The 1,153,433-nt window shown below is 45.1% G+C and overlaps 1 protein-coding gene and 1 long non-coding RNA gene across 5 annotated transcripts; one reads left to right on the plus strand and one right to left on the minus strand.

The window, feature by feature from the left end:
• Window positions 1-44,624: 44,624 nt before the first annotated feature.
• SH3RF3 (SH3 domain containing ring finger 3) lies at window positions 44,625-913,530 on the plus strand. 4 transcript variants are annotated; one of them, XM_063953826.1, is made up of 10 exons: window positions 44,625-45,800; window positions 465,768-466,043; window positions 522,644-522,739; window positions 624,284-624,634; window positions 690,138-690,247; window positions 790,438-790,608; window positions 834,570-834,817; window positions 843,654-843,973; window positions 875,761-876,095; window positions 911,532-913,530. In XM_063953826.1, exons 1-10 carry the CDS (start codon window positions 45,219-45,221, stop codon window positions 911,698-911,700), a joined length of 2,658 nt encoding a protein of 885 aa, XP_063809896.1. In that variant the 5' UTR covers window positions 44,625-45,218; the 3' UTR covers window positions 911,701-913,530. The 4 variants fall into 4 exon arrangements, with proteins under 4 accessions (XP_063809896.1, XP_063809897.1, XP_063809898.1 ...); XM_063953827.1 differs by lacking the exon at window positions 790,438-790,608; XM_063953828.1 differs by lacking the exon at window positions 624,284-624,634.
• A 144,173-nt stretch (window positions 913,531-1,057,703) lies between these two features.
• On the minus strand, window positions 1,057,704-1,060,409 carry LOC135050887 (uncharacterized). Its single transcript, XR_010241901.1, has 3 exons — window positions 1,060,348-1,060,409; window positions 1,059,262-1,059,321; window positions 1,057,704-1,057,780 (listed from the first exon to the last, which is right to left on the minus strand). It is a non-coding gene; the product is annotated as an uncharacterized LOC135050887 (long non-coding RNA).
• Between the last annotated feature and the right edge of the window lie 93,024 nt (window positions 1,060,410-1,153,433).

A 1,153,433-nucleotide genomic window follows, 5' to 3' on the forward strand; every position in this document is an offset into this window, starting at 1 on the left:
TTGGGTTCAGGTCTGATTGCTTTAACTGTCACATTTAGTTTTATTTCAGCATGTTTACTGCTTATCCTCATTTGCTACATAGTATTGCTGCCTCTCCGTTCAATCCGTTTTGCATTTTCACTGCTAATGTTCCTTTCCAGCCCCCTTACACTTGTTCCCATGGTGATGGTACACATCCTTGTTCCACGCCCCCTGGAGACGCCGGGTCGCCGGCGCCGGCGCGCGCCTATGACGTCAGCGGGTCTCCCGGTGAGCGGCGGTCGTCTACACATGTGGTGCTTTTGGTAATGTATAAATTTATGTTCTTTTGTCTGTAAAGTTAGTCTTGATAAAAGGGCAATGCCCTGAAACGTTGACCTTTAACTACAGTATCTGTGTCATTTTTTTGCAAGTCTCTGAGAGTGCCAGCATTTTTTCCTGTATGTATACTTTGCAGTCGTGACTGTCGCAGGGCACCGGAGCAATCTGCATATGCTTACTGGGAGTGCCAAGCAATACTCTGTTATATTTCTCCTGCCGGTTCTTGCACCATTGGGAGTAGTTTGGGCACCCTGCATTTTTCACTTCAAGTCTGGACGATTTTTTTCTTTCCTATTTTTTTCTCACCATTTTTAACCTTTTGGGCGCTGGATAAGTTATGTCATCCACGGAAGCAGTACCTGGATATAGCAGCATTTCTTTACCAGTGGGTGAAGCACTCGTCCTTACTGATTCGGACGCAGAATCCATCCTATTTACGGATAAATTCCAAGACTCCTGTGGGAGTGAAACCACTGAACAAATATTCCTGACACTTAACAGACTCAAAAAACGGGAAATTGACTTCTATTATCACGGAGTGACACTCTCCGATTACTATCGGGATAAAAAAATCCCCCGTGGGTTCCGTATACGCAATACCCCCACCATCGGCCGACACAACCCAGATTTTTGCCGACGCTGGGCGGCCGTACTAAACAAGTGTTCGTACGATTTGATTCTCCTGGTGATAGAGGAATCTCGCAGAGAACTCAATCTTGCCAAAGAAAAAATTACCACATTTGAGGCATCTCACCAGGATATACTAAAATCTTCAACCGCACAGGATCTTGTTAATAAGCTGATGACGGACATTGATAAATACCGCACAGAACTAATCCAGTTCAAAAAATCCAAACGGGTTACAGTGGACAAAGACTATTCAGAACATAAGGTCTACGCGTGGGCCTACAACCGTAATCCCATTACTGACAGAAGACCAAGGTTTAGACGACACAAGAAGTTTAATTTGGACACCGATAATTCCAGTGCAAGATCTTCCAGCGATACGGAATGTGCAGAAGCAACTACTTCATCAAAAAACTCCAAAAGACCCCCATCGGGGGTCACCACCAGGGCAAAGCGAGCCCCCAAAAAAGGCGTTATACCCGTCGAGGTGGACAGTGGACGAGGATCTTCAAAAAAGACCGCCAACAAGAAGACATAGTCTTCAATTTGTCCACTCGTACCCTCACCCCAGAGGAAATAACAGTCCTCAACAAAGGACTGTCCTTCGTCCCGACACATAAATCCGACGCCTTTCAGAACAAAGTAGACCTATTTAAATTTGGCAGATGAGTACGCCTTAAAGAATTCTTCAGCGAGGAGATCACTCCCCCTGCACCTATGGCTCCAGTGTCCAAACCTTCTACCTTTGACCCTGTATCAAATAACCCGAATATCAAATGCTTTGTCAATCACATGAGCAACATGTATGATCACATTGACAAGCAACATGTCCCCGTTAAGGGTAATCTCAACAAGTCCGAGTACGAAGCTTTAAAAAATCTGGGTACTTATACTGACATAGTCATACGTCCCGCCGACAAAGGCGGCGGCGTGGTCATACAGGACCTCACGGCTTACAAAAGTGAAGTCTATTCTCAACTACAGGACGGTGCTACATATTCATTATTGTCGAATGATCCCACAACGACGTACAAAAGGGAGTTGGATGACATTCTCCAGCAAGCTAACATGGAGCACATTATTGATAACAAAGTGCTAGAGGCACTGAAACAGGATTGGCCTACTACTCCAGTACTATACACCATACCCAAGCTCCACAAGAATCCTGTTAGCCCCCCATGGCGTCCGATAATTGCTGCTCGTGATTCCCTGTACTACATGGTATCCAAATATTTGGATCACTTTCTCCAACCTGTAGTACAAAGTCAGATCACTTGCCTCAAGGACACCACAGCCTTTTTATCTAAATTGGCTACCCTCACTCCACTTCCTGAGCGACTACTGATGTGTACAGTTGATGTGGTCAGTCTTTATACCAACATCCCCCATCAACGCGGCCTTCAGGCCATCAGGAGGGCCATCTCTGGTAACATCAACTACACTGGCCCTGATGTCAACTTTTTCATCCAACTACTTGAACTGACCCTGACCCGTAACTATTTTATTTTTGATAATCGCATCTACCTACAAATGTCTGGATGCGCAATGGGGTCTTGTGTGGCTCCGAGCCTAGCCAATTTATTTATGTGCGAGGTCGAACAAGACTTGTTCCTGTCAAACCCCACAGTAGCGCATAAAATTAAGGCATATTTTCGCTACATTGATGACATCTTCTTATTATGGGATGGCTCGGAGGATAGCTTCATTAAGGCTATGCAAGATATCAACACTCTGGACTCATCTATCAAATTCACCTTTACCTCCAGCTTTGAGCAAATCCATTATCTGGATGTCACCATCAGTCAAGATGAGGCCCATAGACTCCACACATCTCTGTTTGTAAAACCAACAGATAGAAACACCTCCTTGCATGCAGTTAGCTATCACCCGCCAGCTTTAAAATGGGGCTTACCATATTCTCAATTTATCAGAATTTTACGCATCTGTAGTGACAGCCATGATGCCATTTTTCACATTGACCAGATGTCACGCAAATTCCTCAATAGAGGATACCAATGGCATCACCTGAAGAAAGCGAAGGAAAGAGCACTATTGCAGGACCGCACGACACTTTTACAGACCACTCCCAAGAGTCAGCCACAGAACAGAATTCCATGGCCTCAAGATTTCTCTGCCACTAGCAGCACAGCCATGAGAACGGCTAAACGTCTATGGCCCATCATTTCAGAAGATAAACAGCTTCCTAGATTGAGTAAATCTAGAATTTTACCCTCATTTCGCAGAGGTAGAAACATTAAGGACATAGTGGTCCACAACGACATCTCTAAGATGAAATCTTCTGTGCCCATGCATTTCCTTTCGCGCAAGGCAGGTAACTACAAGTGCTTAGGCTGCACTACGTGTAGCAGCCTAGAAACCGGCGATGCTTTTTTTCACCCCAGATCTGGCAAAAAATTTAATATTACTCAATCCTTCACCTGTTCCAGTCGTTACGTGATTTATTACATCAAATGCCCTTGTGGGCTGCTTTACATTGGCAAGACTATAAGACAATTTAAGGAGCGCATTGCGTTGCATCGCTCCAGTATACGGGCCGCCCTGGATGGACGTGGGTCAGACCAACCCGTTGCCCGTCACTTCAAAGAACTCCATCACACTCTTGCCTCTATTCGGTATAAAATAATCGACGGAATTCCAGATAATGCCAGAGGGGGTAATCGGGGTCGCCGCCTTCTACAGAGAGAAGCCCGCTGGATCCACACTCTTCAAACAGTTAAACCATTCGGCCTGAACGATATGCTGTCATATACCTGTTTTTTATGAATTGAGTAACTCTGTCTTATTACTTATATTGCATACTTTTGCATTAATTGCTATTACTTATTAGTATTAACCACCACAGCTACGTTCATTTTCATCATGCCGACTGTTTGGGTTCAGGTCTGATTGCTTTAACTGTCACATTTAGTTTTATTTCAGCATGTTTACTGCTTATCCTCATTTGCTACATAGTATTGCTGCCTCTCCGCTCAATCCGTTTTGCATTTTCACTGCTAATGTTCCTTTCCAGCCCCCTTACACTTGTTCCCATGGTGATGGTACACATCCTTGTTCCACGCCCCCTGGAGACGCCGGGTCGCCGGCGCCGGCGCGCGCCTATGACGTCAGCGGGTCTCCCGGTGAGCGGCGGTCGTCTACACATGTGGTGCTTTTGGTAATGTATAAATTTATGTTCTTTTGTCTGTAAAGTTAGTCTTGATAAAAGGGCAATGCCCTGAAACGTTGACCTTTAACTACAGTATCTGTGTCATTTTTTTGCAAGTCTCTGAGAGTGCCAGCATTTTTTCCTGTATGTATACTTTGCAGTCGTGACTGTCGCAGGGCACCGGAGCAATCTGCATATGCTTACTGGGAGTGCCAAGCAATACTCTGTTATATATATATATATATATATATATATTAAACTGGTGGTGATTGATTATTAAACTGGTGGTCAGGTCACTCACGTTGCAACTTGCAACTAGTACTCCGAGTCCTAAGCAGACAATCACAAAATATATTATTATACTGGTGGTCAGTGTGGTCACAACAATGGCAGTGTGGCACTGACTCTGGCAGCAAAAGTGTGCACTGTACGTTATATGTACTCCTGAGTCCTGCTCTCAGACTCTAACTGCTCCCCACTGTCAGTGTCTCCCCCACAAGTCAGATAATACAATACACTTACAGTCACACTATCTAATCTATATCACTTCAGCAAGTAGTATAGTAGTATAGTAGTACTCCTCCTAATAATGCTCCCCAAAATTACTACTACTGTGTCTCTCTCGTCTCTACTGTGTCTCTCTCTTCTCTAAACGGAGAGGACGCCAGCCACGTCCTCTCCCTATGACTCTCAATGCACGTGTGAAAATGGCGGCGACGCGCAGCTCCTTATATAGAATCCGAGTCTCGCGATAGAATCCGAGCCTCGCGAGAATCCGACAGCGGGATGATGACGTTCGGGCGCGCTCGGGTTAACCGAGCAAGGCGGGAAGATCCGAGTCGCTCGGACCCGTGAAAAAAAACATGAAGTTCGGGCGGGTTCGGATTCAGAGGAACCGAACCCGCTCATCTCTAAAATATATGCAGCAGAACCTCAGCAAGGGCTCTGAAAGTCCTCACCAGTCTCACGGTGCCTTTGAATGGAAGTGGTAGTCCTGTCCCGATGTGCAGTGCAACGTCCCATAAATAGAGGACACACCAACACGTTTCGCTGCTCCTAGGCAGCTTTTTCAAGGTGAAAAAGCTGCCCAGGAGCAGCGAAACCCGTTGGTTGACTTGCTGCTTCACTTGGATCACCACTTGGTTCACCTGTTTTGCCACTTCACCACCCTCTAAATTTGGACTGAGGAAACCTCAAGAACTGTTTATGGGACGTTGCACTGCACATCAGGACAGGACTACCACTTCCATTCAAAGGCACCGTGAGACTGGTGAGGACTTTCAGAACCCTTGCTTAGGTTCTGCTACATATCTTTGGAATATACCTCCAACGGTGAATGTGTGTATAAATTGTCCAGGCGAAATTGTGCCTAAAAGCCCCTGTATTGCTTGTTTCACCTTCCTCATCAAGGAGGGGAGCGTGCAGAATTTGGTGATCCTGGCAGCTTCTCATTTATGTTTCTTAACCACTATTAAATATTTTAAATAATTTTAACTGCTGTTCACTCATCCATCCATTTAGTTTCATTCAGCGCTGATATTTCTTTGTGTTTTTCCCACATCCACACATGCTTGCAGAAAAAGGAGAAAACGCCCTAGTTGAATATCCACCGCAGGAAACTTCTCGGATTCACACCAAGACACATTTTTTCCAAATATGATGGTAATGCTTAAACGTTACTCCCTTCCTAGCTTGGATCAGAGTAGGAATCACCCTGTTTGGAATCCCCTTCCAGGCTAAAATCTAATGCTCAACTTTCATGCCGTCAAACATAGCCGAGGTAAGTCTTAATAGTCGAACGGCCCCTGCTGTAGAAGGTCCTCGCGAAGAGTTAGAGGCCTCGGATCCTCTATTAGTAATTCCAGAAGATCCGCATACCAAGCCCTTCTTGGCCAGTCCGGAGCAATGAAGATCGCATGAACTCTCGATCTTTTGATTCTTTTGAGAATTCTTGGGATGAGTGGAAGTGGAGGAAACACATACACTGTCTGGAACACCCACGGAGTTACCAGCGCATCCACAGCCACTGCTTGTGGGTCTGGCAACATGGAAACCTGGAACAGTACCGCCGGAGCTTCTTGTTGAGACAAGAGGCCATCATGTCTATCTAAGGTATTCCTCACCGGCTCGTCACCTTTGCAAACACATCCAGGTGGAGGCCCCACTCCTCTGGATGGAGATCACGATCTGCTGAGGAAGTCTGCTTCCCAGTTGTCTACTCCCGGAGTGAAGATTGCCAACAGCGTCACAGCATGTCTCTCTGCGCAGAGAAGAATCCTTGTTACCTCTGACATTGCAGCTCTTCTCTTCGTTCCGCCCTGTCAGTTTATGTAGGACACCACCAGTGGCGTAACTACTGCCCCCGCAGTCCTCGCGGTGGCTTGGGGGTGAGGGGCTGCGGGGGCGCCACTGTCTTAGAACAGATTGACATGCGGACGAGCGTCCGCATGTCAATCTGCGGTCTCCTCTCCCTCCCTGCTGTGTTGGAGGGACACGGAGCGCACATCGCGCGTCTCTCCTGTGTCCCTCCCTGGCTCTCCCCCGGCCGGTCTAAGGAAGTGCCGTTCGTGAGCTCTGATTGGCTCACGAACCGGCACTTCCTTTATTAGACCAGCGGGGGAGAGCCAGGGAGGGACACAGGAGAGACGTGCGATGTGCGCTCCGTGTCCCTCCAACACATGGGATGGGGGGGGGGGAGCAGGCACTGGGGCATATACCTGGCACTGTGGGGGGAAGATCTGGCACTTGGGGCATATACCTGGCACTGTGGGGGGCAGATCTGGCACTGGAGGCATATACCTGGCACTGTGGGGGGAAGATCTGGCACTGGGGGCATATACCTGGCACTGTGGGGGGCAGATCTGGCACTGGAGGCATATACCTGGCACTGTGGGGGGCAGATCTGGCACTGGGGGCATATACCTGGCACTGGGGGCATATACCTGGCACTGTGGGGGGGCAGATCTGGCACTGGAGGCATATACCTGGCACTGTGGGGGGAAGATCTGGCACTGGGGGCATATACCTGGCACTGTGGGGGGCAGATATGGCACTGGAGGCATATACCTGGCACTGTGGGGGGGCAGATCTGGCACCTGGCACTGTGGGTGGCAGATCTGGCACTGGGGGCATATACCTGGCACTGTGGGGGGAAGATCTGGCACTGGGGGCATATACCTGGCACTGTGGGGGGAAGATCTGGCACTGGGGGCATATACCTGGCACTGTGGGGGAATATCTGGCACTGGGGGCATATACCTGGCACTGTGGGGGCAGATCTGGCACTGGGGGCATATACCTGGCACTGTGGGGGCAGATCTGGCACTGGGGGCATATACCTGGCACTGTGGGGGGCAGATCTGGCACTGGGGGCATATACCTGGCACTGTGGGGGGAAGATCTGGCACTGGGGGCATATACCTGGCACTGTGGGGGAAGATCTGGCACTGGGGGCATATACCTGGCACTGTGGGGGCAGATCTGGCACTGGGGGCATATACCTGGCACTGTGGGGGGGCAGATCTGGCACTGGGGGCATATACCTGGCACTGTGGGGGAAAGATCTGGCACTGGGGGCATATACCTGGCACTGTGGGGGAATATCTGGCACTGGGGGCATATACCTGGCACTGTGGGGGAATATTTGGCACTGGGGGGAGCAGGAACTGAGGGGGCATATGTGGCACTGTGGGGGAATATTTGGCACTGGGGGGAGCAGGCACTGAGGGGGCATATGTGGCACTGGGGGGGGTATATGTGGCACTGTGGGCATGTACCTGGCACTGTGGGGGAATATCTGGCACTAGGGGCATATACCTGGCACTGTGGAGGAATATCTGGCACTGGGTGCATATGTGGCACTGGGAGCATGGCCCTAGCAACAAGCACTACCCCCTAGCAACGAGCATGACACCCAGTGCATGAAACCCCTGGCAACGAGCATGATACCCTGAGCATGAAAACCCCTGGCACCATGCATGGAACCAAGAGCATGAAACCCCTGGCAACGAGCAGGTAATTTAAAAGTAATTAGAAGCCTTACTGTAGAACTTAATGTGTAATGGGCATTACGGTGTGTGGCATAATGTATCACGGACATTGGTGTGTGTGTCATAATATATCAGGCATTACGGTGTGTTGTATACTATATCACGGGCATTGTGGTATGTGGTATAATGTCTCAGGATCATTGTGATGTGTGTCATACTGTGTCACAGACATTGTATGTGCTATAATGTATCAGGGGCATTGCAGTGTGTAGCATAATGTATAACGGGCATTGCGATTCCTGTCATAATGTGTCACAGGCATTACGGTGTGTGGCATAATGTGTCTGGGGCATTACAGTGTGTGCATATTGTGTCATGTGCATTATTGTGTGTGGAATAATGTCTAAGGGCCATTGCAGTATGTGGAATAATGTATACTGGGCATTACTATAAGGAGGAAAAATGACAAATAATGTAAGGGGCATGAATCAGGATTATTTTCTCTGACGTCCTAGTGGATGCTGGGGACTCCGTAAGGACCATGGGGAATAGACGGGCTCGGCAGGAGACTGGGCACACTATAAGAATGATTTGGTACTACCTGGTGTGCACTGGCTCCTCCCTCTATGCCCCTCCTCCAGACCTCAGTTAGATTTCTGTGCCCGGCCGAGCTGGATGCACACTAAGGGCTCTCCTGAGCTCCTAGAAAGAAAGTATATATTAGGTTTTTTATTTTACAGTGAGACCTGCTGGCAACAGGCTCACTGCAACGAGGGACTAAGGGGAGAAGAAGCGAACCTACCTGCTTGCAGCTAGCTTGGGCTTCTTAGGCTACTGGACACCATTAGCTCCAGAGGGATCGACCGCAGGACCCGTCCTTGGTGTTCGTTCCCGGAGCCGCGCCGCCGTCCCCCTTACAGAGCCAGAAGCAAGAAGATGGTCCGGAAAATCGGCGGCAGAAGACTTCAGTCTTCACCAAGGTAGCGCACAGCACTGCAGCTGTGCGCCATTGCTCCTCATACACACTTCACACTCCGGTCACTGAGGGTGCAGGGCGCTGGGGGGGGGGGGGGGGGGCGCCCTGAGCAGCAATAAAATCACCTTGGCTGGCAAAATAACCACAATATATAGCCCCAGAGGCTATATATGTGGTAATTACCCCTGCCAGAATACAGAAAAAAGCGGGAGAAAAGTCAGCCGAAAAAGGGGCGGAGCCATCTCCCTCAGCACACTGGCGCCATTTCTCCCTCACAGTTCCGCTGGAAGGAAGCTCCCTGACTCTCCCCTGCAGTCTACACTACAGAAAAGGGTAAAAAAGAGAGGGGGGGCACAGATTGAGGCGCAGTAAATATTATAGCAGCTATAGGGGACATAATTCAGTTAGTCCCTGCATTATATAGCGCTCTGGTGTGTGCTGGCATACTCTCTCTCTGTCTCCCCAAAGGGCTTTTTGTGGGGTCCTGTCTCCTTTAAGAGCATTCTGTGTGTGTGTGTGTGTGTGTGTGTGTGTGTGTGTGTGTGTGTGTGTGTGTGTGTGTGTGTGTGTGTGTGCGGTGTGTCGGTACGGCTGTGTCGACATGTTTGATGAGGAGACTTATGTGGAGGCGGAGCAGATGCCTATAAATGTGATGTCACCCCCTGCGGGGCAGACACCTGAGTGGATGGACTTATGGAAGGAATTACGTGCAAGTGTCGACTCCTTACATAAAAAATTTGACGACATGCCAAATGCGGGACAGCCGGCTTCTCAGCTCGTGCCTGCCCAGGCAATTCAAAGGCCATCAGGGGCTCTAAAACGCCCACTGCCTCAGATGGCAGACACAGATGTCGACACGGATACTGATACCAGTGTCGACGACGATGAGTCAAATTTAATGTCCACTAGGGCCATTCGTTGCATGATTGAGGCAATGAAAGAGGTTTTACACATTTCTGATATAAACCCAGGTACCTCAAAAAAGGGTATTATGTTTGGGGAGAAAAAAACTACTACCAATAGTTTTTCCCCCATCGGAAGAATTAAATGAAGTGTGTGAAGAAGCGTGGGCTTTCCCTGATAAAAAATTGGTGATTTCAAAAAAATTACTAATGGCGTTCCCTTTCTCGCCAGAGGATAGGTCACGTTGGGAAACTCCCCCTAGGGTGGATAAAGCGCTCACACGTTTGTCTAAAAAGGTGGCACTACAGTCTCCGGATACGGCCGCCCTAAAGGAACCTGCTGATAGAAAGCAGGAGGCTATCCTAAAGTCTATATATACACACACTGGTGTTCTACTGAGACCAGCTATTGCTTCAGCGTGGATGTGCAGTGCTGCAGCTGCTTGGTCAGATTCCCTGTCGGAAAATATTGACACCCTGGACAGGGACACTATATTGCTAACCGTAGAGCATATAAAAGACTCAGTCTTGTACATGAGAGATGCACAGAGGGAGATCTGCCGGCTGGCATCTAGAATAAGTGCATTGTCCATTTCTGCTAGGAGAGGCTTATGGACTCGGCAGTGGACAGGGGATGCAGATTCTAAAAGGCACATGGAAGTTTTGCCTTATAAGGGTGAGGAGTTATTCGGGGATGGTCTCTCAGACCTTGTTTCCACAGCAACAGCTGGGAAGTCAGCATTTTTGCCCCATGTCCCCTCACAGCCTAAGAAAGCGCCGTATTATCAGGTACAGTCCTTTCGACCCCAGAAAAACAGGCGGGGAAAAGGCGGGTCCTTTCTTTCCAGAGGCAGAGGAAGGGGAAAAAAGCTGCACCACGCAGCAGGTTCCCAGGAACAAAAGTCCTCCCCCGCTTCTTCCAAATCCGCCGCATGACGGTGGGGCTCCACAGGCGGAGCCAGGTACGGTGGGGGGCCACCTCAAAAATTTCAGCGATCAGTGGCTTCGCTCACGGGTGGATCCCTGGATCCTTCAAGTAGTATCTCAGGGGTACAAGCTGGAATTCGAGGCACCTCCCCCCCGCCGTTTCCTCAAATCGGCCTTACCGACAACTCCCTCGGGCAGGGAGGCTGTACTAGAGGCAATTCACAAGCTGTATTCCCAGCAGGTGATAGTCAAAGTACCCCTACTTCAACAAGGACGGGGTTACTATTCCACACTGTTTGTGGTACCGAAACCGGACAGTTCGGTGAGACCCATTTTAAATTTGAAATCCTTGAACACATACATAAAAAGATTCAAGTTCAAGATGGAATCGCTCAGGGCGGTTATTGCAAGCCTGGACGAGGGGGATTACATGGTATCCCTGGACATCAAGGATGCTTACCTGCATGTCCCAATTTACCTTCCTCACCAGGAGTACCTCAGATTTGTGGTACAGGATTGCCATTACCAATTCCAGACACTACCGTTTGGACTGTCCACGGCACCGAGGGTGTTTACCAAGGTAATGGCAGAAATGATGATACTGTAAAGGGAGTTTTAATTATCCCGTACTTGGACGATCTCCTAATAAAGGCGAGGTCCAGGGAGCAGTTACTGGTCGGAGTAGCACTATCTCGGGAAGTGCTACAACAGCATGGCTGGATTCTAAACATTCCAAAGTCACAACTGGTTCCTTCCACACGCTTACTGTTCCTGGGGATGATTCTGGACACAGAACAGAAAAAAGTGTTTCTCCCGCAGGAGAAAGCCAAGGAGCTGTCATCTCTAGTCAGAGACCTCCTAAAACCAAAACGGGTATCGGTGCATCACTGCACACGAGTCCTGGGAAAAATGGTGGCTTCATACGAAGCAATTCCATTCGGCAGGTTCCATGCAAGGACCTTCCAGTGGGACCTCTTGGACAAGTGGTCAGGATCGCATCTTCAGATGCATCAACTGATAACCCTGTCTCCAAGGACCAGGGTGTCTCTACTGTGGTGGCTGCAGAGTGCTCATCTTCTAGAGGGCCGCAGATTCGGCATACAGGACTGGGTCCTGGTGACCACGGATGCCAGCCTTCGGGGCTGGGGCGCAGTCACACAGGGAAGAAATTTCCAGGGACTTTGGTCAAGTCAGGAGTCGTCCCTGCACATAAACATTCTGGAACTGAGGGCCATTTACAATGCCCTAAGTCAGGCAAGGCCCCTGCTTCAAAACCAGCCGGTTCTGATCCAATCAGACAACATCACGGCAGTCGCCCATGTAAACCGACAGGGCGGCACAAGAAGCAGGGTGGCGATGGCAGAAGCCACAAGGATTCTCCGATGGGCGGAAAATCACGTACTAGCACTGTCAGCAGTGTTCATTCCGGGAGTGGACAACTGGGAAGCAGACTTCCTCAGCAGACACGACCTACACCCGGGAGAGTGGGGACTTCATCCAGAAGTCTTCCTACTGTTGGTAAACCGTTGGGAAAGGCCACAGGTGGACATGATGGCGTCCCGCCTCAACAAAAAGCTAAAGAGATATTGTGCCAGGTCAAGGGACCCTCAGGCGATAGCTGTGGACGCTCTAGTGACACCGTGGGTGTACCAGTCGGTTTATGTGTTCCCTCCTCTGCCTCTCATACCAAAGGTACTGAGAATAATAAGAAGGCGAGGAGTAAGAATGATACTCGTGGTTCCGGATTGGCCAAGAAGAGCTTGGTGCCCGGAACTTCAAGAAATGTTATCAGAGGACCCATGGCCTCTACCGCTCAGACAGGATCTGCTACAGCAGGGGCCCTGTCTGTTCCAAGACTTACCGCGGCTGCGTTTGACGGCATGGCGGTTGAATTCCGGATCCTAAAGGAAAAGGGCATTCCGGAGGAAGTCATTCCTACGCTAATAAAAGCCAGGAAAGAAGTAACCGCAAACCATTATCACCGCATTTGGCGGAAATATGTTGCGTGGTGTGAGGCCAGGAAGGCCCCTACAGAGGAATTTCAGCTGGGTCGTTTTCTGCACTTCCTACAGTCAGGAGTGACTATGGGCCTAAAATTGGGTTCCATTAAGGTCCAGATTTCGGCTCTGTCAATTTTCTTCCAGAAAGAACTGGCTTCACTGCCTGAAGTTCAGACTTTTGTAAAGGGAGTGCTTCATATTCAGCCCCCTTTTGTGCCTCCTGTGGCACCTTGGGATCTTAATGTGGTGTTGAGTTTCCTAAAATCACATTGGTTTGAACCACTTAAAACCGTGGATCTGAAATATCTCACGTGGAAAGTGGTCATGTTATTGGCCTTGGCTTCGGCCAGGCGTGTGTCAGAATTGGCGGCTTTGTCATGTAAAAGCCCTTATCTGATTTTCCATATGGATAGGGCAGAATTGAGGACTCGTCCCCAGTTTCTCCCTAAGGTGGTATCAGCTTTTCACTTGAACCAACCTATTGTGGTGCCTGCGGCTACTAGGGACTTGGAGGATTCCAAGTTACTGGACGTAGTCAGGGCCTTGAAAATTTATGTTTCCAGGACGGCTGGAGTCAGGAAAACTGACTCGCTTTTTATCCTGTATGCACCTAACAAAATAGGTGCTCCTGCTTCTAAGCAGACTATTGCTCGCTGGATTTGTAGCACAATTCAGCTGGCGATTGCCGCATCCTAAATCAGTGAAAGCCCATTCCACGAGGAAGGTGGGCTCATCTTGGGCGGCTGCCCGAGTGGTCTCGGCTTTACAACTTTGCCGAGCTGCAACTTGGTCAGGGGCAAACACGTTTGCTAAATTCTACAAATTTGATACCCTGGCTGAGGAGGACCCTGAATTCTCTCATTCGGTGCTGCAGAGTCATCCGCACTCTCCCGCCCGTTTGGGAGCTTTGGTATAATCCCCATGGTCCTTACGGAGTCCCCAGCATCCACTAGGACGTCAGAGAAAATAAGAATTTACTCACCGGTAATTCTATTTCTCGTAGTCCGTAGTGGATGCTGGGCGCCCATCCCAAGTGCGGATTGTCTGCAATACTTGTATATAGTTATTGCCTAACTAAAGGGTTATTGTTGAGCCATCTGTTGAGAGGCTCAGTTATATTTCATACTGTTAACTGGGTTTAATATCACGAGTTATACGGTGTGATTGGTGTGGCTGGTATGAGTCTTACCCGGGATTCAAAATCCTTCCTTATTGTGTCAGCTCTTCTGGGCACAGTATCCTAACTGAGGTCTGGAGGAGGGGCATAGAGGGAGGAGCCAGTGCACACCAGGTAGTACCAAATCTTTCTTATAGTGTGCCCAGTCTCCTGCGGAGCCCGTCTATTCCCCATGGTCCTTACGGAGTCCCCAGCATCCACTACGGACTACGAGAAATAGAATTACCGGTGAGTAAATTCTTATTTTTCTTTCCTGTGGTGGCCAACGTCTGGGCGTGCAGGTTGCAAAACTGGGGTATAAGGTAGTCTTTTCCTGCAATGCCACGCCCTCCACGCAAAGCCACGCCCATTCCGACAAAGCCACACACCCTTTTTGCCGCCGCGCGCCTGCGGCGCGCGCATTTTTCTACCTTTGCTAGTGCCAATGGTATGGGGAGGGGGGGGGGCGCTGAAGGATTTTTTGGCTTGGGGGAGAAAAATTTCTAGTTACGCCACTGGACACCGCCGTTACATTGTCGGACAACCTGAATGGCTTGATCTTGAAGATGTGCCACTTGTAGAAGGGCATTGTATATGGCCCTTCGTTCTAGAATGTTTATTGGAAGGATGGCTTCATGACTTGACCATCTTCCCTGGAAGCTGTCCCCCAGAAGAATCCAATTTTGAATCCCAAACCTGCTGAGAAGTCTGCAGCCACCAGAGGAGCGAAATTCTGGCTTTCAGCGACAGGCATATCCGCTGGTGCATGTGAAGATGTAATCCTGACCACTTGTCCAGGAGATCCAGCTGGAAGAATCTTGCATGGAATCTTCCGTACTGCAGTGCCTCGTAGGTGGCTACCATCTTCCCCAGTAGGCGAATGCACTGATGAAGCGATGCACAGGCTGGCTTCAGGACATCCCGGACCATTGACTGGATCACTAAAAGCTTTTTCCAATGTAAGAAATACCCTCTGTACTTCAGTGTCGAGTATCATCCCCAAGTAGGGAAGTCTCCTTGTTGGTTCCATATGTGATTTTAGAAGGTCCAGAATCCATCCATAATCCTGGAGTAGTTGAGTTGAGAGAGCAATACTCTGCAACAACCTCTTCCTGGAAGATGCCTTTATCAGTAGATCGTCCAGGTAGGGAATAATGTTCACTCCCTGCTTGCGGAGGAGGAGCATCATCTCTGCCTTGGTGAACACCCTCGGTGCTGTGTAGAAGCCAAATGGAAGGGCCTGGAACTGGTAGTGACAGTCCTGTAGTGCAAACCTGAGATAGGCCTGGTGAGGCAGCCAGATCAGAATATGAAGGTATGCATCCTTGATTTCCAGGGATACCAAGAATTCCCCTTCCTCCAGACCTGAAATTACCGCTCTCAGAGACTCCATCCTGAATTTGAATACCCGCAAATAGGGGTTCAAGGATTTTAAGTTTAAGATCAACTTTACCGAACCATCCGGTTTCGGTACCACAAACAGGTTGGAATAATAACCTTTGTTCTGTAGGTGAGATGGAACTGGAACAATGACCTGTGTTTGTATCAATTTTTGAATTGCCTCTTGCAGGATTGTACTTCCTTCCAGAGAAGCTGGTAAGCCTGATTTGAATTATCTGTGAGGTGGGAGATCTTGAAACTCCAGTCTGTACCCCTGGGCAACAATCTCTTTGACCCAGGGATCTAGGCAAGATGTTGCCCAGATGTGACTGAAATCCTTTAACCGTGCTCCCACCTGCCTGTTCTTCAGGCAGTGTGGTTCACTGTCATGCCGAAGGCTTTGAGGAAGCAGAACCTGAGGTCTGCTCCTGAGAACCTGTCGCTGCAGGTTTTCTGGGTTTTCCTCGATCCCCTCGGAAGGCAGTGGAGGAACCCCTGGATTTGTTTTTAAATTTTGCTGTCCGAAAGGACTGCAGTGTAGGTACAGGATATGATTTCCTAGCCGGTGTAGCTGCAGAACGAAGATATGTCTACTTACCCGCAATTGCCTTGGATATCCACGTATCCAGTTCGTCACCGAACAGGGCCTCACCTGTGAAGGGAAGGCTCTCCACGCTTCTCCTGGAGTCTGCAGCCGAAGTCCATTGGCGTAGCCAGTCCCCGGCATGCCATAGCTGTAACACGTGCATTAAGCAGGCCAATTTCCTTCATGGCTTTCACCATGATGCTTGCAGAATCCTGAATGTGACATAATAGTAAGTCAATTTCACTCCTATTAATTGAATCTAAATCATCAATTAGGTTACCTGACCATTTTACAATGGCCATAGAGATCCATGCACAGACAGTAGTGGGTCTTTGAGCCATGCGTGCAGCTGTGTACAGTGATTTCAGTGTAGTCTCAATCTTGCGGTCCACCGTATCCTTTAAGGAGGCTGCGCCAGGGACAGGTAAAACAACCTTTTGTGATAATCTAGACACAGAGGCATCTACAATAGGTGGGTTTTCCCACTTTTTCCTATCCTCCTGAGGGAAAGGAAAGGAGATGAGTAATCTTTTAGGGATCTGAAACTTTTTCTCTGGGTTTACCCAAGTTCCTTCAAAGAGGGAGTTTAACTCCTTTGATGCAGGGAAAGTCACAGAGGATTTCTTTTTTACATTAAAATAAGACTCCTCATCTTCAACAGGTACCTTCTCTGAAATATGCAATACATCCCTAATAGCCTTAATCATAGCCTGCACCCCTTGGGTGAGAGCTGCATCACCCCCAGACCCCTCCCCCCCAGATCCACCTCACCATCCCCTGTATCTGAGGCATCGTCATCAGTGTCAGCCTGCAATATCTGGGCCAGTGTACGCTTTTGTGGATACGTGGGTGGAGTGATAGGCGCAGTTGTGAGGGCTGAGTCTTTATTCATCAGATCCTCCACAGATTTTCTCAAAAACTGGGTCTCCTTCTCAGTATGGGATAACTTTGTACAGCTATTGGAAATCATCCCCCTTATGGAGTCCATCCATGGGGGTTCGGACCCAGAAGCCTGAAAATGTGTACTGTTTTGAGTACATAGTATAGACTCTCCAGGAGCAGAGAAACACTCTGCTGTACAAGACACACAGTCTTTTGACATGGTAATGTGAGTTATATGCACACATACACACACACACACAGAAAAAACGTCAGACACCATTTCCCACAGAGTCCTTCAGAGAGCCACAGAGTATGAGGAAACCAGCCAAACAGCGCCCCTTCTTAGCTTATAATAAAACTAGAAAAGTGCAGACTAACTACTCTACTAACAAACTTGCTCCCCCTTCCCCCCGCTATAACCCTTTGGTACCGCAGAGGTAGTCTGGAGTTGATGTGGAGGGGCAGCGCTTCCCTGTCAGCGTCCTCTGTATAGATCTGCAGGGAGAAAATGGCGCTGGTGAGCTGCTGGGTCCGCTCATAGTGAAGCCCCGCCACCCACAATGGCGGTCGGCTGCCCGCATTTTCTTTTGCACTGGCCTGAGGTATTTTAATGTCTGACAGCCGGTTAGAACCCCTGTCAGACGATTAGCCAGTGTAGGGTGTCAGTGGTGCCTCAACGCCTCAGCAGTGTCTAACACACACACGTGATCTCTGAGCCTCCTGGAGCGCAGCCTGCACCCAGCGCTGCGCACCTACCCTTATGCCTCCATACCTTCCCGGCGACCCGCTACCCAGGACGCCGGCGCTGTACTCACCACTCTTCATTGCTTCTGGCTCTGTTAGGGGTGGGGGCGTGCTGTGGGAGGGTATGCTCGCCGTGGTGGGGCTTGTGAATGACTCCCTCAGGAGCTCAGTGTCCTGTCAGCAGAGTAACGGGACCATTAACTCTTTAGGAAGTTGGGACATTCTCCCCCCTAAGTCCCATGAAGCAGGCAGACTGGTGCCAACCAGCCTCCTGTAAAATAACAAACTCAAAATAATAAAACTAGAAAAACTCCTCAGGAACTCCCCTAGCTGTGACTGGCTCCTCCAGGCACATTTTCTAAACTGCGTCTGATAGGAGGGGCACAGAGGGAGGAGCCAGCCCACATTATTAAACTCTCAAAGTGCCCATGGTTCCAAGTGGACCCGTCTATACCCCATGGTACTAATGTTGACCCCAGTATCCTCTAGGATGTAAGAGAAATAGGGAGAAAACAGTAAGGAGGAGAGAGAGAGAGTAGGAGAAAGAATTGAGAGAATGAGAGCTGAAGCGTGAGAATGAAAGCCTGCCAGTACCGGGGACAACGCCTCCTCAACTTTTTATAAATTATTACACCTTGGAAAACAAGCATCACTGTCAATGCTAACCTGAAATTCTTGTTGGTGACCGGATATCTGTCAATAGCAAATGGCTTCACTGTCACCTGCTTGGCTGGAAATTCTCCATCTTTACCATTAGGTCTGTTTGTTCCCATGATGAACTTTCCCCCATCAAGTTGCACCATGACATCATTATGTTCATGTCCTGTGACAATTACATGACTATAGCTTAGATCCTTGCAGACAGATGCTTAGAACATTATATGATACACATTTAGTCTCATGCCATCCACAGCAATCACCTCGCAGACCAATCAGTGGACAGGGCCAAGCATGAGAGATGCAGAGGCTAACTAGCTAAGTTAGAATACAAAGCATGGCTCAACATCCTACATAATAAACGGCTAACGCTGCTCCTCACCTCTATGTGTTTTGTTCACTGGCGGCCACTAGATTGCCCCGATGAAGCAATTCAAGTGTTGCTCTGTTCAGCCGCGCACAGCCGCCGGCGCTGACATTACTGTTATGTTGTTTCATCAATTAGATGATTATATATGAACTAGTTACCAGTCCACCAATCAGTTAAAATCAAAGTACTAAAATTATTTTTAAAAATGATAAAGTTTAAATAATGTAGAAAGTGGACCCAAGTAAGATATTGTTGCTCCACTTAATGGTTGCAACCCCAGAACAAGTGCCATTTTAGCTCTGCCCAAAAAGAAGTCATCAGTCATTGGCCAGTATTTACAAAAAATCAGAGTTTGGCCGATTTGTGTTTTTTTTTCTAAGTCCCAATCCGGGAATTCACTAAGCACCAATCTCGGCAGTGTTTGGACTATTCGTAATGGTTTGAATGACAACGTTCCGAAATACGAATGAATAGACCATCGGTCAAACGCGGCTGTTATTTCATACAATACGGGAATTCACTATTCATTCGTATTTGGGTGTTAGTCTCTGAGTGCTCAAATGCGGTCTTATTTTTTTGCGTTTCATTAAAAAAAGCGGCGAAAAAATAGACCTGCTTTTTTCAGGCGTGTTTACATGTGTTGCAAATAAAAAATCTCTCACACCTGAATTAGGATGCCTATAAAAGGATGTTAGGCCCATTTCAATATACCTACACTCAGAAATGGCAGCAGGACTGTGGGCCAGTGATCTTTTGTGTGCTGTTGGATTCATCAGACTCAGACATCAGCCTGTAAGTACCCAGGGCCAAGAAATTGAACATGGTCAGCAGGTTGTACAGGTTCCGCGGAGACTGCGCAGGCCTCGTTTTTTTAGGGGGCGTTTAAACTTGAACGCATTGTCCGATGATAAGGTCATACAGATGTTCCGTCTAAATCGTAACAACATTTTCCGTCTGTATGACCTTGTCAAACTGGGCCTAGACCCTGAGACAGCACGCTCTCGCTCTGTCTCAGGCCTGCACAAACTCCTGGCTGTGTTGCACTTTCTGGCTACTGGCAGCTTTCAGGCTGTGTCTGGGGATGTCATAGGAATCTCACAGCCCTCATTTTCGAGAATCTTAACACAGGTGATGTATACCTAACTACCCACTCTGTTTTTGCTTGGTTTTAATTGCTCGGTGGCCAGTTCTGTGCTAAAATCTCATGTATAATTTTCTATCAAATATACACACAGGCGTTGGCTGTTTTGCAGCCCCACATCGATGCCTCAATCTGCTTCCCTACCCAGGAGTCTCAGTGGCATGCCGTCAGGGTAGATTTCTATGAGCTGGCTGGCATGCCCAATGTGCTTGGAGCCATAGATTGCACACACATTGAGCTGAGACCATCTATGGGCAGGCAGCACATATATACAAATAGACATCTAGAGCACTCCACAAATGTGCAGGTGGTTTGTGATGCAAATCTCAAAATAATGAGTGTTGTTGCTGGTTACCCTGGGGGCTGCCATGACTCCTTCATCCTCAGTCAGTCATCCCTCTTTGATAAGTTTGAGGACGGACAAATGCCAGATGGATGGCTGCTGGGTATGTAATTTGATATGTGTAGGCCTGTGTATAGTTTGTCCAAATACAGGGGCAGATGTATTGACCTGTAGAAGGCATAAGCAAGTGAGAAACCAGTGATATGTGCAAGGTGATAAAGGCACCAGCCAATCAGCTCCAATATGTAAATGATTATTTAGGTACATATTGTCCGCTGCCTTTATTACCTTGCACATATCACTGGCATATCACTTCCTTATGCCTTCTACAGGTTAATACATCTGCCCCACAGTGTGTTAATTATGTGTTGCTGCATCTTAACATGAATCACGTTACTATATCTGTCTTTTAGGTGATGGAGGATATGGCTGTTTCTCTTGGATTCTAACTCCATTGTCCCGACCTGATACCCCTGCTGAACACAATTACAATCATGCACATAAGTCCACGCAGAATGTGATAGAAAGATGTTTTGGTGTGCTGAAATCTAGGTTTCGGTGTCTGGATAAGTCTGGTGGCCTTTTGTTGTATAGTCCCTCAAAGGTGACTCAAATTGTGTTCTGCTGCTGCTTTCTTCATAACATGTGTTTGCAACAACATCTGCCATATGTTGAGGAGGAGGAGGATGAAGAAAGCAGCCAGCAAGCAGAGGAATTAGAGACATCTGGTGATACTTGGAGTACATATGTAGGGAGGCAGGTTAGGCAAGAGCTCATCACTAGCTATTTCTAAGGTAAGTTTGGTGTGCTTATTTCATTTGTTGTGTAATCATAAATAGATGTTTGGCCATTTTTATTGCCAAAACCATTACTCAGAATGTGTCTGTCTCCATGACACATACAAACATACCCTCGCTTTATGCAAAACAAATGTCGCATGTGTATTGTGTGTATTTTAAAACTCAAAACAACAGATTATGAGTGGCATGCATTAAGTCTGGATATTTGATTGTAAACTTGTAGTGCTAATTTATTACAAGCACACATAATCCATTTAGTATTTTACTTTATCATTGTGTGTAATGTCCTAATGCACAGGTTCACAAACTCGGCCCTCAGGACCCCACACAGTGCATGTTTTTCACGTAACCCAGTAGAAGCACAGGTGTATGAATTACTCACAGACATATGTTAAAAGGTTCACAGGTGGAGCTAATTATGTCACTTGTGATTCTGTGAGTAGACCTGCAAAACATGCACTGTGTGGGGTCCTGAGGGCCGAGTTTGAGAACCTGTGTTCCAAAAAAACACTCCTCAACATATAATATGTTAGCCTTGAGGAATACATGTGTCCCTATGTGTGATGCTCCATCATATTTAAGGGACACAAACTTACTGTCATTAAAAATAATTGTTTTCCTAATGTTTGCTGCAGTAAACTTGCTGATTTGTAAGTAAATACACAGTTTGCCACATATATACATTATTATACACATTCTTTGTTTTTTTGTTAAAAAGTTCTTATTTGTTGGTTTCTGCATCATGTGTAATAACATTCTTACTAATTTTTAACACACACAAACATGTCCCAACAATAATGACATTCATTTTGTCAATGTTTTTAAAAAAATTCTATGCCAACATATTGAAAGCTTTTTACGCAACTCAATTGTGTTATTCTTGTAATGTTGTATAGAGAAGAAAGGTAAAATAGTTAACAATAACATTGTAATTTGGATTGTCTGCAGGATATGAGAATGATTGGAATCTAGAAAGAGTAATGATTAGAAAAAAATCAAGTGGTCTGGTTACTTCCTGCTAACATGTATGTGGCTGCCTGGCAATGATTGTGTGTGCAGGAGAGGAGAATGATTGGAATCTAGAAAGAGTAATGATTAGAAAAAAATCAAGTGGTCTGGTTACTTCCTGCTAACATGTATGTGCGGCTCCATCAACATTTCCCTCCTCCAATACAAAAAAAAGATGGTAAAGAATAAATGTGCGTACAAATTTTATGTTGTTTGTACCACTTATAATTAATGATGTTGTATAAATTGTCAAGGAGCTAAGTGTTATATATATTTTGCCAAACATACACTTACTAACTATTTACAATTACTTATCAGAAATGTCTAATTTGTATTTTTTTCAAGTTTTTTTGGGTGGCTGCTTGTCCTGCCCTTTGCCTTTAGCACTGTCATGTTGTCGTGCTTAGGTGGAGCGTCTTGGTGGTGATGAGACTGGCGTGATATTTGGAGTAGTCGTACCAGAACTGCTGCTTGTTTGCTGTTGGTGCATGGATCTGAGTGTTTCATTCAGGTTAGTGAGGGTGGCATTGAGTTCACGTGTAGCAGCATTTTGATTGTCTACAATTCGGAATAAACTTTCATTAATCTTTTGATTGTTTTGAAAAATGTTCATATAACTTTGCTGTTGTCTGTGCTGTTCTTCCATTAGTCTGTGCTGTTCTTCCATTATGCGCTGTAAGTTGCCCATGACCTGTGTAATGTCTGTACGCATGAGTTCCATGGTATTGCCAATTCTGGTTGTTTGTTCATTTTGTCTACTTATATTTCTTGATATTCTTCTGAGGTGACATGGTAGGCTTGCAATCATTTGTGTCTGCCTACGCAGGCAATCTTCATTAGTGGCCTGCTGTCTAGCCCAAATGGTCCAAAACACCTGATCAGGCCCTTGTGTTACTGGTGTTGTTGGGCTGTGTTGTTGTTGTGGTGGTGTGCTTTGGTGTGGTGGTGTACTCACAGGTGCTGGGGGGCTCATTCCTTGGCTTAATGGCTGCATTTCTAAGATGATTGTCTCCTCCATGTCACTGTGTTGCTGTTGTTGCGGAGGGATGCTGTTACCAGGACTAGAAGTTGAAATGTTAAACAAATCTCCGTTAGCTATCCATATGTTTGAGAAATGTAAACAAATCAGTACACATGGAACACATGACATTCCCTGTTGCTTTCAAATATTCTGCCTAGCAACATCATCACTCATAACTTAAATACATACATATGCCTGTTTGTGGCAAATGTGTCTGGTTACTTAATTGTGAAAGCAAACACTTTAGTTTTATTGTAGCTCAGACATACTCCACCATAAAAACACATTGGAATCCATAATGTGTTACCTTATAGCTTTGATAAAACAAACATAGTAATGTTTTTATATGTATTTGGCAATGTTAGCTCAAACACACATGTGAAATTTGGAAAAACAACCTTACTTTTTTCTAAAAATAAACATGATTTTTTGTTGCAGCATCTTACACACAATGTGATACTGTATGGCTCAAGTGGACATACATATCTTTACTGGATGTGGACAAGGCCATTTTGCTTGGATTCCATTTCAGGTTTTACTTACTGCGGTAAGTATCTAAGTTTTTGATGTGTTTTGACTTAATGCATTTAAGAAAAAGTTTGATTACGTTCTGAAATTGTTTACATTTATTTCAGTTTGATACTCACAATCAAGATGAGGGGAGTGTGGATGACGTCTTGGAGGTGTGTCCAAAATTTGGAGTGGGGGACAGAACACTTCCTGTCAATCACACTACGATCACTTGAGCGAAGAAAAACGTTGCTCGAGCTTGTGCAAATCCCCAAAGTTTTATGTTAAATTACTAAACGCATGCGCGCTGCGTACCATGCGCATGCGCATTTTCCACCTAATCGCTCCGTTGCGAAAAACTCGGAATGACCACCAATGAAAGCCTGACTGAAGAGGGTCCAATAGGTTGTGTGATGAAGAAAGCCCGTACAGTGAGTGTAGTAGGCAAGTCTCTTTAGAAGCTTAGAGGGGCAGGGGAGCTGAAAGACAGAACAGTAATTTGACAAATTTGTTTTGTTTCAGAACAGGAGTAATAGTACAGTTTGTGTGTACACTTGCAAAACATTTCCATTTTAATTACAATCATGGAACTGTCTGTGTGGCATGCTTAAATCGGTAGTCTCTGATTTTCTCCCACAGTCCAAAAACATACTGGTCTGTGATTACGTGACAGACACTCTAAACTCCACTGGGCAAGGCACTAATGGAGGACACATAATGGGGGTAATTCCAAGTTGATCGCAGCAGGAATTTTGTTAGCAGTTGGGCAAAACCATGTGCACTGCAGGGGGTGCAGATATAACATGTGCAGAAAGAGTTAGATTTGGGTGGGTTATTTTGTTTCTGTGCAGGGTAAATACTGGCTGCTTTATTTTTACACTGCAATTTAGATTTCAGTTTGAACACACCCCACCCAAATCTAAAGGTGCATACATGCCCAGTGTGTATGTACAGCGGTGATCGCTGACATCGCTGGGCTGAAAAGCGCTCAGTACATACACACTGAGTGCTTTTCCCCCCTGCCCAGCGATGTCAGAGGGGGTGAGCGGCTTTCCATAGCAGGACGCTTTGGAAAGCCACTGTCAAAGTCAAAAAAATATTACATAAAGAGAACATACAAACCACACACATTTAAGTCGCTATACTTGCAAATATGCGCAGCGAGCACAGCAATATATGGTAACACACGCATTTACATGGACATGCCACAGAAATGGATTCAACACTTATTTCATACAGTACATAATTATAATAATATCAAGCGCCAGACATCATGGTGATTTAAAATCACCTAATGAATTAATGTCATGAATGTGTATTATTTGAATGGAACCAGATACACCTGTCATGTTTACTTTTAAAACAAGCAGATTGGTGTGTAGATTAATTTGATACTTGTTATTAAGTTGTAGGACAGTGCAGCGGATAATTATGATTGAATGTAAAAAAGCTAAAATCACTTTGTTAGAACAATGAATGATACAGTGGAATGAGAGAGAGACCCCTCCCCCAGGAACTAGTCACACAGGAAGGTAGTTCCTGTCTCTTGTGGGCTCAGACTAAAGCCCAGTACCCACGGGCCGATGCAGGAGAGATGTGTGCTGAGCGAACCGCACACATCTCTCCTGCCGCTCAGCACAGCGCGATCTGTGCTGAGCGTGCGGGGGGAGAAGGTGGGGCCGCTCATTTCACCCAGCGGGTGAAGTGAGCGACCCGCTAGATTGGCCTGCATGCAGGCCAATCTAGCAGCAGCAATAGCGATGTGCGGGGCCACGCATCGCTATCGCTGATGGGGATACACACGGAGCGATCATGCTGATATTCTAAGCAATCTAGTCAGATTGCTTAGAATATCGCTCCGTGAGTACCCCCCTTTACTTGCTTTTTGGACTCAGACAGAGATGGAGGTCTTGCATGATTTTACAGAGGAAAGAGAGGAAGAGAGAGTCATATGGAGGGACAAACTTATATGAGAAAGACCTGGTAATTGTATCACTGGCATTTAACTGTAACTATATGTAACTGTGTTTTAACTATGTTCTAACTGTTTACTGTGTGAGTTGTATTCATGAAACTATAGGTATACTGTACTTTGTAATATATATTGAATCCATATCCTTTTAACAACAAATATATACATCAATGAGCTTTGGAACTCAGATAATGTGTGAGTGTATTGTTTTCTCTTATGGGATACAGTGTTTTGCGATGTACAGCGCACTTTTATCGTATATGGTAGTAAGAGGTGCAGGCATTTACAATATATATTAGAGCGGGCATTTTAAATATTTGTGAGAAATCAATTTGGCATTCATAGATGGGGGCTCTCACGGGATATCACGTTATTAATGATGCACTGTACATTACAAACCCGACTGTGATCGACCGGCTAATGATGGACGCATCGCAAAATGCTGACGAATCACATCCACGTGTATTGTGTTGTGTTATTAGTAAGATGCTGATATGAAATTTAAGGGACAATGCGTTTCTCATAATATTTAAGATGCTAAAATGTATTTTTATTGTTGCAAAACAAGGTTCAAATAAGTCATATTGTGTTTGATTCAGATTGGATTGCTTATCTGTTAAGTAGGGTTAAAAGTACATTTAAAAGTTGCTGCAATAGCCTTGATATAATGGGGTGTTTTTTTAACTCAGGCCTAAAATAACTTCAGGTGCTTGCATGGTGTGTGATTTCTTTGTGACAAAGGAAACCAGAAGGTCTGTCCTCCATTTTGGACTAACCACATGGCCTGTCCACCATTTTGTGTAACCCTCATGGATGTGGAAGGGGGAGGAGCAGCGGCCATTTTGGGAAGGTCATTTTTCTAAATGGCTGATTTTCAGTCTGCTCAAGAATAATCAGCTTTCCTTTGTCACATGAAACACAATTTATGAGTTACCAATGCATTTATTTAACCCATGCCATAGTTTCAATGGGACTTAGTGAAAGTTAATAGTGAGATGAATACTTGATGTAAGAAGTACACACAGATAAAAAAAAACAAAGTTTTTTTTTGTTTTTTTCTTTTACCTCTAGGATTTAGGTAACTCTGCTTGCTATAAGATAGCAATTGAAATGTTAATTAACCTGTGTAACTGCTTTTTCTTAGCAGTGAACAACCTCTTGAACAGGCAGTCAAAAGCACACAGCTTTGATATGCAAATTAGAAGCACTAAATGGGTAAATGAGTTTCAGAGGAGACCAGTGAATGATACATATATACAATATTATTATAATTATGTGGGTGCTTATATCAATGTATTTTCTGCAAGATGGCTATCCAATCTGAATCATATAATTTAAATTATTGATTATTGCTAGAGTCATTATAGATCTGTGTGAAACCAGAGATATTTGTTGCTATATAGTTAAAATATAGAATAAATATTTAAGGAAGTAAACGTCAAACACAAACACAGTCTGGCCTAGTAAAAAGGTTTATAAAGAAAGAAACTGTGTTGTGTTAAGTGAGCGATTATAGGTAATATCGCTTACATTTATAGAAGTGTGGGATTTGTACTATTGTGGACGTACGGTTTTTGTACACGTGTCTCGGACAAAGTACGGGACTGCGTAGGCAACGTAAAGACATACGCACGGTCGCGTGTTTACGCAACGTGCGTAAGGGTACGACCACTAAGTACAAATTACACAATAGCATCGTTTAGTTTAGGGGCGGGACAGTAGTCACGCTACATTAGCACAAATTGCTCGGTTTCCAAGATTTAGTTTAACTAAAACCTTTTTTACTGTATTGACTCTGGGAGTAAAGCTGTTTATCTGAATGAAAGATAATTTTCTGTACAGAAAAAACCAAAGTGTATTTGAGTGAGCGAACGTGAGTGAGCAAACATAATAAAGGTTTAGTGGACCCAGGGAATTCGGAATCCCGTCGAGTGGTACATCAAGTGAGTGGAGACTTGGTGGCGTGAGGCAGCTGACTCATGTTAATATAGATTGAAGTACAAAGGAGCGAGGTTTAGAGTACCGCGGCCCAGGGGGTTAGCGAAGGTTTACCCATTTAGTTTTTTTTTATACGCTCCGACTGAGGTCTCGCACCCTGAAAATCGATTCCAGTGGTCGTACGGCGGATAAGTAACAAGTACCTATACGCTGTGCGATTGGACCGCACGTTCGTTGGTGCAATATTTAGCGCAACGTGATATCCTTTTTACGAGCTTTGAGTAAAATCGCGGTATCATTAGCGCTGTATATAGCATACGCAAGCGTGATTTGTGTATAATAAAGGTTTAGGGAGTTTTCGCTGGTCTCTCTCAGGAAGTCTCCAACAGCTTATATTTACTGGAAAGGGTAAGTTATTCCCAGAAACTTCCAGTAAATAGAGGTTACATAGGGCCCTAAGTTGGGTACATTGCCTTCGCTATCGACAGTGTATGGTAGTACTGGCCAACGTGGGCGGTGAGCGGGTGAAGAGCGCTTGGAGAACTTTCACCGTTGCCTTATATTGAGTATTTTGTTTTTTTGTGGGATTAGCCGAAAGGGCAATACCTGCAAAATATGGGGGCCAGTTGCTCAAGTAAGGGACGTTCAACCAGGGATCAGGTTGACATACGGTGGCCCAGGGGGTCAGCGAGGTTCATAATGTGTGAGAAGCATGGACCACACACAGAAGTTTTATGCAATGAATGGGAACGTATGACTGCGGGAGATAGGGAACCATTCCCTAAGGTAGGCAGTTTTGAACCAGAGGTATTGCAGAATTTAAGGATAAGAATATGTCTGATAAAATCCCGAAAACAAAGGGTCAGACATACAAATTGTTTAAACTTGTGACAGCAAGAGGGTTTGGTGAGTTTGATCCAAAGGTATTGCAGGTGGTATGTTTAACCAAAGTCATATAAGACAAGAATGGAAATATAAGAACTGTTTGAACTTGTAGCAACAATAAATAAGTAGGAAGAGGAAAAAAAGAGAATGCAAGTACACTGCCTTATGTAGATGTGGAAGCAGTTACGGCCAGCGTACAAACTATAGAAAATAATAAAAAAATATGAGAAATATGACTGTAACCTATATATATACTAATGAATGTTGAAGTTTTATTTAGGAGGAGAAGGTGACGTGATCGTTTTCAGCCATTTCTCATGCACCCAGAGGAGTATCCAACCGGTAAAAGAAGAGCAGTAGCCCGTGGGGGAAGTGGCTGAGACCAGTGGAACAGGTAAGTATGGTATCATTCGTGTACATATATAGTAAAATCCAAAAATTAAACAAAACAAAAAAATCAAGAAAGTAACGTCAGAAATGGAGAAAAACCTGTCCACACATTAGTATTTGCCAGCAGGAAAGCGGGCAGAGACAAGGTAACCCCAGGGTATTTCTTTCAGTTACCATATAAGAAGATTTCTTTCCTAGTAATACCCCTAGTAAAGATGAGGTCGGAAATGTTTGATGGACCATGTACAGACTCTTAATACGGGATGAGAAGGATTGAATGAATACTTCGCATGACCTAGAAGCTTGTTAAACTTTTTTTTGTTTTTGTCTCTTGCAGTAATAGAAAACTCTCCATCTGGATAAGACGACTGGTAAACACTAATTCGGCAAATGGGAGGTGGCTGTCTCTGTGCAAATGGACGGGCTCAATAAGGCATTGAGTGTCAGGGTGCAGACTTCTTTGCAAAATTGGAAAGGTCACAGTAGCTAATCTTAGATAGTGTGCTATTGAACATCACAAGAATAGTGTTAGGCGCAGAGAACAACAGGTGGAGAGGTTGAGGACGGTAAGTATACTGGCACATACAGGAAAGACCCATCAGTCCAAACCCCAGATCCCAAATAGTCAATATAGATCCCCTAGACAGAAAACACAAGCCACATTATTAAACACATAGACGGGACCAAGGCAGAGGCGGAACTACCGGCAGTGCTAGCAGTGCGTTGCACTGGGGCCCGCCTCTGTTCAGGGGCCCAAGCATGTAATGAGTCAAACTGACTCATTACATGCCGCTGTGCGCTGCGGGCAACCGCTGCCCGCAGCGCACAGCCGCCCGGAGAGAGAGGAGAGGAGCGGCGCGCACTGCAGCGGTACGGGGTAAGGTGGAGGACGGAGGTGAAGGAGGGAGCCGCAGCAGCGCTTTGTTACTGGTGGAGGCGCTGCTGCTGCTGCTCCTCTGCTTCACTATAGGCTGTCCCTGAGAACAGCCTATAGTGAAGCAGAGGGGCAGCAGCAGCAGCGCCTCCACCAATAACACAGCGCTGCTGCGGCTCCCTCCTCCACCTCCCTCCTCCTTCTTCTCTACTGCCCGGGAAGCTGCACAAGGAGCCTGAGCCAACAGAGAGGGTAAGTATAATTTTTCTTTCTTTCTTTCTTTCTTTCTTTCTTTCTTTCTTTCTTTCTTTCTTTCTTTCTTTCTTTCTTTCTTTCTTTCTTTCTCTTTCTTTTTTTATTTGTTGGGACTGCCTGCCGCAATGTGTAAAAAGGGGGAATCAGCCTGCCGCAATGTGTAAAAAGGGGGGACTGCCTGCCGCTATGTATAAAAATGGGGAATCTGCCTGCCGCTATGTATAAAAATGGGGAATCTGCCTGCCGCAATGTGTAAAAAGGGGGAATCTGCCTGCCGCAATGTAAAAATGGGGAATCTGCCTGCCGCAATGTGTAAAAAGGGGGAATCAGCCTGCCGCAATGTGTAAAAATGGGGAATCTGCCTGCCGCTATGTATAAAAATGGGGAATCTGCCTGCCGCTATGTGTAAAAAGGTAGAATCTGCCTGCCGTAATGTGTAAAAAGGGCACGCTGTCTGCCGTTATGTGTAAAAAGTGCACGCTGTCTGCCGCTATGTGTAACGAGGGCACGCTGTCTGCCATTATGTGTAAAAAGTGTATGCTGTCTGCCGTAATGTGTAAAAAGGGGATGCTGTCTGCCGCTATGTGTAACGAGGGCACGCTGTCTGCCATTATGTGTAAAAAGTGTATGCTGTCTGCCGTAATGTGTAAAATGGGGACGCTGTCTGCCGTAATGTGTAAAAAGTGCACGCTGTCTGCCGCTATGTGTAACGAGGGCACGCTGTCTGCCGTTATGTGTAAAAAGTGCACACTGTCTGCCGTTATGTGTAAAAAGGGGAATCTGTTCGCTGTAAGGTGTAAAAGGGTCTCTACCTGGTGTAGTGGTGCTACTGTGCGGCGTAATTTGAAGAATGGAGACTACTGTGCACCGTTTTATGAATTGGTATTATTTTGTAGACACACCCCGTCCCCACGAAGCCACGCCACTATGTATTTTTGCGCGCGCCTATGGCGCGCACTGCCCATGGGGTGGACTTGGATGGGATGGGGGGGGGCCCAAAGCATTTTGTCGCACCTGGGCCCACCGCTTGCTTGTTCCGCCACTGGACCAAGGGATATACAGTAAAGAATCACGAGCCATATAGAAAACACAGATTCGGTTAATGGGAAGAACAGAATAAATGCAACTTACTAATGTTACATTTCGCTGTTCTAGATGCATGTCCATCACAGGTAGAGGAAATTAACTCACAGATACCGGGTTCCCTATGAACTTAGGATGGTCAGGACACTGGATTGATGGCTGGGATAGTCCCAGTAGAGATAAGACACACAGAAATGTTTTTTTTAAGGGGAGTAGACCAAGTAGAGAATCACTTCCCCGTAGTGCCCAATCCAGTTGTCAAATTTTTATAAAATCTTCTTCACCTCTACAAAACTCATCTGTCACCAACCTCTATTCTGTTTCTCTACAGTTTCCTCTTCATCTTTTGCATTCACACAGGGTGGTACAATACATGGACCCAAGTACAGTTCAAACTCCACATGCCTAGGTCCTTCAGAGTTCAAACCCAGTATATCTCAACAGCACGATAACACCAGTATTACTGCAGTGTGCCTTGTCATGCACAAAGGGTAGAGAATGGGAATACTGGTGAAGGGAAATTTTGTATAGACACTGATATGCTTGTTGGTGAATGGCAAACCTGACATTTTCTGTTTCCATTTTCTTCTTCCTTCTCTCCTCTAGAGATGTTATTTTTTTCTTTTTTTTTCTTTTTGAGTTATGCTCATGGTACTCTACATTGCAAACACACGATAGTTAAATTAAGATACAAAAATTTGTGTTCCCTGCAGGAAGAGGCAGTCTGGAGGACAAAGGGGTATGGCCAGGAGTCCTCAGGACTGTGGGCAGGTGGACTCGGTACGCCAGTAGCCCTCAGAGCATACCTTCCAAGTCTAGCTGAGGTGGCACATGGTCTGACTCATCTAGGCAAAGAGGGTAGGTACAGGCTGATGAGAGCCTACTGGTGTGTGCCAGGATTCTATTCTCATGCAGGTAAGAGAGCAATGACCTGTCTTACTTGCTTGAGGAAGAATATTGGTAAAGCAATACCAACAGAGCCATCCCATATCCCTCCTGCAGACGGATCGTTTCAGGAAATACAAATCAACTTCGTACAGTTAACACCCTTTAGGAATTATTGTTATGTATTGGTGTGCACTGATGTTTTCTCAAACTGGGTAGAGGCATTTCCTGCCGCCACGGATGCTGCTGTGTTTACCGCAAAGAAAAATTGCGCAGAAATTTGTGTGTAGATAAGGATACCCCTGGAAGTAGGAGCAAAGCCTGAAATTGTACTATTGTTATAATAGATACTGCCACTAGTATTATGTAGCTTCTGAACCACTCCCAGATCTTCACTCAACGAATCACCCTCTTCGAAATTTGTTTTTGTTTTGGTATTTGTGTCTTTTTGGTTGTTTTTGGAAGACAACCTCATGTCATGATTGATCCGCACAATGATCAGAAATACACCAATGAGGTGACAGTACAGTACCTTTTTGAGATGAGCCAGCATTTGAGAACTTGACAAAAGAACTATAAAACTGTTGATTGCTGGTATGCCAAATACTAACTGTCTTGATTATGAACCAAGAGACTGTGTGATTGTCCTTACGCTCAGGTTGCCTTATAGATGGGTGGGAAGGACCATACAAGATTTGTTGACAGCACTAAAGGTCGCCGAAAGAGAGATTTGGGTCCACTCATCCCACTGCAAGAAGGTCGCTGACCCGGAGAGAACTCATGACAAAGTAGTTTATTGCTCACATTCATCGAGTTTGTGAACTGTGTGTTCGAAGTGAACTGTGTGTTCAAAGAGCAAGGTGGAGAGCAAAGTGAACTGTGTGTTCCAAGTGAACTGTGTATTCAAAGAGCAAGGCAAAGAGAACCTCGTATCACCAGAGATTCTGTTCCGTGAAGACTGAGAGACGGCACTGTTGGACACTACCTGAGCGTACTAAAGGACTGCAGAAAGACCAGTCATTGTAATTGATTTGTTATGAACAAGAGTTGTTTTGTTCTATTTCTCTTTTCTCTCTTTCCTGCTGACAAACATTTTCTTTCAGGATATTCTATTTTTGCGAGGTTTTTTTTCAAGTGTGAGACTGGAACTGGTTCTGTAGGAAGGAGTGATCTCCTTAAAGGATCTCAGGATTAGCCGATCAGTTTGTTAAAGTCAGAGAAAATCAAAGGCCTAGTAGTTATGGAGTTCAGAGGTAATCAGGAACAGTCAGACAATGGCTATTCAACAACTGCAGATAAAGAGCTCACTAACATATGTGGAAGAAAGGTTTATGAGTGGCTCTCCCCGAACTCTGAAGGTTTATGTTATTTAGGCAGGACACTACTGAACCCTTGTTCAATGATTAAACAGACCTAGCATACGTTCCAGAAATGGAAACAATGTTCAGAAAATGATAGGAATATGTAGATCACGAAAATTTTATATGTCACTGTCACGATTTGTTTGTGTCTTTTTCACCTACCCAGCAGAACCTCCATAGAATCCAAACATCAGTGTACAAAGACGTAGGTACATGTATGTGTGAAATGTTCGCCGCAAATCAGACATTATAGGCCAAAGCACTGTCCCAGCATACTCTATAGGTTGAATGTTGTCCCACACCCAACCAGTGGTCCCGTGACCGCCGAGTGCATATAGAGGATGTCTCGTCCTCCTCCCTGTCTTACCCAAATATAGTCAAGTGTCTGATTTGCGAAATGCATACATACTTGTGTCTAGGTCACCGATAATGGTATGAAATATTTATTTCTTATGTTAATAAATGATGGCAGTTATTGTTTACTCCCAAAGGGTGGACTGTCAAAGTAAAAAAAACATTACATAAAGAGAAGATACAAACCACACACATTTAAGTCGCTATACTTGCAAATATGCGCAGCGAGCACAGCAATATATGGTAACACATGCATTTACACGGACATGCCACAGAAATGGATTCGACACTTATTTCATACAGTACATAATTATAATAATATCAAGCGCCAGACATCATGGTGATTTAAAATCACCTAATGAATTAATGTCATGAATGTGTATTATTTGAACGGAACCAGATACACCTGTCATGTTTACTTTTAAAACAAGCAGATTGGTGTGTAGATTAATTTGATACTTGTTATTAAGTTGTAGGACAGTGCAGCGGATAATTATGATTGAATGTATAAAAGCTAAAATCACTTTGTTAGAACAATGAATGATACAGTGGAATGAGAGAGAGACCCCTCCCCCAGGAACTAGTCACACAGGAAGGTAGTTCCTGTCTCTTGTGGGCTCAGACTTACTTGCTTTTTGGACTCAGACAGAGATGGAGGTCTTGCATGATTTTACAGAGGAAAGAGAGGAAGAGAGAGTCATATGGAGGGACAAACTTATATGAGAAAGACCTGGTAATTGTATCGCTGGCATTTAACTGTAACTATATGTAACTGTGTTTTAACTATGTTCTAACTGTTTACTGTGTGAGTTGTATTCATGAAACTATAGGTACAGATGTGTTCACATACATCTTTGCTTTTTTACGAATTTGGCACAACATGCAAAACACGGCTAAGCTGTTTTTCACGAGTAGCGAGTGGATGAATTTTAAAATTTTTGTTTGCCATAATAGAATATATGTAAAGAAACATATTAAAGAAGCAAATTAAGAAAAATCACAAGGCATGGTTAAATCTCTGAGTCTACAGCATGCAAAACCATGGCATACATGGTGGGATATAGCAAAGATGTATGTCGACACATCTGTATACTGTACTTTGTAAGATATATTGAATCCATATCCTTTTAACAACAAATATATACATCAATGAGCTTTGGAACTCAGATAATGTGTGAGTGTATTGTTTTCTCTTATGGGATACAGTGTTTTGCGATGTACAGCGCACTTTTATCCTATATGGTAGTAAGAGGTGCAGGCATTTACAATATATATTAGAGCGGGCATTTTAAATATTTGTGAGAAATCAATTTGGCATTCATACCATTCACCCCGCCGTTCATCTACTAGTAATACCAATAGATGAACGGCGGCCGCTGGCGATAAAGCGGGAGCGTGCATCAGCGCTCATCGCTAGGGCATACACACTGAAAGTGAGCTGCTTTCAGCTCAAAATCGCCCAGTGTGTATGGGCCAGTGGCGTGCGGTGAGGTCAGTGGCTGGTGAGGCATAACCGCTACCAGCACTATAGCTGGTGCCAGAGCCCGCTACGGTACTGCCACCCACACCAGCTGCCAATGCCTGCTAAAGTCACCACCAGCTACGGCCCCCACCGCTAATTCCCAGTCCAGTGCTGCCGCCAATGCCCGCAAAGTCTGGGCAGCAGAGATGCCCGGGGTTAAGGACAGCAGCGGAGAGTCTGCCTGGAAGTATGGAAGCGGGATTACAGCTGCAGGCCCCTTATACCCTGGCACAGAGGCAGTAATCACCCCCTCCCCTTACACCCCGGCACACACGCAGTAATTACCCCCCCTCTCTTATACCCTGGCACACACACAGTATACACCTCCATCCCCTAATACCCTGACACACACACAGCATACACCCCCTCCCCTCATACCCTGGCACACACACAGTATACACCCCCCCTCCCCTTATACCCTGGCGCACACACAGTATACACCCCCCTCCCCTTATATCCTGGCACACACACAATATACACCCCCCTCCCCTCCCCTTATACCCTGGCACACACGTAGCAACTACCAACCACCCTTCCTCCCCTTATACCCCAGCACACAGCCACATATCAGGTAATCTCCCCCCGCCCAACCCCTTTTCCCACCTGGACATGGAGCAATCCCCCCTCCCCTCTTCACAGTGTGCACTTCTCCACTCTGAGCACTGTTGTGTACAGACCATGGGCTACCCGGAGCTCAGAAACACAGAGCGCAGGGCAGCCCATGGTCAATACACAGCAGCGTTCAGCATAGACACCGGGAGATGACATCGGCTGGCTCTTTGCCCACGCTGCTAGTACAGCGGCGGGGCGGAGCAGCCGATGGTAGTGGAGGCTTAAGCATACTGTATGTCTGGCTATGGCGCCCCTCCTAATTGTGATGCCTGCGCTTACCTGGAATTGCCAATCCTGGCGGCAGTGAGAGCGGTTCCCCCCCGGCTTCCAGCGGCAGTGAGAGGTGAGCAGGAACAGCAGGGGCCTCTCTCGGGGTGGACAATAAGGAGTTCAAGTGAAGTGGTGGGCTGGACCAGGGAGAGCTCTGAACCTGGTGCCCAATCATTTCTGCCTCAGTGACAGGGGCGGGCTTTCACATGGGCTGCAGGCACGCCCCTGTCACTGAGACACTCATTCTAGTACCGCTTAGAGCGCTTTTTTTAATGGGCTTTTTACTGCCCATTGTTTGGCCCCACTCCCGTTTCTTACACTTTATCATTGGCTTCGGGAGGCACCGCTCTTGGTGCCTCCGAAACTAATTTAAACCTGCTTTAGCACTGTAAAAATGATTACAGTAATATAAAGCATATACTTATGAAACTTTGGGTGGGATTCAATTCTTTTCACCCCTTTCTACACTTGTTCTGTTTCTGCCCTCAAGGACGTTGTATCATTATTTCAGCTCGCTACCCTCGGTGTAGCGAGGCACCCAACCCTTTACACAGCTAAACCTGATTACTATGGGCGCAATATGCACGATAACGGAGATCATTTTAGAAAGGAAATTGGGCGTGATATATCATTTAAATCTCACCCTTTGTGTCATAAGTATCTTCTTTGTATTATTGTAATCATCAATGACCTGCCTCCCCTGACTGCACATCCCTGGTATGGGCCTTTACTCTCTCTGCACGTTATATCTGCCCCCCTGCAGTGAACATGGTTTTGCCCAACTGCTAACAAATTTGCTGCTGCGATCAACTCTGAATTAGGCCCAATGGCCCTCATTCCGAGTTGATCGCTCGCAAGCTGCTTTTAGCAGCCGTGCAAACGCTAAGCCGCCGCCCTCTGGGAGTGTATCTTAGCTTAGCAGAAGGATTGCAGAACTGCTCCAAAATATTTTCGAGCAGTTTCTGAGTAGCTCCAGACCTACTCCTAGCTTGCGATCACTTTAGACTATTTAGTTCCTGTTTTGACGTCACAAACACGCCCTGCATTCGGCCAGCCACTCCCCCGTTTTCTCTGGCACGCCAGCGTTTGTATTTGACATGCCTGCGTGTTTCAGCACACTCCCTGAAAACGGTCAGTTATCTCCCAGAAATGCCCCATTCCTGTCAATCACTCAGCGGTCAGCAGTGCGACTGAAAAGCGTCGCTAGACCTTGTGTGAAACTGCATCGGCTTTTGTGAAAGTACTTCGCGCGTGCGCACTGCGCCCTATACGCATGCTCAGAAGTGCCGCTTTTTTACGTAATCGCTGCGCTGCGAACAACGGCAGCTAGTGATCAACTCGGAATGACCCCCAATATGTAGGAGCCATTGAATATAAATAAAGAGTAAAAGATATCCACTTTGTTGCATCATTGCACAAAGTTTTCCTATTTGAGTCTCTAGGGGGCAACCCAGTACAATAGACAGCACATCTCCTTTCACTAGGGGCCTGAAAACTTTTTGGTGGAAAAAGAAGCTAGCTGGCTACTCAAGGAATTTCATTTAAAACTCAACAATCCAGTCTTAGTTTAGCATGAAAGCTGGAACATTATAATGTTATATGTTTTATAGGACTCCTCGTAATTACAGCACTTTAATGCATCTACTGCACAGTGGCCCTGGACAGTTTATGCAATCCTTACTGCAGTTTCCCGAAGGTCTGAAACCAGTGGCGGAACTAGCGAGCGGTGGACCCAGGTGTGACAAAATGCTTTGCCCCCCCCCCCCCCCATCCCATCCAAGTCCACCCCCTCACCCCTGGAGAGGATCTGGTGAGGGGGACCTGCTCAGGGCCAGAGAAATGGACACCTAGTAACAGTGCCGTAACTAGACATTTTGGCACTGTGTGCAAGAAACGTCAACGGAGCCCCACCCCTGCATGCAAAACAGGCGCGCGCAAAAATACATAGTGACGTGGCTTCGTGGGGAAGGGGTGTGGCCACAAAATAATACCAATTCACAAAACGGTGCACAGTAGTCTCCATTATTCAAATTACGCTGCACAGTAGCACCACTACACCAGGTAGAGACCCTTTTACACCTTACGGCGGACAGATTCCTCTTTTTACACATTACAGCAGACAGCGTCCCCTTTTTACACATTACGGCAGACAGCGTCCCCCTTTTTACACATAACGGCAGACAACATCCCCTTTTTACACATAACGGCAGACAGCATCCCCCTTTTTACACATAACGGCAGACAGCATCCCCTTTTTACACATAGCGGCAGACAGCGTGCCCTTTTTACACATAGCGGCAGACAGCGTGCCCTTTTTACACATAACGGCAGACAGCGTCCCCTTTTTACACATAACGGCAGACAACATCCCCTTTTTATACATAACGGCAGACAGCGTGCCCTTGTTACACATAGCGTCAGACAGCGTACACTTTTTACACATAACGGCAGACAGCGTCCCCTTTTAACACATCACGGCAGACAGCGTGCCCTTGTTACACATAGCGGCAGACAGCATACACTTTTTACACATAACGGCAGACAGCGTCCCCTTTTTACACATCACGGCAGACAGCGTGCCCTTGTTACACATAGCGGCAGACAGCGTACACTTTTTACACATAACGGCAGACAGCATCCCCTTTTCACACATCACGGCAGACAGATTCCCCCTTTTTACACATTACGTCAGGCAGATTCCCCCTTTTTACACATTGCGGCAGATTCCCCCTTTTTACACATTACGGCAAAGATTCCCCCTTTTTACACATTACGGCAGACAGTCCCCCTTTTTACACATTGCGGCAAAGATTCCCCCTTTTTACACATTGCGGCAGGCAGATTCCTCCTTTTTACACATTGCGGCAGGCAGGTTCCCCCTTTTTACACATTGCGGCAGACAGTCCACCTTTTTGCAGAAAGAAAGAAAGAAAGAAAGAAAGAAAGAAAGAAAGAAAGAAAGAAAGAATGAATTATACTTACCCTCTCCGCTGGCTCAGGCTCCTCGGTGCAGCTTCTGATCACGATTCCCGGGCAGGAGAGAAGGAGGAGGAGGGAGGTGGGGGAAGGAGCCGCAGCAGCGCTGTGTTATTGGTGGAGGCGCTGCTGCTGCTGTCCCTCTGCTTCACTATAGGCTGTTCTCGGAAGACTGCCTATAGTGAAGCAGAGGGACAGCAGCAGCAGCGCCTCAACCAGTAACAAAGCGCTGCTGCGGCTCCCTCCTCCACCTCCCTCCTTCTCCTTACCCCCGTGCCCGTGACCGCTGCGCTCCTCTCCGACTTCTGTGTCCTGCGGGCGGCTGTGTGCTGCGGGCAGCGGTTGCACAAAGTTTTAGCCTTGTTTATGTTTTAATATTTTATATTCATGTAGTCATTTATATAAACTAGATATGATTTACATCTAAACCCAGTGTGGTTGTTTGATTTCTTTCATTGTAGATTTCAACAGGTTAATAGTCAGAGCACATCTATTGGGGCATATTTGTCACACAAAATTTGCTGAAAACCATAATTTTCTCGGGGGTGGGGCTTTATGGGGGAGCGACTATAAATATTAAGCATTACTCGATACGATAACTCATTTTTAATCGCAAAAGTATGTACCCATAAATTTCTGTGGGGACTAATAAAATGTTCAATTTACCAAGCTCTGGAATGCTTCTTATACAGTGCCTTGCTAAAGTATTCATACCCCTTGGCTTTTTATCTATTTTGTTACATTACAACCTGTAATTTAATTTTGTTTTTAATCTGAATTTTATGTGATGGATCTGCCCAAAATAGTCTAAGTTGGTGAAGTGAAATGAGAAAAATTTATATAAAAAATATTTTTTATAAATAAAAATGTAAAAATTTGCATGTGCATATGTATTCACCCCCTTTGCTATGAAGCCCCTCAAAAGTTCTGGTGCAACCAATTACCTTCAAAAGTCACATAATTAGTGAAATGAAGTCCACCTGTGTGCAATCTAAGTGTCACATGATCTGTCAGTATAAACACTCCTGTTCTGACAGGCCCCAGAGGCTGCAACACCACTAAGCAAGAGGCATCACACCATGAAGACCAAGGAGCTCTCCAAACAAGTCAGGGACAAAGTTGCTAAGAAGTACAAGTCAGGGTTGGGTTATAAAAAAATATCCAAATCTTTGATGATCCCCCGGAGCACCATCAAATCCATCATCTTCAAATGGAAAGAACATGGTACCACAACAAACTTGCCAAGAGAGGGCCAGCCACCAAAACTCACAGAACGGGCAAGGAGGGCATTAATCAGAAAGGCAGCACAGAGACCAAAGGTAACCCTGAAGGAGCTGCAGAGTTCCACAGCAGAGACTGGTGTATCTACACATGTGACCACAATAAGCCGTACACTCCACAGAGCTGGCTTTATGAAAGAGTGGCCAGAAAAAAGCCATTACTTAAGGTGTGTACACACGGTGAGATCCTTGCTATGTTCGATTTTTACTTGCGATTTCCCTTGAACTCCCTGGAGCCCAGATAGGACAGATTTTGACTAACTTTTCTTGAGATATGGACTATGTGTGCTTACGATTTTGGCTTATGTGAGATTTTGGCTTATTGACATGTGAGATGAACTAGATAGTACACCGATCTAGCAAGGATTGACTTGCCTGCACAGTCTATCTTTTCTTGCGATGCCGACCTGGCGGGGCCGCGCATCGGGATCGCAAGGTGACTTTCACCTTGCGATTTGCACTAACTTTTCTTGCGATTTTGACTATATAGTCAAAATCTCAAGAAAAAATCTCACCGTGTGTACACACCTTTAGTGTTAAAAATAAGAAGGCACGTTTTGAGTTTGCCAAAAGGCATGTGGATGACTCCCCAAATGTATGAAGGAAGGTGCTCTGGTCAGATGAAACTAAAATTTAACTTTTCGGCCACCAAGGAAAACGTTACTGTATGTCTGGTGCAAACCCAACACATCCCATCATCCCAAGAACACAATCCCCACAGCAGAGTCGGCCATAGGCATAGGCAAACTAGGCAATTGCCTAGGGCATTTGAAATGCCTAGAGGCATCAGCAGCTTCTGCTGATTACAAATATATGCGGCATGCCTATATTCTGTGTGTAGCATTTCATATGCAGATACAGCCACAGTCTCACACAGTATATAGGCAGGATGCATATCATTTTAATCAGCAAAAGCTGCTTGTGCACCCTAGCCACATAGCAATGCAAATAAGATGCATTTTCATAAAAAAAAGTGCCCGACATTAGCATTGAGGCAATATTTTTTGAGGACACATCTGTATCCAAGCAGAGGCAGAGGTCACAGTGTTAGTGGCAGTGTGAGTGCTGTGTGCATGTGAGTGGGTTGGTTGTGCAGTAGTGTTCAGAATATGTGTAAGGAGCATTATGTGTGTCATGTAAAAATGCATTAATAATGTGCAACATATGTGTAAAGGGGCAATATGTGTGTCATTATGTGTATAGGGGCACTAATTATGTGCAGCAAACGTGTAGGGGGCACTATTTGTGTCATTATGTGTAAGGGACATTATGAGTAAAACGGCATTAATAAAGGTTGTCATAATGTGTAAGGTGCATTATGTTTATAAGGACATTAATAATGGGGCATTACTGTGTGTAAGGGGCATTACTGTGTGGTATTATGTGTATAAAGGCATTACTAATGTGTGGCATTATGTGTATAAGGTGCTCTACTATGTGGCGTTGTGTAAAAAAAGGGCACTACTGTGTCATCTAGTGTGAATAAAGAGCAATAGGGTGTGGTGTAATGTGAATAACGAGCAATTCAGTGTGATGTAATGTCAATAAGGGGCTCTACTGTGAGGAGTAACGTTTATAAGTTAAAGTGATACTACTGTGGGATGTAATATGAATTATGGACACTATCGCATGATCAAATGTGAATAAAGTTGCAGTATTGTGTGGCGTAATTGGAATTGGGGTTACTATTGTGTGGTTATGCCCCTTGCCAGCAAAAACACACCCCTTTTTGGGCTGTGCACAAAATGTGCAAGCTGATCCTATTTAAAATATAGGGGGTACAAACACCAAAATAAGGACTGCTATGGGTGAGGGGTGATGGTGCTGGGAAAGAGGTGCAAGGTCAGAGGCGGAACCAGCGGTGGTGCTAGGGGGCACCAGCTAAAATCTTGCCTAGGGCATCATATTGTTTAGGGCCGGCTCTGCCCCACAGTGAACATGGTGGTGGCAGCATCATTCTGTGGGGATGTTTTTCCGCAGCAGGGACTGGGAAACTGTTTTGAGTCGAGGGAAAGATGGATGGTGCTAAATACAGGGATATTCTTGAGCAAAACCTGTTTCAGTCTGCCTGTGATTTGAGACTGGGACGGAGGTTCACCTTCCAGCAAGACAATGACCCGAAGCATACTGCTAAAGCAACACTCGAGTGGTTTAAGGGGAAACATTTAAATGTGTTGTAATGGATTAGTCAGAGCCCAGCTCTCAATCCAATTGAGAATCTGTGGTCGGACTTGAAGATTGCTGTTCACAAGCGGAAACCATCCAACATGAAGGAGCTGGAGCAGTTTTGCCTTGAGGAATGGGCAAAAATCACAGTGGCAAGCTCATAGAGAGTTATCCAAAGCGACTTGCAGCTGTAATTGCCGCAAAAGGTGGCTCTACAAAGTACTGACTTTAGGGGGGTGAATAGTTATGCATGCTGAAGTTTTCTGTTATTTTGTCCTATTTGTTGTTTGCGTCACAATAAAAAAAAAAAACATCTTCAAAGTTGTAGGCATGTTCTGTGAATGAAATGATGCAAACCTTCAAACAATCCATTTTAATTCCAGGTTGGGAGGCAACAAAACATGAAAAATGCAAAGGGGGGTGAATACTTTTGCAAGGCACTGTAGTTATTGCCTTCCATCAGCTATTGTAGCCTATGCTAGGGCGTAGCTACCATAGGTGCAGTGAGTGCAGCTGCTATGGGGCCCAGAGCTGAGAGGGGCCCACCTTCCCTGTGAAAGTTACATGTGTTACAGTATATACATTTTTCACCATTGGGTGGTACAAAGTGTTCTTAAAAACTTTTGCCTTGGGACCTATAATACATCTGGGCGCGTGTATTACGAGTTGCCAGCTGTTGGGATCCTGTCACCCAGCATACCGGCGCTGGGATCCTGACAGCCGGCAGCGGGGTGAGCGCAAAAGAGGCCCTTGTGGGCTCACTGCGCTTGCCACACTGCGGGTCAGTGGCGCGCGTTATTCTCCCTCCAGGGGTGTCGTGTACACCCCATAAGGGAGAATAATTGTATACCGGCGGTCGAGATCCCGGCGCCGGTTTTCTGAGCGCCGGGATCCCAACAGTCGGTATATCGAGTGCCACCCCATCTGGACCTGCTCATTATAATGTGGTATAAATGAACGCTGAGGAATGAGACAGCGCTGGACCTCGCCGAAGAGGTACATATTATTGAATACCAGCATAGGCGTGCACAGACACTGACAGGCGGGTACTGCTCCGGACTTCCCCCCCTCCACGGCATTATAGTGTTCTCTCACCTCCCCTGTCCTGGATATAGGGGGTAATTCCAAGTTGATCGCAGCAGGAAATTTTTTAGCAGTTGGGCAAAACCATGTGCACTACAGGAGAGGCAGATTTAACATGTGCAGAAAGAGTTAGATTTGGGTGGGTTATTTTACTTCTGTGCAGGGTAAATACTGGCTGCTTTATTTTTACACTGCAAATTAGATTGCATATTGAACACACCACACCCAATTCTAACTCTCTCTGCACATGTTAAATCTGCCTCCCTTGCAGTGCACATGGTTTTGCCCAACTCCCAAAAAAATTCCTGCTGCGATCAACTTGGAGTTACCCCCATAGACTACTCACCTGGGCAGGTCATAGACTGCTCACCTGGGCGGCCCAGGTAAGCAGTCTATATCCAGGACAGGGGAGGTGAGAGAACACTATAATGCCGTGGAGAGGGGGAAGTCCGGAGCGGCACGGTAGATGCTAGAATCAAGTGGGCTAAGGGACCTTTTCCGTCTGGGGGAGGAGTCACAACAAAAGGGGGAGGAGCTAGGCCAGCGTGATAGTTCCTCTACTATCCACGCCACCAACTATTACCTTTAGTAATCAGGTGGCGAGCGAAGCGAGCCACCGAGCCCGAAGCGTGGCGAGCGAAGCGAGCCCGCAAGGGTACTTTTCGGGTACCCTGCTCGCCCGTAGCTCCTCCCCCTGGTGACGTGTCTCCTCCCCTAGATACGTCAGAAGGTCCCTTCTCCCACTCCGAAATAGAATCAACCGGAGCGGCACCCGCCTGTCAGTGTCTACGCATGCCTGTGAATACCAGATGCATTTTCCTTTGAATCCCAGTGATATTAAACGAAATATGCCGCTGGTGTTACTCTTTGTTGATATATGGGGCCCTTAGTTTTATTTTAATAGTATAGTTTATGTAATGAACAAAGGATGCTCAATGACTGGGAATAAAGAGTTAAACAAAAAATTAAGCTATGTTTAACATTCTTTCCATGCTAAAAATCTCTTAACCTGTATATATTCTGCTAGTGTAAGCCTAGGCTAGTTCTTTCTGGTGTCCAGAAGAAAAACATCTGGCATCCTGGATTAATATTTCGCAATAGCTCTTCTTTTTGCCCAAGCTGCCAACCTGGCACACACACATACACACACACATACATACCCTCCCTCACTCACATTGGCAGCACTAGAGGAGTGAGCCGCGGCTCCTCCTTTCCTCAGAGGGAGGCTGGGGATGATCAGGTTACAGAGCTCACTATGGAGCAGCCAGGCAGCAAGCTGCAGACTGCAATAGCAGCAGAGGGGGTGAGGGATAGGTCACATGAAGAAAGCAACATACTGCTCCACTCCTTTCTTCTCCAGCACATGCGGCTGCCCTGCTGATCCCTGGCACCCCAGCACTGACACCCCACTCATCCCAGTGCGCAAGTGGCACTTCTAGGATTCTGAATTACCCCATAGTGTACTTGGCACCGTTATGACAGCTGTGTTTCTAGGAAGTCTGAGCTGAGGAGAGGTCTTCTGCTGCCCTGTTGGTGTGTGTGGTGGCATCTCTCATCGGTCTTTTAACCTACTCTTATCTTTCATGGAGTTATTGCTTGGCACGGATGACATGCTGTCTGAGGAGTGAGCAGAGAGGAGGGCACCTGAGATACAGATTGCTGTGTATGTGAAGGCAACTTCCCTGACCCATGTGAAGGATCCCTGCCCCGCTTGCCATTACAGCGCTACCACTGCCACTGTGTACCCGGCTGCCAGTGCTGGATGGGTCGCGGCCACTCTCCTGCTTAGCTTCCCTGCTTGGCGTGTGACAAACTCGGCTGGTCTAGATGCTCCTCGGGGCATCCTGGCTGTGCACCTCTAAGGGACCACAGAAACCATCTAAGGGGGAGGAGGAGGAGAGGAGACGGGAGAGGAGAGGAAGGAAGGAAGGGGGCAGCGGCGGCGGCGGAGGTGGCGGTGGAGGAGAGATGGACGAGTCCTCGCTGTTAGATTTGCTGGAGTGCTCCGTGTGCCTGGAGCGGCTGGACACCACTGCCCGGGTGCTCCCGTGCCAGCACACTTTCTGCCGCCGCTGCCTGCAGAGCATTGTCAGCTCCAGGAACGAGCTGCGCTGCCCGGAGTGCCGCATCCTGGTGGAGTGCGGGGTGGATGATTTACCAGCGAATATTCTCCTGGTCAGGCTGCTGGACGGCATCCGGCAGAGACCCAGGAGCAGCCCCAGTGGCAGTCCCACCGCCAGCGGGCATCACACTAGTAGTAACAACAGCAACAACCACAGCAGCAACTGTAACAGCCCGGGATGCTCTGCCACAGGGGGCACCTCTGCCAGGCACCCACACAGCGCCGCCTGTACACCGACTCTGAGGGACCTAGCTGCTGCCAGCCAAAATGCCATTTTGCTAGCCAAGGTATGTGCCATGGGGGTCACACTAACGCTGTGATTTATGGGTGCTACCTGTTCTACTGATGCCATACCAGTCAGCCGGTACCCTGTACTACAGTAGCTGTGTCTGTATAGTGGTGGGGGAGGGATACAGAGGTTCAGCTATTTATAAATGCTGCAATAGACAATAGACTACACGTGAGTAATGCTATGTACTGTCATCCATGCCAGGGGTATTGCACAACAGCACAGATCACCCTGCAGGGTCAGTTATCACCTGCATTACCCTTACCCCCTGCTAAATGCTGATATCATGCATGTGCAGAATATAATATAGTCTTATTAATCAGTTCCAATGTTAGCTAAGTAGTAAATACTAATGCAGAGTTAAGTCTTGAACTTGCACCACAAGATGGACCTACCATAGCTTAGTAATGACCCTCTGGAAGTATAGAGGTTACATTTTATTATACATATAGAACTCCATGGCAACTTAGATTATAGTAAATTGCATGCTGAAATGGGAGGTGACTGTTAAATCATACACTTGAATAAAAATATGCTGTAAAACATGATTTTGTGTTCTCTTAGATCTATGACTCACCAGCTTTTGTGGAACTACAAGCCCCACAATGCCCTTTCAGCGGGGCACACTGAGAAATGTAGTTCCACAGCAGCTGGAGAGCTCCAAGCTTGCATTAGAAAGGAACACCTCACTTTCACCAGTGATATGAGGCAAGCTACAGTAGCCTTCTATAGCTGCTTACAAACATACCTAACACATTCCACACATCACTGCATGGCACAAGTGTGTTTCTGAAAATACAGAAAATGCACGCCCTTCATCCTCAGAGAGTCATCCCTCATTAATATCTCTTTTATGATCTCCCAAAAACACATCTGTCATGTGAGGATTGCCTTACCTAATGATATATTTATCATGCTCGCATATGTCCTCCTGGAATCATTACAATATGTTTGTTTTACTAAGCCTGTCATTTTGAATCTGTGAATTATTTTGGGTAATGTTTGAGGCTCAGTGTAACCTATCTGTATTTGTTCAAAGTTTGTCAGAGCTGCTGAAAGAGAATGACCAAGTCCGAAAATGTTTTGATAAATTAATAATGGAAATGTATTTTGCTGCATAACCCCTATTAAATAATGTTGCAAAATAGGATCTTTGAAAGCAGTATTGAATTCATATATGGATTTTTATTGTGATGCATTTCATTTTATCTAGAACACTGTGACTAAAAATTGTTTAGTTATTTAGTAGATAAATAAATGTTCATGGGGGTATTTCTGAAAGCATGGCGAGAGATAAACCAATCAGCTTGTAAGGGCGGTACCCTATTAGAGGCGATCCGTTTTTTGTGATACCCTGATTTTTGACTGATGGCCATTATCGTGGTATGCAATTAGAGGCCATTTTGATTGGCCGAAAAACGGACCAGTTATCGTGCGATAACACATGGGATCCAGTATAAGCTCCCGATCTCGTGTTATCGCGGCTCCGACAGGCCACTTATCGCAGGTGGTGGTTTGGAGTGCCTGAGGCACCCGAAGCATAATCCCCAATAAGTGCCGGCATTGGGGCTAATATGATAGCATCCGGCCTCCGGTAACCCTATTAGCAGTGGTATAGTTTTATCTCTCTAGACTTTATCTCTCTCCATACTTTAATATATAACCCCCTAAGGCACATTTATTTGTCTATTAAATAGCTAAACATTTTTTAATATGTGATGATGCTTTCTGTGCTTGCTTATGATTATGCAGGTACTATATGGTGTTTTGAAATATTTATGTAATTCCTTTAGGTCTAGCCTATCTAGTCTGTTAGCATCCATTATCTCTGTTTGTTTAGTCACAAAGTATCTTACAGTATTTTATATTGATAGATAGATAGATAGATAGATAGATAGATAGATAGATAGATAGATAGATAGATAGATAGTAGATAAGTAGTTATAGTGTTACTGCATTGGTATCTATTCTTGAATAGCATATACTGTAGCTGACTAGTTGACTTTGTTTTCCATTGTCTTATTTAGCATGCTGCTAAAAATTTCCATTTACAATGTTAGTGGGTCTGAACTTGTTTTCAAGAAAACATATATATATTTGACTATATCATGGCAAATGTATGAACTACTGTGTCAGTTCTGCTGAGCCCAGTGCTGATGACATGCTAATCTCTGATATTATGCTGTTGTAACCTCCATGTTGATATTATGTTTGGAAACTAAAAAGCAAATACCAGGTCAGATAAATTGTGTGATATGTTTACTTTCTCAGTTCAGCCAAACTATGGATTCTCATTTTAGGAGAAAAGGTCTAGACATATTTTTCTCTTGTGTTCTAGCCAAGTGTATGAGCACATGAAAGCGTGTATGAGTGTAAAACATTCTGTTTGCATCATTCTGCTTGCACCTACACACGCCAGTACAACTGAGTACTACTTCCATGTGCATGTAGCCTCAAGCATTATTGTTTCCGGTTGTCAGCTGTGCTCGTGTTAGCAACATAGAAACAGAGAATTTGATGGCAGATAAGAACCACTTGGCCGATCTAGTCTGCACTAAACACATGCACACTGAAGCGTGTGGTTCAAGATGTTTGTTGGTAAAGTGTATCTGACTATGGATTGGTTACAGACTACAGTATATGTATTAAATATATCACTCTTGGATGCAGGCTTGGATTGGCTCACAGGGGTACAGGGGAAACCACCGGTGGGCCCCGCTGCCTGGGGCCCCACCTCCTGCTCTTAGGATCAGGTTCTAGACTATGCACTTGAATTATACATTATACATATGTTACCTTATACTGGACTGTGGTGTATTTTCTACAGTGCATTGCTGTTATTAATCTGGTACATTATCATGCATGCAGCAGCTGAATTTACTGTATATATTTATGAAGGGGCCCAGACATTGCACTCTCTAATGGTTAGTCAAACCAATGAGGAGAGGACTGGCTACACCCCTGACATGGGCCCCTACCACTGCATTCCCACGGTGGGCCCTACATGCCCCAGTCCAACACTGTTTGGATGTGCTGCCGCACTCTGATACATGCATGAGGCTGAAGGCCTAAGACTGGTATATCTGTCTTATAAAATGGCCCCTGTTGTGACAAAATAGTGTGAAACAGATAGAGAACAGAAGGAGACTAGAGATCAGAACAGGCTATTTAATTGTAATTATTTTAATTAATAAACATTTAACTGGATGTAAGTGAAACCAGGGATGTTTGCGTTAATTGAGAAATAATGCACGGTCCTGTGACATAATGGGCAAGATTCAAATGTATTTCTGATCGGCAGCCACGGAGCTATTCAAATGTAGCTCCGTTCGGGCACGATTGGCTACCGGCATCTACATTTCAGCACGCACCCGCCTATCATGCAGTGCCCAAGAGCCGCTGGCATAGGCAAGCCTAGGAAAAACAAAAAGAAAATGGTACACAGAGAAAAGACCAATCCTGTGCCCTCAGTAAATGATAAAAACTAAGAATAGAAAAATGGGTTAGCTTAATCTGGGCCCTCCAATATACACTAATCAGGAGTCTTAGTTGCTTATTGGGGGATCCACCTTTTTACGTGTACAAGGAAGACTCTGAAAATATTCCCTTTCCTCTATTTTATGCCACATAATACAATCACCTCACAGTTACAAATAAAATCTTTCATCTGCCTTTGAAACACCTGCTCTTCCCCAAATGAGATCATTGTACTCTGAAAACCTCCACGTGCTGGCAGAACCCTAGACTCACTTGTGCAAGCTGAGGGACACAGTGGGTCCACAGCTGTATTCAGGCTGTGGAGGGGTCATTTTCCGTATGACCTCTATTGATTTTCATAAACTTATCAAGGATGCATGTGACAATGATGTTGTATTGTATGCACGTGAGTGTGCAGTCATAGACAACGAATAATAACCAGGATCGATATCGCCCTAATGCCAATAATTGCTTTGCTCATCAAAAGTTATCTGTTGTCGATCTTGCTGACACTTGTTTTTTCTTTGTCAGTGTGAGAGCTTCCACGTCGAGATACCTATTTCTGTGTTTTTCAAGACAGCAATTTCTCTCCAATCACAGTCTGGTGCTCCAGCCAGTGAGCATCTTCTGAAGAATGTATAAACTAAAGGTCATGTTGAATTTTGTATAGGGACTTAGGGGGAGATTTATTTGAGCTTGGAGAGAGAGAAAGTGGAGAGAGATAAAGTACTAACCAATCCGTTTCTACTTATACAGTGATAGCACATTATGGTATAGATCAAACTATATTGTGTTACAGGTTGAGTATCCCTTATCCAAAATGCTTGGGACCAGAAATATTTTGGATAACGGATGTTTCCGTATTTTGGAATAATTGCATACCATAATGAGATATCATGGCGATGGGACCTAAGTCTAAGCACAGAATGCATTTATGTTTCATATACACCCAGGGCCGGCAACAGAAATTTTGGGGCCCGGTACACTGATATCTCTGCGGCCCCCCCTCCCCCTCAGTCCAAACCCCCTCTTGCCCCCTGACTCAAACACATCCCTCCCTGCATGTGCCAATAAATGTATTCATGAGTCTGATCTCATCTGACATGCACATGCATGCATGCAGATGCATCCATTTATACAGAATGCAGATGCATGCATGATGTGCATAATGTGCCTGCCTGCATCCCGCCCCAAACCAATCCTAAAGCCCTAAACCAAACCCAAATCCTATTCCCTATACATGTATTGTATGAACTGAGAAAAGTCTTACCAGCAGGCTGCCTGCAGCAGCAACAACACAGTCACACTCACAGCCGCCCGCCGGCGCCGCGGCGCTAATTGACCAGGCTCGCCTCGCTTCCCCAATTCCTATGGCACTCCCTGTCTGTCCCGGCCGTGCCGCTCCTGCTTTGCGCTCCGTCCAGCTCCTCACTCACACAGCAGTCAGGGAGGCCGCGTGCGGTGAGGACTCTGGAGGGGTGGTCCGGATGGCAGGATGACAGGTGACCTGGGAGCTGGGGGCACTGAGGGGTGAACACAGGACTCCGGAAGGAGGGGGGCGCGCACACTGGAAAAAAAAATCAACCACACAGCGGGCGGCTGCCGCGATGCCAGGAACAAATATATTATTGTTTACAGTTATGATGAAATGCAGCCGCCGCTGCCCGCACCTTGGGGCCCCTAACGACGACGGGGCCCGGGCCGAGTGTCCCCTTTGACCCCCCCTGTCGCCGGGCCTGTATACACCTTATACACACAGCATGGAAGTAATTCAATACATATTTGGAATAATTTTCTGTATTAAACAAAGTTTGTGCACATTGAGCCATCAGAAAACAAAGGTGTCACTATCTCACTCTCACTCAAAACATTCCGTATTTCGGAATATTCCGTATTTCGGAATATTTGGATATGGGATACTCAACCTGTATTACAATATAACACATCTATAATCAGCAAAGGTATCAGTACAATCTGTTAAAGTCTGAAAGCACGCCTGTTGTTGCTATGAGTGCTGCAAAGGTGGAGGCAGCACAAATGCTTGAAAATCTTATATTTTAAAGAGCCCCCTACAGTAACAAGATAGGACAGAGTTTCCGTTAGGTCGCTTATCTGTGTACGGCCAAATATGATGGGGCAGTACCCAGGAGACTTCTATTATGTGACATGGTACAACCCAAAATAGCAGTTATAACCAGATTCTGTAGTGTAGCTGCCTGAACCTAGTGGTATGAATTAGTATGCCTTGCTGTTCAATTTTGCTTATATGCTGCCTACACTGATCTTAGACTTTAGTTTTGAGCACCCTGCCTTGATCTCAGCCTGTATCCATTTTTAGTGTATCAGCAGCCACTATCAAGTGTTAGTTACTTGAGCCTGCATGATGTGTATGTGACATAGGATTGATAACATAAACGACCGCCTGGTCTATTCAAAAATCATTACACTTCTCAGGATCTCCTACACCTTCTGTTAATTCTTAAGATCTGCCACCAGTATGGTTTTTTCAGGAGCAACTCACTCCAAGGGATAAATGTAATTGGGTCCGAGGTGCTGGAGGTTTGGACTTCGGGCGAGAATGCCCGTATTTTTAAAGTGGCAATAGTTCCAAGGCATAACCACTGGATGCTTGGAGACAACGTCATCTCCAAGCTCTCCTGAGTTCGCCAGTCAGCTCCTTTCAGGAAAGACCTGGTTATGCCTTTCATACTGCAGTCTACCCTGGTTGTACCAAGAATAAACACTGGGCGCGACCCAGGTAGCGAACCAGGGATGCATGACCCAAGTCAACCTTTTCACATTGAGCCATGACCTGGGACACGTCGGCTTGCCCCAGCAATAACCTGGGTTCTCCACTTGGTGTGACATGGCTATCACAGACCAAGCTTATAAAATTGACTTTAATATGAGAAAATACAAATCTAAAAGATTATGCAAAAACAATGACAAAAGTATATAGGGCCTGATTGAGAGGTGGTGGCTCAGAATGTCTGTCTCAGCTAAGACACAAGGGCTAGTACAACTGCAAACAAATTCGCAGTCGCTGGCTGAGACACACCCAGAAAATGCTCACAACTTGCCTGCGTTTTTACAGCCATCCCCAGTACCTCCCTTTAAATTGTCACTACCTGTCACTCACTTTGCGAATAAAATCTTCACTGCGTCTAATCAATTGCGGCATGTGCGCAGTGTGACAAACAAAAAGTTCAACTGCCTAAACAACAGCACTGTGGCCACAACTGAATCAGGCACACATATATATTATTAGAGAAATAAGTTCTGATAAAACAAATTGAAGAATTAACAGAAATTTGCAGGGAGACTCTAGAAGTCCAGAGCAATTCCCAATGCCATTTTGGCTCCAAAAGAATTGAATACCTCTGTACATTTCTCATGCCAATTTATCCCTACCTTGGCTGTCAATTGAGCTCTTCTTTTGTTTTCAGTGTAGATGTAAATTAGCCAGGATTCTTCTTATACTACGTAAACACTGAAGCGATGGTCATTCGTTCTGACATCGGAACCAATGCCCTTGAGCCCAGATTCTGTGTACTGGAAGAAGTTTTATGAAGGACAGAACGATCATGTTCCCTCCTTCATAAGCATACACAAGGTCGCTAGGTTTGATGTGCAATACATCAAACCTAACATCTATCACTAGCGAGCACGGGATTGTGCAATCAGCTGTACACCCTGAGGGATGTAGGCGATTTGTCGTTATGAAACAGCAAATCGTCCGACATTGCTCCAGTATGTACTCAGCATTAGAAACAGCAAGGGTACCTGAGGTGGGGCTAAGCATGCTGTCATTGAGGGAAGGAAGCTGTGACAATCTCCAGACAAGCACCATAAAAGTTGGAACAGAGTCTCCTCTCCATGCTTAACCTGGAGAGAGCTGAAAAGTAAGTACAGTGGGTAAAATAAGTATTGAACACATCAACATTTTTCTCAGTAAATATATTTGTAATGAGGCTATTGTAATTAAATTTTCTCCAAATGTCAGCAACAACCCATGCAATCCACACATGCAAATAAATCTAACCATAGATGTCATAAATTATGTGTAATAATGTGAAATAACATGGGGAAAAAGTATTGAACACATGAAGAAAAGGAGGTGCAAAAAAGGCATGGATAGCCAAGACACCAGATGAAACCTGTCAGTAATTAGAAAGCAATCCTGCACTTTGTCAGTGCAAATTAATATAAGCTGCTTCAGTGCCAATTGATGCCCTATAAAAAGGTGTCTCATTACCAAGGTGTCACACAAGTAACATCTCATGTTGGGTAAAAGCAAAGAGCTCTCTGCGACCCTATTGTCTGCGACACATACTGATGGCATTGGTTACAGAAGGATTTCTAAACATCTGAATGTTCGAGTGAGCACCGTTGTGGCCATAATCCAGATGTGGAAAGACCATCATTTCACCATAAACCAACCACAACCAGGTGCTCCTCCCAAGATTTATGACAGATGAGTGAAAAGAATTATCAGAAGTGTTGTCCAAGAGCCAAGGACCACTTGTGGAGAGCTTCAGAAAGACCTGGAATTAGCAGGTACAATTGTTTCAAAGAAAATACTAAGTAATGCACTCAACCGCCATGGCCTGTATGTATGCTCACCACGCAAGACTCCATTGCTGAAGAAAATGCATGTTGATGCTTGTTTAAAGTTTGCTGCACAACATTTGGACAAGCCTGGGACATACTAGTAGAATATAGTCTGGTCAGATGAGACCAAAACTGAACTCTTTGGATCCCATAATACACACCATGTTTGGAGGAGAAATGGCACTGCAACTCACCCCCAAAACATTATACCAACAGTGAAGTTTGGAGGTGGGAACATCATGGTGTGCAGCTGTTGTTCAGCTTACGGTACTGGCATACTTCATATGATTGAAGGAAGGATGAATGGAAAAATGTACCAAGACATTCTTGATAAAAATCTGCTACCATCTACCAGGATGCTGAAGATGAAACGAGGGTGGACATTTCAGAAAGACAATGATCCCAGACACACAGCCAAGGACACTCTCAATTGGTTTCAGAGAAAGAAAATAGAGATGCTAGAATGGCAAATACAATCATCTGACTTGAATCCAATTGAAAATCTATGAAAAGAAATAAAGATCAGAGTTCATAGAAGAGGCCCACAGAACCTTCAAAATGTATTCGTGTGGAAGAATGGGCCCAAATCACACCTGAACAATGCATGCGAATATTTTCTCCATACAGGAGGCGTCTTGAAGCTGTCATTACCAACAAAGGCTTTTGTATGAAGTATTAAATACATTTCAGTAAACGTGTTCAATACTTTTTCCCTGTGTCATTTCACATTATTACACATAACTTAATTTATGGACATCTATGGTTTGATTTCTTTGCATGTGTGGATTGCATGGGTTGTTGCTGACATTTTGGAAAAAATGTCATTACAATATATGGCCCCATTACAAATATATTTACTGAGAAAAAATTTGATGTGTTCAACACTAATTTTACCCGCTGTATGTATGATGGAACGAATGAGCTTCACTTGAACAGGGTAGGCCCAGAATTTACAAGAAACCATAATTCTGCCACTATCTAGCTTTTCGATCAATGCTGCAGTTAGAGTGTACTATGCATAAATCTTCCAGCCTCCCTCTCACATGACATCTTCATAGACAAATAATTACCCCACCAGCTGGACATTGCACTGGATTCCCCCCACACGTTAATTTGCAGGTCACCATGGTAGGTTAATAAAAATCAATTTATCATACATTTAATAAATATTAGAGATGAGCAAGTTCAGTTCTCAGAAAACCGAACCCTACCGGACTTCACCACCCGAGTCAGGCTCGGGTTTTCCCGCCTGACTCAGAAACCAGAACGAGGCAAAACGTCATCATCCCGTTGTCGAATTCTGGCAGGGTTTGGATTCCATATAAGGAGCCACGTGTCACCCCCATTTTCACTCCGGCATTGGAGAGTATAGAGAGAGGACGTGTCTCCGTCTTCAGTGTCCTGCATCAGTTCAGTGGTAGTGTCTTGTGCTGCATCAGTCCAGTCACAGTGGTGGTGTCCTCTGCTGCCGTATCTCCATTGCTGCTGTATAAGTCCAGTCCAGTGGTGCTGTGTTGTGCTGCATCAGTCCAGTGGTGGTGTATTGTGCTGCATCAGTCCAGTAACAGTGGTTGTGTCCTCTGCTGCCATATATCCAGTGCTGCTGTATAAGTACAGTCCAGTGGTGCTGTGTTGTGCTGCATCAGTCCAGTGGTGGTGTCTTGTGCTGCATCAGTCCAGTCACAGTGGTTGTGTCCTCTGCTGCCATATGTCCAGTGCTGCTGTATAAGTCCAGTCCAGTGGTAGTGTGTTGTGCTGCATCAGTCCAGTGGTTGTGTGTTGTGCTGCATCAGTCCAGTGGTAGTGTGTTGTGCTGTATCAGTCCAGTGGTAGTGTGTTGTGCTGCATCAGTCCAGTGGTAGTGTGTTGTGCTGCATCAGTCCAGTGGTAGTGTGTTGTGCTGCATCAGTCCAGTCACAGTGGTGGTGTCCTCTGCTGCCATATGTCCAGTGCTGCTGTATAAGTCCAGCCCATTGCAGTGGTGCTGAATTGTTCTGCATCAGTCCAGTGGTGGTGTCCCTGTGCTGCCGTATATGTCCAGTGGTACTGCTGTATATGTCCAGTGATCCTGCCGTATAATTCCAGTGATATTGCTGTATAATTCCAGTGGGAATTGTTTGTGTCGCTTGGCTTAGTCATACAGCATCATTCCACCTCTTCTACGTCTTTGCATGAGTTGCTGTGTCCCTGTGCTGCCGTATATGTCCAGTGGTACTGCTGTATATGTCCAGTGATCCTGCCGTATATGTCCATTGATACTGCCGTATATGTCCAGCTGTACTGCCGTATAAATCCAGTGAACCTGCCGTATAATTCCAGTGATCCTGCCGTATAATTACAGTGATCCTGCAGTTTAATTCCAGTGATCCTGCCGTATAAGTCCAGTGATTCTGCCGTATATGTCCATTGATACTGCCGTATATGTCCAGCGGTACTGCCGTATAAATCCAGTGATCCTGCCGTATAATTCCAGTGATCCTGCCGTATAATTACAGTGGTACTGGCGTATAAGTCCAGTCCAGTGATACTGCCGTATATGTCCAGTGATACTGCCGTATATGTCCAGTGATACTGCTGTATATGTCCATTGATACTGCCATATGTGTCCAGCGGTACTGCCATATAAATCCAGTGATCCTGCCGTATAATTCCAGTGGTACTGGCGTATAAGTACAGTGATCCTGCTGTATAATTACAGTGGTACTGGTGTATAAGTCCAGTCCAGTGATACTGCTGTATATGTCCATTGATACTGCCGTATATGTCCATTGACACTACCGTATATGTCCAGCGGTACTGCCGTATGAATCTAGTGATCCTCCGTATAATTCCAGTGATCCTGCCGTATAATTCCAGTGATCCTGCCATATAAGTCCAGTGATCCTGCCGTATATGTCCATTGATACTGCCGTATACAGTATGTCCAGCGGTACTGCCGTATAAATCCAGTGATCCTGCCGTATAATCCATTGGTACTGGCATATAAATCCTGTCCAGTGATCCTGCCGTATATGTCCAGTGGCACTGCCATATAATTCCAGTGATACTGCCACATATATATATATATATATATATATATATATATATATACCCTGGTGCAAAGCGGATTACTGAGGCCATAATAACTATGCTGGTGTTAGACGTGCGTCCGGTATCCGCCATTAGTGCAGTGGGACTAGATGAGCCAGGTGTTTGTGCTGCACACGTGTGTCACTTAGCTTAGTCATACAGCTACCTCATTGCCCTCTTTTTCTTCTTGGCATGATGTGCTGTTTGGGTACTATTTTTTTCAAGTGCCACTCCTAGATGGGCCAGGTGTTTGTGCCGCACACTTGTGTCGTTTAGCTTAGTCATACAGCAACCTCGGTGCAACCTTTTGGCCTAAAAACAATATTGTGAGGTGTTTAGAATAGACTGGAAATGAGTGGAAATGAATGTTATTGAGGTTAATAATACCGTAGAATCAAAATTACCCCCAAATTCTGTGATTTTAGCCGTTTTTATGTTTTTTTAAAAAATCATCCAGATCCAAAACCAAAACACGAAAGGGTGATTTTGGCAAAACCAATCCAAAACCAAAACACGAGCGGGGAATTAGAACCAATACCAAAACACAAAACACGAAAAATGCCCGCCGAACATCTCTAAATAAACAAGGTTTTATGTTGCCCAATATCATAATCACAACACATAAGTACAAATATAGCAAATAAAAATAAACCTGATACATTGCAAATATAAATTAATAGCGATAAAGAACGGAACACTACATTGACAACCATTAACAGAGATAGTATACCACAAATAACACCATCAAGGGGAGAGGGAATGGGGAAAATTGAATTACTGAAAGAGAATAGAGCATACTTACCTACCCTCCCGCATTCAGCGGGAGGCTCCCGTTTTTTAACTGAGCCTCCCGCTGCCCCGCAAACCGTCCCTGTCCTCCCGGTTTTTCAATTTTTTTTTGTAAATATGGACTGCGCATGCGCCTGTCCCAAAGTGCCGGTGACGGAGGCGGAGCTCTGATTGGCAGGACCGTAGAGCAAGTACGGGTGCCCCTAGGGTCCGGCTCTGGTGGTGGTTTGTGGAGAGCTGCTGGCGGGTGGAAGGTGCAGTGCCGCTGGCGGGTGGAAGATGCAGTGCCACTGGCGAGTGGAAGGTGCAGAGCAGCTGGTGGGTGGTTTGTGGCAAAGCGGCTCTGCATTTGCGCTGTTACACGCCGCTGCCCGTCTATGCAGAGATCGGGCAGCAGCACGCAGGACAGCTCACACAGCTGAGCCTGCAGCGGGAGGAAGCGCCAGGAGCCGGCTAGCAATAATATAAACATGCCGCTCCGTTTGGGCGGCCGCTGGCAGAGCAGCTGAGTAAGCTGATTTGAGCCAGCAGCAGCAGGGAGCGACAGAACGGATGCGCGTCTGGCAATAGTAACCTGCCAGCGTGCAGAAGGGAGGAGGGGGGAGAAGGAGGAGAGAGGCTGCCTCTAACGCTAACTGGACCAGCTGCTGCCAGTAACAAATCTGGGCTCTGGTACTGGGTAAGGGCTACATGCCCAGATGCAGCAGTTCCTCCTCCCTTGGGCACTATGCTGCCACCCAGCCACCATGTCCCGCCTAGATCCTCCTGCCTATGATCTGGGTCCGCCGGCCTCCCTCAGTGACACCCTGCAGCTCACCTCGATGTTGATTGCACACAGTGTGGTGAGTAACCTGATAGCCCTGTATGTGACCCCCTACCTGTGTGTGTGACCCCCTGCACCCCCTACCTGTGTGTGAGCCCCTATACCCCATACATGTGTGTCTGAGCCCATGTACCCCCTACCTGTGTGTGTGTGTGTGTGTGTGTGTGTGTGTGTGTGTGTGTGACCCCATGTACCCCTACCTGTGTGTGTGTGTGTGTGACCCTTTGTACCCCTACCTGTGTGTGTGTGTGTGTGTGTGTGTGTGTGTGTGTGTGTGTGTGACCCCATGTACCCCCTACCTGTGTGGGTGTGTGTGTGACCCCATGTACCCCCTACCTGTGTGTGACCCCATGTACCCCCTACGTGTGTGTGTGTGTGTGTGTGTGTGTGTGTGTGTGTGTGTGTGTGTGTGACCCCATGTACTTCCTACCTGTGTGTGTGACCCCATGTACCCCCCTACCTGTGTGTGTGTGTGTGTGTGTGTGTGTGTGTGTGTGTGTGTGTGTGACCTCCTGTACTCCCCTACCCCTGTGTATGTCACCTTGTACCCCCCTAGTCCCCCCAGTGTTTGACACCCTGTATCCGCTACCTTTGTGTGTATGTCACCCTATACCCCCATCCCCCGTGTGTGATACATGGTGTGTGTGATACCCTATACTCCCTAACCCTCCCCCCGTGTGTGACACACTGTACACCCTCTACCTCTGTGTGTCACCCTGAACCCCCCAACCCATTCTCAGGGGTAATACGGGTGATTATATTTTTGATCTGTGAGCGTTGTTAAATTTGCTTTTTTTAGTGTAGTTTGTCCCCAACCTTCCTCTCCCTACTCATACCTTCTGTCCGTGGTTCCCAGTCAGCAACCCCCAACTCCTCTGTCCCCTGGTCACAGTACATCACTCCACACCCTTTGCCCCCCAATCAAAGTCCATCACCCCTAAATCTCTGCCTCACAGTCACAGCCCGGCACCCATAATCAAAAATATTATCACCTCTGTCTCCTGGTCACAGAAACCTCGGCCTCACAGGCACAGCCTGTCACCCCACACCCTCTACCCCTGATCACATGCTATCACCTCACAGAATTTGCCACCCGCTCACAGCCTGTCACCCCACACCCTCTACCCCTGCTCACATGCTATCACCGCACAGAATTTGCCACCCGCTCACAGCCTGTCACCCCACACCCTCTACCCCTGCTCACATGCTATCACCTCAAACAATTTGCCACCTGCCCACAGCCTGTCACCCCACACCCACTACCCCTGCTCACATGCTATCACCGCACAGAATTTGCCACTCGCTCACAGCCTGTCACCCCACACCCTCTACCCCTGCTCACATGCTATCACCTCAAACAATTTGCCACCTGCCCACAGCCTGTCACCCCACACCCACTACCCCTGCTCACATGCTATCACCTCACACAATTTGCCACCTGCCCACAGCCTGTCACCCCACACCCACTACCCCTGCTCACATGCTGTCACCTCACACAATCTGCCACCTGCCCACAGCCTGTCACCCCACACCCTCTACCCCTGCTCACATGCTGTCACCTCACACAATCTGCCACCCGCTCACAGTCTGTCACTCCACACATTTATCTACTTGACACAGTCCATCGCCCCACAACCTGTCCTCTTGTCACAGTCCGTCACCCCACAACCTCTGTCCCCCAGCCTGTTACCACATAACCGCTGATACTTTTAAATGTATTTTGTGTGAATCTGGCATTTTAGTGTAGTTTTATGTGGATTTGGCTTTTTTTTTTGGTGTTTTATGTTCATCTGGTATTTTCAGTGGATCTGGATGTTTTCAATGTATTATGTGGATATGGTATTTTTTCAATGTATTTTAATTTGGATGTATGTTTTTTTAATGTAGGCCAGAGTTTCACATACTCCGCCATCCAGTCCAGGTTTTAAGGATAGCCATGCTTGAGCACAGGTGACTTAGGGCCTAATTCAGACCTGATCACAAAAGCAAAATCTTTCTCTCTCTTATGGGCACAACCATGTGCACTGCAGGTGGGGCAAATGTAACATGTGCAGAGAGAGTTAGATTCGGGTGGGTTATAGTGTTTCCGTGCAGGGCAAATATACTGGCTGCTTTATTTATACACTACAATTTAGATTTCAGTTTGAACACACCCCACCCAAATCTAACTCTCTCTGCACATGTTACATCTGCCCCCCCCCCCCCCCCCCCCCCCCTGCACTGCACATGGTTTTGGCTGTTGCGATCAGGTCTGAATTAGGCCCTTAATTAGTAACTCAGTCAATTTGATTTAACTATCTGGACACAGGCATGGAAATACTGAAAACCTGGACTGTAATGTCAGAGTTTGGGAAACTCTGATGGGACCCATAGTAGCGGTGTCATCAGTTCAAATTAAAGGTGATGAGATCAATCATCACTCTTCAAATCGATGGCGTGCGACTGTGGCTACATCTCAAGCTATTTTCTGCTGGCTGTGCACAGCATGCTGGGAGGAGGGACGGCATTGTCTGCTAGGGGCACCAACAAAAATCTTGCCTAGGGCATCAAATTGTCTAGGGCCAGCTCTGCGAGTGGGGCTCTGATATATGAGTGACAGCGCTGCTGGGTACGTGAGGTTTTTTTTTAAAACTTGTTGTAGTTCTTCTTTGTGAAAGCCGGAGTGACAGAGAGAGGCGGGAGGAGAAGCAAGACAACCTCTGGGACTCAGGTGAGGGATCTATGAAGGGTGATATAATAGGTATATTATAGTGAGTAGGGTATGCAGGGTGATATAATAGGTATATAGTGAGTAGGGTACAGAGAGTATATACAATATATAGATATTATATCACCCTCTGTACCCTACTCACTATTTACATATTATATAACCCTCTGTATCCTACTCACTATATACATATTATATAACTCTTTGCAGTATGTTGCTCTTCGTACTGTAGTTTTCACCTGCCACTGCAGGACACAATCCTTAGTGGAAACAGACACGCCCATGGGTGGAGCTAGACACGCCCCTTTGGCTGGAACATGACACACCCTCTCAACGGCACTCCCTCAATCTCCCTGAAACTACTTTTCAAAAGTAGGCAAGTATGGAATAGAGAGAAATAGATGTTTATGATTCAGTGGGTTATTTATCATAGCATGGAGAGAGATAATGGAGAGAAATAAAGCACTAACCAATAATCTCCTGTCATTTTTCAAACACACCCTGCAAAATGGGAGTTAGAAGCTGATTGGTTAGTGTTTTATATCTCTTCACTTTACCTCTCCCCTGCGGTGAAGCAAGCCATCTGCTTTAAATAATGTAACATTTTTACAGCAAACTCTTGCCAGTATAGACAAATATATCCCACAGTGGTATTAACAAAGTTTATTCACTGTGGTATCACATGGGTCATACATTCATACATGATCTTTAACATATGAGTGTGGGGGGGGGGGGGGGGTACTAACCAATCAGCTCCTGTCATTTTTTTACACAGTCTGTAAAATATAAAGCAGAAGCTAATTGGCTGCTACTTTGTCACAAACAATTTTATCTCTCTCCGAGCTTTGATAAATACCCTCCTTAGTAACAGCAAACATATAGGAACTCGCACATTTATTACAGTACATCTAAGCAAACACAATGAAACATACAGGCTTTGCATTGTTTATTTACATGCGATCGTAAATAGGGATATCATATGTGTACAGTGTAATCCCCCAACATTTGAACAACACTTTTAGTTCTTTGGGTTACAGTGTCATACAGTATACGGTAATCATGCCTTTTCTTTGTTTATGAGCCAAATTATACTGTGTGTAAGCTGTGCCTCCACAGTACTTAAAAACACTTGATAGGTGACATCATGCACCCACAGTGGTGCAAGTAGAATTTTTTTTTAGTGGCACTGATAGTAAAAACGGGCGTGGTTACATGTCATGAGGGGGTGTGGTCAAATGAAACTAGGGGTGTGGCTACATGACAGTAGGAGCATGGCCACATTATGCCACAGACTGTAATGCCCCTTACACATAATGCCAAATACCGTAATGGCCATTGCGCATTATGCCAGACACTGTAACACCCATTACACATTATGCCACACACCGTAATGTCCATTACACATTATGTCACACACAGTAATGCCTTACATATTATACCACACACCGTAATACCTATTACATATTATGCCACACACAGTTATGCCACTAACACCATTTTATGTCCCACACACAAAAATGCCCCTTATAAATTATGCCCCAGCAGTGGTCTGGTGGTACTGAGTACCACCACCATATTTCTTAATGGTACTCCGTACCACCCCGTACTACCCTACTTTCAGCACTGTGCACCCATGATCTATTTGCGCCCAAGGAAACCACCAAGGTTTGTCTAATGGTAGCGCTGGTTTTAGCTGATTAACACAAAGTTTTAATAAAATATTTAAATCAAGCAGGAATGCCAGTGTAGTATACTTATCTTGTTTAGGAATAATGATGATAAATAAGATATTTGCAATGCATACAGCTACTATCTTATTAGGTTCCAGTTCTTTCTTAAGACAGGTGTCTTACTGCAAATGGAATTATTAAATGCAGGATGACATTGTTTCTATTGCATGAACTTATGTCTGGTCCACTCATCAATCATAATATACAGTTGCAAGAAAAAGTATGTGGACCCTTTGCAATTTCCTGGATTTGTGCATAAATTGGTCATACAATGTGTTCTGATCTTCTTCTAAGTCACAACAATAGACAAACACAGTCTGCTGAAACTAATACCACACAAGCAATTATATGTTCTCATGTTTTTATTGAACACACCATGTAAACAATTCACAGTGCAGGTTGGACAAAGTAGGTGAACCCTTGGATTTAATAACCAGTGGACCCTCCTTTGGCAGCAATAACCTCAACCAAACGTTTCCTATAGTTGCATATCAAACCTGCACAACGGTCAGGGGGAATTTTGGACCATTCCTCTTTACAAAACTGTTTCAGTTCAGCAATATTCTTGGGTTGTCTGGTATGAATCGCTCTCTTGAGGTCATGCCACAGTATCTCAATTGGGTTGAGGTCAGGACTCTGACTGGGCCACTCCAGAAGGCGTATTTTCTTCTGTTGAAGCCATTCTGTTGTTGATCTACTCTTGTGCTTTGGGTCATTGTCCTGTTGCATCATCCATCTTCTGTTGAGCTTCAATTAGTGGACAGATGACCTTAAGTTCTCCTGCAAAATGTCTTTATAAACTTGGGAATTCATTTTTCCATCGATGATAGCAATCTCTCCAGGCTCTGAGGCAGCAAAGCAGCCCCAAACCATGATGATCTCTCCACTATACTTCACAGTTGGGATGAGGTTTTGATGTTGGTGTGCTGTGCCTTTTTTCTCCACACATAGTGTTGTGTGTTCCTTCCAAACAACTCAACTTTGGTTTCATCTGTCCATAGAATATTTTGCCAGTAGTGCTGTGGAACATTCAGGTGCTTTTTTGCAAATTTCAAACGTGCAGCAATATTTTTTTTTGGACAGCAGTGGCTTCCTCCGTGGTATCCTCCCATGAACTCCATTCTTGTTCAGTGTTTTACGTATGGTAGATTCGTCAACAGAGATGTTAGCATGCGCCAGAGATTTCTGTAGGTCTTTAGCTGACACTCTAGGATTCTTCTTCACCTCATTTAGCATTCTGCGCTGTGCTCTTGCAGTCATCTTTACAGGATGCCCACTCTTAGGGAGAGTAGCAACAGTGCTGAACTTTCTCCATTTATAGACAATTTGTCTTACCATGGACTGATGAACATCAAGGCTTTTAGAGATACTTTTCAGCTTTATGCTTGTCAACAATTCTTAATCATAGGTCTTCTGAGAGCTCTTTTCTGCGAGGCATGGTTCACATCAGGCAATGCGTCTTTAGAATTGCAAACTCAAAACTGGTGTGTGTTTTTTATAGGGCAGGGCAGCTTTAATCAACACCTCCAATTTCGTCTCATTGATTGGACTTCAAGTTGGCTGACTCCTGACTCAAATTAGCTCTTGGAGAAGTCATTAGCCTAGGGGTTCACCTACTTTGTCCACACTGCACTGTGAATGTTTACATGGTGTGTTCAATAAAAACATGAGAACATATAATTGTTTGTGTGGTATTAGTTTCAGCAGACTGTGTTTGTCTATTGTTGTGACTTAGATGAAGATCAGAATACATTTTATGACCAATGTATGCACAAATCCAGGAAATTCCAAAGGGTTCACATATTTTTTCTTGTAACTGTATTTCTACAGTAGTGAGAAAATAAGGTACAAGCAAAGACTTTGAATTGAAATATTGTTTCTTCATATTTTAGCATTTGTTGTACTTGATGTGATGCTAATTAATTGCTTGGTTCAGAAAATTCCTAATGAGCTTTGAAACCTGTGTTGTCAAATAACCAAATGAACAACATCCAAAGTCAGACTACTGTAGTCAGAGTATGCAGATCTGAGCAGGCTGGAATCAAAAGATTGCAAACCCAGAGCTCTTGCTGAAAGGGCAGTGTGGATAATTCATCAAATATCTCTTCTTCTTCTTCTTCTTGTAGCCAGACTATGCAGACTCTCCAGGCTACCACAGCTGATTGCAGCTCAGCATTTTCCTAGGAGGAAATTGAGTTGAGTAGACAATCCCCTTTGGAAAATGTGTTTAAAGATCTAGGTCAGTTTGAAGCCCTTCATCGTTGGGCGTAAGGGTTAAAGCAAATCATTAGTCTTTCTGACAGATACAGATGCAGCAGATCAAATGTGATAAAAACAGCATATCCTGGTATATTGAATGTGTGGCACAACTTGCAAGTGTGTGAGACCCTATATGGTATTTTAGGACCTATTATTGTATTTCTCAAAAAGAAAGTTTTTCTATTGCCGTTTCTCATATTCTCATTTAACATTCCCAATCGATTTTTGGCCTGAATCTGCGAACTGTGAACCCCATACATTGCAGATTTATTTGCACAATCATCTGCAAAACGCCAAATTGCCCCGATTGATTGCTGATGTGTGTGTGGGGGGGGGGGGGGGGGGAGGGGGCCTTATTACCATCCTGAAACAGGTGCTTGATAAATAGGGAGAAGCTGGAATTAGGGCTCTTTCATGGGCCTAGATCTTATTAAGATGTTTCTTATGATGTGAAGACTAGTAATGCATGGCTGATCATACAGTACATTCACTTCTAGTAACGAAATGAATATGTCATGCTTACCGTAAGGTTACTTTGTCTTTGTTACCTTGCTTTACAGTATTGATTATTGTGGATAGTAAATTCTGAGAGCTTCAATGAAGTTATAGATTGACCCGAGTTCAAGATTATAACTTCTATTCAATGCAAGTTACTTTCGCAGAATACACACTGCCAAAGTAAATAGCATCTGGCGTTCAACGGGAAGTTTGTACAAGTCAGACATTAGCTGCATGCGTGCTATTCATCAGTATTAGTAATGTAAACCAGTGTCTTCCCCGTTTTTGCTGTATTTATTATATAAATAACCGGCTTCAAACAAATCCTATTTAATTGTGTTTAAGTAAATCGTAGAATATTTTCTGGATGTTTGGATAAATAAATAGAGGTTGTTGAGACGAGCTGATAAAACAATAACGGGATAATGTGAAAGAAGATATACTGGAGATGTGGAATTGTCTGATTTAAATTATTGCTGCTTTTTCTGCTTTAATTGATAGAACTCAGGAATCCTGATTTATGGGTAGTTTTCCATGGGTTTTGTATCTATCAGTGCCCACAAGTCTTTTTGCAGCGGATACAGTGTACACTTTTGTGTATATTCAGTTGCTTAAATCAGGCTGTTCCTCTGGAGGCCCATGAACTTTTGTAACAAAAAGATAAAAGAAATAACCTATATTATACATACTACCAGCTATATAGTAATAATGTCCAGTGGCACCGAGAGGGGAAGGGGGAAATGGGTACAATTTACCAGGGCCCATACCTCTACGCCTGCCCTGCCCGCATCCTAGCGGGAACACTACTATCAGAAACATACAGAATTACTCCAGATCATCAGTAGTAGAAGTGTCTCTTTTTATAGGAACCATACTGAACCATACTTTGTATGGTTTGCATTAGTTCCATGTGCAAAAATTGAGATTACGGTTTTAGATTTGGTGGCATGAAATAATGCAGTTTGATGTGCAGTTTTTGTAAATTGCACATAAAAATGCCAAAGAGCGTGCAGTTTGGTGAGCCGTATTTCGTTCTAATCCTCAGTAATAAGCTCACTCCTAGTGCATACAGGGAGAAATAATCATTGATATCATTGTAAGTTTGTGGAGAAAATTCTGTACCACTTAATCATATGAAATAAGTGGTGTGTGTTTCTTGTTTGTGACCTGTATGCACACATCACCAGACTGTAAGGTCTCACAAGCAGGGCACTCTCTACTTTCTGTCTAAATCTCCTTAGTAACCTCATATGTTCCATACTTGCCGATCTGTAAAATCTCTTCTCTGGGAGAGAGGAAACTCATCTTGCCACTGCTGGTCGTGAAGCGGGGCCGGGCTGCACATCAATAGTCCCTGGCCCTATAATGTCACAGTTAGGCTACATTACATGTATTTGTGTCATTTAGCCTCCATACAGCAATGCAATTCCCTGTATGATTTCATTCTGCCTGTCTCACTAGGAAGCAGGCGGGATGCGGGAGATATGGCCACACTTCCGAGGGGGCCAGGGGACTGCATGAAAAATCGTGAACCTCCCGCAACTTGCAGGAGAGTAGGCAATTATGACTGGTTCACTTCTTCAGTGACTCTCTGACACCAGACACCTTTGTGGCGCCTTACAAATAAACAGTTATGATGATTATTATCCATCAGAGTGTGTGTGCGTGTGCGTGTGTCCGTGTGTCATTTGGTTGTTCTTTATGCATATGAATTGATGAATGTGTATGAATACTTGAAAAAGTACCAAAAAGTTGTAAAATATTTAGCAGATTTTCTTCAGTTTCTTTTTGACATCTGTTTTCAATTAGTCATCTCGATGAATGGAGTGTTGGTTTTTCAAACCATTCCAAGTACTGACATCTTGGGATATTTTTAATATGTCTGGATTCTACTTTGGCAGAGTATCCAGAAGCATCACAGTGGAATGCATGAACAATTATTTATTGGAAAAGTATTGTTTAGTGCTTGTCTGTTTTTTAAGAGGTGACTCTTTGGAACTTGTCAGTTTATAACTTTATATACTGGATATCTAGATAAGTATATTCAGAATAGACTAATATATTGTAGATAATAATTTGCAAGGCACTGTTTTTTGGCAATTAATAAGCATATTCCCCTCCAGGTGATCCCAGAGTAGAGATCAAATGGGCAAATCCCCGGGCATTGCAGCCCATCCTTGCTGCAAAATACTGGATCCAGGAGATTGGTCAGTCTATATACAATAAAGAGATGGACACAGTGGTGCTGAGATGAGGGGGGGATGGGGAGTGGGTACTAATTACCAGTTGAGAGAGACAAAGGTCCCTCTGTGCAACTGCTGCAATCCCGCGTGTTTGTTTTTTTGAGAAGGCGTGGCCACACCATCGGATTTGGCCACAGCCTGCTTTAGTACCCGGCCTGTTCCCACTCTCGTCAGAAGTCCATGTGGCATTTAAAGATTATGGGGGGGTCATTCCGAGTTGATTGTAGCTGTGCTAAATTTAGCACAGCTACGATCATCTTACATGACATGCGGGGGGATGCCCAGCACAGGGCTAGTCCGCCCCGCATTTCAGTGCTGCTTCCCCCCGCACAAATAAAAAAGCACTGCACAGCGGCGATGCTTTTGTATTTCAGGAGTAAGTCCCGGCCAGCGCAGCTCCTGTGGCTGGCCGGGGGTTGTTCGTCGCTGCCACTGGCCGCAGCGGCTGTGTGAGACGTCACGCAGCTGCCGCGGCCTGTCCCCCCAATGGTCTGGCCACGCCTGCGTTGGCTGGACCGCACCTCCTAAACGGCGGTTTAACACCGCCGTCCTGCCCCTTCCCGCCCAGCCACACCTCTGTCTCAGAGGCGTTCGCTAGGCAACTACGACTGCCATGCGCCAGCGCACTGCGGCACCGGTGCATACGCAGTTCCTACCCGATCGCTGCACTGCGACAAACTGCAGCGAGCGATCGGGTCGGAATGACCCCCATGGATCAATAGATCTACAGTTAGAAGGTCTACAATCATTAGGTGAAAAGGTCGACATGGACAAAAGGTCGACATGGCCATTTGGTTGACCTATGAAAGGTCAACACATGAAAAGGTCAACATGGAAAATGGTCAAAACAGGAAAAGGTTGACACAACAGTTTTGCCTTTTTTTTTTTTTTTTTTTGGTGTCACTTTCGCTATCTGAGCACGTGGACCCTTAATTAGTGCACCAAGTCCCCTCGCATGACTTGCTTCGCTCGCCCTGATTTGAGCAAGGCTATTGGGGCAGATGTATTAACCTGGAGAAGGCATAAGGAAGTGATAAACCAGTGATATGTGCAAGGTGATAAAGGCACCAGCCAATCAGCTCCTAACTGTTTATTTACATATTGGAGAGAATTGGCTGATGTGTTTATCACCTTGCACATATCACTGGATTATCACTTCCTTCTGCCTTCTCCAGGTTAATACATCTGCCCCACTATTCCCAATCGTAGTCCGTGTGGATGGTAAAGTACGAAAAAGTTGAAAATAGGTGGAAAATTGTGGCGACTTATGTCTGTTGACCATCGGCACGCTGTCCATTGGAACCTGTCGACCATAAGCACTGTCAACATTTCATAGGTCGACCTAATGACCATATTGGCCTTTTGACCATGTAAATCTAATGCATGTCGACCATATGGTGTCGACCTAGTCTAACTAGACACTGTAGATCTATTGACCGCATACCCTTTTAAATAAGTTAACATATTCCAGTAGATTTGAATATATACACACATATATATATATATATATATATATATATATATATATATTTATTTATTTGGAAGGAATATATATAGTGATAGCATTTTGAGAACTGAATAGATCAGTAATAAAGTGGATGAGGTATGATGTGGCAATTTCTTCCAGCTTCATTGTCATTCATCAACTCGTGTGTAGGCTTTACTGTTTTCTATACTGTCCTTGAGCATAGACACTATGCATGAACTATTTTAACCTTAAAGTAACAGGTATTTTATCTCATACTCAGGTGAAACTGAGAAGTGTTTCATTAATACTTGGATACGTTTTAATTATTAATAAGGCGATAGTGCCTCCCGGCCCATGTAGACCAGTCCAGCCGCACATATTCATGTTGTACAAGCCTGATAATAACTCTGATTTTTTTTGTACCCCAAATGGAGGGAGAATTTTATCATGAAGGGCTATTAACAAAAAAAAAAAAAGTGTCATGGTTTGGATATATCAGGGGAAGGGTTTAATTTGTCCCAATTTTGCACCTTTCAATGTTGGGAGTTATGTAGACAGGGACTGGAGCCCCATTTAAATGTATGGAAAGGCAATTATGCTTTCTGCAGTCCTGCATGTTGCCAAAACTGTATTCATTTCTGATAACGTATAATTTACACAATCATGGATCATGGAGAGGGGACTAGGAGCTAGACACTATCACGGTGGACCTGTGTGCTTTAAATACTGTACTAGGGCCTCTTTTTAAGTCCCAGTCTGGCCTTGGTGGTTGGGTGGCCAATCCTGGGATCGGCGGGATCCCGGGATTTAGGCCAAAAATAGGCCGGGATTCAATCCGCGGGATTGGAAGCTCCAATCCTGGGGTTTGCAGGATCAGACGGCCCTTTAAAAACGGGCAACGTTGAGCATCCAGCGTGACCTCTGACTGTGAGGTCATGCTGCGCAGTCATCAGTCCGTCACCCACTGCTGAGGCCGCCGGTAAGGCGGGCATCACCCGCCGCCTCCTCCCGGCTCTCCCTGCAGTCACCACGGCTGAAGGAAGTTTTCCTCCCACCCATCCCAGCAGTTTGGTGAGTTGATTTATGTGCGGGGAAGGGGGGGGGGGGGGAGGAGGGGGGGGGGAAATAGGCATGACGAAACCCGGGATTAAAAAAATGGCCCAGGATTGGCCACCCTGTTTGGTGGTATGATTGCATAGACCAATACTGCCCCTTTCACACGGCACAAATAACCCGGTATTTTGCAGAGTCGATGTGCAGTGTGAAAGGGGTAAGTCCCAAATTCCCGGGTCAACTGACCCGGTATTTCATCCCGGGAATAAAGCAGGGTTATTCCCAGGTTATTACCGGTGCAGGTGCAGTGTGAATGGGTTGCTGAGTCGATGCAACCCGGGACACAGTATAGGCAGAGGCGGTGTTACAGGGACAGGAGGCGCTTGGAGATTATCTGATCTCCAGGCGCCGCCTCCGCAAACGTCACCGCTGACGTCACCAACCTGGCACTTTGCCGGGTTGGTGCAGTCAGTCTGAAAGGGCTCTCAACCGGGTCGCACCCAGGAAGGACCCGTGCACAGGTCCCAGGTGCGACCCGGTATAGCGATATGAAAACGGTATGAGAAACCTTATATGCTGAGTTTGCAGCTTCTTATTTGTATATCACACACACCCTCCTCCATCACTTAAATCTGAAGATCTAAAATGATTTGCAGGTGTAAATAGTGCCTGGAACAGAACAGCCATGGAAAACCTTTTTCAGCATATAGTTCCAGCATTAAGGGGAACCATTTGTTGAATAAAACTGCTTTAAGCATACCTAATCATCTAATAAAACACAAAGTAAGATCTTAAAATGTGTACAAAATAAAGAAATCACTATGCCTAACTATATTTGGAAGTGATTAACAAATACTCTATAAGTTTTATGTTAGTTAAAAGTACTTATTACTCCAACTACTGTACAAAAGTAACATTTTAGAAATCGCTACAAGCCTTGAGCTACTACCATTGGATCAGTTTATAGCAACCATGTGCAGCTAGGACAGTATGTTAAATTTGTCAGCGTGTCAGAGCACTGTATCAGCAGAGCAGTATAGCAGTATCTATCACCGCACGGTATAGCCTGGACACCGCACTGTATCAGCAAAGCAGTATAGCAGTGTCCATCATCGCACAGTATAGTCTGGACACCGCACTGTATCAGCAGAGCAGTATAGCAGTATCTCCACACGGTATAGTCTGGACACCGCACTGTATCAGCAGAGCAGTATAGCAGTATCCACCATCGCACGGTATAGTCTGGACACCGCACTGTATCAGCAGAGCAGTATAGCCGTATCTATCACCGCACGGTATAGTCTGGACACCGCACTGTATTAGCAGAGCATTATAGCAGTATCCATCATCGCACGGTATAGTCTGGAAACCGCACTGTATCAGCAGAGCATTATAGCAGTATCCATCATCGCACGGTCTAGTCTGGACACCGCACTGGATCAGGACAGCAGTATAGCAGTATCTATCACCGCACAGAATAGTCTGGACACCGCACTGTATCAGCAGAGCAGTATAGCAGTATCTGTTACCGCACGGTATAGTCTGGATACCGCACTGTGGCCCTCATTCCGAGTTGTTCGCTCGTTATTTTCCTTCGCATCGGTGCTATTTTCCGCTAACTGCGCATGCGCAATGTTCGCACTACGGCTGCGCCAAGTAAATTTGCTAAGAAGTTTGGTATTTTATTCACGGCATTACGAGGTTTTTTCTTCGTTCTGCTGATCGTAGTGTGATTGACAGGAAGTGGGTGTTTCTGGGCGGAAACTGGCCGTTTTATGGGAGTGTGTGAAAAAACGCTGCCATTTCTGGGAAAAACGCGGGAGTGGCTGGAGAAACCGGGGAGTGTCTGGGCGAACGCTGGGTGTGTTTGTGACGTCAAACCAGGAACGACAAGCACTGAACTGATCGCACTGGAAGAGTAAGTCTCGAGCTACTCAGAAACTGCAAAGAAAAATCTTTGCGCAATATTGCGAATACTTCGTTCGCAATTCTGCTAAGCTAAGATTCACTCCCAGGGGGCGGCGGCTTAGCGTGTGCACAGCTGCGAAAAGCGGCTAGCGAGCGAACAACTCGGAATGAGGGCCTGTATCAGCAGAGCAGTATAGCAGTATCTATCACCGCACGGTATAGTCTGGACACCGCACTGTATCAGCAGAGCAGTATAGCAGTATCTATCACCGCACGGTATAGTCTGGACACCGCACTGTATCAGCAGAGCAGTATAGCAGTATCTATCACCGCACGGTATAGCCTGGACACCGCACTGTATCAGCAAAGCAGTATAGCAGTATCCATCACTGCATGGTATAGTCTGGACACCACACTGTATCAGCAGAGCAGTATAGCAGTGTCCATCATCGCACAGTAAAGTCTGGACACCGCACTGTATCAGCAGAGCAGTATAGCAGTATCTATCATCGCACAGTATAGTCTGGACACCGCACTGTATCAGCAGAGCAGTATAGCAGTATCTCCACACGGTATAGTCTGGACACCGCACTGTATCAGCAGAGCAGTATAGCAGTATCCATCACCGCACAGTATAGTCTGGACACCGCACTGTATCAGCAGAGCAGTATAGCAGTATCCATCATCGCACGGTATAGTCTGGACACCACACTGTATCAGCAGAGCAGTATAGCAGTATCCATCACCGCACAGTATAGTCTGGACACCGCACTGTATCAGCAGAGCAGTATAGCAGCATCCATCATTGCACGGTATAGTCTGGACACCGCACTGTATCAGCAGAGCAGTATAGCAGTATCCATCACCGCACAGTATAGTCTGGACACCGCACTGTATCAGCAGAGCAGTATAGCAGTATCCATCATCGCACGGTATAGTCTGGACACCGCACTGTATCAGCAGAGCAGTATAGCAGTATCCATCATCGCACGGTATAGTCTGGACACCGCACTGTATCAGCAGAGCAGTATAGCAGTATCTATCACCGCACAGTTTAGTCTGGACACCGCACTGTATCAGCAGAGCAGTATAGCAGTATCTATCACCGCACGGTATAGTCTGGACACCGCACTGTATCAGCAGAGCAGTATAGCAGTATCTATCACCGCACGGTATAGCCTGGACACCGCACTGTATCAGCAAAGCAGTATAGCAGTATCCATCACCGCATGGTATAGTCTGGACAGCACACTGTATCAGCAGAGCAGTATAGCAGTATCTATCACCGCACAGTATAGTCTGGACACCGCACTGTATCAGCAGAGCAGTATAGCAGTATCCATCATCGCACGGTATAGTCTGGACACCGCACCGTATCAGCAGAGCAGTATAGCAGTATCTATCACCGCACGGTATAGTCTGGACACCGCACTGTATCAGCAGAGCAGTATAGCAGTATCCATCACCGCATGGTATAGGTTGTACACCACACTGTATCAGCAGAGCAGTATAGCAGTATCTATCATCGCACAGTATAGTCTGGACACCGCACTGTATCAGCAGAGCAGTATAGCAGTATCTCCACACGGTATAGTCTGGACACCGTACTGTATCAGCAGAACAGTATAGCAGTATCCATCACCGCACAGTATAGTCTGGAAACCGCACTGTATCAGCAGAGCAGTATAGCAGTATCCATCATCGCACGGTATAGTCTGGACACCACACTGTATCAGCAGAGCAGTATAGCAGTATCCATCACCGCACAGTATAGTCTGGACACCGCACTGTATCAGCAGAGCAGTATAGCAGTATCCATCATCGCACGGTATAGTCTGGACACCGCACTGTATCAGCAGAGCAGTATAGCAGTATCCATCACCGCACAGTATAGTCTGGACACCGCACTGTATCAGCAGAGCAGTATAGCAGTATCCATCATCGCACGGTATAGTCTGGACACCGCACTGGATCAGGAGAGCAGTATAGCAGTATCTATCACCGCACAGTTTAGTCTGGACACCACACTGTATCAGCAGAGCAGTATAGCAGTATCCATCATCGCACGGTATAGTCTGGATACCGCACTGTGGCCCTCATTCCGAGTTGTTCGCTCGTTATTTTCCTTTGCATCGGTGCGATTTTCCGCTAACTGCGCATGCGCAATGTTTGCACTACGGCTGCGCCAAGTAAATTTGCTAAGAAGTTTGGTATTTTATTCACGGCATTACGAGGTTTTTTCTTCGTTCTGCTGATCGTAGTGTGATTGACAGGAAGTGGGTGTTTCTGGGCGGAAACTGGCCGTTTTATGGGAGTGTGTGAAAAAACGCTGCCATTTCTGGGAAAAACGCGGGAGTGGCTGGAGAAACCGGGGAGTGTCTGGGCGAACGCTGGGTGTGTTTGTGACGTCAAACCAGGAACGACAAGCACTGAACTGATCGCACTGGAAGAGTAAGTCTCGAGCTACTCAGAAACTGCAAAGAAAAATCTTTGCGCAATATTGCGAATACTTCGTTCGCAATTCTGCTTAGCTAAGATTCACTCCCAGAGGGCAGCGGTTTAGCGTGTGCACAGCTGCGAAAAGCGGCTAGCGAGCGAACAACTCGGAATGAGGGCCTGTATCAGCAGAGCAGTATAGCAGTATCTATCACCGCACGGTATAGTCTGGACACTGCACTGTATCAGCAGAGCAGTATAGCAGTATCTATCACCGCACGGTATAGTCTGGACACCGCACTGTATCAGCAGAGCAGTATAGCAGTATCTATCACCGCACGGTAAAGCCTGGACACCGCACTGTATCAGCAAAGCAGTATAGCAGTATCCATCACCGCATGGTATAGTCTGGACACCACACTGTATCAGCAGAGCAGTATAGCAGTGTCCATCATCGCACAGTAAAGTCTGGACACCGCACTGTATCAACAGAGCAGTATAGCAGTATCTATCATCGCACAGTATAGTCTGGACACCGCACTGTATCAGGAGAGCAGTATAGCAGTATCTCCACACAGTATAGTCTGGACACCGCACTGTATCAGCAGAGCAGTATAGCAGTATCTATCACCGCACGGTATAGTCTGGACACCGCACTGTATCAGCAGAGCAGTATAGCAGTATCTATCACCGCACGGTATAGCCTGGACACCGCACTGTATCAGCAAAGCAGTATAGCAGTATCCATCACCGCATGGTATAGTCTGGACACCACACTGTATCAGCAGAGCAGTATAGCAGTGTCCATCATCGCACAGTAAAGTCTGGACACCGCACTGTATCAGCAGAGCAGTATAGCAGTATCTCCACACAGTATAGTCTGGACACCGCACTGTATCAGCAGAGCAGTATAGCAGTATCCATCACCGCACAGTATAGTCTGGACACCGCACTGCATCAGCAGAGCAGTATAGCAGTATCCATCATCGCACGGTATAGTCTGGACACCACACTGTATCAGCAGAGCAGTATAGCAGTATCCATCACCGCACGGTATAGTCTGGACACCGCACTGTATCAGCAGAGCAGTATAGCAGTATCCATCATCGCACGGTATAGTCTGGACACCGCACTGTATCAGCAGAGCAGTATAGCAGTATCCATCACCGCACAGTATAGTCTGGACACCGCACTGTATCAGCAGAGCAGTATAGCAGTATCCATCATCGCACGGTATAGTCTGGACACCGCACTGTATCAGCAGAGCAGTATAGCAGTATCCATCATCGCACGGTATAGTCTGGACACCGCACTGTATCAGCAGAGCAGTATAGCAGTATCCATCATCGCACGGTATAGTCTGGACACCTCACTGGATCAGGAGAGCAGTATAGCAGTATCTATCACCGCACGGTATAGCCTGGACACCGCACTGTATCAGCAGAGCAGTATAGCAGTATCCATCATAGCACGGTATAGCCTGGACACCGCACTGTATCAGCAGAGCAGTATAGCAGTATCCATCATCGCACGGTATAGCCTGGACACCGCACTGTATCAGCAAAGCAGTATAGCAGTGTCCATCATCGCACAGTATAGTCTGGACACCGCACTGTATCAGCAGAGCAGTATAGCAGTATCTCCACACGGTATAGTCTGGACACCGCACTGTATCAGCAGAGCAGTATAGCAGTATCCACCATCGCACGGTATAGTCTGGACACCGCACTGTATCAGCAGAGCAGTATAGCCGTATCTATCACCGCACGGTATAGTCTGGACACCGCACTGTATCAGCAGAGCATTATAGCAGTATCCATCATCGCACGGTATAGTCTGGAAACCGCACTGTATCAGCAGAGCATTATAGCAGTATCCATCATCGCACGGTCTAGTCTGGACACCGCACTGGATCAGGACAGCAGTATAGCAGTATCTATCACCGCACAGAATAGTCTGGACACCGCACTGTATCAGCAGAGCAGTATAGCAGTATCTGTCACCGCACGGTATAGTCTGGACACCGCACTGTGGCCCTCATTCCGAGTTGTTCGCTCGTTATTTTCCTTCGCATCGGTGCTATTTTCCGCTAACTGCGCATGCGCAATGTTCGCACTACGGCTGCGCCAAGTAAATTTGCTAAGAAGTTTGGTATTTTATTCACGGCATTACGAGGTTTTTTCTTCGTTCTGCTGATCGTAGTGTGATTGACAGGAAGTGGGTGTTTCTGGGCGGAAACTGGCCGTTTTATGGGAGTGTGTGAAAAAAACGCTGCCATTTCTGGGAAAAACGCGGGAGTGGCTGGAGAAACCGGGGAGTGTCTGGGCGAACGCTGGGTGTGTTTGTGACGTCAAACCAGGAACGACAAGCACTGAACTGATCGCACTGGAAGAGTAAGTCTCGAGCTACTCAGAAACTGCAAAGAAAAATCTTTGCGCAATATTGCGAATACTTCGTTCGCAATTCTGCTAAGCTAAGATTCACTCCCAGGGGGCGGCGGCTTAGCGTGTGCACAGCTGCGAAAAGCGGCTAGTGAGCGAACAACTCGGAATGAGGGCCTGTATCAGCAGAGCAGTATAGCAGTATCTATCACCGCACGGTATAGTCTGGACACCGCACTGTATCAGCAGAGCAGTATAGCAGTATCTATCACCGCACGGTATAGCCTGGACACCGCACTGTATCAGCAGAGCAGTATAGCAGTATCCATCATCGCACGGTATAGCCTGGACACCGCACTGTATCAGCAGAGCAGTATAGCAGTATCCATCATCGCACGGTATAGCCTGGACACCGCACTGTATCAGCAAAGCAGTATAGCAGTGTCCATCATCGCACAGTATAGTCTGGACACCGCACTGTATCAGCAGAGCAGTATAGCAGTATCTCCACACGGTATAGTCTGGACACCGCACTGTATCAGCAGAGCAGTATAGCAGTATCCACCATCGCACGGTATAGTCTGGACACCGCACTGTATCAGCAGAGCAGTATAGCCGTATCTATCACCGCACGGTATAGTCTGGACACCGCACTGTATCAGCAGAGCATTATAGCAGTATCCATCATCGCACGGTATAGTCTGGAAACCGCACTGTATCAGCAGAGCATTATAGCAGTATCCATCATCGCACGGTCTAGTCTGGACACCGCACTGGATCAGGACAGCAGTATAGCAGTATCTATCACCGCACAGAATAGTCTGGACACCGCACTGTATCAGCAGAGCAGTATAGCAGTATCTGTCACCGCACGGTATAGTCTGGATACCGCACTGTGGCCCTCATTCCGAGTTGTTCGCTCGTTATTTTCCTTCGCATCGGTGCTATTTTCCGCTAACTGCGCATGCGCAATGTTCGCACTACGGCTGCGCCAAGTAAATTTGCTAAGAAGTTTGGTATTTTATTCACGGCATTACGAGGTTTTTTCTTCGTTCTGCTGATCGTAGTGTGATTGACAGGAAGTGGGTGTTTCTGGGCGGAAACTGGCCGTTTTATGGGAGTGTGTGAAAAAAACGCTGCCATTTCTGGGAAAAACGCGGGAGTGGCTGGAGAAACCGGGGAGTGTCTGGGCGAACGCTGGGTGTGTTTGTGACGTCAAACCAGGAACGACAAGCACTGAACTGATCGCACTGGAAGAGTAAGTCTCGAGCTACTCAGAAACTGCAAAGAAAAATCTTTGCGCAATATTGCGAATACTTCGTTCGCAATTCTGCTAAGCTAAGATTCACTCCCAGGGGGCGGCGGCTTAGCGTGTGCACAGCTGCGAAAAGCGGCTAGCGAGCGAACAACTCGGAATGAGGGCCTGTATCAGCAGAGCAGTATAGCAGTATCTATCACCGCACGGTATAGTCTGGACACCGCACTGTATCAGCAGAGCAGTATAGCAGTATCTATCACCGCACGGTATAGTCTGGACACCGCACTGTATCAGCAGAGCAGTATAGCAGTATCTATCACCGCACGGTATAGCCTGGACACCGCACTGTATCAGCAAAGCAGTATAGCAGTATCCATCACCGCATGGTATAGTCTGGACACCACACTGTATCAGCAGAGCAGTATAGCAGTGTCCATCATCGCACAGTAAAGTCTGGACACCGCACTGTATCAGCAGAGCAGTATAGCAGTATCTATCATCGCACAGTATAGTCTGGACACCGCACTGTATCAGCAGAGCAGTATAGCAGTATCTCCACACGGTATAGTCTGGACACCGCACTGTATCAGCAGAGCAGTATAGCAGTATCCATCACCGCACAGTATAGTCTGGACACCGCACTGTATCAGCAGAGCAGTATAGCAGTATCCATCATCGCACGGTATAGTCTGGACACCACACTGTATCAGCAGAGCAGTATAGCAGTATCCATCACCGCACAGTATAGTCTGGACACCGCACTGTATCAGCAGAGCAGTATAGCAGCATCCATCATTGCACGGTATAGTCTGGACACCGCACTGTATCAGCAGAGCAGTATAGCAGTATCCATCACCGCACAGTATAGTCTGGACACCGCACTGTATCAGCAGAGCAGTATAGCAGTATCCATCATCGCACGGTATAGTCTGGACACCGCACTGTATCAGCAGAGCAGTATAGCAGTATCCATCATCGCACGGTATAGTCTGGACACCGCACTGGATCAGGAGAGCAGTATAGCAGTATCTATCACCGCACAGTTTAGTCTGGACACCGCACTGTATCAGCAGAGCAGTATAGCAGTATCTATCACCGCACGGTATAGTCTGGACACCGCACTGTATCAGCAGAGCAGTATAGCAGTATCTATCACCGCACGGTATAGCCTGGACACCGCACTGTATCAGCAAAGCAGTATAGCAGTATCCATCACCGCATGGTATAGTCTGGACAGCACACTGTATCAGCAGAGCAGTATAGCAGTATCTATCACCGCACAGTATAGTCTGGACACCGCACTGTATCAGCAGAGCAGTATAGCAGTATCCATCATCGCACGGTATAGTCTGGACACCGCACCGTATCAGCAGAGCAGTATAGCAGTATCTATCACCGCACGGTATAGTCTGGACACCGCACTGTATCAGCAGAGCAGTATAGCAGTATCCATCACCGCATGGTATAGGTTGTACACCACACTGTATCAGCAGAGCAGTATAGCAGTATCTATCATCGCACAGTATAGTCTGGACACCGCACTGTATCAGCAGAGCAGTATAGCAGTATCTCCACACGGTATAGTCTGGACACCGCACTGTATCAGCAGAACAGTATAGCAGTATCCATCACCGCACAGTATAGTCTGGAAACCGCACTGTATCAGCAGAGCAGTATAGCAGTATCCATCATCGCACGGTATAGTCTGGACACCACACTGTATCAGCAGAGCAGTATAGCAGTATCCATCACCGCACAGTATAGTCTGGACACCGCACTGTATCAGCAGAGCAGTATAGCAGTATCCATCATCGCACGGTATAGTCTGGACACCGCACTGTATCAGCAGAGCAGTATAGCAGTATCCATCACTGCACAGTATAGTCTGGACACCGCACTGTATCAGCAGAGCAGTATAGCAGTATCCATCATCGCACGGTATAGTCTGGACACCGCACTGGATCAGGAGAGCAGTATAGCAGTATCTATCACCGCACAGTTTAGTCTGGACACCGCACTGTATCAGCAGAGCAGTATAGCAGTATCCATCATCGCACGGTATAGTCTGGATACCGCACTGTGGCCCTCATTCCGAGTTGTTCGCTCGTTATTTTCCTTTGCATCGGTGCGATTTTCCGCTAACTGCGCATGCGCAATGTTTGCACTACGGCTGCGCCAAGTAAATTTGCTAAGAAGTTTGGTATTTTATTCACGGCATTACGAGGTTTTTTCTTCGTTCTGCTGATCGTAGTGTGATTGACAGGAAGTGGGTGTTTCTGGGCGGAAACTGGCCGTTTTATGGGAGTGTGTGAAAAAACGCTGCCATTTCTGGTAAAAACGCGGGAGTGGCTGGAGAAACCGGGGAGTGTCTGGGCGAACGCTGGGTGTGTTTGTGACGTCAAACCAGGAACGACAAGCACTGGACTGATCGCACTGGAAGAGTAAGTCTCGAGCTACTCAGAAACTGCAAAGAAAAATCTTTGCGCAATATTGCGAATACTTCGTTCGCAATTCTGCTTAGCTAAGATTCACTCCCAGAGGGCGGCGGCTTAGCGTGTGCACAGCTGCGAAAAGCGGCTAGCGAGCGAACAACTCGTAATGCGGGCCTGTATCAGCAGAGCAGTATAGCAGTATCTATCACCGCACGGTATAGTCTGGACACTGCACTGTATCAGCAGAGCAGTATAGCAGTATCTATCACCGCACGGTATAGTCTGGACACCGCACTGTATCAGCAGAGCAGTATAGCAGTATCTATCACCGCACGGTAAAGCCTGGACACCGCACTGTATCAGCAAAGCAGTATAGCAGTATCCATCACCGCATGGTATAGTCTGGACACCACACTGTATCAGCAGAGCAGTATAGCAGTGTCCATCATCGCACAGTAAAGTCTGGACACCGCACTGTATCAACAGAGCAGTATAGCAGTATCTATCATCGCACAGTATAGTCTGGACACCGCACTGTATCAGCAGAGCAGTATAGCAGTATCTCCACACAGTATAGTCTGGACACCGCACTGTATCAGCAGAGCAGTATAGCAGTATCTATCACCGCACGGTATAGTCTGGACACCGCACTGTATCAGCAGAGCAGTATAGCAGTATCTATCACCGCACGGTATAGCCTGGACACCGCACTGTATCAGCAAAGCAGTATAGCAGTATCCATCACCGCATGGTATAGTCTGGACACCACACTGTATCAGCAGAGCAGTATAGCAGTGTCCATCATCGCACAGTAAAGTCTGGACACCGCACTGTATCAGCAGAGCAGTATAGCAGTATCTATCATCGCACAGTATAGTCTGGACACCGCACTGTATCAGCAGAGCAGTATAGCAGTATCTCCACACAGTATAGTCTGGACACCGCACAGTATCAGCAGAGCAGTATAGCAGTATCCATCACCGCACAGTATAGTCTGGACACCGCACTGCATCAGCAGAGCAGTATAGCAGTATCCATCATCGCACGGTATAGTCTGGACACCACACTGTATCAGCAGAGCAGTATAGCAGTATCCATCACCGCACGGTATAGTCTGGACACCGCACTGTATCAGCAGAGCAGTATAGCAGTATCCATCATCGCACGGTATAGTCTGGACACCGCACTGTATCAGCAGAGCAGTATAGCAGTATCCATCACCGCACAGTATAGTCTGGACACCGCACTGTATCAGCAGAGCAGTATAGCAGTATCCATCATCGCACGGTATAGTCTGGACACCGCACTGTATCAGCAGAGCAGTATAGCAGTATCCATCATCGCACGGTATAGTCTGGACACCGCACTGTATCAGCAGAGCAGTATAGCAGTATCCATCATCGCACGGTATAGTCTGGACACCGCACTGGATCAGGAGAGCAGTATAGCAGTATCTATCACCGCACGGTATAGCCTGGACACCGCACTGTATCAGCAGAGCAGTATAGCAGTATCCATCATCGCACGGTATAGTCTGGACACCGCACTGTATCAGCATAGCAGTATAGCAGTATCCATCATCGCACGGTATAGTCTGGACACCGCACTGGATCAGGAGAGCAGTATAGCAGTATCTATCACCGCACAGTTTAGTCTGGACACCGCACTGTATCAGCAGAGCAGTATAGCAGTATCTATCACCGCACAGTATAGTCTGGACACCGCACTGTATCAGCAGAGCAGTATAGCAGTGTCTATCACCGCACGGTATAGTCTGGACACCGCACTGGATCAGGAGAGCAGTATAGCAGTATCTATCACTGCACAGAATAGTCTGGACACCGCACTGTATCAGCAGAGCATTATAGCAGTATCCATCATCGCACGGTATTATCTGGACACCGCACTGTATTAGCAGAGCAGTATAGCAGTATCTCCGCACAGTATAGCCTGGACACCGCACTGTATCAGCAGAGCAGTATAGCAGTATCTCCGCACAGTATAGTCTGGACTTCACACTGTATCAGCAGAGCAGTATAGCAGTATCCATCATCGCACAGTATAGTCTGGACACCGCACTGTATCAGCAGAGCAGTATAGCAGTATCTATCATCGCACAGTATAGTCTGGACACCGCACTGTATCAGCAGAGCAGGATAGCAGTATCTATCATCGCACAGTATAGTCTGGACACCGCACTGTATCAGCAGAGCAGTATAGCAGTATCTATCATCGCACAGTATAGTCTGGACACCGCACTGTGGCCCTCATACCGAGTTGTTCGCTCGCTAGCTGCTTTTAGCAGCATTGTACACGCTAAGCCGCCGCCCTCTGGGAGTGAATCTTAGCTTAGCAGAATTGTGAACGAAAGATTCGCAAAATTGCGAATAGAAATTTCTTAGCAGTTTCTGAGTAGCTCGAGACTTACTCTGCCACTGCGATCAGTTCAGTCAGTTTCGTTCCTGGTTTGACGACACAAACACACCCAGCGTTCGTCCAGGCACTCCCCCGTTTCTCCAGCCACTCCCGCGTTTTTCCCAGAAACTGCAGCGTTTTTTCACACACACCCTTAAAGCGTCCAGTTTCCGCCCAGAAACACCCACTTCCTGTCAATCACTCTCCGATCACCAGAACGAAGAAAAATCCTCGTAATGCCGTGAGTAAAATACCTAACTTTTGAGTAAAATAACTAAGCGAATGCGCTCTGCGAACATTGCGCATGCGCAGTAAGCGACTAATTGCAATATAGCGAAATTCGTCAACGAGCGAACAACTCGGAAAGAGGGCCTGTATCAGCAGAGCAGTATAGCAGTATCCATCACCGCACGGCATAGTCTGGACACCGCACTGTATCAGCAGAGCAGTATAGCAGTGTCTATCACCGCACAGTATAGTCTGGACACCGCACTGTATCAGCAGAGCAGTATAGCAGTATCCATCATCGCACGGTATAGTCTGGACACCACACTGTATCAGCAGAGCAGTATAGCAGTATCCATCACCGCACAGTATAGTCTGGACACCGCACTGTATCAGCAGAGCAGTATAGCGGTATCCATCACCGCACAGTATAGTCTGGACACCGCACTGTATCAGCAGAGCAGTATAGCAGTATCCATCATCGCACGGTATAGTCTGGACACCGCACTGTATCAGCAGAGCAGTATAGCAGTATCCATCATCGCACGGTATAGTCTGGACACCGCACTGTATCAGCAGAGCAGTATAGCAGTATCCATCATCGCACGGTATAGTCTGGACACCGCACTGGATCAGGAGAGCAGTATAGCAGTATCTATCACCGCACGGTATAGCCTGGACACCGCACTGTATCAGCAGAGCAGTATAGCAGTATCCATCATCGCACGGTATAGTCTGGACACCGCACTGTATCAGCATAGCAGTATAGCAGTATCCATCATCGCACGATATAGTCTGGACACCGCACTGGATCAGGAGAGCAGTATAGCAGTATCTATCACCGCACAGTTTAGTCTGGATACCGCACTGTATCAGCAGAGCAGTATAGCAGTATCTATCACCGCACAGTATAGTCTGGACACCGCACTGTATCAGCAGAGCAGTATAGCAGTGTCTATCACCGCATGGTATAGTCTGGACACCGCACTGGATCAGGAGAGCAGTATAGCAGTATCTATCACTGCACAGAATAGTCTGGACACCGCACTGTATCAGCAGAGCATTATAGCAGTATCCATCATCGCACGGTATTATCTGGACACCGCACTGTATTAGCAGAGCAGTATAGCAGTATCTCCGCACAGTATAGCCTGGACACCGCACTGTATCAGCAGAGCAGTATAGCAGTATCTCCGCACAGTATAGTCTGGACATCACACTGTATCAGCAGAGCAGTATAGCAGTATCCATCATCGCACAGTATAGTCTGGACACCGCACTGTATCAGCAGAGCAGTATAGCTGTATCTATCATCGCACAGTATAGTCTGGACACCGCACTGTATCAGCAGAGCAGGATAGCAGTATCTATCATCGCACAGTATAGTCTGGACACCGCACTGTATCAGCAGAGCAGTATAGCAGTATCTATCATCGCACAGTATAGTCTGGACACCGCACTGTGGCCCTCATACCGAGTTGTTCGCTCGCTAGCTGCTTTTAGCAGCATTGTACACGCTAAGCCGCCGCCCTCTGGGAGTGAATCTTAGCTTAGCAGAATTGTGAACGAAAGATTCGCAAAATTGCGAATAGAAATTTCTTAGCAGTTTCTGAGTAGCTCGAGACTTACTCTGCCACTGCGATCAGTTCAGTCAGTTTCGTTCCTGGTTTGACGACACAAACACACCCAGCGTTCGTCCAGGCACTCCCCCGTTTCTCCAGCCACTCCCGCGTTTTTCCCAGAAACGGCAGCGTTTTTTCACACACACCCATAAACTGTCCAGTTTCCGCCCAGAAACACCCACTTCCTGTCAATCACTCTCCGATCACCAGAACGAAGAAAAATCCTCGTAATGCCGTGAGTAAAATACCTAACTTTTGAGTAAAATAACTAAGCGAATGCGCTCTGCGAACATTGCGCATGCGCAGTAAGCGACTAATTGCAATATAGCGAAATTCGTCAACGAGCGAACAACTCGGAATGAGGGCCTGTATCAGCAGAGCAGTATAGCAGTATCCATCACCGCACGGCATAGTCTGGACACCGCACTGTATCAGCAGAGCAGTATAGCAGTGTCTATCACCGCACAGTATAGTCTGGACACCGCACTGTATCAGCAGAGCAGTCTAGCAGTATCCATCACCGCACGGTATAGTCTGGACACCGCACTGTATCAGCAGAGCAGTATAGCAGTGTCTATCACCGCACAGTATAGTCTGGACAACGCACTGTATCAGCAGAGCAGTATAGCAGTATCCATCATCGCACGGTATAGTCTGGACACCACACTGTATCAGCAGAGCAGTATAGCAGTATCTATCATCGCACAGTATAGTCTGGACACCGCACTGTATCAGCAGAGCAGTATAGCAGTATCTCCACACGGTATAGTCTGGACACCGCACTGTATCAGCAGAGCAGTATAGCAGTATCCATCACCGCACAGTATCGTCTGGACACCGCACTGTATCAGCAGAGCAGTATAGCAGTATCCATCATCGCACGGTATAGTCTGGACACCACACTGTATCAGCAGAGCAGTATAGCAGTATCCATCACCGCACAGTATAGTCTGGACACCGCACTGTATCAGCAGAGCAGTATAGCAGTATCCATCATCGCACGGTATAGTCTGGACACCGCACTGTATCAGCAGAGCAGTATAGCAGTATCCATCACCGCACAGTATAGTTTGGACACCGCACTGTATCAGCAGAGCAGTATAGCAGTATCCATCATCGCACAGTATAGTCTGGACACCGCACTGTATCAGCAGAGCAGTATAGCAGTATCCATCATCGCACAGTATAGTCTGGACACCGCACTGGATCAGGAGCGCAGTATAGCAGTATCTATCACCGCACAGTTTAGTCTGGACACCGCACTGTATCAGCAGAGCAGTATAGCAGTATCCATCATCGCACGGTATAGTCTGGACACCGCACTGGATCAGGAGAGCAGTATAGCAGTATCTATCACCGCACAGTTTAGTCTGGACACCGCACTGTATCAGCAGAGCAGTATAGCAGTATCCATCACCGCACAGTATAGTCTGGACACCGCACTGTATCAGCAGAGCAGTATAGCAGTATCCATCATCGCACAGTTTAGTCTGGACACCGCACTGTATCAGCAGAGCAGTATAGCAGTATCTATCACCGCACGGTATAGTCTGGACACCGCACTGTATCAGCAGAGCAGTATAGCAGTATCTATCACCGCACGGTATAGCCTGGACACCGCACTGTATCAGCAAAGCAGTATAGCAGTATCCATCACCGCATGGTATAGTCTGGACAGCACACTGTATCAGCAGAGCAGTATAGCAGTATCTATCACCGCACAGTATAGTCTGGACACCGCACTGTATCAGCAGAGCAGTATAGCAGTATCCATCATCGCACGGTATAGTCTGGACACCGCACCGTATCAGCAGAGCAGTATAGCAGTATCTATCACCGCACGGTATAGTCTGGACACCGCACTGTATCAGCAGAGCAGTATAGCAGTATCCATCACCGCATGGTATAGGTTGTACACCACACTGTATCAGCAGAGCAGTATAGCAGTATCTATCATCGCACAGTATAGTCTGGACACCGCACTGTATCAGCAGAGCAGTATAGCAGTATCTCCACACGGTATAGTCTGGACACCGCACTGTATCAGCAGAACAGTATAGCAGTATCCATCACCGCACAATATAGTCTGGAAACCGCACTGTATCAGCAGAGCAGTATAGCAGTATCCATCATCGCACGGTATAGTCTGGACACCACACTGTATCAGCAGAGCAGTATAGCAGTATCCATCACCGCACAGTATAGTCTGGACACCGCACTGTATCAGCAGAGCAGTATAGCAGTATCCATCATCGCACGGTATAGTCTGGACACCGCACTGTATCAGCAGAGCAGTATAGCAGTATCCATCACCGCACAGTATAGTCTGGACACCGCACTGTATCAGCAGAGCAGTATAGCAGTATCCATCATCGCACGGTATAGTCTGGACACCGCACTGGATCAGGAGAGCAGTATAGCAGTATCTATCACCGCACAGTTTAGTCTGGACACCGCACTGTATCAGCAGAGCAGTATAGCAGTATCCATCATCGCACGGTATAGTCTGGATACCGCACTGTGGCCCTCATTCCGAGTTGTTCGCTCGTTATTTTCCTTTGCATCGGTGCGATTTTCCGCTAACTGCGCATGCGCAATGTTTGCACTACGGCTGCGCCAAGTAAATTTGCTAAGAAGTTTGGTATTTTATTCACGGCATTACGAGGTTTTTTCTTCGTTCTGCTGATCGTAGTGTGATTGACAGGAAGTGGGTGTTTCTGGGCGGAAACTGGCCGTTTTATGGGAGTGTGTGAAAAAACGCTGCCATTTCTGGGAAAAACGCGGGAGTGGCTGGAGAAACCGGGGAGTGTCTGGGCGAACGCTGGGTGTGTTTGTGACGTCAAACCAGGAACGACAAGCACTGAACTGATCGCACTGGAAGAGTAAGTCTCAAGCTACTCAGAAACTGCAAAGAAAAATCTTTGCGCAATATTGCGAATACTTCGTTCGCAATTCTGCTTAGCTAAGATTCACTCCCAGAGGGCAGCGGCTTAGCGTGTGCACAGCTGCGAAAAGCGGCTAGCGAGCGAACAACTCGGAATGAGGGCCTGTATCAGCAGAGCAGTATAGCAGTATCTATCACCGCACGGTATAGTCTGGACACTGCACTGTATCAGCAGAGCAGTATAGCAGTATCTATCACCGCACGGTATAGTCTGGACACCGCACTGTATCAGCAGAGCAGTATAGCAGTATCTATCACCGCACGGTAAAGCCTGGACACCGCACTGTATCAGCAAAGCAGTATAGCAGTATCCATCACCGCATGGTATAGTCTGGACACCACACTGTATCAGCAGAGCAGTATAGCAGTGTCCATCATCGCACAGTAAAGTCTGGACACCGCACTGTATCAACAGAGCAGTATAGCAGTATCTATCATCGCACAGTATAGTCTGGACACCGCACTGTATCAGCAGAGCAGTATAGCAGTATCTCCACACAGTATAGTCTGGACACCGCACTGTATCAGCAGAGCAGTATAGCAGTATCTATCACCGCACGGTATAGTCTGGACACCGCACTGTATCAGCAGAGCAGTATAGCAGTATCTATCACCGCACGGTATAGCCTGGACACCGCACTGTATCAGCAAAGCAGTATAGCAGTATCCATCACCGCATGGTATAGTCTGGACACCACACTGTATCAGCAGAGCAGTATAGCAGTGTCCATCATCGCACAGTAAAGTCTGGACACCGCACTGTATCAGCAGAGCAGTATAGCAGTATCTATCATCGCACAGTATAGTCTGGACACCGCACTGTATCAGCAGAGCAGTATAGCAGTATCTCCACACAGTATAGTCTGGACACCGCACTGTATCAGCAGAGCAGTATAGCAGTATCCATCACCGCACAGTATAGTCTGGACACCGCACTGCATCAGCAGAGCAGTATAGCAGTATCCATCATCGCACGGTATAGTCTGGACACCACACTGTATCAGCAGAGCAGTATAGCAGTATCCATCACCGCACGGTATAGTCTGGACACCGCACTGTATCAGCAGAGCAGTATAGCAGTATCCATCATCGCACGGTATAGTCTGGACACCGCACTGTATCAGCAGAGCAGTATAGCAGTATCCATCACCGCACAGTATAGTCTGGACACCGCACTGTATCAGCAGAGCAGTATAGCAGTATCCATCATCGCACGGTATAGTCTGGACACCGCACTGTATCAGCAGAGCAGTATAGCAGTATCCATCATCGCACGGTATAGTCTGGACACCGCACTGTATCAGCAGAGCAGTATAGCAGTATCCATCATCGCACGGTATAGTCTGGACACCGCACTGGATCAGGAGAGCAGTATAGCAGTATCTATCACCGCACGGTATAGCCTGGACACCGCACTGTATCAGCAGAGCAGTATAGCAGTATCCATCATCGCACGGTATAGCCTGGACACCGCACTGTATCAGCAGAGCAGTATAGCAGTATCCATCATCGCACGGTATAGCCTGGACACCGCACTGTATCAGCAAAGCAGTATAGCAGTGTCCATCATCGCACAGTATAGTCTGGACACCGCACTGTATCAGCAGAGCAGTATAGCAGTATCTCCACACGGTATAGTCTGGACACCGCACTGTATCAGCAGAGCAGTATAGCAGTATCCACCATCGCACGGTATAGTCTGGACACCGCACTGTATCAGCAGAGCAGTATAGCCGTATCTATCACCGCACGGTATAGTCTGGACACCGCACTGTATCAGCAGAGCATTATAGCAGTATCCATCATCGCACGGTATAGTCTGGAAACCGCACTGTATCAGCAGAGCATTATAGCAGTATCCATCATCGCACGGTCTAGTCTGGACACCGCACTGGATCAGGACAGCAGTATAGCAGTATCTATCACCGCACAGAATAGTCTGGACACCGCACTGTATCAGCAGAGCAGTATAGCAGTATCTGTCACCGCACGGTATAGTCTGGATACCGCACTGTGGCCCTCATTCCGAGTTGTTCGCTCGTTATTTTCCTTCGCATCGGTGCTATTTTCCGCTAACTGCGCATGCGCAATGTTCGCACTACGGCTGCGCCAAGTAAATTTGCTAAGAAGTTTGGTATTTTATTCACGGCATTACGAGGTTTTTTCTTCGTTCTGCTGATCGTAGTGTGATTGACAGGAAGTGGGTGTTTCTGGGCGGAAACTGGCCGTTTTATGGGAGTGTGTGAAAAAACGCTGCCATTTCTGGGAAAAACGCGGGAGTGGCTGGAGAAACCGGGGAGTGTCTGGGCGAACGCTGGGTGTGTTTGTGACGTCAAACCAGGAACGACAAGCACTGAACTGATCGCACTGGAAGAGTAAGTCTCGAGCTACTCAGAAACTGCAAAGAAAAATCTTTGCGCAATATTGCGAATACTTCGTTCGCAATTCTGCTAAGCTAAGATTCACTCCCAGGGGGCGGCGGCTTAGCGTGTGCACAGCTGCGAAAAGCGGCTAGCGAGCGAACAACTCGGAATGAGGGCCTGTATCAGCAGAGCAGTATAGCAGTATCTATCACCGCACGGTATAGTCTGGACACCGCACTGTATCAGCAGAGCAGTATAGCAGTATCTATCACCGCACGGTATAGTCTGGACACCGCACTGTATCAGCAGAGCAGTATAGCAGTATCTATCACCGCACGGTATAGCCTGGACACCGCACTGTGTCAGCAAAGCAGTATAGCAGTATCCATCACCGCATGGTATAGTCTGGACACCACACTGTATCAGCAGAGCAGTATAGCAGTGTCCATCATCGCACAGTAAAGTCTGGACACCGCACTGTATCAGCAGAGCAGTATAGCAGTATCTATCATCGCACAGTATAGTCTGGACACCGCACTGTATCAGCAGAGCAGTATAGCAGTATCTCCACACGGTATAGTCTGGACACCGCACTGTATCAGCAGAGCAGTATAGCAGTATCCATCACCGCACAGTATAGTCTGGACACCGCACTGTATCAGCAGAGCAGTATAGCAGTATCCATCATCGCACGGTATAGTCTGGACACCACACTGTATCAGCAGAGCAGTATAGCAGTATCCATCACCGCACAGTATAGTCTGGACACCGCACTGTATCAGCAGAGCAGTATAGCAGCATCCATCATTGCACGGTATAGTCTGGACACCGCACTGTATCAGCAGAGCAGTATAGCAGTATCCATCACCGCACAGTATAGTCTGGACACCGCACTGTATCAGCAGAGCAGTATAGCAGTATCCATCATCGCACGGTATAGTCTGGACACCGCACTGTATCAGCAGAGCAGTATAGCAGTATCCATCATCGCACGGTATAGTCTGGACACCGCACTGGATCAGGAGAGCAGTATAGCAGTATCTATCACCGCACAGTTTAGTCTGGACACCGCACTGTATCAGCAGAGCAGTATAGCAGTATCTATCACCGCACGGTATAGTCTGGACACCGCACTGTATCAGCAGAGCAGTATAGCAGTATCTATCACCGCACGGTATAGCCTGGACACCGCACTGTATCAGCAAAGCAGTATAGCAGTATCCATCACCGCATGGTATAGTCTGGACAGCACACTGTATCAGCAGAGCAGTATAGCAGTATCTATCACCGCACAGTATAGTCTGGACACCGCACTGTATCAGCAGAGCAGTATAGCAGTATCCATCATCGCACGGTATAGTCTGGACACCGCACCGTATCAGCAGAGCAGTATAGCAGTATCTATCACCGCACGGTATAGTCTGGACACCGCACTGTATCAGCAGAGCAGTATAGCAGTATCCATCACCGCATGGTATAGGTTGTACACCACACTGTATCAGCAGAGCAGTATAGCAGTATCTATCATCGCACAGTATAGTCTGGACACCGCACTGTATCAGCAGAGCAGTATAGCAGTATCTCCACACGGTATAGTCTGGACACCGCACTGTATCAGCAGAACAGTATAGCAGTATCCATCACCGCACAGTATAGTCTGGAAACCGCACTGTATCAGCAGAGCAGTATAGCAGTATCCATCATCGCACGGTATAGTCTGGACACCACACTGTATCAGCAGAGCAGTATAGCAGTATCCATCACCGCACAGTATAGTCTGGACACCGCACTGTATCAGCAGAGCAGTATAGCAGTATCCATCATCGCACGGTATAGTCTGGACACCGCACTGTATCAGCAGAGCAGTATAGCAGTATCCATCACTGCACAGTATAGTCTGGACACCGCACTGTATCAGCAGAGCAGTATAGCAGTATCCATCATCGCACGGTATAGTCTGGACACCGCACTGGATCAGGAGAGCAGTATAGCAGTATCTATCACCGCACAGTTTAGTCTGGACACCGCACTGTATCAGCAGAGCAGTATAGCAGTATCCATCATCGCACGGTATAGTCTGGATACCGCACTGTGGCCCTCATTCCGAGTTGTTCGCTCGTTATTTTCCTTTGCATCGGTGCGATTTTCCGCTAACTGCGCATGCGCAATGTTTGCACTACGGCTGCGCCAAGTAAATTTGCTAAGAAGTTTGGTATTTTATTCACGGCATTACGAGGTTTTTTCTTCGTTCTGCTGATCGTAGTGTGATTGACAGGAAGTGGGTGTTTCTGGGCGGAAACTGGCCGTTTTATGGGAGTGTGTGAAAAAACGCTGCCATTTCTGGGAAAAACGCGGGAGTGGCTGGAGAAACCGGGGAGTGTCTGGGCGAACGCTGGGTGTGTTTGTGACGTCAAACCAGGAACGACAAGCACTGAACTGATCGCACTGGAAGAGTAAGTCTCGAGCTACTCAGAAACTGCAAAGAAAAATCTTTGCGCAATATTGCGAATACTTCGTTCGCAATTCTGCTTAGCTAAGATTCACTCCCAGAGGGCGGCGGCTTAGCGTGTGCACAGCTGCGAAAAGCGGCTAGCGAGCGAACAACTCGTAATGCGGGCCTGTATCAGCAGAGCAGTATAGCAGTATCTATCACCGCACGGTATAGTCTGGACACTGCACTGTATCAGCAGAGCAGTATAGCAGTATCTATCACCGCACGGTATAGTCTGGACACCGCACTGTATCAGCAGAGCAGTATAGCAGTATCTATCACCGCACGGTAAAGCCTGGACACCGCACTGTATCAGCAAAGCAGTATAGCAGTATCCATCACCGCATGGTATAGTCTGGACACCACACTGTATCAGCAGAGCAGTATAGCAGTGTCCATCATCGCACAGTAAAGTCTGGACACCGCACTGTATCAACAGAGCAGTATAGCAGTATCTATCATCGCACAGTATAGTCTGGACACCGCACTGTATCAGCAGAGCAGTATAGCAGTATCTCCACACAGTATAGTCTGGACACCGCACTGTATCAGCAGAGCAGTATAGCAGTATCTATCACCGCACGGTATAGTCTGGACACCGCACTGTATCAGCAGAGCAGTATAGCAGTATCTATCACCGCACGGTATAGCCTGGACACCGCACTGTATCAGCAAAGCAGTATAGCAGTATCCATCACCGCATGGTATAGTCTGGACACCACACTGTATCAGCAGAGCAGTATAGCAGTGTCCATCATCGCACAGTAAAGTCTGGACACCGCACTGTATCAGCAGAGCAGTATAGCAGTATCTATCATCGCACAGTATAGTCTGGACACCGCACTGTATCAGCAGAGCAGTATAGCAGTATCTCCACACAGTATAGTCTGGACACCGCACTGTATCAGCAGAGCAGTATAGCAGTATCCATCACCGCACAGTATAGTCTGGACACCGCACTGCATCAGCAGAGCAGTATAGCAGTATCCATCATCGCACGGTATAGTCTGGACACCACACTGTATCAGCAGAGCAGTATAGCAGTATCCATCACCGCACGGTATAGTCTGGACACCGCACTGTATCAGCAGAGCAGTATAGCAGTATCCATCATCGCACGGTATAGTCTGGACACCGCACTGTATCAGCAGAGCAGTATAGCAGTATCCATCACCGCACAGTATAGTCTGGACACCGCACTGTATCAGCAGAGCAGTATAGCAGTATCCATCATCGCACGGTATAGTCTGGACACCGCACTGTATCAGCAGAGCAGTATAGCAGTATCCATCATCGCACGGTATAGTCTGGACACCGCACTGTATCAGCAGAGCAGTATAGCAGTATCCATCATCGCACGGTATAGTCTGGACACCGCACTGGATCAGGAGAGCAGTATAGCAGTATCTATCACCGCACGGTATAGCCTGGACACCGCACTGTATCAGCAGAGCAGTATAGCAGTATCCATCATCGCACGGTATAGTCTGGACACCGCACTGTATCAGCATAGCAGTATAGCAGTATCCATCATCGCACGGTATAGTCTGGACACCGCACTGGATCAGGAGAGCAGTATAGCAGTATCTATCACCGCACAGTTTAGTCTGGACACCGCACTGTATCAGCAGAGCAGTATAGCAGTATCTATCACCGCACAGTATAGTCTGGACACCGCACTGTATCAGCAGAGCAGTATAGCAGTGTCTATCACCGCACGGTATAGTCTGGACACCGCACTGGATCAGGAGAGCAGTATAGCAGTATCTATCACTGCACAGAATAGTCTGGACACCGCACTGTATCAGCAGAGCATTATAGCAGTATCCATCATCGCACGGTATTATCTGGACACCGCACTGTATTAGCAGAGCAGTATAGCAGTATCTCCGCACAGTATAGCCTGGACACCGCACTGTATCAGCAGAGCAGTATAGCAGTATCTCCGCACAGTATAGTCTGGACATCACACTGTATCAGCAGAGCAGTATAGCAGTATCCATCATCGCACAGTATAGTCTGGACACCGCACTGTATCAGCAGAGCAGTATAGCAGTATCTATCATCGCACAGTATAGTCTGGACACCGCACTGTATCAGCAGAGCAGGATAGCAGTATCTATCATCGCACAGTATAGTCTGGACACCGCACTGTATCAGCAGAGCAGTATAGCAGTATCTATCATCGCACAGTATAGTCTGGACACCGCACTGTGGCCCTCATACCGAGTTGTTCGCTCGCTAGCTGCTTTTAGCAGCATTGTACACGCTAAGCCGCCGCCCTCTGGGAGTGAATCTTAGCTTAGCAGAATTGTGAACGAAAGATTCGCAAAATTGCGAATAGAAATTTCTTAGCAGTTTCTGAGTAGCTCGAGACTTACTCTGCCACTGCGATCAGTTCAGTCAGTTTCGTTCCTGGTTTGACGACACAAACACACCCAGCGTTCGTCCAGGCACTCCCCCGTTTCTCCAGCCACTCCCGCGTTTTTCCCAGAAACGGCAGCGTTTTTTCACACACACCCATAAAACGTCCAGTTTCCGCCCAGAAACACCCACTTCCTGTCAATCACTCTCCGATCACCAGAACGAAGAAAAATCCTCGTAATGCCGTGAGTAAAATACCTAACTTTTGAGTAAAATAACTAAGCGAATGCGCTCTGCGAACATTGCGCATGCGCAGTAAGCGACTAATTGCAATATAGCGAAATTCGTCAACGAGCGAACAACTCGGAATGAGGGCCTGTATCAGCAGAGCAGTATAGCAGTATCCATCACCGCACGGCATAGTCTGGACACCGCACTGTATCAGCAGAGCAGTATAGCAGTGTCTATCACCGCACAGTATAGTCTGGACACCGCACTGTATCAGCAGAGCAGTCTAGCAGTATCCATCACCGCACGGTATAGTCTGGACACCGCACTGTATCAGCAGAGCAGTATAGCAGTGTCTATCACCGCACAGTATAGTCTGGACAACGCACTGTATCAGCAGAGCAGTATAGCAGTATCCATCATCGCACGGTATAGTCTGGACACCACACTGTATCAGCAGAGCAGTATAGCAGTATCCATCACCGCACAGTATAGTCTGGACACCGCACTGTATCAGCAGAGCAGTATAGCGGTATCCATCACCGCACAGTATAGTCTGGACACCGCACTGTATCAGCAGAGCAGTATAGCAGTATCCATCATCGCACGGTATAGTCTGGACACCACACTGTATCAGCAGAGCAGTATAGCAGTATCCATCACCGCACAGTATAGTCTGGACACCGCACTGTATCAGCAGAGCAGTATAGCGGTATCCATCACCGCACAGTATAGTCTTGACACCGCACTGTATCAGCAGAGCAGTATAGCAGTATCTCCGCACAGTATAGTCTGGACACCGCACTGTATCAGCAGAGCAGTATAGCAGTATCCATCATCGCACGGTATAGTCTGGACACCGCACTGGATCAGGAGAGCAGTATAGCAGTATCTATCACCGCACAGTTTAGTCCGGACATCGCACTGTATCAGCAGAGCAGTATAGCAGTATCCATCATTGCATGGTATAGTCTGGATACCGCACTGTGGCCCTCATTCCGAGTTGTTCGCTCGTTATTTTCCTTTGCATCGGTGCGATTTTCTGCTAACTGCGCATGCGCAATGTTCGCACTACGGCTGCGCCGAGTAAATTTGCTAAGAAGTTTGGTATTTTATTCACGGCATTACGAGGTTTTTTCTTCGTTCTGCTGATCGTAGTGTGATTGACAGGAAGTGGGTGTTTCTGGGCGGAAACTGGCCGTTTTATGGGAGTGTGTGAAAAAATGCTGCCATTTCTGGGAAAAACGAGGGAGTGGCTGGAGAAACCGGGGAGTGTCTGGGCGAACGCTGGGTGTGTTTGTGACGTCAAACCAGGAACGACAAGCACTGAACTGATCGCACTGGAAGAGTAAGTCTCGAGCTACTCAGAAACTGCAAAGAAAAATCTTTGCGCAATATTGCGAATACTTCGTTCGCAATTCTGCTAAGCTAAGATTCACTCCCAGAGGGCGGCTGCTTAGCGTGTGCACAGCTGCGAAAAGCGGCTAGCGAGCGAACAACTCGGAATAAGGGCCTGTATCAGCAGAGCAGTATAGCAGTATCTATCACCGCACGGTATAGTCTGGACACCGCACTGTATCAGCAGAGCAGTATAGCAGTATCTATCACCGCACGGTATAGCCTGGACACCGCACTGTATCAGCAAAGCAGTATAGCAGTATCCATCACCGCATGGTATAGTCTGGACACCACACTGTATCAGCAGAGCAGTATAGCAGTGTCCATCATCACACAGTAAAGTCTGGACACCGCACTGTATCAGCAGAGCAGTATAGCAGTATCTATCATCGCACAGTATAGTCTGGACACCGCACTGTATCAGCAGAGCAGTATAGCAGTATCTCCACACGGTATAGTCTGGACACCGCACTGTATCAGCAGAGCAGTATAGCAGTATCCATCACCGCACAGTATCGTCTGGACACCGCACTGTATCAGCAGAGCAGTATAGCAGTATCCATCATCGCACGGTATAGTCTGGACACCACACTGTATCAGCAGAGCAGTATAGCAGTATCCATCACCGCACAGTATAGTCTGGACACCGCACTGTATCAGCAGAGCAGTATAGCAGTATCCATCATCGCACGGTATAGTCTGGACACCGCACTGTATCAGCAGAGCAGTATAGCAGTATCCATCACCGCACAGTATAGTTTGGACACCGCACTGTATCAGCAGAGCAGTATAGCAGTATCCATCATCGCACAGTATAGTCTGGACACCGCACTGTATCAGCAGAGCAGTATAGCAGTATCCATCATCGCACAGTATAGTCTGGACACCGCACTGGATCAGGAGCGCAGTATAGCAGTATCTATCACCGCACAGTTTAGTCTGGACACCGCACTGTATCAGCAGAGCAGTATAGCAGTATCTATCACCGCACAGTACAGTCTGGACACCGCACTGTATCAGCAGAGCAGTATAGCAGTATCTATCACCGCACGGTATAGCCTGGACACCGCACTGTATCAGCAAAGCAGTATAGCAGTATCCATCACCGCATGGTATAGTCTGGACACCACACTGTATCAGCAGAGCAGTATAGCAGTATCTATCATCGCACAGTATAGTCTGGACACCGCACTGTATCAGCAGAGCAGTATAGCAGTATCTCCACACGGTATAGTCTGGACACCGCACTGTATCAGCAGAGCAGTATAGCAGTATCCATCACCGCACAGTATAGTCTGGACACCGCACTGTATCAGCAGAGCAGTATCCATCATCGCACGGTATAGTCTGGACACCGCACTGTATCAGCAGAGCAGTATAGCAGTATCCATCACCGCACAGTATAGTCTGGACACCGCACTGTATCAGCAGAGCAGTATAGCAGTATCCATCATCGCACGGTATAGTCTGGACACCACACTGTATCAGCAGAGCAGTATAGCAGTATCCATCACCGCACAGTATAGTCTGGACACCGCACTGTATCAGCAGAGCAGTATCCATCATCGCACGGTATAGTCTGGACACCGCACTGTATCAGCAGAGCAGTATAGCAGTATCCATCACCGCACAGTATAGTCTGGACACCGCACTGTATCAGCAGAGCAGTATAGCAGTATCCATCATCGCACGGTATAGTCTGGACACCGCACTGGATCAGGAGAGCAGTATAGCAGTATCTATCACCGCACAGTTTAGTCTGGACACCGCACTGTATCAGCAGAGCAGTATAGCAGTATCCATCATCGCACGGTATAGTCTGGACACCGCACTGTGGCCCTCATTACGAGTTGTTCGCTCGTTATTTTCCTTCGCATCGGTGCGATTTTCCGCTAACTGCGCATGCGCAATGTTCGCACAACGGCTGCGCCAAGTAAATTTGCTAAGAAGTTTGGTATTTTATTCACGGCATTACAAGGTTTTTTCTTCATTCTGCTGATCGTAGTGTGATTGACAGGAAGTGGGTGTTTCTGGGCGGAAACTGGCCGTTTTATGGGAGTGTGTGAAAAAACGCTGCCATTTCTGGGAAAAACGCGGGAGTGGCTGGAGAAACCGGGGAGTGTCTGGGCGAACGCTGGGTGTGTTTGTGACGTTAAACCAGGAACGACAAGCACTGAACTGATCGCACTGGAAGAGTAAGTCTCGAGCTACTCAGAAACTGCAAAGAAAAATCTTTGCGCAATATTGCGAATACTTCGTTCGCAATTCTGCTAAGCTAAGATTCACTCCCAGAGGGCGGCGGCTTAGCGTGTGCACAGCTGCGAAAAGCGGCTAGCGAGCGAACAACTCGGAATGAGGGCCTGTATCAGCAGAGCAGTATAGCAGTATCTATCACCGCACGGTATAGTCTGGACACAGCACTGTATCAGCAGAGCAGTATAGCAGTATCTATCACCGCACGGTATAGTCTGGACACCGCACTGTATCAGCAGAGCAGTATAGCAGTATCTATCACCGCACGGTATAGCCTGGACACCGCACTGTATCAGCAAAGCAGTATAGCAGTATCCATCACCGCATGGTATAGTCTGGACACCACACTGTATCAGCAGAGCAGTATAGCAGTGTCCATCATCGCACAGTAAAGTCTGGACACCGCACTGTATCAGCAGAGCAGTATAGCAGTATCTATCACCGCACGGTATAGCCTGGACACCGCACTGTATCAGCAAAGCAGTATAGCAGTATCCATCACCGCATGGTATAGTCTGGACACCACACTGTATCAGCAGAGCAGTATAGCAGTATACATCACCGCACAGTATAGTCTGGACACCGCACTGTATCAGCAGAGCAGTATAGCAGTATCCATCATCGCACGGTATAGTCTGGACACCGCACTGTATCAGCAGAGCAGTATCCATCACCGCACAGTATAGTCTGGACACCGCACTGTATCAGCAGAGCAGTATAGCAGTATCCATCACCGCATGGTATAGTCTGGACACCACACTGTATCAGCAGAGCAGTATAGCAGTATCTATCATCGCACAGTATAGTCTGGACACCGCACTGTATCAGCAGAGCAGTATAGCAGTATCTCCACACGGTATAGTCTGGACACCGCACTGTATCAGCAGAGCAGTATAGCAGTATCCATCACCGCACAGTATAGTCTGGAAACCGCACTGTATCAGCAGAGCAGTATAGCAGTATCCATCATCGCACGGTATAGTCTGGACACCACACTGTATCAGCAGAGCAGTATAGCAGTATCCATCACCGCACAGTATAGTCTGGACACCGCACTGTATCAGCAGAGCAGTATAGCAGTATCCATCATCGCACGGTATAGTCTGGACACCGCACTGTATCAGCAGAGCAGTATAGCAGTATCCATCACCGCACGGTATAGTCTGGACACCGCACTGTATCAGCAGAGCAGTATAGCAGTATCCATCATCGCACGGTATAGTCTGGACACCGCACTGGATCAGGAGAGCAGTATAGCAGTATCCATCATCGCACGGTATAGTCTGGATACCGCACTGTGGCCCTCATTCCGAGTTGTTCGCTCGTTATTTTCCTTCGCAACGGTGCGATTTTCCGCTAACTGCGCATGCGCAATGTTCGCACTACGGCTGCGCCAAGTAAATTTGCTAAGAAGTTTGGTATTTTATTCACGGCATTACAAGGTTTTTTCTTCATTCTGCTGATCGTAGTGTGATTGACAGGAAGTGGGTGTTTCTGGGCGGAAACTGGCCGTTTTATGGGAGTGTGTGAAAAAACGCTGCCATTTCTGGGAAAAACGCAGGAGTGGCTGGAGAAACCGGGGAGTGTCTGGGCGAACGCTGGGTGTGTTTGTGACGTCAAACCAGGAACGACAAGCACTGAACTGATCGCACTGGAAGAGTAAGTCTCGAGCTACTCTGAAACTGCAAAGAAAAATCTTTGCGCAATATTGCGAATACTTCGTTCGCAATTCTGCTAAGCTAAGATTCACTCCCAGAGGGCGGCGGCTTAGCGTGTGCACAGCTGCGAAAAGCGGCTAGCGAGCGAACAACTCGGAATGAGGGCCTGTATCAGCAGAGCAGTATAGCAGTATCTATCACCGCACGGTATAGTCTGGACACCGCACTGTATCAGCAGAGCAGTATAGCAGTATCTATCACCGCACGGTATAGTCTGGACACCACACTGTATCAGCAGAGCAGTATAGCAGTATCTATCACCGCACGGTATAGCCTGGACACCGCTCTGTATCAGCAAAGCAGTATAGCAGTATCCATCATCGCATGGTATAGTCTGGACACCACACTGTATCAGCAGAGCAGTATAGCAGTGTCCATCATCGCACAGTAAAGTCTGGACACCGCACTGTATCAGCAGAGCAGTATAGCAGTATCTATCATCGCACAGTATAGTCTGGACACCGCACTGTATCAGCAGAGCAGTATAGCAGTATCTCCACACGGTATAGTCTGGACACCGCACTGTATCAGCAGAGCAGTATAGCAGTATCCATCACCGCACAGTATAGTCTGGACACCGCACTGTATCAGCAGAGCAGTATAGCAGTATCCATCATCGCACGGTATAGTCTGGACACCGCACTGTATCAGCAGAGCAGTATAGCAGTATCTATCATCGCACGGTATAGTCTGGACACCGCACTGTATCAGCAGAGCAGTATAGCAGTATCCATCACCGCACAGTATAGTCTGGACACCACACTGTATCAGCAGAGCAGTATAGCAGTATCCATCACCGCACAGTATAGTCTGGACACCGCACTGTATCAGCAGAGCAGTATAGCAGTATCCATCATCGCACGGTATAGTCTGGACACCGCACTGTATTAGCAGAGCAGTATAGCAGTATCCATCACCGCACAGTATAGTCTGGACACCGCACTGTATCAGCAGAGCAGTATAGCAGTATCCATCATCGCACGGTATAGTCTGGACACCGCACTGTATCAGCAGAGCAGTATAGCAGTATCCATCATCGCACGGTATAGTCTGGACACCGCACTGGATCAGGAGAGCAGTATAGCAGTATCTATCACCGCACGGTATAGCCTGGACACCGCACTGTATCAGCAGAGCAGTATAGCAGTATCCATCATCGCACGGTATAGTCTGGACACCGCACTGTATCAGCAGAGCAGTATAGCAGTATCCATCATCGCACGGTATAGTCTGGACACCGCACTGGATCAGGAGAGCAGTATAGCAGTATCTATCACCGCACAGTTTAGTCTGGACACCGCACTGTATCAGCAGAGCAGTATAGCAGTGTCTATCACCGCACAGTATAGTCTGGACACCGCACTGTATCAGCAGAGCAGTATAGCAGTATCTATCACCGCACAGTATAGTCTGGACACCGCACTGGATCAGCAGAGCAGTATAGCAGTATCTATCACCGCACGGTATAGTCTGGACACCGCACTGGATCAGGAGAGCAGTATAGCAGTATCTATCACCGCACAGAATAGTCTGGACACCGCACTGTATCAGCAGAGCATTATAGCAGTATCCATCATCGCACGGTATTATCTGGACACCGCACTGTATTAGCAGAGCAGTATAGCAGTATCTCCGCACAGTATAGCCTGGACACCGCACTGTATCAGCAGAGCAGTATAGCAGTATCTCCGCACAGTATAGTCTGGACATCACACTGTATCAGCAGAGCAGTATAGCAGTATCCATCATCGCACAGTATAGTCTGGACACCGCACTGTATCAGCAGAGCAGTATAGCAGTATCTATCATCGCACAGTATAGTCTGGACACCGCACTGTATCAGCAGAGCAGTATAGCAGTATCTATCATCGCACAGTATAGTCTGGACACCGCACTGTATCAGCAGAGCAGTATAGCAGTATCTATCATCGCACAGTATAGTCTGGACACCGCACTGTGGCCCTCATACCGAGTTGTTCGCTCGCTAGCTGCTTTTAGCAGCATTGCACACGCTAAGCCGCCGCCCTCTGGGAGTGAATCTTAGCTTAGCAGAATTGTGAACGAAAGATTCGCAAAATTGCGAATAGAAATTTCTTAGCAGTTTCTGAGTAGCTCGAGACTTACTCTGCCACTGCGATCAATTCAGTCAGTTTCGTTCCTGGTTTGACGACACAAACACACCCAGCGTTCGTCCAGGCACTCCCCCGTTTCTCCAGCCACTCCCGCGTTTTTCCCAGAAACGGCAGCGTTTTTTCACACACACCCATAAAACGGCCAGTTTCCGCCCAGAAACACCCACTTCCTGTCAATCACTCTCCGATCACCAGAACGAAGAAAAATCCTCGTAATGCCGTGAGTAAAATACCTAACTTTTGAGTAAAATAACTAAGCGCATGCGCTCTGCGAACATTGCGCATGCGCAGTAAGCGACTAATTGCAATATAGCGAAATTCGTCAATGAGCGAACAACTCGGAATGAGGGCCTGTATCAGCAGAGCAGTATAGCAGTATCCATCACCGCACGGCATAGTCTGGACACCGCACTGTATCAGCAGAGCAGTATAGCAGTGTCTATCACCGCACAGTATAGTCTGGACACCGCACTGTATCAGCAGAGCAGTATAGCAGTATCTATCACCGCACGGTATAGTCTGGACACCGCACTGTATCAGCAGAGCAGTATAGCAGTGTCTATCACCGCACAGTATAGTCTGGACACCGCACTGTATCAGCAGAGCAGTATTGCAGTGTCTATCACCGCACAGTATAGTCTGGACACCGCACTGTATCAGCAGAGCAGTATTGCAGTGTCTATCACCGCACAGTATAGTCTGGACACCGCACTGTATCAGCAGAGCAGTATAGCAGTATCCATCACCGCACGGTATAGTCTGGACACCGCACTGTATCAGCAGAGCAGTATAGCAGTGTCTATCACCGCACAGTATAGTCTGGACACCGCACTGGATCAGCAGAGCAGTATAGCAGTATCCATCACCGCACGGCATAGTCTGGACACCGCACTGTATCAGCAGAGCAGTATAGCAGTGTCTATCACCGCACAGTATAGTCTGGACACCGCACTGTATCAGCAGAGCAGTATAGCAGTATCTATCACCGCACGGTATAGTCTGGACACCGCACTGTATCAGCAGAGCAGTATAGCAGTGTCTATCACCGCACAGTATAGTCTGGACACCGCACTGTATCAGCAGAGCAGTATTGCAGTGTCTATCACCGCACAGTATAGTCTGGACACCGCACTGTATCAGCAGAGCAGTATTGCAGTGTCTATCACCGCACAGTATAGTCTGGACACCGCACTGTCTCAGCAGAGCAGTATAGCAGTATCCATCACCGCACGGTATAGTCTGGACACCGCACTGTATCAGCAGAGCAGTATAGCAGTGTCTATCACCGCACAGTATAGTCTGGACACCGCACTGTATCAGCAGAGCAGTATAGCAGTATCCATCACCGCACGGTATAGTCTGGACACCGCACTGTATCAGCAGAGCAGTATAGCAGTGTCTATCACCGCACAGTATAGTCTGGACACCGCACTGTATCAGCAGAGCAGTATAGCAGTATCCATCACCGCACGGTATAGTCTGGACACCGCACTGTATCAGCAGAGCAGTATAGCAGTGTCTATCACCGCACAGTATGGTCTGGACACCGCACTGTGGGCCTTATTTAGGTCATATCGCAAACACAATCTAGCAAATGTGATGCGACTGCAATTTCTGAGAGTAGTGGGTACACTCCTGCACGTGCACATGCAGTTAATGCTATTGGGTTGCATTAACTGCAAATGCCTCTGTCTGATAGACAGGCAGAGGAGTTCGTGGGCAGGTAGGGGGAAACATGGGGGTGTCGGTGGCATTTTTGTGGGGCTGCATGTTGTCACACACAGCCGCCCTGATCAAAATAATGGCGGCAGGACTCTAAGCTGCGCTGGCAGGAGGCTTCCCTCATTTCTGTGACCATACACTAATTGCGATGTGATTGGTGGGCGGCAGATAGCATTCTTGGTGACCTTGCCCTGCGATGGGCAGCCCCCAGCATACGAAAGAACGGATTGCAAATTCTGCTTTTTAGCAGTTTATAGCGGCTCGGATTACAAGGAATCAGAACCATTCATCTATAGATTGATACTACAGCCACAGAGTAGGGACCACATGTATTCTCTGTGAGGTAAATGTAGGTAAAACAGTAATGAGTATGAGAACCCAACATACAAAAGCTGCTTCTCTGTTATTTGCATTGTTTTTTCCTTTTTATAACTTGTAGTACTGCTTGAATATATATTTATCTTGAGTGAGTCTGCCACCTAATCTATCATTTGTGTGTCTGGATGTGTTTTTGATTGCGTATTCATCTGCAAGCGGTAGTCTGTCATAAGGCACTTACTGATACCGCAGCCCTTAGCAATTCACTTCTCACTAATTGTTACCGTTCATTAAACAAATACAAGGAAGTCTGGCTGATACACACTGCACTAAGGATCAGATCTGGGAGAGATTGTTGTTTATATACAGTATTTTTGTCCATAGTCAACGCTGATAGGATTAGTAACATATATTGAAACTACTGTTATGATAAATGCGCTGAAATATAGAGAAAATAGTGCAGACACAAGCAACTCATTAAATATTCAATTAACTATCTCTGGCTTCACTAGGCTAATTCCCAGTATAGAGCATTCATAATTAATCTGTTACTTTGTAAAGAGAACTGACCGCTTTTAGTCACGATTATGTGCTCGTTGTGCAGTCTTACAATGATACATTTCAGTAGCAACATTTTCCATCACACAAAACATGCGCTAGGTGTTTTGTAGTTGATAACTACTAACTGAAGACAATATACCTGAGAATACATATATTTGTAGTGCTAACAAAGCTGAAACGTGCAGTAACTCACAGCAACCTATCTGCTGTTTGTCCATTGTCTATTGTGCTTAATATCAGTGCGGGTTGACTGCTCATTGGAAGCTATCAGTTACTGCACATTTGTGAATTTGCAGTACTAAAAACAATGACCCTTATTAATTATTTACACAGTGGCAGCATTAAGCACTGTGATTTACGATTAAGAACAAATACAATAATGAAACTAAACTTGTTATTAACAAACAAACAAAGATAAGAACCTTACCACAAGTTTGCAGTCTATAGGAAAATACATTTTAGAAGCTTAAAACATGAGGTTAAATGTCACATATCAATGGGAAAAAAGTCCTTATTTGGGCTATATAATCCGCTCATACAGCAGTGTAAGGCTGGGTACACACTTGCCGATGTGCACCCGATATATCGTCCGAACCGGCGGATCGGACGATATATCGTATACATTGCCAAGTGTGTATACCATATATCGTTAACGATGCGTGCTCCCGTTGGTCATTAACAAGGTACAGTATCTTTTGTTTTCAACTTGAAATCGAAAAATATTGTACGAGACAGCATGCACCTGGATGTGGGTGCATGCTGTCACTGACGACACGCAAACAATATCGTTCAGTGTGTATGAACGATATTGTTTGCGGGGGATCTTGCACGATGTCACTGACATCGGCAAGTGTGTACCCAGCCTTAAATTGCGGATCAGTCGGTTGTTTATGTTTATAAAAAGTTTAAATAATGTTTTGCATTAACTGTATACAAGGATGGTCATTAGGTAAACTATTTTAGGGCAATTAAGAAGGCGGATTAGGAACTTCATAGGCTTCTATGAAGAGATGTGCTTTTAGGAAATGCTTTCAGTTTGGGAAAAGCCTTGCTGTGCCAGGAAGGGAATTCACAGAGGCCAAAAAAAGCCCAGTAAGCAGAAAATAATAAGGGGAGTATGAGAGGCACTGATCTTGTCTAACGGTCATATCATGAAGTAGTGACATAGCATCCAATGGCTATTTAGGGCTATATTTACAAAGCGACAGCTTACGGGTTTCAGGGGACAATTGAAGCCAGCACTAACACTTCACACCATTGTGCCGCTTTAAAGGACCATGCAGCCACCCCTGCCTACATGGTAGGACCATGTCTCTGCTGCTTTTTGATGATGTAGACACTTTTGTCTCTACACTTTACCGATGTTTTAATGTATGGAAAAACAGGTTTGGCATAACTGCAAGAGTATGTTCTTTTCCTCTAGTAACTTACATGGACTTTCTTTGTTTAAGCAAGTTAAGTTTTATTGCTTCCCAAAAGAGTACTACCTCCCAGTGTGGTCCTTGGAACACGACAAGTTGGGTACGCCTGGCTAACATGATGACCTCAAATCTCCTAATTAGTGATACTGTTAACATTATAATGCTGGTATTCGCTACAGTCTGTTCTAATATTCCCAACTTAATTTCCTGCTCTTATATGTGTACTAGCTGGAGTACCCGGCGTTGCCCATGATTTTAAGAATGTCTGTTTACAAAAATGAATTTCAATATTAAACACGCAGTATAAATAACATTGTACATAGCTGAATACCCGTGCTTCGCTACGGGATGAGGATGGTAAATTAGAATGATAGTTTGTTTATTTACGTTGGTTGGAGATCTAGTATATAGGCATATCTTGCTTCCCTGACACACTTTGTGTAGTGGCCGGACCCCTTTTTGGTCTCCCAAGGGACCCTGGTCTTCCCAAAATACAACTCTCAGTCTGTGGTTTCCTGCTGCCTCCATTCCACTCCTCACATCATGTCAGTGCCCCTGTAAAATTATTGATTTTTTTACAGTTTCTTATATAGCGCAGCACATTATGTATCTCCTGATATACTCTGTGCTGCTGGGGGGACAGTGCTACTTCCACTATATAACTCTCTGTGTGTGGGTTTGTGCTACCTGCATTCCCCTGCTCACTTCATGTCACTGGCCCTGTCACATGCAGCCCTGTCATCACTGACATATCATGCATGTCCTGATATAGTTTGTGCTGCTGGCCCACCCCTAGGGGTGCTAGTGGTGTGTTACCCCCACAGTGTTTGTTCCCAGAGTGTAAGTCATATGTGTAGCAAGGTTGGTGTAAATTGCTCCAGGCATTCCAGACTTATGCTGTCTGCTGAAAAACTCTGTGCTGCTGCCTCGCCCCTAGGGGTGCTAGGGGTGTCTTACCTCCACAGTGTTTGTTTCCAGCTTGTAAGTCTTATGTGTACCAAGTTTGTTGTAAATTGGTCCAGGCATTCGGGAGTTATGCTGTCTCCTGAAATACTCTGTGCTGCTGTCCCACGCCTAGTGGTGCTAGGGGTGTCTAACCCCCGCAGAGTTTGTTCCCAGATTGTAAGTAAGATGTGTACCAAGTTTGGTGTAAAGTGCTCCAGGCCTTCCACAGTTATGTTGTCTACTGACATACTCTGTGCTGCTGTCCCACCCCTAGGGGTGCTAGGGGTGTCTGACCCCCACAGTGTTTGTTCCCACAGTGAAAGTCATATGTGTACCAAGTTTGGTGTAAATAAACTGCTGCAGGCATTCCAGAGTTAGGGGTGCTAGGGGTGTCTTCCCCCCACAGTGTTTGTTTCCAGAGTGTAAGGCAGATGTGTACCAATTTTGGAGTACATGGGTCCAGCAATTCTGGAGTTATGCTGTCTCCTGATATACTCTGTGCTGCTGTCCCGCCTCCTAGGGGTGCTAGAGATTTCACATTTTTTTAGTTGCCTCTGGCATGTTTTAATACGCTCGTATACCAAATTTCACGATCTTCGCTTGTAAACTGTGGATTTGTATAGAAAGACAGACAGAAGGACAAATTTTCACTTTTATATAGTAGATTACTTTTGATTAGTAACAACAGGTGCAGTGACCTTAGGCAAGCACTCCTAAAAATAACAGTAGTGTTGGATACTTGTAGTGTTCTATTGTAGAATAGAAAGGAGGGCAAGTAGTCTGTATTCTCACACACAGGTAGGTTTCTGAGTGCCCAGAAACCTGATGGGACAAATTGTCTGTGTCTCAGTACAGTCCATGAATGTCGGTGGTTGGAGGGGTCGCTGCTGCACTTTAGGCTAATCAGCAAATTTTGCACCATTTTTATCAAAATTGTTGGAGAAATAGTCAAATTCTATATATTTAATTGCTACTGCTACTGCTGTATCAGGATAATGTTAGACACATAGGGGTGTATTCAATTGAAGTCGGAACTGCTGTTAAGTCGGAAAGATGGCAGTTTCCGACTTTTTTTGGTCGAATCAGGATTTCACCTAGTCAATTCCAACTTGTCGTAAAACACGTGGATCAGCAGATTAGTCGCGGATCCACCTTGTCGTAAAACACGTGGATCAGCAGATTAGTCGCGGATCCACGTGTTTTGTCGAATTAGCGGCCAATTCCGACAGTTTTTTGGCCCATTTTCAACAGTGCTGATCCGACTTTAAAAAAAGTCAGATTGACATTGTCAGAAACAGGCAAAATCTGTCATAATTGCCCGCTAATTGAATACTGCAGTCGAATCCTCTCCGTCAGAGAGGATCCAACATGCATTAAATTCACCCGATAATGATAATCACCAAGTGCCTTCTTCTTCATACATTTTGAAGAGTGCTCCTAGCCCATTAGAAGGAAATGGCTGGTTAGTGATGGGAAAGATAGAAATCATGTAACATGTAATTTAGTATTTTTACACCACAGAAAAAAAGCAATTCTCTAAGAAATGTTCCCCTTTGCAAACCACATATTTCATAGAAATTACATGCCAACCCCATTAAGAGGCTGATTCTAGCATGCTGCTGCTGCGACCACTTTAGCGTCTTTTGCTGCAGTCATGCCTGTGACTTTATGCTAATGCTGTTAAAAGACCTTCCCCTGAATGCGCAAGGGCTGTGATACCCACTTTGAGCGGCTGCAGTTGCAACCATCAGAAACACCATCGGAGCATGCACCTGCCACATGCAAGGAGCAGAAAACTCTGCCTCCAATGGATGCAAGTGAGCATCTGACTTCGCAGCCACTCCCTCTGCACTGCCATAAGATACTTATACAGCATATGTTTGTGCATCTATCACTGTCCATGTTGGCCCAAGTTACTGAATGTCTTTCTGACATTTCATCTTGCATTGATATTGCAATAGTGTCCTTACTAATCTTCCACAAAACAGACTCTCATCACTACAATCCCTTTTAAATATACCAGTAATGCCGCCCATATACCTAAAGATTTATTGTGAGATCTGCTGGTTGGAATTTAAAACCTGGTAATGGATGAGCACAAATGACAGGTGACCATTTGCTCCTAAATGCCGTAAAACTGACAAAAACGGTCGTTCAGACAAATTGGTTAAATCAAATGGATTTAACCAATTTGTCTGATTGACCATTTTTGTCTGTTTTCCAGAGATTGGGAGCAAATGGTCAATTGTCATTTGCTCCCATCCATTATAAGATTTTCATTCCAACCAGCCAGATCTGACAATAAGTCTGTAGGTGTATGGGCAGCTTAATAGACTGATGTTCCTTACAAAACGATCTGCTGCTCCGCTCTGTCAGTCCCTACTTTGGTTACACATAAGACTATTAACCAAACTACATCAGCGAACATCTCTTCACTTACCTCAAAATATCTCCTAGGTTGACCGAACCGCTCTGCACAAGATCTACATCTCTCTTCCTCAGTGTCGGACTGGAGTATGAAGAGCCCACTGGGGAAATGCAGTAGTAGGGGCCCATGTTTAGAGGTGTGGCCCGTCTCCAGAGGGGTTGTGGACAGCTACCACATTGGTTTGCCTAATCATTAGAGAGTGCATGGGCTGGGCCCCTTGATGAATACATAGTAACTACTGCTAGTGCACGCATGTACCAGATTAACAACAGCATTGCACTGTATAAAATACACTATAGTCCTGTGCAGTATAATGTAACATATATAGAATTCAAGTACATAGTTTGGAACCTGATCCCTAGAGGTGGAGGTGGACCCACCTGCAGTGAGGCCTACTGTGGGTTTCCCCTATGCCCTGTGTGCCAGTCCATCCCTACTCATCCACACTTATTACCTGGTCCAGTGGATGGTTACAGGACTTTTATTGGGCTGCACCCGCTCTGTGGAATGCCCTCTCATGCACAGTAAGCCTTTTCTCTAGTCTCTAAACGTTCAAGTGTTACCTGAAAACTCACCTCTTTATGTCTGCGTTATCAAATGTCAGAAACAACCATTCTACCCGATTACCTCCCCTCTATATAGTCTACACATAATATATTTTCTCATACACTCACACATTCCACTGACTCTAGGCCAACATTTCTGTGTGTCTGGATCATACAGCCCTCCAAGAACCTCTGTAGTCTGGCTGGACCGATGTGCAATACTGTATGTAGCACTTATCCTAATGTTTATTTCCCTTTAGAATGTAGGCTGCTCTGTTATTACCAGTGTTGTTTTATCTAGATTTTTATCTATTCACACAACATGACCTACTCTGTGACCACTTTTTTAGGGGTGGTCTTCAGGTTGCCGACTGTCGGAATTCCGACAGCCAGCATACCGACAGATTTTCTCCCTCGTGGGGGTCCACGACCCCCCTGGAGGAAGAATAATACTGTGCCAGCAGCGTGGCGAGCCTGAAAGGGGCTCATTTGTGCTCGCCACGCTGTCGGTATGCCGGCGGTTGGGCTCCCGGCGCCGGTATGCTTGTCGCTGGGAGCCCGGCCGCCGGCATACCATATTACAACCCTTTTTTAGGAACACCTTTCTAGTACCAGGAACTGTCTGATTTTTTTGTGGCTTGTATTAAAAAATGTGCTAGAAACATTCCTTAAAGATTCTGGTCATGTTGACAGGATAGCAGAATGCAGTAGCTGCAGATTTGTCGGTTGACAATGCTGAGAATCTTCCTTTCCATCACATACCAAAGGTTCTGTGTTGGAGATCTGGTAACTCCTGAGGCAATTGGAGCATTATGAATTCATGGTCTTGTTAGTGGAACCATCTTGAGATTACATTTCCTTTGTGGCATGGCATAATGGGGGTCATTCTGACCCGATCTCATGCTGCAGTTTATCGCAGCGGTGCGATCGGGTCAGAACTGCGCATGCGCCAGCGCCGATTGACAGGCAGAGGCGGGGGTGGGGGTGGAATGGCGGCGTTTGGCCATCGTTTCGTGGGTGCGGTCCGGCAAACGCAGGCGTGGACGGACCGAACGGGGGGCGGGCCGCAGCGGCTGCGTCACGTCACACTGCGGGCGGGGAGCGATGAGTAGCTCCCGGCCAGCACGCTAAAGCTGCGCTGGTCGGCAGCTACTCTTGAAGTGCAAAGGTATCGCCGCTGTGCGATGCCTTTGCACTTCTGTGGGGAGTTGGAGGCGGCACTGACATGCGGGGTGGAATAGCCCTGTGCTGGGCGTCCCCCTGCATGTCAGTGTGAATGAACGTAGCTGTGCTAAATTTAGCACAGCTACGATCATCTCAGAATGACCCCCATTATCCTGCTGGAGGTAGCCATTATCAAATAGGTATACTGTGGCCATAAAGGGATGCACATGGTCAGCAGTAATACTCAGGTAGGCTGTGACATTTAAACAGTGCCCAATTAATGCAAATAATGAGTGTCAATAATATATTTCCCACACCATTATATCACCACCAACGTAAACTGTTGACACAAGGCAGGATGGATCCATGAATTTATGTTTTTTACTACTAATTGTGACCCTACCATCTGCATGTCACAGCAGAAATGTATATTTATCAGACCAGGCAATACCTTTCCCATAGTTTAGCTGTGCAGTTTTGATGAGCCTGTGGTAACTGTAAGCTCAGTTTCCCTTTCTTAGCTGACTGGACTTGAGTCAGGGGGGGAGGGGGGGGGGGGGTTCTTTACCTGCTGTAGCCCTTCCACTTCAAGGTTCAATGTGCTGTTTATTAACTGATATGCTTTTACGTACCACTATTGTAATGCATGGTTAATTGACTTACTTTGCCTTTCTGTTAGCTTGGACCAGTCTTGCACAGAGCTGCCACCGACAGTATGTTTTTTGTTTTGCACATCATTCTATAAGCTCTAGAGACTGTTGTGTATGAAAATTTGGGAGGCTGGGAGGAAGGTAGAGAATGCTGCCTCAACGTTCTGATTGTGTGATTACCATCCACCCCTGCTTGAAGGCCCCTAGAATTGTGGGACCCTGGGCAGCTGCCCAGTGTGCCTATACATTAAGATGTGCCTGCTTCCTGCCCCTATTGCATGCATACTTGCATTAATTAATGCCGTATGCATGATTACATACACCTGGGACATCTCTTCCGATAAGAGTTGTACCTCGCAATGAGACGACTCACGAGTTTCTGATCTGGGATCCTGTTGTGCAAGCTGTTTGGGGGAAAACAGGGATCCCTCTCCAGGAACTCATTGCGGTAAGAAACCCATAGGGTTCTGTAGGCAACAACATCTATAGATGGCATTGCCTAACGGACACAAGCTCCAGAAAGTAAAAAGTAGAAACATAAATGTAGGCTGCTTGTAGCCAATAGACATAACAAGGTTTTATTACTAAGCGCATCTTAAGTTATACCTACTGTAATATAAAATACTTTACGGCATGTATAAAAAAAACTTTATATAAAAACCAGTGTTAAAAATTTTATTAAACAAGTTCTGTTTGAGAGGCAGGGTTGTCCTGTTCCACAAAATCTTAAATATAAATCATGAAAATTGTGCCAAAAAGTGAACGTCAACTTCTAGAGGTGATGTTTTCCAACTGAACTTAGAAATCCACCTTCTAGATCAGGCATGTCCAAACTGCGGCCCTCCAGCTGTTGAGAAACTACACATCCCAGCATGCCCTGACACAGCTTTAGCATTCTCTGACAGCAAAACTGTGTCAGGGCATGCTGGGATATGTAGTTTCTTAACAGCTGGAGGGCCGCAGTTTGGACATGCCTGTTCTAGATAAACAAATTATTCATTTAAAACAGGAGCCCAAATGAACAGCAGACTTGAACTGCTGTGGCTGCAAATACATTGTCTGGCTCATACTCTTATTCCATCAGCTCTGTTACTCAATCAAAGTCACACACTGCCTAAAATAGCAGTGTTAGCACCCTCTACTCTTTTACCACAGCTCAGTAGCTCTGAAGTTGAAATTAGAGATACTGTATGAAAGTGTATAGGGATGACACAGCATTCTGCATGGTGATACAGTCATTATTCTTCATATTGGGTAGAGGAATGGATACATTGTGTCTATAGTCACTATGTATGCAGTGACTATGTCAACACAATACTGGTGCCAATATACTGACATGGTTCTAATGCTACTGAAAGCATTTTATCGCTGCGGGCAATACAACTTTAAATATGCTGCTTCACCAACATGGTTAATATGCTTCAAGTAGCATTAGAACCACATCAGAATACTGGTGCCAATATTGTTGTGTCTACATAATCACTGTTGGCATGGTGACTGTCCAGATAATGATGGGGGGGAAGTTTGGTCAGGATGGAGCGATGTGGAAGTGGGTCGGTCGAGACAAGCAGCAGGGCCCAGAACACAGGAGAGGGGGGTGGTATTTGACAGAGTGAAGGGTGGTATGGGATAGTGCCAGGTGGGAATGGAAAAGACCTGGCATATGCCAGGTCTAATAATATAATTGTTTACCACAGATATAAAAACATATACCAATGTCATGAACGTCAGAAGCCTGGTATAGTAGGTGACTATGAGACCTCTTGCAAACTTGTGGAGATTTTACAAATGCTACAGCATCTGCACTGGTCAGCATCAATCCTCAATCCCCAGTGCTATGCGGTACCACTCATTGTGCCCCCATTTGATACAGTATTTCTGTATTAATGAACTAATGTTCCTTAACAGGGTTGTTGTTGGAACAACGCCCCTTGCTAGGAGGGTCCCTCCTTACTCTCAATTTGGTAGGAATTCATCTGTTAGGCTCTAACTGTTACCCTTTTCCCCACCCATGATTCCCACTGTCAATAAGCAGAGCTCTTGTGGAGTTTGGTAGTTTAAAGCTGCGGCACAGACAGGGTTTTAGCGATTGCATTGTCTTACTAAACAGATGATATGGCCAACCAACTCATGTGCCATATTGATCTTCTGGTGTGGACATGTGGGTGACGTTTCTTGTGGATGTTTCTATACTGCAGAATTGTATGGGTTTATGCACTATAATTCTGAAGGCTAGGTCAGGGTACACTAATACACTCCTGGGTGGCCAAGCCTGGACAGGGCTGGTACTGGGAGCGTTATTGTGCAGAGCAGTGTCACCTGTGTATGTGACTGGTACTGTACATCCAGTTTGTGCCAGCTTGTGATTACAAACTAGATTTAAAACTTGCAAATTTCAAATTCAGTCCTATTAAAAAAAAAAACACGTAGCATAATCTGGCTAACCTGTACATGATTGATTAAGATAACTAAAGCCAACTATCAAGAATTTTGGGTAACGTAACATAATACATCTGCAGCAATGAAGTCTCTTTGAAATGAACATGTAGAACGAACAACAAAGTTCCATTGAATGAGTTATTTATTGATGGAAATACGTGTCTGCATCAGTTTTCCAGGTTCAGTCTTCATGGTTGCTTCGTCTTTGACGCTTATGGAAACGTTAGGCTCCATGCTGACTCTATTGACAGCAGGAGAAAGAATTTTAAGTTTTAGTAAATAATGTCTCAGGAAATTAATTTAATGTTTTCAACTATGGAAATCATAAGATTATGCATGTAACATTAGAACAGGACACCCACGTTGTACGAGCCAGAGAGAGGGGGAAATCATCAAGTGTCCAAAACTAACACTGCCGTCTGCACTACACATGCTGCTCACTGAAACAGGCATCTGCCCTGTCTGGTCTCTTCAGTAGTAGGAATAATAACTGCAAACAAACATGATTTGCTCATTTACAGTGGTAAATGCGAATAAGGTACACTCAGAATGGTTTACATTTTATCAGTAAGTACTTTAAAACGGGCCAGAGAAAGCAAACAATGCAGAGTTTGTAAACATATTGCATAGGCAAACGCAGGGTGGGGGTGGGGGGGGGGGGGGGCTGGTTGCCTGGAAACTCCCCTCTCTAGTATATAATACAATTTTACTAGAGCTGTATGTTTTAAAGATCTCCTCAGTATTGCAAATGCAATAATTAGCACTACCGGTGGATCTTTTTAAATGTGTCTGCCAGTAAATAATACTCGTGTGTGCACCTACTAGGAGATCTGTAAAACATGCACTGTTGGGGGTGCTCTGCTATATACCATCTATAGGGTTCATTGTTAATACTGTATTGTGTACATATATGTCCGGGGCAGTTTCTAGGAGGTAAATTTACTAAGATGGGAGTTCTATTTAAGATGGGATGTTGCCCATAGCAACCAATCAGATTCCAGGTAGTATCTTCTATTAGATGCTAGATAAATGATAAGTAGAATCTGATTGGTTGCTGTGGGCAACATCCCATCTTAACTAGAACTCCCATCTTAGTAAATTTACCCCTAGATTCTTCTGTCGCTCCCACAGCCTTGCTCTGGATTGGTGCCCACATCTGATATAAAGCATTCAGCTCAGGCAGGATCTCCCTAATGCCACATCTAATAGCTTACTGTGATCGCTGGCCCACTTTGTATGATGCATGTTATAGCTGCTTCATGCTAATTATTCCCTCTTCGTGGACTGGCCACATGCTCTCTAGAATCAAGCAGTTGGAAACCCCTGTCTAGAAATCCTGCGTTTGCCATGTATTGTATATAACACACATAGTACTACGTCACCTAGCTAGTATCAATGATTACAGAAAACTAACAATAAAAATAATTATTTGACAAAAAACAACAACAACAGTCTGCTATAGTAGTCTGACCTAGGCAAGGAACAGATGGAAGCCAACAAGCATTGTAACCAGTTCAGAAGGGAGAGTGTTGTATGAAAGATGAATGGGGAATATCAGAAGAACAAGACAAAAATAAAAATTACATAACATAATTTAATTTATTACTTTGCTTCCCTGAAAAGGCAAAAACCACATTACCATCATAAAACCATTCTATTGTCTACATTTTGATGGTCTTTTTTTATATGATTCAAACAATAAAAATCATCCATGAGTCAGTGCTTGAAAAATGGGATAAGTTGGATCCTGCTGATGACTAAAATACTTATTTGAACATATTGCTAGAATTTATAAAGCGAAGACAGTATATATCAAAGTGATATTGTATGACTCATTAACAGAACAATTTATTACACAACCCATTCCATTTGTTAACAACTAACAGGTGCACTGTATAAAATCTGCCAAGATTTATTTTTTTCCCCTTGATTGGCTGAGGCTGCATATTGGATGTGTTGCGGCCTACTTTCTAAAATGAATTAAACAGCTGCACATAACACATGAAATTATTTTGGCATGACACATTCTTTTTCAGAGTTAGTGTAATCTTCACTGTATGCTTTCAGCTATTTCATCAGATTGCCAACATGGCGGTTTCGGACAATGTAAATATATAAAGTTGCATCTTTGTAAACTTGAGGACGTTGGGTGATTGTATGATATGTTTGGAATTAGAGAGTATTGACAGACAATAAATTCACTTGAATTTAACTCACTACTCCACAAACCTCCCATTGTACTTTACAATCATCCAATATTTGTTATAATGTTAAACTATATATTAGTTCAGGATAGCATAATATTTTTGAAGGCATATGTGTGTGTCGGTCATTTCACCAGACTGCATATTATAATTTCATATAAATTAATGACTCTGAATTGCCTATTTTAGCTATGCCCTCTACAATAATGGGATCGGTCTCTATGTCGACAGTAACTAGGTCGACCACTATTGGTCGGCAGTAATTAGGTCGACGGGCTCTTTAGGTCGACATGTTCTAGGTCGACAGGTCAAAATGTCGATGTGAGTTTTTCACAATTTTTTTTCTTTTTTTGACCTTTTTCATACTTAACAATCCACGCAGACTACGATTGAGAATAGCAACCTTGCCCGAAGGCTATGCGAGGGGACGTGGTGCACTAATTGGGGTTACCAGTCACTGTACGGAGAAAACAACACCAAAAAAACATAAAAAAACTAATTTTGCCCTGTCGACCTAGATCCTGTCGACCTAGAGACCCTGTCGGTCGACCTAGTTACTGTCGACCAATAGTGGTCGACCTAGGTACTGTCGACCTAGTTACTATCTACCTTCTATACCACACCCTACAAAAATGTAGCATTGTTTGTTATCCAAAACTTGCGTATATATAAGGGGGAATCCAATTACCCGTGGTCGATGACTGTGGATAATTGTATCGCCGGGGACTATCCTATAAGTCTTGATGTGGTGGGCTCCCCCCCATCCGATTCCCCAGGCACTTGAAGCATAATCCGCGATAAGCGGCTTTCAGAGCCGCAATAACACATGGGATTGGGGACTTATCCCCGATCCCTTGTGTTGGGGACTTATCCCCGATCCCACGATAAAAATGGACCCTAATTGGTTACTGAGGTCATTAATTACGATATCTGTCCATTTTCACCTGCCAAAGCGAATAGGATCTAATTGGATACCCCCCCATCGTCATTAAAAATTTAAAAAAAGTTGCGTACACACAGGTATCATTGCAACATATATATAGTAGCAAGCAATTTTGAGCGAATCATCCAGGTGAAGGGTGCAAGTCGGGCTGTCGTTGCTGGCATTTAAATGTTGCTACATTGGCAGCTCACCCCTTCGCTGGTAATTGAATTCTCCCCTTAGATTGCTTTGTTTTGATTTGGATTTTAGGCACCGGATCTCTTTCTTTTCATTGTTAAAATTAATGTCTAAAAATACAGAGAACTTGGCTCTGGTGTTAAGCTTTCAATAGAATCTTTGAACATCTTTATTTAATTTAGATATACTGTACATCAGACAGCACTTTGGCCTGTCTAATGTCCTTGTCATTATTTACAGCATCCTATTTCTATCTTCCCGCTTTTTATGACATAAATTTGCAGCCTCTGCCTGCTCCTGTCCTTGCCAGCACGTTCCTTCCATCAGTGTCTATGACATCACCCCTTCCTGGAGACAGTACACATGCATTTCACACAGCTCAATCCAAGCAGAAAGAACAAATGTTACCATAAAACGGAACAAATGAGCATGTGTGTTTTTGTAAGGTATTTTTAACCTGGTTAGGATGATGCACTACACCACCGACTAAAAGGGCTATTGGTTTTGTAACCTTTATTTCTCTAATGTCCTAGTGGATACTGGGGATCTGTACTTTAGTACCATGGGGTATAGACCGGGTACACTGGAGCCTGGCACTTTTAAAACCTTTAGTGTGTGTATGTGTGTGCTGGCTCCTCCCCTCTATGCCCCTCCTACCAGACAGAGTTTATAAAAATGTGCCCAAGGAGCCAGGTGCATTTCTCTGGAGCTCCAGAGAGTTACCTTTATTTTTTTATTTTAGCTATTTATTTTCAGGTAGTACTGGTTGGTAATCAGTCTACCTGCTTCATGGGACTTTGAGGGGGTCCGTAGCAACCTCCTGAGGGTTAATGGTTCATATTCCCAGCTGACAGGACACTGAGCTCCTGAGGTGCTGTTCACACATCGTTAGTGTGTGTGCCCACGCCAGAAGCTAGCCGCCACCCTCTAACAGAGGATCGATAGGTGCGGTGAGTGTTAACATCGGGGTTCCGGTTAGCGGGTCCCCGGTGCGGTTCTGGCGGCATGTCCCACAGCGGTCACGGGCCACTAGCCGTGGTGCCTGCCATGGACTACTCTGGCTCAGGGCTCATGCACCGCAGTGCTCACTGTCCATTAGGGCTTGGGGTGCTGGTGTATATATAGTAACATGGCCACTATAAAACCTAGGGGACCGCACGCCATTACAAGGGGCGGGCTTCCCGGAGAGCTGGACCAGAGACGGGAAGGCGCCATTTCCTGCTGCTGCGGATCATCAAGGCTGCATGCACGCTGCTCCTCCACGGACCCACGCTGTTACAGACGCTGTACTGGTACCAGGGGGTCATAGCAGGGCTGGAACACACCAGTGGTAGCGCCACTGCACTTCTATCAGGTTGTACACACAATTTCACACACTGTGCTGCTGTGTTCTATGTGCTGGTCTCCGCTCCTCAGTGTCACTCCAGGGGCTCCAGGGTCTGTGTGGAGGTGTTTTTCAGTGAGCTGCGCTGTATTACAGTTGTGTAAAGATGTTTGTTGTGCTCCAGTCTGATTCTGATTCTGATCAGCCTGATGTGGATGATGATAATATGGATGAGGACAGCTCTCTGTCCCCTGGGGTGGAGGCCCTCATTTTTGCTGTAAGAGAGGTTCTTCACATACCGGATCAGGAGGCAGAACCAGATGAAGAGTTGTACTTTAATGTTAGACCAAAGACCTCAGTCACTTTTCTTGTATCTAAAGAATTAAACTCCCTGGCCAGGGAGGCATGGTTAAACCCTGATAAGACATTTAAAATTCCTCAGAGGTTATTAGCTACCTTTCCCCTCCCAGTTGAGGACAGGAAAGTATGGGAAAACCCCCCGTCAGTCGATACGTTGGTGTCCAGACTGTCTAAAAAATTGGTTCTGGTGCCGGGGGCTATAGCCCTAAAAGAGCCAGCTGACCGTAAAATTGAGACCACTCTTAAGGCAATATATACGGCTGCAGGTGTAGCACAGCACCCCACAATAGTTTGTGGGTGGATTTCCAGGGCAGTAGTCACGTGGTCCGATAATATTATTAATGGATTAGACACTCTGCCCCAGGATGAGGTCATTACTCTGCTGCAGCACGTTCAGGATGCTGCAAATTTTATAAGTGAGGCTATTAAGGAATTGTGTAAGATAAATGTCCGTGCTACTGCTATGGCTGTTTCGGCACGCAGAGCTCTGTAGTTACGGCAATGGTCAGCGGACGCTGATTCCAAAAAGGGTGTAGAAATTCTTTCCTTTACAGGTGATGACTTGTTTGGGGACGAATTAAATAAATGGATCTCCCAGGCAATGGCGGGTAAGTCTACCTATCTGCCATCAGCTGCGCCACCTGCTAGACGTTCTTACACAGGATCCTCCTTGCAGTCCTTTCATGTGGCAAGGTTCAGAGGCAGGGACAGGGTAGTCTCCACCACTCTGAGAGGATCTCATGGTAAGTCCAAATGTGCAACTACTGCATCCCTGGACCAGACCACCGGATCCCCTACCGCTAAGCCTTCCGCGTGATGGTTGGCCCCAGCAGCAAGGCGACTTTCAGGTGGGTGCTCGCCTTCAACATGTGGGCGAAGTCCTGCCGGGATCCTTGGGTGAGGAACCTCATTTCCCAGGGATACCGGCTGGAATTTCAAGCACTTCCTCCTTACAGATTTTTCAAATCGGGCTTACCAGTTTTGCCCGCTGCAAAAGTTACCTTGCAAGAGGCTATTCAAAACTTTTGCGGACATGGGTGGTGGTTCCAGTACCTCTTCCGTTGCACAACAGGGGTTTTTACTCCAGACTTTTTATCGTTCCAAAACCAGACGGTTCGGTGCGACCCATCTTATACCTGAAGTCTCTAAACCCATATCTGCGGGTATTCAAATTCAAGATGGAATCTCTGCGCGCAGTGGTGTCCGGTCTGGAGGAGGGGGAATTCCTGGTATCTCTAGATGTCAAGGATGGTTACCCACACATTCCCATGTGACCCCCTCATCAGGCTTACCTCAGGTTCGCCATTCTGGACGGCCATTTCCAGTTTCAGGCCTTGCCCTTTGGACTGTACACAACTCCGAGGGTCTTCACCAAAGTCATGGCGGAGATGATGCTGCAACTGCGCATGATGGGAGTCAACATAGTCCCCTACTTGGACGATCTCCTGATAAAGGCTATGTCGAGGGAGCGTCTACTGCACAGCATCGATCTGACGACTCGCCTGCTTACGGATCATGGGTGGATCCTAAATTTTCAGAAATCTCACCTGGAACCGACCCAACGTCTTCAGTTCCTGGGAATGATACTGGATACAGTGTCTCAAAGGTGTTTCTTCTGATGGACAAGGCCTTGGCTATCCAGGCTATGGTCCGCTCGGTGCTCCATCCTCGCAAGGTAGCCATACATCTTTGCATATGCTTGCTGGGCAGGATGGTAGGTGCTTACGTGGCAATCCAATATGGCAGGTTTCATGCCTGGCCATTTCAGCTGGATCTGCTGGACAAATAGTCAGGGTCTCACCTTCACATGCATCAGGAAGTGACCTTATCTCCAAAAGCCCAGATTTCTCTATTTTGGGTGATTACAAGTTCCCCACCTGGTAGAAGGCAGGAATTTCAATATCCACTTGTGGATTCTAATGACAACGGATGCTAGCCTCCGGGGTTGGAGGACTGTGACCCAAGGGGACCAGTTCCAGGGGATATGGTCAAATCAGGAATCTCCTCTGCCAATAAACGTCCTGGAACTCGGGGCAATGTACAATGCTCTTCTGCAAGCTTCCCATCTCCTGAAGGATCAGGCGATGCAAGTTCAATCGGACAATACCACGGCGGTGGCGTACATAAACCGACAAGGGGGAACAAGAAGCAGAGCGGTGATGCGAGAAGTGTCAAAAATCCTCCTCTAGGCGGAGGCCAACTCAAGGGCCATCTCAGCCATATTCATTCCAGGAGTGGACAACTGGGAAGCAGACTTCCTCAGCAGACACGACCTCCATCCGGGGGAATGGGGCCTACATCCCCAGGTGTTTCAACAGTTAATTCACTGGTGCGGCTGTCCGCAGATAGATCTGATGGCTTCTCCTTTACAGGTGATGACTTGTTTGGGGACGAATTAAATAAATGGATCTCCCAGGCAATGGCGGGTAAGTCTACCTATCTGCCATCGGCTGCGCCACCTGCTAGACGTTCTTACACAGGATCCTCCTTGCAGTCCTTTCATGTGGCAAGGTTCAGAGGCAGGGACAGGGTAGTCTCCACCACTCTGAGAGGATCTCATGGTAAGTCCAAATGTGCAACTGCTGCATCCCTGGACCAGACCACCGGATCCCCTACCGCTAAGCCTTCCGCGTGATGGTTGGCCCCAGCAGCAAGGCGACTTTCAGGTGGGTGCTCGCCTTCAACATGTGGGCGAAGTCCTGCCGGGATCCTTGGGTGAGGGACCTCATTTCCCAGGGATACCGGCTGGCATTTCAAGCACTTCCTCCTTACAGATTTTTCAAATCGGGCTTACCAGTTTTGCCCGCTGCAAAAGTTACCTTGCAAGAGGCTATTCAAAAACTTTTGCGGACATGGGTGGTGGTTCCAGTACCTCTTCCGTTGCACAACAGGGGTTTTTACTCCAGACTTTTTATCGTTCCAAAACCAGACGGTTCGGTGCGACCCATCTTAAACCTGAAGTCTCTAAACCCATATCTGCGGGTTTTCAAATTCAAGATGGAATCTCTGCGCGCAGTGGTGTCCGGTCTGGAGGAGAGGGAATTCCTGGTATCTCTAGATGTCAAGGATGGTTACCCACACATTCCCATGTGACCCCCTCATCAGGCTTACCTCAGGTTCGCCATTCTGGACGGCCATTTCCAGTTTCAGGCCTTGCCCTTTGGACTGTACACAGCTCCGAGGGTCTTCACCAAAGTCATGGCGGAGATGATGCTGCAACTGCGCATGATGGGAGTCAACATAGTCCCCTACTTGGACGATCTCCTGATAAAGGCTATGTCGAGGGAGCGTCTACTGCACAGCATCAATCTGACGACTCGCCTGCTTACGGATCATGGGTGGATCCTAAATTTTCAGAAATCTCACCTGGAACCGACCCAACGTCTTCAGTTCCTGGGAATGATACTGGATACAGTGTCTCAAAGGTGTTTCTTCTGATGGACAAGGCCTTGGCTATCCAGGCTATGGTCCGCTCGGTGCTCCATCCCATACATCTTTGCATATGCTTGCTGGGCAGGATGGTAGGTGCTTACGTGGCAATCCAATATGGCAGGTTTCATGCCTGGCCATTTCAGCTGGATCTGCTGGACAAATAGTCAGGGTCTCACCTTCACATGCATCAGGAAGTGACCTTATCTCCAAAAGCCCAGATTTCTCTATTTTGGGTGATTACAAGTTCCCCACCTGGTAGAAGGCAGGAATTTCAATAACCACTTGTGGATTCTAATGACAACGGATGCTAGCCTCCGGGGTTGGAGGACTGTGACCCAAGGGGACCAGTTCCAGGGGATATGGTCAAATCAGGAATCTCCTCTGCCAATAAACGTCCTGGAACTCGGGGCAATGTACAATGCTCTTCTGCAAGCTTCCCATCTCCTGAAGGATCAGGCGATGCAAGTTCAATCGGACAATACCACGGCGGTGGCGTACATAAACCGACAAGGGGGAACAAGAAGCAGAGCGGTGATGCGAGAAGTGTCAAAAATCCTCCTCTAGGCGGAGGCCAACTCAAGGGCCATCTCAGCCATATTCATTCCAGGAGTGGACAACTGGGAAGCAGACTTCCTCAGCAGACACGACCTCCATCCGGGGGAATGGGGCCTACATCCCCAGGTGTTTCAACAGTTAATTCACTGGTGCGGCTGTCCGCAGATAGATCTGATGGCTTCTCGTCTCAACAAGAAGCTATGCCGTTACTGTTCCAGAATGAGGGATCTGCAGGCTGTAGCAGTGGACGCGCTGACGACACCATGGACATAACAGTTTGTGTACCTGTTCCCTCCTCTACCCCTAATCCCAAGGGTTCTAAAAAGACTAAGAAGGAAAAGTATTCAAGCAGTTCTAATTGCCCCGGATTAGCCTCTATGGGCCTCCTAACCATGGCTCTGGAGGATACCTGGCCTCTGCTTCTCCAAAAGGATCTTCAACAAGGTCCGTTCGTCTATCCAGACTTACAGCGGCTACGTTTGATGGCTTAGAAGTTGAGAGGGAGATTCTAGCAAGAAAATGTCTTCCCTCCTGGGTTATTTCCACCATGGTCCAGGCCAGCAAGATGGTTACGTCAAAACATTATCATCGTATCTGGAAAAAGTATGTTTCCTGGTGTGAAAGTAGAAAGGTTTCTCCCGTGGAATTTAGAATTGGTAGTTTTCTACTTTTCCTGCAAGCCGGAGTGGATATGGGCCTTTAGGCTCCATCAAAGTCCAGATTTCGGCGCTCTCTATTTTCTTCCAGAAACAACTTGCCATGTTTCCGGAAGTACAAACTTTCCTAAAAGGAGTTCTTCATATGCAACCACCCTTGGTACCTTCCACAGCTCCATGGAATCTCAATGTGGTTCTGTCCTTTCTTTAATCGGACTGGTTTGAACCCTTATATAGGGTGGAGTTAAAATTTCTCAACTGGAAGACAGTGATGTTATTAGCATTGGCGTCTGCCAGACGTGTCTCTGAATTGGGGGCCTTATCCTGTAAGAGCCCTTATTTGATTTTTCATGAAGACAGGGCGGAACTCAGGACCCGACCTCAGTTTTTGCCAAAAGTGGTTTCAGCTTTTCATGTGAATCAACCCATTGTGGTTCCGGTGTTGTTTGACGCTTTTACTGGGCCAAATCCTTGGATGTGGCGAGGGCTCTGAAGATTTATGCCAAGAGGACGGCTCGTCATCGGAAATCTGATTCACTGTTTGTCCTTTATGATGCTACCAAGATTGGTCGTCCGGCTTCTAAGCAATCAATTGCTCGTTGGCTCAGGTTGACCATTCAACAGGCCTATACTTCGGCGGCTCTGCCTTTTCCGATGTCTATTCAGGCCCACTCGACGAGGTCTGTGGGCTCTTCCTGGGCAGCTGCCCAGGGTGTCTCGGCCTTACAGTTGTGCGGAGCTGCTATTTGGTCTGGTTCGAACACTTTTGTTAAGTTCTGTCGGCTTGACACCTTGGCCAAGGATGACCTTCAATTTGGTCAGGCGGTTTTACAGGGGTCTCAGCACTCTCCCACCCGTTTGGGAGCTTGGGGACTTACCCATGGTACTAAAGTACAGATCCCCAGTATCCACTAGGACGTTAGAGAAAATAGGAATTTAATACCTACCGGTAATTCCTTTTCTCGTAGTCCGTAGTGGATACTGGGCGCCCGCCAAAGTGCTTCGATTCCTGCTTACCTGTGTAAGTGTTTAGTTGGCCCGCCATTGCATTCCCCTTCTGTTATTGGGATAGCTTTACTATCCTGGTTAGGTTGGTGTTGCTATCCTCTTTTCTGGTTAGCTCCCTCCTTTTTCGGTTGTGGTTGTGTGTTAGCTTAGTGCCTCACCGCTGTTGTACCTATTTTTGCTCTCGTGGTATGTCCGTCTCCTCGGACACAGTTTCCTAGACTGAGACTGGTAGGAGGGACATAGAGGGGAGGAGCCAGCACACACATGCACACACTAAAGGTTTTTAAAGTGCCAGGCTCCAGTGGATCCGATCTATACCCCATGGTACTAAAGTACAGATCCCCAGTATCCACTACGGACTACGAGAAATGGAATTACCGGTAGGTATTAAATTCCTATTTTCCATTTGTTGTTTTTATTCTTAAATCTTGACAGTTCAGATTATTTTTTAATACCCTCCATTTCCCTATTTATTATTTGTCTTTATTTCCTTTTTATTACCATTAGCATTATAACATTTTAGATCAGTTGAAATTGATAAGTTAATATAAATCACAAAAAGGGTAATTCTCTATCACAGCCCTGTAATAAATGAAGCAGCAAATGTTTAACCATTTCTATCAATTGGAAATAGGTGACTTTACCAGTTATATTTAAATCTCAGAAATTTTCACTTTAATTTCATTGGGGTATATTTACTAAGATTCTCATTTCTGCTGATTTCAGCCGAGATCAATCTCGGCTGACATCGGCAGTGTGAGAATGCAATTTTTTGAGAAAAAACACGGTAATTTACTAAACTACCGTGTTTTTTCAATTCAAATTCACCTATGTTGGTGTAATTCGTATTGCCAGCAGTGTTTTACGGGAGAGAATAGTAAAACACTGCTGGACCTAACACAGTGAAGCCCGGCCGGATCAGTGAGATCCGTGCAGGGCTTCATTGTGTACAGTATAGAAAGAGTTAAAAAAAATTGCATGGGGTCCCCCTCCTAAACATAACCAGCCCCGGGCTCTTTGAGCCGGTCCTGGTTGTTTAAATACCAGGGAAAAATTGCGTAGGATTCCCCATATTTAGACAACCAGCTTTGTGCTCTTGGACCGGTCCTCGTTCTAAAAATACGGGAGACAAAAGACGTAGAGGGCGCCCGTATTTTTAAAACCAGCATCGGGCTCCACTAGCCAGGGAGATGATGCCACAGCTGGGGGACACTTTTATATAGGTCCCTGCAGCCAAAGCATTACTCCTCCCAACTAGTCACCCCTGGCCGGGGTTCTCTGGGGAGTGGGTACCCCTTAAATCAAGGCGTCCCCCCTCCAGGCACCCAAGGGCCAGGCGTGAAGCCCGAGGCTGTCCCCCCATCCCTGGGCAGTGGATGGGGAGCTGATAGCCTTTAAAAGTGTGTACAAATAAAGAAAATGGTCCTTTGTTGTATAACTACAGGTCCCAGCAAGACTCCCCCGCCTGCTGGTACTTGGAGAACCACAAGTACCAGCATGCGGGGAAATAACGGGTCCGCTGGTACCTGTAGTTCCACAACAAAAGAAATACCCAAATAAAAACAAAGCACATACACTGTGAAAGTTTAGGTTTCATTTAACATACATGCACACTTACACACTGACACATACTTACCTAGTGTCCCATGGAGCCCTTCGGTCCCCTTTTCTAGTAGTATCCATTGGTGTACCTGTAAATAAAAACCCCAAATACTCACCTATTATCCAGTGAGGATCAGTCCTCTTCTTTCCAAGTAGGCATCCACAGGGTTAAAAAAAAAATGAAAACCCGGTCCACGTCACTAAAGGGGTTCCATGTTTATATATGGAACCGCTTTCCCACAAATGCCGGGACCCCTCATGACTCCTGTCACTAGAGGACCTGGCAGCCAGTCAGGGAGCGCCACGTCATAGCGCTCTCCTGATTGGCTGTGCGATCCTGGCCTGTCAATCAGGTGAACGCACTGGCTATAACGGAGGATCGCAGTCCTCCATTATAGTCAATGGTGGAAAATTGCGGTCTGCGGCTAACCGCGAGGCTAATTGAGGTCACTCTTGTGGGTGTGGGCGATCTAATCACGATGTGCTGAACGAGGGGGGGTGGGGGGGGGACATGGGAGGCTCTGGGTGAAATGAGTGACCTGCTAGATTGTGCCTGCATGCAGGCCAATCTAGCACTGGCGATAGCGACACGCGCGACTGCGCATCGCTGTCGCCGGCATCCCTACACATGGAGCAATGTTCTAAGCAATCTAGTCAGATTGCTAAATGAGCCGAACATTGCTCCGTGTGTATCCCCCTTTAGAATCTGACATATGGAAGCTATTCTGGAGCTTCAGGAGAACTCCAAATAGTTATTTTTTTATTATTAAACTGTAACAAAATGTTAACAAACTAAGTAATAACTTAATTAACTATATATTGACAGAATACGGAATAACCAAATCTCTATTAATGCAGGGAAATACACTTAATACTGTTGGGGTGCTCTGGGACACGAGAGAAAAATCATGGATCATTGATATCTTGCAGATTGTTTCCCCAAAGTTTGGAAAACTTTTTATCAATTTACATTTACTAGATTTGGTGATTAGATAATGTGTAATTCACTAAAAATAGCAATTTATATCACTAGTTCTTTAAACAATCTTTAGAAGATGATCCCTGTGTTATATCAGCTAGATTTGAGATGAAAGCTGTCCTTCTGCTCTAACAATATAACTTTAATTCACCCACTCTCTCATTGTTATACGTTCAGAATGTCGACACGATCTGAGTGACAACCTTCAACAAATCAATATTCACAGTGTCGACATGGCATAATGCCAACATTGTGAGTGCTACTTTTCTTGTGCGCATGCTTCGACATCCATTCGCACAGAGCTGCAGTTGCAGTTGTGATGCATGGAAGATGCGCGGTCTCAGAAATGTGTTGAAAATGTATTCTGCATTCCTTTGCAGTGACAGGGAGGTGGTTTTATGACCGTGTTATGCAGTGGCGTAAGTTCGTCACAGTCACCCGGCGGCAAGATAAATATTGGTGCCCCCTATTTCCTATATTAAGATAAATATATGTATGTATGTATGTGTGCGTGCGTGCGCGCGCGCGCGCGTGCGTGTGTGTGTGTGTGTGTGTGTGTGTGTGGAGTGTTCTGAAAAAAAATATATATACTGTATTTATACATTTAATTGTCTTTTATTTTAACTCACACATTTCTTAGCAGTCATACCCAGGATTAGAACCCATGACCTGTTACACTAATAGCAGACACTTTACTGATGGAGCTATTTGCTCCTGTAGAGGAAGCATGAGAATTCTAACTATATGAAGTTACGTGTAATTGTCAGAGAAGTAGCTTCATATAGTTAGAATTCTCATATTTCCTATACAGGAGCAAACAGCTTCATCAGTAAGGTGTCTGCTTCCAGTGTAATATGTCGTGGTTTCTAATCCTGGGTATGACACTTGTAAAATGTGTATATTCAGTATAATAAAGAGGGTGTGATTTGCAGGGTGCAGGGACCAGTGAGATAGTCGGCCACTGAAAAGACAGCGGCAGCTATCAACTAACTTAATTCAATGGTGTCACAAAATGGGAGTAGAGGTGCCCCCCTTCAGAGCAGGAGCCCGGCGGCAGATGACTCCGTTGCCTCACAGAGTTCTGCCTCTGGTGTTATGGGTAGCAGGCGTGTCACTGATAATGGTTGCATACAGGGATGCAGAATTGTTCACACAGGAGGAGATGCAGGTAATTTGCCGGCTGTGGGGATCCCAGCGGTCAGAATCCCAACAGCCGACAATACTGACAGCTGGAATCCCGACGCACAGGGTTATTCCCACTCACAAGGGGACTCTTTGTGCTCGCCCTGCTGCCAGCATACTGGCAGGCGGGATGCCGTTGTCGGTATACTGACAGCCAGCATCCCGGCCGCCGGTAAATCATACTGATCCCCATAGGAGGCCATATTCAGATGGATAATCTGCACCTGCTATAGAAGTGGTGTAAATTTCAGTGGTGCTACTGATGGTGCACTCCAAGCAGTATTTGAGGGTCTAAAGATGCTCAAAGTGGGCATCTTAATCCTTGCCCATGCAGGCGCACGGATGGAAGGGCTTGTAGCTGTATTTACATAAAGCATCAGACTCTGCAATTGTTTCTCTAATGCAAAAATAAAATAATTGCATATTTATCACATAATGTGCACATTTTATTCTATAAATACTAAAAGCTTGCAATTACAATATGTTTATAATTTTCTGATGAGATCTCCAAAAGACTATAATAAGAAAAGGAGGTATTAAACTTATACAAGTATCACTATGGGGGGAATTCAATTGGGCGCAGGGTTTTGCTAGATCTCGAGGGCTGTGTGCTGGGTGATGTAGTTCTCCCAGCCACTGTGTCCATGGGATGGAGGTTGATTTCTAAAGAAATTATCACGTCCCATTTTCAGTCCTGCAATTGGAAAATCCTGAGGATACAGCTACATAAATTTGGTAAAAGTATGCCAATTTTATAAAGTAATGGAATCACTCTGCTGTGGTAACAGAATCAGCGAGTGGGAAATGAGCATGGAAAACCGTTATATAAAGCTGAATCTTCAGGTACAGTAATATCTCAAAATCTGAATAAGAAAATATAACATTTTTACCTTTTTTACGGAATTAATTATACTGTTGTGTGTTTTAATTCAACATTATCATGGGAATGTATGGCTAATAATTTGCCTTGTTTCCGTTATATTAACCCTGATATTGAGATATTTTGTGATAATTTAATCAAACACATAATTTCATTGCTTAATATACAAATGACTAAAAGCCTGTCCGTAATATTGGCCCTCATTCCGAGTCGTTCGCTCGGTAATTTTCTTCGCATCGCAGTGAAATTCCGCTTAGTACGCATGCGCAATATTCGCACTGCGACTGCGCCAAGTAATTTTACAATGAAGATAGTATTTTTACTCACGGCTTTTTCTTCGCTCTGGCGAACGTAGTGTGATTGACAGGAAATGGGTGTTACTGGGCGGAAACACAGCGTTTTCGGGGCGTGTGGATAAAAACGCTACCGTTTCCGGAAAAAACGCAGGAGTGGCCGGAGAAACGGGGGAGTGTCTGGGCGAACGCTGGGTGTGTTTATGACGTCAAACCAGGAACGACAAGCACTGAACTGAACGCAGATGCCGAGTAAGTCTGAAGCTACTCTGAAACTGCTAAGTAGTTTGTAATCGCAATATTGCGAAAACATCGGTCGTAATTTTAAGAAGCTAAGATACACTCCCAGTAGGCGTAGGCTTAGCGTGAGCAACTCTGCTAAATTCGCCTTGCGAGCGATCAACTCGGAATGAGGGCCATTGTTTTCATACAGTGAACGTTGCACTTAAAAAGCCCTAATATGAAGTACTAGCTCACAAAATATATATATATATTTTCATCTATTAGCAAAATAGGGCAGTTCAGCTGATCAATTGTATCTTGTGACTGTGTTGTCTGTTATGTTTTGGGCTCTAAGAACCTTATTCAGAGATGAACGCAGATAGCTGCAAACACAGCCAGGTCTGCGTTCATCTCACATGCTGGGGGCCGCCCAGCATGTGTGAGGCTGCCTCCTGATGCGTCCGCAATTAGATTGCGGACGCATCAGAACTAAGGTTGACCCCTGGCTGCACTGTTAGGCGGTCTGCTGCCATTTTTTTTTCTGGAGTGGCTTTGTGTGACTTCACACAGCCACTCTGAAAACGGTCCCAGGCCTCCCTTGTTCGGAACGCCCGCAATGCCGCAATGATGCGTCCCCCTTCCACGGTCACCGATGTCAATCACACTGCAGCCGCATCCTTCCTGGATGCAGCCGCAATGTGTAAGATTGCGCACGCACACAGTGGCCAGTGCGCATGCGCAGTTCTCCTGGATGCGGTCGCTGCATGCGAACTCGTAGCTGCATCCAGGTTTGAATAACCACCTAAATCTATATTTTCATGGAATTCAAGTGGTTAAATTGCTTGTCTTAGTGTTTATAGAATTATTCACATCATGTAACAAAAGTAAAAAAAAAATCTGTGTTTACAGAGAAAATGGATACCATGTTTTATTTCATCCTTATTATAAGATGTTAGTTTATACCCATGTGCCAAAAGTAATTTTTAATGCTTTTTAACCCCACTGCTAAATGGTAAACTGCATCAGACATTTCTTTTGGCAGCTGGTACTTTGCCATCTATGCTTTTCTTTTTGATGGCATGGAATAGGATTACCATAGCAACAAATCAACAGTATGCAAAACACTTTTACATGCTTACTTGACATAACATAACCAGTAAATATTAACTTGATATTTATATTTATAACAATGCTTACAAAATACTGTAATCCATTGTTTAATTCATTGAACGTAAACAATCTAGAAATAAAACATTAAACACCAGGGGGTAAATTTACTAAGATGGGAGTTCTATTTAAGATGGGATGTTGCCCATAGCAACCAATCAGATTCCAGGTATTATCTTCTAGAAGGCACTAGATAAATGAGAAGTAGAATCTGATTGGTTGCTATGGGCAACATCCCATCTTAAATAGAACTCCCATCTTAGTAAATTTACCCCCCGGACGTAAGCTACTTTGCACATTTTCATGTCTGCTGCACACTTTCACATAATAGACCTAAAGTATACATGCCGTATATGCCCGCACAGAGCCACATTATAAATGGGGCGGATGGAGCTACAGCTCCAGGCCTCCACATAAAAATAGGCCCATCATCATGGCAGCATGATGATCACTAGCCACCATCTGGCCACATGGTCTGCCATAAATCATAACTATTAAGATTGTATTTCCAGTTCTCTCACAAATGATGCAATTTACATATTTAGGGAGACATTGGAGCTGATAGTGTAGGGGTGTACACGCACATATGGCTCTGGACACACACAGCACTGATCACAGCTCCCATTTCTCACAATAGGTCCTTGAATATTTTCAGCTCCAGGCCCATGTGGGCCTTAATCCGGCCCTGTACCCGCAAATTTTGGATGTATATTCTGATTACAAGGATGTTGGTTGATCGTAATTTCCATATTATTAGTTAGTTTTAGTTGTCGCTGTTGATGGTACATGGTAGATCTGAGTGGAATATCAAGAGCACATTGCTGTGTACTAAAATGTAAGGTTTGACTGAATGGGGTGTGCCTATTGCATGTACTGAGGGTAGAGTTGGTGACATAAATATTTTTAAATATGCAGTAGAGTATAGTACTAATGTAATGCTACATATACAGATGTGTTGACACACACCTATGCTTTTTGCTCCATATTGCACCAGATGCCTGGCACAACTTAGACACTAGGCACGGGTAGCGATTTCTGTGCGTAAGTACTTTTTCCCAAATTTTTCTTCATAATTCTTATCGTGCACTAAGTAATGCTAAACTAAGTACTGTACTTCAGCGGCAGAGCAAGGCCATCTGTCGTCCTGTTCCAGTTCAGTCCCCCAACCTGTCACTTTATAAGGGGTCAAAGCCGGTGGCAGGAGACAGTGGGCGTTGGCTGTGGGATGCTGGCAGCTGGGATCCCGGTGGTTAGCATACTGACGCCGGGATCCCGGCCTCCAGAATGCTGTCAGAGGGGCGAATGCAACAATGCCACTTGCGAGCTCACTGTGCTCGCCATGCTGTGGGCTCGGTGGCTTACTGCGCTTGCCACGGGTTCTATTCACACTCTACGAGTGGGAATAGCCCCTGTTAGCCAGCTTGTGGCATTGTCAGTGGTCGAGATTCCGGCGTCAGTATCCTGACCGCCGGGATCCTGGCTGCCGGCAATGTAACTACATCCCAACAGTGGAGAGCTTTGGGTGTCTCTGCACACTGCAGGGTGCTTAGCACTACTGGCCCCATGATACTGTTCCAGGCACCCTGCTTGACAGATGCAGAGCCATAGGGCAGTGATCGCACCGTCTCCAGGGTCATGGGTGACCGCACCACTCATTCTCCCCCTCTTACGGCCGTGCTGTACTTAAGATTCATACTTTGGTTTAAAGTAGCAGATTTGGTATAAAGTAGCAGATTAGACGCATATTTTAGGAAAGTTGCACTCATGCACTCCATTTGAGGACAGTTGTATGTGGACACATCTTTATCAAGTTCAATTAAGTCACGATTGTATCTACAGTATAATTAGGCTACGGCTGTTGCCAGCTGAATTTGGTGGTGACAGATTGCAGCGGAGCAGTGAAACATTGCAAAACAAAAATCTACTACTGTATGAATATAAAACGATGTTAAATCATGTATTATAAGCACTGCTAATGCCATTGTTATTTTATAATGAAAGCATGGGGAATGTGAAGATGTAAATAGTTTTCCTTTATGGTGACCATATACGCAGAAACAACTATTTGTCATATTAATTATGCAATGCGAATGCAAATTGTCTTTTTTTTCTTGGAATAGGAGAATGTTCAGGGAATAGAATTGTGCTGATTGCATTTGCTGTAGTCATTCACATTTTGCCTTGACAATTGTTAGTGACATCTTTTATTTGTTTGTTTCCTATGATAATCTTATTTGCAACTTTTTGTTAGAACAGTGAGATAGAAACATTACTCTCCTTATTGTACATATCTATTGCTCTCATTCACAAGGCTTACTGGACAGCCATTGTAAATCTCCTTGGCTCTTCATCAGTGCATTTAGATTAGGGGTGGGCAACATGCGGCCCGCGGGCCGGATGCGGCCCGCGAACCGATTCTGCCTGGCCCGCTGTCCCATACCACTGTGCAATGACAAGCGGCCCGGCTGAGCCGCTTGTCATTGCGCTACGAAGCTCCGAGATGCGGCGCCGCTGAGGAAATACCCGGTCTGCTGACCGGGATTTCCTCTGTGACATCAGGCGCTGGGCGGCATAGGGGGCGGAGCCACGGCAAGAGAGTGCAGAGGGCAGCGGGTAGCAGCAGCGGCTCTGCGCAGCGCAGCGGGCAGCGGATCTGGCAGAGAAGGCGGTGGATAATCTGGGCAGCAGATCTTCCACAGTGAAATAAAAACATCAAAGGTAAAGCTGCTATATGGGTCCGGGGGTGGGGGGGGGGGGGGGGTGGGGGGGGGGTGTGTGTGTTCAGGGAAAGGGGGGTAGAGAGACTGCTGTACAGGTTCAGGGGAGGGGGTGAAGGGGGGTAGTGACTGCTATATGGGTTCAGGGGTGGGGGAAGGGGGGTAGAGACTACTATATGGGTTTAAGGGAGAGGGGAGGTTTGAGACTGCTATGTGGGTTCAGGGAAGCGGGTGGGGGGAGCTAGTAACCAGCTGTGAATACGATTGATAATAGCATTACACAGGATGCTGTTTGTTTGTTTGTTTGTTTGTTTGTTTTCAGCAGTTTTTTATTTTTTTATTACTGGATGTGTTTTTTAAGCCCAGTACCCACGGGCCGATTTGGGAGAGATGTGTGCTGAGCGAACCGCTCAGCACACATCTCTCCTGCCGCTCAGCACAGCGCAATCTGTGCTGAGCGTGCGGGGGGAGACGGGGGGGGGGCGCTCACTTCACCCAGCGGGTGAAGTGAGCGACCCGCTAGATTGGCCTGCATGCAGGCCAATCTAGCAGCAGCGATAGCGATGTGCGGGGCCGCGCATCGCTATCGCTGAGGGGGCTACACACGGAGCGATCATGCCGATATTCTAAGCAATCTAGTCAGATTGCTTAGAATATCGCTCCGTGAGTACCCCCCTTTAGACATTTGTATTTTGCCTGTAAAAAACTACGTATGCGGTGTAATGTATATTGTGGTGTGTGTGTTTTTATAGATATATATATATATATATAATACTATGTTTTTATAGTTATATATATATATATATATATATATATATATATATATATAAAACTATGGGCCTAATTCAGACCTGATCGCTAGGGTGTGATTTTTGCACTGCTACGATCAGGTAGTCGCCGCCTACAGGGGGAGGGGGTAATCGCTGTGCAGGGGAGCGATCGCATGTGCAGGAGAGCTGCAGAAACAGAAGTTTGTGCAGTCTCTGCACAGCCCAGGACTTACTCTTCCAGTGCGATGATCGGGGCCGGAGCTGACGTCAGAAACCCTTCCTCCAAACGCCTGGTCCCTCCTGCATTTTTCCGTGCACTCCTCTAAACCGGTCAGTTGCCACCCACAAACGGCCTCTTCCTGTCAATCACCTTGCGATCACCTGTGCGATCGCTTTGTTCGCACCATCCCATCACTGCCTGACGCTCCCCAGCGCGGCGGACCGATGTGCCTGCGCACTGCAATGCATGCGCAGTTCAGACCCGATCACCCGCTGTGCGAAAATACACAGCAGCGACCGGGTCTGAATTGGGCCCTATAACGGGTCTTATTTTGCAGCAACTGCTGACTAAGGGGCTGATTCAGACCTGATCACTGTGCTGCAAATTTTGCTGTCCTGCGTTCGGGTAGTCGCCGCCCCCAGGAGGAGTGTAAATTCACCCGTGCAAGTGTACGATCGTATGTGTACGCAGAGCTGCAAAAATCTACTTTGTGCAGTCTCTGCGCAGCCCAGGACTTACTCCTACAAATATTTGTTATTCATATTAGTCCCCACCCTTGTGTGTGGCCCTCGAACATTCACTGGAAGTGTTAAGCGGCCCTCCAGCTGAAATAATTGCCCACCCCTGATTTAGATGGTCCGCCCAGAACACTCTAAGGTGTACACCTACCCTCCACTCTCAGGTGATGTTCCTGTTAACTTGAGGGGCTCCTAGGAAGTAGAGAAATCTCAAGAGACACTGGGCCAGAATCAGATGCGGTCGCAACTTCAATGCTGTCCCAACTGAGCCATTATCAGCAGACTGCACCAAGGTACCTTTGTGATGCCGCCCCCAGTGAGGAATCAGTCACAGAATGAGTGACAAGAAGAGGTAGTTGGGGGGATGTAACGGGTAGAGTCTACAAAATCGCAGGCGTGTAATGACCATTTTCTGAGCATGTCTCGTCGATCAACTGCGATCATGTATGCATAAAACATGTCACCAGTGTTGCAGCTCACATGGCTATTCTGTGCGGCCATGGGGGCACTCGGGGGGGTCCGTGTTCCTTGCATCTACGCGACGGTTGCAACAGAGTACGCAGTTAATGAAAATGTTGCGATGGCTTAGGTAGGCATCTCTGTTCACTTGTGGGCGGCTGCTACACTTGCGGTCCTCCTCGCAGTTCCGGCACTGAAAATGATCACTGATTCGTCGGCATTGCAGGGCCACTGTTGAATAAACGTAGACATGACAGTGCAGCTACCTCTGAGGGCTAAAGCTTTTATGTAATGCTGTAAACATAGCCTAGAATTACCTCATGCTTAATAAAACTCAGTTTTAGTAAACCTATCTGCTACGGGTTTCTTATATTATGTTGGCAGTCACCATGTCACATTCATAATGTTGACAATATGATGTCAACATGCCTCATGTTAACACTGATGAAATGTTGACATAGTGACAATGTTGACAATCAGTTTTAAACCTAACCCTAATGCTAACCCTAACATATGGCAACATATTCTCCATATTAACATTTTGCAGTCCACATGTTACATGCTGAAATATTAACCATGTCAACATCATAATATTCTTGTATTGTCTGTATGACTGATGGCATAGTGTATAGTGACTGCATACTGTCTGCTACACAGTTGGGTTTTTCACTGCACTTGGCTTTACAAGGCAAGATGGCCTATTTTCCAGAGGAATATTTTTTATTTGGACAATTAGGTCTACTCCTGAGTCTAAGCATTTGTATCATCAAACGTATATACTAATTTTGATATGCTCTAAATATTTTAAAATTAGATCGAATTATGGCAGCTTTTGACCCTGCATTTTACACCAATTCGGTGGTGGCACAATCCACGTTAATTGGATGTTGTTTCTTCAGTTAAGATACGCAGTCTAAAGGAAGCACAAGTTAGGTCTACAATCACGGGAGTAGCAATAGGGGTTCATAGGGTTCAAATTAGAGATGTACGTGAACCAGCTAAAATCATGTAATTGGGACCTGTTCTTGTTCCTATAGTATAACATCAATAATTTAAATGTAAAATACAAAATCCGTCACTATGGGAAGACCCAAAACCAGGACTTGATTCAACTCGGAATCCGAAGAGATCTGAACCGGAACTCAGTTTGACTTGGGTTCCTAAATATGGGTGGGTTCGGAAATTAAAAGAAAAAGGAACCGCGCATCTCTACATTAAATGTGAATGTTACAAATCTTGTTTGCTCTTTAATGATACAAACTCTAACCTACTACGTAACTGTTGAACTTTGTTAAACTTTGTCGCAGGCATTTGATGTGGAGTAAAGGAAACTTAAGGACATCTGGTATCGGTAGCTTGAAAGCATTTGTTTCTTTTATTTTTGCTACTATAACCACAAAAAAAACATCTCAAGAGCTTATAAAAGAGATGATGAAGAGGTTTATTTCAGCTGCTCCGCAAGTATTTGAAGTGCTGTGATTACTGCAGTGCATTACTCTGCTTCTGATAACCAAGGTTAGCTTGATTAAAATGTGAATTAAAATGCTGTTGCCAAAAAGTGAAGAAAAAAAGCCATAATCTGCTATATGCGTAATTCTTATTGAAATTTACATCTAAAAAGAGTAAAATTGGACTAAGGAATGCAAAGTACAACACATGTTTACCTACCAGTCATAAACTCACTTTATCGTAATCTGTTGTGGATAGAAGAGACATGATGGGGCAGATGTATTAAGCCTGAAGAAGTGATAAACCAGTGATAAGTGCAAGGTGATAATGCACCAGCCAATCAGCTCCAATATGTACATTGACAGATGGGAGCTGATTGGCTGGTGCGTTATCACCTTGCACTTATCACTGCTTTATAATTTCTCCATGCTTAACACATCTGGCCCATAGTTCTCAAACAGCCCATAGTAAATGGTGTATGTTGCAAACGCAAAAAAGGAAACAGAGACAGCTTTTGTAGGTTGAGCCAAAAAGGTTTGTAGCCAATAAATTTACTAGATCAGTTGGTTCCCAAGTTTCCCAACTCCAGTCCTCAATTACCACTATAGCATGTTTTATGGATTTATTTCATCATGTATAGGTGAGTTACTCTATTCTACCTGCTTACACAGACAGACATCCTCATAACATGACCTGAGGTTGAAAACCACAGCACTAGAAGGGGGCTTGTATTCTTTTGGATATCGGGTTAACACGGGCTGATCGACAACTTTCAGCCCGGGTGGTAACACAAGCAAGTGGCCCTGGCTTTCTATAAAAATTTAAAACTATGATAGAAAAATGGGCATCATTTGTGTATATAAGCTAGGTACACACTATACAATTATCTGACAGATAATCTGCCAGATCATTTGCCAGATCTAGCTGGTTGGAAAGAAACTTTGGTAATGGATGAGAGCAAATGGCAATCGACCATTTGCTCCCAAAAACTGTAAAATGGACAAAAACAGTCGTTCATCCAAGTTGGTTAAATTTGTGTTTAACCAGTTTGTATGAATGACAGGTTTTGTTAGTTTTCCAGTGTTTGGTAGTAAATGGTCGATTGTCATTTGCTCTCATCCATTACCAGATTTTCATTCCAACCAGCCAGATCTGGCAGATTATCTGACAGATAATTGTATAGTGTGTACCTAGTTTAAAAGTTCTAAATTAAACTCCTCCCCAACTAAAAGAAAATGTTATCTTACCTGACTTTTTCAAGTCCTCCTCTGTTTCAGTGCTGTAACTCGCAGCTCCTGCAGCCCTTCTGCAGTCCCTGCATTCTCACTCTAACCAGCCAGTACGGGTTGCCAAAGGCAGTCACAGGCAAACATTGCAACCTCTATCATGACGTCCGCAGTGTTGCTGGCAGCAAGTGGAGCAGGTTGGGGGAAAGGGTGCCCCTTCAGTACAGGAGGTGTATCAGGTCCCATGGGGACAACAAGGGTGAGTGGCAGTGGCGATGACCACCCTAGCAGGGCTGTCATCAGAAATTGTGGGGCCCAGTACAAGTGAAACAGAGAGGGCCCCTTTGCTTTTCCTTCCCTTCAACTCTACCCACACCAACAAAACTGCCCCCACAGATGCAGAGACATGGCATGCAGCCCTGGCACATGGAGCAAGCACATGCTTTGAAGATACTACCAAATAACAGATATGCCCCTCAGGTCTCCCCACATGATCCTCACACACATATAAAATAGAAAACAAATTGAAAAGTTACATATATACATATATAAATATATATAGACTGCTATTTTGTCTGGCTATTAATAGCATTACAGCTCACTCTGGTGCCATTGCTAGATAGGAACAGTGTACAGATGATGGACTACACTCAATGGTTGTAATAAATAATGAAATACGCTACAGCAGAAGTCTGATGCTGTCAGACTTCCGTAGTAGTGCTTTTCATTATTGATTACAACTTCTGAGTGGCGTCCATTGTCTTGCACACTATATACTGTATATATATATATATACATATACATACTGAATGTGTATGTATATATATATATATATATATATATATATATATATATACACACATGTATATATATGTACATATATATATATGTATATATATATATATATAAAAAAGAAATATATATATATCTATATAAACTGTATATATAAATGTATACACTGTGTGTATTAAGGATTAAAGCATTTAAACAAATACATTTCAGATTTTTCAGGGATTACAGTAGTACTGCCATGCCATAACACTTTTTAAATAGGCTTCATCATACAAAGGTAGCCTTAATGCTGGCAGGAGCTGCCATCAGTGATATCAGTGTTCTTGCAGGTGGTAAACCTTTAAAGAGAAGGGTATTGTGATTTCTTAAAGGAAAATAATGCTTACCTGTTATCTGTAGATTCAATTATGTAGCGTTGATCCCAATTGTGCCTCTGTTTATTCATATCACTTGTCACTTCTCATTAACAACTAACAGTTTTGGAGATGCAGGTGGGGGCAAAGGCACATATATGGAGGTAGAGTCCCATATGGGATGGAGGCAGATGCACATTTGGGGAAAGAGACGCACGTGCAGGAAGGAGTACAGAGGCACATATTTGGAAGAATAGGCACATGGGGGAGGGGAGGGTGACACAGATGGTTGAATGGGGAAGGTGGATGAAGGGGCAGAGGCACAGATGTGGAGAGGGCACTGACACAGTGCTATAAAGGGAATATAGGCACAATTGTAAATGGGAGGACGGAGGAGCATGGGCACACATGGCAAAGCCTGGGGCTAGTGTCAGATGTAAAGTTGAAAGGGTGTACACAAGGGGCATTTTTGAGTGACCCTATGCACCGCAGTACTGCTCCGTGTGGTGCACAGCCACAGTGCCTAGCTAATGTTAGTAGGTAGAAGGAGGAAATGAGAGAGAGAGGTGGGCATGGTGATGGTAATAGGGGTGGGTTCACCACCTGTGCTTGTGGACTTGGAAGGAAGCTTGCTCTGGAAGTAGTCTGTATAGGAAAGGGGGCCCAGGTTGCACATTTTACCTCATTCTGGCCCCTTAAAGTGCTGATGGGGTCAGCCACGCACTGGTTCTGATTCACGGAATCAGAACTAGCGCAGTAGGGGTCATCAGGTATCCGTTCAGATGGTCGACCATGTTATGGTCGACAGTCATTAGTTCGACCACTATTGGTCGACATTGACATGGTCGACACATGAAAATGGTCGACACATGAAAGGTCGACACATGAAAAGGTCGACATGAGTTTTTTTAACTTTTATTTCTTTTGGGGAACTTTTCCATACTTTACGATCCACGTGGACTACGATTGGAACGGTAATCTGTGCCGAGCGAAGCGAGCCATGCGAGGGGACGTGGTGCACTAATTGGGTTCCCCGTCACTTTCCGCAAAAAACGACTAAAAAAAAAAGTAAAAAAAGCATGTCGACCTTTTCATGTGTCGACCTTTCGTGTGTCGACCATTATCATGTGTCGACTATGTGTCCATGTCGACCATGTCAATGTCGACCAATAGTGGTCGACCTAATGACTGTTGACCATAACATGGTCGACCATTCATACCGGAACCGGGTCATCAGTGGTGCAGCACTGATGCCCCAGTCAGTTCATGCTGGTTGTCCCCCCCTGATGGGGACCCTGTGTCCTAGTCACATGTTTGGCAACCCGGGAGACATGCAGAGGATGCCCCCCCTTATGGCAGCCTGCCCAGCTCACCACTGGGTTCAGACTACATACAGGGTACCACTTTGTGAAGACCACAAATGTATTATATCAATGGTTCTTAGTTCCAGGCCTCAAGTACCACCAACAGGTTATATTTATAGATTGTAAGCTTGCGAGCAGGGCCTTCCCACCTCTGTCTGTCTGTTTTTACCCAGTTTTGTTCTATTACTGTTGTTCTAATTGTAAAGCGCAACGGAATATGCTGCGCTATATAAGAAACTGTTAATAAATAAATAAATAAATATTTTGTGGGGGGTTTCATTATGCACAGGTGAGTTATGGGCAGATGTACTAAGCCTAGGAGAGTGATAAAGTGAGAGAGATAAGTGCCAACCAATCCGCTCACGACTGTCATTTCCAGACACAGACTGCAATATGGCAGTTAGGAGCTGATTGGCTGGAACTTTATCTCTCTCACGTTATTATTCTCCAAGGCTTAGCAAATCTTCCCGTAATCAGAAATTATCCCACCTGTTTCCACAGACAGAAATCCTGAAAACATGACCTGTTTGTGATACTTGAGCCACTGCATTGTATCATATTAATGCTTACAGATGTATACTCATAAACTGTGTCTTCAGTCATGCCAAGCATCCCTCTTGGCACCAGGTCCAAGGCAACTCGAATGCGCCATGTCTTAGGCTCCAAATTAGCGTCTTATTCAAAACAACTGGAAGCACTATAAATACTCTGCTATATGGCAACAGGGATGAACTGGGGCTTTGAAGCAGCCCTGGCTTGTCAGGGTATGTGCACCTGTGGCACGCACATGCACCACAATCGTGGAGCGCACACAACAAGGGTGACATGGCCACGGCTCATGGGAATGTGCTATGAGTTAGGGGCGCCTGGCCTCACAGCACACCCCATCTATCTATGTGCCAGCCGGAGACAGGCGGGCATACAGAGAGCCGGAAGCCTGCGCTGTTTGGCTAGCCGGGCTCTCTGTGTTGCCGGACTGGCCCAACAGGCCATCACCCCTTCTGGCATTTGCCAGAAGTGCCAGATGACCAGTATGGCCCTGGATGGCACTGATCAATTTGATGTGCGACATTTGTACATCTGTGTGTGAATGAATTTGAATCTGTATGCAAAGTACTAAAATGCAGCAGCCGCAGCTTTTTTTTCTCATGCCAGGTCCTGTTGTGCTTCATCTGTGACTTTGTACGTGTTTATAACTGATTCATGTGCGGTTAAAGTGTCTGTAGTACACTGTGACTCTTTGATGTTTTACTGCGTCTGCAAATTGAATGAGATGTAAAATGTAAACAAGCAGACGCTATTCTACTCTACTCTGAGCGTCTCAGTTGCTTCAGGCATCTTGCGCCATATGGCCCATTGAGGCTAGGTGTATGAGGACACATGCACCTAGTGGGTTGGTATCTATAGACCGACACCCGTCATCCCGGTGGTCAGAATCCCGACCGCGGGATGCCGGGCACCGGAATGCTGGCAGCGTGGCAAGCGCAAAAGAGCCCCTTGCGGACTCACTGCATTCGCCACACTGCTGCAGGGGTGTCGTGAATACCCCAAGATTGAGAATAGTTGTCGGTATCCTGTCGGTCAGGATCCCAGCGCCGGTATGCTGAGCGGTGGGATCCTGACCACCAGGGCATTGAATGCATCCCATCTGTAGTTGTTAGGAGAAAATTCTATTCTAACAAGGTTCCACATAGTGTCTGTGCCTTCTATTACATAAGAGTTGATTCTTGGTGTAATTTGTATTAAATGTAATTTAAGCATGCCAAATGCAATGAGTGTTACTGCTAACAGGCCAATTATTTTTGAACACGGTATATAATTTACATCACAGTATTATAATGGAACTGATGTTGAGTTGCATGCAAGTATGTTTTCCAAAAAGATCTTAGGTGTTTTGGTACTATGTATGCTGTGTAGCTGAGCACACATATTTATGGGTGATTGAGAGCTTTACGCAACTTAGTCATATCTCCACTTATAGCTGTAGGGTAGTAACAGGCCACTCACATACCGTATAAGCAATGTTAAGCAGGGGCATTATAGCAGAGGAGAGGGCCCGTGTGCAGGCTCCATGTGGACCCCCTCCTCTCTGGAGCACTGTACACTCTGGCTTTGTGTCAGAGTCTGCTGCGTATGTGCAGGTCTCCGGGAACATGGCGCCCACACCTTGTTCCCAGGGACATCTCTATTACGCATGCACAAATCACCAGGAAAATGCTGAAAGTGTGCACTAATAATGATGATGACTATGAAATTAAGAATATACATGGGGCAGTTTGGCCACATAGATCCATAATTCTCTCCATATAGGTGAATAACCACATTTTTCTCAGCGCACTGAATTCAGGTGGTGTTACAACCAACTTGCATGATAATCTGAATAGGCCCCAAAATATACTCACTTTCATGAGAGTTCTAGTTTTGTTTGTAATAGTGTGATTCAGATTAAATAAAAAGCTTTGGAAAATATGCTGTATCTATTAGTTTCAGAATGTAATACATGTTTAATTTCTGTGATCAACCCTTGAAAAGATCTTGCACATAGTAAAGAGCCTGAAGAAAGGGATTTTACAAAAACGTTCAACAATAATGTCTATTTTAAAGTTAAACCAATGTAAAACATTTGTTTTTAATATCACAATCCTGAAATGTGCCCAGTAAAATTATGTATCAAGTGATATCCATGTCAGTAATCTTACACTTATGTTTTTCACATAGAATAAGAATTCAGCATATTTGCTGGGGAAATGTCAGCCAGTTTATTAACATACAATACTTTAACATACAATACTTTTGATGCATCACTTTCTAGGCAGCTAAATGCAGCGTTGCAGTAACACTCTTTCCGCAAAGTGTCGTTCAGTAGAGATAATAGCAGTGGAGACTGACATGCGTGTCTGCCATTACATGGACTGACACAATATTTATAAGGAAACTCTTAGAGATTAGGCACATGAATATGGCATTTGTTTGATTGGTAGGATCTTCTTGCATCTTCAGTACATTGCATTTGAGGAACTGCTTTATTATGTTGTCTATGCTGTTTTTGTATACCGTGGTGAGTAGATTAGGTAGTATGGAACGATTAGTATGATGGTCTACTTCATCTATGGTAAGTGGGTCCAAGTTGCTGTTGTCTGCTTTTAAAAGATGTGTTTTTCTACATACAGTTTTTGGAAGCACTTTGTGCTGTTGTGCTGTACTCTAGTGCTCTCTTAAATGTTAATGAGTTTAGCTGGCTATTTAGAACATTTTTCTGTTCCTGAATATGTGAAATATAAAAATGTTGTGAATCAAAAAAGTTGCATGCTTTGTTGTAAATAAAGCAGCAACACGCAAGCACACTTCAGCGCAAATATATACATGCAGCCTGTCAATCAAGCAGCTGATATTGGACACTGCGAATGTGATTGTAGGACTCGCTCTGCACATGTGCAGAACGGGTCCTGTGCATGCGCAGATTGCCCACCATTGGATCGGATTAGTATGTTTATGTGCTAATCTGAATCAGGCCTCATGTAAATAATTATCTAAAAATGTATAGCTGCTCTTTAAGTATTACTACTGTGTTTAAAAGCCCAATTTCCTAATCATTATGCCTATTATCCATTTGGATTTGATGGGATCCACACCTTTTCAGTACCAATCTATGGAACAGATTATGGGCAGTATCCTGTTAGTCGCTGTAATTTACTGTGGCTAATTACCTTCCCAATCCAATTAGCTCCGATGCTAGCACTTCTCAGGGATGGCAAAACCAAATCCAAAATAAGTAGGTTTTTTTCCACGGCCGCGGCCACAAAAACACATAGGTCCGTCACAGATCCTACTGTATGTTTTCGCACACAAAAAAACAAAACTTTTTCGGAGGGGAAAAACGAGAACTATTTGGATAGACTGAACAAAAAATTGGTGAAAAATGGGGAAAAATTGCAAAACATGTTTGCGGCTAAATGGATACTCCCCTAAAACTCTATTGACGAGCTAAGAATGGATTCTCCCTGTCCCATTTCTTTTTAGGTGCATCCTATAATCTGCTAAGTACGGTATGGACAGGGGTGCAGAGAGAGGGCAGGGCAGATACTGCCTTCAAGGGCCCTAGCTGGATGTAGGGGTCCGACTAGGGTGGAGTCAGTAGCACATCGGGTAGGGAAAGAGAGGAAACTGTTACTGCTCAGCGGGAGCAGTCTCTTTCTCCAGCCAGCATACACTGCTGTGTACTGGGGAAACTGAGGATTTATTAAAACTTTCCTCAATTGTGTAGGCTAATGTTCTGTAAGGCGTACCCCCACTCACGCTGGAATGAGGTGGGTTAATCTCATCAAGGTATCTTTTGTATTCTAATGTCAAAAAGATCTTGGATGGCGTACCCCAACTCACACGATAATGGGAATCTGGACTCCTATCAAGGTTTCTTTAAGGTGTCTTCTAACGATAATTTATGCAGGTGTGTCCTCCATATATGATGACATCATTTACATGCAGAAAATGACAAGAAAATATCCAATGTGTAGAAACTTCTATACCATACGTTACATATGAAATATGCAAATTTTAAGCTGTTGCTAGGATTTCGTATGTACCACCAATACGTGATTCCTTCACCAGATTGTCAATAAGGTAAGCGTACCCCTCACTCACACCGAGATTTGATGTATAACTCGTATAATGGTATCTTTGTAAAAAGAGTATATAACTCATAGGCGTACCCCAACTCACACGTAAAGAAGTGGATGTAATCCCATCAAGGTATCTTTATCTGGTCCTTATACTACAACCTCATTCACACTGAGATTTGATGTATGACCCATAAGAAGATATCTTTTTGTGTAGAAAGAAGGTATATATATCTCATTGGCGTACCCCAACTCACACGTAAAGAAGCAGACTGAATCCCATCAAAGGTATCTTTATCTGGTCCTTGTGTCAACACTTTATACAAGAAGATCCTCTGTATCAATCTTTAGGAATGTCTAACTCCAAAGCATAAATCCCAAAATGAGAAATTCAAAAGAGGAGAATCTCCATGTGACATATGAGTTCCAGAGACATCGGTGACAACAATGTTCCAAAGGATTTTATTGAAAAAACCATAAAATATATAAGAAATATCCTGTATCCAACAAAAATTGATATATGTAGCCTGTTCAATATCAAGTAATTACCTCCCAAAAAAAACATGGATACATGAATGGAAAGAAATTTTTTTTTTTTGAATAAAATGTATCCAATAAAGTCTGAAAAAAAGATCAATAAAAATACGTTCAATAAAAATTTCGGTTGAAAAAATGGCTACTCACACAGGGATCTGTCGACGCGTTTCGGTCTCCTGGACCTTTTTCAAGACATGACCTTCTGTGTGAGAAGCCAGCTATTTATGATGCCTGTAGCCAATTGTCTCCTAACCTGAAGTCAAACCCCCGGAAGTGACCTCATTACATGTAATTCACATTTTCATTAAAAATCACATTATTAATAAAGAAACAGGACAAATATGGTCCCTATTGTTTAACCAAAAGTGTGCCTTATTGTTATAAACATGTTGTTATAAAAGAGAGGATCTATCTTTCTTAATCTCCGACATTATGACACTCGGAATTATGGGAAATGTAGTTCCACATAAATGTCGTTTCCCCTTGTTTACTATACAGTCTCTTACTGAAATAGGATTTTCGCATATTGTAGTCCCCAAGTGATATGTATATGAGATGATCCTATTGTTAAAATATTTTCTCCGTTTTTAGAGAATACAAAATCCCGATATTCCGCCGCTGAGCATCCTGGGAAATGTAGTTAAACAAAATCGTTGGTTGCTGCGGCGTCATGACGCTGGAACCGGAAGTCGGACATCTGTTCTCTTCCCTTCCATGTATGACGGGAAATGTAGTTCTTTGTTTATCATTTGCGCATGCGTACTCGTCTCTCCTGGAAACACTGGACATCATATTCCTCCGTTCTCTTTAGCATTGAAGGATATGGTTTTTCTCTATCTCTGGGTTTTGCGCATGCGTCTTTGTGATTAATCTCCTTCATTGAAGTTGAACAGCATCTGAATCATGCACGGCCGCCTCCATCATCAGTAACTATCAGATGATGCTGGTATCTTTTAGCAATTCATGTGGCCGGTCACATTCCAATGAAGGAAGAAAGATAGACAGATGAATTATTACTGATGTACAACGAAAATACAAATAGATACCTCTTTAGTTTTGTACTTAGGGGAAAATGACAATTAATAAAAAATGACGTTTAATACTAATCTAAAATTTCATAGGGGAAAATAAAGATGTCATAAATAAGGTAAAAATGGACATGTATATAGCAGGGAAATTTTTACAGAAACCACTTCAATTCAAAATCTGAATTGAGACCATTGGGAATTAAAGTTTTGCATTGATAAATTAGTTTCATTTCTGCTTTTGCTAGTGCTGTGGATGAATCTCTGTTTCTCACATTAGGTTTAATCACTTTTAACCCATAGAAACCCGTTATTCCTGACGGGCAACAATTATGGTGTTCTTTGAAATGTGTAGATAAAGAGTGCGTTAATAACCCCTTTCGTATATTTCTCAAATGCTCACCTATACGGATCTTAAGGGAGCGTGATGTGCGGCCTATATAATAAAGGCCACAACTACAACCGATGGCATATATCACATTCTTTGTGTCGCATGTGACAAAATCCTTTATTTTAATGATATGGTTGTTAATGCATACCTCATTGATATATCGGAAGGCTCCCAATATTAAATCAGCGTTAGTAACTAGCTGTTTACCATCTTCCACTTTAAATTCAAATATAACATCAAAGGGGTTTTATAGATGCTTGAACTGCATGGGATGTAAAAACACTAAAGGAACAAACAAGATCAATGAGGTATGCATTAACAACCATATCATTAAAATAAAGGATTTTGTCACATGCGACACAAAGAATGTGATATATGCCATCGGTTGTAGTTGTGGCCTTTATTATATAGGCCGCACATCACGCTCCCTTAAGATCCGTATAGGTGAGCATTTGAGAAATATACGAAAGGGGTTATTAACGCACTCTTTATCTACACATTTCAAAGAACACCATAATTGTTGCCCGTCAGGAATAACGGGTTTCTATGGGTTAAAAGTGATTAAACCTAATGTGAGAAACAGAGATTCATCCACAGCACTAGCAAAAGCAGAAATGAAACTAATTTATCAATGCAAAACTTTAATTCCCAATGGTCTCAATTCAGATTTTGAATTGAAGTGGTTTCTGTAAAAATTTCCCTGCTATATACATGTCCATTTTTACCTTATTTATGACATCTTTATTTTCCCCTATGAAATTTTATATTAGTATTAAACGTCATTTTTTATTAATTGTCATTTTCCCCTAAGTACAAAACTAAAGAGGTATCTATTTGTATTTTCGTTGTACATCAGTAATAATTCATCTGTCTATCTTTCTTCCTTCATTGGAATGTGACCGGCCACATGAATTGCTAAAAGATACCAGCATCATCTGATAGTTACTGATGATGGAGGCGGCCGTGCATGATTCAGATGCTGTTCAACTTCAATGAAGGAGATTAATCACAAAGACGCATGCGCAAAACCCAGAGATAGAGAAAAACCATATCCTTCAATGCTAAAGAGAACGGAGGAATATGATGTCCAGTGTTTCCAGGAGAGACGAGTACGCATGCGCAAATGATAAACAAAGAACTACATTTCCCGTCATACATGGAAGGGAAGAGAACAGATGTCCGACTTCCGGTTCCAGCGTCATGACGCCGCAGCAACCAACGATTTTGTTTAACTACATTTCCCAGGATGCTCAGCGGCGGAATATCGGGATTTTGTATTCTCTAAAAACGGAGAAAATATTTTAACAATAGGATCATCTCATATACATATCACTTGGGGACTACAATATGCGAAAATCCTATTTCAGTAAGAGACTGTATAGTAAACAAGGGGAAACGACATTTATGTGGAACTACATTTCCCATAATTCCGAGTGTCATAATGTCGGAGATTAAGAAAGATAGATCCTCTCTTTTATAACAACATGTTTATAACAATAAGGCACACTTTTGGTTAAACAATAGGGACCATATTTGTCCTGTTTCTTTATTAATAATGTGATTTTTAATGAAAATGTGAATTACATGTAATGAGGTCACTTCCGGGGGTTTGACTTCAGGTTAGGAGACAATTGGCTACAGGCATCATAAATAGCTGGCTTCTCACACAGAAGGTCATGTCTTGAAAAAGGTCCAGGAGACCGAAACGCGTCGACAGATCCCTGTGTGAGTAGCCATTTTTTCAACCGAAATTTTTATTGAACGTATTTTTATTGATCTTTTTTTCAGACTTTATTGGATACATTTTATTCAAAAAAAAAATTTTTCTTTCCATTCATGTATCCATGTTTTTTTGGGGAGGTAATTACTTGATATTGAACAGGCTACATATATCAATTTTTGTTGGATACAGGATATTTCTTATATATTTTATGGTTTTTTCAATAAAATCCTTTGGAACATTGTTGTCACCGATGTCTCTGGAACTCATATGTCACATGGAGATTCTCCTCTTTTGAATTTCTCATTTTGGGATTTATGCTTTGGAGTTAGACATTCCTAAAGATTGATACAGAGGATCTTCTTGTATAAAGTGTTGACACAAGGACCAGATAAAGATACCTTTGATGGGATTCAGTCTGCTTCTTTACGTGTGAGTTGGGGTACGCCAATGAGATATATATACCTTCTTTCTACACAAAAAGATATCTTCTTATGGGTCATACATCAAATCTCAGTGTGAATGAGGTTGTAGTATAAGGACCAGATAAAGATACCTTGATGGGATTACATCCACTTCTTTACGTGTGAGTTGGGGTACGCCTATGAGTTATATACTCTTTTTACAAAGATACCATTATACGAGTTATACATCAAATCTCGGTGTGAGTGAGGGGTACGCTTACCTTATTGACAATCTGGTGAAGGAATCACGTATTGGTGGTACATACGAAATCCTAGCAACAGCTTAAAATTTGCATATTTCATATGTAACGTATGGTATAGAAGTTTCTACACATTGGATATTTTCTTGTCATTTTCTGCATGTAAATGATGTCATCATATATGGAGGACACACCTGCATAAATTATCGTTAGAAGACACCTTAAAGAAACCTTGATAGGAGTCCAGATTCCCATTATCGTGTGAGTTGGGGTACGCCATCCAAGATCTTTTTGACATTAGAATACAAAAGATACCTTGATGAGATTAACCCACCTCATTCCAGCGTGAGTGGGGGTACGCCTTACAGAACATTAGCCTACACAATTGAGGAAAGTTTTAATAAATCCTCAGTTTCCCCATGCGCCATAGGAAGCCTTTGACTCGATTTTTGTTTTCATATATGTATATTTTGTTGGATTAAGGGGTGTTATCCATTCTCGAGTCATAGGTTCCCACCTGGCTGCATTTTTCCCTTGCGCCAAATTGTGGAAACCACAGAAATCCCTTTTTTCTACTGCTGTGTACTGGGCTATGAATGTTCAAAGGGGGTGGTCCCCTCACAGAAGGGGGTACATGAAATAACTCACAGAAGGGTGGTACATCAAATAACTCACAGAAGGGTGGTACATCAAATAACTCACAGAAGGGGGGGGCACATGAAGTAATTCACAGAAGGGGGGTACATGAAATAACTCACAGAAGGGGGGCACATGAAATAACTCACAGAAGGGGGGTATATGAAATAACTCACAGAACCCCCCTCCCCCCCCCATCCCCCTCCCCGGCCCCCCGGTACATGAAATACCTCACAAAAGGGGTGGTACATGAACTAACTCACAGAAGGGGGGTACATGAAACAACTCACAGAAGGGGAGGGGCACATGAACTAATTCACAGAAGGGGGGTACATGAAATAACTCACAGGAGGGGGGGGCACAGGAACTAACTCACAGAAGGGGGGTACATGAAATAACTCACAGAAGGGGAGGGGCACATGAACTAACTCACAGAAGGGGGGCACATAAAATAACTCACAGAAGGGGGGCACATTAAATAACTCATAGGGGGGCACATGAAATAACTCACAGAATGGGTGGTACATGAAATAACTCACAGAAAGGGGTCCCTTGAAATAATTCACAGAAGGGGGCACATGAAATGTGGGTGGATGAAGAGCTCAATAACAAACATACGAGTGGGACTAATGTGTACACTAAAAAAATGGTATGTGGAGAAATAAAGAATGTTTAGTTACACAAGAGAGATAGAACATTTTAGAAGACACAAATGGGGGGTGGGCGGTAGGGGAGGAGAAGCATAAAAAAGGACTTACAGATGGGAATGTGAAGAATACATTATTTTAAAACATATAGATTGATAGGTGAGTTCTACACTTAATTAAAACTGAACAATTGTTAGTTTAGATAATTAGACCGCTGAGTTTTAGAAACTGTCTGGTGTGTACGGGGGTCCCCTATAATATGTAGAGTGCACTAAAGTAGTAAATATAGAAATAATCACCATCATGTGCTTTATCATTATACATATGTTATATTATACTGCATTACCAGGACTATGGTATGTTCACCAGGGCTGGCTCCAGGCACGTTCCTTAGGAGCGGCTGTACTGGGCGCTGACTCCTAAGGGTGGCCATTGGCCCGTGCTGCGCTCTCCTTCCCTCCAGCACACGCAGCAGCGGAACCTCGGCAGTTGGAGCACGGAGCAGCAGCAGAGGCCGGCAGCGGTGGTGAGCAGCACTACTGTGCCTCTGTGTATCTGGCACTGTGGGGGCATCTGTGTATCTGCCACTGTGGGGGCATATGTGTATCTGGCACTGTGGGTACATCTGTGTATCTGGCACTACTGGGGGCATATTATGTGTATCTGGCACTGTGGGGGCATATTATGTGTATATGGGGGCATATTATGTGTATCTGGCACTGTGGGGGAATATTATGTGTATCTGGCACTGCGCTCTCGTCCCCTCCCACACACACATCAGCAGCAGTGGAACCCCTGCAGTGGGAACACAGAGCAGCAGCAGCAGAGGCTGTGGTAAGCAGCACTACTGGGGAAATCTGTGTATCTGGCACTGCACTACTGGGGTCAAATATGTATCTGGCACTGCTGGGGGCATATGTGTATCTGGCACTGCACTGCTGGGGCATATGTGTATCTGGCAGTATTGGGGGCATATGTGTATCTGGCACTGCACTACTGGGGTCATTATATGAATCTGGCACTCTACTGGGGGCATTATGTGTACCTGGCACTATACTGGAACGTTATGTGTATCTGACACTATACTGGGGACATTATGTGTAAGGAACACTACTATGGGCGTTATGTGTAAGGCTGCTAATTGTGTGTGTAGAGGGGGTGTGAAAATATATATTTCTCTGACGTCCTAGTGGATGCTGGGACTCCGTAAGGACCATGGGGATATAGCGGCTCCGCAGGAGACAGGGCACAAAATAAAAGCTTAAGGATCAGGTGGTGTGCACTGGCTCCTCCCCCTATGACCCTCCTCCAAGCCTCAGTTAGATTTTTGTGCCCGGCCGAGAAGGGTGCAATCTAGGTGGCTCTCCTGAGCTGCTTAGAATAAAAGTTTAGTTAGGTTTTTTTATTTTCAGTGAGTCCTGCTGGCAACAGGCTCACTGCATCGTGGGACTAAGGGGAGAAGAAACGGACTCACCTGAGTGCAGAGTGGATCGGGTTTCTTAGGCTACTGGACACTAGCTCCAGAGGGACGATCACAGGTTCAGCCTGGATGGGTCACCGGAGCCGCGCCGCCGTCCCCCTTACAGAGCCAGAAGAGACGAAGAGGTCCGGTGAAATCGGCGGCAGAAGACATCCTGTCTTCAGACTAAGGTAGCGCACAGCACCGCAGCTGTGCGCCATTGCTCTCAGCACACTTCACACTCCGGTCACTGAGGGTGCAGGGCGCTGGGGGGGGAGCGCCCTGAGACGCAATATAACAGAATACCTTAGGTGGCAAAACAGAATACATCACATATAGCTCCTGGGCTATATGGATGTATTTTAATCCCCTGCCATTTTACACAAAAAAGCGGGAGATAAGGACGTCGTGAAGGGGCGGAGCCTATCTCCTCAGCACACAAGCGCCATTTTCCCTCACAGCTCCGCTGGAAGGACGGCTCCCTGACTCTCCCCTGCAGTCCTGCTTCAGAATCAGGGTAAAAAAGAGAAGGGGGGGCATTGTTGGCAGCAAATAACAATAATTAACAGCAGCTATAAGGGAATAACACTTATATAAGGTTATCCCTGTATATATATATATAGCGCTGGGTGTGTGCTGGCAGACTCTCCCTCTGTCTCTCCAAAGGGCTAAGTGGGGTCCTGTCCTCTATCAGAGCATTCCCGGTGTGTGTGTGCTGTGTGTCGGTACGCGTGTGTCGACATGTATGAGGAGGAAAATTATGTGGAGGCGGAGCAGTTGCCTGCGTTGGTGATGTCACCCCCTAGGGAGTCGACACCTGACTGGATGATTGTATTTAAACAATTAAGTGATAATGTCAGCAATTTGCAAAAAAACTGTTGACGACATGAGACAGCCGGCAAATCAGTTAGTGCCTGTCCAGGCGTCTCAGACACCGTCAGGGGCGCTAAAACGCCCGTTACCTCAGTGGGTCGACACAGACCCTGACACAGATACTGAGTCTAGTGTCGACGGTGACGAGACAAACGTAATGTCCAGTAGGGCCACACGTTACATGATCACGGCAATGAAAGAGGCATTGAACCTTTCTGACACTACAAGTACCACAAAGAAGGGTATTATGTGGGGTGAGAAAAAACTACCAATTTTTTTTCCTGAGTCAGAGGAAATAAATGAGGTGTGTGAAAAAGCGTGGGTTTCTCCCGATAAAAAACAGCTAATTTCTAAAAAATTATTAGCATTATATCCTTTCCCGCCAGAGGTTAGGGCGCGTTGGGAAACACCCCCTAGGGTAGATAAGGCGCTCACACGTTTATCTAAACAAGTAGCGTTACCGTCTCCTGATACGGCTACCCTCAAAGAACCAGCTGATAGAAGGCTGGAAAATATCTTAAAAAGTATATACACACATACTGGTGTTATACTGCGACCAGCAATCGCCTCAGCCTGGATGTGCAGTGCTGGAGTCGCATGGTCGGATTCCCTGACTGAGAATATTGATACCCTGGATAGGGACAATATTTTGTTAACTATAGAACATTTAAAGGATGCATTATTATATATGCGTGATGCACAGAGGGATATTTGCACCCTGGCATCAAGAGTAAGTGCTATGTCCATCTCTGCCAGAAGAGCGTTGTGGACGCGACAGTGGTCAGGGGATGCGGATTCCAAACGGCACATGGAAGTATTGCCGTATAAAGGGGAGGAGTTATTTGGGGCCGGTCTATCGGACCTGGTGGCCACGGCAACGGCTGGAAAATCCACCTTTTTACCCCAGGTCACTCCACATCAGCAGAAAAAGACACCGTCTTTTCAATCTCAGTCCTTTCGTTCCCATAAGTACAAGCGAGCAAAAGGCCACTCCTTTCTGCCCCGGGGCAGAGGAAGAGGAAAAAGACTGCACCATGCAGCCGCTTCCCAAGAGCAGAAGCCCTCCCCTGCTTCTGCCAAGTCTTCAGCATGACGCTGGGGCTTTACAAGCAGACTCAGATATGGTGGGGGCCCGTCTCAAAAATTTCAACGCGCAGTGGGCTCACTCGCAAGTGGATCCCTGGATTCTACAGGTAGTATCGCAGGGGTACAAACTGGAATTCGAGGCGTTTCCCCCTCATCGTTTCCTGAAGTCTGCTTTACCAAAGTCTCCCTCCGACAGGGAGGCAGTTCTTGAAGCCATTCACAAGCTGTATTCCCAGCAGGTGATAATCAAGGTACCCCTCCTGCAACAAGGAAAGGGGTATTATTCCACGCTGTTTGTGGTACCGAAGCCGGACGGCTCGGTGAGACCAATTTTAAATCTGAAATCCTTGAACACTTACATAAAAAGGTTCAAATTCAAGATGGAGTCACTCAGAGCAGTGATAGCGAACCTGGAAGAAGGGGACTATATGGTGTCTCTGGACATCAAAGATGCTTATCTCCACGTCCCGATATACCCTTCTCACCAAGGGTACCTCAGGTTTGTAGTACTAAACTGTCATTATCAGTTTCAGACGCTGCCGTTTGGATTGTCCACGGCACCTCGGGTCTTTACCAAGGTAATGGCCGAAATGATGATTCTTCTACGAAGAAAAGGCATTTCAATTATCCCTTACTTGGACGATCTCCTGATAAGGGCAAGATCCAGGGAACAGTTAGAAGTCGGAGTAGCACTATCTCAGGTAGTGTTACGTCAGCACGGGTGGATTCTAAATATTCCAAAATCGCAGCTGATTCCAACGACACGTCTACTGTTCCTAGGAATGATTCTGGACACAGTCCAGAAGAAGGTGTTTCTCCCGGAGGAGAAGGCCAGGGAGTTATCCGAGCTAGTCAGGAACCTCCTAAAACCAGGACAGGTCTCAGTGCATCAGTGCACGAGGGTCCTGGGGAAAATGGTGGCTTCTTACGAAGCGATTCCATTCGGAAGATTCCATGCAAGAACATTTCAGTGGGATCTACTGGACAAATGGTCCGGATCGCATCTGCAGATGCATCAGCGGATAACCCTGTCGCCAAGGACAAGGGTGTCTCTCCTGTGGTGGCTGCAGAGTGCTCATCTACTAGAGGGCCGCAGATTTGGCATTCAGGATTGGATCCTGGTAACCACGGATGCCAGCCTGAGAGGCTGGGGAGCAGTCACACAGGGAAGGAATTTCCAGGGCCTGTGGTCAAGCTTGGAAACGTCTCTTCATATAAACATTCTGGAACTAAGGGCCATTTACAATGCCCTAAGTCAAGCAAAACCTCTGCTTCAGGGTCAGGCGGTGTTGATCCAATCGGACAACATCACGTCAGTCGCCCACGTAAACAGACAGGGCGGCACGAGAAGCAGGAGGGCAATGGCAGAAGCTGCAAGGATTCCTCGCTGGGCGGAAAATCATGTGATAGCACTGTCAGCAGTATTCATTCCGGGAGTGGACAACTGGGAAGCAGACTTCCTCAGCAGACACGACCTTCACCCGGGAGAGTGGGGACTTCACCCAGAAGTCTTCCACCTGATTGTAAACCGTTGGGAAAAACCAAAGGTGGACATGATGGCGTCACGTCTAAACAAAAAACTGGACAGATATTGCGCCAGGTCAAGGGACCCTCAGGCAATAGCAGTGGACGCTCTGGTAACGCCGTGGGTGTACCAGTCAGTGTATGTGTTCCCTCCTCTGCCTCTCATACCAAAAGTACTGAGAATCATAAGAAGGAGAGGAGTAAGAACTATACTCGTGGTTCCGGATTGGCCAAGACGGACTTGGTACCCGGAACTTCAAGAGATGCTCACGGACGAACCGTGGCCTCTACCTCTAAGAAAGGACCTGCTACTGCAGGGGCCTTGTCTGTTCCAAGACTTACCGCGGCTGCGTTTGACGGCATGGCGGTTGAACGCCGGATCCTGAGGGAAAAAGGCATTCCAGAAGAAGTCATCCCTACTCTGGTCAAAGCCAGGAAGGACGTAACCGCAAAACATTATCACCGCATTTGGCGTAAATATGTTGCGTGGTGTGAGGCCAAGAAGGCCCCTACAGAGGAATTTCAACTGGGTCGTTTCCTTCATTTCCTGCAAACAGGACTGTCTATGGGCCTAAAATTAGGGTCCATTAAGGTTCAAATTTCGGCCCTGTCGATTTTCTTCCAGAAAGAACTGGCTTCAGTACCTGAAGTTCAGACATTTGTAAAAGGGGTGCTGCACATACAGCCTCCTTTTGTGCCTCCAGTGGCACCTTGGGATCTCAATGTGGTGTTGAGTTTTCTAAAGTCACATTGGTTTGAACCACTTTCCACTGTGGACTTAAAATATCTCACATGGAAGGTGTCGATGCTGTTAGCCTTGGCTTCAGCCAGGCGTGTGTCAGAATTGGCGGCTTTATCATATAAAAGCCCTTACTTGATATTTCATTCTGACAGGGCGGAATTGAGGACTCGTCCTCAATTTCTACCTAAGGTGGTTTCTGCATTTCACATGAACCAGCCTATTGTGGTACCTGCGGCTACCAGGGACTTAGAGGACTCTAAGTTGCTTGACGTTGTCAGGGCCTTGAAAATATATGTTTCCAGGACGGCTGGAGTCAGAAAATCTGACTCGCTGTTTATCCTGTATGCACCCAACAAGCTGGGTGCTCCTGCTTCTAAGCAGACGATTGCTCGTTGGATTTGTAGTACAATTCAGCTTGCACATTCTGTGGCAGGATTGCCACAGCCAAAATCAGTAAAAGCCCATTCCACAAGGAAGGTGGGCTCATCTTGGGCGGCTGCCCGAGGGGTCTCGGCTTTACAACTTTGCCGAGCAGCTACTTGGTCAGGGACAAACACGTTTGCTAAATTCTACAAATTTGATACCCTGGCTGAGGAGGACCTGGAGTTCTCTCATTCGGTGCTGCAGAGTCATCCGCACTCTCCCGCCCGTTTGGGAGCTTTGGTATAATCCCCATGGTCCTTACGGAGTCCCAGCATCCACTAGGACGTCAGAGAAAATAAGATTTTACTTACCGATAAATCTATTTCTCGTAGTCCGTAGTGGATGCTGGGCGCCCATCCCTAGTGCGGATTGTCTGCAATACTTGTATATAGTTATTGTTACAAAAATTCGGGTTATTATTGTTGTGAGCCATCTTTTCAGAGGCTCCTTTGCGTTTATCATACTGTTAACTGGGTTCAGATCACAAGTTGTACGGTGTGATTGGTATGGCTGGTATGAGTCTTACCCGGGATTCAATATCCTTCCTTATTATGTACGCTCGTCCGGGCACAGTATCCTAACTGAGGCTTGGAGGAGGGTCATAGGGGGAGGAGCCAGTGCACACCACCTGATCCTTAAGCTTTTATTTTGTGCCCTGTCTCCTGCGGAGCCGCTATATCCCCATGGTCCTTACGGAGTCCCAGCATCCACTACGGACTACGAGAAATAGATTTATCGGTAAGTAAAATCTTATTATTTATAGTTTGATACTATAAAGTTACAAGGCCACACCCACTTTCATAGGAGCGCGCGCGCCTTCGGGCTCAGGGTGCTAGTAGGCCTGCAGCCAGCCCTGATGTTCACTACAGTTTATAATCTGGTAGATTATACTGCATGAACTATCAGTTACTCTATACAGTATATATATTTATAAAGGGGCCCAGACCATGCACTGTAGTATACATGTCTGCTGGCTATGTCCTCTCTAATGGTTGGCCAAGACTCTGTGGTGGATGGTCACACCCCTTCTGTTGACTGGCCACACCCCTTAAGCATGAGTCCATGCCACTGCATTCTCCCGGTGGGCCCTTCATGCCCAAATCCGGCACTGTTTACAACCTAATAACATGCCGGTGGCAACAATAACACCTCACAGTAATGAATTAAGCAATGTTTTTTCAGAAAGTAGCCACACATTAACTGACTCTTCTAAAGTCCTTGGAGCAGAGGACGTAGTCTGTGATTTATTTTTCAGGCACAAGAAATAATGTAATAATACAGTGTTTGCCTAACTAGAAGTGAGAGGATTAAAGACAGCTCTGTAGATTTTCTGACTCTCCTTGGAGTTAGGAGCCTACCACGGACTGTATGAGCAGAGCATTGGCACCCAGAGGCCCATAACTGTTTGCAGCTGTGTTTATTTTCTTGGATTTTGACTCTTCTTGGCAGAAATCCATTGCTGAGAAATGAAATACTTAAAACAGCCGTTCATTTCCTATAGGCTTCTATACAGATTTTCATTCTATATTGTATAATATAGTGTACAGTAAAGTGAAAGCGAGTATTGTTTTATAATTCCAATAACTGTAAGTAATGCATTATGGGGGTCATTCCGAGTTGTTCGCTCGCAAGCGGATTTTAGCAGATTTTCTCATGCTAAGCCGCCGCCTACTGGGAGTGAATCTTAGCATCTTAAAATAGCGAACGATGTAATCGCAATATTGCGATTACACACCTCGTAGCAGTTTCTGAGTAGCTCCAGACTTACTCGGCATCTGCGATCAGTTCAGTGCTTGTCGTTCCTGGTTTGACGTCACAAACACACCCAGCGTTCGCCCAGACACTACCCCATTTCTCCAGCCACTCCCGCGTTTTTTCCGGAAACGGTAGCGTTTTTTCCCACACGCCCATAAAACGGCCTGTTTCCGCCCAGTAACACCCATTTCCTGTCAATCACATTACGATCGCCAGAACGATGAAAAAGCCGTGAGTAAAATTCCTAACTGCATAGCAAATTTACTTGTCGCAGTGCGGACATTGCGCATTAAGCGGAAAATCGCTGCGATGCGAAGATTTTTAACGAGCGAACAACTCGGAATGACCCCCTATATTATATATTTCTAAGTATCAATACATATTTTGTTACCATAAAATGAAATAATTAGTGTAAATAAAACTTTACACCAAATAAACTGGAATTGGAACAAAAATGTTCTTTGCATTGAAATAGTTTGATATCCAGTACTATTAAAAAAAGCATGTCAGTTCTGTTGTAGTGGAAGTGGGCTCAGTGTATCATAAATGTATGCCTGACATACAAATACTCCAACAAGTGATGTATGACATACAGTAAATGCTGTAATAGAATCTGGAGGTGGGGCCACACAAAAGCCATATAGTGGCTCACCCTGCCCACTCACAGCTGTACAATCCGACTGGAAGTGAGTTACTGACAGTTATGCTGACTGACTAGACAAAGTGCCTGACTCAGATTCCTAAATAATTTATGTCCATGTAGAAATAAATCACAAATGTAAATTTGAACACAGATTTGCTATATACTGTATACAAACATTTCCACCTTTTGTCCATATCTCCAAAGCCTTTGTTAGATTATCTAATTTTCAGAATAGACACAGCAGAATTTGACAAGCATGAAAATACTCACATGTTGCTAATCAAATTCTGTATTTACTGTAAATGCTTAAGAAGTGCTTTAAGAATGTGAGTAGACTGGGTGGGTGGCAAGTGGAGGAGACTCACTGTAAGGGGAGATTTACTAGCCTATGGTTAGGTAAAACCATAGATTTCCAGCGTTGTGATCTGCTGTTTTTAAGATAAGCCTTTTAAATAAAAGCCCAACCGCACATCAAAGCGCATGATTTTAAATCCCAAGGATTAAAAATGCTGTTTTTTTTATACATGAAAGTTATAGAATTGTCACAGTAAGCATTAAGGGGCATATCCAATTAGCCATACTCGGACCTATTCAATTATGTCCAGCAGCGCCTTACTTAGTAAGGATTTTTCCTGGCAGCCTCAGGAGCTGTGAGGAAAAACCCATGGTAAATGCACTCAATGGATTTTAATGTGCTTAGAAATCCATACCTTTCAGAACTTTGGGGGTAATTCTGAGTTGATCGCAGCAGGATTTTTGTTAGCAGTTGGCCAAACCATGGCCCTCATTCCGAGTTGATCGGTCGCAAGGCGAATTTAGCAGAGTTACACACGCTAAGCCGCCGCCTACTGGGAGTGAATCTTAGCTTCTTAAAATTGCGACCGATGTATTCGCAATATTGCGATTACTAACTACTTAGCAGTTTCAGAGTAGCTCCAGACTTACTCTGCCTGTGCGATCAGTTCAGTGCTTGTCGTTCCTGGTTGACGTCACAAACACACCCAGCGTTCGCCCAGGCACTCCCACCGTTTCCCCGGCCACTCCTGCGTTTTTTCCGGAAACGGTAGCGTTTTCAGCCACACGCCCCTGAAACGCCGTGTTTCCGCCCAGTAACACCCATTTCCTGTCAATCACATTACGATCGCCGGAGCGAAGAAAAAGCCGTGAGTAAAAATACTTTCATCATAGTAAAGTTACTTGGCGCAGTCGCAGTGCGAACATTGCGCATGCGTACTAAGCGGATTTTCACTGCGATGCGATGAAAAATACCGAGCGAACAACTCGGAATGAGGGCCCATGTGCACTGCAGGGGAGGCAGATATAACATGTGCAGAGAGAGTTAGATTTGGGTGTGGTGTGTTCAATCTGCAATCTAAATTGCAGTGTAAAATAAAGCAGCCAGTATTTACCCTGCACAGAAACAAAATAACCCACCCAAATCTAACTCTCTCTACACATGTTATATCTGCCCCCCCCCCCCCCCCCCCCCCCCCTGCAGTGCACATGGGGGTAATTTTAAGTTGATCGCAGCAGGAATTTAGTTAGCCATTGGGCAAAACCATGTGCACTGCAGGGGAGGCAGATATAACATGTGCAGAGAGAGTTAGATTTGGGTGTGGTGTGTCCAATCTGCAATCTAAATTGCAGTGTAAAATAAAGCAGCCAGTATTTACCCTGCACAGAAATAAAATAACCCACCCAAATCTAACTCTCTCTACACATGTTATATCTGCCCCCCCCCCCCCCCCCCCTGCAGTGCACATGGGGGTAATTTTAAGTTGATCGCAGCAGGAATTTAGTTAGCCATTGGGCAAAACCATGTGCACTGCAGGGGAGGCAGATATAACATGTGCAGAGAGAGTTAGATTTGGGTGTGGTGTGTTCAATCTGCAATCTAAATTGCAGTGTAAAATAAAGCAGCCAGTATTTACCCTGCACAGAAACAAAATAACCCACCCAAATCTAACTCTCTCTACACATGTTATATCTGCCCCCCCCCCCCCCCCCCTGCAGTGCACATGGGGGTAATTTTAAGTTGATCGCAGCAGGAATTTAGTTAGCCATTGGGCAAAACCATGTGCACTGCAGGGGAGGCAGATGTAATATGTGCAGAGAGAGTAAGATTTGGGTGGGTTATTTTGTTTCTGTGCAGGGTAAATACTGGCTGCTTTATTTTTACACTACAATTTAGATTGCAGATTGAACACACCCCACCCAAATCTAACTCTTTCTGCACATGTTATATCTGCCACACCTGCAGTGCACATGGTTTTGCCCAATTGCTAACTAAATTCCTGCTGCGATCTACTTGGAATTACCCCCATGGTTTTGCCCAACTGCTAACAAAAACCCTGCTGCGATCAACTCAGAATTACCCCCATTGTGCGTAATCTAGGCTTGGCTAACCATTGGAGAGTGCATGGTCTGGGCCCATTGACAAATATATAGTAAATACAGCTATTCTATGCATGATAATGTACCAGGTTAATAACAGCAATGCACTTTAGAAAGGGAATGCGGTCAAGATCCCGCCGGACGGAATCCCGGCGGTCGGAATACCAACACCAGAATCCCGACTGGCACAATCTCGACATATTCTCCCTCTGTGGGTGTCCATGACACCCATAGAGGGAGTACAAATTAGTCTGCGTTGCGCTCGCCCCCCTGTCCGGATTGTGCCGGTCGGGATTCCGTTGTCGGTATTCCGACCGCCGGGATCCCGTCTGGCGGGATTTCGTACTGATCCCGTAGAAAATACACCATAGTCCTGCGCAGTATAAAGTAACATATGTATAATTCAAGTGCACAGTCTGATCCTTAGAGGAGGAGGTGGGCCCCCAGTCAATTGGCCCACTGCGGTTTTCCCTGTGGGCCAGCCCAACCCTGCCCACCTCAGTATCAGGCATAATTTTGTCTAAAGAATTACTGCTGACACCAAAAGCAGCAGCTAATTCTAATGGGCCCTACACACTTAGTGATTACACTGAAAGATATGAACGATCTCGTTCATTAATGAGTGAGATATCGTTCATATCTTTCAGTGTGTATGCACCAACGATGAATGATGCGTGGCCCCGCACTTGTTCATTGTTGGTGCCGGCTCGTTTATACCTGCAGGCCAATATGGACAATCTCGTCCATATTAGCATGTATGGCTATGGGGTCGGGTGACGGGGAGAGTGAAGAAACTTCACTCCCCCCTGTCACCCCCCCCTTCCCCTCCCCCGCCACCAGGTCGTCCGTATCGGCCGTCGGGCACCCCGGCAGCCAATCGACCAGTGTGTAGGGCCCTTAAGGCACCTATGATCATTACTATTTGATAGCAAACCTCCATTATTAACCCACTTGCAAAGATAGTTTCCAGTTTACCCAAGATATACTATTTGTTTCTACTCTGCGTAAATGATCCACTGATTCACCTCTGGCATCCTGATATGAATTTGTGCCCCTGCGTAGCCACATATAGCTCACTCAATTATTCTATATCCCCTATCCCCTGACAATATTATAGAGTATATATATCATGGGAAACATTGATACACCGCCATATATTTACTGTACTATACCGAGAATTGTTCCATTGCTGTAGCTTAGATTTCCATCCCCCAGCACTGTGTGCTTTCACTGCACTAATGAGTTTATAATTTGAACATCTTATATGGCGAATATAATATATATGTTACCATTGGATAGAATAAGCATGATTCTATCTTTAGGGGTTACTTTGTTCATATCTCTGCTCTTGTTCGAGTGTCATGAAAATTCCCCTTACAGTGCAAGAAAATGTAAATATCTCTTTTTAATATAAGCAACTGCTGAATGCTTGAGATATCTGCCTTTCATTATTGCATGTCATAATGCAGAACATCTTACTCACATTATCCTATGAAAATGGATTTGCTCCATGTGAAACTGACATTACATACAGTTCTCCAGCAAGGATAGTAATTAGTATGGTTGTGATAGGCATCCAGCTAATTGCACAAGTGCCAGCCAGATTTCATAATTATGGAATTACAGTTATATGATGCTTACAGTAGTGTGCTTGGCATGGCTTGCACTGCTCCTTTTGCACATTCATTTATTGCTGTACAGCCCACTTTATAAATTGTGCTTTCATAATCATAGGAAGGAAACATATGTTTAGTTCACAAATACATCTAACCATAAGTAAGTGCATTTATCTATGTATGCATTTTATGTACACACATTATATATTATTTTTACTGAACTGTAGACAGATTACCATCTTCATGTTCAGCTTGGAATAAATACAGATGGGGTTGATGGGGCAGCAAGATCTGCAGGGATGAAAGTGGGGGACAGTGGGGCTGCTTATTTGCTCAGTCCCTGACCCCATAATACCTGATGGCAGCCCAGACCACCTTGGTGATTGTCATTTACTAGATACTTACTGTGACTGGGAGCCTTTGTTGGATAGCATCTGTAATAAGGTACAGGTATGAGAGTCACTGGATGGAGATCTCATACACAAACTAAATGACATAGTGGGACATGCACTAAGCAGTGTTAAAAGTGGAGAAGTTGCCCATGGCAACCAATCAGCTGGGCTGTATACTTTTATAGTATGCAAATTATAAATGTTACATCAATGTTGATTGGTTGCCATGGGCAACTTCTCCACTGGCTCACTTCTCCACTTTTATCACTGCTTAGTATATCTCCCCCATAAGGAGCCACTATCCATATTTTGTGTTCTATCCATGTGTAGTATTCATTGGTTCCTATGCAGATTGCATGAGTTGCCAGGCAGAGATCCCAGTCACAGTAGGTAATATTTGCAGGCCCAGCAGGGGGACTCTCATCAGTGTACTAGTAATGGATAAGGTGTGAGACTACATCATTCTTTCAATCCACAATTAGAAAAAAATGAGATCTAAATCTAACATATGTTTTTATAAAATGGTCACAAATATCATTCTCAAATATATAAGAAAAATAATATGGATAATTTTCCCTTTTTAAATTAAATTGACCGGCTATCATTCATGTGGGTAAAGACCAATAACCTCATTCAAATTGTAATTGGGATTGACTGAATCATAATGGGAGAGGAAAGCCATGTTATTTATTGTTCATTATCAGACCAACTGTCCTAATCAACTGAATTCATACGGCAATACCACCAAACACCTGCATCTGACAGTTACCAGAGAGCAGTAGCTTACATTCAGCAAACACAAAGCATTGTTTGCATGTTTTCTGGGGAAACTTATGCAATACATTCACGTAAGTTACACATGGTACCATACGTCCCACACATACAGTCCCGCTCTTCAGAAACTGCCCTGCCCGCGGGCCACAGTGACCCGCAGGTGGGTGGGGTGAGGGAGGGCGAGCAGGGAGAGCCTGTGAACATTTCTGCTCTGCAAATCAGCCGGTGATTACTGAATAGATGTTGTGCGCATGTGCACAGCATCTAACAGTGTGTGTGTGTATGTGTGTGTGTGTGGAGAGGGGGAGGGGGGGGGGGGTGAGCCAGAGGCTGCCCAGCTGCTTAGGGAGTGCTGGGTACGCCCCCAAAATGTCGATAATGGGGGTTGTGAAGCCAGGCCACACCCCTCCACACAAGGCCCCTCCCTTTTATCTGAGGCCCTACCCCTTTTCCTGGCTCCAGGTCCCACATCTGCAGCATCTAAAGTTGGGAGGTATATGGTACTGTATCTTAGAACCTTTGCATCATACAGTACCATATGTTTACTGAATTTATTATCAGTATAATTTTTGCATTTTAAATAATTCTATTTAATAAATGGTCATTTCTAAAGCCTAGAGAGACAGTGAGGATTGTATGAATTGCATCTATTGTGTAGAATAAGGTTAATGTTATACGGGTGGGTAGTACAGGATAATAAGCATCTTACCAGGGGCAGTCATTTCCAGGGGGATGTAGTTACGATACCGACGGTCAGCATACCAACGCTGGGATCCCAACCGCCAGAATACCGGCAGGGGTCCAAGGGCTATTCCCACTCGTGGGTGTCCACGACACCCATTTAGTGGGAATATAACCTGTGGCGAGTGTAGCAAGCCGCTGAGCCTGCAGCATGGTGAGCGAAGCGAGCCTGCAAGGGGCTTCGTTGCGCTCGCCCCCCTGCCGGCATTCAGGCGGCCTGCATCCCACCGTCGGTTATGCTGACCGCCGGGTTCCCGACCGCCGGTATCCCGTACCCAACGCATTTCCAGGAATACATCTCTAACACCTAGAGAAACTTGTCAGTATAGCATAGATAAACACAAATTATATGTTTGTCACAGTCAATGGTTATTTTATATATGGCAACATTGATGTTGCTATTTTATGCAGCGATCCATTGTATCTTCAACTAGTAGAAATTGACAGAAAGTGGAAGGGTTCTGTCACTGTGGAATATTTACCAGTGTGTTCGCAATTCCATTTGATTTTCTAAATACATTTTCTTCAGATGAATGTATTATTTGCTAGTTCCCACTTATAATATTGAACCCATTGCGGGCAGTGGACAGATATCTTACTAAACATATGCAGAAACATTCATGGAAAGTAAACTCCGTCTCTAAAGTGGATGATTAAGGGTCACATGGACCAGGGGCTTATATGGACCAGTGCTGTTCATATCTCAGCTGGCTCACTTCTCCACTCTTTTCACTGCTTCATGAATAGACCCCTTATTGTCTAATTCTGTGTTCTTGAGCAAACTGGAGGCATTTCACTCTATTTGCATCAGATAGCAGTGGTGTACAGACAGGCCTATTGCTTCCATAGCCTATACAATGTAATGTGTGGCGTATTGTTCATCGAGAGGCCACCTGAATTGGCCCCTGATTCAGATTATCTGTAATTTGATGAACTGTTGTCCATCTGTGGGACTGAACAAGTCTGCCCACTTTCTGTTTTGCTTGATCATCCTGTAGCCGTGTACAACCACAGGCCTTGCCTCAGACCCAGTTTGTTTGTCTGCTGGTTCACACTGTGTACGCCTAAAGAACCACCACCCTTGAACAATTCACCAGTGCAGACATTTTGCTAATGATTACACCGCTGCTGCAAGGACCAACAATCGTTCCACATGCAAAGGCCATCAGAACACGTAATTTACCCATTATCTTATGAGTGATACACTTCATTAGTCTCTGCATACCTTCACCCTTCCGTTGTTGTACAGATTCACACATCCCAGTCCCAGTCATGGCCTCTGTGCATAGAGTATGCATGTTCTCTCCATGTTTGCGATGGGCTTCTTCCAGGTACTGTGGTTTCCTCTCACACCACAAAAGCATGCTGATAGGTTAATTGCTGCTGATAGAAATATAAAAAATAACCAGAGTGTACATGTATGTCCATATGGCAGGGAATTTAGACTGTAAGCTCCCCAAGCGCAGAGACTGATGTGAATGACTACAATTTTCTCAGTAAATAACTGTTAATAAATATAGATGTACAATTGATTGCACACAGGGGGTCATTCCGAGTTGATCGCTCACTGCTGATTTTCGCAGTGCAGGGATCAGGTGAAAAAATGGCATTTATGCTCATGCGTATGGCCCGCAATGCGCATGCGCGATGTACGGGCACAAAGCTCTTTGTGGTTGTGCTCAGGTCCTAGCAGAGTTTTCCTTCGCACTGACGGCCGCAAGAAGATTGACAGGAAGGGGGCGTTTCTGGGTGTCAACTGACCGTTTTCAAGGAGGGTTTGCAAAATCGCAGGTGTGTCTGAAAAAACACAGGCGTGGCTGGGCGGGTGTATGACGTCAAATCCGGACACGAATAGGCTGAAGTGATCGCAAACGCTGAGTAAGTTCTGAGCTACTCTGAAACTGCACAAACTGTTTTTGTAGAGCTCGGCTGCACAAGCGTTCGCATTTCTGCTAAGCTAAAATACACTCCTCAGTGGGCGGCGGCACAGCGTTTGCACGGCTGCTAAAAACTGCTAGCGAGCGATCAACTCGGAATGACCCCCACAATTCTGTAAATTCAGTTCCTTGTTCCTTCTAGCACACATTAGATGAGAAATGTTTGTTCCTGTTGAGTATATCTCAGACATTGTGGTAAATTTGTTATTTCTTTTGATCTGTGAGAAATTTTCTTGTTTCCATGTTAAAAGAATCTGCAAATAAGAAAAACCTGCTGGAAATAAATAGATGTTTTGTTGGTTAGAAAACCCAATGATAAACCACCTAGTGGCTAAGCATCTCTATATGAACAAATAAGTACAGGTTGAGTATCCCTTATACAAAATGCTTGGGACGAGACGTATATTGGATATCGAATTTCTCCGTATTTTGGGATAATTGCATACCATAATGAGATTTCATGGTGATGGGACCAAAGTCTAAGCACAGAATGCATTTATGTTTCATATACACCTTATACACACAGCCTGAAGGTAATTATAGCCAATATTTTGAATAACTTTGTGCATTAAACAAAGTTTGTGTACATACATATAATTCATTTATGTTTCATATACACCTTATACACACAGCCTGAAGGTCATTTAATACAATATTTTTAATAACCTTGTGTATTAAAGTTTGTGTACATTGAGCCATCAGAAAACAAAGGTTTCACTATCTCAGTCCTACTCAAAAAAATCAGAATTTCTGAATATTTGGATATGGGTTACTCAACCTGTATAAATTACTGAGGAAGACTTTGGATTAAATGAATTTGCCTGCTTGTGTAATGACTTTCCCATTAAGAAATAAGCAGCAGGTTCAGTGGAACAGAGACATGTTGTGGATGCACTGCAGGCTTTTAAAACTACAGAATTAAATAGCAGGCTATGGTGACTTTCTCAGTTCCTAGAGATCCCACAGTTTGGTCTAGTGCAATTCATCCTCTCTTATGCAGCACATTCACTTATGCAGCTCTTCAGAACTGAACTCAGGTTACAATTGCTGCTATCAAAGGCAATTTACATTGTAAAATATTTCTAACCAGTGTTCATGTGCAGTGACCAGTGACCTCTCATTTGCTGACCTCTGGCTGCTTGTTACTGCTTATTTACTGCCGACATACTTCCTAAAGATAGGAACACCAGTGCTGTGAATTAGAATTTTGTCATTTGTGATTTTTTTCAACAGTATTTACTGATAAATACATACAAAATAGTATCGCTACTGTGAATAGATATCATCAATAAAGTGTAAATCTTCTGCTTCCATTTGCAAGGCAGGTCAAAGCCTCAACTGAATGGATTAGAATATGTATGAGCTATTTACATATGATTGAGTATATGTGAAAGGATTCCATCTGATTATGTTGTGATAATAGTATATATGAATGACAATAACCATAACTTAAACATTTGTATAAAACACAAGGGGCGGGATGTACTAAACGGAAAATGCAGTAAACCCCCCGTTTACTGCATTTTCCTAATGTACTAACACCCGGCAGGACAGCTCCGCAGAGGGGTTCGCCAGCTTTTGCTGGCGATACCCCATAGAAGCCTATGGGCTTCTCTCCGTGCGCTGTGTGAGGGATACGATCGGATCCCTCCCAGAATGCCCCGCGGCCGGCCCAGTCATTTTGCACATGCGCAGAATGACACAGGTGGCCGAAACATGGATGTCAAGGATATGTGTCAGCGTATATGCAGTATGCTACTGCAATTCAGTCATTGCGCTGTTGGGTGACAGGAGCAGCGTCGCTCCTTTGCAGCCACTTTATTTTTGGGATGCTCTTCTATTGATCATTGGATACATATTTGTTTAGCTCCTTGAGTTTGACTATTTTACGTTTGTTTTTCAAGCCCTGTTCTATGCATGACATGAAACATTCGTATATTTAGTATTCGTTTATAAATAGTTTAAACGGCACATTCAAAGCACCAAACTTAACGTCAGCCTTAATGTTCTATGTATACCTCACCATCACCCTCTGGGTTTTTCTTTATGACGTTTTTGCTCTAGACCAGTGATATAGTTCAGCTATAGCGGAACATTATGTAGTTAACTATGTGGTAGAGGTGGGGGGACTGTATTTTTCTTAAATATGAAAACAAGTTTGGATAATTGCAATGCATAACTTGCTGATTGCATACTGGATATATCTGTAAAAGTATTGCATCTTACTTATATTTAAGTCTGCTACGCCAAAGGCCAGCCTGTGGCAGACACATGTTCTGATGACAGGTGGGAAGGGGTTAATCAATAAATAATCTGCCATTATAGCAGCAAATCATTCTGCAGCAGCCTTCCGATAACCTTATTTATTATTTAAATATAGATGGAGCAGCCGAGCTTCTTTCACTTTGCCTACCAATTGTACCGTTTGCATATTTCCCTTTAACCACATTGCGCTGACCTTGATCTACAAAGGAGCATGTGGAGCAATTGAGCACAGACCCTACAGTTAGGAGGGCACTGATCTCAACACATGACTACAGCAACTTTCTCCATCTGTATTACACATTTATAAAAATACAAAATCATTTAGGCTGGGTAGTTCATTCTGTTTGGCTTGCTCTCAGTATATACAGCACATTAGTACCCACTGAGAGAGATAATTATGACAGCTGCTATAATATGGGCAACCCCATTAATATTTTCAGTCCTGCAAGCAATGCATAATTTTAAAATGATGTTACAAAGTAGTACCACTCCAGCAGCCCTTCCCCGCTGGTAGGAGGGCAGGCGTTTCAGCATCTATGTATGTTTACTCCGCATGTCGCAACCCTAAAATGACTTGATGCTGTACCTCATAATGAGCAAACTAATTTACAGCAATCATTGCACAATGTTACTTTGCTATAATACACAATACTGTAATGTGGATAACATTACAGTGAACTACTGTAGTGTACAGTGTGTGTGTGTGTGTGTGTGTGTGTGTGTGTGTGTGTGTGTGTATATGGGATATGGTCAAGATGCATCTGTCAGGGGGGTCAGGCACTCCCGGGTAGTAAAGGGGGGAGGTTATGGTTAGGCTGCTGGAACAGAGGGTTGGGGGGCTGGGAAGAGGGGGAAATAGCCTCTACTCACCCCTGTCGGGATTTTATTCATCGGATTCCTCGGTATTATGAACGTCAGGATAACATACTGATTCTGTTTAAATGATGAGATGATGTTACTGCTTGTTGTTGCTGAGTTCTTACTCTGGACAGATGTAGTCTCTTCTTCCATGCAGTCATTTTCAATGTATGCTGTACACTGGCAACGCTACAGATAGTATGCTTTTCTTTCATAAGTCTTTGTAAGATCTGGGTTCAGATTGTCTAGCCACAATTAAATGGAACCTGTTTGAGCTGCTTGAATTTTGAGGACCTGATCAAAGTTACAAACCCACTTCCACTCTTGTGCCCTATCTCTACCCTACCAAAATACTCTTATTCTCCTGTGACTAGGGAGGCCAATCCCGGGCCGTTTTTTCAATCCCGGGATTCGGGATTGAAAAACGATCAATCCCGGGATTCCCGGGATCCCGGGATTGCAGTAGGGATCAGTGAAGAAGGGTGTAGGGAGCAGCGCTGGAGGGTAGGTAGCGGTGCGGGAGGGTGTAGGTATCGGCGGGGAAGGGAGGGAGGGTGTAGGTAGCAGTGCAGGAGGGTGTAGGTAGCTGGGCGGGAGGGTGTAGGTAGCGGTGCGGAGGTTGTAAGTAGCTGGGCGGGAGGGTGTAGGTAGCTGGGCGGGAGGGTGTAGGTAGCTGGGCGGGAGGGTGTACAGTAGGTAGCGGGGAGGGTTGGTAGCGGCGTGGGAGGGAGGGTGGGTGTAAGTACCACTTACTATTAGGTGGGCGCCAGCCATGGACACACTGAACGCAGCGGCATTTCAAATGAAGCGCCGGCCGCCTGCCAACCAGAGCTGGCGGACCAGCAGCCAATCAGGGAAGCGGCCGCAGCAGTCGCTCCTGATTGGCTGCCGCGGCAGCTTCCCTGATTGGCTGCCAGTCCGCCAGCTCTGATTGGCTGGTGGCCGGCGCCACATTTGAAGTGCCGCCGCGTTCAGCGTTCGTCTATGGCTGCCGCCCGCCTAATTGTAAGTAGTATTACTTACACACGCTCCCTCCCGCACATGCGCAGTGTAACCCCGTGAATCCCGGGATTGGATGCTCCAATCCCGGGATTCAAATCCTGGCATTTTTGGGCCCAAATCCCGGGATCCCGCCGATCCCGATCCCGGGATTGGCCTCCCTACCTGTGACTGATAATAAAGAATTGAGATTCATTATCAACCAAATTATCGCTTCTCATTGATTTCACATTTTATGTTCTACCTGTAACAACACCTCTCTGTGACTATAAAAATTATTAGCACAACAGATCCTGTCACTAATTCACTTTAAAGAGACATTTATTTGCTGAGCTATTCCTGCAACACTACTTTAGAATCATTTTGAAGGATTTGTAAATACAACGTTTTTTTTTATTTGTTACAATGCCATTATCAGCAGGATTTATTGATTTATTGTACTGCATCATACAGTAAAAAGTATGTCTGCTGAATTGTACACATGCAAATGAGCTGAACTCACAAATCATGTATGTTAGTAAACTTTGAATATTCTATATCCAATAAAAGGTACTTTAAATATTTATTTATTTATTTATTTATTAACAGTTTCTTATATAGCACAGCAAATTCCGTTGCGCTTTACAACTGGACACAATTAGAAGACAAAACTGGGTAAAAAACAAACAGTCATAGAGGGAGGAGGACCCTGCTCGCAAGTTTACAATCTATGGGGAAATAGGCATGTGTACACAAGGATAGGTGCTATCTATTGCATAGCTGTCCACCAGATTGTAAAGATCACCAGTTGTCAGATTATACTCTTCCATTTCTCTCACAGCCCTGGCTGGAAACCAGGGATGAGTTTGGCAGAGAGGACCAGTCATATGCCACAATTAAGAGATTGTGGTGATTGGTTGACCCATTCTCATCTCACCCACCCACATGCATGCCACAATTTAAAGGTGGCATGGCATCCTTTATAGGTAGAAGGGCACTTTAGCAAATATGTTTTTTTTAGGTTGGAATGCAAGAGCTAGCTTATCCATAAGGCAACCAAGAATCCCACCTTTCCACTGAGGGGCCAAGAATAACTTAAATCCATATCTTGCTTAGGGCACACTGGGTCTTAATCATGCTCCGGGTAGCTTTAACCAAAGCAAGACAGAGACCCAGCCACACAGAGACCCAATGGTGTATCTGTATCTATAATTGGTGCAGTCTGTGTTGTGCATATGGGTAGAGGGGCCCTCACCGCACACCTTGCAGCTATTTATTCAATACTTACCTCTCGCCACCATGCCATTTTCACAGAGACCTGCACAATACCTAGTGCTCAGAGTCACTGTCACTGCCACCGCTGCTGCTTGCTAGAGAGGATGGGGCCCATAACGGAGACAGTTTATGGGACCCATAACGGAGACAGTTTATGGGGCCCCTCCTGTGTAAATACGCCCCTGCAGAGACCTGTATAGAATGTCTACCAGATAGCATTATGATTGCAATATTGTTTTCGTTAGCTTGATACTAAATTGTCATCACTTTCCTGGCAACTGAACTCTGAGGCAGTGGATCCTGACAGTGGGGAAATTGGCCCCTGATTCAGATTATCCATGGATGCCTGACGTACACATTCCTTCCACATGCAGTTGGCAATATAGCTCTTTTTTTCAAGGGTTTTTCCAAAATGGAATTGCACTTGGTATTGTGCACAGCTTCAGCAGTGTTTGGTTGGAGGAGTTCTGTTGCAGAAACTACAAATATCCGTCCAAATACTCCATCTAATCCTTGGACCTATTGCTTTACTCTTCTCCTCAGCACACATCTTTATTGTTTTTCAAGGCAGGAAGCAAAAGTCAGGAGACAGTTTGTGCTGACTGTGGCTTTGGGGTTAATGCACCATAAGCACACTTTATTGCTTTATAACAATCATTTCAGGCTATTAGACATTTATTATGACAGAACAAATACCGGTAGCTCTTATTAGACTCACTAGGTCATTAGCAATGTTGTTTGTGGTAAATATTGATAATCTGATGAATTTACTTAAGTTCCATTTTGGTAAAGTTATTTTACAAACCACATAATGAATTCTAGAGAGACTGCAAATCAGAGAAATGATGTTTGATGTTGGACTGCAAAACTCTGCCTCTTGGTGGTCATTCCGAGTTGTTCGCTCTGTAATTTTCTTCGCATCGCAGCGATTTTCCGCTAATTGCGCATGCGCAATGTTCGCACTGCGACTGCGCCAAGTAATTTTGCTATGAAGATTGGTATTTTAGTCACGGCATTATGAGGTTTTTTCTCCGTACTGGAGATCGGAGTGTGATTGACAGGAAGTTGGTGTTTCTGGGCGGAAACTGGCCGTTTTATGGGAGTGTGTGAAAAAACGCTACAGTTTCTGGGAAAAACGCGGGAGTGGCTGGAGAAACGGAGGAGTGTCTGGGCGAACGCTGGGTGTGTTTGTGACGTCAAACCAGGAACGACAAGCACTGAATTGATCGCACTGGAAGAGTAAGTCTCGAGCTACTCAGAAACTGCACAGAGAAGTCTTTTCGCAATATTGCGAATCTTTCGTTCGCAATTTTGATAAGCTAAGATTCACTCCCAGTAGGCGGCGGCTTAGCGTGTGCAATGCTGCTAAAAGCAGCTTGCGAGCGAACAACTCGGAATGAGGGCCATTGTTTCTCCTACTCTGAAGCATATAGGCCATAATAAAAGAATCCAGCATGTATTTACTATTTTCAGCATGCCACGTACGTAATGTTTTTTTATGGCCCACAGTGAGTGGGTATAAGGAGATTGTAGAAGCCCTTCCCTCACCATTGTGCTGCAGAAAGTGTGCATAACCAGAAATAGTTACTTTCAGGAGAAAGTAGAGGATGACCTCAGCAGCGCCAGTCAGCATGGTACTAAATCACCTTCCAGCTTGCTTCATTACTGGCTGGAATTTGATGGATTACAGGTTTTATCTCGAAGATCCTCTTGTGGGACATTTGATGACATTGATGAATGAGACTTGGAGATTTCAAAAAAGAACATATATAATTCTAAGCAAAATATATTATACTAAAAATTAGATTTGAAATAAGTCTGTGTATAGGTCTGTGTGGTTCACTGACTTGCATCATAAGTCTGTATTCCAGCTGTATTTTAAAGCAACCTTAACGATAGCTTATATTGTTTTGATACATGTTTTGCACATCTACTCTTAGTACTCCCACGATATGTAGGATCATTTTTATTTTATGAACTTGTACTACGTGTATATGCCATCTTGTTTCTAGCAATATACTTTTATGCTTAATGGTAATGAATGCTTGCCTACTTTTACCCACTGGACAATTCCAGATAGAAGGTAGAAGTGGACGGCTTAAAAAAATGACAGTGACCCAACCCCCATTACGTAATAATGCTGTTTGCAGCAGCAGAGTTTGGGGCTACCATGACACTATTCAACATTAATCAAGTTGTCAAGCTCCAGACAGAATACTCCCCTAGTGAGGAGGATTCTGGGAATCCCATCCACTGGTCCGGGAGCAGGGGACTTGACAACACCCCTTCCCCCCTCCCCATCCTCCATATATAATATTTCTTGCTTAGAATTTGGCCATCTGTAGTGAACAGTGCATATTATTCAAGTCCCTGCCTGTAAAAATGTAAAATGTAGGAGGGGTAAGATACATTAGGAGAGCTGCAATAATGGTCTTTGTGGTCCTTAGGGGAAACTGAGGAGGATGAGACTGAGCAGTAACAGTGGCAGGAGGATGGGGTGGGTAGGGTATTGGGCAGGAATAATGGACCTGGTCATGCCCCCTCCACCTAAGAAAACAGATTTTATACTCCCCCTGAAAGAGGTTCTGAGGGAATAGTCAGAACGATATGAGCTTTCTCTATGCTAAAAATACCAGTGCAAAGAGGTCAGTAAGGAAGCTAAGCCCCACTGTGGTGACAGGTCACAGTTCCTGGTGTTTACGGTTCAGTTCTTTCAGTCACAAGGTCCCAGATAGCAAGCTGCGGGCTCCTCACTTCTAAAGCTTCAGTAATGTATGTAATTTCCTTCATTGACAAAGCTTGACCTCCCTGCGCCAGACCTGTCCACTAAGCAAGGGCTGGCTGGTAAATTATAGCCTGGTGGGCACATGCGAGGAAGTGGCCCTGGCGCACAGCAAAGAAAGGATGGGTGTGACAAAAACCTGTGGGAGTGGTTTGTCTAAAGTGGGCTTGATTTAATGCTGATGTGCTTTGTCTCTCCCCGAGCCAGCTCCAGTAGGCATGCACGAGATCTCGCTACTATCGAGAGATCTCCTGTGCGCAGCCCGAAGCTGGGCAGCCACTACAGTGGCTGTCAATGGGGCAACAACACCTGCAGCTGTCGAAATAGATAGCTGCAAGTGTAAAAACAGTCAGTACCACTGACCGTTCATACATTGCCCTGCACATCGCTGATAATGTCATTTGCCACACACCACCAGAGTCATACATACATAGGGGAGAATCCGTATAGTGCACATAACGTGCACTGATACCACTTCTCCCCATAACAGAGGATCATACATCTGGGCATATGTCCCATAGCTATCCCTTCTCCACCCCCAATTATGTCAAATAATTGCCCTCCCCCATCCCACATTTCTAATTATACCCTGTAATTGCCTCTCTTCCTCCCTGAATTAAGTCAGATAATTTCCACCCAGGTTACACAATTATGTTTCATAACTGACCACACTCTCATCACAACCCCCACTAGATCCCCTCTTTGTATAAACTGTGCATTCAAAATCAGACCTCAGCTCTATAGGTGTGTCCATCTCCTCTTTCTCTATCATCCATAAGGGATACTGGGGACACTTAGTACGATGGGGTATAGGTCCAAAAGGAGCTGGTGCACTTTAAATTCTTCAAACAGGGTGTGCTGGCTCCTCCCCTCTATGCCCTCCCCCACAGCCCAGTTTAGAAAAATGTGCCCTCAGGAGAGGATGCACACTCTGGAGCTCCAGAGGATTTTATTCTTCAGTTCACCTGGAGGTGCTGATTTGGATTCCGCTGACAGGACAACGGTCCTGAGGGTCAGTTTACCACAGGCATTGCGCTCTCGCGCACACACCCCCAGCATTCCGCACACCCTAAGCACAAACCCTGAAGAACAGAGTGTGGTGAGTATTGCTGGGGGTCCCACTAACGGGGTCCCCCCCAGTTCTTCGTGCGGCACAGGGCGGGCATACGGACCCCCCCTGGGGTGATCCCATAGCCCCCCCGTGCAGACTGGCAGCAACAGTGTTATTAAGTGTTGGGAACTCTTTTCACAGTATAGGGAACATTGCCAGTATAAATAAGCATGTAGCTCCAGCGCATTACAGGGGGCAGAGCTACCTCAGAGCAGGACCAGAGGCTTCCTGGCGCCATTTCCTACACTCTCAGCACTGCAGCAGAACAGCTAGCTCCTCCAGAGGATACTCCACGGCCAGACACTGGTACAGGGGAGTAGTTAAGGGGGAGAGCCCGCTGTGAAGACCTTTTACTGGGCTCCTCACACATTATACAGCCATATATACCAGACTGGTGCTGGTCCCTCCTCTGTGTCTCTCCACACATACTGAGCTGGGCAGGCTTGCTTGTACGTGTGTGTGTGTGTGTGTGTGTGTGTGTGTGTTAATGTTCCCTGTCAGCATGGTGAAGTAAGCTGTGTGTAATGTCTGTCAGTCCAGGTTTTCTTCCTCCCATGCAGATTCTCTCATGTGTGAGCAATGCAGTCAACCTTCACATGATAGTGGGGCTTCTGGGGGTGATTTACAGGAACCAGCTTGGCTGAGTTCTATTAAAACTATGATGGCTGACATGTCCAATGAGTTAACTACTGCTAGACAGGAAAGGCAGTAGTTACAACACTCTATGTCTGCTCTGACTAAAGATAGTACAGAGGGCAGATGTGTAACTGCTCTATCACATCCATTACCAGGGCCATCTTTTTGTATGGGTTCAATGGGCTCTTGCCCAAGGGCCCCAGAAGTATAAGGGCCCTAGGCTGATAGCTGAGGGTCCCCTCTTTCCAGGGGTACCAGATATTTGAAAATCGGCCCTGGGGAACCGAAGATATCTGACTTGAAAGCAGTGGTCCCATGTTAATTGCTCTTCCCAGCCTGTTACTTGCTCTTCCCAGCCATATATCTTGGTTTCTGTCTGACTTAGAGTTTTCCTGAGGATATAATCCAAAAGCTGTGACTCTCCCCTTTTCGGTGGAGACTGGCAGCTTGTCTCAACTATGCCCAGAACCAGAGATATCAGCCTTCCAGCAGCTGGTCCCTGCTCCAGCTCCACACACCTAATATGCAGTTTTAGATTTTTGTTGGTAAATTGCTCTGGCTCCTAAACTCTGATCCCCAAGTCCCCAAATCCTCCTGAAAGGTGGGACTCTAGTTTTTTACCCCATTCATAGCTAAGAAATATATTTTCAGGAACTTGAGATATCTGCAGTCAAGCAAGCTGCCCTCCCACCGGAAAATTATAAATATTAAGCCCACTCCACTATCCACCCCTCCTCTATGTATTAAACACCCCCTACCACCCTGGAAGTTATGTACCATTGCTTCTTCATACAGCCCAATGCCCCCTTCTACAGTTTAGCCCCATCTGTGCAGTAAAGGAGTAATTATCAGAAATTACTGCTCCAGGTCCTACATTCTGAGTGGAAGATAGAACACCCCCTACCGCCCGCAGGACTTCAAAGCTGCCACTGATAGCACCCCCCACCCCTACCGCTGTAGGATGGGTAGGGGACCCAGTGCATTGCTTTGCCCAGGGGCCTACACTGCTGTTAAGACGGCCCTGTCCATTACCCCAAAAACGGGAGGTTACCTGATATCCTCTCGGAATCCGAGAAGGAGGTACCAGAAGTGGAAGAGTGGGAGGAGCTGGAATCTACCACTGAGGTGTATGATTCCTCTCCAGCGCAGGGTGTGGAGTCACTTATCCTTGCTATAAGGGATGTTTTGCATATTCCTGGGAATGAAGCGGATGTACAGCAATCCTTTTTCTCTGCACAGAAAAAAGTGCTGATCGCGTTTACTGATTCAAAGGAACTGGATGATCTTTTCAGGGAGTCATGGGCTACTCCTGACATGAAATTCCAGGTGACAAAGAAATTGGTTGCCGCTCTTCCTTTTGCTCATGAGGGGCGGAAGATCTGGAACACTCCCCCTGCTTTTGATGATTCGGTATCACACCTGTCAAAAAACACAGTGCTTTCTGTTCCAGGGGCTACTGCCTTAAATGAACCTGCGGACAGAAAAATAGAGACAACTTTGAAATCTATTTATGTTGCGGCTGGAGCCTCCCAAAGGCCTGTTATTGCAGGCTGTTGGGTGACTCACGCCATTCATACCTGGCTAAAATGGTGACGCTGATTCAGCATATTCAGGAATCTGCCCTTTTCCTCTGCGAAACAATAAAAGGCATTGGCATTTTAAATTCTCGTACTTCCACCATGGCAGTTTCTACACACAGGGCGTTGTGGCTGCGTCAGAGTCTGGCGGACGCAGAGTCAAAAAGGAGTGTGGAGGCCTTACCCTTCACAGGAGATTGGCTGTTAGGAGGTGAGTTAGACAGTTGGATTTCGAAGGCTACCACTGGAAAATCCACGTACCTTCCATCTGCAGCTCCACGGGCTAGATGCTCTTACACGGGACCTTCACTGCAGTCCTTTCGGATTGCAAGGTTTAAGGGAAGAGCCAGAGGTGCCTCAAATGCGGCAAGAGGCTCCAGAGGTAAGTCATGTAAGCCTGCCACCACAGGATCTCAGGACTAGGGCGTCAGCTCTGCCTCCTCAAAACCCTCAGCATGACGGCCTCATTTAGAGAAGCTCCTGCCAGGATGCATGGGTAAAAGACCTGATCTCCCAGGGTTACAAACAGGAGTTCAAAAGTTCTCCACCTCACAGGTTTTTCAAATCGGGCTTGCCGGCTTCAGAGGACATGCTACAGGAGGCCATTCAAAAGTTGGTTCAGACCCACGTCATTGTTCCAGTGCCACTTCAACAATGGGGCGAGAGATATTGCTCCAGCCTTTTTGTGCATACCAAAAACGGATGGTTCAGTGAGGCCCATTTTGAACCTTAAATCGTTAAACCCATATCTGCAGGTTTTCCGGTTTAAAATGGAGTCTCTGAGGGCAGTGATCTCAGGTCTGGAGAAAGGGAAGTTCTGTCTCTCGGGACATAAAGGACGCTTACCTCCATATTCCGATATGGCCGCCTCATCAAGCCTACATCAGGTTTGCTCTGCTGGATGAACACTACCAGTTCCAGGTGCTACCCTTCGGCCAATCCATGGCTCCAAGGGTCTTCAAAAAAGTGATGGCGGAAATGATGCTCCAACTCAGGATTCAGGGCGTGAACATTGTCCCCTACCTGGACGATCTGTTGATAAAAGCGAGATAAAACTAGATAGCATCTGCCGCATGACATCCCTGATGTCACGTCACGGTTGGATTCTAAACTTCCAAAAATCCCACCTCAAGCCGACCCAGTGTCTCCAGATCCTCAGGATGATCTTGGACACAGTGGCTTAGAAGGTCTTCCTTCCTACGGACAAGGCAAGTACGTTTCAGGAGTTAGCTCAACGGTTCTGCAGGCAAACTAGGTCTCGGTACATATTTGCACCCCCCTGTTGGGAAAGATGGTGGCCTCCTATGAGGCCATTCAATAGACAGATTCCATGCAAGGACTTTCCAACTGGATCTCCTGAAGAAATGGTCGGGTTCGCATCTGCAGATGCACCTGGTCATACGTCTCTCACCGCAAGCCAAGATTTCTCTCCTGTGGTGGTTGCAACCCTCCAACCTCCTGAAGGGTCGAGCTTCGGGATACAGGATTGGATTCTCTTGACCATGGATGTGAGTCCTTGAGGCTTGGGAGCTGTTACCCAAGGGGCACATTTTCAGGGCCGGTGGTCAAGCCATGAAGCCGTTCTTCCAATAAACATACTGAAACTTAGGGCGATATACAATGCTCTGCTGCAGGCAACTCCTCTGCTTCAAGGTCTGTGGCGTATGTCAATCAGCAGGGAGGGACAAAAAGCAGGGCCTGCATGCGGGAGGTATCCAAGATACTCATCTGGGTAGAAAGGAACGCAAGGGCAGTATCGGCCATATTCATTCCGGGAGTGGACAAACGGGAGGCGGACTTCCTAAGTCATCACGACCTACACCTAGGAGTGTTAGGACTCCATCCGCAGGTTTTTCGACAAATTACAGATTAGTGGGGCTGTCCGCCGATCGATCTGATGGCCTCTCGACTCAACAACAAGCTTCGGTGCTATTGTTCTAGGATGAGGGACCCCCTTGTGGCGGCAGTGGACATGCTGACAACGCCCTGGGTTTACCGACTGGTGTACCTGTTTCCTCCGATTCCGTTGCTCCCCAGGATTCTAAAAAGAATCAGAAGAGAGGGAGTTCAGCCAATTATCATTGCCCCCGATTGGTCTTGAAGAGTTTGGTACGCAAATCTTCTAGACATGGCAAAAAAAGAACCCTGGCCTCTACCACTGTGGGAGGATCTTCTTCAGCAAGGGCCGTTCATCTACCCGGACTTACGGTGGCTTCGTTTAACAGCATGGCGGTTGAGCGGAACCTTCTAGCTGAGAAGGGGATTCTGGGCAAAGTTATTACAACCGTGATTCAGGCTAGAAAAGCTGTCACGTCAAAACATTACCACCATATCAGGAAACGATACGTCTCCTGGTGTGAGAGACGAAAGTATCTGGCCGGAAATTTCAAATTGGGGCCCTTTTTTGCAGGCTGGTGTGGATATGAGCCTATGGTTGGTTTCCATAAAAGTTCAGATCTTGGCCTTGTCCATTTTCTTTCAGATAAAATTGCCTGCTTTGCCTGAAGTCCAGACGTACCTACAGGGTGTCCTTTGCCTCCAGCCTCCTTTTTTGCCGCCCACGGCACCTTGGGATTTGAAAGTGGTTTTGACCTTTCTGCAATCCTCTTGGTTTAAACCACTGATGTTGGTTGCGGACAAGTTCTTTACGTGGAAGACAGTTATGCTTTTGGCATTAGCTTCAGCTAGGCGCATTTCGGAACTTGGAGCTTTGTCCTGCAAGAGTCCCTACCTAGTCTTTCATGAGGACAGAGCGGTACTGATTTACAGTATAATAATAATATAATTTATGTTTGTACTAAATGTTTTTAATTATCTTCTGAATACCACATCAAGTCAAGAATACACTGAGCATAGCATCGAATGTAGGAATCATGTCTAATTTTACTTACTAAGGAGTATAATTGCTAACACAACATCCATGCTCATAACGATCTGTTCAGTAGTAGCTACAATAATGCTATTGCTTTATTATTCCAATGATGTCCCAGCGGAATGGATCCATTTGTGTCATCCTCCAAAGCCATTTCATATATTTTGAATTAGCCAATTATAGTAACTGCAACCAATGATCATGTGTAATATTGGCATACTGACTGCCCTAAAACATCCGTTTCATCCAATTCAAATATATACATCTGTCTGTTATAGCATTACAGACATTCTGCACTTTTGGGCAATAAACAACAAGTTCCCCTACACCCAAATTTGGGGCAGAATTAGCTATGCCCTCTTCAAAACTTACTTAATATGAGGGGCGAGATACACTAACAGGAGACTGTAAAGCTGAACTCGTTGGCCATAATGGAGCCCCAAGTATACCCCACCATGTATTCGCATTTCTTATCTGAGAGTGCAAAAAGGTCACAACCCCACAAGGTCATGGGAGGGCTCTCTCATCAAATGTGTGTATAAGGTCAATATTCATTTCCATTTGGAGGTTTGTGTTCATTGTGTTATTGACATGTGTTTCCATACTGATATCAAAACAGATAACTGCTATTATATACACTAATTATAATACCCATATGATTTTAATGTTATGTGTAAGGGGGGTCATTCCGAGTTGATCGCTCGTTTGCGATTTTCGCAACGGAGCAATTAAGGCAAAAATGCGCATGTGCATGGTACGCAGTGCGCATGCGCTAAGTATTTTAGCACAAAACTTAGTAGATTTACTCACGTCCGAGCAAAGAATTTTCATCGTTGAAGTGATCGGAGTGTGATTGATAGGAAGTGGGTGTTTTTAAGAGGAAACTGACCGTTTTCTGGGAGTGTGCGGAAAAACGCAGGCGTGCCAGCATAGAACGTGGGAGTGTCTGGAGAAACGAGGGAGTGGCTGGCCGAACGCAGGGCGTGTTTGTGACGTCAAACCAGGAATGAAACGGGCTGAGCTGATCGCAGTGTAGGAGTAAGTCTCGAGCTACTCAGAAACTGCTAAGAATTTTCTATTCGCAATTCTGCTACTCTTTCGTTCGCAATTCTGCTAAGCTAAGATACACTCCCAGAGGGCGGCGGCCTAGCGTGTGCAATGCTGTTAAAATCTGCTAGCGAGCGAACAACTCGGAATGACCCCCAAAATGCGTTAGTTGTATATGATATTATTAGCAAGGAGCTTTTTCTTTTATCTGGTTTCCAGACCTTTCTGGATCAATGGTTCATCTCTCACAATCACAAGTTAATAAATACATAATAATGAGAACAACAAAATCCACATTGAAATAGACGTTTTGTTAATATAAAATGTGGTAGATCTGTAACAATGGTGTATGGAAATAAAGATTTAAGTACAAAAAAATTGAAACATTTTAATGAACTACAGTATGTTCTCATACACTGTTGCTCAAGTCGTGGCAAATAGCCTCTCTCAGCTCACCAAGGTTTAGACCTGTTCGCTGTTGTGCGAATTTGCAACGTGGCTGACTATTGATCGACTGCGTATGCATACGGATCGTAGTGTGCATACGCGAGGCCAAACTGCCAAAATATCCAGCGTCTTTTTTAATCGATAGGAGTACGCAAGTTGATTGACAGAAAGCTGGCGTTTGGCGGTGGTAACTGGCTGCTTTCTGGGAGTGTCAGTAAAAACGCAGGCGTCCCCAAGCATTTTCAGGGAGGGTGTGTGACGTCAGCTCCGGCCCCGATCAGCCTGATTCTTTTGCACTGTAGGAGTAGGTCCTGGGCTGCGCACACACTGGAAAAATAATTCGATGGCGAGTGAGTTAAGAACGTACTTGCAGCTGAATAATTCAATGGCGAGTGAGTTGAGAACGTACTTGCAGCTGACTGGCGTTCGCAGATTTTTGCAAGGCGTACGCAGACTTTTACGGAACGGGTATTCAGTTTGTCTGGGTGGCGACTATCTGAAAACAAACCTCTGCAAATTTGCAGAGGAGCGATCACATCTGAATTAGTCCCTAAGTGTTACAATGTTATACGAATTTTATGCTGGAGTTACACAGATGACAGAGGCCAGGATGATGATTTAAAAATAAAACTGTACTGTGGCGGAGTTCCAAACGAAGCATACAGGATAACTGAAGCAAAAATGAAGGAACACACTAGCAGGTTCATTCACCTGGGCAAGGGTAACAGTCTCTGAAGCATAGTGGACATGAGGTGCAGGATTCTGGCTACAGCAAGGAATCAGGAACAGAACAAAGCATACAGAAACTCAAAACTGTGACATGCAAACTGGCTGAGTGACTGACTATAACTGGCCCAGAACCTCAGCGCTAAAACATATTTAAAGTCAGCAAAACCAATCACTGCAGCACACTAGGGCAGCGGTTTCTAACCTTTTTTCTCTCCCGTACCCCTTGAACAGGCTTTTCATTTATGAGTACCCCCTCGTCTCATAAATCCCCCCCACCCATCCATCCATACCAGAAAAGACGTTTATTCACATTACGCCACACAGTGTGGAAACTTATTCACATTATGCCACGCAGTACGGACGCTTATACACATTACCCCACACAGTAGTACCCCACACATTGTCAGATTAAATTTATGCCACACAGTAGTGCTCATTTATTTTATATTATAATATATACAGTATATGATGAAAGAATGAACAACAACTATTTATTTCACAGAGACAGCCACCACTCATATCTCCTCATAGCTGAGGCTGCTGCTTGATTTCAGATGTTAGCTGAAGCCATCTCACTCAGGGGCAGACGCATTAAGCCTGGAGAATGGATAAAGAAGTGATAAGTGGAAGGTGATAACGCACCAGCCAATCAGCTCCTAACTGTCATTTTTCAAATCCGTAATGATTGACTGGTGCATTATCACCTTCCACTTATCACTGCTTTAACACTTCTTTATCCCATCTCCAGGTTAATACATCTACCCCCTCAGGGGCAGATTTATTAAGCCTGGAGAAGTGATAAAGTGGAATGTGATAAAGCACCAGCCAGTCAGCGCCTAACTGTCATTTTTCAAACCCAGCCTGGAACTTGACAGTTAGGAGATGATTGGCTGGTGCTTTATCACCTTCCTTTTTATCACTTCACCAGGCTTAATAAATCTGCCCCACAGTCACTCACCAGCAGCCTCACCACCTGTCCTCTCAATGTGTGGTATAGTACATAGACCAGGCTTTTTCAACCAGTGTGCCGTGGCACACTAGTGTGCCGCGACCAGTTGCAAGGTGTGCCGCGGAGCCAGAGCAGCTTCCTGCACCTTCAGAGTGAACTTTTGGCCGGGCTCTTCTTAGAGGATCAGTCGTGCTCCGGCCGTGACGTATGCCTTGAAAACGGTGTGATATCATAGGTCACGGCCGCTGCGTCTCACCACCCAGCCAGCCCACCTACCTGCATACACATCTTCCAGTTCCCGCCTGCATACAAATCTTCCAGTTCCCGCCTGCATACACATCTTCCAGTTCCCGCCTGCATACACATCTTCCAGTTCCCGCCTGCATACACAGCTTTCCTTGCTGACCCACATCCACACCTACCCGACCACCGCTGCTCAGTATTTGCAGAACTCCACTATGAACAACCCCCGCCATTAAGGGACAGGGAGGAGGACAGCTGATAATATTTGTTATTTTATTTCTCCTGTGGGGAACAATAGGATTTCAATCGGATTTATGTGGGAAGAATAAGAATTTATGGATGTATTGGGGGAACAATGTGAATAATTCATGTGGGGAGCAATAGGATTTATGTGGGGAGAAATGTGATTGATTTATGTGTGGAGCAACATGATTTATGTGGGGAGCAAACAATGTGATTGTTTTTTCTGTGTAGGCCAATGTATGTGTGGATTTTTGTTTTACTGTGAGGGCCAATGTGTGTGTGTTTTTTTTCTGTGGGGAACTGATGGTGTGCCTTGCCAATTTTAAAATATTGTTCGGTGTGCCACGAGTAAAAAAAGGTTGAAAATCCCTGACATAGACAGTTAAAAGATAGACAGTCATTAGGTAGACACCATATGGTCGACAGTCAAAAGATAGACAGGGTCAAAAGTCAGACAGGGTCAAAAGTCAGACAGTCAAAAGTCAGACAGATAAAAGTCCGACAGGGTCATAAGTCAGACACACAAAAAAATATATTTTTTTGTGTGTTTTTAATCATTTTTAACCCAAATTTGGTGAAATTCATCCCCTTGCAGGCTCGCTACGCTCGGGGCTCGGTGTCTCGCTCCGCTCCGCTCTCCTCAACTTTACTAAAAGGTAGTAGTTTGTGACATGGATAGTAAATGAGGCAAAAGTTGTACAAAACACAGAAATTTATTTTTTTTGTGTCTGACTTATGACCCTGTCAGAATTTTGACTGTCTGACTTTTGACCCTGTCTGACTTTTGACCTTGTCGGACTTTTGACTTTTGACCCTGTCTGACTTTTGACTGTTGACCATATGGTGTCTACCTAATGAGTGTCTATCTCTTAACTGTCTATCTATAGACTGGAACCCTCCTCTCACTGCCGCTGACATGTGCAGAGCATTCAGTGTGTGGCAAGGGAGCATGGCTGATGAATTGGAGAGCAAAGCAGATTATGGGAGGAGAGAGGATGTACATAGACAGTGTGTGCACATTATGAGGGAGGGGATGGGAACGTGCGGCCAAAGTGCTTTGAGCCGCGAGTAGCGGTTGTGAGACTGCCTGTGCAGAGGTGGTCTTACCAGCATCAGGTATATTGTGGAGTGCGTCCCTTTACTTGGGTTGAGGCTCCTTGGGAGAGAGGAAAGGAGGAGCATGTGCAATACATGCCGTGTCCGGCCGGTGCCAACACCAGTGCTCACGCAGAGATGAGAGGAGCAGGGCAGTTAGAGGAGGGGAGGGGCTTCCTTCCTCTCCTCCGGCTGTGCCACTTCCTGCTCCTTCATCCGGCGGCAGCTGCGTCTCCCGGCATCCTCCTAGCACGGCAGAATCAAATTATGGGATCAGCCTGTTCCTAGCTGATTACACCAGCTGGGACTGCTCTCACGCAACAGCACCTCTGACCACCCAAAGGTACTGCAGGCCAAGATACAACAGCAGCACCCCTGGAAGCCCAGAGGTACTGCAGGTCAGAACATGACAGCAGCACCCCTGGCAGCGCGGAAGTATTGTAGGCCAGAACATGATAGCAGCACCCCTGGCAGCCCAGAGGTACTGCAGGCCAGAACATAACAGATGGCAGAGATGTAACACCAAGCCTCTTTCTCACTCAGTGGGGGCGATTCAATTGTTTCACCCCACGGCTGCCAATAGATGCTGCCGAACAGAGCAATTCAATTGTTGCTCCATTCGGACGCGAATAGCTGCGGTGGGGGGGAGGACACACATTTCAGCTCACAGCCTCCTGAGGTGCGAGCTGGAATGTGTAATAAATTGGCCCTTTGGGGGCACAAATGGAAGTTTGGGCTAATGAGCACACAGACATGGCACTTGAATTGTGCACTCACAAAACAATTAATTTCCCCCCAAAATGAGCGTTTTATTCACACAATTCAAACAACTGGAAGCGACAAAACTAGTTTGCTAGACTGCACTGACCAATTTGATGTGCGACAATTGTACATCTGTGTGTAAAAGAGACTGAATCTGTGGCCTTAATTCAGACCTGATCGCTGTTGTGCGAAATCGCACAGCGGCCTGTTATCAAATGACTGTGCATGCGTATGCACCACAATGCGCAGTTGCGCCGCCAAACAGTGACAGAATGGTGCAAAAATCTATATCACTAGGCGTATGCAAGGTGATTGAAAGGAAGTTTGTGGGTGGAAACTGGACGTTTTCTGGGAGTGTCAGGAAAAACGTAGACGTTCCCAAGTGTTTTCAGGGAGGGAGAGTGACGTCAGCTCCGGCCCCGATCAGCCTGTTTGGATCGCACTTTAGGAGTAAGTCCTGGGCTATGCACAGACTGTAAAAATCATTTGATAATAAGTGAGTTGCGAATGGATTTGCAGATGTCCGCTGTCTGGCAAAGTTTTTGCACGGCGCACACATGCATTCGCACTCTTGCACAGGTCAAGTTTTCACTCTCAATGGGTGGTGACTATCTGATCACAGAACTCTGCAAATTTGCAGAGGAGCGATCAGGCCTAAAGTAGGCCCTGTGTACGAAATGCTGCAAAGCAGCAGCTGTGGCATTTCCTCACACCAAGTGCTTCTTCTGTCACTTTGTACATGTGTAAAGCTAATTCCTGTGCATTTAGGGTCACATCCCAGTGTCTCTAGTACAGGGCCGGTTCTTGCCCTTGCGGCGCCCCGGGCAAAAGTTAGGGGCGTGGCTTAACATGGGGGCGTGGTCAGTCACGCCCCCCATTTGTAGCGCCGCTGAAAAAAAAAAGAAAAAAAAAAAGTATACTTACTGTACCCCGCTCCTGTTTCCAGACCCGCCGCTCTTCTCCTCGGATCTATGGGAGAGACGTCAGTCATGACGTCTCTCCCATAGCACAGCATAAGCGCTAGAGGTCAATTATGACCCCTAGCGTCTATGCCACAATGCTGTGCGGTGCGCGATGACGTCATCGCGCACCGCACACCAAAGGTCCTCTCCATGAAGGGAAACTAGACGCTTAGCGTCTGATTCCCTTCAGAGCGGGGGAGGACCAGCGCCACGAAGGGAAACCAGACGCATAGCGTCTGGTTCCCTTCTCACAGCGGGAGGGGGGGCACAGCGGGGGGACACTGCTGGGGCGCACACTGACAGTGGAGGATCTTGCCATGGTGCGGCGCCCTCCGGATGGCGCCGGCGCCCTCCGGAAGGCGGCGCCCCGGGCAAAAGTCCTGCTTGCCCGTGGCAAGATCCGCCACTGCTCTAGTACATATTGACTGGCATTTATCTTCGTCTGCAAAGTGAATAATATGCAAAATTTAAAGACAAAGATGCAGCGTTACACCTCTTTGTGTGATACTTGTCATCATCATCATAATCATCATCATCAGGGCACACTTGCATCAGCCTAGTTTTGGTGCAGATAATATACCTGAGAACAGGTGTATTTCTGTTTCTGTCTGCAGAGCTCACAGTTTCCTTGACATGCCCTTTCTGATCTCTGCCTACTGGAGAACGTCCAATAACAGACTAGTTACTGCTCTTCAGTCACCATAAGAGGAGTGACTGAAATGTGTAGGTATCTGCATCTCTAATGGTGCCCATACACTTATGAGATAATCGGTGCTATCCTTCGATTTTGACCGCATCTATGAGAGAAATCGAAGAATTGTATGCACATTTTAAGTACCTTGAGACGCGATGCGCGGTCACGCCGCTCGAGTGTCGCGTCTCATGATAGTATGTGCTGCACATAATATTTTTTGCATCGCATTGTGATTTGCGATGGGCACCCGCCGGGAGCGGCCAGAGGCCGCTCCCACTCTGCGGTGACGTGCCGATCATGTGATTACCATGCGATCTATCGCATGATCGCATGGTAATCACTTTGGCAGTTCAGGTGCGATTTCATCGCACCTGAACTGCCGGTGCGATGCCCCGCGATGTCGTCTCGCGGGGCATCGCACAAGTGTATGGGTACCATTAGTTCTGCAGCTTGTGGAGTACAACAACATCCAGGATATGCTCTGTAAATAGGCATACGCAAAACTCTGCTTCACCTCCATAGTCATTAACAAGACTGTTGATATTCTGACATGTGTGATCTCTTCATTTGTATCTCTTCCCTGCCAGCTCCCTAGGCCCATACATTACCTGATTTTTTTAAGTGGTGGATTTAAATCTAAGAAAAAATGTGATCACATCTAAAAATAAAGAGTACAGGGTGAAAAAGTTAACTTTACGGTGTCATTATTGGACACAGCATTGTACTGTACTGTTTTTATACTAATAATTATGACTGCATTATATAAGTGATCTAAAACACTACACGGGCTCTGTTTCCATCTCTTTTCTCCAGAGGACTAACATCTTGAATATTAACACTAGAGTGGAGAAGGAGTGAAGGATTCCTGGCTGGTCTGCCAATGCAGATCACATGGGAAGAGGCAAGGATTTAGTAAAAACTTCAGGCACGCAGATGAGTGGCCTGCTGTTCTCAGCAGGTGGACCTGCCTGACCTGCTGTGTGCAGCTGACACTGCCTGACCTTATGGGAAAAGAATTATTTCACTGCAACTGTTACTGCTTCTAATCCCTCCTTAACCCCTGCAGCCCACTCGGTCTCAGAGAGCAGCCCTAGGCTTCCAGCGCTGATGGTGGCTACTGCTGCTGCTGAATATGTGAGAATGTAGCAGCTAATTGTAAATGTGTATCCCCAGCTGGGATACCTTACCACCTCATCAATCCGCACTCTGCTTTCACAGAGATGTGGTGCATATCTCGCAGAGAATGTGAATACATGTCACATTCAGTTCAAAATCGGAATGTTGTTTTTCGAACTTCATTTTTCTTGAAATTTAGGAGAAAGAAACCTTCATATGTATGAGTGATATTGGAGCATTCCTAATGGAATTACAGTCCTTATTGAAGCATTATGTTCATATGGCTATTACATTAGCAGTCAGATGTAGTGTTGCTGTTACACACAAAACTATAGCTAAGAGTAAACTAAAGAACGGTAATAATATTGGGCCTAATTCAGACCTGATCGCAGCAGCAAATTTGTTAGCTAATGGCCAAAACCATGGCCCTCATTCCGAGTTGATCGGTCGCAAGGCGAATTTAGCAGAGTTACACACGCTAAGCCGCCGCCTACTGGGAGTGAATCTTAGCTTCTTAAAATTGCGACCGATGTATTCGCAATATTGCGATTACTAACTACTTAGCAGTTTCAGAGTAGCTCCAGACTTACTCTGCCTGTGCGATCATTTCAGTGCTTGTCGTTCCTGGTTGACGTCACAAACACACCCAGCGTTCGCCCAGGCACTCCCACCGTTTCCCCGGCCACTCCTGCGTTTTTTCCGGAAACGGTAGCGTTTTCAGCCACACGCCCCTGAAACGCCGTGTTTCCGCCCAGTAACACCCATTTCCTGTCAATCACATTACGATCGCCGGAGCGAAGAAAAAGCCGTGAGTAAAAATACTTTCTTCATAGTAAAGTTACTTGGCGCAGTCGCAGTGCGAACATTGCGCATGCGTACTAAGCGGATTTTCACTGCGATGCGATGAAAAATACCGAGCGAACAACTCGGAATGAGGGCCCATGTACACTGCAGGGGAGGCAGATATAACATTTGCAGAGAGAGCTAGATTTGGGTGGGTTATTTTGTTTCTGTGCAGGGTAAATACTGGCTGCTTTATTTTTACACTGCAGTTTAGATTTCAGTTTGAACACACCCCACGCAAATCTAACTCTCTGCACATGTTATATCTGCCCCTCCTGCAGTGCACATGGTTTTGCCCATTAGCCAACAAATTTGCTGCTGCGATCAGATCAGAATTAGGCTCCTCGTCATGGTATATTTAAAGCAGCATTACTATCTAAAGTGGTGAACATTTTTATGGTGCAGGGGGCATCACCATATTATGCCCCCTGCACCATATTACGCTACACACCGCAATGCCCATGATATTTTATGCCCTACAGTAAAGTTTCTAATTTCTTTGAAATTACCTGCTCGTTGCCACGGGTTTCATGCACTGGGTGCCATGCTCGTTGCCAGGGAATTCACGTGCTGGGTGTCATGCTCATTGCCAGGGGTTTCACGCGCTGGTTTGTCTTGCTCGTTGCCAGGGGTTTCATGCTCTGGTATCAGTGGCATAACTATAGAGGGTGCAGGGATTGAAACTGCTCTGGGGCCCGGCCATTTGGGGGGCCCGTCTGCCCAGCGTGCAATACCACTGCCCCATTTTGTTTTAATTTGATGTCATCATCTCGTGAGTCCGGAAGCAGCTCCACAGCGGCATGACTGATGGACCGTTCGGGGGTCTCCGGAGCAGTGCACTTAGCAGTCTTGTGACGGTGTCACCCCTCCTCCCTCCAAGTGGGAACTGCAGCGGAAGGCAGAATTCCCGGTTAGTAAGCCACACAGTCCGGGCATCCCCCTCCTACACCTCTGCAGCGCGTTTTTCTCCTTTTGGGGGAAGTGTGTGGGGGGTAAGCTTACATTGCTGCCTCTCTCTGTCCCTGCCTCCCCTCTCCTATCTATGTCCATGCTCTATATCTGCCGCTACTCTCCCTATCTCTGTCCCTACTGTCTCTATCCCTGCCGCCAGTCTCTCTCTGTCCCTGCCACCACTCTCTCTATGTATCTGCTGTCTCTCGGTCCCTGACGCCACTCTCCCTATCTATGTCCCTGTTGTCTCTCTCTATCCCCGCCGCCACTCTCCCTATGTATGTCCCTGCTGTCTTTCTCTGTCCCTTCTGTCACTCTCCCTATGTCCCTGCTATCTCTCTCTAGCTCTGCAGCCACTCTTTCTATCTCTGTCCCTGCTATCTCTCTCTGTCTCTGCCACCACTCCCCCTATCTATGTCCCTGCTGTCTCGATCTGTCCCTGCCGCCAATCTCTATGTCTCTGTTGTCTCTCCCTATCTCTGTCCCTACTGTCTCTGCCGCCACTCTCTCTATGTATGTCCTTGCTGTCTCTATCCCTGCTGCCACTCTTTCTATCTCTGGCCCTGCTGTCTCTCTCTCTCCTTGCCACCACTCTCTCTATGTATCTGCTGTCTCTCTCTATCCCTGCTGCCACTCCATATCTCTGTCCCTGCTGTCTCTCTCTGTCCCTACCGCCACTCTCTCTATGTATCTGCTGTCTCTCTGTCCCTGCCGCCGCTCTATGTATGTGCTGTCTCTCTCTGTCCCTGTCTCCATTCTCTCTATATCCATGCTGTCTCTCTCAATCCATGTGGCCACTCTCGTTATGTATATGCTGTCTCTCTCTCTGTTGCCACTCTCTCTCTGTGTATCTGCTGCCTCTCTGTCCCTGCCAGCACTCTCTCTCTATATCCCTGCTGTCACTCTCTCTGTCCCTGCTGCCACTATTTCTATCTCTGGCCCTGCTGTCTCTCTCTCTGTCCCTGCCACTACTCTCTCTATGTATCTGCTGTCTCTCTCTATCCCTGCTGCCACTCTCCATACCTCTGTCCCTACCGCCACTCTCTCTATGTATCTGCTGTCTCTCTGTCCCTGCCGCCGCTCTCTCTATGTATGTGCTGTCTCTCTCTGTCCCTGTCTCCATTCTCTATATCCATGCTGTCTCTCTCAGTCCATGTGGCCACTCTCGTTATGTATATAAGCTGTCTCTCTCTGTCCCTGCTGTCTCTCTCTGTCCCTGCCACCACTCTCTCTATGTATCTGCTGTTATCTCTCTCTGTTCCTGCTGCCCCTCTTTATATGTATCTGCTGTTGTCTCTCTCTCCTAGGTGCCAGTCTATCTATATCCTGTCTGTCTCTCTCTGTCCCTACCACCACTCTCTCTATCTATGTCCCTGCTGCCTCTCTGTCGCTATATCTCTGCTGCCACTCAATGGGTGGAATTCAAATGTTTGAAAAGTCAGTTGGGTGTCTGCTTTTTCCTGTCTATTAGATAGGAAAAAAAAGACACCCAGCTGACTTTTCAAACAATTGAATATCCCCCTATCTGTCTTTATGTCCCTGCTGCCACTCTGTGTCTGTGTGTTCCTGCTGTCTCTCTCTCTCTCTCTGTCTAACAACACTAAACACACCTCTTGTGCAACACTAGCCATATACCCCGATGGAGACCTGAGTTGGTGGGCCCCTTAAAATTTTTGCTAGAGGCCCCACAAAGTTCTAGTTAGGCCTTTGTCTGGGATCCATGCTCATTGCCAAGGGTAGTGATCATTGCCAAGGGTAATGCACGTTGCCAAGGGGCAGTGTATACACTGGCGGGCAACCGTGTCATTCTGTGAAACTCCGCCCCCCTTGAGCAGAGTACGAGGGAGGAGGGGGAGCAGAATGCAGCCACAAAGTGCCGTCTCGTCCGGCACTGCCTGGGACTCAGCACCAGGCTTCACTCTCCTTCTAAGCCTGTCCCCAGGCTCCCATTGGCTAATTTCACAGGAATCCGGGGGTGGCCTTAGAAGAAGAATGAAGCTAAATGCTGAGTCCCGGGTGCAGCGCCGGCTGTACTACACACAGCGCTGCTAATCCCTGGATAACCAGCCAGCACATATTACATACAGCATAACATGTATGTTTATATGTGCTTTTTCACACACACACCCTGTGTGGTCAGCGCAGCATAATTTTAATTATATATTAGATAAAAGATAACATATAAATTGCTCTTTGGTGGTTAAAGTTAAACAATAATTTGCATTCAAACACTACAACAGTGGCTAAAATTTATTTTTTTAGAAGTTCACTTCCACAGCTTAAATCTAATGGATTCATAAAATTCTTGTGATTTGCATAGCTCCATCAGCATGAAAGGTTATACTAGCTAATGCATAAGTAATAGTAGTCAGTAGGCAGCACAGTAAATCTGAATAGATTGGCAGCCTATGTGTATTTACACTGCACTGGCTAACATCCAATGTTCCTTTCCAGTTTAATATACTTTGATGGGGTTTTAACTGTATTTCTCAGATAAGATGAGACAAGGTGCTAGAGGAATTCAATAAATTGTTCTGCCAACAAATGGATTTATAAATATGTCAAATACACCACTTGCAAACAACACTGCAATTAAAGCAATTTTCTTTACTGTTTAATATAGGGTAATTCTAGTAATGAACCCTAAAGATACACTTTATTGTAACTTTAATGGCTCACTAGCAAGTGACAGCTCCCACACATTGATTATTGAGTTGCCTATTGCTCTGCTCACAGTTTTGTAAAATCAGAAGTAGAGGATTAACATTGCCCACACCTCCAATTTTCATATATTCTTTAAAAGGTTAAAAGCCCTAAGGCAGTGATTGCCAGTATCTAACGTAAATCAAGTGAGCACTACTGGTCTGATTAGAACATACATCGTAAATAAAATCATGTCATTCATTGACCATCACTAATTGTGACAAAATGTCTATACAGTATTCAGTAGCACCCAGAGGGGGACACACACACACCAACACACACTCTTTACCCGGGCCTGTTGGAGGGGCCCGGCGGGGTTGTTGGAGGGGCCCAGGACCTGCTACTAAGCCCCCTCTCTTTGGTGCAGAGGTGCTTTGTGTGCACAGGAGAGAGAGGACTGGCTGCTGCGGCAGCAGCCTCTCTCCCCAGCACACGCTCAGTTGCTGTGTGCTGCGCTGGGGAGAGAGGCAGAAGTCAGTCAGTCCTCTCTCCCCTAATAACCATCACACACATATATTGATATGCTGCTTGAAGATCTTGTTGGTAGTTGCCCATAAACGCCAAAGGATAAGACCTGTACCACTAACAAGTAGGTCTTCTTGCCTTGTGACAGCCGCCTTTCCCATAAAGCTGAATACGCTTACGGTACTCAGATGCCCTGCAGGCCATGGTACAGGCTCATCCTTGACGTTAAGAACAAATGAGTGGACAATAAGGATGAGATTAAGAAGAATGACAAAAGATACAAAACAAAATAAGATAAGATTACTTGGAGCAGACCTGTCACTACACGGCAATAATCCTCACAGAATGTTGACGGACGATATTCCCGATATAATGTGAATGGTGTGACTATGCCATGCAGGCTGCTAGCAGTTGAGGACAGACTAGGAGTGTAGGCTCACTGTAGATGAAATGATGGTAGAATGCAGCAACTGATGATGACAGGCCAGGTTTTCCAGAATAGCGTAGAAGATTCTGCTCTGACATGCAGAAAGCAGGCCAATTTGGACAGGATAGCAGATTAATGGGCTCATTTATCAATGAGTGATACATTTCACTGTGAGTGATAAATTGCACCAGCCAATCAGCTCCTAACTGCCATGTTACAGACTGTGTTTGAAAAATGACAGTTAGGAGCTGATTGGCTGCTGCAATTTATCAATCACAGTGAAATTTATTACTCATTGATAAATGAGCCTATAAAGTTGTGGAAATGGTTGATACAGAACTATATGTACACTGCTGGAAACAGGACAGGAGCGCAGAATATACTAGAGCTGGTTAACAGGAAGAACTCAGAGAGACTTAGCAGAGGGACAAGAGCTCCCAATGCTACTGAGAACTATAACCGGCGGGGTCTGGCAGGGCTGACTGGAATAAAAGAATAACAGGAGCCAATCAGAGAGCTACTAACCCAGCCCCCTACTAATGTCAAATTTCATGCAGCCGGTGCCCTGCACATCCGCCCGTCTACTCTCAGTGTGCGCCTGGCGTCCCCCGCTGCCATGTTATAACAGGGAGCCAGGCGGAAGCTCTCAGTCGCTCTGGTTGCACTTGGGGGAATGAGCCGGCATCTCGTAACATACATGCCTTTGATTAGCAGATAGCGCTTCCCGAAGTGGTTTGATCCTTCTAGAAAGTCGTTGTGTCCTGAGGTGGGGTAGGAGGTCAAGAGGTCTCCATCTCATCTGCTGCTCTGCTTAGCAAGGGCAGTGTATCTAAACAGCACAGAGAGGGACTGGGGGCATCTCAGAACCTTGGGAAGCACTGGGCATGCCTCCAGTGTGACTAAATATGGAGTATGAAGCACGGTCACGTTTGTGTTGTGAAGCCTTGCCCCATATTCAACGCACAGTGGGGGTCATTCAGATCTCATTGCTGCTATGCGTTTTTGCACAGCGGGCGATCAGATCCGAACTGCGCATGCATATGCACCGCACTGCGCGGCTGCAACGGGCATCGGCGCCCTGCGAAGGGATGGTGCGAAGGATCTATTCGACAGGCGTTTTCAAGGATATTGACAGGAGGAGGCCGTTTGTGGGTGGCAACTGACCGATTCAGGGAGTGTCCGGAAAAACGCAGGCGGGCTCAAGCATTTTCATGGAGGGTGTCTGACGTCAGCTTCGGTCCCGTACAGCCTGGTCTCATCGCACTGGAAGAGTAAGTCCTGGGCTGCGTAGAGACTGCACAAAATCAGTTTGTGCAGCTCTGGTACATATGCGATCGCACACTTGCACAGCGAAAAAACACTTCCCCTGTAGGCGGCGACTATCTGATCGCAGGACTGCAAAAATCACTGCCCAGCGATCAGATCTGAATGACCTCCAGTGTCCTTTTTCACACTTCCCGAGTGTTTTGAGGTATGGTGACAGGTCCCTTGTTATATGTACTGTATGGGACAGGAGAACCCTTTTACCTGTGGATTGTAACCAGGGCAGAAGGTGGCCATATTTTTCTGGACTGTTTCTCAGCTGTGGCTTTAGGAAAAGGAGAACCTAGCAACCTGTAGTCTGATAATAACTGTGCTATGGATGCTTTTCAGCCAGTGAGTTTTGGCCACCTACTGACAATCACTGACAGAGATGCATCTCTAAGGGGCCCTACACACTGGCCGACCCGCCGCCGAGCTGCCCGACGGCGGATACGGCTGACGAGCGACCCGGCGGCGGGGGGGCAGTGACGGGGGGAGTGAAGTTTCTTCACTCCCCCCGTCACGCGGATCCATAGAACTGCAGGCAAATATGGACGAGATCGTCCATATTGGCCTGCATGCACAGCCGACGGGGGACCAGCGATGAACGAGCGCGGGACAGCGCATCGTTCATCGCTGGAGCCTCCACACTAAAGGGGGGTACACACGGAGAGATCCGTGCTTAAAATCTAAGCAATCTTGCTAGATTGCTTAGATTTTAAGCACGGATCTGCCGTGTGTATGCCCCCCAGCGATAGCGATGCGCGGCCCCTCGCATCGCTATCGCCGGTGCTAGATTGAGCCTGCATGCAGGCTCAATCTAGCGGGTCGCTCACTTCACCGTTGTGTGAAGTGAGCGGCTCCCCGTCGGCTTTCCCCCTCGCTCAGCACATCGCGCTGTGCTGAGCGGGGAGAGAGATGTGTGCTGAGCGGTCTGTGTTAAGATCGCTCAGCACACATCTCTCCCGTGAGTACCCCCCTTTAAAGATATGAACGAGTTCTCGTTCATTTATGAATGAGATCGTTCACATCTTTCAAAAAATCGGCCAGTGTGTAGGGCCTATAATACGCTTATTCAGTTAGCAAACAGGCTGAGTTACAGTATAATGTGCTGGTGGGTGTTTTTAGTAGTCAAGAGAAGGCCATAAGAGGATACAGAGGGTCCCCACTAATTTAAGCTTAAAGTTTGAAGCTGATTAATGGGTTTTGTTTGACACTTGGCTAAAGCAGTAAAGAGATCTGCATAGCGTAATAACAATTTTATTATTATTATTATTATTATTTATTTTGGTTTTGAAGAAGAAGAATAGAAATAGAAAATTCAGTGCTGTCTTGGTCCAATGTGTTACCTCAGTCACTCTAGATTACTATAGGTTTATTTTATTTTATATTATATTTTGTTTGCATCCTTGGTGTTGCAGAACCTAATCTATATCTTAATAGATTTCTTACCAGTATCCTTAATAGTTAATTTATCACTATAATTTCCCATAAAAAAATTGAGTCTCAGTAAATTCAGAATATGGATACATGTCTCTCATTACTCTGCACATAAAAATACACTAAAGTGCTGCTTTGGCTGGAGAGTAATGCGTCTTCATGTATTGATTATGTCTCTTGTAACACTGAGGGATTCCATATTAGTTTGGCACTGCTAAATTTGTGTACAAAAAGCATCTGGTCCAAGGTTGTATAACATTAGGCATAGTAGGAGTGTGCAATCTCTTTACCCTAGCACTTATAGAGCCAGGTCTGCAGCACACATACTAAGACTGGGTACACACTTGCCGATGTGCACCCGATATATAGTCCAAACCGGCGGATAGGATGATATATCGTATACATCGGGAAGTGTGTTAACCCTATATCGTTAATGATACTGTATGTGCTCCCGCAGGTCGTTAACCAGGTGCAATATCTTTAGTTTTCAACTTGAAATCTAAAGATATTGTATATTTTCGGCATGCACCTGGATGTGGGTGCATGCTGTCACTGACGAGACGCAAATGATATCGTTCAGCAGCACTCACCAGTGAGGTGATATTATGTAAAGGCCACATGTCTGTAGAAATAGGGTGGTAGAACTACAGGATTGTTTTTTCAGAATATATCAGGAGTGTATCAGGCCAATTTGCCATTCTCGCTTTGCCTTGGTCAGAAGATCGGCAAAATTACAACTTGGGATTTTTAACATGCTGTGTTTTGCGAATCCCCTAACAAATAGCTGATCGGCATGAGGGTATTGTCCAGTAGATGTATGTTCTGCATAACTCTATGGGGGGAATTCAATTGATATCGCTGACCGATTTCCCGTATAAAGTGAAGGGAGATAGCAGGGGCAATATTCAATTGATGCTGTTTATCATGCCGATTGTGCCCATTAGTTATGGGTGTAGCCGGGTAAAGCAGCTAAACTCGTCTAAATTAATGGGTGCGATCGTGAAAAGTACCGTTTGAGCGCCCAAATGGGCCACTTTTCTCACATTTCAGCTCGTCCGCTCAGGGGGCTGTGAGCTGAAATGTGTCAGCTCAGTGTGACTGAACAGAGCAACAACTAGATGGAGCAACTCCTTGTTTCTATGATGGGACTATAAAGTAGGCATGCAAGGATCACAGTCTAGGAAAGTTCTATTATTTTCATTCTCATCCTTAGAAAATGTTTATCTCCACCCACAGCCCTCCTGTCACTCAGATAGGGGCGTGGTAATCCTCTGACCAGAAGGTTGGGGCTTATTGGAGGAGCTGGGTTGCTCTTCCTTCTGCTGGAGTATGTACAGGGAGGGGGAGGCAGAGGCCAGCACAGTTAGAAGCAGTCTAAAATAGTGCTATGTAAACTTCCTGCATAAAGAGAAAACTTCTAGGCAGCTATATTGTATTGGGAGTCAACAGCTGTCTGAAAACTAAACCAGATAAAACAAACTAGTGCACTGGTATTGTACTGTATAGCTACACCTCTGCCCCCACATTGTAGACACTGCCACTGAAGGTATACCCCCATGTACACTGACACTGTGCAGTCCCACCTGTTACCCGACTCTTTATACCACTGTGTATCCCCCCTCTGACCCCACCCGGTATACACTGGTGCTATGTAGCGCACTGACACTGTGCCCCCACCCTGTGCACACTGTTGGTATGCAGCCCACCTGTGTCCACTGACACCGTGCAGCACCACCTGAACATCATCAGTTACTTGATAGGTGCTATCGTTTTTGGGGGGGAAAAACAAGATTTGTGTACATACATTACCTCCATAAATTACACTGCTCAAAAAACCTAAAGGGAACACTTAAACAACACAATGTAACTCCAAGTCAATCACACTTCTGTGAAATCAAACTGTCCACTTAGGAAGCAACACTGATTGACAATCAATTTCACATGCTGTTGTGCAAATGGAATAGACAACAGGTGGAAATTATAGGCAATTAGCAAGACACCCCCAATAAAGGAGTTGTTCTGCAGGTGGTGACCACAGACCACTTCTCAGCTCCTATGCTTTCTGGCTGATGTTTTGGTCACTTTTGAAAGCTGGCGTTGCTTTCACTCTAGTGGTAGCATGAGACGGAGTCTACAACCCACACAAGTGGCTCAGGTAATGCAGCTCATCCAGGATGGCACATCAATGCGAGCTGTGGCAAGAAGGTTTGCTGTGTCTGTCAGCGTAGTGTCCAGAGCATGGAGGCGCTACCAGGAGACAGGCCAGTACATCAGGAGTCGTGGAGGAGGCCAACAACCCAGCAGCAGGACCGCTACCTCCGCCTTTGTGCAAGGAGGAACAGGAGGAGCACTGCCAGAGCCCTGCAAAATGACCTCCAGCAAGCCACAAAGGTGCATGTGTCTACTCAAACGATCAGACTCCATGAGGGTGGTATGAGGGCCCGACATCCAAAGTTGGGGGTTGTGCTTACAGCCCAACACCGTGCAGGACGTTTGGCATTTGCCAGAGAACACCAAGATCGGCAAATTCGCCACTGATGCCCTGTGCTCTTCACAGAGCACATGTGACAGACGTGACAGAGTCTGGAGACACCAAGGAGAACGTTCTGCTGCCTGCAACATCCTCCAGCATGACCGGTTTGGCAGTGGGTCAGTAATGGTGTGGGGTGGCATTTCTTTGGGGGCTGCACAGCCCTCCATGTGCTCGCCAGAGGTAGCCTGACTGCCATTAGGTACAGAGATGAGATCCTCAGACCCCTTGTAAGACCATATGCTGGTGCGGTTGGCCCTGGATTCCTCCTAATGCAAGACAATGCTAGACCTCATGTTCTGGAGTGTGTCAGCAGTTCCTGCAAGATGAAGGCATTGATGCTATGGACTGGCCCGCCCATTGCCCAGACCTGAATCCAATTGTACATCTCTGAACAACAATGACAACAATATATTATTTACCTTTTCAATCAGTCAAAACGAAATCAATTTCTTGGACCTTCAAATTTACATCAAAACTGGATCAGTTCACACTAGGACATATCACAAACCTACTGATACGCAGAACTACATAGCAATAAACAGTGAACATCATATCAATTGGTTGAAAGGGATCCCCAAGGGGCAGTTCATAAGAACAAGAAGAAACTGTAGTGAACTTCCCATGTGTGAATCCCAAATACAAAGTCTCAAAAAGTTGTTCTTGGAGAAGGGATATAAATCAGAAGATATCGAACAATCTGCACAACAAACGATGTCAATAGAAAGATCTACACTAATAGAGGACCAGATAAAGCCCCCGAATGCCCTCAAGGACACACAGCTGGCATTCTTTTCCAATTTTGATTCAGACCACAAACTATTCGAACAAGTCATAAAAAAACATTGGCACATATTGCAAGGTGACCCTATCCTGAAGAAAATCATCCCATCTACACCAAAATTTGTTTACCGCAAGGCTCCGAATTTAAGAAACCATTTGGTGAGAAGTGTGCTACCATTTAAAACATCAAATCCCATAAGAACATCTGGTTTCCACCGATGTGGGACATGTATTGGGTGTAGAAACATCAAATCTGAAAAATCCAAATTTACTGAAGTCAAAGTCAATGGCACCAAGATGAAAATTCGTGACTTCATTACCTGCAACACCACCAACGTAGTCTATATGATTACATGTAAATGTGGGAAAACATATGTCGGCAGGACGTCGAGATCATTAAAAACCAGAATAGGGGAACATTTGCGGAACATCAAAAAAGGTCTTACAACTCACCACTTGTTAGAACATTTTAGAATTGAACATCAATGTTCCATAAACTCCATTTCCAACTTTATAGGTCTGCGCCACATTAAAGCCATGTGGAAGAACCGCAATTTGGAGACAAATCTCGCGAAAGCCGAAATTAAAACCATATTTAATTTACAAACCCTCTTTCCCACTGGTCTAAACAGGGATTTTGAAATCAAATGGTTCCTCTAAAGATTAAAATTCCTTAATTCATTTTTAGCCCCCCTTTTGATAACTTTATTGTTTGCTCATTATCTCTATTTCTATCTTTTCTATGTACCGGTACTGAGGCCAATACCAAGATGAACATCTACAATAAGTTGTATTTGGAACTTTCAATTCAGCAACTTCTATGGACACACTAATAAAAAAAAAAAGTCATTTCCGGTTTCGGCGGACGCAAGATCACTTCCGGTCGGCGGGTGGAACGCACAGGAGTGTCACTTCCGGTTCCGGTAATCAGCGGACAGGAAGTGCTTTACAGGAGGCCATTTCACTAATTGCACACCTTATATAAAGACACTAAGTTAGCACTGGAGACATACTACCTTGAAAAAGGGACTTTGATGTCCCGAAACGCTTTGGTGTCTGCCTACCAGTGCTCTGGACTTCCAAGGACGTTTTTTGGACTCAGTTTATACCACAGGGAAAATCTCGCCTTCCGGAGCCTTATGCAGGGTATCTTTCCCGGGTATACCTTGCATATAACACCTGCGGCTCCGGCCACCAACTTGGTAGGATTCTCTGTGTTATCTACTTCCATTTTATATGTTTTGATTTTAAGTGTTTGTTTAAATTAAAACAGAGATTGTTTTTACATAACACTAGACACATGCCTTATTTTCTACCAATCATGGCTCAATCATAATGTTTTATGTGGGTGTTATCTGACAAGCGCCAATCAGGAGTAGTCCTCTTTCTGTATTGCACTGAATCCAATTGAGCACATCTGGGACATCATGTCTCGCTCCATCCACCAACGCCACGTTGCACCACAGACTGTCCAGGAGTTGGCGGATGCTTTAGTCCAGGTCTGGGAGGAGATCCCTCATGAGACCATCTGCCACCTCATCAGGAGCATGCCCAGGCGTTGTAGGGAGGTCATACAGGCACGTGGAGGCCACACACACTACTGAGCCTCATTGTGACTTGTTTTAAGGACATTACATCAAAGTTGGATCAGCCTGTAGTGTGTTTTTCCCACTTTAATTTTGAGTGTGACTCCAAATCCAGACCTCCATGGGTTAATAAATTTGATTTCCATTGATAATTTTTGTGTGATTTTGTTGTCAGCACATTCAACTATGTAAAGAACAAAGTATTTAATAAGAATATTTCATTCATTCAGATCTAGGATGTGTTATTTTAGTGTTCCCTTTATTTTTTTGAGCAATGTATTAACTGATGCTTATGCTGCGTACATGTAGTTGCTGAAATGAGTACAGTACTGCGTCATCTGTATACTCCTGGGACCGTGATGTTAATGGTATATTGTGGTTTATGAATTGCTTATTCACACGGCTCAGTGTTGTGAATGTGTTTTTATCTGCACCTTCTTACTTGTTTTCTGTCTTGATATATATTTTATGTAATTTTGACATTGAAGGAGGTGATGTGAAGTGGTTATTGTACAGTATATTGGACCTCATTCTGGTCCAGTTGATGTTGCCACTGGCAAGGAAGTCCAGGAATAGGGCGGTATCCGGACTCCAGGTCGACAGCACAAATGTCGACACACCTTAGGTCGACGCCAATTGGTCGACACACCTTATGACGACATGGACAAAATGTCGACATGGACAAAAGGTCGACAGGAACAAGGTCGACATGGAAAAAGGTCGACATGAGTTTTTCACGATTTTTGTCTTTTTTTGAACCTTTTCATACTTAACGATCCACGTGGACTACGATTGGAACGGTAAAGTGTGCCGAGCGAAGCGGTAGCGGAGCGAAGGCACCATGCCCGAAGCATGGCGAGCGAAGCGAGCCATGCGAGGGGACGCGGTGCACTAATTGGGGTTCCCGTCACTCTACGAAGAAAACGACACCAAAAAAACATAAAAAACTCATGTCGACCTTTTTCCATGTCGACCTTGTTCCTGTCGACCTTTTGTCCATGTCGACCTAAGGTGTGTCGACCAATTGGTGTCAACCTAAGGTGTGTCGACCTTTGTGCTGTCAACCCTCAGTCCCAGACCCGAATAGGGCATAGTGTCCTCCCCCCTCTGCGACTTGGTATCGCCAGCATCTTTATAGCCCCGGCTGGGTGGGCTGTCTTAACTCTCCACTGTGAGGGGGGAATTCCTAATATTCATCTCACCCCTTTTAACCCCTGTCCTTATGGTTCAGGAGATATTGTGATGAGTTGGTGGTATTTGCCTTTTATATATAAATATATAAATATATATATATATATATATATATATATATACAGTACATACTGTATATATATATATATATATATATATGTACTGGATATGTATATATATCCTTCAATCTACCCTACACATTATTTTTGCAGTACTTCACCAGGAGACACTTCAAGTACATATGAAACGTCAAGTAAATCCCTGGCTGCATCCGTCTTTATCATACAAAATTGTGAGCACGTTATTGTAGAGCTGCGGTTTCCTCCTCATAAAGCTTACTGACACAGGCTGAGACAGGCCTTCCTTATTGGCTGGGTGTTCTGGGACCATTGTCATACGCCTCACTAACCAGCATCTTCCACACCTTTATGTCTTCTATTCAGCAGTTTTGTGCTCCCGGATATTTCATAGCAGATACGTTACCAAAGTAACTTACTAGCTTGTACTTATTTTCATTGTATCTAAAGTAACTTTGGGGTATAACAAGTATATACTGAGTTGTGGTCTTTTCAAACCTAGCTAATAATACTGAACAAGAGCTTCATACAGTAAATAACGACATAGTATGGATTGTTAGTGCTTGATATTTTCAGCATTACAGGCATCCCCAGGTGTTCCCCTATCCCCTGTGCTGCTTCTCTCCTAAGCAGGTGGAAGGTAGTGGCAGTGAGGTGCATGGCATTTGGTTATGATATTATAGAGAAATAGAGGAGGAGCAGCAGCAGGCATCTTCACATGTACAAAGCTGTAAGCTGCATCTCCTGTAAGTCCGCAGCCGTGTGGTGGCAGTGTGGGGACATTAAAAGCAATGGATGAGTGGCATTATGTCTCGGATTCAGCATTTTAGGTGTCCCATAACCTTGAGCGCCAAGGCGACGGACAATTCATGCACAGAAACAATATAACCCACCCAAATCTAACTCTCTTTGCACATGTTATCCTTGTCCCCCCTGCAGTGCACATGGTTTTGCCCATTTGATAAAAAAAATTCTGCAGCGATCAGATCTGGATTAGCCCCTAAGGGGTCTATTCATGAAGCAGTGAAAAGTGTGGAGAAGTGAGCCAGTGGAGAAGCTGCTCATAGCAACCAATCAGCATTGAAGTAACATTTATAATTTGCATATCATACAATTGTACGGAGTAGCTGATTGGTTGCTATAGGCAACTTCTCCACAGGCTCACTACTCCAATATTTTCACTGCTTCATGAATAGACCCCTTATACCAGCAGATGAACGGCGGCCGTCAGCGATGTCGCGGGGCGCGCATCAGCGCTCATCGCCAGGGCCTACACACTGGGCAGTTTTGAGCTGAAAGCAGCTCAAAACACCAAAAGTGACCTGCTATCAGCTCAAAATCGCCCAGTGTGTATGGGCCTTAACACTATGATCCGCAGTAAGTGTGTATGAACAGTTACAATGCAGGACACAAATACTGCAGTAATACGTCTGTCCCAACAAACCCAGTCTCCATATATCTGTATTGCAGACTGCAAAATAAAGACCTTGAGGGACACATCTGGCTCATAGGCTGCATGTTGTGAACCACTAGCTTTGTGACACATGTACAGTATCTCAAGAGATTCTCATATCCATTGGATAGTTTCGTTTGTAAAATATGAAACAAAATAACATATGTGTTAGTAAAAAAAATACAAATAAAAACATCAGAAGAAATATTAAAACGTATTTAAATGATTATGGGTACTCTGAATACATGTGCATGGATTAGGGCATAGCTAGTAAAAATAAATACACTTTAATAGGTACTTAGTAATTATTTAACTTCAATTAAAAATAAAAAAAGAGAAATCTTGGGGTTCTTCTCTCATTGCTTCTAGTAACTTCCTCTCCAGTCCTTCATTAAAAAGAATCCAGAAGTCATTCAGTCCAAGAGCTGGTAGACAGTTATTTGCATCGTATGTAATGTGACATTGTAATTTTGAGATGCTTGAGCCATTTATCCAGAACTGTGTGCACCCTTTGCATCCGTCTTGGGGGAATTTTATGGTAAGAAGCCCAGAGGCTTGTAAAGGCAACACCTACTCTATGATACATAATACAGAAAAGAGTACTGCAGGGTACTTACTGTAGTTATCCCATGTGGGTGGCATGGGGTGCTATTAACCTGCTTACACTTACCTATGAACAGTCTTTATAACTGCCCTTTTGCATCCATCCTCTTTCTTGTTCTAGGAATAAACTATGTCATTAGATAATAAAATATTAACCCTTTGATCCAAGCCACTTTTTGCTAGCTTCTGTTTTTTATTATTTTGTGCGCTTGCCATTAATTTGAGCCATTTAAAACACAAAAGGGCCTATTTATCAAACCCATTTTTCATAAAATTGTGCAGAAACAATAGTTTCTACATAATTGTATGTTCTCCCGCTATGTACTAACAGCCTGATGCAGAAGATAGAAATTTCCCGCGAAAGACTAATTAGCGCCATAGACTGAAGTCCCCATTATTGTTAATGGAGACTATGGGCTGACCACTAAGTACCAAACTCCAAAAAGCAAAGGTCTTCAGAGTTTGGTCGCATAGGTTTACGTTTTCCTCAGATGCCGATGAAGGCAATCTCACACGCATTTTCCTGCTTGCTCCTGAATCTGACACTATGCGCATGCGCAGTTTCAGATCCCCTGGAGGAGTCTTTAATGTGAACGACTCATCCATTATAACAGGGATGTAACTCGCAGGTACATCGGGAATGCTAACTGCTGTCCCTGCAAGTTAACTTTAGTATGTAGTGTGGGATATTTTCATTCACAATGAAAATTTCCGTCACGATACTGACTGTTCATAATCGGGATCCACTCAAGATCCAGACAGTTGGGATCCTGGGTGTCAATGCTGGAATCTCAACACAGTAGAGAAAGCCGGCATCGGAATCCAAAATGAGATCACAATCCCGGCGCTGGCATACCGACACTCAGGATCCCGAATGTCACACTGCAGGGCCGCCGGAGAGGTAAGCTTTGGGGGAGGTTGGGGTAGCTAGGTTTGGGCTACGGAGGGAGGGTTAGGCTGAGGGGAGGGGGGGTTAGGTTTAGGCCCCCCGGGGAGGGTTAAAGTTAGGCTGCGGTGTGGGGAGGGTTAGGTTTAGCATGCGGGAAGGGAGGGTTAGGTTTTGCATGCGGACAGGGAGGGTTAGGTTTTGCATGCGGTAAGGGAGGGTTAGGAGGCCATTGGGTGAAGGTAAGTATACATACCTTCCCTCTGTCGGGATTCTCGCTGTCAGGATGCCGCGGTTGGTATTATGACTGCCAGCATCCCTACCGCCGGCATTGCGAACCCAACCCTTATGATCACTGCAGTACCGCGATTATAAATACATACACCCCCTAATACTGTATGCTAAGGGTACTTCAGACATACAGTACTTGGCTAATTTGTGTTTAGTGTAGACCTCTGTGGCTACAGGATTGATATAATTAGTACCTAATTGCACATTGCAGCCTACATACATGTGTAATATCTTTTTCCTTCCATCGTAAAAAAACAATGGTAGTCTTAGCAGTCTCTGTGACCAGGCAGAGGTCTGTTCACTTATTTTCAAAAAGGCTGTCTCAAAAATACTTTACTATGCAGAGAAGCCCAAATGGGGGAGAAAAAAAATGTACCTTCACTTGACATCTGCTACCCTGTATATATTAGACATCAGGGAAGCTTTTAAGTAAATATGGTTTTGTGCTTTCTGATTACTAAAACATGCAGAAGTGATTTACATTGCCTCTAGTGTATGTTTTGTCACTCTCACCTGAAAATGAGTGCTTGGTTACTATGGAAACAATGTGAAGACGTAATGCATACAAAGCACGGATCACATTCACTGTGCAGTCAAAGGCACACATACAAACATTGCCAATTGGTGCGCAGATCACAAGTCTCAGCCATTTCACGCCACACCAGAATAAGAATACTGAGCGGGATGTACTAAGTGGAAAATGCGGTAAACCCCCTGTTTACCGCATTTTCCTGATGTACTATCCCCCGGCCGCCAGGTCAGCGCCGTGGCGGGGTTCAAAGCTGGCGATAGTCCATAGAAGCCTATGGGCTTCTCTCCGCGGCGCTGTGTGAGGGATCCGATCGGATCCCTCCCAGCATGCCCTGCGGCCGCCCCCGTCACCCCGCGCATGCGCAGACTGACTTCTGGGGCCGAATCCCGGAAGTCAGGCTGCCGCTGTGCATCGCGGAGGGCAGCTCTTATCGGTAGAGCTGTCCTCCGCAATGCTGATCGCATATGTTAGTACATATGCGATCAGCATTGTGGCGCAGGGCGGCGATGTACATTAGTACATCCCGCCCACTGCATCTTTCCAGTTACAGAAACTATTCTATACATGCATTTAAGATGTTAGGAGTGAGATATCATACCAATTCCTTTTGAAGCAAACGGCGTGTGGGAGGATGACATGAGTCAAATTATAAGTGGAGAGGCTTACAGTACAATACAATTACATTTCAAATATGTTCAAGAGTCAGTTAAGTGGTTACGGCAGGAAGTCTTGTCTGAGACAAATATGCAGACTGAATGGATTATAAAAAGTGGTTGGTTTTTCTTTTCTTTTTATTTTTTTGGGGGGACTTACGCAGTGGCGTAAATTCGTCACAGTTGCCTGGAGGAAAAAAAAATATATACTGTATTTATACATTTAATTGTCTTTTATTTTAAATCAAACATTTCTTAGCAGTCATACCCAGGATTAGAACCCATGACCTGTTACACTAACAGCAGACACTTTACTGATGGAGTTATTTGCTACTGTAGAGGAAGCATGAGAATTCTAACTATATGAAGTTACGTGTAATTGTCAGAGAAGTATCTTCATATAGTTAGAATTCTCATATTTCCTATACAGGAGCAAACAGCTTCATCAGTAAGGTGTCTGCTTCCAGTGTAATAGGTTGTGGTTTCTAATCCTGGGTATGACACTTGTAAAATGTGTATATTCAGTATAATAAAGAGGGTGTGGTTTGCAGGGTGCAGGGACCAGTGAGGAAGTCGGCCACTGAAAAGACAGCGGCAGCTATCAATTAATTTAATTCAATGGTGTCACAGAATGGGAGGAGAGGTGCCCCCCTTCAGAGCAGGAGCCCGGCGGCAGATGACTCCGTTGCCTCCCAGAGTTCTGCCTCTGGACTTACGGCTATCCCACCACTTATGGAACTAGTAATGGCACTGTACTGCTGTCATGAAGACAGGAGTAGCATTCACTACTTGCATACATGATAGCAGTTATCTATCAACCACTGGACATTTAGTAGACAGACCCTCTTGTGTGTCATGGGTTTTCAGTTGTTGTTTTTTTTTTTGTCAAATTGAAATAACCTCTAAACTGAAGTTTCCAAATAAGTTTGATAAAAGTTACAATACTGTACATCTGTTCATTGCTTACCTGATATTCCACTAAAGCTATGGTAAATCGTAATGCATTACCTCCCACTCCGTTATAGACACGTGGGGCGGTATTCAATTCTTGTCACCCCCTTCCACACCCGTTCTGTTTCTGCTGATGGGCGTGGTATAATCATTTCAGCTTGCTACCCCCGGGGGGGTAGCGAGGGTGCCCAACCCATTCCGCAGCTAAACCTGATTACTATGGGTGCAATATGCGCGATAACGAGGATAACTTTAGAAAGGAGATTGGGCGTGATATATCATTTGAATACTGCCCGTGAAGTTTCTCCAATATCTTTAGGACTGTGTAATAATATGGGGCTAAAGCCTGTGAGAGGAAGGAAGTGCAGGATTACGTGCGAGTCTGGCCAGATTATTAAAGCGGCAATCATTTACATGGTTTAACCAGGTTGGTTTTGCTGTGTAAATTTTTTAAATCTGGCCAAACTTTCACCAAATCGGGCAATTTCCTTCTTCTCGCAGGCTATTACATTTAGCCCGCAACCTCGTACAGGAGAAAAAGTGGTAAAGGCAGTCATCTAAGCTGCTGTCATATCCCTGGCCCTTTTCCTGTCTATAAATAAAATGATTTATACAGTGCATGTCTGCACAGCAAAGGCCTGATACAGAGATGGACGGAAACAAGACGGTTCATTTTTATATACTCGCCAAGTTGTACGCATCTTATGATGAGCTCGCCCCCTATCCGCATGCTGGGTTTGCTACACTTGAGCATCATCAGTGCGCACTTGTAGCAGCCTATAATTAATTTGTGGAAAAGCTACATCTTAAAACAGACGTATTTCAGCTGCCACCCACCCCTGTGTAGTCCGCAGTTGCGTCAACGTGCCAATTACACCCAAGGTGCATATATTCAGAAGTTACTGGTAATGCAACAGAAATTTTGCATGACCCTCCTTATGTTTTGGAGCAAAAACATGCACGATAAGCACCACAAGCATACGCATACCTCCCAACTGTCCCGCTTTCAGCGGGACAGTCCCACTATTTGGACCCTGTCCCGCTGTCCCACCCGCGGGCAGCAGTGTCCCGCGGGTGGGGGGGCAGTTAGGGGAGGCTTTGATCACCCGCTGCTCTGCTCTGCAAAGCAGCCTGTGATCACTGAATACATGCTGTGCGCACGCGCACGGCATGTATTCAGAGCTAGGAGGGGAGCGGAGGCTGCCCAGCTGCTGGGAGAGCGTTGGGCACGCCCCCAAAATGAAAAAACCGGACCATTTGGCGAGGCCACGCCCACTCGAGTGTGGCCACGCCCATCCCTATCGAGGTCACGCCCCCCTTTCGGATCGACGCGCGGCTTCGCCGCACAAGAGTCCCGCTATCAACATCCTAAAAGTTGGGAGGTATGCGTACGTACATTCAACTCAACATTGGTCCCCAAGTCTGCAGAGCTACAAACGGTGGCTGTACCTTTCAATAACACCTGTTGCATCTCTATAGCAAGGCGGCAGTGGGACCTGTGTCGGCCCCGTCACCTAAACTTGTAATGTCATGATGTCACCAGTGGTACCGAGAGAGGGGGGGGGGAGGGTACAAAATACCTGGGCCCAGGTCTGCTGGAGAGGGGCCCAGTGGAGGCCCAGCCCCCCCCCCCCCCCCCTCCCCCCTCCTCTTACCTGGCAGCAGCAGCTCTTCTTCTCAGCCCAGCACATGCTGCTGTATGCTGGGCTGCAGTGTGGTTAGGGAAGTGCTTAAAATACCATTTTTTCTGTATTGTTTTCTAAGGGTGCATGGCCACGCCTCCTGTGATTAGGCCATTCCCCCTTAAAAGGACCTGGGCCCAGCCAGGCTCGCTACTGCTCTGGCTGGGAGGCATGCCACGTTCCTGTGAGTGGGTGCTTCTCATGCTAGACACGCCCCTAAAGAGGTGTGGCCATGCCCCAGCATGCTGTGGTCACACCCACTCCGGGGAGGGTGTGTGAGCCCAGTTAGTTGTTGTACCGGGGCCCAGGATTTCTCTTGGCAGCCCTGGATGTTACACCCAGGGGGTGGGACCGCCAGATCTGGGAAGTAGAGCACTGTCTGGATTGTCCTTCAGCTCTACAGACTGCAGGGTGTATACTTGGAGCATCACTTGGATGTTCTCGATTGCTCTGTAGTAGCAGCACTGGCTGCAGGGTACCGTTCCAAGTATATGGCAAGCCACAGTAAGGTGCTGTGGGGCAGCGGCACTGCGCCCTGTACAACAGCACCACTTGCACATCCCTAATTATGGCCTTGTCTGTTACTTTAGCATATAATGATGTATATAACTATATATGTTGTATATTCTTTAGAAAGCAAAAAATTGTCCTTCCACGATACTTTAAACAGACTTCTCATTGTCTTGAAGTTTACTTTTAATGTTTACTGCACCATGTAAGATATAAAATATGCATATATACTCCAGTTATCATACTTATTCTTTAATTTGCACCACTGGCATCCTGGATAGGAAGGAGTGCAATTATTGAGGTGGCCATCATCAAACACGTTATAACGCAGCAAACAGATGGTAGTGTCTAAATACCTTTCTGTCACGCGGCGAGCGCTTACCGCCGCGGGTCCCGGGATCCATCCTCTGCCGGCGCGGCTGTCTGCGGTGCTCTGTGGCCGCATGGGGACGCGGCAGGGTCGGCAGCGGGAGAGACGGCTTCCTGAGGCTGGAGGGATGACATAGTGGCCTGCAGCTTCCCGGTGTATCTGCAGTGCAGGGAGTGCCATGTTGGAGACCAAGGGCAGCACCAATGAGCGTGATGGGTGAGTCTCAGCCAATCCTGTTTCTCTGCTGCCTATAAATAAACTGGGATTATTGCATTCTGTGCCATTGCTTTGATGTGGTTACTCTGTACCTTAGCTCTGTGCTCCCGCAGATTGTTCTGTGCGTCTCTTGTTAATTGGTCCCGTCTTGCTCTCAGAGTTCTCAGCCGACACTCGCTGCACAACGCTCGCCAGCTCTCCAGTGCATGGTCACGGTCAACCGCTCTCCCACCGGTGCCTTCGGATTTTGCAGGATTCCCGTGGTGGTTCGCCAGCTTCAGCATGTGCTCTTCATTCACGTATTCGCATCATCCTGCAACCAGTCTTCACAGTTCTTCATTCACGTCTTCGCACCATCCAGAAACCAGTCTTCACAGTTCTTCATTCATGTCTTTGCAACATTCTGCAACCAGTCTTCACAGTTCTTAATTCACGTCTTCGCATCATCCAGCAACCAGTCTTCACAGTTCTTCATTCACATCTTCACATCATCCAGCAACCAGTCTTCACAGTTCTTCATTCACGTCTTTGCATCATCCTCCACAACCAGTCTTCGCAGTTCTTCATTCATATCTTTGCATCATCCTGCAACCAGTCTTCACAGTTCTTCATTCACGTCTTTGCATCATCCTCCACAACCAGTCTTCGCAGTTCTTCATTCATGTCTTTGCATCATCCTGCAACCAGTCTTCACAGTTCTTCATTCACGTCCTCACATCATCCTGCAACCAGTCTTCACAGTTCCACATTCACGGCTTCACATCATCCGGCAGTCTTCAAAGTTCTTCAGCCTTGCCTTCGCATCATTTAACAACTCAATTTCACAGTTCTTCAGTCACGTCTTTGTATCATCTAAAGCATATTCTTCACAGTTCTTCAGTCTCTGCCTCGTATCACTCAGTGGACATTCTTTACAGTTTTCTTTCATGTTATCATCCCATCCATCAACCTAATCATCGCAGTTCTTCTCACGCCCCTTCAACAAACCATCTCTCTCAGGAGGCATTCTCTTCTTTCTTCAGGAGTTCAGTGACTTCATTCTCTACAGTTTTCCAATCTAGAACTAATTAGTCTCAGTCTTCCTACAGTCACATCTGTTACCCTTAATAAATATATGAAAAGGAATTATCTTCGTCCTCCTTGTTTCCTGCACTCAGGGGCATCTGCTCCTTTGGTTTATCTGAGTCCAACGGATTCACAGAAACAGCCTGCCTTGACACTTTCATGGATAGGACCTTTCCAATAATACACTGGGTCAACATCACCATCTATTTGGAATAGCAACCTGTGGCAAGCGAAGCAAGACACTGGGCCCAAAGCGTGGCAAGCGAAGCAAGCCTGTGAGGGCACAATAGATGCCAACTAAAAGAAAATAACCTACAACAAACGTAGCTTCAAGGAACAATAAAAATGTTGTAAGGGCAAAAGATAACTTCCGCCCTCACGTGATGTCACATCCGGGTCCTGTCCACGAAGGGTAAATAGACAGAATTTTTCCCCTGATAAAAATATACAATTATTTAGAATAAATGTACAGACTTCCCAACTGTACAATTTTGGTGGGAGAGTCCTGATTACTGATTAGTTCACACTGGAGCTATGTCCCTGCTCACCATGGTAAGGGAGTTCCGTGGCATACTGCCTATTGTACATCAAAATGATCTAAGGGGGGAATTCAATTAGGCACGCTAAATTTTCATGGGGTATTTTTGCAATTTTTGCCCCGATGTTTATTATTGGGGAATTCAGTCAGACCCTGTTTTTGTTTTATGTTTTTTTTTGTGCAAAAACACACAGGATTTGGGATAAGATTCCGCATCCATGTGTTTTTGCGGTCACGGCCCGAAAAGGGGTGTTATCTGGGATTTTTTTTTTCCTGCCTCCAGGCAGATGAATAAAAATCCCTGATACTGCTGGCTATCGGGGCTAATTGAACAAGCCCCAGTGGATCAATTAGCAGCGATAATTTACCACAGCTAATTGAATTCCACCCTAACTATGCCAGTTTTGTAGATCATTGGGCTTGAGTTGGGAGTAATGCAAATAAGAGAAAATAAATGTGCACCTGGATAAACTAAGTTGCAATGCAACCTGGATAAACTAAGTTGCAATGCAAGGGGCGCACAGGGCAGTAGAGAGCCTGGCCGGCCACAGGTACTTTTCAGGGGGCGTGGTCTAACCACAGGAGGCGTGGTTATGCACCCTTACAAAAAAAATATATAGTAAAAAAGTACTTTAAGCACTTCCTGGCAACAGTGCAGTCCCCCACACAGCAGTGTATGCTGGGCTGATGAGAAGAGCTGCAGTTGCCATTGCCAGGTAAGAGGGAAGTGACGACTTGGGCTCTTACTGGGCGCTTCCATCAGGCCTAGGCCTGGGAAAATCGTACCTGCTTCCCCCCCCCCCCCCTCCTTGGCACCTCTTGGGGTGCAAATACATGTATTTATTTATTGCATGCAGGGTATATACTGACTGCTTTTGCATGTAGCCCACAAATATTGGACATCTTTATTTTTAAATTTAAGATTGGACACACCACTCTCGAATCAAAATCTCTTTGTACATTTTAAATCTACTCCACCTGTAGTACAACATAGTTTTGCCACGGTGCACAGTTACTTGCTCTTTTTTACTTTACTCCCACTCAGAATCAGACCCATTGTCTTTAATTACATTTCAATTGCTTAACTGTTTTGCTCTATCAATACCTATTAGTTTCCCAACTGACAATACTTGCAAACGTTTTTAGTTAGCACAAGTTAATTTATTGATGAATGTAAATCCCGCCAGTTGCTGTTAGTGTTCTGACAGACCACTAAGTGCAGCTTTTTTCAAACCATTGGAATACCCTTTCTAACAGTTTTCCAAGAGATACTTCTACACTAGAACTATTCCTTCAAAAACAGACTCAAGAATTACCTGTTCATCCAAGAATTTCACTAATGTCCTTTTAGTCCAAAAACAACAGATCCAAAATGCTAAATTCTCTTGTCTGCTAAGCGTATTCTGTATCTTGTGTCCTTAGATACAAATGCTTTCATTATTACAGTTACTTTATAACTTAAAAGCTCAACCACATCGTTTATGAACGGAACTCTATCCGAACTATTCAATTGTAGCTTAGTTTGGTGCGCAATTAGCTGTCAGCACTGGCGTGAGCGAAAAGTGACCAGATTGGGCGCCCAAATGGCACTCTTCGCATTGCATCCAGCACTTTTGTCAGGTATAGCCGCTTTCTGCAGCTAAACCTGACGAAAGTGCTGGACACAACGTGAATGCGGCTAAACCCGTGCTGTCTGGGTGCATTCAGTGCGCAAAAAAATAATAATATGAATTTCACAACCCCCTCCCCCCCCGATTTCCCATCTATACTTCATTTTCTGTATCTGTTATGCTCTCAGCAGCAAGTTTTGTATAAACAAATTCTTACCTGTTCCACGCTAAGTGAAATAGGAAAAACACTGCATAAACAAATATATAATATAAACTAAATAGTAATAGAGAATGCATGAATAGCAGACATAGGGGGTTATTCAATTAAGTGCAGTTTTTTCATCTGGTAGAAAAAACTGCACTAATTTGACACAGGGTATTCAATTGCGGCCATTTTCGCCCATTTTTTAATCCAATTTCACACATGCCATTTCACTTTTTTTTTTGTCGAATTAACATTAGTGAAAATTGTGCCCAAAACAGGCGAAAATGGCTGCAAATTCACAAAAACACATGTATCGGTGGCGAATTCACCGATACACATGGTTTTCGCCAGTTCCTGGATTTATCGACCAGTCAAAAAAATGGCACGGGTATTGAATAGCTCGAACTTCGACCTAAAAACCGACGAAAGTGCAGTTTTTTCGACTGGTTGAAGAAACGGCACTAATTGAATATCCCCCAAAGAGGGATACTTGTGAGGTATGTTAAAATTATAATTATATTATTTTACCAGATAAAGGCAAATGTTTAAATACCTGTTAATGTTTTATTTAAAGCTACACTGCCACCTACAATCTTTATTGATTTATTAACATGCCCCTACCTCTTGTTGGAGCTTTGCTGTCTGCTACATGCAGCAGTTAAGCTGGGAACATGCTAGATGATTGTGAACCAATAAAAATAAAGATTTCCTTTGAAATTTCCCCAGCTGCAGATTGAACGATAAAGTGAATACACACTGAACCATATAATGAACGTTATCGTTCAGTGAGGTCTCCCCTCATATCCCCGAACATGCAGTCATGAAAGATATAGCCTAAATTTGACTGCATGTTCAGTTGATGAAGATAGACGATAACGACCTGCGGGATCGCACATTTTTAATTGTATGTACACACTAGACAATATGCACGATAATATCGTTATCTTTATTGTGCATATTGTTCATCAAAATCGCCTAGTGTGTACACACCTTTAGTCTTGCAACTCTGAGGGTCGCATTCCACCCTACAATGGTGTAGTGGGAGTGTGAGCAGGAGTACCCAAATAGCCTTTATATGTATATATTTAACATAGCTAAACACATGACTGTACAAGGCATTACACTATTGTGTTAATTATATAGCTGAATCTTTTAGTGTCTAGAGGTGTCACACTGGGAGGTGGAAATAGGGTATCACTGCCAATAACCTCAGAGAAGAAATTCCATAACCTGCCGTGCAGAAAAGGTCAAATTCATTTTGGCAAACAGGAGTTAGGTTTAACCGTGCATTGCAGAACTCAGCTTCATTACTGGTAATTAATCCTCAAGGTTCTTGAATGTCAGTTCAGGGAGGCAATACCAAAATGCAGGTAGGCTATGAAAAGTAATTGGTATTTTTCTTTGCTGCCTGTGACCTAATTGAGAACCAATCCCACCTCATGTTTTCTCTAAAGCATTCATAGTTAAATAACAGCTAGCAATGTAAATGGTTGAGGCGTAAAATAAACGTTTTTTTACTCTGCAGAGTTCATTTTACATGTTCTTAAAAGACAATTGTAATTGTGGAAGAAATGTAATAAAACAGAATAATCTGCAAAATCCTATTGTAGTCTTTCTTTTGTCAGTGATTTTCAGAATGATAAATTGTAATCTGTTTTTGTAAGCCTGTCTGTTGTTACATGAGAAGTTCTTTAATCTTATGTTATAGGGAACAATAGATTTTCCAGGGAGTGGGGGTGATGTTTGATTGCTAAAAAGATTATCCCCTCTTGATTTAATGTACAGCTGAACTAATCTTGTTATTATGCCAGCCTGTAACAAAGGATATTATAAATGCCATGGAAGTGTATGCTATAAGAAACACAATTTCCTCTCAGCATCTTGTGAGTGATACAAGTGAATATTGTACATGATGAAAGTGATGTAGATGGTAATAAACACCGTAAAGATCAATGTTAAGTGGCACAGGCTTTTTGTGTGTCTGAGAGCAGGTATAGTGCCCTTTCTCTGTTAAACTCCTCAATATAGTTATCACAATCAGTGTGTGCTGTCATCCCCTCCATTGGTGTATTGATGCACACATCACATGACAATGTTCTTGCTGATACAATAAAATGTATTACATTTTACTAAACGTTACTTTCATACTTGGTCTTTGAAGTACATAAGAGGTACAATAGAATTTTTTTTTTAAATGCATACATTTGTTATTGTTATTTCAACTACTACTACTACTACTACTATCATTAATGTATAAAAAAAAATCATGTACCTTAATTTGGACTTACTGTAAAATGTAGTATGGGGTGGACATCATAGCTTGACCAACTCAGGTTGGTTACCTGTATTCTACCGTATTCAATATACTCACACACAAGGCCATTAACCAAACTACACCAACGTACATCACTTCGCTTATCTCAAAATATCTCCCAACCCGATCTCTTCGCTCTTCACAAGATCTGCGTCTCTCATCCACACTCATTACTCGCTCACACTCACGATTGCAGGACTTTCATTGGGCTGCACCAACTCTGTGGAATGCCCTACCACGCACAATAAGACTGTCCTCTAGTCTCCAAACCTTCAAATGCTAACTGTGCAATAGATAGCACCTATCCTTGTGTATCCATGCCTATTTCCCTATAGATTGTAAGCTTGCGAGCAGGGCCTTCCTACCTCTATGACTGGTTTTTATTACCCAGTTTTGTTATATCATTGTTTTGTTATATCATTATTTCCAATTGTAAAGCGCAACGGAATTTGCTGCGCTATATAAGAAACTGTTAATAAATAAATAAATTAATGCACCGTTTTCTCAAATGAATTGTATTCTCATTATCATCATGAAGTTCTCCCTTTCCTTTACTCACATCCAGTACCTTTTAAACACCCTTCCTCACCCTTGAAGGTACCAACACTCTTATCCAAACTACAATTATCAGTCACTTCAACTATTGTAACTTCCCCCTCACATCCTCCTCCCCCACCTATCCTTTACGTTCAACCTTACCCAATTTTCTCCTCTTTATCTCCCTCTCTTACTACACTTTTATACCCCTTTTCCACTAGCTCCTTAAAACACGGGTAAATGCACGGGGGCGCGCATTTACCCGTGTTTTTCCCTAGTGGAAACGGGTCCCCCGGCAAATTCCCAGATCAAGTGATCCGGGAATCCTACCCTGGTAGCTAGCCGGGTTGAACACGTGTTCAACCCGATTAGCTGTCTAGTGTGAACGGGAGCTGTGTCGAGGTGACACGGCTCCCGTTCACAGTGCATAGGGAGGGCGGCGCTGGGAGATTATGTGATCTCCCAGCGCCGCCCCTGCCGCATCACTAGCGCGTCACCAACCCGGCAATTGCCGGGTTGGTGAGCGCTGTCTGCAAGGTGCTGTAGCACGGGTCGTAGCCGTGTCAGGCGACACGGCTGCGACCCGTGCTACTCTAGTGGAAAAGGGGTATTACTCTCTGTGTCAATCCCTACGCTGGCTTCCTATTCCCTACAGAAACCAATGCAAACTCCTCAACTACAAAGCCCTTATCCTCTCCTCCTCCCTTACAGCTTCAACCTCATTTCCATCCATTTCCACCTCATATACCCTCTGCTGACTGGGGGGTAATTTAGCAAAGCTAGGAGAGAGATAAGTGGAGAGAGGTTAAGTACCAGCCAATCAGTTTATAACTATCATATTATGTTTGACAAATGACAGCTGATTGGTTTGTACTTTATCTTTCTACACTTTATCTCACTCCTAGGTTTTACATATCTGCCCTCTGATCTCTCTCCCACCTACAGGACCTCTGTGTTACTCCCCATCCCTGGAAATCACCCCATTGCCCTATCAGATTCTTTTCAGGCACCAGTGCTTCAAATTCTACCTAGAGATTCACCCTTTCATTGAAAGAAGCCAGTCCACCACCTAACCACTCATCCACTGCTCTGCCACCCTCTCCAACTTTCCCTGATTATGTCATGCACTTTTGTTCAACCCTCTACTTTAGACTGTAAGCTACTCTATTATAAGCAGGATCCTTCTTCCTCTTGTACTCCTGTATCCTTCATCCTTTCCTTCATGTTCCTTGCACTGTGCTTTTTTCTTCTTGTTTTGTTGCTGTTTATACATTGATCATGCTATGTATTGCTATTGTGCATCTGTTATGTCCTCTATATTTGATGTCAATAATGCTATCTGTACTACAGGGATCCGGTCAGGATCCCGTCAGTCGAAACACTGGCTGGGATCACAATCCCAGTATCGGAATCCTGACAGCCGTACGAGTGACTGCTGGGCCGCTGGAGAGGTAAGCCCAGGGATGGGGGGGGGGGGGGGGGATTTAGGTTTGTACTGAGGGGGGAGAGTTAGGGTTAGGCTGCAGGGAGGGGGGTTACATTTAGGCTGCGGGAAGGAAAGTTAAGTTTAGGCACCCCCGGAGAGGGTTAGGGTTATTCTGCAGGGGAGAGAGGGTTAGGTATAGGCTGCGGGAAGGGGGGGTTATGTTTAGTCACCACCAGGGAGGGTTAGGGTTAGGTTACTTGGGCTAGAGGGTTAGGTTTAGGCTGTGGGAAGGGAGGGTCCGGGGTGCATTGGGGAAAGGTAAGTATACTTACCTTGACCCAGTCGGGATTCTCACCATTGGGATGCTGCAGTCAGTATTCTGACCTCCGGCATCCCAACTACCGGCATATCGATCCCAACACATATACAAAGGTGCACTTGTTATGTCTATAACTTGTTTTGTGTAATGCTCTTTCTGTTATGTTATGTTACACTTCTTATACTACCACACTGTACAGCGCTGCAGAATGTGGTGGAACTCTATAAACTCATGATGACATTGTATACAGTAGTGTGGTCTTATTTCATCATATAACAAAGTTAAATCCAGTGCAGAATTGAATATTTTACTTGTCAGCACTGGATGGAAGTAAGGGCACATATTGATTTAACTGTAGTTCTCACTGACTTCCACTTCGCATTACGGGGGCAAGTCACAGTTGATTGCAGCAGCAAATTTGTTAGCAGTTGGGCAAAACCATGTGCACTGCAGATGGGGCAGATATAACGTGCAGATAGTTAGATTTGGGTGGGTTATTTTGTTTCTGTGCAGGGTAAATACTGGATGCTTTATTTTTACACTGCAATTTAGATTTCATTTTAAACACACCTCACCCAAATCTAACTCTCTCTGCACATGTTATATCTGCCCCACCTGCAGTGCACATGGTTTTGCCCAATTGTTAACAAATTTACTGCAGCGATCAACTCTGAATTAGGCCCTGTGTCCTCCCATCAATCACGTGGTCTGGATTCCCACGTGCCAAATATTTTTGGACTGTACTGCAGGCAGCCACACTATATATTCTTTAATGTCACATAATGGATTCCATGTAATTTGTTGCATCTTTTATTCCTTCATTAATTCCAGATTAGAAGAGCGCTTGCAAGATTAGTTTCTGTTATGTCAGCCACATTGGTCTCATCTAGGAAAAAATAAGACGTTAATTGAAATTCATCACTGCTGGGTTTCAGATTAATTAGCAGTTAAATATTCTTTAACTTATTAATGTAAATGAAATGACCAAAGCATTGGAAAACTGATGTCTGTTTTCCATGTGGTGAAGTAGCAATAAAGAATGTATGTAGATGTCAATAAATGGGAATTTAAAAATAAAAAATGATACAGTAGTTTCTGTTGCTCTTCATATCCGTACATTGACCAAGCCCCCTCCCTTCATCACATGCAGCCATGTCAACAATAACATCATCACATAAGTAGAGAGTTCAGCATATCCAGAGATATAGCAGGGCACTTCCACTCTCTGTGCTCCCCCAGGATGATCTCCGCACATGTGACCTTATGACATCATGAAAGAAAGGTGCCAGGTGCATCATTAGGACATACCAGGTGCCTCTCCAGGCAGTGAGCTACTTCTCCAGGCAGCAGGGTGGTTATCAAGGCTCCTCAGCAGCCAGGGCAACGACATTGCTGACCCGTCTGCCTTGCATCGTGGGTGGCAGCACTGATAACACACCCCTACTTACGGTCTTGAGCACACCCACCTATTGAAATAGTCAATAATCCTGTTAATATTATGGCATTTTGATTGGCTACAGCAGTCTTTCCAAAACTCAGTCCTCAGGGTATTCTATCACATACTCGACAGTCACTGGACTGTTCTGCTGTCTTGCCCATGAATTATAGTGTCCAACGGGGAGGAGCACTGTCATCGCTGCTCTATGCATAGCACTGCATTATTCACAGTGCAGGGGGAGAGTCTGGGGGCTGCTCAACATCACAGAGTGCTGGGTACGCCCCTCACAGTGATGTAAACAGGGATTTGCCACGAGGCTTCACTTCCTTCCCGGTGAGGCTCGGCGTCTCTTTCGGACAGGCGCGCCAAATTACCGTTTTCAGTTAACACAGTGTTAGGAGGTATGCTAACAGTCCAGGTTTTAATGATCTCCATGCTTGAGCATGGGTAGTTAAACCAGAGTAACTGAAGTACTAATTAAGTCACCTGTGCTCGAGTATGGCTACCCTTAAACATGGACTGCTAGGGGTATATTTACTCAGAATCAGCTTCATTGGGCAAGTGTACTCATGTACACTAGGAATTTTTTGTGGTACAATGCATTGCCAAGCAGCAACATGAAGGGGGAATACATAGCATAAGAAGGGGGAAAAACGTAGCATACATTACAAACATTACTTGTATGAGTTCATACTGCACATTGCAACTGTACGATAGACATATTATACATGTAAAACTAAAAACGAAGGCTGCTTGGTAGAGCAGCACCGAGGCAGCCATCTGCGGCGCCAACTTGAACTCAAACATGCATATAATACAGAAGATTTAAGTAATACATCAACAGATAAACCACACAGACATAAAAAAAAACCTTGAGCACACAGAAAGCATAATGCATGATTGATGTAGGAATTTTGGATAATAACCTCCAAGGGTTGTGTATTACACCCCCACAAGGTACCAGGTGCGGCAGCCATCTTGGGCGCACTGCGTAGGATTACCCAGGGTGGAATATTCCACCCCTAGAAGAGATAACACAAAATGGGGAGATTGCAGAGTCCTAAAGTTCAGAGTAGGGTTCCAACAAAACCATCAAGTCCATGTATTTTTCATCCCATCCACAAGCGCACCAGATAAGGCAGCCATGTTGGGCACACTACGAAGGTTACACTGTGGGAGATGAGCCATACATCCCCAAATGCATGTATGGAAAAACTGACACATGTGTAGTAGTATACTATACCCTGCATGGAAAGATCAAATAAAGCACACCCTGCCCATGGAGGAACCATCCAAGGCAGCCATGTGGGGCGCACTACGTAGGTTACTGCTGGCAGGGTGTGCAACCAATGGAGGTAAACATTACAGGAATAGCACACAGTGGGGTGGAAGTACGCTGTAAGAAGAAAGAGAAGAGAAAAACACATTTGCAGGAAAACTGTAATTACATTATTTTGCAAAAATTATAGATGTCCTGCTCTCAGGAGAGCAGTGCTGGTGGGTGTGAGAATGTGGGGAGCACACTAATGTCTAATGGAAATGACCAGCAAAGTCTAGTCCTGGTGTGCACGCCCCTCAGTTCCCTGCTCAGCTTGAGGGGTAGTCCCGGGGGCAGTCATGATGTTCTTGGACAGAGGAGTAGTAGACATGGTCCTGGTGTTCTCATGGCAGATGTGAGGTGAGGCCACATAATGGTCCTGAGTTGCAGTGTTTGGGGAACTAGTTTAATTAGAAATTCTAGCATAGTCCAAAGTCCAAATCCAGTTCAAACTTCATCCTTAAAAATACATCCTTAACAAATGCATACTTCACAAATGCAAGCAGGCCAAGTCCTGACTGCAGGCCTTGAGAATATTGCTCTTAAATTCTACACACTATGGGGGTCATTCTGACCGGATCGCTCGCTGCAGTTGTTTGCAGCGCAGCGATCGGATCAGAACTGCGCGTGTGCCGGCGCCGCAGTGCGCCGGCGCATGCCGGACGGCCGAAGGCTGTCGTTCTCTAGCGGTCTGACAGGCAGAGGCGGTCGCTGGGCAGGAGGGGGCGGTACAGTGGCGTTTGGTCGCCGTTTTGGGGGCGCAGTCCAGCCAACGCAGGCGGGGCCGGACCGTGCGGGGGGCAGGCCACAGCGGCCATGTGACATCACACGCAGCCGCTGCGACCAGGGGCAGCGATGAGCAACTCCCGTTCAGCCGCAGGAGCTGCGCTGGCCGGGAGTTACTTAACAAGTACAAAAGCATCGCCGCTGTGCATGCCACGGCTGTGATCTGGGGGGGAGGGGAGAGACACCGCTGCTGTGCATGGTGTGAGAGGGAATCAGGGAGGGGGAATCAGACAGCTGTGTTTGGATGATGTAAGAGGAGGGCAGGAGTTGCTCCTGCTTGCATGCCCTGGAGACTTGTGCAGAAGCAGGCTGGCTGCTGCTGACTGACTGCGATGGCAGTGGCTGCAGCGGTGCAGTCCCGTGTGCGTAAGGCAATCGCGGGGGGCGGGAGTGGAGGAGCAGCTGGCCAAGGGAGCCAGGAAGCGTTCCCTGAGCCCCCTTGAACTCCCGCGCCCGGGTCATGTGACCCCTTAGCCCCCCCCCCCCCCCCCCCAGTTACGGCCATGCTGTATGCATATTGGATGTGTGGCGTACATGGGCCCACATTGTGGGTGCAATATTCACGGAGACTTCTGTATGTGCAGTACAATGTTCATGAAGACTTGCACATGCGCAGCACAGTGCCATTGTCTACCAAGCAACTATGCCAGCAAGAGAGAGGGGGCGCACAGAGGCTGTGTATGGGCCTCCTCCACACTTAAGGTGTATATACTCAGAACATTTTTGTCTAACGATCAGGGTGTTTCCGGTCGATTGGACGACCAATCGTTTTGTGTGTGTGCACGATATCCCCTGGGGTCGTCTGTCACTTCCCCTGATCTAACTGCATGTTCAAAAGATCAGGGGAAGCGGCTGACGATCCCATACAGCGATATGCAGGGGAAGGGGGGACCGCATAGTGGGTTGTTGTGCAACAGATCGTTCTGTGTGTATGATCGCCCGATATATCAGCCCAAGGAGTGCGCGACGCATGGGTGGGTACACATTGTACGGTGTGCACGCACCTTTAAACTCACACATCAAATACGCCTTAGAATGGAACAGTCCTGTTAGTGCTGATAACCTTTCAGAAATTGCTTGGAAAAAAATTTCAATATTTTATAAAACTACGGTTACAGCTCCCATAGCCATGATGGCCCAGAATAGGATTGGGTACAGTACTTATTTTGAATAATAAATAAAATGAGGTCATTTAGTAATATAATGAAGCTTAAAGAATGTGAAGGAAAACATAAACAAACCTCCTTGAGATAAATAGCATCACTGTGTATTCTAAGCATGTCCTGATGAGGCTGTGAGAGATCACCTTGGCCTGCTATTACAACAAGTGACTTACAGAAAACTGCTATACAAAAATAAAAGGCGGTTTGCTAATTATGTTGGTTTACAGTCTGTCATTACAGGATTTAACCAGGCTGCCAGGGAGTTTGTTTTGGCAGTCTGGATATGAAGAAGCAATGTACATAATCCTAATGGCTGCATACAGTTAGCAGGCACTCAAACTATCTATAACTATAAAAGTCAACTTAGATAATACATTAATTAGCATATCTTGTAATATATGCTATATTCTTTGTTGTTACCTATTCTTTGTTGTTGCTGCTGAGTTGATCGCAGCAGCAACTTTCTTAGCAGTTGGGCAAAACCATGTGCACTGCAGGAGGGGCAGATATAACATGTGCAGAGAGAGTTAGATTTGGGTGGGGTGTATTCAAACTGAAATCTAAATTGCAGTGTAAAAATAAAGCAGCCAGTATTTACCCTGCACAGAAACAAAATAACCCACCCAAATCTAACTCTCTCTGCACGTGTTATATCTGCCTCCCCTGCAGTACACATGGTTTTGCCCAACTGCTAACAAACTTGCTGCTGCGATCAACTCAGAATTACCCCCTATGTCCAAAGTCCGGATTTGCAGGCAGGTCAAACAGCACACCACCCAGCTTTCCTTAATGGCGAAGGCATCCAGTAAATACAGTGCATGGCGTTCACACAACGTGTTTCGGGTAACTAAGTACCCTTTTTTAAAGTGTGTATCAAAAGCAGGGCAGTGATGTTTTATCTTTCAACTCAAAATAAATGCATTTAAAGCAGTGGTTTCCAAACTCAGGGGTCTATTTACTAAGCCTTGGATGGAGATAAACGCAACGGAGATAAAGTACCAGCCAATCCGTTCCTAACTTACATGTCACAGGCTGGGTTTGAAAAATGCCAATTAGGAGCTGGTTGGCTGGTAATTTATCTTCGTTGACTTTATCTCCACCCAAGGCTTAGACCCCTCGGTCATCACGACACCCTAAAAGTAATTCAATATATAGTGTAACAAATACTATATTATTTTCAGACTGAATACATGACTATTAAGGTCTGTACATAGGGGGTCATTCCGAGTTGATCGCTCGCTGCCGATTTTCGCATCGCAGCGATCAGGTGAAAAAAACGGCATTTATGCGCATGCGTATGCCCCGCAATGCGCACGCACGATGTACAGGTACAAAGCCCTTTGTGGTTGTGCTCAGCTTCTAGCGAAGTTTTTCTTCACACTGACGGCTGCAAGAAGATTGGCAGGAAGGGGGCGTTTCTGGGTGTCAACTGACCGTTTTCAGGGAGTATTTGCAAAAACGCAGGCATGTCTGGAAAAACGCAGGCGTGGCTGGGCGGGTGTATGACGTCAAATCCGGACACGAATAGACTGAAGTGATTGCAAGCGCTGAGTAGGTTCAGAGCTACTCTGAAACTGCACAAACTGTTTTTGTAGATCTCGGCTGCACATGCGTTCGCACTTCTGCTAAGCTAAAATACACTCCCCAGTGGGCGGCGGCTTAGCGTTTGCACGGCTGCTAAAACTAGCTAGCGAGTGATCAACTCGGAATGACCCCCATTAACCTTTGCTTCATGTTCTAAATGCACATGTCTATAATAGACAAAGGAATATACTGTATGCAGCTGCAGCATGAAACGTTGGCAGCTTGTTTCAGTCTTGGTGTGATTATAGAGATGGAAGGTGTATGATTCCCTGTCAGATTGCACTATGATTGCAGTCTGAGTGTAGAGACATGTAAACAACATGTCTGCGGGCACTATTTGTAGTGACACAGTTTCACAGCTATGTGGATCTGAGCTTAATTGCAGCAGCTGTGAAGGGGACACTCAAGCTGTTCCTGCACTGAGAGACAGAGCGTAGCATGTGCGTTTCTGTTATTTATATATTTATTTGGGTTAGTTCACTCCTTACAACTATAAAATACACTACACATACATTTCACATTTGCTGACTACACTGTAAGTGCGGAATGCAAAAATGAAAAATCAAAATAGCATAAGCTGTAATATTCATATTTTCATATGATGAGTGACAAAATCACCACTTACTTTCACATTATGTAAATAATAATAATAATAATAATAATAATAATAATAATAATAAAAAGCAAGCTGTGTATCTCTCTTCCCAACTGTAGGTAGTCTGTGCTGATTTCTACTATATATCCAGCTACACTACAAGGGCCTAAGTTGTATGCTATTGCACAGCGCAAGGAAGCGGCTGTGTCATACTTGCCTACCTGACCCTCTCCATGAGGGAGAAAATGCTCTGTTCTTGGACTTTCCTGGTAATGTATGATTGCCATCACCTGGGGTGAGCTAGTTAATTGATAAGAAAGGTGTTTCACCACAGGTGATGGCAATCATACATTACCAGGAAAGTCCAGGAACAGAGCATTTTCTCCCATCATGGAGAGGGTCAGGTAGGCAAGTATGGGCTGTGTAATACTGTACAGCTAATATGCAAATGCAGCAGGAGGAGTCTGGTGTAAATAGACGTCCCCAGCCTGCTTTTGTGATCCACTCAAGACACACCTTCAGAGCACTCTGCGTTACGATCGGTCATCTGAGTAACCTGAGTTTCCGTCTCAGGTCCGCAGCTGAGGTCAGTAAATTTGTGTCACTAGATGCAGACACTGGCCTTGGCACTCCCACAAAATACGGCACATTGCAGTAAGATGAGCATGGCTACATCTGTATGTTATATTTTTACTCTACTAATGAAAACACTTAAAATATGCATATAGAATCATGGGTGTAGTACGGCTGACCGACGGTCTCCTGACCAACGGTCAGCTTACCGACGCTGGGATTCCGGCAGCATACCGACGCCGGGATCCCGGCGGGGAGGGGCGAGTGCAGCAAGCCCCTTGCGGGCTCGGTGGCGACCTGCGGTCGCCACGGGTTCTATTCCCACTCTATGGGTGTCGTGGACACCCACGAGTGGAAATAGTCCCTGTTGGTCGGCATGCCGACCATCGGGACAGTGACACGTCGGGCTGGTGGAGGAGGTCATGTGACCTGTCGGTCAGCTGACCGGCGGTCACATGAATACCACCCTAGAATCATCTACATTGTATTTATCTGGTGTGACAATCTATAGGTGGGTAGACACTTAGCGATAAATTAAACGAAGTTGCTTATTTTGACCCTTCCTGAGCGATGTAGTGTGTATGCCGCCACCGACGAGCGATGCGCGGCCCACTCGTTAACGACCCTCGCTGTCGGCCGTGCATGCAGCTCAATTTAGACTGTCGTCCACAAACTGAATGCACGGCCCGGCCGCGGCGTGACGTCATTAAGTGATAGTGTTTGCATATCACGCAGTGTGTAAGCACTGCCGCCGACCGCCCCGGCAGGGAAAGGAACACACTAGGCGACGCCGCTCATAGATCCTAGTGTGTACCCACCTTAAGGCGGTGTAGATGAATCTGCTTTTCTTCTAATACTTGAAATAATAATACCACTACAGCAGATACTGGCTGGATTGTAACTTGTCACACAATATAATATTGATGATTTTGATACAGCGCATTAATATGTTATGTTATAGTTTATAAAGGCAGACCACATCACATGATTATGTTTTTATTTGTTACTAATTCCTTTATTCCATTTTGTTCATTTTTAAGAAACCTGGAAAAGGGGATGCAGTTAATTTGCCGGCTGTCAGGATCCCGTCAGTCAGGATACCAACCCCGGAATACTGACAGTCGACAATGCCGACATTCGGAATCCCAGTGCACAGGGGCTATTTCCACAAAACCCACAGAGTGGGAATAGATCCTGTGGTGAGCGCAGTGAACCCACAAGTTAACTCTTTGCACTCACCCTACTGCTGACATTCTGGCGGGCGGGATGCCACTGTTGGGATATTGACAGCCGGCATCCTGTCCGCCGGAAATACGTATTTATTCCTGGTAAAGGGAATGTTTTGTCTTTTACATTTTCTAATGTAATAATAATAATAATAATAATAATAGGTGCCGTCTGCTAAGGATGGGGCTATGTGATCTGCAGGAGGTAGGGCACTTCCTGCAGGTCACATGGCCATGCCCACAGCAGCCAACATCTATACGGAGAGACTTCTTTGTGAGTGCACACGACCCCAGCCACAAGTCCCATCTTCCCCACCGCCTTGTAGGTGCAGCAGCTGCTGAGGGGGACAAATGGCCCCCTGTGCGGCCACTGGTGGCCCCTGGTGGCCCCCTATGCAGTGTGTTGTGCCATTGTCTACAGCCCTGGTGGCAGGGAAGGACCTGTGAGGAGGCATTGGTAAGGGGAAAGGGTGCAGCCTAGGGGAGCAGAGACCACAATTCGGTCATGCTTTGGACATTGTTATTTGTGATTATATATATATATATATATATATATGAAAAAGCAGTAGAAAGGAAGGCGCACAAATAAGCAAAGTTTGAAATCTTTACTAATAAAAAGATGAAAGCTCACATACATCGAGGTAAGTGAATACCGGCTCCCTCCTCCAAAACCCCACAGGAAACGTTTCCGGATCGTGCCCAGCAGTGATTCAGACGGGGAACTTCAAATGGTTTGCATCCGGCTGTGCTTACATCCATGCACTCGGTCATAGAGCATGCGGACGCTCGTTCAGTACTTGGTGTAAATGTCCAGACCGGTTTCGTCATAATAGACTTCGTCAGGGGGCGTGTAGACGCCCCCTGACGAAGTCTATTACGACGAAACCGGTCTGGACATTTACACCAAGTACTGAACGAGCGGCCGCATGCTCTATGACCGAGTGCATGGATGTAAGCACAGCCGGATGCAAACCATTTGAAGTTCCCCGTCTGAATCACTGCTGGGCACGATCCGGAAACGTTTCCTGTGGGGTTTTGGAGGAGGGAGCCGGTATTCACTTACCTCGATGTATGTGAGCTTTTATCTTTTTATTAGTAAAGATTTCAAACTTTGCTTATTTGTGCGCCTTCCTTTCTTCTGCTTTTTCACATGTACTGAGCCGGTGGATCGGCTTTTCAGGAATTGGCAGCACGTACATCGATAAAAAGAAAAGAACTGATCATTTGAATTTGGACTGAGAGCAATATCCCATGCGCAGTTAACAACTGTGGTATATATATATATATATATATATATATATATATAGTGCTTTGAGCATTAAGTTCTCATTAAATTTGCACCATCAATGTCCCCCAATACTAGTGCCTGATGTAGTCACGTTTCTTGCGCAAGAATAATTTATGACCATAGTTGTACTTTATATTTTTACATTATTGTAGACATAGGGGTATATGCAATTCCGGGCGAATTGCGGCAATTTTTCGCCCGTTTTTAAATTCGACACAATTCGACCGTCGAATTCCGGCCGGCGGGTACCGGAATTCGACATATTCAATAAAAAACGGATTCGACAGTCCCGCTGTCGAAAAACGGACCAATTGACGGATTTTGAAACGACTTTTCAGATGGTACAAAAACGGTAAAAAACCCGGAAAAAAATGCGTGGGGTCCCCCCTCCTAAGCATAACCAGCCTCGGGCTCTTTGAGCCGGTCCTGGTTGCAAAAATACGGGGGGAAAAATGACAGGGGATCCCCCGTATTTTAACAGCACCGGGCTCTGCGCCTGGTCCTGGTTGTATGTGTCCTGGTTGTATGTGTCGGCATGTGTGAAATAAAGTTGTATTTTCACGGTGTGCGTGTCCTGTTTTTATTTGAGTATTTTTTTGCAGAAGAACTACAGGTACCAGCGGGTCCATTTCCCCCCCGCATGCTGGTACTTGTGGTTCTCCAAGTACCAGCTTGTGGAGGAGGCTTGCTGGGACTTGTAGTTCTTCTGCAAAAAAAAAATATTCTTTCATTTTCAACAAGGCTATCAGCCCCCCATCCGCAGCCCTTGGATGTGGGGGACAGCCTCGGGCTTCACCCCTGGCCCTTGGGTGGCTGGGGGGGACCCCTTGATTTAAGGGGTCCCCACTCCTCCAGGGTACCCCGGCCAGGGGTGAGTAGTTGGGTATTTAATGCCACGGCCGCAGGGAGCGGTATAAAAGTGTCCCCCGGCTGTGGCATTATCTGTCCAGCTAGTGGAGCCCGGTGCTGGTACAAAAAATACGGGGGACCCCTCCTCTTTTTGTCCCCCGTATTTTTTGCACCAGGACCAGGCGCAGAGCCCGGTGCTGGTTGTTAAAATACGGGGGATCCCCTGTCATTTCCCCCCCCCCGTATTTTTGCAACCAGGACCGGCTCAAAGAGCCTGAGGTTGGTTATGCTTAGGAGGGGGGACCCCACGCAATTTTTTTGGGGTTTTTTAACCCATTCCATAAAAATAAAAAAATAATATTTTAAAAAATATATAAATAATACTTGTGCCTCCTAAATAGACAAACCAAGTACCTAATCCATTCTAATATAAATAGATATGCTATTAGCAATAAAAAACACACAAAAAAACATGTTTTTAAAATTTTTTATTACATTCCGCCAGCAAAGTGAGGTGGATTGAAAATGACGAATTTACTGTCAAAAAGCACTGTTGTCGAATTTACATTTTTCAATTGAATATACTTTTGTCGAAAAGCCGCATTTGTACCGTAGCAGAAATGTCGAATTTGTCAAATGTCGAATTTCAAAAAGTTGAATTTGAAAAGTCCGTTTTTTTGACGAAAAGTACTGTATTGCATTGTCGAAATTTTTTTGGGGGCGAAAAAGTCCCGTTTTTCGACATTTTTTTCGGGAATTCGACCGCAATTGCATATACCCCGTAGGATGTAGTTTGCTTTTATCTTTATTAAGGCGCTTCTGTTTTTGGTCTGCCTAGCATCTGTATATATGCTGTGCAATTTCTTTCTGCTGTAAGGAATGTCACTGGTTGAGTTTTCTGTGCAATAGGAGCTGCACCTCTGGTAATTATAGTTCTGAAAGCTAAAATATACGTAACAGGAGACAACTCTTCCAAAGCGGGGGCCACTGGATAATAAATAGAATGTAGCTGTTGCTGTTTGTGTCTTTGAAGCTGGTGTTCAAAGAAGAAATTGCCAATCCCATGATGCTGCAAGTTTCTGATACACTGCCAATTAGTTATATTAGGGCAGTTATGGGTCTGGCATGCTTACTTCTAGATATCATATCTGAGGATGCATTAAATTAATGTTGTCAAATACTTATAAGCATCAGTTTACTCTGTTTACTCATATACATGTAATATAAACGTGTCAAATAAATATAACCGCAGAGGCTAGAGGAGCAAAAGTGAGCCTGTGGTCGGCTGACGTGAATGTAGAATTACATGTGCATGTCTGTGTGTTGGGATTTCGTCTGCTCCTTAGAAGTTATCCATGAATTCTTGTTAAATGGCTGACAACACTGCTGAGCTCTAGTTTTATTCCTTGAATACTTGAATGCTGTAGGCACAAAAATGTCAAGTTTCTGAAGCCACAATTGAGACTGCCTAGCATCTAGGGTCCTAGTTCACAACTGGCAACTGATGCATTTGGTTACCAGTTCATCAACTGTGTGCCTAGGCTTTGTGAATCTAATAAGTAAGTTCTGGTATTATCAAAGATATAATAATCCACTGTGTGTAAGTTATGATATGTTGACATTCATAATGTCAAAATGGTCATAATGTCGACATTGACCATATTGACATTCATCATGTAGACAATGATGTCATGTCTATATGATAGAATGTTGACACATCTGTTCCTGGTGTCCCAGCAATTACCTGGCCCAGACAGCAACAGCAGCTTCTTGGTCCCAGTGGTTATGTGACCATTGTCAGATTCCAGAGGCTTACCTTCGATGGCGGGGTCCGGGGCCTGCCCGTCCGATGGCTGGCAGTGCTGCGGCGGTAGATTTCTGCTGTGGTAGCGGCGTGGGCGCTGGTGACTGTGTCTGCAGTGTTGGGGGCCGCCATTTTGGAGACCAATTCTCGGTGAGCCAATGAAGTTTGGTTTTCTGTTCCTCTCAGCCAATTGCAGGCAGGTTCCTCTTTTAATAGGGGTCAGTTCAGCTGTGAACCTTGCCAGTGCTTCATGTTACTGCCTAAGTGCATGTGCTTCAGCTCTGAGCTCCCCAGAGCATTCTCCTGTGGTTATTATAGCGCTTCAGGGGATACTTAGCTCCACGGATCAGTCTCCTCTGTTGACTCCCACTGCACAGTCGCCGGTGGTCACTCCAGTCTTGCTGTCCGCAGCTTGCCACCTCCAAACAGTGACCTCGAGGGTACCCCAGGTTCTGTTCGTGCCTCTCAGCCATGTTTAACAAGCATTCATCATTCCAGTCCTCATTCTTCAGTGTTCTTCAGTCTTGTTGATTGAGCATCCATTATTCAAGTCTTCAGTGTTCTTCAGCCACGTCTAACAAGCATTAATTCCAGTCTTCATTCTTCAGAGTTCTTCAATCTCGTTTACTGAACATCCATTATTCAATTCTTCAAGTCCCCAGTATTCTTCAGCTATGTTTTACAAGCTTCCAAGTCTTCATTCTTCAGTGTTCTTCAGTAACGATAATTAAGCATTCATTCTTTGGCGTAAATTTACTAAGATGGGAGATCTATTTAAGATGGGATGTTGCACATAGCAACCAATCAGATTGTTATGAGCCACGACTGTGGCTCATTCCTGTTTTGCATTTTGGTTATGTATTTTATGTTATACTTCTGTTTCTGTTCCCCGTGGGTGTCATGGGGTGTTCGGAGCCCACCCTTAAGGAGAGGGTACTGTTATGAACCACAGGTAGTGGTTCATTCCTATTTTATGTTTATAGTTCTCCTGCAGGCCAGGATTTCCCTTTGCTCTGGTTTAGAAGATTCTTGTTTGCTGCCGGTGGTGAGTCTGTGTAATTGCAGCCTGTTTCCATGTGTTTGGCCTCACCTGTCTGCTAATTGCGTCTTGTCAGTTTGGAGTCGTGCAACAGGGCAGCTGCACGACATAATTAATTAGGGCTCTCTGTTATATTCTGGCTCAGTGCAATACACAGACGCCGGTGATAGTTCTTGAGTTCTGAGCTAGTTCCTGCCAGTTCCTGAGTGTCTGATCCAGTGTCTGATCCAGTGTCTGATCCTGTGTCCTGCCGTGAAGCGTTCCTGTCCAGAAGTCCTGTGGCTTTGTCTGTGCCTGGTCGAGTATCTGGCTTCTTGGTGTCCACCGGTCTGTCGTTTAGGATTCTGCCTGTCCTCCGGTTCTGAGAGCCTGTGTCGGCTACATTGGGGGTTCCTGTCCATTTGCCAGTATTTGTACAGGTTCCGTGAGTAGTGGCTTTGCCGCGTCCGTCGGCCTAGGCCGCTGTATTCCTTGGTTATATCTGTTACTGGTGTTTTGCAGAGGGTTCTGCATATGCTGTCACCGCCGGTACACAACAGTATAGTGTCGGCGTGTGGACAGCATTTCCTTTGTTGTTCTTTTCCTTTGGCGGCGTGCCGCACATGTATTTAGTTTTAGGGTTGTTAGTAGCCCCTAGCCTTCTGTTTGCTTTAGTTAGAGGTCCCCTTGTTATTATCCTGTCTCGGTTCACGCCTTGTCTCACTCTAAGACCTGGGGGCATCGGAGTTGGGCAGACCTAATCCGCCCTTCAAACACGGCTGCCGTGGGCCAAGAAACCATAGTCACTCAGGCGTGAACTGACCACACGGGTGAAACAATGGAGGTAGGCTGCTAGGGGCTATTTCCATACCACACCTTATTTCAGCGTCACGTTCTGGTGCTCTGGACTCACTACGCAACATCTCTCTTGTTCTGAGCACCAGGAACGTAACACAGATTCCAGTATTATCTTCTAGAAGGTGCTAGATAAAACCCCTTTCACACCGCACAAATATCCCGGTATCGGGGCGTGCGGTGTGAAAGGGCCATGGTCAAATTCCCGGGTCCCCTGACCCGGTAATTCAACATGGGAATAAAAAGCAGTGTTATTCCTGGGTTGAATACTGAGTCAGTGGCAGCGTGAATGGGCTCCCATATTGCTGGTCGGGAAGCCAGCTATTAGGGCCCAATGCCGGATCCCACCCGGGAAGGACCCGTTTTCAATTCCCGGGTGGAATCCGGCATTGGCGGTGTGAAAGGTGTATAAATGAGAAGTAGAATCTGATTGGTTGCTATGGGCATCATCCCATCTTAAATAGAACTCCCATCTTAGTAAATTTAGCCCTTTGAGTCTTCAATCTTCAATATCCTCTGTCCACGCTGTACAAGCATTCATTTTTTGTCTTCAAGTTCTACTCTTCAGGTGGCTCATCTTTCAACTCCGAAGTATATGAGAAACAACTACATTCGGCCTCCTCCTTTCCTTCTTTCTGTTGACCCCCACTTGTCAGAGCCCCATCCTCAGTCCGTTGTGACAACCATCAGTTCTGATGGAGTTAGAGGTCAGAATTTTACATATTGACATTCTTACAATGATGACATGGTACGTATTGACGTTTTAACAATGCCGGCATTATAACTGTCAACATTGTGGTATCAGTCGACATTATGAATGTCGACGTTGGTTTTGTCGACCTATTTACTGTATTGCTCATAACATTATGACATAGTCAGGGATCTGTCACCACACTGTTATAGCACTCAGTCTCCACATACCTGAATAAAAATAGAAAAAATCAATTTCAGCTGCTTCTTGTTTCTGAGTGTATCTCCACCACACTGCAATCGAAGCCTTTGTAGTATTGGAGGATATGAACAATAAGAGGCTATACTCATCAATGAAGAGCAATAAATGTAATGGTATTTGATGGAAAATAAATATAAGTTCATGGGCTGGAGAACAGGTAGCAATGATTTGACTATGCAGTACAGTTTTGGTAAAATGAGGTCAGAGTAGCTTTGCTTTGAATCTAATCACTAGTAATTGATTTGTTTTATTAACATGTTAAGGTTTGTTCTAAAGTCTTCCTATTTCTTACCATGTAAAAAAAATAAACAAAAGAGAGAGCGCTCATTGTGTAATAATGTTAATAATTACATTGATGAATAAATTACATATACGTTAAATCAGAATGATAGACTTTTCTGAATAACTGTCATCAAAGAAATTCTCAAGATGCAGGGCCGGACTGCCCATCTGGCACTTCTGGCAAATGCCAGATGTGCCAGTCCGGTCACAGAGAAACCGGGAAGGCCATCTGCAATGCAGCTGTCAGCTCTTTGTTTGTGCCCCCTGCCACCTGAAAGACATGTTATAGCAATAGAAACTCCTCAAGATAAAAGAATATATCAGGCTTATATGGTGAATGCACAGGTACTGTAGCTTCTCAGCATTGTAGATCCAGACTGAACACAAGCTACACACCATTTCCTTATCATATCCATCTTAACAACAAATTGGAGGAATACGAACAAGCAAAGGAGGCAACCCAGTGCGTTTCATTTAGCTTACTTCATCATCAGGGGTGATTTCTTATCATGTGTATAATTTTATTAAAATTATGCTTTTTTTTACTGAATTTGTGTTGCAGTAAATCAATCAATGGCAATTTTATTTCAACATTACATTTATTCACTACTGTATGAGAATTGTACCAATCTATTTTAACATGCTAAAAATCCTTTGCTTTAAAGTAAGTGTGTCATTTTGTGACAACAATTGTAATGATACATACTGTATATTTGTGGATATGAACTAGAGTTAACAATAACGACAAGTAAATGAGTACTAATTATACATTACACAAGCCATAGCACATAAGCTCTGTATAGTGTGCTTGATTGCAGCATTTGTTTTCACTTTTCAGCCTGTCTTTTTATACGTTTTAGTCATCCATAAAATTGTGTGGGTGGAACAAGCAGACAAATGATTGTTTCAGAACATACTTTAGTTTTGTTATTCAGATCTTACATTTTTCAGGTAAGATTATAATGGTTATGTAAGAACTTTCATTTGTCAAGTTTTAGCATTTACTTTTTTTCCAATTATGATTTACCAGTGTGTGAATAGGCAGGATAGATGCACATATTGTTACTAGCAAATAGGGGGAGAATTCTAGACAACAAAATACAATTTCACCTTTGAGGGTTTTTTTTATGCATAGAGACACAATGAGGTGGAGATTTTATATATTCTGTATACATTTCATCTTAAATCTTGAGCAGGTTAAAGTCATTTATGCTCACAACTTTTAACCAGGGGCATTTTAAAGCTCGTGGGGGCCCCAAAACAACTAACTTACAGGTGACCCCACCAATAAAATTGCCTCGGTTTTTAATCATGCTCACAACCGCTCTCTTGACCTGTCTTCAAGACTCCTCCAGCCTCCAGTAAGTGGCAGCGCCGTAATGCCCGCAAAATTGCTGGGAGCCAGTACTGGGAGCAGGTGGTGCTGGCAAATGGCGACTGGGGTAGGGAAATGGCAACTGGGGTAGGGTTGCTATATTGTCTTTTTAATCACAAATAGATATGCATTACACAGGTTCTATGGCTGGCTGACTTCAAGTCTTATTTCACCTTGTTTATGGGTGTGGTATAGAAGTTCTACAGTTATTAGATAGAGCGTCAATAGGTCTGATTGACAGTCAATGGTTGACAGGCATTAGGTCGACAAGGCTAAAAGGTCGACAGGTAAAAGGTAGACAGTACAAAAGGTCAACATGTACAAAATGTCAACAGGGTCAAAAGGTCAATATGGAAATGGTTGACACAAAAAAGGTTGACACAAATTATTATTTTATTGTGTAATTTTGTATGTTTCATCACCTATGGTGTCAACCTTTTGGCTGTCTATCAAGACAGTGTCCATTCATAGTCCAGATACTCTTGTTTATACAGCCAGAGAATCTGTGTACTTAATAGATGTCCTTAATTAAAGGTATACTATAGTAACCCTAGAATTCTTGCAATTCTTGTAGCCTTGTGGCGGCCCCTTGGTGTGGAGGCCACCTCTAATCCGGCACTTTTTTAAATTGCCTGGAAAACTACACCAATGAGCAATCCTTGTGCAAATATAATGTAACAGGCAAAAATGGATGCTGTTATATGATCACGATTAGCTTTCAATTTGCCTGCACGCATGTTTTATGTAAAGCATAACGTAACATTACATTTTATTAATTGTCAGACCCTTAAATACAAGGATAATAGTTTATCCCAATGTCCAATGTCTCTCTTGTTCCTATTTTCCAAACCACCACAAACAAAACTTCTTTGTGACTGCTTGAAAACATGAGTGTGCGGCGACGTATAACTTTTTGGGGCTCACACTGGCAAATGGAGGACCATATCCATGCTTATATGGATGAATGTTGAGAAGATAGGGGAGGATGGTAACCCAGTGCCGGATTAAGGGGTGGGGGGGGCAAAGGGGTAAGTAACCCGGGTCCCCCTGACTTCTGGGGCACCCCGGCCAGAGCTGCTGTTCAGCACCCAGGGATGATTCTGCCTGTCTCTAGGCTCCATGACCAGCAGCAGCGGCAGCTACTAGAACAGCTACTAGCGGCAGCGGAGCCTGGAGAGTTGAATTGTACTGGACACGTGCACCTGTGCCACAGACAGTCCTGTTAATGTTCTGCCCTCCGGCGGCGGCGTGGGTGACAACTGACAATAGTGGACACAACGGACGCTGCAGGTGATGGCGGCGCTGCGCAATTGACACTGGGGAACGAAACGGTTTGACATCTCGCTCCCCAAGAAGGAGAGCAAGGCTGCCGAAGCTGTCTGTCAATGCTGGGAGTGGGACACGCCATTCAGCAGAGTGCAGTAAGTTAATTCTGAAAATATATGGGGGGGAGAAAATTGTTAAAAAGATTTTATAAGGTGGGGGTGAGATAAGTTTATTAAATATACAAGGGGTTGTGGTGAGATGAGTCAGGAGTGAGCCCATTAAATATATTGTACAGTATAAGGGGTGGGGGTGTGACATTAAATAAATTATATAAGGGGGAAGTGATGAGTTACTGGGAGGGGGAAAGAGCCTATGTATAATATAAATATATATATATATATATATATATGCACAATATGGAAAGGAGCAGGGACATTAGAATATACGAATATACTGTGTGTGTGTGTGTGTGTGTGTGTGTGTGTGTGTGTGTGTGTGTGTGTGTGTGTGTGTATATATATATATATATATATATATATATATAAAATTATTACAGGTTGAGTATCCCATATCCAAATATTCCGAAATACGGAATATTCCGAAATACAGAATTTTTTGAGTGAGAGTGAGATAGTGAAACTTTTGTTTTCTGATGGCTCAGTGTGCACAAACTTTGTTTAATACACAAAGTTATTAAATATATTGTATTAAATGACCTTCAGGCTGTGTGTATAAGTTGTATATGAAACATAAATGAATTGTGCGAATATACACACACTTTGTTTAATGCACAAAGTTATTAAAAATATTGTATTAAATTACCTTCAGGCTGTGTGTATAAGGTTTATATGAAACATAAATGCATTCTGTGCTTAGACTTGGGTCCCATCACCATGATATCTCATTATGGGATGCAATTATTCCAAAATACGGAATAATCCGATATCCAAAATACTTCTGGTCCCAAGCATTTTGGATAAGGGATACTCAACCTGTATTATTATTAGTTCACATTTTACAGCCAGGGATGCGATGCTGACATGGGGGAGAGGGCCCCTCTGTCTTAAGTGCTCTGGGCCCCCTGGAGGCTTAATCCTGCCCTGTGGTACCCTGGAGAATGCTACTGTTCTGAGTTTCAAAGAAATACAATCAGAAGTCATTAATGCCTTATATAATTTTTGGTTTGTTTTTTAAACTAACAATTAAAGTAGTCAATAAAATCAGAAATGATGAAATGTGTATTTCCCTGGCCTCAAGTTCAATATAATGTCAATACCACAAGGCATATTCTCATGTGACCTCAAGTATAACACAATGGCATCACATGGTGAAACTGAAAGTGGGTACACACTTAGCGATATAGTGAACTATATTGCTCATTTTTCCCCCTCCTGTTTGATATAGTTTACTATATCGGCCAGTGTGTATGCCGCCACCGCCGATCGATGCGCAGCCCCAACGACCCACTGTCTCGGCCTTGCATGCAGTTCAATTTGGACTCATTGTCCAAAGCTGCATGCACCGGCCAGCCGTGGCATTATGTCACTGTGCGATATCATTAGTGATATTGTACAGTGATTATGCCCGTCGTCGGGTGACCCGGCACGGTAGGGGAAACACTAGGCGATGACGCTTGCCGAGCACGTCACCTAGTGTGTAGCCATTTTAAGAATAAGTTGATACCCACAGGTTTGTCTTTGGTCACAGCTCTCACTGCAGCAAAACTAGTTAATAAAAATAATTGCATCTGAATGCAACAACAAATTATTTTAAATATTTTAAATAGAATCAATTTTCCCACAGTTCTGAATTATCGGAAAACACATTTGTACAAATGTATCTTACTTTGCTCTTTGATGCTCCATCAAGTTTATTAGACCTAAATAATTAATCTACCTTGTTCAAATGGTTGTGCAATTTACCATAATCAGGAGAATATTAGACTGTCTCTGCCTTTTATCTTGTGTCAATAAACTTGAGTTGTAGTTCTCTGCTTTGAACTAACAGTTTACATACTTGCTAATTATTTTTTCATGGTGTCATAGTTAATTTACATAAATCTGAGATAGCAGCATGAAATGAGAATAAGTTAGTGTCTTGTGGTTCTACAAATGTTTTTGCCGGTAATCTACTGGGAAGAATGGTAGTGTTGACTTGTTATTCATCCTGGACACATACTGCCACCTGTAACACAGCAAGCCACCTAGTACTGCAGGGGGGCAGAATTGATTTTGTATTATTATTATTATTATTATTATTAGGTAACAATGAGATGGGTGCAGATGTGAAATAGAGGGCAGGGCTGTTACTGAGAGGTTATATTCTATTGTGTGTTAGGTACAGTTGATGACAAGTGTGTTTGAGCTTGGAACATCAAGGTATTTGTGAAAGACTATGTCGTGAAGTTGGTGGACAGGCTCCTGAAAATCAGGACATTTACTGAGAAAGTTTAAGCTATGGGAAAATTCTGATAAGGCATGGTAGGGGATTCCAGAGGTACGTAGTAGAAGTCTTGTAACTGGGAAGGATTGTGATATACTGTAGGAGAGGTATACTGTATGCCAGAAAAGATCAGAGAAAATGAAAAGTTAAATTTGACGAAATAGGATATCAGTTTGCAGCAGCCATGGGGTTTGCGTACATCTCTGAATTAGGCCCTATGTTTAATGTTGTACACTGATAACCAGGAAGACACCTATATGTTATGGGGCTAGCACACACTTATATAATGTCCATACCTTTGCCTAGTTACTGTTTTTGTTTACTAAAATAAGGTGAATGTTTCTCGGATATTTCCATGTGCTGCTTAAAAGCATGTTTTGTTTCTTAAAACCCTCTGTAACAATATTGCAGTAAACATAAGATGTTAAACGATCACATGCAGTGTTCTTTCAAAATCTGTTGGGGCTGCAGCACTATGTTATGTGCTTCTTTTATACCCCTTTCACACCGCCAATGCTGGATCCCACCGGGGAATTGGAAACGGGTCCTTCCCGGGTGGGATCCGGCATTGGCCGCTGCTGCAGGCTTCCCCGACCCGGCAATATGCCGGGCGGGTTGCCATAGCAGTGGTGGTGGGGGGGGGGGGGGGCGGAGGTGGAGGCGGCACTGGGAGACGAGGTAATCTCCGCGCCGCCTCTCCCTGCTGTAGTAAACGAGTCCCGGGATGCATCGACCCAGGAGCCCGTTTACGCAGCCACTGACCCGGTATTCAACCGGGTTATTTGTGCGATGTGAAAGTGGTATTAGCAATTACTGGCACAGTATTAGTACGTTTCGTACTCTATCTATCTATCTATCTATCTATCTATCTATCTATCTATCTATCTATCTATCTATCTCTGTCTGTCTTTGTATATGTATATTGATGTACAGAGTAATGGAGGTTGTAGAGAGCTCAGCATGGACAGTGTGGACAAAACAATGGCTAATTATATCTACTGTACACAGTGTGATGGGCTGATGGGAGGGTGACTATTTTAGGGCAGGGAATTGCACATGGCTCCCCCACCTCATACAACATGTATTTTGTTGTGTACATGTGCAATTTATTGGATTTCGCATGTCTCTAAAAATAAATCTCAGGCTGTCTCCAGAGAACTTTGCATTAGAATGCACATAAGGGAAAGTATATAATCAGATTATAGGGCTGCTTCTGAGTAGGATGCAGAGTGGCTGTTTCATATGATGCCGGGTAGCCAGATTTACTATCATAGGGCTAATGGGAGATTCCATGTGGCTACAATCAGGAATCCTCTGCACCTTCTGTATCTCTGCCTTCAGCCGTAATGGTCATCATTAGTATCTTCACCTGCACCAGCTACTGTAGATGCAAGAGATCTATCTGCAACAGACAAGGCCATAACTAGGGGTGTGCGAGAGGTGCCGCAGCACAGAGTGAGGGGCACCATGGGCAGGTGCGTGCCATCCCAAGGCCCTTGTTTCTAGCTTGCAGGGTGCCTGGAATGTAGCCCTTCAGCCAGGATCTATGCTGCAGCACAGGCTGGAGCGTCCTTTAGATGCTCCAGGCAAGCACTTACCAGTGTCAGTAGGGCGTTACGGGCAACAGTGCAGTCCTGCTACGGCACTAGCAATGGACATCCTTTCTCTGTACGTACACCTCAGAGTAGCACAGAACTCTAGCTACACACCCATCCCAGTCCCATGACACTTCCACAAGACCGAATGGTTCCATGCAATTACTGTGTCACTGCCCCGAAAACAGCGGTATGCATCATAGCTATAAACACGGCCTAAACTCTGAAAATGCTCTTATTTTATATACACCAAGCTCTGGAATGTATCGTATTGGACCCGGTAGACAATGCCATGTTAGTATTCTGACTGTCGGGATACTGATTGCTAAGATCCTGACTGCATCCCAGCAGTGAGTGTAGGTTGCTGAACCTTATTGTATTTGTATTTGGCTACAGCCCATGTCATTTGGCATAATATAAAAAAAAAAATAGCTAAGAATTGGCAAGACATTTTACAGTATTACTTCTCATGAAATGTTTAAACTGATTGAGGATGGGCATACCTAGTGAAACTTAATCCCACTTGTAAAGGGGTTGGGATTGATATGCTGCCGGTCGGGATGCTGGCAGTCAGAATACCGACGAGGCATCCCAATTTTGGCAATCCAAACAGGGGGAAGGTAAGTATACTTACCTTCCCCCAATGGCCCCCTAACCCTCTCTTACAGCAGTCTAAACTTAAATGGCTTTGCCCATTAGTGTGCTTTTTTTGGTTTGCTAACAAACCTGAATAACCCCCTGTGTCCAGGTCTGAATCAGGCCCAGAGACTTGTGTATCAATGCAAGGCTGATATTGTTAAATCACTACACGGAAATCCAATTTTCAATTCTAGCCTTGGAAAAACACATATAATGGTATATGTACTGACGCACATTGGGGGTCATTCCGAGTTGATCGCTCGCTGCCGATTTTCGCAGCGCAGCGATCTGGTTAAAAAAACGGCATTTATGTGCATGCGTATAGGTCGCAATGCACACGCGCGACGTACGGGTACAAAGCTCTTTGTGGTTGTGCTCAGGTTCTAGCGAAGTTTTCCTTCACACTGATGGCCGCAAGAAGATTGACAGGAAGGCGGCATTTCTGGGTGTCAACTGACCGTTTTCAGGGAATGTTTGCAAAAACGCAGGCGTGTCTGAAAAAAACGCAGGCGTGTCTGAAAAAACGCAGGCGTGGCTGGGCATTCGCTGGTCGGGTGTATGACGTCAAATCCGGACACGAATAGGCTGAAGTGATCGCAAGCGCTGAATAGGTTTAGAGCTACTCTGAAACTGCACAAACTGTTTTTGTATAGCTCAGCTGCACAGGCGTTCGCACTTCTGCTAAACTAAAATACACTCCCCATTGGGCGGCGGCATAGCGTTTGCACGGCTACTAAAACTAGCTAGCGAGCGATCAACTCGGAATGACCCCCATTATTCAGCCTAATCAGAAAAACATTTGCAGATGTTGTTTTATTATGACACAGCTACTTAAAATAATAGATGAGTTGTTGCATAGACAAATTCTTGGCACACTCATGCGTCAGTGATTTACAGTATTGTTGCTTATGATTGCATGATTACGCTTTCTAAATATGTCTGTAACAACTGTATGATGCTGAGAAATGAAGCTGTTAACTGGACACAACATTAATTTTTTTCTGGAAGCTGTATTCTTGAAATAGGAAAGTTGATATTGATAGACTGTTTACTGGCACATATCATTGCATGCATTATTAGTAAAGTGCCATTAATTCACGGAGACTTGTACAAAGAATAACATTCTGGCACGGTAGCAATATTACTGTATTTTGTCTTATAAATTTGTTGAACTTGCTGCACTTTATCTTATAGAAATATGGCTTCATGAAATAATCTGCTGGGAACAAACACGCTGCTTCTCAGTTCTCTGTACAGTGCAGCAATAAATAGCAACTTACTCACATGCTGTAGACCACTGTCTGGAAGAAAAACCGCAGTTATTTGAACACACAGCTTGCAAAAACATATGTAATTAGCATTGGTGATGATGATTACAGTAACATGCCTGACGAGCGCTGAGGGGAATTCTTCTTTCCCAGACCAACATGCAGCTTTCTGTTTTTCACAATGTCATGAGTACCAGTGGAGAAAACTAAAACTAAAGCAATTCTTTTCACAGTTTGAGATAAAAATATACTACCATCTCAGGATGGTTTTATTTGTACTTTCAATGTGATCCGGTATGCAAAGTCGTCTGCCAAGTATTGTGCGTATGCACACAAATATGCAGTACAAAGTAAGAGGAAAATAGATTGGAGGATTTCCATTATGAGATTCTAATGCTCCTTACCGCACATGTGCGTCCTTTCGGGCTGTGTGTGGCAGAATAGCTTACGTTAAAGAAGAATGGAGCAGATATATTAAGCCTGGAGAAGGGATAAAGAAGTGATAAGTGGAAGGTGATAACGCACCAGCCAGTCAGCTCCTGTCATTTTTCAAATCCATAATGATTGGCTGGTGTGTTACCACCTGCCACTTATCACCGCTTTATCACTTCTTTATCCCTGCTCCCCGTTAATACATCCCCGTTATACCCAGGCAGCAGACTTGGGAGACATAGGTGAGGATGCCGTTCTCAATAGATAGTGATACGGGAGGTTAGGGGGCCCTGGATGGGGGTAATATAATAAGTATGGATTTAGACATGCTGAGATCAGGAAATAGGTGATAGAAAAGCTGCTAAAGGAATTTGGAGGCAAAAGTAAGGAGAGAGATACAGTAAGTCAGTAGTTGGAGAGAGAAACTTGGTCAAGTGAGGTTTTTTTAAGGATGGGTGAGACTTAAGAATTCTTGAAGGGGCGTGGACTGTGCCAAATGAGAGGACAGGTACTGTATAAAAGGTGGGCGAGGAGGGAGCAGTCATCAAGAAAGCGGGAACGTAGCAGGCAAGACTCAACCTAGTTTTTTTAATAAGGCGTGCACTCACCAGGCTTGCAAGAAGTGTAAAGTTTATTTGTCACATGCCAACAGGATAATGGTGCATTGTCGATATTTCGGTCCCCTTAGGACCTTTGTCCAAGACCTTACACTTGTCAGTAAAGATGAACAAACTCCTCCTCTAGTAAGGGGAGCAACATGATAGCGGATTTTGGACAAGTTATGGGCCTAATTCAGACCTGATCGCAGCCGCAAAATTGTTCTCTAATTGGCAAAACCATGTGCACTGCAGATGGGGCAGATGTAACATGTGCAGAGAGAATTAGATTTGGGTGGGGTGTGTTCAAACTGAAGCCTACTTATAAGCAGAGGGTCCCTTCAGCCAATCAGGGAGCGCCATGTCGTGGCACTCTCCTGATTGGCTGTGCGCGTCTGAGCTCAGACGGCGCATAGCACTATGCCTCTCCATTATCTTCAATGTTGGGAACTTTGCGGTCAGTGGTGAGGTTACTCGCGGTTGACCGCAAAGTTCTCACCATTGAAGATAATGGAGCGGCATGTGCCGTCTGACAGTTCAGACGGGCAAAGCCAGTCAGGAGAGTGCCACGACGTGGCGCTCCCTGATTGGCTGAAGGGACCCTCTGTGACAGGAGTCACGGGGGTCTCGGCATTCGGGGAAAGGGGTACCATGTGTAAACATGGGAACCCCTTTCAGTGCATGGTCCGGGTAATGCGGTTTGTTTTTTTTCCAAGTACGTGGATTATAAAGAGAAGAGGACAGATGCTACACAGGATTTTTGTGAGTATAATTTTATTTTCAGGTACCCCATGGATTCTACATGGAGAAGTGGACAGAGTCGGCGTGTGAACATAGGTAAGTATGTGTGTGTCGGCGTGCATGTATGTAATAAAGTTTTACTTTCACGGTGTGCGTGTACTGTTTTTATTTGGGTATTTTTTTTGCAGTAGAACTACAGGTACCAGCGGGCCCGTTTCCCCCCGCATGCTGGTACTTGTGGTTCTCCAAGTACCAGCTTGCGGGGGGGGGTTTGCTGGGACTTGTAGTTCTGCTACAAAAACAATATTCTTTTATTTGACACAAGGCTATCAGCCCCCCATCCGCAGCCCTTGGATGGGGGGGACAGCCTCGGGCTTCACCCCTCGCCCTTGGGTGGCTGGAGGGGGGGACCCCTTGATGTAAGGGGTCCCCACTCCTCCAGGGTACCCTGGCCAGGGGTGACTAGTTAGTGATTTAATGCCAGGGCCGCAGGGACCGATATAAGAGTGTCCCCCGGCTGTGACATTATCTCTCTGACTAGTGGAGCCCGGTACTGGTGTTAAAAATACGGGGGACCCCTACGCTTTTTGTCCCCCGTATTTTTACAACCAGCACCAGGCTCTGCGTCCTGTCCTGGTGCAAAAAATCCCCTGTCAATTTTTTCCCCGTATTTTTACAACCAGGACCGACTCAAAGAGCCCGAGGCTGGTTATGCTTAGGATGGGGGACCCCACACATTTTTTTTCTTAATTTTTAACCCATTCCCACCCCTTCCCACTGAAAAACATGCTCTGATCTCTTCATATTATTTTAGTCAGTAAAAAAAACAATATATTCTTTTAAAAAATATATAAATAATACTTGTGGCTCCTAATAGACAAACCAAGTAGATAATCCCTTCTAATATAAATAGATATGCTATTAGCAACAAAAAAAAAACAAAAAAAAAACATGTTTTTTTATTAGATTCCGCCACCAAAATGAGGCGGACTGAAATTGACGAAATTACTGTCGAAAAGCACTGTTGTCGAATCGACATTCTTCAATTGAATATACTTTTGTCGAAAAGCCGCATTTTTACCATTGCAGACATGTCTAATTTGACAACTGTCGAATTTCAAAAAGTCGAATCTGAAAAGTCCGTTTTTTTGTCGAAAAGCATTGTCGAATTTTTTTTTTGTGTCGAAAATGTCCCGATTTTCGACATTTGCGGCAATTCGACCGCTATTGCATATACCCCTCTGTCAGTGGTTCTCAAATTTTTTTGAATCTTGGCGCCCTAGAATATCAGAATTTTCTTCACGGCACCCCTAGGCCAAAAGTTTCTTATTGAGAAATTTGGAAAGAAATACTGTATTAAGGGGGTCATTTCGAGTTGTTCGCTCGGTACATTTTTTCGCATCGCAGCGATTTTCCGCTTAGTGCGCATGCGCAATGTCCGCACTGCGACTGCGCCAAGTAAATTTGCTATGCAGTTATGAATTTTACTCACGTTTTTTTCTTCGTTCTGGTGATCGTAATGTGATTGACAGGAAGTGGGTGTTTCTGGGCGGAAACAGGCCGTTTTATGGGTGTGTGCGAAAAAACGCTACCGTTTCTGGGAAAAACGCGGGAGTGGCTGGAGAAACGGAGGAGTGTCTGGGCGAACGCTGGGTGTGTTTGTGACGTCAAACCAGGAACGACAAGCACTGAACTGATCGCAGATGCCGAGTAAGTCTGGAGCTACTCAGAAACTGCTAAGAGGTGTGTGGTCGCAATATTGAGAATCTTTCGTTTGCAATTTTAAGAAGCTAAGATTCACTCCCAGTAGGCGGCGGCTTAGCGTGTGTAAAGCTGCTAAAAGCAGCTTGCGAGCGAACAACTCGGAATGAGGGCCTAAATGAAGTAAATTGTGTTTATATGTCATCCTAAGGTTTGATTGTGTGGTGAGGAACAAGATTTGCTTCTGTTTGTTCACATATTTTATGTTTGACAGCCACCAGCACTGGTATTGCTTATGACATTGACTATAAATAATTTTAATTGGTCCTGTTCCACCAACCCAGGGCACCCCTGCAAGTGTCCCGAGGCACCCCCGGGTGCCATGGCACACAGTGCACTAAGGACCATATTTATTAATGGAAATTTGTGGGATATCACAAATGATGGATATTTTCGGGCAGGCGGGGTGTTACCTGCAAATGTAAAGATCTTGGGCGGGATGTACTACTGTACATCGCCGCCCTGCGCCACGATGCTGATCGCATATGTACTAACATATGCGATCAGCATTGCGGAGGACAGCTCTTCCGATAAGAGCTGTCCTCCGCGATGCGCAGCGGCAGCCTGACTTCCGGGATTCGGCCCCAGGAGTCAGTCTGCGCATGCGCGGGGTGACGGGGGCGGCCGCAGGGCATGCTGGGAGGGATCCGATCGGATCCCTCACACAGCGCCGCGGAAAGAAGCCCATAGGCTTCTATGGATTATTGCCAGCTAAAGCTGGCGTACCCCGCCGCGGCGCTGTCCTGCCGGCCGGGGGTTAGTACATCAGGAAAATGCGGTAAACAGGGAGTTTACCGCATTTTCCGCTTAGTACATCCCGCCCCTTGAATTTTCATTAGCTGCTCTTAGCCTATGTATGGGGTATTATAGCACAGATTTGGAGATGTTGGAGATGTGTGGCCATTTTCAGGAGTTGGTGGTTGCATGTAAGTCGCCCTCTCTAGCCGATGAAGCCCCGGTGTTCTATAGTATAGTTCTCTGGTGCTTATTTCAATACATAACAATTTAGATTCAAATCTTTCCACAGTCCTAACAATCCTCGCATTGCTCCATAATTGAATTATGATAGAAAACACACGATAACATGCTGCTGCATTTCTGTAATATTTATGTCTTTAATTTGAACAACACTATGTGTAATTCATTCTCTCAGGGAGACTGTTCTGTCTTATATACAGTTTTTCTGCTGATGTTTGCATCTATAGTTAATTAGATGCAGGTAATAGCCAACACATTCATCTCTATAAATGTAAATTGTTAGAGCAATAAGTTACTTAAGATGGTCAGCAGTACATGGGGTTAGTGGTGTGGAATGTTCAAACTTCAAAGTTAGTCTAAACTTTATTCATGAGTGCAATACAAATTCTCTTGCCACTGTGACACAGTAATGCTTCTGTAATACGTCATGCACTGCCTTTCACCTAATGTTGTGCTGAAAATGTGAACAATGTTTTGTGTTGGAAATCTGACATTGGGGGTAATTCCAAGTTGATCGCAGCAGGAATTTTTTTTAGCAGTTGGGCAAAACCATGTGCACTGCAGGGGAGGCAGATATAACATGTGCTGAAAGAGTTAGATTTGGGTGGGTTATTTTATTTCTGTGCAGGGTAAATACTGGCTGCTTTATTTTTACACTGCAAATTAGATTGCAGATTGAACACACCACACCCAAATCTAACTCTCTCTGCACATGTTATATCTGGGTGGTCTTCTGTATGCCGACTGACGGGATCCCGGCGCACAGTATACCGGCGCCGGGATCCCGACAGCCGGCATACCGATACTTATTCTCCCTCGTGGGGGTCCACGACCCCCCTGGAGGGAGAATAAAATAGTGTGGTGCGCGTAGCGCGCCACCGTGCCCATAGCGTGGCGAGCGCAGCGGGCCCGCAAGGGGCTCATTTGCGCTCGCCACACTGTCGGTAAGCCGGCGGTCGGGCTCCCGGCGCCGGTATGCTGGTCGCCGGGAGCCCGACCGCCGGCATATCGTAGTGAACCCGTTATATCTGCCTCCCCTGCAGTGCACATGGTTTTACCCAACTGCTAAAAAAATTCCTGCTGCGATCAACTTGGAATTACCCCCATTGCCCATAACACTGCATAGTTGTTGTATAGTAGTTTTACATTTTTTTTGTTGTATAGTAGATTTACATTTTTTATTTAGAAGTCAACTACATTGGGCTAAATGTAATAGCCTGCAAGAAGCAGGAAGTCTGAATGGATTTTTAAAGCGGCATGCATTTACATGGCTTATCCAGTTTATTATTGCCACTTTAACAAGCATGCCAGACTTGCACGAAATCCCTGACTTTCAGCTTCTCGTAAAGTATTATATTTAGCCCATTACATACCGAATTATGTAGTTAGTGCTGCCAGCCCGTATAAAGGGGGTAATTCAGACCTGATTACAGATGTGCTAAATGTAGCACATCTACGGTCAGTTTCTCTGACATGCGGGGGGACGGCCAGCACAGGACTAGTCAGGCCCTGCCCCCCCCCCCCCCCCCCCCCCCGATGTAGTCTGAAGTACCCCCAAAGTTCAAATAGAGGACAGAAAATGCAGTCTGTTGCATGCCCTCTCTAAAGTGTGCCAGCTATGTTCCTCAGTCACCAGTGAACAAGCAAATGACTGAAATATGCATACACTCCTTTATCGCACTTGCGTGTGCTTGATTCCAGAGTATGCACAATCGGAAAACACAAAAGAGGCAGTGTGGCGCTTCACGCCGCGTTGGCCCCCTCACTGTTTATTATACCCCGCAGAACTAACCTTTGTACAAGTGCCATTCAGTTCTCTAGATTATAATACCTTCCAGCAGTCCTCCTTTTTAAAGTACAGAATTGTGCCATTCCTAATGTGCATACACAACATGGGCATTCCTAATGTGCGTACACAACATGGGCTTGGTCTCTTCTGAAATGAAGGTAGTTTGCACTAGAGACTTCATTTGCGATAATCAGGTAGTGCAGTCACTGATAGTACTGCTGAGGATAATCAGGTAGTGCAGTCACTGACAGTACTGCTGAGGATAATCAGGTAGTGCAGTCACTGACAGTACTGCTGAGGATAATCAGGTAGTGCAGTCACTGACAGTACTGCTGAGGATAATCAGGTAGTGCAGTCACTGACAGTACTGCTGAGGATAATCAGGTAGTGCAGTCACTGACAGTACTGCTGAGGATAATCAGGTAGTGCAGTCACTGACAGTACTGCTGAGGATAATCAGGTAGTGCAGTCACTGACAGTACTGCTGAGGATAATCAGGTAGTGCAGTCACTGACAGCAGAGCCGGCCATAGGCATAGGCAAACTAGGCAATTGCCTAGGGCATTTGATATGCCTAGGGGCATCAGCAGCTTCTGCTGATTAAAATGATATGCAGCATGCCTATATTCTGTGTGTAGCATTTCATATGCAGATACAGCCACAGTCTCGCACAGTATATAGGCATGCTGCATATCATTTTAATCAGCAGAAGCTGCCTGTGCATCCTAGCCACATAGCAATGCATTCAAAAAAATGTGCCTGACGTTTGCATTGAGGCAAGATTTATGAGGACACATCTGTATCCAAGCAGAGGCAGAGGTCACAGTGTTAGTGGAAGTGTGAGTGCTGTGTGCATGTGAGTGGGTTGGTTGTGCAGTAGTGTGAGTAATATGTGTAAGGATCATTATGCGTGTTATGTAAAAATGCATTAATAATGTGCAACATATGTGTAAGGGGTATTATGTGTGTCGTTATGTGTATAAGGGCATTAATAATGTGCGGCATATGTGTAACAGGGTACTACTGTATGTGTCGTTATGTTTATAGGGGCACTAATAATGTGCAGCAAATGTGTAGGGGGCACTATGTGTATCATTATGTGTATAAGGGCATTAATAATGTGCGGCATATGTGTAAGGGGCATTATGTGTAAAAGGGCATTAATAAAGGTTGTCATAATGTGTAAGGCACATTATGTTTATAAGGACTTTAATAATGTGTCTCATATGTGTTAGGGGCATTACTGTGTGGCATTATGTGTTTAAGGTGCTCTACTATGTGGCGATGCGTATAGAAAGGGCACTACTGTGTCGTCTAATGTGAATAAAGAGCAATAGGGTGTGGTGTAATGTGAATAAGGAGCAATTCAGTGTGATGCAATGTGAATAAGGGGCTCTACTGTGAGGAGTAACGTTTATAAGGTAAAGTGATACTACTGTGGGATGTAATATGAATTATGGAAACTATCGCATGATCAAATGTGAATAAAGTGCAGTACTGTGTGGCGTAATTGGAATTGGGGTCACTATTGTGTGGCAATGCCCCTTGCCAGCAAAAACACACCCCTTTTTGGGCTGTGCGCCAAATGTGCGAACTGTTCCTATTTAAAATATAGGGGGTACAAACACCAAAATAAGGACTGCTATGGATGAGGGGTGATGGTGCTGGGAAAGAGGTGCAAGGTCAGAGGCGGAACCAGCGGTGGTGCTAGGGGGCACCAGACAAAATCTTGCCTAGGGCATCATATTGGTTGGGGCCGGCTCTGACTGACAGTACTGCTGAGGATAATCAGGTAGTGCAGTCACTGACAGTACTGCTGAGGATAATCAGGTAGTGCAGTCACTGATAGTACTGCTGAGGATAATCAGGTAGTGCAGTCACTGACAGTACTGCTGAGGATAATCAGGTAGTGCAGTCACTGATAGTACTGCTGAGGATAATCAGGTAGTGCAGTCACTGACAGTACTGCTGAGGATAATCAGGTAGTGCAGTCACTGACAGTACTGCTGAGGATAATCAGGTAGTGCAGTCACTGACAGTACTGCTGAGGATAATCAGGTAGTACAGTCACTGACAGTACTGCTGAGGATAATCAGGTAGTGCAGTCACTGACAGTACTGCTGAGGATAATCAGGTAGTGCAGTCACTGACAGTACTGCTGAGGATAATCAGGTAGTGCAGTCACTGACAGTACTGCTGAGGATAATCAGGTAGTACAGTCACTGACAGTACTGCTGAGGATAATCAGGTAGTGCAGTCACTGACAGTACTGCTGAGGATAATCAGGTAGTGCAGTCACTGACAGTACTGCTGAGGATAATCAGGTAGTGCAGTCACTGACAGTACTGCTGAGGATAATCAGGTAGTGCAGTCACTGAAAAAAATTAAACTTAAAAGTAATCCTCCCCTAGTTACTCAAGTGAGGAAACAACAAGAGTAAGAATAAAACCCCTTTTACACTCGCAGTGTTTGGTCACTCCGGTATATTTGCCGGGACACATTCCCGGGAATGACCCTTTCACATTAGTGGGCCAACCCGGCATATTGCCGGGTCAGTGACGTCACCGCTGATGCTACCGGAGGCGGTGCTTGGAGATAATCTTCTCCAAGCACCGCCTCCTCCTATGCAGAGAACGGGTGCCGGGTCGCCTTGACCCGGTATACCCGTTCACACTGCACAGCTTCCCGGGACGGTCCCTGTACCCTTTCACACTGAGCAAAATCCCGGGATGATGCGCGTTCACGTGCAATATCCCGGGATTTTTCTGCGAGTGTAAAAGGGGTATAACAAATCTCCAAGGGTTAGCATGCAATAAAACCCAGAGAGGAATGTGTGGGTCGGGGTGTGAGGTCTAGGTATGGGACCTCAGAGACATCACTGTACTGGGCCCCAAGATTTCTGTTGCTGACCCTGCCACTTCTCACCCACTTCAGTATCATTTTCCTGTGTTTCTGCAGCTCCAGCTCACCAGTCGCTCTCCAGCCAGCCTCCTTCTGTCTCACCAACCCCGCATTGTCTCTCTAGCATCCCCCTTCTGTCTCTCCAGCGAGCCCCCCCTTCTGTCTCTCCAGCGAGCCCCCCCCCTTCTGTCTCTCCAGCGAGCCCCCCCCTTCTGTCTCTCCAGCGAGCCCCCCCCCCTTCTGTCTCTCTAGTCAGCTCCCTTCTGTCTCTCTAGCCAGCCCCCCTTCTGTCTCTCTAGTCAGCTCCCTTCTGTCTCTCTAGCCAGCCCCCCTTCTGTCTTTCTAGTCAGCTCCCTTCTGTCTCTCTAGCAAGCCCCCCTTCTGTCTCTCTAGTCAGTTCCCTTCTGTCTCTCCGGCCAGCCTTTAGTCTCATCAGCTAGCACCCTTCTGTCTCTCTAGCCAGCCTCCCTTCTGTTTAGCCAGCCCCCTTCTGTCTCACCAGCCAGGCACCCTTCTATCACCCGCCATCTGTCTCTCCGGACCCCCTTTTATGTCAGCAGCCAGCACCCCTTCTGTCTCTTCAGGCACCCAGTGTCTCCCTAGCCAGCCCCCTGCAGCCCACAGACCTTCACCTTCTCCTTTGTCTTCTGGCTGCTCCTCTTCATGCTGGGGATGACTCCTCTGTCAGCGGTGCTCATGAAGTCATGATGTAACGCCTGTGCGTCTCATGTCATAATGTTACGCGGACCTGTCTCATTTGAAAAATATTTTTTTTATTGTACCAGGCAGCTGCCAGCAAGTGACAAATGGCTGCTCAGAAATTACAGATAGATCCATCTGTAACCGCTGCCTGCACTGCTGCAGACATCAGCAGGGCGCAGGCGGGCATTATAGAGGGATTCATCCGTGCCCGGAGAGCTGGCACCTGGAGGCCAATGCTTCCATTGCCTCTGGGAGTTCTGCCACTGATGGGATTTATTATCTGGGATGTTTGGGACTTGGGGTACTCCATATGTACATTTCAGTACCATGTTTACAATCTGCTAAATCACATCTAAACCAATATCGCTGTATGTCACCATACTGCTCCTGTCAATAACTGTATCATGAAACCCTGTGACCTTGTCAGTATGTGTGACAACATCACAGAATAGCAGCAATCATTTTTTTTTTTTTTTCCTAAGGTGCATTTGATTAGACTGAGTGAATTTCACTGGTTCAATAGCTGCAAGTATGTGTTACACATGCTAATTGTCCTGAATGCAAAACTGTGGTTCACAGTATCTGTTTCTGCTGTATTAGAGAGGATTATGTCATTCAATTGACACCTAATTGTGAATGTGTTTATTGCACATAAAATAAATGGTTTACATAAGTGTCTGCGACATGCCTGGTGTCAATAAGATGCATACACTAATACAGGTTGAGTGTCCCATATCGAAATATTCCGAAATACGGAAGTTTTTGAGTGAGAGTGAGATAGTGAAACCTTTGTTTTATGACAGCTCAATGTACACAAACTTTGTTTAATACACAAAGTTATTAAAAATATTGTATTAAATGACCTTCAGGCTGTGTGTATAAGGTTAATATGGAACATAAATGAATTGTGTGAATGTACACACACTTCGTTTACTGCACAAGGTTATTAAAAATATTGTATTAAATTACCTTCAGGCTGTGTGTATATGAAACATAAATGCATTCTGTGCTTAGACTTAGGTCCTATCGCCATGAATTATTCCAAAATACGGAAAAATCCGATATCCAAAATACTTCTGATCCCAAGCATTTTGTATAAGGGATACTCAACCTGTACTGCTAACAGGACATAGGGGGAGATGTCTCAAAGCTTGGTGAGAGATACATTTCCATTTTACAGGCTGTGGGGTGCATGTCCATGTACTCCACTTAAGGGGGGTACTCATGGAGCGATCGCTGCTTAATATCTAAGCAATCTGACTAGATTGCTTAGATTGTAAGCATGATCTCTCCGTGTGTACCCCCCACAGCGATATCGATGCGCAGCCCCGCACATCGCTATCGCTGGTGCTAGATTGGCCTGCATGCATGCTCAATCTAGCAGGTTGCTCATTTCACCCGCTGGTGAAATGAGCCCCCCGCCCCCCCGTCTCCCCCCGCACACTCGCACATCGCACACATTGCACTGTGCTGAGCGGGGGAATAGATGTGTGCTGAACGGTTCGCTCAGCACACATCTCTCCCCAAATCGGGCCGTGAATACGGCCCTTTACTGTGGAGATAAAGCCATTACTTCATTGCCTGCTATCATTGTGAAACAGGAAATGACTTGTTACTGAGAATAGCCATGTGGAGGAGAGGGAATGAAATGTCATCCCCTTGCCGGTGACTGCACAGACACATTGGGGGATATTCATTTGTTTGAAAAGTCAGTTGGGTGTCTGTGTTTTCCTATCTAATAGACAGGAAAAAAACAGACACCAAACCGACTTTTCAAACATTTGAATTTCCCCCATTGCGTCCTGACTGCACTGTGGACTATCACCTACTGTATATCCATACTTGCCTACTCTTGCGGAGCAGACAGGAGGCTTATGAAATTTGAGTGGTGCTCCCAGCTGCCCAGAAGAATGGGCAAGTCTCTTGGAGCCATCCAAACCCATTCGCAGCCACTCACTTAAGGAGTGAAAATGGGCGGTTCGGGCAGCAACGATGCAATTTGCACTGAAATACGTCATCACACTCACCGTGATGTCACAAGGAGGAGACAGCCAGGAAGCTAGCAAGTATGCCCATCTCCCGAGTCCCATACTGTGCTACTGCAGCAGAAATAATTTTTTTTAAACAAATTTTATTGACACCTGGCCAACGTGACAGAGGGGTAGATGTATTAAGCCTGGAGAAGTGATAAAGCGGTGATTAAGCAGTGATAAGTGCAAGGTGATAACACACCAGCCAATCAGCTCCTAACTGCATTATCACCTTGCACTTGTCACTGCTTTATCACTTCTCCAGGCTTAATACATCTGCCCCAGAGAGCTAAGTTCCTGCTTCTTTACTGAGGAGAGACAGATAAAGGCAGCTAGAGGGGACGAAGCCGGTGGTGGAGAAGACAGCTGATGGTATGTGACCACTCCCCTTAGTAACAACTAGGACAATTTAGTGCTGCCATAGGTGTGTATGGCAGCGCAATGTTGTAGCCTGCTGTTAACGCTAGAAGGCTGAAGGCAGAATGAAAACTTTAGTACATATCAAGAGGCAGTACAGTATGTACAGGGATTTTCTGTCTTTTGTTTTGCCTCCCCCCCCCCCCCCAATTTCCCCTTAGTACATGGCCCCCTGTGTTTCAAACATGACAGTAGCAGAGTGGTTGGTAGGCTACTGTATCTCTCTCCACTTTATCTCATCTCCCCCATAAAGTTCATATATCCAGCTGGTTCCTTTCTGGTTCCGGGAATGTTCAAGGTAATGGGGTTTTTTTTTTAATGGATGGGAGAGTCCATAATTGTATATGACATAAAATTAAATGAGTATTACAATGCTGATTAGTAGTGGATTGCAGTACAGTTAATGCCTGTTGTGCCTGAATTGAGCAATTTCTGTGTGATAATAGAAGTCAGAACCTGGAATTATTGCAGTAGATAAATGCGGCGTTCCATACTGGCTTTTTCTTTCCTTTTCTTTTTCACTCAATTCATGAAGTTCAAATTGCTTGCAAGGAAAGGGCACCCACCGTTGAGTAATGGGGAAAAGTTCTAGCAGTCATTTTGCTGTTAATAGAAGTTATCTCTATTCATAGTTCTGTATGCCACAATGAGTACAGCCTACAGGGTTTGTTCAGTCTGTTGCCAGTCTAGCACTGTACAAAATCAAAACTGAGCTTATTTCCATGGGAAACCTGTGCAGATCACAAAGATCCACTGTTTGATGTATAGATTCTTTGAAAACACTGATGAAAAGCAGAAAGAGATGAGCACATGCCTGCAATGGCAATCTTCTTTTCACAGTTATTATTGGAACTTCTCTCTTTATAGCATTTGATAGGCCCATTGCTTCCATGCACTCTTAAATCTTTCATTTATTTTACTAACTACTTAGCTTGTCTTAGAAAAAAAATAAAAAAAATAAAGTTAATTTCCTTTTAGAACTTGTAGATTAGTTTTCCTACTAACTTTCTTAAATGATCATCTTTGAATATATCTTTCTGGGACTTTTTATATGTTCCGAAAATAATTGCTATTACAGGGGGGTGTTGAGGCTGTTTCTTGAACACAGTGCTAAAATGTCTAGTTACAGCATTGCCCCTCAGTGTCCCTGCCTGCACCCTCCCCATAATTCCCTCTCGGTGTCCCTGCCCGCACCCTCCTCGTAATTCCTCCTCAGTGTCCCTTCCCGCACCCCTCCTGTAATTGCCCCTCAGTGTCCCTGACCTCAGTTTCCCTGTAGCCCCTCCCTCTCATTTTAATAATAATAATAATAATAATAATAATAATAATAATAATACTTTATTGTCATCAATAGTTCAAGAAAGAAGAACAATCAACGAAACTAAAAGCAAGCATATACAGAGACCGTAAGAACAGAACAAAAAGAGCACTCCTGAACCCAAGACATTCTCAAATTATCAATTTATCTCGGTTCTATCCGGTTTAACATATTTACTGCTGTTGGAAAAAAACTACCCCTTAACCGGTTGGTCCGACAGAGAATAGAACGATAACGCCTATTAGATGGCAACACAGAAAACATCCCCACATTAGGATGAGATAGATCTCCCAAAATACTTCTCACCTTAGTGAGGAGCCTTTTTCATATATATCCTGAATACAGGGCAAACTAACTCCAATAACTCTACTCGCAGTTTTAACCACTCTCTGAAGGGACTTACGTTCTACAGCAGTACAGTTACCAAACCATACCATAATCCCGTATGTAAGGACACTCTCTAAAATGGTTGAATAAAAATTTACTAAAATCTCCTTACGTATTCCCGCCATACGCATTTTCCTCAGTAAAAACAAGCGTTGTTGGGCTTTTTTAACAACAAATCGTGTATGGGTACCCCAGGACAGATCATTGGAGATGTTAATGCCCAGGAATTTAAAAGACTCAACTGTCTCCACTACCTGGTTATTTACAACTATAGGACAAAAGGGCTGCTTGTGTATTTTCCTAAAATCTACAATCATTTCTTTCGTCTTTTTAACGTTTAGGATTAAATTATTTGTTTGACTCCAAGCTTCTAACCTAGCGACCTCAGATCTATATTCTGACTCATCGTCCTTACTTATTAAACCTACAACTGCAATATCATCGGCAAATTTAATAATGTGAACTGACTCCGATTTAGAAAGGCAATCATAGGTAAACAGGGAGTACAACAGGGGACTCAGTACACAGCCCTGAGGCACCCCTGTACTAATTACAAGTTCGCTTGACAGAGAATTGTACAATCTAACAGATTGAGGCCTGTTAGTCAAGTAATCCAAGATCCATCTACATACAAAGTTATTCAAACCCAACTGAGATAATTTAGACACTAATGATGTTGGGATTACCGTATTAAATGCTGAACTGTAATCCACAAACAAAATTCTCGCAGAAGAACATGTGGATTCTAGATGGGTAGCCACACGATGAACCAAAGTGATAGCAGCGTCATCTTTCGACCTATTTGCTTTATATGCAAATTGAAAAGGATCCAGATTGGCTGGGATATTTTCCTTTATGTGTCCCATAACCAGTCTTTCAAAGGCCTTCATTATAAGAGATGTCAGAGCAATTGGTCGGTAATCGTTTGGCTCACTGGCCTTACCATTTTTGGGAACCGGGATAATAATAGATGACTTAAAACACTTAGGCACATGACAAGTGGCAAGGGAAAAGTTAAAAATCATAGTAAAAATCCCAGCCAACTGCTCAGCACATGTCTTAATAACATTTCCCGGAATCCCATCTGGGCCGGGGGCCTTACCTGATTTAGAACTGGCAAAGCACCGTCTAACAGACAATTCGTCCAGTACCAGGGGCTCCGCATTCTCCAGATTCCCATCCCAATCAACAGGGGAAACAGCCATGCTATCAAAACGAGAGTAAAATATGTTTAACGTCTTCCCTAGGGAACTATCAGCCTCTTTATGAGAGAGATTCTTATTAACTTTGTAGTCAGAGATGTCTTGAATACCTTTCCACAAGCTTTTTGCATCTTTGTCATTTTTAAACTTACTTTCAAGTTTAACAGAAAAGGCTCTTTTTGCCTCTATTATACCCTTTTTTAATTTTTGACAGGCAGCCCTAAAAACATTTTGGTCACCAGATCTAAATGCTTTGTCTCTCTCACTTAATAAGGTTCGAACCGTGCCATTTATCATTTGCAAAAGTTCGAACACACTTTTTAATTGTTACACTCTCTATGCAAGAGCACACATAACCAAGAACCATGGAGGTCAGGGAGTCCACATTCACATTATTGTCATCCCCCAATGATTCTTCAATGAACAACCCCCAGTCAGTAAATTCCAAAGCATCCTGAAGTTTCTGCATTGCATCCTCCGGCCAAACTGTAATATTAGTGCTGGTCGGCCTAAACCGTTGAACTACGGTTTTGTATGCTGGGACCAAAAATAGGGACATATGATCAGAATGACCAATATTGGGATATCTAAAAGTCGCATAAGCATCCTTGATATTACAATAGACATGGTCCAACACATTTCCCCCTCTGGTAGGGACTTTAACATACTGATAAAATTTTGGTAAAACTGCCTTCAATCTAGCCTGATTAAAATCCCCTGCAACTAAAAGAACCCCCTCAACATATTTAGATTCCAGTTTAACTATAGCAGCGTACAAGACATCTAATGCAGATTCTACGTGAGCAGAAGGAGGAATGTATACGGCCATTACCAACGTCACTGAAAATTCTCTTGGCAAATAGAAGGGTCGACACTTAACCACCATATATTCCACATTTACAGAACAAAAAGTCGCAACAAGACTAGCATCAGTGCACCAGTTATTATTTACATATACACATAGTCCACCACCTCGCATTTTCCCAGATTCCATGGTTCTGTCTGATCTAAATAATGACCTATCTGTAAGCTGAACTACAGAGTCCAGGATAGAGTCATTCAGCCATGTCTCTGTGAAAATCATGAGAGAGCAGGTCTTTAAAGGGGACTTATTTGCCAGTCTCACTTGGATCTCATCCAATTTGTTCGTAAGAGAGCTTACGTTTGCAATAAATAAACTGGGAAGCGCTGGTCTATGGGGGCACAGATAAAGTCTTACCCTAATACCTGCTCTTTTACCCCGCTTTTGCTTCCTCTCTCTCCGCGGTCTGCGTTTCCATCTGGGCTTGCATACTCTCCAGGGACAAGGCATCCTCCAATCATGAGCAGAATCTTGTTGCTCAGGCTGCTCAGGCTGACCAGATTCCAGGCTTCCTTGCCTCCTCTAGCCCCCAACAACCAAAGTCCTCCTGAGTCCACCGCAGGATCCCCCACAATTCTCCTGTCCATCCCTACCCAATCCCACCCTGCAGTGCCAGATTAAGGTCCTCATGGGCCTGGAGCTGACATTTCTGAAGGGCCTATTGTGTGTCACCGCAGGGTGTACGGCCAGCATGGTTGCAGTGTGGCTACCGATATGGGGGTGTGACCAGTGCTGTATATATATTTATATGTATGTGTGTTTAAAAAATAAAAATAAATTGTCACTTACAGTAAATGCACAATTATGTATCTCCAACATATCAATTATTGAAACAAAACATACACAGAAAAAATAAAATTAAAAAATTTCAATCAGATAAAACAAATGTGAAAATAGTCCCTTCTTTAAAAAGGCTGGCCGCCATACTCAATAGTCCAGGATCTAAATCTAGACAACAACAAAAGAGGACAATGTTTCAAATACTGCAGTATGTAACTGATAATGTGTGTAAATCCTTACATACTAGTCCTCTTTTATTATTTATATTTTATATATATATATATATATATATATATATATTATAGCTCCATAGTACAACAAAACAAAGAGCACACATTGGAGCTGAATCAGCAGTAGTTGCGGTTACGTCTTTTGGCGGTCACACATCTGCGGCTTTATGCAAATGTCGCTCCAAGCCCTTCCTGTGTGTACAAGTGTGCGTCCAGATGCAAGGACTGAGATCCAACTGTCACCATCTATATACACAGTCCTTACAGCCACCCTCAGTCACACCATGCCCTATGGCAGTCGCAGATTTCCCATCTAAGTATGGCCTCATGAGTGATGAAGCGTCTGTGTAGGAAAACACATTAGCAGCCTGCCACAACTCTTCTAGAACACGCCGATGAGACAGACCATTGTTGTGCACATTAATAGCCTTCTCCCAATCACTACCCAGGAATGCCCATCACTTTTCTAAGAACTCTCTGATACCATGTGTCACGATCCGGGTTACAGGACACCATTATTTACCTTTTAGGTGTCTCCTGAGGCTGGCTCAGCGTTCCAGGCCCGGGTCTCAATCATGTTGCTAAACATCCTTGCTTCATATCTCCTCTCTGCCAGTCCGCAGACGCTGTCACTTGGAACTCTTACAAGTGGGATGGCGTTTCTAGCCCATCGTGGCCTCCGCCGCCATTACTGCACTCTCAGCACTTGGATGGCTCTGCATAGCGTCTCCTGTCAGCCGCGGCCTCTGCCGCCATTGCTGCGCTCTCAGCGCTTGGATGGATCTGTGTGGTGTCCCCTGTCAGCTGCGGCCTTTGCTGCTATTATTACAGTTCAAAGCACTAACAGGTCTGTGCGGTGCCTCTCGCCCGCTGTGGCCTCTGCCGCCGGCTCTGTGGGTTTGCTGTGCAGCTTGGCGTCCACTGTCCCCTGCGGCCACCGCCGCCATTACTGCAAGATCTTCATATGGGATTACAAACCAGGTTTCCCTCCAAAGACCAGTATGGGCGCAGCCATGTTGGTTCTGATCACATGACGCTATTTCCTCCAATCTACAGCATCGCTGAGTTCTGCCTGATTGCTGATCCAATCCCTGCACTGCTGAGGGTATAAAAGGACTGATCCTGAATCAGGAAGTTGTCAGTGCTTTGGTTGTCATTACCAGTGTTTCCTGTCTCTGCTCTCTGTGATTACTGTGTTCCAGGTATTCCAGCTCCTGTGTCTTCAGTTCTTCAGAGACCCGCACCAATCACCACCTTGCGGTGCCTGCCTGACTCCATAGTATCCTCAGTGCCTTCTGCTATTGGCAGTGCTCTAAAACACCGGCTTCCAGCATTTGGCTCCCAGCGGTGTTCAGCTTCCTGATGTCATCGGTGCTCCGCCATCGGTTTCCCTAATATCTTCAGTGCTCAAGTCATCTGTTCTTCAAATTCATCGATCTCTAGCGTCACCAGTGTCATTCAACTCCTCTGCTAACACTGGTTCATTTGCACTCCATCCACAGAACTGTGTTCAATAAACAAACATTCATTTTATCCTTGTTGTCGTGGTCACACCTTCAGGCACTGATGGTACAAGTCATCTGTATGTCTAGTAGTCCTATTATACCGCCCAGATTTACATTTACACCAGCCCCTACAACTGAGGCTGTTTCAGGTCAACACCAGCCCTCAGTTGTGACACCATGCATCTCAACCACAACATCGCTTCTGTGCGTACACAGTGTAACACATGTGCTGTAGCAGTTTTTACTGATTTCCATTAGATGTAGGAGCAGGGGCAAACGCAGGATTTGTGAAGGGGGGTTTCCAACGGGGTGGGGCCAAGCATATGGGGGTGGAGACTGAGATATTATCCACTCTGCATCCTGCCGTGATGCCTCCCAACAGTAACGTAATATATAGTATATATGTACATATACATAAACACACACATATATTATATGTATATTTCTATACTGCATATTATCTGTGTATACAGTGTATATATATATATATATATATATATATATATATATTGGTGCATAAGTCTTCAGTCATTCCTATAGTATCTATAGCCAGTTAGGGTGACAGGGAGATAGAGGGTGACATGGTCAGGGTGACAGGGAGACAGAGGGTGACATTGTCAGGGTGACAGGGAATTAGAGGGTGTCATGGTCAGGGTGACATGGTCAGGGTGACAGAGTGATAGAGGGTGACATGGTCAGGGTGACAGGGAGATAGAAGGTGACATTGTCAGGGTTACATGGAGATAGTGGGTGAATGAGGTAGTGGGTGACAGGGTACAGCCAGCCTCCTCAACATCTCCCCCCACCGCAGTCAAAGGCTGCGTCCCAGCAGCACAGACAGCCGCCCTCGCCCCCACAAATCACAGGGGATGCCTCCAACGACACAAGTAGTATCCCCCCTCCTCTCCCCCCGCTGTCACAGAGGATGACCCTCAGCCTGCTCTCCCCCTTACCTCCCGTCACAGTGGACATCCCAGAGGCATAAGCAGCGTCCTCTCCTTCCCCCTCTCATCACAGGGGATGCCTCCAAGCGGCACAGGCACATTTAGCCTCCATCCCCTCCCCTTCCCCGCTCATCTCTCCGGGCACATCAGGTCCACCGTCCGCTGCCACCGCACATCGCGCGAGGAAAGTGTGCGTCACCAGGCCAGCGCCAACCCCGCTCTCATCAAAGCCCAATTTAAAGTGCCTTGGAGGAGCTGCGCGCTGATGGTGCAGCTCGCCCTAGCTATACGTAGATGCTGCCTGCTGCTAGCCCAGCTGTCTCGGACTCGGTGTATGTGAGGAGGCAGCTGCTCCTCCGTCTTCTCACAAAAATATATATAAAAAAATCGGAAAGCTGCAGTGATAGATCGCCGACAGGGTTTTTTTTAGGTACTCAGAAACCCCCCCTGCGTGCGCTAGTGAGGAGAGGGCACTGACCAGACTTTGGTGGTCATTCCGAGCTGTTCGCTCGCTAGCAGTTTTTAGCAGCCGTGCAAACGCTATGCAGAGCGGCTACAAAATAATTTTGTGCAGTTTCAGAGTAGCTTCAGACCTACTCAGCGCTTGCGACCACTTCAGACTATTCAGTTCCTGTTTTGACGTCACGAACACGCCCTGCTTTTGGCCAGCCACGCCTGAGTTTTTCCTGGCACGCCTGCGTTTTTTCCGAACACTCCCTGAAAACGGTCAGTTGACACCCAGAAACGCCCTCTTCCTGTCAATCACTCTGCGGCCTGCAGTGCGACTGAAAAGCTTCGCTAGACCTTGTGTGAATTTACATCGTTCGTTGTAATAGTACGATGCGCGTGCGCATTGCGCCGCATACGCAGAAGTGCCATTTTTTTGCCTGATCGCTGCGCTGCGACCGAAATCTGCTAGCGAACTACTCGGAATGACCCCCTTTATCAAATGTCAAACAATAATTGACCAAAATTCATGCCAAAAAGAGTTGATTCCTCATATCATTTGTAAATAGAGCAACATCACATAACCAGTACAGCAGATCATGCAGAGATTAGAGCACTGTCTCACGGTCATTCTGTTTATACCACCAGAACCATGTGCAAAAAGGTGCCAAACGGTATATGCCCTAACTTGGACCACATGGTCATGTAATCGGTCAGACGATCTGCCGGTAACCTCAGGGTACTTCACTGAATAACGTATCATGCGGGTATAAGGCTTCCTGCTTCACCTTTTTATCAAGGCGAAGTAGGAAGGTACACTGACAAGATATATTAACATCTTGTCTGCCAGAGCGGGGGAGTGAAAACCTCCTAGAGCACACAACACATCAGCTTACTGCTGATGCACTGTGTCTCTCCCCTGACCAGCTCCAGTGCGCATGCTCAAGATCTCGCCACCATAGCAAGATCTCCTGTACACAGCCTGGAGCCGGCAGTCGCCACAGCCAGGAGATATGGCAATGACACCTGCAGCTGTCAAAATTGATAGCTGCAAGTGTCGGAACGGTCAGTGCACTGCATATCGGCATTTTTAGATAGCAGGACGACTATACACAAGGGCACATACAGCACACACCGCCATTTAAATACATGGGGGGAAGTGGTATCAGTGAACATAACGTGCGCTGATACCACTTTCCCCCCATATCGCCACAATACATCTACCCCAACATGTGGGATGTGGGTCATGCAGGGGTTAATAATTGATGTTGGCTGGGTGAGCAGTCATTGTCTTCCCTCCTCATGTCTGTATCTCCCTCTCAACCCATGTCTATTTCTCTGCCAATGTCTGTCTCTCTGCCATGTCTGTGTCTCTCTCCGTATCTGTCTCTACCTCTCTCTCCTCCCGTGTCTGTCTCTTCATCTCTCCCTGTGTCTGTCTCTTCAACTCTCTCTCCTCGTGTCTATTTCTCTGCCCATCTCTCTCTCTCTCTCTCTCTCTCTCTCTCTCTCTCTCTCTGTGTCTGTCTCTCCTTCTGTGTGTAATATTATATATTTAAATAATAAAGGACGCATTTCTATTTTTATAAAACAAATCTGTAACCCCGTCCCCCAACCCACTAAAAATCTTGAGTGTACCCCTGAAACATATATTTCTATGCACACATATATAAATTGCAAATGCACACACATCTATATATTGTGTATCTATATATACAGTATGGGTTCACTACGATCTGCCGGCGGCCGGCCTCCCGGCGACCGGCATACCGGCGCCGGGAGGCCGGCCGCCGGCTTACCGACAGTGTGGCGAGCGCAAATGAGCCCCTTGCGGGCATTGTGGCGCGCTTTCTCCCTCCAGGGGGGTCGTGGACCCCCACGAGGGAGAATAAGTGTCGGTATGCCGGCTGTCGGGCTCCCGGCGCTGGTATGCTGGTCGCCGGGAGCCCGACCGCCGGCATACTGAAGACCACCCTACAGTATATATGTATATATATTATATGTATGTTACTACACACATATATAGATGTGTGTGTATATATATAAAATGTAGAACCCATACACCAAGGCCAATATCTCACTCAATTATACTTTTTCAATCAACAGCGCAGGACATCAGCCGGCAGGACTGATACCTCACCTCAGAAGGATCAGTCACCTTCGGAGGTCAGGCCGCCTTAACGGAGCTGCGTGCTCTGCTGTCACCGCACTGGTACTTCCTTCAGTGCTCGCCCGACTTGGTGGTGGCGGAGCAGCGCCTCTGTGATGTCACGGGTCCTGACATCACTGCATATGCGGCACAGAGGCACCAGGCAGAGTAAGCAGTTGCTGTATGCCGGCGGCAGTGATTGATCTGCTGATGCTGCGGGGGAGGGGGTAATGTTTGTGTGCATTGGGGGGGTAGCAAATGGGGAGGAGGGCCTCGGACGGCTTGTAGAAGGCTGCTGTAGCAGGAAAAAATGTTTTCCTGTCTGCAGAAGCACAGCAGATGCTTTGGGCCTATTTTGATGGGGGGGCTTGGAGCTGCAGCTCCATCCGCCCCATTGTTAATCCGGCCATGCCACCCTGTAATTCCCCCTTAGTGTCCCTGACCTCCGTCTTCCTGTGACACCCCGCTCAGTGTACCTGCCCACACCCTCCTGTAATTCCACCTCAGTATCCCTGCCTGTTCCCTCCCCGTAATTTCCCCTTTGTGTTCCTGCCTGCACACTCCCTGTAATTGCACCTCAGTGTCCATGACCTCAGCCTCCCTGTAAGCCCTCCACCTCATTGTCCCTACCCACACCATCCCTGTAATTCTCCCACAGTGTCCTTGACCTCAGCCTATCTGTAACTCCCCCCTCTGTGTCCCTGGGTGGGGGAGGTGGGGGGCGCCAGTTCCTTACTTTGCCAGGGGTGCTCAGACCCCTAGATACACCCCTGCCTACAGGTACAGTATATTGAATTTTTAACAAGTGTGCACTCGATACATCAGGTAATCCAGATGTTACCATTCATTATTCAGTTCATTCCTGTGTGCAAACTAGAAACAGTAACAGTAAAAACTAAATTTATGCATACAATTATCCAACTAACCTAATGAAGTGCTAATCAGACGGGGTAGTCACACTCAGAAGGCATACAGGCAGTTACAAATAACAGTGGTTGATTACTCTAGTTTCATGTGGACTGTTACTAAAAAAACATTTTTAAACTCATGAAATCAGGGTTTTTTTTATTGCTCACTGCTTCCTGTCCTGCTCCTCTGAATGTCTCTCCTTGGTTCCAAGGGGATACGGCCATTAGGTCGACCACACTTAGGTCAACAGTCATTAGGTCGACCACTATTGGTTGACATGCATTATGTCGACATGGTCACTATGTACTAGATCGACATGGAAAAAGGTCGACATGAGTTTTTCAAAAATTTTATAATTTTTTTAACTTTTTCATACTTTACGATCCACATGGACTACAATTGGGAATAGTAACCTGTGCTGAGCGCAGCGGTAGCAGAGCGAGGCACCTTGCCCGACGCGGTGCACTAATTGGGGTTCCCCATTACTTTACGAAGAAAACGACTCCAAAAAAGTAAAAAAAAACTCATGTAGACCTAGTACATGTCGACATCATGACCATGTCGACCTACTGACCTAATGCATGCCGACCAATAGTTGCCGACCTGATGACTGTCGACCTAAGTGTGGTCAAACTAATGTCCCATACCTGTTCCAAGTAACTTTACTAAATAAACTGAAGTGTTGATTGCAGTGTCTGCATTTCGTATGAAACATGAATAACTTCAGTTGTGTGCACCATGTGATTATGCCGTTGCTATGCCAGCATTTTCCCCATCTTGATTTATAGCAGCATTCAACTTCTGTCTGTGCTATGGCCGAACCTGAAGGGTTGTTTCTGGGTCCCCTCCATGCAGCATTGGTAATCTGTGAGTTTACTTGCCAGCCTGAACAAATGAACCAGCGCACATTGAAAATGAAGCCGATGACAAATAATTAAAACACATTATGTATTTTATATTTCATGCAATATATTGTAAGTTATATTGTAGGTCCATTTTAAATAGATTTATCATTTTTATTTATTTCTGTTTTCAATAAGATAACAATCCTACAGTATATACATGTTTATTCCATATTGTAAGTGAAATGTGTATTGTATAATAGTTGAGGCATAAGAAACATACACTTTCATATACTGTACAATATAATTCATGATTTCATTTAGAACAGATTTTACTGTTTGAGAACAAAGAAAAAATAAACTCTTTTGTGGGGGGCACATCTTTGAAGTTATATTAATAATATTCTAATATTTCTCTGACGTCCTAGTGGATGCTGGGGACTCCGTCAGGACCATGGGGATTAGCGGCTCCGCAGGAGACAGGGCACAAAAATAAAGCTTTAGGATCAGGTGGTGTGCACTGGCTCCTCCCCCCATGACCCTCCTCCAAGCCTCAGTTAGGTGTTTGTGCCCATCCGAGCAGGGTGCAATCTAGGTGGCTCTCCTAAAGAGCTGCTTAGAAAAAGTTTTTAGGTTTTTTATTTTACAGTGAGTCCTGCTGGCAACAGGCTCACTGCAACGAGGGACTTAGGGGAGAAGAAGTGAACTCACCTGCGTGCAGGATGGATTGGCTTCTTAGGCTACTGGACACCATTAGCTCCAGAGGGATCGAACACAGGCCCAGCCATGGAGTCCGGTCCCGGAGCCGCGCCGCCGACCCCCTTGCAGATGCCGAAAAGTGAAGAGGTCCAGAAACCGGCGGCAGAAGACTTTTCAGTCTTCATGAGGTAGCGCACAGCACTGCAGCTGTGCGCCATTGTTGTCACACACTTCACACCAACGGTCACGGAGGGTGCAGGGCGCTGCAGGGGGCGCCCTGGGCAGCAATGAGAATACCTTGTTCTGGCTAAAAAATACATCACATATAGCCCCTGGGGCTATATGGATGTATTTAACCCCTGCCAGGTCTCACAAACTCCGGAGAAGAGCCCGCCGAAATAGGGGGCGGGGCCTATCTCCTCAGCACACAGCGCCATTTTCCTGCTCAGCTCCGCTGCGAGGAAGGCTCCCAGGACTCTCCCCTGCACTGCACTACAGAAACAGGGTAAAACAGAGAGGGGGGGGCACTTTTTGGGCGTTTTTTGATATATATTAAGCTGCTATAAGGGAGACAACACTTCTATAGGGTTGTTCCTATATATTTATAGCGCTTGGGTGTGTGCTGGCAAACTTTCCCTCTGTCTCCCCAAAGGGCTAGTGGGGTCCTGTCTTCGATAAGAGCATTCCCTGTGTGTCTGCTGTGTGTCGGTACGTGTGTGTCGACATGTATGAGGACGATGTTGGTGTGGAGGCGGAGCAATTGCCGGTAATGGTGATGTCACCCCCTAGGGAGTCGACACCGGAATGGATGGCTTTGTTTATGGAATTACGTGATAATGTCAGCACATTACAAAAATCAGTTGACGACATGAGACGGCCGGCAAACCAGTTAGTACCTGTACAGGCGTCTCAGACACCGTCAGGGGCTGTAAAACGCCCTTTACCTCAGTCGGTCGACACAGACCCAGACACGGACACCGAATCTAGTGTCGACGGTGAAGAAACAAACGTATTTTCCAGTAGGGCCACACGTTATATGATCACGGCAATGAAGGAGGCTTTGCATATCTCTGATACTGCATGTACCACAAAAAGGGGTATTATGTGGGGTCTGAAAAAACTACCTGTAGTTTTTCCTGAATCAGACGAATTGAATGAAGTGTGTGATGAAGCGTGGGTTAACCCCGATAGAAAACTGCTAATTTCAAAGAAGTTATTGGCATTATATCCTTTCCCGCCAGAGGTTAGGGCGCGCTGGGAAACACCCCCTAGGGTGGATAAGGCACTCACACGCTTATCAAAACAAGTGGCGTTACCGTCTCCTGAAACGGCCGCCCTCAAGGATCCAGCGGATAGGAGGCTGGAAACTACCCTGAAAAGTATATACACTCATACTGGTGTTATACTGCGACCAGCCATCGCCTCTGCATGGATGTGCAGTGCTGGGGTGGTTTGGTCGGATTCCCTGACTGAAAATATTGATACCCTAGATAGGGACAGTATTTTATTGACTTTAGAGCAATTAAAGGATGCTTTTCTTTATATGCGAGATGCTCAGAGGGATATTTGCACTCTGGCATCGAGAGTAAGTGCGATGTCCATATCTGCCAGAAGAAGTTTATGGACGCGACAATGGTCAGGTGATGCGGATTCCAAACGGCATATGGAAGTATTGCCGTATAAGGGGGAGGAATTATTTGGGGTCGGTCTATCGGATTTGGTGGCCACGGCAACAGCCGGGAAATCCACCTTTTTACCTCAGGTCCCCTCCCAACAGAAAAAGACACCGTCTTTTCAGCCGCAGTCCTTTCGTTCCTATAGGAACAAGCGGGCGAAAGGACAGTCATATTTGCCCCGAGGCAAAGGAAAGGGTAAGAGAGTGCACCAAGCAGCTTCTTCCCAGGAGCAGAAGCCCCCCCCGGCTTCTGCAAAGCCCTCAGCATGACGTTGGGGCTTTACAAGCGGACTCAGGGGCGGTGGGGGGTCGACTCAAGAATTTCAGCGCACAGTGGGCTCACTCACAGGTGGACCCCTGGATCCTGCAGATAGTATCTCAGGGTTACAGGTTGGAATTCGAGAAGTCTCCCCCTCGCCGGTTCCTAAAGTCTGCTCTGCCAACGTCTCCCTCAGACTGGGCGACGGTATTGGAAGCCATTCACAAGCTGTATTCTCAGCAGGTGATAGTCAAGGTACCCCTCCTACAACAGGGAAAGGGGTATTATTCCACACTATTTGTGGTACCGAAGCCGGACGGCTCGGTAAGACCTATTCTAAATCTGAAATCTTTGAACCTGTACATACAAAAATTCAAGTTCAAGATGGAGTCACTCAGAGCAGTGATAGCGAATCTGGAAGAAGGGGACTTTATGGTGTCCCTGGACATCAAGGATGCTTACCTGCATGTCCCAATTTGCCCTTCACATCAAGGGTACCTCAGGTTCGTGGTGCAAAACTGTCATTATCAGTTTCAGACTCTGCCGTTTGGATGGTCCACGGCACCTCGGGTCTTTACCAAGGTAATGGCCGAAATGATGTTTCTTCTGCGAAGAAAAGGCGTATTAATTATCCCTTACTTGGACGATCTCCTGATAAGGGCAAGGTCCAGGGAACAGCTGGGGGACGTAGTAGCACTAACCCAAGTAGTGCTGCAACAGCACGGGTGGATTCTGAATTTTCCAAAATCTCAATTGACCCCGACGACACGTCTGCTGTTCCTGGGAATGATTCTGGACACGGTTCAGAAAAAGGTGTTTCTTCCGGAGGAGAAAGCCAGGGAGTTATCCGAACTTGTCAGGAACCTCCTAAAACCAGGGAAAGTGTCTGTGCATCAATGCACAAGAGTCCTGGGAAAGATGGTGGCTTCTTACGAAGCGATTCCATTCGGCAGATTCCACGCAAGAACTTTTCAGTGGGATCTGCTGGACAAATGGTCCGGATCGCATCTGCAGATGCATCAGCGGATAACCTTATCGCCACGGACAAGGGTGTCTCTTCTGTGGTGGTTGCAGAGTGCTCATCTGTTAGAGGGCCGCAGATTCGGCATACAGGACTGGGTCCTGGTGACCACGGATGCCAGTCTGAGAGGCTGGGGAGCGGTCACACAGGGAAGAAACTTCCAGGGAGTATGGTCAAGCCTGGAGATGTCTCTTCACATAAATATACTGGAGCTAAGAGCGATTTACAATGCTCTAAGCCTGGCAAAACCCCTGCTTCAGGGTCAGCCGGTGTTGATCCAGTCGGACAACATCACGGCAGTCGCCCACGTAAACAGACAGGGCGGCACAAGAAGCAGGAGAGCAATGGCAGAAGCTGCAAGGATTCTTCGCTGGGCGGAAGATCATGTGATAGCACTGTCAGCAGTGTTCATTCCGGGAGTGGACAACTGGGAAGCAGACTTCCTCAGCAGACACGATCTACACCCGGGAGAGTGGGGACTTCATCCAGAAGTTTTCCACATGATTGTGAACCGTTGGGAAAAACCAAAGGTGGACATGATGGCGTCTCGCCTCAACAAAAAACTGGACAGGTATTGCGCCAGGTCAAGAGACCCTCAGGCAATAGCTGTGGACGCTCTGGTAACACCGTGGGTGTTCCAGTCAGTGTATGTGTTTCCTCCTCTGCCTCTCATACCAAAAGTACTGAGAATTATACGGCAAAGGGGAGTAAGAACGATACTCGTGGCTCCGGATTGGCCAAGAAGAACTTGGTACCCGGAACTTCAGGAGATGCTCACGGAAGATCCGTGGCCTCTACCTCTAAGACGGGACCTGCTTCAGCAGGGACCGTGTCTATTCCAAGACTTACCGCGGCTGCGTTTGACGGCATGGCGGTTGAACGCCGAATTCTAAGGGAAAAAGGCATTCCGGAAGAGGTCATTCCTACACTGGTAAAAGCCAGGAAGGAGGTGACTGCACAACATTATCACCGCATTTGGAGAAAATATGTTGCGTGGTGTGAGGCCAGGAAGGCCCCCACGGAGGAATTTCAATTGGGTCGATTCCTACATTTCCTGCAAACAGGATTGTCTATGGGTCTCAAATTGGGGTCCATTAAGGTTCAAATTTCGGCCCTGTCGATTTTCTTCCAGAAAGAATTGGCTTCAGTTCCTGAAGTCCAGACTTTTGTTAAAGGAGTACTACATATACAGCCCCCGGTTGTGCCCCCAGTGGCTCCGTGGGACCTTAATGTAGTTTTGGATTTTCTCAAATCCCATTGGTTTGAGCCACTCAAATCGGTGGATTTGAAATATCTTACATGGAAAGTAACCATGCTACTGGCCCTGGCTTCAGCCAGGAGAGTGTCAGAATTGGCGGCTTTATCGTATAAAAGCCCATATCTGATTTTCCATTCGGACAGGGCAGAACTGCGGACGCGTCCTCATTTTCTGCCTAAGGTGGTGTCAGCGTTTCACCTGAACCAGCCTATTGTGGTGCCTGCGGCTACTAGCGATTTGGAGGATTCCAAGTTGCTGGACGTTGTCAGGGCATTGAAAATATATATTTCAAGGACGGCTGGGGTCAGAAAATCTGACTCGCTGTTTATACTGTATGCACCCAACAAGCTGGGTGCTCCTGCTTCTAAGCAGACGATTGCTCGTTGGATTTGTAGCACAATTCAACTTGCACATTCTGTGGCAGGCCTGCCACAGCCTAAATCTGTCAAGGCCCATTCCACAAGGATGGTGGGCTCATCCTGGGCGGCTGCCCGAGGGGTCTCGGCATTACAACTCTGCCGAGCAGCTACGTGGTCGGGGGAGAACACGTTTGTAAAATTCTACAAATTTGATACCCTGGCTAAAGAGGACCTGGAGTTCTCTCATTCGGTGCTGCAGAGTCATCCGCACTCTCCCGCCCGTTTGGGAGCTTTGGTATAATCCCCATGGTCCTTTCGGAGTCCCCAGCATCCACTAGGACGTCAGAGAAAATAAGATTTTACTTACCGATAAATCTATTTCTCGTAGTCCGTAGTGGATGCTGGGCGCCCATCCCAAGTGCGGATTGTCTGCAATACTTGTACATAGTTATTGTTACAAAAAAATCGGGTTGTTATTGTTGTGAGCCGTCTGTTCAGAGGCTCCTACGTTTGTCATACTGTTAACTGGGTTCAGATCACAAGTTGTACGGTGTGATTGGTGTGGCTGGTTTGAGTCTTACCCGGGATTCAAAATCCTTCCTTATTGTGTACGCTCGTCCGGGCACAGTATCCTAACTGAGGCTTGGAGGAGGGTCATGGGGGGAGGAGCCAGTGCACACCACCTGATCCTAAAGCTTTATTTCTCTATCGTCCTAAGTGGATGCTGGGGTTCCTGAAAGGACCATGGGGAATAGCGGCTCCGCAGGAGACAGGGCACAAAAAAGTAAAGCTTTACTAGGTCAGGTGGTGTGCACTGGCTCCTCCCCCCATGACCCTCCTCCAGACTCCAGTTAGATTTTGTGCCCGAACGAGAAGGGTGCAATCTAGGTGGCTCTCCTAAAGAGCTGCTTAGAGAAAGTTTAGTTTAGGTTTTTTTCTTTACAGTGAGTCCTGCTGGCAACAGGATCACTGCAACGTGGGACTTAGGGGGAAAGTAGTAAACTCACCTGCATGCAGAGTGGATTTGCTGCTTGGCTACTGGACACCATTAGCTCCAGAGGGATCGAACACAGGCCCAGCCGTGGAGTCCGGTCCCGGAGCCGCGCCGCCGACCCCCTTGCAGATGCTGAAGCGTGAAGAGGTCCGGAAACCGGCGGCTGAAGACTCCTCAGTCTTCATAAGGTAGCGCACAGCACTGCAGCTGTGCGCCATTTTCCTCTCAGCACACTTCACTGGGCAGTCACTGAGGGTGCAGAGCGCTGGGGGGGGGCGCTCTGAGAGGCAAATATAAACCTTATACAAGGCTAAAAATACCTCACATATAGCCCATAGGGGCTATATGGAGATATTTAACCCCTGCCTGACTGGAAAAATAGCGGGAGAAGAACCCGCCGAAAAAGGGGCGGGGCCTATCTCCTCAGCACACGGCGCCATTTTCTGTCACAGCTCCGCTGGTCAGAACGGCTCCCAGGTCTCTCCCCTGCACTGCACTACAGAAACAGGGTAAAACAGAGAGGGGGGGCACATTAATGGCTATATATATATATATTAAAGCAGCTATAAGGGAGCACTTAATATAAGGATATCCCTTGTATATATAGCGCTTTGTGGTGTGTGCTGGCAGACTCTCCCTCTGTCTCCCCAAAAGGGCTAGTGGGTCCTGTCTTCATTAGAGCATTCCCTGTGAGTTTGCGGTGTGTGTCGGTACGTGGTGTCGACATGTATGAGGACGATATTGGTGTGGAGGCGGAGCAATTGCCAAATATGCAGATGTCACCCCCCAGGGGGTCGACACCAGAATGGATGCCTTTATTTGTGGAATTACGTGATGGTTTATCTTCCCTTAAACAGTCAGTTGAGGACATGAGGCGGCCGGACAATCAATTAATGCCTGTCCAGGCGCCTCAAACACCGTCAGGGGCTGTAAAACGCCCTTTGCCTCAGTCGGTCGACACAGACCCAGACACGGGCACTGATTCCAGTGACGACGGTAGAAATTCAAACGTATTTTCCAGTAGGGCCACACGTTATATGATTTTGGCAATGAAGGAGACGTTACATTTAGCTGATACTACAGATACCGTAAAACAGGGTATTATGTATGGTGTGAAAAAACTACAAACAGTTTTTCCTGAATCAGAAGAATTAAATGACGTGTGTGATGAAGCGTGGGTTGCTCCTGATAAAAAGTTGATAATTTCAAAAAAGTTATTGGCATTATACCCTTTCCCGCCAGAGGTTAGGGCGCGCTGGGAAACACCCCCTAAGGTGGACAAGGCGCTCACACGCTTATCCAAACAAGTGGCGTTACCCTCTCCTGAGACGGCCGCACTTAAGGATCCATCAGATAGAAAGATGGAAGTTATTCAAAAGAATATATACACACATGCAGGTGTTATACTACGACCAGCTATAGCAACTGCCTGGATGTGCAGTGCTGGAGTAGTTTGGTCAGAATCCCTGATTGAAAATATTGATACCCTAGATAGGGACAATGTTTTACTGTCGTTAGAACAAATAAAGGATGCATTTATCTATATGCGTGATGCACAGAGGGATATTTGCACACTGGCATCTCGGGTGAGTGCTATGTCCATTTCAGCCAGAAGAGCCTTATGGACACGACAGTGGACAGGCGATGCGGATTCAAAACGTCACATGGAGGTTTTGCCGTATAAAGGGGAGGAGTTATTTGGAGTTGGTCTATCAGACTTGGTGGCCACGGCTACTGCCGGGAAATCCACTTTTTTACCTCAAGTCACTCCCCAACAGAGAAAGGCACCGACCTTTCAACCGCAGCCTTTTCGCTCCTACAAAAATAAGAGAGCAAAGGGCTTGTCGTACCTGCCACGAGGCAGAGGAAGAGGGAAGAGACACCAACAGGCAGCTCCTTCCCAGGAACAGAAGCCCTCCCCGGCTCCTGCAAAAACCTCAGCATGACGCTGGGGCCTCTCAAGCGGACTCGGGGACAGTGGGGGGCCGTCTCAAAAATTACAGCGCGCAGTGGGCTCACTCGCAGGTAGACCCCTGGATCCTGCAGATAATATCTCAGGGGTACAGGTTGGAATTAGAGACGGATCCTCCTCATCGTTTCCTGAAGTCTGCCTTACCAACCGTCTCTTCCGAAAGGGAGAGGGTGTTGGAAGCCATTCACAAGCTGTACGCTCAGCAGGTGATAGTCAAAGTACCCCTATTACAACAAGGAAAGGGGTATTATTCCACTCTATTTGTGGTACCGAAGCCGGATGGCTCGGTAAGGCCTATTCTAAATCTGAAGTCCTTGAACCTCTACATAAAAAATTTCAAGTTCAATATGGAGTCACTCAGAGCAGTGATAGCGAACCTGGAAGAAGGGGACTTTATGGTATCCTTGGACATCAAGGATGCGTATCTACACGTTCCGATTTACCCCGCACACCAGGGGTACCTCAGGTTCATTGTTCAAAACTGTCACTATCAGTTTCAGACGCTGCCGTTCGGATTGTCCACGGCGCCTCGGGTCTTTACCAAGGTAATGGCCGAGATGATGATTCTTCTTCGAAGAAAAGGCGTATTAGTTATCCCATACTTGGACGATCTCCTAATAAGGGCAAGGTCCAGAGAACAGCTGGAGACAGCTTTAGCACTATCTCAAGAGGTGCTAAGACAACACGGGTGGATTCTGAATATTCCAAAATCCCATTTAATCCCGACAACTCGTCTGCTGTTCCTAGGAATGATTCTGGACACGGTTCAGAAAAAGGTTTTCCTTCCAGAGGAAAAAGCCAAGGAGTTATCCGATCTGGTCAGGAACCTCCTAAAACCAGGAAAAGTGTCAGTACATCAATGCACAAGAGTCCTGGGAAAAATGGTGGCTTCTTACGAAGCAATTCCATTCGGCAGATTCCATGCAAGAATATTCCAAAGGGATCTGTTGGACAAATGGTCAGGGTCGCATCTGCAGATGCACCTGCGAATAACCCTGTCACCAAAGACAAGGGTGTCACTTCTGTGGTGGTTGCAGAAGGCTCACCTATTAGAAGGCCGCAGATTCGGCATTCAGGATTGGATCCTGGTGACCACGGACGCCAGCCTGAGAGGCTGGGGAGCAGTCACACAAGGAAGAAACTTCCAGGGAGTGTGGTCGAGCCTGGAAAAGTCTCTTCACATAAACATTCTGGAACTAAGAGCAATCTACAATGCTCTAAGCCAGGCGGAACTTCTCCTGCAAGGAAAGCCGGTGTTGATTCAGTCGGACAACATCACGGCGGTCGCCCATGTAAACAGGCAGGGCGGCACAAGAAGCAGGAGTGCAATGGCAGAAGCTGCCAAGATTCTTCGCTGGGCGGAGAATCACGTGATAGCACTGTCAGCAGTGTTCATCCCGGGCGTGGACAACTGGGAAGCAGACTTCCTCAGCAGACACGATCTTCATCCGGGAGAGTGGGGTCTACATCCAGAAGTCTTCAACATGTTAATAGACCGTTGGGAAAGACCAATTGTAGACATGATGGCGTCTCGCCTCAACAAGAAACTGGACAAATATTGCGCCAGGTCAAGAGATCCACAGGCAATAGCTGTGGACGCACTGGTAACTCCTTGGGTGTACCAGTCAGTGTATGTGTTTCCTCCTCTGCCGCTCATACCAAAGGTATTGAAGATCATACGGCAAAGAAGAGTAAGAACAATACTAGTGGTTCCGGATTGGCCGAGAAGGACTTGGTATCCGGAACTTCAAGAGATGCTCACGGACGAACCGTGGCCTCTACCTCTGAGAAGGGACCTGCTACAGCAGGGTCCCTGTCTTTTTCAAGACTTACCGCGGCTGCGTTTGACGGCATGGCGGTTGAACGCCAGATCCTAAAAGGGAAAGGCATTCCAGAAGAAGTCATTCCTACCTTGATTAAGGCACGGAAGGAAGTCACCGTGAAACATTATCACCGCATTTGGCGAAAATATGTAGCGTGGTGCGAGGATCGGAGGGTTCCGACGGAGGAATTCCAACTGGGTCGTTTCCTACATTTCCTGCAATCAGGATTATCTATGGGTCTCAAATTGGGATCCATTAAGGTTCAAATTTCGGCCCTGTCAATATTCTTCCAAAAAGAATTGGCCTCTGTCCCTGAGGTCCAGACTTTTGTCAAGGGAGTACTGCATATACAGCCTCCTGTGGTGCCTCCGGTGGCACCGTGGGATCTAAATGTAGTTTTAGATTTCCTCAAATCCCATTGGTTTGAACCATTGAAAAAGGTGGATTTGAAATATCTCACATTGAAAGTGACTATGTTACTAGCCCTGGCCTCTGCCAGGAGAGTATCTGAATTGGCGGCTTTATCTTATAAAAGTCCTTATCTAATCTTCCATTCGGATAGGGCAGAACTGCGGACTCGTCCGCATTTTCTCCCTAAAGTGGTATCAGCATTTCATCTGAACCAACCTATTGTGGTGCCTGCGGCCACTAGCGACTTGGAGGACTCCAAGTTGTTGGACGTTGTCAGAGCCTTAAAAAATATACATTGCAAGGACGGCTGGAGTCAGAAAATCTGACTCGCTGTTTATATTGTATGCACCCAACAAGTTGGGCGCACCTGCTTCTAAGCAGTCGATTGCTCGTTGGATTTGTAACACAATTCAACTTGCACATTCTGTGGCAGGCCTGCCACAGCCTAAAACTGTAAAAGCCCACTCCACAAGGAAGGTGGGCTCATCTTGGGCGGCTGCCCGAGGGGTCTCGGCATTACAACTCTGCCGAGCAGCTACGTGGTCGGGGGAGAACACGTTTGTAAAATTTTACAAATTTGATACCCTGGCAAAGGAGGACCTGGAGTTCTCTCATTCGGTGCTGCAGAGTCATCCGCACTCTCCCGCCCGTTTGGGAGCTTTGGTATAATCCCCATGGTCCTTTCAGGAACCCCAGCATCCACTTAGGACGATAGAGAAAATAAGAATTTACTTACCGATAATTCTATTTCTCGGAGTCCGTAGTGGATGCTGGGCGCCCATCCCAAGTGCGGATTATCTGCAATACTTGTACATAGTTATTGTTAACTAATTCGGGTTATTGTTAAGGAGCCATCTTTAAGAGGCCCTTTCTGTTGTCATACTGTTAACTGGGTTTAGATCACAAGTTGTACGGTGTGATTGGTGTGGCTGGTATGAGTCTTACCCGGGATTCAAAATGCCTCCCTTATTGTGTATGCTCGTCCGGGCACAGTACCTAACTGGAGTCTGGAGGAGGGTCATGGGGGGAGGAGCCAGTGCACACCACCTGACCTAGTAAAGCTTTACTTTTTTGTGCCCTGTCTCCTGCGGAGCCGCTATTCCCCATGGTCCTTTCAGGAACCCCAGCATCCACTACGGACTCCGAGAAATAGAATTATCGGTAAGTAAATTCTTATTTTTTGTGCCCTGTCTCCTGCGGAGCCGCTAATCCCCATGGTCCTGACGGAGTCCCCAGCATCCACTACGGACTACGAGAAATAGATTTATCGGTAAGTAAAATCTTATTTTTATTAATTTCAGTAAAATCACGTACAACATTAATTGATCTGTAATATCTCTTATTATGTAATTACTCAACCTGTTTTATAAACACTGAAGGTGATTACCAGAAGCTAAGAAAAAAACTTTTTTTTGAGCATGTATGTAAGATCAAACAGTGTATTTGAATAGTGATTCAAATGGTAATCACATACAACACCAAATACAAAACCTCGGTACTCAAGGCACACTAATGTCCTTATTTATCAATGAGTGATAAATTTCACTGTGAGTGATAAATTGCACCAGCCAACCAGCTCCTAACTGCTGTTTTTCACACACATCCTGTGACATGGAAGTTAGGAGCTAATTGGCTGGTGCAATTTATTACTCACAGTGAAATTATCACTCATTGATAAATAAGGGCATAACAGTCCAGGTTTTAGTGTTATCCATGATTGAGCACAGGTGACTTAATTAGTACCTAAGTAATTTTGATTTAACCATCTGTGCTGAAGCCTGGATATCAGTAAAACCTGCACTGTTAGTGTGCCTTGAGGGCCGAGGTTGGGAATGCCTGTCATAAGGGGTAAGTTTACTAAAATGGGATTTCTATTTAAGATGGGATGTTGCCCATGGCAACCAATTAGGGTCCAGGTATTATCTTCTAGAAGGTGCTAGACAAATGAGAAGTAGAATCTGATTGGTTGCTATGGGCAACATCTCTTCTTAAATAGAAATCCCATCTTAGTCAATTTACCCCTAAGAGCACAATGTTATATTGTAATATTGCAGTTGACCAGACCATAAAGTAATGTAGGAGGGTGTTGTATATTCTATCATTCAAAAGCATATAATTATGCCACCAATAGATCTGATAATCTTACTCTGGAAAGAATGAAGTCAGAAAAGAGACACCCATATGGGGTGGGCTGCTACTGTAATGCATCTGTCTCCAACAATTCAAATGCAGAATGAGCATACAGTAACTTTAAAGAAGTCCCCCCACAAAAGAGAGTTTCTTTTCTTCTTTTTGTTCTCAGTTAGTAACCAAACTCTAGGGGAGCTCTGCCAGAACTTATTACCACCCCTGTAACATCTATCTATCTATCTATCTATCTATCTATCTATCTATCTATCTATCTATCTATCTATCTATCTATCTATCTATCTATCTATCTATCTATCTATAAAATAGCGGTGTAGAAACCTAGCTATCAAAATATTATTTGAATACTTTCACATGTGCTTGTACAGGGAAGCTAAATCCCCATCCAGATTTTTCTGTTTCTCAAAATGAAGAAATGTTTGTTTAGGGATGGACTGTCAGTAAGAGAGAATCGATTTATCATGGGACGTACTGTGGTGCTATATGTTCTGTTTAGGCTATAACCAGTATTGTACTTGGACATGGTAGCTCCCTGGGCAGCAGTTCTCGCCCAAACACTTCAACAATTCCCCTGTTGCACTTCTTCCACCTTCTATTTACTTTATAGGGCCGATAATGAAGAGCTGGCCTGGAAGCTGCTTCATTGACCCGCTATAATTGCTACTATAGGCAACGGTAACTATTGTACTGCACTCAGAACTGCAGTGATTGCAGCTAGTTACTGTTAAAGTACAGTATGCCTGAATTTGTAAAAAAAAGCTCATCTTTGACAAATTGAAATCAGTTCTGCTGACAACCACCTGTTGCCCTGCATAGCCGATAAGAATAGTTTTTACCCCTAATAAAGTGGAGGGTTCATTACAGTATATGACGGGTCATCTATACCGGTGCGTGTACCTCCCCTATGATAATGATATCAATGTTTTTCGTTTTTAATTTGGACATATCAAATGTAATATGTTTAGAAATGTAACATGTGCCAAATGTTATTACAATTGCCATGATTCCGTCTTGAACTCTTGCATTGACACACTCGCTACAGTACCGCTTCTGGATTTGGTATGAGATATTGATGAATGGGATACTAGCAGTCATAATACCGACAGCGGCAGTCCGACAATCAAAATCCCGATAGCCCCCAGAAAGTACCCTAACCCTCCCCTGCCCTCTACACTAACCCTCCTTTGTGGGTGCCTAACCTTAACCCTCCCCAGTGGTGTCTAACCCTAACCTTCCCTTCCCTGCTGCCTAAACCTAACACTCCCCGCTTGGTGCCTAACCTCCCCTTCTATGTGCCTAACCCTATCCCCCCTCTCCGGTACCTAACCATCCCCTTCACCTTCCCGTCCCTGCACCCTAACCCATTCTCTAATGCCAAAACCTAACCTCCCACCCACCATGGCAGGATGCAAGCGTCCCGCTAACCAAACTTTTGGGATGCTAGGTTCTAGGCGTCGGTATTTTGATGCCGGGACCCCAAGTTCTGTCGGGATTGTGAGGCCAGCATTATTCAGCCGTTCGTTATTCTGGCGTTGGTATCTCGACTGCCGAGATCCTGTCCGGCGGAATTTTAACACGTCTTTGGATATTGGTTATTACCGTACATTATTAGACAGAGTATACATACTCATCCAACAATAATAGTAATCTGCTCTATGACATTTTTAAGAGCATCCTTTTAAATATTGGATGTTTATTATATGTATGTAATATAAGCTTAGAAGTGGTTTGAAAAAAATGTCTAATTATGGTTCAGAGAAATGGTAAAAACTACATAGAGCTGCCATTGTATATTTACTCAATCTGATTTTGCTTTGTGATCTACCAAAGTTGATTTATATCAAATCACCTATTTTTGAGTTACTGTATATATAAATATTGTGGTTTGCAACTCACTTAATATACTAAAGGCGTTCTTGGATATCGCTCTGTGCTGTCTCCTCTGAGCTGCAGCCTGGCCAGCCGAAGTGCGCTACTGCTCATGCGCGGCTTGTCAGTGCATCTTCCCGCTCTGTCTTCTAATGTAGAAGGACATGCCCCTGAGTGTCTCCTGCATGGAGACTATGTACATTACAAGAGAAACCCTATAGAGTTCCACTGTGTCACCACCACTAGCTATAGAATATGCTCTACTGCCACCTCTGTGTGTATACTGTATACAAGTGTGTGCTTCACTATACAGCACACCAGCTGCATTAACCCCACATGGCTGGACCTGTTGCAACTGTATTCCTTCCTGTATTGTGTACCTACTGCATTAACCCTATGGTAACCTGCATCGTCTGTTCTACCTGATCAATAAACCAATCCTTTTTAGGTGATTCATCATGTAGAATGAGCTCCATCACCCATCGATGCAACATAGATCAACTTCTAAAGGATCTGCCAATAAAAGGCAATCATATTGTAACTTTTCATCACATTTCTCACAACGACAGAAGTAATTGATAATCTATTGGGAAATGTACAGAAAGGGGAATCTAGTAAAAGGGTGATTAGCAAAAAGTACCATTTAACACTCCCAAACTAGATTGCTTATTTCAGGCCACTTGAGTTTACCTGAAAACAAATGAGAATGAGTAATGTTTCCAATTCAATGCAATGGACAGTGCACACCAGTGAGTGCAGTAAGTCTATAAAAATATACATTACTGATCGTAATGTCTAGAAAAATGCTCCTTAAACTATTACATTTGAAATAGATGTTTAATAGACTGAGGAATATGGAGAATTAGTTAATTACTTATTTATAGCAAGTTTGTCTTCACATCAAAATTGCTCAGTGATAAAGCTCCACCTATGAATTATGCTAGAAATGTATAGTTTTCAATGGAATGTACTCTTTGGCACTAATAAACAATTATTAATTAAATATTGTATCTATAATATGCAGTTCTGTTTTTTTTCAACCTTGTTGAAACAGGATGCGTTCATCATCCCAGCTGTCGGGATGCCGGCGGTCATGTACCTGACGCCGTAATCCTGGCACCACTCAGGAGACCGGTGCCGAATCACCGACAGCCGACATCCGGAAGCTGAGTATCGGAATTCAGGCTTAGGGTTAGTGCCCGGGGGGTTTAGGGTTAGGCAGTGGGGGCGGGGTTAGCCCTAGCCGCCACCACCCAAGGGTTAGGGTAGGGGACAGGGGTTGTGTCATTATTTCCAGTATTGGGATGCTGCGGTCAGTCATGTGTCCACTGGCAAATCCAAATCGTATGTGTTCCGTTGAAACAAGCATGAAGCCATTCATATTTGAATTTAATATTTATAGCCAAATATCCAAGTTAATCTTCCATGTGGTGTGTACAAGGTGCAGGTCAAGTGACCTACACATTTTGATCACTAGAAAAATTGACAACAGTCATTATATATATATATATATATATATATATATATATATGACTTGTCAATATTTCTATATTCAATATTTAAATATTGTTGTCAATATTTCAATATTTCGAATATTCCATAGCAAGCTTTCGGGCTTTAATGCCCTTTGTCAGGCAACATGTACATGTTTTATACATGTTGCCTGACGAAGGGCATTAAAGCCCGAAAGCTTGCAATGGAGCCTGTCTCTGTTGTTACATTTGAAAGTCAGACGAATGCCATTATCTGGAATGTGGTATTTATCTAATATGCTAGCTATTACTAAAGGAGGATGCTGGCCAACTATATATATTTCTATAAGAGCAGGGTAAAAAAAAAAGAGTAGTTTATTCTATAAATACCATCTCACAAAGTATAAAAAACACATTCCATACCAATGGAAGATGTTTGCTTGCTTTTCTAATTAATTACATTGTGCTACTTCTTAATTAATTTTACTGTAAACACTAATTTTATATTCCTTAATTAAAGAACTGATGTTGATGTTAATTACAAACATGTAATAAGTTTGTATACATGAGAAATCCTTTCTGTGAGGAGATAAAAAAAATTGCATTCTGTCACATACACACAGTAAAAACTCATACAGCACATAAATAAAAAAAGTGAAGCTTCTCATTTTTATGGAGCCACCACTCATGGACTTAAAGTAAACCAGATCTGTCAGCTTAAAGTGTGGATATATAAGCAGCCTGTGATCAGAATTACATAGCTGCCAAACCCAGATGTCATCTTGTGCACTCTAGTGTGCAGACATCACAGCTCCAGCCATGCCTTCACTGACTAGAGAGAGAGAGGACCTGTCACAGCGGGCAGAACAAGCACATGTCATGCACAGTCATAAATGTAGCAAATTCAATTCTTGGTGTCCACCTGTTCAAGTTCAACGTTTTTGCTAAGGTCAAGGGAAGTAAAAAATGAAATGTTAGGAGATTCTACAATAGGTGTCACACAGACCAGCATATTGGTCCGTACACACTAATGCTGGGTACACACCTACAAATATATCTGCAAATCAATTAATCTGCAGATATATTTAAAGCCAGATCGGGCAGTGTGCTGTGCATACACACTGCCCTATCTGACAGGGTCTGATGTCATGAACTGGGTGGGCGTTTACACACGCCCGCCCAGTTGAGCTGTCAGTCACCACCAGCTGCTGCAGCTTGTGTACGGGCCGTCGGCTGACCGTCCGTACACACACACCAACGTGCCAATATATCTAACGATATATTGGCCGTCGGCTGTGCTGCAGGGCCGACACGATTCACAGATATATAGCTCATACACACTGGCCGACGGACCCGCGATATTGCGGAATGCGCCAAGGATTTACCAGAGGGGGAAGCTGTGTATGATGGTCTGTGTACTGTGTATCATACATCTCCCAGTTAGTCCGCAGCTCCTGTAAACAGTCAGGAGCCACCCTGGGCTGCGTTCACAAACTTACTGGGTACTCTGGTGGAACGTCTTACGCCCCCTATGTGTCAGGTCTCTGGTTTTGTCTGTCCCCGGCGGGGGCGCTAGTGGGTCAGTGTTGGTGCGATGTACAAAGCGGGGAGGCAATATGAAAGTCCTGCACATAAGTGCTGATATTTATTAATGCAAAGCAGATGGTATAATACTGAGTACAATGGAAACCGGTAATGTGGAAAACTATGACAGGTAACTGAATCCAAACAACATAAAAGTCTCTTGCAGCAGAACGTAAAATAACTTGATAATGAATGCAGGTGAAATAACAGAACTCCAGTAGTATTTGGAAATACACAGTCTCTGAATAACATAGGGCAAACTGATAATGGTTAGGAAAGCAGAACTCAGGAATATATGAGTAACTCACAGTCTCTGTAAAGCACAAGTCCATATAGCCTCACTCAGGCTAAAGCAGGAGACAGTCTCTAAGCCAGTAGATGTTATACTGCTGAGTTGCACAGATGGTATGCTGACAATTAGTGCACAGGTAAGTAATGAGAAAGAACACCTGAGGAGAGTCTCTTACTGTTGATGGGTTTGAAGCTGGATGTAGCTGAAGTCCGGAGTAACAGAAGAGCTGTAGAAATGGAAACTGGAACAAATGAGGTAACCACAGGGGAACGCTGGAAACAGGAACGCAGGAACTGGGAGAACTAGACACAGGGTATGTGACTCGTTGTCCGAGGCGATGAGAGTGAGCCCCGGACAGGAATTTATACCCCTTGCTCTGCAGTGATTGGTCGCAGTGTTCTGGCTGGATACACAGGGATGGATTAGATGCCGGGATTAGCTGAGTGCAGGTGTCATAGCAGCATCCATACAGACCGGATGCCGGCACACAGCGGAACACAAACGCAGGCCCAGACTCAGGGGTACTCAGCGACACGGGAGATGACGCTCGCGGTCAGCGCATCCATGCAGCCGCGACTAGTGCCATGACCTCCGGAGGCCTGCACACCAGCGCGCTGGTAGGTGAGACGCAGCTGACCGCCGATTCCTGACACTATGGGACCACCTGTGCCATTACAGCCACAAATTGTTCCTACGGTTAATCCGCGTCGGGCGGAAAATTTGTCTAACCAGTTGCAGCAATTAAATAATTCCTTGGTCAGACAAAAATCTACTCCAGATCACTCTAGTGTCTCTGGGTCATCTAAGTGGGATGCTTCCTCCTCACAATCCACACATCTCTCAGATGTTTCATCTGAAGAGGAGGGGGAGCATACTGTCCTGTCAGACACTGAATCAGGTATTTCTGACGAGGATTCTCCATTACAAATTGATGTCCCTGCCCTTGTGTTTGTTATTAAGCAAATCCTACAAATCACTGATGATGAGGATTCCTCTACTGTGGCAAAGAAAACTGATATGTTTAAATGGCAGAAGGTGGTTAAAAATCTATTACCCCATTCTGACCATCTGGTGAACATCAGGCAGGAGCCCTGGTCTAATCCAGGGAAGAAATTCACTCTGCATAAACGGGCCTTGGCTCGCTATCCTTTCCCTGCAGAGTAATGTAACAAGTGGGAAAATTTACCGCCAGTGGATTCTCATGTCACCCTTCCTAGTGGTGTCATCCACTCTGCCTCTCACCACTGTCACTTTCCTGAAGGAACCAACAGAAAAGCGTGTGGAGGGATGCCTGAAGTCTACTTACTCACTTACAGGTGCTGTACATAGACCCACTATTGTGGCCTCTTGGGCTGCAAAAGAAATTGAAGCATGGTTTCAGGTGTTAGAGGAAGAGCTGCCCGAGGATATATCTGACAATGCCAGACAATACCTGACTCATATTACCACCGCCGCCAATTACATTCACGAGGCATCCTCTGAGGCGGGTGTGTTGGCAGCCAGGGCGTCGACTACGTCTGTCCTGGCTCACTGTATTCTGTGGTTGATGTCATGGAAGGTGGACCTAGACTCCAAAAAGACCTTGGAGGCACTCTTTTAAGAGGGACATTTTGTTTGGGGAAAACCTTAATAAAATTGTTTCTGAATTGGCGGCTGCTAAATACTAATCCTTCTGCACAGAAGGCAAAAGATACCACTTTTCGTTCCGTTCGTCCTCAAGGAAAAGCAAAAGGTCAGGCATACCCGAGACAATCTCGTACTCCCAAAACCACTAATCCCAAGGCAAAGCAGTCCTGGGCAGCCCGTCAGCCTGCTTCTAAACAAGACAAGCCTGCCGCATGACCGGGCGGGCCTCCCCCTGGGGGATCCCAGGGTGGAAGTTTGACTTCTGCAGTTCACCCAGGTCTTGGTTAATGACCACTTCAGACACATGGGTGCGGGAAGTTGTCTCTCACGGGTATGCAGTCTCCTTCAAGAGACGTCCCCCTTGCCAGTTTTGCACCACGGTTATTCCTTCGGATCGGTTAAAGGCGCAAGCTTTGCAAAAGGTTGTGAGTTCTCTGCTGAATACAGGAGTGATAGTGCCGGTTCCTCTGGCTCAGAGAGGCAGAGGTTACTACTCGGCCCTGTTTCTAGTTTCAAAACCCAATGGGTCTCTGGCCTATACTCAACCTCAAATCACTGAACAAGTTTGTGAGAGTGTCCAAGTTCCGTATTGAAACACTGCACTCAATTATACCGACTATGGAACACAGAGACTATATGGTATCCCTGGATATACAAGATGCGTACCTGCATACACCTATTGCCATGTCACATCAGCAGTATCTGCGGTATGCTATTGGCATCCTCCACTATCAGTTCCAGGCCATTTGGACTGGCTACAGCGCCTCGGATCTTCACCAAGGTCATGACCGTTATGACAGCTCATCTCCATCGCCAGGAAGTCAGGATCCTGCCCTATCTGGGCGACTTGCTGATTCTGGCAAACTCCCACGATGTCCTCCTCAGTCGCCCACGGGTGGCTCATCAATTGGAAGAAATCCTCGCTGGTCCCAGCTCAGAGCATGGTGCACCTTGGGGCACTCCTGGACACACACAGTCAACGACTGTTTCTGTCTCCAGAAAAAATCCTGAGACTTCAAGACAGGATAAGATGCTTCCTTTGTAGCCCCAGAGTGTCAATACACTCGGCGATGCAAGCACTTGGCCTGATGGTGTCAGCATTCGACATGGTAGAGTACTCTCTATTTCATTCTCACCCTCTGCAGAGGTTACTCTTTTCCAAGTGGGACGGCTTACCTCATCAGATCAGATCTCACATGATCACTTTGACTCCAGAGGTTCGTATGTCGCTGACCTGGTGGCTACAGGACCAGCAATTGAGCAAGGGCCGTCCCTTCTGGATCCCTGACTGGGTCCTGCTGAGGGGATGGGGTGTAGTGTTGGAGCAACACTCTTTTCAGGGTCGCTGGACCAAGGAGGAGTCACTCCTCCCAATAAACATTCTGGAGTTGCGGGTGGTGTAAAATGCATTGACTCTCGCCCTGCCTCTGGTACAGAACAGGTCGGTTCAAGTACGGTCAGACAGTGCCACTACAGTGGCACACATAAACCATCAAGGCAGCACCCGAAGCCGCATGGCTATGATGGAAGTGTCAAAAATCTTTCGTTGGGCGGAACGCCATCTGCCAGCAATATCGGCAGTGTTCATTCCGGGCATCCTAAACTGGGAAGCGGACACATGACGTGCACGCCGGAGAGTGGAGTCTTTATCCAGAAGTTATTCAACTCCTAGTGGACAAGTGGGGCTTACCAGACTTAGACCTGATCACGTCTCAACACAATCACAAGGTTTCAGTCTTCGGATCAAGGACCAGGGATCCTCAAGCAGCATTTGTGAAACCACTGGCAACTCCATGGAACTTTCGGCTGCCCTACATGTTCCCTCCAGTGTCACTCATGCCCAGGGTCCTGCGGAAGTTCAAACAAGAAGGAGTATTTCCACTTCTAGTCGCTCCAGCGTGGCCCAGACGGCATTGGTTCTCAGACCTGCAGGGTCTATCAACAGAGCTCCCTCTTCTAATTCCTCAGCACCCAGACCTCCTCATACAAGGCCCTTATCTTTATCCGGACCTGGCCAGGCTGGCTTGGATGGCGTGGCTCTTGAGGCATCACTCCTGAGAGCCAAAGGATTCTCTGAGGCAGTCATCCAAGCTATGTTAAAAGCCCGGATTTATTACAGGGTCTGGAATTCTTACTTCACCTGATGTGCTGATAAGAATTATGATGCATACAGATTCAGAACTACCAGAATTCTGGCTTTTCTGCAAAGAGGCCTGGACTTAGGCCTTCGTCTGGCCTCCCTCAAGGTTCACATATCTGACTTGTCGGTATGGTTTCAGAGAAAAATTGCATCTATACCTGACGATCACCATACTTTCACTCAGGGTGTCTTATGGATTCAGCCTCCCTATGTCCCTCCTGTGGCTCCATGGGATCTGTCTGTTGTCCTGAATGCCCTGCAAGAGTCACCATTTGAACCTCTTGAGACAGTGGACCTTAAATGGCTCACACCCAAGGTCTTGTTTTTTTTCTGGCTATTGCCTCTGCAAGATGGGTGTCGGACTTAGGCACATTGTCCTGTCGTCAACCCTTTCTAATATTTCATTGTGACCGGGCAGTTCTTAGAACTCGCTCAGGTTATTTACCTACGGTGGTGTCATCTTTTCACCTTAACCAAGAGATTGTGGTTCCGGCCTTTATCTCTTCTGATTTGACCTCCAAAGAGCGGTCTTTGGATGTGGTACGGGTTCTTCGTATATATGTGGATAGGACTGCCTCTATCAAGAGGTTAGATTCCCTTTTTGTTTTGCTTGGTTTTCACAAACACGGTTGGCCTGCGAATAAGCAAACCTTGGCCAGATGGATTAGAAAGATGATTGTATAAGCTTATGCGCAGGCTGGTCTCCCAGCTCCTGCTGTTATTAGTGCCCATTCTACTGGGTCTGTTGGACGGCCCGCTGTGGCGTATCCGCAGAACAATTGTGTAAGGCGGCTACGTGGTTCTCTGTGAACACGTTTATTAAGTTCTATGCCTTTGATTCTTCCGACTCCTTTGGATGACGGGTTCTCATACCTGCTAAGGCGCGTCCCCTCCCTTGAGGAAATGTTTTAGGACATCCCCGATATTTCCCTGTGGAAACCAATGTAACCTGCTGCAGAAAAGTAGAGTTGTGGTAGACTTACCATTGTTAACTCTCTTTCTGTGAGGTACATTGGGTTCCACAGGGCGCCCACCCTGACGCACCTAGCTTCTATGAGTTTGTATGGTATGGTATTGTATGGTATGCTGGTCCCTTCTCCTGTCATGAGAATGTGGTTCTATGTGGCTAACATCTACCTTCTTTCTTACCTGCTCCTGCATTGGACTGGTTAACGAAACTGAGCTCACAGTGCCTGGAGGTGAGGTGAGAAGGCCCCAATGCATCCTGGGACAGCCTAAAGCTTTAGCCTGTTGGTGCCTCTGGATCAAAATCCTCTCTACACCCCGATGTTTCCCTGTGGAACCCAATGTATCTCGCAGAAAGAGAGTTAACAATGGTAAGTCTACCATAACTCTCCTTTTTTAACGTCATTTTCCAACATGGAAATTTATATTTTCATGCAAATGTATTATGTTTCTCTTGCCAGGAGATGGTCTCCATTAATGACCTGCCTTGTGAAGAGCTAGAAGCAGTGTATAGTGTAATGCTATCACACTGCTTCCTGGTTCGGATCCTCAGAGCATACTGTGCATGTGCGGCCATTGGCCCTCTCCAGTAACATATGCAAAACAGTAGCACATAGGATAAGAAACAAAGATATATAAAAGAAGCGCTGTTTAACCTGATAAAAATAAAAAATCATTTAATTATTAGTTTAGTGTATATAACAGTTTGGACATGAAGGTGGCTGCTGAAGTGCAAAATATACAGCTGCTTGGGACTAAGTATGGCCTCTGGAATGCAATATGATGGCTGCTGGAACTATTTATTACCAGTTATTTATATAACGCACACATATTCCGCAGCACTTTACAAAGAATATTTGGCCATTCACATCAGTCCCTGCCCCAGTGGAGCTTACAATCTATATTCCCTATCACATGTACACACAGACACATTCACGCTAGGGTTCATTTTTGTTGGGAGCCAATTAACCTACCAGTATATTTTTGGTTTGCGGGAGGAAACCAGAGTACCTAGAGGATACCCGTGCAAGCACAGGGAGAATATACAAACTCCACACCGTTAGGATCGTGGTGGAAATCAAACCCATGACCTCAGTGCTGTGAGGCAGTAATGCTAACCATTACACCATCCATACTATGCCGTCTTTAAAAAAAATGCCCATGGGTATTTCAAACAGAGGTTTGGGGATGGACAAGACAGCGCATGCGCAGTTTAGTATTTGGGGGCACTTAGACCAATCAACAGCGCTGTAAGTACAGTCTCATGTAAGGACCATTCATTTTGTCTGAGGAAACAGCTAATGATGTTAGGCGAGGTGGAGAAACGTGTTACATATGGTTACAGGATGCGCTGTATGTCAAAGATTGCTAGGATTCACAGAGTTTAATCTACTACGGACTTTACCAATTATTAATTGGATTTTTATTCCTCCTTCAGAGCTGCACACTAGGGAGAACCAGCAGCAGGTGAGGGGATTGATTTAAATTCCGCCACTGTGGCGTTGGACTGGCATAGATAACATGAAGTGAATGTAAAAAAGCACATGCATGGCTATAGTGTCCTATTAATAATCTATTTTATATATAATAATCTATTGCTGTATTCACCAGTAAACAATCACTTACTAAAGTTTGGATTTCACTTGCACTGTGGTGCAAATTAACTGTTTACCAGATCTTGAATTACCATCTAACAACAGTTTACTAATAATTTACCCTTGGTCATTCAGGGATTACAGACATTTTGCATTATAAATGGACCTGATTAAAACTTTGATATGCTTTTGTAAATTAAGAGGCGTTTCTAGCACACTCAAAGAGTGTTCCAATATTCAAAATATTATAATTGCAAATTTTAAACACCCCTTTTTTCATCCATCATTGTATTGTATTCCTGAAATAATATAAAAAATAGGGAGTTTGTACAAAAAAAAGTATAGAATTTAAAATGAGGTTTCTCAATGTCATACTGTCCATATACTGTGAAATGTAACTTATTTATTTTATTCAACAGTGCAGCTACAATCACACATACTGTTTGTTGTCTGTATAATTGTGGAGTTTGCTATTGTCCTGTTCTAAATACTCACATACATTGGGTCAAGGGCCCTCATTCCGAGTTGTATGCTCGCTAGCTGCTTTTAGCAGCATTGCAAACGCTAGGCCGCCGCCCTCTGGGAGTGTATCTTAGCTTAGCAGAATAGCGAACGAAAGAGTAACAGAACTGCTACTAAATAATTCCTTGCAGTTTCTGAGTAGCTCCAGACCTACTCCTAGACTGCGATCACCTCAGTCCGTTTAGTTCCTGATTTGACGTCACAAACACGCCCTGTGTTCGACCAGCCACTCCCCCCGTTTCTCCAGCCACTCCTGCGTTTTTCCCGGACACGCCTGCGTTTTTTAGCACACTCCCGGAAAACGCTCAGTTACCTCCCAGAAACGCCCCTTTCCTGTCAATCACTCACCGATCAGCACTGCGACTGAAAAGCACCGCACGAACAACAGCAAATCTACTAAGTTTTGTGTTAAATAGCTTAGCGCATGCGCTCTGCGTACCATGCGCATGCGCAGTTAGCAACAAATCGCAGCATAGCGAAAATCGGCAACGAGCGAACAACTCGGAATGACCACCAATATTACAAATCCTGATGGGAGAATTCAAACATTATAAACAAATCATTTAACCTTCCCTAGCACTTTTTGCAACATCAGGAATTATGTTATTTACCCAATGTACATGAATGTTCAGTGTTACAAATTGTGTAGTTGTGACCTTATTCTTACTTTAAACATCAATAGAATCGGTAAACTTTTTCTATAGAATTTGTGACTAGCTTTTCATCATGGGTTGGGTTCAGGCGACCGGCGGTTGGGATCCCGGGTTTTAGATGGTCGACGGGGGGTGAGGGGGATGGGGGTGAGCACAACAAAGCCTCTTGCAGGCTCATGCTAGCCACACAGCGGGCTCGCTGCACTCGCCACAGGTTCTTTTCCCACTCTATGGATGTCGTGGGCACCCAGGAGTGGGAATAGTCGTTATTGCTCGGCATGCTGACTGGCAGGCTATTCATTGTTTGGGATAACGGCGTTGGTAATATGACCAGCGGTCTCCCGACCATCGGTAACATAACCGCATCCCCTATGTGATATGGCTATATCCATCACAGTTAATACCACTTTTACACCAAAAACATGTGACAATAGTGTCCAATCTGCCACTGGCAACCACATACTTAACGTGTGATATCATGTAGGATAAAGAGGGTAGTTTAGAAACTGGGCTACCTTTGAGGCTTATAACAGTTAACTCTCATGCATCCCAATTGTACACATAGGGGTCATTTGCTTATAGGTGTAAAGGTAAAGTAACCCATAGCAACTGCATGGTTTTATTCAGCTTAGTGCAAGATAAACAATGAAAACAAAAGCATCTTGATGCTTCGGCGTTTCAACATTGGTGGAAAATACAGCAACATTCAGAGTTTGGCGCTGCATTTTTAGATGATAAGATTTTTTAATATTCATTTTATATAACCTTAGAGAAAACTTTCTTACGAAAATGGTGTTTTCACTGAAATCATAGTATTCACAATGCCATTTTGCATAAAGATTGAATTCCTCTGTAGGCTATGCTAAGGTTCCCCAGAGACAGCAGGTAGAAGGCAATTATAGTAAGTTGTTGTATTTCTGTGTTGTGTATCAAACTGAACTGAATGCCTGAATTGCTTCTTTCACATTGATTTGCACCCGAGTTAGCAAGGATTTATCATAACGCAATGTAGCATATTAGAATGTCTTATGGGCCTGTGACTTCTTTGTTAATAATACATTTCTGTTATTTCTACATATTAAAGTTGCAAATGAAATTGAAATATGATAATATCAGCTGTCTCACCACAATGTAGTAATTTATTACCTGTCTTACACATTCTTGCTTTTTTGAAATAGAAAAAAATATGAATTAATTAGGATTTCAGACTTTGTGTAGCAATTTTCTTTTCCGTACGTCAGAAGACCTTTTAAAACATTCCTCCTGTGCAATTTAATAGCTCTGGTTTTATAGTATTATTTTTAGGTATATTTGAGTCATATACAGTACATAGATGTTTCTGGTATTCAGCACTGTTTAGCTTTCTTTTATGCACCAATTCAAGCAGGGCAACTATATAAGAAAAGCATAAGACGGAAATGTCCACAATTCCAGCAAGAGTGGTACCAACTCTCCAGAACATTAAACAGAAATAAAAAAAACCTACATACTGTATTAAGAATGCTATGTCATTTGCTGATTTCTTATTGAAAGCAAATAATTGTTGTATGTACCATTTAGTCAACAAATGGCATGACATAGCTGGTTCTAGCAAGTAGCACAATCCAGTATATGTTACATGGTATGCTAATTGCATCATTCATCTTTGTAAACTCTTAAGGGGTATATTCAATAGAAGTCGGATCCATTCCGACATTCATTTGTTGGAATGGATCCGACCTGGCCTATTCAATGGACATCTCAATTCGACTTTTACAAAAGTCGAATTGAGATGCGGGGGGGGGGGAGATGGGGAGAGACGCGCGGTGGGGGGGGGGGGAGAGCAGCGCTACAGCAGCAGCTATATAGCCATTGCTGTAGCGCTGCTCTCCCCCATCTGCCCGCGGCTCTCCCCGTCCCTCCTGTCTCAAAGCCCCCGCTCCGTCCCCCCTGTCACAGCCGCCGCTTCGTCCCCCCTGTCACAGCCGCCGCTCCGTCCCCCCTGTCACAGCCGCCGCCGCTCCCCGTCTCCCCCTCTCTCACAGCCGCCGCTCACGGCAGTGTCCACCCGGCTGCAGCAAGCGACGTCTCGCTTGCTGGAGCCGGGTGGACGCTGCTGTGAGTGGTGGTTGTCCTCCAGCGCTGCTCTCCCTATCTCCGGCGCTGCTGTCCCCATCTCCTTCGACTTTTTTTGAAGTCGAACTGAGATGGTCGAAAAGGGGGCCAAAACCTGTGTCGGTTTTGGCCCTGTTTTCGACACAAGCACGTGGATTGGCAGCTATTCCGCCGATCCACGTGCTTGTCGAATAGGACTGAATAGGTCGAATCACAATTCGACCTTAAAAAGTCGAAAACTGCCTTCTTTTCGACAGACGGCAGTTTTCGACACCAATTGAATATGCCCCTAAACAGTATTACTATGTATATGTTATCATATAAGGTTTTTCTGTAAATATGTTTATTATATTATCAACGATGTTTACTTTTAAGGTCCTAACAGCATTTTACTGTATAAAGGATAAAAGCTGGCCATACTCTACATGACTGTGCAGCTGGCCACCCAACAGGGAGGAGAGCAGGAGCAACTGCTCAATAATTGGAGCTCCGCCATACACTCAGGGGTGTATCTTCCTATTGGCCAGGATGGCACTTGCCAGGGGCGCCAGCCAAGAGGGGGGTGCCGCCCGGCAGTGCCACCCGTGCCAGGGGGTAGAATGACATAGTAGTTCTCACTGAGTACATCCCTTAGCAGTGCTCATCCACTGCCAGACTCTCAGAAGCGTATTGCACTCTGACACTCTCTGTGACTACAATCACCATGATGGTGAATATTGCCGGGGAGCGGGGCACTTCCATGGATGGGGAGGGGCGAGGCACCTCCTCTTCCTCATCCGCTCCCCTTCTCATTGGTCCCATGCGGTCTGTCACCAAACACCAGCCACTACAATCAGCACCGGTCAGCGGTGCTGCCTGAGCATACCTGTACATGGTCTATCCTGGCAGTCTGGATCACTGGTTACAAAGAGCTCTGTATGGAGAGTCATCTAGACCAGTGACTGCCTATCCAGCTGTGTTGAGACTACAAGTCCCAGCACACCTTGTCAATTGGATTTGCTGGGAGATGTAGTGCAATCACACCTAAAGAGGGGTTTTTAACTGTATGTATGTGTGCATATATCCCCTTGGTATCCCTGTCCACACCCTCCTTGTAATTCCCCCTTAGTGTCACTGCCCGCACCATCCCTGTAACTGCCCCCTCAGTAACCCTGCCCATACACTCCTGTAATTCCCTCTCAGTGTCTCTGGCCTCACCCTTCCCATAATTCCCGCTCAGTATCCCTGCCCGCACCCTCCCCGCAATTCCCTCTCAGTGTCCCTACCAGCACCCTAACCGTAATTCCCCCTCAGTGTCCCTGCCTGCATCCTCCCTGTAATTCTCCCTCAGTGTTACTGACCTCAGCTTCCCTGTGACTCACCCTCAGTGTCCCTGCCCGCAAACTCCTGTAATTCCCTCTCAGTGTCCCTTCCGGCACCTTTCCTGTACTTGCCCCTCAGTGTCCCTGACCTCAGCCTCCCTGTAGCCCCTCCCTCTCATTTTCTCTACCCAAACCCTCCCTGTAATTCCCCCTTAGTGTCCCTGACCTCCGTCTCCCTGTGACTCCCCACTCAGTGTCCCTGCCTGCCCACACCCTCCTGTAATTCCACCTCAGTGTCCCTGCCTGTACCCTCCCCATAATTACCCCTCAGTGTCCCTGCCCGCACACTCCTGTAATTCTCCCTCAGTGTCCCTGCCCACACCTTCCCTGTAATTGCCCCTCAGTGTCCCTGACCTCAGCCTCCCTGTAAGCCCTCTACCTCATTGTCCCTACCCACATCCTCCTTGTAATTCTCCCTCATTGGGAGTAATTCTGAGTTGATCGCAGCAGGAACTTTGTTAGCAGTTGGGCAAAACCATGTGCACTACAGGGGGGGCAGATATAACATATGCAGAGAGAGTTAGATTTGGGTGGTTTATTTTGTTTTTGTGCAGGGTAAATACTGGCTGCTTTATTTTTACACTGTAATTTAGATTGCAGATTGAACACACCACACCCAAATCTAACTCTCTCTGCACATGTTATATCTGCCCCCTCCTGCAGTGCACATGGTTTTGCCCAACTGCTAACAAAATTGCTGCTGCGATCAACTCAGAATTAGTCCCATTGTCCCTGACCTCAGCCTATCTGTAACTACCCCCTCTGTGTCCCTGGGTGGGGGAGGTGGGGGGCGCCAGTTCCTTACTTTGCCAGGGGCGCTCAGACCCATAGATACACCCCTGCATACACTACACAATGCATGAAGGTATTCTACATTTACAGCCTGAAGTTTAATGGACGAGGGTCAGATGGATCGGACAGCTTTGAAAACCAAACTGAACGATCCACATCATTTTCAGACTTTGAATGATCATCATCCAGTACCACACACTTACTTCTAATCGTTCAAACCAGTCGTTTGGTCGGCTTTTTGGCATTATTATGGTCCAGTGTATGGATATGTTTAAGGGTACGTCCAGTCAGGCAGTTTTCTTGTTGCATTCCAAATGTAAGAAAAGAAAAAAAACAAAAATGCAGTTGCACTTTCTAAGCGCTAAGAATACTGAAATAATTCTAATAAACTCTACAATTTAACAAGTAGTAAAATTGAGGTTCTTAGCACAGTTTTTGGCCAAAAATGCAGGCCCACCTATCACATCACGGTGACCTCATCAGGTTGATCCATAGCATTACCAATACGGACATACTATATACATTTATCCAGATCTTACTTATCATAGTGCCCATAGGCGGATCCAGGGGGGGGGCACTTGGGCCCGTGCCCCCCCCTGTCGTTTCTGACTTCTTTTTTTTTCAAAAGGAGAACAGCAGCAGCAGCAGCACTACTGCTATTTCCGTCAGTCAGATTTGATAAAAAAGCCGGCAGGCACTAGGACCCGCCGCTGCTCTAACAGCAAGTCCGTGTGGTAACCAATGGGGATGCTGGAGCTGCAGCTCCAGCCTCCCCCTGCTCACACTGCAACCTACCTCCCCCACTGCCAGCCGGCCAGAGTCCAGCCCAGACGCGGGGTTCAAATGCCAGTATTGAGTTAGACTGTTACTTATGACGGCGCAGAAGGCTTCATTAGCCCTCACTGCACCGCACAGTTTCCCAGCACTTCCTCCTCCACTTCCTTTACCACCATGCTAGGTGCAGTCACACTCAGCTCAGCTTTGAGAAGGCGGCCCGTGTGATTGTGACAGGGCTGTCCTGCAGATGTCTTATACTGCTTGTTGGAGATCCAGCTGGCTGCTTCTGCTAATCAAAGATGGGCAGTTCGTGTCCTGCAGTCTGAGTCTCACTGCAGTGCCCAAAACAAGGTATGCTGCACCTGCCACCACCAACTAAAAACTATAATAATTATATTGTGCTGGGGTGCCTTCCAGGCTCCCATAACTAATGGAACAGGTGACCAACATTACAAGGCCCAATCAGCCTTTTCATCAGGGTGAAACATTGGCAATAAACCAGGATGCGCTCCTACAGCCAATCATTACCTGATGGCGTATTCTGTGAGGCCACGCCCCCTGTGATACCACTCCTCTTATCTGGGAGCATGCGTGCCTTAGGTGCATGTAAGTATAACTATTACCGTTCCCCTATCATGGTGCCCCCCCTTTCATTTTCTTCTGGATCCGCCCCTGATAGTGCCCATTCTAATATGCAAGTACCCATACTATTAAATACACATAATAGCAGGTGGGTGGGTGGGTTGCTTGTTGATAGAAGAAGTTTCCACCTTCAAGTGTACATACATATACAATTACAGAGTAAAGGTGGTGGGCAGAGGCGTATTGGCTGTAGGGTTTACTGGGAAGATTCCCGGTGGGCCGACGCACCCGTGGGGCCTGTTTTGTTTGAGGACATGTGGAAAATTACTTTGCCACTTAGTATGCTCTGTCTGCCTGCTTGGCTGACATATAAGATTGAGTGAATAGTGATTGGGATACGGTTGGTGCAATAAGCAAGAAAATATATCTTTCTAAAGAATTATATAGTTTCCTAAATTCTGTAGGTGTATCATATAATGTGCTAATAATATTTAATTTTTCTTCTTTTTAACTTCCCCCTTGATGCTGGACATGACCACTATCTGGAAAGTCTTGGGGGGAGGGTGCTGCTGCCATGGCCCATGGCTAGACCTTACACCTCTGGTGCTGCCCATGTGGGGCCACTAGTACAAATTTTTCCAGGGCCGCTTTTTATTCCTAATCCGCCCCTGGTGGTGGGGGCTGGACTGCACACCCTATTTTTAAACATAAGAAATGGTACCTTGCTGAGACATTCCAAATGTGCAATTCAGTGGTGGATTTACCACTAGGCACGTGTCTAACGGTGCCACTTGTTAGGCGGCCTGACCCCTAAATCCACCCGTGGTGCAATTTCTCTGTCTGTAGAGCATATCTTGCAGGAATTCGTACTGCTCATGCTCCAAAAATGGGTGCACGGCAAGTATGTACAATGCAAAGTATTTTGTGTATCTCCCCTTCCAGAAATGTGGAACAAGGGTGAAACGGAGCAGTCTTACTTAAGCAAAGTTCATGAGTGAGATATTTAGATAAATGCATCCTTTGCTTACTTGTATGTAAGTGTATATACCCCTACAAGAAGGCATATATTTTGCCCCTAGTATAAGGCAGACAGAAGTTATCACCAATGATGGTGACTTGTAACAAGCCAGGCGCATATCCTATAGACAAAGAAAGAGAAAATATAATGCAGATGCACACTCTATAGTATCAAGCACTGCTAATTAAAATAATTATAATAAACTCTGCAATCTAGTGTAAAGCAAAACCAAGGTCTTGGCATACTTTTTGGGCAAAAAATATGCCAAGACCTTGATTTTGCTCCATGCTAGACTACAGAGTTTATTATAATTATGCTGATTAGCAGTGCTTGATACTATAGAGTGTGCATCACCATTATATTTTCTCTTTCTTTGTGGAACTACAAGGCTCAGCATGATAGCACCACTCATTATATATGTAATTAGGGTGTGCAGTCTAAGGTCCTCTTCCCCCATATACTGCATATTCAATACACGCATCTTGCAATAGGTACAGCTCTGCATATGGGCAAATATAGAATTCCGTACGCCTTTGTTTTGTTCAATACATGCTCAAGTTTGCATCAGATGATTTTCTGGATAAGCTTAAATAAAGTATCTGTCTAGCTGACAGTGTATTCAACATGGGACGCGAGAAGAACCTGGGGAATGTATTTTGTGCAGGAAGAAAACATGTTTAATATATCTTCATCATACTTTACTTTTAAGTTCTCCTTAAAATTTTGTTAATTGCTCAAACAACTATTATATTACTGAATGAATATCCTGTTTGTGAATATATAACTAACTTTACTTCCTGTTTTTCATGTGTAGTTAAATATTTTAGGGTTATTGCCTGAAATGTAAGGTTTCAGTCACTGATTATATACATCAGTTTTGGGGATGTGGTGTGATAAAGAAATTTTGGAATAAAGTTTTAGTGTTTCAGTTTATCTTTATTGCCCCTACCTTAACTCTTTGCTAATTTTACAGAATGGCTTACTGAAGGTTTGAGAAAAACTGTGATACCTGTACTGGTCAATATAGGAGCTATTGCCAAGAAAATTATTTTATCACATTGGATCGTTAGAACTTCTCCTACACTTTCGGAGCTTAAGACATTGCTTTTAAAAACCTTGTACATGGATAGACAAACAGTTCTACCTGACTTAGAAAAAGGAGCCAGTTCGTTTTATAAAAAATGAGGTCCATACATTGACACTCTAGATGATAATACCCAATCACGGATCTTTAAACTCTTCGATAAGACAAATTGGTGGGCATATCGTTATATCGATAAGGGATTCAATGCCTGATGTCCCCAGAATTTGAAAGAGTCTATACCTATATGTTATAATATTTCTATTCAATTTGGTATATTATACTTGGTTCGCCAAATGCTTTAGTACCCCGCAATCTTATGGTTTACTACCAAATCTATGGGAGCCGCTCTTTTAGGTATGTTGTTTTTACCTTAGCACCACTGGACCAGATGTATACTTTATATCCTGATCCTCCCTTCCCTTGTTTTCCTCTTCCCCCCTCTTTTTATGGTTTACCTTTGTAATTGTATTGTTATTACTTGTGTTGTTTCTATTATAAAATAACCAGAGCGACGTGAGACAATTGAAGATTTTTTAGACAATTTTAATATTGATGTATAAGGAATGTTATACAGTACGTGGAGATATGTTGGGATGATGTATGCCATGAAGCAGTCATTTACTGTTTGTTTCTTTCTTCATGTTCAAACTTCTTTTTCTTGCATATCGAATTGTCTTCACTATGTGACTTATGTGATAATTGTCTTGCTCTGTTTTCTCTCTGGCAAAACTCCAATAAATATATTTACACAAACAAATAAATAATATTTTAGGGTTTTACGTTATTTCAGTACTTTGGTCACTATAAACCTCAATTCTATACCTAATATGCAGCTCATCAACCCTCTTACTGTGTTGTAATGTCCTTTAGGATTAGGAAACCAAAGAGTACTAGTATGAGCTTCAGGTGGTCAGCCCAAAGGCATCATTGAAGAAGAGCGACAAAGGAAGATGAGACATGGCACATGTCAGTTTCTAAGCTCTGGATACCATTAGTAGCCGGGGAGTTTTAGTGAAATGAAGGGAGAGAGAGCTGAAGGTAATTTCATTCATTCATTCACTCACTCACTCACTCACTACCAGTTATTTATATAGCGCACACATATTCTGCAGCGCTGTACAGAGAATATTTGCCCATTCACATCAGTCCCTGCCCCAGTGGAGCTTACAATCTATAGTCCCTACCACATGTACACGCACACACATTCACACTAGGGTTAATTTTGTTGGGAGCCAATAAACCTACCAGTATATTTTTGGATTGTGAGAGGTAACCGGAGTACCCGGAGGAAACCTACGCAAGTACGGAGAGAATATACAAACTCTGCACAGTTAGGGCCATGGTGGGAATCGAGGCAATAATGCTAACCATTACACCGTCCGTATGAAATGTCTATGTAATCTGTCTCCTCCCTAGCATCTGCAAGTCGGCCTTCTGCCATGCAGGACTGGTTCTCTGCAAAGGAAACTAGTTAGTTAAAGGGTGCATTTCTGGAGAAAAGTTTTGACAATTAAGACCATTCCACAAGAAGTAAGCATGGCTTATATTATGGCAAGCCTACTTATAGAGGGCATATCTGGCCCAATACCTATCAATTAGGAGCAAAGGTGAAATTGCAGCAGAGATAGTATATAAAAGGTACACATCCATTTTAAGCTGTGATGTGTAGGTCCATCCAGGAACTGTTTTATGCTATAAACCATTACCACAATTTTATTTTATTTCCTTTTATCAGAAGCCATTTCACCCTGACAAAAGTTGGGAAGTGTGGGTGTCTCTTTGTTCATCTGTTACCAGAAACTGACAGCGGTGAGATTTCAGGAGACAAGTCATAGGAAATAACTCACTGATTGAAGCACTTGGTGCAAATATTTATGTGGTTCTTAAACCGCGATTCTCAGGGAAAGATGCCAAGAGAGGAAATGTTTTCATTGCATGACAATTAATCTTGTAGCAAATGTATTACATGCTGTTCTGCTCTCAGAAGAGCTCTGATGACATCATAAATAACTAGAATGTGTACATATGAAAACCTCCTTTTCTGTCAGAGCGTCTCAGACAACTGTTATTGCATTTACTCTATAGCAGTGAGGTCTCTGTAGCTTTGTTCTGCAGCTTTTGCTGCATTCATTTGTTTGAGTTACATACTACTCTCCTCTTTGTATATACTCGTCTTTATTACATAATGCGTTAAGCCATGCTCTAAGGGGCAGATATCAGGGTAATTTCCCATTCTGCCGATGCATAGGACAGGAGACTGGGGAAAGGCAAAATGATGGAAATTCTTGATCGGCGAATCAGGGATTTTTTTACATGCTTTTTTTTTTGCCAATTCCCCTATGTATTGCCAATCATCAGATCGTCAGAATGGATGTCTGGCCTGCATTAGTATAAGGTGTTTTCAGTTTTTACATTTGTTGTGTGTACTGACAAATATTTACCAACGTTTGCTAGAGCATTCTTGATTAGTTGTGTGATGTATGACCATGGGTGAGATGTATCAAAGCTTCTAACGAGTGGAGAAATGGACAAGTGGGGAGTTTCCCATAGCAATAGAATCATCTTCTACCTGTCATTTTATAAAATGTTCTACAGAAGTGCTTGGTAGAAGCTGACTGACTGATTGCTATAGGCAACTTTTCCACTTGTTCACGCTTTAGAAACTTTGATACAACTTCCTCATGTTCCCCAGGGCGCATTTGTCCTGACTCTCCAACCGTGTGCTGTAACAGTCATTCATGTTGGTCGGTTGCCATCTTCATACAAATACGCATGTGAGCACACATCTTATATAATAAGCCCAAATATATGTATATATACAGTATACTGTATAGATGAATTGATACAAAATGGTCATGCACAAAGCCTTTAAACTAAATAAATAAAATCCATTTCCAGTCCAATACGATGTCTGTGCAGCACCTTCCTTAGCCCCACGCTCAGACCAATTACATCCAGCATGTAAAGAGAACACATGGAGTACGCACAAAGTGAGCCTAAGATTAGAATAAAGTATTACTTGTTTCAATGCTCACATACAGTGGTAAAATGCAGCATCTAGCATATGAGTGATATTTACCAACATCTGCAAGAGCCTGAGCTGCATTTTACCAATGTATGTGAGCATTGATACAAGTAAAAATGTATTCTGATGTTACTCTTACACTCAATTACTGTATGCCGTCCATTTGTTCTCTCTCTCTCTCTCTCTCTCTCTCTCTATATATATATATATATATATAATATCTTGTGAAGATTTTACTAAAGGCCAGAATCAGAGTTATCTTTTCTGCTAATGTGAAAGTCATTTTAATTTCATTGTAATCTCCTACATTATTTGTCATCTTTAAAACAGTAATGTTTTGTCAGTAGTGTATGTAATGAAGAACACTGACCACCTCCCAGGTTTTCCTTTATTTCCATAAAAATATAAAAAAGAATAACATTTGGTTTAAAAAATATCACTGTTCATTATAGGTTCTTAAGCTGTAAAAAACATAAAGTGCTGAATCAACTAATAGTGTTCACTCTAGGCTGTTTTAGCAGGGCGCCGCACCCTGCCCTGCCCGTTTTTTAGCAGGCAAAACCCGCCCTGCCCCTTTTGCGGCGCCCTGCTAGAACAGCCGCCCGCTCCCTGCCCTCCCGGCGTGTATAGATGCCGTGCGCATGCGCGCGGCATCCATTCACGCATTGGGAGAGGGCTGGGGGAAGCCCAGCACCGACGGAGGTGCTGGGCACGCCCCCAACAGTGACGTCGCCGGCCACAGACGCTCTCTATAGTAGCGTCTGTGGGCCGCACCGCCCCCTAAAATGACGTTGGCGTGGCCACGCCCTCTAATTTGCGTGGCCATGCCCCCATTTCGAACGCGCGTGCGGCTTCGCCGCGCACGCGCACATGTGCCCCCAGAGTCCGGCGCCCTGCCCCTTTTCACTCCTAGAGTGAACACTAAACTAATGTTTTTCTCCGGACCCTCAGAGACATGACAGCCCAAGCTATCCAGTGACCCAGTAATAGAAGGGCAAGTGGGGATTTGCAGGTGTCTTAATAGTGAGTTTGCAGGTCTATGTAGCAAGTGGGGAATCCCAGTTCACAGGAGAGAAAATCTATAATCTCTTACTAATAAAGCAATGTTTACCTTAGCGACTTGTCTGTTTTTCTTACAACATTTCTTTTCACTGCACCTGTTATTAAATCACACTTACTACCACTCTAAGCTGCTCAGATTTAGTACCTTTCCTTAAAATAGTTTAACGGAGTGTTAGGATGAAAAAGATCACAGACGTACCATACTAATTTTATTTCACAGTAGGATCCCTTAGTCTAAGTGCAGTGTGAGAAGAGGACAGCGGAGACCGATAAACAGTAAAAAGGTTTATGGAGTGACTTTAATAGCATGCCAGCCTAGAGTAAAATTATATACAGATGTAGCCACATTCATCATGGCTACATCCGCGCCTAGCCGTGCCCCGGCGATTGCAGGACATGTTTGTGTCTATGATGCATGCGCGCTACATTCACATAAATGGGAGCGTCAGCGCCAGCAGTGCACGTTTGTGATGTAGCAGCGTGGCAACATCTGTAAGCTGTTTTGTTTAGTGCCAGTGAACTGAAGAACTCATTTCTAGAACCCAAAATGCATTGTATAATAATGTCAAACTAATATAATAGCATCAGTGTGGCTCATGCAGAGTGGCATGCAGGTCCCTTCGTGGAGGGATCATGCTTTTTTCTGTACTGCACATGTTCCAGACCTGAGCATACACAAGTGCAAAATGAATTCTTTTACAGCACGTCACACTGAAATGATAATCAATTTACTAGAATAATGTGTATAATTTCTTTGTTGTTTTTTGCTGGTGGTTTGGAGTGTGGTTCTGCTTTAATACTTTGCACGGTGTGTATTCCATTCATGAGTAAAAGTCAGTATATTGGTTTCAGACAAGGAATGCGGTTTGATATACAATTAGTACAGTTGTGTCACCCATCCTTTTTGCGCCATATGGAGTGAGACACATGGCACAACGTAGACACTCCACTGTGGGTAGCAATTTTTGGACCTCCGTTCCTATTTCTAAATGTCGCATCTGTGTTACTAAATTAATGGAGGTTCAAATCACATCACCACATGTTTGCATTTTGCTCCTAAATTGCTTACATTTAGTTTGTCTTTATTATCTTGATGTTCTTTTCCCACCAGCTATGTGCAGCTGCAATATAGAGAAAGACACAATTGTAGCGTTTCCTAAAGAGATTAGGAAAGTCAATTAATAAAGTAATGCACCACATTGCCTGCTTAGCTTGGTTGTTTCTTCGAATAGGAACCTTTGGTCCCTACTAGGAATGTATTCACAGTGCGCACAGCATTCATATAGATGTCTAGAAAGGACTATAAATACAAGCATGTACTTATCTCTTGAGACGTGTGCGCTATATAGACAACATTTCCTTATAGACTAGTGATCCATAGTCTCTACAGTGTTTAAGGATAAATAAATAATAAATGAGTAATTGGATTGATGAATGGTTAATGGTTAATTGAATATAAACCCTTAAATTCAGCAAATACTGGTGCGTATGTGATAAAATGATCAATGCATATAGATTTGAATGAGAAACGAATATAAAATAAAAATCAAATAAATGATGTATCAATTGGGTGCTTGGTGGTCCTATGTTTCAGATTGAAATGTATTGAAATCAATGATGATCATAAAAATCCACTTCTCCCAGAGGAAGGCCTTGGAAAGGCTGAAACGCGTTGGAGTAAAGACATACAGACTTTCAAGTTCTGCAGAACTACTTTTTATCACATACGCACCAGTATTTGCTGAATTTAAGGGTTTATATTCAATTAACCATTAACCATTCATCAATCCAATTACTCATTTATTATTTATTTATCCTTATCCATACTTGAAGAAATCAAGGGCTCATATCTTATCAACCAACTAATTGGATAAACAGACCAATCACCCGGATTGAGCGCAACACCATTCCCAATTAACCATATAGTCCCATCAGGTCAGTCACCTGAAGGTGTAGCAGCTCGTCCACACAAATAGATCCCAGTGCGCAGGTTATCACATTTCTACAGTGTTTAATGCTGGGTACTCACCTGAGCAGCTGACTGACTGTCCTGACGGATTTGGTAAGTAATACACACTTACAAATCAGCCGCCCAATATGTCTGGCTAGACATCACAGCTGGGTGGGCGTTTCAATTTGCCCACCCACTTGTGATGTCATTGTCGATGGTTCCTTCGGCCACATAACAGGTTGGTCAGCCAGTTGCCCATACACGCAACCCGATGTACCGATAAAACTGCATGATATACAGATGGTGTAATGGTTAGCATTACTGCCTCACAGCACTGAGGTCATGGGTTCAATTCCCACAATGGTCCTAACTGTGTAGAGTTTGTATGTTTTCCGGTGCTTGTGTGGGTTTTCTCCAGGTTCTTTGGTTTCCTCCCACAATCCAAATATATACCAGTAGGTAAATTGGCTCCTAACAAAATAAACCCTAGCATGAATGTGTGTGCGTGTACATGTGATAGGGAATATAGATTGTAAGCTTCACTGGGGCAGGGACTGATGTAAATGTCCAAATATTCTCTGTGAAGCGCTGCAGAATATGTGTGCGCTATATAAATAACTGGTAATAAATAAGTATCAGCATCAGCTGTGTAACAGGGCTGACCTGATATGTCTGTGAACAACGTCGTTCACAGAGGTATTGGCTGTACACACCCACTGATGCACTAGCGATATATCATTTGTTGGTTGTTACACCGATATATCACATATTGGGGGTCATTCCGAGTTGTTCGCTCGCAAGCTGCTTTGCACACGCTAAGCCGCCGCCTACTGGGAGTGAATCTTAGCATATCAAAATTGCGAACGAAAGATTAGCAGAATTGCGAATAGACACTTCTTAGCAGTTTCTGAGTAGCTCCAGACTTACTCGGCATCTGCGATCAGTTCAGTGCTTGTCGTTCCTGGTTTGACGTCACAAACACACCCAGCGTTCGCCCAGACACTCCTCCGTTTCTCCAGCCACTCCCGCGTTTTTCCCAGAAACGGTAGCGTTTTTTCACACACTCCCATAAAACGGCCTGTTTCCGCCCAGAAACACCCACTTCCTGTCAATCACACTCCGATCACCAGAACGAAGAAAAAACCTCGTAATGCCGTGAGTAAAATTCCTAACTGCATAGCAAATTTACTTGGCGCAGTCGCACTGCGGACATTGCGCATGCGCATTAGCGACTAATCGCTCCGTTGAGAGAAAAAAATACAGAGCGAACAACTCGGAATGACCCCCATTGTGTACACATCATAAGAATAGATCATGGGTACCAGTTCAGACATTGACATGAATTATCTGAAATATTTTAAAGTACGGTAAATATTTATTATGTATTCATTTTACTCTGTAATGTCAAATATTTTGTCACTGTATCTAGTTTATATTCTGTAGTAGGTTTTTTTCTGTAAATTCCAGCAATAATGTACATTCATCATGAACATATCAACATGTTAAAGCAATGGTCTGTAAAAATTAGTTATTAAATCTGCATTCGCGTGGTTCAATAAACTGTATTATTAAAAATATTTTAGGCAAGCGGCAACCACTGCTGCTGTAAGAGTGAATGATGACCGATAATAACACTAGTGCCTAGGGAGAGTGTGTACTTACTGTTCTAAGCTTTACCCATGAATATGAATATAAATTGAAATTGACATTGAATTGTGAGTTGCCTTTCTACACTGTGCCCAATTTCCTTACCTGCAGTGGATGCTAAAGCAAATTTAACATCAATCAGTATATTCTAATAAATGGGTTCATACCTGCTCATAAATTTGACTGTAAATTGAATTTGAAAGGCAAAAATAAAAGAAATGGAAATGTCCTGTACTATTAGCAATCTAACAACTCCTGATGTACCCTGTCATTTGTTGCACTGCTTTCCATATTTACAGTTGGAAATATACATGCCCATGAGCAGGTAACCTTTGGGGCACAATGTTGGACGGCAGGGTACCTCTTGCAGTTTGATTCATGCTGTATAGTACTTTACAGATGTAAGAGATGAACAGAGGACTGAAAGGCTGGTCCTTTTGGATGTAATAATGCCTGCCATAATATTAGCAGAAATTGGAAAGGTCATGATGTATTGGTTGATCGAAGCACCTTCTCTGCAAAACTGTGGGCACAAAATCTAGAAATGCCATCTGTTGTAATTGTATTGTGTCTGGTGGTATTTACAAGAACCCTTTTAAAGTAATAGGTAGTAATGGAAATTAAATGGAAATACAATGCCACATTCAATAGAGGAGATTTAGTTTTTATTTTAAGCATAAAAAGTTGTACTTAGACCACCATGTTTTGGTTTTGGTTCTAAACCATCGTCATGTTTTGGTATTAAGTAATGGCAAACAACCCTGAAGTGTTTTGGTTTTGGTTTATAGTTCTATATTTCTTCAAAAATGTAGAAAAACAGATAAAATTATGTAACTTGGATGCTAGTATGTAAAATTGCAACATTAACTACATTCCACACACTTTCCACTGGCACTTCTGTGTGAAATAGCTTTGTTCAGGAGTGTTCGGTTTTCTGCAAAACCGGACCGCTCATCTTGTAGATGCTCTATATGTTTCTCTAAATACAAGTTGAGTAACCCTTATCCAAAATGCTTGGGACCAGAGGTATTTTGGATATCAGATTTTTCCGTATTTTGGAATAATTGCATACCATAATGAGATATCATGGCGATGGCACCTAAGTCTAAGCATTGAATGCATTTATGTTTCATATACACCTTATACACACAGCCTGAAGTCTCACTCAAAAAATTCTGTATTTTGGAATATTCCGTATTTCGTAATATTTGGATATGGGATACTCAACCTGCATTGAAAATAAAACAAAATATTACTGAATTAACATAATTTCTATGGGCCTCTTTATTAATATGGCTGAAAGGAAGTTTTTCTCTCACTGCAAAAAAATAAATTCTGGCATATTTACAGCCCAGTAAGCAGAACTTATCACTTTATCAGCCATTCCAAGTTCCCTATATGCATACTTGCATAAACTGCAATGGAATATACATCTGCAAAGTTTGAAGAAACAAAATTGTTATTGATTGAGGAGGCTATCACTGGAGATGGGTAATACAAGCAATACCTGGCTACATACACTAGTGTCAGGCTCCCGGCTGCGACCCGTGCTACAAGTTGAAAAGGGGTATAAGAGTACTGCAATAGCTTGGTGTCAGTATATACTCTGGGCATGCTAGCAAGAGAGCGGGGACCCACACAGAGACTGTAAATGAGCCTCCTCCCTTCTTAAACTGCCCATGATAACAATGGACTATAGATATATCTTCATTTATTAACCTCTACCATTGTAACCTTGGAAAGAGCCTTTGAAACTGAAACAATGCTTTACATATCTTGAAAGGCATGATGATAGTGTGTTCTAAAGATTTCACTGCTTTCAACTATGCAGCAACTAATGAGTTTCTGGAGATGAGCTACATATCACCATATATAGATCATAGTTGCCGACTTTTGGGCTGCTCTCTCCGGGAGAGAGCAGCCAGTCGGCTCAGCAGGGGGGCGGGCACGCCGGGCAGTGAGCTGATGTGAGGAGGGGGCGGGCCGGAGGTGGCACGGGGGAGGGCTGGAGGCGGGCCAGAGGAGGGGAGGGGCGTGGCTGCTGGATCGCGTCATGCAAGCCACGCCCCCCACTGTGCAATGCCACAATTACCGGCATTATACAGTGGGGGGCGTGGCTTGCATGACGCGATTCAACAAGAATCGCGTCATCGCCTGCCTGGACTGCCCACTTCACTCGCTAAGTGGGCAGCCGGGCAGGGGGGGACCCCTGTAATCGGGAGACTTGCCTGCTCTTCCGGGGGGGCCGGGAGGGTCACCCGATTTTCGGGAGCCTCCCGGCCATTCCGGGAGGGTAGGCAAGTATGATATAGATTTATTTATTTTTTGTCATTTTAGAATTTATGTATAACTATCAGTCATAGCTGATTCTAAATAACTGTGGACTCACATCTCAGATCTCAGTTAGCAGGCAATCAGACACTTCACACCTCCTGCTAATTTGTGTTCCCCACCAAATGCTTGTTCCACATTACAGATTATATTGTGATCTGTTCTCTCTCTCTCTCTCTCTCTCTCTCTCTCTTCATGCACCCCTCATCATTTGCCTGTGTACATGTAGTCCGATGAGGATGAGACACAACAGTGAGGTATCTAAGGTATAAATGATGAAGATGCTGTAGCATATCTATCTATCTATCTATCTATCTATCTATCTATCTATCTATCTATCTATCTATCTATCTATCTATCTATCTATCTATCCACGCATGCACAAACACACACACACACACATGGAAGATTGCAGGCATTTAGAGCCTTATTCGGAGGTGTACAATAATGCATTTACAACTTGCGATCCTGTACGCGGCTACTATGTGAAAAATTTGCTAATGCTGCTTCCGCCTGGAAATGGATTGAGATGCTCACCAGCATGTACAAACTGCCAATAATCGCTCAACTGCAAAATCATCAGCACAGCATACAACTCTGAATCGGGCCTGTAGTCCAGATAAAGTAATTATCTTTAAATTACTTTTATTTTGTTATTTTTATCTGCAAAAGTATCCACTGTCTCTCCAGTTTGGCACCTTAGCTGGGACCCCCCTCCATCTCATAGTCAAATGCAGGGGCGTGTCCATTTGCGTGAAAACCGCCTTTCCCCAGCTCCTGGCCAGCGGCCACTACATGCAGTATAAAGGGCTAGACGGAGCCTCTGCAGAGAGAGAGAGAGAGAGAGAGAGAGAGAGAGAGAGAGAGATTCTAGTACTGTAAGTGGCTTACCAGGATCATTGGGCCTGCATGTCTGAAGTAATGTATTACATAAACTGCACTATTTTTGGGGTAGACTATAGCTTGTTACATGCTAATTATGTATCCCTCATGGGCTGGCCACAATTTCTCTAAAATGAAACATTTGGGAACCCCCCACCAGAAATTCTGCGTTGCCCCTGCATATGTTATACTGTATTCAGAGGCGTAACTTGGGTAGGGCGAGCAGGGCATGTGCCCTGGGCGCCGTGACGGGCACAGCTAAGGGGGGCGCCCGCTCCGGCGCCCAGGACATCGCTCCTGCCCACACACCCACAGCCGCCACCGCCTGACCGCCCGTAGCCATTGCCCGCAGCCGCTGTCACTGCCAGCGCACCTGTGCGCCGCCGAGCAAGTCCCGCTGTGGTGCTCAGCGGCGTTACTGCTGCTGCCGGGAGCGTGACCGCGATGCCAGCGTCACGCTCCCTTAACTTCCACCCGCCGCTGAGTGCTGAGGAGGGAAAAGGGGAATCCCTGCGTTTGAGGGGACGGGCCTGCTGTTGCCGGCGGCACCCACAGACGATGGCGGAGGAGAGGCCGCGGTCCGGGTCTGAGGAGTACAGCGATGAGGCGGAGGAGGCAGAAGACGCTGCAGAGGTCCCGGTGCGGCCGGTGATGGAGGCCCCTGGGGAGTCGGAGGAGGATGAAGGGGAAGAGGCCGAACTTCTGCCTGCCGCTGAGAGGGGAGGAGGGGGAGGGGGGAACACTAGGCAGTGACACACAAAAAGACTACCCCCCCTCTCCTATGCCTCTCTGTGTTTATAGTATTATAGTATACCCCTCCACCCCTATTCTATGCCTCTCTATGTTTATAGTATTATAGTATACTCCCCTACCCCTATTCTATGCCTCTCTTTGTTTATAGTATAGTATACCCCCCCCCCCCCTTTCCCCTATGCCTAAGAGAGGCATAGAATAGGGGTAGAGGGGTATACTATAATACTATAAACAAAGAGAGGCATAGAAAAGGGGGAGAGGGGGGGTTTACTATATACAAAGAGGCATAGAATAGGGGGGTATACTATACACGAAGAGAGGCATAGAATGGGGGAGGTACACAGAAAGAGGGACATAGAATGGGGGGGTATACACAGAGCAGAGGCAAGTCGCCCCCGCTACTATTGTTGTACTAAAACGCTGCATCTACTGTATTTATATCCGAGTGCTGCCACAATTGTGAGTGTGTGTGTGTGTATATATATATATATATATATATATACATACATATATATATTTATTTATTTTGTGTGTGTGTGTGTATATATATATATATATATATATATATATACATATAATGTGAATTTAGGCTCATTCAGTCTGCTTTAATGTGAATGTCGGGTCATCCTGTGTGCTATAATGTGAATTTCGGGTCATCCTGTGTGCTATAATGTGAATTTTGGGTCATCCTGTGTGCTTTAATGTGAATTTCGGCTCATCCTGTGTGCAATAATATGAATTTAGGCTCATCCTGTGTGCTATAATGTGAATTTCGGCTCATCCTGTGTGCTATAATGTGAATTTCAGCTCATTCAGTGTGCTAAAATGTGAATTTCGGGTCATCCTGTATGCTATAATGTGAATTTCGGGTCATCCTGTGTGCTATAATGTGAATTTCGGCTCATTCAGTGTGCTATAATGTGAATTTCGGCTCATCCTGTGTGCTATAATGTGAATTTCGGCTCATCCTGTGTGCTATAATGTGAATTTCGGCTCATTCAGTGTGCTGTAATGTGAATTTCGGGTCATCCTGTGTGCTATAATGTGAATTTTGGCTCATCCTGTGTGCTATAATGTGAATTCCGGCTCATACCATGTGCTAAAATGTGAAAGGTCTAGTATTAAATAGTATAAGAATAGTATAAGGTCTAGTACTAGTATAACCAGTACTAGATAGTATAAGGGGTCCTACTACACTGAAGGACACCCCCCCTTTTGAGTGGCCACGCCCCCTTTTCCGGAGCGCGCGCATAATTACACCCTTCACTTTTCCATACCCTCACTTCAAAACTTCCACTTCAACCACTACACCTACATCTATACATACACACCCAGACATCTTTATACACAGTGACACCTATTTGTGTAGGAGATGATGATGGTAAGGTGCATGTGGAATTATAAAGAATGTTCCCACTATGACATGAACACAGCTGGCGTGTCATGTTGGCACATCCTATTTTCAGTGTCCACGCCCCCTCATGACCATTTTTTTCAGAGTGCACCAGTGGCTTGTGGTCATACTTTCCTTTTGTTTTTTTGGGGTTTTTTTTTTTTGGGGGGGGGGGGGGGCGCCATTATTGATCTTGCCCTGGGCTCCAAAAACCCTAGTTACGCCTCTGACTGTATTGAACAAGTGGCTTTACTGTGTCTTCAGTTTGTATGCAACAGAGATTAATCTGAGAATCGTTTTCACAGGTATTAGCATTTTGTCAAATAAATGCACCATGCTTCTTATCTGTCTATTCTTATCATTCAGTGCACAAGATTAACCATAACTAAAAAGTCATAACTATACAGCTGAAATCGCTGAGTACTGTAGTTCTAATAAAATAACTACTCGGCGTGGTTGAGTATCCCATATCCAAATATTCCGAAATACAGAATATTCTGAAATACGGACTTTTTTGAGTGAGAGTGAGATAGTGAAACCTTTGTTTTTTGATGGCTCAATGTACACAAACTTTGTTTAATACACAAAGTTATTAATAATATTGTATTAAATGACCTTCAGGCTGTGTATAGAAGGTGTATATGAAACATAAATGAATTGTGTGAATGTACATACACTTTGTTTAATGCACAAAGTTATAACAAATATTGGCTAAAATGACCTTCAGGCTGTGTGTATAAAGTGTATATGTAACATAAATGCATTCTGTGCTTATATTTAGGTCCCATCACCATGATATCTCATTATGGTATGCAAATATTCCAAAATACGGAAAAATCCAATATCCAAAATACCTCTGGTCCCAAGCATTTTGGGATACTCAACCTGTAATAGCAATTAACCATAGCTTATGTTACTTTTGATTATGGTCTCCTCATAGTTATTTACTTTTATTTTTGTTTGTAATAGATTTTATTGATGTCATTTATAATAGATTTGTTTTAATGAGCAATACTTTATTCCTTTTGAAGAAAACAAGTGTCACTGATCAATGAGGATCAATAACACTTCTTTTCTTCATGCTTGAGTTAGTATACATTCCTTCCACATAGCGTGAAGCATACAGTAGATGCACTGACTACATCGTTTGGTGTTTCAGCACTGGAATGAGCACAGGCCCTCATTCCGAGTTGTTCGCTCGGTATTTTTCATCGCATCGCAGTGAAAATCCGCTTAGTACGCATGCGCAATGTTCGCACTGCGACTGCGCCAAGTAACTTTACTATGAAGAAAGTATTTTTACTCACGGCTTTTTCTTCGCTCCGGCGATCGTAATGTGATTGACAGGAAATGGGTGTTACTGGGCGGAAACACGGCGTTTCAGGGGCGTGTGGCTGAAAACGCTACCGTTTCCGGAAAAAACGCAGGAGTGGCCGGAGAAACGGTGGGAGTGCCTGGGCGAACGCTGGGTGTGTTTGTGACGTCAACCAGGAACGACAAGCACTGACCTGATCGCACAGGCAGAGTAAGTCTGGAGCTACTCTGAAACTGCTAAGTAGTTAGTAATCGCAATATTGCGAATACATCGGTCGCAATTTTAAGAAGCTAAGATTCACTCCCAGTAGGCGGCGGCTTAGCGTGTGTAACTCTGCTAAATTCGCCTTGCGACCGATCAACTCGGAATGAGGGCCACAGTCCTAGGACCAATGCTACAACTGAGTACAATTTACAGCTGACCTGATGCTTTAGCTGCAATTGGCAGGGTTACCCTTTTACAACGATATAATTATTGGTATAGTTGTACCCTATAGTAAAGCACAATTAAGCATTTGCTGTTATTTTCTAATCTCTACATTGTAGTTGTGATGTCAGTGGGAAATGAGTTGTCTCAAGGAGGGTTGTTTGGAAGAACTTCTTGGTGCCGTCTTGGTTCAGTTGCTGTACCCAGTGCATTTGATTGTCATTGTGTTTGCCATCTCTGTTCTTCCTTTAATGCTTCCACCTTAGTGGCAGATGCATACCATGGGGGACTGGTGTTCTGTTTCCAGTAGCAAGCATGATACTAAATAAAAACATTAGGCACACTCAGGCTACTCAGGGCTAGTGCATAACTACATCAGCAGCATAAAAGCAAAATCCATCTCTAATACTAGATTATGAAGGAAAGTTATGGTTGCTAATAGATTGTTATAAACTTCTGGGTCTCCAGCTTACACTGTTACCCCTCATTATAGCCATACCATACTGTACCTTACCAACAGTAGCTGTACAGAAATACCAGTCTCCAATGTCTGATTTATTATTGGCAGTTTGCAATAGCCACATCCTCTTTGCCCAGCAGATGCTGCATTTGTTATTCCTCAACATTTTGCTTCAAGTGTTCCCAATGCTTCTTATGCTGGGTACACACATATCTGGCATATCGTTCAGTGTGCATGCCCGATATGACGTCACTCGGACAGCCAGTTGGACGATAATGCTAGCGACATGGTGTATGCTAATGAAGGACAGAACAATGATCGTTCTGATGTATCACGCGGTACAGCGGTAACAATATGTCGGCCCGTTGGCTGCCATATCATCCCTGTACGCATTTTCTCAGTGTGTACCCAGCTTCAGATTGTAAGCTCAGTTGGGTGAGACCATCTTTACCTTCTTTTTCATGTCATTGTATGTTCTTTGGGGGGGAATTGACATGTTATCGCCCCTGATCTCCTGTCTAAATTAAAGAAAGATCATAAGGGGCGATATTCATTTGATGCCCCCTATCACACTGATCGCGCCCATTGGTGTCGGGTGTGGCTAAACCTGACTAAACTAATGGGTGCGATTGGGAAAAGTACAGTTTGGGCGCCCAAATGGATCACTTTTCACACATTTGACTTGGGGCTATATAGACCGACTGCTCTCATTCTAGTTTATGTCTGTTAGCCTCCCTATATTAACTAAGTCTTGACAGACAGGACATATTTCCCCCCAATACGTACAATTTAAAACTATGGTGGTAAATCCAATTAACTGTGAGGTTTGCTGTGCAGAGAAAAGCTTTGGGTTTCACACCTAGAGCTGTTCAATAAAACTGCCCTTTCCCCTTGTGTTAAACCCCGGGTTAATGCTCACTAATCCACTGATTGAGAGTAAAATATGGAATCAGTGGGTTTCCCCATGTGTTACACCCGAAAGGCTGCTTTTGATCATTGACTTTTAATCGCAGCTCCTGAAGCTGCAAGGAAAAGTCCACCACTGGGCGTTAACGGGTGGGGTAAACACCACTGATAGAATCGACTGCTGCGGATAATTAGAAGATAATTGTAATCCCCCAAAACAATGCTCCTACACCTAGAAATTTAAGGATGGTGATCTTTACTGAGCTGTGGAAAAGAGGTTAACTGTACATACAATCTTCAAGTCTAAATAGCAGGTTGTCAACTATATTGCCTATATTAAAGTGAGAGGACAATATACAGATGTGACCTCATAAATCTAGCCTCAATACGCCATGCGTGAGTGAGCCGCCAGGTCCCATGCAACTCTGCTAATGTCTAGCATCTTCTTTGCATCTTAGTTTATTAATTATTTATTTATTAACAGTTATTTATATAGCGCACACATATTACGCAGCGCTTTACAGAGAATATCTGTCTCTGTGCCAGTGGAGCTTACAGTCTATATTCCCTATCACATGCACACACATTCACGCTAGGGTTAATTTTTGTTGGGAAGCAATTAACCTACCAGTATATTTTTGGATTGTGGGAGTAAACCGGAGTACCCGGTGGAAACCCACGCAAGTACGGGGAGAATATACAAACTCCACACAGTGAGGGCCATGGTGGGAATCAAACCCATGACCTCAGTGCTGCGAGGCAGTAATGCTAACCATTACACCATCCTTACTGCCCAGTTGCAATGCCATGCAGCTAGGACGCACAAAGACACTGTGCTGATTAATTTGATATGTGACACTTGTATATTGTGTGTGGCTGAATCTTTAGACGGAGCAGAAGAGAACTTTTATTGGAAAAAAAGCTGCTGCTGCTACATTGTAGCACTTCGTATACAGATTCAGAGACTCAGTTGCACACAGACATATTGTGCAAGTATCATATATCAAATCAGTACAGTCTCCTGGTACATTGTGGTCTCATTGTATTGCAAATAAGATGGTGTAAGAAAGAGCCTTATGTTACCTGACATGCCAAGTGGGGCTGTTTTAGGCGTGACTACAGCAAAGATGTATGAGCACACCCATATCTATACTGAAGAAGTGAGTATTTACGGATTGTGAGGACTAAATAGCACACTGACCCGCTGTGCCAGTAACAATTACTGTATACCACAGTAAGAAGGAGGGAAGATTGATGCAGATGTTTATTACTCCTACAAAGGGGAGGTTTTCAGTGAGGAAATTCTGCACATCGCAGAGAGGGAGAGAGAGCACAATTTCCTAATTGACATATTTAGCAAGATAACTTATACAGTAACAGTTAGCCAAACACTCCTTGCAGGCAAGAGAGGATTTTAGATACTGGGGGAAATTTAGTAAATCTTGGAGAGCGATAAAGTACTAACCAATCAGCTTCTAACTGTAATTTTTCTAGCACAGCATGTAAAATGACAGTTAGGAGCTGAATGTTTTGTACTTCATCTCTCCAAATTTTATTTCTATCAAATATTTTATAAATCTCCCCCATTGTTTAATAGGATTTACCTTTTTTCTTTATAGAACCCAGATAACAATTTTCATATGAAATTCTAAAGGACAGTACTGACGGGAGAGATGTGTACTGAGCGACCTTAACACAGACTGCTCAGCACACATCTCTCCCCCCGCTCAGCACAGCGCAATGTGTGCTGAGCGAGGGGGACGGATGGACGGACAGGGTGCTCATGCTAATCTAGCACCGACGATAGCGACGTGCGGGGCCGCGCATCACTATCGATGAGGGGGGTACACGCGGAGAGATCAGTGCTTAACTTCTAAGCAATCTAGTCAGATTGCTTAGAATTTAAGCACTGATCTCTCAGTGTGTACCCCCCTTAAGTGTGCCATTATCAGCTGCACCAAAATGTGTCCTTTATGACTAGTCACTCATTAAAAAATGTTTGCATAAATGTCTACATGTTGGATAACCATATAGGGGAGCTTAATGATTTGATACAATTGGGATTGCATCTTTATAGAAAATTATATTGAGGTTGATTCTTTTACCATTTAATTGTATATTCTATACCTTTATAAACCTACACCTTTAGAGGTGAGTGAATGTGATGGCAGACTCTATCCTCTGTGGTTCTAATGCTGAGATGATTGTACAACAAATAATGCCTTTGGCGCAAAAGATATAAATAAATCTCAATTTTTATAGAAACATTTATGAAAACAGTAAATTAAATATAATGAGATCATCCAGTGAATAATAGCTGCAGAGTCTTAGAGACTAAATAAATCTCATAAAGATAAGAAAAAACAGGCGTACATTCAGCTCAGTAAAAAACCATGACAATGACCTGCATTTATAATTCACTATATGAATGTTAAAGATACAGATGTGTCCACATTTATCTTGACCTTTAATAGGATTAACTGAGACTGGCCAGTCGGATTTAATACCCTCCTTTAATGATTTAATCCCCTGCTGTATTGTTCTCTGTATTGTATTGCAGCTGAGAACAATAGATGAAGGGTTTATGCTAATAAGTAATGTTGTGACTAGGCACAGAAAACTAGTCAAGATAACGGTGGACCCATCTGTATCTCTCACATTGATTCTAGGAAAATATTTATTAAAAAAATACATATTATTGTACATATAATATGCACCAATAATATAATATTCAGTATCAAACTGTTCAAAGCATACAAAATACACACTAAAATAGGATTCTCCTTTAAACTTATGCTTACAAAGCAATAATCCACAGGTAGTCTGTAAAGCCTATTACATGCCAGTGTAGGAAAGAGAGGACCAGTGTAGCCAATGTATAAACAGGGGTTAAAGTGTGCTGGAACGGAGCGGAACTGAGCTGATGGTGATGGTGATGGTGCTAGTGTCACTGTCGAGCTGCAGCCGGCTCCCTCTCCTCAGGTCCTGGCGGCTCCATGGTCATCCTCTGCCTGTGGCCTGACACTTCTGGTGCTCTCACTGTGTCTGTTGGCCTTTGTCCTCATCCTCAGGTCATGGCGTCTCCTTTTCCAACAGGGCGTCATGCTGCCACCATCGCTGCAGTGAAGAGGAGCTGTGAAGAGGAGCAGGCACTGTGTATGCAGAAGACAAGTAGAAAGTGAAATGGGGCTTGAGGTACACAGGAAGATGAGCTTCTAGAGGGACATGAGGGGGGGGGAGTTTGCTGGTGGGACACAGATGCAGGGAGATGCTGAATGGACACAAGGATGGAGAGCTGCTGCAAGGACACGGGTGGTGAGCTACTGGAGGGGCGGAGGTGGAGATGAGCTCCTGGAGAGACACAGGTAGGAGGGTGAGCTTCTGAGGGGATGCAGGAGCAGATGGCTGCTGGAGGGACAAGGGGCATGGAGCTGCTGGAAGGACACGGGGAATGGAGCTGCTGGAGAGACATGGAGCAGTGAGCTACTGGAGGGACACAGAGACAGGTCACTGATGGAGGGACATGGGGCAGGATGATGTTGGAGGGACAAGGGTAGCTGGAAGGTTACAGGGACAGTGAGCTGCCAGAGTCATATAGCAGAGGCGAGCTGCTGGATGGACACAAGGGGGTGAGCTGTAGAAACACAGGAAAATGGTGCCTTAAGAGAGATGTTGGAGTGAAGATGCAGGGGGATGACGCTGGTGAAACATAGGAAGCTGGCTCAGTTGAGTTGACATTGGAGAGATGCAAGTGGGATGGCACTGGAGAGACATCAGGAGGATGACGTGGGAGAGACGCAGAGGGGTAATGACGAGGGCGAAACACAGGAAGATGGTGCAGGGGGATGCCATTGGAGAAACGCAGTGGGATGGCATTGGAGAGACACCAGGGAGACAGCATTGACATGTCGACCTAGAACATGTCGACCTAGAGACCCTTTCGACCTAGTTACTGTTGACCAATAGTGGTCGACCTGGACACTGTCAACCTAGTTACTGTCGACCTAGTGACCGGATACCATACAGTGGTGTGTGTGTTTGTGTGTGTGCCTATGTGCACACATGGTATTCATCACAGTCTTATTTAGGTTATACCTTGCTCTGGCAGTTACCTTATTTGTGTTTCCAATGTGTACAGTATTTCTGTACCAATATAAGTATACAGCCAGCATTTTAAAGAACAATTTTCAAGGGGCAAAATAATTTTTGGCTGCTCTGGGCTCCATCAATCCTAGCTGTGTCTCTGACCTCTCAGAGTAGGAGGGTGGGGGTGGGGTACTAGGTTCTGGAGAAACTTAGTTCCACCACCTCTCTAGGACCACTTTAAGCCCTGTATATAAAGCATCAGTTCAGTAAGCTCCAATGTGTGTCTTGATATAAAAATGTATCTTCATATTACATTGGGTGTATTGGCTTTTTCGCAGATTACGATAAATATGTTGGATATATTGAGCCCTTATGGTCTCCATGGGGGGAATTTAGTTGTTTGAAAAGTCGGTTGGGTGTCTGTTTTTTCCTGTCTATTAGATAGGAAAAAACAGACACCCAACTGACTTTTCAAACAATTGAATACCCCCCGATGAGTCCATCAAAAAAGATTTTGAGATTTTGAAGGTGTATGATATTGTGTGTTATGATATAAATGTATCTTTATATTAGATTGTACTTATTTTTCAGATTATAAGTAGTTTATTTAGTTCATTTGTTTTTATTACTATCTGTGTGCATGTTACATTAGGGTGAATGGTTCTAGCCCCATATCAGAAGTTAGTATTTATTATTATTAATATTTTAAAATTTTGTTAAGCAGAAAGTTCAGTGGTCTCTTGAACAATTATACTAAACACTCATACCATTTGATTATGACAATTAGAGAGATATTTTTAACATTCATAGTGAATTATTGTATATGTGTAGGTCATTGTCATTGTTTTTTAATGAGTTGAATGTACTGTGTGCCTGTTTGCAGGCCATATCTTAGTTCACATCTACACATATGACTCAAGAGTAGTTGGGGTTTAATGGCTTGTTCTCATGTAGGCAGCGAGGACAGGTTGATGTAGCTATTGGTCATCTGGAGAGAGCCTAAGTGTGTGTGTATATATATATATATATATATATATATATATATATAAAAAAATATATACAGTATATTTATTTTTGCAGCAAGTATAGAATGGTGTGCAAGTGGGTACACTAATGATGATGACTAGTACCAAAGCCAAGTGCATGAATAGGGGATTGGCACATCACCTGTAACTCTATATATGGTCACAGTTGTTCACATGTTATACACCCATTTTATTTTGTGCGAGAACACGTTCACCTTATTGGCACAAAACTCAGCATCAGATACTGGGGCAGATGTGTTAAGCCTGGAGAAGTGATAACGCAAAGATAAAGCAGTGATAAGTGCAAGGTGATAACGCACCAGCCAATCATCTCCTAACTGTCAATTTTTTAATTTGTAATGATTGGCTGGTGCGTTATCACCTTCCACTTATCACTGGTTTATCACTTCTTTATCCCTTCTCCAGGCTTAATACATCTGCCCTCCTATGTGTTATTACAACTTTTACTATTTACTATTACTCCTGGGCAGCTTTTAATTTGATAAATATCGTCTATGATATTTTAATATGGAAAATGGCATGTCAGTTTGCAGTATCATAATGTCCAGCATATCCAGAGATTCATATAACTTTGTTAGGCAGTGAATAATAAAGGTGAATCGGATGCCATGTATGATTGATTGCTCAGCAGCTGGTTTGGCATGTACACTCACACTAGCCGCTACCTTTCTCTAGTACCACATGCACTGCCTGTGAAATATCTACCTTACTTTTTTCCTGTGAAGTCTCCGTTATGTTTATTTTTCTAAGCCCCTTCATCCATCCCAAGTTTGAAAATCTATAACTGTAAGTATTCAGTGTACTTTTGTGTCAGTTCTAAAGCAAAATGGCCTCATCGTTTTTGAAAAACTACTCAGTATATAAACTTTCCTGACTGCTCTATTTGAAATACTTTGAGAACTAAATCTTCCCATATGTTATGGGATTAGAATCCAGAGAGCAGTCAAACCATATTTACATTAAAGGAAGAAGTATGAAGATGATAAATATCAGATTGCTTTTGTGTAGCTTATAGTGCATAGTTTCCAAATCTGTATACGGAAAAACTGATCTATTTTAAAGAAAAAGTAAATGAGACATTATGTTTGCTGAAAGATAGATTTTAACATTTGCAGATTGCTACATAAAGATTTATGTGCATGGCCAGAAAATGTCCTTTCTTTGTTTAAAGCTTTTTTTATTATTTATTTATTTATAAACATTTATTTATACCGCACCAATATATTACGCTGCGCTTTACAATTGGGATCAAAACATTACAAAGAACCAAAACTAACCAATAACAGGCCAGATAAAAGGGCTCTGATCACAAGTTTGTTGTCTATAGGTAAATATGGGATTTGATACGTTATATAAGCGCTACATATTGCACATTGGTCCAGTCAGATTGCAGAGGTTCTTGGTGTGCTATATGATCCTGTCACACAGCAATATTACTTTTCCAGAAATACTGTGAGAATCTCATACATTTGCTATAACATTGTGCTATCATCACATATTGACATAGGGCCTAATTCATACCTGATCGTAGCAGCAAATTTGTTAGCAGATGGGAAAAACCATGGGGATAATTCCAAGTTGATCGCAGCAGGAATTCTGTTAGCAGTTGGGCAAAACCATGTGCACTGCAGGGGAGGCAGATTTAACATGTGCAGAGAGAGTTAGATTTGGGTGTGGTGTGTTCAATCTGCAATCTAATTTTCAGTGTAAAAATAAAGCAGCCAGTATTTACCCTGCACAGAAATAAAATAACCCACCCAAATCTAACTCTCTCTGCAAATGTTATATCTGCCTCCCCTGCAGTGCACATGGTTTTGCCCAACTGCTAAAAAATTTCCTGCTGCGATCAACTTGGAATTACCCCCCATGTGCACTGCAGGTGTGGCAGATATAACATGTGCAGAGAGAGTTAGATTTGGGTGGGTTTATATTGTTTCTGTGCAGGGTAAATACTGGCTGCTTTATTTTTACACTGTAATTTAAATTTCAGTTTGAACATACCCCACCCAAATCTTACTCTCTCTGCACATGTTACATCTGTTCCACCTGCAGTGCACATGGTTTAGCCCATCTCCTAACAAAGTTGCTGCTACGATCAGGTCTGAATTAAGCCCATAGTCACATTATTATTAGGAATTTGTGCTATGAGGTATTCAGCTTTTCTTTGCTGTTTTGCCTTCACTGATGATATCTGTTATGGCCGATAGTGTGGGCTACACTCTGATTGATGACATTTAGCTTGTTTTGGTCTGTGCTTCCCTATTCCCTATACAAATGGCATGTGCAGTAGTCTATCATGAATAGATGTGCTCTTTAAAATACATGTTTAGATGTATAATGGAATTATCTTGGAAGCGTTTTATCTGGCTCCAAGCTCAGTGCCAGATTAAGGTCCTCATGGGCTTGGAGCTGAAGTCTATGATGGGCCTATTGTGTGTCGCCGCAGGGGGTGGGGCTACTGATATGGGGGTGTGACCAGTGCTGTGGGGTGTGGCTAGCACCATGAATTGCATAGCTACCCACCTACCTTCAACACCCTCAATCTCCCTCCCCTAGGCCTCACGGAGCATTCACACCACAAATGAGCCGTAAACAAAGAATGTGATTAGTACCCTGCTACCCTCTCTCCCCCTAAACTACTCACTCCCTGCTTCCCTCACTCTTAGGGTGTGCTTAACTCTGTATTACTAACTCTGTTCTTCAATTACTCAGCCCTGCACCTCTCCCTCTTTCCATGCCTTGCTCAACACAGTCCTCCTACTCCCTGCTACCCTCTCAGGGGCCTGCTGACACTGGCAGACTCCCATCCAGGGCCCTGCATCCTGAATACAGAGGTGGGCCGTGGGGCAGATGAGAGGGCAAGAGGCTGATGCTGCACTCTGCAGCTGGACAGATGGTGGCTGTCAGTCCTCCTGTGCCCTGATGTGTATTCTTCTGATCTCAAAAATAGAGCACCGTGGCTTTCCCTCAGTATATCAGACCCTGCCTGACAGCCCCAAGCCACACAGCAGGTTCCATAGAATCAAATATCCTGTGCAGTGAAGAAGATAAGAGGAGGGTTGGAGCCTGGAAAGCACACTCTTGTTGGTCTCCTCCACTTCCTCTGGAGGACGACTGATAGGACAGCGCTGCTGACTGTCCAGAATGCATCCTGAGGGACCCAATATTATTTTTTATTTTATATTTCAAATCCCATATCAAAGTGGCGGTACAGTTCTTTACACACACACACACACACACACACACACACACACACACACACACACACACACACACACACACCCCGCCCCATTTAAACACACGCAGTAGTCAAAGTGGAAATTTTGAAGTGAGGATATGTAAAAGTGAAGGCTGTAACTTTGTGCGCCGGGGTGAGGCCACTCAAAAGGGGGCGTGTCCTTAAGTGTAGTTTACCACACCATATACCCCTTATACACATTATGCACCACAATAGTAGGACCCCTTATACCATCTAGTACTGGTGCAACTTTCACATTAAGGTGACACAGTATGAGCCGAAATTCACATTATAGCACACAGTATGAGCTGAAATTCACATTATAGCACACAGTATGAGCTGAAATTCACATTATAGCACACGGTATGAGCCGAAATTCACATTATACCACATGGTATGAGCTGAAATTCACACTATACCACACAGTATGAGCCAAAATTCACATTATAGCACACAGTATGAGCCGAAATTCACATTATAGTGCACGGTATCAGCCGAAATTCACATTATACCACACGGTATGAGACGAAATTCACATTATATCACATGGTATGAGACGAAATTCACAATATACCACACGGTATGAGACGAAATTCACATTATATCACACAGTATGAGAGGAAATTCACATTATAGCACACGGTATGAGCCGAAATTCACATTATAGCACGTGGTATGAGCCGAAATTCACATTATAGGACACTGTATGAGCAGAAATTCACATTAAGCCACACAGTATAAGCCGAAATTCACACTGAATGAGACAAAATTCACATTATGCCACACAGTATGAGCCACAAGTCACATTATGCCACACAGTATGAGCCACAATTCACACTGAATAAGACAAAATTCACATTATGCCACACTGAATGAGACAAAATTCAGGTACAGGGAAAGTGACAGCAGGGACATAGAGACAGTGAAAGTGACAGCAGGGACAGGGAGAGTGACAGCAGGGACAGGGAGAGTGATATAGGGATATGGAAAGTGACAACAGGGACAGGGAGATTGACATAGGGACAGAGAAAGTGACAGCAGGGACATAAGGACAGGGAGAGTGGCAGCAGGGACAGGGAGAGTGACAGGAAAAGTTACAGCAGGGACATAGGGACAAGGAAAGTGACGACAGGGAGAGTGATAGCAGGGACAGAGAGCAAGGACATACAGTAGGGACTAGGGAGAGAAAAAGACAGCAGGGTAAGAGATTACCTAATGAGCAGCAGTGGTGCGGAGGAGGCTGTGGTCGACGGTGCAGAGGATGAGGAGGCTGTGGGTGGTGGAGGAGGCGGCTGTAGGTGTCTGTGGCGCGGAGGAAGCTGGGGGCATCTGCAGCGGTGTGGAGGAGACTGTGGTGAGCGGTGAGGTGGATGAGGAGGCCCTGGGCCGCGGTGGTGCAGAGAAGGCAGCTGTGGGCGTCTGCGGTGCAGAGGAGGCTGTGGTCGGCGGCCTTCAGTGCGGCTCCTAAGACTGCCACTATTTCTAATCTGCTGCGGACAGGCAGCCAATCAGGAGCGGCCGCTCCTCATTAGCTGCCGGTTCGAGAGCTCCAGTTGGCACGTGAATAGCGCCAAATTTGAAAAGATGCGGCAGGGGTCTTCACTGTCAGTGCTTGCAGTGCCAGTAAGCCATACCGGTGTATACCGGCCCACTTTGAGCACTGAACACACGTATAGAAATATAAACACCGCCACACTTTGACACACATATATATTCACACCGCCCCACTTTGACACGCACACATATATATACACCGCCACACTTCAATACACACATATATACACACATACACACATATATATATATATATATATATATACACACACACACACACATACACACATATATATATATATATATATATATATATAAGAATAGAAAAGAGATTATTGCGCCACTTGTGTACAACAACATCAATTTAAGAACCACAGGTATAAATGTATTCAAAATAAAAGACACTCCCTAAGGGCTAATACAGGGCGTCAGCTGTCCCCAAAAACAGGGATGGTGGTTCCCTGTAGCAAGAGATTAATAACACACAGGGGGGTGGGGGATATAGCGACCAATGGTGTCTCAGAGAAATTCAATAAAAATAAGTAGATCTAAAAATGTATATATATAATATGATAAAAAAATAATAATCAAAATGAGTAGATCTAATAAATTTATTAACACATTAAACAAAATAAAAAATGGATTAACAGCTAAGATAAAATTTGAGCAGCAAATCTCTTTAAAAAACGGGATAAAAACAGTGTACACAATACAATATAATACCAGTTAAAATATGTAAAAAGATTTTAGCTTAACTTGGTATGAGGTCACTGCCAGGTTGCCCAACGCGTTTCGTCATTCAGACTTCATCAAGTCTGAATGATGAAGTCAGAATGACGAAACGCGTTGGTAAACCTGGCAGTGACCTCATACCAAGTTAAGCTAAAATCTTTTTACATATTTTAACTGGTATTATATTGTATTGTGTATACTGTTTTTATCCCATTTTTTAAAGAGATTTGCTGCTCAAATTTTATCTTAGCTGTTAATCCATTTTTTATTTTGTTTAATGTGTTAATAAATTTATTAGATCTACTCATTTCGATTATTTTTTTTAATCATATTATATATATACATTTTTAGATCTACTTATTATTGAATTTCTCTAAGACACCATTGGTCGCTATATCCCCCACCCCCCTGTGTGTTATATATATATATATATATATATATATATATATATACACACACACACACATCTCTGCATATATATACCTGTACATGTATGTATAATATGCTTTGCACACTATAATACAGACACTATACATATATTTATATACATGTTTTGTTTATATAATTATAATTAATATTATATTTTGACTAGAATTTTTTTTATTTTATATATATATATATATATATATATATATAAAATATAAAAATATATACTGTAGCTTTATTAAACAGCTCCTCAACCTGTCCTCAGCATACTGTATCATATTATTAAGAGGCTAGAGCAGGAGCAGCAGACAGCAGCCCGGACAGCTCACCTCAGTCACTGCATTACAGAGGGTTATCAGACGCCGGGCCGCCTTCATGGAGCAGCAAACGTACATCACTGCTGTGCTGTGATATGGATGTGAAGTCTGTGGCTGTGCGCACACTGCACAGTAGTGGCGCGGCGGTACCTTTGTGATGTCACACGTGGCGCGAAGGAAGAAGCAGTCCCTGTCCGTATGCGGCACATGAAGGGCTAGGAAAGACTTTCACTGCAACGCTCCATGCAGGAGGGCGGCATTTGATCCACGGGCGCCGCAGCGATGGGGGAAGATGTTGATGCTGGAAGGGGGCGGGGCCTAGGACACTGCAGGCAGGCTGCAGTAGAAGGAAACATTTGTTTCCTATCTGCAGCAGCACGGAGCTCTGCAGATGCGGTGGGCCTATTTGGAGTGTGGGCCTGGAGCTGCAGCTCCATCAGCCCCATTGTTAATCTGGCCCTGTCCAAGCTCCCTTAGTAAGTGGTATACAACATCCTCAACTCTATGCTCTCCACCCTAAATCCTTGACCCATGCCAGTCTGGCTTTCAGTTTCTTCACTTCTCCAAAACTGCCCTCACCAAAGTCACTGATTACCTCCTGACAACGAAATCCTAAAGCCACTTTTCCATTGCTGAATTCTTCGTCAACACAACAGCATTCATTACAGTTTTCCACTTCATCGTCCTGCAAACTCTGCACTCCTTTGGGCTTTCATTTGGTTTACCTCCTATTTGACCAACCACTCCTTCTCAGTCGCTAAGATCATGAATTGTACATACTCAGAGATCCGTCTGATTTCAGACGGATTTCTTGCCCCACGTATAGGGTTGGTGCTAGTGAACGCTGATTACAGCTATTTAACCAAGCATGCAGAGAGGGGTGGTATGGTCGCATAGCCCATACGACTCAGCATGCAGGTGATTATCCTCATTTAGTGCCATGCATGCAATGTGAGTGTAACTCTAGTCAACTTGTGTGCAACTCTCCATCAACACCAATGTATGTAAGCGCAGTTGCTATCACGAATCGTACAGCATGAGTGGCACTGGTCTTTGTGGACTGTTCTGTTTAAACTTGGCTTCTAAGATCTATCATTATATTTGGTTACTCTCAAGATTTTAAATTTTTAGCTACATATCAGGACTTCAGGGCATATTGGCTAAATCCTGGGATCCCTCTGACCATTGGCAGTGACAGGAGAAATGGCTTTGGCACCAGTGCACTTAGTGCCTGAATTGTATACCTTTTTTCCATTTTCTAATGGCCTAACAAGCCATGGGGAATTAGTGATTCCTGTGCTGGAATCTTGAAGCCGCAAAATACTGATAGCATTACGCACTACTACTGCAGTCTTGTACAGTACCTGAGACTTCTGCTGACCAAAAAACTTTGACTCCATGTTTCTCTATGATGTGAGACTGCTAGTGTAATTTATACGGTTTTACATTTTTTTGCAGCTGTCTTTATAGCTTCCATATTGGGGTTTATATTAATAGACCAAAATAATATATCTGCTTAATTCAATTGAAAGGCTAAGCACATGTTTAACCTAATATTGATTCTTCTTAAAATAGTTATAGAAACCTTCCTACTGTATGCATCAGTATCAGGTTGTTTGGAAAGTTCCCAGCTCCATGTACAAGTACTTCCCACGTTCATCAGTATATCACATTCCTCTTCTTACTCTGGTTACCATGAGTTCACTGAAGGATTTTGTGATTGATCGAGATGCCTGTCTGTACATCATTGCTTGCGGCACTGAATAATAAATATAGTGCTGTACAGAGCTTGGTTCAGGATGCACTGATTGAATACACGTATTGTTTTTCTACCTCGTAGTAAAAATGAGTGATTGTCAAAGAGGCTGAAGAGTCTCTGCTAATTATTGCATTGATTTGAAGAGTTGCTGTGTAACTGGCGTTCTCCGATGTGACAGCTAGAATAATTAAGATGCTTCTTTGCATGAATGGAGAAACACATAATTGGCTATGAGGTCTCCTTGTCACTGGGGTTGGATTTCTGGTAAGACTGGTACCAGATAACTTTCACTACATGTTTTATTATAGTGTCTTTTTCCCCGAGAAGAATTAATGATAAGGGAATGACTAATCAATTTTATCTATTGTCTCGCAGGTCACCGCTGGTAGATCTGAAGTATGCATAAATCAATAGTACTGTGCACTCAATGATCTGATCCCTACACACTCAACGTCTTATTTATGAAAGTTCTATAACTACCAACTACTAATGTCTGGCATCTAGTTTTAGGTCCTAAGCCATGCAATGCTATTTTTTTGGTGGGGGTGGAGGTGGGGGGTGTTGATTTGCTACAAGACTTTTCCACGCACAAATTCTGTTCAGCTAGATAGGCGACAGACAACCATTGCACCTTCTTTCTGTTGTGCAGTTAAACCGCTTGCTGCCATTGGAATACATACATATTCCAGGCGGACGGGATGCCAGCTGTAAGCATCCCGACAGCAGCATCCCATCCCAGACATCAGAATGCCGTCAGCAGGGTGAGCGCAAAGAGTCCCCTTTTGGGCTTGCTGCGCTTGCCATGCTGCGGGCTCGGTGGCTCGCTGCGCTCACCGCAGGTGTTATTCCCATTCTATGGGTGTCATGAACACCCATGAGTGGGAATAGCCACTGTGCGCCAGGATTCCTGCTGTTGGCATTGGCGGCTATCGGGATTCCTGAAGTTGGCATCCTGACCGCCGGGATCCCGTCAGCCAGCAAATTAACGGCAGCCCATGCCATTTACAGACAGAGCATTCCGGGAAGTGTAGTTCCATATTACCAGTCATGCTACAGGTAGCTCTGATCTCTCTACTATATGTTAGATTCCTCAGTTTACAATTTCTGTTTTTAAAAAATAATTGGACTTTCCGTGGAAAAATGGGATGCAAGGGCTCTCTAATCATGAAGCTGTGAGTAGCATTCTTTGTGATGCTGATTGTTGTCCATTTTGCTAGACACCTTATTTAGGCCAATTTAGCATAGTAGCGTTCTGGTAAGACAGACTCCCGCTGCAGTACAAACGTTTAAGTATATTATCAGAAGTTTATATGCAGCACCACTGTTGAAATTAAAAGATAATATTTCAACATGTGGAATGCCTGAGACTAAGTTATGTAACTTTAAACAACGCTGTAACTTCATCAGGATCCTCTGGGAGATGAACTCCATAAACCAGCATGTCAGGTGTATTTCTACTGCAGAAACTGTGCTGTCTGCTGACAGCATCTGTTTGTATTCAGTCCCAGCACACTGTCCCATTGTGACCCTGGTCTGAGAGGAAAGGGCACCAGGTGTCTACAGTGTGAAGTGTTTTCTCTGACTGCAATAATAAAATGATGTCCGTGGGGGAGCAGTTGTATAAACTAGAAGGAACTGGAAGGAAGACAAATTGATGTCATGCAGTTCTAGTTCTCATTTTGGCTGAGGATAGAGTGTTTTATCGCTATTGGTAGATATAAGTTAGCTAAAGAGTTAAAAGTAGCAGATGGCAGGAAAGCTATGGAACAAATAACATGGCTGAAATGAATAAATTTGTTTTTTTGGAATCTTAATGCACGTATGAGAAAGGCAGATGCGAGCACTTGCGCTTGCAAAGAGTTGGAGATTATAGCTTGTCTCTGAGCCCGTACCTATGAATAAATTGACAAATATATTGTAGGCTTATCTGATCTGGTTGGCAAACCTTAATGGCATTCACAGTGATCTTGAGTTAGGCTGCAGGCTGTGCTTTGAATTGGTGTTAAATTGTATTGCAATAGCTGGCATTATAAAGCCTCAGTATGATTTTCCAAGCTGTCACGAGTGATGAAAATATATAATTCAAAAAGAAACAAATCACTGTTATTGTACTGTAATATAAAAGACATATATGAACTTTTACTCTGAGATACGGTAACAGATGGCAAAGTTATCCTTTGGCCAAGGAAAATAATAAATCCTATACCATTGTAACTGTATATTTGTATTGCGTAGGGGACATTCAGCTGTTGATTGTACTGAAACAATGCATATATTTCAGCATGCAGAGTGGATGTGTCTTATGGAAGTGAGGAAAATATAAAAGAATAAACTAAAAAGACTTCATATAATTTATTCTGTTTGAACATAGGCTTGAAAGTGTAAGCCAGGTTTTTGTATCATTGCTCAGAAGAATACATTTTTGTACATAAATTAAAAGTTGACTTAAAAAAACATCTTGAATAATATTGGCTATCTATCTATCTATCTATCTATCTATCTATCTATCTATCTATCTATCTATCTATCTATCTATCTATCTATCTATCTATCTATCCATCCTCTGCATTCCCCATCTATCTATCTATCTATCTATCTATCTATCTATCTATCTATCTATCTATCTATCTATCTATCTATCTAAAGCTGTCCATACACTAGGTCTATATCATATACGAATGCACGATATTGACGCACCGTTCCACCCATTGTATGCACATCGTGCATGTTTTAAGTGCGATTACGATACGATGCGCGGCCCCACGGGTCGTACGTCACATCAACTGATCATATGTGCTGCACATATGATCAGTCGAATCCGTCAGCGAGCAGTTGCAGAGGTGCGATAGATCGTACTGTGCAAAAGAGCTGGTAAAAGCTATATTTAGAAAACATAGAAAACATAAAGAAATAAAATTCAAACATAAGTGTTTGAATTTTATTTCTTTATGTTTTCTAAATATAGCTTTTACCAGCTCTTATAACAATTGTTTCTTAAACTATGCAATTAAACACTTGCTGTTCTAATCCTTATTGCACATTGTATATACTGTAGTTCCTTTGGTTATTGATGCATGGAGCTGAATTTGAGCAAAATGAAACCACAAGATTATTTGTGTGGGGCCTCTTTAAGCTTTTAGTGGTTTCCCTTTATATGTGAGTTGGTGATGGGGTTGTGGCCTGGCAACTCATCACAAGTTAACGTTTGAAGGAAACTTCATTGTCAAATAGAATTTGACCGAATTTTCAGGCAATTCGTGTTGCCATGTATTTTATTTCACTAGGTAAGTGAACGATGACCGATGGACGATATGAACGATATTCATCATACTAGCCACTCTGTAATGCCAGTCCATTATTTAAATTAGCCACCATTAGTGTCCTAGTCAATGCTAGCAATATTGTTCATTGTTCATATCGTTTGAAAAATCGTTCAGTGTCTATGCACAATATCTTTCATCAAGTATGCCTGGAAGCTCAAGGGACATAGTTCACCAATATCGTTCATCGCTCATATCGTTTAATGTGTATGGGCCTTAAGTGTTAATGTCAACTGTTTGTGCGTTTAATACACATTGGAATTGTTTACTTGATACAGTATACATTGTATGCATATACCTGTATTCATCAGAATTCTGTATAATAATGGTAAGAATAAATATATATATATATATATATATATATATATATATATATATATATCTTGTAGGCATTTTAGGTCTGATTCAGAACCACACAGAAATGTTGCAGCCATCATTTGCAACTCCAGGTGGTTGCATCCAAAGACACAGTGTCGTCACAGATCAGTCGGTTATCAGCCTTTTGTGTAACCCTGTGACTACTCAGAATATGCTGGAACTAAAACAACGGCGCCAGTGAAATTGCGAACAAGGACTTAGTCGCTGGCTCCGAATTACCTACACCACAGTAATTTCAGATCACGTTTTCCTAACCACCCCCAGTTACCACCCACAAATGATCCCTAACTGCCAGTCTGCTTTAAACCCTCTCTGCAAGTGACATGGCAGAGGTATTGGGACGCTGGCATCATGTGGCTCAGACACATGCGCAGTAATGAAAACATCGGCCAACTGTGTAACAATTTAAATATCTCTGAATAATAAAAGTGTGATAAAATGAATAAATGAGCCTTGCTTAGCTAGAGACTGGTTGGCAATGACTATCATTACATTAATTTAATACTAACGACAAAGCAAAATCATAGATGTGGCTAGGCTAAATAGTGGGTTTGGTATAATTGAAGGCGAGGATAATATTTTAATGAACATGCAGAAAATGTTTCTAATTTAAATATTATTAACTTTTAATTAGGAATTTTAAATATGCCTCTGTCAAACTTCCCAGCACATAGTATAAGAGGAATTTAAATACACTTTTGTCAGTGCACTCCAGGGCTGACAAAGTATAGGGGAAAAAAGGAACCAATTTTCAGTCTGATAAATGCACTGAATAAATCTTACTGATCAGGAGCTTTGTGTGGCAGGATGTATAGAAACAGTACAAAGCAGGGTACTGGATGTAGTAAAGTCATGTCTGTTAAATGTTAAACATAGGTAAAATAAAAAATAAAAATGATCTAGAGTAAATTGTTCAGGGGCTGTAACACATACAGATGCAGCCACTTTCATCGTGGCTACATCTCAGCACGATGCGCAACCGCGCGCACATCTGGGACATGCGCAATGGCGCGCACATCTGGCACATCACATGAATGGGAGTGGTTAAATACGCAGCTCGGCACAGCTAGGTGCTGGTGCGCCTAGCCGCGTCAAGAGGGCCTGTTTGCCCATATGTAGCTAGGAGGAGCATGGCTACATCTGTATTTATTAACATTTAAATCAATATCAAAAATTGTCTGTTAGTAAATGTGTGTTCCAACCTCTGAAACACAACATTGATTTTTATCGATTTACCTGTATATCATTCAAAAAACTACTAGTATCGACCTTTAGTAAATATACCCCTGAGGATCTACTGGAATGTATTGTGCAGAAAGGAAATCACAGGAACTAAGTTTATACACTCTCACCCCTGTAACATAAACTTATCTCCATACACAGTTTGGACTTACAGTACATAAATACAAACAGGTGCCTAAGTACTCACATTCACAATATTTATTATTTAGGATTTGATAATGAATGTGATGCAGCATGGTACACGAGAATGGAGTTTTGTCATACTATCCGGGGGGCAGTGGCACATCTAAAATAGGTGCAAGGTATGCGGTGCACACAGGCCTCTGGGTCCAGGGGGCTAAACACAGCACACCCTGTACCCATTTCTTAAATACTTTCCCCTCTGGAGTCCTGTCCTGCACAAGTCACCAGGAAAATAGCGTAGCAGACATTTTCTGGTGTTTTGTGCATGCGCAATAGAAAAATCACTCTGAAAATGGCCGCTACTTTATTTTCCAGGAGTCCTGCACAAGCGCACTAGTTTCTGGCACAGCGCTAGGGTCTCCTAATGACCTTAGTGCTCCAAAACTACTGAGCAACAGACTAAAGAGGGGGCCCACATGGAGACTGCACACGGGACGCCTCCTCTCCTAATATGCCCTTGCCTGGGAACGTGCCACATTAGAGACATGTCATGTCCCTTGTCATGTGACTGGTACGCTGCATGTGCTGAGCCACCCTCTGCCACATTTTTCTGCTGCACACTCCTGCCATTGGTATGTGCAGCATTTAGGGAGCATCACTCAGTGGTACATATGTCTCAATGGTTAACAAAAGTCCTGCTACTCAGGACAGAGGGACAATCCATTCAATTTGGGACAGCCCTGCCTAAAATCTGAACAGTTGAAAGGTACAGTATGTGAATATGTGTCAATATGAATTGTATATATTGTACTGTAGAACTTTAGTAATGTTGCTGATATCCCCCCTGAAAAATCTTGTTAGTGATGAGAAATTGGCTTTTGTGCTACAGTATAGAAGCTTATAACTTTTGGATGGTGGTGTCACAAACTGCTGTACTGCAGATAACACTTACTGGGTCTAATCAGAGGCAAGCTGCCTCTCTCTCTGGCAGGTACCAACGGACTGTGGCTCCCATCTTTCTGGTATGGGTGGAGTCAGTATCTCAAATGGCTTTGTGTTGTGTGTGCTGCCATCTTGGATTGAGCTTCAGCTACCTGCGGCCAATCAGTACTTTGGGGACTCTATTCATGTGACCAGGTCTGACCAATTCCAGGGACCATGAGATTTAAGTGGCCTATTCATACGTGGAAATCATTATCAGAATTTCTTCACTCCCTTGTGGAATGCAGATCCTTAGCTCATAGTCTCCAGTTCCATTAGTTCTCAGCTCAAGGTTTTTTTTTTTTTTTTTAAGGGAATCTTCTTGTATTCCTGCTAATGTCTGCAGTTCCTCCAGGTTCAGTGCCTCACACCTCACTTCTCCAACCCAAGTTTAGCATTGTCTGCAGTGCCTCCTGGTTCATACCTCACACTTCATAGCTTCTATCTGTGTCAGTTGTGTATCAAACTAGTGCATCACATTATATTGCTCCATTTAGCTTCGAAATTCATTCTTACCACCTCATCTCTCACTGGTCTCACCCTGGTCTAACTTGGAGGGTTGTGGCTTGTGGGCTCTCAGCAGGGAAGTCCATCCTGCCTTGCGGCAGTTCCTGGTAAAAAATGGGTAGTCTGTTAGACTCCGAGTCTCCAGGTTAGTACATATGCGATTAGCATCGCTGCGGTGGGCGGTGAAGGGCGGCGATGTATTTTAATACATCCCGCTCCTAGTCTCCAGGTTAGTACTGCCAAACCAGGTTAGATAAGCTCAGGATCCTCAAAAAGTGCTCTGTGCTACGACACACGGATCTTCCTGTGTTAATCATTACTTCTTACCAGACTGTGTATTATTTTTTATCCCATTTTGGACTTAGAAAGTGCAGACACCTGTGGTTGTAAAACCTTTGACCTTTTGTTGCCCTTCATCCATCTGTAGATCACATTGGACTGTGGTGAGAGCTGGTTCAGCAGCCTTTTATTTTCTAGATTCCTTCATACTACTTAGTGCTACTTGTATCTTAGGGGAAATTGAGGTTTATATCTGAATACTGTACTGTATGTGCAAGTCTGTCCGCTAATTGACTGAGCAATGGTTGCTCTTTCCCCCTTTCATTTATACACTTTACATGATACAAGCTACTGTACAATGGAAACTTGTTTCTCACACAGTCACATTTCGACTTGTATAATAAACCAGGATATTGGCTTGATAAGTAATAGGTTATGGATGATAATAAGGACTATTGCCTAAATTCGTAATGTGGTATTTGAATTAGTGATGAGCACCGGAAATTTTTCGGGTTTTGGATTTGGGTTCGGTTCCGCGGCCGTGTTTTGGGTTCGAACGCGTTTTGGCAAAACCTCACCGAATTTTTTTTGTTGGATTCGGGTGTGTTTTGGATTCGGGTGTTTTTTTCAAAAAACCCTAAAAAACAGCTTAAATCATAGAATTTGGGGGTCATTTTGATCCCAAAGTATTATTAACCTCAATAACCATAATTTCCACTCATTTTCAGTCTATTCTGAACACCTCACAATATTATTTTTAGTCCTAAAATTTGCACCGAGGTCGCTGGATGGCAAGCTAAGCGACCCAAGTGGCCGACACAAACACCTGGCCCATCTAGGAGTGGCACTGCAGTGTCACGCAGGATGGCCCTTCCAAAAAACACTCCCCAAACAGCACATGACGCAAAGAAAAAAAGAGGCGCAATGAGGTAGCTGTGTGAGTAAGCTAAGCGACCCTAGTGGCCGACACAAACACCTGGCCCATCTAGGAGTGGCACTGCAGTGTCACGCAGGATGGCCCTTCCAAAAAACACTCCGCAAACAGCACATGAAGCAAAGAAAAAAAGAGGCGCAATGAGGTAGCTGTGTGAGTAAGCTAAGCGACCCTAGTAGCCGACACAAACACCTGGCCCATCTAGGAGTGGCACTGCAGTGTCACGCAGGATGGCCCTTCCAAAAAACACTCCCCAAACAGCACATGACGCAAAGAAAAAAAGAGGCGCAATGAGGTAGCTGTGTGAGTAAGCTAAGCGACCCTAGTGGCCGACACAAACACCTGGCCCATCTAGGAGTGGCACTGCAGTGTCACGCAGGATGGCCCTTCCAAAAAACACTCCCCAAACAGCACATGACGCAAAGAAAAATGAAAGAAAAAAGAGGTGCAAGATGGAATTGTCCTTGGGCCCTCCCACCCACCCTTATGTTGTATAAACAGGACATGCACACTTTAACCAACCCATCATTTCAGTGACAGGGTCTGCCACACGACTGTGACTGAAATGACGGGTTGGTTTGGACCCCCACCAAAAAAGAAGCAATTAATCTCTCCTTGCACAAACTGGCTCTACAGAGGCAAGATGTCCACCTCATCATCATCCTCCGATATATCACCGTGTACATCCCCCTCCTCACAGATTATCAATTCGTCCCCACTGGAATCCACCATCTCAGCTCCCTGTGTACTTTGTGGAGGCAATTGCTGCTGGTCAATGTCTCCACGGAGGAATTGATTATAATTCATTTTAATGAACATCATCTTCTCCACATTTTCTGGATGTAACCTCGTACGCCGATTGCTGACAAGGTGAGCGGCGGCACTAAACACTCTTTCGGAGTACACACTTGTGGGAGGGCAACTTAGGTAGAATAAAGCCAGTTTGTGCAAGGGCCTCCAAATTGCCTCTTTTTCCTGCCAGTATAAGTACGGACTGTCTGACGTGCCTACTTGGATGCGGTCACTCATATAATCCTCCACCATTCTTTCAATGGGGAGAGAATCATATGCAGTGACAGTAGACGACATGTCCGTAATCGTTGTCAGGTCCTTCAGTCCGGACCAGATGTCAGCATCAGCAGTCGCTCCAGACTGCCCTGCATCACCGCCAGCGGGTGGGCTCGGAATTCTGAGCCTTTTCCTCGCACCCCCAGTTGCGGGAGAATGTGAAGGAGGAGATGTTGACAGGTCGCGTTCCGCTTGACTTGACAATTTTGTCACCAGCAGTTCTTTGAACCCCAGCAGACTTGTGTCTGCCGGAAAGAGAGATCCAAGGTAGGTTTTAAATCTAGGATCGAGCACGGTGACCAAAATGTAGTGCTCTGATTTCAACAGATTGACCACCCGTGAATCCTTGTTAAGCGAATTAAGGGCTCCATCCACAAGTCCCACATGCCTAGCGGAATCGCTCTGTGTTAGCTCCTCCTTCAATGTCTCCAGCTTCTTCTGCAAAAGCCTGATGAGGGGAATGACCTGACTCAGGCTGGCAGTGTCTGAACTGACTTCACGTGTGGCAAGTTCAAAAGGTTGCAGAACCTTGCACAACGTTGAAATCATTCTCCACTGCGCTTGAGACAGGTGCATTCCACCTCCTATATCGTGCTCAGTTGTATAGGCTTGAATGGCCTTTTGCTGCTCCTCCAACCTCTGAAGCATATAGAGGGTTGAATTCCACCTCGTTACCACTTCTTGCTTCAGATGATGGCAGGGCAGGTTCAGGCGTTTTTGGTGGTGCTCCAGTCTTCTGTACGTGGTGCCTGTACGCCGAAAGTGTCCCGCAATTCTTCTGGCCACCGACAGCATCTCTTGCACGCCCCTCTCGTTTTTTAAATAATTCTGCACCACCAAATTCAAGGTATGTGCAAAACATGGGACGTGCTGGAATTTGCCCAGATTTAATGCACACACAATATTGCTGGCGTTGTCCGATGCCACAAATCCACAGGAGAGTCCAATTGGGGTAAGCCATTCTGCGATGATCTTCCTCAGTTGCCGTAAGAGGTTTTTAGCTGTGTGCGTATTCTGGAAAGCGGTGATACAAAGCGTAGCCTGCCTAGGAAAGAGTTGGCGTTTGCGAGATGCTGCTACTGGTGCCGCCGCTGCTGTTCTTGCGGCGGGAGTCCATACATCTACCCAGTGGGCTGTCACAGTCATATAGTCCTGAGCCTGCCCTGCTCCACTTGTCCACATGTCCGTGGTTAAGTGGACATTGGGTACAACTGCATTTTTTAGGACACTGGTGAGTCTTTTTCTGAGGTCTGTGTACATTTTTGGTATCGCCTGCCTAGAGAAATGGAACCTAGATGGTATTTGGTACCGGGGACACAGTACCTCCAACAAGTCTCTAGTTGGCTCTGCAGTAATGATGGATACCGGAACCACGTTTCTCACCGCCCAGGATGCCAAGGCCTCAGTTATCCGCTTTGCAGCAGGATGACTGCTGTGATATTTCATCTTCCTCGCAAAGGACTGTTGGACAGTCAATTGCTTGGTGGAAGTAGTAAAAGTGGTCTTACGAGTACGACTTCCCCTCTGGGATGACCATCGACTCCCAGCAGCAACAACAGCAGCGCCAGCAGCAGTAGGCGTTACACGCAAGGATGCATCGGAGGAATCCCAGGCAGGAGAGGACTCGTCAGAACTGCCAGTGACATGGCCTGCAGGACTATTGGCATTCCTGGGGAAGGAGGAAATTGACACTGAGGGAGTTGGTGGGGTGGTTTGCGTGAGCTTGGTTACAAGAGGAAGGGATTTACTGGTCGGTGGACTGCTTCCGCTGTCGCCCAAAGTTTTTGAACTTGTCACTGACTTATGATGAATGCGCTGCAGGTGACGTATAAGGGAGGATGTTCCGAGGTGGTTAACGTCCTTACCCCTACTTATTACAGCTTGACAAAGGCAACACACGGCTTGACAAATGTTGTCCGCATTTCTGTTGAAATACTTCCACACCGAAGAGCTGATTTTTTTGGTATTTTCACCAGGCATGTCAATGGCCCTATTCCTCCCACGGACAACAGGTGTCTCCCCGGGTGCCTGACTTAAACAAACCACCTCACCATCAGAATCCTCCTGGTCAATTTCCTCCCCAGCGCCAGCAACACCCATATCCTCCTCATCCTGGTGTATTTCAACACTGACATCTTCAATCTGACTATCAGGAACTGGACTGCGGGTGCTCCTTCCAGCACTTGCAGGGGGCGTGCAAATGGTGGAAGGCGCATGCTCTTCACGTCCAGTGTTGGGAAGGTCAGGCATCGCAAACGACACAATTGGACTCTCCTTGTGGATTTGTGATTTCGAAGAACGCACAGTTCTTTGCTGTGCTTTTGCCAGCTTGAGTCTTTTCATTTTTCTAGCGAGAGGCTGAGTGCTTCCATCCTCATGTGAAGCTGAACCACTAGCCATGAACATAGGCCAGGGCCTCAGCCGTTCCTTGCCACTCCGTGTGGTAAATGGCATATTGGCAAGTTTACGCTTCTCCTCTGACAATTTTATTTTAGATTTTTGAGTCCTTTTTTTACTGATATTTGGTGTTTTGGATTTTACATGCTCTGTACTATGACATTGGGCATCGGCCTTGGCAGACGACGTTGCTGGCATTTCATCGTCTCGGCCATGACTAGTGGCAGCAGCTTCAGCACGAGGTGGAAGTCGATCTTGATCTTTCCCTATTTTTGGAACCTCAACATTTTTGTTCTCCATATTTTAATAGGCACAACTAAAAGGCACCTCAGGTAAACAATGGAAATGGATGGATACTAGTATACTTATGGATGGACGAGCGACTGCCGACACAGAGGTAGCTACAGCCGTGGACTACCGTACTGCGTCTGCTGCTAATATAGACTGGATGATAATGATATAAAAAATATATATATATCACTACTGCAGCCGGACAGGTATATATTATATAATGACAGACCTGCTGGACACTGTCAGCTCAGCACTGCAGACTCCTAAAGTAAGCTACTAGTATCAAGAAGATAGAAAAAAAAAAACACCACGGGTAGGTGGTATACAATTATGGATGGACGAGCGACTGCCGACACAGAGGTAGCTACAGCCGTGGACTACCGTACTGCGTCTGCTGCTACTATAGACTGGATGATAATGAGATATAAAATATATATCACTACTGCAGCCGGACAGGTATATATTATATAATGACGGACCTGCTGGACACTGTCAGCTCAGCACTGCAGACTCCTAAAGTAAGCTACTAGTATCAAGAAGATAGAAAAAAAAAAAACACCACGGGTAGGTGGTATACAATTATGGATGGACGAGCGACTGCCGACACAGAGGTAGCTACAGCCGTGGACTACCGTACTGCGTCTGCTGCTAATATAGACTGGATGATAATGATATAAAAAATATATATATATCACTACTGCAGCCGGACAGGTATATATTATATAATGACGGACCTGCTGGACACTGTCAGCTCAGCACTGCAGACTCCTAAAGTAAGCTACTAGTATCAAGAAGATAGAAAAAAAAAAACACCACGGGTAGGTGGTATACAATTATGGATGGACGAGCGACTGCCGACACAGAGGTAGCTACAGCCGTGGACTACCGTACTGCGTCTGCTGCTAATATAGACTGGATGATAATGAGATATAAAATATATATATATCACTACTGCAGCCGGACAGGTATATATTATATGATGACGGACCTGCTGGACACTGTCAGCTCAGCACTGCAGACTCCTAAAGTAAGCTACTAGTATCAAGAAGATAGAAAAAAAAAAAACACCACGGGTAGGTGGTATACAATTATGGATGGACGAGCGACTGCCAACACAGAGGTAGCTACAGCCGTGGACTACCGTACTGCGTCTGCTGCTAATATAGACTGGATGATAATGATATAAAAAATATATATATATCACTACTGCAGCCGGACAGGTATATATTATATAATGACGGACCTGCTGGACACTGTCAGCTCAGCACTGCAGATTCCTAAAGTAAGCTACTAGTATCAAGAAGATAGAAAGAAAAAAAAACACCACGGGTAGGTGGTATACAATTATGGATGGACGAGCGACTGCCGACACAGAGGTAGCTACAGCCGTGGACTACCGTACTGCGTCTGCTGCAGTGCTAATATAGACTGGATGATAATGATATAAAATATATATATATATCACTACTGCAGCCGGACAGGTATATATTATATAATGACGGACCTGCTGGACACTGTCAGCAGAATGCGTTTATAGAATAAAAACACCACACGACGAGTGTTTAACTTTTTCAGGCAGACAATCACAATATACTGGTGGTCAGTGGTCACTGGTCAGTCACACTGGCAGGTAGCTGTGTGAGTAAGCTAAGCGACCCTAGTAGCCGACACAAACACCTGGCCCATCTAGGAGTGGCACTGCAGTGTCACGCAGGATGGCCCTTCCAAAAAACACTCCCCAAACAGCACATGACGCAAAGAAAAAAAGAGGCGCAATGAGGTAGCTGTGTGAGTAAGCTAAGCGACCCTAGTGGCCGACACAAACACCTGGCCCATCTAGGAGTGGCACTGCAGTGTCACGCAGGATGGCCCTTCCAAAAAACACTCCCCAAACAGCACATGACGCAAAGAAAAATGAAAGAAAAAAGAGGTGCAAGATGGAATTGTCCTTGGGCCCTCCCACCCACCCTTATGTTGTATAAACAGGACATGCACACTTTAACCAACCCATCATTTCAGTGACAGGGTCTGCCACACGACTGTGACTGAAATGACGGGTTGGTTTGGACCCCCACCAAAAAAGAAGCAATTAATCTCTCCTTGCACAAACTGGCTCTACAGAGGCAAGATGTCCACCTCATCATCATCCTCCGATATATCACCGTGTACATCCCCCTCCTCACAGATTATCAATTCGTCCCCACTGGAATCCACCATCTCAGCTCCCTGTGTACTTTGTGGAGGCAATTGCTGCTGGTCAATGTCTCCACGGAGGAATTGATTATAATTCATTTTAATGAACATCATCTTCTCCACATTTTCTGGATGTAACCTCGTACGCCGATTGCTGACAAGGTGAGCGGCGGCACTAAACACTCTTTCGGAGTACACACTTGTGGGAGGGCAACTTAGGTAGAATAAAGCCAGTTTGTGCAAGGGCCTCCAAATTGCCTCTTTTTCCTGCCAGTATAAGTACGGACTGTCTGACGTGCCTACTTGGATGCGGTCACTCATATAATCCTCCACCATTCTTTCAATGGGGAGAGAATCATATGCAGTGACAGTAGACGACATGTCCGTAATCGTTGTCAGGTCCTTCAGTCCGGACCAGATGTCAGCATCAGCAGTCGCTCCAGACTGCCCTGCATCACCGCCAGCGGGTGGGCTCGGAATTCTGAGCCTTTTCCTCGCACCCCCAGTTGCGGGAGAATGTGAAGGAGGAGATGTTGACAGGTCGCGTTCCGCTTGACTTGACAATTTTGTCACCAGCAGTTCTTTGAACCCCAGCAGACTTGTGTCTGCCGGAAAGAGAGATCCAAGGTAGGTTTTAAATCTAGGATCGAGCACGGTGACCAAAATGTAGTGCTCTGATTTCAACAGATTGACCACCCGTGAATCCTTGTTAAGCGAATTAAGGGCTCCATCCACAAGTCCCACATGCCTAGCGGAATCGCTCTGTGTTAGCTCCTCCTTCAATGTCTCCAGCTTCTTCTGCAAAAGCCTGATGAGGGGAATGACCTGACTCAGGCTGGCAGTGTCTGAACTGACTTCACGTGTGGCAAGTTCAAAAGGTTGCAGAACCTTGCACAACGTTGAAATCATTCTCCACTGCGCTTGAGACAGGTGCATTCCACCTCCTATATCGTGCTCAGTTGTATAGGCTTGAATGGCCTTTTGCTGCTCCTCCAACCTCTGAAGCATATAGAGGGTTGAATTCCACCTCGTTACCACTTCTTGCTTCAGATGATGGCAGGGCAGGTTCAGGCGTTTTTGGTGGTGCTCCAGTCTTCTGTACGTGGTGCCTGTACGCCGAAAGTGTCCCGCAATTCTTCTGGCCACCGACAGCATCGCTTGCACGCCCCTCTCGTTTTTTAAATAATTCTGCACCACCAAATTCAAGGTATGTGCAAAACATGGGACGTGCTGGAATTTGCCCAGATTTAATGCACACACAATATTGCTGGCGTTGTCCGATGCCACAAATCCACAGGAGAGTCCAATTGGGGTAAGCCATTCTGCGATGATCTTCCTCAGTTGCCGTAAGAGGTTTTTAGCTGTGTGCGTATTCTGGAAAGCGGTGATACAAAGCGTAGCCTGCCTAGGAAAGAGTTGGCGTTTGCGAGATGCTGCTACTGGTGCCGCCGCTGCTGTTCTTGCGGCGGGAGTCGATACATCTACCCAGTGGGCTGTCACAGTCATATAGTCCTGAGCCTGCCCTGCTCCACTTGTCCACATGTCCGTGGTTAAGTGGACATTGGGTACAACTGCATTTTTTAGGACACTGGTGAGTCTTTTTCTGAGGTCTGTGTACATTTTTGGTATCGCCTGCCTAGAGAAATGGAACCTAGATGGTATTTGGTACCGGGGACACAGTACCTCCAACAAGTCTCTAGTTGGCTCTGCAGTAATGATGGATACCGGAACCACGTTTCTCACCGCCCAGGATGCCAAGGCCTCAGTTATCCGCTTTGCAGCAGGATGACTGCTGTGATATTTCATCTTCCTCGCAAAGGACTGTTGGACAGTCAATTGCTTGGTGGAAGTAGTAAAAGTGGTCTTACGAGTACGACTTCCCCTCTGGGATGACCATCGACTCCCAGCAGCAACAACAGCAGCGCCAGCAGCAGTAGGCGTTACACGCAAGGATGCATCGGAGGAATCCCAGGCAGGAGAGGACTCGTCAGAACTGCCAGTGACATGGCCTGCAGGACTATTGGCATTCCTGGGGAAGGAGGAAATTGACACTGAGGGAGTTGGTGGGGTGGTTTGCGTGAGCTTGGTTACAAGAGGAAGGGATTTACTGGTCGGTGGACTGCTTCCGCTGTCGCCCAAAGTTTTTGAACTTGTCACTGACTTATGATGAATGCGCTGCAGGTGACGTATAAGGGAGGATGTTCCGAGGTGGTTAACGTCCTTACCCCTACTTATTACAGCTTGACAAAGGCAACACACGGCTTGACAAATGTTGTCCGCATTTCTGTTGAAATACTTCCACACCGAAGAGCTGATTTTTTTGGTATTTTCACCAGGCATGTCAATGGCCCTATTCCTCCCACGGACAACAGGTGTCTCCCCGGGTGCCTGACTTAAACAAACCACCTCACCATCAGAATCCTCCTGGTCAATTTCCTCCCCAGTGCCAGCAACACCCATATCCTCCTCATCCTGGTGTATTTCAACACTGACATATTCAATCTGACTATCAGGAACTGGACTGCGGGTGCTCCTTCCAGCACTTGCAGGGGGCGTGCAAATGGTGGAAGGCGCATGCTCTTCACGTCCAGTGTTGGGAAGGTCAGGCATCGCAAACGACACAATTGGACTCTCCTTGTGGATTTGTGATTTCGAAGAACGCACAGTTCTTTGCTGTGCTTTTGCCAGCTTGAGTCTTTTCATTTTTCTAGCGAGAGGCTGAGTGCTTCCATCCTCATGTGAAGCTGAACCACTAGCCATGAACATAGGCCAGGGCCTCAGCCGTTCCTTGCCACTCCGTGTGGTAAATGGCATATTGGCAAGTTTACGCTTCTCCTCTGACAATTTTATTTTAGATTTTTGAGTCCTTTTTTTACTGATATTTGGTGTTTTGGATTTTACATGCTCTGTACTATGACATTGGGCATCGGCCTTGGCAGACGACGTTGCTGGCATTTCATCGTCTCGGCCATGACTAGTGGCAGCAGCTTCAGCACGAGGTGGAAGTCGATCTTGATCTTTCCCTATTTTTGGAACCTCAACATTTTTGTTCTCCATATTTTAATAGGCACAACTAAAAGGCACCTCAGGTAAACAATGGAGATGGATGGATACTAGTATACTTATGGATGGACGAGCGACTGCCGACACAGAGGTAGCTACAGCCGTGGACTACCGTACTGCGTCTGCTGCTAATATAGACTGGATGATAATGATATAAAAAATATATATATATCACTACTGCAGCCGGACAGGTATATATTATATAATGACAGACCTGCTGGACACTGTCAGCTCAGCACTGCAGACTCCTAAAGTAAGCTACTAGTATCAAGAAGATAGAAAAAAAAAAACACCACGGGTAGGTGGTATACAATTATGGATGGACGAGCGACTGCCGACACAGAGGTAGCTACAGCCGTGGACTACCGTACTGCATCTGCTGCTAATATAGACTGGATGATAATGAGATATAAAATATATATATATCACTACTGCAGCCGGACAGGTATATATTATATAATGACGGACCTGCTGGACACTGTCAGCTCAGCACTGCAGACTCCTAAAGTAAGCTACTAGTATCAAGAAGATAGAAAAAAAAAACACCACGGGTAGGTGGTATACAATTATGGATGGACGAGCGACTGCCGACACAGAGGTAGCTACAGCCGTGGACTACCGTACTGCGTCTGCTGCTAATATAGACTGGATGATAATGAGATATAAAATATATATATATCACTACTGCAGCCGGACAGGTATATATTATATGATGAGTTACAGTCATTCTCGTGCAGGCTTTTTAACTGTTGCAATTCAGTTTATTGATACAAAGAGACCACAATTAGGTCTATGTGGCAGCATTGAAGTTATATTGTTACGAATCATTTCAACAAAGTGACGTGTGCTTGAGCTTCTTTTTATTAATGGTTTTTACTGTATAGTATTGTATGTGTAAATAAATTTGTTTAAAATTTATCAGCAAGTTCCATATGTGTTATAATTTGATCTAAGCAGACACCTGTATATTTTTAAATTTTCAATTAATTATTATTAAGCATACATCAAGCGCAGCACTCCTGTGTATATAAGTTCAAAAGGTTGCAGAACCTTGCACAACGTTGAAATCATTCTCCACTGCGCTTGAGACAGGTGCATTCCACCTCCTATATCGTGCTCAGTTGTATAGGCTTGAATGGCCTTTTGCTGCTCCTCCAACCTCTGAAGCATATAGAGGGTTGAATTCCACCTCGTTACCACTTCTTGCTTCAGATGATGGCAGGGCAGGTTCAGGCGTTTTTGGTGGTGCTCCAGTCTTCTGTACGTGGTGCCTGTACGCCGAAAGTGTCCCGCAATTCTTCTGGCCACCGACAGCATCTCTTGCACGCCCCTCTCGTTTTTTAAATAATTCTGCACCACCAAATTCAAGGTATGTGCAAAACATGGGACGTGCTGGAATTTGCCCAGATTTAATGCACACACAATATTGCTGGCGTTGTCCGATGCCACAAATCCACAGGAGAGTCCAATTGGGGTAAGCCATTCTGCGATGATCTTCCTCAGTTGCCGTAAGAGGTTTTTAGCTGTGTGCGTATTCTGGAAAGCGGTGATACAAAGCGTAGCCTGCCTAGGAAAGAGTTGGCGTTTGCGAGATGCTGCTACTGGAGCCGCCGCTGCTGTTCTTGCGGCGGGAGTCCATACATCTACCCAGTGGGCTGTCACAGTCATATAGTCCTGAGCCTGCCCTGCTCCACTTGTCCACATGTCCGTGGTTAAGTGGACATTGGGTACAACTGCATTTTTTAGGACACTGGTGAGTCTTTTTCTGAGGTCTGTGTACATTTTTGGTATCGCCTGCCTAGAGAAATGGAACCTAGATGGTATTTGGTACCGGGGACACAGTACCTCCAACAAGTCTCTAGTTGGCTCTGCAGTAATGATGGATACCGGAACCACGTTTCTCACCGCCCAGGATGCCAAGGCCTCAGTTATCCGCGTTGCAGCAGGATGACTGCTGTGATATTTCATCTTCCTCGCAAAGGACTGTTGGACAGTCAATTGCTTGGTGGAAGTAGTAAAAGTGGTCTTACGAGTACGACTTCCCCTCTGGGATGACCATCGACTCCCAGCAGCAACAACAGCAGCGCCAGCAGCAGTAGGCGTTACACGCAAGGATGCATCGGAGGAATCCCAGGCAGGAGAGGACTCGTCAGAATTGCCAGTGACATGGCCTGCAGGACTATTGGCATTCCTGGGGAAGGAGGAAATTGACACTGAGGGAGTTGGTGGGGTGGTTTGCGTGAGCTTGGTTACAAGAGGAAGGGATTTACTGGTCAGTGGACTGCTTCCGCTGTCGCCCAAAGTTTTTGAACTTGTCACTGACTTATGATGAATGCGCTGCAGGTGACGTATAAGGGAGGATGTTCCGAGGTGGTTAACGTCCTTACCCCTACTTATTACAGCTTGACAAAGGCAACACACGGCTTGACAAATGTTGTCCGCATTTCTGTTGAAATACTTCCACACCGAAGAGCTGATTTTTTTGGTATTTTCACCAGGCATGTCAATGGCCCTATTCCTCCCACGGACAACAGGTGTCTCCCCGGGTGCCTGACTTAAACAAACCACCTCACCATCAGAATCCTCCTGGTCAATTTCCTCCCCAGCGCCAGCAACACCCATATCCTCCTCATCCTGGTGTACTTCAACACTGACATCTTCAATCTGACTATCAGGAACTGGACTGCGGGTGCTCCTTCCAGCACTTGCAGGGGGCGTGCAAATGGTGGAAGGCGCATGCTCTTCACGTCCAGTGTTGGGAAGGTCAGGCATCGCAAACGACACAATTGGACTCTCTTGGGGATTTGTGATTTCGAAGAACGCACAGTTCTTTGCTGTGCTTTTGCCAGCTTGAGTCTTTTCATTTTTCTAGCGAGAGGCTGAGTGCTTCCATCCTCATGTGAAGCTGAACCACTAGCCATGAACATAGGCCAGGGCCTCAGCCGTTCCTTGCCACTCCGTGTGGTAAATGGCATATTGGCAAGTTTACCTGACAATTTTATTTTAGATTTTTGAGTCCTTTTTTTACTGATATTTGGTGTTTTGGATTTTACATGCTCTGTACTATGACATTGGGCATCGGCCTTGGCAGACGACGTTGCTGGCATTTTATCGTCTCGGCCATGACTAGTGGCAGCAGCTTCAGCACGAGGTGGAAGTCGATCTTGATCTTTCCCTATTTTTGGAACCTCAACATTTTTGTTCTCCATATTTTAATAGGCACAACTAAAAGGCACCTCAGGTAAACAATGGAGATGGATGGATACTAGTATACTTATGGATGGACGAGCGACTGCCGACACAGAGGTAGCTACAGCCGTGGACTACCGTACTGCGTCTGCTGCTAATATAGACTGGATGATAATGATATAAAAAATATATATATATCACTACTGCAGCCGGACAGGTATATATTATATAATGACGGACCTGCTGGACACTGTCAGCTCAGCACTGCAGACTCCTAAAGTAAGCTACTAGTATCAAGAAGATAGAAAAAAAAAAAAAACACCACGGGTAGGTGGTATACAATTATGGATGGACGAGCGACTGCCGACACAGAGGTAGCTACAGCCGTGGACTACCGTACTGCGTCTGCTGCTAATATAGACTGGATGATAATGAGATATAAAATATATATATATCACTACTGCAGCCGGACAGGTATATATTATATAATGACGGACCTGCTGGACACTGTCAGCTCAGCACTGCAGACTCCTAAAGTAAGCTACTAGTATCAAGAAGATAGAGAAAAAAAAACCACCACGGGTAGGTGGTATACAATTATGGATGGACGAGCGACTGCCGACACAGAGGTAGCTACAGCCGTGGACTACCGTACTGCGTCTGCTGCTAATATAGACTGGATGATAATGATATAAAAAATATATATATATCACTACTGCAGCCGGACAGGTATATATTATATAATGACGGACCTGCTGGACACTGTCAGCTCAGCACTGCAGACTCCTAAAGTAAGCTACTAGTATCAAGAAGATAGAAAAAAAAAAAAAAACACCACGGGTAGGTGGTATACAATTATGGATGGACGAGCGACTGCCGACACAGAGGTAGCTACAGCCGTGGACTACCGTACTGCGTCTGCTGCTAATATAGACTGGATGATAATAAGATATAAAATATATATATATCACTATTGCAGCCGGACAGGTATATATTATATAATGACGGACCTGCTGGACACTGTCAGCTCAGCACTGCAGACTCCTAAAGTAAGCTACTAGTATCAAGAAGATAGAAAAAAAAAAAACACCACGGGTAGGTGGTATACAATTATGGATGGACGAGCGACTGCCGACACAGAGGTAGCTACAGCCGTGGACTACCGTACTGCGTCTGCTGCTAATATAGACTGGATGATAATGATATAAAAAATATATATATATCACTACTGCAGCCGGACAGGTATATATTATATAATGACGGACCTGCTGGACACTGTCAGCTCCGCACTGCAGACTCCTAAAGTAAGCTACTAGTATCAAGAAGATAGAAAGAAAAAAAACACCACGGGTAGGTGGTATACAATTATGGATGGACGAGCGACTGCCGACACAGAGGTAGCTACAGCCGTGGACTACCGTACTGCGGCTGCTGCAGTGCTAATATAGACTGGATGATAATGATATAAAAAATATATATATATCACTACTGCAGCCGGACAGGTATATATTATATAATGACGGACCTGCTGGACACTGTCAGCAGAATGCGTTTATAGAATAAAAACACTACACGACGAGTGTTTAACTTTTTCAGGCAGACAATCACAATATACTGGTGGTCAGTGGTCACTGGTCAGTCACACTGGCAGTGGCACTCTGGCAGCAAAAGTGTGCACTGTTAAAATATGTACTCCTGCTATAACTGCTCCCCAGTCTCCCCCACAATTAAGCTGTGTGAGCAGTGAGCACTCAGCACAGTCAGATATACAGTATTACATAGATGATGCAGCACACTGAGGCTGAGCACAGATATGGTATGTGACTGTGTCACACTGTGTATCGTTTTTTTTCAGGCAGAGAACGGATTAATTAAACTGGTGGTCACTGGTCACACTATCAGCAAGTAGTACTCCTAATATGCTCCCCAAAATTAGTAAATCAAGTGTCTCTACTACTCTCTAGTCTACTCTAAACGGAGAGGACGCCAGCCACGTCCTCTCCCTATCAATCTCAATGCACGTGTGAAAATGGCGGCGACGCGCGGCTCCTTATATAGAATCCGAGTCTCGCGATAGAATCCGAGCCTCGCGAGAATCCGACAGCGGGATGATGACGTTCTGGCGCGCTCGGGTTAACCAAGCAAGGCGGGAAGATCCGAGTCTGCCTCGGACCCGTGTAAAAAGCGTGAAGTTCGGGGGGGTTCGGTTTCCGAGAAACCGAACCCGCTCATCACTAGTAAAAACTAGATTGATAAATATGCCCGTAATAGTGAACCTTTCTTGCTGAGGGGCGTTTTGTCACCATGTACTTATCTACTGATGATTCTTGCATTAGTTATGTATTCATTATTGTCTATTGTTTATATTGTATGTGTTTTTATGAATTGTTGCATATACAGTATTAGATTCCCATAATATTTAGGTTGAATAATTGATTTAACATAAATTCAAGACTGTGTGTTTTTCTGATTAACATACTGTATACAAAGTATAGTTGCATTTATGATGTTTTCCATTATGAACCATTGCTGCCAATCCCAGTGATGGAGGGCATGTTGTGAAAATGAAAGTAAGAGAAACCAAGGGCAAAATGTAATAGCCCACGATTATCAGGAGCCAGTGCTACTGTGGTGAGTTAGTTATTATATTTAATGCAGCAATTAGTTTAACTGCGAAACAAACCTGGTTTTGCCTATATACTGATTGCCCATTTAAATTACTATGGGGTTAATCCAGACCTGATCGCAGCTGTGCGTTTTCGCACAGTGGGCAATCAGGTCTGTTCTGCGCATGCGTATGCACCGCAATGCGCTGGCGCTTCGGACGACTGCACTGGGCATCAGTGAATAGTGATGGGATGGTGCGCAAAAAACGATTGCGCGGGCGATCGCAAGGTGACTGACAGGAAGAGGCCATTTGTGGGTGGCAACTGACCATTTTAGAGGACTGTCCAGGAAAACGCAGGAGGGACCAGGCATTTGGAGGGAGGGTTTCTGATGTCAGCTCCTGCCCTTATCATCGCAGCGGCTAAGTAATAGGCCCTACACACTCGCCGACAATCCTCAAAGATATGAACGATCTCGTTCATTATTGAACGAGATAACGTTCATATCTTTCAGTGTGGAGTCACCAGCGATGAATGATGCGCGGCCCCGCGCTCGTTCATCGCGGGTGCCCCGTCGGCTGTGCATGCTGGCCAATATGGACGACCTCGTCCATATTTGCCTGCACTTGTATGGAGCCGGGTGATGGGGGAAGTGAAGAAACTTAACTCCCCCCGTCATTGCCCCCCGCCGCCGCCAGGTCGCCCGTCGGCCGTATCCGCCGTCGGGCAGCTCGGCGGCGGATCTTTATATGTGTTGGGCCCATAAGTCCTGGGCTGAGCAGAGACTGCACAAAGTCATGTTTGTGCATCTCTGCTACAAATGCGATTACTCACCTGCACACAGCAAATACCCTCCCCCTGTAGGCGCAGACTACCTGATCACAGGGATGCAAAAAACGCACCCTAACAGTCAGGTCTGAATTACCAGAATTCCACCAACTCACGCAAATCCCAGGCTATTACATTTGACCCCAAGGGGTATATTAAAACCGGCACCAATTGAATATGCCCCCAAGTCTTTTAGAGTAGCTCAAGTCGGAGAATCCTCCAGTCTGAATGCGATAATAGATTAATATTCTAGAAATGTGTCTAGTAGAAAATTGGCTCAAAATAAGATAAGAAATATGATTGTAGCAGAGAGCAAGAGGGATTTCCTTTGCTGGTATTAATCCTGATCATGCTAATGATAATATATGTGAGCTGTTATGAGGAATTGCTGATACAGTTTTATGTAGGAAATAATCCTCAGATCCCTCAATAAAGAAAGCACAATGGCTTTAAATACTTATTGACAGCAAAAAAAGAAACAGCGCTGAGTGGCTTCCTACTGATGTAAAGGAATTTGAGATCGTTCTCATGATGAGAATTAGAGAAACCAGGTATTGCATTTGAGATAATTTTAATGACTATTAAAGGAATCAGGATTAAATCATGGGATTTTCTGCAAAGAGAGGTTTGAGAATGCACATACTATATTTGCTGCGTTTCCTCACCTATAAAGCTTTTATTTATTTGGCTAGTGCATATGTTTTTTGTTTCATTTTGTTTACTAGTAATATGGACCACAACATATGCCAGGTCACCCTATTTATCTCTGCCGGTGGTGCTACATTGTGGAGACTAGGTCAAAACCTGAAATATTCAGTATTAAGGGCTTTCCATTTAATTATTAAAGAGTAAGAATGCCAAATTGCTTTCTCACAAATATTTAAAATGCCCGCTCTAATATATATTGCAGACGCCAGGCGCATCTTATTTCCATATACGATAAAAGTGCGCTGTACATCGCAAAACACTGTAACCCATAAGAGAAAACAATACACCCACACATTATCTGAGTTCCAAAGCTCATTGATGTATATATTTGTTATTAAAAAGGATATGGATTCAATATATATTACAAAGTACAGTATACCTATAGTTACATGGTTACACTCACACAGTAAGCAGTTAAAACATACAATTACATACAGTTACATGCCATTACATACAGTTTCAGTTACAGGCCAGCGATACAATTACTATTCCCTCAAATGCATCTTATGTCTCTCTCTCTCAGTAAATAAATACAGGAACTGAACTGGCAGCAAGTCCATCATCATCTGAGACCAAAAAGCCACTGAGTTCCTGTGTGATCAGCAATGTGTTATCTAGTTTGGGGGATGGGACTCTTTCTCATTCATGATGAGTCACTAGTTTCTTTGTATATGCTGAACAGGTTCAGCCTTGGGGACGTCCAAAGGGGCTGGTCTGAGCTCCTGTGCACTGTCCTAATAAGAGTGATTTTTAGCTTTCATACATGTAATCATAATTATCCGCTGCAATGTCCCACAACTTCACAACAAGCATCAAATGAATCTACATATCAATCTGGTTGCTTCAATAGTAAACATGACAGGTCTATCTGGTTTCGTTACACATACATGACACCACTCCATCATATACAATTCTAAATCATCATGATGTCTGGCGCTTGATATTATTATAATTATGTACTCTATGAAATAAGTGTCGAATCCATCTGTGTGGCATGTCCGTGTAAATGCGTGTGTTACCATATATTGATATGCTCACTGCGCGTATTTGCAAGTATAGCGACTTATATATGTGTAGTTTGTATGTTCTCTTTATGTAATATTTTTTTTACTTCGACAGTCCACCCTTTGGCAGTAAACAATATCTGCCATCAATTATTAACATAAGAAAAAAATATTTCATACCATAATCGGTGACCTAGACTCAAGTATGTATGCATTTCGCAAATCAGACACTTGACACTTGACTATATTTGGGAAAGACAGGGAGGAGGACGAGACATCCTCTATATGTACTCGGCGGTCACAGGACCACTGGTTGGGTGTGGGACAACATTCAACCTATAGAGTATGCTGGGACAGTGCTTTGGCCTATAATGTCTGATTTGCGACGAACATTTCACACATACATGTACCTACGTCTTTGTACACTGATGTTTGGATTCAATTGAGGTTCTGCTCGGTAGGTGAAGAAAACACAAACAAATCGTGACAGTGACATATAAAATTTTCATGATCTACATATTCCTATCATTTTCTGAAGATTGTTTCCATTTCTGGAACGTATGCTAGGTCTGTTTAATCATTGAACAAGGGGTATAAGTAATGTCCTTCCTAAATAACATAAACCTTCGGAGTTCGGGGAGAGCCACTCATAAACCTTTCTTCCACATATATTAATGAGCTCTTTATCTGCAATGTGTGAATAGCCATTGTCTGATTGTTCCTGATTACCTCTGAACTCCATAACTACTAGACCTTTGATTTTTCTCTGATTTTAACAAACTGATCGGCTAATCCTTGGATCCTATAAGGAAATCACTCCTTCCTAGAGAACCAGTTCCAGTCCCACACTCGACTCCTCATTAAAAAAACCTTGCAAAAATAGAATATCCTGAAAGAAAATGTTTGTCAGCGGGAAAGAGAGAAAAGAGAAATAGAACAAAACAACTCTTGTTCATAACAACTCAGTTACAATGACTAGTCTTTCTGCAATCCTTTAGTACGCTCAGGTAGTGTTCAACAGTGCCGCCTCTCAGTCTTCACGGAACAGAGTCTCTGGTGATACTTTTGCGATCTCTTTGCCTTGCTCTTTGAACACACAGTCCACTTGGGACACACAGTTCACTTTGCTCTCCACCTTGCTCTTTGAACACACAGTTCACTTCGAACACACATTTCGATGAATGTGAGCAATAAACTACTTTGTCACGAGTTCTCTCCGGGTCAGCGACCTTCTTGCAGTGGGACGAGTGGACCCATGTCTCTCTTTCGGCGACCTTTAGTGCTGTCAACAAATCTTGGTATGGTCCTTCCCACCTGTCTAATAGGCAACCTGAGCGTAAGAACAATCACACAGTCTCTTGGTTCACAATCAAGACAGTTAGCATTTGGCATACCAGCAATCAACAGTTTCGAGTTCTTTTGTCAAGTTCTCAAATGCTGGCTCATCTCAACAAGGTACTGTACTGTCACCTCATTGGTGTATTTCTGATCATTGTGCGGATCAATCATGACATGAGGTTGTCTTCCAAAAACAACCCAAAAAACCCCCACAAATACCAAAACCAAAACAACAACAAATTTCGAAGAGGGTGATTCGTTGAGTGAAGATCTGGGAGTGGTTCCGAAGCTACATAATACTAGTGGCGGTATCTATGATCACAATAGTACAATTTCAGGCTTTGCTCCTACTTCTAGGGGTACCATTATCTACACACAAATTTCTGCGCAATTTTTCTTTGCGGTAAACACAGCAGCATCCGTGGCGGCAGGAAATGCCTCTACCCAGTTTGAGAAAACATCAGTGCACACCAATACATAACAATAATTCCTAAAGGGTGTTAACTGTACGAAGTCGATTTGTATTTAATGAAAAGATCTGTCTGCAGGAGGGATATGGGATGGCTCTGTTGGTATTGCTTTACCAATATTCTTCCTCAATCAAGCAAGACAGGTCATTGCTCTCTTTACCTGCATGAGAATAGAATCCTGGCGCACACCAGTAGACTCTCATCAGCCTGCACCTACCCTCTTTGCCTAGATGAGTCAGACCGTGTGCCACCTCAGCTAGACTTGGAAGGTATGCTCTGGGGGCTACTGGCTTACCGTGTCCACCTGCCCACAGTCCTGAGGACTCCTGGCCATACCCCTTTGTCCTCCAGACTGCCTTTTCCTGTAAGGGAACAGAATTTTTTTGTATCTTAATTTAACTATCGTGTGTTTGCAGTGTAGAGTACCATGAGCATAACTCAAAAAGAAAAAAAAAGAAAAAAAATACATCCCTAGAGGAGAGAAGGAAGAAGAAAATGGAAACAGAAAATGTCAGGTTTGCCATTCACCAACAGGCATATCAGTGTCTATACAAAATTTCCCTTCACCAGTATTCCCATTCTCCACCCTTTGTGCATGACAAGGCACACTGCAGTAATACTGGTGTCATCGTGCTGTTGAGATATACTGGGTTTGGGCAGGACCTAGGCATGTGGAGTTTGAACTGTACTTGGGTCCATGTATTGTACCACCCTGTGTGAACGCAAAAGATGAAGAGTAAACTATAGAGAAACAGAATAGAGGTTGGTGACAGATTAGTTTGTAGAGGTGGAGGAGATTTTATAAAAATTTGACAACTGGATTGGGCACTATGGGGAAGTGATTCTCTACTTGGTCTATACCCCTAAAAAAAAATTCTGTGTGTCTTATCTCTACTGGGACTATCCCAGCCATCAATCCAGTGTCCTGTCCATCCTAAGTTCATAGGGAACCCGGTATCTGTGAGATAATTTCCTCTACCTGTGATGGACATACATCTAGAACAGTGAAATGTAACATTAGTAAGTTGCATTTATTCTGTTCTTCCCATTAACCGAATCTGTGTTTTCTATATGGCTTATGATTCCTTACTGTATGTCCCTTGGTCCCGTCTATGTGTTTAATAATGTGGCTTGTGTTTTCTGTCTAGGGGATCTATATTGACTAGGTGTCCTACTACTCCTACAATCTCTGGCAAAATGCCCTTCCTTCCTACAAGTGTAACATATTATTGACCATTAGGGATCTGGGGTTTGGACTTATGGGTCTTTCCTTTATGTGCCAGTATACTTACCATCCTCAACCTTTCCACCTGTTGTTCTCTGCGCCTAACACTATTCTTGTGATGTTCAATAGCACACTATCTAAGATTATCTACTGTGACCTTTCCAATTTTGCAAAGAAGTCTGCACCCTGACACTCAATGCCTTATTGAGCCCGTCCATTTGCACAGAGACAGCCACCTCCCATTTGCCGAATTAGTGTTTACCAGTGATCTTATCCAGATGGAGAGTTTTCTATTTCTGCAAGAGACAAAACCCCCCCAAAAAATTTAACAAGCTTCTAGGTCATGCAAAGTATTTCATTCAATCCTTCTCATCCCGTATTAAGGGTCTGTACGTGGTCCAACAAACATTTCCAAGCTCATCTTTACTAGGGGCATTACTAGGAATGAATACTTCTTATATGGTAACTGAAAGAAATACCCTGGGGTTACCTTGTCTCTGTCCGCTTTCCTACTGGCAAATACTAATGTGCGGACAGGTTTTTTCTCCATTTCTGACGTTACTTTCTTTATTTTTTGAAGTTTTATTTTTATTTTTTTACTATATATGTACATGAATGATACCATACTTACCTGTTCCACTGGTCTCAGCCACTTCCCCCACAGGCTACTGCTCTTCTTTTACCGGATGGATACTCCTCTGGGTGCATGAGAAATGGCTGAAAATGATCAGGTCACCTTCTCCTCCTAAATAAAACTTCAACATTCATTAGTACATATATAGGTTACAGTCATATTTTTCATATTTTTATTATTTTCTATCATTTGTATGCTGGCCGTAACTGCTTCCACATCTACATAAGGCGGTGTACTTGCATTCTCTTATTTTTTTTCTTCCTACTTATTTATTGTTGCTACAAGTTCAAACAGTTCTTATATTTCCATTCTTGTCTTATATGACTTTGGTTAGACATACCACCTGCAATACCTTAGGATCAAACTCACCAACCCCTCTTGCTGCCACAGGTTTAAACACTTTGTATGTCTGACCCTTTGTTTTCGGGATTTTATCAGACATATTCTTATCCTTAAGTTCTGCAATACCTCTGGTTCAAAGCTGCCCACCCTAGGGAATGGTACCCTATCTTTGTCAGTCATACGTACCCATTCAGACAAAAAGTCTTCCGTGTGTAATCCATATTTACCACACATAACAAACCTCGCTGACCCCTTGGGCCACTGCTCTTCAACCTGAACCCTAGCTACAAAACATCCACCGCTTGTGCAATTTGATCCCATCGCTGACTTTTTCCTTTTTACGCAATCCCCAATGCACAATACAAATAGACGGTGAAAGTTCTTAGAGCGCTTTCACCCACTCCTTCTACGCCGAGTGCCACGACTCACTCCAATAGTGACCACCGCGAACCCAGTGAGACCCCTATCTGGTTTCTATTCACTGGAAGTGTTTAGGAGTGACTTACCTATTCCAGTGAATATACACCGCTGGAGATTTTCCTGAGAGAGACCAGCGAAAACTCCCTATACACTTATACACAAATCACGCTTGCGTATGCTCTACACAGCACCACTGATACCGCAATCCTATGCAAAAGATCGTAAAAGGGGTATCAAGTTGCGCTGTATATATCGCACCCACAAATGCGCGGTCCAATTGCACAGCGTATAGGTACTTGTTACCTCTCTGCCGTACGACCACGGGTCGATGTTCAAACTGCGACCCTGAACCCGGAGCGTAATACAAAAACCTTTTTACTTCAATACTTCGCAATACTTATGCACTATCACGCTCCTTTGCAAATCACCTCACGATTTGCGTATTAAACCTTATACTAACATGAGTCAGCCACTTCACGCCACCAAGCTTCCTGTTACTTGATGTACCACACGTCGGGATCCAGATTTCCCGGGGTTCAAATATCCACTCACTCCTACGTTCGCTCACTCAAATACACTTTGTTTTTCTGTACAGAAAATTTGGATTAATTCAGGTTGGCAGCTTTACCCCAGAGGCAATTTAAAAAAATGTTTTTATACTAAAGATTTTTTTTATATTAATCTGCTTTAGAAACCGGGCAGTTTTGTGCTATTGTAGCGTGGCTACTGTCCCACCTTTAAACTAAACAAACTATTGTGTAGTTTTATTATGCGCACACAACCCTACGCAAGCTTGCGTAATTACGCAACCGTGCGTACCTCTATGCCACGTATGCGGCCTTGCGCCACGTGCACATTTTTGTACGCTGTCCTCGCGTTCCGTACCACGTGTACCAATGTGCGTACGCAATAAAACAACTCACACAACTTCGATAAATGTGAGCAATAAAAACTACTATTGCCCACTAAACACAACACACACTTGTTCCGTTTAACCCTATTACGACTGGGCCAGAACTGCATTTTGTGTCTTTATACTTACTTCTTTAAACATTTATTTTAGTTTTAACTATATAGCACCAAATATATATTTTCACACAGATCTATAATGACTGCAATAATCTATAATTTAAATGATATGATTCAGATTGGATAGCTATCTTGCAGAACATACACTAATATAAATATACACATAATTATAATAATGTTATATATATATATGTACCATTCACTGGTCTCCTATGAGACTCATTTACCCATTCAGTGCTTCTAATTTGCATATCAAAGCTATGTGCTTTTGCCTGCCTGTAAAAGTGGTTTTTCACTGCTAAGAAAAAGCAGTTACACAGGTTAATTAACATTTCAATAGCTATCCTATACTAGCAAGCAGATTTAACTAAATCCTGGAGGAAAAAAAAAACACTTTGTTTATATCTGTGTGTAATGCTTACATCAAGTATTCATCTATTAACTCTCACTAGGCCAAGCTGAAACTATTTGTAATTGACTATGGCATGGGTTAAATAAATGCATTGGTAACTCATAAATGGTGTTTGATGTGACCAAGGAAAGTTGATTATTCTGAGCAGTGAAAATCAGCCATTTAGAAAATGACCTTCCCAAAATGGCCTCTGCTCCTCCCCCTTCCACATCCATGAGGGTTACACAAAATGGTGGACAGGCCATGTGGTTAGTCCAAAATGGAGGACAGACCATGCGGCTTCCTTTGTCACAAAGAAATCACACATCATACAAGCACCAGAAATTATTTTAGGCATGAGTTAAAAAAAACTATATCAAGGCTATGCAGCAACTTTTAAATATACTTTTAAACCTACTTTAACAGATAAACAATCCAATCTGAATCAAACACAATATGACTTATTTGAACCTTGTTTTGCAACAATAAAAATAAATTTTAGCATCTTAAATATTATGAGAAACGCATTGTCCCTTGAAATTTCACATCATTGGCTTACTGATACCACAACAATACATTAACGTGGATGTTATTTTCATCAGCTTCGCAATGCGTCCATCGGAGCCGGTCAATTACAGCCGCGTTTGTAATGTACAGTGCATCATTAAGACCCTGATATCCCGTAAGAGCCCCCATCTAAGAATGCCAAATTGCTTTCTCACAAATATTTAAAATGCCCGCTCTAATATATATTGCAGACGCCAGGCGCATCTTATTACCATATACGATAAAAGTGCGCTGTATATCGCAAAACACCGTATCCCATAAGAGAAAACAATACACCCACACATTATCCAAGTCATATGCTGCTTGTCAGCCAGAGTTTGTATTCTTGCTGAGAAAGACCTGGTCCAAAATCTGGACTATGGAATGGTGATATGATGGGAATAGGGGTGGTAGCTAATTTATATAATTTTCGTTCAATCCCATATTGCTGTAACCATTGGATGTTCAGAGGACAATTTAATTGCAATGGTGATTTGGGAGCCAGATGAGGGAGGAGTGAGAGTCATCAGTTTGAGACTCTCATAGTTCATAGTAAGTAAACACTGAGTGAGCAGTGCAGCAACATAGTAATAATTAAAGTTGAAGATACAGTACCCAGAGAGTAATTGAGAATGCTAATGTAGAAAGGTTGATGGTATTGTTTGGTTGTGTATGACCATAGATATATATTTTTACATTTGTGCCATTTGAAAGAAAAGGGTTTTCCAAGGCAAATCATGTCAATCTGTAGCATAGAAGTCTAAGATCTTAAACCCAGAATGGTGACCATATTATGTGAGTCCTTTGAACAAAGTGAACAGTGATGACAGCAAAAATAGAGGCACGTTGTTTGTATACAGGGCAGTTTGCTTCCACTTTAATAACTGAAATGTTTTAGCTTTCCCGTAGTTTTATGGCTTTTGGCTCAATAATTAGGGAAAAGATTAAAGGTGAGAGGGGACATCCCTGTCTTGGACCATTGGTGATTGCTGAAGGGGTAACTCCGTTTAGGGAAAAAATAGTCGTTGGAGAGCAATAAAAAGCAGAGATCCTATCTAGAAATTCCAAGTTAAATAAACATACAGACCAAGATATGCAGTCAAGTGCCAATACCAATGAAGGGCATTTTTGTTTATGAATAGTAAGGATCAAGTCACAGGTGCACTTGGTATTATATGGAGTACAGTATGACACTCTTTGGTGAAATTGACTAAATCCGACTGGTTCAGGGAGAGGATCTTAAATTATTAGGTCAACATTTAGAAATTGTTAGGTCTATTGTGGAGTAGTTGCTGTTTCGAAGGAGGACAACTTTGTCAAAAACTCCACTGCAGGTTTCTCATCAATAGTCTCATCAATCTCATCAATAGTCACTCCTCAAAGAGTGGAGAGGGACATAGAAACTTCACTCCCCCTGTCACCTCCCCCCCGCCGCCGGGTCGCCCGTCTGCCGTATTGGCCGTCGGGCAGCTCGGTGGCAAGTCGCCGAATGTGTAAGGCCCATAAGTCGGATCTACATGTAGCTATTTTTCCTGGGGAAGTTCCAGTTCTGTAATACAGAGCTACCAAACCATTCCAGCTAACAACATCAAATGGCAGCGGCGAGTGTGTGTGTGTGTGAGTACAAATCACAAGCTGCTATCTCTTGAGCCTTGCGATTGGTCCTCCAATGTAGCAGCTGTATTACCCATCGAGCTTCACTCACCAACTTAGCACTTAATAGATATAGAAAATAAGAGCAAGATAAGGCCTAATTTATAAATAACTTACGAAGCAGTATGGATGTTTTCTAACTTATTAATTTATGAAAGTTATTTAAATTTGTATTCAGCAGTAGTATATTCAATCGGTATACTGCAGTGCATTTAGTTTTAGTATGAATGTCCCATCATACCCTGAAATGTTTTGAAAAACCATATGAAGACCTAGCCTCAATTAGCCATCATCTGCCCAAACCCTGTCCAATCCAGCCAAACTCCTTTTCAGTCAACTAAAGTGGACTGTATCAGGAAAATTAGAAGAGTTGGCAGCTATGCTTTATGACAAGCGATAGTATTTTGTAACAATAGTTTGACTTGTTTCTAGAGAGTATAAATTACCATATTGACCCAAATATTAAACAATTACTACAACTCTCACCAGCTGCACAGTGAACTAGGATACTATAGCCTTGCATTGTCTGTTTTGCTTAGGTAATCTGGAGTTATTGTTATATGCAGAATTTAGGCTGTTTAATTGTTAGATATTTGGGGAATTTGGGATGTCCTCCTCCCATATCACTATTGTTTGTTTTAGCTTTTATTGCCCACCAGTGGGTGTTGGGCAATGGGTGGGGTTTTAATCAGTGAACCTATACCTTACACATGTTAATGTTAGTTCATATTAGAGTATAGTTGGCTGATTAAGCCTGGCTGATTGATCCAGGGTGTAGGACTCTAAGGGAGTAGGCTCAAAGGGAGTAGATATATAATTTTAATATCAAAGCCTGGATTTAGCCTGGACTTAAACTGGAAGAAAAACTGAAAGAAAACTTCAAACAACAACATAGTAACATAGTAACATAGTATCTGAGGTTGAAAAAAGACAATTGTCCATCGAGTTCAACCTTTTTGTGGTCTCCTATGCATGATGATTTGACTAAAATTTCTGACTGATGCTGCTGTCAGCCGTTGCATTTTATCCCTATTTATAGTAACTATAATGCATGACTATGCACCATACCCCTGGATATCCTTATCCATTAGGAATTTATCTAACCCATTCTTAAAGGTGTTGACAGATTCCACCATTACAACTCCCTCGGGCAGGGAATTCCAAACACGTATTGTCCTTACCGTGAAAAAGCCTTTACGCCGTATTGTGCGGAATCTCCTCTCCTCTAACCTGGGCGAGTGTCCACGAGTCCTCTGTGTTGATCTAACCAAAAACAGGTCCCGCGCAAGCTCTGTGTATTGTCCCCTTATATATTTGTAGATGTTGATCATATCCCCTCTTAGTCTCCGCTTTTCCAATGTAAACATGCCTAGTCTTTCAAGCCTTTCCTTGTATTCCATCGTCTCCATGCCCTTAATTAGTTTGGTCGCCCTCCTCTGTACCTTTTCAAGCTCCAGGATATCCTTTTTGTAGTACGGTGCCCAGAATTGTACACAGTATTCAAGGTGTGGCCTCACTAGTGATTTATATAACAGGAGTATAATACTCTCGTCCCTAGCATCAATACCCCGTTTTATGCATGCTAATATCTTATTAGCCTTCTTTGCTGCAGTCCTACTTTGGGTACTACTGCTTAGCTTGCTAACTATGAGGACACCTAAGTCATTTTCCAGTACAGAATCCCCTAATTTTACCCCATTTAGTAGGTAGGTGTAATTTTTGTTCTTGTTACCACAGTGCATTACCTTACACTTGTCTGTGTTGAAGCGCATTCTCCATTTGGCTGCCCATGCTTCTAATTTAACTAAGTCGTTCTGAAGAGACTCGGCATCCTCCTCTGTATTTATAGCCTTACACAATTTGGTATCATCTGCAAAAATTGACACCATGCTCTCTAGACCTTCTGTTAGGTCGTTAATGAAAATATTGAACAATAGCGGTCCTAATACTGAGCCTTGCGGCACACCACTTAGCACTTCAGTCCAAGTTGAAAAAGATCCATTAACCACAACGCGCTGCTCCCTATTATCTAACCAGTTTTTGACCCAAGTGCATATTGTGCTTCCTAGCCCTGATTCTTGTAGCTTGTAGATAAGTCTCATGTGTGGTACAGTATCGAACGCTTTGGCAAAGTCTAAAAAGATTACATCCACGTCTTTACCCTGATCTAGGTTTGCGCTTACTGTTTCATAAAAGCCAAGTAAGTTGGTTTGACAGGATCTGTCCTTCATAAACCCATGTTGATTCCTTTTAATGACCTTATTGGTTTCAAGGAACTTCTGAATACTATCTCTTAGAATACCCTCCAATACTTTTCCCACTATAGATGTAAGACTAACTGTTCTATAATTACCTGGTTCAGCTTTACTTCCCTTTTTGAATATAGGCACTACTTCCGCTATACGCCAGTCTTTGGGAACCATACCTGATATAACTGAATCCTTAAAGATCAAAGATAGCGGTTTTGCCAGTTCAGAGTGAAGCTCCATTAGAACCCTTGGATGAATGCCATCGGGCCCTGATGAATTACTTCTCAATATCAACTGTATATGCAAATTTATCACCCTTCAACTTTCACTCTGTGAACACTATGCAAGCCATTTGCAGAAAGGAACATATGTAAGATCAAGTTTCCATCCATAATCAGGATCACAAAGATCTTCTTTGGGACAATTGTGAGTTCATCTTCTCATCTACAAACACTTAAAAAATCTAACAGAATTACCATTGCTTCTTAACCCTCTCACAATCCTTTCATTTCTTACAGTCCAAATACATTTCTGCACCCACTTTATCTACGCTTTTGACTCATTTCATACTAAATCTACACCCATTGAGCCTACACTGCTTTTCTCACCTGCATTTCTGCAATTCTTCTGCTCTGATTCCCTTACAGTCTCCTCTCCTACTTCCACTTTCCCTCAACCTATTTACCTACTTAACACTATGTCAAGGCTTTCTTATACTCCCCACATCACTCAGTGTCTACCTAATCATGTATCTTTATCCTTCCCCCTAGTCTCCCACACCTCCTCTGTCTCCCCTCCATCCCTCTGTTTCCTTCCCCCTCCTTTCCTGTTACCCCACTTTCATTCACCTCTGCCCCATGGTCCTGCTACCCCACAACTCAGCCCTGCTCCCTCTCTCCCTTCCCTGTCACCTCCCCACAACCCCATCCACATCACACTGAACCTCCCTCCCTGCCCACCTCCTGCAGTTTCCCCTCCTAGCTCAGGCACCCGTACCAACACTACTCTCTCATCATCCCTGCACTCAAAGTTAATCTCACCTCATCGCTACAGCAACCCTGATAATCTCATTCACATCTCTCCCACAAACTCATACCCCCTATCCTGTGCCCTCTGGAATGCCAGATCTGTTTGTAACAAACTGGTCCCCACTCATGACCTTTTCATTTCCAACTCCCTACACCTACTAGCCATTACTGAAACTTGGATTATGCCCTCTGACACTACTTCTCCTGCTGCTCTCTCTGCTGGGGGCCTCACATTCACCCCCCCCCCAACCTGGGGGTCGCCATGGGGGTGGTGTTGGGGTCCTTTTACCTTCTAGTTACTCCTAGCAACTCATACCACCAGAACAGGCAATCCCAACCACTGTCCTCAAGGCACACCAACAGTGCAGGTTTTAGTGATATCCAGGCTGCAGCACAGATGATTAAATCAAAATAACTGAGCTACTAATTAAGTCACCTGTGCTGAAGCCTGGATATCACTAAAACCTGCACTGTTAGTGTGTCTTGAGGACCGTGGTTGGGAATGCCTGCACTAGAACCATCCCTTACATTCTCTACATTTGAGGTCCATGCCATACGCCTCTTCCAACCAGTCCATCTTAGAGTTGCTATCATTTACCGCCCCCCTGGCACTGCTTTCAAATTCATCGACAACTTTGCTTCCTGGCTTCCTCACTTCCTCTCTTCTGACATTCCCTCCATTATCCTAGGCGATTTCAACATCCTTATTGACATCCCCACACAATCCCCTGCCTTTAAACTCCTTAACCTCACCTCTTCACTTGGTCTCTCAAAGTGGACCTCCTCACCCTCCCATGTGAATGGGAGCTCACTGGATCTGGTCTTCACTCACCGCTGTGATATTTCTGAATTTTCCAACTCCCCATTTTCCCTCTCTGACCACCACCTGCTCTCCTTTAACCTATCTCTCTCGATTTCCCCATCTCTACCTCCTAAGGCTACCATCACTAAGCGTAACATTGAAGCTATTGACACCACATTCCTTTCCTCCCTGTTTGACTCACTTCTCTCTCCTATTCTCTCTCTCTCATGCCTTGAACAAGCCACTTTCACGTACAATGCATCCATTACTTCTGCTCTTGACTCTGTTGCTCCACCAACCACTATTCACCCTCGCAAATTAACACCTCAACCCTGGCACACCAAATGCACCAGATATCTGCAAAAATGCTCACGTACTGCTGAGCGACACTGGAGGAAATCACGCTCTAAGACAGACTTCCTCCATTTCAAACTTATGCTCTCACCCTTCAGTGCTGCCCTTTCTCTTGCTAAACAGTCATACTTCAAGAACCTCATCTCCTCCCAGTCTTCCAACCCCCGGCGCCTCTTTGCCACTGTCAACTCACTCCTCTGCCCACCTCCACCTCGTCTCCCTTCCTCACTCTCTGCTCTTGACTTTGCCACTTACTTCACATCCAAAATTGACTCCATACATCAGGACATCACATCACACCAGACCATCAGTAACCAGCTTTCTCCCATCCCTTACCAACCCTCCCCATCCTTCGCATCTACTCTGACATCTTTCTCCCATGCATCTGGAGAGGAAGTCATGGCCCTCATTCGTTCCTGTCCCTGCACCACCTCCCACTTGACCCTATCCCCTCCCGCCTCCTCCGCTACCTCTCTCCTTCTGCTTGCTCCCATCTTTCCCACCTTCTCAATCTCTCCCTCTCATCATGTTAGGGTCTCCTGCCCTGTGCTGCCACGTCGTCATGGCAACCGGGAGACAAGTGCTAGTGGAGTAACCTGAGCGCAGCTGATACTCCGGTTCGGGTCTTTTGCTGTGCAGTGGTTATAGGCTCTGTGCACGGCAGGGGATCCGGTGCTGGTTTTTGTGCTCACAGTCTGTGAGGTCTGAGTGGGGCGTGGACAGCACCTGCTTTATAAGGCCTCTTTTCAGGGTAAGCAGATGCTGCTGAATCTTTGTTGGTTAGTCAGTTCATGAAAGTTAGCCAGTACTGTGTAGCTTTGTATTTGTTTGTTGCTTACTGCAAATAGGCCTGGGGATTTGGTATTACACTCTGCCAATCCAGACCTAGCAGTAAGACTGGAGTCAGTCGTTTAGCTTGCTGGGGTTCTGTTACTACTCTGTGAACTTAGCAAGTTTGCGGCTGTATTCTAAGACTTGCCTGTCTAATCCTGTCTCACTGTGCTAGGTGTCAGGGGTCAGTTTAGTGGCAGTAAGCTAAAACCTGTGCACTGCAAGTGAGAAATAGGATTGTGGAGACTCTCCTTGTGTCTATCATTCCATCTCTGACCAAGGAGTTTACTGCCACACCCGTTGGTAACCCTTTAGGGTTTTGCTGTTGCCCTTAGCAACAGCATTTCAGGTTCTCTACGTATTAAAACACAACATCTTGCTTTTTCCATCTGTGCAGTTCTAATACAAGGGAGATACCCAGTTCCTTAGCCTCTGGGCTTCTCTGTTCACTTTGTGTGTATTTTGTTACCCTATTACCTTCTGTGTACGTTATGTCATATTCCCCAGTTTGTCTGTGAGTCCATTTGTTTTGCATAACAGTTCAAACACCAGTACATTCCTGCAGACACTGGAGTGCATAACAGTTCTGACACCAGTACTTTCCTGCAGGCACTGATGTGCATAACATATTCAGCAGCCTAATACTCCTGTTGAAATTTTGTGGGAATATGGAGCATACCCCTCAAAATACGTTGCAACAGGTGGTCGATCAGGTGCAGGTCCTGACTCGACAATTTAATGATTTGTCCATTAAAATGCACACCTCCCAGGCTGCTGGCGGAGCTCCCGCAGCAGCAGCACCTGCAGGGGTTAAGGAGCCGAAAGTAAATCTCCCGGATCGTTTTTCTGGAGATCGCTCGCAGTTCTTTTGTTTCAAGGAGAGCTGCAAGCTATACTTCCGGCTTAGGCCTCAGTCTTCTGGGTCGGAGATTCAGCGGGTGGGCATAGTGATTTCCTTGCTACAAGGAGACCCACAGGTCTGGGCATATGGGTTGCAGCCTGACTGTCCGTCGCTTAAAAGTGTTGATGCTTTTTTTACGGCACTGGGCATGTTGTATGATGACCCTGACAAGACGGCCTCAGCCGAGGCTCAGATTTCGATCCTTAAGCAAGGGCGAAGGCCAGTTGAGGTTTACTGTACGGAGTTTCGGAGGTTGGCCCATGATACCCAGTGGAATGACCCAGCCCTGAGACACCAGTACCGAAGAGGTCTTTCTAACCAGATAAAGGACCAACTGGTACAATATCCCTTGCCTGATAGCTTGGATCAGCTCATGCAGTTATCCATCCGGGTGGATAGACGGCTGAGAGAGCGTAGGCTTGAAAGGGAGACTGAGATTTCCTTCCTTCCCAAGGGAACCTCAGACTCTGAGGAATTTTCTGAGGAGCCTATGCAGATTGGGGCTACCCGCCTCTCCTCGCGTGAGAAGACGCGGAGGAGACAGCAGGGGTTGTGTTTGTACTGTGGGAATAAAGGTCATGTGGTAGTATCATGCCCAGAAAAGCCGGAAAACTTCAGGGCCTGAGGGTGATGGGAAATATCCTGTCAGGCCAGAAGTCAGAATTTCCCAAGAAGACTTTTATCATTCCGGTGACCTTGAAGATCCTCGGTCAAACTGTCAAGACTGAGGCCTTTGTGGACAGTGGGGCCGACGGGGTTTTTATGGACCGCCAATTCGCCCTGAAACACTCTGTTCCCTTAGTACCCTTGGCATCGGAAATTGAGATTTGTGGGTTAAACGGGGAACCATTATCCCAAGGTAAAATTACCTCTTGCACTAGCCAGATTTCTTTGTTTATTGGAGCCACACACTCTGAAAAATTGTCCTTTTATGTGACTGTCTGTACTTTTGCCCCATTGGTGTTGGGGTTACCCTGGTTAAGGGCCCACAATCCTTAATTTGACTGGGTCTCTGGGGAGATTCTTAGTTGGGGTACTGATTGTTTCAGGAGTTGCTTGAGCCTTCCAGTCAGGCTCTCGCAGCTAAGTTTGCCAGGATTGCCAGGGTGTTATGCAGATTTTGCGGACGTGTTCTCCAAAAAAGTTGCAGAGGTACTACCTCCCCATCGCCCCTATGACTGTGCCATTGATTTGTTGCCAAATGCTAAGCTTCCCAAGAGCAGGTTGTACTCCCTGTCACGTCCTGAGACTCAGGCTATGGCAGAGTACATTCAGGAGAACTTGGCTAAGGGATTTATCAGACCTTCACAGTCTCCAGTTGGGTCGGGGTTCTTCTTCGTGGGTAAAAAGGACGGTTCGTTGCGACCCTGCATCGACTTCAGGGAATTGAACCGTATCACGATTAAAAACTCATACCCACTGCCTCTCATTTCGGTCTTGTTTGACCAGCTTCGTACTGCCACCATTTTTTCTAAGATTGACCTACGCGGTGCGTACAATCTAATCCGAATAAGAGAGGGGGATGAATGGAAGACTGCCTTTAATACCCACTCAGGGCATTATGAATATTTGGTGATGCCTTTTGGGCTCTGTAATGCCCGGCAGTCTTCCAGGATTTAATGAATGATGTGCTCAGGGAATATTTGGATAGATTCTTAGTTGTATACTTAGATGACATCCTAATCTTCTCCCATTCCCTGGAGGAACATCGGAAGCATGTACGCTTAGTCCTCCAGAAACTCCGAGACCACCGGCTTGGGGCAAAGCTGGAGAAGTGCGAATTTGAAGTTCAGCAAATCGCATTTCTAGGATATATTATCTCCCCAGAAGGTTTCCAAATGGAGGGTTCCAAGGTACAGGCAGTCCTGGATTGGGTGCAGCCCACTAGTTTGAAGGCGCTTCAGCGTTTCCTGGGCTTTGCAAATTTTTATAGACGATTTATCGCTGGATTTTCGTCTATAGTGGCGCCCTTGGTGGCACTCACTAAGAAAGGGGCGGATGTTGCTCACTGGTCTTGTGAGGCTAAAGCGGCTTTTGCCCGTCTCAAAAGGGCATTTGTTTCGGCCAAGGTGCTGCGACACCCAGATCCAGAGCGTCCTTTTGTGGTGGAGGTGGATGCCTCTGAGATGGGTATTGGGGCAGTGCTTTCTCAGATGGGAGTGTCTGATAATCGCCTTCATCCCTGTGCTTACTTTTCCCGTAAATTTTCGCCTGCCGAGATGAATTATGACGTGGGTAACCGGGAATTGTTGGCTATTAAGGATGCACTCGAGGAGTGGAGACACTGGCTTGAGGGGGCTAAGTTTGTGGTCTCAATTCTCACTGACCATAAGAATCTGGCATATTTAGAGTCAGCGAAGCGTCTCAATGCCAGGCAGGCACGATGGGCTTTGTTTTTTGCTCGCTTTAATTTTTTGATAACATATCGCCCTGGGTCAAAAAACATCAAGGCTGATGCGCTCTCGCGGAGTTTTGCTCCAATCCAGGAGACCACCGAGGAGCCGTTGCCCATTGTTTCCCCATCATGTATTAAAGTGGGCATTACCCAGGACCTCTTATCATTAGTCCTTAGAGCACAGGAGCAGGCTCCTCCAGACCTTCCGGTAGGTCTTTTGTTTGTGCCTCCTAGGTTAAGACAGCGAGTGTTCCTGGAATTCCATGCCAAGAAGTCGGCAGGTCACCCGGGTATTGCCAGAACTCGGGAGTTGCTATCTAGGGCGGTGTGGTGGCCCTCGGTGGCTAAGGATGTGGATCAGTGGGTTCGGGCATGTGACATCTGTGCCCGAAATAAGACTCCTAGAGGGGTTCCTGTTGGCCCATTACATCCACTCTCTATCCCATCTAAGCCATGGACCCACATTTCAATGGATTTTGTGGTGGACTTGCCCAAATCCTCGGGGATGACAGCCATCTGGGTTGTCGTTGACAGGTTTTCGAAGATGGCGCACTTCGTTCCACTGGTTGGGCTGCCATCAGCCAGACGCCTGTCTGAATTATTTATGCTGCATGTTGTGCGTCTCCACGGGTCGCCACTTGATGTGGTCTCTGACCGCGGATCCCAGTTTGTGGCCAAATTCTGAAGGGCATTTTGTTCCGATCTCCAGATTTCTGTCAGCTTGTCGTCAGGCTACCATCCGCAGTCTAATGGGCAGACTGAAAGGGTGAACCAGTCCTTGGAGCAGTTCCTCAGGTGTTATGTCTCCAAGTGTCAGACTGACTGGGTTGCTCATCTGTCCATGGCGGAGTTTGCCTATAACAACGCGGCTCACTCTGCTACAGGGATCTCTCCCTTCCTTTGTGTGTATGGGCATCATCCTAAGGCCAATTCTTTTGACCCCCTGGACTCCACGCCTGGTGGTTCCTCTGTGGTTTCGGTCCTTAGAGGTATTTGGCGGAAAGTGAAGAAAGCCCTTGTGTCTGTGTCATTAGTGACCAAAAGGGTTTTTGATAAGCGGAAAAGACCCTGCAGCTTCAAATTAGGAGACTTCGTCTGGTTGTCTACCAAGAATTTGAAGTTGAGACAGCCATCTCATAAGTTAGGGCCCCGGTTCATCGGCCCTTATAAGATCACCAGGGTTATCAATCCGGTGGCATTTCAGTTAGATCTGCCCCGTTCTTTGGGTATCAATAAAACATTTCATGGTTCCCTTTTAAAACGGGCGATTAGTAATCCTTCTTCCAGTGGAAGACCTTCCCCTCTTCTGATACGTGGCCAGAGGGAGTTTGTTGTTGAAAGGATTCTTGACTCCAAGGTGGTTCGGGGTCGGCTGTCATTTTTGGTGCACTGGAAGGGGTATGGCCCGGAGGAGCGGTCGTGGGTGCGCAGTTGTGATCTTCATGCCCCCAGACTGATACGCTCTTTCTTCTCGCAGTTCCCCGATAAACCCGGTGGTAGGGGTTCTTTGACCCCTCGTCAGAGGGGGGGTACTGTTAGGGTCTCCTGCCCTGTGCTGCCACGTCGTCATGGCAACCGGGAGACAAGTGCTAGTGGAGTAACCTGAGCGCAGCTGATACTCCGGTTCGGGTCTTTTGCTGTGCAGTGGTTATAGGCTCTGTGCACGGCAGGGGATCCGGTGCTGGTTTTTGTGCTCACAGTCTGTGAGGTCTGAGTGGGGCGTGGACAGCACCTGCTTTATAAGGCCTCTTTTCAGGGTAAGCAGATGCTGCTGAATCTTTGTTGGTTAGTCAGTTCATGAAAGTTAGCCAGTACTGTGTAGCTTTGTATTTGTTTGTTGCTTACTGCAAATAGGCCTGGGGATTTGGTATTACACTCTGCCAATCCAGACCTAGCAGTAAGACTGGAGTCAGTCGTTTAGCTTGCTGGGGTTCTGTTACTACTCTGTGAACTTAGCAAGTTTGCGGCTGTATTCTAAGACTTGCCTGTCTAATCCTGTCTCACTGTGCTAGGTGTCAGGGGTCAGTTTAGTGGCAGTAAGCTAAAACCTGTGCACTGCAAGTGAGAAATAGGATTGTGGAGACTCTCCTTGTGTCTATCATTCCATCTCTGACCAAGGAGTTTACTGCCACACCCGTTGGTAACCCTTTAGGGTTTTGCTGTTGCCCTTAGCAACAGCATTTCAGGTTCTCTACGTATTAAAACACAACATCTTGCTTTTTCCATCTGTGCAGTTCTAATACAAGGGAGATACCCAGTTCCTTAGCCTCTGGGCTTCTCTGTTCACTTTGTGTGTATTTTGTTACCCTATTACCTTCTGTGTACGTTATGTCATATTCCCCAGTTTGTCTGTGAGTCCATTTGTTTTGCATAACAGTTCAAACACCAGTACATTCCTGCAGACACTGGAGTGCATAACAGTTCTGACACCAGTACTTTCCTGCAGGCACTGGTGTGCATAACACATCAGTCACTGTCCCCTCTGCCTCCAAGCATGCACTCATCTCTCCTATTCTTAAAAAACCTACCCTTGATCCAAACACGCTCTCCAACTCCCGACCCATCTCTCTCCTCCCTTTTGCTTCCAAACTCCTTGAGCGTATTGTCTACAACTGCCTTACTTCCTTTCTTTCCTCACACTCACTGCTTGACCCATTCCAGTCTGGCTTCCATTCTCTCCATTCCACTGAAACTGCCCTTACAAAAGTATGCAATGACCTCCATGCTGCTAAATCTAAGGGACACTGCTCTCTACTTATTCTACTTGATCTCTCTGCTGCTTTTGACACTGTGGACCATCCTCTCCTACTGCAAATCCTTCACTCCATTGGTCTGCGTGACACTGCCCTCTCTTGCCTGTCTTCCTACCTTTCTGACCGTTCATTCTCTGTCTCCTCTCATGACTCCACCTCCCCCTCACTTCCACTAACTGTAGGGGTACCCCAAGGTTCTGTCCTTGGTCCTCTTCTCTTCTCTCTCTATACGTCCTCACTAGGTAATCTCTTTAGTTCTTTTGGTTTCCAATATCATCTGCTGATGACACCCAAATCTATCTTTCCTCTCCAGACCTCTCCCCTGCTCTCCTCACGCGTATCTCCAACTGTCTCTCTGCTACCTCTTCCTGGATGTTCCAGCGCTTTCTTAAACTTAACATGTCTAAGACCGAGCTGATCATCTTACCTCCCTCCCGCATAACCTCACCTCCTACAATCTCATTATCTATTGATGGCATTACTATCTCCTCTAGCCCCCAAGTGTGCTGTCTTGGAGTAATCCTTGACTCCTTCCTCTCCTTCAAACCACACATTCAGCACCTCTCACAAACCTGCCGTTTTCATCTAAAAAATATTTCCAGGATCAGACCCTTTCTGACCCAGGATGCTACTAAGACTCTTATCCACTCACTGGTCATCTCCAGACTGGACTACTGTAATCTCCTCCTGACTGGCATTCCTGACAAATACCTCTCTCCACTCCAATCTATCGTCAATGCTGCTGCCCGGCTTATCTTCCTCACCAAACGCACTATGTCCACCTCTCCTCTCTTACTAGACCTTCACTGGCTCCCCTTCCCTTTCAGAATCCATTTCAAGCTTCTCACACTCGCTTACAAAGCCCTCACCCACTCCTCTCCCATCTACATTTCTGACCTTATCTCCCTTTACACTCCCACCCGTCCTCTTCGCTCTGCTAATGCACGCCGACTCTCCTGCCTACGGATTACTTCCTCCCACTCCTACCTCCAAGATTTTTCACGTGTTGCACCACTTCTCTGGAATTCCCTACCTCTCCCCCTCAGACTCTCCACCTCTCTACAAAACTTCAAACGGGCTCTCAAGACCCACTTCTTCACCAAACCCAGCCAAATCTCATCCTAACCCTCTATTCCACGCTCTCTATGTACCCCATCTGTGTCACCCCTGTATGTCTACCCCTACCCTTTAGAATGTAAGCTCTCACGAGCAGGGCCCTCTTGCCTCATGTGCTTATCCTTTCTTACTTTAATAATCTTCAACTGCACCAAATCCAGCAGTCTTCTGCCACCTGATACTTATTCCAGTGTCATCTGCTGATGTAACTATGTTTATTTACCCTGTACTTGTCCTATACTGTCATCAACTGTAAGTTGCTGTTTTCCTATTTGATTATTTGTTTATGTACTCTGTAATTGGGAGCTGCGGAACCCTTGTGGCACCATATAAATAAAGGATAATAATAATAATAATAATTTTTCTTATAAAATCATGCTTTAAAATACAGCACTCTTATTATATGAACAGCAGTGCTTTTTGTTTTTTTACTTACAGTTTTGTAGCATTGTGTTTTGTCACTCATAATTTCTGGCTTATTCCCATTCTTCCAAATCATTATTTGGTGTGCAAACAGAATCTCGTCCTAGTTGCCGTCAAGACTTTTACCATTGATGTCAACACTTAGTAATCTCTATAAAGTGACTCATTATATGCCTTTCTCAGTTACTCTATGAAAAACTTATTGACAGTCAGGCCTGGGATTTGGAGCTGGAAGGTAGTTTTTGTAGGAATAATCACTAAGGGGTAACTATATTATAACGCCAATCCCTTCACCTCTACTGCAGTGGGAAGACCTGGCACCGTTAGGTATCACTACTGTTCCCGTTTACAGATGTTCCACTGCTAATCAGAGCATCTGCCTGTCACCGCAATGCTGAATTATGTATCATCGGTATGCAAAGTCAGGCAGGAGACGTCTTAAACAAAGTCTTGTTTAACCATATAATGCTAGCATTCACCTGGGTCATTGGGATGTGGATTTCACATGCCTCCTCTATTGGAATTACAGTGTTTCCTGTGAGATTGGGTAGATATTTTCTCTTGTTACACTTTAAAAATCATTGACTATTTAGTTTACTTCTACAACTCACAGTGTGGAGTGCCAGAATGATTTACACGAACCACATGCTCTTCTGAATTTATTTAGTAACAGTTTCTTATATAGTGCAGCATATTCCGTGGCGCTTTACAGTTAGAACAGCAGTAATAGAACAAAACTGGGTAAAAACAGACAGACATAAAGGTAGGAAGGCCCTGCTCGCAAGCTTACAATCTATAAGGAAATAGGCATTGATACACAAGGATAGATGCTACCTATTGCATAATGGTCCACCAGATTGGTAGGTTCTTAATGGGTTGTATGATATGATCACCCAGCAATGCTGGCCAAGGGTCAGGAGGGTGTGAGAGTAAAGAAAGACAAAATATGTGAGGACTATGTGTACTGTACAGAGAGGATATAATTAGATAGGGAAGCATTGAAGGTTATATGGGTGGGTTGTGGGTCTGGAACTTGATAGGCTAGTCTGAAGAAGTGAATTTTCAGAGAAGGTTCGGAGACTAGAGGTGAGTCTTATTGTGCGTGGGAGGACATTCCACAGAGTGGGTGAAGTCCGGGTAAAGTCCTGTAATTTTGAGTGTGAACAAGTAATACGTGTGGATGAGAGACGCAGATCTTGTGTAGAGTGGAGAGGACAGGTTGGTAGATATTTTGAGATGTACTGTTTGTTGGTGCGTTTGGTTAATATCCTTGTATGTAACTAAAAGTATTCTATATTTAACACGGTAGAATACCGGTAACCAATGGAGGGACTGACAGAGCAGATCTGCAGACGATGAATGTCTAGCAAGGAAGATTAGCCTCGCAGCTGCATTTAAAATGGATTGTAGTGGTGAGAGCCTATGTTTGGGAAGACCAATTATTACTATTATTATTATTATTATTATTACATTTTATTTATAAGGCGCCACAAGTGTTTTGCAGCGCTGTACAAAGGACAGTACAGGGAGACAAAACTTAGCATTACAGTCAATAAATAACAGAAATAGAGTACAGGTAACAAAGAGCACCACAATTCTCAAAACATAATACAGCTAAGATGTAAGTAGTGAGGGAGTGATTATCGTACTACAAGGGGCTGGTGGCCATAGATGGAGATGAGCATTTACCAGCAGGAGAAAAAGCGGGTAAAGATGGTCACTGAGTAGTGGAGAGCTGCAAGTGAAATGTGTCGAGAAGAGGGCTTAGATAACAAGAGGAAAAAAGGCCCTGCTCTGAAGAGCTAACAATCTAGTGGGAAGGGTCGACAGACAGATAACATGAGGTGCAACCAAGCGGGAGGTAGCCTGATGGCAGTATGTAAGCAAAGCTGAGATGTTCAAGGCATGAGGCAGAAGGATGGAGGAGCATCGGGAGGGTATGCTTTGATGACTAGGTGGGTTTTTAGTGCCCGGTTGAAGCTTTGCAAAGTTGGGGAGAGTTTAATGGAGCGGGGGAGTGCATTCCACTGAAGGGGTGCAGCACGAGCATAGTCTTGAAGTCGAGCATAGGAAGCAGTGAGTAGGTGGTGGAGAGGCAACGGTCATTGGTCGACCATAGGGGGCGGAAGGGAGTATGAAGGGAGAGGAGGTTGGAGATGTAGAGAGCAGTGGAATTAGAGATGGCCTTGTAAGTGAGGGTGAGGAGTTTGAAGAGGATTCTATAGGGGAATGGGAGCCAGTGTACAGTTTGTCGAAGGGATGTGGCAGATGTAGAGCGGCGGGAGAGGAAGATAAGCCTAGCTGCAGAGTTCAGGACAGATTGGAGGGGAGCAAGATGGAAGCAAGTGAAGCCAGTGAGGAGAACATTGCAGTAGTCGAGTCGTGAGATGACCAGTGAGTGGATGATAAGTTTAGTTGCACTCTAGGAAAGAAATGGCCTGATACGAGCAATGTTGCGTAGCTGGAACCGACAGGATTGTGCCAGAGCTTGGATGTAGGGTACAAAGGAGAGGGAGGAGTCAAGAGTGATGCCTAAACAGCGGAGTTGGGGAACGGGGGAGATGGTGGTATTGTCAACAGTGATACAGATATTGATAGGGGGAGTTGCTCTGGATGGGGGAAAGATGATGAGTTCAGATAATGAGAGCATGGATTAGAGTTTTTGCCCTGTCTTGTGTAAGATATGGTCATATTTTGGATATGTTTCTTAGATGTAACATGATTTTGAGACATATTGAATGTGGGGAACAAAGGACAGTTCAGAGTCAAGAGTTTTTTGTTTTCTGTCCATATCGCTTATACTTTACTCAGCATCATTTGAGAACTTGTTGTATATAGCTGGAGATCGTTATGTAAATATAAGGTATAAACTTACTAACATCTCAAGGCAAGAAAAATAAACAGACCGCATCACCCAAACTGACTAAACCCTGCTCTATATTATGTAGTCCCTGCCCAGTTCTGACTAAAGCTGGGTACACACTTGACGACGGGCAAACAATGCAATGTCGTCAATGATTTTCCTTGAACTCCCACGCAACAATATAGTGCATACCCACTGTACAATCTTGCTGACAACCGAATGATATATTGTGCATCTTAAGGTGGTTTAGTCCTTAATGATATTTCAGGCATATATGTAGGTAGTGCATACACACTGCTCAATGTGCTAAACACAGTTACCAACGTCCTCAGATTGAGCAACATGTAGGGCCGACCAAAAGACGCGGAGAACAACTCATGGGAGCACGCACACTACGATTAATCGCTGAATGACAAATTGTCTCAAATCACCTAGTGTGTACCCAGCTTAAGAAAAATCAGATCAGTCCCACAACATTCTGCACTGCTGACAGTTATGCTGTGACTGTAGCAAACAACACAATTGGTAAACAAATCTTACCGTTCCGTTTCTGAAACCATTCTCCTCTATCAGACATATGTCTGCATATACTGTTTTATCCTTGGTGCACTACATCCCCCACAATGATAAGTATTCTGAGGATTTAGGGGAATAGCTCATTGATTTCTAGTCCTTCATTAAGACCCCTTGGGCAGGGTGGTCTTCAGTATGCCAAATGACGGGATCCCGGCGCACAGTATACCGGCGCCGGGATCCCGACACCCGGCATACCGACAGCTATTCTCCCTCGTCGGGGTCCACGACCCCCCTGGAGGGAGAATACGCGCCACCGTGCCCGCAGCGTAGCGAGCGCAGCGAGCCCGCAAGGGGCTCCTTTGCGCTCGCCACACTGTCTGTATGCCGGCGGTCGGTCTCCCGGCGCCGGTATGCTGGTCGCCGGGAGCACGGCCGCCGGCATACCATACTACACCCCTTGGGCACGGTGTTCAATGATACAAAAAGCTCTGCACTCAAGAACTGTGTTGTTGAATCCACAGATTAAGTGCACTGATACCTGTGGTCTTAAAAAAAGCAATAAACAGCAGTGATTGTCCAGCTAAATCTTCAGTCTGATAAGTTACTTACTATTACTATAGTATACTTTGCACTGTTCGGTTTTGTTATTGTCAATGATCAGCGGGCTGTAATAGCATTCAGAGACAGACCATTAGATCATCAGCACAGTATTTATTGTGATACATGATGCTGAACTCTATAATGATGTCAAAACTTGTATAATGTACCAGGGGAAGCGGCTAAAATACCGCTAGTCGGGATCCTAGCAGTCACAATGCTGATGCCGGAATCCAGACAGCAATGAAGCGCCGGAATACCAGCGAGGTAGGTGATTCTCCCTCTATGGGTGTCCACAACAGACATAGAGGGAGAATCTTACCTTGTGCTCACCCCACTGCCGGCATACTGGTGGCCGGGATGCCGCCAGGGGCATAAATAGAGGCGGGAGCCCATATGCATGTGAGTTCTAGCGTACTCTGGTCTACTGCACATGCGCAGGTCTCCAGAAAATGTTTCTACTGTGCATGCACAAAATGCTGCTGCACTGTTTACCCAGTTATTTGTACATCACTGTCACTGCTGATGTGGGAATCTGGAGAGTTAAGTATTGAAGAAATAGGGTCTGGGTGTCTAGTGTGCGCCCCCTCCCCCCCTGGACCAGGCGGCCCATGTGCACTGCACATCCTGCACCCATTACAGATACATATTTGTAATGTACACATATTCACTATACCGGGGAATACCATCTGGGTAGCACTAGCAATGCACAGATATGGTAATGCAGCCGGAGGTGTCTGGTATAAGTAGACGCCTCCTACATGCATGTGTGATCTGGTGCTGCTTCTAAGGACACAACATCGGGCTAACTGCGACACCATCAGTATGGGGTCATGCAAGCCAGCCACAGCTCCTTCCAAGAGGCCAGGATATCTCGATCTTCTGACAGAGATCCTGGCCTCAACACTCCCCCAAAACGGAGGTGACATGCCTCCATTTTAGGAGACAGAGCCCATCGCTGCCCCCACCCTATGCCCACACAGCTTTAGACTGACAATCTCTTGACATATGCAGCTGTAGTACATCTGACAATGCTGGATCCGTGCTGCACATTTACAATACAACGGGATCTAAATTAGGTCCCCGGATGCATAAAGTAAATACAGCTAGGTATAAACTATGCAACAATCGACTGTTAAGTCCAATTATAGGACCAATTATTGTTTAACAACCTGGTGTACATTGGAAATCGGCTGTTATGAACATTGGGCCTAATTCAGATCTGATTGCTTCTGTGCGTTACTTTTCGCACAGTGGGCGCTCAGATCCGAAATGCGCATACCTAGGCACCGCAATGCGCATTGGATGGCTACAACAGGCATCGGCGGTCAGCTACAGGATCGTGTGAAGGATCTATTCGCACGGGCGTTTGCAAGGTGATTGACAGGAAGAGGCCGTTTGTGGGTGGCAACTGACCGTTTTCAGAGAGTGTCTAGCAAAACGCAGGTGTGTCCAAGCGTTTTCAGGGAGGTTGTCTGATGTCAGCTCCTGCCCCGATCAGCAGGATTCAATCGCACTGTAGGAGTAAGTCCTGGGCTGCGCAGAGACTGCACATACTAATTTTTGTGCAGCTCTGCTACACATAGGAACGTACACTTGCACACACTGGCGTTTCTATAATGGGTGCAGTGTGTGTGGTGCACACGGGCCCCTGAGTCCAGAGGGGGCCCCCACCACACACACTGCACCCATTTTCTGAATACTCACCCCTCTGGAGTCCCGAGGCGACGTCCACGGCGGTGTTAAAACTCCGTGATTTTCATGGAGTTCTGCGCATGCGCAGTAGAGCAATCTCAGGGAAAATGGCCGCCACGCCTGCGCAGTAGAGTCTGAGTGCTCTAGTACTCAGACTCTCAGCGCTGCCGTCAGAGAGGAGGGGGCACGAACGGAGGAGGCTGCACCTGGGCCTCCTCCTCTCTTAAAACGCCCCTGCCTGCACAGCGATTTTACCCTCCCCCTGTAGTCGGCCTCTATCTTATCGCAGGGCAGCAAAAAACGCAGCCCAACGATCAGATCTGAATTAGGCCCATTGTATGGAGGAAGGGGGCTGCCGCTGGCCTTGCTGCCTGGTCCAGAAGATGAGAGGAGACAGTCGCCGGCCAGGTCCCGCTCCTGCATAATGGAGCTGACAGGTGCTGGGACTGGCACATTGCTGCAGCTCATTGGTAAAATCCACTACCTGGTTTCAACTCTCATAAAATAGTGGTTTGTGTGTAAAAACGTTCAGGTGTGTACCAAACCTTTTGTCATGACTAAGAGTCATGTAAAAAGGAGACATTATCCAATTATATTTGCTTGTTTGATGCTATATAAGCCCATTATGCTATGAAAAGGAATGCCAATTCGTCATGAAATAAACCCTGTATAAACTGACTTTTGTGGACTAAGAAAGTAAACCGTTATTTCTTAAGGGTCATGAACATGGGGAAAACCATCCAGCCATAAGGTGGTTAAGGAAAGTAAGCACAGCCAGCTGTTATAGCATTGCTTAATTGCCACACCTGCTAAAAGTCCTTGGGCCATTGTGCTTCTGCTGGCAACATTAAGCAATATAGTGCCTCGTGCTTATTTTTTCATCTACGTTACTAGCGATGACATAGAGTGTGAAATAATTGGTTTACTTGAAACTGGTCTCTAGGGGCAGTCAAGTGCAATGCCTCATTACAGTAGCTCTGTCAGTATACAGAATACAGTAGTTGTGTTCAATGGTCCGTTTCTTGGATAGAAAACTAAAAACTTACATTTGTTGCAAAAAAAAATGACATGGATGTGCTTTAAGGTATAAAAGGTTAATATAATCCAAATGTGAATTTTGGAAGATGTGTAAAATTAAATAGTTGAAATGACAGTTTGTTTTGTTAGACAAATGTGTAATTTTGGTTATATGATTACATTGTTTGTATTGTCTTCTGGCCAATATGAATTTTAATAGAGTGTAACACATTCTTCTAGAAAGCATGTAGCCAGCGTCTGTGCCTCTAACAATAACACCTGCAGGCTATAATTGTCTTATACATTTGCTGATCATGTTTGAATGATCATCGTTATGGTCGTTGCCTTTGTTTAGTGGAAATAACCTTATAAAATATGTATTTTTACATTAATGATTAAGGTGGTTATTCAGGTTGCATCGCTAATTGATGCGACCGCAACAACCCCGGCGGCGCACGTGCAGTCAAAGCGATTATACTACAGACACCTCTGCTTTATTGACAGGCAGGGGTGTTGGTGGCATTTCTGCATGTCGGCGGTCATCGCAGCCCGGTTGCGCTGTTAGGAGGCATCCTGCAACCACGCTGTAAATGCGGTGCGACCACAATTGCAGCGTGATCTCAGTGGGTGGGCGATGGGGAGCATGCTGGGTGGCCTTGCCCTGCAATGGGCCGCCCCCAGCATGCGAAAAAAAGTATTGCAGATTCTGTTAAAAAAGCAGAATCTGCAATCCTTACTGAGTAGGGTCCTAAGACACCTTAAAGAGCAGTGAACACACTGCACATTGTGACGCTCATTTAGAGTTGCACAGTTGTAATAAAAAAATAGGTAACATGACATGCTGTTTACTCTGAGTATCTTATAAGTATGATCAAATTGACCAAATGTACCAATTAACTGCATTGCATTAATGTAGTTTATTGTTGTTAACCACAACTAACCAAAGAGAGCAACTTTTTCTTGTCTGGCCAATCAGAGTGAAGAGAAGAGCAAAGATACTCTGTATTGGTTTGAGACTGGCCTCCCAGCCTACCATTCTCATTGGGTTTTTTTATATTCCCATTGGAGTAAAGGCTTGGAGAATGATTACCATTGATTTAGGTGAATATAAAATTTACTGTATTTGTTCTTTACTTTCTTTTTTTTTTCTTTCTATGTACAGCCTTTTCTTGTATGGCACTATAAATCCATTCAATTTATTTATTTATTAAAAGCCTTATTTTTACACTGCAAAGGTCCTAGAATTATCAGCACATATGGCTATGCCCACGTTTTACTCCTACATGTTAATAACATACATAACATAATATACAATTCCCGCCTTCTCAGTTCTTCAACCGTAGATATTTTTACATCCATTAGGTCTATTTAGTCTTATTTAGGATAGGGGTAGGCATTAGGGTGGCCAATCCTGGGATAAGGATTGGCGGGACCCCGGGATTTAGGCCTAAAATTGTCCGGGATTGGAGTTTATAATCCTGGGGATTTTGGGATTAGAAAGCCACCTTGTGTTTTCAATGCTAGGCAGCGTTGAGCGTCCTCAGGAGGCTCAGTCACTGCCCAACTCCCTCCTCCCAGGTCCCCCTGCCCCTAGCTGTGCGCACTGTGCAGCGTGATGTGAAGTCAGAGGTCACGTTGCGCAGTCTGACACCAGCCGCCCGCGCTGCCTGGATCGCACTTCACCGCCCAGCGCTTGCAGCAAGTAAACCTGCCCGCCCTCCCAGAGGATGGTGTTTAGTTCTGTGAGCTGGGCGGTCCGGAAAGGGGGTGGGGGCAATGAAGATTTTAATTTTAAAATCTTCAACCCAATCCCGGGTATCCCGGGAATCCCGGGATTGATAATTTTTCAATCCTGATACCCGGGATTGAAAAAAAGGCCCGGAATTGGCCTCCCTAGTAGGCATGTCACTTAAGGTCACCTCTCCTTGTGACACACAACCTTCATTCTGTAGCCCACACAATCTGACAGTGGTGGCCATAGTACGTTTCAGGTGACAGTATACGCTTAGTTATTACAGTACTTGCATTTGTTTTAACAGCAAATATTGAAACAATTTTTACTTCTATTGGGCATCGTTTACCTTTAAAATCAATTCAGTACAAAAGATGGTGTATCCAAAATGAATGCTTTTTACCGGCGTCCTTGCCACAATATCAGCTTCTGAGAGCGATGCTTGTAAGTCTTCTAAAGGACACAATGTACTTTAAAACTTAAGATATTGCCAGGTAGAATAAATTACGATTTTCAGTGCTAGACATGACTTGATGAATGGTGCATTCTAGCAACCCCTGGCAGCAACAAGAGAAAAATTGTTACAACCAATGTGACCACACAGAGGGCATGTTCCTGCAGCTTTTGATTCATGACTAAAGGTCGTGTGACACCATTCATTACAGCAAAACTCTACCAGACTGAATGGGTATCAGGGGAAACCATGTTACACACTGCACCAAGTCTGCCAATACCTCTGTGAGCTAATACAATGCTGTACAAAAATAACTCATTTATCTACAGCCTTCATTGAACTACAATTCTTAGTATACAGCACCAAACATTATTTATTGCCTATTTTTACAAATGGGTTTCATTAAGGTCATGGCAATCGTCTCTACATGCTTCAATACAGGAATGTATCCAGTTTTGTGAGCAGAGATGAAACATTGTATAACCAATTTAGTGTTCACAGCGGCACAGAGCATTTCTGAAGATGAGTGTGCAAATTCTGTGAGGGTGTGACTTAATCTAATTGTGTCATTGAGGTCATGGCTGCATGTCATAGAAACAGTGTCATCATTTTAAGGTTGAGAATGATGGCAAGCAGCAGCCAACATATTGAGAATGTGTGCTTGTTCATAAATACCAGTGGTCTGATCAGTGTTTTAGTAATTAAAAAAATAAATAAATAATTGACATAGAGTATCCTAGATCTGCTTGTAATTATAGTACATCATCTGTACTAGCTCATACTAATGTACTGGGTCCATGCACTAGCCCATACTGCGTAATGCACTAGCCCAGTGGTTCCCAAACTTTTCTGAATCATGGCACCCTAGAATTTCAGATTTTTTTTTCATGGCGCCTCTTGGCCCAATGTTTCTTACTGAGAAATGTAGAAACAAATATTTAAGTAAACTGGGCTTATATGTCAACCTTAGGTTCAATTGTGTGGTGAGGGACAAGATTAGGTTCTGTTTTTCCACATATGTTATGATTGGCAGCCACCAGCACTGGTTTTGCCTATTACATTGACGATAAATCCTTTTAATTGGTCCTGGACCACCAACCCAGGGCAACCCTGTAAGTGTGCCACGGCACTAGCCCATACTAGGGCACTAAGAGTAAGAAAACCAGTGGATGATGGAACCATTTGTGATATTATTAGGCTGTACAAAACTGTTTGACTTTGGGCATGCACACTAATGGAGGCTAATGTGTCTTGTATGCCACGCTCAACTTGGTCTGTAGACAGGGTGGGACTGGCCCACAGGGGTACAGGGGAAAAACCCTTGGTGGGCCCCACTGCCTGAGGGCTCACCTCCTCCTCTAGGAATCAGGTTCCAGATTGTGCACTTGAATTATACATTATGCTTAAGTTACATTATACTGCACAGGACTATGATGTATTTTCTACAGTGCATTGTTGTTATTAATCTGGTACATTATCATGCATGCACTGGCAGTATTTGCTACAGTATATATATTTCTGGGTTGGGTTCGCGTGATGTCACAATACGTATGCCGGGATCCCGGCTTTTAAATGCCCTGTGGGGGAGGGGTGTGTGGTGAGCACAACGAAGACCTTTGCCGGCTCGGTGGTGACCTGCGCTCACCACAGGTCCTATTCCCACACTATGGGTGTCGTGGACACCCACCAAGTGGGAGTGGTCCCTGGGATTGTGAGGTTGCTGGGTCCCGGAATCGGTATTTGTGGCATCTCACTCACCAATGAGATGTAGCCAAGTATACTAATCCCATTGCATCTAATGGCAATTACACACATTAGTTTGAAAACATATATCTTAATGCTATTTAATATCGTAAAGGTACCAGATGTGCATTTATTACTTACCTAATCATAATGTCCCACCTGTCTCCAAAAAGATGCAAAAAATGACAGCAATTTATAAGGTCAGCTATATTTCTACCTTGCCATCTTAAATATACAGTAGGATGTATGAATAATAGCAAATATGTGCCAAAGAGCCGTATAGTTTTTTTTTCTTTTTCCTCCATATTTGCATCCTCTTTGCCAATTTGTGCGCCCATATGCCAAGGAGGAGTTGGGAAAGAATAAGCTGTTGCACAAATGATAATGTGTAATTCCAAATCCTTCATCACCTCAGAGGTGGCATAGGTCATCTAGGCTTTGTTTTTGAGCAGAGTTGAACAATATATACTAATTAAATATTATATAATGCTACTCTGCTTCAACTTAAACAAAAGGGTTCATTTTTGGTCAAAGAGATGGATATCCTAAGCAGAATGAAAGTGGCAGACGGTGTTGGCAGAGTGTACTGGGCTATCTGGTACAGTGACGTCAGTCCACACACTTAAAAACTTAAACAGTAACGCAGGTTTATTTAGTGAACACAGGTGACTCAGATGTAACACTGATAGCGGTAATCAGGAGCCCATATATCACACAGGGTAACAGCATTAGGTAGTGGTACTTATCAGGAGATGTCTGTGGTGGTAAAGCATGGAGGACTGCACAGCCATGCAGTCTGACTCCCACTGTAGAGAAGATGATGCATGCACTGGAACACTGTGAGTCTCTGTAGCTGAGATCTGCTCCCGGTCTCAGCTCTGCACACTTGTATACACAGGTCTCTCAGTCTCTCTGTGTGTCACACTCTCCTCAGTCTCTAAGATAGAGGAACAGGAACTACATCATATGACTCCGCCTCAGAGTGACTCTTGGCACTAGAGGTCTAACACTTGGAGATGCACCCATTGACTGATACACAGAAGGAGACAGGTACAGAGCGCACCATATCCCAACAGACAGAAGATACATTTTCTGACCAGTCATTAAATCTATTTCAATACAATCTGCTAATGTTCAGGAATTTTTGTTCCCTAATTAGGATTTAAAACTAAAGCCCAATTGATTTTAAAAGTGCAAGAAGCAGGAGCTAAATGGTACTGTACTCATTAACCACCACGTGTCAGCTCAAGTTTAAAGGCCAACAGTTCCCCATACTGTACATTACCTTTCGTAACAGGGTTAGTGGAACAGGTACCATCTCCTGGTGGCAGAACACAGCAGCCATGAGATCACACAAATCCAAGGTTTCTGGTGGAACTGGCCTCAACTAGTTTTATTAAGCAGCAAAACAAAACAAAATAAATACCTTGCCATGTGGCACTAAGCAAAACCCAAGTCATTCCTAACTCGCTACAAATACTATAAGTTTTACCAAGCATAGCTCATTTGTTTTAAGTAGTAGGTTTCTCTCACAGAGACTCTGCAGTCTAAATTATTCCCAGTCAGTGTGAGAAATCTAGTGATCAGGCTGACAACCTTATAAACACTCTCGTACAGCTGAATTTACTAATCTGCCTGTTGGAGGCCAACAAGCCCTAAGAGCGGGACTGAGCCTAATGGATGGAGCCAGGGCCGGACTGGCCATCTGGCACTTCTGGCAAATGCCAGAAGGGCCGATGGCCACGTGGGCCGGTCCAGCGGTCACTGAGACGCGCTGCCGCTCAGTCCGGCGGCAGCGCGTCTCAGCTGTCAGGATTGGAGAGCTGTGAGGGACGGGGGTGAGAGCGCCGGGCGCTCGCCAGCACGGCTGTGTCTGGCGCGGCGCGTATAGCGGACTTCAAAGCAGCCGCCGGTTCGTGAGCCAATCAGAGCTCGCGGACCGGCAGCCAATCAGAAGCCGCCGGTCCGCGAGCTCTGATTGGCTCACGAACCGGCGGCTGGTTTGAACGCTATACGCTGCCGCGCCAGACACAGCAGCCGCGCTGGCGGGCGCCCGGCACTCTCACCCCCGTCCCTCACAGCCCGGAGGAGGAGGAGCAGCAGCAGCAGCAGCGGTAAGCAGCTGCAGCACTGGCTGCTGTGGGGGCAATTGTATACCTGGCACTGTGGGGGAAATTGGCTGGCACTGTGGGGCATTTGTATACCTGGCACTGTGGGGGCAATTGTTTACCTGGCACTGTGGGGGCATCTGTATACATGGCACTGTGGGGGCATCTGTATACCTTGCACTGTGGGGGCATCTGTATACCTGGCACTGTGGGGGCATTTGTATACCTTGCACTGTGGGGGCATTTGTATACCTGGCACTGTTGGGGCAATTGGCTGGCACTGTGGGGCATTTGTATACCTGGCACTGTGGGGGCAATTGGCTGGCACTGTGGGGCATTTGTATACCTTGCACTGTGGGGGCAATTGTTTACCTGGCACTGTGGGGGCATCTGTACTCATGGCACTGTGGGGGCATCTGTATACCTTGCACTGTGGGGGCATCTGTATACCTGGCACTGTGGGGGCATTTGTATACCTGGCACTGTGGGGGCATTTGTGGATCTGGCACTGTGGGGGCATTTGTATACCTGGCACTGTGGGGGCATTTGTATACCTGGCACTGTGGGGGGCATTTGTGGATCTGGCACTGTGGGGGCATTTGTATACCTGGCACTGTGGGGGCAATTGTTTACCTGTCACTGTGGGGGCAATTGTTTACCTGGCACTGTGGGGGCATCTGTATACCTGGCACTGTGGGGGCATCTGTATACCTGGCACTGTGGGGGCATCTGTATACCTGGCACTGTGGGGGCATTTGTATACCTGGCATTGTGGGGGCATTTGTATACCTGGCACTGTGGGGGCATTTGTATACCTGGCACTGCACTATCGGGGGCATATAATGTAAATTTCGGCTCATACCGGGTGCTGTAATGTGAATTTTGGCTCATACTGTGTGGTATAATGTGAAAGGGGCAGCAGTACTAGATAGTATAAGGGGTCCTACTATTGTGGTGCATAATGCGTATAAGGGGTGTATGGTGTGGTAAACTACACTGAAGGCCACGCCCCCTTTGAGTGGCCACGCCCCCTCTTCCGCCTTCGGCGCGCGCTTAATTACAAACCTCACATTTCCATACCCCCACTTAAAAATTTCCACTTCAACCACTGGTTGTGTATATTTTAATAGAGAATGATGTACGCCTGTATGTTGTTAGAATATTAATTATATTTGTAAGAACATAGACTAATAAGTGGGAGGAGTCAGGAATAGTAAGGGGAGGAGTCACAGAGGTGGGCCTGTGTGCTTCAAAAATGCCAGGGCCTATTTTTAGTCCCAGTCCGGCCCTGGATGGAGCCCACACTACTTACTCACATCCATACCCCAGGACCCCTTAACCGGCTTTTACTGAAAGCCAAAAAACTCACACAAACTCAGCATCCTTGGGGTTTTAAAATACATAGGTTAGAAACCTTGGGCAAATATACCTGCCTTCCATCACTAGTGTTCTTGTCACACTTTTTTCTTGCTTGCCATTTTTCTTATTTTTATTTAACACTAAATGTGATTAGGAGGAAACTTTTTGCTTGAAACATTTGAAAGAAAAGTGAATAGGGAACTTACGTAAGATGCACTCTTTCTTCAAACCTTTCATATGCAGCTTCCCCGGTATTCGTTTTTCATTTTTATTACACAAACATGCAGAGATATATTAACAAAAAATATAAATATGTATTAGATCCTCAAAGCTCTTTTAAAGATTTAGGTCACTTTGTGTAAGGCACATTTAGATGTTTCCCAGAAGGACACAGTAAGTAAAATTCAAGGTCTTTTCATTATAACCTAAATTTCTTAAGAGATATTATGGTTTTTCCTTGGCATTTATGGATTATCTTGTTAAGAGATCATGTATTTATTAATAAACAGTGGCATAGTGGCTACCTGTACATGGGGTTCTTCCCACACTCAAAATATGCAAGTAAGTTAAATGGGGTTTGCAAAAAAAAAAAAAAAAAAAACACTGGAATTTAGATTGCAAGCTCCTGTGGGGCAGGGACTACTAGATGATTAAATATTCTCTGTACATTGCTGCGTAATATGATTATAAAACAATAATAAATACTGTAGTTGTAAGCATCAACATCAATGCTGTAATGCACTGGGTATATAGCATGCTTTGAACACTTGTAGAACTTCCTTGCAGGAGGTCCTGAAGAAAAGGTCCAAGAGGTGTGTGATTTAGTATATTTCAGCGCCATTTACTGCCCAGCAGCAGTTTCAGCCCTGTTCATACTGCTCCCTATCCCGCAGCAATGGGATGCACTAATATACACTCCAATGTCCTCTATATCTGAATGATATGATCCATACCCTCTACTCTGCATGCCAGTGATACATTCTGCCCATTGTATTCAGTCATATTTAACTTCTTTGCGCGTCCTCTGGATAGCGATGACCATGAGATTTCACCAACATCAATGGAAACTCCCACACATACGCATCGGTGGCCTCTGTTGACGGTTAAAATACTCACCATCGTCGTCAGACCATTGATGGTTGCTAACCAATGATGGTTGATGTGATGGCCATCCCTACCTCTGGCTACCTGACTGTGCAGGAAAATAGTTTTGTTCTGTGCGGACTTTATCAGAATGGTCTACTCTAGTCTTTTTTTTCTGTTCAGAATGTCTGATATCTATTTATTTTGTTTTTCCCCCTTTCCATTATCCCCATGTATGCAAAATGTTAGTGAGGGATGGTGATTGCATTGGTTTCTGGTGTGTGCAATTTCAGTCGGATTCCACCTTTTCAATAGAATCTGCTGACAGATAGAAGTATGAATCTGCTGTCGGACAAACCCGCTACTCACAGGCAGGGCTAATTAGTTATTCTATTGTGATGCCATTTTGGTGCAATTTTGAGTGATTTTATAGAATACAGTAAATACAGGATTTCTATTTGTGTCTATGTAAAGTATACAATGTTTGTTCCGATGATGTATTGCTGTTCCTGGATGTACTATATCTCTATGAGGCCAAACCCCCATGGAAAACTATATAACTCTGCACCAGAACTTGGCAAGCACTAACCCAGTAGCTTTCAACTCCAATCCTCAAGTACTCCAACAGTTCATGTTTTCACGATTTCTTTAATCATGCACAGTTGTGTTAATATTCTTTCCTTGCTTAGTAATTATCCCATCTGTTTCATAGACAGATCCTGAAAAAAATAATTTCTTGATATTTGACTCCTTGGTTCATCAAAGTGTACCGGCCTCTGCCACCTAATTGCATCTTATACTATTTATTTGTGTGCTTTTTAGCTACTGTATACACCTGTTCTGTGTTCCACATTCCTAGTACCAACAAATCTAGACTGTTCCTTGTTGTGTTAACCCTTCCCCTCTCCTTTCTTTTTACTCTCCCGTACCTCCCCTGACTAGACATCAGTGGAAAATACCTGAAAGAATATGTCATCCCAGATTGGATGTGAGTGTTCTTACCCATTAAATAGCAGCAAATTGCTTTATCTGTTTTACAGTATCTAGCACCCAAAACATCAGCATTCATATCTTAATGGACTGAAGAAAAATGGCGCTACTCAGCTGCAGACTTATGTCAAGAAAGTTCTTTGTGTGGCCTTAGCTACTGTCTGCTCTCTGTGCAGTGCTAAGCACATCAAGCATACAGTATTTGCTGTGCAGTGTGAGTATCATGGAAGTGTCTCCTGCCCCAGGCATAGCATGTTCTCTCACATTTTTAGCTGTCTCATAAACAAGGCTTCAGTTTGATTTAATGAACTTTTAACTGTGATATAAATACAGTATGACCATAGTGAAGGCAAATAATCACCATTTTGCCCTTCCCTGTCAGCAGGAAGTTGAGTTATTTGCAACTTATAACTTGCTGCTGAAAGAGTTTCACAGTGTGAATTAGCAGCTGGTTTAGGTTAGAACCTATGAATCCTCTGAATATAACCTCCTGTTTTCCATCTTACAAAGTGATGAGGCTGCGATCAATGTAATGCAGCTGCTCAGATTGAAACAAGGAACCTATTACTGGTTATTGATCCTCTTACAGCAGGAAGAAGGTGAACTCTTATGTCAAGTTGTCCTATTCTGTGGCTTACATGCCATTAAAGGCTTACAAATACAGCAGTGTCTACCACTTATGTGTTATAAATGCTATAGTTGGGAGTGCTGGTGACTGTGACCCATGGACTCCCAGCATCTCTCTCTCCCTCATTCTTTTTATTTTTCTGACAATTTTGGCCTGTATTAGGCAGTGGCGTAACTAGAAAATTTTCTCCCCCAAGCCAAAAAATTCTTCGGCGCCCCCCCCCCCCCCCCCCCCCATCCCCCATAATTGGCACTAGTTAAGGGAAAAACATGCGCGCACCTTCGGCGCGCGTGCCGCAAAAAGGGTGTGTGGCTTCGTTGAAATGGGCGTGGCTTCGCATAAAGGGGCGTGGCATTGCAGGAAAAGACTACCTTATACCGCAGTTTTGCAACCTGCACGCCCAGACATTAGCCACCACAGGAAAGAAAAATAATCCTGATTCATACCCCTTACATTATTTGTAATTTTTCCTCCTTATAGTAATGCCCAGTATACATTATGCCACATACTGCAATAGCTCTTAGACATTATGCCACACACAATAATGCACATGACACAATATACACACACCGTAATGCCCCCGACACATTATGCCACACAGCGTAATGCCTGTGACACATTATGACAGGAATCGCAATGCCCGTTATACATTATTCTACACACTGCAATGCCCCTGATACATTATAGCACATACCACAATGCCCGTGATATAGTATACAACACACCGTAATGCCTGACACATTATGACACACACCGCAATGTCCGTGATACATTATGCCACACACTGCAATGACCCTGAGACATTATACCACGTACCACAATGCCCGTGATATAGTATGCCACACACCGTAATGCCTGACACATTATGACACACACCGCAATGACCCTCAGACATTATACCACATACCACAATGCCTGTGATATAGTATACAACACACCGTAATGCCTGACACATTATGACACACACCGCAATGTCAGTGATACATTATGCCACACACTGCAATGACCCTGAGACATTATACCACATATCACAATGCCCGTGATATAGTATACCATACACCGTAATGCCTGTGACACATACCGCAATGCCCGTTGTACCCTATGCCACACACCGCAATGCCCGTTATACATTATGCCACACTGCAATGCTCCTGAGACATTATACCACATACCACAATGCCCATGATATAGTATGCCACACACCGTAATGCCTGTGACACATTATGACACACACCGCAATGTCTGTGATACATTATGCCACACACCGTAATGCCCATTACACATTAAGTCCTACAGTAAGGCTTCTAATTACAGGTTGAGTATCCCATATCCAAATATTCCGAAATACGGAATATTCCGAAATACGGACTTTTTTGAGTGAGAGTGAGATAGTGAAACCTTTGTTTTTTGATGGTTCAATGTACACAAACTTTGTTTAATACACAAAGTTATTAAAAATATTGTATTGAATGACCCTCAGGCTGTGTGTATAAGGTGTATATGAAACATAAATGAATTGTGTGAATGTACACACACTTTGTTTAATGCACAAAGTTATAAAAAATATTGGCTAAAATGATCTTCAGGCTGTGTGTATAAGGTGTATATGTAACATAAATGCATTCTGTGCTTATAGTTAGGTCCCATCACCATGATATCACATTATGTTATGCAATTATTCCAAAATACGGAAAAATCCCATATCCAAAATACCTCTGGTCCCAAGCATTTTGGATAAGGGAGACTCAACCTGTACTTTTAAATTACCTGCTCGTTGCCAGGGGTTTCATGCTCTTGGTTCCATGCACGGTGCCAGGGGTTTTCATGCTCAGGGTGTCATTCTCGTTGCCAGGGGTTTCATGCACTGGGTGTCATGCTCGTTGCTAGGGGGTAGTGCTTGTTGCTAGGGCTGTGCTCCCAGTGCCACATATGCCCCCAGTGCCAGGTACTCACATGCTCCCAGTGCTAAATATAGCCCCCTACATGTGCTAGGTACACATATACCCCCTCAGTGCCACATATGCCCCCAGTGCCAGATATTCCCCCACAGTGCCAGGTACTCACATGCCCCCAGTGCCAAATATAGCCACCCCCATGTGCCAGGTACACATATACCCCCCCAGTGCCACATATGCCCCCAGTGCCAGATATTCCCCCACAGTGCCAGGTACTCACATGCCCCCAGTGCCAAATATAGCCCCCCCCATGTGCCAGGTACACATATACCCCCCCAGTGCCACATATGTCCCCCTCCCCCTGTGCCGCATATGCTCCCCCAGTGTGCCCCCCGCGCTCCCCCGCTGTTTTGTGATGGAGGGACACAGAGGGCACAGCGCGCGCCTCTCCTGTGTCCCTCCTGGGTCTCCGGCGGGTCTGTTAAAGGAAGTGCCGGTTCGTGAGCCAATCAGAGCTCACGAACGACACTTCATTTATTAGACCCGCCGGAGACCCAGGAGGGACACAGGAGAGGCACGCGCTGTGCCCTCCGTGTCCCTCCTTACAGCAGCGGAGGGAAGGAGGGAGAGGAGACAGCAGATTGACATGCGGACGCTCGCCCGCATGTCAATCTGCGCTAAATCAGTGGCGGCGCCCCCGCAGCCCCTCGCCCCGAAGCCACCGCGAGGGCTGCGGGGGCAGTAGTCACTGGTATTAGGCCATGGGGATAAACACAGCTGTACATCGCCAGGCCCCACATCAAAATTGAAGTGAATGTTCTTGACCTCTTTTCTTCTATTTTGGACATGCACTAGGAACTCCTGTCAAAAACAGTGAGTTTAGGTAGTGGTGGAAACTCATAACTGTTGCGCCTCCAATAGTCATGCTGTCACAAAATGCTGTACTTCATGTAATAATTGTGCCTAGTATTTCCATGTGTGGTAGCTCTTTCCATGGCTTCAACGATCTTCATATTGATTCTGAGGTTTGACACCATTCCCTTCTGTTATGGGGTGGGCACATGGCACTTCTTTGACTTTATCGGCATGTGATCACTGCTGTCACTGGAGATGGGCTGTTCAAACCTGGCTTCCCTGTTTGAGCGCATCTATGTCCGCAGTTGGTTACCAGAGTATTGGGCTCACTACCTGTACCCAGCATACTTAGACTTTCAATCTGTTTGATCCTGTGTTTGACCTGGCTTGTTTGTGACTTCCCTTTGCATACTCCTGTTTTTGGCCATGTTTGTCACTACTCCTGCCTGACCTCTGTGTTTTATCTGAGACATTCCAGTGACCTGGCTTTGGGTCCATTCTTGATTTTCCTTGATTTAACCTCTGTGGCTTATATGAGACCTTATGTACAGTACTAGCTACCGTCTGATTGCAATAATACTAGCTGATAGCATGAAATCCATTAACACAGGAAGGTCCATGACACATAGCTACTGGCATAATTTTTTGTGCAGTGTGCTAACCTTAATACTTGGCAAATAACCTGGTTTTAATACCAGTGGTTTAGGGGGTCATTCCGAGTTGATCGCTAGCTGCCGTTGTTCGCTGCATAGCGATCAGTGAAAAAAATAGCTAATCTGCGCATGCGTATGCACCACAATGCGCACGTGTGTCGTACAGGTACGAAGTCCATTGTGTTTTTGCACTGGTTCTAGCGACGATTCCAATCGCACAGCCGAACGCAAGGAGATTGACAGAAAGAGGGCGTTCATGGGTGTCAACTGACCGATTTCTGGGAGTGTTTGGAAAAACGCAGGCATGGCCGGGTGTTTGCTGGGCGGGTATCTGACGTCATTACCGTGTTACTCGTCGCAGCAATCATCGCACAGGATAATTAACTACAGGGCTCGTCTTGTTTTGCACAAAATGCGTTTCCAGGCGCTCTGCTGCACAGGCGTTCGCACTCCTGCAAAGCGAAAATACACCCCTTCGTGGGCGGCGACTATGCATTTGCACGGCTGCTAAAAACTGCTAGCGAGCGATCAACTCGGAATGACCCCCTTAATACACACTTGCAATGTTATTCAAACTTGGGAACTTTGCAGAAGTGCTGAATTTTTCTAAAACATACCTGTTTCATTCACCTTAATTTATTTATAGTCTTAAAGTGTTAGTTGCATCATCTTGGGCCATATACAGTATTGATCAGTTTACTACAGTTTTATGTGTATATATAGTTACATGTGTGTATAACTCGTCAAACCACTTTCTAATAGTGTGATACATGATTTCAATTATGGCATATCATTATAAATATTGAGCTTTCCTACTGTCATTATCAAGACCAAGTACTTTTCTGTGCTTTTATTTTTAGTCCTTGTTTATTATTCCTTAAAATGTCAAATCCAAACTGTCCTTTTCAAGCATTAGATTGATGTATCAGATGCTAACATTATTCACTATTTATTCCTGCATCTATTCTATTCTGAGCACTCATCCAGCAATGATCCGAGTCATTAACATTTTGACATTTTTATTGTGTGGTTGATGGTGAGGAGTATTTCTTGGTAATTGTTTAATTTGTCACATTTAGTTTCCATGCATAAAAAGTTCTAAGCACAGTATGCTGAATGGGTAGAACATTTTAAACAGACACCATTTATTTTTAAGATTACAGTATAAAAGTAAATTGGGGAAGATTTAAATTCCATTTTATTACAAATAATGCTTTTGTTACAATGTGACCCCTGGGCCCCAGATGAGTATGGTAGACATTTATATGTAATGTCATTTTAAATTAACAATTGCTGGGCACTTACAAAAAAAATCTTCAAAGTAATATATAGTCAAGTGTAATTGGTTCATGAAAATATTTGGTGTTCCTCACACAAGGGGCATATGTAATAGGGTCAGAGTTTGCCAGAGGTGTGGGATGCCGGCCGATCTCAAAGTTTTTTTTAAAACAGCAATCATTTACAAGGCAAAATTATGCCTTGTAAATGATTGCTGCTTTAAGAAAACGTCCGACGGCATCCAGTACCTCTGGCAAACTCGGACCCTATTACAAATGCCCCCTGGAATATAATAATATGATCAGTTGATTCTCTGCTGATGGGAAGGTTTTGAGGCGCACACAAATGTGTCTGCGTCTTTTGTTACATCTACGCCTGCGTCTTATGTTAAGGCCATGGCCAGTTTAATTCATACTGAGATGCTCACTTGCAGCATCTTGCAGTGTTGCAGTTCAGTCCCTGGGGGTAATTGTGAGTTGATCGCAGCAGCAAGTTTGTTAGCAATTGGGCAAAACCATGGGGGTCATTCTGAGTTGTTCGCTCGTTGCCGATTTTCGCTATACAGCGATTAGTCGCTTACTGCGCATGCGCAAGGTTCGCAGAGCGCATGCGCTTAGTTATATTACACAAAAGTTAGGTATTTTACTCACTGCATAACGAAGTTTTTTCATCGTTCTGCTGATCGGTGAGTGATTGACAGGAAGTGGGTGTTTCTGGGCGGAAACTGACCGTTTTCTGGGAGTGTGCGGAAAAACGCAGGCGTTTCAGGGAAAAACGCGGGAGTGGCTGGAGAAACGGGGGAGGGTCTGGCCGAATGCTGAGTGTGTTTGTGACGTCAAACCAGGAACGAAACTGACTGAACTGATCGCAATGTAGGAGTAATTCTCGAGCTACTCAGAAACTGCTAAGAATTTTCTATTCGCAATTCTGCTAATCTTTCGTTCACAATTCTGCTATGCTAAGATACACTCCCAGAGGGCGGCGGCTTAGCGTGTGCAATGCTGCTAAAAGCAGCTAGCGAGCGAACAACTCGGAATGAGGGCCCATGTGCACTGCAGGGGGGCAAATATAAAATTTGCAGAGAGAGTTAGATTTGGGTGAGTTATTTTGTTTCTGTGCAGGGTAAATACTGGCTGCTTTATTTTTACACTGCAATTTAGATTTCAGTTTGAATACACCCCACCCAAATCTAACTCTCTCTGCACATGTTATATCTGCCCCTCCTGCAGTGCACATGGTTTTGCCCAACTGCTAAAAAATTTCCTGCTGTGATCAACTTGGAATTACCCCCCCTGTGCATTTTTAGAAGCACAATCAGTGCACCAGCGGATGCATAAAACTTCAGCCACCCCTTGGGCAGGTGTACTTCTCCATCTGACCATGGTCTCCTGTGCGAAGAACTGTGTATCTATGGGTGCAGCCCCTTACAGAGACACAACCACATCTATTTAAGCACCCCACTTTTACCTTCTAGGAACACCCACTGAATTCCAGAGACCGTGCATCCAATTCTGTTCTGCGTCTCTGATCGATAACAATCAGGCTGTGCGACTGAAACGCATGTGCCGATTTAAAACATCAGCCAGCGATGTGCGGCATTCACACTGCGTGTGACTCAGAATAATGCTCTTTGAGTCTGTATTTACAGGGATATTCCACCTTGGGATCACTTTAATATATTTACTGCACTGCAACTTGAATAAACAGATGGATTTTTCTTCTACAGTCTTATCCTGATATAGGCACATCTTTATATGAGTTGTTTGCTATGTTGCCCTGGAATACAACAAAAGCTGCTGTTGTTTGCACTTGTGCCCACTAATACATTTGTAGTAACATTAAATTGTCGTGTCATTTTGTTAATGTTCCACTGGCTGCACTTGCAGGAAATAAATTGCATTGTTTCAAGTGTTACAATGCATATTACAATTCTCTCCAATACATGTTTCCATACTCCAATAGAATTGTAATGAAGAAGTCAAATGAATGGCAACACCTGTGTTCTGAGCTTTATGAACCAAACTATTATTCTCAAATTGTGGCTTAAATGAATGGATGACAGCACCTGTGATCTGAGTAGAGGTGACTGCTGTCAATCACTAGCACAAAGTACATGTTGCTGAATAGCATCTAATGTTTAATAGAAAGTGGAAACATGAAACCAATCTGGGTTTGTTCCCTTACATACTGTATATGGTAGCTGGGAGACAGGGACATTAAACCATATCTATCACTGGCATATCTATAATGGGTGCACACAGCCCCTGAGTCCAGAGGGGGGCCCCCACCGCACACGCTGCACCCATTTATTTAATACTTACCCCTCCGGAGTCCTGCGCCGACGTCAGTAGCGCTGTGGAATCACCGTAAAAATGGCCACTGCACCATTTTCACTGTGATCTGCGCATGCGCAGTAGAGTCTGAGCCCTCTAGTGCTCAGTCTCTCCAGCCTCACCGGCAGAGAGGAGGAGGCCCGAATGTCGGAGGCAGCAAATGAGCCTCCTTCTCTCTTAAAGCGCCCCTGGTATCTATCATGCAGTTTTAAAAATTCAGTTACTAACTACTGTACCTCCATCTGTCCTGATTGGGACATTCACAATTCTAATGGACTGTCCCACCAATATTACAATTGTCCCAACTTTGGAAATGTTGGATGTTATGTCTTTCTGGCTGCTGTGCTTACAAATGCAGGGTTGTATTGGGGGCATGAAAAGTGGTCTAGAATGAACAGCACTTCAGAAGCACTAGTAACACAACGGTAGGCATAGCCGCACCCGATTTTCATGTTGCCAAGTCTCCCTGTTCACAGTGTAACATTTCAGATAAGTATAATGGGCCTAATTCAGACCTGATCGCTAGGGTGCGTTTTTTGCATCCCTGTAATCAGGTAGTCGCCGCCTACAGGGGGAGGGGAAAATTGCTGTGCAGGGGTGTGATCGCATGTGCAGGAGAGCTGCACAAACATGTGTTTGTGCAGTCTCTGCACAGACCAGGACTTACTCTTCCAGTGCGATGATCGGGGCCGGAGCTGACGTCAGAAACCCTCCCTTCAAACGCCTCGTTTCTCTGGACACTCCTTAAAAAAACGTCAGTTGCCACCCACAAATGTCCATTGAAAGGGTGGCATCTTATTGGTACATTTCTCTGCTATGGTAATTTTCCTGCAAAAGGCATATAACCATTGCTTCTGGACCATTCAATGGTATAGTTAAGCAATGTGCAGAAGACAAAGGTGGTTTGACCATGTGCACGGGAACACTGCCATTGAGTCAGTGTTTCACCGTGCACTGGGAGAACACACATCAGAAAGAAGCATGCAGTGGTGGCCGCCACTGCAGTCCTGGAATCGCATGTCAAAACCCCGCACTTCATCGAGTCGAAAACATTGTAGTTGCAAACCATTGGTTTATAAAGGCCGTCCTTACTCTCTCTGTCTCATGATTAATCATGGAAATTAATTATATACTGTTGGATATCTGTAATAGACAGCAAATATGCAAAATGTTTACTTATATTTTGGCTCTTCAGAGCTAACCTTCCTAGGATGTTTGGGTCTTTTTTGACCCATATCAAATTCCACCTTAGGTGTATGCTCCATTACAACACCCTAGGAACGTTAAGATGCAGTTATGTTTAGTTAAACTGAATGAAGATTTTGGATGTCATATCATATTAGATAATAAAAACTGTTACTTATCAAAACATGTAAAGGGCTGGGGAGACACTGGCAAGTATCAGAGCCAGATGTACACACGCGCACACACACACACACACACACACACACACACACACACACACACACACACACACACACACACACACACACACACTATACAAAGGTGCAAAAGTACTGTACATACTGTTGGAAATTTGGTGAGTATTGAAAACTCTGGAGTATACTGGAGTATGACAGGAGAAGCTCTTCCTGACTGCACATCTCTGCTGCAAGTAACTCTGGGTCTGATTCAGAGGTGAATGCAGTGCCGATGTTTACACAGTTGAGCATTTTTTCATACTGCGCATGCATTACAGACATACTACGCATGTGCAGTGATTGATTTATGGCGGTGGACGCAGTGAGAATTTATTCGCAAACTGAATGGCAGGTAATGAGCGTTGGTGGGAGGTAAAAGGGTGTGGCTTGTCAAATGCAGGCATTTTGTGACTGTTTCGGGGGCGTGTCTGAGATTACTTGCAGTGGACATTCTGAGCAAACATAGGATTGCTGAGAGGTCCAATGGAGCATCTTTGTATGCAAGCAGCAGACTAGTTAAGCCGCAGGTGGGTGTCTCTGTACAAATACTCGCAGCTGTGACATTAGTATATTTTCACAGATCTGCTGTGTACTGGATCACAGTAGCAACGTCATTTGGCATCTAACTCTGAATCACATCCGCTTTCTACTGAATAAGTTAAATCATTTAGTGTATTATTACATTTAGGGAATATTAATCCAAAATGTATCTGAGTCCCCCCCCAACCTGCAGCATGTAGCCAGTCTGCACATTAACTGGGATATGTTTTACTGCAGCTCTTCTCATAATACAGCTTCATCCTTCAAAACTGAAATTTATTTAATTTGTACTGTGAATCATCTTGCTCTGTCATAAATTGTGGATTACTCAGATAATTTGTATATCTCCATGAATAACTTTAAGACTAGCAACACTGAAATATGCCCCAGGCGTACCCCAGAGACACCAGCATTAGTCACACATTACATTCATTTCTTCTTACTGCTCAAAATCAGCAGCTTATTTGGATCAAACTAAATTTGAGATGGATGTTAATAGTGTGGATACTTATTGAATGTGCACAAAACCATGTTATCACAGTTAGAATTGAAGTAAAGGTTATTTATCAGTGCTTATTTTAGATCAAAGTATTAGAATATAATATACCTGTATACCATGGGGTGTGGTATGTTAGATAGACTAGACTTAGGTCGACAGAGATCGACATGGGTTCTACGTCGACAGGAACTCTAGGTCGACATGAAAAAAGGTCGACATGAGTTTAAAAAAAAATTGGTGTCATTTTCTTCGTAGAGTGACCGGGAACCCCAATTAGTGCACCGTGTCCCCTCGCATGGCTCGTTTCGCTTGCCATGCTTCGGGCAAGGTGCCTCGCTCTAGTACCGCTGCGCCCGGCACAGGTTACCATTCCCATCTGTAGTCCACGTGGATCGTAAAGTATGAAAAAATTAAGAAAAAATGTGAAAAACTCATGTCGACCTTTTATCATGTTGACCTAGAGTCCCTGTCGACCTAGAAACCATGTGGTCGACCTAGACATTGTCGACCTAAGTCTTGTCGACCTATAGACCGGATCCCATACCACTGCTCACTGCAGTAATCTGTAGAACAGGGATTCTAAGATTTGGTTTTATTATGTACCGCCATATGATGGTAATATTTGCTAATATTTGCATGTTACTGACTGATTGATGTTCTTTATATAGCTTATTTTATACCACTGATATAATGGAAACACTGGAAGTATTCCATGAACCTGTCATAAGTACCCTGTGGGGCACATGTACTATAGGGATGTGGTCAAAATCCCCGCAATCAGGATCTTGACAGGCAGAAAACAGACAGCGGGATCCTGTCTGACAGAATCCTGATAGAATGCCAGTGGGGTTAGTTTTAGGCACTAGGGGGAGAGTTAGGGTTAGGTTGCATGGGTGGGTTAGTTCGGGTTAGTCTGCAGGGGTGAAAGGGTGGTTAGGTTGCGAGAGGGGACCATTACAGTTAGACTGCAGGAGAAGGACATTAGGGTTAGGTTGCGAGAGGGAACTGTTAGAGTTAGAGATAGGGGTAGAATTAAAATGCTTACCGGGATGCATCAAGATTCTTTCCATCGGAATTCTTCTGTTGGTCTTCTATCGGGACCCCGACTGCCAGGATTTTGTACCCAGCTCATACCATATGTTGGGAAGCTTTGCTATAAAGAATTGTAGATGATGGTGGTCATTTACTGTGAGCATGCATAATTTAGTAAGCATATCTCAACATGGGTTTCTTGGTATTAGTGTACGCAAGTTACTTCACCCTCATTTCTTTATTTGAAAAGTGAGGTGAGTAGAAGTGTCTGAATATTCCATGTTTGGCATTTTATTTTTTTCCATAATACATTTTTATTGGTTTAAATAAAGACAAAGCATGGCATAGAGTCTACGGTCTAGAACAGGGGTGGGGAACCTCCGGCCCGTGGGCCGTATAAGGCCCGCGAAGCCGTTTGCTCCGGCCTACCCGCTTCTCCCAGTGAGACACGCCGCCGCTCAGTCCAGCGGCAGCGTGTCTCAGCTGTCAGTGTCAGGACAGGGAGGAGAGCGCGGCGGCGGCGTGTAGAACTTGAAACCAGCCGCCGGTTCGTGAGCCAATCAGTGCTCGCGGACCGGCAGCCAATCAGGAGCTGCGGCTGCCGGTCCGCGAGCTCTAATTGGCTCTCGAACCGGCGGCTGGTTTCAAGTCCTACATGCCGCCGCCCAACATAGCTGCGCTCTCCTCCGTGTCCCGCCCAAAGGAGCAGTAAGTAGCACAGAAGGGGGGGGGGGCACTGTGGGGGCATCTGTATACCTGGCACTGTGGGGGGCATTTGTATACCTGGCACTGTGGGGGGCATCTGTATACCTGGCACTGTGGGGGCATTTGTATACCTGGCACTGTGGAGGCATCTGTATACCTGGCACTGTGGGGGCATTTGTATACCTGGCACTGTGAGGGGCATTTGTATACCTGGCACTGTGGGGGGGCATCTGTATACCTGGCACTGTGGGGGCATCTGTATACCTGGCACTGTGGGGACATCTGTATACCTGGCACTGTGAGGGGCATTTGTACACCTGGCACTGTGAGGGGCATTTGTATTCTTGGCACTGTGGGGGCATTTGTATACCTGGCACTGTGAGGGGCATCTGTATACCTGGCACTGTGAGGGGCATCTGTATACCTGGCACTCAGAGCCGGCCCTAGCCAATTTGATGCCCTAGGCAAAATTTTGTCTGGTGCCCCCTAGCAGCGCCGCTAGTTCTGCATCTGACGCAGCAACACTGAGGCAGTGGGGCCCACCGGGGGGTTACCCTGTGGGCCTGTTCAACCCTGCATAATGGCACACAGTAATGCCCATAATACACATAATTCCACACAGTAATGCACCTTACACATATGCCCCACATTAGTAATACTTGTAGCTTTTTTGATAAAACTTACTTTTGCTTGCTGGCGTGCTTGCAGTCAGTGTGTGCGCCCATGCAGCTCCCAGGATCCGTGACTGCGTTTTGTGAGATAGGGAATGGCAGGATGGGTGGGTGGGTGCGTGTTTGCGCTCGCACCCATTAAAGGGGCACCCGTACAAGGGATGTGACCTCACAGGGTATACCATCCTGGCAGGGGAATTTTACGGCATGGACTGACTAGGAAATAAAGTGTGGGGAGAACACATGCCCATGTTATGTCCCTGCAGACACCTTGGGTTTGCACAGGGATAAGGGACACACACAGGATGGCAGGGTCCCCCTCCCCCATGTGCACAAACAGTATAGGTGATGTCAGATTAATGTGAAGCAATCTTCCAAATACACATGTGGTATCATAAGGAGCCATTTAGTAATAACCTTATATAGTCAGTGAAAATGTCACAGGTCTAGGAATTGCAGTTACTGGGCTTCTGCTGTCTGTCTGAGGTCTCACAAGTCAGGGGCATTCAAGCATGTCAGAGGGAGTTTAAAGAACTTTAAGGGAGAGTGTGCATTTTTATTTGACAAATGTAAACAGCAGTGTATACCAGTACTGATTGAATACATTTGGAAAGTAACAGTTAGTTTGCAGACTGTCCCTCCCAACATGAGATACTGCAGGGACATGCTTGGATGCCCCTAGACATGCTTGGATGCCCTAGGCAAATGCCTAGCCTGCCTATAGCTAAGGCCGGCTCTGCTGGCACTGTGGGGGCATCTGTATACCTTGCACTGTGGGGACATCTGTATACCTGGCACTGTGAGGGGCATTTGTACACCTGGCACTGTGAGGGGCATTTGTATACTTGGCACTGTGGGGGCATTTGTATACCTGGCACTGTGAGGGGCATATGTATACCTGGCACTGTGGGGGCAATTGTGGATCTGGCACAGCACTATTGGGGGCATATGTGTATCACGTCCCATTTTAACTGGCCACACCCATTTTTTTGGCGCGCGCGCCTCCGGCGCGCACACACAGTACCTCTGTGGGGCAGACCTGCTGGGGGGCAGGGTAATTTTTTAAGTTGAGAATTTTTGTATGGCCCCCGAAGGATTTTAGAATTATCCAAATGGCCCTCAGTAGAAAAAAGGTTCCCCACCCCTGGTCTAGAAAATACATAGGGGTATATTCAATTGAAGTCGGATCCACTCCGACATGCATTTGTCAGAATGGATTCGACAAGCCCTATTCAATGAACATCTCAATCCGATTTAAAAAAAAAGTCGAATTGAGGTGAGGGAGCAGAGAGGAGAGGGGGGAGACCAGCGAGGAGACGGGGGAGAGCCGCGGGGAGTCGGAGAGAGCAGCGCTACAGCAGCGTAGTAAGAGGATGTGGCACAGCCGCCAGACCTCACGGCAGCATCGACCTGGCTCCAGCAAGGGAGACCTCGCTTGCTGAAGCTGGGTGGATGCTGCCGTGAGCGGCAGCTGTGCCACACCCTCCTGCATATGCTGTGCTGTAGCCGCTTCTCTCCCCATCTCCCCGCAGGTCTCCCCCGTCTCCCCGCTGGTCTTCCCCCTCTCCTCTCTGCTCTCTCATCTCATGTAGCTGGTAGTTTCCCCGTGTTTAAGGCTCAACACCATATACTGACACCTCTCGATATGCCACCTCTGTGATGAGGAGAAGTCAGTCTAGAATGCAACAGTTTAGGGAAGTGGGGTGGGGAAAGCACTCCTCCAAGGCAAGAGGTCAACCAATGACATAGTTGCAGATATTTGTAAAAGTCTTGTGAAGGGGCATTAAATTGTATCTGTATTTGGGAATAGGAAGCTAAGGTTCTCTCAATAAAAACATTTTTGAGACTTGAAAGGCCCAACATAGTCCATGAGTTGAGCTTCAAGTCAGGAATGAGCCATGCAATAGTTAGAAAAGAAAGATCTGGAGCAGGTAGCACAATATCAGTGTCAATAAAAGCAATCCTTTGCCATACAGCAAGAGTGTTCCTAATCGCATCTCTCGGACCACACCACTTAGGCATAGCATGTTGTGGTAGCCATATTTGACCTGAGAGAACTAAAGGACTCACAAAGGAATGCTCAGTCAGCACCCAAGGTTTTGGTGATTGGCCCATGAACCAATCTCTTACTCAACTAATTATACAGGCTGAATGGTATCTGTCAATGTCAGGATAGGCCACACCACCCACTGTTTTTGGGAGGACAAGCGTTTGTCTCACTATCCGGGGCCTAGCTACTTTCCAAGTATATTGAGATAGAATCTTATTGAATTTATTGCTGAGAGACTTAGGAAAGGGTCTAGGTATCGCACAGAAGAGGTACATGAATTTAGGGAGCAGAATCATGTTTGGCATTTTAACATTTTACTTAAAGCACTTTTCTATGTGTGCACTGTTGTGTAAAATTGTGAAAAGAACAGAAACGGTAGTAAAGGTTCCTATTGCCTTCAAGCTTCAAATTGATTGTCAGTCACACAGTTTATATGTGAAACTTTGAGACTGTCATCTCCTTTTGTACCTGTGTATTGACAGCTGATTGCACTGATATTTAGTATGTTCAGTTGACTTATGTAAATGTGTTGTGCTGCTTCCATTGTACTTATATTATATTATATACACATAGGGGGATACCATATTGTCTTTGCACTTCTGCCCATAGGCGTTTCTATAATGGGTGCAATGTGTGCAGTGCACACGTACCCCTGGGTCCAGGGGAGCCCACACCTCACACACTGCACCCATTTTTTATTACTTACCTGTCCGGATCCCATGTCGGGCGTTACAGCCGCAGCAAAAAAAATCTTAGCCAAAATGGCAACTGCGCATATGCAATACTGAAATTAGTCTCAGACCTGTGAATGCGCAGGAGACTCTGACACCGTGCCATAGCCTACTGCACCGTAGGAATGGGCCCTCCCTGAGTCTGCACACCCTTCCTCCTCCCTGTTAAAACGCCCCTGTTTCTGCCTACTTTTGTAATCTATGTTATCATACATCGTTGCTGTTCACCCCTCCTTCAACAAGGCCGGGGTTACTATTCCAAAATGTTTGTGGTACCGAAACTAGACGGTTCGGTGAGACCCATTCTAAAATTGAAATCCTTGAACACTTATATACGAAGGTTCGAGTTCAAAATGGAATCGCTCAGGGCGATTATTGCAAGCCTGGAGAATTTCAGGGTATCACTGGACATCAAGGATGCTTACCTGCATGTCCCTATTTACCCTCCTCACCAGGAGTACCTCAAAATTGTGGTACAGGTTTGTCATTACCAATTCCAGACGTTGCCGTTGGTCTGTCCCCGGCACCGAGGGTATTTACCAAGGTAATGGCCGAAATAATTATCCCGTACTTGGACGATCTCCTTATAAAGGCGAGGTCCAGAGAGCAGTTGTTCGTCGGAGTAGCACTATCTCGGGAAGTGCTACAACAGCACGGCTGGATTCTGAATATTCCAAAGTCGCAGCTGGTTCCTACGACGCGTCTACTGTTCCTGGGTATGGTTCTGGACACAGAACAAGAAAAAAGGGTTTCTCCCGGAGGAGAAGTCCAAGGAGTTGTCGTCTCTAGACAGAGACCTCCTAATACAAATACAGGTGTCGGTGCATTGATGCACGCGAGCCCTGGGAAAGATGGTAGCTTCTTACGAAGAAATTCCATTCGGCAGATTCCATGCAAGGATCTTCCAGTGGGATCTGTTGGACAAGTGGTCCGGGTCGCATCTTCAGATGCATCGGCGGATAACCCTGTCTCCAAGGGCCAGGGTGTCGCTGTTGTGGTGACTACAGAGTGCTCATCTTCTAGAGGGACGCAGATTCGGCATACAGGACTGGGTCCTGGTGACCACGGATGCCAGCCTTCGAGGCTGAGGGGCAGTCACACAGGGAAGAAACTTCCAAGGACTATGGACGAGTCAGGAGACTTCCCTACACATAAATATTCTGGAACTAAGGGCCATTTACAATGCCCTAAGTCAGGCTAGACCCTGCTTCAACACCGGCCGGTGCTGATCCAGTCGGACAACATCACGGCGGTAGCTCATGTAAACCGACAGGGCGGCACAAGAAGCAGGATGGCGATGGCAGAAGCCACAAGGATTCTCCGATGGGCGGAAAATCATGCGTTAGCACTGTCAGCAGTGTTCATTCCCGGAGTGGACAACTGGGAAGCAGACTTTCTCAGCAGACACGACCTCCACCCGGGAGAGTGGGGACTTCATCCAGAAGTCTTCCAAATGATTGTACACCGTTGGGAAAGACCACAGGTGGACATGATGGCGTCCCGCCTCAACAAAAAGCTAAAAAGATATTGCGCCAGGTCAAGGGACCCTCAGGCGATAGCTGTGGACGCTCTGGTAACACTGTGGGTGTACCAGTCGGTGTATGTGTTCCCTTCTCTGCCTCTCATACCCAGGGTAATGAGAATAATAAGAAGGAGAGGAGTAAGAACTATACTCATTGTTCCGGATTGGCCAAGAAGAGCTTGGTACCCAGAACTCCAAGAAATGATCTCAGAGGACCCATGGCCTCTGCCGCTCAGACAGGACCTGCTGCAGCATGGGGCCTGTCTGTTCCAAGACGTACCGCGGCTGCGTTTGACGGCATGGCGGTTGAACGCCGGATCCTGAAGGAAAAGGGCATTCCGGAGGAAGATATCCCTACGCTAATTAAAGCTAGGAAAGAAGTGAGCGCAAACCATTATCACCGCATATGGCGGAAATATGTTGCGTGCTGTAAGGCCAGGAAGGCCCCAACGGAGGAATTTCAGCTAGGTCGATTTCTGCACTTCCTACAGTCAGGGGTGACTATGGGCCTAAAATTGTGTTCCATTAAGGTCCAGATTTCGGCTCTATCGATTTTCTTCCAAAATAGAACTGGCTTCACTGCCTGAAGTTCAGACTTTTGTTAAGGGAGTGCTGCATAGTCAGCCCCCGTTTGTGCCTCCAGTGGCACCGTGGGATCTCAACGTGGTGTTGGATTTCCTGAAGTCGCTTTGGGTTGAGCCACTTAAATCCGTGGAGCTAAAATACCTCACGTGGAAAGTGGTCATGCTGTTGGCCTTGGCGTCGGCCAGGCGTGTATCAGAATTGGCGGCTTTATCATGCAAAAGCCCTTATCTAATTTTTTTATATGGATAGGGCGGAATTGAGGACTCGTTCCCAATTCCTTCCTAAGGTGGTATCATGTGAACCAACCTATTGTGGTGCCTGCGGCTACTTGGGACTTGGAGGATTCCAAGTTACTGGACGTAGTCAGGGCCCTGAATAATATATGTTTCTAGGACGGCTGGAGTCAGGAAAACTGACTCGCTATTTATCCTATATGCACCCAACAAGCTGGGTGCTCCTGCTTCTAAGCAGACTATTGCTCGCTGGATCTGTAGCACGATTCAACTTGCACATTCTGCGGCTGGACTGCCGCACCCTAAATCTGTAAAAGCCCATTCCACGAGGAAAGGGGCTCTTCTTGGGCGGCTGCCCGAGGGGTCTCGGCTTTACAATTTTGCCGAGCTGTTACTTGGTCGGGTTTAAACACTTTTGCAAGAGTCTACAAGTTTGATACCCTGGCTGAGGAGGACCTAGAGTTTGCTCATTCGGTGCTGCAGAGTCATCCGCACTCTCCCGCCCGTTTGGGAGCTTTGGTATAATCCCCATGGTCCTTACGGAGTCCCAGCATCCACTTAGGACGTCAGAGAAAATAAGATTTTACTCACCGGTAAATCTATTTCTCGTAGTCCGTAGTGGATGCTGGGCGCCCATCCCAAGTGCGGATTGTCTGCAATACTTGTATATAGTTATTGCCTAACTAAAGGGTTATTGTTGAGCCATCTGTTGAGAGGCTCAGTTATATTTCATACTGTTAACTGGGTATAGTATCACGAGTTATACGGTGTGATTGGTGTGGCTGGTATGAGTCTTACCCGGGATTCAAAATCCTTCCTTATTGTGTCAGCTCTTCCGGGCAGAGTATCCTAACTGAGGTCTGGAGGAGGGTCATAGTGGGAGGAGCCAGTGCACACCAGGTAGTCCTAAAGCTTTCTTTAGTTGTGCCCAGTCTCCTGCGGAGCCGCTATTCCCCATGGTCCTTACGGAGTCCCAGCATCCACTACGGGCTACGAGAAATAGATTTACCGGTGAGTAAAATCTTATTTTTTATTACACTCAGGTGACTTTATATTGTAATCACTAACCTTTTCTAGACACCTTGGGATTGATGTATCAAGCAGTGAAAAGATTTGAGAATGGCAACCAATCAACTTTCTGGTAGCATTCATCAAATAAACTTTATAAAATGATAGGTAGAAGCTGATTGGTTACTTCTCATCTGGTCTATGGAGGTCATTCTGACCAGATTGCACGCTGCGCGTCTACGCAGCTGTGCGATTGGGTTGGAACTGTGCATGCGCTGCGGCAGCATTGCGCAGGCGCCTCGTTGCCTGGTGATGGCTGTCGCATCACCGTCACTTTTTGATGGCCATCTTGCGATGACATCCCTATTCCATTGCAGCTCTGCTAAACAGTAAAACAGCTGGGCCTTATTTGGAGGTAGACGCAGACATAACTTTGGGTGGGCCTTCTGTAGTGTAAATCTATGAGTATATGAATGTGTCCTATGTGTGTCTCTGCATATTGTGTCTCTTATGCTGTTTGTCACTATCTGGCTGTCTAGTTAGAGAAGACCGCCGAATTGTTTACTTCAAAAAGAAGTGTCATAAAAGAAAAAAGGGGTAAGAGTAATTTGCACAGTGGATAACAAACCGTGGGGATAGTGAAAAAAAATATCTACAGTAGGTTTGGCTGCCTCATAGTTGTTAAATATGCAGTACAGAATTCCATGTTTTTAAAAAGCTTTTGACAGATGACATATCTATCTTATCTGTCACACTGTGAAATAAAACCCTGCAGCTGGATTTGTGTTTCATTATTAATCAGCCTGAAACCGTGATATTGCACTATATTATGTAAGCATCCTTATGATTTTATAACCATCCTGTCAATTTCCTCCGTATTTTATCCCATGTACTCTGATCATTTTGTCACAGTTATTTTATATAACTACACAGTTGTTTTATTTCACTGTTAAGTAGTAGTACAGGTTAGGCAGAGTTATAAACGCATATGCATTGTGAATAATTCCATCCATTCATGTAGCAGAAAACATATGTCTTTTGTAAGTGTATTACTCATTGCAGATTGTATTCATTACTTTCTATAAATGCACCCACAAGACCTGTTTGTAGTATGTCTTTCTATAGGACTTATCTACAGGCCTCTATAGCAGAATATAATCTATAGAAGGAAGCCCTTACTATGACAAAACTGTGTCACTAATGTGTTTATTTGTCAATTTCTGATGTTAATGGAATGACGATGGCAGTATAAATATAGGTTGTTGCATCTGACAAGAGCAATGTGTGTAACTACATTAGGGTTACTCAGGTTTGTTAGCAAACCGAAAAAGCAAGCAACTGGGCAAAACCATGTGCACTGCAGGTGGGGCAGATGTAACATGTACAGAGAGATTTAGATTTGGGTGGGTTTCTGTGCATGGCAAATATAGGCTGCTTTATTTTTACACTGCAATTTAGATTTCAGTTTGAACACACCCCATCCAAATCTAACTCTCACTACACATGTTACATCTGCCCCACCTGCAGTGTACATGGTTTTTCCCAGTTGCTTACTTTTTTGGTTTGTTAACAAACCTGAATAAGACCCATTGTACACATATTTCCATTGTCTGCAAATAGCTTGATGTATGAAATCTGTTCTTTCCGTCTAAGAAACACAGAAAGTCTACCACAAGAAATATTGCCAGGGGCGATCGCTCTTCTGCACAAAGTGTTTTGGGATTACATAGAATATGGTATTAATGGTTCGGCTGCATACTGAAAGCTGCAGCTTCCACTGCACATTCATATTCAGAATATCATGTCTTTTTCAGGTCAGTAATACTATCTATCTATTTCCAGTAAGAAAAGTAAAGGGCAGACGTAAACCAATCATCATCACTAAAAAAGACTAGACCCCTTTCAGACAAGCAAAAATTTCCAGGGTCCTAAAGCAATATCCTGCGTCGAGTATTTCGGCATTTCATCCCATGTCATGATCTGGGTTGAAGCCAGTATTGACCCCGGATGCGTGCAGTGTGAACGGGTAAGCCGGGTCAAGGCGTTCCGGCACCCGTTCTCTGCAACGGAGGAGACGGCACTTGTAGATGATCATCTCCAAGTCTTGCCTACTATAGTGTCGGTAGTGACGTCACCAACCCAGCAATATACCGGGTCAGGCCGCAAGTCTAAAAGTGGTGTCAAGCTGGGTCGGACCCAAGAAGCACCCATGTACAAATTCCCCTGTGCGACCTGGCTTTGTATGTCTGAAAGGGGTATTAGAGAGCTGGATTTAAAAGGGCAATATTAATACATTCAAATTCAGGCTTGTTTTACGTGTATTACCGTTGTTCTTTTAAATCCCCCCTAAAAGCCACTGAGAGCTGTTGGCTTTAAAAAAACACATCTTTAGTATGTCTTTAGCTGTCAGACAATGCAAATATACAGTATTTGCCATGTAATTTATGTCTGTAGTTGTAAGGTGATGCAAATATCCTCTTATTTTGCACAGTTTTTCCCCTTCTCTTATTGTAAAGCTCCTATTGCAATATGTTTATGCTCCTATAAATAGGAAAAATATAGAGATATAATGTTGATGTCTTGCTTTGTGTGGTATTTATGTTCTGATGCTTTGTCAATCAGTTTTGACTATCACAAAGTGGTAGCTGTTTATTTTGGTTAAATTAAAATGAAATACAATCTAAATTATTTGTTGATTTCATGTAAATGAAACAGCTCAGTAATTAATAACCTTTAATACCTCCCTTCAACATGATATTTTGTATTTGTATAGTCTCCACATTGTAGTACACAGCAGCGTTTACAATACAATATTGTTACAGTGAAGAGTTTCCAGCTATAAATACAGTGAATTGTTTCAGCTGAGCTGCAGTAGAACGTGTTTGTTCTGGTAACTGAAAGGGTATGAGATGTGTTGAAGCCTTGTCATTAAATGGGGATAACTGGCATGGGAGGAAAAACAACATGGAGATTACCAGTAAGCAGCCATATGAGTCCTTATCTGCACAGGAAGCTTAGGTTACAGAGTGCAGTATGAGGACACAAATTCCCAGCATGAGCAAAGCCACAATATTATCTTGTTTATTAAAAAGATAATTATAAATAAAAGGAAAATAATGAATGCAATATATATCTGTCTCTACTTCCTTTCCCCTCTGAAGTATACAGGTTTATTATTGTCACATTTCTTTAATTCCTGAGAGATTATTTTTACATTTTTATGCAACATGCTATCAAGATTTGCACTGAGGTTTGTGGAATAGTAGAAGAAAATGAATTCAAGCTTTATTGAAGCAGGTTTTTCCCCATATGTTATTGCTATAATAATTTTTCCCTACAAAAGCAGAAACTTATATTTCAGCCTTACTGTATAATTTCTCATAATGGGGCCTATTTACAGCATTTCCCCTGAAAACACTCATTTTTGAGGGATAACTGCGAATATTAAGGATCCCCTGAATGTATAATGGAGTTGCCGCCACAGATATCTCCATATCTGCCTCGGTCCCACCATTTCCAATAGCAGCTGCACCCAAGGTTAGTTTCAATGGGGAATGCAAAGCTCTGGGGTTTAGCTGCTTATGTAACATGAACTCATGGGCTCCTGCATTTTATCTAATACATTTGTAAGTGAATGTAGCATTTCAGTGTAGTTCTGGAATAGAAACTACAATGAAAATTAATTATTTATCACATAGTGTAACACAGGTTATATTGCCGTTGTCACCAGCTACAGAAAACATTGAGTGTCATTTGCAAAGCTGATCACTGAAATTCTTTTTTTGAGGTAACAGCACAGCACATGCAAGCCATGCGCATTAATAAACGTTAAACCACAAAAGTAGAAATAAACCAGCGCTGGCTGTTTAAAAAGAAAATATCTGGAGCAGCTTGTCAATAAAAGAAAAGTACATTTATTAGGCACTAATATATATAGTAAAATACTATTAGATAAATAAAACCCACAAATTTATGTTAAAAAGCCACATATATCACTGTGCTGATTATAATTTCTCATTTCAATTCCACAAAACTGATTAGGACTTTCCCATATGGAGAATGGTAGTGTCACTGAATTAAGCAGCAATATTACCAGATGTCTTCATTATAGTCCTGTGATAATCGGTGATGAACTTGGTAACAGTAGGCCAATAGGAAGGTGCATTCCCCGTAAATATCAGCTGGGAGCAGATCCTTTAGTTGCTGAAGGGGTGATAAGGCCAATGGTGCTGCAGTGATAACTCCAAAGTAGAATGGATGTCCACATATCACCAGCAGAGGATTAAGAAGATGTCTGTTGCAGAGCACAGTGGTGTTTAAGCTCAGGAGCATATGTCTGGTGTCCACTTGGGATGTCTTATATGCCCTATTGAGTGGCTGAATTGGTCACACCTGTTTAAGTTCATCATGTAATTATACAAGCCGTCCATAAAAGTAAAATAAAATGTATATTAGAGAAATCCTACTGGGTCCCAAATCAATAATACAGGTTGAGTATCCCTTATCCAAAATGCTTGGGACCAGAGGTATTTTGGATATCGGATTTTTCCGTATTTTGGAATAATTGCATACCATAATGAGTTATCATGGTGATGGGACCTAAATCTAAGCACAGAATGCATTTATGTTTCATATACACCTTATACACACAGCCTAAAGGTCATTTTAGCCAATATTTTTAATAACTTTGTGCATTAAACAAAGTGTGTCTACATTCACACAATTCATTTATGTTTCATATACACCTTATACACACAGCCTGAAGGTCATTTAATACAATATTTTTAATAACTTTGTGTATTAAACAAAGTTTGTGTACATTGAGCCATCAAAAAACAAAGGTTTCACTATCTCACTCTCACTCAAAAAAGTTTGTATTTCGGAATATTTGGATATGGGATACTCAACCTGTAATATCATTGATTGTTAAAACAATAATAAACAATCACATAAATAACCACCACTGTGCTCTGCGACAGACATCTTCTTAATCCTCTGGTGATATGTGGACATCCATTCTACTTTGGAGTTATCACTGCAGCACCATTGGCCTTATCACCCCTTCAGCAACTAAAGGATCTGCTCCCAGCTGATAATTTACGGGGAATGCACCTTCCTATTGGCCTACTGTTACCAACTTCATCACCGATTATCACAGGACTATAATGAAGACATCTGGCAATATTGCGGCTTAATTCAGCTGACACTACCAATCTCCAGGGACGTGCGGTGAGCTAAATAGCTCAGAAGGCACTGGCTAGCACCAGAGCCAGATTTACACGCAATATATGAGCCAAGGCATACATCTGAGCAAAACTACGGCACAAACGTTAGTAGGACCGGAAAGGCTCTGCCTCACCTGCCTCACCTGCCTCACCCCACCGCACGTCACTGCCATTCTCTATACGGGAAAGTCCTAATCAGTTTTGTGGAATTTAAATGATAAATTATAATCAGCACAGTGATATGTGGCTTTTTAACATGAATTTGTGGTTTCTCGTTATCTAATAGTATTTTACTATATATATATATATATATATATATATATATATATATATATATATATATATATTTGTGTCTTTAAATGTACTTTTTTTATTAACTAGCCATTCCATATATTTTCCTTTAAACAGCCAGCGCTGGTATAGTTCTTCTTTTGTGGTTTACTGGCATAATAGAGGGGAGTTTGACCACCCCCACACCGGCTGCTGTTGACAGCTCACCTGAAACTTTTTTTCTAATTGCATTAATAAACAGTACTGCACATAGATTTTCACATAAAGATGGCAACCATTACAGAATGTGCGAGTTTGATGAATGGGCAATGGGGAAGGTGTACTCTGCAAGCATGAGCAAAGTGCAAGTTATGTGCTAGATCTGCAAAATAAGATTTGTCTTTATAGAACAAGATAAGAGCTGGAAGGAGAGAGTCTGATTATACATGAATGTGTGTCTGGCTTTGAGGGAACACGGTTTTACTGACCCACAAGTGGTGTGACCAATTTAAAATTCACAATTTCTTCATCATAATGAATCTTAAATAACTGTAAACAAAAATACACATCGTGCAATACTATGTATACACCTTAAGTGTGAAGAAATTTGTGATACAGGTACATTACTGTGTACTGAGACTTTGATCTACACGCAGTTCTTTTAATGTATTTTCACACGGAGTGGTTTCATATCACAGATGGATGGAATCAGTGGTTAAAGTGGGGCGGAACGGGGCGGAACTGCGTTCCGTCACCTCTAATTGCAGGCGGAACTAGTTCCGCCTCCGCCCGGCCACAGCATCAGGTCCCTGCTGCATTGCAAAGGTGGCAGCGGCCGCCAGGCCAATCCCGGCTCGCAGACCGGCTGCAGCACCAATCAAAAAAAGGGGCGGCTTTTTTAAAATCTAGCGTGAACCAATCACGGCTCGCGGACCGACAGCCAATGAGAAGCTGCCAAGTGGCAGCTTCTCATTAGCTGGCGGTCTGGGAGCAGTGAATGGTGCACAACTGGCGCCAGATTCAAAGTGCGGCCTCGCTTCTTTGCAATAGCAGCCGGTCCGTGAGCCAGGACTGTCTGGTGGCCACTGCTAGCTTTACACCGCAGCCGGGGACCTGATGCTCCAGCCCACAGCCACTGAAGCACACAGCCACACTGAGGAGAGTGCTGCTGGACTGAGGAGCAGCAATGACAGGGGCGAGGATTTGACGCCGGGCAGCTCATGGACCGTCAATGGAGAGACAGCGGCGGCATTTTTGTGGCGCCAGCTGCGAGCAAATTGCGGCTAGTGACCCAAAAGCCAGACGGCGGATTAACGCAGCAGCCTTCAGGTGTCCCGGCCTTCAGGTACCCCGCATCTTTGTCTGTTACCATGCGACAAGCACACAACCTCCATGCTACTGTCAATTTCCTACCCCTCATTCATGTCCCTTCATTTTGCCAATAGGTTGCCAAGTGACTCCGGGCTCTGTATGCCCGCAGCAATGACTAGAGCTCTGCTCGGCTGTTCATAGACACTGCACAGTCGTGTGGGATTGGGGCAGATATCTGTGTTATCTGGTGGGTGCAGGCTGACAGCGCATGGGTGGATGCTGCATTCAGTGGGGGCCTCTCACGGTCACCCTGCACGGCTGACTTTCACATTTCTCTTCTTGACAACCAAAGTCCGCTACAGTGACACTAGTGACTGTCTGTTTGGACACTTAGTTGTTTAAAACTCCCAAGGTGACTCCAGGAGGGGAGAAATCCTTTTCCACCTTCGGGAAAGAGATGGAGCTACAGGGTCTGGCAGAAGTGGGTAAAGGGTGCGGAGAAGGGAGAGAGCTGCTTGGCCTGCTCTCAAGCCTCCCTATCTGAGTAAGTACTTCAGTGGCATCAGAGAGAGCCAGCTGCCACCTCCCACCTCATTGCACCCAGGCCCATGGAAGCTGCAGTGTCCTAAAACATATAGGATATGCACTTATGCAAAATATATCTAATTATTAGACACATTATTGCTACACTTATCGCATGAGGCCCCTGTTTCTAAAAAGTGAAGGGAATGTTCTGTGTGGGGAGATACTTGCCAGCGGTTGTGTGTAAGTGGCTCTGATGTTGTGGGCATTGTGTGTGTAAAGGGCACTAGTATGTGGGACGGGCAATGTGAATAAAATTGTGCTACTGTGAGACATTATTTTGAATTGGGGTACTTTTGTGTGGTCACGCCCCTTCCTTGGGAGGCCACACCCCTTTCTGTGACGCGCGCGCCTTCGGCGCGCACTAAGCAGGAGGGGGTCATGGCGGAGGTGAGTTCCCCCACCTCTCCAGGACCACTTTAAGCCCTGGACGGAATGATCACTCTTTCTCTAGGTAAGGCATAATATTGCCACTCCGACCACCAGCATCAAAATATTCCACATGGGCATGAAAGAGAAGACATATTATCTAGCGCAGTGGTTCCTAAACTGTGTGGGGAGCCTCAGGACACTTGCAGGGGTGCGCTGGGTTGGTGGTCCAGGACCAATTCAAACTATTTATGATCAATGTAATAGGCAAAACCAGTGCTGGTGGCTGCCAGTCATAACATATGTGGACAAACAGAAGCAATTCCTGTCCCTTGCCACATAACTGATCCTAAGGATGACATATAAAATCAATTTACTTCATTTAATATTTATTATAAATCTCTCAATAAAAAACTTTTGGCCTAGGGGTGCCGTGAAAAAAATTCTGATACTCTAGGGTGCCATGATTCAAAAAAGTTTGGGAACCACTGATCTAGCGCAACACTGATTAAAAGCATTAATACTTGAATAAAAATAGTTGCACTTCTGAAACATAACATAAAAAGTGCATATCACAAACATCAAAAGCGTTCTAGGCTCTTATCAACGGGCTAAACGCATCCCCTAACAACAGTCCAATTAAACAGAACTTATCACACTACCACCTATTTAGTTTCAGATACCAAACTTTGGAATGGGGATGCTCACTGAAGAAAGATGTTCTCTGCTATGAGATCTATCAGTCATCTTCACCCCACACTACAGGAACACTTACTACTGTATTTTATCATTATTACTGTATTGGAGATTCTGTGAAGAGTCACTTTTCACTTTTGGAGCTGCAGTGTTCTAGGAGCTCAGTTACATTTTATTAATTGTTACACTTGACCAACAAGCGGGCTCAAAATATTTGCTGCTAGAAATGCCTAAATCTGTATTTTATTAATTGGAAATTGCATAATATAGAGTCTATTCTACAGAGACACGCACAACTACAGCAGCCCACTACGTAGAGTCTACAAATTCAGTGCATAAATAAATTAATATCTTATGTCACATTATTTACTACTCTAGCTCCAGTTGCTGTATGTACAGTATATCCACCACTGAACAACGGGAAAGTGAACCTAACATCTCACCCTAATAGCAATGTATGTTAGCTATGTAGAAATGATCAAGTGTCTTTCTTTACTTCTAATACACAGCAGCTTGTGAAATATATCTACAGCATTTGCCTAATTGAAATGGGTGACAATATAATAGATCGATGTCAGGAATACACTTGAGGTGAGGTCAGGATTTGTTAGACAGTGTTGTCTTTACAGCTTAATCATCTCTTATCAAAGGATGGCTCACAGAAAGTTCTACTGGCACTGGAGGAAGAGACAGAATAATAAGTTTGTGCCCAGAAGGAGGAGCTCCTGTCAGCACATTCAGGTTGTAAAGGGCCTCTTAATCTCTGCAGAGCGTGTGTGTGTCAGGCAATGGCAATTAATGAGCTGTCTCTCTTTGATAAACTGGGTAAGGTTACAGGATCCAGTTAATTTGAAGCTTGGTAGAAAACATTTTCAAGTGACACTGATTCTTTAAATCATTACTAATGTAATGCTTTAATTAGATTGCTTACTAACTAAACATTGCTCTGTATGTTTATATTACAGATGTAGTAATATACATAGATAATGAATTACAGTGAGGCTTAACAGTGCTGGTTGTCAGAATACAGTACTGTGACTACTATAATTATACAAAATTGTCCTGTAAATGTGATATTATTATTATTATTATTATTATTATTACTACTACTACTACTACTACTACTACAGTATTCTTCTTCTTATTCTTTTTCTTATTATTTTTATTGTTATTTCTTTACTACAACTAATTGGAATGTAGTCAAAAGGTCAACAATGACAACGTTGACATTCATGATGTAAACACAACAATATCGACAGTTACATTGTCAGGCAATATATCAACATTCTCAGAATGTTAACAGGTAAAATGTCGACATTAACAAAATGGTGACATCAGAGATAGGCTGCGGGGGGGGGGAGGGTTAGGCTGTATGTCGACATTTCATCACTAAATGATGAATGTTGACTTGGCCATGCCAACATTCTCATGTCGACATAATGAATGTTGACATTATGGGGGGAATTCAAATGTTTGAAAAGTCGGTTGTGTTCCTGTTTTTTCCTGTCTATTAGATAGGAAAAAACAGACACCCAGCTGACTTTTCAAACAATTGAATATCCCCCTATAACTGTTAACAAACCCCCACTAATTACGCAGCAGTTCACAGAGGATATTTGTCATTTACAGCAATCCCTGCACTATTAGAGCTTATAGTCTAAGGCAGTGTTTTTCAACCACTGTGCTGGGGCACTTAGTGTGCCCTGAGCAGTCTCCAGGTGTGCCGCCATAGAAGCACAGCCAGGCCCGTAAGTGTTTTGCCGCTACTGAGGCCCCGGAACAATCAATACTCTTGGGTTTAGTGGTTGCAGGGCCAGTTCTAATTTTGGGCCCGGGCAGTGTTGGGCTCTTCTGGCTTTCTCAGATGTGGCTCAGGCGTTACCCATGGAGAAGCTGCGACATGACATCCTAGGACATGCAACAACACCATGCATCACCATTATATTTGAATGTGCCTTGGCAATATTTAAATCTTGTTCAGTGTGACGCGAGTTGTAAAAGGTTGAAAATCTCTGGTCTAATTGGTCTATTTACTAAGTCTTGGAGAGAGATAAAGTGTATGGATATAAAACCAGCTCCTGTAATTTTTTAAACACAGTTCGTAACACTGTAGTTAGGAGCTGACTGGCTGGTACTTTATCTCCCTCCACTTTTTCCTCTCTTAAAGGTTTAGTAAATAGACCTCTAGATTCCCTACCACCCAAGAAGCAAACTCATCTATCAGTACATGTTTTTGGAATGTAGGAGGGACAAGTGAGGCCCTGTTCAGGAATCAAACTCTTGACCCTAGTGCTGTGATAATATAAACAAGAGTGCACTGTTATTATCTAAACTGTTTTACTGATTATTGTATATGACTGTCCGTAGGAATATTGTATCAGATCTGGACACTTCTCCTTTACAGCTATACCCTCCAGTAGTACCTTTTTCATGGTGCAATCTAGGGTTATAGTGACAAAGGTAGTGTAGCTTAGTGATTTCATTGCATGTTCCAGCAAATTAGAAGTGTGACAATGTGGTTTGGAAATCTGCGCTTCATTTTTCAAATCTGGAATGTTGGAGCTTATATACGGTATGTGTACGGCCTGACAAGAAAATGAATCACATGTGTTCCATTATAACTACACTAGTTAAAAGCCTGTCAAAATGAAGGACACAGTGACAGATTATAGTGGGGACAGTTGCTACTCACACAGGAGCTGCTGGGTTTCTGGAAATTCTGCTGCTGGGAGCTGGGGCTCTGTCATGCTGAGCGTGTGTGTGTGTGTGTGTGTGTGTGTGTGTGTGTGTGTGTGTGTGTGTGTGTGTGTGTAGGTTTAGCCTATTATATATAAAGATGCTGTACTGTATATCTGTGTGTAGGTTTAGCCTATTATATATAAAGATGCTGTACTGTATATCTGTGTGTGTGTGTGTGTGTGTGTGTGTGTGTGTGTGTGTGTGTGTGTGTGTAGGTTTAGCCTATTATATATAAAGATTGTGTACTGTATATCTGTGTGTGTGTGTGTGTGTGTGTGTGTGTGTGTGTGTGTGTGTAGGTTTAGCCTATTATATATAAAGATGCTGTACTGTATATCTGTGTGTGTGTGTGTGTGTGTGTGTGTGTGTGTGTGTGTGTGTGTGTGTGTGTGTGTGTAGATTTAGCCTATTATATATAAAGATGCTGTACTGTATATCTGTGTGTGTGTGTAGGTTTAGCCTATTATATATAAAGATGCTGTACTGTATATCTGTGTTGGACAGGCTATAATGATGCTGCACCGTGTACACCAGTACTGGCACGTGTAAGCTCACCAGTCACCACACAGCTCCTGTCCAGTCTGGGGGTAGAGGACACCAGTAGCAACAGCAACTGACTGGAGAAGTCTGGGCATGGCTTGTGTGGGGTGTCAGAGGGGCGAGCACAGGACTCTGCCCCTCTGCCTGTGGGCAGTATATTAAAACAGCTGAGCTAGTTATCTGCCTTCTCCTCTCCCGTATCATCTGCAGCCGCAGCATCCAACCCTCCTCCTCCCGGTCACTGCACTGCTCTCCCCACACAGGGTCTCATCCCTTCCTGCCAGACTGATTCACCAGCTCCCCTGCCGGTAAGTGGCCATACGTGTCCGCGGTGACTCCGCTGACGCTGCGGGACTGTCTGGTGGTTCGTGCATCCATTTCCTGGTTACTGCTGCTACTTGTTGCCGAGTACCAGGATGGCAAGTAACCTGGGGTTGCAGCATAGTTTATAGAGACGGGGGTGCAGAGTATGCAGTATATAACAGGAGCAGTATATAGAGGAGGGGGGTGCAGTGTACTGTACATAGGGTGTGTGTGTGTGTGTGTGTGTGTGTGTGTGTGTGTGTGTGTGTGTGTCACAAACGAAGCTGCATTGGCACCACAGAGGTAAGGAGCAACATTAACCTTTTATACATATAGATACTGTAGTTGCCTTACTCCCACTTATAGTTCTGGTCTGAGCTTGGCTTCCACTGTAATTTATAAGACACACTTTTCTTTGTTTCATAGCTTTGCTTGAATTTTTTTTTAACCTGTTTAATTGTGTAACATCTACTAATGTTATTGCACACTAGTACTACTGCAACTGGACCAACTGTATACAAAGGTTGATGTGCCAAGTAATAAAAAGAGTGGAGACGTGGACCAGTGGAGAAATTGCCCATAGCAACCAATCAGCTTTGAGGTAGCATTTATTAAGTACATTCCATAAAATGTTAAGTAGGAGCTTATTGGTTGCTATGGGCAGAGTGTCCACTCTTTACACTACTTCATACATCAATCCCACAGTTTCTAGATTGTAATCTTGCTAGCAGGGTCCTCTTATGTTTTTAACTCTGTTAATACCCAGTATTGTTTTATTGCTGTGTTCCCAAATAGAAAGTGTAATGGAATATGCTTGAACTATATAAATAAATATTAATAAATAAATAAATAACCTACTATCCTACAGATGAGCGTTACTCGGTGTAGGGACTCTCATAGATTAGTGTTCAGACTATGCAATTGGTGACAGAACCTTGACAGGATACATGTATTTTCAAATTTAACACCTGCATTTATTTACTTTAATTGTATAGCTGACGAGGGCTTGGAATTTACATATTTGTGCCCATTGGGCATTTGCATTATTTAATTGGTTCTAAAATGAAAGATTTTGTTTAAATATATTTATCAACACAATATATCCATGTTACAATTCTGACCATTACGATATTTAGTACTTTTTTCCTATATACTGTAAGTTTATTGTTGTTATCAGATGACAGTTGGTATAATTTTTTTCTTTAACATATCATATTTAAATCAGTAATGCCTACTGGATATTCTAAAAACATATACAGTACACGCCTTGAGAGTGTCATGCTTAATTGGTGTATAGGCTATTGTAAAGTATGTTGAACCACCATATGTCTATGGGGGTCATTCCGAGTTGTTCGCTCGCTAGCAGATTTTAGCAGCATTGCACACGCTAGGCCGCCGCCCTCTGGGAGTGTATCTAGCTTAGCAGAATAGCAAACAAAAGATTAGCAGAATTGCGAATAGAAAATTCTTAGCAGTTTCTGAGTAGCTCCAGACTTACTCACAGATTGCGATCAGTTCAGGCCGTTTCGTTCCTGGTTTGACGTCACAAACACGCCCTGCGTTCGGCCAGCCACTCTCCCCCGTTTCTCCAGACACTCCCGCGTTTTTTCCTGGCACGCCTGCGTCTTTCCGCACACTCCCAGAAAACGGTCAGTTTCCGCTCAGAAACACCCACTTCCTGTCAATCACACTCCGATCACTTCAACAATGGAAATTCTTCGTTCGGACGTGAGTAAATCTACTAAGTTTTGTGCTAAAATACTTACCGCATGTGCACTGCGTACGCATTTTTGCCTTAATCGCTCCGTTGCCAAAATCGGCAACGAGCTAACAACTCGGAATGACCCCCAATATGACATCTATCTGTAGATCTAAGACGACATAGAAACAAGTGGGTTAGCGGTTCATACACTACATCAAAAATGTTGTAAAAGTGGAGTTTGGCTGTGTCTTCTAAGTAGTTCACTTGCATTGTACAGTAAATTGTTTGCTGCATGTACAGTTCTTCTAGTGAAAATGATGTAGCTCTCCATGGTACTGAACTACTGAAACTTGGCTTTTTCTCCATTGTGAAATCACCATTGGAATAAACCTGTATTAAACACATATTTTGGTTAGCCCTAATGTGTTGTATCTTCATTACAGCTAGTGGTTCTTCTCTATGTAGCATATGCCTAACAACACTACATATCCAGAGATTGCCTTTTAGGATCCTATTTAAATTAAATACTACAGTATTTACAGAACAAAACTATCCGTAAAATATCCCATATTATCACAACAAACTTAGTACCTAATTGGGACCTGGTCGCTGCAGCGGCAGCGTATGCAGGCTGAAGGCCAGTGCAGTGTGCGCACATGCAGAAGCCACACTGTGCGTATGCACGCAGTGAGATGCGGTATCTCACTTGTGCGATTGCCTCTGCCTGATTGACAGGCTGAGGCGGCCGGGGAAGTGTTGTCAGCATTGGGTGGCATTGGGGGGAGTGCGGTCTGGACAATGGAGGTGTGTCCAGACCATTGTAGTCACATGCAGCCGCTACTGCCAAAAACATGTTGGGTAGCCATCTGCCTTTGCAGCTAGGCTGCATAGGCAGAGAGCTACTCGGCAGGTGCGAACGCGTCGCCCCCATGCGATCCTTTCACATTCATGTGGTGGTGGTGGTGGGGCAGTACCCGGCATGCAGGGCAGACATGCCCTGTTCTGGGCGTCCACATCCCATGTCAAAGATTTTGATCGTAGATGTGCAGTTTTTTCCCCGCACATTTACGGTCAGGTCTGAATTAGGCCCTTAGCTATAACTTTGCCAGATTCATTATTTTTTCCCCCTATATACAGTATTTACATGGCTATAAGTATGTGTGTCAGGATGGGTAGTGGTATTGGTACACTATCACAATTTACTTTTTTTCTATAGATTTCACATTCCATTGTTTATAATGAGGTGATTAACCACTCAACTGACAATTTCCCCCCCCACAAAAAAAAACACTCAGAAATAGTTTTTTTTTATTAATGCATTAGGTGAAGAACATGTATTTAATGTTATCCAAAATGATTTTAGTTAAAAAAAAATGTATTGTTTTTTTTGTTGATATTTGGGAAAAAAAACTTTTTTCCCCCTCAAACATCGCTGTCTGCAACCACTGGGGGGACGGATCCTGCCATGCTGACCGATCAGCAGTGATCGTCAGCACAGGAAACACTGGGGTAGGGTGCAGAAAGACAGTCTCTGAGAGCAGCAGCAGGGGGGAAGTTTCTATTCCCTGCAAACACTGTTTATCTGACTGGTTGCATCCTGTGCAGCCAAGTCAGATAAGGCACTCGCAGATGCTGTGATGCATTGAATTGCTAAGTATCACTTTTATGATGCTATTTATGCCATTGTTTGCACTATGCACTTTTGAAAAAATCATGTGGATTAAAATGGATTGAATTTTGCTACTATTTATGGTGTGCTGGTCTATGTGGACTTTCTGCATTACTCTGTATGAATACTATTACCGTGCACCCATCATTTTCAATTGTAAGTGTGTGCGACCCACTCTGCTTTGTATGTATATATATATATATATATATACATATACACACACACAACAAATATGCAATTGCGCTAGGGCAGATATGGAACAGCACCTCTAGATAAGTCTCCCATTAGGAGAAACTAATAAAACATATACAATACACTGATCTGAGGGTGCTAATGAAGTGTTCTAGATAATTATACCATCTCAATAGCAATTTAAAATATCACAAGAAATATTGTGAAACATAAAAGCAATGTAATGGATACAAATAGGGGTATATGCAATTGCGGGCGAATTGCGGCAATTTTTCGCCCGTTTTTTAATTCGACACAATTCGACCGTCAAATTCCGGCAGGTGGGTGCCGGAATTCGACATATTCAATAAAAAACGGATTCGACAGTCCCGCTGTCGAAAAACGGGCGATTTGACGGATTTTGATTTGATTTTTAAAAATGGTCAAAAAACGGTAAAAAACCCGAAAAAAAATTGCGTGGGGTCCCCCTCCTAAGCATAACCACCCTCGGGCTCTTTGAGCCGGTCCTGGTTGCCAAAATACGGGGGGAAAAATGACAGGGGATCCCCCGTATTTTAACAACCAGCACCGGGCTCTGCGCCTGGTCCTGGTGCAAAAAATACGGGGGACAAAAAGAGTAGGGGTCCCCCGTATTTTTTGTACCAGCACCCGGCTCCACTAGTTGGACAGATAATGCCACAGCCGGGGGTCACTTTTATACAGCGCCCTCCGGCTGTGGCATTAAATACCCAACTAGTCACCCCTGGCCGGGGTACCCTGGAGGAGTGGGGACCCCTTCAATCAAGGGGTCCCCCCCCAGCCACCCAAGGGCCAGGGGTGAAGCCCGAGGCTGTCCCCCCCATCCAAGGGCTGCGGATGGGGGGCTGATAGCCTTGTTGAAAATGTTAGAATATTGTTTTTTGCAGAAGAACTACAAGTCCCAGCAAGCCTCCCCCGCAAGCCGGTACTTGGAGAACCAAAAGTACCAGCATGCAGGGGGGAAACGGGCCCGCTGGTACCTGTAGTTCTACTGCAAAAAAAATACCCAAATAAAAACAGGACACAGACACCGTAAAAGTATAATTTTATTACATACATGCCGACACACATACTTACCTATGTTGACACGCCGACTCTGGCCTCGTCTCCAATGTCGACGTCCGGGGTACCTGAAAATAAAATTATACTCACCTGATCCAGTGTCCAGTTCTTTTATTATAATTCTTGTACTTGGCAAAACAAAAAAACGCATTTACCCGAACCAGACGGACTGAAAGGGGTCCCATGTTTAAACATGGGACCCCTTTCCCCGAATGCAGAGACCCCCAGTGACTCCTGTCACAGAAAGGTCCCTTCAGCCAATCAGGAAGCGCCACTTCGTGGCACTCTCCTGATTGGCTGTATGCGTGTCGGAGCTGTCAGACGCGCATCGCACAGCCCCCTCCATTAACTTCAATGGTGGGAACTTTGCGGTCAGCGGTGAGGTCACAGGAGTCACAGGGGGTCTCAGCATTCGGGGAAATTCGGGGTAACCCCACCGCTGACCACAAAGTTCCCACCATTGAAACTAATGGAGGTGCTGTGCGATGCGCTGTCTGCCAGCTCAGACGCGCATAGGGAACCAGGAGAGTGCCAGGACGTGGCGCTACCTGATTACCTGAAGGGACCCTCTGTGACAGGAGTCACAGGGGGTCTCAGCATTCGGGGAAAGGGGTCCCATGTGTAAACATGGGACCCCTTTCAGTCCGTGTGGAGCGGGTATGCGTTTTTTTGTTTTGCCAAGTACGTGGACTACAATCAAAGAACCGGACACTGGATCAGGTGAGTATATAATTTTATTTTCAGGTACCCCGGACGTCGACAGACGGAGACGTGGCCAGAGTCGGCGTGTCAACATAGGTACGTATGTATGTGTCGGCATGAATGTAATAAAGTTTTACTTACAAAATGTTTTTATTTGGGTATTTGGGTATTTTTTTTGCAGTAGAACTACAGGTACCAGCGGGCCCGTTTCCCCCCCGCATGCTGGTACTTGTGGTTCTCCAAGTACCAGCTTGCGGGGGAGGCTTGCTGGGACTTGTAGTTCGTCTGCAAAAAACAATATTCTTTCATTTTTACACAAGGCTATCAGCCCCCCATCCGCAGCCCTTGGATGGGGGGACAGCCTCGGGCTTCACCCCTGGCCCTTGGGTGGCTGGGGGGGGACCCCTTGATTGAAGGGGTCCCCACTCCTCCAGGGTACCCCGGCCAGGGGTGACTAGTTGGATATTTAATGCCACGGCCGCAGGGCGCTGTATAAAAGTGACCCCCGGCTGTGGCATTATCTGTCCAGCTAGTGGAACCCGGTGCTGGTACAAAAAATACGGGGGACCCCTACGCTTTTTGTCCCCCGTATTTTTTGCACCAGGACCAGGCGCAGAGCCCGGTGCTGGTTATTAAAATATGGGGGATTCCCCTGTCATTTTTCCCCCCGTATTTTGGCAACCAGGACCGGCTCAAAGAGCCCGAGGCTGGTTATGCTTAGGAGGGAGGACCCCACACATTTTTTTTTCTGAATTTTACCTCATTCCATTAAAAAAAATATATATATATATTTTAAAAAATATATAAATAATACTTGTGCCTCCTAACTAGACAAACCAAGTACCTAATCCCTTCTAATATAAATAGATATGCTATTACCAATAAAAAAAACACAAAAAAACATGTTTTTAAATGTTTTTATTAGATTCCGTCAGCAAAGTGTGGCGGATTGAAAATGACGAATTTACTGTCTAAAAGCACTGTTGTCGAATTTACAATCTTCAATTGAATATACTTTTGTCGAATTGCCGCATTTGTACCATTGCAGAAATGTCGAATTTGACAAATGTCGAATTTCAAAAAGTTGAATTTGTAAAGTCCGTTTTTTTTACGAAAAGTACTGAATTGCATTGTCAAATTTTTTTTTGGGGCGAAAATGTCCCGTTTTTCAACATTTTCGGGAATTCGACCGCAATTGCATATACACCTATGTCTAGAGAAAATAGAATAATGGAGGGCGCCAATAGTGCATTAAAAGATGACAATTTATTGACACATCATAAAACACAGGTCTAAAAATGTAAGCGTACCAAAGACTGCGTGGCTTATGAATGGACGCTGAACAAGGCAACATGCAGTGGTGAATCCATCTTGTATCTTTGATTTTAAAACGAATGTATCAGCGGTGATTATACCGCCATCTTTGGTACGCTTACATATTTAGACCTGTGTTTTATGATGTGTCAATAAATTGTCATCTTTTAATGCACTATTGGCGCCCCCCATTATTCTTTCTCTGACGTCCTAGTGGATGCTGGGGACTCCGTAAGGACCATGGGGAACAGACGGCTCCGCAGGAGACTGGGCACATCTAAGAAAGATTTAGGACTATCTGGTGTGCACTGGCTCCTCCCCCTATGACCCTCCTCCAAGCCTCAGTTAGATTTCTGTGCCCGGCTGAGCTGGATGCACACTAGGGGCTCTCCTGAGCTCCTAGAAGAAAGTATAGTTTAGGTTTTTTTTTTTTTCAGTGAGACCTGCTGGCAACAGGCTCACTGCAACGAGGGACTAAGGGGAGAAGAAGCGAACCTACCTAAGTGGTGGTAGCTTGGGCTTCTTAGGCTACTGGACACCATTAGCTCCAGAGGGATCGAACACAGGACCCGACCTCGTCGTCCGTTCCCGGAGCCGCGCCGCCGTCCCCCTTACAGAGCCAGAAACAAGAAGGTGGTCCGGAAAATCGGCGGCTGAAGACTTCTGTCTTCTCCAAGGTAGCGCACAGCACTGCAGCTGTGCGCCATTGCTCCTCATGCACACCACACACTGCGGTCACTGATGGGTGCAGGGCGCTGGGGGGGGGGCGCCCTGAGCAGCAATAATAACACCTTGGCTGGCAAAACTAACACCATATATAGCCCCAGAGGCTATATAGGTGTATATTAACCCCTGCCAGAAACGATAAAATAGCGGGAGAAAGCCTGCCGAAAAAGGGGCGGAACCAACTCCCTCAGCACACTGGCGCCATTATTCCCTCACAGCTTCGCTGGAAGGAAGCTCCCTGGCTCTCCCCTGCAGTCCTGCACTACAGAAAGGGTAAAAAAGAGTGGGGGGGCACAATTTAGGCGCAGTATATATATATATTATAGGCAGCTATAGGGGAAAACACTCTGTATAGTGATATCCCTGTGTTATATAGCGCCCTGGTGTGTGCTGGCATACTCTCCCTCTGTCTCCCCAAAGGGCTTTGTGGGGTCCTGTCCTCTGTAAGAGCATTCCCTGTGTGTCTGCTGTGTGTCGGTACTGCTGTGTCGACATGTATGAGGAGGATAATGATGTGGAGGCGGAGCAAATGCCTGTGAATGTGATGTCACCCCCTGCGGGGTCGACACCAGTGTGGATGGACTTATGGAAGGAATTACGTGACAGTGTCAGCTCCTTACATAAAAGGTTTGACGACATAGGACAGCCGGCTACTCAGCTTGTGCCTGTCCAAGCGTCTCAAATGTCATCAGGGGCTATAAAACGCCCGCTACCTCAGATGACAGATACAGATGTCGACACGGATACCGACTCCAGTGTCGACGATGATGAGACGAGTGTACCCTCCAATAGATCCACCCGTTATATGATTGAGGCTATGAAAAATGTTTTACACATTTCTGATGATACCCCAGGTACCACAAAAAGGGTATTATGTTTGGTGAGAAAAAACTACCAGTAGTTTTTCCTGCATCTGACGAATTAAATGAGGTGTGTGAGGAAGCGAGGACTTCCCCAGATAAGAAATTGATCATTTCTAAACGGTTAATGGCTGCGTACCCTTTCCCGCCAGAGGATAGGTCACGCTGGGAAACACCCCCTAGGGTAGATAAAGCATTGACACGCTTATCAAAGAAGGTGGCACTACCGTCTCCGGACACGGCCGCCCTAAAAGAACCTGCTGATAGAAAGCTGGAAAGTACCCTAAAAGCTATATACACACACACTGGCATTATATTGAGACCCGCTATTGCATCAGCTTGGATGTGCAGTGCTGCTGCTGCGTGGTCAGACTCCCTGTCGGAAAACATTGATACCATGAATAGGGACAATATTTTGCTAACGATTGACCATATAAAAGACGCGGTCTTATACATGCGTGATGCACAGAGGGATATTTGCCGGCTGGCATCAAAAATAAGCGCTATGTCCATTGCCGCCAGACGGGGGTTATGGACTAGGCAATGGTCAGGTGATGCCGACTCCAAGCGGCACATGGAAGTTTTACCCTATAAAGGGGTGGAACTTTTTGGGGAAGGTCTTTCAGACCTCGTTTCCACAGCTACTGCTGGGAAATCGACTTTTTTGCCACAGGCTACCCCACAGCAAAAGAAAGCACCGTATTATCAGGTACAGTCCTTTCGGCCCCAGAAAAATAAGCGGGCTAGAGGCTCATCCTTTCTGCCGAGGGGCAGAGGAAGGGGGAAAAAGCTGGAGCACACAGCTAGTTCCCAGGAGCAGAAGTCCTCCCCTGCGTCCGGTAAGTCCACAGCATGACGCTGGGGCTGCTCAGGCAGAATCGGGAACGGTGGGGGCACGTCTCAGGTTTTTCAGCGCACAGTGGGCTCTCTCACAAGTGGATCCCTGGGTCCTTCAAGTAGTATCTCAGGGGTACAGGCTGGATTTCGAGACGTCTCCCCCCCGCCGTTTCCTAAAATCTGCCTTGCCGGCAACTCCCTCTGCCAGGGAGGCAGTGTTGGTGGCTATTCAAAAACTGTATTCACAGAAAGTGATCGTCAAGGTACCCCTCCTTCAGCAAGGAAAGGGTTACTACTCCACAATGTTTGTGGTACCGAAACCGGACGGTTCGGTGAGACCCATCTTAAATTTAAAAACCTTGAACACTTATATCAAAAGGTTCAAGTTCAAGATGGAATCGCTCAGGGCGGTTATTGCGAGCCTGGAGGAGGGGGATTACATGGTATCCCTGGACATCAAGGATGCGTACCTGCATGTCCCCATTTACCCTCCGCACCAGGAGTACCTCAGATTTGTGGTACAGGACTGTCACTATCAGTTCCAGACGCTGCCGTTCGGGTTATCCACGGCACCGAGGGTCTTTACCAAGGTAATGGCCGAAATGATGATACTCCTTCGCAAGAAGGGAGTTTTAATTATCCCGTACTTGGACGATCTCCTGATAAAGGCGAGGTCCAAAGAACAGTTGATAGTGGGGGTGGCACTTTCTCAGGAAGTGCTACAACAGCACGGCTGGATTCTAAACATTCCAAAGTCACAGCTGGTCCCGACGACACGTCTTCTGTTCCTGGGAATGATTCTGGACACAGACCAGAAAAGAGTGTTTCTTCCACTGGAAAAAGCCGAGGAATTGTCATCTCTGGTCAGTGACATCCTAAAACCAGGAAAAGTGTCGGTACATCAATGCACACGAGTACTGGGAAAAATGGTAGCTTCGTACGAAGCAATTCCATTCGGAAGGTTCCACGCAAGGACGTTCCAGTGGGACCTGTTGGACAAATGGTCCGGGTCCCATCTCCAGATGCAACAGCGGATAACCCTATTGGCCAGAACCAGGGTGTCGCTGCTGTGGTGGCTGCAGAGGGCTCATCTACTAGAGGGCCGCAGATTCGGAATACAGGACTGGGTCCTGGTGACCACGGATGCCAGCCTTCGGGGCTGGGGGGCAGTCACAAAGGGAAGAAATTTCCAAGGACTGTGGTCAAATCAGGAGATTTCTCTTCACATAAATATCCTGGAGCTAAGGGCCATTTACAATGCCCTAAGCCAGGCAAGACCCCTGCTTCAAAACCAGCCGGTACTGATCCAGTAAGACAACATCACGGCGGTCGCCCATGTAAACAGACAGGGCGGCACGAGAAGCAGGATGGCGATGGCAGAAGCCACAAGGATTCTCAGATGGGCAGAGAATCATGTGTTAGCACTGACGGCAGTGTTCATTCCGGGAGTGGACAACTGGGAAGCAGACTTCCTCAGCAGGCACGACCTCCACCCGGGATAATGGGGACTTCATCCAGAAGTCTTCCAAATGCTGGTCAACCGGTGGGAAAAACCACAGGTAGACATGATGGTGTCCCGCCTCAACAAGAAGTTGAAAAGATATTGCGCCCGGTCAAGAGACCCTCAGGCGATAGCGGTGGACGCTCTAGTGACACCATGGGTGTACCAGTCGGTTTATGTGTTTCCTCCTCTACCTCTCATACCCAAGGTACTGAGAATAATAAGAAGGCGAGGAGTGAAAACCATACTCGTGGTTCCGGATTGGCCAAGAAGAGCTTGGTACCCGGAACTTCAAAAGATGCTTACAGAGGACCCTTGGCCTCTGCCGCTCAGACAAGACCTGCTGCAGCAGGGACCCTGTCTGTTCCAAGACTTACCGCGGCTGCGTTTGACGGCATGGCGGTTGAACACCGGATCCTGAAGGAAAAGGGTATTCCGGAGGAAGTCATCCCTACCCTGATCAAAGCCAGGAAGGATGTCACTGCAAGACATTATCACCGCATTTGGCGAAAATATGTTGCTTGGTGTGAGGCCATGAAGGCCCCGACGGAGGAATTTCAACTGGATCGATTCCTGCACTTCCTGCAAGCAGGGGTGACGTTGGGCCTCAAATTGGGGTCCATAAAGGTCCAGATTTCGGCTCTGTCGATTTTCTTCCAAAAAGAACTGGCTTCCCTACCCGAAGTTCAGACTTTTGTCAAAGGAGTACTGCATATTCAGCCTCCTTTTGTGCCCCCAGTGGCACCTTGGGATGTCAATGTGGTTTTGGCATTCCTGAAATCACATTGGTTCGAACCACTTAAGACTGTGGATTTAAAATATCTCACGTGGAATGTGGTCATGCTGTTGGCCTTGGCGTCGGCCAGGCGGGTTTCAGAATTGGCGGCTTTGTCTTGTAAAAGCCCTTATCTGATTTTCCATATGGATAGGGCAGAATTGAGGACTCGTCCTCAGTTTCTCCCAAAGGTGGTCTCAGCTTTTCACTTGAACCAACCTATTGTGGTGCCTGCGGCTACTAGGGACTTGGAGGATTCCAAGTTGCTGGATGTAGTCAGGGCCCTAAAAATTTATATTTCCAGGACGGCTGGAGTCAGAAAGACTGACTCGCTGTTTATCCTGTATGCACCGGCTAAGCTGGGTGCTCCTGCTTCTAAGCAGTCTATTGCGCGCAGGATTTGTAGCACTATTCAGCTGGCGCATTCTGCGGTAGGCTTACCGCAGCCTAAATCTGTAAAAGCCCATTCCACACGGAAGGTGGGCTCATCTTGGGCGGCTGCCCGAGGGGTCTCGGCTTTACAACTTTGCCGAGCAGCTACTTGGTCGGGGGCAAACACGTTTGCAAAATTCTACAAATTTGATACCCTGGCTGAGGAGGACCTGGAATTCTCTCATTCGGTGCTGCAGAGTCATCCGCACTCTCCCGCCCGTTTGGGAGCTTTGGTATAATCCCCATGGTCCTTACGGAGTCCCCAGCATCCACTAGGACGTCAGAGAAAATAAGAATTTACTCACCGGTAATTCTATTTCTCGTAGTCCGTAGTGGATGCTGGGCGCCCATCCCAAGTGCGGATTGTCTGCAATACCTGTACATAGTTATTGTTACAAAAATCGGGTTTTGTTGTGAGCCATCTCTTCAGAGGCTCCATTTGTTATCATACTGTTAACCGGGGTTCCTATCACGTGTTATATGGTGTGATTGGTGTGGCTGGTATGAGTCTTACCCGGGATTCAAAAATCCTTCCTTATTGTGTCAGCTCTTCCGGGCACAGTTCCTAACTGAGGCTTGGAGGAGGGTCATAGGGGGAGGAGCCAGTGCACACCAGATAGTCCTAAATCTTTCTTAGATGTGCCCAGTCTCCTGCGGAGCCGTCTGTTCCCCATGGTCCTTACGGAGTCCCCAGCATCCACTACGGACTACGAGAAATAGAATTACCGGTGAGTAAATTCTTATTATTTTCTCTAGACATATATATATATATATATACTGTATATGAGACTGTGCTGATAATGTTTATATATTGACACTTGTATATCTGTGTGTTACTGAGTCTCTGAATCTGCATACGAACTGCTATGATGCAGCGGCCATGGATTTTTTCCTTACCAACTTCTGGTTGGCTTCATATACAGACCGTGATATCCAAGTGTATATACTGACTCTGATATCCAAGTGTCACATATCACATTAATCAGCACAGTATCCTGGTGTGTCCTGGCTGTATCGCATTGCATCTAAGATGATGCATTTTCTGCAAAAAAAGAAGTCCAATGCTAGCAGAGTACACTCGCGACAGGCATCTCCAGCTTTATTGCGTATTGAGGCTAGATGTATGATGACACATCTGTATAAGGAAAGTGCTTAATGTGGGGATGCTGTGGTTTTTTTTTCTTTTTCGGCTAGGTAATGTGGTTTTTACTGTAACTTTTTTTTTTTTACTAATATTTATTAGCTGTCATAATAACAAAATACATTCCATGTAAACTGAAAAAAGTCATACAGTATTAACCATTACAGATGCACATATAAAAATAAGAGTTAAGTTAGACAAAGAGGTAAGATCAATTTAAAGAGAGAGTGTCTTTGATTCCAGTCAATACTGACAAAGTTCCTGTATAATTAGGGGTAAGGGTAGGGGTAAGGGAGGTGACCTGCAGACCACAAGAGAGGGGAAGGATAAATGTTTATGTATTTGCTAGCATAAGAGAGATGACTTGATCTCCCAATGCAATTATGCTGGTTATTTGACTGTTTAATCCCTGTCTTGTTGACATTTTTGTGGAGCCCAGGGGGAGAGCAAGCCAACTGATGGATCTTTTTATTAATACAGATGCGTCCTCACACTTTTGCTGTAGATGCACCAAATAGCTGCTCTTGATGCGCCAGGGTCCTCTAAACTTTATGTCACTATTAGTGAGTGCTGGCGAAGCACATGCAAATACATTATAGAGTACACACACAGACACACACACACACACACACACACACACACACACACACACACACACACACACACGTATGTGTGTGTATATATTTCAAGATAAAAGTTACTGCTAACATTCACAAGTAAAATGCCTTGATGGAATTTTAAAATGTTTGACATTTTGAATCTGATTCTGAGTTGCACACAATGCCGACATTCGTGCAAATGGTCTATGGTTTTCAACTGGTATGCATCTAAGTCACTAAGGGGTACATTTACTAAGCAGTGATAAGAGCGGAGAAGTGAGCCAGTTGAGAAGTTGCCCATGGCAACCAATCAGCACTGAAGTAACATCTATAATTTGCATACTATAAAATGATACAGAGCTGCTGATTGGCTGATGAGGAAATATCTCCACTAGCTCACTTCTCTGCTCTTATCACTGCTTAGTAAATGTACCCCTTAAAGTCCCATGGTGGGAGATGGCTATTCAGGCGCACACAGATGTACCGTCTTATGGGTATGGTATGGGATTTTTGTTGGCAAATTGCAAAACTGGTTGCGCACTTCAGACTCCTAATCGCTTACAGGGGGGGGGGGGGGCATATTCTGATAGAGACTATTCATCCAGTATGGGGTAGGTACAAGTTTCAATGGTGCGTTGTTTTTTTTTGGAAGCAAAAAACTGGGGCCTAATTGGATAGGAAGAAAGAAAAAGCAGCAATAATACAAAAAAGAAATCATGAAGACACCCTGTTTTTTGTACTCGAAAATGTTTTGTGACTAATTGGATACCCCCATAGGCTAACAATGCTCATCATTCAGAAATACTACAATACCATGCTTAAGGGGTGCTGCAGTATCAAAAGTATTAAGTTATGTATTAGGCCAGCGGTGTACTGATTTGCATTTTGCTTCTTCACTTAAAGCTAATGCTACCGCCACACGTCCTACCGTTCTCCCTATCTGTTCTTACCTACAGTATAAAGTGGTTCATAACCATTGATGTTTATTATATGATGGAGATGCCTTTGTGAGCCAATGCCATGGTTGTGATGGTTTCCCATAATGCATGCTTTTTTTTCTTCGATATCACCATCACATGCTTCTTTTCCACAGAGAGAAACATTGACCCACTGGCAGTGTTCTTCCTCATATGCGCAAACCATCTCAGCCTCCAGCACATGCGCACAGCTGAAGCATCAAATACAACGGTGGCATGCCATTGCAAGGGGTTGGGGTTGTGTTACCGGTGGTCGGGATCCCGGCGCTCAGCATTCTGACGCAGAATGGCGGTGAGGGTGGAGGGTCGAGTGTTACGAAGCCCCTTGCGGGCTCTTCTCACTCTATGGGTGTCGTGGACACCCATAAGTGGGATTAGTCCCTGCTATTCAGCATGCCGACTGTCGGGATTTCGTGCGGGCGGGATGTAGGGGTCGGTATTGTGAGCGGCGGTCTCCTAACCGACGGTCACATAACTGCAACCCATTGCAAGGCATATTTCAATGGTGGCAACACTGAAACATTGTAACAAGCTCTGACTACCGGCACTGTAGAACTTATGGCTTCCAGCTCACATCTTTCACCGCTAGCATTATGTCTAGATTAGGCTCTTTGCCTTAATATGATGCTATATATCATAGCATTATAAGAATTACTTGTTACTTCTTTGTTATTTCTCATACGTCCTAGAGCAGGGGTGGGCAATTATTTCAGCTGGGGGGCCGCTTAACACTTCCAGCGAATATTCGAGGGCCACACACAAAATACTCAAAAAGAGATCCCTTTTTACACATTACGGCAGACAGCGTGCCCTTTTTACACATTACGGCAGACAGCGTCCCCCTTTTTACACATTACGACAGACAGCGTCCCCTTTTTACAGATTACGACAGACAGCACCCCCATTTTTATAATTATGGCAGACAGCGCCCCCGTTTTTATACATTACGGCAGACAGCGCCCCCGTTTTTACACAATACGGCAGACAGCGCCCCCGTTTTTACACATTACGGCAGACAGCGCCCCCGTTTTTATAATTACGGCAGACAGCGCCCCCGTTTTTATACATTACGGCAGACAGCGCCCCCGTTTTTATAATTACGGCAGACAGCGCCCCCGTTTTTACACATTACGGCAGACAGGGCCCCCGTTTTTACACATTACGGCAGACAGTCCCTACCCCCCTTTCCCCACCCTCCCCTAAACCTATATAGCAGTCCTTACCCTCCCCCCCCTCTCCCTCCCCTAAACCCATATAACCGTTTTTAACTCCCCTCCCCTGAACTTATATGGCAGCTTTAGCTTTATCCAGGACAGGGGGTTTACCTATTTGTCAGTGGCAGACGATCCCCGCTGTCTGATGATCCGCACTGCTGCTGCCGCCGCCGCTTCTCCTCACTGGCCGCCGCTTCTTCTCCCCGCTGGCTGCCGTTTCTTCTCCCCACTGGCCTCCGCAGTGCTCCCCACTGGCCGCTTCTGCTCCGAGTCCCCACTGCAGTGCCCGCCCAGCGCCGCCCCCCGTGACGCCCAGCGCCGCCCAGCGCATGATAGAGGAAAACCCGGTCAGCTGACCCTGTGACGTGACCGGGATTTCCTCAGCTGCGCCGCGTCTGAGAGCAGTGCAATGACAAGCGGCCTGTCGGGCCTCTTGTCATTGCACTCTGGTGGGGCACAGCGGGCCAGGCAGGATCGGTCCGCGGGCCGCATCCGGCCCGTGGGCCGCCTGTTGCCCACCCCTATCCTAGAGGATGCTGGGGACACTTCAAGAACCATGGGGTTTAGACGGGATCCGCAGGAGACATGGGCACTTTAAGACTTTGAAGGGGTGTGAACTGGCTCCTCCCTCTATGCCCCTCCTCCAGACTCCAGTTTACAATCTGTGCCCAGGCAGACTGGATGCACAACTGAGGAGCTCTACTGAGTTTCTCGGAAAAGACTTTATGTTTGATTTTTTATTTTCAGGTAGGCTGCTGGCAACAGTCTCCCTGCATCGTGGGACTTAGGGGAGAGAAGTCAGACCTACTTCTAGGGAGTTTAAAGGCTCTGCTTCTTGGCTACAGGACACCATTAGCTCCTGAGGGTTTGGAACACTATGTACGCCTAGTGGTTCACTCCCAGAGCCCGCCGTCACCCCCCTTGCAGAGCCAGAAGTCAGAAGACAAGTGAGTAGAAGAAGAAAAAGAAGACTTCAGTGACGGCTTTCTGAGGTACCGCACAGCGATCGCGCTGCGCGCCATGCTCCCGTACACAGCGGCACTGCAGGGCGCGGGGGGTGGGGCGCCCTGGGCAGCATTAAAAACCTCTTGTTAGGCTGGCAGAAGGTAATTGAGGTGCCTGGGCACTAAATTCGGACCCCCGCCGGCATTTATTTATTTAAAAAAGAGCGGGCTGAAGCGCGCCATGTATGGGGCGGGGCTTAGCCCTCACAGCTCACATCAGCGCCATTTTCTCTCCAGTGCATGCAGAGACGCTGGTCCTTCCTCACCACTGCTGATAACAAGTAACAGGGTGAAAAACAGGGGGGGCACAGCAAATTTGGTGCATTATTAAGTAATATAAAGAGCTGCAGTGTCTGAGACATATTTATGGTGTTCAGAACCGGGACAGGCGCTGGGTTGTGAGCTGGCAAACTCCCTCTGTGTTTCTCTGACAGGCTTTACTGTGGGTCTGTCCCCCTTTTGGCCCAGTGTGTCTGTGGGTGTCGGTACAGGTGTGTCGGCATGTCTGAGGCAGAGTGCTCTTCTCAGGAGGAGACTTAGTTGGGGGCAGAAACGGCTGTGGGAGTGACCCTGTCGGCACAGCCCACTGCTGACTGGGTAAATGTGTTGAATGCTTTGAATGCTAATGTGGCTCTTATTAATAAGAGATTAGATAAATCTGAGTCTCAGAACCAGGTATGGAAAAAATCCGTGGAGGATGTGTTATCACAGGTACAGACCCCTTCGGGGTCACATAAACGTTCGTTTGCGCAGTTAGCAGACACGGATACCGACACGGACTCTGACTCCAGTGTCGACTATAGTGATACCAGATTAGACCCAAAATTGTCGAAGAGCATTCAGTACATGATTGTGGCAATAAAAGACGTCTTACACATCACTGAGGACCCTGCTGTTCCTGATACTAGGGTCTGTATGTTTTTTTTTTTTTTTTTATAAATCTGTTTATTTTGATTTTCATAGAGTATAAGGTCAAACAGGAACAAATCGGTAGCATTTGATGAAGTAAACAATTATATCATGTAGGTAGGAACATCAAACTGTATCGAAAAGAAAACATACAATCTTATCTGAGCATGGGAATAAAAGTAGTGAAAAAGGCATATGTTCCCGTGTTTCAGGTATGCACTATTTGTACCATAAAACCCTCAGGAAGATGTTCCTTAAAGCTAACCATTATAACATCATTCAAAAATCAATTTGTTTTCACATGAAGATGAGAAAAAAGTACAGAGAGAGAAGAAAGAAGATGGGGTAGGGAAATACATTAGGGTAAATGGGGAAGGAGGGAAAGATGCTCCTGACAATTGAATCGAGGAAAAATAGCAGTGAATATATCAATCTCCTGGCAGGGTCTGGAGGAGGTCAACCCTAGGACTGAGTAGCCTAAACGGCATGGATGGTTATGAGGTAGATTCTTCTAATAGTTTCCTATGGAAAAACCATTCAGTTTGTTCAAAGACTTTAAATATCTGGGCTTGTGTGGACTGATCTCGTGACTCTATATAAAGACCCCACTTTTTGTAAAAAGTTTTAACCCCCACCTCTATATTGGCTTGGACCGATTTCCTATCATAGTATAGTATCTGTAGAAGTTTACCATGAACTTCCCCGAGTGTAGGGGGAGAGGGTGACAACCAGTGTGATAAAATAATTTTCTTTGAGACTGTTACCAAAATTGTGAGAAATGGTATAGTTCGCCGTTTCTCAGGTCCTAAATGCCATTCGGAGAAATTTGCACACAAACAAGATAGGGGTGTTGCTGTTACATGTATATTCAAAAGCTTATTAATGTAAGCCAGAAGTTTGTTCCAGAAACGTTTAATCCGACCACATTCCCAGAACATATGATAGAAGGAAGCCGTACATATATGACATTTGGGACATTCCCCAGTTTCCGTGGGGTGAAACTTAGCATGTTGGCTCGGGGAAATATAGGCTCTCTGTAACGTACGGAGGTGGACCTCCTGTAAGTAAGGTGAGGCCAGGGCTTTCAAGCTAGAAACATAATGATCACTGAGTTGGCGATGGGCAGTCAGAGTAGGTATATCTTTACTCCATTGGTGAAGTAGTCTTTCCCATCTACAGTCTGTTGTGCTAGATGTCAGAATAGAGTATATTTGTCTAATGCGTGTCGGGCCTATTCTATGTGTTTTAAGCGAAAGCTGTAGTGGGTTAGTAGATAAGGGAGTTTCTTGTGAGGTAGTACTCCTGTGGGTAGCCAAGCCTAGATAGTGTAGTGTCTGTAGATACATGAAAAAATGAGAGTGGGGTAGGCTATATTTCTCTTGGAGCGATGTGAAGGAGTACATGGATCCTCCCGGGTCAAATACTTTGGAAGAGTTTGAGAGTCCTTTCTCTTTCCAGAGTCGGTAATTTGAGTTAAGGAGGGACGGGGGGAAAGCTGGATTACCCCATAGCGGGATGCATATAGATTCCTCAGGATTGCATTTAAATTTCTTGTGTAAAGCGCGCCAGTTATAATAGATATCCCTAAAAAGGGGGTTAGCAAGGATGTGGGTCGGGATCAGTGAGGGTTTAGATAGGAGTAATGCCCCCGGGGAGTAAGGAGTGAATAGTGCCTCATCTAGAGCGGAGTCTGTATAGAGTTCCCTGTCAAACAGCCAGTCAGCAGCACATCTAAATAGGGATGCCATTGAGTAGGATGCGTAATCTGGAACACCAAATCCGCCTGCGGACTTGGGTGCCATCAGTTTATCCAAAGCAATGAACGCCTTCTTGCCTTTCCATAAAAACCTTGACATAATTTTCTGTAGATATTGAATATCATGTTTAGTAAGGCGGACTGGGAGCATCTGCATGAGGTAAAATATCTTTGGGAAAACAATACTTTGTAACACAGCTATTCTCCCTATCAAGGATAGAGGTAACAATTTCCAACCATCCAGTAGTGCGGTAATACGTGCAAGAACAGGGGTAAAATTTTCTTCATAAAGCCTGGAGAGGTTTGCTGGGATTTGAATCCCTAGGTATGTGATCTTAGTGAGGGCTATTTTGAATGAGAGATCTGGGAGTAGTGTGGAAATAGTACGTGAGGAGGGACCTAATGGTAAAAGTTCTGATTTGGCCACATTGACCCTATACCCCGCCCTAACTCCGAATGCCTGTATCATTCCAAGGATCTCTGGGATGGAGGTCGATGGATCTGAAACAAATAGTAGCATATCATCGGCAAAGAGGGCAAGGCGAAGGTCAATATCTCCTATTTGAATTCCTTTAATTACACTCGATTGGCGTAGGGCAATCGCCAGGGGTTCCAATGCTACTGCAAACAGTAAGGGTGACAGTGGGCACCCCTGCCTGGTACCTCTCTGAATCTCAAAGGGAGAAGAGAGAACTCCATTGCAGGATATCTGTGTTTGTGGGGCCGTGTAGAGAAGTTTTAGAAGATTTACAAAATCTACTGGGAAGCCAAATTGTAGGAGTGTGGAAAAAAGATGATCCCAGTTCACCATATCAAACGCTTTTTCCGCGTCGAGTGATAGAATAACTGGAAGGGAGGAAGGGTTATTTGAAGAGTAGGAGGAGACATAAATGGCAGAAAGAACTCTCCTTACATTGATCTCCGAGTGCCCCAAATAAACCCAGTTTGATCTTTATGTATGATATGAGGGAGTAATAATTTAATCCGGTTAGCTAAGATTTTAGTAAGTAGTTTGTAATCAAGATTTAAGAGTGAAATTGGGCGATATGACCCTGGTTGGGATAAGTCTCTACCAGGTTTAGGGAGGACTTTGAGGATGGCAGTGTTAAAGTGTTTAGGAAGAGTATCAGAAGACAGAATCGCATTGAGGACGGACACCAGTGTGTCCCCTATTCGGGGTAAAAGAATTTTATAAAAGTCGGCACTAAAGCCATCAGGGCCCGGTGCCTTATCTCTGCCAAACTGTCCAATGACACTCCGGACTTCTTCCAATGAGATGGGCGCCAGCAATGGTGATGTCATGGAAGCCTGAAGCTGGGGAGCAGAAAGGTTATCCCAAAAGTTCTTGGGCCATGGTGACTGGGTGGGAGGAGTAGAAGGGGTGGAGTTTGAGGAAGAGGAATATAGATCCTCGTAAAATGTTTTCATAACATCAGAAATCTCCTGATTATTAGTAGTTAATGTGCCAGCAGGGGTATACAAAGGTGAGTGACCATGGGAGGGCGGGAGCCCATGAGGAGTGTCGTCAGCAATTTGCCCATTTTATTACCAAATTTGTAGAACCGATAGTTCACCGAGAATGAATACCTATTACCCATGGAGGACATGAATTCATCAAAGTGGGCTTTGGCTTCGATGTATATAAGGCGATTTTGAGGGGTCGGAAAGGATTTGTATTGCTGATAGGCTGTCGACAAGGGTCTCTGGAACTCCAAATATTGAGAGGCATATTTTTTATTGGTAGCTGAGACATAGGATATAATGTCTCCCCGGAGAACTGATTTTGCAGTCATCCAAAATAGAATTGGATTTTCCTCTAAATGTGACGCGTTGTTAGTTTTAAAGGCCTCCCAAGAGGATTCCAACCTTTGCTGGAATTTCAGGGAGTGAGCGAGATAGGAGGGGAATCTCCACAATCTGGGAGAGTGCGGTATGTCTGGGAAGTGGAGCGTTGCAGTGACTAGGGCATGGTCCGATAAGGAGATTGTCTCAATTTGTGAATCTGATACGTTCGGTAGTAGAGCATGGGACAGTAAAATATAGTCTATCCTAGATAGCGTGTGATGGGCCGCTGAGAGACATGTGTATTCCTTCTCTGTGGGATGTAAAGCTCTCCAGATATCTACCGTCTGTAGGCTGTCGGCTAATAGAGGGACCCCGAGTTTGGGTAGTGAAAGAGGTTTTGTTGGTGTGTGGGATCGGTCCAAATAGGGGGAAGAGATAAGGTTCAAATCGCCACAGAGTATTAAGGGGTCTGTGAGAAGGGGGGTTAGTTTGGCGAGTAAAGACTGAAAGAAATTTTTGGAATAAATGTTGGGTGCATATACGTTACATAGTGTGTAAACTCTACCATTAAGCTTAACAGACAGTATCACATAACGACCTTCAGGATCAGTGACTGTGGTCAGGATTTCAGTGGTCACAGAACGTTTCGCCAATATGACAACCCCTCTGGCTTTGGAATTGTAAGAGCTGAAACCTAAAACCCGCCAGTTCAGGGCATTCAATTTTGCCGTTTCCTCCGGAGTTAGGTGCGTTTCTTGTAGGAATGCCATGTCTATGTGCTGTTTACCTAAATATAGGAGTATTTTCCGTCTCTTTGCTGGGGAGTTAAAGCCCCCGACATTCCAAGATCCCACTATCAGGTTAGGCATAATTCAGAGGAAAGGGCAAAACAGAGGACCTGTAAACCATTCACATAAGGGGAATGAGCATCATCACCTGCCTGAGGACGGGGGGTGGGGAGGAGGGGGGAGGGAAGAGACAAAACAGGTGGGGAAAAGAGGAGATAGAAATAGAAAGTAGTATTATATAACAGGCCATACAATTGAAAAGAGGATACTGTGATAAATAGCCAATATTTCTGTGACCAGTGACCTCCGGTCAACGAGCATGGGCGACTACCAGTGGTGGCAATCTCGAACCCCGTCATTAAGCGGGTAAGGAGGAGCCCCTCCCCACCGCGATATACATAAACAAATCCCACCCAGAGACCCCTTGTAACTGAGCTATATAACCAAATGCTCCAAGAAGCAATATAATATTATGATATAATATATGCAATATGCAGTGAGCGGTGTATAGTATACAACCTGTGGCTAATGTAGTGGAGACAGCTGTATAACATGAAAATGCAGCATAATGGGATATGTCCCGACCAACATAGCGCTTTTTCAATTTGTATCTGTAAAGTATGCGCTTAGGTTAGAATATTTCAAAAGAAAAAAGCAGAGAATCGGTCAAAACAACATCTAAAAGCAGTTAAAGTAATTGTGGAGTAGCGATAGCTACCATAGTGCCTGTGAGTCATTGTTGCTCTAACAAAATAGATCAAGGCAGTCTATGCCTAATGAGCTACTAAACTGCAGGTGAACATTCAGCAGGAAATGATCAATTTGTCGCTGAAGGGAGATCAGAAATGTCCGCGCTGTCTTCTCTGGATATATTACGGAGGTAGGCCGCTGCGTCAGCAGGTGTTAAGAAATCTTTGTGGGAGGTACCTTCGTAAATGCGCAAGCGAGCGGGATATAACAGGCCAAACTTGCGGCCCTCTGAGACAAGTTGAGTGCAAATAGGGGAAAAAGCTTTGCGGGCCCGGGTCAGTTCCACTGAATAGTCCTGGAATATGAAGAGCTTGTTACCCTCCCACTGGATATCCCTCATTTTGCGAGACGCGGACCAGAATGCTACTTTATGAAGGTAGTTCAGACAGCGGAACAGAGTTACACGTGGGCGCGGTTTATTGGGGGTGGGCATAGGACCCACACGGTGAATTCTTTCAATTACTAAATCATTGCATTCCCGTTCTATATTCAAAATTGCGGGAAGGGTGACTCGGGCAAAATGAGCCAGTGCCGTGCCTTTAAGTGATTCCGGCAGTCCCACAATTCTGATATTATTTCTTCTTGCGCGATTTTCCATATCATCTAATTTATTCCATATCTGATAGTTCTCTGTAGTTAGAGATTTCACTGAGTGGTGCAGCCCTTCTATGTCATGTGTGGCAGCATGCAGTTGAGATTCAGTGTGTGTGACCCTCTGCTGTAAGTGCTGCAGCTGTGTTGTTATATCACTGACCGCCTGTGAAAGCAGGGGGGCCATAGTGGCTTTTATTGCTGCCACAACGTCTCCATATGTTACCGGAGCCTCCGGATCTCTGCATACATGTGAGCCTGCATATTCAGTCCCCTCCGCCGCGGCTTTCTTAGAGGCAGGAGAGGTGACTTCAGGTCCGGCGCCAGGCGCCATATTGCTTCCCGCGCGGCGCTTCTCCAGTCTCGTGGGTGCGCCAGCGGTGGCCTGTGTAGCCGCGGTTACGGGTGTCACGAAACGATCCATCGTGATCACGGGTCTCACCAGGGGTAATCTGGGCGGTGTGGAGGCTGTAGCAGCCTTGAAAAGGTTCAGTGCGGCGGGCTGTAGGACGGAGCTCCGGCGATGAGCGACTCACTCCGTGGGTCCCGGAACCGGAAGTCCTCAGGGTCTGTATGTTTAAGGGAAAGAAACCTGAGGTAACGTTTACTCCCTCTCACGACTGAATGCCCTTTTTGAAAAAATGTGGGAAAATCCTGACAGAAAGTTTCTGATTCCCAAAAGGATTCAAATGGCGTATCCTTTCCCCTCGAGGGATAGAGAAAAGTGGGAGTCACCTCCCGTTGTAGACAAAGCACTGTCACGTTTGTCTAAAAAGGTGGCGTTGCCGTCTCCTGACACGGCAGCCCTTAAGGATCCTGCGGATCGTAGGCAGGAAAATACGCTGAAATCCATTTATGTCACCACAGGTACACTGCTCAGACCAGCTATTGCATCTGCGTGGGTGAGTAGTGCTATCGAAAGATGGGCAGATAACTTGTCATCTGATATAGATTCCCTGGACAGGAATACCATCCTTTTAATGCTGGGTTATATCAAGGATGCTGCAGCCTACCTAAAGGAAGCGGCGAGAGATATTGGCCTCTTGGGATCAAGGGCCAATGCCATGGCATTCTCAGCTAGGAGGGCATTGTGGATTCATCAATGGAATGCCAATGCTGACTCTAAGAAAGCTATGGAGTCTCTACCGTATAAGGGTGGTGTATTGTTTGGTGAGGGTCTCGCTGAACTGGTATCTACGGCTACCTCGGGTAAGTCGTCATTTTTGCCTTATGTTCCTCCACAACAAAAGAAAGCGCACCACTTGCAAATGCAGTCCTTTCGGCCGAATAAATATAAAAAAGGCAGTGGTCATTCCTTCCTTGCTAATAGAGGAAGAGGAAAAGGTAAAAGATCTCCGCCCGTGGCCGGTTCCCAGGAGCAGAAGTCCTGCCCGGCTTCTGCCAAATCCACCGCATGACGCTGGGGCTCCTCTGCGGGAGTCCGCACCGGTGGGGGCACGTCTCAAGCTCTTCAGTCAATTCTGGGCTCGTTCTGCCCTAGACCTGTGGACTGTAGAAATAGTGTCCTAGGGGTACAAACTGGAGCTTCAAGACGTTCCCCCTCGACGTTTTTTCAAATCAGCCTTACCAGCTTCTCTTCCGAACAGGGAGGTAGTATGCAATGTAATACAAATGTTGTGTCTAAATCAAGTTATTGTCAGGGTTCCCCCTGCACAACAGGGAGACGGCTTTTATTCAAGCCTGTTTGTGGTCCCGAAGCCGGACGGCTCGGTCAGACCAATTCTGAACCTAAAATCCCTAAATCTTTACCTAGAGAAATTCAAATTCAAGATGGAATCTCTCCGAGCAGTGATCTCCAGTCTCGAGGAAGGGGATTTCATGGTGTCGGTCTACATAAAGGATGCCTACTTACACATCCCCATATATCCTCCGCATCAGGCTTACCTGAGGTTTGCTACCCAGGATTGTCATTACCAATTTCAGACGTTGCCGTTTGGTCTGTCCACGGCTCCGAGGATTTTCACCAAGGTAATGGCGGAAATGATGGTCCTCCTTCGCAAGCAAGGAGTCGCGATTATCCCGTACCTGGACGATCTCCTGATAAAGGCGAGATCCAAAGACAAGCTGGAGCAGGACATTGCACTCTCCCTGACAGTGTTGCAACAACATTGTTGGCTCCTAAACCTGCCGAAATCACAGTTGAATCCGACAAGGCAGCTGTTGTTTTTGGGAATGGTTCTGGACACAGAATTACAGAGAGTTTTTCTTCCAGAAGAGAAGGCTCTGGAAATTCAGAGTTTGGTAAAGCAAATTCTGAAACCAGCGAGAGTGTCAATTCATCAATGCACTCGGTTGCTGGGGAAGATGGTGGCGGCCTACGAGGCCATTCAGTTTGGCAGGTTCCATGCCAGAGTGTTTCAGTGGGATCTCTTGGACAAGTGGTCCGGATCCCATCTGCACATGCACCGTAAAATAGTCCTATCCTCCAAGACCAGAATTTCACTCCTGTAGTGGCTGCACAGCTCTCACCTCCTAGAAGGACGAAGGTTCGGGATCCAGGACTGGATCCTAGTAACCACGGATGCGAGTCTCCGAGGCTGGGGAGCAGTCACACAGGGGGAAACCTTCCAAGGAAAATGGTCAGGCCAGGAAGTTTGTCTACACATAAACGTTCTGGAGTTAAGGGCCATTTACAACGGCCTTCGTCAAGCGGAACATCTTCGCAATCTGCCCGTGCTGATCCAGTCGGACAATATAACAGCAGTGGCGCACATAAACCGCCAGTGCAGAACAAAGAGCAGGGCGGCAATGGCAGAGGCCACAAAAGTTCTCCGCTGGGCGGAAAGACATACAAGCGCTCTGTCAGCGGTCTTCATTCCAGGAGTGGACAACTGGGAAGCAGACTTCCTCAGCAGACACGATCTCCATCCAGGAGAGTGAGGTCTTCATCAAGAGGTCTTCACAGAAGTGACAAGTCTTTGTGGAACTCCTCAAATAGACATGATGGCGTCTCACATCAACAAAAAACTTCAGAGATATTGTTCCAGGTTGAGGGACCCTCAAGCAATAGCGGTGGACGCCCTAGTGACACCGTGGGTGTTTCAGTCGGTGTACGTGTTTCCTCCGCTTCCACTCATTCCAAAGGTGCTAAAGATCATAAGAAGAACAAAGGTTCAGGTGATCCCCATTGCTCCGGACTGGCCAAGGAGGGCTTGGTATCCAGATCTTCAGGAATTACTCATAAGAGATCCCTGGCCTCTTCCTCTACTAGAGGATCTGTTACAGCAGGGGCCGTGCGTGTACCACGACTTACCGCGGCTACGTTTGACGGCTTGGCGGTTGAACGCCGGATCCTTGCCCGAAAGGGTATACCCAGTGAAGTTATTCCCACACTTCTTCAGGCTAGAAAAGGAGCAACGTCTAAACATTATCACCGTATTTGGAGGAAATATGTGTCTTGGTGTGAATCCAAGAAGGCTCCTACAGAAGAATTTCAGCTAGGGCGTTTTCTCCATTTCCTGCAAGCAGGTGTGGATGCGGGCCTAAAGTTAGGCTCGATTAAAGTACAAATTTCGGCATTATCGGTTTTCTTTCAAAAACAATTGGCCTCCTTTCCAGAAGTTCAGACTTTCATGAAAGGAGTTTTGCACATCCAACCTCCATTTGTGCCCCCAGTGGCACCATGGGATCTTAACGTGGTGTTGCATTTTCTTCAGTCACATTGGTTTGAACCTTTACAGAAGGTTGAGTTGAAGTTTCTCACTTGGAAAGTGGTCATGCTATTGGCCTTAGCATCCGAAAGGCGGGTATCTGAGTTAGCGGCTTTGTCTCACAAGAGTCCTTATTTGATCTTCCATGAAGATAGAGCGGAGTTGAGGACTCGTCAACAATTTATGCCGAAGGTGGTTTCATCGTTCCACATGAACCAGCCTATTGTGGCACCAGTAGCTACTGACGCCTTCGCTGAGTCAAAATCCCTCGATGTTGTCAGGGCCTTGAAGATTTATGTTGCCAGAACGGTTCAACTTAGAAAAACAGAGGCTCTGTTTATCCTGTATGCTGCCAACAAGATTGGAACGACTGCTTCCAAGCAGACTATTGCGTGCTGGATCTGCAATACGATTTAACAGGCTCATTCTACGGCTGGATTGCCGTTACCGAAATCAGCGAAGGCCCACTCTACCAGGAAAGTGGGCTCCTCCTGGGCGGCTACCCGCGGGGTCTCGGCATTACAACTCTGCCGAGCAGCTACTTGGTCGGGTTCAAACACTTTTGCTAAATTTTACAAGTTTGATACCCTGGCTGATGAGGACCTCATGTTTGGTCAATCGGTGCTGCTGAGTCGTCCGCACTCTCCCGCCCGTTCTAGAGCTTTGGTATAAACCCCATGGTTCTTGAAGTGTCCCCAGCATCCTCTAGGACGTATGAGAAAATTGGATTTTAATACCTACCGGTAAATCCTTTTCTCTTTGTCCGTAGAGGATGTTGGGCGCCCGTCCCAGTGCGGACTCTATCTGCAGTTTTTGGTTATGTTTACACACGGGTTGTGTTATGTTATAGTCAGCCTGTTGCTGACGTTGTTCATGCTGTTGACTGGAGTTTGTTTACTGCCATGTTGTACGGCGTGTTTGAGGTGTGAGCTGGTATGTGTCCCACCTTAGTTACCTATAAATCTTTTCCTCTAAATATCCGTCTCCCTGGGCACAGTTCCTATAACTGGAGTCTGGAGGAGGGGCATAGAGGGAGGAGCCAGTTCACACCCCTTCAAAGTCTTAAAGTGCCCATGTCTCCTGCGGATCCCGTCTATACCCCATGGTTCTTTAAGTGTCCCCAGCATCCTCTACGGAGAAAAGGATTTACCGGTAGGTATTAAAATCCTATTTTTTTGTTTTAAATTAAATAACATTATATATGAGAGTATAATATGCGATCATGTTCATAACTTGTTCCTACTTGTTTTTCTTACCATGAAATGGATTGTTTATGTCTTAGAATGTTTTTCTGTACTGATCTAAGGAGGCACATTATGTTTGATATATGATATTTATTAGTTCATGCAGTTACACAAAGCACAGTGGGGTACCCTAGTAATGTTTTCTTTCTACTGCTGCAAGATGAAGTCATTGCCCTATTATTTTAGTAATAGACAAAAATTACAAAAGAGCAAAATAAAAATAAAAAAACAATAAGACATTTAACTATTTCAAGCAATATACTGTATGTAGCAGAATTGGCAGCAATTATATTGCTTTTGGTACAAAATCTAACTTTTGACTTCAGCTTTTGGCATATGTTTAGGATCTGGTTGCTTAAGATGCAAGAGCATGCCACTGTATATACGATAATAAAAAACCATCTGAATCAGTCAGTATAGCATCCACATACAGTCAGCCAGCATTTCATCCTTTGGCAGTGATTGTATTAAATGTGACTGATAAGTAATTGTATGTTTAGATTGTAGGGTAATTAGTGTCTATTCAGAGGCGACTGCGTCTTTTGGAAGTCACTCATCTGCGACTTTATGCAAATGTTGGTACAAGTCCTTTCTATTGTGTACAGTACATCTGTGCGTATGACTGTGTAAGGACGGGGTCGCCCACTCTCAGTATCTGCAGACCCTGTAATACCGCCTGGTAATCTTTAGGTACCACCATTAGTCCCACCATTGAAACTTTCACCAGTCCTCTGGCAGGTGCAGTACGTGCTTCCAAGTGTGGCCTTCAACGTGAACAATTGAGCGTTCAGTGACACTCCCACTACACCTCCATATTACGCCCATAAGACTGACAAACTCCGTGCAACTGTGTAGCCACCTCTCAGTCACTGTCTAGGAAAGCCCAGCACTTCTCAAAGACATGTCTGATTCCGTGGATGGGATGTAATGGAGTACGAGTTCGCCCGACATGGTATGGTATGCCTTGTAAATGATTGCCCGCACATCAGGCAAACTCAGACTCAATTGCATACTGTGTAAATTATTACCTTGTAAATGTCTGCGTTTGTCCGGCATCCCGCACGTCGACAAACTTAGACTCCATTACATCCCACCCCACATTTCTTAATCACAACAGCTCCTCTGTGTGTACACTCTGTGTAACACATGGGTCATAAGAGGTTTTAGCGATTTTCACGCAATGCATGCGACTTAGTGGTGGGCAGTTAATAAGGCAAACATGATTACAAAGATGTATAAAGTACATCATTTATATAAGGAATACCAGCCATAAAGTATCCATTAATGATGGCTTTTACTTTTGTATGTATTGAAATATTTATTATTTTGTTCGCCTTCATCTATTAATAGAGACAATGGTGCTCGTAAAGAATGTATGGTCTCCTCTTCTCCATTCTCTCTATCATACTGCTTTTCTCTTTTTCAGGCTACACTGCATGATCAAGCTAGTGCATTATGGGCCTAATTCTTAGTCAAACACACCGCAAATTGTGCATGTGTCACCCTCTGCAATAAGCATCTTTGTGAACTTACTCAGAATCATATGCATCTCAGTCATTTCTCTGTGACGACTGAATGGGCAGTACTTTGTGGCAATAGGGCACATGAATAGAAAAGAATGTAAGAGTTAAGCCGGGTACACACTAGACTATATCGTGGACGATGTGCCTGATTCCGATACATCGTTCACGATATCACAGCGCGTCGTCAGTGGCTTCGTCCGTCGGACCTCTATGTAGGTCCGACGGGCAACATTGCCAGTGTGGGCTATGCTGCTGAATGCAAATTCGGGAGTCTCCTGGATATCCAGGGACAGTAGGCAAATATGGTTAAAGGACCACTAAACTCCCTAGTTGACATTTCACCTGGAGCGTGCCTGAAAGTGAAATATTACATTCCCAAAGCATTTGCATAGCTCCCAACATTTAGACAATATACTTCACCCACTGAAGTAAACTCTTCCTCTTGGACATTGCGACTGTCGTGCCAAAATCGAAAACAGCTGGGAGAAACTGCACTATTACAGACAACTGCTGTTCCCTTCATATGTGTAGGACAGTATAGGACAGTATTCTGTGTAGGACAGTATTCTGCTGGGATCTGATACAGTGACAAAGTGTTGTCCAGTCCTTGTGTATGATTCCTCCAGTCCATACAGTGCATTCCTGCTAAAGTAGTCTGTGAAGCTATCTTCTGCTCTGTAAGAGAAGCACCTTCTACCTATCATATCAACCCGCTACAAGGCAGTGATAGAGATATGGCTGATATATTCATACTCCAGTTATTTGATTGATGTTATTCAGCTGAATAATATCGCTTAAGATACATATTAATGTCAAGTAGTCACTTTACTTGCTATTTAAAGGTACAAACAATTTCCGTACTAACGTAAGAGTCTTGGCTACACTCCTGACTCATCCAGGTAATGTCATGGTCTGTCTAGCCATGCTGCTACAGGTTGAGTATCCCATATCCAAATATTCCGAAATACAGACTTTTTTGAGTGAGACTGAGATAGTGAAACCTTTGTTTTCTGATGGCTCAATGTACACAAACTTTGTTTAATACAAAAAGTTATTAAAAATACTGTATTAAATGACCTTCAGGCTATGTGTATAAGGTGTATATGAAACATAAATGAATTGTGTGTATGTACACACACTTTGTTTAATGCACAAAATACATTATAACATTGGCTAAAATGACCTTCAGGCTGTGTGTATAAGGTGTATATGAAATATAAATGCATTCTGTGCTTAGACTTGGGCTCCATCGCCTTGATATCTAATTATGGTATGCAATTATTCCAAAATACGGAAAAATCCGATATCCAAAATACTCCTGGTCCCAAGCATTTTGGATAAGGGATACTCAACCTGTATCAGCTTTTAATGTGTCATCAATCCAGCAGGATAATTATGCCCTTATACCTGGGTTAAAATCTGGACTAGAGGTGTGTGTGCCTTCTGGTCCATTGCCCTGATGAAACTTTTTTTAAATAAATTCTTTATTTTCAAATATCTTTTCAGAACATACAATTAATATAGGGATCATGTTCAGTACAGTAATACACAATGTGCATTAGAAAACATATAGAAAGAGAAAAAATAAGAAATATATTTGTACATTATCCTTTTTCACAATAAACTGATAATATACAAAAATTTGTAAGAAATCGTTAATAGTAAAGGATATCAGACACTAGGGATGGCCATCGACCATCGATGATGCAAAATCATTGATGGTCTATGACCGATGGTAACTACTTTTACCATTGATGTGGGAAAACCAGATGGTTTCCCGCCATCGATAATAAAGAGCTAACAAATAAATATATATTTTTCTCCAGGGTGTCAGCCCCGACAACCACAAAGCCACGCCCCTGGGCCCTAATTGGCCTGTGACTCTCTCATTATCAAAGTAAGGGTGACCATCGATGGTACTCTTACAGATGGTTTCCCACCATCGAGGTTATCTATCAATGGTACCATCGATGGCAACCATTGACGGATAACCCACCGATGGCCATGCCTATCAGACACTGTCATGTTCGAAAAGAGAAAGAAGAGAAAGATAAACTTAAAGAAAGGAAGGAAAAAAAGAGAGAGAGAGAGTAAAAGGGATCCACCCGGTTGGGAGATACTATCACTAAAATCTTCTGAGTCTTCCAAAGAAGTAGGGTTTAAAACAAAAAGGGGAAATAATATGGTGTCCCTGAATATAACTACGTTCACATTAAACTATACCGAACCCTATAAAGGAGGGTTTACAGTTGTTAGTGCCAAATAGGATGGAGAAACTTTGAATTCCAACCAGCTGAGCCATATACAGTAGCTACATATAGCCCTGAGAAAACTTAAAGATTATCCTGTGACTGATATGTTATTCCTAGTGTGACCACCTGCTTATGCTGTACCCCCATTCTTTATTATGAAGAGCTTCTCTTCAGACTAGGATTCTGTACAGTGTTATTCTTAGAATTTATCAGAATCAACTTTAGACAGTGTGTTAGAGCTGTGGATGAGGCTACATCATTGTCCCAGCAGGGCTCTACACACTGAATGTGTACGAATGAGAAGCACATGGTGAATTGTGTCAGCAAACATCGCCACTCATTGTATGAAATGGCCCACCGTACCCAAAATGTGGAGCATAAGTAGACCCGTCAAACCTTTGCAGCACAGATATCATAAGAACATTACATTCATTACAACTTAATGAACTCCATACAAATAAATATTAATGTAACTGAAAAGTTCCATCACCAAATGTCTGAAAATAAAAATAAACCATAACACCTATTTATGGCACAAGGTCACTCAATATTGATATTAAACCTTAATATGAACATCAGCAACAAATGCTCACATAAATGAATGCATCATGCAGTAAACAGTGATTTAATTAACATATGGGAGTACATTTTAACTACTCATAGGGGTATATGCAATTCACGGCGAATCGCGGCAAATTATCGCCGTTTTTAAATTCGACACAATTCGACAGGTGAATTCCGGCAGGTGGCTGCTGGAATTCACCATATTCAATGCAAAACGGATTCGACAGACCTGCGGGCGAAAATCGGCCGATTTGGCGGATTTTGCCGCGATTTTAAAAAACGGGAAAAAACGGGAAAAACCCGAAAAAAAAATGGCGTGGGGTCCCCCCTCCAAAGCATAACCAGCCTCGGGCTCTTCGAGCTGGTCCTGGTTCTAAAAATGCGGGGGAAAAATTGACAGGGGATCCCCCGTATTTTTAAAACCAGCACCGGGCTCTGCGCCTGGTGCTGGTGCCAAAAATACGGGGGACAAAACGAGCAGGGGTCCCCCGTATTTTTCACACCAGCATCGGGCTCCACTAGCTGGACAGATAATGCCACAGCCGGGGGTCACTTTTATGCCGTGCCCTGCGGCCGTGGCATTAAATATCCAACTAGTCACCCCTGGCCGGGGTACCCTGGGGGAGTGGGGACCCCTACAATCAAGGGGTCCCCCCCCCAGCCACCCAAGGGCCAGGGGTGAAGCCCGAGGCTGTCCCCCCCCATCCAATGGGCTGCGGATGGGGGGGCTGGTAGCCTTTTGTGATAATAAAAAGATATTGTTTTTTCCAGTAGTACTACAAGTCCCAGCAAGCCTCCCCCGCAAGCTGGTACTTGGAGAACCACAAGTACCAGCATGCGGGAGAAAAACGGGCCCGCTGGTACCTGTAGTACTACTGGAAAAAAAATACCCAAATAAAAACAGTACACAGACACCTTGATAGTAAAACTTTATTACACACTACCGACACACACATACTTACCTATGTTGACACGCCGACTGCCACGGTCTCCGACGATCCGAGGGTACCTGTGAAAAAATTATACTCACCTTCCAGCGTCCAGAGGTACATCCACGTCCAGATATAAATCCACGTACTTGTTAAAAAAACAAACCGAACACCCGCTCCATACCGGACTAAAAGGGGTCCCATGCTTTCACATCAGACCCCTTTCTCCCGAATGCCGGGACATCACGTGACTCCTGTCACTGAAGTCCCTTCAGCCAATCAGGAAGCGCTACTTCCGTGGCGCTTACCTGATTGGCTGTGCGCTGTCTGTGCTGTGACAGCGCATCGCAAAGCCGCTCCATTAGTTTCAATGGTGGGAACTTAGCGGCTAGCGGTGGGGTTACCCGCGGTCAGTCGCTGACCGGCGGGTGACCTCACCGCTAGCCGCTAAGTTCCCACCATTGAATAAAATGGACGGGGCTGTGCGATGCGCTGTCTGAGTTCAGACAGCGCACAGCCAATCAGGTGAGCGCAACGAAGTTGCGCTTCCTGATTGGCTTTAGAGACCTTTGTGTGACAGCTGTCACTGACAGGTCTCGTTCGTGGAAAGGGGTCTCATGTGTCAGCATGGGACCCCTTTCAGTCCGGTGGCCCGTGTGTTCGTTTTCTTTTTTTGCCAAGTACGTGGATGTATCTCTGGACCATGGCTGAGGTGAGTATATTGATCTTTTATTTTCAGGTATCCGTGGATTCTACATGGAGAAGAGGACCGATGTCGGCGTGTGAACATAGGTAAGTATGTGTGTGTCGACGTATAAAATAAAGTTTTACTGTCACGGTGTGTGTGTCCTGTTTTTATTTGGGTATTTTTTCCCCAGTAGTACTACAGGTACCAGCGGGCCCGTTTTTCACCCGCATGCTGGTACTTGTGGTTCTCCAAGTACCAGCTTGCGGGGGAGGCTTGCTGGGACTTGTAGTACTGCTGGAAAAAACAATATTCTTTTCATTATCACAAAAGGCTATCAGCCCTCCCATCCGCAGCCCATTGGATGGGGGGGGACAGCCTCGGGCTTCACCCCTGGCCCTTGGGTGGCTGGGGGGGGACCCCTTGATTGTAGGGGTCCCCACTCCCCCAGGGTACCCCGGCCAGGGGTGACTAGTTGGATATTTAATGCCACGGCCGCAGGGCACGGCATAAAAGTGACCCCCGGCTGTGGCATTATCTGTCCAGCTAGTGGAGCCCGATGCTGGTGTGAAAAATACGGGGGACCCCTGCTCGTTTTGTCCCCCGTATTTTTGGCACCAGCACCAGGCGCAGAGCCCGGTGCTGGTTTTAAAAATACGGGGGATCCCCTGTCAATTTTTCCCCCGCATTTTTAGAACCAGGACCAGCTCGAAGAGCCCGAGGCTGGTTATGCTTTGGAGGGGGGACCCCACGCCATTTTTTTAAAGGATTTTACCGTTCCAGCAATAAAAAATAAATTAAAAAAAATAATATTTTAAAAAATATATAAATAATATTTGTGCCTCCAAAAAAAAAAAAAAAAAGTACCTAATCCCTTCTAATATAAATAGATATGCTATTCCTAAAAAAAAAAACACCAAAAAAAACATGTTTAATTTTTTTTTTATTGTTTTCACCCTCCAAAGTGTGGCAGATTGAAAATGACGAATTTGCTGTCTAAAAGCACTGCTGTCGAATTTCCAAACTTGAATTGAATATGCTTTGGTCGAATTGCAGCACTTGTATCATTGCAGAAAAGTCGAATTTGCAAAAATTCGAATTTCAAAAAGTCGAATTTTGAAAGTCCGTTTTTTGGTCGGAAAGCACTGAATTGCATAGGCGAATTTTTTTTTGGGGCGAAAATGACCCGAAATTCGACAATTTCGGGAATTCGACCGCAATTGCATATACCCCATAGTGTATTGTCTTTCATCAGGGGACATATGTGTTTTATGACCCAAGTAGACAGACAAGGTGATATATGCTGAAGTTTTGGAATTCCAATATCCCCCCAAACAAATTGAAAATGAATATATCAATATTTTGTGTTGCTCTGAAGTCGGTAATTAATGTTAATATTAAATAATTACTTATACAATGCTTACAAGTTGCTAAGGAATTAATTTCTACATATTTAGAACAAAGAAAAACATAAAATAAACAACTTCTGTATCTATAAATCTGTCCTACTTCATGCTTAATATGCTATGTACAGGTGGAAGGAATCTATACCTGCAAATCAAAATGTTCATGAATTTATTCAAGCTACTATTTGTAGATATATTGAATAAAAATAGTGATAATTAGGATTATTTGCTGCAGAGTGAAATAAAGATGAGCATATAGAGTAAGATATAATACAGACAATAAAGTATGATACTCATCAGTCACGGTCGTTGCTGGATCACATTCAATTTACAGCACATTAGTACAAGGTTAAGGTTCTCCTCCTATTAAGGTGCACTGACAGAAGCTTGAGCAGAGATGAGAGCGCATATTGCTGGGACGCACTATATGATCTGTGAAATTACACGTACCTGGCTGCATTATCAGCACTTTCTGTAGGTACAGTCATTTATTTTTACAGAAAATGATAAACTTTGCCATTTGTTTTCATGCAGTTATCATTAAATCCGCATTTCACAAAATCCACAGTTATTAATGGGTTTTCAGTTCTTACTGACCTATCTGCACTGGCCATTTTGGCTAAACGCATTTCTTAAGTGACCTTTTTTTCTTCTTGGTATATTGTTATGTCCTATATAAATCACCTTCCTAACAAATGATAAGTTCAGTTTTCTAACCCCCCCTTCCTGGCTAGGCTGTTTCTAGACTAGGAACAGCCTACAGCATACCTTCTAAAAAAAAATATAAAAATCTTAGTTCCCTCAAATAAAATCCAGAATGGAATACTGACATGTGCATGTATACACTGAACTTGGGTTAAAAGCAAAAACACAAAACATACAATAATTGAAATGCAGACAATTCTCCAACTGGAAAAGGCAGTAGAATTGTGAACATGGGGGGTAATTCTGAGTTGATCGCAGCAGCAAGAAAGTTAGCAATTGGGCAAAACCATGTGCACTGCAGGTGTGGCAGATATAACAGTTGCAGAGAGAGTTAGATTTGGGTGGGTTATTTTATTTCTGTGCAGGGTCAATACTGGCTGCTTTATTTTTACACTGCAATTTAGATTGCAGATTGAACACACCACACCCAAATCTAACTCTCTCTGCAAATGTTATATCTGCCCCCCCCTGCAGTGCACATGGTTTTGCCCAATTGCTAAAAAATTTCCTGCTGCGATCAACTTGGAATTACCCCCCATGATGTATCTAGTAGGTACTCACTGTTGCAAATGAAATTTAGCAGACTGTTTCTTGTGTACATGTTATACACAAGTGATGGTAAACTACCTCAATATTTCTGGACATGCCAAATAAACTTGTCATTCTATCTAATCAATTCTAAAACTGTAATCAGACTCCGTATATATTTCAGTTTACTTTGTCACTTAATTTTCAGCAAGTATTAAAATCCTGAAGGCATTCTTTTCTTATTGATTTTCTTCTGGTTTGATATCAAAAGAACAAATTATTTTTCACCTACCATTGCCTTATTTTAACCTTGAATTGAGCATGATCTAGTTAAACATCAATGTATATTAAAAGTGAGTGTGTTCAAGTATTAACCTATGGCAGAGCTGTTCTAACCCGTAAGGCATGAGTGAAAATCAATTCCCTCAATTACTAAAGACCATGTTCTGAGCATAGCTCTTTTATTGTTAATCTACGCCTCAGAACAATGAGATTTAACAAGCACATTTTGGATAAATAAAAGGATTTAACAAGTCAACTTGACCTGTGCAATTTCAGCAAACACTTTCTATCTTCTACTGGGATCAATTGGTGATTAACATACTTAAGAACATTTTTTTAGCTTATACTGGCAACCGAGCTTGGCCCGAATCCACTTTTAGGGAATCCGATTTCTATAAGTGCATGGAGAAGCATGGCAAGCACTTCTATTTTGTAAATTCATATAGGCCAATTTCATTCATAGGCCAATACAATGTTATTTATGCCCCATGTGTAATGTATGGAGTGCTTAAAGTAACTAGATATACTTCTTACACAGTTTAAGGCCAAACCAATATTATTGTACTACACTAGATCTATACATTTTAAGAACAAAGGATATTCATTGCAAATATTAAACTCTGATGATAAATACTATGTTTGCTAGTTGACATGGCTTTTTCCTGATCAAGTACTGATTATAATACTGTTTTTTCTTTTAGCTATTCATTTCTGCCATGGTCGCAATATAAAGTAGTGTCTGAATTATTTAAAAAATATTATGTTTGTAGTGCATATCACTTGATTTAATTACTCTTGATGGGTGTCACAGTGAGCAAAGTTGTACTCCATTTGAGGACCATAGGCCTGGTGTCATCTTAAGATACTGCAGGTATCACAAGTTAGCAGTATCTGCTGGCAGGACTTAGGGGTCTATGCATGAAGCAGTGAAAAGAGTGGAGAAAAGGACTTCTGGAGAAGTTGCCCATAGAAACCAATCAACTTTGAACCTTTAACAATTACATTCTATAAAATGTAAGGGAGGCTGATTGGTTGCAATGGGCAACTTCTCCACTGGTCTGCTTATCCACTCTCTTCACTGCATCATGAATAGAACCCTTAATCTATTAAAACTCAATGTGACCTTCACAGTCTAACCAAAGATCTCATAGAAATATATACATTTTTATTTATAAAAAAGTTAAACCTTGACTTAAATATGGTGTGGGTTCCTGACTTCTCTACAACTGACAGGCTTTAAGAAGAGTTCCCCAACCAACTGTACATTTTAAATGAGCTTTTGCAAAGTAATCATTATAATTTCTTATCGTCGCATATTGCAACAAAAATAAATGTATTATCCGGGCGAAGTATTCTTACACTCAGGGACACAGGATCCAATAGGAACCCGTACCTGAGAAGTATAAAAGCCAAGTGATTGCTTATGTGTCTGTGCTACATTGGCTAATTGCATGAAAAGATGTTCTTAGGCATCAGAGCTTAACTTTAGCCAATGCTATTTTTTTTGGAGCTTGGTACGTGTCCAAATTGCAGCACCTATAGACTTAATTTGTGATAAAAAATGAGATGATCTCATTGATGTCCGCTGCTATACCCTCTTAATGTATTGGAGGAAAAGTAATTAATATGAAAACCCTCCACAAATGCCAGTTTTCCGTGAAAAGAGTTTAACAAAGAGACCCTCTTGCAGTGTCGGACTGGGGCATGAAGGGCCCACCGGGGAAATGCAGTGATATGAAAACCCTCCACAAATGCCAGTTTTCCGTGAAAAGAGTTTAACAAAGAGACCCTCTTGCAGTGTCGGACTGGGGCATGAAGGGCCCACCGGGGAAATGCAGTGGTAGGGGCCCATTCTTAGAAGCTTGGCTAACCATTAGTGCATGGTCTGGGCTCCTTGATAAATAATATCTATAGTAAATACTGCTAGTGCATGCATGATAATGTACCAGATTAATAACAGCAATGTACTGTAGAAAATACACATAGTCCTGTGCAGTATAATGTAACATATTCATAATGTATAATTGAGAGGGTGGGCCCCCATGCAGTGGGTCCCGACGGTGGTTTCCCCTGTACCCCTATGTGCTAGTCCGAGCCTGCCATCTTGTCTCAAGATACTTCTCCTTCCACCCTTTCTGATCTCTTTTCCCCCTGGCAACATTCTCATATTCTATCACCCTAAAATTAACTGCTCCATCCCTGTGGAACTCCCTATCGCACCAGACCAGGCTCTCCTTCAACCTTCAGTTCATCAAACAGTCCATTAAAACCCATCTCTTAACTATTTCCTGCCCCACCTCCTCTTGACACATAAGCCCATGACCTGCCAACATCCTTGCCTCCCTCTGCCACATCTCTGTAGATTGCAAGCTCTCACATGCAGGGCCCTCACAACTTCATGTCTCACATCTGTTCCCTTACATCTTCCCAGTTACACAACATCCATTTTTTGTGCTATCTCACACTGTATGGTCATTATATGATTTGTATATGCTCTGAACTGAACCTGTTCTGACACACGTTGTGTCTTGATGAACAACTGTTCTCACATGACATGTATGTTCATTATGCTTATATTGCTTTTGTTTTAATCTGCTTAACTGTTTACTTGCCTGTCTGACACTGCATAAACTATGATGATGATGATGATGATGATGATGATGATGATGATGATAAGATTCTCATATAATAATAAAGTAGTCGGCAAAAAGTAGATTTTTTTTCTTGAAGATATCTATATATATATATATATATATATATATATATATATATATATACTTGATATAAATGTGAAAGCTGACTGACTGATTCATCACCAATTTTCTTACCTACCGATATGTTAGGAAACTGAAATTTAACATAGGTATTCTTCAGGTGGGAAATAGGAAAACTACATAAATAGAATTATAAAAAACCTCCCCTAAGGGGATGAACAGGTGGTTGACATAATGCCATCATTACCAATGCCTGGCATGCGCTGCGTGAACGATAACGCCCAAACGGACAATCCAATCAAAATTTGGATTCCACCTCCAGTGGGTAGAATTGAATAAACTGCAACAATGGTCCTGTGAATTTTTACCATATCTGCTATGGGTGCTCCTCGGGTAACGCCAAGAACCATGAATGAATATTTACTTACATTAACACATCTCAAATTTACATCTTCATAGATTTATCAAATTTTTTACACTCATTTATATTTACAATTGTGAAAATCAGAAACTCCCGTGCAAATAATGGGTAGAACAGCTAGTACTCTATATAAAGACAATTTGAAACACACTGAATTAAGCATGTGCTATATTTATAATAAAATCAATAAGAATCTTTAATATCTTTCTGTAAGTTCAACATACGCTTCATATTTCATTTATTTTAAAATTGCTCTTTTCTTTCTTAGAATATTTCTCAGCTGCCATGCGGACGAGCACTGTACACCTATGAAGGAAAGGAACCCGGGGATCTCAAGTTCAACAAGGGTGACGTCATCATTCTGCGACGGAAGGTAGATGAGAACTGGTACCACGGAGAGTTGAATGGAAATCGTGGCTTCTTTCCAGCAAGCTACATCCAGTGCATAAAGCCTCTTACTCAGCCTCTCCCACAAGGCAAAGCACTTTATGACTTTGAAATCAAGGATAAAGATCAGGATAAGGATTGCTTAACATTTACCAAGGTAAAGAAAAAAAGAATATGGTCTACATTAAGATTCTATAGGGGGGTACACACGGAAAGATCCGTGTCTAAATTCTAAGCAATCTGTCTAGATTGCTTAGAAATTAAGCACTGATCTCTCCGTGTGTAGGGTGCTGGCGACAGCGATGCGCGGTCCCGCGCGTCGCTATCACCGGCTCTAGATTTGGCATGCATGCATTCCAAATCTAGGGGGTAATTCTGAGTTGATCGCAGCAGGATTTTTGTTAGCAGTTGGGCAAACCCATGTGCACTGCAGGGGAGGCAGATATAACATGTGCAGAGAGAGTTAGATTTGGGTGTGGTGTGTTCACTCTGCAATCTAAATTGCAGTGTAAAAATAAAGCAGCGAGTATTTACCCTGCACAGAAACAAAATAACCCACCCAAATCTAACTCTCTCTGCACATGTTATATCTGCCTCCCCTGCAGTGCACATGGTTTTGCCCAACTGCTAACAAAAATCCTGCTGCGATCAACTCAGAATTACCCCCCTAGTGAGATAGCTAATTTCACCGCTGGGTGAAATGAGCTCCCCCCCGTCCGCTTCCCCCCTCGCTCCGCATACATCGTGCTGAGTACTGAGTGGGGGGAGAGATGTGTACTGAGCGGTCTGTGCTAGATCGCTCAGCACACATCTCCTCTGTGTGTACGGGGCTTAAAACTCAAACTCTCACACTGAATGGATTTCGCCATCTTTTTAACTATTCTATATCCATATTGGTCTACTTAAAAGGAGTGGTACATAGTAACATTAAGGGTCATGTATGTAAGTGAGAAATGCACCAGTGTAGGACATATGCTATTTGACAATATTAAGATGTGTAAAAGTTTGTGTCCTTTGATGGGAGGAGATGTACAGAATGGGGGTTTTCTATTAAAATTTGACTTGGCACAACATACTCTCCATAAAGAAAGCATAATCAAACTTTTCATTTGAGGAATTAGATAGTTAACTGAAATTCAAGGGATGGGTCATGGGTGCACATACGTATGACTGTGGTGTGTTATAGAGCTTCTCATATCTCATTCCTTACCAGCAGGTTATATGGGTTCTCTTGACCTACTGGTAAGTCTGTACTTTCAATGGAATGGGCTTGTGTAGCAACCACCTGCAAACATTCCAACACATACAGATGGGTCCATGTTTATCTTGACCTTTAAAAGGATTAACTGAGACTGGGTAGTCAGACTTAATCCCCTGCTGTATTGTTCTCTGTATTGTATTGCACCTGAGAACAATAGATGAAGGGTTTATGTTAATAAACCATGTTGTGCCTAGGCGCAGCAAACTAGTCAAGATAACCGTGGACCCATCTGTAAGAGTAACCAACACCTGCAATAAGGACAGTCCTAATGTCCCCTCCCCATCATCGTGTATTAAGGACATAGATGAGGTTTAACTGAGAAATATTTTAGGACAAAATTCCAAAATTTTAAATGAATAAGGAATAGTGCCAATATGCAGAACTATGAAGTGAGATTTTTATTCTTTTCATGATTTGCATTATACCCAAAATTCCACAAAGGTTTGGGACAAATTTAAAAAGTGGAATGTGGGTAATTGGGCGTGCTCCTATAGTGAATTATGCATGAAAAAGACATATTGGGCAGAGTTAAATTTTTCGTCAGACGGCAGCCACTAGATGGCGCCCATATGGAGCTATTCAATTGTAGGTCCACTCAGGCGTGGTGGCTGCCAGTGTCTGCATTTCAGCTTGCACGCCCCAGGGTTGGCAAGCTGAAATGCATGAAAAAATTACCCATTAGGGCAGCCAAACAGCAATTATTGCGATCGTGCCCAGCACTTTGGCCAGTTTTAGCTGCTTTACACAGCTAAACCCATCATTTATGGGCGCGATCAGTGAAAATAAAATACAATTGAATTGCGCCCCGCATTCTCCCGTCATTTTAAAAGCACTTTAGAAGGCAAAACAGTTAAATTCTGCCCGTTGTCTTTGTAATTTTTGCACTTTAATAAATTTACATTGGTTAATATAAGATTAACAAAATAAGCAACATGTTAGCTGAAAATTTACTGCAGAAGACTAAAGGATTAACAAAAATATGTATGGAACTTCCTAATTGTTTTCTAGAAAGCTCATTGATTTGTTCATGATTCTGTTTAATGATAAGCTGAAGGCAAGTAAAGGAGATACTGCAGCACCAGTTATCATACAGCTCTAACTTTGAGGCCTTAAATGGCCCTGTAAAAAATTAAATAGTCTGCAAATCTCTAGCTATTGCGGAACTCTAACTGTATTGTTTGAAGATAGTTATCATATCAGACAACTATGTGCTAGAAAAGCAATCATTTGTGTTCAGACTGGCTGTAAAAAAATAAAAAAGCAAAGAACATACAGCACAATGGGCATATTTATTAATAAGGCCCAATAATTATAATTTATTTTTGACGCTATGCATGGCAGTAAGAGATTAATATTTGACACAATGTTTTAAGATACACACAAAAAGAAAGGGGCTTGGAAAGGAGCACGTCCCTGCAGTGTGCTATAAGTGTAGTGATCGTATTAGCAATCACTTCACTCCTCTATAAGGAAGCCATGGCGTTACTTCATGAGCAGTGGCTATCAGGGACGTGCAGTCAGGGGAGGCAGGGGAGGCAGTGCCTCCCCTGTCATTAATGAGTAAAATAATACAAAGAAGATACTTATGACACATAAGTATCTTCTTTATTATTTTACTCATCATTAAAGTGTGCAGAATTATTTTGGGAGGCACCGATCGTGGTGCCTCCCGTAGTGATTGAGAAAAGATATGGGAGCAGGGGGCGGGCGCGGGCGGGGCCTAGCAATGGGCAGGAAAAGCCCATTGAAATTGCATGGGAAAGCGGCACCATTAGAGGTGCCACTTTCCTACAGGGACGTGCTTTGAACCTATGAAAGCACGTCCCTGTGAGTGAGGCCACAGTGATTGGCCAGCGGATCCGTCACTGGATCCGCTGTCAATCACTGTGTGGGGGTCGGTGGCGGCGGAGGTGTGGGCGGCGGAGGTGCTGGCGGTGGAGATGCGGGCGGCGGTAGCGGCGGTGGGACGCGGCAGTACGGACAGTTCTGCAGAGTTTGGCAGCGGAAGCGGTACCCATTTCAAAAATGGCGCCTCAGCGTCATTTTTGAAATTCAAGATGGCCGCCGCGAGCCAATCATGGCTCGCCGCGTCATCGCCCCGCCCCCTCCGCTGACTTATATAAGCCAGCGCGAGGCAGCGGCTGTCAGTCCGACGGCGGAGGAGGAGCTGAGAAGAGCCCCTGAAGACCGAAGACGCCGTGGAAGTCCTGGATAGGCGGCGGCTATGCAAAAGAGCTTAGCAGCCGCCGCCCACCAGGTGAAGACGCTGGAAGTCCTGGGAAGGCGGCGGCCATGCAAAAGAGCTTAAAGACCGCCGCCTCCCAGGTGTAGACGGCGGAGGAAGACGCCAGAAGCCCTGGGGAGATGGCGCCCCCCGAGGTAAAGGCGCCGGAAGCCCTGGGAAGGCGGCGGCCACGCAAAAGAGCTTAAAGGCCGCCGCCCCCAGGTGAAGACCCTGTTTAATAAAGGTTTTTTTAAAGTACGTGTAGTGTGTTTTTTTAAATATTTTCTTTACAGGTGAACTACAGGTGCCAGCGGGCCCTTTATGTTCGGGCATGCTGGCACTTGTGGTTCTCCAAGTGCCAGTATGCTGGGGCAGGCTTGCTGGGACCTGTAGGCCACCTGTAAAGAACAATATTACTATTCTTTACAGGTGGACTACAGGTGCCAGTGGGCCATTTATGTCCGGGCATGCTGGCACTTGTGGTTCTCCAAGTGCCAGCATGCTGGGACAGGCTTGCTGGGACCTGTAGGCCACCTGTAAAGAACAGTATTAGCATACAATGAACCCCGCACCCACCGCCACCAGGGGTGCGGGGCATAGCACTGGGCTATTAGCCCAGTGCTGGTTATTGCTCGGGAGGGGGGACCCCATTTTCATTTTTTGGGGGCCCCACCTTCCGAGGAATTCCAGCCCTGGGCTGACTGGTTTGGGGGGTGTTTAATGGCATGGCAGGGGGACCCCACACTGAGTGTCTCCCCTGCTATGGCATTACCCCCACTGGCTGGTTCTGCCTGGAGCTGGTTTTAGCGGTGTGGGGGGACTGCGCTTTTTTTTCCGGGGAGGGGGGGTGTTTAGCTGCAGTGCCTCCCCAGCCCCTGACCTCACCGCACGTCACTGGCGGCTATATCCAGGGAGAGTTCTTAAGGAATCCCACTGGTAATTTCTGCAGAAAGAAGTCAAAAGGCTGCAGAAGTTAACGTCATATGAATATTAGCTGCTGGAGCCAAGCTCTGGAATACTTCGTACTCTGGAACCTGGTAAATCCAACATCCCAGCAGCCCTGTTAGAAATCTATGGGGGCTGCTTCTACTGCAGAATTTAGAAGAGCCAAAGCAGATACCAGAAATATCTGCTGTGGTCCATCCATGGTACAATCAGAGGTTGTTTAATATTTGTGGGTACCCCCTCAAGACACTTGTATATCCCGCAAGTATTATTTTATAAATAGACTCCAAAACATAGATGCCGATATTCTGGATGCCTCCTCTAGGAAGGGAGAGCCAGGTTGGCACAGCGGTTGGCGATGTGGGGGGCATGGCTAGGCATAGGGGATAGACAATGGGTTGACGTGGTGCAAGAAGCTGTGGGTGGGCCGTGGCTGCATTATTGAATCATCGTAGCCACGCCCCTGATATAAAATGCAGAGATTACTGGCATTGTGCAGTGGAGGCGTGGCTATGATGATGCGATTCAGCATGAATTGCATCATTGGCCACGTGGTTCACCCACTTTACTTGGTAAGTGGGCGACAGGGTGGCAGGATGAGGGCGGCTCCAGGAGACTTGTCCACTCTCTAAAGGGGTTGGGAGTGCCACCCAATTTTCGTGAGCCTCACCGCCATTCATGAAAGTCTTAAGCAGATAGGTAGATAGTTACACAAAGAAAACCTTGTAACGTTGCTTTTCATGCTTGTTCAGAATGCCAATAAAATGCACCTTAGAAGAGGTAATACTAATTTTTTATATAAGTTGGTACATATCAAACTTCAAAGTAGACAGAGTTTTATGTTGGGCACTGTTTTAATAGTTCATATATAGAAAGTGCCTGTGTGTAGCTAATCTCACTTAGCCTCATTTGACTTTGTTGGCTTTGAAAGGTATCATCATTTGTATTTTTGAATAAAAATTATTTTACATTCTACATAATATAATATATAGAAGAAAAAGGACATATATAGTCATAATTTCCATCATTCATTTAAAACTCACCTATTGATGTTTGCCTACCCCGTCCACCCCATAAAAGTTGACGAACTTTTACATAGACCTTCCTGATGCTACTCCAGTCCTGACGCATCCACTCATTACCCACCACCTTGTCTGCATTTGTTCTTCACTCTCTAATACAGAGGTTCTCAAATGTGGTCCTCAAGGTACCCCAACGGTCCTGGTTTTAAGGTTATCCATGCTTGGCCACAGGTGGCTTAATTAGCCCCTCAGTCAATTTGGTTTAACCATCTGTGCTGAGCCATGGATATACCTAAAACCTGGACTGTTGGGGTGCCTTGAGGACCGCGTTTGAAAACCTCTGCTATAGTATATAAGGTTTCAAGGCTTCTTTGTATACCCCTCTCATGTTATCTTTTATCTGGGGCTCCTCATCTCCTTCTCATTAAAGTTTTATTTTTACTCTGCACTGTGTCTTCTGATTGAATTGCCATTAGAGGTTGAGTGTCCTATATGGTATCCGGTCGATGGATCGGCACTCGCTAGTTCGACAACGCTAACATCGACCACGCAACATAGACAACACCTACATCGACAGTGATCCCAAAATCCCAAAATTCAAAATATTCCAAAATCCATTTTTTTTTTGTTCAACTTAGATAGTGACACCTTTGCTTTCTGATGGCTCAATGTACACAAACTTATTTCATGCACAAAATTATTTAAAAAAATGGTATAAAATGACCTTCAGGCTGTGTGTATATGGTGTATATGAAGCAGAAATACATTCTGTGCTTAGACTTGGGTCCCATTCCCAAGATATATCATTATGGTATGCAAATATTCCAAAATACGGAAACATCCAAAATCCAAAATACTTCTGGCATTTTGGATATGGGAGACCCGGATCTTGTATATCATACTGATACTATTGTGTCTACTCTTGCTCCTATATGTATTTGTATAATGTAGCTGGTACTGTAAGCTTCTGTTTTATGTGTGTCTGACTCTACAGTACTGCATCATTTGTGATGTCTCATAAATGTTGATGATGATGATGATAATATGGAAAAAAGTTAATAATAAGAATGAAAGGGAACAATATGGCAATTGGCTTCCTATATTGAAGTAATGAATATTTACATTAAGAAGCAGGCTACAAATTGTAAAAAAAAAATGTATTTCAGGAGCCTGAAATAAAGGTGAACAGAATAGAAAATAGCTACTTCACTTAGCAGACAAAAGGCAGGGTGAGATCATATACTTTAGTGACAAATCTCATCTAGGAAGGTCAGTATCCATACAATGAGCAGTGCAGAAGTTTAATTGGGGAAAACTTTGAGCTGCTGATGAAGTGGATTGTACATGAGGTGCCAGAGAGTACTAGAAAAGAATAACATCAAATGCTCTGTAGGGCGCTGTAAGAAAATGATGATGACAAGAAGCATCCACAGCGGACTTTTTCCTCTCAATAGTAAGTATAGTACTGCTATTTAAGGTGAAAGGTTGTAGAAATGAACAAGTGGATAAATTTACAGTTTAGCATTCTGTTTAAGTAATGCACTGTAATAAGGTGACATGTGTAGATCAGCAATGGAACACTGTTGGATTATTTAGTATTTTAGAACAAGGAGTCTGTTTCAGAGTTGGATGGAATTTGGCATATAGATGTGTCCACATCCTCAAATTGCGGCAAATAGTCCTGTTTGATGTACCACAGACTTTATGACATAGCCTCTCCATACAACTTTTTATTAAAATATGCGTCTTTATCTACTTTATAAATTTCTTTGTGATACAATAAATCAGTACACTATTAGGGAATTAAGAAACAAAATGCAGGTAAAAGAATGCAATCTGAGTAAAAAAAACATGACAGAGGTCCAACATGAGTGACCCGCACCATGCCTCGCAACATCCATCAGTGTTTGATTTGCTCATTTAATCCTGTTCCATTGCCACAAAAATACAAATCCAATCCTAACTACTTCAACACTATTAGTGAATTGAGACCCAAAATTCAGGAAAAAGTATGTAAGCATGGGACTATCTACATGTGGCGGAATGTACAAGTTGCAACAGGCATCTCGCCCTATATGAATAATAGATATATGGGGATACATATGGAAATATATATATATAAATATATATATATATATATATATATATATATATATCTATCAGCCCGCTTGTACTGGTGTGCCCACCCCCTAGTCATACTGTACTCTTGATCTCCTACTAGTCCTCATCATCAGGGCACACTTAGACCAGCCCTGTAGCAGATGTAAAATACATTATACTGATGTCCAGCTCTGGCATACCACTGTAGAACTCTGACTACGTGACTATGAGGGGTAAGCAATTAGCTCCAATCATTTCGAAGCTAATGAATTAGCCCCACTGAGTATTCAATTAGGGCCATTTTGAAGGCCTTTTCGCCAATGCCTTTTCACCTTTTTGTTTAAGTGAAAATGCATTGGTGAAACATGCCTCAAAATCTGCGAAAATAACCTGCGGTTTTGACGGAAAATACGTGGATTCCGCCCCTGCAACATTTTTCGCCTAGGCGAAAATCCGGCTTTGCTATTGCATAGGGTGAATCCCCATTCACCCTAAGAATAGTGAAAAGCTCTGTTTTTTTCGACTAGTCAAAAAATTGCATACCCCCTATGTCAGCTGATGGTGAGTAGCTCTATGCAATAAAGACAGTACTGTATCAATGTGACCTTGATCATGATTATTTTAAGATACAAGTTAGACTAAACCAAGCACTACTTTAGGAGAAAATCATCAAAGCTTTATTTAATGAAACGGGTTGTTCTAAGGTGGAGGAAGCTTGTACTTTTTGGGACTGATTTGGAGTCGCACACTTCAGCATCTGCTTTTCCCTGCTGCTGTGGCATTGTACTGCAATGCCACATTGGAACTGCAACAGTTTCTATATGCAGATCCTCAGTGAAGGAGTATTTATGCCTACATGGACATTCACCGGCTTATTTTCAAAGTGACAGCAAGGTGTTCAAGGCAAACAGAGGAGCAGTGGTTATACATGAGCCCACCCTGGCAAGGAAGACTCTTGAAGGGCAACTGAAATTCCAAGCTCATGTAGCAATTGAGCTTAAAGCACCATCAGATATTCAAAGCCGCATGGCACCCAAGTACAGGTAGTGTCCAATTGGATGGTCACTGCAAGAGACAAAGAAACCTTTATATGTCTTAAACAAGAAATTTCTATGTAAACATTCATGTAAACATCTTTGTCAGTACTGATACATAAAGTGACTCTGGGTTTGAATAGCTGTTGTACCCTACAACTGGGAGTGGACAACAAATCCAGATGTTTTAAAGCTACCTTTATATGCTTACTACCCACATTACCCATGTAAGCGTACATGTGTGAGCAGTTATAACTTTCCATCACTTATCGGGTGATTGTTTTGATAGTACTGTCACTCTAATTGATAAAAGGTGGATTCCACTGGATACATGATTTCTTAAATAAGCTTAGTATATCCACTATATTTATATCCAAATCCCCCCCTTCCCTTCTGTGACTAATCTCGGATGTTCTGTCTAAAAAAATTAGAAGCATAAAGTGGCCTTGAGTGAGACCATTAGGATTGTTCTATATTGGTTGCGACAATCAGCTGGAATGTTATTACTATATTGTTTTTTATCCTAACATTGAAGCGCGGAATTTCTACATTTTGTGAGACTATAATGGAAAGATGCTCCATTCGGCTAAATAATGAATTGTATACCTGCTATAGAAGGTATTATCGGTAGTCCATAAAGTGTTAAAGTCATGACATAACCGGCACTGGTGGGGTCCATTGCTGATGAAGCACTAGTGTAGACATCCTAACATTAGAAGCGGTTTAAAGAAATGCACCACTAATGACCAGGAGAGCGGTTTTAAGAGAACCACTCTGTAAGTGCTGGGTGCTAGTAACCAAACACCATGGTCTCCAATAGTTTTAGGTCGATGGCTTTGATGATAAGCAGTTATAGGTTACTCTGTGTTACAGGTGGGTTAAGTTCGCAGAGACCCAGATGGGTGGATTCCCAGAAAGTACTTTAACAAACAACTTGAATATATAAAAAGTGTATGAATTTATTGTATACTTAGCCAAGGTTATTGATCAATTCAGCAGATGTTCAATACAGCAATCACATCAGCATACTCAGGAGCCTCGCCCTCTGTGTCTAGAGGCTGAGTTATATTCAGAGCATCCTGCCACTTCTGCAGTCAGTGGTTCATCCAGGCTGTCCAGTCCGTTAATGTAGAGAAAGGAGAAACTACCAAATTGTAATTCTCTCCAGGAGCTGATTGGGGAGGTTCAACACAGCAGCTAATTAGGAGGTTGGTCAGACCTCACACACAAAAAGCGATTATATTGATTTTATTATGAATTAAAACAAGTAATTTGACCTATCTATCTCATTTATGACCAATTAGCGCTATTATTCTATTGATTGTCCAGTCCGTTAAGGCTACTGACCCACCTGAAGGTCACATACTTATAGGGCTACTGAGCAGCCTCAGATGTGACAATATCATAAAAGGGAATAATCCTAAAGGTCACAAACTGATTAGGTTACTGACCAACAGGATATATGATGCACAAAGGAATGTACAATGCTGTATGCAAAGTCCTGTTATTCACACTCATATAATGAACAGAATGAAATTAAAAACACGTATTGTGTATAGTCAGTATACAATCTGACATGTAATCTCTTCGGTATATTTATTCATTCTGTTCTTTGTATTAGGTGTCAAAACTGCCTGAAAGCATCAATTTAATATAATAGTGAAACTTATATTTTTGTATCACTCCTGACTCTCTGACACAGAGATCCACAGGTAAAAGGGCTTGCTCATCTTTAGCCAGGAAATCAGGATGCTCCCAGGACAGCAGGTGATGGTACCAGTCACATAGACACAATCGGTCTGTGCAAACTGGGAATGGGCTTCCGATGTCCTGGTCAGAGTTTGAAGATAGCCTGAATATTGTAATAGCAGCAGCCTGGTTGTTCTTGTGTGTCACAGGCCTCTTGCAGGGTCTTCAGCAAAAGACTGACTTTTGATAAAACACCTGCTATAGTGAAGAAATGCTGCAAGGCGGAACAGCATCTTTCACTGCTGTCTCTTTTGCCGGTGACATACTAAAACAACAAGGCTGCTGTTATTACAGTATCCTGGTGGAAAAATGTTGACATGTCTGTTGGCATCTTCACCATGTAGACATTATCATGTCGATATTATGAATGTTGACATTGTTACTGTTGACACAGAAACTGTAAAACATTGTTCGATGTTGGTGGAGGACATTTAGCCATCTGGAGCGGAGGTGATTTACCTGAATGCTTGGCATATGCTCAACCAGTACAGAACAATTGAATATGCTGGTGTTAGCAGCTTCTTATATTTCCAAATGCTTAGGATATGTGTACTGATGGGAACTCCAGTGCATTGTATAGTTTACCATAGCAATGCGTTAAGAGCGTAAATTGGAAGTTTCAGTCTTGAATTTATTGTTTTGAGGTCTTAAAATGCTTTTACCTACTGCAAATCACAGTTGTGAATTTAGAATTGTCAGGGCTGGGCAATCATTTTAGGCTGTGAAAAATAAAATTGCTATCTGATCGGGATAAAATTGAACAAAATGCAAAGTGCTATCTATAGACAGAACCTAATTCTGCCAATTTGCCATATGAGATTATTTCCACAGTAATGTATTGTAGTAGCAGAATGACAGTACCATGCTGTGGGGGAAGCTTTTCTCCAGTAGGGATTGTTTTGTAATTGAAGCATTTAGTGACAGAGAGAATATAGGCTGGTATTTCATGAAAACCTCTTTCAGGCTGCTAAAATAAATGAATCTAAGGTGAAAATACGCCTTGTATCCGGATAAACACACAGGCAAAACTACATCATAAAGACTATGTAAGAGTAAGAGTCCTTCAATGGCACAGTCACATTTCTCATCTTAGCCTGTGGTATAGCAGACAGTTTAGTATGTAAATTTGAGGGGCCTCTTATGGACCTTCTGAATCCCCCAACGGTATCCACAGTAAATGTAAAAAATTATGCATAAAAACATTCATTCGCAAATAAATACATATTAACAACAATATCACATTTTATGAATATTTATGAGTATTTCAGTGGCATTTATTTGGCACTATTAGGGGCTGATTCTGAGTCTCACACAGACACAGCTGTCTGCGTCTTAAGCCAGTGCTGCAGTCGTAGGGCCTAATTCAAAGATGCACATAAACCCAAATGTTTACGTACATCTCGGATGTTTTTAGATCGGCTCATGGGGGTCATTCCGAGTTGTTCGCTCGCTAGCAGATTTTAGCAGCATTGCACACGCTAGGCCGCCGCCCTCTGGGAGTGAATCTTAGCTTAGCAGAATTGCGAACTAAAGATTAGCAGAATTGCGAATAGAAAATTCTTAGCAGTTTCTGAGTAGCTTGAGACTTACTCCTACACTGCGATCAGCTCAGGCCGCTTCGTTCCTGGTTTGACGTCACAAACACGCCCTGCGTTCGCCCAGCCACTCCCCCGTTTCTCCAGACACTCCCACGTTTTTCCCTGACACGCCTGCGTTTTTTAGCAAATGCTGAGTTACCACCCAGAAACGCCCCTTTCCTGTCAATCATTTACCGAACACCAGTGCGACTGAAAAGCGCCTCAGACGCTACAGCAAAACAGCTAAGTTTTTAGTAAAATAACTAAGCGCATGCGCTCTGCGTACCTTGCGCATGCGCAGTTAGCGACTAATCGCAGTATAGTGAAAATCGTCAACGAGCGAACAACTCGTAATGACCCCCCTGCAGCCTAACCCCCCCCCCCTTCCCTTAGTGCGTAATCCTAACCTTCCCCCGGTTAGGATGCCGGATGTCGGGTTGCCGGCTGTCGGGATTCCTGCATCGGTCTCCTAGCCTTTTCAGGATTCCGGCATTGACATTCTGACAGCATTCTTAACCACATCCCGATTAACTTGCTGCTGGTATATGGGGACAGTGATGAGCAATGTTCCAGAAAATGGGGTTTTAGCCCAATTTTCTGGGCGTGCTGGAGCCAGTGGCTGCATCCTCAGACACAGGCTACAGCAGTGTGATTTAACCGGACATCCTGGGTAACCTGAGATGTCCGAGGTTCATGCAGAGGCATCCGATGTTACATCTTTGGACACATCAGTGGATCCCAGACGTCTGGAGTGGGTGCCTATTTACAAAAGACATCTCCTGAGGTTTTTGCATATTTCAGCACAGTCACTGTGTACAATGATGCAGTGACAGTGCTATAGCATACATCTCTGAGTCAGCCCTGCTGTCCTGTCTCAGTCTTTGTCCCTATGGCATGTGCAGTTTCTCCTTCTGAGTATGGAATTTTGTGTGAGCTGTTGTGCATCTTTGGGCTCCACTGCTTACAGCAACACACCCACAAAATGGCCACATCTGCTTAATCACTCCTCTGTCATCTCAGGGACACCCACAAAATTCCATGGAGCGTGTGTTCAATTCTGTTCTTCGTCTCTGAACATTAACAATCAGGACACATGCGTTATGCGACTGGGACGCATGCGTAGAATGAACATATGCCAGCTACTTGCGGCATTGACGCTATGAATAAGTCCCTTAGTGTGCATCAGCACTGATGGTCTTCATTAGAATGTTTGTGGGTATACCCAGTACTAGTATTAGGGGTATATTTATTAAGGTGCAGGTTCATAAAAGTGGAGATGTTGCCCATAGCAACCAATCAGATTGTACTTATCATTTATTTAGCACCTGCTAGAAGATAATAGCTAGAATCTGATTGGTTGTTATGGGCCACATCTCCACTTCTATAAACCCACACTTTAGTTAATGTACTACTTAATGTCTAATACTATGAATAGGTGTGGTTCTGAAGAGAGATCGACAGTCATTAGGTTCGCAGTCAATAGGCTAATTCCATATGGTCGACATTCATTAGGTCAACAGGTACAAAAGGTTGACAGATGATAGGTTGAAAATGCTAAAGGTCAATAGTTATAAAAGGTCAACAGGTCCAAAAGATCGACATGACAGTTGTCAACACACATATGGTTGACACAAGTATTTTATTTATTTTTGGCATATTTTCATCATTTACCATCCATGTGAACTATGATTGGAAATAGAAACCTGTGCCGAGTGCAGCAGTAGTGAAGAGAGGCACCTTACCTGAAGATGACAAGATGACACAAAAAACCTGTGTTGACCATTTTTGTGTCTAACATTTCCATATTGACTTTTAAGTCTGTCGACCTTTTGTACCTGTTGACATTTTGGATAATTGAACACAATAATCATGTAACCATGTTTTTGTGGTGCTGTGTTGTGGTTTTCCTCTTATTTTCTTTTTTTAAATATAAAGTTTATTGAAAGGTCACAATGAATAGAATCACTGACATATTCCAAAAAAACATAATAAACTGGAATATAGCACAGACAGTAATATCAAAATAGAAATTACAGTATTGTGACCAGTTTTGTAGTTCTAAAGGAGTGGAAAAGGGAAGGAAGGAACTCGGGGAGGGGACGGTGTGGCAAGACAGTAAAAAAAGAAAGAAGAGACTTAAGCAAAGATATAGAAGAAGATAGAGAAAGAGATCCAAATGGGTGGATTCCAGTCTTTAGGATGATGAAACTCATCCTAAATCAAATGAAGAGGGAGATTTTTGTGATACAAGCCAGAGGCCCCAAACCTTCTCAAAGGACTTGGAGGATTTAGAAAGTGTACTGGTCATGTATTCCATACGATGTGTGTACGAACTCGAAATTCTATTGAATTTAGTGAAGGAGGAGCCAGTTGTTTACATTCAGCAGCTATTTGACATGTAGTAGCAGAAACTATATAGCATATTAATTTGCTTTGATGCTTGGTTGCCATTGAAAGCCCCAAAGGGAGGAGGGAAAACTTAGGTTCGCAAGGGATGGGAATTTGGAAAACATGGAGTATTAGATGAAAAACTTCCTGACAGAGTATCACAATTTTGGGGCATCAAATATGAAGGAAAGTACCTTCAGAGGTGCAGCCTCTTCAACATCTATTCAATGTGTCTGAGAATATTTTTATGAGTCGGGATGGTACCTACTGTAGTACCATCTATTTAGCAACTTATAAACATTTTATTTTATTTTTACACAAATTGAGCTGGAGGTAGCATTTTCCCAGATAACCAACCAATCTTCTATATCTATTGCTCCTCCCAAGTCTGTCTCCCAAGCAATTTTATGGGGGTCACACAAAGAGGATGATTCTTCCTATAACAAAGAGTATAAACTCGAGATTAGACCTTTGGTCGAAGATCGTCTAAGACACAGCGTTTCAAAAGTCTTAAGGGGTCTGTCACAACTCAGAGCACTGCGATTCCCCAGTTACGCCAATCTGCGAATGCTGTCTGTGACAGTTTACTGATTACCTCAGAGAGTGTGGTAAATCAACGCAATAACTGGCACCAGCAGAAGTACTGGTCACTGCACCTGTCAGGCCAAGCGACTTTGAGGGACCACGCCCAGGGTGAGCTTCTGCTCCCACATGCACACAAAATTATTATTACATAAAATTGGGTAAAATGAGCATCTCGAGGTTTTGGGTGTGAAAACACAAATTCCAGAACTAAGATTAAGAATTTTAATGCAGGTCAAAACTTCAAAGCTTATTGTAACAGAAAAAAGGAAGGCAACAAGAATATAACAGTTTAAATAGTCACACAAGTAATTACAACTTACAGAAATAAAATATGGAGAAAAACAGTCCTAGTCATCTGTAGCACAGAACGCTGTATGAATGAGACCTCTCCTCATATACTGGAACATTATAGGCTCCAATCCCACACTGTAACCACCTCCCAATAATGAACAACTTGCAGCCAGCATTTCTCAAATTTAAAACCCACTGTAGGCCCCCTCTTGCCCCCCTCTCCTGGGAGTAGTTTAACCCTCCCACAGCCAAAGTGAAGTAAGTCTCGGCTTACACTGTGGGGTCTCTGAGCCATACTAGCAGGGGCAGATGGCCTTATCTTTTAATTGTTTCTTTGAAGCTCTTGGCTTTTTAATCAGCTTGTACTGGCTTTTACAACCTGGTCCCAGGAAGGGCAAGTCGCACCCTGCTGGCCAAAGCGTCTCTGAAGGATTCCCCCTAGGGCACTTAAATGCATTCTCCAAGCAAACTCTGTTTTTCTGCATCAAAGGGTATCTGACACCTCCAGCTGTACTGTGAACAAGCTCTATCATAGCAGAGTAATTAGGTTTCAACCAGTTGTCAGCCTAATACATTTTCTACAATATAATATACTGTACATTGATAAATCACCCAATGCGAATAATACAATTTCATTCAAGCCCATTTTGATATAAAATTGGGCGTTCCCTACAGGGTCTATGAGAGAGATGCTGTTTAATAATCTTAGAGTGATAGTGTCTAAGATCACCAAAGTAATAAAAAATGAATTGAGGGTATGACCAGTTTAGATTGGAGATCTGATAAAGAAGGAAAGTCATCATCCTGAATGAGGTTGTTTAAATATCTGATTGCACCATCCCTCCAATGCATAAATTACTTTCTGGACATGCCTCGGATGAAAAAACAGAACAAGTGGGGGAAGGAAGTGGTGTGACCAAATACTTCCGGTTAGCACAATCCCACACAGTCAGCGAGTGAGCTATAATTGGGTGAAAGGAGATTGATGTAGGACATGACCTGAGAAGCCAGAGGAGGGACGAGACAGTGAATAGCCACAGGCTATTTGCTTTGATTACTGCCCAAATTATTTGCACTTATGGATTGCACCATGGATTGCACTCCAGGAATACACATTGAGCGAGTTGTGTGGAAGTGTGGAACAGAGCCCTCCACTTTGTGTATTGCGCTGGAAAAGCTTTAGATGAACTCAGGGGCGCCTGTCAGCCCAATTTCTCAAGTGTTTCTCTGTATACTGTGCCTAAATATTCATCCCTCTTTAGAAATTTCCTGAGGATTTTATGTATCTCAGGTCCGTAACTGGGGGTGTGGGAGCAGATCTGTCACACAGTTCACAGGGCCATGGGGGCTGCACCATTGCTGCCCTATGACAACTGCAGCCAGGGCCACTCCTGACAGGCACCCGAGACCTGTGGAGCGGCCTCGAGTGTCCTTTGGATGCTCCGGTCAGAGCTCTACTTCCCAAAGCTAGCAGCCCGGCCCCCTATGATTAATGTCATTATGTCATGGGTATAGGAGAAACTGCCATCCTGATACAGGGCTTTGGTATATCTTTGGAGACACTGGAGAACTGGCTGTTGTGGCCTTGTAATTTTGATCCATCAAAGGCCTTGTTCATTGATTCTTCATTATAAGTTTTTTCTAAGAATTGTTCCATGTGTTCCATGAAATTATTAATGTTAGATTACTTGTGCCTTAAACATACTTGCTGACTTTCTAAAAATGTATATGGAAGAGTCCCGAGACTGGAGGGGCAACCCTATCCAAAAGGAGAGTGGAGCAGCATTCTCATCATGATGGCCCCACTCTCAACTGCCTAAAGCTGCAGTCCATGGCAGTTTACTGTGAGGGTGGGGATAAATGTTATCCTGGACCCACCCCAGCTGTTCAAAACCATGATTTGTTTTACAGCTGGCGGGCCTAAGATGATTTAATGCCATAATGCAGTGGTAGCCAACCCTGGTCCTCGAGAGCTACCAACAGTTCACGTTTTCCAGCTCACCTGGCAGGTGAACATGTGCAGTCATTACTAACTGTCACATTTTAAAAGATCCACAGGTGGAGCTAATTACTTAACTTGTGATTCTGTGAGGAGACCAGGAAAATGTGCACTGTTGGTAGCTCTTGAGGACCAGGGTTGGCTACCCCTGCCATAATGCCATCCAACCTCCCAGCTGCATATTTTGTTAAGGAAGTAGGAGGCACTGTTAGACTAGCTAACTCTATTGGGAGGATGGGAAAGCCCCTCAAATTTGGGACTTCCAGGAGAGTTGGCAAGTATGTTCTTAACAAATTAAATTGGTCTGTGGGAATGTTAGACAGTTTTGATTATGTTAATTTGACAATAGAATATAGCTGTTTACGTTTTGGTATTCATCTGTCTGCTATGGATGAAGATATTGAGGTCCAGAAATTCAGTATGGTCTTTACTATATTTGGATGTGAAGGTGAGATTATGGTTGTTAATTTTGATATAGTGAAGAAATCTGATGGGCATGTAAAGATTTAATGGGGAAGTCTGATGGGCATGTGTGGTGGCCTGATATGTATATATTGGGCATGTGGGTAAGTCTGACAGATATATTAGTGGCATACTGTATGTAAGAAGTCTGAGTTGCCTGTGGTGGAGTTTTGGACTACATGTGGAATCTGAGGTCCCTGTCTTAAGTACATGTGGGATACTTTTGAGGTGAGTGTGGATCTAAGGGAATGTAGGTCTGTTTTGGAGGAGGTGGAAAGTATGAATGGTAAGCAGTGGAATTTGGAGCATATGCAGGGGTCTGATGGGCATGTGAAGGAGTCTGGGAGTTGTGGTGAGATTTTTCGGTATATTGTGAGATTTGAGGGCATATTGTTAGTACTGAACTGTGAGGGTAATTCAGACCTGATCGCACCTCTACGAATTTGCAGTGGTTTGTGATCAGATAGTTGCCACCCATACAGAGTGAAAATGTGCCCTGTGCAAGTCTGCATATACCTTGCAAAAATCTCTGCGAACTCCAGTCAGCTGCAAATCCGTTTGCAACTCACTCACCATCAAATTATTTTTCCAGTCTGTGCGTAGCCCAGGACCTGCTCCTACAGTGCGATAGAATCAGGCTGATCGGGGATGGAGCTGGCATCACACACCCTCCCTGAAAACGCTTGGGCACGCCTGCTTTTTTCGTAACACTCCAAGAAAACAGCCAGTTACCACCCCCAAACACCAGCTTCCTGTCAATCAACTTGCGTACACCTAGTGATCAAAAAAGATGCTGGATTTTTTTGTAGTTTGGCCTTGCGCATGCGCATCACGATCCATACGCATGCGTAGTTTATCAATAAATCGTCCGCCTTGCGAAATCGCACAACAGCTGTCAGGTCTGAGTCGGGCACTGTATGTGGAAGTATGTAAGGATGTTTGATTGGCATGTTGGGGGCATATAAGGAGATCTGATAGCATGTGAGACAGTTTATACATAGCAGCGGTGAAGGAGATATACCACCCAACTTTCCCATACACACGTCTGGCAGAAAGGCAGGACCAAGCCTTCAAACCAAACTTGAACAACTATGTTGGGTCAGCTGGGAGATATGCAATTATGAATACATCATACACTCTATTCGATTTACATCCCAATATGGATTGTCTGTTTCAATGTATATACAGTATTATCTTGCTCTTGGCGTGCACTGAAATAATTTTCCACAATGTTAAATGGATTTTACAGCATAAGTGCTACAGTGCTTTAAGTTAATTTAAAGCGTTTACTGTACCACATGTTTTTAATGTGGTTTGACATTGATTGGCCAAAAAAAATATATACTCAGGCACTTTTTAACAAGCACTTACTACACGTTGCATCAATTTCATTGTTGCCTGCAGCATAAAGAAGAGTCATTGCTTGGGAAAATACGATTAAATTCTATGGGAACGTTGAGTGAATACAGAACTCTACAGAAACACATTAATAAACACACTTGAGGGCGTATTTATCAAGCTTTTCAGGCCCTTTAGTAATGCTGAAACAGCAGTTTCCGCAAAATTTATGTTTCCTTCCTATTTACCAATTACTTATCAGAGGAGATATCACACATGTCTCCTACATTCTTGTCAAAATCGTTGCATATCTCTATACAATTATTTTCAGTCCTTGATGCCATCTCCAGAGCCCTCCGCTCCCTCTGGCTTGTATTGTGTGCATGTGCGACACATGCACAGGCACAATGCTGGTATAGGACCCGACAGGGTAAACTCTTGTCACTGCCATCAGTAAAGCTTTTAGGTTTTGCTGATCACTAGGATAGTAAAATCCACTAAAATAACCTAAATTGCCACAATATGTGATAATGTTTATTTCTCAAACGTCCTAGAGGATGCTGGGGACACATCAAGAACCATGGGGTATAGACGGGATCCGCAGGAGACATGGGCACTTTAAGACTTTCAAAGGGGTGTGAACTGGCTCCTCCCTCTATGCCCCTCCTCCAGACTCCAGTTTAAAATCTGTGCCCAGTGAGACTGGATGCACACTGAGGAGCTCTCCTGAGTATCTCTGAAAAATACTTTTGTTAGGTTTATTATTTTCAGGGAGACCTGCTGGCAACAGGCTCCCTGTTTCGTGGGACTGAGAGGAGAGAAGCAGACCTACTTCCGTGAGTTTCAAGGCTCTGCTTCTTTGTCTACAGGACACCATTAGCTCCTGAGGGTCTGAACGCTAGGTACGCCTAGATGCTCGTTTCCAGAGCCCGCCGTCACCCCCCTTGCAGAGCCAGAAGTCAGAAGACAGGTGAGTAGTAGAAGATCAGAAGACTTCAGTGACGGCTTTGAGGTTCCACCCAACGGCCGCGCTGCGCGCCATGCTCCCACACACAGCGGCACTACAGGGTGCAGGGTGCGGGGGGGAGCACCCTGGGCAGCATTAAAAACCTCATATAAGACTGGCAAAGTGGTTTTTAAGTGCAAAGTGACTAAATCCGAACTCCCGCCAGTATAAATATTCTAAAAAATAGTGGGGCTGAAGCGCGCCATTAAGGGGGCGGGGCTCAGTCATCACAGCTCTCATCAGCGCCATTTTCTCTTCACAGAGCTGCAGAGACGCTGGTCCTTCCTCTACACTGCTGTATCAAGTAACAGGGTGCAAAGCAGGGGGGGCACAGTTATTTTGGTGCTATATATGTATTTATAAAAGCACTAACAGGTCTGAGGCTTTGTATAAAGGTTTTCAGAACCGGGATAAGCGCTGGGTTGTGAGCTGGCAAACTCCCTCTGTGTTTCTCTGACAGGCTTTACTGTGGGTCTGTCCCCTATATGCCCAGTGTGTCTGTGGGTGTCGGTACACGTGTGTCGGCATGCCTGAGGCTGAGTGCTCTTCTCAGGAGGAGGCTGGATTAGGGACAGAAACGGCTGTGGGAGTGACCATGTCGGCACCGCCGACTCCTGATTGGGTGAATGTTTTGAGTGCTTTAAATGCAAATGTGGCTTTATTAAATAAAAGCATTCATTTACCCAGATAGCAGATACCGACACGGACTCTGACTCCAGTGTCGACTATAGTGATGCCAGATTAAATCCTAAACTGGCTAAAAGCATTCAGTACATGATTGTGGCGATAAAAAAAAAAGATTGTGGTATCCTGTCACATACCAATCCTCACTGCCAGGTCTCACCCCCCAAATTCAAAATCACCCACAAACACTCAGAACCCAGCCAACCTTATCCCTATCTCCCCTGTCCCCTCCCTTCCTTTCTCCTGTGCACTCTGGAATGCTAGATCAATCTGCAACAAGCTGGCAACTATCCACGACCTCTTCATCTCCCACTGTTTTCACCTTCTCGCCATCACTGAAACCTGGCTCTCCTCCTCTGACACCACCTCCCCTGCTGCCCTCTCCTACGGAGGCCTCTCCTTCACCCACATAGTCAGAACTGATGGTCGCCGGGGTGGAGGCGTGGGCGTCCTTCTCTCCCCTAACTGCACCTTTCGTGTCATCCCACCTGAGCCCTCTCTCACCTTCTCCACCTTCGAGGTCCACACTATCCGCCTCTTCTACCCCATTCACCTTCTTGTGGCAGTGATCTACCGCCCCCCTGGCCACTGTTCACCTTTCCTTGACAACTTTGCTGCCTGGCTTCCCCACTTTCTCTCCTCCGACCTCCCCTCTGTCATCCTCGGAGACTTTAACATCCCTATTGAGATCACTAATGCCGCTTCCACTAATCTTCTCGCCCTTTCCACCTCCTTTGGACTTTCTCAATGGACCTCCACCGCTACTCACAATCCCAGCCACTCCCTCGACCTTGTCTTCACCCACCGATGTGATCTCTCTGATTTCTCAAACTTTCCCTTCCCTCTCTCTGACCACCATTGACCACCATCTGCTTTCTTTCACCCTCTCATCCTCCCTCCTCTCCACGCCCAGACCCACCACCACCACCAGACGCAATCTCGGGTCTCTCAACCCCACTTTCATGTCTTCCCTCGACACTTTCCTCTCTCCTCTTTTCACTATGACTTGTCCCAACCAAGCAGCCACCTTCTATAACTCTTCCCTAACCGCTGCTCTCGACTCTGTGGCCCCCCTCTCCTCTGTCCCCCTCCGCCGCTCCAAACCCCGACCCTGGCACACCAAACTAACACGTTTCTTACAAAAATGCTTACGCTCTGCTGAACGCTCCTGGAGGAAATCTCACTCTCTGGCGGACTTCCTCCATTTCAAGTTTATTCTCTCCTCCTACAGCTCTGCTCTTTCCCTCGCCAAGCAATCCTTTTTCCAAGCACTCATCTCTTCTCAGTCCTCCTGTCCACGCCGTCTCTTTGAAACTTTCAACACTCTCCTTCGCCCCCCTCCTCCTCCCCTCCCATCCTCCCTCACTGCCACTGACTTTGCCTCCTTCTTCATCTCCAAAATTGAGGATATTCGACACGACATCTCCCGCCGTCACCCCTCTGCTACCCCCCTGCCCCCTTTATCCCTCCCCTCCATCTATCCCACCCTGTCCTCCTTCCATCCCACTTCAGAAAAGGAAGTCCACTCCCTCATCTTATCCTCCCCCCCCCACCACCTGCCCCCTGGACCCCCTTCCCTCCCGTCTTCTCCGCTCCCTCTCCCCCACTGCCTGCTCCCACCTTGCTCACCTCTTTAACCTGTCCCTCTCCACCGGCATCTTCCCCTCACCATTCAAACGTGCTCTGGTCTCGCCTATTCTCAAAAAACCCAACCTCGACCCCTCATCACCCACTAACTACCGCCCCATCTCTCTTCTCCCTTTCGCCTCCAAATTACTTGAACGACTAGTCTACAGCCGTCTCACAAGCTACCTCTCTGACAACTCCATCCTCGATCCACTACAATCTGGCTTTCGCCCAGTCACCAATGACCTGCTTTCGGCCAAATCCAGGGGCCACTTCTCTCTGCTCATCCTTCTGGACCTCTCTGCTGCCTTTGACACCGTAGATCATCCTCTCCTCCTCGGCACACTCCAAAACGCTGGCCTCTCTAGCACTGTCCTTGACTGGTTTTCTTCTTACCTCACTAACCGCTCCTTCTCTGTGTCTGCCTCAAGCACCACCTCACACCCTTCCATCCTTCCTGTTGGTGTCCCTCAGGGTTCTGTCCTTGGACCCCTTCTGTTCTCCCTGTATACCTCTTCCCTGGGTGCGCTCATTAACTCATTTGGCCTTCAATACCACCTCTATGCTGATGACACACAACTCTACCTCTCATCTCCTGATCTGTCCCCCTCTGTCCTCTCTCAGGTTTCCAGCTGCCTCTCTGCAATCTCCTCCTGGATGTCTGAACGCTCTCTAAAGCTCAACATGGACAAAACGGAACTCATCATCTTCCCACCATCCAGAGCAACACCCCCGACCAATATCTCCATCATTGTTGACAACACCACCATCTCCCCCGTTCCCCAACTCCGCTGCCTGGGCGTCACTCTTGACTCCTCCCTCTCCTTTGCACCCCACATCCAAGCTCTGGCACAATCCTGTCGTTTCCAGCTACGCAACATTGCTCGTATCAGGCCATATCTCTCCCAGAATGCAACTAAACTCATCATCCACTCACTGGTCATCTCACGACTTGACTACTGCAATGTCCTCCTCACTGGCCTCGCTTGCTCCCATCTTGCTCCCCTCCAATCTGTCCTGAACTCCGCAGCTAGGCTTATCTTCCTCTCCCGCCGCACCACATCTGCCACTCCCCTTCAACAGAATCTACACTGGCTCCCATTCCCCTACAGAATCCTCTTCAAACTCCTCACCCTCACATACAAGGCCATCTCTAATTCCACTGCTCCCTACATCTCCAACCTCCTTTCCCTTCATACTCCCTCCCGCCCCCTACGGTCGACTAATGACTGTCGCCTCTCCACCGCCCTGGTCACTGCTTCCCATGCACGAATTCAGGATTTTGCCCGTGCTGCACCCCTTCAGTGGAACGCACTCCCCCGCTCCATTAGACTCTCCCCAACCTTGCAAAGCTTCAAACGGGCACTAAAAACCCACCTATTCATCAAAGCATACCCTCCCGATGCATAACCCAGTGCTTAAGCCGCGCCTCCACTTCCCTGCCTCATGCCGTGAACATCTCAGCTTTGCTTGCATACTGCCATCAGGCTACCTCCCACTTGCCTGCACCTCTTGTCATCTGTCTGTCGCCCCTCCCCAATAGATTGTTAGCTCTTCAGAGCAGGGCCCTCTTTCCTCTTGTTTGTTAGGCGCCGAGGGTCCGCCCGTCAGTGCGGCCCGGCGCCTAGCAACTAGGGACGCCGCAGGCAGACAGCCGCCGGCTCCCTAGCAACGCTAGACGCCGGGCGCACGGAGCCGCTCTGACCATAGCAACGGGGACGCCACTGTCGGACCGCGTTCCCCGTTGCTAGGTCTAATGAATCAGGTCAAATTGCATCCTGGCCGTGCAGCATGCAGCTGCACGGCATAATTAACATTACCCTGTCTGGATCCGGATTGGAGGGGTTCTAAATAAAAGCACTCTCAGGACTTCTCACAGACGCCGGTGTTAGCTTCCTGTTGCTGTGTCTGTTACAGAGAGTTTCCAGTCCTGCTCCATCCGGTTGTTCCTGTCCTCAGTGATCCAGTACTCGGAATTTGTCATCTTTCCTGGAGTCCTACCGAGCACCTTTAACATCCTGTGGTGTTCGTGAGTCGCGGCGTAGCCGTGTGTTGCGGCTTGACCGCTTACTATTTATTATTTAGTTTTATTGTGTTCCGGAGCTTTTGCGGAGGATTCCGCTCCCACTGGTCCACTCTGGTATCCAGCGGTGCTGGATAGGAGTAACGGATCAGTGGATCTTTGGTTGTCCTTTTCCCTGGCGGTTTGTCCGCACATACTTTTGGTTAAGTTAGATAGCTTGTAACCCCTGGTCTGGTTGCTTAGTCAGAGGGCCCCTTGTTATCACCCTGTCTCGGATTTCCCTTTGTCTCCCATTAAGACCTGAGGGGGCATCGGGGTTGGGCAGACATAATCCGCCCTTCGAACGCGGCTGCCATGGGCTCAAGCAACCATAGTCTCGCAGGGGATTTCTGATAACACGGGCGAGACAACGGAGTTAGGGCGCCAGGGGTTACTAGGCTTTCCTGCTCCCGTAACCAGCATATCTTTCCAGTACTCAGACCTCTGCCATAAGATCTCATCTGGTCTGGAGTACGGGAATCATAACATTAACACCGGCCAGACTAAAATTTAAAATTAACAGGAGTTAATTTTTTCCCTTATTCAGTTGGGAGATTTGTCAGCTTCATGAATCCCACCGGTGTTGGGCCAAATCCTGGCCAGCTTTTAGTTAGCCAGATCCAAGAGCTTACTCAGATGGTTCAGGATCTGTCCCTTCGGGTGAGGTCACAGGAAGATCTGTTACGGACTTCCCCGAGGGTCATTCCTGAACCAAAAATGCATCTGCCTGACCGTTTTTCTGGGGATAGAAAGCAGTTTTTTAATTTTAAAGAGTCTTGTAAACTGTATTTTCGTTTAAGACCAGTATCCTCAGGTACGGAATCTCAGCGGGTAGGAATTATTATTTCTCTGCTACAGGGGGATCCTCAGACCTGGGCTTTTGGTTTAAAGACAGACGATCCAGCTTTATTGTCTGTAGACGCCTTTCTGGGGTCCTTAGGGCTTTTGTATGACGACACTGATAGAGAGGCATCCGCCGAGAGTCAGTTGCGTGCTCTCAGACAGGGTAGGAATCCCGCAGAGATTTATTGTACAGAGTTTCGCCGTTGGTCGAACAACTGCGCAGTCAGTTTCGCCTCGGCTTATCCGAGTCTATAAAAGACAGTCTCCTTCAGTATCCCGCTCCTGAGACTCTCGATAAACTCATGGAGCTCTCTATTAAGATTGATCGTCGTCTCAGAGAGCGGAGGGCTGAAAAAGGAGCATCTGTCGGGTCTACTCCTTGTGTTTTTTCCATTCCTGTGGACATAGAGGAGCCCATGCAGATAGGCCTCTCCAAACTGTCTCCAGAAGAAAGAACCAGAAGGCAAAATTCTGGTCTTTGTTTATACTGTGGGGGTAAGGGACATTTTGCCCGTAGTTGTCCGAACAAGTCGGGAAACGCCTCGACCAAGTGAGTTGTGAGGGGGTTCACTTTGGTCTACAGCTTATCTCCTCAAATAATTCACTGTTGGTTCCAGCTAAAGTTTCCTTTGGCAGCCTCTGTTCTTCGGTCTCGGCTTTTGTGGACAGTGGAGCTGCAGGGAACTTTATGGATTTAACATGGGCCAAGGCCTTAGGTATTCCTCAGTTAGCCTTGGGTAGGTGTATCACCATGCATGGTTTAGATGGGAGTCCCTTGTCCAATGGGGTTATTTCTCTCTGTACACCTTCTGTTCTTCTTTCGGTAGGAGCTCTGCATTCTGAAAAGATTGAGTTTTTCCTTACCCATTGCCCAGCAGTTCCTGTGGTTCTGGGTCACCCTTGGCTGGCCTTTCATAATCCCATCATTGATTGGCAGTTGGGGGAGATCTTACAATGGGGTACCATCTGTAATAAGGAATGTATTACGCTTCCCATCAGAATTGCTGCTGTCATTCCCGCACCCATTCCTGTGGTATACCAGGATTTTGTTGATGTATTTTCCAAGGGCAATGCGGATATTCTGCCTCCCCATAGGCCTTATGATTGTTCTATTGAGTTAATTCCTGGTGCCACTTTGCCTAAGGGAAGGTTATATGCATTGTCCGGACCTGAAACTGTGGCCATGAATGAGTATGTTAAAGAAAGCCTAGGGAAAGGATTTATCAGGCCATCTAAATCCCCTTTAAGTGCAGGCTTCTTCTTCGTGGAGAAGAAGGATGGATCACTCAGACCTTGCATCGACTTTAGAGCCTTGAATAAAATCTCTGTAAAGAATACTTACCCTTTGCCGCTGATTTCTGTCCTCTTTGATCAGCTACGTTCGGCTGTGATTTTTTCTAAAATTGACCTGAGAGGAGCATATAACCTCATCAGAATCAAGTCAGGGGATGAGTGGAAAACGGCATTCAGTACTCAGTCAGGCCACTATGAGTATCTGGTTATGCCATTCGGCCTGTCCAACGCTCCGGCAGTTTTCCAGGATCTCATTAACGATGTGCTCCGTGAATTTCTTGGAAAATTCGTTGTAGTCTACTTAGACGATATTTTGATATTTTCTGACTCTATAGAACAACATGTTACCCAGGTGCGTCAGGTTCTAAAAAAATTACGTGAAAATCACCTATATGCCAAGCTGGAGAAGTGTGAATTTCATGTCACGGAGGTATCCTTTTTAGGGTACATTATTTCCCCTCGGGGATTCTGTATGGAACCAAAGAAGCTCCAAGCCATCCTTAGTTGGGCGCAACCCACCAATTTAAAAGCAATTCAGCGCTTTTTAGGGTTTGCAAATTACTATAGAAGATTTATTCACTCTTTCTCTGACCTAGTTGCTCCCATTGTGGCACTGACTAAGAAGGGAGCAGATCCTACCAACTGGTCACGTGATGCGGAGTTATCTTTTCAGGCCTTGAAACAAGCCTTTGTCTCAGCCCCTGTCCTCAGACATCCCAACCCAGAATTGCCTTTCATTGTTGAGGTCGATGCCTCAGAGGTTGGAGTAGGGGCTATCCTGTCTCAGAAGGATCCGGATTCCCTAGAATTACATCCTTGTGCCTTCATGTCCAGGAAATTCTCATCTGCTGAATCCAACTACGATGTTGGTAACCGGGAATTACTGGCTATTAAATGGGCTTTTGAGGAGTGGAGGCATTGGCTTGAAGGAGCCACTCATACCATTTCAGTTTTGACTGATCACAAAAATCTTCAATACATTGAATCAGCCAAACGGTTGAATGCCCGGCAAGCTCGTTGGGCTTTATTTTTTACTCGTTTCAAGTTCATTATCACCTTCAGGCCAGGTTCCAAGAATACCAAGGCAGATGCCCTATCACGCAGTTTTCTTCCAGTTCAAGACAACAGTCCTGTTACTCCCATACTTCCGTCTTCAGTCATTCGGGCAGGCCTCACACAAGATTTATTTACCCAGTTGAAGCAGCTTCAACATCAAGCTCCTGGTAATACTCCTGCTGGTCGTCTTTATGTCCCCGAGTTTTTGAGAGCAACGGTTTTGACAGAGTTTCACGATAGCAAAGTTGCCGGGCATCCGGGGATCGCTAAGACTTTTGAATTCGTTTCCCGCTCGGTATGGTGGCCTGGTCTTTCCAAAGACATTAAGGAGTTTGTTTTTTCTTGTCAGGTCTGTGCACAGCATAAGGTTCCCCGTTCCTTGCCTATCGGTCAACTTATGCCCTTGAATGTTCCTCTTAGGCCATGGTCTCATATTTCCATGGATTTTGTGGTGGACCTCCCTCTGTCAGCCGGATGCCGAGTCATATGGGTGGTAGTGGACCGTTTTAGCAAAATGGCCCATTTTATTGCTCTTCCCCGATTGCCATCTGCCCAGGGATTGGCAGTCTTGTTCCTCCGCCATGTTTTCAGACTCCATGGGTTACCCACTGATATTGTTTCTGATCGGGGTCCACAATTCATTGCACAATTTTGGAAGTCTTTTTGTGCCTCATTGAAGATGAAATTATCTTTAACGTCTGGCTACCATCCCCAATCCAACGGGCAGACTGAGCGAGTCAATCAATCATTAAAACAATATTTGCGTTTGTACTCGGCCAAACTCCAAAATGACTGGTCTGAGTTTCTTCCGTTAGCAGAGTTTGCTTACAACAATGCCTGTCATTCCTCCACCAATGTATCTCCATTTTTTACAGTTTTTGGTTTTCACCCTAGAGCTAATTCCTTTTTTCAACATTCCTCTGTCTCCTCACTGACCTTGACCTCTCATCTCAAACTCATTTGGAGAAAAGTGCACCTGGCTCTCAGAAAAGCGGCATTTCGGGAGAAAAAATTTTCTGACAGGCTCCGGCGGCCGTGCACTTTCAAAGTTGGAGATAGGGTATGGTTGTCGACTCGCAACATTAAACTTCGACAAACCTCAGCCAGATTGGGTCCTAAATTTATTGGACCATTTCAAATTATCAAAAAAGTCAATCCAGTGGCTTTCCGGTTACGGTTACCAAAAACTTTACGGATCGGAAATACCTTCCATTGCTCCTTGTTAAAACCTTATGTTTCGTCCAGTAAATTTCCTCGCAAGATCTCTCAGGGGAAATCACCAATAGACGTACAGGGTCAGCAGGAGTTCTTAGTGGAGAAGGTTCTCGATTCCAAGTTGTCCCGGGGTCGGCTTTATTTTTTGGTGCATTGGAGAGGTTATGGTCCAGAGGAAAGGTCTTGGGTCCTGGATGAGGATCTCCATGCCCCGAGGCTCAAAAGGGCGTTTTTTCGAGAATTTCCTCAGAAGCCTGGCCTTAGGTGTTCCTTGACCCCTCCTCAAGGGGGGGGTACTGTTAGGCGCCGAGGGTCCGCCCGTCAGTGCGGCCCGGCGCCTAGCAACTAGGGACGCCGCAGGCAGACAGCCGCCGGCTCCCTAGCAACGCTAGACGCCGGGCGCACGGAGCCGCTCTGACCATAGCAACGGGGACGCCACTGTCGGACCGCGTTCCCCGTTGCTAGGTCTAATGAATCAGGTCAAATTGCATCCTGGCCGTGCAGCATGCAGCTGCACGGAATAATTAACATCACCCTGTCTGGATCCGGATTGGAGGGGTTCTAAATAAAAGCACTCTCAGGACTTCTCACAGACGCCGGTGTTAGCTTCCTGTTGCTGTGTCTGTTACAGAGAGTTTCCAGTCCTGCTCCATCCGGTTGTTCCTGTCCTCAGTGATCCAGTACTCGGAATTTGTCATCTTTCCTGGAGTCCTACCGAGCACCTTTAACATCCTGTGGTGTTCGTGAGTCGCGGCGTAGCCGTGTGTTGCGGCTTGACCGCTTACTATTTATTATTTAGTTTTATTGTGTTCCGGAGCTTTTGCGGAGGATTCCGCTCCCACTGGTCCACTCTGGTATCCAGCGGTGCTGGATAGGAGTAACGGATCAGTGGATCTTTGGTTGTCCTTTTCCCTGGCGGTTTGTCCGCACATACTTTTGGTTAAGTTAGATAGCTTGTAACCCCTGGTCTGGTTGCTTAGTCAGAGGGCCCCTTGTTATCGCCCTGTCTCGGATTTCCCTTTGTCTCCCATTAAGACCTGAGGGGGCATCGGGGTTGGGCAGACATAATCCGCCCTTCGAACGCGGCTGCCATGGGCTCAAGCAACCATAGTCTCGCAGGGGATTTCTGATAACACGGGCGAGACAACGGAGTTAGGGCGCCAGGGGTTACTAGGCTTTCCTGCTCCCGTAACCAGCATATCTTTCCAGTACTCAGACCTCTGCCATAAGATCTCATCTGGTCTGGAGTACGGGAATCATAACATTGTTATCTAAGCCCTCGTCTCAACACATCTCACTCACAGCTCTCCCCTACTCAACGACCATCTTTATCCTGCTAGTAAAGGCTCATCTCCATCTATGGCCACCAGCCTCTAGTAGTACGATGATCACTCCCTCAATACTTACATCTTAGCTGTATTATGTCTTGAGAATGTGTGGTGCTCTGTTACCTGTACTCTATTTCTGTTATTTATTTACTGTAATGCAATGTTTTGTCCCCTGTACTGTCCTTTGTACGGCGCTGCGAAACACATGTGGCGCCTTATAAATAAAATGTAATAATGATAATAATAATAAAAGATGTGTTACATATCATGGAGGATCCTGTTGTTCCTGATACAAGGGTCTGTATGTATAAAAGAAAGAAACCTGAGGTAACGTTTCCTCCCTCTCATGAACTGAACACGCTTTTTTGAAAAGGTTTGGGAAAATCATGACAAGAAGTTTCAGATTCCCAAGGGAATTCCAGTTGCGTATCTGTTCCCCTCTGGGGATAGGGAAAAGTGGGAGTCACCCCCCACTGTAGACAAGGCTCTGTCACGACTATCCAAAAAGGTGGCGCTTCCGTCCCCTGACACGGCAGCCCTAAAGGAACCTGCGGATCGTAAGCAGGAAAATACATTGAAATCCATGTATGTCACTACAGGTACGCTGCTCAGACCTGCCGTTGCTTCGGCGTGGGTGAGTAGCGCTATTGAAAAGTGGGCAGATAACTTGTCATCTGAGATAGATACCCTGGATAGGGATAGCATTCTTTTGACACTGGGTTATATCAAGGACGCTGCAGCCTACCTAAAGGAAGCTGCGAGAGACATTGGCCTTTTGGGATCAAGGGCCAATGCCATGGCAGTGTCAGCTAGAAGAGCATTGTGGATTCATCAATGGAATGCTGATGCTGACTCTAAGATCTCTGCCGTATAAAGGTGGTGTCTTGTTTGGTGACGCCTCGCTGACCTGGTATCTACGGCTACCGCGGGTAAGTCATAATTTTTTACCTTATGTTCCTGCACAACAAAAGAAGACGCACCACTGTCAGATACAGTCCTTTCGGCCCAATAAATACAAAAAAGGATGAGGGTCTTCCTTCCCTAGAAACTTCTAGAGGAAGAGGAGAAAAAAAAAAAGGTCACCGGCTTTGGCAGGTTCCCAGGAGCAGAAGTCCGCTCCGGCTTCTGCCAAATCCTCTTCGGGAGTCCGCACTAGTGGGGGCACGTCTCCAACTCTTCAGTAAGTTCTGGGTTCGTTCGGCCCTAGACCCATGGGTGTCAGAAATAGTGTCCCAAGGGTACAAACTGGAGTTTCAAGGCGTTCCCCCTCGGCAATTTTTCAAATCAGCCTTACCAGCGTCTCTTCCGGACAGGGAGGTAGTATGTGATGCGATACAAAAACTGTGGCAAAATCAACACACCAGGGAGAAGGTTTATTCGAGCATCTTCGTGGTCCCGAAGCTGGATGGCTCGGTCAGACCAATTCTGAGCCTAAAATCCCTCAATTTCTATCTGAGAAAATTCAAATTCAAGATGGAATCTCTCTGAGCAGTGATCTTCAGTCTGGATTTTATGGTGTCGGTCGACATAGAGCAGGCTTTTTCAACCAGTGTGCCGCGACCAGTTGCAAGGTGTGCCGCGGAGTCAGAGCAGCTTCCTGCACCTTCAGAGTGAACTGTTGGCCCGGGCTCTTCTTAGAGGATCCGTCGTACTCCGGCCATGACGTACACCTTGAAGACATGGCGGTATGATATCATAAGTCACGGCCGCCGCGTCTCACCACCCAGCCAGCCCACCCGCCTGCATACACATCTTCCAGTTCCCGCCTGCATCCACAACTTTCCTTGCCCACCCACATCCACACCTGTCCGACCGCCCGCTGCTCAGTATTCGCAGCACTCCACTATGAGCAATCCCCGCCACTGAGGGACAGGGAGGAGGACAACTGACCGGTACGGGCTAATATTTGTTATTTTTTTTCTCCTGTGGGGAACAATAGGATTTATGTGGGGAGAATAAGGATTTATGGTTTTATGGGGAGAACAATGTGAATAATTTATGTGGGGAGCAATAGGATTTATGTAGGGAGCAATATGATTTATGTGGGGAGCAATGTGATTGTTTTTTCTATGTATGCCAATGTATGTGTGGATTTTTTTTTTTACTATGAAGGCCAATGTGTGTTTTTTGTTTTTTTTTCTGTGGAGAACTGATGGTGTGCCTTGGTAATTTTAAAATATTGTTCGGTGTGCCGCGAGGAAAAAAAGGTTGAAAATCACTGACATAGAGGATGCCTGCTTACACGTCCCCATATATCCTCCGCATCAGACTTACCTGAGGTTTGCGATTCAGGATTGTCATTACCAGTTTCAGACGTTGCCGTTTGGTCTATCCATGGCTCCGAGGGTTTTCACCAAAGTTATGGCGTAAATTATGGTTCTCCTGCACAAGCAAGGAGTCACAATTATCCCGTACTTGGACGATGTCCTCATAAAGGCGAGATCCAGGGATCGATTACTGCAGAGCATTAAGATTTCCCTGACAGTTCTGCAACAACATGGTTGGCTCCTGAACTTGCCAAAGTCACAGTTGAGTCCGACAAAACGACTATTGTTTTTGGGAATGATTCTGGACACAGAACTACAGAGAGTTTTTCTTCCAGAAGAGAAGGCTCTGGAAATTCAGAGTCTGGTCAGACAAATTCTGAAGCCAGCGAGTGTCTCGATACATCAATGCACTCGATTGCTGGGGAAGATGGTGGCGGCCTACAAGGCCATTCCATTTGGCAGATTCCATGCCGGAGTTTTCAGTGGGATCTGTTGGATAAGTGGTCCGGGTCCCATCTGCACATGCACCGAGAGATAATCCTGTCGTCCAAGACCAGAATCTCACTCCTGTGGTGGCTGCACAGCTCTCACCTCCTAGAGGGACGCAGGTTCAGGATCCACGACTGGATCCTGGGGACCACGGATGCGAGCCGCCGAGGCTGGGGTGCAGTCACACAGGGGAGAAAATTTCCAGGAAAAATGGTCAAGCCAGGAAGCTTGTCTACACATAAACATTCTGGAATTAAGGGCCATTTACAACGGCCTTCTGCAATCGGAACATCTTCTTTGTAATCTGCCCATCTTGATTCAGTCAGACAACATAACAGCAGTGGCGTACATAAACCGCCAGGGCGGAACGAAGAGCAGAGCGGCGATGGCAGAAGCCACAAAAGTTTTCCACTGGGCGGAAAGGCATGTAAGCGCTCTGTCAGCGGTCTTCATTCCAGGTGTGGACAACTGAGAAGCAGACTTCCTCAGCAGACACGATCTCCATCCAGGAGAGTGGGGTCTGCATCAAGAGGTCTTTTTTTCCCCCCAATAAATGTTTATTGATTTTTAAAGTAATAACAAATTATAGAAGACAGCATATATAGTTCAATTGTTAGTACATCCGATAGGTATAAGCAATGACAGTAAACATAGTTAACATGGCCAGCTGTATATAAACTCTGTGACCAGAGCAGTTCCTCGAGTTTGAGGACAAATCAGGCCTCTCTTAGGATAAAGCTGTCTCAACAAAACATTTCTTAACACTAGAACAAATAAAGAAGAAGGGACAGAGGAGAGTATAGGGTGGAAGAAAAAGAGATTCAAGAAGAGGGAGGGGGGGGGGAGACAGTGTGGACTTTCCAGGTCCTGTCAGATCAGGGATCTGAAATAACAACCTCTGTCTCCAATTATCAATGAGAAAATAGTGGGGAATCAGAAGCAGAAGGCAAGGCAAAGGGCCTAGGTCAATGCATCAATGTCGAGTAAGCTTGTGAGGACTTAAATTCCAGCCAAGGGGACCAAGTAGTCGTGAATCTTTGATATGTTCCCTGGTGTCACCCGCAACTCCTCCATAGTCATGTACCAATCTACTCTGGCAACCCATTCCCTCATAGTACGAGGTTCAATAGATCGCCAGCGAACTGGAATAACTGCTTTGGCTGCGCTATTAAGAAACTTTAGTAAAGAGTTTTTGTATGTTGACAGGGGCCATGAAACACAGTTGAGAAGCCAGAAGGCAGGCTCAGAGGGAACCTCCGAACCCACTATCAATTTTGAGGTTGCAATAACTTTATCCCAAAAGGGACGAAGTATGGAGCAATCCCACCAGATATGCATCGGGGAACCTGATTGAGTATTACATCTCCAACACGTATCTGGTACATTGGGGAATATTTTAGCCAATGTTTGGGGACATCTATACCATAGAGATAAAACTTTAAAATGCGTCTCGAGGACTGAGTAACTAGAGGAACTGGCAAAGGTGGCTTGGAAACTCTTCTCCTAGTCCTCCTCTGACAAATCTATCTGCATGTCATGGCCCCAGTCCCTGGTATACTTAGGGAGATCTGGGAATTTGTTCACAATCAAAAGTCTATAACATTTTGATAGGAAGTGCAGTGGGGGCGAGATGGTTCCAGGCATAAATTCTCGAAAACTGTTAATGGTCTAATCAGGCTTGGGCGGACAGTACTCCCCAGGGCAAAGTGTTTCAGTTGAAGATACTTCCAAATCTTCGGAGGCGAGAGATTCCACTTTGATTGAATTAGGGGAAGGGGATCATCTCTTCACACTCCACCAGCTGGCCAACACGCGTCACCCCCTCCAGTTTCCATGAATCAAATCCCCTGCCCGAGACCGCCGGCGGATAATCTGGATTATAAAACAGTGGGGTCAGGGGAGAGTATTTAGAAGAAATATACGGGAGAGCCCTAAGTCTACTCCAGCGTGAAAGTGTAGGGCCAATAGTAGGATGATCTATGTGCAGTATCTTTGAGCACCAAGGGTAGTACGCAATGGGGACAGGTAGCGCCGCTTCCTCGATATGGACCCACTGTTTTGTGTCGTGTGGGCGGGACCATTCCAAGACTCTATGGAGAACAATAGCCTCATAGTACAATGTGAACTGCGGTAGCTGAAGGCCGCCCTTATGTTTAGGATGGAAAAGAATGGCGTGTTGAAAGCGGGGCCGTTTGACCGCCCCATACAAAGTCCCTAACCAAATTATGTACAGTAGATCTCTGAACCAAATTTTGGGAATGGAAACTGGGAGCGCCTGGAGGAGATAGAGGACTCTCGGTAAGACGTTCATTTTAATGACACTGAGCCTCCCCAACCAGGATAACCTCCTGTTACCCCAGTCCCGGAACTCGGAACGAAGTGAGATAAGTAATTTTTTGAAGTTTTCCTCAAAAAGACGTGATAAATCTTTATGTAGGGTGACCCCCAAGTATTTAAAGCTAGAGGGATGCCAGTGAAAGGGGAAAGATTGTTTGAGGCCATCAAGAGCCTGGGAGGGCATAGATACAGTCACTGCCACTGACTTGGAGAGGTTAATCTTAAAATTAGACAGGGAGCCATATCTGTCAAGTTCGGACATCAGATTGGGAACAGAAACCACCGGGTTCGATATAATAGCTAGCAGATCATCCGCGAACAGCGCAAGTTTGTACTCTCTGCCCCCCACCCCAAGCCCCGAGATTTTCATATTCAGCCTAATGGAACTCGCCAAGGCCTCCATGCAAAGGACGAAGATGAGGGGCGAGAGAGGGCATCCCTGTCTAGTGCCGTTCCTAATCAGCACTGGGCGGGACAGGTCTCCATTAATTTTGATCCTTGCAGTTGGGAAATTATACAGTGCCAGGATGCGGTTTTAGCTGACAGGCCCCAGCCCCAAGTGACGCAGGACCCCCTCCATGAACATCCAATCAACTCAATTGAATGCCTTCTCGGCATCAGTAGAGAGCACCACTATGGGGTTATGGCTATCACGGGCCTCCCTCCCAGGTACGAAACCCACCTGATCCGAGTGCACAATATTGGGGAGTAGCAGCTTCAATCTGTTTGCTATAAGTTTAGCAAACAGCTTGATGTCTGTGTTGAGGAGGGAGATCGGGCGGTAACTGGCACATTGAGCCGGGTCTTTCCCTTCCTTCGGTATAACCGTGATGAAGGCCTCCAGTGATTGAGGTGAGAAGCCCCGATTATCGGAGACCTCGTTGAACGCCAATAACATTTTAGGCAAGAGAGAATCTTTAAAAAGTTTAGAGTATGAGATGGTATAACCATCGGGGCCCGGACTCTTCCCAGAAGGAGCCTCCTTAAGAGCTTGTTCCAGTTCCGGGAGAGAGAAGGGGGAATCTAGCCAAGCGCTATCGTCTTCTGATATTCTAGGGAGTCCTGCGTCACGGAGGTATCCCGCCACCAATTCCCGGGTAGCCGATAATGACCCTGGGGTTCCAGGTTCCTGAAGATTATATAATTTAGTGTAATAAGAGTGGAAAGCCTCCGCTATATCCTTGGTGAGGGTGCGGCGGGTCCCCGCCACGTCCTGTACTGACTGGATGAACAGAGTGGCTCTCTGCGCGCGGAGCGCCCTAGCCAGAAGCTTCCCCGGTTTGTTACCCCATTGATAAAAGCGATTTCTGCAAAGCCTATAATCCCTTTTGATGTCCGAAAATAACAGAGTATTGAGAGCTGCTCTCGTCTCGGTCAGTGCGTTCAGCACCGGTAAAGAGGGGCCCGCCTTATGCGATGTTTCTAAATCCCTCAGCCGCTGGAGTAAAGCAGTCTTTTCCCCCAGTCTTTCCTTTTTCAATATAGAACCTAGCTGGATAAGCTACCCCCGCAAACACACTTGTGGGCTTCCCACACCGTGACCCGGGAGACATGCGGCGTTTCGTTAGTGAGAAAATAATTTTCGATTGTCTCAAGTATCTGAGGCTGAAACCTTGAATCCATTAAAAGTTGTTCGTTCAATCGCCAGGTACATTGATTGGAGTGTGGGTGGGACGTCTCCAGGGTCAGGGCGATCGGAGCATGATCCGACCAGGTGATCAAGCCAATGTTAGTTTCCTTAACTAGGTGCAGAAATCTGTGGGGCAAGAGAAAGTAATCTAACCTAGAGTAGGTGTCGTGGGGTCTGGAGTAGAACGTGTAGTCCCTGTCCCCGGGGTGTTGGAGCCTCCATGTGTCAGCCAGCTGATGGTCGTGGAGAGAGTGGCGCACTCTACGGTGCGATGCCAGAGAGGGTCTAGCTGGTGTCCCGGAGATGTCCACCTCCAACTGGATAGTCCAGTTAAGATCACCTCCAATAACTGGAATGCCTGTAACCAAGGGAGTAATACGATTAAGAACCTTCACCAAGAAGCTAGGTTGTGATTGGTTGGGGACGTATATGTTAATGAACGTATAGAGCTGATCAAACAGTTTACATTTCACCAGGAGTGTCCTGCCCTCCTCTAAAGACATGGATGTGATTTCTCGAAAAGGCAAGCGTTTGGACAGCAAAATAGCAACACCCAAAGACTTGCCCTTGCTGTTATTGTTATTAAAGGAGTGTGGGTAATTACGGTCTTTAAGAACTGGGCTGCTCCCACTTTGAAATGCGTTTCCTGTAAAAAGGCAACATCAGCCCGGAATGTGAAAAGGTTCCTAAGCACCCTGGAGCGTTTCTCCGGGACATTAAGGCCCTTCACATTAAGGGAAACCAATTTTACTGTCATTGCCCTGAGGTCAACCGCCATCATCTAGATACCAGGGTGAAATGCCGAGTCCAGCAAGTAGGACAGAATGACTCCCGAAACGGAAGACCACACATCGGGGGGTGGGAGAGAAAAGAGAGAAAGGATGAAACAGAAGCAGGAGATACATAAGGAGGGAAGTTCAAAGAACCTAACCCAAGCTAAAAAAAAAAACCATCAAATGAAATCAGGTACTTAGAAGAAGAATACACTACCGCCTCTCGGGAGCTCGGACGTTAGTCGCGTCGGAGACCGAGAATACTCGGGCGGTGCAGGGGCGAACTGGGGGTCAGTGCCGGCCCCAGCCCCAACAGGAATGTTGATATCACAACCAGAAATATAACTAACAGTTCGGTCACACAACTTATAGAACACTTTAGAAAAACATCATATAGCCAAAAACAAATTCCTCCAACCCAGGCTGGTCAGATGGGTGTCCGTCGAGTCAAGTATGATCCCGATGCCTCGATCACATCCCCAGAGGGAGTATGAACCATAGAGCAAGGAAATCCCTCGAGTCAGCAAGAAACCGTTTAAACTAAATAAGGGACTCTCGAAATAACTAAAGTAAATGTTCTGAATCATGTGGAATCATGTAGAGACCCTCATTTCTTCATTGACTGTGCGGGGGAGCGTTGTACTCTAGGGGGTTTCGGGTTACTGTGAACAAGGTGCCAGTCATTATCAGGGTGAGAGAGTTCCGGGGGAACACCGCATGTCAGGGGCTCCAGCCAGTCAGGGAGAGAGATCTGCGGTACACCCAACGCTTGGCAGAAAAGGGGCAAGTCGGAGAGGTCCTTAAAGGAGTGCAGTTTCCCTTTTTGCGAGACCTGGAGTCCGAAAGGAAAGCCCCATCTATATCTAATACCCAGCTTCCGGAGCTACGCGGTGAGCGGGTGTAGAGCTCTTTGCTTTTGAAGGGTCGACCATGATAGATCCTGAAAGATCTGAATCCTATGAGATACAGTCTCTATCACATCCATGCGGGTCTTGCGGAGGATCTCCTCCTTCTCTGTGTAGTAATGTAGGCGGCAGATGATGTCGCGGGGGCGGTCAGTTGGTGTACCCCTGGGTCTCATGGCTCGGTGGGCCCTATCGAACTCAATGACCGAGGCAGGATCGCGGCCCAGGAGTTCGTTGAATACCGTCATAAGAAAGTCAATAAGACAATCCGGCGTGATGTCTTTCGAGACCCCCCGAATCCTCAAATTATTTCTCCTTCCGCGGTTATCTAAATCTTCTACACGGTCTTGGAGCTGTTAAAGGCTCGAAGCCTGCTTAAGAACTGTGGCTCTAAGAGCGTTGTGTGCCGCTGCCGTGTCTGAAGAGAAGCCTTCCAGCGAAGACATACGGGAACCAATATGCGTTATTTCCGCCTGAACCACTGCGATCTCCGAGTGGACAGTTTCTCTGACCCTACCCTCCAGATGCTCAAAGTCTTGCTTCGTTGGGAGGGCCTGAAGAAGGTTCAGAATCTGTGAGAGGCTTCCCGGGTCCGTCGTGGTATGTGGGTCTGCCACTTGAGAACCCCCTTGAGAGGCCGAATCTGAGGTCGGCGAGAGACGTGGGGTTGAAGGCAAAGAGGCTTCCATCACAGGGGTGGTGCCCTGGGGAAGGAGAAATTGTCTCATACCGGCCGAAGTCGGAGTATCCATTGAACGCGTCGGGGTGATCTTTTGCGTCTTCCTTCCTCTCCCTTGCGATCCTTTCTTACCTCTCACCATGAGGCACCTTAGGTACTGCAGTAGAACATCAGGACTAGTGTTGTGTGATTAGAGCAACATCCCGTCAGGGCCAGCGCCCACACGCCACTCCAGAATCTACGTGGCTAGCCGGGCATCAGTGTGGAAGTAAACTTGCAGAAAAGAAACAGTGAGCTAGCATAGCCACAGGATGTCGACACAGCAATACACTTTATGAGCGAGTGGTAAAATAACAAAAATCACAAAAATCCAGGCTCCACTGTTTCACTAGTATGGCAGTAGAGTGGTTCAGTGGGGAGCTGGACATGGGGGCAATCGTCAGACAGGTAAAGGCGGCCGCAGCACTCAGACCGGACCACAGGTCTATTGAAATACGGGAAGGAGAGGTGTACAGGTTGCCTGTAAGAGAGCTGTGGGTAAGCAATGTCAAGAGAGAAAATCGCAGGAGGCTCTGTGCAACCCCACTTCAGAGGCTGCCCTGTCCTGAGGGGAATGAGGATGTCGCCAGTCACAAGATGGCCGCCGCCTTGTCGTCAGGTCAGGCCTCCCTGCAGACTATCCAGCCTGCAGCCGCCGCTAGATAGGAGTATTCAGCCCAGTAAGGGCGTAAGGGGTGAGGGTCGTGGTCCCGGAGTTCAGGGGAGTCGCAGTGTGCATGCCGCGGGCGCCGAGCAGCGCCAACCGCAAGATGGCCGCCGGCCGCCCGCCACACAGTCCCCGCCGTTACCTCAAGCGCGTCCCGTTGTCCTCGGCCTCCGGGAGGGATCGTTGCTCGTCAGGTGCCAGCCGTGGGGAACGGCGCCCTGATCGAGGGTCCGCGGTGCAGGCAGGTCCAGCGGCAAACGTCTCCAGCAGCTCTCCTCCGCAATCGAGGTCCCGGCTCCCGCGACGGAGGTAGGCCGCAATCCGCAGGGGGCAACACCAGTCCCCCCCGATTCCGCAGCACTAACCCTCCAATGCAGGGCAGTTCAGCTGGCCCAGGCAGGTACAATTGTGGCCAGCAGTCAGGTTATAACCCACTTTTAGGAAGGTGCAGGCCGGAGCTCCACTGATCCACAGCCTTCCCTGAAGCCGGCCAAGCCACGCCCCCTGCATCAAGAGGTCTTTGCAGAAGTGGCAAGTCGTTGGGGAATTGCTCAAATAGACATGATGGCATCTCGTCTCAGCAAGAAACTTCCGAGATATTGTTCCAGGTCGAGGGACTCTCAAGCAATAATGGTGGACGCCCTTGTGACACCATGGGTGTTTTCAGTCGGTATATGTGTTCCCTCCGATTCCACTCATTCCAAAAGTGATAAAGAGCATAAGAAGAACAAGGGTTCATGCAATCCTCATTGTTCCAGACTGGCCAAGGAGGGCCTGGTATCCATATCTTCAGGAATTGCTCATAGGAGATCCCTGGACTCTTCCTCTACGAGAGGATCTGTTACAGCAGGGGCCGTGCGTGTACCAAGACTTACCGCGGCTTCATTTGATGGCTTGAAGGTTGAACGCTGGACCTAGCCCGAAAGGGTATTCCCAGTGAAGTCATTCCAACACTTCTTCAGGCTAGAAAAGAAGTAACGGCGAAACATTATCACCGTATTTGGAGAAAATATGTGTCTTGGTGTGATTCCAAGAAGGCTCCTATGGAAGAATTTCAGCTGGGCCGTTTTCTCCATTTTCTGCAAGCAGGTGTGGATGCGGGCCTAAAGTTAGGCTCAATTAAAGTACAAATTTCGGCCTTGTCAATTTTCTTTAAAAAAATAATTGGCCTCCCTTCCGGAAGTTCAGGCTTTCGTGAAAGGCGTGCTGCACATCCAACCTCCCTTTGTGCCTCCGGTGGCACAATGGGGTCTTAACGTGGTGTCGCAGTTCCTGCAATCTCATTGGTTTGAACCTTTACGTAAGGTAGAGTTGAAAGTCGTCACTTGGAAAGTGATCATGCGGTTGGCCTTCGCCTCTGCGAGGCAGATTTCTGAATTGGCGGCTTTTTCTCACAAGAACCCCTATTTGATCTTCCATGAAGATAGAGCGGAGTTGAGAACTCGTCAGCAATTTCTGCCAAAAGTGGTGTCATCGTTTCACATGAACCAACCTATTGTGGTGCCAGTGACTACTGACGCCTTAGCGGAATCGAAGTCTCTAGATGTGGTCAGAGCTTTGAAAATTTATGTAGCCATAACGGCTCAGATTAGGAAAACGGAGGCTCTGTTTGTCCTGTATGATCCCAACAAGATTGGGGCTCCTGCTTCCAAGCAGACTATTGCACGCTGGATCTGTAATACGATTTAGCAAGCTCATTCTACGGCTGGATTGCCGTTACCGAAATCAGTGAAGGTCCATTCTACCAGAAAGGTGGGCTCATCCTGGGTGGCCCCGAGGGGTCTCGGCTTTACAACTTTGCAAGTGGCTACTGGTCGGTTTCAAACACCTTTGCGAAGTTCTACAAGTTTGATACCCTGGCTAATGAGGACCTCATGTTTGGTCAATCAGTGCTGCAGAGTCATCCGCACTCTCCCGCCCGTTCTAGAGCTTTGGTATAAACCCCATGGTTCTTGAAGTGTCCCCAGCATCTTCTAGGATGTATGAGAAAATAGGATTTTAATACCTACCGGCAAATCCTTTTCTCTTAGTCCGTAGAGGATGCTGGGCGCCCGTCCCAGTGCGTACTGTTTCTGCAGTTATTAGTTATGGTTACACACATGTTGTGTTACGTTTATGGTCAGCCTGTTGCTGATGTTGTCCATGCCGTTGACTTGTGTTGTTGACTGCCATGTTGTACGTCGTGCTTGAGGTGTGAGCTGGTATGTATCTCACCTTAGTTTAACAATAAATAATTTTCCTCTAAATGTCTGTCTCCCTGGGCACAGTTCCTATAACTGGAGTCTGGAGGAGGGGCATAGAGGGTGGAGCCAGTTCACACCCCTTTGAAAGTATTAAAGTGCCCATGTCTCCTGCGGGTTCCGTCTATACCCCATGGTTCTTGAAGTGTCCCCAGCATTCTCTACGGACTAAGAGAAAAGGATTTACCGGTAGGTATTAAAATCCTATTTTAAAGGGATGTACCAGGGTTCTTCATAAATAGGCCTCTTGAAGTTGTGTTTCCTTTTATATACATTTTTAACTAGAATACTTTTTCAATGCCCATGTGTACAAGCCTTAAATCTATTGGGTCTCATTATTAACAAGCATTAAAGTGATGGAGACGGTGCTTTATTGCTGGGTTCCTAGCTTTAAGGAGGAGCAGACAGATTTTTCCATTCCCAAAATGACTGTTTGAGCCAGCTTTGAGCAGGTGGGATTGGCTGCTTTACTATATACTTTTAATGGCCCGATTTCTGCTGCAGGGTACACTGGGATTCCACAGGGAATAACATTGGGGTGTAGAGAGGCATCTTGAGGCTAAAGCTTTGTCTGTTCCAAAGATGCACTGCACCGCCTCCTCTATATCCCTATATCTGAGAAGAAAGAAGACCTCAAGGGCCGCAGCACAGGCATTAGATGCTATTTGTCATACTGACATATGGTGCTGCGGCTCCATCACCTCCCCCAGTGGTGCTGTATACTCCTGCGCCTTAGTTGTCTGGTACTTACAGCGGAGGTGCTACAGTCTCATCAGGCACACATCACCGCTGCTGCTCTCCTGGATCGCGTGGCCGCACTTACAGGGAGGAGGTAAGAGGGTCACCCAGGTGGGACCCGTCGAAATCGCGATCCGGACACGGTCCCAGGAGACAGACCGCGCCGCCGGTGTGGACACTGTGGCCGTGCAGGGACCCCACTATATCCACCAGGGCAAGGAGCACAGGTCGGATTTACTAAAATCCATTTTTTACAGGCTCCATAGTACCCAGTGGTGAAGCCCAGCAGAGGGGATAAGGCGCTGACCTGTAGCCCCTCCCCCAGCCCCAGGCGCCATCTACAGCAGATGTTCCCACCCTGGAGCTGCATCTCTCTCTCTCCCTCCCTCCCTGTTTGGGTGCCATTACACAGAGCTGCGCTGATTCCGGGACTGCTGGGCACTGTCTCCTCTGTAAAGCCGCCTGCATCATCAGCGCTGAGCATTTACAGGACACTTAAGTATTCTACATGTCGTTTTGACAGTGTTAGTTAAGAACAAGTGCATAACTGCAGGAATGTTTAGTACAAGTATTCTGTGATATACATCCAGAATTTACTGTGCATTGTTATATCTGTATACATACATAGTTTTATGTAGTATTACTAGTCCAGTGCTTTCTTATTGTTGTATGTAATAATTTCTGCATTGTACATGTGACTGGTGTGTCTATAACTGCTGTGTGGTTTCCATTCCGTGTATCACATCATGCTATCACTATATTCTGTACCCTGAGGGGGCTAAGTGCGTCATATATACAGTATATATATATATATATATATATATATATATATATAGTGTTTCACAGGATATACTGTTTTTTGTATTTTTCTCTGTGTATTTCAGTCACCATATACTACTTAAATCCTCTGTATGTGCTCTGCATTGGCAGTCACACTCCACAGGGTTTTTTTGTCAGGTACTGTGTCTGGCTATATTGTATTGTTATGCCCTAAGGCTATGTTTCCATATAATGTCTGCTACACAGGGCGGGAGATCTGTGGCTGATCCTGCATCATGCAGTGCTGACGCCACGGATTTATCTGAGGAAAATATTCCATCTGAGGGTCCAGATAACGAGGGTTCTGAACCCCTCAGTCAGTCTGCAGCACTGGTGGCACACCAAGACCCACCTTGGGCTGCTTTTTCTAATTTACTGACTACGCTAGTAATGAGACTTACGCCCACTGTGGGACCTCCTGTGCCATTACAGCCACATATTGTCCCTGTAGTTAATCCGCCATGGGCGGATACTCTGTCTACTCAGTTACAGCAATTAAATCAGTCTTTAGTTAAACAAAAGCCTAACCCTCACCCTGCTAGGAACAAGGCGTCATCTAAGTGGGGCATTTCTTTCTCACAATCCACTCATGTTTCGGATAATTCATCTAATGAAGATGGGGTATATACTGACCCATCAGACACTGATGTAGATGCTTCTGATGAGGAATCTACAATGCAGGTTGATGTTCCTCACCTGTTGGAGGCTATCAAACTGATTCTTCAGATTGAGGATGAAACTGATCCTCCAGATACGTCTAAGAAACCTGATAAGTTTAAACGTCAGAAGGTTACTAAATTAGTTTTTCCACATTCTGACCATTTGGTTGACATATGTCAGGACTCCTGGGAGTTTTCAGGGAAGAAATTCTCCCTGTCTAAAAAGATGCTAGCTTGTTATCCCCTCTCTGCAGAGTTAAGTAAGAATTGGGAAACACCACTACCGATGGACTCACATGTACTGTAGCTCGTCTTGTGGTGTCTTCTACTCTGCCTGTCAGTACCATCACCTCTCTGAAAGAACCGACGGATAAGCGTGTGGAGGGTTACTTGAAGTCTATTTACACTCTTGCGGGTGCTGTACATAGACCCACTATAGCTGCTTCTTGGGCTGCAAAGGGTATTGATGCCTGGGTTCAAGCTGTTGAGGCAGAGCTACCTCTAGATTTTTCTGATAATGCCAGACAGTGTCTTTCCTATATTACTGGCTTGCCGTATTCTGTGGTTGCGGTCCTGGTCGGTAGACCTGGACTCTAAAAAGACCTTGGAGGTGATCCCTTTTAAGGGAGACATCCTATTCGGGGAAGATTTGAACAAGATTGTTGCTGATTTAGCATCTGCTAAAACCGCATGTCTACCAAGTACTAATTCTTCGGCTCCGAAGGCTAAAAGTACCTCCTTTCGACCTCCAAGTAAAGCAAAGGGTCAGGCATACCTGAAACAGGCTTGCACTTCCAAAACCTCTAAGACCAAGCCTAAACGTTCTTGGGCTGTCTGTCAGCCAGCTTCCAAACCAGACAAGCCTGCTGCATGACGAGGTGGGCCTACCCCTGGGGGACCCCAGGGTGGGAGGCCGACTTCTGCGGTTCACCCAGGTATGGTTACAGACCACTTCGGATGCCTGGGTAAGGGAAGTCATCACTCGCGGATACGCCATCTCTTTCAAGACACGTCTCCCTCACAGGTTTTGCTTGACGGTTATCCCTTTGGATCTGTTAAAGGCAAAGACTCTACGTTTGGTGGTGCAATCACTCCTGGACATGGGAGTGATAGTGCCGGTGCCTCTGTCTCGGTGGGGCAGGGGGTACTATTCAACGCTGTTCCTAGTCCTGAAGCTAAATGGATTCTCCTGGCCCATTCTCAACCTCAAATCTTTGAACAAATTTGTGAAGGTATCCAAATTCCATATGGAATCTCTTCGCTCTATTGTTCTGGCTTTGGAGTCCAAGGATTATATGGTATCCCTGGACATACAGGATGCTCACCTACACATACCTATTGCCGTATCGCATCAGCAGTATCTGCAGTTTGCTATTGGCAACCTACATTATCAATTCCAAGCCTTGCCCTTTGGACTGACTACAGCTCCTCGGATCTGCACCAAGGTCATGGCAGTAATGGCAGCCATTCTCCGTCGGCAAGGTATCAGGATCCTGCCGTATCTGGACGACTTGCTGATCCTGGCAAACTCCCCAGAGGTTCTCACATGTCACCTGGAACTGGCGGTCCAATTCCTACAAGCACACGGGTGGCTCATCAATTGGTAGAAATCCTCACTGGTCCCTGTTTTGAGCATGGTGCACCCGGAGGCATTACTGGACACAATCAACATTTGTTCTTGTCTCCAGAGAAGGTCCTGAAGATTCAGGACAGGATAAGATGTTTCCTCTCTCGCCCACGAGTGTCGATACACTCGGCGATGCACGTGCTAGGCCTCATGGAGTCGGCTTTTCGAAATGGTACACTATGCTCAATTTCACTCTCGCCCTCTGCAGAAGCGAATCCTTGCCAGGTGGGATGGCCTGCCTCACCGACTCAGATCTCACATGATCTCCTTGACTCCGGAGGTTCGTTTGTCACTGTGCTGGTGGCTACAGGACCAACAATTGAGCAGGGGTCATCACTTCTGGATCTCTAACTGGTTCCTCCTAACAATGGATGCCAGTCTGCGGGGTTGGGGCGCGGTGTTGGAGCAACACTCTCTTCAGGGTTGGTGGATCAGGGAGGAATCTCTCCTCCCGATAATTATTCTGGAGTTGCGGGCAGTGTTCAATGCTCTGAAACTTGCCCTGCCTCTGGTACAGAACAGGCCTGTTCAAGTACAGTCGGACAATGCCACCACGGTGGCGTACATAAATCATCAAGGCGGCACAAGCCGCATGGCAATGTTGGAAGTGTCAAAGATTCTTCATTGGGCGGAACGCCATCTGCCAGCCATATCGTCAGTGTTCATTCCGGGGTTCCTCAACTGGGAAGCGGACAGGACGTACACGCCAGAGAGTGGAGCCTTCATCCAGGAGTATTTCAACTCCTAGTGGACAAGTGGGGCCTACGAGATGTAGACCTGATGGCGTCTCAACACAATCACTGGGTTCCGGTCTTTGGAGCAAGAGCAAAGAATCTTCAAGCAGCGTTCGTGGACGCACTAGCAATTCCATGGAACTTTCGGCTGCCGTACGTGTTCCCTCCGGTGTCACTCCTGCCCAGGGTAATAAGGAAGTTCAAGCAAGAAGGAGGAATACTACTTCTAATAGCCTCAGCATGGCCCAGACGGCATTGGTTTTCAGACCTGCAGGGTCTCTCGATAGAGCGTCCTCTTCTTCTTCCGCAATGCCCAGACGTCCTCGTTCAGGGCCATTGTGTCTACCAGGATCTGGCCTGACTGGCTTTGACGGCGTGGCTCTTGAAGCTTCACTCCTGAGTGGCCAAAAGATTTTTTGAGGCGGTCATTCAAACTACGTGAAAACCGGTAAACCAGCTTCGGCTCAGATTTATTATAGGGTTTGGAATTCTTACTTCACCTGGTGTGCGGCTAAGATTTACGATGTATACAAATTCAGTACTGCCAAACTTTTGGCTTTTCTGCAACAGGCCCTGGACTTAGGCCTTCGTCTGTCCTCCCTTGTCGGTGTGGTTTCAGAGAGAATGCATCTCTTCCTGACGTTCACACTTTCACTCAGGGTGTTTTACGGATTCAACCTCCCTGTGTCCCTCCTGTGGCTCCATGGGATTTGTCTGTTGTTTTGAATGCCCTGCAAGAGTCTCCATTTGAGCCTCTTGAGTCTGTGGACTTTAAATGGATTACGCTTCAGGTCTTTTTTTTGCTGGCTATTGCCTCTTCTAGATGGGTTTCAGACTTGGGTGCCTTGTCTTGTCGGTCACCCTTTCTGATTTTTCACCGTGACCATGCGGTTCTTAGAACTCGCCCTGGTTATCTACCAAAGGTGGTGTCATCTTTCCACCTTAACCAAGAGATTGTGGTTCCGGCCTTTGTCTCTCCTGATTTGTCCTCCAAAGAGCAGTCTTTGGATGTGGTACGGGCTCTCCATATCTATGTGAAGAGAACCGCCTCCCTTAGGAGCTCAGATTCTCTTTTTGTCTTTTTGGTTTTCACAAATGTGGCTGGCCTGCGAATAAGCAGACCTTGGGCAGATGGATTAGAATGGTGATTGCACAAGCTTATGCGCAGGCTGGACTTCCAGCTCCTGCTGCTATTAAGGCCCATTCTACTCGGTCTGTTGGACCTTCTTGGGCGGCCCACCATGGCGCGTCCGCTGAACAATTGTGCAAGGCGGCTATGTGGTCCTCGCGTTCGTCAGGTTCTATGCCTTTGATACCTCCGTCTCCCAGGATGCCTCCTTTGGACGCCGGGTTCTTGTGCCCGCTACAGTGCATCCCTTCCCATGAGGAACTGTTTTAGGATATCCACAATGTTTTTCCCTGTGGAATCCCATTGTACCCCGCTGCAGAAAAGGAGATTTATGGTAAGACTTACCATGGTTAAATCTCTTTCTGTGAGGTACACTGGATTCCACAGGGCGCCCACTCTGACGCACTTAGCTTCTTTGCGTTTGTATGGCATTAGCCGCTGGTACCTTCTCCTGTTGTGAGAATGTGGTTTTATGTGGCTAACGTCTACCATCTCTTTTACCTGCTACTGCATTGGACTGGTTAACAAGACTGAGCTCCAGTGCCTGGAGGCGGGGATATAGAGGAGGCGGTGCAGTGCATCCTGGGAACAGTCAAAGCTTTAGCCTGTTGGTGGCTCAGATCAAGATCCAACTCTACACCCCGATGTTATTCCCTGTGGAATCCAGTGTACCTCACAGAAAGAGATTTAAACATGGTAAGTCTTACCATAAATCTCCTGTTTTGTGCCTTTCACTTTGGGGGAGAAGTTCATTTCTAGGGCTAATGTTAACAGGTGGCTCATTGCAGTTGCCTCTGAGGGGGGTAGGTTGAACTAGTAGGCAAGTATGAATAGAGGTAGTCATATTGTTCCCCTCACTCTCATGAGTGTTTAATCTATAAATTAGTATTTTCTCTAACGTCCTAGAGGATGCTGGGGACTCCGTAAGGACCATGAGGAAAATAGACGGGCTCCGCAGGAAATAGGGCACTTTAAGAAAGACTTTGGATTCTGGGTGTGCACTGGCTCCTCCCTCTATGCCCCTCCTCCAGACCTCAGTTTTAGACTGTGCCCAGAGGAGAATGGGTGCACTGCAGGGAGCTCTCCTGAGTTTCCTGCTTAGAAAGCATTTTTGTTTGGATTTTTTTCTCTTTTTCAGGGAGCACTGCTGGCAACAGGCTCCCTGCATCGAGGGACTGAGGAGAGAGGAGCAGACCTACTTAAATGATAGGCTCTGCTTCCTCGGCTACTGGACACCATTAGCTCCAGAGGGAGTGAGCACAGGTTCGTCCTGGGCGTTCACCCCCAGAGCCGCGCCGCCGTTCTCCTCACAGAGCCAGAAGAAACTAAGCCAGAAGACGTCTAAGGCGGCAGAAGCCTTCGGTGCTTCACAGAGGTAACGCACAGCACTGCAGCTGTGCGTCATTGCTCCCATACACCTCACACACTCCGGTCACTGTACGGGTGCAGGGCACAGGGGGGGCGCCCTGGGCAGCAATAAACACCTCTCCTATGGCAAAAGTCTATATGCATGTACAGGTGGGCACTGTACATGTATATAAAAGAGCCCCCGCCATTTTTTAGTAAGTTTGAGCGGGACAGAAGCCTGCCGCAGAGGGGGTGGGGCTTCTCCCTCAGCACTCACCAGCGCCATTTTCTCTCCACAGCACCGCTGAGAGGAAGCTCCCCGGACTCTCCCCTGCTTGGCACACGGTGTAAGGGGGTTTTAAAGTAGAGGGGGGGGGCACTTTATTGGCGTTTACACATTAAGCAGCGCTACTGGGTAAACATTCTGTGTGTTTCTCCTGGGTCATATAGCGCTGGGGTGTGTGCTGGCATACTCTCTCTCTGTCTCTCCAAGGGGCCTCAGGGGGAACCTGTCTTCAGAAAAGAGATTCCCTGTGTGTGTGAAGTGTGTCGGTACGTGTATGCCGACATGTTTGTCGAGGAAGGCTCACCTAAGGAGGAGGGGGAGTGCATGATTGTCAGGTCGCCGTCGGCAATGCCGACACCGGACTGGGTGGATATGTGGAATGTTTTGAATGCAAATGTAAATTTACTGCATAAACGGTTAGACAAGGCTAAAGCTAGGGATCAGTCTGGTGGTCAGATCATGCCGGTCCCTGTGGCACCAGGACCTTCGGGGTCTCAAAAACGCACCATATCCCAGATCACTGACACAGATACCGACACAGATACTGACTCTAGTGTCGACTATGAGGATGCAAAATTGCAACCAAAGGTGGCAAAAGGCATTCGTTACATGATTATTGCCATTAAAGAGGTTTTGCATATCACTGAGGAACCCCCTGTCCCTGACACGAGGGTACACATGTATAAAGGGAAAAAGCCTGAGGTCACTTTTCCGTCCTCATTTGAGCTAAGCGACTTGTGCGAAAAGGCTTGGGAATCTCCAGATAGGAGACTACAAGTTCCCAAAAGGATTCTTATGGCGTATCCCTTTCCACAAAAGGACAGGATACGATGGGAATCTTCGCCTAAGGTAGACAAGGCGCTGACACGCTTATCCAAGAAGGTGGCACTGCCTTCTCAGGATACAGCTTCCCTCAAGGATCCTGCTGATCGTAAGCAGGAAGTTACATTTACACACATTCCGGTACTATCGTTAGACCGGCTATGGGATCGGCCTGGGTTTGTAGTGCTGTCGCAGCATGGACAGATTCCTTATCTACGGAACTTGACACCATAGATAAGGATACCATTCTAATGACCCTAGAGCATATCAAAGATGCTGCTTTATATATGAGGGATGCTCAAAGAGACATTTGTTTACTAAGCTCCAGAATAAATGCTATGTCTATTTCTGCTAGGCGACTCTTGTGGACCCGACAGTGGACGGGGGATGCCGACTCAAAGCGGCATATGGAGTCGTTGCCTTACAAGGGGGAGGAGTTGTTTGGAGAAGGCCTCTCAGACCTTGTCTCTACTGCTACGGCCGGTAAATCGAATTTCTTACCTTATGTCCCCCCGCAGCAGACTAAAAAGGCACCTCATTATCAAATGCAGTCCTTTCGTTCCAATAAAAGCAAGAAAGTACGGGGATCGTCCTTCCTTGCTAGAGGAAAAGGCAAGGGAAAAAAGCTGCATGCAGCTAGTTCCCAGGAGCAGAAGTCCTCCCCTACATCTGCAAAGTCCACCGCATGACGCTGGGGCTTCCCGGGGGGAGTCAGCTCAAGTGGGGGCGCGTCTTCGCTTTTTTAGCCAGGTCTGGGTTCACTCACAGGTGATCCCTGGGCTATAGAGATTGTTTCTCAGGGATACAGGCTGGAATTCGAAGACGTGCCTCCTCGCCGGTTTTTCAAATCGGCTCTGCCAGTTTCCCCGTCAGAGAGGGAGTTAGTGTTGTCTGCAATTCAAAAATTGTATCTTCAACAGGTGATAGTCAAAGTTCCTCTTCTCCAGCAAGGAAAGGGGTATTACTCAACCCTGTTTGTGGTCCCGAAACCGGACGGTTCAGTCAGGCCCATTTTGAATCTAAAATCCCTGAACTTGTACTTGAAAAAGTTCAAGGTCAAGATGGAATCGCTCAGAGCGGTCATCGCCATCTTGGAGGGGGGGGATTGGATGGTGTCCCTGGACATAAAGGATGCATACCTTCATGTTCCGATTTTCCCTCCTCACCAGGCGTTCCTGAGGTTTGCAGTGCTGGACTGTCATTACCAATTTCAGACGTTGCCGTTTGGGCTTTCCACAGCCCCGATAATTTTCACCAAGGTAATGGTGGAAATGATGGTGCTCCTGCGCAAGCAGGGGGTCACAATTATCCCATACTTGGACGATCTCCTCATAAAGGCGAGATCTCGGGAGAAGGTGCTGGACAGCGTTTCGCTGTCGGTGAGAATGTTGCAAAGGCACGGCTGGATTCTCAATACAACGCGTCTGACCTTTCTGGGCCTGATTCTAGACACAGACCAGAAAAACGTTTTTCTTCCGATGGAAAAGGCTCAGGAGCTCATAGCCCTGGTCAGGAACCTATTAAAGCTAAAAGAGGTTTCAGTGCATCACTGCACGCGTGTCCTGGGGAAGATGGGGGCATCATACGAGGCCATCCCCTTCGGAAGGTTCCATGCGAGGACCTTTCAATGGGATCTACTGGACAAATGGTCCGGGTCCCATTTACAAATGCATCAAAGGATCACCCTGTCTTCCAGAGCCAGAGTATCTCTCCTGTGGTGGCTGCACAGTGCTCACCTCCTAGAAGGCCGCAGGTTCGGAATTCAGGACTGGATCCTGGTGACCACGGATGCAAGCCTCCGAGGTTGGGGAGCAGTCACACTGGGAAGAAATTTCCAAGGTCTCTGGTCAAATCTAGAGACTTGTCTCCACATCAACGTCCTGGAGTTGAGGGCCATATACAACGCCCTATGCCAAGCGGAGGCATTGCTTTGGAACAAACCGGTTCTGATTCAGTCGGACAATGTCACAGCAGTGGCTCATGTAAACCGCCAAGGCGGCACAAGGAGCAGAGTGGCCATGGCAGAAACGACCAGGATTCTTCGCTGGGCGGAAGGCCATGTAAGCGCCCTAGCAGCAGTATTCATCCCGGGGGTGGACAACTGGGAAGCGGACTTCCTCAGCAGACACGACCTGCATCCGGGAGAGTGGGGACTTCATCCAGAAGTCTTCGCACAGATCGTGGGTCGGTGGGGACTGCCTCAGATAGACATGATGGCGTCCCGTCTCAACAAAAAGCTACCTCAGGCGGTAGCGGTGGACGCTCTAGTGACACCTTGGGTGTTCAGGTCGGTCTATGTGTTCCCTCCTCTACCTCTCATACCCAAGGTGTTGAGAATAATAAGACTAAGCAGAGTCAGAACAATCCTCATTGTTCCAGATTGGCCACAAAGGACTTGGTATCCGGATCTGCAAGAGTTGCTCACAGAAGATCCGTGGCCTCTTCCTCTAAGACAGGACCTGCTGCAGCAGGGGCCCTGTCTGTTCCAAGACTTACCGCGGCTGCGTTTGACGGCATGGCGGTTGAACGCCGGATCCTAGCGGAAAAAGGTATTCCGGAGGAGGTCATCCCTACGCTAATAAAGGCAAGGAAGGACGTGACATTGAAACATCACCGTATATGGCGAAAATATGTTTCTTGGTGTGAGGCCAGGGCTGCTCCTACGGAGGAGTTCCATTTGGGTCGTCTGCTTCACTTCCTGCAAACAGGAGTAAAATTAGGCCTAAAATTAGGGTCCATAAAGGTCCAAATTTCGGCCTTGTCCATTTTCTTTCAAAAAGAATTGGCTTCTCTTCCTGAAGTACAGACATTCGTGAAGGGGGTGCTGCATATTCAGCCTCCTTTTGTACCTCCGGTGGCGCCGTGGGATCTTAATGTGGTATTAAGTTTCCTCAGGTCACCTTGGTTTGAACCACTCCAAACAGTGGAGTTGAAAAGTTGGAAAGTGGTCATGTTGTTGGCCTTGGCTTCGGCAAGGCGTGTTTCGGAATTGGCAACTTTATCACATAAAAGCCCCTACTTGGTTTTTCACGTGGATAGAGCAGAGTTGTGGACGCGTCCTCAGTTTCTGCCAAAAGTGGTCTCATCTTTTCATATGAACCAGCCTATTGTCGTGCCTGTGGCTACACAGGACTTGGAGGATTCTGAGTCCCTGGATGTGGTCAGGGCTTTGAAGAGTTATGTGACCAGAACAGCTAGGATCAGGAAGACCGAAGCTCTGTTTGTTCTGTATGCAGCCAACAAAGTTGGCGCTCCTGCTTCAAAGCAGACTATTGCTCGCTGGATCTGTAACACGATTCAGCAGGCGCATTCTACGGCAGGATTGCCATTGCCTAAATCGGTTAGGGCCCATTCCACTAGGAAGGTGGGCTCTTCTTGGGCGGCTGCCCGAGGGGTCTCGGCACTACAACTATGCCGAGCTGCTACTTGATCGGGGTCAAACACCTTTGCAAAGTTCTATAAGTTTGATACCCTGGCTGAGGAGGACCTCCTGTTTGCTCAATCGGTGCTGCAGAGTCATCCGCACTCTCCCGCCCGTTTGGGAGCTTTGGTATAATCCCCATGGTCCTTACGGAGTCCCCAGCATCCTCTAGGACGTTAGAGAAAATAAGATTTTACTTACCGGTAAATCTGTTTCTCGTAGTCCGTAGAGGATGCTGGGCGCCCGTCCCAAGTGCGGACTTCTTCTGCAAGACTTGTATATAGTTATTGCTTACATAAGGGTTATGTTATAGTTTCATTGGTTTGAACCGAGACTATGTTGTTGTTCATGCTGTTAACTGGGTAGTTTATCACAGGTTATACGGTATGATTGGTGTGGCTGGTATGAATCCTGCCCTTGGATTAACTAAAATCCTTTCCTCGTACTGTCCATCTCCTCTGGGCACAGTTTCCCTAACTGAGGTCTGGAGGAGGGGCATAGAGGGAGGAGCCAGTGCACACCCAGAATCCAAAGTCTTTCTTAAAGTGCCCTATCTCCTGCGGAGCCCGTCTATTCCCCATGGTCCTTACGGAGTCCCCAGCATCCTCTACGGACTACGAAAAATAGATTTACCGGTAAGTAAAATCTTATTTTTGGAGAGTAAATTTAAAGTTTTATACAATGAAAGGTTAGTTCTAAAGTGACGGGAAATGTGTCATATAGAAAAAAGCCCTAAATCCATTGAAAATGGGTGTTTTTAACAGAGATTGATGTTCTGCATATTTAAGAAGCCCTCACACTGGCGATACTTACAGTTTCTCATCATGATGACAAGAGAGGTGCAAGAAATTAAGAAATACTATATTATTAGAATCAAACAATTTTTCCTTTTCAAATTAAACAAAAATATTTTTCATTTTTTTTTAGCAATCTATTTGTTTATTTGACTTTTTTAACAATATATTAACATTTTTCTAGTGGATTGCTCAATTCTGGGCTTTCAATGAGTCGTACAGAGGAGTCAAGAACTGGTCAGTATCACAGTAGAGCTGAGCACAGGCATGCACATGGGGTGTGCAGGATGTGCAGTCCACACACCCTTTAGGAAGCCTCTCTTTGAATTCAAGATAGCTTGTGTGTATCCAAATAGAGCAGTTTCACATCAGCCATCTTGGATTAAAAATGAGGCCTCTTCCCTGATTTTATTTTGCTGCAATAATTGCTTAAAATTATTACTAGACCCCTTAAGACTTTGGCACTGCTACTTTGTGGAAGCATCTTCTGACTGCGGAGAGTAAGTGTAAACCAAGCTGTTTTGAGCTGCACATCTACTGAACGGCGTACATTAGTTCCAATGTACAGTTATATTTATATATTAATTTATATTTCTGCTAAGTGACCTAATAATCTAGAGCATTTTTCAGAGAGTTGGTTGTATTGGTTTCTTACTTCCAACTATATTGTTCTAACAGCAGTATTACTATTTTAACATCACATCTATATATACAGTATGACAAGGTCTCTTTTATCTACTAAAAAGAAAAATGTAATAAATCAAGAAGAGTTTACTGCTTTATAGTAGGTCTCTTACAGGGAGGCCAAAAATCCCCCACAGAGGAAAATGCTCCAAGTAAAAAAAAAATATATATTGAAAAATAGTGGAAGCAGCTTCAGGGACAAAACGTATAAAATGTGTCTGTGCTTATTCTACCAGGCTCTGCTCTCCTTTGATTACCTAGCAGTGGGTGGCTATTGAATGTTAGCTTCAAAACTACAAGCAAAAGCAGGTTAATATATGGAGCATGTCATGAAACTCATTCTCTACAGAGCAATATGAAAGGAGACCGTCTCCTTTGACCTGATACACTGGGGCTCAGTTCTGCTGAGCACTGCCGGGTTTTTGCTTTAGTACTGGTAGAGCATGTCCTGCAAAGTTACTGTAGCTTTATCTATCCCAAGAGGCAGCTTTGTCAGAAGGTCTTAAAGCTCTTGTGTAGAAGAATTTAATCTTTAAACTTTATATATATATTTATGTGTGTGTGTGTGTGTGATGCTGTAGACTGTCACAGCAATGGAATAAATGGTGCATTTGGGATCAGCAATACAGTACTTGGATGGCTATTTCATTCTGCCCTCTGGGTTTGCAATCCATATTGTCAGACAGAAGCTATTAGTATCTAATAATAATCTGTAAACACACCAACAAGGGACAGCATAAGTGTTTGCCAGCCTCACAGATGCTCGGTGTTGTTAGATGCTTCTTGGTTACACCCCTGTCATGTTAGGGTGAAGTGTAGTCATTATGAAACACAGCATGCAAAATATTTCTTTTCTCAACTCTGGGCAAGAAATGACTACTATGAGATGTATTAGCAGATGGGAACATAAAATTACAATAACTCACTCCTTTATTCATCTGGATCAGATCAGATGTACTGAAGGCAATCAGCAGGGTAATTCTTTATAATAAAGGCCCCACCCAATTTTGCACACTTGTGTCCGTCCTGAAGTGTCTTCAAGACTGATAATAGTTACCAGATATTTGCTTTATTTCATGCATGGCAAATCAATTAGATGTGATTGATTGCTCTTGGGTATAAAACATTTCCTTTAGCCCCATTTGACTAAGGGGGACATTTACTAAGCAGTGATAAGAGCGGAGAAGTGAGCCAGTGGAGAAGTTACCCATGGCAACCAATCAGCACTGAAGTAACATCTATAGTTTGCATACTATAAAATTATACAGAGCTGCTGATTGGTTTATGGGGCAACTTCTCCACTGGCTCACTTCTCCTCTCTTATCACTGCTTAGTAAATGTCCCCCTAAATGTCCTAACTTTTTACACACAAATGCAAGAAATTTTATTTTTCTCTGTACCATTTCTTTAGATTTTGTAAGTTTATTTATTACTTGTGCTTTGTTTTTATGTTACCTCTTGTACAAAGCTGCATGCACAAATAATAATAGTTAAAATATACATTCACAAACCTATATTGTAGATTGCACTGAAAATGTCTTTGTAGAATCTGGTAACAATATACAATTTATTTATTTTTTCAGGATGAAATTCTGACTGTAATCAGACGTGTAGATGATAACTGGGCCGAAGGAATGCTGGGAGACAAGATTGGAATTTTTCCCATTCTTTATGTAGAGGTGAGAAAATGATAGTCATGGTGGGAATTAACAAAATAAAACCACCCTCCACATGTGTAATAAGATTTCCATCTATTGCGTTTCCTCATAGACAATGTGAGTTTCTACACAAGGAGAGGATGATGGAATATCTGTAAACTATGTGTGGGGAATTATCTAAAGTATACTTACATTTCATAATAAACACAGATGTTTTGTCATGCAGTATGAAAATTAATATATCGCATAATCTGAATTTATGATTTCATTAAACTGTATTGAGGGCAATACTTCATAGCAGAGCAGCATAATGGTCACACTGTCTATTTGCCCTTTGGTTATTATGTTGGCTATTATTTTCAACACAATTCCATCTACAAACAATAATATATATACAAAATATATAATCTATACATAATATATCTAGTTAGAGCTAACATATGAGCTCAAGTGCCTGATCCGCATAACACACAGATGAATACAGTACATAATACAGTACATAAGGAGTACAGAAAAAAAAATGTACGACCCTTCTCCTTCTGAACGTCAAAGCTCTAGTCCAAAGCACTCGCCATTACTCCTATCTATTCTGCCCCTTACCTGACTTTCCATATTACAGTCTTCCCTAAATGCCACAGTGAGACTTATCTTAACTCTCTCACTGCTCAACATATTGCACTGGCTCCCCTTCAATTACAGTAAACAATTCTAGCTATTTACAATGTCCTCACTAACTCTTCTACCTCATATATTTCTGACCTAAGTTTGCAGGAAATCTACAAAAACAGCCATTTTAGGGATACCCACAAAATGTAAGCATTAAAGGATGTATGAAGCAGTATAAATCAGAATGGGAGCAGCTAACTGGGGGTCAGAGGTGAAGGCTTTCTGCAGGCACCTGTTGCCTAATACTGTATTATAATTTTATAACAAATATAAAAAAAATCAATTTGAACTCGTTCACTGTTTTCAGTCACTTGAAAGTGAAAACATTTGACAAGATAATCATAAGACCTTGTTATGCTCATTAGCAGTTGAGTCATAAGCCAATATTTCTTGAGAACTCAAGACAGCAATATATTATTTTGAATGATATTAAATTAATTGAAGAGATACTCATAGTGAGAAAACAACTATTTTTAAACATTACATATTTTTCCTTTCATGACCATGTGTCTGTATAGTTCATTTCATATATATTTCTTTGGTCATAAATAGTTTTTCCAGCATTTGTATAATAATGGCAATGGTCCCCAACTGCTGCACCCAGGATACTTTTGTTATTATATAATTACTTTGTACTTTTGCCCTGTAAAGTACAGAACAATAGATATAGAGAATAGACTTAATGAATGGCGGATTTGTTAATTGCTTTGAGAAAAGTGGAACAATTAGCCACTAGAAATCTACTTATTAAACAGACCTGCAAAATATTGTTTTTTGCATTAATAATTTTATAACCTACAGACGTGTTCTCAAACACCTAGGGGTATATATACTAAAAGTCAATTTGGATCGATGTTGACCGATTATTATTTAAAAAATAAATAAATTCTTTTTTGTCGATGTTGGGTCTCTTTTTGATAAATTTTTTTTGTTTCAGGTTCTACATCACACATTTACTAACAGATAATTTTTGACATCCTTTAAAAAAAAGATGTCAAAAATCATCTGTTAGTAAATGTGGGATTTAGGGGTATATTTACTAAAAATCGATCTGTGTTTTTTGGCCACTGTTTGGTCGATTTTGTATTTCAGGGTCTAAATCCCACATTTACTAACAGATAATTTTTGACATTTTTTTTTTAAACGATTTGTTAGTAAATGTGTCATTTAGAGCTTGAAACACAAAATCGATAAAAAATGTACCAAACGTCCTCTTTAAATTGATCAACATCAACCCAAATCGACTTTTAGTAAATTTCCCCCCTAGTATCTATACACCATACAACACGAGATGCCTAGCCAAACAGATGATTCGGGAGGTGTAATGTTACTATATTTTTCTTTCAATTTTGTGTCTTCTCAAAGATCCTTTAAGTGTGAAGTTCACCAACATTGTAATGAAGACTCAGTAATGTCAGTCCCAAACAATAACACAATATATGTATTTGTTTATGCCCTTCCCACTGCTGCTCTTACTTTCCTATCCTGCGGTACAGCTTCTGCCTCAAACCGCCCCTCCCCTTCTTCTCTGAAACATGCTTTACTGGTTTCCCATTCCCCTTAGAATCTAATTCAAGTTCCCCATCCCCATCCTTAAACCACTCTGCCTCTTCTTACATTTCCAAACTCAACTTTGTTAACACTCCCTGCCACCCTCTCTGCTCCTCCTCTGACCGGCGCTTCACCTCCACCCTGTTCACTTCCTGTCACACTCACCTTCAAGACTTCTCATGGTGACTCCCATCAACTGGAACTCACTCCCTTACCCAATCAGACTCTAATCAAGCCTCCCCAGTTATAAATGCACCCTTAAAGCATACTTTTTTTTTTTAATTAAAGTGTACCAGCCTTCTTAAATTAATTCTTCTCTAACCCGGAACCATTATCTTTTCTGTTCACCCTCCAACTGTTCTTCCCTTTACCTTAGTTTTTAAACTTTTACCTCCAGGGTTCTCTTCCCTCTTGTACGTCCCTAATATACTCCATATCACCAGTGCTCTTCTCCCTTTTGTCCATTTCCCTTCAGTTACTCAGATTCTGTATGTTCACCCATACGATGAGTATGGGTGAACATACAGATAAGTTAGATAAGTTCACTGTGTTCTGAATTGATTCCCATCTGTGACTTCAACTGGCTTCATTGGGTTGCCCAATCCGTGCCCCAGTTATCTGTTCTTTGCTATCTGATATGATATTAATGATTGCTATGGCATGCCTTTGTGTTCTGTTTAAGATCTAATACCTTGTCTAATTTGAAATGTTTTGTATGTTTACTCTTTATAGCACTGCATACATTTTGTGGCAGCTTATAAATAAAAGAAAATAATAATAATTGTTCTTAGTAAATCACCATACAATGTCTTATTGTTGATTAATGCTCTTATACTTCACTAAATTCAAAATAAAACCTTCTTACCCTGTGATACTTATAATCCAATGAAAAGTAATCGAATGTGGATTCAAAAATATGATTAAGAATGTTTTATTTTATTTAATGTTTCGGTAACAGAGAGTTGTTATAATTAAATAATTTAACCAAGATTGAGAATATCTGCAATTCAAAGGGCTATGCCACATTGGCACTCACAAAAGAAATATTAAAAACATCCTTATGTAAGTAAATGTCTCAGGATATAGAGGGATCTACAGTAAGGTTGTAAGTGGCAATTTCTTCCCATGGAAAGTAGCTCACAATATGTCAGTGCCTGGCATAGACAACATTTTTAAATTGTATAATGCCCATTGGGGTCCATTTATTGAATGTGCCAGTGGGGCCATTAAAACTAGCTGCATATTGGGGCAATAAGAAATTATTTGCAGTCCCAATCCATTGCCGGTTTCGGTTAGGAGCCTGACCTTTTTAGGCGGATGGCAATAAAGTAATAGCTACCACTCTCACTTTCTGGCTGGTTTCCGACAGTGTGCCTGCACAAACCAAAAGGTTGGGCAAAATCATTTTGTTATTGCCAGATGGAGAGGAGCATAAATGCTGCTGGGGTGGGATCTGTTGATCCCCCTGCTGTGATGCTCTCACCAGAGGAACATAGCAGATTACACCACCTGAAGATAACATTAGCTAACAGGGCTACCATACTTGCCTAATTTGAAAACTAGTTTTATGGAGATTGTAGCTGGTAATAGAATGCTCTGTGCGAAATGCACCATGTTGCTCCGCCAAAAGGGCGTGTCTAGCTCCACCTGTGGGTGTATCTATGCTTAAATGCTTGTTGCGAGATATTTCTATGTGTCATTAGTATCAATATATTTTGGGAAGTTTTGCAAGTACTGATACTAACATTGCTGACTTCAATACTTCATTTCTTGTTTGCAACTATATGCTGTGATATTTATTTTCCTCCCTTGTAACACAATCTACATGATAAATGTGATGCTTATGCAATTATTTCCAAATTAAATTTGACCTTGTGTGAATTCAACCCTAAGTATATATTTCTTGCAGCGTCGACAGAATATTTTGCTGTTTTTTTTATATTTTGCTGTTTTCTGGTATGCTAGATGTTATTTCTTTTTTTTTAACTGAAGAGATTTTATTAGAGAAGGTTTTCAATACAGAGCATACACAACAGTTTGAAGACAAACAAAGCCATTATCATTATCATAGTAGTAGTACGTCTGTAAACTGTGATACAAGGTATCAAGGTAACAATACTAGAAAGCATAAAAATCAGAAACAAAAGGAGAATAGGGGAAAGGAGTAAGAAAGAAGATAAAGAGAAGAACATAAAATAGGGGAGATGATGACAGTTAGTATTCCAGGGAAAATGTAGAGAACTTACTCATATATATAACCGGAACTAAACATTGGGCAGATACTTAGAAAAAAACAGAAAAGGCTCATGTATATGTTCTATCCTTCGACATTCAGCACTACCCGGGTTATGTCAAAAGGGCTCGACTTCAGTGTTTCAAAGGTTCATAGCAACAGGAAGTAAAACAGTCACACAATACAATACAAGGCATTTCGGGGAGCAATAAAGGAGGAATAATAATCAGACCAAGGCAACCATTTGAGCAGAGGGGATTGAGGAGCTAAGGAATATTGAACACTTATAGTTTCCATTTCAAAATTGCACTGGATTGACTCTATAATTTTGGACAAATGCGGTGGGTCTGTTCTTTTCCAGTATTGAGCAATGGCGGCTCTAGTGGCTATGAGAATTTATCCAATAACATAAGAGTGTTCAGAGGGTGGGAAATAATGCAAAAAAACTATCTCAGGACGGGGAGGGAGGAGCACTTTTGTAACCTTTTCAATCAGTCCAAAAAGTTCGTCCAAAGCTGCCTAATAATCGGGCATGTCCAGAATATATGTATTAAGGTACCATCCAACCCACAATGTCTCCAACAGAATTTAGAGGAGTCAGGCCAGATCCTATGGAGTTTATCTGGTGTGTGATAAAGGCCATGGATTAACTTAAACATCATTTCAGAGTGATTAATGCAACGAGACATTTTAAAAATATTCATGAAAATTTTGTTCCATTCATGATCTGTCAGAGGGGTATTAAATTCTGTCTCCCAACGCACTTGAATATGTAATTTCACATCATTGTACGGAGAGAGGAGAGTAACATACCACTGAGATATGCCGCCTTTGTGGTTTATGGAGGAAAACGTAGCCAAGATATATGGAGGGGGAGTAGGGGAAGAGAGAGGATCAGGTATGTTCGTCATTATCCAATGTCGAATGCGTAGATATTTATAAAAGTCCTTTGACGGTATCGAATGTTGGGATTGTAACTGTTGGAAAGTTTTAAGCCCCGAATTATCGTATAAGTCCTTGATCAGTCGAATGCCAAGCTCCCGCCAGTTCCGCAAAGAGAGATCTGGGAGCAATTTAGAAACCGCTAAAAGGGATAGGTGTGAGGAGGGCAGAGGGCAGTCACCCAAATTAGTGACCAATCGTTCCCAAACTTTAAGAGAATTAGTTACGCTCCTCATAATTTTAGCAGAAGGGGTCTATGTGAAGGTTTGACCCAAATTAAGTCTGGGAGAGGGAAGCCAGAGCATATATGTCTTTCAATATCTACCCAGGGTTTTACAGAATCTGTCCGAAGCCAGTCCTTCAACTGATCAAGGAGACACGCATGCTGGTAAAGTTCAAGATTAGGGAGAGCAAGACCGCCACTATCTTTGGATCTAAACAGGCGAGTTCTAGCTATCCTGGGTTTTTTACCCTTCCAAATAAAAGTAGACATGACAGAGTAGAATTTGTTAAGTAGAGCAAGCGGGACTAAGTAAGGTATGGCTCTGAACAGAGAAAGAATTTTAGGGAGGAGCATCATTTTAATCAAGGAAAGTCGTCCTAACCAAGAAATTTCATAATTCGTCCACTGTTTAGTGAGGGTTTTGAACTGGTCTAAGAGAGGGAGGTAGTTACAATCAATCAATCACGGAATGAGATCTGGATGGGATCCTGATCCCAAGATATTGAAGGGAAGAGTCTTGCCAGGCATAAGTATATGTAGATTGTAGGGGTTGATGTGGGGTTGAATCGATATCGAAAGCTAGCGCCTCTGTTTTAGTCGTGTTCAGTTTGTAGTAGGAGACTTCAGAGTAAGCCTGAAGAATATCGTGAATAGCTGGGAGAGAGGACTCAGGTTTAGTTACAAACAACAGGACGTCATCTGCAAACAGCAAGTCTTATGTTGTGTAGGGCCTATATCAATTCCACTAACAAGGGTAGAAGACCTAATTTTCTCTGCCAAAGGTTCTATTGCTAGGATAAAAATTAGTGGCGACAGTGGGCATTCTTGGCGAGTGCCGTTGGTGATAGGGAAAAGATCAGATAGAAACCCATTACTAAAAACGCGCGCTGAGGGTTGTGTATATAAACGTAGAACATTTTGTAAGAATTGTCCCGAAAACCCAAATCTGGCAAGAACTTCGGACATGTATAGCCAATGAATCCTGTCGAAAGCTTTCTCCGCGTCAAGAGAGAGCAGTAGTAGGGGCTCCCGAAGTGTAGAGTGAGCTTCTAGAAGAGAGAATACTCTCCTAGTATTATCAGGGGCTTGATGACGATAGTGAAACCCACCTGATCTTGATGTATCAAAGTGGGGATCAACGGATTCAGTCTATTTGCAAGCAGTTTGGCATACAGCTTAATATCTGTGTTTAAAAGTGCTATGGGTCTATAATTTGCGCAGAGAGACGGATTCTTGCCAGGCTTGAGAATCGTGATCACTTGTGCCTCCAACATTTCCCCAGGGAAAGGGTTGGAGGAGGCATCATTGTACAGTTAAGAAGAAGTGGGGAAAGTGAATCTTGGAAGGTAATATAAAAGAGATTAATAAACCCATCTGGGCCGGGGGCCTTGTCCTTTTTAAGAGCTTTCAGAGAGGCATGGATTTCGTTCTCAGTCCAGGGTGTGCAGAGTGTGGAGGCATCATCGGGGGAAATGGAAGGTAAATTAATGGAATCCAGGAAAGGCCGTATAAGCTGTAAGGAAGGTTGAGAGGTGGGGGGTCATGTTTAAGGTTATATAGTTTTCTATAGTATGAAGCAAATTGGTTTGCAATATCTTTAGGGTTCAGGGACAGTGATCCATCCGGGTTAGTCAAATTTTTAATTCTATTGATAAGATTTTTCCCTCTAAGTTTCCGCGCCAATAATGCACCAGCCCTATTGCCTAATGTGTAATATTTTTGGTTTAAGTTGGAGACCGCTCTTTGGACGTGTGAAAGGTACAGACTGTTAAGTTTCCTCTTCGCTTCAGTCAGGGACGTGAAAATGAGATCGTCTGTAGGGGACTGTTTATGTTTAGTTTCTAAAGTCGTCACCTCCAACTCATAGGCCAATTGGACTTCCCGGTTACGGCGCGCTATAAAAGCTGAAGCGTGGATAGCTGCACCTCTCAGGACTGCCTTAAGGGCACACCAATAATTGGAAATAGAAGTATCAGCAGGACTATTTGTGTCCAGATAAGAAGACAAGGCCTCTCGTAATATAGAGACTCCGTCCTTATCTTTCAAAATGTAATCCCGCAACCTCCAAGGGCGAGGAGGAGAGGTAGACGGTTTGTATGACCAGGACCAAATTAAAGGTGCATGGTCTGACCACGAAAATCGGCAATATTTTAACAGTAGGGATCGATTGCAATGTCCATTTATCCGTCAGGAGCAAATCGATCCTAGAATAGGATCTGTGCACTACCGAATAAAATGTGTAGTCTCTGGCACCAATATTCCTGATTCTCCAAGCGTCATATAAATCGAATTCAGTCAGTAAGTGTGAGAAGGAGGAGGCTAGAGATTTGGCCGCTTTGGCAGATTGTTTATCAAGTTTCGAGGATTTATCTAAATGAGGATCAGGAGCCAAATTAAAGTCACCCATAAGAAAAATCGCACCTTTCCTAACACTATACAACTTTTGAAAAAAGGATTTTAGGAACCGGGGTTGATTGGAATTAGGGACATAAAGGGAAACCAAAGTGACATACCTAGTTCGCAACTTCCCCACTAGAATCAGATATCTGCCATTGCCATCCACCCACTTACACTCCAATTGGAAAGAGCACGATTTATGGAATAGAATAGCGACTCCGTTTCTTTTAAACGGTCCACAAGAGACATAGTGAACTGGGTAATTGGTATTGTAGAACTGTGGGGGAGAGTGCAACGGAAAGTGAGATTCCTGTATAGCCACAACATCCGCCTTTTGATCAGCAAAATATTTCAAAGCCAAACGCCTCTTGTGGGGTGAGTTGAGCCCTTTGACAATAAAACTTAAAAAAGTGGCCATGGGGGAGGGTATGACAGAGTGGTACACAGCACAGCAAAAAACATCAGTAACAGTCGTGTCCAAATGCTATACATATCGACATAGCTCTCCAAGAAAAAAGAATCAAAGTCAGCATCAGTAAAGAAAAGAACATAAGAAGAGGAAATATAACAAAAAATAAAACAGGGGAAAAAAACAGAAATAGCATCCATAGAGGAGCTAGAGATACCGTCACACGGGTATCGTGACGGGCAAATACGGGTGGGTGGCGTGTCGGCCAAAAATACCCACCATCGCCTCCAAACCAGAGCACACCTAGCAGGTAATAATCAACCACAAAAATAAATAAGATAAGTAAGGTCATCCCAAAATGAGAAGAAATGGACATTTGCTATACAATTAAAACAAGGAACAAGAACAATTCTACCTCGGCCTAAGGTTAACGAGAACATTGGAACATCAGGCAAATAACAAAGCCTTTAGGGTAATAATCATGTAAACACAGATAAACCTGTAAAGAAAAAAAGCTAAATAAAAGCTGTCAAATGGATAACACAAGGCAAGCTTCAGCCCGGAACCAATGTCCATTCTTGGGCAATTTGTTTTGGTGATGTAGCAGAGGGAGTGGGTTGTATATCAAGAAGAATGTCCCATTTCTTCAGGATTTTAGGCCCATCCTCAGGGGTGTTGATGATAGTGGTAGCACCATTACGTAGTACTATCAACTTAGTATGGAATCCCCACTTATATTGGACTGTAGCTTTCCATAAGGCTGACGTAATAGCGGAAAATGAACGCCGTTTGGCCAGAGTCGCTGGGGACAGGTCCGGGTAAAGTTGAAGAGAATCTAGACAAGTCGCCGTAGGTGAAGAGGGCATTGCTGCACGCAAGATCTTCTCTTTAATGTGACAAAAGTGAACCCTGAGAAGGGTGTCACGGGGAGCCTGAGCAGGTGCTTGTCTGGACTTTGGAAGTCTATGAATCCTGTCGATCAGAAGATCAGGTAGCGGAGCATCTGGTAACAATTTATGGAAAAGATCAGTGGCGTAGCCATATAAGTCAGCATTAGAAACAGCATCAGGGATGCCTCTTATTTTGATGTTGTTCCTACGTGAGCGGTCCTCTAAATCCGTAGTTTTCTCGCGGATGTAGGAGACTTCCTCTAGGAGAGAGTCGTGTGCGGTGATCAGATCATTGTGCGATGCGACCAGCTCCTCCATCTTATGCTCAATATGGTCCGTCCTGTTACCAATTTCAGAGATGTCAGAGCGAAGAGATTGGATGTTAGTTTTAAGCTCGGCCGAAATGTCAGACTTGAAAGAGGCTAACAGGTAATGGATAGAGCGTAGCATGACTGGACCATCCAGGGAATCCATATCAACTTGTGCGGCATTAGCCGGGTTGTATAGCGTTGATGAAGTTGTTTGAGATGTTTGAGTCGGAGTTGACGAAGGAAGGGAGGAGCGGGGCTTGGCACCGGAGGAGGAGGATCCAAAGAAATTCACTTGCGGAGCAGATTTAGACCCCTTCGTCTTCTTTGGAGGCATGTCGAGAAGCCCCAAGGGGGATTAGTAGATCATACAGGTGAATGGAGGATGAACTTAGCTAATGGTTACCCAGGCAGGAAGCGACGCTGAGGTATACATGGTGTTAGAAGGACATATCCTCACGGTGGAGTCACACCATAGGTACTGGAGTTGTTAGCAGTGGTCGCAAAACGGCGTTATCTTGGAAAATCATATTATATGTACGAGAGAACACAGTGGGGGTACGGGTGCTATGAGCCTTCCCCAGCTCCACACCTCAAAACTCCCAGCTTGGACCAGCCAGCAGCCAGGGTCTGCAGTGTAGGGGCTCACAAACATCCAGGGAGGCACTGAGAAGTGTGTTAGCTGGAGTATAGCTCGTTTACAGGGGCTGGTGTTCCCTACCCAGATGTAACACAGGAGGTGTAACAAGCAGCAGCTCTATGCAGTCAGATCTTCTTTGCCACCTCCAATTTATTATTTATTTATTATTTATTACCAGTTATTTATATAGCGCACACATATTCCGCAGCGCTTTACAGAGAATATTTGTACATTCACATCAGTCCCTGCCCCAGTGGAGCTTACAATCTATATTCCCTACCACATGTACACACACACATTCACGCTAGGGCTAATTTGAAGGAAGCCAATTAACCTACCAGTATATTTTTGGATTGTGGGAGGAAACCGGAGCACCCGGAGGAAACCCACGCAAGTACGGGGAGAATATACAAACTCCGCACAGTTAGGGCCATGGTGGGAATCGAACCCATGACCTCATTGCTGTGAGGCAGTAATGCTAACCATTGCACCATCCGTACTGCCCAATATGGCCGCCGTCACTGAGCTCCTGTGTTAGATGTCAGCCCAGGGGTCCCCGCTCCTGGGAGACGTTGCTGACCCCCCAGGCTACACCACAACATCCACAGCAACCACAGCAGAGGGTTTATAAGAATCACCAGCCGCTTGTATGAGCGCGGCGTCCGCGCGCCCGCCACTGCCTCTACTAAGATGGCCGCCGGCACCGGATACTCGCGGGTGCCTCCGCGGCTTCACTCTGCCCTCGGCGCCCAGCTCCAGAGACACAGCCGCTGCTTCTCGACCCCCGGCAGTGGCTTGCAGGAGGGGTAAGCGATGGCAGCAGGGGCCGTTCGCGCCCGCACGGCTCCCGGAGGCTTCAGATGACCGGCCGGGTGACGTCCAAATCTAGGTCCGGGCTTTAGTGCAGGGGGAAGGCCGCAACCTGCAAGAGCAGGAAAAACCGCTCCGCAGCTCTCCCTCTTCGAGTGGCAAGGTTCAGGGAAGGATTAGCAGGGCAATGGGTGAATAGAAATCCCGGGTGGGCTGCTAAAAAGGGGGTTATTGTGTCAGTAGCAACACAAGCTCCCCTGGGATACGTCCAGTCAGTCAGGCAGCAAGCCACGCCCCCCCCCCGCTAGATGTTATTTCATTGTGAACACTAGACCTGCAACTTGTAGGCCCTACCTATATTTATTGGCTGCACTGTTTCGCTCACCTTTATAGTACAGTATGTTCCAAAGCATTGCAGACACCAAATACTCTAATTAAACAACACTTACTTTAATATTGAGGATTTGATTGTTAGCTGTAATACTACAGCATACTTATTGGCCACATGAGTTAATTTGAGGAATTGTGTGTGGGATCCTGATAGTAGTTATTTTAACTGGCTGCTTTTAGTCAACCATAAATTACTGTTTTAACCAGCTACGTAAAATATATTTACCTTATTTTTACCTTTAGATCAAGCTTCTCCAGGTAGCCGTTATTTTCATGCTCGACTGTATGATATATGATATATATTGTTTAACTACTTTTGAACCTATATTTTCAATAAATATCATTGGTTTACCACATACGAGAAGAAGTTACAGACAATGGTGGTCATTCCGAGTTGTTCGCTCGCTAGCTGCTTTTAGCAGCATTGTACACGCTAGGCCGCCGCCCTCTGGGAGTGTATCCTAGTTTAGCAGAATTTGAACGAAAGATTAGCAGAACTGCTACTAAATAATTCCTTGCAGTTTCTGAGTAGCTCCAGACCTACTCCTAGATTGCGATCACCTCAGTCTGTTTAGTTCCTGGTTTGACGTCACAAAAATGCCCTGTGTTCGGCCAGCCACTCCCCCGTTTCTCCAGACACTCCCGCGTTTTTACCTGGCATGCCTGCGTTTTTTAGCACACTCCCTGAAAACGGCCAGTTACCGCCCAGAAACACCCACTTCCTGTCAATCACACTACGATCACTTGAGCGATGAAATAACGCAGCTCGAGCTTGTGCAAATCAAGTTTTGTGTTAAATTAATGAACGCATGCGCGCTGCGTACCATGCGCATGCGCATTTTCCACCTAATCGCTCCGTTGCGAAAAACGGCAACGAGTGAACAACTCGGAATGACCACCAATGGGCGGGATATAATGAAGTCCGAGTGCAGTGGCCGTGTGGGATGACGGATGAACTCAGATGTTTTTGAAAGGGGCAATCATGTACAAGGCTAAACCATGCCTTGTACATGATTGCCTCTTTAAAAAAAAAAAGTCAGAGTTTGTCCAGCATTCCGCACGGCCGCCAAACTCGGATTTCATTACATCCCGCCCTTACTTTGATAATTCTCTCTTAGTAAAAGACAGATATTGAACAGGGAGGAACTCCTCTGTTCACACACATTGGGAGTAATATCTCCGTCACAGTTGACCCCAGCAGCAGATATTGAGATAAGAAGACTGCTGTCACACAGGGGCCAGGCATGTTGTGTTCTCTCCTGGCGGGGGACGAACAAGGGGCTGTTGAACTTAGAAACAACAGCAGGAGCTGCCGAGCATTGACTGTAGTTGCCCAGAAGCTCCTTGGTGGTCCCCTGGCAAGTTTGACTGAGTTTAGCTGCAGTGAAGAATCTGAACAATCTGGGATTTATAATCTGAGGCAGCGGGTGGCTCCATACTGAACGGGGGGTCTCCCACAGGATGCAGGAGGGTAGGCAACTGTGGGCTAAGCTAAACTTTTTGTAGTTTGGTAAATTGCTCAGACAACAGTTCCCATTCAGTCTAATGGGGACTGCAGTTTGCAGTGTTGCCTAAGATAGGAGATATAACCAGTCTTTCTCTTATTTGCAGAATACTTAAACATGCAGAGACTGCAATTTCAGCATGGTTTTAGCATTGATACATAGACCACTTATTAAACCAGACAAATAAATGATTAGGTTCCTGTAGCTGCACTTTTACCTATGTGACAGAGCCCTTAAAGAGATCATTTAATGTTACATATCCAAAGTACTAGTAAAAGACTTTATAGAACGATTGCAGGGGTCACCAAAGGTAGACACATTGCTGTTAAAAAGAGGTAATTGTCCATGTCGATGTGATCCATTGCACTGAAATTTCAAGCTGCAAATCAATGAATTATGAAATGAAATCCAAATGTAATTGTCACCTGTTGTCCACTTAGACACTAGATAAAAATGGAGTGTTCTGGTGAATTGCCCGTAATGATGCTACATCAAGCGATCTCTTTACCTCTAGCCACCTTTTTTTTTTCTTTTTCAAAATGAATTCCACTTTACTGGTCGGTTCAAAAGAATTGCAATGGATTTTGTGGCAGAAAGCCTGCGTTTATACTGCTCATCACAATCTTGACTTTAATGGCATAATTAAGATTATCAAGCACAGCTACTAAATTGTGAGAGTTTTTATTGACTTGTCAGACAATAACTTGTGTGATTATTTGCTCAAATTGTCTTTTACCAAAGGGTACTTTTGTAAATGTCATTTAAAGCCTCATTTAATCTTTGAAATGTTTAACTACTGAATATACCAAAAGTTAAATTATTTCTACAACTGTGGGTATTTGCTAATGATCTGGTGCAACCATTAGGTTCAGTACACTCTGTTGGCTTTTAAGGGCTGACATACACTAGCCCACAAAAATCTAGCAAGGAGCTCAATTGTTGAGGAAGAGCTATACTTTTATTCACTTCAAAAAAGATTGGTTCTTATAGGATACTATTTTCAAGATGTTTTATGATGAATATTACTTCCATTAGCTTTGTCCAGTGTTACAATAATAATAATAATAATAATAATAATAATTTATTTATATAGAGCTTTTCTCCTGCAGGACTCAAAGTCGCTTTACATACAACAAAACATGTTACATTGTACAATGGCATTAGAATTACAGCAAGTTGAGAAACTTACAATATATATTAAGAACATCTAAACCTAGAAAGCACAATAAGTATAATGCAGGGTTTGTGCAGACATTTTTGGTAATAACCTCTACGGGTTATATATTCTTCCCATGAATGGTACCAGGTGAGGCAGCCATGCTGGGCGCATTATGTAGGATTACCCTGGGTGGAATAGGTCACGCCTAGAAGAGATGACATAATATGGGTGTTTACAGCATCCTATCGCTAGGGGTAGTGTCCCAACATAGCCCTCAGTAAGGCTAATTAACAGGCTCCGAAAAGCCTAGCAGAGTTGCAATACAAAGTTAGATGCACAGTGTCATAATATGTGGGGCTTTTACTGGGCAGTGACTGGGGGGTAACATTGGAGATGTTGCATGTTATGGGAGTGTTACAGGCGTGCCGCTGATAGTGGATGCATGCATGGATGCAGAATCGTTCACATAGGAGGCCATATTCACATGGATAATCTGCACATGCGTTGTGGCTGGTGCAAGTTTCGACAGTGCATCTAAAGACACACCAAGAATGTGTGGTTAGAAAGTACAGTACTGGTTCTATTATGTTTGTATATTTACTTATTATGGCATGTTTAACCTTTTCCTGACCACTTATCTTATTTACTGTATATGATTTATATGTTTGATACAGCCTATACTATAGACAATCTATAGTGTTAAATATTAATACTGTATTCAATACAGTTTCCAATGTATAAAAAGACCATTGTTGACATTAATGTCCAGGGTTGTTACTGGGTTTTTATACCTCTCCCCTAGACTCCTGCACTTGCTCCAATGTTGCGCAGAGTAAGAGATTGTGGACTGCATTTGGAAACCCCCCTTTAGAAATCCTGCGCTTGCCACTGATACTGGCTGCTTTATTCTTACATTGCAATTTAGATTTCAGTTTGAACACACCCCACCCAAATCTAACTCTCTCTGCACATGTTATATCTGCCCCACCTGCAGTGCATATGGGGGCTAATTCAGACCTGATCGCTGCTGTGCGTTTTCGCCAGCGCGCAGGAGCTACTCTTCAGGTACAAAAGCATTGCTGCCATGTGAATCTTTTGTACCTGCGTGGCGGGGGGAGGGCCAGACATGCGGGGTGATCTAGCCCTGTGCTGGGCGTCCCCCCGCATGTCAGAGTGGATGATCACACGCAGCCACTGCAACCCAGAGAACGATGGGTAGCTCCGTGCCAGCGCGCAAGAGCTGCGCTGGTAGGGAGCTACTCTTCAGATACAAAAGCATCGCCGCTGTGCAATGCTTTTGTACCTGTGCGGCGGGGATAGGGCCAGACATAGGGGGCAGACTAGCCCTGTACTGGGCATCCCCCCGCACGTCAGGGTGGATGATCGTAGCCGTGCAACATTTTGCACGGCTACAATCAGGTCTGAATTAGGCCCATGGTTTTGCCCATTAGAGAACAATTTTGCTGATGCAATCAGGTCTGAATTAGGCCCTTATATGCTGAAAGTGGGAGTCTCAGTCCTTGCACATTCAGGCACATGCGTGCACCTGGGAAGGCCATTATTGCGGCATTTGTATGAAGATATGGCTGCATTAGACCCTAAAGGGAATGAAAATAGTACTCAGTGGTAAACGTACTCTGATATAAAATGTTATGCCATAGATGTAGCACTCTATCACAAAACAGGATATTTGAAATTATGTGCTTTATGCAACCATATGTTGTTTGTTCTTGTGCTGTAAGTCATTTAAATATTTGTGAATATTTTTACAATATGATTAGATAAGGAAAGTGAAATCTGTTGATTACAGAACATCACCACCAAGTTGAATATTCTTTCAAATTTTAATGAGGCTATAATAATAATGCTGTTAGTACTGTACACCACCATACTGTTCCATACTGCAGCATACAGACATGCAGCACCTAACCTCTAACCCACAGAGGCCAACTATAAGATGATTTACACCTGTTGTCTATGATTTGCTGTTCAGTACCTGTAGTAACAGTTTAGCAGGCAGGGATACGCTACACTACAAGTGCCAGCATCTCCTTTTATTGAAAGCTGAAAGGGTGTCTTCACACCACGAGAGTACTGTGGTATTGTACCGATTAGCATCATGTTGAGCAAGCTGCTAGTAACAATGGGCCTAATTCAGACCTGATCGCAGCAGCAAATTTGTTGGCTAATGGGCAAAACCATGTGCACTGCAGGGGACGCAGATATAACATGTGCAGAGAGAGTTAGATTTGGGTGTGGTGTGTTCAAACTGAAATCTAAATTGCACTGTAAAAATAAAGCAGCCAGTATTTACCCTGCACAGAAACAAAATAACCCACCCATAATCTAACTCTCTCTGCACACGTTATATCTGCCCCCCCCCCTGCAGTGCACATGGTTTTGTCCATTAGCTAACAAATTGTCTGCTGCTATCAGTTTTGAATTAGGCCCAATGTCTGTAGCAATTAGCTGTAAAGCCGTCTCTGTGGCATTGCACAGAAATGAACGGTGCGGAGAATGTAATGAGTTGTGTGTGTGTGTGTGTGTGGGGGGGGGGGGGGGGGGGAGGGGGGGGAGTATGTGTGTTGGTCACTTGGTCAAAAAAATATAAGATTGTTTACAATATCAAACAACTGTATTAAGAATTATTATTCTATGACCCTGGCCTAATGGAATTGGAACGGCAGTTGAACGGTATGTTAAGCATTGAAAATACCAATAGTCCACTGCAGCAGCCGAGTGAGATGCTACACAGGTCCCTATTCATAGTAATTGAGTTCATAGTAGAATAAAAATGAAAAGGCCTGTCCCTGTAGCGTACCAGGCGCATACTTGCGTCTTAGATGCGTATCACACAAGTTTGTTCACATGCTGTACATGCATCTGAGATGCAAAATTGTGCAACATCCCCTGTGGGGTTGATATTGTAAAATAAGGAATCATATTATCTGTTTTGGTGGGACTGCAGATCCCAGCCAGCCTGCCACAGCATCTCAGATGTCCGGACAGTAGTTGCCAGCTGACACCTGTGCCATCAGTACAGGGTGATTCTAAAGTAGCAGTACACCCCTTTGTTTCAAAGGGTGGTAGTCATGTGACCGCCGGTCGGCTGACCGACAGTCACATGACCTCCTCCGTGAGCCCGACGGCTCACTATCCCGATGGTCGGCATGCCGACCAACAGGGACTATTTCCACTCGTGGGTGTCCACGGCACCCATAGAGTGGGAATAGAACCCGTGGCGACCGCAGGTCGCCACCGAGCCCGCAGCGTGGCGAGCGCAGCGAGCCCGCAAGGGGCTTGCTGCACTCGCCCCTCCCCGCCGGGATCCCGGCGTCGGTATGCTGCCGGGATCCCGGCGTCTGTAAGGTGACCGGCGGTCAGGAGACCGACGGTCACCCGTACTACACCCGTTTCAAAAGCTGTGCAGGAAACTGAAAACTGAATACTCCAGTAAGGTATGAGTGAGGCGGGCTATCTTCTAGGGTATGTACCGAACAAGGGCGCCATCTTGAAGTCGGCCATCTTGAATCTAAGTCAGTTTTTTTTTCAAACGGAAAGAGGGTTGTGTAACATGTCAAACAACATTATACACAGTGTATATACATATATATGTAATGTGTTGCTACGGGAGGCAGCACTCAGAGGACTTCTCATAAAGAAACACACTGCACAACCACAAGTACAGTACTGTACTTGTGGTTGTGCAGTGTGTCTCTTTATGAGGAGTCCTCTGAGTGCCGCCTCTCTCAGCAACACATTGTTTATTCCTTTTGGATGGCACCAGGGCTGTGTACATCATTTATATAGAGTGTCGGGCTTGCATAACATTTGTGTATCTATATATATATATATATATATATATATATATACTAAGCTGTGGCGCAGCAGGGAGCAAGTAGCCGGGTGCTCTACATGTTGTATGGACGCTAGGGGACACATCTGCACCTGTGCCTCTAAACCGTATTCTCAATGGTGTTAGTAAATTTAAGTCAGCAAGTATGAGTTCCATACCTAGTTGAAGATCATTTTGTAATACTCTGCTAATTCTATACCTGTCTGTACACTGGGCTGATTCAGAGGTGGACGCAGTGCAGATGTTTGTGCAGAATTATTTAAATGTTAAAATATTTTGTAATTGATTTTCTCCTGCTATTGCCATCCCAATCATTGTTAAATTGCATTCCCAATGCATAGGAAAACTATCTCTGGCAAACCCCAACAAATGATATCGCCAGCAAGGATCACCTCCAGTGACAGCTGTGTTTTCACCTGTGCTGACGCCTTGGATGATGCAAAACAAGAAATTCCTATTTCTGAGGAAATCACATGTTTTGCCCACAATAAAACTGTGATCCATTTGATAAATAGACCTTTTGCATCAAACCTGAAGGGGCCTCTTTGTCAAGCCCTCTGTCATAAACAGAAGTTTCCACATTATTTAAGATAAGTATTTGCCAAGGTCAAAAGCACAAGATCTATCAGATATCTCCTGTGTTTGGCACACAAGTCACAGCATACAATGTATGGTGATGTTGCAAAAGTGTAATTTAATGAGCTTAAAAAAATAGGTTTCTGAACTTGTCTGCAATAGGTAATGCCACCTGATGGCGAAACCTCACTTCTATGGAGAAGCTCAGCCAGAGAGGGATCTTTAGATTCCTCCCCAGTGGATTGTAGTTGAACTACAGATGTGTCCTCAAATATCGTTGCTGCGTACCGTGTAGCGGGCGCCATACAACTTGCGCTGTCTCCTTGTGTTATAAATCCCGTTATAAGTTGCGTTATAAATGTAACGTCACGTTATAATTGTAACGTGCATACTACTTTCTGTCCACCAGATGTTGCTTTTCCTAAACTGTACAGCGCATGCCTCAAATAGCCAAAGGACCCTTCCTCGCGCCGCCTGCTGATTGGCTGACATTTATTGTAACAATAAAGAACCATTAATCACTTCCCTTTATAAAAAAAAAATCCCTTTCTACAAAATACAAGGCCACGGTGCCGCCCTGTTCACACAATTAATTTTGTCGTTATATTGTGTACTAAATCCTGGGTTTCATTAGCATAAACAGCTTTATTATCTCGGAAAGCATTTGAGGTTCAGTTGCTATCAAATGGCCAGAAATGTCTAATGCATTTTACCACTCTGGTCCATATCTCATTAATATGACTTCCAGATGGTCTCCATTGCTTTTCCGCCACGCTTGGTGGATTCAATATGATTTTTTTTAACGCAAATCAGACAATAAACATCACATAGACACCCGGAGGGCCTACTTTAACCATGGTTGGCTGTGGCTAAACGAGTACAGTGTCCGCCCGCAATGCGTGCACTCCCGAGTTCAGTACCCAGCGGCTGTGCAATTATTGTTATTATTTTTTATGTATTTATTTATTATTTTTGAATGCAATAAAGTTATTTGGTGTGTTCATACTTCCCTTTATATAAAAAAAGTCCCCTTCTACAAAATACAAAACCACGCTGCCGCTCTGTTCACTCAAATCATTTTGTTGTTATATTGTGTACTAAATCCTGGATTTTATTAGCATAAACAGCATTATTATCTTGGAAAAAATTTGAGGTTCAGTTGCTATCAAATGTCCAGAAATATGTGATGCACTGTGCCTATCTCATTAATATGACTTCCAGATGGTCTCCATTGCAAAATTCTCTTCTAGAGTATTCTATGCCACGGTATGATGATGCGCTATTTACACTGTATTGTTCACAGTCTAGGCAGCTCCCTACACTACAGTATGCAACTCAATGCAGGCTTCTGCACTTCCCCCCATTGATCACTCATTAGAATTCTTTCCCACTGAGCTCACTGTATGCCTGTACCAAAGCACCTCCCCCAGCCATGCTAGCTATTGATATTATCGTTATATTGTGTACTAAATCCTGGATTTTATTAGCATAAACAGCATTATTATCTCGTAAAGCATTTGAGGCTCAGTTGCTATCAAATGGCCAGAAATATGTAATGCATTGTACCACTCGGTCCCTATCTCATTAATATGACTTCCAGATAGTCTCCATTGCTTTTCTGCCACGCTTGGTGAATTCAATACGATTTTTTTTAACGCAAATCATACAAAACACATCACATATTTTGCAGTGGAGATCATCTGGAAGTCATATTAATGAGATAAGCACAATGCATTACACATTTCTGGACATGTGATTGCAACTGAACCTCAAATTCTTTCCAAGATAATAATGCTGTTTATGCTAATAAAATCCAGGATTTAGTACCCAATATAACAACAAAATGAATTGAGTGAACATGGCGGCAGCGTGGCCTTGTATTTTGTAGAAGGGGACTTTTTTATATAAAGAGAAGTATCAACACACCAAATAACTTTATTGCATTAAAAAATAATAAATAAATACATTAAAAAAACTTTAACAGTAATTGCGCGCCCACTGGCTATCGGACCCCTTGAGTGCACGCATTGCGGGCGGACACTGTACTCGTTAAGCCACAGCCAACCATGCTTAAAGTAGGCCTTTCGGATGTATATGTGATGTGTTTTGTCTGATTTGCGTTTAAAAAAAATCGTATTGAATCCGCCAAGCCTGGCAGAAAAGCAATGGAGACCATCTGGAAGTCATATTAATGAGATAGGGACCCAGTGGTACAATGCATTACATATTTCTGGCCATTTGATAGCAACTGAACCTCAAATGCTTTACGAGATAATAATGCTGTTTATGCTAATAAAATCCAGGATTTAGTACACAATATAACGACAATATCAATAGCTAGCATGAATGGGCGGCAGCGTGGCTGGGGGAGGTGCTTTGGAACAGGCATACAGTGAGCTCAGTGGGAAAGAATACTAATGAGTGATTAATGGGGGGAGGTGCAGAAGCCTGCATTGAGTTGCATACTGTAGTGTAGGGAGCCTAGACTGTGACCAATACAGTGTAAATAGTGCATCATCATACCGTGGCATAGAATACTGTAGAAGAGAATTTTGCAAAGGAGACCATCTGGAAGTCATATTAATGAGATAGGCATAGTGCATTACATATTTCTGGCCATTTGATAGCAACTGAACCTCAAATTCTGTCCAAGATAATAATGCTGTTTATGCTAATAAAATCCAGGATTTAGTACACAATATAACGACAAAGTGAATTGTGTGAACAGGGCGGCATCATGGCCTTTTATTTTGTAGAAGGGGACTTTTTTTTATAAAGGGAAGAACGTGATTGGCCAGTCTCTCACAGATCACTGCCTACTGCCACATCATTGTATTCAGCACTGTAATCTTACCGTGGAGCATTTGTCACCCAGCGGTTAAACTGTGTATTACATGGTGTGGGATACAACGCACGCCATAACATTATTTCAAACTCCCGACTCAGGACCCTAAATAGTGCGCTATGAGCAACGATGTATGAGGATTCATCTGTATATGCATGGCCAGGTCCAAACCAGATGTAAAGTGATAACATTAGCTATCACTTTACTTTTTACTCATTGCAGGGATGGGCTTTTATTGGACCCCATGATGGTACCATGGTAAATAGCCTGGACAAAAGATTCTTTATTGGCCCAATATCCAGTATTAAGGAGGGGAATTCATTTTATACAAATTTCTTCATGAATAGACTCCAAAATGTAAGTTTATGGGCAACATAATTGTACCAAGGTATGTTTTTTCTGCCACATATGTTAGAAAGCAGTTGTCATTGTAAATTATACAGAAATTTTACATGTTGCTGGATCTCAAATATCTAAGTAATGCAGAGCTGTAAAGTATTATTTGCTTAGTCTTTTCATCAAAGTAACATCATAAGTTTCAGGGAAATGTGACAGCTGGTGGAGTTTTGGTAATTATGTGGTCATCTTGTTGACTATGTGTTATGAACCTATGTAAAATCATGAAAAATTTGTAAATTAGCAATATGACTATTGTCCGGATTCATACCTCTTTGTACAGTGTATGAGTCTTGCTTGGTATGCACAAACTTCACTCTTGAGTTTGTTATCATTTAAATATGCTCCAGCTGTCTTGTTAAACGCCCAGCACACAAAACAAGTCATTCTGTTATTTCATTTTTAGGTTTTTGGATCCTAAACATATGAAATGGACAGAATCCAACTTTGGAAATGGTTTACAGATCATAAAATGTGTATGACATTTTTCATGCTTTGGAGAAAAATGTCAGATCAGGATTTAATTTAACAACATTTTTATCATTCTAAATACAATTTCCAGGAACATTTTAATGTTTGGCTGGTGCATCTGAACACGTCACAAATGGTGCAGAATACAAAGAAATAGTTTTTTATATGTTTTCTTTCCAAACATGACGTGATTTCTAGATTACAGAAACCAAGTGTATTGTACTTCGGAAAACTCTTGTTTAATACATATCCATTTATGTTTTGCACAGACAATAAAATACTTTGGTAGTCTAGAAGTAAGTTGTAATGTACATTACATACCGTATTATTGGAGTGTAGGGGCAAACGCAGGGCTTACTGGGAGGGCTTTTTGGCTATATATATATATACAAACACTTTTAAAAAAAGCAACATGGAACCAGCACTCAAGTTTAGCAGTTTTATTGCAATGCAGAATCACTTATAGGGCCCGATTCAGACCTGATCGCTGTTGTGTGAATTCCCACAGTGGCCGATTATCGAATGACTACGCATGCATATGCACCGCAATGCACAGGCGCGTCGCCAAACAGCGACAGGATGGTGCGAAAATTTTGAAAAACAGCCCTGGGTGAGAATGTAGGATTAACCCTTCTATACATATACAGTATATATGTATATATATGTGTGTGTGTGTGTGTGTGTGTGTGTATATATATATATATATATATATATATAAAATGAAGCAGGAATCAGCGGCACTCTGCAGACTGAGTATTAGGTTAAATAGTCTTTAATTCGGTCCTACGCCGTTTCGGGGACAAAGCCCCGTCTTCAGGGACAAATCATACACAAGTGCAGTAACATGAACACACAATATATACCCTTCCAAATAGACACTCATTACAGAGATTCAACTCACCTGTCCGGGCGCCGGCGGTAACGTCACATGCTGCTGCGGGATGTCACCGTTGCGGGGTACTGACGTCAACATGCTGCGTCGATCGGGGGACCAATCACGGGAGTGTAGTTCCCGTTGCTGGGCAACCCCTAACAGACGATGTCACAGATGACGTTTCCCGTCACTATGCGCAGTGCTCACAGCGCTCTGACCTCCGTCGGAGACGCCGGCAGGGAGCCAATCACTGCTCTGGATATCTCGGTTACTAGGCAACCCCTATAACAAAAACAATAACAATAACAATGACAATAATGACATTAAACAAAAACTTATAAAACGCCCAGTAAACTAAACATAAACAGAAAAAAATCAAAGAACATATGAATGGACACCGACTCAGATGACAGTGACCAGCTCGATCATCATAATTATACAGCAAACAATTATTAAATAAATACCTCATTGGTACACATCAGTAAATTCAACTGGTATAGTAAACGACTATTTGAGCAATATGGGAATTATGAGCTATAAAGATAAATGAATAATTACCCCATTAGGAAAATGAATGTGGCTAATTATAGAAAGCATTGGAGGCCTAGAGACTCGTTCAAACCCCGTGGTGACAACGTATTGAGAGTATAGATCCATCTACTTTTGCGTTGCAGAAGGATCTTGTTACGGTCTCCTCACCGATGAGATAAAAGGACATGGGGGGTCATTCCGAGTTGTTCGCTCGTTATTTTTTTGTCGCAACGGAGCGATTAGTCGCTAATGCGCATGCGCAATGTCCGCAGTGCGACTGCGCCAAGTAAATTTGCTATGCAGTTAGGAATTTTACTCACGGCATTACGAGGTTTTTTCTTCGTTCTGGTGATCGTAATGTGATTGACAGGAAGTGGGTGTTTCTGGGCGGAAACAGGCCGTTTTATGGGAGTGTGTGAAAAAACGCTACCGTTTCTGGGAAAAATGCGGGAGTGGCTGGAGAAACGGAGGAGTGTCTGGGCGAACGCTGGGTGTGTTTGTGACGTCAAACCAGGAACGACAAGCACTGAACTGATCGCAGATGCCGAGTAAGTCTGGAGCTACTCAGAAACTGCTAAGAAGTGTCTATTCGCAATTCTGCTAATCTTTCGTTCGCAATTTTAATATGCTAAGATTCACTCCCAGTAGGCGGCGGCTTAGCGTGTGCAAAGCTGCTAAAAGCAGCTTGCGAGCGAACAACTCGGAATGACCCCCATGGTCTATAATGATGGCACGCATGCTGGCTACCGTATGTCTTGCCAGCATGCAATGTCGGGCCACCGGTTGTTCGCTGGACCCTTTCTCCAATGCTTGTTTGATGGCACTGCGATGCAGTGCCATCCTCTCTCGGAACTGCCTCTGAGTCTTGCCCACATAGGCAAGTCCACAGGGGCACTTCAGCATATAAACTACATGGGTAGTGGTACATGTTACCCGATGTTGAATTTTAAACTTCTTACCTGTCTGCGGATGACTAAATGTGGAGCCCATCATAAGTGTATTACATGTTGAGCAACCTAAACATCGGTAACAACCAACCTTGGGACGCAAGAAATGAGATTGTACCGATTTAGTTAATGGAAAAATATCTAATTTTACAACTCGATCAGCTATGCTTTTCCCCCGAGTATAGCTAGGGAGTAACTTAGTATCTAGTAAGGCTGGCAATGAGCGGTCTGAATTGACGATCGGCCACAATTTCTTAGCTTGTCTAACAATGGGGGTAGTAGCTGTAGTGTACCTATTAACCCACGGGACTCTTGGGGTCTGTTGTGTTGAGTCTACTGTGGATTTGCTACTCAATAAAGATTCTCTCGTGTGACTCAAGGCTTTAAACTTGTTTACTAAGAGATCTGGCCGTGGATAGCCACGTGCTTCAAATTTAGTGACTATCTGATCCATAGTCTCAATGGTCTGTTGGGGGTCAGAGATAATTCTCCTTGCCCGCAGTAATTGAGAGTATGGCAAACCCTTGCGTGTGGGGAGTGGATGGAAGCTATCATGATGTAATACCGAGTTCCTATCAGTTGGTTTAACATATAGGTTAGTCCGTATGGAACCCTCTGCTATGGTAATGGCCACATCAAGGAAATGCACTTGTTGTTCTGAAATCTGGTACGTGAATTTAACTGCGCCTTCGGAGGCATTATGTTCCTCCAATAGACTAGTCAAGGTCTGTACTGGACCTGACCAAAAAATCAAAAGGTCATCTATGTACCTCTTGTAGAAGTACAAGGATGACCCTATCGAGGGACCAAACAACTGAGTTTCTATGAGGTACAGGTATGTATTTGCGTACAATGGGGCCACTGGGGACCCCATCGCACAACCCGCTAACTGCAGATATATCCGGCCATTAAAGGAGAAATAATTGCGAGTCAACACTAAAGTTAGTAATTGTAAGAATACCTCTATTGTTGGACCCGTATATAAAGGATTGTCAGTAATAAGAGATCGTACCGCCTCCACACCTGCAACGTGTGGTATGCAAGTGTAGAGGCTGGTGACTTCAGCACTACATAAATATATACACATATATATATAGTGCTGAAAGTAGGGTAGTACGGGATTGTACTGAGTACCATTAAGAAATATGGTGGTGGTACGCAGTACCACCTGCCCACCACTGGGGCATAATTTATAAGGGGCATTTTTGTGTGTGGGACATAAAATGGTGTCAGTGACATAACTGTGTGTTGCATATTATGTAATAGGCATTATGGTGTGTGGTGTAATATGTAAAGCATTACGTTGTGAAGCATAATGTGTAATGGGCATTACAGTGTGTGGCATAATGTGTAATTGGTGTTATGTGTCTGGCATAATGTGTACTGGGCATTACGGTGTGTGGCATAATGAGTAATAAGCATTACGGTGTGTGGCATAATGTGTAATAAGCATTACAGGTTGTCGCATAATGTGTAATGGGCATTACAGTGTTTGGTATAACATGTAAGGGGCATTACGGTGTGTGGCATAAATTGGCTATGCCCCTATTGTCATGTAGCCACTCCCCTAGTTCCGTGTGATCACGCCCCCTCATGACACGTGACCACACCTATTTTTACCATCAGTGCCACTAAGATTTTTTTTTACTTGCACCACTGTGTGTGTGTATATATATATATATATATATATATTGTGTATATATATATATATATATATATATATATATATATAAAAGTACAGATAGGCGGCACTCAGGAGACTTCATCCAGTTTCTTTTATTGAAGATAAATCATCCATTGGATGATTTACCTTCAATAAAAGAAACTGGATGAAGTCTCCTGAGTCCCGCCTATCAGTACTTCTATTTTTGGGCAAATATATATATATATATATATATATATATATATAATCAATACAGCATAGAAGGCACTCAGAGACTATCACACGGTAAAATGATTTTTCAATGTATTGGAAAATATGCAAACGTTTTCGAGGCCAAAGCCCAGTCCTCAGGCCAATACACAAATCTACAGCAAATGACTGGGGATCTTTTATATATATATATATATATATATATATATATATATATCTTATGTGTTTGTGTGTTAGAGGAAGAGATGCAGATGAACAGTCCTAGCACTAAGAGCACTGATAGTAAAAATAATTTAAATAAACTCTCACATTTAACATGGAGTATAATTAGTGCAGCCACTTCTATGCCTCTCACTCACCTGCTCTCTTCCTTCTGCACCCAACTAAATCTCCTAGACCCCTGGCGCATACTTCACCACACCCAGAAAGACTTTTCCTTTTATTCCCATCCCCACTCTTCTCACTCTAGGATTGACTATATTTTCACTACCGCTGACCTCCTCCCCAAAGTTATCTACACATCCATTGACAACATCATTATCTCTGACCATGCCCCTATATCTCTTCATTTCCAACTGAGCTTATCTCCTCGCACTGCCCCGATATGGCAGTTTCCTGCCTACCTACGCCACTCCACTGACTTTTTGCTCCATCTCAAACAGTCCTGGCTTAATTATTCTCTAGATAACGATGATCAAAATTCTGACTCGCTAATCTTTTGGGGGGCGGCTAAAGCCGTCCTTAGAGGATATATTATGTCCTACACTTATGCCAAATGGAATTTTTTTTCCTCCCAATTGCAAACTTTAAGCTCCACTCTTACCTCTGCGTACCGTAGTTACACCCAACATGACACCCCTGTTCACAGAGAAGCCTATCTCTCGGCCAAGCTCATTTATGATACGTTCCTCACGGAACGAGCCCAACTCTCTTACGATTACCAGTTGAATAGACTCCACAGATGGGGCAACAAGTTAGGCAAACTGCTGGCGAATCTAATTAAAGGCCCAAAATCCCGTACCTGGGTTAATACGATCACTAGCTCCAGCACATTGAGTAACAACCCTGACCTTATCTGCACTGAATTTAGTAATTTCTACCAGTCCTCGTATGCCAGAGGCCCCGATGCTCCCGATGCTAACCACTCTTTCCTGGAGGAGGCTGCCTTCCCTATTTTAACTCAGGAGGAGAGGGACTCCCTAAACAACTCGATCACAGTTGAGGAGGTTATCGAAGTTATCAAAACTCTACCGAACAACAAAAGCCCCGGCCCTGATGGTTTTGGTGCAGAGTTTTACAAGATGTTGCGGGATGAGATAGCCCCCACCCTCACATCTCTCTACAATCATATTCTCACTTCCAAACAAACCCCCATTAGATTCAATGAGGCCACAATAATTGTTATACCAAAACCGGGTAAGGACACTACTTGCCTGGGTCCTACAGGCCGATCTCCCTCCTCAATCAAGACTTTAAAATTCTCACGAAACTGATGGCCAATAGACTACAATTGTGTCTTTCCCGTATCATATCGCCTGCGCAGATGGGCTTCCTTAAACATAGACAGTCAGTACAAGGCATCAGGACCGCACTGGCAGCCATCACCCACTCCCGTACTAATAATATTACGGATAACATCCTAATCAACCTTGATGCGGAAAAGGCTTTCGATAGGATTGCCTGGCCTCACCTTGCTAGGGTTTTACTCTACCAACAATTTGGCGAGATCTTCCGCGGCCTGGTTGATTCCCTCTATACCAGCCCATCTGCGCAGGTGATGGTTAATAACATTCCCTCCCCTCCTTTTCTCCTTGAAAGAGGAACTAGACAGGGGTGCCCCCTCTCTCCCCTTCTTTTTAATATTGCTTTAGAACCCTTCATACGGTATATCCTTAATTTATCTACCTTTAGAGGAATTAGAATTGGCAATAGGGAGATTAAGCTCATGGCGTTTGCGGACGACATCCTTCTTCTCGCCTCCAACCCGCGACAATCGGTTCTGGCGTTACAGGATGCCATCGACCGCTTTTCCTCCTTCGCTGGTTTCTCCGTCAATTATGATAAATCGGAAGCACTGGCTATATTTCCCCAGATAACTGTGGGTTGGGATCCTCCTTTCCCATTCCGCTGGGCCCCCACTCATATCACATATCTTGGAGTCCTTCTTCCTTCCGACCCCACCCGATTGTACTCTGACAATGTCCACCCCATTCTCACTAAAATTCAGACGGAACTGACGCTGTGGCAAACTTTGCCCCTTAATCTGTTAGGACGCTGCAACCTAGTGAAGATGGCTAGTTTCCCCAAGCTGCTCTACGTGCTGCTGATGATACCCATCATGCTTTCAAAGACTGATGTCTCTCTCCTCAACTCCTCGATCTCTAAATTTATTTGGGCTAGTAAACGACCCAAGATAAGTTTCTTTAAACTTTCCCAAATGGTACAGAATGGGGGGAGTGAATCTGCCGGATATAGAGCAGTATAACTGAGCTTGCCTTCTTCGTTTCGCTATGGACTGGCTCCATGGTACGTCTATCTTCACTGACTCATTAATTGACTCCCAACTTTGTGCCCCCCTATCTCTTAGTTACATTCTTCATGCGAATAAATCTGATATATCCACCTTCCACCTAGACAACATACTCCTAACCTCTACTATCATGGCGTGGAGGCTATCCCGCAAATCTCTCAAGCTACAACATACCCGCTCACTGTTTCTCCCTTTAGTTGGTAACCTACAGTTTCAAAAAGGGCAGGCCCTCCTCCCATTCACTACTTGGCATGCCTCGGGCATTACATGCATTGGTGATCTCCTTGACTCTAATAAAAAAAATACTCACTCTCACAGAGGTGTCAGCCAAATATGAGATTAACCCCGCCATGACTTCTATTTTTTTCAGGCTTCACACTATGGGGGTAATTACAAGTTGATCGCAGCAGGATTTTTGATAGCAACTGGGCAAAACCATGTGCACTGCAGGGGAGGCAGATATAACATGTGCAGAGAGAGTTAGATTTGGGTGTGGTGTGTTCAAACTGCAATCTAATTTGCAGTGTAAAAATAAAGCAGCCAGTATTTACCCTGCACAGAATTAAAATAACCCACCCAAATCTAACTCTTTCTGCACATGTTATATCTGCCTCCCCTGCAGTGCACATGGTTTTGCCCAATTGCTATCAAAAATCCTGCTGCGATCAACTTGGAATTACCCCCTATATACAATCAGTCCTTTTACACCTCACTGCCTCGGACTTTGTTAATTCTCTGGATACACTTCTACGCTCGGGGACTTATTCCATCTCGACTATATACGCCCGCATACGTACAGAACTTATACCCACCACAGATCTAGCTCAGGTACAAACATGGTCCTCCTAAATTGCCTCCTTGTCCCCTGAGGCTGTGATGGATAGCTTCGCGGCTTCCCTTAAACTTATCCCAGCTAGCTTATATCAGGAAATGTCCTACAAAATTTTACACAGAGCCTATATATCACCAAAGAGGAGTTATTTGATGGGCTTGTCCGACTCGGCAAAATGTGTAAAATGCTCTTCACCAGTAGGTGATCTTATGCACTGCTTTTGGCACTGCCACCATATACAAAAATTCTGGGCTGAGCTACACACCTACGGAACTTCCGAGTTGGGCTTGCGCTTCCAATGCACCGCCTCTTGGGCTCTCTTTGGTTTTGTTCGTGATCAACATGACCTCCCCTCTCAAGATGCGAAACTAGTTGTAATCCTCTCAGCGATGGGCAGGAAAGCCATTCTTCAACAATGGATATCTGATACCCCCACCACCACAGTACCTCTAGGTACTTCTAGATTGTTATTCCTATTTACGATGGACTGGCTAGAAACTTCCCTTAATAAGGAAATATTAAACCCCACATTGTTTCAATGCTGGGGACGGTTCATTAATAAACTACCCACTCCAACAAAAACGGCCATTAAACAGAGCTTTCATTGCACCACCTGGTACGGATACCAAATTCTAGCAGACAACCCTCCCATCTCTTTCCCATAACTGCCCCCTCCTCCTCCTTCTCCGCTCTCCCTCTCTCTCTTCTCTCTCCTTTCTACCACTTTGATCTCTGACGCCCACGCCAGCTCTCTGTGCCCTTCTCTTCTCCTACTACTTGTTTCCGGATCTCTATCATCTACATTTTCTCAACCTTTTTCCCATACCAGGAACACACTTGTTGTTCTAATATACCATTATTATTTTTTTTATTATTTTATTTTGCCGTGTGTTACTCTGTTACATATATTTGGATGCTCTTAATTAGAAAATGGAAAATGTGAGGTTCTCTCCTGAATCCCTATCACCTTGTATGTGACTGCCTAGATGACTATTGTGATCCTATGTACAGTTGGACTATACGTCCCTATCTGCTATCGCTTATTGTATTTTCTAAACCTCAGTAAAGATATTTTGAAAAAAAAATCATGGAGTATAATTGAAGTTCTTAGCACACATTTGCGCAAATATGCGGGTTCATGGACCGCGACCAGGTGACTTCATCACATGGGTCCCTAACATTCTGCAGTGTACAGCGGTGGAAGGGAACAGTTGGGAGGCTCTATCAGTCGCTGCTCAGCACGCGCACAGCGTCTGTTCACAGGAGAGAGAGGGAGAGGGGGCACTCCAGCAGCTCACAACAGTGATGAATCACGGCACTCTCGCGAAGCCATGCCCCCTTTTCTATAAGCCACACCCCCTTTCATCGCGCCAGCACGTCCCTCCTTATCTTCCCCCAATGTTGGGAGATATGCATACACAGCATTGGAGATTTATGTGAAATCTCTTCCAATAAGGCTTTAATGCAATCTGGTGATCCTAAAATTATATGAATTTAGTATGAGAAGAGAGATTTATTTTTTTTTAAATATGCAATAATTGTGCCCCAAACTTGTTAGGAAGCACTCAGTGATGATCATCAGTGTGTATGGCATTATCACCTACCAACATAAATGTATTATTGTGCTGTATACTTATAAAAATAGAATAGTTTATTAAATAGCAGCACACCAAAAAGAGTAGTAATGAAGTAACAAATGTCAGAGTAATAGAAACTTGCACAGTAATAAATCAGTAGCAAGCTTGTAAGGTTGTCATGGATGATACACATAATAAATATATATATCTGAAGGTACAGGATTGCATAGTAAATTTAGAGATCAGTTGTACACAGGAATACTAGATGAAGGCAGACTGCTATACAATATGGTAATAAGCCAACTACTGTATGCAGTGGTAAACTTACAGTGCCGTTTCTTGCGGCGGGCGAGCCGTGCAACCGTAAGGGGCGCCCGCCGCGGCACTTCTTCAGCACGAAATCCCCCCTCCCCTTTCCTCCCGAGTGCCCAGCTCGGGGGGCGGAATTTCGCGGAATGACGCGTTTGCGTCGTGACGTCACGACGCAATCGCGTCATTCCGTGAAACCCCGCCCCCCCGAGCTGGGCGCTCGGGAGAAGGGGGAGCCATGCCGGCCGGCGCCGCGCAAACGAGGGAGAGGCGGCTGAAGAGCGGGAAGAACCGCTTCAAATGTAAGTCAGCCCCTCTCCCTCTCTCTCTCTCCCTCCCTCCCTCCCCCTCACCACTACCACCTGTCGTACTGTGTAAATTGGGGACACCTGTCTTCGGAATGCGTAAAATGGGGACACTTGCCTGCCGTAATATGTAAAATGGGGTCACAGTCTGCCGGAATGTGTAAATTGGGGACTCTTGCTTGCCGTGATGTGTAAAATGGGGGCACGTGCCTGCCGTACTGTGTAAAATAGGGACACTTTCCTGCCGTACTGTGTAAAATGGGGGCACGTGCCTGCCGTACTGTGTAAAATGGGGACACTTTCCTGCCGTACTGTGTAAAATGGGGACACTTTCCTGCCGTACTGTGTAAAATGGGGACACTTTCCTGCCGTACTGTGTAAAATGGGGACACTTTCCTGCCGCAATGTGTAAAATGGGGACTCTTGCCTGCCGTAATGTGTAAAATGGGGACACGTGCCTGCCGCAATGTGTAAAATGGGGGCACGTGCCTGCCGCAATGTGTAAAATGAGGACACTTGCCTGCCGTACTGTGTAAAATGGGGACACTTGCCTGCCGCAATGTGTAAAATGGGGACACTTGCCTGCCGTACTGTGTAAAATGGGGGCACGTGCCTGCCACAATGTGTAAAATGGGGACACTTTCCTGCCACAATGTGTAAAATGGGGACACTTTCCTGCCGCAATGTGTAAAATGGGGACACTTGCCTGCCGTGCTGTGTAAAATGGGGTCGCGTGCCTGCTGTAATGTGTAAAATGAGGCCTTTTTTTTTTTAAATCCTGTGGTGGCCGTGATGATGAGATCAGATGAGGCCACGCCCATCTTAAAGCCTTGCCCATTTTAACGAGGTAACGCCCCCTTGCCAGGAGCACGCGCGCATTCGCTGCGCGCATGGTTTTCCTCTTTATATCTATGGCGGGGGGCCCATTTTTTCTTAGGTGAATATGGGGGGGGGGGGCGCATTTTTAAATCTCGCACTGGGAGCTAAATTGGCTAGAAACGGCCCTGTAAACTTACAACACGCCTGTACAAAATAAATGAGTCATCTGTATGTAGAATAATGCAAGAGACACTTGAGTGGTAACTGCATCTGAAAAGTAAAATGCTGTTTATACAGATGAGGACAATAAAGGCGTTCAGATGCAAGCTAATGTCTGGTCAGACAGGAATGTAATTTGAAGCAAATCCCAGTAACAAGCAAAAGGGACAGATGCAGGGAAATCCATTAAACAGACCAGTGCTATTTTTCAGCAGGAACCAGCAGGAACACAGTTCCTGAACCTCTCATAAAATATGAATATAAACTGGGTTCCTGAACCTCTCCTGGGCCAAAATGTATTTTCCATTTTGAGTGCCTTCTTTTAAAAAAACTATCTATAAAATAGATATATCTCTATTTATAACTTTTTTAGTAGCTTCACCCCCAGACCTGTAGTTCCTGAACCTGTTTTTCCAGAAAAATAGTGCTGAAACAGACTATGTACTTAATGGTATGTAGTTATGTGACCGCCGGTCCAACACCTCCCCCTACATCCCACCCCCTGAAAATTCCGACAGTCAGCATGCCGACTAGCAGGGACTATTCCCACTCGTGGGTGTCCATGACACCCATAGAGTGGGAGTAGAACCTACGGTCGCCACCGAGTTAGCAAGAGGCTTGTTGCGCTCGCCACTCCTCCTGCCGCCATTCCGCTGCCTGCATACCGGCGGAGGTATGCTGACCTGCGGTCTCCTTACCTTCGGTCATGCATACCCAACCCGTACTTAATATTCAGCGGGAACCCCACAACTGATTGATAAATAGGACCCTTACGGTACATGCATATATTATGGATTCCCCAGATGTACTATGGAAGGATCGCAGCAGATATACCAGCAGATATTTCCGACTGCAAATGCAATTTCTAAGGCAGCTGCTATGGAGACAGAATTGGCCCCTATAGCTAACACCATCTGCAGATGGCACCCTTCAGTAGTCTATGGGCTACTTTTTCGCAAATTATTCCAAAGGTGGATCCTCCAAATCCTCTCCGTTACCCGTTGGTGATGTATATACACTGACTGAAGGGGGTCTGAACCAGGAAGGGGTGGTATAGCATTGCATTATCACACTGCTCTCTGCACTTTGTCAGCATTGGCTCTTTTTGGAGCCTATTGTCAGCGTCCGGAATCTCACTGTTGTCACTGGGTCCCGTGGCCTGAATGTCTGGGTTTTGGCAGTGCTGCAGCGATGGGCAGCCGGTCCCTGCTCATGGTGAGGGGTGCAGTGGGGCTGGCAGAAGTGGCTGGTGCTGGCTCTGGAGATCAGGGGTCGGGACTTGGCATGTAATGGAGAGCTTCTTCTGCGTCTGCAGTTTAGGAAGCACCATGTTGGAGACCAAGGCATGCAATACAGCCAGTAGAAGCTTTCTCTCTGGTTCCTCAGCCAATCCCAGATTGTCTTCCCTTTTTCTGGATCTGGGCCAAATGCTGCCAGTGCTTTATGTTGCTCTTCCTAGCAGGTTTTCCAGCAAGTTCTGTGCTCTTGCAGGTGTTCCTGTTGCTCTGCATCCTGAGTCCCTGGAAGCCTCCTGCCTCTATCATCAGTGTGTTAGCCTCCTGTGGCTGCTTGCACACCGGGCGGAGTTCTCAGGTACCCCGAAGCTGTTGGTGTTTCCTTTGCGTTCCTGTCCAGTTACTCAGTCCTTAGTCTTCACAGTCAGTGTCTTTCAGCCACAGTTACAAAGCATCCAGTCTTCACAGTCAGTGTCTTTAAGCCACAGTTACCAATTATCCAGTTTCCACAGTCAGTGTCTTCCAGCCCCAGCTACCAAGTATCCGGTCTTCACAGTCAGAATCTTTAAGACACAGTTACCAAGTATGTACTCTTCACAGTCAGTGTCTTTCAGCCACAGTTACCAAGTATCCAGTCTTCTTAATCAGTGTCCTTTTGCCACAGCTACTAACTATTCAGTTTTCACAGTAAGAGTCTTCAAGCCACAGTTATCAAGTATCCAGTTTTCCAAGCCAGAGTCTTCTAGCCACAGTTATCAAGCATCCACTCTTTTGTAGTTAGTGTCTCCCGGTTACAGCGATCAGCTTGTGATAGCTTGTGATTCATACAGCCTTTGGAGTCCAAGAGGAGGAACTTAGGGGGTAATTCAGAATTAATCCTAGCAGCAAATTTGTTAGCAGTTGGGCAAAACCAAGTGCACTGCAGGTTTGGCATAACATAACATGTGCAGAAAGAGTTAGATTTGGGTGGGTTATTTTGTTTCTGTGCAGGGTAAATACTGGCTGCTTTATTTTTACACTGCAATTTAGATTGCAGATTGAACACACCACACCCAAATCTAACTCTCTCTGCACATGTTAAATCAAAGTTCCTGCTGCGATCAACTCGGAATTACCCCCATGGTTTTGCCCAACTGCTACCAAATTTGCTGCTGCGATCAACTCTGAATTAGGCACTATATCCGGCCTCCACGTCTCCTCCCTTCATTAGTCTCTTCCTCTCCAGCTCAAGGCTTTTTGTCAGATACCTCTCTTTAGCCTGACCTCACACCTATCTCCTGGAACGAGATAAATAGTAAACTTGCTTGAAAATATTCATTTTCACATTGCAAATTTCTGCCCCCCCAAAAAAAAGAGAATTATGATAATATGCCTTTAAGTGTTCACAAGTTAAGGGTGGTTAATTGTGGCCAGTCAGATTTCACCCTGTAGGGAAAATGACTGCAGACCAAGGACTTACCCTAGCTCTACCTGTGTATTTTACCCTCTATCTCTCTTCCCCTTTCCCCCCTTGTACTCCATCTCTCCTCCGACAGTGTGCATGCAGTTTTTTTGTTAATATAACCCAGTGGGATGCAGTTAATATACTGGCTGTCAGGTTCCTGGCATTCAGTATACTGGTGAAATGCCGGCTGTTGCAATCCCGACCACAGCCTAGTATTCCCACTTGGGTGGTGGGTCCATGCCACCACCCAAGTGGGAATTTAACCCGTGGCAAAGCTCGCCACCTGGCCCAAAGCGAGAGGACTCGCTGCCTCACAGCCGGGATTCCGCCTGACGGGATGCCGCTGTCTGTATAGTGACAGCCAGCATCCCGTCTGCCGGTCTCCCATATGTATTCCAACTTAGTACGTACCTACGTGGTAACATAGTAACACAGTAACTAAGGTTGAAAAAAGACAATTGTCCATTGAGTTCAACCTATTTGTGGTCTCCTATGCAGTCTTATTATATGACTAGTTATTTTTATGTTAGGACTAGTTATATTAACTATAATGCGTGCCTACGCACCATAACCCTGAATATCTTTATCCAATAGGAATTTATCTAACCCATTCTTAAAGGTGTTGACTGAGTCCGCAGTTACTACTCTCTCAGGCAGGGAATTCCAAACACGTATTGTCCTTACTGTGAAAAAACCTTATAGAAAACAGGTCCCTCCCAAGCTCTGTGTATTGACCCCTTATATATTTGTAGATGTTGATCATGTCCCCTGTTAGTCTCCTCTTTTCCAATGTAAACATGCCTAGCCTTGCAAGCCTTTCCTCGTATTCCAGCGTCTCCATGCCCTTGATTAGTTTGGTCGCCCGCCTCTGAACCTTTTCTAGCTCCATGATATCCTTTTTTCTTTTTTTTTTTAAACATTTCTATTTATTGAGGCATCATAAAAGAGATACAATAGAGCAAGAAATTACAACCAATAGATCGGCAGAAGATGTCATACATTACATGTGATATTTGCGAAGGAGGCCAGTAGAGCCAAGGAGTGGTATGGACATATGTATGGGGTAAACTTGTGCAGGCTGCGCCTGGAGCCCGGGGGGGAATCAAAGCAGAGCAATTGGCAGATCTAGTACCGCCAATCTTGTAAGATACCATACAGTATTCTTTAAGCTATGATGGAGTTGCTTTCTGGTGGAAAGAGGTAATGTGGCTATATAGGATTCCCACATTAGAAATTATTTTTCCACCTTTTTGTCTTTATGTAATAGTGTCTCCATCCAATCCATCCTAAAAATGAAGTTAAGTTTAGTTAAGAATAAAGGTATTTGTGGTGGAGTACTATCTAACCAGCCTTGTAATATAGTTTTCCTCCCAGCTGCACTAAGGGCGAGCAGGAGTTTCTTGCATTCCGGGGCTATTCGTTGATTAGGGTCAAATATTCCTAGGATCGCCCACTCCGGAGTGAAGGGAACATGGTTTACTAGTTTAGCTTCCGCATATCTGCGGATTAGATGCCAAAAGTACTGTACTATGGGACAGGCCCATAAGCAATAAAAAGTGTCTGCTTCTTCCTGGTGGCAGCGTAAGCAAGAATGACTCTCCGAGGTACCTATGCGAAAACGTTTTAGTGGGGATAAATATGTGTTATGATATGTGTTTAAGAATAATTCGGTATACATGCTAGCCGATAATGTTTTTGGGGAAAACACTAAAGCTTTCTCCAAAGTCGGCATTGTTAGGGTTGGGATGTCAGCATTATTTAGAATTTCCCTCAAAAAAGTGTAATGAATGGATAAGGCTTTGCGTTGAGGTGGTGGATGAATCAAAAGGGTATCCAAGGGATTATTCCAATATATGGACGAGAAATGCTTCAAGATATGGGTTATATAAAAGCGTAATTGTAAAAGTGCCAGAGGATAAGGGTTCACCACGGGATAGTCAGTCGACAGCTCCCTGGGTGTAAGAGGACGTTTTTGAGTAACAGAAACAAATGACCTTATGGTGTGTAAGCCTGCCACATTCCAGATAGTGAAGGGGTGAGGAGCCATGCCATCAAGGAAGTTGGGATTTCTGAGTAAGGGCAAGTGGAGGGAGTGGTATGAATTAAGGCCTTTTTTATGGCGCAAGATATGCCATAGTCGCCTAGTGGACATTAGTAATGGATTTGATCGTATCAGCTCCGAAATTTCCTGGTCATGAAGGTGGAGGAAACAAGTTAGGTCACAATCAGCCAAAAAGTTTTGCTCCAAGGGCGTGTTAGTATATATTGACGTCTTAGAGACCCAATCTCTCAAGTGACGCAGGAGGGCCGCATGATTGTGAGCTAAAATGTCTGGAAAATTTATACCTCCATTATGTTTTGGTTGTTGTAGCTTTCGCAAGGTTATTCTGGCTCTAGCACGATTCCAAATAAATTTACAAATCGTTGAGTTAATGTGGAGGGAGTCAGTTTTCATGAGAAGAGTTGGCAATGACTGGATGGGGTATAGTAGTCGTGGGACTGCAATCATCTTAAGAAGATTAGCTCTGCCCAGAAATGATAGCGTTAGACGGGCCCATGATTTTACGTCCTCGTCGAGCATTGGTAACATTTAATCTGTATAATTAGTGCAAATTACGAGGTATTAGGACGCCCAAATAGGGGATATAATGTGTTGCCCATATGAATGGGAACCACTGGGCCCAACGAGGACATCCAGCCACGCCCCCCAATGACATTGCAATGGATTTGTCTATGTTGATGTATAGGCCCGATATGGAGCTGAAGTGGTCAATCTTGTGTAAAATGGCTGGGAGGGACGTTTTCGAATTACCAACGTAAAGGAGAATGTCGTCAGCAAATGCAGATATTTTTATTTCCTGGTTTCCTAGTTTAATGCCCTGGAAGGCTTGGTCTGATTGCAGGGATCGTAATAAGGGGTCCAAGGTCAGGTTAAATAATAGGGGTGACAGTGGGCATCCCTGACGTGTGCCCCTTTCTAAAATAAATCGAGATCCTACCAAGCCCTTAAGCAGCAAAGAGGCTGAAGGAGTTAGATAGAGGTAATGTATCAAATCTATAAATCCAGTGTCAAAAGCTCTCCCTTCTAGTATTCTAAATAGATGTGGCCATAAAACCGTATTGAATGCTTTGTGGATGTCCAGGCTTAAAAGCATATTTGTTTCTCTGGGAGAGGTGTTCGCCATAGCAGCTGCCGCAATTGCCATTCTAATCGCTTTGGCTGAGTGACGACCTTGGACAAATCCCATTTGGTGATCCGTTAGAAGGTCAGGGATAATGGTCTGAAGGCGTGTGGCTAAAATCTTGGCTAAGAGCCTATAATCGACATTCAATAGACTTATCGGTGTTATGATTCCAGTACTCCTGACCGGAGGAGATCTAATGACAATGGCCAGAGTACTGGAAGGGGAATGCTGGTTACGGGAGCTAGAAAGACTAGTTGCCCCTGGCGCCCTAACTCTATTGTCTCACCCGTGCTATCGAAAATCCCTTGCGAGACTATGGTTTCTTGAGCCCCTGGCAGCCACGTTTGAAAGGCGGATTATGTCTGCCCAACTCCGGTGCCCCCCGGTCTTAGTGAGAGACAAAGGGAAATCCGAGGCAGGATGATGACAAGAGGACCTCTGACTGACAACAGGCCAGGGGCAACAAGCTAACTAACCAAACCAGAAGTATGCGCGGGAAAAACCGCCAGATAAAAGGACAACCAAAATCCACTAGTCCGTTACTCCTACCCAGCACCGCTGGATACCAGAGTGGATCTGTGGGAGCGGAATCCTCTGCAAAAGCTCCGAAACACAAATAATAAATAATAAGTAATAAAGCGGCCAAGCCGCAACACACGGCTACGCCGTGACTCACGAACACCACTGGATGTTTAAAGGTGCTCAGTCAGGACTCCAGGAACAGATGACGACTTCCGAGTACAGGACAACTGAGGACAGGAACGACCGGGTACAGCAGGACTGGAAACACTCTCAGCAAACAGATACAGCATGCAGGAAGCTATTACCGGCGTCTGTGAGAAGCCCTGGAAGTGTACTTAACAGGGAGTCCTCCAATCAGCTGTTCAGAGGCTGATTGGATTAAATGCCGTGCAGCTGCCTTGCTGCACGGCCAGGAAACAGGTGCCCTATTAATTTAAATGTACCCAGCAACGGGGAACGCGGTCCGCCAGTGGCGTCCCCGTTGCTAGGGTCCGTGCGGCTCCGTGCGCCCGGCGTCTAGCGTTGCCAGGGAGCCGGCGGCTGTACGCGCACGGCGTCCCTGGTTGCTAGGCGCCGGGCCGCACCGACGAGCGGACCCCGGCGCCTAACAGTACCCCCCCCCTTGAGGAGGGGTCAAGGAACCCCTAAAGCCAGGTTTCCGAGGAAATTCCCGAAAAAATGCCCTCTTGAGCCTTGGGGCATGGAGATCCTTATCCAGGACCCAAGACCTTTCCTCTGGACCATAGCCCTTCCAGTGCACCAGAAAATAAAGCCGACCCCGGGACAATTTGGAATCGAGAACCTTCTCCACCAAGAACTCCTGATGTCCCTGTACATCTACTGGTGATTTCCCCTGAGAGATCTTCCGAGGAAATCTACTGGAAGAAACGTATGGTTTCAACAGGGAGCAATGGAACGTATTTCCGATTCGGAGAGCTCTTAGTAAACGTAACCGGAAAGCAACTGGATTGATTTTTTTAATAATATGAAATGGTCCAATAAATTTGGGGCCCAATCTAGCTGAGGTTTGTCGAAGTCTAATGTTACGAGTCGACAACCATACCCTGTCTCCCACCTTAAAAGTGCAAGGACGCCGGAGCCTGTCAGAAAACTTTTTCTCTCGAAATGCCGCTTTTCTGAGAGCAAGGTGCACTTTTTTCCAAATGACTCTGAGATGAGAGGTTAAGGTTAGCGAGGAAACAGAGGAATGTTGAAAAAAAGAATTAGCTCTGGGGTGAAAACCAAAAACTGAAAAGAATGGAGACACATTAGTGGAGGAATGACAAGAATTGTTGTAAGCAAACTCCGCCAAAGGAAGAAACTCGGACCAATCATTCTGGAGTTTGGCTGAGTACAAACGCAGATACTGTTTTAATGATTGATTGATTAACTCGCTCGGTCTGCCCGTTGGATTGGGGATGATAGCCGGATGTTAAAGACAATTTCATCTTTAATGAGGCACAAAAAGACTTCCAGAATTGTGCAATGAATTGTGGACCCCGATCAGAAACAATATCAGTGGGCAACCCATGAAGTCTGAAAACATGGCGGAGAAACAAAACAACCAATCCCTGGGCAGATGGCAGTCGGGGAAGAGCAATGAAATGGGCCATCTTGCTAAAACGGTCCACTACCACCCATATGACTCGGAATCCGGCTGACAGAGGGAGGTCTACCACAAAATCCATGGAAATATGAGACCATGGCCTGAGAGGAACATTTAAGGGCATAAGTTGCCCGATAGGCAAGGAACGGGGAACCTTATGCTGTGCACAGACCTGACAAGAAAAAACAAACTCCTTAATGTCTTTAGAAAGACCAGGCCACCATACTGAGCGGGAGACTAATTCCAAAGTCTTAGAGATCCCCGGATGCCCAGGAACTTTGCTATCATGAAACTCAGTCAAAACAGTAGCTCTCAAAAACTCAGGGACGTAAAGACGACCAGCAGGAGTATTTCCAGGAGCTTGATGTTGAAGCTGCTTTAACTGGGTAAACAAATCTTGTGTGAGGCCTGCCCAAATGACTGAAGACGGAAGTATGGGAGTAACAGGACTGTTATTATGAACTGGAAGAAAACTGCGTGACAGGGCATCCGCCTTGGTATTCTTGGAACCTGGCCTAAAAGTGATAATAAACTTGAAACGAGTAAAAAATAAAGCCCAACGAGCCTGCCGGGCATTCAGCCGCTTAGCTGATTCGATGTACTGAAGATTTTTGTGGTCAGTCAATACTGAAATGGTATGTGTTGCTCCCTCAAGCCAATGCCTCCACTCCTCGAAAGCCCATTTAATAGCCAGTAACTCCCGGTTACCAACATCGTAGTTGGATTCAGCAGATGAGAATTTCCTGGACATAAAGGCACAAGGATGTAGTTCCAGAGAGTCCGGATCCTTCTGAGATAGGATAGCCCCCACTCCAACCTCCGAGGCATCAACCTCAACAATGAAGGGCAATTCTGGGTTGGGATGTCTGAGGACTGGAGCTGAGACAAAAGCTTGTTTCAAGGCCTGAAAGGATAACTCAGCTTCACGTGACCAGTTGGTAGGATCCGCTCCCTTCTTAGTCAGTGCCACAATGGGAGCAACCAGGTCTGAAAAAGAATGAATAAATCTTCTATAATAATTCGCAAACCCTAAAAAGCGCTGAATTGCTTTTAAGTTGGTGGGTTGCGCCCAACTAAGGATGGCTTGGAGCTTCTTAGGTTCCATATAGAATCCCCGAGGGGAAATAATGTACCCTAAAAAGGATATCTCCGTGACATGAAACTCACACTTCTCCAGCTTGGCATATAGGTGATTTTCACGTAATTTTTGAAGAACCTGACGCACCTGGGTAACATGTTGTTCAATTGAGTCAGAATAGATCAGGATGTCGTCTAAGTAAACGACCACGAATCTTCCTAGAAAATCACGGAGCACATCGTTAATGAGATCCTGGAAAACTGCCGGAGCGTTAGACAAGCCAAACGGCATCACCAGATACTCGTAGTGACCCGACTGAGTACTGAAAGCCGTCTTCCACTCATCTCCCGACTTGATTCGGATGAGGTTATACGCTCCCCTCAGGTCAATTTTAGAAAAAATCACAGCCGAACGCAGCTGATCAAAGAGGACAGAAATCAGCGGCAGAGGGTAAGTATTCTTAACTGAGATCTTATTCAGGGTTCTAAAGTCAATGCAAGGTCTGAGTGATCCATCTTTTTTCTCCACAAAGAAGAAGCCTGCACTTAAAGGGGATTTAGATGGCCTGATAAATCCTTTCCCTAGGCTCTCCTTAACATACTCATTCATGGCCGCAGTTTCTGGCCCGGATAATGCATATAACCTTCCCTTTGGCAATGTGGCACCAGGAATTAGCTCAATAGCACAATCATAAGGCCGATGGGGAGGCAGAATGTCCGCATTGCCCTTGGAAAACACATCAACAAAGTCCTGGTATTCCACGGGAATGAGTTCGGGAATGGCAGCAGCTATTCTGACGGGAAACGTAATACATTCCTTATTACAGATGGTACCCCATTGTAAAATCTCCCCCGACTGCCAATCAATGATGGGATTATGAAAGGCCAGCCAAGGGTGACCCAGAACCACTGGAACTGCTGGGCAATGGGTAAGGAAAAACTCGATCTTTTCGGAATGAAGAGCTCCTACCGTAAGTAGTATAGGGGGTGTACGGAGGGAAATAACCCCATTGGACAAGGGACTCCCATCTAAACCATGCATGGTGATACACCTACCCAAGGCTAACTGAGGAATACCTAAGGCTTTGGCCCACGTTAAGTCCATAAAGTTCCCTGCAGCTCCACTGTCAACAAAAGCCGACACCGAAGAACTGAGGCTGCCAAAGGAAACTTTAGCTGGGACTAAAAGGGAGTTATTCGAGGAGATAAGCTGCAGACCAAAGTGAACCCCCTCACAATTCACTTGGTTGAGGCGTTTCCCGACTTGTTCGGACAATTACGGGCAAAATGTCCCTTACCCCCACAGTACAAACAAAGACCAGAGTTTTGCCTTCTGGCTCTTTCTTCTGGAGACAGCCGGGAGAGACCCATCTGCATGGGCTCCTCTATGTCCTCAGGAATGGAAAATACACATGGAGTAGACCTGACAGGTGCTCCTTTTTCAGCCCTCCGCTCTCTGAGACGACGATCAATCTTAATAGAAAGCTCCATGAGTTTATCGAGAGTCTCAGGAGCGGGATACTGAAGGAGACTGTCTTTTATAGACTCAGATAAGCCGAGGCAAAACTGACTGCGCAGGGCTGGGTCATTCCAGCCACAGTCGTTCGACCAACGGCGAAACTCTGTACAATAAACCTCTGCAGGATTTCTACCCTGTCTAAGAGCGTGTAACTGACTCTCAGCGGATGCCTCTCTATCAGGGTCATCATACAAAAGCCCTAAAGACCCCAAAAAGGCGTCTACTGACAACAATGCCGGATCCTCTGCTTTTAAACCAAAAGCCCTGGTCTGAGGATCCCCCTGGAGCAAAGACATAATAATTCCGACCCGCTGAGATTCAGTACCTGAGGAGATCGGTCTTAAACGAAAATAAAGTTTACAGGATTCTTTAAAATTAAAAAACTCCTTCCTATCACCAGAAAAACGGTCAGGTAAGTGCATTTTTGGTTCGGGGACTACCCTCGGGGAAGTTCGTAAAAGATCTTTCTGCGACTTCACCCGAAGGGAAAGATCCTGAACCATCTGAGTAAGTTCTTGAATCTGGCTGACTAGGAGCTGGCCAGGATTTGGCCCTAAACCTGTGGGATTCATGAGGCCGATAACTCTTACAAAACTGAATAAGAAAAAAATCAAACCCTGTTTAATTTTAAGTTTTGGTAAGGCCGGTAATAATGTTATGATTCCAGTACTCCTGACCGGAGGAGATCTAATGACAATGGCCAGAGTACTGGAAGGGGAATGCTGGTTACGGGAGCTAGAAAGACTAGTTGCCCCTGGCGCCCTAACTCTATTGTCTCACCCGTGCTATCGAAAATCCCTTGCGAGACTATGGTTTCTTGAGCCCCTGGCAGCCACGTTTGAAAGGCGGATTATGTCTGCCCAACTCCGGTGCCCCCCGGTCTTAGTGAGAGACAAAGGGAAATCCGAGGCAGGATGATGACAAGAGGACCTCTGACTGACAACAGGCCAGGGGCAACAAGCTAACTAACCAAACCAGAAGTATGCGCGGAAAAACCGCCAGATAAAAGGACAACCAAAATCCACTAGTCCGTTACTCCTACCCAGCACCGCTGGATACCAGAGTGGATCTGTGGGAGCGGAATCCTCCGCAAAAGCTCCGAAACACAAATAATAAATAATAAGTAATAAAGCGGCCAAGCCGCAACACACGGCTACGCCGTGACTCACGAACACCACTGGATGTTTAAAGGTGCTCAGTCAGGACTCCAGGAACAGATGACGACTTCCGAGTACAGGACAACTGAGGACAGGAACGACCGGGTACAGCAGGACTGGAAACACTCTCAGCAAACAGATACAGCATGCAGGAAGCTATTACCGGCGTCTGTGAGAAGCCCTGGAAGTGTACTTAACAGGGAGTCCTCCAATCAGCTGTTCAGAGGCTGATTGGATTAAATGCCGTGCAGCTGCCTTGCTGCACGGCCAGGAAACAGGTGCCCTATTAATTTAAATGGACCCAGCAACGGGGAACGCGGTCCGCCAGTGGCGTCCCCGTTGCTAGGGTCCGTGCGGCTCCGTGCGCCCGGCGTCTAGCGTTGCCAGGGAGCCGGCGGCTGTACGCGCACGGCGTCCCTGGTTGCTAGGCGCCGGGCCGCACCGACGAGCGGACCCCGGTGCCTAACAATCGGTCTGTAAGATGTTAGTAAAACGGGATCTTTGTTAGGTTTAGGTAAAAGAATTACGTGAGCGGCGTTAAAGGTAGGATAAGATAGTTTGTGTGCCTGAATGCCTTTGAATAATTCCAATAGGATAGGGGTTAAATGGGGTTGTAATATACGGTAGTATTCCCCCGAGAAACCATCGGGTCCAGGGGTTTTGTTATGAGGAAGGTTAGAAATGACAGAGTTAAGTTCTTCCATGGTGATGTCTCCTGTCAGGACTTCCATTTGCTCTGAAGTTAATTTTGGTAATGTGGCATCAGTAAGGAAGGTGTCCTGTAAAGTGCTATCGATAGGAGAAGAGTGGAACAAGGATTCAAAGTGGGTTTGGAATTGTAACAGTATGTCTTTGGATTTGGTGAGTGTAGTTCCAGAAGAAGGGTGTTTTAAAGAGGTGATTACGGAGCGAGGATTAGATGGCTTGGAAAGAGAAGCTAGAAGCTTGCCAGCCTTGTTTCCCCAGTGATAAAATTTATGTTTTGTGTATTCCAGGGAATGACGAGCTTGAGTTGCTAGGTAGGATTCAAGTAATTGTCTAGTTTGTTTATATGTTGCTAACGTGTCCTCAGAGGGGTTTGGAGTGTGTAGTAGAAGTGAGTCGTCAACTGCTGCCTTGAGATTGTCATATTCGATTTTAGATTCCTTCCTTTTACGGGAAATGTAACTAATGATGTGCCCCCTCATCACCGCCTTGGATGCTTCCCAGAAGAGAACTGGACGGTCCCAGTAATCCTGATTATCATTAATATAGTTATTCCAGTGGTGAGTGAGATACATCTTGAAATCGTCTGATTGGCCAGGTAATGGGGGCATCGCCAGATGCGGTCAGTAGGTTGCATCTGAGGGTAAGAAAGGGCCAGAAGTGCAGGGGCATGGTCCTATATAACAATGTCGGAGATATCAACCTGTCGAATAACCTTCATTAATTCATCAGAGATAAAGAGTTTATTTATGCGGGAGAGGGAGCCGTGAACCAACGACAAATGGGTGTGGGTTCTATCTGTAGGGTTTAACAGCCGCCATGGGTCTGATAGGTGTTAATCATGTCTGAATGTGGTGAGGTGTCGGTGTAGTGTGTTTGCACATCTCAAGGGTGGGGGAGATTTGTCAAGGGAGGGATCCTCTATCATATTAAAGTGTCCTCCAAGGATTAAAGAGTAATTGCACCTACTACGTAAAAGGTGTCCCAAGTCTTGAAGGAAATGATGCGTGTTGATGTTCGGGGCGTAAATATTAACAAGGGTGTATTTAGCATGGTACAATTCGACGTCTAAGATGATGTATCTACCCTCAGGGTCTATGGTTTGTGAAATAACGGATATTGGTCGTCCTTTTCTAAAAACAATAGCAACACCTCGGGCTTTTCATTTAAAGGAGGCTGAGACATGTGCCTATCCAAGGAGCCTTCAGTGAATTAGTGTCAGAGGAGACCCAGTTCATTTCTTGGAGGTATGTAATGTCAGGGTGAAAACGTTTGAGGTGGGTCGTGACTCTTTTGCGCTTGATATGTGTGTTTAATCCACCAACATTCCAGGATAAGATCGTTAGGGGTTTAGGGGGCAGGGAAGCAACAGGGTCAGAAGGCATGGACGACATGGCTACTCACCCCCCCTCACGGAGGAAGATCAGATTGCAGATAACGGTGAACATATTGGAGATGTGTAGTGAGGGAGTGAGGGCAATGTTTCTCCCGGGCCCCAGGACGCAACCAGCAAGGAGCAAAGCTAATGCAAATGTAGTAAGTAGACAAGTTGTTAGTGGAAAATAACAAACACTTGCATGTAAACGTAATTTCTTTGTGTAGAAATATCTCAAATCAACTTTTTCAACAATTTTCCTAACCATAAAACAAATAGCGGGCACCTACTAACTTTAGAGGTGCAGCCTAAGTAACTTCAGATAGGATCAAAATATAGGGGGGGGAAACAAGAATATGCAATATCCTGAGGACATATCAAATAGGAATCTACTCCGCCCAAGGCTAATATTATCCAGAGTAGTATTGTCAGGGTGGAGATGATGAAGGAGAGCTCTTGGTCATGAGGCGGGATTTCGCTGTTTTAGGATCTGTGAAGAATACTTGAGAGCCATTCAACAAAACTCTAAGTTTGGCCGGGTATAACAAAGCGAAGTGGATATTATTGTTATGCAGGTAGGTACATATCTCAGAGAATTCCTGCGCTTTTGGGACACCATGGCCGAAAAGTCCTGAAAAATCAAGACCCTATGGCCTTGATCTATCAACTCCCCGGATTTACGGTATGTGGACAGAATGAGTTCCTTGGAAAAGAAAGAAGCAATACTTCCCTGCGCTGGAAGTGTAGAGGCTGCAAATAAGTATATGCTCCGGAGTTATCAACCAGAAGACAAATACTACCACAATACAAGAATTATACACAAATTGCGCTTCAACACTGGATAAATGGAATACTTCAGACCGGTTTGTTTCCCAAAAATCTTAAAGTCTCTAATCAATGTCTACAGGAATTTTCTCCAACAAGATAGTACATAGAGGAAGAAAAACAAAAGAAAATTTCCAATGTGTGGTAATTTCTTAAGATGTAACAGGAATCATACAGAGGGACTATGGGATATAGAGTTTCCCCTCCTTAGTGTCTTTGTAAGATGTTCTGGGACCACCCGGAAAATGTGTTAGTCATAAACACAGAATGGTCACTTTCTTGCTTACTTCAACATACGTATGTGGACTCCTATAAAGGTATCTTTAGGATATTCAAGAAAAACTTCACTCCAGAGGGTTCCTAATTTACCAGGTTATTCTCCGGCATATGGGACATGGGAGGAAAAGCAAAGAGAGAAAATCCAATGTGTAGTGGTTCTCTATAACCGTGAAAATGAGGGTATGGGGGATATATAGATAAGTACAGATAGATCCTTTTTCCTCTGTGTCATTATATCACGTTAGGGGACCACCCAAACAAATGTGTGATGGATCACAAATACGAGATGCTCACTTTAAGGCTTACATAAAGTTAGGCCATTGTAAACATATAAAGGTATCTTTCAAACTGTTCGGCATAAATCATTTCTTAAAACTCTTGACATAACATGCTCACACGTGGGCTTACTTGAAGTATGCAGGGTATGTTCACGTAGCGATTTCTTTTAAAACGCATCCATAGTTAATCTCCACCAGAAAAAAGCCGTGTTTGTAATAAACAAACGGATTTTATTGAACAAAAAATATGTACATTAAAACATGGGAACAAAGATCACCTTGCCTCGGCAGTTGTAAAATTCCCAATAGGGGTAAAGAAACATAAAAAGGGCCCAAATGTTCTTACCCAATCTGCTGGGAGCCTCAAAGACAAAGGATCACCAAGTTCTCACACAAAAAACATGCCACCAACGCGTTTCGACTACTCTGGTCTTCCTCAGGGTGGTGGTGGGATCCCAGAGCAATCTATTTATCCTCTGATGGATCCCACCCCTTTTTAAATGCACAGTGGAGAAACTACAATAACTGTCTCAATTAGGGACATGTTATATGTCTCTATGTATAGTAAATCGGAAACAGTAACAGACCCTTATAAAAAAAACTACTGAATAAAACTTTTAAAAGCCATGTAAATTCATTAATTCCCCGTTAGTACGGGTTGGCATGGCAACCAAGTAAACGGCCAATCAGACGTTCTTCCTGGCTCTGTGCTGGAGGGAGCTATAAGACTTCCTGTGTGTGGAACGCACATATCGGGCGCGCGTAACGGACACAGAAAGTTGGTGACGTACCTACTCCCCCCTGCGTTCCATGCGGCCCGCGATCCCGGACGTGCGCTCCACCTCCCCGGAAATGCTACTATGATGAATACACTCTAAAAAAAAGAAATATGTGGAACAAAAACCTCTTAAAAACTCCATTGGTATCACATTACTGTTAGCGGTTGTGGATATTACTAAACATACAATAAAAGTCCAAATACAAATAAAGCAAAAAATTTAAAATATAACCACAGTTAAAATCCGATTGGATACTGAAATATTGAAACAGTGGGAATATATACTGAATATGAGTTCTGAATTTTGTATATTCAGACACTGAAAAAGTATATGTACTACACATTATCCGGATCTTTGGTAGGGGCCCCATGTATTAAACCTCCCTAAAATGGTAATAATTTGGAGGAATAATTATGGACATAAAACATGAATATAATAGGGAACACATGATGTCTCAGGGTAACTGTGAGAAATGGAAAGGTACTGCTGCCTTTTATTAAAATACACACACCCCAATGTATTAAAGAGGCCTGATGGGGAGAGTATAGTAGTTACAAAGATACGTGGAAGGGATGACCTACAAGAACCACTTTAATTCAAAATCTACGTTGAGACCTGTGGGGGACAGGGTCTTCATATCGTAAATGTATTTCATTTCTGTTTTTGCTAGTACTGTATTTGTGTCTTTTTTCCTCCAATTCCCTTCTATTTTTTTAATCCCTATAACTGCTGTAATTGAATCCAAGGAGCATTGATGTTCTTCCCTAAAATGGTTGGATAGATTATGTTTATCCAGGCCTTTCTTGATGTTGCGTGTATGTTCCCCCCATCGCTCACGGAGCGATGGGTGGAAGATCAGATTGCAGATAACGGTGAACATATTGGAGATGTATAGTGAGGGAGTGAGGGCAATGTTTCTCCCGGGCCCCAGGACGCAACCAGCAAGGAGCAAAGCTAATGCAAATGTAGTAAGTAGACAAGTTGCTAGTGGAAAATAACAAACACTTGCATGTAAACGTAATTTGTTTTTGTAGAAATATCTCAAATCAACTTTTTCAACAATTTTCCTAACCATAAAACAAATAGCGGGCACCTACTAACTTTAGAGGTGCGCACCTAAGTAACTTCAGATAGGATCAAAATAAAGGGGGGGAAACAAGAATATGCAATATCCTGAGGACATATAAAATAGGAATCTACTCCGCCCAAGGCTAATATTATCCAGAGTAGTATTGTCGGGGTGGAGATGATGAAGGAGAGCTCTGGGTCATGAGGCGGGATTTCGCTGTTTTAGGATCTGTGAAGAATACTTGAGAGCCATTCAACAAAACTCTAAGTTTGGCCGGGTATAACAGAGCGAAGTGGATATTATTGTTATGCAGGTAGATACATATCTCAGAGAATTCCTGCGCTTTTGGGACACCATGGCCGAAAAGTCCTGAAAAATCAAGACCCTATGACCTTGATCTATCAACTCCCCGGATTTACGGTATGTGGACAGAATGAGTTCCTTAGTTCTATAGTCCAGGTATCGTGCCAGGACCGGTCGAGACCGACGGTTAGCGCCCTCCTGGGGTGGACCAATTCTATGCGCCCTTTCAATGTGGGGTATGTCAATGTCATCTAGAATATTCAAGGCCAGGGGTAGGGCGTCGGTTAAAAAAGTAACAAGATTCGTCCCAGTAATTGACTCAGGGATCCCCACAAAGCGTAGATTATACCTACAGGGCCTGTTTTCAAGGTCATCTACCCTGTCAAGTAATTGTTGGGTGGATCTATCATGGGCTTCTAGCATAGATTGGCACGAGTGTATTTGGTCATCCGCATCCCCTACCCGGGTTTCCAATGCCGTGAGATGCGAGGCATGGGAGTCAATGCGAGCCAGGCCGGCTTCCAGCCGTGCCTGAAGTCCCTCAAATCTTTTATCCATAAGGGGCATTAGGAAGTCCGATATCTCAAAGGAGCCAGGATCAGAGTGGGTTGGAGAGGACGGAGTCGATTTTTGAGAGGGAGCCTTATTTTTCCCAGGTTTGTTAGCAGGGTTAGAATTTTTAGGAGGCATAGTTTTGTCAAGAAACCTATCCATACCCCTACAAAAAAAAGGGCGGGGGGGTAGGGGGAAAAACAAGGGCGAAAAATTCAAGCAAAGATAGGTTCCAATACACGTATGTAAAGCACAGTGAGTAATACCCGGGCAGAATATAATCGTAAAATAACAGGGCATGTTAATCGTCCTTAGGGAGAATTGCATAAGTCAGAACATATAAACTACATGTTTATATCAGAGGGATTGAATAATATGAGGGGGGGGGGGGTGGCAGGCAAAGGTACCGGGTACCAAGGGGAAATATAATAAAAAAGAAAACAAAAACAAAAAAACTAGCACTATGCCCAGAGAGTGTAGTGAAGTATCAGTTAATTATCAAGAGGAGCAAGGGTGTAAAAGTATCAAAAGCACACCAATGTCACCAGGGATATTCTATACAAAATAAAGCACAGTACAGTATATCAGCAGATATATAATAGACAGAAAAATAATAAACTTAAAACACAACGAAAATATCGGTTGTGGTTACAAGTGGTAAAGTCCTGCAGCAAGAAGAGTCTGTTCAATTTATAGGAAACAACCAGGCAGTGGTAAGGATTCGCAGGATGGCCGGGGATCAAGCATCGGTTATTCCAGAATGGTGCGTAGAGACAAGGTGTGGTGGTGGACAAAAGGGGGCATTGGTTGGGAGTAGCAGCCAAAATGTAGGTACAGGAAGTCACTGTTAAGAAGGGTTATGAGTGGATTCACATCCCCTGGAGAGGATAACAGGGCAGCGTTCATAGAGTGAAATGATAAACAAGAACAAAAAAATAAAAAATAATAATAGTACCACCAAAAAACAGTCCAGATAGAAAGGGGCACTGGCCTGGACATGGTATGGGAGGCGTGGAGCGGGGAAGACCACGGGCCTTACGAGTGGTTCAAATAGCGTGGGCAGGTGGTGGAGGGATTAGGCAAGTAGGAGGTAAAGAGGGATAAAAGAGAGGGTAAATAGAGTGCAGGGACAGGAAAGAGGGAAATAGGGGGGGATAAGGGCAAAACAATAGGAGGGTGATGAATGAAAGATGAAATAGGGTGGATATGAGGAGAGGGGTTAATATAGAAGGGGGTAACAGACAATGTTAGTACCGGAGGATCTTTTGCCAGAGGTCCGGGAGAGCGTCAGGGGTGTCTTCCAGTCCGAAACTCCAGACAGTAGGCAGCGTTTGTTGATACAATCAGGCGAGAAGTTGTAGGGCAGAGTAGTGCAGGTCAGGTGATCAAAAGGGAGAGTCCAGTGCAATCACACAACGTGGATTGAGTGGGTATGTTTCTCGCCAGACAGACCCCCCAAGTAGCCACTTGCTAGGGGGTACGAGGCAATGGTAGAAGATGGTGGAGGATAGGGCACAGTAAATAGTTGCTCCCACGGAGCGTCAATACAAAGGAAGCCCAGGCACCCTCACTCTGTGGCCGCACGGCTGCAGGCAGTCAAAGGCAGGTACATTCGTGCAGAGTGGACCGGATAAGACCGGGGGGTTGTGGCTTTTGGCCCCGTTAGCTACAAGGCAGCAGCTCCAAATGAGTAATCGGGGTGCCACAGAGTTCAGCCGGGCAAAGGTCAGCCACAGCGGCCGGCTTCTGTGCACGGGGGAGTGATCAGAGCGCCATAGATTTCGGCCTGGCGCAGGTCAGCCGCAGCGGCCAGGGACAGGAAGGCAGCCGGCTTCTGTGCCCGGGGGAATAATCAGAGCGCCACAGAGTTCAGCCGGGCGCAGGTCAGCCGCAGCGGCCGGGGACAGGAAGGTGGCCGGCTTCTGTGCACGGGGAGAAGCCGCGGTGGACAGATGATCGGTCACCTCTCCCACTTGGCACCCGCTGCTCCGGCACTCAGGTATAGTCCAGTAGAGCCGGGAGATCGTAGCAGGCTAGCAGGAAAGGTGTGTGGAGAAGGCAGATACAGCCTCCTCGGTAAATAATGCCAGCTACGTGTATGGATGAGGGTGGCAATCAGCGTAGGTGAGGGATGAAGGGAGCACGGTCCCACACCACGCGGCGGCCCGGGTATGAGCCAGACTCCGGGGAAAAAGGGGGTTCACACCCAGTTCACCACCCCAGGAATGGTATCGATGGGCACCGCTATCTGTGAGGGTAATGATCCTGTGCAGGGATTCCGTCAAAACAGGCAAGAACAGCGATGATGGTGGTGGATTGGGGCAAACAGAGCAGAGCTCAGTTAAAATGCGGCCATCACAGATGCACCCACCGCCCACCGGAACCAGGATATCCTTTTTGTAATATGGTGCCCAAAATTGCACACAGTATTCAAGATGAGGCCTCACTAGTGATTTATATAATGGGAGTATAATACTCTCGTCCCTTGCATCAATTCCCGTTTTATGCATGCTAATACCTTATTAGCCTTCTTTGCTGCACTCCTACTTTGGGTACTGCTGCTTAATTTGTTATCTATGTGAACCCCTAAGTCTTTTTCCAGTACAGAATCCCCTAATATTACCCCATTTAGTATGTAGGTGTTATTTTTGATTTTGCCCCCACAGTGCATTACCTTACACTTGTCTGTGTTGAATCTCATTCTCCATTTTGCTGCCCATGCTTCCAGTTTAGTTAAGTCATTCTGAAGAGACTCAGCATTCCCCTCCGTATTTATAACCTTACACAATTTGGTATCGTCTGCGAAAATTGATACCATGCTCTCTAGACCTACTGTTAGGTCATTGATGAAAATGTTGAACAAAAGTGGTCCAAGTACAGACCCTTGTGGCACACCACTTAGTACTTTAGTCCAATTTGAAAATGATCCATTGACCACAAAGCGCTGCTCCCTATTATCTAACCAATCACTGACCCTAGTGCATATTGTTCTCCCTAGCCCTATTTCTTGTAGCTTGTAAATAAGACGCATGTGTGGTACAGTGTCGAAAGCTTTGGCAAAGTCTAAAAAGATTATCCACCTCCTTATCCTGATCCAGGTTCGCACTTACTGTTTCATAAAAGCCAAGTAAGTTGGTCTGACATGATCTGTCCTTCACAAATCCATGTTGGTTCCTTTTAATGACCTTATTTGCTTCAAGGAACTTTTGAATACTGTCCCTTAGAATACCTTCCAATACTTTCCCCACTATAGATGTAAGACTAACTGGTCTATAATTACCGGGTTCAGCTTTGCTCCCCTTTTTAAATATCGGCACTACCTCTGCTATATGCCAGTCTTTGGGAACCATGGTGGTCATTCCGAGTTGTTCGCTCGCTGCTATTTTTAGCATAATTGCTAATAGGCTAAAATCCGGCAGTTCTGCGCATGCGTATGCACCGCAGGGCGCACGCGATAAGCAATTTCACACAAAACTGTGCTATTTTACTCACGGGCGAACAAAGCTTTTCAGTCGCTCTGTTGTTTGGAGAATGATTGACAGGAAGTGGGTGTTTCTGGGTGGTAACTGAGCGTTTTCTGGGAGTGTGCTAAAAAACGCAGGCGTGCCAGCAGAAAACGCAGGAGTGGCTGGAGAAACGGGGGAGTGGCTGGCCGGATGTTGGGCGTGTTTGTGACGTCAAACCAGGAACTAAACGGACTGAGGTGATCGCAATCTAGGAGTAGGTCTGGAGCTACTCAGAAACTGCAAGGAAATACTTAATAGAAGAATTGCTAATCTTTCGTTAGCAATTCTGCTATGCTAAGATACACTCCCAGAGGGCGGCGGCTTTGCGTTTGCATTGCTGCTAAAAGTAGCTAGCGAGCGAACAACTCGGAATGACCACCCATACCCGATTTTACCGAATCCATGAAGATCAAAAATAGAGGTCTTGCTAGTTCAGCGTGCAGCTCCATAAGAACCCTCGGGTGAATACCATTGGGACCAGGTGACTTATTAATCTTTAACTTTTTTAATCGGTCACAGACTACCTCCTTACATACATAAGCATTTAGCAGTGGGACATTATTTTTGTTGAGATTTTGTGTTAGACCCAGCATTTGGTCCTCTCTGGTAAATACCGTTGAAAAAAACTTGTTTAGTTTGTTGCTATGTCATTATCATTTTTGATCAAGACTCCCCTCTTGTCCTTTAATGGGCCTATACTCTCCTTCTTTAGTCTCTTGCTGTTGATTACATCATTTTTATTTGTATTCAGGTTTTATTAGATATATAATCTCTTTTAAGTTAGCTGTGAATATCCTGAGATATTTGAGTTAATTGGAAAAAAAACATTCTCTGTGTGATCTCATCCATATTTGTTGGTCTATCTACTGTATTTAAAAAAGTAGTTTAGTTCACAACATACCCGGTGTATGCTCATGGGTAAAACATCCCTAGAGATATATGTCCACAGGCAAGTTTATTTTAATAGGATGAAACAGTATTGAAAAGAGAAAACAACACTGCATATTCAAGCAAGGGAGACGCTAGACACAGTCCGAGCCGCGTGGCTTTTTACAGCTTACTCCGTTATTTTTAGTTTTTTATTAACATTATAACATTTTTATAGTGCTATCACCATTGTTTTAATACTGCTATGTTATTCTGTGTATTTGTGTTTTTTCCCTCCACCACATGGATGTGTGGCAGTATGAAGGTAAACTGCATTACTGACACATGTATTCAGTGTGTGGCTGGAGGGATCTGCCCACAGAGTGAACAGAAAGGAGGTGTGTCTACACCTAGAGGCTGCCCTGATGATACAGAGCCCGGTGGGGCTGGAGCAGTCACACAGTCCAATTGGGATTGTGAAAGCCAGTTAAAACTCAGTATTCTAGGAAGCTACTGAGGGACAGGAGACCAGAGCCTATACCTGTAAGAGACAGGCCACCAAACTCTAGGGCTGAGCTACATGTTGTACAAAAGAAGCCAGACAGGAGCCTGTGTTACCTGCACGGATGTTGGCCAGACAGTGAACCTTTAATGTGAGTAGGCTGTAGCCTGTGTTATGCCTGCAAGTAGCAGGAAAGGCTGAGAAGTGAGAAGCCAGGCCAGGCTAGCTACACCTGGGAGAGACAGGGCTGGGAAGTCTTTGAGAGACTTTGTGTTTGCAGACTAGCTGCCCAATGATAGTCAGGGTCGAAGAAGTGAGTCAGTGCCCTGAATGGGGGCTAGGTGGTTGTTGTTTTCTGTTCATTTATGTTGAATGCTGCAAGTTAAGCTTTATTATTTAATTTATTATATTTATTTTGTTCCTGATTCAACACCTAGTTACTGCATTAGTACACCCCTCTACCGAGCTAATTACCCCAAGTCATCACAGATGTTATACTTTCACTAATTGCACAGTGCGTTCCAGATGGTTATTTTTTGGGCAGAATGCACAACATGTGGATATACTCATTCATTGCGTATCATACAACGAATGTTTTAGTCACCCATTTATGTCTTAGCTTCTTGTATGGCTTATCTCACACATTGTACCCTTTGTAGTGCACCCAAGATGGCTGCCTCACCTGGTACAGCCCTGGGTGGGATGAAAAATACTCTAGTTTAAGTACACTGCAACTTCCCCATTTTGTATGATCTCTTCTATGTGTTGCCTATTCCACCCAGGATAACCTATATAGCAAGCCCAAGATTGCTGCCTCGCCTGGTACCATTCATGGGTGGGTTATGTAAACAGTGGAATTTATAACCCAAAATAGCTGTACCAACCCTGCATTTATTTCACTGTGCCCGTTATGTTCATTTTGTACATTGCTTTTTGGTTGCTTCTTCGGAATACATACCTATTACTGGCAGCCAGGGTCATCCCGACAGGCGGTCTCGTGGTTGCCTCCCGATTCTTCTGTTTTTAATTGAAAACTATGATATTCTATCACTCCTTATTACAAAGGTAGAAAATCTGTTGTCACAATTTACCAATAAAACTTTACTGGTGCAGCAGAGCAATGCTTAGCTCCCAGGAGCTTCTGGCAGACAGAGGTAAGGCTACTTCCACTTTCTCAGGCCAGTGTGGGGTCATGTGCGCATTCACAGTGGATAGGAAGCCAGGATGCCTAAGCCTGAGATGGCTATAGCGATAAGCAGATTATGGGGGTGATTCAGACCTGATCGCTGGGCTGCAAACTTTGCTGTTTTGCATTCAGATAGTTGCCGCCTCCAGGGGGAGTGTAAAGTCGCAGTGCAAGTGTGCGATTCCATGCGTACGCAGAGCTGCAAAAATCCACTTTGTGCAGTCTCTGCGCAGCCCAAGACTTAGTCGGGTCTGGGACTGAGGGTCGACAGCACAAATGTCGACACACCTTAGGTCGACGTCAATTGGTCGACACACCTTAGGTCGACATGGACAAAAGGTCGACAGGAACACGGTCGACATGGAAAAAGGTCGACATGAGTTTTTTATGTTTTTTTGGTGTCGTTTTCTTCGTAGAGTGACCGGGAACCCCAATTAGTGCACCGCGTCCCCTCGCATGGCTCGCTTCGCTCGCCATGCTTCGGGCATGGTGCCTTCGCTTCGCTCGGCACAGATTACCGTTCCAATCGTAGTATGAAAAGGTTCAAAAAAAGAAAAAAATCGTGAAAAACTCATGTCGACCTTTTTCCATGTCGACCTTGTTCCTGTCGACCTTTTGTCCACGTCGACCTTTTGTCCATGTCGACCTAAGGTGTGTCGACCAATTGGCATCGACCTAAGGTGTGTCGACCTTTGTGCTGTCGACCTGGAGTCCGGATACCACTTAGTCATACATTGGGATGAGAAGAGGCTGATCGGGGCCGGAGCTGACGTCAGACACTCTCCCTGAAAACGCTTGGACACCCCTGCGTTTTTCTGGACACTCCCAATAAATGGTCAGTTGCCACCCACAAACAGCTTCCTCCCGTAATCACCTTGCGAACGCCCGTGCGATCGGATTTTTCGCACCATCACATCGCTGGCTCGGCGATGCCCTTTGTTGTTGTCCGACATGCATGCGCATATGCGGTGTATACGCATGCGCAGTTACTACCTGATCGCACACTGTACGAAAACACAAAGCAGCGATCAGGTCTGAATTACCCCTATACATGTACATGTACCACCACAATCCTTCAATAGCTGAGGGAGCTGACTATCTGTGGCGAAGAATGGTCTTCAGTTTGCTGGTATGTTGGGATCCCAGCGCACAGTATACCGGTGCCGGAATCCCGACACCCGGCATACCAACACTTATTTTTCCTCTTGGGGGTCCACAATCCCCATGGAGGGAGAATAAATAGCACGGCGCACGTAGTGCGCCACCGTGCCCGCAGCGTGGCGAGCGCATCAAGCCCGCACGGGGCTCATTTGCGCTCGCCCAGCTGTCAGTATGCCGTCGGTTGGGATTCCGGCGCCGGATGGCTGGGCGCCGGGAGCCCGGCCGCCGGCATACCCTACTGCACCCATGGCGAAAACTGTCACCGTTAGGGGGGCTTTTTTTAATAGAGAGAAGCTGTAGCTCTGTTCATGTGAGATCTGAGTGTAATAATGTTATATAGTGCCACTGTTTCAATAGGTCAAAAACACCTATGATATAATGCCATCCTCCCTGACCCTGCCCCTAGAAAGTGAATGTGTCATTACATATGGTAAATGCATTGAAGTCATAGTAGAAATACAATATGAGAGGACATGTGGATAACTGTTATTATATATGATGTATTTTAGATCTGAATAGATTCAGTCTTTTACCTGCCTTTAAGGTTTTCAGCCTGCAATAAAGCTATCATCGTTTCTTTCTATTTATGAGCAATACACAGTGTTTTGTCTGATTAATGGATGAAATGGGAGATACTGCTTCTCTGGTCCCTATTATGATGGCTCTGCGTGCTTTTTCATTTGTGTTTTCATTGGTGAATGATGACACATTTTCCAGCACAAGCTGTTCTGGTAGAAAACATTATTTTATTCCCACAATACAGATGAAATTATCACCAGCTATGAAACAGAGGAATTTGCTCAGTACAGAATTTAATATAAACATGCCAGAAACCTGCTAATACTAAAAATTAATAAGATCGCAACGAACAGAGCGACATCTTTTTGAATAACATAATTTGTTATAGTAATAATTTGCAGACACACATATTCTGCTTTTTGCACACTGTAAAATGGCTGATACAGTACATGGCCAAAAGCATGCGGATGCCCCTTCTAATCAATGTGTTTGTATATTTCAGCCACACCCATGACTAACTTGGGTCATACAATCACACATAAAGCCAGACATTAGCAGTAAAATGTGTTGTATTGAAGAGCTTGATAACGTTCAGTGTGGCACTGCCATGCAGTAGGGTGTTACCTTTTCATCATGTCAGTTCATCAAATTTCCTCTTTGATAAATAAGTACTTTTATTATGAATTGGAAGTTACTTGGAGTAGGAACAGCTCAGCCACGAAGTGGCACCGCACACAAGCTCACAGAATAAGACTGTTGAGTGTTGACATGTATAGCTGATAAATTCATCTGTCCTCAATTGCAGCACTCACTGCAAAGTTCCAAACTACACCTAGAAGAAACATCAGCACAAGACCTTCTTCAGGAGCTTCATGGTTTGGGTTACCATCAGGACCTCAGAGAACTGAATAAGGACCAGGTACTGGAGGGGGTCTCCTTCCCCTCCGCAGGTGACCTGGGCCCCTCTAACAAGCCTGGGTCCGGGTAATCAGTACCTACCCACCCCGCCTCAGTACCCCTGTTTCCATGGGTAAACAGCCATATGCCTCTGTGCATATGGCTTGGACTCTGGAGCAGTAGAAATTAGTGATGTGCACCGGAAATTTTTCGGGTTTTGGTTTTGGGTTCGGTTCCGCGGCCGTGTTTTGGATTCGGACGCGTTTTGGCAAAACCTCACCGAAAATTTTTTGTCGGATTCGGGTGTGTTTTGGATTCGGGTGTTTTTTTTCAAAAAACCCTAAAAAACAGCTTAAATCATAGAATTTGGGGGTCATTTTGATCCCATAGTATTATTAACCTCAATAACCATAATTTCCACTCATTTTCAGTCTATTCTGAACACCTCACACCTCACAATATTATTTGTAGTCCTAAAATTTGCACCGAGGTCGCTGGATGGCTAAGCTAAGCGACACAAGTGGCCGACACAAACACCTGGCCCATCTAGGAGTGGCACTGCAGTGTCAGACAGGATGGCCCTTCAAAAAAATACTCCCAAAACAGCACATGATGCAAAGAAAAAAAGAGGCGCACCAAGGTCGCTGTGTGACTAAGCTAAGCGACACAAGTGGCCGACACAAACACCTGGCCCATCTAGGAGTGGCACTGCAGTGTCAGACAGGATGGCCCTTCAAAAAAATACTCCCCAAACAGCACATGATGGAAAGAAAAAAAGAGGCGCAATGAGGTAGCTGTGTGACTAAGCTAAGCGACCCAAGTGGCCGACACAAACACCTGGCCCATCTAGGAGTGGCACTGCAGTGTCAGGCAGGATGGCCCTTCAAAAAAATTGTCCCCAAACAGCACATGATGCAAAGAAAAAAAGAGGCGCACCAAGGTCGCTGTGTGACTAAGCTAAGCGACACAAGTGGCCGACACAAACACCTGGCCCATCTAGGAGTGGCACTGCATTGTCAGACAGGATGGCACTTCAAAAAAATACTCCCCAAACAGCACATGATGCAAAGAAAAAAAGAGGCGCAATGAGTTAGCTGTGTGACTAAGCTAAGCGACCCAAGTGGCCGACACAAACACCTGGCCCATCTAGGAGTGGCACTGCAGTGTCAGGCAGGATGGCCCTTCAAAAAAATTGTCCCCAAACAGCACATGATGCAAAGAAAAAAAGAGGCGCACCAAGGTCGCTGTGTGACTAAGCTAAGCGACACAAGTGGCCGACACAAACACCTGGCCCATCTAGGAGTGGCACTGCAGTGTCAGGCAGGATGGCCCTTCAAAAAAATTGTCCCCAAACAGCACATGATGCAAAGAAAAATGAAAGAAAAAAGAGGTGCAAGATGGAATTGTCCTTGGGCCCTCATACCCACCCTTATGTTGTATAAACAGGACATGCACACTTTAACGAACCCATCATTTCAGTGACAGGGTCTGCCACACGACTGTGACTGAAATGACTGGTTGGTTTGGGCCCCCACCAAAAAAGAAGCAATCAATCTCTCCTTGCACAAACTGGCTCTACAGAGGCAAGATGTCCACCTCATCATCATCCTCCGATTCCTCACCCCTTTCACTGTGTACATCCCCCTCCTCACAGATTATTAATTCGTCCCCACTGGAATCCACCATCTCAGGTCCCCGTGTACTTTCTGGAGGCAATTGCTGCTGGTGAATGTCTCCATGGAGGAATTGATTATAATTCATTTTAATGAACATCATCTTCTCCACATTTTCTGGAAGTAACCTCGTACGCCGAATGCTGACAAGGTGAGCGGCTGCACTAAACACTCTTTCGGAGTACACACTGGAGGGATGGCAACTTAGGTAGAATAAAGCCAGTTTCTGCAAGGGCCTCCAAATTGCCTCTTTTTCCTGCCAGTATACGTACGGACTGTCTGACGTGCCTACTTGGATGCGGTCACTCATAATCCTCCACCATTCTTTCAATGGTGAGAGAATCATATGCAGTGACAGTAGACGACATGTCAGTAATCGTTGCCAGGTCCTTCAGTCCGGACCAGATGTCAGCGCTCCAGACTGCCCTGCATCACCGCCAGCGGGTGGGCTCGGAATTCTTAGCCTTTTCCTCGCACCCCCAGTTGCGGGAGAATGTGAAGGAGGAGATGGTGACGGGTCACGTTCCGCTTGACTTGACAATTTTCTCACCAGCAGGTGTTGAACCTCTGCAGACTTGTGTCTGCCGGAAAGAGAGATACAACGTAGGTTTTAAATCTAGGATCGAGCACGGTGGCCAAAATGTAGTGCTCTGATTTCAACAGATTGACCACCAGTGAATCCTGGTTAAGCGAATTAAGGGCTCCATCCACAAGTCCCACATGCCTAGTGGAATCGCTCTGTTTTAGCTCCTCCTTCAATGTCTCCAGCTTCTTCTGCAAAAGCCTGATGAGGGAAATGACCTGACTCAGGCTGGCAGTGTCTGAACTGACTTCACGTGTGGCAAGTTCAAAGGGTTGCAGAACCTTGCACAACGTTGAAATCATTCTCCACTGCGCTTGAGTCAGGTGCATTCCACCTCCTTTGCCTATATCGTGGCCAGATGTATAGGCTTGAATGGCCTTTTGCTGCTCCTCCATCCCCTGAAGAATATAGAGGGTTGAATTCCACCTCGTTACCACCTCTTGCTTCAGATGATGGCAGGGCAGGTTCAGGAATGTTTGGTGGTGCTCCAGTCTTCTGTACGCGGTGCATGAATGCCGAAAGTGGCCCGCAATTCTTCGGGCCACCGACAGCATCTCTTGCACGCCCCTGTCGTTTTTTAAATAATTCTGCACCACCAAATTCAAGGTATGTGCAAAACATGGGACGTGATGGAATTTGCCCAGATGTAATGCACGCACAATATTGCTGGCGTTGTCAGATGTCACAAATCCCCAGGAGAGTCCAATTGGGGTAAGCCATTCTGCGATGATCTTCCTCAGTTGCCGTAAGAGGTTTTCAGCTGTGTGCCTATTCTGGAAAGCGGTGATACAAAGCGTAGCCTGCCTAGGAACGAGTTGGCATTTGCGAGATGCTGCTACTGGTGCCGCCGCTGCTGTTCTTGCTGCGGGAGGCAATACATCTGCCCAGTGGGCTGTCACAGTCATATAGTCCTGAGTCTGCCCTGCTCCACTTGTCCACATGTCCGTGGTTAAGGAGACATTGGGTACAACTGCATTTTTTAGGACACTGGTGAGTCTTTTTCTGAGGTCTGTGTACATTTTCGGTATCGCCTGCCTAGAGAAATGGAACCTAGATGGTATTTGGTACCGGGGACACAGTACCTCAATCAAGTCTATAGTTGGCTCTGAATTAACGATGGATACCAGAACCACGTTTCTCACCGCCCAGGCTGCCAAGGCCTCAGTTATCCGCTTTGCAGCAGGATGATTGCTGTGATATTTCATCTTCCTCGCAAAGGACTGTTGGACAGTCAATTACTTACTGGAAGTAGTACAAGTGGTCTTCCGACTTCCCCTCTGGGATGACGATCGACTCCCAGCAGCAACAACAGCAGCGCCAGCAGCAGTAGGCGCTACACTCAAGGATGCATCGGAGGAATCCCAGGCAGGAGAGGACTCGTCAGACTTGACAGTGACATGGCCTGCAGGACTATTGGCTTTCCTGGGTAAGGAGGAAATTGACACTGAGGGAGTTGGTGGTGTGGTTTGCAGGAGCTTGGTTACAAGAGGAAGGGATTTAGTGGTCAGTGGACTGCTTCCGCTGTCATCCAATGTTTTTGAACTTGTCACTGACTTATGATGAATGCGCTGCAGGTGACGTATAAGGGAGGATGTTCCGAGGTGGTTAACGTCCTTACCCCTACTTATTACAGCTTGACAAAGGCAACACACGGCTTGACACCTGTTGTCCGCATTTGTGTTGAAATAATTCCACACCGAAGAGCTGATTTTTTTTTGTATTTTGACCAGGCATGTCAATGGCCATATTCCTCCCACGGACAACAGGTGTCTCCCCGGGTGCCTGACTTAAACAAACCACCTCACCATCAGAATCCTCCTTGTCAATTTCCTCCCCAGCGCCAGCAACACCCATATCCTCATCCTGGTGTACTTCAACACTGACATCTTCAATTTGACTATCAGGAACTGGACTGCGGGTACTCCTTCCAGCACTTGCAGGGGGCGTGCAAATGGTGGAAGGCGCAAGCTCTTACCGTCCAGTGTTGGGAAGGTCAGGCATCGCAACCGACACAATTGGACTCTCCTTGGGGATTTGTGATTTCGAAGAACGCACAGTTCTTTGCTGTGCTTTTGCCAGCTTAAGTCTTTTCTTTTTTCTAGCGAGAGGATGAGTGCTTCCATCCTCATTTGAAGCTGAACCACTAGCCATGAACATAGGCCAGGGCCTCAGCCGTTCCTTGCCACTCCGTGTTGTAAATGGCATATTGGCAAGTTTACGCTTCTCCTCAGACGCTTTTAATTCTGATTTTTGGGTCATTTTACTGAACTTTTGTGTTTTGGATTTTACATGCTCTCTACTATGACATTGGGCATCGGCCTTGGCAGACGACGTTGATGGCATTTCATCGTCTCGGCCATGACTAGTGGCAGCAGCTTCAGCACGAGGTGGAAGTGGATCTTGATCTTTCCCTATTTTTTTAACCTCCATATTTTTGTTCTCCATATTTTAATGTGTGGAATTATATGCCAGTATCAATAGCAATGGCCTACTACTATATATACTGCGCACAACTAAAATGCACCACAGGTATACAATGTAGATGGATAGTATACTTAATGGATGACGAGTGACGACACAGAGGTAGGTACAGCAGTGGCCTACCGTACTGCTCTATATAGTATACTGGTGGACACTGTCAGCAAACTGCTAAACTAGTCTAAAAAAATGCACCACAGTTATACAATGTAGATGGATAGTATACTTAATGGATGACGAGTGACGACACAGAGGTAGGTACAGCAGTGGCCTACCGTACTGCTATATATAGTATACTGGTGGACACTGTCAGCAAACTGCTAAACTAGTCTAAAAAAATGCACCACAGGTATACAATGTAGATGGGTAGTATACTTAATGGATGACGAGTGACGACACAGAGGTAGGTACAGCAGTGGCCTACCGTACTGCTATATATAGTATACTGGTGGACACTGTCAGCAAACTGCTAAACTAGTTTAAAAAAAAATGCACTACAGGTATACAATGTAGATGGATAGTATACTTAATAGATGACGAGTGACGACACAGAGGTAGGTACAGCAGTGGCCTACCGTACTGCTATATATAGTATACTGGTGGACACTGTCCGCAAACTGCTAAACTAGTCTAAAAAAATGCACCACAGGTATACAATGTAGATGGATAGTATACTTAATGGATGACGAGTGACGACACAGAGGTAGGTACAGCAGTGGCCTACCGTACTGCTATATATAGTATACTGGTGGACACTGTCAGCAAACTGCTAAACTAGTCTAAAATGCACCACAGGTATACAATGTAGATGGATAGTATACTTAATGGATGACGAGTGACGACACAGAGGTAGGTACAGCAGTGCACTCTGCACTGTACTACTCCTATATAATATTAATTATACTGGTGGTCCCCAGTCCCCACAATAAAGCAGCACACTGTGAGCACAGATATGGAGTGTTTTTCAGGCAGACAACGTATACTGGTGGTCACTGTCAGCAAAACTCTGCACTGTACTCCTGCTTTAGCTGCTCCCCAGTCCCCACAATTAAGCAGTGTGAGCACTCAGCACAGATATATCATGCAGCACACTGAGCACAGATATGGTATGGAGCGTTTTTTTCAGGCAGAGAATGGATAAAAAAACTGGTGGTCACTTATCAGCAAAACTCTGCACTGTACTCCTAACAGCTGCTCCCCAATCCTCCCCACAATTAAGCAATAAAAAACAAACAAGAATCAACTGTCTTCTACAATAAACGGAGAGGACGCCAGCCACGTCCTCTCCCTATCATCTCCAATGCACGAGTGAAAATGGCGGCGACGCGCGGCTGCTTATATAGAATCCGAATCTCGCGAGAATCCGACAGCGGGATGATGACGTTCGGGCGCGCTCGGGTTAACCGAGCCATACGGGAGAATCCGAGTATGGCTCGGACCCGTGTAAAAAGGGTAAAGTTCGGGGGGGTTCGGTTTCTCGGAAACCGAACCCGCTCATCACTAGTAGAAATGCGTTCTTTGGAGTGATGATTCAGGCATCATCAACTGACTAACAAATCTGTCCAGCTGAATGCTTTTTCCTTAATATGTACTGCTGACTGTAAAGTTTACTGGAATAAGAATAATGAGCTTGTTGATCTTGGTTTGCATTTGGACCCAGAGTGAATTCCATCTTAAACTAGTTTGCTGAGTTCGAAAGTGGAAGTACTTGATTAGCCAGTTCAAATCCATCACCTCAACTCCATCAAACTCCTTTTGGATGAATTGGAGCCAGATGTTACCATGCTACATCAGTACACGACTTTACAAACAATTTTGTCACTGATTGAATGGTAATCCTCACGTCTATGGGTGTGGTGTTCAGGAATCCATATCATTTGATCATGTAGCATATTAGTGCTCTCCTTGCTCATTTCAAAAATATATCTATTGCCTTACCTTGCACAGTTTGGGGTAGAAGCTGCAATCTAGAAAGTCAAGTTGGAGTGTCTATTCTAAGACACCTTTCCTTTCCTTAAAATCTTGAATGCATACAGGAGCTGCCATTATATTTTCACCTCTTGGTAATAGTTTGGGGTAAACGTTCACAATGGGCCTTTTTTTTTCCTTTCCTTGCATTCAACACTTGAATGGAGGCAGGAGTCACATCATCATTAACAACCATTGGTGCCTCTTCTGGGACTCTTTCCCATACTTTCCAGTCACTATCTGAACAGAGTTAGACTCTGCCATTATACTTTACCATCACCGTCCTCTGCTTGAACTCATTCAAAAATCTTTCAATCACTATCTATCTGATACTTGCTGCCACAGTTTTGTAACCCACACCTAATTTTAGTGGTTGTCCTTCAGATCAGACTCCTTCCTTTGTGTTGTACTAAATGATCACTGAAGCCAGGAACCACCATCATCTTTTAACCACTCTCTCCTGCCCTCTCAGCAGAAGTTCAGTGTCACTCTCTTTGGGCCTGCATTCCTTGCACTTGCTGCTTGAACCTTGCAGAGCTGTGCAATGACACCATCACACATCTCTCCTGATGTAGAAATCTATCCATAATGATAGAGGCAGCAGCCCGGCTGTTGCTCCCGCAGTGTCACAAAAGGAAAACAAAGCAGGATATTACTAGCAGTGACAGCTGAGCCTCCAGGGTCCCCTTTTCTGATTACTTGAAACTGTTCCATCCCCTATTGCTAAGTAACTGGTTTATGTCTTAAAATTCAGTTAGACTCTCTATACAATAACAGAAGGAAAAAAAATACTGGGATACTTGAAAACCAAAATAAATTTGTCACATGCTGAAAGCACTTTATTGTGTTGATTGAAGAGTTATGATAAGTGAATCATTTTTATAGAACTGTTGTAAGGAGGAACTGGAGGCTGGCTTTTGGAAGGAATAGTTGTTTGTAATGAGGCCTGTGGGGTAATAATGAGCTCTGCAGGCCTCCAGTTCCAATGAAGAAGTCTGGCAGTAATGAGAATAGCTTCTAACATCAGTGTTTTGTGAATTACAGCACTGATTTTTTGTTGTGTATATGTGTCATACTCTACATTTAAAACCAAATAATAGGTCAACTGTTCAACATGTCGTTATCCATGTGTTTTCTCTTTGCTTATTCTCTTATAATGATGTCTTATTATAATCTAGCATTACTTGTTCTTCTTAAAGAAAATAATAGTACCCAATATGAGTGATATGTTTTGTTACTACTAAGGCATTCCCGGTGGTATCCGGACTATAGATGTACTACACTAAAAAGGTCTACAGTCAATAAGTCTACCACTAATGGTAGACCTACATTAGGTCGACAGGGTTAAAAGGTCGTCATAGAATAGGTCTTAGGCTTACCATGAGCAGTGTCAGGATGAAGATCATCACCTTTCTGACTGCTCCAAGTCCCCCCTATAACCCTTCTCTGCCAGTCTCCAGTACCCTTCTCCGCCCTGCACTCAGCTTCAGCCCATACCGTGTGTGGCCAGTTACTGTGGGCTGACGTCTCCTCTGGGATCATCTCTGTGGCCATCTCACCTTCCACCCCATGCATTCCTCCCTTCTTTCCCCTCAGCTACCCCTTTGTACTTTCTCTGTGTCCCTAGATATATAGAAAGAGATATTTACATAAATATATATATATAAATATACACTGCTCAAAAAAATAAAGGGAACACTAAAAAAACACATCCTAGATCTGAATGAATGAAATATTCTTATTAAATTCTTTGTTCTTTACATAGTTGAATGTGCTGACAACAAAATCACACAAAAATTATCAATGGAAATCAAATTTATTAACCCATGGAGGTCTGGATTTGGAGTCACACTCAAAATTAAAGTGGAAAAACACACTACAGGCTGATCCAACTTTGATGTAATGTCCTTAAAACAAGTCACAATGAGGCTCAGTAGTGTGTGTGGCCTCCACGTGCCTGTATGACCTCCCTACAACGCCTGGGCATGCTCCTGATGAGGTGGTGGATGGTCTCCTGAGGGATCTCCTCCCAGACCTGGACTAAAGCATCCGCCAACTCCTGGACAGTCTGTGGTGCAACGTGGCGTTGGTGGATGGAGCGAGACATGATGTCCCAGATGTGCTCAATTGGACTCAGGTCTGGGGAACAGGCGGGCCAGTCCATAGCATCAATGCCTTCGTCTTGCAGGAACTGCTGACACACTCCAGCCACATGAGGTCTAGCATTGTCTTGCATTAGGAGGAACCCAGGGCCAACCGCACAGGTATATGGTCTCACAAGGGGTCTGAGGATCTCATCTCGGTACCTAATGGCAGTCAGGCTACCTCTGGCGAGCACATGGAGGGCTGTGCGGCCCCCCCAAAGAAATGCCACCCCACACCATTACTGACCCACTGCCAAACCGGTCATGCTGGAGGATGTTGCAGGCAGCAGAACGTTCTCCTTGGCGTATCCAGACTCTGTCACGTCTGCCACATGTGCTCAGTGAGAATCTGCCAATCTTGGTGTTCTCTGGCAAATGCCAAACGTCCTGCACGGTGTTGGGCTGTAAGCACAACCCCCACCTGTGGACGTCGGGCCCTCATACCACCCTCATGGAGTCTGTTTCTGATCGTTTGAGTAGACACATGCACATTTGTGGCTTGCTGGAGGTCATTTTGCAGGGCTCTGGCAGTGCTCCTCCTGTTTCTCCTTGCACAAAGGCGGAGGTAGCGGTCCTGCTGCTGGGTTGTTGCCCTCCTACGGCCTCCTCCACGTCTCCTGATGTACTGGCCTGTCTCCTGGTAGCGCCTCCATGCTCTGGACACTACGCTGACAGACACAGCAAACCTTCTTGCCACAGCTCGCATTGATGTGCCATCCTGGATGAGCGGCACTACCTGAGCCACTTGTGTGGGTTGTAGACTCCGTCTCATGCTACCACTAGAGTGAAAGCACCGCCAGCTTTCAAAAGTGACCAAAACATAAGCCAGGAGCTGAGAAGTGGTCTGTGGTCACCACCTGCAGAACAACTCCTTTATTGGGGGTGTCTTGCTAATTGCTTATAATTTCCACCTGTTGTCTATTCCATTTGCACAACAACATGTGAAATTGATTGTCAATCAGTGTTGCTTCCTAAGTGGACAGTTTGATTTCACAGAAGTGTGATTGACTTGGAGTTACATGGTGTTGTTTAAGCGTTCCCTTTATTTTTTTGAGCAGTGTATGTATATATATATATATATATATATATATATTATTTTTTTATGTCTGTCTGTGGTGTGGCGGGTAAATCCAGCTATCCCTGATTGGGTGCAAAAAAGGAAATTATATCTTGCCCCCCCAACCTAAAAATGCTGTGGTGCCCCTGTAAATACTGTACGTAAACTAAATACATTTTGCCTTTATGATAAATAAATAAATAATAATGTATCTCATACCTGATATTTTTACAATGAAGATGAACAACTGGGGGAAGAAACAAACAAGTAGGTAGAGAAAGGCAGTGCTGATACGAGGAAAGGAAGGGAAGGAGGAGAGGTAGACTACTCACTGTACACCATTCACAGAGTATCTCTCCAGTTACAATATATATATATTACAATATATATAGTGTTACAGTTCATAAGGTATAATGTATAAAACTAGTGGTTCACGGCTGTGACAGATATGGCTCTAGTCCCTTTGTATTTGATTGAGATGCTCATAGTGAAGTGTCAATTGCAATAAGAAAGAAAGTGTTAGCTTGCGTAAAGTGAAAACATGATCATTTTAGATAGAGCCTGCAAGAAGGTGGAAGAGATGGCTTACCCCAGACGTTTGTCATTACCATCCTGGAGCAATTAGTACTTGAGTAATAAATTAATGATCCCAGGAAGGGCTGTGATCTTGGGGGAGATGAAATAATATGAAGTCACAACCTATGTTAGGTGATCTCATGAGCATACAGTCTCAGAATATGGGCCTGATTATGAGATGCCCACTTTTCAATGCATGCATACATATATACCAACTGGAATGCCCTTATATGACAGCATCGATCGCACCATCAAAACTTGCACCAGTCCCCTACTGCATGTGCAGTTTCTCCTTCTGATCATGGCAAGACCTATGCCTGTGCATTTGTGTACGCGGCCGCTTGCATTGACACGCCAGTGACACTCCCATTACATGCCCACAGTATGGACCTTTTTTGCATTTTTTTAATCACATTTTTGAAAAAATGTGATAAAGGGGGGTATTCAATAGCAGTCGCTTCTGAGATGGGATCACATTTCCCCTCTCATCCCCGCAGTACACCCATGCAGGACCCGATCTGCGCGTGTGCTGGTGGGAAGATGCAATCGCATCTTAGTTATGAGGATGCCTCTGGCATTCGCGGGGCAGTACAGGGTGGTGACGCGGGGTTGTATTGACGTTCCAATGAAAACAGGGGTGGGTTCGAGGTGGCCACGTGACATCATGTGAGGCCGCTGCGATATGCCTGGCTGCGGAGGCAGGTGGCATCCACAAATCAGTGATGTGATTGCAATTGAATTGCGATCGCATCGCTGCCAGGTATTTGTATGCTGGGCGGCCCCCAGCATGCGATCGCAGCCAGTTGCAGTTTTGCTAAAATAGCATAACTGCAACTGAAGCTGAATGAGGGCCAGGGGCAGATGTATTAAGCCTGGAGAAGTGATAAAGCAGTGGTAAGTGAAAGATTATAACACACCAGCCAATCAGCTCCAATATGGAAATTGACAGGAGCTGACGAGCTGGTGCGTTATCACCTTGCACTTATCACTGCTTTATCACTTCTCCAGACTTAATACATCTGCCCCAAAGTACTGTATAATCTAAAATAAGAAATATGAGGTGGAGAGAGAATCCTTAGGACGTATGTTGAATTTATATTTCATATACTCAATTTCTCTGTGAGATTTGTAAAGAAGTGGGAAAGGGAATGGACTCACTGAGATGTTGATAAAGTACAGTGGGGTAGATGTATTAACCTGGAGAAGGCATAAGGAAGTGATAAGTGCAAGGTGATAAACACACCAACCTATCAGCTCCAATATGTAAATTAACAGTTAGCAGCTAATTGGCTAGTGCGCATATCACCTTGCGTTTATCACTTCCATATGCCTTCTCCTGGTTAATACATCTGCCCCAGTGTGTATTGCCATGATGTGCGGTGGGGTGAGGCAGATGAGGCAGAGCCTTTCCTGTCATACTAACATTTGTGCCAGAGGTTTGACTGTGTAAAGTATATGAAAAATACAAATAATTTGTTAGAAATATCTCCTTTGCATTATTGTAATCATTTTTATAGCCAAAACTCTGGAGTAAAAAGTCTATGGTAGGTGAGGCAGTGCCTCACCTGTGTATCTTTTCCGCTCATCTCTGATCAAATCTCACCAAATTTCCAGGAGTTTATACTGCTGTATCTGCGTATAATGCCCACATGAACCCTTTGGCTCATATATTGCGTGTAAATCTGGCTCTGGTGCTAGTCAGTGGCTCCTGAGCCATTTAGCTCACTGCACGTCCCTGGACTGTATTGTAGAACAACCATTGAGGGATACAGAGCTATGCTACTGTCACGCATTAGCTTGTTTACCTAAGGTCAAATGTAAGCTTAAACATTTAGGGGATAATGCGCATATGTGACCCATGTGCCTGCTTGCAACTGGAAATGCTTGGTGTGGTTGTTCAGCATAGGCTGAGTACTCTATGGACATGATTTTGTCACACACAGTGCCGATATCCCTGTTACTTGCCATAACAATTACGGTGCCAGAGAGCTGGTGCAGATATACTGATGATGTTGCCAGCACTAGTCAGATGCAGCTCTTTGGCTGACTGCACATTCACCTCTGAACAGTTGATAGCTGCTTTCTTCTATATGATTTGGTGTGTATACTTGAAAATGTTTTTTTGTATACTTCCATTTGTATGCAGCAGGGAATATTATATCTTCTTTATTACATAGGGGTTTATTTCTTTCAGTGAAACCGAATGGCAAATGCAGTTTAACTATCAAAAAAAAACGTATAAAAATTGTCTTGTGCTTGTGAACTGGCTGTGTACCTAATGCTGGGTACATACACTGGAGTGACAAGCAAGGAATGCCCTTGAGCCCAAATACTATGTACACACTGGAATGAGTTTAATGAAGGAAGGAACGATCATGTTCCGTCCTTCATTACATAAATAAGGTCACTAGCGATATCACTACGTTTGGTGAGCAGTACATCAAACCAAGAATCCATCACTAGCGACCGCGGGTGTCCCAAATCACCTGTACACACTGAGTGATGTCGGCCATTTGTCGTTACGAAGAGTCAGATCGGCCCAACATTGCTCCAGTGTGTACCCAGCTTAAATGTATCTGGGGGTAAGTATGCCTGATGCTTGGTGCATCATGCAGCTTTATAGTGTTTTATGTCTGTGCTCATACGCTGCCAACTCAGCATCACCTGCTTAAACTGAACATTTTAGTAAAGTTTTCTTCAGTTCTTGAGCTCATAATAGCAGATTTCCACATGTTTTATTTCATGAGGCTTTTATAGGTGCATGCCATTTGTTAGAGGGTCTCTGAGTGGGAGACTTCTATGGCTGCAGAGTGCGTCAACGGCAATGTGTCTGTGTTTCAGCATCCAAGCCCATTACCATGGAGAAGGTCACCAGAGACCCGTGTGTGTGTACAGAATGCAGAATGCGCCATTCCAAAATTGATTTTCCCCATACAGTACTTTCTGTATTTACATCCCATCGTGGAGAAAGAAAAGAAAAGATACAGGTAGCCACTCTGGGGGCAGTACAAGTCACATCATTATGCCTCTAGGGGCATATTAAGAAAGGAAGGGGCCTGTGTGCAGTCTCTGTCCGTGCCACTTCCTCTCTAGCGGCCAGCACATTATTGTGAGCACTAGTAGACTATGGTGCTGTGTCAACAGTGCATGCGTACAGTAAATTTCCAGGGAATTGGCAAGGCGGCCATTATCCCGTTGATTTTCCTATTGCATATGCGTAAAACGCTGGGAAAATGGCTACCCCACCATATTCCTGGGAAATTATGCAACTCTGTTACTGTCAAAGCAGTAAGTATTGAAGAACATGGGTCCATGGTGTGCGGTATGGGCCCAGGAGCTTATGCACACTACACACCCTGCACACATAGGTAAGCCACTGCCTGCCTCACACAGTGCAATCGTGTCATCACACTCCCGGTCCTGATCATTTCACTAGGCAGGAAGTGGTTATGATGTAGTAGAGTAATCTGCTCTCCCGAGTATGAAACTACATGGTATGCAGGTATATTGCCAGAGCGGGCTGTATTTGCCCTACATGAAAAAATAAATGTTTGCACTTGTAGCCTTTCAGTGCAGCTATGGTTTTCTGAGATGAACCTTTTGCACCAGGGCAAAATTTGCATCTAATTCTAAACCAGCCCTATAATGTATGCCACCTAGTGCAGAGTGCAGAGGAGGGTAATGATAGAAATAACTGGAATATAATATACAGTACTTGAAAATTAGTATATAACTATGAACACTGCCAACAAAATTAGCAATTGCATGTTGTGATTACACTGAATTCATAGCCTTCTGAGGAAGCCACTGACATCTTTGTAAGACGGGGAAATGCGTTAAGGACATTTTTGCTATTTCTCCAGCCAGTAGCCTGACTCTGTCTTTAGAGAAAACTGCAGACATTGATAACTCTGCCCTCTGGAAAAGACTGCAATATAGGACTGGGAGGTGAACTAATTGCAATTATCTGCTTGTGTGCTATCTAAATGGACAAAAGAGTTGCTGCCTTTGGTGGTTATACTTATAGTATACTGTATAGTATACTTATACTCTACAGTATATTCAGAACTCTGCAACTAACAAAGTGACTGCTATCTTTATTAATGCCTACCTATATTTGGTTTGCTACTTAGATCATTAGGAATTGCACTAACAATTTTTCTCTTACGTCCTAGAGGATGCTGGGGTCCATTTAGTACCATGGGTATAGATGGGTCCTTTGGGAGCCACTGGCACTTTAAGAGTTTAATAGTGTAGGCTGGCCCCTCCCTCTATGCCCCTCCTACCTGACCCAGTTTAGAAAATGTGCCCGGAGGAGCTGGTCACAGCTAGGGGAGCTCCTGAGGAGTTTTTCTAGTTTTATTGTTTTATAAGAGTTGTTAGGTAGATGAAGGCTGCTGGCAACAGCCTCCCTGCTTCGTGGGACTTAGGGGGGGGAGTAGGAACCAACTTTCAAAGTTAATTGTTCTCTATCTCCGCTGAGAGGACACTGAGCTCCTGAGGGTGCTGATCGCAAGCCCACGAGGCGACCGCTCACTCCCACAGCGCGGCCCCAGAGCCGGCCCCTAGGCATAGGCAAACTAGGCAATTGCCTAGGGCATTTGATATGCCTAGGGGCATCAGCAGCTTCTGCTGATTAAAATGATATGCGGCATGCCTATATTCTGTGTATAGCATTTCATATGCAGATACAGCCACAGTCTCACACAGTATATAGGCATGCTGCATATCATTTTAATCAGTAGAAGTTGCTTGTGCATCCTAGCCACATAGCAATGCAAATAATATGTATTTTCATTAAAAAAGTGCCAGATGCTAGCATTGAGGCAATATTTATGAGGACACATCTGTATCCAAGCAGAGGCAGAGGTCACAGTGTTAGTGGCAGTGTGATTGCTGTGTGCATGTGAGTGTGTCGGTTATGCAGTAGTGTTCGGAATATGTGTAAGGAGCATTATGTGTGTCATGTAAAAATGCATTAATAATGTGCAACATATGTGTAAGGGGCACTATGCGTGTCATTGTGTGTATAAGGGCATTAATAATGTGTGCCATATGTGTAAAAGAGTACTACTGTATGTGTCATTATGTGTATAGGGGCACTAATAATGTACAGCAAATGTGTTGGGGGCACTATGTGTGTCATTATGTGCATAAGGGAATTAATAATGTGCGGCTTATGTGTAAGGGACATTATGTGTAAAAGGGCATTAATAAAGGTTGTCATAATGTGTAAGGCGCAATATGTTTATAAGGACATTAATAATGTGTCTCATATGTGTAAGGGGCATTATGGTGTGGAATTATGAGTATAAATGCATTACTAATGTGTGGCATTATGTGTATAAGGTGCTCTACTATGTGGCGTTACGTATAGAAAGGGCACTACTGTGTCGTCTAATGTGAATAAAGAGCAATAGGGTGTGATGTAATGTGAATAAGGGGCTCTACTGTGAGTAGTAACGTTTATAAAGTGAAGTGATACTACTGTGGGTTATAATATGAATTATGAACACTATCGCATGATCAAATGTCAATGAAGTTGCAGTACTGTGTGGCGTAATTGGAATTGGGGTTACTATTGTGCGGCCATGCCCCTTGCCAGCAAAAACACACCCCTTTTTGGGCTGTGCGCCAAATGTGCAAACTGTTCCTTTTTAAAATATAGGGGCTACAAACACCAAAATAAGGACTGCTATGGGTGAGGGGTGATGGTGCTGGGAAAGAGGTGCAAGGTCAGAGGTGGAACCAGCGGTGGTGCTAGGAGGCACCAGTCAAAATCTTGCCTAGGGCAACATATTGGTTATGACCGGCTCTGCACGGCCCCCACCCCCTAACAGAGCCAGAAGAATGAAGAGTGGTGAGTTCAGCATCGGCGGCCCGGTTAGTGTGTCGCCAGCGGGAATGGCGGCACAAGGGTGGGAGCGCAGCTCTGTCAGGCTGCGCTCCATGAAGGCTCAGCAACATTGTTATGTAGACGCGGCTAAGGGGCATCCTGGGCCAGCGCGATCACCCTACACTGGCAAAGCGGCTAACGGGCTAATCCCACTGTTAGCACTCAACACCTCAAGCCAGTATAATCATATTATGTGCGGGAAGCCGCGCGCCATTACAGGGGGCGGGGCTTCTCCTCAGAGTGGATCCAGCACTCACCAGCGCACCTTTCTCCCTGAAGAACGCTGAAGCATGCTGACTGGGAGTGCTGACCCTCCACCTGACTCCAGTTACTGCGGTACCAGGGTGTTATAGACAGGGGGGAGAGAGTGTAATTAGTACTATTCAACCTATTAAGGTTGAATAGTCAGCACCGGGCTTTTATCATAATACCAGCTCCAAGGGCGCTGTGTGGCTGGCTCCTTAGACTCTGTGATTCTCTGAAGGTACTCAGGTGGAAACTGTGTCTGACATTTTCCTGTCTGTGTGTGTGTGTATGTGTATTTATCCACATTACCATGTCTAAGGGCTCTGTATCATGTGCTGCAGATTGTGTATCTTCTCCTGAAGAGTCTATTCCATGTACTCAGAACTGCAATGTGCTTTCCCAACCTTCTGAATCTGAACCTCCATGGGTGGATTCTTTAAAGGGAATGATATCCCAGATTTCATCAAGGATGTCACATAATGAGAAAGAGACACAGTTTTTGAGAAAGTCTGTAGAGGGTTTGCAGCATTCAGCTCCTACTAACTCCAATACCCCACATACATACCCTAAAATACGTACACTTGCCCAAATAATGCAAGTTGACACTGATACCAACTCTGATACAGGGGACGGTGATGGGGATATGCATGGGGGGATTCCTCCCTTGCTAAGGGGGTGCAGTTGATGATTGAAGCCATTTGGGATGTTTTGCAGATTACTGAGAAGGTACCTGAGCCGGAACAGGAATTTTATTTTACGGAAAATAATAAATCCTCCCTCACCTTCCTGGCTTCTAAAGAGCTAAACTCTTTATTTGAAAAATCCTGGGAAAACCCAGAGAAAAAAATCCAGATCCCTAAAAGAATTCTTATTGCTTCCTTTCCCTGAAGAGGATAGAAAGAAATGGGAAAACCCGCCTATAGTAGACGCTTCTGTATCTAGGTTGTCTAAAAAGGTGGTTTTACCTGTCCCTGGTTCAACTGCACTAAAAGAGCCGTCTGACCGCAAGATTGAGACTACGCTCAAATCTCTATACACAGCTACAGGCGTGGCTTTAAGGCCCACTATTGCTTGTGCGTTGATTTCTAAGGCCATTGTAAAGTGGTCAGGTACATTACTAGAGGACTTAGATACTATGGATAGGAGTGACATTGATTTGTTTTTGCGTCACATACAGGATTTTGCTGGGTTCATGGTAGAGGCCATGAAAGACCTTGGAATGCTGAATGCAAGGGCTACTTCCATGGCGGTCACGGCACGCAGAGGACTCTGGCTGCGCCAATGGACTGCAGATGCATAATCTAAGAAAAGTGTGGAGAACCCACCCTTCACAGGTCAGGCTCTGTTTGGGGACGCATTGGATGCGTGGATTTCCATGGCAACTGTGGGTAAGTCAACCTTTCTTCCCTCAGCAGTTCCACCAATTTGGAAATCTTATCCTACGTCCACACTGCAGTTCTTTCGGACCGCAAAATGTATAAAATCGAAATCCCCTTCCGCCTTCTTTATGGGTGGTCGGGGGGAAAATAAAAAAACCCTGCACCAACAGGTTTTCAGGAACGGAAACCAGGTTCTGTTTCCTCAAAATCTTCAGCATGACGGTGGACCTCCCAGCCTGGAGATCAGGCAGGTGGGAGCGAGACTAAAAAATTTCAGTCACATCTGGGTGTCATCAGGCCTAGACCCCTGGGTGACGGACATTGTTACCCAGGGCTACAGACTGGAGTTTCAGGAACTCCCACCTCACAGATTCTTCAAATCAGGCTTACCAGTTTCGCTGACAGAAAGTGCTATCCTACAGGAAGCCATTCAAAAATTGGTCAAAACAGATGTTATTGAATTCAAATTCAAGATGGAGTCTCTGAGAGCGCTGATCTCAAGTCTGGAGGAGGGGGAATTCATAGTATCCCTGGATATCAAGGATGCGTACCTTCACATTCCGACTCACCAGGCTTATCTCAGATTTGCACTGCTGGATTGTTACTGTCAGTTCCAGGCACTGCCGTTTGGCCTCTCCACAGCACCGAGAGTATTCACCAAGGTCATGGCAGAGATGATGCTACTCCTCCGCAGGCAAGGAGTGAACATGATTCCATATCTGAATGATCTCCTGATAAAAGCATCTTCCAGGGAGCTCTCTCAACTCGACTACTCCAGGATCATGGGTGGGTCCTGAACCTCCCAAAGTCACATTTGGAGCCGAAAAGAAGACTGCCCTTCCTGGGGATGACACTCGACACGGAAGTGCAGAGGGTGTTTCTACCGGTAGAGAAAGCGTAGGTGATCCAATCAATGGTACGGGATGTCCTGAAGCCAGCCCCGGTATCGGTTCATCAGTGCATTCGCCGTCTGGGGAAGATAGTTGCCTCCTATGAGGCTTTTCAGTACAGAAGATTCCATGCAAGGTCCTTCCAACTGGATCTCGTAGACAAATGGTCGGGATCACATCTTCACATGCACCAGCGGATACGCCTGTCGCCGAAAGCCAGAATTTCACTCCTCTGGTGGCTGCAAACTTCTCACCTGCTCGAGGGCCGCAGGTTCGGGATTCAGGTTGGGGAGCAGTCACCCAAGGTGAAAATTTCCAATGAAAGTGGTCAAGTCTGGAATCCATCCTTCCGATAAACATTCTGGAAAAAGGGCCATATACAATGGCCTTCTACAAGCGGCACATCTTCTGCAAGATCAAGCCATTCAGGTTCAGTCGGAAAATGTGACGGCAGTGTCCTACATAAACCGACAGGGCGGAACGAAGAGCAGAGCGGCAATGTCAGAGGTAACAAGAATCCTCCTCTGGGCAGAAAAGCACAAGGTGGCGCTATCAGGAATCTTCATTCCGGGAGTGGACAACTGGGAAGCGGACTTACTCAGCAGACACGATCTCCATCCAGAGGTGTTCTCAGAGGTGACAAGCCGATGGGGCGTACCTCAGGTAGATGTGATGGCCTCTCACCTCAACAAGAAACTTTGCAGGTACTGCTCCAGGTCGAGAGACCCCCAGGCAGTAGCGGTGGACGCACTGGTAACTCCGTGGGTGTTCCAGTCAGTGTATGTGTTCCCTCCACTTCCACTCATTCCAAGGATTCTCAAGCTAATAAAAAGAATAAGAGTTCAGGCGATCTTCATTGCTCCGGACTGGCCAAGGAGGGCTTGGTACGCGGATCTTCTGGAGTTACTCCTGGAGGATCCAAGGCCTCTTCCTCCTCGCGAGGACCTTCTTCAACAGGGGCCGTTCGCTTGTCAAGACTTACCGCGGCTATGTTTGACGGCATGGAGTATGAACGCCAGATCTTAGCTCGGAAGGGCATTCTGAAAAATGCCTTAATTCAGGCTCGGAAGGGAGTTACGTCTAAACATTACCATCGAATTTGGAAAAAGTATGTGTCTTGGTGTGAATCCAAGAAGTTTCCAATGGTGGAGTTTCAACTGGGACAGTTTCTCCTCTTTCTGCAGGCTGGTGTGGATGTGGGCCTATGCTTGGGCTCCATAAAAGTCCAGATTTCGGCCTTGTCCATTTTCTTCCAGAAACAATTGGCTGCCCTCCCTGAGGTTCAGACGTTCTTGAAAGGGGTTCTGCACATCCAACCACCCTTTGTGCCTCCTACGGTACCATGGGATCTTAATGTGGTGCTGCAGTTCCTGCAATCGGATTGGTTCAAACCTTTGCAGAAGGTGGACGTAAAGTTTCTTACTTGGAAGGTGGTCACACTGTTGGCATTAGCATCTGCTAGACGTGTGTCAGAATTGGGGGCATTGTCATGCAAGAGCCCTATTTGATTTTCCATGAAGATAGGGCTGAGCTCAGAAAGCGTCAGCAGTTTCTTCCAAAGGTTGTGTCAGCTTTTCATATCAACCAACCTATTGTGGTGCCAGTGGCTACTGACTCCTCAATTACCTCAAAGTCCTTGGATGTGGTGAGGGCTTTGAAAATCTATGTGAAGAGAACTTCTCGTCACAAGAAGTCGGATGCTTTATTTGTCCTTTATGATCCCAACAAGGTTGGGTGTCCTGCTTCTAATCAGTCGATTTCTCATTGGATTAGGTTTAGTATCCAGCATGCTTATTCTACGGCAGGCTTGCCGTGTCCAAAATCTGTTAAGGCCCACTCTACTCGTAAAGTGGGTTCTTCCTGGGCTGCTGTCCAGGTTTCTCGGCTTTACAACTTTGCCGTGCAGCTACTTGGTCTGGGTCGAATACGTTTGCTAAGTTCTACAAGTTCGATACTTTGGCCTCTGAGGACCTAAAGTTTGGTCAATCTGTTCTGCAGGAACCTCAGCACTCTCCCTCCTGTACTGGGAGCTTTGGAACATCCCATGGTACTAAATGAACCCTAGCATCCTCTAGGACGTAAGAGAAAATAGGATTTTAATTACCTACCAGTAAATCCTTTTCTTGTAGTCTGTAGAGGATGCTGGGCGCCCGCCCAGTGCTTCGTATTCCTGCGTCGTTACTTGGTTCAGTATTGTTGTTTCAGCCGTTGCTGAATTGTTCCAAGTTGGTTAGCTTGGCTTTCCTTTTTGTTATGTGTGAGCTGATATGAATCTCACCACTATCTGTATATTTCCTTCTTTCGAAGTATGTCCGTCTCCTCGGGCACAGTTTCTAGACTGGGTCTGGTAAGAGGGGCATAAAGGGAGGGGCCAGCCCACACTATTAACTCTTAAAGTGGCAGTGGCTCCCAAAGGACCCGTCTATACCTATGGTACTAAATGGACCCCAGCATCCTTTACGGACTACGAGAAAAGGATTTACCGGTAGGTAATTAAAATCCTTTTTTTTTATATCAGTAGTGATTTGAATAGTTCTACTGCACCAATATACTGGCTGTTGTGTATCTATTGTATAACATTCATATTAAACACTTGTTTACCAGCACTTGTTCTGTTTGTTGACTATTCAAGGGTTGAGTACTCCCTTATCAATAGTAGCAGGTGAACAAGTTTTTATATATTGTGTATCAGCGCCAGTTTTTTGTTGTTGTTATTTTTGTGGCATCAGTATGTTTTTTCGGCGTACAGGATGCCGGGATGCCAACAATGGCATCCCGGACGCTAGTATGCTGACACGGGGCGAGCGCAATGAGTCCCCTTGTGGGCTTGGTGGCTCGCCACAGGTTCTATTCTCACTCTGTGGGTGTCATGGACACCCACGAGTGGGAATAACTCCTGGTCGCCAGGATTCCGGCTGTCGGCATTGTCAGCTGTCGGGATTCTGGCAGCGGTATCCTAACCGCCGGTAGCCCAACAGCCGGCAAATTAACTGCATCCCACTTCTGTAGTAGATTCTTGTCTGAAAGATTCAAAACGTATTGCAAACTGCACAGGTCTCCTCCTGCTCAGATGAGGTTTAACAATAAGGTTATTTTACAGAGAGAAACAGGGTTTATCCCCCTCCTTCCTATAAAAACAGAAGCAGTCTAGCATGAATAGCTACAAAATTTAATTTGCCAAGCAGACCTGCAGTTTTACTGCTTTTAAGTTAGTCTTTATGGCTGATATTTAATTTTTAATTTGGCAGTATATAGTTTGGCAGTTCCCACTAACTTTAATAAATTCTAATATGCAAAACACATGTGCAAACATGTATACCCATGTGTTTACAATATGTACATATACTGTATATAAATATACTGGAAATAAAGTGTACTGTTTGTATAAATAAGTATCATTTTCCATTCACTTTCACGTCTGTAATCCTTGTGATCTTGTTAGACATTTTTCAATTTATTTTATATTTATATGGAATATATATTATATGAAAATATAATAATAATATGTAGATAGATACAAGTTATAGGCATGTGGAAAAGTGTTAGAGAACAGATGTTAAATACAGCACACAGCAAAATGTAACAACAGTAAGTAGAAACAGATGTTCTGCAAACATGCACTATAGGACACATCAAGCAATAGACTTAAACTCATCCAGTTTAAAGTAATTACCTTTTATGTTCTAATTGGTAAGTACAGATCTGTAACTGTACATGTCTCTTGTGAAATCATTGTAAATATTGTTAATAGCAATGCAAATCTAATGCCCTACAGCAGTGGTCACCAAACGGGATGCCATGGCAACCTTGGGTGCCCTGGGTTGGTAGTCCAGGACCAATTAAAATTATTTATGGACAATGTCAAAAGAAAAAAACAGTGCTTGTGGCTGCCAATCATAAAATATGTAGACAAACAGAAGTGAATTACTGTCCATCACCACATAACTGAACCTAAGGATGACATAAGCACAATCTATTTCATTTTATATTTCTTTTCTTAATTTCTCCGTAACAAACTTTTGGCCTACGGGTGCCGTGAAAATTTTTTGATACTCTAGGCTGATCCAAAAAAAGTTTGGGAACCACTGCCCTGTAATTGTGAAAATAACATTTATTTTGTAATTGGTATTGCTCTGAGGATTTCTCAACTTTAAGAACTAGATTGTCCAGCTTTTACAAAAAATATGTGTCTATTATGATTAAATTGGACCCTAATTGAAATTAGGTAATCACGTTTGCATGCCCTAATCATGGCTGTGGCAATGTGCCTAACTAGGGCTTGGCCAGGGGCACAGGTCGAAGGGGAACACCACCTTGCTCAGCCTGCTAACCCGTAGGGGGCCCTTTTGCTAATCAGATGACCAATTCTTAACCTTAATTATTAATCATTACATAGAGCTTAATTTTCTCTATTCAGTGTCTTCCAGATTAACAATGGAGTGGATGGAGCTGCAGCTTCAGCCCCCCCCCCCCCCCCCATTCCACTGCCAATGAAAATAGGCCAAGGGATCCACTGGAAGCTGGTATGGTCTAAAGCCTCCACCACACACCAACCTCCTTGTGTTGGCTTCAGTTGGACCCGCCTCCTCTAGCTGTGGGAGCATGCTCAGAGCAGCTGCAGGCTACAGTACATAGCCAAAACAAGACTCTGATCAGGAATAAGTAGTGAGTAGATTTGGAGAGATGGGTGTTATATTGGTATCCGGACTCTGGGTCGAGAGTGTCTAGGTCGACACGCATTAGGTTGTCACCCATTGGTTGACACAGGAAATAGGTCAAAACGGTCATTAGGCCGACGTGAACAAGGTCTATTTGGAAAAAGATCAACATGAGTTTTTCACATGAGTTTTTTTTTTTTTTAGTTTATTGAACTTTTTCATACTTTACGATCCACGTGGATTACAGTTGGGAACAGTAACCTGTGCCGAGCGCAGCAGAGTGGGGCAAAGCTCCATGCCCAAAGTGCTCGCCATGCAAGGGGACACGGTGCACTAACTGGGCTTCCCGGTCACTTTACGAAGAAAACAACACCAAAAAAACATAAAAAAACTCATGTCGACCTTTTACCATGTTGACCTTGTTCATGTCGGCCTAATGGTTGTGTTGACATATTTCCTTTGTCAACCTACTCACTGTCGACCAATAGGTGTTGACCTAATGTCTGTCGACCTAGACACTGTCAACCCTGAGTCACATACCCGTTATATTACACCAGGCAGATTACTGTATAAACTCTTACTAATAATATAATTTACAATATATATAGTGAGTACGACTACCAACTACCTTATCCCACTAATGCTGAATTCAGGGCTGTATCCTGGCCTTGTTACCTCTGTCCTGGTCCTGTCTCCTCTGTACTGGCCCTGTCACCTCTGTCTGCCCTGCCATCTTTGCCCTGTCAACTCTGTCCTGTCCCTGAGACCCCTTACCTGCCCAGTCACCTCTGCCCTGTCCCCACTATCTTGTTCCTGTCACCATAAAGCAGGCATTCCCAACCACGATCCTCAAGGCACATTAACAGTGCAGGTTTTAGTGATATCCAGGCTTCAGCACAGATGACTTAATTAGTAGCTCAGTTATTTTGATTTAACCATCTGTGCTGCAGCCTGGATATCACTAAAACCTGCACTGTTGGTGTGCCTTGAGGACCGTGGTTGGGAATGCCTGCCATAAAGGAAGGGAGGGCACTCACCAGACTTTGACAAATAAATTCTTAGTACATGTAGTAATTCATGTCAATCAGTCAGTGTTTCGGTCTTGTAATATCTTTTTCAAAACTCCAGCATTAAACCAGCAGAATAACATATCAGGGAAGGAAAGGATTTGAAATACACCAGCCCGGGTCCATCTATTTATGCCAGTGGAGCCATATGGAAAAAGAGATGCTAAAATCAATTTTGCATTTCAACCTGGAATGCAGGGACAGCCGGAAGTGATGATTAGTGAATTAGTATAAAGAAGCTACATGAAATGCTAGTGTCTGTATAGAGGGTACTCGTGCTGGTTACTTCAGTAGCATTAGCGATGGAAATAAGATGCATATTTTGTGAAAGTTTGTGGTGGAACGCATAGAGCGGTTAAGGAGCAAGGTCCGTGGCACACGAAATGGGGCTATTTGGTGCGATTTGAGGATAGTTATATGTGGACACATCTCTGTATTAGCAGTAAAAAATAAAATGTACAAAAAATTGTTTAGAAATCTACATAGTACATAGTTAATGAGGTTGAATAGAGGCAAAATGCCCATCGAGTTCAACATGTATAAATCTGTGGTTTATCTGAATTTATATAATAAAGGGACTTTCTAAAATAAACTTAAAGCAGTAATCCTTTGTATAAGGTTTTACAAAAAAATAAAAATAAATGGCAAGTTAAGTACTTTTTAAGTATGCTTGTCATAGCCCATTTTCCTGGCATGTCATTGTCATCTGAAGGCAGTTGCAGTTAGGAGGAGGGGGAGGGGGGGGGGGGGGGTTATAGTGTACAGAACAGACAGAGTTCAGAGGGGCATTCAAAAGCCACTCTGTTTGTTCACAACATCATGTGACTGTGGCTGCCATAGTAGTCCACTCTCCAATGTATATGATATGTTAAAAGGTTATCATGCCAGCCTCCTCAACCTCATCAATATCCCAGTGTTAGATAGTAGAGCTTCCTGTCTTCCTGCAAATGTTTATTTATAGCACCATTTCTCGTTGAGGCTTGCCTGTTTCTTTACAATTGAGATACCCATTGAAAGGAGTATAGAATTAGTGTACACATTCTGGGTAATGACTGTCTGCTGGGGATCAACAAAATACATTAAACGGATAATTCAAAATGTTGTTGGATCTGAAATTAGATCAGCTGTTGTTAGCATGACGTACTGGTATACAGTGTATAAAAAGGATCCGTGTTGGGGAGTACAGACAGTGTTGTGGTATTATAATTGAGTTTTCACTGACATTATTCCGAACATTGTTTGGTACATGATTACTCCTTTTTTTTTTTTTTAAACATATTTTATTAGCAAGATGAGAGACATACAAAAATGACTTACGAGGAGATCCATGAGCAGTATCACAGAGATAAACAAACTAGTAAATTGCCTGTTGCACAAGGTACAGTAAACACTGAACACTTGTGAAAACAAATCAAATATACAAGTTATAAAGTCTAATGTCATTTTTCCTGTATTGAAAAGGGGAAGTATAAAAGAGAAATAAAGGAAAGGAAACAAAAGAGCAAGAGAAAAGAAAAACTAGAGAGAAGAAAGTAGGTGGAAGGGAAGACGGGGAACGTGACTAGATACGTCTATGGTAAAAGGACTTGGTAGGCTATAGACAGGGCCTGTGTGTCAAATGACCAAACCAGAAAGTGCTCAATTAAATGCAGGGGGAACCTGGAATTGAGAGGTCCATTGCTCCCATACCGTAGTAAACTTTTTAGAGGAGCCCCTCAGTATGCTAGTGATTTATCCCATAGAATGGATATGCCAGATTTTGGCTATGATCTCACTCATAGTAGGTGGCTCAGTTGTCTACCATGCTGATGCAATGATACATCTAGCAGCCAGAACCATATGAATAAATAGTTTATTCTGATGAAAAGATGCCTCAGGGACACATACAGAAAGAAGAAAATATTTGGGGCTAAAAGGGACCTGAATACCTAAGATAGAGCTAGCCAGAGTACCCAATTCCTTCTAGTGGGGGGCTAGTTTCGAGCAGCTCCACTAGATATGTAGGGATGTTCCATCAGTCATGCTACATTGCCAACACAGAAGGGAGATTTCAGGGTACATTTTGTTGAGTGGAGTCTGAACATAAAACAATCTATAAAACAACTTAAAAGCATTTTCTTTCACACGAACACAGATGGAACTTTAGATTTGTTATCTAAGGTTTCCCCCAAGTCGGTCTCCCAAGTCCTTTCATGAGAATCGCTATCGTCTGGCGATGATGTAAAGTGTATAGATTATAAATAAGCCCTTTAGTAGATGCCTCGTGAAGAGCTAAACCCTCCATATTGGTGAGAGACCTATGGTTAAGAAAAATTATGAGGAATCGAAAATTTGGTCTGGATATCAAAGAATGTTGGGAAGGACGAGTTCTCACAATGTAATTTAATAATCTAATTCCACGGTTCTGTCAGCACGCAAATGCAGCTGAGTGACATCCCGGGAAAAAAAGTGGTATTATCGAACAGTGGAACTAGAGGACTAGGATGTGGGATGATGTTATGTTGCCGGTTAGCCACATACCAAACATGTAAAGTATGAGAAATTACTTGGTGATGCAGAACAGCCTTAGAACGGGACAATCTAGGGAGCCACAGTAAAGAAGATATACATTGCAGTTTAAGAGCATTGGCTTCTAACATGACCCACACTCTCTCAGGTTTGTGTCCATTCCATAGTTTGCGTTGTGCTAATCCAGCAGCAAAGTAATAGTGTTTAAAATTCCGGACCCACGGGCCTTAGTACATGATTACTCTTACTTGGGAAGACATCACATTTTAGAGAGAGACTGGCAGGTTTAGGGATTCTTGAGTTCCCATGGTTGACTCTAGCTGGTTCAGTAGTGGGACCCATGTGCAGGAAACTGGGCAATCGTTTGTAACTTTTATGCATGAGGTGAGGCTGGAACTGGCAGAATATACAAAGGCTTGAATACTGTGTTGGATTACTGAACAGGAACTAATAAATTCAGATGCTGGGCTGGACGGAATATATTTTAGTGCTGGGCTGGAACTGACTAAGCTCTGGATGCTGGACTGGGACCGACTAATAGGCCCACGTGCCGGGCTGGAACCAGCTAAACTCTGGATGCCGGGTTGGGACTGGCATATAGGCACAGCTACCGGGCTGGAACTGGCTAAGCTCTGGATGCCGGGCTGGGACCGGCAATAAGTATAATTGCCAGGCTGGAACTGGCTAAGGTTTAGAGACTGGGCTAGGACCAGCTAATGTGCACAATTACCGGGCTGGAACCAGCTAGATTTTGGAGAGTGAAATCTAGACAAACACAGTGGCGCTGCTAGTGCACAGCGATCCACACAAAGTTAAAAGTGTAGCATTAAACAGTGTTGCTTTTACTTTGTGTCGCGATAAAAATAAACATGCACAATAATATAAGTTCTATTTGGTTATAATTAAAAGCTCTATATAATTAAGAATGGATAAGAACAATTGCAAATACAGCAGCAGGTAAAACTCCACAGGCATTCCAGATTAATTAACCTGAAAACGCTGGTATATTAGTGTTTAGTGAGACTTGGAGATGTGGAATACAGCCTCTGTACATCAATAGGCAGTCTCTACCATATATCATTATAGTTCCAGTGTCGCTGAAAGTGGCTTTTCCGTCCGTCAGGACTTGCCAATGTAGACAAGGGCTCAATAACCTGTAGGTGTAATGCTTTCAGTAGTGACAGATTGTGCTCAACTAGATGCCCAGGGACGGCAGCCGCGACGGTCCTCAATTGCCCACTGAGAACAGCGGTGCGGCTGAATAATTTCCCATGCGGCGATGCAAGGGCAGTCAGTCAGATTACTGTCTGTAGGTGGCCTGTTTCAGATAGATGATACTCTACTTAATACTGCGGGGATACAGATGGTGATCACCTTAAGTTCAGGTGCATCGCAGTGGAGTATATACCATTTTACATAGAAATGCTGCTGTATGGCTATTGTAACACAAGGGTATTTCAACCAGTTTCTCTGCTCCTGGCAGCTTTCTCAAGAAATGAAATGGATTTTGGAAACTGGGCTGGGACCAGCTAATAGCCATAATTACCGTGCTGGAACCGGCTAAGCTCAGGATTGCCGAACTGGGACTGGCTAAGCAGGTACTGGTGCTGCTGTATACTGGTAAGGGTTTGCTAGCCTGCTGGCAGCTTAGATAGAATAACGGGAGTCACCAGAGCATAGATTAGCATGCTGGGTCCCCAGGAGTAGTGAACAGCAGTAGAAGCAGAACAAGGAATCACAGATACAGAATCCTCTGTGAAATTAGAAATCTGGAGCCACAGGATGCAGGGATTGTCCGACTTTGCTCTGGCGATTGGTCAATGAGGTAGGAAGTCCTTTTATACACAATGCTGCATTGGGATTGGAGGGTACAGTCATCTGACTGATTGAAGCTGTGCCATTAGTCAAGTGGTGGACTCAGCAAGTTTGTAGAAGCAGCATTGGACTGTTGTGCAGAAGCGTCAGGAGCCGGGCTGCAGCTGCAAAGTCCAACATGTGGGTAAGTAAGCAGGACTTGGCTGTCAGGACCTGACAGCGATAAAGTGGAGAACTTGCCCATAGAAACAAATTGCTTGTAAAATGGCAGTCAGAAGCTGATTGGTTGGTATTGGCAACTACTCCACATTATTTCTCCCCATAATAATCTGTGGGTACATTGTTTAAATTGGCATTAGTATTACACAAAATCCTTTACTTGAAAATGCTCCTTCATAGCTAATACTAGAATTGGTTTGCTGTAGTTTGGATTACCATCCTATTATACTTGTTGTAAAGGATTATATACAAAGTGTATGCAATTTGATTTTATAGTCAGGGGCCTATATATCAATTAATAATTGTGGGATATACCCTCGAAACACCAATTTTCTGGGGGTACCCACAAATGTTAGGTATGTTTGTATAAGGTACCACAGCAAATATCAGAGGTCCTCTGTTTTTGACTAAAAAAGCATGCCAGGTAGCCAGGGGCATTTTAACAGAGGATGTGGCCCTGTGCAGACTCCTGGTGAGCCCCCTCCTCTGTATGGCGCAGTAGTCTCCGACATTGTGTCGGAGTCTACTGCACATGCGCAGGGCTCTGGAAACATGGTGTCCGACATGTTCCGGAGACCAATTTCACTACTGCGCTCTTGCGACTGCCATTTTTGGTGAGATTTTCACATGGCTGGACTCCGGAATGGTAAGTATTCAATATGGGTGCAATGTGTGCGGTGTGGGCCCCCTTGGACCCAGGGGCCTGTGTGCATCCATTATAGAAACGCCAATGCAGGTAGCATTAACCTTTGTAGTCTATGGGCTACATTCTGCACCGTTTGCCGGCAGTACAGTGGCTGTCCGTACATGTGTGGTCAGACGATGCATGTGCAGTAGTGCATTGGGTCCTGAAGAAAAAGTTAAGTAATTGCATTAGGAATCACTTCACATTTAACACATTGCAGCGACTGGCTCCTTTCGGAGCCCCTGTGTTTGCATGTGTTTAATGATACATTTGGACAATCCATCATTTCTTACTGCTCCATTAGCGCTGATAAGAAATTTTAATTATTGGTTATAGAACCCAATAATTAGTAAATATTCCCATTAGGACCTTACCTACCAGTTTGCAACCAGTATACAGGTTGATTTACTGCACATAAAAGAATATATTTAGCATTCACAAATTTGTCTGCAAAGTTTTAGTATAGTCGTGCTTAGTTTTTATTGATCTTCCTAAACAGGTGATTTTCTGGGTAATTTGTTTTTTAATTCAGAAATTTGGAATTCTGATCTCATGTGTCTGAATGCAACAATTTCAGACAGGTGCAGACAGAAAGACTAAAAAGGACTGAATGTACTCAGCAGTTCCAGCCAATAACAATTGAACTGTTTGTAAAGGGAACTTTCCCATTCTTATTTATGGAGTAACAGACAGCACTGCATTTCAGGTGAATAATCCTTTGCCAAGTATAATAAAAAGGTATATATGCTATAGCAGGACATAAACTATCAGTGAAATTGATATATGTAGTACAGATAAAGCATTTATTTTCCCAAATTATACCCTTTACTGAGCTGGGTTAACCTAATTTACAGAGATAGCTCTCATGGATATCTTGAAGCATTCGTTTGGAATGACAAGTGTTCTGTACCACAGTTCTTTCTTTTCTGGGATAACTAATGCTAAATCTGTATATAAAAACTGCCAGGCATGGGCCATTAGCTGTGTATTACAAATCATTTACATTTTCAGTCCCTTTAAAAATCACTGTTTCTTCTATATAAATATTAGTATAAAACTAATATGTATTTTTAAATGAATAGAAATTGTTATTAATCCAGTATTAATATGACTAGCAGTAAGTAAAACAGTATAAAACGGAAATGTATATGAGTAAAGCAAAAGCCATGTCTGTTTCTTTTGAAGATGTTTTCCTAGATGTTATTTTCTGGAGCTTGAAATGACCAAAGTACAGTAACATCAGTCTGACCCAGGCAATTTAGGATAAATGCTTTCTTACCTACAGTATTCTCCCAGAATGTTCGGGAGACTCCTGAATTTTCAGGTAGTCTCCCGGACACTGGAAGAGTAGGTGAACCGCCCAAATCCCATTCCTTACCTTTTTCATCTCATTCATAATTCAACAAGTGAAACAAGCAAAAGTGAAATTAAGTGTCTTGAGCCTGATTCAGAGATTTAAATAAATCTCTGCTGTTTAATGATCTGGAGTCGCATTTGCAGATCCAGTCCTGCAACATCAGTCATAGGGGGTCATTTTGACCCGATCGCATGCTGCAGTTTATCGCAGCGGTGTGATTGGGTCAGAACTGCGCATGCACCGGCGCCGCAGTGCGAAGACTGTCGCTCTGCTACGATCGCTTCTGCCTGATTGACAGGCAGAGGCGGTCGCTGGGCGGAGGAGGCGGAACGGCGGCATTTGGCTGCCATTTTGTGGGCGAGGTCCAGCCAACGCAGGTGTGGTTGGACCATGCAGGGGGCGGGCCGCAGTGGCTGCGTGATGTCACACGCAGCAGCTGCGGGCCGGTGAGCGATGAGTAGGTCCCGGCCAGCACGCTAAAGCAGCGCTGGCTGGGAGCTACTCCTAAAGTGCAAAAGCATCGCCGCTGTGTGATGCTTTTGCACTTCTGTGTGTGTGTGTGGGGGTGGGGGGGCGGCACTGACATGCGGGGTGGGCTAGCCCTGTGCTGAGCGTCCCCCCGCAGGTCTATGGTCATAATCGTAGCCCTGCAAAATTGTGCAGGGCTCGATCAACTCAGAATCACCCCCTTAGTACCTTACAGCCGCAGGATGATTGACATGGGGGTGTATCGGCTTCGTTTTCTGGGTGTGCTGGAGCCAGTGACTATGTCCTTGGATACAGTTTCACTGGCCCAGCAGCGTGATTTTGCCAGACATCCTGAGGGTTATTTCGATGTCCGACATTCATGCAGATGATCCAATGCTACATCAGCTCATGATAGATGCCGTCAGTAGGTGTTTTTTTCACTTAAGATGCCTCCTGCAGCTATTCGCATAGTGGTTCGAATAAGGCGCATTTTCGTCAAAAAAAGACGTTGCACAGGACCTGTCAGCTCCCGTTACGTGGCATATTGAGGCTAGATGTATGAGGACACATCTGTACCTTTTAGTCTGCCTGGTTTGATCTCTATTCTGACCTTAATCAAACAAGATCCAAAGATATACCTTTCTAATTACTTGTGTATATACTATCATACCTGTATTTACTCTGTTGTCCAATACAGACTCCTTGTGGTAAATTTACTAAGATGGGAGTTCTATTTAAGATGGGATGTTGCCCATAGCAACCAATCAGATTCCATGTACTATCATCTAGAAGGTGCTAGATAAATGAGAAGTAGAATCTGATTGGTTGCTATGGGCAACATCCCATCTTAAATAGAACTCCCATCTTAGTAAATGTACCCCCTTGTTGTCAAATCACAATGTCAATAGTCATAATGTTGACATGAGAATGTCGACATGGTCATAATGTGGCCCAGCAGTGACTCACCAGCTCATGGCGGCTGCAGCAGCTAGTCTGGTTTTGGAAGTGATAGCACCCCCTAACAACATACGTAATTAAACATGTCAATTCAATACAGGTACACCAACAATTTTGTCTAGCACTCTTGGTTTTAGAACTGTGCCGATTATCAGCTTTGCCAGACTAACAGTGGTCATGTAATAATAATTCAGTGATAAACTTCTGATCCTAGTTATGCCATTAATGATCCAATACCATACATATTACACAGCTTCTGAAACACACCCGTCACAGGTCATGAAGATGATTCCATCAAGTGATCTTATAAGTTTTTTTTTCTGAATCAATAAAATCATTTAACCAGCCTTTTATACAGTACATTTAATATTACCCTGTTGTGCACACTAAGACAATCGGCCAGATGTAATTCTGCAGCTGCACGGGATACCAGCTAAACTTTGAAATTTTTTTAAAGGGGCAATCACTTGCAAGGCATGGTTCTGCCTTGTAAGTGATTGCCCCTTAAAAAAAAGTATTTTAAACTCCATTGCAATTTTATGGGACTGCTCATGCAGCATGCATATGTATATAGCAGTGTTCACTGTTTTTTCCTTCTGACAAGATAAGTGGAAATGAGTAACATTATAAGTCCCACTCACAATCCTGTCCTTGATGAGCTTACTTGCTAATGCACCATAATCACATTTCTGTGCTAGTGATTTCAATCGGGATACAGTCATGTGGGTCACTATACCGACGCCGGGATCCCGAACGGTGAACAGCCCGACGGTCGGCATGCCGACCAACAGGGACTTCGTGGGTGACCACAACACCCACAGAGAAGGAATAGAAGACAAGTGAGCACAGTGAGCTGCACGGCGAGCACAGCGAACCCACAAGGGGCTTCGTTGTCCCACCCACCCCCCACCCGCCGCCGGCCATCTAAAAGCTGGGATCCCACTATCGGTATGGTGACCGCCAGTCACACGAACCCAACCCATTTCAATCTACCAACATTTGACTGGATACTCTCAAATGGACTCTACACAGCAGTGTTAGCATCTCTGTCCATTATAATATTTTTCACTGGTATGCATATATTATAAAAAAAAATTAAAAAAATATTAGTGTTTCTGGAACCTCCTCCATGAATATGTAAATGTGCCTGCCTTATCAACAGTCTCATCTCCAGCTAGGTTGAGCAAGGTATATGTCTGTACACTATTAGACTTGTCTGAGAGCCCGTCAGAGCAATATATGTGCTATTCCTTCTTGAACTCCAGCCATGCGTCCACGATGGTGTCATCAAATACAGCGCATCTACTGTATGTGTTAGAGACCTTGTGCCATCACAGCCAGACTTCTGACACCATGTAAAGTGGTCTGTGTGCAAATAAACACAGGACTCTGGAGAGCCACATAAGTATGTTTTTACTTACTACAATCATGAAGAGCAATGGCTGTAGAGGCACTTCCTGTATGACAAAGTAGATGACAATGATGTCATTTCTGCCCATCATACAGCATACATGTACAAACCCTTTTGTACTTTAGTGTAAGCAATGTGCCCCATTATGTAAAAAAATGCATCAATATTATTTCATAGGTTCTAGCCCCCCCCATAAATCATTTCTCTTGAATTTATCTTACTTAGTAAAAAATAGATGAACTGTGAAAGTTAAACATACCTTTTTTTGTATTTCTAAATATTGACTATTTTAGCTTTCTCACTATAAATTTCAGATGTGTAATACATGACCATTCCTTAGTCTAGATATTATTAAAATCAATGTATACATGAGACCAGTACATATGATTTAATAAATCACCATTGTAAAATAAATGTTATTGATTCACAAACGAGATTTGCTTTCTTTTCTTTTTAGAATTATAGATGTAATAAAAGTGCACAATAAATCTAGAAGCTTTCCAGTGGCTCCATCAATTTAAAGTGGAAGTACTTACCACCCATCTGAGTTTTGCAGTTACTGGCAGTATATCTGACAGTAGAGTACCTTTGACTGGTACATTTGAGTGAATGTTGAGTCATCAAATTAATTTACTGTTTGGTTTTTTTGTCTTAAATTTTTACCGTGTACAGGTGTTGTCTCTCTAATTTCTATATTGTATCAGTGTTGTCTCTCTAATTTCTACCTTTTATCAGTGTTTGAACTATAGAGTCCATCACTGAACCCTGCTATACAAGCACACTGTAAAGCAGGGGTCTTCAACCTTTAAAACAGTGCGGGCCACATTAAAAAATTCAGTGAAGTTCGAGGGCCACTAAACACATGTCCCTTCCTGTGCTTTAGGTCTCCGCGGCTCAGTGTGTTCCCTGGTCCCTCCCCAGCAGTTATCCCAGGCTCAGAAGGCCTTCCACACATATATATAACAATGGGTGTGGCCACATGTGGCGTGGCCAATGAAAATAGGGGCGTGATACACATATGGGGGGACCAGATGCACATATGACCCCAATAGTGCAGTGCCAGATACACATATGCCACCAATAGACAGCACAGGCACTATAATCATTCCTCACCCCCCCCCCCTTCCATCACCACATAGACAGCACATGCGCCCGCCCGCGACGCCGGGTCCCCGCACTTATGCAGGACAAGGTGAGCATAATTTATTAATGGCATCTGACCTCCCCCGGCATACAGTTTATAAACATATCACCTGGTCCTCACCGCAGAAATGTGCCCTGACGGGAGTGTAGAGCCTCTCACCTCTCAAGCCTCACAACATGTGCGATCAGTCTGACAGGAGCACACAGCACCTATGCAGCACAGAGGGAGGCAGTGGTACTGACACATACTCCATTCATTATCACACAATGGGCTGCTGCCTGCATCTGTGGGCATCATCACACAAGCTGCTGCCTGCATCCATCCTCTGTGCTCCCCACCCATCCTCCCTTACTATGCTGTACACTAATTATCCCTCACTGTTCCCTACACTTACCCTCACTGTTTCCTACACTCACCCTCACTGTTTCCTACTTCCACCCCACCTTACTGCTCTCTACAATGACCTTCACTTACTGCTCCCTACCCTCACCCTTACTGCTCCCTACACTCACCATCACTTTCTTCTCCTTACAGATTTCCTCACTGTTCCCTACCCTCACCTCTTCACTACTTCTACCCGCACCCTCAATCACTGCATCCTACATTATTCCTCACTGCTCACTACACCCACTCTCACTGCTTCCCACACTCACCATCACTCACTGCTCCCTACACTCAGGCTCACTGCTTCCTACACTCACCGTCACTCAATGCTCCATACACCCTTTCTCTGTTCCCTACACTCACCCTTACTCACAGCTCTCTACTACAACCCTCACTCACTGCTCCCTACACCCATCCTCTATGCTTCCAATCACCCTCACTGCTCTTTACTCCTACCCTCCCTTATTGCGCTCTTCTCCGACCATCCCACAATGTTCCCTACACTCACCCTCACTCACTGTTCCCTACACCCACCCTCACTGCTCCCTACACGCACCCTCACAAATGACACAATAAACACAATAAAAGTCACTACAGTGCTGCTAGATCAAACTAAGCAGTGGGAGGGGGGTGGGGTGGAGGGGGTATTAAAATAAACAAGAATTTTAGAATAAACAAGAATTTATTGTTCTTCAATGTAATAGTTGAATTCTAATGCCCCCCTTCCCCCTCTGCCTTAGTCTGATGTAGCAGCAGACTAGTGTTTTTTATTGTCAGTAATACTGTGTGGCATATTGTGTATAAGGGGTACTACTGTAGCATACTCAGTCGCAGGTGTACTATTGCTTGGCTTACTGTGTATAAGGGTACTATTATAGCATAAAATGTATAAGGGCTACTACTGTGGCATAATGTGTATAAGGTATACTACTATGTGGCGTACTCTGTATAAGGGGAACTATTGTGGCGTAATGTGAATAAGTGGCACTACTGTGTGATGTAATGTGAATAAGGGGCACAAATGTGTGGCGTGACCAGGCCCCTTTACCTGCAAGACCATGCCCCCTTTTTTGGATGCATGTCTTCCATGCACACTGTCCCTATTTAGAATACTGGGAGGGAGTCGCCAAAATGAGTAGTTACGGCTCTGATAAGGATGGTAATGCAGTCTGGTAAGCACGGATGACACCACAGTGTTATTAATGGCTATTAGGAATATAAGTAATTTACTAACCATTAATGGAAGCACTTTAAGTAATCTTTCACAAAGTATCAAGTGATCTGTGCAGTACATTAATCAATGTGTGGTGACTTGCATGGATAAGTCATAGAGATCACTGTGCATGTGGGGGTATCCGGTCTTTAGGTCGACAGCACTTAGGTCGAGACTCATTAGGTCGACCACTATTGGTCGAGATGCATTAGGTCGACATGCATTAGGTCAACTTGAAAAAAGGTTGACATGAGTTTTTCACATTTTTATTATATTTTTATCTTTTTCATACTTTACGATCCATGTGGACTACGATTGGGAATAGTAACCTGTGATGAGCACAGCGGTAGTGGAATGAGGCACCTTGCCCGAAGCATGGCGAGTGAAGCGAGGCATGCAAGGGTATGCGGTACACTAATTGGATTTCCCGGTCACTTTACGAAGAAAACGTCACCATTTTTAAAAAAACACCTCATGTCGACCTTGTTCAGGTCGACGTAATGACCGTGTCAACCTAGTCACTGTTGACCAATAGTGATCGACCTAATGACTGTCAACCTAGTTACTGTCAACCCTATGATCCACACACGCAAGTGGGATATGTTACTATAAGTTAATTCATAATGAATATTAGAAATCTTTGTGCAATGGATTCATATATTATTGCGGGGATTCATACAGCTTATTAACATTCACACAACAAGCAGTATGTGGACCAGTAAAGCAGGTTCGGTGAGGCTGGTATTTTTCGCATGCTGTCGGAACAAAATTTGCAGTTGTAGTTCTGGCAAGTCTAAAATGCTGTAAGAAGTGTTTGACACTTGTCGACATCCCGGTGCCTACCTTCACATAATGTTTGTCAACATTTTGGTTTGCCGACGGGTACACTACTGTACATCCCTTACTGCATTGAAAGAGTTTATTTTCTTGTTATAATACCATAGTGTATGGATGTGTTTTAAAAAGATTACTAATTTCAGTCATTAAAATGTGCACAATCAGAAAAAAAACATTCTTTTCATTTAAACAATTAAATCTATCTAATGAGAAATGATTTGTAACACATAAAATATCAGCAGCAACATCAGTATTTCTTAGCTATGACAAAATCAGACTTTATATGGAAAATATTCCATCTGTGGTTGGATTTTATTTAAACAAATGGAGCACATACTGTAAATTGATTCTGCAAACTCTATAATCATGCTGCATAAAGCCCCTCTGTAATGTATGTTTTATTTTAAAGGTAGCCGACCATGGTTATGTGCACGTTGTGAGAATCTGATCATGAATATGTTTTCTATGTGTGTTGGTCATCCTTTTAAAAAATATTCATTCAGTAAAACTCTTAATTTAAGTAAAAATTAGAAATGTGTGAAAGTGTGTGGAAGTTCTCCATTGTCTAAGCTATATTGCAGGTTTATACACACTTTCTTTATTACAAAATATTATTTCCTTTGTATGCTGGTTGAACTTTCAATATTTTCAGTGATGCACTTTTTATTTTACTTTAAATATAGAATGTTGCAATTTGTAGTTAAAAATTAGACTTATAACTACACATGGTTGTGGTTATAAACATAGAAACATAGAATGTGACGGCAGATAAGAACCACTTGGTCCATCTGGTCTGCCCACGTACATACACACTAGGGTTAATTATTGTTGGGAGCCAATGAACCTACCAGTACATTTTTGGATTGTGGGAGGAAGCCGGAGTACCTGGAGGAAATACACGCAAACATAGAGAAAATGTACAAACGCCAAACAGTTAGGGCCATGGCAGGAATCGGACCCATGACCTCAGTGCTGTAAGGCAGGAATGCTAACCATTACACCATCCATACTGTGATAATAGACTTATCCTATGGCAAAGCCAGGGATGGTCAATATGGATGTCCAGCTTTCCTGTGTGTTTCAAATCCTAAGTACAGATGTAGCCACTGTTACGAAGACTTCCCACTTATCTGGGTTATCAGGTGGTACAAGGTGACGCTCATGCAATTACCCCTTGCCCGGCAATCTTTTAGTCTCCTGTGATGCTAGGCTTCACCTATATCAGCCTCCTTTCCAGGGTGAATTAGGTCCACCCTGTACTCAGATGTCCCCAGGTCTTATGTAAGGACAAGGTGACTATTGGAGTCTGGGCAAGAGTAATTGCAGTACGGTGAGATGTCACTGGACACAACCTTGACAACCCTGCCCAATACTCAGACAGGGATAATATACAAATAGTACGCAGGTGCAACAATGCACATGGTGATATAACAAACATTCAAAGAATACGAAATGCAACAATGCACAGGGTGGTACAATAATGAATTCTAATGATATGTAAATGCAACAATGCACAAGATGATATAAGCAATTTAGCCAAATATAAATGCAACAATGCACAAGGTGGTAACAATAATGAAATTTAAAGGCAAGAGCCCGTGTGGAAGTTCCACACAAAACCTGAACTCAAGGCTAGCTGGATCCAATCAGGAAAACAATCTTGACAGGGTATCAGAATCTCAGGAGTTCACAGGGCTGACAGGTTCTCACATGTAGCAGGAACTATCACCAGCAGATTGGGAGTGCCGTGGAATAGGATTTATATAATGCAGCACCAATCAGGAACCTGCTAGGGATGATGATTAACTCAGTGCAGCTGTCTACCTGCACATAGTGACTGAGCCAGGCAACGGGGATTGCTGTCTGCCTCCGGCATCCCCATTGCTAGGAGAGCGGCGGCTCCTAGCACCCGGCGTCAGCATGTTGCTAGGTGCCGGGCGGGGACCAGGGATCATTGCGCCCGGCGCCTGCTTGTTGCTCAGGGACCAGCAGCTTCTGCTACAGGAAGAGATGCAGCGTCCCGGCGCCCAGGCAATGGCCGAGACGCGCTTCCCCCTGCAGCCACACCATGGCTGCTGACAGCCACGCTCATCATTGCTGCTGCTGACCTGTATGGCGCAGAAGCAGCAATGATGAGCGTGGCTGTCAGCAGCCATGGTGTGGCTGCAGGGGGAAGCGCGTCCCGGACGTTGCCTGGGCGCCGGGACGCTGCATCTCTTCCTGTAGCAGAAGCTGCTGGTCCCTGAGCAACAAGCCTAGTCACACCATTCAAATAGCGCAGGTAGGCGAAGTAAAGCATGATAAGGCTTAAATAGACAGTCTCCCCTACCCTCAATCCCACCCCCATGAGACCTGTGATTTCATATGCTGGGTGGACTGCATAGTAAATGATAGTATAAGCCATTCATTTACATAGAGTAGTGTACCAGCCGTGTTATGTTTTACTAAGCAGTACACCCAGTCCGTGAAGTCTCACAAGGGTGGGCTCAGGGCTGGGGGAGGCTGTCTATTGAAACAATGGGGAGGCCTGGGAAAAAGTACAGTAAACTCAATCTCATAAAGATAAGACTTTCACAGTTTGAAAAGCCACATTTGCATATATGTGTAAAAAGTAGCATCTAGAGCTTTTTTCTAATTTCGAAAGTATGTCTGCGTGCATGTCTGAGTCTGAATATGAGGCACAACAGAGCCTGTTTTGGGAAAATTTAAAAAAAAACCTGTGAATGTTACTTTTTACACAGATATACAGTACAAGTGTGTCCTTTGCAGGAATCAAACTCTAGCTCATGGGAATGGTAACCATTGGCCATACCACTATGCCAAGAAAGCCATGAAGACAGGTGACTGACACCTGTAGTGACATAGGGATGTCGCTCATTGTAATTTTTTAATAGTACTGTGTGTCCCAACTCTATCACTGATTGTAATGATTTTTTTTTTCTTTTAGAGAGCTATGTAGAACTCTTAACTGTGATTTTCTTTGTGTGTGTTGGAGACGCTGAGCCAATCTTTTTCTGTGTTCACATTTATAATTACTGTAGATATCATCTAAAAAAAAGTAGTTCTTAAGCTACAACCATCATTTGACTTTACGATGGAGACTTCACACATGCGCAATGGTGGTTTTCAAAAGCGACACCTGGTGGACAAACACCAGTATTGAACCCGAAGGAGACTCAATTCATTACACTGTGGGGTATATTCAATTAGGGTCGGATCCATTCCAACATGCATTTGTCGGAATGGATCAGACAACCCCTATTCAATCTCATCTCATTTGACTTTTAAAAAGTGAATTGAGATGAGGGACCCAGAGGAAGAGAGGGGGGAGGAGCCGCGGGGAGGAGCCGCGGGGAGACCAGCGGGGACAGCCGCGGGCAGACGGAGGAGAGCAGCGTTACAGTAGCGCTGCAGGAGGTTGTCTCACAGCCGCCTGACCTCACGGCAGTGTCCACCCGGCTCCAGCACGCGTGACCTCACTTGCTGGAGCCGGGCGGACGCTACCATGAGCGGCGCGGCTATGAGACATCCTGCTGCAGCACTGTGCTGTAGCACTTCTCTCCCCTGTATGCCCGCAGCTGTCCCGGTCTCCCCGCGGCTCCCCCCCTCCTCCTCTGGGTCTCACATCTCAGTCCGACATTTTTTTATGTCGGACTGAGATGGTCGAAAAGGGGGCCAAAACCGCCATGTGGATCGGCAGCTATTCCGCTGATCCACGTGCTTTTCAACAAGTCGAATTCCTCGACTTGTCGAATATATTGAATAGGTTGGAACCCCTTCCAACCTAAAAAAAGTCGAAAACTGACATCTTTTCGACAGACAGCAGCTTTCGACGTCAGTTGAATATACCCCTTTTACTGAATGCACCACGCTGTGAAAAGGCACAGGCAAATGCAATGCGACTCGTTTTTCATACTACATGCCGCAGGGAGGGTAGATGAGCATGGCTACATCTGTATGGTGCAACTTGAATAGGCAGAAAAAGTTAAGTGTCATGCAGATAATTGTCTTGAAATATTTTCTGTTTGTTCCCTTGAGGGTGGACTGTAGCCTTGAAACATCACTTAAAATTACTATTACTTTAAATAGCATGTTCATTTTTAAAACACTTCTTTGACTATATCATCATATTTATGATTTGCTTTATTCTATATGTCTAACGGAGAAATTGCTTATTTTTACTTCACTTCCACAGCAAGCTTTTAAACTAGGTCTGTAACAGTCAGCAAAATGGGACAGGAATACAAGCAACCAGATGCAACATGACAGCAATTTAATTTTCTTTTTTTTTCTTCCCCTCATTGTCCCCTTCTGCACTCAGCTGAACGAGGCAGCCAAACAGCTCATTGAAAAGGACAAGATATCCTTATCTGCAGAACCAGGCTATGAGGTCCCTCACTCATTTGATGCCAGCATGATAGTCAGTGTGACCCAGAGTGCTACTTTAAACTGTACCGGAGCTGTAAATGCCAACCAGAGGCATATCGACACGAAGAAGAATTCCAAGAAACGACACTCCTTCACAGCTCTCAGTATGACGCACAAATCCTCCCATGCCATGAATAACAGGCACTCCATGGAAATTAGTGCTCCAGTATTGATCAGTTCTAGTGATCCCCGCGCTGCTGCCAGAATCGGAGGCGCTCAACTGTCATCCAGTGCTCCAGTACAGGTAACTGTTTATAGAACAGCCACATGGGGGCAGTAGTATGAATTAGAGCCTATTAAGATGACATCTGGTGGAACTCCTCCACACTTGCTAAATTGGAGAACAGTGTAATGTCTGAGTCTTTTTCCGTCATAACCAAATTGATACATGTATTCTTCAATACATGTGCCCATTATGGGGTAGGTTAACATGCTACTTATAAATTTCTCCTTTGCATGTATATCTTTATTAATACCAAATCCTATCAAATTCTCTAAGCAACTGTAGAATTCACTGCCCCCATTTTGACAGCATAACCAGGATCACATTAAAATATACTGTAGATGCACCTTGTTATTCATGGCTGCTGGAAGGTAAAATTGTCACATAAATATTGCAAAAATGAAACCTTTATGGTTACCTATTAACTTACTAAAATGTGGCAGATAAATTCTTACATATGCATGGATCTAATCCATAGATATTTAGATGTAATTGCCCCATTTTCATTACTATTGTCATTACACCATCATGCCTTTATTTCCAATACATAAACAAGGTACGGATACAGCATGTGACTAACCGTTTTTTTGTTTGTTTGTTTCTTCAAGATACTTCTTTCCAAATCAGCCTGTTTATTTATTAACCAGTTTATACAGGTACACCACCGATTTTCTGGCATCCTCGGTTCCAGTGCCGTGCCGGATTATCGATTTTGCCGGATTAACGGTGGAAACTAATTTTGCACCTTCAGAACATTTCTAAAGCAATAAATAGTAAAATATATGCTACAGTATAATATTAATTAATGAATAAACACAGTAGTGTGTGATGCTTGCTGTGTCACCTGCAGTGCCCTCAGAAGCTGTACTCACTGACACTTGTGCGCGCTGTGTCTTCCGCCCATGTGCGGTACTTGCTGTGACCTTGGACGCCATAACAGCCCCACTGATGCTTGCTGTGTCACCTGCAGTGTCCGTGGAAGCTGTACCCACTGACACTTGCACGTATTGCGTGTTACGCCCATGCGCAGAAAATGTTCCGGATTAAAGGATGTCCCTAACCCCCTTTAATCCGGACAAATCAAAATTGTCCGGATTAAAAGAGGTTCCGGATCATCGGTTGCCGGAAAATCGGTGGTGTACCTGTAGATTATAACAACCTTTTTTCTAGTCCAGAAATTGAAAACCAAATGGGGTCAAACAGTTTGTATTTTTTATTGCTTTCATATCCAATACATTATGTTAGTAACTACAGATTGGTGAAACAATTTTTGATTTAAAAAATCAAACTGGACCCAATTAACCAAACTTTGACGTTAAACACGCGCGGAAGAATTGTGTACTAATCAGCTTTTTTTTAGGTTTTTATTTTTTGTTTATGAAAAATTAAGAAGGTATAAAGCAGAGAATAATGTTTTCATATTTATTAAAGTGGTGCGCATGAGCTTTAGGGGGTATTTTAGTCAATAAAAAAACATGGGTTTGTAATCTTTTTCAAATATTTTAATATATATTTACTGTTTTGTACATTTGGGGTAGTACAGTTGCTATTTTGCTTGTAATAGACCTGCTAGTTATCCCTATACTTATGGGAGGTTGGAAAAAAAAACCACCACCTCTTTAGTACAGTGCTGGGATTATCTGGTATTGGGTATTTTTTTTGTACTGTGTTTGCTGTATCATTCCTACCTTGACTAGCCGAAGGATGTATTTCACTATAGCAGTAGGCCCCCCACACTAGCAGTCCCCTTTTATATGCAAAACTGTGTTATGTCATAAGGACCAGCCCTGGGAGGCAGGACTAGCACTGAGGTCATGGGCACAAGTTTGCTTTTATATTTACTGTATAAAGCTGAACAAACTTCATTCAATTTGCAATTTTTTTTGCAAAATGTGTGTGACTTACAGCACAGAATTTCTGGATTTCATTCATGCCTATAGATAACGCCATCTTTGGTGTCTCTGAACCTCAGAAAAAAACATTGAGTGCGGTTAGTTCTATAGTATCTTGTTAAAATGTGTGAATAAGTATTAATAAGATTGTGAATAAGACGTGTAGCAATAATACTCTTTAATAAGAAAAAATTATATAAAAAAATGGTATAAGCGTGGTGATTGCGTGTGGGTGAGATAATATACTGTAGGTGACTGGAATTCCCCAATCTTATGGTAGGACAGTGTTCTAGGCTACAATATGTAGAATTTGTAGTGTGTGTGTATATATATACATATATATCTAGTGTTCCCTCTAGAAAATGTAGAAAATGCACGAGCGTCTGAAAAGGGGGCGTAGCCATGCAACAACATTTAAGTGGGCGGTGCGTCCCACAGACTTTATTACAGGGGGCGTGGGCGGCCGGCGGCATAACTGTTGGGGGCGTGCTGTGCTGGTCCTCCCCCAAGCTCTCTCCCACAGTGTGAATGGATGCCGTGCGCATGTGCACGGAATCTTTACATGCCGGGAGGGCAGGAAGCGGGCGGCTGTCTTAGTAGGGCACTGCAGAAAAAGCAGGGCGGCTTTTGCCCTTAAAAAATGGGGTAGGGCGTGGCGCCCTGCTAAACAGCCTAGCGTGAACACTATATATCAATAGGATCGGCACTCAAATGCAATTCATCAGCTGGCTGCGTGCCCTTGCAAAATAATAAGATAACACACAAGTTCCAAGGGTATAATAACCAAGGTAAGTATACCAGCATGGCACCCTGATGATGGGGTACAGATGACCCCAAATCACTGATAAGGAATAGACATATATCTTCATATACATGCATATACATGCTGCAGTATCGTGCTGGTGTACTTACCTTGGTTGTTACACCTTTTGAACTTGTATATATATATTTTTTTTTAAATCTAACCAAAAGATCACTCAGAAACAAAAACTTTCAATCATTTCAGCATAATGTATGCTTTCATTAGGGTGTTCCACTGGTGACTGGTCATATAGAAATGCCTGCATGCTTTATGGCAGTACTGCGCTATTTATTTCTTTGCTTACACTTAACGTGAAAGTTCCCAGGTTTAATGTACTATGGTAACAGACATGCATTGCTGAACCCAACGTCTTTAGTTGGTGATGGACAGATGTCTACACTTCCTCCCCTTGCAAGATGTGTATAAGGTAAGTTGTCTCTATATATGTTGTTTACTACACCCTGAGGAAAGAACACACTGAAGCTCTGAAATATTTTTGAAGAGGTGTGCAATAGGTTTTTGTTGTACTATATACAATATTCTACCAATTCCTGGAGTGCACCTTTTATTATCTTTGTGTGGATGAATTAGATTGTTTATTGATGTGGTGATGGAACCTGGCCAACACTGAATTATCAATATGTATCAAGTATCTGGAGGGCAGACCATAATGTGTCTTGTCTCAGCTGTACTTCATGGTGCTAATGATGTCAGGTCTCAGATTGTGCATCCTGCTATCATTTCATTCACACTACACATCTTGGCAGATAGTTGGTGAAGGTGATGGGTTACAGGCATCACATGAATAATAAAGCTTTGTTATTTCTGAGAGAGGTAACATCATGCCAGCTTGGTTATAATAATATTAATAATCTTATTTATATAGCGCTCTCTCTCCAACAGGATTCAAGAATATCTATCTATCTATCTATCTATCTATCTATCTATCTATCTATCTATCTATCTATCTAGTATATAACCCTTGAATAGGAAAGAACACCAGTTATATTAAAGACTAGTGATGTGCACCGGAAATTTTTCGGGTTTTTTGTTTTGGTTTTGGATTAGTTCCGCGGCCGTGTTTTGGATTCGGATGCGTTTTGGCAAAACCTACCTGAAAATTTTTTGTCGGATTCGGGTGTGTTTTGGATTCGGGTGTTTTTTTACAAAAAAAACTCAAAAACAGCTTAAATCATAGAATTTGGGGGTCATTTTGATCCCATAGTATTATTAACCTCAATAACCATAATTTCCACTCATTTCCAGTCTATTCTGAACACCTCACACCTCACAATATTATTTTTAGTCCTAAATGTTGCACCGAGGTCGCTGGGTGACTAAGCTAAGCGGCCCAAGTGGCCGACACAAACACCTGGCCCATCTAGGAGTGGCACTGCAGTGTCAGACAGGATGGCAGATTTAAAAAATAGTCCCCAAACAGCACATGATGCAAAGAAAAAAAGAGGTGCACCAAGGTCGCTGGATGGCTAAGCTAAGCGACCCAAGTGGCCGACACAAACAACTGGCCCATCTAGGAGTGGCACTGCAGTTTTCTAGCGAGAGGATGAGTGCTTCCATCCTCATGTGAATCTGAACCACTAGCCATGAACATAGGCCAGGGCCTCAGCCGTTCCTTGCCACTCCGTGTCGTACATGGCATATTGGCAAGTTTACGCTTCTCATCAGACGCTTTTAATTTTGATTTTTGGGTCATTTTACTGAACTTTTGTAGTATACTTGATGACACAGAGGTAGAGCAGTGGACTACTGTACCGTACTGCTATATATATACTGGTGGTCACAGCAACATTCTGCACTGTCCCCTCCTACTATATACTGCGCACAACTAAAATGCAGCACAGGTATGGATGCATAGTATACTTGACGACACAGAGGTAGAGCAGTGGACTACTGTACCGTACTGCTATATATATACTGGTGGTCAGCAAAATTCTGCACTGTCCTCCTACTATATATACTGTGCACAACTAAAATGCAGCACAGGTATGGATGGATAGTATACTTGACGACACAGAGGTAGAGCAGTGGACTACTGTACCATGCTGCTATATATATATACTAGTGGTCAGCAAAATTCTGCACTGTCCTCCTACTATATACTACAATGCAGCACAGATATGGAGCGTTTTTCAGGCAGAGAACGTAGATATTTTCAGCACACTGAGCACAGATATTTGCAGCACACTGAGCACAGATATTTGCAGCACACTGAGCACAGATATTTGCAAGCACACTGAGCACAGATATTTGCAGCACACTGAGCACAGATATTTGCAGCACACTGAACACAGAAACTGAGAGAACGCTGCACGTCCTCTCGCTATCATCTCCAATGCACGAGTGAAAATGGCGGCGACGCGCGGCTCCTTATATAGAATACGAATCTCGCGAGATTCCGACAGCGGGATGATGACGTTCGGGCGCGCTCGGGTTAACCGAGCAAGGCGGGAAGATCCGAGTCTGCCTCGGAACCGTGTAAAATGGGTGAAGTTCGGGGGGGTTCGGATCCCCAGGAACCGAACCCGCTCATCACTATTAAAGACCTTGAGTTTTGATGTCAGATGTTCTTCTTTTGTTGTGTATTAAAAATATGTTGCTGTTGCATGTTTAACAATATCTTTTAGTTGGGACATATAGTTTGTTGTTGTCTATAATCAGCATTTTACATGGCAATTAAGGGCCTGATTCTGAGCCAGGGGCTTTGCTGATATTCACGCAAATGTTTATGATTTTCAACTGCACATGTGTTTAAGTCATAAAGATTCTCATTGTGCATGCATGAGGCTGTGTCTAAAGATGCACCAAGAGGTATTTCAGCATCTAAAGATGCTCAAAGAGGGCATTTGAGTCTTTGCACATTCAGACGCATGGCTGTGCAGTCAACTCAGTGCCTAAATCTGTGAAAGTTGATGTTAAAAGTAGAAATGTACGCAGATCCTGATGTTTTGGTTCTAAATCATAATCGTGTTTTGTTTATTTTAGTTTTTACAAAACCAACCTCAAGTGTTTTGGGATTGGCTTCTTTAAAAATCGATAAAAAAACAGCTAAAATCATGTAACTTGGACTTGTTTTGTTCATATAGTATGACTTACATCAAAAACATTAATTTCCAGTCATTTCCAATCAATTTTCCCACCTCACCATACACTCTCCTTAGTGAAATAGCACCTGAAATCATGAGGGAGGGACTTACACGCAGTCCAAAACTGGAGATTAATTTTTTTAGATCCACGTTCCGAATTCTAGGGAAGACCAGACTTGGGACTCAGTCCACTCGATTCCAAAAAATTGATCCGAGCTGAGACTCAGTCCTTCTTGGATCCCCAAACTTCAGAGGCCAAATGTAATAAAGTGAGAGTATCAGAAAGTGAGAGATTTGGTAAGGTTTTGCAGTTTTTTTTAAAGTGGCAATCATTTACACAGCAAGATCAACCTGGTTTTGCAGTGTAAATGATTGCCACTTTAAAAAAAAAACTGCAAAACCTTACCAAATCTCTCACCTTCTGAAACTCTCAAGGGGGGTACTCACGGAGCGATCCCAGACTAAAATCTAAGCAATCTGACCAGATTTTAATTATGATCTCTCCGTGTGAACCCCCCACAGCGATAGCGATGCGCAGCCCCTCGCATCGCTATCGCTGGTGCTAGATTGGCCTGAATGCAGGCTCAATCTTGCAGGTCGCTCATTTCACCCACTGGGTGAAATGAGCGCCCCCCCCTGCCCCGCACGCTCAGCACACATCACGCTGTGCTGAGCGGGTGGAAAGATGTGTGCTGAGCGGTTCGCTCAGCACACATCTCTCCCAGTGACGTGCGGTGAGGTCCGGGCCTGGGGAGGCACTGCAGCTAAACCCCCCCCCCCCGGAAAAAAAAAAGTGCAGTCCCCCTACACCACTAAAACCAGCACTAGGCAGAACCAGCCAGGGGGGATAATGCCATAGCAGGGGAGACACTCAGTGTGGGGTCCCCCTGCCATGCCATTAAACACCCCCCAAACCAGTCAGCCCAGGGCTGGAATTCCTCGGAAAGTGGGGCCCCCAAAAAATCTAAATGGGGTCCCCACTCCCGAGCAACAACCAGCACTGGGCTGATAGCCCAGTGCTATGCCCCGCACCCCTGGTGGCGGTGGGTGCGGGGTTCATTGTATGCTAATACTGTTCTTTACAGGTGGCCTACAGATCCCAGCAAGCCTGCCCCAGCATGCTGGCACTTGGAGAACCACAAGTGCCAGCATGCCCGGACATAAAGGGCCCGCTGGCACCTGTAGTCCACCTGCAAAGAATAGTAATATTGTTCTTTACAGGTGGCCTACAGGTCCCAGCAAGCCTGCCCCAGCATGCTGGCACTTGGAGAACCACAAGTGCCAGCATGCCCGGACATAAAGGGCCCGCTGGCACCTGTAGTCCACCTGTAAAGAAAATATTGGAAAAAAAACAAGACACATTCTTTAAAAAATCCTTTATTAAACTGTCTTCACCTGGGGGCGGCGGCCTTTCAGCTCTTTTGCATGGCCGCCGCCTTCCCAGGGCTTCCGGCGTCTTCACCTGGGGGGGCGCCACCTCCCCAGGGCTTCTGGGGTCTTCCTCCGGCGTCTTCACCTGGTGTGCGGCGGCTGCTAAGCTCTTTTGCATAGCCGCCGCACATCCAGGACTTCCACGACGTCTTCACCTGGGAGGCGGCGGCCTTTAAGCTCTTTTGCATGGCCGCCGCCTTCCCAGGACTTCCAGCATCTTCACCTGGTGGGCGGCGGCTGCTAAGCTCTTTTGCATAGCCGCCGCCCATCCAGGACTTCCACGGCGTCTTCAGGAGCTCTTCTCCGCTCCTCCTCCGCCGTCGGACTGACAGCCGCTGCCTCGCGCTGACTTATATAAGTCAGCGGGAGGGGCCGGGGCGATGACGCGGCGAGCCATGATTGGCTCGCGGCGGCCATCTTGAATTTCAAAAATGACGCTGAGGCGCCATTTTTGAAATGGGTACCGCTTCCGCTGCCAAACTCTGCACAAGAGGTCTGAATGCCGCGTCCCGCCGCCGCTACCGCCGCTCGCCTCTCTGCCGCCAGCACCTCCGCCGCATCCCGCATCTCCGCCGCCCGCACCTCCGCAGGTACCGACGCCCACACAGTGATTGACAGCGGATCCAGTGACGGATCCGCTGGCCAATCACTGTGCCTTCACTCACAGGGACGTGCTTTCATAGGTTGAAAGCACGTCCCTGTAGGAAAGAGGCACCACTAATGGTGCCGCTTTCCCATGTTATTTCAATGGGCTTTTCCTGCCCATTGCTAGGCCCCGCCCGCGCCCACCCCCCGGTCCCCATACCTTTCCTAATCACTACGGGAGGCACCACGATCGGTGCCTCCCAAACTGATTTTCACATAGGTAAAATAATAAAGAAGATACTTATGTGTCATAAGTATCTTCTTTGTATTATTTTACTCATTAATGACAGGGGAGGCACTGCCTCCCCTGCCTCCCCTGACTGCACGTCCCTGATCTCTCCCCACATCTGCCCGTAAATACGGGCCTTCACTCTATTACATTTGGCCCATGTGTGTTCGGTTTAATGATACAGAACCACTCATCTGTAGTTGAAAGTAATATAATGAGTTAAAGCTGACATTTTGTAATTCTTCACCACTTTTATGCTATGTCAATCAGTAAATATACGCTGAAACTTTATATTATATGAAAATATAGAAACACAGTTTATTGGTGCATATAAGTGATGTTAATAAATAGTAATGAGCGGGTTCGGTTCCTCGGAAACCGAACTCCCCCGAACTTCACCCATTTTACACGGGTCCGAGGCATACTCGGATTCTCCCGTATGGCTCGGTTAACCCGAGCGCGCCCGAACGTCATCATCCCGCTGTCGGATTCTCGCGAGATTCGGATTCTATATAAGCAGCCGCGCGTCGCCGCCATTTTCACTTGTGCATTGGAAATGTTAGGGAGAGGACGTGGCTGGCGTCCTCTCCGTTTATTAATGTTGATGCAAATATTTGTGCTTATTGCTTAATTGTGGGGACTGGGGAGCAGCTGTATTATATAGGTGGAGTACAGTGCAGAGTTTTGCTGACAGTGACCACCAGTATACGTTGTCTGCCTGAAAAACACTCCATATCTGTGCTCAGTGTGCTGCATATATCTGTGCTCACACTGCTTAATTGTGGGGACTGGGGAGCAGCTGTATTATATAGGAGGAGTACAGTGCAGAGTTTTGCTGACAGTGACCATCAGTATACGTTGTCTGCCTGAAAAACACTCCATATCTGTGCTCAGTGTGCTGCATATATCTGTGCTCACACTGCTTTATTGTGGGGACTGGGGACCAGCAGTATTATATAGGAGGAGTACAGTGCAGAGTTCTGCTGTCCAGTGACCACCAGTATACGTTGTCTGCCTGAAAAAACACTCCATATCTATGCTCAGTGTGCTGCATATATCTGTGCTCACACTGCTTTATTGTGGGGACTGGGGACCACCAGTATATTATATAGGAGGACTACAGTGCAGAGTTTTGCTGACCAGTGACCACCAGTTTACGTTGTCTGCCTGAAAAACACTCCATATCTGTGCTCAGTGTGCTGCATATATCTGTGCTCACACTGCTTTATTGCAGTGGCGTGCAGTGAGGTCAGTGGCTGGTGAGGCACTATAGCCATAATGTCCGCCGAATCCTGCCGATGGCCCCTACCGCCGCCAAGCCAATGCCCGCTACTTGCCCTGAGCCGCTGCTTGCTGCCACCGCCAATGGTTTACAAACTCACCCACCATCAACTGACCCAGCCCTCCGCCACTAATTTGCATCTCAGTCCAATGCCGCCAATGCCCGCTACCTGCCTGCTCATCATACTTGTGATATATTGTACATTTGTATAGAAAAAAATAAATAAAAATTAGTGTTTGGGAAGGGAGTGGGAGGAGGACATGAATGCAATTTTGTTGTCCAGGGCTTCCATTAACTTAATGGAAAAGGGTCTGAATGGGATAAAAATGTAAAATAAAAATGCGTGAGGTCCCCCCTCCTAAGTATAACCAGCCTTGGGCTCTTTGAGCCGGTCCTGGTTGTTTAAATACCAGGAAAAATTTTGACTGGGGTTCCCCGTATTTAGACAACCAGCACCGGGCTCTTAGTCCGGTCCTGGTTCCAAAAATACGGGGACAAAAGATGTAGGGATCCCCCATATTTTTAAAACCAGCACCGGGCTCCACTAGCCAGGGACATAATGCCACAGCCGGGGGGACACATTTATGTAGGTCCCTGCGGCCGTGGCATTACCCCCCCCCAACTAGTCACCCCTGGCCGGGGTTCCCTGGAGGAGTGGGGACCCCTTAAATCAAAGGGTCCCCCCCCTCTAGGCACCCAAGGGCCAGGGGTGAAGCCCGAGGCTGTCCCCAGCACCCCTGGGCGGTGGGTGCCGGGCTGATAGCCATGTGTGTAAAACAAGAGTATTGTTTTTTGTTGTGGAACTACAAGGCCCAGAAAGCCTCCCCCGCTTGCTGGTACTTGGGGAACCTCAAGTACCAGCGTTCGAGGAAATAATGGGCCCGCTGGTACCTGTAGTTCTACAACAAAAAAATACCCAAATAAAAACACAACACACACACCGTGAAAGTAAAAGTTTATTAAAAACACACTTACACACTCACACATACTTACCTACATCTCACGACGGTCACGTCCACTTGTCCAGTAGAATCCAATAGGGGTACCTGTAAAAATGAGAGAGAGATTACTTACCTACATCCCACGCCGATCACGTCCACTTGTCCAGTAGAATCCATTAGGGCCGGTACCTGTAAAAATTAAACTTATGCTTACATACATCAATGCACGAGAGAGAGAGAGAGAGAGAGAGAGAGATGCTGTACTGTACTCACCACAGGCACCTCTCGCTGTCCCTGCACGCTGGACGCGGCTCCGCTGCAGACAGACACCTGGTGCTGAGGCTGGAGGAGGAGAGCTCCAGCCGCCGCTACTCAACTTTCACCACTTGCCTTACAGACGCCGGCTCCAGGAACGCTGCCGCCGCTGTCTTCTACACAGGGTCCCAGGGATGATCGCCAGCAGGCAGCAGCAGGTGACGGAGTACGGGGGGGATGAAGGGAGGGAAGCAGCTTACTGTCCCGCCGCCTCGTATGGATGATTGGACCAGCGGATCCAGCACTGGATCCGCTGTCCAATCATTTCTGCCTTGCTGACAGTGATGTCAGCGAGGCACTTCTATAGGTGCCGCTTTGCCTATGTTTTTCAATGGGCTTTTACAGCCCAGTTCTTTGCCCCACCCCCCGCTCGATCCCCGTTTCCATTATCTACGGGAGGCACTGCTATCAGTGCCTCCCAAACCTATTTAAAGCCCTAAAATTATTAGAATAAAATAAAGAACATACTTATGACACAGAACATGTGTCATAAGTACCTTCTTTGTGTTATTTTAATAATTAATCACAGGGGAGGCACTGCCTCCCCTGCCTCCCCTGACTGCACGTCCCTGCTTTATTGTGGGGACTGGGGACCAGCAGTTTTATATAGGAGGAGTACAGTGCAGAGTTTTGCTGACAGTGACCACCAGTATACGTTGTCTGCCTGAAAAACACTCCATATCTGTGCTCAGTGTGCTGCATATATCTGTGCTCAAACTGCTTAATTGTGGGGACTGGGGAGCAGCTGTATTATATAGGAGGAGTACAGTGCAGAGTTTTGCTGACAGAGACCACCAGTATACGTTGTCTGCCTGAAAAACACTCCATATCTGTGCTCAGTGTGCTGCATATATCTGTGCTCACACTGCTTTATTGTGGGGACTGGGGACCAGCAGTATTATATAGGAGGAGTACAGTGCAGAGTTTTGCTGACAGTGACCACCAGTATATATAGCAGTACGGTACGGAAGGCCACTGCTCTACCTACCTCTGTGTCGTCAAGTATACTATCCATCTAGATTCTATACCTGTGGTGCATTTTAGTTTTGCAGTTTGCTGACAGTGACCACCAGTATATATAGCAGTACGGTACGTAACGCCACTGCTCTACCTACCTCTGTGTCGTCAAGTATACTATCCATCCATACCTGTGGTGCATTTCAGTTGTGCGCAGTATATATCGTCTGCCAAGGCCGATGCCCAATGTCATAGTAGAGAGCATGTAAAATCCAAAAAACAAAAGTTCAGTAAAATGACCCAAAAATCAAAATTGAAAGCGTCTTATGAGAAGCGTAAACTTGCCAATATGCCATTTACGACACGGAGTGGCAAGGAACGGCTGAGGCCCTGGCCTATGTTCATGGCTAGTGGTTCAGATTCATATGAGGATGGAAGCACTTATCCTCTCGCTAGAAAAATGAAAAGACTTAAGCTGGCAAAAGCACAGCAAAGAACTGTGCGTTCTTCTAAATCACAAATCCCCAAGGAGAGTCCAATTGTGTCGGTTGCGATGCCTGACCTTCCCAACAGTGGACGGGAAGAGCTTGCGCCTTCCACCATTTGCATGCCCCCTGCAAGTGCTGGAAGGAGCACCCGCAGTCCAGTTCCTGATAGTCAAATTGAAGATGTCACTGTTGAAGTACACCAGGATGAGGATATGGGTGTTGCTGGCGCTGGGGAGGAAATTGACAAGGAGGATTCTGATGGTGAGGTGGTTTGTTTAAGTCAGGCACCCGGGGAGACACCTGTTGTCCGTGGGACGAATATGGTCATTGACATGCCTGGTCAAAATACAAAAAAAATCAGCTCTTCGGTGTGGAATTATTTCAACACAAATGCGGACAACAGGTGTCAAGCCGTGTGTTGCCTTTGTCAAGCTGTAATAAGTAGGGGTAAGGACGTTAACCACCTAGGAACATCGTCCCTTATACGTCACCTGGTCCGCATTCATCAGAAGTCAGTGACAAGTTCAAAAACTTTGGATGACAGCGGAAGCAGTCTACTGACCACTAAATCCCTTCCTCTTGTAACCAAGCTCCTGCAAACCACACCACCAACTCCCTCAGTGTCAATTTCCACCTTACACAGGAAAGCCAATAGTCCTGCAGGCCATGTCACTGGCAAGTCTGACGAGTCCTCTCCTACCTGGGATTCCTCCGATGCATCCTTAAGTGTAACGCCTACTGCTGCTGGCGCTGCTGTTGTTGCTGCTGGGAGTCGATCGTCATCCCAGAGGGGAAGTCGGAAGACCACTTGTACTACTTCCAGTAAGCAATTGACTGTCCAACAGTCCTTTGCGAGGAAGATGAAATATCACAGCAGTCATCCTGCTGCAAAGCGGATAACTCAGGTCTTGTCAGCCTGGGTGGTGAGAAACGTGGTTCCGGTATCCACTGTTAATTCAGAGGCAACTAGAGACTTGTTTGAGGTACTGTGTCCCCGGTACCAAATACCATCTAGGTTCCATTTCTCTAGGCAGGCGATACCGAAAATGTACACAGACGTCAGAAAAAGAGTCACCAGTGTCCTAAAAAATGCAGTTGTACCCAATGTCCACTTAACCACGGACATGTGGACAAGTGGAGCAGGGCAGACTCAGGACTATATGACTGTGACAGCCCACTGGGTAGATGTATTGCCTCCCGCAGCAAGAACAGCAGCGGCGGCACCAGTAGCAGCATCTCGCAAACGCCAACTCGTTCCTAGGCAGGCTACGCTTTGTATCACCGCTTTCCATAAGAGGCACACAGCTTTCAACCTCTTACGGAAACTGAGGAACATCATCGCAGAATGGCTTACCCCAATTGGACTCTCCTGGGGATTTGTGACATCGCACAACGCCAGCAATATTGTGCGTGCATTACATCTGGGCAAATTCCAGCACGTCCCATGTTTTGCACATACATTGAATTTGGTGGTGCAGAATTATTTAAAAAATGACAGGGGCGTGCAAGAGAATCTGTCGGTGGCCCGAAGAATTGCGGGCCACTTTCGTCATTCAGCCACCGCGTGCCGAAGACTGGAGCACCAGCAAACAGTCCTGAACCTGCCCTGCCATCATCTGAAGCAAGAGGTGGTAACGAGGTGGAATTCAACCCTCTATATGCTTCAGAGGATGGAGGAGCAGCAAAAGGCCATTCAAGCCTATACATCTGCCCACGATATAGGCAAAAGAGGGGGAATGCACCTGACTCAAGCGCAGTGGAGAATGATTTCAACGTTGTGCAAGGTTCTGCAACCCTTTGAACTTGCCACACGTGAAGTCAGTTCAGACACTGCCAGCCTGAGTCAGGTCATTCCCCTCATCAGGCTTTTGCAGAAGAAGCTGGAGACATTGAAGGAGGAGCTAAAACAGAGCAATTCCGCTAGGCATGTGGGACTTGTGGATGGAGCCCTTAATTCGCTTAACCAGGATTCACGGGTGGTCAATCTGTTGAAATCAGGGCACTACATTTTGGCCACCGTGCTCGATCCTAGATTTAAAACCTACGTTGTATCTCTCTTTCCGGCAGACACAAGTCTGCAGAGGTTCAAAGACCTGCTGGTGAGAAAATTGTCAAGTCAAGCGGAACGTGACCCGTCAACAGCTCCTCCTTCACATTCTCCCGCAACTGGGGGTGTGAGGAAAAGGCTAAGAATTCGAGCCCACCCGCTGGTGGTGATGCAGGGCAGTCTGGAGCGAGTGCTGACATCTGGTCCGGACTGAAGGACCTGCCAACGATTACTGACATGTCGTCTACTGTCACTGCATATGATTCTGTCACCATTGAAAGAATGGTGGAGGATTATATGAGTGACCGCATCCAAGTAGGCACGTCAGACAGTCCGTACGTATACTGGCAGGAAAAAGAGGCAATTTGGAGGCCCTTGCACAAACTGGCTTTATCTGCCCTCCCTCCAGTGTGTATTCCGAAAGAGTGTTTAGTGCAGCCGCTCACCTTGTCAGCAATCGGCGTACGAGGTTACTTCCAGAAAATGTGGAGAAGATGATGTTCATCAAAATGAATTATAATCAATTCCTCCGTGGAGACATTCACCAGCAATTGCCTCCAGAAAGTACACAGGGACCTGAGATGGTGGATTCCAGTGGGGACGAATTAATAATCTGTGAGGAGGGGGATGTACACAGTGAAAGGGGTGAGGAATCGGAGGATGATGATGAGGTGGACATTTTGCCTCTGTAGAGCCAGTTTGTGCAAGGAGAGATTGATTGCTTCTTTTTTGGTGGGGGCCCAAACCAACCAGTAATTTCAGTCACAGTCGTGTGGAAGACCCTGTCGCTGAAATGATGGGTTTGTTAAAGTGTGCAGGTCCTGTTTATACAACATAAGGGTGGGTGGGAGGGCCCAAGGACAATTCCATCTTGCACCTCTTTTTTTCTTTCATTTTTCTTTGCATCATGTGCTGTTTTGGTACTATTTTTTTGAAGTGCCATCCTTTCTGACACTGCAGTGCCACTCCTAGATGGGCCAGGTGTTTGTGTCGGCCACTTGGGTCGCTTAGCTTAGTCACACAGCGACCTTGGTGCGCCTCTTTTTTTCTTTGCATCATGTGCTGTTTGGGGACAATTTTTTTGAAGTGCCATCCTGCCTGACACTGCAGTGCCACTCCTAGATGGGCCAGGTGTTTGTGTCGGCCACTTGTGTCGCTTAGCTTAGCCATCCAGCGACCATCCAGCGACCGCAAATTTTAGGACTAAAAATAATATTGTGAGGTGTTCAGAATAGACTGAAAATGAGTGGAAATTATGGTTATTGAGGTTAATAATACTATGGGATCAAAATGACCCCCAAATTCTATGATTTAAGCTGTTTTTGAGGGTTTTTTGTAAAAAAAACACCCGAATCCAAATCACACCCGAATCCGACAAAAAATTTTCAGGGAGGTTTTGCCAAAACGCGTCCAAATCCAAAACACGGCCGCGGAACCGAATCCAAAACCAAAACACAAAACCTAAAAAATTTCGGTGCACATCACTATTAATAAAACAACATGTTATTCAAAAGAATGAAAATCAAATAAGAATCAAATCTCAACTTAAATATGAAAGTTCATAAATATGTCGTTCATATCTTCATCTGAGAGAGATCCGTTATCACTTCTTTGATGCTTAGAATCAGTAGCGGATCTTGCCACGGGCAAGCAGGACTTTTGCACGGGGCGCCGCCATCCGGAGGGCGCCGCACCATGGCAAGATCCGCTACTGTTTGGCAGTGCTCCCCGCTGTGTCCCCCGCTGTGAAGGGAACTAGACGCTACCCGTCTAGTTTCCCTTCGTGGAGAGGACCTTTGCTGTGCGGTGCGCGATGAAGTCATCGCGCACCGCACTGCATTGTGGGAATGGCACAGACGCTAGGGGTCATAATTGACCTCTAGTGTCTATCTATGCTGTGCTATGGGACATGATGTCTCTCCCATAGATCCGAGGAGAGGAGTGGCGCCGGCGGAGGTCTGCAGCGGTCGGGAATCAGGAGCGGGGATAGTATTTTTTATTTTTATTTTAGTAAGCGGCGCTACTGTACAGGGGGCACAAATGGGGGCACAACTCTACAGGGGGCGTACCTGACCACGCCCTTGGATGAAGCCATGCCCCTATTTTTTGCCCGGGGCGCCACAAGGGCCAGAACCGGCCCTGCTCAGAATCTATGGTCAATCACAGCGCAAAAATACCATACTAAGCAGAGACACATGATGCATGGATCTCATGAATCCCAGTCTACAAAGCTATTCCCTATATTCTGGTTCTAACTAATACTGGGGACATAATTCTCAGTCTCCCCACAGTGTGGTACAGACAACATCATGACTTAGGGCCTACTTCAGCATGGGTTGTAGATGTGCAAAAATAGCACATCTATACGGGTTCACTACGATATGCCGGCAGTCGGGCTCCCGGCGACCAGCATACCGGCGCCGGGAGCTCGACCGCCGGCTTACCGACAGTGTGGCGAGCGCAAATGAGCCCCTTGCGGGCTCGCTGCGCTCGCCACGCCACGGGCACACCATTTTATTCTCCCTCCAGGGGGGTCGTGGACCCCCACGAGGGAGAATAAGTGTCGGTATGCCGGCTGTCGGGCTCCCGGCGCCGGTATGCTGGTCGCCGGGAGCCCGACCGCCGGCATACTGAAGACCACCCATCTATACAACCCTTTACTCTGACATGCGGGGGAACGCCCAGCACAGGGCAAGTACTTCCCCTCATTCCGGGTCCTGCCCACCCCCCCACCTGCAAACATGCAAGCATATCACATGATTATGGTTGCCCTCTGCCTATGCATTCTAGCTGTGAAGGCAGATGGCTACCCGCAATGTTCTGACTCGCAGAAGCCGCGCCGCAATAGCAACATTTGTAAGGTCCGTGTAAAGACTCCTCAAAGTACTGTATGTGTAAAACTCTTTCACAGGGGAAGAAGCTAGTTTCCCGGCTGTCGGGATCCCGACGGTCAGGATACCGTCTCCGGAATCTTGACAGCTAAGTGAATCCCTTGCCACCCCCCATGGGGGCTAAGTTCGCCAATGGGCCCGAAATGTGGCGAGCCGTCGGGATCATAGCATCGGCCTTATGACCACTGGGACCCCTACCATCGGGATCCCATACTGAATCCCTTCTCAGGTACAGTACTATAACTGCAAGCATCAGTGGCGTGCGGTGAGGTCAGTGGCTGGTGAGGCACTACAGCCATAATGCCCACCAAATCCTGCCGATGACCCTACCGCCGCCGAGCCAATGCCCGCTACTGCCCCTGAGCCGATGCCCAATGGCTTACAAACTCGCCCACAATCAACTGACCCAGCCCTCCTCCACTAATTTGCATCTCAGTCCGATGCCGCCAATGCGCGCTGCCTGCCTGCTCATCATACTTGAGATATATTGTACATTTTTACAGAAAAAGAAAATTGTGTTTGGGAAGGGAGTGGGAGGAGGACATAAATGCAATTCTGTTGTCCAGGGCTTCCATTAACTTAATGGAGAAGGGGCTGAATGGGTTAAAAAAAAATTACAAAAATTGCGTGAGGTCCCCCCTCCTAAGTATAACCAGCCTCGGGCATTTGAGCCGGTCCTGGTTGTTTAAATACTGGGGGGAAAATGGACAGGGGTTCCCCGTATTTAGACAACCAGCACCGGGCTCTTAGTCCGGTCCTGGTTCCAAAAATACGGGGGGACAAAAGACGTAGAGGTCCTCCGTATTTTTAAAACCAGCACCGGGCTCCACTAGCCAGGGACATAATGCCACAGCCGGGGTACACATTTATGTAGGTCCCTGCGGCCGTGGCATTACCACCCCAACTAGTCACCCCTGGCCGGGGTTCCCTGGAGAAGTGGGGACCCCTTAGATGAAGGGGTCCCCCCCTCCAAGCACCCAAGGGCCAGGGGTGAAGCCCGAGGCTGTCCCCCCCCATCCATGGGCGGTGGATGGGAGGCAGATAGCCATAAGAGTGTTAAAAAAAGAATATTGTTTTTGTTATGGAACTACAAGGCCCAGCAAGCCTCCCCCGCTTGCTGGTACTTTGAGAGCCTCAAGTACCAGCATGCAGGGAAATAATGGGTCCTCTGGTACCTGTAGTTCGATAACAAAAAAAAAACCCAAATAAAAACAACACACACACCGTGACAGTAAAAATTTATTACATCACACTTACACACTCACACATACTTACCTACATCCCATGCCTGCCACGTCCACTTGTCCAGTAGAATCCAATAGGGCCGATACCTGTAGAAATGAGAGACAGATTACTTACCTACATCCCACGCCGGTCACGTCCACTTGTCCAGTAGAATCCAATAAGGCCGGTACCTGTAAAAATTTACATTAAACTTCAATCCACAGGAGGGGGGGAAATAGGAGAGAGAGAGAGGAGAGAGAAGAGAGAGAGAGAGAGAGAGAGAGAGAGAGAGAGAGAGAAAGAAAGAAGAGAGAGAGAGACTCTCTGACTAACCTGCTGCTGGCTGTGAGTGGGAGGAGGTCGGGGGTGAGCCGCAAACCGCTGCTGACAGCGGGAGGGCAGTGGAGGACGGGGCGGACGGAGGAGGACGAAGGGAGGACGGGGCGGACGGAGCCAGCCCGAGCCAACGGAGAAGGACGGGGGGAGAACCGCACACCGCTGCTGTCAGTGGGAGGAGGTCGGGGGAGAGCCGCAAACCGCTGCTGACAGCGGGAGGGCAGAGGAGAACGAAGGGAGAGACGGGGGGAGGACGGGGCGGACGGAGCCAGCGGAGGTGGACGTGGGGAGAGCCGCACACCTGCTGTCAGCGGGAGGAGGACGGGGGAGAGCCACACACACTCACCGATGGGACCCTGGGTGATTGGACAAGCGGATCCAGCACTGGATCCGCTGTCCAATCACAGGTGCCTCGCTGACATGGGGGTGGTGTCCCTGTCAGCGAGGCACTTTTTTCAGTGCCGCTTTTACGCTTTTTTTGAATGGGCTTTTAAAGCCCAGTGCTTGGCCCCGCCCCCCGCTCTGTCCTGTCTGCATTGTGTTTAGGAGGCAGTGCTATCAGTGCCTCCCAAACACATATAAGCACAGAAAATTATTAGAATTAAATAAAGAACATACTTATGACACAGAATATGTGTCATAAGTATCTTCTTTATATTATTTGAATAATTAATCACAGGGGAGGCACTGCCTCCCCTGACTGCATGTCCCTGGCAAGCATGCAGAAATAATTTTAACCCAATGGTAAACCATTTGCATACAATTTCTAAATTTCTAGCCTCATTTTTAGCTTTGCAAATGTTTTTACAAATATTGTGATAGTATTTTATGGATTCTACAACTTGACACTGGAACATACTTGCCTATCCTTCTGGAAGCTGCTGGAGACTTACGATTTTTAGGGAAGTGCCCCTCAGCCCCAAAAAGGTATGTGGCTCTCTTGCATCCTGCCTAGGATGGAGATGAAAGCACAGAAAACATAGCACTGAGGAAAAGGGGTAGACTAAAAACGCAAATAGCGTTATTTAGCCCTGCCCGTGGACCCACGAAACATGGGCATTTCTCTGTCTTGTGGGGCTCAATATGATTTACCTGTGGCCGGGATGCCGGCCATCAATATACCAACATCAGCATTCTGGCCACCAGTATGCCGGCAGTGGGACGAGCGCAGAGAGTCCCCTTGCGGGCTCGCCACAGGTTCTGTTTCCAGTCTATGGGTGTCATGGGACGTCTCCTCTCCTGGCTTCTCCCGAAGCGGAGAAAAATAAAGTAGGCAAGTATGCACTGCAATAATATACTTTTTCCCCCCAATTATTGTATTTTAACGGTTATTCTCCTTCAAAATATCTTACATGCAAGGGTGAGTTTCTGGGGGTTGTCAACACTGCACAGTTTTAGAAAAAAGTATAGAAGATTATTCAGGGTCAGAAGATTATAAAGATAATTATTATATAATGACATTGCTTGCACCTTGCAGCAGACTTTTGACCCTGTTTACAGCTCATTAGAGAAGATAGTACAGTAGCTTAGTTTAACATATACAAATATGAACAAGAGAACCATATCCATATGTCTTTAATATATTTGTGAATGAACCGCACAAACACCAAATATCTTCTATTAGTCCGTGGGTGCTCGGTTAGCACAATTGAATCATACTTGCCTACTTTTGAAAACTAGTTTCAGGGAGATTGCAAGTCGTAGCAGAATGTGCGGTGTGCCGTTGAGGGGGCGTGTCATGTACCACCCAAAGTGTGTATCTAGCTCCGCCAATGGACTGGTGAGGTTACTTAATTGTATTTCAAAATCTCCCTTTGCTCCCTCCTGTAATGACCCTGGTAACTTATACACAGTAAATGAGAACTTGCATATACAACTGTACAAATAACATGTATTCATTTTAAGATGTGGCCACTGTGAGCTTGGCTTCATTTGTACAGTAACCCAAGACCCAAATGCTGGCAGATGAAAGGGAAGTAAATGGGTGCTGAGTGTCACAGGCATTGCCTGCCCCCAGATAGAGCACTCACTGATAGCCATGGATGACTGTCAGTGAGTGCCCTTTCAGAGTGCAGCTAATGCCTGTGACACTCAGCACCCAGTCTCTTCCCATTCTCCTGCCCAACCACTACGGATCCTATTATGCATTTCTGGTTTACTTAAGTCTCTTCAATTTTAACAGGCCACTGTGGGGGGAGAAGAGGCCACCACTGCGGCTCATGCTGCCACCAAGCACACTAGCCTCCGCTTATGCTACACACTAGAAGATATGCAATAATTCCAGGCACTCAGAAATATATACTTATATAGCAGCTGCTTCAAAGGGTGCCAGCCCTAATAAATGGTAACAACAAAACAAAGAATTTAAGCAGCGCTGACATTTGCATAAGAACCAAGTAAAACAAATTCAGCTCTATTATTATAGGTAGATGTAGCAATTTATTTACACATCAAATAACTTAAATGTATTATTATGTAAACCGCTGGTACCTGAAAAAGATTAATCTATAAAAAAAATTAAAAAGTTACAATGCAACATGGTTGCAACCAATTAACACATTTGTGACCACTGCAAGTTATACAAATATATAATGTCTAATCACGGTCACTTGAATAAAAAAAAGTGTCTTTGAAAGTCCAACCAATAGTCCTGATAAGTAGGACTATATAAGAAAGAGTACAGTACACAATTAGAGAAGAGAGCTGTGACCCTTATCCAATGAAGAATTCTCCTTGAAAATAGTAATTAGCCAAAAGCACTGCACATTAATTTCATTAGTCTAAAAAGCTGTGGCCGGGTTGGGTACGGGATCCCCACAGTCATAATCCTGACACATTTTGGTACTGTAACCCTTACCCTGCCCCTAAACTATCCCTCCCGCAGCTTGACCCTAACCTCCGTCTCCTACAGCCTAACCCTCCCCATCCACAGCCTAAACTTCCTCCTAATGCCTAACCCTAACGCTTCTCTCCCGCAGCCTAACCCTCACCCTAGTGCCTAATCCTAACTCTTTCCTCCCACAGCCTAACCCTAACCCTCCCCATAGTGCCTAATCCTAACTCTTCCCTCCCGCAGCCTAACCCTCCTCCTAGTGCCTAACCCTAACTCTTCACTCCCGCAGCCTAACCCTAACCCTCCCCATAGTGCCTAATCCTAACTCTTTCCTCCCGCAGCCTAACCCTAGCCCTAGTGCTTAGCTAACCAAAACTCTTCCCTCCCGTAGCCTAACACTAACCCTACTCCTAGTGCCTATCCCTAACTCTTCCCTCCCGCAGCCTAACACTAACCCTCCTCCTAGAAAAAAGGCAATTGTTTCCCCAGCACCCTGAATGATAACAGTAACCAGATATAAATCCCACATGATAATAGAATTCAGAGATCTTCGTTACACATATTTGCGCAAATGTGTGGTTAAGCCCCAAAGCCGCATCAAGGCCTCTCTGTATATTTGGGGTCCCTAGCGCTATATCTAGGTGCAGGGTGTGGCACCCCAAAACACCAGAATGAGCCAGAAAGCCCAGCGTGGCATACCAGTGTAAAAAACTATAGTGTTAATAAATTAGTATTTAGGAAGCCGAAGCTATGGAGGGGGTGATACAAACATGAAATGTAATTAAAATAGAGAAATAGTGTTAGAAAATTAATAAGTGAAAAGTGTTAATAGAATGTAAAGGTATGCCACACTAAAGCCATCCAGCTCAGCCAGTCCAGAGGCACCACACCTCACACCTCCATTACCCCAATCTGGGTCTAATATTAACCAGCAAGGAGCCACATGATAATGGCTCCTTACTAAAATATGTCTAAGCTAAGAGCTACCTACCTTGGAGCAACCCCATAATGCTCCATGTGGCATGTCAGGGCCTGCACCTCCTCCTAATGCAGGAACCTCTCTGCCTCTCACAACAGACATATAGATTGGTAAATGCTCAATTAGCTTAGTGATATCATTCAGGTGCTCGAAAGGAAGGGGTATTTCTGAGCAAGAAAAAAGGCAATTGTTTCCCCAGCACCCTGAATGATAACAGTAACCAGATATAAATCCCACATGATAATAGAATTCAGAGATCTTCGTTACACATATTTGCGCAAATGTGTGGTTAAGCCCCAAAGCCGCATCAAGGCCTCTCTGTATATTTGGGGTCCCTAGCGCTATATCTAGGTGCAGGGTGTGGCACCCCAAAACACCAGAATGAGCCAGAAAGCCCAGCGTGGCATACCAGTGTAAAAAACTATAGTGTTAATAAATTAGTATTTAGGAAGCCGAAGCTATGGAGGGGGTGATACAAACATGAAATGTATTAAAATAGAGAAATAGTGTTAGAAAATTAATAAGTGAAAAGTGTTAATAGAATGTAAAGGTATGCCACACTAAAGCCATCCAGCTCAGCCAGTCCAGAGGCACCACACCTCACACCTCCATTACCCCAATCTGGGTCTAATATTAACCAGCAAGGAGCCACATGATAATGGCTCCTTACTAAAATATGTCTAAACTAAGAGCTACCTACCTTGGAGCAACCCCATAATGCTCCATGTGGCATGTCAGGGCCTGCACCTCCTCCTAATGCAGGAACCTCTCTGCCTCTCACAACAGACATATAGATTGGTAAATGCTCAATTAGCTTAGTGATATCATTCAGGTGCTCGAAAGGAAGGGGTATTTCTGAGCAAGAAAAAAGGCAATTGTTTCCCCAGCACCCTGAATGATAACAGTAACCAGATATAAATCCCACATGATAATAGAATTCAGAGATCTTCGTTACACATATTTGCGCAAATGTGTGGTTAAGCCCCAAAGCCGCATCAAGGCCTCTCTGTATATTTGGGGTCCCTAGCGCTATATCTAGGTGCAGGGTGTGGCACCCCAAAACACCAGAATGAGCCAGAAAGCCCAGCGTGGCATACCAGTGTAAAAAACTATAGTGTTAATAAATTAGTATTTAGGAAGCCGAAGCTATGGAGGGGGTGATACAAACATGACATGTAATTAAAATAGAGAAATAGTGTTAGAAAATTAATAAGTGAAAAGTGTTAATAGAATGTAAAGGTATGCCACACTAAAGCCATCCAGCTCAGCCAGTCCAGAGGCACCACACCTCACACCTCCATTACCCCAATCTGGGTCTAATATTAACCAGCAAGGTGCCACATGATAATGGCTCCTTACTAAAATATGTCTAAGCTAAGAGCTACCTACCTTGGAGCAACCCCATAATGCTCCATGTGGCATGTCAGGGCCTGCACCTCCTCCTAATGCAGGAACCTCTCTGCCTCTCACAACAGACATATAGATTGGTAAATGCTCAATTAGCTTAGTGATATCATTCAGGTGCTCGAAAGGAAGGGGTATTTCTGAGCAAGAAAAAAGGCAATTGTTTCCCCAGCACCCTGAATGATAACAGTAACCAGATATAAATCCCACATGATAATAGAATTCAGAGATCTTCGTTACACATATTTGCGCAAATGTGTGGTTAAGCCCCAAAGCCGCATCAAGGCCTCTCTGTATATTTGGGGTCCCTAGCGCTATATCTAGGTGCAGGGTGTGGCACCCCAAAACACCAGAATGAGCCAGAAAGCCCAGCGTGGCATACCAGTGTAAAAAACTATAGTGTTAATAAATTAGTATTTAGGAAGCCGAAGCTATGGAGGGGGTGATACAAACATGAAATGTAATTAAAATAGAGAAATAGTGTTAGAAAATTAATAAGTGAAAAGTGTTAATAGAATGTAAAGGTATGCCACACTAAAGCCATCCAGCTCAGCCAGTCCAGAGGCACCACACCTCCATTACCCCAATCTGGGTCTAATATTAACCAGCAAGGAGCCACATGATAATGGCTCCTTACTAAAATATGTCTAAGCTAAGAGCTACCTACCTTGGAGCAACCCCATAATGCTCCATGTGGCATGTCAGGGCCTGCACCTCCTCCTAATGCAGGAACCTCTCTGCCTCTCACAACAGACATATAGATTGGTAAATGCTCAATTAGCTTAGTGATATCATTCAGGTGCTCGAAAGGAAGGGGTATTTCTGAGCAAGAAAAAAGGCAATTGTTTCCCCAGCACCCTGAATGATAACAGTAACCAGATATAAATCCCACATGACAATAGAATTCAGAGATCTTCGTTACACATATTTGCGCAAATGTGTGGTTAAGCCCCAAAGCCGCATCAAGGCCTCTCTGTATATTTGGGGTCCCTAGCGCTATATCTAGGTGCAGGGTGTGGCACCCCAAAACACCAGAATGAGCCAGAAAGCCCAGCGTGGCATACCAGTGTAAAAAACTATAGTGTTAATAAATTAGTATTTAGGAAGCCGAAGCTATGGAGGGGGTGATACAAACATGACATGTAATTAAAATAGAGAAATAGTGTTAGAAAATTAATAAGTGAAAAGTGTTAATAGAATGTAAAGGTATGCCACACTAAAGCCATCCAGCTCAGCCAGTCCAGAGGCACCACACCTCACACCTCCATTACCCCAATCTGGGTCTAATATTAACCAGCAAGGAGCCACATGATAATGGCTCCTTACTAAAATATGTCTAAGCTAAGAGCTACCTACCTTGGAGCAACCCCATAATGCTCCATGTGGCATGTCAGGGCCTGCACCTCCTCCTAATGCAGGAACCTCTCTTCCTCTCACAACAGACATATAGATTGGTAAATGCTCAATTAGGTTAGTGATATCATTCAGGTGCTCGAAAGGAAGGGGTATTTCTGAGCAAGAAAAAAGGCAATTGTTTCCCCAGCACCCTGAATGATAACAGTAACCAGATATAAATCCCACATGATAATAGAATTCAGAGATCTTCGTTACACATATTTGCGCAAATGTGTGGTTAAGCCCCAAAGCCGCATCAAGGCCTCTCTGTATATTTGGGGTCCCTAGCGCTATATCTAGGTGCAGGGTGTGGCACCCCAAAACACCAGAATGAGCCAGAAAGCCCAGCGTGGCATACCAGTGTAAAAAACTATAGTGTTAATAAATTAGTATTTAGGAAGCCGAAGCTATGGAGGGGGTGATACAAACATGAAATGTAATTAAAATAGAGAAATAGTGTTAGAAAATTAATAAGTGAAAAGTGTTAATAGAATGTAAAGGTATGCCACACTAAAGCCATCCAGCTCAGCCAGTCCAAGGCACCACACCTCACACCTCCATTACCCCAATCTGGGTCTAATATTAACCAGCAAGGAGCCACATGATAATGGCTCCTTACTAAAATATGTCTAAGCTAAGAGCTACCTACCTTGGAGCAACCCCATAATGCTCCATGTGGCATGTCAGGGCCTGCACCTCCTCCTAATGCAGGAACCTCTCTGCCTCTCACAACAGACATATAGATTGGTAAATGCTCAATTAGCTTAGTGATATCATTCAGGTGCTCGAAAGGAAGGGGTATTTCTGAGCAAGAAAAAAGGCAATTGTTTCCCCAGCACCCTGAATGATAACAGTAACCAGATATAAATCCCACATGATAATAGAATTCAGAGATCTTCGTTACACATATTTGCGCAAATGTGTGGTTAAGCCCCAAAGCCGCATCAAGGCCTCTCTGTATATTTGGGGTCCCTAGCGCTATATCTAGGTGCAGGGTGTGGCACCCCAAAACACCAGAATGAGCCAGAAAGCCCAGCGTGGCATACCAGTGTAAAAAACTATAGTGTTAATAAATTAGTATTTAGGAAGCCGAAGCTATGGAGGGGGTGATACAAACATGAAATGTAATTAAAATAGAGAAATAGTGTTAGAAAATTAATAAGTGAAAAGTGTTAATAGAATGTAAAGGTATGCCACATTAAAGCCATCCAGCTCAGCCAGTCCAAGGCACCACACCTCACACCTCCATTACCCCAATCTGGGTCTAATATTAACCAGCAAGGAGCCACATGATAATGGCTCCTTACTAAAATATGTCTAAGCTAAGAGCTACCTACCTTGGAGCAACCCCATAATGCTCCATGTGGCATGTCAGGGCCTGCACCTCCTCCTAATGCAGGAACCTCTCTGCCTCTCACAACAGACATATAGATTGGTAAATGCTCAATTAGCTTAGTGATATCATTCAGGTGCTCGAAAGGAAGGGGTATTTCTGAGCAAGAAAAAAGGCAATTGTTTCCCCAGCACCCTGAATGATAACAGTAACCAGATATAAATCCCACATGATAATAGAATTCAGAGATCTTCGTTACACATATTTGCGCAAATGTGTGGTTAAGCCCCAAAGCCGCATCAAGGCCTCTCTGTATATTTGGGGTCCCTAGCGCTATATCTAGGTGCAGGGTGTGGCACCCCAAAACACCAGAATGAGCCAGAAAGCCCAGCGTGGCATACCAGTGTAAAAAACTATAGTGTTAATAAATTAGTATTTAGGAAGCCGAAGCTATGGAGGGGGTGATACAAACATGACATGTAATTAAAATAGAGAAATAGTGTTAGAAAATTAATAAGTGAAAAGTGTTAATAGAATGTAAAGGTATGCCACACTAAAGCCATCCAGCTCAGCCAGTCCAGAGGCACCACACCTCACACCTCCATTACCCCAATCTGGGTCTAATATTAACCAGCAAGGAGCCACATGATAATGGCTCCTTACTAAGATATGTCTAAGCTAAGAGCTACCTACCTTGGAGCAACCCCATAATGCTCCATGTGGCATGTCAGGGCCTGCACCTCCTCCTAATGCAGGAACCTCTCTTCCTCTCACAACAGACATATAGATTGGTAAATGCTCAATTAGGTTAGTGATATCATTCAGGTGCTCGAAAGGAAGGGGTATTTCTGAGCAAGAAAAAAGGCAATTGTTTCCCCAGCACCCTGAATGATAACAGTAACCAGATATAAATCCCACATGATAATAGAATTCAGAGATCTTCGTTACACATATTTGCGCAAATGTGTGGTTAAGCCCCAAAGCCGCATCAAGGCCTCTCTGTATATTTGGGGTCCCTAGCGCTATATCTAGGTGCAGGGTGTGGCACCCCAAAACACCAGAATGAGCCAGAAAGCCCAGCGTGGCATACCAGTGTAAAAAACTATAGTGTTAATAAATTAGTATTTAGGAAGCCGAAGCTATGGAGGGGGTGATACAAACATGAAATGTAATTAAAATAGAGAAATAGTGTTAGAAAATTAATAAGTGAAAAGTGTTAATAGAATGTAAAGGTATGCCACACTAAAGCCATCCAGCTCAGCCAGTCCAAGGCACCACACCTCACACCTCCATTACCCCAATCTGGGTCTAATATTAACCAGCAAGGAGCCACATGATAATGGCTCCTTACTAAAATATGTCTAAGCTAAGAGCTACCTACCTTGGAGCAACCCCATAATGCTCCATGTGGCATGTCAGGGCCTGCACCTCCTCCTAATGCAGGAACCTCTCTGCCTCTCACAACAGACATATAGATTGGTAAATGCTCAATTAGCTTAGTGATATCATTCAGGTGCTCGAAAGGAAGGGGTATTTCTGAGCAAGAAAAAAGGCAATTGTTTCCCCAGCACCCTGAATGATAACAGTAACCAGATATAAATCCCACATGATATTAGAATTCAGAGATCTTCGTTACACATATTTGCGCAAATGTGTGGTTAAGCCCCAAAGCCGCATCAAGGCCTCTCTGTTTATTTGGGGTCCCTAGCGCTATATCTAGGTGCAGGGTGTGGCACCCCAAAACACCAGAATGAGCCAGAAAGCCCAGCGTGGCATACCAGTGTAAAAAACTATAGTGTTAATAAATTAGTATTTAGGAAGCCGAAGCTATGGAGGGGGTGATACAAACATGAAATGTAATTAAAATAGAGAAATAGTGTTAGAAAATTAATAAGTGAAAAGTGTTAATAGAATGTAAAGGTATGCCACACTAAAGCCATCCAGCTCAGCCAGTCCAAGGCACCACACCTCACACCTCCATTACCCCAATCTGGGTCTAATATTAACCAGCAAGGAGCCACATGATAATGGCTCCTTACTAAAATATGTCTAAGCTAAGAGCTACCTACCTTGGAGCAACCCCATAATGCTCCATGTGGCATGTCAGGGCCTGCACCTCCTCCTAATGCAGGAACCTCTCTGCCTCTCACAACAGACATATAGATTGGTAAATGCTCAATTAGCTTAGTGATATCATTCAGGTGCTCGAAAGGAAGGGGTATTTCTGAGCAAGAAAAAAGGCAATTGTTTCCCCAGCACCCTGAATGATAACAGTAACCAGATATAAATCCCACATGATATTAGAATTCAGAGATCTTCGTTACACATATTTGCGCAAATGTGTGGTTAAGCCCCAAAGCCGCATCAAGGCCTCTCTGTTTATTTGGGGTCCCTAGCGCTATATCTAGGTGCAGGGTGTGGCACCCCAAAACACCAGAATGAGCCAGAAAGCCCAGCGTGGCATACCAGTGTAAAAAACTATAGTGTTAATAAATTAGTATTTAGGAAGCCGAAGCTATGGAGGGGGTGATACAAACATGAAATGTAATTAAAATAGAGAAATAGTGTTAGAAAATTAATAAGTGAAAAGTGTTAATAGAATGTAAAGGTATGCCACACTAAAGCCATCCAGCTCAGCCAGTCCAGAGGCACCACACCTCACACCTCCATTACCCCAATCTGGGTCTAATATTAACCAGCAAGGAGCCACATGATAATGGCTCCTTACTAAAATATGTCTAAGCTAAGAGCTACCTACCTTGGAGCAACCCCATAATGCTCCATGTGGCATGTCAGGGCCTGCACCTCCTCCTAATGCAGGAACCTCTCTGCCTCTCACAACAGACATATAGATTGGTAAATGCTCAATTAGCTTAGTGATATCATTCAGGTGCTCGAAAGGAAGGGGTATTTCTGAGCAAGAAAAAAGGCAATTGTTTCCCCAGCACCCTGAATGATAACAGTAACCAGATATAAATCCCACATGATAATAGAATTCAGAGATCTTCGTTACACATATTTGCGCAAATGTGTGGTTAAGCCCCAAAGCCGCATCAAGGCCTCTCTGTATATTTGGGGTCCCTAGCGCTATATCTAGGTGCAGGGTGTGGCACCCCAAAACACCAGAATGAGCCAGAAAGCCCAGCGTGGCATACCAGTGTAAAAAACTATAGTGTTAATAAATTAGTATTTAGGAAGCCGAAGCTATGGAGGGGGTGATACAAACATGAAATGTAATTAAAATAGAGAAATAGTGTTAGAAAATTAATAAGTGAAAAGCTTAACCACACATTTGCGCAAATATGTGTAACGAAGATCTCTGAATTCTATTATCATGTGTGATTTATATCTGGTTACTGTTATCATTCAGGGTGCTGGGGAAACAATTGCCTTTTTTCTTGCTCAGAAATACCCCTTCCTTTCGAGCACCTGAATGATATCACTAAGCTAATTGAGCATTTACCAATCTATATGTCTGTTGTGAGAGGCAGAGAGGTTCCTGCATTAGGAGGAGGTGCAGGCCCTGACATGCCACATGGAGCATTATGGGGTTGCTCCAAGGTAGGTAGCTCTTATTTTGACCTGTCGACCTAGAACATGTCGACCTAAAGACCCTGTCGACCTAGACACCCTGTCGACCTAGTTACTGTCGACCAATAGTTGTCGACCTAGACATTGTCGACCTAGTTACTGTCGACTTTCAATACCACACCCGTATATATATATATATATATATACACTGCTCAAAAAAATAAAGGGAACACAAAAATAACACATCCTAGATCTGGATGAATGAAATATTCTTATTAAATACTTTGTTCTTTACATAGTTGAATGTGCTGACAACAAGATCAAACAAAAATTATCAATGGAAATCAAATTTATTAACCCATGGAGGTCTGGATTTGGAGTCACCCTCAAAATTAAAGTGGAAAAACACACTACAGGCTGATCCAACTTTGATGTAATGTCCTTAAAACAAGTCAAAATGAGGCTCAGGAGTGTCTGTGGCCTCCTCGTGCCTGTATGACCTCCCTACAACGCCTGGGCATGCTCCTGATGAGGTGGCGGATGGTCTCCTGAGGGATCTCCTCCCAGACCTGGACTAAAGCATCCGCCAACTCCTGGACAGTCTGTGGTGCAACGTGGCATTGGTGGATGGAGCGAGACATGATGTCCCAGATGTGCTCAATTGGATTCAGGTCTGGGGAACGGGCGGGCCAGTCCATAGCATCAATGCCTTCATCTTGCAGGAACTGCTGACACACTCCAGCCACATGAGGTCTAGCATTGTCATGCATTAGGAGGAACCCAGGGCCAATCGCACCAGTATATGGTCTCACAAGGGGTCTGAGGATCTCATCTCGGTACCTAATGGCAGTCAGGCTATCCCTGGCGAGCACATGGAGGGCTGTGCGGCCCCCCAAAGAAATGCAACCCCAAACCATTACTGACCCACTGCCAAACCGGTCATGCTGGAGGATGTTGCAGGCAGCAGAATGTTCTGCTTGGCGTCTCCAGACTCTGTCACGTCTGTCACGTGCTCAGTGAGAACCTGCTTTCATCTGTGAAGAGCACAGGACTCCAGTGGCGAATTTGCCAATCTTGGTGTTCTCTGGCAAATGCCAAACGTCCTGCATGGTGTTGGGCTGTAAGCACAACCCCCACCTGTGGGCGTCGGGCCTTCATTCCACCCTCATGGAGTCTGTTTCTGATCGTTTGAGTAGACACATGCACATTTGTGGCTTGCTGGAGGTCATTTTGCAGGGTTCTGGCAGTGCTCCTCCTGTTCCTCCTTGCACAAAGGCGGAGGTAGCGGTCCTGCTGCTGGGTTGTTGCCCTCCTACGGCCTCCTCCACGTCTCCTGATGTACTGGCCTGTCTCCTGGTAGCGCCTCCATGCTCTGGACACTACGCTGACAGACACAGCAAACCTTCTTGCCACAGCTCGCATTGATGTGCCATCCTGGATGAGCGGCACTACCTGAGCCACTTGTGTGGGTTGTAGACTCCGTGTCATGCTACCACTAGAGTGAAAGCACCACAAGCTTTCAAAAGTGACCAAAACATCAGCCAGAAAGCATAGGAGCTGAGAAGTGGTCTGTGGTCACCACCTGCAGAACAACTCCTTTATTGGGGGTGTCTTGCTAATTGCCTATAATTTCCACCTGTTGTCTATTCCATTTGCACAACAGCATGTGAAATTGATTGTCAATCAGTGTTGCTTCCTAAGTGGACAGTATGATTTCACAGAAGTATGATTGACTTGGAGTTACATTGTGTTGTTTAAGTGTTCCCTTTATTTTTTTGAGTAGTGTGTATGTGTATATATATATATATATATATATATATATCTTTAAAATATCCCAGCACTCAGCAAAGAATTAGATTAAATTGGCCTTAGTGTCCTACACAATTCCTAACATGCTGGCTAGCGTGTATACATAAAGAATAAAGAATAGATGGCACTCAAGGACTTTTAAAGTGAAACTATATTGTAAACAAAGTCACACAATTTTGTGACTTTGTTTACAATATACTTTATCACTCTAAAGTCCTTGAGTGTTGTGCCTTTTCTCTGTACATGTATAATAATGCAATTCACCCCAGTCCACCTAGTTGCGACCCTCAAGGTGGTGGTGGGGTTTTGCAGGTTAGGGGGCACTAGGCTAAAGCTTTGCCTAGAGTGCAAAGAGGCCTTGCACCAGCCCTACCAGTCACACATGCTCATGGGGAACCAGACGGGCCAACAAAGCAATATGTTCAGCAAAGTTTTCTTAGTCAATTGCAGTGATAATTGTTCTTTGCGATTATGCAAAAATCAGCCTTATTGTCGAAGATTATTAAATAGACTACTGAGTATTTCCAACCAAGTTCTCCCTCCCCAGCTATGGAGTCCAATAAGTGTTCTTAACTCTTATGTCAGAAGAATGATCTGCTCCACTTCTCTCCCACACTACAGAAGTCAAGTTTATGTGGTGAATATATTCTATATGAAATTGGTCATTGTCATTGGACCTTTGCTGCACTGCTAGTTTAGACTGTGGGCCTGATTCAGTGGTGGACGCTGTGTTGATGTTGCACATAAATGGTCAATAAATCAGGATCTGTATGTTTACCACCAAACAGAGCTGATTCTGAGTTGGGAGCAAATAAAAAAAGAGCAAATAGCTGTGCACCTGGGCAAAACCAGACTGCCCTGCAAGTTGGTCAGGTCTCAAATGTGCAGAGAGATTTATATTAGAAAGGGGCGTGTAAAAACTTGCAATGTAAAAAGAAAGCTGTCCAGTATTTGTTGGCTACACGCAAAAATAACCAGTATTTACCCTGCATGCAAAATATATATATATAAATTACAGTGACGTGGGGTAGGTGAGGCAGGTGAGGCAGAGCCTTTCCTGTCATACCAACGTTTGTGCCTGAGTTTTGACTGTATAAAGTATATGAAAAATACAAAGAATATGTTAAACATATCTTCTTTGTATTATTCTAATAATTTTTATAGTCAAATTTCTGGAGTAAAAAGCCTATGGCAGGTGAGGCTCTCTTATCTTTTCCGCACATCTCTGATCAAAACTCACCAAATTACCAGGAGTTTATACTGCTGCACCTGTATATAATGCCCAGATGTACCATTTGGCTCATATTTTGTGTGTAAATCTGGCTCTGGTACTAACCAGTGCCTCCTGAGAAATTTACCTCACCGCACGTCCCTGATAAATTAATAAAGACATTTGCACGCCTTGTATTGCAACATGGTTTGGTCCCAATAGAAAGTTACTTTCTTTTATTTTTTTTGGCTCACAACTCAGAATCAGCCCCAGTATCTTCTATGATAAGATATCTGTTATACATGTATTATGCAGTACACTTAGGGCCTATAGGACTGGCTTTTATGGAACCTATGCATTGATTATTGTATGTATAATCATATGCAGACTTGTACCTTGCAGTGAGTCTGCCTCCTATTTGTACACGTGGTTTACTACTCGTTATCATCCCCATCATCATCATTAGGGAATACAGTACTTGCACCAGCCTATACTTGGTGCAGATGATATGTCTGGAAACAGAAATATTTAAGCTTTGTTGACATGCCGTCATTGACCTATACCTATGTGAGAACGCCCTGATACAGCCCAGTTACACCTTCTTAGTCACAAGTGTAGATGTGACTGACATGCATATTTGCGTATGCTTGTCTCCAGAGAATTTGTGAAAACACAAAAGACACGTTCTGGAAATGAGTGCATCAGCCCCTGAATTGTTAACAAACTTACAGAGGCCATTGGCTGCGAATGAGCATGGCAATTTCCACCCTGTACAGCCCCGTCCCTCAAACATGTGACATCATGATATTGCACTAAGGGGGTGGGCCATTGGCAGTAGGAAGAGGAGCAGTGCCCAGTGTCTTTGGGATGCTCCAGGTTGGGTCAACAGAAAGGGGCAGGGACCTCTTCTGCAGTATGCTATTTCAGGTACCTTGCTATCTAAATGCAGGTGCCATGGATCAGCAACGATGCCGTCCCCAGGGCCTTGTATCCTGGGTGGTGGCACCACTCGCACACCATTTATATTGACTCTATCCTAGAACACTCTACTGTATATCAACATGCCTGGATGTCAGTGGGTAATAAGAGTAAAGTACTGAAGGCCTAATTCATGTTTGGACACACATGCTTTAGCAAGCGCTATTTTCTAGGCTACAGAATTGCTAATGTTAGCAAGTGAAGCTGCTACCTTGATATTAATAACAATGCCCATCAGAGCGATTGCAAACTTAGTCACAACTGAGTGCACGTTTCCAGCCTATACAAGGAACATTAACTGTAAAGGTAGAGCTGGGTCCACGGTTATCTTGAGTAGTTTTCTGCGCCTAGGCACAACATGACTTATTAGGATAAACTCTTCATGTATTGTTCTCAGCTGCAATACAATACAGAGAACAATACAGCAGGGGATTAAGTCATTACAGCAGGGGATTAAGTACGATTGGCCAGTCTCAGTTAATCCTATTAAAGGTCAAGATAAATGTGGACTCATCTGTATGGCTACACAGACTGGCTGCGGCAGTAGCCATGGTGCGCCATGTTTCTTTATGTACATGATTGCAGCTGAAGGGAGATACACGCCCCAAAAACGTCCATGACACACCTGCGATTTTACCGCCACTCCCTATTAATTTACCCCAAACGGTCCCTTCATGTCAATCACTCTGCAATTAAATCCTCACTGAGCGTGATTACAAAGGCACCTTGGCACATGTGCAGTGCGATCGCAGCACATGCACAGTCTGCTGATAATCACTCATTGGCCATGGCGTACAAACATTAGGTAAGCCCTTTGTTGTTTACTATATTGTTCTCTTACTAATATTTTGTTTATAACATGGAAATATGTATAGCTATCATCAGGAGTCTTGAAACCTTTTTTTAAACTATAATGTTAATTATTTCTTATTTGCTAAATAAGTGACAGCCTAAGTTTATATTAGAATTTATTCATTGTTAAATGAAGTCAAGCTGAAAAAAATGCAGTTATAGGTCCCTTAATATTTACTCAAGCAGCTGAATGCACATATCTAATGAGGTCACTTTTTATCCCACGCGTATGGACATCTTGAGTTTAAGCATGTGAGGTATTTTAATATGTGGCAAGCAATTTACTCAGGTAGCTGTGCAAATTGCGTCTGACATCTAAAACGTGAGCAGAGAGAAAGAGGCTGAAAGGAAGAGGAGTAGGCCTTCCAAAGTACCAGTCACATTAATTCACCAAATGCATCAATACATCTGTTCTGTGTGATATCTTTTAATGGAATAACGACATTGACAAGCTCCACTGAGCTAATCTTCTCTTTAGCTGGGCAGAGATATGCTTCTAATTTTAAATACTACTTGATGACAGGTAACAACAGAGACATGGAATGAACATTTTATTTTTTTATTTTATGAATTCACTTTTAAATTTGATGCTTTCCGAAATATGCAGTGTCTGTCGATGGTGATTTACTTGGTAAAAGGAAACTGGAAACAGGATTAAAAAAATTATACAAGATGAGAAAAATACAAAAGTAAGGTGTCTATGGGGCCTATTTTTTTTACAATAATAGTTGCGGGAAGCGCACAAATGTTAAGGATCACCAGGATGTACCATCGAGGGACCACAGCAATTATCTCCATATATACTGCGGTACCTCCATTTCTGACAGCAGTGAAACCCCCATATGTTTCTAAACCTATGAGGATTTCTTGGTAAATTTCTCAGATTTATCATGCTCCGAAATACAAATCACTCTGGAGTTTAGCCCTCCTCTCTTGTAGTCTATGGGCTACACTCTGCAGATGTTTTTGAGAGAGGAAACCATAGAATTCAGCCCCACTGCTGACAGGTCACACATGCACCGGCCATTGTAGGCGCACACAGCTGGCCGAAAGTGAAAGTAAAGTGATCGCGATTGCAATCACTTTACTTGTACTGATCTCAGGGACAAGATCCTATTGGAGTCCCTGTCCCAGCGACTCAGTAATAATACATTTATGTGGATAAAAAATCCTTCCTGCCTCATTTTGCTGTGATACGTATTCATTATCAGGGGCTAACCTCAACTTCAAATAAATATGCCCCTAAGAGTATTGTTAATGATTATCTGATTTTTCTTTTAGAATGCTAGGTATTTTTATTGAGGAACTTTGTATGACAAAGATGTGTGTAGTTGCAGACAAATTTGTTTGTACACTTACACCTCATTGTAACAATGCTTCATTCCTCCTGAAAAACGATTACATTAAAAGCTCATGTATACCTGCATGCCTTTCTTATTTCACAGAATACAGCAAAGAAACTGTGAAAATAGATACATTATTGCTTATTCTCCAAAGATAATCTAAAATAAGTTAGACAGATTTGTTGTTACCCCTTAGAAAACATAAATAATTGGATTATATTGTTATTTCAAACTAATTGCTTTCATTAAGCCTATTTAAATGGAGAAAGTCACTTTGTGTTGTTTGGCATCATCTTGTGCATCACACCGAACATGGACCAGAAAAAAACAAAGGATTGAATTGTCATCTGAGATCAGAAAGAAAATTATAAATAAGCATGTTAAAGGTAAAGGTTGTAAGACAATCTCCAAGCAACCTGATGTTCTTGTAACTACAGTTACAAATATTATAAAGAAGTTTAAAGTCCAACTCCCTGGTCATGGCCACGAAAGGAAAATCAACCACAGATTAAACCAAAGGATAGTGAGAATGGTAGAAATAGAGCTAAGAAAAAATACCAAAGAGAACTCCTACAGTAGGTTAAGGTACCTCAATGTCTGCTTGCATAAGTCAAGGCTTTTTGAGATACTGAGCTCCATGGAAGTAGACCTAGAAGAAATCCATTTACCAAAAAATAAAAACAACATAAAAAAGTCAGAAGGGAATTTGCTAAAATGCATATTGACAAGCCAGAATGCTTTTGTAAAAGTTACACCAGCTCTATGTTCACAGGAGAAAAAAATTAAGCTTTCAAAGTTAAGAACACCATACCTACTGTGAAATATGAAGGAGACGTGGACATGATTTGGGGCAACTTTGCTGCATCTGGCACGGGGCGCATTGAATCTGTGCAGGGCACAATGAAATCTCTGGACTATCAAGGCATTCTGAAGCAAAACATACTGCCCATTGTCAGAAAACTTTGTCTCAGTCACAGGTGGAAGGAGCCGAACAAGGTCTCTGTGACCCCTAAAATCCTGTGCCCACAGTCGCATTTCCACTGGCAGCTGAAGGGGTGTAAGTGGGTGGCAGTGGAGCTTTGGCATAAGGGCAGTGTCCCATGGATTTGCAGCTATGCAGGGTTGTGCATGCACGTATTTATGCTTGTTGTCAGTTGGATCTTTTGCGCCAAGGATATGAATGTGCAAGTCTACACTCAGGGGGTCATTCCGGTGCAGTATAGCAAAACCAACTGCACCTGAATGACCCCCTAATGTTGGCTATGAAACCAAGGAGCTGATACAGAGGTAGTTGGAGTTACTATCGTAGCTGCATATATGGAAGCAGCAGTGATAGCTCTTAATTGTTAATGCAGCAAGAGGCCGATCTGCTTAGCAGAGCAGCGGTGATTAGACGCTGTGCGTATCACTGGGAGGGAGGAACAGGGGGCATGCCAGCAGCTCACAGAGCGCTTTGCATGCGCCCCACAGCTGCGAAAATGGAGGCGTGGTCCGTGATCGTCCCCTACCCACAGGGCCACTCCCCCTATTTCCGGAGGTGTGCGTCTGTGTCCCTGTGTTCTAAAGTTGGGAGGTATGTGCAAAGTACCAAACAAAGTACCAAACATGCGGCACACATCTGTCCCAAGATTTTAGTGCTCATTTGCCTGCCCCTGCGCATCCTCCTTTACCGCTAGCAACAGCTGTAGTTTAAATACAGTTGTTAATATGTTCTGCAAGGTCATACTGAGGGGGAACAAATATCATGGTAGTATTTTCTAGGGATGAGCGGGTTCGGTTCCTCGGAATCCGAACCCGCCCGAACTTCATGTTTTTTTACACGGGGCCGAGCGACTCGGATCTTCCCGCCTTGCTCGGTTAACCCGAGCGCGCCCGAACGTCATCATCCCGCTGTCGGATTCTCGCGAGGCTCGGATTCTATCGCGAGACTCGGATTCTATATAAGGAGCCGCGCGTCGCCGCCATTTTCACACGTGCATTGAGATTCATAGGGAGAGGACGTGGCTGGCGTCCTCTCCGTTTATAGAGAAGAGAGTGAGACAGTAGAGAGAGACACAGTAGTAATTTTGGGGAGCATTAGGAGGAGTACTAGTTACTTGCTGAAGTGATAGATAGTGTGACTGTATATTATCTGACTTGTGGGGGAGACACTGACAGTGGGGAGCAGTTAGAGTCTGAGAGCAGGACTCAGGAGTACATATAACGTACAGTGCACACTTTTGCTGCCAGAGTGCCACACTGCCATTGTGACCACACTGACCACCAGTATAATATATATTGTGATTGTCTGCTTAGGAGTACTACTTGCAAGTTGCTGATAGTGTGACCAGTGACCTGACCACCAGTCACCACCAGTTTAATATATATATATATATATATATAATTGTATATAATATATATATAATATTGTATACCACCTACCCGTGGTTTTTTTTTTTTTTTCTTCTTTATACATACTACTATAGTAGCTTACTGTAGCAGTCTGCGGTGCTGCTGAGCTGACTGTGTCCAGCAGGTCCTTCATCAGTCATTACATAATAAATATATATACCTGTCCGGCTGCAGTACTAGTGATATTATATATATATATATTGATTTCATCTCATTATCATCCAGTCTATATTAGCAGCAGACACAGTACGGTAGTCCACGGCTGTAGCTACCTCTGTGTCGGCAGTCGCTGGTCCATCCATAATTGTATACCACCTACCCGTGGTTTTTTTCTTTTTCTTTCTTCTTTATACATACTACTATAGTAGCTTACTGTAGCAGTCTGCGGTGCTGCTGAGCTGACAGTGTCCAGCAGGTCCGTCATCAGTCATTACATAATAAATATATATACCTGTCCGGCTGCAGTACTAGTGATATTATATATATATATATTTATTATTTATTATTTATTAACAGTTTCTTATATAGCGCAGCAAATTCCGTTGCGCTTTACAATTTGAAATAACAATTACAAACTGGGTGATAACAGTCATAGAGGTAGGAAGGCCCTGCTCGCAAGCTTACAATCTATAGGCATATGTACATAAGGAAAGGTGCTATCTATTGCATAGAATGAGAAGACATGTGAGGATATGTGTGGACTGTACAGAGTGGATGTAATTTGATAGCAAGGTTTATGAAAGTTATGTGGGCGGTTCAGGAATTTGATACGCTTGCCTAAAGAGGTGAGTTTTGAGGGAACGCTTGAAGGTTTGGAGACTAGAGGAGAGTCTTATTGTGTGTGGTAGGGCATTCCACAGAGTGGGTGCAGCCCGATGAAAGTCCTGCAGTCGTGAGTGGGAGCGAGTAATGAGTGTGGATGAGAGACGCAGGTCTTGTGAAGAGCGCAGAGGTCGGGTTGGGAGATATTTTGTGATAAGCGAAGTGATGTACGTTGGTGTAGTTTGGTTAATGGCCTTGTGTGTGAGTAAAAGTATTTTATATTGAATGCGGTAGAATACAGGTAACCAATGGAGGGACTGACAGAGTGGATCTACAGACGATGAACGTCTAGCGAGGAAGATAAGCCTCGCCGCTGCATTCAGAATGGATTGTAGTGGTGAGAGTCTCGTTTTGGGAAGACCAGTTAGGAGACTATTGCAATAATCAATGCGGGAGATAATGAGAGCGTGGATTAGAGTTTTAGCAGTGTCTTGTGTAAGGTATGGTCGTATTTTGGATATGTTTTTTAGATGCATGTAACATGATCTTGAGACAGATTGAATGTGGGGAACAAAGGACAGATCAGAGTCAAGGATGACACCAAGGCAGCGAGCTTGTGGGGTAGGGTAGATAGTCGAGTTTTCAACAGTGATAGAGATATCAGGTTGGTACCTACTATTGGCCGGTGGAAATATAATTAACTCTGTCTTTGAAATATTAAGTTTGAGGTGGCGAGATGTCATCCAGGATGAGATAGCAGAAAGGCATTCAGTGACACGGTCCAGTACAGATAGGGACAAGTCAGGGGAGGATAGGTAGATTTGAGTATCATCTGCGTACAGATGATACTGAAAACCAAAAGAGCTGATTAGTTTACCAAGAGATGAGGTATAGATAGAGAAAAGCAGAGGACCCAAGACTGAACCTTGCGGTACTCCAACTGAAAGAGGTAGCGAAGAGGAGGTGGATTCAGAGAAGCGAACACTGAAGGAGCGATTAGATAGGTACGAGAGGAACCAAGAAAGGGCTGTGTCTTTAAGACCTAGGGATTGTAGTGTCTGTATGAGAAGAGAGTGGTCTACAGTGTCAAATGCAGCAGATAGATCTAGAAGAATAAGTAGTGAGTAGTGGCCTTTAGACTTCGTAGTGACCAAATCATTAACCACTTTAGTCAGTGCCGTCTCTGTGGAATGTTGGGAACGGAAGCCTGACTGAAGTGGGTCCAACAGAGTGTATGAGTTAAGAAAGTGTGTGAGTCGAGTGTAGGCAAGTCTCTCAAGTAGCTTAGAGAGACAAGGGAGCTGAGAGATAGGGCGGAAGTTTGAGAGAGCATTAGGGTCAGAATTTAGTTTTTTTTAAAATGGGAGTAATAACTGCATGCTTGAAAAGTGAAGGAAAAATACCAGTAGAGAGAGAGAGATTACAGATGTTAGTTAAGGTAGGGATGAGCACCAGAGACAGAGCTTTACTTATTTGTGAGGGTAAAGGATCAAGAGGAGAGGTAGTAGAGAAGCAGGATGAGAAGAGTGATGATACTTCATCTTCATTTGTGGGATCAAATGAAGAAAGAGTGCCAGAGGGTTCTGGTAAAGAACGGAGCAGGTCACTGGCTGCCGAAGAGCATACCATTTCATCTCGGATCTTATCAATCTTCTCCTTGAAGTAGGAAGCAAGATCCTGTGCCTTGATAGTGGCTGGTGGGGTAGGTGCGGGAGGATTCAGAAGTGATTTAAATGTATTAAAGAGTCGTTTGGGGTTAGAGGCTTGAGCAGAGATAAGAGTTTGGAAATATGTTTGTTTGGCAATGTCCAGGGCATTTTTATAAGAATGGTAGACTGTCTTATATGTGAGGAAGTCACTTGAAATACGAGATTTACGCCACTGACGTTCAAGTTTTCGTGTGAGTTTTTGTAGTTGTCTTGTTAATTTGGAGTGCCATGGTTGACATCTAGGCCTACGTGGAGTGTGATGGGTAGCTGGAGCCACTTCATCAAGGGCTAGTTCTAGAGTCTTATTAAGGTGTGATACAGCCATCTCAGGAGAGGTGAATGCAGAAATAGGTGAAAGCAGTTGTTGGAGTGAAGTGGAAAGTTCTTGAAGATTAATTGTGTTAATATTTCTGCGAGTTTGAGGAAGATTGGAGAACTTCCGCAACACAGGGTTTGAATTAACAGAGGAAAGCATGCAGGTGATAAGGTTGTGATCTGATAGGGGGAAAGGAGTGTTAGTGAGTTCAGAGATGGAGCATAGTCTGGTGAATACTAGATCAAGGCAGTGGCCCGCCTGATGAGTAGAGGAGTCAGTCCATTGGGAGAGGCCAAGAGAGGAGGTTAGAGAGAGTAGTTTGGAGGCATGCGCAGCAGATTTTGGACAATCAATAGCAATATTGAAATCACCCATGATAATGGTGGAGATGTCAGAGGATAGAAAGTGAGGGAGCCAGGCAGAAAAATCTTCCAAAAATTGTTTTGGATGCCCAGGTGGGCGGTAGATAGCTGCAACACGCAGAGAGAAAGGAGAGTAAACCCTAATGGAATGTACTTCAAATGATGTAAATGTGAGTGATGGAACCTGTGGTAGAACAGTATATGCAAAAGATTGTGAAAGTAAAAGTCCAACTCCTCCTCCTTTATGGTTATCGGGTCTGGAGGTGTGTGTAAAGTGGAGACCACCATATTGATTTTATCTCATTATCATCCAGTCTATATTAGCAGCAGACACAGTACGGTAGTCCACGGCTGTAGCTACCTCTGTGTCGGCAGTCGCTGGTCCATCCATAATTGTATACCACCTACCCGTGTTTTTTTTTTTTCTTTCTTCTTTATACATACTACTATAGTAGCTTACTGTAGCAGTCTGCGGTGCTGCTGAGCTGACAGTGTCCAGCAGGTCCGTCATCAGTCATTACATAATAAATATATATACCTGTCCGGCTGCAGTACTAGTGATATTATATATATATATATATTGATTTCATCTCATTATCATCCAGTCTATATTAGCAGCAGACACAGTACGGTAGTCCACGGCTGTAGCTACCTCTGTGTCGGCAGTCGCTGGTCCATCCATAATTGTATACCACCTACCCGTGGTTTTTTTTTTTCTTCTTTATACATACTACTATAGTAGCTTACTGTAGCAGTCTGCGGTGCTGCTGAGCTGACAGTGTCCAGCAGGTCCGTCATCAGTCATTACATAATAAATATATCTACCTGTCCGGCTGCAGTACTAGTGATATTATATATATATATATATATTGATTTCATCTCATTATCATCCAGTCTATATTAGCAGCAGACACAGTACGGTAGTCCACGGCTGTAGCTACCTCTGTGTCGGCAGTCGCTGGTCCATCCATAATTGTATACCACCTACCCGTGTTTTTTTTTTTCTTTCTTCTTTATACATACTACTATAGTAGCTTACTGTAGCAGTCTGCGGTGCTGCTGAGCTGACAGTGTCCAGCAGGTCCGTCATCAGTCATTACATAATAAATATATATACCTGTCCGGCTGCAGTACTAGTGATATTATATATATATATATTGATTTCATCTCATTATCATCCAGTCTATATTAGCAGCAGACACAGTACGGTAGTCCACGGCTGTAGCTACCTCTGTGTCGGCAGTCGCTGGTCCATCCATAATTGTATACCACCTACCCGTGTTTTTTTTTTTTTCTTTCTTCTTTATACATACTACTATAGTAGCTTACTGTAGCAGTCTGCGGTGCTGCTGAGCTGACAGTGTCCAGCAGGTCCGTCATCAGTCATTACATAATAAATATATCTACCTGTCCGGCTGCAGTACTAGTGATATTATATATATATATATTGATTTCATCTCATTATCATCCAGTCTATATTAGCAGCAGACACAGTACGGTAGTCCACGGCTGTAGCTACCTCTGTGTCGGCAGTCGCTCGTCCATCCATAAGTATACTAGTATCCATCCATCTCCATTGTTTACCTGAGGTGCCTTTTAGTTGTGCCTATTAAAATATGGAGAACAAAAATGTTGAGGTTCCAAAATTAGGGAAAGATCAAGATCCACTTCCACCTCGTGCTGAAGCTGCTGCCACTAGTCATGGCCAAGACGATGAAATGCCAGCAACGTCGTCTGCCAAGGCCGATGCCCAATGTCATAGTACAGAGCATGTAAAATCCAAAACACCAAATATCAGTAAAAAAAGGACTCCAAAATCTAAAATAAAATTGTCGGAGGAGAAGCGTAAACTTGCCAATATGCCATTTACCACACGGAGTGGCAAGGAACGGCTGAGGCCCTGGCCTATGTTCATGGCTAGTGGTTCAGCTTCACATGAGGATGGAAGCACTCAGCCTCTCGCTAGAAAACTGAAAAGACTCAAGCTGGCAAAAGCACCGCAAAGAACTGTGCGTTCTTCGAAATCCCAAATCCACAAGGAGAGTCCAATTGTGTCGGTTGCGATGCCTGACCTTCCCAACACTGGACGTGAAGAGCATGCGCCTTCCACCATTTGCACGCCCCCTGCAAGTGCTGGAAGGAGCACCCGCAGTCCAGTTCCTGATAGTCAGATTGAAGATGTCAGTGTTGAAGTACACCAGGATGAGGAGGATATGGGTGTTGCTGGCGCTGGGGAGGAAATTGACAAGGAGGATTCTGATGGTGAGGTGGTTTGTTTAAGTCAGGCACCCGGGGAGACACCTGTTGTCCGTGGGAGGAATAGGGCCGTTGACATGCCTGGTGAAAATACCAAAAAAATCAGCTCTTCGGTGTGGAAGTATTTCACCAGAAATGCGGACAACATTTGTCAAGCCGTGTGTTGCCTTTGTCAAGCTGTAATAAGTAGGGGTAAGGACGTTAACCACCTCGGAACATCCTCCCTTATACGTCACCTGCAGCGCATTCATAATAAGTCAGTGACAAGTTCAAAAACTTTGGGCGACAGCGGAAGCAGTCCACTGACCAGTAAATCCCTTCCTCTTGTAACCAAGCTCACGCAAACCACCCCACCAACTCCCTCAGTGTCAATTTCCTCCTTCCCCAGGAATGCCAATAGTCCTGCATGCCATGTCACTGGCAATTCTGACGAGTCCTTTCCTGCCTGGGATTCCTCCGATGCATCCTTGCGTGTAACGCCTACTGCTGCTGGCGCTGCTGTTGTTGCTGCTGGGAGTCGATGGTCATCCCAGAGGGGAAGTCGTAAGCCCACTTTTACTACTTCCACCAAGCAATTGACTGTCCAACAGTCCTTTGCGAGGAAGATGAAATATCACAGCAGTCATCCTGTTGCAAAGCGGATAACTGAGGCCTTGACAACTATGTTGGTGTTAGACGTGCGTCCGGTATCCGCCGTTAGTTCACAGGGAACTAGACAATTTCTTGAGGCAGTGTGCCCCCGTTACCAAATACCATCTAGGTTCCACTTCTCTAGGCAGGCGATACCGAGAATGTACACGGACGTCAGAAAAAGACTCACCAGTGTCCTAAAAAATGCAGTTGTACCCAATGTCCACTTAACCACGGACATGTGGACAAGTGGAGCAGGGCAGGGTCAGGACTATATGACTGTGACAGCCCACTGGGTAGATGTATGGACTCCCGCCGCAAGAACAGCAGCGGCGGCACCAGTAGCAGCATCTCGCAAACGCCAACTCTTTCCTAGGCAGGCTACGCTTTGTATCACCGGTTTCCAGAATACGCACACAGCTGAAAACCTCTTACGGCAACTGAGGAAGATCATCGCGGAATGGCTTACCCCAATTGGACTCTCCTGTGGATTTGTGGCATCGGACAATGCCAGCAATATTGTGTGTGCATTAAATATGGGCAAATTCCAGCACGTCCCATGTTTTGCACATACCTTGAATTTGGTGGTGCAGAATTTTTTAAAAAACGACAGGGGCGTGCAAGAGATGCTGTCGGTGGCCAGAAGAATTGCGGGACACTTTCGGCGTACAGGCACCACGTACAGAAGACTGGAGCACCACCAAAAATGCCTGAACCTGCCCTGCCATCATCTGAAGCAAGAAGTGGTAACGAGGTGGAATTCAACCCTCTATATGCTTCAGAGGTTGGAGGAGCAGCAAAAGGCCATTCAAGCCTATACAATTGAGCACGATATAGGAGGTGGAATGTACCTGTCTCAAGCGCAGTGGAGAATGATTTCAACGTTGTGCAAGGTTCTGCAACCTTTTGAACTTGCCACACGTGAAGTCAGTTCAGACACTGCCAGCCTGAGTCAGGTCATTCCCCTCATCAGGCTTTTGCAGAAGAAGCTGGAGGCATTGAAGGAGGAGCTAAAAGGGAGCGATTCCGCTAGGCATGTGGGACTTGTGGATGGAGCCCTTAATTCGCTTAACCAGGATTCACGGGTGGTCAATCTGTTGAAATCAGAGCACTACATTTTGGCCACCGTGCTCGATCCTAGATTTAAAACCTACCTTGGATCTCTCTTTCCGGCAGACACAAGTCTGCTGGGGTTCAAAGACCTGCTGGTGAGAAAATTGTCAAATCAAGCGGAACGCGACCTGTCAACATCTCCTCCTTCACATTCTCCCGCAACTGGGGGTGCGAGGAAAAGGCTCAGAATTCCGAGCCCACCCGCTGGCGGTGATGCAGGGCAGTCTGGAGCGACTGCTGATGCTGACATCTGGTCCGGACTGAAGGACCTGACAACGATTACGGACATGTCGTCTACTGTCACTGCATATGATTCTCTCACCATTGAAAGAATGGTGGAGGATTATATGAGTGACCGCATCCAAGTAGGCACGTCAGACAGTCCGTACTTATACTGGCAGGAAAAAGAGGCAATTTGGAGGCCCTTGCACAAACTGGCTTTATTCTACCTAAGTTGCCCTCCCACAAGTGTGTACTCCGAAAGAGTGTTTAGTGCCGCCGCTCACCTTGTCAGCAATCTGCGTACGAGGTTACTTCCAGAAAATGTGGAGAAGATGATGTTCATTAAAATGAATTATAATCAATTCCTCCGTGGAGACATTGACCAGCAGCAATTGCCTCCACAAAGTACACAGGGAGCTGAGATGGTGGATTCCAGTGGGGACGAATTGATAATCTGTGAGGAGCGGGATGTACACGGTGATATATCGGAGGATGATGATGAGGTGGACATCTTGCCTCTGTAGAGCCAGTTTGTGCAAGGAGAGATTAATTGCTTCTTTTTCGGTGGGGGTCCAAACCAACCCGTCATTTCAGTCTCAGTCGTGTGGCAGACCCTGTCACTGAAATGATGGGTTTGTTAAAGTGTGCATGTCCTGTTTATACAACATAAGGGTGGGTGGGAGGGCCCAAGGACAATTCCATCTTGCACCTCTTTTTTTCTTTCATTTTTATTTGCGTCATGTGCTGTTTGGGGAGTGTTTTTTGGAAGGGCCATCCTGCGTGACACTGCAGTGCCACTCCTAGATGGGCCAGGTGTTTGTGTCGGCCACTAGGGTCGCTTAGCTTACTCACACAGCTACCTCATTGCGCCTCTTTTTTTCTTCTTTGCGTCATGTGCTGTTTGGGGAGTGTTTTTTGGAAGGGCCATCCTGCGTGACACTGCAGTGCTACTCCTAGATGGGCCAGGTGTTTGTGTCGGCCACTAGGGTCGCTTATCTTACTCACACAGCTACCTCATTGCGCCTCTTTTTTTCTTCTTTGCGTCATGTGCTGTTTGGGGAGTGTTTTTTGGAAGGGCCATCCTGCGTGACACTGCAGTGCCACTCCTAGATGGGCCAGGTGTTTGTGTCGGCCACTAGGGTCGCTTATCTTACTCACACAGCTACCTCATTGCGCCTCTTTTTTTCTTCTTTGCGTCATGTGCTGTTTGGGGAGTGTTTTTTGGAAGGGCCATCCTGCGTGACACTGCAGTGCCACTCCTAGATGGGCCAGGTGTTTGTGTCGGCCACTAGGGTCGCTTATCTTACTCACACAGCTACCTCATTGCGCCTCTTTTTTTCTTCTTTGCGTCATGTGCTGTTTGGGGAGTGTTTTTTGGAAGGGCCATCCTGCGTGACACTGCAGTGCCACTCCTAGATGGGCCAGGTGTTTGTGTCGGCCACTAGGGTTGCTTATCTTACTCACACAGCTACCTCATTGCGCCTCTTTTTTTCTTCTTTGCGTCATGTGCTGTTTGGGGAGTGTTTTTTGGAAGGGCCATCCTGCGTGACACTGCAGTGCCACTCCTAGATGGGCCAGGTGTTTGTGTCGGCCACTAGGGTCGCTTATCTTACTCACACAGCTACCTCATTGCCCCTCTTTTTTTCTTCTTTGCGTCATGTGCTGTTTGGGGAGTGTTTTTTGGAAGGGCCATCCTGCGTGACACTGCAGTGCCACTCCTAGATGGGCCAGGTGTTTGTGTCGGCCACTAGGGTCGCTTATCTTACTCACACAGCTACCTCATTGCGCCTCTTTTTTTCTTCTTTGCGTCATGTGCTGTTTGGGGAGTGTTTTTTGGAAGGGCCATCCTGCGTGACACTGCAGTGCCACTCCTAGATGGGCCAGGTGTTTGTGTCGGCCACTAGGGTCGCTTAGCTTAGTCATCCAGCGACCTTGGTGCAAATTTTAGGACTAAAAATAATATTGTGAGGTATGAGGTATTCAGAATAGACTGAAAATGAGTGGAAATTATGGTTTTTGAGGTTAATAATACTTTGGGATCAAAATGACCCCCAAATTCTATGATTTAAGCTGTTTTTTAGGGTTTTTTGAAAAAAAACACCCGAATCCAAAACACACCCGAATCCGACAAAAAAAATTCGGTGAGGTTTTGCCAAAACGCGGTCGAACCCAAAACACGGCCGCGGAACCGAACCCAAAACCAAAACACAAAACCCCTAAAATTTCAAGTGCACATCCCTAGTATTTTCTTAATTGCTGCCTGCAATTCTGAATGCTCTTTTATGCAACTTCTACAGCAGTACTCCACCATTATCAACAACGCCAAGGAGCGCATGGGTGCAGTGCCAAGGAGTGCATGGGTGATATAGCAGGTGAGGGACAGTAAATACGGCGGCTGGAGCAGGGGAAGTATTTTATTCATGTAATAAACTGCATGTTTGTACATCCAGTTTCTGATTTTATCCCTATGTTTACACAGTTTTAAACATCAAAGAGAACATTCTGAGTTGATCTTACACATATAAAGTATATATTCATGGATCAAACTAATTTGAAATTCATAGAGTGCTATGCAAATGAATTTAGGCCATGCAAATTTCATGATGTTGATGAACAGATCAAACATGAGCTATTATATCAGGAAAATGATCTAAACTATAATGACATGAAACAAGATTATTTCAGTCTCAATATATTACTGAAATGTTTACAAGTGACATTCACTGAAGCTTTTTCTAAGTTCTGCTACGGTAATTAGCAGAACTAATGTACTCATGACTCGCACCTGCTCGTTATTGGTCAGATGTAGGCGAACTGCTTCGCTTTGTAATTGCCCAAATGCCTACAGTTAAGAATGTTATTTGATACTTTGGGTCAAATGTAATAGAGTGGGAGAGTTTCAGAAAGTGAGAGATTTGGTAAGGTTTTTCAGGGGTTTTTTTTAAGTGGCAATCATTTACACTGCAAAACCAGGTTGATCTTGCTGTGTAAATAATTGCCACTTTAAAAAAAACTGCAAAACCTTACCAAATCTCTCACTTTTTTAAACTCTCACTCTATTACGTTTAGCCCTTTATCTCACTGCAAATAATCAGAAACATAGGGTTTAGCTTAAAGATAATTTGGGTCATTTGGAACCGCAGGTTCAGTGTCATTTATCTGCATGCGCCATTGTAATATATCACAAAGGAGAATGTGTATAACTTGGGTGTCAATGTAACTGCAGACAATGTAGAGTTGAAAGGAAGAATTTCATACACATCTTTTCCATCTACTATAGTATAGATGCAAGGGTGCTCTGATGATAATGACTATTAGCGAGCCAAGTGTGCACTTAGGGTATGGGTGCAAAGCATGAAATGTACAACTCTGTGGGGGATATTCAATTGTTTGAAAAGTCAGTTGGGTGTCTGTTTTTTTCCTATCTAATAGACAGGAAAAAACAGACATCCAAACCGACTTTTCAAACAATTGAATTCCCCCCTATGTGTCCAGATGAATAAACAAAAAAAAATTATGTTTGTATAATGTGGGAACACATGCCTAATGTGCATATATGTATGGACGTGTGTGTGGATGTGAACTACTGAAGGTTTTTACTATGGAGCATAACATGATCTGGGACACTAGTGTGGGACATATCATGATCTATCTGGGACACTAGTGTAGGACATAGCATAATCTGGGACACTAGTGTGGGGCATAACATGAACTGGGACACTACTAAAGGGCATAACATTATCTAGGAAACTACTATGGGGCATAACATGAACTGGGCCAGTACTATAGTGCATAACATTAACTAGGAAACTACTATAGGGCATAACATGAACTGGGACACTACTAAAGGGCATAACATTAACTAGGAAACTACTATGGGGCATAACATGAACTGGGCCAGTACTATAGTGCATAACATTAACTAGGAAGCTACTATGGGGCATAACATTAACTGGGCCAGTACTATAGTGCATAACATTAACTAGGAAACTACTATAGGGCATAACATGAACTGGGACACTACTAAAGGGCATAACATAAACTGGGCCACTACTATGGAACATAACATGACCTGGGGACTACTGTGAGGCATACCATGATCTGGGACACTAGTGTGGGTCACAACATGATCTATCTGGGACACTAGTGTGGGGCATAACATGAACTGGGCCAGTACTATAGGGCATACATAACATGAACTGGGACACTACTAAAGGGCATAACATTAACTAGGAAATTACTATGGGGCATAACATGAACTGGGGTACTACTATGGGACATAATATGAACTAAGGCACTACTATTGGGGATAACATGAACTGGGGTACAACTATGGGGCATAACATGAACTGGGCAACTACTATGGGGCATAAAAAAACAATTACTGCAGAGAGAGGTGTCATTATTGGACTGTTCAAAATGTTGCTATGGGGTGCACAACCTTCTATTTACGCCCCTGAGTAAGCTGCTATATGGTTACTTTCTTGAAAACATTATACATCATGATTATCATGATGATCTCATTTTCATTCATGTCAAGGACTTGGTTATATAACAAGAGTAAAATAGGAATATACACTGCTCAAAAAAATAAAGGGAACACTTAACACAATGTAACTCCAAGTCAATTACACTTCTGTGAAATCAAACTGTCCACTTAGGAAGCAACACTGATTGACAATCAATTTCTCATGCTGTTGTGCAAATGGAATAGACAACAGGTGGGAACTATAGGCAATTAGCAAGACACCCCCAATAAAGAAGTTGTTCTGCAGGTGGTGACCACAGACCACTTCTCAGCTCCTATGCTTTCTGGCTGATGTTTTGGTCACTTTTGAAAGCTGGCGGTGCTTTCACTCTAATGGTAGCATGAGACGGAGTCTACAACCCACACAAGTGGCTCAGGTAGTGCAGCTTATCTAGGATTGCACATCAATGCGAGCTGTGGCAAGAAGGTTTGCTGTGTCTGTCAGAAAGTACATCAGGAGACGTGGAGGAGGCCGTAGGAGGGCAACAACCCAGCAGCAAGACCACTACCTCCGCTTTTGTGCAAGGAGGAACAGGAGGAGCACTGCCAGAGCCCTGCAAAATGACCTCCAGCAAGCCACAAAAGTGCATGTGTCTACTCAAACGATCAGAAACAGACTCCATGAGGGTGGTATGAGGGCCCGACGTCAACAGGTGGGGGTTGTGCTTACAGCCCAACACCGTGCAGGACGTTTGGCATTTGCCAGGGAACACCAAGATTGGCAAATTCGCCACTGGCGCCCTGTGCTCTTCACAGATGAAAGCAGGTTCTCACTGAGCACATGTGACAGACGTGACAGAGTCTGGATACGCCAAGGAGAACGTTCTGCTGCCTGCAACATCCTCCAGCATGACCGGTTTGGCAGTGGGTCAGTAAAGGTGTGGGGTGGCATTTCTTTGGGGGGCCGCACAGCCCTCCATGTGCTCGCCAGAGGTAGCCTGACTGCCATTAGGTACCGAGATGAGATCCTCAGACCCCTTGTGAGACCACATGCTGGTTGGCCCTGGGTTCCTCCTAATGCAAGACAATGCTAGACCTCATGTGGCTGGAGTGTGTCAGCAGTTCCTGCAAGATGAAGGCATTGATGCTATGGACTGGCCCGCCCGTTCCCCAGACCTGAATCCAATTGAGCACATCTGGGACATCATGTCTCGCTCCATCCACCAACACCACGTTGCACCACAGACTGTCCAGGAGTTGGCGGATGCTTTAGTCCAGGTCTGGGAGGAGATCCCTCAGGAGACCATCCGCCACCTCATCAGGAGCATGCCCAGGCATTGTAGGGAGGTCATACAGGCACGTGGAGGCCACACACACTACTGAGCCTCATTTTGACTTGTTTTAAGGACATTACATCAAAGTTGGATCAGCCTGTAGTGTGTTTTTCCACTTTAATTTTGAGTGTGACTCCAAATCCAGACCTCCATGGGTTAATAAATTTGATTTCCATTGATAATTTTTGTGTGATTTTGTTGTCAGCACATTCAGCTATGTAAAGAACAAAGTATTTAATAAGAATATTTAATTCATTCAGATCTAGGATGTGTTATTTTAGTGTTCCCTTTATTTTTTTGAGCAGTGTATAAGAAACAGCTGGCCACAACTGTCTTTATGATTCTGAGCTGCACACAAGTGCTAATGCTGACAGAATCACTCGCAGACACCCTCTTATTAATTGTACAATGATCAGTAGAATGAATGCATACTGCATTGTATAGCCTCACTAGAATAATCTCTTATTATTGATCATTGCACATTAATCACAAGGGAATATTAGCATAAATTGACAAAAAATCTGTAACTTAATTTTTTTCCATTTTTTTTTTCTAAAGAAAAAAAAAGGTTGTAAGCAGAGTTTACTAGTAAGCACTGTTCTATTAGGTAATAATCTACTAAATAACAATATTAAAACAACGTTTTTAATAAATGAATTAAAATTAACATATGGTCATATCACATAGTAAATAATGCATCTATCTCCCAAATCAGATTATATAAACAAGAACTATTATTCAGCAGTGTATACATGCATAACACAACCTGATTTGCTGATCCACTCGACTGATATATTGAACTTGTCAGCCAGTACTGAGATGATTGTTATCGCTTGTTCAAATAGGTAACACTGACTAATAATAATCAGTTGTTCAAATAGTTGTCAGTGGCTAAGTATAGTTAGTAGTTAAAGCCATGCTCCATATATAGGGGAAGATGTATTAAGCCTGGAGAAGGTATAAAGCAGTGATAGTGGAAGGTGATTATGTATCAGCCAATCAGCTCCTATCTGTCATTTTCCAAACCCATAATGATTGTCTGGTGCGTTATCATCTTCCACTTATCACTCAGGGGCAATGGTGTGAGTACAAAAAATGTCTTACAGGTACTGTGTGCGCGCCCCAAAAAATGGGTGTGGCCAAATGCCACATGGGGCATGGCCAATGGAAATGGGGGCGTGATACACATATGGGGGGGGGGGGGGGGCAGATACACATATGACCCCAATAGTGCCAGATACACGTTGCCCCACAGTGCCAGATACACATTGCCCCACAGTGCCAGATACACATTGCCCCACAGTGCCAGATACACATTGCCCCACAGTGCCAGATACACAAATGCCCCCAGAGTGCCAGACATACATTGCCTCACAATGCCAGATACACATTGCCCCACAGTGCCAGATACACATTGCCCCACAGTGCCAGACACACAAATACCCCCACAGTGCCAGATATACATTGCCTCACAGTGCCAGATACACATTGCCCCACAGTGCTAGATACACATTGCCCCACAGTGCCAGATACACAAATGCCCCCAGAGTGCCAGCTATACATTGCCTCACAGTGCCAGATACACATTGCCCCACAGTGCCAGATACACAAATGCCCCCAGAGTGCCAGATATACATTGCCTCACAGTGCCAGATATACATTGCCCCACAGTGCCAGATACACAAATGCCCCCAGAGTGCCATATATACATTGCCTCATAGTGCCAGATACACAAATACCCCCACTGTGTCAGATATACATTGCACCCCAGTGCCAGATAGAGAAATGCCCCTACAGTGCCAGATATGCCCCCAGTTCCAGATACATATATGCCCCCAGTGCCAGATACACATGTCCCCACAGTGCCAGATATGCCCCCAGTGCCAGATACAGACATGCCCCCAGTGCCAGATACACATGTCCCCCCAGTGCCAGATATGCCTCCAGTGCCAGATACAGAAATGCCCCCACAGTGCCAGATATTCCCCCAGTGCCAGGTACAGAGATGCCCCCTTTGCCAGATACAGAAATGCCCCCAGTACCAGATACACATGTCCCCCCAGTGCCAGATACAGAAATGCCCCCATAGCAGTGTGCGCCTCTCCTGCTCAGTCTCTGGTGGCGGTGCGGGTGTCACTCTACCTTTAATTAGGCGCCGATCCGTGATCCAATCAAAGCTCGCAGTCCGGCAGCCAATCAGGAGCTTGGCTGCTGATCTGCAAGCTCTGATTGGCACACGGGCCGGCGCTGAATTGAAGGTAGACACTGAGGGGCAGGAGAGGCGCACGCTGCGCTCTCCTCCCCTCATGCAGCAGCGGCGCGGTGAGCAGCAGCGGAGTAAGGGAGGGAGCGGCGGCCCGGCGGCGGTGGGTACGGTGTACCCACGGCTAAATTCGTAAGGGTATGCTGTACCCGCCCACTTGCACCGCTGCTCCGGGGACTCCACCTGGAAGCCCAATCTCAGATTAGTGATATGTTGAAAACAGATTTGTTTTTCTTAATCTGTCTAATAATCCGCTATAGTCTGTTCTGTCCCTGGCATGTGCAATGGGAGTCTGGGGGTTTGTCCCGCCTCCAGTGACTCCCACTGCAGCAACAGAAGGTACAGACCAGGAAGGAGGACCACCCTGTGCTGGGAAAGGGTAAGTACACAGTGGGGTACAGAGTGGGACTGTGGTAGTACAGAGCGAGGTGACCCAGCATACTGTATACCAGGTCCCTTACTGGTACACTATAATGTAGAAAAAATGCTTTCTTTTTTCTCTTTACTGCACCTGCTATTGCCTTCTTGAGAGGGAGTTAGCGCTGGAGAACAACTGGCGGGAGAGGTACTGATGCTGTCCCTAATAAATGTGTGGTAAATGGCTTCTCCGTGCTTTGTAGTTATATCCAGCCAAGACCATTGCAAGCTGCCAGGTTTGGTATATAGGGGGAACTCCAAAATCTTGAGAATATTTTTACAGGTTTAGGGTTCTGGATCTCCTCTCTTTAATAACCAGACATTTTTATCTGGACCTGCAGCCACCCCAGTTACTACAGACTACTACAGCATACTGCTATAATTTCATATCACCCACTAGATCATTCACTAGAATTTGATAAATTATGCTCTCAACTGTTAGACAGTTCTAAATTATCATTGACTTGGAATCAATTTAATTGCTTGGGTAGCAATCTCAAAGTCATAATCATTAAGCTGTACATCATGTACGTTCAGTCTAATCATGTTTATTACTTCATTAAGGTATGCTATGAATTGCTTGAAAAAACGAGGAATAGTAGAACAGCATTAATTGACTTTGTAAATAAAGTAGTAGCCTATATGTTCATGAAGTTGGTTGTACCAAATGTATGTATTCAACATAACAATTGCATCTAAGAACGCTAGATCTGGCGCAGCTGATGTAGGGCTAGCCATTTGCATACAAGTTTAATGGCAGCACCAATTCTGTGAGCTCGCATGTACCACCAAGCGCACCATGATTGTCACGCTGAGGCCATTTGGAGGCAGGAGGAAAGGGCAGCTTTATTAAAAAGGTGGACGTGTTGCCCCTGTTTTGTAGGTGTGGCCATTTCAGGGCCTGCTCCTTCTGATGCAGACTTCCTGGCCGTGGCTGAGCAGTTCTGCTGGTCATTCTGAGTAAGCAGCACTTGGATCGCAGATGCTGACAGGCGGCGTCTTTTTCTTACATTAGCATATTAGTTATATAGTATTGCACAGCCACTTCCCTGAGGCTGCGAAATACCGAACAACTCAAGTCCAGAGTGTGCTAAATAATACAAGTTTCAGACTTTAATGCGCTTACTGGAAGCATTTCAGTTGCCGCAGTTACACAATTGTAAACACTATCTGCCATATGCTTGCCTGCTGACCAAGGGCCTGTCTCAGATATGTGTGCTAATGCTGCCGCATCTGAAAGCTGTAGGCAGCAACTGTCTGAAAATATGCATATGCTGTAGCTGATTGGATTTATAATGAGGTGCCCATCAGCGGCTTTGTGAGTCCCACCGGCTGCGTACAAATACACAGTGTCGGACCACAGGAAATAAGACACCAGAGTTATTGCAACTGCAAATGGGATCATGGTCACAGACTTACTTACTCCCCGGATAACACACCTGCATTTTTTGCCACCACTCCCTGTAACTGCCCCCAAATGGTCCATGCCTGTCACGTTGCAAATAAATCCTCTCTTCGACTGCTGTCTCTTTATCATTGCTGCACATGTGCAGTGCAATAGTAGACACGTGCAGTTGGCTGATAAACGGAACATGTACATTTATGGTCAGCACCATCTTCCCAGTGACATCTTTGGAAAGATGGCCGCTGCACATTGAAAGCAAAGACTCTGTCACTGTTCTAGAGTCTTTGCTCTCTAGTGCACATGCGCCATCTTCCAAAATATAACTAGGAAGATGGCGCCACCTGTGGATCTGGTACTTGTTTAGCAGCAATCAAGGTAGGAAGCTGGTACCCTCCTCTGTACCCCACCTGCCCTCCCTGGGTTAGAATGGCGCCCCCCTGTGGAGTGCAAAGGCAGCCTGCATTTTGTACTATTATTTATGGGGTTATGGACACACCTACTGTTTAGGCCACACCCATATTCTATTACCGGGGGCCCGGCATGGCTCTCTAAGCCTCTGACGATTGTCTATGTATGAAGCTAATCATGTCACATAAAATAATGTGGAGTTGTGTAGAATTTAAATAATGTTTTCTATGCTTGCTATGATGCAAATCTACTGTAAATTAATTAATTCTTAATGATGGCATTCAGCTGAAATCCCCAAGGATGCCATTTACCAAGTCTTGTTATAAATCTAGGACATCACAGCTTAATCAAAGAAAAACATGTTTTTCTGGAAATGGATCTTTTTTTTGTTTTTGGAATTGTTATGCCACTTATCTTCCAATTTGTTTTGGACAACTCTGTTGAAAATAGTAACAACTGAATAAAAATTATACAAAAATGTAATACTTTGTTACAGACATATTATCAACTGCCATGGAGATGGTTTCCCAGGCACGGTTTCATAGCACATTACAATGTGATTGCCTATTTCTTTGTTTTATTGAGTGTGGGAATTACTGAACTGAGTCTCAAAGGTCATTAGAAATTTACCAAATCATATATTTCAAGGGAGCAACTTGATTTTTAAGCCGCAAGCCAGTCCTGTCTGCACTAAAGATATTAATAAATAAAGCTGAGCAGGAGATAAGATGTAAGTAAGCATCTGAGACATAGCAGTATATTTCCTCCTGAATTAATGAAAGTGGCAGTGGCCTGCGGTGAGACAGTTCCAGATTCGCTTTGAAGTCAGAATAGAGATTTCAGGCTGGTGATTTTATTGATGATAATACCGCACAGCTTATTGCTGAAACAATTACTTTTAGTGTGTTGATGGAATTGCTGCTGTGTCTTGCACTTGCACACTTATCACTTCAGCCATCAAAAAGTCATTTGGATGGGAAGATACATTTTCAAGTAGCACTGGAGCAGCATAAAACTGCATATATAGGAGAGAAGAAGCCAGATGTACAATAGGAAATGAGCATATTTGCATACTATTACTAGCTAGTAAAGGCAAGTAATCCTGGGAGAGAATGCCACCCATTGGTTACAATGGATGGTCATTGGAAATATTATGTTTAGCAGCCATCGATGTTTCAGATACTGTAGAGATGCCTTTTTCAATTCATGCCAAGATTGCAGTGTTTGCCATCGTCACATGTTTCTTTCGGATTTTTGTTCCAATGACCGCTGAGTCCACCATGAGTAAGTGTCCATAGCAGAGCTCCATTGGGTGTCCACTGCGCACGCACATCATCCTACCATTTATGGTTGAACTAATGGTCAACAGGTGATGGCTACATGCCAACGTGTCATCACAAGGTATGTTGCAATGGCAGGTATGCTGCAACAATTCAGTGGCTCCTTCCTGACAGACCTGTTTACCTCATACCTGTTAGGCGCCGTGGTCCAGGACGTCCTCCTGGCCCGGCGCCTAGCAACTAGGGACGCCATGCGCGCTTAGCCGCCGGGTCCCTAGCAACGCTGGGACGCCGTGCGCGCTGAGCCGCCGGCTCCCTAGCAACGCTAGGACGCCAGGCGCGCTGAGCCGCCGGGACCCTAGCAACGGGGACGCCACGGGCGGACCGCGTTCCCCGTTGCAGGGTGGATTAATCACTATGCACACATGTTTCTGGTCGTGCAGCAGGGCAGCTGCACGACATTTGTGGTAATCAGGCTCTGGACTCTGATTGGGGAATTCCCTGTTAAATGCCTTCTCAGTGCCTCACACAGACGCCGGTGATAGCTTCCTGCATGCTGTTCATGTTTGGTTTAGATCTGTTCCTGGTCTGCTGTGTCCGATCGTTCCTGTCTTCAGAGTTCCTGAGTCTTGGTGTTTGTCATCTCATCCCAAGGAGTTCTCCTGGTCCTCAATTACCTGTGACACTCTATTGAGGATCTCGCTTGGTTTCATGAGTGACGGCTCTGCCGTGTGCTGCGGCCTAGGCCGCTTAATATTGTTTGCTGGTTTTGGAGCATTTGCGGAGGTATCCGCTTCCACAGTCCTCTCCGGTACTCGGCGGTGCCGTGTAGGAGAGTGGACAAGTGGAGTATTTTGGTTGTCCTTTTCCCTGGTGAAAATCCGCACATACTTTAGTTTTAGGTTTGTTAGTAGCCCCTGGCCTTGTTGTTTAGTTAGAGGGCCCCTTGTTATCTCCCTGTCTCGGTTCACTCTTTGTCTCCCATTAAGACCTGAGGGGGCATCGAAGTTGGGCAGACGTAATCCGCTCTTCAAACGCGGCTGCCATGGGCTCAAGAAACCATAGTCTCGCAAGAGTGTACTGACAGCACGGGCGAGACAACGGAGATAGGGTGCCAGGGGCTATTCCCATTCCTTTCCCCTTTCCCAGCATTACGTTCCGGTATTCAGGTCTCTTCACATAAGATCACCCCAGACCTGAGTACTAGAATCATAACAATACCCACATTGTCATTTGCAGATGGAAATGTTTGTGTTGTAGCTTCCCTTTTCAATTGGCTCATGTTTACTACAGGTGATAGCCAATGCCAATGCATGAGCAAGCACTTCTTACATTTAGTGTAACACCAGTGGACTGTGTGATTTAAAATTAGACTGACATGAATGCAGGTCTTAGGTGTGTATATTTATTCTCTTATCAAAATGGATATACTATATACTGTATATGTGCCTTTACCAGTGGCGGAAAAGCTATAGGACATAACCTGACTTTTGCTGTTAGGCCAGTGCTATCTATTGATTGTCTGAGGCATTTTATATAGTTGTTGTTTTTTTTTTGTTTATTCATTTATTTTTTAGCACAGGAATGGTAGTGGTGGTGTTTGAGTGTGTATGGGGGGAGGTAAGGTGGCAGCAGTGCAGCCAAGACTCATTTCATCCATTCCTAGCCTGATGCCAGTAGGACCACCTTCTAGCCTGTCACCATTAAATAATAATATATTCCAGGCAGGCTGCTGTCATTCCCAGCATCAGTGTCAGGTGGCTAGACACTACATGATTTGCAGTGCATCACATAATCACGGCCTGACTCCTTGACTTAATGCAGTGAAATGCAGCATTATGCCGCAGGTACTACGAAATCACTCCATCTTGTCCATTGCACTTCACACTTGGACCTTTTCCTGCCAGAGGACACCATAAAAACACCTTGAATGTTGTAAGTATGCAATGAAGCATACCAAGCACTGCCTCCTAGCAATACTCCAGCATCACCGGCCCTCCATACTCATCACTATACATAGTTGCCTACGCTTCTGAAATGTCCCGGAGACTCGCTTTTCAGGGAAATCATTAATTTAAAGTTTTTGCTACAGTAAATTAGCTGATCGATATGACTCTCAGGTGTTTGGAGACATAATTCAGACCTGATCGCCGCTGTACGATTTTTGCACAGCAGGCGATCAGGTCCAAACTGCGCATGCGTATGCTCCGCAATGCGCAGTCATGTCACATGGGTACAGAGTGGATCGCCACTCAGCGATGGGTTTGTGCGACTGATCCGTTCGCATGGGCGATCGTAAGGAAATTGACAGGAAAAAGGCTTTTGTGGGTGTTAACTGACCGTTTTCAGGGAGTGTCTGGAAAAACGCAGGTGTGTCCATGAATTTGCAGGGAGGGTTCTTGATGTCAAATCCGGTCTCGGACAGGCTGAAGTGATCGCAGCGGCTGAGTAAGTCCTGGGCTGCGCAGAGACTGCACAAAATCAGTTTGTGCAGCTCTGCTACACATGCTTTCGCACACTTGCACAGTTAAAATACACTCCCCCTGTAGGCTATCTGATCGCAGCAGTGCACAAATTGCTTGCTAGTGATCAGGTCTGAATTAGGCCCTTTGATCATAGGCTGAGATGGGTTTACAGCCCCTGTTCTTTGAAAGGGTCTGCACATGTGCTACCAATTAACCTGTCCATGTTCAGAGCCCCCCACCCCCTCCCCATTAGCACCTAACAGTTAGTGCAGGGTTACTGCTCTGTGAGCCTTCGCCCCATAATCTTTGATTGAGACGTGTACCCTCGTGGGCTTGCTTCACTCACCACTCTTTGGACAAGGTGACTCACTCTGCTACTGCTGGACTTGCCACAGGTTACTATTCCCAATCGTCATCCACACAGATAGTAAATCAAACAAAATTTGTGAAAATAAGAAAAAAACAAAACGTGCGTCAATCATTTGTGTGTTGACTATTGACATGTTGACCTTTTGACTATGTTGAACGTAATCACTTAATTGATGATTTTTTCCCTTCAAAACCGTTCATATAGTTGTTGTTTTTTTAAACAATTTTATTTAATATAGTTTAAAAAGTATTTTTTTAATATTAAAATATTATAATATTCACATCTGCAGAACGGATATCCTCATCAAAAACTTGGTGGCACAGTGGGGTGGTGCAGTCGCATGTGATCTTACCATGCCTGTTAAGTGGTTAGCACTGTCTACCTTTTACCTGTTGATCTTTTGACCCTGTCAACCTAATGCTTGTCGACCATTTGGGGCGACCTATTGACTGTCGACCTATACAACCCACTGGAGCAGTACTGAATTGCTCTGGGGCAGCCGTGTCTGCCTCTGCAAATTGCAGCGAGTTAGAAGCTCAAATTCCATGGAGCCACCTTAAATTATCATGAATAAACCCCTTTCATCTCCTTTTAAAGAGGTACAAATATTAATTACTGTCTACAGTTTTTGTTAATAGACTTAAAAAATCAAACATGCTAAAATCGGAACTTATTTACAGATACCACTTTTATGATATTCAGATCTCATCCATTTGCTAAGGACAATGTAGCTTGTTATCAGTATTACAGTTACTGGCTACTTAGCAGCACTTGACAATCTGAGGTCTCTGAAACTCCGTCCGTTTGATTTGGTATGCTGGATGTGAGTATTGTTGAGATTTGCAAAGTGGCGGCTTCTTATCTGAGCTGGCAGACCATGTCATCCACTGCAGTATAAATGACTGAACTTCCATGCCATTAAGATAGTTACTGCTTATGAGTTACTGTGAGGAGTGCCTTCTATCACACCACTGGGACTAGATTGTGTGTTTCTTTCTGTCCTTTTCCTTTTTTATATAATGAATGACTTATACTTCTTGAAAGCTTAGAGGCCTCGCTATTAATATCCAAGTGGTCATTTATGACATGTGGAAGTAAATGCCCATAAACATAAACAATTCTCGCACCTCTTTTACCCCAGTCTCTTCTCAGAATGCATCATTTGACAATGCATTATAGATTCTGCATTTTATGATTCTGTGAATCATTCTAGTGTCACGTCCGAGATCCCAGCATAACCTGTGAGGTCGCAGATGTTATACTAGCAGTAGCTGAGATTAAGTGCAGCGTGTTCTGTCTAGATAGTTGTGAGTGGCAACAGGAAACAATTTACAGCACATACTTCTACTGTCATAAACATGATGCTTTACAATATCAAATTATAGGCAAAACGACTTCATGATGATCTGTTTCTAATTTAAACCTAGTTTTCCTGTAATCGCTATTACACATAATCTCATTAAAGTCGCAGTCGTGGTAACACAATCCTATAAACTATTCACAGGTACAAGCTATTTCACCTTTGTATAAAATATCATCAGGAGTAGAAATCGTTTAATTACAATGTAGAGGAATTCCCTGGTTTAATTTAATACGGTGGGGTTTTTTGCACAATTAAATACAAAAGATCATCGCAGCAAGGTTGGGGGTTAAAACTAACCCGCAGTGTAAGTAATGAAGCAGATTATCTATTGCGAGGCACGATCTGGTTTGTTGTGGCTGTAGATGTAGAATAGCTAAAACGTGTTTTGCTGTCCACCTGCTGATGTGCAGTTTCCCATTTTATCAAATGCCCATCAATGACACTATGTTAAAAGAGGGGTGCAGTGTCTTCATTGACATTTATTTATGCACATAGTTCAATATTCCAGTTACAGTTATGGCTTGAGCTGATTAAATAAACTGTGTACAGTGTGTTAGTGAGTATTATAAAAAACTGATCTTATTAACCAAATCAGTTAATTGAATTGCTACGTCGGGCGGCATCTAGTGACCGCCAGAGCACAAAACACTTGAATTCTTCTCATAGAGGTGAGGAGCAGATCTGCACTAACTTTCTGAGCGATTTTGACTATATAGTCAAAATCGCTCAGTTATATCGCTCCGTGTGTATGCACCTTAAGCCTTTTATTAAATAGGATCTTTGCAAAATAACATAATGTGCATTTATACTGTATGCAGTGATTCTCATGAGGGCTCTTGCTGGGGTGCCTTAGATTGATGGTTCAGGACCAATTCAAATTATTTATGATCAATGTAATAGGCAAAACCAGTGCTGGTGGCTGCCAATCATAGAATATGTGGACAAACAGAAGCAATTCCTGTCCCACATCACACAGTTGAACCTAAGGATGACATATAAACACAATTTACTTCATTTAATATTTTTTTCTAAATTTCTCAATAAGAAAATTTTGGCCTAGAGGTTCTGTGAAAAAAATTCTGATACTCTAGGGTGCCGTGATTCAAAAAAGATTGTGAATCACTGGTCTAATGTATTCACCCACACTGATTTTAATGGGGTGATTTATCTGCAGGTGGAAGTTGTTGGAAAATGGAATTGGGAATCATTTATGAAATAATTTATTTTCTATGGTGTAGGTTTGTTTTATATTTTTATATAGAACTTGTTCTGTAGGGTAGGATATTCTATGCAATAATTTCTAGGCTAGTATATCTGTAACAAATATATGGTTAATATTTGTATGTATATACATTTTTTGCACAATGGTATCACACTGTGGAGCACTTTGTTATAAATGAACCCCACACTGCCATGTTCTCATTAAAGTCCAATTCACATTTGCCATAAAAAAAAAAAGATTTCCTATTGTGCTCTGTGTGTTACAAAAATTAATTTACATTAATTATTCAATTAGTGCCGAATCTTTCGACAGTCGGAAAATCTGCATTTTACGCCCGTTTTTAGGGCAAAATACATTCGCCTTATTCAGTGCCGTGCAGGTTTTTCAACTGTTTGAAAAATCCAGCACTGGCGAAATCCACGTGGATCTGCAAATTTGCCACCGATACACGTGTTTTGTTGAATTTGCTGGCGTTTTCACCCATTTTTGGGTCTGTTTTCGCCCATGCTGATTCCACAAAAAAAAAAAATTTTTTTGAAAAGGCATGGACGAAAATGGGTTCAAAACTGGGCGAAAACGCCAGCTATTGAATACACATGGTCGAATTAGTGCCGTATTTGTGGGCAGTTGAAAAAACGGCACTTAATTGAATGCCCCCCTTTATCTTGATATAACAAAATTGTTATACAGTACATGTTATACATATTGGTAAATTGTATCTGTTTATTTAAAAAAAATTCTAAGCTTTGCTTTAATTTGAAGAAATGCACAAGAATAAAATATTATTGACAAAATATATTTTTTATACATGGCGTGGCAGCAAATATTTGCATGGACAACCCCTGATATAGTAAATGAGATCCCTGGAAATAAAAATCATATTTCTTAATATTGATAAAAATCACAAAGGAAAAGTTATCTTGTTTGCTGTCTTTTTGAAGAGAAGATTTATGGTTACGGATCAGAACAATCAGCAAAACCCAATATTCATTTTACTCAGAGCTAATTACAGTTGATCCATTAATTACTTTCACCTTGCTTTTTATTCTTTTGCTTGTTGTTTTGCTGTGTGTTAGCTACAGAATACGCAAGCCAAACATGAAAAGGTAAAAGATACTTTAGGCTGATAAAGATACATTATTAAGTAGTATCATAGTTGAAGTATTTAACTATTTGTCTAGCAGGAAAGTCCAGGTACAGTAAGAGTGACTTACAATCCACCTCAGGACCAGTGGCTGCAGAGTGGTGAAGCAGACACACTAATGAGGTGTTTCACTGCTTTCTCGTTCCCATTTAAGTTCCAGTAGAGAAGCTTTATAGTGCCTGCAGAGAAGCTGTTAACAAGCTGATGTCCCTTGTGGCAACATGGGATTGCTGGAGTTTCTAAAAAGAGCTCGGAGTCATGTTGATATGTCTTGCATTGCAGTGACAAATTGGCAGATCAACCCTCCTCCGCTGCGGAAAGGAGCAGACAATTTTCTAGATGTCCACAGCAATCATAGTCATTCACTGAGAGTGATGCTGCATCTGAATAAGGACTTAAATGTCTTGGTTTTATTTTCTCACACAAACACATTGCCATGTGTTAGTTCTTGCTTTAGGGATAAGAATATTAATCATGACATGAATGGGCCCTGCTTAGCACATAAATACCAGCTATGTATAGCACATGATACTCAGCACCAATATGTCCTCTATGCTGAGCAACTGGGAAAAAGGTATGGGGGTGCATTGTAAATAACTCTGAAACAAAGCAACCAATTACAACGCCAATATTTTTCTGCAAATCTACAGACCAAGGTGGTCATTCTGACCCGAATGCAGCTTCGCATCTGTACGCAGCGTTTGCATTTAGGTGGTCTGCACACGCGCACTGGCCACAGTGTGCGTGCCTGACCTTACACTTTGCGGCCGCATCACGGAAGGATGTGGCCGTAGTGTGCTTGACATCGGTGGGCGTTTGCAGAGCGGCGACATAGCCTTGGGCAAGTGTGGAGTGCTGAACAGGAGTGGGCCAGGAGCGTTTTTTGGAGCTGCTGTGTGACATCACATGCAGCTGTTCCAATTAAAAAAATGGCAGTGGACTGCCTGGCAGCTCAGCCAGGCTATGCTGCCAGGGGTCAACCTTAATTCAGATGGGTCTGCAATGTAATTGCAGATGCATCGGAAGGCAGCACGTCACACATGCTGCACAGCCTTGCCCTGTGCTGGGCGGCCCCCAGCATGTGAGGAGATGGACGCATCTCTGAATAAGGTCCCAAGATGTTTAATTTGGCATATGACGTGCCCTGCTCAGACAATGGCATCATTGTGCTATTAATATATAATATATAGTAATAATAAATAATGTTATTTATATAGCACTTCTCTTCCAACAGGACTCAACGTGCTTTACATTTGCATTTACAGGAAAGAGAACTAAGCATTTGGGTTGTATTTTTGCAGGAAGAAATATAGATTGTGTCCAGGTGTAGTACACTCACATCTCCTGATGCTATGTCTGTTCTCTTTATACAGGATTCGGCCACATTTGGCACTGCTACTGGGGCCGGAGCTGCTAGTCCCAAAACAAGCACACTAATTGGAGAAAAAGGGACATCGCCAAAAGTCCAATTACCTCTTAATATGTAAGTTACTACGTAATAAAGTATGTATTTTTGGTATGAAGTCAGTTTCTTTTGAAAAAAAATTGGGAGTTGAAGATCACATTTATCTGTGGTAATATGGAATTCATGTGTAGTAATTAGAAATTTCATAAAATGACCTGTATTTTTCTAAAGCTGATATAGATACAGTAGTTCAAAAGTAATTTGTGGCCACCACACCCACAATATAATCCAAGCTTCTCTTTTCCCAAACTTATTCCGCGTGTATTGCAACTAAGAGGTTTATTTATCATGCCCCGTAATTGGTGGCACCATCGTAGGGAATTGCTGATGGTGGCTGAGGTCGTCATGCAGTACCTTTCCCATGTAAATCATATTTACCATGTATAATGGCAGTATGACCTACACCGATAGCTATCCTCCACTGGTATTACCATCTCAGGATGGAGATACTGTAGCAGATGCGAGAAACAAGAAAAAAAAAATATTATTAAAATAAAATAAAAATCTTCTTACAAATATAGTAAAATGATTTAGATATTTTTTCTAGTTTTAAACATATATTTTTTATTTATATTTTTTAACTGAATCTGTACTGGAAGCCTAAGATACTGACCGCCTGGGATATTGCAAGTCTGTGCTGACTGCTTCCAGACAGTTTTGCTGGGAACTAAACATCGCTTATATGTTTAGAAGGGTTACCACCCATCCAGGAGTCATGTTGACAGTTTGGAAAAGGCAAGATCAGTCCATTGTCCACAGGCCTGCTCATCTCGTGCCAGTGGTGTCTGGCAATCCACTGATCTCTGTGCAGCTCTGCCTTCACCTACCTCAGGCCACCTGTGGCATGTCTCCACCCATGCACAGCACACCTCCTGGTCTGCCTAAGCCTAGGCTTACCATACTCTCCCTTTAACCTGGGACACTGATGAATTACACTGGGTTTGTGGCTGGCTGACTTCAAGCCTGAATATCACCTTTTTTTTTATCAGCTACAGAAACTGTGTAATTCAGGGCTGCATTTAGCATCCCACCTGTCGGAATACTGGTTGTCATGTGACCAATGCTAGAATCCGAATACCACTCAGACCGGTGCCGGATTATGGACAGCTGACATCCCAAAGGTAAGTATCAGGGTGCCGGTAAGGTACTATGGGGGGGTTAGGCACTGGGGGGGAGGTTGCCCTAGCCACCACCCCCAGATTGATCTTCAATGTCGGGATCGCCGGCATATAGTACTTATTCCATAATTCTTGTGTGTCCCGGTTTAAAGTCTTAGCATGGTAAGCCTAATAAAGCCTGAATCACTGCCTACCTCATCTCCACTTGCCTACAGCTCGCCTCCTGGGCTTCGTAAGCCTACCTCCAAGCCTGACCCAATGACAGAAGCTGGACTCTGGTTATATTAGATGAGCAAAGGGCGGTGGAGCAGTGGTGTATCTATAATGGCTGCAACATGTGCAGTGCACATGGGCTCCTGCGTCCAAGGGGGCCCACACCGCACACCCTGCGCCTATTTCTGAAATGGTTACTCCTATGGAGGTCTGTGTCGGCTGTAGTAGTGCTACACAGATCACCAGGAAAGTGGTGTAGCAGCCATTTTTATTGTGTTTTACGCATTTGCAGTAAGAAAATCACAGGGAAAATGGGCGATGAACCACTTCCCCAGGGACCTGCGCATGTGCACTAGACTCTAGTACAACACTAGGGTCTCCTAGTGACCCTAATGCTGACAGTCACTGCATTACCAGTAAATGCCTCCAGCAGCTTACAGAGTGACACAGAATGTGAAACAATGAGTAGGCTGCAGGGTTGTCACTGCATTGAATGATGGCTAGCTACATCAGCGATCAGGGATTGTCAGACATAGAACAGCCTGCGCAGGGAAGAGCTGAATTCTGTGATTACTGTAGTAAATGATTGCCTGACAGTTAGTAGTACCTTACAGAATACAGGGGATTTAGTTATTATTACTCAAGAATCAGGGATGGCAACAGAAATCTTGGGGACCGGTACAGTGATAGCTTAGTAATATATATATGGTAAAGCGCAACAGAATTTGCTGCGCTATATAAGAAACTGTTAATAAATAAATATTTATTTATACACACACATATATGTATATATATGAATATGTGTATCTCTCCTTCCTCCCCCCCACACACCGCAGTCTGTGTTTCCCTCTCTCCTTCCTCCCACACACCCCGTGACACCCAGTCTGTCTCCCCAGTGACTCGATGCTGCATTCCCAGCTCCCCCACCCCATTCCAAAGCCCTGTATCCCCTCACCAATCCACTCTTACCCTGGGGAGAGACTTACCTGCACTGCACTCCGCAGTAGCCAGACTTGAACACCGCACAGCAGGTACCATGCGGCCTTCACACCGCACCAGAAGAGGCTGGCGCAGCGCACAAGAATACGGGCCAACGGAGCTGCTGTCACACAGTGGGACCCAGAAGCGTGGGAGTACACTTGTGCCGCACAGTCACTGTGTGTGAGAGGCTCCTGTCACTCTGCGGCTGCGCCCACACCGCCTACAGCTCACTGCCATATTTGGACAAGATGACTCACACCCCTGCCTGGCACTATTGGCATACATTTGGGGCCCCTTTTGATCCTTGGGGTCCAGTACTGGTGTCCCCTTTGACCCTCACTGTCGGCGGCTCTGTCAAGAAGCAGTAACAGGAAGATAGAAAAAGGTGATGTCTAAATTGCAAGGATCTGGGATTATTTACCATATTTTTTAATTTAATATTACCCTTTCATTTCTTCATCCAAATAAGAATCGGTGCTCATTTATACATGCTTAAAAAATGGGTTTTAGCCTACAGTATATCCATGTTTCATAAATTCACATGAGGTTTGAGTAAATGAGGTTTGAGTAAAATGTATCAATATTTTTTCAAAGTAAAATTGAAAATGCCAAAATCCTTAATTTGCATAAGAACATATGTTAAAATACACAAGTTATATAATACAAGAATATGCTTAGGGTTACCACCCATTTGGTATTGTTCTAGAGTCTGGAAATCTGGACACCTATCCAGAGTCCAGAGCTTTAGCAATCTCAAATGTGCAGTGTCCAGAAATCACAATGTTGGTTGATCTTTCCTCCATTGCAGCTCTTTCCAGGCGTCTACTGAGTCACAGTCCTGTGCTCTAATACTGGACAGAATTAGCCTGGCTAATTAACACATAGGCAAACGCAGGGGTTGTTTCCAGTTGCCTGGTAACTCCCCATGCCAACAGCCTGGCCAGCTGCCACTACATGCAGTGTAAGGGTGAATGGAGCTGCTGCACATGCCCAGAGGCAGCAGTGTCTATGGATCTGAGTGCTCAATCATCACACCAAAGAGAGAATCTGGTTAGTGGCTTACAATGATCATTGGGCCTGCATAAGTTTGAAGTACTTAAACTTCACTTTATTTGGGACAGACTGTAGCTTGTTACGTGTTAATTATGCTTCCTTCATGGGCTGGTGACAATCGCTCTAAAATCAAACATTTGGAAAAAAAAACTCCAGAAATCCTCCATTTGCCCCTGTTAGCATTGAGGAATCTGGCCTGCTGTTGCTGGGGTAGCGAGACATAGTGACACCACAGTCCTTCTTATCCCACCCGTCTTGAAGAAGAACATTAATTGCATCCGTCTGGCGAGCAGCAGTCCTGCAAGTGTGCAATGTGACCAGGGACTTGAAGTGCAGCATTCAACACAAAGGAATTTAGGAATGTTATAGGCGGTGAGAAGAACTTGCTGATCATGGAGACTATGGCAGCAAAGGTTGCAAGTTACTTTTATATTTTATGGTAATTGTCTTTTAAATATATGATGTATATTTTTAAATGCTTCTCAACATTATCTCTGAGGTTATAAGATCTGGGATCTGACTTGCAAGTTAAAGTCTTTATCATGGAAACAGCAGAAACTTTTAAACATAGAAGTGCAGGAAGGTGCTAACTTGGGTTGCTTTGGTTCTAGCTGGAGGGAAATGAGGACAGGTATTTTTGTGATGTATAGACTAGTGATTTGGAGGTGATATGGTGCTATAGGATTGAGTCTATAGTGTCTCAGAGAGGGTGCTTCAGAAAGATGGGTATTGGAGACATGTCTCCTTTCTGAGGGAATGTTGTTTTGAAGGGGTGGTATGCATGTGACCGGTGGTCGGGAGACTGACAGTCACATGACCTCCTCCACCATCCCGACCCCTCACTATCCCGATGGCCGGCATGCTGACCAACAGGGACTATTGCCACTCGTGGGTGTCCACGGCACCCATAGAGTGGGAATAGAACCCGTGCCATAGGACGCCACCGAGCGCGCAGCGAGCTCGCAAGGGGCTTGCTGCACTCGCCCCTCCCCGCCGGGATCCCGGCGTCGGTATGCAGCCGGGATCCCGGCGTCGGTAAGCTGACCGCTGGTCAGCCATACTACACCCATTTTGAAGATGTGCTTTTTGGAAAAACACTGGGGTATGTAAGGGTGAATGAAGTTTGGAAACAGATAAATTAATATGTGGGAAAATTGTTTGATGGTGTGCAGGGAGACTAGTATTAACTTTGAGAGCTATGTGGGTTTGTTGTGTGCATAGGAATCAAGAGATGGGGTCTCTGTAGGCCTATAAAAGGGGCATTTGGAGCAGATGGCATATAAAGGCACACATGGAGGGGTCTAATGGCATATAGTGGGGCATGTAGAGTATATGGCACTTAAAGGGGTATGTGGAGGAGCCTGATGGCATATAATGGGGCATGGTTGTAATCTTACTGCAGTTTTAGCCACGTCCCCTGTCCAGTAATCTGAAAGAAAAAAGGTAGTGAGAGAAAATGGGCCTTTTTTAGGCCTGTTTGATATGAAGTGTCATGTGATGATCTTTCATGTACATTATACATTAAATCCTAGATTTGAGGGCTCTTAGAGGAGGAAAGGGGTGATGAAATGTAGGCTATTTACAGTAAGGGCATGTTCCCATTATTACTAATAGATGCAGCATCCAGACACATACACAACTGAACAGATTTCTTCATGCTAACCCAGCTCCTTGGAAGTGACTTAGTGGCCTGTGGTCCCCTCCAAATTTGCACTATGGAATGATGTGCAAATGGAACTCTGGAATGCATGTGCTAGAATGGGGGGATATCACTGTGTAGGTGTGTGATCTTTTGGATCTTGGAGGTGGGCAATGCCTCACAAACAGTTTATTGCCACAGTGTGGACTTATTGGTGGGGTGGGTGTAAGCCACAGGATATATATTACACTACAGGGTTTGGGGTAATGCCACTTGGTGATGGAAGGTTCTCTTAAACTAGCTTCCTTTTTTTTCAATCAAATATTTAAGTACATTTTTCAAATATGATCCAAGTGTTATAAATTAATAAAAAAGGAAATTTCTGAGCATTTTTCAAGGGGGGGGATAAACCAGTTAAGTGGTTGACAAACCCAAACTTTTGCACTTTGTAGCACAGTTAGCTCTAGAGTAGATATAGGAAATTATGCTTATTTTAACCTCCTCTGTATCAGTGTTTAACCTTAAATAAGATGTGGGTTTCTAACACCTTGAATTTCATTCCCATCAGCATTTATGCTGTGTGGCAGCTCTACTGTATTTGTTTAAATAAAAGAGCCACATCTTTAATTTAGTAATAGCTTCTCTTCCCATAAATTCGGGTTTTCAATCTTATTTTTAAGTTTAACCTCTCCCTTTTATTACTAATGTGCGTAACGAACATTTGTTTAGAGAACCCTCTAATATGACTAACAGTATACCAAAACCCTCATTTACTGAAACAATATTATCATCCAAAGCTAGAAATTCTATTATGGGAGGGAATCTGAGGCATACTTGTCTACTCTCCCAAAAAACTCCCCAATTTAAGGGAAGAATAGTCCTAGCTTCCGGATAACAACCATTACCCCAATGAAGAGGGCATTTCAGGGGCTTGATGAAGTGATTTGTTCATTATAGCCCCATGTAGAGACGCCCAATGCAGCAAATTATGGCATTACTCAGGGAATGGGTGGACTGTAGTAAAATGCCACCCTCACACCTCACTTCTCTATAGAGGTGTCATCGGGTGTGGTTACACCCGGTGCACACCCCTGAACTCCTGCCGCGATCGGTGCGTGGTCTTACACTTAAGGGGAGTGGCTTCACAGGGATCCCAGAATCATCACTCCCTTCTCCACCTGCCTATTGAACAATATAAAAGTAGGTAAATGTGATCTGAAGTTATTCCCTATCCCAAAGGTGCACTTACGCGGAGTATTGCAATGTGTTCTGCACTGTCCGTGCTCTTGCCAACTAGATCATACTTCCCATAAGCAGTGTTTTGTGTCCCAACAACATGCTACCTGTAGGAACTACGTAGGAAGGGTTTGTGCTCGACTGTGGGGAACTTATGTCAGACTCCAAGTTTTGTAAGTATGGTAAATAAGTTTTTGGGATGGTATAACTGGTATAATTACTGATATGCTACGCATTTTTAATCTTTAAATGTTTTAGAAATACCCCTACTGATTTGTATATGTTGTATTGTTTACTAATAAAGTAATTTTTACTTGGAATTATAGTTTATAGACAGAAGTAGCCCTCCAGTCTTTTTGGTAGTATATGGGGTACTCATACCAAAAATATAGGCCCTAGGTAATAACCCACACAATTTAACTTTATTTGAAATGGAATGTCCAGAAGTCTGACAACATTTGGGGAGTTCTCCTGCACATCTGAGAGCAGGGGCTTAGCAAGGGTGGAACGAGTGGAGCTTGAGTTCCAGGCACTTCTGGGGACAGAAGGCTCCGGCTCTCTGTAACAGAGCTGGGGGCCAGGATCTCGGGGTAGGAGGAGATGACTGGAATAGAGGGAAGGAGTGGCCACCACACTGCCTGCATGTTCCATGTCACTGATTGCAGTGCTGAGAGTCCAGAGCAGTGCAGTGTGGTGTGTTGTAAGGGAAGAGGGGAGGTATGGAGGCTTGTCAGAAGAACCTTCCTGGCTGTCGGGTATCTGCATTCAGTGATAAGAAACATGCAGGCAGTGTGGTGGCCACCCCTTCCCTTTCCTCAGTCCTTTCCTTCTACCCACAGAGGTCAATCACGTAGATGCTCCGCCCCTCCAGGCTAGAACGAGGAGTTGCTCTGCTGCTGCCCTCTTGGTGAGAATTAATGTGTGTATACTGTGTGTGTGTGTGTGTGTGTGTGTGTGTGTGTGTGTGTGTGTTTATGTGTATTTCTCATACGTCCTAAAGGATGCTGGGGTCATCATAGAACCATGGGGTATAGACGGGATCCGCAGGAGACATGGGCACTTTAAGACTTTGAAAGGGTGTGAACTGGCTCCTCCCTCTATGCCCCTCCTCCAGACTCCAGTTTTAGAATTGTGCCCAGTGAGACTGGACGCACTACAGGGAGCTCTACTGAGTTTCTCTGAAAAATACTTTTTGTTAGGTGTTTTATGTTCAGGGAGGCTGCTGGCAACAGTCTCCCTGCTTCGTGGGACTTAGGGGAGAGAAGTATGACCCACTTCCAGTGAGTTCAAGGGCTCTGTTTCTGGCTACAGGACACCATTAGCTCCTGAGGGTGCTGATCGCTGGGTACGCCTAGATGCTCACTCCTGCAGCCTGCCGTCACCCCCCTTACAGAGCCAGAAGTCAGAAGACAGGTGAGTAGCTGAAGAAAAGAAGACTTCAGTGACGGCATTCTCTGAGGTACCGCACAGCGCGCGGACACTGCGCGCCAAGCTCCCACATACACACAGCACTACAGGGTGCAGGGCGCGGGGGGCAGCTAATAAATCCTCAGTGGACACTGGCAAAAGAGGGACATTAGTGCCGAGGCACTGTCCAAAACCCCCGCCAGTATAATCATAAGAAGCGGGACGGAAGCGTGCCATTAAGGGGGAGGAGCTTCATCCTCACAGCTCACTCTGTGCCATTTTCTCCACCATCAGGCTGCAGAGACGCTGGTCCTTCCTTCACACTGACAAGTATCAGGGTGCAAAACGGGGGAGGGGGGGGGACTGGTTAATTTGGTGCAATATACTTTATATTAAAAGCGCTACAGGTCTCGGGCATTTATTGGGAGCTTCAGAACCTTTGATTGGGCGCTGGGGAGTGGGCTGGCAAGTCCCCTCTGTGTCTCTCTGACAGTCTTTACTGTGGGTCTGTCCCCTGTATGCCCGGTGTGTCTGTGGGTGTTTGGTGCACGTGTGTCGACATGTCTGAGGCTGACCCTGTCAGCACTGCCGACGCCGGATTGGATAAATGTGTTGAACGCCTTGAATGCTAATGTGGCTCTTATTAGTAAGAGGCTAGATAAGTCTGAGTCTCAGACCCAGGCATGGAAGAAATCTGTAGAAGATATGTTATTGCAAAGTCAGGTCCCCTCGGGGTCACAGAAACGTACGCTGGCCCAGTTGGCAGACACTGATACCGAAACCTGCGGATCGTAAATAAGAAACTACGTTAAAGTCCATTTATGCGACCACAGGTACACTACTCAGACCTGTCATTGCATCTGCGTGGGTAAGTAGTGCTATCGAAAAGTGGGCAGACAACTTGTCTTCTGAAATAGATACCCTAGATAGGGATAGCGTCCTCTTGACGCTGGGTTATATCAAGGACGCTGCAGCATACCTTAAGGAAGCTGCGAGAGATATTGGTCTTTTGGGATCAAAGGCCAATGCCATGGCAGTCTCAGCTAGACGAGCGTTGTGGATTCACCAATAGAATGCTGATGCTGATTCCAAGAAAAGTATGGAATCTCTACCATATAAAGGTAAGGCCTTATTTGGTGACGGCCTTGATGATTTGGTATCTACAGCTACCGCGGGTAAGTCATCCTTTTTGCCTTATGTTCCTCCACAACAAAAGAAAACACACCACTATCAGATGCAGTCCTTTCGGCCCAATAACTACAGAAAGGGCCGAGGTTCTTCTTTCCTTGGTACTAAAGGAAGGGGAAGAGGTAAACGATCACCGGCCTTGTCAGGCTCCCAGGAGCAGAAGTCCTCCCCGACTTCTGCCATGACGTTGGGGCTCCTATGCGGGAGTCCACACCGGTGGGGGCACGTCTCAAACTCTTCAGTCAGTTTTGGGTTCGTTCGGACCTAGACCCATGGGTTTTACAAATAATGTCCCAAGGGTACAAGCTGGAGTTTCAAGACATTCCCCCTCGCCGGTTTTTCAAATCGGCCTTACCAGCTTCTCTTCCGGACAGGGAGGTAATTTGCGACGCCATACAAAAATTATGTCAAAATCAGGTTATCGTCAGGGTTCCCCAGTCACAACAGGGAGAAGGCTTTTATTCAAGCCTATTTGTGGTCCCGAAGCTGGATGGCTCGGTCAGGCCATTTCTAAACCTGAAATCCCTCAATTTCTACCTAAAAAAAATCAAATTCAAGATGGAGTCTCCCGAGCGGTGTTCTCCAGTCTGGAGAAAGGGGATTTTATGGTGTCGGTGGACATAAAGGATGCCTACTTACATGTTCCCATTTATCCTCCACATCAGGCTTACCTGAGGTTTGCAATTCAGGATTGTCATTACCAATTTCAGACGTTGTCGTTTGGCCTGTCCACGGCTCAGAGGATTTTTACCAAAGTAATGGCGGAAATGATGGTTCTCCTTCGCAAGCAAGGAATCACAATTATCCCGTACTTGGACGATCTCCTGATAAAGGAGAGATCCAGGCACCACTTGGTAAAAAACGTTGCCCTGTCCCTGACAGTTCTTCAACAACACGGTTGGCTCCTGAACTTGCCAAAATCACAGTTGATTCCGGCGACGAGGTTGTCATTTTTAGGGATGATACTGGACACAGAACTACAGAGAGTTTTTCTTCCGGTGGAAAAGGCTCAGTAACTTCAGAGCCTGGTCAAACAAATTCTGAAACCACCAAGAGTGTCAATCCATCAGTGCTCTCGGTTGCTGGGGAAGATGGTGGCGACCTACGAGGCCATTCAGTTTGGCAGATTCCATGCCAGAGTGTTTCAGTGGGACCTGTTGGACAAGTGGTCCAGATTCCACCTGCACATGCACCGAAAGATAATCCTGTCTTCCAAGACCAGAATATCACTCCTGTGGTGGCTACACAGCTCTCACCTCCTGGAGGGGCGCAGGTTCGGGATCCAGGACTGGATTCTAGTAACCACGGATGCAAGACTCCGAGGCTGGGGTGAAGTCACGCAAGGGGAAAACTTCCAAGGAAGATGGTCAAGCCAGGAAGTTTGTCTCCACATAAACGTTCTGAAGTTAAGGGCCATTTACAACGGCCTTGTGCAGGATGAACATCTTTTTCGCAATCTGCCCGTGCTGATCCAATCGGACAATGTGACAGCAGTAGCATACATAAACCGCCAGGGCGGAACAAAAAGCAGAGCGGCAATGGCAGAAGTCACAAAGGTTCTCCGCTGGGCGGAGAAGCATACAAGCGCACTGTCAGCGATCTTCATTCCCGGAGTGGACAACTGGGAAGCAGACTTCCTCAGCAGACACAATCTCCATCCAGGAGAATGGAGCCTCCATCAAGAGGTCTTCACAGAAGTGACAAGTCATTGGGGTATTCCTCACATAGACATGATGGCGTCGCGCCTCAACAAGAAGCTTCAGAGATATTGTTCCAGGTCCAGGGACCCTCAAGCAATAGCAGTGGATGCACTAGTGAGACCATGGCTGTTTCCGTCAGTGTATGTATTCCCTCCACTGCCTCTCATTCCAAAAGTTCTAAAGATCATAAGAATAACAAAGGTTCAAGCAATCCTCATTGTCCCAGACTGGCCAAGGATGGCTTGGCATCCAGATCTTCAGGAATTACTCATAGGAGATCCCTGGCCTCTTCCTCTACGCGAAGACCTGTTACAGCAAGGGCCGTGCGTATACCAAGACTTACCGCGGCTACGTTCCTAGCCCGAAAGGGTATTCCCAGTGAAGTAATTTCCACACTTCAGGCCAGGAAGGGAGTAACCTCTAAACATTACATCGCATTTGGAGGAAATATGTGTCTTGGTGTGAATCCAAGAAGGCGCCTGCGGAAGAATTTCAGCTAGGACGTTTTCTCCATTTTCTACAAGCAGGTGTGGAGGCGGGCCTAAAGTTGGGCTCAATTAAGGTTCAGATTTCAGCCTTATCGGTTTTCTTTCAAAAACAATTGGCCTCCCTTCCAGAAGTTCAAACTTTCGTGAAGGGTGTGTTGCACATCAAACCTCCATTTGTGCCCCCTGTGGCACCATGGGATCTTAACGTGGTGTTGCAGTCCCTTCAATCGCATTGGTTTGAACCTTTACAGACGGTGGAGTTGAAGTTTCTCACTTGGAAAGTGGTCATCCTGTTGGCTTTGGCGTCCACAAGGCGGGTGTCTGAGTTAGCGGCCTTGTCTCACAAGAGCCATTATTTAATCTTTCATGAAGATAGAGCTGAATTGAGGACTCGGCAGCATTTTCTGCCGAAGGTGGTTTCATCTTTCCACATGAACCAGCCTATTGTGGTGCCAGTGGCTGCTGACGCTTTTGTTGTGTCAAAATCGTTGGATGTGGTCAGAGCTCTGAAAATTTATGTCGCCAGAACGGCTCGGGTTAGTAAAACCAAAGCTCTGTTTGTCCTGTATGCTCCCAACAAGATTGGGTGTCCTGCTTCCAAACAGACCATTGCATGCTGGATTTGTAACACGATTCAGCATGCTCATTCCACGACCGGATTACCGTTGCCGAAATCGGTGAAGGCCCATTCTACTAGAAAGGTGGGCTCATCCAGGGCGGCTGCCCGAGGGGGTCTCGGGATTACAGCTTTGCCGAGCGGCTACTTGGTCGGGTTCGAACACTTTTGCAAAGTTTTACAAGTTTGATACCCTGGCCGATGAAGACCTCAAGTTTGGTCAATCGGTGCTGCAGATTCATCCGCACTCTCCCGCCCGTTCTAGAGCTTTAGTATAACCCCATGGTTCTTTTGGTGTCCCCAGCATCCTCTAGGACGTATGAGAAAATAGGATTTTAATACCTACCGGTAAATCCTTTTCTCTTAGTCCGTAGAGGATGCTGGGCGCCCCTCCCAGTGCGTACTGTATCTGCAGTTGTTAGTTATGGTTACACACCTGTTGTATTCTGTTTATAGTCAGTCTGTTGCTGAAATTGTTCATGCCGTTGGCTTGTGTTCTGTTGAATACCACGTTGTGCGGCGTACTTGTGGTGTGTGCTGGTATGAATATCACCTTAGTTTAACAATAAATCCTTTCCTCAAAATATGTCCGTCTCCCTGGGCACAGTTCCTATAACTGGAGTCTGGAGGAGGGGCATAGAGGGAGGAGCCAGTGCACACTCCTTTTGAAAGTCTTAAAGTGCCCATGTCTCCTGCGGATCCCGTCTATACCCCATGGTTCTTTTGGTGTCCCCAGCATCCTCTACGGACTAAGAAAAAAGGATTTACCGGTAGGTATTAAAATCCTATTTTTTCCTGTGGTGGCCAACGTCTGGGCGTGCAGGTTGCAAAACTGGGGTATAAGGTAGTCTTTTCCTGCAATGCCACACCCCTTTCAGTGCAGCAACACCCCTTTTGGCTTTGGCGCGTGCAAATTCTTCACTTTGGCTTGAGGGAGAAAAATTTCTAATTACGCCACTGCGAGTGAGTATGCCTGGCTCTGCCCTGCCCTTCTTAAAGCCCTGGCGTTTATATACAATGCAGTGTGTGTAAACTGTGTATATATAGAGATATATGGGCGGGATGCAGCAAGCATGCATATCGGCTTTTACAAACACCGTATGCATGAATCAAATTACAATAGACAGCTCTTGCTGTAAGAGCTGCTCTTTGTGATGATAGGACTTCTGGGTTCAGGACCCGGAGTCCTATCTGCGTATGTGTTGAGTGACGCATGCCGCGGGGTGTCCGGTTTGATCCCTCTCATCTGAAGATGGCGTTGCCCACCACATCCAAGCATTCCCGGGGCTTGGTGCATATACAGCACACGGCCAAACCTCCAAACTGCATTTTTGGCGGTCTGGCTGCAATTTTCCACTTCCTGCATCTCGCCCCATTGTGTGTAAGACTTTTATATATATATACACATATATATACACTGCTCAAAAAAAAAAGGGAACACTAAAATAACACATCCTAGATCCGAATGAATGAAATATTCTTATTAAATACTTTGTTCTTTACATAGTTGAATGTGCTGACAACAAAATCACACAAAAATGATCAATGGAAATCAAATTTATTAACCCATGGAGGTCTGGATTTGGAGTCACACTCAATATTAAAGTGGAAAAACACACTACAGGCTGATCCAACTTTGATGTAATGTCCTTAAAACAAGTCAAAATGAGGCTTAGTAGTGTGTGTGGCCTCCACATGCCTGTATGACCTCCCTACAACGCCTGGGCATGCTCCTGATGAGGTGGCGGATGGTCTCCTGAGGGATCTCCTCCCAAACCTGGACTAAAGCATCCGACAACTTCTGGACAGTCTGTGGTGCAACGTGGCATTGGTGGATGGAGCGAGACATGATGTCCCAGATGTGCACAATTGGATTCAGGTCTGGGGAACCGGCGTGCCAGTCCATAGCATCAATGCCTTCGTCTTGCAGAAACTGCTGACACACTCCAGCCACATGAGGTCTAGCATTGTCTTGCATTAGGAGGAACCCAGGGCCAACCGCACCAGCATATGGTCTCACAAGGGGTCTGAGGATCTCATCTCGGTACCTAATGGCAGTCAGGCTACCTCTGGCGAGCACATGGAGGGCTGTGCGGCCCCCCAAAGAAATGCCACCCCAGGCCATTACTGACCCACTGCCAAACCGGTCATGCTGGAGGATGTTGCAGGCAGCAGAACGTTCTCCTTGGCGTCTCCAGACTCTGTCACGTCTGTCACATGTGCTCAGTGAGAACCTGCTATCATCTGTGAAGAGCACAGGGTGCCAGTGGCGAATTTGCCAATCTTGGTGTTCTCTGGCAAATGCCAAATGTGCTGCACGGTGTTGGGCTGTAAGCACAACCCCCACCTGTGGACGTCGAGGCCTCATACCACCCTCATGGAGTCTGTTTCTGATCGTTTGAGTAGACACATGCACATTTGTGGCTTGCTGGAGGTCATTTTGCAGGGCTCTGGCAGTGCTCCTCCTGTTCCTCCTTGCACAAAGGCGGAGGTAGCGGTCCTGCTGCTGGGTTGTTGCCCTCCTACGGCCTCCTCCACGTCTCCTGATGTACTGGCCTGTCTCCTGGTAGCGCCTCCATACTCTGGACACTACGCTGACAGACACAGCAAACCTTCTTGCCACAGCTCGCATTGATGTGCCATCATCCTGGATGAGCTGCACTACCTGAGCCACTTGTGTGGGTTGTAGACTCCGTCTCATGCTACTACTAGAGTGAAAGCACCGCCAGCTTTCAAAAGTGACCAAAACATCAGCCAGAAAGCATAGGAGCTGAGAAGTGGTCTGTGGTCACCACCTGCAGAACAACTCCTTTATTGGGGGTGTCTTGCTAATTGCCTATAATTTCCACCTGTTGCCTATTCCATTTGCACAACAGCATGTGAAATTGATTGTCAATCAGTGTTGCTTCCTAAGTGGACAGTTTGATTTCACAGAAGTGTGATTGACTTGGAGTTACATTCGCCAGGACATTGATATATATACAGTGCATCCGGAAAGTATTCACAGCGATTTGCAAAAAATAAAAAATAAACTTTATTCACGTTGTCATTATGGGGTATTGTGTGTAGAATTTTGATGGAAAAAATTAATTTATTCCATTTTGGAATACGGCTGCAACATAACAAAATGTGGAAAGAGTGAAGCGCTGTGAATACTTTCCGGATGCACTGTGTGTATATGTATATATATATATATATATATATATATATATATATATATATATATGTGTACCGGGAGAGCTAGCAGCGCCACAGATGCAGTATCCAAAAGGAAAAACACTAGTGCAAGGACAGTCGTAAAAAGATGGTGTTTTTATAAATAATTACTAAAAACCTGTCTAAAAAAGCACTCCCTGTGGGTTTGCAGGGCGTCAGCTGTTTACTTTAGGTAAATTAAGGTGCTGGTATAGGCACCTATAGATAAGGTTTGTAAAGAAGGGGTGAGGTATTTGGAGCGACCAATGGTGCTTAAAAGAATTTGTAGTGGGATCAGGGTTGTTTATATAAATTCCACCAATTTATTAGATTTCAGCACTGGACAGAAAGGAGTATATGTAATTAAAACATTAAAAAATTAATATTACTAGAAAAATGCACATATATAGGGAAAAAAATATTTTTCAAAAGGATACAGAACATAAAATATGCCCAAGTAAAAAGATAAAAAATAGAAAATAGAAATAAAAATAGAAGCAGAGGAAAGACAAAAAATGAAATATATATAAAAAGTACATGCATATAAAAAATATTAAAAAAAAAATTTTTTGTTGTGTTTTCTCTAAAAAATATTTTCAGAGAATCAATTGTAAAAGAGGAGTATAAATAACTTAACTTGTAGTAAGTGAGGTAGGATCAAGGCAGCATCCAACGCGTTTCGTCCCAACGCGTTTCGTCCTATCTGGACTTCATCAAGGGATGAAGTCCAGATAGGACGAAACGCGTTGGGTGCTGCCTTGATCCTACCTCACTTACCACAAGTTAAGTAATTTATACTCCTCTTTTACAATTGATCCTCTGAAAATATTTTTTAGAGAAAACACAACAATTTTTTTTTTTTAAAAGAAAATATTTTTTATATGCATGTACTTTTTATATATATTTCATTTTTTGTCTTTCCTCTGCTTCTATTTTTATTTCTATTTTCTATTTTTTATCTTTTTACTTGAGCATATTTTATGTTCTGTATCCTTTTGAAAAATATTTTTTTCCCTATATGTGTGCATTTTTCTAGTAATATTAATTTTTTAATGTTTTAATTACATATACTCCTTTCTGTCCAGTGCTGTAATCTAATAAATTGGTGGAATTTATATAAACAACCCTGATCCCACTACAAATTCTTTTAAGCACCATTGGTCGCTCCAAATACCTCACCTCTTCTTTACAAATATATATATATATATATACCAACAAATGTAAAACCACAGCACTCACCACCCCAGAAGCGGGGTGCAGTGTCTGCACTCACCACTCATAGGGTGGGGTGCATGTAGCCCATGGCCACCTACTTAAAAATATACAAACAGAAAGTTCAGCACTCACCAAAGCAAGCTCACTTATTTTCACAACATCAATAAATAAATGATGGGGGTTTAGTTGGTGAATTGGCCAATGCATGGAAGCCTGCAAACCACTCGCCGAGGTACCCCATCTTCATGCAGGTCCTACACTATCACAGAGTCTCAAAATTAAAACCTAGCAAGTGTGTCACACATAATATAACTGCAAATATGCCCACTTGGTTTACTGTGTATCTGCTAAATACTCCATGGCTTTTAAAGGTACACTAGTCACCTGACACTGGCTGATAAATTACTAAAGAACAGCCGACTCAGGTTTAAGATAATTGGGCTTGCATAGGGGTGCATGAACAAAGCTTGTGGCCACAGTTAATATGTTGTGAAAATATGTGAGCTTGCTTTGGTGAGTGCTGAACTTTCTGCTTGTATATATATATATAGGCGTTGGTTGGGTATGCATTGCCAGCTGCCAGAATCCCAGCGGTCAGCATACCGGCACCGGGATCCCGGCAGCAGAATACCAGTGGGGGAGATGGGGGGACGGGTGAGTGCAGCAAAGCCCCTTACAGGCTCGCTGCGCTCGCCACAAGTTCTATTCCCACTTTTTGGGTGTCATGGATATCCATGAGTGGGAATAGTCCCTGTGGGTCATTCCGTCTGATGGCATTTTTAGCGTTGCCGACTGCTGGTAACATAACCACATCCCATATAAAGCACTAATCCAGGGCACTCACCTATTCCTAGATTTGGGGTGCAGCACGGTGTGTTACCACATTGTTTAAATACACACATACATACATAGACCCACAATTGGAAGGGTACAGGAGCTTGAGGCACACAAGTGAAAAGGAGGGTGGACAGTATGGAAGGCGTCAGAAGCCCTCCCAACATCATATAGGGTACCTGGGCACCTCCACTGCACTGTGTGATGTTACACACCACTGCACCCAGCACAGAGGCAGAGTACCTCGTGACTGACTGACTGAGACCTGTCACCTGATAGTGTTGAAGCTGAGGTAAATAATCTGTATTCTAGTCAGGATTCTTTTGTCATTATAATAATATGTGGCGTCTGGAGGGTAGATTAATGTATTTATATTTATGCATTTTTCTCATGTTTTTATGTGTGTGTGTGTGTATATATATATATATATATACATATATACGTATATATATATATATATATATATATATATTATACTGGGGTGTAAGAGACAGGTGGGGTATGTCACCCAGGTGACGGAAAACAGGGTGACTGGGAGTGAGCTGCGGCATATAGGTGTCGTGGACCGCGGCTGGTCCTGCCTTGGCTCTGCTTTACTACAGCGCAGGCTCGGTGTGTTTGTGCTGACACACTGGAGTAGATGTAAGATTAGTCGTTATGGGGGAGAAGTGGTATCAGGGCATGTTATGCACGCTGACTCCGCTTCTCCCCCATGTATTACTGTGGAGTTGTGTGTTGCGCTCGCCACAGGATCTGTTCCCACTCTGTGGGTGTCGTGGACACACACGAGTGGGAATAGCCCTGGTGCACCAGGATTCCTGCTATCAGCATTTCAACGTTGGTATCCTGAACGCTGGGATCTCAACAGCCGGCATTTTAACTGCATCCCATACCTGCACGATCCATGTCAGGATAATTTATCTACCCCACTGTCTCTGGAGCACACAGTATCAAGGGGAGCCAGGAGGACAGAGGCGGGAGTAAAGACCAGAGAAGGGAGGCGGGACTGTGCCTGGTGTGCCTTGTTTATCCAAGCATTCTTCCAGTTATATGTCTGACCAAATCCACTGCCAGTTTCCAATGCTAAAAAGTGTGAATTCCAATAATTTCCTATTATAGATAGACACGGTAGATATACTTGCAGTCTAATTTATTTAATTCCAGATCACAGGCAATAGTGTGTGGCTGTGATGTCTTCTGTATTTTGTGGTGGTAGCTGGAGTTCTCTATTATATATGGTACTCATTACAATGTTCTTTGCATTGTATGGCGGTCACTTGGATGCTCTCTAAATAATTTGAATGTCACTGTAATGTTATCTGTATTATCTAGCCGTTACTGTAATGAGCTCTGTATTATATGGCATTGACTGCAATGCTCTCAAATTTATATGGCGGTCACTGCAATGATCTCTGCATTATTAATTTAGTTAATTAACTGTTGTAACTAGGTATGAGGGATGAACACTTATAGAAGTATGGAGATACCCATGCCACAGGCCACGCCCCCTATATAGACTACACCTCCACATCACTAGTCATACTGCCACAGCGCTAGTCACATTGCGGCATGCAATAGGCCTTTCCTGATTTTCAGCTCCAGGCCCATGTGGACCTTAATCTGGCACTGCCCGAGGAGTATCTAGACCAGCCAAGTGGGTCACACGCCAAGCAGGGAAGCTAAGCAGGAGAGTGGCCGTGACCCATCCAGCACTGGCAGCCGGGTACACAGTGGCAGTGGTAGCGCTGTAATGGCAAGCAGGGCAGGGATCCTTCACATGGGTCAGGGAAGTCAGGGAAGTTGCCTTCACATACACAGGAATCTGTATCTCAGGTGCCCTCCTCTCTGCTCACTCCTCAGACAGCATGTCATCCGTGCCAAGCAATAACTCCATGAAAGATAAGAGTAGGTTAAAAGACCGATGAGAGATGCCACCACACACACCAACAGGGCAGAAGAAGGCCTCTCCTCAGCTCAGACTTCCTAGAAACACAGCTGTCATAACGGTGCCAAGTACACTATGGGGTAATTCAGTATCCTAGAAGTGCCACTTGCGCACTGGGATGAGTGGGGTGTCAGTGCTGGGGTGCCAGGGCTGCCAGGGATCAGCAGGGCAGCCGCATGTGCTGGAGAAGAAAGGAGTGGAGCAGTATGTTGCTTTCTTCATGTGACCTATCCCTCACCCCCTCTGCTGCTATTGCAGTCTGCAGCTTGCTGCCTGGCTGCTCCATAGTGAGCTCTGTAACCTGATCATCCCCAGCCTCCCTCTGAGGAAAGGAGGAGCCGCGGCTCACTCCTCTAGTGCTGCCAATGTGAGTGAGGGAGGGTATGTATGTGTGTGTGTATGTGTGTGTGCCAGGTTGGCAGCTTGGGCAAAAAGAAGAGCTATTGCGAAATATTAATCCAGGATGCCAGATGTTTTTCTTCTGGACACCAGAAAGAACTAACCTAGGCTTACACTAGCAGAATAGATACAGGTTAAGAGATTTTTTAGCATGAAAAGAATGTTAAACATGGCTTCATTTTTTGTTTAACTCTTTATTCCCAGTCATTGAGCATCCTTTGTTCGTTACATAAACTATACTATTAAAATAAAACTAAGGGCCCCATATATTAACAAAGAGTAACACCAGCGGCATATTTTGTTTAATATCACTGGGATTCAAAGGAAAATGCATTACGTACCTCTTCGGCGAGGTCCAGCGCTGTCTCATCCCTCAGCGTTCATTTATACCACATTATAATGAGCAGGTCCAGATGGGGTGGCACTCGATATACCGACTGTCGGGATCCTGACGCTCAGCAAACCGGCACCAGGATCCCGACCGCTGGTATACAGACAATTATTCTCCCTCTAGGGGTGTACACGACACCCCTGAAGGGAGAATAACACGCGCCACTGACCCGCAGCCTGGCAAGCGCAGTGAGCCCGCAAGGGGCTCTTTTGCGCTCACCCCGCTGCCGGCTGTCAGGATCCCAGCGCCGGTATGCTGGGTGACAGGATCCCAACAGCCGGCAACTCGTAATACACCCGTACAGATGTATTATAGGTCCCAAGGCAAAAGTTTTTAAGAACACTTTGTACCACTCAATGGTGAAAAATGTATATACTGTAACACATGTAACTTTCACAGGGAAGGTGGGCCCCTCTCAGCTCTGGACCCCATAGCAGCTGCACTCACTGCACCTGTGGTAACTACGCCCTAGCATAGGCTACAATAGCTAATGGAAGGCAATAACCACAGTGCCTTGCTAAAGTATTCACCCCCCTTTGCATTTTTCATGTTTTGTTGCCTCACAACCTGGAATTAAAATGGATTGTTTGAAGGTTTACATCATTTCATTCACAGAACATGCCTACAACTTTGAAGATTTTTTTTTTTTTATTGTGAAGCAAACAACAAATAGGACAAAATAACAGAAAACTTCAGCATGCATAACTATTCACCCCCCTAAAGTCAGTACTTTGTAGAGCCACGTTTTGCGGCAATTACAGCTGCAAGTCGCTTTGGATAAGTCTCTTTGAGCTTGCCACATCTTGCCACTGTGATTTTTGCCCATTCCTCAAGGTAAAACTGCTCCAGCTCCTTCATGTTGGATGGTTTCCGCTTGTGAACAGCAATCTTCAAGTCCGACCACAGATTCTCAATTGGATTGAGATCTGGGCTCTGACTAATCCATTCCAACACATTTAAATGTTTCCCCTTAAACCACTCGAGTGTTGCTTTAGCAGTATGCTTTGGGTCATTGTCCTGCTGGAAGGTGAACCTCCGTCCCAGTCTCAAATCACAGGCAGACTGAAACAGGTTTTGCTCAAGAATATTCCTGTATTTAGCACCATCCATCTTTACCTCGACTCGAAACAGTTTCCCAGTCCCTGCTGCTGAAAAACATCCCCACAGCATGATGCTGCCACCACCATGTTCACTGTGAGGATTGTGTTCTTGGGGTGATGGGATGTGTTGGGTTTGCACCAGACATATCGTTTTCCTTCGTGGCCGAAAAGTTCAATTTTAGTTTCATCTGACCAGAGCACCTTCCTCCATACATTTGGGGAGTTGTCCACATGCCTTTTGGCAAACTCAAAACGTGCCTTCTTATTTTTAACACTAAGTAATGGCTTTTTTCTGGCCACTCTTTCATAAAAAACATATATATTGGTAGATGCTCAATTAGCTTAGTGATATCATTCAGGTGCTCGAAAGGGAGGGGTATTTCTAAGGAAGAAAAGAAGGCATTTGTTTCCCCCAGCACCCTGAATGATAACCGTAACCAGATATAAATTCCACATAATAATAGAATTCAGAGATCTTCGTTACACATATTTGCGCAAATGTGTGAATAAGCCCCAAAGCCGCATCAAGGCGTCTCTGTATATTTGGGGTCCCTAGCGCTATATCTAGGTGCAGGGTGTGGCACCCCAAAACACCAGCATAAGCCAGAAAGCCCAGCGTAGCATACCAGTGAAAAAACTATAGTGTTAATAAATTAGTATTTAGGAAGCCGAAGCTATAGAGAAAGTGATACAAAAATGAAATGCAATTAAAATAGAGAAATAGTGTTAAAAAATTTATAAGTGAAAAGTGTTAGTAGAATGTAAAGGTATGCCACACTAAGGCCATCCAGCTCAGCCAGTCCAGAGGCACCACACCTCACACCTCCATTACCCCAATCTGGGTCTAAGATTAACCAGCAAGGAGCCACATGATAATGGCTCCTTACTACAATATGTCTAAGATAAGAGCTACCTACCTTGGAGCAACCCCATAATGCTCCATGTGGCATGTCAGGGCCTGCACCTCCTCCTAATGCAGGAACCTCTCTGCCTCTCACAACAAACATATATATTGGTAGATGCTCAATTAGCTTAGTGATATCCTTCAGGTGCTCGAAAGGGAGGGGTATTTCTAAGCAAGAAAAAAAGGCATTTGTTTCCCCCAGCACCCTGAATGATAACCGTAACCAGATATAAATTCCACATAATAATAGAATTCAGAGATCTTCGTTACACATATTTGCGCAAATGTGTGAATAAGCCCCAAAGCCGCATCAAGGCGTCTCTGTATATTTGGGGTCCCTAGCGCTATATCTAGGTGCAGGGTGTGGCACCCCAAAACACCAGCATAAGCCAGAAAGCCCAGCGTAGCATACCAGTGAAAAAACTATAGTGTTAATAAATTAGTGTTTAGGAAGCCGAAGCTATAGAGAAAGTGATACAAAAATGAAATGCAATTAAAATAGAGAAATAGTGTTAAACACTATTTCTCTATTTTAATTGCATTTCATTTTTGTATCACTTAAATATATTGAAAGAATCAGACTGTCAAAATGCTGGAGGAATCAATCTCTAATGTTGGCATAGGGTCTAATTCAGTAAGGATTGCAATTGTGCAGCTTTGCAAATACATTCCTTAGCAATGCAAATGCAGGCACCTCCTTCCTGCATTAGCAATGCGGTCGGATATGGGATGAACATCCCGACCATTGCTCACGATGTTCATATGTGATGGCAGGCTGAGTAAGTCCGCGCTTACTCAGGCTTGCCTTTGCAGGACGACTTGCAAGGCCAAGAAAACTGCATCTCGCGTTGCAGTTTCCGGTAGCGCTGTCTGTCCCCACCTCCATCCCTACCCGCAAACTCCTCTGCCTGTCAATCAGGCAGAGGCGTTCGCATACCTGCGATGCGATCGCAGGACCTGTTCTGCACATGCGCATAAGGTGTCATGCGCGTGCGCAGTTTCAGACCTTCGGGAAACTGCAGTAAGGATTGCATAAACTGTCCAGGGCCACTGTGCAGTAGATGCATTAAAGTGCTGTAATTACGAGGAGTCCTGTAAAACATATAACATTATAATGTTCCAGCTTTTTCATGCTAAACTAAGACTGGATTGTTGAGTTTTAAATGAAATTCCTTGAGTAGCCAGCTAGCTTCTTTTTCCACCAAAAAGTTTTCAGGCCCCTAGTGAAAGGAGATGTGCTGTCTATTGTACTGGGTCGCCCCCTAGAGACTCAAATAGGAAAACTTTGTGCAATGAAAAGGCCCATACCAGGGACGTGCAGCCAGGGGAGGCAGGTCATTGATGATTACAATAATACAAAGAAGATACTTACGACACAAAGTGTCATAAGTATGTGCTTTATATTACTGTAATCATTTTTACAGTACTAAAGCATGTTTAAATTAGTTTTGTAGGCACCAAGATGATAAAGGGTCAAAAACGGGGTTGGGACCAAACAATGGGCAGTAAAAAGCCCATTTAAAAAAAGCGCTCTAAGCGGTACTAGAATGAGTGTCTCAGTGACAGGGGCGTGCCTGCAGCCCATGTGAAAGCCCGCCCCTGTCACTGAGGCAGAAATGATTGGGCACCAGGTTCAGAGCTCTCCCTGGTCCAGCCCACCACTTCACTGGGACTCCTTATTGTCCACCCCGAGAGAGGCCCCTGCTGTTCCTGCTCACCTCTCACTGCCGCTGGAAGCCGGGGGGGGGACCGCTCTCACTGCCGCCAGGATTGGCCATTCCAGGTAAGCGCAGGCATCACAATTAGGAGGGGCGCCATAGCCAGACATACAGTATGCTTAAGCCTCCGCTACCATCGGCTGCTCAGCCCCGCCGCTGTACTAGCAGTGCGGCCAAAGAGCCAGCTGATGTCATCTCCCGGTGTCTATGCTGAACGCTGCTGTGTATTGACCATGGGCTGCCCTGCGCTCTGTGTTTCAGAGCTCCGGGTAGCCCATGGTCTGTACACAACAGTGCTCAGAATGGAGAAGTGCACACTGTGAAGAGGGGGGGGGGGGATTGCTCCATGCCCAGGTGGGAAAAGGGGTTGGGCGGGGGGAGATTACCTGATATGTGGCTGTGTGCTGGAGTATAAGGGGAGGAAGGGTGGTTGGTAGTTGCTACGTGTGTGCCAGGGTATAAGGGGAGGGGAGGGGGGTGTATATTGTGTGTGTGCCAGGATATAAGGGGAGGGGGGTGTATACTGTGTGTGCGCCAGGGTATAAGGGGAGGGGGGTGTATACTGTGTGTGTGCCAAGGTATAAGGGGAGGGAGGTGTATACTGTGTGTGTGCCAGGGTATAAGAGGGGGGGGTAATTACTGCGTGTGTGTGCCAGGGTGTAAGGGGAGGGAAGGGGGTGATTACTGCCTCTGTGCCGGGGTATAAGGGGGCTGCAGCTGTAATCCCACTTCCATACTTCCAGGCAGACTCTCCGCTGCTGTCCTTAACCCCGGGCATCTCTGCTGCCCAGACTTCGCGGGCAGAGCCGGCCTTAGCTATAGGCAGGCTAGGCATTTGCCTAGGGCATTCAAGCATGTCTAGGGGCATCCAAGCATGTCCCTGCAGTATCTCATGCTGAGAGGGACAGTCCGCAAACTAACTGTTACTTTCCAAATGTATTCAATCAGTACTTGTATACACTGCTGTTTACATTTGTCAAAAAAAAATGCACACTGTGCCTTAAACTTCCTCCGACATGCTTGAATGCCCCTGACTTGTGAGACCTCAGACAGACAGCAGAAGCCCAGTAAATGCAATTCCTGGACCTGTTACATTTTTACTGACTATATAAGATTATTACTGGATGGCTTCTTATGATAACACGTGTATTTTGGAAGACTGCTTCACAGAAACCTGACATCACCTATACTGCTTGTGCACATGGGGGAGGGGGACCCTGCCATCCTGTGTGTGTCCCTTATCCCTGTGCAAACCCCAGGTGTCTGCAGGGACATAACATGGGCAGTGTTCTCCCCACACTTTATTTCCTAGTCAGTCCATACCGTAAAATTCCCCTGCCATCTAGCACCGTAACGTGGTCAGTAAGTTGCGTTGTGCTATTTCTATATGAAACATCAGTGCAGCGTGACTTTCGGACACATCAGACTGGAGGGCAGAGCATTTAGCTCCCACAGTATAAAGTAAAGGGCATGCAGTTAACGGGAGTAACAGACACCAGCAAACACACTGAATAGTGAAGAGAATGGACAGTTTCTACATGTTTGATACTGATCTTTTTGTATAACCAGCAAGTGTGGCAGTATCTGTGGCAGTATATGTGTATTATTGGCATTACTAATGTGGGGCATATGTGTAAGGTGCATTACTGTGTGGCATTATGTGTATTATGGGCATTACTAATGTGGGGCATATGTGTAAGGTTCCTTTACTGTGTGGAATTATATGTATTATGGTCATTACTGTGTGGCATTGTGCAGAGTTGAACTGGCCCACAGTGTAACCCCCCGGTGGGCCCCACTACCTGAGCGTTGCAGGTACAGATGCAGAACTAGCGGCAGAGCTAGGGGGCACCAGACAAAATTTTGCCTAGGGCATCAAATTGGCTAGGGCCGGCTCTGTTCGCGGGCATTGGCGGCAGCATTGGACTGGGAATTAGTGATGGGGGCTGTAGCTGGCGGTGACTTTAGCAGGCATTGGCAGCTGGTGTGGGTGGCAGTACAGTAGCGGGCTCTGGCATCAGCTATAGTGCTGGTAGCGGGCATGCCTCGCCAGCCACTGACCTCACCGCACGCCACTGGCCCATACACACTGGGTGATTTTGAGCTGAAAGCAGCTACTTTTGGTGTGTTGAGTTACTTTCAGCTCAAAACTGCCCAGTGTGTATGCCCCAGCGATGAGCGCTGATGCGCGCTCCCGCTTCATCGCCAGCGGACGCCGTTCATCTACTGGTATTACTAGTAGATGAATGGCGGGGTGAGCAACTTTCCATAGCGTCCTGCTATGGAAAGCTGCTCACCCCCTCTGACATCGCTGGGCAGGGGGGAAAAGCGCTCAGTGTGTATGCACTGAGCGCTTTTCAGCCCAGCGATGTCAGCGATCATCGCTATACATACACACTGGGCATGTATGCACCTTTAGATTTGGGTGGGGTGTGTTCAAACTGAAATCTAATTTGCAGTGTAAAAATAAAGCAGCCAGTATTTACCCTGCACAGAAACAAAATAACCCACCCAAATCTCTCTCTGCAAATGTTATATCTGCCCCCACTGCAGTGCACATGGTTTTGCCCAATTGCTATCAAAAATCCTGCTGCGATCAACTTGGAATTACCCCCTTGGTTTTGCCCAACTGCTAACAAATTTGCTGCTGCAATCAACTCTGAATTACCCCCATTATGGGGGTAATTCTGAGTTGATCGCAGCAGGAACTTTGGGGGTCATTCCGAGTTGTTCGCTCGTTATATTTTTCTCGCATTGGAGCGATTAGTCGCTAATGCGCATGCGCAATGTCCGCAGTGCGACTGCGCCAAGTAAATTTGCTATGCAGTTAGGTATTTTACTCACGGCATTACGAGGTTTTTTCTTCGTTCTGGTGATCGGAATGTGACTGACAGGAAGTGGGTGTTTTTGGGCGGAAACTGGCCGTTTTATGGGTGTGTGCGAAAAAACGCTACCGTTTCTGGGAAAAACGCGGGAGTGGCTGGAGAAACGGAGGAGTGTCTGGCCGAACGCTGGGAGTGTTTGTGACGTCAAACCAGGAACGAAACTGACTGAACTGATCGCAGTTGCCGAGTAAGTGTGGAGCTGCTCAGAAACTGCTAAGAAGTGTCTATTCGCAATTTTGCTAATCTTTCGTTCGCAATTTTGATAAGCTAAGATTCACTCCCAGTAGGCGGCGGCTTAGCGTGTGCAAAGCTGCTAAAAGCAGCTTGCGAGCGAACAACTCGGAATGAGGGCCTTTGTTAGCAATTGGGCAAAACCATGTGCAGTGCAGGGGAGGCAGATACAACATGTGCAGAGAGAGTTAGATTTGGGTGGGGTGTGTTCAATCTGCAATCTAAATTGCAGTGTAAAAATAAAGCAGCCAGTATTTACCCTGCACAGAAACAATATAACCCACCCAAATCTAACTCTCTCTGTACATGTTATATCTGCCCCACCTGCAGTGCACATGGGCCTTCATTCCGAGTTGTTCGCTCGTTATTTTTCATCGCATCGCAGCGATTTTCCGCAAACTGCGCATGCGCAATGTTCGCACTGCGGCTGCGCCAAGTAAATTTGCTAAGAAGTTTGGTATTTTACTCACGGCATTACAAGGTTTTTTCTTCGTTCTGTTGATCGGAGTGTGATTGACAGGAAGTGGGTGTTTCAGGGCGGAAACTGGCCGTTTTATGGGTGTGTGTGAAAAAACGCTGCCGTTTCTGGGAAAAACGCGGGAGTGGCTGGAGAAACGGGGGAGTGTCTGGGCGAACGCTGGGTGTGTTTGTGACGTCAAACCAGGAAAGAAACTGACTGAACTGATCGCAGTGGCAGAGTAAGTGTCGAGTTACTCAGAAACTGCTTAGAAATTTCTTATCGCAATTTTGAGAATCTTTCGTTCGCAATTCTGCTAAGCTAAGATTCACTCCCAGTAGGCGGCTAAGCATGTGCAATGCTGCTAAAAGCAGCTTGCGAGCGAACAACTCGGAATGAGGGCCATGGTTTTGCCCAACTGCTAAAAAATTTCCTGCTGCGATCAACTTGGAATTACCCCCAATGTGTCCTCCATTAGCACCTTGCCCAGTGGAGTTTAGAGTGTCTGTCACGTAATCACAGACCAGTATGTTTTTGGACTGTGGGAGAAAATCAGAGACTATCGATTTAAGCATGCCACACAGACAGTTCCATGATTGTAATTAAAATGGAAATGTTTTGCAAGTGTACACACAAACTGTACTATTACTCCTGTTCTGAAACAAAACAAATTTGTCAAATTACTGTTCTGTCTTTCAGCTCCCCTGCCCCTCTAAGCTTCTAAAGAGATTTGCCTACTACACTCACTGTAGGGGCTTTCTTCATCACACAACCTATTGGACCCTCTTCAGTCAGGCTTTCATTGGTGGTCATTCTGAGTTGTTCGCTCGTTACCGTTTTTCACAACGGAGCGATTAGGTGGAAAATGCACATGCGCATGGTCCGCAGCCCGCATGCGTTCAGTAATTTAACACAAAACTTTGGAAATTTGCACAAGCTCGAGCGACGTTTTTGTTCGCTCGAGTGATCGTAGTGTGATTGACAGGAAGTGGATGTTTCTGGGCGTTTTCAGGGAGTGTGCTAAAAAACGCAGGCGTGCCAGGTAAAAACGCAGGAGTGGCTGGAGAAACGGGGGAGTGGCTGGCCGAATGCAGGGCGTGTATGTGACGTCAAACCAGGAACTAAACAGACTGAGGTGATCGCAATCTAGGAGTAGGTCTGGAGCTACTCAGAAACTGCAAGGAATTATTTAGTAGCAGTTCTGCTAATCTTTCGTTCGCTATTCTGCTAAGCTAAGATACACTCCCAGAGGGCGGCGGTCTAGCGTGTGCAATGCTGCTAAAAGCAGCTAGCGAGCGAACAACTCGGAATGAGGGCCACTGTCAACACTCCACAGAGGCTGCATTGACTAAAGAGGGCAATTTCTTGATCACTGCTAAATATAAAGGCTATTATTCACTATTAATTATTCTGAACTGCTCTGCTGCATTTGATTCTTGACCACTGCCATTTAATACAAATACTGCATTCCCTAGGATTTCAGGACAATGTCCTATCCTAGTTATCAATCTAGTTATCAAATTCCACTTTCAGTGTTTGAGTCTATGGCTCCACCTCCACTTGTTTTCATGACCAAATCTGGCAAGATGTGGCCATGGCCCCTAAAAAAGCAAAAATAGTATTCCTGGTGCTGCTACCATGCAGTGTCCCCCTTGGTGGCTGACCTGAGCCCCCTTCCCCCCGGGCCCCTTCATCAAGCTCAGCAATTAGAACCCACTTTCCCCTCTCGGCACCCCTGACCAGACCAATCTACTCTATGTCAGTCCCTACATTTTACAGACTCTGATTTAATTACTGTGCTTTCATTAACAAATGAGGCCATAAATAAACTGCTTCAATAAACATTTTCATTTATTAAAAAATATATTCCAACATGACTCTTCTGTACTGTGCAAGGTCAGCATATCTCATCCACACTCATTTTCTGCTTATTCCTGGTTATAGGAGTATTTTGGGCTGCACCCACTCTATGAAATCCTCTCCCTTATACAAGACTTTTATCTAGCCTCCAAACCCTCAAGTATTCCCTGAAACGCCACCTCTTTATGCAAGATTATCAGATTCAACATTCAGCCAGATACACACTAGGTGATACGCTCCATAAGTGATACTGCCTAGTGTTTCCCTACCCTCCCAATATAGGGTCGGATGTAATAAAGACGTTTTTTAAAGACGCAATCACTTACAAGGCATGGTTTTGCCTTGTAAGTGATTGCCCCTTTAAAAAAACGGACGAGATCGGCCGGCATCCCACACCTCCGGCGATCTCGGGCATCATTTGCTAACAATATCGTTCAGTGATGTCACCCCTGGTCATAACATGCAATTTTGGCCGACATAGACAAAATTGACCTGCATGCACAGATGACACCAATATCCTTAATGACCTGCGATAGCGCATCTTGTTAATGATATAGTACACACTGGGCGATATACGATATTACAAACAATATCGCTCAAAAGGGTGAAAATTAGCCCTATCACTTAAGATATTGTCTAGTGTGTACCCAGCTTCAGTCTTTAACCTCTCTTGAGTTGTCTTCCCTATACATACTCATTAATAATTTCTCCTCACAAAAAAAGTCATAACAGATATACCTTACCAGGCTTCAGCCAGCAGCTTCTTGTGTTGTCTAAGAGACAGAGCTTCTTATGTAAGTGTCACCAGTGACACACTGGCATCTGGAGGAAAGGAGATGACTAGAAGAGAGGGAAGGGGCAATCACCACTGCCGCTGTCTCTGCCGCACTGACAGGTGCGAGTGCAGTGCTGAGGGGTGCGAGAGCTCCTAGGTAGAGTGGGGCTTGCCACCTTGGTAGTTTCGGGCCCCCTTCATCAGTAGTCCTGCCCAGGACTATAAGCATACCACCCAACATGACCCATTCCAAGAAAGGCATTTCAACGGGAGGCAGTTACGTGACCGGCGGAGAATCCCGCCACCTTACAGTCCCGAAAGTCAGCATGCCGACTAACAGGGACTATTCACGCTCGTTCCGCTCCCCCCCCCTCCCCCGACGGGCATCTGACAGCCTGGATTCCGGCATCGGCATGGTGAAGGTCACGCATACCCAACCCATTTCAACACAGGTGATGGCAATCATAAATTAAGAGGAGAGTCCAGGAACAGAGCATTTTGTCTCTCTTGGAATATAGTGGGTCATGTTGGGAGATGTTGGGAGGTATGACTGGCACCCCTAGGAAGCTGCCTAACGGTAGTGCCGGCCCTGTATGAGGGGTGCTGTGCTGGGTAAGGGGTGATGGGTGCTGTTGCTGTAATCTATTCCGGGTGAGGTGTGCTGTGCTGGGTGAGGGGTGCTGTGCTGAAAAAAGGGATGCTGGGTGAGGGGTGATGGGTGCTGTGCTCTGATCTGTGCTGGGCGAGGGTACTGTGCTGGGAGAAGGGTGGTGTACTGGTGGAGGGTGCTGGATGATGAGTGCTGTGCTCAGGCCCGGCGCTACCCGCTCAGCAAAGGGATGCAAAGCAGGTAGGCGCCAGGCAGGAGAGGCGCTCTGCCTGCTTTGCATCCCTGTGCTGTGCCTGGGCTCCCTGCTGGTGCTGCCGGCTGCTGTGCCTATCACACCTTTTGACAGGCAGCTTGAAGCCTCCCATTACCCCTTTGCCGTGTCCTCCGTATCCTGGATGAAAAGGGGGCAGGGCTACGTGCACCGAGGGGCGGAGCTACACGGGACCAGGCTGCAGAGCCTGAGGAGGAAAGAAACTGTGGCCATCCAAATGGTATGTGGAGGGAAAGTGTGTGTGTGTATCTGTGTGTATGTATTTGTGTATGTATCTATGTGTGTGTGTATCTATCTGTGTGTATGTGTGTGTTTGGGGGGGCATAGTTTGTATGAATGGCACTTCTGAGGGCATTACAGTGGTGGAAGTGGGCCGGTATTTCATGGTATGGCATACCGGCACTTCGCTACTGACCCAGATTTTTTTTTTCTTTTTAACTAATACCTGTAGCAGTATGCAGTGCAGACCACAGGCGTGTGTGGAGATGGAGGAGTGGGACACGGTGCCGCGACTCCTGTGTGAGGCTGCTGCCACGTCCACGGAGGGAGCGACGGCAGATGGGAGCTATGGGGAGCAGTGTCCACGGAGGGAATGACGGCGGCCGGGACCCGGGATCTACGGAGAGCAGATTACATACTTGTTTAACTTGTTTAACCGCTCCTCACCACTGCTGCCATACTGCCCCACCTGCTCTGCACCACTGCTCCCATACTACCCCCCCCTGCCCTGAACTACTGCTCCCATCCAGTGCTATAATGCTATACCGTGTGCAATAATGTGAATTTTGCCTAATTCTATGTGCTATAATGTGAATTTTGGCTCATTCTGTGTGCTATAATGTGTGTTATAATGTGAATTTTGGCTCATTCTGTGTTCTATAATGCTAATTCCGGCTCATTCTGTGTGCTATAATGTGAATTTCGACTCATTCTGTATACTATATTGTGAATTTCGGCTCATACCGTGTGGTATAATGTGAATTTCGGCTCATTCTGTGTGCTGTAATGTGAATTTCAGCTCTTACTGTGTGCTAAAATGTGAATTTTGGCTCATTCCATGTGCTATAATGTGAATTTTGGCTCATTCTGTGTGGTATAATGTGAATTTAGGCTCATGCTGTGTGGTATAATGTGAATTTCGACTCATACCTTGTGGTGTAATGTGAATTTCGGCTCATACTGTGTGCTATAATATGAATTTCGGCTCATACCGTGTGGTATAATGTGAAAGGGGAGCAGTACTAGATAGTATAAGGGGTCCTACTATTGTGGTGCATAATGTGTATAAGGGGTATATGGTGTGGTACACTACACTTATGGACACGACCCCTTTTGAGTGACCACGCCCCTTTTATGGAGCACACAGAATTGCAACCTTCACTTTTCCATACTCCCACTTCAAAATTTACACTTCAACCACTGGGGCATTATATGTAAACGGTGCTACTACAGGGGCTATTATGTGCATAAGCAGCGCTACTACAGGGGCTATTATGTGTATAAGCTGCACTGCTACTGGGGCTATTATGTGTATAAGTGGCGCTACTACAGGGACTATTATGTGTATAAGCGGCGCTACTACAGGGGCTATTATGTGTGTAAGCGGCACTGCTACAGGGGATATTATGTGTATAAGCGGCGCTACTAAAGGGGCTATTATGTGTATAAGCAGCGCTACTACAGGGGGTATTATCTGTATAACCAGCGCCACTACTGGGGACATTATGTGTATAAACAGCACTACTATGCGTGGGGTAATGTGAATAAGATTGTGCTTCTATGTGGCGTAATTTGAAATGGGGGTACTACTGTGTGGCCAAGCCCCTTCCTTGTGAAACCACATCCCTTTTTGCCACATGCTGTCCCTTTGTAAAATATGGGAGGGCGCAAATTTATAGTTTGCAGGGGGGACGCCGAACACCCTAGCACCGGCCCTGCCTACACATTGGCCCTCATTCCGAGTTGATCGTTAGCTGCTTTCGGTCGTAGCGCAGCGATCAGGCAGTGCGCACGTGCAAAGTTATTTCACACAAAACTATGCTATTTTACACAAGGTCTAGTGGCGCTTTTCAGTTGCACGCCTGATCGGAGAGTGATTGAAAGGAAAGGGGCGTTTCTGGGAGGTAACTGAGTGTTTTCCGGGAGTGTGCTAAAAACGCAGGCGTGTCAGGTAAAAACGCAGGCGTGCCTGGGGAAACGGGGGAGTGGTTGGCCGAACGCAGGGCGTGTTTGTGACGTCAAAGCAGGAACTAAACTGTCTGCAGTGATCGCAATCTAGGAGTAGGTCTGGAGCTACTCAGAAACGGCATGAAAATTTTTACGAGCAGTTCTGCTAATCTTTCAGTCGCACTTCTGCTAAGCTAACATGCACTCCCAGAGGGCGGCGGCTTAGCATTTTCACTGCTGCTAAAAACAGCTAGCGAGCGATCAACTCGGAATGAGGGCCATTAGGCGATATGCCGCCGAGTTTCCCGACGGCCGATGGGGTACCCGGTGGCGCGGGGGGAGTGACCAGGGGAGTGCAGTTTAATCACTCCCCGCGTCACCCGGCCCCATAGGAATGCATGCTGATATGGACGAAATTGTCCATATTGGCATGCATGTATAAGCGACCTGGCACCAACGATGAACGAGCACGGGATCGCACATTGTTCATTGTTGGTGCCTACACACTGAAAGTTCTGAACGATATCTCGTTCATTAATGAACAAGATCGTTCATATCTTTCAGTGATATCGCCCAGTGTGTAGGGCCTATAAGACAGCAAGCTCTGTCTTAGTAAACTGTATCTAACTTTAATCTTATACTGTTGTTACTAATGTGATGGCCGGACTACTTAGTTACTTCATGTGTAGTCAAATGTGAGGCTGTAGTACTTAGCATCTATCAGGGTCGGATAAACAATGCGGCTGATGGAGCTGCAGCTCCAGGCCTACTCTCAAAAATATGCCTAGAGCTTCTGCAGATCTCTGTGCAGCTGTAGATAGGAAACAAATGTTTGCTTCTACTGCAGCCTGCAGTGTCCTAGGCCTCACCTCCCCCCGGCATCAACCCCCTCCCCTGAACCGAAGCCCAACCTGCTGCTCACCTCTCCTGGTGTACAGAGTCTGACATGCTGGGATGCTGTGGCTGGTCCCTCCCCCAGCCATGGGCTGCCTTGCTGCTGCACTGAGTAGGCAGTGACGTCCAGATAGCCCCTCCCAGCTCCGGGACCAGGCCCACTCCCCTCCTGAGCTCCTGCTTCCGGCTCCCGGCTCTAGTGTGCGCTATGAAGTCTCTCTCATAGTACAGGGAACCGGACGCCGGGAGGATCACATCGATCGGATGCGGGAGCTGGGCTTGGTAAGTATGATGCTTTTTGGGGGGTTTTAAGGCACGTCTGCTGGGGGCAAGCTACATGGGGCTAACTACAAGGGGTAAACTACTGGGGGCAAACTACAGGGGCGCATTACTACTTGGGGCATAACTACAGGGGCACATTACTACTGGGGGCATAACTACAGGTGGGCTAAACTACAAGGGGGCAAACTACAGGGGGGCATAACTACAGGGGATAAACTACTGGAAGCATTCCTACTTGGGGCAAACTACATGGGGCTAAACTACTGGGGGCATTACTTCTGGGGGGCTAAACTACAGGGGGCATAACTGCAGTGGCTAAACTACTGGGGGCATTCCCACTTGGGGCAAACTACATGGGACTAAACTACTGGGGGCATTACTACTGGGGGGGGCTAAACTACTGTGGGCATAACTGCAGGGGCTAAACTACAGTGGGCATTACCGCTGGGGGCTAAACTACAATGGGCAAACTACATGAGGACTAAACTACAGGGACTAAACTACTGGGGTCATAACTGCAGTGGCATTACTACTGGGGGTTAAACTACTGGGGGCATAACTACTGGGGCTAAACTACAGGGGGATAAATGACTGGGGGCATTACTATAGGCAACATTACTACTTGGGGCAATACTACTCAGGGCCATTACCATTAAGGGCATTACTTATGGGGGCACTACTAATGAGGGCATTGTAAAGGGGCACTTCATAAGGGGCATTACTTCTGGGGACATAAGGGGCACTACTACTGGGGGCATTGCATAAGTGGCACCACTACTATGGGCTCTATATAAGGGGCACTATCAGTACAGTGGAAATTGCATAAGGAGCACTACTACTGTGGTCATTGTAAAAGGGGCGCTACTGCTGTGGGCATTGTGTATTACGGGGTGCTACTACTATGGGCATTTTGTGTATTAGAGATGCTACTACTGTGGGCATTATTACTATTGTGTGATCACGCCCCTTTCGGTTTGAAGCCACGCCCCTTTTTAGGGGCACGCGCCTGCGGCCCCTTTTTTTTGGGCGTGCACAATACTTTTATTGCATGGGCACCGGGGGGAGGGGGGGGGGGAGTTCCACCACCTCTCTAGGACCACTTTAAGCACTGGCAAACATACATAGATGGCCCATACATAGACTGAAAAAATAGAACATCCTTAGCCCGCTGTATGGTGGCCTCATGACTAGAATGCCACTGGTTTATCTACTGAACATAGAAACCAGAGTGGTAAATTTCTTTACATTTGGTATGAGCTATTACTTACTCCACAGTCCTGATGGGCTGATTCTGGAATTACCAGACTCAGAAAAGAAAATGGAATCTTAGCGCTCCAATCTAGGATTCAGCTGGAAACCCTATAGTGATCATACACCTATAATGCAGTAACAAACAGTAAAATAAAAGGGGAAAACGCGATTCCTGGTTGGGGTAGGTTCTCACAATTAAAACACACAAAGTATTTTTAAATTACGTGTCTAGTAGGCAGAGTATTTGAAATGTCCACAGTCTTTAAAATATTGCAATCCTCTTCCACCAGAAGATATTATAGCCGAAACCTCAAAGAAAGAGAAACACTTCTCATAGTGCAAAATGTTTCCCAACGGGTAATGGAAACAATGTGTACAACATATGCGTACCCTTATAGGTCCTGTAATAAACAGTAGAATCATAGAACTCCTCCCCTGTGTCCCCCTAGGTGTCTGATTCCAAGGTGGAGTAAATATTAACTAAAGGTGCCTCAAAGAAATACATTTCTTACATAGTGTAAAACCGTAAAACTTTTTAATCAATAAAACAACAAACAACGAATACCTGGGGGGGTCAAGTACCATAGGTTGCCTTATGCAAAGGCAATGCAAACAGCAGGAAGGTAGATGAAAGTCCCGGGTGTAATCCTCTCACTGAATGATGCATAGTCCCTGGATTTGGAGACACACAGCTTACAGGAACTGTTTTTGCCACCAACGCGTTTCAACTTAATAGAGCCTTCCTCAGGGTGTACTTTGGCGGTGCATTCTTGACATATTTATAGCACTGCTAATTACCTCCCACTTCCTGTCTCCCTGTGGGCGGGTCTGGCTTATTAACTTCCATTCTAACATTAAAATTCATCATCCAAACATATTTCATATTCAATACAATTCCAATACTTGTTATTTATCCAAACCTTTTTATTAACCTTAAAACGAGTGGTGCAATTGCTCAAAATAAGCACAAATTGATGAAATCGGTACTGGATTTCCCTGTGGAAAGGTGCATCTAATAATATTGCTCCCTTGGCTGGGTGTGTTCCACTGTTCTCTTTACCGGAAATGACATCTCCCGTCATACCGGACGTGACGTGCTATGTCTTTTACATGGCTAGCAGGTGTTTAAAGCCACATTTCTGCTGCGGGGTACACTGGGCTCCACAGGGAATGACATTGGGGTGTAGAATAGGATCTTGATCCGAGGCACCAACAGGCTCAAAGCTTTGACTGTTCCCAGAATGCCTAGCGCCGCCTCCTCTATAACCCTGCCTCTGTGCACAGGAGCTCAGTTTTGTAGTTGGTGCCATGCAGTAAGTAGGCACTTAACAGGGGGGCTGCTCCAGCAGCCCTGAGAGAAGCTTTTAAAGAATATTGAAGACTTCAAGGGCTGCAGCAGAGACACTGACTATGTTAGATAAAAGTCAGACATCTCCTGCTGCAGCTCCATCACCTCTCCCAGCGGCGCTGTACACTCCCGAGCCCTGGTTGCCGGGTACCTACAGCGGAGGCTCCTGTTTTCTTCCATGTTAGTCACACACATGAACGCTGTTCTCCTGGATCGCGTGGCCGCACTCAGGGAGGAGGTAAGGGGTCCCCTCGACAGGACATGCTGTAAATGGTGATCCCGCGGGGCCGGTGGGAGGTGGGCCGCGCACGCTGGCGTGGACACTGTGGTAGTACAGGGACCCCTCTAGACCACTAGGGCATGGGCACAGGTCGGTTTTCTCTCATAAAACCGTTTTATTAAGCCCCCAGTACCCGGTGGTGAAGTCCAACAGGGGGATAAGGACCTGTAGCCCCTCCCCCAGCCCCAGGGTGCCATTTAGAGTAAATGTTCCCGCCCTAGAGCTGCATATTTCTCTCTACCTCACTCCCTGTCAGCGTTTGGGCGCCATTATAGCAAGCAGAGCTGATCCTGGGACTGTTTGGGCAAATCCTCCTCTGTAAAGCCGCCTGCCTGTCAGCGCTGTGCATTTTACAGGACAGTTAAGTTTTGTACATGTCTGCTGACAGTGTTAGTTAAGAAAAAGTGCATTTAATCAGGGTTATTTAGTACAAGTTCCCTGTGATATACATCCAGTCTTTACTGTGCATTGTTATATCTATTCAGTTTATAGCTATACATAGTACTACTCTGTATTGCTAGTCCAGTGCAGTTTTATTGCTTGTCATAATTTCTGCATTGTACAAACTGTGACTCTGTGTGTGTGCATATATCTGCTGTGTGACCTCCATTTCGTGTCTCTCACTCAGATTGCTATCCCTGTATTCTATAACCTGAGGGGGCTAAGTGTGTCAGGTTTATCATAATATAGGCAGTTCACAGGATATACAGTACTCAGTGTGTATTTTTCTCTGTGATTTTTAGTCACCATATACCTCTTGAATTCCCTGTTTGTGCTGATACACTGCACAGGGGGTACTTGTCAGGTGTTGTGCTGCTGATATTGTACTGTGTTGCCCTGCATTGAGCTTTTGATTATGTTAGCTACAAAGGGCAGCAGAGCTGGGGCTGATCCCACATTGCGTGGTGTTGATGCTACAGACACATTTGAGAATAACATGGCAGCTGAGGATTCAGGTTCTGGGGGTTCCTTGCCCCCCAGTGGGACTGTAGCAACGGGGGTGCAAAATGACCCAACTTGGGCTACCTTCTCCACGCTATTGAATACACTGGTAATTAGACTAACGCCGCCTATGGGACCTCCTGTGCCGGTACAACCGCTTATGGTCCCCAAGGTTAATCCACCATGGGCAGATCAACTGTCCAATCAGTTACAGCAATTGAACCAATCACTGACTGCTCAAAAGTCTAAACCTCGCCCGCCTAAGACCAAGGGGTCCTCTAAGCGAGCAATTACTTCCTCACAATCCATTAATGTCCCAGACACCTCGTCTGATGAGGATGGCGTTTATATGAACCCCACAGATTCTGATCCTGATGCTTCTGATTGGGAAGTTTTTTCGCAGGTGGATGTTCCTGACTTGTTAGAGGCTATCAGGCTCATTCTTCAGGTTGATGATGAACTGGAACCTGACATTGCCCCTAAGAAACCGGACAGGTTTAAACGTCAGAAGGTAGTAAAACAAGTTGCTTCCAAAACTTACAAGCCTGCTGCATGACGGGGCGGGCCTCCCTCTGGGGGATCCCAGAGTGGGGGGCCGACTTCTAGGGTTTACCCAGGAATGGTTGAAGACCACTTCCGATGCCTGGGTACGGGAAGTCGTCACTCGAGGTTACGCCGTATCCTTCAAGAATCGTCCCCCTCATCGATTTTGCCTGACAGACGTCCCTTCGGATCAGGTGAAGGCAAAGACTCTTCATTCGGTGGTACAGTCCCTCCTGTACACAGGAGTGGTAGTACAGGTGCCTCTGGCTCAGAGAGGCAAGGGGTACTATTCACCGCTGTTCCTAGTCCTGAAACCAAATGGGTCTTCCCGGCCCATTCTCAATCTCAAGTCCTTGAACAAATTTGTGAAGGTCTCCAAGTTTTGTATGGAAACTCTCCGTTCTATTGTTCTGGCCTTGGAGCCTGGGGTCTATATGGTCTCACGGGACATGCAGGATGATTACCTGCATATTCCCATTGCAGTGTCGCATCAGCAGTACCTGAGGTTTGCAGTTGACAACCTCCATTACCAGTTTCGGGCATTACCTTTTGGTTTGACCACGGCTCAGCGAGTCTTCACCAAGGTCATGGTGGTAATGACGGCTGTACTCTGCCGTCAAGGGGTCAGGATTCTGCCGTACTTGGACGACTTGTTGATCCTGGGAAATTCCCCAGAGATTCTCCTACGTCATCTGGATCTGACTATCCAGTTTCTGCAAGCCCACGGGTGGCTCATCAAATGGAAGAAATCCTCCCTGGTCCCTGCTCAGAGCATGGTGCACCTGGGAGCGTTGTTGGACACTCACAACCAGCGGTTGTTCTTGTCTCAGGAGAAAGTCCTGAAGCTTCATGACAGGATTCGATGCTTCCTATCTCGTCCTCAAGTGTCGATGCATTTGGCAATGCAGGTGCTAGGTCTCATGGTGTCGGCTTTCAACATGGTGGAGTACGCTCAATTCCATTCCCACCCTCTCCAGAGGCTGATTCTTGCCAAGTGGGATGGCCTGCCTCACGGGATCAGGTCTCAAATGATCTAATTGTCTCTGGAGGTCTGTCTGTCACTGAGCTGGTGGCTTCAGGACCAACGATTGAGCAAGGGTCGTCCCTTCTGGATCTCCAACTGGGTCCTTCTGACGACGGACGCAAGTCTGAGGGGTTGGGGCACGGTGTTGGTGCAACACTCCCTTCAGGGTCGGTGGACCAAGGAGGAGTCTCTCCTCCCGATAAACATTCTGGAATTGCGGGCGGTGTTCAACTCATTGAACCTGGCCCAGTGTTTAATACAGAACAGACCTGTTCAAGTACAGACGGACAATGCCACCACTGTGGCGTACATCAATCATCAAGGTGGCACTCGAAGCCGCATGGCAATGAGGGAAGTATCACAGATTCTTCAGTGGGCAGAACGCCATCTGCCAGCCATATCGGCAGTGTTCATTCCTAAACTGAGAAGCGGACTTTCTCAGTCGTCAGGACGTACACGCCGGAGAGTGGAGCCTCCATCCAGAAGTGTTTCAACTCCTCGTGGACAGATGGGGCCTTCCAGATGTGGACCTGTTGGCGTCTCGACACAATCACAAGGTTTCGGTCTTCGAAGCAAGGACAAGGGATCCTCAAGCAGCGTTCGTGGATGCACTGTCAATTCCATGGAACTTTCGGCTGACATACGTGTTCCCTCCGGTGTCACTCCTGCCCAGAGTAATAAGGAAGTTCAAGCAAGAAGGAGGTATCCTACTTCTGATCACTCCAGTGTGGCCCAGGCGGCATTGGTTCTCACACCTTCAGGGTCTGTCGATAGAGCATCCACTTCTACTTCCGCTGCGCCCAGATCTCCTCGTTCAGGGCCCCTGTGTATATCAGGATTTAGCCCGATTGGCTTTGACGGCGTGGCTTTTGAAGCTTCCATCTTAAGGGCCAAAGGATTTTCTGAGGAGGTCATTCAAGCCATGTTGAAGGCCCGGAAACTGGCTTCTGCTCGGATTTATCATAGGGTCTGGAATTCTTACTTTGCATGGTGCGCATCTAACAATCATGATGCTTACATGTTTAGTATGGCCAAACTTTTAGCCTTTCTACAACAAGGCCTTGACTTGGGCCTTCATCTGGCCTCCATCAAGGTTTATATTTCTGCCTTGTCGTTTTTTTTCAGAGAAAAATTGCAACTTTACCTGATGTGCATACATTCACTCAGTGTGTGTTGCGGATTCAACCTCCTTATGTCCCGCCGGTGACTCCTTGGGACCTGTCGGTGGTTCTGGAGGCGTTGCAAGGGTCTCCGTTTGAGCCTCTTGAATCTGCAGACCTTAAGTGGCTTTCTCTTAAGGTATTGTTTCTGCTGGCTATTGTCTGTGCTAGACGGGTTTTGGATTTGGGTGCCTTGTCTTGTAGGTCACCATATCTGATTTTTCACCGTGATCGGGCGGTTCTTAAAACACGTCCCGGGTATTTACCTAAGGTGGTGTCTTCTTTCCCCCTTAATCAGGAGATTGTGGTTCCGCCCTTTTCCTCTCCTTATTTGTCTTCCAAAGAGCGGTCTTTGGATGTAGTATGGGCGCTCCGTATCTACGTGAAGAGAACTGCCTCCATCAGGAAGTTGGATTCTCTCTTTGTTCTGTTTGGTTTTCACAAACGTGGCTGGCCTGCTCACAAGCAGACCCTGGCTAGATGGATTAGAATGGTGATTGTATATGCTTATGTACAGGCTGGCCTTCCAGCTCCTGCTACCTTCAAGGCCCATTCTACTCGGTTGGTTGGACCTTCTTGGGCGACCCGCCGTGGTGCGTCCCTTGAACAATTGTGTAAGGCAGCTACGTGGTCCTCACGGAACACGTTCATAAGGTTCTATGCCTTTGATACTTCCGCCTCCCAGGATGCTTCCTTTGGACGCCGGGTTCTTGTGCCTGCTACAGTGCATCCCCTCCCATAAGGAACTGCTTTAGGACATCCCCAATGTCATTCCCTGTTGAGCCCAGTGTACCCCGCAGCAGAAAACAAGATTTATGGTAAGAACTTACTGTTGCTAAATCTGTTTCTGCAAGGTACACTGGGCTCCACAGGTTGCCCACCCTGACGCACTTAGCTTCTTTGGCTTGGTATGGCATTAGCCTCTGACACCCTCTCCTGTCGTGTGTGGAGTTTGTGGCTACTAACAGTTGTCACCTCTTTTACCTGCTACTGCATTGGACTGGTTAACAAAAACTGAGCTCCTGTGCACGGAGGCAGGGTTATAGAGGAGGCGGTGCTAGGCATTCTGTGAACAGTCAAAGCTTTGAGCCTGTTGGTGCCTCGGATCAAGATCCTATTCTACACCCCAATGTCATTCCCTGTGGAGCCCAGTGTACCTCGCAGAAAGAGATTTAACAACGGTAAGTTCTTACCATAAATCTCGTTTTTAAGATTGCTCCAATATGGGGGAAAATACTTTGATTGCACTACATAGTGAAACGGTGCACCCACTTATCCGGCCCCCTAAGTGGCATGCGTTCCACTATTACCGGAAGTGACATATCCTGTCTAACCGGAAGTGACATATCGCATCCCGTACGGAGGCTGGCGTGTGTTCCAAGCCTCATTTCTACAAACGGGAAGGGGAATATTTTGATCAAACTGGGGGACACTTTACTTATTGCATTCCAACTCTTGTTCCAAGCCTCATTATCAAGGCAGAACTAAGGGAGACGAGTTATCTGGGAAACTGACATCAATCCTGATACGTTAATACCTATAACTGATAAAACAAAACATTTAGGGCATTTTCGATATAACAAAAAAGTCATACCTTAAATCGGTGTATCAAGTAACAAATAAATGGTTGAATAAATAATTACAATAATATAAACATATTATCATAATTAAAACCCCTAGACATAATGTATATAATCAGAGCCTAAAATATCTAGATGCCCTGAAAAGGGGGAATTTGTCCCACGGGTCTGTGGGTCCAAATTCCTACCCTCAGGGTACCCTCTTCTAAATAATTTCAATCGAGGAATACAGGAAATTGAACTCACAGACCTTCTCTCAATAGTGATAGTGTTTTTTAAAGAAACCATTTTATTTCAAAGTCACTGTTGAGACCTGCTGGTTCTAAACAATTAGCTTCGTAAAGAGTCCATAGTTCTAAAGAAAAGTAAAGGCTATGAGGCTGCAAAATTAGATCAGATCATTAAGAATATGAAAGAGATTCCCAAGGAGAACCTCTTAGAATACAAAGGAAAAAATAATATTAAGGATAAGAAAACAAAGGTTCCTTTTATTTTCACCTTTAATAATCAATACAAAACCGTTGCATTTTTTTGTTTAAAACAGTGGCACATACTAATGATCCAGTCTTAAGAAATTTTTGTTTATAGAAAATTCACCAATCTAAAGAATAGATTAGTGAAGAGTGCCATCACAGAAAAAAGATCGAATAGAATTAAGACCAAAGGTTTCCACAGATGCGGTTTATGTATGACATGTAGATCACATAAAAATCAATCTTCAAACAAGGAGAGCTTCATTTCCACTTCTAATAATAGGGAATTCAGAATTTTAGATTTTAAAACGTGCGATACCACAAATTGCGTCTATGTAATAGAGTGCAATTGTGGTCTTCAATACATTGGACGTACAACTAGGAAATTAAAAGATAGAGGGGGGGGGGGGGGTTCTGTCCAGTGGGAAGTTCTCTTATTCTATTAGGAAATGAAAATGCAAAATTGAGGAATAAGTAGCACAATAAAGGGAAAAGTAGCAATCTTGAGGAAAAAGCAAAATTGAGCAAAGATTATGAGAAATGCAACAGGTATCTCCGTCACTTAGCGCAAAAGGTATAGGTGTATGAGGACACGCCAGTACCTCTCTGCCATTTCCCAGTCTCATTTTAATACCATTTTGTTCCCAGTATGATGGTGCTAAATAAATAAATAAATAAATAAATAAATATTATGTTGTTTTGGGTGGAGTTTTTACAAACATAAATTATAGTATTAAGGCCCGTACACACTTGACGATGCACACATCGTTAACGACCGTCGTTAACGACTTCCCTTGAACTTCCCTTGAACAGCTGAGCAAACGACATGAGCATACACACTACCAACGACCAAAGACGAAAGACCAAAGACGAAAGACCGTAGACCATAGACCATAGACCATTCATCGTTGAAGCATCCAAGCTGAACAGTTTATTAAAATAATGAGCTGGGAACAGGGCTGGTGAACAGTGGCTTGGTCGTTGGTCTTTCACACCATACACATTCAACGACGTCTCTGGTCGGTAACGACCATAGTGGAAATTGAGCATACATGCTCCACAGATAAGCGAGGGTCGTTAACGTCCCGCGGGGCCGCGCATCGGTGGTCGTCGGATGCATACACACTTGACGATATAATGAGCGACGTCGTTGATGAGGGCTGAAATGAACGACGTCGTTCATTTTATCGTCAAGTGTGTATGGGCCTTTAGTTACTGCTGCTTTTAGTTGAAGCAGCATCACCAAACCCAGACTGTACACTGAAAAGCCCTGATAGTCCCATGTGACAGTGCTCTCTGTGATGTTAATGAAGGCCCTTCTCCATCAAATTCCCATTTCTGTAAATAGGGATTAATCTGTTAATAGATTAATCTGTGTTCTGTTTTTAGGGGGTTTTACTTTTGCGATCACTGAACCAAATCTCTGGAGAGCACATAAATGCACCCCTACACACCAGATTTTTGAGGAGCTTGTGGGTTTAGCTCCTATTTCCTAACTGAAAATCCACTACGGCCCTCTTGGTGGAGGTCTACTACACCTGTACTGTTCACTATTTAGATATGAGCGTGGCAGTATTGGACCACTTACATACAGTATGTTGTTTATTAATAGGAGTCAGAAACTTGGAGAAAGGTGTCTGATAAATCTGTACACAAGGCCGGTGACAGGAGGGGTCAAAGGGGACACCTGGTCCAGAGGTGCCTTATCCAAATAGGGCAGTGAGCTGTAGGTGGTGTGGGTGCAGTTACAGAGTGACAAGAGCTTCCCAAACACAGTGACTGTGCGGTGCAAGTGTGCCCCCGCTCTTCCGAGTCCAGCTCTGTTGCAGGCAGTTATGTGACATGACAGCAGCCCCACTAGCCAGGATTCCTGTGCCTCAGGCCGGCCTCTTCTGGTGGCGTGTGACGGCCGCATGGTACCTGCTGTGCAGTATTCGGATCTGGATACTGGGGAGTGCAGTGCAGGTAAGTCACGGGGTAAGAGTGGATTGGTGAGGGGATACAGGGCTTTGGGATAGGGTGGGGGAGCACGGAATGCAGCATGGAGTCACTGGGGAGAGACAGACTGTGGGGTGTGTGGAAAGAAGGAGAGGGAGACACAGACTGTGGCATGTGTGGGGGAGAAAGGATGAGATATACATATTTATATATGTTTATAAATATTTATTAACAGTTTCTTATATAGCACAGCAATTTCTGTTGCACTTATATCTATCTATCTATCTATCTATCTAGATATATATATATATATCTATATATATATCTATAGATATATATATAAATATATAGATATATATATCTATATATATCTATAGATATATAGATATAGATATATATGTATATATATGATGTGAGGGCAGGCAGCTGGTTCAGGTGGTATTCTCCCCAAGGCAAGGTGTTCACGCTTCCGCTGGTCTTATCTGCAAAGAAAATGGTTTTGAGTCATATTAAACACGCTGCATCATTTATTTTCTTCCTAAGCAAAAGTAATACTTTTTCTCTGGATATTATTTTTCTCCACGTGTAGCAATATATAGATGGACATGTAACACATTGCTTCCCCTTGCAGTTGTATTTGATGTGTTACTTACATGTCAGTTTAAAGTTTGCCACATTTGTTCAATAGACTAATGAATATCTATGTAACATATATATATTACATGGAGATAAAATACATATATAAACCTCCACTAATTCTTGTTTGTATATATCGGAGATACCTGCTGCGATCCCTCCATGGTACATCTGGGGCATCCTTAATATTTGTGGGTGCTCTCTGATCATGGCTGTTATCAGGGGATATCCCACGAATATTGAATGCTAAATCTGTCCCTTAGTAACTTTTGGGGGAATTTCAGCCAGTTTACATAGAGTTGTAAATAACAAATTGGAGATACATTGGATTTAATGGACAAAATTCTATAAATTAGAGGTGGATTACAGACTGCTGTTCTTCTATACACAATATCCCTATATACTATAGAGACTAGCTACTAATAAGATTAACCCCCACCTTATTATATACCTGTTCAGCATGTCTAAGCAATCGGGTAACAATAGAAGGAGATAGGACATTGCTGAGTGCTTGAGCTCAGGCCCAGCATTGGACCTTGCCCTCAGAGATCATCAAACTGCTCCCTCTATACAGTACATATAGGTTACACGTACTGTATACTGATAAAGAATAAACCCTGCATTATACTTGCCCATACCTCCCAACATACCTGTCCCAAGAACCAGGACCCTGTGCGCAAAAGGTGTGCGCATCTGATAAAGGGGCAGAGCCTAGTGAGGAAAGGGGGTGGAGCCTCCGCAGCACCCCTATTTATATTACTGTGAGGGCGTGCCTAGTACTCACAGATGGAGGGCAATTGGAAAGTATGTACCGTCCTTACATTCAGCTCCCAATATCCTGTGTATGCATTTTATTCTTTCACTAGGGAAGCACTTTATAGAAGTTTCCTACAGTATAAAGTATACTTATTGTATGTTAGTGTAAGACACCACCATTGTTAAGGTGCATACACACGGTGAGATTCGGGCTAACCCCAATTCTCACTATGCGACAGGGGCTTGGTTGTCATCGCAAGCACATAATGACTATGTGCGATTTGGGCTAATTGTCAATTTTGACTATCTTTTCTATGAGATAGTCAAAATTGACTTGCCTGCACAGTCTATCTAGGCTTGCAATGCCAATCGGTCGGGACTGCGCATTGGCATCGTATCGTGAAAGTCACCTTGTGATCTGCACTAACTTTTCTTACGATTTTGACTATATCTCACCGTGTGTACATACCATAGGAAGTTGTCCCTGGAAGATGCCTGTCTCCTTATTACTGAGCTAATAATAAACAGGGAACAGTATTATTACCTGCTGCGGAAGCTGGTGCCTTGGGGGCCCGCGCCTCTTATAATCGCCTTCTTTTGGCACCTGATAAGTACAATGTAAATGTTATTCTATATTTATCCAGTACACATAGGGGATGATGCAGAGCTGAAGTCTGTGCACGGAGCATATGTTACATGTTATCTCACTGTGCATGTTCCATGACAAAACGTACACAGCTATGGACAATGCAGAGTCATACCCTCTCAGACACATCGCCACATGTATAGAGTTGGCGGCATTAGGCATTCTCCTGTAGGCTCATAGAGGGAGTTACAATGCATTGCCGGCTATACAGAGCTGTGCGCACACCTAAGTACACCTGTTGTTTGACGGATATTTTGTATTGGGTATAGGACTGACTCATATGCAGACTGATAATGAAGCTGGCCATAGTACCAAGCATATGGATAGGGGCAGGGCGATCACAAAGATGTGTATAACTCTGCATATGGGATATTATTGGTATCAGTGGCCCAGTCTACGGTCAGTATACTGCTGTGATGCAGGTAGGCAACTATGAGCCAAAGGAAACTGTTGGCATGCACCTTGCCACCGGCAGAGCCACCCAAAATATCCTAAGGATCCAGCTGACAATGCATGCGTGACCTGAGCTCACACATGCTACAACCACAGGACAGTCAGTGCTGAGGCATCAGAGGAATCAGACTGAATACCTATCTGCAATCTGCCACTCACATACTGTAGGAGGGAGCTGAGCTCTGAGGACCAACACCATCCCCATCAGGCCCATTATAATGAATGGGCCTATTACAAAAGACGTACAGAAACTGGAGTTTCCGCACATGTAACAGACCCATTACTGATAATGAATAGACAAAGATTCCAATCATCACAAAGATGTATCTGTAGCAGCTTATTGCAGAAAATGTTTTCTTTTTCTGAAATCAAGCATTTTATACCATCCTCTAAGGCTCCTGATGTTCCCCTGACTGGTCTGACTACATCTCTTACCTCACTTGTTACTCAATGATTTATGTCACATGTAGTAATCCCACTATCTGACCCATTATAGTTCTGATCTGTCAAGCAAAAGCTTATTTGTAAAAACATGAAAATAATACTTACAGGGACAGCTTGTCTTATCCCTGGCAAGGCGAGGTCCGGCGTCCCGCTTCCTCTTCCCTCCTGTCATTGCAGAATGGATATTGCATAATTTAAGTTAGAGATATTTCATTTTAGTACAGATACATAATCATATAATAGTATAGTAATTTTTGTATGAACATGTAAATATTTATAAGGTTTCACTATCGGTTCATTGTTGTAGACTATGGGGGTACCCAATTAGCCACGATAATGCGGTTTTGCGATATTTTATTGCATTTGTGATAACATGGTATCCAATTAGCTGTAAAAAGTTATAGGCTAAAAGTCTCTATAGGGTTTATCACAAATTTCTCTTCACCATCTCTGAGCAGGGGATAAGTAGTGCAAAATCCCTATTTTAAGGTAAAATGTCAGGATTTGGTTTAGAACTCCTGGGACACCCCCATGAATGACTAATTAGGCACTTAGATATTTTCAATTATTTTTAATTGGCCAATAATGACATCATTTTTGGGGTCAAAAATGCAAAGTTATGGAAATTGGGGTACAAGGTATGGGACAGGTATATTAGGGTGCTTTATGAGTGTCACAAGTGTTTTTAGACTTGCAGGTGGGAGTCCTCTACAATGACCCCCTGGTAGCACCATTGACAGAATTATTCAACCAGTCATTAGCTACAGGAGTAATTCCAGGGGACTGGAAAAGAGCAAACGTAGTCCCACTGCACAAAAGTGGAAGCAAGGAAGAGGCAAACAACTACAGACCAGTGAGTCTTACATCAGTAGTAGGGAAATTGATGGAAACACTCTTAAAAGAAAGAGTTGTAGATTATCTCAAATCCGGCAATTTACTGGATCCCAAACAGCATGGATTCACTGGGGGGAGATCATGTCAAACAAATCTTATTGACTTTTTTGATTGTGTGACTAAAGTGATGGATAAAGGTGGAGCCATGGATATAGCTTATCTAGACTTTAGTAAGGCTTTTGACACAGTTCCACATCGCAGACTGCTAAATAAACTTGAAAGTTTGGGATTGGATATTAGGATTATTGAATGGATAAGATCTTGGTTGAAGGATAGAAAACAGAGAGTTGTGGTAAATGGAGTGCATTCACAGGAGGGAAATGTTACCAGTGGAGTACCCCAGGGATCTGTACTTGGACCAGTGCTTTTTAATATCTTTATTGGTGACATTGCAAATGGCATTAAAGGGAAAGTATGCCTTTTTGCAGATGACACAAAGGTATGCAACAGGGTAGACACACCAGGTGGGGTAAAACAAATGATTGAGGATCTAGGTAGACTAGAGGAATGGTCAAGAGTCTGGCAATTACAGTTTAATGCCAAAAAATGCAAAATCATGCACTTGGGTCTCAAAAATCCTAAAGCTAAATACAGTATTAATGGCACTATACTGGAAACTACTGAGGAGGAAAGGGATCTAGGAGTCACTATTTCAGATGACTTAAAGGCAGGTAAGCAATGTAACAAGGCAATGAGGAAGGCTAGTCAGATGCTTGGCTGCATTGGGAGAGGAATCAGCAGCAGAAAGAAAGAAGTAATAATGCCACTGTATAGGTCATTGGTACGGCCTCATCTAGAATACTGTATTCAGTTCTAGAGGCCATATCTTCAAAAGGATATTAATACATTAGAAACTGTACAAAGGAGGGCAACTAAAATGGTGCATGGCCTACATCACAAAACATACCCAGAAAGACTAAGAAATCTCAATATGTATAGTTTGGAGCAGAGAAGGGAAAGGGGGGACATGATAGAAACTTTCAAATATATCAAGGATTTTAACAAAGTCCAGGAGGGAAACATTCTCCAAATGAAGAGAAGCAATAGGACACGAGGACATGCACTGAGACTGGAGGGGGGGAGGTTCAGGGGAAATTTGCGGAAAAATTATTTCACAGAAAGGGTAGTGGACAAGTGGAATAGCCTCCCATCAGAGGTGGTAGAGGCTAAGACAGTAGAGCAATTTAAACATGCATGGGATAGACATAAGGATATCCTTACAAAGAAATAAGGATCAAATAAGGTTAGAGATAAAAATAATGTAAAAAAAAAAAAAAGGGGCAGACTAGATGGGCCAAGTGGTTCTTATCTGCCGACAAATTCTATGTTTCTATGTTTCTATGACCCAAAAATATACTTAATACCCATTTTTTATGTACCCCAGATTTAATGAGAGCACTTATTTTGCTGAGTCCCCATTTTACACATTACGGCAGGCAAGTGTCCCCATTTTACACATTACGGCAGGTAAGAGTCCCCATTTTACACATTACGGCAGGCAAGAGTCCCTATTTTACATATTACGGCAGGCAAGAGTCACCATTTTACACATTACAGCAGGCAAGAGTCCCTATTTTACAGATTACGGCAGGCACAGAGGCTCTAGGCTGCATGCTCAAGTTTCCCCAGGCAGGCTCCAGTCTCCCCAGGCTCGCCCCCCAGGCAGGCTCCAGTCTGCCCAGGCAGGCTCCCCAGGCTCGCCCCCCAGGAAGACTCCAGTCTCCCCAGGCAGGCTCCAGGCTCGCCCCCCGGCATATTCTCTGTGGGCTATTAGGCCTACGGATAAAAACATACTTACCGCAGCATCCACGAGTCCCGCGACCTTTGTCTCTCCTCTCCTCGTGGCAGTGGCTCCGCCTCTCATTATGTGATGTGACGTCATGACTTCACACCGCGCACAAAGCAGAGCGGTGCTGGCGCATCCCAAGCCTCCTGTGAAGGAGGCAGCTCTGGGACCAGTGACAAGTGCGGGTGCGGGAGCCAGAGCCACATCAAATGAAGGGGAGAGCCGCATGCGGCTCGAGAACCGCGGGTTGGCCACCCCTGGAATAGCATGTCTTCCACACGCTGTATATGTATAAAATATAGCAGCACACGTGCGGCTCCACAAGATGGCGCTGCCGTCACAGAACACTCTTCCACATACATGAGCCGTAGTCAGACAGCGCTTCTCCCCGAGTGCAGCTTCCGGGACCGGGAGCAGAGAGGGCGGGAGGTGTATGTGAGGAGGCAGCGCTGCAGTTATGTGATGATGATTAGGACAATGAGCTGCCCGATGGTCCTGTTGCTGTGTGTGCTGCGGGTGTCACAGGCGGGTGAGTGATGGGGTAGACATCTGCTGCTGTACAGTGCTCACAGTTATAGCTGCAGACCCACAGCCAACCATGTCACCATGTTTTGTCCCATTAAAAGGCTAGATGCGGAGTCAGACAGACTTTCAACAGTTTTATATTGCTTCATTATCCTCATTCGGGATCCCAGCCAGGGCCGAAACTAGGATTTTCGACACCCGGGGCAAGGCAGTAATTTGGCGCCCCCCAAAAAAACAAAAAACCCCCACACAAAACAGAAAAACAAATCCTATCAGATTAAAATGATCAGATAATCAAAAGTTTTGAAAAAAGGGTATACTACTGGACAATGGGGGTAATTCCAAGTTGATCGCAGCAGAAACTTTATTAGCAGTTGGGAAAAATCATGTGCACTGCAGGGGGGGCAGATATAACATGTGCAGAGAGAGTTAGATTTGGGTGGGGCGTGTTCAATCTGCAATCTAAATTGCAGTGTAAAAATAAAGCAGCCATATTTACCCTGCACAGAAACAAAATAACCCACCCAAATCTAACTCTCTCTGCACATGTTAAATCTGCCCCCCCTGCAGTGCACATGGTTTTGCCCAACTGCTAAAAAATTTCCTGCTGCGATCAACTTGGAATTACCCCCAATATCCCCTATGTGCCTCAAATGCCCTATGCCTCACATGCCCTGCCAGCATGTTCAACTACATGCTCCTCTGTGTGTCCGCTTACATTGCACTATATCATAACACTTCATCAACGCACCACATTCCCTTATCCACTTCACTAAATCACTATGTATACTACATCCCCTACACGCTGAACTACATCACTACACTACATGCCCCTATGCACTACACTACATACCCTATATGCCACATTACATCACTACGCTACATCCCCTTAAATGCTACACCACGTAAGTGCATTACATGCCCCTATATACTGCAATACATTACTACACTACATACCCTATATGGTACACTACATCCCTGCACTACACCGCCCTATAAGCTACACCAAATCCCTCCATCTGGGATGCAAAGCTGAGGTTGATACTGCTAACTGGGTGCACAGTGCGCTTCTATAGCTTGTACGGTGCACCACACACTAGTCGCAGTACTGCATGGCAAAGAAGAGACAGTAGCCAACATAGGAGAGATCCCAGGTACTGGAGCTCACCCGCACAGCGTTGGGAGCCAGCTGCGGGCAAACAGGTGGGTCAGATACATTGCCCTGGCAGCTGTCTCACTGGAGCAGCACAGCACTGCCAGTAAAAAAAACAAAAAAAAAACCCCTGCTCCTCTGTAACTCCTTGGCGCCCACTCAAATCCTCCACCCGGGGCACATGCCCCCTTAGCCCCCCCATAGTTACGGCCCTGATCCCAGCGATAGTTATCAATCTGTCCGGCAGAATCCTAACTTGATTTCCTTACAATATCTCATCAAGCATGTAACTTTCACCAGTGTTTCTTGAATAACAGCATAAAATGGCACCACAGGTAGAGATAGGGAATTGAATGCAAGAGGTTTCCATATGCGGGTCACCTAATTATGTTTAGTAAATTGTCTGTTTTCACACAAACCCAGGTTACAGAAGTGTCCTCATACACTGGGCATCTTTCCGCCTTAAGGTGCGAGACGCCCATTGCGACTGAGATGTTCCGAGAGGAGTAGCATGCCATAGTTTTCTTTAAACTTTACGTCTTAGTTGCAGACACAGTGAAAAGCTGCTCACATGTACTAGAGATGCTACTGCGACTTTAACCGCACAGTAATTAGTTTTTGCACACGTGCAAGGTCGAAGATTAACCTGGCTGCTCACATTGTAGCTCTTTTCACACTGATTCAGACTCCGTCACACAGCCCACTGGTCAGTGGGGGTCATTCCGAGTTGATCGCTCGCTGACGTTTTTCGCAGCGCAGCGATTAGTTGAAAAAAATGGCAAATCTGCGCATGAGTATGCACCACAATGTGCACGCATGACGTACGGGTACAACGAGCATTGTGGTTTTGCACAGGTTCTAGCGACGCTTTCAGTCGCACTGGCGGTCACAAGAAGATTGACAGGAAGTGGGAGTTTCTGGGTGTCAACTGACCGTTTTCTGGGAGTGTTTGGAAAAATGCAGGCGTGGCTGGGCATTTGCTGGGCGGGTATCTGACGTCATTACTGTGTCACTCGTTGCAGCAATCATCGCATAGGATAAGTAACTACAGGGCTGGTCTTGTTTTGCACAAAATGTGTTTGCAGGCGCACTGCTGCACAGGCGTTTGCACTCCTGCAAAGTGAAAATACACTCCCCCGTGGGTGGTGACTATGCGTTTACACGGCTGCTAAAATCTGCTAGCGAGCAATCAACTCGGAATGAGGGCCAGTGTATACTAGCAATGCAATGGGGTCATTCCATGAAAACGGTCTTTTTATGTAACGTTTGTTACCAGTTTTCATGACAAGCTTTGCATCAAAATGAAAGCATATCATGTACCACACAAACAACATTTACTTTACACAAAATATTCAAAACACATGCTCAAAAAATATATTTCACATGAAACATATTTCAAAATGTAACATTTGTTACCATGGAATGATCCAATGCTATCACTTCAAGTTTTGTTTACTCACATTCCGAGCAAAAACGATGCTTAGTTTTGGCCAAGTAGCAGGGGACCTGAGCCAGAGTAAGAAGGACATCTAGGGGCCGATTCACTTGTTTTGGGAGTCTAAAAATCCAGTCTAAACAGGACTGTTTAGACGCCCAAACAGTTGTCACAATTCAGTTGATGTTTGGGCGCCATGCACATTGCGCCCAAAAAAGGGTTTATCCGCGTACAACGGCAAAACGCGTCTAAAGTCCTATTTTGGGCATCCAAACTCCCGTGCAGACGCCCAAAGCGCCAACTTAGGGCTAATTCAGTAAGGATCGCTGATGCAATCCTTACTGCCTTTCCCAGATCTTTGAGTCCTGCGCACACACTGTGCAGAGACTTTCACGGGGAGTGGTGGCCAGTGTTGGGAAAAATGGGGCACCTCACCCCCAATTGCCAGAAGTGGCAAAGCCAAGGACTGTGTCGCGAGATGCAGTTTTCTAGGCATTGCAAGCCACCCTGCTAAAGCAAACTCAGCCTGCTGTTGCAGATGGACTGTTCATCTGAGGAGATGCAATCGGATCGCAAATGCAGGGAGGAGGTGGTATACACCTCCTCCTGCACTTGCATTGCTGAGGACTGCAGAGCCTGCATTTGCAATCCTAAGTGAATTAAGCCCTTAGCACACATTTTCTCTCGCACCTCAGGAGGCCGTCTAAACGGAACAACAATTAAATTGCTCTATTTCTGCAGTGGGTTACACTGGTGTTCCACAGGGAATTACATTGGGGTGTAGAGTAGGATCTTGATCCGAGGCACCAGCAGGCTAAAAGCTTTGACTGTTCCCAAGATGCTCAGCGCCGCCTCCTCTATAACCCCGCCTCCATGCACAGGAGCTCAGTTTGTAAGTTGGTGCCTGCAGTGCAGGCAGCTATCAGGCAGGGCTGCTCCAGCAGCTGTAAGAAGAGCTATTTTAAAGAAGATAGAAGACTTCAAGGGCTGCAGCAGAGGAACTCTAAGTGCTAGATATCATTCTGATATCTCCTACTGCAGCTCCATCACCTCCCCCAGCGGCGCTGTATACTCCCGCGTATACTTGCTGCGGTGCCTTCTTAAGCCCTTAGTGAGCTATTTCTTGAAGAATCAGATAAGGGGCACTCACCGGTCTTGAATACTTTTCGGGGATACGTTTCGGGGACGGACTACCGTCGCCAGTTATGCTGTCCCTGACGATGGGGTCCATCTCCAAAACATAGGATCTCAATAAAGGATGTATTTATTTATGAAAAAAGACTGGTGAGTACCGCTTATCTGATTCTTCTATATATATAGTGCCCTGAGGAAGCCTATATAGAGTGAAATGCACATAGGTGGCTTAGCGATGTGTCCCCAGACTACTATTTATATTGAACACATTATACTCTTGAACCCATGATCAGTGCAAAAATATAGAAGTTGATGTGATTTATACTTGCATGAGATAACAGCTTTTATGGTTCATCTGTGATCGTGCTCTGTTTGCCGTGACGGCTGTCATGCTGCCTGCACATTAAAGTCATGGGCGGATTAACAATGGGGCGGATGGAGCTGCAGCTCCAGGCCCCCCATTGAAAATTGACCCACAGGAGTGACAGCAGTGACAGGAAAAATCTCTTTCCTGTCACAGACTGCCAGCGGCCATTCTCTCTCCCGTGCATCTCCTCCTCTGGCTCCAGCACTCACCTGAGATCTGTGCAGGCAGTGTGTTAGCCGCCCCTACCTTCCAGTCTCTCCTTCACTCAGGGCCCTGAGCCTTTCACTCACGGGCCCAAGCTCCGCCCCCAGGCTGTACGGGGAGCTGTTGCTGATGCAGGAAGCCTGGTGTGGTGTGTGTGTCTACTGTATGTGTGTGTGTGTGTGTGTGTGTGTGTGTGTGTGTGTGTACTGTGTGTGTATACTGTATGTGTGGTGTGTAAACTGTGTGTGTATACAGTATGTGTGTGTGTGTGTGTGTGTGTGTGTGTGTGTACTGTACAGTATGTGTAAACTGTATGTGTGTACTGTATGTGTGTGTACTGTGTATGTATACAGTATGTGTGTGTACTGAATGTGTGCTGAATGTGTGTATACTATATGTGTGTGTACCGTGTGTATATATATGTGTGTGTGTGTGTGTGTGTGTGTGTGTGTGTGTGTGTGTATGTATGTGTGTGTGTGTGTCTGTACTTTGTGGGGGTGTACTGTGTGTGTATAGTGTGTACTGTGTGTTTTTATATGTGGTGGTGGTGGGTGTGTGTACTTTATGTGTGTGTAGTGTGCACTTGTTAGTGTACTGTATGTGGTGGTGTGTGTGTGTGTGTGTGTGTGTGTGTGTGTGTGTGTGTGTGTGTAACTATATATATATACATATATATATATACACTGCTCAAAAAAATCTGAATGAATGAAATATTCTTATTAAATGCTTTGTTCTTTACAAAGTTGAATGTGCTGACAACAAAATCACACAAAAATTATCAATGGAAATCAAATTTATTAACCCATGGAGGTCTGGATTTGGAGTCACACTCAAAATTAAAGTGGAAAAACACACTACATGCTGATCCAAATTTAGTGTCCTTAAAACAAGTCAAAATGAGGCTCAGTAGTGTGTGTGGCCTCCACGTGCCTGTATGACCTCCCTACAATGCCTGGGCATGCTCCTGATGAGGTGGCGGATGGTCTCCTGAGGGATCTCCTCCCAGACCTGGACTAAAGCATCTGCCAACTCCTGGACAGTCTGTGGTGCAATGGTGGATGGTGCGTTGGTGGATGAAGCAAGACATGATGTCCCAGATGTGCTCAATTGGATTCAGGTCTGGGAAACGGGCAGGCCAGTCCATAGCATCAATGCCTTCGTCTTGCAGGAACTGCTGACACACTCCAGCCACATGAGGTCTAGCATTGTCTTGCATTAGGAGGAACCCAGGGCCAACCGCACCAGCATATGGTCTCACAAGGGGTCTGAGGATCTCATCTCGGTACCTACTGGCAGTCAGGCTACCTCTGGCGAGCACATGGTGGGCTGTGCGGCCCCCCAAAGAAATGCCACCCCACACCATTACTGACCCACTGCCAAACCGGTCATGCTGGAGGATGTTGCAGGCAGCAGAACGTTCTCCTTGGCGTCTACAGACTCTGTCACGTCTGTCACATGTGCTCAGTGAGAACCTGCTTTCATCTGTGAAGAGCAGAGGGCGCCAGTGGCGAATTTGCCAATCTTGGTGTTCTCTGGCAAATGCCAAACATCCTGCACGGTGTTGGGCTGTAAGCACAACCCCCACCTGTGGACGTCGGGCCCTCCTACCACCCTCATGGAGTCTGTTTCTGATGGTTTGAGTAGACACAAATTTGTGGCTTGCTGGAGGTCATTTTGCAGGGCTCTGGCAGTGCTCCTCCTGTTCCTCCTTGCATGCTGTCCTGCTGCTGGGTTGTTGCCCTCCTACGGCCTCCTCCACGTCTCCTGATGTACTGGCCTGTCTCCTGGTAGTGCCTCCATGCTTTGGACACTACGCTGACAGACGCAGCAAACCTTCTTGCCACAGCTCGCATTGATGTGCCATCCTAGATGAGCTGCATTACCTGAGCCACGTGTGTGGATTGTAGACTCCGTCTCATGCTACCACTAGAGTGAAAGCACCGCCAGCTTTCAAAAGTGACCAAAACATCAGCCAGAAAGCATAGGAGCTGAGAAGTGGTCTGTGGTCACCACCTGCAGAACAACTCCTTTATTGGGGGTGTCTTGCTAATTGCCTATAATTTCCACCTGTTGTCTATTCCATTTGCACAACAGCATGTGAAATTGATTGTCAATCAGTGTTGCTTCCTAAGTGGACAGTTTGATTTCACAGAAGTGTGATTGACTTGGAGTTACATTGTGTTGTTTAAGTGTTCCCTTTATTTCTCTTACGTCCTAGAGGATGCTGGGGACTCCAAAAGGACCATGGGGTATAGATGGGATCCGCAGGAGCTTGGGCACACTAAAAAGACTTTGACTGGGTGTTAACTGGCTCCTCCCTCTATGCCCCTCCTCCAGAAGCCGGGTGAGTATGAGAAGATCCGAAGACATCAGACGGCAGAAGACTTCAGTAATGAGGTACAGCGCAGCGGTAGCGCTGCGCTCCATGCTCCCACACACTTCACCAACGGCACTTGCGGGTGCAGGGTGCTGGGGGGGGGTGCCCTGGCCAGCATGTTACTGGGGTCATTGTGAGCTGGCAGACAGGCATATTCGGTGCCCGGGCACCGTTTTTTTCATACCCCCGCCAGCATTAGAGATTTGAATTTTTGCGGGACTGAAGCGCGCCGGGAAGGGGCGGGGCTTAGCCGCACAGCTCACCAGCGCCATTTTCTCTCATTCACAGCCGCTGCATGAGACACTGGGCCGGGACCTCCAGGCTCCATTCAAGTAAAAGGGAGCAAAACGGGGGGGGGGGGGGGGGGGGGACACACAGATAAATTGGTGCTTGTTTATAACTAAGGGCAGCACTATCATCATATATTATATTGGTGTGATATATGGGCGCTGGGGTGTGAGCTGGCATACTCCCTCTGTGTTTTCTCTCTCCGGGCTTCCCTGTGGGTCTGTCCCCTGGTTTGGGCAGTGTGTGTGTGGGTGTGTCGGTACTACGTGTCGGCATGTCTGAGGCTGAGTGTTCCTCCCCGAAGGAGGTTACGGGGGGCGCAGAAAAGCGGCTGGAAATGGTTCTGTCGGCACAGCCGACACCTGATTTGGTTACTATGTTGAGTACACTTAATGCAAATGTGGCCTCATTGTCTAAGAGGCTGGATAAATCTGAGTCTCAGACACAAGTATGGAGGAAATCCATGGAGGATGCTTTGACTCAGGTGCAGACCCCTTAGGGTCACAAAAGCGTTCGTTTACCCAGATGGTAGATACGGATACCGACACGGATTCTGATTCCGATGTCGATTTCAATGAGGCTAGTTAAGAGTATTCAGTACATGATTGTGGCTATTAAAGATGTTTTCCGTATCTCTGAGGAACCTGCGGTGCAGGAAACAAGGATTTGTTTATTTAAAGGGAAAAGACCTGAGGTGAAGTTTCCCCCCTCTCATGAAATGAATGCTCTTTGTGAAAAGGCTTGGGAGTCACCAGACAAGAGATGGCAGATTCCCAAGAGAATTTTCATGGCGTATCCTTTCCCCTCTCCTTTCCCCTCTGATGACAAGGAAAAATGGAAGTCGTCTCCGAATGTCGACAAGGCTCTATCCCGTTTGTCTAAGAAGGTGGCGCTTTCATCCCCTGACACGGCAGCTCTCAAGGATCCGGCGGATCGCAAGCTGGAAACGTCTCTGAAGGCCATTTTCGTTAATACGGGTGCATTGCTCAGACCTGCTGTGGCGTCGGTATGGGTGAGTAGTGCTATTTCTAAATGGGCTGATAATTTAGCTTCTGATATGGATACCCTTGATAAAGATAATATTCTTTTGACTCTTGGTTATATCAAGGACGCTGCAGATTACCTGAAGGATGCGGCGAGGGATGTTGGTCTCTTGGGATCAAGAGCCAATGCCATGGCGGTCTCGGCCAGGAGGGCGCTGTGGATCCATCAATGGAATGCTGATGCCGACTCCAAGAAAAATATGGAAGCTCTTCCCTTCAAAGGTAGTGTCTTGTTTGGTGACGGCCTGGCTGACCTGGTGTCTACCGCGACTGCTGGTAAGTCATCTTTTCTTCCTTATGTTCCCACACAGCAGAAAAAGGCACTTCATCAGCAGATGCAGTCCTTTCGACCCAATAAATACAAGCGAGGAAAGGGCTCGTCCTTCCTCGCTTCAAAGGGTAAAGGAAGGGGAAGGAAGTCGCCTGCAGTGTCAGGCGCCCAGGACCAAAAGTCTTCCCCCGCCTCTACCAAGTTCACCGCATGACGCTGGGGCTCCCCTGCGGGAGTCCGGGCCGGTGGGGGGCCGTCTACGGATCTTCAGTCAGGTCTGGGTTCAATCAGGCCTGGATACTTGGGTCCTAGACATAGTGTCTCATGGATACAAGCTGGAGTTTCAGGAGATTCCCCCTCACTGCTTTTTCATGTCGGCCTTGCCAGTGTCTCTACCGGAAAGAGAGGTGGTAAATGCTGCGATACAAAAGTTGTGTCAACAGTGGGTCATTGTTCCCGTTCCCCCGTCCCAACAGGGGGAGGGGTTCTATTCGAGCATCTTTGTCGTACCGAAGCCGGACGGTTCGGTCAGACCGATTCTGAACCTAAAATCCCTCAATCCATACTTGAAAGTTTTCAAGTTCAAGATGGAATCTCTTCGAGCAGTGATCTCCAGCCTAGAAGCGGAGGATTTTATGGCATCAGTCGACATAAAGGATGCCTACTTACACGTCCCGATATATCCTCCGCATCCGGCCTTCCTGAGATTTGCGGTGCAGGATTGTCATTACCAGTTTCAGACGTTGCGGTTTGGGCTTTCCACGGCCCCGAGGGTTTTCACCAAGGTCATGGCAGAAATGATGGTTCTCCTTTGCAAGCAAGGGGTTACAATTATCCCGTACTTGGACGATCTCCTGATAAAGGCGAGGTCCAAGGAACAGTTGTTAAGAAATGTGGATCTGTCTCTGTCGGTTCTGCGACAACACGGTTGGGTTCTAAATTTGCCAAAGTCTCAGTTGATCCCGGCCACTCGGCTGCCCTTTCTGGGCATGATTCTAGACACGGAGTTACAGAGAGTGTTTCTTCCGGAAGACAAAGCTCTGGAAATACAGACAATGGTCAGGGAGCTTCTGAGACCGACAGGTGTGTTGATTCATCAATGTACTCGGGTTCTGGGGAAGATGGTTGCGGCTTACGAAGCCATTCCGTTTGGCAGGTTTCATGCCCGGGTGTTTCAGTGGGATCTGCTGAACAAATGGCCTGGGTCTCATCTGCACATGCACCGGAAAATAAGTCTATCTTCCAGGGCCAGGATTTCTCTCCTGTGGTGGCTACAAGGCTCTCACCTTCTAGAGGGACGCCGATTCGGAATCCAGGACTGGGTCCTGCTGACAACAGATGCAAGTCTCCGAGGCTGGGGCGCAGTCACGCAAGGAAGAAATTTCCAGGGAAAATGGTCAAACCAGGAATCTTGTCTCCACATAAATGTTCTCGAGTTAAGAGCCATTTACAACGGCCTGCTACAAGCAAAGGGTCTTCTTCAGGGTCGTCCTGTTCTGATCCAGTCAGACAACATGACAGCGGTGGCGTACGTAAACCGCCAAGGCGGAACAAGGAGCAGGGCGGCTATGGCGGAGGCTACAAGAATCCTTCGCTGGGCGGAACAGCACGTGAGCGCTCTGTCAGCAGTCTTCCTCCCGGGCGTGGACAACTGGGAAGCAGACTTCCTCAGCAGACACAATCTCCATCCGGGAGAGTGGGCTCTTCACCAAGAGGTATTTGCAGAAGTGACGGGGCGTTGGAGAATTCCTCTGATAGACATGATGGCATCTCGCCTCAACAAGAAGCTTCCGAGGTATTGTTCCAAGTCAAGAGACCCCCAAGCCAGTGCAGTGGACGCCCTGGTAACTCCGTGGGTGTTTCAGTCGGTATATGTGTTCCCTCCGCTTCCTCTCATTCCTAAGGTGCTGGGGATCATACGACGAACAAGAGTTCAGGCGATACTCGTCGTTCCAGACTGGCCACGCAGGGCCTGGTATCCGGACCTTCGGGAATTGCTTGTGGAAGATCCTTGGCCGCTTCCTCTAAGAGAGGACTTGTTACTGCAGGGGCCCTGCGTGTTTCTGGACTTACCGCGGCTGCGTTTGACGGCGTGGAAGTTGAGCGCCAAATCTTAGCTCAAAAAGGTATTCCTGGGGAGGTCATCCCCACTCTCCTTAAGGCTAGGAAGGATTTTACGGCGAAACGTTATCACCGTATTTGGAGAAAGTATGTTTTGTGGTGTGAAACCAAAGCTGCTCCTGCGGAGGAATTTCACTTGGGTCGGTTTCTCCATTTTTTGCAGGCAGGCGTGGATGCAGGCCTGAAATTGGGTTCCATCAAAGTGCAGATTTCGGCTTTATCTATTTTCTTTCAAAAGGAATTGGCCGTCCTTCCAGAGGTTCAGACTTTCGTGAAGGGAGTGCTGCATATCCATCCTCCATTTGTGCCGCCTGTGGCGCCGTGGGATCTTGAAGTGGTCTTGCAGTTTCTTATGTCTCACTGGTTTGAACCTTTGCGTAAGGTTGAGTTAAAGTTTCTCACTTGGAAGGTGGTCATGCTTTTGGCTCTGGCGTCGGCCAGGCGAGTGTCAGAGTTGGCGGCCTTATCTCACAAGAGTCCATATTTGATCTTCCATTCGGATAGAGCAGAATTGAGGACTCGTCAACAATTTCTGCCAATGGTGGTTTCTTCGTTTCACATTAACCAACCTATTGTGGTGCCTGTGGCTACAGATGCTGTGGCAGTTCCAAAGTCTCTTGATGTTGTAAGAGCTTTAAAAATTTACGTAGCCAGAATGGCTCTTACCAGGAAAACAGAGGCTTTGTTTGTCCTGTATGCTTCCAACAAGATTGGAAATCCTGCTGCCAAGCAGACTATTGCACGCTGGATTTGTAATACAATTCAGCAAACTCATTCTTCGGCTGGGCTACCGTTGTCGAAGTCAGTAAAGGCCCATTCTACCAGAAAAGTGGGCTCGTCTTGGGCGGCTGCCTGAGGGGTCTCAGCACTTCAGCTTTGCCGAGCAGCTACGTGGTCGGGTTCAAACACTTTTGCTAAGTTTTACAAGTTTGATACCCTGGCTGATGAGGACCTCATGTTTGCTCAATCGGTGCTGCAGAGTCGTCCGCACTCTCCCGCCCGTTCAGGAGCTTTGGTATAGACCCCATGGTCCTTTTGGAGTCCCCAGCATCCTCTAGGACGTAAGAGAAAATAGGATTTTAGTACCTACCGGTAAATCCTTTTCTCCTAGTCCGTAGAGGATGCTGGGCGCCCGTCCCAGTGCGGACTGTTACTTGCAGTGTATTATTACTGGTTTAATTTGTTTACACGCGGGTTGTGTATTAGTTATGTTCAGCTTGTTGCTGTTATTAATTCATACTGTTATCTGGTTTCCTGATACTCCGGTTGTACGGTATGTTTGTGGTGTTGGCTGGTAGGTTTCTCGCCCTTAGTTTAAACAAAAATCCTTTCCTCGAAAACTCCGTCTCTCCTGGGCACAGTTCCTATAACTGAGGTCTGGAGGAGGGGCATAGAGGGAGGAGCCAGTTCACACCCAGTCAAAGTCTTTTTAGTGTGCCCAAGCTCCTACGGATCCCGTCTATACCCCATGGTCCTTTTGGAGTCCCCAGCATCCTCTACGGACTAGGAGAAAAGGATTTACCGGTAGGTACTAAAATCCTATTTTTTTTGAGCAGTGTATATATACACACACACAAACACCGTTCCCCCGTTGCTAGGGGAAACAAACAGCGGCACGCCAGAGGTTTGATGAAAAAAGCCACCAGTGCACGGTGAGTTGAGCGCCGCGTCTCCGTCCGCTGGCTATGACATGATCACCTCTGCACCGTCTGTTGCCTAGCGACAGGGTACAGCCGGGGACGCCGCGGTCTGACTAATCTCCCATAGAGTGCTTGAAACCCAGAAAGTGTGTATTTACTTTTTATACCACAGTGGGAGTCTCAACACTGGCCTAATACACACTTTCTGGGTTTCAAGCACTCTATGGGAGACGAAGTAGTCAGACCGCGGCGTCCCCGGCTGTACCCCGTCACTAGGCAACAGACGGCGTGGAGGTGATCACGTCATAGCCGGTGGACGAAGACGCGGCGCTCAACTCACCGTCTACTGGTGGCGGGAATTCCTGCCTACTTAAGGTAAGCTTCTCAATATAGTCTTGTTGTATGTCACCTTGAAGAAGGGGCGTGTGAGCCCTGAAACGTCGGTGGTGCATTTTTTGCAAATGATTTAAATACAATTTTGACTTTTTTCATTAAGCCTCTGGAGTGCCGCTGTTTGTTTCCCCTATTAACGGGGGAACAGTTTTTGTGTATACCATTCATACTTAGGGCACCGGAGCACACATATATATATATATATATATATATATAGTCCATGTGAATGAACTAGCACTCTTTGCTGAAATCCTTATACGCAGGGTGCCATCAGTGAGCAGTTAATGTGTAATGTGTCTAATAAACTGCGGCACTCCAGGTAGATGCAGAAAATCTTTAGTGAAAAAGTAGCATTACATCTGAGTCATGTGGCTTACGTTTCGGTGCCACTCAAGCACCTTTCTCAAAGCAGACGAAAGATGTCTGCTCTGGAGTGGTGCTACCACTTCCCTCCTCACGATGTATAAGAACCAGGCGGCACTCAGTGGACTTGGTGAAAAAATACTGCTTTAGTCTGACAAAAATGCAATTAGGGCATAGCTTGCCGACGTTTCAGCGCTGCGCAGGGCACTTTTTTCAAGGCTCTATGCTATAGAACAAACAGCATAGAGCCTTGAAAAAAGTACCCTGCATGGATCCCGCATGCTCCCTTCCGGCGTGGAGTGTTGTCTTGACAACATGCGCACTGGGGGGAGGGACGTCATCGGCCGGGAACTCAGGAAGCGGTCCCGGAAGTCTCCTGGAGCAGATGCCGCAGGGAGGATGCCTTTTTACTGGCGGGCTTCTCACCTTTATAGGTAGGCACCTTTTTCTTAATTTTGTTCACATCACGCCCATTTACGCAGACCACTCCCCCACACCACTGGTCATGCCCCCACATCATTAGTCACACCCCCAGCAGCAGCGCATAATAGGCCCTTTTGAAATTTCAGCTCCAGGCCCATTTGGACCTTAATCTGGCACTGGCCGTGACATGACCCTGCTCCGGGTGTCATGTCTCCACGCTACGCCTCTGCCTGAGAGTAAACCAGTGTCCTGCATCCAGCCCATTTCCACAGTGATTATGGTTAGCAGTGAACTGTGTTTATCCGTGCTCAAACTATTGCTTTTCAGTGGAACAGATTGTGATATTGAGCACTACATCCCAAACAGCGTCCACCTCCTCTCCAGGATCTCTTATAGGGGAGGATTGAAATGTATGTAAGTAGATATCAAGTAGACAAAGGGCACTTGCTGATTTGATGCTCAATATACAGTACACTTTGCTGTTTAATCTTCAACTTGGAGAGCGATGCTTTATCACCCAACATACTTCAACTCATCTCTGGCACCCTAATTTATTCTACTGTTAGTGGATTTCAGATTTTGCATTCAGACAATAAAACTTACTATGTGAAAGCAGCTGAAACATACAGTGGGCCAATGTAGAGCTGAAGTTGTATTTGCCTGTATGCAGAGTAGTATGCATCTCTTTGGCCGGACCACCTCTCTCCATATGTCATCATTATCAGCGTGCACTTGCACCACCTTTATCACAGGTGAAAAAGATCCTCCAAAAGCATACGTAATTACACATTCACAATTCCAACAACACGTCCTGGACATACTCTTAGTAAACTTTCCTAAATGCATGCACCCTGTCACCACCCAGTTACGGTCCTTCAGCCACAAATGTAGAGGAGGTGGCGTTGCGAGTGACTTTGACTCACCTGTAGCATAAAATACTCTGCTCCTGCGTACGCAAACTTGCTGAGCAGTCTTCTTCACATAAATTAGCTATGCTAGGGGCAGATGTAGCATGTGCAGAGAGATTTAGATTAGGGTTCAAACTGAAATCTAAATTGCAGTGGAAAAATAAAACGGTCTAACATTTGTGAGCTGCATGGAAAAGAAGACAGTATTTACCCTGCACAGAAAAAATATAAATAAATATGCTCCCCTTACATGGCAACATGGTTTGTTCCAGACATAAAGTTACTTAATTTGTTTGCTTTACTTACAAACATGAATCAGTACCATAGTCTGTCTTGGAACTACGGAGATGGTGGAGTTTTGCATACTACAGTAGTTGCTGGGTACAGGGGCATAGCCAGAAATGTGTGGGCCCCATAGCAACATTTTGAAGGGCCCCTGTCCCAGTGCTTCTAGAGAGACACCTCCCTGCTGCAGTTGTTCATTTTAACAACTGGCCTAATAGTGGTCTACTTAATTTTCTGAACTTCAGTAGTGCCTTATTTAATGTTATACCCCATATTAGTGCCCTAGTTCATTTTCTGAATCATAGTAGTGCCCTAGTTCACATTATGTCACATTGTAGGGTTACCAGTGCACATTGGCCCTCATTCCGAGTTGTTCGCTCGCTAGCTGCTTTTAGCGGCATTGCACACGCTAAGCCGCCGCCCTCTGGGAGTGTATCTTAGCTTAGCAGAATTGCGAACGAAAGATTAGCAGAATTGCGAATAGAAATTTCTTAGCAGTTTCTGAGTAGCTCCAGACTTACTCAGCCATTGCGATCAGTTCAGTCTGTTTCGTTCCTGGTTTGACATCACAAACACACCCAGCGTTCGCCCAGACACTCCCCCGTTTCCTCAGACACTCCCGTGTTTTTCCCAGAAACGCCAGCGTTTTTTTGCCCACTCCCAGAAAAGGACCAGTTTTCGCCCAGAAACACCCACTTCCTGTCAATCACAGTACGATCACCAGAACGATGAAAAATCCTCGTTATGCCGTGAGTAAAATACCTAACTTTTGTGTAAAATAACTAAGCGCATGTGCTCTGCGATCCTTGCGCATGCGCAGTAAGCGACTAATCGCAATATAGCGAAAATCGGCAACGAGCGAACAACTCGGAATGACCCCCATTATGCCATACAATACCCCAATTCACATTTTTTTTTTGTACAATCGGTTTTTATTAAAGATTTTCAAAGACATGAACAGAAAAGCAGAACACATACACATTCAAATATAGAAACACTGATACAGATAAAGTTTGTAGGCACAAATCTGGAAGTACAAATGCATAATGTAAGAATAACAGCCAGCAGAGAATAAAGAACCCTCAAAGGCGGCAGCAGCCAAATGGGCTGGCAGGTAGAACACAACCTCTAAGGAACAGTGGATACTAAAATGCAATATCGGAGGGAAATCGCGTTGTGCTTGCTAGAGGGCTGCAATGTAAAAATCAACAAAAAAAAAAGTGTTCTTCAACAAAGAAATATAAAAACTAAAAGAGAACTAGAGTAGGGTAGCCGTTAGGCATTAAGAAAGGAAACATGGGAAAGTGGGAAGGAAGAAGCAGAGGGAGGGGGACAAGAGAAAGTAAGAGGTACCACTTATTGAGATATATAAACAGTGCTACAGGGAAATTAACTACTATCCAAGGGAGTGGCTAAGTAGGCCTGAGAGGCCTTGTATTCTAACCAAGGGAGCCAAGTAGAGTTAAATTCACCAGACTTGCCTATTGATGAGAGGAACAAATCTTCCATTCCCATAAAGTAGTCCAGTCTAGCGAACCATGCACGACGGGTCGGGGGGAGGTGGGTCCTCCACATGGTCGGGATCACAGCACGTGCTGCGTTACCTAAGTGACGCAATAATGAGTGTTTGTATTGGGACACTGGAATATTGGAGTGGTTAATAAGCCAAAATGCAGGGTCAGAGGGGATCTGATTCTTAAGAATGGCCTGGGAAATTATCAAAACCTCCCGCCAAAATGGTTGGATCATAGAGCAAGTCCACCAAATATGTAAGAGGGAGCCAGTTGTGGAAGAGCAACGCCAGCAGTGAGCTGGCAAGGAGGGGTACATGGCACGAAGGAGGGAGGGGTGTCTATACCATCTTGTCACAACTTTGTATTGAGTTTCCCGGATTTGAACACAAACAGAGCTCAAGTGAGTTTTTAAGAATTTTTTTCCCCAGTCTGTAGGCGATAGAGAGATGCCCAAGTCTCTGTCCCAGGCCACTACAAAGTGCGGGGTATCGACAGTTTGGGAATGGCAGACAATTTTATATAGCGTGGAAACAGTGTGGGTCGGGTCAAGGGTAGCAATGCAAAGCTACTCAAAGAGGGTCAACTCCCTGGCAGCGCTGCGAAATCTAGCGTCAGTTGTCAAGAAATGCCTTATTTGTAGGAACTTCCAAAAGTCCTGTTGGCGGATGTCCCACTTTGCTCTCAAGTCTTCAAATTGTTTAACTCCAGTCGCCGACACCATCTGGCCGACCCTGAACAATTCTGTAATAGCCCACCATGAAAAGTGGGCGTGGTTAAGTCCCGGAGCAAAATCAGGGTTGGCCAGAAAAGATGTCAAGGGGCCGAATTTAGATGAAATGTAGGGAAGGCCTCGTAGTGTTTTCCAGGCGGCCAGCATGGGGGTAATAGTGGGATGGGGGAGGAGTAACCTAGGGAAGGAGGGAAGCCAAGGGAATATTTCCGGGAATTGCTGCACGTACAGGCCCTCCAGTACCACCCATTGTTTGAGCTCGCGACTTCTCGTACAATCTGTAATTCTACATAGAAGAACGGCATGGTAATAATGTTTTATATCAGGAAGTTTGAGGCCGCCATTCTCGATTGATTTAGTCAGTTGGGAGCGTTTCAATCTAGGTCTCCTCCGTTGCCAGATAAACTGCTGGATCAATCGCGAGATAGATCGGAACCAGGACTCTGGGATGCGTATAGGGAGGGCCTGCATTACATTACAATAGTTTGGGAAGAGTGTTCATCTTAACTATATTTATCCTCCCAAACCAGGACAGATATTTCATATTCCATCTAGAATAGTAATTCCGAATCATATGCAAAAGGGGCAAGTAATTTAATAGGAACAATTGGGACTCGCTGGCCGACAGCTTAACACCGAGGTATGTTATGTGAGAGGATTGCCATGAGAAGGGGAAAGAGCGTTTAAGGTTCACTACAGACTCTGCAGGGGTGGAAATATTAAGAGCGCTAGATTTAGAGTAATTAATTTTAAAGTTGGAAAGTTGAATATAGAGGTTGAGTTCTTTCATTAGGTGTGGCAAGGAGTCGGTGGGGTGGGATACTATGGCTAAAAGGTCGTCGGCAAACAGTGCTAATTTGTACTCTCCGTCTCCCACGGTAAAACCCTTGATGTCATGATTAGCTCGTATAGCCCTAGCCAGCGCTTCAATACAGAGCACAAAGATCAGCGGAGAAAAAGGACAGCCTTGCCTAGTGCCATTACTTATGGTGAATGGATCAGATAGGGTGCCATTTACGCGAACCTTTGCAGTCGGAGAGTCATAGAGGGTAAGTATCCAAGTAAGTGCGTTGGGACCTAGGCCTATGTGCTCCAAAATTGATTTCATAAATTTCCAACTGACCCTATCAAATGCCTTTTCGGCATCAGTAGAGAGTAGAATAGTGGGAGTAGAACTATGGGAAGCTAAGTGGATAAGATTGAGAATTTTGGTTGTATTGTCTTTAGCCTCTCGGCCCATGACAAACCCAATTTGGTCATTGTGAACTAAGAGAGGGATCAGCATCTTTAATCTATTGGCCAGAATTTTCGCGTAGATCTTAAGATCCACATTCAGGAGGGAAATGGGCCTATAGCTGGAGCAAACCGAAGGGTCTTTGCCCTGTTTCGGTATCACCGAAACATGGGCCTCCAGAGAGTCACAGGAAAAATGAGAGCCAGAGGAAATTGAGTTAAATGCTCTAAGGAGTAAGGGAATCAATCTATCTTTAAACACCTTGTAGTATGCAATAGTGAAACCGTCAGGGCCAGGGCTTTTCCCCGACGGCATAGAGGAGATAGCCTGATCTAGTTCTTGGGCAGTGAAAGGGGCTTCCAGTAAGCTAAGTGACGAGGGTGGGAGAACAGGATAATCTATGGACCGCAGATAGTCCCTTATTTTTTAGAGTGAAAGGTGGGAGTCTACATCGGAGGGGGCGCTCTCTAGGTTGTAAAGCAAGGCGTAAAACCGTGCAAAGCAAGCGCCAATCTCAGGCGCTTTAAATTTGGGGATTCCATTGGCATCTTTCACAGAGCTAATAAACGAAGCCGAGTGTTGAGCACGTATAGCCTGAGCTAGGACTCGGCCAGGTTTATTGCCCCACTGATAGTATTTCCTTTTAAATTTACGGATAGAGAGAATTATATTGTCAGACAGGAGTTTATTCTGCTGTGTGTGGGCTTCAATCAATTCTACGAGGGTCCTATCCGACAATGATGCCTTGTGAGAGGTCTCGAGGGATTGAATCCTAAGTAGAAGACCTGAGATCAGAGATTGCCTCTGTTTCTTTTTAAAGGTGCCTAGCTGGATCAGCTTGCCTCGGAGTACACACTTATGTGTTTCCCACACAGTGAGGTGGGAGACATCGCCGGTGACATTCGTGGCAATATAATCATCTATAGCCTTAGCTAAGGAAACTTTACAGAGTGTGTCATAGAGAAGAGACTCATTGAGTCTCCAGGTCCACTGCCTATGGGGATCGTGAGGGAGATCCAAAGTCAATGACACCGGAGCGTGGTCTGACCAGGTGATAGAGCCAATAGTGGCATCCATGAGATGCGGGAGGTGTCTATGGCTAAGGAACAAGTAATCAATATGGGAATAAACCCGGTGGGGGTGTGAGTAAAAGGAGTAGTCACGTCCCGAGGGGTTGAGGGTCCTCCAGGAGTCGGCTAGTTGTTGTGTATGAAGCAAGCGTTTGACTTTGCGATATTTAGATGCAACAAATCTAAAGGTTTGGGATGATGTGTCAGCATGGGGGTCTAATGTCCAATTGAAGTCCCCACATAAAATAGTAATACCGTGGGATAGAGAATCTAATCTCGGGAGATGGGAATTGAAAAAAGATAATTGGGCCTGGTTTGGAGCATACATTACTGCAAAAGTGAACGAATGCTCAAAGAGTTTACAGGTCAAGAGAAGGAGCCCTACCCGGCACCACCCTATGTGCAGATACGTCAGAAATGCGTAAGTCCTTGGAGAAAATGATAGCCACTCCCTTGGATTTGCTACCTGGGGTGTTGCTGTAGTATGCTGTAGGGAAGTAGCAGCTAGTAAGAGAGGGATTACGATTTCCAACTTTAAAATGGGTCTCCTGTATTAACGCAACATCAGCCCTTTCCGACTTCAGTAGACGCAAAAGGCTAGATCTCTTTTCCGGTGTGTTGAGACCGCGCGCATTAAGGGACAATACTTTAATCTTCCCCGGGGAGCTCATGGTGAAGTGAAATAGAGCGAATTTCCATAAACCTGAAAGTGGAGGGAGAGAAAGGGGGGAGAAAGAAGAGCAGACATGGAAAAAGAGACAAAGAGAAAGGAAATACAACAACAATGTAAGAACATCAGAAAAAGGCCCGCAGGAGAGAGACTGAACCAAATTACTTTCAGTCTCCCTACCGGCATTGAGCCAAAGGCGTGTTCAATGGGGGAACGGGAGCGAACCTCATCAGGAACCATGGTGAAAAATATGCCCGAAACTGACACAAAAAGGGAGGAAGAAGTCCCGTAATATGCAGCAGGGGCAGCAGAATAATCCACAACATCCACCACCATCCGGCCAGGCCAAGCCTAAAAAATAAAATAAAAAAATAAAAATAAAAGTTAGCTAGTTAGTAACAACATCCATCAACAATCAGGGATTCATCAAACAGCATATGCAAAAACTCTTGTCGAAGTAGAAATACCCTTCAACACAGAAGGAACAGTATGAGTTCTTTGATAACAGCAAAGACAACAACACCAAGCAAAAGAGTCTTCATATAAAAGCAGACTTGGAGGGGGTGGCGGTCGACTGGATTCTCTTCTTGGTGCCTCAAACCTCATGCCATGGTTGTAGGCTAGGGGCCCTTTTAGGGAGAGTGATATCAGGGAGAGGGAGCTCCCAATCTGGAATGTCTATCGGAGGAAGACCTAATGAAGAGCAGAACGAGCCGAGGTCTGCATGGGAGGACAGATTGAACCATTTTCCAGAGGAACAGGCCTAGAGGTTAAAAGGGAAACCCCATCGGTACCGCAGCTGGCGCTTCCGCAGTTCGTCTGTCAGGGGTTTCAAGGATTTCCGTTGTTGGAGCGTATGCCAGGAAAGATCTTGATAGAGGCTAATTTTGGAGCCATTGAACTCAATTTTATCCAGTTGACGGTATTTGGACATAATTTCCTCTTTCTGGGAGAAATAATGTAGCCGGCAAATGACGTCTCGGGGCCTGTCGGTAGTAAGGCCTCTTGGTCTGAGGGCTCTGTGGGCTCTGTCAAAAGTGATAATGTTGTCTGAATCTTTATTCAGGAGTTCGTTAAATATCTTGGTCAGGGCATCCACTAACCCAGACTGCGGAACGTCCTCCGGGAGACCGCGGATGCGGATATTGTTCCGTCTGCCTCTGTTGTCTATGTCCGTAATTCTAGACTGTGAGGCACAAAGTTCCTTGGATTGAGCAAGGATGGAGTCGCTCAACAAGGACATAGAGGAGACATTAGCCTCTTGGTCTTCCTCCAAATTCACCAAGCGAACAGACAGGTGTGAGATTTAGCTTTTAATGGAGGCAAGCTCATTCCTAATGGTGTCTTAAAGATCTTGCTTAGTAGGGAGGGACCTCATGAAGGTCGGGATTTCTCGGAGGTCACGGCCGCCCGCCATTACAGGATCTGCCATGTCGTCAACCGGATTCGATATCGAGGAAGCAGAAGGAGACGTCGGGGGACGGGGTGAGGAACGGCTCTCCATCTGTGGGGATGTCGTTGGATGAAGGAAAGGTCTCAGGTCTGCTTGAGATCTCGTGATTTTCTGAGATCGAGGGGTGTTGTTGCTCCGTCTAGAGGATTTCGAGGTGCGCCCCATACTCCGTGGGGTCAGCAAGGATGGTGTTTGCAATAAGCTCAAGATGTGTCAGAATCAATAAGATACACAGAACAGCATGGCTCCCTAGGAGCGGTCACTCCCCGCGGCCTGTTCTCAGGTGGCCATCAGGTGGCTTCAAGCAGCATAATGGAGGACGGGAGCACAAAGCGTTGCATCACTGCGTGGAGCAGCAATGCTGGCAGCTCGTGGCAAAGCTACGGGGAGCACCGGAGGGTGGGGGGCGTCAATTAGTGGAGAGGTGCAACGAGGGAGGCAGAGGCCCTGTATAGGGGGGGGGGGGAGGGATCCGGAGCAGGCACCCCGAGTTGGAGTCACTGGGCAGGGAGGAGATTTATGTAGCACTCCCAAGAGGCCTCCCGGCCTATCACAAGGCGAGCCGCAAGGACTGCAGCGAATCCCGCCTGTGCATTCACAGGTGAGGCCGTTACAGTGCCCGATATAAGCAGGGTCGAGTGCAACCGTGGGCCACGGCTGATAGGCCTCTATAAGGGCGGTTCTCATCCCAAGGGGCCAGGAGGGGCTGTGCAGGGTGCGTTGGGGATAATGGGGCGTCAGGAGGAGAGTCCCAGAACACGGGGCCGCAGCCCAAAATCACGGCCGCACGTGAACTGAGAGCCGCCGGGTGCCCCGCGGCACGTTTGCAGCAGGCAATGTATCTCTCTGGCAGGAGGTCGTAAGGGGGGAGAGGAGGGGAGAACGGCTCATGTAAGCTGGGGTGGTGGGTGAAGCTCACCTGACCACCGAGGGGAGCCACCGTCTGATCACCGCTGCATCCTCCTCCGTCACCCGCGATTAAAGATGGCCACCGCCCGGGCTACGGGGCTCCCAGCCCGGCTCCAGCCAGGTCTCTCGTCCTTCCCTCCGCTCGTACAGCGCCCACGACGTAGACGCACCAAGTCCGTGGCAGGGGCAAGGTGCGGGCACGCCAGTCAGAGCGTACCGCATGGCGGGGGGGGGGACGTCCACAAATTGAGGCACCGGCTTGTGGGCAGCGAGTAGGCCACTGTCCGCAGGAGCCAGTAGACCGGCTCCCAGACTCCGCAGCAACAACTCGCCACCAGATGCAGTGACCACCCTCTCAGAACTGGGCACAGGACACAAAAACAGGTGAGAAGGGTCTAGTTATAACGGAGGAATCTCCCTTCAGCTTGGGAGCTCATATAGGGTGCTGCCAGTTAGACCAGCCTCCAGGCCATGCCCCCAATTCACATTATGACATACTGTACAGTGTCTCCTTCTGCCACATAACAGTAGGCTAATGGGATATTTCCTGTGCACCACACACAGCGCAAAAATGGTAGATGGTGAAGGGCTGCCCCAAGACTAATTACCCCTGTATAGATGCCTCTCCCCAGACACCACAGATACAAATGAAAGAAAAGTATAGGAGTAAAATATCACAAGGCGCCACAAATTCAGTATACAATACTACATTAGTCCAGAGGGCGCATCGGAAGTGACGCTATGTTATGAGCGGTCGCCATGACTACAGGAGACCAAGGAAGTCAGGATGTTCTGATATCCCGCCGGAAAGGGACATTGTGATTGGCTATCAGTTTATTTAAATAGGACATTGTGCTGACATGTTTATTATGCCTTGAAAAAGACTCCAGGAAGGAGTTGAAACGCGTTGGATATTTACTATTCACACCAGCCTTATTCAGCAGATCCGGCCTAATAAGAACGAGGTTCTTGTTCCCAGTTTCCTGATCCGGGTGGTTGCAGGTGATTTAAGAGCTTGTTTGAGAACTCTTTTTGGGGTTCTCAGACCATCTGGTAATTATTCTGTGGATCTACTGTGGCTGCCATTGTTTTAATTGCAACTTGTTTTTTTAATTTGTTTACATCTTGCATGATGTTTTAATACATTTTATGCTGCCTGCACATGATGGTATTTCCCCTCTAATTTTGCATATTTATGGATAAACCCGACCAATGAATGAGGTGGAAAGCCTGGATATATGAAGTTGAATTCAGCTATAAAAGGGACGTATGTTTCTAATGTAGTATTGTATACTGAATTTGTGGCGCCTTGTGATATTTTACTCCTATCCTATTCTTTCATTTGCCACATAACAGTGCCCAAGTTCATATTATGTAACATAATACCTACCATTTCATTTTATACCACATTACAATGAGCAGGTCCAGGGGCATATCTAGATATATTGCAGGCCCCAAGGCAAAATTTTATAAGGGCCCATATGCATCACCCAATGGTAAAAAATTTATATAACACATTTGGTGGGCCCCTCTCAGCTCTGGGCCCCATAGCAAATGCACTCCCTGCACCTATGGTAGCTACACCCTTGGCTGGATACATCTACAGAATTAACTATTCTAGGCAGAGTGAAAATACAGTTTGTTTGTTTATTTACGTTTAAAGTGAACCCTGGTCCAGCAGTACATGGAAACATAAATAGTCAGACTATCTTTATTAAAATAATGCAATTTACTCTGTGTATCGTCAATGTAGCAAGTGTGACAACAGGGTTATAATACTGAGAAATGACAACACTTCCTTCTTTTATGTTCCGGAACATCATGTATAACTTGCTATCAGCATACATTCAAACATTCACATAGGAGAGAACTAACGTGAAGATTTCATTATGTTATATTGTTGGATAATAACATAATTAAGATGGCAAAATGAGATAGTAAAGAAAATGAATGGCATCTAATAAGATCGTTCATGGGTGTAAAACGTTAGTGAGTACTTCATTTCAAATAAGCTATTGCAAAAGGGAGAACGCAAGGCTGGGAGATATTTAATTTTCCTTATTTCATTTAACCCATCTATAATACAATGGTAGAGTAAGTTAAACAAAAATGAGTCAGAATTTTGAAGACCTTTACAGAAGGACAACGAAGCAATTTCTTCCTGTCTAGTCTGGATTCTATGTTTAAAAACATAGGCTGATTCCTACACCTTATTAACATGCTGAGGAAGTGATGAATTAGAATAGGAAATTACACAAATTGTTTAGGACGTGCAATAAAAACTATATGTTTAATGTCATGGAAGCGGGAATATGTTTAAATAAAAATGCAGTAAATTGATAAAATAGCCTTTTATAGTCATTATTTGTGTAAGATCATGGGATAGTACACTGCCTTCTGCACATCTCTGGAATAGCTTGACAGCATTGGGAATATATTTCAAGTTTCAACTTGAGCCATGACCATAAAATTTACTGAATCAGTTGTGAAAGCTTAACTTTTTGCTAACTGGCAACTTATATTTCTCTTAAGTGCCTTTGTAAAATCTAAAACAATGCAGAAACAGCTTGTTTCCACATAGTTTAAGCATATTTTAGTATCCTTGATATCTACCAACGTCTGCACTGATATACAGTATCTTGTGCAGGATAATAATAATAATAATAATAATTTTATTTATATAGCGCTCTTTCTCCAATAGGACTCAAGGCGCTTAACAGATACATAACATAATATAGTACAGAAAATAATGAAGTACATTTTCATAAAATACAGAAGCATGAAGATACTAAAAGGGACATTATGGAAATGCTTGAGTGAACAGGAAAGTCTTGAGTCTACTTTTGAAGGATTCTATAGTTGGGGCCTCTCGCACTGTGCAGGGAAGTGAGTTCCATAGAGTCGGAGCTGCATGACTATAAGCTCGACCCCCAGATGAATTACGGTAGATTCTAGGTACTTCTAAAAGTCCTTCATCTACAGATCGCAGTAATCGAGTGGGGCAGTATGGGGTCAGAAGCTGTTTCAGGTACCTTGGGCCTTGGTCATGTAATGCTTTGAAACTCAGTAAGCCAATCTTGAAGATGATTCGCCATTGTACAGGCAGCCAGTGAAGGGAGTAGAGGATGGGTGTTGTGTGGCTAGAACGGGGCTGGTTGGTTAATAGCCCGGCAGCTGTGTTTTGCACCAGCTGTAAGCGCTGCAATTCTTTTGCTGGTAGACCAAGGTAGAGGGCATTACAGTAGTCTAAACGAGATGATACAAATGCATGTATAACTTTTGGCATATCATCTGAGGGAATTAAGTGCTTGATTCTGGCTATGTTCCTTAGGTGAAAGAATGAGGATTTGATTGTGGCTGATATCTGATGTTTAAGTGTCAAGCCACCATCCAGGACAACGCCAAGATTCCGCACACGATCACTGGTCTGTAATTCTGAATCCCCGAGTGTAAGTCCAGTTGGTTGGCTATGCTGCAGTCTTGTCCTTTGATGTTGCGGTCGTATCATAAGGACCTCTGTTTTATCCGGGTTCAGTCGCAGCCAACTGGCGCTCATCCACTCCTGTAGTTCAGCTAGACAGCCATTTAGGGTTGCTATTGGGTTTTCAGTGCCCGGAGCAAAGGACAAGTACAGTTGTGTATCATCTGCATAGCAGTGGTAGACCAGGCCATGGCGCCTGATTATTTCACCCAATGGGAGCATGTATACTGCAAAAAGCATGGGGGATAGTATAGAACCTTGTGGGACACCACATGGCAATGGCACTGGTGGTGATGAGTATAATCCAGATGATACTCTCTGTGACCTGCCTGTGAGAAATTATTTGAACCATCTTAGGACTGTGCCATCCAGACCACAGAAATGTATCAGTCGCTCAATCAGAAGCCCATGGTCCACGGTATCAAATGCTGCCGAGAGATCCAGAAGGATTAATATTGAACAGTCACCTCTGTCTTTTGCCATCAGAAGATCATTTAACACACACACCAGGGCTGTTTTAGTGCTATGTCTTCTCCTGAATCCTGATTGAAATGGATCATAAATATCATGGGTTGTCAGGCGGGTTTCCAGTTGATTTGCAACGACTTTCTCAATAACCTTTCCTAAGAAAGGAAGGTTTGATACCGGTCTGTAGTTGGTCATGCAGACGGGATCTAAATTAGGTTTTTTAAGAAGCGGTCTAACAATTGCTTCCTTTAGGGGTCCAGGAAAAATGCCTGTCTGCAAAGAGCATTGAACAATTTTTGTAAAGACAGGACCAATTATATCCATACAACCTATTAGAAGCTTGGTTGAGGCTGGGTCCAGATCACAGGTGGTGGGACGCAAAATCCGAGCAATTTCAGCAGTGTCCTTTACATCCACTGGATCAAAGCTGGTCCATGAAGGCAGGTAGCTTATATTGGCAGGCTTTGTAGTTTGGCACTCCTTTGATGGCACTGTGGAGATTCCAGCCCGGATGGTGGATATTTTATCTGCAAAGAAGTTTGCAAACTCGTTGCATCTTGCCTGGGAGAGGGTCTCATCAGTCTGCAGGCATGCTGGCTTGCAAAGCATCTCCATTGTGCGGAAAAGTTGAGCTGGCCTATTGTTTGCTGCTGTGATCTCATTTGACAGGAACAGGATAGTCGGGACAGGATAGAACTGTTCCCATTATTTTCAATGTGGACTATAGTCTGGCCTAATTTGCAAATCTTCTGACCTCTCCCCATATGCCTCCATGCTCCTCCCAACTTTTCTGTTGCTAGCCCATGCATATTATTTTTCTGTGCCTCACTGCCACCGATTATAAATAGGCCACTTTCTGTTCTTACATATTGATGCTTTTTCTGTTTCTGTGTTATAGATAAATCAAGGAAATTGTGCATGCTCTAAGTGCCTATTTATTACCGTGCGTGCTTTAAGTTCCTATTTATAATTGTACATGCTCTAAATGCTTACTTTTCTCTGACGTCCTAGTGGATGCTGGGAACTCCGTAAGGACCATGGGGAATAGCGGGCTCCGAAGGAGGCTGGGCACTCTAGAAAGATCTTAGACTACCTGGTGTGCACTGGCTCCTCCCACTATGACCCTCCTCCAAGCCTCAGTTAGATTTCGTGCCCGGCCGAGGTTGGATGCACACTAGGGGCTCTCCTGAGCTCTTAGAAAGTTATAGTCTTAGAATTTGTTATTTTCAGTGAGACCTGCTGGCAACAGGCTCACTGCAGCGAGGGACTAAGGGGAGAAGAAGCGAACTCGCCTGCTTGCAGCCGGATTGGGCTTCTTAGGCTACTGGACACCATTAGCTCCAGAGGGATCGACCGCAGGCCCAGCCTTGATGTTCGGTCCCGGAGCCGCGCCGCCGTCCCCCTTACAGAGCCAGAAGCAAGAAGATGGTCCGGAAAATCGGCGGCATGAAGACATCCTGTCTTCACCAAGGTAGCGCACAGCACTGCAGCTGTGCGCCATTGCTCCTCATACACACTTCACACTCCGGTCACTGAGGGTGCAGGGCGCTGGGGGGGGCGCCCTGAGGCAGCAATAAAAACACCTTGGCTGGCTAAAATACCTCAATATATAGCCCCTGGGGCTATATATGAGGTAAATACCCCTGCCAGAATCACATAAAAAGCGGGAGAATACGCCGTGAAAAAGGGGCGGAGCCTATCTCCTCAGCACACTGGCGCCATTTTTCCCTCACAGCTTGGCTGGAAGGAAGCTCCCTGGCTCTTCCCTGCAATTCTACAGTACAGTAAGAGGGAAAAGAGAGGGGGGGCATTAAAATTGGCACTGTATACAGTATATTATATTGAAAAGCAGCTATTAGGGACATAACTCAGTTAGTCCCTGTATATATATATATAGCGCTCTGGTGTGTGCTGGCATACTCTTACTCTGTCCCCCCAAAGGGCTTTTGTGGGTCCTGTCCTCTGTTTGAGCATTCCCTGTGTGTGTGGAGTGTGTCGGTACGGCTGTGTCGACATGTTTGAGGAGGATAATGATGTGGAGGAGGAGCAGATGCCTTTAGCAGGGATGTCACCCCCTGGGGGTCAGACACCTGAGTGGATGGTATTATGGCAGGAAATGAGTGCACGTATAGACTCCTTACATAAAAAATTTGACGACATGCCGACTGTGGGACAGCCGAGTCTTCAGCTCGTGCCTGTCCAGGTGTCTCAAAAGTCATCAGGGGCTCTGAAACGCCCGCTGTCTCAGGTGGCACAAGTAGATGTCGACACGGATACTGACACCAGTGTCGACGACGATGAGTCAAATTTAATGCCCGTTAAGTCCATTCACTGCATGATTGAGGCAATGAAAGAGGTGTTAAATATTTCTGATTTTCATCCAGGTACCACAAAAAAGGGTATTATGTTTGGGGAGAAAAAACTACCTGTAGTTTTTCCCCCGTCAGATGAATTAAATGAAGTGTGTGAAGAAGCGTGGGCTTCCCCTGATAAGAAATTGGTAATTCCTAAGAAGCTACTAATGGCGTTCCCTTTCCCGCCAGAGGATAGGTTACGTTGGGAAACACCCCCGAGGGTGGATAAAGCGCTCACACGTTTGTCTAAAAAGGTGGCACTACCGTCCCAGGATACGGCCGCCCTTAAGGAACCTGCTGATAGAAAGCAGGAGGCGATCCTGAAGTCTGTATATACACACTCAGGCATTATACTCAGACCAGCTATTGCGTCAGCATGGATGTGCAGTGCTGCCGCTGCGTGGTCAGATAAACTGTCAGAAAATATTGACACGTTAGACAGAGACACGATCCTGTTAACAATTGACCATATCAAAGACTCAGTCTTATACATGAGAGATGCACAGAGGGAAATCTGCCGGCTGGCATCTAAAGTAAGTGCATTATCCATCTCTGCTAGGAGATGCTTATGGACTCGCCAGTGGACTGGAGATGCAGATTCCAAAAGGCAGAGGCAGGGGAAAAAGGCTGCAGCAAACAGCAGGTTCCCAGGAACAAAAGTCCTCCCCCGCTTCCTCTTCCAAGTCCGCCGCATGACGGTGGGGCTTCACAGGCGGAGCCAGGTACGGTGGGGGCCCGCCTCAGGAATTTCAGCAATCAGTGGGCTTGCTCACAGGTGGATTCCTGGATCCTTCAAATAGTATCTCAGGGATACAGGCTGGAATTCGAGGCGACTCCACCCCGCCGTTTCCTAAAATCCGCCTTGCCGATTGCTCCCTCAGACAGGGAGGCGGTGCTAACAGCGATTCACAAGCTGTATTCCCAGCAAGTGATAATCAAGGTACCCCTACTTCAACAAGGCCGGGGTTACTATTCCACACTTTTTGTGGTGCCGAAACCGGACGGTTCGGTGAGACCCATTTTAAATTTGAAATCCTTGAACACATACATAAAAAAATTCAAGTTCAAGATGGAATCGCTCAGGGCGGTTATTGCAAGCCTGGACGAGGGCGATTACATGGTATCCCTGGACATCAAGGATGCTTACCTGCATGTCCCCATTTACCATCCTCACCAGGAGTACCTCAGATTTGTGGTACAGGATTGCCATTACCAATTCCAGACGCTGCCGTTTGGACTCTCCACGGCACCGAGGGTATTTACCAAGGTTATGGCGGAAATGATGATACTCCTTCGAAAAAAGGGAGTTTTAATTATCCCATACTGGAACGATCTCCTAATAAAGGCACGATCCAAGGAACAGTTGTTAGTGGGAGTAGCACTATCTCAGGAAGTGCTGAGCCAGCACGGTTGGATTCTGAATATCCCAAAGTCACAGCTGGTCCCCACGACACGTCTAATGTTCCTGGGAATGATTCTGGACACGGCCCAGAAAAAAGTGTTTCTCCCGGAGGAGAAAGCCAGGGAGTTGTCTTCTCTAGTCAGAGACCTCCTAAAACCAAAACAGGTATCGGTGCATCACTGCACGCGGGTCCTGGGAAAGATGGTAGCTTCTTACGAAGCAATTCCATTCGGCAGGTTCCATGCCAGAATTTTTCAGTGGGACCTGTTGGACAAGTGGTCCGGATCGCATCTTCAGATGCATCGTTTAATAACCCTGTCTTCACGAACCAGGGTGTCTCTTCTGTGGTGGCTGCACAGTGCTCATCTTCTGGAGGGCCGCAGATTCGGCATACAGGACTGGGTCCTGGTGACCACGGATGCCAGCCTACGAGGCTGGGGGGCAGTCACAAAGGGAAGAAATTTCCAAGGACTATGGTCAAGTCAGGAGACTGCCCTTCACATAAATATTCTGGAACTAAGGGCCATTTACAATGCCCTAAGTCAAGCAAAATCCCTGCTCCTACACCAGCCGGTGCTGATCCAGTCAGACAACATCACGGCAGTCGCCCATGTGAATCGACAGGGCGGCACAAGAAGCAGGACGGCGATGGCAGAAGCCACAAAAATTCTCCGATGGGCGGAGAATCATGTACTAGCACTGTCAGCAGTGTTCATCCCGGGAGTGGACAACTGGGAAGCAGACTTTCTCAGCAGGCACGACCTCCACCCGGGAGAGTGGGGACTTCATCCAGAAGTTTTCCAAATGATTGTAAATCAATGGGGTCGTCCACAGGTGGACATGATGGCGTCCCGCCTAAACAAAAAACTAGAGAAGTATTGCGCCAGGTCAAGAGACCCTCAGGCGATAGCTGTGGACGCTCTAGTGACACCGTGGGTGTACCGGTCAGTTTATGTGTTCCCTCCTCTACCTCTCATACCAAAGGTATTGAGAATAATAAGAAAGCGAGGAGTAAGCACAATTCTCGTGGTTCCGGATTGACCGAGAAGAGCGTGGTACCCGGAACTTCAAGAGATGATCTCAGAGGACCCGTGGTCTCTGCCGCTCAGACAGGACCTGTTGCAGCAGGGCCCCTGTCTGTTCCAAGACTTACCGCGGCTGCGTTGACGGCATGGCGGTTGAACGCCGGATCCTGAAGGAAAAGGGCATTCCGGAGGAAGTCATTCCTACGCTTATTAAAGCCAGGAAAGATGTTACAGCAAAGCATTATCACCGCATATGGCGGAAATATGTTGCATGGTGTGAGGCCAAAAAGGCCCCAACAGAGGAATTTCAACTAGGTCGATTTCTGCATTTCCTGCAAGCAGGAGTGAATATGGGCCTAAAACTGGGCTCCATTAAGGTACAGATCTCGGCTCTGTCAATTTTCTTTCAAAAAGAACTAGCTTCAGTACCTGAAGTTCAGACATTTGTGAAAGGAGTGCTGCATATTCAGCCCCCATTTGTGCCTCCTGTGGCACCTTGGGATCTCAACGTGATGTTGAGTTTCTTAAAATCACATTGGTTTGAGCCACTAAAAACCGTGGATCTGAAATATCTCACGTGGAAAGTGGTCATGTTATTGGCCTTGGCTTCAGCCAGGCGAGTGTCAGAGTTGGCGGCTTTATCATGTAAAAGCCCTTGTCTGATTTTCCATATGGATAGGGCAGAATTGAGGACTCGTCCCCAGTTTCTCCCTAAGGTGGTGTCAGCGTTTCACCTGAACCAGCCTATTGTGGTGCCTGCGGCTACTAAGGATTTGGAGGACTCCAAGTTGCTAGACGTTGTCAGGGCCCTGAAAATATATGTTCCAGGACGGCTGGAGTCAGAAAATCTGACTCGCTGTTTATCCTGTATGCACCCAACAAGCTGGGTGCTCCTGCTTCTAAGCAGACTATTGCTCGTTGGATTTGTAGTACAATTCAGCTTGCACATTCTGTGGCAGGCCTGCCACAGCCAAAATCTGTAAAAGCCTATTCCACACGGAAGGTGGGCTCTTCTTGGGCGGCTGCCCGAGGGGTCTCGGCTCTACAACTTTGCCGAGCAGCTACTTGGTCAGGGGCAAATACGTTTGCTAAATTCTACAAATTTGATACCCTGGCTGAGGAGGACCTGGAGTTCTCTCATTCGGTGCTGCAGAGTCATCCGCACTCTCCCGCCCGTTTGGGAGCTTTGTTATAATCCCCATGGTCCTTACGGAGTTCCCAGCATCCACTAGGACGTCAGAGAAAATAAGAATTTACTTACCGATAATTCTATTTCTCGTAGTCCGTAGTGGATGCTGGGCGCCCATCCCAAGTGCGGATTGTCTGCAATACTTGTACATAGTTATTGTTAACTAAATCGGGTTATTGTTGAGCCATCTGTTGAGAGGCTCTATTGTTTCATACTGTTAACTGTGTTTCATATCACGAGTTGTACGGTGTGATTGGTGTGGCTGGTATGAGTCTTACCCGGGATTCAAAATCCTTCCTTATTGTGTACGCTCGTCCGGGCACAGTACCTAACTGAGGCTTGGAGGAGGGTCATAGTGGGAGGAGCCAGTGCACACCAGGTAGTCTAAGATCTTTCTAGAGTGCCCAGCCTCCTTCGGAGCCCGCTATTCCCCATGGTCCTTACGGAGTTCCCAGCATCCACTACGGACTACGAGAAATAGAATTACCGGTGAGTAAATTCTTATTATTTCTAATTGTGTGTGCTCTGCGCTCTTATTTATTTATAGCTGTGCATGCTTTATCTTTCCTATTTATTTGTAATTGAGCATGCTATAAGTTCCCTACTACTACTACTACTACTACTACTACTACCACCACTACTACTACCACTACCACCACCACCACTACTACTACTACCACCACCACCACCACTACTACTACTACCACTACTACTACTACTACTACTACTACTACTACTACTACTACTACCACCACTATTATTACTACTACCACTACCACCACCACTACTACTACTACTACCACCACCACCACCACTACCACTATTATTACTACTATCACTACTACTACCACTACCACCACCACTACTACTACCACTACTACTTTAAAAAAATTAAATAAATGAAAGGGGCATTTTCATCTCCTGCTGCTGGCATTCCAGGTTAATCCTAGGTCTTATCGACATTATGGGTGTCGTTGACAAGACCACTACATACCATTAATGAAATGCTAAAGTAAACTTGTAATATTGGAGTTCGGTTTTGAAAAGTTTCAAGTGGAGGTCTCTTGGCTTTTGAGAGGCTGTGAGTTCCAGAGAGTCATGCCGCAAAACTAAAGGCTCAACCCACAACTGAAGTATGGTTCTAGTGTTGAAACTATGTAGAATCATTCATCTGCTGTTCAAAGTAAATGACTGGAAATAGAAGGAATCTGAAAATGCTTCAAGTACCTTTGGACTCAGTAATCCATTCTTAGAATAGATTGGAAGCCAATGAAGTCATGGCCCTTAACTATGGGTTGACCAGGATGGCAGTCGCCAGGAGCACTTGTCGAGAGGTGGCACCATCTGGCTCAGCTTACTAACACCTAGGGGCCCAGTCTGATATTTAGATGACCCATTCTAAACAGTTTTTAGAATTTACTACATTGATATTCATTTACTCTGTTCACTGTTGTACCGATTCTTAAGCTTCACAGGGAGGGAACAGAGCATCACCTGTATAGTGCTGGGCTGCAGCCTCTCTATTTTAGTTGGCAGGTATGGTGGCTGTACTCAGACAGGACAACAAGGGGAAGTTGGCCTCTGTCAAACATGATGGAAGTAACTTTATCAGAGCTAGAACTGGACAGTGGACACCTAGAACTATGCTCTGTCACTACAGGGAGGATGAGCTTCCTTACTGACCTTTTTGCACTGGTATTGTTAGTATACATAAAGTTCATAAAATTCTACCTATCCCTTGCAGAACATTGTTCAGGGGGAGTATAAACTGGCATAATATCATCTGTTTTCCTAGGTGGAGGGGGCATGACCAGGTCATGGAGGGCTGTTACTAGTGCTTTAGAAGAACCCATCTCCCTCCAAAGTAATACTGTACATAGGACTGCTTGGTGCAGCACTGCTTTCATGTTGCTTTGAGCTGGTGGACTTCACAATGTCAGCTCCCTCTCTACACTCTAACCAAGGTCATGGTCTCCTTGCATTATCTATCATTTTCCCATGTTTGCATTGATAGTATCTTACAAGGCCCTTCAGTCCACCACCCTCTCCTCCTATCCTGCTATATCTCTCCTTCCTGCCCAAAACCCCTACCCTCCTGACACTGTTGCTACACAGTCACATCTTCCACAGTTTCTCCGAAGAACCACTAAGTCTATTGTCCCACCTCCCTTTAAGGTATCTTACCCCTTCCTCTACATTTTACATTTTTAAGGGCAGGATCTTTAATAATATGTGCTATACAGTACAGAAGGTCAAGTTAAAAGCACAATTATTATATGGATGATGGGAGGGTCCAGTTCTTCACTTTTGCCTGAGTGAAGAGAGTAGAGAATGGGGGTTATATAGCAGGAACATGGCTGGTTAGGTGACAGCCTAGCTGCTGCAATTTGTGCCAGCCACAAATTGTTTACTTTCTGTTTTATCAGGACTTAATCACAGCCAAGTAGCACTCATCCATTTCTGGAGTTCACCTAGACAAGCATTTAAAATTGGTATTGGGTTCTCAGTACCTGGAGCAAAGAACAAGTCCAGTGATGTATCATCTGCATACCAGTAGTACACCAGAAATTATTTTAATCAGCTAAGGGCTGTGCAATCCAGAACACAGATATACGTATTTCATGTGCGTAATAAGAATCCCATGGTCCATGATATTACATTTTGAACACACCAGGGCTGATTTACTGCTACACTATATTGTCTCCTGAATTCTGACTGGAATGGGTCTTAAATATTAAGGTTGACAAATGTGTTCCTAATTGAGTTGCAACCATAAGGAAGATTTGACCAGTCTGTGGTCATACAGTCAAGATCTAAAATAAGTTTTAGAGGTCAAAAACATTACTTCCTTTAGTGGTTCAGGCTGAATGCCTGTCTGAAAAGAGCATTATACTGTAAAATTTGGGCAAATACTGGGCCAGTTATATTAATATACCCTATTAAAAGCTTGGCTTGGGCAGGGTCCTAATCACAGGTGGTGGCATGCAACCTATTTTCAGTAATGTTTTCTAGATCCAGGAGGTCAAAGCTGGGCCAAAATCACAAACTTGGATCCTTATATGACTGCATGATTGAGATTCCAGCCCATATGGATGAAGATTGCAAACGTATTGATTATTGAATGGGAGTGGGTTGTATCAGATTAGAGAGATACTAGTTTGCAAAGCATCTTCACTTTACAATAAAACTGAACTGACCTGTTGATTGCTGCCATAATGTCATGTGACATTGATTTTGACTTATTACAGTTGATTTTAAAGCAGTATTATTCTGAATGGTTTATTAGTTTCAGCTCATCCTCTACCAGGTGAGTCTTTCAAGTCTGCTACCCCTCTTCTTCAGCTCCCCAACACTATTGTCAAACCAAGAAGCTTGGTTTTATAGTATGTGGTCTTGTAGGTGAACTGGAGCAAATAGTACCCATATCAAGACCAATAACAAGATTTGTACATTTCTTGTACAAATATCTACCCATTTTCAGGGGGTGCTAAATGAGAAGGGCTGTAAAATACAGTATAAACTCTAGGCAGCAATATACAGTATCTCAAATGTATGATTATTCCCACTGGAAATAGTGCATTTAAGCATATTGCAATTCCACATCCCCTGCAGGTCTACTGTATCTTGATCATTGGATCACAGAGTTTCTAAGATAGGGTCAGCATCTTCATTAAGTAGGTCTCTCAGGGGGTAATTAAATTATCCTGGATAGCTGTCACTATCAGGGATTTTGTCTCAGCTACCCAGAGGAAGGATAAACAAAATCCCTGATAAGTGGCATGTTTTTCAGGCGCAATCACTAAAACACCCTGATCCAGGAACTTACTGTATCCCGGATCCTGTGTGTTTTCATGTGAAAACAAGCGTGAATAAAACATGGTACTTGAATTGGCCACCAAAAAATTGCAGTAAACAGGATTTTACCTCAATTTTTACAGCAAAAACGGATTGTGGGTAATTGAATTCTCCCCTAAATCTGATGATTCCATAAAGGTAATGTGATTCCGCTCACATCACCTTCATAGCTCTCCTATCCAATTTTGGCCCTCATTCCGAGTTGTTCGCTCGCTAGCTGCTTTTAGCAGCATTGCACACGCTAAGCCGCCGCCTACTGGGAGTGAATCTTAGCTTTGCAGATTTGCGAACGAAAGATTCGCATAATTGCGAATAGAAATTTCTTTGCAGTTTCTGAGTAGCTCGGGACTTACTCTGCCACTGCGATCAGTTCAGTCAGTTTCAATCCTGGTTTGACGTCACAAACACACCCAGCGTTCGCCCAGACACTCCCCCGTTTCTCCAGCCACTCACGCGTTTTTCCCAGAAACGGCAGCGTTTTTCCGCACACACCCATAAAACGGCCAGTTTCCGCCCAGATACACCCACTTCCTGTCAATCACACTCCGATCACCAGAACGATTAAAAATCCTCGTTATGCCGTGAGTAAAATACCTAACTTTTGTGTAAAATAACTAAGCGCATGCGCTCTGCGAACCTTGCGCATGCGCAGTAAGCGACTAATCGCAATATAGCGAAACTCTGCAACGAGCGAACAACTCGGAATGAGGGCCTATATCCTCACAGTATAGTCCACACATCCCCTACATATTTTCTTTCTTCACTCTCCTTTCCCCTGAACTTGGTTCATCACTGCTGTGATGTGATATCATGCAGCCCACCAAGAACCTTTACAATCTGGTGAACAACTATGCAATAGATAGCACCTATCCTTGTGTACACATGCCTATTTCCCCATAGATTGTAAACTTGCGAGCAGGGCCCTCCTCCCTCTATGACTGTTTGTTTTTACCCAGTTTTTTTGTCACTAATTGTGTCCAGTTGTAAAGCGCAACGGTATTTGCTGTGCTATATAAGAAACTGTTAAAGTTAGCAATTGCAGCAGGATCTAAGGTGGTCATTCCGAGTTGATCGCTCGTTATTTTTTTTCGCAACGGAGCGATTAGTCGCTAATGCGCATGTGCAATGTCCGCAGTGCGACTGCGCCAAGTAAATTTTGCTATGCAGTTAGGTAATTTACTCACGGCATTACGAGGTTTTTTCTTCGTTCTGGTGATCGCAATGTGATTGACAGGAAGTGGGTGTTTCTGGGCTGAAACTGGCCGTTTTATGGGAGTGTGTGAAAAAACGCTACCGTTTCTGGGAAAAACGCGGGAGTGGCTGGAGAAACGGGGGAGTGTCTGGGCGAACGTTGGGTGTGTCTGTGACGTCAAACCAGGAACGAAACTGACTGAACTGATCGCAGTGGCAGAGTAAGTCCCGAGCTACTCAGAAACTGCAAAGAAATTTCTATTCGCAATTATGCGAATCTTTCGTTCGCAAATCTGCAAAGCTAAGATTCACTCCCAGTAGGCGGCGGCTTAGCGTGTGCAAAGCTGCTAAAAGCAGCTTGCAAGCGAACAACTTGGAATGAGGGCCTAAGTTCCTATTTATTGATAATTGGGGATGTAGTTGGGATCCCAGTGTTCGTTATCTTGGCAGTCAATGCCAGCGCTGGAATTCCGGCACCTGTCAGAACCTTGATGCCGGCATCCCGACAACCAGGATCCCGAAGGTAAGTATCCCGGAGAGGTTAGGGTTAGGCTGTGAGGGGAGGGTTAGGGTTAGGCTGCGGGAGGGAAGGTTATGTTTAGGCTGCGGGAAGGTCGGGTTAGGCTGCGGGGAGGAGTGGTTAGCGTTAGGCTGTGGGAGGGAAGGTTAGGTTTAGCTTGCAGGGAGTGAAGGTTAGGGGGATGGCGAGGATTAGTGTTCCTTAATCTAAGCTCCCCTGTCAGGATTTCAGCTAGTCGGGATACCAGGGTCGGGACTCTGACCGCCAGCATCTTGACTGCTGGTATACCATACCCAACCCTAAATTTATGTATGCACTATAATTGTGTATGGTCTTTCTCTGTAAGTTTCTATGTATTTAGAATTGTGCATGAACTGAATCCCTATTATTTTATAATTGTGCATGTGTTCTTATTTGTAACTGTGAATGCTCTAAGTTCATATTGATGTATAATTGTGCATGCTCTAAGTTCCTATTTATTAAAAATTCTGCATGCTCTATTTCTCATACGTCCTAGAGGATGCTGGGGTCCACTTCATGACCATGGGGTATAGACGGTTCCACAGGAGCCATGGGCACTTTAAGACTTTTCAAGGGTGTGAACAGGATCCTCCCTCTATGCCCCTCCTCCAGACCTCAGTTTTAGAGATGTGCCCAGGCAGACTGGATGCACTCTAGGGGAGCTCTACTGAGCTTCTCTGAAAATACTTATGTTAGTTTTTTTGTTTTCAGGGAGAACTGCTGGCAACAGTCTCCCTGCTTCGTGGGACTGAGGGGCCAGAAGTAGGAACCAACTTCCTGAAGAGTTTCATGGCTCTGCTTCTGGCTGACAGGACACCATTAGCTCCTGAAGGGTACTGAACGCTAGCTGTGTCTAGATGCTCACTCCCACAGCACGCCATCACCCCCCTCACAGAGCCAGAAGTCAGAAGACAGGTGAGTAGAAGAAGACATATCTTCTATCAAGAAAAATGATGGCTGAGGTACAACGCGGCTGGCGGAAGCGCAGCGCTCCATTGCTGCCCACACACACAGGCACTGCAGGGGGGGGGGGCGCCCTGGGCAGCAAAAACGCCTCTATAAACTGGCAAAAAGGGGGCATAAGATGCCCAGGCACAGCCCTACCCCCGCCAGTATAAATATTATGAAAAGTTAAGTTTCTGGGGTAAAAGGGGCGGAGCTTCTTCCTCAGGCAGCCAGCACACTGCTCAGTGCCATTTTCTCTCTCCTCAGGCTGCAGAGACATCGCTGGTCCTTCTTCACTTCTGACTACAAGTATCAGGGTGCAAAACGGGGGGGGGGGGGGGGGCATAAGCGAATTTGGTGCTTTACAAGTGTGTTTTACTGTGTAAAAAGCGCTGCATTTCAGTGGGCATTCTGTGTTCACAGGCATTAGATACTGGCGCTGGGGTTGTGAACTGGCTGCTCCTAAACTGTGTCCCTCTGACAGATTTTACTGTGGGTCTGTCCCCTATAAGTCCCAGTGTGTCTGTGTGTGTGTTGTACACGTGTGTAAGACATGTCAGAGGCAAGAAGATCCTCCCCGGAGGAAACCATTTTAGGGACACAGAAGTGTAATGTGGTGGCGCTGCCGGCACACCAAGAGCCTGCATGGGTGAAAGAAATACGTGATAGTATGCATCATATCAATAGGAGATTAGATAAGTCTGAATCTCATGCTGAGTGCTGGAGAATCTGTGGAGGATGTGATTTTTCAGGGCTCTGTTCTTCCATCCGCAGGCGACCCCTCTGGGTCACATAAGAGACTATTTGTGAATATTGTGAATACTGATACCGACACGGACACTGATTCTTGTGTCGACGATAGTGACTCCAGAGAAATAGATCATAAATTGGCAAAAAATATACAATATATGATTGTGGCTATAAGGGAAGTTCTGGAAGTCACGGAAGCCACTCCTGTACCTCAGGAGTTGGCTTATTTCTATAAAGAAAAGAAATCTAAGGTCACTTTCCCTCCTTCCCACGAGCTTAATACACTCTTTGAAGGTATGTGGGAGAATCCCGAAAAGAAATTTAGTATTCCCAAAAGAATTCAGATAGCTTATACTTTCCCGGTGGAGGACAGGAAAAAATGGGAGTCACCCCCTGTGTTAGACAGTGCACTGTTCAGGTTAACAAAGAAGGTAATTCTCCCTGCACCTGGCATGGCTTCACTAAAAGAGCCGGCAGACCGAAAGATGGAAACTACATTGAAATCCATTTATGTTGCCAATGGTACGCTGCTCAGGCCCACAATTGCTTGCGCGTGAGTGAGTCACGCTATTGAAAAATGGTCAGAAAGCATGTCATCAGAAATTGACACGATTGATAAAGATGAGATACTCCTTAAGTTAGGGAATATCAAAGACACTGCCGCATACATGCTAGAAGTGATGAAAGATATTGGACTCTTGAGTTCACAAGCCGCTACCATGGCAGTATCGGCGTTGTGGATTCGCCAGTGGAACGCGGATGCAGATTCCAAAAGAAATATGGAGGCTCTCCCATATAAAGGTGAGGCCTTATTTGGCGATGGACTGGATGCATTAGTCTCAGCTGCTACCGCAGGTAAGTCGACATTTTTGCCCTCTGCGCCTGCACCGGCAAAAAAGACATATCACCCGCACGTGCAGTCCTTTCGGCCCAATAAATACAAAAAAGCGAGAGGTTCCCCCTTCTTTGCGGGTAGGGGAAGGGGAAAGGGAAAGATGTCCACAGCAGCTTCAGGTTCCCAGGAGCAGAAGTCTACCTCTACTTCTGCCAAATCTTCAGCATGACACTGGGGCTCCTTTGCGGGAGGCCGCTCGGGTGGGGGCACGTCTCAAACTGTTCAGCCAAGGTTGGATTCTGTCTGGCCTGGATCCCTGGGTGTTGCAAATAGTGTCCCAGGGATACAAGCTGGAGTTTCAAGACGTTCCCCCATGCCGATTTTTCAAATCGACCTTGCCAGCTTCTCTTCCAGAAAGGGAAGCAGTAACAGCGGCAATCCAAAAATTATGTCAGGATCAGGTCATAGTCCTGGTACCTTTGTCACAACAAGGGGAGGGGTTTTATTCAAGCCTTTTTGTAGTTCCAAAGCCGGACGGCTCGGTCAGACCGATCCTAAACCTGAAAAATCTGAATCTCTACTTGAAATGATTCAAGTTCAAAATGGAATTACTGAGGGCAGTGATTTCCAGTCTGGAGGAGGGGGACTACATGGTGTCTGTAGACATAAAAGATGCTTACCTGCATGTTCCCATTCATCCTCCTCACCAGGCTTATCTGGGATTCACGGTTCAGGATTGCCATTACCAATTCCAGACGTTACCTTTCAGTCTCTCTACGGCGCCGAGGGTATTCACCAAGGTGATGGCGGAGATGATGGTTCTCCTGCATCAAAAAGAAGTCAATATAATTCCTTATCTAGATGACCTCCTGATAAAGGCGAGATCCAGGGAGCAGTTGTTACAAAACATCACACTCTCCCTGTCAATACTCCAACAACACGGTTGGATCATAAATTATCCAAAGTCACAGTTGGATCCGACGACAAGATTGTCTTTTCTCGGGATGATTCTGGACACAGAAGTTCAGAGAGTATTTCTTCCGGTTGAAAAGGCTCTGGAAATCCAGAAAATGGTAAAACAGATACCATCGAGTGTGTCGATCCATCAGTGCATTCGGTTGTTGGGGAAGATGGTGGCGGCCTACGAGGCCATACAGTTTGGCAGGTTCCATGCCAGGGTATTCCAGTGGGACCTGTTGGACAAGTGGTCGGGATCCCACCTACACATGCACCGGAAGATAATCCTGTCGTCAAAATCCAGGATTTCGCTCCTGTGGTGGCTACACAGTTCTCACCTACTAGAGGGACGCAGGTTCGGGATTCAGGACTGGGTCCTGGTAACCACGGATGCAAGTCTCCGAGGCTGGGGAGCTGTCACACAGGGGGAAAGCTTCCAAGGAAAATAGTCAAGTCAGGAAGCCTGCCTTCACCTAAACGTGCTGGAATTGAGAGCCATTTACAACGGCCTTCAACAAGCGGTACATCTTCTTCAAGATCATTCCGTGCAGATCCAGTCGGACAATGTAACAGCAGTCGCGTACATAAACAGGCAGGGCGGAACGAAAAGCAGAGCGGCAATGGCAGAGGTGACGAAGATCCTCCTCTGGGCATAAAGACATGTAAAGGCTCTGTCTGCAATTTTCATTCCGGGAGTAGACAACTGGGAAGCAGACTTCCTCAGCAGACACGATCTCCATCCAGGAGAGTGGGGCTTCCACCAAGAAGTCTTCGCAGAGGTGACAAGTCTTTGGGGAGTTCCTCAAGTAGACATGATGGCATCTCGTCTCAACAAGAAGCTTCAGAAATATTGTTCCAGGTCGAGAGACCCTCAAGCAATAACAGTGGATGCGCTAGTGGCCCAGTGGGTGTTCCGGTCGGTGTATGTCTTCCCTCCACTTCCACTGATTCCAAAAGTTCTCAAAATAATAAGAAGAACAAGAGTTTGAGCAATCTTCATTGCCCCAGACTGGCCAAGGAGGGCTTGGTATCCAGATCTTCAGGAGTTGCTCATAGAAGATCCTCGGCCTCTTACTCCTCGAGAGGACCTACTACAGCAGGGGCCATGTGTGTATCAAGACTTACCGCGGCTACGTTTGACGGCATGGCTGTTGAGCGCTAGATCCCAGCCCGTAAGGGTATTCCCAAGGAAGTCATCCCCACCCTTATTCAGGCCAGGAAAGGAGTAACGTCGAAACATTACCACTGTATTTGGAGAAAATATGTGTCTTGGTGAGAATCCAAGAAGGCTCCTACGGAAGAGTTTCAGTTGGGACGTATTCTCCATTTTCTGCAGGCTGGTGTGGAGGCGGGCCTCCGATTGGGGTCAATCAAGGTCCAGATTTCGGCCTTTTCAGTGTTCTTCCAAAAACAACTGGCCTCTCTTCCAGAGGTTCAGACCTTCGTGAAAGGGGTTCTGCACATCCAGCCTCTATTTGTGCCTCCAGTGGCACCATGGGACCTTAATGTGGTGTTGCAGTTTCTTAAATCAGATTGGTTTGAGCCTCTACAAGAGATAGAGTTGAAGTTTCTCACTTGGAAAGTGGTAATGCTTTTGGCATTGGCATCCGCACGACGGGTGTCTGAGTTGCGGGCCTTGTCAAGAGCCCTTACCTGATCTTCCATGAAGATAGGGCAGAGTTGAGAACTCGTCAACATTTTCTTCCAAAGGTGGTTTCATCTTTCCACATAAACCAACCTATTGTGGTGCCAGTAGTTACTGACATGTTCACTGAGTCAAAGTCTCTAGATGTGGTTAGAGCTTTGAAGATTTATGTCGCTAGAACAGCTCGAATACGGAAAAAAGAGTCTTTGTTTGTCCTGTATGCTCCCAACAAGATTGGGTGTCCTGCTTCCATGCAGACTATTGCGCGTTGGATCAGAAGTACGATTCAGCACGCTCATACTACGGCTGGATTGCCATTACCGACGTCGGTGAAGGCCCATTCCAATAGGAAGGTGGGCTAATCCTGGGCGGCTCCCCGGGGGGTCTCGGCATTGCAACTTTGCCGAGCAGCTACTTGGTCGGGGTCAAACACATTTGCAAAATTCTACAAGTTTGACACCTTGGCCGATGAAGACCTCAAGTTCGGTCAATCGGTGCTGCAGGGTCATCCGCACTCTCCCGCCCGTACTGGAGCTTTGGTATAAACACCATGGTCATGAAGTGGACCCCGGCATCCTCTAGGACGTATGAGAAAACAGGATTTTGATATCTACCGGTAAATCCTTTTCTCCTAGTCCGTAGAGGATGCTGGGCGCCCTTCCCAGTGCGTACTTTACCTGCAGTTTTGTTTATTAGAGTTACACATGTTGTGTTTTATTAGTTTCAGCATGTTTGCTGTAATTGGTTCATGCCTGTTGGCGTGTGTTATGTTGAATGCCATGTTGTGCGGCATGGTTGAGGTGTGAGCTGGTATGTATCTCACCATTAGTATTAAAGTAAAACCTTTCCTCGAAATGTCCGTCTCCCTGGGCACAGTTCCTATAACTGAGGTCTGGAGGAGGGGCATAGAGGGAGGAGCCAGTTCACACCCTTAAAAAGTCTTAAAGTGCCCATGGCTCCTATGGAACCGTCTATACCCCATGGTCATGAAGTGGACCCCAGCATCCTCTACAGACTAGGAGAAAAGGATTTACCGGTAGGTATCAAAATCCTGTTTTCCTCAGTGTTGGCACAGGAATATACAGACCACCCCATCTCCATAGGACACAATTGATATACTGAGGTGTGTTCTAGCAGCAATTTGATGTTCATCAACATCATCATCAACATCATTATTATTATGATTGCTATTATTATTTTATTTGCAAGGTGCCAGAAGGGTTCGATAGTGCTGTACAAGGGGAAACATGGACACCAAGATGCATAAGTACAGACTAATACTAACAGTATGTAAATTAATATAAATACTGTATATAATTACTAGAGATGTGTGCAGATACCCATGGTTTGGTTTTGCACTCTCATGTATTTTGGTTTTGGATCTGGATTTTTTTTTCATAAAAAATTCTAAATCAGCTAAAAGGGAAGACCTGTAGAGGGAGAAGGGAAGGGGGCTAAAGACAGAACCTTGGGGGGGCCATGATGAACTGGTACAGTAAGTGGAGGGTACATGGAGGTGGTATAGATACAGAGAAGCAATGGTGTAACAAGTAGGAGGTGAGTCATGAAACCCATTAAAAGGTTTTAAGGAGGAAGGGTGGTCAATAAACTTACATATAATAAACACTCATGTGTATTAGCCTATGAGTGGGTAATACTGCACTGTAATTGCTAAATGGAAAGGTACTGGAAATATGCAACATTTTAAATATGTAATATGTACAGGAAAGTTTATTAACTGGTCCAAACCAGCGATTTGGTATGTGGGATGCACTTTCATAGGAATACTTGAGAAAAACCCAGTCCTTACCTATCTGTTGGAGATGGCTCTTGGGTGAAAACAATGTCCTCTGCAATTTGCCAGTGTGGTTATTGTACCACAAATGTACAGTGGTTTGATTTTAACAGATCATAGTGCACATTTTGAACATATTATCAGTAAGGGCAGTATTGTAATTCCCGAAGGCAACAGAAGAGTTAGACCCTGGGTGCCAGGTGCAACCTCAGAGGCACTTGGTGGGAAAAAGGAACCTTCAGAATATTGGGGCCTCCAGTCTAAGGCTTCAATTATTTGTAGTCTGGACTGCATGATGTCTGCAGTGTTAGAAAGGCCATCTACACCGTGTGCCCCCCCTCCTGTATTATGAGCTGATAAGTAACAGGAAGAGTCCATACATAAGCATATGGACAAAACAATAAAAGAATGACTTAAGGGCCCTACACATTGGCCGAGGTGCCCGACGGCCGATACGGCCGACAGGTGACCCGACGATGGTGGTGATGTGGGGGGGGGGGTGACGGGGGGGGGGGGGGGGAGTGAAGTTTCTTCACTGCCTGACATCACCCAGCCCTATAGCCCTGCATGCTAATATGGACGAGATTGCTTCATGTATAAACGAGCCGGCACCAATGATGGACAAGCGCGGGGCCGCACATCGTTCATCGCACACTGAGCGATATGAACGATATCTCGTTCATTAATGAACAAGATTGTTCATATTGCGCAGTGTAATTGGCAAGTGTGTAAGGCCCTTTACAGTACAAGACAATGCAAGCTGAGTACATGGTTAATAAACATTGCTACATCAACAGTCACAACAGGGTGGCAGAAACCAAGGATTAGGTGTCATTGTAGGTAGTATGGAGTAGATAAATAATATAAGTACAGTAAGTGAAGGCAAAGCACATGAGGGAAGAGGGGCCTGCTCTTGAGAGCTTACATTCACAGATGGGGTAGACAGTGAGCATGAAACATAGGGTTAGGATGAGAGATGGCTGGATTTGATGAAGAAGTGGGTCTTGAATGTCTATTGGAAGTTTTGTAGAGAGGTGGAGAGTCTGATAGGCAGAGGCTGAGAATTCCAGAGGTTGGGGGTAGCATGGACAAAATCTTGGAGGTGGGAGGAAGTAATCAGTTGTCAGGAGAGGCAGCATTCATTTCAGTAGCAAAGAGGCTGGGAGGGATTACGAAGGGAGATGAGACTAGAGACGTACATGGGAGAGGAGTGGGTGAGGTCTTTGTAAGTAGGTGTGAGAAGTTTGAATTGGATTCCGAAGAGGAAGGGGAACCAATGTAAGACTTGTAGGAGAGGGGAGACAGACGTGGTATGTTTGAAGAGGAAGATGAGCTGAGCATGCGCTTGTGAGTAGGAGAGAAAAAAAAAACCCTAAATCAACCAAGGAGTAATAAAGTGTGAAAAAAATGTGTTCCTAACTTTATTACTCCTTGGTTGTTGTTTTTTTCTCTCCAACTCACAAGTGCTTATACTGACTATTATCTGTATTGATTATATAAGCCGCTTCACATAACAGCGCAAAAATGTTACACACTATAAGAGATGTGTCGTAGTTGGAGAGAGTGTTAGTATCAAAGGTAGGTTTTTTGAGATTGGAGAAGACAAGTGCATGCTTTAATGCTGAGCAGACAATGCCTGATGAGAGGGAGAGATTGACGAAGTGTGCAAGATAGGAACAGTGGAGGAGGAGGAAGGTAGATGCTAGATCCAAGTAGGCTAAAGGACCTCTGATGTCATGAAGAGGAGCAAGGCTGGATAGATAGCACTTTAGTAACCCGGTGACAAGCGAACATGCCATGTTCTGACCTTGCTTCCCCCCTCCTCTTGTTGCGAGTCATGTGGTGGTGACGAAGTCTTTTAGCCAACTTGTATTTAGCCATATCCAAGGGGAAAGTGTCAAGGGAGAAAAATGAAGTCAGCATTGGTAAGATGTTTGGAGAGGGGTAGGCTTGGAAAGGAGGGGGCGGGATGCTCAGGGTCTGGCAGGATATAATGTCCTGACATATAGAGTCAATTTTAGATGTGAAGTACAGATGTAGCCAGGCTCATCTTTCACACAATGCATTCGCACGTGTGCACACATCGTGGGAGTGACTAGGTGTGCCCGGGTTCGAACAGCGATTATGCAATGTAATGTTTATGGGCCGCCGGTGCGATTATAAGCATGTGCCCGTACAGGCACACTAGCCACGGCAAACTAATTGCAGGTCCGATTAGCCACAGCAAATCGAGCAAACTATCACTCGCGGTTCGTGAACATTTTTGTAGGTATTTTGCTATAAAGTTCCACTACTGACAGAGGTAGTTGTGACTCATCTGAACTGTTTTGCATAGAATGGACATTGATGGAAAGGTTATACAGTAACAGTCTGTCACTTCTTAGTATTGAGAAACTACTGTTTTTAACTGTTTAATAGTGTATTTTCTTTTGACATTAATTGTTAATCAGTGGTATATGTATCAATCTCTTCCATTTCTCTGCAATAAAACACATTTAGAATTGTCACTTTTCACAGTGATACAGGAGGTTGTAGCACCTTTATGTATCAACGTTGCACCCACCAGAGAGGGCCTGCAAAATCTTCCTCTCCAGCAATGCAGTTTCTTCCCCTCAGCATCAGCTGGTGGGAAAGGCCGTCCCTCTAATGTTAGATATTGGGAATGCATGAGCTGATAAGGCCATGTACAGTATGCAGTGGCGTAAGTTTGTCCCAGTTGCCCGGAGGCAAGGAAAATATTGGTGCCCCCTATATATATATATATATATATATATATGTTTGCAAGGACTCTGGAGTACCACTGGCTGTATTTCACGTTTGTGTTTGACACATGAGGTCCATTTTTGGCAGGATCTTGCTGTTTTCACCTTCCTTTTGAAAGTTAGAAACATAGGAAATAGCTGAATTCTGATCAATCGAATATATGAGACTGGCTTGAAGCTTCGGCAGTCTCCTTTTTGATGTTTTGAAGTTATTATTTGAAAAATCCTGAGTGTCCACTCTGATCACATTTTGATAAATGTTAATACCAAAAGTGTCATCTCGGGAATTTTCTAAACCCAAAACTCGGCAGTGATGAGGGGATTCGTAATCTATTTCACGACAGAGTTTACAATATGAATGAATATACCATCGTCCAAACACGGCTGTTTAGGTATTGAACACGGTGGGGAACAGCCACAAAGAATTTAGTGAGACAGACAGGCCTAATCTCAAGAATCTATCCGGTACTTACTTCGTATATACGTATCTATCACTCCAATTTATTCAAAATACTACACCATATGGCGCTTGTTCTTCTCCCCTGCCTTCACAGAATTTCATGACTGAACATACCCAAGTCATATTTTGAAGAACTGAGCAGCCACCAAAGAAGTTTGGGAGGTGTTTTCTGACGGAGCATCCACAATTGACTGAATCCAAACAGTAGAACCTTTTTGACGACCCTTTGCTTTAAAGGAATATTTGGACGTGAGACTAAGCGCACTGACCTTAAAAAAACTCTCTCTCTCTCTCTATATATATATATATATATATATGTATATATACATATACCTATACACACACACACACACACACACACACACACACACACACACACACACACACACACACACACACACACATTTGCTCCTGCATAGCAAGCCTGCAGATTCTAACTATGGCCCTCATTCCGAGTTGATCGCTCGCTACGGATTTTCGCAGCTCAGCGATTATGGAAGAATGGGGCTAATAATCTGCGCATGTGTATGCACCGCAATGCGCACGCGCGTCGTACGGGTACAATGAGCATCGTGGTTTTGCACAGGTTCTAACGATGCTTTCAGTCGCACTGGCGGATGCAAGGAGATTGACAGGAAGTGTGAGTTTCTGGGTGGCAACTGACCGTTTTCAGGGAGTGTTTGGAAAAATGCAGACGTGGCTGGGCATTTGGTGGGCGGGTATCTGACGTCATTACCGTGTCACTCTTCGCAGCAATCATCGCACAGGATAAATAATTACAGGGCTGGTCTAGTTCTGCACAAAATGTGTATACAGCCGTTCTGCTGCACAGGCGTTCGCATTCCTGCTATGCTAGAAAACACTCCCCCGTGGGCGGCGACTATGCGTTTGCACTGCTGCTAAAAGTAGCTAGCGAGCGATCAACTCGGAATGAGGGCCTATATGAAGCTACTACAAAACCGTTGCAACTAGGTAGATCTATGTAGGGGTCCAGCCACACACTACATAGATCTGCTCAGTCACTCACAATGCTGATTATTTCTCTGACAATTAATTTGCAAGTGTCATATCCAGGATTAGAACCCACAACCTATTACACTGGAAGCATGCACCTTACTGATGGAGATATCTGCTCTTGCATAGGAAGTATGAGAATTCTAACTATATGAAGTTACTTGTAACTGTCAGAGAAATAACTTCGTATAGTTAGAATTCTCATGCTTCCTTTATAGGAGCAAATAGCTTCATCAGTAAGGTGTCTGCTTCCAGTTTATCTATAATAAAGAGGGTATGATTTGTAAGGTGTAGTGTCTAGTGGGGAAGTCGGCCACGGAAGAGATACCGGCTGCTGTCAGTTAACTTAATTGATTAATGTCACTGAACACATGGAACAAGAGGAGAGGTGCCCCCCTTCAAAGCAGGAGCCCGGCGGCAGCTGACTCTGTTGCCTCCCAGAGTTCTGCCTCTGACAGTATGCCCTACAACCACATTCCCTGCTTGTCCATACTGCATTTGTGTGATCCTTTAAGGTAGCACATGTCCATTATGCTATGTTTTTCCCTACTGCACATGTACAAGACAAAAACACTGTACATGCATAGTAAATCTCAAAAGTCTGGATATTAACAGCCCCTGTAAATAAGTATATTGCTAGCTTAAGATGGGATTATGTTTCTAACACATGAATGCCTTTATTGCTCCCATAGCCTGTTATGGGGGTCGTGTTGTTACAGAGAGAGAAAAGAGCTACCACTGGAAAAATCTGCTACCTGTATTTCTCCATAGTACAGTATTCCGCCTTCATAAATGTGTAGGAGCAGTGATAACCCCTTTTTCTGCTGAAAACAACTGAAAAGCGGTTAGCACTGCTCAGCAAATGGACCCATATATTTTTAGCTTAGGTGTAAGAATTGTACAGTTGAAATTTGTAGCAATTACACAAATTTGATGACCATACTTTGAGCCATCAAATGTTTTTTTTGAGTGTTAGACTAGTCATTCCAATTCCAGTTGAATTTATTACCATTAAGGTATATCTCAGGCTAAATTATATAGGGAATGGATTTTTTGACTTGCCCTGAAATCAGTACTTGTAATCTCTAATGTTGGATTCTACAGATATCTAGCCCTGTATGCTTACAAGCCACAAAAGAATGATGAGCTGGAACTACGGAAAGGTGAAATGTACAGAGTCACTGAAAAATGCCAAGACGGTTGGTTTAAAGGCACATCACTCCGGACCGGGGCTTCAGGAGTTTTTCCAGGCAATTATGTTACTCCTGTTTCTAGGTGAGTAGTTTTATAGTAGTTCCACCTACAATTACCTGATTATGCTTTTGAAGATAAAATAAAATGTAGTTCCTCAGAATGTCCAGAGCTGTGTTGCAGTGTATTTATAACTACTTTTAAATGAGATGTTTTCCAAAACCAGTTGAAATCAGTGGTGTTATACATAGGCATATACTTAGCATATGTTGGATAACTCAGTGTACAACACAGAAAACAGCTCATCTGAACATTTAAGTTGTATTGACACCTATAGCACATAACTGCTCCTGTAGGGACATGTGTTCTTTGCGTTGCCACTCACAATGGGTATGTACATTTCATTTATGTGGAAAATTTGCATTAAACCAGAGCAATAAGTGTAACACTTCTTTTCATTATATATCTTGCTGTAGACAGGTATACTGAGTTTGCAATGTTAGTACATAACTATCTTCTCTATGGGATAAAGTTTATAATGATTTCCTCTATTGGATAAAGCCTTAGCCACCTGGCACCTACAGTACTTTAGCACTCTGCATGCATTGCTCCCAATTACTGCATGTTCTTAGTCTCTCAGGAAGTACTTTGGGAACACAAGCTCTGATTGCAATACGGTCAACACAATTTCCTTAGTTTGCCCCATCATTATATTCTCTACTAGGAGAACATGGAAAATATGTATGGAAATCAGGAGTTTTGGATGCATCAGAGCTTTAGTTGGCAGTTACATGCCACATGGCAACCAAACATCAATCTATGTGCACATTAAAATCTCAGCTATGTCTGCTACTGCTGTCGGGACACCTTGGTGATGGTGGGAATGGCAACACCTCATGGATACCAACATCTCTGGTTTTCCCTCACAGAAGTGCACTGGAAAATTGGTGGTATTTTAGAACTGTTTTCTACTGCAGTGAGGGGAGCCGGACATCACAGAGATCTGAATTGGCCGCTACAGGTCCACTGAACTGCTCTCATTTGCTGACTAACCTATAGCCAGTCATGTTACTGTACAATATCACCAAGATTATATGATAGCCCATAATAAAGGTAAAATGCAATTTTGCCTTAACTTGTTTTCAGCATTGTCTTTATTTTTACTATATATTTTACAATTTTTTTTGCCATTTTTTTTTCATCAGTGTAGTACCTACCATTCAATACCCTTTGGAGTTCATGAGTAAAAAGTGGACTTAAAGTAATTTGACAATAAAACATTACACTCATTACAAAACATGAGACTTGCAACTTTTTTTTATGGAATAAAATAAGAGACAATTTTTGCTTCCTAAATTAAGATACCTTAATAGATTATGGTGTAAATATATTATTTTACCAATTTGTTTTTAAAATAAAATTTGTTTTTAAATAAACATCACCCCCCGCCCTACTCTGCTCAATAGTAACTTCTATAAGAAATGAAATGAAAGTACTGAGACAACAAGCACTGGGAATACAGGAGAAATATTCTTCTCAATAACCTTTGAGTCCACGATGCCTCTAGTCCCAGTGGTGCGCAGTTCTTTGGCTTGTTTTATAGCGCACAATCCTGTGTTTCTTATATTATTATTATCAAGAGAACACTGGAAGAAATTCAGTATGAGTCTGCAGGCCTATCACTGTGTAACAGGCTTCTTTAATAATAATAATAATAATAATAATAATTGTATTTATATAGCCCTCTTTCTCCAATAGGACTCAATTAATAATTCTAAGTTATGTAATATTACAAGTATCCAATAACTATACTGTATAAGCCTTGAGATCACTTTAACTAAATTTGCACATTTACATGGGTGACCAGACTGGACCAGATCACTGTGAGCCCTCTACGTTTGACCCATGTAAGCACAAACTGGCACATTATGATCTATAGTCAGCAGGATTTTCAAGCAGTTAGAAATTTGCTCTATTCACTATCAATGGACTGTTGGGGATTGCTCACGCACAGCAGTTGACTGGATTGACTGTCCAAATTGCTGTTTGACTGGGCAGTTTAAAAGTGAGGCACATTTATGAATGAGAAAAAGAAGATCCAAAAATAGTGAACAGACATATAATATGCTGACAAAATGACACAAGAATGCAATACAAAAATAAAAATATACAAGTGATAAAATAGATCTACAAAAGTATTACTAAAATCGATCTTTTTCACCAAAGAAGAAAATGGTCACATAAACGTGTCATCAAATATTAAAGAGAACACTATACAAGAGATAGTTGATCAATCATAATGTAGTATTAAACAAATGGCACAGGATTTATTTTCATGTATAGATACCTTTACAAAATCCTGACTGCTTGTTTTCATTTTGAAAATAGCAATCCAGATGCCTACCTGCCACCCCATTGAATGAAATCTGATACATATCAATGTAGCCATGCTCATCTTGCTGAGATGCGGCATGCTGCGTGGTGCGCCGGTCCATTAGGAATTAATGGAGTGATCGCTGGCTGCTAAAAGTCACAGCCGTGTTGCAGCATGCCACATTGAAGCAAAATGAACAATTTTTTGGTCTACAAATATAAAATCGTGTTAATTCTTAGGCCTTGTAAGTAGGTCTTTCATTCTGAAGTTTTGTCCAAGCAATTCTTTCACTTCAGCAATGTGATATTCTTGGCCTGCCAACAGTAAGTCATCCACATACACGGCAATGATAAAAGGATTCTTTTGTGTATGCTTGTGGAAGAGCCATTGATCTATCTTTGAGTGCTCAAAACCCATCTCTTACAATACAGCATCTAACTTGATACACCAGCACCTGCCACTCTGCTTCAGGTCGAAGCAAACTTCCTTTCTTTATACTGTACATCTTTTCATTACTGGCAGGCCGGTTTGCCCATTACACTTACTATGCAGGCACATAGAGTGCCAGCCAACAAAGGCGCCTTTGAATACCTCCTTAGCCTGCAGTGAGTAAGCACACCCACAGACACAGTAACTGTGGCGGCCAGGCATACCGCAGTTCCTACCTGGGCAATGACATTACTCCAGTGGTGGGATTTTCCCCCTCAGCGGGCTGCTATTTGGCTGTTTCAATGGAAGCGGGCATGCAGGGCTGTCATCAATGGGTGGCCGGGCTGGTCACATCAGTGCTGGAGTGGAGATAGGACCCAAGGACTGCTCCTCTATTTTGACCGAAATCCGACCAGGAAACCCACAACTGCCCCTCCACTCTACCTGGTGCGCTACAGTCGCCTGGTGACATGCAGACACATAGCCACCCTTTTCCCCTTGGCTGTCGGCACCCACCAAGTAGTAAGTGAGATGGGGGTGCCGATTACCATCTGTAATGGAGTCAGTCCGCCCCTGATTATAGTGCTCTTGTGGCTCCATATATATCTCCTCTGTCAGCAGGTATAATCAACATCTAACTGGTACAGTAGCATGTTATGCAGGACTCATGTACTGATAACCAATCGTAATATACTGTATTTGTCACCTGAGAATCGGTTTCACTGTAATCAGCTCTCCTGTCATCTTGGTGTAGCCTTTTTGCAATGAACCAAGATTTAGAAAGTGTAATGCATCCATCTGCCTTCATCATTCTGCAGAACACACCTTTACTTTTGACCATCTTACGATGACTTGGTCTCTGAACTATAGTCCATGATCATTATACAATTTAATTTACTTGTTTATCACTGATTTCCATTCGCACCACTCAGCTCTTGACTGTGGTTTTTGAATATCTTGAGTTTCATTGAACACAATATTTGCAAAGTTCTCATTGTATCTTTTTGATTTCCAATATTTGACTTCTCAGAAGTTCTTTTCTTTGGTTGGATGTCCACTTTGGTAGCTTCCGGTTCAGATAGGTCTCCAGCTGCCGGCATATCCAGTGATACATACTTGTTTTGCAGTTGGGATTCTGCCTTTTCTTTAATTCACAGTGTTTCTTTAACTATGACAAATTTTGACTTGACAAGCTTTCGAGTACATAGATTCCATAGTCTGTACCCTTTACTTTAAAAGCAAAAACTAAGCATGATACACTTCATGGACTTTGAATCCAGCTTGCATTTTCTGTATTTTGGTAAGTGTACATAGGCTGTATTTCAAATGTTTTCAAATGCTTTACTTGGTTTTCTTCCTGACCACACTTCAATAGGTGTTTTGTCTTTTAAGGCAACTGTGGGAGAACATATTTTTTGGTAAACTACTGTGGACACTGCTTCGGCTCAAAATTGCTTGTTTAGGCCTACATGCTTTAGTACACATCTTGCATTCTGCACTAGTGTGTGGTTTGCTCGATCACTTACAACATTTTATTCTGGGGTGTACGCAATGCTCAACTGATGCTCAATCCCATATTTGTTTAGGAAAATTCTACACATTTGTTTAGATATTCACCTCCATTATCAGATCTTAAGGTCTTTGACCTGTTTCATTTTCTATAAGTCTCTTGTAGTCATTTTCTTCACTACTTCAGACTTTTCTTTAATGAAGTATATGTATGTCATTCTTGTGAAGTCATTGATGAATGTTTTGAAGTTACGGTAACCACGTATTGATTGACCTCCAACACACATATCTACTGTATATGTACTAACTCTAGTAGCACTTTAGCTCTACTTGCTGACTTTGGAAATAGCTGATAGCTTTGTTTTCCTATTATGCAGCTTTCACATATGGGGTTCTCTGTATTAGTCACAGATATTCCTGTAACTATTCTGTTTAATAACTTTAGGACATTGTCATATCCAAGGTGACCAAATGTTCAGTGCAAGCGTTCCATAGGCTGCGACTCATCATCGCTTAACACTGTTGTGTGCATCAAGTACCTATTGCTATTATCCTCCCTTTTCTGTCCTGTCTAATGCACCTTCTTTTTGCGAAGTGAACCATGACCTCTTTGCTCAAGGACACTGATGTCTCTAAGATGTTTTCCCATGTCTGGTACGTAAAGCACATCTTGGATTTCTGTGACTATAGCTTTAGTCCCTATTTCAAATGGGTAGTGATTGTTTCAGCTTTCGTATCTGTAATATGGTGAACCACTCTTCATTGCAGTTGAAATGCCAGGTAGCACCTGAGTCGATATACCAACAATCTTTTTTGTGGCTTTCTGTGGCACTAATTTCTGACTCATTTTTGTCATTGCACTTCTTATTCTGCATAGCATTTACATTCTTCCGCTTACATTCAAACACTTTGTGACCTGTATTTATACATATATAACAATTGAATTAGAATTTTCTGAACTACTCACGTTTAGTATGTAATGCAGTAATCTCAGTGTTCGATTCAACTGACATGTTCTTGGAACTGTAACAGCTTTGCTCTGACTGTGGATGTGGTAAATGTGGCTGTATTTGCTTCCAATGCCACTATTAGAAACTCAAACTCAACATTTATTTGCAGCATCGCAGTGGAGATCTCTTCATCATCTACTCAGACTCCCACAGACATCAGTTGCTGAGAGATGGGCATAATTCTTTCAATGTAGTCACTCATACTGCTGAATTCAGATAGCTTGGTATTATACAACTAGGTGCTTCATCGCGCCCTACGGGCGCTCTTCACACCGTCGCAAGGGGCTACGCCCCCTTAACCCTTGCATGCCTTTCTGGGGTTTAATATTTGTATTATATGGAGTATTACCTGCATTCCTTTGTTAGTGGTTAAATATTGCACAATGAAAGGGCGTGCGATGGTGAAGGAGGTGCAGCCCCTTGCGACGGCGTGAACAGCACCTGCAGGGCACGATGTACAGAATGTAGCGGGTGCGGGGGGGACTGCGGATGGTGTCTGTAGATGCTGCGGGTGGAGGGGAGGCAGAAGTGGGGGTGGGGCCCGGATGGGGAAGGTTCGGGAGGTGCTGCGCGTGGGGGAGGGGCAGAGGAGTGGGGGATGCAGATGGGGGAGGGGTTCGGAGGCACTGCAGGTGGGGGAGGGGCAGGGGTGCCACGGGTGGGAGAGGGGCAGGTGTGGGGATGTTGTGGATGGGTGAAGGGTTCCGGAGGTGCTGTGGGATGGGTGTGCCGGGGGTTGGGTAGGGGACCGCAGGCACCATGGGTAGGGTAGGGGCAGGTACGGGTGTTGCGGCGGATGGGAAAGGAGGTCCGGAGGTGCTGCAGGTGGTGGAGGGGCAGGTGCGGGGGTGCCATTGGTGGGGGAGGGGTGGGGGAGGGGGGGACCGCTGATGGATGAGGGTGTCTGCAGATGCTGCGGGTGGAGGGGGGCAGGTGTGGGGGGAGACATATAAGGGGGGTGAATGGTGGAAGGGGCCTGGAGGTGCTGTGGGTGGTGAAGGGGTGGAGGAGTGGGAGCCACGGGTGGTGTAGGGCAGGCCTGGCCAACCTGTGGCTCTCCAGATGTTGTGAAACTACACATCCCAGCATGCCCTGCCACAGTTTTAGCATTCCCTAATAGCAAAACTGTGGCAAAGCATGATGGGACTTGTAGTTTTACAACAGCTGGAGAGCCACAGGTTGGCCAGGCCTGGTGTAGGGGGTCTGGAGGCACAGCATGTGGGGGAGGGGTGGAGTGCCGCATGTGGTGGAGGGGAAGGTGCGGAGGTGTAGTGCATTGGGGAGAGGTCTGGAGGCGCTGCGGGTACTGTACATGCCATAAAAGGTAGTTGGAGGGTATGCAGTAACAGGGCCAGGACAGGGGTGACAGGGTCAGTACAGGGTTGACGGGGCCAGGACAGGGGTGACGGTGCCAGGACAGGGGTGACGGGGCCAGGACAGGGGTGACAGGGCCAGGACAGAAATGATAGGGACAGGATAGGGGTGACAGGGCCAGGGTAGGGGCGGCAGGACAAGGACAGGGGTGACGGGGCCAGTATAGGGTTGACAGGGCAAGCACAGGGGTGACAGGGCCAGGATAGGGGTAACAGGGCCAGCATAAGGGTGACAGGGCCAGGATAAGGGTGAAAGGGCCAGGATAAGGGTGAAAGGGCCAGAATAAGGGTGGCAGGGCAAGGCCAGGGGTGACAGGGACATGACAGAACACAGGGCACGGGAGAGATTGGTATTAGGGACAAAACAGTGGTGACAGACAGATGTGTCTTACCGGAGTCACTGCTGCTGGCTGCTGCTGTTCCATTCCAACCTGTTGGGATCTGCTGCTGCTGGAGACTTGGCATGGCTGACTCTCTCAGGCTGGAGTCCTGCTTTCTCTGCCAGTCCGCATCCCTCCCCCCCTCCTCAGTCACACACTGCAGACCTCGCGCAGCTGCCGGGCACTGTGGTAAGGTGAGACTGGAAATGACTGGTTAGCCCCCAGGAGATGCTGTGGCTGGAGGGAGGAGGGGGTCATAGCATGCACATGGCGCGGACCTCACGGCTTCCGGGCACTGTGGTAAGGGGAGACTGGGAGTGACTGGTTAGCTCCCAGGAGACGCTGCGGCTGGAGGGAGGAGTGGGTCAGAGCCTGCAAGCAGCTCGGAATTCTGCAGCGCTACCCGCCAGCTAAAGTGTGTGAATGAGCTGGGCGCACTCCACTGCGGGTGGCAGCGCTGCAGCTAGCGGTGGGGTTGCCGGGGCTGGAGATAACAGAGGCGGTATGGAACCTGCACAGCGGCAGGTGCCCCACTAAACTGCAGCTAAGAAGCGTGGAGTGTGTCAGAAAGTGACGCTCCTCCGCACCAGAGAGACCCTGCTGAGTATGCCGATGTGGGGGGTCAAGCACACAGTGAGCCGGTGCCCGTCTGTCTGTATGACATACCCCTCACACACCCCCATACCTCCCAAATGTCCCGATTTTCGCGGGACAGTCCCATTTTTTTGGGTCTGTCCCGCTGTCCCACCCGCGGGTCGCAGTGTCCGGCGGTGGGGGGGGGGGGCAGTTGGAAAGCTCATGTACTCGCTGTTCTGCTTAGCAGAGCAGCGGTGAATAGTGGAGACAGAGGGAGAGGGGGCATCAGGGGGTACGGATTACGGGGGGGGTTCCAGCAGCAGAGCCGGATTAAGGGGGGGGTGGCCAGGGGATACGTACCGTTGGCCCCACAGTTTTAGGGGGCCCCCCGGCTGGAGTAGCTCTGTCCCAGCTCAGAAGCTCCCCCCGTCCTGCCAGCAACAGCGGCAGCATTGTGCTACAGTCAGCACACGCTGCTGCATATTGGCAGGTCTGTGGTGTTGCAGGGAGGCAGCAGTCTCCCTGCTTTCTTCTCCCTGTGCGGGTGTGTAGGGGGAGCGACCACCTCCTCTGGATTTAGCCCTAGCTGAGGGGCCAAAATCCCATAAAAAAATAAAAATAAAAATCGGAATTTGCATAAGGGGGCGTGGCCGTGAGGGCCGCGATTAGGCCACGCCCCCAACCCACAGCAGGCACAGCAATGAGATAGGGCTCCCCTGTCTCAAGTGCCCTGTGCCCCCCGGACTCATAATCAACCCTGGGGGCATGCCAGCAGCTCACAGAGCGCTGGGCAAGCCCCCTCACTGACGAAAATGGGGGCCCTCCCGTGAAGCCACGCCCCCTTTTCGCCGAGTGTGTTTCCCTCCTTCTGCCTGGAGAAAGCTCCTGCAGAAAGCTGGGAGGTATGCACCCCTGCCTGTGACATGCCCAATGCCCATGCTATCTGCTTCTGCTCCTAGTCTCCTGTAGATTTGGCCAGATCTCTGTGACTCATTTGAATAACTCCGCCCACTGTTGTGACTCCGCCCAGCGTTAGCAAATGAATCACAAGGTCACAGAATAGGGCTATTATATAGGAGATACATGCCTCAAATTAAATCCTGTCTTTAGGCGCCCTCTTCATATGCTGCCTGCAGTGCTGTCCACTTTTGCTGACACTTTCCCCATTTATGATAGAGTACACGTGATCACAACACTCAAACCAATTGTACCCATGGCTCTCGCTACATCATCTGGGTTTGGACTGTCACCAGGATCAACTGTGCCTTTCCACAACCTTTCATGCTTTAGTTGCATTTCCATTGCGAACCATGTTATCTAATTCACTGCACCTATTAGTTTGATAAACTCCAATATGGGTGTAGCTCCTGTGTGCATATTTCACACTGACATGATTAAGCAGCGTATGTGCTATGCTACGCTCTGTGCTGACACATACGCAGGAAACACTCTGTGCTGTCTTCACTCTGCGTCTAATGGCATCTGTGTGCTGCTGGACATTTTATATGGTTGGGGCTTGTGTGACTGATGCTTAAGTGTCTGGGCACATAATCTGTTGGAATATATGTTTACTATTGGTAATGGTATGGCAGAGAAATGGTACACATCAGTGGATGCCCTGAAGTCATGTGTGAAACAGCCTCTTAGCATGGAGCGGAGTTTAAGTGGAGCATACAAATGACTAGCCGGTGACTGTAGGTTGATAACAGTGCAGAATGCAGTTGGTATCAATGCTTGTACAGTAGCTTCGTGGATCAAGCAGTAGTGTTCCACTGTGGCACTCTAGCACAAAGAGAAGATGGTAATATGCATGCACAGAAGTACAGACATCAGTCATCTTGGTTAGGGATTGAAGCCTCCCTAATGGAGCCATCATTGAAAGTGCACAGAACAACTCGCCTAGCTTCAAATTATTTTATATGCCACATGTGATTTTTTAGTCACTTTACATACCAATGATCTATTGCATCCACATAAAGCTCTAGTTTTAATGCTTTGCATGAAGTTCAGGCAATAACATAGCAATCAGTAGTTCTACAAGGAACTCTTTGGCGATTTTGGCATAAAGTACTAATTGAAAGCAAGAAGAAATTCACTTTGATTTTTGCACTTTGAAATTCACTTTGAATCACGTTAAGTCATTAATTTTGAACTTTAATCACAGAAACACGATAACTTGTGTAGTCCTAGCCTTCGGTGATTCAATTTGTTTATGAAGTTGAAGATGCAGTGTTATTATTAAACCTTTGATTTTATGGAGATGCTTGGACAGCTATAATTGTATTATTATTAATATTATTATTATTATTATTATTATTATTATTATTATTATATTACAATTTTTACTTCTGTTTGATTTTTTTTAATAATACCGTTATTTTTAAGAAAATGTTTTGTTGATAAAGCTACTGTCGAAAAATCTACTTTCATGTTGTTTTTCAAGATCATGTCTTCCTAGATATTCTAACTATCCCCAGAGTAACATACATGTTTTTTTTTATTATTATTATTATTATTATTGAATATGCGTGAATATAAACATAGTGTTCAAAATAGAAAATAAAGAAATGGGGTTTCATAACTAGAGCAGGGGGGAAGAAGTCAATTTACAGCACAGGACATCACTATACAGTATAAAAGTATGAAGGCAAATCACAGCAGGCCAGAAGTGGTTGATAAAATGTACTCATAGGAAGCAGAGGACTGAAATTGTTCAAATATCAGGTTCAGCAGCAGGAGACTCATTCAAGTTCAACAAGTGGAGGGGCAGCTTGCTCCCTAATTGGAGGGGACCATAGAGTATGGGGGACCTCTTGAGTCTCTATCTCACAGTGAAAGTGGGTTTCAGTTTTGTATGTGTGTGTGTGTGTGCGCTCGTCCGTGCTGTTATTTTCGCTCTCATGGAATAAGTAGTACCATTTAAAAATAGAAAGATACATAAATAAATAAAAATAATAATAATAATAAATATATATATATATATATATATATATATATATACTAGTGATGAGCGAGGTTCGGTTTTACTCGGTTTTACTCGGTTCTCAAAACGGCATCTTATTGGCTATCCAAAACACGTGACATCCGTGAGCCAATAAGATGCCGTTTTGAGAACCGAGTAAAACCGAGTAAAACCGAATCCGCTCATCACTAATATATACACACAGAACTGGCCAAAATTGTGGAAAATTTTTAGGTTTTAGGGTTTAAGTGCATATAACCACTGGCGTATTTATAATGGGTGCAGTGCGTGCGGTTCACACGGGCCCCTGGGGGTCCAGGGGGGCCCACACTGCACACCCTGCACCCATTAATAGAAATACCCTCCGGAGTCCTGTGGTGCAGCAGCAGCGCTTGTGCAGTAGGTAAATCACTGGGAAAATGGCCTAGGGACCCTAGTGCCCAGAGTCTACACAGTGCTGCTGGCAAGAAAGGAGGGTGCCCAGCCGGAGCCTGCACAAGGACCTCCTCCTCTCTAGAAACACCCCTGCCTATAACTGCATTATTTTTAAAGAAAATTATATCAATGTATATATCACTGGAAAGATAATTGTATACACAATATAATGCAATTCAACGCAATCAATTATCTTTATTGCTTAAAAAGTTATAGCCAAATAAAGGTTAGGAGACTGTTATGTAAAGAGTGGATTTCTTTAACTCAAACTGATCAATAGGAGTGTTTGTTTTGAGAGCCAATCAGGTGTTGCGATGCCACAAAATGGATCCAATAAGGTGTTAGCGTGAGTAAGCTCACATTTGTTGCTACTATAATTGACGGCGAAACAAATTATTTAGTTCTTTGATTATCACTAAGTTGGTCACTGTTTTTTATGAGTTTTTCACTTTCATTTCCAGCAGTAAGCTGTGTAACTTAGGGGGTCATTCCGACCTGATCGTAGCTGTGCAAAATTTAGCACAGCTACGATCACTTACACTGACATGCTAGGGGACGCCCAGCACAGGGCTAGTCTTCCCCGCACATCAGGCCGGCCTTCTTCAGCACAAGTACAAAAGCATTGCACAGCGGTGATGCTTTTGTACTTGAAGAGTAACTCCCGGCCAGCGCAGCTCTTGCGGCTGGCCGGGAGTTACTCATCACTGCCCGTGTCGCAGCGGCTGCGTGTGGCATCACGCAGCCGCTGCGGCCCGCACTGTCCGGCTACGCCTGTGTTGGCTGGGCCGCGCCCACAAAACGGCAGCCAAACACTGCCGTGCGGCCACCTCCCGCCCAGCGACCACATCTGACTGTCAATCAGGCAGAGGCGATCGCTAGGCAACGACAGCCATCAGCTGTCAGCCATGCACCTGCACACTGCGTCGCCGGCACATGCGCAGTTCTGACCTGATCGATGTGCTGCGATGAACTACAGTGAGAGATCAGGTCAGAATGACCCCCTTATTTAGGATGACAAGCAAAGTAAAGAGAGCTGACTGGTCACCTAGAAAGAGATACAAAATTACTTTATGTGAAGAAAGTAACACCTACAACGAAATTATAAGTAAAGTAGATGGCAACATAACTAAAGGAGGAGAGAAGAAAACTGTTGACTAAGTATCAACAGACTCAGTCCATTCAGAACCAAACTGATAAAGGTAAGAAAAGATCCACAACAGCATGCTGTGATAGAAGAATGAAAAAACTGTGCTTAAGAGGCAGAAAAAAAGTCATCTGAGGCAATTCAAAATGATTTACGTGAATGTGGTGTAAACATTAGTGCCAGGACTGTTCGAAGCAGGCTTCAATATTCATTTTAAACGCCAGAATTCCAAGGAAAAAGTCACTTTTCTGTCAAAGATAGAAAGATTAGAATGGGCTAAAAAGCATATTAATTAATCAGGAGAACAATGGAACAGTGTCATCTGGAGTGATGAAACCAGAATATCCATATGTAATATGTCCGCAGAAGAATTGGAGATTTGCTACTTGAGTGCACAACACCTAGGGGAATATCCAATTAGTCCCGGTAATTTACCAGGGCTAATTGTCCCGCCAGCGGCTATCCTATTACCCCCGATAAGCCAGCACGGCCGGTGGCTTATCGGGGGTTACCGGATTCTGTACCGGGTGCCGGCTGCTGACAGCTCCCAGAGCAGAACTGCTCCTCCGGCTACCCCCGGTCACATGGGTACTCCCCTATTATGTGACTGCTGGTGATTGGGGCGGGGAGAGGGGGGATGCGGTCACAGTGCCCCAGCTTCTCCGCCAGGGGTCACCGCACCAAGTGGCAGCTTCCGGACCATGGCACTATGCCTGCAGTCTTAGCCTGCTGGGCATGGGACACTGCAGGTTGTCCCGGTCGTTAGGGATTTTGTCAGGCAAAACCAAATCCCCAGAAACAGCCCCGTTTCCGTGCGAAAACGGGGCTGTTTCTACTAAAAACACACAGGTTTCGCATTTTTTTCCAGGCGATCAATCTGGATAGCCTGTAAAAAAAAAAAAATCATTTAAACATCGGGAAAAATCACGAAAAACATACATTTTTCGCACCCAATGTTTTACCGAGCCTAAAAGGATATCCCCCCTACTGTGAAGCATCCAGTTAGTGTTATGCTGTGGGGATGTATGACAGTAAAAGGTGTGCAACAAATTTGTGTGATCAATGGCACTTTAAATAGCAGCAAATAAATCAGTGTCCGGAAGTGGGAAGGGGGGGCAGTTGGGGGGAGCACAAACTATACAGAGCAGTGGATAAGCTGTGGGTGAAGACAATGTGCTCAAGCGCTCAGCATCTATACATAGAGAGAGACTGGGGGCAGCCCATCATCTCGGAGAGTGCTGAGCATGCCCCCACAGTGCCGGAAATGGAAGTGACATGAGGCTATGCCCCCTTGTCCATAGGCCCCACCCCTTTTCTGACTTGGGAGCTTTTGGCATGCCAAAATTCCCGACCCACTGACCACCAATATTGGGAGGTATGTAATTGCAGCAAAAGGCTTCCCAACAAAGTACTAATGAATATTGGGGGTCATTCTGACCCGATCGCTCGCTGCAGTTTATCGCAGCGCAGAGATCGGGTGCGGCGCCGGCGCATGCCGGACGTCTGAAAGCCGTCGTTCAGTAGCGATCGCCTCTGCCTGATTGACAGGCAGAGATGGTCGCAGGGCGGGAGGGGGCTGGACGGGGGCGTTAAGCTGCCATTTAGGTGGCGCGGTCCGGCCAATGCAGGCGTGGCCGGACCATTGGGGGGGCGTACCGCAGTGGCTGCATGACGTCTCACGCAGCCACTGCGGCCAATTTCAGCGACGATCACCTCTCAGCCAGCCGCAGGAGCTGCGCTGGCCGGGAGTTACTCCACAAATACAAAAGCATTGCCGCTGTGCAATGCTTTTGTATTTGTGCGGGGGGGGGGGGGGGGGGTGACCGGACTGACATGCGTGGCGGACTAGCCCTGTGCTGGGCGTCCACCCGCATGTCAGGGAAGATGATCGTAGCTGTGCTAAATTTAGCACAGCTATGATCAACTCGGAGTGACCCCCCCATTGTGTGAAACTAAGAAATGTATTTTCCCACAGTTCAGTACGTATATCTGTTTTCAAAATGTAAAATTGTGTTATAAAGTTCATTGTATTATGTTGCATTATGTTCTAAATTAAATTGCCATTGTAGTGATGTATGCTTTTTGGTATAATTCTGAAATATATTAGTGCTATAAGCTGTTAAACTTCAAAAATGCACATTTTCAAAAAGGTTTCTACAATTTTGGCTACTACTGTATAAACTTAAAAAGTCTACAGAATTGCTTTCATTTCAACGTACAGTATTTTGCAAATATTTACAGGCAATTACTACTGGCTTATCCCCGTTTGTTTACTGTGTAGTGCTATAGGACTTTATCATATTGGCATCTAGAAGATGTATTTATATTCATAATGGCATTGTGTTGTTATAGCAACGCTTTGTCCTGGTGGATTTATATGCATCTCTTCACAGTTGGCACTTGTAAAAACATGGCAAACAAAATTAATTCCATGGGACCAGTCTACCAATAACACTATGATTATGTAAAATTGCTTCAATAGCACAGCTCAGGCATAACGTCACTATTACAGATTTCTATATAATATGTATCCATGTCTTATGGTAAGCATAGCAGAAAACCTGTAAATCATTTCCCGCTTTGTATTGTTTTCGTTAGGAAAATACACTATTTCAATCAATTGATTGCTGCAGTAGATTTCTTGGAGCTTTAAGACAGAAAGGGCTGGATATAAAATATAGTTTCTACATTAGAAAATAAACCTATATACACTTATGGAAGACTAATTAGATTGCTCTTAGAGCGACAGCCAGTACAAAAATAAATTTCCTAAAACCTGAAATAACTTTTATTAAATTCTCTACTAATATGAGCTACTGCCAAAGTAAAAGCACCGTAAATACAGGCAGCACAGATGGTGTAATGGTTAGCATTACTGCCTCACAGTAATGAGGTCAATTCCCACCACGTCCCTAACTGTATGCAGTTTATATATTCTCCCAGTGATTGGTGGGTTTCCTCCAGGTACACCACTTTCCTTCCACAATTCAAAAATATACTGGTATTATAATTGACTCCCCCCGCAAAATAAATTAACATTAGTGTGTATGTGATTCTCTGTAATAAATAATACAGTAATATAGACTTGTGATTACATAATCATGATAACACCTGTGCTAATAAACATTTCTACAGAATATTTTAGTGGATAAGACTATTCCTATTATTGGGGGTGGGTGGAGGGGGTTATCAAAGAGAAACTGGAAGATTGTTCAGGACAGTTTCCACATATTTACTATGCCCCCATCTCCCCTGTTATGACTATTCTCACTTTCACAGGGTGCCTCCTGTGACGGTGCCCCATGCAAAGCATTAGTAAGCTTAATTATCATTAACAGCGGCATTACTGATGATCTCTTTTTTTCCAATCAATCAATCAATCAATCTGTACATGATAAATAGAATTACCCATGCATCCCAGATATTACTCAGTGTAGTATAACACCATAACCACCATTTCAGAAATCAGGTACTTAGATCCTCTTACCCTACCCGGCAATGCTGATTTACTGTCTGCTGGCCACTCTTGTCAGGATTATCCTGTAGTTGCGGTTCAGGCCAGCAAGGATGCCGCTATCTTGCCTGAAGGTAGCTGAGATAGATTCAGCCATTCACAGCATCTCTATGCTGCACATGACTTTCATATCTAATCCAGTGCTATTGTAGAACTCCCTATTTAAACTGCTTTCTGCCACCTGTCCATTGTCAGTACAACTAGTTTTCTAGGTCTCTTGGTACCCTGTACAGAAGCTAATCCCAGCTCCTGAGCTCAAGCACCAGTACCAGTTCTCTGTTGTTTCACCAAAGTGCTCCTATTCTATTAGATTCAGCCTGTCATCATCACTCACCATTCTGCAGCAAGGAGTTACCACCTGCTCACCCTGTTGTAATCAGTGCTTATCCTACACCAGTGTGCTGTCTGCCTTCTGCAGCTTTACCTGTGCATTTGTTACAGTCTGCTATACCTAGCCTACTGCGTGCAGTCTCTTTCATCACATACTTTCTGTGTTTATACTAAAGGCTCATACACACTATCCGATTTTGAGCTCAAAGTACAGTAGCTCACTTTTGGTGTTTTGAGCTACTTTGAGCTCAAACTCGGCAGTGTGTATGGCCGGGCGAAGAGCGGTGAGCGCTGGTGCGCGCTACCGCATCATCGCTAGCACAGACTCCTACTGTGGAAAGTGCTTCACCCCCCCCATGAACATCGTTGGGCACAGGATAAATAGATAAATATTTTCCTGCCAGCGATGTTCACGATCATCGCTGTGCATGCACGCTGGGCAAAAACACCCAGTGTGTATGCACCTTTACTGTTCAACTTCCACAGCTGCCATTGCAGACACACATGTCCTAGAGTTTTACAAACTGGTCCATCCTGTATCCATCATACTCATTTCTGCTAGGCTGTTATAGTATATATATATTACTCCCTTCTTCTATACTCCATATAATTGATACTGAATGAGGAGAAGTATAATCTAGTTTTATTCACTCTATTGTAAACCAGTCCTGCCCTGCGGCCATAGCATAGCCAGATTAAGATGGGGAGGAGGCATTGCAGGGGATACTGTACCCTGGACTCCCCTCTCTTTGGGGGCCCCCAGCCAGAGCATCCTGACATCACAAGCTCTCCCTCTTGTGCAGCAGCAGAACCAGGCAGCCAGAATGCGAGCATGACAGTATGCAGTGCAGGCAGAGATGCAGGATTATCAGGTTCCATGAGCTATTAATGGAGCTTCCTGACCAGAGGAGAATTTGGAGCAGGGGGTTGGCTACTTTATAAGTGACCCAAGGATTCCAGCTTCTTCTCCTCCCCGCATTGGTGTGTCCTCCTTCATCTTACATCCTATTTGCGACAACCACAACCGGTTTGCAGCAAATAGTGTGCCCTCTGGTGTGCACGGGCACGTGCATATGCACCCGCTTTCTTAGGAATGCAAACTATAGATACATTTTCTCGACAGCAAAGTGCCCCTGCAAAATATTGAAAAATGTTAGCAACTATGCAGGCACAAAAGATAGCAAAGATAGATTATAGCTACCGTATGTTTATTCTTGTCTTAAAAAATTAAGCTTTGACTTATGCTCCCACAGTCATCCTGATTTGCTGTTATTCTGGCCTTTATTATAGGGAACACTTCTGAGCGCCACTATTCTGTAACAAAGTTCGTCATAACTGTTACAATCCTGGCTGTATGGCTGTAACTGAAGCGTGGAAAAGACTAGTGATTTAAATTATATTAAATGATGCTCAAAATAGCATTATTTTTGGAGACAATAAAGCAAAATGGCGGTGTTCAACAGGCAAATACAGTAGCTGTGCACCGGCTGCCAATATGTCCCACTGAGAACACATTTCTGCCTCACAAATACGCATTTCCGATGCTGGGAGCTGACACTTGGTACCAGTGTTGGCTGCCGCTTTAAAGTGCCGGTATGTCATACTGGGGCAGCTGTATTAAGCCTGGAGAATGGATAAAGAAGTGATAAGTGGAAGATGATAAGGCACCAGCCAATCAGCTCCTAACTGTCATTTTTCAAACCCTTAGTGATTGGCTGGTGCGTCATCACCTTCCACTTCTCACTGCTTTATTTACTTATCACTGTTTCATACCAAGCACTGATTGTGACCACAGTTGGTTAGCCACTGATGGCAATACCTAGGAGGGAGTGGTAGTGCCACTCTGCAGCATTTGGGCATCTTTGAGTGTAACATGAGGGGAGATTGCATCCTGTTAGAGCTGTGAAAGGAATGATGGGGTTAGGTCTCCCAGCTGCTCTCTACTGCACAGCTGTTAGACACATATGTGACAGCATTATATAACAGATACTTGCTGACTCTCCGAGAATGTCGGGGAAACTCTTAAAATAGCTCGGGCAGGGAGACAGAGAAATAGTGGAGGTATAACATGTTTCACATAGCCCAGTACAGTACTCCACCAACTGTGGTGCCCTGCGCTAGGAGAGTTATTATATATTCCTGCCCATCCCTGACTTCATTGAGCTCACCTTTGGAGCTGTGAATAATCAGCAAATAAAGATATAAATTACACAGCCATGGGTATGAATAGCAGCAATGCTGCCAATTGAAACGTTAAGATTTCAACTAGAATTTGATTTTATAGGGAAGGATTTATAAAACAAAGGTTGGGAATTATGCACTGCTTTCAATGTCTGTGTTTAATGCTAATTACGGGCAGGGGAAACAGATGTTTTTTCATTCAGGCATGATCTTTTATATAATGATGGGCACAACTAACATGGTTTTTGCCCAATAAAAATGAAACATTAGGAGCAAATATTGCCAGAGTGCCCAGAAGCTGAATTCACAACATCTGCTTTTCTTTTTTCTTTTTCTTGAAACAAACTTTTTCTGGAAAGCATTTTTATATTTCCAACTGCCCCTGATTTCACTGGACAGTATCTGGTCATAAAGACTTGGTCTGATTGTTCTGTAAATTTCTTCAATATTGATCTTATATTTATCATATATCATTATAATATTTTTGTTATTTTCTTCAATATTAATCAATTTCACAGTATTTTTCTGACCGTTAGCTCCTGTTCTTACCATGTAGACCATGGGTCTTTAACTTGCGGGGCCCCCCAGCTGCTGTGGAACTTCACATCCCAGCATGCCCTGCCTCAGTTTTAGCATACCTTAATAGCAAAACTGTGGCAGGGCATGTTGGCATGTGTAGTTTCACAGTAGCTGGAGGGCCACAGGTTGAAGACCCATGATGTAGACACTATTCCCCTGGATTTCGATGTTAAAATTGATGGTGTTGAAGTATTTAAAATGCAGAAACAATGTTATGATAAAATTCAGAAAATATGATATGATGGGGATTGTAGTGCTACAGGGCCAGCTAGAACAGTATTGCTCATAATAACGTGATCTGATAGACAACCTGAAAAACTATTTTAAAAAACTATTATGCATTTCACTGTGTGAAAGAAATAGCAACTTATTGGTGTGGTGTATAGGATAAATAATACTATTTCAATTCCCTACAATTAGTCTATAATAAATAAATAAATAAATAATAAGTAATACTATTTCAGTTCACTACTGTCTATTACAGGCAACTGCTCCTACAGTAGCAAACACCACTTCAGGATGACATTAGCAGTGGGTGTCCACAAAAAAAAAGGCTTGATTATTAAAAGTGTTTCTTCCATATTTGTTTCAAGAATTTTTGTTTAATAATTAATTTTTCCTTGAACTGCAAGATACATGATATAGACAGACATATAAATTTATATATACTATATTTATATATATGTATATATATATATATATCTATCTATTTAGACATATATGTATATGATATTAGGGTTGGTTTTGCAGTTTGGGTTGAGAGTATGTATTAAGTGTGGGGGTTATCGTTTAGAGAGAGGTTTGGGCTTAGGGTCGGGGTTCAGGGTTGTTAGGGTATTAGGGAAAGGGTATTATGATTAACGTTTAGGATGAGGTTTAGGTTACAGTACTAGGTTGAGTAGGGGTTGGGTAGAGATACACAGAAACATAGAAACATGGAATTTGGCAACTGATGGGAACCAGGTGGCCCATCTAGTATGCCCCTTTTAGGGTGCAGTTATTTGGGTTAGGGGTTACAGTTGGATTTGGGTTAGGGGTTTGGTTGGTGTGTTAGTGTTGGAGTATTAGGTTTATCATTCGGATAGGGGTTGAGGGTTGGGGTGTTGGGATAGTGGGATTAGTTGTGAGGGTTTTTGGTATTGGTGTTAGGGTTTAAGATTACGGGTGAGGGTTAAGGTATTAGTGTTAGAGTGTTAGTGTTTGGGGTTAAAAATAATAATAATAACAATAATAATTATTTTATTTATATAGGGCTTAAGGTGCCTAAGGGTTGCTCTACATCTTGGATTCACTAGGATTGTACTGGATTTGGGTTGCGTGCCCCAGCTCCCGGGAATAGTGGTGCAGAGAGGGTAGTTTAGTCATCCAATGGTCAGCTATTGCAGGGAATAGTGCCCCAACCTACAGCAGCACCAGGAAGAGTGTAAGGCAGAAACTTACAGACAGGTCATGAGGTCTAGCTGGGGAGAGTGTGCCGGATGGAGTACAGAAGCCCTAGGTAAATTCTCACTCTATAACTGATATCCCTAGCCCACACACTCAATATAAAGAAAACTACAGGCTCTTTGAAGGGATCCAAATTAGCTATGGTCCAAAATTGCAATAATGTCCAACGTAAAATGGATGGTATCCTTGTCCCACAGTTGGTATGCTGATATCTGGAAGTCCCTGGTATAAACAGTGTCCAAGTGAAGGTAGAGGAGGTACTTGGGACAATGCCCACCGACCACAATCAGGACCACTAAATTCAGTGAACAGACATTTTTTCACCAATAGTGGAACAGTCACCTAAGTATAAGTAGAATTGAAGCATGACTCTTCTCACTACCCATTTACTGCCTGGTTTTTATAAAGACTGTTGTAGTGGAATCACTACACACTTTGTGCTGACACCCACGAAGTCTCTAATTTGACAGTTTATGATATTTTAACATCTGCACACAAGTCTCCCTGATACTGTAGCTGACTGTTTCTAACCCTAGTGTCTGCTGATAAGTTATACTTAACTTTCCATAAAATGAGTGTTCCAACACGCACATGATTGCAGTGGGATTTAACTATATGTATTAAGAGTTTCTAATATCTTATTCCAAAATCTAGTTTGGTTAAAAAATTGTGCTTTTATACTTCACTCAAACATTAAACAAAAATCAAAGCTAGAACAGTGCTTGGAAATAGTGAGTTTGAGTGATAAACATACATAAACTAAAATGTATTCAGTTAAAAAAAACATCAGACATATTTTTACCTCTTCACAAAAAAGAGTTTAAAAATAAATATAAAATGACAGTTTTTATCCAGGTACTAAACCAAACAGGCTTGCAATAAATGAATTGTATATGATGTACGTGACACCTATACAGCCAATTTCCACTGTAAAATCATTTGCTTCATAGGGAATACAACAAAGTCCCAGAATAGAAGTAACTTCCACATATACTGATTCTTTGCTTAGGGATGTAGTGTCCCAAAATACAGTCTGCAGTGTAGAAGGTTGTGTAAAATATTATTCAACAGCAACCTAAAAACAGGAAACTTCAGGGCAGTGCTCACACACACTGTAGGCAGATGATTCTGCAACAAAAGATGGCATTACCTTGTAGTATGGCTTCTAATTAGCTGGCTTAAGTATCTATTCCAATAATAAACTGCGGATTAAGAAAGGTACTCACAGTCCTGTGTCAGCTTTGTATATAACAAAGAGTAGCAGCCTTAGGGCTATTTACTCAGCCTTGGATAGAGATAATCTGGACGGAGATACCAGCCAATCAGCTCCTAACTGCCATGTCACAGGCTTGGTTAGAAAAATGACAGGTGCTAATTGGCTGGTACTTTATCTCCATCCACTTTATTTCCATCCAAGGCTTAGTAATAGACTCCTAGTTTGTTATACATTGCATGAGGGGATTCCTCTAATGGGCCCTACACACTGATAGATCCGCCGCCGAGCTGCCCGACGGCGGATATGGCCGACGGGCGACCCGGTGGCGGGGGAGCAGTGACGGGGGGGAGTGAAGTTTCTTCACTCCCCTCGTCACCCGGCTCCATAGCAGTGAAGGCAAATATGGACAATCTCGTCCATATTGGCCTGCATGCAGAAGTGACGGGGCACCAGCGATGAATGAGCGCGGGGCCACGCATCGTTCATCGCTGGTGCCTCCACACTGAAAGATATGAAAGGTATCTCGTTCATTAATGAACAAGATCGTTCATATGTTTCAGTATTATCTGCCAGTGTGTAGGGCCCATAAGAACTGAAGTGATCCACAGTGAAAATTGTTTAAATCCCAATAATTGCAGCCTGCTGTTACATTTTTTAATAAAAGCTTGGATCCTTATGGCAGTTGGCACGTTTCATCTGAGCTGACTTTACCAAAGCATGCCATGTATAGAGTGCAATATAACTCAAACATTTCCTTTAAATCAAGCACAATTTTTCTTATTTCGTTATTGCTTGGTTTATTTTTTACCTTTTTGGATTTAATATTTTGCTGAATAAAGCTATTGTCTTGGAAAATATACTATTAATACAAATCTAGAAATGTATTACTTTTATATTATTCAATCAATATTGGATAGTGTAGTCAGTGCACTATTAAGAGTAACTCGTTGTTTTTCTCCTTCTGTAGCTCGGGTTTTGATACGTACCAAGCTTTTTCTTGTTCACATTTCAAATAGTTTCTTCTATCCCTTCATATAGGGGGTAATTCCAAGTTGATTGCAGCAGGATTTTTGATAGCAACTGGGCAAAACCATGTGCACTGCAGGGGAGGCAGATATAACATGTGCAGAAAGAGTTAGATTTGGGAGGGTTATTTTATTTCTGTGCAGGGTAAATACTGTCTGCTTTATTTTTACACTGCAAATTAGATTGCAGATTGAACACACCACACCCAAATCTAACTCTCTCTGCACATGTTATATCTGCCTCCCCTGCAGTGCACATGGTTTTGCCCAGTTGCTATCAAAAATCCTGCTGCGATCAACTTGGAATTACCCCCATAGTTCTAAAGAATCCACTATTACTTCTGGTCTATTCCAGAATCCCAAGTGTGTATTTGTATCTTGGTCTGTTTTTGCCTCTTTACTAAATGTATTATCTTTCTTGTATACAAAAGCAGGTACAAAAAATGTAATTGTTGCTCTCAATGGGGGTAATTCCAAGTTGATCGCAGCAGGATTTTTGATAGCAATTGAGCAAAACCATGTGCACTGCAGGGGAGGCAGATATAACATGTGCAGAAAGAGTTAGATTTGGGTGGGTTATATTATTTCTGTGCAGGGTAAATACTGGCTGCTTTATTTTTACACTGCAAATTAGATTGCAGATTGAATGCACCCCACCCAAATCTAACTCTCTCTGCACATGTTATATCTGCCTCCCCTGCAGTGCACATAGGCCCTCATTCCGAGTTGATCGCTCGGTAATTTTCTTCGCATCGCAGTGAAATTCCGCTTAGTACGCATGCGCAATATTCGCACTGCGACTGCGCCAAGTAATTTTACAATGAAGATAGTATTTTTACTCACGGCTTTTTCTTCGCTCTGGCGAACGTAGTGTGATTGACAGGAAATGGGTGTTACTGGGCGGAAACACAGCGTTTTCGGGGCGTGTGGATAAAAACGCTACCGTTTCCGGAAAAAACGCAGGAGTGGCCGGAGAAACGGGGGAGTGTCTGGGCGAACGCTGGGTGTGTTTATGACGTCAAACCAGGAACGACAAGCACTGAACTGAACGCAGATGCCGAGTAAGTCTGAAGCTACTCTGAAACTGCTAAGTAGTTTGTAATCGCAATATTGCGAATACATCGGTCGCAATTTTAAGAAGCTAAGATACACTCCCAGTAGGCGTAGGCTTAGCGTGAGCAACTCTGCTAAATTCGCCTTGCGAGCGATCAACTCGGAATGAGGGCCATGGTTTTGACCAATTGCTAAAAAAAATCCTGTCCTGCTGCGATCAACTTGGAATTACCCCCAATGTTTTAAATCTGTCAGTCACGGAAACTATGGGCCTAATTCAGAGTTGATCGCAGCAGCAAATTTGTTAGCAGTTGGGTAAAACCATGGGGGTAATTCCAAGTTGATCGCAGCAAGATCTTTGTTAGCAATTCGGCAAAACCATGTGCACTGCAGGGGAGGCAGATATAACATGTGCAGAGAGAGTTAGATTTAGGTGGGTTATTTTGTTTCTGTGCAGGGTAAATACTGGCTGCTTTATTTTTACACTGCAATTTAGATTGCAGATTGAACACACCACACCCAAATCTAACTCTCTCTGCACATGTTATATCTACCTACCCTGCAGTGCACATGGTTTTGCCCAACTGCTAAAAAAATTCCTACTGCGATCAACTTGGAATTACCCCCGACGTGCATTGCAGGGGGGGCAGATATAACGTGCTTAGCGAGTTAGATTTGGATGGGGTGTGTTCAAACAAATCTAAATTGCAGTGTAAATAAAAAGCAGCCAGTATTTACCCTGCACAGAAACATAAAACCCACCCAAATCTAACTCTTTCTGCAAATGTTCTATCTTCCTCCCCCCCCCTGCAGTGCACATGGTTTTGCCCAACTGCTAACACATTTGCTGCTGCGATCAACTCTGAATTAGGCCCTTTATACAGATGTATCCTTATTCAGCTGTGATACAATCACACGAAATACATCTCTGTCTCGTGCTACAGTATTGGATTCATTGTTGCGCCATGCTATAGACTATTGTGGGGTGCGTTTTCACAAAACATGCCTGCTCGTCTATATGAAATATGCAAGATATAGCACTTTCAGTTACACATAATTTGCATAAAATGAGCCAAAAAGTAACATACTATTAGTGAAAAAGTAACAAAGAGCGTTCAGACTAATCAATATTGCTGTATATCCATTAGACTAACATGGTGGATAAATGTGGAAAAACCATGTCATACACTGATACGGTGATCTAGGACATACATGACAAACAATGTACAATACAGTATGACAATCTGATTTTCCACTTTTGGCCGCGTTGTCAGTCTTCTGTATAGACATCAATGTTTATTAGCTACTTTGCTACTTTTTTATTAATATGATGATACTTTTCCTACAATCTTATGCTACTTTTGCTGTAATGTTTGTTCACAAAACCTTAGCGTGAGATCAGGCGCCACTCTAGTAACTGTGTCCCCCTGAGAGCAAAACTGAGTAAGAACACATCTGTACCAATTGTCTTCATCTTTACAATAGTGTATGCGGTATATGAGTAACTTCAGTGTACCCAGTACATAGTTCCAACTCTTTTATTATGTATGGTGGAAGCTGGCCTTGTATCGTACAGTAATGGAATGTCAACAAATCGTCCCTGTTAGCCCAGTGGTCACATACCTGCTCCAGGGAGCTGTAGCATCTTCCAGGTCTCGGTAATCATGTGACTACTGGGTCAGACCTTTGATCCTCCGAGTATTTCAACCCTATCCCTACCCATAATCCCATATCCTTAACTTATCCCCCCCTTTAGTGCCTAACTCTAACCCTACTGCTCACAGCTTAATATGACCGTTAGCATCCTCTCAATATTGACATTTCACTTGTCGTCATTCTGACAATGTCGACATTTACCTGTTAATATAACTGTTGACACACGTCATAACTGTTGACACGTGGTGAATGACAATGTTGATATTGTCATTGTCGCCTTTTGACTATATGCTGTTCTACTTCCGTCAGACAAAGTCCAAGCACCAATATTTTTCCGATGTATATTTGGCACCAGGAATACTGCCGATGCAAGTCAGTAATGATAATGCTGTCTTTGAACCAAGGTACAGACTGGGGCATTCTGGCTGCATAGAGAGGTAGAAAACTCTGCATATGGGTGAATATATGCATTTAGTTCTGGGGATGCAATGCTGGAACAATTACGTCCATCTCTGTCTCTACCCCTGTGTGTGTTTTTTTTTTTAAATTCTTTGCGAACCTGGGACTTTAAATTAAACGCATATCTGTTCCTCATTGGCTGGCTTTTTATGTGGGACAGTTCTATGGGGGTCATTCAGATGTGATCGCTGCTGTGCACAGCGGTTGATCAGATCCGAACTGAGCATGCGTATGCACCGCACTGCGCTGGCGCGTTGCACGGCTGCAACAGGCATCAGCGCCCTGCGACGGGATGGTGTGAAGCATCCATTCGCACGGGCGTTCGCAAGGAGATTGACAGAAAGAGGCCATTTTTGGGTGGCAACTGACCGTTTTCAGGGAGTGTCTGGAAAAACGCAGGTGGTTAGGCATTTTCAGGGAGGGTGTCTGATGTCAGCTCCGGCCCCGATCAGCAGGTTTCCATCGCACAGGAAAAGTAAGTCCCGGGCTGCGCAGAGACTGTACAAAATCAGTTTGTGCAGCTCTGTTACACATGTGATCACACACTTGCACAGCGAAAAAACACTTCCCCTGTAGGCGGCGACTATCTGATCGCAGGACGGCAAAAAACGCTGCCCAGCGATCAGATCTTAATGACCCCCTAAGTCATTTGTAATTTGACCTATATTAGGCTTTTTAGTGTCAGTTTAGTTCTCATTGTTTATAATGCTGCTAGGATATTACTTATGTGAAGGTGGCACATGCATCTGCTCCATTACAGTTAATTTCTACAACGGGGTACACTGGGGTCCCACAAGGATAACATCGGGGTGTAGAGTTGGTTCTTGACCGAGGCACCAACAGGCTAAAAGCTTTGACTGTTCCCAGGATCCTTAGCGCTACCTCCTCTATAACCCCGCCTCCAGGCACTGGAGCTCAGTTTGTAAGTTGGTGCCTGCAGTGCAGGCAACTAACAGGGAGGGCTGCGCTAGGCAGCCCTGAAAAGAGCTTTTCAGAAGACAGAAGACTTCAAGGGCCGCAGCATAGGCACTTGCAAATGCTATATGTCATTATGACATCTCATGTTGCAGCTCCCTCACCTCCCCCAGCGGCGCTGTATACTCCCGCACCCTGGTTGCCGGGTACTTACAGCGGAGGGCTCCGGTTTCCACTAGAGCACACACACTTGCCGCTGCTCTCTGGGATCGCGTGGCCGCATCGAGGGAGGAGATAAGAGGGTCCCCCAGGCAGGACCCACTGGAAATCGCGATCCGGCGCAGTCTTTAGGAGACGGACGGCGCGCGCTGGCGTGGACACTGTGGCCGTACAGGGACCCCCCTAGACCACCAGGGCAAGGGCACAGGTCGGAGTACCTCATAATCCGTTTTGCTAAGGCCCACAGTACCTGGTGGTGAAGACCAGCAAGGGGATAAGGCTCTAACCTGTAGCCCTTCCCCCAGCCCCAGGCGCCATTTACTGCTAATGTTCCCGCCCTGGAGCTGCATCTCTCTGTCTCCCTCACTCCCGGTCAGCATTTAGGTGCCATTACACACATGCTGAGCTGATTCTGGGACTGTATGGGCAAAGTCTCCTCTGTAAAGCCGCCTGCATCATCAGCGCTGAGCATTTACAGGACACTTAAGTATTCTACATGTCTTTTAGACAGTGTTAGTTAAGAACAAGTGTATACATTCACGGCTATGTAGTACAACTATCCTGGGATATACATCCAGTCTTTACTGTGCATTGTTATATCTATATACATATATATATATATATATATATATATATATAGCATTACTTTGTAGTGCAGTTACTTAGTATTGCTAGTCCAGTGCAGTTTTATTATTGTTTGTGATCATTTCTGCATTGTACATGTGACTGTGTGTGTGCCAGTAGCTGCTGTGTGATTTCTATTCCGTGTATCTCACATCTACTGTATCCCTATATTCTGTACCCTGAAGGAGGCTAAGTGCATCAGGGTTCTCATATAAAATAGTGTTTCACAGGATATACTCTTGTGGTATTTTTCTCTGCGTCTTACAGTCACCATATACCTCTTAGATCCTACGTGTGTGCACTGCTTGCAGTCACACTATACAGGGGGATTTCTGCCAGGTACTTTGTCTGCTTATATTGTACTATTTTGCCCTATGGTTACGCTTTCATATAATGTCAGCTAAACAGGGTGATGATTCTATGGCTGATCCTGCATCCTGCAGTGATAATGCCATGGATGTCTCTGAGGAGAATATTGCAGCTGAGGGTTCAGGTACTGGGGGTTTTATAGCCCTCAGTCAGTCTACAGCAACGGGGGCGAATCATGACCCGCCATGGGCTACATTTTCTAATTTACTGACTACGCTGGTAACTAGACTTGCGCCCCCTATGGGACCTCCTGTGCCATTATAGCCACATATTGTCCCTGCAGTTAATCCGCGATGGGCAGATACTCTGTCCTCTCAGTTACAGCAATTAAATCAGTCTTTTGCTAAGCAAAATCCTGACCCTCGCCCGCCTAAGACCAAGGGGTCATCTAAGCGGGCTATTACTTCCTCACAAGCCACACATGTTTCAGATACTTTATCTGATGAAGGTGGCACATATACTGACCCCTCAGACACTAATACCACTGGCGTTTCTATAATGGGTGCAATGGGTGTGGTGCACACGGGCCCCTGGGTCCAGGGGGGGCCCATACCGCACCCATTTTAATACTTACCTTTCCGGAGTCCAGCGCCGGGAACTGCAATCGCGGCGAAAATTGCCACAAAAATGGCCACTGCGCATGCGCGGTAGCCAAATTGGTCACCGGATCATGGCGGGCGCCATGTTTCCGGAGATCTACGCATGCGCAGTAGACTCCGGCACAGTGCCGGAGTCTACTACGCCGTCTACAGCGCCGTGCAGAGGAGGGGGCCCACCTGGAGGTACACATGGGCCCCCTCCTCTGTAGAAACGCCCCTGACTAATACAGATGCCTCTGATGGGGAGTCTTTGACACAAGTGGATGTTCCTGACCTCTTGGAGGCTTTCAGGCTGATTCTTAAAATTGATGATGACGATGAACCTCCAGCTACCTCTAAATAAATTAGTTTTGCCCCACTCTGACCACTTAGTTGACATACGTCAGGAATCCTGGGAGTCTCCAGGAAAGAAATTCTCCCTGTCTAAAAAGATGCTAGCTTGTTATCCCCTTGCTGCAGAGTTAAGTAAAAATTTAGAAACACCACCGCCTGTGGACTCACAAGTCGCGCGTCTGGTGGTGTCCTCTGCTCTGCCTGTCACTACCGTCACCTCTCTGAAGGATAAGCGTGGAGTGTTGCTTGAAGTCTATTTACACTCTTGCTGGAGCTGTGCACAGGCTTACTATATTGGCCTCTTGGGCTGCTAAAGCTATTGAGGTCTGGGTTCAGGAAGTTGAAACGGAACTACCGTCTCATTTTCCTGATAATGCTAGACAGTGTCTTTCATACAATATTACAGCCTCTCTTTATATTCAGGAGACGGCATCTGATGCAGGTATCCTGGCGGCCAAAGCGTCTACTACGTCTATTCTGGCTCACCGGATCCTCTGGTTGCGGTCCTGGTCTGTAGATCTGGACTCTAAAAAGACCTTGGAGGTGATCCCTTTTAAGGGAAACAAACTTTTCGGGGAAGACCTCAATAAGATTGTTGCATCGGCTAAGACTGAATGTCTAACTAGTACTACACCTTCGGCCCCGAAGGCTAAGAGTACTTCCTTTCTTTCCTTTTGACCTCCAGGTAAAGCAAAGGGTCAGGCGTACCCGAAATAGGCTCGCACTTCCAAACCCAATAAGCCTTACCTAAACGTGCTGAGGCTGCCCGTCTGCCTGCTTCCAAAACAGACAAGCCTGCCACATGACAGGGCGGGCCTCCCTCTGGGGGATCCCAGGGTGGGAGGCGGACTCCTATGGTTTGCTCAGGTATGGTCACAGACCACTTCGGACACCTGGGTAAGGGAAGTCGTCGTTCACGGATACGCCATCTCTTTCAAGAAACGTCACCCTCGCCAGTTTTGCTTGACAAACATCCCCATGGATCTGGTAAAAGCAAAAACTCTCCATCTGGGTGTGCAATCTCTCCTGGACACGGGAGTGATAGTGCCGGTGCCCCTGGCTCAGAGAGGCAGGGGGTAATATTCAACGCTGTTCCTAGTTCCGAAGCTGAATGGTTCTTCCCGGCCCATTCTCAACCTCAAGTCTTTGAACAAGTTTGTAAAAGTTTCCAAATTCCGCATGGAAACTCTTCGCTCTATTGTTCTGGCTTTGGAGCCCAAGGACTATATGGTATCCCTGGACATACAGGATGATTACCTGCATATACCTATTGCAGTGTCACATCAGCAATACCTGCGGTTTGCTATTGGCAACCTCCATTTTCAATTCCAGATCTTAACTTTTGGTCTGACCACGGCTCCAAGAATTTTCACCAAGGTCATGGCGGTCATGACGGCTCTACTCCGCCGTCAGGGTATCAGGATCCTGCCATATATGGACGACTTGTTGATCCTGGCGAACTCTCCAGAGGTTCTCCTCTGTCATCTGGAACTGACGGTCCAATTCCTGCAAGCCCACGGGTGGCTCATCAACTTTAAGAAATCTTCCCTGGTCCCTGCTCAGAGTATGGTGCACCTGGGAGCACTATTGGACACTCACAATCAGCGGTTGTGTTTGTCTCCGGAGAAGGTCCTTAATCTTCAGGACAAGATAAGATGCTTTCTCTCTCGCCCACGTGTGTCGATACACTCGGCGATGCAAGTACTAGGCCTCATGATGTCGGCTTTCTACATGGTGGAGTATGCTCAATTTCATTCCCGCCCTCTGCAGAAGTTGATACTGTCCGAGTGGGGCGGCTTGCCTCACCGCATCAGGACTCACATGGTCTCCTTGACTCCGAAGGTCCGCCTGTCACTGAGCTGGTGCCCACAGGACCAGCAATTGAGCAGGGGTCGTCCCTTCTGTATCTCCAACTGGGTCCTTCTGACGACGGATGCCAGTCTGCGGGGCTGGGGCGCGGTGTTGGACCAAAACACTCTCTTCAGGGTCGGTGGACCAGGGAGGAATCTCTCCTCCCGATAAACATTCTAGAATTGTGGGCAGTGTTCAATGCATTGACTCTAGCCCTGCCTCTGGTACAGAACAGGCCTGTTCAAGTATAGTCAGACAATGCCACCACGGTGGCTTACATAAATCATCAAGGTCGCATTCGAAGCCGCATGGCAATGATGGAAGTATCAAAAATCCTTTGTTGGGTGGAACGCCATCTGCCATCCATATCGGCATTGTTCATTCTGGGAGTCCTCAACTGGGAAGCCGACTTCTTCAGTCGTCAGGACGTACAGCCGGAGAGTGGAGTCTTCGTCTGGAAGTCTTTCAACTCCTAGTGGACAACTGGGGCCTACCAGATGTAGACCTAATGGTGTCTCGACACAATCACGAGGTTCCGGTCTTCGGAGCAAGGACAAGGGATCCTCAAGCAGCGTTTGTGGACGCACTGGCAATTCCATCAAACTTTCGGCTGCCGTATATGTTCCCTCCAGTGTCACTTCTGCCCAGGGTGCTTAGGAAGTTCACGCAAGAAGGAGGAATACTACTTCTAATCGCTCCTGCATGGCCCAGACAGCATTGGTTCTCAGACCTGCAGGGTCTCTCGATAGAGTGTCCTCTTCTACTTCCGCAACGCCCAGACCTCCTCATTGGGGGCCTTTGTGACTACCAGGATTTGGCCTGGCTGGCTTTGACGGCATGGCTCTTGAAGCTTCCATACTGAGGGCCAAAGGATTTTCTGAGGCGTTCATTCAAACTGTGTTAAAGGCCCGTAAACCGGCGTCTGCTCGGATTTATCATAGGGTCTGGAATTCTTACTTTGCCTGGTGTGCGACTAACCATTATGACGCATACAAGTTCGGTACTGCCAAACTTTTGGCTTTCCTGCAACAGGGCCTGGACTTAGGCCTTCATCTGGCCTCCCTCAAGGTTCATATTTCTGCCTTGTCGATATGGTTTCAGAGAAAAAATGCAACTCTGCCTGATGTTCATACTTTCATTCAGGGTGTTTTACGGATTCAACCTCCCTATGTCCTGTCCGTGGCTCCTTGGGATTTGGCGGTTGCTCTGGATGCTGTCACGATCCGGGTATCTGGACGCCATTACTTACCCTTCAGATGCCTCCTAAGGCTGGCTCAGCATTCCAGGACCGGATCCCGCTGTTTCTGAGTTTCCACATGCAGAATGTCAGAGTGGTGATTTCATCAGCCGCGGCCTCCGCTGTGCCCGCGTGGTTAAATGTGCGCTTGTCAGTCTGGCGTCTCCTGTCTCCTGTGGCCGGCGTCGCCATTACTGTTTCAATTCTCACATGGATTACAAACCAAACTTCCCTCCAAGTGTCTGCATGGGCGCAGCCATCTTGGTTTTTGTCATCTGATCATTTCCACCAATCTGCTGTCTGTATTGTTGATTTGCATAATTGCCTAGCCAACCCCTTCCTTGCTGCAGGTATAAGTAAGCTGTGCCTGAACAAGGAAGGCGTCAGTGCTTTGGTTGTCTAACCTAGTTCCAGTTTGTCTCTCTCCTGTGGTTGTCTTCCAGGTTCCAGCTCCTGTCTCCAGACTTCTGCTATAGAGACCCGCACCAGCATTCCATCTGCGGTGTAGCCTGACTCTCCGATCCATTCTGGACTCACCTGTTTCCAGCTACAGCAATCACCTGCTTCCAGCCGAGCTTCCAGCAGTGTACAACTTCTCTTAAAGGGCCGGTGTCCTTTCTGCAGTTTACCACTCTCCACCGGTATTATTATTTCATCGCTCTCAAGTCAATCACCTGCTTCCAGCCCAGCTTCCAGCAGTGTACAGCTTCCCTTAAAGGGCCGGTGTCCTTTCTGCAGTTTACCACTCTCCACCGGTATTATTATTTCATCGCTCTCAAGTTCGTTTATTATTTAACTGGTTCCAGCCAGTATCCACTCCGTACCAACAACAGTCTGGTTCCAGCCAGTATCCACAGCAGCCGTTTTACCTTCAGCAGCCCAGCCTTTCCTGGAACACCAGCTGGTACGATCCTGGGTTCTCTCCATTGCTACAGTCAGGCCTGGTAAGGACTTTCCAACTAGAAGATTATTAGAACTGTCTCACACTACCAGTGCCTGTGGCCCTTGCCACCCTGTAGTACCCAGGAACTGTATTATTGCCCTGCTGACTTTTATGTTTTCTTATTTTCTGCTGTGTTACGGAGTTTGTCATAATAAACATCATTGACTTTTATCCTGGTTGTCGTGGTCACGCCTTCGGGCAGTTATTCTACATGTTACTTACATGTCTAGGGGTCTGATACAACCTCCCAGGTTCCGTTAAATCTCAGCCCCTACAACTGAGGTTGCCTCCCGTCAACTCAGGCCCTCAGTTGTGACAGTAAGCACTGACCTAATGAATCCAGCCGGAGACCAGGATCAAGCGGCCAGGCCGATGCAAGAACTGGCAGCCCGACTTGAACATCAGGAGGCTGCACAGGGCCACATCATCCGCTGTCTCCAGGATCTCTCCACACGGCTGGATGGGATTCAAACGACCCTCCGTGGACCTGGCACGTCCGGTGCGTCCACTACAGTGACACCAGCTGTAACCCCACCCACCTTACCCATTTCCAGTCCACATCTTCATCTTCCAACGCCAGCAAAATTTGATGGATCTCCAAGGTTCTGCAGGGGATTTCTCAATCAATGTGAAATCCACTTTGAGCTTCTACCTGGCAATTTCTTCAGTGACCGTACCAAAATTGCCTATATCATCTCCCTTCTCAGTGGCTCAGCCCTTGACTGGGCATCACCTTTATGGGAGAAGTCTGATCCCCTGCTATCCTCCTATACTGACTTTGTAGCTACATTCAGGCGCATCTTCGACGAGCCAGGCCGGATAACATCTGCTTCATCTGAGATTCTTCGTTTACGCCAGGGAACACGTACCGTGGGACAGTATCTTATACAGTTTAAAATCCTGGCATCCGAACTGGCATGGAACGACGAGGCCCTGTATGCTGCATTCTGGCATGGCTTATCAGAACGCATCAAGGATGAGTTAGCTACCAGAGACTTGCCCTCTAAGTTGGATGAGCTAATTTCTCTTTGCACGAAGGTTGATCTACGTTTTAGAGAGAGAGCAACCGAGCGAGGAAGATCATCTACTCCTAAATCTTCTGCTCCTCCTTCTCGTCAACCATCTCCATCCAAGGATGAGCCTATGCAAATTAGTCGTTCCCGTCTGTCTCCTGCTGAGCGCCGAAAACGTCTCTCTGAGTCTCTTTGTCTCTACTGTGCAGCTCCGTCGCACACTATCAATGCCTGTCCCAAACGTCCGGGACTCCAGATCCTAGTTCGCCAAGGAGAGGGCCGGCTAGGAGTGATGATCTCCTCTCCATCTCCTCATGACTGTAACCTCCCAGTGTCGCTCCAAATTGCTCAACGTTACAGGAACGTCATTGCCCTCCTTGATTCCGGAGCAGCTGGGAATTTCATAACCGAAGCTTATGTTAAACGGTGGTCCCTACCCACCGAGAGACTGTCCTCGTCCATCTCTTTGACTGCCGTGGATGGCAGCAAGATTTTTGACGCAGTCATTTCCTTAAGGACTCTTCCAGTTCGTCTGAGAGTGGGAGTTCTTCATTCTGAGTATATTTCTTTTTTAGTGATTCCAAGAGCCACACATCCAGTGGTTTTAGGCCTTCCATGGCTCCGTCTCCACTATCCCATCAATTGACTGGACGACTACGCAAATACTGGCATGGGGTCCCTCCTGTGCTGGGACTTGTTTAGCCAAAGTTCTTCCTGTTTGTTCTTCCTTCCCCAGGTCAACTGATGTTCCGCCTCCTCCATATCAAGACTTCACGGATGTGTTCAGTAAAGCCTCTGCTGATATCCTTCCTCCTCATAGAGAATGGGACTGCCCAATCGACCTCATTCCAGGGAAGGTTCCACCGCGAGGCCGAACTTATCCGTTGTCTCTGCCCGAGACACACTCCATGGAAGAGTACATCAAAGAGAACCTGGCGAAGGGTTTCATCCGACCATCTTCTTCTCCAGCCGGCGCAGGCTTCTTCTTCGTTAAGAAGAAAGACGGTGGTCTGCGTCCGTGCATCGACTACAGGGGTCTGAACGACATTACCGTCAAGAACCGATACCCTTTACCCCTGATTACTGAGCTCTTTGATAGAGTTAGTGGTGCAACCATTTTCACAAAGCTGGACTTGAGGGGTGCCTACAATCTCATCCGAATCCGTGAGGGTGACGAGTGGAAGACCGCCTTTAACACCCGTGACGGACATTATGAGTACCTCGTCATGCCCTTCGGATTGAGCAACGCTCCAGCAGTCTTCCAGCACTTCGTGAATGAGATCTTCAGGGACATCTTGTACCGCCATGTCGTGGTTTATCTAGACGACATCCTCATCTTTGCTAATAATCTCGAAGATCATCGTTTCTGGGTAAAAGAGGTTCTTTCCCGTCTCCGTGTCAATCACCTCTATTGTAAATTGGAGAAGTGTGTGTTTGAAGTTAAAACCATTCCGTTTCTAGGTTACATTGTGTCCGGTTCCGGACTAGAGATGGATCCTGAGAAACTCCAAGCAATCCAGAATTGGCCTATACCCTTAAGCCTCAAAGGGGTCCAGAGGTTCTTAGGGTTCGCCAATTATTATAGAAAATTTATACGAGACTTTTCCACCATTGTGGCGCCTATCACTGCATTAACCAAGAAAGGTGCTAATCCGTCCAAGTGGTCCGAGGAAGCTACACAGGCCTTTCACCTTCTGAAGCAACGGTTCATCTCTGCACCAGTTCTGAAACAGCCTGACACCGACTCTCCTTTTATCTTAGAGGTAGATGCCTCCTCCGTTGGAGTAGGAGCAGTGTTATCCCAGAAGGCCAAAGATGGACATCTACATCCTTGCAGTTTCTTCTCCCGGAAGTTCTCCCCAGCTGAGCGCAACTATGCCATTGGCGATCAGGAGTTGCTAGCCATCAAGCTCGCTCTGGAGGAGTGGAGATACCTGTTGGAGGGAGCTTCCCACTCAATCACCATACTTACCGACCACAAAAATCTTTTATATCTCAAAGGCGCACAATGTCTCAACCCTCGTCAGGCCAGATGGGCACTTTTCTTTTCCAGATTTGACTTTAAACTCCAGTTCTGTCCGGGTTCTCAGAATCGTAAGGCCGATGCCCTTTCCCGCTCATGGGAGCAAGAAAATGAGTCCGAGTCTGCAGACAAGCATCCTATTATTAATCCGTTGGCATTCTCCACGGTAGGGATGGACTCTACGCCTCCACCAGGGAAAAGTTTTGTTAAGCCAGTTCTAAGGAAGAAGCTCATGCATTGGGCCCATGCTTCCCGTTTTGCTGGACATACAGGCATTCAGAAAACCCTTGAATTTATTTCTAGGTCCTACTGGTGGCCAACTCTGAAAAAGGACGTTATGGAATTTATTGCCTCCTGCCCAAAGTGTGCCCAACACAAAGTCTCCCGCCAGTCGCCTGCGGGGCAACTGGTTCCATTATCTGTTCCCCGTCGACCATGGACCCATTTGTCGATGGACTTTGTTTCCGATCTACCTATCTGCAACAAGTTTAATACCATCTGGGTGGTAGTTGACCGGTTCACCAAGATGGCACATTTCATCCCTCTCACCGGTCTTCCGTCAGCTTCCAAGTTGGCTCAAGTGTTTATACAAGAGATCTTCCGACTTCACGGTCTTCCTGAAGAGATCATCTCGGATCGTGGAGTACAATTTGTAGCCAAATTTTGGCGAAGTTTGTGTCAAGCCCTCCAAGTCAAGTTAAAGTTTTCCACGGCTTACCATCCTCAGACCAATGGTCAAACCGAGAGGGTGAATCAGGACTTGGAGGCCTTCCTCCGTATATATGTGTCTTCCTCTCAAGATGACTGGGTTCAACTCCTTCCTTGGGCCGAGTTCAGCCACAACAATCAATACCATTCCTCATCTTCTTCTACACCATTCTTCATTAATTATGGATTCCACCCTAAAGTCCCAGAATTCCAACCGCTTCCCGCAACTTCTGTTCCAGCAGTGGATGTCACCTTGCGTCAGTTTTCAAATAACTGGAAGAACGTCCGCGCAGCCCTGCTTAAAGCCTCATTCAGGTATAAAAAGTTTGCCGATAGGAAGCGTAGAGCGGTTCCTGCTCTCAAGGTGGGTGATCGTGTGTGGTTGTCCACGAAGAATTTGAGGTTGAGAGTTCCCAGCATGAAATTTGCACCTCGCTACATCGGACCCTTCAAGATTGAACAAGTCATCAATCCTGTTGCCTACAGGTTACAGTTACCATCCTTCTTGAAAATACCCAGGACATTTCATGTTTCTTTGTTGAAACCGCTGATCCTGAATCGGTTTCATTCCGCACTTCCTCCAGCTCCCAAAGTTCAGACTCAACGGGGAGTCGAGTACGAGGTGGCCAAGATTTTGGACTCACGTTTCCGTTACGGTCAGTTACAATACCTCATTGACTGGAAGGGCTATGGTCCTGAAGAACGCTCTTGGACCAATGCCTCAGACGTCCATGCTCCTGCCTTGGTCCGAAATTTCCACGCAAAGTTTCCTTTAAAGCCTAAGAAGTGTCCTGGGGCCACTCCTAAAGGGGGGGGTGCTGTCACGATCCGGGTATCTGGACGCCATTACTTACCCTTCAGATGCCTCCTAAGGCTGGCTCAGCATTCCAGGACCGGATCCCGCTGTTTCTGAGTTTCCACATGCAGAATGTCAGAGTGGTGATTTCATCAGCCGCGGCCTCCGCTGTGCCCGCGTGGTTAAATGTGCGCTTGTCAGTCTGGCGTCTCCTGTCTCCTGTGGCCGGCGTCGCCATTACTGTTTCAATTCTCACATGGATTACAAACCAAACTTCCCTCCAAGTGTCTGCATGGGCGCAGCCATCTTGGTTTTTGTCATCTGATCATTTCCACCAATCTGCTGTCTGTATTGTTGATTTGCATAATTGCCTAGCCAACCCCTTCCTTGCTGCAGGTATAAGTAAGCTGTGCCTGAACAAGGAAGGCGTCAGTGCTTTGGTTGTCTAACCTAGTTCCAGTTTGTCTCTCTCCTGTGGTTGTCTTCCAGGTTCCAGCTCCTGTCTCCAGACTTCTGCTATAGAGACCCGCACCAGCATTCCATCTGCGGTGTAGCCTGACTCTCCGATCCATTCTGGACTCACCTGTTTCCAGCTACAGCAATCACCTGCTTCCAGCCGAGCTTCCAGCAGTGTACAACTTCTCTTAAAGGGCCGGTGTCCTTTCTGCAGTTTACCACTCTCCACCGGTATTATTATTTCATCGCTCTCAAGTCAATCACCTGCTTCCAGCCCAGCTTCCAGCAGTGTACAGCTTCCCTTAAAGGGCCGGTGTCCTTTCTGCAGTTTACCACTCTCCACCGGTATTATTATTTCATCGCTCTCAAGTTCGTTTATTATTTAACTGGTTCCAGCCAGTATCCACTCCGTACCAACAACAGTCTGGTTCCAGCCAGTATCCACAGCAGCCGTTTTACCTTCAGCAGCCCAGCCTTTCCTGGAACACCAGCTGGTACGATCCTGGGTTCTCTCCATTGCTACAGTCAGGCCTGGTAAGGACTTTCCAACTAGAAGATTATTAGAACTGTCTCACACTACCAGTGCCTGTGGCCCTTGCCACCCTGTAGTACCCAGGAACTGTATTATTGCCCTGCTGACTTTTATGTTTTCTTATTTTCTGCTGTGTTACGGAGTTTGTCATAATAAACATCATTGACTTTTATCCTGGTTGTCGTGGTCACGCCTTCGGGCAGTTATTCTACATGTTACTTACATGTCTAGGGGTCTGATACAACCTCCCAGGTTCCGTTAAATCTCAGCCCCTACAACTGAGGTTGCCTCCCGTCAACTCAGGCCCTCAGTTGTGACAGATGCCTTACAAGAGTCTCCATTTGAACCTCTTGAGTCTGTGGATCTTAAGTGGCTTACTCTTAAGGTCTTGTTCTTGCTGGCTATTGCCTCTGCTAGACGGGTTTCAGACTTGAGTGCCTTGTCCTGTAGGTCACCCTTTCTGATTTTTCACTGTGACCGGGCGGTTCTTAGAACTCGCCCTGGTTATTTGCCTAAGGTGGTGTTGTCTTTCCACCTTAACCAGGAGATTGTGGTTCCGGCATTAACCTCTCCAGGTTTGTCATCCAAAGAGCGGTCTTTGGACGTGGTACGGGCTCTCCGTATTTATGTAAAGATAACAGCTTCTCTTAGGAGAACTGATTCCCTCTTTGTCCTTTTTGGTTTTCACAAACGTGGCTGGCCTGCTAATAAGCAGACCTTGGCCAGATGGATTAGAATGGTGATTGCACATGCTTATGTACAAGCTGGCCTTCCAGCTCCTGCTACCATCAAAGCCCATTCTACTCGGTCTGTTGGACCTTCTTGGGTGGCCCGCCATGGTGCGACCCTTGAACAAATGTGCAAGGCGGCTACGTGGTCCTCAGTGAACGCGTTCATAAGGTTCTATGCCTTCGATACTTCCGCCTCCCAGGATGCCTACCTTGGACGTCGGGTTCTTGTGCCCACTACAGTGTGTCTCCTCTGATGAGTAACTGCTGTAGGACATCCCCGATGTTAGCCCTGTGGAAACCCAGTGTACCCCACTGAAGAAAAGGAGATTTATGGTAAGAACTTACCTTTGTTAAATCTCTTTCTGCGAGGTACACTGGCTTCCAAAACTGAGCTCCAATGCGTGGAGGCGGGAATATAGAGGAGGCAGCGCTAAGCATCCTGGGAACAGTCAAAGCTTTTAACCTGTTGGTGCCTCAAGTCAAGATCCAACTCTACACCCCGATGTTATCCCTGTGGAACTCAGTGTACATCGCAGAAAGAGATTTAACAAAGGTAAATTCTTACCATTAATCTCCTTTTTCAAATAGAAAAGCAGTAAGAGCCGCTGCAAACTACCCTCAAGTGCTATACTGTACAGCATATGTGATAATTGTATTATTTTTCTATTGTCTCCAAAAATATCATACGCAACAATTTGTATGATCCATTCTTTTCCTTTCCCACTTATTATTCTAGAACAATAATCAGGAATTAATAGATTAGGAAATGTTTGAATTTAAATCCACCTTTATTGTAAATGCTGATAGTAAAATTCAGAGAGTATTCTAGTGACCTTTTTAGCATACATATAGATCTCTAGGGGGCACTTTATATGGGATGTAGTTAATATCCCAGCAGTCAGAATGCCGAAGCCAGGATCCCGACCATAGAGAATGCTAACAGCTGCGCCAGGGCTATTCCCACTTGTGGGTGTCACCGGGATCCCCATGTTGGTATACTGACCTCCGGGATCCCGGACACTGGGATTCCATCCCCAACCCCTTTATACTATAGATAGTTTATTAGTAATCAGTGTTGTGACTGTTATATAACGCAAATAGCTTTCTATTTATAGATAAACTATAGACCATCCATACCAGTGACCAATATCCAACACATTATAATAAACTGTATTGCATTCAAAACACAAATCACTGATCATTATACAGTGGCAAACCTTTTCTGGAGACCCTACATTTTTCATATGTATTTGCACAGTCCAGTGAGGCAGATGTACTAAGCCTTGGAGAGTGATAAAATGGAGATAAACTACCAACCAATCAGCTCCTGTCATTTTTCAAACACAACCTGTAGCATGGCAGTTAGGAGCTGATTGGTTGGTACTTTATCGCTCTACACTTTTTCTCTCTCCAAGGCTTAGTACTTATCCCCCACTGGTGGTTATTTAATGCACACTCCCAGTCTCCAGTAACTATAAATGAAAAGTTCCCTACACTATGGTATCTTTAGAATGTAGGTTCACTACAGTCTTTGGTGGTGACATATTGTAGACCTAATAATTATGCATATTACTTACGCCTCCTGCAGTCCCTTGCTGTCTCCTAGCACTCTTGAGAGGATGCTCAGTTGTGCCAGTCAAGCTCCTGACATAGGGCCTAATTCAGACCTCATCGCAGCAGCAAATTTGTTAGCAAATGAGCAAAACCATGAGCACCGCAGGGGGGGCAGATATAAAATGTGCAGAGAGAGTTAGATTTGCGTGGGTTATATTGTTGCTGTGCAGGGTAAATACTGGCTGCTTTATTTTTACACTACAATTTAGATTTCAGTTTGAACACACCAGACCCAAAACTAACTCTCTCTGCACATGTTATATCTCCCCCGCCCCCCCTCCCCTCCCCTGCAGTGCACATGGGGGGTAATTCCAAGTTGATCGCAGCAGGAAATTTTTTAGCAGTTGGGCAAAACCATGTGCACTGCAGGGGAGGCAGATATAACATTTGCAGAGAGAGTTAGATTTGGGTGGGTTATTTTATTTCTGTGCAGGGTAAATACTGGCTGCTTTATTTTTACACTGCAAATTATATTGCAGATTGAACACACCCCACCCAAATCTAACTCTCTCTGCACATGTTATATCTGCCTCCCCTGCAGTGCACATGGTTTTGCCCAACCGCTAAAAAAATTCCTGCTGCGATCAACTTGGAATTACCCCCATGGTTTTGTCCATTTGCTAACAAATTTGTTACTGCAATCGGGTCTGAATTAGGCCCATACCATACCTCCCAACTGTTCCGATTTTCGCAGGACAGTCCCGTTTTTTTGGGACTGTTCCGCTGTCCCACCCACGGGCCACAGTGTCCCGCGGTGGGGGGGTGGTCAGTTGGGAGGCTCCTGCACTCGCTGCTCTACTTAGTAGAGCAGTGGTGAATGTGCGCACAGCGTCTATTCAGTGGAGACAGAAGGAGAGGGGGCATGCCAGCAGTTTACAGAGAGCTGGGCATGCCCCCTCAGTGACGAAAACAGGGGGCGTGTCTGGGGATCGCGGGCCCTCCCGTGAAGCCACTCCCATTTTCCATAGACCACACCCCCTTTTCAGGAGCGCACACGGATTCGCCGCGCGTGTGTCCCTCTTCGTATAATAAGAAAGTTGGGAGGTATGCCATACAGTGCTGATTGGTCACTCTGGCTTGTGAATTGCCTTTGCTTTCTAGAATAATAGAAGTGTGTCGGCCCTGACTGGCAAGGAGAGAAATGCCATCTATGCCATCTTGCATTGTATATTTGGTTAAAACAAAACCTTTAATTGTAGCAAGACTTGGCTCTAATGACCTAGCAATGCTTGAATATTTATCTTTATATGCTTTTTATTTACAATCATATCAATGCAGTGTTTAATGTGTCTGTTATTTTAATTAGATTAATACAACATAAACTTTCATACTGTGCATTTTGATTACCACTGTGAGCAAGCATCTTAATTTGCATACAAACTGCATCAAACGTTAGGCATACCTACTGCTTTTGCTAGGTTGGGTGGCACACAATATGTTTCCTACATTGCTGGAGGGTTATTTTTTATGTAAATGTGGGTTACCTTTTATTCTACCATAAAAAAAAATAGCAATCAAGAAATATATACAAAAACATAACCAGCAACATTTCCCCCCTTTTGTATCATAAATTTCCTCAAAGACAAAATCCGAAAAAAAATAGTTGGTTTTCTACATTGCTTCTGTATTTTTCATATTTATGGAGACACTGATATTTGGCATTTATTATGCATTTGTTATAACTTAGATAGTCCTCAGCATTGTTGTTTTATTTTTATTGTACATTTACATGAATAGTATTCTAGAATAACCGTAATGGGCACAGTGCTTAAAAGACGATTAGGAAACAGAGAATGGGAGTCTCTATACCGTCAAAAAACATTGATAGAGCAGTTTTTACTAGCGGGAGTTACCAGTTAGATTCAAACTATATATAGCATTCAGTAGCAATAACTGGGTTAATATAAAGATGAAACCTTGTTCGTCTTTCTCCCAAACACTGTGATACAATTTGGGGGTGAGAGGACTGTCTTATTATCTCTGCCCACCCTATGTAGCTGTGCCTCTGTTACAAGCGAGGGATGTTATCTGGATCTGATTGTGAGTCACATGCAGTGTCTATTGGTGGTTACCCGTCTGTGACTTTATGCGAATGCTGAAACAAACTCCTTCCCTTGTGTGCAACAGTGTTGTAATACTGATTGGTGCTTCCTTATACACTACCATTGGAGACAGCATCAAAACTTGTACCTATGGCAAGTGCAGTTTTTCCATTGGTCCATGGCCTCCTATGCCTGTGTCTGTGAACACTTACATTGACACGCCTCATAATACGCCCACTGAGCAGATCATTTTTGTGTGTCACCTCCCATTTAGGAAGAACAATCACATTTTTCAAACATTTCTAATACCGCCTATCCTGATCGCAGCAGTACCTTTGTGTGTACACTCTATGAAATGCATGCACTATAGGACTCTTTAAAATGTTCATGCATGTAAGAAATCAGGCCTTACATTTTCAACTAAGAGACTTATAAACTGGAGTGGAACAGGACATAACTGGGTCCTATAGCAACACATGGGGCTTGGTAATCCTGCTCTAGCCTCCAGGGAACCGAGCTTTGCTTTTTTGAGAGCTTCTTGGGAGTATACGCAGTCAGGTGGATGCATGCACTGGACCATCAGAAGACCATGCATGCACTGGACCATCATAACTGTGTCCTATAGCAACACATGGGGCTTGGTAATCCTGCTCTAGCCTCCAGGGAACCGAGCTTTGCTTATTTGAGAGCTTCTTGGGAGTGTATGCAGTCAGGTGGATGCATGCACTGGACCATCAGAAGACCATGCATGCACTGGACCATCATAACTGGGTCCTATAGAAACACATGGGGCTTGGTAATCCTGCTCTAGCCTCCAGGGACCCAAGCTTTGGTTTTTTGAGAGCTTCTTGTGAGTGTACGCAGTCAGGTGGATGCATGCACTGGACCATCAGAAGAGGCCTCCAGACTACTCTTTTGAGAACAGAGGGCCTAATTCCGAGATAAGAGTTTAAAAGTGTAGAGGCGCTCACAGGAGCATTGATAAACCCTTAAATATAAGTTGATAAAGTATCAAGAGAGCTGGGAATAGATAATTATATTTAATAAAAATTCATAATACATACAATTACAATACAATTAAATATTTAAATTCCGAGATGTATGCAATGGTTTGCATACATCTCCGATGGTTGCAGATCTGCGTCATTCAGTAAGGATGCCTAATTCTGTTTATTATGTTCTGTACGTTACTTTGTGACACATGGGAACATAGTGCTATAATAAGTATAAACGTTAAATTAGTATGATTGTTCTCCATATTGCCATCTTCAAGCACAGGTCAAAACTGGTGTTATACTCATAGTGGTGTTATACAGAGGATGCTAGTTATAGGGCACAAGCAGTGTTTTTTTCTGTTATTTCATGTGTCTTTTTTCTTCTCTAATGCAGGCTGCCGGCTGGACTTGTTCAGGCACGCAATTGCACCATGGGGGTCCCACTATCAAGTAGAAGTTCGCCATTAGCTTCCCATGCATCTCCTGGAGGGCTGACAAATTGTACCAATGTTGTCAGACCTGTCCTTCCTATTACTGTACCTCAGATACATCCCCACCAGTCTCCAACATCCTCTCAGAACAGCTGCTCTAGGATATCTACCCAGCAAGCTGTCAGCCAGACTCGCACCGCTGTGCAGATGGGTGAGTGCATCAACCAATTCAGAGTTAACGCTGCCATCACTTTCAATATGTAGCATCTACAACCCAATCACTTATGAAATACATATGTATTATGCATAGGAACCTTTATAGGAAAATATATTGGACATTCTGATTAGTGTAGTATAAGATATGTGCCATATTTATATAACACCGTTAGCTAATGTCATCTTTAGATAGCGTTAGCTGTTGTAACCTATAGCCTGCATTAGTGAAGGTTTAATTAGTTGGGGGCTTTTTGAATGTGTACCTGGTAGGGTAAACTTGTGCATGCGTGGACCGATGGAGCGCAAAGTGATTAGTGTAAGCTGTCATTTTACTTCTCTGGAATGGGCTCTTCATAGAGCTACTATGCCAGCAAGTATGTTTTAATAAGTTACTGTATTGCAGCGATAAGGAATTAAAGAGCCCCCACTGGGCACTAAGCTACAGTACAGTTGCTGGGGCACCCTCCGAGTAGAGCCGTCTCAGCGAGGTCAGAAATAAAGTGATTGCTTACTCATTAATTTTACTTCTGGGTCCAGAGCCAGCCTTGTAACTGTGCAGGCGCATATGTCTGGTATACATGCGCATTGTAAGAAACTTGGGCACCACAGTAACCTCCAACCCACTGGAGAGGGATTGCAAAGTCTCTCTCTGATGGGGCTGTTCCATTGACTTTAGTGGGTTAACACCAGAAGATAATGTTAGTTAACACATTTCCATAGAAAACTGTATACTCTAATATCTCTCTCTTTCTATGTTATACACTGACAAAATGTAAATCTGTCCTTAAACATGTGAAAACAGCCATTTCCAAAAGTTTTACAGTAAGATTTTGCATGAAAATTATACCCTTAAATATTAATACTATATTGGTTCTTCAAATATTAATATTAAAGCATAAAACAGTATGGATGGTGTAATGGTTAGCATTACTGCCTCACAGCACTGAGGTCATGGGTTCGATTCTCACCACGGCCCTAATTGTATGCATGGGTTTCCTCCGGGTACTCCGGTTTCCTCCCACAATCCACTGTCTTCCAACAAAAAAAAATTAACGTGCACATGTGGTAGAGAATCTAAATTGTAAGCTCCACTGGTGCAGGGACTGATGTGATATATATATATATATCACATCATATATATATATATATATATATATATATATAAAACTGGTAATAAAATAAATAATAAAGGGATCACATATAATTTATTTTGAGGATGTGGTACATGTATTAATAAGAATTAAGAAGAGGCTCAGGTGCTAATTCAAAATAATAAGGGCCACAGGTATGGATGTAAAGAAGGGGTACAGATATTACTAAACATGATAAAGGGGCACATATATGAATATTCATGTATAAGGGGGTATTATTTTTATTTTATATGGGTCACACATTAGTTGTATTTAACTAGAGGAAACTACATTTGTCTTACTTTAACCATGGTACCTGACAACCAGTAGTGCCAGAAAGGAACTAATGCTACTTAGCATTGCCTGGTCTGTTAGGATTCACAAGCAGAACAAAGGGGCAGCAGTTCATTCTCCGGCTGTTGCGATCCCAGCGGTCAGGATAAAGACGCAAGAATCCCGTCAGCCAAGGGAAACCCGGCGGTCGGAATCCCAACCGGGCCCTGGAATCCCCACTCGGTGGTGGTCCATGCCACCCCCGGAGGGGGAATATATTAGTGTGGTGAGCTAAGCTCGCCACCGCGCCCAAAGCATGGCGAGTGCAGCGAGTCCGCAAGGGGACATGCTGCGCTCGCTGTTGGGATCCTGCCTGTCGGGATCACATAATGAATCTGAACAACAAGGTGGTGTGGAAAGTAAAATAAATTATTTATTGGTGCTTTGGTCAGTAAATGATTAAATTGCAAGAATTTATACAATTTCTGAATATACTGTATGTGACAAGGTAGAAATGGCAACATAACTTGTATGCAATGCAGGTATACTATAGCCAATAATGGTCACAGTAGGCTTTAATAAACAGAACAGTTCCATGTGAGAATGATGAGGCAATGCTGGACTCAGTAGTGAAACTGAAGTGTGTCCAAAGTCCTCAGTAAATATAATTGCCACCCAATGGTATTACAAATCTGAGGTATCTACTGGTGTTGATAAAGGGTTGCTCTCTTGGGAACCAGAGAAGAGCCTACTACTACTAGAGATCAGAAAGCTCTTTTTGGACATTTTCTTTCAGTGTTTCTTCCTTTTGGTTTGTGTAACCCGCAGGTGAATGAATTGGCCAGTTGATCATTTGTTTTTTTAGTTTCAAAAATCACCATGTTGATTTTGATCAAGTTTTGCTTTGATAAATCCGGTGACTTGAAAACCATCCAAAATCATTCCATAAAGCCACCTGCAGGATAAAATCACCAAACATTAGCAATTATGTACTTTTTCCTTTCTGATGGTTAACAGATTTCTGCATGAGAGCCACTGTAACCAGTGGCGTAACCAGAAATGTGTGGGCTCAATAGCAACATATTAAAAGGGCCCCTGTCCCAATGCTTCTTGAGAGACACCGCTCTGCAACAGTTATTCATGTTATGCCTCATAACAGTGCCCTAGTTCACTTTCTGAATCACAATAGTGAACTATTTAATATTGTGTCCCATAGTGGTGAGAAAGGTTTTGTGTAGGAGGAGCACTGATCCCCGAATAGTTCGGGTAGAACTATTGTTATTAAACCAGTATTCAAAAATGGATAAAATCGCTAGAGTCCATACGTGTCAATGTTAGATTCTAACAAGAGTATCATGTCACTGTACCGGTGGTGCACCCAAGAGTTATAATATCAACAATCTGAGGTAAGAGAAAGAAAACTCTATTTGCTGGGGCACTCTTCATCTGTATGTAATACTTAACTTTTAACTAATTCCTTTAAAAAAGATCATTTTGACTCACACACACATAATACTAGACAGTACAAAAAGCTTTTCCCATCAGAGCAATTCAAAGATATAAATATAAATACATAGTGGTCAGGAGAGCTTATACCACAATGGCCTATACAAACACACAATTTTGGTTGCTCACTAATGTAGTGGGCCATGCAAAAAAACTCTCCAGATCAAAGCAATCAAAACTAATCCTATACATGTATACAGAAATGCTGTGAAAGGCGTGTAATTCAGTAGCACTTATGAAGCCACAAAAATGTCTAGGACTCACTACTATAGTGGGCCTCTGTAAATACCACAGCTTATTAGTGAAAATCCTTGTGTGTCAAAAGAGCATCTCTGGACCATAGATTTTCCTCGTTTATCAAGCAACCTCTTAATCACACAGTTTAATTCAAGGTGCTAAATAGCACAGTACAATAAATACTCAATAGATCAAAATTGTGTCTGAGATGAAAATAAAGATGAAAAGAGGCGTGTATATTGCATAATTATGTCTTCTACTGTTGGTCGTCTTTTGGTATAGAAATTGGATGGCCAATGAGAGGGCCATGGATAATTACTTTTATATAGACAGACAGACAGACAGACAGACAGACAGACAGACAGACAGATAGATAGATAGATAGATAGATAGATAGATAGATAGATAGATAGATAGATAGATAAGCTATATCTGCTTCTGGTGGTGTATAGGCCTACAGTACTTGATGTTCCCACAGGCTTTCTCCCGTCCGGGTACTAAAGAGGACTACCAAATTTCTGAGAAAGAAGGGGGAAGGGTGTATGATGCTAAATACTTATTGCTGTGGTGTACCATATATGTTAGTTCAGGTGAACATACAATTCTGATATTATGTGGTCTAAGTGACCCTTTAGCTACCTTCAAATTGACTGTATCAATACAGAAAAACTGGTATGTATCAGGTTTATACTATTAATAATAATAATAAAGAAAGAGGAGGTGAGAAAAAAGGTCCACCTTAAATAAGCAATGACATCTTCTGTTTTCCCTCTTTTCAATGACATCGAAGGGTTAATGAAAGTGTCAAAAAAAATATTCAGAGAGTTCAAAGAGTGCTTCTACTGTTGGGTGCCACTGGCCTGGTAGCAGTCTCACAATCTCTTCAAAGAATTGGGTTCTGGGAGCATTTGTGACAAATTAACATAGGTACGCTTTATTTACAAAAAAGGTAAAATGCTTATTTAGAAAAGAATGTTGCAAATATAATGGTTACAAAAGTACAGTACATACATGCAGCAATTAAAATAAACGCGCAACTAATCTGTCTTGGGTGAAACGGATGGAAATTGCAGAGACTGCAGGTTGAAAACATCTGTGCCAAGCATAGTTACTACAAATACTGAACCCTGAACAATAGGTGATCAGAACTTTTATTGGTAGAGTATCACATCTGGATGAGGTCAACTATGGCCTTGCTGATTGACTGATTCAAAAAGTAATCCGGGGACCTCCCATGACTGGCTTCTACAACTTATAACTCACATTCACATAATTGGGCATAACTTCTTCTGTGACATGATGATCCAAAATATGGGGTGCCCAAACTATTCTCTGCTAGTTTAGCCACCACATGACTATACATATCCTATGTTTGGGAGTTGGGATTAAGGAGATGTTTCTTATCTGGAAAACTACGCTTCTTAGAGATACTGTATGAAAAATGTACCCAACCTGCGAACATACTACATGGTCGAGACACTTTATTATGACCACCTCCTACATTTGACGTTGGCAACACATATCTCATGAAGTACGTCACGTGTTGTGCACTGGCTTGCCGGGTATATAAGGTATGCGATAGGCCGTCTGCACACATATCACTCGTTGCTGTCATAGGATAAAGAGGCGATATATCTGAGTTGCAAAAAGGGATGATTATCGGCTTTCAGGCCAAGGGTGGCAGTATTTCTGAAATAGAGCAGTTTGTGAACTGTTCACGTGCTGCTGTGGTGAAGGTGTATTGTGACTGGCACACTACAGTGGAGCAGCTCACCGTCAAAATGTACCTGTGCCAATCTACCCGCACCTTACTGAGTCACTCCCAGCCCGTCAAGCTGCTGTCCGTGCTGCACACAGCGGTTACTCTAATTCTCTCTATAGCAGCAGTTCTCAGTGGGTCATGACCCAAGAGTGGGTCCCGACCATCTCAACATGGGTTATGTCTCCATTTTACTGACCGTCAGACTGATGACTCCTCTGATCTCTCAGCCAATGATCCAAGGATTCTGAAAAATCAGTTGAATTGTCTTTTACTTCAGACTCCTCAGATCAGTGGCTTAGAGATCCAAGGAGTTATCAAGCAGCTCCGCGTCTCCTGTCCTGCCCAGCAGTTGCTGCTGCTGCTGCTGCCGGATCAGGCTGTACTCCTGGCTCCCTCATCTGCATGCAGATATTCACAGGGGCACATGGCTGACAGCGAGGGTGCTGCTGGATCCTGAGGCTTCTGAGCTGTATGAAATTTACAGATGAAACAGGCAGATTACAGCAGACCGCAGTTAGACTCAGAGGAGTCACCCCAGATTGGAGGGGGATGGTTTCTGGGAAGCAACAGCAGGAAAGCATGAGGGGGAAGGAGGAGAGCACTGATTAATTCACTTCCCATTAATTAAACACCTACTGCCTCTCTCTAATCACCCTCTACCATCCCCCTGTCACCCTCTTCCTTCCCCCTGTCAACATTTGCCATCCCCTGTCACCCTCTACTATCCCCCTCACCCTCTGCTTCTCCCTATTTATCCTCTACCATCCCCTTCATCCTGTGCCATGCCCTGCCACACTCTACTAACCCCCTCACCCTCTGCCTCTCCCTATTCATCCTCTACCATCCCCTTCATCCTGTGCCATGCCCTGTCACACTCTACTAACCCCCTCACCCTCTGCCTCTCCCTATTCATCCTCTACCATCCCCTTCATCCTGTGCCATGCCCTGTCACACTCTACTAACCCCCTCACCCTCTGCCTCTCCCTATTCATCCTCTACCATCCCCTTCATCCTGTGCCATGCCCTGTCACACTCTACTAACCCCCTCACCCTCTGCCTCTCCCTATTCATCCTCTACCATCCCCTTCATCCTGTGCCATCCCCTGTCACACTCTACTAACCCCCTCACCCTCTGCCTCTCCCTATTCATCCTCTACCATCCCCTTCATCCTGTGCCATGCCCTGTCACACTCTACTAACCCCCTCACCCTCTGCCTCTCCCTATTCATCCTCTACCATCCCCTTCATCCTGTGCCATGCCCTGTCACACTCTACTAACCCCCTCACCCTCTGCCTCTCCCTATTCATCCTCTACCATCCCCTTCATCCTGTGCCATGCCCTGTCACACTCTACTATCCCCCTCACCCTCTGCCTCTCCCTATTCATCCTCTACCATCCCCTTCATCCTGTGCCATCCCCTGTCACACTCTACTAACCCCCTCACCCTCTGCCTCTCCCTATTCATCCTCTACCATCCCCTTCATCCTGTGCCATGCCCTGTCACACTCTACTAACCCCCTCACCCTCTGCCTCTCCCTATTCATCCTCTACCATCCCCTTCATCCTGTGCCATCCCCTGTCACACTCTACTAACCCCCTCACCCTCTGCCTCTCCCTATTCATCCTCTACCATCCCCTTCATCCTGTGCCATCCCCTGTCACACTCTGCTATTCCCCTGTCCCTCACTGCCTGTCACTGTCTGCTCATTACCCTATGCCTCCCTCTGTCTCTCCCTAGTCACCCACTATGACTGGGCCCAAGAGCAAAATAGTGAAACTTATGTGCATTTAGGGAGTATGGAAATATTAATTTTACTTATATACCACGTGAAAGCTGAGAAGGCTTTCATCTGCCCTGTGTCTAAGCTATCTTTGGGCTCAACCCTGAGCCCCCTCCCCTGGGCTTGCTTCCTTGGCAGGAAAAGAGACAAAGTGATATGTTTTCTACAGGTCTTTTCAGACACTGTGGCTATTCCTGCTAATGTACATTCAGATTGACAATCTGCTCAGGTCTTCCAGAGTCCATTACCATCCTAATGAACTTCCTCTTCTGTATGGACAGACTAGTACATCAAAGAGCCTAACAATAGGTATTCATGTATTGGATTGTCCTGGAATCAAAGTTACCCTCATTTAATGTACATTTAAATTGGACATCCTGTAATACCCATCCTAGTATCACAGGAAAACTATAACTTGTAATATCGTAATCAATATTTCCTGCTTAATATCCCCGATTCTTCACAGATTCTTATAGAAAATGCCTACACAGCCATGCATTTTTGTTCTAATTATTGTCTGTATCATTATTCATGTTAGATTTCTTAAGAAACATTTTTGGGAGCAGAGTGGAAAACACTTATATCTGAAAAACCACGTCAAATCAGTTTTTCTATTAGCTAGTGAGAAATAGACAAGGTTGTTACTATGTGTATTTTCCTAGAAACACATGTACAGCTGTCATTTTACTTGATCTGCAGCCAAGCTTTTTCTTCATTCAGTTAACCAGCCATCCTCTTCTGCAGTGTAATAATGCCAGGAACCAGCAGCCATGTTAGAGCTGCTCATGTCTATAATTGACAACTGTCTCTGATATTTTAGGGGCAGTGCCATGGAAATTCTCTGTGTGTCAGAACTAACCAAATGTGTTGTATAACCTTTACTGTGTACATTACATCTACAGCTGGGGCCTTGTCAGGTAATACTGGAACCACCTCAGCCAACATGCCATTATATAATTGTAGAGGAGGTCTGCCTAACATACATCTTCCTATCCCTGCAACTTTCTTTAATATATGTACTGCTATCTGTGTAAAGATTGAGCATATTTGTAATTGATCTAATTGTACCTGTCTCTTGGGCTGGCAATACTACTACAGGTTGAAATGCTTGGGACCAGAGGTATTTTGGATATGGGATTTTTCCGTATTTTGGAATAATTGCATACCATAATGAGATATCATGGTGATGGGACCTAAATCTAAGCACAGAATGCATTTATGTTCCATATACACCTTATACACACAGCCTGAAGGTCATTTTATCCAATATTTTTTATAACTTTGTGCATTAAACAAAGTGTGTGTACATTCACACAATTAATTTATGTTTCATATACACCTTATACACACAGCCTGAAGGTCATTTAATACAATATTTTTAATAACTTTGTGTATTAAACAAAGTTTGTGTACATTGGGGGTAATTCCAAGTTGATCGCAGCAGGAATTTAGTTAGCAATTGGGCAAAACCATGTGCACTGCAGGGGAGGCAGATTTAACATGTGCAGAGAGAGTTAGATTTGGGTGGGTTATTTTATTTCTGTGCAGGGTAAATACTGGCTGCTTTATTTTTACACTGCAAATTAGATTGCGGATTGAACACACCCCACCCAAATCTAACTCTCTCTGCACACGTTAAATCTGCCTCCCCTGCAGTGCACATGGTTTTGCCCAATTGCTAACTAAATTCCTGCTGCGATCAACTTGGAATTACCCCCATTGAGCCATCAAAAAACAAAGTTTTCAATATCTCACTCTCACTCCAAAAAGTCCGTATTTCGGAATATTCCGTATTTCGGAATATTTGGATATGGGATACCCAACCTGTATTTAACTCTAAGGACAAACCACTATGTGTATCCATAATAATGCCATTTGACTAAAAATAAGTGTAGGATGGTATGTAATACACATGTATTTTTTATGTTGTTTGAGAGAGAATGTTTGAATGGAAACAAAAGTATTAACTAAGAGCTTTTCTTTTCTTCTCTTTTCATTTCCTTTAAAGAGTATTACTCTATTATACACTGTATATTTATGCATTAGAAGCCTTGCACATTATTTAAGGATATGTATTTGTCAGTAAATAGGTGTGGGAGTTATTCATTGATTTATGATTTTTTTTTAACATTGCATTTTAGGACATTCATCAGCACAATCCCAAGAACGTCCCACTGCTACTGTATCACCTATAAGGACTCAGAACTCTCCATCACGCCTCCCAGCAAGTCCAAACAGGCAACATACAGCTGTTCCACTACAACACATGCAGCAGCAGTCTCCTGTACAGACCTCTACAATGCACTGTGCACGGCCAATTATTCCTTTAACATCAGCCGCAGCAGCAATCACACCACCAAATGTCACTGCAGCCAACATTAATGGTGAAGCTGCCAATGGACCAATCAACTGCTTGCTTACTGCCAGCCCAACAAAGACAGAAGATAAGAAGACTGAAAGAGTAAGTGTCTGCTGCTAGTGGAAGTTTAATGTGAAAATACAAATACTGCATATTGGAAAATTTCTTGTGAAAAACAAAATTAAAAAATGTTGGGCGTTAGGTGATACGACAGAGAACAGTCGATCTAGAGCAAGGGTGACTAGACCTTTCTGACAGGGGAGCTACTTTTTGTAGTCTTTGTGTTTTGAGCTACCAACTAATTTATTGTCTACATACTGTAGTTTCCATATCTATTATAGCATATCGTGCAATACTGCTCCTCAATAAATTAGATTTTACAATTACTACAGCCAGATGTACAAACACCAAGAAAACAACTATATTGCCCCACTGGGTGTATCTTGACTGTTGTCCCGTTCTCCTTTTAATTGTCCCCTTGCCCCTTTGTTGTTTTCTTCTATTCTGGTCTCCCTAATTATTATCTATAATTCCTCAATCAAATTACAATAAAATATAATCCATGCATAAATGGAGCAATGACATCACTAAATAATGATAACTAATGTCTGCATTTTTATATATTATTTTCAAAGTAATAACTCTTTCATTAAGCAAATAACAGCTACCACTGTTTTACACAGCAAAATTTAGTTACAAAATTCAATGACAAACCAGTAGGTTACTAGTATATAAATTAAGTTCTTCTGCTTTAGCTCTAGTTGCAAGTCTCAATTACTGGCTTTGTTGCCTCAGAAGTCCTGGGAATCCACTTTTATAACTTGAATGACCCACTGTATATTTTCTTCTGCAAGGAAAAAAATCATTGTACATTACATAGCAAAATTGTAAGGGGGATGCCCCATACAATTAGTAAAAGTAATTCCTGTGTCATTTAATACATAACAATTAATTAATTAATTTAGTATTACAAAACTATAATTAATACTATATGTCGTATTTTATGTGCTCGATACCACATACACCCCTTTTCTACTAAGAAGTAGACTAAAGTTTTAATAATGTTTAACCTCTTCAGCGACACTGACACATGTGTACATTTTCTTAATGGTTATTTAATACTTTTTTAAGTTTGAATATATATTTATAACTAAATCAGTCAATATATAAAACATTTTTTTCTTAACTTGAAATGTATAATCTTTTCCTTAAAATATATATTAAAAAAGTCTTGAAATTATTTATTTATAAAATAAAAAATTTATCCCTGAAGAGGTTAATATAGAACAAAGTTCACATTATTTTACACATGGGACTGACAAGCTAGAAATACAATATTTAACAATTATAAGCACATATAAATACACAGCTGTGTTCTAACAATCTTGCATAATCTTTATGTAATTCATGTTTAATTCTATATACATGAAATCATGGCTGGACTGGCCTTCTGGCACATGCCAGAAGGGCCGATGGGCAGGTGGGCCGAATCGGTCGCTCAGAGAGCTGGGAAGGCCGCGTGCAGCGCAGCCCCCGGCTCTCTGGTTCCATGGTCTCCATGGAAATGGGGGGGTGGACTCGCAGCACGCCCCCATTTCCATGGAGGCTGCGCGCGGCCTTTACCGGCTCTCACCCCCCCCAGCAACCGTCGCCATGGTAATGGGGGCATGCCACGAGTCCACGCACCCATGACTCGCGGTACACCCCCATACGTCGTGCGGTGCGCCCCCTGTGATGAGTGCGACCCCCCTTTAACAAATTCCAGGGCCGAATCAAGGCCCCAGTCCGTCGCTGCATGAAATTATCAGTTATAAAAGTTTAACACTCTTGATTAATTATACCTTTAGTACACCCTTACTGACCAACAATAAATCCAATAGCATCCTATTTTGAACAACTTTTCTTTGGTTGTCTCAACTAAACCTAGGGCAAATTTATTATCTATTTTAGCCAATTTACATCTAATAAATCAGTTAATTTTTTGCGACTAAAAAGAAAAATTATATATACATATATATATATATGTATGTATATATATATATATATATATATATATGTAACAATAGTGGAACTGGAAGTCTTTGAGCAAGACGAAACGCGTTGGGTTTTTCTATTTGTTACACCAATCTCCAAACTTGCTATAAGGAGAAGGAGGAGTCTGTAAAAGTTATTCTACTTGTCCCCTGTATAATTGTTTGGTGTCATTTGTTAAGGATGGATACTTAATTCTCTGTACCATTGCTTGTGTTTTTATGTTTTAATAAATTTTATATGGAACATGTTAATGTGATTTTTATGCTCTAAAATATTGAGCAAACATATACTTATACATGTCTAGAGATTCCTGCTGAATCCTATTTATTATTGGGAGGAAGTATATCCCAAGGGCGCCTATTCCTCTATTGTTACATATTTCTATTTTTAGTCCCTCCTAACAGGGGTCTTAGCGGAATTTGGGCAGCCATATCTATATTCCCCATTTTCTTGTTGTGTAAAAGCGCAGAGGGAGAGTATTTGTTTTTATATATATATATATATATATATATACTAAAATAATTAATTTCTTCAGCTTAACCAATCAAATACCCTTTCTTATTAATCCTAATTTTACCCAGGGATAAAGAATAAGTATCCCTTATAACAGATACCACATGCAGTAGCTTAGATAGCAACTCCCTAACCAATCTTCCAGAAGCTACTTACAGTATAAACATTCCTTCCACATGATTAAGTATAAATAATATTTGTGAGACAAAAGTAAACTCCACAATTGAAGGATCTGAAGCAGTTCTAAATAATTCCGGCATTAAACAAATGATGGCTTATAACTAACAAGAAACCATTACACTAAATCCCCGCCCTCAGTATTGCACCATAAAATTACATTAACTTTTTCCTATACCCTTCATCAACTCCTAGTTAAGTAAAACATTGCTACAATTAGAAAGCACTGTTCTGTTTACCATACTCAAAAACCTAAAAACCTGTCTATTCAGGATGTAGTTGAAGTCCCGGCAGTCGGAATCCCGACGGTCAAAATACAGACGCGGACTCTCGACTGCCAGAATTCCGGCAGCGCTGCCACAGCTATTCCCACTCCTGGGTGTCCACGACAGCCATAGAGTGAGAGAAGAACCTGTGGCGAGCCATCGAGCCCGCATGGAGCTTCATTCCGCTCGCCCCCCTGCCGGCATTCTGACGGTCGGGATTCCAGCGTCTGTATTTTGACCACCGGGATTTCGAATGCCAGGATCGCATTCCAAACTTGTCTATTCCTACAACAGCATATTCCTTGCTCAATTCAAAAACATACAGAACTGTGAAAAAAAAAAAAAAAAATCTGTGCTTAATGAACATCAACATAAACACACAATCAACAGTTAATAGTATCAATTAAATGTAAGTGTTGTCTACCATTATACATTTTTTATAAATGACTAAAAAAAAATAACAAAACTATTAAACGTTGCTACTGTATATGTTAAATATTTGAAAACCTCATACAGTATGTCTTCATCAGTTCATATGTGTTTAGGTATTACAAACGAAAGTATACCAGATGCAATTAGAGTATCAATTGTATGATGCTGTAAGTCCTGTTGAAGAAAGAGAGCTATATAAATAAAATTATTGTTAATTATTATTATTATTATTACAGCTGAGCATTAGAGAGCTGCAGGGGAGACCCCATCTCCTCTGACAGCTCTCACTGGCTGCATGCTGGACACAGTCTTATCCTCACTTCTCCCCCAGTCATGCTGTCAAAGAGACAATGAGACAGTGGAGGACAGAGGGACAGATATTAAAGAGATGGGGTGGACATAAATCTAAGACGCAAGGGGGGAGGGGGACAGAGGTGGAAGAGAGAGAGGCTAGAAGGGGGACAGAGATGAAAGAGACAAAATGGGGCATTGGGGGCAGAGATGGGGGAAGCATTTGGGGTTGGTGCAACCTCATGCATGCCCCCCCTTCCCCTCACACACACACACACACACACACACACACACACACACACACACTGCCTTTCCAGAGTGGGCGTATGGTATGAGGTGGAGTAGGGAGGCGGACTGAGGTGACCCGTTATATATACATGTAGAAAGGATGCACAGAAGGAAAACACAACTGGTAATTATTGTGCTTACTGCATAGTAGTCAAAATTGTAGTAACATTCTGGGCTGCACGGAGCGCTTTGTCAAGATATACTTTGATAATGGACAATTTTAAATGAGTCCTCCATTTAATATAATGGCAGTCCACAACATCTAAAAATAAAACTGTTAAAATCTTATGTCTCTGCAGTCTGTACATTGCATACTTTTTGTAGAGACAGCGCATGCCACATTCAGCTTTACTAGGAATTCCGGGCCCAGAGTGAGCTAGAAGAGGTTTTAATGAGGATGAATCATGAACTCGACTTAACCGACTGAACTGCTCTCTGACTCTGAGGGCAGCATGCTTGTCTTTTTGGGTGCAGTGGGCAGCACCTGGATGATGTCATGTGGTGTAACATTACAAAGTCCAAAGGAGGCCCTTAAGCCGTATATGGAGCCTGAAGGGCTTATGAAGCCATCCACTGCACCGCTGTTTGTATTATGCCTGAGTGTGTGGTGGTGGTCCAGCAAAGTTTAAATGAGTGCGGGCCAGGATGGTTGCTGAGAGACTGCATAAGGAAAAAAATGTTCTTGTCTCCAGGGGATTCAGTGGGTGATGAGCCTATTTTCATTTGAGAGACAGGCGCTACAGCTCCATTTGCCACAATCTATCCCTTGTCATGAGGTTGGAAGCTATAGAGAACATTGATAGATGGGGATGTAGACTCATAGCAGGAATGAGGCTATACAGTAGCCACAGTAACTAATGGACCAAAAATACTAGTGTTGGTAATCATTTCTAGCATAACCAGGATGCATGTTTCACAGGGGATGTAGTTTGCATTCCGGTGATTGAGATGCCGACAGTCAGTATACCGGCACTGATTATCCTGATATTGATAAGAAGACCGTCACCGGAATGCTGACACTGCTCACAATGCCAACACCAGAATCCGGACTGTCAGCTTCCCGAACATAAGTATGCTACAGATGGTTATGGTTAGGCTGTGGGGAAGGGGGGAATTAGGCTATAGCACTAGATGGTGGATTAGGGTTAGGCTACGGTGAGGGAAAGGTTAGGGTTAGGCTTTGGAGGGGGGGGTTAGGCACTAAGAAGTTATGGTCAGGCACTCAGGAGGTACATTTAGAGTTAGACACTAAAGGGGGATGGTTAGTGTTAGGCTGCTGGGGGGGACAGTTAGGGTTAGGCTGCAGGTAAGGAGGGATAGGGAAGAAGGGGGAGAGGGTTAGTATGCTTACCCACAGAGTGACGGGATCCTGACAATCAGCATTCCGCTATCGATCTTCTGACCACTGGATCCCGTACCCAATCCTTTCGCAGAAATACTGAAGAGCTACAGTACAAGAAGCTAAATTTGAGTTTTAATCAGTTTACAGTAATCAATGTAATCAAATATATATTTTCTTTTCCAGTAACAGTAATTTATTATATGTAATAACAGTATACTATTAACTATAGTATGTAGAATAGCAAATTAAGTCTCTATAGAATCCTGTTTCTTGTATCATTTTTATCTTTAAGCAATATACTGTATGCATTCCATATGCAGTCTACTATTTAAACAAATTGAAAATAATTGGGCTTATGTAGTATCTGCTTTTTTCACAACAAAAGCTGTGTTACTACAGGTTGAGTATCCCATATCCAAATATTCCGAAATACGGAATATTCCGAAATACAGATCTTTTTGAGTGATACTGAGATAGTGAAACTTTTGTTTTCTGATGGCTCAATGTACACAAACTTTATTTAATACACAAAGGGCCTATTTCAGACCTGTTCACTCGCTAGGGTTTTTTTGCAGTCCTGCGTTCGCATAGTCGCCGCCCATAGGGGAGTATATATTCGCTTTGCAAGCGTGCAAATACATGTGTAGCAGAGCTATACAAACAGATTTTGTGCAGTCTCTGAGTAGCCCAGGACTTACTCAAACTGCTGCAATCACATCAGCCTGTCCGGGACCGGAATTGATGTCAGGAACCCTCCCTGCAAACGCTTGGACACGCCTGCGTTTTTCCAACCACTCCCAGAAAACGGTCAGATGCCACCCACAAATGCCTTCTATCTGTCAATCTCCTTGTGAATGGCCGTGCGAATGGATCCGTCACACAAACCCATCGCTGAGCGACGATCCGCTTTGTACCCGTGCGGCGTGCCTACGCATTGCGGGGCATACACATGCGCAGTTTAGACCTGATCGCCCGCTGTACGAAAACGCAGCCTAGCAATCAGGTCTGAATTAGCCCCAAAGTTATTAAAAATATTGGCCCTCATTCCGAGTTGTTCGCTCGGTAAAAATCTTCGCATCGCAGCGATTTTCCGCTTAATGCGCATGCGCAATGTTCGCACTGCGACTGCGCCAAGTAAATTTGCTATGCAGTTAGGAATTTTACTCACGGCTTTTTCATCGTTCTGGCGATCGTAATGTGATTGACAGGAAATGGGTGTTACTGGGCGGAAACAGGCCGTTTTATGGGCGTGTGGGAAAAAACGCTACCGTTTCCGGAAAAAACGCAGGAGTGGCTGGAGAAACGGAGGAGTGTCTGGGCGAACGCTGGGTGTGTTTGTGACGTCAAACCAGGAACGACAAGCACTGAACTGATCGCAGATGCCGAGTAAGTCTGAAGCTACTCAGAAACTGCTACGAGGTGTGTAATCGCAATATTGCGAATACATCGTTCGCAATTTTAAGATGCTAAGATTCACTCCCAGTAGGCGGCGGCTTAGCATGAGCAAATCTGCTAAAATCCGCTTGCGAGCGAACAACTCGGAATGAGAGCCATTGTATTAAATAACCTTCAGGCTCTGTGTATAAAGTGTATATGAAACATAAATGAATTGTGTGTATGTACACAAACTTTGTTTAATGCACAAAGTTATTAACAATATTGGCTAAAAATGACCTTCAGGCTGTGTGTATAAGGTGTATATGGAACATAAATGCATTCTGTGCTTAGACTTGGGTTCCATCGCCATGATATCTCATTATGGTATGCAATTATTCCAAAATATGGTAAAGTCCGATATCCAAGGTACTTTTGGTCCCAAGCATTTTGGATACGGGATACTCAACCTGTAGTAAAACTTATTTAAGAGTTATATAAAAAACTATTTTTCCATTGGCTAATTCCAGTTTAGCTACTGTAGTTATCAATCATCAAAGGCTATCAGCAAATTACACTAAATGAAAAACAATACTTTCTCATACGTCCTAGAGGATGCTGGGGTCACCATAGAACCATGGGGTATAGACGGGATCCGCAGGAGACATAAGCACTCTAAGACTTTGAAAGGGTGTGTACTGGCTCCTCCCTCTCTGCCCCTCCTCCAGACTCCAGTTTTAGAATTGTGCCCAGTGAGACTGGACGCACTACAGGGAGCTCTACTGAGTTTCTCTGAAAAATATTTTTTGTTAGGTTTTTTATGTTCAGGGAGGCTGCTGGCAACAGTCTCCCTGCTTCGTGGGACTTAGGGAAGAGAAGTATGACCCACTTTCAGTGATTTCAAGGGCTCTGCTTCTGGCTACAGGACACCATTTGCTCCTAAGGGTGCTGATCGCTAGGTATGCCTAGATGCTCACTCCCGCATCCGGTCGTCACCCCCTTACAGAGCCAGAAGTCAGAAGACAGGTGAGTAACGAAGAAAAGAAGACTTCTTCTTCAGTGACGGCATTTTCTGAGGTACCGTGCAGCGGGCAGATGCTGCGCGCCAAGCTCCCACACACAGCACTACAGGGTGCAGGGGAGGGCGGGGGGGCGCCCTGTCCTAACCCCTGCCAGTATAAATATTAGAAAAAGCGGGAGAAGCGCGCCATTAAGGGGGCAGAGCTTCTTCCTCACAGCTCACGGCGCCATTTCCTCTCCACAAGCTGCAGAGACGCTTGTCCTCCTCACAGACAAGACCAGGGGTGCAAAACGGGGGGGGGGGGGGGGGGGCATATCAATTGGTGCAATATATGTGATAGAAATAACACTATATGTCTGAGGCAATTTATTGGTGATTTCAGACGCGTTGTTTTAGCGCTGGGTTGTGAGCTGGCAAATCCCCTCTGTGTCTCTCTGACAGACTTTACTGTAGGTCTGTCCCCTATATGCCCGGTGTGTCTGTGGGTGTATGGTGCACGTGTGTCGACATGTCTGAGGCTGAAGGCCACAAACGGCTGCGGGGGTAACCCTGTCGGCACAGCCGACGCCTGATTGGGTAAATGTGTTGAACGCCTTAAATGCTAATGTGGCCCTTATTAGTAAGAGGCTAGATAAGTCCGAGTCTCAGACCCAGGCATGGAAGAAATCTGTGGAAGATATGTTATTGCAAAGTCAGGTCCCCTCAGGGTCACAGAAACGTACGATGGCCCAGTTGGCAGACACTGATACTGACACGGACTCTGATTCCAGTGTCGACTATAGCGATTCCAGATTAGATCCAAAATTGGAAAAAAGCATTCAGTACATGATTGTGGCGGTTAAAGAGGTATTAAATATCACTGAGGACCCGGCTGTCCCTGATAAAAGGGTCTGCATGTATAAGGAAAGGAAACCTGAGATAACGTTTCCTCCCTCTCATGAACTGAACACGCTATTTGAAAAAGTCTGGGAAGGTCCAGACAAAAAGTTTCAGATTCCCAAGAGAATTACGGTAGCTTATCCGTTTTCTTCGGCGGATAGGGAAAAGTGGGAGTCACCCCCCACTGTAGTGAAGGCCCTGTCACGTTTGTCTGAAAAGGTGGCTCTCCCGTCACCTGACACGGCGGCCCTTAAGGATCCTGCGGATCGTAAATAAGAAACTACGTTAAAGTCCATTTATGCGACCAGAGGTACGCTACTCAGACCTGTCATTGCGTCTGCGTGGGTAAGTAGTGCTATCGAAAAGTGGGCAGACAACTTGTCTTCTGAAATAGATACCCTAGATAGGGATAGCATCCTCTTGACGCTGGGTTATATCAAGGATGCTGCAGCATACCTTAAGGAAGCTGCGAGAGATACTGTATTGCTCTTTTGGGATCAAAGGCCAATGCCATGGCAATCTCAGCTAGGCGAGCATTGTGGATTCACCAATGGAATGCTGATGCGGATTCCAAGAAAAGTATGGAATCTCTACCATATAAAGGTATGGCCTTGTTTGGTGACGGCCTTGATGATTTGGTATCTACAGCTACCGCGGGTAAGTCATCCTTCTTGCCTTATGTTCCTCCACAACAAAAGAAAACGCACCACTATCAGATGCAGTCCTTTCGGCCCAATAAATACAGAAAGGGACGAGGTTCTTCCTTCCTTGCTACTAGAGGAAGGGGAAGAGGTAAACGTTCACCAGCCTTGTCAGGCTCCCAGGAGCAGAAGTCCTCCCAGGCTTCTACCAATTCCACCGCATGACGTTGGGGCTCCTATGCGGGAGTCCGCACCGGTGGGGGCACGTCTCAAACTCTTCAGTCAGTTTTGGGTTCGTTCGGACCTAGACCCATGGGTTTTACAAATAGTTTCCCAAGGGTACAAGCTGGAGTTTCAAGACGTTCCCTCTCGCCGTTTTTTCAAATCGGCCTTATCAGCTTCTCTTCCGGACAGGGAGGTAGTTTGCGACGCAATACAAAAGTTGTGTCAAAATCAAGTTATCATCAGGATTCCCCTGTCACAACAGGGAGAAGGTTTTTATTCGAGCCTGTTTGTGGTCTTCAAAGCCGGACAGCTTGGTCAGACCAATCCTAAACCTAAAATCCCTAAACTTCTACCTAAAGAAATTCAAATTCAAGATGGAGTCTCTCCGAGCAGTGATCTCCAGTCTGGAGGAAGGGAATTTTATGGTGTCGGTGGACATAAAAAATGCCTACGTACATGTTCCCATTTATCCTCCGCATCAGGCTTACCTGAGGTTTGCAATTCAGGATTGTCATTACCAATTTCAAATGTTGCCGTTTGGTCTGTCCACGGCTCCGAGGATTTTCACCAAAGTGATGGCGGAGATGATGGTTCTCCTGCGCAAGCAAGGAGTCACGATTATCCCATACTTGGACGATCTCCTGATAAAGGCGAGATCCAGGGACCAGTTGGTGCAAAATGTTGCACTCTCCCTGACTGTTCTTCAGCAACATGGTTGGCTCCTAAACTTGCCAAAATCACAGTTGATCCCGACAACGCGGTTGTCGTTTTTGGGAATGATATTGGACACAGAACTATAGAGAGTCTTTCTTCCAGTGGAAAAGGCTCTGGAACTTCAGAGTCTGGTCAAACAAATTCTGAAACCAGCAAGAGTGTCAATCCATCAATGCATTCGGTTGCTGGGGAAGATGGTTGCGGCCTACGAGGCCATTCAGTTTGGCAGGTTCCATGCCAGAGTGTTCCAGTGGGACCTGTTGGACAAGTGGTCCGGGTCCCACCTACACATGCACCGGAGGATAATCCTGTCATCCAAGACCAGGGTTTCACTCCTGTAGTGGCTGCACAGCTCTCACCTCCTAGAGGGGCGCAGGTTTGGGATACAGGACTGGATCCTAGTGACCACGGATGCAAGCCTCCGAGGCTGGGGGGCAGTCACAATGGGAGTAAACTTCCAAGGAAGATGGTCAAGTCAGGAAACTTGTCTACACATAAATGTTCTGGAGTTAAGGGCCATTTACAACGGCCTTCTGCAAGCGGAACATCTTCTTCGAGATCTGCCTGTATTGATCCAGTTGGACAATGTGACAGCAGTAGCGTACATAAACCGTCAGGGCGGAACGAAAAGCAGAGCGGCGATGGCAGAAGCCACAAGGATTTTCCGCTGGGCGGAAAAACATACAATCGCTCTGTCAGCGATATTCATTCCAGGAGTGGACAACTGGGAAGCAGACTTCCTCAGCAGACACGATTGCCATCCAGGAGAGTGGGACCTCCACCAAGAAGTCTTCGCAGAGGTGACAAGTCATTGGGGAGTTCCTCAAATAGACATAATGGCATCTTGTCTCAACAAGAAGCTTCAGAGATATTGTTCCAGGTCAAGGGACCCTCAAGCAATTGCAGTGGATGCTCTGGTGACACCGTGGGTGTTTCAGTCGGTGTATGTATTCCCTCCACTTCCTCTCATCCCAAAAGTTCTAAAGATCATAAGAAGAACAAAGATCCGGGCGATCCTCATTGTCCCAGACTGGCCAAGGAGGGCCTGGTATCCAGGTCTTCAGGAATTACTCATAGGAGATCCCTGGCCTCTTCCTCTGCATGAGGACCTGTTACAACAGGGGCCGTGCGTGTATCAGGACTTACCGCGGCTGCGTTTGACGGCATGGCGGTTGAGCGCAAAATCCTAGCCCATAAGGCTATTCCCAGTGAAGTCATTCCCACACTTATTCGGGCCAGAAAAGGGTTAACGTCTAAACTTTACCACCGTATTTGGAGATTATATGTTTCTTGGTGTGAATCCAAGGGGGCTCCTACGGAAGAGTTTCGCCTAGGACGTTTTCTCCATTTTCTACAAGCAGGTGTGGATGCGTGCCTAAAATTGGGTTCAATTAAGGTACACATTTCAGCCTTATCGGTTTTCTTTCAGAAACAATTGGCCTCCCTTCCAGAAGTTCAGACTTTCGTGAAAGGCGTGTTGCACATCCAACCTCCATTTGTGCCTCCAGTGGCACCATGGGATCTTAATGTGGTGTTGCAGTTCCTTCAATCACATTGGTTTGAACCTGTACGGAAGGTGGAGTTGAAATTCCTCACTTGGAAAGTGGTCATCTTGTTGGCCTTGGCATCTGCAAGGCGGGTGTCTGAGTTAGCGGCCTTGTCTCACAAGAGCCCTTATTTGATCTTCCATGAAGATAGAGCTGAATTGAGGACACGTCAGCAATTTTTACCGAAGGTGGTTTCCTCTTTCCACATAAACCAACCTATTGTGGTACCTGTGGCTACTGACGCCTTCGCTGAATCAAAATCTCTGGATGTGGTCAGAGTTTTGAAGATTTATGTCACCAGAACGGCTCAGATTAGGAAAACAGAGGCTCTGTTTGTCCTGTATGCTCCCAACAAGATTGGGTGTCCTTCCAAGCAGACCATTGCACGCTGCATCTGTAACACGATTCAGCATGCTCATTCCACGGCTGGATTGCCGTTACCGGAATCAGTGAAGGCCCATTCTAGTAGAAGGGTGGACTCATCCTGGGCGGCTGCCCGGGGGGGTCTCGGCATTGTAACTTTGCCGAGCAGCTACTTGGTCGGGGCAAACACATTTGCAAAGTTCTACAAGTTTGACACCTTAGCCGATGAAGACCTCAGGTCCGGTCAATCGGTGCTGCAGAGTCATCCGCACTCTCCCGCCCATTTTAGAGCTTTGGTATAACTCCATGGTTCTATGGTAACCCCAGCATCCTCTAGGACGTATGAGAAAATAGGATTTTAATACCTAACGGTAAATCCTTTTCTCTTAGTCCGTAGAGGATGCTGGGCGCCTGTCCCAGTGCGTACTGTATCTGCAGTTATTAGTTGTGGTTACACATGTTGTGTTACGTTTATTGCCAGCATGTTGCTGCAAATTGTTCATGCCGTTGGCTTGTGTTCTGTTGTATGCCACGTTGTTCGGCATGCTTGAGGTGTGAGCTGGTATGAATCTTACCTTAGTTTAACAATAAATCCTTTCCTTGAAGTGTCCGTCTCCCTGGGCACAGTTCCTATAACTGGAGTCTGGAGGAGGGGCATAGAGGAAGGAGCCAGTTCACATCCTTTCAAAGTCTTAAAGTGCCCATGTCTCCTGCGGATCCCGTCTATACCCCATGGTTCTATGGTGACCCCAGCATCCTCTACGGACTAAGAGAAATGGATTTACCGGTAGGTATTAAAATCCTACTTTTTCATATTATAATGTAACTTCCTCATATATTGAAATTTCCCCATTTAAAAAAAAAATTATATTTCAAATATTATACTATAGGGTAATGGTTATCACTTCTGAGCAGATCATATCACTAATTCAATTCAACTATTTAATTGTACTTAATTTAAACAGAAAATGTATCTCATTCTTAATTTGCAATTTCAGGATATCAGTAGATCCAAGATAGATATCTTGTCCTTATCATTTAAAACAACACTATGTTCTCAATCTTCTTATATTTCTATCAAATCATATCTATAATAACATTTTTGTTTTAAACATCTCAGAATTCTTGTTTTGAGTGAATTTCTCCTGATTAAGGTCACACATTTGTGTTAGTCTACAAAACAAAGTAGATCCTCTTCAAAGTACTGCATTAAAAATTGTCATACTACTATACCTATACTAAAGATTGTCATATACAATTCAGATTTGAGAACAAAACAACTATATAAAAATATAGTAAAAATGTATTGTTATGTATTCCAAGTTAACAAAATGTATGAATTTTGTCTCAGACTATTTTTTTTTACTTACTACTGATTATATTCCATCTTCCCTGTAACATATATTAATGCTTACCAAAACTATCTGTTCCTAATTGTAATGTGCAACTGAATATTCTTGCATTACATAAATAACTGATGATGATAATAATAATAATAATAATAATAATAATAATATATTTTATACATGTCCTTGTAACTAAACAAAACTCTAATATTTTAATCAGTTTCTGACAATACAGTATTTATAAATAAGTTTCCAAAAATTCCAAAATATATAAAACCAATTATTCTATTAGTATTACTTTTATATAGATGTTTTCTAAAATATTAGAATTTAAAGAAATAATACAAAATATGAGTTAATTATTGGCAAAATATGAGTTAATTATTGTATATTGCCAAATCATTAGTATCTTTGACAATATTCTATCCCTTTCAATTCCCTGTAAACATGTTCTGAAATGTTTAAAATTATTATTTTCATTAATCTGTCATTTTCTAAACCAGACTATACAGTAAAATATATAATTTAATTGCTAATCTGTGGTCACATCTGTATATACAGTGTCATATACATGTAATCTGGCTTTGTAAACACTGGCTTTGAAAATTGATTACAATACAGTTTCCATCAAAACTTTCAGGGACAATAATAATACTAATAATAATAATAATAATATTATTAAAAAAAAAACAATAAATAGATAAAACATTGATATTAAAAAAATCATCTGTTAGTAAATGTGCATTTTAGCCCTGGTAACACAACAAAGATTTAGATTGTTTTTCATCAATAAAAATGGAGTAAATTGACCTTTAGAAAATATGCCCCATAGCACAGGCGGATTTAGATCTCATGGGGCCCTAAGCAAGACATTGATTTGGGGCACCCCTTCCTTAAACAATCCTAATTGTGCCCCTTCCCCACCACCAATTGTAGCAGACAGGTCCCGCTCCTTATGCCAGCCTCAAGTTAGTGTGTGCTCCCCAATCTGCCCCACGCTGATTATAGCAGGTGGATAGCAGTTGTACTAGTGTATTTATTATTATTTATTACTAGTTATTTATAAAGTGCACACATATTCTGCATCGCTTTACAGAGAACATTTGGTCATTCACATCAGTCCCCTTCCCAGTGGAGCTTACAATCTATATTCCCTACCACTTGTACACATTCACGCTAGAGTTAATTTTGTCGGGAGCCAATTAACCTATCAGTATATTTTTGGATTGTGGGAGGAACCCGGAGGACCCGATGGAAGCCCATACAAGTACGGAAAGAATATAAAAACTCCACACAGCAGATGTTAGACACTGTACCTAACATTACACTGTCCACTGTCCCCCCCCCTTCCCCCACTCCCGCCTGATTGAAATTTGAAGTACTATAGGTGGATGTTATATAAAATAAAAAATACTTTATTACAGTAATGTCCCCCCCACCCCACACCGCTCCTCTCTCTAAGCATCTGACATCATACACATGTGTGTCATGATTGGTCACATGTACAGTACTGCAGGACTGTAGACACAGGCATGCGGTGGAGTTGGCCCCCGACAGCTGGCTAATCACTGACAGCCTTGACAGCCTGCTGGTACTATTTAGCCAGACCAGCTCTCAGACAATTTCGGTGAAGCTTGTTGTCCGACGGAAATGCCCTTTACACAGGTTTGTTGGCTGCCCTTTGGGACCAGCAGGGCTCTGTGGGACCAACAGGGCCCTAAGCAACTGCTTTGGTTGCCTTGTGGTAAATCTTCCACTGCCCCATAGTCTCTGATATTCCCCTGAAGTTAAAAAGTACTCTTACCATGCGTCTCCACCCTATAGGTGAGGTTGAAAAATTATATCTCAAAAGAAGGGCAGTCACAGGATTAAGGTGTACAGTATCTTCTTTGACATATCATGATTTGTTATAGATACCAACGCACTAGTTTCACTAAACATATTTTCACATCCACTATTTTTATTTTTCCATTCAACTATAACCAGTTTTATTTATGGGATCTGATCAGGATCCTGACGGTCAAAATATTGACGCCGGAATCCCAACACTGATCTGAATGCAGATGCCGTCATCCCAAATGAGTGACTGCTGGCCCTCCGGAGAGGTAACCTGCGGGGGTGGGGAGGCTAGGTTTAGGCTGTGGGGGGAGGGTTAGGATTAGGCTGTGGGACGTGGTGGTTAGGTTTAGGCACCCCCGGGGAGGGTTAGGCTGCGGAGTGTGGGTTAGGTTTAGTCTGCGGGGAGGGGTGCTAGGGTTAGGCAGTGGGTGGGGGGAGCGTTAGGTTTATGCTGCAGTAAGGGAGGGTTAGGGTGTGAGTGGTAGCATGCTGACCCGACCCGGATGGTATTCTGACCGCCGGCATTCCCACAGCCAGCGTTTTAGCCCCAACCCGTATTTATAAACAGCTAAAACCCATTAAGTAATCCTAATTTTCTCTAATTCAACCTATTCTTAATTATTCCTCTGCAGTTTATTTAATATAATCCAAATATTAGCTTCTAAACTCTTCTAAACTGTATTTATTTTTAACAGTGTACTATCAGAACTATTTTTCCCTTTTTCAAAGTAAAAATAAATCCTGTATTATATTTTTTTGCTCCTTCCTCATTTTTATAACCAAAGTTTTCTGCTTACACTGACCGTAAAACTGACGCTTCTGTTTTCTCATTAAAATAATAGCTTAAAATAAAACTAAGCATTATCTTTCCCTTAAACACAAAGCAAAAAACTTTGTTCTTCACTTTTTTTTCCAACATACAAAATAATGACTCTATATCACCTCACCAAGATTTTTCTAGTTATTTACTAACACTAGAATATGTAACTTTAGATATTTTTACACGAGTACAGGCCAAACCTTAAATAAATACAAACATTTTTTTAACCTTCTTCCAGTGAAAGAACCACAGTGTAGTTTCTAATTAATTTATTCTTTGATCTTTACCTTCCTTTGCTCTTTCTACTAATTACTTTATCTATATTGATTTGCTATCAACCATTTACATATTACTCCAATCTTGGCAGAATCTTTACCATGTATTCTGCAAATGACTGTACAACACAATATCATAAGTTTTTGTTATTAGTTTGTTTCTTAGGGGACACATTTTCATTAAGTATTTGCAGCATTTCTCCCAAAAACATCTGGTTAAGTATCACCTCAATGTACCACGGTCCCTAACCCACTACATGCTAAATACACTTTCAAAACCCAAAATGATAATACTTACTCCCTTAAACTGGAGGATTTAAGCTAACCCTTGATATACATGTCAAAATAACTTTCTCTTTTTCAAATTACATTCGTAGTGCCAGGCTCCTTTTCCTTAGGCTTGATTAATAAAGGACACCTTCAAGAACTATTTTGCAACCCTTTTTTCATTTATGAATATTTTCTGCTTAGAGTCACACTCTTTCTTTTTCCTTTTTTTTTTTGGGCTCACCTATTAAGGTCACACTGATCACCTGTCTGATGTGCTCCAGCTTTACGCTGGCCCGTACCTGTACAGGTAACAGAGGTGTACTGTACCTCACCACCTCGAGACTCCTTCTCTTTAAAGTGTATCAGAAGAAACTTCATAGTCTTAATCACAGTCTTTTATTCCAAGGCACACACAGCAAGTCATGAACTCAGCTTGACAGTGTAGTATATATAATGGGTGCAAGCTGTGTGGTGCACGTGGGACCCTGGGTCCACACTGCACACCCTTCACCCATATTACTCAATATTTACCTCTCCAGAATCCCGCACCAGCAGCTGCAGCTCTGCAAAAAAAGGTGGAGCTTCATGGGAGTATCTTAATATTGCTCTGCAGCTTGATGTTATCAGATGCAAGTTAGGTGATTTTATTACAACATAGTTACATGATGTCTTTGAGCAATGTTATTTCAATTGTGTTAAAAGATCTTCCTTCTATATCTTAAAAGAAGTTACTCTTTCTTTGGTCTACAGACGCAGTTATTATTTACATTTTCCAAAGTCATACTCATGTGATTGTCACACCTTAAACAAAGTCCTGTGGTTTCTAACAAAGTTTACGCTGACACCTGTTTTTGTGGATAAGCAGAATTCCTCCGATAAACTGCTCCTAATATATTTGAAATTGTTCCCCCTTTTTTATGCAAAAGTCTTGCAAAATATTAAAGGGACTTAATTTTCATATGACACATTGCAATTCATTTGTCAAGTTAAAGTTATAGTTCATAGTTTATATGCAATACTGTATATCATAGTCAACTGTAAATGCTTAACAGTATAACATCTAGGAGCCACAACAGCTCGGCTGCAAAACTGTAGGCCACACAAGCGCTCCGAATGAGACATCTGTCCTTGGTTGCAACACTCACTACTAAACTGCATCTGATAGCAACATCAGCACAAAAACTATTTGTCAGGAACTTTATGGATTGGGTTTTTATAGTCAAGCAGCTGCACGCAAACATGAGATCGCCTTGCACAATGACAAATGTTGGCTCAAATGATATAAAGCACACTGCCGTTGTACTTTGGAGCAGTGGAAACGCGTTCTCTGGAATGACAAATCACACTTCATCTGGCAGTCTGATGGACAAATTCTTATCTGCCAGATGCCAGGAGAGTGCTCACTGCCTGAAGTCCACTGTAAGTTTTGATGGAGGAGGAACACTGATCTGGGACTGTTTTTAATTGTTTGGCTTGGGGCCAAAGTCTTGATGCTACAGCATACTATGACGTTCTATTCATGCTCTTCTAACTTTATGGTAACAATTTGGAGAAGGCCCTTGCCTTTTTCAGCATGACAATGCACCTTGTGCACAAAGGGCCTGATTCAGAAGTGGACACACTGCTGATGTTTGCGGATCTGAGTAATTTTTTTTGGCCTGCGTATGTGTCAGAGTCGCACTGCACATGCAGAAACCTAGATTACCAATGGCACTCGCAGTGATGACTTAGGGGGAGATGTACTAAGTAGTGAACAGAGTGGAGAAGTCAGCCAGTGGAGAAGTTGTCCATGGCAACCAATCAGCTGCTCTGTATAATTTTATTATATGCAAATTATAAATGTTACTTCAATGCTGATTGGTTGCCATGGACAACTTCTCCACTGGCTCACTTCTCCAATCTTTTCACTAGTACATGTCCCCTTTAGATACAGAGAAGGAGATATATTATAGCATTACATTTGAAGGTGCTATAGCACTTCCTGCTTTGCCTCTTTACCGAAGTCAAGCAAGAAGCAACACCGATGATATGTGCTAATATCTCATTTGCCGAAATGGGGGAGTGAAAACTCCCTCCCCTGGCTATCCCTGCCAGCACCACAGTGCATCAGCCAAGTGCTGTATCTCTCCTCTTGGATGGCTCCACTGGACATGCGCAAGATCTCCCATGCAGCCTGGAGCCCGGCAGCCACTATAGTAGCTGTGAATGGGACGACACCTGCAGCTGACGAAATCGATAGTTGCAAGTGTCAGAACGTCAGTGCCACTGACCATTCATACAGTGTCCTGCACATTGGCAAGCTAGCTTTAATGACAGTGGAGCATCAAGGCCTTAACTAGCTGTGTGCCAGTGGTGCCTGGCACACAGCACATATGCACTGTGGTCACAGAACCGCCGGCAAATCCCAGACATTAAAGATTACAGCTGTTTATTAGCAGAGAAGAGACATGTGGCTTTCTGACACCCATATGTTCGCCATATTCTTGGGTTCCTAATTGATACCTTTCTGCCATCCTTGACCTTGGATAATAAGCTTTCCTTTAGCAGATAAAATGTGTAGCATAAAATATATTTTAGGGAATATAAATCTATTATGGCACACCTGACATCTAGAGCCATCTGGATCATAACGTGTATATTGATTTATACATCTTTATTTTTGTATTTAGATAAGTTTTTACTGCAGAGATGTAATTTACAAAATTGTCATCTAAGGTGGTGTCATAACGAATACAGTTTTTTTTACTATAAATAACCTAAACTCATATTTTAATGCCTAGGACCTAATGAAACATTGTCCCGCAATTGCGACTGAAAACAGAACAGCAAAGTACATTTGCTAATAAAAGGCACAACTGTAACTGTAAAGCAGCAATTATCTTAGAATGCATGCAGATTATCAACAGTAGTATATGTGCCTGGTTTATGCACTAACGTCCAATCAGATCCCCCTGACCAGGAAATAGCAGAAAGGATGGCTCTGTATGCAGAGATTGGCGATTATATAGTGCTCACTGAGGAACTTCAGTTAATTTCATAGCACTATGAAGTTTAATACGCGATGTCTCCTGGGGTAGATGGGCACTTCCAACACACAGCAGCCAGGAAAACTGCACACTAGTCAATGGTTTTTGGGCAATCTAGGCGTGGCTAGGTTTATTGTGCATTATAAACCCCCCCCCCCCCCCATAAAATTAATTCCTAGCCCATCTGGTCACTAACTAAGCATAATAGATTCCCTCTCTGAAAGTGGTAGGATCTGATGCCCCTACCACAAACACAGACATATGCACAGTACTTAACGGTCACTAAATCAAAGTGTCTCATCACAGGCCTGCTGCCTGTTTCCCCAAGTAGTGAGAACCTGAGCCAAGCCCTGACACAGCTTATATCAGTCTCTTACAGGTACTAATTAGCCTGCTCTCAAGCTGAAGGCCTAAAAACCAGAAATGGGATTTATGGGTTGAGCCGTCTTTTCTCTCTCACACCTATACCCCAGGACTCATATCTGACTTTTACTAAAAGACCAAACTTTGCTCCTCTCTCAAAGTGCTAGGACCTAATTCCCCTACCACAAACACAGACATATGCACAGTACTTACAGTCACTAAATCACAGTGTCTCATCACAGTCAGGCTGCCTATTTCCCCAGGTAGTGAGGACCTGAGCCAAATCTGACATTTCCTGGGGGGTTTAAATTACATAGGTAAAAACCTGGGGCAAACATATCTCCTGTTTATCACTTTACCAGTGGTTTTATCACAGTGTCTGTTTTGAGTGACCACTTCTAGAAAGCCAATTGCAAGGGCACACAAAAGTCATGTGATGTTGGGGGTCACAGACTGCCAAAATCACAGCCTTCAAGAAATGGAAACTGTCGGGCGAGGAGGAGAGCTTGCGTTTGCAGGGAAAATGTAACTGCATCAGGGAATGTCCATCTGCCTGTGGCAACCTGCGATGTAATGTCAAGCAAGTGGTTAAAATAAAATATAGACTTTTGAATTGCACTGTAAATACCTGTCAGATTTTGCCATAATTGGTTGAACGGTTGTTGATTGCATTTTAGGCATTTGTATTATTTTACCCTTTGTATATTTTTTTTCTGTTTTTAATGATTAAAGTTGTAAAAAAAAAAAAACACTGCATGACCCAATAGAGTTTCCCAGCAACATATGTTTATAAAACATCTGATTGCAAACATTAAGATTGGAGATATGAAATTAAAAGGGAGTGACCCTGTACATATTACAGTGCGAGATCTCAACACCTATGAGAGTCAGCACGCAGATCTCAGAATAGAAAGGCAGTGATACCCTCAAAAATCAGCACCCGTAATGAGGGGATAGTGGTCAATGTCAGGATCCCGGCGCCGGCATTCCGAGAAGTGTCGAGATTCCATCATCTGTATTTCGAATGCTGGGATCCTTACTGGGTCCTGTAATGAGCACTAATACAAGATAACAGATAAGAGGTTATCTGCTATTCCTAACAAGCTGCAACTTGGTATAATTAACTGATACCCAAGCATGTCAAAACCAGTGTACGTTAATAATTAAATAGATATTTGTCGGAGCTAGAAATATAATTTTACCCGACAAGTTTATATAAATGGGCTCAGCTAATTTGTAAGAAAACGAATGAGGAATAAAGGGATATGTGTAAAAAGAAAAACAGTGACATTTGGGAGAAATGTTGCACTATATTATAGAGTGAGCAACAAACAAAAAAGATTAGGCGCCAATTAATTCCCATTATAACTCATATCATTATCCTTCCAGAATAACTGTAACATTTATTAAAAATATATTGTCAACAAGATGTTATCAAGCAGTTTATATAGTAAGATACTTAGGCTGACTAATGATACAGGTCTATTGAGTTCAAATTTTCACAATCTCTAATTGTGTTGATCCAACAGAAGGCAGAATCCCTAGTGTGACAGTTGCAAATGTAGCTTCACAGGAAAGAAAAATGAAATTCCTCCTTGACCCAAAATTGTCAATTAGACAAATTCCCTGTACTAATCACCCTCATGTATTCTATTCAGTAAAACTATAGATCCTACTGATTATAAAAAATACATTAAATCTGTTGTTATATTCTGTTAAATCTCCCATGATCACCATGGACAGTAAGGAATTTCACATCATAACCACTCTTACAGCAAATAATCCCTATTTATGGTTCTAAAACCATTTTTAGTTGATGAACCCATGTCCTCTGTGTGGTACTTGGTACAAAAATGTAAAAAAAAAACATCCACTACATTGTATTTCTTTTCTTATAGCAGAAGATGAATGAATATCGCCTTTCACCGTATTGAATATTTACCATGTAAAACAGATTATAGTGTACAAGGATAATCCAGGTCAAAACCATAGTCTGACGTCTGTCAACAAGGTCTTCAAGGCCACCGATGATTCATTTCCTTTATCTGTTCATGTTTACTCTAAATAAGCAGATATTTGACATTGCTGTAGGGGTAAATTACATGCCAGCCTTGGCTACAGCTATGTCTTGCATTATCTTGTGCTTATACTTTGTATTCTGTAATGGAATAGCAATGTGTTTGTGGAGTGGCCTGCAACTTATGTGCCTAGGCAATTATTGACCTCTGTGTGTGCTGAACTACAGAAACTGAATTGTGTTGTCAATGTACTGTTTTGCTTTTACAATAATATATTTATACTGAAATCTTAAAGGGAAACAATCATAAAACAGAGTCTCTTCTGTAATTTGGAATACTGAGATGTTATCAATGGCAATATATTTTGGAAACTAATAATAATTACTCTGTCAGCTGAGAGATGCATGCCGGCAGCAGTAGGCAGTGATTTCCTGCTTTACTGGCCAGTTGGGGACCCTACTGCCAGGGGCGTTGCCAGAACTTTTTGGGCCCCATAGCAATATTTTGAAGTGGCCCCTGTCCCAGTGCTTCTAGGGAGACACTTCTCTGCAGCAGTTGCTAATTTTATGCCTTATAATAGTTCCCCATTTCTTTTTCTGAGCCATAGTAGAGCCTTATTTAATGTTATGCCCCATAGTAGTGCAATAGTTTCTTTTATGAATCGTAGTACAGGTTGAGTATCCCTTATCCAAAATGCTTGGGACCAGAGGTATTTTGGATAACGGATTTTTCCGTATTTTGGAATAATTAGATACCATAATGAGATATCATGGTGATGGGACCTAAATCTAAGCACAGAATGCATTTATGTTTCATATACACCTTATACACACAGCCTGAATGTAATTTTTGCCAATATTTTTTATAACTTTGTGCATTAAACAAAGTGTGTGTACAGTCACACAATACATTTATGTTTCATATACACCTTGTATATACAGCCTGAAGGTCATTTAATACAATATTATTAATAACTTTGTGTATTAAACAAAGTTTGTGTAAACTGAGCCATCAAAAAACAAAGATTTCACTATCTCACTCTCACTCAAAAAAGTCCGTATTTCGGAATATTCCGTATTTCGGAATATATGGATATGGGATACTCAACCTGTAGTGCTTAAGTACGCCCTATGTCACATTTCAGAGCTGACAGTATACATTATGCTGCACAGTAACCCCAATTCACATTATGATATATAGTGCTCCCTGTTCAAATTGTGCCTGATTACAGTGCCCCGGTTCATATTATATAATATAAAAAAAAAGCCCTCCAGTTCATTTTATACCACACTACAATGAGCAAGTCCATGGGCATACCTAGATATATTGCAGGCCCCAAGGAAAAAGTTTGAAATGACCCCTACATACCACCCAATGGCGAAAAATTTATGTAACATGTAATTTTGACAGGGAAGGTGGGCCCCTCTCAGCTCTGGGCCCCATAGCAGCTGCACTGCCTGCACCTATGGTAGCTACGCCCTTGTCTACTGCTCATATATGACCCGGGAATTATTGTCAAAAAGTCTACAGTTCCAGTTATAATGTAGACATAGGATGGCATGACTGATGGTAGCGCTCACCTTTTGTTCTCTGAACAAGGGCAGCAATGAAGCCACTTCTCTCCAGGAAAAACATCAGGGACAGACTGATTTTCTGCAAAAGGTACAGGGATTGAACTGCTGAGGACTGGGGTAAAGTAATATTTTCTCTGATGAATCCCCTTTCAGATTGTTTGGGACATCTGGAAAAACGCTTGTCCGGAGGAAAGGTGAGCGGTACCATCAGTCCTGTGTCGTGCCAACAGTAAAGCATCCTGAGACCGTTCATGTGTGGTGCTGCTTCTCAGCCAAGGGGGTGGGCTTCACTCACATTTTGTCTAAGAACACAGCCATAAATAAAGAATGGTGCCAAAACATCCTCCACAAGCAACTTCTCCCAACCATCCAAGAACAGTTTGGTGATGAACAATGCATTTTCCAGCATGATGGAGCACCTTGCCATAAGACAAAAGTGGTAACTAAGTGGTTGGGGGAACAAAATATCGAAATTTTGGGTCCATGCCCAAGAAACTCCCCAGACCTTAATCCCATTAAGAACTTGTGGTCAATCCTCAAGAGGCGGTTGGACAAATAAAAATCCACTAATTCTGACAAACTCCTAGGCAAGAATGGGCGTCCATCAGTCAGTATGTGGCCAAGAAGTTGATTGACAGCATGCCAGGGCGATTTGCAGAGGTCTTGAAAAATAAGGGTCAACACTGCAAATATTGACTCTTTGCATAAACTTAATGTAATTGTCAATAAAATCCTTTGACACTTCTTAAATGCTTGTAATTTTACTTCAGTATACCATAGTAACATCTGACAAAAAGGTCTAAAAACACAGAAGCAGCAAACTTTGTGAAAACCAATACTTGTGTCATTCTCAAAACTTTTGGCCCCGGCTGTACTGTCTGTGTGGGGTATAATATAGTGTTAGGGGCACTATTGTGTCAGTGTTAGTCTTTTCCTGCAGGGCCACGCCCATATCAGTAAGGCCACACCCCCTACAGCAAGGTCATGCCCCTTTTGGGGGTGCACACCTCTGGCGCACACAAATATTTTATTTTAATGTAGTCTATAGAGGGTGGGGTACATTTTTGTAGTGTTCGCACTGGATGCCAAAGTGGCTAAAACAGCCCTGCACATATGATACTTATATATGGTGTTATGATTATTTAACAGCATAATTATTTATGATTATTTAACAGCACGTGGCAATGTGTTAAGATGTTTTTGATTTAAACAAAGGGAGGAAATAAATTATTTCATTATATAATTATGACTCGCAGGACCTAATGTAAATGCATGTCTGTAACATATCCATTGAAGCATCAAATTAATTTCCTGAAGGTTCCTTTCCCAGAGTGCCAATTGTTTTCCAGTTCATGCTTTAATCATGTTGTCCTGGGCCTTAGCTTCACCTGCTGCAAATGTCACATTTGATGCATGGTCAGTCTGACAGCTGACACTACTGTTAAGCGAGTTATGGTTAAGTAGATAACATAATTACTTGGTGTTAAAACAACATGCATTCCTCGAGCTTTTGCTTTCATCTACTTGTACTACAATGCTGTATTGTTTGACTTTAGTCACGCAGATCGGATAGTTAATTGATCTCACATGATCTATCTCGTCTTTGTTAAACAGGAAAGTAGTTATTGAAAGTGACAGAAAATTTGTACTTTTGTAGTTAATTCAGTTAGTAATTCTGGAAGCACATATTTGTCATAAATGGGTTCCAATGTATGGACAGACAATATCTGGGTCAACAGTCCTTAGGTCAACCCCATATGGTCGACAGGCATTAGGTCAACACTAACAAAAGGTCAACACTGGAAAAGGTCGACAGGTACAAAAGGTTGACAGGTTCAAATGTTTGACACACATATGGTCGACACATGTTGAGACAGCTTTTTTCCTTTTGCATTTTTTACACCTTTTCATACTTTATCATCCACGTGGACTCACCCTACAGCTCACTCCCCTCATGCCTCACACTGCTCCCATCACAGCTCACATTCCCCCATCCACCTCACTGCTCACTCCCCCCCAGCTCACACTGTCTCCATCATACATCACTGCTCATCCTGCAGCTCACCTACCCCCAAAACCTAATGCTGCTCCTTCCATGTCCTATACTGCTCCCATCACACCTCAAACAGCTGCCCTCATGCCTCATAGCTTCCCATGGCCTTAACTGATACCAGCACCTCAAATAATTTCTCACAGTACCCTAATTTATTCCAGTACCTCAATCCCCCCCCCCCACCACCACCACCACCACCACCACCACCACCACCACACACACAGGTACTTTATTCTATTTCTAGGCTCACATGCACACACCACACATGCTTTTCCCTCCACTTCTTCTTAACTCATAGGCAGGAGAGAAAGTCTTTCTGACTGCGACCCCCCTCTGACAGCAGTACTGTTCAGTCCCTTGTAGCCCGCACCCATGATCAGACGTTAACTTCCCTCTCCTCTTCACCCAGGATAATACTCTTCTAATGGACCTGACTCCTGATGTAACAGTAACCCATAAAGCTTGTAAGAGGAGCAGCCTGGGAGGCAGTTACATGCCTTCCCTCACCAATCCTTGGACCACGTTGGCTTATTTTCATGTGAGGCATGGAGCTTCAGCTCCACCCACCCCATTGTTAATCTGGCCCTAGAGAAGATAGTTCATATTATATGTTAAAGAACAACAAAACTAAAACACACTGGTGAATTGAAGTCAGATACAGTACTATATTGTAGTGGCATTTCTATGTGCTTTTTTCTTTGAAAATATTGTAACACTAGAATGATAGGCATATAATTGCACCAATAGATGATTTCAGCAGACATTACCGACACTGATATTTGCAGCTCGACAATTCAAGCTGATTATTAGGCTGACCATATTATCCCTTTAACCTGGGACACATTAATTACACAGGTTCTGTAGCTGGCTGACTACAAGCCTGCATTTCACCTGGTTTTAATCAGCCACAGAACCTGTGTAATTCATGAGTGTCCCAGGTTAAAGGGATAGTATGGTCAGCCTAGATTAATAAAATGAAACGAGTAGGTGTTTCCATTCAGTAGTATAGTACAAGAAGACTGTGTACCATACATTTCTTATATACAGTAGTTACTTCATACTTGCCTACCTGACCCTCTCCATGAGGGAGAAAATGCTCTGTTCCTGGACTTTCCTGGTAATGTATGATTGCCATCACCTGTGGTGAGCTAGGTAATTGATAAGAAAGGTGTTTCACCACAGGTGATGGCAATCATACATTACCAGGAAAGTCCAGGAACAGAGCATTTTCTTCCTCATGGAGAGGGTCAGGTAGGCAAGTATGAGTTACTTTAGGCTCTTTCAGTAGTTTCCACACAATCAGCAATTAATAATGTTAATGCTAATAAATAGAATGTTTCCCTCTAATTGGCTATTTATTGAATTCTGGAGGTGGAAGCTGAAATTGTTTAATATTTACATATAGAAAAATGAGTAATGACATAATATACAGAGATTTGAAGTGTTGAAACTTGACATATCGGGGGTCATTCCGAGATGATCGCTCGCTACGGATTTTCACATCGCAGCGATTATGGCATAACAGGGCTAATCTGTGTGTGCAGGCACGTCGTACAAGTACAAAGAGCATAGTGTTTTTTTCTAGCGACGCTTCCAGTCGCACTGGCGGACACAAGGAGATTGACAGGAAGGAGGAGTTTATGGGTGTCAACTAACCGTTTTCTGGGAGTGTTTGGAAAAACGCAGGCGTGTCCAGGCATTTGCAGGGCGCGTATCTAAGGTCAATACCGGGACCTTCGTCGCAGCAATCATTGCACAGGATAAGTAACTACAGGGCTGGTCTTGTTCTGCACAAAATGTGTTTGCTGCCACTCGGCTGCACAGGCGTTCGCACTCCTGCAAAGCGAAAATACACTCCCCCGTGGGCTACGACTATGCGTTTGCAAGGCTGCTAAAAGTAGCTAGCGAGCGATCAACTCGGAATGAGGGCCATTGTGCAGTAGGTCGACAAGACTTATGTTGACAATGTCTAGGTCGACAGTAAGTAGGTCAACATGGTTTCTAGGTCGACAGGGACTGTAGGTCGACATGTACTAGGTCGACCTTTTGAGTTTTTCACATTTTTTTTATTTTTTTAACGATTTCATACTTTACGATCCACGTGGACTACAATTGGGAACGGTAACCTTGCCCGAAGCATGGTGAGCGAAGTGAGCCATGTGAGGGGACGCGGTGCACTAATTGGGGTTCCCCGTCACTCTACGAAGAAAACTACACCAAAAGAATAAAAAAAACTCATGTCGACCCATTTTCATGTCGACCTAGAGTCCCTGTCGACCTAGAAACCATGTTGACCTACTTACTGCCGACCAATAGTGGTCGACCTAGACACTGTCAACCTAAGTCTATTCTACCTAACATACCACACCCTAATAACAATACTATTATTATTATTATTATTATTATTATTATTATTAAAATTCTATAAATGTAGTGCAAATAAATGAGTTGCAGCTACTTTAGATTGAATTTTCAAATGGTTAATATATGTTATAATAAAGTCAGTATTGCCATACCAACTCTACAATAATTGTAGAAGTGCCACTGGTAGCAGATGTGAATATAAGATTTTGATGTAGTGCAATGGTTTATCTGTGTGTGATTTGAGAGCACCTACAGTACAGTAGAACGTATGGTTTGGTAGAAATTAGGTATCTAACCACACATCCCCAAAAAGCTGATTTGTACGTTATTAGTACTTAGGTTAAAAGTTAGGTGGGCGGTCCTGGCATTGACCCTGGGTTAATTAAAAAGACAGTCAGTCATCAGGGACTTGGTCATGACATCACTATGAGGGGCTTGGGTGGGAGTGAACAATAGTTAATAAGGGTATGGGAGCATACTGCTCTCAGTGGTCTATTTACTAAGCCTCGGAGAGAGCTATAGTGGACAGAGATAAAGTACCAGCCAATCAGCTGTCATTTTTCAAACACAGCCTGTAACATGGCAATTAGGAGCTGATTGGGTGTCACTTTATTTCCGTCCACTTTATCTCTCTTCAAGGTTTTAGTAAATAGATGACTTAGTTAGACTTTAGGGATGAATTCTAAGTTGAAGCCTGGACCTGAATTTCTTGCCATGACTAAGTTTAGTGTAATTCTTATTTTGAAATTGCAACACACATTTGTCTGCGTAATCTTTAGCCCTTTCTACTTTATATTTTTTTCTGTAACTAAGCATTGTACTCCCTTTATGTAAATAAAGTGTTCTTTTATTACTCTATTTTCATAAATGCTCCAGAACCCAGTCTTTGAAGACTCTATTAGATCACTGGTATCCGGACTCCAGGTCGACAACAAAAAGGTCGACACACCTTAGGTCGACGCCAATTGGTCGACACACCTTAGGTCGACATGGACAAAAGGTCAACATGGACAAAAAGTCGACAGGAACATGGTCGACATAGAAAACGGTCGACATGAGTTTTTCACAATTTTTTTCTTTTTTGGAACCTTTCATACTTAACGATCCACGTGGACTACGATTGGAACGGTAATCTGTGCCGAGCGAAGCGGAGCGAAGGCACCATGCACGAAGCATGGTGAGCGAAGCGAGCCATGCGAGGGGACGCAGTGCACTAATTGGGGTACCCGGTCACTCTACGAAGAAAACGACACCAAAAAACCCATAAAAAACTCATGTCGACCTTTTTCCATGTCGACCTTGTTCCTGTCAACCTTTTGTCCATGTCGACCTAAGGTGTGTCGACCAATTGGTGGCGACCTAAGGTGTGTCGACCTTTTTTTTGTCGACCTGGAGTCCCAGACCCAGATCACTATGGTTACGCTAATACTATAATTTATTGCTCGAAGCAGGAGGAAACCAACTACCTGAGAGCTAATTTGGGTCGCAGAAACTGCACAAGTGTATAGAGCAGTGGTTCTCAAACTCGGTCCTCAGGACCCCACACGGTGCATGTTTTGCAGGTAACCCAGCAAGTTGACAGGTGTATTCATTATTCACTGACACATTTTAAAAGGTCCACAGGTGGAGCAAATTATTTCACTTGTGATTCTGTGAGGAGACCTGCAAAACATGCACTGTGTGGGGTCCTGAGGACCGAGTTTGAGAACCTGTGGTATAGAGTATTAGGGGACCTGTGGATGTTTTGTAATTTCCACTGGTGGAGGCAGTATTGAGATGTATGGTATAACAGGTAGAGTGGTAGAATATTCATTGTGAGTATTATATTCGACTCTGCGCACATCAGGACTTGGGAATCTGCCCAGTCACCGAGTGAAGGGTCAAGATTTGCCTCCAGTGGATGTTGGGAGGTATGAGTTATTAGCTGTGATCTAGTCAGTTCCAACTAGGGATACCCATTGGGGTCCCTGATATACATATTTGTATTATGATCAAATTGCACTGCCAACATTGATATTTTTGATCTAAAACAATAATTTGGTCAACTTGATGACCAGTTGGGCATGCTAGGGCAGTACAGTAGGAGCATGCACTTTTGTAAAACACACATAGGCGGATCCACGAAGGGGGGCACACGGGCCCGTGAACCAACCCCCCTCCCCCCCTGTTGTTTCTGACTTTTTTCAAAAGGAGAACAGCAGCAGCTACTGCTATTTCCGATGTCAGATTTGATAAAAGAGCCGGCAGGCACTAGGACCCGCCGCAGATCTAACAGCAATTCCGTGTGGTAACCAATCAGAGTCCAGCCCAGGCGCGGGGTTCAAATGCCTGCATCGAGTAAGACTGTTACTTATGACGGCGCAGAAGGCTTCATTAACCCTCACTGCACCGCACAATAATCCCAGCACTTCCTCCTCCACCTCCTTTACCACCATGCTAGGTGCAGTCACACTCAGCTCAGCTTTGAGAAGGCGGCCCGTGTGATTGTGACAGGGCTGTCCTGCAGATGTCTTATGCTGCTTGTTGGAGATCCAGCTGGCTGCTTCTGCTAATCAAAGATGGGCAGTTCGTGTCCTGCAGTCTGAGTCTCAGTGCAGTGCCCAAAACAAGGTATGCTGCACCTGCCACCACCAACTAAAAACTTTAATAATTATATTGTGCTGGGGTACCTTCCAGGCTCCCATAATTAATGGAACAGGTGACCAACATTTCAAGGCCCAATCAGCCTTTTCATCAGGATGAAACATTGGCAATAAACCAGGACGTGCTCCTACAGCCAATCATTACCTGATGGCGTATTCTGTGAGGCCACGCCCCCTGTGATGCCACTCCCCTTATCTGGGAGCACGCGTGCCTTAGGTGCATGTAAATATAACTATTACCGTTCCCATATCATGGTGCCCCCCCTTTAATTTTCTTCTGGATCCGCCCCTGAAAACACACCTTGGAGATGCGGCCTAGTTAGATTTGGGAAGGGATTCTTTTTGGACACGATTCCACCAGGGACATCATCCTTTGTAGACCAGGCTGGGGCTGCATATTTGTTTTATTTTTTATTTTAAAAATGTAATGATATTGAAGTAAATCATCATCCATAGCATGTATGTAATATGACCATACAATTACCTATCTGTAAGCAGGTATGTGTAACTGAAAATACACGGCAAACAAAATAGATTTATGCCTAAATTTGGGAAACAAAATAGAAATTAACTCTAAATGAGGACCTTAGGGCCTGGACAAACCTTGTTACAATGCAAGGAGTGCAAATACAAAGATTTTTATTATTTTTTGCATGCCGGGTAAATACTGTCTGCTTTGCATGTAGCCCATAAACGCTGGATTGCTTTATTACTTAGCCACAGATTCATTTATTAACTGGTAGAAAGCAGGTGCAGAATTACACAGGGCTAGACAGTATGCAGCTTGTACAGGATGCAGCATCTCCTGGTGCAGCCAGGAACGTATGGGGATAATGTAGGTTAATGCAGCCTACACCTATGTGCACATATACACAGTGGTGGGATGTGTAATATATAGGAAGTGACACAGCGGGTCTTAGCTGTATTGCTGTATTTTACCGTGTCCGGTGTAGGAGGCTCGCGGGCACGTCATGCACTATATCATGCACGCTCAGTTGTGGAATCAGTTTTTCTTCTTGAAAATTTCTGAAATTTAGGATTGTAAATTTAATTACAAGGAATAAAAGTAACACTAGTGCAGTGGAAGCTCAGTTATAATCACGTAATTAGATAGATAGATAGATAGATAGATAGATAGATAGATAGATAGATAGATAGAGCGATCATTTTAACTGTTTGCTTTACATTTCAGAGAGAGAAAAAGGGTGGACTTCTCAAACTACTGGCTGGAGCCTCTGCAAAAAAGAAATCCCGCTCTCCTCCATCCATCTCACCAACCCATGATCACCAAGCTATGGTGGAAGGAGTAATACACGGAGCTGTGGGACTGGAGTTTTCCATCACCAGCCATGGGAGAGCAGGCTCATGTCCCATTGAGAGTGAAATGCAAGGAGCAATGGGAATGCATCCATTACATAGAAAAACTGGCTCTTTAGATCTAAATTTTTCAGTTCCATCCCCAGTAAGACAGCCTGCTTGTGCAATGCTAGCTGTACGTCCGGAGCCCAAATCCCTGTCCCGAGAAAGGTAAGATTTTATTCATACCTGGAAATGTGTCTGTGAAATATATTGAGTAAAAGGCCAACACATATCATGTGCATTCATTGGTTACCAAGCCTTGCCCAGAAGTTGCTGGTTAACATGCCATGCCCAGGAATCGCTGGTTAGCATGCCATGCCCGGGAATCGCTGGTTAGCATGCCATGCCCGGGAATCGCTGGTTAGCATGCCTTGCCCAGGAGTCACTGGTTAGCATGCCATGCCCAGGAATCGCTAGTTAGCATGCCATGCCCAGGAATCGCTGGTTAGCATGCCATGCCCGGGAATCGCTGGTTAGCATGCCTTGCCCAGGAGTCACTGGTAAGCATGCCTTGCCCAGGAATCGCTGGTTAGCATGCCATGCCCAGGAGTCACTGGTTAGCATCCCATGCCCAGGAATCGCTGGTTAGCATGCCATGCCCAGGAGTCACTGGTTAGAATTGCCATGCCAAAGGTCGCTGCTTAGTATGCCATGCCCAGCAGTCGCTGGTTGGCATGCCATGCCCAGGAATCGCTGGTTAGCATTTCATGCCCAGGAGTCACTGATTAGCATGCCATGCCCGAGAATCGCTGATTAACATGCCATGCCCAAGAATGGCTGGTTAGCATGCCATGCCCGGGAGTCATTGGTTAGCATGCCCAGGAGATGTGTGCTGTAAACAAGGTAAGTACACATTCCTGTACATCAGGTATGCTATACATACATAAGACCTGAGTCAGATATGTATGCTAAATCATTTGTAGCTGTGAGTCCAAGTGGCTGCGTACAAAGACACAACATTGCTCACAGATCATTCGATTATAGAATGTTTGAGTAGGTCTACAGTATGGCCATGCAGCAAGGTCGGAGGAAGCGAGAGACCGGAGCCACTGTTACCACGTACAGGCGCAGATGTAGGTTGAGATGCACAAAAAAGGTTGTGACAAGTCTGCATTTTTGCCACCACACCAAACATTACTTGACTGTCAATCAATTTGCAAATATATCCTGTCTGCAGCTGCCGCTGCAAGACATTGTGGCATATGTGCAGTGCAATTTAGACGGATGCGCAGTGAAAACATCTGGGTTGGCCTCCATCTCTGAATCTGACCTGTAGACAGATGTCTCCATTTTCTTGGTCTCTGAATGAATGACCGTCTGGTCACTTCACAGACACATTGCAGTGCAGCACCACTTACCTAACTCCCCAATTGATGCAAGCCCACTCATATGGCAATTAGGGTCATAAATAAGGTTTTCTATGCATAGCATGTACATTGTACAAACTAAACTCATTACAGTGCTTTACAATTTGCTGAAAGTGTCTGCTAACGGCTAATAAAGAATAACTGATTGCATGGATCAGCTATCAGTCCCTGCTGGCCACACTTGTCAGCAGCAGAAGTATTTACAGATTATTACAATGTGTAGAAAGAGTAAGTAATCATTCAGTCTAAGGTCCATTTTTGTCACTACTAGTTAACCCATCAGCATGTTTTTTGATGCTGTGAGGATTATTCATTAAACATACACAATCTAAACAGTGAGGCACCTGATAAAGAAAGAACCCATGAACCCAGGGCTGCGAGGTGCTAAAGCATACCACCCAACTTTGTGGCTCCTGAATGTAGTATGTGTCTAAAAAGGGGGCTTGGTTTCACGAGAATGCATCAATCATGAGCCACGCCTGTATACTGATGGCCTTGCCCCTAGCCCCTGTGACAGGAACCTTACACTTTAGCATGCTGGTAGCCGCCCATTGCAGGACATGGGTACCCATCATGCTGACCAGGCCCCCAGCAGCTGTGACAGCAACAGAGCCGGCCATAGGCATAGGCAAACTAGGCAATTGCCTAGGGCATTTGATATGCCTAGGGGCATCAGCAGCTTCTGCTGATTAAAATGATATGCGGCATGCCTATATTCTGTGTGTAGCATTTCATATGCAGATACAGCCACAGTCTCACACAGTATATAGGCATGCTGCATATCACTTTAATCAGAAGAAGCTGCTTGTGCATCCTAGCCACATAGCAATGCAAATAAGATGCATTTTCATAAATAAAATGTGCCCGACGTTAACATTGAGGCAAGATTTATGATGACACATCTGTATTCAAGCAGAGGCAGAGGTCACAGTGTTCATAGCAGTGTGAGTGCTGTGTGCAAGTGAGAGGGTTGGTTGTGCAGTAGTGTTCGGAATATGTGTAAGGAGCATTATGTGTGTCATGTAAAAATGCATTACTAATGTGCAACATATGTGTAAGGGGCACTATGTGTGTCATTATGTGTATAAGGGCATTAATAATGTGCGGCATATGTGTAACAGGGTACTACTGTATGTGTGTCATTATGTGTATAGGGGCACTAATAATGTGCAGCAAATGTGTAGGGGGCACTATGTTTGTCATTATGTGTATAAGGGCATAAATAATGTGCGGCATATGTGTAAGGGACATTACGTGTAAAAGGACATTAATAAAGGTTGTCATAATGTGTAAGGCGCATTATGTTTATAAGGACATTAATAATGTGTCTCATATGTGTAAGGGACATCACTGTGTGGCATTATGTGTATAAGGTGCTCTACTGTGTGGCGTTGTGTATAGAAAGGGCACTACTGTGTCGTCTAATGTGAATAAAGAGCAATAGGGTGTGATGTAATGTGAATAAGGGGCTCTACTGTGAGGAGTAACGTTTATAAGGTAAAGTGATACTACTGTGGGATGTAATATGAATTATGGATGCTATCGCATGATCAAATGTGAATAAAGTTGCAGTACTGTTTGGCGTAATTGGAATTGGGGTTACTATTGTGTGGCCATGCCCCTTGCCAGCAAAAACACACCCCTTTTTGGGCTGTGTGCCAAATGTACGAACTGTTCCTATTTAAAATATAGGGGGTACAAACCCCAAAATAAGGACTGCTATGGATGAGGGGTGATGGTGCTGGGAAAGAGGTGCAAGGTCAGAGGCGAAACTAGCGGTGGTGCTAGGGGGCACCAGCAAAAATCTTGCCTAAGGCATCATATTGGCTAGGGCCGGCTCTGGACAGCAATTTAATTGCGGTCACAACTGTGTACGACCCCCTGCCTTCGCAGCCCAGCTGCGAAGGCAGGTGGATCGTCACCATTATTTCCGTCGCCGCCCGCCCCGCAAATGCCTCTATCTGTCAATCACATATCAGATTTACGTGAGCCACATCTTCTAGATACCAATCAGGCTGAGTCAATTTTATCCATAAATTCATAGGATGGGAAAGTAAGAGATCTTCCCACTCTGTAACCTAAGGTAGAAATGTTATTTTGGATAATAAATAATATTTGTAGGTAACTTCCTAAATTAATATGAAATTCTGCACCAGTGTGACAGCCGCCCTTCTAAGTGGATTGTTTCCAGGTACACAATATGATAATTCAGCCTACTAATATGGCCAAAAGAGAGTACTTTTCTTTCCTCCATTACTACCTACATTGTTTGGAAAAAACAAAAGAAATATGCCCTTCTGTGAGAGAACTGTATTGTTTTTTCAATGTAAGCAGTGGGAGAAGTGGCATACTGTTTTGTTTCGATCTGTGTATACAGTATATATACACACATGTATTTATATACCTAAAGTGTTTGTATAGGTATATAAGTACAGTTAACAAAGAAAGACTGGGACTAAAAATAGGCCATGGAATTTAAAAGACACAGGCCACCGGGAACCGGTCAAGATCCTGGCGGTTGGTAACCTGGCAGTCAAAATACAGATGCCGGAATCCCGAATGCCGGCACCGCAAACCCAAATACGGAAATAATCCTGGGATGGAATCCAGATCGCTGGGATCCCAAATGAGTTTTTGCCGGGTCGCCAGACAGGTCAGTTGTGGTGGGAAGTAAGTTAGGTTAGGCTGTGGGGGGAGGGTTAGGCTGCGGAGAGGGGGGTTAGGTTTAGGCTGCGGGGACTCGGGGTTAGGGTTAGGCACCCCTATAAAGGGTAAGAGTTAGGCGGATTAGGATCAGGCTGAGGGAAGGGGGGGTTAGGTTTAGGCACCACCAGTGAGGGTTATGGTTAAGATGGTGGTGGTGGCGGCGGGAGGGGTGGGGATTAGGTTTGGGCTGAGGTAAGGGAGGGTTAGGGTAAGGTAAGTATACTTACCAGTCTCTGTCAGGATTCTCAACATCGAGATGCCATGATATTTTGACCGCCGGCATTTCCATCCCAACTCGGCCCACCTCGTGTCAACATCCTGCTCCTGGCATAGACTCCTCCCCTTACAATTCCTGACTCCTCCTACTTCCTAGTCTAGCTCTTACAAATATAATTCACATTAGAACAACATACAAGTGTACATTATTCTCTGTATTAAAATACACACAACAGAGCTCATCCTGCAGGGGATTAAAATATGCCATAGTCCAACATTTGGTATTTGGTTGGTTCTATTAGGTAAAATAGGCACTTCATTGGTGTAGGTCACGCAAAGAAAAGGGAAGGCATTTTTTAAATTGACCAAGCCCTGGCTTAGCAGTTGTAGAGGATGTAGAGGATTAGATAGTGTTCACTGTAGGACTTTTTAAGAGCTGAACAGAGGAGTATACATCTGTGCACACCAAAGCAGAGCCGAAATTACACATTTTGGTGCCCTATGTACATAAAGAGCATTGGTACCATCCTCCATAATTAATGCAGGGACAGATGAAAAAATAAGGTGTAGTCTCGCTGGTAAGGGGCGTGACCAATCAGTAGTACCCCCCCCCCCAATTCAAATAAAGCAAAACAGTAGTGCCCTTAGTCAAATTACACAGCACAGTAGTGTCCCTTATTCACGTTAGGTCACACAGTAGAGCCCCTTATATACATTATGACACACAGTAGTAGTGGCCCTTATATATTATGACCCCCCTGCATCCGCTCACCTCCCCCTGTGTCCCCCCAGCAGCTTCTCGCCTCCCCCTGTCTGCCAACAGTAGGTATGGGTGCAGGACCGCCAGCTGAACACTAGCAGGCAGCCATGAAGAGACACTGCCGGTGGCATTTTTAATCTGGTGCTTTGCAAATCAGTATAATACTGTAAATATAATGTGCACCCACATCAGTATAATAAAAAAAATATTATGTAAACAAAAATGATATCTATCTATCTATCTCTATCTATCTATCTATCTATCTATCTATCTATCTATCTATCTATCTATCTACACACTGACTGAGCTACTGAGACAAATCCAATCCACAAAAGTAATGGTTACCAAATAGAATTAGACCAGAAGATGTGTGCTAATCGGATGATAGTAAATATGAAATGGTACTTCCCTTACAAAACCTCTGTCGTGGGATATACCGTATATTTCAAACAACATGGATCCATATGTGGAAAAAAAATCAAATATAGTGTAGTATGTTCAAAACAACACAATTTTAATACAATAAACTGACAATTGACAATAAAACCATTGTACACATATTCCTGCAAACAAATGGTGGTAGATGGAAAATTACCAGAGGATGGTAAAATGGAGGCTTTAAATAGTGCCTTTAAACTCTAGTTTGCTGGTAAGTATTTCTGAAAACACCATATATCTTAAAATGAAGTGAAGGTGGAGGTTTACCAGATTTAAATGAAGTGAGTGCCTTTAAGATGTTGCCCAGGGGAGATATCGGCTCCGGAACCTTTCTCCAAAGTTCACAACACTCCGTCCGTCTGGTAAATCTTCCTTCAGCAGTGGTTGACCTGTCATACAGTACCGACGCGTTTCGGGATCTCTCCCTTCCTCAAGGCTGCATGACAGGCACTAAACAGAATGAGCTATTTATGCTCTGCATGGGAATAACATCCGGGTCAAGGGGTCACAACATAATAAAAAATAAATACAATGTAAAACATAAAGTTTGTAAAAAATATCCATTATACTTAAAACACAGCTCAATCTAAATACAACACCTACAAGAAACTTTATAAAAGGTCCAGTAGAATAATCATTAAAGATAAAATTCCCGGAAGTAGTATTTCCCTTACTTCCGGTCCGGCGGTACCGATCTCTCATGTCCCATATTATTTCTATATATAGTTCCTTGCAAAGTCTTTAATGGGCTCCTGGATGCCAGCGGTGGTGGTAACAGTGGATTATATCCAGTGTATTCTTTGTTTATAGTGCTCGGCGGACCTCCGTCGGGCACTTCCGGTATATGGTACGCATGGTGGACCGCATCCCGGCTTCCGATGACGCACTTCCTGTTCGCGTCATTGAGCCGCAGATCGTAAATATTGCAGACTAAGGATAAATCCTAAGTCTGCAAAAAGCCTAAGTAGAATAAAACATGATTGGATGAATGTACAATGAGAAGGGGAACTTTCTTAAACCTGTATATAAAATCCTAATAAATAATATATATACCATACAAAAAGTTTCCTGGTGCACATAATCACGTGACCTGCGTATATTAAGATTTATAAGGTGAGACAAACACAGCAAGCCATAATAATTTCAACATTGGATGCGGCTAGGAAAAGACAATTTTAGGTAAAATACCATAAAGGACATGGAGGTGAATAATTATATAGATAGTGAAAAAAAATAAGTAATTTAGAGCAAGATGGAAATGGTGAGAGCGGGGGAGGGGGATATCTTCAGAGAAACCATTTCAGTTCAAAGTCTGCGTTCAAGCCATTGGGGATGAGGCTTTTTAATTTAAAAGTCCATTTCATCTCTGTTTTGGCCAGTCTTGTTACTTCATCTCTATGTCTCCAAGTATTTTTTATATTTTCAATTGCCAGAAACTGTAAGATATGTTTAGTGGAGGAATTATGTTTTTCTTTAAAATGGCTGGATAAAGGATGAGACATGACTCCTTTCTTGATATTCCTTATATGTTCACCCAAGCGGGTTTTTAATGCCCGACTAGTTTTTCCCACATAGATCATATGGCAACTGCACTCTATAAGGTAGATCACATTCGTGGTGTGGCAGGTCATGAAATTGTGAAGTTTATAAGTGGTACCATTCGCACTGAATTCTTCATATTTCGATTTGATGGTTTGCACTTCACGGCAAGCCTGACATGTTCCACATCTGTAGAAGCCCTTACTTCTAATTGGATGGTGATCTTGTGATGATAGTGCACTTTTAGTTAGTTTACTTTTTAGATTTGGTGCTTTGCGATATATGAACTTGGGCCTTGCTGGTATAGTGTCCTTTAATAGTGGGTCTCTCTGCTAAAGGTGCCAATGTTTCTTCACTATTGACTCAATCTTTTTATGTTGTTGAGTAAATTGTGTGATGAAGGCCAATTTGTACGCACCATCCTCCTATTTTCTTTTTTCTTTTCCTTTCAAGAGTTCTTCTCTGTCCTTGCTCATCAATGACCTTGCTGGGACCTGCCACACCACGAATGTGATCTACCTTATAGAGTGCAGTTGCCATATGATCTATGTGGGAAAAACTAGTCGGGCATTAAAAACCCGCTTGGGTGAACATATAAGGAATATCAAGAAAGGAGTCATGTCTCATCCTTTATCCAGCCATTTTAAAGAAAAACATAATTCCTCCACTAAACATATTTTACAGTTTCCGGCAATTGAAAATATAAAAAATACTTGGAGACATAGGGGTATATGCAATTAGCGGCGAATCGCGTCAAATTATCGCCGTTTTTTAATTCGACACAATTCGACCGTCCAATTTCGGCAAGTGGTTGCCGAAATTCACCATATTCAATGGAAAACGGATTCGACAGTCCCGCGGGCGAAAAACGTCCGATTTGCCGGATTTTGCCGCGATTTTAAAAAACGGGGAAAAACGGGGAAAACCTGAAAAAAAATGGCGTGGGGTCCCCCCTCCAAAGCATAACCAGCCTCGGGCTCTTCGAGCTGGTCCTGGTTCTAAAAATCCGGGGGAAAAATTGACAGGGATCCCCCGTATTTTTAAAACCAGCACCGGGCTCTGCGCCTGGTGCTGGTGCAAAAAATACGGGGGACAAAAAGAGTAGGGGTCCCCCGTATTTTATACACCAGCATCGGGCTCCACTAGCTGGACAGATAATGCCACAGCCGGGGGTCACTTTTATACAGCGCCCTGCGGCCGTGGCATTAAATATCCAACTAGTCACCCCTGGCCGGGGTACCCTGGGGGAGTGGGGACCCCTTCAATCAAGGGGTCCCCCCCCCAGCCACCCAAGGGCCAGGGGTGAAGCCCGAGGCTGTCCCCCCCATCCAAGGGCTGCGGATGGGAGGCTGATAGCCTTGAGAAAATGTAAAGAAATTTTTTTTCCTTTAGTACTACAAGTCCCAGCAAGCCTCCCCCGCAAGCTGGTACTTGGAGAACCACAAGTACCAGCATGCGGGAGAAAAACGGGCCCGCTGGTACCTGTAGTTCTACTGGAAGAAAAATATCCAAATAAAAACAGGAGACACACACCTTGATAGTAAAACTTTATTACACAACTGCCGACACACACACACACTTACCTATGTTTACCCGCCGACTGCCACAGTCTCCGACAATCCGGGGTACCTGTGAAAAAAATTAGACTCACCTCAATCCAGTGTCCGGGAGATAATCCACGTACTTGTTAAAAAAAGAAAACGAACACCCGGCACCAGCGGACTGAAAGGGGTCCCATGTTTACACATCAGACCCCTTTCCCCGATTGTGCCGGGACCCCACGTGACTCCTGTCACTGAGGTCCCTTCGGCCAATCAGGAAGCGCTACTTCCGTGGCGCTCACCTGATTGGCTGTGCGCGTGTGACCTCAGACAGCGCATCGCACAGCTCCCTCCATTACTTTCAATGGTGGGAACTTTGCCGTCAGCGGTGGGGTTACCCGCGGTCAGCCACTGACCGCGGGTGACCTCACCGCTAACCGCAAAGTTCCCACCATTGAATATAATGGAGAGGCTTTGCGATGCGCTGTCTGAGCTCAGACGCACACAGAGCCAATCAGCAGAGTGCAAGGACGTTGCACTCACTGATTGGCTGAAGAGACACTTCTGTGACAGCTGTCACGGGGGTGTCTGCATTCGTGGAAAGGGGTCTCGTGTCAACATGGGACCCCTTTCAGTCCGGTGGTCGGGTGTTCGTTTTGTTGTTTTGACAAGTACGTGGATTTATCTCTGGACCCTGGATCAGGTGAGTATAATTATCTTTTATTTTCAGGTACCCGTGGATTCTACTTAGAGAAGAGGACCGACTGCTTCGTGTCAACATAGGTAAGTATGTGTGTGTCGGCAGTGTGTAATAAAGTTGTACTTGTCACGGTGTGTGTCTCCTGTTTTTTTGGGGGTGTTTTTTTCCCAGTAGTACTACAGGTACCAGCGGGCCCGTTTTTCGCCCGCATGCTGGTACTTGTGGTTCACCAAGTACCAGCTTGCGGGGGAGGCTTGCTGGGACTTGTAGTACTACTGGAAAAAACAATATTCTTTCAATTTTGACAAGGCTATCAGCCCCCCATCCGCAGCCCTTGGATGGGGGGACAGCCTCGGGCTTCACCCCTGGCCCTTGGGTGGCTGGGGGGGGACCCCTTGATTGAAGGGGTCCCCACTCCCCCAGGGTACCCCGGCCAGGGGTGACTAGTTGGATATTTAATGCCACGGCCGCAAGGCACTGTATAAAAGTGACCCCCGGCTGTTACATTATCTGTCCAGCTAGTGGAGCCCGATGCTGGTGTATAAAATACGGGGGACCCCTACTCTTTTTGTCCCCCGCATTTTTTGCACCAGCACCAGGCGCAGAGCCCGGTGTTGGTTTTAAAAATACGGGGGATCCCCTGTAAATTTTTTCCCTGCATTTTTAGAACCAGGACCAGCTCGAAGAGCCCGAGGCTGGTTATGCTTTGTAGGGGGGACCCCACGCCATTTTTTTTCTGAATTTTACCATTCCATCTAAAAAAAAAAAAAATATATTATTTTAAAAAATATATAAATAATACTTGTGCCTCCAAAAAGACAAATCAAGTACCTAATCCCTTCTAATATAAATAGATATGCTATTATCAATAAAAAAAAACAAAAAAAACATGTTTTAATTTTTTTTTATTAGTTTCACCCACCAAAGTGTGGCGGATTGAAAATGTCGAATTTACTGTCTAAAAGCACTGTTGTCGAATTTCCAAACTTCAATTGAATATACTTTGGTCGAATTGCAGCACTTGTATCATTGCAGAAAAGTCGAATTTGACAAAAGTCGAATTTCAAAAAGTCGAATTTTGAAAGTCCGTTTTTTTGACGGAAAGTACTGAATTGCATTGACGATTTTTTTTTTTTTGCGAAAAAGTCCTGAAATTCGACAATTTCGGGAATTCGACTGCAATTGCATATACCCCATAGAGATGAAGTAACAAGACTGGCCAAAACAGAGATGAAATGGATTTTTAAATTAAAAAGCCTCATCCCCAATGGCTTGAACGCAGACTTTGAACTGAAATGGTTTCTCTGAAGATATCCCCCTCCCCCGCTCTCACCATTTCCATCTTGCTCTAAATTACTTATTTTTTTTCACTATCTATATAATTATTCACCTCCATGTCCTTTATGGTATTTTACCTAAAACTGTCTTTTCCTAGCCGCATCCAATGTTGAAATTATTATGGCTTGCTGTGTTTGTCTCACCTTATAAATCTTAATATACGCAGGTCACGTGATTATGTGCACCAGGAAACTTTTTGTATGGTATATATATTATTTATTAGGATTTTATATACAGTTTTAAGAAAGTTCCCTTTCTCGTTGTACATTCAGCCAATCATGTTTTATTCTACTTAGGCTTTTTGCAGACTTAGGATTTATCCTTAGTCTGCAATATTTACGATCTGCGGCTCAATGACGCGAACAGGAAGTGCGTCATCGGAAGCCGGGATGCGGTCCACCATGCGTTCCATATACCGGAAGTGCCCGACGGAGGTCCGCCGAGCACTATAAACAAAGAATACACTGGATATAATCCACTGTTACCACCACCGCTGGCATCCAGGAGCCCATTAAAGACTTTGCAAGGAACTATATATAGAAATAATATGGGACATGAGAGATCGGTACCGCCGGACCGGAAGTAAGGGAAATACTACTTCCGGGAATTTTATCTTTAATGATTATTCTACTGGACCTTTTATAAAGTTTCTTGTAGGTGTTGTATTTAGATTGAGCTGTGTTTTAAGTATAATGGATATTTTTTACAAACTGTATGTTTTACATTGTATTTATTTTTTATTATGTTGTGACCCCTTGACCCGGATGTTATTCCCATGCAGAGCATAAATAGCTCATTCTGTTTAGTGCCTGTCATGCAGCTTTGAGGAAGGGAGAGATCCCGAAATGCGTCGGTACTGTATGACAGGTCAACCACTGCTGAAGGAAGATTTACCAGACGGACGGAGTGTTGTGAACTTTGGAGAAAGGTTCCGGAGCCGATATCTCCCCTGGGCAACATCTTAAAGGCACTCACTTCATTTAAATCTGGTAAACCTCCACCTTCACTTCATTTTAAGATATATGGTGTTTTCAGAAATACTTACCAGCAAACTAGAGTTTAAAGGCACTATTTAAAGCCTCCATTTTACCATCCTCTGGTAATTTTCCATCTACCACCATTTGTTTGCAGGAATATATGTACAATGGTTTTATTGTCAATTGTCAGTTTATTGTATTAAAATTGTGTTGTTTTGAACATACTACACTATATTTGAATTTTTTTCCACATATGGATCCATGTTGTTTGAAATATACGGTATATCCCACGACAGAGGTTTTGTAAGGGAAGTACCATTTCATATTTACTATCATCCGATTAGCGCACATCTTCTGGTCTAATTCTATTTGTTTATGCTCCTATTTTGGTATTGGGGATACCTTTCTAACCAGTCGGTCTGCAGCTCACGTCGGTTGGCACCACAATTCTTCTCTATCATACACTCTAAGTAATGGTTACCAGGTCGGTATGTACGTAGGCTGGCGTTCATGCACATACTGTATCCCTACACCACCAAAATACTATGTATATATGTATACACATATACCCCACCACTTAAGGGCGTAGCTACCATAGGTGCAGGGAGTGCAGCTGCTATGGGGCCCGGAGATGAGAGGGGCCCACCTTTCCTGTCAAAGTTACATGTGTTAGAAACATTTTTCACCATTGCTTGGTTCATAGGGGCCCTTACAAATGTGTGCTTTGGGGCAATACTGTATATCTAGTTATGCCCCTGGAGCTGCTCATTGTAATGTGGTATCAAATAAACTGGAGGGCATTATAATGTGACATAATATGAACTAGGGCACTGTAATGTGGCACAATATGAAATGGAGGCACTATATGTTGCATAATATGAACTGGGGACACTGTGTCATAATGTGAATTGGGGATACTGTGTTGCGTAATGTATTCTGGCAGCCCTATATATGACAAAATGTGATCTAGGGCAGTGGTTCTCAAACTCGGTCCTGAGGACCCCACACGGTTCAAGTTTTCCAGGTCACCCAGCAGCTGCCCTGTGTATCACCAACTGTCACATTTTAAAATTCCACAGGTGACCTGCAAAACATGGACCGTGTGGGGTCCTGAGGACCGAGTTTGAGAACCTGTGATCTAGGGCATTACCATGGTTCCTAAAATTAACAAGGGAAGCTTTGCAACAGGGGCCCCTTCAAAATGTTGCTATGAGGCCCTCTAAGTTCTGGCTACGCCCCTGCCACCACTACATTGTTATACTGTGTTATACTGTGTATATATATACCCCTCCTGTACATACACATATGCCATGGTATATACACATACCTGAGCATATGCATATACTGTATACCAGGGACATGCGGTTAGGTAAATGGCTCAGGAGGCACTGCCTAGTACCAGAGCCAGATTTAGTCACAATATATGTGCCAAAGGGTGCATGTGGGCATTACACACAGGTGGAGCAGTGTATACTGCTGGAAGTTTGGTCAGTTTTGATCAGAGATCTGCAGAAAAGATAGGCTGGGGAGGCACTGCCTTACCTGTCATAGAGATTTTACTCCAGAGTTTTGACTATAAAAACTATTAGAATAATACAAAAGAGATATTTCTAATATACTCTTTGTATTTTTCATAAACTTTATAAAGTCAAAACTCAAAGCTTATATTGACATACTGGCTCTGTCTCATCTCACAGCATGTCACTGATATATACTCCCCTCCTGTACATACACATAAGCACAGTCATGCATATGCCAGAAAGGCCGATGGTCTGGTGGTCCGGTCCGGTCCCACAGAGAGCAGGGAAGCCATACGCAGCATAGCTTCTGGCTCTCTGGTATGGCTGTCCCCTCGCCCGAATCGTGCGTCTACATGGAAATGAAGGCATGCCCCCTGTGATGTTGCCGCGCCCCCCGTGTTGTGCGTGCACACATGTTTACAAATGCCAGGGTCGATTCGGGGCCAAAGTCCCTGCGCATAACCCCCTGTATACATATGGTTCAAGTTCAGAACATGGGAACTCCTGGATCAGCATAACTAAACTGCTTCAGAATATGATTAAGCTTATTCAGAACATCAAAACATGTACAGTCTTCATACTTTGGGCATGGTGGCTTGCTTAGTTCATCACAGGTTACTGTTCCCAATAGATCTTCATATGGATAGTAAAACTGACTTCCCAGGGGTTCCATGTTCTGAACTTGAGCCTACACTTACCTCCCCATATACATAAATACACCCCTCCTGTAGATACACATAACCCCCACTATACACCGCTCCTTTGCACACACATAATTCCCAAATGCATATATACACATACCCCAATTATACATATATACTGCTCATATATATATATACACACACACACACACACACACACACACACATCCCCCCCAATATACAGAACATGCATACACTCTCCTGTAAATACACATCAAACACCCCACATATGCATATACAAATCTCTCAGTGCATACACATACCCCATCCATTAAACATAAACACCTCTGGAGAGGGGGGGGGGCGGGCGGGGGGGGGGGGTGTATGTGTGTGTGTGTATATATATATATATATATATATATATACATATACACACACACACTGTCAGTGCACTGCGTACCAGTGACCAACAGCAGCCAGGAACATCTCTGTGACTCACCCAGCCTGATCAGCAGCAGGCAGCACTGCAGCAGGACAGGACAGGACAGGAGGATCATCAGTTACCTCACCATGGTGGGCCACCTCCTTGGAGTTGTGCTTGATATTGTGGAAGCATCTATGTGACATCATGTGTTGCGACGTCACATGGGGCTGAGAAAGCGCCAAGACACTATGTGGTGCAAGCAGGGCAAGTGAAGCCTTCCTCTGCACCCCCAGATTATGCAGGTGTTTTATTTACAGGGGAAGGAGAGGCTGTGGTTGGGGTCAGAGCTTCCAATGGCTGCTTCCTGTCTGCAACAGTACAGTCCCCCTTGGCTGCCCTGGCCGGACCAGCCCATTTGGCCATCGGCCCTTCTAGCATTTACCAAAACTGCCACATGGCCAGTCCAGCCCTTACCTAGTGTATGGGTGAGCAAAAACTATCAGATTTGCTGAAGGGGAGAGAAGCACTAGGGACATGGATAGCACAGAGGAAGAACAAGAGTGAGGCGTGTCCTGCCTGTGAGGGTCCCAGTTAGAATGCCGACATTCAGAATATCAACACCAGAATGTCAATAGGTTATGAATGTTGACATTCAGAATGTTGATGTGGAGACATATGTTGGCATGGTGAAAATGTCGACATGTTCATAATGTTGACTTTTTACATGTCAACGCCAAAATGTTGACAGTTAATGTTTGTTTTATTTTTAGGGTATGTTGACATTCTGGTGTTGACATGTTTAATGTTGACAGTAGGGATATGTTGACATTTACATAGTTACATAGTTGTTGAGGTTGAAAAAAGACAAATGTCCATCAAGTTCAATCTATTGTACATTACATTATTTATTTATTTTTTAATAATTTAATATTATTATTTTTTAATATTAATTAAATGCTGTATCCCTGGATATTTTTTCAGCTAGGAATTTATCTAATCCATTTTTAAACTTATTGATTGTGTCCACCATTACTACCTTCTCTGGAAGAGAATTCCAAATCCTTGCTGCTCTTACTGTGAAGAATCCTTTTCTCCGTTGGGTATGGAATTTCCTTCTCCTCTAACCTCAGTGGGTGTCCTCGTGTCCTATGTAGTGTTTTTTTGGTAAACAAATCGTTTGATAGATCCTTGTATTGTCCCTTAATGTATTTATAAATATTAATGATGTCCCCTCTCAGTCGCCTCTTTTCCAGTGTGAACATATCAAGCCTTTTAAGTCTTTCCTCATAGTCCAATGCCTCTAACCCCTTTACCAGTTTGGTGGCTCGCCTCTGAACCCTTTCGAGTTCCAAGATATCTTTTTTATAGTATGGTGCCCAAAACTGTACACAATATTCCAGGTGTGGCCGCACCAATGATTTATACAGTGGCAGGATTACACTCTCATCCCTTGTCTCCATACCCCGTTTTATGCATGATAACACCTTATTAGCCTTTGCTGCTGCATTTTGACATTGCAAACTGCTACCAAGTTTATTATCGTTGAGCACACCCAGATCCTTTTCAACTACCATTATTCCTACATTTTCCACATTTAGTTTATAGGCTGCCTGATTGTTCTTAGTCCCAAGGTGCATAACTTTACATTTGTCTATATTGAACCTCATTCCCCATTTGTCTGCCCATGCCTCCAGTCTAGTTAAGTCATTCTGTAGAGACTCAACTTCATTGTCTGAATTAATTATTCTACATAATTTAGTATCATCTGCGAAAATTTACACTGTGCTATCCAGTCCCTCACCTAGGTCATTAATGAATATATTAAACAGCAATGGCCCGAGTACTGAGCCCTGCGGTATTCCACTGAGTACTGAAGCCCATTCAGAGTACATCCCATTAACACCCACTCGCTGTTCCCTATTAAACAGCCAATTACTCACCCAAGTACAGATAGTATTTCCCACCCCAAGCTCTCTAAAGGCCCATATAGACGGGCCGATGCAGGAGAGATGTGTGCTGAGCGTACCGCTCAGCACACATATCTTCCGCCGCTCAGCACAGCGCGATCTGTGCTGAGCGATGCGGGGGGAGACGGGGGGCCGCTCACTTCACCCAGCGGGTGAAGTGAGCGACCCGCTAGATTGGCCTGCATGCAAGCCAATCTAGCAGCAGCGATAGTGATGTGCGGGGCCGCGCATCGCTATCGCTGAGGGGGCTACACACGGAGCGATCATGCTGATATTCTAAGCAATCTAGTCAGATTGCTTAGAATATCGCTCCGTGAGTACCCCCCTTTAGTTTGAGGATTAGTCTCCTGTGTGGAACTTTGTCAAAAGCCTTACAGAAGTCTAAAAAGATCACATCCACTGCTTGACCCTTATCAATATTATCGCTCACTTTCTCGTAGAAGCTTATTAAGTTAGTTTGACGTGACCTGTCCTTCACAAATCCATGTTGATTTCTAGTAATAACCTTGGAGGTATCCAAGTACTCTAGAATGCTATCCCTTAATATACCTTCTAGTATTTTCCCCACTATAGATGTCAAGCTAACCGGTCTATAGTTCCCGGATTGCGTTTTAATACCCTTTTTAAATATTGGGACTACCTCTGCTATACGCCAGTCCTTCGGTATCATTCCTGATCTAATTGACTCACTGAAGATCAAATATAGAGGTTTCGATATCTCTACGTTGAGTTCCATAAGAACCCTGGGGTGGAGTCCATCCGGCCCAGGAGATTTATTTATCTTAATTTTACTCAGTCTCTCCCGGATTACTCCCTCATTTAAGCAAGTACCAAGCAATGGGTCATTATTATTATTTATGTTATGCTCTATTCTTGTCAACTTGTCCTCTCTCGTGAATACTGATGAAAAGAATTTATTAAATAAATCTGCTTTTTCCATATCATCATTAATCAAAACATCCAGCTTACCCTTTAAGGGCCCAATATTCTCCCTTTTCAACTTTTTACCGTTTATATACTTAAAGAACTTTTTCGGGTTTGTTTTACTCTCCTTTGCGATTTGTTTTTCGTTTTCTATTTAAGCTGCTCTAATCGCTTTTTTGCATTTTTTGTTACATTCCTTGTAGAACTGGAATGATTCCACCTTTCCGTCAGACTTAAATGCTTTGAAAGCACGCCTCTTTTTATCCATTTGTTCCTTGACCTTTTTATTAAGCCACATCGGTTTGGATTTCCTACTTCTGTTTTTGTTGACTTTGGGAATATATAAGTGTACTTATTGAGCGCAGTTGTAAAAATGTCCCACATTTCAGCAGTATTCTTGCAATGAAATACAATTTCCCAATTAATCTCCTTCATTGCTTGTTCCAGCAATGTGAAATTTGCTTTCCTAAAGTTAAAAATCTTGGTTAAACCCTTATATTGTTGTTTTTGAAAGCTGATATCGAATGTAATCATATTGTGATCGCTATTTCCTAGGGTCTCCCCTACTTTAGTATTTGTTATTATTTCCTCATTATTAGTTAGTACTAGGTCCAGTATAGCCCCTTGCCTAGTTACTCCTCAATTGCCTGTGACAAGTAATGATCTTTTAGCATGTTTAAGAACCTGTTACCCCTAGCTGTATTTACTGTTTCGGTGTTCCAGTTCATGTCCGGGTAATTGAAGTCCCCAACAATAACGACGTTCCCCATACCTGCAGCTTTCCACATTAATATCTAGCGTTTTATAGCATGTCCCTAGTAAAAGTTTTTTTGTATCTTTACCCCCACTTGAAATCTCAACCCATAATGACTCTACGTTATCTCCAGTCGACTCGTAACTGACCTCCTTTAAATATGGTTTTAAGATAGAGACAAACACCCCCTCCCTTTTTATTAATCCTATCTCTCCTGAAGAGAGTGTATCCCTCGATGTTTGCCGTCCAGTCGTGAGAATCGTCCCACCATGTCTCAGTAATGTCTATTATGTCATAATGGTCATTATGTGCAATTGCCTCTAATTCCCCCATTTTATTTGTTAGGCTTCTTGCATTTGCAATCATACACTTAAGTTTATTAATTCCCTGATCTGCAAGTTCTGTTGTACATAACATTTCCTTAGGAACCATGGCATCCCTTAAATTACCATTGCTGACTCTTTCACTTCCTCCCCCCTCTCCACCCCCATTATACTTTATACATCCCACTATTCTTTGCTCTCTAGTTGTCCCACTAATTCTTTCTAATCCCTCCCCCCAGGCACCTAGTTTAAAATCTCCTCCAACCTTCTAACCATCCTTCCCCCCCAGCACTGCTGCCCCCTCCTCAATCAGGTGCAATCCATCGCGTCCAAAAAGATGGCGCCTGACTGAGAAGTCCGCCCAGTGTTCTAAGAACACAAACCCCTCCTTCCTACACCAGTCTCTAAGCCGCATATTTACCTCCCTAATCTCCCTCTGCCTTCCTGGACTAACGCGTGGCACAGGTAATATTTCAGAGAATATTACCTTAGATGTCCTTGCCTTTCATTTTTGTCCTAGGTCCCTATAATCTCTCTTAAGGACATCCCACCTTCCACTAACTTTGTCGTTGGTGCCAACGTGCACCAAGACCGCCGGGTCATTCCCGGCCCCTCCCAACAATCTTTCTACCCGGTCCGCAATGTGCCGTACCTGAGCACCCGGGAGACAACAGACTGTACGGCGATCGCGGTCCCGGTAGCAGATTGCCCTGTCTGTTTTCCTGATAATTTATTATTTATTTATTAGCAGTTTCTTATATAGCGCAGCATATTCCGTTGCGCTTTACAATTAGAACAACAATTATAGAACAAAACTGGGCAAAGACAGACAGACAGGTAGGAAGGCCCTGCTCGCAAGCTTACAATCTATAGGGAAATAGGCATTGATACACAAGGATAGATGCTACTTGTCACATAATGGTTCCCCAGGTTGCTAGGTTCTTAATGGGTTGTATATGATATGATCACCCAGCAATGTTGAAAGACAAAATGTGAGTTTATGTGGACTGTACAGAGGGAATGTAACTTGATAGGGAAGCTGTGAAGGTTACGTGTGTGGGTCTGAAATTTGGTAGGCTTGTCTGAAGAGATGAGTTTTCAGAGAACGTTTAAAGGTTTGGAGACTAGAGGAGAGTCTTATTGTGCGTGGGAGTGCATTCCACAGAGTGGGTGAAGCCCGGGTAAAGTCCTGTAATTTTGAGTGGGAACAGGTAATACATGTGGATGAGAGACGCAGATCTTGTGCAGAGCGGAGAGGTCTGGTAGGGAGATATTTTGAGATGAGTGAGGAGATGTATGATGGTGCAGTTTGGTTAATAGCCTTGTATGTAAGTAAAAGTATTTTATATTTGACACGGTAGAATACCGGTAACCAATGGAGGGACTGACAGAGCGGATCAGCAGATGAAGAACGTCTGGCGAGGAAGATTAGCCTCGCAGCTGCATTTAAAATGGATTGAAGTGGTGATAGCCTATGTTTGGGAAGACCAGTAAGGAGACTATTACAATAATCAATGCGGGAGATGATGAGTGCATGGATTAGAGTTTTTGCAGTGTCTTGTGTAAGATAAGGGCGTATTTTGGATATGTTTTTAAGGTGCATGTAACATGATTTAGAGACAGATTGAATGTGTGGAACAAAGGACAGTTCAGAGTCAAGGGTGACACCTAGGCAACGAGCTTGTGGGGTGGATAGTTGCATTGTCAACAGTTATAGAGATATCAGGTTGGTAACTACTTTTAGCTGGTGGGAAAATAATTAATTCGGTTTTGGAAATGTTGAGTTTGAGGTGGCGAGATGACATCCAAGATGAAATGGCAGACAGGCATCCAGTGACACGAGCCAATACTGGTGGTGACAAATCTGGGGAGGATAGGTAGATTTGAGTATCATCAGCATACAAATGATACTGAAATCCAAAGGAGCTGATTAGTTTACCAAGAGAGGAGGTATAGATTGAGAAAAGCAGAGGACCTAAAACTGAGCCTTGCGGTACTCCAACTGATAGAGGTAGAGAAGAGGAGGTAGAATCAGAGAAGTGAACACTGAAAGAGCGATTAGATAGGTAGGATGAGAACCAAGAAAGGGCTGTATCCTGAAGACCTAGGGATTGTAGTGTTTGTATGAGAAGAGAGTGGTCAACAGTGTCAAAAGCAGCAGAGAGATCTAGAAGAATAAGTAGTGTGTAATGGCCTTTTGATCTAGCAGTGACTAGAACATTCACTACTTTGGTCAGTGCCGTCTCTGTGGAGTGTTGGGCACGAAAGCCTGACTGAAGTGGATCCAATAAGTTGTGCGAGTTAAGAAAGTGTGTAAGGCGAGTGTAGGCAAGCCTCTCAAGTAGCTTGGAGGGACTGGGTAGCTGAGAAATGGGACGGTAGTTAGAGAGTGTGTTTGGGTCAGAGTTGTGTTTTTTTAGAATGGGAGTAATGACTGCATCTTTAAACAGAGAGGGAAAGATACCAGTAGAGAGAGAGAGATTACAGATGTTAGTCAAGGTTGGGATAAGCAAAGGAGACAAAGTTTTACTGACCTGTGAGGGTATAGGATCAAGAGGAGAGGTAGTGGAGTAGGAGGATGAAAAGAGTGTTGATACATCTTCACTTGTGGGATCAAATGAAGAGAAAGTGCCAGAGGGTTCAGGTAGGGAATTGAGCAGGTCACTGGCTGAGTTAGAGCATACCATTTCATCTCGGATTTTATCAATCTTATCCTTGAAGTAGGAAGCAAGTTCTTGTGCACGGATACTAGCTAGTGGGGGAGGTGAGGGAGGGTAAAGAAGTGATTTAAATGTATTAAAAAGTCGCTTGGGGTTGTTGGCATGATAAGAGATGAGAGATTGGAAATATGTTTGTTTGGCAGTGTCCAGGGCCTGACGATAGGAGTGGTAGGTAGTCTTATATGTGAGAAAGTCACTTGGATTCTGAGATTTCCGCCACTGACGTTCTACTTTACGTGACAGTTTTTGTAGGTGTCTTGTTGATTTAGAATGCCATGGTTGGCATCTAAGCCTACGTGGAGTGTGATGGGTAGCTGGAGCCACTTCATCAAGGGCACTCTCTAGGGTCTGGTGCAGGTGTGATACAGCAGTGTCAGGTGTAGTAAATGTCGAGATTGGTGAGAGCAGTTGTTGCAGAGAAGTGGAAAGTTGTTGAAAATGTATATTGTTAGTATTTCTGCGGGTTAGAGGAGGCTTGCTTGGTTTTAGTGTCCTAGAATTTAAAGTAATAGAAGATATTGTGAAGGTGATCAGGTTGTGATCAGAGAGAGGGAAAGGAATGTTAGTGAATTCGGAAACTGAGCAGAGCCTGGTGAACACAAGATCAAGGCAGTGGCCCTCATGGTGAGTAGAGGAGTTGGACCATTGGGTTAGGCCAAGAGAGGAGGTTAGAGAGAGGAGTTTGGATGCATGAACAGATTGTGGACTGTCAAGAGCTATATTGAAATCGCCCATAATGATGGTGGAGATGTCAGAGGATAAGAAGTGTGGGAGCCAGGCAGAGAAATCTTCCAGAAATTGTTGTTTAGGTTGCCCAGGAGGGCGATAGATAGCTGCAACACGCAGAGAGAAGGGGGTGAAAATCCTGATAGAGTGAACTTCAAATGAGGTGAATGCGAGTGATGGAACCTGAGGTAGAACAGTGTATGTGAAAAACTGTGACAGTAAGATTCCGACCCCACCACCTTTACTATTATTAGGCCTAGATGTGTGTGAGAAGTGGAAACCACCATGTGACAGTGCTGCAGGGGAGGCAGTGTCTGATTGTGTGAGCCATGTTTCTGTTATAGCCAGCAGATTAAAGTTGTGAGATATGAAGAGGTCATGGATGGATGTTAATTTGTTACAAACAGAGCGTGCATTCAATAAGGCACATTTTAGTGATTTGGAGGGGGATGGGAGACACGTGATATTTATGAGGTTAGATGGATTTCTATGTTGTTTTGAGATAGCAGAGTGTGAGAGGGAAAGGTGGTTGGGGCCTGGATTTGGTGATATGTCCCCAGCTATTTATGAGGTTAGATGGATTTCTATGTTGTTTTGAGATAGCAGAGTGTGAGAGGGAAAGGTGGTTGGGGCCTGGATTTGGTGATATGTCCCCAGCTAATAAAAGCAGAAGAGTGAGATATATATTGGTGGATGTTTGCGAGTGTTTGTACTGGTGGCCAATTGCGGTTGTCAAAGTACTTGCAGAGAGGAAAGTATAAATCTCATGAGTGTTTAGAAGCGGGGAGTGGAGAATAGAAGCTGTAATGTGTACAGAGGGGTGAGTTTCAGGGTGAGTGTAGAATGTGTTAAATTTGGTGAGAATTTCATGAATTGAAATTAGACACAGTAGTTTGATGAACATGCTGTGGTTGTTTGTGTTTTCTTGAGTTAAGTGGAGTTAGAGTAAGTGGTAAAAGTTACCTTTTCTTGTTGTTTTCAATGTTTGTTCAACTGTTTTTTTTAACTGTTCGGATAACACACTTATTAATTCCACACTTAATAAATTCCAGCAAGCTACCCCCAGCAAGCTGACCCCTTAACTGACTCTAAGGAAATACTGTCTCTGATTAGGAACAGGCCAATCTCTGAACATTTGGTCACCTGATTGAAATGCTAATTGATCATAGAACAAATTGCACAGGGTGGGTCAACAGACTAAAACTACTCTAGCTATTCACAATAAATTCAATCACATACATAGGAAATTACAAGAAAAACTTCACATACATTCAAATATAAGATGTGGTTTGTACGCAGCATTTGTGTCAGTCTGAGCCTGGTAGCATAGTAGCAATGAATTTACATACATTCAAATATAAGATGTGGTTTGTACGCAGCATTTGTGTCAGTCTGAGCCTGGTAGCATAGTAGCAATGATAATAGAATCCTCTACCACAACAATTTGACTAGGTACCCCACTTTCTTTTTTTCCCTTTGTCCTGGAGGGACCGCTCCTCTGGTTGCTAGAGGGAGCGGTATCCTCCAGTGCCGTCATTTCCTCACTGCTATCCCCAGAATCTTCATCCAGTCGGGTGAATTTATTGGGGTTTGGCAGGTCGGAGATGTCCTGCCTCCCCCTCCCCCTCTTCTTCTTCCGTCTGACCGTGACCCAGCTTGCTACCTGATTGTCCTCGTCCTCCTCTACCGGTGGCCCCCCTGCAACTCCTCCAGCATTCTATCTAAGCTCAGTTCGAGATTGTGAATACTCCTCAGTCTCGTAACAGTTTGCTCTAGATCAGTTACCTGGGTTTCCAGGACAACCGTTCACGTACACCTCACGCAGATGTATTCACACTGGGCCGGTTGCTCAAATTGCGCATACATCATACACAACATGCACTGAGTGAGATTCCCAACCACAGACTCCCCCATTTTGTCTAAAAAGAAACTCTAACTCCCTGTACCTTTATAAAAACAATACAATATAATACAGACAATACCGACTATGTATTACAATACAACTTAGTTCGGACTATGCTACACAACACAATACTAAAGCCCATGAATGTTGACATTTTCTATGTAGACCAAGGGCGGTATCCAATTAGCCACGGTAATTTATCGCCGCTAATTGGTTCACTGGGGGCTATCCAATCAGCCATGATAAGACGGAGCTTATCCCTGATGCCGGCACTATTTAGGGATAATGCTTTGCGTGCCTAAGTGCCCCTTAGATCTGCGATAAGTGCTGCAAAAATACATATGTCCGCGGCTTTTTGCAAGACCTATGTACTTTTGCAAGACCTATGTACTTTCGCGGGACCTAATTGTATAGGGTGATAAAAACACCCATTATTCACGCCGGTAGCACTATCACAGGTAATTGGTTACCCACCAAGTCGACATTTAGGCTGTCAACATTCAGAACCTGTTGACTTTCTAGTGACAACATTCTGAATGATTACTTTTCATACCACACCACCTTTGAAAGCTTATATAGTAAAGGGAACAGTTAATAATTAGAGGGGCACTTTACATGGAGAATAGGAAGAGGTGAAGAGTTTCAAGTTATGAAGAGGCATAGTAAGCATCAATAAAAATGTTTTAAGGGTGCATTTAAATCTAGGAAGATTGGTAGTCTAGGCAAGGGAGAAAGTTCCAGAGGAGTGGGATACCTTGGGCAAAATCTTGGAGGGCCTAGGGGGTCGAACCTTCGCTCCCTTGTGGTACCAGCATTTGGCTTGCAGAGTGCCTGCAGGTCTAGCAACAGAAATCACGTGGTCTGGTACACACATGTTTTAGGTGCCCCCCATCCAAACTGTTCCCCAGCAAGTATAGGGAAGTTGCTTGAGAGTTTCGCTGCAGTGGAGAACCTCTGAAGAAATTGTTCCTCTCTGGGCAGATAGTGACCTCAGTCACTATTCACATAGTAGATCACATGGTCCGGAAGTTATTTACTATCCACATATGACATCTCATGGTCCGGAAGTTATTCACTATTCACATAGTAGATCACATGGTCCGGAAGTTATTCACTATTCATATAGTAGATCACATGGTCCGGAAGTTATTCACTATTCACATAGTAGATCACATGGTCCAGAAGTTAGTCACTATTGACATAGTAGATCACATGGTCCGTAAATTATTCACTATTCACATAGTAGATCATATGGTCTGGAAGACACCTGTTTGCATAGAAATATAATTAATTGCATTGTCATATAGCAGGGGTTCAACCAGATAATTTAAAGTAGCAGTTTTGGTGTAGGGCAAAATGTGAACTTTTATATATGATTAAACTGTATTTGCTAATTTGGTACCATTTGTATCAGTAATGCTTATTTAGAATTGGTGCCTTACTGAAGATTACTATTACTATATAATTTTTTTTTTTTCTGCCAGTCGTGGATAACCTCCAGTCACTTCCCCCAGTTCTCTTTGGCCTCATCCCCCCTTGTGTCTCTCCAAACTCATTCCCCCTTGTTTCTGCAGCTCCAGCCCACCGGTTTCTCTCCAGCTCCAGGCACTTCTGTCTCTCCATCCCCCCAATGTCTCTCCAGTTCCAGCTATTTATGTCTCCAGCTCCCTTCTGTCTCTTCAGCTCCAGTCAGCCCCCTTCTGTCTCTCCAGCTCTAGTCAGCCCCCTTCTGTCTTTCCTGCTCCCACATCCCACCAGTTCGTACACAGTTACCTTCTTCTATTAGGAAACAGAGAGAGTCCTTAACCAGGGATCTGTGTTTATTGTTATCAACGGGTACAGGGTTCACAGTGGTACATTGCAGTAACACAGTGGTGGCAATGCAGGGGTTAAACAACAGTAGTATATACAGGAACACAATGATGGTATATAGCAGTATCAGACTGGAGCAAGCAGGGTGTACTGGATGTTGTAGTGCACCTGATATAGAATTCACCATTAGGTTGTTTACTCACTGTGGGGCTAATATTGGTGGTGGTACAGCGTGCTTCAGAAGCCCTTTGGACTGTCGCAGCTGGGTATTGTATGTGCTCTGGGACTGTATCTACACTTGTGGGACCCAGAGCTATGCATGCATAGTAGCACATTTTGGAGGATGGACCTCCTGTGAGAGCCGCTGTGGGTCCTTTTGCCCCCTGCCTCGATACAAGCAGATGGAAACAGCGCAGAGCGTTAATATCTCAACAATTAGAAGTTTAAAGAAAGAGTCCTTAATGTTAGGATATGATGCGCTCTGTTCCTGTCTCCTTCTGTGTACCAGTCTATGGGTGCATCCCCTAGTGTTAGACCTCTAGTGCCAGGAGTCACTCGGAGGTGGAGTTATATGATGTAAGTTCTTGTTCCTCCATCTTAGAGAGAGTGAGGAGAGTCTTACACACACACAGAGACTGAGAGACAGAGTCCTGGTGTACAAGTGTGCAGAGCTGAGACTGGGAGCAGATCTCAGCTACAGAGACTCAGTGTTCCAGTGCATGCATCATCTTCTCTACAGTGGGAATCAGACTGCACATCTGTGCAGTCCTTCATGCTTCACCACCACAGACATCTGATAAGTACCGCTACTTAATGCTGTTACCTTGTGTGATATATGGGCTCCTGATTACCGCTGTCAGTGTTACATCTGATTCACCTATGCACACTAAATAGACCTGCGTTACTGTTTAAGTCACTAAGTGTGTGAACTGACGTCACTGCACCAGATAGCCCAGAACAGTCTGACAACAGGTTATGGGCCAGGTCCTGCGCCCAGACCCATGTGTACTTGAAGATTAACCCCCTGAGTGCTGTTGAATACTCACTGTGACACAGTTTAAAGTGACGTTTTATATAAGTGCAGAAAGGATGTATCGCACAGGACACAGCATGAACTTTACTAAGCTGAAAGGTTCAGAGAACTATGCTACATGGAAGTTTGCCATGGAGATGCAGCTTAAGCAGGAAAAGTTGTGGAAGGTTACTATAGACTCGGGAGCAGGTCCAAACCCAGATGATGTAGACAAAGCCATCAGGATGATATATTTAGCTGTGGAGCAGCATGTCTATTCAATAGTCAGTGGGAAAGGATCAGCTAAGTACATACTACAGAGAAATGGGATGTATTAAAATCACTGCTAATTAATAATACTCGTAAATTTATTCCCACCAGCAGCAAAAAAAGGAATAAAAATCCCAAACCAATGTGGTTTAACAAAAATATAAAGGAATTAATGGACAAAAAGAGACGAGCATTGAAAAAATACAAATCTGAGGGGGATGCGGAGTCATTTCAACACTATAGGGACTGTAACAAAATATGCAAAAAAGGAATAAGAGCAGCTAAAGTAGAAACTGAAAGACTAGTAGCAAAGGAAAGCAAAGCGAATCCCAAATTTTTTTTTAAGTTCATCAACAGTAAGAGACTAAAGAAGGAGAGTATAGGCCCTTTAAACGACAAGAGGGGAGTCTTAATCAAAAATTATAGTGACATAGCAAACACACTAAACAAGTTTTTTTCAACAGTATTTACCAGAGAGGACCAAATACAAAAATCTCAACAAAGATAATGTCCCACTGCTAAATGCTTATTTGTGTGAGGAGGTAGTCTGTGACTGATTAAAAAAGTTAAAGATTAATAAGTCACCTGGTCCTGATGGAATTCACCCAAGGGTTCTTATGGAGCTGCATGCGAACTAGCAAGACCTCTATTTTTGATCTTCATGGATTCGGTTAAATCGGGTATGGTTCCCAAGGACTGACGTATAGCGGAGGTAGTGCCAATATTTAAAAAGGGGAGCAAAGCTGAACCAGGTAATTATAGACCAGTTAGTCTTACATCTATAGTGGGGAAAGTATTGGAAGGTATTCTAAGGGACAGTATTCAAAAGTTCCTTGAAGCAGATAAGGTCATTAAAAGGGACCAACATGGATTTGTGAAGGACAGATCATGTCAGACCAACTTACTTGGCTTTTATGAAACAGTAAGTGCGAACCTGGATCAGGGTAAGGAGGTGGATATAATCTTTTTAGACTTTGCCAAAGCTTTCGACACTGTACTACACATGCGTCTTATCTATAAGCTACAAGAAATAGGGCTAGGGAGCACAATATGCACTTGGGTCAGTAATTGGTTAGATAATAGGGAGCAGTGCGTTGTGGTCAATTAATCATTTTCAAATTGGACCAAAGTACTAAGTGGTGTGCTACAAGGGTCTGTACTTGGACCACTTTTGTTCAACATTTTCATCAATGACCTAACAGTAGGTCTAGAGAGCATGGTGTCAATTTTCGCAGACGATACCAAATTGTGTAAGGTTATAAATACAGAGGGGGATGCTGAGTCTCTTCAGAACGACTTAACTAAACTGGAAGCATGGGCAGCAAAATGGAGAATGAGATTCAACACAGACAAGTGTAAGGTAATACACTGTGGGGGCAAGACCAAAAATTACACCTACATACTAAATGGGGTAATATTAGGGGATTCTGTACTGGAAAAATACTTAGGGGTTCACATAGATAACAAATTAAGCAGCAGTACCCAAAGTAGGAGTGCAGCAAAGAAGGCTAATAAGATATTAGCATGCATAAAACGGGGAATTGATGCAAAGGACGAGAGTATTATACTCCCATTATATAAATCACTAGTGAGGCCACATCTTGAATATTGTGTGCAATTTTAGGCACCATATTACAAAAAAGGATATCCTGGAGCTAGAAAAGGTTCAGAGGCGGGTGACCAAACTAATCAAGGGCATGGAGATGCTGGAATACGAGGAAAGGCTTGCAAGGCTAGGCATGTTTACATTGGAAAAGAGGAGACTAAGAGGGGACATGATCAACCTCTACAAATATATAAGGGGTCAATACACAGAGCTTGGGAGGAACCTGTTTTCTATAAGACCAGCACAGAGAACACGTGGTCACTCGCTTAGGTTAGAGGAGAGGCGTTTCCGCACATTGAGGCGAAAAGGTTTTTTCACAGTAAGGACAATACGTGTTTGGAATTCCCTGCCTGAGAGATTAGTAACTGCGGACTCAGTCAACACCTTTAAGAATGGGTTAGATAAATTCCTATTGGATAAAGATATTCAGGGTTATGGTGCGTAGGCACGCATTATAGTTAATTTAACTAGTCCTAACATAAAAATAACTAGTCCTATAATAAGACTGCATAGGAGACCACAAATAGGTTGAACTCGATAGACAATTGTCTTTTTTCAACCTTAGTTACTATGTTACTATGTTATATTACTATGACATGTGGACAGCCCTGCAAAATACATATGAAGATAAAAGTCTCATGAGAAGGATAAGTTTAAGACACATGCTATATGTAACGAAACTGAGTGACTGCAAGGGCATGAACGATTACATTGATAAGTTATTGTCGATAGCTCAGCAGTTGGCATCTGTGGAGGCACAGGTGGATGAGGAAGTGGTCGCAATGGCCATGTTACAGAATATGACGCCAAAATTTGATTTTTTTGGTGGTTGTGTTAGAGTCAAATTACACTAAACTGACAACGGAGATTGTAAGAGCCATGTTGCTGAAGTTCCAAGAACATATTCCTGTCGAGACCATAGCTGAGGGTTCTGCCTTGATCACAAAGGGCACAAAGTCCAGAAAGCACCAATTCAAGTGTTTTGTATGTCACAGGATAGGACATAAATCTTCAGATTGCAAGATGAGAAATTACAGTGATGCGCAAAAGCAGCGTGACAAGCCAAACGAGTCAGCATTGACTGTAGCAGATAGTCACAGGAAGGATTGCTGGTACATGGACTCGGGGGCCACTAGACATTTCAGTTGCAATAAGCATTAGTTCAATTCTTTAACACCGTGTGTCTACCCACTACAGGAAATAAGGCCCTTACTGCATTACAAGCTGGGACAATCACAGTACGTTTAAAAATTGGTGAGACAGTTGTAACAGATATCCAAGATGTGTTGTACGTGCCTGATTTAGGAAGTAATCTCATTGCTATCAGCGTCCTAGAGAAAAAAGCTACAAAGTCCAATTTCAGAAGGGCAAGTATATGGTGCGTAATAAAAGAGGGACTGTTATTGCTTCAGCAACCCGGTGCAGCCAACTATATGTCCTGGACACTGAGGAGTGTACTACAATGATGACTACTGAGGAAAAACAGTCAATGGAGCTATGGCACAAACGCTTGGGTCATCTGGGTTATGACAACATCTAGAAACTGCTAGATGTCTGCAAACTTCAAAGTCAGTTAATAGGGCAGAGACACCATTAGCTCTAGTGCACACAGACGTGTGTGGTCCAATGGAGGAAGAATCAATCATCTACAGGTATTTCACGACTCTCATTGATGACGCCACAAGAATGATACACGTGTACTTTCTTAAAGAGAAGAGTGAAGTGGTCAACAAAATTGTGGAGTACAAAAATCTGGTGGAGAATCACACAGGTCTGAAACTAAAGTTACTGAGATCAGACAATGTTGAAGAGTATGATAACAAAGTCTTAGCCGAATTCCTTAGAAAATGTGTCATAAAGCATCAGCTAACAATTGCCTACACACCGGAACAAAATGGCGTGAGTGAGCAGGCAAACCGCACAATTGTTGAGAGAGCATGGACTATGCTAAGTGATGGTGGCCTGGAAAATACGTTTTGGGCAGAAGCAGTATCTACTGCAGTATACCTAAAGAATCGTGCACCTACAGTAGCCATCAAAGGTAAAACGCCACTGGAGGCGTGGTCCGTGACAAAGCCAAGTATCAGTCATCTTCGTGTCTTCGGGATCAAAGTTTTTGCACATATACCAAAGTAGAAAAGGAGAAACTAGATCCAAAATCCATAGAATGCATAATGCTCGGATTACTGCGATGAAAGCAAAGGATACAGACTTTGGGATGTTATAAGTAAACATCTTCTTAAATCCGGAGATGTTGTATTCTACGAGACAGCACCACTAACTGGAGCAGTGGAGCAACAACAAAATGTATTATTGGATGTACAGGCAGCAGAAAGCGTGTCTGAGTCTGAGAGTGTCAAAGCAGACAACAAGTCAGAGAACAGAAGTTCCACGAGATGCAACAAAGGTATTCCAGCCAAGAAATACAGTGAGGAGTATGCAAACATAGCTTACTGTGAACCTCAAAACATACAGGAAGCAAAGTCAAGGAGTGATTGGACCGAGTGGAAGTCAGCAATTGATACAGAACTGTCAATACTACATGATCTACAGTTATATCACCTACATTTTGATTACGCATTCCTAAATGGAGAATTGATTGAGAAAATGTATATGGAACCACCTGAACATTATGATATGGACATATTCTAAATTGGGAAAGTTTGTCTCTTAAAGAAGTCGCTATACTGCCTCAAGTAAAGTGGTCATTGCTGGTATGTAAAGTTAGATGCAGCGTTACTAGAAATTAACTTTGTTAGGTTAGAGACTGATCACTGCCTATACCACAAAACTATCAAAGAAAAGTTGATCACCATAGCTGTCTATGTGGATGATTTACTTTTAGCAGGTCAAGAAGATCACATTACTGATGTCAAGCATCAGCTTAAACAAAGATTATGCATGAAAACTGTACAAAACCTGCAAGAGGGAACTGTCACAATTGACCAATAAACATACATTGAGGCAATAATTTTCAAGTACGGAATGACAGATGCAAAACCAATAAGTACTCCCATTGATAAAAGTACAAAGATGGTCAAGGCCATATCACCAAGCAGCAAAAGGGAGATAGAGGAAATGCAAGAAATCCCTTATCAAAATGCCATTGGTAGTTTGATGCATGCAAGCATTGGGACACGTCCAGACATCACACATGCAGTGAGTCGGGCAAGCCAGTTCGCAAATAATCCTGGGAGACAACACTGGATTGCAGTAAAGAGAATACTAAGGTACCTCAAAGGTACAAGTTTACGAAATGAGAAATTTACAAGATCATCAGATACCAGCTTAAAAGTATTCTGTGATGCCGACTGGGGATCAGATGAGATTGATAGACGTTCTTATACTGGATACCTGTTTGCACTAGCAGACACAGCCATAAGCTGGGCAAGTAGGAAACAACCCACAGTTGCTCTTTCTACAACAGAGGCAAAGTACATGGCGCTCACAGAAACTTCAAAAGAAGCACTTTGGATAAGAGAGACTTTATGTGAATTAGGTCTTCCTTACCACAGTGAGATCATCAACATAAAGTGTGATAACAAGGGAGCAATTGATCTTTCTTGTCGCACAAAGCATCATTGACGGTCTAAGCACATTGCTATAAAACATCATTTAATTCGAGAGTTGGTGGAAAATAAGTCCGTAAATGTGGAATATGGGGGTCATTCCGACCCGTTCGCACGCAGCGGTTTATCACTGCGGTGCGAACGGGTGCAGAATGCGCATGCGTGGCGGCCGCAGTGCGCGTGCACGACGTTGCCCGACGACGGGTCGTCGGGTTACGCCATGGCTTAAGAAGAAAGCAGTCGCAGGACGGACCGCAAAGAAGATTGACAGAAAGAGGGCGGTGCAGGGCGGATCCAGACCGTTTGGGGCCGTTTTCGGGGAGTGGTGAGTAAAACGCAGGCGTGCCCAGGTGAACGGAGGGTGGAAGAGTGACGTCAAAGCTGAGCCCATCATCGCTGGATCCATCGCACAGGGTAAGTAGGTATAGGCCTAGTCTTGTTTTGTGTGAATTTTTTTTAGCTTAGCAGGGCTGCACAAGCGATCGCAGCCCTGCTAAGCTAAAATACACTCCCCCATAGGCGTGGGCTAGTTGATCGCAGCAGCAGCAAATAGTTGCTGGCTGCGATCAACTCGGAATGACCACCAATGTTGCAAGTGAAGAAAATATTGCCGACATGTTGACAAAAGGACTGTCATCACACTTACTGGTTGCATTTCTGATGAAATTTAGACTAGAATATGGTTAATGTTGATTTATTCTTACTGTTTTTGCTTCACATTATGTTTTCGGTTACAGGAGTGACTTTATTGATTTGTTTGATAAAATGTCACGTTCTTTAAACTTGTGACCAGAGACAGTCTTGAGCGAGTGGGAGATATGGGTGGTCATTCCGAGTTGATTGCTAGCTGCATTCGTTCGCTGTGCAGCGATGAGGCAAAAAAAGGCACGTCTGCGCATGCGGCGCAATGCGCACGCGCGATGTACTATTACAACGAACGATGTAGTTTCACACAGGGTCTAGCGAAGCCTTTCCGTCGCACTGGTTGCCGCAGAGTGATTGACATGAAGTGGGCGTTTCTGGGTGGCAACTGACCGTTTTCAGGGAGTGTTCGAAAAAATGCAGGCGTACCAGAGAAAACGCAGGCGTGGCTGGGCGAACGCGGGGAGTGTATGTGACGTCAAAACAGGAACTGAACAGTCTGAAGTGATCCCAAGTGCTGAGTAGGTTTTGAGCTACTCTGAAACTGCACCAAAAAAAATTGTAGCGGCTCTGCGATCCTTTCGTTCCCACTTCTGCTAAGCTAAAATACACTTCCAGTGGGAGGCAGCATAGTGTTTGTACGGCTGCTAAAAACTGCTAGCGAGCGATCAACTCGGAATGACCACCATGGTGCGCTCTATACTTGTCTCCTTCTGTGTACCAGTCTATGAGTGCATCCCCTAGTGTTAGACCTCTAGTGCCAGGAGTCACTCGGAGGTGGAGTTATATGATGTAAGTTCCTGTTCCTCCATCTCAGAAAGAGTGAGGAGAGTGTTACACACACAGAGAGACTGAGAGACAGAGTCCTGGTGTACAAGTGTGCAGAGCTGAGACTGGGAGTAGATCTCAGCTACAGAGACTCAGTGTTCCAGTGCATGCATCATCTTATCTACAGTGGGAGTCAGACTGCATGAACACTCTGCCAACACTTAATGATACTGACTATTTCTACAGGTCACAGAGCTCAGTGATCATGCTGAATGTCATGCATTTGATCACTTATACAGTAGCTATATTATAAAACATATATAACAATTCCAGCACGCACATAGATGAAAGTAGCCTAAGTATAACAAACTGCAGTATTCAAGAAATGATCAAAATGGTTTATTAGTCTTCAGTGTTTTAGTTATTTTAGGTTCACACTATCTGTAACCAAAATATTTACTACTAATTTTGCTATTGTAGTATATGCGAAGATCTGTTAGTGTTAAATGCTGGCTTATGTACACTGTACATACCGTATGTTTGACCTTGAAACCATTTTGTACTATGTACTGTACAGTACACTGTATTTAAAAATGACTGGTGACTTTTTTTTCTTAATGCCTACAATACATGTAAACCATAGTAATATAAGTCCCAAAAAATGTTTTTTTACAGTTTAAATATATTTGAAAAAAACAAGAGATTTTAAAAGAAATGTATAGAACTCTTGATTTAAAATGAGTAAGCTAAGATGTGATTTAGAACATTGATGTGATGTTATGTTGTCAATGTAGAGTGATTACTCTCTTTATTCACGCAGATAGATATGGCCAAACCCGAAAATCATCTAAGCTGATTTATATTTACTGCTTTCTCTCTTGCTCTATATTCAGAGCACGTTCACACTTTGTACCTAAACTAATAAAGTCATCTATAGCACACAAGGATTTTCTTAAACTAATTTACCTTTTTCTGCCACAAGCTGAGATCTTGGAATCTGGGGTTTATGGATGTGTTGTTCTCCTAGTGTCCCCTTTCTATTATAAATATAAATACTCAGTAATCAGCATAAGTTCATTGTAACACACATTGCAAATGCTATCCTCCTTAATTTAAGTTATCTAACATAAACAGAAACATATCATTTATATATTTAAAATGTGCCTTTAAAAATTTATAAACTTTATTAAATTTGATGTTATTAGTGTATGTACGGGGCTGATGTTCAGCTGAACATAAATCTAGAAAAGGAGAATAATGAAGTACTTTGTGGGAAGTAAATTGTATAGACTGCTGAAATGCTGATGGGCACATGGTAGGATCTGCAAGCTCCCAGCATAATTCAGTTTATTAAAAGTCATAAAAATAGAAGAATTGTGGCTGCAAACTTCATTTGCCATTTGTGACAATTCTCATGATTTTGGCTGCAGTAATATAATATAATATCTTATCAGCACATAAATAGAAGATTAGTAGCAGAGCTAATGACAGCTACAGCTGTATCGAAAAGTCATGCTACTGATGTATATACTGTATGCAGTAGCTTAGAGATCAGTTGTAAACTAAACTATAGTACTCTGGGGATACTTAAACTACTGTATGTAGACAGATTAGTAAGTAATGTATTAATACGATATTAAAGACCACAAGCAGCAGCGGTTAAAAGTATAATTTCTAATAGTCCTTGACATGTTTCTCCATCACCTATGGTTTCATCGGAAGCTAAATGATGTTTTTTTAACTTTTATTGAACCTTTCTTTTTAACAGATGGGGCGCAGTGAACTTTAATCTCTCATAATTATTAAGAGTGATGAGTTACCTAAAGGGGATATAGTTATGTAACCGGCGGTCTCCTGACAACACCTCCCCCTACATCCCGCCCCCTGAGAATCCCGACAGCCGGCATGCCGACTAGAAGAGACTATTACCACTCGTGGGTGTCCACGACACCCATAGCGTGGGAATAGAACCTGTGCCGAGAGCAGGTCACCAGCGAGCCCGCAAGGGGCTTGTTGCGCTCGCCCCCCCCTCGCTGGCATTCCACTGCCGGGATACCACCAGAGGTCTCCTGACCACCGGTCACGCATACCCAACCCTTTTTAAAGTATGAGTTAACAAACAACTGTCTTTAAAAATTTCGTATATTTTTTATATCGTACTGAAAACGCCTGTATTTTTCCTAACCAATTATGTTAATCAGTTGGGCAAGAATCAAACTATTAGCCCAATATTGCAACTGTGCCACATACATTAATTTCTCTATATAGTTTTTAAAATGATAAGAGATAGAAGAAAGTAAAAACAAGGATTTGGTATAAATGTTTACAGGAAATAGTAGAATAGTATAAATATCTTCTCCATGATGGTTATATTAATCAACCAATTAAATCGTATTCAGATTCTTGTGATGTTTATGTAGTAATAATGTTGTATATTTTAGATATCGTGTTGTTGTGCCATACCCACCGCAGAGTGAAGCGGAAATCGAGCTGAAAGAAGGCGACGTTGTGTTTGTCCACAAGAAGCGAGAAGATGGCTGGTATAAGGGAACATTACAGAGGAATGGGAGGACAGGGCTTTTCCCTGGAAGCTTTGTAGAAAGTTTCTGATCACTTTATACTAATTGTCTTTAAACTGAAGTAGCATCCAATATTGTCCCATATCTTGTGTGAAGAACAAAATGTGGACTAAGATGTACATGACACAAAAGAATAAGCACAAGGAATAAAGGATGCCAAATCAATATGAGTTGCCATTGTGACTTCCAAAGATACACTTGGACCATCAGCGTAACATCTAAAGAGAACACTGAATTTGATGTACACCTTTGAGAAGTGGCTGAGTGGAACATTTAATGGTATGTTGGAGTAGTGCCTTCCGCTTGGAACCACAAACTGAGAAGATGTGCTTTTTGACCATGTTTGCTATTTGTGATGTATACATTATAAATGAAATTATTTTAAAATGAATGTTTTATTCTAACTTATTTGTATGCACTGCAGTGTTCTTATTACTTGCCTATGCAGGAAAGATACGTTATATGAATTGGCCAATGGGCATTGCACATTTAACTATACACTACATGTAGTGGAAAATATGAAGTGACCAACAGTATGTTTTATCTACAACTATTCAGCAATAGTAATAACTGCACACATTAAAGAACAACTTAAAAATAATAAAAAATAAAACAAAAAACTACATAAAAATAATCTGATTTATTTTAGCAAGCCATTTAATACTGCTCTTTTATTTTATAGCTATATTATTATTATTGCAACGTTTACATTTCGGCATAAATGTTATGTTTTGCAACTGTGGCTACTTTGAAACATTTTGCCCAAATCTTTTGCTCAGTCATCCTTCGGATTGTTCAAAAATGTTTACATTTATAAGAGAATGGCTTTTCATAGTCCAAAATGCATTGGATCAAATACACATGAACATACAGGCCAAAAAATTACAGAAAAGCACAATAGATTTTTTTAGGGTAGAGAAAATGTAGAAACTGTAATAAAATGACTCAATCAGCCCATAAAAACAATTTATAAACATTGTGATTGGGACTAATGGTTTTTCATTGTTAATTGATAAGTCTGCATTAAAAAGAAGACATAGAAATTACAAGTCATACATTTATCCATTTGGGAAACAAGGCAATTATCTTGAATATTTATTTATTTTATTTAGCAGTTACTTATATAGCGCTAGCATATTCCATTGTGCTTTATAATTTAATATGTTTTATATAGTAAAAATGTGCTAGTAAAAAGAACACTGCAAGTTCCCTGTAAGGAAAATACTTATGTAAGACTGTAAAGTTGTGTTGAGGTATAATCCTTGTTACTTGGCTCAGATTCTGAAATGGTATTATTAAACAGAATGTCTGGAGATGCAGGTCTACATCTGTGTTATGCCAATAAATACAAAGAACCAGCAAATATATAGGCCTGTAGGGGTATGTCGGTGCAATAATTAACAGTATGATTACTACTAAATGTCAAGATACAGTGAATAGCGTTGAGTTGTAAGGTTAATCTAGAACTGGCAGTATTGGCCTGGCTTTACACTGTCAAGCACCACGTCTGAGCCATCATTTGTACTGGCATGACCATTTCAATCAACTGCAAGCTATCTTTTCTTTGCTAAAATGAAATTACTGGATATGAAAATCCAAGCTATTACTGTTTAATCTCAATGCCATATGGTTTAGTCATCAATAATTAAATATATAATAAATCAGGCCTGAATCTCACTTTATATACATGACTTACGTACATTTTTAAATCCTATGATAGGGCCATAATGCTGATTATTCTAAAATGTGTTACAGAATTAAATCTCACCTATGTGGTATTTAAGATAATATCTTATTATACTTTTTATGTTAATGCTTTTAAATATAGGGCAGAGTCATAAAATCAATACTACAATGACAAGTTTGTTTTCTGTTTCATTGATTTGGAATCACAATAGGCCCCACTGGGTCTCTATAATAGCCCTGCACAGCAGTTAGGTCCTACTTGAGATTTTATTCTTCCTAAAGGTCGATTTTGACTGATTGTAAATTGATCAGAATTGACCATATTTACTTAGGTTCGGGTTTTTAGAAGTGGAGATGTTGCCCATAGCAACCAAGCAGATTATGCTTATCATTTGTCTAGCACCTTCTAGAAGATAATAGCTAGAAGCTGGTTGCTATGGGCAATAGCTCCACTTCTAAAAACCCGCACTTTAGTAAATATACCCCTTACTGTGTATTCCACTGAAAATGATTGCCCTTGTTTATCAATGAGTGATTAATTTCACTGTGAGTGATACATTGCACCAGCCAATCCGCTGCTAACTGTCATTTTTCAAACACAGCCTGGTACATGGAAGTTAGGAGCTGATTGGCTGGTGCAATTTATCACTCACAGTGAAATTTATCACTCATTGATAAGACATTAGTGTCTGGCTTAGAAACTTTTTTTCACCCTGAATTCCTTGTAATGATAAATTACCTGAACATTATTGCTATAGTATAGATTTCAACTGCATTGTAGGACCGAGTGACCCACTAAAATTTCGAAATACTCTAGTAATGACTAGTAACAATATTAATAACACTGACATTAAACTGTATCCTTATATATCATGGAATTTCAAAGGAAAAAGGTTGTACTTGACCGTTGATATATAGTATGTGTGGGCAGCTGTTCATGGGGTACAGCACTGTGGGTTCTGTTGCTTTAAACTCAAACTGAATTTAGATTACCTTTGCAAAAGTCCTCTATTGATGGGATTTAAGAATGATCTCATAGTATGGTACTAAGTCATAGGATGCTCACTGGACAGACCGAGCAAGTAACCACAAGTCTAATAATGGAAACACAATTTTTGTGTGCTGAGAACTCTTCAGATTTTTAAGATAGAATGGCCATTAAACTGTATGAAAGTATTACTTTACAGAACCAAGATGGTAAGACAAGGTATTGAGAGATACAATTACTGTATTAGACAGTATAAGAGGGACTGAATTGTATTGTGCACATGGTCAATAATGAAAGCCAGAGAGCTTTCCAGGAACAAATCTTAAAAGCCTGGGACTGTCCCAAGACAGCATGGACTGTGGATAAATATGATACAGTACCCGTACTTACCTACTATTGAAAAAACATTTCAGAGAGACTGTGAATGCAGCAACTATGCACATGGCACTGCTGTGTGTGTCAGAAAATGTGTATACTTCTATCTGTCTAATACCCCTTTCACATCGCACAAATAACCCGGTATCCACCCGATATTTTGCCGGGTCGACGCGGGTCACTCTGCGATGTGAAAGGGCCCACGGAGAATTCCCGAGTCGCCTGACCTGGTAATTCAACCCGGGTTATATGAAGGGTTAATCCCGGGTTGAATACCGGGTCAGGGGCAGTGTGAATGGATTGCTGGGTCGATGCGACCTGGGACCCGTTCACTACATAGGGAGAGACGGCGCGGAGATGAGTTCATCTCCCAGCTCCGCCCCCGCCCGATGCCAGCTCCGCCCCCTGCCACCATGGCAACCCGACCCGGCAAATTGCCGAGTCGGGAAGCCAGATCTTAGGGTCCCATGCCGGGTCCCACCCGGGAAGGACCCGGTATTGGAGGTATGAAAGGGGCTTAACTGTAACAAGCCCCCTTTTCACAGCTCTCACTGTTAGGACGAACAATGGACAACATAAAGAATTAGGTGGATGAGCCCCACCGCTTTCCCAACCATGCACAGTTTTTATTGGCACACCTACCATGACATATACCCCACCATCTCCAAGACAGAGTTAGCAGGCTTGCATGATAGCCGCACACATAATCCCTGGCCACCATGTGATTGGTACTAGACATTTGTACGTTTTGAAACCATGCACATGTCACAGAAAAAATCTTCAATGCCCACAAATAAATTTAGTGAGTACTCTTTAGCCCATGAGTCCAGTAACACAAGATGTGTATTATAAATATATTATACTGTACTATTTTCTAGCATCTTCAGTGACCCCCTCTTACTCTCTCACTTCTATCAGGTTCATGCAATTCATCATGCACACCCTGTAATGCATCTCAGATCTCCTATAATGCTACACACACGCCCTGCAATGCTACACACATGCCCTGTAATGCTACACACATGCCCTGCAATGCTACACACATGCCCTGCAATGCTACACACACGCCTTGTAATGCGACACACATGCCCTGTAATGCTACAAACACGCCCTGCAATGCTACACACATGCCCTGTAATGCTACACACATGCCCTGTAATGCTACACACATGCCTTCAATGCTACACACATGCCATGCAATGCTACACACACGCCTTGTAATGCTACACACATGCCCTGTAATGCTACACACACGCCCTGTAATGCTACACACACGCCTTGTAATGCGACACACACGCCCTGTAATGCATCACAGATCTCCTATAATGCTACAGACACGCCCTGTAATGCTACACACATGCCTTGTAATGAATCACAGATCTCCTATAATGCTACACACACGCCCTGTAATGCTACAAACACGCCCTGTAATGCTACAAACACGCCCTGTAATGCTACACACATGCCCTGTAATGCTACACACATGCCCTGTACTGCTACAAACACGCCACAAACACGCCCTGTAATGCTACACGCACGCCCTGTAATGCTACAAACACGCCACAAACACACCCTGTAATGCTACACACATGCCCTGTAATGCTACACACATGCCCTGTAATGCTACAAACATGCCCTGTAATGCATCACAGACCTCCTATAATTCTACACACGCGCCCTGTAATGCTACACACACGCCCTGCAATGCTACACACATGCCCTGTAATGCTACACACATGCCCTGTAATGCTACACACACGCCCTGCAATGCTACACACACGCCCTGCAATGCTACACACATGCCCTGTAATGCTACACACATGCCCTGTAATGCTACACACATGCGCTGTAATGCTACACACATGCCTTCAATGCTACACACATGCCATGCAATGCTACACACACGCCTTGTAATGCTACACACATGCCCTGTAATGCTACACACACGCCCTGTAATGCTACACACACGCCTTGTAATGCGACACACATGCCTTGTAATGCGACACACACGCCCTGTAATGCATCACAGATCTCCTATAATGTTACACACACGCCCTGTAATGCATCACAGACCTCCTATAATGCTACAGATACGCCCTGTAATGCTACACACATGCCTTGTAATGAATCACAGATCTCCTATAATGCTACACACACGCCCTGTAATGCTACAAACACGCCCTGTAATGCTACAAACACGCCCTGTAATGCTACACACATGCCCTGTAATGCTACACACATGCCCTGTACTGCTACAAACACGCCACAAACACGCCCTGTAATGCTACACGCACGCCCTGTAATGCTACAAACACGCCACAAACACACCCTGTAATGCTACACACATGCCCTGTAATGCTACACACATGCCCTGTAATGCTACAAACATGCCCTGTAATGCATCACAGACCTCCTATAATTCTACACACGCGCCCTGTAATGCTACACACATGCCCTGCAAAGCTACACACACGCCGTGTAATGCATCACAGACCTCCTATAATTCTACACACGCGCCCTGTAATGCTACACACACGCCCTGCAATGCTACACACATGCCCTGTAATGCTACACACATGCCCTGCAATGCTACACACATGCCCTGCAATGCTACACACACGCCTTGTAATGCGACACACATGCCCTGTAATGCTATAAACACGCCCTGCAATGCTACACACACGCCTTGTAATGCGACACACATGCCCTGTAATGCTACAAACACGCCCTGCAATGCTACACACATGCCCTGTAATGCGACACACATGCCTTCAATGCTACACACTTGCCTGCAATGCTACACACACGCCTTGTAATGTGACACACATGCCCTGTAATGCTACACACACGCCCTGTAATGCTACACACATGCCTTGTAATGAATCACAGATCTCCTATAATGCTACACACACGCCCTGTAATGCTACAAACACGCCACAAACACGCCCTGTAATGCTACACACACGCCCTGTAATGCTACAAACACGCCACAAACACACCCTGTAATGCTACACACATGCCCTGTAATGCTACAAACATGCCCTGTAATGCATCACAGACCTCCTATAATTCTACACACGCGCCCTGTAATGCTACACACACGCCCTGTAATGCTACACACACAATACCCTGTAATGCTACACACATGCTCTGTAATGCTAAACACATGCCCTGTAATGCTACACACACCCTGTAACGCTACACACATGCTCTTTAATGCTACACACATGCCCTTTAATGCTACACACACCCTGTAATGCATCACATATCTCCTGTAATGCTACATACACGCCCTGTAATGCTACACACATGCCCTGTAATGCTACACACATGCCCTGTAATGCTACACACATGCCCTGTAAACTACCTCACATCTCCATTTAATCAGAACCCTTGGGCACAAATCACCTCTAACTATTGTACATCCTTGCACACAAAACACTCACCTAGCCATCAGTGTGCTGGAAAGCGGTTGCCATTTTCTAGCAGCACACATCATCATTTTTCATCTCCCCTGTGATTCCTCCATGGTGGGTAGAGAGTGATGATGTCATCACAGTGTTGCACACACCCAGTCCTTTTCTGAGGGAGTTTGCTAGACTCTTCAGGGATTCACAACTATTTCAGGGAGTCTCCATGACATTCAGGGAGAGTCAGCAAGTAAGCTGTAGACATACATCCTTTACCACCAACTCTTATGCTTTCTTGGTTTAAATGTCCAACCATAGATGTTTTCCTAGTCCACTCCAAGGTCCACTTCCAACTAGGGATGACCATCGATATTCTCTCCATTGATGGGTTCCATCAATGGTAAACCTATGGGTGGCAATCAGTGGTAACAACCCATGTAATGGTAGACCATTGATGATTTCAACAACCAATGGTCATCCTGTTCTTTCACTGATTGGCCGCGGGCAAATCACAGCCTGGGGACAGGGCTTTGCAGGTGTCAGGGGACAGAGCTATGTTCTGTGTCCCTGCACTGCTAGTAAAAATAAATAAATAATCTATACCATTGATGGTGGGAGACCACCATCGATGGTATAGCTTGTTACAGTTAAGCCCCATCAATGGCATTTTGAAACATCGATTGTCGATGGCCATCCCTACTTTTAACTATTTTATCTGGACATTGGGGGTGATTCAGACCTGATCGCTGGGCTGCTAACTTTGCTGTCCTGCGTTCAGATAGTTGTCGCCCAAGGGAGAGTGTAAATTCGCTGTGTAAGTGTGCGATCGCATGTGTACGCAGAGCTGCAAAAATCCAGTGTGTGCAGTGTGTGCGCAGCCCAGGACACACTCCTCCAGTGTGATGAGAACAGGCTGATCGGGGCCGGAGTTGACGTCACACACCCTTCATGAAAACTCTTGGGCACACCTGCATTTTTCCAGACACTTTCAGTAAACGGTCGGTTACCACCCACAATCCTGTCAATCACCTTGCGAACGCCCGTGTGTTTGGAATTTTCACACTATCCTGTCGCTGACTGGCGATGCTCGTTGTTGTTGGTCGACGCGTATGCGCATTCTATTGCTGATCGCCGGCTGTGCGAAAATGAATAGCAGCAATCAGGTGTGAATCACCCCCACTGTTCAATGCACACAGGGACACGACATAGTGTTCATTTCATTCCAACAACAGAAGGTAAAATTGGAGGTACTGTGAGCACTGATAGTCAAGAACTGCCTTGTGTTGTCATCTGTACATTTTTCTACCCATGTGTGGGATGTAGTTGGCATCCAGACAGTCAAGATGCTGGTGGTGAGAAGAGGGGCAACAATCCCGACACTGTTTAGAATCCCCACGTGGGAATCCCGACAGTTGCATCCCGAATGTAAGTATGCCGGGGAGGGTTAGGACTAGGCTGCGGGGGGGCGGGCGGGAAGGGGGGAGTTTAGGGTTAGGCACTAGGGAGGAAGGTCAGGCTGCGGGACAATAGGGTAAGGATTAGGCTGCGGAATGGGAGAGTTAGGGTTAGGCTGCGGGTATGGACGGTTAGGGAAATGGACCGGAGAAGCGTTAGCAGACTTTCTAAAATGTATCAGTATTCTGACCCCCAGCCTCCTGTCGGGATCCCATACTGAATCCCCTTTTACAAATGGTTTAGTAATGCATATCTGCACCTGTGTCTGCACTTTAAAGAAACAAATGCAAATTGAGTAAAAAACCTGGATTAGTCACACAAAGAATGAAACTAAACAACCCAGAAAATGAAATACTGGCTATCACAATATTAAAAAACATCCTATATCTGCAGTGTTTAATATACTGTAAGCCAACATCTATGTTATAGCCAGTGTAAGCTATGACGCTACCCTACATGATGTACTGCAGTCAGGAGGGACCCAGCAACAGAAATACAGCAGTTACAGGCACAGCTGTGATACTAGAAGTAAAGGAGATTTATGTGTATGCATGCAGCTAGTTATACATTGGTCAGCAAGCTCAGTTTGCTGGTGTGTTCTGCTTTGGTTTGAACTGGGAACACTTGGGGCCAAATTCAGATCTGATCGCAGCAGCAAATTTGTTAGCAGTTGGGCAAAACCATGGGGGTCATTCCAAGTTGATTGCACGCTGCAACTTTTTGCAGCCTGTGCGATCAGCTAGTCGCCGCCTATGGGGGAGTGTATGTTAGCTGTACAAGTGTGCGATCGCTTGTGCAGGGGAGCTGTACAAAAACATTTTGTGCAGTTTCTGAGTAGCTCTGAACTTACTCAGCAACTTCAGACTGTCAGGTCCCGGAACTGACGTCAGACACCCGCCCTGCAAACGCCTGGACACGCCTGCGTTTTCCTCTCCACTCCCAGAAAACGGTCAGTTGCCACCCTGGAACGCCTTCCTGCTGTCAGTCACCTTGCGATCGCCACTGCGATCAAAATTTTCATTAGAACATTCGTTGCCTGTCGTTCCCCGTCACCGGGCAGCAAAGCACCTGCGCATTGCGGCCGCAGCGCATGCGCATTCTGGACCCGATCGCACGGCAGCGAAAAACTGAAGTGTGCGATCGGGTCGGAATGACCCCCTATGTGCACTGCAGGGGAGGCAGATATAACATGTGCAGAGAGAGTTAGATTTGGGTGGGTTATTTTGTTTCTGTGCAGAGTAAATACTGGCTGCTTTATTTGTACACTGCAATTTAGATTTCAGTTTGAACCAGTGGCGTAAGTTCGTCCCAGTCGCCCGGAGGCATGATAAATGTTGGTGCCCCCCTACATATACACACACATACCATATGTAGCTATCCGGCACTAAGGGTGAACAGTAGCAGCGTGCTCAGGTACCTTTCCCAATAGTAATATAGATATACATAGAAAGTGGACTCACTCCAAGTCAGTCATTACAATAAAACAGACACCAGCATACCATTATAGTACACCTACAGTGCTCCCTCACCCGCCAGCAGGTCTCGATGGAGATGCTTTGGCGCAGTGGTGTGCCGATATAATTAGTGTTCACTATAGGATTTTTTTAGGGAAGGGTGCTGATCACGGGGAGGGCACATTTTTCCATTCGGGAGGGCACATTTTTCATTCGGGAGGGCACATTTTTCATTTGGGAGGGCACGGCTGGGTCTGGCGGCGTGGCAGGGTCCGGCAGCCAGCAAACGGCGGAGTGGCAGGGCGCAAAAAAACGGGCAGGGCGGGATTCAGCTGTCTAAAAAAGGGGCAGGGCGCAGCGCCCTGTGAAAGACACCTAGCGTGAACACTAGATATATATTAATAAAACACACAAACGCCTCATTCACTTAAACACACACACGCACGCCTCTTTCACTTAAACACACACGGCGCTTTCACACACACACACACACACACACACGCCTACTTCACTTAAAAACACACACACACGCTGCTTTCACTTAAACACCCACACATGCCTTTCACTTACACACACACACACGCCTCTCTCACACACACACGCACGCCTCTCTCTCTCTCACACACACACACACACACACACACACACACACACATTCAGAACGGATACCCCTCCTTATATTTATAAGGTAGCGTGTACCCAGACCAGGTGTGTGCTCTGTACATAGTCCTGTAGAAATGCTCGAATGCCTTCTTTAATCCTTGCCTCTCACACACGCCTCTCACTTCCACACAAGCACACCTCTCACACACATGCCTCACACACACACACACACACACACACACACACATGCCTCTCACATACACATGCCTCTCACACACACATGCCTCTCACACACACACACATGCCTCTCACTTGCATACACATGCCTTTCACTTACACACACACATGCCTCTCACTTACATACACATGCCTCTCACTTACATACACATGCCTCTCACTTACACACACACACACACACACACACACACGCCTCTCACTTACACACACAACACACACACATGCCTCTCACTTACACACATGCCTCTCACTTACACACACATGCCTCTCACTTACACACACACACACACACACACACACACACACACGCCTCTCACTTACACACACACACACACACATACACATGCCTCTCACTTACACACACACATGCCTCTCACTTACACACACACATGCCTCTCACTTACACACACACACACACACACACACACACACACACACACACACACACACACACATGCCTCTCACACACATGCCTCTTTTACTTGAACACACAACTTTCCTTAAAAACACACACACCTCACTTAAAAACAAGCACACACAAAACACAGTGCCTCGAACATTTATTAACGCCCCCCCTCTACACCTTACACCTCTCCCCCAACCCCCCACACAGTGCCTACCTTTGGCTATCATCAGGCTGACGGAGGAGCAGAGAGATCTGAGCTTCCCTCGGCTGGCTTGCTTAACTGGATGGGCCCGGGAGGAGCTGCGCTCTGGAGCTCCCCCTAGCTGCAGCCAGTGCCAGCTCTCTGTATATACAGGAGGCAGCTTCCGTGTCACTGACACAGCTCCTCCGTCTGCAATAGCAGCAAGCGGTCCTCAGGCAGCGGGAGACAGTGGAGGAGATGTGTCCCTCTAGTGGTTAGGAGCCCGGCGGCAGCCGTCTCCACTGCCTCCCACAGTTCCGCCACTGGTTTGAACACACCCCACCCAAATCTTGGACAACATGCTCAATTTTTAAGTTTTTGTTCCCTGCAAAGTGTTACACTTTGTTGATCTGTTCATCTGTAGTTGTACATCGGAAACTGATTGTTAGACCTGCAATTTCACGCATGGCGACTGCTCATAGTTGTGAGCACAAATCCCAACAGTGCCGGCAGTCTCGCCTACCTCAGAAAACATCAACTGTGCATCATTATTGCAAAAGAAAGGAACTGCAGAATTAAAACTGATTAATTTATTGAACCTTCCTTTATTGTTTTCATGAGCATTGGTTCAAAGCATGGTTTCTGCTTTAAACCAATACCAGTGAACACGTTGCAGAGATAATAAAGTAACAATTGTCATGAAGATCTCTAGAGCATATGATAATTGGCATTGAAGGCAAGTAGTCCCCAGTACAAATACAGGTTGAGTATCCCATATCCAAATATTCCGAAATACAGAATATTCCAAAATACTGAACTTTTTGAGTGAGAGTGAGATAGTGACACCTTTGTTTTCTGATGGTCAATGTACACAAACTGTTTAATATAATACACAAAGTTATTAAAAATATTGTATTAAATGACCTTCAGGCTGTGTGTATAAGGTGTATATGAAACATAAATGCATTCTGTGCTTAGACTTAGGTCCCATCGCCATGATATCTCATTATGGTATGCAATTATTCCAAAATACGGAATAATCCGATATCCAAAATACTTCTGGCCACAAGCATTTTGTATAAGGGATACTCAACCTGTATTAGTGTAACCAGTAGCAACCAATAAGGTTACTGTCATTTTACTAGGAATGTTGGGAAAATGAAAGCATACATCTATAAAGTGCTTGTAAATGCTCTTTAGTGCATGGAACATAATGTGTAACCACACCAGGCTTTCTCTGAGGTCTCTGAATTATTTTCTAATTCAATATATTTTTTTATGTTTTCTACCCTATTTTTTTAAATATATACATTTCATAATTGTCTTGGGGCAAATGTGCTAATGTGTTGTGGGGTCTAATCACAATGAATTTCATCGTAGTAAGGAGACTTATTAATAAAACGTATTAATGAATTGGTAACTAAATAAGAGCAAACTAGATTTAAAAAATTAGTGTTTGCAAAATGGCAAAATGGCATATGTCTGCACGCATACAGCGTGGCACACGTCTGTAGATGATCCCGGGTCTGCATGGGCAGCATATGTGCCTAGTCTGAGATAAGTCATCATTACCAGTGTGTACCTACAGCTGCCCTGTGGCAGGTGCACAAGACACACTTCTAAGAGGTGTACAAGTGCATCATTGCAGGTCTGAGAGCTCCACTTCTCACCCCTGTTATGCCTCTCAATGTGTCCATGTGGCCCACTCTGCAATCACACATTTGCGTGCATTCGCTTTCTGCCATGCCCATTCTGGACAGGTGTAAGATTTACCATGTAACCTTGCCTAATGCTCCCTACACTGCAGGCCCAAATATGTCCAACGCTACATCTTCTTATGCATTAATACTGCGCATTGCCTTAGTAGCTTGGAACTGGAACACCTGTTACCAATACCTTATTGGTTCACTGATTTCTGTGCCACGCCGTTCATGACTTTGGCCAGTGACAGTGATTATATGGAATTGCACCCTCCATAATGCTTTTGCAGAATGGATGTAACATAGGAATTAAGGGACTCACCCATTCTTCACCTCCTAGCTCTACACTGCCCTGTGAGGAGAGTAGGATAAAAGCAGCATACTGTATGGCTGCTTTGTGCAGCTGCATGTATTATCCTAGGGAACTCTGCGCTGCCACTTATATGCTGTATTCCTGCACATAGGAGGCAGAGCAAACACTATGGGCCTGATTCAGAGGTGGTTGCTGCTGGGTCCACTCTTGGAGCTGTTGGTGATGTCATGGGAGTGATAACATGCACATGCTATTATCAGCCTTCCCTTTGTGTACTGGCTTACTCCTGACTGTGCAACCCTGAGACGCCCACTTTCTGTGTCCCTGCGTGCTGTAACACATATGGCAGCTGCAGTTTCTCTGTCTGACCACGGCCTCTGTTGAAGCAGCTGTGATTCACTTCAGGCCACCTCCCATTTACTACCCAGGAATTCCCATTGCTCCATTTCTGATACCATCTGAGCCAATCACATAGCACCTTTGTGCATACACTCAGGGTAACGTATGCATCACCGGGGTTTTCTGATTTTTTTGTACATAGCAATCGCTCAACTGAGTGAATATCGGCATTGCATGCAGTTTGTGCCTGACTGCTATACAGTAGGTATTACTACACACATCTGCTTGGCTTACCTGCATACATGAAATATGAGCAAGGGTATAGTGCATACACTTATAGCCATATCTGGAGATCCCATCATTTTGAGGGGTTCTTCCATACTGACAGATCCTGCCCAGCAGGGATCTCCCGGAGGAGAGTTCCAAACTGTAGGCTCATAGCCTGTTCTCCATGTTTGCATTATAAGAGCTCGGCACTAGCATTAGCAAGAGGACACAGACCACGGTGCTGCCATGATGAAAAGTACAGTTACTGTGTTCCTGACTGCAATAATAAACATCCTAGAAAAGGTTAATAAAAAAGTTGGAGGGGGGGAGTTGCTCAGTTGTTTATGATCATTCTAATTTCCGGAGAAAAACTTTTCTGCAGATTCTTATGACATCTTATACTTGAACTTTCCCAATAATTTGTGATCCATGTCACGCTTATCCATTTGCAATATTCTAGTAAATGGAAAATATATACAATAATTTAGATATAACTACAATTATATAGCAAGTACTTTCCATTTCCACCACTGTCTCTTCTGACTTGATGCAGCAGTAAACATAAAATCAATTTGCAGTTTATTCACAGCGATTGCAATATTTGACTAGCAATCACCATCTTAATCACCAGATTCACTTCCAAACATAATTTGATCATATTTCACTTGACAAATGATGCACTTTTCAGAACAGCTCACAAAATGAATTAGAAGCTTTCATTCAGTAAATCATCTACAATTTTCAGATTGCCTTAACAAAAACCTTATCATATAGAGAAATAAATAACACATCTTCACAATCAGAAGCAGAGCTCTGTGGTGGCTTTACGGAAACACACACACATACACACATATATATCTCGAGATATATGTAGATACGGTGGGCAGGATGTAATGAAGTCCAGGATGGAAACTGCCAGTGCGGGATGCAGGCCGAACTTTTGACTTTTTTTTTAAAGGGGCAATTATGTACAAGAGTACAGTATGCCATGCTTTGTACAAGATTGTCCCTTTAAAAAAGTTTGGACTTCATAATATCCCACCTAGTATATGTGTACATATATACAGTATAAAGTGTGTGTGCATGTGTATATACCTATCCAACCCAGATCCATGGAAATGTTTGTATTTCCCCGTAAAGTACGTGTATAGTCCTGAGTTTGGTTGAACTCTCCAGATTGCTTGACCCAAAAAGGGTAAAGCCTTATACGAAAGTAGATTTGGCTTTCTAGAATTGGTTGAAGTGATCTGACTTTGGTTTCCTCAAATCATACTGTAAGTGAGGCTTAATCATACTTCCCTACTTTTGGGACTTGAAGGGAGAACCCAGTGGCAAGTGCAGGAGACATTTCGATGTGCTTCATGGTATCATGACCTTGTCTGCGATTGTGCACTGCGGGTGTGGGTCATTAGATCTACAGTAAAAAGATAGACAGTCAATAGGTTGACCACAAATGGCAGACCCCAAATGGTTGACAGGGTCTAAAAGTCGACATGAAAAAGGTAGTCAGTAGAATAGGTCGACAGGTTCAAAAGGTCAACATGCAAATGGTGGACACAAAAAAGGTAGACAAGATTTTTTGTTCTTTTATTTATTTATTATTTATTAACAGTTTCTTATATAGCGCTGCAAATTCTGTTGCGCTTTACAACTGGGCACAATGATAAGACAAACCTGAGTAATAACAAACAGTCAGAGGTAGGAAGGCCCTGCTCGCAAGCTTACAACCTTTTTTTGGTAACATTTTGTATTTTTCACCATATCTGAGCCAAATAAGTGGAAACGTGTATCCTCGCGGGCTCGCTGCGCTTTCCACAGGTTAATATTACCAATCATAGTCCACATGGATGTACTGGTGTACAGTAAGTGATAAAAAAGTTGAATAAAATGAAAAATCAATTAAAAAACTTGTCTCGACTATATATGTATCGGCCATTGTCATGTTGACCTTTTGAACCTGCCAGCCTTTAGAACCTGTCCACCTTAAGCACTGTCTACCTTCTACCTGTTGACCTTTTGACCCATCGACCTTTTGCATGTTGCCCATTTGTAGTCGATCTATTGACTGTCTATCTTTTTACTGTAAATCTATCAACAGGATACTGTGCACTGCATAATGCACTGGGGCTGGATCATAGTGATGTGAATTGAATCAACAAGACCCTCAACACAGGGAAGTCACAGCGATCCTGGACGATAACCTACTTTTCCAGGAGTCCAGGAGAACTTCAGAAATTTGGGCGTCTCCTGGACATTCTGGGAAAGTAGGTAAGCTGGGGCTCATTTTATCCTGAATTTGCTTTTTAAAAGGTTAGGGGGAATTCTCTAGCTTTATATGGGAGGACATGGATATTTTAGCCCATACACTTCAATAGTAAATTTGTTTTGCCAGACAGATCAGGTTTTCTGAGAGAGAAAAGGGTGACGCATTTGTCAGTAGGTCATGGGTGCTCATTGGTGGAATAGGGTGTGAAAAACAATGTACATTTATTAATCAGGAAAGCCCGTCATTAGGATTAACCTCTCTAGCACCATTCTCTTAGGTGACAACACTACTTGAACATTGATCTACTGCTTACACACAGCCTGTATGCGTTAGTGGTCTGTTTAGCCTAGTGCTCAAATATATGTCAAATGAAGACTATACATAATCTTATATAGGAACTATTGATCCCATGAGGCCCTTTTAGAATATGGCATATACCCTTATGCAGAGCCATAACTAGACGTTTTGGTGCCCTGTATATATATTATACACACATTTATAGAACACTGCAAAAAAAATGGATTTGGGGACAAATCCTCTTTATACCACATTCATGCACTTAACTTGAGAGATTGTTGTTTTCCAGTTACAATACCCTTTATTATATAACACATTTCAATATACTGCCATACCCAGAATTCAAACCCATAAAATGTTGCATTCCAGTCAAAAACCCTACTCATTTAGCTATTTGATCCTGCAAAAAATGTAGTGTGCAGCAACACATCCAATCCCTTGCAGACACACACTACATACTGTAGATCTGCTCAGCTACAATTATTATTTATTATCAGTTATTTATATAGCGCACACATATTCCTTAGCACTTTGCAGAGAGAATATTTGGCCATTCACATCAGTCACTGCCCCAGTGGAGCTTACAATCTATATCCACTACCACATTTATACACACACACACACACACACACACACACACACACACACACGGGTTAATTTTTGTTGGGAGCCAAGTAACCCACCAGTGTATTTTTAGCTTGTGGAAGGAAACCAAAGTACCCAGAGGTACCCCAAGCAATTACGGGGAGAATATACAAACTCCACACAGTTAGGCCATGGTGGGAAAGGAACCCATGACCTCAGTGCTCTGAGGCAGTAATGCTAACCATTACACCATCCGTACTGCAATGCTGATAATTTTTTCACAAAGTACAAGGTACTGTAAGCTTGAATTCTCTAGCATAGAATTATCTAACTTTCTAGGCAAGGGCAGATAGCTCAGTTAATAGAGTGTCTGACTGCAATACCAAAGGCAATGGGTTTGAATCACATAGAACCTGTGTAATCCATGAGTGTCCTGGTTTAAAGGGATAGTATGGTAAGCCTATATATACACACTTGCATGGACGCACAACACAGTGGCCACACCAGCTCAGAGAAAGCTTCATTATTAAAATTGTGCTGAATTGGGGAGGGTTGCTTTTCTGATTCCAGGGCTGGCTTGGGACCCTGAGGGGCCCCGCAGATGAGCCAAGGGCAAGTAATCAGTACTCCCCACACCCTCCTATCACTGCCCTTGCACACTGCAATATGTCTTTCCGACATACTGTATCTTTACAGCACAGGTTTGTCCACACCTAAATGACACACGTGGTGTTAGCAGTTAACATTACTAGACTACAATTGATTGCTGCAAGCCACAGCCATGGACTCTGAACATTAATAAACTGATTTGCATGTTGTTTTCAGCATGTAGTAGAACACATCTTTAGCCAAAGTGTTCCGGGTTGCAAAAAAGTTCAGATTTATTTTATTTTTGAAAGATAATACAGCTTTTTACCTTTCCAATTATTCCCCAAAATGTCAAGGCAGCTCTTGAATGTGCAACTGTATCTAATCTATGAACTGTGAGGTCAGAGCTATTTGTGAGAATATACTAAGTGTATGAAGTCACCATTGTATGATGTGTTTGCACTAACACCTTAGCACAACCAGATATTATGAATAATCATATTTGGAAGTTCTCATTACAAAATGCAGTATTGCGAAAATACATTTTTATATTCTGAGTCATCTGTGTATGACTTTTAAATTGTACATTGAAAGGTTACAGTGGTGTTGTCAGCTTATCAAGCTGGCATTAAACTAATTAAATCATGAAGAACAAGTTGTGAAAATGTTAAATGTTATAAGTTATCAGTGTCAATAATAAAGGCAATTACGGTTTCATATTGTGGACCTTTCAATGGCTTACATATGGACTCTACAGAAGTGTGCGCAGCCAGCTCTGGCAGGCTCCTTTATTTGTACAAAGCTGAATCCGTTGTATTGAAAGTGTACATGAAATATTCCTTTGTACTTTGCACAAATCTAAACATGTTTCTACTAAGTATGAATGTTACCATTGAATTTAGAATACGCCAGTCCTTCTGGTTACCATTGAATAATGAGTGTGTTTTGTTCTTCAAATAAAAACAAGTATTATAATGCATTTGCTGGAGTAGCTTTCTTCATTTATTGAGAGAGGAACAGACATTGACTATGGGTTAGTAATTCAGGTAAGTGTCTTAACTGTGCGATTGATGTGTTTAATTAAATTATTAACTGATGCTGTAACAGTAACAACAAAATAAATGTGATGAATGCATTGTATCAGAATGCAATAGGAATGTGTGTGTTGCCCAGTTTAAACCCTGATGATTTTGGTACAGTCACTACACTCTAAAGCAGGCTTGTCCAACCCGCGGCCCGCGGGCCGCATGCGGCCCAAGTCGGCTAGTAATGCGGCCCAGGAGCAGCACTGCAGCAGAGGTTTTTTTTTACCGGAGTACGGACACCACATGTGAGGCTGAGCCAGCCCCAGCAGGCTGTCGGCACATCCTGATTGGATTGCTGCCGCTGGGACCAGCACCAGCTCACGCCCTCTCCGCTGTCAGTCACAGTGTAGCCCTCCTCTGCTGCATAGCGGCACACGTGACTGAGCAGCGCGAGAGTAGAGGAGCCCAGGGGAGAAGTTGGTTGTACAAGAACACGTGGAGCGGCGGACGGAGACGGAGGCAGCGCTGCAGGAGCGGTAAGTATGTGTTTGTGCGTGTGTGTGTTTTTTTTTACAGCTACAAGGGGCACAGTACAAGGGGGCAGCTACAGGGCCACAACTACAAGGGGCACAGTACAAGGGGGCAGCTACAGGGCCACAACTACAAGGGGCATAGTACAAGGGGGCAGCTACAGGGCCACAACTACAAGGGGCACAGTACAAGGGGGCAGCTACAAGGGGCACAGTACAAGGGGGCAGCTACAGGGCCACAACTACAAGGGGCACAACTAGAAGGGGCACAGTACAAGGGGCACAGCTACAGGGGCACAACTACAAGGGGCACAGTACAAGGGGCGCAGCTATAGTGGCACAGCTACAAGGGGCGCAGCTACAGGGGCACAACTACAAGGGACGCAGCTACAAGGGGCACAGCTATAGTGGCACAGCTACAAGGGGCACAGCTACAAGGGCACAGCTACAAGGGCACAGCTACAAGGGCACAGCTACAAGGGCACAGTACAAGGGGCACAACTACAGGGGCACAACTACAAGGGGCGCAACTACAAGGGGCACAGTACAAGGGGGCAGCTACAGGGGCACAACTACAAGGGGCACAACTACAAGGGGCACAACTACAAGGGGCACAGTACAAGGTGGCAGCTACAGGGGCACAACTACAAGGGGCACAACTACAAGGGGCACAACTACAAGGGGCACAGTACAAGGTGGCAGCTACAAGGGGCACAACTACAAGGGGCACAACTACAAGGGGCACAGTACAAGGTGGCAGCTACAAGGGGCACAACTACAAGGGGGCAGCTACAAGGGGCACAACTACAAGGGGCACAGTACAAGGGGGCAGCTACAAGGGGGCAGCTACAAGGGGCACAGTACAAGGGGGCAGCTACAAGGGGCACAGTACAAGGGGGCAGCTACAAGGGGCACAGTACAAGGGGGCAGCTACAAGGGGCACAGTACAAGGGGGCAGCTACAAGGGGCACAGTACAAGGGGGCAGCTACAGGGGCACAACTACAAGGGGCACAGTACAAGGGGCACAGCTACAAGGGGCACAACTACAAGGGGGCAGCTACAAGGGGGCAGCTATAGTGGCACAGCTACAAGGGACGCAGCTACAGGGGCACAGCTACAAGGGACGCAGCTACAAGGGGCACAGTACAAGGGGGCAGCTACAGGGGCACAGCTACAGGGGCACAACTACAAGGGGCACAACTACAAGGGGCACAACTACAAGGGGTGCAGCTACAAGGGGCGCAGCTACAAGGGGCGCAGCTACAGGGGCACAACTACAAGGGACGCAGCTACAGGGGCACAGCTACAAGTAAGTTTAATATGTTAACTATGTTTTCTATGGTTTTTTTGGATGATCAGGTATCGTTACTGTTATTTTATTTTATTTGTGGCCCAAAACAAATTTTCATCTTCTAATGTGGCCCAGGGAAGGTGAAAGGTTGGACACCCCTGCTCTAAAGGCTGTTGCTATAGCTCAGTTACGGTAAGTGCACAGATTCCAGTACATTGCATTTTCACCAGTGGCGGCTGCTGCCCCTGGGCTTCAGTGCCGACCACACAATGCAGAGGGGAGACAGTCAACACAGCACATACAAGAAATGGGCCTAATTCATACCTGATCGCTGTTCAATGTGCAAGCAAGCAGCGTTCGCAAGTGTGCGAACGCAACACAAGAGTGCGATCAGACAGAAAATAATGCCCACCACGCACGCAAAATGTGCAGCAGTGCACAAAAGAAGTGTGTACTATCTTGCTTCGCACAGGAGCGATGCGTTCACAAGGTTGCTATTCACTTGCAACATGGAGCTTGTCGTACATGTGCATTGCATTCACTAGCTTGCAAATAATCGCACAATGGGATTTGCTTTTTTTTTTTTTTTTAAAAACAATTACCCTAAGGAATTGTAATGTGATTGAACAATGAAGTGATCAAACACTGCTCAATGAAGAGTTTACAACCTAATTGCCCAATAACATTAAGCAATTAAGTCAACAAACATATCACTTTAATATCTTTGTTCTCCTATTTGCACAATACCCAGAATTTTTTTTTATTTGTCATTTAAAAAAATAAATGGTTCAATATGTAATTTTTTATGTTATTGAATAAGCAGTGAATGTATGACATACATTATATACACATTAATTACTTTTGCATATACAGTATCTAATATATAAAAATGAAAATTTGTCCTTCTGTCTTTCTATACAAATCCACAGTTTACAAGCAAAAATCATGAAATTTTACATACGAGCATATTAAAACATGGCAGAGGCAACTAAAACAATTTGAAATCCCTAGCATCCCTAGAGGTGGGACAGCAGCACAGAGTATGTCAGCAGACAGCAAAATTGTGGAAGGCCCGGAGCAATTTACACCAAACTTGGTACACATCTGACTTACAATCTGGGAACAAACTCTGTGGGGGTTAAACACTCCTAGCAGCCCTAGGGGTGGGACAGCAGCACAGAGTATTTCCAGAGGCAGCATAACTCTTGAATGCCTGGACCAATTTACAACAAACTTGGAACACATATGACTTACAAGCTGGGAACAAACACTGTGGGGGTAAGACACCCATAGCAGCCCTAGGGCTGAGGCAGCAGCACAGAGTTTTTCAGCAGACAGCATAACTCTGGAATGCCTGGAGCAATTTACACCAAACTTGCTACACATATGACACACTCTGGGAACAAACACTGTGGGGGTAATACACCACTAGCACCCCTAGGGGTAGGCCAGCAGCACAGAATATATCAGGACATAGATGATATGTCAGTGATGACAGGGCTGCATATGAGAGGGCCAGTGACACAGTGAGAGTTATATAGTGGAAGTAGGACGGTCTCCCAGCAGCACAGATTATATCAGGAGATACATAATGTGCTGCGCTATATAAGAAACTGTAAAAAATCGATAATTTCACAGCGGTACTGACATGATGGGGTATATTTACTAAGGTCCCGATTTTGACCGAGATGCCATTTTTTCTTCAAAGTGTCATTTCGGTAATTTACTAAGCAAAAATCTTGGCAGTGATGAGGGCATTCGTAATATTTTTGAAGTCCTAGGAAAAAATCACGAATCAATACACCATCGGTCAAATACACCTGCAATTTGGTAGAAATCGGTAATTTACTAAAAAGTGCAAATCACAAACACTGCCGACAATAGCCAAACACTGCCGTGCAGAAATACAAATCGTAAAAAAGTGCTAAAAAAAAAAACAGACCTGCTTTTTTATCCCGTGTTTGGATAGGCATGCAGGGATCCATGAGATCCGTGCATGTTTATCAGTGGGAAAGGGATGGGAAAGTGTTCATTTTTAGAAAAAAAATTGCGTGGGGTCCCCCCTCCTAAGCAAAACCAGCCTCGGGCTCTTTGAGCCGGCCCTGGCTGCAAAAATATGGGGGGAAAAATGATAGAGGTTCCCCCATATTTAAACAACCAGCACCGGGCTCTGCGCCTGGTCCTGGTTCCAAAAATACGGGGGACAAAAAGCGTAGGGGTCCCCCGTATTTCTGAAACCAGCACAGGGCTCCACTAGCCAGATACATAATGCCACAGCCGGGGGACACTTTTATATAGGTCCCGGCGGCCCTGGCATTACATAACCAACTAGTCACCCCTGGCCGGGGTACCCTGGAGGAGTGGGGACCCCTTCAATCAAGGGGTCCCCCCCTCCAGCCACCCAAGGACCAGGGGTGAAGCCCGAGGCTGTCCCCCCCATCCAAGGGCTGCGGATGGGAGGCTGATAGCCATTGTGTAAAAAAATTAATATTGTTTTTAGTAGCAGTACTACAAGTCCCAGCAAGCCTCCCCGCAAGCTGGTACTTGGAGAACCACAAGTACCAGCATGCGGAGGAAAACCGGGCCCGCTGGTACCTGTAGTACTACTACTAAAAAAATACCCCAATAAAAACATAAGACACACACCTTGAAAGTATAACTTTAATACATACATACACACCTCCATATACACATACTTACCTTATGTTCACACGAGGGTCGGTCCTCTTCTCCATGTAGAATCCATGGTGTACCTGTGGAAAAAATTATACTCACATACTCCAGTGTAGAAGCCTCTTCTTCTTGTAATCCATTTGTAATCCAGGTACTTGTCAAAATAAAAAAACGGACACCCGACCTCGCACTGAAAGGGGCCCCATGTTTTCACATGGGACCCCTTTCCCCGAATGCCAGAAACCCCCTCTGACTTATGTCTAAGAGGGTTTCTTCAGCCAATCAGGGAGCGCCACGTTGTGGCACCCTCCTGATCGGCTGTGTGCTCCTGTACTGTATGACAGGCGGCACACGGCAGTGTTACAATGTAGCGCCTATGCGCTCCATTATAACCAATGGTGGGAACTTTGTGGTCAGCGGTGAGGTTACTTTCGGTCACCCGCTGACCACAAAGTTCCCACCATTGGTTATAATGGAGCGCATAGGCGCTACATTGTAACACTGCGTGTGCCGCCTGTCATACAGTACAGGCGCACACAGCCAATTAGGAGGGTGCCACAACGTGGCGCTCCCTGATTGGCTGAAGAAACCCTCTTAGACATAAGTCAGAGGGGGTTTCTGGCATTCGGGGAAAGGGGTCCCATGTGAAAACATGGGGCCCCTTTCAGTGCGAGGTCGGGTGTCCGTTTTTTTATTTTGACAAGTACCTGGATTACAAATGGATTAAAAGAAGAAGAGGCTTCTACACTGGAGTATGTGAGTATAATTTTTTCCACAGGTACATCATGGATTCTACATGGAGAAGAGGACCGACCCTCGTGTGAACATAAGGTAAGTATGTGTATATGGAGGTGTGTATGTATGTATTAAAGTTATACTTTCAAGGTGTGTGTCATGTTTTTATTGGGGTATTTTTTTAGTAGTAGTACTACAGGTACCAGCGGGCCCGGTTTTCCTCCGCATGCTGGTACTTGTGGTTCTCCAAGTACCAGCTTGCGGGGGAGGCTTACTGGGACTTGTAGTACTGCTACTAAAAACAATATTCATTTTTTTACACAATGGCTATCAGCCTCCCATCCGCAGCCCTTGGATGGGGGGGACAGCCTCGGGCTTCACCCCTGGTCCTTGGGTGGCTGGAGGGGGGGGACCCCTTGATTGAAGGGGTCCCCACTCCTCCAGGGTACCCCGGCCAGGGGTGACTAGTTGGTTATGTAATGCCAGGGCCGCCGGGAGCTATATAAAAGTGTCCCCCGGCTGTGGCATTATGTATCTGGCTAGTGGAGCCCGGTGCTGGTTTCAGAAATACGGGGGACCCCTACGCTTTTTGTCCCCCGTATTTTTGGAACCAGGACCAGGCGCAGAGCCCGGTGCTGGTTGTTGAAATATGGGGGAACCTCTATCATTTTTTCCCCATATTTTTGCAACCAGGACCGGCTCAAAGGGCCCGAGGCTGGTTTTGCTTAGGAGGGGGGACCCCACGCATTTTTTTAAAAATATTTAACACTGATTTTTTTTTTTTTTTTAAAGTGCACAATGAAGCCCAGCACGGATCTCTCAGATCCGGCCGAGATTCATTGTATTAAAGTCGGCAGTGTTTTACAAGTCACTCACGTAAAACACTGCCAAAAAAAAACGAATTACATCGACATCGGTAAAACGGAAAATGCAGAATACGACAGCTTAGTAAATTGGCCGTAATAAATTCAAAAAGTTGCAAATTTACACTTGCGATGTCATTCGTGATTGAACTTTGACCTCAAACGGGAAAATACGATTCTTAGTAAATATACCCCGATGTGAGGAGGGGAATGAAGACAGCAATAAGCCACAGACTGAGAGTTGCAGGGGCGGATTGGGAACAAAAAGCAGCCCTGGAAAAATTTGTACTAGTGGCCCCACATGGGCAGCACCAGAGGTGTAAGGTCTAGCCATGGGCCATGGCAGCAGCACCCTCCCCCCAAGACTTTCCAGATAGTGGGGATGTCCAGCATCAAGGGGGAAGTTAAAAGGAAATAAAATTAAATATTATGAGCACATTATATGATACACCTTTAGAATTTAGGAAACTATATCATTCTTTAGAAATATATATTTTCTTGCTTATTACACCAACCGTATCCCAATCACTATTCACTCAATCTTATATGTCAGCCAAGCAGGCAGACAGAGCATACACTAGATCATCTGCAATCACAGGCTAAGTGACAAAGTAATTTTCATATATGCAAATTATTTTGCATCTTATTCATTATGTCTATAAAAAGGACCACATGTCCTCAAACAAAACAGGCCCCACGGAGGCGTCGGCCCACCGGGAATCTTCCCTGTAGACCCTATGGCCAATCCGCCTCTGCCTGAAACCTTTTCAGATCTAGCCCCAAAATAACACAGATTGGCATTCCACCTGTATTTCCCACCCACCTCAATTCATCTTCTAACCACCCACAACTAAAGATGTGTCCTCATTCTTCTAGTGTTTTTGCGCCATATGGGGCGAGATGCTTGGCGTGAATAAGACCCTACAGATAGTGATCCTTGTACATTTGTGCTTTTCTTGATTTTGACTTCTTTGTATCATAGTGATATATAAAGTCGCTTATAGTATACTAGGTACACTAGAATAGTACTTACGTCCCAAATGTAATTACGTCCCTCCCCTTTAGAATGTAAGCTCTCACGAGTAGGGCCCTCTTCCCTCATGTGATTATCCTTTTCTTACTTTAATAATCCTCGACCCTACGGTTTCCTGTCACCCTGATACTTATTTCAGTGTCATCTGCTGATGTAGCTATGTTTAGTTACCTTGTACTTGTCCTATATTGTCTTCAGTTGTAAGTGACTGTTTTCCTGTTTTGATTATTTGTTTATGTACTGTGTAATTGGGCGCTGCGGAACCATTGTGGCGTCATATAAATAATGGATACTAATAATAATAATAATAATAATAATAATAACAAAGAAAATTTGGTATAAAGTCACATATTAAACACAATGAAAGTGGCACAAGCTATGGCACAGGTCTTTGGTATCGGACCTCTGTCTTTTTGCCTTTTCAACTACATAGAATGCCAGCACCAGTATTGATAATAGCCCTACATTGTACTTTTGTCACATTAGCAATGGGATTAAGGTGGTCATTCCGAGTTGATCACTCACTAGCAGTTTTTAGCAGCCATGCAAATGCTTAGCCGCCGCCCTCTGGGAGTGTCTCTTAGCTTAGCAGAAGTGTGAACGAAAGGATTGCACAGCGGCTACAAAATAAATTATTTTGTGCAGTGTTCAGAGTAGATTCAGACCTACTCAGCGCTTGCGATCACTTCAGACTGTTCAGTTCCTGTTTTGACATCACAAAAACGCCCTGCGTCCTCCCAGCCACGCCTGTGTTTTTCCTGGCATGCCTGCGTTTTTTCAAACACTCCCTGAAAATGGTCAGTTGACACCCAGAAACGCCCTCTTCCTGTCAATCACTCTGCGGCCAGCAGTGCGACTGAAAAGCTTCGCTAGACCTTGTGTGAAACTACATCGTTCGTTGTAATAGTACGACATGCGTGCACATTGCGCCGCATACACAAGTGCAGAAATGCCGATTTTTTTGCCTGATCGCTGCGCAGCGACCGAAATCTGCTAGCTAACAACTTGGAATGACCCCCTAAGGCCCTAATTCAGACCTGATCGCAGCAGCAACATTTTTCTCTAATGGGCAAAACCATGTGCAGTGCAGGTGGAGCAGATATAACATGTGCAGAGAGAGTAGATTTTGGTGGGGTGTGTTCAAACTGAAATCTAAATTGCAGTGTAAAAATAAAGCAGTCAATATTTACCCTGCACAGAAACAATATAACCCACCAGGGGTGTATCTAGGGGTCCGGGCGCCCCTGGCAAAGTAAGGGACTGACGCCCCCCATAATTGAAATAGGGAAGGTGCATAAAAGGGACATGATCTTGTGGGAAAGGGGTATGACCATACAATAGTTTCCCAAATTCAAATTACGCTACACAATAGTAACCCTTATACACATCATGCAACACATAGTGATAGTAGCAGTTCCCTTTACACATTATGCCCATACAGTAATTCTTATAACACTGAGAAGCCATCAGCAGTGCCTGGCTTGGCTGAGGAGGCAATGCCACCCAAAGCCAGGTAGTATAATCAAATAGTAGTGCAAAGAAGTGCAGTGCAGCACACTACCCAGTGGTGCAAGTAGAAAACAATTCTTAGTGGTACTGTGTGCGCACGCCTTCAGCGCGAGCATGCCAACAAACGAGGCGTGGCCACAAGGGGCATGGCCAATGAAAATGCGGGCGTGATACACATATGACCCTAATAGTGCAGTGCCAAATACAAATATTCCCCAATAGTGGCAGATATATATATGCCCCCACAGTGCCAGATACACATATGCCCCCACAGTGCCAGATACATACATGCCCCCACAGTGCCAGATACACACATGCCCTTACAGTGCCAGCTCACACATGCCCCCACAGTGCCAAATATGCTCCCATGGTGCTAGATATGCCCCCACAGTGCAGGATACACATATGTCCCCACAGTGCCAGATATGCCCCCAGAGTGCTAGATATGCCCCCACAGTGATAGATACACATATGCCCCTACCGTGCCAGATATGCCCCCATGTTGCCAAATACAGATGCCCCCACGGTGCCAGATATGCCCTCATAATGCCAGATATGCCTCCACGGTGCCAGATACACATATGCCCCCACAGTGCCAGATAAGCCCCCACAGTCATATAGTCATAGTCCCCATCCCCCTCCCAGAACATAGCGTTAGTCCCCTGCCAGTAAATAGCCATAGCCCCCACCTCCTCCAGCAATAGCCGTAGTCCCCCCAGCACATAGCCGTAGCCTCCACCTCTTCCACCACAGTCATACAGTAGTCCCCACCCAGGGCCGTCTTTTCGTATGGGCTCAATGGGCTCTTGCCCAAGGGCCCCAGGAGTGAAAGGGCCCTAGACTGATAGCTGAGGGTCTCCTCTTTCCAGGGGTACCAGATTTTTGAAAATCGGCCCTGTGGGACCGGAGATATCCGACTTCAAAGCAGTGGTCCCCATCCAAGCCTGTTAATTGTTCTTCCCAGATAGATATCTCGGGTTCTATCTGACTTAGAGTTTTTCTGAGGGTACACTACAAAAGCTGGGACTCTCCCCTTTCAGTGGACACTGGCAGCTTGTCTTTACTATGCCCAAAACCAGAGATATCAGCCTTCAAGTAGCTGGTCACTGCTCCGCCTCCACACGCCTAATATGCAGTTTTATATTTTTGTTGGTGGATTGCTCTGGCTCCTAAACTCTGATCCCCAAGTCCCCAGTATCTCCTGAAAGGTGGGACTCTCTAGTTTTTTTTGTCCCACTAAATCTAAGAAATCTATTCCCAGGAACTGGAGATATCTGCAGTAAAGCAAGCTGCCCTGACCCCCGGAAAATTCTGAATATTAAGCCCACTCAACTATCCACCCCTCCCCTTTGTATTAAACACCCCCTACCACCCTGGAAGTCATGTACCAGGGCACCTTCATGCAGCACAATGTCCCCTTCGACAGTTTAGTGTTCTCCTTCCCGCCCCATTTGTGCGTAAAGGAGTAATTAACAGAAATAATTTCTCCAGGTCCTACATGCTGAGCAAAAGATAGAACGCCCCTACCCCCCGCGGAACATCAAAGCTGCCACTGATAGCATCCCCACACCTCGACCGCTGATGGGTGGGTAGGGGCCCCAGTGCATTGCTGTGCCCAGGGGCCTACACTGCTGTTAAGACGGCTCTGTCCCCACCCCCTCCCATCATATAACAATAGTTCCCTGACAGCATAGATAGCCATAGTCCCCCTCCCAGCACATAGCCCCTCACCTCTCCAAGCACATAGCCATAGTCCCTACCCCTCTCCTAGCACATAGCTGTAGTCCACCCTTAGCACATAGTAGTAGTCTACCCCACTCCCAGCACATACATAGCCTCCCCACACAGCACATAGCCCTAGTCCCCACCCAACAACAGCCCAGCAGACAGCCGTAGTGTCTGGCAATACCTGCTGTGCCAAACTGCCTGGGATGGAGGGCGAAGGATCGCTCAGCAGGCAGGAGCTGGCGCCGGTGTCTGGCACTGTACCAAACTACGTTAAGAAACTGAAAATAAACTACAGCTCCCAGCAGCCCTTGCCACTGGGAGCTCCTGACAGCAAGGGTTGCTGGGAGATGTAGTTTATTTTCAGTTTCTTCCCTGTAGTGCATTGCGGTGCCGGACACCGGCGCCAGCTCCTGCTTGCTGAGCGATCCTCCGTCCTCCATCCCAGGCAATGTAAAGGCAGATCGGCACAGCAGGTATTGCCAGACACTATGGCTTAAGGGATTCCACCCATTGGCCGAGGGTGGAACCCTCATACGGCACCCCCTGCTTGGTTGGCACACCTGGTGAGTGCCATCCTGGCCAATGGGTAGATACGCCCCTGTAATCCACCCAAATGTAACTCTCTCTGCACATGTTATATCTGCCCCCTCTGTAGTGCACATAGTTTTGCCTATTAGAGAAAGATTTTGCTGCTTCTATCAGGTCTGAATTTGGCTCTAACATGTATTTTTTTGCTCAGATTTGCAGGTAGGTGTATATGGACACATCTGTAAATATTGCAACTGGTGAAACAACGGGAGAATAGATGCTGTGTGATGCGCATGGCATCTATTCAGAGTGCAGGGAGAACCTGGGAGCAGCCCAGCATCTTGGAGAGTGGTAGACACGCCCCCACAGTGATGACAAAGAGGGGTCCAGAAAGGCTCCACCCCCTTTTTGGTGAGGCTCCACCTCTTTAGATGAGGCTCCACTTCTTCTGACAACCCCCTCCCCTTTTGTCACACGTGACAAAGGCGCGCAAGGAGTCCTGAATCCACTGTCACCAATGTCCCAACATTGGTGACAGTGGATTCAGGACTCCTTGCACGCCTTTGGGATGGTATTGCTGCTGCAATGTTGTGTAACCTTTGTAATCTCCATGTGACACCTTTTTCTTTGGAAAAAAAATACTACAGTACTGTACACAGCAGTTTGGAAAAACATGTCTTACAAGTCTTTCTGTACAGAAAGCTGCAGAGACAAATTACTATATTATTAGCGATTATCTTACGCTGCCTTTCAGTGCCCTACCAACTGGATTAGTTGAGGGAAACACACACAAACACAGGGAGTACACACAATGCCCGCAATCAAGCCCAAGACCACAATGCTATGAGGTGACAATGATCACTACTGTGCCGCCACAACAGGGCTGTTTCTAGCGAATTTGGCTCCCAGTGCGAGATTTAAATATGCGCCCCATCCCCCACATTGACATAAAAAAATGCCCCCCCCCACCCTAGATATAAAAAACAAAACCTTACGGCGCGCGCTCTCGGCAAGGCCTTGTTAAAATGGGCGTGGCACCATTAAAATGGGCGTGACCTCGTTTGAAAAGACTACATTACACCCCAGTTTTTGACCCTGCACCAACAGATCACGGCCACCATAGGAAAAAAAAATCTACCATATTAAGCCCCACACAATAATGCCCCCTGCATCATATTATGACACACCGCAATGCTCTTGATACATTAAATCCCCACATTACGGCAGGCAAGTGTCCCCATTTTACACATTATAGCAGGCAAGAGTCCCCATTTTACACATTACGGCAAGCAAGAGTCCCCACTTTACACATTACGGTAGGCAAGAGTCTCTATTTTACACATTACGGCAAGCAAGAGTCCCCACTTTACACATTACGGTAGGCAAGAGTCCCCATTTTACACATTACGGCAGGCAAGAGTCCCTATTTTACATATTATGGCAGGCAAGTGTCCCCATTTTACACATTACGGCAGGCAAGAGTCCCCATTTTATACATGACGGCAGGCAAGTGTCCCCATTTTACACATTACGGCAGGCAAGTGTCCCCATTTTACACATTATGGCAGGCAAGTGTCCCCATTTTACACATTACGGCAGGCAAGTGTCTCCATTTTATACATTACGGCAGGCAAGTGTCCTTATTTTACACATTATGGCAGGCAGAGTCCCCATCGAGAGAGACATACTAATACTTACTTTTTGCAGAGGCGCTTCCCGCTCTTTGGCCCGCCTCTCCAGTCCCTCCTCGCGCCGGCCACCTCTCCCTCCCTGTAGCATGGCAGCGGCTCCCCGTCCTCCTCAGTACTCCGCTTGGGGGGGGCAGAGTTTCACAGAGTGACGCATTTGCATCGTGATGTCACGACGCAATCGCGTCATTCCGCGAAACTCCGCCCCCCCAAGCGGATTACTCTGGAAGAGCGAAGACACAGAAGTGCCGTGGCAGGCGCCCCGTGTGATAGCACAGCTCGCCTGCCGCAAGAAACGGCACTGCGCTACAAGCAGTGCCTCTGCAAATGCACTTATTTGTCCTCACAATGTATTACAAAGCCATTTCCCTCTAAGAAAAAAATATGAATTTTAAAGGACTCTTAGGCCTTGCACACACAGATGTTATTTTAAAGTGTTTAACACTTAATCAGCAAAGGTGCTAGGACGCTAATAGTCATATAATGTAAGCTGAATAGACCTGTACGCACACTCTTTCTGACAAGCATTCTCTTTGTGTGAATTTCAACTTTGCCTGCAAGGCTCAGAAATGTTAAATATAGTTTAAAAACAAATGGAGTACTATAAGAATGCTCATTTAGAATACGCTTAGCAAGAGCTTGTCAGGATGCATTTGACCACACTAAACAATACAGGGGAAGTTTGGGCGCATTATTAATGTACGTTAAATGCAGTCTAGCTGCCCTGTATATACGAGAATGGATTAAAGTTTTGTCTACCGCATTTAGCACTGTTTTAAATTACCCATATGTGAGCCCTTTCACTTTTAGGGGCCCTTTATTGTGTTTAAGACCCAATCATTACAATTTCTTAGCGCTGATATACGCGGCAATAAGAAATTCTGTACCGTCTGGTTGTTTTAAAACATACTGTCAACTCACCCTTAATGTCAAGGAGCCTCCCTGAAATAGCAGTAACCTCCCTGAGACTCTAGCAGTTTCCCTGATTGCACCTTATACATTCAGATGGGCTCATCAGTGCTATTTCCCTGCACTGGTTATAAGGCACAGTGGGGCAGATCTATTAAACCTGGAGGCGGCATAAGGAAGTGATAAACCAGTGATAAGTGCAAGGTGATAAAGGCACCAGCCAATCAGACCCTAACTGTTAATTTACATATTGGAGCTGATTGGCTGGTGCGTTTCTCACCTTGCACTTATCACTGGTTTATCACTTCCTTATGCCTTCTCCAGGTTAATACATCTGCCCCAAAATGGTCCCTATGGCTACATTCATTTTTAAATAAGGTTTCTCGTCGCCGCTTATATAGAACCTGTTGTATAACATAATACATAGTCAAATCCTGCAAAATATCAGTGTCTTTTCAGCAATTAGTAGATCTTAATAACTGCTTTGGGGCTCATTTACATTTGGATGTAAGCAGCGCTGCAAGTATGGCGGTACGGCGTACCGTTAAGAAATTCCCAGCCGGTACGCCGTACTGTCGGGCTGTCCACCATACTGCATCCCGCTGGCTTCGTTCTATGTGAGGAGAGGAGAGCGCAGCGCCTCTCGTGCCCCTCAATTCTCTTTGATGCATGGTCTCACTCTCCATTAGCGGCGGCTGCGAGGTCAATCTGAATAAGGCACTGGTTAGCTAGCCAATCAGAACTCATGGACCGGCAGCCGCGGCTCCTGATTGGCTGCCGGTCCGCGAGCTCTGATTGGCTAACGAACCGGCGTCTCATTTCAGATTGACACTGCCGCCGCCGCCGCTGGAGAGTGAGACCGGGCATCAAAGAGAATTGATGGGCAGGAGAGGCGCTGTGCTGCGATGTGCTCTCCTCCCCTCACATAGAAGAAACAGAGCCAGCGGTAAGGGGGCAATGTATATCTGGCACTCTGGGGCAATGTATATCTGGCACAGTGGGGGCATAGTATATCTGGCACAGGGGGGCAATGTATATCTAGCACTGTGGGGGCATTGTATATCTGGCACAGTGGGGCATAGTATATCTGGCACAGGGGGACAGTGTATATCTGGCACTGTGGGGGCATTGTATATCTGGCACAGGGGGCCATTGAATATCTGGCACTGTGGGGGCATTGTATATCTGGCACAGGGGAGGTATTGTATATCTGGCACAGGGGGGCAATGTATATCTGGCACTCTGGGGGAATTGTATATCTGGCACTGAGGGGGCAATGTATATCTGGCACAGGGGGGCAATGTATATCTTGCACTGTGGGGGCAATGTATATCTGGCACTGTGGAGGCATTGTATATCTGGCACTGTGGGGGTAATGTATATCTGGCACTGTGGGGGCAATGTGTATCTGGCACTGTGGGGGCACTGTATATCTGGCACTGTGGTGGCATTGTATATCTGGCACAGTCAGGCATTTGTGTATGTGGCACAATGGGGCAATGTGTATCTGGCACAGTGGGGGCATTTGTGTATCTGGCACAGTGGGGGCATTTGTGTATTTGGCACAGTGGGGGCAATGTATATCTGGCACTGTAGGGCAAAGTGTATTTGGCACTATTGGGGTCATATGTGTATCTGGCCCCCCATATGTGTATCACGCCCCCATTTTCATTGGCCACGCCCCATGTTGCATTTGACCATGGCCATTTTTGTCACGCGCACACAGTACCTATAAGATATTTTTTCTACTTGCACCACTGGATGTAAGTCATGTTTATGACACGCCTCTCAGATGTAGCAGTACACATCTGCGCTGATAGGTGATATTTCACAATCTCCCTGACGTGCTTTTTCAAAAGTAGGCAAGTATGATTAAAAATCACATCCAGGGACCAGGGCTCCAAAACGAGCCTGTGCCTTTGATGTGTAAAGTGCAGTTAAGCATACCTCCCAACTGTCCTGAACACAGTGTCCCGCGGGCGGGGGGCAGATTGGGAGAGCCAGTGATCACTGCCGCTTTGATCTGCGAAGCAGCCGGTGTTTACTGAAATTGGACATAGGCTAACTGCTGCGTTGACCAAATCCAGTACAGACATGTTCATAAAAATGCTTCTTATGCGAGAGCAGAAAATATTTGTATCAGGAGACGTATCACTTGTGGCTGCTACTCTATTGGTGCAAAACACTAACTGGTGGTGATGATGATCAGTCTCGCTTGTGATTGGCAAAGTGTGTCTTGAGCCACTTGTCTCTCTGATACTAACACTGTTATTAGTGTGGCTGCTGCAAACCATTTCAAATATTTTGATTACAATTGGACTGTGGAAGAAGAGCAAGTTCCCATTCAATTTTAAAGACAACAGATGTAATTGTATTTGGAATGGCAAATGCGTGTTAGTGTATATTAATGTACACATACAGATAGTCTTATATTTCTTATCAGCGAGTGGTGATATATATATGTGATAAGGAATGTGCCTGTGTGGGGTTGATAAAAATAGGATTTTAATACCTACCGGTAAATCCTTTTCTCCTAGTCCGTAGAGGATGCTGGGGTCCACTTCAGTACCATGGGGTATAGACAATTCCGCAGGAGCCATGGGCACTTTAAGACTTTTCAAGGGTGTGAACTGGCTCCTCCCTCTATGCCCCTCCTCCAGACCTCAGTTATAGGAACTGTGCCCAGGGAAACGGACATTTCGAGGAAAGGATTTACTTTTATACTAATGGTGAGATTCATACCAGCTCACACCTCAACCATGCCGCACAACATGGCATTCAACATGGCATGAACCATTTACAGCAACATGCTGAAAACAAATGAAACACAACTTGTGTAACTATAAAGAACAAACTGCAGGTAAAGTACGCACTGGGTCGGGTGACCAGCATCCTCTACGGACTAGGAGAAAAGGATTTACCGGTAGGTATTAAAATCCTATTTTCTCATACGTCCTAGAGGATGTTGGGGTCCACTTCAGTACCATGGGGTTATACCAAAGCTCCAGTACGGGCGGTAGAGTGCGGATGACTCTGCAGCACCGATTGACCAAACTTGGGGTCCTCATCGGCCAAAGTGTCAAACTTATAAAATTTAGCAAATGTGTTTGACCCTGACCAAGTAGCTGCTCGGCAAAGTTGTAAAGCCAAGACGCCCCGGGCAGCCGCCCAGGTTGAGCCCACTTTCCTAGTAGAATGGGCCTTCACCAACTTCGGTACCGGCAAGCCTGCCGTAGAATGAGCGTGCTGAATTGTCCCTCTGATCCAGCGCGCAATAGTCTGCTTAGAAGCAGGACACCCAATCTTGCTGGGAGTATACAGGACAAACAGAGCTTCTATTTTCTGTAACTGAGCTGTTCTTGCGACATAAATCTTCAAAGCTCTAACCACATCTAGAGACTGTGACTCAGTGAAAGTGTCAGTAGCTACTGTCACCACAATAGGTTGGTTTATGTGGAAGGATGAAACCACCTTTGGAAGAAATTGTTGACGAGTTCTTAACTCTGCCCTATCTTCATGGAAGATCAGGTAAGGGCTCTTGTGAGACAAGGCCCCCAACTCAGACAACCGCTTTGTGGATGCCAAGGCCAAAAGCATCACCACTTTTCAAGTGAGAAACTTCAATTCTATCTCCTGCAGAGGTTCAAACCAATCCGATTGAAGGAACTGCAACACCACATTAAGGTCCCATGGTGCCACTGGAGGCACAAATGGAGGCTGGATGTGCAGAACCCCTTTCACAAACGTCTGAACTTCTGGAAAGGAGGACAATTGTTTTTAAAGGAAACTGATAAGGCCAAAATCTGGACCTTGATTGACCCCAATCTAAGGCCCGCATCCACACCAGCCTGCAGAAAATGGAGAAAATGTCCCAACTCAAGCTCTTCCGTAGGAGCCTTCTTGGATTCACAACAAGACACATATTTTCTCCAAATACGGTGGTAATGTTTAGACGTTACTCCTTTCCTGGCCTGAATAAGAGCGGGGATGACTTCCTTGGGAATACCCTTTCGGGCTAGGATCCGACGCTCAACAGCCATGCCATCAAACGTAGCCGCGGTAAGTCTTGATACACACACGGCCCCTGCTGTAGTAGGTCCTCTCGAGGAGTAAGAGGCCGAGGATCTTCTATGAGCAACTCCTGAAGATCTGGATACCAAGCCCTCCTTGGCCAGTCTGGGGCAATGAAGATTGCTCAAACTCTTGTTCTTCTTATTATTTTGAGAACTTTTGGAATCAGTGGAAGTGGAGGGAAAACATATACTGACCGAAACACCCACTGGGTCACCAGTGCATCCACTGCTATTGCTTGAGGGTCTCTCGACCTGGGACAATATCTCTGAAGCTTCTTGTTTAGATGAGATGCCATCATGTCTACTTGAGGAACTCCCCAAAGACTTGTCACCTCTGCGAAGACTTCTTGGTGGAGGCCCCACTCTCCTGGATGGAGATCGTGTCTGCTGAGGAAGTCTGCTTCTCATTTGTCCACTCCCGGAATGAAAATTGCTGACAAAGCTCTAACATGTCTTTCTGCCCAGAGGAGAATCCTTGTCACCTCTGCCATTGCCGCTCTGCTTTTTGTTCAGCCTTGCCTGTTTATGTACGCGACTGTTGTTACATTGTCCGACTGGATCTGCACGGGATCTTGAAGAAGTTGTACCGCTTGTAGAAGGCCGTTGTAAATGGCTCTCAATTCCAGAACGTTTATGTGAAGGCAGGCTTCCTGACTTGACCATTTTCCTTGGAAGCTTTCCCCCTGTGTGACAGCTACCCAGCCTCGGAGACTTGCATCCGTGGTTATTAGGACCAACTGTTCCCTGGATCTCGCTTTTATCAGGAGATCATCCAGATAAGGAATTATATTGACTCCTTTTTAACGAAGGAGGACCATCATCTCCGCCATCACTTTGGTGAATACCCTCGGTGCCGTGGAGAGTCCGAACGGCAACGTCACGAACTGGTAATGGCAATCCTGTACTGCGAATCTCAGATAAGCTTGGTGAGGAGGATAAATAGGAAAATGCAAGTAAGCATCCTTTATGTCTACTGACACCATGAAGTCCCCCTCCTCCAGACTGGAAATCACTGCCCTAAGGGATTCCATCTTGAACTTGAACCTTTTCAGGTAGAGATTCAAATTTTTCAGGTTTAAAATCCGTCTGACCGAGCCGTCCAGCTTCGGAACTATGAAGAGGCTTGAATAAAAACCTTCTCCTTGCTGTGCCAAGGGTACCAGGACAATGACCTGATACTGACCTAATTTTTGAATTGCCGTTGTTACTGCCTCTCTTCCCGGAAGAGAAGCTGGCAAGGTCGATTTGAAAAATCGGCATGGGGGGACATCTTGAAACTCTAGTTTGTACCCATGGGACACTATTTGTAAGACCCATTGGTCCAGGCCAGATTGAATCCAGATTTGGCTGAAAAGTTTCAGACGTGCTCCCACCCGAACGGACTCTCGCAAGGGAGCCCCAGCGTTATGCTGCAGATTTGGCAGAAGCAGGGGTGGACTTCTGCTCCTGCGATCTGGGAGACCCTGCAGATTTCTTTCCTTTTCCCCTTCCCCTACGTGCAATAAATGGGGAACCTTTGGCCTTTTTGTATTTGTTGGGCCGAAAGGACGGCATGTGAGAGTGATGTGTCTTTTTCGCCAGTGTAGGAGCATAAGGCAAGAATGTCGACTTACCTGCGGTAGCCTCCGAGACTAACGCATCCAGCCCATCACCATACAAGGCCTCACTTTTATACGGGAGAGCCTCCATATTTCTTTTGGAATCTGCATCAGCATTCCACTGGCGAATCCACAACGCCCTCCGAGCCGATACTGCCATGGTAGCGGTTCTTGATCCCAAGAGACCAATATATTTCATGGTTTCTAGTACGTATGCAGCAGTGTCTTTGATATTAGCTAACGTTAGGAGTATCTCATCTCCATCTATTGTGTCAATGTCTAATGACTAGTTTTCTAACCACTTTTCAATAGCACTACTCACCCACGCACAGACAATGGTAGGCCTGAGTAGTGTCCCATTGGCCACATCAATAGATCACCTCACTCACTTGCGGTCTGTCGGCTCCTTAAGTGAAGCCATTCCAGGCGCAGGGAGAAACACCTTTTCTCTTTTACGACAGGGCCCTGTCTAAAATGCGGGGTGACTCCCACCTTTTGGAAAAAGGTAAGCTGCCTGAATTCCTTTTGGGAATCTGAAATTTCTTTTCAGGTTAAATCAGACTCCCTCCAAGAGACTGTTCAACTCCTGAGGTGGAGGGAAAATCACATTACTTCTTTACTAAAGTAAACCCTCTCCTTGTGGTAAAAGAGGGGGTTTCGTAACTTCTAACACCTCCTTTATAGCTAAAACATGTCCCCTGGAATCACTAGTGTCAACACAGGAATCAGAGTCCGTGTCAGTATCAGTTTGTACTACTTGTGCAAATTTGTATGTGACCCAGAGGGGTCCCTGTGGATGAAAGGCAGAACTATTAAAATTCACATCTTCAACAGATTATATTCAGTTTTCTGTATGAGATTCAGTCCAACCTCTTACTGATATGATTCACATTATCATGTAACCTTTCACCCAGTCAGGCTCTTGGTGTCATATTACACCTCTGTGTCTCTAACATGTCTCCTACAGAGGAAGAACTCCCTGCCACAGACATGTCACACATGTGCACAACCACACCACAGACACTCCGGGACTTATAGGGGACAGACCCACAGTAAAATCTGTCAGGGGGACACAGATAGGATTTGCCAGTTCACAACCCAGCGCCAGTAACACAATGTCTGTGAACACGAAATGCCCACTGACATGTAGCGCTTTTATAATGCTAATCACACAATTATATAGCACCAAATTCACTGTGGCCCCCCCCTGTTTTGCACCCTGATACTTGTTCAGTAGTGGAGGAGGAACAGCGTTGTCTCTGCAGCCTGAGGAGAGAGAGAAAATGGCGCTGAGCAGTGTGCTGGCTGACCGAGGAGGAAGCTCCACTCATCAATGGCGTGTTTCTCCTCAGCTTTTATGAGGTCATTTTTTATACTGGCGGGGGTAGGACTGTGCCTCAGCAACTTATGTCCCTTATTTATGCCAGTTTCCATAGGTTCAGTTCAGTTCCCTTCAGGAGCTAATGGTGTCCTGTCAGCCAGAAGCAGAGCCATGAAACTCTTTAGGAAGTTGGTTCCTACTTCTGCCCCCTCAGTCCCACGAAGCAGGGAGACTGTTGCCAGCAGTTCGCCCTGAAAATAAAAAAACCTAACATAAGTCTTTTCAGAGAAACTCAGTAGAGCTCCTCTGGAGTGCATCCAGTCTGCCTGGGCACATTTCTAAAACTGAGGTCTGGAGGAGGGGCATAGAGGGAGGAGCCAGTTCACACCCTTAAAAAGTCTTAAAGTGCCCATGGCTCCTGCGGAACCATCTATACGCCATGGTACTGAAAAGGGCCCCAGCATCCTCTAGGACATATGAGAAATAGTACTGTTGGTAGGGATGAAGTGTGCTGGGGAGCCTGAGCTTGAGGGAAGCTTCTAGAGCTGCTGGCACGCAGGGCAGTGAGAGGAGAGAGGGACGGTTGGCCGCGGGGGGTGAGTGGCTGAGAGAGGCAGACGGAGAGACGGGACTGGCCGGAGAAGAGAAGGGGAACAGCGAGTGCTGGGAGCTAAGAGCCCAGGGTTCCCCGCATCCAGTAAGATCGAGTGCGGGGCACCCACTGATATAGAAGCCGCTTCTGACCGCCATCCACTGTGAGGGTGAAGCAGGAGTCCGAAGGTGCCATCGCTGCCTCTGGGAGTGGGGAAATCCTGTTAGCTGCGTCACATCTTCTCCCCACCAGCACTGCTACCGACGTGGAGATAACCAAAACTCCGGCGGTATTAAGGGGTAGCCCGGGAGGCAGAGTCAGGCAGTGAGGCCGTAACGGACAGACCAGGTGCCCAGTAAGCTGTTGGTGGGAGTGGTAGGCCAGCTGATGCAGCCACCCACCCCTGAGCCAGGGGAGTGAGCAGATATCAAAGTGACAGTGGCAAGTAGGGGGTGCCAGCTACTAAAGTGAGTGTGTATCATCCTTTTGTCCTATTGCAGCAAAATCTAAGTTACAAAGCCACCTACTGCACTTTTGTCATTCAGTGTAAGGCACAAGAAACACTGACAGGCTAAATAAACTGTTGTTATTATTATCGCCCCTTTGTTATTTAGTCCAGGGCACAAGTGGCACTGTCAGGCTACAGAAACACGTATTATTCTGGCATGAAAGACTGTAAGTGATATTTATACCATAAGAGACAGTATTCAGTGTACCATTGGACACCTCAGATTCATCTCTAGTAATGGAGTGGACTTTGTCCAAAATAGAGTAACTGGGGACTCTTTGGCTTATGTAAAGGGTAAAGACTACAACTTCATTAAACCAGACTTCGCTTACCCAGCCTCCGGTCTCAGCCACAAGAGGAGCAGGGAATTTTTTCAACATTTAGGACCCCAAGGAAATTTGAATAAAACCATAGGTACTTATACATCTGGACCTACGTATAGGAACCTGTAGACTATATAGACATTCAGCTACCCCTATGGTTAGCGGAAATACTACTTTGTCTGAAAGGAGTTAGCGGCATCACCATTCCCTAGTTTGGGTCATCTGGATACCCTAGCTACAGCTTCATTGGAATGCTTCAACCCCGGAATGTACAAAGCTGCAGCGGAGGTGACTAAACTCAGGGGATATGCTTATATTCCCATAGTTAATGCCCAAAGGGTGTTAATCATTTTCTTCTGATTCCCGGTCAACATTTATAGCCACTCCACATACCCGCCTTGGGATAGAGTTATCACAGACCTCCTAGGGACCCTACTTTTGAGGTAACCACAATATTGGTGAACTATACACTGCGCAGTCATATCATTTATAAATCCCGGGTCTATAGTCTCACCGACTATGGAAAAGGTACCAACGTTTTTTTTTTAATTGCATGCTGTAATATTGTAACATAGGAGTTATGGAAAAGCATGTTAGAGTTGTAAGTAATAGCTTTTAAGAGTGTTGATACATAATATTGAACCCTGAATATTCCTGTTACTCTTTGTAAGTACTCTGCGTATCGTAACCTATAATTAAATTGGTTTGGTTATTTCAACTTACTTACCTGGTAATTGCCTTGGCTGGTGAGAGGAGTCGCGACCTGAAAGAGAGATATAACAGGAAAACAGGTAAAATACATTGTTATAGTACTTTACTACCTTACCACTAGGGACTCACTATACCATAGTCTACGTAGTTCTCTTGTACTCTCAATTGGCACCTGGATTCAGTTAACAACACACAAAAACCTATAACCCAACAAGGGAAGGCTTTCCCAAGCAAGCCAGTGTACAACAGCTTGGGTGGAGGCACTGGAGTACGGGGACATCTTTGTAAACTTGTAGTGAAAATAGGACTATACAAAGCTGCTTGCAGCGGCTTTGCATTTGCAGTCCTTAGCAATGCAAATGCAGGAGGAGATGCATACCACCCCATCCCTGCACATTGCGACCAACATCACAGTCCCCGAACATCGGGTAAATGCAGTAAGGATCGCTCTATGCAGGGTAAATACTGGCTGCTTTATGTTTACACTGCAATTTAGATTTCAGTTTGAACACACCCCATCCAAATCTAACTCTCTCTGCACATGTTACATCTGCCCCACCTGCAATGCACATGGTGTTGCCCATTAGTGTGCCGTTATGGTTTGCTAACATACCTGAATAAGACCCATAGTCTAATTTTGTATCTATCTGTCTGTTCTATTTTATTGCCATAACCTGTTCAGATTTTGAATCAGATATCAAATTGCATCAATTGTGCTTTTATGTGAAATATGTTCTTTACTGTTAATGAAATTATAGGGGAGAAGTATTAAAGCTTGGAGAGATCTACAGAGGAGACAGATAAAGTACCAACCAACCAGGCTGTGTTTGAAAAATGACAGGAGCTAATGGGTTGGCACGTTATCTCTCTCCAAGCTTTGATAAGTTTCCCCTTATTTCTGATATTGCCTTGATACTGTTTGCTTCACAGACAATGTGCATATTTATGGGATGAAATTGCTTAATGTTCCTCTAAATGTGCTCACTCTCAGCAGGAGAAGGGTCAGCATTAACGCTTCAAATAAATCGTTTTCAGGATATAAAATCTTTCAGCCATAAAATGTTCTCCCTGCTTCCTGCAGAGCACTTTACTGCAATCATTTCTGTTTTTTTTTGGGTGCAAAATATTAGAGAACATTTCTATTAATAGCTTTATTATATAACAATGTAATAATTAATATTAATAATTATTTAATAATGATATCAGAAGCAGTTACAATGCTTAGTGATCATAGATAATGAAATGTATTATACAATAGCTAAACATGACAGCATTTTAGCCAAAGTAATTTTATTCTGGGAAGGTTACACTGCACTAGCTATGTTCGGGCTGAGAGCCCTGAAGCTTGAACTGCTATGGGGGCTCCTTCGCAATTAGCAACAATAGGGCAACATCCAACAAGTCCAAAGGGCCTTGCTCCCCTTGCAAGGTTCTTGATGCCCAAATAGAGGAGAATGGGGCAGTGGGGTGGAGTCCTTGAAAATGGGCTATACAGTGAGCCCCTTCCCACCAGCCGATGTCTACAGGGACAGGTCAGGTATATGGCATAATGAGAGATTCTGTGAGAGCAGATGTAGTGGGTGATGGGGTGAGAGAGTCTATGGGTCAGATATGGTGGGTGACAGGGTGAGAGTCTGTGGGGCAGGTCTGGTTACAGCACCCCCAGCCCCTTTAATGTCTACCACTCACAGCACTCCCTCCCCTCCTATAATCACCAACAGCACCCCCCTTTCAATAATCACCTCACAGAACCCCAACTTCATTCATCACTTCACAGATTCCTCCTTCCCCCCTTCAATAAACACCGGACAGCACACACTGCTCAGCGCCAATAAAATGACCTTATTGTTATTAGACGCCTCCTTGTCCCGGGCTACTTCTCCCCTTTCATTGATCCCAGCCTCCTTTCTAGGACGCGCCCTTTCAGGCTTCACCATTCCTGTGGATCTCACAAAGAGACGTTTCGCATGCTGTCAGGAATTGTAGTTTAAAGCGGATACACATTTTACACTGTTTATAGAGCGCAAATCACAGAGCTGGACTACAACGCTCAGCAGCTCCCCGCAGTACTAAGCGGAACGCATCCAAGCTGTAATAGCAGCTAAGATTTACTATAAGCCTGGTTGTCATGGTGTTATTGGTGATGAGCTACTGTTTAACCATACAGTGCATAAAAAAAGAGGTTAAAATAGGCCCCTCCAGGATTAGGGGCACTGAAGCTTAAGTTTCATAGTAGATCCATCCTGTCCAAAGGTGCCCTGCATTGTAACTAAGATATATAAGAAGGGATTGGTTACATTGCTAAGAGGATAGGGTACCAGGGGTGGGTGGAGGGAAGTGTCTAGAGCATTGATTGTGTAAATAATAGACATGGAGACGTTATGTGTTACCACGTATGCGTCAGGTGAGTACATGTAGAGAGCACCCGTTGTATAGTATAGCAGTAGGAGAGTGCTTGTACTGTATATCCAAAGTCAATAAGTGCAGTAAATGTTTCAGTAGTGGCTTCCAGTCCTGTATGTTTCAGTAGTAGCATCCCATATTTCAGTAGTGGCTTCCCGTCCTGTATGTTTCAGTAGTGGCTTCCCGTCCTGTATGTTTCAGTAGTGGCTTCCTGTCCTGTATGTTTCAGTAGTGGCATCCCATATTTCAGTAGTGGCTTCCCGTCCTGTATGTTTCAGTAGTGGCTTCCTGTCCTGTATGTTTCAGTAGTGGCATCCCATATTTCAGTAGTGGCTTCCCGTCCTGTATGTTTCAGTAGTGGCATCCCATATTTCAGTAGTGGCTTCCCGTCCTGTATGTTTCAGCAGTGGCATCCCATATTTCAGTAGTGGCTTCCCGTCCTGTATGTTTCAGTAGTGGCATCCCATATTTCAGTAGTGGCTTCCCGTCCTGTATGTTTCAGTAGTGGCTTCCTGTCCTGTATGTTTCAGTAGTGGCATCCCATATTTCAGTAGTGGCTTCCCGTCCTGTATGTTTCAGTAGTGGCTTCCTGTCCTGTATGTTTCAGTAGTGGCATCCCATATTTCAGTAGTGGCTTCCCGTCCTGTATGTTTCAGTAGTGGCATCCCATATTTCAGTAGTGGCTTCCCGTCCTGTATGTTTCAGCAGTGGCATCCCATATTTCAGTAGTGGCTTCCCGTCCTGTATGTTTCAGTAGTGGCATCCCATATTTCAGTAGTGGCTTCCCGTCCTGTATGTTTCAGCAGTGGCATCCCATATTTCAGTAGTGGCTTCCCGTCCTGTATGTTTCAGCAGTGGCATCCCATATTTCAGTAGTGGCTTCCCGTCCTGTATGTTTCAGTAGTGGCATCCCATATTTCAGTAGTGGCTTCCTATCCTGTACAATTTTACTGGCAAGATGTTTCTTCTTGTACCCCGATGGGTGGGGAGGGAGATGCACCGCTGCTGCTGCTGCCTTTATTTTGCTGTGTGTGCCTGCCACTGGGGAGTCTGTCTGGGCTAAGGGGATAATTCAGATCTGATTGCTGCTGTGCGTTTTCGCACAGCAGGTAGTCTGATTTGAACTGCGCATGCAGCAGCGTTTCTAGAGAGGAGGGGACCTGTGTGCAGACTCCGTGTGTGGGCCCCCTCCTCTCCTGTAGCCGTCACCGTCGCTGCTAGCGCTCTCACAGTGCCAGAGTCTACAGCGCATGCGCAGGACTCCATAAAATGTCAGCCGCGCCATTTTTACGGAGTACTGCGCATGCGCTGTAGACTATGGCACTGTGCCAGAGTGTCTAGCGCTCAGTGCGCTAGCAGCGGCGGTGGCGGCTGCGGGAGAGGACGGGGCCCACACACAGTCACCGAATGACGCCGGAAAGGTAAGTATAGATGAAATGGGTGCAGTGTGTGCGGTGTGGGCCCCGCACATACTGCACCCATTATAGATACGCTAGAGTGCACATGCATCAGTGTCGCACTGCACTGGCGCATCACACACCAGCAACAGGCATCGGTGCCTAGCGACGAGATGGTGCGAAAAATCAGAACACACGGGCGTTCTCAAGGAGATTGACAAGAAGAGGCCATTTGTGGGTGGCAACTGACCATTTTCCAGGAGTGTCCGGAAAAACACAGGCAGGACCAAGCATTTAAAGGGAGGGTGTCTGACATCAGCTCCGGAACTAGTCAACAGGATTTCATCACACACGAAGAGTAAGTCCTGGGCTGCGCAGGGAGTGCCCAAATTGATTTTTGTGCAGCTCTGCAAAAGAAGCAAACGCACACTTGCACAGCGCATTTCCCATCCCCATGTAGGCGGCGACTATCTCATCGCAAGGCAGCAAAAAATGCATCCCAGTGATCAGATCTGAAGTACCCCCTAAGTCACTAGGTGGGGGATTGGGTTAAAACCGGAATGAAAATGAAACACAATCTAGATAACAGTTTCCTGTGTGATGCCAGCAAGTCAAGTGAACACTTGATGATCACTGAAGTCCAATTTTTTGGCAGAATTCAGGGTAATAATGCCCTATGGTGGATATATTCTGGATACAGAAACCCAGCGGGATTAATATGGCTTATTAGTGATCCGATGAGGAAATTGTGTGAAAGTCATAATCTATGTGCTACTTCTTAAGGTGCTAGAGGTCTGTCCAAACAAAGACTTTTAAAACATATAGGTAATCCTGTATCACTGAGGGCTTCTGACTGAAGTTATGCATCAGTTTCTGCAGTGTGGAATGAGAGTGTCAGATCCAAGAAGTACTGTACGATTTGTGTAAATCAGCATAGCTTTTGCCTAGATTAGAAATATGGCAAGGATGGCACGCTGCCATTTGTTAATTGTTTCATCATCTTGCCATCATTTTTCCCTTTCCCAAAGAGCAAAATGTAATGTCTGCTTTCACCTTGGGAATAACTATATATCAACTTATTTAAGGTTAATGCATTCTCAGAGGAAGACAGTGCAGTGCTCTCACAAATGGCCACAGATGGCAATCTACACCCTTCTGCATCTTTTCTGAGAAATTCTTTCCTGGAGACAAAGTACTTTTAGCCATCCCTCATCATTACCCAGCATTGACATCCTGGCAACAAACACAGTTCTCCAACGCTTTTGGGAAATCTATAATACAGTTAAGCAGAATCTCCAAAAAATCCTCTAAAAACTATAAATTAAAATTGGAAATGTGTGGCCATCATGAATTTGCCAGCTAGATTTATCCGGCTCTACAAAATTCTTTAGGTCATCAACCCTGTGGCTTGCAAATGTCAACTGCCTCCAACACGCTAAGTACCCTATAATAACTTCTGTATTTGCTTACTTAAACCATTCATTTTAAATCACTTCAGGAATTCAGACTAGTGATGTGCACCGGACATTTTTCGGGTTTTGTGTTTTGGTTTTGGATTCGGTTCCGCGGCCGTGTTTTGGATTCGGACGCGTTTTGGCAAAACCTCTCTGAAATTTTTTTGTCGGATTCGGGTGTGTTTTGGATTCGGGTGTTTTTTTACAAAAACCCCTCAAAAACAGCTTAAATAATAGAATTTGGGGGTCATTTTGATCCCATAGTATTATTAACCTCAATAACCATAATTTCCACTCATTTTCAGTCTATTCTGAACACCTCACAATATTATTTTTAGTCCTAAAATTTGCACCAAGGTCGCTGGATGACTAAGCTAAGCGACCCAAGTGGCCGACTCAAACACCTGGCCCATCTAGGAGTGGCACTGCAGTGTCAGACAGGATGGCACTTTAAAAAAATAGTCCCCAAACAGCACATGATGCAAAGAAAAAAAGAGGTGCACCAAGGTCGCTGGATGGCTAAGCTAAGCGACACAAGTGGCTGACACAAACACCTGGCCCATCTAGGAGTGGCACTGCAGTGTCAGACAGGATGGCACTTCAAAAAAATAGTCCCCAAACAGCACATGATGCAAAGAAAAATGAAAAAAAAAAAGAGGTGCAAGATGGAATTGTCCTTGGGCCCTCCCACCCACCCTTATGTTGTATAAACAGGACATACACACTTTAACAAACCCATCATTTCAGCGACAGGGTCTGCCACACAACTGTGACTGAAATGACTGGTTGGTTTGGGCCCCCACCAAAAAAGAAGCAATCAATCTCTCCTTGCACAAACTGGCTCTACAGAGGCAAGATGTCCACCTCCTCCTCATCGTCCGATTCCTCACCCCTTTCACTGTGTACATCCCCCTCCTCACAGATTATTAATTCGTCCCCACTGGAATCCACCTCTCAGGTCCCTGTGTACTTTCTGGAGGCAATTGCTGGTGAATGTCTCCACAGAGGAATTGATTATAATTCATTTTGATGAACATCATCTTCTCCACATTTTCTGGAAGTAACCTCGTACGCCGATTGCTGACAAGGTGAGCGGCTGCACTAAACACTCTTTCAGAGTACACACTGGAGGGTGGGCAACTTAGGTAAAATAAAGCCAGTTTGTGCAAGGGCCTCCAAATTGCCTATTTTACCTGCCAGTATACGTACGGACTGTCTGACGTGCCTACTTGGATGCGGTCACTCATATAATCCTCCACCATTCTTTCAATGGTGACAGAATCATATGCAGTGACAGTAGACGACATGTCAGTAATCGTTGGCAGGTCCTTCAGTCCGGACCAGATGTCAGCACTCGCTCCAGACTGCCCTGCATCACCGCCAGCGGGTGGGCTCGGAATTCTTAGCCTTTTCCTCGCACCCCCAGTTGCGGGAGAATGTGAAGGAGGAGCTGTTGACGGGTCACGTTCCGCTTGACTTGACAATTTTCTCACCAGCAGGTCTTTGAACCTCTGCAGATTTGTGTCTGCCAGAAAGAGAGATACAACGTAGGTTTTAAATCTAGGATCGAGCACGGTGGCCAAAATGTAGTGCTCTGATTTCAACAGATTGACTACCCGTGAATCCTGGTTAAGTGAATTAAGGGCTCCATCCACAAGTCCCACATGCCTAGCGGAATCGCTCTGTTTTAGCTCCTCCTTCAATGTCTCCAGCTTCTTCTGCAAAAGCCTGATGAGGGGAATGACCTGACTCAGGCAGGCAGTGTCTGAACTGACTTCACATGTGGCAAGTTCAAAGGGTTGCAGAACCTTGCACAACGCTGAAATCATTCTCCACTGCGCTTGAGTCAGGTGCATTCCCCCTCCTTTGCCTATATCGTAGGCAGATGTATAGGCTTGAATGGCCTTTTGCTGCTCCTCCATCCTCTGAAGCATATAGAGGGTTGAATTCCACCTCGTTACCACCTCTTGCTTCAGATGATGGCAGGGCAGGTTCAGGAGTGTTTGCTGGTGCTCCAGTCTTCGGCACGTGGTGGCTGAATGCCGAAAGTGGCCCGCAATTCTTCGGGCCACCGACAGCATCTCTTGCACACCCCTGTCGTTTTTTAAATAATTCTGCACCACCAAATTCAATGTATGTGCAAAACATGGAACGTGCTGGAATTTGCCCAGATGTAATGCACGCACAATATTGCTGGCGTTGTCCGATGTCACAAATCCCCAGGAGAGTCCATTTTGGGTAAGCCATTCTACGATGATGTTCCTCAGTTTCCGTAAGAGGTTGTCAGCTGTGTGCCTCTTCTGGAAAGCGGTGACACAAAGCGTAGCCTGCCTAGGAATGAGTTGGCGTTTGCGAGATGCTGCTACTGATGCCGCCGCTGCTGTTCTTGCTGCGGGAGGTAATACATCTACCCAGTGGGCTGTCACAGTCATATAGTCCTGAGTCTGCCCTGCTCCACTTGTCCACATGTCCGTGGTTAAGTGGACATTGGGTACAACTGCATTTTTAGGACACTGGTGACTCTTTTTCTGAGGTCTGTGTACATTTTCGGTATCGCCTGCTTAGAGAAATGGAACCTAGATGGTATTTGGTACCGGGGACACAGTATCTCAATCAAGTCTGTAGTTGCCTGTGAATTAACGGTGGATAACGGAAACACGTTTCTCACCTCCCAGGCTGCCAAGGCCTGAGTTATCCGCTTTGCAGCAGGATGACTGCTGTGATATTTCATCTTCCTCGCAAAGGACTGTTGGACAGTCAATTGCTTACTGGAAGTAGTGCAAGTGGTCTTCCGACTTCCCCTCTGGGATGACGATCGACTCCCAGCAGCAACAACAGCAGTGCCAGCAGCAGTAGGCGTTACACTCAAGGATGCATCGGAGGAATCCCAGGCAGGAGAGGACTCGTCAGACTTGCCAGTGACATGGCCTGCAGGACTATTGGCTTTCCTGTGTAAGGAGGAAATTGACACTGAGGGAGTTGGTGGTGTGGTTTGCAGGAGCTTGGTTACAAGAGGAAGGGATTTAGTGGTCAGTGGACTGCTTCCGCTGTCATCCAAAGTTTTTGAACTTGTCACTGACGTATAATGAATGCGCTGCAGGTGACGTATAAGGGAGAATGTTCCGAGGTGGTTAACGTCCTTACCCCTACTTATTACAGCTTGACAAAGGCAACACACGGCTTGACACCTGTTGTCCGCATTTGTGTTAAAATAATTCCACACCGAAGAGGTGATTTTTTTTTGTAATTTGACCAGGCATGTCAATGGCCATATTCGTCCCACGGACAACAGGTGTCTCCCCGGGTGCCTGACATACCACCTCACCATCAGAATCCTCCTTGTCAATTTCCTCCTCAGCGCCAGCAACACCCATATCCTCATCCTGGTGTACTTCAACAGTGACATCTTCAATTTGACTATCAGGAACTGGACTGCAGGTGCTCCTTCCAGCACTTGCAGGGGGCGTGCAAATGGTGGAAGGCGCCACCTCTTCCCGTCCAGTGTTGGGAAGGTCAGGCATCGCAGCCGACACAATTGGACTCTCCTTGGGGATTTGTGATTTAGAAGAACGCACAGTTCTTTGCTGTGCTTTTGCCAGCTTAAGTCTTTTCATTTTTCTAGTGAGAGGATGAGTGCTTCCATCCTCATGTGAAGCTGAACCACTAGCCATGAACATAGGCCAGGGCCTCAGCCGTTCCTTGCCACTCCGTGTCGTAAATGGCATATTGGCAAGTTTACGCTTCTGCTCAGACGCTTTTAATTTAGATTTTTTGTCATTTTACTGAACTTTTGTGTTTTGGATTTTACATGCTCTCTACTATGACATTGGGCATCGGCCTTGGCAGACGACGTTGATGGCATTTCATCGTCTCGGCCATGACTAGTGGCAGCAGCTTCAGCATGAGGTGGAAGTGGATCTTGATCTTTCCCTATTTTACCCTCCACATTTTTGTTCTCCATTTTTTAATGTGTGGAATTATATGCCAGTATCAATAGCAATGGCCTACTACTATATATACTGCGCACAACTGAAATGCACCACAGGTATGGATGGATAGTATACTTGACGACACAGAGGTAGGTAGAGCAGTGGCCTACTGTACCGTACTGCTATATATTATATACTGGTTGTCAGCAAACTGTGCAAAACTGAAATGCACCACAGGTATGGATGGATAGTATACTTGACGACACAGAGGTAGGTAGAGCAGTGGCCTACTGTACCGTAATGCTATATATTATATACTGGTGGTCAGCAAACTGTGCAAAACTTAAATGCACCACAGGTATGGATGGATAGTATACTTGACGACACAGAGGTAGGCAGAGCAGTGGCCTTCTGTACCGTACTCCTATATATTATATACTGTGGTCAGCAAAATTATGCACTGTACTCCTACTATATACTACAATGCAGCACAGATATGGAGCATTTTTCAGGCAGAGAACGTATAATACTGGTGGTCACTGGTCAGCAAAACTCTGCACTGTACTCCTCCTATATAATATACTGCTGGTCCCCAGTACCCACAATAAAGCAGTGTGAGCACAGATATATGCAGCACACTGAGCACAGATATGGAGCGTTTTTCAGGCAGACAACGTATAATACTGGTGGTCACTGGTCAGCAAAACTCTGCACTGTACTCCTCCTATATAATATACTGGTGGTCCCCAGTACCCACAATAAAGCAGTGTGAGCACAGATATATGCAGCACACTGAGCACAGATATGGAGCGTTTTTCAGGCAGACAACGTATAATACTGGTGGTCACTGGTCAGCAAAACTCTGCACTGTACTCCTCCTATATAATATACTGGTGGTCCCCAGTATCCACAATAAAGCAGTGTTAGCACAGATATATGCAGCACACTGAGCACAGATATGGAGCGTTTTTCAGGCAGACAACGTATAATACTGGTGGTCACTGGTCAGCAAAACTCTGCACTGTACTCCTCCTATATAATACTGCTGGTCCCCAGTCCCCACAATAAAGCAGTGTGAGCACAGATATATGCAGCACACTGAGCACAGATATGGAGCGTTTTTCAGGCAGACAACATATAATACTGGTGGTCACTGGTCAGCAAAACTCTGCACTGTACTCCTCCTATAATACTGCTGGTCCCCAGAATAAAGATATGCAGCTCCCTGAAACAAAGTGAGAGGACGCCAGCCACGTCCTCTCACTATCATTTCCAATGCACGAGTGAAAAATGGCGGCGATGCGCGGCTCCTTATATAGAATCCGAATCTCGCGAGAATCCGACAGCGAGATGATGACGTTCGGCCGCGCTCGGGTTAACCAAGCCGTACGGGAGAATCCGAGTATGCCTCGGACCCATGTAAAATGGGTGAAGTTCGGGGGGGTTCGGTTTCCGAGGAACCGAACCCGCTCATCTCTAATTCAGACCCAAGATTCTGATGAATTAAAAATTCCAAAATCATAGATTTCATGATGTCATGTGTGAAATTCCAAGTCCTCATTGACAGGAGCTCCATCAGGGGGGTACAGGAAGTATCAGTGTTTGGGGCCCAAGTTGACAGATGGTGCAGATGATCACATCTGCATCCTGCTTCTTACTCATGGCAGATGTCAACTTGTGAGTATAAAGCAGTTTGCGGGCTTGAGATCATCAATGGCAGTGGCCCCTCTGCCAGCGGGATGTAGTTATGTGACTGGCAGTCAACAGACCGCCGGTCACAATATCGTCCAATCAGGGCCGGTGCTAGGGTGTTCGGCGCCCCCCTGCAAACTATAAATGTGCGCCCTCCCATATTTTACAAAGGGACAGTGTGCGACAAAAAGGGATGTGGTTCCACAAGGAAGGAGTATGGCCACACAATAGTACCCCCATTTCAAATTACACCACATAGAAACACAATCTTATTCACATTACTCTGGGCATAGTAGTGCTGTTTATACACATAATGGCCCTCATTCCGAGTTGATCGCACGAAGCTGCTTTTTGCAGTCCATGCGATCAACTATACTTTGCCTATTGGGGGGTGGGGTTACCCATAGCAAGGGTACCCGTTCGCTTGTGCGGCCCTGCTATGGGGAATAAATTTGTGCAGTTTGTAAGTAAGGCTAGACTTACTTACCAATTGCGACGTTTTCTGCCTGTTCGGTCCTGGCTCTGACGTCAAACACCCGCCCTGGACACGCCTGCGTTTCTTTAAACACGCCTGCGATTTTCTTACCACTCCCTGAAAACGGCTCCGAACGCTGTGTTGCCGACCAGGAACGTCCACCGCCAGTCAATCTTCAAGCGATCGCCCTTCGTCGTTACCTGGCGACGGACAACAACGCACGTGCGCATTACGGTTCCCGTGTGTGCGCAGTAGTGACCCGGCCACAGCTGTGCGAACGAAAGCACGTTGCGATCGAGTCAGAATGACCCCCAATGTCCGCAGTAGTGGCGCCGGTTATATACATAATAGCTCCTGTAGTAGCACTGCTTATATTATTATTATTATTACCAATTATTTATATAGCGCACACAAATTCCGCAGCGCTGTACAGAGAATATTTGCTCATTCACATCATTACCTGCTCCAGTGGAGCTTACAATCCATATTCCCTATCACATGTACAGGCACACACATTCACGCTAGGGTTCTTTTTGTTGGGAGCCAATTAACCTACCAGTATATTTTTGGATTGTGGGAGTTAACTGGAATATACAAACTCCACACAGTTAGGGCCATGGTGGGAATCGAACCCATGACCTCAGTGCTGTGAGACAGTAATGCTAACCATTACACCATCTGTACTGTATACACATAATAGCCCCTGTAGCTGTACTGCTTATACACATAATAGCCCCTGTAGTAGCGCTGGTTATACACATAATAGCCCCTGTAGTAGCGCTGGTTATATACATAATAGCCCCTGTAGTAGCGCCGGTTACATATAATGCCCCAGTGGTCGAAGTGGAAATTTTTAAGTGGGAGTATGGAAAAATTAAGGTTGCAATTCTGCGCGCTCCGGAAAAGGGGGCATCGTCACTCAAAAGGGGTTGTGTCCATAAGTGTTATGTACCACTCCATATACCCCTTATACACATTATGTACCACAATAGTAGGACCCCTTATACTATCTAGTACTCATGCCCCTTTCACATTATAGCACACAGAATGAGCCGAAATTCACATTACAGCACACTGAATGACCTGAAGCTCACATTATGCCACACGGTATGAGTCTAAATTCACATTATAGCACCCAGAATGAGCCAAAGTTCACATTATAGCACACATTATAGCACACAGAATGAGCTGAAATTCACATTATAGCACACAGAATGAGCCGAAGAAATTCACATTATAGCACATGGAATGAGCCGAAATTCACATTATAGCACACGGTATAGGTATAGCATTATAGCACAGGATGGGGGCAGTATAGGAGCAGTGGTGCAGAGCAGGGGGGGCCGTATGGGAGCAGTGGTGCGGAGCAGGGAGGCAGTATGGGAACAGTGGTGCGGAGCAGGGGGGGCAGTATGGGAGCAGTGGTGCAGAGCAGGGGGGGCCGTATGGGAGCAGTGGGGGCAGTATGGGAACAGTGGTGCGGAGCAGGGGGGGCGGAGCAGGGGGGGTGCAGTATGGGAGCAGTGGTGCGGAGCAGAGGGGGCCGTATGGGAGCAGTGGTGCAGAGCAGGGGGGGCAGTATGGGAGCAGTGGTGCGCAGCAGGGGGGGGCAGTATGGGAGCAGTGGTGCGTAGCAGGGGGGGCCGTATGAGAGCAGTGGTGCAGAGCAGGGGGGCAGTATGGGAGCAGTGGTGCAGAGCAGGCCGGGGGCAGTAAGGCAGCAGTGGTGCGGAGCAGGGGGGGCAGTATGGGAGCAGTGGTGCGGAGCAGGGGGGGCAGTATGGGAACAGTGGTGCGGAGCATGGGGGGCAGAATAGGAGCAGTGGTGCGGAGCAGGGGGGGCCGTATGGTAGCAGTGGTGCGGAGCAGGGGGAGCCGTATGGGAGCAGTGGTGCGGAGCAGGGGGGGCAGTATGGGAGCAGTGGTGCGGAGCAGGGGGGGCAGTATGGGAGCAGTGGTGCGGAGCAGGGGGGGCAGTATGGGAGCAGTGGTGCGGAGCAGGGGGGGCAGTATGGGAGCAGTGGTGCGGAGCATGGGGGGCAGAATGGGAGCAGTGGTGCGGAGCAGGGGGGGCCGTATGGGAGCAGTGGTGCGGAGCAGGGGGGGCCGTATGGGAGCAGTGGTGCGGAGCAGGGGGGGCAGTATGGGAGCAGTGGTGCGGAGCAGGGGGGGCAGTATGGGAGCAGTGGTGCGGAGCAGGGGGGGCAGTATGGGAGCAGTGGTGCAGAGCAGGCCGGGGGCAGTAAGGCAGCAGTGGTGCAGAGCAGGCCGGGGGCAGTAAGGCAGCAGTGGTGCAGAGCAGGGGGGGCAGTATGGGAGCAGTGGTGCGGAGCAGGGGGGGCAGTATGGTAGCAGTGGTGCGGAGCAGGGGGGAACAGTATGGCAGCAGTGGTGCGGAGCAGGGGGGGGCAGTATGGTAGTGAAAGGTGCTCTCTAAGTTAAACAAGAATGTCACCTGCTCCCCGTAGATCCTGGGTCCCGGCAGCCGTCATTCCCTCCGTGGTCACTGCTCTCCATAGTTTCCATCCGCCATCGCTCCCTCCGTGGACGGTGGCAGCAGCCTCATACAGGAGCCGCGGCACCGTGTCCCGCTCCTCCATCTCCACACTGCACGGCACACGAACGCGACCTGACCTGGCGCCTCAAGGGGGGGCACATTAATTGGCAGCAGGGGGGGACATTAATCGGTGGCAAGCGTGTGAGTGAGGGGTGCACACACCTATGGTCCGCACTGCATACTGCTATTAGTTAAAAAAAAAAACCTTCCGGGTCAGTGGCGAAGTGCCGGTATGCCATACCGTTGCATACTGGCGCAGGCCCACTTCAACCACTGTAATGCCCTCAGAAGTGCCATTTATATAAATTATGCCCCACACACACATACACATAGACAGATACACACACATACATACATACATACATACATACATACACACAAACACTTTCCCTCCACATACCATCTGGCTGGCCACAGTTTCTGTCCTCCTCAGGCTCTGCAGCCTGGTCCCGTGTAGCTCCGCCCATCGGCCCCGTGTAGCTCCGCCCCCTTTTCGGACAGGATACGGAGGACACTGCAGGAAGGTAAGGGGAGGCTCCAAGCTGCCGGCGCCGCTGCCTGTCAAATGGTGTGACAGGCACAGCAGCCAGCAGTAGCAGCAGGGGGGCCAGGCGCTGCACAGGGATGCAGTGCAGGGACAGCGCCTCTCCCAGCCTGGCGCCTACCTGCACTGCATCCCTTTGCTGAGCGGGTAGCGCTGGCCCTGCGTCCAATACCTTGACAACCAACATTAATCAAGAAACTACAAATAAAACTTATAGCCTACCTGACATCTGCAAAACCATTTCTACAAAAAATTAAACCGAGCCAAAGTCTACTTTTAAAAGGAAGTGAAAATTATAGCTCGATCCTGAAGTGGAGACAGGGAAGCCATCCGTCACCCACTAAGGGGGCTTCAACTGGCGCCACAACCGGGAAAAGTCTACAGCATCTAGCCTACCCCTCTCCAACTTCATCATGCCTTCTCACTTTGTGGAGAATTAAAGTTACCAGTTAGTTTAGCAGTTAGGTATCACATATGAAATGCACAGTGTCAGGTAACTCTAAGAGGCAAATTGCAGAGGGAAGAAATTTGCCTCTTAGAGTTACCTGACACTGTGCATTTCATATGTGATACCTAACTGCTAAACTAACTAAAAAAATAGTGCTCAACTCAAAACCCTCATACTGAATGTCCCATAGGCCTATTCCGGGTAACTCAGCCCCAAAACACAGGGAAGACCTAAAGCTTTTAAAACTGCCTTATAAACTTCTACATTAAAGGGACACTACAGAAAGGAGTGGTCCATGGTCTCTTCTTCTCCCAGACACTCCTCACATGGACACCCACAATCATTGGAACATCTAAACCTCAGGTTCCCTCTAACATAGAGCTTCCCTTCGAAAGGAGAGTCAGGCGATGTCCCTGAACTTCAACGGGATTCTTTGTGAATTGATCAGAGAGATACCCTCTGAACACACATCTCCTGGGTTATCCCTCAAGGCCAGTGGAACATGGAAATGGTTTTGCAAGATCCTCTTTCCTAACTCAGTTTGTAGACTATTTCTGTTTTTACTACGTTTACTATGTTACTATATTGGACCACTTAGATTGGGGCAAAACACACACATAGCTGACGTATAAAAATATTGGGATCAGGTAAGTCTTGCATAAGTCAACCCTTTGCTTCAGAGAAAATTTCCATCTTCTTCAGTTCTCTACCCTCCTGGCTGCATCCTCCAGTTTCTTATCCCAGTTTGCAGTGGCACAATCACCATGCTAAACATAATGGCTATTTGCTGCTCATCCCCCACCCCATTCAACTATGTAAAGAACAAAGTATTTAATAAGAATATTTCATTCATTCAGATCTAGGATGTGTTATTTTAGTGTTCCCTTTATTTTTTTGAGCAGTGTACATTTGTCCCTCTGCCTCCATCTCTGCCTCCATTTGTCCCCTGCCCCCTACTCAATGTGTGCCTCTGCTATTTTTCCCAGCTACCACCTCATGGGTGATTCTCTCCCAACCCCCCCTCCCACAGCTGGTGGCTGCAACCACAAGTGGCACAGATCAGCTGAAGCAAGACTGTGTACAGTACTACAATATTTATTATTATAACATTTTATCCCTAAACCAAATTAATTGCGACTGTGGAATGTGCATGTCACACCTAATGTGCACAGCGCATGCCCCAGCCCCCACTGTGCTCTCCATGCGCACTAGGGGCCTGATTCAGAGGTAGACACAGAATGCACACAGCAGTGTCTATTGGTGGTTGCCTGTCTGCAGTTTTATGCAAATACTGCCACAAACTCCTTCCTTTGTGTACATCTATGCAGCCGAATGTTCAAGGACTGAAATGCCTACTTTCATCCTCTGTGCACAGAGAAATACCGATTGGTGCATCCTTTGATGCCACCATCATTAGCAAGATCTAAACTTGCACCAACCCTATGGCAAGTGCAGTGTCTATGTCCGTGTATGGCCTCATACTGTGAGTAGTCGAGCATCTGTATACGCAATCACTTTCATTGCCTTGCCCGCAACACTCTTATAACATGCCCACTAAATGGACCATGCATTTATAGTCACCTCCCAGTAACTGCCCAGGAACTCCCATCTCATTTCCACAGCATTTCCGATACCGTCCATCTCAATCACAAACAGAGCCTTTGCAGTCACGTGCCGTGCATATTAGATGTGAATGCACATTACATGTGACATGAATGCGCTTGCTGTGCACATTATGTGTGACAAGCACATTGTTCGCCACAGCGATGAGAATAAAGAGGACCGGAAAAGAGGAGGGAGATAAGCATAATGGGACAGGAGGTGGTGGGGACAGGAAGTGCGGAGTGACTGAGGGGGTGGAGTGACTGAGGGGGTGGAGTGACTGAGGTGACCTGCAGACCTGTACACACACACACACACACACACACACACACACACACACACACACACACTTATATACATGGCTTGTATGTAGATCTAAGGGTATGTTTTCAGAACTAAGGAACATATGACACATGTTGGTACTATGGGGGAAGCATCACAGCATGTATTTGCTCTGGGTGCCAGCTCCCCATGCGTGATGCGGTCAAGATGCAGGCTGTTTGTACCCCAGTAGTCAAAATACAGACGATGGGATCCCAACACCCTTCACAATCCCGACATTGGAACCCCGAATGGCTGACAGCCGGCATCCCGACCGTAAGTATATCCGCAATCTTAGGCTTAGGGCCGGGGGATGGGGCGGTGGGGGTTTTACAGTTAGGCACCCCCGAGGGGGGTTAGGGTTAGGCTGTGTGTGTGTGTGGGGGGGGGGGTTAGGGTTAGGCTGTGTGGCATACATTTGTATTGGACCTCATCATGTAATTAATATTAGCACCATTATGCTATGACTATGTTATTGTATATTGCAAAACATTAAGGCTCCTATATAAGAGCAAATAAAAAAAGAAAAAGGCTTTCAGATAAACCCATCTTCCTTTTTATTTAGTATACAGACAGTACGAGTTTTCTATTTGTTACATTTTCAGATATACAGTAATTTAACATTAGATGACACTTCTGGTTACCAAATTTTCCATAGATTCTTTGTGACTGCCTGAACAGCAGCCATAGCTGAAGAGACAGCAGCCACCCGAATAAAGGAGAGTGTCTGTGGTAGTTCACGGGGAAACATGTTAGTCAAATAGGTCTCAATGGACAAGGGCCCTCATTCTGAGTTGATCGCACCAAGCAACTCTTTGCTGCTGGTGCGATCAAATAATCTATCTCGCCTATGGGGGAGTGTATTTTAGCATAGCAGGGCTGCGAACGCTTGTGCAGCCCTGCTATGCTAAAAAAATGTCCTGCAAAACAAGACCAGCCCTGGACATACTTACCCTGTGCGACGGATCCAGCGATGATGGGCACGGCTTTGACGTCAGACATCCGCCCTCCGTTCGCCTGGACACGCCTACGTTTTCCATACCAATCCCCGAAAACAGCTCCAAATGGTGAGTTGCTGCCCCGTAAAGCCTTGCTGCTGTCAATCTTCTTGAGGTCGCCGCTGCAACCAATTTCCTCGTAGTTAGCGTTGTTGCCGTCACCGGGCAATGACGCGGGTGCGCATTACGGCCCCACGCGTGCGCAGTAGTGACCCGGTCGCAGCTGTGCGAATGAAAGCACGCTGCGATCGGGTCGGAATGACCCCCAATATTTCCTCTTTGTTTGATGTAGCACTTATTGCCAGCAATTTATTGAAAAACTGTTGGGCAATTGAGTTCTATAGTGCTTTATATCAAATAGAACTGCTATAGGTAAGCTTATTAGAAAGGAAAAAAGATTTGGAGCACCCAACAAATGCGCAGGGATGGCCGCCCAAACTGCAACCACCAAAAAGGGGGATGTCTCCCACTCCCCAGGAAAACAGACTTTGTAATAAAAATTAGGTGGTAACGGTATAGGGCGCCAGACCCAAGTGACAAAACTTATAATTAAAAATTAGGTGTATATGGTCATAATCGACAAAACATTCATATGACAAATAATGGGATACGTTCCTTAATAGTACTTGAGTTTGAGCGTGTAGAGAGTTCTGTTCCCCTCCTGAATCAGCGAATCTTTGTCCTCAGGATTTTTTTTTTTAATCATCCAATGTCATAAAAAACAAGAGGAGGAGAAATCTCGTATAACACCGTTTTATTCTCTTTTTAAAACAAAATATTTATAAAAAACATCTAAAAACATGTCTCCTTATCCAATGCAAATAGAGCACATGCAGCCGGTGTACAGCTATACTGAGTGTGAGAATGGGATAATTACCAGATGGTCAGAGGAAACAAGGTCCTCAATACAGCAAAGGATCTTAAGCACCAGTCAGCCTCCTGGGAAATGGCGTTCTGGATTTTGCGGCAATCACCTCTCCCACAGACAGCAAGACGTCACCTTCAACTGCGCCAACGCGTTTCAGGACTTGCTAGTCCCTTTCTCAAGGCTAGTGTGCTCACTACTGACAGATTACCCCTTTTATTCCCTGGCCGACCAATAGAATCTTCAATCAAAGATAAACATATTTCATGTGTGATAAAACATGGCTCCCTCCATTTGTTGTATGCGGTTGCCGTGGCAACCTGTTCTGATCAGGCATTTTCCATAGACAAAAAACGATAAAAAACGATAAATAATACATCCCATGTATCATAAACATTAACATATCTTATTAGACTATTTCCCCAGACGTCCTGTATATTAATAATAACACTAAAAAGTCCGTGTAACAAACTCCTCGCGCTCGCGATACGTCACTTCCGGTTGTTCTATCAGTGACGCTATTCGATTCCTGTTCACAGTTCGTCACTTCCGGTATTCTCCGTTACTAGGCGACAGCTACAATCATACTGTGCGTCGCGTCACTTCCGTTCCTGACGTGATGTTACTCTATGTCTGCTCGGCGTGATGTTGTTACCGCTGATGATTTCCGTTGCTAAGTAACGGATCTAAACAAACTTTACACATTTCCTTATCACTTCCACCTTTCCTCGTGGTGGGAAATATCAAGTCGTTTCCATCCAGGTTCATCTTTCCTTACATCATACTCTTATATTGCGGTAATAAATTGCAAATTCACACTCAATCGATTTTCCTAATGGGAATATTCATCCTTCCCTAAACGATGGGTCAAAGTTCATATATGTCCTGATTGAAAAAGGGACATGAGTAAATTCCTAAATTACAGTAAACCAAATGGTCAAATGACCTGAATTAAAAACAATAAAACTCAAAATGACCCTTGATTAAATAGAATCATACATTAAATGTATGTAAAGGCACAACATTAGCAGACAAGGTAATAAAATTTACAAGTCCCTATAAGAACCACTTAACCTCAAAGTCAGAATTAAGGCCCTTTGGTAGTAGTGTGTTATACTTATATATTAGCTGCATTTCAGTTTTGGCCAATAATTTATTAATGTTATTCTGGCGATGGTTTGCTGTTATCTTTTTTATTCCCACAAACCTCAAGATATGGCCTGGGTCACAATTATGCACCTTTTTAAAGTGATCAGAAAGTGCATGTGCCTCAAGACCCTTTTTCACATTTCTCAAATGCTCACTAACACGTATTTTTAGGGGCCTGGACGTTCTCCCTATATAAAACAAATGGCACGTGCATTCTATGGCATATACCACGTTTTTCACATTGCACGTTATGAAGTCATCTATTACATGAACCTGTCCATTGATATCTAGTTTTTCCAATTTTTTTCCGCTATCAGTTTTAATAGTTTTGCACCCCATACATATTCCACAGCGGTGAAATCCCTTGGTTGCAATTTGACCCTCCTTTTTAAGGTTAGGGAGATCACTCCTGACTAAGCTGTTTTTTATGTTAGGTGCCTTCTTATAAATAAAAATTGTTTTTTCTGGCAGTACCCCTGACAAGACTGGATCTTTTTTCAGCACTTTCCAATGTTTCCTAATTGAATTCTCCAATGATTTATGTTGTACACTATAATTGGTTAGGAAAGCATATTCAAAGTGATTTAATTCATCCTTCCTCTGTTCCTTGTCCTTCAAGAGTTCTTCTCTATTCATTGATAGTGTTTGTTCTTTTACTTTTTCCACATGTTCGGGCTCATAGCCTTTGTTCTGGAATCTCTTCTCGAGATGTTTTGCCTGTTGTTCAAATACAGCATCTTCTGTACAATTCCTTCTGATTCTCTTGAATTGGCTATTGGGTATCGAACGGAGACAGTTTCTGTGGTGGCAACTGTTCCTGTCTATGTAAGTTTGGGAGTCCGTGGGTTTGGTATATGTCTTTGTATGTAGGATCCCCTCTTTAATATATAGTGTAATATCCAGAAAATCTATACTTTCCCTACTAATATGGAAAGTTAGATGGATATTAAAGGGATTGTTATTTAGATAAGCACAGAAATTCTCCAGATCCTCCTTCTCACCTTTCCATATGAAGATGATGTCATCTATGTATCTCCTCCATGACACCAGGTTCGCCCCGAATGGGTTGGGACCCCAGACATAATCTGATTCCCATTTCCCCATAAATAAGTTGGCATAGCTCGGGGCGAACCTGGTGCCCATGGCGGTTCCAACCTTTTGGAGATAAAAGTCCCCGTCAAATCTGAAATAATTATTGGTAAGAATGAAGCGGACTGCTTCTAAAATGAAGCTTTGGACATTGATATCGATATTACTCTTTGTAATGAACTCCGAAACTGCCCCTATTCCTACATCGTGATCTATTATCGTGTACAACGACTTGACATCTGCAGTTACCATCAGCATGCCTTCTTCCCAGATTATTGTCGGTAAGTAGTTCAGAAGGTCCTTTGTATCTTTCAGGTGGGACCTGTTGGTCAATACCAATGGCTGTAAGTGATAATCTATCATTTCAGATAGATTAGCAGTGATAGAGTCAACCCCTGATACAATAGGTCGTCCTGGGGGATGTTTCTCGTCCTTGTGAACTTTCGGAAGGAGATAGATCACAGGGATAACTGGTTCTTTATTTCTGATAAATTCTTGTTCCTTGTCACTAAGTACCTTCAAAGTTCCATATTTTGTAATGAGCGTATCAAGCTTCTCCTGGATTTTTATTGTGGGGTCTACTCTTAATTTATGATATGTGGTTCTGTCCACCAGATGTTGTGTTACTTCATTCACATACCAAATCCTATCCATTAGTACCACTCCTCCGCCTTTATCGGCGGGTTTGATGACCAGTTCTTTGTTGGTTTTAAGTGATTTCAGTGCAGCTCTCTCTTTAAGGGTGAGGTTACACTTGACCCCGTTGACATTAATCTCCCTTATGTCATCTTGTACTAATGTTGAGAAGGTTTCTATGTAATTACCCTTCATGTGGTACGGAAAAAAGACAGATCTAGGTTTAAACGGGGTATGGGATGATAACTCCGTTTCTCCCAACTCCCGTACCGTCTCTTTTGTGAGGAAAAATTTCTTTAAACAAAGTTTTCTCACAAATTTCTGAATGTCGATATACGTGGAAAACTTGTCTATAGATGTTGTGGGAGCAAATTTCATTCCCTTTTCTAAGACTGAGATTTCAGGTTTAGATAATGTATGTGAGCTAATGTTAAAAATTTTCGTTCTTCCTTTTTCATCACAAGTTATTATTTCTGGTGTGATCTGTCCTTCTTGATCTTGATCACTAACTATTACAGGTGTTTTTTCTTTCTGGTTAATCCGAGGTTTTCTTCTTTTTGTTTTGTTTTTTCGAGATTTATGTGTTCCTCCCCTTTTCCCCCTATGCATTTTTTTAAAATCAGCACAGTTTATCTTAGATAGGTCTTTAGCCCTCTGTTCCCTAAAAAACGGTTCTCATCACCATTTCTTTCCAGGGGTGCGAATCGGTTACGTTGAGGGAGGGGTGTACCATATCTCATATCCTCATTTCTTCCCCACCTCTGGTACCTCCCTCTATCATTGAATCTATTTTGATTTGTTCTAACGGGTGATCTATAGGGTCTCCTCCGTCTTTCAAAGTTGGAATCCACGTATAACCTTCTATTAACTGTTTCTTGCTGATGACCAAAATTTCTATCCGAAATTCTTCTTCTGTCATCATAATAACGTTCCCTTCCAGTTCTCTCCCTTCTCCTAACTTGGCTTTTTGCCCGTAGTTCTCTTTCCTTCTGATCATTATTATATCTCGGAGGGGAGGGAGTCCTATCTCTTCCATCATCCTGTTCTGATTCGTCATCATCCTGTCTGGATATTTCGTTCTTCTGTTTTTTGTCTCTAATATATTTCCTTATTTTCCTATCTATAAGGGTTTTCTCTACTTTCTTTATGTTAGCCTCGATCCTCTGTTCCAAATCTTTATAATCATTCAGGTCGACAAAAGGGGTTACTAAATCTTTATATATTTTGATTTCATTGTCCAATCTCTCCATCTCCCTTCTACGTTCCTCCACAATTAAGTTCATGAGGGAAAAGGAGCACTCACAAATGATCCTCTCCCATTCCTCTTTGAACTTTTCTGACGAACTTTCAAATGAGGCTTGTTTATTAATTTGGAGACCTTTTGGGATGATCTGATTCTTTATATATTTCTCTAACATAACCGTTTCCCACCAGATTTTATTCTCTTTAATGAGAGTTTTTTCCAATTTCCTCATTATATCCTCCAAGCTCTCATCTAATAATTCAATATGTTCCCCATCATCTTTAAATAGATGGTCTAAAGTTGACCTTCTATGTTCTCTATATTTAAACATTGTCACTGCAGCACTTAAACAGGTGATCCCTTGGGGGACTCAAATACACAGGAAAAAAGATTTGGAGCACCCAACAAATGCGCAGGGATGGCCGCCCAAACTGCAACCACCAAAAAGGGGGATGTCTCCCACTCCCCAGGAAAACAGACTTTGTAATAAAAATTAGGTGGTAACGGTATAGGGCGCCAGACCCAAGTGACAAAACTTATAATTAAAAATTAGGTGTATATGGTCATAATCGACAAAACATTCATATGACAAATAATTATTTCAGATTTGACGGGGACTTTTATCTCCAAAAGGTTGGAACCGCCATGGGCACCAGGTTCGCCCCGAGCTATGCCAACTTATTTATGGGGAAATGGGAATCAGATTATGTCTGGGGTCCCAACCCATTCGGGGCGAACCTGGTGTCATGGAGGAGATACATAGATGACATCATCTTCATATGGAAAGGTGAGAAGGAGGATCTGGAGAATTTCTGTGCTTATCTAAATAACAATCCCTTCAATATCCATCTAACTTTCCATATTAGTAGGGAAAGTATAGATTTTCTGGATATTACACTATATATTAAAGAGGGGATCCTACATACAAAGACATATACCAAACCCACGGACTCCCAAACTTACATAGACAGGAACAGTTGCCACCACAGAAACTGTCTCCGTTCGATACCCAATAGCCAATTCAAGAGAATCAGAAGGAATTGTACAGAAGATGCTGTATTTGAACAACAGGCAAAACATCTCGAGAAGAGATTCCAGAACAAAGGCTATGAGCCCGAACATGTGGAAAAAGTAAAAGAACAAACACTATCAATGAATAGAGAAGAACTCTTGAAGGACAAGGAACAGAGGAAGGATGAATTAAATCACTTTGAATATGCTTTCCTAACCAATTATAGTGTACAACATAAATCATTGGAGAATTCAATTAGGAAACATTGGAAAGTGCTGAAAAAAGATCCAGTCTTGTCAGGGGTACTGCCAGAAAAAACAATTTTTATTTATAAGAAGGCACCTAACATAAAAAACAGCTTAGTCAGGAGTGATCTCCCTAACCTTAAAAAGGAGGGTCAAATTGCAACCAAGGGATTTCACCGCTGTGGAATATGTATGGGGTGCAAAACTATTAAAACTGATAGCGGAAAAAAATTGGAAAAACTAGATATCAATGGACAGGTTCATGTAATAGATGACTTCATAACGTGCAATGTGAAAAACGTGGTATATGCCATAGAATGCACGTGCCATTTGTTTTATATAGGGAGAACGTCCAGGCCCCTAAAAATACGTGTTAGTGAGCATTTGAGAAATGTGAAAAAGGGTCTTGAGGCACATGCACTTTCTGATCACTTTAAAAAGGTGCATAATTGTGACCCAGGCCATATCTTGAGGTTTGTGGGAATAAAAAAGATAACAGCAAACCATCGCCAGAATAACATTAATAAATTATTGGCCAAAACTGAAATGCAGCTAATATATAAGTATAACACACTACTACCAAAGGGCCTTAATTCTGACTTTGAGGTTAAGTGGTTCTTATAGGGACTTGTCAATTTTATTACCTTGTCTGCTAATTTTGTGCCTTTACATACATTTAATGTATGATTCTATTTAATCAAGGGTCATTTTGAGTTTTATTGTTTTTAATTCAGGTCATTTGACCATTTGGTTTACTGTAATTTAGGAATTTACTCATGTCCCTTTTTCAATCAGGACATATATGAACTTTGACCCATCGTTTAGGGAAGGATGAATATTCCCATTAGGAAAATCGATTGAGTGTGAATTTGCAATTTATTACCGCAATATAAGAGTATGATGTAAGGAAAGATGAACCTGGATGGAAACGACTTGATATTTCCCACCACGAGGAAAGGTGGAAGTGATAAGGAAATGTGTAAAGTTTGTTTAGATCCGTTACTTAGCAACGGAAATCATCAGCGGTAACAACATCACGCCGAGCAGACATAGAGTAACATCACGTCAGGAACGGAAGTGACGCGACGCACAGTATGATTGTAGCCGTCGCCTAGTAACGGAGAATACCGGAAGTGACGAACTGTGAACAGGAATCGAATAGCGTCACTGATAGAACAACCAAAAGTGACGTATCGCGAGCGCGAGGAGTTTGTTACACGGACTTTTTAGTGTTATTATTAATATACAGGACGTCTGGGGAAATAGTCTAATAAGATATGTTAATGTTTATGATACATGGGATGTATTATTTATCGTTTTTTATCGTTTTTTGTCTATGGAAAATGCCTGATCAGAACAGGTTGCCACGGCAACCGCATACAACAAATGGAGGGAGCCATGTTTTATCACACATGAAATATGTTTATCTTTGATTGAAGATTCTATTGGTCGGCCAGGGAATAAAAGGGGTAATCTGTCAGTAGTGAGCACACTAGCCTTGAGAAAGGGACTAGCAAGTCCTGAAACGCGTTGGCGCAGTTGAAGGTGACGTCTTGCTGTCTGTGGGAGAGGTGATTGCCGCAAAATCCAGAACGCCATTTCCCGGGAGGCTGACTGGTGCTTAAGATCCTTTGCTGTATTGAGGGCCTTGTTTCCTCTGACCATCTGGTAATTATCCCATTCTCACACTCTGTATAGCTGTACACCGGCTGCATGTGCTCTATTTGCATTGGATAAGGAGACATGTTTTTAGATGTTTTTTATAAATATTTTGTTTTAAAAAGAGAATAAAACGGTGTTATACGAGATTTCTCCTCCTCTTGTTTTTTATGACATTGGATGATTAAAAAAAAAAATCCTGAGGACAAAGATTCGCTGATTCAGGAGGGGAACAGAACTCTCTACACGCTCAAACTCAAGTACTATTAAGGAACGTATCCCATTATTTGTCATATGAATGTTTTGTCGATTATGACCATATACACCTAATTTTTAATTATAAGTTTTGTCACTTGGGTCTGGCGCCCTATACCGTTACCACCTAATTTTTATTACAAAGCTTATTAGAAAGCTTGTAGGATACATTACAGAATATTTATACCAGATTAACCATTTACTGTAAATCACATACAAAATACTGTAGCAATAGGTGTCACTTAAGGCTGCTACCAGGGGAAAGGGAAGAGTGAAATACTGCAATTCTGATAATTATAGAATGTTAGTTCTTCAGTGCTGTAACTAGAGATTTTAGTGCTGCGTGCAAGAAACAGCATCGGCGCCCCCACCCCATGTACAAAATAGGGCCAGTGCGCACCGTAGACGTGCGTCAAAAATATAGGGGCTTATCTTCATGGGGAAGGGGCATGGCCACAAAATAATACAAATTCATATTACACTGTACAGTAGTCTCCATTATTCAAATTACACCACACAGTAGCGTCACTTACACACATTACACCAGGTAGAGCCCTTATCACATATTACATCAGAGATAGAGTCCCCCTTTTAAACATTACAGCAGCAGAATCCCCCTTTTTACACATCAGGCTGTCAGAGTCTGCTTTTTACACATCAAACTGACAGAGATCCCCTTTTTACACATCATTCTGACAGAGACCCCCTTTTTACACATCAGGCTGGCAGAATCCCCCTTTTTACACATCAGGCTGGCAGAGTCCGCTTTTTACACATCAGACTGACAGAGATCCCCTTTTTACATATCAGGCAGACAGAGACCCCCTTTTTACACATCAGGCTGGCAGAGTCCCCTTTTTACACATCAGGCTGGCAGAGACCCCCTTTTACACATCAGGCTGGCAGAGACATCCTATTACACATCAGGCTGGCAGAGTCCCCTTTTTACAGATCAGGCTGGCAGAGACCCCCTGTTTACACATCAGGCTGGCAGAGTCACCTTTTTACACATCAGGCTGACAGAGACCCCCTTTATTACACATGAGGCTGGCAGAGACCCCCCTTTTACACATCAGGCTGGCAGAGTCCCCTTTTTACACATCAGGCTGGCATAGTCCCCTTTTTACAGATCAGGCTGGCAGAGACTCATCAGGCTGGTAGAGTCACCTTTTTACACATCAGGCTGGCAGAGTCCCCTTTTTACACATCAGGCTGGCAGAGACCTACTTTTTACACATCAGTCTGGCAGAGACCCCCTATTTACAAAAAGAAAGAGAGAAAAAGAAAGAAAGAAAGAAAGAAAGAAAGAAAGAAAGAAAGAAAGAAAGAAAGAAAGAAAGAAAGAAAGAAAGAAAGAAAAGACAGAAACATCTGCACTCACCGGGTGCGGAGGTGTCTGCACTCTCCCTCTAATGCTGAGTCTGGCTGAGAGCTGTGCCGCTGCTGGGATACCTGGACTGCATGGGAGGCAGCTGACAGGACTTCTCCTCAGTGGCGGGGGCCCAGGCAGGCTGCACGCTGCAGACCTGGGCCTGGCTGGTGCTTGTGGGTGGGTAGGCGCAGAACACCACGCGCTGTCACTTCTACCACTGCGTCCGCTCCCGGAATGCCGTGCGCGAAGACCTCGCTCCCACACCGGCATTCTGGTAAGGTGGGGGAGTGTACCGGAGAGGGACTGGGAGTGTCGAGTGGGAGGCAGGGCTGCTCTTGCAGGCATGGCCTGTACAGTGGGACTGGGAGTATTGAGTGGGAGGCGGTGCTGCTAGGGCAGGCATGGGGATAGCTCTGGAGCTGTCATGCTTCTTCCTGCACAGCGGGGTCTCTCCATCACCAGCAATGCGCTCCCTCCACAAGTGCGCTGTGTGCAAGGCACACTTCTCACACACCTAGTTACGGCCCTGGGTTCTGTGCTATATGAAGCACCCTAAAAATCCTCTTAGAAGTTTTGGCCCTTGGACCTAAAGTATATTTCACAATTATTAGATGTATTGTAAAACAGAGGGATCTTTTCATTTGTCCAATGTCGAAGTTCTTCTACACAAATAGAACACACCAATTGCTGCTCTGTTAACTGCTGTAAACTGCATTAACGTATAAAGGGGGTCATTCCGAGTTGTTCGCTCGGTAAAAATCTTCGCATCGCAGCGATTTTCCGCTTAATGCGCATGCGCAATGTCCGCACTGCGACTGCGCCAAGTAAATTTGCTATGCACTTAGGAATTTTACTCACGGCATTTTCATCGTTCTGGCGATCGTAATGTGATTGACAGGAAATGGGTGTTACTGGGCGGAAACAGGCCGTTTTATGGGCGTGTGGGAAAAAACGCTACCGTTTCCGGAAAAAACGCAGGAGTGGCCGGAGAAACGGGGGAGTGTCTGGGTGAACGCTGGGTGTGTTTGTGACGTCAAACCAGGAACGACAAGCAGTAAAATGATCGCAGATGCCGAGTAAGTCTGGAGCTACTCAGAAACTGCTACGAGGTGTGTAATCGCAATATTGCGAATACATCGTTCGCAATTTTAAGATGCTAAGATTCACTCCCAGTAGGCGGCGGCTTAGCATGAGCAAATCTGCTAAAATCCACTTGCGAGCGAACAACTCGGAATGACCCCCAAAGTTCTTACATATTTTGGAACGTGTATTGCAAGCTATACATTTACTTAGTTAATTACTTTGGTACTAAATATATCATGTCTCAAGAGACTAAAAGCAGATATTGCAATGTGGCATAAAACTTACTTGAAAATCTTTACAGAATTGACTGTTCTGAGCCATAATAGAAGCAAAGCGTAGGCAGTTTAATGAAAAAAAATGTCTGCACATCATTTTTCTTAACTCCGAGTTCATTTTTTAATGATAAAATGTGAGAATCATCAAAGTTTATGAACACAATATTTATCACATGCATGCTATCAGCAATGTTATATTGTATACTCAAATTAAACAAAAAAAAAACTATTTCAGCATATAGCATTAGTATGTAGTACGTTTCTAATCCATCATTTACCAACAAAAAGAGTGCTTCTGTACAGAGCAGGTATAAGCTAACTTTCCATACATTGCTGTGGAACTAAACGTCTCAATCATTCTGAATTTTTCATTAAGTATTTTTTTTTTTACCAAGCATGTTCTCATGGGGTTATGATCTCAAATACTGACGTTACTCTGATATTACTAATATCTGTCTAATCTCTCTAATCGGTAAAATAGGATTTTAATTACCTACCGGTAAATCCTTTTCTCGTAGTCCGTAGAGGATGCTGGGTCCATTTTAGTACCATGGGATATAGACGGTTCCGCAGGAGCCTTCCTCACTTTAAGACTTTTCAACAATGTGAACTGGCTCCTCCTTCTATGCCCCTCCTCCAGATCTCAGTATAGGAACTGTGCCCGAGAAGACGGACAACTTCGAGAGAAGAATTTACATTAAACTAGTGGCGAGATTCACACCAGCTCACACCATACAAAACATGCCGCCTAACATGGCCTTCAACATAACCCATGCTAACGTGCATGCATAACGCAACAGCAACAGCTGTGAACATCTTAACACATGAGAACCTGTGTAAAGGACAAAACGTAATTTGCAGGAAAAATGAGCACCGGGCGGGCGCCCAGCATCCTCTACGGACTATGAGAAAAGGATTTACCGGTAGGTAATTAAAATCCTATTTTCTCTTACGTCCTAGAGGATGCTGGGGTCCATTTTAGTACCATGGGGATGTACCAAAGCTCCCAGTATGGGCGGGAAAGTGCTAATGTTCCTGCAGAACTGACTGACCGAACTGAAGGTCATCAGCAGCCAAGGTGTCAAACCTCTAAAACTTAGCAAACGTGTTTGCCCCTGACCAAGTAGCTGCTCGGCAAATTGCAATATAAAGACACCCCGGGCAGCCGCCTAGGAAGAACCCACTTTCCTTGTAGAGTGGGCCTTTACCGAACTCTGTAATGGCAATCCTGCTGTGGAATGAGCGTGCTGAATGGTACCTCTGATCCAGCGCGCAATAGTCTGCTTAGAAGCAGGACCCCCAATCTTGTTGGGGTCATAGAGGACAAACAAAGATTCTGTTTTCCTTATCCGAGCCGTTCTTGCAACATAAGTCCTCAACGCTCTGATGACATCCAAGGACTTTGAAACGGCTGAGGTGTCAGAAGCCACTGGCACCACCACAGGTTGGTTAATATGGAAAGAAGACACGACCTTTGGAAGAAAATGCTGATGCGTCCGCAGTTCAGCTCTATCTTCATGAAAAATCAAATAAGAAAGTCTTTTTCTAGCAAAGCTCTGTAGAGCTCCACTAGAGTGCGTCCAGTCTCCTGGGCACATTTTCTAAACTGAGGTCTGGAGGAGGAGTATAGAGGGAGGAGCCAGTTCACACTGTTGAAAAGTCTTAAAGTGCCGAAGGGTCCTGCGGAACCGTCTATACCCCATGGTACTAAAATGGACCCCAGCATCCTCTAGGACGTAAGAGAAAGGTTGTTATGTTAATACTGACACAAACCATGGTCCATTAAGAATGTTCTTCTGTGAGGGAAAAAGTGAGTATATGTATATATGGAATGTAGTAAAAATACTGGTTGTCAGAATCCCGGCGTTCAGGAGACTGATGCCGGAATCCTAACAGCCGGTAAAATACCGGCAGCTGGAATCACAATCACCGCTGGGTATTACCACTCATGAATATAACCTGTGGCGAGTGAAGCAAGCCACTGGGCCCAAAGCATGGCGAGCGCGTGAGGTGATTCACTGCGGGCATTCCGACAGACGGGATGTTGCTGTCGGTATACTAACAGCCAGCATCCCATCTTCTGGTAAGATATATGTATTCCGTATATATAGCCATAACATTAACACCACTGAAACCACTGTCAAGTGAAGTGAGTAACATTGATTATCTTACAGTAGTACCTGTGAAGGAGTAGATATATTAGGCAGCAAGTGAACAACCAGTCCTTGAAGTTGATGTGTTGGCAACAGAAAAAATGGGAAAGTATAAGGATCTGAGCAACTTTGACAAGGGACAGATTGTGATGGCTAAACGACTGGGTCAGAGCATTTCCATAACTGCAGGTCTTATCTGTGGTTCCTGGTACTATATGTAGTGGTTAACACTTACCAAAAGTGGTCAAAGGAAGGACAAGGGGTGAACAGGTGACAGGGTCATCAGCACCCAAAGCTCACTGATGCTCACAGGGAGCAAAAGTTAGCTCATCTAGTTTAATCCCACAGAACAGCTAGTGTAGCATAAATTGCTGAAAAAAGCTAATTCTGACTATTCAGGTTGGATCGCAATCGAGTTCAGCCTCAGGCTTACTTATCCTGCCATCGCAGATGAACATGGCGACCAGTGGATGCAATGTTTATTCTGGACTGCGATCAATGCGATTGCAGTTTTGCTATAGCAAATGCAGGAAGGAGGTGCATCATGCATTTGAATTGCTAGGATTGCTCTGCAAATGCAATCCTTACTGAATTAGGCCCTATGATACTGTAGGTGCCAGAACACAGAGTGCATTGCAACTTGCTGCATTTTGGGCTGCGTAGTAGTAGACTGGTCAGACGGCCTGATTCTGATATGTACATTTTAAAAAATAAAATAAAATAACTTTGTTTCTGGAACAAATCATGTTGCAATGAAAGGGAAGCAAATACATTTATATTTTTTCTGTGCAGGGTAAACACTGGCTGCTTTTTCATGCAGCCCACAAATGTTGATAGCTTTATTATTGCACTGCAATTTAGATTTCATTTGAACACATCCCTCCCAAATCTAAATCTCTCTGCAAATGTTACATCTACCCCGCCTGCAGTGCAACATGATTTTGCCCATTATTTTTTGCTTTGATTGCAAATCAGAATCAGGCCCAGAGTGTCCTAGCTTAACCCTTGTCCACTGTGGAATATGCACATGAGCATTTGAACTGGACTATGGAGCAATGGCAGAAGGTGGCCTGATCTGATGAATCCCATTTTCTTTACATCATGTGGACGGTTGGTTGCATATACGTCATTTACCTGGGGAAGAGATGGCACCAGGATGAAGATGGAAGAAAATGGATTTCTGATTCCTGTATGTTAAACGTGAATTTAATGTTAGGGCATACTTGCCTACCTGACCCTCTCCATGAGGGAGAAAATGCTCTGTTCCTGGAATTTCCTGGTAATGTATGATTGCCATCACCTGTGGTGAAACACCTTTCTTATCAATTAACTAGCTCACCAAAGGTGATGGCAATCATACATTACCAGGAAAGTCCAGGAACAGAGCATTTTCGATGGTCAGGTAGGCAAGTATGTGTTAGGGTCTCTATCATTTACAGACCCTAACATTAAATTCACGTTTACCATATAGGAATCGGAAATCCATTTTCTTGATGTAATAATCTATTACATGCAGCTAGCCATCATCCGGAGTCACTCAAACGAGGTCTTCCATACTCACGGTATTTACGTGTACATCGCATCTGTAGTGAAACATCAGATGAAATCAAACAAATGGAAGCGATGACTAAATACATTTTTAGAACAAGCTTATTCTAATAAGTTATTACAGACTGCAAAAAACAAGGCCTTACAGACACCTAAATATCCATCTACTCCTGTAGACAAAATAGAAAATTCACTGGTATTTGTTAATAAATACTCTACAGCCAGTAAACAGATAATTCATACTGCAAGGAGAGTGTGGCCAGTTATACAAACTCATCCAGACCTGATGTCTTTAAAAAATTTGTCTATTTTACCTTGTCATAAAAGAGGCAAGCACATTAAAGGTCTCGTAGTGCACAATAATATAACCACCTTAGTTTTGTCTCTACCTAAGCATTTTTTGACAAAAAAAGGAGGTAATATAAATGTTTTGGGTGCACCACCTGTCTGTACTTAGAGACAGGCAGTTCGTTTACACATCCTCATTCGGGAAAACGCATTGAAATAATGTATCCCTTAACATGCACCTGGAAGTTTGTAATTTATTGCCTTAGATGCCCCTGTGATTTATATTACATTGGTAAGACTATTTGTTCCTTTAGAGAGAGAATGGCCCAGCATAGAAGCGCGATTAAACAAGCTTTAGGAGGAAAAAATGTTGAGCAGCCAGTAGCGAAGCATTTTAAGGCTTTTGGACACAATCTGTCGAGTTTGCGCTACAGAATGATAGATTGTGTTCCTGAAAGTAAAAGGAGGGGTGACAGAGGTAGACTGCTATTACAAAAAGAGGCAAGATGGATTATTCGTTTGAACACAATTGTTCCCTTTGGTTTAAACAAGGCTATATCATATGCAAGCTTTTTATAGTTACAGTAATATTAAGTTATGTAGCACGCTTAATCAATAGGAAGTTAGTGGTGTTCGCAATTATCTGTTATATTGATTAATTATTGTCTAACCAGTCATGATATTTCCATTATAAAACACTGCTATGTATATGCATGGATAGTTACTGTATTCATTTTTTTTTAAAATGTATTTCTTGTCATTTTCAGTAGCTTGTTGGTGAAGGGTTAATTGCACTATTTAATTATGCTGCCGGTGCTGAATGACGTCAGCGGAAGTCCAGTGTTCAGCGTTTCAGCAGACAGACTCAAGTGCCTGACGACGTTTGGAATAAATCGAAACGTTGCTAAAGTTTCCAGGGTGATGACCTGTTGATTGATAGGAATGAGACCGGGAGTGCCGCTTACCTTTGCTACTATACATACCTACGTGTTTAAGAGGGCATCGGGCAATTTGATTTCTGCTGCATCCATTGTGGAGTGCCGAGTACTTGCATGCACTATATATATATATATATATATATATATATACACACACACATGTACATGCACACATACATACTGTACATACTTACATACGCCCGCACGGAAACCCCCTCACTAAATCCTGCGTTTGCCCCTGGGGAAGGATGCACAAAGTAAAATATGACCAGGCACTTCTAATCACACAGATAACATTGAAATGCTTCTGCCCAATGAAGAGAGGTGTTGATCACCTTGAGAGTAAGCTGACAAAAGTAAAAACAAAAAAGGGGGGCGCAAACAGACATATATCAATATATCTAATATGATATAAATGAAAATAAAAACATATATGTAGATAATACCACAAATAATTGGCTGATACCAGCGGGTATAAGAAAAAGAGGGTTAAACTGCAACTAGTAATTTCATAACAAGGTTGATACAAAAATCACTTTAAATGTTACATAATAGAAAATAATTCATGCTGTATGGCATTGGTTCCCAAACTGAGTGCTGTGGCACCCTGGGGTGCCTTGGGGTACTTGCAGGGGTGCCCTGGATTGGTGGTCCAGAAACTATTCAAATTATTTATGGTCAATGTAATAGGCAAAACCGGTGATTGTGGCTGTCAATCAGAAATCACGAAACAGAAGCAAATCCTGTCCCTCACCATATAACTGAACCTGAGGATGACATTTAAACATAATTGACTTAATTTCATATTTTTTTCAGAATTTTTCAAAAAGAAACTTTTGGCCTGGGGTGCCGTGATTTTTTTTTTTTAAACCATCGGGTGTCATGATTCAAAAAAGATTGGGAACCACTGGTGTATGGATTGTCTGATTCACTAAAGTGATGCATGTCTCAGAGTTTGCCTTTTGATACAAAATCATGCATATTTGAATAATATCTTTCAAGTGAAGTTAAATCCTGATGGATCTTTGGCAGTGTAAAATAATGTTTATCAGCAAATAGCCAAAGTAAATATGGACTTTCACAAATGCATGGTGTCTACTATATAACAGAATCAATGTTGATATGGAGTAGTGCAGAAGCACTTACCACCTTGTGGGTATACTCAGTGGTTCAGTCAGCTGTTTCTCAGCGCTCTTATGTAACAACCGAGCCCACAGGTTCCAGTCTGCAAAGTGGGTCTCCTAAATCTGTTAATTACTTGTTGTTAATAGGGAGCCTGCACATTCCGCTCTGTGGAATATGAGTCCTAAGATGGCCGCAGTGCAACAGCCTGTGGTGCCTGCAGACGTGTACAATGGTTAAATGCAGCTGACAGATGATATAAGCCACTATGGGGCCCATTTATCAATGATCGCAAATTCAATGCAATGTGGGCATGATATTAGAGCCCAGCATTTCATAGCAATATGCGATCCTATCACCTGAATGTATTAATCAGCACTTGTAGGGACGGAGCCCGTTTCTGTGATGTACTCAGTGATCTGCAGGAGGGTCAGTGCATATGTGGTCTGCCAGACCAAACTGCACAGCGACTACTTCCGTGGAGTGTCCCGGGGGAACCCTCTGTTCGGCTAGCTACGCGATGTGTAGCCCATAGGCCACAATGGGATATTGTCATTTTCAGATGGTGGTAGCTTGCTTGACCAATATCCAAAATGCGAAGGATATTGGTAAATTGGGCAGCACCGCATTCCCCATAGAAACATATGGGGTATCCGGCAGCTGGCGGAAATTGAGGCATACATCCTTCATACATTCGGGGATACTTAATATTTTCGGCTAACCCCTGAAAATTGGTGTATTGGGGGAAATATCTGCAAATATACAGTACAATGACAAATGGGTCCCTGTATGTTATCCACCCGGCGCTAGTGAAGACCACATTAAATCACATGGTCCTGCTGTGAGTAGAGCCAGTGAAAGGTTCGGAGGTAAGCAGGTGGCTAATACGGCAACTTACAGTGGTGGTGGCAGTCAATAGGGCTACTTTAGTTCAAAATAAAGTAAGGACCAGCCAGTATATGTGTTAACGCATTTCTCAGTCACTAAAAGGAAACCGTTTCACCAGTGGAAGTGGAAGTAGTCATGGTGCTCTTTGGAATGCTTAATATAATAGATCCTGCATTAGAAGAGCTGCCCTGGAACTGACGTCTCTTGTCCTTTGCGGGAATCGAACCCTAGCTCATAGGCATGGTAACCATCAGCAATACCTTTATGTCAAAAGAGTCACTATAATAGATCCTGACCAAAGTAGCATTCCTACAAATCAAGCTACTTCAGAGCAAATGATCCCCAATAGTGCTGTGGGGAATATAAATAGTTATAGAAAGGAAATAAAACTTATAAGTAAATAATATACCATGCATGTAAAATTTCTGTGTATGGATACAGTCACCCTTAAGATGATAAAAGTAAAAAATAAAGAATACAGCAGAAACTGAAAAGTAGAAATAAAAATATTGAGCTAATGAACGGGAGTAGGTACAAGGAAACAGGTAAGAAAAAAATCACGTGATACGATTATATGCTAGATATTTGTGATTTAGGGGAAAAAGAAAGAAAAAAAGATATCAATGATGATATACGTAGATACATATACAGGTTGAGTATCCCATATCCAAATATTCCGAAATACGGAATATTCCGAAATACGGACTTTTTTGAGCGAGAGTGAGTTAGTGACATCTTTATTTTCTGATGGCTCAATGTACACAAACTGTTTAATACACAAAGTTATTAAAAATATTGTATTAAATGACCTTCAGGCTGTGTGTATAACGTGTATATGTAACATAAATGCCTTCTGTGCTTAGATTTAGGTCCCATCACCATGATATCTCATTATGGTATGCAATTATTCCAAAATACGGAAAAATCTGATATCCAAAATACCTCTGGTCCCAAGCATTTTGGATAAGGGATACTCAACCTGTATAAAAAGACATTGAATAGAAACTAGCACTCATTAAAACCTCAGATGAATTAATTAATGAATAAATAAGTAAATAAATAAATTGGTAGATGGAAACTTGACAAATTTAAATTAAACAAACAAGGATAGCAGATAACTTTAAAAAGGCTAATTATGAGAGTTTAGAGGGATTGTCACAACACTGTCATTTTTGGTTTCCTGGTTGCAGTACCTCTGTGCTGCCAGAGGTGCTGATGTTCTCTCCTCTCACGCAATACCTCTGGGCTGTCAGAGGGGCTGATGTCAGAGAGCAGTGGTTTTGTTAGCGTCCCAGTTGGGGCTAATTAGCTGGAACACACCCTACTGCTTTCATGTGCAACTCCGCAGCTGCAGCATTTGGTTGTGTTAGGGGCCTGTCTTGTGAGCTGATTGGTCCAGCCTGTCTTTAAAAGGCAGCCAGCCCTCAGCCTCATTGCCAGTTATAGTAGCCAGTTTGGGTAGTGCTGTTATAGTTGTACCTTTCTAGTCTTTGCCTTGTACCATTGCCCATATCCAGCTAGTAACCTAATACATTGCTTGTATACTGTTGGATTCCGCTATACCTTTCCCTGTATCCAGTTGTACCCTGAATCCCTTCCCTGCATCCAGTTGGAGTCCAGAATACCATGACTTTGCTTTGTTTTTATCCAGCCTTTTTCTGTATATTGCAAAGACTGTGACAAATACTGCAAGCTTAAAGGTGAAGTTAACTTGTTTGTGTTTATTCTCTGCGGGTTTATTCTCTGCTAAAGACTTATCAATACTACGATATTATACCTGCATGTGAAAGTTTAACCTGCTCTGGCATTGTATCCTGCAGCATAGTTGCCTACCCTCCCGCATTCTGCAGGAGACTCCGTGAAATAGTTACAATCTCCCTGACTTCCTGAATAGATCAGCAATCTCCCTGATTGCACCTGACCCCCATTATGTAGCTATTACATTCTTGGGGATAAAATAAGAAATCAGAGATACATACATTCATTAGTGCCATTTCCATGCATTGGTTATAAAGCACAATGATCCCTATGGCTACCTGCTTTTTAAATAAGGTTTCTCATGGTCACTTACAGTATATGGAACCTCTTCTAAAACACAATACATGAACAAACCCGAAAAACATCAGCAGAGGCGTAACTAAGGTAGGGCGAGTGGGGCACGTGCCCTGGGTGCCTTGGCAGGCCCAGGAGAGGGGGGCGCCACCGGCGGCCAGGGCATCATGCCCCACTCGCCCCCGTCACGCCGAAATGTGAGGGGAGGAGAGCACAGCGTGTCTCCTTCCCCTCACTGCCGCTGCCAGCACTGCGTGTGTACGGTCTCCGGCGGCGTTAGCCAATCAGAGCTTGCGGACCGGCTCCTGATTAGCTGCCGGTCCGCGAGCTCTGATTGGCTAGCGAACCGGCACCACATAGCCGCCGTCGGAGACCTGGAGCGGTGAGGGGCAGGAGAGGTGCTGCGCTTTCCTCCCCTCACACAGCAGAGGGAAGCGCCGCAGCGGTGAGTGACTGACGGCCGACTGAAGTAAGCGGCAGCGGCGGGGGGAGAGTCTTGTAACTGTGGGGCATGTATCTGGCACTGTGAGGCAATGTAACTGGCACTGTGGGGCAATGTAACTGGCACTGTGGGGCATGTATCCGGCACTGTGGGGCATTGTAACTGGCACTTTGGGGCAATGTATCTGGCACTGTGGGGCATTGTATCTGGCACTGTGGGGCATGTATCTGGCACTGTGGGGCATTGTATCTGGCACTGTGAGTCATGTAACTGGCACTGTGGGGCAATGTAACTGGCACTGTGGGGCAATGTAACTGGCACTGTGGGGCATTTTCAGTGACCACACCCCTTCTGGTGCATGGCCACACCCCTTCTGGTGTGTGTCCACGCCCATTTTTCTGCCGCTCGCGCCTTCGGCGTGCACACATACTTCTTTTGGTGTTGTTGTTTTTTTGGGGGGGCGCCATTTTTCATCTTCCCCTGGGCTCCGAAAACCCTAGTTATGCCTCTGAACATCAGTGTATTTTTTTCAACAAGTAGATCTTACTAACTTTGGGGCTCATTTACATTTGGATGTAAGTCTTTCTTTTCAGATGTAGCAGTACACATCAGCGCTGATAGGCGTTATTTTCACAATTTCCCTGAAATGCTTTTTCAAAAGTAGGCAAGTATGATACTCTGATATCCACGCTGCAATATTCTGTCTACTAACATTAACCCTGTCATTGCATCGTTGTTGTTTGTCATCATATGCCTCTGCTGGAACCTTTGCATAAATACAGCTTAATTGAACCAAGTATTCTTGTTGTGTCCTCCATTCTACTTCAGCATATTTACCTGCAATTCACCTGCCGATCATTGTTGGCAGGTGAATTCCTAACAGGGATAAGTTAGAGAGCAGAGGGGGTGTAAAGCAAAAAAGTTACTGATGGGATATATTTAGACTCAAAGGCAGCAGTTAGACCTAAATGAAAAGGATTAGAAGCCAGTTATTGAATACTGAGAACTGATTTGACTCTTAGGGAACTAAGATGTCAAAAAAATAATCAAACAGCAACAATAAGGGCATAGAAAAATAGAGGGAGAAGAGCTGGGGAATGAATTGAGTAACCTTAAATATTGTTTAATTCTACTGTATCATTAAAACTATGTGGAGTTAGTCTGTCTTTAAGAAGGCGATGACATTAAAAGAGAAATTAGCCCCCAGCTTCTTTAAGAACAACACTGACACTCCCGGCCATATGTATTCTAATCCAGCAAACTCCCAGCAGCCTAAACCTCCTACTGTGTAAGTTTCAATCTGCTCATGCACAGAACGGGCCTTGTGTTGTTGCTTGCAGGTTCCCTCTGCCGCTGCCTGATTGACAGGCAGTGGTGTTGAGGGGATTGGGTGGGGGTAGAGAAAGAAGGGCTATGTTTCAAGAATTGGGGGGGCATGGCACCCCTATTTTCTTGGAGGGGAGAGCCAGGGGTCTGCATGTTACCCCACAGATTACCTGGCCTCACAGCCCCCTGCTACAAGCTGCTAGTGGCGCATATGTGTTACTACACTCCAGCAGCTAGATTCCTGCATGTATCCCAGTGTTCAGCCTCAGCTGCTGTAAAAGTAGTAGTTTGCCTCTGTGCGTATAGCTGTACAGCTGCATTGTATCTCCTCATTCGAAGGCTTGGTTTTTCTGGCTGTTCTGATTGGGAGTTTCTCCCTTTATATTCCCTTCCTGTTTCCTCTCCTGTGCTGGTATAGTTCCTGCTACATGTGAGAACCTGTCAGCTCAGTGGTTCCTGATCAGATCCAGTCCACCTATAAATCAGGTTTTTGTGTTGACTTTCCACACAGATTATTACCTTTTGCTCTTTTTGTTTACCATCTTGTGCATTGTTGCATTTATATACAGTTATACTTAGTCGCTTGTTCCACATTGAGCATTGTTGCATTTATATACAGTTAATCAGTCGTTTATTCCACCTTATTCATTGTTGCATTTATATACAGTTATATTGAGTTGCTTATTCCAACTTGTGCATTGTTGCATTCACACACAGTTTATGTTTAGTTGCTGATTCCATCTTGTGCATTGTTGCACTCACATACACTCTGTTATAAATATCAGTTTAGAATTGGGCAGTCAGTCTTGGTTGCATCCGGTGAGCGTCTCTCCACACTATACCTTAGTCTTGCCCAGCCTTCAAATGCTGCCTTGTCCATCCATAAGACCTGGGTGCATACGAGTACAGGGTGGACCTAATTCACCATGGAAAGGCAGCTGCTAAAGGTAAAGCCTAGCTTAGCAGGTGGCTAACGGACTGCTGGGCAAGCATAATTGTATGAGCACCGCCGGGTGCCATCGGGTAGCCCTCGAAACAGAGTAGTCCTCATAACACACCCACTTCCATCGGTCAGCTGCGCAAGCTAAAGCTTACTCAGCTGGCCAGCTGCATGAAACATCATGACTGGTGGTTGCGATGTTGGATCCCAGCTTGTGAACGTTTTCTACTGAGATGTCTCCTACATGCCCCTCCTGGAGATTGGACAGAAATGCAAAGCTGATTGCATGCGACTCCATCTTACTCAATATTCTGGTTATGCTGTTGTATTTTTTGTGTTTCTATTTGTGTTGTACATAAAAAGAAAAACAATAAAAAATCATACGATTTTAAAAAAAGAAAAATTGGCATTTGTCAGGTCTCTGGTTTTGTCTGTCCCCGGCGGGGGCGCTAGTGGGTCAGTGTTGGTGCGATGTACAAAGCGCGGAGGCAATATGAAAGTCCTGCGCATAAGCGCTGATATTTATTAATGCAAAGCAGATGGTATAATACTGAATACAATGGAAACCGGTAATGTGGAAAACTATGACAGGTAACAATCCAAACAACTTAAAAGTCTCTTGCAGCAGAACGTAAAATAACTTGATAATGAATGCAGGTGAAATAACAGAACTCCAGTAGTATTTGGAAATACACAGTCTCTGAATAACACAGGGCAAACTGATAATGGTTAGGAAAGCAGAACTCCGGAATATATGAGTAACTCACAGTCTCTGTAAAGCACAAGTCCATATAGCCACACTTAGGCTAAAGCAGGAGACAGTCTCTAAGCAAGTAGATGTTATACTGCTGAGTTGCACAGATGGTATGCTGACAATTAGTGCACAGGTAAGTAATGAGAAAGAACACCTGAGGAGAGTCTCTTACTGCTGATGGGTTTGAAGCTGGATGTAGCTGAAGTCCGGAGTAACAGAAGAGCTGTAGAAATGGAAACTGGAACAAATGAGGTAACCACAGGGGAATGCTGGAAACAGGAATGCAGGAACTGGGAGAACTAGACACAGGGTATGTGACTCGTTGTCTGAGGCGATGAGAGTGAGCCCCGGACAGGAACTTTTACCCCTTGCTCTGCTGTGATTGGTCGCAGTGTTCTTGCTGGAAACACAGGGCTGGATTAGATGCCGGGATTAGCTGAGTGCAGGTGTCATAGCAGCATCCATACAGACCGGATGCCGGCACACAGCGGAACACAAACGCAGGACCAGACTCAGGGGTACTCAGCGACACGGGAGATGACACTCGCGGTCAGCGCATCCATGCAGCCGCGACTGGGGCCATGACCTCCGGAGGCCTGCACACCAGCGCGCTGGTAGGTGAGACGCAGCTGACCGCCGATTCCTGACAGCATTGATGTCACTCACCTTATATCATCTAAGACACAGGTTCTCAAACTCGGTCCTCAGGACCCCACACGGTGCATGTTTTGCACGTCTCCTCACAGAATCGCAAGTAAAATAATTAGCTCCACCTGTGGACGTTTTAAAATGTGTCAGTGAGTAATTAATACACCTGTGCACTTGCTGGGTGACCTGCAAAACATGCACTGTGTGGGGTCCTGAGGACCGAGTTTGAGAACCACTGATCTAAGATATTAGTGATCTTAGTTAATTATAATGTGTTACTAGATCTAAGGGAACATTAGTCCTCATGAATAATTACAGTAAATGTTTAAAAGATTTCACCAATCAGAATAAAAGCTCAATGTTCTGCTCTCTTTGCCCTTGGCAGGTAACAATAAGAACATTTCATCATTTTAATTCTGATGAAACAGGATATATTCCAGAGAAACTACTCAACTGGTGTGACTTATCCATACTATCTGGGAACATACTATATACTAAAGTTAACAACTGATCCAAACAGCATGATGGTGACTGAAGGGATTTGTGCTATAGCCTATTTCTGTGTCCTTGTGTCTGTAGACTCCCAGCTTCTAGTGGTGAGATATTGGTTTCTGTGTTACACCAAGACTATTTGCCATCAGCAAGGCAGTTTTTAAACATCCTTAATCGTCTATCTCTCTTGGTTGGAGGCGTAACGGACAATGGGCCTTATTCAGGTCGCATCACATCTGTGATGCGACCGCATTTCTCTGCATTTTTTGCCAGTGAGCAGGTCCCATCTGCGCGTGCGCTGGCCGGGAAATGCATTTGCATCGCAGTGATGTGAATGCCTCTGCCTGATTGACAGGCAGAGTCGTTGCGTGCTAAGGTGTAGGAAACACGAGTGGGCCCGGGCAATTTTCGGAGCAGCGGCATGATGTCACACACGACTGCTGTGACCTTAAAAATGTCCGCTTTGCATCTGCCTTCACAGCAAGGCTGTGCAGGCAGGGGGCATCCACTATTCAGTGATGCGATTGCATTTGAATTGCGATCACATCGCTAGCAGGCATTTGCATGCTGGGCGGCCTTGCCCTGTGCTGGATGGCCCCAGCATGCGATCGCAAGTAGTTGCAGTTTTGCTATTTGAGCAAAACTGCAACTGAAGCTGAATGAGGGCCACTACATATACATTCTTAACAGGGGTGCATTAAGAGAGGAGAAGGAGACCCGTGTGCAGACTTCTCGGTTCGGGACCCCTCCTGTTTGCCGGCAGCGCTGAGAGTCTGAGCACTCGAGGGCTCAGGCTCTACTGCGCATGCACAGATCTCCGGGAAAATGATGTGGTGGCCATTTTCCAGTGATTTCTCTACTGCCCATGCGCAGAACTCAGTGAAAATAGCTGCTGCGCCATTTTCACAGAGTTTTAACAGCGCTGCTAATGTTGGTGCGGGACTCCGGAGGGGTAAGTGTTCCAAAAATCTGGTACAGCGTGTTCGGTGTGGACCCCGCCGCTGGACTCAGGGGCCCATGTGCACTGTACACACTGCATCCATTATAATACGCCAGTGATTCTTCAGAAGTATGGATCTATATATGCACTGTTATCAAATTTAGAGTTTTACAATTATTTGTGATGTTTGAATACAAGCTCTGGAGTCATTTTTGGTCACTCACCAATCAACACTATTGGCTTTCATTTCAAAATGCAATGAACAATCATTTTCTTCATACCATTCAGTCACTATCCTTAACTGTAGGACATCATTCTTATACTTTTGAATTTAAAATGAATGTTTTAATAAGATGTTTGTTTTATTAGCTGTTGGTTTTTAGTATGTGAATATCTGACCCCGGGGAGTCTATATTATTATTATTGCCCCTGAAGGCTGCATTTGTCAAGATGTGAGGAAGGAAATAAATTATTATAGAAAGCCGCTGACAGAGAATTATATGGTGAAAAAGACAGGATCCTGCAGAAGAACAGAGTAGTTATTGTTACGGTACACCAGACCTGTTTCACATAAGACCTTTAGAGATACTACTAGTGAGGTCTTCAACCACTAATAGTCACCCGCTGTTCCAATAGAGCTAGTATGCTCACCGGAACTTAGGTGACCACCTGGATTTATGCTCAGAACAGTAAGAGAGATCAGTTTGGTGACCACAGTTTACTGGATTCAAGGCTAGAGTGGTAGAGTTCCGACCATACAGAATGCTGGCTGGAGTGTAAGTAATTCTAGCAATGCAGGATATGGCTGAAGAGTTGTGGCTCCAGCTATGCAGGATTCTGGCATGAGTAAGAGAAATCCAGGAGTGTAGGATACAGCTGAGAAATAATGACTCCGTCCATATAGGATACTGGCAGGAATTGGACAGCAAAAGGAACTAGACAAGAGAGCGCAGGCAGACTTAACAAAAGTTCACAATTTAAATAAAACAGTGATCACAATATGCAATATTTAAGAACAATAAAATTCCGTACTACAACTCCATATATTCCACACAGTCCAGTGCACTAATAAACTGGTATACTGACAATATGAATTGATAGTCCTAAGATTTAACAGCTGATGTTTGAATGCTGAAAATCTGGATATTGTCCATGTAACAATCTCATATTTGTATTGATTTGTTCAAATAAAAGTCAGATGTATACAGAGTAAGTGCACTGTTGGTTATAGATCGGACATCTATAAATTACCTCCAATGGACATAACACCAGTTCCGTTCAATTTATTGTAGCCTCATATCAGGATGATGATGCTTACCGCTTCCTTGATGTATGTGTAGCACTAGCAAGTGCTCGGGTGCCTGCTGGTTCTAGCGGCTATATCCACTGCTCACTCCTTACTATGTCGTGTCAGACTCCTAACCGCTCACCGCTCCTACGGATCATCTGACGGTGCTATAATTAGCCGAAATGCCGTTGATCCGAGGCGATGAGCTGACAGCCACGGTCCCCGTATTGCAGAAGGGACCAGTGCAGGTGGCTCTGCTCGGGCAGATTTTAACCCGACAGTGGAGTAGAGCTGGAACGGGTGAAATCCGTGAGCGGTAAAGGTGGTTAGATGAGAGGTAGTCGGATCCTAAAACAGCCCTGACGCGTTTCTCGACCGGCACAGTCTGGTCGTTTCCTCAGAGGGTTATAATGATCCTGTCCTGCTGGTTCCTCATATTTAAAGGACTCCTAGGATGGTCATTAGTACAGGCACCTGAAGGCACCTGTTCGGCTCATAAATGTACAAAGATCAAATCCTTCAGTAGATCAGAAGAGTTCGAGGTAAAAGGTTTTATGAATTGTAGGACCAACTTTGTGATATATGTCATCCAATGCAAATGCGGCATACAGTATGTTGGCCGCACTATTCGTCCCCTCCATGAAAGGTTCATGGAACACAAGAGGAACATCACAAAGAATATCAAAACTCATAGCCTGTCTAGTCATGTCTCCTGGTGTCAGAAGGGTGCTGTTAATGGTTTAACCATTAGAGCAGTAGAACACGTAAAAGTAACTATGAGGGGAGGCGATAGATATAGGAAACTTTGCATGCGCGAAGCATTTTGGATTTTCCAATTACATACTTTGAGTCCACATGGTCTGAATGACACGGTGGAACTCAATGCTATCTAATTGGTCTCTCCTTCTGCAGTTCCTTGATAGCCTATGTGAGTGGTGAAGATAGGTTTATCCCCAATTGTGGGGTAAAGTACAGCTGTTCCCATGAGTTGTCCCTAACATTGTGCACGTATTTTCTTGTGTTTTTCTGTTTTGTCCCTCTGTCAGTATAGGGGGAATGGACGAGTGCCTCCCACTTTGGCAGATCGAGTGTAAATATATCTCTCTGCCATTTTGGGATGGATTCGTCCATTTCCCCGATTTAGTGGCATATGTAGTATGATCTATATGAAGATCAAATGGTTTATCCATTTGTATCATTGGAAAAGTATTCGAGTGGGAATAATTGTTTAGATTTAATAATGAGTAGTATATGTTCTTCTTATATGCATTCTAATTGGTTCTATAGTTTAGTTTAATTTAATTTATGACGTATTTGTGTTTATTTATATGGAATGCATATAGATTCCTCTCTATTCTGTGCCCTATGAGATATAGTTAGATAAATTCGAGTGGGAATATCTCCCCTTTAGATATAAAATTCAGAGAGTATTATCAAGACAATGAATATGATTGATTATTGGAACAGTCAGATCATATTAATGACTGTAGCAATGGTATGGATTTATCTACCCTATGAAATTTGGATTGCAAGTAATTATACTAAGAGTGTTATGTTGCTGTCTCCCGCTCCGCTAGGAAATAGAAATATATCATAAATGTATCATTGATTACAAGCAAAATTTATTTTAATTTAATTTATTTTGATTTTAATTTTGGTATTTTATTCTGTTGAATTATCTCTTTTATGTAATTAGGAATTAGTATGTATAGACATGCTTATCTAAGATTGCTGGATTTGTTTGTGGAGCCGATTATAACTCCGCCTGCACACACGTTCACTAATGAGCCGAACAGGTGCCTTCAGGTGCCTGTACTAATGACCATCCTAGGAGTCCTTTAAATATGAGGAACCAGCAGGACAGGATCATTATAACCCTCTGAGGAAACGACCAGACTGTGCCGGTCGAGAAACGCGTCAGGGCTGTTTTAGGATCCGACTACCTCTCATCTAACCACCTTTACCGCTCACGGATTTCACCCGTTCCAGCTCTACTCCACTGTCGGGTTAAAATCTGCCCGAGCAGAGCCACCTGCACTGGTCCCTTCTGCAATACGGGGACCGTGGCTGTCAGCTCATCGCCTCGGATCAACGGCATTTCGGCTAATTATAGCACCGTCAGATGATCCGTAGGAGCGGTGAGCGGTTAGGAGTCTGACACGACATAGTAAGGAGTGAGCAGTGGATATAGCCGCTAGAACCAGCAGGCACCCGAGCACTTGCTAGTGCTACACATACATCAAGGAAGCGGTAAGCGTCATCATCCTGATATGAGGCTACAATAAATTGAACGGAACTGGTGTTATGTCCATTGGAGGTAATTTATAGATGTCCGATCTATAACCAACAGTGCACTTACTCTGTATACATCTGACTTTTATTTGAACAAATCAATACAAATATGAGATTGTTACATGGACAATATCCAGATTTTCAGCATTCAAACATCAGCTGTTAAATCTTAGGACTATCAATTCATATTGTCAGTATACCAGTTTATTAGTGCACTGGACTGTGTGGAATATATGGAGTTGTAGTACGGAATTTTATTGTTCTTAAATATTGCATATTGTGATCACTGTTTTATTAAAATTGTGAACTTTTGTTAAGTCTGCCTGCGCTCTCTTGTCTAGTTCCTTTTGGTTTCCATTTGTTTAGGGATCGCTAATACCCTATTCCTTTGAGAGCGGCAGGCAGCGTTTCAACTTAGGCTCAGGGAGGCGCCCTTCTCTCTTGTAGTTAGGAATTGGACAGGCCAGGAGTCCAGGATATGGCTCAGAGGTTGCGGCTCCAGCAATAGAGGGTTCTGGCAGATGGAGAGCAAACCAGGAATGCAAGATATGGCTGAGAGGTTGCGGCTCCAGCCTTGCAGGGTTCTGGCAGTTATTTGAGCAAGCCAGGAATACAAGATATGGCTGAGCAGTTGCGGCTTCAGCCGTGCAGGATTCTGGCAGATGGAGAGCAGGCTAGGAATGCAAGATGTGGCTGAGAGGTTGCGGCTCCAGCCTTGTAGGGTTCTGGCAGTTATTTGAGCAAGCCAGGAATACAAGAAATGGCTGAGCAGTTGCGGCTTCAGCTGTGCAGGATTCTGGCAGATGGAGAGCAGGCCAGGAATGCAAGATATGGCTTATAGGTTGCGGCTCCAGCCATGCAGGGTTCTGGCAGATGGAGATCAGGTCAGGAAAGCAGGATATGGCTGAGAGGTTGCGGATCCAGCCGGTACAGGGTTCTGGCAGATGGATAGCAGGCCAAGGAATGCAGGATATTCACAGCAACCAACAGGAGAACCAACAGAAACCAATCTTCTGGAACCAGGGACAGCATGAACTATAACAGGGGGGGACTCACTGCTAGATAAGGGGAGAGGAGCCAATTTGGAGCCCAGCCTAGGCGAGCCCCTTTTAATAAGTGATCTTGTGCAGCTGGAATGCTGCATGTCCTCCCTAAATAGCCCACAACCTCCCTTGACCTCCAGGCATACCAATTGCCTAGCAACCAGCAGGAAGCTGCTGGCCGGAAGTAACCCGAAGTCCTGGTTGCTTAGCATACATTCAACTTGCAATAAAAGAGTAGTCAGGCAGTAGTCAGAGGAGGACTGGTGGTTCTCCTATTTCACATCTGATCTCATAGGAAATGCCATGCTTGCCTACTCTCGTGGAACGACCAGAGACGGCCATAGGCATAGGCAAACTAGGCAATTGCCTAGGGCATTTGATATGACTAGGGCCATCAGCAGCTTCTGCTGATTAAAATGATATGTGGCATGCCTATATTCTGTGTGTAGCATTTCATATGCAGATACAGCCACAGTCTCACACAGTATATAGGCATGATGCATATCATTTTAATTGGCAGAAGTGGCTTGTGCATCCTAGCCACATAGCAATGCAAATAAGATGCATTTTCATTAAAAAAAGGTGCCCGTCGTTAGCATTGAGGCAAGATTTATGAGGACACATCTGTATCCAAGCAGAGTCAGAGGTCACAGTGTTAGTGGCAGTGTGAGTGCTGTGTGCATGTGAGTGGGTTGGTTGTGCAGTAGTGTTCGGAATATGTGTAAGGAGCATTATGTGTGTAAAAATGCACTAGTAATGTGCAGCAAATGTGTAGGGGGCACTATGTGTGTCATTATGTGTATAAAGGCATTAATAATGTGCTGAAAAGGAAGTTGGCCCGCAAGAGAGCGGGACAAGAGAAGACTAAAAGTCTGACCCGGGGCACGCTTATTATATCTATAGATTTAAAATGTAACTTTTATTATCTTTTAATAAAACTGTAACTTACACAAAATCACTAGGTAATTAAAGCAAATTTGATACATACATGAATATCAGGTCATAAGACCATTCAAAAAATATAATCAAAAGTGAATACTAATTAGTGTGGCAGGCCTGTATCTGCCAAGAGTGAAAATATTGATCAGTAATAATGCTCTAAGTTTTCATGTGGTGAAAATATTCATAACTCATATCAGTAATATCATATGTAAGTATGCTGGTATGCCACAAAACTTAATGAGCATCAATATTTAGATTATGCCCTCTCCCATGGTCTATAACCAATTACCACAAATAGTAAGGAGAGTGGACTTCCCTGTGCGCGACTTTGAACCACCAGATATGATTTCAACAGAACATCCATACACAATTCATATATATATATATACACCATATTGTAAATGCAGGTAAATTGAAAACTCTATACTTCCAACCCCAATTATGCATAGATAAGGCTGTAGGCCTCTGTTTTAGAAAGCACAACTCTACAAAGAATGATGATGCAATTTATCGTATGTGTAGAGTTTGTATGTGCACCAAAACATCATTCAGAATTCATATGCATGGTATACTGTGAAAAATATAGACCGCTATATATTGATATTAAACAAATTCTGTTCAACATTCCTGTCAGTCTATACACAACATAATGGATAATAGATAGCATTATAAGTCATTCATAATTAATCAGAATGTGGAGTTGGAAGATATTACATATCGTTGATTTTGGTTCAAAATTCATATCAATCAATACACCACCATGTGAAAGCAGAGGAGTGACATTGCACATTGTTCATGCTTGGTTTCACCACTGAGTGGATTTGTATGTGCTTCAAGCCACAAATAATTTCGTCACTGTGTGGAGTTTGTACATGCTTCAAACCACAACTGAAGGTAAATACACAGTGACTTTCTTCATGAAGAATACCCCTCAACAGGAAATAGTACACAGTTTTGAATATCCTATATCAGTATTTTAGATTCAGTATTGAAATTAATTCTCATGAAATTTTTTCCCAATGAGATAGAAAAGAATACCGGAGTATTTGGAAGGTGCAGACCTTCTGCTGTCTCAAACATCTGCTTAAAGCATCGAATGTCAGGATGAGAGGGGCCTGCCTCCTTCACCACGGTATTGAATGGAAGAAATAGAGGTACCCACTTCTGCTTTTCCAATTTTGCTGCTCAGAGCTCTCTGTTGCTAAAGCATTGCAGAGTAGCTCGGCTGCTGGAATGAGAGAGTGCATACATGGAAAAGAAATCACACAGTTATCCAAATAAGATAAAGAGAAGAATTAGTACCTAGGTACTTGAAGGGTTGGACCTTCTGCTTTCCCAATATCTACTATCAGCATCGAATATCGGGATGAGAGGGGCCCATTCCCCTCACTTCGGTATGAAAAAGAACAAGTAGAGGTCTCACTCTCTCATTCCAGCAGCCAGGCTACTCTGCGGTGTCATGCAGCAATAGAGGGCTCTGAGCAGCAATATTGGAAAAGTAGAATTGAGACCTCTACTTGTTCTTTTTCATACCGAAGTGAGGGGAATGGGCCCCTCTCATCCCGATATTCGATGCTGATAGCAGATATTGGGAAAGCAGAAGGTCCAACCCTTCAAGTACCTCGGTCAGCGGTGAGGTTACTTTCAGTCAACCGCTGACCGCAAAGTTCCCACCATTGGCTACAATGGAGCGCGTAGGCGCTACATTGTAGCTCTGCTGTGTGCAGCCTGACAGACACTAGAGGAGCACACAGCCAATCAGGAGAGTGCCACGACGTGGCGCTCCCTGATTGGCTGAAGGGACCCTCTTTGACAGGAGTCAGGGGGGGTCCTGGCAGTCGGGGAAAGGGGTCCCATGTGTACACATAGGACCCCTTTCAGTGCGTGGTCAGGTTTCCGTTTTATTATTTTGCCAAGTACGTGGATTATACAAAGGTCTGATTCTACACTGGATTATGTGAGTATAATTTTTTTCACAGGTACCCCAAGGATTCTACTTGGAGAAGAGGACCGAGCCTCGTGGGAACATAGGGAAGTATGTATGTATGTATGTATGGAGGTGTGCATGTATGTAATAAACTTATACTTTCACGGTGTGTGTGTCCTGTTTTTTTGGGGGTATTTTTTTTAGTAGTAGTACTACAGGTACCAGCGGGTCTGGTTTTCCACCGCATGCTGGTACTTGTGGTTCTCCAAGTACCAGCTTGTGGGGGAGGCTTGCTGGGACTTGTAGTACTGCTACTAAAAACAATATTCACATTTTTTCAAATGGCTATCAGCCCCCCATCCGCCGCCCTTGGATGGGGGGGACAGCCTCGGGCTTCACCCCTGGCCCTTGGGTGGCTGGAGGGGGGGACCCCTTGATTTAAGGGGTTCCCACTCCTCCAGGGTACCCCGGCCAGGGGTGACTAGTTGGGTATGTAATGCCAGGGCCGCAGGGACCAGTATAAAAGTGTCCCTCGGCTGTTGCATTATGTACCTGGCTAGTGGAGCCCAGTGCTGGTCTCAAAAATACGGGGGACCCCTACGCTTTTTGTCCCCCGTATTTTTGGAACCAGGACCAGGCGCAGAGCCCGGAGCTGGTTGATTAAATATGGGGGATCCCATGTCATTTTCCCCCCCATATTTTTTCAACCAGGACCGGCTCAAAGAGCCCGAGGCTGGTTGTGCTTAGGAGGGGGGACCCCACGCAATTTTTTTCAGATTTTTTAAGACTTTAATCAACTTTTTAAGGTACACAATGAAGCCCTGCATGGATCTCACAGATCCGGCCGGGATTCCTTGTGTTTTGTCAGGCAGTGTTTTACTCATCACTCCCGTAAAACACTGCCTGATATTACGAATCACATCGACATCGGAAAAAACGATTGTGCAAAATCGGCAGCTTAGTGAATGATCGTATCAGGATTCAAAAAGTTGCAGTAAAATGCACCCGATACCATTCGAGTTCAAACACCCTTCAAAACGGCAAAAACAGGAATCTTTGTAAATATACCCCTGTGTCTCTCAGTAGCCCCATTTAAAACCTACAAGTGCATATTTAATGCGCATATATAATCAATATAGTGGGGACACATGAACATAATACACAGTTGGTATTATAGAGCTTATAAGTACTTTTCTTTATAAGGAGATACACTTGATGCTCCTTTCTTTTTTATGAAAGGCTCTCTCTAACAACTACACTGTATTCTATTACAATAACAACAGCTACTGTGGAATTTACACTGATTTGTTTATAATAAAGGAAGCAATTGCTGCAGGAGTGACTTATTAGTTACATAGCATTCATTGTAACAAATGTAACTATTGCAGGAGGATATATCTCTCTCTACTTAAAGTGATCTCTCCAATAAAATAACTGTTTATTAATAGCCCCACTCAATCACTATATAGATATATGAATAATGCACTTATACAATTGGTATAGTGGATATATATGAACATTACACAGTTTGCACTAATTATGATATATATAAATGTGCAATATCTATAGAACAGTGGGAGAACTATTAAATATTCCTATACATTCACATCACTCACTCAATATTCAGCATTTATTTACATGCTGACACTCTCTCTTCATTAGCCACATGATACCTTATCATAACAGCTAGAGTTACTATAGGAGATTACACTGACTGGCTTGAAATAAGGGAAGCCACTACTGAAGATATTGTAGTGAATGACATTTGGAACTATTGCCAAACTTATGATATAACTATCAGTATACAATTAATAAATATTAGAAAGTATTCGGCATCCTAATATTGGGCTAATTATAAATAATAAGCCAATAATTGATATAATGAAGTGTACGAATACAGTATAGCCTGCTTAGGATACATTCAATTTGGATTAATAAAGACACGACACAGGTAGCGAACCTTGATTTTAATAATTTATTTTCATTCACCATATATGATAATTATATCACACAAGTTTATTGCACTTTCTTTATTTCGTGGTTAGACAATTTTAACAAATCTATTAAAAGTTAATTTTTAATTTTCATTTGTGCGCCAGCAAAGAGACATTCTTTCCTCTTCTTTTTCTTTGTATAACTCAACTTGTCTCTGGTAGCAGGGGCGTATCTACCCATTGGCCAGGATGGCACTCGCCAGGGGCGCCAGCCAAGCAGGGGGCGCCGCCAGACGGTGCCACCCTCGGCCAATCGGTGGAATACCTTAAGCCTTAGTGTCTGGCAACACCTGCTGTGCCGAGCTGCCTGTGCATTGCCTGGGATGGAGGGCGGAGGGTGTAGTATGGCTTACCGGCGGTCAGGAGACCACCGGTCAGCATACCAAGGGCTGAGGATCACTGAGCAGGCAGGAGCTGGCACCGGTGTATGGCACCGCAATGAACTACAGGGAAGAAACTGAAAATAAACTACAACTCCCAGCAACCCTTGCTGTCGGGAGTTCCCAGCGGCAAGGGCTGCCGGGAGCTGTCATTTTTTTTTCAATTTCTTCACGTAGTTTGGTGCGGTGCCATACAGCGGCGCCAGCTTCTGCCTGCTGAGCGATCCTCCATCCTCCATCCCAGGCAGCTCGGCACAGCAGGTATTGACAGACACTACAGCTATCTGATGGGATGTTGTGGGAGTGGGGACTAGGGCTGTGTGGGGAGTCTATGTATGTGATGGGAGTGGGGGAGATTACTACTATGTGCTAAGTGCTGTGTGTTTGGGGAGGGGGACTATGGCTATCTATGTTGGCAGGGAACTATTGTTATATGATGGGACTACTGTATGACTGTGTTGGGAGAGGTGGAGACTACGGCTATGTGCTGGGGGGACTATGGCTATTGCTTGGAGAGGTGGGGGCTATGGCTATTTACTGGGAGGGGACTATGGCTCTGTGCTGGGAGGGGGACTAAGACTATATGACTTTGGGGGCATATCTGACACTGTGGGGCATATGTGTATCTGGCACTGTGGGGGCATATGTGTATCTGGCACCATGGGGCATATCTGGCACTGTGGGGGCATATCTGGCACCATGGGGGCATGTGTATCTGGCAATGTGGGGGCATATCTGGTAACATGGGGGAATATGTGTATCTGGCACTGTGGGGGCATATCTAGCACTGTGGGGGCATATCTGGCATCATGGGGGTATGTGTGTATCTGGCACTGTGGGGGCATATTTGTATCTGGCACTATTGGGGGCATATGTGTATTTGGCACTGCAGTATTGGGGTCATATGTGTATCACGACCCCATTTTCATTGGTCACGCCCCATGTGGCATGTTGCCACACCAATTTTTGTGGCGTGCGCGCACCATACCGCTAACATGTTTTTTCTATTTGCACCACTGGGTACTGCGCTGCACTGCACTTCTTTGCACTACTATTTGATTATACTACCTGGTCCTGGGTGGCATTGCATCCTCAGCCAGGCCAGGCTCTGCTGATGTCTCTTCAGTGTTATAAGGATTACTGTGTGGGCATAATGGGGGTGATTCCGAGTTGTTCGCTCGTTAGTTTCTTTCGCTACGGAGCGATTAGTCGCAAACTGCGCATGCGCAATGTTCACAGTGCGCCTGCGCCAAGTAAATCAGCACAAAAGTTTGGTATTTTACTCACGGCGTAACAAAGTTTTTTCATCATTCTGGTGATCGTAGTGTGATTGACAGGAAGTGGGTGTTTCTGGGCGGAAACTCTCCGTTTTATGGGAGTGTGCGGAAAAACGCTGGCGTTTCTGGGAAAAACGCGGGAGTGTCTGGGCGAACGCTGGGTGTGTTTGTGACGTCAAACCAGGAACGAAACTGACTGAACTGATCGCAGTGTAGGAGTAAGTCTCGAGCTACTCAGAAACTGCTAAGAAATTTCTATTCGCAATTCTGCTAATCTTTCTTTCGCTATTCTGCTAAGCTAAGATACACTCCCAGAGGGCGGCGGCTTAGCGTGTGCAATGCTGCTAAAATCTGCTAGCGAGGGAACAACTCGGAATCACCCCCCATGTGTAAAGGGAACTGCTACTGTGTGGGCATGATGTGTATAAGGGTTACTACTGTGTAGCGTAATTTGAATTGGCGGAACTGTTGTATTGTCATTCCCCTTTCCCAAAAGATGATGTCCCTTTTTTGCACTTGCACCTTCCCTATTTCAAATATGGGGGGCACCAGTCCCTTACTTTGCCAGGGGCGCTCGGACCCCGAGATACACCCCTGTCTGGTAGCACCCCCGAACGTCCAGTAATTAGTACCTAATCAAACTGACGGACATTTATCGGGGTTCTCTCTTTTTCTTCAAATAGCAATTATTTAGAATTAGTAGCTGGTGCAGAACTTATCCCCCTCCCCTATTTCCCTACATATCTGGTCCACACGCATGTCCAGGAGTCCTATCTTACCTCCCAGGTTCAAGTACCCCTTAGCCCCTACAACTGAGGCTTCCCATAGTCAGCACCAGCCCTCAGTTGTGACACATACATTCACTCAGGGTGTTTTACGGATTCAACCTCCCTATGTTCCCCCTGTGGCTCCTTGGGATTTGTCGGTTGTTTAGGATGCCTTGCAAGAGTCTCCGTTTGAACCTCTTGAGTCTGTGGACCTTAAGTGGCTTACTCTTAAGGTCTTGTTTTTGCTGGCTATTGCCTCTGCTAGACGGGTTTCGGATTTGGGTGCCTTGTCCTGTCGGTCACCCTTTCTGATTTTTCACCATGACCGGGCGGTTCTTAGAACTCGCCCTGGTTATCGGCCTAAGGTGGTGTTATCGTTCCACCTTAACCAAGAGATTGTGGTTCCGGCCTTTACCTCTCCTGATTTATCCTCCAAAAAGATGTCTTTGGATGTGGTCCGGGCTCTCCGTATTTATGTGAAGAGAACAACTTCACTTAGGAGATCTGATTCTCTCTTTGTTCTTTTTGATTTTCACAAATGTGGCTGGCCTGCTAATAAACAGACCTTGGCCAGAAGGATTAGAATGGTGATTGCACATGCTTATGTACAGGCTGGCCTTCCAGCTCCTGCTACTATCAAAGCCCATTCTACTCGGTCTGTTGGACCTTCTTAGGCAGCCCTCCATAGTGCGACCCTTGAACAGTTGTGCAAGGCGGCTTCGTGGTCCTCAGTGAACACGTTCATAAGGTTCTATGCCTTCGATACTTCTGCCTCCCAGGATGCCTCCTTTGGACGCCGGGTTATTGTGCCCGCTACAGTGCATCCCCTCCCATAAGGAACTGCTTTAGGACATCCCCGATGTAATTCCCTATGGAATCACAGTGTACCCCGCTGCAGAAAAGGAGATTTATGGTAAGAACTTACCTTTGTTAAATCTCTTTCTGCGTGGTACACTGGATTCCACAAGGCACCCACCCTGACGCACTTAGCTTTTTTGGGTTTGTATGGCATTAGCCGCTGGTACCTTCTTCAGTCGTGAGAATGTAGTTGTATTGTGGCTACTAACTGTTGTCGTCTCTTTTACCTGCTACTGCATTGGACTGGTTAACAAAACAGAGCTCCATTGCCTGGAGGAGGGGATATAGAGGAGGCGGAGCTATGCATCCTGGGAACAGTCAAAGCTTTTAGCCTGTTGGTGCCTCGGATCAAGATTTAACTCTACACCCCCAATGTAATTCCCTGTGGAATCCAGTGTACCTTGCAGAAAGAGATTTAACAAAGGTAAGTACTTACCATAAATCTCCTTTTAAGCAGGGCCGCATAAAGGACCGTATAAATAGGTATGACCCACTGAAATAGGGTGCTGCATTTATGTGTGAAAGAATAATTTATGTTATATACACATACATATAAACATGTAAATCTCAGCCCTTTAAGATGTGTTTAGATAGTGTTTAATACTGTATGTCTAGGACTTTGTAAATAAGCAGTCATTACGCACAAGTGGCAATCCAAATCTGTAAATATGATGTCTGTTTAACAACAATATTTTATTGAAATAAATTCTATAATAAAATACAATATGGGGGGGGTAACCAATTACCCATGATAGTGCTGATGCCACAAAAAATGGGGGGGGGGGGGGGGGAGGGAGAGGTCACAATTTTTTTTATCACTTCTATCCAATTAGCTCACACGAGAAACCCCCTTTTTTTTGTGCGAAAATACATAGGCACCACGAAAACTGCGGACTTATGTATTTTTGCGCCACTTCTAATGGGCAAAATGGGCATTTATCTCAGATTATGCATTACGTGCGTGAGGCACGCAAAACCATAATCCTCGATAAGTATCGGCATCAGGGCTAATTGGATAGCCCCCGGCGAATCCATTATCTGTGGTAGATTACAGCGGATAATTGGATATCCCCCATGAAATGTACAAACAAGAAACATGCATTACAAACTTATGGAATATATAACCACCAGGGAATGAAAATGTTCTATTTCCATTCTATAATTTGTTTACTATAAAGCATTCTATAAAGCATTCTATAAAGCATACTATAAAGCATTCTTACAAACTTTGTGATTGTGCCATCTTTGTCTCCTTCATTCAATGTTCTTTAATAAAGCCTTTATCTATTTTTCCTGACTTAGGGGTCTATTTACTAAAGGTGCATTCACACTTGCCGAAAAAATGAGCATCGTCGCTCATTTTCACCCTGAGAGACGTACTGTAGTTCACTTTCTTGGCAAGTGTGTATGCCAGCGACAACAGCCGATGCGCGGCCCCACGGGTCGATAACGACCCTCGCTGTTGGCCGTGCATGCAGTTTAATTTGGACTGCATGATGTCACTGAGCGATATGGTCATCATATCGCTCAGTGTGTACAAACTGCTGCCGACCACCTGGCCCGGGAGGGGGAAACACTAGGCGACAACGCTTATAGAGCACCTCACCTAATGTGTACCTACCTTAAGCCTTGGATGGGGATAAAGTGTATGGAAATAAAGTACCAGCCAATCATCTCCTAACTGCCATGTTACAGGCTGGGTTTGAAAAATTACAGTTAGGAGCTGGTTGGCTGATACTTTATCACCGTGCAATTTATCTCCATCCAAGGCTTAGTACAGCATGCCCAGTGCATTGGGTTAGAGATCTTATGTGTTAGAAGTAGAGATGAGTGGGTTCAGTTCTCAGAGAACCGAACCGTACCGAACTTCATCATTCGAGTCCGGTTCCGAGCCAGGCTTGGGTTTTCCCGCCTGACTCAGAAACCAGAACAAGGCAAAACGTCATCATCCCGCAGTCGGATTCTCGCGGGATTTAGATTCCATATAAGGAGCCGCGCGTCCCCGTCATTTTCACTCTGGCATTGGAGAGTGTAGAGAGAGGACGTATCTCCGTTCTCTCAGTGTCCTCAGTGTCCATGTCTTGTGTTGAATCTGTCCAGTCACAGTGCTTGTGTCCTCTGCTGCCATATGTTCAGTGCTGTCCAGTGGTGCTGTGTTGTGCTGCATCAGTTCAGTGGTGGTGTGTTGTGCTGCATCAGTCACAGTGCTTGTGTCCTCTGCTGCCATATGTCCAGTGGTGGTGTGTTGTGCTGCATCAGTTCAGTGGTGGTGTGTTGTGCTGCATCAGTCACAGTGGTGGTGTCATCTGCTGCCATATGTCCAGTGCTGTCCATTGGTGCTGTGTTGTGCTGCATCAGTTCAGTGGTGGTGTGTTGTTCTGCATCAGTCACAGTGGTGGTGTCCTTTGCTGCCATATGTCCAGTGCTGCTGTATTATAAGTCCCTTACAGTGTTGCTGTGTTGTCCTGCATCAGACCAGTGGTAGTGTCCTGGTCATCAGTCAATCCAGTGACCATTCTCAGTGGTGGTGTCATCTGCTCCCATATGCCCAGTGCTGCTGTATAATTATCTGTGTTGTCCTGCATCAGACCAGTGCTAGTGTCCTGTGCAAAAGTCAGTCCAGTGACCATCCACAGTGGTGATGTCCTCTGCTGCCATATGTCCAGTGCTGCTGTATAGCAAGTCCCTTACAGTGTTGCTGTGTTGTCCTGCATCAGACCAGTGGTAGTGTCCTGGGCATCAGTCATTCCAGTAACCAGGCAGTCACAGTGGTATACGCTGCTGCTATATGTCCACTGCTGCTGTATAATAATAATAATAATAATAATAATAACAACAACATATCCCCCACAATGTTGCTGTGTTGTGCTGCATCAGACCAGTGGTAGTGTCCTGACCATCAGTCATTCCGGTGACCAGGCAGTCACAGTGGTATACGCTGCTGCTATATGTCCACTGCTGCCGTATTATAATAATATTAACAAGTCCCTTACAGTGTTGCTGTGTTGTCCTGCATCAGACCAGTGGTAGTGTCCTGGTCATCAGTCATTCCAGAGACCAGGCAGTCACAGTGGTATACGCTGCTGCTATATGTCCACTGTTGCCATATAATAATAATAATAATAACAACAACAACAACAACAAGTCCCTCACAGTGTAGCTATGTTGTGCTGCATCAGACCAGTGGTAGTGTCCTGGCCATCAGTCATTCCAGTGACCAGGCAGTCACAGTGGTATACGCTGCTGCTATATGTCCACTGCTGCCGTATAATAATATTAATAATAATAAATAATAATAATAATAATAATAACAACAAGTCCCTTACAGTGTTGCTGTGTTGTGCTGGATCAGACCAGTGGTAGTGTCCTGGCCATCAGCCATCAGTTATTCCTGTGCCGCATATTGTGTTATATAACTCCAGAAACATAATTGAGAACAATAATTTGGAGGATAAAATAGGGAAAGATCAAGAACCACTTCCTGCTAATGCTGAAGCTGCTGCCACTAGCCATGACATAGACGATGAAATGCCATCAACGTCATCTGACAAGGCCGATGGAGTGGCAAGGAACGGCTGAGGACCTGGCCTATGTTCATGACTAGTGGTTCAGCTTCACATGACAATGGAAGCCCTCATCCTCCCGCTAGAAAAATGAAAAGAGTTAAGCTGGAAAAAGCACAGAAAAGAACTGTGCGTTCTGAGATGGTATCACAAATCCCCAAGGAGAGTCCAAGTATGTCGGCGGTTGTGATGCCTGACCTTCCCAACACTGGATGGGAAGAGGTGGCTCCTTCCACCATTTTCACGCCCCCTGCAAGTGCTGGAAGGAGCACCCATTGTCCAGTTCCTGATATTGAAATTGAAGATGTCACTGTTGAAGTACACTGGAAGAGGATATGGGTGTTGCTGGCGCTGAGGAGGAAGTTGACGATGAGGATTCTGATGGTGATGTGGTTTGTTTAAGTCAGGCACCGGGGGAGACACCTGTTGTCCGTGGGATGAAGTAGCCCATTGTGACGCCTGGGCAAACTATCCAAAAAGCCACCTCTTCGGTGTGGTATTATTTCTCCACAAATCCAGGCAACAGGTGTCAAGCCATGTGTTGCCTCTGTCAATCAGTAATAAGTAGGGGTAAGGATGTTAACCATCTAGGAACATCCTCCCTTATATGTCACCTGCGGCGCATTCATCATAAGTCAGTGTCAAGTTGTGAAACTTTGGGTAAGGGCGTAAGCAGTCCACCGACACCTAAATCCCTTCTTCCCCTGGTACCCAAGCTCCTGCAAGCCACACCACCAACTCCCTCAATGTCAACTTCCTCCTCAGTCAGGAACGTCAGTAGTACTGCAGGCCATGTCACTGTCAAGACTGAGGAGTCCATTCCTACTCGGGATACCTCCGCAGGATCCTTGAGTGGTACGCCTGCTGTTGCTGGCGCTGCTGTTGTTGCTGCTGGGAGTCGATCGTCATCCCAGAGGGAAAGTCGGAAGACCACTTGTGCTACTTCCAGTAAGCAATTGACTGTCCAACAGTCCTTTCTGAGGAAGATGAAATATCACAGCAGTCATCCTGTTGCAAAGCGGATAACTGAGGCCTTGACACTTATGTTGGTGTTAGACGTGCGTCCGGTATCCACCATTAGTTCAGTAGGACTTAAAGAATTCATGGAGATAGTGTGTCCCCGGTATCAAATCCCATCTAGGTTCCACTTCTCTAGGCAGGCGATACTGAGAATGTACAAAGACGTCAGAAAAAGAGTTACCAGTGTCCTACAAAATGCGGTTGTATCCAGTGTCCACTTAACCACGGACATGTGGACAAGTGGAACAGGGCAGACTAAGGACTAAATGACTGTAACAGACCACTGGGTAGATGTATGGCATCCCGCAGCAACAACAGCAGCAGCAACAGTAGCAGCATCTCGCAAACGCCAACTCGTTCCTAGGCAGGCTACGCTTTGTATCACCGCTTTCCATAAGAGGCACACAACTGACAACCTCTTACGGAAACTGAGGGACATCATCGCAGAATGGCTTACCCAGATTGGACTCTCCTGGGGATTTGTGATATCGGACAACGCCACCAATATTGTGCGTGCATTACATCTGGGCAAATTCCAGCACGTCCCATGTTTTACACATACAATTAATTGCTGCTGTATAATAATAATAACAAATCCCCCACAATGTTGCTGTGTTATGCTGCATCAGACCAGTGGTAGTGTCCTGGCCATCAGTCATTCCAGTGACCAGGCAGTCACAGTGGTATATGCTGCTGCTATATGTCCACTGCTGCCGTATTATAATAACACAAGTCTGCAGAAGTGCAAAGACCTGCTGGTGAGTAAATTGTCAAGTCAAGCGGAACGTGACCCGTCAACAGCTCCTCCTTCAATTTCTCTCGCCAGTGGGACTAAGAGGAAAAGAATAAGATTTCCTAGCCCACCCGCTGGCGGTGATGCAGGCCAGTCAGGAGCGAAAGCTGACATCTGGTCCGGACTGAAGGACCTGCCAATGATTACTGACATGTTTACTGTCACTGCATATGATTCTGTCACCATTGAAAGAATGGTGGAGGATTATAATGAGTGACAGCATACAAGTAGGCATGTCAGACAGTCTGTACGTATACTGGCAGGAAAAAGAGGCAATTCGGATGCCCTTGCACAAACTGGCTTTATTTTACCTAAGTTCCAGTGTGTACTCCGAAAGAGTGTTTAGTGCAGCTGGTAACCTTGTCAGCGATCGGCGTAGGTGGTTACTTCCACAAAATGTGGAGAAGATGATGATTATCAAAATGAATTATAAATTCCTATGGGAAGACCTTTACCAGCAATTGCCTCCAGACAGTACAGAGGGACCTGTGATGGTGGATTCCAGTGGGGACGAATACTCTGTGAGGAGGAGGATGTACAGAGTAAAAGGGCTGAGAAATCGGAGGATGAGGATGAGGATGAGGTCGACATCTTGTATCTGTAGAGCAGTTTGTGCAAGGAAAGATTGATTGCTTCTTTTTTTGGTGGGGGCCCAAACAAACCAGTCATTTCAGCCACAGTCGTGTGGCAGACCCTGTAGCTGAAATGACTGGTTTGTTAAAGTGTGCATGTCCTGTTTATACAACATAAGGGTGGGTGGGAGGGCCCAAGGACAATTCCATCTTGCACCTCTTTTTTTTCTTATCATCATGTGCTGTTTGGGGACTATTTTTTTTAAAGTGCCATCCTGTCTAATACTTCCGTATATGTCCAGTGGTACTGACATTTAATTCCAGTGATTTGGACGTATAATTCCAGTGATTTGGACTTTAATTCCAGTGATTTGGACGTATAATTCCAGTGATTTGGACTTTAATTACAGTGATTTGGACGTATAATTCCAGTGATTTTGCCATTTAATTCCAGTGATTTGGACGTATAATTCCAGTGATTTGGACGTATAATTCCAGTGATTTTGCCATTTAATTCCATTGATTTGGACGTATAATTCCAGTGATTTTTCCATCTAATTCCAGTGATTTGGATGTATAATTCCAGTGGGAATTGTTTGTGTCACTTGGCTTAGTCATACAGCTACCTCATTGCACCTCTTCGACATCTTTGCATGAGGTGCTGTATGGGGCCTAGTTATTTAATAGTGCCATCCTGTCTGACACTGCCGTATGAGTCCAGGGGTACTGCTGTATTAGTCCTGGGGTACTGCTGTATAAGTCCACCAACTGCAGAATTTTTTAAAAATGACAGGGTCGTGCTGGAGATGCTCTCAGTGGACCAAACAGTTGCGGCCCACTCTCAACATTCAGCCAATGCGTGACAATACTAGATGGGCCAGGTGGTTGTGTCGCTTAGCTTAGTCACACAGCGACCTTGGTGCACCTTTTTTTCTTTGCATCATGTGCTGTTTGGGGACTAATTTTTGAATAGTGCCATCTTGTCTGCAACTGCAGTGCCACTCCGAGATGTGCCTCACACTTGTGTCGCTTAGCTTAGTCATACAGCCACCTCGGTGCAACCTTTAGGCCTAAACACAATATTGTGAGGTGTTCAGAATAGACTGGAAATGAGTAGAAATTAATGTTATTGAGGTTAATAATTAGTAGTGATGTGCACCGGACATTTTTCGGGTTTTGTGTTTTGGTTTTGGATTCGGTTCCGTGGCCGTGTTTTGGATTCGGACGCGTTTTGGCAAAATCTCACCGAAATTTTTTTGTCGGATTCGGGTGTGTTTTGGATTCAAGTGTTTTTTTTTCAAAAAAACCTAAAAAACAGCTTAAAATCATAGAATTTGGGGGTCATTTTGATCCCATAGTATTGTTAGCCTCAATTACCATAATTTCCACTCATTTCCAGTCTATTCTGAACACCTCACACCTCACAATATTATTTTTAGTCCTACAATTTACACCGAAGTCGCTGGATGGCTAAGCTAAGCGACACAAGTGGCCGACACAAACACCTGGCCCATCTAGGAGCGGCACTGCAGTGTCAGGCAGGATGGCACTTCCAAAAAATTGTCCCCAAACAGCACATGATGCAAAGAAAAAAAGAGGCGCACCAAGGTCGCTGTGTGACTAAGCTAAGCGACACAAGTGGCTGACACAAACACCTGGCCCATCTAGGAGTGGCACTGCAGTGTCAGGCAGGATGGCACTTCAAAAAAATTGTCCCCAAACAGAACATGATGCAAAGAAAAAAAGAGGCGCACCAAGGTCGCTGTGTGACTAAGCTAAGCGACACAAGTGGCCGACACAAACACCTGGCCCATCTAAGAGTGGCACTGCAGTGTCAGGCAGGATGGCACTTCCAAAAAATTGTCCCCAAACAACACATGATGCAAAGAAAATAAAGGGGCGCACCGAGGTCGCTGGATGGCTAAGCTAAGCGACACAAGTGGCCGACACAAACACCTGGCCCATCTAGGAGTGGCACTGCAGTGTCAGGCAGGATGGCACTTCAAAAAAATTGTCCCCAAACAGTACATGATGCAAAGAAAAATTAAAGAAAAAAGAGGTGCAAGATGGAATTGTCCTTGGGCCCTCCCACCCACCCTTATGTTGTATAAACAGGACATGCACACTTTAACGAACCCATCATTTCAGCGACAGGGTCTGCCACACGACTGTGACTGAAATGACTGGTTGGTTTGGGCCCCCACCAAAAAAAGAAGCAATCAATCTCTCCTTGCACAAACTGGCTCTACAGAGGCAAGATGTCCACCTCATCATCATCCTCCGATTCCTCACCCCTTTCACTGTGTACATCCCCCTCCTCACAGATTATTAATTCGTCCCCACTGGAATCCACCATCTCAGGTCCCCGTGTACTTTCTGGAGGCAATTGCTGCTGGTGAATGTCTCCACGGAGGAATTGATTATAACTCATTTTGATGAACATCATCTTCTCCACATTTTCTGGAAGTAACCTCGTACGCCGATTGCTGACAAGGTGAGCGGCTGCACTGAACACTCTTTCGGAGTACACACTGGAGGGAGGGCAACTTAGGTAGAATAAAGCCAGTTTGTGCAAGGGCCTCCAAATTGCCTCTTTTTCCTGCCAGTATACGTACGGACTGTCTGACATGCCTACTTGGATGCGGTCACTCATATAATCCTCCACCATTCTTTCCATGGTGAGAGAATCACATGCAGTGACAGTAGACGACATGTCAGTAATCATTGGCAGGTCCTTCAGTCCGGACCAGATGTCAGCACTCGCTCCAGACTGCCCTGCATCACCGCCAGCGGGTGGGCTTGGAATTCTTAGCCTTTTCCTCGCACCCCCAGTTGTGGGAGAATGTGAAGGAGGAGCTGTTGACGGGTCACGTTCCGCTTGACTTGACAATTTTCTCACCAGCAGGTCTTTAAACCTCTGCAGACTTGTGTTTGCCGGAAAGAGAGATACAACGTAGGTTTTAAATCTAGGATCGAGCACGGTGGCCAAAATGTAGTGCTCTGACTTCAACAGATTGACCACCCGTGAATCCTGGTTAAGCGAATTAAGGGCTCCATCCACAAGTCCCACATGCCTAGCGGAATCGCTCTGTTTTAGCTCCTCCTTCAATGTCTCCAGCTTCTTCTGCAAAAGCCTGATGAGGGGAATGACCTGACTCAGGCTGGCAGTGTCTGAACTGACTTCACGTGTGGCAAGTTCAAAGGGTTGCAGAACCTTGTACAACGTTGAAATCATTCTCCACTGAGCTTGAGTCAGGTGCATTCCCCCTCCTTTGCCTATATCGTGGGCAGATGTATAGGCTTGAATGGCCTTTTGCTGCTCCTCCATCCTCTGAAGCATATAGAGGGTTGAATTCCACCTCGTTACCACCTCTAGCTTCAGATGATGGCAGGGCAGGTTCAGGAATGTTTGGTGGTGCTCCAGTCTTCTGTACTCGGTGCCTAAATGCCGAAAGTGGCCCGCAATTCTTCGGGCCACCAACAGCATCTCTTGCACGCCCCTGTCGTTTTTTAAATAATTCTGCACCACCAAATTCAATGTATGTGCAAAACATGGGACGTGCTGGAATTTGCCCAGATGTAATGCACGCACAATATTGCTGGCGTTGTCCAATGTCACAAATCCCCAGGAGAGTCCAATTGGGGTAAGCCATTCTGCGATGATCTTCCTCAGTTCCCGTAAGAGGTTGTCAGCTGTGTGCCTCTTATGGAAAGCGGTGATACAAAGCGTAGCCTGCCTAGGAACGAGTTGGCATTTGCGAGATGCTGCTACTGGTGCCGCCGCTGCTGTTCTTGCTGCGGGAGGCAATACATCTACCCAGTGGGCTGTCACAGTCATATAGTCCTGAGTCTGCCCTGCTCCACTTGTCCACATGTCCATGGTTAAGTGGACATTGGGTACAACTGCATTTTTTAGGACACTGGTGAGTCTTTTTCTGACGTCTGTGTACATTTTCGGTATCGCCTGCCTAGAGAAATGGAACGTAGATGGTATTTGGTACCGGGGACACAGTACCTCAATCAAGTCTATAGTTGCCTCTGAATTAATGATGGATACCGGAACCACGTTTCTCACCGCCCAGGCTGCCAAGGCCTGAGTTATCTGCTTTGCAGCAGGATGACTGCTGTGATATTTCATCTTCCTCGCAAAGGACTGTTGGACAGTCAATTGCTTACTGGAAGTAGTACAAGTGGTCTTCCGACTTCCCCTCTGGGATGACGATCGACTCCCAGCAGCAACAACAGCAGCGCCAGCAGCAGTAGGCGTTACACTCAAGGATGCATCGGAGGAATCCCAGGCAGGAGAGGACTCGTCAGACTTGACAGTGACATGGCCTGCAGGACTATTGGCTTTCCTGAGTAAGGAGGAAATTGACACTGAGGGAGTTGGTGGTGTGGTTTGCAGGAGCTTGGTTACAAGAGGAAGGGATTTAGTGGTCAGTGGACTGCTTCCGCTGTCACCCAAAGTTTTTGAACTTGTCACTGACTTATGATGAATGCGCTGCAGGTGACGTATAAGGGAGGATGTTCCGAGGTGGTTAACGTCCTTACCCCTACTTATTACAGCTTGACAAAGGCAACACACGGCTTGACACCTGTTGTCCACATTTGTGTTGAAATAATTCCACTCCGAAGAGTTGATTTTTTTGTATTTTGACCAGGCATGTCAAAGGCCATATTCGTCCCTGTTAGGTTCCTGGTGCTCAGAACAAGGGAGATGTTATGAAGCGAGTCCAGAGCACCAGGACGTAACGCTGGATTTGGTGAAATGGAACGGGAATAGCCCCTGGCACCCTACCTCCGTTGCTTTACCCGTGTTGTCAATTCACGCTTGCAGGACTATGGTTTCTTGGGCCCATGGCAGCCGCGTTTGAAGGGCGGATTAGGTCTGCCCAACTCTGATGCCCCCTCAGGTCTTAAAGAGAGACAAAGTGTGAACTGAGACAGGGTAATAACAAGGGGCCCTCTAACTGAAACAACCAAAGCCAGGGGCTACTAACTAGCCTAAAACTAAATGTATGTGCGGCTTGCCGCCAAAGGAAAAGAACAACAAAGGAAATGCTGACCACACGCCGACACAATACTTTTGTGTACCGGCGGTGACAGCATAAGCAGAACCCTCTGCAAAACACCAGTGACAGATACAACCAAGGAATACAGCGGCCTAGGCCGACGGACGCGGCAAAGCCGCTACTCACGGAACCGGTACAAATACTGGCAAACGGACAGGAACCCCCAATGTTGCCGACACAGACTCTCAGAACTGGAGGACAGGCAGAATCCCAAACGACAGACCGGTGGACACCAAGAAGCCAGAAACTCGACCAGGCATAGGCAAAGCCACAGGACTTCTGGACAGGAATGCTTCACGGCAGGACACGGGATCAGACACAGGAATAGACACAGGGACTGACACAGGAATCGACACAGGAAGCAGCTAGACAGACACTGCTAGACAGGAGCTCAGGAACTGGCAGGAACAAGCTCAGAACTCAAGCACTCTGGAAGACTGGAAACCTAGAAATATCACCAGCGTCTGTGAATTGCACTCAGCCAGCATATAACAGAGAGGCCTAATTAATTATGTCATGCAGCTGCCCTGTTGCATGACTCCAAACTGACAAGATGCAATTAGCAGCCAGGTGAGGCTGAACACATGGGAACAAGCTGCAATTACACAGACTCACCACCGGCAGCAAACAAGAGTATTCTTAAACAGAGCAATGGGAAATCCTGGCCTGCAAGACAACTTATAAACATAAAATAGGAATGAACCACTACCTGTGGTTCATAACAGTATCCTCTCCTTAAGGGTGAGATCCGAGCACCCCATGACACCCACGGGGAACATAAACAGAAGTATAACATAAAATACATAACCAAAATGAAACATAGGAATGAGCCACAGCCGTGGCTCATAACAGTCCCACGGACAACAGGTGTCTCCCCGGGTGCCTGACTTAAACAAACCACCTCATTATCAGAATCCTCCTTGTCAATTTCCTCCCCAGCGCCAGCAACACCCATATCCTCATCCTGGTGTACTTCAACAGTGACATCTTCAATTTGACTATCAGGAACTGGACTGCGGGTGCTCCTTCCGGCACTTGCAGGGGGCGTGCAAATGGTGGAAGGCGCAAGCTCTTCCCGTCCAGTGTTGGGAAGGTCAGGCATCGCAACTGACACCATTGGACTCTCCTTGGGGATTTGTGATTTAGAAGAACGCACAGTTCTTTGCTGTGCTTTTGCCAGCTTAAGTCTTTTCATTTTTCTAGCGAGAGGATGAGTGCTTCCATCCTCATGTGAAGCTGAACCACTAGCCATGAACATAGGCCAGGGCCTCAGCCGTTCCTTGCCACTCCGTGTCGTAAATGGCATATTGGCAAGTTTACGCTTCTTCTCAGACGATTTTAATTTTGATTTTTGGGTCATTTTGCTGAACTTTTGTTTTTTGGATTTTACATGCTCTCTACTATGACATTGGGCATCAGACTTGGCAGACGACGTTGATGGCATTTCATCGTCTCGGCCATGACTAGTGGCAGCAGCTTCAGCACGAGGTGGAAGTGGATCTTGATCTTTCCCTATTTTAACCTCCACATTTTTGTTCTCCATTTTTTAATGTGTGGAATTATATGCCAGTATCAATAGCAATGGCCTACTACTATATTTACTGCGCACAACTGAAATGCACCACAGGTATGGATGGATAGTATACTTGACGACACAGAGGTAGGTACAGCAGTGGCCTACCGTACTGCTATATATATTCTGGTGGTCACTGTGTCAGCAAACTGCAAAACTAAAATGCACCACAGGTATAGAATGTAGATGGATAGTATACTTAATGGATGACGACACAGAGGTAGGTACAACAGTGGCCTACCGTACTGCTATATATAGTATACTGGTGGTCACTGTGTCAGCAAACTGCAAAACTAAAATGCACCACAGGTATAGAATGTAGATGGATAGTATACTTAATGGATGATCACACAGAGGTAGGTACAGCAGTAGCCTACCGTACTGCTATATATAGTATACTGGTGGTCACTGTGTCAGCAAACTGCAAAACTAAAATGCACCACAGGTATAGAATGTAGATGGATAGTATACTTAATGGATGACGACACAGAGGTAGGTACAGCAGTGGCCTACCGTACTGCTATATATAGTATACTGGTGGTCACTGTGTCAGCAAACTGCAAAACTAAAATGCACCACAGGTATAGAATGTAGATGGATAGTATACTTAATGGATGACGACACAGAGGTAGGTACAGCAGTGGCCTACCGTACTGCTATATATAGTATACTGGTGGTCACTGTGTCAGCAAACTGCAAAACTAAAATGCACCACAGGTATAGAATGTAGATGGATAGTATACTTAATGGATGACGACACAGAGGTAGGTACAGCAGTGGCCTACCGTACTGCTATATATAGTATACTGGTGGTCACTGTGTCAGCAAACTGCAAAACTAAAATGCACCACAGGTATAGACTGTAGATGGATAGTATACTTAATGGATGACGACACAGAGGTAGGTACAGCAGTGGCCTACCGTACTGCTATATATAGTATACTGGTGGTCACTGTGTCAGCAAACTGCAAAACTAAAATGCACCACGGGTATAGAATGTAGATGGATAGTATACTTAATGGATGACGACACAGAGGTAGGTACAGCAGTGGCCTACCGTACTGCTATATATAGTATACTGGTGGTCACTGTGTCAGCAAACTGCAAAACTAAAATGCACCACAGGTATAGAATGTAGATGGATAGTATACTTAATGGATGATGACACAGAGGTAGGTACAGCAGTGGCCTACCGTACTGCTATATATAGTATACTGGTGGTCACTGTGTCAGCAAACTGCAAAACTAAAATGCACCACAGGTATAGAATGTAGATGGATAGTATACTTAATGGATGACGACACAGAGGTAGGTACAGCAGTGGCTTACCGTACTGCTATATATAGTATACTGGTGGTCACTGTGTCAGCAAACTGCAAAACTAAAATGCACCACAGGTATAGAATGTAGATGGATAGTATACTTAATGGATGACGACACAGAGGTAGGTACAGCAGTGGCCTACCTTACTGCTATATATAGTATACTGGTGGTCACTGTGTCAGCAAACTGCAAAACTAAAATGCACCACAGGTATAGAATGTAGATGGATAGTATACTTAATGGATGACGACACAGAGGTAGGTACAGCAGTGGCCTACCGTACTGCTATATATAGTATACTGGTGGTCACTGTGTCAGCAAACTGCAAAACTAAAATGCACCACAGGTATAGAATGAAGATGGATAGTATACTTAATGAATTACGACACAGAGGTAGGTACAGCAGTGGCCTACCGTACTGCTATATATAGTATACTGGTGGTCACTGTGTCAGCAAACTGCAAAACTAAAATGCACCACAGGTATAGAATGTAGATGGATAGTATACTTAATGGATGACGACACAGAGGTAGGTACAGCAGTGGCCTACCGTACTGCTATATATAGTATACTGGTGGTCACTGTGTCAGCAAACTGCAAAACTAAAATGCACCACAGGTATAGAATGTAGATGGATAGTATACTTAATGGATGACGACACAGAGGTAGGTACAGCAGTGGCCTACCGTACTGCTATATATAGTATACTGGTGGTCACTGTGTCAGCAAACTGCAAAACTAAAATGCACCACAGGTATAGAATGTAGATGGATAGTATACTTAATGGATGACGACACAGAGGTAGGTACAGCAGTGGCCTACCGTACTGCTATATATAGTATACTGGTGGTCACTGTGTCAGCAAACTGCAAAACTAAAATGCACCACAGGTATAGAATTTAGATGGATAGTATACTTAATGGATGACGACACAGAGGTAGGTATAGCAGTGGCCTACCGTACTGCTATATATAGTATACTGGTGGTCACTGTGTCAGCAAACTGCAAAACTAAAATGCACCACAGGTATAGAATGTAGATGGATAGTATACTTAATGGATGACGACACAGAGGTAGGTACAGCAGTGGCCTACCGTACTGCTATATATAGTATACTGGTGGTCACTGTGTCAGCAAACTGCAAAACTAAAATGCACCACAGGTATAGAATGTAGATGGATAGTATACTTAATGGATGACGACACAGAGGTAGGTACAGCAGTGGCCTACCGTACTGCTATATATAGTATACTGGTGGTCACTGTGTCAGCAAACTGCAAAACTAAAATGCACCACAGGGATAGAATGTAGATGGATAGTATACTTAATGGATGACGACACAGAGGTAGGTACAGCAGTGGTCTACCGTACTGCTATATATAGTATACTGGTGGTCACCGTGTCAGCAAACTGCAAAACTAAAATGCACCACAGGTATAGAATGTAGATGGATAGTATACTTAATGGATGACGACACAGAGGTAGGTACAGCAGTGGCCTACCGTACTGCTATATATAGTATACTGGTGGTCACCGTGTCAGCAAACTGCAAAACTAAAATGCACCACAGGTATAGAATGTAGATGGATAGTATACTTAATGGATGATGACACAGAGGTAGGTACAGCAGTGGCCTACCGTACCGCTATATATAGTATACTGGTGGTCACTGTGTCAGCAAACTGCAAAACTAAAATGCACCACAGGTATAGAATGTAGATGGATAGTATACTTAATGGATGACGACACAGAGGTAGGTACAGCAGTGGCCTACCGTACTGCTATATATAGTATACTGGTGGTCACTGTGTCAGCAAACTGCAAAACTATAATGCACCACAGGTATAGAATGTAGATGGATAGTATACTTAATGGATGACGACACAGAGGTAGGTACAGCAGTGGCCTACCGTACTGCTATATATAGTATACTGGTGGTCACTGTGTCAGCAAACTGCAAAACTAAAATGCACCACAGGTATAGAATGTAGATGGATAGTATACTTAATGAATGACGACACAGAGGTAGGTACAGCAGTGGCCTACCGTACTGCTATATATAGTATACTGGTGGTCACTGTGTCAGCAAACTGCAAAACTAAAATGCACCACAGGTATAGAATGTAGATGGATAGTACACTTAATGAATGACGACACAGAGGTAGGTACAGCAGTGGCCTACCGTACTGCTATATATAGTATACTGGTGGTCACTGTGTCAGCAAACTGCAAAACTAAAATGCACCACAGGTATAGAATGTAGATGGATAGTATACTTAATGAATGACGACACAGAGGTAGGTACAGCAGTGGCCTTCCGTATCGTACTGCTATATGTAGTATACTGGTGGTCACTGTGTCAGCAAAACTCTGCACTGTACTCCTCCTATATAATATTAATTATACTGGTGGTCCCCAGTCCCCACAATAAAACAGCACACTGAGCACAGATATGGAGTATTTTTCAGGCAGACAACGTATACTGGTGGTCACTGTCAGCAAAACTCTGCACTGTACTCCTGCTATATAATACAGCTGCTCCCCAGTCCCCACAATTAAGCAGTGTGAGCACAGATATATTATGCAGCACACTGAGCACAGATATGGTATGGAGCGTTTTTTTCAGGCAGAGAACGGATAAAAACTGGTGTCACTTATCAGCAAAACTCTGCACTGTACTCCTCCTAACAGCTGCTCCCCAGTCCTCCCCACAATTAAGCAATAAAGCAATCAAGTTCAACAATAAACGGAGAGGACGCCAGCCACGTCCTCTCCCTATCATCTCCAATGCACGAGTGAAAATGGCGGCGACGCGCGGCTGCTTATATAGAATCCGAATCTCGCGAGAATCCGACAGCGGGATGATGATGTTCGGGCGCGCTCGGGTTAGCCGAGCAAGGCGGGAAGGTTCGAACCTGCCTCGGACCCGTGTAAAAAGGGTGAAGTTCGGGGGGGTTCGGTTTCCGAGAAACCGAACCCGCTCATCTCTAATAATTAGTGATGTGCACCGTAAATTTTTCGGGTTTTGTGTTTTGGATTCGGTTCCGAGGCCATGTTTTGGATTCGGACGCGTTTTGGCAAAACCTCCCTGAAAATGTTTTGTCGGATTCGGGTGTGTTTTGATTCGGGTGTTTTTTTACAAAAAAACCCTCAAAAACAGCTTAAATCATAGAATTTGGGGGTCATTTTGATCCCATAGTGTTATTAACCTCAATAACCATAATTTCCACTCATTTCCAGTCTATTCTGAACACCTCACACCTCACAATATTATTTTTAGTCCTAAAATTTGCACTGAGGTCGCTGGATGACTAAGCTAAGCGACACAAGTGGCCGACACAAACACCTGGCCCATCTAGGAGTCGCACTGCAGTGTCAGACAGGATGGCACTTCAAAAAAATAGTCCCCAAACAGCACATTATGCAAAGAAAAAAAGAAGCGCAATGAGGTAGCTGTGTGACTAAGCTAAGCGACCCAAGTGGCCGACACAAACACTTGGCCCATCTAGGAGTGGCACTGCAGTGTCAGGCAGGATGGCACTTCAAAAAAATAGTCCCCAAACAGCACATGATGCAAAGAAAAATGAAAGAAAAAAGAGGTGCAAGATGGAATTGTCCTTGGGTCCTCCCACCCACCCTTATGTTGTATAAACAGGACATGCACACTTTTACAAACCCATCATTTCAGCGACAGGGTCTGCCACACAACTGTGACTGAAATGACTGGTTGGTTTGGGCCCCCACCAAAAAAGAAGCAATCAATCTCTCCTTGCACAAACTGGCTCTACAGAGGCAAGATGTCCACCTCCTCCTCATCGTCCGATTCCTCACCCCTTTCACTGTGTACATCCCCCTCCTCACAGATTATTAATTCGTCCCCACTGGAATCCACCATCTCAGGTCCCCGTGTACTTTCTGGAGGCAATTGCTGGTGAATGTCTCCACGGAGGAATTGATTATAATTCATTTTGATGAACATTATCTTCTCCACATTTTCTGGAAGTAACCTCGTACGCCGATTGCTGACAAGGTGAGCGGCTGCACTAAACACTTTTTCGGAGTACACACTGGAGGGGGGTCCTTCAGTCCGGACCAGATGTCAGCACTCGCTCCAGACTGCCCTGCATCACCGTCAGCGGGTGGGCTCGGAATTCTTAGCCTTTTCCTCGCAGCCCCAGTTGTGGGAGAATGTGAAGGAGGAGCTGTTGACGGGTCACGTTCCGCTTGACTTGACAATTTTCTCACCAGCAGGTCTTTGAACCTCTGCAGACTTGTGTCTGCCGGAAAGAGAGATACAACGTAGGTTTTAAATCTAGGATCGAGCACGGTGGCCAAAATGTAGTGCTATGACTTCAACAGATTGACCACCTGTGAATCCTGTTTAAGCGAATTAAGGGCTCCATCCACAAGTCCCACATGCCTAGCGGAATCGCTCTGTTTTAGCTCCTCCTTCAATGTCTCCAGCTTCTTCTGCAAAAGCCTGATGAGGGGAATGACCTGACTCAGGCGGCTGAATGCGAAAAGTGGCACGCAATTCTTCGGGCCACCAACAGCATCTCTTGCACGACCCTGTCGTTTTTTAAATAATCCTGCACCACCAAATTCAATGTATGTGCAAAACATGGGACGTGCTGGAATTTGCCCAGATGTAATGCACGCACAATATTGGTGGCATTGTCCGATGTCACAAATACCCAGGAGAGTCCAATTGGGGTAAGCCATTCTGCGATGATGTTCCTCAGTTTCCGTTAAAGGTTGTCAGCTGTGTGCCTCTTATGGAAAGTGGTGATACAAAGCGTAGCCTGCCTAGGAACGAGTTGGCGTTTGCGAGATGCTGCTACTGGTGCCGCCGCTGCTGTTCTTGCTGCGGGAGGCAATACATCTACCCAGTGGGCTGTCACAGTCCTGAGTCTGCCCTGCTCCACTTGTCCACATGTCCGTGGTTAAGTGGACATTGGGTACAACTGCATTTTTTAGGACACTGGTGACTCTTTTTCTGACGTCTGTGTACATTTTCGGTATCGCCTGCCTAGAGAAATGGAACGTAGATGGTATTTGGTACCGGGGACACAGTACCTCAATCAAGTCTCTAGTTCCCTGTGAATTAACGGTGGATACCGGAAACACATTTCTCACCATCCAGGCTGCCAAGGCCTGAGTTATCCGCTTTGCAGCAGGATGACTGCTGTGATATTTCATCTTCCTCGCAAAGGACTGTTGGACAGTCAATTGCTTACTGGAAGTAGTACAAGTGGTCTTCCGACTTCCCCTCTGGGATGACGATCGACTCCCAGCAGCAACAACAGCAGCGCCAGCAGCAGTAGGCGTTACACTCAAGGAAGCATTGGAGGAATCCCAGGCAGGAGAGGACTCGTCAGACTTGACAGTGACATGGCCTGCAGGACTATTGGCTTTCCTGTGTAAGGAGGAAATTGACACTGAGGGAGTTGGTGGTGTGGTTTGCAGGAGCTTGGTTACAAGAGGAAGGGATCTAGTGGTCAGTGGACTGCTTCCGCTGTCATCCAAAGTTTTTGAACTTGTCACTGACTTCTGATGAATGCGGTCCAGGTGACGTATAAGGGAGGATGTTCCTAGGTGGTTAACGTCCTTACCCCTACTTATTACAGCTTGACAAAGGCAACACACGGCTTGACACCAGTTGTCCGCATTTCTGTTGAAATAATTCCACACCGAACAGGTGATTTTTTTTTGTATTTTGACCAGGCATGTCAAAGGCCATATTCGTCCCACGGACAACAGGTGTCTCCCCGGGTACCTGACTTAAACAAACCACCTCACCATCAGAATCCTTCTTGTCAATTTCCTCCCCAGCGCCAGCAACACCCATATCCTCATCCTGGTGTACTTCAACAGTGACATCTTCAATTTGACTATCAGGAACTGGACTGCGGGTGCTCCTTCCAGCACTTGCAGGGGGCGTGCAAATGGTGGAAGGCGCAACCTCTTCCCATTCAGTGTTGGGAAGGTCAGGCATCGCAACCGACACAATTGGACTCTCCTTGGGGATTTGTGATTTAGAAGAACGCACAGTTCTTTGCTGTGCTTTTGCCATCTTAACTCTTTTAAGTTTTCTAGCAGGAGGATGAGTGCTTCCATCCTCAGGTGAAGCTGAACCACTAGCCTTGAACATAGGCCAGGGCCTCAGCCGTTCCTTGCCACTCCGTGTCGTAAATGGCACATTGGCAAGTTTATGCTTCTCCTCAGACGATTTTGATTTAGATTTTTGGGTCATTTTACTGAGCTTTATTTTTTTGGATTTTACATGCTCTCTACTATGACATTGGGCATCGGCCTTGGCAGACGACGTTGATGGCATTTCATCGTCTCGGCCATGACTAGTGGCAGCAGCTTCAGCACGAGGTGGAAGTGGATCTTGATCTTTCCCTATTTTACCCTCCCATTTTTGTTCTCCATTTTTTAATGTGTGGAATTATATGCCAGTAATATATCAATAGCAATGGCCTACTACTATATATAATGCGCACAACTGAAATGCACCACAGGTATGGATGGATAGTATACTTGACGACACAGAGGTAGGTAGAGCAGTGGCCTACTGTACCGTACTGCTATATAGTATATACTGGTTGACAGCAAACTGTGCAAAACTGAAATGCACCACAGGTATGGATGGATAGTATACTTGACGACACAGAGATAGGTAGAGCAGTGGCCTACTGTACCATACTGCTATATATTATACACTGGTGGTCAGCAAACTGTGCAAAACTGAAATGCACCACAGGTATGGATGGATAGTATACTTGACGACACAGAGGTAGGTAGAGCAGTGGCCTTCTGTACCGTACTGCTTTATAGTACATACTGGTGGTCAGCAAACTGTGCAAAACTGAAATGCACCACAGGTATGGATGGATAGTATACTTGACGACACAGAGGTAGGTAGAGCAGTGGCCTACTACCATACTGCTAAATAGTATACAGCAGCGGATCTTGCCACGGGCAAGCAGGACTTTTGCCTGGGGTGCCGCCTTCCGGAGGGCGCAGGGTGCCATCCGGAGGGCGCTGCACCAGGGCAAGATCCGCTGCTGCTGTGTGCCCCTCGCTGCCCGCTGCCCCCCGCTGAAGCTGTGAAGGGAAACTAGACGCGTACGCGTCTAATTTCCCTTCGTGGAGAGGTCCTTTACTGTGCGGTGCGCGATGACGTCATCGCGCACCGCACAGCAAAGGTCCTCTCCACAAAAGGAACTAGACACTACGCGTCTAGTTTCCCTTCGTGGAGAGGACCTTTGCTGTGCGGTGCGCGATGACGTCATCGCGCACCGCACATCATTTCAGTCTGTACAGGGGGCGTAAATGACCACGCCCCCTGTACGAAGCCACACCCCCTATTGCCGCCCGGGGCGCACAGAGCGCCAGAACCGGCCCTGATAGTATATACTGGTGGTCAGCAACCTGTGCAAAACTGAAATGCACCACAGGTATGGATGGATAGTATACTTGACGACACAGAGGTAGGTAGAGCAGTGGCCTACTGTACCGTACTGCTATATAGTATATACTGGTGGTCAGCAAACTGTGCAAAACTGAAATGGACCACAGGTATGGATGGATAGTATACTTGACGACACAGAGGTAGGTAGATCAGTGGCCTACTGTACCATACTGCTATATAGTATATACTTTGTGGTCAGCAAACTGTGCAAAACTGAAATGCACCACAGGTATGGATGAATAGTATACTTGACGACACAGAGGTAGGTAGAGCAGTGGCCTACTGTACAATACTGCTATATAGTATATACTGGTGGTCAGCAAACTGTGCAAAACTGAAATGCACCACAGGTATGAATGGATAGTATACTTAACGACACAGAGGTAGGTAGAGCAGTGGCCTACTGTACCGTACTGCTATATATTATGTACTTGTGGTCAGCAAACTGTGCAAAACTGAAATGCACCACAGGTATGGATGGATAGTATACTTGACGACACAGAGGTAGGTAGAGCAGTGGCCTTCTGTACCGTACTGCTATATAGTATATACTGGTGGACAGCAAACTGTGCAAAACTGAAATGCACCACAGGTATGGATGGATAGTATACTTGACGACACAGAGGTAGGTAGAGCAGTGGCCTTCTGTACCGTACTGCTATATATTAGAAACTGGTGGACAGCAAACTGTGCAAAACTGAAATGCACCACAGGTATGGATGGATAGTATACTTGACGACACAGAGGTAGGTAGAGCAGTGGCCTACTGTACCGTACTGCTATATATTATATACTGGTGGAGAGCAAACTGTGCAAAACTGAAATGCACCACAGGTATGGATGGATAGTATACTTGACGACACAGAGGTAGGTAGAGCAGTGGCCTACTGTACCGTACTGCTATATAGTATATACTGGTGGTCAGCAAACTGTGCAAAAATGAAATGCACCACAGGTATGGATGGATAGTATACTTGACGACACAGAGGTAGGTAGAGCAGTGGCCTTCTGTACCGTACTGCTTTATAGTATATACTGGTGGTCAGCAAACTGTGCAAAACTGAAATGCACCACAGGTATGGATGGATAGTATACTTGACGACACAGAGGTAGGTAGAGCAGTGGCCTACTGTACCGTACTGCTATATAGTATATACTGGTAGACAGCAAACTGTGCAAAACTGAAATGCACCACAGGTATGGATGGATAGTATACTTGACGACACAGAGGTTGGTAGAGCAGTGGCCTTCTGTACCATACTGCTATATAGTATATACTGGTGGTCAGCAAACTGTGCAAAACTGAAATGCACCACAGGTATAGATGGAAAGTATACTTGACGACACAGAAGTAGGTAGAGCAGTGGCCTACTGTACCGTACTGCTATATATTATATACTGGTGGACAGCAAACTGTGCAAAACTGAAATGCACCACAGGTATGGATGGATAGTATACTTGACGACACAGAGGTAGGTAGAGCAGTGGCCTACTGTACCGTACTGCTATTTATTATATACTGGTGGTCAGCAAACTGTGCAAAACTGAAATACACCACAGGTATGGATGGATAGTATACTTGACGACACAGAAGTAGGTAGAGCAGTGGCCTTCTGTACCGTACTGCTATATAGTATATACTGGTGGTCAGCAAACTGTGCAAAACTGAAATGCACCACAGGTATGGATGGAAAGTATACTTGACGACACAGAGGTAGGTAGAGCAGTGACCTACTGTACCATACTGCTATATAGTATATACTGGTGGTCAGCAAACTGTGCAAAACTGAAATGCACCACAGGTATGGATGGATAGTATACTTAACGACACAGAGGTAGGTAAAGCAGTGGCCTACTGTACCGTACTGCTATATAGTATATACTGGTGGTCAGCAAACTGTGCAAAACTGAAATGCACCACAGGTATGGATGGATAGTATACTTGACGACACAGAGGTAGGTAGAGCAGTGGCCTACTGTATCGTACTGCTATATAGTATATACTGGTGGTCAGCAAACTGTGCAAAACTGAAATGCACCACAGGTATGAATGGATAGTATACTTAACGACACAGAGGTAGGTAGAGCAGTGGCCTACTGTACCGTACTGCTATATATTATGTACTTGTGGTCAGCAAACTGTGCAAAACTGAAATGCACCACAGGTATGGATGGATAGTATACTTGACGACACAGAGGTAGGTAGAGCAGTGGCCTTCTGTACCGTACTGCTATATAGTATATACTGGTGGACAGCAAACTGTGCAAAACTGAAATGCACCACAGGTATGGATGGATAGTATACTTGACGACACAGAGGTAGGTAGAGCAGTGGCCTTCTGTATCGTACTGCTATATATTATAAACTGGTGGACAGCAAACTGTGCAAAACTGAAATGCACCACAGGTATGGATGGATAGTATACTTGACGACACAGAGGTAGGTAGAGCAGTGGCCTACTGTACCGTACTGCTATATATTATATACTGGTGGAGAGCAAACTGTGCAAAACTGAAATGCACCACAGGTATGGATGGATAGTATACTTGACGACACAGAGGTAGGTAGAGCAGTGGCCTACTGTACCGTACTGCTATATAGTATATACTGGTGGTCAGCAAACTGTGCAAAAATGAAATGCACCACAGGTATGGATGGATAGTATACTTGACGACACAGAGGTAGGTAGAGCAGTGGCCTTCTGTACCGTACTGCTTTATAGTATATACTGGTGGTCAGCAAACTGTGCAAAACTGAAATGCACCACAGGTATGGATGGATAGTATACTTGACGACACAGAGGTAGGTAGAGCAGTGGCCTACTGTACCGTACTGCTATATAGTATATACTGGTGGACAGCAAACTGTGCAAAACTGAAATGCACCACAGGTATGGATGGATAGTATACTTGACGACACAGAGGTTGGTAGAGCAGTGGCCTTCTGTACCGTACTGCTATATAGTATATACTGGTGGTCAGCAAACTGTGCAAAACTGAAATGCACCACAGGTATAGATGGAAAGTATACTTGACGACACAGAAGTAGGTAGAGCAGTGGCCTACTGTACCGTACTGCTATATATTATATACTGGTGGACAGCAAACTGTGCAAAACTGAAATGCACCACAGGTATGGATGGATAGTATACTTGACGACACAGAGGTAGGTAGAGCAGTGGCCTACTGTACCGTACTGCTATTTATTATATACTGGTGCTCAGCAAACTGTGCAAAACTGAAATACACCACAGGTATGGATGGATAGTATACTTGACGACACAGAAGTAGGTAGAGCAGTGGCCTTCTGTACCGTACTGCTATATAGTATATACTGGTGGTCAGCAAACTGTGCAAAACTGAAATGCACCACAGGTATGGATGGAAAGTATACTTGACGACACAGAGGTAGGTAGAGCAGTGACCTACTGTACCATACTGCTATATAGTATATACTGGTGGTCAGCAAACTGTGCAAAACTGAAATGCACCACAGGTATGGATGGATAGTATACTTAACGACACAGAGGTAGGTAAAGCAGTGGCCTACTGTACCGTACTGCTATATAGTATATACTGGTGGTCAGCAAACTGTGCAAAACTGAAATGCACCACAGGTATGGATGGATAGTATACTTGACGACACAGAGGTAGGTAGAGCAGTGGCCTACTGTATCGTACTGCTATATAGTATATACTGGTGGTTAGCAAACTGTGCAAAACTGAAATGCACCACAGGTATGGATGGATAGTATACTTGACGACACAGAGGTAGGTAGAGCAGTGGTCTACTGTACCGTACTGCTATATAGTATATACTGGTGGTCAGCAAACTGTGCAAAACTGAAATGCACCACAGGTATGGATGGATAGTATACTTTATGACACAGAGGTAGGTAGAGTAGTGGCCTACTGTACCGTACTGCTATATAGCATATACTGGTGGTCAGCAAACTGTGCAAAACTGAAATGCACCACAGGTATGAATGGATAGTATACTTGACGACACAGAGGTAGGTAGAGCAGTGGCCTACTGTACCATACTGCTATATATTATATACTGGTGGACAGCAAACTGTGCAAAACTGAAATGCACCACAGGTATGGATGGATAGTATACTTGACGACACAGAGGTAGGTAGAGCAGTGGCCTTCTGTACCGTACTGCTATATAGTATATACTGGTGGTCAGCAAACTGTACAAAACTGAAATGCACCACAGGTATGGATGGATAGTATACTTGACGACACAGAGGTAGGTAGAGCAGTGGCCTACTGTACTGTACTGCTATAAATTATATACTGGTGGACAGCAAACAGTGCAAAACTGAAATGCACCACAGGTATGGATGGATAGTATACTTAACGACACAGAGGTAGGTAAAGCAGTGGCCTACTGTACCGTACTGCTATATATTATATACTGGTGGACAGCAAACTGTGCAAAACTGAAATGCACCACAGGTATGGATGGATAGTATACTTGACGACACAGAGGTAGGTAGAGCAGTGGGCTTCTGTACCGTACTGCTATATAGTATATACTGGTGGTCAGCAAACTGTACAAAACTGAAATGCACCACAGGTATGGATGGATAGTATACTTGACGACACAGAGGTAGGTAGAGCAGTGGCCTACTGTACTGTACTGCTATAAATTATATACTGGTGGACAGCAAACAGTGCAAAACTGAAATGCACCACAGGTATGGATGGATAGTATACTTGACGACACAGAGGTAGGTAGAGCAGTGCCCTACTGTACCGTACTGCTATATAGTATATACTGGTGGTCAGCAAACTGTGCAAAACTGAAATGCACCACAGGTATGGATGGATAGTATACTTGACGACACAGAAGTAGGTAGAGCAGTGGCCTACTGTACCGTACTGCTATATATTATATACTGGTGGACAGCAAACTGTGCAAAACTGAAATGCACCACAGGTATGGATGGATAGTATACTTGACGACACAGAGATAGGTAGAGCAGTGGCCTACTGTACCGTACTGCTATTTATTATATACTGGTGGTCAGCAAACTGTGCAAAACTGAAATACACCACAGGTATGGATGGATAGTATACTTGACGACACAGAAGTAGGTAGAGCAGTGGCCTTCTGTACCGTACTGCTATATAGTATATACTGGTGGTCAGCAAACTGTGCAAAACTGAAATGCACCACAGGTATGGATGGAAAGTATACTTGACGACACAGAGGTAGGTAGAGCAGTGACCTACTGTACCATACTGCTATATAGTATATACTGGTGGTCAGCAAACTGTGCCTAACTGAAATGCACCACAGGTATGGATGGATAGTATACTTAACGACACAGAGGTAGGTAAAGCAGTGGCCTACTGTACCGTACTGCTATATAGTATATACTGGTGGTCAGCAAACTGTGCAAAACTGAAATGCACCACAGGTATGGATGGATAGTATACTTGACGACACAGAGGTAGGTAGAGCAGTGGCCTACTGTATCGTACTGCTATATAGTATATACTGGTGGTTAGCAAACTGTGCAAAACTGAAATGCACCACAGGTATGGATGGATAGTATACTTGACGACACAGAGGTAGGTAGAGCAGTGGTCTACTGTACCGTACTGCTATATAGTATATACTGGTGGTCAGCAAACTGTGCAAAACTGAAATGCACCACAGGTATGGATGGATAGTATACTTTATGACACAGAGGTAGGTAGAGTAGTGGCCTACTGTACCGTACTGCTATATAGTATATACTGGTGGTCAGCAAACTGTGCAAAACTGAAATGCACCACAGGTATGAATGGATAGTATACTTGACGACACAGAGGTAGGTAGAGCAGTGGCCTACTGTACCATACTGCTATATATTATATACTGGTGGACAGCAAACTGTGCAAAACTGAAAGTCACCACAGGTATGGATGGATAGTATACTTGACGACACAGAGGTAGGTAGAGCAGTGGCCTTCTGTACCGTACTGCTATATAGTATATACTGGTGGTCAGCAAACTGTACAAAACTGAAATGCACCACAGGTATGGATGGATAGTATACTTGACGACACAGAGGTAGGTAGAGCAGTGGCCTACTGTACTGTACTGCTATAAATTATATACTGGTGGACAGCAAACAGTTCAAAACTGAAATGCACCACAGGTATGGATGGATAGTATACTTGACGACACAGAGGTAGGTAGAGCAGTGCCCTACTGTACCGTACTGCTATATAGTATATACTGGTGGTCAGCAAACTGTGCAAAACTGAAATGCACCACAGGTATGGATGGATAGTATACTTGACGACACAGAGGTAGGTAGAGCAGTGGCCTACTGTATCGTACTGCTATATAGTATATACTGGTGGTTAGCAAACTGTGCAAAACTGAAATGCACCACAGGTATGGATGGATAGTATACTTGACGACACAGAGGTAGGTAGAACAGTGGTCTACTGTACCGTACTGCTATATAGTATATACTGGTGGTCAGCAAACTGTGCAAAACTGAAATGCACCACAGGTATGGATGGATAGTATACTTTATGACACAGAGGTAGGTAGAGTAGTGGCCTACTGTACCGTACTGCTATATAGTATATACTGGTGGTCAGCAAACTGTGCAAAACTGAAATGCACCACAAGTATGAATGGATAGTATACTTGACGACACAGAGGTAGGTAGAGCAGTGGCCTACTGTACCATACTGCTATATATTATATACTGGTGGACAGCAAACTGTGCAAAACTGAAATGCACCACAGGTATGGATGGATAGTATACTTGACGACACAGAGGTAGGTAGAGCAGTGGCCTTCTGTACCGTACTGCTATATAGTATATACTGGTGGTCAGCAAACTGTACAAAACTGAAATGCACCACAGGTATGGATGGATAGTATACTTGACGACACAGAGGTAGGTAGAGCAGTGGCCTTCTGTACCGTACTGCTATATAGTATATACTGGTGGTCAGCAAACTGTACAAAACTGAAATGCACCACAGGTATGGATGGATAGTATACTTGACGACACAGAGGTAGGTAGAGCAGTGGCCTACTGTACTGTACTGCTATAAATTATATACTGGTGGACAGCAAACAGTGCAAAACTGAAATGCACCACAGGTATGGATGGATAGTATACTTAACGACACAGAGGTAGGTAAAGCAGTGGCCTACTGTACCGTACTGCTATATATTATATACTGGTGGACAGCAAACTGTGCAAAACTGAAATGCACCACAGGTATGGATGGATAGTATACTTGACGACACAGAGGTAGGTAGAGCAGTGGCCTTCTGTACCGTACTGCTATATAGTATATACTGGTGGTCAGCAAACTGTACAAAACTGAAATGCACCACAGGTATGGATGGATAGTATACTTGACGACACAGAGGTAGGTAGAGCAGTGGCCTACTGTACTGTACTGCTATAAATTATATACTGGTGGACAGCAAACAGTGCAAAACTGAAATGCACCACAGGTATGGATGGATAGTATACTTGACGACACAGAGGTAGGTAGAGCAGTGCCCTACTGTACCGTACTGCTATATAGTATATACTGGTGGTCAGCAAACTGTGCAAAACTGAAATGCACCACAGGTATGGATGGATAGTATACTTGACGACACAGAAGTAGGTAGAGCAGTGGCCTACTGTACCGTACTGCTATATATTATATACTGGTGGACAGCAAACTGTGCAAAACTGAAATGCACCACAGGTATGGATGGATAGTATACTTGACGACACAGACGTAGGTAGAGCAGTGGCCTACTGTACCTAACTGCTATTTATTATATACTGGTGGTCAGCAAACTGTGCAAAACTGAAATACACCACAGGTATGGATGGATAGTATACTTAACGACACAGAGGTAGGTAGAGCAGTGGCCTACTGTATCGTACTGCTATATAGTATATACTGGTGGTTAGCAAACTGTGCAAAACTGAAATGCACCACAGGTATGGATGGATAGTATACTTGACGACACAGAGGTAGGTAGAGCAGTGGTCTACTGTACCGTACTACTATATAGTATTTACTGGTGGTCAGCAAACTGTGCAAAACTGAAATGCACCACAGGTATGGATGGATAGTATACTTTATGACACAGAGGTAGGTAGAGTAGTGGCCTACTGTACCGTACTGCTATATAGTATATACTGGTGGTCAGCAAACTGTGCAAAACTGAAATGCACCACAGGTATGGATGGATAGTATACTTGACGACACAGAGGTAGGTAGAGCAGTGGCCTACTGTACTGTACTGCTATAAATTATATACTGGTGGACAGCAAACAGTGCAAAACTGAAATGCACCACAGGTATGGATGGATAGTATACTTGACGACACAGAGGTAGGTAGAGCAGTGCCCTACTGTACCGTACTGCTATATAGTATATACTGGTGGTCAGCAAACTGTGCAAAACTGAAATGCACCACAGGTATGGATGGATAGTATACTTGACGACACAGAAGTAGGTAGAGCAGTGGCCTACTGTACCGTACTGCTATATATTATATACTGGTGGACAGCAAACTGTGCAAAACTGAAATGCACCACAGGTATGGATGGATAGTATACTTGACGACACAGAGGTAGGTAGAGCAGTGGCCTACTGTACCGTACTGCTATTTATTATATACTGGTGGTCAGCAAACTGTGCAAAACTGAAATGCACCACAGGTATGGATGGATAGTATACTTGACGACACAGAGGTAGGTAGAGCAGTGGCCTTCTGTACCGTACTGCTATATAGTATATACTGGTGGTCAGCAAACTGTGCAAAACTGAAATACACCACAGGTATGGATGGATAGTATTCTTGACGACACAGAGGTAGGTAGAGCAGTGGCCTTCTGTACCGTACTGCTATATATTATATACTGGTGGTCAGCAAAATTCTGCACTGTCCTCCTACTATATATACTGCACACAACTAAAATGCACCACAGGTGTGGATGGATAGTATACTTGACGACACAGAGGTAGGTAGAGCAGTGGACTACTGTACCGTACTGCTATATATTATATACTGGTGGTCAGCAAAATTCTGCACTGTCCTCCTACTATATATACTGCGCACAACTAAAATGCACCATAGGTATGGATGGATAGTATACTTGATGACACAGAGGTAGGTAGTGCAGTGGACTACTGTACCGTACTGCTATATATATAGTTATACTGGTGGTCAGCAAATTCTGCACTGTTTTCCTACTATATACTACAATGCAGCAGAGATATGGAGCGTTTTTCAGGCAGAGAACGTATAATACTGGTGGTCACTGGTCAGCAAAACTCTGCACTGTCCTCCTACTATATAATACTGCTGGTCCCCAGTCCCCACAATAAAGCAATTAGCACACTGAGCACAGATATTTGCAGCACACTGAGCACAGATATGAAGCGTTTTTCAGGCAGAGAACGTAGATATTTGCACTTGCAGCACACTGAGCACAGATATTTGCAGCACACTGAGCACAGATATTTGCAGCACAATTTGCAGCCCACTGAACATAGAAACTGAGAGGACGCCAGCCACATCCTCTCACGGTCATCTCCAATGCATGAGTGAAAAATGGCGGCGACGCACGGCTCCTTATATAGAATACGAATCTCGCAAGAATCCGACCGCGGGATGATGACGTTCGGGCGCGCTCGGGTTAACCGAGCAAGGCGGGAGGATCCGAGTCTGCCTCGGACCCGTGTAAAAAGGGTGAAGTTCGGGGGGGTTCGGATCCCGACGAACCGAACCCGCTCATCACTATTAATAATACAGTAGGAGCAAAATTACACCCAAATTCTGTGATTTTAGCCGTTTTTATGTTTTTTCAAAAATCACCCAGATCCAAAACCAAAACACGAAAGAGTGGTTTTGCCAAAACCAAGCCAAAACCAAAACACGAAAGTGGAATTAGAACCAAAACCAAAACACAAAACACGAAAGGTGCCAGCCGCACATCTCTAGTCAGAAGTAGGGACGGAACAGTTGCAGCAGCCATCCAATCAGTGTTCTCACCACAAAGGGTTTCAGTAGCATTATTAAAAATATAAAAAATTTACCCACTGGTATGCAAGCTCTTGTCTATGGAAAAGGCATCGGTACTCACCTACAGATTTATAGTAGCTTCCACTCCCCGCATACAGTATGTGTGCAGATACATATTTTATTCATTTTGGAAATGATTATATGATTTCTTCCAGTTTCTGGAACTAATTAAAAGAATTAAAAATTAGAGCAAAACGAATGTGCTGCTACTGTGTACACCTGAGTGAATCGTAAAAAGCACTGCTGTTGTTATCTCCTATAGGAGTACATAGGGTGAGTGCAGTATCTCAAGGGGTTGGGTATGATTTGCTGGCAGCCAGGATCCCGACAACAGAATTCCAACATTCACAATGCAGACGGATCCTGGTGAGTGTTCTAACTTTATCCCCCCTAGTGCCTAACCCTAAAGGTAACCCTAACCCTAATACTCACTGTCAGGATCCATCAGCATTGTAACCATTAGGATCCTGACCACATCCCATCTCAAGAACAGGAGAGATCCAATACACTGGAGCCCTGCTATCCATGAGTTGGAAAAGGGTAGTTTACAATTAACTAAAAGTGGAAACATTTGATTTCATGTTCAGATAATAGCATAGAACATTCTCCATGCTGGGAACAACATTTTGGATGAATGTATATATATATGGAACCTGCAAAGGCCTCTGGGAGCACTTCCTAGGCTACATCACCAAAATTCTAAATGTCTCATAAAAAGTTTTATTATCATTATAGATCAGAGGTGGGAGAGCCATTGGGTGTGGATGGCTTTTCTGTACTACAACTAATATTCAGTTATGTTATCCACCCTATCTGCACTCATTATTCAGTGCGATACTACAGGGTTCTAACTTTCCTAAAGCAATGCATTGTAGTAATACACAAAGACGGAAAAGATATACACGGGGCCGGATGTAATGGAGTGCGAGATTCTCGGGGTTCTGGACAAACTCATTTTTTTAAAGCAGCAAACATTTACAAGGCAAAACCATGATTGCTACTTTAAAATAACGTACGAGTTTGACCATAATCTCGTAGTCCCGGCCGTCTCGCACTCCATTATATCCAGCCCATAGTTGCACCTGTTACAGACCTTGGGGGTCATTCCGAGTTGATCGCTAGCTGCCGTTGTTCGCAGCGCAGCAATAGGGCTAAAAATCAGCATTTCTGCGCATGCGTATGCACCGCAATGTGCAGGCGCATCGTACCGGTACAATGAGCATTGTGGGTTTGCACAGAGTCTAACCAACATTCCTGTTGCACGGCCGAACGCAGGAAGATTGAAATGAAGTGGGCGTTTCTGGGTGGCAACTGACCGTTTTCAGGGAGTGTTTGAAAAAACACAGGCATGACTGGGCGTTCGCTGGGTGGGTGTGTGACGTCAAAAGCCGTCCCTCCGTCGTTACAATCAACGCACACGAAGAGTAACTACAGGGCTGGTCTTGTTTTGCACAAAAAGATTTTGCAGACGCTCTGCTGCACAAACGTTCGAACTTCTGCAAAGCGAAAATACACTCCCCAGTGGGCGGCGACAATGCGTTTGCACGGCTGCTTAAAACTGCTAGCGAGCGATCAACTCGGAATGACCCCCCTTGTTCCATACTAAGCAATCATTTTGATGCCAAAATCCTGACTGTCTGAATCAGGTTTTACATTCTCTAGTTCACTGTGAACAAGTGGAGTTCATCAGGATAGGAACGAGACACTATAGACTTGCTTTATCTTATAAAAAGAATTCAATAGGTTTTCATTTAAATTCATGGCCCTGACTGTGGAAGCTGTTGGGATTACAGAGGGCTTTCTGAGAGGTATGCTTGCACTATACTCTGATCTTTCGTGCAGGTGTGAGATAGTAATTCCAAACCCTTACTAGATAATATTCTACTCTAGGGAATCCAATCTCGGGATTCCCGATCCCAAGATCCCGGACGTTTTTGAGTCCCAAAAATACCCGGGATTATAATAATTAAATCCTGGCTATTACAGGATTCAAAACCCACTGGGCTGGTGGCAGCAAGAGTTGGACATGTCTTCAGGTAACCCACACTGCAGTTGGTGTATGCATGTATGAGTAGGAGGAGGTGCTGGCTGAACTCCTGTCTGTGTCGGTGTTTACAATTCAATCCTAGGAATCCCGGAATTTACATTTTTTTCAATCCCAAATCCTGGAATTACAAAAATGTTTGGGACTGGTTTACCTATTCTATTCAGATGATATTCTCCCAACTCTGACCCTAGAATTTCTCTACCTAACTTCAAACTTCAAAATCATGCAGAGAATGTGAGATGACAATGAATGTGAATGAGAGATACTTAGCTGAGAAGGGCATGGGCCCCTACCACTGCATCCTCCCGGTGGTCCCTTTATGCCCCAGTCTTACCCTAAGGGGGGAATGTAATAGGGTGTGAGAATCAGAAAGTGAAAGTTTTTGGGAGAGTTCTGGTTTTTTTTTTTTGTGGCAATCATTTATATTGCAAAATCAGCCTGGTTTTGTCATGTAAATGATTTCCTCTTTAAGAAAACAGGAAAACTCTCCCAAAATCTCTCACTTTCTGATTCTCACACCCTATTACATTCCCCTCCATATGTGGATGCCGTTTTGGACTGGGTCATAGTGGGCCTACCAGGGAATGTAGTTGAAAGGGCCCATATTTAGGGGTGTGGCTGGCCTCCAGAAGGGGTATGGCCAACCACCACAGAGGATTGGCTAACCATTAGAGAATGCATGGTCTGGGCCCCTTAATAAATAAATATATATATATATATATATATATATATATATATATACCGTATTTTTCGGACCATAAGACGCACTTTTTCTCCCCAAAAATGTGGGGGGAAAGTATATGCGTCTTATGGAGCGAATAAGACATGTGGAGCACACAGCAGGAGTGAATAACACATTGTGGAGCATACATACGGGGTATACAGCGCTCCCACTGCGCTGGGTGGGAGAGCCAGTGCAGATGGAGTGTGCGGGTAGCGGCGGGTCCTGGATGCTGCTGCTGCACCATCATCTCAGAGCCCGGCAGCAGAGCCCGACATCTGAGAGCGCGGCAGCAGAGCGCCCGCATCTCAGAGCCCAGCAGCAGAGCCGGCATCATGTGAATCCCTCGCTCCCCCCACCCCCCATCTCCTCCTTCTTCAGGAGTGCACCGCGGGCAGCGTTAGCTGAGAGCCTGGACACGGGAAACCACTGGGTCTGTGTCTACAGTACTGTCTACAGTATGTGTGTGTCTATGTGTATGCTGGCTCTGGTGTGTGTGTGTGTGTGTGTGTGTGTGTGTGTGTGTGTGTGTGTGTGTGTGTGTCTATGTGTATGCTGGCTCTGACAGAAGGCAGTACTCAAACCTTTAAGTCTCTCCATTTGTTAATGACAGTGATAATGGTTCTTAATGCCACTGTTGAGTACTCTTCACTTTACATGGTTCAAATGCTATTCTGTTATAGTTTATTAAATATTTTATTATACTATTTGGTTCAGAATATTTTTTTTCCTGTTTTCCTACTCTAAAAACTAGGGCCAATATTTACTAAGAATTCGAGTTTGTCCGATTTGTGTTTTTTTTTTCTAAATCCCAATCCGGGAATTCACTAAGCACCAATCTCGGCAGTGTTTGGACTATTCGTAATGGTTTGATTTGCAAAGTTCCGAAATACGAATGAATAGACCATCGGTCAAACACGGCTGTTATTTCATACAATACGGGCATTCACTATTCATTCGTATTTGGGTGTTAGTTTCTGAGTGCTCAAGTGCGGGTCTGTTTTTTTTCGATTCGTTAAAAAAAGCAGCAAAAAAATAGACCTGCTTTTTCCAGTCGAGTTTGGATAACCATGCACGGATCAGTGAGATCTGTGCATGGTTATCTATGGGAAAGGGTCTGTTTAGTGTAAAAACGGGAAAAAAAATTGTGTGGGGTCCCTCCTCCTAAGCATAACCAGCCTCGGGCTCTTTGAGCCGGTCCTGGTTGAAAAAATATGGGGGGAAAAGTGACAGGGGTTCCCCGTATTTTTGAGACCAGCACCGGGCTCCACTAGCCAGGTACATAATGCCACAGCCGGGGGACACTTTTATACTGGTCCCTGTGGCCCTGGCATTACATACCCAACTAGTCACCCCTGGCCGGGGTACCCTGGAGGAGTGGGAACCCCTTAAATCAAGGGGTACCCCCCCTTTAGCCACCCAAGGGCCAGGGGTGAAGCCCGAGGCTGTCCCCCCCATCCAAGGGTGGCAGATGGGGGGCTGATAGCCTTTTGAAAAAATGTGAATATTGTTTTTAGTAGCAGTACTACAAGTCCCAGCAAGCCTCCCCCGCAAGCTGGTACTTGGAGAACCACAAGTACCAGCATGCGGTGGAAAACCGGGCCCGCTGGTACCTGTAGTACTACTACTAAAAAAATACCCCCCAAAAAAACAGGACACACACACCGTGAAAGTATAAGTTTATTACATACATGCACACCTCCATACATACATACATACTTACCTATGTTCCCACGAGGCTCGGTCCTCTTCTCCATGTAGAATCCTTGGGGTACCTGTGAAAAAAATTATACTCACATAATCCAGTGTAGAATCAGACCTTTGTATGATCCACGTACTTGGCAAAATAATAAAACGGAAACCCGACCACGCACTGAAAGGGGTCCCATGTTTACACATGGGACCCCTTTCCCCGACTGCCAGGACCCCCCCTGACTCCTGTCAAAGAGGGCCCCTTCAGCCAATCAGGGAGCGCCACGTCGTGGCACTCTCCTGATTGGCTGTGTGCTCCTGTAGTGTCTATCAGGCAGCACACGGCAGAGATACAATGTAAACATGGGACCCCTTTCAGTGCGTGGTCGGGTTTCCGTTTTATTATTTTGCCAAGTACATGGATTATACAAAGGTCTGATTCTACAATGGATTATGTGAGTATAATTTTTTTCACAGGTACCCCAAGGATTCTACATGGAGAAGAGGACCGAGCCTCATGGGAACATAGGTAAGTATGTATGTTTGGAGGTGTGCATGTATGTAATAAACTTATACTTTCACGGTGTGTGTGTCCTGTTTTTTATGGGGTATTTTTTTAGTAGTAGTACTACAGGTACCAGCGGGCCCAGTTTTCCACCGTATGCTGGTACTTGTGGTTCTCCAAGTACCAGCTTGTGGGGGAGGCTTGCTGGGACTTGTGGTAGTGCTACTAAAAACAATATTCACATTTTTTCAAAAGGCTATCAGCCCCCCATCCACCGCCCTTGGATGGGGGGGACAGCCTCGGGCTTCACCCCTGGCCCTTGGGTGGCTGGGGGGGGGGACCCCTTGATTTAAGGGGTTCCCACTCCTCCAGGGTACCCCAGCTAGGGGTGACTAGTTGGGTATGTAATGCCAGGGCCGCAGGGACCAGTATAAAAGTGTCCCCCGGCTGTGGCATTATGTACCTGGCTAGTGGAGCCCGGTGCTGGTCTCAAAAATATGGGGGACCCCTACACTTTTTGTCCCCCGTATTTTTGGAACCAGGACCAGGCGCAGAGCCTGGTGCTGGTTGATTAAATATGGGGGAACCCATGTCATTTTCCCCCCCATATTTTCTCAACCAGGACCGGCTCAAAGACCCCGAGGCTGGTTGTGCTTAGGAGGGGGGACCCCACGCAATTTTTTTCAGATTTTTTAAGACTTTAATCAACTTTTTAAGGTACACAATGAAGCCCTGCAAGGATCTCACAGATTCGGCCGGGATTCCTTGTGTTTTGTCAGGCAGTGTTTTACTCATCACTCCCGTAAAACACTGCCTGATATTACGAATCACATCGACATCGGAAAAAACGATTGTGCAAAACTCGGCAGTTTAGTGAATGATCGTATCAGGATTCAAAAAGTTGCAGTAAAATGCACCCGATACCATTCGATTTCAAACACCCTTCAAAACGGCAAAAACACGAATCTTTGTAAATATACCCCTAGGTGCGTCTTATGGTCCAAAAAATACACTAAACAGACCCTTTCCCATATATATAGTAAATACTGCTAGTGCATACATGATAACGTAACAGATTAATAACAGCAATGACTGTAGAAAATACACCATAGTCCTGTGCAGTATAAAATAACATGTATTATGGTGGGCAATCCCGGGATTGGTGGGATCCCAGGATTTAAGCCTAAAATTGGCCGGGATTTAATCCCAGGATTGGAATTTCCAATCCCGGGGATTTCGGGATAAACCAGTCCCTGTTTTTTTCAGTGCCGGGCAGCGTTGAGCTTCTTCAGCAGGCTCAGATGCTGGCCGCCTCCCAGCTCCCCCTGCACCCAGCTGTGCATAATGCGCAGAATGACATGATGTTAGAGGTCAAGATGCACAGTCTGACGCCAGCTGCCTGCACTGCCTGGACCGCACCTTGCACCCCGCAGCCAATGAACCCTCCCACCCACGATCCTGAATATTTGTGTGGGCTGAGCGAATCCCAGGGTGGGGGGAAATCACTGAAGATTTTACTTTTAAAATCTTCAACCCATTCCCAGGATTGACCATTTTCAATCCCGATACCCGGGATTGAAAAAAAAAGTCTTGAGATTGGCCGTTCTAATATGTATAATTCAAGTGCACAGTCTGGAACCTGACCCCTAGAGGAGGAAGAGGGGCCCCAGACAGTGGGGCCCACCAGGGGTTTCCCTCGTGTAGGTGATATTTTGAGATGAGTGATGTAAGGATTTGTTTGAGCTGATGTTTCATTTTTAAGAAACAAGAGTTATGGTAGATTTACCATTGTTAACTCTGTTTCTCCAAAGTCCACAGGATTTACATTGGGTTGTAGGTGGTGTCAGAGGATCGAGCACCAAATGGTTAAACTTTTGGGCTCCCAGCATGCATCGACCCAGCCTCCTTATAACCCCGCCTCCTGGCCCAGAGAATTCAGTTTGTCACACAGCTCAAGGAAAGAGCTGGATTAGAGCGAGAAGGAAGACCTATTCAGGTGAGAAAAACACACACACTGGAAGGAAGGAAGGAAGGAAGGAAGGAAGGAAGGAAGGAAGGAAGGAAGGAAGGAAGGAAGGAAGGAAGGAAGGAAGGAAGGAAGGAAGGAAGGAAGGAGTGAGTAACTGTAGAGATTCTCAAATCAACTGTGTCAGGGTGGGTTCCCTGTGGATACTGTGGACTTCAGAGAAACAGAGTTAACAATGGTAAGTTGACTATAACTCTTGTTTTCACCTTCAGGGATTACAATAGATCCACAGGATCTAAATTGGGATGTCCCAAAGCAGCATTTATGGAGGGGACGCTCCCTATTGGACAGGAGAATCCTACGTCCAAACGCAGCATCCTGAGAGGCAAAGGTATCAAAGGCATAATGTCTGACAAATGTATTTATTAGTGATGAGCGGGTTCGGTTCCTCGGAATCCGAACCCTCCCGAACTTCACCCATTTTACACGGTTAACCCGAGCTCGCCCGAACGTCATCATCCCGCTGTCGGATTCTCGCGAGATTCGTATTCTATATAAGGAGCCGCGCATCGCCGCCATTTTCACTTGTGCATTGGAGATGATAGGGAGAGGACGTGCAGCGTTCTCTCAGTTTATGTGTTCAGTGTGCTGCAAATATCTGTGCTCAGTGTGCTGCAAATATCTGTGCTCAGTGTGCTTGCAAATATCTGTGCTCAGTGTGAAAAATGCTCCATATCTGTGCTGCATTGTAGTATATAGTACAGTGCAGAATTTTGCTGACCAGTGACCACCAGTATTATATAGCAGTATGGTACAGTAGTCCACTGCTCTACCTACCTCTGTGTCATCAAGTATACTATCCATCCATACCTGTGGTGCATTTTAGTTGTGCGCAGTATATATAGTAGGAGGACAGTGCAGAATTTTGATGACCACCAGTATATAATACATAGCAGTACGGTACAGCAGTCCACTGCTCTACCTACCTCTGTGTCGTCAAGTATACTATCCATCCATACCTGTGGTGCATTTTAGTTGTGCACAGTATATATAGTAGGAGGACAGTGCAGAATTTTGCTGACCACCAGTATATAATATATAGCTGTACGGTACAGTAGGCAACTGCTCTACCTACCTCTGTGTCGTCAAGTATACTATCCATCCACACCTGTGGGGCATTTTAGTTGTGCGCAGTATATATAGTAGGAGGACAGTGCAGAATTTTGCTGACCACCAGTATATAATATATAGTAGTACGGTACAGTAGTCCACTACTCTACCTACCTCTGTGTCGTCAAGTATACTATCCATCCATACCTGTGGTGCATTTTAGTTGTGCGCAGTATATATAGTAGGAGGACAGTGCAGAATTTTGCTGACCACCAGTATATAATATATAGCAGTACGGTACAGTAGTCCACTGCTCTACCTACCTCTGTGTCGTCAAGTATACTATCCATCCACACCTGTGGTGCATTTTAGTTGTGTGCAGTATATATAGTAGGAGGATAGTGCAGAATTTTGCTGACCACCAGTATATAATATATAGCAGTACGGTACAGTAGGCCACTGCTCTACCTACCTCTGTGTCGTCAAGTATACTATCCATCCATACCTGTGGTGCATTTTAGTTGTGCGCAGTATATATAGTAGGAGGACACTGCAGAATTTTGCTGACCACCAGTATATAATATATAGCAGTACGGTACAGTAGGCCACTGCTCTACCTACCTCTGTGTCGTCAAGTATACTATCCATCCATACCTGTGGTGCATTTTGGTTGTGCGCAGTATATATAGTAGGAGGACAGTGCAGAATTTTGCTGACCACGAGTATATAATATATAGCAGTATGGTACAGTAGGCCATTGCTATTGATATATTACTGGCATATAATTCCACACATTAAAAAATGGAGAACGAAAATGTGGAGGGTAAAATAGGGAAAGATCAAGATCCACTTCCACCTCATGCTGAAGCTGCTGCCACTAGTCATGGCCGAGACGATGAAATGCCATCAACGTCATCTGCCAAGGCCGATGCCCAATGTCATAGTAGAGAGCATGTAAAATCCAAAAAACAAAAGTTCAGCAAAATGACCCAAAAATCAAAATTAAAAGCGTCTGATGAGAAGCGTAAACTTGCCAATATGCCATTTACGACACGGAGTGGCAAGGAACGGCTAAGGCCCTGGCGTATGTTCATGGCTAGTGGTTCAGATTCACATGAGGATGGAAGCACTCATCCTCTCGCTAGAAAAATTAAAAGACTTAAGCTGGCAAAACCACAGCAAAGAACTGTGCGTTCTTCTAAATCACAAATCCCCAAGGAGAGTCCAATTGTGTCGGTTGCGATGCCTGACCTTCCCAACACTGGATGGGAAGAGGTGGCGCCTTCCATCATTCCCACGCCCCCTTCAAGTGCTGGAAGGAGCACCCGCAGTCCATTTCATGATAGTCAAATTGAAGATGTCACTGTTGAAGTACACCAGGATGAGGATATGGGTGTTGCTAGTGCTGAGGAGGAAATTGACAAGGAGGATTCTGATGGTGAGGTGGTTTGTTTAAGTCAGGCACCTGGGGAGACACCTGTTGTCCATGGGACAAATATGGCCATTGACATGCCTGGTCAAATTACAAAAAAAATCACCTCGTCGGTGTGGAATTATTTTAACAGAAATGCGGACAACATTTGTCAAGCAGTGTGTTGCCTTTGTCAAGCTGTAATAAGTAGGGGTAAGGACGTTAACCACCTAGGAACATCCTCCCTTATACGTCACCTGGAGCACATTCATCAGAAGTCATTGACAAGTTCAAAAACTTTGGGTGACAGCGGAAGCAGTCCACTGACAACTAAATCCCTTCCTCTTGTAACCAAGCTCCTGCAAACCACACCACCAACTCCCTCAGTGTCAATTTCCTCCTTAGACAGGAAAGCCAATAGTCCTGCAGGCCATGTCACTGTCAAGTCTGACGAGTCCTCTCCTGCCTGGGATTCCTCCGAGGCATCCTTGAGTGTAACGCCTACTGCTGCTGGCGCTGTTGTTGTTGCTGCTGGGAGTCGATCGTCATCCCAGAGGGGAAGTCGGAAGACCACTTGTACTACTTCCAGTAAGCAATTGACTATCCAACAGTCCTTTGCGAGGAAGATGAAATATCACAGCAGTCATCCTGCTGCAAAACAGATAACTCAGGCCTTGGCAGACTGGGTGGTGTTAAACGTGTGTCCGGTATCCACCGTTAATTCACATGGAATTCGAGAATTTATTGAGTTAGTGTGTCCCCGGTACCAAATACCATCTAGGTTCCACTTCTCTAGGCAGGCGATACCAAGAATGTACACAGACCTCAGAAAATGAGTCACCAGTGTCCTAAAAAATGCAGTTGTACCCACTGTCCACTTAACCACGGACATGTGGACAAGTGGAGCAGGGCAGACTCAGGACTATATGACTGTGACAGCCCACTGGGTAGATGTATTGCCTCCCGCAGCAAGAACAGCAGCGGCGGCACCAGTAGCAGCATCTCGCAAACGCCAACTCGTTCCTAGGCAGGCTACACTTTGTATCACCACTTTCCATAAGAGGCACACAGCTGACAACCTCTTACGGAAACTGAGGAACATCATTGCAGAATGGCTTAACCCAATTGGACTCTCCTGGGGATTTGTGACATCGGACAACGCCACCAATATTGTGCGTGCATTACATCTGGGCAAATTCCAGCACGTCCCATGTTTTGCACATACATTGAATTTGGTGGTGCAGAATCATTTAAAAAACGACAGGGGCGTGCAAGAGATGCTGTCGGTGGCCCGAAGAATTGCGGGCCACTTTCAGCATTCAGCCACCGCATGCCGAAGACTGGAGCACCAGCAAACACTCCTGAACCTGCCCCGCCATCATCTGAAGCAAGAGGTGGTAACGAGGTGGAATTCAACCCTCTATATGCTTCAGAGGATGGAGGAGCAACAAAAGGCCATTCAAGCCTATACAGCTACCAACGATATAGGCAAAGGAGGGGGAATGCACCTGACTCAAGCGCAGTGGAGAATGATTTCAACGTTGTGCAAGGTTCTGCAACCCTTTGAACTTGCCACACGTGAAGTCAGTTCAGACACTGCCAGCCTGAGTCAGGTCATTCCCCTCATCAGGCTTTTGCAGAAGAAGCTGGAGAGATTGAAGGAGGAGCTAAAACAGATTCCGCTAGGCATGTGGGACTTGCGGATGGAGCCCTTAATTCGGTTAACCAGGATTCACGGGTGGTCAATCTGTTGAAATCAGAGCACTACATTTTGGCTACCGTGCTCGATACTAGATTTAAAACCTACGTTGTATCTCTCTTTCCGGAAGACACAAGTCTGCAGAGGTTCAAAGACCTGCTGGTGAGAAAATTGTCAAGTCAAGCGGAACGTGACCCGTCAACAGCTCCTCCTTCACATTCTCCCGCAACTGGGGCTGCGAGGAAAAGGCTAAGAATACCGAGCCCACCCGCTGGCGGTGATGCAGGGCAGTCTGGAGCGAGTGCTGACATCTGGTCCGGACTGAAGGACCTGCCAATGATTACTGACATGTCGTCTACTGTCACTGCATATGATTCTGTCACCACTGAAAGAATGGTGGAGGATTATATGAGTGACCGCATCCAAGTAGGCACATCAGACAGTCCGTACGTATACTGGCAGGTAAAAGAGGCAATTTGGAGGCCCTTGCAGAAACTGGCTTTATTTTACCTAAGTTGCCCCCCCTCCAGTGTGTACTCCGAAAGAGTGTTTAGTGCAGCCGCTTACCTTGTCAGCAATCGGCGTACGAGGTTACTTCCAGAAAATGTGGAGAAGATGATGTTCATCAAAATGAATTATAATCAATTCCTCCATGGAGACATTCACCAGCAATTGCCTCCAGAAAGTACACAGGGACCTGAGATGGTGGATTCCAGTGGGGATGAATTAATAATCTGTGAGGAGGGGGATGTACACAGTGAAAGGGGTGAGGAATCGGACGATGAGGAGGAGGTGGACATCTTGCCTCTGTAGAGCCAGTTTGTGCAAGGAGAGATTGATTGCTTCTTTTTTGGTGGGGGCCCAAACCAACCAGTCATTTCAGTCACAGTCATGTGGCAGACCCTGTTGCTGAAATGATGGGTTTGTTAAAGTGTGCGTGTCCTGTTTATACAACATAAGGGTGGGTGGGAGGGCCCAAGGACAATTCCATCTTGCACCTCTTTTTTCTTTCATTTTTCTTTGCATCATGTGCTGTTTGGGGACTATTTTTTGAAGTGCCATCCTGTCTGACACTGCAGTGCCACTCCTAGATGGGCCAGGTGTTTGTGTCAGCCACTTGGGTCGCTTAGCTTAGCCATCCAGCGACCTTGGCGCACCTCTTTTTTTCTTTGCATCATGTGCTGTTTGGGGACTATTTTTTGAAGTGCCATCCTGTCTGACACTGCAGTGCCACTCCTAGATGGGCCAGGTGTTTGTGTCGGCCACTTGGGTCGCTTAGCTTAGCCATCCAGCGACCTTGGTGCACCTCTTTTTTTCTTTGCATCATGTGCTGTTTGGGGACTATTTTTTGAAGTGCCATCCTGTCTGACACTGCAGTGCCACTCCTAGATGGGCCAGGTGTTTGTGTCGGCCACTTGGGTCGCTTAGCTTAGTCATCCAGCGACCTTGGTGCACCTCTTTTTTTCTTTGCATCATGTGCTGTTTGAGGACTATTTTTTGAAGTGCCATCCTGTCTGACACTGCAGTGCCACTCCTAGATGGACCAGGTGTTTGTGTCGGCCACTTGGGTCACTTAGCTTAGCCATCCAGCGACCTTGGTGCACCTCTTTTTTTCTTTGCATTATGTGCTGTTTGGGGACTATTTTTTGAAGTGCCATCCTGTCTGACACTGCAGTGCCACTTCTAGATGGGCCAGGTGTTTGTGTCGGCCACTTGGGTCGCTTAGCTTAGCCATCCAGCGACCTTGGTGCACCTCTTTTTTTCTTTGCATCATGTGCTGTTTGGGGACTATTTTTTATATCTGCCATCCTGTCTGACACTGCAGTGCCACTACTAGATGGGCCAGGTGTTTGTGTCAGCCACTTGGGTCGCTTAGCTTAGTCATCCAGCGACCTCGGTCCAAATTTTAGGACTAAAAATAATATTGTGAGGTGTTCAGAATAGACTGGAAATGAGTGGAAATTATGGTTATTGAGGTTAATACTATGGGATCAAAATGACCCCCAAATTCTATGATTTAAGCTGTTTTTGAGGGTTTTTTGTAAAAAAACACCCGAATCCAAAACACACCCGAATCCGACAAAAAATTTTCAGGGAGGTTTTGCCAAAACGCGTCCGAATCCAAAACACGGCCGCGGAACCGAATCCAAAACACAAAACCCGAAAAATTTCCAGTGCACATCACTAGTATTTATGGATGACCATGTGGCTGCCTTACAGAGTTTGCTCAGCAGAGGCACCACGGTGACTGCCCATGAAGGACTGACTGAATGGGTAGAATGGGCAGAGACATTATCTGGGATAGGGAGATTGGCTTGAAAGAAGGCTTCTTAAGCCAGCTATCTAATGTTTGCTTATTAGCAGGCCATCCTCTCTCAATCCACATAAATCCTTAGTGCACGAACTAGATTCCAATGATGCATCTCCCACAGAGAGATCTGGCAATTGGATGGCTTAAACTACTATTTTTTAATTAAGATGGGATTTTGAAACCACCTTAGGAAGATATCCATCTTGGTTCGGATAACCGCTCTGTTTGGATGGAATATCAGAAATGAAGGGTGACACAAAAGTGCCTCTAAATCTGATACTCTTCTAGCTGAAGCAATTGCCAATAGAAAGAGAATTTTAGCTGTCAAACATTTGAGATCCACCCTTTTCAAGGGTTCAAATTGGGGATCTGGAAGAGCCCTAACGACCATGCCCAGGTCCCAAGGGGCTGTTGGAGGTACAACGGAGGCTGAATGTGAGACATTCCTTGGAAAAATGTGCAAACATCCTGTAGATTTGCAATTTTCCTTTTGAAACATAAGGCCAATGCTGACACTTGTACCTTCAGGGAACTTAGGCGAAGGCCTCAGTCCATTCACATTTGAAGGAATGCTAAGATTCTTGAAACTCTGAAGAACCTTGGGTCATTAGTTTAGAATCAGTATGAAATACCTACAATCAAAATCCCAATGGTCAAAATACTGACAACAAATTATCAATTGTCAAAATGCCGACACGGTCAAAATGCCGACATGTCAAATGTCAACATGGTCAAAATACCAACATTTAAAATTTTGACAGGTCAAAAAGTCGACACAAGTTTTTTTGTAAAAGAAAATTGGTGTGCATAGGTCAACATGGACACCGTATAAGTGTGCTGCGTCCCCTCGCATAACTCACTGTGCTCGTCATGCTTCAGGCACTATTAGATTCCCCCTCCAGGTCCACTGGGATGGTAAAGTATGAGCAAGTCAGTTTCTATTAAAAACTCATGTTGACTTTTTGACCTGTTGACATTTTAAATGTTGGTATTTTGACCTTGTGAGGTGAGAATGGTTTCCTTGCTTTTAGCACTGTTTGAATTACCACTTGTGAAAAGCCCTTCACTTTTGGGAAGGATATTTCAAGTGCCATGCCGTCACAGACAGCCTATCTAGGTGTGTGTAGAGACAGGGGCCCCGAATAAGAAGATCTGGTCGTTGAGGCAGTAGGCATGGAGTGTACACGGATAGCCTCTGCAGATCCGTGTACCAATTTTGTCTGCGCCACAGCGGAGCTATTAATATCACAGCACCCACTTCATACTTTTTTTGAATTACCCTGGGCAACAGGGAGATTGGAGGGAGGATATACGCCAGATGAAACTTCCATGTCACTGACAGGACATCCATGAAGATTGCTTCAGGATCCCTTGTTCTTGTCCCATATACTGGAACCTTGTTGTTCTTATGTAAAGCCATGAAGTCCACTTCCGGCAGTCCCCATTTGTTTACCAGAATCTGAAAGACTTCTGGGTGCAGGACCCATTCGCCTGCCAGAATGTTGTACCGGCTGGGAACGTCTACTTCCCAATTTAGGACTCCAGGTATGAAACATGAAAGAGATAGAGAGAGACAGGCAGAAAAAGAGTTTCAAGTCAGACAGCAGAACTAGCAAACAGTCACATATAATGCATTCATTTACATTTACAAAATGGGCACATTTTCAACTACACAATACCTAAGGTATGTAGGAAAACAATACTGTATTACCTAGCTCCAGGGAGTGGGATACAGGTAGACTAGTGTATCTAGACACACAGCGAATAATACAGCAATGTACACTGTCACTCATTTGCATTAGGCACTTATTCAACTACGCAATACCACAGAGGTAGGTAGGAAATCAGTGCTGTATCACCTGCTTCCGGAGAGTGGGGTACAGGGAGACTAGAACCTGGCTTCCTTGTTTGATAATGTCGCTAGTAAATGGCTATCAGTAACACGCACCGGTGAACACAGTCACACAGCAACTAAAATGCACCACGTGTACTTAGTCTCATTGCGTTTCAGACGGAAGCGGGTAAATGCAGATCATGGCGGGAAACACGGAGGAGACTGGCCATGAACTGGGGGGGGGGGGGCGACCAGGGGAGTGCCTTACTCCCCACTGCTGATATATTCCCAAGGGTTCTGCGGCCTCATTAATCCCCAGAGCCTATGATCCCTGGGGCCTAGCGCTGGTGCCCCCCGAGGTGGATGACCACTTCAGCAACTGTCTGGTATTGTCCAACCCAAGACAGTAAGACTGCGTAAAATGCGTCTTAAACCGCTAACGGTTTAAGATGCCTTACCTTCTCCCTGTGGTCTGGCCGCAGCCTGGGATCATCACTGTGGACCTGCTAGTATGTCCAGCTGGCGCACGACGTAACACCAGTGTCTACATAAGGATAACTGTTGTTGTGACAATGGCGGGAAGTTTATGGAGCAACTCTTACATTATATGTTTAAGACGCATAGTAAAACCACTCTAAAAAAGACTATATGAAATAATTAAAGGTTTTAAAAAGCTTGTGGCTGCGAAAACAGCCACGCCGTTTCTACAGTGGTCCAGCTCCAGGTGCAACAAACAAACAATTTAGTTGCCTGGGCAAGGAGGCACCGTTATAGGCAGGCTGGGTTGATGCATGCTGGAAGTCCAACATTTTTAACTGTTTGGTGCCCGATCCTCTGACGCCACCTACAACCCAATGTAAATCCAGTGGATCTATTGTGGACCCTGAAGGAAAAATAAGGGTAATGTGTGAACCTTTTCAATGTTGGCGCACATTTGGCCCTTGAAATGTATCAGGTTGTCCATCCCTGCTGTACACAGGGCTGGCGACAGGGGGGGTCAAAGGGGACACCTGTATCGGGCCCCATGGTCCAGAGGTGCCTTACGGACACACCACTTAGTGCCATGCAAGGATGTGAGCCATCTTTTCCAAATAGGGCAGTGATCTGTAGGTGGTGTGGGTGCAATTACAGAGTGATAAGAGCTTCCCAATCACAGTGACTGGGCTGTGCAAGGGTGCACCCGCTCTTCCGAGCCCAGCTCTGTTGCAGGCAGTTATGTGACATGGCAGCAGCTCCACTATCCAGGATTCTTGTGCCCTAGGCCAGCCTCTTCTGGTGGCGTGTGAGGGCCGCATGGTACCTGCTGTGTGGGTCTGGATACTGGGGAGTGCAGCGCGTGTGAGTCTCTCACGGGGTGAGAGTAGATTGGTGAGGGGATACAGGCACTGGCGTGCGCAGCACATTTTATTAGGGGGTGCACCGTCGGAGGGGTGTGTCTAGCACCACCGTTTGGGCGTGTCTAGCACCATCTATTGATGGTCAACGCATATAAAATATCCACCTTTGTACCAATCCTAATAAAGCAGATACATTGTCAGATGTTGTGGTGAGCACCAAACAAACACCCCTGATGGCACTCACTGCAATTACACTGCTCCTCCTCAGCCTGGTCTGACTCCCCCTCTCTTTCCCCTGCAAGCTGCAGCAGCTTACTTACAAGTCAGTCACTCACTGACACTGACAGTCGCTGACTAGTACTGCTGCTGCTGGAAAAACGAGTGACGTGTCAATGCTGCTGCCAACCGCCAGTATTGAATTTGTCTTCCTAAGAGGACATGCTGCTCCTCATCAGTGGCTGGTGTTGGCATAGCATAGAAAGAGAGATGTGTGTATGTGGCAGGTGTGGCGGGTGGGCATGCGAGCAGCTTGACGTAATCACGTCACATCACACTGTTTTTGCACATGGAGGTGGGGCTGGGAATTTGAAAGCCGGTGTCAGTGGCACTCTTGATTAACCCGGGCGTCCGGTCAGTAACGCAGTCCTGACAGGGTGCAGCGCAGAGGGGACAGTAATCAGCCTGCTCGGCGATTGCTACATCAGGCATGTGAGATCGGGGTGCCAGACTTTAGGGGGTGCCTGTGCGCACCAGGCACTCCCCCTGCGCACACCTATGGATACAGAGCTATAGGATAGGGTGAGGGAGCTGGGAATGCAGCATGGAGTCATTGGGGAGAGAAAGACTGTGGGATGTGTGGAAAGAAGGAGAGAGGGAGACAGACTGTAGCATGTGTGGGGGAGAAAGGATGAGATATACATATTTATATATGTTTATAAATATTTATTTATTAACAGTTTCTCATATAGCACAGCAAATTCTGTTACACTTCAATCTATCTATCTATCTATCTAGATATATATATCTATATATAATATATCTATATATATATAGATATATATAGATATATATATATAGATATATATATAGATGTGTATATATATATATACAGATATATATATATATATATATATATATGTATATATCTATATATATGATCTGAGGGCAGGCAGCTGGTACAGGTGGTATTCTCCCCAAGGCAAGGTGTTCACGCTTCCGCTGGTCTTATCTGCAAAGAAAATAGTTTTGAGTCATATTAAACACGCATCATTTATTTTCTACCTAAGCAAAAGTAATACTTTTTCTCTGGATATTATTTTTCTCCACATGTAGCAATATATAAATGGACATGTAACACATTGCTTCCCCTTGCAGTTGTATTTGATGTGTTACATGTCAGTTATCTACGTAACATATACATATTACATGGAGATAAAATACATATATAAACCTCCACTAAGTCTTCCCTTAGCAATCTGATGAAACTAGATCAGCTAGTGAAGTATAACTCTGATTGTATTATGCACCCTCTGATGTTAATTGTTTGTACATATCGGAGATACCTGCTGCGATCCCTCCATGGTACATCTGGGGCACCCTTAATATTTGTGGGTGCTCTCTGATCATGGCTGTTGTCAGGGGATATCCCACAAATATTGAATGCTAAATCTGGCCATTAGTAGCTTTTGGAGGAATTTCAGACAGTTTCCATAGAGTTGTAAATAACAAATTGGAGATACATTGGATGTAATGGACAAAATTCTATAAGTTAGAGGGCACATGGATGGATTACCGACTGCTGTTGTTCTATGTACTATAGAGACTAGCTGCTAATAAGATTAACCCCCACCTTATTATATACCTGTTCAGCCTGTCTAAGCAATCGGGTAACAATAGTAGGAGATGGGACACTGCTGAGTGCTTGAGCTCAGGTCCAGCATTGGACTTTGCCCTAGATCTCATCAAACTGCTCCTTCTATACAGTACATATAGGTTACACGTACTGTATACTGATAAAGAGTAAACCCTGCATTATACTTGCCCATACCTCCCAACATACCTGTCTTAAGAACCAGGACCCTGTGTGTGCAAAAGGTGAGCGCATCTGATAAAGGGGCAGAGCCCAGTGAGGAAAGGGGGGTGGAGCCTTGCAGTGCCCCTATTTGTATTACTGTGAGGGCGTGCCTAGTACTCGCAGATGGGGGACAATTGGAAAGTATGTACCTTCCTTACATTCAGCTCCCAATATCCTGTGTATGCATTTTATTCTTTCATTAGGGAAGCACTTTATAGAAATTTCCTACAGTATAAAGTATACTTATTGTATGTTAGTGTAAGACACCACCATTGTTAAGGTGCATACACACGGTGAGATTCGGGCTAACCCCGATTCTCACTATGCGACAGGGGCTAGGTCGGCATCGCAAGCACATAATGAGCATGTTTGCGATACTGACTAAGTGTCAATTTTGACTATCTTTTCTATGAGATGCCTGCACAGTCTATCTAGGCTTGCGATGCCGACCGCGCGGGACCGCGCATCGGCATCGAATTGGGATTGCAAGGTGACTTTCACCTTGCGATCTGCACTAACTTTTCTTATGATTTTGACTATATCTCACCGTGTGTATACACCATAAGAAGGTGTCTCTGGAAGATGCCTGTCTCCTTATTACTGAGTTAATAATAAACAGGGAACAGTATTATTACCTGCTCTGGAAGTTGCTGCCTTGGGGGCCCGCGCCTCTTATAATCGCCTTCTTTTGGCACCTGATAAGTACAATGTAAATGTTATTCTATATTTATCCAATACACATAGGGAATGATGCAGAGCTGAAGTCTGTGCACGGAGCATATGTTACATGTTATCTCACTGCGCATGTTCCATGACAAAACGTACACAGTTATGGACAATGAAGAGTCATACCTCTTGTGTAGAGTTGGCGGCATTAGGCATTCTCCTATAGGCTCATAGAGGGCGTTACAATGCATTGCTGGCTATACAGAGCTGTGCGCACACCTAAGTACACCTGTTGTCTGACGGATATTTTGTACCAGGTATAGGACTGACTCATATGCAGACTGATAATGGAGCTGGCTATAGTACCAAGCGTATGGATAGGGGCAGGACGGTCACAAAGATGTGTATAACTCTGCATATGGGATATTATTGGTATCATTGGCCCAGTCTATGGTCAGTATACTGCTGTGATGCAGGTAGGCAACTATGAGCCAAAGGAAACTGTTGGCATGCACCTTGCCACCGGCAGAGCCACCCAAAATATCCTAAGGATCCAGGTGACAGTGCATACGTGACCTGAGCTCACACATGCTACAACCACAGGACAGTCAGTGCTGAGGAATCAGAGGAATCAGACTGAATACCTATCTGCAATCTGCCACTCACATATGTAGGAGGGAGCTGAGCTCTGAGGACCAACACCATCCCCATCAGGCCCATTATAATGAATGGGCCTGTTACAAAAGACATACAGAAACTGGAGTTTCCGCACATGTAACAGACCCATTACTGATAATGAATAGACAAAGATTCCAATCACCACAAAGATGTATCTGTAGCAGCTTATTGCAGAAAGTGTTTTCTTTTTCTGAAATCAAGCATTTTATACCATCCTCTAAGGCTCCTGATGTTCCCCTTACTGGTCTAACTACATCTCTTACCTCACTTGTTACTCAATGATTTATGTCACATGTAGTAATCCCACTATCTGACCCATTATAGTTCTGATCTGTCAAGCAAAACCTTATTTGTAAAAACATGAAAATAATACTTACAGGGACAGCCTGTTTTATCCCTGGCAAGGCGTGGTCCGGCATCCAGCTTCCTCTTCACTCCTGTCATTACAGAATGGACATTGCATATTTTAAGTTAGAGATATTTCATTTTAGTACAGATACATAATCATATAATAGTATAGTAATTTTTGTATGAACATGTAAATATTTATAAGGTTTCACTATTGGTTCATTGTTGTAAACTATGGGGGTACCCAATTAGCCACGATAATGCGGTTTTGCGATATTTTATTGCATTTGTGATAACATGGTATCCAATTAGCTGTGAAAAGTTATAGGCTAAAAGTCTCAATGGGGTTTATCGCAAATTTCTCTTCACCATCTCTGAGCAGGGGATAAGTAGTGCAAATCCCTATTTTAAGGTAAAATGTCAGGATTTGGTTTAGAACTCCTAGGACACCCCGATGAATGACTATTTAGGCACTTAGATATTTTCAATTATTTTTCAATTGCCAATAATGACATCATTTTTGGAGTAAAATATGCAACGTTATGGAAATTGTGGTACAAGGTATAGGACAGGTATATTAGGGTGCTTTATGAGCATATCAAGTGTTTTTAGACTTGCAGGTGGGAGTGATCGGTCCATTTCCACTTTTTTTAAGTCCTCTACAATGACCCAAAAATATACTTAATACCCATTTTTTATGTACCCCAGATTTAATGAGAGCACTTATTTTGCTCAACATAAGAATATCTTTCTATAATTTTTCCACATAAAAAAATGCATATAACAGCCATTTGAGCCAATTTAATGACACCAAATACAGGTTGAGTATCCCTTATCCAAAATTCAAAATCCCACATTTTTGGGTCCCCTACTGAGATAATGACAAATATATTATATATTATGTGTGTATATATAGATATATAGATCTATAATATATATGTATACATGTCATTATCTCAGTAGGGGAACCAAAAAGGTGCGATTTTGAATTTTGGATAAGGGATACTCAACCTGTAGTGTTATTATGGCCACTAATAGACTTCTATAATATTTTCCTATATTGGTTTGGCTTCTTGGAGGGGTACAGGTAGATTTCCCCATTTCTCCTATACTTATCTCTGATTTTGCTGGCTAGAATTAGGCGGATCCTATTATCACCATTTTGGAATAGGATAAGTGCTATAAACGGGAGTGCACAGGCTGCAATAAGCTGATAGGTGATAGGTGTGATAACTTTAGCCACTAGTGCTATATAACCTCTAGCTCATCTTCCCACTCAGTGGTAATGAGTGGTAACCCCAGAGGTTAGTGCGGTGCACAGGGCAGTGGTGAGGAGGTGGCACACAGGTGAAGGTATATGTTTGACATGTGAACAGAATGCCGACATTGTCATAATATCAACATTGAAAATGTAGACAGAATGTTAATAACCAATTTTAGGGTTATATTTAGTAGTGATGAGCGGGTTCGGTTTCTCGGAAACCGAACCCCCCCGAACTTCAGCCTTTTTACACGGGTCCGAGCCGTACTCGGATTCTCCCGTATGGCTCGGGTAAACCGAGCGCGCCCGAACGTCATCATCCCGCTGTCGGATTCTCGCGAGATTCGGATTCTATATAAGCAGCCACGCGTCGCCGCCATTTTCACACGTGCATTGAGATTGATAGGGAGAGGACGTGGCTGGCGTCCTCTCCGTTTATATAGTTATAGTAGTTAGTTGATCTGATTGCTACTGCTTAGCTTATTGTGGGGAGGATTGGGGAGCAGCTGTTAGGACTCAGGAGGAGTACAGTGCAGAGTTTTGCTAGTTTTTTTTAATCCGTTCTCTGCCTGAAAAAAACGCTCCATACCATATCTGTGCTCAGCCTCAGTGTGCTGCATGATATATCTGACTGTGCTGAGTGCTCACACTGCTTAATTGTGGGGGAGACTGGGGAGCAGCTATAGCAGGAGTACAGTGCACAGTTTTGCTGACAGTGACCACCAGTATACGTTTGTCTGCCTGAAAAACACTCCTGTGGTGTCTTTTTTTCTTTATACTATAAGTATAAACGCAGTCTGCTGACAGTGTCCACCAGGTCCATTATACTGTATATAGCAGTACGGTGGGCCACTGCTGTACCTACCTCTGTGTCTTCAGTCACTCGTCGTCATACATAAAGTATACTATCCATCCATCTACATTGTATACCTGTGGTGTCTTTTTTTCTTTATACTATAAACGCAGTCTGCTGACAGTAACCACCAGGTCCATTATACTGTATATAGCAGTACGGTAGGCCACTGCTGTACCTACCTCTGTGTCTTCAGTCACTCGTCGTCATACATAAAGTATACTATCCATCCATCTACATTGTATACCTGTGGTGTCTTTTTTTCTTTATACTATAAACGCAGTCTGCTGACAGTGTCCACCAGGTCCATTATACTGTATATAGCAGTACGGTAGGCCACTGCTGTACCTACCTCTGTGTCTTCAGTCACTCGTCGTTATACATAAAGTATACTATCCATCCATCTACATTGTATACCTGTGGTGTCTTTTTTTCTTTATACTATAAACGCAGTCTGCTGACAGTGTCCACCAGGTCCATTATACTGTATATAGCAGTACGGTAGGCCACTCCTGTACCTACCTCTGTGTCTTCAGTCACTCGTCGTCATACATAAAGTATACTATCCATCCATCTACATTGTATACCTGTGGTGTCTTTTTTTCTTTATACTATAAACGCAGTCTGCTGACAGTGTCCACCAGGTCCATTATACTGTATATAGCAGTATGGTAGGCCACTGCTGTACCTACCTCTGTGTCTTCAGTCACTCGTCGTCATACATAAAGTATACTATCCATCCATCTACATTGTATACCTGTGGTGTCTTTTTTTCTTTATACTATAAACGCAGTCTGCTGACAGTGTCCACCAGGTCCATTATACTGTATATAGCAGTACGGTAGGCCACTGCTGTACCTACCTCTGTGTCTTCAGTCACTCGTCGTCATACATAAAGTATACTATCCATCCATCTACATTGTATACCTGTGGTGTCTTTTTTTCTTTATACTATAAACGCAGTCTGCTGACAGTGTCCACCAGGTCCATTATACTGTATATAGCAGTACGGTAGGCCACTGCTGTACCTACCTCTGTGTCTTCAGTCACTCGTCGTCATACATAAAGTATACTATCCATCCATCTACATTGTATATCTGTGGTGTCTTTTTTTCTTTATACTATAAACGCAGTCTGCTGACAGTGTCCACCAGGTCCATTATACTGTATATAGCAGTACGGTAGGCCACTGCTGTACCTACCTCTGTGTCTTCAGTCACTCGTCGTCATACATAAAGTATACTATCCATCCATCTACATTGTATACCTGTGGTGTCTTTTTTTCTTTATACTATAAACGCAGTCTGCTGACAGTGTCCACCAGGTCCATTATACTGTATATAGCAGTACGGTAGGCCACTGCTGTACCTACCTCTGTGTCTTCAGTCACTCGTCGTCATACATAAAGTATACTATCCATCCATCTACATTGTATACCTGTGGTGCCTTTTAGTTGTGCGCATTAAAATATGGAGAACAAAAATGTGGAGGTTAAAAAAATAGGGAAAGATCAAGATCCACTTCCACCTCGTGCTGAAGCTGCTGCCACTAGTCATGGCCGAGACGATGAAATGCCATCAACGTCATCTGCCAAGGCCGATGCCCAATGTCATAGTACAGAGCATGTAAAATCCAAAACACAAAAGATCAGTAAAAAAATGACCCAAAAATCAAAATTAAAAGCGTCTGAGGAGAAGCGTAAACTTGCCAATATGCCATTTACGACACGGAGTGGCAAGGAACGGCTGAGGTCCTGGCTTATGTTCATGGATAGTGGTTCAGCTTCACATGAGGATGGAAGCACTCATCCTCTCGCTAGAAAAAAGAAAAGACTTAAGCTGGCAAAAGCACAGCAAAGAACTGTGCGTTCTTCGAAATCACAAATCCCCAAGGAGAGTCCAATTGTGTCTGTTGCGATGCCTGACCTTCCCAACACTGGACGGGAAGAGCTTGCACCTTCCACCATTTGCACGCCCCCTGCAAGTGCTGGAAGGAGCACCCGCAGTCCAGTTCCTGATAGTCAAATTGAAGATGTCACTGTTGAAGTACACCAGGATGAGGATATGGGTGTTGCTGGCGCTGGGGAGGAAATTGACAAGGAGGATTCTGATGGTGAGGTGGTTTGTTTAAGTCAGGCACCCGGGGAGACACCTGTTGTCCGTGGGACGAATATGGCCATTGACATGCCTGGTCAAAATACAAAAAAAATCAGCTCTTCGGTGTGGAATCATTTCAACACAAATGCGGACAACAGGTGTCAAGCCGTGTGTTGCCTTTGTCAAGCTGTAATAAGTAGGGGTAAGGACGTTAACCACCTCGGAACATCCTCCCTTATACATCACCTGCAGCGCATTCATCATAAGTCAGTGACAAGTTCCAAAACTTTGGGTGACAGCGGAAGCAGTCCACTGACCACTAAATCCCTTCCTCTTGTAACCAAGCTCCTGCAAACCACACCACCAACTCCCTCAGTGTCAATTTCCTCCTTACCCAGGAAAGCCAATAGTCCTGCAGGCCATGTCACTGGCAAGTCTGACGAGTCCTCTCCTGCCTGGGATTCCTCCGATGCATCCTTGAGTGTAACGCCTACTGCTGCTGGCGCTGCTGTTGTTGCTGCTGGGAGTCGATCGTCATCCCAGAGGGGAAGTCGGAAGACCACTTGTACTACTTCCAATAAGCAATTGACTGTCCAACAGTCCTTTGCGAGGAAGATGAAATATCACAGCAGTCATCCTGCTGCAAAGCGGATAACTGAGGCCTTGGCAGCCTGGGCGGTGAGAAACGTGGTTCCGGTATTCATCGTTAATTCAGAGCCAACTAGAGACTTGATTGAGGTACTGTGTCCCCGGTACCAAATACCATCTAGGTTCCATTTCTCTAGGCAGACGATACCGAAAATGTACACAGACCTCAGAAAAAGAGTCACCAGTGTCCTAAAAAATGCAGTTGTACCCAATGTCCACTTAACCACGGACATGTGGACAAGTGGAGCAGGGCAGACTCAGGACTACATGACTGTGACAGCCCACTGGGTAGATGTATTGCCTCCCGCTGCAAGAACAGCAGCGGCGGCACCAGTAGCAGCATCTCGCAAACGCCAACTCGTTCCTAGGCAGGCTACGCTTTGTATCACCGCTTTCCAGAATACGCACACAGCTGAAAACCTCTTACGGCAACTGAGGAAGATCATCGCAGAATGGCTTACCCCAATTGGACTCTCCTGGGGATTTGTGGCATCGGACAAACGCCAGCAATATTGTGCGTGCATTACATCTGGGCAAATTCCAGCACGTCCCATGTTTTGCACATACCTTGAATTTGGTGGTGCAGAATTATTTAAAAAACGACAGGGGCGTGCAAGAGATGCTGTCGGTGGCCAGAAGAATTGCGGGCCACTTTCGGAGTACAGGCACCGCGTACAGAAGACTGGAGCACCACCAAAAACACCTGAACCTGCCCTGCCATCATCTGAAGCAAGAGGTGGTAACGAGGTGGAATTCAACCCTCTATATTCTTCAGAGGATGGAGGAGCAGCAAAAGGCCATTCAAGCCTATACATCTGGCCTAGAGATGAGCGGGTTCGGTTCCTCGGAATCCGAACCCGCCCGAACTTCAGCTTTTTTTACATGGATCCGAGCGACTCGGATCTTCCCGCCTTGCTCGGTTAACCCGAGCGCGCCCGAACGTCATCATGACGCTGTCGGATTCTCGCGAGGCTCGGATTCTATCGCGAGACTCGGATTCTATATAAGGAGCCGCGCGTCGCCGCCATTTTCACACGTGCATTGAGATTGATAGGGAGAGGACGTGGCTGGCGTCCTCTCCATTTAGATTATAAGAGAGAGAGATTTACTGGAGTTTAGGACTAGGAGGAGTACTGTAGAAGTGTAGAGAGTGCAGAGAGTTTACTAGTGAGTGACCACCAGACAGTGCAGTTTATTTAATATATCCGTTCTCTGCCTGAAAAAAGCGATACACACAGTGACTCAGTCACATACCATATCTGTGTGCACTGCTCAGGCTCAGCCCAGTGTGCTGCATCATCTATATATATTATATATCTGTCTGACTGCTCAGCTCACACAGCTTATAATTGTGGGGGAGACTGGGGAGCATTGCAGTGCCAGTTATAGGTTATAGCAGGAGCCAGGAGTACATAATATTATATTAAAATTAAACAGTGCACACTTTTGCTGCAGGAGTGCCACTGCCAGTGTGACTGACCAGTGACCTGACCACACTGACCACCAGTATAGTTAGTAGTATACTTATATTGTGATTGCCTGAAAAAGTTAAACACTCGTCGTGTGACTTCACTTGTGTGTTGTTGTTTTTTTTATTCTATAAAAATAAAACTCATTCTGCTGACAGACAGTGTCCAGCAGGTCCGTCATTATATAATATATAATATATACCTGTCCGGCTGCAGTAGTGATATATATATATTTTTTATATCATTTATCATCCAGTCGCAGCAGACACAGTACGGTAGTTCACGGCTGTGGCTACCTCTGTGTCTGCACTCGGCAGGCAGTCCGTCCATAATTGTATACCACCTAACCGTGGTTTTTTTTTCTTCTTTATACATACATACATACTACTACGACATCTCTTTATCAACCAGTCTATATTAGCAGCAGACACAGTACAGTACGGTAGTTCACGGCTGTGGCTACCTCTGTGTCTGCACTCGGCAGGCAGTCCGTCCATAATTGTATACCACCTAACCGTGGTTTTTTTTTCTTTCTTCTTTATACATACATAGTTACATAGACATCTCTTTATCAACCAGTCTATATTAGCAGCAGACACAGTACAGTACGGTAGTTCATGGCTGTGGCTACCTCTGTGTCTGCACTCGGCAGGCAGTCCGTCCATAATTGTATACCACCTAACCGTGGTTTTTTTTTCTTTCTTCTTTATACATACATAGTTACATAGACATCTCTTTATCAACCAGTCTATATTAGCAGCAGACACAGTACAGTACGGTAGTTCACGGCTGTGGCTACCTCTGTGTCTGCACTCGGCAGGCAGTCCGTCCATAATTGTATACCACCTAACCGTGATTTTTTTTTCTTTCTTCTTTATACATACATAGTTACATAGACATCTCTTTATCAACCAGTCTATATTAGCAGCAGACACAGTACAGTACGGTAGTTCACGGCTGTGGCTACCGCTGTGTCTGCACTCGGCAGGCAGTCCGTCCATAATTGTATACCACCTAACCGTGGTTTTTTTTTCTTTCTTCTTTATACATACATAGTTACATAGACATCTCTTTATCAACCAGTCTATATTAGCAGCAGACACAGTACAGTACGGTAGTTCACGGCTGTGGCTACCTCTGTGTCTGCACTCGGCAGGCAGTCCGTCCATAATTGTATACCACCTAACCGTGGTTTTTTTTTCTTTCTTCTTTATACATACATAGTTACATAGACATCTCTTTATCAACCAGTCTATATTAGCAGCAGACACAGTACAGTACGGTAGTTCACGGCTGTGGCTACCTCTGTGTCTGCACTCGGCAGGCAGTCCGTCCATAATTGTATACCACCTAACCGTGGTTTTTTTTTCTTTCTTCTTTATACATACATACTACTACGACATCTCTTTATCAACCAGTCTATATTATTAGCAGCAGACACAGTACAGTACGGTAGTTCACGGCTGTGGCTACCTCTGTGTCTGCACTCGGCAGGCAGTCCGTCCATAATTGTATATCACCTAACCGTGGTTTTTTTTTCTTTCTTCTTTATACATACATAGTTACATAGACATCTCTTTATCAACCAGTCTATATTAGCAGCAGACACAGTACAGTACGGTAGTTCACGGCTGTGGCTACCTCTGTGTCTGCACTCGGCAGGCAGTCCATAATTGTATACTAGTATCCATCTCCATTGTTTACCTGAGGTGCCTTTTAGTTGTGCCTATTAAAATATGGATAACAAAAATGTTGAGGTTCCAAAATTAGGGAAAGATCAAGATCCACTTCCACCTCGTGCTGAAGCTGCTGCCACTAGTCATGGCCGAGACGATGAAATGCCAGCAACGTCGTCTGCCAAGGCCGATGCCCAATGTCATAGTACAGAGCATGTCAAATCCAAAACACCAAATATCAGAAAAAAAAGGACTCCAAAACCTAAAATAAAATTGTCGGAGGAGAAGCGTAAACTTGCCAATATGCCATTTACGACACGGAGTGGCAAGGAACGGCTGAGGCCCTGGCCTATGTTCATGGCTAGTGGTTCAGCTTCACATGAGGATGGAAGCACTCAGCCTCTCGCTAGAAAAATGAAAAGACTCAAGCTGCCAAAAGCAGCACAGCAATGAACTGTGCATTCTTCGAAATCCCAAATCCACAAGGAGAGTCCAATTGTGTCGGTTGCGATGCCTGACCTTCCCAACACTGGACGTGAAGAGCATGCGCCTTCCACCATTTGCACGCCCCCTGCAAGTGCTGGAAGGAGCACCCGCAGTCCAGTTCCTGATAGTCAGATTGAAGATGTCAGTGTTGAAGTACACCAGGATGAGGAGGATATGGGTGTTGCTGGCGCTGGGGAGGAAATTGACCAGGAGGATTCTGATGGTGAGGTGGTTTGTTTAAGTCAGGCACCCGGGGAGACACCTGTTGTCCGTGGGAGGAATATGGCCGTTGACATGCCAGGTGAAAATACCAAAAAAATCAGCTCTTCGGTGTGGAGGTATTTCACCAGAAATGCGGACAACAGATGTCAAGCCGTGTGTTCCCTTTGTCAAGCTGTAATAAGTAGGGGTAAGGACGTTAACCACCTCGGAACATCCTCCCTTATACGTCACCTGCAGCGCATTCATAATAAGTCAGTGACAAGTTCAAAAACTTTGGGTGACAGCGGAAGCAGTCCACTGACCAGTAAATCCCTTCCTCTTGTAACCAAGCTCACGCAAACCACCCCACCAACTCCCTCAGTGTCAATTTCCTCCTTCCCCAGGAATGCCAATAGTCCTGCAGGCCATGTCACTGGCAATTCTGACGATTCCTCTCCTGCCTGGGATTCCTCCGATGCATCCTTGCGTGTAACGCCTACTGCTGCTGGCGCTGCTGTTGTTGCTGCTGGGAGTCGATGGTCATCCCAGAGGGGAAGTCGTAAGCCCACTTGTACTACTTCCAGTAAGCAATTGACTGTTCAACAGTCCTTTGCGAGGAAGATGAAATATCACAGCAGTCATCCTGCTGCAAAGCGGATAACTGAGGCCTTGACAACTATGTTGGTGTTAGACGTGCGTCCGGTATCCGCCGTTAGTTCACAGGGAACTAGACAATTTATTGAGGCAGTGTGCCCCCGTTACCAAATACCATCTAGGTTCCACTTCTCTAGGCAGGCGATACCGAGAATGTACACGGACGTCAGAAAAAGACTCACCAGTGTCCTAAAAAATGCAGTTGTACCCAATGTCCACTTAACCACGGACATGTGGACAAGTGGAGCAGGGCAGGGTCAGGACTATATGACTGTGACAGCCCACTGGGTAGATGTATGGACTCCCGCCGCAAGAACAGCAGCGGCGGCACCAGTAGCAGCATCTCGCAAACGCCAACTCTTTCCTAGGCAGGCTACGCTTTGTATCACCGCTTTCCAGAATACGCACACAGCTGAAAACCTCTTACGGCAACTGAGGAAGATCATCGCGGAATGGCTTACCCCAATTGGACTCTCCTGTGGATTTGTGGCATCGGACAACGCCAGCAATATTGTGTGTGCATTAAATATGGGCAAATTCCAGCACGTCCCATGTTTTGCACATACCTTGAATTTGGTGGTGCAGAATTTTTTAAAAAACGACAGGGGCGTGCAAGAGATGCTGTCGGGGGCCAGAAGAATTGCGGGACACTTTCGGCGTACAGGCACCACGTACAGAAGACTGGAGCACCACCAAAAACTACTGAACCTGCCCTGCCATCATCTGAAGCAAGAAGTGGTAACGAGGTGGAATTCAACCCTCTATATGCTTCAGAGGTTGGAGGAGCAGCAAAAAGCCATTCAAGCCTATACAATTGAGCACGATATAGTAGGTGGAATGCACCTGTCTCAAGCGCAGTGGAGAATGATTTCAACGTTGTGCAAGGTTCTGATGCCCTTTGAACTTGCCACACGTGAAGTCAGTTCAGACACTGCCAGCCTGAGTCAGGTCATTCCCCTCATCAGGCTTTTGCAGAAGAAGCTGGAGACATTGAAGGAGGAGCTAACACGGAGCGATTCCGCTAGGCATGTGGGACTTGTGGATGGAGCCCTTAATTCGCTTAACAAGGATTCACGGGTGGTCAATCTGTTGAAATCAGAGCACTACATTTTGGCCACCGTGCTCGATCCTAGATTTAAAGCCTACCTTGGATCTCTCTTTCCGGCAGACACAAGTCTGCTGGGGTTGAAAGACCTGCTGGTGACAAAATTGTCAAGTCAAGCGGAACGCGACCTGTCAACATTTCCTCCTTCACATTCTCCCGCAACTGGGGGTGCGAGGAAAAGGCTCAGAATTCCGAGCCCACCCGCTGGCGGTGATGCAGGGCAGTCTGGAGCGACTGCTGATGCTGACATCTGGTCCGGACTGAAGGACCTGACAACGATTACGGACATGTCGTCTACTGTCAGTGCATATGATTCTCTCAACATTGATAGAATGGTGGAGGATTATATGAGTGACCGCATCCAAGTAGGCACGTCACACAGTCCGTACTTATACTGGCAGGAAAAAGAGGCAATTTGGAGGCCCTTGCACAAACTGGCTTTATTCTACCTAAGTTGCCCTCCCACAAGTGTGTACTCCGAAAGAGTGTTTAGTGCTGCCGCTCACCTTGTCAGCAATCGGCGTACGAGGTTACATCCAGAAAATGTGGAGAAGATGATGTTCATTAAAATGAATTATAATCAATTCCTCCGCGGAGACATTGACCAGCAGCAATTGCCTCCACAAAGTACACAGGGAGCTGAGATGGTGGATTCCAGTGGGGACGAATTGATAATCTGTGAGGAGGGGGATGTACACGGTGATATATCGGAGGGTGATGATGAGGTGGACATCTTGCCTCTGTAGAGCCAGTTTGTGCAAGGAGAGATTAATTGCTTCTTTTTTGGGGGGGGTCCAAACCAACCCGTCATATCAGTCACAGTCGTGTGGCAGACCCTGTCACTGAAATGATGGGTTGGTTAAAGTGTGCATGTCCTGTTTTGTTTATACAACATAAGGGTGGGTGGGAGGGCCCAAGGACAATTCCATCTTGCACCTCTTTTTTCTTTTCTTTTTCTTTGCATCATGTGCTGATTGGGGAGGGTTTTTTGGAAGGGACATCCTGCGTGACACTGCAGTGCCACTCCTAAATGGGCCCGGTGTTTGTGTCGGCCACTAGGGTCGCTAATCTTACTCACACAGTCAGCTACCTCATTGCGCCTCTTTTTTTCTTTGCGTCATGTGCTGTTTGGGGAGGGTTTTTTGGAAGGGACATCCTGCGTGACACTGCAGTGCCACTCCTAGATGGGCCCGGTGTTTGTGTCGGCCACTAGGGTCGCTAATCTTACTCACACAGCTACCTCATTGCGCCTCTTTTTTTCTTTGCGTCATGTGCTGTTTGGGGAGGGTTTTTTGGAAGGGACATCCTGCGTGACACTGCAGTGCCACTCCTAGATGGGCCCGGTGTTTGTGTCGGCCACTAGGGTCGCTAATCTTACTCACACAGCTACCTCATTGCGCCTCTTTTTTTCTTTGCGTCATGTGCTGTTTGGGGAGGGTTTTTTGGAAGGGCCATCCTGCGTGACACTGCAGTGCCACTCCTAGATGGGCCCGGTGTTTGTGTCGGCCACTAGGGTCGCTAATCTTACTCACACAGCTACCTCATTGCGCCTCTTTTTTTCTTTGCGTCATGTGCTGTTTGGGGAGGGTTTTTTGGAAGGGACATCCTGCGTGACACTGCAGTGCCACTCCTAGATGGGCCCGGTGTTTGTGTCGGCCACTAGGGTCGCTTATCTTACTCACACAGCGACCTCGGTGCAAATTTTAGGACTAAAAATAATATTGTGAGGTGTGAGGTATTCAGAATAGACTGAAAATGAGTGTAAATTATGGTTTTTGAGGTTAATAATACTTTGGGATCAAAATGACCCCCAAATTCTATGATTTAAGCTGTTTTTTAGTGTTTTTTGAAAAAAACACCCGAATCCAAAACACACCCGAATCCGACAAAAAAAATTCGGTGAGGTTTTGCCAAAACGCGTTCGAACCCAAAACACGGCCGCGAAACCGAACCCAAAACCAAAACCCGAAAAATTTCAGGCGCTCATCTCTAATCTGGCCACGATATAGGCAAAGGAGGTGGAATGCACCTGACTCAAGCGCAGTGGAGAATGATTTCAACGTTGTGCAAGGTTCTGCAACCTTTTGAAATTGCCACACGTGAAGTCAGTTCAGACACTGCCAGCCTGAGTCAGGTCATTCCCCTCATCAGGCTTTTGCAGAAGAAGCTGGAGACATTGAAGGAGGAGCTAAAACAGAGCGATTCCGCTAGGCATGTGGGACTTGTGGATGGAGCCCTTCATTCGCTTAACCAGGATTCACGGGTGGTCAATCTGTTGAAATCAGAGCACTACATTTTGGCCACCGTGCTCGATCCTAGATTTAAAACCTACGTTGTATCTCTCTTTCCGGCAGACACAAGTCTGCAGAGGTTCAAAGACCTGCTGGTGAGAAAATTGTCAAGTCAAGCGGAACGTGACCCGTCAACATATCCTCCTTCACATTCTCCCGCAACTGGGGGTGCGAGGAAAAGGCTACGAATTCCGAGCCCACCCGCTGGCGGTGATGCAGGGCAGTCTGGAGCGAGTGCTGACATCTGGTCCGGACTGAAGGACCTGCCAACGATTACTGACATGTCGTCTACTGTCACTGCATATGATTCTCTCACCATTGTCAAAGTCAGAAAAATATCACGCCGCACGTGCACATTCTCTCCCGTGCGTGCGGATACTCGCAGCCGCGTGATGGCGCCTCGGCCATGCGCTCGAGCGCGTAGTATGTGTATTTACGGTAGAGTTTGTGTGCGTCTAGCGGGCGACTCAATCGTTAGATAATAAATCCATATAGCATGTTTTATAGATAATGTTCCCCTTAGTAATAACTGTAAGTTTGTTTAATGTGACTTGTTCACGGACTTGGGAATCCCTCTTTGTATGGTACAAAGGGTCTGACCGTAGCATTACGGTTGTCACTCGCCTATAGCGTGCTCGACACCACGCATTAAGCTGTGAGCGAGCGTGCCGCATGTGCATCTCGATCACGGCCTAGCGTATGCTACGCTAGATACGTACCCTTACGGTACCCCATACGCCAATTGCGTACTGTGTCTCTTACCCATTATTGTGAAGTTATAAGGTAATCTAAATCAGCATTATCAATTGGCGGCTCGTCCGTCCTCCACATATCCGCACTAGCGAAAACAAACGTTATCCGTCAGCAAGGGCGGGAAGGCAGTATCCCTTCGTATCGGGATACAGGAGTGCTGACTAGATAAGCGTCTGTTTCGCTAGATTGAAGGAGTGCTGGTGGGATCCGGAACCGGAGGTAAGAACAATACGCTACTGTTTTTGTTTTTTTTAAAAACTGTTTATTTCTGTTTTGCGTACACACGCACGCACACACAACTGTATCTCTCTTCATTTGTGTATTTTCACATATCACCTTCCTGTTTGCCATTACACAATTGATAACGTGCTGAGAAAGATTTGTTGCTATTGGTAGTTAAAAGTTAATATTAATACGTAAGGAAGTAATTTGTAAAACACGCACACGGCTTGCCTAAAAATACAAGGAAGTTCTGTGTGGTGTTCAGTAGATGATTACAATTAAAGGTCATTTACATTGATAAACGTGTTAGTTGTGTTACTGTGGACATACCTGGCTTACGTACACATGTCTCTAACAAGGGGCAGAGCGAGTGTACGCGATGCAAGGGTCGACGCACGGAGCGTATATTATGCAACGGAGTGTCTGGGTACGCCCACATAATACAAATCACACGATAGTATTATTTTAAGTAGGCGAAAAGGAGGTAACGCGATAATAGCGCAAGTCAATTTCAGTGTCCAAAATTTTAAGCTAATAGATCCTTCTCTAATTTGCAACTCATCTGGACTGAACTGTGTTACTGAATGAAAGGGATTTCTGCGCAGAAACGAAAGTAAAGTGTATATGAGGTGAAAGAGTGTGTATACATATATATATAAGTTTCTAAAAAATTTTGGGGTTGAACCAAAGGAAATCGAGTTCTCGTGAAGGTACATACGTGTAAGTGACTGCATGGTGGCTTGGGAGGCATCCCTTGTTAAACATTAAAAAAGAGCATTAGAGTATAGCAGACCAGGAGGTCTACTGTAGCACAGACCAGGAGGTCCAGACAGACCAGGAGGTCCAGGTACAGCAGACTAAGAAGTCCGCTATAGATAAAGAGTAGCACAACACCAGAAAGGGTTGGTGCGATACCCATATAGGCCATTAAGCTCAGGCTGAAGGAATTCGCAGCCACAATTTTCGATTCCACTGGTCGAGTGGATTAGTTCACGATTAGTTGACAAGATTAGTTGCTTATGTGCAGAACGATTGTACCGCACGTAATTGTGTGCATTAGTTAGTAACTTGACCCAGTACCATTTGCGTACGCTAGAGGGGTCATAAACGCTATTTGTACATTCTAACGTGATTTGTGTAATATTTTTTTTATTTTAAGGGAAGTTCGCTAGTCACTTGGGAACTATCCAACAACCAATAGTTACTGGAAAGGGTTAAGTGCTCTTCGGATCACACCCACATGTTCCAGTAAATAGAGGTTCAGGTCGCAGGGGCCCTAGGTTGAGTACGCCAGCGCTAAGGCAGTGTGTGGGCGTATTGGTCGACGTGGGCGAGTGAGTGGAGTACTCGGTAAACTTCGCCGCCGGCCTGCCCAGGACATCTTGGTTTTGTAAGGGTTTGCTGAAGACCCTGATTTGAAGGTCAGAGGTAGTGAAAGCAACACCTGCAAGGATGGGGGCCAGTTGTTCAGGTAGGGGGCGATAAACCTCGGTTCGGGTTGACTTAGTAAACCGACCAATCGGGTCGGCAAGGTATGTAATGTGTGAAAAATACGGATCACACACAGAGGTTTTGTGCGATGAATGGGAAAGAATGACTGTGCACGATGGGGAAAAGTTCCCACGGGTAGGCAGTTTTAGCCCAGATGTGTTGCAAAATCTAAGGAGAAGGATATGTCTCATTAAATCTGCAAAGAGACGAATCAAACATTATGACTATTTACAGTTATGGCAGCAGGAGGGTGAAATACAGAGAGGATTGGCTCAGGCGGCTGGATCTAACCCTATCAAGAAACTGATAGCCACGGCGCCACCGCCACCATACATAACGGGAGAGCAGGTGGTCACAGAGAATGGCACACTGGTGAATGATAAACATGCACTTAGTAACTGTATAAATGTTAAGAATAATGTGACTAAGATTATTGATGCAAATACTAACCCGTGCAAGCTGTACCCTGTTTTAAACTTTCCCCAGGAGTGTGATCAAGAGGATGAGCCAACAACAATATCGGCACTCTCTCTAGCAGCCACCATAGCAGAAACAACAGTGGGCACGGCCCAACCCGTAAGATTAGCGTTAAAGCCCCCTAGCGGAGGGACAGGTGAGGTCGTATCATCTGGTAAGTACGGCACCATACACTATGCTGAAACCATTTCACCACATATTGTAGAATCTACTCAGAAAGATGTTATTGGACTTAATCCCGTTAGGGTAATAGCAGTGCCAAATGGGAAAACTGACACTTCAGGAATCACTCCTGTCAGAAACATCGCCATGCACTGTCCCTTTTCCCGAATGGAATTAAGAACAATGGTGTCTGAATTCCCTGATCCTAGGAAAGATCTAGCTGCTAGTCAGAAATACATTAGAGATCTAGGAAATACTGTGGAGCCCAATAACAAAGACTGGCAGATATTGCTGAGGGCATGTTTACCCTCCAATGTCGACTCAGCAAGATTTTTAGCTGACTGTAAATTAGATGAAGATGTACCCCTTACAGATGTGTACAACCAAGATAATGTAAAGAGAATAAATTTACAGTTAAAAGAGTATTTTCCAGCTGTTGCCAAATGGAATAATTTTTTTTCCATCAAACAAAAAGAGGGAGAAACAGCTGCTGATTATTTTCATCGGGCACTACAGGAAATGGCTAAGTATACAGGCATAGAGGATATTTCGACAAATGTAAATCATAGAGCAGTAGCAGTATCTGTGTTAATGGAAGGGTTAAAAGAAGTATTAAGGACAAGGGTACAGACCACCCAACCATGTTGGCGAGGTCTGTCGGTGGCTACTTTGAGAGAGGCCGCTGTTGATCATGAACGGAATATCACCAGACACAGGGAGTCACAAAGTGATAAGTTAATGGCCGTAAGTATACAGGCCCTAACCACAAGGCCATCTCTGTATAAATCTCCGACCCCTGTGGGTAAGTCAAATGTGGTAACTTGTTATTACTGTCATAAAGAGGGACATTTTGCACGAGACTGTAAATCAAAGAATGCACAAAGATCATACCAACCCCCTAGACAATGACATGACACACGAAATTGGGAGCAAGGACCGCAGAGACGGAGTTATGAGCCACACGCAGGGGAAACAAAGAGGTATCCCCCAAAAAGAGACTGGCAAGTCACTGATAGATCCCATTTACCCCCTTCACAGGTAATAGCTGCCAGCGCAATACAGGGAGGCCACCACGCACCATAGGGGCGAGGCCACACCTGTAATCTGCAGCCAGTGAAATTAATTGCGAACCTTGGAAGTGAACCCAAGGTCACAATTGATGTAGCTGGTAAATCTCTAAATTTCCTTGTAGATACGGGGGCGGCCAAGTCAGTGATAAATTCGACCGTGGGCATGAGAACCACTGGTAAAACAATTCCAGCCATGGGAGTAACAGGCGTAGTACAGCACTACCCTTTAAGCAAACCTGCAGAGATTACGATAGGGCCTTTGCATACCAAGCATTCTTTCCTGCTGGCTGCATCGGCTCCGACTAATCTCTTAGGGAGAGATTTACTGTGCAAAATGGGATGCGTCATATACTGTACTCCTGAAGGTGTGTTCTTGGACATACCCGAAAACCACGCTCAGGAAGCGCAAGATATGCTAGACTCCCCAACAAGATTAATGTCACACACTGTTATTATAAATAGGTGTCCGTCCAAGGTAGAAGAAATGATTTCCCAGATACCGGAGTCACTTTGGACCAAAGATGGACAAGACACTGGATTGATGGCAAATGTAGCCCCAGTAGTTGTGCAAGTAAAAGATGGTAGGATAGCTCCAAAAATCCCACAATATCCTCTGAAGCCAGAGGTGGAGTTAGGAGTTTACCCTGTAATAGGGCGCTTGCTACAACAGGGCATTCTGGTAAGGACGTCCAGCACTGCAAATAGTCCCATCTTCCCTGTTAAAAAGAGTGGGGGGAGGGGTTACCGATTAGTGCAGGATCTAAGAGGGATCAACAAAATAGTTGAGAGTCAATTCCCCGTAGTGCCAAATCCAGCTGTCATCCTAATGCAAATCCCTCCCACTGCCAAATTTTTCACTGTGATTGACCTCTGCTCCGCTTTCTTCTCGGTACCTCTACACCCTGACAGCCAATACTTATTTGCATTTACATACAGAGGAGTTCAATATACATGGACTCGCTTACCCCAAGGTTTCATAGACAGTCCAAGTATTTTCTCACAAGCTCTGCATGATTGTTTACAGTCTTTCCAACCAGTGAGTGGATCAGTATTGATACAGTACGTGGACGATTTACTACTGTGTTCAGATTCATTGGAAGCGTCCCTGAGAGATACGAAACAGCTCCTGTCTCATCTTTCAGACACAGGACACAAGGTTTCCAAAGACAAGTTACAATTATGCCAGACTCGTGTGAAGTATTTGGGACACTGTTTAACACAAGGACTGAGACACCTTACCGCTGATAGAATTCAAGCAATTCGTGACATGACCCTGCCACAAACCCAGCAACAGATTAGAATGTTTTTAGGAATGTGTGGGTATCGCCGTAACTGGATCCCAGGTTTTTCCATACTGGCCTTACCTTTGCAGGAGATGGTCTCATCAAGCAAACCTGATCGGATTTCGCACACAGACGAATCTGAGATGGCATTTGAGAGACTTAAACAGTGCCTAACGCAGGCACCAGCATTAGGTATGCCTGACTATGGGAAACCCTTTGAGCTGTACGGAACAGAGAGTGCTGGTTGCGCAGCAGGTGTCCTAACCCAGAAGCATGGTGATGCCAGCAGGCCGGTAGCTTACTACAGCGCCCAGCTTGACACGGTAGCGCGATCCCTCCCCACATGCTTGCGAAGTGTTGCAGCGATAGCATTGCTAGTTACAAAAAGCGAAGATGTAGTGCTAGGACACAACCTCACAATCCATACGCCCCATGCAGTGTCAGCTTTGCTAAATTCTGCCCAAACCAGACACGTCTCATCAGCGTGGTTTACAAGATGGGAATTGGCACTGATGGCCCCCGTAAACATTACCATAAGGAGATGCAGCACATTAAATCCTGCAACGTATCTCCCAGGTGTGCCTGGACAGGCACAAAGGGTGGAGGATGAGAATAATGGTGAAGGAGGATTTAATACAGAGGATGACACACATGATTGTATGCAATATTTGACCCAAAATTTCACGGCAAGGCCTGACATCAGTGACAACCCACTGGAAGATGTAGATTTTACTTTCTACACTGACGGTAGTTGTCACAGACAGACGGACTCGGGAGACTTGTGTACTGGATACGCAGTCGTAGATGACCAAGGTACCATAGAAGCAGAACCGCTAGGCCCACCTCACTCAGCACAAGTTGCTGAACTGGTTGCCCTGACCAGAGCATGTGAATTGGCTAAGGGCAAGTCAGCCAATATCTACACAGATTCTAGGTACGCATTCGGAGTAGTCCATGATTTCGGAGCCCTATGGCGCCTCAGAAATGTCATGACGGCAGCTGGCACACCCGTAGCGCATGCAGCCTTCTAACAGCAATACAGGAACCCGACAGAGTGGCTGTTATCAAGTGTAAAGCTCACACGTATAGCCAAGACCCGGTATCACTTGGTAAAAGCCGAGCAGACGAAGCTGCCAAATCAGCAGCTAGTAACCCCATACAAACAGATAGTACACGACTGATGGTATTTAACACTGTAAACACACAGAAATTGTGTGAAATGCAAAATTTGTGTTCCCCACAGGAAAAGGCAGTTTGGAAGTCAAAAGGATATGGCCAGGAGTCCTCAGGACTCTGGACAGATGGACATGGTAAACCAGTGGCACCCAGAGCATACCTTCCAAGTCTAGCGGAAGCAGCACATGGGCTGACTCATCTAGGCAAAGAAGGGATGTGCAAGCTAGTAAGAGCTTATTGGTGCACCCCAGGATTTTCTTCCCATGCGGGTAAAAGAGCGATGACATGCCTTACCTGCTTGAGGAAGAATATCGGAAAGGCAATACCGACAGAGCCATCTCATATCTCTCCAACAGATGGCCCTTTTCAGGTGATACAAATTGATTTCATACAATTGCCACCTTGTAGAAATTTAAAGTATGTTTTGGTCTGTATTGATGTATTCTCAAATTGGGTTGAAGCATTTCCTGCGGCCACAAATACCGCTGTATTTACTGCAAAGAAAATTGTGCAGGAATTTGTGTGTAGGTACGGTATCCCTAGAATAATCGAAAGTGATAGGGGTACCCATTTCACAGGTGAAGTCTTTCAAACAATGTGTAAGTTGATGGGAATTAATAGTAAGCTGCATACTCCGTATCGCCCCCAGGCGAGCGCGAAGGTGGAAAGAGTAAACAGCACTATTAAAAATAAATTGAGCAAGGTAATGACTGAAACAGGACTGTTATGGCCTGAAGCTTTGCCAATCGTATTATACAGCATCAGAACCACTCCCAGGTCCCCTCTTAATCTGTCTCCTTTTGAAATTCTGTTTGGTCGACAACCCCATGTTATGATTAAACCCCAGGATGATTTGAAATGTAACAATGAAGTAACCGTAAAGTACTTGGTTAAGATGAGTAAGCAATTGAGGAATCAGAATGATAATCTAAAGTTGGTGATTCCTGATTTGCCAGACAGTAATTGTCATGACATTGAACCTGGGGATTATGTAATGATACGGAATTTTCTACGCTCAGGTTGCCTTATTGACAGATGGGAAGGACCATATCAAGTCTTATTGACCAGCACAACTGCTTTGAAGGTTGCCGAGAGAGAGACTTGGGTCCATTCGTCTCATTGTAAAAAGGTCACTGACCCAGAGAGGTCCCATGATAAAGAACAGACGGTAGAGGTTGTATCACTAGTGTGTCTGTTCAGGGAGAATTGAGACGACACCTGAGCACTGAGAATAACAAGACCGGAAGCTTGTCGAGCCAGATTTCTTTTTCCCATTTGTTATTTTCTCCAGTTCCCACCTCCCTCCTATTTCTTTTCCCCCTTCTTATTTTCCTCCTTTTGCTCCTCAAAGATGGACTTGCCCCAAGAGACTGTGATCCGGATTTTCCTGTTGACCATGATGTTGACCAGAGCAGTCTGTTTCGGTGAGAGTACCATGGAGGTCGAGAAAGGATCAGGAATGGGTTCTGATGACCAGGATGCAGGCGTAGATTTCCAAGAACAATATAATCTTCGAGTAAAGGCGAGTATCAGAAAACGATCTGGTAGCATTGACAATAGAAGGAATTGTGAAGGATTGTTAGCTGAAGAGAACTGCATCTGTAGGCATTGTGACAATATAGTTGAGGATGGGTGCATAAAGAAATGTCAGTCCAGTTTTAATGTCCACATGGACCGGCATCCATTGAGTGACTATCACTCCTTAGTGGGTAAAGTGTTAAATCAGACAGACTGTTGGGTATGCTCTCAAGTACCTCAAGGCCATAGCAAATCAGGACTAGTACCATTCCCTTTAACGGTAGGAGAGGTACTTGAGCTAAGTGGTGGGAGGCCGGTGGACAAGAGGTTTAATATCTCCAGTCCTCCTAGTTTGAAGCTCCACCAATATCATGTGGATAGGTCCTTAGTGTGCTTTAACATTTCCAATCCCCGAAAGCCGGGAAATTGGGAAGTGTCATGGGGTAATCAAACCATGACATTCTCACATAGAGCCGACAGATTGCCCATAGACACAGAACTTATACGCCAGATAGCCGACCATAGGAAATTCTTTCAGTATAGGTACACCTTAGGAAGTAGGATCATGCGAGTTGGAGAAGTATCACCAGGATACTGTGCACAGATCGTACAAACTGATACGTGTACTAAACAGATGGAAGAATTAGGGTTAGGAGAGTTCACATGGAAAATCTGTAATATGGTTATGTCACACTCCGTCCCATATGTTCTCCCCGATGATGCATACTTCATATGCGGGAGGAAGGCGTATAAGTGGCTTGCCCCAAACTCAGAAGGATTATGTTATATTGGAAAAGTACTGCCTGAGGTAATGACTGTATCCCACACTAAAATGAAAGATATTCACCGTGGTGCCCAAGCTCCTTATACTCACACTCATTACGAGCACATCGTTAAACGGCACCTGATAGAAAGAACAGAGCATTCAGCCTCTGACCTGATCCATGAATCCACCGGGATTCAATTCCTACTCGCGTTAGATATCACTCGTACCGCTAGAGGAGTGATAAATTATAAATATATATCTGCGCTTGCAAATTTATTAGACAATATCACCGAAATGTATGACGACACATTCAGGTACACTGGGAAAGAGTTACAAGCCTACAAAACAGAACTGGTTCAGCATAGGATGATTCTCAATTACATCACAGCTGTGACAGGCGGGTATTGTGTAACCCTGGCAACTCAATATGGAATCAAGTGCTGCACGTACATTACAAACAGCACGGAGGACCCAGCCGAGGTCATAGACCAAAAGATAGATGACATTCTACAATTAAAATGGGAGTTCCGAAGGAAACACAATCTCACCCTTGCCGCTGTGGGTAATGAGCTGACCAGTTGGGTGTCATGGTTGAACCCACGAAATTGGTTCTCTGGTTTAGGAGAATGGGCCCAAGGTATTATCATGGATGTAGGGAAATTTCTTTTGTGTATTCTGGGAGTCATCATATTGGTCGGTCTGATATTTAGATGCGTTCGGGTTTTGAAGAAGTGTAAACGTAGTGCCCGAGTGATGAGTTTAATAAGCGAGGACACTGTATTAACAACGATTAATTTGATGTATGACCCAACAATAGAGACAATGTTGTGATGAAAATGTGATTCCACGGTCCGTTTCTTTCACCCGTTTCTCCTTTGTTTTCCTCCAAGGTACAAAGACATCCGCTTGGAAGAAGAATTTGACAACCTTTTACACAGACCATTGATGGACAATGCCATAGACCCCCATTTTCCCTAGTGACTCTAAAATTTTACGATAGCCCAACACTTCAAAGATTGTAAGTCTATGGACATTGAGAAAGCTTTTTGCTCAAGCAATTATAGCAAAAGCATCGGGAGACTACAGTCAACATGTACATCGAGACAAGACACAAGACAAGACCTCAAGCAACAAATGTACATTAAACTCACATAGTTTATGACTGCATTTACCATAATTGCTTCTTATCTTCATCTCTACAACCTTCAGGTAATGACACACATAGTCGATAGGGAATATAGGCACAGATATCAGCACTCACATATCCCCCATTCATGTATCATCAACTAAAATGTGCTCCCCCATTTTGTTGCAACCAAAAGCCGAAAAGAGCTCGGTAAAGTTTGACAGCCCATCCACAGACCCGTACTACGGGATAAGAAGGAATTCAAATGTATACTTCGCAATACCTCGAAGCTTGATTTAAAACACGTACGGCACGATGATACATGACCCCTCAAACATGGACTCATACATACATGCTTCTACTATCTCACTAGGTCATACCTTTTTCCCACCTTCTTCTCTTCTCCCTTACCCAATCATAGAAATGTATTTTTACATGACATATATTTTTCTCTTTTTGAACTGTTTTTAGGAAGTGGCAGTTATTAATGACTGCCAAAGGGTGGACTGTCAAAGTCAGAAAAATATCACGCTGCACGTTGCCATATATTCACCTCATGCGCGTGCCTGCTGCACGTGCACATTCTCTCCCGTGCGTGCGGATACTCGCAGCCGCGTGATGGCGCCTCGGCCATGCGCTCGAGCGCGTAGTATGTGTATTTACGGTAGAGTTTGTGTGCGTCTAGCGGGCGACTCAATCGTTAGATAATAAATCCATATAGCATGTTTTATAGATAATGTTCCCCTTAGTAATAACTGTAAGTTTGTTTAATGTGACTTGTTCACGGACTTGGGAATCCCTCTTTGTATGGTACAAAGGGTCTGATTAAAGTTGAACAGTGGTGTCTGGTACCTAACCGAAGAGTATTTTAATAGCAATAATCCGGTGTTGGTTAGGTAAAGATTAATCGCTCCTGCGTGTAGTTATGGCCATTAGTAGTTTCTGGACATATTCTATATTTGCAGTTCATTATCCATGCGGCGGGAATCCGGAGATTCCCACCCACCTGAGCTGTTTGAAATAGTCACAGCCCACCTGTTCAAACTAACCTATGACCTTTTGATATGATGCGAGGAGACATTCCTGTGTCCAATGAACAATGAGATTGTAGGTCCCTTTGTAGTATACTGTACTCAGTGTATATGAGATCAGCCAGCCTGAACAGCTCCCGCACTCTCCACAAACGGTTTTCATATTGATTAACTCGGAGCTGGTACCAGGCTGCGCTGCGATCGTTCCCATTGTGTGTAAGTAATTCTCTGTGATTATCTCACTCTTTGTTTGTATTGGCCACATTCTCTCTCTCTCTCTGTTTAGTTTAAGATTGTAACGTTATTGTATATTTCTGTCTAGATATTCTGTTAGAATTATATGTTAGTATGTAGTGTATGACTTGTAACTGTTTTACCCCTTTTCAATATAACCAAAAGCTTGTTAGTAAAGTTGTTGGATCCTTAGCACGGTATTGTGTGTTCATTACATTGCAGAGGGTAATAGGAGCGTCTCGATCGCTCAAACAGCTTTAGTGTTAACAAGGTTAAGCAGCGTTATATCGCTACAGTGTTTCAGTACAAGGTTTACAGTATAAGAATATCCTTTCTATGTGTTACATTCAAGGTTTACTGATTGTCATCTTGTGAGCGTCTGCGCCGCTCGTGATCTCCTCGTGGTCTCGAGCGTCCGCTACGCTGATAGCGTAGCATTACGGTTGTCGCTCGCCTATAGCGTGCTCGACACCACGCATTAAGCTGTGAGCGAGCGTGCCGCATGTGCGTCTCGATCACAGCCTAGCGTTTGCTACGCTAGATACGTACCCTTACGGTACCCCATACGCCAATTGCGTACTGTGTCTCTTACCCATTATTGTGAAGTTATAAGGTAATCTAAATCAGCATTATCACCATTGAAAGAATGGTGGAGGATTATATGAGTGACCGCATCCAAGTAGGCACGTCAGACAGTCCGTACGTATACTGGCAGGAAAAAGAGGCAATTTGGAGGCCCTTGCACAAACTGGCTTTATTCTACCTAAGTTGCCCTCCCTCCAGTGTGTACTCCGAAAGAGTGTTTAGTGCCGCCGCTCACCTTGTCAGCAATCGGCGTACGAGGTTACTTCCAGAAAATGTGGAGAAGATGATGTTCATTAAAATGAATTATAATCAATTCCTCCGTGGAGACATTCACCAGCAGCAATTGCCTCCAGAAAGTACACGGGGACCTGAGATGGTGGATTCCAGTGGGGACGAATTAATAATCGGTGAGGAGGGGGATGTACACAGTGAAAGGGGTGATGAATCGGACGATGATGATGAGGTGGACATCTTGCCTCTGTAGAGCCAGTTTGTGCAAGGAGAGATTGATTGCTTCTTTTTTGGTGGGGGCCCAAACCAACCAGTCATTTCAGTCACAGTCGTGTGGCAGACCCTGTCGCTGAAATGATGGGTTCGTTAAAGTGTGCATGTCCTGTTTATACAACATAAGGGTGGGTGGGAGGGCCCAAGAACAATTCCATCTTGCACCTCTTTTTTCTTTCATTTTTCTTTGCGTCATGTGCTGTTTGGGGAGTATTTTTTTGAAGGGCCATCCTGCGTGACACTGCAGTGCCACTCCTAGATGGGCCAGGTGTTTGTGTCGGACACTTGGGTCGCTTATCTTAGTCACATAGCTACCTCATTGCGCCTCTTTTTTTCTTTGCGTCATGTGCTGTTTGGGGAGTATTTTTTTGATGGGCCATCCTGCGTGACACTGCAGTGCCACTCCTAGATGGGCCAGGTGTTTGTGTCGGCCACTTGGGTCGCTTATCTTAGTCACACAGCTACCTCATTGCGCCTCTTTTTTTCTTTGCGTCATGTGCTGTTTGGGGAGTATTTATTTGAAGGGCCATCCTGCATGACACTGCAGTGCCACTCCTAGATGGGCCAGGTGTTTGTGTCGGCCACTTGGGTCGCTTATCTTAGTCACACAGCTACCTCATTGCGCCTCTTTTTTTCTTTGCGTCATGTGCTGTTTGGGGAGTATTTTTTTGAAGGGCCATCCTGCGTGACACTGCAGTGCCACTCCTAGATGGGCCAGGTGTTTGTGTCGGCCACTTGGGTCGCTTATCTTAGTCACACAGCTACCTCATTGCGCCTCTTTTTTTCTTTGCGTCATGTGCTGTTTGGGGAGTATTTTTTCAAGTGCCATCCTGTCTGACACTGCAGTGCCACTCCTAGATGGGCCAGGTGTTTGTGTCGGCCACTTGGGTCGCTTATCTTAGTCACACAGCTACCTCATTGCGCCTCTTTTTTTCTTTGCGTCATGTGTTGTTTGGGGAGCATTTTTTTGAAGGGCCATCCTGCGTGACACTGCAGTGCCACTCCTAGATGGGCCAGGTGTTTGTGTCGGCCACTTGGGTCGCTTATCTTAGTCACACAGCTACCTCATTGCGCCTCTTTTTTTCTTTGCAGCATGTGCTGTTTGGGGAGTATTTTTTTCAAGTGCCAACCTGTCTGACACTGCAGTGCCACTCCTAATTGGGCCAGGTGTTTGTGTCGGCCACTTGGGTCGCTTATCTTAGTCACACAGCTACCTCATTGCGCCTCTTTTTTTCTTTGCGTCATGTGCTGTTTGGGGAGTATTTTTTTGAAGGGCCATCCTGCGTGACACTGCAGTGCCACTCCTAGATGGGCCAGGTGATTGTGTCGGCCACTTGGGTCGCTTATCTTAGTCACACAGCTACCTCATTGCGCCTCTTTTTTTCTTTGCGTCATGTGCTGTTTGGGGAGTATTTTTTTGAAGGGCCATCCTGCGTGACACTGCAGTGCCACTCCTAGATGGGCCAGGTGTTTGTGTCGGCCACTTGGGTCGCTTAGCTTAGTCACACAGCTACCTCGGTGCAAATTTTAGGACTAAAAATAATATTGTGAGGTGTGAGGTGTTCAGAATAGACTGAAAATGAGTGGAAATTATGGTTATTGAGGTTAATAATACTATGGGATCAAAATGACCCCCAAATTCTATGATTTAAGCTGTTTTTTAGGGTTTTTTGAAAAAAACACCCGAATCCAAAACACACCCGAATCCGACAAAAAAATTTCGGTGAGGTTTTGCCAAAACGCGTTCGAACCCAAAACACGGCTGCGGAACCGAACCCAAAACCAAAACCCGAAAAATTTCCGGTGCACATCACTAATATTTAGGCTGTAGTCAGGGTTAAGGTTATTTCGATAACTCTATTGAAAATCATATTGTCAACATGCTAACTCACAATGTCGACATACTGGCTCTATCAACATTATGTCAGTGTCAACATTTGACTTGTCAACATCCCATCAATGTTGACAGTCTGACCATGTCAATATTAAGGTTATAGAAGTGTCCTACAGTATAAAGTATACTTATTGTGTGTTAGTGTAAGACACCACCGCTGTTAGAAGGTGTCTCTGGAAGATGCCTGTCTCTTTATTACTGAGCTAATAAGCAGGAAACAGTATTATTACCTCTTCTGGAAGGGCCCGCCACCACTGAAAGCTCCTTTTTCTCCTCCGATGTTATTCGCCTTCTTTTGGCACCTGATAAGTACAATGTAAATGTTATTCTATATTTATCCAATACACATAGGGTCTGATGCAGAGCTGAAGTCTGTGCGCGGAGCATATGTTACATGTTATCACACTGTGCATGTTCCATGACAAAGTGTACACAGCTATGGACATTACAGAGCCATACCATCTCAGACACATCGCCACTTGTGTAGAGTTGGCGGCATTAGGCATTCTCCTATAGGCTCATAGAGGGCGTTACAATGCATTGCTGGCTATACAGAGCTGTGCACACACCTAAGTACACCTGTTGTCTGATGGATCTTTTGTACCGGGTATAGTGCTGGCTCATATGCAGACGGATAATGAAGCTGGCTATAGTACCAAGCATATGGATAGGGGCAGGGCGGTCACAAAGATGTGTATAACTCTGCATATGGGATATTATTGGTATCAGTGGCCCAGTCTATGGTCAGTATACTGCTGTGATGCAGGTAGGCAACTATGAGCCAAAGGAAACTGTTGGCATGCATCTTGCAACCGGTAGAGCCACCCAAAATATCCTAAGGATCCAGCTGACAGTGCATGCGTGACCTAAGCTCACACATGCTACAACCAAGGTTGTGCTCCTTAGTAGGTAATGGCATCCCAGAGGAGGTTTAATGAGAGAAATGAGAGACGGAGTGTATTGCTGCAGGAACGAATAGCTGCAGAATCTCCACTGAGGCAAATCCATTAGACATGCATCACTGTCCAACATCGCAGACTGCTAAATAAACTTGAAAGCGTGGGGGTGGATTATAAAACGGTTAAATGGATAAGAACCTGGTTGCAGGATAGGAAACAGACAGTTGTAGTGAATGGAGTTCAATCTATGGAGGGAAATGTTACCAGTGGAGTACCCCAGGGATCTGTACTTGGTCCAGTTCTCTTTAATATCTTTGTTGGTGACATTGCAGATGGTATTGAAGGGAAGGAATGCCTTTTTGCAGATGATACAAAGATATGCAACAGGGTAGACACACCGGGAGATGTAGAACAAATGATTGATGACCTAGGTAGGCTTGAGAAATGGTCAAGAACGTGGCAACTACAGTTTAATGCTAAAAAATGCAAAATCATGCACTTGGGTCTCAAAAACCCAAAGGCTAAAAAATATAGTATCAAGGGTACTATAATGGAAACTACTGAGGAGGAAAGGGATTTATGAGTCACTATTTCAAGTGACTTGAAGGCAGGAAAGCAATGCAACAAAGCAATGAGGAAGGCAAGTCAGATGCTTGGTTGCATAGGGAGAGGAATCAGTAGCAGGAAAAAAGAAGTGATAATGCCACTGTATAGGTCATTGGTGCGTCCCCATCTGGAATACTGTGTCCAGTTCTGGAGACCATATCTCCAGAAAGATATAAATACATTAGACAGTGTACAAAGAAGGGCAACTAAAATGGTGCATGGCCTACATCACAAAACTTACCCGGAAAGGCTAAAAGATCTTAACATGTATAGTTTGGAGGAGAGAAGGGAAAGGGGGGACATGATAGAAACTTTTAAATATATCAAGGGTCTTAACAAAGTTCAGGAGGGAAAAATTCTTCAAAGGAAGAGAAGTATTAGAACTCGAGGACATACACTGAGACTGGAGGGGAAAGTTAAGGAAAAATTACTTCACAGAAAGGGTAGTGGATAAGTGGAATAGCCTCCCATCAGAGGTGGTAGAGGCTAAGAATGTAGAGCAATTTAAACATGCTTGGGATAGGCATATGAATATCCTTACAAAACATTAAGGCTAAAAAATGGTTGAGATTGCCTAAAGGCTAAAAAAAAGGGTCAGACTAGATGGGCCAAGTGGTTCTTATCTGCCGTCAAATTCTATGTTTCTATGTTTCTATGTAACCACAGGACAGTCAGTGCTGAGGCATCAGCGGAATCAGATTGAATACCTATTTGCAATCTGCCACTCACATACTGTAGGAGGGAGTTGAGCTCTGAGGACCAACACCATCCCCATCAGGCCCATTATAATGAATGGGCCTATTACAAAAGACACAGAAACTGGAGTTTCTGTACATGTAACAGACCCATTACTGATAATGAATAGACAAAGATTCCAATCACCACAAAGATGTACCTGTAGCAGCTTATTGCAGAAAGTGTTTTCTTTTTCTGAAATCAAGCATTTTATACCATCCTCTAAGGCTCCTGATGTGCCCCTGACTGGTGTAACTACATCTCTTACCTCACTTGTTACTCAATGATTTATGTCACATGTAGTAATCCCACTATCTGACCCATTATAGTTCTGATCTGTCAAGTAAAACATTATTTGTAAAAACATGAAACTAATACTTACAGGGACAGCCTGTCTTGTCCCTGGCAAGGCGTGGTCCGGCGTTCAGCTTCCTTTTCTCGCCTGTCATTGCAGAATGGACATTGCATATTTTAAGTTAGAGATATTTCATTTTAGTACAGATATATAATCATATAATAGTATAGTAATTTTTGTATGAACATGTAAATATTTATAAGGAGTCTACGCCCAGCATACCGGCGCCGGGATTCAAACCGCCGGCATGCCGGCAGCGGGGTGAGTGCAAAAGAGCCCCTTGCGAGCTTGCTGCGCTTGTTACACTGCGGGCATGGTGGTGTTATACGCACGCCACATTATTTATTCCCCATCCAGTGGTGTCGTGGACCCCCCAAGATGGAGAATAGTCGATATGCCGGTTGTTGGAATCCCAGCACCGGTAAGCTGAGCGCCAGGATCCCGACAGCCGGCATATTAAATGCTTCCATTTATACGCTTTCAGTATTGGTTCATTGTTGCAGGCTATGGGGGTACCCAATTAGCCACGATAATGCGGTTTTGCGATATTTTATTGCTTTTGTGATAACTTGGTATCCAGTTGGCTGCAAAAAGTTATAGTCTAAAAGTCTCTATGGGGTTTATCGCAAATTTCTCTTCACCATCTCTGAGCAGGGGATAAGTAGTGCAAAATCCCTATTTTAAGGTAAAATGTTAGGATTTGGTTTAGAACTCCTGGGACACTCCCATGAATGACTAATTAGGCACTTAGATATTTTCAATTATTTTTAAATTGCCAATAATGACATAATTTTTGGTGTCAAAAATGTAAAGTTATGGAAATTGGGGTACAAGGTATGGGACAGGTATATTGGGGTGCTTTATGAAAAAAATTTATGTACCCCAGATTTAATGAGAGCACATATTTAGCTGAACAATAAAAAATAGCTTTCTATAATTCTTACACATAAAAAAATGCATATAACAGCCATTTGACCCATATGAAATAGTGTTATTATGGCCACTAATAGTGTTATTATGCCCACTAATAGACTTCTATAATAATTCCCTATATTAGTTTGGCTTTTTAGGAGTACAGGCAGATTTCCACATTTTCTCCTATACTTATCTTTTGCCCTCTAGAATTATCGCACACATCCCATTATCTCCATTTTGGAATAGGATGGGTGAAATTGCTGATTTTTTGGGAGATAGGTGCGATAACCTTAGCCGCAAGTACTATATAACCTCTAGCTCATCTTCCTACTCAGTGGTAATGAGACCCCCAGAGGTGAGTGGGGTGCACAGGGCAGTGGTGAGGAGATGGCACACAGGTAAAGGTATATGTTTGACATGTCAACACTGACAGAATGCCGACATTGTCATAATATCAACATTGCGCATCGACCCGGGAACCTGTTCACGCTGCGTATTCAACCTGGAAATAACATTACTTTATTCCCGGGTTGAATTACTGGGTCAGGTGACCCGGGAATTCGACCATGGCCCTTTCACACCGCACACTGACCCGTGTCAACCCGGCAATATGCCTGGTCGATACTGGGTTATTTGTGCGGGATGAAAGGGGTCTTACTCTATTGAAAAACAGATTGTCAACATACTAACTCACAATGTCGACATACTGGCACTATCAACATTATGTCCGTGCCGACATTTGACTTTTGAAGATCCCAATCTGTCAATATTCAGATAACAGAAGTTTCCTACAGTATAAAGTATACTTATTGTGTGTTAGTGTAAGACACCACCATTGTTAGAAGGTGCCTCTGGAATATGCCTGTCTCTTTATTACTGAGCTAATAAGCAGGGAACAGTATTATTACCTCTTCTGGAAGGGCCCGCGACCACTTTCTCATCCTCCGATGTTAGTCGCCTCTTTTTGGCACCTGATAAGTACAATGTAAATGTTATTCTATATTTACTCCTATACACATAGGGGCTGATGCAGAGCGGTCTGCGCGGAACATTATTGCATGTTATCACACTGCTCATGGGGGGTCATTCCGAGTTGATCGTAGCTGTGCTAAATTTAGCACAGCTACGATCATTCACACTGACATGCGGGGGGACGCCCAGCACAGGGCTAGTCCACCCCGCATGTCAGTGCCGGCCCCCCACAGAAGTGCAAAGGCATCGCACAGCAGCGATGCCTTTACACTCAAGAGTAGCTCCCGACCAGCGCAGCTTTAGCGTGCTGGCCGGGAGCTACGCATCGCTCCCCAGGCCGCAGCGGCTGCATGTGATGTCACGCAACCGCCGTGGCCCGCCACCCCAACGGTCCGGCGATGCCTGCGTTGGCAGGACCGTGCCTCCAGAACAGCGTCTTAACACCGCCGCCCAGCCCCCTCCCGCCCAATGACTGCCTCTGCCTCAGAGGCGATCGCTAGGCAATGATGGCTGGCATGCGCAGGCGCATGCGCAGTTTTGACCCGATCACTGCACTGCGAGAAACTGCAGCGAGCGATCAGGTCGGAATGACCCCCATGTTCCATAACCAAGCACACACAGCTATGGCCAATGCAGAGTCATGCCATCTCAGTCGCATCGCCACATGTATAGAGTTAGCGGCACTAGGCATTCTCCTGTAGGCTCATAGAGGGAGATACAGTGCATTGCCGGCTATACAGAGCTGTGCGCCAGGGCCGTTTCTTGGGGCAGGCGAGCAGTGCAACCGCACTGGGCGCCCGCCGCGGCACTAACTGTGGCTCCCTGCTTCCCCCTCCTATTTCTCCCAGAGTAACCCGCTCAGGGGCGAAGTTTCACGGAATGACGCGGTTGCGTCGTTACGTCACGACGCAACCCCGTCACTCCGCGAAACTCCCCCCCCCCCTGAGCGGAGTACAGAGGGGGATCCAAGTTAGGAAGAGGGAAAGGCCAGTGCGAGGAGCGACTGGTGAGGCGGACCGAAGAGCGGTAATCGCCTCTGTAAGTGTTCTCTCTCTCTCTCTCTCTCTCTCTCTCTCTCCCTCTCTCTCTCAATGTGTAAAATGGGGACACTTGCCGTAATGTGTGAAATGGGGACTCTTGCCTGCCGTAGTGTGGGGATTTAATGTATCAAGGGCATTGCAGTGTGTGGCATAATATGGTGCAGGGGGCATTACTGTGTGGGGCTTAATATGGTAGAATTTTTTTTTCCTGTGGTGGTCGTGATCTGTTGGAGCAGGGTCAAAAACTGGATTGTGAGGTAGTCTTTTCAGACGAGGCCATGCCCATTTAAATGAGGCCACGCCCCCTAGTTTTTTTTTTTTTAAATCTAGGTGTGGGGGGGGGGGGGGGGCACATTTTTTTATGTCATGGGGGGGCGCATTTTTAAATCTCGCACTGGGAGCCAAATCGGCTAGAAACAGCCCTGAGTGTCATGTGTATGAATGCAATACCTGACAGTAAAAAGGTTAAATATATTGAGCAATTGATGTTTACAGCTCTTTTAAGTGGTATCCAGATTAAGGACCATAAATCTCCTGCTGCCCTGCTTTGTAGGGCAATTCTCCCGGATTCTTCAGATTCTGCCAGGGGTGACACTGAGGATTGGAGCACAAACTTACATGTATTTCCTCATTAAAAGCTATGTAAGTTTGTAATTGTATTGCAAATGCAATTTACAGTGTGAGTTCGCATGAGAACTGCTAACAGGACCCAACTTGCATCTTTGCACCCTATGTCTGTGACTCTGTATAGTTATTAAAGTTCAACTGAATGTATAACAACGGACACTTTAAAGAAACAGACTATTCATCAAAGAAACAACAGCACCATCTAGTGCTAAAAGTTGAAATAGCATCATCTCTAAGTTAGAATCCCTAAAACAGTGGTTCCCAAACTGTGTGCCGTGGCTCCCTGGGGTGCCTCGGGACACTTGCAAGGGTGCCTTGGATTGGTGGTCCAGGACAAATTCAAATTATTCATGGTCAATATAATAGGCAAAACTAGTGCTAGTAGCAGTCAGTCATAAAATATGGGGACAAACAGAAGCAAATCTTGTCCCTCACCACACAATTGAGCCTAAGGATGACATATAAACACAATCTACTTAATTTAATATTTCTTTCTAAATTTCTCAATAAGAAATTTTTGGCCTAGGGGTGCCGTGAATTTTTTTTTGATACTCTAGGGCACCGTGATTCGAAAAAGTTTGGAAACCACTGCCCTAAAAACAGTAATCAGCTGAAACCTGGCAGTAATAAAACTGCTGCACCAGATTAAGCCTTGGGGAGGCGGGGAGGGGGGGGGGGGGGTTGGGGGTCAGAGCACTTAAGACAGGGCACCAGGGGGAAGGGGGTGTACAAAATGCTTTCTACCTGGGCTTCCCTCTTAATTTATGATTGCAATCAACTCTGTTGAAATTCCTTTCTTATCAATTAAATAGTTCACCACAGGTGACGCCAATCATACATAAAGAGGAACGTTCAGGTAGAGAGCATTTTGTCCACCCCTTTTCTCCTGGTGCCCTGTCATTTTATCCCTTCTGGAATGGGTCATGTTGGGAGGTATTGATTATGTGTTTCAATGTAAACCAGTGTATAGTACAATTAAAATAATAGTTTAATAATGCCTGGGTACTGTTTATAGCTCCAACTAATTGAGATACAACTATTTTATAACGTTTTACTGCAGTGGAACAGGACAACTTAACCTTAAAATACACATAGGAAAATAAAATCTATGTTATCTTAAGGAATATTAGTTTCATGAGGAGTATGAATAGGCATGGGCGCTAATCGAGCACTTGTCCCAGTACCGACAATATGTAAAATGTGCTGTATTATGCAGTGAACTGTGTTGTCATGGTGCACCCAGAGTCAATAGTGTGTACAGTTTAAACAAAAAGAAAAAGAAAGACTCTTTGGGGTATATTTACCAAGATTTGTGCTTCTGCCGAGTTTGGACTTGAATTTGATCGATAGTGTTTTTGTGTAATTTTTTGAAGTCATAATCGGTAAATTACTAAGCTACCATGTTCTGGGTTTTCGTATTTTCCGATGTCGATGTTATTCGTACTTTAAAATGAATGCATTTCTCGGCCGGATTAGTGTTGTTCGGCAGAACATGGGTGGTTGTTCCTTCAGAATCATAATTTTACCAACATGGCAGTGTTTTTTGTTTGCGGCCGCGTTTCCACTTGTACTTTCGTTTTTGTCACTTGGTCGTGATTGATTGAGTTTCAGATGTAGGAGTGTCTTAGCGCAAATATGCCCCAAACCGTCGGACCCTCGTGGGTTTAGTTAGTGGAGAGGTGAGAGGTTGTGTTCTGTGGAGTAGGTCAGTAGGTTGGTGGATTTGTGGTCGTTTGCAATTTCTGAGTGCTGTATTGTGTTTGAAAGTAGTCTTGTCATTCTTGTTGTGTAGTCATTTATTAGTTTGTCTGAGTTTTTGTCCTTGTCTTATTTAATTTAAGTCTCTTGTCAGTGTTTGTTTGTTTGTTTGTTTGTTTGTGTGTGTGTGGGTGTTTGTGTGGTTGGTGTATGCTGTGTAGAGGTAGTGGAGGAGGGTGTTTTTTTTCTGGTTTTATTTTTCAGTGTTCAGTGTTGTTAGTCTAATTTATGTCTGAGTCTGAGGTGAGTGAGGTGGAGGAGGTTAGTGAGGTTGAGGAGGTGGGAGAGGTTGCTGTTGAAGCCTCTAGTGACAGTGATGCTGCTCCACAGCCACGCACCACAACTAAGACTGGACACAATGTTAAATTTATATTTTCTGAGAATGTGGCTTTGGTGCGTGAGCTGATGAAATACTATCGTCAGCTGTTTGGGCCTGACTCATTGAAGGTGACATCCCGCAAGCAATCCATCTTGTGGTCCAAAGTTGTTGCAGCTGTGAACAGTGAGGGCATTATTAAGCGGACAGAGGACACGTGCCACAAACAGTTTTATGATATCAAGCGCTGTGTCAAGGCTAAAATGGCCAAAGAGGCAAAGTCTGCTCGACAGACAGGTGGTGGACATCCATTCGTGTCCACATATCTGAAGTATGAGGAACCCATGAGGAGCCTAATACCTCCAGAAGTTGTGAGGGCTACTTATGTCCGGGATTTGGATTGGCCCTTGCAGGATGGTGAGTGTATTTTATGTGTGAAAAAAGGGTAATCATTTGAATTTTGTGCTTTTGTGTGTACATAGTTTTGTCCCCAGGTATTGTATATTTTTAAATCAAATGTTGCAAATAACTTTATGCATATGTGTCTCATTGTTGGTGTGATTTAAAAGTGGTGTTGTTTTGTGTGAATTAATTTATAAATGGGCCTTAATAAGTCTATTCACATTAGTGCAGTAATGTTTTGTGGTGTAATGCATATATTGCAATACTGTATACTTATTTGTCTGGGTCATAAGCCTGAGCAACTTACTCTTGGTGGCTATTTGTTTGATTTTATGGTCAATGGATGTACTGTATGTGGAGTATTTTTGGCTTAGTTTGGTGTTTTAGATAAGTTAGTGTATTCACCTATGTACTTGTTGTTCTTTATGTCCAATTTGTTTATACTTTGTAGCACAACAACAACAACAACAACACCTCTTTTCCTGTTATTTATTTTTGAGGGCATTTTATTATGTTGTTGTCAAGGACTCATTCAATCCTCTATACTGTATGTTGTTGGTTCATTTTGCTAGGTGAAATAGTGATTAAGTTATTTTTCACTTCAAACTGATTTTTGAAGAAAAAAAACAACAACAACAACCCATCTAAATATGTGCCAGTCCATTATTTGTCATCATTATTCTCATTTTAGTGCTGTGTCTTGTTGTAGCAAATGCGTAGTTGATTAATTGTGTGTTTGTAATTTTTTGGTTTGTCCATCAAACTAAGCACATTAATTAGTTATGTGTGTATTTATCTGTTTGTTGGTTTCTCAGAAAGTAAAAAAAATATACTTAAACAAAGGAATTGTTTATTTTTCATTTTAGCAATGTGTGTATGTACAAAAAATTCAATTAACGTATTGTGCATAATTATGACCATGGCAACTTTTTTTTTTTTTACAAATGTACCATATTATTTTCCAGTGGCAAAAAAGACCACAACATGCGCCCTGCCCCCACTCAGCCAGAAGATGAGGGTGATGGGGAAGCTGGTAATTACATGTTTTTGGGGAATTTAAAAAAAAGCAAATGTCTTACATGATATTAATTGCTGTTTTTTGTTTAGGAGCATCCATACAAGTGTCTCCTCCTAGAAAGCAGTATCCTGATGTTTCAAGCAGGCCAAGACACATGCGCCACAAGAAACACAGCCAGGATGTGCACACCAGACCACACGCTTCTCCACCACAATGGCGCATTTCGGACGTCTCTTCAAGACCACCACTCCAACTATTGGAGAGTCCTCTGTCAAGGTCACCACATTCGCCACAGCTGCCTAGTGAGTAAACAAAAAAATGACATTAGGACACATACTTACACAGGGCAGATATGGATTATGCAGGCTGTAAGCATACCAGTGAATACCATATGTATGTCGGAACACCAACAACAAACAATGTTAAAAATACTATTATGGACTCACAGGTGTAAACAAAATTTGTGGGTGTCGACTACAGCCATAGAGTAGCAAATTAACCTGTAAGGACTGCAGCCAAAACATAAGGGTTATCTTACCAAAGAGTACGCTTCCAACATTCTGGGTGTGGTAAAAAGCACAAGGTACCAGCGCTGGCTGTAAGAATTATATAAGGACGGTTTGCTGAATAAAATGTCAATTTATTAAACCATTTAAAAAGACAGGTGTAAAATCCCGTTATTATTCTGAATGACACTTAAAATATATAGTATAATAATTCCCCCTGGGTATAATCACTTTTACATCCACTCTCCTCTGGGACATGTAGAATTTTATACGGCTAGGACAGTCTCCAGGTAGCATTCACTGTAGCAGCAGATAATTACCGGTTTCCACAGAAGAGATGTTTGATGGCATCAGCTTTAGGAAGAGTCCATTGCTAGCTGTTTATGTGGATCCGGTTCTTTATCCTTATGGAATAAATTCCCAGTGATAGGAGCAAAGTCCAAATAAGTGCCGAGAGTGTCAGAGTCCCAATGTGTCGTGGAGTGGTGCCCAGGTGGGGTAAAGGCTCAACGCGTTTCGCTGGCAACAGGGTGATCCAGCTTCCTCCTGAGGAAGCTGGATCACCCTGTTGCCAGCGAAACGCGTTGAGCCTTTACCCCACCTGGGCACCACTCCACGACACATTGGGACTCTGACACTCTCGGCACTTATTTGGACTTTGCTCCTATCACTGGGAATTTATTCCATAAGGATAAAGAACCGGATCCACATAAACAGCTAGCAATGGACTCTTCCTAAAGCTGATGCCATCAAACATCTCTTCTGTGGAAACCGGTAATTATCTGCTGCTACAGTGAATGCTACCTGGAGACTGTCCTAGCCGTATAAAATTCTACATGTCCCAGAGGAGAGTGGATGTAAAAGTGATTATACCCAGGGGGAATTATTATACTATATATTTTAAGTGTCATTCAGAATAATAACGGGATTTTACACCTGTCTTTTTAAATGGTTTAATAAATTGACATTTTATTCAGCAAACCGTCCTTATATAATTCTTACAGCCAGCGCTGGTACCTTGTGCTTTTTATTCCAATATATTCTGGGATTTGACCATCCCCATACCAGCTGCTGCTGGCTGCGCACTTACACATCTTTTTACTATTCTGGGTGTGGTGATGTTATTTTTTTACTGTTGGAACATTACCACATCAAAATATGTATATGGTTGTTTTTCAACACCCATTTAAAGTTACATTAAACAGTGGTGTGAGGTATTGTATTTGTGTAACGTGTTATGCTTGTAAAAATAAGATTTTACACCTACCGGTAAATCTATTTCTCGTAGTCCGTAGAGGATGTTGGGACTCCGTAAGGACCATGGGGTATAGACGGGCTCCGCAGGAGACATGGGCACTTTAAGAAAGACTTTGACTCTGGGTGTGCACTGGCTCCTTCCTCTGTGCCCCTCCTCCAGACCTCAGTTAAAGAAACTGTGCCCAGAGGAGATGGACAGTACGAGGAAAGGATTCTAGTTAATCCAAGGGCAAGATTCATACCAGCCACACCAATCACACCGTATAACTTGTGATAAACTACCCAGTTAACAGTATGAACAAACAACATAGTCCCAGTCCAAACCGATGAAACTATAACATAACCCTTATTAAAGCAATAACTATATACAAGTCTTGCAGGAGAAGTCCGCACTTGGGACGGGCGCCCAGCATCCTCTACGGACTACGAGAAATAGATTTACCGATAGGTGTAAAATCTTATTTTCTCTAACGTCCTAGAGGATGCTGGGACTCCGTAAGGACCATGGGGATTATACCAAAGCTCCCAAACGGGCGGGAGAGTGCGGATGACTCTGCAGCACAGATTGAGCAAACAGGAGGTCCTTCTCAGCCAGGGTATCAAACTTATAGAACTTTGCAAAGGTGTTTGAACCCGACCAAGTCGCTGCTCGGCACAACTGTAAAGCCGAGACCCCTCGGGCAGCCGCCCAAGAAGAGCCCACCTTCCTAGTGGAATGGGCCTTAACTGATTTTGGTAACGGCAATCCTGCCGTAGAATGCGCCTGCTGAATCGTGTTACAGATCCAGCGAGCAATAGTCTGCTTAGAAGCTGGAGCGCCAACCTTGTTGGCTGCATACAGGACAAACAGTGCTTCTGTCTTCCTGACCCTAGCTGTTCTGGCCACATAAATCTTCAAAGCCCTGACCACATCCAAGGACTCGGAATCCTCCAAGTCACGCGTAGCCACAGGCACAACAATAGGTTGGTTCATATGAAAAGATGAGACCACCATAGGAAGGAACTGAGGACGAGTCCTCAATTCCGCCCTATCCACATGAAAAACCAGATAGGGGCTTTTATGTGACAAAGCCGCTAGTTCCGAAACTCGCCTTGCTGAAGTTAAGGCTAACAACATGACCACCTTCCAAGTGAGGTACTTCAACTCCACCGTGTTGAGAGGTTCAAACCAATGTGACTTAAGGAAACTTAACACCACATTAAGGTCCCAAGGCGCCACCGGAGGCACAAACGGGGGCTGAATATGCAGTACTCCCTTTATCACTGACCTGGTTTGGGAGTGTTGTGGACTCGGGGCTTCTTCCGATGACCGGGAAGAGGAACCGCTACTGGGTCGCAGTAGAGATGGCCGGATGTAGGTCTTCCTCATGCAGGATTAAGACGGCAGGCAGGAAGCACAGAGGAATTCTTGAAGGTCTCCTGAAAGACAAGACTTGTAGAAATACTGAAGGCTGAGGTACTGAGATATTGAAGGCACTGTGGTGTTGGAGACACTGTGGTGTTGGAGGCACTGAGGTGCTGGGAGTACAGGGAGTGCTGGGAGGCACTCGGAGGCACGAGGGTGCTTGGAGGCACGGAGGTACTTGGAGGCACGAGGTAATTGGAGGCACGGGGGTGCTTGGAGGCACGAGGTGCTTGGAGGCACGGAGGTACTTGGAGGCACGAGGTAATTGGAGGCACGAGGTAATTGGAGGCACGGGGGTGCTTGGAGGCACGAGGTGCTTGGAGGCACGGAGGTGTTTGAAGGCACGAGGTGTTTGGAGGCACGAGGTGCTTGGAGGCACGAGGTGCTTGGAGGCAGGGAGGTGCTTGGAGGCACGAGGTAATTGGAGGCACGGAGGTGCTTGGAGGCAGGGAGGTACTTGGAGGCACGGAGGTGCTCGGAGGCACGGAGGTGCTCGGAGGCACGGAGGTACTTGGAGGCACGGGGTGCTTGGAGGCAAGGAGGTGCTTGGAGGCAGGGAGGTACTTGGAGGCACGGAGGTGCTCGGAGGCACGGAGGTACTCGGAGGCACGGGGTGCTTGGAGGCACAGGATGCTTGGAGGCACAGGATGCTTGGAGGCACAGGATATCACAGGGACGAGGGAGCTCTGGAATCACAGCTTCCACAGGAGAAACGAAGATACTCAGGCACCGGATCTCTGCCTGGTGTCTGGTTTTAAATCCCCCGCCCTAGCCTGATTGGCGGAGCAGGCAGGTGACGTCAGACCTGCTCCGCCTCCTTGCCCTCGCTTATGATGGCGGCGTCCTTGCTTCCGGGAAGCCGCCGGAGGGACGCGCCGACCCGCCGCCGAAGCCGCCAGGAGAAGAGAGGCACCGGGCAGACCAGGCCACCCGCAGGGACAAGCGCGGTCGCCGCTGCCCGAGGTGCGTGACAGTACCCCCTCCTCCAGGAGTGGCCCCTGGACACTTCCCGGGCTTAGTCGGATGTCTGAAGTGGAAGATCCGAACCAGACGAGGAGCCGTTACTTCAGTAGCCTCAATCCAACTTCTCTCCTCAGGACCATAACCCTTCCAGTCCACCAAGTACTGTAATTTTTTATGAAGATAACGAGAGTCAAGAATAGCTTTGATTTCAAACTCCGCTCCAGCTTCTGCCACTACAGACGTTGGCCTAGGGAATGCTGAGTGGAACCGATTCAGAATGAGGGGACGGAGTAGAGAAACATGAAAGGCGTTAGGTATTCGAAGATGGGCAGGCAAACCCAGTTTACAGACCACAGGATTTAAGACTTGTAGCACCGGGTAAGGACCGATGAACCTTGGAGCGAATTTCATGGTGGGCACCTTCAACCGGAGATTACGTGTGGACAGCCATACCCTGTCCCCAACTTTATATTGAGGTGCGGCTCGCCGTTTCTTATCTGCGAAGAACTTGTACCGGACAGAAACCTTCTTAAGATTAGCATGAACCTTTCTCCAAATTTGTCCAAAGTGTTGTAGAGTGGACGCTACAGCAGGAACCTCTACTATCGGAAGGCTTGGAAATTCTGGAACACGGGGATGGAACCCGTAGTTGACGAAGAATGGTGATTCCCCAGTGGAAGAATGAAACAAATGGTTATGGGCAAACTCCGCCCAAGGCAACAACTCCACCCAGTTGTCCTGTGAAGGAGAGAGATACAAACGAAGAAAAGTCTCTAGATCTTGATTGACTCGTTCCGTTTGACCATTTGTTTGGGGATGATAAGCGGACGAAAACTTAAGTTTAATTTGTAGGGTTGAACAGAGGGCTTTCCAAAACCTGGCGGTGAACTGTACTCCACGGTCAGAAACAATCTCTTGTGGCAACCCATGCAAACGAAAATGTTCTCGGATAAACAGAAGAGCCAGTTTCGGTGCTGTCTGGAGACCAGTCAAAGGCACAAAGCGTGCCATCTTCGAAAAAACGGTCAACGATAACCCAAACGGTGTTGCAACCCTTGGAACAGGGCAAGTCAGTGATGAAGTCCATGGAAATGTGAGTCCAGGGTCTCACAGGGATAGGCAGAGGACGAAGTAACCCTGCAGGAGGCAGACGAGGAGATTTATGTTGTGTACATTGGGGACAAGAATTAACGCAATCTTGTACATCCTTCCTCATGGTGTTCCACCAGTAAGACCTTTGCAGAAACTTGTACATCTTCTGGGCACCGGGATGACCGGAAAACTTGGAGTTATTGACCCACAGTAGTATTCCTGGCCGGAATCTAGCTGGTACGGACATTCTTCCAGGAGGAGGAGCTGGAGTAGTTAAAGCAGCAGAGACAGAAACTGGATTCAGAATTAAACCCCGCTCAGGAGGTTCATCCTCGTCTGTGGAAACTTGTGAACGGGAAAGCGCATCTGCTTTAATATTGAGAGTCCCGACCCGGTACTTGATAATGAACGAGAATCGGGAAAAGAAAAGTGCCCATCTCGCCTGGCGAGGATTTAAGCATTGTGCGGATTTGATGTACAGCAAATTCTTGTGATCCGTGTAGATGGTAAACACATGTTTAGCCCCTTCCAGAAGATATCTCCACTCTTCCAAGGCAGATTTGATAGCCAAGAGTTCCTGGTCTCCAATAGTGTAATTTCGTTCGGCCGGAGAGAATTTACGAGAATGGAAGCCACACGGATGTAATTTCTTATCAGAGGTGTACTGGGAGAGAACAGCCCCAACCCCGACTGAAGATGCATCAACTTCTAAGAAGAAGGGTTCATCGAAATTTGGTTGTTGGAGAACTGGAGCCGTCATGAAAGCTAACTTTAAGTGAGAAAAAGCTACAATGGCTTCCGAGGCCACAAACTTGGATTAGAACCCTTCCTCGTCAGGGCGGTAATGGGCGCAACAATGGTGGAGAAACCCTTAATGAATTTCCTGTAGTAGTTCGCAAAGCCCAGGAACCTTTGTATTGCTTTCAAAGAAAGAGGCTGAGTCCAGTCACGAATGGCAGACAGCTTTTCCGGATCCATGCGAAGCTCCGTCCCCGAGATGATATAACCGAGGAACGGAATAGATGTTACTTCAAAGGTACATTTGGAAAGTTTGGCATAGAGATGATTCTCTCGTAAACGGTGGAGCACCTCTTTGACTTGAGTCCTGTGTTCGACAAGATTCTTGGAAAAGATCAGTATGTCGTCCAAATATACCACAACACTCTGATACAGCATGTCACGAAAGATTTCATTGACGAATCCCTGGAAAACCGCGGGAGCATTACTAAGACCAAACGGCATCACCAAGTATTCGTAATGCCCATCTCGGGTATTAAAGGCAGTCTTCCATTCATCCCCCTCTCGGATGCGTATAAGATTATAAGCTCCCCTCAAGTCGAGTTGGAAAAAATGCGGGCACCACGAACCCTATCAAATAATTCTGTGATTAGTGGCAAGGGGTATTTATTCTTAATAGTAATGTCGTTTAAGCCGCGGTAGTCGATGCATGGTCTCAACCCCCCGTCCTTTTTCTTCACGAAAAAGAAGCCCGCACCAGCAGGGGAGGAAGAGGGGCGAATAAATCCCTTGAGCATATTGGACTTAATATACTCCGACATGGCTTGAGTCTCGGGAAGAGACAGAGGATATGTGCGACCACGGGGTGGCATCTTCCCTGGGACAAGGTCAATAGGGCAGTCCCAAGGCCTGTGAGGTGGTAACAGGTCAGCAGCTTGTTCCGAAATACGTCCTTGTACCCTTGATATGCCTCCGGAATGTGCTCTTCATCCGTTTGGGAGGTGACACGGAGCGGACAAACAGGAGTAAGACAATTAGTGTGACAAAAGGAACTCCAGGACAGAATTTGTGACGACTTCCAGTCGATGTGGGGATATGACTTTTTAGCCAGGCATTCCAAGAACCAGATCATGGGGCATTTCTGGGATTACCAAGAGTTCCAAATCTTCCTGATGTAGAGCCCCGACCTGCAGCTTAACTGGCCCCGTGCGCCACATTATAAGACCTTTGGAAATTCTAGTCCCGTTGATAGCCGTCAGTGAAATTGGCCGCTCGATAGGCCGTAACTTTAACCCAAGCTTTGGGCACAGAAGGAAGAAATGAAGTTCCCTGCAGCTCCGGAATCCATAGGGCTTCACAAGACTTGGAGACTGAATCGGAGATTAGAGTTACTGGAAGCAAACAGTCCGAAGTTGGAGAAGCTTTGTCGTAACCCCCAGCTTGACTCCTCCGGAACAAGCTAGGCCTGCCCGTTTCCCTGACGAGATTTACAAGATTTAAGAAAATGATCCGCGGCTCCACAGTAAAGGCAGAGTTTACCCTCACGACGACGCTGTCGTTCTTCCGGAGACAGTCGGGATCGGTTAATTTGCATGGGCTCATCTGAGCTAGGTGAGGCCACCGGTCTAGGAGTAGGATTCCGGAACCTGGAACGATCCGGACGGCTACGTTCTCTTCCACGCTCCTGCATCCGAAGATCCACCTTGACGCAAAGGGAAATCAGATCTTCTAATGGATCCGGCAGATCTCTTGTAACCAGCTCATCTTTCAGCCGGTCGGAAAGACCGTTCCAGAAGGCAGCTCTCAGGGCGTCATTATTCCAGCGTAGTTCGGAAGCAATGGTCTGGAAATGAACCACGTACTGACCCACGGAACGGGCGCCCTGTCGAACACGGAGCAAGTCGGAAGAAGCAGTGGTCATTCTGCCGGGTTCGTCGAAAATCCTTCGAAAGGACGAGATGAAGTTGGTATAGTTGGAAACCATGGGATCAGATCGTTCCCATAATGGAGACACCCAATCCAAAGCAGAACCTTCCAACAGAGAAATAATATATGCTACCTTGGACCGGTCTGTAGGAAAGTTGTGTGCAAGTAGCTCGAAATGTACCTCGCATTGGTTCAAGAAACCACGACAAATTTTAGGATTCCATTATAGCGGGACGGAGTAGGCAGCTGAAGGCGTGGAGTGATACCGGCCGATGGTTGAACATTGCTGGCAACGGCGACTGGTGCGACTACTGGAACAGGTGCCGGAATTACTGAGGCTAGAGACGCCTGAATCTGATCCAGACGCCCGGACAACTGCTGGAGGTACTGCATCACCTGGCCTTGTGCCGCTTCCTGACTTTGTACTCGAGAAGCCAGGTTCTGGATGGCACTTGAGTCCGTGTTCCGATTCCCCGGGTCCATGGGGCCTGAGTATACTATCACTGACCTGGTTTGGGAGTGTTGTGGACTCGGGGCTTCTTCCGATGACCGGGAAGAGGAACCGCTACTGGGTCGCAGTAGAGATGGCCGGATGTAGGTCTTCCTCATGCAGGATTAAGACGGCAGGCAGAAAACAGAGGAATTCTTGAAGGTCTCCTGAAAGACAAGACTTGTAGAAATACTGAAGGCTGAGGTACTGAGATATTGAAGGCACTGTGGTGTTGGAGACACTGTGGTGTTGGAGGCACTGAGGTGCTGGGAGTACAGGGAGTGCTGGGAGGCACGAGGGTGCTTGGAGGCACGGAGGTACTTGGAGGCACGAGGTAATTGGAGGCACGAGGTAATTGGAGGCACGGGGGTGCTTGGAGGCACGAGGTGCTTGGAGGCACGAGGTGTTTGGAGGCACGAGGTGCTTGGAGGCATGAGGTGCTTGGAGGCACGAGGTGCTTGGAGGCAGGGAGGTGCTTGGAGGCACGAGGTAATTGGAGGCACGGAGGTGCTTGGAGGCAGGGAGGTGCTTGGAGGCACGGAGGTGCTCGGAGGCACGGAGGTGCTCGGAGGCACGGGGTGCTTGGAGGCAAGGAGGTGCTTGGAGGCAGGAGGTGCTTGGAGGCAGGGAGGTGCTTGGAGGCAGGGAGGTACTTGGAGCACAGAGGTGCTCGGAGGCACGGAGGTACTCGAGGCACGGGGTGCTGGAGGCACGGGGTGCTTGAGCACGGTGCTTGGAGGCACGGGGTGCTTGGAGGCACAGGATGCTTGGAGGCACAGGATGCTTGGAGGCACAGGATATCACAGGGACGAGGGAGCTCTGGAATCACAGCTTCGCCGAGAGAAACGAAGATACTCAGGCACCGGATCTCTGCCTGGTGTCTGGTTTTAAATCCCCCGCCCTAGCCTGATTGGCGGAGCAGGCAGGTGACGTCAGACCTGCTCCGCCTCCTTGCCCTCGCTTATGATGGCGGCGTCCTTGCTTCCGGGAAGCCGCCGGAGGGACGCGCCGACCCGCCGCCGAAGCCCGAGACCGCCAGGGAGAAGAGAGGCGCCGGGCAGACCAGGCCACCCGCAGGGACAAGCGCGGTCGCCGCTGCCCGAGGTGCGTGACACCCTTCACAAAAGTCTGTACTTCAGGAAGAGAAGCCAATTCTTTTTGAAAGAAAATGGGTAAGGCAGAAATTTGAACCCTTATGGACCCTAATTTTAGGCCCAAATTCACTCCAGTCTGAAGGAAGTGAAGGAGACGGCCCAAATGGAACTCCTCCGTAGGAGAATTCCTGGCCTCACACCAAGAAACATATTTTCTCCATATGCGGTGATAATGTTTCGATGTCACGTCCTTCCTAGCCTTGATCAGGGTAGGAATGACCTCAACCGGAATACCTTTTCCGCTAGGATCCGGCGTTCAACCGCCATGCCGTCAAACGCAGCCACGGTAAGTCTTGGAACAGACAGGGCCCCTGTTGCAGCAGGTCCTGCCGTAGAGGAAGAGGCCACGGATCTTCTGTGAGCAACCCCTGCAGATCAGGATACCAAGTCCTTCGTGGCCAATCCGGAGCCACGAGGATTGCTCGCACTCCTCTTTGTCTTATTATTCTCAACACCTTGGGTATGAGAGGAAGAGGAGGAAACACATAGACCGACCTGAACACCCAAGGTGTCACCAGGGCGTCTACCGCTACCGCCTGAAAGTCTCTTGATCTGGCGCAATACCGCTTTAACTTTTTGTTGAGACGGGACACCATCATGTCTATTTGGGGCAGTCCCCACTGACCCACGATCTGTGCGAAGACTTTCTGATGAAGTCCCCACTCTCCTGGATGCAGGTCGTGTCTGCTGAGGAAGTCCGCTTCCCAGTTGTCCACTCCCGGAATGAACACTGCTGACAGTGCGCTTACATGACCTACCGCCCAGCGAAGAATTCTGGTGGCTTCTGCTCCTTGTGCCGCCTTGGCGGTTTACATGAGCTACTGCTGTAACATTGTCTGACTGAATCAGGACTGGCTTGTCGCGAAGCAATGCCTCCGCTTGACGTAGGGCGTTGTATATGGCCCTCAATTCCAGGACGTTGATGTGAAGACAAGTCTCTAGACTTGACCAGAGACCATGAAAATTTCTTCCCAGTGTGACTGCTCCCCAACCTCTGAGGCTTGCGTCCGTGGTCACCAGGATCCAGTCCTGAATGCCGAACCTGCGGCCCTCTAGGAGGTGAGCACTGTGCAGCCACCACAGGAGAGATACCCTGGCTCTGGGAGACAGAACGATCCTTTGATGCATTTGTAGATGAGACCCGAACCACTTGTCCAGTAGGTCCCATTGAAAAGTCCTCGCATGGAACCTGCTGAAGGGGATGGCCTTGTAAGACGCCACCATCTTCCCCAGGACACGTGTGCAGTGATGCACTGAAACCGTCTTTGGCTTTAATAGGTTCTTGACCAGAGCCATGAGATTCTGAGCCTTTTCCATCGGAAGGAAACCTTTTTCTGGTCCGTGTCCAGAATCAGGCCCAAAAAGGTCTGATGCGTTGTAGGAACCAGCTGCGACATCAGAATATTGAGAATACAGCCGTGTTGCTGTAACGTCCTCACAGACAGTGAAACGCTGTCCAGTAACTTCTCTCGAGATCTCGCCTTTATGAGGAGATCGTCCAAGTGGTAAAAATCCTCGGGGCCGTGGAAAGCCCAAACGGCAACGTCTGAAATTGGTAATGACAGTCCTGTACCGCAAATCTCAGGAACGCCTGATGAGGAGGGAATATCGGAACATGAAGGTATGCATCCTTTATGGCCAGGGAAACCATCCAATCTCCCCCCCCCCCCCCCCCCTCCAGGCTGGCGATGACCGCTCTGAGCAATTCCATCTTGAACTTGAACCTTTTTAAGTACAGGTTCAGGGATCTTAAATTCAAAATGGGTCTGACCGAACCGTCCGGTTTCGGGAACACAAACAGGGTTGAGTAATACCCCTTCCCTTGTTGCAGAAGGGGAACCTTGATTATCACCTGCTGAAGACACAATTTTTGAATTGCATTTAACACTAACTCCCTCTCTGAAGGAGAAGCTGGTAGGGCCGATTTGAAAAACCGGCGAGGAGGCACCTCTTCGAATTCCAGCTTGTATCCCCGGGAAACAATCTCTATTGCCCAGGGATCCACCTGTGAGTGGACCCAGATGTGGCTGAAAAATCGAAGACATGCCCCCACTTGATCTGACTCCCCCAGGGAAGCCCCAGCGTCATGCAGTGGATTTTGCAGACGCAGGGTAGGACTTCTGCTCCTGGGAACTAGCTGTGTGCAGCTTTTTTCCCCTGCCTTTACCTCTGGCAAGAAAGGACGAACCCCGTACCTTTTTGTTTTTATTGGAACGAAAGGACTGCATTTGGTAATGCGGCGCCTTCTTAGGTTGCGGGGGAACATAAGGCAAAAAATTTGATTTACCTGCTGTAGCAGTAGAGACAAGGTCCGAGAGGCCTTCACCAAACAACTCCTCCCCCTTGTAAGGCAACGACTCCATATGCCGCTTTGAGTCGGCATCCCCCGTCCACTGCCGGGTCCACAAGAGTCACCTAGCAGAAATAGACATAGCATTTATTCTGGAGCTTAGTAAACAAATGTCTCTTTGAGCATCCCTCATATATAATGCAGCATCCTTGATATGCCCTAGGGTCATTAAAATGGTATCCTTATCTAGGGTCTCAATCTCCGTAGATAAGGAATCTGTCCATGCTGCGACAGCACTACAAACCCAGGCCGATGCCATAGCCAGTCTAATAATAGTACCAGAATGTGTGTAAATGTACTTCATGGTAACTTCCTGCTTACGATCAGCAGGATCCTTGAGGGTAGCCGTATCCTGGGATGGCAATGCTACCTTCTTTGATAAGCGTGTCAACGCCTTGTCTACTTTAGGCGAAGATTCCCATCGTATCCTGTCCTTTTGTGGGAAGGGATACGCCATAAGAATCCTCTTGAAAACTTGTAATCTCCTGTCTGGAGATTCCCAAGCCTTTTCGCACAATTCGCTTAGCTCATATGAGGACGGAAAGGTGACCTCAGGTTTTTTCTCTTTATACATGTGTACCGTCGTGTCAGAGACAGGGGGTTCCTCCGTGATATGCAAAACCTCTTTAATAGCAATAATCATGTAACGAATACCCTTAGCCACTTTTGGCTGTAACTTTGCATCCTCATAGTCGACACTGGAATCTGAATCCGTGTCGGCATCTGTGTCAGTGATCTGGGATAATGTGCACTTTTGAGACCCGGAAGGTCCCGGTGCCACTGGGACAGGCACGGTCTGACTACCTGACTGTTCCCTAGCCTCAGCTTTGTCTAATCTCTTATGTAATAAATTTACATTAGCATTCAAGACATTCCACATATCCATCCAGTCCGGTGTTGGCGTTGCCAACGGCGACCTGACAATCATGCACTCCCCCTCCTCCTTAGGTGAGCCTTCATCGTCAAACATGCCGACACACGCGTACCGATACACTCCACACACACAGGGAATCTCTTTTCTGAAGACAGGTTCCCCTTTAAGGCCCTTTGGAGAGACAGAGAGAGAGTATGCCAGCACACACCCCAGCGCTATATGACCCAGGAAAAAACACAGAATGTTTACCCAGTAGCGCTCTTATAGTATATATGCGCGCCAATTATGTGCCCCCCCCCCCCCCCTCTACTTTAAAACCCTTTTTCACTGTGTGTCAAGCAGGGGAGAGTCCGGGGAGCTTCCTCTCAGCGGTGCTGTGGAGAAAAAATGGCGCTGGTGAGTGCTGAGGGAGAAGCCCCGCCCCCTCGGCGGCGGGCTTCTGTCCCGCTCAAAATATGTAAAACATGGCGGGGGCTCTTTAATATACATGTACAGTGCCCACCTGTACATGTATATAGTTCATTTTGCCATAGGAGAGGTTTATATTGCTGCCCAGGGCGCCCCCCCTGCGCCCTTCACCCTTACAGTGACCGGAGTATGTGAGATGTATGGGAGCAATGGCGCACAGCTGCAGTGCTGTGCGTTACCTCAGTGAAGCTCACGAAGTCTTCTGCCACCTTTGAAGCCTTCTTTCTTCTTTTTTCCGGCTCTGTGAGGAGGACGGTGGCGGCGCGGCTCCGGGATGAACGAACCTGTGTTCCAATCCCTCTGGAGCTAATGGTGTCCAGTAGCCTAAGGAGCAGAGCCTATCATTTCAGTAGGTCTGCTCCTCTCTCCTCAGTCCCTCGATGCAGGGAGTCTGTTGCCAGCAGTGCTCCCTGAAAATAAAAAACCTAACAAAGATACTTTCTTAGCAGGAAACTCAGGAGAGCTCCCTGCAGTGCACCCATCCTCCTCTGGGCACAGTCTCAAACTGAGGTCTGGAAGAGGGGCATAGAGGGAGGAGCCAGTGCACACCCAGATTCAAAGTCTTTCTTAAAGTGCCCATGTCTCCTGCGGAGCCCGTCTATACCCCATGGTCCTTACGGAGTCCCAGCATCCTCTAGGACGTTAGAGAAACCATTATAAAGCCTCACATCTAATATACTATAGAGGCATGACCATCATGTAAATTATTTTTTATGATTCTATGGTCTTGCCACCAACACTATTTTTAGTAATCATTAAAATGTATTGAGTCTTTAATTGGACAAACATACATTATAACATTAAAACCAAAACTAAACACAAATGCTCTTTCATTACAGACCCAACAAATCAGGACAACAATCAGCAGGACCAACATAAGGACTCACAAATGGAGGATACATTTATGTTAAGTTTAGAGGCAATCAATCCACCACTAACAACACCACCACATGTGAGTACGCCTCCAAGACAAACCACACCTGCAGCACAAATCAGCCCCCCATCACCGCAAGTACAGACACAGGAACAGTTTTTTTGGAGCACTTGGACAACACAGCAGGCAAATAACCTGGATTGTCTGTGTAGATAAACTCAATTTATAGGAAGTCTGTCCCATCATCTACCCAGAATGAGTCACAATATAGCCAAACAAAATGTTCAAGTCACTAGAATTGCTAACACACTAGAATTAATGCGATCAGACAACACACATATGATGGACACGTTCCAGAGAATAATGGATGAACAACAGACAGCACCAAAATTACATCTACATTTTGGATAGCAACCAAATGTTACTACAGAGCATTAGCTGTATTATGGAGAGTCACACTGCAGCAACAAGAGACCTCAATGATACACTGAGTAACCTGAGCCAGCACCTCACAACACAACAAGGTGAACAACCAAGCAACAGCTCAGGAACACCAACTCCATTAATTTCCCCATTTACCTCCCCACCAAGGTACTCCGCCCGTACATGGACAGACATCACTAGAAAAGGAGCATCTTCCTCAAAAGGTGGCAAAAAAAAAGAAAGAAATGGACTTGGAGTTCATTCTGTTAGTTACACAAAAACATGTTCAGTTTAAATCTGTCAAGGACAGAGTAAATGCCATGTTTTTTCTTTATGCCAATGCCATGCTTTCTCTTTTTGTCAATGCCATGTTTTCTCTTTATGTAGTTTTTCAGCAACATTATGTTGGTTGAAACCAACAAAAAACACAAAAATGTCATGTTTTCTCTTTATAGCAATGCCATGTTTTCTCGTTATGTTGTTTTGCAGCAACATTATGTTGGTTGAAAAACCAACAAAAACCACAAAGGAAAGAGTGAATGCCATATTTTCTTGTTATGTGGTTTGCCAGCAACATTATGCTAGGTTAAAAAAAAATCAAAACACACTTTTGATATGTATTTCATATGCATTTGCGTATTTGTTGCATTTCTACATTAATCATCCATTCCCTACACACATAATAGTAAATGTAGGCAACAAAGAAACATATATTATACATGCAGAAATTGTATTTAACAGTGTATTTTTGGGATTATATATGTGTTTTAAACCAAACAAAATAAATTCCAGAAAATAAATAGTGTCACAAATATACTTACCCAAAAAATGTAGCACTATTAGTTCCTGCTAGAGATGTGCAACGGAAATTTTTCGGGTTTTGTGTTTTGGTTTTGGATTCAGTTCCGCGGCCATGTTTTGGATTCGGATGCGTTTTGGCAAAACCTCCCTGAAATTTTTTTGTCGGATTCGGGTGTGTTTTGGATTCTGGTGTTTTTTTTCAAAACCCCCTCAAAAACAGCTTAAATCATAGAATTTGGGGGTCATTTTGATCCTATAATATTATTAACCTCAATAACCATAATTTCCACTCATTTCCAGTCTATTCTGAACACCTCACACCTCACAATATTATTTTTAGTCCTAAAATTTGCACCAAGGTTGCTGAATGACTAAGCTAAGCGACCCAAGAGGGCGGCACAAACACCTGGCCCATCTAGGAGTGGCACTGCAGTGTCAGACAGGATGGCACTTAAAAAAATTGGCCCCAAACAGCACATGATGCAAAGAAAAGAGAAAAAGGGGTGCACTGTGGTCGCTGGACGGCTAAGCTAAGAGACACAAACACCTCAATATCACAGGAATTATTCGTTCTAATCAGTGGTATTATTGGTCCAAATTACTGGAAGAAAATGACAAAATCACTGGAATTATATGGCAGTAATGTCGGGAATTATATCAAATGGCAGTACCATTGGACATATACGGAAGTGTCAGACAGGATGGCACTTAAAAAAATAGTCCCCAAACAGCACATGATGCAAAGAAAAGAGAAAAAGAGGTGCACTGTGGTCGCTGGATGGCTAAGCTAAGCGACACAAACACCTCAATATCACAGGAATTATTCGTTCAATCAATGGTATTATTGGTCCAAATCACTGGAAGAAAATGACAAAATCACAGGAATTATTCGTTCTAATCAATGGTATTATTGGTCCAAATCACTGGAAGAAAATGACAAAATCACAGGAATTATTCGTTCTAATCAATGGTATTATTGGTCCAAATCACTGGAAGAAAATGACAACATCACTGGAATCATTTGGCTAGATCACTGTAATTAATAATTAATTATAAATCACTGATATTAATTGGTAAAATCTCGCTATCGCCTGCCTAGTGAAGTGGAATCTAGATGGGATTTTGTACCGGGGACACAAAAACTTCATCAATTGTCTAAATCCCAATGCACTAATGGCGGAAAACGGGCGCACGTCTAACAGCGCACTGATTATACTGAGAACTGATTATACTGATCAATCACTGATTATACTGAGCACTGATTTTACTGAGCACTGATGATACTACGGAGAACAGACACTGAGCAGCGAGAACAGCACTGGACTATTGTACTGTAGTATACTGGTCACCACAATGCTGCACTGTACTACTATATGCTGCTCACAACAATGCAGCACAGATATGGATACTTGAAGTGACACTGCGGATCTGCAAGATACAGCAATGGCCTACTGTACTGTACAACTATATACTGTTGGTCACCAAAATGCTGCACTGTACTACTATATATACTGCTCACAAAAATGCAGCACAGATATGGAATGGATACTTGCAGTGACACAGAGCTGCAAGATATAGCAATGGCCTACTATACTGTACAACTATATACTGTTGGTCACCAAAATGCTGCACTGTACTACTATATATACTGCTCACAAAAATGCAGCACAGATATGGAATGGATACTTGCAGTGACACAGAGCTGTAAGATACAGCAATGGCCTACTGTACTGTACAACTATATACTGTTGGTCACCAAAATGCTGCACTGTACTACTATATATACTGCTCACAAAAATGCAGCACAGATATGGAATGGATACTTGCAGTGACACAGAGCTGCAAGATATAGCAATGGCCTATTGTCCTGTACAACTATATACTGTTGGTCACCAAAATGCTGCACTGTACTACTATATATACTGCTCACAAAAATGCAGCACAGATATGGAATGGATACTTGCAGTGACACAGAGCTGCAAGATACAGCAATGGCCTACTGTACTGTACAACTATATACTGTTGGTCACCAAAATGCAGCACACTGAGCACACATATTTGCAGCACACTGAGCACAGATATGGAGCTTATCAGACAGAGAACGTAGATATTTGCAGCACACTGAGCACAGATATTTGCAGCACACTGAGCACAGATATTTGCAGCACACTGAGCACAGATATGGAGCTTTTCAGGTAGAGAACATAGCCACGTCCTCTCCGTTCAATCTCCAATGCACGAGTGAAAATGGCGGCGGTGCGCGGCTCTTTATATAGAATACGAATCTCGCGAGAATCCGACAGCGTTCGTCGGCGTTCGGGTTAACCGAGCAAGGCAGGAAGATCCGAGGCTGCCTCGGACCCGTGTAAAATAGGTGAAGTTCGGGGTTGGGGTTCGGATCTCGATGAACTGAACCCGCTCATCTCTAGTTCCTGCTTTACCTGCCTCCCTACATATGTACTCCAAGTGTCGCCAGATGGTTCTAACTCTTCTACTTGCTGACTGTTTACTTCACCCTCCTCCTCACCATCATGTGGCAGATGTTGTTGCCACATGATGGTGAGAAAACAGTAACAGAACACAATCCTAGTCATCTTTAAATGACTATACAACAAAAAGCCAGCAGACTTATCAAGATACCGAAACCTAGATTTCAGCACACCAAAACATCTTTCTATCACATTCCGAGTGGCCTTATGTGCATGATTGTAATTGTGTTCAGCAGGGGACTCAGGGCACAACAATGGAGTCAGAAGCCAAGAGAAACAGCCATATCCCCCATCACCTGAAAGACATATATAGTATAGACTGTAAAGTAGTTATACTGCAACATATTGGTTACATCATGGGAATTTTGTTTCTGCTAACTATTAAAGACATATCTAGTTACATACCCAGCAGCCATCCATCTGGCATTTGTCCAGCCTCAAATTTGTCCAAGAGGGATGACTGACTGAGGATTTTGGAGTCATGACAGCCGCCAGCAACAACACTCATTATTTTTAGTTTTGCATCACAAACCACCTGTACATTAGTAGACTGGTCAAGATGTCTATTTGTATAATTGTACTGCCTGCCCCTAGGTGGTCTCAGCTGAACGTGTGTGCAATCTATTGCACCTAGCACATTGGGCATGCCAACGAGGTGAAAGAAAGCTACACTGACTGCATGCCACTGAGACTCCTAGGTAGGGAAGCAGATAGAGGCATCTATATGGGGTTGCAAAGCATCCAACACCTGTGTGTAAAATTGTAAAAAGGTGGGGAGTGAGATCCCTATAACTAACAGAAACAGTGTGAAAGCTAACATTACTCAAAAACAACAACTATCTATATGAGTATGTAAGGTATACATCACCTGGTTTAGCATTTTTGAAAAGGTGGGCTGCGAGATCCCAATAACTGAGCCAGACACAGCCTGAAAGCTGCCAGTAGCCAGAAAGTGCAACACAGCCAGTAGTTTATGCAGGCCTGAGACAGAGCGAGAGCATGCATCTCAGGGTCTAGGTCCTATTTGACAAGGTCATACAGATAGAAAATGTTGTTTCAATTGAGCCGGAACATCTGTATGACCTGGTCATCGGCCAATGCATTTGAGTTCAAATGCCCCCTACATAAACGAGGCCTGAGCAGCCTCCGCGGCACCTGTACAAGATGTTCAGTTTCCTGCCCCTGGTTTCTTCCAGACTGATGGCACAGTGTCAGGAATCCCACAGCACCCAGCACATCACTGCAGCACAGCACAGAAGCCATTTCTGAGCTTGGGTTGTGAATAATGTGCTTAGGCCCCTTTTAAAGGCAACCGAATTCTGGTATGATTAATGGATAAGTTGAAACACATGTAAACACGCCAGCCCTAAGCCAGCTCTTATTTTAATAATATAATATATTCTTTGTATTTTTCGTATACTTCACATAGTCAAAACTCTGGTTTATATGTTAGTGTGACAGGAAAGGCTCTTCCTCACCACCCCGCACATATCTGGTGGTGACCCTTTAGACAGAGCAAGTCACAAAGTCAAGGGAGATATCCTTTCAAGTGCTAGAAGGAACTGGCAAAGTTTGCTAGTGTCCATTGAGAGGAGAATAGGATTTCTTATTTTGAGCACATACTCAGAGTCAGCACACTGTAAAGTTTTCATAATAACAGGATGTGAGCCACTGTACTGCTATATAACACTAAAGTTGGGATATAAGTAAGTTTAATAGTAAAATATGCATCCTCTAATATGTGGGCTTCCTCAATTAAAAATCATATACAGATGTGACTGCGCTGATCCTACATGCTATTCGTGGCTACCGTGAATGGTTTGTCATGAATAGCATGCCCATGCGTGTGTTCTGTGCATGCACCCACAATCCACAGGATCGCATGGTATGTACGCTACCACAAATGGGCCGCAGCTTGCAACTGTTGCTTTTTTTTTCATCCTGTGAATGGCCATAGCAATAGGTTTTCTGTCTGATACAAAAGTACCGTAACTGGACGAATGGTCGACAATAACATTCATAAGGTCAACGCCAGAATGTTGACATCAGAATGTCAACATGGTTCAAACTGTTGACAGGCTCCAGGTTAAGATCCTCAAACTGTTGATAGGCTCACAATGTTGACATCTGAAATGTCACCATGTTAACTGTCACCAGTTTCAGGATACTGACGGTTAGGGTTAGGCTGCAGGAGGGAGGCCAGGGGTTGGGCACTAAGGTGAAGGTTAGGAATTAGGATATGGGGGAGAAATACCCATTGCAGTATCAGCGATCCACGACGGAAGAGGCTATCACATGGCTGGCAGGACATGACAGAAGATGCTGGAGCCGCCGCTGCCACTGGGAAAAGGTAAGAAGCCAATAGACCATGAGACCACCAGGGATTGTTTGTCAAAATTTCATCATGTCAACATACCATCCAGGTTGACTTGGTGAATGTCGACGTGGTCCCTATCAACATGATAATCATGCCGACGTGCTGCATGTTGACAGTTCAACTCTGTCAACTTTCTCATGTTGACCTGATTCTCATACCACAACCGAAACAAAACTACTAAAATGTGTTCCTTTCCAAAACAGGCATATCAATTTCAAACAGGTCTTTAGTTCCATTAAACTATGTTTTCTAGAACGCAGCCTGTATGTGAAATGGATGAAAAACAATGTCCAACTGGCTTTCTTGGAATTTAGGGCCTAATTCAGCATGGATCGTAGATATGTGAAAAATTGCACATCTACGATCCATTACTCAGACATGTGGGGGGATGCCCAGCACAAGGAAGTCCGCCCCGCATGCCGAATCTGCCCACACCCTGCACACATTTGAAAACATCACATGGCGGCAATGCTTTTGCATGTTTAAGGTAGACTTCTGCCTATGCAGCCTAGCTGCTAAGGCAGGCGGCTACCCACCATGTTTCGGGTCGCAGCGACTGTGTGTGTCATCATACAGCTACCACCCCTTAAACGCCGCCGTGACACCCCCTACCGCCCCGCGAACGCCTCTGCCTGGCAATCTGTGTGAGAACAAAGGACAGTTCAGAGTCAAAGATGACAGGCAGCGAGCTTGTGGGGAAGGGCTCATTTTCATGCTATCAACAGTGATCAGATGAAATGTAATAGGGTGCGAGTTTGCACTTACTTGCTGCTAGTTTGGTGCAAGTTTGCTCTAATACTAGCAGCGTATAATAGACTGCGATTTTAACACAGTTCTCTTTCCCAAACAGGCACTCAGTATCTCCTGTATTGATTATTGCAAAAGTTTCCTTCAGTGTGTCATGGGCTGCAGAGCAGGCAACACATTGCATGGGGTGCTAGTTAACACACATAAACATATATGTAATGTTGAATGTAATATATATGCTGGCTGCCTGTCCCTGGGATCAGCAACGCTGTTTCACTGAGCCGCCGTTGCACCTGGGACACAGCATTCGGCTTGTCATTCCTCTCCCGCCCCAAGACTCCTGTGAAGCTAGTCTATGGGAGTCTGGAAGCGGGCTTAGAAAAAGTAAAGCTGAATGCTGCATCCTGGCTCATGGTGCAGTGGCGGTTGTGAAACGCACATCACTGCTGATCCCCAGGGACAGGCAGCCAGCACATATATTACATACAACCAGGGCTGGTGCTAGGGTGTTAGGCACCCCCCTGCAAACAATACATTTGCACCATCCCAAACTTTACAAAGAGACACATAAAAATGGGGTGTGGTCTCACAAAGAAGGTGCATGGCCACACAAAAGTACTGTAGTAGTGCTGTTTATGCACATAATGCACCCATTAGTAGTGCCACTTATACACATAATGCTCCCAGTAGTAGTGCCACTTATACATATGATTCCCACAGATGTAGTGCTGCTTATACACATAATGGGCCTGATTCAGGTGGTTGGATCGCAATACGCGATCCAACAACAAAAATTGCTTAAAGGATGTGGGCGCATGTGCAGGGCCCATCCTGTGCATGCACCCGCAGAAAATGTGTGCGTCTCTGCCTGTCAATCAGCGTTGCAGGGAAGTGGCAGCAAAACAGGGGGCGTGAACGGGGGTATGACGGGGGTGTGATTGGGGTGGCTGCGTGACATCACACACAGCCGCCGCGATCAGAAAAATAGCAGTGGGCTTCCTGCGGACGCAGCTAGGCTGCGCCGGCAGGAGACAACCCTAAGTACTGCGATCAAGCAAAAATTGTGATCACATCACAATTTCTGCTTGATTGGGGGGGGGGGGGGGGCGGTTAGCATGTTGGGCAGCCTTGTCCTACGATGGGCGGCCCCCAGCATGCGATCACAAGGATTGCAAATTCTGCTAGTAGTGCCGCTTATACACATAATGCCCCCAGTAGAAGCACCACTTATATGCATAATGCCCCCCAGTAGTAACACTGCTTATACACATAATGCCCCCAGTAGAAGTACCACTTATACACATAATGCCCCCAGTAGTAGTGCTGCTTATACACATAATGCACCCAGTAGTAGTGCTGCTTATACATAATGCCACCAGTAGTAGCTCCTTTTATACATAATGCCCCCAGTAGTAGTGCCACTTATACATAATGCCTTTAGTCATGGTTCTGCTTATACATAATTCCCACGGTAGTAGTGTCGCTTATACACATAATGCCCCAGTAGTGGTGCCACTTCTACATAATGTCCCCAGTAGTAGTGCTGCATATACATAATGTCCCTAGTAGAGGTGCCGCTTATACAAATAATACCCCGAGTATTAGTGCTGCTATTACACATAATGCCCCCAGTAGTAATGTCGCTTGTACGCATAATACCCCAGTTTTAGTGCTGCTTATAAACATAATGCCCACAGTAGTAGTGTCACTTAAACACATAATACCCCAGTAGTAGAGCCGCTTATACACATAATGTCCACAGTAGTAGCGACACTTATACACATAATGCCTCCAGTAGTAATGATGCTTATGCACATAATGCCCCCAGCAGTAGCGGCGCTTATACATACAATGCCCTCAGTAGTAGTGACGATTATACACATAATTCACCCAGTAGTAAACACTGCTTATACACATAACGCACCCAGTAGTAGTGCCACTTATACATAATGCCCCTAGTAGTAGCTCTGCTTATACATAATGTCTTTAGTCGTGGTGCTGCTTACACATAATTCCCCCAGTGCCACTTATACACATAATGCCCACAGTAGTAGTGTTGCTTATACACATAATGCCCCAGTAGTAGCGCCGCTTATACACATAATGCCCGCAGTAGTAGTGTTGCTTATACACATTGGGGGTCATTCCGAGTTGATCGCACGCTGCCAATTTTGGCTGAGCTGCGATCAGGTCTCTACTGCGCATGCGTATGCACTACAATGCGCATGCACATCGTACGGGTACAATGCGGATCGTTGCTGAGCTATGGATTTAACGAAGAATTCATACGCACAGCCGATCGCAAGAAGATTGACAGAAAGAGGGCGTTTATGGGTGTCAACTGACACAGAAAGAGGGCGTTTCTGGGAGTGGCAGGGAAAACGCAGGCATGTCCAGGCGTTTGGAGGGCGGTTGTGTGATGTCAATTCCGGCACCAAAAAGACTGAAGTGATTGCAAGGGCTGAGTATGTTCAGACCTACTCTGAAACTGCACAAAAAGTTTTTGCAGAGCTCGGCTGCACAGGCATTCGCACACTTGCAAAGCGAAAATACACTCCCCTGTGGGCGGCGACTATGCGTTTGCACGGCTGCTAAAAACAGCTAGCGAGCGATCAACTCGGAATGAGGGCCATAATGCCCCCAGCAGTAATGACACTTATACAAACAATGCCCCAGTAGTAGCACCACTTACACACATAATGCCCCCAGTAGTAACACTGCTTATACACATAATGCCCCAGTAGAATCACCACATATACACATAATGCCTACCAGTAGTAACACAGCGTATACACATAATGCCACAGTAGAAGCACCACTTATACACATAATGCCCCCAGTAGTAGTGCTGCTTATACACATAATGCCCCCAGTAGTAGTGCCGCTTATACATAATGCCCTCAGTGGTAGCACCGCTTATACATAATGGCCCGAGTAGTAGTGCCACTTATACATAATGCCTTTAGTCATGGTTCTGCTTATACATAATTCCCACAGTAGTAGTGTCACTTATACACTTAATACCCCAGTAGTGGTTCCACTTCTAGATAATGCCCCAGCAGTAGTGCTGCTTATACATAATGTCCCAAGTAGAGGTGCCGCTTATACAAATAATGCCCCAAGTATTAATGCTGCTGTTACACATAATGCCCCCAGTAGTAGTGTTGCTTATACACATAATGCCCCAGTAGTAGTGCCACTTATACACATAATGCCCCCAGTAGTAGCAACGCTTATACACATAATACCCACAGTAGTAGTGTTGCTTATACACATAATGCCCCAGTAGTAGCGCCACTTATACACATAATGCCCCAGTATTAGCGACGCTTATACACATAATGCCTCCAGTAGTAATGCTGCTTTTACACATTATGCCCCCAGGAGTAACAGCGCTTATACATACAATGCCCCCAGTAGTATCGCCGCTTATACACATAATTTTCCCAGTAGTAACACCACTTATACACATAACGCACCCAGTAGTAGTGCCGCTTTTACATAATGCCCCTAGTAATAGGTCTACTTATACATAATGCCCCGAGTAGTAGTGCCACTTATACATAATGCCTTTAGTCATGGTGCTGCTTATGCATAATTACCCCAGTAGTAGTGTCCCTTATACACATAATGCCCCAGTAGTAATGCCACTTCTACATAAGGTCCCCAGTAGTAGTGTTGCTTATACATAATGTCCCTAATAGAGGTGGCGCTTATACAAATAATACCTCGAGTAGCAGTGCTGCTATTACACATAATGCCCCCAGTAGTGGTGCTACTTATACATAATGCCCCCAATAGGAGTGCCACTTATATATAATGCCCCAGTAGAGGTGCCATAATGCCCCCAGTAGTGGTGTAGCTTAGACATAGTGCCTGCACAAACATACATACATACATACACACAGATACATGCACACACACCTACATACACAGATACACACACTTTCTCTCTCACACTCACTCTCCTTCTTCTTATCTATCACAGTCTTGCTGGTCAAAGCTGTAGCAGCTCGTCCTTCTCTGCAGCAGCTTGGTTCTGTGTAGCTCCGCCCCCTTAGTCCCATGAAGCTCTGCCCCCTTTGCCCTATGTAGCTTCGCCCCCTTTTCAGGCCGAACAACTACGCTGCCATCAGGGGTCGGGAAGGATGCTGAAAGCTGCCGGTGCCGCTGGCAGTAATACAGTGTAACAGCTGCAGCAGCCAATCAGCAGGGATGCAGAGCAGGGAGAGCATCTCACCAGCCTGCTTTGCATTCTTTTGTTGAGCGTTTAGCACCGGGCCTGTATACAAAATGACATGCATGTTTGTTATATGTGTTAACGGACCATCCCCCCATGTTATGTGTGGGTAGCAGCAGCCACCACCACTGGTCTCCTTACTGGTCTTCCCTAAAACATACTTTCACCACTATAATCCATTTAGAATGTGCTGCGATGTGCTCGCCATGCATCAGGCCCGGTGGCACGCTTCACTCACCACAGGTTCTATTCCCACTTGGTTGGTGGCATGGACCCATCAACCGAGTGGGAATAGCGGGCGGGTGTCGATATTCCAGGTGTCGGTGAAATGCCAGCTGTCAGGATTCCAGTGTCAGTCTTCTGAATGCCAGGATCCCAACAGTTGGTATATTGACTGCATCCTACTGGGTGAACTGACAAGGAATGACCCATTATATAATTTAAATATATATAGGGATGCCAGTGTTGACATACATAATTATGATATTGACATTGTTAAACTGTCAACAGATGTGTTGACATTATCAGAATGTTGACAGGTGGAATGCGGGCAGAATAGTTAGATTTACTATTATGTTTATTTATTAACAGTTTCTTATATAGCGCAGCAAATTCCATTGCGCTTTACAATTGGAAATAACAATGATATAACAAAACTGGGTAATAACAAACAGTCATAGAGGTAGGAAGGCCCTGCTCGCAAGCTATCAATCTATAGGGAAATAGGCATGTATACACAAGGATAGGTGCTATCTATTGCATAGTTGTCCACCAGATTGCAAAGGTTCTTGGTGGGCTGTATGATATGGTCACACAGCAATAATGAACTGGGGTCAGCAGAAGGGAAAGTGAAGAATGAGAAGACATGTGAGGATGTGTGTGGACTGTGCAGAGTGGATGCAATTTGATAGGAAAGTTTATGAAAGTTGGGCAGTTCTGGAATTTGATACGCTTTCCTGAAGAGGTGAATTAGGGAACGCTTGAAGGTTTGGAGACTAGAGGAGAGTCTTATTGTGAATGGTAGGGCATTCCACAGAGTGGGTGCAGTCCAAAAAAATTCCTGCAATTGTGAGTGGGAGCGAGTAATGAGTGTGGATGAGAGACGCAGATCTTGTGAAGAGTCAAGAGGTAGTGTTGGGAGATATTTTGAGATAAGCGAAGTGATGTACGTTGGTGTAGTTTGGTTAAAGGCATTGTGTGTGAGTAAAAGTATTTTATATTGAATACGGAAGAATACAGGTAACCAATGGAGGGACTGACAGAGTGAGTCTGCAGACGATGAACGTCTAGCGAGGAAGATTAGCCTTGCTGCTGCATTCAGAATGGATTGTAGTGGTGAAAGTCTTGTTTTGGGAAGACCAGTTAGGAGACTATTGTAATAATCAATGCGGGAGATAATGAGAGCATGGATTAGAGGTTTAGCAGTGTCTTGTGTAAGGTATGGTTGTATTTTGGATGTTTTTTACATGCATGTAACATGATTTTGAGACAGATTGAATGTGGGGAACAAAGGACAGATAAGAGTCAAGGATGACACCTAGGCAGCGAGCTTGTGGGGTAGGGTTGATTGTCGAGTTTTCAAAGGTTAGGTTTAGGCGGCAGAGGAAGGGGGATGTTAGGGGAGAAATTCCAGAGAATTGGAAGTCTTACCTAAAAGTCACAGTCACATGACCTCTGGGACCTGTAGGGTGCCGTCAGATCTGCTGTAGCCGTTTGGAGCAGGTAAGTGACTGCTGGGATACCAGGGATGATATATGAACATCCTAAAATTTCATCACTGTCTACACAATGAATTAATGACATATCATACCACACCCTATACAGGTTGAGTATCCCTTATCCAAAATGCTTGGGACCAGAGGTATTTTGGATATCGGATTGTTCCGTATTTTGGAATAATTGCATACCATAATGAGATATCATGGTGATGGGACCTAAATCTAAGCACAGAATGCATTTATGTTTCATATACACCTTATACACACACAGCCTGAAGGTCATTTTAGCCAATATTTTTTATAACTTTGTGCATTAAACAAAGTCTGTGTACATTCACACATTTCATTTATGTTTCAAATACACCTTATACACACAGCCTGAAGGTCATTTAATACAATATTTTTAATAACTTTGTGTATTAAACAAAGTTTGTGTACATTGAGCCATCAAAAAACAAAGGTTTCACTATCTCACTCTGACTCAAAAAAGTCTGTATTTCGGAATATTAGGATATGGGATACTCAACCTGTATATTATTACTCTTTATTTATAGGGCACAAGTGGTCCGCAGCGCCATACATTCAGCAAACAATAAGACAGTACAAACAGTACAGTAAACAGAGCATAGCAGTACGTAACAAGTAAAACCACAGTATTCAGTACACAATACAGCTGGGAAACAAGGGGTGCAAGGGAGTATTCAGTGTGGGTCGAAACCTGTATCCCATAGCAATGGCGCATCTGGCAGGAAGAGAATATGCAGGATATGGCTGGCTATGAGTGAGTGGAGTATGTGTTATAGGGCCATACAGTAGGTGAAGGCTGTAGTTGATGTGCAAGAGAAGAGGGTTATGAGAACAGGAGGGCAGAACACCCTGCTCCTAGGAGCTTACAATCTAAATAAAAATATACATGTTTAATTTATTTATTTACAAGATACAGTATAGGACACTCATGATGTGTAGCATAACTGCTGTGGAGCAGGCTTCAAGTAGGGGTCCAAGATCTCACAATTACTCCATATAAGGCACTCACCAGACTTTGCAGAAAAAAAGGCATTCCTTTATTCACCTAGCTTTCATAGCATCAGAAGTCAAGATTTTGGTTCTTGTAATGGCTCTTTGTCAAGACATCCATCTTATCACAATTCCACCAAGCGAATAACAAACCTAATACACCCCTGCATTAATCCCCAGCCTCATTAAGGCACCTGTACAAAGCAATCAACCATACATGAACCTCATAGCTTTAATGTAGCATGCAATAATAATCCAATAGGCATTTACCTAAACCAGTCAATCCATCCATATGCATTATGGGGCATAATTACTAAGAATCTCATTTCTGCTGATTTCAGCCGAGATCAATCTCGGCTGACATCGGCAGAGTAAGATTGCAAATTTTTGAGAAAAAACACGGTAATTTACTAAACTACCGTGTTTTTCAATTCAAATTCACCGATGTCGGTGTAATTCGATTTGTCAGCAGTGTTTTACGGGAGAGATTAGTAAAGCACTGCCGGACATAACACAATGAAGCCCGGCTGGATCAGTGAGATCCATGCAGGGCTTCATTGTGTACAGTACTGAAATAGTTAAAAAAAAAAATTGTGTGGGGTCCCCCCTCCTAAGCATAACCAGCCTCGGGCTCTTTGAGCTGGTCCTGGTTGTTAATATACCGGGGGAAAAATGTGTAGGGGTCCCCAGTATTTAAACAACCAGCACCGGGCTCTTGGGCCGGTCCTGGTTCCAAAAATATGGGTGACAAAAGACTTAGGCGTCCCCAAGGGAGGTGATGCTGCGGGACACTTTTATATAGGTCCCTGCAGCCAAAGCATCATTCCCCCCAACTAGTCACCCCTAGCCGGGGTTCAATGGGGGAGTGGGGACCCCTTAAATCAAGCCCCCCCCCCCTCCAGGCACCCAAGGGCCAAGGGTGGAGCCAGAGGCTGTCCTCCCTATCCCTGTGCGGTGGATGGGGGGCTGATAGCCTTTAAAAGTGTGTAAAAATAGAATATTGTTTTTTGCTGCTGAACTACAAGTCCCAGCAAGCCTCCCCTGCATGCTGGTACTTGGAGAACCACAAGTACCAGCATGTGGGAATTAACAGGCCCGCTTGTACCTGTAGTTACACAACAAAAGAAATACCCAAATAAAAACGCAAGACACAGTGACAGTAAAAATGTATTAAAACACACTTACACACTCATACATACTTACCTACATCCAACACCGCCATTCACATCCACTTGTCCATGTAGATTCCAATCGGGTATATGTATATTTTATTTTCTAATTTATTAATGGAGACCAGTGTAGTAATGAAGGGGCCCGCATCGGCACTCTCAACCAGCGCAGTAGTAGCAGGAGGAGGCGGTCCAGCTGATCCAGCACCTCACCTCCCCTTTCCTCCCCTTCTTTGACGTTGCTGTTGTTGGAGCTTTACATCACGATCTAGTGAACGGGTCCGGAGCAAGAACAAAAAGAAAGGTCCTGGCCAGCTGCCGGCTCTGAACGGGGACCCGCTGCTGTCTGCGCTGATGAGAGGAGGACCCACTGCTGCCGGAGCTGAAAGGAGACCCGCTGCTGCAGGAGATACACAGTGCTGCTTGAAGGCGGGGGTGAGGGAGGAACACAGTGTTGATTGTCCTGGGCTATGGGGGATAGAGCGAGGTACACAGTGCCACCTGTATTTTTTGAGGGGGAGGGATTAGGTGGTACACTGTGATGCCTGTCTAAACCGTTTCACACATCCCTCTTTCTCACCTCTCTGTCTTACTTTTCTTTCTCTCTGCCCCTGGTCTCTCTCTCTCCTCCCCCTCTCTCCCCTGTGCCTTCCCCCTCTCTTTCCTCTCTCTGGTTTCTATTCATGAAGCAGTCAAAAGTGTTAAGAAGTGAGCCAGTGCTAGGTATCATTTTATAGAATATATTTTATAAATGTTACCTAAACACTGATTGGTTGCCATGGCCAACTTCTCCACTGTCTCACTTCTCCACAATTTTCACTGTTTCATGAATAGACCTCTCTCTCTCTCTGCCCATGCTTCTCCTCTCCATGCCTATCTCTCTCACAGTTACTCACCAAAAAAGTGTAACCACCATGTGCAAGGATACTGTTTTTTTGTTTTTTGTTTTTTTTGGGGGGAGGGGCGTCCTAGGCACCAAAGACCTCAGCTACGCCTCTGTGTATATGAATATTACTGTCTGTACGGCACATGCTATTAAAATAGGAATTACCGTTATATCCCTTATTTGCGCACTAGTTGTATGAGATCTTGTACAGCAGAAGTGGTGTTGAGATGTCCAGCTATACCCGGATTCTGTTACCTAGCAACCCACTTAAACATAGGAGCACCTGGATGTGACATATTGGAAGCTACGTCATGTCACCAGGACAACAGAGTTTCTTTCTGGGATCTCCCAGATTCCTTGACATGACATAGTGATGAGTAAGTCACGGTCCCCATGACTATCGCCCTCAGAAAAGCCTGAACATGGTTCAACTAAGCTGCGGCAGAGAGTGTGTGGGATCATTAGTTTTTTTCACCCACTCAGTAGTCGTCAGTAGATGGTGCACCCAAAGCCACGGGTTTTTGGCTGACCCCATGCCTAGAAGGTGATACCATTTTCCATCTCATCTGCACTTCTTACTGTTGGGTGAAGCCCATCTTTTTACCTATATATATATATTGAATACGTTTCGTGTGTACACTTTTATTAATTTTTTTTTATAACTAATGGGATTAATATACTTTTATCTTCTCTGAGCTATGGTTTATTGGAGCACTCCCGTGAATATTGGGCTAAACTTGTGAAAACGAGTTTTATGGTAAGAACTTACCCTTGTTAAAACTCTTTCTGCGAGGTACACTGGGCTCCACAAGTCTGGACAATGGGTGTAGAGTAGGATCTTGATCCAAGGCACCAACAGGCTCAAAGCTTTGACCTTCTTCCCAAGATGCATAGTGCTGCCTCTTATATCACCCCACCTCCCAGCACAGGAGCTCAGTTTAGTTAACCAGCCCAATGCAGTAGCAGGACAAGAGACGACAATGGTTAGTAGCCACATGCACCACACTCTCACGACAAGAGAAGTGTCAGCGGCTAATGCCATATCAACCCAAAGAAGCTAAGTGCATCAGGGTGGGCGCCTTGTGGAGCCCAGTGTACCTCGCAGAAAGAGTTTTAACAAGGGTAAGTTCTTACCATAAAACTCGTTTTCTGCTGCGGGGTACACTGGGCTCCACAAGTCTGGACAATGGGGATGTCCTAAAGCAGTTCCTTATGGGAGGGGACGCACTGTAGTGGGCACAAGAACCCGGCGTCCAAAGGAAGCATCCTGGGAAGCGGCAGTATCAAAGGCATAGAACCTTATGAACGTGTTCCTGGAGGACCACGTAGCCGCCTTGCACAATTGATCAAGGGTCGCACCACGTTGGGACGCCCAAGAAGGTCCAACAGACCGAGTAGAATGGGCCGTAATGTGAACAGGAGCTGACAGACCAGCCTTCACATAAGCATGCGCAATCACCATTCTGATCCACCTGGCCAGGGTCTGCTTGTGAGAAGGCCAGCCACGTTTGTGAAATCCAAACCAAAAAAAAAAAAGATTTTAAACCTACCGGTAAATCTTTTTCTCGTAGTCCGTAGAGGATGCTGGGGACTCCGTAAGGACCATGGGGATAGACGGGCTCCGCAGGAGACATGGGCACTTTAAGAAAGACTTTAGGTCTGGGTGTGCACTGGCTCCTCCCTCTATGCCCCTCCTCTAGACCTCAGTTAGAGAAACTGTGCCCAGAGGAGACGGATAGTACGAGGAAAGGATTTTTGTTAATCCAAGGGCAAGATTCATACCAGCCACACCAATCACACCGTATAACTTGTGTATCTATTAAACAGTTAACTGTATGAAAAAACAACGTAGCATCAGTCCAACCTGATGAAACTATAACATAACCCTTATGTAAGCAAAACTATATACAAGTCTCGCAGAAATAGTCCGCACTTGGGACGGGCGCCCAGCATCCTCTACGGACTACGAGAAAAAGATTTACCGGTAGGTTTAAAATCTTATTTTCAGAGGCGTATCTAGGGTAGGGCGAGTGGGGCACGTGCCCTGGGCACCTTGGCAGGCCCAGGAGAGGGGGGGCGCCACCGGCGGCCAGGGCATCATGCCCCACTCGCCCCTGTCAACCCGAGATGCGCACCGTCTCTCCCTCCCCTCACCGTCGCTGGAAGCCCTAGCAGCGCTGCCAGCAGCGCTGCTGTGTCCGCCCGGTCTCCGGCATTAGCCAATCAGAGCTTGCGGACCGGCTCCTGATTGGCTGCCGGTCCGTGAGCTCTGATTGGCTAGCGAACCGGCGCCAGACAGCCGCCAGAGACCGGGAGCGGTGAGGGGAAGGAGAGGCGCTGCGCTCTCCTCCCCTCACATACACAACAGGCGCCGGTGAGTGACCGGGGTGGGGGGGGGGCACAGTGGGGCCTGGCACTGTGGGGCATGTAACTGGCACAGTGGGGCCTGGCACTGTGGGGCATATAACTGGCACTGTGGGGCATATAACTGGCACAGTGGGGCATGTGACTGGCACTGAGTGGGGCCTGGCACTGTGGGGCATATAACTGGCACTGTGGGGCATGTATCTGGCACTGTGGGGCATGTAACTGGCACTGTGGGGCATGTAACTGGCACTGTGGGGCAATGTAACTGGCACTGTGGGGCAATGTATCTGGCACTGTGGGGCAATGTATCCGGCACTGTGGGGCATGTATCCGGCACTGTGGGGCAATGTAACTGGCACTGTGGGGCAATGTAACTGGCACAGTGGGGCATGTAACTGGCACTGAATGGGGCCTGGCACTGTGGGGCATATAACTGGCACTGTGGGCCATGTATCTGGCACTGTGGGGCATGTAACTGGCACTGTGGGGCATGTATCTGGCAGTGAGTGGGGCAATGAATCTGGCACTGTGGGGCAATGTATCTGGCACTGTGGGGCAATGTATCTGGCACTGTGGGGCATGTATCCGGCACTGTGGGGCAATGTAACTGGCACTGTGGGGCAATGTATCTGGCACTGTGGGGCAATGTATCTGGCACTGTGGGGCATGTATCTGGCACTGTAGGGCATTGATCTGGCACTGTGGGGCAAAGTAACTGGCACTGTGGGCCATTTTCAGTGGCCACACCCCTTCTGGAGTGTGGCCACACCCCTTCTGGTGTGTGACCACGCCCATTTTCCCGCTTCTTTTTGTGTGTGTGTTTTTTTGGGGGGAGACGCCATTTTCCATCTTGCCCTGGGCTCCGGAAACCCTAGCTACGCCTCTGCTTATTTTCTCTAACGTCCTAGAGGATGCTGGGGACTCCGTAAGGACCATGGGGATTATACCAAAGCTCCCAAACGGGCGGGAGAGTGCAGATGACTCTGCAGCACCGAATGAGCAAACCTTAGGTCCTCCTCAGCCAGGGTATCAAACGTATAGAACTTTGCAAAGGTGTTTGAACCCGACCAAGTAGCAGCTCGGCACAGTTGTAGTGCCGAGACCCCTCGGGCAGCCGCCCAAGACGAGCCCACCTTCCTAGTGGAATGGGCCTTGACCGATTTTGGTAACGGCAATCCAGCCGTAGAATGCGCCTGCTGAATAGTGTTACAGATCCAGTGAGCAATAGTCTGCTTCGAAGCAGGGGCGCCAACCTTGTTGGCTGCATATAGGACTTCTGTTTTCCTGACTCTAGCCGTTCTGGCCACATACATTTTCAAAGCCCTGACTACATCAAGGGACTCGGAATCCTCCAAATCCCGTGTAGCCACAGGCACCACAATAGGTTGGTTCATATGAAAAGATGACACCACCTTAGGCAAGAATTGAGGACGGGTCCGCAATTCCACCCTATCCATATGGAAAATCAGATAGGGGCTTTTATGAGACAAAGCCGCCAATTCCGACACTCGCCTAGCCGAAGCCAAGGCTAATAACATGAACACCTTCCAAGTGAGATATTTTAACTCCACCGTTTGAAGTGGTTCAAACCAGTGCGACTTAAGGAAACTCAACACCACGTTAAGGTCCCAAGGCGCCACCAGTGGTATAAAAGGAGGCTGAATATGCAGCACTCCCTTCACAAAAGTCGGTACTTCTGGGAGAGAAGCCAATTCTTTTTGAAAGAAAATGGATAAGGCCGAAATCTGAACCTTAATGGAGCCTAATTTTAGGCCCAAATTCACTCCAGTCTGTAGGAAGTGAAGGAAACGGCCCTAATGGAATTCTTCCGTAGGAGCATTCCTGGCCTCACACCAAGAAACATATTTTCGCCATATCCGGTGATAATGTTTAGCTGTCACGTCTTTCCTAGCCTTTATCAGAGTAGGAATGACCTCATCCAGAATTCCCTTTTCCGCTAGGATCCGGCGTTCAACCGTCATGCCGTCAAACGCAGCCGTAGTAAGTCTTGGAACAGACATGGCCCCTGTTGTAACAGGTCATGTCTTAGAGGAAGAGGCCACGGATCTTCTGTGAGCTTTTCCAGCAGATCCGGATACCAGGTCCTTCGTGGCCAATCTGGAACAATGAGAATTGTTCTCACTCCTCTTTTTCTTATTATTCTCAACACCTTGGGTATGAGAGGAAGAGGAGGAAATACATAGACCGACTGGAACACCCACGGTGTCACTAGGGCGTCTACTGCTACCGCCTGAGGATCTTTTGATTTGGCGCAATACCTCTGTAGCTTTTTGTTGAGGCGGGACGCCATCATGTCTATCTGGGGAAGTCCCCACTGACTTGCAATCTGTGCGAAGACTTCCCGATGAAGTCCCCACTCCCCTGGATGCAGGTCGTGTCTGCTGAGGAAGTCTGCTTCCCAGTTGTCCACTCCCGGAATGAACACTGCTGACAGTGCGCTTACATGATTTTCCACCCAGCGAAGAATCCTGGTGGCTTCCGCCATTGCCACTCTGCTCGTTGTGCCGCCTTGGCGGTTTACATGAGCCACTGCGGTGATGTTGTCTGACTGGATCAGAACTGGTTGGTCGCGAAGTAAGTTCTCCGCTTGACGTAGGGCGTTGTATATGGCCCTCAGTTCCAGTCTCTTGACTTGTCCAAAGTCCTTGGAAGTTTCTTCCCTGTGTGACTGCTCCCCACCCTCTGAGGCTCGTGTCCATGGTCACCAGGATCCAATCCTGAATGCCGAACCTGGGGCCTTCCAAAAGGTGAGCACTCTGCAGCCACCACAGGAGAGATACCCTGGCCCTGGGGGACAGGGTGATCAGCTGATGAATTTGTAGATGTGACCCGGACCACTTGTCCAATAGGTCCCATTGGAAAGTCCTTGCATGGATCCTGCCGAAGGGAATGGCTTCGTATGTTGCCACCATTTTTCCCAGGACTTGAGTGCAATGATGCACAGACACTTGTTTTGGCTTCAATAGGTTCTTGACTAGAGTTATGAGTTCCTGAGCTTTTTCTATCGGAAGAAAAACCCTTTTCTGGTCTGTGTCCAGAATCATGCCCAAGAAGGTCAGACGAGTCGTAGGAACCAGCTGTGACTTCGGGATATTGAGAATTCATCCGTGTTGCTGTAACACCTTCAATGAAAGTGACACGCTGTTCAGTAACTTCTCTCGTGATCTCGCTTTTATGAGGAGATCATCCAAGTATGGATTTCCGCCCTTACCTTGGTGAAAATCCTCGGGCCGTGGAAAGCCCAAACGGCAACGTCTGAAATTGGTAATGACAATCCTGTACCGCAAATCTCAGGTACGCCTGGTGAGGTGGATAAATGGGGACATGAAGGTATGCATCCTTTATGTCCAGAGATACCATAAAATCCACCCCTTCCAGGCTGGCGATGACCGCTCTGAGCGATTCCATCTTGAACTTGAACCGTTTTAAGTATAGGTTCAGGGATTTTAAATTCAATATGGGTCTGACCGAACCGTCCGGTTTCGGAACTACAAACAGGGTTGAGTAGTATCCCTTCCCTCTCTGAAGCAGGGGAACTTCGACCACCACTTGTTGAAGACACAATTTGTGAATAGCATTTAACACTATCTCCCTTTCTAGGGAAGAAGTCGGTAGAGCCTATTTGAAAAACCGGCGAGGAGGCACCTCTTCAAATTCCAGCTTGTATCCCTGAGTAACAATTTCTATTGCCCAGGGATCCACCTGTGAGTGAACCCAGATGTGGCTGAAAAGTCGAAGACGTGCCCCCACTGGGGCGGACTCCCTCAGCGGAGCCCCAGCGTCATGCGGTGGATTTTGCAGAGGCCGGGGAGGACTTCTGTTCCTGGGAACTAGCTGTGCTTTATACCTCTGCCCTTACCTCTGGCAAGAAAGGACGATCCACGTACTCTTTTGCTTTTATTTGAACGAAAGGACTGCATTTGATAATGTGGCGCTTTCTTATATTGTGAGGGAACATAAGGCAAAAAATTCGATCTACCTGCCGTAGCTGTGGAGACTAGGTCCAAGAGCCCTTCCCCAAACAATTCCTCACCCTTGTAAGGTAAGACCTCATATGTCTTTTTGAGTCGGCATCACCTGTCCACTGCCGGGTCCAGAGGACTCGTCTAGCAGAAATTGACATAGCGTTTATTCTGGAACCCAGTAAACTAATGTCTCTTTGAGCATCTCTCATATATAAGACAGCATCCTTTATATGGCCTAGGGTCAATAAAATGGTATCCTTATCTAGGGTCTCAATTTCCGCTGATAAGGAATCTGTCCATGCTGCTACAGCGCTACAAACCCAGGCCGACGCAATTGCCGGTCTGCGTAATGTACCAGAAAGTGTGTAAATGGATTTCAAGGTAACCTCCTGCTTGTGGTCAGCAGGATCCTTGAGGGTAACCGTATCTTGGGATGGCAGCGCTATCTTTTTTGACAAGCGTGTCAACGCTTTGTCCACCTTAGGGGAGGATTCCCACCGTATCCTGTCCGTTGGCGGGAAAGGATACGCCATAAGAATCCTTTTGGGAATCTGCAGTTTTTTGTCTGGAGATTCCCACGCTTTTTCACATAATTCGTTTAACTCATGTGAGGAGGGAAAAGTTACCTCAGTCTTCTTTCCCTTATACATGTGTACCCTCGTGTAGGGACAGGGGGTTCCTCTGTGATATGCAACACTTCTTTTATTGCACTAATCATATATTGAATACATTAAGCCACTTTTGGATGTAACTTTGCATCATCGTAGTCGACACTGGAGTCCGAATCCGTGTCGGTATCTGTGTCTCCTATCTGTGATAGTGGGCGCTTCTGAGACCCTGAAGGTCCCGGCGACATAGTGACAGACATGGGTTCACTCCCTGACTGTTCCTTAGCTTCAGCTTTGTCTAATCTTTTGTGCAATAAGTTCACACTAGCACTTAAAACATTCCACATATCCATGCAGTCAGGTGTCGGCACCGCCGATGGAGACCTCACATTCATACGCTCCCCCTCCTCCCTAGGTGAGCCTTCTACCTCAGACATGTCGACACACGCGTACCGACACACCACACACACAGGGAACCTCTTGTCTGAAGATAGTTTCCCCACCAGCACACACCCCAGCGCTATATGACCCTGGAAAAAAAAACACTAAATGTTTATCCAGTGGCGCTGTTTATACTTTATATCCACCAAATTTGTGCCCCCCCCCCTCTTAAAACCCCTCTATCACCGTGTATTAGCAGGGGAGAGTCCGGGGAGCTTCCTCTCAGCGTTGTGCTGTGGAGAAAAATGGCGCTGGTGAGTGCTGAGGGAGAAGCCCCGCCCCCTCGTGGCGGGCTTCTGTCCCGCTCAAAATTCCTGAAAACTGGCGGGGGCTCTGTTATATACATGTACAGTGCCCATCTGTACATGTATATACTTATTTTGCCAATGGAGAGGTTTTATTGCTGCCCAGGGCGCACCCCCTGCGCCCTGCACCCTTACAGTGACTGCGGTGTGTGAGGTGTATGGGAGCAATGGCGCACAGCTTTACTGCTGTGCGTTACCTCAGTGAAGATCATGAAGTCTTCTGCCGCCTCTGAAGTCTTCTTTTCTTCTCATACTCACCCGGCTTCTATCTTCCAGCTCTGCGAGGAGGACGGTGGTGCGGCTCTGGGACGGACGGCGAGGGTGAGACCTGCGTACCAATCCCTCTGGAGCTAATGGTGTCCAGTAGCCTAAGAAACAGAGCCTTGAAACTCACAGAAGTAGGTCTGTTTCTCTCTCCTCAGTCCCTCGATGCAGGGAGTCTGTTGCCAGCAGGCTCCCTGAAAATAAAAAACCTAACAAATATACTTTCTGACAGGAAGCTCAGGAGAGCTCCCTGTAGTGCACCCATCTCCTCTGGGCACAGTATCAAACTGAGGTCTAGAGGAGGGGCATAGAGGGAGGAGCCAGTGCACACCCAGACCTAAAGTCTTTCTTAAAGCTGGAACCACAATCTCCTGATTAAGGTGGAACAAAAAAACCATCTTAGGCAAATAGCCGGGACGAGTCCTAACAACCGCCCGGTCACGGTGAAAAATCAGATATGGGGAACTACAAGACAAGGCACCCAAATCCGACACTCTTCTAGCAGAGGCAATAACCAACAGAAACACCACCTTAAGGGAAAGCCACTTAAGGTCAGCTGAACCAGGAGGTTCAAATGGAGACTCTTGTAACGCCTCCAAAACCACCGACAAGTCCCAAGGAGCCACAGGTGGGACATAGGGAGGTTGGATACGCAACACACCCTGAGTGAAAGTATGAACATCAGGTAAAGTCGCAATTTTTCTCTGAAACCACACCGTCAAAGCAGAAATATGAACCTTGAGGGAGGCCAGACGCAGGCCTAAATCTAGGCCCTGCTGTAGAAAAGCCAAAAGTTTGGCTGTACTAAACTTGGAAGCGTCATAATGGTTAGATGCGCACCAAAGTAGGAATGCCAGACCCGATGGTAAATCCGAGCAGAGGCCGGTTTCCGGGCCCGCAACATAGTTTTAATGACCTCTTCAGTAAATCCTTAGCTCTTAAGACGGAAGCTTCAAGAGCCACGCCGTCAAAAACAGCTGGGCTAGGTACTGGTAGACACAGGGGCCCTGAACGAGGAGGTCTGGGCGTTGTGGAAGTAGAAGTGGACGCTCTGACGATAGGCCTTGTAGGTCTGAGAACCAGTGCCGTCTGGGCCACGCCGGAGCTATGAGAAGCAGATTTCCTTTTTCTTGCTTGAACTTCCGAATTACCCTGGGCAGGAGTGACACCGGAGGGAACACGTACGGCAGCCGAAACCTCCACGGCACTGCCAGCGCATCCACAAATGCTAATTGAGGATCCCTTGTCCTTGCTCCGAAGACCGGAACCATGTGATTGTGTCGAGACGCCATCAGATCCACATCTGGAAGAACCCACCTTTCCACAAAGAGTTGAAACACCTCTGGATGGAGGCCCTACTCGCCGGCATGCACGTCCTGACGACTGAGAAAGTCCGCTTGCCAATTCAGGACTCCCGGAATGAATATTGCCGATATTGCCGGTAGATGGCGTTCTGCCCAACGTAGAATCCGTGAGGCTTCCTTCATTGCCAAACGGCTTCGAGTGCCGCCTTGATGATTTATGTAAGCCACTGTGGTGGCGTTATCCGACTGTACTTGAACAGGATGGTTCTGAATCAAATGCTGGGCTAGGTTCAACGCATTGAAGACCGCCCGCAATTCCAGAATGTTGATCGAGAGGAGAGATTCCTCCTTGGTCCACCGACCCTGCAAGGAGTGCTGCTCCAGCACCACACCCCAACCTCTAAAACTGGCATCTGTCGTCAACAGGACCCAGTTGGATATCCAGAAGGGACGGCCTCTGCACAATTGTCGGTCCTGGAGTCACCAGAGCAGCGACAGACGGACCTCCGGAGTCAAAGAGATCATTTGAGACCTGATCCGGTGAGGCAGGCCATCCCACTTGGCTAGAATCAGCTTCTGGAGGGGGCGAGAATGGAATTGAGCATACTCCACCATGTCGAATGCTGATACCATGAGGCCCAGCACCTGCACTGCCGAATGTATCGACACTTGCGGACGAGAAAGGAAGCAACGAATCCTGTCCTGAAGTTTCAGGACTTTCTCCTGAGACAAGAACAACCTCTGGTTGTGAGTGTCCAACAGCGCTCCCAGATGCACCATGCTCTGAGCAGGGACCATGGAGGATTTCTTCCAGTTGATGAGCCACCCGTGGGCTTGTAGAAACCGGACCATCATATCCAGATGACGCAGGACAAGATCTGGGGAATTTGCCAGGATTAACAAGTTGTCCAGATACGGCAGTATCCTGACCCCTTGACGGCGGAGTACCACCGTCATCACCGCCTTTGGTGAAGACTCGCGGAGCCGTTGTTAAACCAAAAGGTAACGCCCGAAACTGGTAATGGAGGTTGCCAATAGCAGACCTCAGGTATTGTGATGTGACACTGCTATAGGAATATGCAGGTAAGCATCCTGTATGTCCAGGGAGACCATGTAGTCCCCAGCTTCCAAGGCCAGAACTATAGAGCGAAGGGTTTCCATACGGAACTTGGAAACCTTCACAAACTTGTTCAGTGCCTTGAGGTTGAGAATGGGCCGGGAGGACCCATTCGGTTTCGGGACTAGAAACAGCGGAGAATAGTACCCCCGGCCCCTCTGAGCAAGAGGCACCTGTACTACGACTCCTGTATCCAGGAGGGTCTGTACCACCGAATGCAGAGTGTTTGCCTTTGTCTGGTCCGATGGGACGTCTGTCTGGCAAAATCGATGAGGGGGTCGGTTTTTGAAGGCTATGGCGTAACCTCGAGTGACGACTTCCCGTACCCAGGCATTTGAAGTGGTCTTCAACCATTCCTGGGTACACACTAGAAGCCGGCCCCCCAACCTGGGATCCCCCAGGGGGAGGCCTACCCCATCATAAGGCAGGCTTATCGGTCTTGGCTGCTGGCTGACGGGCAGCCCAGGCTCTTTTGGGCTTCAGCTTACCAGGTTTGGAAGTGCGGGCCTGCTTATGGTACGCCTGACCTTTTGCTTTACCTGAAGGACGAAAGGGCCGAAAGGACGTACCTTTGGCCTTCGACACAGAAGGAGCTGTATTAGGCAGACAGGCAGTTTTGGCAGTAGCCAAGTCAGCCACTATCTTATTTAAGTCCTCCCCAAACAGAATATCCCCCTTGAAAGGGAGTACCTCCAGGGTTTTTCTAGAGTCCAGATCCACAGACCTGGATCTTAGCCACAATATCCTGCGAGCCAGGACTGACGTAGTAGAGGCCTTGGCTGCTAGGATACCGGCATCAGAAGCCGCCTCTTTAATATAGCGAGAAGCTGTGACAATATATGACAAGCATTGTCTAGCATGGTCAGAGGAGATTTTAGCTTCTAACTCCAAGGCCCATGCTTCAATAGCCTCTGCCGCCCATGTAGCTGCAATAGTGGGCCTTTGTGCAGCACCTGTGAGGGTGTAAATCGCTTTTAGACAACCCTCGACACGTTTATCCGTAGGCTCTTTTAGAGATGTGACGGTAGTGACAGGTAGAGCTGAGGAAACCACCATCCTAGCCACATGTGAGTCTACTGGAGGATGCATTTCCCAATTCTTAGACAGCTCTGGCGCGAGGGGATAGCGAGCCAGCATCTTCTTTTGAGGCACAAACTTCGTACCCGGGCTTTGCCAGGGTTCCTGACGTATATCCACTAGGTGGTCAGAGTGAGGTAAAACTTGTTTAATCACCTTCTGACGCTTGAACCTATCTGGTTTCTTAGGAGGAACGGATGGCTCAGGATCATCCGTAATCTGCAGAATTAATTTAATAGCCTCCAAAAGATCAGGAACATCCACATGTGAACTACCCTCCCCATCAGCCGTATCTGAGTCAGAACCTGTGGGGTCAGTGTATGTGCTGTCTTCATCAGACGAGATGTCGGTGACAGCAGTGGATTGTGAGGAGACGAGCGCTCGCTTAGACGACCTCTTGGACTTAGGCGAGCGTTGGTCAGACTTTTTAGTAGTCAGGGACTGGTTCAACTTCTTTAATTGAGCAGATAAATCGTCCGCCGATGGCGGGTTAGCTGCAGGGACCACATACGGTTGTACCGGCATTGGGGGTCCAATAGGGGGTGTTAGTTTATGAACTAGCGTATGCAGAAGTGTGGAAAAAGCGGCCCACGGAGGGTCAGTATATGCCTCCGTTGCCACAGTCCCACTGGGGGGCAAGGAGCCCCCAGAACCAGAGCCCACAGCTGCTATATTCTCCCCATATGTGCCTGTGGCTAAAGCAACACCAGCAGTGTGTTCCGCCCCAGAACCGTTACCCTCAGAAGCAGACATGATATAACTTGCAGTATGAGGTAACACAGTACAATTATTAGCAGCACTATATCCCTAAACCCAAACCCCTGCGCAGTGTAGTCAGCACCAGCAGAGATAAAGGAGAGATATGGTGACTAAATCACAGAGAAAAATACGTAATACAGTATATCTTTGTGAAAATCCTATATTAAATAACACCTGACGCACCAAGCCCCCTCAGGTTATAGAATATAGGGATAGCAAGTTGAGTGAAAGACACGAGATGGACACCACTCAGCTATCAATGCACACACAAATAGTCACAGTTTGTACAATGCAGAGGTTATTACAGACAATAATACTGCACTAGACTATCTTATACAGCTATATAGTCAATAGATATAACACTGCACAGTAAGAAAATAAGATTTTAAACCTACCGGTAAATCTATTTCTCCTAGTCCGTAGAGGATGCTGGGGACTCCGTAAGGACCATGGGGTATAGACGGGCTCCGTAGGAGATAGGGCTCCTAAAAGAACTTTGACTATGGGTGTGCACTGGCTCCTCCCTCTATGCCCCTCCTCCAGACCTCAGTTAGAGAACTGTGCCCAGAGGAGATGGACACTACAAGGCAGGATTTAGAAATCCAAGGGCAAGATTCATACCAGCCCACACCAATCATACCATGTAACCTGGATCATACATAACCAGTTAACCGTATGAACAAAAAACAGCAACGGTCCAAGACCGATTCCAACTGTAACATAACCCTTATGTAATCAACAACTATACACAAGTCTTGCAGAGTTTCCGCACTGGGACGGGCGCCCAGCATCCTCTACGGACTAGGAGAAATAGATTTACCGGTAGGTTTAAAATCTTATTTTCTCTTACGTCCTAGAGGATGCTGGGGACTCCGTAAGGACCATGGGGTTTATACCAAAGCATCCCATCGGGCGGGTGTTAGGGTCTCCTGCCCTGTGCTGCCACGTCGTCATGGCAACCGGGAGACAAGTGCTAGCGGAGTAACCTGAGCGCAGCTGATACTCCGGTTCGGGTCTTTTGCTGTGCAGTGGTTATAGGCTCTGTGCACGGCAGGGGATCCGGTGCTGGTTTTTGTGCTCACAGTCTGTGAGGTCTGAGTGGGGCGTGGACAGCACCTGCTTTATAAGGCCTCTTTTCAGGTTAAGCAGATGCTGCTGAATCTTTGTTGGTTAGTCAGTTCCTGAAAGTTAACCAGTACTGTGTAGCTTTGTATTTGTTTGTTGCTTACTGCAAATAGGCCTGGGGATTTGGTTTTACACTCTGCCAATCCAGACCTAGCAGTAAGACTGGAGTCAGTCGTTTAGCTTGCTGGGGTTCTGTTACTACTCTGTGAACTTAGCAAGTTTGCGGCTGTATTCTAAGACTTGCCTGTCTAATCCTGTCTCACTGTGCTAGGTGTCAGGGGTCAGTTTAGTGGCAGTAAGCTGAACCTGTGCACTGCAAGTGAGAATTAGGATTGTGGAGACTCTCCTTGTGTCTATCATTCCATCTCTGACCAAGGAGTTTACTGCCACACCCGTTGGTAACCCTTTAGGGTTTTGCTGTTGCCCTTAGCAACAGCATTTCGGGTTCTCTACGTATTAAAACACAACATCTTGCTTTTCCCATCTGAGCATTTCTAATACAAGGGAGATACCCAGTTCCTTAGCCTCTGGGCTTCTCTGTTCACTTTGTGTGTATTTTGTTACCCTATCACCTTCTGTGTACGTTATGTCATATTCCCCAGTCTGTCTGTGAGTCCATTTGTTTTGCATAACAGTTCAAACACCAGTACATTCCTGCAGGCACTGGAGTGCATAACAGTTCTGACACCAGTACTTTCCTGCAGGCACTGGTGTGCATAACATATTCAGCAGCCAAATACTCCTGTTGAAATTTTGTGGGAATATGGAGCATACCCCTCAAAATACGTTGCAACAGGTGGTCGATCAGGTGCAGGTCCTGACTCGACAATTTAATGATTTGTCCATTAAAATGCACACCTCCCAGGCTGCTGGCGGAGCTCCCGCAGCAGCAGCACCTGCAGGGGTTAAGGAGCCGAAAGTAAATCTCCCGGATCGTTTTTCTGGAGATCGCTCGCAGTTCTTTTGTTTCAAGGAGAGCTGCAAGCTATACTTCCGGCTTAGGCCTCAGTCTTCTGGGTCGGAGATTCAGCGGGTGGGCATAGTGATTTCCTTGCTACAAGGAGACCCACAGGTCTGGGCATATGGGTTGCAGCCTGACTGTCCGTCGCTTAAAAGTGTTGATGCTTTTTTTACGGCACTGGGCATGTTGTATGATGACCCTGACAAGACGGCCTCAGCCGAGGCTCAGATTCGATCCTTAAGCAAGGGCGAAGGCCAGTTGAGGTTTACTGTACGGAGTTTCGGAGGTTGGCCCATGATACCCAGTGGAATGACCCAGCCCTGAGACACCAGTACCGAAGAGGTCTTTCTAACCAGATAAAGGACCAACTGGTACAATATCCCTTGCCTGATAGCTTGGATCAGCTCATGCAGTTATCCATCCGGGTGGATAGACGGCTGAGAGAGCGTAGGCTTGAAAGGGAGACTGAGATTTCCTTCCTTCCCAAGGGAACCTCAGACTCTGAGGAATTTTCCGAGGAGCCTATGCAGATTGGGGCTACCCGCCTCTCCTCGCGTGAGAAGACGCGGAGGAGACAGCAGGGGTTGTGTTTGTACTGTGGGAATAAAGGTCATGTGGTAGTATCATGCCCAGAAAAGCCGGAAAACTTCAGGGCCTGAGGGTGATGGGAAATATCCTGTCAGGCCAGAAGTCAGAATTTCCCAAGAAGACTTTTATCATTCCGGTGACCTTGAAGATCCTCGGTCAAACTGTCAAGACTGAGGCCTTTGTGGACAGTGGGGCCGACGGGGTTTTTATGGACCGCCAATTCGCCCTGAAACACTCTGTTCCCTTAGTGCCCTTGGCATCGGAAATTGAGATTTGTGGGTTAAACGGGGAACCATTATCCCAAGGTAAAATTACCTCTTGCACTAGCCAGATTTCTTTGTTTATTGGAGCCACACACTCTGAAAAATTGTCCTTTTATGTGACTGTCTGTACTTTTGCCCCATTGGTGTTGGGGTTACCCTGGTTAAGGGCCCACAATCCTCAATTTGACTGGGTCTCTGGGGAGATTCTTAGTTGGGGTACTGATTGTTTCAGGAGTTGCTTGAGCCTTCCAGTCAGGCTCTCGCAGCTAAGTTTGCCAGGATTGCCAGGGTGTTATGCAGATTTTGCGGACGTGTTCTCCAAAAAAGTTGCAGAGGTACTACCTCCCCATCGCCCCTATGACTGTGCCATTGATTTGTTGCCAAATGCTAAGCTTCCCAAGAGCAGGTTGTACTCCCTGTCACGTCCTGAGACTCAGGCTATGGCAGAGTACATTCAGGAGAACTTGGCTAAGGGATTTATCAGACCTTCACAGTCTCCAGTTGGGTCGGGGTTCTTCTTCGTGGGTAAAAAGGACGGTTCGTTGCGACCCTGCATCGACTTCAGGGAATTGAACCGTATCACGATTAAAAACTCATACCCACTGCCTCTCATTTCGGTCTTGTTTGACCAGCTTCGTACTGCCACCATTTTTTCTAAGATTGACCTACGCGGTGCGTACAATCTAATCCGAATAAGAGAGAGGGATGAATGGAAGACTGCCTTTAATACCCACTCAGGGCATTATGAATATTTGGTGATGCCTTTTGGGCTCTGTAATGCCCCGGCAGTCTTCCAGGATTTCATGAATGATGTGCTCAGGGAATATTTGGATAGATTCTTAGTTGTATACTTAGATGACATCCTAATCTTCTCCCATTCCCTGGAGGAACATCGGAAGCATGTACGCTTAGTCCTCCAGAAACTCAGAGACCACCGGCTTGGGGCGAAGCTGGAGAAGTGCGAATTTGAAGTTCAGCAAATCGCATTTCTAGGATATATTATCTCCCCAGAAGGTTTCCAAATGGAGGGTTCCAAGGTACAGGCAGTCCTGGATTGGGTGCAGCCCACTAGTTTGAAGGCGCTTCAGCGTTTCCTGGGCTTTGCGAATTTTTATAGACGATTTATCGCTGGATTTTCGTCTATAGTGGCGCCCTTGGTGGCACTCACTAAGAAAGGGGCGGATGTTGCTCACTGGTCTTGTGAGGCTAAAGCGGCTTTTGCCCGTCTCAAAAGGGCATTTGTTTCGGCCAAGGTGCTGCTACACCCAGATCCAGAGCGTCCTTTTGTGGTGGAGGTGGATGCCTCTGAGATGGGTATCGGGGCAGTGCTTTCTCAGATGGGAGTGTCTGATAATCGCCTTCATCCCTGTGCTTACTTTTCCCGTAAATTTTCGCCTGCCGAGATGAATTATGACGTGGGTAACCGGGAATTGTTGGCTATTAAGGATGCACTCGAGGAGTGGAGACACTGGCTTGAGGGGGCTAAGTTTGTGGTCTCAATTCTCACTGACCATAAGAATCTGGCATATTTAGAGTCAGCGAAACGTCTCAATGCCAGGCAGGCACGATGGGCTTTGTTTTTTGCTCGCTTTAATTTTTTGATAACATATCGCCCTGGGTCAAAAAACATCAAGGCTGATGCGCTCTCGCGGAGTTTTGCTCCAATCCAGGAGACCACCGACGAGCCGTTGCCCATTGTTTCCCCATCATGTATTAAAGTGGGCATTACCCAGGACCTCTTATCATTAGTCCTTAGAGCACAGGAGCAGGCTCCTCCAGACCTTCCGGTAGGTCTTTTGTTTGTGCCTCCTAGGTTAAGACAGCGAGTGTTCCTGGAATTCCATGCCAAGAAGTCGGCAGGTCACCCGGGTATTGCCAGAACTCGGGAGTTGCTATCTAGGGCGGTGTGGTGGCCCTCGGTGGCTAAGGATGTGGATCAGTGGGTTCGGGCATGTGACATCTGTGCCCGAAATAAGACTCCTAGAGGGGTTCCTGTTGGCCCATTACATCCACTCTCTATCCCATCTAAGCCATGGACCCACATTTCAATGGATTTTGTGGTGGACTTGCCCAAATCCTCGGGGATGACAGCCATCTGGGTTTCGTTGACAGGTTTTCGAAGATGGCGCACTTCGTTCCACTGGTTGGGCTGCCATCGGCCAGACGCCTGTCTGAATTATTTATGCTGCATGTTGTGCGTCTCCACGGGTTACCACTTGATGTGGTCTCTAACCGCGGATCCCAGTTTGTGGCCAAATTCTGGAGGGCATTTTGTTCCGATCTCCAGATTTCTGTCAGCTTGTCGTCAGGCTACCATCCGCAGTCTAATGGGCAGACTGAAAGGGTGAACCAGTCCTTGGAGCAGTTCCTCAGGTGTTATGTCTCCAAGTGTCAGACTGACTGGGTTGCTCATCTGTCCATGGCGGAGTTTGCCTATAACAACGCGGCTCACTCTGCTACAGGGATCTCTCCCTTCCTTTGTGTGTATGGGCATCATCCTAAGGCCAATTCTTTTGACCCCCTGGACTCCACGCCTGGTGGTTCCTCTGTGGTTTCGGTCCTTAGAGGTATTTGGCGGAAAGTGAAGAAAGCCCTTGTGTCTGTGTCATTAGTGACCAAAAGGGTTTTTGATAAGCGGAAAAGACCCTGCAGCTTCAAATTAGGAGACTTCGTCTGGTTGTCTACCAAGAATTTGAAGTTGAGACAGCCATCTCATAAGTTAGGCCCCCGGTTCATCGGCCCTTATAAGATCACCAGGGTTATCAATCCGGTGGCATTTCAGTTAGATCTGCCCCGTTCTTTGGGTATCAATAAAACATTTCATTGTTCCCTTTTAAAACGGGCGATTAGTAATCCTTCTTCCAGTGAAAGACCTTCCCCTCTTCTGATACGTGGCCAGAGGGAGTTTGTTGTTGAAAGGATTCTTGACTCCAAGGTGGTTCGGGGTCGGCTGTCATTTTTGGTGCACTGGAAGGGGTATGGCCCGGAGGAGCGGTCGTGGGTGCGCAGTTGTGATCTTCATGCCCCCAGACTGATACGCTCTTTCTTCTCGCAGTTCCCCGATAAACCCGATGGTAGGGGTTCTTTGACCCCTCGTCAGAGGGGGGGTACTTTTAGGGTCTCCTGCCCTGTGCTGCCACGTCGTCATGGCAACCGGGAGACAAGTGCTAGCGGAGTAACCTGAGCGCAGCTGATACTCCGGTTCGGGTCTTTTGCTGTGCAGTGGTTATAGGCTCTGTGCACGGCAGGGGATCCGGTGCTGGTTTTTGTGCTCACAGTCTGTGAGGTCTGAGTGGGGCGTGGACAGCACCTGCTTTATAAGGCCTCTTTTCAGGTTAAGCAGATGCTGCTGAATCTTTGTTGGTTAGTCAGTTCCTGAAAGTTAACCAGTACTGTGTAGCTTTGTATTTGTTTGTTGCTTACTGCAAATAGGCCTGGGGATTTGGTTTTACACTCTGCCAATCCAGACCTAGCAGTAAGACTGGAGTCAGTCGTTTAGCTTGCTGGGGTTCTGTTACTACTCTGTGAACTTAGCAAGTTTGCGGCTGTATTCTAAGACTTGCCTGTCTAATCCTGTCTCACTGTGCTAGGTGTCAGGGGTCAGTTTAGTGGCAGTAAGCTGAACCTGTGCACTGCAAGTGAGAATTAGGATTGTGGAGACTCTCCTTGTGTCTATCATTCCATCTCTGACCAAGGAGTTTACTGCCACACCCGTTGGTAACCCTTTAGGGTTTTGCTGTTGCCCTTAGCAACATCATTTCGGGTTCTCTACGTATTAAAACACAACATCTTGCTTTTCCCATCTGAGCATTTCTAATACAAGGGAGATACCCAGTTCCTTAGCCTCTGGGCTTCTCTGTTCACTTTGTGTGTATTTTGTTACCCTATCACCTTCTGTGTACGTTATGTCATATTCCCCAGTCTGTCTGTGAGTCCATTTGTTTTGCATAACAGTTCAAACACCAGTACATTCCTGCAGGCACTGGAGTGCATAACAGTTCTGACACCAGTACTTTCCTGCAGGCACTGGTGTGCATAACAGCGGGAGAGTGCGTATGACTCTGCAGCACCAACTGAGCAAACGCTAGGTCCTCATCAGCCAGGGTATCAAACTTGTAGAATTTAGCAAAAGTGTTTGACCCCGACCAAGTCGCCGCTCGGCAAAGTTGTAATGCCGAGACGCCTCGGGCAGCCGCCCAAGAAGAGCCCACCTTCCTAGTGGAATGGGCCTTAACCGAATTTGGCACCGGCAATCCAGCCGTAGAGTGAGCCTGCTGAATCGTATTACAGATCCAGCGAGCAATAGTCTGCTTCGAAGCAGGTGCGCCAATCTTATTGGCCGCATACAGGACAAACAGGGCCTCTGTTTTCCTAATTCTAACCGTCTTGGCTACATAAATCTTTAAGGCCCTGACTACATCCAGGGATCTGGAATCCTCCAGGTCACTTGTAGCCACAGGCACCACAATAGGTTGATTCACATGGAATGAAGAAACCACCTTAGGCAAAAATTGCGGACGTTTCCTCAATTCAGCTCGATCCACATGAAAAATCAAGTAGGGGCTTTTGTGTGACAAAGCCGCCAATTCTGATACTCGCCTTGCCGATGCCAAGGCCAACAACATGACCACCTTCCAAGTAAGAAATTTCAACTCAACCTTGTTAAACGGTTCAAACTAGTGTGATTTTAGGAACTGCAACACCACGTTGAGGTCCCATGGTGCCACTGGAGGCACAAAAGGGGGCAGGATGTGCAGCACTCCCTTTACAAACGTCTGGACTTCTGGAAGAGAAGCCAATTCCTTCTGAAAGAAAATCGAGAGGGCCGAAATCTGAACCTTAACAGAGCCTAATTTCAGGCCCATATCCACTCCTGTCTGTAGGAAGTGGAGAAAACGACCCAGATGAAAATCTTCCGTAGGTGCATTCTTGGTCTCACACCAAGACACATACTTTCGCCAGATACGGTGATAATGCTTAACCGTCACCTCCTTACTAGCCTTTATTAAAGTAGGGATGACCTCTTCTGGAATCCCCTTTTTTGCTAAGATTCGGTGTTCAACCGCCATGCCGTCAAACGTAACCGCGGTAAATCTTGAAATACACAGGGCCCCTGTTGCAACAGGTCTTCCCTCAGCGGAAGAGGCCAGGGATCTCCCGTGAGCATCTCTTGTAGATCTGAGTACCAGGCCCTTCGAGGCCAGTCTGGGACAACGAGTATCGTCTGTACTCTTCTTCGTCTTATGATCCTCAACACTTTTGTGATGAGAGGAAGAGGAGGAAACACGTAGACCAACTTGAACACCCACAGTGTTATCAGAGCGTCTACTGCTACTGCCTGAGGGTCCCGAGACCTGGCACAATACCTCCGAAGTTTTTTGTTGAGGCGTGACGCCATCATGTCTATTTGAGGAGTTCCCCAAAGACGTATTATGTCTGCAAAGACTTCTTGATGAAGTTCCCACTCTCCTGGATGGAGATCGTGTCTGCTGAGGAAGTCTGCTTCCCAGTTGTCCACTCCCAGAATGAAGACAGCCGACAGAGCGCTCACGTGATTTTCCGCCCAGCGAAGAATCCTGGTGGCTTCCGCCATCGCGACTCTGCTTCTTGTCCCGCCTTGGCGGTTCACATGAGCCACTGCTGTGACATTGTCTGACTGAATCAGAACCGGTAGGTTTCGAAGAAAACTCTCCGCTTGTCGAAGGCCGTTGTATATGGCCCTGAGTTCCAACACATTGATGTGTAGATATGACTCCTGGTCTGACCAAAGTCCCTGAAAATTTCTTCCTTGTGTGACTGCTCCCCATCCTCGGAGGCTCGCATCCGTGGTAACCAGGATCCAATCCTGAATTCCGAATCTGCGACCCTCCAGTAGGTGAGCACTTTGCAACCACCACAGGAGAGACACCCTGGCCCCTGGGGACAGAGTTATTTTTCGATGTAAGTGTAGATGGGACCCGGACCACTTGTCCAGAAGGTCCCATTGAAAAGTCCTTGCATGGAACCTTCCGAATGGAATGGCCTCGTAGGCCGCCACCATCTTTCCCAGAACTCGAGTGCACTGGTGAACAGACACCCTTTTCGGTTTCAGCAGGTCTCTGACCATGTTCTGGATGTCCTGGGCTTTCTCCATTGGAAGGAAGACCTTAATTTGTTCCGTATCCAGTATCATACCTAGGAACGGTAATCGAGTTGTCGGAATCAACTGTGACTTCGGTAGATTTAGAATCCAACCGTGTTGCTGGAGCACTCTCAGAGAGAGCGCCACACTGCTCAGCAATTTCTCCCTTGATCTCGCTTTTATCAGGAGATCGTCCGAGTATGGGATAATTGTGACTCTATGCTTGCGCAGGACCACCATCCTTTCCGCCATTATCTTGGTGAAAATCCTCGGGGCCGTGGAAAGTCCAAACGGCAACGTCTGAAATTGGTAATGACAATCCTGTACAGCGAATCTCAGGAATTCTTGATTGGGGGGATATATGGGGACATGAAGGTACGCATCCTTTATGTCCAGAGACACCGTAAACTCCCCCTCCTCCATATTGGCTATTATCGCTCTGAGCGATTCCATTTTGAATTTGAATCTTTTTATGTACAGGTTTAGGGATTTCAGATTCAAGATAGGTCTGACCGAACCGTCCGGTTTAGGGACCACAAAGAGGGTTGAGTAATAACCTCTTCCCTGCTGGTTCATAGGAACCCTGATTATCACTTGCTGTATACACAGCGTTTGAATTGCAGCTAACACTACATCCCGTTCCGATGTGGAAACTGGTAGGGCCGACTTGAAAAATCGGCGCAGGGGCACCTCTTCGAATTCCAGTTTGTAACCCTGGGAAACTATTTCTAACACCCAGGGATTCAGGTCTGAGCTGACCCAGACCTGGCTGAAAAGTCGAAGACGTGCGCCCACCGTTGCGGACTCCCTCAGGGGAGTCCCGGCGTCATGCTGTGGGTTTTGGAGTAGCCAGGGAGGACTTTTGTTCCTGGGCGCCTGCCGAAGCAGGTGCTCTTTTGCCTCTGCCCTTACCTCTGGCAAGGAAGGAGGATCCCCGACCTCTTCTGGACTTGTGCGACTGAAAGGACTGCATCTGGTAGGATGGCATTTTCTTTTGCTGTTGGGGAATATATGGTAAAAAATTTGATTTACCTGCTGTAGCTGTGGAAACCAGGTCCGTCAGCCCATCCCCAAACAATACATCACCCTTATAGGGTAGTACTTTCATATGCTTTTTGGAATCTGCATCACCCGTCCATTGGCGAGTCCATAAGGATCGTCTCGCTGAGATCGACATGGCATTGGCCCTAGAAGCCAGCAATCCAATGTCTCTTTGAGCATCCCTCATAAATAAGACTGCGTCTTTTATATGGGTTATAGTTAAGAATATAGTATCCTTATCCATACTATCAAAATTATCTGTCAGCTCATCTGCCCAAGCTGCAACTGCGCTACACACCCATGCCGACGCAATCGTCGGTTCTTGTACAGCACCCGTATGAGAATAAATACCCTTTAAGGTAGTTTCTTGCCTGCGATCTGCAGGGTCCTTAAGGGCAGCTGTGTCAGGAGACGGTAGCGCCACCTTCTTGGACAAGCGCGTCAGGGCCTTGTCCACAGTGGGAGGTGATTCCCAACAACTCTCCCTGTCCTGTTTAGGGAAGGGGTATGCCATATAAATTATTTTGGGGATCTGCGGCCTCTTCTCCGGAGTCTCCCAAGCTTTTATAAAGAATTCATTTAATTCATGAGATGTGGGAAAATTTATAATCTGTTTCTTTTCCTTAAACATGTGTACCCTTGTGTCGGGGACCGAGGGTTCATCCACAATATGCAAGACATCCCTAATTGCCACAATCATACACTGAATGGTTTTAGTCACCCTAGGGTGCAATTTTACTTCGTCATAATCGACACTGGAATCAGAGTCCGTGTCGGTAGTAGTGTCTTGTGTTAAGGGACGTTTTTGAGACCCTGACGGGCCCTGTGAATCGGTCCAATCCGAGGATTGACCCCCTGATGTTCCCCTTAATTCAGCCTTATCAAGCCTCTCATGTAAAGATGTCACACTTGCATTTAATCTATGCCACATGCTCATCCAATCCTGAGTCGGCACCAGCGACGGGGACACACCACTCATTTGCTCCACCTCCTCCTTGGAGAAGCCTTCCGCTTCAGACATGTCGACACACACTTACCGACACCCCACACACACAGGGAGTTACCTATAAGGGGACAAAACCCCAACCAGGCCCTTAGGGGAGACAGAGAGAGAGAATGCCAGCACACACCCAGCGCCCAAACACTGGAATATATGACCAGATAGCGCTTTTATATATTTATAATGTTAATCTCCACTCACTGCGTCGCCAATGTGCCCCCCTCCTCTTTTTTCCAGCCTGTGAAGCTCAGCAGGGGAGAGAACAGGGAGCCAACGTTTTCTCATGCAGCCTCTGTGGAGAAAATGGCGCTGGTTAGTGCCGAGGATCAAGCCCCGCCCACTTGACGGCGGGCTTCGGTCCCCTCATGATATTGTAAGAAAATGGCGGGGGTCCGTGGATTTACTGTCCCACAGCCTAATCCAACATATTTATGCCCAAATTGAGGTTTATCGCTGCCCAGGGTGCCCCCCCCTGCGCCCTGCACCCTACAGTGCCTCTTGTGTGTGTGTGACTGGGAGCAATGGCGCGCAGCTTACCGCTGCGCGCTTACCTCATGAAGATCTAATGTCTTCTGCCGCCTGAAGTCTTTTCTTCAATACTCACCCGGCTTCTATCTTCGGCATCTGTGAGGAGGACGGCGGCGCGGCTCCGGGACGAACCCCAGGTGAGGCCTGTGTTCAGACTCCCTCTGGAGCTAATGGTGTCCAGTAGCCTAGAAGCAGTGCCCAACCTTACAAGCCAGCTCTGCTTCTCTCTCCTCAGTCCCACGATGCAGGGAGCCTGTTGCCAACAGGACTCCCTGAAAATAAAAAACCTAACAAAATTCTTTAAAACAGCAAACTCTTGAGAGCTCACTGCTTTGTACCCTTTCTCCTCTGGGCACAGAATCTAACTGAGGTCTGGAGGAGGGGCATAGAGGGAGGAGCCAGTGCACACCCATAGTCAAAGTTCTTTAAGGTGCCCTATCTCCTGCGGAGCCCGTCTATACCCCATGGTCCTTACGGAGTCCCCAGCATCCTCTAGGACGTAAGAGAAACTGGATGTATATCACAGGGTAATTGTACTATAAACCCCTGACTAAATGCACTCTTTCTTACTAACACTGACAAAAAAGGCAGGTAGAATACTTAAGTGTCATGTAAAGGCACAGCGCTGACAACCAGGCGGCTTTACATAGGAGGATTTGCCCAAGCAGTCCCAGGAACAGTGAGCTGAGGAGTAATGGCGCCGCAGACACTGACAGGGAGTGAGGAAAAGACAGAGATGCAGCTCCAGGGCGGGAACACTTGCTGGAAATGGCGCCCTGAGGCTGGGGGAGGGGCTTCAGGTCTAAGCCTTATCCCGCTTGCTGGCAAAACCACCGGGTACTGTGGGCGATATTAAAATCGGTTTTAAGAGAAAACCTGACCTGCGCCCATGCCCTAGTGATCTAGTGGGATCGCCTGTATCCACAGTGTCCACCGCCAGCGCGCGCGGCCCGCCTCCTACTGATCGCGCCGGATCGCGATAAAGACCGGGTCCCGCGAGCGGGACCCACTTACCACCTCCCGAAGCGCGGCCACGCGATCCTGGAGAGCACCAGCCGTGTGTCTAACATGAAGAAAACCGGAGCCTCCGCTGTAGGTACCCGGCAACCAGGGCTCGGGAGTGTACAGCGCCGCTGGGGAGAGCTGGAGCTGCAGCAGTGAATGTCACAAGACATTTACCACCGCTGCTGCCCTTGAAGTCTTCACTTTTTACCTCATAAAAAGCTTTTCTCAGGGCTGCTTGGAGCAGCCCCTCTGTTAAGTGCCTGCTTACTGCAGCACCAACTGACAAAACTAAGCTCCTGTGCTGGGAGGCGGGGTGATATAGGAGGCGGCGCTATGCATCTTGGGAAGTAGGTCAAAGCTTTGAGCCTGTTGGTGCCTCGGATCAAGATCCTACTCTCAGGGGTGTATCTAGGGGTCTGAGCGCCCCTGGCAAAGTAAGGAACTGGCGCCCCCACCTCCTTCACCCAGAGACACAGTGGGGGGAGTTACAGGTAGGCTGAGGTCAGGGATACTGAGGGAGAATTACAGGGAGGGTGCGGGTACAGTAGCAAACACAGGATTTCTAGAGGGGGAGGTTTCCAAATGCAGGACACAATCTCCCACTCTGCGGAACGTTGGAGCAATTGTGGGAGTCTGGGGGAGCAGTAGAAGAACCTAGTAAAGACCCTGGACATAAATGTATACTGTATGGAATACAGTATTAATATTTAACACTATAGATGGGCTATAGTATAGGCTGTATCACACATTTAAATAATATAAATAAGTGGTCAGGAAAAAGATTAAACATACCATAATAAATAAATAAATACACAAACATAATAGAAGTTGGAACCAGTCCTTCACTTTTTAAGCACACATTCTCCCACCTCATGGTTAGGCTCCTGTCTTTTCTTCCTGGTAGCTACTCTCTTGTCCAGTGTACTGATTGAGGATTCACACAGCAACTTGGTAGAAGAAGATGCTACCACTGGGCATGTGCAGCAGCTCTGCTCTGTCCCTTAAACTACATTATGTGGTGGTAGCTCTAGTTACTTATCGTATTATATACCATTGCTATTGTTTTCATAATTTGAGCCACTTGCCAAGAGGAGTGGGGTTTTCGGGCAACCGGAAACCCCCCTGCGTTTGCCTATGTGGTAGGGACAATGAGGTGGAGGGCTTACAGGGAGGCTGAGGTCAGGGACACTGAGGGACAATTACAGGGAAGGCGTGTGCAGGGACACTGAGGGGGAATTACAGGAGTGTGCGGGCAGGGACACTGAGGGGGAATTACGGGGAGGGTATGGGCAGGGACACTGAGGTTGAATTACAGGAGTGTGTGGGCAGGGACACTGAGGGGGAATTACGGGGAGGGGACGGGCAGGGACACTGAGGTGGAATTACAGGAGGGTGTGGGCAGGGACACTGATGGGGGAGTCACAGGGAGGCTGAGGTCAGGGACACTGAGGGGAATTACAGGGAGGGTTCGGGTAGTGAAAATGAGAGGGAGGGGCTACAGGGAGGCTGAGGTCAAGGACACTGAGGGGCAATTACAGGGAGGGTGTGGGAAGGGACACTAAGAGGGCAATACAGGAGTGTGCGGGCAGGGACACTGAGGGGGGAGTCACAGGGAG

Source organism: Pseudophryne corroboree, chromosome 2 (assembly GCF_028390025.1).
Source record: "Pseudophryne corroboree isolate aPseCor3 chromosome 2, aPseCor3.hap2, whole genome shotgun sequence".
Lineage (NCBI taxonomy): Eukaryota > Metazoa > Chordata > Amphibia > Anura > Myobatrachidae > Pseudophryne > Pseudophryne corroboree.

Bases quoted from the DNA above. Each gene is read 5' to 3' on its own strand.
- SH3RF3 (XM_063953826.1), top strand. From the start codon at position 45,219: ATGCTCCTCGGGGCATCCTGGCTGTGCACCTCTAAGGGACCACAGAAA. The intron at 624,635-690,137 runs GTAACTGTTTAT...CTCTTTATACAG, and splicing joins CATCCAGTGCTCCAGTACAG to GATTCGGCCACATTTGGCAC. The intron at 876,096-911,531 runs GTAAGATTTTAT...TGTATATTTTAG, and splicing joins AAATCCCTGTCCCGAGAAAG to ATATCGTGTTGTTGTGCCAT.